Source organism: Meriones unguiculatus, chromosome 19 (genome assembly GCF_030254825.1).
Source record: "Meriones unguiculatus strain TT.TT164.6M chromosome 19, Bangor_MerUng_6.1, whole genome shotgun sequence".
Lineage (NCBI taxonomy): Eukaryota > Metazoa > Chordata > Mammalia > Rodentia > Muridae > Meriones > Meriones unguiculatus.
In genome coordinates, this window is record NC_083366.1 from 10,835,354 (window position 1) to 11,988,786 (window position 1,153,433).

The 1,153,433-nt window shown below is 40.5% G+C and overlaps 9 protein-coding genes and 3 pseudogenes across 30 annotated transcripts; 4 read left to right on the forward strand and 8 right to left on the reverse strand.

Annotated features, from left to right (window-relative positions):
• Positions 1-8,263: 8,263 nt before the first annotated feature.
• Arl5b (ADP ribosylation factor like GTPase 5B) lies at positions 8,264-84,642 on the reverse strand. Of its 3 annotated transcripts, XR_009587716.1 has the most exons (7): positions 84,348-84,642; positions 72,035-72,095; positions 70,068-70,215; positions 66,677-66,760; positions 64,140-64,291; positions 19,806-20,082; positions 8,264-9,208 (listed from the first exon to the last, which is right to left on the reverse strand). XR_009587716.1 is itself a non-coding variant. In XM_060372752.1 (6 exons), exons 1-6 carry the CDS (start codon positions 84,394-84,396, stop codon positions 19,926-19,928), a joined length of 651 nt encoding a protein of 216 aa, XP_060228735.1. In that variant the 5' UTR covers positions 84,397-84,642; the 3' UTR covers positions 19,239-19,925. The 3 variants fall into 3 exon arrangements, 2 of the variants coding, with proteins under 2 accessions (XP_060228735.1, XP_021513190.1); XM_060372752.1 differs by lacking the exon at positions 8,264-9,208 and having other exon boundaries at positions 19,239-20,082; XM_021657515.2 differs by lacking the exons at positions 8,264-9,208; positions 19,806-20,082 and adding an exon at positions 56,569-62,818.
• Positions 84,643-84,880: 238 nt separating this feature from the next.
• On the forward strand, positions 84,881-129,899 carry Nsun6 (NOP2/Sun RNA methyltransferase 6). 3 transcript variants are annotated; one of them, XM_060372297.1, is made up of 12 exons: positions 84,881-85,326; positions 88,586-89,454; positions 90,871-91,026; positions 93,238-93,314; positions 99,979-100,088; positions 101,550-101,703; positions 103,412-103,493; positions 111,210-111,329; positions 118,433-118,577; positions 123,490-123,638; positions 127,643-127,768; positions 129,646-129,899. In XM_060372297.1, exons 2-12 carry the CDS (start codon positions 89,380-89,382, stop codon positions 129,877-129,879), a joined length of 1,428 nt encoding a protein of 475 aa, XP_060228280.1. In that variant the 5' UTR covers positions 84,881-85,326; positions 88,586-89,379; the 3' UTR covers positions 129,880-129,899. The 3 variants fall into 3 exon arrangements, with proteins under 3 accessions (XP_060228280.1, XP_060228278.1, XP_060228279.1); XM_060372295.1 differs by having other exon boundaries at positions 84,884-85,326; positions 93,235-93,314; XM_060372296.1 differs by having other exon boundaries at positions 84,884-85,258; positions 93,235-93,314.
• A 15-nt stretch (positions 129,900-129,914) lies between these two features.
• LOC110541718 (heat shock protein HSP 90-alpha-like) lies at positions 129,915-134,217 on the reverse strand (annotated as a pseudogene).
• A 1,737-nt stretch (positions 134,218-135,954) lies between these two features.
• Positions 135,955-526,969, reverse strand: Cacnb2 (calcium voltage-gated channel auxiliary subunit beta 2). Of its 12 annotated transcripts, none has more exons than XM_060372288.1 (14): positions 526,639-526,969; positions 517,063-517,155; positions 266,494-266,613; positions 166,504-166,626; positions 165,712-165,848; positions 162,628-162,704; positions 158,258-158,277; positions 154,933-155,013; positions 154,259-154,317; positions 147,286-147,395; positions 143,629-143,780; positions 141,908-142,003; positions 139,963-140,148; positions 135,955-139,118 (listed from the first exon to the last, which is right to left on the reverse strand). In XM_060372288.1, the coding sequence occupies exons 1-14, from the start codon at positions 526,744-526,746 to the stop codon at positions 138,630-138,632; spliced, it is 1,851 nt and encodes a 616-aa protein (XP_060228271.1). In that variant the 5' UTR covers positions 526,747-526,969; the 3' UTR covers positions 135,955-138,629. The 12 variants fall into 12 exon arrangements, with proteins under 12 accessions (XP_060228271.1, XP_060228270.1, XP_060228267.1 ...); XM_060372287.1 differs by having other exon boundaries at positions 139,963-140,151; positions 526,639-526,967; XM_060372284.1 differs by lacking the exon at positions 158,258-158,277 and adding an exon at positions 158,422-158,555 and having other exon boundaries at positions 526,639-526,967.
• Positions 175,869-176,340, forward strand: LOC110541717 (large ribosomal subunit protein uL15-like; annotated as a pseudogene).
• A 93,571-nt stretch (positions 526,970-620,540) lies between the features above and the next one.
• Slc39a12 (solute carrier family 39 member 12) lies at positions 620,541-723,327 on the reverse strand. Of its 7 annotated transcripts, XM_060372277.1 has the most exons (14): positions 723,178-723,327; positions 722,111-722,455; positions 713,154-713,435; positions 709,230-709,437; positions 704,110-704,279; positions 699,061-699,235; positions 683,412-683,584; positions 668,900-669,049; positions 667,479-667,586; positions 665,128-665,194; positions 659,965-660,123; positions 657,738-657,925; positions 631,836-632,012; positions 620,541-621,141 (listed from the first exon to the last, which is right to left on the reverse strand). In XM_060372277.1, exons 2-13 carry the CDS (start codon positions 722,366-722,368, stop codon positions 631,881-631,883), a joined length of 2,070 nt encoding a protein of 689 aa, XP_060228260.1. In that variant the 5' UTR covers positions 722,369-722,455; positions 723,178-723,327; the 3' UTR covers positions 620,541-621,141; positions 631,836-631,880. The 7 variants fall into 7 exon arrangements, with proteins under 7 accessions (XP_060228260.1, XP_060228262.1, XP_060228264.1 ...); XM_060372279.1 differs by lacking the exon at positions 631,836-632,012 and having other exon boundaries at positions 620,543-621,141; XM_060372278.1 differs by lacking the exons at positions 620,541-621,141; positions 631,836-632,012 and adding an exon at positions 632,050-632,612.
• A 28,630-nt stretch (positions 723,328-751,957) lies between these two features.
• Positions 751,958-835,632, reverse strand: Mrc1 (mannose receptor C-type 1). Its single transcript, XM_060373007.1, has 30 exons — positions 835,434-835,632; positions 824,542-824,943; positions 820,642-820,815; positions 816,751-816,915; positions 805,249-805,362; positions 803,526-803,672; positions 797,462-797,647; positions 793,995-794,152; positions 792,394-792,504; positions 789,537-789,652; positions 787,344-787,492; positions 784,696-784,895; positions 781,199-781,326; positions 780,260-780,347; positions 778,900-779,044; positions 777,357-777,398; positions 776,034-776,197; positions 774,803-774,870; positions 773,322-773,422; positions 772,519-772,661; positions 771,695-771,809; positions 766,911-767,077; positions 765,494-765,596; positions 762,352-762,584; positions 759,833-759,998; positions 758,746-758,895; positions 755,995-756,108; positions 755,352-755,516; positions 754,037-754,078; positions 751,958-752,976 (listed from the first exon to the last, which is right to left on the reverse strand). The coding sequence occupies exons 1-30, from the start codon at positions 835,492-835,494 to the stop codon at positions 752,723-752,725; spliced, it is 4,371 nt and encodes a 1,456-aa protein (XP_060228990.1). The 5' UTR covers positions 835,495-835,632; the 3' UTR covers positions 751,958-752,722.
• Positions 835,633-845,016: 9,384 nt separating this feature from the next.
• Positions 845,017-886,858, reverse strand: Tmem236 (transmembrane protein 236). The gene is made up of 4 exons (XM_021658286.2): positions 885,222-886,858; positions 873,691-873,763; positions 868,912-869,053; positions 845,017-848,556 (listed from the first exon to the last, which is right to left on the reverse strand). The coding sequence occupies exons 1-4, from the start codon at positions 885,476-885,478 to the stop codon at positions 847,991-847,993; spliced, it is 1,038 nt and encodes a 345-aa protein (XP_021513961.1). The 5' UTR covers positions 885,479-886,858; the 3' UTR covers positions 845,017-847,990.
• LOC110561774 (COX assembly mitochondrial protein homolog) lies at positions 881,879-882,169 on the reverse strand (annotated as a pseudogene).
• Positions 886,859-914,658: 27,800 nt separating the features above from the next.
• Positions 914,659-964,927, reverse strand: Stam (signal transducing adaptor molecule). Its single transcript, XM_021658289.2, has 14 exons — positions 964,678-964,927; positions 951,987-952,071; positions 944,360-944,435; positions 944,179-944,274; positions 940,867-941,013; positions 933,891-933,981; positions 932,698-932,890; positions 930,729-930,823; positions 926,290-926,378; positions 922,562-922,649; positions 922,074-922,128; positions 921,131-921,284; positions 918,671-918,846; positions 914,659-915,496 (listed from the first exon to the last, which is right to left on the reverse strand). The coding sequence occupies exons 1-14, from the start codon at positions 964,715-964,717 to the stop codon at positions 915,235-915,237; spliced, it is 1,647 nt and encodes a 548-aa protein (XP_021513964.1). The 5' UTR covers positions 964,718-964,927; the 3' UTR covers positions 914,659-915,234.
• Positions 964,928-982,903: 17,976 nt separating this feature from the next.
• Hacd1 (3-hydroxyacyl-CoA dehydratase 1) lies at positions 982,904-1,005,619 on the forward strand. Its single transcript, XM_021658285.2, is given in 8 exon segments — positions 982,904-983,051; positions 983,053-983,238; positions 993,699-993,816; positions 993,982-994,000; positions 994,077-994,165; positions 997,774-997,895; positions 1,002,648-1,002,826; positions 1,005,444-1,005,619. Coding segments are annotated over 8 exon segments (858 nt in total). The 5' UTR covers positions 982,904-982,989; the 3' UTR covers positions 1,005,527-1,005,619.
• Positions 1,005,620-1,125,333: 119,714 nt separating this feature from the next.
• On the forward strand, positions 1,125,334-1,127,250 carry LOC132649259 (uncharacterized). Its single transcript, XM_060372633.1, has 2 exons — positions 1,125,334-1,126,048; positions 1,126,824-1,127,250. The coding sequence occupies exons 1-2, from the start codon at positions 1,125,372-1,125,374 to the stop codon at positions 1,126,882-1,126,884; spliced, it is 738 nt and encodes a 245-aa protein (XP_060228616.1). The 5' UTR covers positions 1,125,334-1,125,371; the 3' UTR covers positions 1,126,885-1,127,250.
• Positions 1,127,251-1,153,433: the final 26,183 nt, after the last annotated feature.

Genomic DNA, 1,153,433 nt, shown 5'->3' on the forward strand with positions numbered 1-1,153,433 from the left:
CTCAGGCCAGCTCTACTTTGTGACTGCTGTTATCCTTGGCTCTCATCCCATGGTACAGGCATCTAGAAAATCCTGGAATTTCTATTGAAACTTGTCTGCACCTTTACCAATAAGATCTTCTTAAGGACCTTGACCCAGACACATTGGGCCAGTCAGCTTCTCTCTATGGTCTCTTCAATTCTAGGGCTTCCACTGAAACTGAGGCTGTACCCTCACCAAGGCCCTCTCCCGCCTTCTCACAGTTTCAAGACTCAGGTGCTCTCCAGAGGCCTTCATAACTTCAAAATCAGTACCAAAAATAAAAGTCAGAAGTCTGTGAGCTTCACATAATTCTCCTTCTGTAATTCTCATAGAGATTTCAGGAAATCTTATCATTTTACACAGAATATACATTCTGTTCTATTTATAGTTTGTACCATAAGTATTTACTGATTTTTAAAAAATATTTACAGTGATTTATTTGCCAACACCTAGTATGCACACATATATACTCAGAGGTAAATATATATATTGGACAAAACACACATATATACACTATACATATAATTTCATATATATATTGATATGTATTTCACATGATAAGTACACTGTAAAAAGGGTTTAGTAATTTCTAAAATTTCTAAATGGATCTTGAATTATCACCACCTAGTTTCAAACAAAGTAAGTATTATAGTAACACATGTCCCCCAAAAGGTATTCACAACCATCAAAATTCATATTCAGAACCTGTTACAGTAGATGCTCAGGAAATGCCACTGAACTGGTCATGCTCCTGCTTTTGGGAAGGTCATAGCACCTATCCAAAATGCTCTTTAGCATCACTGTAGATTGTGCACAGGGTTGCAGAAACCATCACTCCATAGGAGGCTAGATGAAACACAAGGGACTGAACAATGTCTGCATCGTTTTGCTTGAGTTCTCCATGATCGATTCCTTCATTAGAAGACAATCTGCCTTTGAATTATTTGACACTCTGTCCCCATTTCCTTAATTAATAAAAAGTGTACCAAACTGCAGTGATTTCTAACAGGCCCAGAAGAGAAGGGACCAGCCTGACTGGTGCCTGAGAGAAGACCTGATTTCAGGGCTCCTTTCAGCTGGGCCTGCAGTGAATCCCTTCCTCCATCTATTTCTACCTTCTCCCTGATCTGAGAACGGGGTAAAAATGTTGTGGAATAATTTGTGTCTTAAAACTAATCTTTTGACATCATACTCTCCAGTGACACTGCTTTTTAAACATGGGGTCATTGTGGAGACAAAGTTAAATAATTCCATGTCTTAGTTAAAGTTACTATTGTGGCAATGAAACACCATGATGAAAAGCAAATTTGAGGAGGAAAGGATTTATATGTCGTAGACTTCTAAGGCTCTGTTCATCACTGAAGGAAGGGACTCCTTCAGAACAGGAACTCAGGCAAGGCAGGAACCTAGAGGCAGGAGCTGATGCTAGAGAGAATGCAAGAATGCTGCTTACTGGCTTGTACAGCCCACTTTCTTACAGAACCCAGGACCTCTCCAGGAGTAGCCCCAACTATGATGGGATTGGCCCTCCCACATAAATCACTAAGAAAATGCCCCTCGGCATGCCTACAGCTGAATCTTATGAAGGCATTTTCTCAATTGAGGCTTCTTCCTTTCCAGTGACTCTAGCTTGTGTCAAGTTGACATAAATCTAGCCAGCGCATGCCATAAGGCTAGACTCTCATCCAGTGGGATTCACATGGAGAAAAGGCTGTTGGGGACAGGATGAAGGTAGCCACCTTCCAAGGAGAGAGGCTTCTAGAGAAAGCCTGTTAACATCTTTATCACGGACTTCTAGGATTCAAAAACATGAAAGAAAAGAAAAACCTATCTCAATATCTCGATGATAGAATGCCTATCTAGTCTGGGTAAGGCTCTAAGTTCCATCCTTAGTACCATCAAATAAAATCTACATGTGTCTATATTTATATCATCTATTTACTGATGTGAATAGTGACATGTGTGTGTATGTTGTGTGTGTTGAAGTTTTTAATATTTAATCATGGTATCCTAGTAAATTAATACAAGAACTTCACCAGTTTTGGAGTCAACCTGTTCTTTCAACAAATGCAAACAACCCAGCCCATCCTTGCTTCACAACCTGTCTCTATGGGAGCCAGTGTGTCCCATTTTTCCAAGATTCCCCAAAGCAGATGATCATCACACAACTGTCATCTTCAAACAGGTAATTAGGTTTCACTTGTTCACCCTCCACCAAGCCAACCCTTCATTCCATGTGATTTGAACTAAATGCCCCCTGGACACACCTAAAACCATGAAATGCTAGTTCTTGAGATTGCAGAGAAAGGAGACTGACATTTTACACCATGGTCACTTAAAGCCAGGAATCCTCGGGTCCTGAGGTCAACCATCAGGGGCGTGAGAGCCTGTGCCTTGTCCCCAGGGTCTTGCTGTCTGTATGTTCTGTGTTAGGCTGCCCCTGGGTTGTACTTTACGTGATAACCTAGCAATCTAGTAAGGAAAGGGTTCATCTTGAGTTCTGTAGGGTATCCTTGTAAACTCCAGGGCGAGGAGCAGGACTCTCTGGCTGACCAATAGGTCAATCAGGAGCTCCTAGAATTCCTATTTCCAAGAAGATGTTTTCAGAATTCAGTCCAACTGTGGGACAGAGCTAATGTCATAACTGTTCAGTGTGGGGTAAAACACACACAAGCACAAATCTGGTCACATATGTGTATGTTGAGTATTACTGCAGAGAACAAGAGTTCATATTTTCTGTACTCACTTAGTGCCACAAAGATTTGGTAGGATAGGCCTATCTCACAGATTTGTGGTTCTAAAAGAGAAAGGACAACATTGTCAGAAATGAGGGCCCTCTGATTCTTTGGTAGGTGGTGGGTGTTGATTGGAGAGCACCTGTACTATAAGTCAATTTTTATTGGTTCAAAGTCGCCAAAGGATTTTAGCTGTGAATCCACATTCTCTCAAACTGGTTCACTGCATACATAAACAAATGAAAGCTAATACAAAAAAAAAGGCAAAAATATTCAAGCCTTTGTGCTTTTTTGAAGATAAATTTAACATATAATAAAGTATTATATCGGCTTTCAATGCTAGATCAACCTTGGATTTCAATAACTGACCTTTCAATCATTGGCCTGTTGAGTTTTTATTGACAACTTAAAACAACCTGGAGTTACTTTGGAACAGAGAACCTCAGTCGAAGAACTGCCTTGATCAAACGAGTCAGTGGCTGTGTCTGTGCAAGGTTGTTTTGACTGATGATGATATGAGGAGCGCAGCCCACTGTGGGTGGCTTGGCCCATAGGCAGGTGGGCTTGGGCTGTATAAGAAAGCTAACTCACCCTGAGCCAGTGAGCAAGCCAGTAATCTTTTCTCCATGACTTCTAGTTTGAGTTTCTGCCGTGACAGCCCTCAGTGATGGACTGTGGCCTGGAAGCATAAGCTGAAACAAACCCTTTATTCCCCAGATTGCTTCAGGTCAGAGTGCTTTATTACAGCAACAGAAGGAAACTAGAATAACTCCCCAAACAGAACATAGCTAAGAACTGTGTTTCCTTCATTCCCACCAAAAGTTTTCCACTCCCTTTCTGTATGTTCTTCTCCCTCCTACTGATCGAGAGGCAGGTTGGAGCTCTAGTTCCTGGTCTCCTTGATAACTGGGCACTGAACAGTGCCTTAATTTTCTTTTTTTTTTTTGCAGGGAGAGTGTCATAGTATCTACTTCAATACATCCCATGCAATGATTTCTTGCTCAATAACAGTAACTTTGGCTTCCTAAAAAATCTTTTACTAAGGCAGATTGAACATAAATCAGGTGAACATGATTTAAGAGCCATCTACTAAATGCATCCTTGAACTGACACTGTCCACACCTCATTACGAACTAATCACAGATGGCTATGTTACTCTGAGAATCGCCTAGATTTCTACCTCATTGCTTTATTTCTACCTCATCCTAATTGTGTTTATCGCGTGTGTGTGTGTGTGTCTGTTTGTAAGAGAGAGAGAGAAATATACATGCACATATATATGTGGGGATGTACACATGTGTAAGCCAGAGAGGACACTGAGTGCCCTGTTCTGTCACTCTGCTTTATTCTTTGAGGAAGGTTCTGTCACTGAACCCAGAGCTTGTCTGGCAGCCAGCAAGCCCCATCCACCACCCCATCTCCAAACCCACAGCATTGGATGGCGAGTGCATGAGGCTATGCCCAGGTTTGTCTTGTTTATCTTTGAGGACTGGACAGCTGTGGGCCAGAGGCTGCTCTTCAGACTGATTGGCTGGAATTAAGATTGTTTTCAGCACAACTTCTAACTTCATTATAAGCCAATTCCCATGCTAATGTTACACCCTCCAGCACCATGACACCTAACAATCACCGTGGCTGGGTGGAAAGAACCATCATAGGAATGAAAAGAGGTGCTAGCTAATTTCCTGGGAAATCTCTATCAGTTCCCATAAAAGACATGACTATTCCTCCCATTTATAAGCCCATCACTTTCCCTAAATTCTTTTAACCTATATTTATACTCTCCTGACCTCGAAGAGTGGAAAAGCTGGCTTGCTTGTTTGGCACTTCTCCCACCATCGCCCAGGTCCCCTTCAGTGCTTACTTGATGTTCAGTTCTATACTTTGGCAATTTTGAAATTCTACTTGGAGGCAAAACCAGAAGCAGCTCTGTGTGATTGATCAGAAGCACAACACCTTGTCCCTGCTGAGGCCAGATAGAAAACACTGTTAGGTTTGTTGTCCCAGGGAAAGGGACTTGCCCATCTCCCCTAATAAGTGCCAACAGGAAAACTTCTAACAAATAGTTAATATACTTACTATGCAAACCATGTTAGACTGATGATTTAATAATGAGGAAATTTTCCCAGTTAATGCACTTGTCAGGTACTGGTGTATACTGTTGCTAAGGGTGTTCACATTTTACTTGGAGTCCAAATAACCCACCATCAAAGTAACCCTGCATAAAACCCGCTAATTCCACTCTTGGCTTTTTCCCCCCTCCTCAGGACCTACTATGTAGCCCAGGCTGGCCTCTAACTCTGTATTCCCCTTTGCCCTTAAGTGCAGGGATTATAGACAGATGTCACCATAAATGGCGTCACTTGGGTCAGTAGTGATTGGGCACAGTTCCTCACTGTCACCCCCAGAAGTCTAGGCTCTCACCTCATTGTCACCAAATGTCAAGAGAAACTAAGCAGGCAAAGCCCAGTATTCAAAAAGCTTATCTTTGCTTTATCTCTGGGCATGTGAGTAGTGGTTAGGATCTGAGCCAGATGGCTTCAGATTGTTGGCAAAGTATTCAAAAAAACTGACATAAGCACACACAGGTATGCAAAGCAGCAAGAACATGAACTTAAAGCAATGGTATATGTCAAAATATGCTGTCAAGAACGACAGTGGACTATATAAGTGGAGGGCCTCAAATTCTCTGATTACTGTTTGGGGCTTCCTTTTAGAAGGCTCAGAGATGAAAAAGTTTGATTGCTAGGGAACACAGTGATGGCGGTTCTCTATTTTGATTGACAGGTTTGGATTAGGTAAGCTTCTGTTCACTGTATATATCCCATGATGCATCTCATTTTATTCATATGCATTCACAACAATAGGCATAAGATGGCAAACACAGGATTTACTCTTTACCTTTACTTAAAGTCTGCCTTACTGTGAGTGTGTCCAAAACCAGTCTAGGCCAGATCAGCCATCACTTTGGTTTTAGGATGTTTGAATAGATACCAGTTGTGATAAAGATACTGCTAGGTGATTTATTTCTGTTCTTTGAAGAGATTACACTGCAACTTGATGTGCATGGGATTCCTAGATTGCTAAGAGGTTGCAAGATACAATGTTTAAAGAAGGGACTGTGCAGGTAAGGATTTCAGACTTCCAAATGCATTGTTAAATAGGGGTGGTACATAGCTGAACGGAGTGGAGTTACCTGAGTTGTCATTCAGTGGGTTGCTTTAAAAGAGAATGCTCCCCATAGGCTCTGATGCTTAAAATACTTGGGTCTCTAGTTGGTGATATTGTCTGGGTGTGTTAAGAAGACATGGTCTACTTTCTCCAGAAGTTTCAAAGCCACACGCCATTCCCAGTTCACTTTCTGCTTCCTCTTAGTGCTCTAAGATATGAGCTCTCTGGGGCTGGAGAGCTGAAACAGTGGTTAACACTACTGACTGCTCTTCCAGAAGACCCAGGCTCCTTCCTCAGCACCTACGTGGTGACAACTATCCGTAACTCCAGTTCCAAAGGAATCCCTCTTCTTACTTGCAAAGGTACTACGCACACATGGTGCACAGACATACATGCAAGCTAAACACATATATGCATAAAATAAAAATAAATGGATCTCAAAAACAACAACAGAAGATATGCTGTCTCAGCTTGCTGGTCCAGGCACTATGTGTTGCTTTCCTGTCTTGCCAGTGCTGGAATCTTAGGAATTGGAAATCAAAATGAAACTTCCCTTCTATATGTTGCCTTGGCCACGGTGTTTTATCACAGCAATGAAACAGTATCTAAAACATTAAAAAAAAAAAAAAAGTGCCTGCTTTAATCGTCTGCGGGGCAGAGGCTTTCAGAGGCCCTCTGTGGCAGGTTCCTAGGTTGTTTCCTGTTTTCTTCTTCTTTTGATATCCATCCTCTGCCTTTCATGATGGGGATTGAGCATTTTAGTCAGGGTGCTCTCTCTTGATTAGTTTCTTTAGATGTACAGATTTTAGTAGGTTTATCCTATATTATATGTCTATATGAGTGAGTATATACTGTATGTGTTTTTCTGCTTCTGGGACAGCTCACTCAGGATGATCCTTTCCAGGTCCCACCATTTACCTGCAAATTTCATGACGCTGAGACTTATGGCCAACTCTTGGGCAGAGTGCATGGTATCTTATGTAAGATGTGGAAAATAGTAAGAGCTGGAGAGATCGGGAACCCCACAAGGAGAGCAACAGAACCAGAAAACTTGAACACAGGGAACTTCCCAGAGACTCATACTCCAACCAAGGACTATTCATGGAGATAACCTAGAACCCCTGCACAGAAGTAGCACATGGCAGTTCAGTGCCCAAGTAGGTTACATAGTAATGGGAAGAGGGACTGCCTCTGACATAATCTGATTGGCCTGCTCTTTGATCACCTCCCCCTGAGGGGGGAGCAGCCTTACTAGACCACAGAAGATGACAATGCAGCCACTCCTGATGTGATCTGATAGACTAAGATCATAAGGAAGGAGAGGGGGACCCCCCTATCAGTGGACTTGGGGAGGGGCATGCATGAAGAAGGGGGAGGGAGGGTGGGAATGGGAGGGAAGGACGGAGGGGCTTATGGGGGGATACAAAGTGAATAAAGTGTAATTAATAAAAAAATAAAATAAAATAAAAAAGTGTGCCCAACTAGTGGGAAACATGGATTCTTCACTTAGACCTGCACAAGTGTTGGTTATGTGAGATATAATAACAGAAGACGAAAGAAAATGCTGTGTTTAAAACAAATCAGACCACTTTCTGAATATACACCCCTGTGTAAGCTGCCATGCGGTGCTTGGACTTGAACCCAGACTTTTTCTTATGTATTAATAATAGTTGAATATTTATTTTATTAGCTGCTATCCTCTATTCCATTGAAAAAGTTGACTTTCCACCACATAGATCTCAACACCTCAGACATTTTAAGTTGGCACATATGTATATTCTCTAGAAATCCTAATGTTCAAATTAGCATGAATCATAGCTGATGGCGAATCTGCACTGATGAGCTTTCTACCGGAAAGGAACAAATTGAAGGCGGGAAAACTCTAAGTGGGCTGACGGTTTCAGAGGTTTCAGTCAATGGGTATTTAGCTGTTTTTAGTTAATGATGAAACAGGTACCAAGATGGAGTGCAAAGAGATCAAGGAAGGAGAAGGTCCAGGACAAGACACCTTCAACGGCTCACCCCTCCGTGACCTACTTTCTCCATGTAGACCCCACTTTCTAACAGCCATTCACGAGCAGCTCATCAGTGGATGAGATGAACACCCTCAAGATCCAATACTCACTCGCTATCTCACAAGCCTGGGACTTGAGCCATTAAGAATATTTTAACTTTATTTTTTATTGGCATTACAGACAGTTGTGGGCTCCCATGTGGGTGCCGGGAATCGAACCTGGGTCCTTTGGAATGGCAGACAGTCACTGAGCCATCTCTCTAGACCCATTAAGAATATTTTATACTCAAGCTACTAATGTCTGTAGTATACAGGCAACAAGAGGTCATAATTAGGCCAAATGAGAAAGGAAAATTTGGAAGAAAGAAAATTAACATTTGATGACTCCTGGCAGTGATGCAATGATGATGTATTCATCTGATTTGCTGAACACTTACAGTGTCAGGCCTGTGTGGATACCTACTTGAGTCTGTGTTCTCATAACCCAGATGAACAATACAGAAGTGTATAGTGTAACATAATAAGTGTGCCCTGTGACATGGCCTCTGTAAAAGGTTCCAGCAGACTAAAGAAGCTGAGAGAAGCTGGAAGAGGATGGTGCATTAGATAAGGTGTCTGACTGGGTCATTCAAAGCTACTGGTATCCAATCAGACGTCTATGAAGTGAGGCAGCAGGATATCTGGTTTCATCTTGGAAGAAACAGTATGTCCAACTGCACATTCCCTGACCCAGAAATGAGCTCAGTGAATGTGGGAACAGGGGCAGCCCAGGGAGGCTAGCAAGAACTCAACCAGCAGAAAATGTCAAATGAAGCCAGAATATAAGGCCATCATCAAGAGTTTAAGTTTTGCCCTGTTGGTGAGGACACAGAGATGTGTGCCTTAATTCTAGCACCTCCGTGAATAAAAACAGACTGCTGTGTGGGAGCCAAGGGGGGAGGCTGGCAACAGTCAAATTTTCATTTTCTCTTTGATTTAATGGAGTCTCAAAAACTGAGCCAATTTCTGCAAGAATGGATTTGTAGCCGTTCCCACTGAGAGCTGAGAGGCCATGGGGAAGCGCACAGTGTGGAAGTGGAGGAGAAGGTGACAGCCTGATTCATACAAGGTTTAACGGTGTGCTGCAAGAGTGTAGATTCACTACAGACAGGAAGGGAAAAGCCTCAAGAGAACAGTCCTCCTAAGCCTCCTCTCAGTCCTCCTAATCTTCTTCTTTGTCCTTGTCTTCCTCCTCATCTTCCTCTTCCTCCTCCCGGCTGACAAAAATCTGTCAGATAAAAATCCTAAATTCAGTACTTTTGATACAGTTTTATTACATAGCAACTTACTATGTAGACCAGACTGGCCCCAAACTAAAAGAAATCTGCCTGACTCCACCCTGCACATGCTGGCATTAACAGCCTGCACCACCATGCCCAGATCTTAAATCTAATTCTTTTCTTCAGTTTTCCCCCATGCCTAGTAACCTTATGAATTCACAAATAAAGAGACACACTCAGAGAAGCCAAGCTTCCCTGCTGTTGTAAAAAGATCAAAGTAAAGATTCAGCTCTGCCATCAAAGGCCAAGTTCCTCCTCTATGCCCTTGACACCCAACCCTTTTCCTTTCCTGTGGCATCAGGGGTTTGGGCTTCACTTGCATGACACATGCTCAAACATCACCATGATGATGAGTAACCATGGGTAACAGAGCTTTAATAATAAGTCAACACAAGAATCTTGTGACACAGTTTAGCAGTGCAATTTCTGTTTCACTTTTTAGCTTATCCATTTATCCCCCTTGGGAGGTAACACATTTATTGATCAATATTACACAGCAGTTTATTTTAGAAAAGCTTTCCACATTTGATTGGCCCGAGGTACAGAGTCTCAGGATGATAAGGTAGAATCAACGTTGTATTCCAGCTCTTCCTCTCTACTTTTTAATCATACTGTGAGAAAGAATGAAACAACCCCTTGCTATCTAGGTGAGGCCTGGGCTGGAACTTAATGTCCTCCTGCCATACATATATAAACATTTGTTCAGGATATCAGCATGAAGTGGGTACAATATGTAGTTGTGATGCCTTGATATAAAAACAAGATCATCATGTTTATCTGGACATGAACAAAATGTTAACATTGACAAAGCTACATTAATGATTAAACATTGACTAACAGGAGTGAACGCCATGCCCTAGACTGACCTCCTTCTAGGTAATGTTGTTTAAAGATACGGGTAGTTGTGTTTTGAATGTGAAATGTCCCCATAGTCAGTTCCCCACAGGGGTGCTATTCTGGGAGGTTGTAGACTTGTTGGGTCATGAGGCCTAGCTGGTACAGATGGGTCACAGAAGATGTCATGAAGGCTATTCTTGACTTGGTCCCATCTTGGGTGCTCTGCTTCCTTTCTATCAAGCTGTGAGGAGTCTTGGCCACAAACTCCAGCATCATGAATTTTGTAATTCATTCCCCATATAATGAACTGAAACTCCCCAAAACTGTGAACCAAAATAAATCTTCTAATTGTGTCAGATGTTGTGTCAAAGCAACAAGGAAAGTATCTGCTACATGGATTACAGGGTGAACCTTGCCCCCTTCCCTGTTTCACATACTGAAATCCTATACCAACCTCAAAATGTGACTGCATTTGGAATATGAAAGGTATTAGCTGCCATCACATTGGTTTAACTCCTGGCCTATAACACAACACACCAAAATGGAGTCACTTATGCTATAAGCCATCCAACCAAGTTAAAACATTAAGAAAACCTTCCCAAATAAATCAGTTTTAACAAACAAGTGGGTAGAGAAATTGCTTCACAGTTAATAGCACTGGCTGCTCTTCTGGAGGGCCTAGGTTCAATTCTCAGTACCTATATTGCAGTTTACACCCATCCATTAGCTCCAGTTTCAGGGAATCCAGCACCTTCTTCTGGCCCCTTCCACAATCAATCGCACACATGTTATGCTCACTGCTTACATTATTGTCAGGCAAAACATACATATACATTAAAAAAAAAACATGTCTTTAAATTGAGATTGATTGATTGATTGATTAAGAGAGAGAGTATGTCACAGAAATTAATCTAGTCAAACTGACTAGGCATCATATGGATGATATCTCTGGCTGAGCCAACTCAAATAAAATCCCCTCCCATACACTGACAATAAAGCATCTTCTTGAAACTGTACCTACCAGCCTCCTTCCTAGAGCAGCTCTAGTAACTCTACAACTCATTTCTCTATCATATGATATTTTTATATGTAAGGGTGTTTCACCTCCATGTTCTGTCACACCTGGGAAAGCACCTTTTCTAAAGAACCTTTACATGAAAGACTGAGAAATCTGTGACTCTCTAAGAAAGGCCAAGTTTAGCTCAGTATCCAAGTGCGCTCCCTAGTAAGGGGAACAGGGACTGTCTCTGACATGAAGTCAGTGCCTAGCTCTTTAACCTCCCCACCTCCCATGGGAGGAACAACCTAGCTGGGCCACGGAGGAGGACATTGCAGCCAGTCCTGATGAGACCTGATAAGCTAGGGTCAGATAGAAGGGTAGGAGGACCTCCCCTATCCGTGGACTTAGAGAGGGGCAGGGAGGAGATGAGGGAGGGAGGGTGGGATTGGGAGGGAATGAAGGAGGGGGCTACAGCTGGGATACAAAGTAAATAAACTGTAATATAAGAAAATAAAAATAATTTTAAAAAAAGGCCAAGTCAAAATTTGTGTATCACAGAGGATCTAGAGGCTCTAAAGAGACAATTAATTTAAAAATGTGGTCCTTAGAGTGAGTCTTACTTCAACCTAACCTGTTCTCATAAGAAGGACAGAGACACACAGGACCTGGGGAAGCTAATATGAAGATGCATGTACCATGGGATGGCCATTTCTCAGCCATGGAGTGAGGTCTTGGGAAAGAGCAACCCAAGAACAGCCTGATGTCAGATGTTTAAGGCCCAGAAACATGAGGAAAATAGAGGTACCTGAACTGTGGGCATTTACCATGGCAGCCAGACCAGACTAATCCATTGAAGAAGCCTGGAAGCCTGGATCATGATGACACCTGAGTGTATGTGTGTCCATTGATAAATGTTACTGGTGCTAAGGTTCACGGTTACCACCAAACTGACTCTTAAACAAATTTCAGAGAACCATAGACCCTTGGTCTAATAGCTTTAACCCAGCAAGAGACAAGCCCCAGAAAAGCTGTATCATGAAGATGCTTTCACACCTGCTTGCTTAGGTGCTGATCAGGTGCTTTATCTACCTATATGAGCCAACAAATGTTTTCAGCAACACTCAGAACAGTGCATCGACTTCTTCAACTTTAAGTGAAGTCTATGTACATAATGTGAGGACAAAGTTCCAACTCCCTTGTTTATTAGTTTTTACATGTGAGCATATTTTGCTTCCTTTTGCATACTATGGGTATGAAGGGACAGTGAAGTTTGTCAGAGTCCCTATACCTATTATTTGGGACAATCGTGAGCTGTGTTGTAGGTGCTGAAAACTGAACCCAGATCTTCAAGAACAATCAGTGTTTAACTGCTGAGCCATTTCTCCAGCCCCTTAACTCATTTTAAACTCCAATACTCAACAAGGATTTCCATAAAAATTTCTAACCATAAAATAACTATCAAAAGAACACTCAAGGATTGATTGAAATCATTCACCTATTGCTGAAGCATAATTTGTGCTCTCACATCATCTCAGATTTCGCTGGGGAGAAACAAGGGGGATGGGTAACATACAACAGTCCTAACTAATAAGTAAACAGAAAGATAGGAGTCCTTCAGGTCTGTATTCCTGCGGTTGTAGTCTACCCTTAACGGGTTTGAGGGGAAAATAGCCACAACGCATTGATATGTAAATTCTTTTGCAATTTACTTTACAAAGGAGATTAGCTATTCCAAAGCATTTATAAAATAAGTATGCAGTAGAAAAAAAAATTGAAAGGAAGTGTGAATAAGCAGATTTACAATTTTATATTTTATCTCCATTAAAATCCCCCAGGTGTAGGAAAGAAGAAAATGGCCCCCAGAGAGGTGTTCTCTGATGAAGAGCTGTTATCTTTCAACTTGCTATGGATAAGGGAATAATTTCTGCAATTGTGTCAAAGACAAAAACCATTCATTTTTCACCACTGCTTACAGTATCGCTCCTTCCATATCAGACGTAAAATACATCATTTTACAATGGAGTGTCCTTTTCTTTGATTAGCTCCCTTCTGGGCTTTGCAGAAAAAATAGAATGGCATTCTGATGATGGTGATGATAATAATAAATGACATTAATTTTATACCTTAAAAAGTATCAGTTTTATGATTAAAATAATTTTATTATGCATACCTGTATGTGTATAAAAAGAGTCATGGGAGTTTAATAATAAATCATTTTGCCACATGATTGAGTTTCTTAATTTATTTCTGTATTTTATTTTGTATGTATGCACATGTTTGTTTTTCATTGTTTTGCTTTTAATTTCTTTGATATGTATTTTGTATGTTTGGTTATTTTGTCTGGATATATGTCTGCACATGGTAAAAGAGCATCAAATCACATGGGAATACAGTTAGAGACAGGTTTGAGCCACTATGTGGTTTCTGGGAATTGAACTCAGACCTCTGGAAGAACAGTCAGTGCTCTTAACCACTGAACCATCTCTCCAGCCCTCCATGCATACGCTTGCATGTGTATACCTGTGCGTATGTGGAGGCCAAGGGTCAGCATAAGGTGTCTACATCACTATCCATTTAATTTTTCATGTTTTCATTTATTCTTGAGAATTTTGTGCCTGTATACAATGTGCTTTAATGATATCCACCCCTCACCTCCCATCAACTCCATGGTGTTGCCTGCTCCTCTCTCTATCCTCTGAATCTACACGGTGCTCCCCACGTGTGCACAGATGTAATACCATCCACCAAAGAATAGGCACCCTACCAACAACCATCCCCCCAAAATTATTCTGTCCCACAACAGCCATCAGCTGCCAATATCTTCTCAGCTGGAGGCGGGCCCTCATGAGCCTCTCCCCCATCCATGCTAGAACATTGTCTCCACCATCTTGTGCAGGCCTTGTGCCAGGAGCCGCAGCTTCTGTGAGTTCATGAGTGCCACAGCTGTGTCATGTCCAGCAGACAGCATTTCGCAGACTCTTCTTCATCCTCTGGCTCTTCCTTACTTTCTTCTCTGGTCTTCTCTGAGTCTTGGGCACAGTTTGATATGGATGTCCCATTTAGAACTAAGCACCTATAATCACTTATTTGCAGAAATATTGACAGACAGGCTGTCTTTTCTCTTTAAAGTTCTTAAGATTAAAATAATTGATAATTGCCAATTCAATCACGCTGCTCTGGCTCTTCAGGGTACATTGCATCCCAGGAAAACCCTCTGGAGGTCAGGTGGTCCACAACCACTGTCTTACCTGCTATACTAACTAGTCCAAGTTAACAATCAGCTGAAGTTTGAGATCCCCTTAAAATGTTTTCTATTTGGATTCCAAATATTACTTGTAAAATTTCAGATTTGAGAGATGAGCATGATGGTGCATGCCCATGATGCCAGGCAAGAATCTGAGGGGGAAAGAATGGCCGCTTGAAGGTCAGCCTAGACTGAAAACTAAGAAACTGTTCAGAAACAAAAATCAGAGACCCAGAGAGGTGGCTCAGAAAGTGGCTGTGTAGCTGTCAGAACATGGGTTTGTGTCCCTAAAGCCCAGATAAAGCCACACCTGGCTACTATAACTTCAGTGTTGAGAGACAAAGACAGGCAGATCCTGGAAGCTGATAGCCAGGCAGCCTAGCAAAATGGCAAGCCAACCTCACGCAAAATGGTAAGCAAGCTTCAAGTTTAGTAAGAGCTCCTGTCTAAATGGAAAAAGGTAGAGAGCAATAGAGAACTCAGTGACCTCCTCTGACTTCCACATAGGTACGGTTGTACACATTTACATACAAACATGTACATACACATGACACATACACACAGAGACACAATTAAATGAGAGAGAGACACTCACAGGAAGAGGTGCACTTAGATTTTTTTTGAAGGCACGTGCCTTTATTTTTTATATATTAATTAGTTTATTCACTTCGTATCCCCCTCCCTCATTCTGTCCCAATCCCACCCTCCCTCCCTCGTGTCTTCTCCCATGCCCCTCTCCAAGTCCACTGATAGGGGACGTCCTCCTCTTTTTCCATCTGACCCTAGCCTATCAGGTCTCATCAGGACTGGCTGCATTGTCCTTCTCTGTAGCCTAGCAAGGTTTGCTCCCTCCTCACAGGGAGGTGATCAAAGAGCCAGCCACTGAGTTCATGTCAGAGACAGTCCCTGTTCCCCTTACTAGGGGACCCACTTGGACACTGGGCTGCCATGGGCTTCGTCTGTATAGGGATTCTAGGTTATCTCCATGCATGGTCCTTGTGGTTGGAGTATCAGTCTCAGAAAAGACCCCTGGGCCTAGGTTCTGTTGCTCTCCTTGTGGAGCTCCTGTCCCCTCCAGGTCTTTCCGTCTTCCCCTTCTTTCATAAGATTCCCTGCACTCTGCCCAAAGTTTGGCTATGAACCTCAGCATCTGGTTTAAAGCCCTGCTGGAGCAGAAAGACACACACGGTACACACTCACTTATAAGTGCATATTAGACATATAATTTAATATAAGCATACTAAAATCTGAACACCTAAAGAAGCTAAGCAAGAAGGAGGACCCAGGGTAAGATGATTAATTCTCACTCAGAAAGGCAAATAGGACGGACATCAGAAGAGGGAGAAAACAGAGAACAGGACAGGAGCCTACCACAGAGGGCCTCTGAAAGATTTTATTTTCAAACATAAATGAACCTCCACTAGGAGGTTGCATCACAGTTAAGCCAACTTTGCCCCTGACACAAAACAATGTTCAAAAACAAATGACCAGAAAGAAATATGAAATACTTACCTGCAAAAGTGAAAACATTTTTGTTACTAGATTTCTACTGACAAAATAAACTAGAGTCCTTCTAGAAGAGGGAAACTCCATGAGGAAAAACACCTCCACCAAACTGGCTTGTGAGCAAGCTTGTGGAGCATTTTCTTGACTGATGATTTGATGAGGGAAAGTCCAGCTCACGGTGGGAGGTGCCGCCACTGGCTGGCAGTCCTGGGTGCTGTAAGAAGGCAAGCTGAGCAAGTCGTGAGGCACAAGCCAGCAAGAAGAGTTCCTCCAAGGCTCCTGCTTTAGTTCCTGCCCTACTTCAGTTCCTCTTCCAACTTTCTCTGATAATGGGTTGTGCTTTGGAGCTGTAAGCTGAAATAAATGCTATCCTCCAGACCTTATTCTTGGTCATGCTGTTTTATCACATCAGTAGAAACCCTAATTAAGACAAAGCTATTCCCACTATAAAACCGAGACAACTTTACGTGATTCTATATCTCAAGATACTTTAAGTGTATGTTTTATGTGGAGTTTTAATATTTGTGAATGGCTTTTGAATCATCCTTGAAGTTCTTGTTGTTGAATGTGTTGAATCTAAGCAGATTGTCACAGAGATGCAAGTCAACAGACACACAGTATCTGCTTTACTTTTTCTACTTGTGTTGGTGTATTATGTGAAAGGTGTCGCCTGGCTCTTGTTTGAAGGTATGGTCCTCAGCTGATAGCACATTTAGGGAAGGGATGGATACTAATGGAAGTGGTTCCTAGCTGAAGAAGTGGTTTTCTGGGGATGTGCAATTGAGGGCTAGCTCTGCCGCCTAGTCCTTCTCTCTGTTTCCAGTTCATAGTGAGTTATCATGTGTTTCTGCCACCACAGTGTTTTGCCTCATCACAAACTAGCAACTCTGCTGCTACAGACTGAGGACTGAAACCTCCAGAAGTGTGGACTCCGATGAACCCTTTACCTCTTAAATCGTTTATGTCAGGCATTTTGTCAAAATGGAGGCAGGCAGCTCCCAAGGAATACTATATATTAATCTAGTCACCTGAAAATAATGTTAAAAAAATACAGTCTGTTACATAACAAACTCCTCAAATCTATTCTTCATAGTTTCATCAGATTATCACATTTATAACATATAAATTGGCACTGGCTTCCTAAGAACAAAATGCTCTAAATTTTTAAGACTGACTACTACAATCTCTAATAGTGTAAAACTCTGTATGCTAGTTTCATACATTCAGTGTGTTAACCTTTCTTGAGGGTGCATTTAAAAAAATTACTTATCCCAGACAGGATGTCAAAGACAGACCAAAGAAACACTGTAACCCACCTTAGTGCATAACTGGGTTTCCTGGACCTACTCACAGGGCCCATCCACAGTCCCCAAACATCTACTTCATAGAGACTTCCCAAAGCTGGGACAGAGTGTCCTTTCAGTTGACCTCAACTGTCTATACAGTGTAGCTAGCAGTTCCTGGGATGACAGGCAGCTGGGACAGAGTTACACAGAGGCACAAAGGTGGAGAGGAGCCCAGGAGCGAGGATCTAATGAGCTTCCTCCCCTCTCCTTCTTGGAGAGAAAGCCAACAGTCTCTATCTTGTCAGGGTCATCACCACTGCTCTTCTGATTAACTTCATAATGGCTACGTTGGGGCGGGGAGACACGCATTGAATTCAGCAGTAACTGGAAAAGTTTTCAGAGAAAAAAAAGACGACAAGGAAGTAGGAAAGTGAGGACCTCAGAAGTAAGATGATGCAGCCTTGCAAAGACATTTCCAAAGTCTTGGCCTTTTGCAATGCTCTCAGGCTTCCACAAATAACAAGTCTCTAAAGTGAAGCAGAGAATGACAGGGCAACCAGGTAACTTGAGACTAAGCAGGTGACAAATTCTTAATACCTGCAAATCAGCAAGAGGCCAAGTGGCAATTGAATTGTCACAACAGAGTAAAGCCTGGCTGTGGCTCACTGATTGGATGAGCAGAGAAGGCCTGTTTCAGACAGGGAAAGGCAGGCAGCAGGGCAGAACTGCTGATGTTAGAACCCCGTCCCAGCTGCCTGGAAAGGGATTTGAATGGTGTTGGCTTCCTGCTGTAAGTCCTTTCTTATCAGATAATGGCTCAGTGAGCAGCCCTGAAAGATCTCTGCAGAAAATGGGCTCTGCTCATTTGAAGGGGTGTTCCAGTTGATACATCTTTGCTTCTCTGCACCGAGGTATTTCCTGAGATACTGAGCAGAAGAAATTAAAAGACAACAGTACTGGGAAAAGATTTTAGCCGCTGACTCAAATGTATGGAACTGACTCCTCTTTTTTCTGTTTTAACTGGGTCATTGTGCTTGATATAAACTCTTAGGTATCTATATATTTTTTAAATGCTCACAAATTTCAGAATGAAAAACTTCTTTAAACATCCAACCTGACCCTAAGTTTACATGGCTCTCAGAAAAAGAAAAACTGTGTTTTCTTATCTGCTATTGACTTGGCTATGCCATTTTCTCATCTGAATCCTTCCAGGGCAAGTAAAAGAAAGCACCAAACTGATTACTTGAAATGTGATTTACCCAACGATCCAGACAACTTTCTAAAGAAAGCCTATGCAAGTGTTGAACTCTCCATCTTCTTGTTTCAGCCCTGCAAGTAGTTGGGATTATGGGCCTAGAGCATCACACCCAACTCTCCAAATGATTCTTGTAAACTACTTTTTTCTATAAACTATTTTTATTGTGCATGTGTCTACATGTGTGTTTTTGTGTGAGAGTAGAATATGATGTGTAGACACCATGGCTCATATGTGAAAGTCAAAAGACAACTTTAGGGAGTCAGTTCGTTAAATGAATTCTGGGGTTTGGATTCACATCATCAGGCTTGTGCAGGAAGCACTGTGTGGTGGTTTGATAGAAAATGGCCTCCATGAGCTCACGGGGAGGGGCACTGTTAGGAGGTGTGGCTTTGTCGGAGCAGGTGCGTCGCTAGGGGGCAGGCTTGAGAAGTTCAAGCCAGTTCTCTTTCTGCTGCCTCTGGATCAAGATGTAGAACTCTCAGCTATCTCTCCAGCACCGTGTGGGCCTGCATGCTGCCGTGCTTCACGCCATGAAGATAATGGACTAAACTTCTGAAACTGTAAGCCAGCCCCAATTAAATGTTTCCCCTATAAGAGTTGGCATGGTCATGATGTCTCTTCACAGCAGTAAAACCCGAACTAAGACATACTGTCATCAACACAACCATATACTGACCCCTATGTAATTTTCAAAGTCAACATCTGTAAATACCAATGATGCTGAGTGATTTTTTTTTTTAGGAGCTACAAAAGCATCTTTGTGCTTCTCGCCTGTGTCCTAGAAGTCTTCTTTTCATACAATAAGTCTAAATTTTTTATTCAAAGCTCTAACACAATAAACACCTAACTTTAAAACAATTATTCGCATTTATATACATACATGTATGCGCTACATGTGGGTGTGTCCTCGTAGAGAATAGAAGAGGGAGGCAGAAACTCTGGAGCTGGGGTTACAGGCAGTTGTAAACTGCCCAATGTGGACGCTGGGAAACAAACCTGGGCCCTCCTGGAAGAGCAGGAACTCCCCTCAACCTCTAACCACCTCCTTATCCCCCACACATTATCTCTATAGTGAATGGCCAACAAATGCTTGTGAGTTCCACAAAGTAGAATTTCTCAGAAACATTTGTTCAGTCACTCTAAGTTGCAAAAATAAATGACACTATACCCTCTGACATAAAATCCAAGCCAGTCTGTCCCCCACAACATAAAATGCAGATTGGTAGTTCTTTTTTATCTTGGTACAGAGGCTGAATCCACTGGTTTGTGTTGAAAAGGGGAAGAATAAAAATGCTTTTCTGTCCTTGAGGCATGAATAACACGAGGAGATAAAACATTGGGAGAAGTACATCTGTTAGACTCTCAGCTTCTAATAGTGGCATCTACCCAAGAGGTGACATTTGCTCTAGCTTACCTTTAAATTCTTCGTGGTCACAGTATCCATCAAAAGAAAATTTACAGCATGTACAGGTGCAAAATCTAGTCCTGTCTGCAACATTCTTGAAGACAATAAGTCATTTGTCCATCAGCTGGTCTATACAGACTTATTCATGCTTCGCTGAAAGCTGACTTCACAGTCACTGATAAGCACGATTGCTTTCCTTGGAACAGGACCATTCTCCCTCACACAAAAGATTTTAGTAGCAATTCTGTCCCTTTGGTATACTTGGCTTCCTCTCGATGGCCACAATCTGAAAGAAAAATGGAAGAGTTTTTATCATTAAAGAGTGTATTTGATTTAGCCTTTCAGCAGGGTAACAGGAAATCACAGCCCCAGGGACGACTCAGAGATAGCTCAGTGGTCAAACACTTGCCTGGCATAAACAATGCTCAGAGTTCAATTCTGATGCCACATAAAGATAGATAGATAGATAGATAGATAGATAGATAGATAGATAGATAGATAGATAGATAGATAGACAGACAGACAGACAGACAGATAGATAAAGAAATATCCCAGTATTGCTTAGGAATCCAAGAGAAAATGAAGTCTATCTTCCACAGATGTAAGCACACATAAGCAGAAATCCAAACCTCTGTGTGTTCAGACATTCCTGAAAATTGGTGTTCTTTAAGTTCACTCATGGGCCTGTGGCTCATATGGCCACACCCTTCGAAATGGGTTTAGTTGCCAGGGGGTTAACTGACAACATTTTGCTGCCACATCTACACAATGGGCAGGAAAAAAATTACCTACTGGCTGTCCTACTAAATGACTAGAATCTCATGTCCCTGGAACCAGCCTCTAACACTAGGCTCCAGCTTTCCTCCCTTAATTATTATTCAGAACAAGGCTCAAAATAGCCTCTTCCTCTTTCTCCAGCTTTAGCACATACTCTTATTTATGAGTATATTGTCCTTTCCCAGGGGGCCTCCACATAGAAACTAGTTCTCCACTGCTTTATGGACTGCTGGATGGAAGCACCCCCACATTTTTCTTTAATAGAAAATTGTCCCTGCTCAGAACTCACTGCTGATTAAATACACAAATTGGCTTTCCAACTACTTGCCTTGCTTCACCTAGTTTTACTAACGCACTCAAGAGCATCAAAGGGTCATCCAGAGACTCACTCTCCCTGTACCCCTCCATGTCTCTGGGCCTTGGCAACGAGAATTAGAAGTTCGTTGGCTAACCTACAGGCACGACCACCTTCCAACTACAGCTCAACCTCTTCCTTGGTTCTCTTGTAATTTGTTGACTGATTGATCTGAAAAAATGATATGCTTAATTAAACAGTGCTATTGTTTTTCTGGTCTCTTAGTATAACTATTATTAGTTTATAGTTCCACATTAAACCAGTTTCCTATCATTTGATATTGTTCTGATGTAGATCCTAAGACCTTTGGGTAAGAGGTAACTTCTCGATAGCCAGAGGAAATGAGCATCCTTATGTCACACAGGACACTAATAAGAAACTGAACAAGCTGACGTGACTAACATCTCCCCGACTTCATTACCAGGCTCCCTGTGTTAATTACTTTTCTGGATGCTTTGGCCAAATACCTAACAGGAAGTAACTTAAGAGAAAAAGGGTTGTTTTAGCTCACAGGTTTTGTGGCTATGGCCCCATTATACCAATGAAATTCTTCACATGATGGCAGCAGACACATGAGGTGACTGGTAACATTGCGTCTGTCAGGGAACAGAGAGAAGACAGGGAAGAGGGACAGGCTAAGAAACCTCAATGTTGGTCACTTCTTACCACAAAGTTCCACCTCAGTCCTCATCCCCAGTTGAGAGTAACCTATGGGGACATTTCACATTCAAACTGCAACCCCCTGTTTTGTAATAATTCTGTATAAGTGTCAATTTTCCTCATCAAAAAAAGTTAAGATTCATCTGGTCTTGGTGGCACTGGCCTGTAATCCAAGGTTCTTGGGAGACAGAGGCAGGAAAATCCCACGTTCAAAGCCTATATGGTCCAAGTGGGACCTCAAGGTTAGTTCAGTCAGCCTAGCAAGACACCATCTCAAAACAGAAACGTTTAAAAGGGCAGGGAACATAGCTCAATGTAGATTACCTGCTTGCAAATTAGCTACAGTGTGTGTGTATGTGTGTGTGTGTGTGTGTGTGTGTGTGTGTGTGTGTGTGTTGGTATGTATACATATGTATTTGGTTTGTATGCATGAGTGTGATGTATAAGTGTAGGCATGCATCAAGAGGTTTAGAGGGCAAATTTTGGGAGGCAATCTCCACCTTTACTCCCTTTACTCCTTGTTTTTCAGCAGGGTCTCTCTTGCTTTTGCTGCTGTGAGCGCCAGGTTAACTGGCCCTTGACCTTCCAGGCAATTGTCTGTCTGTCTCTACCTCCCATTTCCCATAACAGTGGTGAGTTTACCAGTAAAGCATCCTTTTTTTTTTTAAATTTTGCTTCAAGGGGTCATCAGGCTTGAAGAGCAAGCACTTATACCCATCAAGCCATCTCCCTAGCCCTTAATTTTAAGTCAAATAAATAAAAGCCACATAATAATTGAAAATAAAAACATATAAAGGGGAAGAAAGTAAACAGTATGAAAATGGATTAACCGGACATGGTGGCAACACCTATAATCTTAGCACTTTGACAGTTGAGGGAGGAGGATCATGAGTTTGAAGTAAGCTGTGGCCACATATCAACCCTCTTCCAACCTTTCCTTACACAGACAAAGTTCAGCAAATGGTGGTCAGAAAAGGGGCGGTTAAGTGACTCAGATGAAAATGGCACAGACAATCCTGCTAATTTGCTGACTCCTGCAGGCAGTGCTTTTGAGTCCAGCTTCAGCAGCTAAAGGGTATTCTGTATTTACTGTTGAACTTTAATATGTTTTTGTGGCATAAGCTGTTATAGGACTCAGAGCCATGGTTGAGGTATGTTTGGTGGCCAAAAAAAGCTAGCCCTGGCTAACAGGGAATGCTCTCATGTCAAGCCAAACATGTGTCCTCCTGACAGGAAAGCTATCGCCTCTTACCCAAAAGGAGCATGCAGCTGGCAGGTCTGGCACCAGTCAACCAGGATCTCAACCAGGGTCCAGTGAGGGGCCAGATTGATATGAGAGGCTTTCCTCTGCCCAGGCTGAGTGATCCCAGGTGACAATGGTGTTTGGGCCTGAGGTTATTGCTCTCAGTACTGTTAAAGCACTGCCTCACCTGTCTTAGTACCTGGACAGGTTAAAGGCAGGTTAACTGGAAACAGAGACTTAGCCAATGTAACCAATGTTTACTTCAGAAGCCTTCATGGAAAAGAAACATGGTTAGTGGTTGTAAGTCCCATGACTGAATGCCAAGCGTGGTCCTCTGTTAATTCCAACTTGTCAAAACACTAGCCAGCTTCTTGCAAATAACCACCAGCAGTGACTGTCCTCTGAGACCACACCATCGTTTCCTTGAATGTGTAAAATATCCTATTTCCTGTGTGTATATTTTTCCCTCTATTAATAGCCATGCTTAAATATGTATTAATACTATTTCTTAATAAACTCCAACTTTGCTTCAACACATAAAAAAGCTAATGATTTGCTCTTTTTCTCCTGTCTCTGTCTTATAGAGAAGTGGCAGCAATGAGTCTACCCAAGAGAAGAGAGGATGGGAGGGGGTGCAGAAAGGGTCACCGAAGCAATAGCAGTGTGGTAGCAAATTGGCATTGGGTAGGGGTTGGGCATTGTCTCGTAAGCAAATCAATAAAACAGAGACAAATGGAATCAATTTTTTCACTGATAAACAAAAAGTTTGAAAATATAAATTGCAGGAAGTCCATAAGGAACTCAGGTGTTGAATTGGAATAAGAAGTACCTGTGTGACTACATGACCAAGATGATAGATGTTAGATGTCAGATAGATAGATAGATAGATAGATAGATAGATAGATAGATAGATGAAAATAAAAAAAATGATATGTGTATGTGGAGAGAGAGAATTTTACAATTTGACTTACCCATGTCCAAATTCAGTCTATAAATATTAAATAGAAACTTTGTGAAAAAATAATATAGCATACTTCCCACAGTCCATATTGTGCAAAAGCATAAAACAAACAAAAACTTTGAGGTAATCTACAAAATTCCTAACTGATAAACCTCCACAGTGTCAAAGTCAAGAACAACAAAGATGAGACAGTATAACAGGTTGAAGATCAAGGACGGTTAATATCTAAATGCACTTGGAATACGATAGTCATTCCTGGAACAGAATGAGGGGCATGTGGGTAATTAGGTAAAATCACAATAAATTCTATAGTTTAATAAATGAATTCCAATGTTAACTCCCTAGTTTTATCATTGTATCATGATTATGTAAAATAATGACATTCAGGAAAACCATGTGAATGGCAAAAGGAACTCTGTACAATTCTTTCAAACATTTAACATTATTTTAAAATAAAAATGTAAAGGATTGAAAAAGTTACCTCAAAATTTTATAGTTCTTTTTAAAAACGAAAGGACATGAAGTTGGAAGGAGACAAAGAATTGGCAGAGTCTATGGAGAGTTGAGGTGGAGAGTGGAGGTAGATATTATGCACCTTACAAATTGAAAAGGAAGAGGTCAAAGTGTCATTATTCTCAGTATGATATGATAGTACACATGAGCGACCCCAAAAATTCAACCAGAGATCTCCTTCAGCTGATAAACACTTTCAGCAAAATGGCAGGATACAAAATCAACTCAAAAAAATCAGAAGCCCTCCTGTATATCAAAGACAAAAGGGCCGAGAAAGAAATTAGGGAAACAACACCCTTCACAATAGCCACTAATAATATAAAGTACCTTGGGGTGACACTAACCAAGCAAGTGAAAGACCTGTTTGAGGAAAAACTTCAAGTCTCTGAAGAAAGAAATTGAAGAAGATATCAGAAGATGTAAAGATCTCCCGTGCTCATGGATTGGTAGGATTAACACTGTGAAAATGGCCATCTTACCAAAAGCAATCTACAGATTTAATGCAATACCCATCAAATTACCAACACAATTCTTTACAGACCTTGAAAGAAAAAATCTCACCTTCATATGGAACAACAGGAAACCCAGAATTGCCAAAACAATTCTCTACAGTAAAAGATCTTCAGGAGGTATCTCCATCCCGATCTCAAGCTGTCCTATAGAGCAACAATATTAAAAACTTCATGGTACTGGCATAGCAACAGGATGGTGGATCAATGAAATCAAATAGAGGCCCCAGAAATAAACCCATACACTTATGGACACCTGATCTTTGACAAAGATTTCAAAATCATTCAATGGAAAAAAGACAGCATCTTCAACAAATGGTGCTGGTCCAACTGGATGTCTACATGCAGAAAAATGAAAATAGACCCATATTTATCACCCTGCACAAAACTAAAGTCCAAGTGGATCAAAGACCTCAGCATAAAACCAGATACTCTAAATCTGTTAGAAGAAAAAGTGGGGAACAGCCTAGAACTCATTGGCACAGGAGACAACTTCCTGAACAGAACACCAACAGCACAGGCTCTAAGAGCAACAATCAATAAATGGGACCTCATGAAACTGAAAAGCTTCTGTAAAGCAAAGGACACCGTCATCAAAACAAAACGACTGCCTACAGATTGGGAAAGAATCTTCACTAACCCTTTATCTGACAGAGGACTAATATCCAGTATATACAAAGAACTAAAGAAGCTGAAAAGCAGCAAACCAAGTAATCCAATTAAAAAATGGGGACCAGAGCTAAACAGAGAATTCCCGACAGAGAAATATTGAATGGCAGAGAAACAATTAAAGAAATGCTCAACCTCATTAGCCATTAGGGAAATGCAAATCAAAACGACCCTGAGATATCACCTTACACCCATCAGAATGGCCAAGATGAAAAACTCAAGTGACAATACATGCTGGAGAGGTTGTGGAGAAAGGGGAATCCTCCTCCACTGCTGGTGGGAATGTAAACTGGTACAACCACTTTGGAAATCTATCTGGCGCTTTCTCAGACAATTAGGAATAGTGCTTCCTCAAGACCCAGCTATACCACTGCTAGGTATATACCCAAAATTTGCTCAAGTACACAAAAGGGATACTTGCTCAACTATGTTTATAGCAGCTTTATTTGTAATAGCCAGAACCTGGAAACAACCCAGATGTCCATCAATGGAGGAATGGATACAGAAAGTGTGGTATTTTTACACAATGGAATACTACTCAGCAATCAAAAAGGAGGAAATCATGAAATTTGCAGGCAAATGGTGGGATCTAGAAAAGATCATTCTGAGTGAAATATTCCAGAAGAAGAAAGACAAACACGGTATATACTCGCTTATATAGACCTATAAGATATGATAAACATAAGGAAATCTATACACCTAAAAAAGATAATCAAGAGAGCGGACATGGGGTAAGATGATCAACCCTCATTTAGAAAGACAAATGGGATGTGCACTGAGTGTATGACAGGAGTCTACTGCAGAAGGCATCTGAAAGACTCTACCTCGCAGTGTTTTCAAAGCAGATACTAAGACTCATAACCAAACCTTCGTCAGAGTACAGGGAATCATATGAAAGAAGGGGAGTTAGTATGATGGGGAAAGGATAGGAGCTCCACAAGGACCAAATATATCTGAGCCAGGGACTTTTCTGAGACTGACATTCAACCAAGGACCATGTATGGATATAACCTAGAACCTCTGCTCAGATGTAGCCCGTGGTAGCTCAGTAACCAATTGGTTTCCCATAGTAAGGGGAACAAGGACTATTTCTAACAGGAACTCAATGGCTGGCTCTTTGACCTCCCCACCCTCCAAGGGAGGAACAGTCCTGTTAGACCACAGAGGAGGACTTTGCAGCCAGTCCTGAAGATATCTGATAAAACAGGGTCAGATGAATGGGGAGGAGGTCCCCTCCTATCAGTGGACTTGGAAAGGGGCAGGATGGAGATGAAGGAGGGAGGGTGGGATTGGGAGGGAATGAGGGAATGGGATACAGCTGGGAAAAGGGGTTAATAAAATGTAACTGATAAGAAAAAAATAAAATTAAAAAAAAGAAAAAGAAAAAAAAGAAATTCTCAAATGAAATATTATTTTTTAAGTTCAGTCTCCTTTGGATGAATGCATGCTATTCTTCTGTCCTGTGAATTTTTTATAAGATTGAGTTAGAACAGGAAAATAAGGCACAATGTTACTAAAACACTTACCTAATAAAGGACTGATACCAGACACAGAAAAAGGTCTTAAATCTTCATAATACGCAAACAACCTAAGTTAGAACTAAAGAACTAGGGCTGGAGAAATGTCCTAGACGTTAGGAGAATACATTGTTCTTTTAGAGGAACCAAACCAAACCTGAGTTTGGTTCCCAGCAATCATTTTCGATAGCTCACAACCGCCTGTATCTCCAGCTCCTGAGGATCAGAGACCTTCTTCTGCTCTCTGTGGACACCAGACATGCACATGCGTACACATATGTGTAAGCATAATTAAAGTATTGACCTCATCCCCTCACCCCCTGAGGCAGTCCGGAGAGCTTGCCTGGGTCCTAAGAGTGACCTCTCCTGCTGTCTCATTCTAGAGTGTGGGCCCTGCACCTGGGCCCTGCACCTCGCCTAGGCGGCACAGTAGCACTGGTGTTGAGGTGAATCACCCCTGAGGATGAGAGAACAAGAAAGCTGTTGCAGTCCCTCACAGCTTGCATCACTTGGGAAATTGGGCCTCCACGCCTTGACTGAACAGCACAGTGGAGCTGGCTCTGGAGGCATGGGTGCATGTGAGTCAGGCCTAGGGCATGAAAGCAGGAGAGCGGCCCCTGTCTCCTGCCAACGTCAGCACTGGGCGGCTTGGCCAGAGTAGTACTAGAGAACTCCGCTGGTGGTGGAGATAAGGGAGAGCTGGCATGCTGACCAGCTCAGCTGCCACCTAGGCCCAAATCCAGGGCTATAACTTGGCCCACCCCAAATTCTATATTATCTGTGTACCTTTGGGATACATGAAAGGGCCAGTCGTGCTGATCTGAAGCTGCAGGATCACCATGACACAGGACAACAATAAGATAACCGGGAGGAGTTCTGGTAAGGATCCAATATTGATGGTGTCATGGAAGCCAGAGACCTTGAACCAGACCAATGACTCAAAGCAAAAAACATTTGCAAGTGTGGACAGAGGGATATGCTGTGGGACACACTGTGGCATAATACGGCTTCCATGATGAGGTGTTTTCTCTATGCTTTTGTTTGTGTGTGTACATGTGTGTGTAGGGTGTATTTTGGGGTGGAGACTGCAAGAGTGAAGGGCAGATTTGAGGGGATGACTGGCACTGGGGTACATGATATGAAACTCACAAATAATCAACAAAAAGCTTAAAAATGAAAAGATATATATGTACATATACAATCTTTAAAATTTTTAACATATTATCACCTGAACTGAAACTTAACAAGATGCCAAATAGTATCTAAAAAGATGATAAATGTCACATGTCATCAAGGAAAGTTGAATTAAACAGGAATATTACACATACACAAGTGGTCCAAACCAAGAGTACTGACAGCTGTGAGCACTGGTGAGGATGTGGAGCTCCAGCAAGTCTCAGTAACTTTTTGTAGTACATCTACTTTGGAAGCCACTTGGATAGCTGCTTTCAACTAAGCATACCTTTCCAGTGTAATCTGACTTCCAAGTTCCTTGATATTTGCCTCAATGGGTAGAAACCTATACCTCCACAAAAACAAAACATATACCTGAGTATTTATTATGCTTTTATTCTTAACTGTCAAAACTTTCAATACAGAAGAACCTTGGTATTAAATAAGGCAATTGTAGTGTATGTATGTCATGGGATCCTGTGCTTGGATAGCAATCACGCCTCAAAATATGGAAGGAGCTTAAATGCATATGGTGATGTGAAAGAAGTCAATTAGAAAGGTCTTGATTCAAAATTCAACATTCAGAAAAAGAGAAGACTTTGGAGACAAAGAGGTCAGTTGTCCCCAGGATTAGGAGGAAGTAGAAAGGTGAATGGGCTTATCACAGACCATTTGGGGGTAACAAAACAATTGTATGCGATAGTTTAGAGGTAGATACACAGCGTGCCATAACTGTCCAACTCATCCTGTACAGCGAGGGTGATTGTCAGTGTAGGCTACAGACTTTGGGCAACACTGTGTTTGTGCATGAGCATCCATGCTAACCACGCTAGTGAGGCTCATGCCTGCAGAAGAGGCTGTGTACTGGAGGGCCCTCTGGATCTTCAGCTTTGCTATGGACTTAGTACTACTCTCAAGAAAAAGTGTGTATACATATATATATAAAATTTCCAACTAATGAGTAAAGAATATGTACTGAGAAAAGAAAGCAGCTTAATCTTTTTTGAAAAGTAGCACAATTAGCCAAGCACAGTTTGCTCTGTGTCATATTCAAAAAGCTTTGTGGGCATAATTATGCTTAATAATTACAGCCTGGCTGTGGTACAGTGACTTTTATAATTACTACTTTGCAGAAAAAGAAGCAGACAAGGAGCAGAAAGCAAGCTGCTGAGAAGGCAAAAAAGCACAGGGACAGGTAGAGACTGCCTCTCACTTTTTGAGAAAACACAAAATAGGCCTCTCCTTAAACTTTATTATTTTTTTCTTGAGACTATAGCTGAAGATTGGGGAAGTGACTCAGCTGGTAAAATATTTACCTTGCAAGCATGAGGACCTGAGTTCAATCCCCAAAACCATGTGAAAAAATAAAAGAGAGAGAGACTATTCAGGGAGAAAAATAAAGCCAGGCATGGTGGTTCATGCTTGTAATTCCATCCCAAGGAGGTCAAGGTGCGTCCCTAGGGTTCACTGGCCAGGTGCCTAGCTGTTCTCTGTGGTCCAAGAATGATCTACAGTAGCCAGACTTTTGGTTTTGGCTGAGTCAGCACGCAGCAAGCCTAAGTAACAAAAGCAATAGCTCACGACAATTCACCAATACTATGCACATTACCCTAGACTACTTAGTAAGCTCCACCTCCTACTGAGAGATCCTCTATCAGAAAGGAGAAAAAAGTAGGAGAGGAGGGTAGATGAGGAACAAGGGCTGTGCACACGTGTGGTGCTTCCCCAACAGACACACACACAGCAATGTACCGGACCCAAGATGTTAGCGTGTGTCCCTAATCCTCAGCAAGCTTGAGGCAGGAGGATTACAAGTAACTTCAAGATCAATCTGGGCTAGTGAGATATGAACTTGTCACAACAAGCAAAATAATAAAATAACTAAACGAATAAACAAAATACAGAGTTCTTCTAACATGTGTCTTGACATTTTATATTTTGTATACTATACTACAGTACTGGTTAATAATGAAATTATACACGGTAATGCAGAAATCTCAACAGAAATACAAAGTTTTTATGAATTCAGAAAGCATTTCCTTCATCTATCATTACTTTAAGCTTGTGCTTAGCTTGCATTCTGACAGTGCACTATTGCAAAATAAAATGCCTATTTTATGTTAATATAAGCAATCATCCACTAATTAATGTGTATTACTAACATATGACTGAAGGCAAACTTTATGTACCAGGTGTTTGTTCAAAACTAATCATGAAAGAAGCTCAAGTCATTAGAATACTTATTATAAGAACAGTTTCTTTGGATTCATCAGTTTGAATACACGATTGTAGTTAAGAACACATTGGGTAGTAAAAATCCTTATCAGAGGGTAGGGTTTAACCTTATCTGAGAACTAACAGTGCTTGCTGGAGCTGCAGAGGTTCAATGATAAGGCAGAGGGAAAGGTTAGAGTTGATAAAGTCCTTCCACTGAAGAGCAGTTCCTTCATGGTGGTACAGAAAAAGAAGGAACAGGAGAAAGGGAACAAAATGGGGATGGGGGCTGATTGTTATCTCCTTGTGTCTTTCTCAAGGCCCCGAAATAAATTTCAAAGACCATGAGATATTATCCTAGCTTTCTTTTTCCCAGTGATTTCTGAGCTGTATTTCCAGACATGACTTGCTAAGTTCCAACTTCACTCTGATTCATGTATTACCTTCCTGCCTCAGTGCCTTTGCACAGCTTGAAATGTCCTTGTGCAAGGTCTAATGCAAACCATAAGCTGGTTGCAAGACTTTTCCAGACTGCATTTTAGCAGCTGAAATCCACCCAGTCTTTCTGCACAACCCCTGTGTACCATGGTTACTGTATTTGTCCCAATACACAGAAGGGGAGGCAGGTGAGAGTGTGGGACATGGAGAGGAGTGGGAGTGCTGATGAGCTGGAATGAAAGTGCATAAACAAATTAATGAGAAAAAAAACTTTCTTATACCAAGACAAATTTCAAACAAGGACTGGCAAGATGTTTCAGGGGTTAATGAAGGAGCTTGCCTAATGACCTGAGTTCAATCTCAGAACATGAAAAGACAGAACCAACTCCTCTATGTTGCCTTCTAACTTCTACACATATTTTAAAATTCCAAGCAACTGGAAAAGTTAAAATACTACCTATGTTGTAATCTAAAAGAAAAATAACATATTCCCATGTTTTAAAAGATGAAAACATTAAGTAGCCTTTCCATTTGTAGAGAATGGGCTTTATTAAAAATGTTTTTATCTGTTTATCAGGATGAGACATATAAGAATCGGCTCTTTATGGACTAAAGGGAGTCCAAAAGAAATTGTCTTAGGTTATTGGATCACAATATTCTAAACTCTCTATATTGTTAATGAAGTTTTCAGTATTCAATTAGCCATTGTAGACAACTTATTTCCTGAACTCTCATTTATGCCCTAACTCCAGTACCATTACCTCATTTAATTTTTACAACTCAACAAGGTAGACATTGTTTCCATGCTTATTTGGTAATAACAGAGTAAACCTGACATACAAAGGACTAAATGATTTTCTGAGGGTCTAGAAAGTCGAAAATCATGGAGCCAGGTTTCAACTGAGGCAGTCCAACTCTGATATATCTGGCACTAAACATGTTTTAATAAAGGGGCATTCCACACAGGAGATGGAATCTTCAGGAAGCACGAACAAATGAAATACACATTCCATCTGGTAACACTGGATATCATGCCAGGGGCACTGGGTATAAATACCTTAGAGTTTACAATCCTCAACCAGAGTGAAATGCTTAGACTCAAGTACAAGTTTGATCCCAGCACCCATGTAAAAATTTGCGGATGATGGTGTATGCTTGCAATCAAAGAGCTGGGAAGTTAGAAACAAGTGGATCCCTGAGCCTTGCTGGCCAAGCAGCCTAGTCTAATTGACAAGCCCAAGGTTCCATCAAGAGACTGTTTCAACAACAGCAACATAGGCAGAGGATGCCTGCCTTTGGGGAATGAAACCTAGTGTTGACCTGCTTTATCTGTATTTCTTCACAATTTTTAGAATGCATCTTTCTGTGAACATTCACTAACTAAACCATATATCAGAGAAACCACAGAGAAATTAATCAATAAATAAATAAAATTAATTAATCAATAAATTAATCAAAAGCATGCCTGCCATTCCCTTGAGGAGTTCTTGCCAGAGAGCTACCAGGAGCTTTCATTGTCCATCAGCAGGCCCCGAAGCACACTTATTTCTTCTGTGTAGTAATAACTCAAAGCAAGCTGCCTGTAGGAACAATTTTTAAAAGACTAATTTATATAACTCTTATGCTAGGCAAATGTTTCAATTTTTCTTATTCCAATCAAAGCCCAAGAAAATATTTATGAACTACTGAAATTGATGGTTCAGTTTTTAATTTTTAAGAAGCATGGGATAACACTAAGTACTGATGTCATATACATTCTCTGTGGTCATAACACAAACATGAAGCTAAGTCCACTCGACTTAGAGAAATGTGTAGCTGAGCTCAAGATTCATTAGGAAAGAAATGGGAAACAGTAAGATCTGGAGAGGACAAGAACTCCACAAGGAGAGCAACAGAACCAAAAAATCTGAGCACAGGGGTCTTTCCTGAGACTGATACTCCAACCAAGGACTATGCATGGAGATAACCTAAGACCCCTGCACAGATGTAGTCCATGGCAGTTCAGTATCCAAGTGAGTTCCATTGTAATAGGAACAGGGACTGCCTCTGACATGAACTGATTGGCCTGCTCTTCAATTACCTCTCCCTGAGGGGGAAGCAGCATTACCAGGCCACAGAAGACAATGCAGCCACTCCTGATGAGACCTAATTGACTAGGATCAGAAGGAAGGAAAAGAAGACCTCCCCTATCAGTGGACTTAGGGAGGGGCATGCATGCAGAGGGTGGAGGAAGGGAGGGATTGGGATGGGAGGAGGGAGGGAACCACAGGGGGGATACAAAGTGAATAAAGTGTAATTAATAAAAAATAAAAATAAAAAAATAGCCAAGTGTATGTAACAGTAGAGCAGACTCATAAAATTGAGCATGAAAATGCCTTCGAAGCTACTACTAGGAGCATTTTACAAAGAAGCAAAACATGCACACACACACACACACACACACACACACTGCTCCTATAAGGTTAGACTGTTCCCAGGGGCACGATCCACACTGTTGTCGGAGTAACTGTTTCTACTTAGTCACTCTCTTTCTTATTTATAGCCTCTTCTTAGAAGTGGCCTTAAGGTAGCCCATTTCCTAGTCCCCAGATTTTTTTTTTTTTTTTTGCCTTTCATACAAATTACAAAAATAAGAACCAAAATTAGGACTTTAAGATATAACCTTCTTGCATTTTAACAACAACAACAACAAAACAAAAACAAACATATATATTATCCTATAAGATTCTGGAATTTTAGGCAGTAATTGGCAATAATAGAGAAGATATGATCATATCCAAGCATCTCTTTCTTTATAATAAATCCTAGAAATTCAAAAGAGGATTAGGAATCCCCATACTTTAATCCAGGCCTCTCCTTTATTTTTTTCATAAACCTTCCCAGTCCTCAGTCTCTCTTGCTGTTTGCAAACTCTAAGTGTGCTAACGCACATGAAGGTGGGTGGAGAATGAACCAGAAGGTCCAAGGCTTAAATCCTTTTGTTTGGTCTTTTTGTTGTTGTTGGTTACTTGGTTTTAGTTTTGTTTTCTTTTGTTTGTTTTGGTTTGGTTTTGAGGGAGGATTGTTTAGTTGTTCTTTTGTTTGTTTATTTGTTTGTTTGGGTTTGTTTTTGTTTTTTATTTTTCTGTGTGGCCTAAGCTGGTTTCAGCCTCTTGATTCCAGATAAGCACCACTATACTCAGTCCAAGTCATCTATTATCAGTCACTCCAACCTCAGTTTCCCCATCCTTGGCCACCGTTCTGGTTATTTATGCATTCCTTCATTTCATAGAGAAAAACCCTCAACTGCAAACCCAGAATGGCAGTAATACCATTTCATGGGGGTGTGGACAACTTTTCACCCACAAATATTTGCTTTGATCCCTGTGGCACCCCATCAATACAACTGGTGTTGCAAACTATGTTTAAAGCTCTGCCGAATTCCATTTCTACAGAAATGGCCCCACAGCTTGCTTCTTGTTTATAAAAGCTGACATTGACTGGGCCCCAGGCTTTCCTAACTGGCTCCCACCAAGATGACAGGCCTCCAGATGTTGTTTCTCCTCTCTTAAATTGCATAACACCTCTGATGCTTCCCTTTCAATCAGCCCTAATAGGCCCTAATTGCTAACATTATCGATGCGAATGGTGCTACTTCCTGATAAATGAGCTGCCGCACAGGGTGTCCTGCCACAGCACACAGAGGAGCAGAGAAGGCAGCCTCTTCCCACAAATCACTCTTGGCACCTCGGACACTGTTGGTGGCACCTGGCAGCCTCCTTCTTTCAGGCCACTTTGCTTTGCCAGTGACTATCATTCAGGAACATAGTCTAGCATTACTTTATGGTTAGATTTGCAAAGAAACCCATTCTAAAAGAGTCCAGTTGATTCATTTCCAACCTACTGGCAAAGCTGCATAAAGCAGAGGACATTTTGGTGGCTTCAAATGTTCTGGGATGAAAATTAGGCAAACTGAAAGGCTGTGTTTTGGCTACAGTTTGAGACCAAACGCTTCCAGGGTCAAAAAGAGGATACACACGCATGGCCTTGTAATGATAATTTTTGCAAAATTTGAGTAAATTCTTTGACTGAAATATACTCCAAAAATTAAACATATCTTTACCACAGAATGTATTCTATAACTGTCTCAAGCTTGAGCTTAAGCGATTAACCTCTCAAGTTCACTGACATGTTAATGTGTTGCAGATGATTTTAATAAGTAGGAAGGCCAGGAATGGGGAGTGCTAGCCAAATACAATGGGCTCAGGCATCAGTGAAGGTTCGGGGAGTGGATAGTGAAAATAATGCCTTTGAGCAAAATTGTTTTAAGAAAAGGACAATACGAAGAAGAAAAGTAACAACAAGGAAGCAAAACATCTTATTTTTCCTGACTGGCTTTGGAAGTCACTTCTCAGAGAGTCTCTTCCCTACAGACCAGGAGAAGATATTGGTAACAAGGTTAAGGTCTGGAAGAGCCACCTGCCTCTTCCCAGACTGGTCAACTTGGTGCGTTCAATGCATTCAGTATTGAATGCATTCTTGTTTCAGAGCCTGTGCTGCTCTCAGCATTGAACCCGCCCTGTAGGGATCTAGATAACTCCCCTGTGGGGATCACTGATGTGGTGTCTTCCACTTGGGTTTTCCCCTCACACCCTGACTCATCACCACTGCCCTACATTCCTCTGTAGCCCCTCCGCCCCCCAATAGGTTTTCAAGGAGCCATTCTTCAGGCTTCTCTCGTTCATGAAGACTGATGCTATGTCTTCTTCATCATTGTGTCGCTAACAATTACCATGAGGTTCGGCAGGTCTTAGCCACCGAATAAATGTTTGTTGAATTGGTTATTGTTATTTGGAGAAATAAATCTAGGTGTTTGATGTACTTTTACATGGTGAGCATACATTAACAACAAGATGTTACTGACTTTACAAATGTGACATCAGGGACATTTTCCCACCTCTTCATCAAGCACACTGTGTCTAGGACTTAGTTGTAATTGTGGCTTAAAAGACAAAATTAAAATAATGAGGTGTGCTATAATCCAGTACTGGGGAACTGGAAAGAGGACAGAAGAAGGTTTACCTGAGCTAGTGAGACCCTACCACAAACACAAAACAAACAAATGAGAATCCTAAGAATAAAACAAGAGGCCTACACTCCATCTTAGTCTATTTTCAAAACAATTCACAAGTAAGTTATTCTTTAGTCAAGCATGTGGCTTTGTATACCTAAGCCTACTCTCGCTATTTGTCATTTTCTAAAGCACTAGGGGAGACCAAAGATTTATAGACTAAAAGAAAAATAAGTAAGTGTGAACAAGATATAAAAAACAAGCAGGGCTAGAGCTGTAGCTCAGCTGATTGACTACTTCCCTAAAATGTAGGAGGCCCTCGGTCTAGTCCTCAGCACTTCATAAACTCAACGAGGTAATGCTAGCCTGCAAATCCCAAGGTAGAGGCAGAAAGATGAAAGTTAAAAGTCATCCTTAGTGACAGTGCCATGGACTACCTGAGACCCTATTTAATGAAAAAGAAAAAAAAAAAGGGTAAAATAAGCAAGCACATAAGAAACTAAAATGTAGAAATTTCAATAGAGGTAAACTGCCAAAATGAGTTTGACAATGATGAGAAATTGCAAGCAGTAGCCACTCCTACAGACATAGTTTTCATCTCAGCCTTTTCCAAATGTTTAGCCAGATCACGAGAAATGAAGTGATGAGGGCTTGTGTCACTGGGGGAGGAGGGTTAAAACAACTGTAGAAATTGGATCGGAGTTATTTTCTTCATATATAAAATGTGCTCAGAACACTGTGATGAATAATCTCCATTGCCAGCTTGAGTTTGGAGGTTTACCACTGGCATGTAGTGGAGGCTGTTTTTGGAAATAATAATCTAAAGAACAAAGACTCACCCTGAATGAGGTCAGTTCATGCTGTGGGCTGGGGTCTATGACTGAATAAAGACAGGGAGAAAAGATAAAGCCAAGTCAGAGTTGACATTCTCTCTGTTTCCCATCTGCGAAGATGTGACGGTTCCCCACTGCATATTCCCACTACCACGAGCTCTGTCATGCCTGTCCCACCATGATAGATGCTTCCCTTAAACTGTACATCAAAGCAGATACGCCTTAACATGCGTTGTGTCAGGTGTTTTTTCTCAACAAGAAAACTCGTACAAGGCTGCACCACTATTCCTTGTCCCATCGTGATTTCCACTGGCTGAGTGTGATATGATAGGGATGGTATGCTATGCTAACAAATAGTGTGTGAACTTAGGTAATCTCTACTCACTCCTTCCATTGGAGGAGCTCTTCATTTTTCTGAATTGGGGTTTAGCCAGCATGTTTAGGCAGAAAATGACCAGAAAATAAAACATTTCCACTCACAGTCTATTGGGCAGAACTAGTCACATGGTGAATCTGACTCTACATAATGAGGAGGGCAGAGATATACTGAGAAGCAGTAACAGTCCCTACAGTCTATTTTGATATCTACTGATGTGTTTTCATACCTGCCAGTGTATTTTGGTTTTAGCAAGAAATTCTACTCTTTGATACATGATCTTACCTAGTTACCTAAAGGACTTGTTTCCTTTACAACAACTGAACTTGGCCCAGAAGCCTTTGAAATGTATTCCCAAGAATGGTATCAATATTCTTTTGTATTATATTCAAAGCATACTTAAGATACTGTTGTACTTAGCTTGTACTTAGCTTATTTCTATATAAATTACCAGAAGACGGGGCAGATTGAGAGAGTAAATATTTAATCACCACACAGTTTCTGTGGTCCCTGAATGTGGAGGGTGCTATGTTGGGAAACTGGTTCAGGTATACTGTGAGGCTGCAGTCATGCTTTGCCTCTATGGAGTAGGCAAAGGCCCTTGTTAAGCCCACTCCTAAGCTTAGGGCAAGATTCCACTATTCTCAAGTTGTTGGGCTGTGGCCACCGCTCCTCACAGCTGCAGTCATGCTTTGCCTCTATGGAGTAGGCAAAGGCCCTTGTTAAGCCCACTCCTAAGCTTAGGGCAAGAATCCACTATTCTCAAGTTGTTGGGCTGTGGCCACCACTCCTCACAGCCTGCAGTTTTTCAAAGGTTTTGAGCCACAGTATTTTCTTTGTTTGTTTGTTTGTTTGGTTGTTTTCTGTCATAGTTAGGGTTACTATGGCTGTGATGAAACACCATGACCAAAAGAACTTAGGGTGGAAAGATTTTGTTTTGTTTTTCCTTTACAGTTCCAAATAACAATTCATCATTAGAAACAGTGAGGGAAGGAACTAAACAGGACAGGAATCTGGAGTCAGGAGCAGGTGCAGAGGACATGGAAGAATACTGTTTACTGGCTTGATCACTCATGGCCTGATCAATCTTTCTCATAGAAGCCAGGACCACCAGCCCAGGGATGGCACTACACACAATGGACCTTCAGTCATCAATAACTAATTAAGAAAATGTCCTTTAGATCTGCCTATTACCTAATCTTATGGAAGCATTTTTTTAGTGATAATTTTTAACTTTTTAATTAATTTTTTAAATTTACTACAATTTATTCACTTTGTATCCAGCTGTGGCCCTCTCCCTCATCCCCTCCCAATCCTGCCCTCTCTCTCTCTTCTCCTCCCATGCCCCTTCCCCAGTCCTCTAACAGGGGAGGTCCTCCTCCCCTTCCCTCTGACCCTAGCCTATCAGATCTCATCAGGGCTAGATGCATCTTCCTCTGTGGCCTGGTAAGGCTGCTCCCCATGTCAGGGATCAAAGAGCCAGCCACTGAGTTCATGTCAGAGACAGCCCCTGTTCCCCCTACTAGAGAAAACACTTAGAGACTGAGCTGCCATGGGCTACATCTGTGCAGGGGTTCTAGGTTATCTCCATGAATGGTCCTTGGTTCGGGTATCAGTCTCAGAAAAGACCCCTGGGCAAATGACTGCAGAACAGAACAGGGACCTAGTCTGGGATTCACATTTTGTTTCTTTACTATTCCATCACACATAATTTTCAATACCATGATCTGAGAAGAGTTCCTATGCAATTCTGACCTTGAAAAAATTTTAAAAAGCAACAAAAAACAAGATATGAAAAAAGGAAGCCCCAAGTGTTATAGGATATTTGATCATATTGTGAATCCTGAGATTGTGTACTAGAAAACGTATTTCTAGTTGTGGTATGACACAGCCCTAGGACACACCTTCAATTCTGTAAACAGGATTAAATAAAATCAACCATAGTTCAAGATGAGAAGCAAGCAACCAGTTGACAGGGAGTGAACAAAGGAAAATGCCACAGAGGGTGAGAGGACATCTGGAGGAGGGACAGAGAGATGCACAGGAAGTAGAAAAGAGGGACATTCAGTTTGAAGGGATTTTAATACAGCATGGAGAAGGAGAAGGGGCTTTTTCTTTCTGGGATGTCAGCTGAGTAGGAAGGTCACCTGGGTGCTTTCTCTGCCTTTCTGAGCTCATATGCGTTTTCACCTCAGCATCTGGCTCCTGAGTGTCTTTTGGTAGAACTAAATGTCTGGGATTTTGTTTAGAAACAACATGCAGGCAAGATGGCATCAGAACTTTGTGGAAAGCAGCCTCTGAGTGGCTCCCGGTGAATCATGCCCTGCACAGTGTCCACCCCTTGCATGAGGCTGGTTCTAGCAGTTCACTAATGAGGATGAAAAGTGGCAACTATGGCTGCCACGTCTACAGTTAGTTTATCAATGACTTCGGCTCCCTTTGTTGGTTGCTCTATCTTGTCATGGTGCACACTTGTGCTGAGGAAAGCCAGCCACCATGATATGGGCTGTCTAATGGAGAGGTGCCTGTGGAAGGAACTTGAAAGTGTTGTAAGCCAGATGTGGTGGCCAGCATATTCCTTTAATTCCAAGCACTTGGGAAGCAGTAGTAAGTAGATCTCTGAGTTCCAGGCCAGCATGGTCTACATAGTGAGTTCAAGGCCAGGTGAGCTACCAAGTGAGACCCTCTCTCTCTCTCTCTCTCTCTTACACACACACACACCAAACAAACCCACAAACAAAACTGTGCTGGCTACTTTTCTGTCAGCTTGACACAAGGTAAAGTCTGACAGGAGGGAACCTCAATTAAGAAAACGCTTCCACTCATTGGCACAGGAGACAACTTCCTGAACAGAACACCAACAGCACAGGCTCTAAGAGCAACAATCAATAAATGGGACCTCATGAAACTGAAAAGTTTCTGTAAAGCAAAAGATACCGTCATCAAAACAAAACGACTGCCTACCGACTGGGAAAGAATCTTCACTAACCCTTTATCTGACAGAGGACTAATATCCAGTATATACAAAGAACTAAAGAAGCTGAAAAGCAGCAATCCAAGTAATCCAATTAAAAAATGGGGAACAGAGCTAAACAGAGAATTCCTGACAGAGAAATATTGAATGGCAGAGAAACAATTAAAGAAATGCTCAACCTCATTAGCCATCAGGGAAATGCAAATCAAAACGACCCTGAGATATCACCTTACACCCATCAGAATGGCCAAGATGAAAAACTCAAGCGATAACACATGCTGGAGAGGTTGTGGAGAAAGGGGAACCCTCCTCCACTGCTGGTGGGAATGTAAACTGGTACAACCACTCTGGAAAGCTATCTGGCGCTTCCTAAGACAAATAGGAATAGTGCTTCCTCAAGACCCAGCTATACCACTGCTAGGTATATACCCAAAGTTTGTTCAAGTACACAAAAAGGACACTTGCGCAACCATGTTTATAGCAGCTCTATTTGTAATAGCCAGAACCTGGAAACAACCCAGATGTCCATCAACGGTGGAATGGGTACAGAAATTGTGGTATTTTTATACAATGGAATACTACTCAGCAATCAAAAAGGAGGAAATCATGAAATTTGCAGGCAAATGGTGGGATCTAGAAAAGATCATTCTGAGTGAAATATCCCAGAAGGAGAAAGACAAACATGGGATATACTCACTTATATAGACCTATAAGATATGATAAACATAATGAAATCTATACACCTAAAAAAGATAATCAATTGAGCGGACATGGGGTAAGATGATCAATCCTCGTTTAGAAAGACAGATGGGATGTGCATTGAACGTATGACAGGAGTCTACTGAGCGCATCTGAAAGACTCTAACTAGCAGTGTTTTCAAAGCAAAGACTCATGACCAAACCTTTGGCAGAGTACAGGGAATCATAAGAAAGCAGGGGAGTTAGTCTGATGGGGAAAGGATAGGAGCTCCACAAGGACCAAATATATCTGGGCACAGGGTCTTTTCTGAGACTGACATTCAACCAAGGACCATGTATGGATATAACCTAGAACCTCCACTCAGATGTAGCCTGTGGTAGCTCAGTAACCAATTGGTTTCCCAAAGTGAGGGGAACAGGGACTATTTCTAACAGGAACTCAATGACTGGCTCTTTGGTCTCCCCACCCCCGAAGGGAGGAGCAGTCCTGTTAGGCCACAGAGGAGGGCTTTGCAGCCAGTCCTGAAGATACCTGATAAAACAGGATCAGATGAATGGGGAGGAGGTCCCCCCATCAGTGGACTTGGAAAGGGGCACGGTGGAGATGAGGGAGGGAGGGAGGGACTGGGAGGGAATGAGGGATCGGGACACGGCTGGGATACAGAGTTAATAAAATGTAATTGATAAAAAAAAAAGACAATTTCAATAGAGTAAAGCTATAACCACGGGAAAAAAAAAAAAAAAAAAAAACATGTTCACCTAATTATAATTCTCATTATGTTGCCTACTGAATAAATTTTCATTTCATCTATATTTTATACAATAAAAAAAAAAAAAAGAAAACGCTTCCTTGTTGTATAGTTGAGCATATTTTGGATATATGCCTAGACTGGTATAGCTGGATCTTGAGGCAGCACAAGGACATTTGCTCAACCATGTGCATAGCAGCTCTATTCGTAATAGCCAGAACCTGGAAACAACCTAGATGTCTCTCAGCAGAGGAATGGATACAGAAATTGTGGTACATTTACACAATGGAATACTACTCAGCTATTAAAAACAAGGAAATCATTAAATTTGCAGGCAAATGGTGGGAACTAGAAACCATCATCTGAGTGAGGTAACCCAGAAGAAGAAAAACACACATGGTATGTACTCACTTATAAGTGGACATTAGCCACATAATAGGACAAACATAGTAAAATCTATACTCCTAAAGAAGATAAGCAACAAGGAAGACCCCAGGGAAGATGCTCAAACCTCATTCAGAAGAACAAATATAATAGACATCAGAAGCAGGAGAAGACAGGGAAGAGGATAGGAGCCTACCACAGAGGGCCTCTGAAAGTCTCTACTGGTTGAGATACCGAAGCAGATGCTAAGACTCATAGCCAAATTTTGGGCAGAGTGCAGGGGATCTTATGAAAGAAGCGTGAGATTAAAAACCTGGAAGGGACAGGAGCTCTACATGTAGCCCAACAGAATTAAAAAAAAAAAAAAAAAACCCTCGGCACAGGGATCTTTTCTGAGAGTGATACTCCAACCAAGGACCATGCATGGAGATAACCTAGAACCGCTGCACAGATGTAGCCCATGGCAGCTCAGTCTCCAAGTGTGTCCCTAGTAGGGGGAACAGGGGCTGTCTCTGACATGAACTTAGTGTCTGACTCTTTGATCACCTCCCCGAGATGTGGAACACCCTTACCAGGCCACAGAGGAAGATAATTCATCCAGCCCTGATGAGATCTGATAGGCTAGGGTCAGAGGGAAGGGGAGGAGGACCTCCTCTATCAGTGGACTTGGGGGAGGGGCATGGGAGGAGAAGAAAGAGGGAGGGCAGGATTGGGAGGGGATGAGGGAGAGGGCCACAGCTGGATACAAAGTGAATAAATTGTAATAAATAAAATAAAAAAGAAAAACAAAAATTTAGAAGTATAGCCCCTTCTTTGGACAGCTACCACTATTACATATGCTCTCCTAGTTGATCTCTCCAGGACTTCTGGTGCTTGAGGTTATTTGAGGTTTTTAAAATAATTTTAAAATGTATTATTTGACAATTTCCTAAATATATGTAGGCTATATCTTGATCTATCCATTCGCATGTTTTTCACTAGTTTTATTAATACTATTTTATACTGTACTGTCAATTAAAATAGTTTGAGGGGTAAGTGAAATCTGTTAACAAAGTTGAGGACAGCCATGATTATTTATTAATCATAATATTTCCATTCATGGAGAACTTTGTTGTCTGGATTAGGAGCTGGGTTATACTGAGTACCAAGCAACCTTATTGATTAAATGGACTAGAACTTCCAAGATTCATTTCCTGTTTTTGGATGTGCTCTGCACAGGTGAGGTAGATGGAGATGGAGAGAAGTGTGGAGGGCTTATCACTGTGGAGTAACTGAGAACATTATTCCACTGTTGTTACAATGATAGAGACAGTTCCAGAAGGTCCTACCATCACAACAGAGATGTGTCCTAGAAGTGACTAAGTCATTGATAAGAGCTATTTAGTACGTTTCCCACAGGTAGAGTAGAAACACAATTGACTCATCTGCCCCGAGAAGGGAAAGCTCCAGATGTTGGCAAGTAACACCAATGACAAACTCTGCTTCACCATCAAATGTCACCAAGAGGCCATATTTGATCTTCATTTACAACCATGAGGTCAGACAGCACTATTAATGTAGTCAAATTGTATTTTATAATAATAACCAATATTCTTTTTTCAGCACTTGATATATTCCTATAATTTCCACCCAAACTTCTTAGAAACTCATCATCATCACAGTGTGTGTGTAGTCTGACAGTTAGGACCTTGTCTTTCTTTAAGAGAGAGAGAGAGAGAGAGAGAGAGAGAGAGAAGAAGAAGAAGAAGAAGAGAGAGAGAGAGTATGTGTGTAGGCCAGAAGTCAAACCAATGGGTCAATGAACTGTCATACTTTCCCAGGAGATATCTCATTTTTTGAGATGAGATCTCCCACTGTGATCTGGAGTTCACCAATTAGGCTGGGTTGGCTGGCTGGCCAGCACCCCCAAAGATTCTGTCTCTGCCTCCCTGGTACTGTCATTATATGTAAATACCACTGTGCCTGGCTTTTCTATTCATATCTCTTAAAATCTTAAATGCCCCCTCTACTAGCAGCCTCTTATTTCTTACTTTCTGCTTTATGCCTTCTCTTAGAGAATGTGTCACTGGCATTATCCTTCTTAGCCATCTTTTCTCCCTGTGATAATGGCAGCTTCCTAACAGGATATACTTTGTTGTAGTCACTGTTATCTGCAAGTACCTAGAATATCAGGTGGCACATTATAATAATCAAACTGACTTGAATACTCACTGCTATGAATAATATTAATTGTGAACTTGACTAAATCCCAAATCACCTGGGAGATGGGCCACCAAAGTGGGGGTGGAAGATCATCTTTATAGGTTAATTGGGGTGAGAGACACTCTACCATTGTGGATGGCACCATTCCTAGGGCTGGAAACCTGGACCGTTTAAGGAGAAAGGGAGTTGAATTCATGCATTCATCATTACTTCTTGACCGTGGCTTTCAGGTACACAGCCCTCTCAAGCTCTTGCTACTATTCCGTTCCCACTAGGTCGGGCTGGACCCTTGAACTATGGATAAAATCTTTTTCTGTTAAGTTACTTTAGTCACAGTATTTTATCACAGTGACAGGACAAGCAACTAAGATACTCATTCAGCAAAATGATTTTTAGAGGAATGTCAATCCAAAAGGAAATTCCAGAAGGGCAAGATTTTTCCCTTTAGTACTATAAACCTCCTGCCTTGACAAAGAGCCTTGTTGCATAATAGTCTTTTAAATAAGTATCTGCTCTTGAAATTCATGAATAATTGCCAAAAAAAATTCATGAACAAGTGCCAAAAAAGAGCTACTGCTTTGGTTTCTTACAATGTGCAGTAAAATATTTCCTCAGCTGATATATCTTATATGTATTTTAAAAGAGAGGGAAAGAGAAGCCCCACACACACACCACAAAAATCAACCTATGAATTTGTAGAGAAGTCTTCTAAAATCTTTGAACAGCAAAAAGGGCAATTTGAAATTGCTCATCTCTGGCCTAACCTATAAATAAGTGGAGCTGAAAGAGTTCTTAAAGAGACTAGTCTAATCCTGCAATCTAAGAGTCATGTGCCAAGTTCTTTTGAAGAAATGAATTTAAAATCCCTGTAATATCACAGTGAGAGCCTAAAGAAGGCAAAGTCCTAATGCATCTCTCTGCTTCCTGTCTTTCCATTAGCACAGGAAATGGTGTCAATCATAGCATCCTTTCCCTCAAGGCACTAGAATCTTCTTTAAGGATCTCCTAGAAGTCATGGCCATAAATACTCTAGATATTCATTTGTCATTATTTTCCTGTTAATCAAAAAAGAACTGCTAGAGACTAAGAAAGCACAAATAGTGGTTTTTTTTCCTGTTGCTTAAAACAAAGATTACTGAATTTAAATTTCAATATGACAAATCAAAATTTCCAAAATTATATTTTGTTTGTTTCTCTCTGGGTTCTATTGTTTATTTTAATTCTGTATCCTTGTCCAGGAGCAGACTTGAGAAGGCTGGTCTGAAGCTGGAGCTAAGTGCCTTGAAAGAGTCAAGTCTGTGGTTTCTGGGGACCTGACTCTTCATCCTGGACTGTAGTAATCAATCCTAAGACAACTGTGTCTGAGGTATCCTGTGTTCTTATTGCCAACACTGTGTGATTTAGCATCTTCTGACTTTGGCTATTTCCCAGCCCCAGCAAACAGTATACAAGATGCTGTATTTCTTAATAAGCATTTTGAAGCATTAAATGTAACTTATGCAAGACCCCCTGTCCCCAGATTTTATCTTCTCTCTCTTCTATCTTTTCTATCTTTCTCATCCTTACACATCTTCCCATCAGGCCCTGTCACTAAAGAACCAACTGCTAGCCCCTGTCTCTTTCTGTCTCTATCTCTCTATCTCTCTGACACATACACACACACACATACATACAGACACAAACATATCTAAATTCAAACTCTAAGATCCAAACATTGCTGGTGCAAGCATTTCAGAAACAGATTACTGAACTTATATAAGAACTTCACAGCATCAAAAATAATACTAAAATATGGGGTTCATTAAAATAATTCATTATTTCCATCTTTCAAAGATCTATCAAGACCTTTCTTTTTGAGAAGATGTTAATGGAAAGGTTTTATCTTTACAAAAGAAAAAAAAATTAAAGCATGTTAGTTATCAAACAACTAAAACCTGTAAAAGAAATTCTGCCTGGACCAGCCAAAAGGTGTCAACAGAACAAAATGAAGTCCTATTCTGCCATCTAGAGGACACATACTAACGACTAGAAAGTGTTACCTCTTAGCTCCTGAAACTTAATAAGAGATTTAAAAAGAAAAACAAGAGAAAGACTTGGCTCAGCAGATAAAGGCACTTGTCAAGCCTGATGACCTGCGTTTGATTCCCAGGTCCCACATGGTAGAAGGAGAAAACCAATTCTCCCAAATTGTCTCTTATTCTCACAAATGTGCTGTGGTACACACACACACACACACACACACACACACACACACACACACACACATTCTCTCTCTCTTATTCTCTTTCCCCCCTCCTTCCCTCTCTCTTACTTTGTTAGGATGATTTCTGAGAATCAAATTTCAACACAAAGAATTATCTCAAAAAGGCATTTTTAACCAGCTATGGGTTAGCTAAAAAAAAATAGTACTATGAAGACTGAAACAACAGAATCATAATATAAAGTTAAGCCTGGGATATTGCAAACTCCAGGCTAACCTGGGCTACAACATGAGACCCTGTCTCAAAAATGTACAAAACAAAGATGTAGATTATACATGCAAACCTGAGTTTTTATCCGTGTCAGCTTTGCACTTCTACCTTTTCTGAACAGCTTTGGCCCCCTGCAAATGCAGGCATTCCTCCCCAGTTTCACCTTTTTTGTTTGTTTTTCAGACAGAATTTTTCTGTGTAGCCTTGGCTGTCCTAAACTCACTTTGTAGACCAGGCTGTCTTTGAACTCAGAGAGATCCACCTGCCTCTGCCTCCCCAAGCAGAATTATAGGCATACACCAGGCCTAGCTCCAGTTCACCTCTTAACACTGGCCAGACATCTTTGTTGTGCTTGCCATGTGATAATCATAATTATTATGGACACTTAGTTTTCCCCATTGGTCTGAATCATCAGCCTTCCAAATACTGCAGTATATGGGGGCTGGGAAGATGGCTCAGTAGGTAAAGTGCTTGCCTGAAACAGTAACTTGAGTTCAGGATACAGCAGCACCCAGGGACATAAGCACACGCCTCTAACTTCAGTGTTGGGTTGCAGAAACAAGGCAGATCCCAGGAGATTCCTGACCAGCCAGTCTCAAATTGGCAAACATCAGTTTTAGTGAGACACCCAGTCTCAAAATGGAATTTGGAAAGAGACTGCGGAGGACATCTGGTATAGACTTCTCCATTTGCATGTACACATGTGTACATACATATGAACACACAGAGACCTAAAGATATGGTCTTATTGGTTCTGCCCACCAAATGACTTATCCTAAGTTCCTTCAATTTTACTTTGAGAACATATGTCCTTCAAGAGCTGCCTGTGTTTCTTTGAATGTTATATGACATTTCAACTCCTTACTAGTTCTTTGTTAGATGTCAAGTGACAAGAAAATGAAAAAGAGAAGAGCAAAAATAAGGTGAGCAAGAAAATCTATATCTCTCAATATATTCTGTGATGGTTTACTGAGTCTCACCATTTTCATGCTCATATCAACAAGAATGAAAAGGAAGAGGGGGAGGGAAAGGAAGAGGAGGAAGAAAAGGAAACAGAAGACTGAGGAAGGAGACAACAATGAGAGAGGAATAAAACCTCTGGAACCTCTGATTATTGATAACCTCCTTAGATTTCTATAATGAACACTTACCTGCTGGGGGACACACACATCAAGGAGTGTGTGTGAAGGTTAGGGGAAACTTAAGGGAGGCACATTTCTCCTTCCACCGTGTGAGTGCCAGGGACTGAATTCAGGTCATCAGGCTCAGCAGCAAGCGCTTTTACCTGCTGAGCTTGCTCAAGAGCCCTGAAGACTTATGCTATTATTTCATCTTAAACTCTGTGTTTGCAGCTCCTTACATTGTAAACTTTAAGTGGAGGAGGACCTCCCTTATCAGTGGACTGGGAGAGGGGCACGGGTAGGCAGGAGAGAGGGTGGGATTGGGAGGGGAGGAGGAAGGGAGGTACAGGGGATACAAAGTGAATAAATTGTAATTAATAAAAATAAAAATAAATAAAAAGAAAAATGTGTAACTTTCCTTGGTTAATTTTGAATGGTATTATAACCTAAAATTTAAGTATATTAACAGAATATTTGTATCACAATGTATAGTGCACACATGCGTGTAAGTCACACAGCTGCCTCAAACTCACTGGGATGCCTGTGAAATACAACTCATATCTGCACCTTTCCTGTTTTCTCCTTGAGCTGTCGGGTTGGGCTCAGGGCTCTCCTGGAACTTTCTGTTTTTCAGTGTCCACCTTGCTGTGTATTGTGCTATTGAAAGCTAACCTGGTAGAAAACTTTCCATGTGACATTTTATGTGCTGGCTAAGAGTTAGGCCATGCTCACTGACGCATCTGTGATGTCCCTGGCTAAGTCCCTAAATGTCCTTCCTTTGGCTTCTGCTGTCTTTTTTCCTCTTAGATTCCTTTTTAACTATGCAACAGTCAACATCTGTCACTGGTAAATGGTGATTTCTTTCCTCTACTTGTCTTGTCTCCAGTTATAGGAAAAGAAACCAAAGAAAACCAGTTAGTGCTGTGACCTCTGTTCTCTGAGAAATATAAAGATGGGTGATTATTTTTCAATATGTTCGCCTATTTTTTATAAGGATAATTTTAAGCCCTTTGCTGAGCAAGAACCAGTAGTCCCGAGAATGTTTATAAATAATACAATCTTATTTCAAAGACTTGCTTCAGGTCCTGACCAAGCTAACAGGACACAGGCAAAGCTAAATGTTTTGTTTGGTTCAGTTTTAGGTCAAAATGTCAACGTTTTTGACCAAAGGCATTTATGAAACTACTGAAATAAAAATACAGGTTATGCTTATTTGTGTATTATGACTGGATTCACTATGTAGCCCAGGCTGGCCTAAAAAATTCATTCCTCCTGATTCTATCGCTAGGATATTGGAGTCTCAGGGGGGTGCTGCCCCAGCTGTATTTTCTAAGGTTAAAAGAGAGCTACAACTGGAATGTGCTGTAAATATACCTCATGGTAAACTGGACTCCATAACCACGCTCTTGCATGGAATTTTAGAGTGACAGGCCTGCAGTAGTTTTCTCTAGATTTCTACTCTGCACTCATCGAGAGGTAGAATCCCAGGAAGAGAAAGGAGGGACCTGTAACAAGCTCTTTGACCCGTGATTTTAGGTGACTCTAATCCTAGTCATCTGCTGGCCAGTTCATAAAGGCACAGCAAAGAAATAATGAACCTACCATCAGAGTTTCTAGCTCAGCCATTTTGCAGCATGAGGCCTGTTGCTAATATATGAGAAGTTTAGTGTACAGATGAGAACACTTCATCATTAGCAGTGCATAGCATTTATTTCAACCCAGTAACTTCTGTACTCCAGACACTCTTTTAAACTTTCTTCTTGTCTTAACTCATTAATATTTTCTATAGCTCAGATGAGGGTTTTGGAGAAACTAAGACACAAAACTATAACCTGCCCAAATTTACAACCCCAAATCAGTGGACATAACTTATGCAGTACTGATTTGACAACTTTGTAACCTTTCCGGGTCCCACTCCATTCTAATGACTGCTGAACTAACAAATTCATTTTATTATCATTTCAACTTTGCACTGAGGGTTTTATATTGACCCTGGGAGCACCTGGTACAAAAGACTATGAATATGTCTAGGATAGAATTATGTTTTTCTAAAACTTCCCTGGAATTTTTCTCTGAGACACTATCCTCAATAAGACAGTGTAGTTAAATCACAATCACATGATACACCCATCTTTCATAGTACAAGACAGCTACCAACAGCAGAATCTAGGGTGAGACACAATGCACAACAGTAGTTGTTTATTTCACTCTTGGCCAGAACATAGAGCAGCAGCCTCAAGTGAGAAAATGCCTCCATTAAGATCTGGTTGAAGGCAGGCCTGTAAGGTATTTTCTTAATTAGTGATTGATGGGAAAGGTCCAGCCTATTGTGGGTGGTGCCATCCCTGAGCTGGTGGTCCTGGGTTCCATAAAAAAAGCCAGCTGAGCAAGCCATGGGGAGGAAACCAGTAAGCAGCCCCCTCTGTGGCCTCTGTATCAGCTCCTACCTTGTTTGAGTCCCTGTCCTGATTTCTTCAGTGATGTGCTGTGGAACTGTGTGCCAAATAAACAGTTTTGTCCCAAACTGTCTTTTTGGTCATTGTATAATACACATGCATACACTACTGTTCATGCTCACCACTCACTTCTGACACCTTGCTATAACATGGGCCCCTACACAACTCTGAAGCAATCATAGTACTTCTCCAGCACGCTAGCAGAAAAACAACTCTATTTGGTGACCATAAAGCTGTTAGACTGTGAACCTACACTTGCTGGCAATGAGGTCTTTGCTGAAGGAAGGAGGAAATGTTAGCTATTGATTGTGTTTGAATTGCTGTCATTTGCAATGGACAATAGGAACGCTTGGCATGGAAACAGATTTTTCTAGAATGAGGAAAAGCTGTCACCTACAATCCCATCGCATTTGGAGAAAAGTGAAGTGGACTGCTCTGATGAGAGATTTCTCTCAAGGATAACTGGAGAAAAGAGACTTGAAGTTCAACAAAAAGAAGCTAAAAATATTGAGAGCTGCATTTCTATGCCACAGAAACGTTTTGTCTCACAGTACTGGAGGTTGTGAGTCCAGTGTTGCCATTCAGGGGAATTAATTACCCTCTGCTCTTTGTCAAAGGTCAACCCTCCCTTCGTGGCTTATCTGGCATTGTTCCACCCCTGTGTCTTCACTTGCCTTTTGCCTGTGCATATTTCTTTGCTTAACTTTCCTCTTGTAGGGCACTGTCTATGCCAGTTTCTAACCTATCCAATGACCTCATTTTTTAATGAAAAACATTTTTTTTTCCACTCAAAATATTCTGGTCACAGTTTCCCCTCCATCATCTCCTACCAGATCCTTTCCACCCATCCAACTCCAACTTCCTTCTCTATCTCTTTAGAAAACAGAGAACAATTAAAAATAAAACAAATCAAATCAGTATAAAACAAAAAATCAGAAAAATGAAACAAAAAGCATGAGAAACACAGACACAGCATAAAAAGATATAATTGGGAACCACAATATTTAAGCAAAAGATACATAAAATAAAAAAAAAAGCATGAACAAAGCATTATGAGATAAATCATCTCCAAAAATAGAATTGAGTTTTGTTAGCTGGGCTTGGGACCTGCCCTTTAGTGCAGTTTGTATACCCAATGAGACACAACTGGAGAAAACGAATCTTTTTCCCTTCAGAGATAGCTTCTGGGTTAGGGATGAGAAGTCTTGTCCAGTTACCCTCTCAATGCCTGATACCGTGAACCTATGCAGGCCCTGTGCATGTTGCTACAGTTTCTGCAAGTTCACACTTGAGTCCTGTTGTGTCTGTAAGCACTGTTTCTTTGGTGGCTTCCACTGCACTTTCTCTTAAAATCTCTGCCTCCTCTTCTGTATACTTCCTTGAGCCCTGAGGAGGATTCGATAAGAACATCCCATTTAGCACGTAGCGTTCCAAGGTCTCTCAATCTCTGCGCCATGTCCAGTGATGGATCTCTGTATTAGTTCCTACCTAAGAAGCTTCTTGATGATGGCTGAGCTGAGCGAGATACTCTTGTATGGGCACAGCAGAACGTCATTATATTGCTATGTTCCTTTTAAAGAACAGTAACAGTTGGTTTTCCCCTAGGTCCATGACCTATCTATTCTTAGGTTCAATGCCCTCGTTTTAATTTAATTACCCTGATAAGGCCCCTACCTCCTAATAAGGTCATACTGAGAATTCAACATAAAAAATTCTAGAGAAGACACAACCCATAGCAGTAGTTCTAAACCCATCCCCAGAAATCTTCCCATAGAACACCACTATGCAGCTCTGCTGCATGTTCCTTATATGCGTTTTTCTTCCCATTTTAAATACAGATGGACTTGTCTATTAAAAGTCAGTCAAGTAACATATGATATATACTCACTTATAAGTGGATATTAGCCATATAATATAGGATAAACATACTAAAATCTATACTCCTAAAGAAGTTAAACAAGGACGACTCTGGGGAAGATGCTTAATCCTCATTCAGAAGAGCAAACAGGATAGACATCTGAAAGACTCTACCCTCCAGGGTATCAAAGAAGATATTGAGACTCATAGCCAAACTTTGGCCAGAGTGCTGGAAGAAGAGGGAAATAGAAAGTCATGGAGGGGACAGAAACTCCACAAGGAGATCAACAGAGGCAAAATACCTGGCTCCAGGGAGGTGGGGGGTGGGGTGGGGATGACTGCAGGGACCAATACTCCAGTCAAGGACCATGCAATGAAGAGGACCTAAACCCCCTGTTCAAAGGAAGCCCATTGGCTGCCCAGTGTCCAAGTAGGTTCCCTAGTAAGGGGTACAGGAGCTGTCTCTTTGATCACCTCCCCCTGGTAGAGTGCAGCTAGTAAGGGGTACAGGAGCTGTCTCTTTGATCACCTCCCCCTGGTAGGGTGCAACCTTGCCAGGCCACACAGGAAGTTGATGCGGCCAGTCCTGATGAGACATGATAGGGTCAGATAGAAGGAGAGGAGGTCCTCCCCTATCAGGGTACTAGAAAAGGAATGGGGGGGAGAAGGGGGTGGGGGGGGACTGGGTGGAGATGAGAGAAGGGGCTGCAGTGAGGATACAAAGTGAATAAATTGTAATAAATAAATATATAAATAAAATTAAATTTTAATAAAAGTCAGTCAAGTAGTATTCAGCTGTAAATAGGACATCTACATTACTATCACTGTTTTCCTTCCCCAAGGCTCTGGGAACATGACCAATAAAGAGAAAGAACTTAGAACCAGATAGGAAGTTCCTTGCAATGCTGCTTTCTGTATGGGACATGGTCAACACACCCATGCAGCACAAAGGCTATTTCCACAAGATCCCCACAATACCCAGCCCATCAACATTCCACCAGGAATGGGGGAGGGGCTCATAAGATTCCACTCTTTCCTGAGGAGCCAAAGGTAGTTAACTGTTGCTGGGGGTGGGAGAGAAGTCATATCCCTCAGTGGAGTAGTCACCAGTAAGGTGCCCATTCTGTGGTTAACTATCCCCAGCCATGCTCACACAAGTAATAACTGCAGTACATTACAGAGAAAAAGACATGAAAGTAGGGGAACTTGTTGGGAAGAATAGGTTTGGTGGGAGGAGGGATAGAAGAGGACGATTGGCTGGATATGATCAAAGTGTTATTTTATTTATAGTCATACGTACATATATATGTATATATGTGTGTATATATATGTCTGCATAAGAATAAATTTTAAAAATTATTATTAAGTTCAACATCATCAAATAGTTGCATACACCTGTGCTCCTTACCAAGTCTTATCAACTTAAAAGTATCATTATAAACGCTCACAAAACTTGCAGGGCCTGCAGATGACTGGCATGTAACTTATGAAACAGAAAGTTCTCAGCCTCTGTCACCATGACTTGTGTTTATTGAAGCACAGATATTTGGCATATGTAACTGTGACTTTATTGAGCCTCAAATGGGCTCAATGCTCTGCTGATGCAAATACACAGATCTCGTCTCAAAGGGAGGAACAGTCTACTCTGGAGTCAAATAGAGTGATCATGGCTCAGAAACACAGAAGCAGGATACCCAAACACCATGTTGCTATATGTCAACAGTTCCATGCAGTTTTTGTAGCAAAGGAACAAAGAACGTCAAGAGTTACATTTAAAGTACCTGGATGGAATCATCTGTGGCAGGCACAATAGAGTGGAAGCTTCTCTAAGGTGGGCCCTCAGATGTTATCAAACGATATTCTTAGCTTCTGAGGTGGGAGAAGCTATAGTCAGTCCAAACATTCTGAGCTGTTAAGTCTCAAGGTTATTAGGTCAAACACAGAGGTGAGCTACGATGGCTATCAAGAAGGCTGATCAGTTAATTAACATTGTAGAATGTTTAATTCAGGCGTGCCCCTCCTCCAAACTTCAAGTCACAGCTCTGTGAGGACAACGCCCATCATGACATCTTTACTTTTGAACATCCAGGGCTTGAGCAAGAAGGGAGCTCCATTAGTGGTGTATATATTTTCTTTTATCCAGAGCTGGTAGTACAGGATATAATCCCAGAGGGATGTAGAAGGCAGTCTGAGTTCAAGGCCAACTAATGTCAAGGCAATCCTGTGTTTAGTGAAAGCCAAATTAGATTAAAAATTTCCAAGACTGTGATATAGCTCAGGGGTAGACTATGTATGTTCAACCAACCACTTCCAACCCCTACACAGAACAAATGTAAAACCTTTCTTACTTTAGGAAATAGCAGATGAGAGGAAAATCAAAGCCACATGCCATCAGATTTCTTGTAACAATGTATGTCCTGGGGCATTCTATGGCTTGGAGTGAATCAGTAACCACCTGACTCCACCTGCAATCTCTTGGATGTGAAGTGTGTTCTTAACTGCTCTGGATGAAGTGAGTAACAAGCATATGAAGCTCTTTCTAGGGAGGACCAGAGTGGGTGGTGGTACATAATTTCCTTTACTGACCTGCACAGGTGTTTTATGTGGACTATGTAGTGATGAATTCACAAATGAGATTTTAACATTGGTGAGAAGAGACATCCAATCTGTTGAGTTCCTTTCACCTCACATAGGAATGTATCTGCATGTTCTGGGGAGCCACTGAGCATGTCATGGCTTAAAGAGGCATGCCGCCTGAACCAAAGCAGCCCCTGGAATCAGCAGCAGCTGCAGGGAATGGAGGCTCTTGAACAAGTGACTTAGAGATCTCTAGCCGACGTGCTAAGTGGGTGACGGCTATAGGAAAGTCCCTGCATTAACAGTTAAGATGGAAACTCTGGGCTTTAAGACAGGAGAGGCTGTACAGTCAGTATTTATACAGGATTCCACCGTACACCAGAGCTGAAATGTGTGGTGCACCCTGTAAACCTGTAAACTAGAGAGGCTGATGCAAGACCACCAGGTCAAGGCCATCCTGAGTTAAACATTAAGACTGTCTAAACACACAATTAAATTTATTCCCTACCTGTAGCCCATTTTTTATTTCATATTTTGATGAACTGGTATTTTAGCAAGGTAAAATTTTTGATTATGCAAAACTTGGAAATCTGAGTAAAAGAGAAGGATATTCTTTGAAGGCCACATTAGAAATTTTCAAGTTCACTTGAAGATTCTTTCAAAATACAAAGTTTTCTTTTAATTCCTACCAGTTAGGTTCCAGAGTCTATAAAGTTACACATACACTCAGCTTTGCATCAGTACCATCACCAGTTGATAACTTTTGTAAGTCTGACTATGTAGCCTAGGATGACCTCAAAAATTGAGGCCCTGCTGCCTCAGCCTTCTGGGTACTGGGTTTACAGAAGTGTGGGAGAATAAATCTAACAAGTGCTCACTATATTCATACACAAAAATGTTTTTGCTGTTGTTGTTGAGACAGGGACTCAAGTAGCCCAGAATGGTTTTGAACTCCTGTCCTCTTATCCCCATCTACCTCCCAAATGATCGGATTCCAGGCTTATGTAGCCAAACCCAGTGAGTTAATTTATAACTTGTAAAAATTATACTGACAAGGAATCCATTACTCAGGGGAAAAAAAAAAAAGACTCACTCCTATATAGCATAGGAATCCACACTCTTTACAGCACTGGCCAGAAAGCAACATAGATATTAAGAAAAGTAGACTATTAGAGGAAACTACAGTCCGTGAGGTCAACTTCCCTGATTCATAGGCTCACGGTGAGAACTGTGCTGCCTTGCCTCTCCTGTCTGCCACGATGGGCTGAACCTTCAAACTTGCAGAAGTAACTACTGTTTTAGTTGTTTCTCAGGCATTTGGTCACAGCTATGGGTAACTAATCTCTGACACGAAGTTCCCACCTCGCTACACATTTAGGGATCTTTCCTAATAGTCTCATAGTCTGGGAAAGGGTGGCACATTAACAGCCTCTAGTTTAGAGAGATCTAAACAATGAACATAGTTTTTTCAGCCTATTCTTCATTAAACTGCGCCAACTGCTTTATGGGAATGTAGGTATAACATACATTCTCTGACAGGCTTTTCTACTCCCCAAGTTCCCCTGGTCTAAATGTACCTTCTACCTAAGCTGTTTGAACAAAAAGAGGCCAAATGGCTATACTCAGGATAGTGGACTTCTCTAGGAAACCAAGATTTGTTTCTAAGAATCCAACAATGATCTCATTTTTCTCCCCTGTACAAAAAATAAAAAACAACCAAAAAAACTATTAGAAGTGGGTATCATACCTGCCATGTGGACAAGAAAACGCGAGTCAAGTTCAGTGAAAAACAAGAAAGGTGGGCAGAAGGAAGGTAATTCCCCGGCTTTTCACAATCTTCCAGTCTTTGGAACTGGGTTCTATTTATCACCTTGGGTTCTATGAGCCTGTAACATGTCACCACTATGATAAAATTCACATTAGCTTACCTGGGCTTTTAGCACTTATAACCAAAAAGACTACATTCTATCGTCAAAAGAAAACACAGGCTACACTTCATATTGGAAAAGTATTTATTATGACAAAAATAAAACTGTGGACTGAAAACAAATAGATGTTATGCTGTATTGCATCATGATTGCAAATAAACCAAAACCTGTCTAAAGATTAACATTCCAGGGTAAACTGCATCTTTTTACTTGGGTAAGCTGGCATGCACACAATTCATTAGAACATAATCTCAGAAATTAAGAATCATGAATACGACCTAACATATAAAAGAAGCATTTCACAATAACGAAAAGTATTAAAATTCAAAAACCATGTCTTTTCAACAACCTCACAAAGAAGCTTGGAACCACTGGTGGGGGGTAATGGTGCGAAATACATTTGGCATTTGCTTTTACATTTTCTTGATTAGTGCTTAAGTATTAGAGCAATGGCACACAGGTCAGTTGATTATTTAGGGTTCAGAAGCAGTATGTGCTATAAAGTCATTGGTTCCCCCTCCCCCTCTGTAAACACCAGGGGGCCCACATAGAAATCCTACCGAGCTTATTAATAGTATTTTCTATTGGACCAAGCTGCGGCAAAGACATTGTCAGAACATCGGCACAAAGCCTGAGATGTAATGGATAACAATGTATATTTAAATCTTATACACATACATTTAAAGAGTTTTACAATCTGAGCTAGAAGTACAATGAGTACAGGGCCAGGTTTCTCTTTCATATTATAAAGCACCAAGTCATGTGTGAGGACGAGAATGTGAAATTACAGTCATTACACTCCCATTAGAATAAACTCAACAGCAAGGCTGTAACTGTTAGGACTTTGCTCTTTCCCGATTTTAAATGATGTTCTGTGGAACAGACAAGTATCGAGAAATGAAAAACTATCCTATAATTGGAAAAGGCCATAACCATCATTTTATTTCACAATTTCAATGAAACAGCAGCTAAGCTTTTTCAAAACTAAGATGAAAATGCTCACAACTAGACTGAAAGTTTACTCCAAGAGAATAAACGTGGGCCTCAGCATCTCTGAATTTCCTGAGGAAAAATTTACCGTTTCTCATGACTACAGCTAAAACATGCCAATCAATTATGACCTACTGAGATCAAATAATGGTCACTTGCTGTTCTAGGGCACTGAGAGTCATAATCTATCATGAGCAATCAAACTGCAGCCCTTTCCTTTACTAAGGAATTAAATACTGACTGAGTGCTTTGCTCAAGAGCACTGGATGCAAAGATACCTGTTCACGCTGAAGCTGGCAAACAAAGAAAAACAAAAGTCCTGCCCAGCACTCACACTTCATCTAGGAATTCTGCGTATTCAAAGACATTTGGGTAAAGGGGGATTTATGGCACTGCAAAACATCCCAGACACTTAAGCAAAAGCAAAGCACCTCGTGGTCTGAAAAATGAGGTAATTATTTTGTAACTGAAATTTGACGAGTTGTTGCACTGTGCAAGAAAACATTTTCATTCTTTTAGAAGTTTTTCTATACTCAGTCTACACACAGCATGTATTATTATTTCTCCATTCCAGGAGAAAATACAGAGCACTGGTTTAAAAAAAAAAAATCAAGAAGCCTCTGTGACTAAAGTTCCAGATTCTAATTCTAGAATGCTAATCAGTTTTCATGATTTCCAGCCATTTTAAAGTGAATCCTTTCCTCGATTTTATTGACCTCTATTTATTTTTGGTCATCTACAATTCTTTTTTTTAAATTCATTTATTTTATGTATATGAGTGCTCTATCTCCAAAATACACATACAAATCAGAAGAAGGCATCAAATCTCATTATAGATGGTTTTGAGCCACCATGTGGTTGCTGGGAATTAAACTCAGGACCTCTGGAGGAGCAGCTAGTGTGCTAACTTCTGCGCCATCTCTCCAGCCCCCTACAATTCTGAATATATCTTATTTATGTTTTTCTAACCCTGAATAAAGATGAGATGACATGAAAACCGATGTTATCAGTCATTTTCACGGTTAGGAGGGCTTGTCTGTAACATGCTAATGTCCTAGCCCATGCCACTCTTTCAGCACTGGAAAGCCAAAGTGTCTGGGATGCCTTAAAGGCAATTCACTCAATAAGCAGAACAAGCTAACAATTTCTGTCCAGTCAGCAGAGCCAAGAAAATGAGGTAAGTTCCCTAGAAAAGAATTTCCAATACACATGGGTATTATTTACAACCAACCCGATGCCATTTTCTTATGAATACAACTTCTCTTTTGCATTGTCCTTAGCTAGAAATTAAGTTTAAACTTACACTTTGTTATTACCTGTTTACATCCACACACTGGGAGTGGGGATCAAACAGTGAATCAAATAATTTAAATGTGCTACGCCAAGCATTTTTTTTATTAGTTTAGATTTTAAAAGACAGTAATAGTATTTACATAAGGCTTCAGAATATTAAAAACAGAAGGCATATTTGAGACTTAGTTTACTTAGATGCTCCTCAGTTTGAGAAGAAGAAAAAAAAGGCCATGAACAATAGTGTCTTAGGTCAGCTAGATACATCATTAATGGGCAGATTAAGATTGGAATCCACTTTAGACAGGCAGGGCAATGTTTGGCTAGACAAGAGAAGAAGCTGTATCTTGAGGTGAGCCCCCAGACAGAAAATACAGGGCCTTTAGAACTAAGGTTTAAGTGTGTGATGATTTTATTCCAAAGCCACAGATAACAAGTTGGCTCATAAAATTGGCCTCCAGAGGTAAATGCCAATACAACTTTATGGTGTAGACATAATCCCAGTGCCCTGCTAATGTGCACTGTGATTTTCACAGGGGAGGAGGCAAGGACACAATTCTGCTTACGACCTCTTCTGAGATGCAACACCAAGGACGTAAAACCTTTACTCTTTACTCTTCAAAGAGTTGCTCGTGGGCAGACCTGGTAGCACCCGAGAAGATTGTCTATACACTGTCTGTATCCCTCACTGTTTCCACACACACACAAAGGATCATTTTCTTTGTATGCTACAATAAAATCCATATCATATTTAATTAATTAATATACCTATGGCAATCCCAGCACTGCAGATGCAGAGGCAGGAGTTATCATGCATTGGTGTTCACTGTGGTTACTAGAGGTCCTGTCTCCAGCCATTCCCCACTTTTAAAAAAGCTATTACTATGGGAGTTATTTAAATGTTTTTTAAAGAATGAAATGTATATATTTCTCGAGTGAATATAGAATAAATGTACTATCCCCTTAAGAATGTTAACACAAGAACCTAAAAGCAAACATTATATATTCAATCCTCAGTTTTCAATAGATTATATATATATATATATTAATATTTCAGGTTTTAAGAAATTAAATCACATTAACAATAAAAATATTTAGTGCATTCCCTTACAAAAGCGAGTACTACATCTACAGTGATTCTCAAATGTACTTCTAGGGGAAGGTAACATGCTCAGGTATGAAAACAGCACACATGACTGGCAAGGTTTTTTTTTTTTTTTTTTTTTTTCATTTTTAGCTGCAACATGTTGAAAAGATTTTAGCTAAAACTTAATTTCTTCATTTTTAAATTAAAAATACAAGATAATCTTCTGAAGGTGTAAAGCAGGTGTACGAGGTTCCGGTATAATACAAACTTTACTAAATAACATGTGGAGACAAAGGAGAATGTGAAACAAAAAACCACTCCCCTCCATTTCATCACTGTTACTGTGACCTCAAAAGACCACAATAAAAAAACTGAGAACTCATCTCACAGTAACAAAGGCACCCATCACACATTTCCAGTTTTCATGGATATTTTATAGTCATTTGATTTATGTTCAAGTCAAATGCTTTAGTATCATATCCTCGTTTGGGTCCAAATATTCTCTTGGAGTAAAGGAGAACTAGTTTCCTAGGCTGTAAGCAGAAAGACTGAGAAAACCTCTACAGGTCTCACAGGAACTTCCCAATGGACCATTTCCCAATCAAGGGCACAATGGCTACTTGAATGCCTACTGCATTTTCAAATAGCTAACAGATGTTGCTTCTAATCCAAACTAATTATATGCTTTTAAAAAAGGACTGAGAAGTAAAATAAAGTGTACTTTTAACAATTAAATATCAAATCTGTATCTATACTAGTAGCTGCTTGACAAAATACAGTCAACTATTAAAAACACTTTCAATATAATGCTGATGTGGTAATATAAAAAATAACCATATTATATGACAGAAGAAAATTGAACCAGCCAATCTCATTCGATACAAGGAGGCAGATAATTAATTCAGAAGCAGAAATACTGGGACATCAAATATGCTTTGTCTCAGGACAGGCTTATGATAATTATTTTTTTATATTTATGGTAAACAATAAAAGTAAAGTTGAAGCAAAGTGTGCTTTAGGTAATGTGTATTTTCTTAGCTTCCACACCTACCCCACACCATCCACACTGACTTATATCTGCTTTCCTCTCAACTGTGATTATATTGAAAACACACAAGAAAAATTAAACTTCTACTCTATTTGGCATAGAACCAGTAAGAAAAAATTCAAAGTTTAAACAACTCTCCAAAGTTCTGAAAGCTTTTCTTCTGGCTCCTTTCTCAGATCAAGGGTAGAAACACTAAATGAAAATATCAAGTTCAACTAAATTAACTACGTGTAACAAAGCGAGCACTCCTCGAAAAGAGCAAAATTTAAGGCAACTCAGTTAAAAAAAAAACCTGAAATTAAAACACCAATTTTGAGCAGGTATTTGTGAACACTGAACTTTTTTGATCCAAATAAAAAATACTGCAAACTGAAGAACTATCCCTTAATACACATTTTATCCCTTTCATACAGCAAATGACATATGTGACATAAATGGGGTAATGACAACACTTGTTCCCCTTTTACTTAAGGGTTCACTCTTACTTTCATCTCAGACAACTGTCTTGGGAACCATTAATACCACCCAGTAAGCCTGATGCATTAGGCCCTTTCATTTCTGTAGCCAATAAAACCAATGTTGCCAGGAATATGACAGCTTAGTCTACTTAGTGAGTTCCAGGACAAGGATTACTTAAGCAAACCCTATTTAAAAAAAAAAAAAAAAATCAACCAAACAAAGAAAGAACATGATTGCTGATTCTCATAGGAATATTCTAAAATTTAGGGTTAGATTCAGCAGTACCCTATCAGAGTTTAGGACACAAGTCTACACAGAGACTGAGGTGGTGAGACTGAAGCCTCCCATATTACCCTCAGCCAGATTTATGGAAAGGCCAGGTTATTTTGCCTTTCAGTAACATAGAGCTGATGATAAAATGCTTTGACAGATACTACTACAAACCTAAGAAATAAAAAGAACTGTTCAGACTTTGGCTGCTGCCCAAAGCAGGTGTGATATTTCTGACTAAATAGCTGAGGCTTTGGCTGACAATAAAGCAGGTGGTAAACTGACAGTAAAAAATATTCCCAGTGTCCTAGCTTTAATTTCATGTTGGTGTGTTTTACTAAATTCTGAGAGTTACACACAAAGTGAAGACTCTTGAGCTATCAGATGAAACCAGTAATATTTACCACTGAAGCTGGGCTTTCAGATTCATGCTTCTCCTTGATTAGTTTTTAACCAAACACTGTTGGTGAAAAGTGAACTTAATTTCTTACATAAATAAATGGATTACTTAATTCCCATGCAATGAGCAACTTAAAATTATACTATGACATGCAATGAGGTCAGGAAAATTTAAAAGCAAGTATTCACCATGTTTACTTTTACACACATACACGGAGCTTCTAGGTAGATTTTCTTCGTTGTAATTAATTCTGTCCAAAAGATAAACAGAGTTTGTAGAGAAGTAAATGTTTAGTCCTGGAGAAATAGTGTATGACGATTCCCGCCACTGTTCTATCAAACCACAGGTACCAGGGAAGGAGGGAGTGCTGGCCGAGAAGTGGAAGAGACTGGTTGTTAAGGACATAACAAACTTCAGGTAACATGAAATATACGACAAACAGGTTTTTACAAGGCAGTCACCGAATAATTAGAATAGGCAGTCAGAAGAGCTCTGTTGCTGCAAAAGCACAGGTACACGTTACGCTCATCCGACCGAGATTAGTGCATTTGAAACAAAGGTAAGAAAACATCTTTATGTTCCAATACAGCGGCACTTGATTCAAGTGTTGCTCAGAGGTTTGTGTTGTTATAAATTAAACATGCTGCTGCCTCAGCAGCCAAAGATATTAGGAAAAATGTTCATGTCACAGAATAAATAGAGAAGTCTTTTTCAAGCAAAAAATTATCTCACACCAATCCTGGAGGTCATCCACTCTAGACCTTGGCATAACCTAAACGAAGACAAAAGGATTTTAGAAATTAGAAACTTGCTGCTGAAACACTGAAGCTACACTTATTAAGTCTCATTCACAGGCTGGTGTCACAGTCAAATGCTATTCACATATATTGGTGCCAACAACTTTTTATTCTCCCAAAGAACATGGTCTCATGCAGTGCAAGCCAGCCTCAGATTCTCTATGCAGAAAGGTTGAAGTTCAGCTTTGGATCCTGCTGCCTTGACCTCATTTCCAGGTGCTGAAACTACAGCAAATACTTAGGACATACAGAAGTGAGGCTGGAACCCAAGGCTTTATGGATGGTAGCCAAACAGTCTACCAGCTGAGCCAGATCCCTAGCCTCCATCAGGGACAACTTCCAAATTTTAATGGAAGTGTCACTTCAACAAAATGATCTTAGCCATGTATACGAAGTGGCAAATTCCTCTGGTTTCATCCTGAAGATTCTGTTTGTCTAGTTTTCTCATCAAGATTGTAAATACCAAAACCACTCTACCCCTTTAAATGGAGGTAAAACTTTTAAAAATAGCAGCAACTTTTCTTTATTCATCCAGTTTCTAAAGAATAGAAGGTTTTAGGGTGTTCACTTAGCTATTACACTGTCAAGAATTTGAGTATGAGAAAAACCAAGTAGTCAGGGTGATATGGCGATCATATTGGCATGAACTGGTAATCATACATGACACACCAGCTTCTCTTGGCATAGCATCTACAGACATGCTCATAAAAGAGCAAGAATACACCACAATGGCACCTGCCAAATGACTGTTCTAGAAGCATGCCTCCTGAAAGGACTCATGATAATACAGGAGATACATTGTTGGAGAAGACTGACTTACATTTAAGTCTTTTCAGAAAACATGTTATTTCTTTACAGCTTTCTCTTTAATTAGGATGACATTACAGTTTTTGCTTAGTAAGTAAATGATGAAATCAAGAGATGAACAAAAAAACCTGAATTCTAAACATGATTCCAAAGATGCTTATGCCTTTGAAAGTATTACATGTATGTTAAAAACATGAAGAACTTGGTAAAAAAAAAAAAATGTTTAAGAGAAACAATAAAAGGAATGAGCCAGGCATGGTGGTGCATACCTTTAAATCCCAGCACTGGGGAGGCAGAGATAGGTAGATCTCTGTGAGTTCAAGGCCAGCCTGGTCTACAAAGCGAGTTCAAGACAGCCAAAGCTACACAGAGAAATCATGTTTAGAAAAACAAACAAACTAAAAAAACAAACAAAAGGAGGACCAGGAAGTAAAGGAGTTAAACTTAGAACCGTGAAAGGACCTTTCAAGAAACCCAGACTGTACCTACCCCTCTCCTGTTAGTGCACAGCATGACTGGATGTGCCATGGGTGATCCTTAATTGAACTAAGGGTGAGGTATTTGGAGATTTCAGCTGCCGTCATGCACCCTTTCATGTCCTGTTTATTTGCAAAGATGAGGACTGCAGCTTTTCTTAAATCCTGCAATTGACAAAAAGCATTGGAATATCAAACATGAACAATCATGAGTCAAATTAAAGTGTGAATTATCATAAAACCAACTCATGATGTGAGGGTGCAAAGTATAGCCTGCTAGCTAGTTAAAGTAAACCACCATTTTCAAATAATCTTGTACTAACATTTAATAATCTTAAACACATTTTAATGGTTCATCCTAATAAAGTATATGTATAAGTCAGATAATTAAGTTATTCTTTTCTATTTTTGGACAAAAATGGTCAGATTGAAAAGAATATAAGCCTCAGAGTAAATGCTGACTTAATAGTACACCTGTGTTACTCTATACAGGCGGGAACAAAGTAAACTTATTAGCCTTTACAGAATTTTAACTCACTGGCAAGAGTTCACTGTGGTTCTTGTTTGTTTGTTGTTTTATTAACAATCAAAACATAGTGATATAACTTGACAGAACATACTTGTACAGTGAAATATGACGACTTCTAAAATCACTGATGAACTTCAGCTTTGTGCATTTTTTTTAGCTAGGTGCATATTAACATGGCTGCATCTCATGTGTTTCTGGTGTTGGTGGCGCTGACTACCTATGTAGCCACTATGGTAAAAAGTATGGAGTTCCCCCAAAAATGAAAAATACAATACTACATGACCCAGCAAGACACTACTGGGTATTCGCTTCACAAATTCTTAAGCCAACAGGCCACACAGATACATGCATATCCATATTTACTGTTACACTGGTCGTTAACAGCACCAAATGGAAGTGGTCTAGATAGCCAGCAGGAACTGAATACTGTGATATGTACACAATGAAAATTTTCAGCTATGAAGAAAGATGAACTATGAATTTTTAAGGGAAGTAGATGAAACTGAAGAGCATTATGTTAAAAGAAATAAGCCAGACTAAGAAAGACAAGTATATTTTCTCTCATACATGAGAATTAGTTTTAAATTGATGTTTGTGTGTGTGTGTGTACGTGTACCTGTGCATGAGGGTAGTAGTCATCAAAGTAGAAAAAAGAAGAAGGAAGGAAGGAAGGAAGGAAGGAAGAGACTTTTAAGGGAGAAGAAAGGAAGGGAGAGAACAATAAGGACAATAAGGTGATGGAATTCATGTCACATGAAAGCAGAAGGGAGTAAAGTGACCAGCAAGAGGAAGCAAGGGCTGGTGAAGGCAGGCAGAGGAGGAGGGAGTTAAGAACAAAGCAAACTGACACACCATATGAAAATACCATTAAGGCCTAGCATAGCTGTCCTCTGAGAGACTCCACCCAGCAGCGGATCGAAACAGATGCTGAGACTCAAAATCAAACATGGATGAAGCAGAAGGAGTTTTGTGAAAATGTGAGGGGAAAGACAGGAGGACCTGGAAGACAGTAGCTCCACAAGAAGACCAACAGAGCCAACTAACCAGGGCCCCAGAGGGGACTGTGGAGACTGAAGCACCAACCAAGGACCATGCATGGACTGGACTTAGGGCCCCTGCATTGCTGTAGACAATTGGCAGCTCAGTCTTCATGTGATCCCCTAGTAAGGGGAATCTTGCTTGCTTTTTGATCACTGTCCCATGGTGTGGCCTCACCAGGCTATAGGGGAAGAAGAAGCACTCCATCTGATACAGCTTGATGTACCAGGGTGGGTTTGTGGGGTAGGGAGCACCCCCATTTTTCTCAGGAGTAGGGGAGGAGGGATAGGAGGAAAAGGAAGGGAGGGTAGTACTGGAAAAAGAGCAGGGAGGGGGCTATGATTGGGATGTAAAGTGAATAAATAAAGTAATTTTAAAAAGCAGAAAATAGCATTATATATCAACTACTACTTTGTATATCAACTTACAAAATTAATTGTGAGAAACTTATGTTACATTAGTTTTAAAAATATGAACTTCAGTATTGCACATTTTGCATAGGAAAAACAATCACTACATTTAACATTCTAGATACTGCTGAGAAGCAAAGAAAAACAGACTGCAAAGAGCGCACAATGATTTTTACACCTTATGATAAATAGCATGTGTAAGAATGTTTACTGTCAATTTTTACATCTGAAATATTTATAATTAAATTATCTCAAATTATTCATTAAAGTCATAACTTCTTGCCTGAAGACATTTAAGTTCTGTTAGCCCCCACCATACATCTCTAATCAACATCAATTTTTTAAAGGTATGAATCAGTAGTTTTAATTTTGAAAAAATAAAACTTAGCTTTAAGTAGTTATAGGAAGCATATTAAAAGTCTTAAAAATGTGATTTTGACTTAGCTTAATATAGTTTTGCTTATGATGAAGAACAATGATGGTTATCATTGTTTCACATTAATCCTTTGCATAAAATAAAACAATACATAGATAACTTACACCATATTTTAAATATTCACTTTCAAAATTTACCTCATGAGCCAACATTCTGTATAGTTCTTCTTTTGTAATAGCCAGCCGTTCCCTGTCGATGCTATCAACAACAAGAATGATGAACTAGAAAGCAATTTTAAAATAAAGAAGAAAATTAGTGGCATGTTCAGTTTTCTGCAAAGTCACTGTGGTGATACTAGCTCTCACTTGGCATTACCACTGTCATACAACAGTAGTACTTTTCCATCAAAGAGAGATTAAGACAGAAACTCAGCAAGTACAAAATGCTAACCAGAAAGCAGCTCATAACTTCAGCAACTAAAAACTAGAACAGCCTAACTCTATTAAGCTCCTGACTGCAGGTAATGAAAGGTAATGTGTACAGCACAACAGGAATTTACATTGTTTAATCAAATTTCATCCTGTTCATCTACCATCCATTCAAGCCACTGTTTCTCAACCAATGGGTCTTGACTATCATGCACAGCAATATTTACCTTATAATTCGTACCAGTAACAAAATAGCAGTTATGAAGTAGCAACAAAAATGGTATGTTTGGGGTTACCGATGCATAAAGAGGAGCTGCATCACTAAGAAGGTTGAAAACCACTGAATGTAGACATTCAATAATTGCTTACATTTCATACATAAGGTCTTCTGCAGATGAAAGAAAGAGCTAGACAAAAAAGGTAAGCATGTTTTTCAAAAATAAATATGGCATTATTTTACAGATGAAATTTCAGCAATAAAAAAGCTCAAGAAGAAAGTGTGCTGAACTGTGCTAAGTTACATGTACTGACATTAACATGCTAAGATGTAGGCAGACTTAGAAAAAAGCAAGGAAAACTGGAGAACATCTGTGGACACAGCTGTGTGCTGCGGTGGGATGAGAGATAGGAGTAAGTGAGTATGAGTGTGTGTCTAAAGTAGGTCTTACAACGTTAAAAACACAAACAAATAACTAAATAAAAACAGCTTTGTTAAGTACAAACAAGAAAACAGTGAAAAGGAGCTACTAAACCAGTGTATAGAAAAAAGGGTTAAAAACCCAAGGGTAAATGGTGTCATGCATCATATAGGACATTAATATAAGCCAAATTACAACAGAGAGGCTAGAACCAATTTACAGGATAACTATAAGATCATGGAGAACAGTAAACAAACTAGAAGGGCTTAGAAAGGAATAAAAAGGAGGGAGCATGGCAAAACAAAAACAAAACAACAACAACAAAAAAAACTGGGCAGAATATTGGAAAATAACTGGTTTAATAAGAGAATGTTATATTAACCCTGGAAGCTCCTACATCACAATGGAGATAATCACTTTGAGAGACCATTTCAAAACAAAGATTACAAGATTACAAGGGTGAACAAAGTGATTAGTGAAACATCATCTCATAAAATCTTTTCCTGGAATCCAAGCCTGAAAATGTAATGGACCAAGCTGGTGTGTTGCAATAAATTCTTTATGATAACTGAGATATACTTGTAGCAGTGGCTTACTAGAAAAATACTTGATGCTAATAACATCAGTAATACATATATCTCTGTTTGGACCCAGGCTAAGTAAGCCTAGATTGTCAGAAATTTCAAAAACTACCCTGCTAAAGTGCTTTAAGCGCAGCTGGATCAGCTTGAATTATCTTTAACCTATTTGTGTATAAAAACTGCTTTTCTTCACAGTTGGAATTAACTGTATGCTTTGACAACGAACTTTGAAAAAGTACTCTGTTATCAGAGTATGTTAAAATGCTGCTATTCCTTCAGTAGCATTTGACTGTATGAATGTGTACTCAGCTGGATTACAACCATATTTGCGTACCAACCACTTCTGTCCCTCTCAACCACCACAAAAAAAAAAAAAAGATAATTCAGGGCCATTACAGGTGGTTGCATGCTGGCAACATGCCATTCTTGCTCATGTGTTGCCCTGGAATAGCACACACAGAACTATATGAGTAAATACAGGTGCACAAAGTACATGCTTCCTTTTTAAAATTTGTGCACTATACTTATGCAGCAAAAGTTCTGTGCATTATACTCTCTTCCAGATGCAATTTTTATAAAATATCATTTTAGAAAACATGATTTCTTAGCTGTGCTTCCTTACAAAGAAAGCATACACGTGTAACTGTACACATGTAAATGAAGAACCTCAAAAACACCGCATGAGCATTACAAAAATCTGCCTCTAGGTGGACATACAAGTAAAAATGAAGATAACATAGATGTACTTCCCAAGCTAATACTTAACTAATAAGTAATAATAAAAAGAAAAGGGGGCCCTGGAAAGTTCCCTGCCTTGAAATTGCTCCTCCGTGGAGCTGTGCAGACACACTCTTTGCAGACATCTCTCATACATGTATGTACTGGCTTCCCGGGCCATCACGGGCCACCCACCACAGGCCAGCACGCTCATCTCTGCAGATGGGGCTCACTGTGCTCCTTAGCCACCCACTCATGGGCTGGACCTTCTACAACCATGTCAGCAACAGAGCGCCAGCAACTCCAGCCTCTTGTGTAATGCAAGTTTGCAGAAGTCAAAATATTCAGAGTAGCTTTACTTGCCCAACTCCTCCATCTACTTTACTTCTGACAGAAGAATTTCTTTCCATGTTTCAAAACACTCAATAAAAATAGATAATAGAAATTCCATGTTCTTTGCCTCTTTTTATCCTAGAGAAAAAAGTATAAAAAACTTTAAAATAATAGCAGCTGGGGACAGCCTGCAAGCCTATTTTTTTCCCCATTGATTACATCTGAAAATCTGGGATGTTATTTGAAAAATTATGCTTAAAGTATTTTTACCCCTTCCCTAATCAGGTGCTTGTGTGAGATGTTGAGACTGGAGGAAGATACGTTAATTTCAGCCAGTGTTCGATTTCTGCAGCCCACAGGGTGTGCTGCTCCTGTGAGGGTGCCTGAGCCAGCCTGTGTAAGCACTCAGCTCACAGGGACCCTGGCCAGGCACAGCCCTGCACACCTACAGTCCCAGTCCACATGTGGCAGAGAAGCAAAAGGATCCATGTACGCAAGCTCCAGGCTGGTCTGAGCTACACAGCAAGCTCTATGCCCATCCGATATATTCTGCCTGTATATAATCTATTTGACTTTAGTAAAATAGGTTTACATTTCAATATTTTCATTAACTATTCCACCCCTTCATATGCCCTCATAGGGGGGAAAAGTCCAAGCACCTTCTTGGATCTAACTCCCAAATTTCCCTCTGTGTGAGTTTCAGCAGTGAGATACTGTCATGATCAGAACAAACTCCTTAGCACTTCTTCTACCTGCCTTTTTTTCCATGGCAAAATTTTAATTTCTTATTAAAGGCAATTGCTAATATGTCTCATTGGAACCTAGCCATCTTCTATGCTGATTCTTTGAAAAGAAATTTTTAATTAAAATTCAAAGGTAATTTTGGCATACCTCTGTGTTTGAGTAATAGGTGTTCCAGGACGACCGCAGAGACTCCTGACCACCAATATCCCACATAAGAAAGTGAGTGTTCTTCACAACTATTTCTTCAACATTGCTTCCTATGGTTGGAGAAGTATGAACTACTTCATTCATTAGGCTGTTGAAAGACCATCGAAAACTCCTTTGTAAATCTTGATAACCCCAAGCACATTTTTATCTCTATGTTTTTAAGAGAAGTCAACTTTCCTTATTTGTGATGATTCCAATCACAATAATCATCAACACGAGAAAGAGAAGCTTAGAAACTTTCTGTACACATAAAAATGTAAACAGTCCAACCCCTAAAGACTTTTCTGCTTTTTAATCAAATGAGCTGCAGGCCTGGCCCAGAGAGATGGGAACACCGTAGTGTGGGCTTGCACGCCCACGGGCAAAATGCCAGCACTGCCAGTTAGTTTACCAATCTGATGAGAACCAATACTCCATCCCGAAAGAGCAATTTCCGGATAGCTGTGACCACAATACTTGCAGAGTGGCAATAACTCAGTGATAATCTCTGCATCATTTTGCTGAATATCAATGTAAGCAAGGGGAGAGGGAATTCAGCCATAAAAACTGGTTTAGGCATAATAGCCTGTAGTCTTAAGGCCACAGGTAAATAGAAATTTTACTTACAATGAACTGTCTTTAGAATATTGAGTCTCGTATCACTTGTATTATTTTTTTAAATGACTTATTTAATTTTATTTTATGTGCGTCAGTGTAAAAGTGTCAGATCCCTTGGAAATGGAGATAGTTGTGAGCTGCTATGTGGGTGCTAGGACTTGAACCCAGGTCCTTTGGAAGAGTAGACAGTGCTCTTAACCACTGAGCCATCTCTCCAGCCCCCACTTGTATTATTGATTGCTTATGTTACATTATTTTATTCAATATGCATGTTTGCTGATAACATTCTATAACATGTATTTGAAGACATAATTTTCTCTTGAGTTTTATGTTCTATGTTTGACATTATGTACAAGACTGTTATCAAAGATGAGAAGTTTCTGAAACTTCTGGGCTTTATATTAAAGGCTAAATGATATTAAAATACATTTTAGCTTATGAATGAAAACATGTTAAAGAAAAGTAATGACTCAACTCCGACACAACAGCAAATAAGGAGCCTGTTTGCAAAGTAACTAAAAGGAGGTAGTTAGGCACTGAGAAAATGTGCAAGCTGAAAGCTGACAATACTGCCTTTCCCCCCCTCCTCTTCTTTTGTAGTGCTAGGAATTGAGCCCAGTGTCTCAAGCAGAATCAAGAATTGCTCTGCAGAGCTATAACACAATCCCTAAACTGGGAGGCTTTATATGCAAGATAAAGAAAGGAGGGATAAGACTCATATAATGGTGCCAAGTACTGTGTGACTATTTGTTAAATGTTCTGGGTATATAAACCCATTCACACAGCTTAACATTTCATTGGCTCTGAGAAGATAATGGGAAATCCTCAGACAGTGGATTCCTGGGTGTTAACATTTACTAAAGATGAGCTCTAATGTATCTCTGAGAACTTCAAGCCTCTTCCTTTTGATAGGTACTACAGTAGCATTTTGACTACCATCACTTTACACAAGCCTGGCTCTGTTAAAACTATCCCGAAGCTACGAGGGGAGAGCTCCTTCCCAGAAACAGCACTCTACGCAGGACTCCTGCTCAAAGATTTAAGTGAGAGTCATTTCATCACCCATCCCAGGATAATCTGTACTATTTCAGCTTAATATTAAAGTCCATTCTTCCTTTCAAAGTCAGAAGGCTAGTATTTGGTAGAGCTTTAGTGAGCAATGGCATTTTTATTTTACTTTTTTATTTGGTAAAATAGAAAAAGTTACATGTTTAAGTCTAACTATTGCATTATTAAAATTGGGAAGAATGTCATCTTATTAGTTATAAGAAAAGTTTTTCAAGAACTAATAAGCAGGTACTGATACTTACAATTGATAAAGAATGGTGGTTTTCCCAGCATTATCCAGTCCCACAATGATTACTTTGTGCTCTAAAAAAATAAAAAATAAAAGGTCATGAATATTTACACTACCGCACAGCTCAGCACAGGCTTTCTCCAGTGATAATTATAAATGACACTCATGGGAGGAGTCTTTATGCAGTAAGGCCCTGCCTTGAGTGGAACAGTCTACTATGGTGTTCTCTATGGAGCCCTAAAAATGTGTTTAGATTGGTTAGCTGGAAACAAGACTTTGGACACTTATTAGCGGAGACAGTCACTCAAAGAAAAATCTGGCATCATGACGTACTGTGAGTGTAAAGCTGGCTCTCCACACCTGTTCAAACTCTGCTATTCACATTAGCTTTAAGTTGTTTTAACATAATCAAAATTTCCCACCTACATTTTTTGCCTTTCATTTAAAAATGACACTTGCTGCTGAAAACTGCAATGCTCTTTCCATTAGCAGACAGATTTTTTTTTTTTTTACTTTTACATTAATTGGCAGAAGTAAAAGCAATTACTTAGCCTTCAATGGTTTTTATTGAAACATGTTTTCTGTCATCATTCTAAGTGAATGTTTCTACTGGCGCTGTTCAACAAAAGCCTCTTCCCTCCCTCTTCTGGTGACAGGCACAATATCTACTTTGTTATAAGCAGTTATTAGGCCTTGCTAATTATTCTGTTATGTGGTACATATTTTGAAATCTGCTCTGAATGAATGAAATAGAAAATTCCCCCAAATCTATTCAGAGTGTGTTCAAGATTCCTCTCTAGGTGCTTAGGGGGTTCAACAAGCCTCCACGCTTAGCTTAAAAGCTATTGATAGTTGATGACAACTGGGAGAGAGAGACTGAGTTCTCCCTCCCCTGGTATGTCACCTATACTCCAGTGAATGGCCCCACATGCAAGAACCCTTGAGCAGAACTAGAACTTAGTAGGTAAGGGAGGGAAAAGGAAGGGAAGAGGAGAAAAGGAGGAAGTAGTGAGGGGGAAGGAAAGAAGAAGATTAGAGGGAGGAAGAACAGAAGAGGGGGAGGGAAAAAAGAAAGAGGACACAAAGTTGAGAGGCAGTTGAGGGATTTGGGAGGTGTATCTAGGAAGAATAAGGAGGAGTTGGGAGAAGAGAGGGAGGTAAATGTGATCAAAATACATTGTATGTATGCATGCATCTATGTATATAAAACAGTTCAAAGGTTGATGATATACGGTAAGAGCCAAGAAGATAGTCCTGTACTATTTAAGCACCATTAAATGTGTAACAGTCAGTCTAACTCTAAGACAATGTGGTAAGATTTGTTTAAAAGGAAAAGAAATGCCTCTTCTCTGACCCACATGTTCACTGTGATATTAGTGACCACACTGACCTCACAGATACAAGAAACTATATATAAGTACTATAAAATTGTATTTAAGACAGAAATTCAAATCTTTTTATCTCCCCTACCTTGACCTTCCAAAACTTTTATGCAGATGTTTTAACCCTCACCCACCCAAAGTAAACTTTGTTTGCACAAAACCCTACATTGGATAAGAGTGGCAGACCCCTTCCAGTTCATTTTCTTTGTACAAAATTCTTTTGTAAAGACCAAGGGGTCAGACCCTGACCAATAGGGAAAAGACAGATCCCCACCCCTATCAGAATAGAAACCAAGTGCGTATCTCTGGGTTCTTGCTTTTTGGAGTATACCCTTTTATCAAGAGCATGGAGACTTCAATTGGAGTGGTGATCTCTTTCCTTATGATCTAACATACAACAGCAATTGGTAACAAAAGAGTTGGTAGCTTGAGGTGAGAACTATGTAATATTAGGTAGCATCATGACGGTATGTTCACAACTGTGAAGTAAAAAGAACTGGTTGGGCTGACTGTGGTAACGCCAACTGTAAGTTTAGCACTTAGGAGGATCCTAAGTTGAAGATGAATTGGGATAACAAACTTCTCTGTCTTCCAATGATGTATTTATTATCAGTAAGAACTATCTGTAGCATATTACGGGACAAGTAGATGAGACAACAAAGTTCATTTTCATTTTGGCAAAAGCTGCTTTGTAGAACTACAACAAAATGACTGTAACTGACTTAATTTTCCTTCTGTTGGCTTGATTTCACTAAGTCATAATGGAACCAGCCTTGACAAGCTCCCCTGTTTGTTGTTCCTTAAAGAATAAGAACAAGAGTGATCTTTACCAATGAAGGAACTAACAAACTGCTTGGCACCAGACATTCTCAATCTTTTTAACAGCCTAGCTCTACAGACTTGGGTATCCCTGCAGTGCTGAGAAAAAGGCCACTGGAAAGGGGACAAAACTTGGTTGCACAGGACTACTCAGGGAAGAGGGAGAAGTATGGATGGTAACACCAGATGGTTCGCCATTAAAGCAACTCATATGGGTAACTGTGACTATTTTTAAACCACTTTCTATTATGGTGAGGATCATAGTATTAGACCTGATGTTTGCACTCATTAATAATGAATGCATCGTTTTGAAAGGTTGGTCTGCAGTTTGAACAGAGGGGAAGCCTGGAGGTGGACAGGGTACAGACTTCATTCAAGTTCAAACACTTTCAGATCCCCTTTTCTTCACTTCATAGGAAACTCTGGCAATTAAAACAAAGCACACAGTTTCAGCTCTGTCTTAGGATGAAGTCATGCATAATATCTTTCAGATAAAGTGGCCTAATTACTCATGAAAATTGTCATCAACAACATTAAATCTACAAACACCAACAAAAAGGACTGTCCTTTGTAATAGCATGAAGTGACAAAGTTTAAGTTTTTGATCTTAGCTCTGAAGAAGTATCAATACTATCTAGAGAGCAGGCTCAAAGGTCAGTTACTAAAGGCCATTTACCCTGTTATGTAACTGCATATCTCTCTCTCTCTCTCTCTCTCTCTCTCCAACTGCCTGCTTTGCATAAGAGCCCCCAAAGTTTGTCAATGGCTAAACAATTCACCTCACAAATACTAGTTGGTGACGTTTTCACAGTTCAAAGAGCAGTGAGGAAAATGTAGAAAGTGATGTGAGGGTTTGGATATAGATTCTCCTCCTCCTAAGAAAAAAGACAAAACAAAACAAACAAAAAACCTGAATGTATTGCCCTTATGCAATGCTTCAATTAATACAGTGCAGAGCATCTTAAAGGTGTCCTTGCCAGACACACAGGCTGAGCTTCTGTACTTCTGTACAGCACACGGCATTTATTATGTGATATCTAAGAGAGACCCCAGGCTTGAAAACGTGACAGCACTTGCTCTATACTGCTGTCTTTTGGTTGGGTATAATCAGTAGGCCACAGACATACAACTCGTCTGTAGGAAACAAACAAAACCAGCTGAGCTCTGAGTCAGAGACACTTACTGTGATGTTGCTTAAGTATAAATAATTTCCCTTATTTTTTCTAATGTAAACTAAAGCAAATATTAAAAGGTGCTTATAAATCTGTATTATTTATATTACTCAACAGTAACTGTTACTATCTGTTGACCCAGGAGGTTAAAAAGAAGAATAAGAAAATAAAACCTCTTAAGAAGTTATCAGGATCAAGATGGTAGCAATTGAAAATGAGAAGCTATCTGTCCCCAAAGTCAAAATTGCTACCAAGCTGATGGGGCATTAGACATTCAATGTCATTTTGACCTCAGTGTAGAAGTACAGATCTCTATTTCACTAGACTTTAGACATCTCATGTTGTGCTAACAAATTTTAAAACCTCCTCTGGTTCTCGAAGCATTTAGAGGAAAGCCAGCATGTGTCCTTAAGCCACTTTCCATAAAACTAAACATTCAACTCACGGTCTCAAACAGTCTAAAGTCATCGTTTAGCCAGGTTTTGAAATATCAAATGGACCTTTAACCATTTTAAGAAGCACTACTAACTTTAGCTTGCTGTCATAGAGCACAGGCAGGAATACTAGTGATGGAGGTCAGAGCGTTGATATTTGAATCTTGTGTGGAGAGCTGGAGAAAGTGACAGGGCTGTGAAGAGAGAAGACAGAGGCTAGTCTGTGCTAAACACAGCAAGACACTGCCTCAAATGCAAACAAACAAGAAACATTAAAAAAAAACATTGTGAAGAATCATGTTTTAGGTTTAGGGTCATTCTTTTAGATGAACAGAGATAGAAAAATGCTTAACAAGAAATATAAGGAAAGAAAGAATTTCAAAAAGTCAAGAAGGATTAAAGATTTCTCCTGCATTTTCCTCTTTTACCAACATGAACTGTTTGAAATTTTGGTTCGGAATGCCACATGTTACTGAACAGAATAATAGTATTGGGGGAAAAAGCATCAGAAAAGCACTATATAGAGAGAGATGATTTTTAAAATTGTAGAATAATGTATGCAAATTTAGGTTGTCACATTACAGTTCCATACTGTTAAAATGTTATAAAACGGTAAACTTTTTTTTTAAATGTATACTGGAAATTTCATGACATACAGCTGGCTGGCTACCTTCTATGTCTGAGTCAACACTGACTGCAGAAAGTTTTGCATGTATCAAATACAGACATCGCTAACTGAACTGTCAGATGTGGTTAGGTAGCACACATGGAATCATTACACTTCAGAATACACCTGAATTACTGCAAAGGTTCTTTCCCTTCCCTGCCTAATTCGCTAGTGTCTCCCAGTCCCCCTGAGGAGCCACAGTAGTGTTCAATGTACAGTCCAATGTATCGAGTCCATCTGATGATTCGACAGTTAGTCAATGTATCATGTCCATCTGATGATTCAACAGTTACCTTAACAGTCCTGAGGGTAAATATTTGCAAAATGCCATCAGCACAAAACACCATTAGTACAAACTAACAGGTAGGTATACATCAATACTGTAAGAGCTAAACTCCAACTTTCAGCTAAGAAAGATTTCTGATTAATAAAAAATTAAACTCTAAGTGTTTTATTTTATTTTTTGTTTTTAAAGACATTGTCGCCCTATATAGCCCTTGCTGGCCAAAAACTATGTAGACTAGGCTGGTCTCAAATCACAAAGATCTGCCTGCCTCTCTGCTTCTGAGTGCTGAGAAGATGCGTGCCACCATGCCCTGCTATGTTTTATGTATATTTTATGAATATTTATAATTATCCTGTGACAAAATGTCATCAGTACTCATTTTAATTATGAGGAAACTAGGCCCCAGGCTACATAGTCTGTCCAATACCATACCACTGGAAAAGAAAGATGATCTTAGCTGGCATTTGATTCCAGGGATAGGGTTCTAGATAGTACTGTCCTGCTGGTCATCTTTGAACTCTATTTATATATCAATAGCAGTATGGAGACAAATAAAAGTTAGGACATTTGTTAAAAGTCCTTTATATATTAAATGCTATAGAATCGATGGATATTAAAAACACAGTTTGTCATCAAGAAGGTAGTTATCTAAGAAAAAAGGTAAACATGCTTTATATCTTAAACTTCTCCTTAACTAAGTAGTGTAAAAACATCCTTTATTAATAAACTACAAGTCTGAGCATGATGCTTCCCCACGTCAGCCAAAATGTGAGTCTCAAGCAAACTTTATGAAGTGTAGAAAATAGTAGTGGAAAAACAGGTGGAAGAAAACAAGCTTCTGGTAAACCAAAGAACTAAATAAAGGCAAAGCATCCTCCACAGTAACAAACAGCTTACGAATGATGTGTCTGTAGAGTTAGCGGAGATTCTTCAACTCACCGAAAACAAGTAATAGTGAGACTTCAGACCTAATCCAGTATGGTTACCTTGGAAATTTACAAACTGTCCACTAGAAGGCTCTATTCTGAAAGGCTGATGTTCAAAGTCACGGATCTAACCCATGTGTTAGCTACCCACTAAGAGCGGGTCATAAAAATGCTGCAAAAGGCTAAAAGTCAATAAAGAAAGAAACTTTTAAAAGCCACTTGGAAAAAGAACAGTGCAATACTAGAAACCAAGCAAAGGGAACACAGCCAACAGCTAGTGGCACACACACAAATGCTGCCACATCAGGTCCACCAGGCATTCCGGTCCATTTAAGACAAGCTGCACAACGGGCTCAAAAGACACAGCCATGTGCTCTTGTGTAAGAGATACATATGAAAACATGAAAGGTCTGAACAAGACTGAGGCAACCTTAACGTCAGGAACACACACACAGCAGTATACAAGAGTGCAATACACGGTTCCTCTCCAAAGGTAAATAGTACATGGAACCAAAGAGATTACAGAGCATCATTAGAAGTTTCAATTAATGTGAAACAAAACAGAAATTTTGCGGTTTTCACCACATTAGGAACCATGACCACATAGGAACCACTTTTAAGCTATCAAGAACAAACAAAAACAAGCAAACCCAAAAAATCAAAACGAAAATGATTTGCAAACTAGGCAACAAACATCAGTAATCCAGTCAAAAGAGAAATCACAAAAATGTAATAACACTTCAAATTGAATAAATGAAATACAACACATGCAAGCGAGTAGTTAATCAATAACAAAGGGGACATTTTCAACTCTGAAATGCTTATATTGGACATATCCTTAAGTATTTAGTAAGAAAAGAAAAAAGCAAACCCAAAGTAGGTAGAAAGAAGGAAATAAATAGCAGTAGTTTAAGTTAGAAAACTTTTTTCCCTCTTGTTTGTCTGATTAAAAGATTACACAAAGTTAAAGGACTCTACTGAACTTCAAAATTCATGGTTGTAAAACCATATAAGGCTATAAGGTTATAACTGAGATATGGAAATGCAAGAGAATAAAACACATAGAAATAAGGCTTGCTTTTTTTTTTTTTTTTTTTTTTAATGACAATCTGACTTTCTACAAGGGCTCCAAAGGAACCCACTTGGGGGAAAATGTCTTCAGAAAATAAATTGAAGACTATTACAGACATTAGCAGAACAGCTAACATTTCTGGAGGAAAGGTTATTTCCTTTGTCTTCCACTCTTCCTGCTGAATATTTTGGCTCCACAAATATTTTCTTACTGCTCTGGTGGCATATTTTTTGAAGGCTGTCATCGGTCTTTTCTTAGGAAGTTTCAACAAACATCTTGAAATTGTCAAAACCAAAAAGCTATTACAAATACTTTGAGGGAACTGGTTTGATGGCAAAAAGCTTAAAAGTTTTTTAAATGGGTAAAGGTTCTAAACTGTCTACAAATAACAAGTAAGGACATGAAAAGTGGCCCAGCCAACACTCTCCAGAATGACTAAAATGAAAGGCTGACACCATCAATTGCTGGTCAGGACTGTAGCACACTGCTGCCAAAAATACGAAGGGAGTGTAACAACTTTTAAAACTAACAGTTTATGAGTTGTCTGACTTAGAAACTGCTCTTCCAATACTAACTGTAAGAGAAATGAAAGTGTCTATGAAAGTTCTTATGGGGGTAGAGGAGTGCCTCAGCATTACTTAGCCCTCTGCAGACCTTGATTTCTATGCCCTGGACCATAGGGTTGATTGTCCTTGAACAATCCATCAGAATATATGGGAAGAGTCACTTACAAGAGAGTTATGGAGAATACGTCCAATGTAAAAAGCTGTTCAAAACTACATTAAAAGAGAAAAACAGAAATAAAGGAGTCAAAGAAAAGACCGGCGACAACCTTCACAAAAATATGCCACCAGAACAGTAAGAAAATATTTGCTGAGCACAAATATTCAACAGGAGGAGTGGAAGACAAAAGAAAAAAAGCTAAGACTAGAACCCCACCCCGATATGAACATGTTTATATGCATCTCTGGCAGTCACCTTAGCATACATTGGCAATAAAATGTCCAGAAAAAAAGAGGACTAAACCCTAACTATAAATAAATTTCCTAGTGCAAAAAAGTTCTATCTTCAAAGTGAAATTTCCTCAGAACCCACAGAAATGAATGAAAAACAGACCTACAAAGAATTACATACTTTTGAAACTTAAAATTAGCAGAAATAGCTGGAGAGATGGCTCAGAGGTTAAGAGCACTGGCTGCTCTTCCAGAGGTCCTGAATTCAATTCCCAGCAACCACATGGTGGCTCACAACTATGTATGAGATCTGATGCCGTCTTCTGGCATGCAGATGTACATGCAGACAGGACATTGTATACATAATAAATAAATAATCTAAAAAAGAAGAGAAGGTTCTAAAATAAACAAACAAAACTGAGAAGATACAGAAAAAAAATCAAGATGCTATAGTTTTATTAAGAAATAGTGGAGATCAAGGCAATGTCTTCAAAATTCTAAAAGAAATTCATAGCTAAGCCAGTTAAACGTCAGAACTGAAGATAAGTGATACATTTCCAGGAATTTGAAATTGAAAAATTAAAATTTACAGATGCCGATTTAGGAGTTGGGGTAAAGACTCTCTCTTTATAGCCCTGGCTGTCCCTGAACTCAGTATGTAGATCAGGTTTGCCTTGAACTTGAACTCAAACAGATCTGCCTGTCTCTGCCTCCCAAACGCTGGAATTTTAAAGGTGTGTAACACTCTGCCCAGCTCTATGGATATTCATGTGGCATCTTCAAAATACTTTGTAGAGTTTTGTTGTTGCTTGTTTTGTTTGTGAAAGACATAGCCTTGGCTGTCCAGGAATACACAGTGTAGACAGGTTGGCTTTGAAATGCACACACATCTGGCTGACTCTGCCTCCCAAATGCTGGGATTAACGGTGTACACACTATGCTTAGCTGAATTTGTATATTTTTATAGGAAGACCTAGTATAAGAACAGAAAATTCCTAAAATGATAGCAAAGACAAGCCCAGACAGCTACATACTAAAAATGCCAAAGGAAAGACGCAGCATCTGCTAGGTTAGAGCCGAGCTTTGGCACTGCAAAATCTCTCAGCCAATGCACAAAGAAAACTAAGATGATGTAATTTTTACTCTACTAACAAAATGAAGGAAAAACAGTACTGGCTGAGGAAAACCAAATTTTATCATCATCATCATAACGAAAACTCAGCGTAGAACAAACCAAAGGTCTGTAACACTGGGATGGTGAAAGAGAAACAGGCATAAAAGTGATTTCTCTAGCAGAAGACAATAAATGATCATGGCTCAAATTCCCAACTAGACATTCTATTTCAAATGAACACAGCAGTAGATAAAATGTTGAGAGGTGAAAGATTAATTCATGCATCAAGACATTAGCATTATTTCATTTTAAAATACCATGCATATGTTACTATGACACAAAATTTTATGTTGAATAAAATAAAACCAAAAGATGGTCAAAACATCCAAAATAAATATATTTTGCCAGGTACTATGAAAAAGAGAAAAACAACAACAAAAACAAACAAAACAGGGGAAAAAAGTTCATGCCTCAAGGAGATTATCTACTAAGTGAACAAAACAACAAAGAAATTTATAATACAATTACAAACAGTGATAAACATTACCCAGAAAGCAGTAATTATGCAGACAGTTAATGCTAGAACACAAGTGGGCCACTCTGGTAAATCCATTGAGGATTGAATGCTTCTCTAACTAATGAGTCTTGATCAGAAATCTGAACAAAATCAAGGACTGGACTTTTTAAAAGCAGGATACAAATATACCCTAGAAGAAAGGGAACAGATTTTGTTGGATGTGTAGGAAACCAGCATAAGTCTAGAATTAAGAGCAGAATTAGCCCAAAGGAAAAGGTTAAGACAAAGGCCAGAAGGAAAAGTAATAGTTAAACAACAGCTGATAGTGCCCGGTAGATAGCATAAGATTTGTTGGTGAAAATGAGCTGATGACAGAGTTGATGCTTTTGTTTTATTATGAAATTTAATTACAATTGAAGCCTTATTTCATTTGTCTTTCTACCTAACAGAAAAGCTGATAATTGTGTACAGTCACAACACAGAGAGAAAAAGACCAGGCCTACAGAAGTTAGAGAACTTTTACAACTTAAAAAAAAAAAACAAAACAAAACAAAAAAACAACAAAAAACACCTTCAAAACTTTAAGAGAACTTAAACATGCCACCCCAACATACCCAAGCACGCATTTTATAAGAACACAAGGACACCCACATGTTATCTTCTCCGATGATAATTTATCAGCCTTCTGTTACAAAATGAAACAATACAACTTTCCTTTAGACAAAGGTGACTTAGTAAACAAATCCCCAGGAAGACATCTCACATAAAAGGATGCAAGGAGCTCTTTAAGAAAGCACAAAAGTGAGATAAGATTGAGCACATACAGACTGAAAGATTAGGGAAAGAAATCTGCAGGTTGCTGTCAGTTCTCTCATACTGACTGCACTATCTTGCCTTTGGTGTGCACCCCTCCCAACTCTAACTTAGCTGGCAGAGCGAAAACCTGGACATAGAATTCCAATACTCAACTCTAACGGGGCACCACTGAATAACTGAAATGTACAATGTCAAAAAAAAAAAAAAAAAAGGAAAATGCCAACACTGGTAGCTAATTTTGTTGATACAGAAATCAAAAATTCCAGACTAATATATGACTCCAATCCCCTTATTCCACACCAGGTAGAGACCTAATGACTAAACTCTTCATTGATTCCTACTGCTAGTCGTGTTCAGTATTTACTGTCTTGATCCATTAAGGCCCTTCCTTAACGATCCTGGTTACCTCTCCAATTTTTTCAAGCAGACTAAGACTAATAAAACCATGCTCAGTTTCCGTAGTGTATCCAAGTTATTCCTCTCTTTTCACATATTAGTATGCCTACATCAATATACCAGATTCTGCCCAGTCTGTCTCCCATTGATCCCAAAGTCCCACTCATCACTCAGTCCAGGTAGACTTCACCCTGAAAGGCTTCCAGAAACCACCTCAGAGTGATCAACTGCTTCCCTGGCACCATCATTCCACACTTAAAATATGTGCAAGTATTGGTAAACAACGTCCTACACTGAATCTTGAGTATTCTTAATCTCTGTAGCTACTGTGTCTAATTTGGAAGGCTGGTTTACTGGCATTAATCGTGAATGAGAATAAAGCGACACAGCCTCTTGTCCCTAAATTTCAGCAGGAAAGATAAAGATATTCTACACACAAAGAGGGATCTGAAAGCTCAATTAGGTAAAGATGGATATGGGCCACACGAAGGCTTTCATCATCTTCAATGATTGCTCTTTTCACCTCCCCCCCTTTCTAGTCTGAATGTGGAATCCTCTAATGAACAGAGATAACAGCAATAATCAAACTTTAAAGGGAAAACCAATACTGATCATTTTTATTGCTTCGGTTGGCGGGCTGATAAACAGGTGCTATCACTGCATACTTTATTTGCATTTACACAAATTTAATTATGCAATCAATATGTATTTAATTATATATTGAAATATTCCTTTGCATAGTACATTTACAAGCATTAGAAAATGTTAAGTTGCTGAAAAATAATGTATTAGATTTATGAGTAACATCACAGGTAGCTGAAGTTTGGACACTTCAAAGCCACTTAAAAAGAAGTATTTTTCTGTGTCAATTACATACAAAAGCACACATACATGTCAGTGTGCTTGCATATATTTATAATCATAAGCTTGAAAAAGTCTTTTTTAAATCAACCTACAGAACAAGTGAATTAAAGCCATTTATATTCATTTCACAGTTCAAATTTACAAAACAGATAAGGACCTTAATGGCATAGAATTGGTACCATCATACAAACAAAAGCAGTTTATAAATCATGTCCTACAAAGTGAAACAAATGGAAAAGAAAATCTGGTCTCAATTCTCGGAAACCATTTTGTTACAAGAAAACCCAAGACTTTATCATCGGTTCCCTTTCTGTCTGGTACCGACTCTTGAAGACATCACACAGCTCATTCTGACTCCGAACAGGTTTTACAACTTCTGGGTGTTTCCTGACCTGTTCTAGAATAATTACGGCCACGTAACACCTTACACATAACCGAAAGCATTCATGTTTTTTTTTCCACGCCTACGGGGGAGGGAAGGGAAGCTCTGTGTGTGTGTGAAATTTTCAGAAACCTTGTGCACCTGAATACTCACTCCTGAGTCCTAACCACAGTAATGTCGTTACACGTCAGACACCGTGAAGGTGCACTGGCTTAGTTCTGAGTGCAAAACTCCTGTTTCGTGTTACGGAAAAGGAAAGTTTTGGGTTCTCGGGGAAGACACTTTCCTAGGGCCAATCAGACCTAAGGATGGTTCACAGGGACAGAAAAGGCCCGCAAACAGAATGCAGGAATCTGTTTCCACCTTGCTGGGTTAAAATCTGCACACGCGTGGGATGCCCGGCCATCAGGTGCCTCCCCTGCCCGGCTCCCGGGCTCTCGGCTCCAGAACCGAGTGCTATCCCGAGCCCGGTCCAGACCTCAGTCTGGAGTTCGCGGCGCCGCGTCCACCAACCCGCCGGCCTCACCTTGATTACAGAAAAGGCTCCACAGTTTAGCGAAGATCAGCCCCATCATGAGCCCCGGGCGGGACAGGATCCCCGGGCAGCACTCGGCGGCAAGTGCCGCGGCGCCCGCGTTGGAGCGGAGGGGAAGGCGACCAGCGGCCGCAGAGCCTCGGAGTCCCGCGAAGCTCCGGTGCTCTGCGCAGCCGGGAACCGCCGCAGACTCCTTTGTTCGCAGCGCGCTGAGCCCAGCCCCGACCCGTAGTCGCTCCTTCTGCGCCCACCTACCCTGCACAGCCTCGGCCGGCCGCGAGCCCCGCCCCCGCCCCCGCCCCGCCTCCCCGCCTCAGCCCGGGACCGCCCATCGCCGGAAGAGCGGCACGTGACGGCGGCGCGCTGACGTCAGCGGCGCCTGGGACGTGGCGGACCCTCCCCGAGCACTTCCGGAGTGCGGGCCGCGGGCGGGAGGGCGTCGGCGGGCCGGGGCGGGGATGTCCTCGGCGCGCGCTCCCTCGCCCGGCACCGCGTGGAAGCGCGCGGACTGGCGGGGCGGGCTCCGGCCGCCTCGCCGCCGCGACCTTCTCTGCTGAACGCCTGCAGTTCCTCAGCCTGTGCGCTCCTCCGGCTGCCCCGGGAGGAGTGGTTTTTCATTCCGCTCCTCCCTGAGGCTGGCAGTCTTGGGGTTCTAGCGTGATTCTTAATTCTGAAGAGAATTGGTGGGGACACGCGCGCTGGAATGCCTGTAGCCAGGGTTCAGTTGTTTCTAAATACACATTGCCACCAGTTCGGCCAAGCGTTAGGCTCGGTCCTTGACCTCAAAATCCTTTCCAGTTGAAAATGGACGTTTCCGACGCCGGAATGTCCTTGAGGCCATCGGGCGGCCCCCACAGATCCAGAGAAGAATGTTAAGGCTGACAGCCCCACCTTTCAACGCGGTACACTCCTCTATTGCCTGTTCCAAAGAAGACGAGTGTGGCCTAGGATGCCCTGCTAGTCAAGACCAGTAAGAATTAGGTCCTGGATCATAACTGCCAGCTTTATGATAGTAAACCTCAGCCTCCCCTACGGAGGAAAAGATGTACTGATCCCATTCAGACTTAGCTTTAATGACCATCCGTTGGACTATAAATATAAATGAGTTTGTGGTTGCGAAAGCAGGTTTAAAGGGTCATTTCCACTCCTGCCTTCCTCTCTAACGCCCTTTTCAGGGGAGAATTTAGAAATTTGAGATTTCTGCTAACCGGAAGGGAAGGAAACCTGCTCTTGCTAAAACTGATAGATGCTGACAAATATAGTAGAATATTTTCTAAACGAATAAAATGCTGATGTATATACTAATGTGAGAAAAAATTGCACTTAAGTGTATGCTGTGCACGTGTATTAATTATATATGTCGAGTTGTAGGAATTCTTGTCAAGAATTTGATGACAGAAAATTCTGGGAATATACTTAACTATAGCTCATACAAAATAAATACTTTTTCTTTAAATATCCCTTTAAGATTTTGTTTACATCAATTTCAGTGTTGCCTTTGGTATAGAAGAGGTAACATTGTTCTATAGAATGGCACCACTTGAAAATGAATATAGTTTGAATTCATGAAATAAGAATAATGATAACTTTCATTAAAACAGAATCCTAGTAAAAACTCCAACAAAATATTTAACAGGTATAAGTGCTAAATTAGCAAAACATGAACTGAAATTTCGAAGAAGTAAAATGTTAACTCAGCATAAAAAAGGAAAATTATGTAGATTTCTTAGGAGGAACCAATAGAAACTGACCAGATGATACTTGGAAAAACTTGATGTTTTTGGCATTGAGTTTAACTTATTAATCAGCTAAGTTAGATCAGTTTGTTCAGAGCTTGAAATAGAGAGTTCAAAGAACTGTGTGTTCTGCCAGATAAGGAGGAAAGCCACTCTTCAAAACTCCTTAGCCTTTCTCATGTCAATCGCAATTTAGTCCAGTTGGTCAGTTTCCAGATGAGTTGAGATTGACTGATTTGCCCATAAGGAAGTTCTTTTCTTCCTTACAGTCAAAGAAATCAATATAATTTCATTCAGTAAATATTCATTAGACACTTTTAGATGCTGTGAGTGATTGATTGATGCAAACAATTTAATATATCATGCCTGAAAGTAGGAAAGAACATATTGATAAATTTCTGATGAAGCTGTTTTTTTGTTTGTTTTGTTTTGTTTTTTTTAATTCCCAAAGAAGTTACATAATACCTCAAGTTTCAGAATATTTACTGGGTCAAAGTGTCTTTAAGTCTGTGAGTCTGCTCATAAGTTAGTGGACTTGATATCTGTCCTCTGTACCTCACCGTAGTCAGCCTCCCCAAATTTTTCTTGAATGTTTCTTCCAACAGGCGCTTGGAAACTGCCATCTTGTGCAGTGTTAGCGTTTGGGAATGTTTACTCTCCTGCCTTAATGAAGGAGTGGTTTGTAATACCATTGGTAGGAGGATTTTGAAGTCGAATAGTTTTGTGAAATGCTCTAGGTCCTCTCTAGAAACAAGTGTTTCCAGCCCTTTGTTACAGTCCTGTGCCATAGGGCGGGAGCTATGACAAACAGTTATATGACGTCTCATTGAAAACGTGAAGTCTGCAGTTCTGGCTAACATAGACTGGTTAACTTCTGATCTGTTAAAATCTGGGTCACTTAGTTCTTCCCTGCTGAGTAATAGTGGATAGTCTTCATCTAACACTTAGTGAAGGTTAGCCTTTTCAAACAGTTGTTAAAGCAGTTTACCTAATGTGTTTAGTCTTTATAGTGTTACTACACTGTAAAGCATGATAAGTATCCCCATTTAATAGAGGAGAAAAATGAGGTGTAAGAACTTTAATAATTTGCCCAGTGTTGCAAGAACAGGTATATGAACCATAGCAATCTAGATTAGTAGTAAAATTAACAAGTAACCTGATAATATAAATGTCTGGTCACTATTCAAGTGTTCTGAAATAGTTAACTACTTTAGATCAAATATATATTTGACAGCAATTTCCTTTTCTATTTTACAAAAGTGTATTTAATTAGTAAAGAAGGGTTCTTTATATATGAAGCAGTGAGTACACTATGTGGAAATGAAATATCTCCTTCATATTCAAGTTCAAGATTTCTTCTCAGGCCAGTGTGTGCTGAGACAAACAGAATGCCTGGTGACAGCAAGGACAGGGTACACATAAACATGTAAGCTTTTCCAGCAAGAACAGGGTACACATGAACATGTAAGCCTTCCCAGAGTTTGATTCATTTGTGTTGTCTGAGCCTGGGTCACTTCTACTGCTTTTCTACTTGGTAGCTCTCTGAAACTAGTTTCATGCAAACTCTGTTATAAACCATACTATAGCTATATTAGTGTAGTGGAAGAGTGATGGGGACTTTTGGGTGGAACAGCTGCCCATGAAGTGCCCATACTGTTGCAAGTAAGCCTAGCAAACGAATCTATTAATATTTTTCTTTGGTTACTTTTCTTAATTGGGGTGAATAGATGTTTATGTCTCCTCAGCAAAGTCATGTAACACTTTCAAAATCCGTGTCTGAGACATTTTCTTTATTGATTTCAGGTGATTAGGTAAAAAAAGAACCCCGTGCATCTACTGAAGATACATGATACTGTGGAATGACTGGGTACCTGTTTTAGAAACCAACTTATTGGTCCTTAGTCTGTTTTTGTTTTTGTTATTTTTGAGGTCATGGAAAGTTATTTCAACTTTGTGTCTTGGTTTACTCATTGGAAACTGTTTACAACCAGTTTGCTGAACTATGGCAGAGTGCCATTGTCATAGTATTTTCACCTTAAAGAGTTGGTGGTGCCACAGAAAGAAAGTTACATATATATTTTTAAAGCCAATGTGAAAACTTGAAATCTTTAAGAAAAACAAAAACAATAACGTTTTCTACAGTTACCCATGAGATATCGCCCCTAACAACAAAAAGCACAAAACAAAAAACTCCACCGCACTAGCTATAGAGACAGAACTGTTCGTGTTCAAGTGCACAGCATCTGCGGGACTTTGGTTAGTTATATTTAAATCCCTTTCACCTCATTACCACCAGAAAAGTCACATCAAGGCTTTCTTGTGCTCATAAGTACATAAGTATTAGCAATTAACTTCATGATTAGTTGTAATTCTATTAGGGGATTTTAAGTTTTACCTGAATACTCATGGCTATTAGTACATTTTAAAAAAACAACAACTGGGTATTAGGGCTGGAGAGGGCCTCAAAAGTTACGAGCTCTTTTTCTTGCACAGGGCCCAGGTTGCACTGCCAGCACCCATGATGGCTCCCAACTGTAACTTCAGTTCCAGGGTATCCAACAGGCAAAACATTCATATACCGACCTAAGTGTGCACGTTTTCAAAGAGAGAGAGTGGTGCTGATACACAGCTGATGTCAGATTCATGTGTCCGAAGGAGGGAGATAATTTCATGAAACCCAGTCCTCCACCACTACTTGCACTGGGGACACCAACTGGAAACCTGACTCAAGTTAGTGAGGTATCCAGCTCAACTCTGCGTTTCCGAAGCCCGGGGCCTCGGGTACACCAGGTTTACGTCGTTCTTCCCAGGGAAAGAAAAACAAAACAAAACAAAACAAAACAAAACAAAAAAATAACCCCCACAAAAATCACCCCCAGCGTCAAGACTGGAGGTGATTGGCAATTGCAGATTGGGCATGTACAGAAAGGAGGGCAGCAGGTTCCGGAAGTGACGAAATCAGGAAGCGACGTTCTGCCCTGAGGTTTGGGGCGCGGTTTTGGAAAATAGCTCGTCAGAGTGGCGCTAGACGCTAGCCTTTTCCTGTTTGCGTCTCGGCACGCTTGGTGGTCACTAAACCGATTTGGCGCAGCCTCGGAGTTCGGAGCTTTCTCAGCATCCCAGAGAACGACAAACCCCGGACGCTGGTCACTCCTTAACTCAGCCCCGAAAGGCACTCTTGTGCCCGGCCGTTGGCTGACAACGCTGTAATTCGGAAAGAAAAACTGCTTCCCAATACTTTCTTGGACAACTTAAAACAAGAAAAAAAGAGAGAGAGAAAGAGAGAGATGCATATATTTCCTAAGATATCTTTGAGACCTGAGGTTGAAAACTATCTCAGGGAGAGCTTTGTGAACAAGGAGGTAGGTCACATATGGACATTTGCCACAAATTGGGTGCAACTTCTGGAGAAGCAGAAAGGAGTCTAAAGGACACTCTTTACAGCCGTGGTTTTTGCCACTAGTCTTTTGCTATGTTTAAAAACAATCGTTTTGTAGGCATCGATGCTTACTGAGATGAAATGAATGTGTGAGCGCATTTAGGTGCCAAAAAAAAGGTGTTATGTGCCTGTCAGTAAGTACTGAAGGGGTAGCAAAATCAGGATAAGTTCCCTGGCCACATAGTAGATGCACCTGTTCTGTTAAAGTGCATGCTCTTATACTCCGGTGAAAACAGAACACTATGCAAGCCTCTTTAAATGCCGTGAGTTGTTCGATTGTAAAGCGTTACATTGTAATCTGATAAATCTTGGTAGAGTGATTTGGTTCCATTCTTAAGTCCAAAGAGTCTTGTTAGTCATCAAAACTGATGTAACTGTCAAACAACTAGAGCTCAGATGTAACGAAAGAAAAAGTCAGTTTTAGATTCTTGAAAGCATTGTCTGTCTACCTATCTATCTATCAATCTATTATTTATTAAGGTAAGGTTTCCCCACATAGTTCTGGCTGTCCTGGAACATGGTAGATTAGGTTGGCCTTGACCTCACTGTGATCCACCTGCCTCTGCCTCCTGAGTGCTGGGAGTACAGGCGTGCCCCACTGTACCTTGCTGGAAAGCATTTTGATATGAGTTATCTTGAATTAATTTCGCTGATAAAGCTGATTGATTCTCTGAAAACAGAATGGGTTAAAAGTGCTTTGAAGATTGTCTTGGGGCTCCAGAGTGTTAATTACTTGTTAATGGCCACACTAGCACAGATGTAGTGTTGATTGCCTTCTAATGAAGAATTCCTGCATGCTCTGTGCACCTTCCCCTGCCACCCCTAGGCAGTCAAATCCACTTAAATGCTTTTATTTTTGAGTGTTATTAGAGCTGGGTTGTTTCTTTGTTTTTGAGACGGTTTCTCTGTGTAGCCTTGGCTGTCCTGGACTGGCTTTGTAGACCAGGCTGACATCAAACTCACAGAGATCTGTCTGCCTCTGCCTCCCCGAGCGAGTGCTGGGATTACAGGTGTGCACTACCACACCCAGCTTGGAACTGGGATTTCAAAACCAATTTCTACAACTTATTTCGAAATCATGTTAAGAGGATAAACTATATGGAAAGAAGAAATATTTTATGTTTATCTCTAGGGGCCTTATGAAGTATATATTAAGTGAGGGGGGCATGTTCAGCAGTCTTCCAACAGGTTTAGACTGATGAACTCTTTATGGTCATCCATTTTTCAAACCCACTAGGTATACGAGTTTAAGAAAACAGAAAGGCCATCCCATTTTAAACCAAGGAAAGGAAAGAAATCACACACGTTGAAATTGAGATCGAGGTTCTTTTCATTTCAGGTCGTGTCTGCTTCAAGCAAAGAAGCAGCAGAAAGGAAGTTTGAAGCTCTGCTGATTCACCTGTCACACCCTCCGTCATTCACAACTGTCAGGGTGAACACACATTTAGCCTCGGTTCAGTATGTCAGAGGTCTGCTGCTTGAAGAACTCCAGAAGGTTTGTGTGCATGTGATATCCTGTGCAATTATGCTTCTGTACTCTGCCACACTGTGCTCCATCAAAATCAAACTTCTGAATATTCAGAGTTCATTGTTCTCGTATAATTTTTAAACACACATAGTGAGAGTTAATGGAATGAGGAGTATATTTTAGAAATACAAATATTACCTTTTGCTTGCCATTAGTATTCAGTTAAATCACAATATGTCTATATGTTGACAGCATTTCAGTGGTACTTGTCAGTTAAATATATGACATAACTATACTTCAGTTATTGGAGTTATTCAGTTATTGGACCCTGTTGAATAAAGAGATTTAAACATTTGTGGATAAAGAAAGAAATCAGGATTGCTAAGCTATTTTAAGGTTGGATTGAGCCCAAAACTCCTGATTCTAAATTTATTAGACTATTAGTATTCACATGAAGTTTCCAAGCCCTCTGGGCTTCATCATTAAAATATATGCAGAGGCTTTTACTGAATCTTAAACCTAATTGCATAATGAGCAGCATATAATGATTAGGAGGCTTGATGGTGCATTTAAAATGAGTTCAGAGAGATGAGGATACCTGCTGAGTAACTGTAGAATTACATATATTTTTAAAGTCATTTTTTTTTTGGGGGGGGTGAACCAGTGAGTTTATTGGGAACACTTACAGAGCATGTAAGTCCTTATCGGAAGGTGGCTGACCCTGAAGAGCTGCATCTGCAAAGTCCCACCCTATTGTGGGTGATGACCTCATGGAAGCTGCATCGTGCAGTCATACTGTCAATCACCACATGAGGATTTTACTTTGAATTGTGCTTAATTGAATTAAACATACATGTCATAAAAACCTCAAGATTAAGACAATATGAGGAATATGGTTTTAAGATTTTTAACCATTATGTAGTATTGCTCATGTTCTAAGTGAAAACAGTATTGTAAAGTGGCTTTTTATGATTTGTACACGGAAAAGTAGTATCTGGTTATATTGTTTTTATTGGAATCATATTGTTTATATTGTTACCTGTTTGTTTTCAGAAACTTCATAATCTGAAATTTGTCTCAAAGAAACATAAGATTGGAGGGATATTGATACTGGAGGGATTTATTCATAAATTGCATGTTGTAGTTTTAAAATATTTGATGATAAATAACTGGTGGGTGTAAGGAGATCTGGTTCCATCTAACACATTTTCAAAGAAAAATAACTCTGACTTAGGTTGTTTGATAGTTTTACACGGTATAATTCCTGGCACCAACGTTGATCTCATTCTTGTACTAGTGTGTCTGTAGAACTGGAAAGAGCTGCCCACAGGGAGTCTGTGAGAGCTGTGCCAGTAGCTGTCCAGACGTGCATGTATTTCCAGTCTGACCAGCTAAGTATAATAGATTTTGAAAACCCCAAACTTCTAATAAAAGTACTTTGTGATATCAGCAAAATTGACATGGTCTCTACCGTTGGTGGTGTGTGTCATATTTAGTAATTTCAGTTCTTATGTCCTATTCTGACATGTTTAAAATGACTGTCTATGTGTATATGAATTAGGATTTGATTATGTAGCCAGGGCTCACCTGTCACTTATTGGGTAGTTCAGGTTTCCCTTGGACTCCTCTTTTCTCGTCCTCCCAAGTGCTAGCATTATAGATACACACCATTGTACTCAGCTTAGAAAATTGTGCCTGCACGTAATTGTGAATAGAATATATGTTTCAGAGTCAGTCACTTAAACTGAACATGGCTTATGTTTCTGAAATTGAACAGTAAGCAGAATCGAATGCTGTAAAGAAGTCAGACTGGGTGTAGTGGCCTGTGCATGTAACTTCGGCTCCTTCAGAATCCGAGACAGGATTGAAAAAGCTTGAGGCAAGTGTGGGCAATATAGGGAAATTCTAACTCAAAATTAAAAATTAAGAAACAAGCTCAGTGGTTTGGCACTTGCCTAGTATGTTTGACCCCCAGCACTCTCTCCTGCTCGAGTCAGGATAACATTGAATCAGAAAATATTTAAAGGTGTGTTTACTCTAACATTATTCCCTGAAGTAGGGTGAAATAGGCCTAAGCTGACCTTCCTGCTGTGGGAGGTGAAGACACAGTGAAACCTGTGATATTTACCAGTTGTCCTGGGTGTTCTTTCACTGTGTGCCTGGTGCCATGGAGAAGCCTGAGAGATTTACCATGTACACCGCTGCTTCATAACTGTGTATATTTCTTATTAACAGCAGTTCAGTGGATTCAGCATTCCTGTTCTTCAGCATCCAGCACTCCCAGATGTCTTACTCATTCCTGTGACTGGACCGAGGTTTGTGGGTTTTTTATTTTCTCTGTATTCTTCTAAACTAAAATTTGTCCCAAGATGTTTGCTTGTTGACAGTATTGTCTGCATTATTTGAAATGCTCTAGAAATTGGCAGTCACAGATTTGTAACTACATTCTTCATGCTCTGTCATGTACTGTAGTGGAGGACTGAGACTGGGCCTGAGGATCTTGAAAATGGTGCATCTTACATCTGGTTAGTGCAAGAGCAGACGTTATTCTCATTTTTTATGTTTCTTTTTGTTTACTTATATTTATTTTTTTTTAAAGATTTTATTTTTGTGTGTACAAGTATTTGTCTGCTTGTGTTTATGTACACCATGTACATGCCTAATGCCTGAAAAGTCCAGAAGAGAGCATCAGAGCCACTGGAGCTAGAATTACAGACAGCTGTGAGCTGCCATGTAGATGCTGGGAACTGAACCAGGATCCTCTAGAAGAGAAGCAAGTGCTCCTAAGCGCTGAGCCATCTTCTCAGCGCCTGTTTACTGATATTTTTAAAAATGAGATTCCAGCATTAAGAGCTTTTCTGATAAATAAAACTATTGTATTTCATAATTGGGTTTGCAAAATTTTATACTTAACAATAGGTCAACTTACTGGTTACCAGGTGTGCCTCTCAATTATGTATTTAGACAATATATTTTAGAAAATTGAAAAAGAGGCTTCATTTTATTATTATTATTATTATTATAATGAGGATGCTTTTCCCAAATAGCTTATTAAAATCCCTAATTATGCTATAAAGTGTTTAAACTTGAGTTATGGTAAAGAGAAAAATGTTCATGCTGCTAAAACTTTGAAATAGTTTGATAGTAACAAAACAGTGATTTTATAAATTATGCTTGATCCATGCTATGAAATATGGAGCCATTAAGATGGCAAAGTTTTATTAAGCAATATAAGATTTTATGATCTGTTAATTATTAGAAAGAAAAAGGGCCACACTCAGGATAATTGCTGTATTTTGCAATTAAACATAAAGCTACATTTTGTGTATTTATATATAGAAAAATGTCTAGAAGCTATACCATATCTACCTGTGAACAGTGGTTCATGCTAACGGGTTGGATACAGAGAAAGGGGGTAAGTTAAGGGAGATTTATATGTATATAATTTTTTTTTTACTATGAGCAGGTATTAGTTCAGCAATTAAAATTTGAGTTTGCAGGCTGCACAATTGAACAGAGGTGCAGTTTATATACTCAAGGTGGAGGCATGTTTATGTATAGTTTGCTAAATATTGATAGATATATCCGGCTGCACAGCCAGAGACCCAGTCTACCACAGTATATAGCATTTCAGTCATCTTGGAAAACTTTCTTGTGTTCTTCTCTGCCAAACAAGCTGTGTTGATTTTGCTTACCTGTGAATCAGTGACTATAGTAGGTGATGATCACAGTTCATTTGGTTTATAGTTTGAAGTTGATTAGGTTCAGCTTTTGTCCATCTCGTTCTGTAATAATAACCTTACTTTCATTTAATCCTCTGTGTTGTTTCCTTTTCTCTCCTCACATACGGTATGACAGGTGTGCAGATAGGTAGGCTGCACGGGCCCAACCTGGCTTCCATCTCTCAGTTCCCTGCCTCAGCCTCTCTATGCTGGGATACGAGGCATGCCTCGGCACATTCAATTTTAGTTTGTTGCTAAAATTATTCGTTTAGTTGTTGAGTACAATTCAAGAAGATTTTTTTTTCTTTATGAAAAATAAGAGTTTTAAAATTGTCAAAAGTGATGCAGTGACTGAGAATTGTGTAAATGGGTCTGCAGAGTTAACTCTCTTGATGCCACCTGCTGTTCAGAGGTTTCTGCTTGCCTTGTACATGAACTCTGTTTTAAAAGTGGCCCTTTGCCACAGTATATTGTAAGTCGTCTGTCTTCCTGCTTCATTTTCCTCCTTTCTCAAGTGGGAACTAAAAGCCTTTGCTAGCTGTGGGACTATGGTGAGGCTTCAGTAACTGGTTAGAGCAGTGCATGGCGTGTTGTGTGTATTCATTAAGGGTTAGCAGCTCCTACCTGTTTCTAACTACATTTTATTTCAGAAAGTTTTCTACTATTTGCCTCCTAAACTAAAAAAGTTTGTTCAATTATTTTGTATTTCATTGTACTTTCTCTCTTTTTGAGTTTTTTTTTTAAGTGTATTTGAAGATAACCATTTGAGCTATTTTTCCCTTTGTGTCCCTTTTTAATGTGCCTTTTGCTTATTAAAATTACTCTTGAGGTACCATGTAGGCACAGGTTCTATGATGTCTGTCTGTCCTGTCTCTATCTATCCTTTTGTCTGCTTGCTTATTTATTTATTTATTTATTTATTTACTTATTTATTTATTTTCATGTGTGTATGTTGGGGGCCTTGAGTGTGGAAGTCACAGGATAGCTAGCAGGAGTGGGTTCTGTCCTTCTACCTGTGGGTTCTGGGAAACAAGCACTTTTATCCACTGAGCCGTCTTGCTGCTCTGTCTCCTTAACTCTCATGTTAACACTCTAGAAGGATCTCATTTCACAAGATTTTCTGAATTTGTCCTGTTGTAGGACATATAGGTGTTACAAAGATGGCATATAAATTGTTCCAACTCATGCCTGGTAGCCTTAGGGCAAGTTAGACTGTTAGGATTGCCATATAGAAGTATAAGAAACGTGCCATTAGAGATAGAATAGGAAAGTCTGAAATCATGGGAATTGGTAAAAAAAAAAATTCAGTTACTTAAAGATGCTTAGTAATTAGGCTGATAGATGAGATAGGGAGGACAAGGGTGTACTAGATTGGGAGAGAGTAAAAGCAGGCATGCAAAGGCATGGACATATTTGGTGAAAGTGATCACATTTAGCCACTCAGTTGGTTTTCTGAAGGGCAGGTGAAAGCAAAGAAGTTGAGAGAATCAGGTTATGATATACACAGGATTCTTTTGTTTGTACTAAGATTATAGCAGCCAGAAACTTGGAATGAGGGCAGTGGTTAGAGTTGAGGTTAGAAACATAACACTAGTAGAAGTTGTTACTCAGTGCATCCTGAAATATAGTGGATGTACTATAAGCATTTAAAAATAAATGGGAATATTTATCACACTGATTCTCATGCTACAGGTGTTTATGAAGTGTATCATAAATATATTTATATACATATATTTGGCATTTGTTGCATTTCAAGTTATAATGAAAATTGCAATAAATCTTTTTCACAATATTGTATGTGACGATTAATATTTACTATTGATATGTCTTCTGGTAAAGCTGCTGTTAATCCTAAACCAGCTGTATACCCAAATCACCACACAGAGACTGGGATTTATTTAATTAACCTAGAACACAATGCTGAGCAATTCCAGCCTATTCCAGCCTAGACCTCCTAACCCTCATAGTTTCCTAACATTTAGATTTCCCACATTATACTTGCTTTTAGTGATATATTAGGTCCAGTCCATCTCTCCACGTAGTTTCAAGATCTCCCTCTTGCCTCTGTTCTCCCAGCTCTCATCCCCGTTCTCCCCTCCTCTGCTTCCCACCTTCCTGTCCTCTGGCTCCTCCGTCTCTTCCTGCTTCCTTTCCCTTGCTCATCATTGTGGCTAGTTGCTTTATTTTGGCATGTTTACACAAAGTTGAGACAGCTGATGCTTAGAATAAATATCACAATGTAATGTCCGGATTGAAACCAGAGAGTGGGGGAGAGAAATCAGCATTTGAATGAACAAGGGTAAAGTATATACATTCCAAAAGAACATTATACTAACATCACAAGAAGATGAATTGCAAAGATGTAGTCCAGTTAAGAAATTACTACAATCATTCAGTTCCAACTGTATAGTAAAGTTGATAACCTGAAATCATTTGTATACTCGTGGGAATGTTAGGTAGAGAGAGTAAAGTGTACTATAAAATGCAACACCAAAGAAATCTCTGAGTGAAAGCAATGAAGGTAGTAAGAAACAGGAACAGCTAGAAGATTGAGCTAATATTGGGGAGTTGGACTTTGGGAAAAGGAAGCTGTTGGCTGGTTTTCCATATGTAGGGCCTTGGCTTTAGCAATGGGCTAATGCTGCAATGCAGGCTATCCAGCAGTCAGCCTGAGGTAGTAATTAAAAAGAGGGTCTCTTGTAAGATCCAGATTTGAGGGGAAAGCCTTCTAAGAATGCAGAACGGTTACACATCTTCCAGTTATTGTTGTCAGTATAAACATTGATTTAAAGTCAGTTCTTAAGAGGCTTGGTAGAAATCAAGCCCAACTGTTCTGTCCTTGCATGCTTTGAATCCATGTCACACACTTTCTCATCACTTCACACTGTATTGGAAATCAACCCACCATGAGAAAACAGTGTCCAGTAAATGTCAGGGGAATTCCCCTAAACTTTAACAAATTAGAGCTATCTGGTAAACACATAATGACTTTCTTAAAATGATAATGCATAAAAGACCTAAGAGGAAATACAAGTTGATACAGAAATTAAGAGTCATTAAAATTAAGCACTTGTTTCATAAGTTAAATTTAAACCACGTCTTTAAACTTACTGAGTTAGATGACTGAGGAAGTCACCTGTGATGCAGCAATGACTGAGAACTTAGAAATATGAATGCAAATTGAGAACAGAAAGAAAAGGCAGCCTAGGTTCCATAATATGAAAATCGAAATAATTGGCCAAAGACAGTAGTGAGGAAATGTGAGGACTAGGAGTTTTCCACAATTGGTAACAGATAACTTTAGGGCCTACAAGCCTGAAGCCCTAAGTGAAAACCAAAAACAAACAAACAAAAAATAAAAACAACCTAAATCTGAAAGCCTTCCAAAACTGTTTATCTAGACACTTGAGAATGAAACCACTACCCATCTAATGCTGTAGAGAATAGCAAGCAAAGGCAGAAGTTGGGAAATTGAGTGGTGAGTATAGGCTCGGGAGACCTATTGGATAGACACAGCAGGACTCTCAGCTTGCAGGGGAGTTCAGATTGCTCAGTGTTGTAGTATGTGTTATTGCTGCAGTAGAAAACTCTTGAGATCAGGTCACACAGAGGCTGGCAATTCTAAGACCAAGGTGCCCTGGCTTTCTTGCCATAGTGTCACGTGATGGAGATAGGAGCATGAGCCATCTATTCATGAAGGCAGAGATCCTATACTGCAATACTGTTATACTGAAATTTCAGTGTGTTACACGTGAACTTACAGAGACACTTGTAGATGGTACCTCTGAGCCTTCTACTTTGATTATCTAGGTATATCATTCAAGACTGATCATGAAAAGACCTGCTATTATATCAAGACTTTAAGGCATATGTAGTCGATAAATATTGCTTGGGGTTTATTGAGTTTGGAGCAACTGTGGTTCATCTATGTATAGTTATAGCTATGTAACCAGAAATATCAATTCTGAATCTTGAAAGATACGCTAAGGATATTTTGTTGTTTCTTTGGTTTGTGGTGATGGATTTCATTATGCTATTGAGGCTGCTCTTTTTACTAGGTCCAAGTTACCTTCCTGATTTTCTAGGTCACCAAGTCTCATAGCACTGGGACTAAGTATGGGTTAAAATTGCCAGTGGTTAGTATGTCAGGTGAGTAATACATGGTGGCATGTCTTGAAGGTGGAGGAATGAGCATCTTTAAGAAGTAGGTAGAAGGTGAGCAGTGTAGATGCATGGGACCAGGACAATAGAAGTTGACAAGTGTTGTGAGATTTGGTCACCAGATAGCTTGAGGGAAAGATGCAAAACATTGAGTTCACTGCACAGTGAGTGTGGAAATATTACCAACCAGAGCTCATTAGAAATTCAGTGGTAAGAACTGTTGTTGAGGGTTGGTCAGGTTAGGACCTTTCTGGTCTCTGAAGAATTTTCCTGTGAGCCAAATTGACTCTTCTCCTTAGGGATGATGCCAGGATTTTAGTACTGTGATAAAAGTGCAATGTGCATGTGAGAAACTGGAGAGCGTAAGGTGGGGCAGCAAACGGAGGGAAGATGGTTTAGCTTCTGTTTACCTTAAAATATTCAACAATGTAGCACATTACAAGTATTTTCATTCCTTTTGTCTTTTCACGCTTTAGGTTTTGAAGCAGCTCAATCTGTTAACCCTAACGCTGTTACTTGTTAGGAGAGCTGTACTGTTTATTAAATGTCCACCCAGCTTCTCATGCCATGCTCTTTCCTTCCACCAGAGGGCACACTTCTTCAGTTTTTTTTATTTTCTCCTCTCTCTCTCTCTCGCTCTCGCTCTCTCTCTCTCGCTCTGTGTGTGTGTGTGTGTGTGTGTGTGTGTGTGTGTGTGTGTACACAGCTTGCACAAATCACATGTCTCCTACCACATGGATCCAGGAAATTGAATTCAGGACCTCAGCTGTGCCTTTACCTGCTGAACCATTTTTCCTGCACATTTTTTCTTTCTTTTTCCAAGTGCCTATTCTTCTTCCTTTCCTTCCTTTCTTTTTAAACTGCTACTTTGTATGTATCTTTCTTTTTCAACTTTTTCTTTGTGATTTACTCCAGAAAATCCAGACTTAACAAGCTATGTTTATGAAGTCTTTTTAAATAATTTATTCTTTTAAAGTTTCATATGTTTATACTGTGTGTATTGATCCTATGTGTCCATTACTATCTGTAATGAACATGTAGAGAGCCTATGGCACTAGAAGGATATGTTTTTAATTTTTTCTTTTAACGTTTGCAGGGAGAACATAGAGAAACGACAGTGTGAAGTAGTCGTTGGAGCACAGTGTGGCAGTGCGGTGCTTAGAGGGGCCCATGTCTATGTTCCAGGGATCATGGCTGCTTCAAAATGTAGGTGTAAGGTGTAGGCCCAACATTCATGAGCAAGAGTTGGAAATTTACATACATTAAATCCACCTTTGTTAGGTATTTCCTGACGTTCTTCCATGGAGGGTTTTCTTTTATAAAAATGAGTTAGCTTTAACTGCTTGACACAATGTAGAGTCACATGGGAAGGAGTCATGGGGATTGTCTAGATCCCATGCTTGTGGGCATATCTGCGGTAGACTGTCATGATAGTGTTAGTTGGGGTGGGAATGCCTGCCTGGTATTGGCAGCATTCTTTAGGAAATGGGATCCTGGATTGTCTATGGATGGAGAAAGCGAGCTTAGCACTGATGTGTGCATTTATTAATTGCTTTCTGCTCTTGACTGAATGCTATATGACTAGCAGCTTCAAGTTTTTGCTGCCTTGATTTCTGTAACTTGGAACCATGAGCCAAATTGAGTCTTTCTTCTTATGGTGCTTCTGTCATAGCAGTAGGAAGCAGAACTTAATATCATTAGGGTTACACACGAAACCTTCTATCACTGTTTGGCTTTTGCACATAAGAACTCAGATGATATTTCTTTAGGGAACAGAAATACAGTGTAAAATGCTAGTGAAGGAGACAGAATGTTCAGTGGTTAAGAGCACTTTCTGCTCTTGTAGAGGACCAGAGTTCCCTTTACACCATGTCAGCTTGCTCACAACTGCCTGTAGCTCTGGCCTCATAACACACGGCACAAGCATGGAAGTGCCTGTGCATACAGACACATTTGGTTTTTTATTTTGTTTTTACAAAAGATAGTGAGGTTCCATTTTGTACTCCTGACTTCCCTGCCTTAAAACCTCTGCCTTTTCTCAGGACGTTTGTGAGGATGACATCCAGACTCCAAGTCAGTGAGATAAACTTGGCATTCTTTATGGGTACACTGTGGTGATGCTGAATTGTGTGTGCTTAGCTGCTTCCGTGGACCCTTACAGCCCTTGAATCAGGAAGCACTGCTTTGGATCCATTACAGATATGCTCATTCTGTATAGGATGATCTGGATAATGATTGCTTGCTGGCCTAGCATGGCCCTGGTTTCTTTTTTAGTGTGCATTTTTGTTGAATCCATTTGTAGGCAACTTAAAATGGTCAGCATTGAGTCATGATACTAAGATTTATATAACAGTTTTTACTTAGCATTAGATTTGGGGGACCTAAGTTGTATATATGGTGTCTCCTGTTTAGTTGAGGATTTAGAGAGGATGTTTTGAGTATCATTTCTGTGTTTTTTTTTTAAAAAAAAAACTTCTCCAGTTAGATGTTAGGAATATTTAAAAGCTAAGAGGTGAGTTGCTATTGAGGATTTTGCTGAGACAATGAGCGAGTTTGGATTGTGTGTTGTCCAAAACTGATGTCTCTCTATATAACCATTTTAGCTTGAAGGATTTTCACTAGTCTGCCAAAGCATAGGTTAACAGTCTGACTTTCTTCTTTCTCTAGTTATGAAAGCTGGAGATATTATTTCCGTGTATTCTGATATTAAAGGGAAATGTAAAAAAGGAGCCAAAGAATTTGATGGAACTAAAGTATTTCTTGGAAACGGAATTTCTGAACTAAGCCGCAAAGATATCTTCAATGGGTTACCTGATCTGAAGTATGTCACTGAACTCTGGAGGAGGGGGGTATAGCTTTCTTCTTGTGGTTCAGAAAGCTTAAAACAGTGAAAAGTCATATTTTGTTACACTATATAAATTTGACTGGAAAAAAAATGAGCCCATATATCCATGATTTTTGGAAAGAGCTTTTTTTTTTTTGGTTAAAAAGGGTAAATAGAATAAAATACAGCAGTAGAATGTGGAAGAAGCTCAGTGGTAGAATGTATTGCTAACCTGCCCAAGAGGCCCTAAGTTCAGTCTTCAATAATGCAAAACAAAATGAAGCAGGGGAGTGATAGATCATACTGTGACTGCTTAAGAATGTTACTTGTGCTTTTAGATTCTGTGTACACTTTGAAAACCAATACTTATCTTAATAGAGAAGTAGATGACATCTTTTCAACATTCTCATTTAATCAAAGAAAAGTTTAATTTTCATTTAAGTCAAATATAAAAATATATTTTTAACAAAGGTAAATTAGACCTGTTTTGCAGCATGCATATGGATATTTATGGTCAAAACTAAATGTTTTAATTTGCTCAAGCCGCACTGATATATAACTACTTATATATCATATTTGGATGTTGCTAGTGCTAAGTAGATTGAAGCCATGAACAAACAAGGGCCCGTTTAGCCTGGTTTCTTCAGCTTGTCTTACGAGTGCTGTAGAGTGCCATTACTCTAACATTGGCAGCGGACACACAATTCACACTGTGAATTGAGCCATTTCGAATGGAACCAGAGTCCTCATTTCTGCAATTTGTCACATTGGAGCAGTTTTCCTATGTGAAGGAAGTCAATTCCTGTAAAACAAAACAAAACAAAATTGTTAGGCTCTCAGGGTCTAAGAAAGAAAAGCTTTTCAATGGTTAGAACCTGATTTTATTTGTCTTAGAATGTTTTGTTGATAAGTTGTCTCTCTGTATCTATAGTAAGAAGTTGATAACTTAGATTGCCCACTTTTGTTGTTTATTAATGGTGTGCTCTTTATTCTCATTTGATGCCATGTTTCTGGTGACTGCTGAACCATGTTTGCTTTTCTGGTGGGAGTAAAAGGTAGCCATTCTTTAAAAAGCCTACCGGCTTTCTCTGTGGGTGCTAGTGAGATGGAGCACGCCTCTTAGATGCAGAGTTTGTCTTTATGAATCACTGTACATGACGCAGTCCTGTGTCCCAGCCTTTCCTGCTCCCAGCAGCTCCACTGCCAGTGGTAAAATAGGACAAAAGTAGAACAGGTCATTTGGGGACAGTGTCAGTACTGGGTATATGGGTGTCCTGGGCAGCTGTTCTATAGAAAGTTTAGAGTGAGCAGGGTCCTGCCTTTGTCAGTGTTTCGCATTAGCACGAGTCTACGTGTTTTCCCTGGTTTTCACTTAAGCATCTAACAGAGTGCCTTATAAATTCAGTCATGCACAACATGTCTGTGTTACCAGATTAGAAAAAAGTAAGAAGAATTAGGTGTTCTTTGCCTTTTAATTTATTGAGCTCTCTAGAGAAACTGCACTTACTGATTAGTTATGTAACTTTATTTGGATTAGCTTCTCCAATAAAATTCAAAACAGTCCACAGGACTATTCTAATTTGTTGTTAAATAAGAGAAGTCTTAAAAATGCTGACCAATGTATGTTTGATGTGTCATTTGGGTGTTCCTAGAAATATATACTATATAATTTATATAAACTAATGTTTAATTTTTTTTTCTTTAGAGGTATAGGCATAAGAATGACAGAACCCATCTACCTCAGCCCGTCATTTGACAATGTTCTACCCAGTTACTTATTTTTACAGGTAAGAAAAATACCAAGTGCCATGGAAGCATTCAGATGAAATTAGAATTTACTTTTCACTTTTATTAATATTCTTGTGGTCTCTTCATAGTCTGATTTACCATTGTTAAATACCAAGAAAGTCTTATGACTGCTCTTGTTTTCTTTTCCTGTATTTATTTTAACACACTTATCTGTCCTCCTTGTCCAAAGGTGATTTAACAATGTGATACAATTATTGCTTTTCATCTCAGAATGTTAATCGTAAGTAATGCACATTCTGAAGTACAGCTAAAGGTTCTAGTAAGAGTAATATTCAGTAGGTTTCAGATGGGTTGCTGCCAGCAGGTTTTTTTGTCAGGTGGTAATTAAGTGCTGTGATATAATGAGCTGTTTTTCCTTTTCTAGCTTCTTAAGTACATTTATGGACATCAGTTTATTTTAGTGCTATTATTAGTGTATGAAATGGAAAAATTGAAGAATAGATCTGTTGGGGGTTCTTGGTCAAGTTAATACTGCTAATAATTGGTATGGTTCTCCTCCTCCCTGGGGGACTGTTGGCCACAAAGGCTGGAGGAACAGAAGGTGAGAAGCAGGATTCAGAAGGCCTTCAGCATGGAGGAAATGACTTTGGGGAACCCCCTCAGGGGGATAGTTCAATTTTAATTTGGGAGAACAAAGGCTATATACCCCTTGGAGAGTGGGTGGGGGCTAACACAATTGGTGAGAACTGGTTACTTCCAGGGTGCTTGATTTGCATTAAACCGTCTGTTCCTGTTATATGTAAGACAACACTGTACCTAAGTATCCTATAGGCACAGGTTGGGGAGAGCCAGCGGGGAGCTGTGTCACAGGTCATATATCAAACGTGCTTAAGGGCATCTATGCCTAAAGATACTCTTCAACTGAAGTCAGGCAGAGAGTAGGAGGGCCGCTGGGGAGAGGGAGTCTTATACCTAAAGCAATCTCAGAATAGCCATCCAGACTGGAACAGCAACCTCAAATAGCAGGGTCTTTCCAAAAAATTAACAGCATCTGATGTTAAACCCACATTCAGGAGCTATGTGCTTTCTTCTCTTCCCAGTATTAAAAGATACTTTACAAATCTGGAAATTATTTCTGAACAGAACAGATCAAAAGTAATTTGTGTTTGCTATTACTTAACCACACCTCGAGGATGGTGTAAAGTGTTAGGACCCATGGTGATTTTAACTGTCATATGGTTTCCTTTATGAACTTAGGTGCCATTGTGTATGGTACATAAATGTTTAGAATTGTAATATCTAATATTATATACCTTCTGGTATATTGTCTCCTTAATTTTTGTTCTTCATCTGGTAGGAGCCTGGGTGGTCATTCTCTGTTTGCTGCTGCTGCTGGGTATGGCACAGGGACTGCAGGATTCTGCTGGGGCCAAATGCCATACTGGAAGCTCAGGCTTCCAGACCAGGAACAAGGTTCCAGGTCTCCCAGGATACGGCTAGAGTGCTTTAGGTCGAAGCCTATGTGATAGGCTGGAGTGTGGAAAGAAATTTTCAGGCAGTGTTACAGTTTAGCTCTTTTAGAATGAGATCACTGGTGGCAGTGGAAACTTGGGTGTTCCAAAACCTATGGCAATACCAAAGTGTTACCACTGCTTTGCTGAGCATGGTGGAGAAGGCAGATCTGACTAGAAGGCTGGGTGCAGAGGCAGTGCATCAGTGAGCAGCGCGTGGCTGGCTGACAGTGAGCTTCAGGTGGTCCAGAAGCTCTGGGTGAGCAGGCAGCTGCTTGATTGACAGCCAAGTTCAGGTGCCCTGTGGTGATTCTTCAGGGAGGAGGGGAACCTTGTCCTCTAGGATAAATGACAAATCTCAGGTGCCGTGGGGGAAAGCTGATGGTATCCAGCCAGCCCGTTTATATGAAATTAGGGATTTATAAACCTTGGGCTGTTTCAAGGGTGAATATGTTTGATTTGCTGGGGTCAGGGGTGCCAGGGATGCTTGATTTACATGTAGTGGTACAGTGCGTCATTTTACATGCAGTAGCCAGTTCCTGTCACAAGAAGGAGAACACAGACTTAATTATCCTATTGGTGGGGAAATCTCCAAGTGCTGTTTAAGGTCACTGCTGACAACTAGGATCCTTAGCACGGTGGTGCATTTCCAGGAAGTCCCAGGTTCCTTCAGAGCAGATCTTCTTATCAGGAAAGGGTAATTTCCTGTAATTGCCTGTAATTTTCCCTGAGGGCGATGCAATGCTCCTTTCAGAACCTGGCATACCCAGATTGGGGAAGACAGGGAAGAATGCCTTTGAGAAAAGGAAGCCTGTTGCAATAGGTAGAGCTCAGTTGGCTATCCAGATACATCAGACTTGAACATTATCCAGCAGAATTCCATACTTAATGAGTATGTAGTGTACTTCTCTATGTCTTTTGATAAGTTTTTGTTTGAAATCCATTTTGTCAGCTATTAAAATGGCTTCACTTGTTTGATTAGAATCTTGTTTTCCATCGTTTTTACCCTGTAGTCATGTCTATCCTTAATGTAAAGGTGTATTTTTTAGATGCAGCAGAAAAGATGGGTACTTGTTTTTTAATCCAGTCTGTTAGTCTGTGTCTTTTTATTTGGTTAAATGAGAAGAGACCACTGATATTGAAAGAGAGTTTCTTGATTCTTGTAATTTTGTTTTAAGTTTTTCTGGGATTATTTATTCCTTGTATCCCCTTGGGCATAGTTAACCTCTTCAGACTGAAGTTTTCCTTCTAGTGCCTTCTATAGAGCTAGAATGATAGATTGTGTGTGTATGTGTGTGTACATATGTGCGTATGTGTTTGTGATTGGTATTATTTGATGCATATTTTGTATAGGCTAGCCTCTTTGGTCTCTCAGTTTGTAGAACATCTGTCCAGGTAGGCCCTTCCTGAAAAGCCAGGAGTTATTCTAATGGGCCTGCGTTATATGTTACTTAATATTTCCTTGCAACATTTAAATCCTTTCTTTGTTCTGTACATCCATCTAGTGTACAGATATGTACAGGTAGTAGTTACTGTGGGGAATTTCTTTTCTCATCCTATTTGGTGTTCTGCTTGCTTGTACTTTAGTTGGCACCTTTAGATTGACGACATTTTCTTCTGTGATTTTTATTAGAAATATTTTCTATGGCTTTGACTTGGCTTTCTTCTTTTTCATCTATACCCATTATTCATAGGTTTTGTTTTTTCATAGTGTCCCAGATTTCCTGGGTGTTTTGTGCCTGTTTTTTGTTACTGTTGTTATTCGCTTGTTTTTAGATTTAATGTTTTCTTTTACTGAGCTGTTCGTTACTACTTCTTGATCTTTAAAACCTGAAATTCTTTCATGTCTCATAATCTGTTGGTGAGGCTTACCTCTGAGGATTTTGTTTGACACTTCAAGTTTTTCATTTCCAGTTTTATTTCAGTTTGTGCTTTATTTAGTGATTCTGTTTCTACTTTCATGTCTTGAAATGTTTTCATTATTTCATTCGGCTGTTTATGCCTTCATTAAGGCATTTATTCATATATTTTTAAGGTCCTTGAACATATTTATAATTGGTATTTTAAAGTCTTTGTTTTGTACTCAGCTAAATTTTAATTCTTGGGACCTGCTGCAGTAGGTTACTAGCTCCTGGAAAAGACAAGTTTGTGTTTTTGTACTGAGATGTAGGCATCTGGAGTTAATGATGTTTGAGGTGTGTCTTTGAATAGTTATCTGAACTTGTATTTGTTGAGTGGTGTTTTGTTCTTTGGTTGCATTTGCCCACTGTGGATCTAGGCAGTGGTGGGGGTGGGGCCCCTGGTAGAGATTGTTGACAGGTAACACAAAGGAATTGAAATGGGCTAGTTTTAAGAAAGCCTGAGAGGGCAGCAGGAGAGAAAAAGGCCCCTGGTGTTTGAACTAAGAGGCAGAATCCTAGGGAATGTGATGATGTGGAGGGAGGGTCTTCTGTAGACAGGCTGCATGCAGCAGGACTAAGTAAGTCTGGAGAGATCTGTGAGAAGGACAGGAAGGATAACAAAGATTGCCTACCTGCCTTTCAGCCCAGGTGCCACTGAGGTTTCTTAGCTACCAGTTTCTTAGCAGGGCCCTGTTTGATCTAGGAGAACCTGAACAAATTGGTTGAATTTAGGCTAGAATCAGGTAACAATAGCTTTCTTAAGGAGTTTCAAAAAGAAGAGATCAGAAGAGTTAAGTTTTGTTTAAAATTTTTATAATTACATTTATACACTTATAATTTTTGAAAGGGACATTCACTTCTATGGCCTGAGTGAAAGTCAGAAAATAACTCCTTCCACTATGTGGGACTTGAGGATTGAACCCTGGTTATTAGGATTGGTGGCAAGTGCCTTTACCTGCTGAGCCATCTCAGTGGTCCACATGTAAGATACAGAATTTGAAAAAAAAAAAAATTATCATCATTATTTTTGAATTCTCATATATGTACTATATTGTCACAAATGGAAAACTTTCACAGTTTTGCATAATGGCATGAGAACACAGATGGCTTTTCAGAGAAATGTGAACTCTCAAGTGACAGTTGTATTTACAGTTGGTTAAAGGATAGTCACTAAAAGTATAGTAAGAGGCACCATGTCAGTTTGAGTGGTTTTCTGCTTTTAAATATTCTTAAAACAGTATTCACAAGCTTCAAATAACACAGGGAGGCTGAGGCAGAAGAGTGGCACATACACACGTGCATGCGTGCACACATGCACACATCAAATGATAGGAAGAGATTGGTAATAATAACTTTCAAATCTCTTCTACTCTGAGATAATAGTAGTTAGTATGCGCATTTCATTTCATTGAAAGCTAAGAAACTGATAGAAGTCATGGCTTGCTGTGACCATTCTGGTTTCAGGGATTTATTTGCTATTATACAAGAGATGAGAAGGGCCCTTCCTAGGTCTTACTTTACACAGACTCTTCCTGAGCCCAGAGTTTTACAGTGCCTTCACACTGATCAGTAGGAATCAGATAAATTGCTACAATGCCACTTTACTCATAGCGCTTCAAACAGCTACCTGGGGTCTGTTTGGGGGGAGTTCTTAAAAAAAAGCAGTTCAGAAATAATTTTTCAATGGCAAAGTCCAGTTTTAGAATTGTATCTCATTGAAGCAGGGTCTTGCTTGTTTCTGCCCTGTTGCTGTCCGAGCTAGCTGGCTCCTCAGCTGCTGGATGGTTCTGTCTCCAGCTCCCTTCTCTCCTTGGGAAAGCTACAATTATTATAGATGCAGCTTTTTAATGTGGGTTTCATGCAGGCTTTACCTTCTGAGCCACTAGAGAGATGAGTGAATGCCCTGTAATTTTTCAAAATATCTTTGAAAGTAGGAGAAAATGCCTGAACTGTAAGTGAATCTTGATGCAAGGCAATACTCTTTATTCTTTAGTAACCCATGCCAGTGGTTGTTTGTTTTTAAAGTTTGGTATTAAACTGGCACTCTGTATTTATTTTCTTTTTTATAATTTCTTTATTTTTTTTTGTTACAGTTTATTCACTTTGTATCCCAGCTGTAGCCACTTCCCTCATCCCCTCCCAATCCCACCCTTCCTGCCTCTTCACCTCCCATACCCCTCCCCAAGTCTACTGATAGGGGAGGTCCTCCTCCCCTTCCATCTGACCCTAGCCTATCTCTCATCCAGAGTGGCCTGCATTGTCTTCCTATGTGGCTTGATAAGGCTGCTCCTATCTCAGGGGGAGGTGATCAAAGAGCCAGTCACTGAGTTCATGTCAGAAACAGTCCCTGTTCCCCTTTGGAGACCCACTTGAAGACTGAGCTACCATGGGCTACATCTCTGCAGGGGTTCTAGGTTATCTCCATGCATAGTCCTTGGTTGGAGCATTACTCTTAGAAAAGACCTCTGTGCCCAGAATCTTTTGGTTCTGTTGCTCTCCTTGTGGAGCTCCTGTCCCTTCCAGGTCTTTCATCACCTCTTTCGTAAGATTCCCTGCACTATGCCTAAAGTTTGGCTATGAGCTTCAGCATCTGCTTCGATACCCTGCTGGGTAGAGTCAGAGGCCCTCTGTGGTTGGCTCCTGTCCTGTGTCCTGTTCTCTCCCTTTTCCGATGTCTATCTAGTTTGCCTTTCGGAATGAGTCTTGATCATCTTACAGGGTCCACTTTCTTGCTTAGCTTCTTTAGGTGTACAGATTTTAGTGCGTTTATCTTATATGTCTCATATCCACTTATAAGTGAGTATATACCATGTGTATATCCTGCTTCTAGGATACCTCACTCATGATGTTTTCTAGTTCCCACCATTTGCCTGTAAATTTCATGATGTTCTTATTTTTAATTGCTGAGTAGTATTCCATTGTGTAAATGTACCACAATTTCTATATCCACTCCTCAGTTGAGGGACATTGGGCTTGTGTCCAGATTCTGGCTATTATGAATAAAGCTGCTGCAAACATGGTTGAGCAAATATGTCCTAGGCATATATTTTGAATATATGCCTAGGAGTGGTATAGCTAGATCTTGAGGTAGCACTATTCCTAATTTTCTGAGAAAGTGCCAAATTGATTTCCAAAGTGGTTGTACAAATTTACATTCCCACCAGCAATGGAGGAGGGTTCCCCTTTCTCCACATCCTCTCCAGCATGTGTTGTCACTTGAGTTTTTGATCTTAGCCATTCTGACGGGTATAAGGTGAAATCTCAGGGTCATTTTGATTTGCATTTCCCAGATGACTAAGGATGTTGAACATTTCTTTAAGTGTTTCTCTGCCATTCAGTATTCCTGAATTTTGAGAATTCTCTCTTTATCAGACCTGTTTGAAACACCTTCAGGTCTCTGCTTGTATTTTCTTAAGCTTGCACTGGCTTATAACTTAATAAAAAGGATATTGCTCTTTTTAAGTGTTTGTATTATGTGAACATTTGTATGCATGTGTCACAGCATGTGTGTGTATATGTATAGGTCAGAGGACAATTTGTGGTAATTTTTTTCCTTCACCATATAGGTCCAGGGGATCAAAATCAAGTTGTCTGGGGGTGACAACTAAAGCAGTTACATGCTGAAGTCACATCAGCTATGTGTAAGAGTTTGGTAGAGCCTCTGAGAAAAAGGTATCAGACGGGTCTGATGCTCTTTGGGTGGATGACACCTAAATGAACATCGGTACAAAGTCCCAATTTATTTCTAATATCAGAGATCAGACCTCTACTCTTGCCTGATGCGTCTAAAACAAAAAGGGGGAACTGTAGAGAGCTGCGGAATGCTATGCCTTAAAGATGGAGCTGGTTTCCGCCTTCCACCTTCCCGATGGTGAGTGCTCTCTGTCACAAACAACTCCATATTTGGCTAAGGCTGAGGATCTGGCTTGCTTCCGTGTATGGGGACCTATCTGCATTGCCCATGTGGCACGCTGGGGTTGGCTACCCAAAGGCTATTTAAGCTGTGGGCTGGCTTTCCCCAGGGTCAGAAGATTGTTCAAGGTTCCTGAATAAACTGCATTGAAAAAAAGAAAAAAGAAAAAAAAAGGAGTTTGGTAGAAGCTATCCCTTTTCAGTTCATATGATTGTTGAAGTCAATGTAGAGAGCAGGTGGGGACACTTTAGAGAAATTGTGGGTCTTCATGCCTTTTGATGCCGTCCGTTACCTTTTTTGGGAAGAATCATTATCTCCCAAAATCTGTGTCCTTCATTTCTTCCAACAGTAAATGGGCAAGTGTTATGTTTTGTTTGTTTATTGAGTTGAGAGGCTGCATTGTCAAGACCCCGTCTTTTTTTCTTATAGAATTTGCCATCTGCTGTTGTAGCTCATGTTCTGAATCCTCAACCTGGAGAGAAGATTCTGGATTTGTGTGCAGCACCTGGGGGCAAAACTACACATATTGCAACATTGATGCAGGACCAGGTGAGAATGTCTTCATGGCTTCTCTCAGAGGGCCCCTGGGGCCGGGGAGGTCAGCCAGGGGCAAGCGCGTTCAACCGAGAGGCTTTTCTGCTGTGTCATTTCCACATCCAGCTCAGTCGACACTTCTGCATGAGAACAATCTCAAGAGATTCCCAGTTTGCTAATATAATTACAGACTTGTTCCCTTATGGGATTATTTAACTGAAATATTTAAGAGATGTTTTCTTGTTCTTACTTTAAGAATCACCTTGATACCTAAACCTCACAAAGACCCAACAAAGAAAGAGAATTTCAGGCCAATCTCCCTTATAAACATTGATGCAAAATTACTCAACAAAATACTCACAAACTAAATCCAAGAACACATAAAAGATATCATCCACTATGACCAAGTTGGTTCCTCCCAGGTATGCAGGGTGGTTCAATATACAGAAATCCATCAGTGTAATCCACCATATAAAAATACTGAAAGAAAAAAAAAACAACAACACATGATCATCTCCTTAGATGCTGAAAAAGCATTTGATAAAATCCAACACTCATTCATGTTTAAAGTCCCGGAGAGATCAGGGATACAAGGCATGTACTTAATTTTGGGATTTTAAACTTATATGAACTACTAAGCTACACACTGTCACTAAAAATTAATTTTAGAGACTGTTATCAGTGTTGTCCTCATATATGTGGTTTATCTGCACACATACTCTGAATCAGTAAACATATAAACATTCAAATGAGCATTCACTGGTGTATTTAGAAAAGAATATTGTCCTGATAATAAGTAAGTCTGATCCTGGATAACTCTCACCCAAATTTTACTGCATATGTAAGAATGTCCAAAGAGCTTTCTTTTATTATGGTCTGGATTTATCTGTGTTCAAAACTCAGTAGTGTTGTGATCCCTTCTTTTCTTCAATTAAAGAAACAGGGCTATTTGTTGCCATCTTTTGTTTTTTTGTTTCAAGCTTTATACAGCTTGCTTGCTAAAATTTAACCTGCAGAGAATGGAGCAGTGCAGTGATGTGGGATTCAAGGAGTGGATATTTTTTTATGATGTTTGTGTGCTAATGAAAATTTAAGTGAAAAATTGATAGTGTCCATGGAGAGAGAATAATGACTGAATAGGAGGGACTGGCTAGAAATTGATGTGCAGGTGGCGTTAAGTTGTAGCCTGACACAGTTTTCCTGGAAAAAGAAGGGAAGTTGCACAGGAGCGTAACTTCTGGCGGACTGGGATACACGCCGTAGCACTGGGCATCCTCTCACCTCTGTTAGTTTTCTCAATAAGACAGGAAGCAGGGAGAACAGAGTCAAAGACAACAGAGGAGAGAAAGAATTTTGAGGTGTGAAAAATCCCTGTAGGAAACCGAGTCCAAAAATGAGAAATGGACACATCCAATGTTTACTAAGAAGTTATGAATGTAGTATTCAGAAATCTAGTGAGATTAGTTGATGTGATTTTATGCTTTTCAGCTGTGTATGGGTGGGTGGGAAATAGACAACTGATTTAGCCACAGCAGTGATTGTAATTGTGCAAGAGAGAAGCATGACGTATATATAGGTAAGGATGTATAGAAAGGAGTGAGTGATGTGTTACACAATCTAAGATGGTTAAAGAGTGTAACCTTTAAGGAACACTTATAAACGTATAAATAGAGCACTTCAGAGGCCAAGGCATGATGACAACTGGTAGGTCAAGGGTTAATTTTTAGAGTTTTTAATGAACATACTTTTGAGTTTACTCAGAACTTGGATGTGATCACTCATATGATGTGAGAAGGTGATAGTCTGCCTTGTCTACAATATACTGACTGTATTTACTAGAACTTGCTTGGGGCGGGGCAATTGCTAGGGGCTGGAACCAGGGCCTCTGTACACCTAGACAAGTACAGTCACCACGAAGGTAACTCCCTAGGTGTGTTTTACTTTCGGTGTAAAACAAGTCTTTCCAAAGAGAATATTTACGAATAAGTCGATTTCCTGTGCTTCAAAATACACTGCCTTGGTGGCACAAAACTAAACATTTGCTGAGCTGAGGCAGGTTAGGGGATTGGGATGGTCTGAAGGCTCTGGTGCAGCTGCAGATAAGCTGGTGTTTCTGGTAATGTCCCGAGTGAATAGTAACATTCACTTGAGTTTATAGTTTTACCTATCTAAAGTGACCTCTGCGGAAACAGCTGGAATGCCCTGCTTCTCTGGTCCCATGCATCTCTCCCACTTGCTAGTGCCTGAGGCCACTAGCAATTGCCCAAACATTTTTGTGTATCTTCTTACATCCCATTTACCATCTTGCTGTAAGCCAAAAATAGCCATATGGCCTAGTCCTGGAGTGGCAGGTTGCTGGATACTTTAAGTCTGCTGGAGCTTTTCTTTTTTTGTTATTAGTTAAGCAAACATATAAATGCAGCTCTAGACTTGTGCATTTGTGAAAGTAGCCCACAGGTAGGGGAATTTCTCTTTCTCTGTAGTGTAGTTGAACTTTATTTGGCTCTGTGTTTTATTGTTTGTTTGTTTCTAATTTTCTTGTTCAGTTCACCTTAAATGTCAAGGTTTGCCTATTCAACCTGTTTGTCCAGGTATTGGATTGTTTTAAAGCCTTGATGGCATCTAGAAACATGACCAGAAAAGTTACATGTTGTAAGTTTGATGCATGTGATATATACCATTTTAAAAACAAGAAAATATACAGAAGAGTTGATCTACCCTGTATGTACTGTTACTTCATAGTATGTTTCAAAATACCAACCAAATGACTCGGCATAATCTTAAAACTGTCACTGAGTGACTTTGACTCAAGTGTGATTTGTTAAGATGTTTTAAAATAGTTTCATTATGACAGTTCCGTAATTTGTCATTGTACTTTGTTTTTCTTTTTCTTCCTCATCCGTTATTCTTCCCATCTCTAATGCTGGCTCTCTTCCTCTTCCTGCTTCCATGTCACATAAATCCATTAGTATTTTTCTTGCCTCACACCTCCTTTTAGATTATTTCCTTTATTCTCATGGTCCCCTTCTACTTTCATGATGTACACACACACACACACACACACACACACACACACACACCTTTCTGCATGTGGAAGAACATATGCAATACTTGTATTTTTGAATTTTGCTTGTTTTGCTTAACATTTCTGGTTCTGTTCATTTTCTTGCAAATGTCATTTAAATTTCTTTGCATATATTTTCTTGAGAATTTTTGTCTGTGATTACCAGAGAAATTACTCTGTAGTTTTTTGTTGATGTTTTTGTGCTTTTACCTGATTTTGTATAAGGGAAATATTGGCTTCAAAAATTAGTTTGACCATGAAGAGTTTGAGTAATATTGATGTTAGCTCTTCTTTAAAGGTTTGTTAGAATAGCTGGGCCCGGTGGCACATGCCTGTAATCCCAGCATTCAGGGAGGCAGAGTTAGGCGAATCTCTGTGAGTTCGAGGCCAACCTGGTCTACAAAACAAGTCCAAGACAGCCAAGGCTACACAGAGAAACCCTGCCTCAAAAACCAAAACCGAAAACCAAAAAGGAAAAAAAAAAAAAGTTTGGTTCAATTCAGTGAGTTCTGGATGTTTCTTTGTTGGGAGTCATCTTGTTACTGCTTCATTCCCAGTCTTTGCTGGGAATCTGCTTAAGTTCTTATTCAAATTTAGTAGACATAGGTGCTTAGGAATTTATCCCTTTAGTTTAGATATGCTAGCCTTTTGGAACGTAAAGTATTTGCTAATGATCTATATTTCACTGGCAACTGATATAACATCCTGTTTTGTTTTCTCTTTCAGTTTATTTATAAATTGTGTCTTGTTCTTTTGGAAGGGCTTGTTTTGGATAGAAGTTTATCAGTCTTCACACAAACACTTTTTGGTTGAGTCTGTGTATTATTCTTTTAGATTCCATTTGATTAATTTCTGTCTTTTGCTATTTCTTCCTTTTGGCCTAAGACCTGAAGCAGCATCATGAGGTTGTATATTTGAGATTTTTTTTTAATATAAGTATTCATAGAAAAAAAAACGGCAACAAAAAGTTCATCTTCACAGAGCTCTCTTAGCTACTTCCTAAATGTTCTGATACATTTTGCTTTTTCTTTTCTAATTAAAAAAATATTCTTTACTTGATTTTTAATGACAATTTTTTGTCATTGAGAAATGCACTTCTTTATTTTCAGTTTCCAAATATATAAGTAATTTCCATAGTTGTTCTTACTGCTTTTAGCTCTATTATAGTCAGTCTGATAAGTTACAAGAAATTATTTTTATTTACATTTGGTAAGATTTGATTTGTGGTTTAGAATTGGTAGGTTTTAGAGAAGGTTCATACACTCCTGAGATGAATGTATATTCTGTTTGTGTTGGATGGGATATTTTTGTAGACACTATGGATTTAACTCTATTCGGTTTATGATGCTGTTAACTCTGGTTTCTTTGTTGATTTTCAGTTTGGATGATTTATCTAAGGACAAGGGAAAGATATTCAGCTGTTCTGTTGAGACCTGTGTAGCTTTTTATTCCACTAATGTTTGTTTTATGAACTGTTCCTTTCTTAGTATGTAGTGACCTTTTAAATATCTGATTAATTTTGCTTTATACTCTGCTTTTTCAGATACCAGAATAGCTATGCCAGTTTGCTTTTAGCTTGCATTTGCTTGATCGATCATATTTCATCATTTGAGCCTTTGTCTATGGGTATTTTTGCTAGTGAAATCTGTTTCTTGAGAACACTAGATGCTTAGTTGGATCTGGGTTTTCCATCTACTCAGTTAGCCTTTGCATCTGTATTGGTATGCTGAGGCATGTACATAATTTGCAAGAGATGTGTATTAATTAATTTTGTTCTACATTTATTTGTTCGGGGCAGGAGGAATGTGCACACAGAAATCGGAAGTCTTATTGGGATCTCTCAACCTACCATGTCAGGTTGGGCAGCAAGTTCCTTTAACCCTGTTAAGCTATCTTGCCAGCCCAGCTAACTTACAGTTTTGTTGATTGTTTTCTACTTGGTTAGATTGGTGTGTCTTACTTTGTCCCCTGTAACTATCAAGGGTATATTAATGTACTGTGTTGGATATGGTGGATTTCTTTCTAATTCTCCTTTGGTTAGCCATTCCTCTCAATAAATTTATCCCTTTCTGTTTTCTCATGGTTGAGACTGTCTGTTTTCCTCCTCTGTAGGTAGTGTTTCTTTCTGTTTCTTCTGCAGTTCTTTTTGGTTTTGAGCTGCTTTAATTTGTGCTTATTTTGAAATGTCCTTATTTACCAATTTTAATAGATAGTTTTGTTAGATCTGCCAATATTGGTTAGTAGTACTTTATCTTGAGGGCTTGAAATACTACATTTTCTTGGCTTTTAAGGCTGCTGTAAGAGATCTGTGTTACTCTGATGTGGTTGTTCTTATAACTGACTTGAAGTTTTCCTTTGCATTGTTTGTTTCCTCTGTATGTTGACTGTAATAAGTTGTGGAGAGATTCTTCTCTGAGAAGGTCTAGTTGGGTTTCTAAATAGCTCTGTCTGTCTCTTTTTGTTTAAATGTCCATTTCAGTCTTTGTATTTGGGAAGTTTTCTGCTGTAATTTCATTGAATAGATTTGCAATATTGTGAATGCTTATCCCAGCTTCTTCAGTCCCATGCATTTATAGTTTGCTCTGTTTATAACATGTGTTTTTAAATGTTAACATCATGCTGTTTTTATTTTAAACTGTTGCTTGACTCTTGAGTCACGATCACCTGCATGCCAGAGTTCTTGGGGCTCTACAATACTGAAGTGTTCTAAGTGGCTCTTAAGGTTGAGCCACCCTCTGACCTCAGCTCAGTCCACCACACACCAGTGCTGTTCCCAGTCAATAAGATACTGAGGAGTTCTGGCTGTGCCCCTTCCTGACTTGAGTTGAGCCTCCTGCAGCCTGTGCTTGCCAGCACTTGGCTCTCCTGCTCTGCCCAGCCAAATCCCAGGCCTGTTTAAGTTGCCCGACTTATGATTCTTGCCTGTTCTTGCGCCACAGGGTGGTTCATTTGAAATAATAGCATCCCTGTTGAGATAGCACCCCAGTCTCTTCTCACCAGGGCCACCTGGGGATCATGCTGCTGAGCTGTGTTCCTGTCACTACCCCTGTGGCTCTGACCCTCTTCCTCTTTCCTTTTTGGAGGAGTCTTTGCTTTGCTGGCTGTCTTAGTTAGGGTTTTCTTGCAGTAAAGACACACCATGACCACAGCAGCTCTTATAAAGGAAAGTATTTAATTGAGGTTTGCTTACAGTTCAGATATTAAGTCCATTATCATTATGGCAGAAAGCATGGTAACCAGGCAGACATGGTGCTGGAAAGGAGCTGAGAATTCTACATCTGGATACTCAGGCAGCAGGACGAGAAAGTAAGCCATTGGGCCTGGCTTGAGCTTCTGAAACCTCACAGCCCCTCCACAGTAACACACTTCTTCCAGTTAGGCAATGCCTACTCTAACAGGTCCATATGTTCCAATCTTTGAAATAATGAGCCTATGAGCCTATGGCGATGTCTTCATTCAAACTACCACACTGGCTCTTCTCCTAAACTGGGCATTCTCCGTTGCCTGGTGTCCTTTAGCAGCATTTGAACTTTATACCTTTTCAAAGCATTTTACTGTGATGCACAAAAGATTGGGTTCTTGACCTCATCATTTTGTAAAACCATAGTCCAAAAAATTTTGTGTAGCTGGAAAATACTAAGATGAGGATCAGTTTTATAAATACTTGTTTGTACGTAACTCCTTTAAGCTTCATAAAGGAAGTTTCATAAAGGAAACGTATACTTTTCCATAGGCGAGCAGTCACTTGAGATTAGTGGTTTAGGTTTACCTTCAAGACTGTGTTTGATGAAAATTCTGCAAACTTATGTGTTTCAGTTTTGATTTGTGTAGATTAAACGTAGCTAGGTTTAGGAGCAGTTGACAGGGATGTGTGTGTTTACAGGAAAGACGAGGTGTTTTGGAATTAAGTTTTCATTGCTGGGAGCCGGTGTACATTTTGTTAACGATTTCAGCAGGTATGGGAGGAGAGCAAGAGACTACAGTTTCACACTATTTTTTTATTACTGCTTTTCATAATTGGATTTATACTTTATTTTTGTTTTTTTTTTTTTAGGGAGAAGTAATAGCATTGGACAAAATATTACCTAAAGTGGAAAAATTAAAGCAGAATGCTTCATTATTAGGGCTTCATTCTATCAGGGCATTTTGCTTTGATGCAACAAAGGCTCTTAAATGTGATATGATTGATGGCACAGAAGGTAACCTGAGTTTTTGTTGTTGTTGTTGTTGTTGTTCTGTGTTTTCTTCTCGTAATTGCATGTACTCATTAGATCTTGATACAGGTATGAATGTGGAGTAAGCAGAAAGTAATTAAGGTAATATGTTAGTGTTTATGTACTTTATAATATAATGTTAATGTTTTAGTAAATTAATGTTTCAATGGCAAGACACTCAAAATTCCAAAAATTTACTCTTGATAGCTTTGAAATGCAATATATGTTATTACTAAGTATAGAATCCCATTGTGTCTAGATCTCAAAAAAGTTACTCTTCCTGCCTAGTTAAACTTATTAACTTTTCCACAGTATCTCCCTGTCCTTCCTTTTCAGGCCCTGGTAACCATTGTCTGTCTATCTGCTTTAGTATGTTCTACTTTTTAGCCCTGGATAAGATTGTCTTTTGGTGCCTGGCTTGTTTTTTCTTAACATAGTGTCTTCTGGATTCTTCTGTGCTGTTGTGTCAGATTTCTTTTCCAGGCTGAAGAGTATTCTACTGTGTACATGCACTACATCTTTTCATGGCATCTCTTGTTGGGAAACATTTGAGCTGATTCTGTAGCATTGCTGCTGTAAGTAGTGTTGGAGTGAGCGTGGGAGAGCAGCTATCTCTGACGATAGCTCCATTCATAGATTCCCACTAGCAAGTATGATTGCTGCATCACACAGCACTTTGATTTCTTGTTTGAAGAACCATGCCATTGTCACTAGTGTTGTTTTAATTTATGGTCTTAGCTTCTGTTCTTTTCTTTTGATAACTACCTGCTCATAGGGGTCAAGTTTTGTGTCTCACAGTTTTCATTGCATTTTCTTGAAGCTTGGTTGTAGTGAGCATACTTTTCATGTACCCACTGGCCATAAGAGCAATTAATGCTTACCTAAATTCTTCACCCATTGATTTGTGTATTAGTTTTATGATAAAACACCTGGCAAAGCAACGTAAGGAAAGGTCCTTTCTGCCTCACAATGTGAAGGTACACCCTGTGTTACTGACCTCCCCATCATGGTGTACTCTGTTTTAATGTCACCTCATAATGGTGCATTTTGTGTTAAAGCCCTCTCCATCGTGATGGGGAGGATTTGTGTAATGTCAAGTGCTTCTCCAGCTGTTGTAGCAGGAGCATGACAGACTGATCACATTGAATCATAATCAGGAAGCAGAGAGAGATGAACCCTGCTTTCCACTTCTCTGTCCGTGTTATTCAGGACTTGAGCCTATAGAATGGTGCTGCCAGGTTTCAGGCGGATCCTCTGTGCCGTTAAAGGTCTCTAGAAATGCCTGCACACACACCCCCTCACTGACACCTTCTGAGGCATTCATCGTAAGTGACCCTAAATCAAGGAAGTTCTAGTGAAGAGCCATTACAGGCAGGAATAGTTGGACTTTATTTTTTAGTACAGTTATTCTGTCTTTGTGTGAAATATTTACCCCATTTCATTCCAGTAAATAACTGAGTGTTGAAGACTTGCTCAAGCCATTTGTTCCTTTTTCCTTTGGAGATGCACAGATGTGTTTGCCTCCTGTGTTGCTGTCTTTCCTCATAATTAGCTGGGTTTCTATGTGCTGTGTTTTTAGTCTTCTGTTTATACATCATAGGTTTTGGTAACCCAACTTGTCAACTTTACTGTCAAACATATCCACCACCGACCATTTGAACCTCATAATGACTGACGTTTTCATTGAAAGCCCAAGATTTTTTCTTAATTTTCCATTTTATTTTGTTTTTCTTGCATAATATATATATATATATACATATATACATATGTATGTATGTATGTATTGTGTATCCCTAAACAAATTATTGCAGCTTACAGTTTTTGGTGCGACTGAAATGTCCCCATAGTCTCTGCAGTTGAGCTTCCTGTTTACCTTTATGCACTGTGAACATCTTCCTTTTTTTTTTTTTTCCTTTTTCCTTCTGACTATATATTTTTCAAATCATTCCTCTTTGGATGTAACTTATTTTTCTTCTACTCAGTGACTTCTCTCTTTCATTGTATTTTATATATTTTATATATACATTGTATTTATTATATATACATTCTCTCTTTCATTGTATTTTATATATTTTATATATACATATATATATATGTATTCTCTGTTCATTGTATTTTATAGCTCCATTTATTGAAGAGTCTGTCTTTCCATTGTACATTGGACAAATAAGAGGTGGACACAGTTGTATGGGTTTAAGACGTGTGCTCCATTTCTTTAGTCTGTGTGGTCTGTGTCCCAGTGTCATGGGCTTCTATTTTCATAGCGTTGTGGTGAGAGCTTAAGCTGGGTGTTAGTAGCACTGGCCTTTCTGTCTAGGGTTGCTTTGATTATTTCAGGTCTTTTGGCTTCTGTGTGAATTTTAGGATTTCATTTTTCTGTGAAGAATGTCATTGGACATTGTTGGTGGTGTTATTGAATATTGCCTCTGCATAATAGAGCCATTTTCACAGTTTTATTCTACCATACATGGGCATGGGTGCTGGTCTTCTGTCTTTCTCTAGTATTAGGAAAAGCTTCTTGTAAATGGAACATTAGTATTCTTACAGCATATTATAGAAGTTGTATTGCCTGTCTGGTTTTAATTTCACTTGCACCAAGTATATTTGATAATCATTTTTAAGACGTTAATCTTTAATGTCAATATAACCATCCTGTACCATGCATTAACTGCACTGTCTTGGCTTCATGTTTGTTGTAACAAAGATTCTGCAGAAACAACTTAAAGAAGTAAAGAGTTCATTTGGCTTGCTGTTTTCAAAGGGTTCAGTCCAGGTGTAGGCAGGGCATGGCTCAGGAGAACAGTCCATGTGGCAGCCAGGAACCAGAGCAAGAGGGGATCACATCTAGGGCAAGCTACTGGCTCCAAAGAACATTCCTCCAGCACTCTCCAACAAGCCTGCCTCTTGTCTCCTGCCACCTCCCAACATGAGGACTAACCACTGTCTCAGAGCAGGGCCCTGTGACCAGGTCTTCTCTGAAATATCACGGACATTCCCAGAGATGTACCTTACTAATGCCCCAAACTTCTTAAGCCAGTCAAATGGGCAAGAAAGGGCAGCCATCACATACTCCATTAGGAATGGCGAGATTGGCATGGGCGCTACCCTTAACAGGGCTACCAGCTTAGCTGTGCCCCATAAAGTGTGAATCAGTTCTGAATTGCTGTCTGTTCTTGGTTTGTCATAGTGGAAGGCTCTGGAAATATGGAACTTCTGGACCACATTCTAATTTGCACAGGCAATTGTTGAAAGTTGTATTTCAGATAAATTCGCATGGTCACAGGGTGAAAAACAAAATGTACAAAGTCTAAATTTTAATCAACAAGAAACCATTTAGTGTGAAAATAAGTGATAGGAGGACCAAGGCGAGTACACACTTGCAGGCTGTAAAGCAGGAGGAGATCTGTGTGGCAGCCTAGAACTGCTAGCTGCCAGGAGGAGCACTACCTAGCTACTGTAGGTGCCTCCACACATATCAGGCTCTTCCTGGACATGGACCTGAAATACCACCTATCGAGGGCCCGTCGACTCCAGGCTATTATTTACAGGAAATGCTGGAACTTGCTCATGCAAAAGTAAAAAGGACTGTGAAGGTTTTGGCAAGAAGAGCTGGTATAGAGGAGAAAGTCTGCTCTCTATCCCTGTTGTCTTTCGTCTCCCCACGCCACCACCTCACCCCTGTGCCTCTTGTCCTGTGCCTCTTGTTGGTGGCTCTTGCACCTGGCAGGCAGTACAATAGCAGGATAGTCATTTGCACCATTTTAGTATGGTTTCACACTGTGGACCACTTGAAAGAGTGAAAGCAAAGCTTTGATAGTTGACAATTATGTGTACAGGTTAAAAAACCAAAGCTAAGAAAGTAGATTGTGAAAATCTTCATAGAATATTATATTCTAGAAGATAAAACTATATGCTAGAGTTGTTCTGTTCAGTAAGAAAGGCAATGGTTTCAGTACAGAAAAATTACACAACAGGTGTACCTATTTAAAGGAAAAACACAATTGGTCAATAAAAAAGGCCATTTTGATGAGGCTTTTGGGGAAACATGATGACAGCATGTTCTACTATAATCTCCTTTTTTGCTGTTGAGTAAGGAGGATACCAGTATTCGTCAAAAAAATGAATAAATAAAAATAAAAATCTCTTTGAAAAGTATTTTTTTCAAAACAGTGTAGATGAAATAGAAAAAAAAAAGGTTCTAGATGGAGGTGGGTTAAATTGATAATACCTTGTATCTTAACAATCTTCTAACCAGAGAAAAAATGGAAGGTAATTCTGGGTTTAAATAAAAATGTTCAGTAACAGTGCCAAGCTTGCATGTGAAAAAAATACAAGTATAATGGAACCAGTTTCATCACTTTCTCCAATAAAACCAAATATGTCAGAAATTCCTCATATCACACAAGGGACACTAGATGGACTATTAAATCCAGGCGGCTAATGGATCATGGACAGTAACCACACACATTGCTGTAAAGCCAGGAGACTAAAGCACAGTAGCCAGAACCCTCATATCTGAGCAGAGCTCGGAAGACCCTGACTTTCGGGAAGCCGCCTGCAGACTGGCTCTGGCGTGCTATGGCTTCTGACACTAAGAGCTGAAGGTCTTACTTGTTTTAGTGTGGGGTTGTGTTATACTAACAAAACTCATCTACAACAACTGCATTTTGATGTTCTTACAAAGTGAAATTTATGTGAAATATGAGTCATGATTAGTCTATACAAGTAGTTGCTTAAAGGGAGAAATTATGTCTGTTTACTATCTTGGATTGTAATAATAATATACATATATTATTACATGTAATATATATCACAAATTCTCATATATCTCGAGTATCTATTGTAGTTTAGACCTATGTATCAGATAATAGGTAATGTTTATAATTCTCTTTTATAGGGGCACCTCCATTCTTACCAGAGTCTTTTGATCGAATTCTCCTTGATGCACCCTGCAGTGGGATGGGACAGAGGCCAAATATGGCTTGTACTTGGACTCTGAAGGAAGTGACATCATACCAGCCACTGCAGCGAAAACTCTTTAATGTGGTACGAGATGGTGTTTGTGTGCAGCAGCGCCATTGACTGTGACCACGGGGGGACAACTAGGAGTCATGGACAAAACTATACACATAGGATGCGGCATGCCTGCATGGAATATTCATTCAGCCTTAACAAGAGTGAAATTTGGTACATGTTACAATATGAATAGCCTGTGGAGACTTCATGCTAAGTGAAGTAAACCAGACACAAAAGGAAACATTTTATATGATCCCGATTACAAGGTTATTAGAATAGGTAAATTCCTAGGAACAGGAAGTAGAATAAAGGAGTATGTTGAGAGAAAGCACAGCTATTGTGTAATGGTTAGAGGTTCAGTTTGGGAAGCTTGCACAAATGAACACTTAATGTCATCGTTACTTAGTTAACATAATATATTTTATGTTATCTACTTTTTGCACCAGACAAGGAAGAGATTGAGAATACCAAGTGTTTTGGTTGTGTGTTTTTTAGTTTTTTTGCGACAGGCTCTTGCTTTGTATTCTAAGCCAGACTCAAGTTCTCCATATTATTCCCTCCGCCTCACAAATGCTGTGATGATGTGTGTATCATCATACCCAGTGTTAGCTTTAAACATAGGGAGCTTTTCTTTATGTTGACCTGTCCTTTAAAACAAACAGCCAGTAGCCTATATAATGTTTTCCTTGAGCTGTGTAGTTACTTGTAAACATCCTACCCTTAAATGAAAATAAAACAACAAAAATAAAACCTCAGTTCACTAAGTAATTCATGAATAGTTACTAATTGATGTAAAGAGTTCAATATAAATAACTTACTCTTTACTCTTTCTGGTTTATTTTTGGTATCAGATTAGAAGTCATAAGTCTAATCAGGGTAACATATTATTAAATTAGGCATAATAATGTCCAGAATGTAGAAGGATCACAATAACTGAAAATTTAATTGATCTAGTACATTGTAAATAGAATATTAGATGATTCTTGTCAGTTTTGTTAAACTTAGTAGATTTCGAATCATGGAGTTCTTTTATTTTAATTTCAATTTTTCTATTTTTAAAATTTTATGTACAAGTTTATGTCTACTTGTCTGTGTATGCCCCACCCGCAGCAGGGGTCTGGAAAAGCCAGAATAAGACCTCTGTAACTGGTGAGCTGAGTTATATGTGGGTGCTGAAAACAGATCTCTGTGCAAGAATAGTAAGCATTCTTAACTGAGGAGCCATCTTTCCAGCCCCAATCTAATGTTCTTTTGATGAGAGATGAATTCATTATTTTCCCTTCCCTACAATGGTAATTCATAGACTACAGCAACAATTAATATGCTGTAATTACTCAGTCTCTAAGGTTGCCTCTGAGTACGTTTCAGCTCCTTCTCTCTTGTGACCTCCTTTCATACACAAAGGAAGCACTGGTTGTATATTATGTAAATAGTTTTTAGAATAGTCATCGAAGAACCCACCTTTGGCATGAAAACACCAAGTGGCACACATGACTTCTTTACAGACAAAAATCTGCTTTGGCCTGAGGATAAAATTAATTTACTTTGGTTTTGTTTTTTCCTTCTGTTGTTGTTTTTAGGTCATAGTGAAATAGACATTCAGAATGGAAACTAAGTAGATGGGTGACTTCGGTGCAGAGGGCCGGCTGTGAGTGGAGCTCAGGGCCTAGCAGGTGTGCCTGTGTCTTGGCTAGAGAAGCACCATTGAGGAGAACTTAGAGAGTAGTTGATGTGCCGTGTCATGGCTAAACACTGAGAATGTGTGCGGTAGGATCTCACCTGTTTTCAGTTGAGCCCTGACTCCGCTACAGTAGTGGCTCTGAACACACTGACTTTCAGCTAGAGTGCTCTCTGTTGGGAATGCCCCATGGAGGTAGCAGCCTGGAATCACAGTGGGTAAGGGTTCTTTGAGTAAACCCATGTTAAACTCTTTATCACTGCAGCTGGCACAAAGTCACATTCTTTACATTTCTTTAGCTAAGGCACAAGTATGTATTATAATTTTGGAAGATTTTTTATTAAAATTTTAAACAAAATTATGAATTTTCCAAAAAAAGAGGAAACAAAGTAAGAGTTAAGAGCTAAATATGATTTTAAAAAATACATTGTATAAAATCCACAAAGCAATCATAGAAAATCTCTGTGAGCTTGAAAACATCAACTTGATGGATGTAGCCCAGAGTGCTGGCCTAACATGATAGTGACTTCTTGTTGCTATGACAAAATGACTGGCAAAAACAGCTTCTCTTCAGAGCCCATCGTGGCAGCAGGAGCGCCAGACATCTGGCCACATTGCATCTGCAGAGAGACTGAGAGGAGAGGATGTGCTCTCAGAGAGCTAGTGCTCATCTCACCTTCTTATCAGTTTGGAACCTCAGCCATAGAATAGTGCTCCCACAATGAGGGTGGTCTTCCCACCACTTAACCTAATCTATAGTTTGTCACAGGTGTGCCCAGAAGCTTGTCTCTTTGGTGATTCTGAATCCTGTCCCAATGACATTAACCATTGCTCCTATGAATCCCTGGGTTGGATTTCAGCAAGATATAAGCTGACTAAGACAGTACACATATGATCCTGAAAACTCTGGAAACAAAGGCAGGGGATCATAGGTTTAGAGTCATCTTGCTAGATGGAGAATTTGAGGCCAGGGATATATGAGAACCTGTCCAAAAAGACAACAGAGAAGATAAACTTAAGAGATTTGGAAGAAATTTATTTTAACATGGCAATACATATCCTGATGCTCATTAAATACCTTACAGCATGGAAAATTCTGTCTAGATCATAACCAAGAAAGTGGACAATCTATGCCATTCTCTAAGAGCCTCTTTTCTGACTGGCAGTTTGTTGTATTGCATGCCATTGATGCTGTAGAGTGATCTTAGCCAGGAAGGAATGCTGTGACCTCCATTGTGACCAGGAAGAGCATTTTAGGAAAAGACCTGTAAGCAACAAAGGGTGGAACATTGTGAAGGAACAAGCAGTATAGAGAAGTAGAGTTTCTAATCTGGTGCCCTCAAGGAACAGTGCCTTGGGGTGTTATAGGAACAGCAGGCCCATGTTGCTATTGCAGAAGGGCAGAAGGGAGGTCAGTATTGCAGGAACACCTAACTTTGCTTGAGAAGCTGAGAAGGAACAAGTTGAAAAGTATTGCTTAGACTGGTATGTGGAGACTGGCTTATAGGAGGTCAGAGAAACATATAGGCAGATTTAACTGTTGTGTAATGCAGCTGAAAGGTGGAGGCTGGAATGGGAATGATGGTAGTGGATGTTGAGCATAGTAGCCAAAACCTGTAAACATTCCTCCCCCTGTCTCGGTATTCACACACATTTATTTTGCAATGTGCCTGAGTGTGTGTATGTGTACCATGTGCATGCAGACACCAGGAGGTGTCAGAGGAGGGTATCAGATCACCTGGAGCTGGAGTTATAGGCAGTCATGACCCATCATATGGATGGTGGGGAATGGAACCCAGGTCTTCTGCAAGAGCAGTAAGTGCTGTTACCCACTGAGCCATCTCTACACTATACATTGAAAGTAGGGCCAGTAGGGTTGATGAGTGGATGGGGAAGATGAAAGAACTATAGGCAGAAATGGTGCTCAGGGCTGCAGCTTTGGTAAGCCTAGAAAGGCCCTTCAGCTAGGTTTCAAAGTCTCTTTACTTAGGGACATATTAATACTTATTTATGGACACATTAGTTGAGATCACAGGGACAACTGAGTACATGAAAATGGGATTCAGAAAGGAAGTCTCCTACAAATGTAAGTTTGAACATAAAGATATCATGGAGAGGGAAATAACTGAAGGTTGTATGTGGGAGCCTGAGTTTGTGTGTATCGTCAGCTCCTGGTAAGGCTGCGTGCCCCCTGCAGTATACACATTGTGCTGTAACTACTGGAAGAAGCCATGTCATACAGAACGGCATTTTATTTCCACCAAGTGCCTGCAAACTACCTGTGCCACTGTGTCACTTCTTTTGGGGTATTTATTGGGTCTTATGGCATGCATAGTCTCATCATCATTTTCTTCAGGCGGTTCAGCTGCTGAAGCCAGGGGGAGTGCTGGTTTACAGCACATGCACAATAACTCTGGCAGAAAATGAGGAGCAAGTTGCCTGGGCCCTCAGAACATTCCCCTGCCTTCAGCTTCAACCCCAGGTGAGGATGCTGTTTTCCAGTGTGAAGTACACTTGCATACACAGGGTGCTAGAGTGTTGGTGTGTTCACACTGACCATGGGGATTCATATGACCGGATGAGAACGTTTCCGTTCTCTCTGCCTTCTGCCATTGTACTAAACCTGGGCAGGGCTTTCGTATCTTTCTGCTACTGTTTATTCCACTTCCTCTTATTAACATTGCATTTCTAAAAAGTGCTTTTTTTTTTTTTTTTTTTCTTTTTGGTTACACTTACGTGTATGGGTATTTTGCTCACATATGTATATGTGTGTCATGTGCATCTGTTGCCCACGTCGGTCTGACAGGGCATCATATCCCCTAAATGTGGATTATAGATGGTTGTGGGGCACCATGCGTGAATGCTGAGAACCAGATTGGGTCCTCTGTATTGGGTCCTCTGTATTGGGTCCTCTGTATTGGGTCCTCTGTATTGGGTCCTCTGTATTGGGTCCTCTGTATTGGGTCCTCTGTATTGGGTCCTCTGTATTGGGTCCTCTGTATTGGGTCCTCTGTATTGGGTCCTCTGTATTGGGTCCTCTGTATTGGGTCCTCTGTATTGGGTCCTCTGTATTGGGTCCTCTGTATTGGGTCCTCTGTATTGGGTCCTCTGTATTGGGTCCTCTGTATTGGGTCCTCTGTAGGACTCTCACTTCCTTCCCATCCTGCATTTTTCCGATTTGGAGAAGATTGAGCATTTTTGCCTCTTGCCACATCAGACACACTTCTGCAGCAATGGGCTTCAGGATCTCAGAAAACAAACCAGGGGATAAGCTGCAGCTCACAAGTGTCCCCTTTATACTTTTATGCTAACACAGGATACTTTTAAAGTCTTTTGTAGTTTGTTTTAGTGAGCATTAACCTGAATTTTTGTTAGGATTTTTATTGAAATGGATTCAATTTTGAGATTTTTATGTCTAGAGGGGTGCTATCATTTGGAGCCATTGAGCATCTGACTTTGTGGTTTCTCCCTAACAGGCAGTCAAAACATAAAAGGTTAAAAACAATCTAGAAATGATCCCTACACTGAGAGGTTAAGATAATTACATGAAATGAAAGCAAGACTTTCAGAATTCACACGGAATCTGTATGAAAAAGTAATGGAAGATACATCTGTCTCTGATCTGACAGTAGTTTCTTCTCCACCAGTGTTCAAACTCTTGTCTGTGGAATGGCGACTTGTTGGCATTTATGGATTTTTGGCACTAGATATTTGGCACATGATTTTCAAAAATCACTGAATTCTTTCGGATTCCTTAAAACCTAGTTGATATAGCCATCATTTATACATTATTTTCTAATGTGTATCCTTCTATTGTATACTAAATAAGAAAACTTTCATTATAGAGTTGGTGAGGTTAAAGGCATTTCAGCTGTCTTAGGGGCTGCCTCCTTTTACCATTAGAGAATGAGAACAATGACTTTATTTATCCATGTTACACCAGGCCCAATAGTGTTGTCTTTATTTAGCTTAAGAACTGGGTATTATACATATTTTATATGAGTAAATGGAGTTGGGTGAAGCTGCTTGCTTAGGTCATAGCTGAAATATGTTGAAGCTGTATTTTAAGTCTACAAGCATCTCATCACAATATTCAGGCCTTTCATAATATCAAAGTACTTGATAAGCATGGAGGATCCTAAATACATGAGAACTCCTGTATCAGGTGGCCACATAGCACCATTTCTCCATACCTCTCACATTGGCATGTGCATCCCACAGAAGCAAGTGCACTTATTTGTATTTATGCTTCTGGAAGAGGTCACATGCACAACCAGTCTGTCTTTTTAACTTAAGCTATACACAGGCAACTTACTAATGTCGCATATTCAACCACACTTGTTTATCCCTTCACGACAGGAACCACAGATTGGAGGAGAAGGAATGATGGGAGCTGGCCTGTCACTGGAGCAGTTGAAACAGTTGCAGCGATTTGATCCATCTGTTGTGCCACTGCAGAACATGGACACTGATTCTCTTGGAGATGCTGGAAGAGAAGACATGATCTGGCTGGCCAACAAAGATTGTATAGGCTTCTTTATTGCAAAGTTTCTAAAATGTAAAAATACAGAAGGGAGGGTTTTCCAGAAATGAAAATTCTGAATATTTTCTAAGTGTGGCACTTTCTCTTTTTCTTTTTTTTTTTAATCTCATATGTATTTATCTTTTTAAAGCAGAATGTGATTGGGCACTATTTCCATTCACAAGCCTCGCTGAGTTACGAGACCTAGGGAAGAAGCTTAGGGTTTGTTCTTGGTACTTGGAAAAACAATCCACAAGGGGAATTCCTCTGTCAAGTTGTCTTAACTTGTGTTCATCTAAGACTAGTACATGTAGAATTAAAACTACAGGGAATGAAAAAAATTATAAGATAAAACTTAAGCCGTCTTAATTTTCTTCCTTTCTAAACATGTATATCTCAGAACACTTAAATTGACAAATGATTTGGTCTACTGAGGAATCCATCTCAACAGCTAAATACTTCAGACCACAAACTTGACAGTAGATTATACTATGTCTTAAAACAAACGTTCTACCAACCTGTGGGATCAAACCTATAGAATCATAGTATCACAAGTAGAGAGGAATTTTATCTTCCCTCAGATTTCATGCCATAGGTGTTTTAAATGTCAACAAAAATCCTGGAAAATATATTATCAGAAGGAATGAGGGTAAGTGTAAAACACATAGTTTTCTGGTGAAGCTTAGTCTACTTCTTCCATGTGTGATGTGTCACCATTTCCTTCCAGGGTGTCATTTCTTGAGTTACAGCAGCACTGCTATCATCCACAGTAGGATCATCCTCATCAATGCCTAGACCAACCTGGATTATCCTGTAGATTCTGTTAGCATGTGTCTGGGGATCTTCCAGACTGAAGCCAGAAGACAGGAGTGCAGTTTCATACAGCAAGATGGCCGGATCATTCACAGACTTGTCCTTCTTGGCAGCCTCTGCCTTTTGCCATAAAGCTTCAATAATGGAGTGATCAGGATTGATCTCCAAGTGTTTCTTTGCTGCCATGCAACCCATTGTTGAGGTGCCTCTGAGTGTTCATGATTCTCTCCGTGGTTGCTGTCCACCCATATGTGCTTGTGACAATACAGCATGGGGATGCCACCAGTCAGTTTGACGCAACCACCTTTTCAGCCTTTTTCTCCAAAATATCTTTAATTTTACAGAGGTTTTCAAATTATGTCTTTTTCTCTTCCTGTTTCTTTTTCTCCTCTTCATCTTCTGGAAGTTCCAGTCCTTCTTTGGTAATGGACACCAAGGTCCTGCCCTCTAATTTCTTCAGCTGTTGCACACAAAGCTCATCAATAGGCTCAATCATATAGATTACTTATAAGCCATGCTTTTGGAGACGGTCCACAGAGGCCAAGTTGGCAACCTGGTCGTTGGTCTCACCTGTGATAAATAGATGTGCTTCTGGTTTTCCTTCATTCTGGCGCAGTAGTCCTTGAGATGCACCATCTCATCCCCAGAAGTGGATGAGTAGCATCACAACAGCTCTGAAAGCTTCTAGCTTCTTCCAATTTTGAGAGTCTTCATGAATTCTAAGCTCTATATTTTTTGAGAACTGCTCATAAAACTTTCTGTAGTTTTCTTTATCTTCTGCCAGTTCAGCAAATAGTTCTAAACATTTCTTGACCAAATTCTTTCTGATAACTTTGAGAATTTTGCTTTGCTGCAACATTTCACAGGGAACATTTAGAGGGAGATCCTCAGAATCCACTACTCTAATGAAACTCAAGATACTTGGGGATTAACTCCTCACAGTTATCCATGATGAAAACTCTTGTGTACAGTCAATTTGATGTTCTTTTTCTTTCTGATTTCAAGAAGAGCAAAAGGAGTATGTCTTGGAACAACAAGAAGGGCCCGGAATTCCAGTTGTCCTTCAACAGAAGAATATTTTACTGCCAAATATTCTTCCCAGTTGTTGGTTAAGCCCTTTTAGAACTCTCCATATTCTTCATTAGTAATGTCATAAGGATTTCTGGTCCAGATAGGCTTTGTTTTGTTGAGTTCTTCTTGATCAATGTGCATTTCCTTTATCTTCTTCTTGTCTCCATCCTTCTGTTCTTCTTCATCAGAACCAACTTCTCCTTTTTTCAAGCTTGTCATCAGATTCCTTTTCTTCTTTTGCGCTCCCTTCCTCTTTATCTTTTTTCTTCAGCCTCATCCTCACTGACTTCCTTACCATATTCCTTCTCCACAAAGAGAGTAATGGGATAGCCAATAAACAAAGTGTTTTTTCACAATCTCTTTTATTCTTTCCTCCAAATACTCAGTTTGGTCTACTTTCAGATGCAAGATAACCTTTGTTCCATGGCCCACGGTTCACCTGTGTCAGTCCTCACTGTGAATGATTTCTGCCCCCCCCCCCCGAGGATTCCCAGGCATATTGCTCATCATTGTTATACTTGGTGATGGCAGTCACTTTCTCAGCAACCAAATATGCAGAGTAAAAACCAACACCAAAATGGCCAATCATAGAGATACCTGCACCAGCCTGCAGAGCCTCCATGATGGCTTTGGTGCCAGAATTGGCAATAGTGCCAAGGTTATTGATCACATCGGCCTTGGCCATTCCAATCCCAGTATCCACAATAGTGAGGGTGTGATCTTACTTGTTGGGAATGAGATTGGTATGCAGCTCCTTCCCTGAGTCTAGTTTACTAGGATCTGTTAGGCTGTCATATCTGATTTTATCCAGAGCATCTGATGAATTTGAGATGAGCTGTCTCAGAAAGATCTCTGTTCGAATAGAAAGTATTGATGATCAAGGACATTAACTGGGCAATTTCTGCCTGAAAAGCAAAAGTCTTGACCTCCTCCATTGGTTGGTCTTGGGTCTGGGTTTCCTCAGGCATCTTTGCTGAATGACTGCACACAAACTGCGACTAGCCTCACCACGACACTGAAGCAATTCTGTGCTGCTTTTTCTTACAACAAAGCATTGTTGGATGAACAGAGTGATGGCATGGTTGTGCAGGAAAGAGTTTCTCTCGGTTCAGAAGGAGCAGTATGTATGTGTGAACCTGGAGACGGGCATAATCGGCCTTGTACAATATGAAGGGAAAGGAGGTGTTGTCTGTGGGTGTCTGGAATATAATTTCAATTTTAATTGATAAATATTGGTCTTTCTAATGTAGGAAATAGCTTAAAAACAAGAATAAAACTCTAAACCTTTCAAGTGCTTATGAAAAGCTATTTTCTGCTCCTAAGACAGTGGTAGTTTCTTCATTATGCATTCAGAGCACACACAGTAACAATGACTGCATCATGACTGAGATAAGTAGGCTTGTTACCAGAGTCTCTGCCTCTGTTTCTCTCTTATTACTAGTTATAAAGCTGGTTTTTAATTTAAAATTTATTTACTGCATATGATTTATGTGTGGAAGTACTGCTCAGGCCAAGGCACATGTAGAAATTGACTCCTTTAAGAGTCAATTGCCTGCTTCCACTTTGGGTTCTGAGGCTCAAACTCACATCATCAAGCTTGTGCAGTGAGTACTTTCACCTGCTGAGCCATTTCTCCTCAGCTCTCTTCTAAATAAAGCTTGGACTTGTGCTAAATAATAATCAAAAAGGTGAAGTATTGGCAGATAAAAAGGCCAATTGAGAGTAGTCTACATTTGGGCTGCATTTTATTATCTGGAACAGAAATCATGGAAAATAATAGAAAAGTACTTGGTGAGAAGGAGAAAAACAAGTTCTGATATCTGAGGCCTGGCTTGACACTGTCCACTGGGCCTTGGCTTTCCTTGATGGACTTAAGCATCATCACAAAGCAGAAGCTCCAGGCAGCTGTGTTCTGATAGATCAAGACAGAATCAGAGGTCTTCTTAATCAAATCTGAACTCAACTTGGACAAAACAAGAACTTCATCCACCCAGCAGAAGTGCCCAAGCATCCTTCCACAGTGGCCATTCTGCCCTGGCTTCATTCGACCTTTGTAGATAAATCCAGCAACATTGGAAAGGCCTCATATGTGGGACACACCAGACCAAATTGTTATCTTTTATTTACATCCTTCAAATTCCTGGGCTTTGGGTGTCAAGCAGACAACTGGAACCAATTTGCTACAGGATTTTTTGTTTTGTTTTTTTGTTTTTGCTGTAGAAGGTCTCAAAATGACTTACAGTATCTGCAATGACACCAGCAGCTCCTGGGTCAGATATATTCTTGGGTAGCTTCTTCTGGCTTTTGAACAGCTGTGAGCTCTGTACATCTGAGTACCTGTATCCATAGCTCTCAGCACACTGTGACTCCAGTTTACTGTTATCCTGAGCTCACTCCTACACTTGGGAAATGTACCAGGAGAGATAAACCAGTTCTTTTCTATCACTGCTTCAGAGTAGATAGTTAATAGGAGTTTATGGAATATGAAAAATAATCTTGAACTTCAAGTATATAAGCAAGCTTCTTCCATCATTCATTCTGCCTGTGTCCAGTAGATGCTGTTTTGACTTAAGAGCAATACCATCTCCATGTGGCACTTCTCTTTCTGGGACTCAGTGTAGCCCCTTGGTTTCTTTTTTTTTATTATTGTTTATTATTATTAGTTACATTTTATTAACTCTGTATCCCACCTGTATCTGGCTCCCTCACTCCCTCCCAAACACTCCCTTCCTCCCTCATCTCCTCCCTGCCCCTTTCCAAGTCCACTGATTGGGGAGGACCTCCTCCCCTTTCATCTAGCCCTGTTTTATCAGGTATCTTCAGGACTGGCTGCAAAGTCCTCCTCTGTGGCCTAGCAGGACTGCTCCCTTGGGGGGTTGGGAAGGTCAAAGAGCCTGCCATTGAGTTCCTGTCAGAGATAGTCCCTGTTCCCCTTACTATGGGAAACCAATTGGTTACTGAGCTACCACGGGCTTCATCCGAGCAGAGGTTCTAGGTTATATCCATACATGGTCCTTGGTGGAGAAAGTTTCAGAAAAAAACCCTGTGCCCAGATATATTTGGTCCTTGTGGGGCTCCTATCCTTTCCATGTCATACTAACTAACTCCCCTTCTGCCGAAGGTTTGGTTATGAGTCTTAGTATCTGTTTTGAAACACTGTTTGATAGAGTCTTTCAGATGCCTTCTGCGGTAGACTCCTGTCATACATCCAATGCACATCTCATTTGTCTTTCTAAGTGAGGATTGATCATCTTACCCCATGTCTGCTTTCTTGTTCAACAGAGGAATGGATAAAGAAATTGTATTTTTACACAATGGAATACTACTCAGCAGTCAAAAAGGAGGAAATCATGAAATTTGTAGGCAAATGGTGGGATCTAGAAAAGATCATTCTGAGTGAAGTATCCCAGAAGGAGAAAGACAAACATGGGATATACTCACTTATATAGACCTACAAGATATGATAAACATAATGAAGTCTATACACCTAAAGAAGATAAACAAGAAAGCCCCTTGGATTCTTAAAATGCATTTTAAGCAAATCTGTAATCACTGTTTCCCTTCCCTGCTCTCTGCACATCTTTATGGGCTAAGCCAGGGAGAGAATAGGATAGAAACAGCCTAGCAGCGAACTCTGCATGTGTGTAAAACAGCAAGGACACAGAACAGAGTTAACACAAGCCATTTGCAGTGGATTTCTTCCCTTCAAACTTGAAAGCAAACCACATATCCTTTAAAGGCACAAAACTGTTAGGAAAAGGTAAACTGAAAAAAATGAGGGAAATGTGAAGGGATATTCTATCTTTTAACATACTTAGTTTTAATATAGATTATGAAAACAAAAAAGCATTTACTCAATGGCAAATACATTTTAATTAAGACCCTATGTTAGATTTAGTTTATATAGCAAAGTGAAGCAAAGCAGTTAATAAGACCCAGATCCAGCAGTACAGCACTTGCTGGAATAAACCAGCATCACGGCAGAATGGTGTCTCAAGCAAACAGGGAAGCTGTGGGTCCTCTTAAAAATGAAGTAAGCTTCTAAATATGAACCTGAATTACTTTACAGGTTGAATTAGGGTGGGAAGAAGACACTGTTATAAAACTCTTACCTTGTTTTGTTTTTTACTTAAATTAGACATCGAAGGGGGATTACCTAACAAACACCAGGTCACTGGTTGGAGGGAAATATTCAGCATGGAATAGTGTGGAAGCTAACATCCTCGTTCCTAAGGTGCAATTAATACCATTGGTAAACAGTGTAGAAGCCAGCTCTTTATTCTTTTCCATGAATGACTTTAAACCAGTTTGGTTAAACAGTTCAGTGTCATGACAGTGTTTAACAGGAATGTGGAGCAGACCATGTTAAAATGTGGCATTGTCTGCAGTACAGTACGACTAAGACATCCTATGTTTAGCAGCACCTTTTTTTGTAACAGTAAAGGAGCAGTAGAGAAAGTATGGGGAAAACTGAAATGGCTGACGTAGAAGAATAGCACTATTAACTACATTTCCTGGAATAAAATAATCAGGATTCTACAACTGAGTAGGTCAAGATCAAGCTTTTGTTTGTAAAAAGGCTGGTACTACCCTCCACCTGTCAGCAAATAACCATCTTCCTTGGGATTATTTCCATATTTCTAGATGAACTACACACTGCTGCCGTAGCTTTCACACACAGGTCAGATCCTTCGGCAGAACAGAGGAAAGCTCTGGTGTGCGTAGACATGTTCACAGTGAAGTGAGGACCTAACAACTGGGTACCAAATTCAACAAATGCAACTATTCTTTGAAAGGAATGAGTGGTGATTGCAGGTTAAGAGAAACACTGTCCATCCTAGAGCCTGAGTGTCTCAGAGCCAATTCTTGGGATAAAATAGATACACAGCAAGGTGTGTTTATCTGTGATCACAGCTGGACATCTATCTGTGAGAAATACTTTCTAAACTTAGGTCAGAAATTTGTGTATAGTGAACCAGTTCTATAAGTCGTATAGAGCTGATTCTAAAGGAAATTTTTAATTTTCTAAACAGGTAAAATAGCATATACAACTCATTTTTTAAGTGTTTTTCTTGAGTACAGGATAAAAGTATTAAATGTAAAGCCTCTTTAAATGCAAAACTGCTTTACTTATAAATGCCTAACAATATTTGGGAAGAACATGGAATATCCAGGAAACAAAACAAAAAAAATACATTTATTATAACCATTATTTGTTTTAGTAACACACTGATCTGATTGGGTAATCACAGATAGGCATTTTCCTGGGAAAGCTTCAAATCTGTGGGCCTGTGAAGCTAGTTAACAGTCTTATGTATGAGTCAGCACTGAACTCCTGACAGACAGATTTTCTAGCCTCACCTAAGAGCATTGTAGGCTGCTTAACACAGGCAAATGGAAGCTTGGAGAAAGTGTCTTCAGGGTCCTCCTTCACAGGAGATGTGTCATATAAGAAAACATTCGTATCACTTTTTTTGCTTCACGTCATCGCATTTTGCCCTGATAACTTGTCAAGACTTAGCAGAAACTTTGGTTATAAGAAGCACTCGTAGATTCTGTCAGACAGTGAAATTGCTCAGCTTGCTGGGGGGGGGGGGGGGTGACAATAGGGAACTGAAGATAAACAACAGGAGCAGTAGGCAAGGTTAGAAAGTGAAATGGGACAAGTTATAAAAATTTATTTCCCTATGAAATAATTGCACAAGCTGTGTAAACATTTCTTACTAAAACAAAATACTCTGACACACAAAGATTGTACATTTCCAGTGGAACACTCACAGTACAAGATGCCCGTGTTTTCTCTCTCCGGGAGCAAAAGCAAGGAGTCAGCAGATGAATGCTTCCCTGCTTCCTTTGGCAGCAAGCTTCCTCACATTCCCTGGCTGCTCAGTGGGTTTTAAAGCGACATACAACACAACGAAAAACAAAGCCAGGTGGGCAGAATTCTCAGCCACAGGCCTCTAGTTTCCGCACTAGTCTTTCGCATTCCACTTCAGCTCACTCATTCACACACTCACACACGCGTGCGCACATGGCGGCTTCGGCTTGCATACTCCAGTGCAGTGACTATAACAGACACTAGCTGCTAAGAATGTGTTTGTCACAATCAGTGTGGACTGTACGGAGTAGAAAAACCTCTGGAGTTTGGTTACGTTTACCATAATTTATGGTTAAAATTAAAAACTTACAAGAATGGGATTACATTCAGAAATCAAACCTCAGGTCAAGCAATCACACGTATTTACAGTATGTACAGCCTCTCTTTTAGAATGGGGTAGGGATCTAGACAATGTTATTAGAAATTTCCTGAATGTGGGCATTTCTAGTCCCTGTGATTCATAAAGCAAATCTGCTGACTTGGCATTAAGACCCTAAAATTGTGTGATCAAACTGATATATATATATATTATATATAATTATAATAAGGTGTCTGCAGAAATAACATTTACAAACTGTCTATACAGTACACAGTACTAGTACATAGAAAATAGATTCTAACTTTATAATCCCCTTTGTGTAAGGCAAGACTGAATCTGTCCCCAAATTTAGCCAGCCAGAGGTACAAGCAAGAAACAGTGGCCCATGAAAGAATGACAGGTGTCTGGGTATTAAAAACATGGAGATTCCACTGCTTCTCTGTGCTGCACCTGGCCCACTCGATACAGCAGCTACATTTCTGAAGCCTCTCTGTTGGGTGGCAACCACCCCGAACAGCATTTGAAGAGTCCAGGATATAGATGGAGGATTGCAGCTGTACTAGGCCAATTTATGTGGTACTCACAAAAGAATTTATATGAATACTTGTTTGCATGCTATTGCTATTCAAGCAACAGCAATACAAAATATACAAGACAGATCACAAATGGTTGCAATTTAGCGCCCAAAGATTTTGCTTCAGGATGATGCTACACGAGACATGGGGCGGGAGCGCACACGGTCACTGGCGGATGTAGACCTCCCTGCTCCACTCCCCAGCCTCGTCCCTCCTCTTGGGTATGACCTCCCCTTCCTTGCCACAGTAGCGATCCTTCGATTTGTGCCGGCTTCGTTGTTTGTTGCACTCGTTGTGGTCCTGCTCGCGACCAACGTCCCGAGAGCGGTGGCGAGCCTCCCTGTGTCTGTGGCCGTTGCTGCTGTGGCTCTCATCTCTGTGATTATGTTCACGGTGTGGGGCATAGTGGTCCATGTGTTCGTGTGAATAATCTTCCTTTGGCTCCACGTAGGCAGAGTCTCGGCTCTCCTGGGTCTCAGAGTCAAAGGTCTCCTGCCTAGAGAGGCCGCGACCTGTCCCACTGCGGTGGTTTTGATGGGTGGCTGAGGAGGAACGGTGCTGGGATTTCTTGACTGGTTCCAGACAAGGTTCTTCTTCAGCTTGGGAAGCGGACCGGGGAGCAGGGCGATCAGTCCTCTGGTTGCCTTGAGAACCCTGGAGCAAAGGAACACTTGTAAGAGTATCAACGAAGAACACCTAGGGAAGGATCCAAAGTGTCTTGAGAGCAGCGCTGTATAAGCACATCCTTTTGCTCAGTGCCCAAGCGGCTGCAATGAGGCCTGGCCAAGCTCAGGCACGTCACTCCTTTGAAACACCTGGGGGTGGGACACTGCTTAAATTGGACTCGTGTTCCTAGTAACATTTTTATTTTAACAAAGGGACAAGAATGTTATTTTATAGTTATTTTTGTGTGTGTGATTCTAATACCAGTACAGGTGTCTTATACTACAGTCTTAACTCATCTGTTTGAGTAAATGAAAACTCACGAAGATGGGGCATTTATGTGGGAAATGTCCTAGAACCTTAATAGAGGAGACAATGTCCTTAGGTTGGCTGCTAACATTCATTCTCTTGCCTCAGCCCCCCCAAAAGCTAAGGTTAGAGGCATGTAGCTAAATAATCCTTTTAGCCAATTACTTATTAAGCTCCTGGAGCTAGCTCAGCATCATGGTTTTGGAGGCAGGAACACCCAAGGAACTTGCTGGGGTTAGAAAACACAGCAAGAAGCAGAGTGAGAAGGGTTTGACTCCAGCCAGTCTACCCTCTTAGTGGGCTCCAGAGGCTGAGGTGTTTGCAGTGTTTCAGTTCACAGCTCTTGGCTTACAGGTTCACAACTCATACTGCACTGATGGATTTGGTTAAATGGCACATGTGGTTCTTAGTTTAGTGAGCAAAGGACAGTAGAGCAAGCTTGATGTTCCCTCTCAGGGATCAAATTCCAGGGCTCTCAGCGGGGGCAGTCTAGACTCTATGACAGCCATAAAGCAAGTGCTCTTACCTGTGAATTAGAGGCTAGGGTGGGGCTCATAGGTAAAGTTGAGGTGGCCAAAGTCCGGCTGAGGAGAGGGTTGGGGAGGTTACTGCTGGGAGGGTGGGTGGCCTTCCAGTATGCCTCCAGATAATCAGCAAGATGCTCACAAGCATCCTCAAGCTGGTTCTCATCCAAGATCACATCAAATGACTCCTGCTAAAGCAAGCATTTCAGATAGAAAGTCAATACAACGCAGGACCAAGCTCCAGCCTCCCCAAACCCTTAAGTAGAGGAGAGGCCTTGCCCATTGTGTGTTCTTACCCTGACTCTTAGCTTGTATGTGTTTGTGAGAGAGAGACAGAGACAGAGACAGAGAGAGACAAAGACAGAAACAGAGAGACAGAGAGAGTGCTCAAATCCTTAATTAAAACACTGAACAGTTAACTAACTGCTGGAAAATGGACAACTGTCAGCATAATTGGTCAGGCCAATGTAAGGGAATTATCAGTTGTAGGGGAAAAAAAAACCTGATACTATGGTAGAAAAACATGAAAAATCTAAACAATTTAGAAGGGTGCTTGTTCTTGATATAGACTGTAGAAAGCTCTGGAAGCTAATGAGGCAAGATTAGGTCATACACTTTGGCAGAAAAAAACCTGAACTACCGACATTTTGACATTATCCAACCTTAACACTTCAGTGTGGGGAGAGGTCAGTAAAAGAAGTGGTCTTTTACTTTTGGAGATTTAAAATTATTGATCAAGAAATTTAACATACTTTAAACCAATCAAATTCATAATTGTAACTTTTATAGCTTCTGAAATAGTACTTGAATGAACACTTCTATAGGCCCAAAGCAGGAGTGTGTTTCTGGGAAACTTATTGTTTAAAAATTTGGTTGGGGAAAAGAGTTTGTGCAACCATGAGGGTCCTAGTTAGAATCTCCAGAACCCATACCAAAGCCAGAGGCAAAGCATTGAGGTTTTGTAATCCAGCACTCCTACAGACATGAGAATACTGGAAATCAGGCAGCCAGATAGCCCTGGTATACACACTGGCCAATAAGACACTGTATCTCAAACAAAACTGAAGGTGGGGACTAACACCCATGGTTGTCCTCTGACCTCTATGTAAGCTGTGGTAGGCATGCTCACACAGGCATTCTCTATTATTATTTATTACAATTTATTCACTTTGTATCCCAGCTATAGTCCCCTCCCTCATCTCCTCACAGTCATGCCCTCCATCCCTCTTCTCCCCATAAGCTCCTTCCCTAATCCACTGACAGGGGAGGTCCTCCTCGCCTTCTATCTGACCCTAGCCTATCACTTCTCATCAGGACTGGCTGCACTGTCTTCCTCTGTGGCTTGGCAAGACTGCACACCCTAGGGGGAGGTGACCAGACCCACTTGGAAACTGAGCAGCCTATGGGCTTCCTCTGAGAAGGGGCTCTAGGTCCTCCCTATGCATGGTCTTTGGTTAAAGTATCAGTCTCTGCAGGCCCCCCTGGGCCCAGATATTTTGGCTTTTTTGTTCTCTTTGTAGAGCTCCTGTCCCCTCCATGTCTTTCTATCTCCCCCTTCTTCCATCACACTAGCATTCTTAAACACAAAAATCAACATTTAGTTTGACATGGTCCAAGTCAATTTCTCAGACACTTGTTAAAATGAGAAAATAGGTTGCCTGAAGCTAAAAGTAGATAAGAACCAGACTCCAAATAGGTCCATCTTAAAACCATAATCCTTTATCAGAAAGTGAGGCCTGCACAGGATGCATGTAGCATTGGAAGGGTGATCATTACGTGGCCTACACATGCTCAATAATGCATGGTCACACAAGCTGTGGCATACTTTACTTCTTTGGAATGAATGCCATTGTAAGTGAGGAGAGTCTCTTCCCGTAGGCATGTAACTGTAGTTTTAAAAATGCAGCTCTGATCTCTTCAACTGTTTGTACCATGTAGATAACTTACCGGAGGACATTGGGCCAGTTTATCAGCTGCTACCATCTGGACATTGAGGTGCTTTGCTTGAGATTTCCCTCGAGATTTTATTAACCTTTGTAAAACCTGGAAAAGGTACAGGCTTGTAACAGAGGAACTTGTTCTTAGGTAAGCTACAGAGTATATTCTAGACTACTTTATAATACATAGTCCTGGATGAACAACATATATAGTTGAGGAAATACAAGATAGAGATTAACCACAAAATTAGCATGCTTGTATAAACGTCTTGCAGGCTTTAAGCACTAGTATAAAGCTGAGGTTGAGTCTTTTCTAGCCTAATAGTTCTCAAACTTCCTACCTCATGACCTATTTAAGTTTAGAAAAAAAATCTTGAACCTGAGCCACTGTAGTATAGGAAATATTTCTAATATCAGAAATCTTAGCACTGTTACTCATTTTAAACTAAATCTGGCACATATTAATATAACTCGGTTTTTAAGAAGTCTGAACGATGTGCTTCTCCATGCAATCTGCTAAAATGAACAGTTCTCTTGATACTTGTAAAGAGATCATTACAGACTGTTAAATAAAGGGTGGTGTTCCAGCTGTGCCTCTTCAGAGAGTAGGTGGCATTCTTCAATACTATGCTTACGTCCAGCAAGTACCTGTGGCCATGAGGACTCAGGACCCACATGGGCAGCCTAATGTACCACAGTAAGAATACAGTCCTGAACTCAGTGGCAGACTCTGTGAGGCAGGGGAGAGGGGAAAGCCATGCCAGGCCACAGAGGAAGACAATGTAACTAGTCCTGATGAGACCTGATAGGGTAGGGTCTGAGGGAAGGGGAGGAGATCCTCCCCTACCAGTGAACTAAGGGAGGGGCATAGGGGGGAGAAGAGGAAGTGAGGATGGGATTGGTAGGAGATGAGGAAGGGGGCTACAGATGGGACATGAATTGAATATATTGTAATAAATGATAATAATAAAAAAGAAGAGAAAAAAAAGAATATAGTCCTGTGGTCTGGATGGAAATTCAACTGGACCTTTCACTATTCATGACTTGTAAAGTCATTCATGGCATTCTATATGGTCTATACATTTATATGCTTCATTGTTTAATACCATTGGCAACATATACTTCTTTTAAAGAATCTGAATGATCTTAGGGACAGATCTGCTAAGTACTTAGGTCCGAAAGAGCATCCTTTCGGTAGTTCTGAGAACAGGAGCTCACAGCGTGGTGGCTTCAGCATTTCTCCTTGAGACAGTTTAACTTGGGCAGTAGCTGAACATTCTCTTTCATCACACACAGCGTTAAACAGTTTGTTACTACTGCATCTTCACATTCTTATGTGAAATTGGCTTTGAGTTGTTTGTAAGTATGAGAATAAAAGGATGAATCCCTGCTCCCCTCTACATTCATGCTTAGACTCCCAGCAGCTTTCCCACCACGTGTGCAGATGTCAAGAGTGTTGAAAGGAAATGACATCCTAGTTTTCTCACAGAAGCAGTTTCCACATTACAAACCCTCTGAAGTCATTTCAGTGACCCCTGACCTACACTCTAAGACCACTGCTCAGAGACACCACCCTAACCATGCTGACAGTTCCCCTAAAACTTCTTGACTAATGTGGATTTTTTCAAAACCTCTGTGTCCATGATAAAGGCATAGCCTGTGAGTACGGGAAAGAGAGCAGAGCACATGCCACCTGCATCTGAATATAGAAGACAGGGCCAGCACACTTACCTTAGGAGACGAGATCTTTACATACACTATGATAGGGGCCAAAGAGGTCTTGCTGAGCTGAGCTGGGTGGTTAATCGTATCCGCGTCAAGGACTACCAGTTGCAGTGTTCTCGCAAGTTCAAAAATCCTTTCAATCTCACTCTGAACTTCCGCTGCGAAGGATTAAACAGAGCTCGTTCATTCAAAGGAAACATTTTTAACTATAATAAGCTGGAATAAATGGCACACGATTTCTTATCTAGAGTGACATCAGGCCAAGCTGCTATTTTAATGATTATAGCTGATGTGACCAATAAAAGGTGTCCTTTGGCAAAGGCTGTTTCCTCACACCTTTAGTACTTTAGGAATTGTTCTTTCAGACAGCACCAGACGAACCATCTTTCTTTGCTCATGAGTTTACCTGTGTTGGGCCATCTGTTATGTAAAAATGTGCAACATAAAAAGACAGATGAAGAGTACCTTTTAAAGACTTGGCCCAAACCACACTTTTCTCATACTTTCCACCAGGGAAGACACGGTCGTAAGTGTAACCTCTTCAGTCTATTTAAAGGTAACTGTGGGTATGCTTTCAAGGTTGACCATTCATGTGTTCTTCCCTGGGGAGGACCACTGTCCAGTTCCCAGCTTTTGTCAGTTGTCATAGTTCTTTATGTAGGGTTGGGGTCTCAGTTGGGCTTTTCTCCCTCCAGTTAGGCATATTCACTGGTGTCCTCCATGTTTGGCTCACTTTTGAGCAGTAGAGTTGGTGACTTTACAGGTGTAGCTTCTGATATTACTGGGAATATATATATATATGTATATACATACGCGCCTACAATAACAGTAAACAGTAAATAACAGTAAACAGTAAACAGGTCTCCTCAGTTTACTGTTATTATTTACTATTATTGTTTACAATAACAGTAAACAGGTCTCCTCAGTTGAACGTCTGTAATAATGAGAATACTGTCCACACTGCTTAGTGTGGTGGCTGCTAGCCAGGTGTGGGTACTTAGCACTTAAAATGTAGCTATTCTGAATGAAAAAAAAAACGAATCTTAAATTTTAATAATGTAGTATTGAACTGTAAAACACAGCATGGAGTGTGTAGTTCTGACTGCTGGTGAGAGGGTCAAGTCTATGAGTCTCTGTCACACCAGTCATCTGGGGCCTATGAATGCTTCAGTTTCTTTGATGGATGCATCTATATTAATGGCATAACATTTGGGGGGATGATTTTAACACATACTCTTCTAGAAAGTGCAAGTCAGTAACTGTATCAAATTCTTTACTTGGATGCTTTGAGAAACTGCAACCTAGTCACTTGAGATACTAACTGCAGAATGATCTTTGGTCACACAGCACTCCGATACAGTCTTACGACAGTAAATACTGCATATTCTGTCTGACCACGCTCTTAGGTGACTAGTTTATAAGAAGCACAGGGAACAGAATTGAATCAATGATAACAGTGTAATGCAGAAAAATTCAGACCATCAAAATCCTTCAGAATAAGTAGCCCAGTTTTTTTTTTTTCAAGAAAAAAAATGTAAAAAAATAAGAGATTTGAGAGACTGAACTACAATATATGGTCTGTATTCAGATAGTAGGTTATATATAATAACCTTGGTGAAATATGTCAGCAGTTTGCTTCCCTATGGTTCATGTATGGGAGGGTGAAGATTCTACATAAAACAATACTGGCTACAAGTAGCTCTTCAGCTTTGCAGCTACGTGATGAAAGTGTCCCTAGCACTATACATTCTGTGCTGTCACTGGCTGGAATATCAGTTCCTCCTAGAGGCCTTCCTTGTATCCAATAATGCCTTCCTCATTTTATTCTATGCTCCCTCAGTTCATGAGCCACTGACCAACCATCTGCTATTTTCAGTTCCATATTTTGTGTTCTTTGCTTCAGTGAGTCTGGCACCTTGGATACGGCCCAGCAAGAGTCTCTTTTTTTTTCCTTTTTTCTCTTTCCTATTGCCTTAAGAATAAGCCAAGGAGCTTTAGCAAGCTCTTTAATGCCTTACCCTACCTTCATATGGTTTGCCTTCTAGCTCCCTTTTCTTTAAACCATACAGTTTAACCAAAGTGACATGTTTTCCAGAAGCTTCTTATAATCGTCACTGTCTAAAGTCATCACTTCATCGCCTTCTCAACCCCACTCCCTTCTATGTGCTTCCAAGCTTCACGTTTCAGCTCAGGATGCCTCCTGGGAAAGCCTTCCCCATGGCTTACACCTACTGCAGCATCGGCTCTTTGGTACAGCTTCATCACAAGAACACGTATTTCCTCTCTGTATAGCATGGCTCCTATTTGCCTTATTGCTCTTCTAAGCTCTTGGGTGCAGCGGCTATATCAAATCCATCCTTCCAGCTTTAGACTTTGGCATGTGTTTGGTACCTAGCACATGCTTAACAAAAATACATGAGTAGAAGAGGCATTCAGAAAATTGTACAACCAATAATTGTAAAAGCCTTGGCAACCTATACCAGTCTATCCTGATGTTGGTTTAGTTGGTCACTGTAAATAAACTGCTGATTTTGTTTATTGGTTAAATCTATGAAATGATCATTTTGTAACAACTTTGAGTATCAAATAAAATAAGATTACTATAAATGAATATGAGCACATTTTTCTTTAAAAAATAAAAAGACAGATGGGGTGTCGTCTTGTGGCCCATGGTACTTTTGAACTTAGAATCTCTGCCTGAAGTGCTGGGGGTTTCAGGTTTTGCACTGTATTTACGTCCCTAACATACCTCCAGAGCTGTGTCACTAAATACTCATCACTGAGGGCGCATAGGGCAGGAGACAATACAGAGGCTGTTTTTATATGTGTGTTTTTATACATGTGCCCACAGAGGCCAGACGAGGGTATGGGATCCCTTGTAGCTGGAGTCACAAGTGATCGTCAGCTGCCTAACATACTAGGAACTAAATTCCAGTTCTCTGAAAGAGCAGCAAGTACCCTTATTCATACTCCCAAAACAGAATCTTATGAAGTATTACTAAAGTATAAAATGTTATTATTTATATAATTATAGTTCAGGGTAACTGAAAAATTTCTGTGCTAAAACCCTGCCTCCTAAAGGCTAAACATATTTAACAAAGAATTAGGTGAATGTAAACATATCCCACAACTTATAAAAATGTTTAAAACCAAGAACCTAACAATATAGTACTTAAAAAGTGTACCAGTAATTAAAACACCAAGCAATGCTTCAGCAAGCTATAGCAGCTGCTAGAGGGTCTGAATTTTACCTTATTGTATGCTAGTGAACAATTTTCTGTAAATAAATTAAAGTCCCTACACTGCTTTTACAAATGAAAATATTGATGCAATTCAGCGGACAGATAGGACTTGACTTCCTCTGTTATCAGTCTTGATACATAAATCATACTGTTTTGAATATGATTTCATCACTGATGTAAATATTCAGTGAACATTACCAAAATAAACCACAATGCTGATAGCTGGTGGAATGTTTTGACCTAAGTGTCAATATTAATGATTTAATATATGCAATATTAAATCATTAAGAGTATAGACTAGGTCTTGACATCGATTTTTCTGTATGGTACTTGGAGTTATTCTCTAGTCAGATCTGCTCACTGATACTGTTAGGTGAGGAATATTTAAACAGCTTAAGCCCAATGGTACTGGCTGACTTACCTAAGCTTGACCTTGTGTTGGATCTTTCTATTATTGCATGCTTACTGGGATTGTTTAATACTGAGCGTTTGGCGAGGGAGATGTCAGCAGTGACTCTTGTAATGGATATCCTGTTGGGGAAAAGAGAAAATACCAAGATTGTTAATCTAATAAAACAGAAGTGCATGTCCAAGACTTAAGGGATAAATGTCACGTAGGTATATACACAAGGGTTGCAGAGATGACTCAGCAGTTAAGAGCACTTGTTCTGCACTCACAGGTCGGGCTTGTTGGCTTCATGTTGCCCTCTAAGACATTCTTGCTGAGTATTTTATACAGAAGACCTTTGTTAGAGCATATGGTTTAGTCACTGTATGGTTTTCTCAGGCCCTTATGGTGGTTCATAACCACCTGTAAATCCAGTTGCAGGAAACCCAGTGCCCTCTTCTGACCTCCAGGCACCAGGCACACACATGATGTACAGACATACATGTAGACAAAACCCTCACAGTCAATAAATATAAACTCGAATTACACATGTGTAAGTATAAATACACACCTATATTCACATGTGTGTGTGTATACACATGCATGTTTCAAAACAGACTTATTAGGATAGGTAAATTTATATTATGCATTAGCAGGAAATGGTACCAAGTCTGATTAAATTGTCCCTGAAATTGGAAAGAAATTCACATTTGCTAATGAAAAAAAAGAAACTACCAGCAGACTCATTTAAAACTTTGTGTTACTGTAAACAAAAACAAAAATTACTCTTAAAATAAACTAAGATTCCTAACTGTAATCTTATTCCCGGTACAGTGCTAAGACACCATGAAGGAGAAGGTGGCAGACCAGCCTTCCTCCAGAGAACTGAGAGTCTAGTGACAGATGGAGAACGAACATAGACTCAGATGATGACAGTATGATACGGAGGACACATACAGGCTATGATAGCAGTAACATGTTGAAAAGGTTTCATATGGGTAGAAATAATGTATGTGGGAGCTGAAAGTAGGAAGTAGCTTGTACTTGGGAAAGTTGAATACTCGGGGAATATTCAGAGGCAGTAGGAAAAATGTGAGACAAAATGAAAGACTAAACAGTATCCACAAAGAAGCTGGTGACAGTAAGACTAAAACCAAGCAACTTGGTTTGAAAGTCTGATTCAAAGTCAGAGCATCAGGGGGCCTGGTCAGAATTCTTTGTCTATTTGGCATAAAACCTCAGACTCACCTATGGGCAATAAAGCAGCAGGCCCTGCCTAGTGGACTGTAGTCAGAGAAGGGGGCTGGGAACATCAGATGGCAAGGGAAAAATGATTCTGAATGTTGAGTCCTTGTACTGCTTCCCCTTGATCTTTCGGAAGCCCAGCTTATATTTATTACGTTTATATTCTCTAGTTGTTAGAAAGGACTTTTCTAGACAAGCCACACAGTGACTGAACCGTATGCTCCAACAGCGGTCTCCTATATAAAACACTCAGCAAGAATGCCTTACAGGGAAACACGAAGCCAGCAAGCCCAACCTGTGCGGACAGCCCCCTGCTTCCTTAAATATAAGAGCACCATGAGGCATCTTTGTAAATGTCTTACAGGAGAGGCTACGAAAGAAACAACTATTAGGAAATACATTGAAGGCTAAATTATATTCATAGAACTGAAACAAAATTCATGTTTAAAACCTCAGAATAAGAAGGCTTTTGGAAATTAGAAAATGACAGTAGAAATCAAGAGGGTAAGAGGATGAAGTTAAGGGCTTCCCTGAAAGAATAAAAACAGAGACAAAAACAAACAAAAAACAGGAAAGTAAAGTTTGAAAGGTAAAGAATAGTACAGCAGTTCAAATCCTAAATAGTTATGAGCTAAAAATTAATACCAGGATTAAAATGATAGATTTTTATATTACAAGCATCTAGCACCAACTAAAATCCATACCAGATATAAATCTCATTGCACTTAGGAACCAAAACCCCAAAAAAGCTTCCAGAGGAAAATAGGACTTCAGATTTCTCAAGAGCAAGAGTCGGGCCAGTACAAAGCAAAAGTCTTGACAATCTCCTGGTCATGGCCAAGTGCCATAGGGCTAACTTGTCTAGAAAGGATGAAGCATGTGGACTTCTAGTTCAAGGGCAGCCCCAGCTACATAGTGAGACCCAGTCTCAAAAGCAGCAAAAGCCTTAACCATTCACACCATCAGTTAAGTGGGTTGATTAAAGACCTTTTTAGACATTCCAGAAAATCATTCTAGGGATATGACTGAAGGATGTAGTTGACTGGAATAGAGGGTGAATCTGGAGAGATGATAAAGGATCAAGGATAGAGGAGCACCAATCCAAAAGCTAGTGGAAGAAATCTCTAAGGGATCCCTAAGGTGGTAGAGAGTATACCAGGATATTAGCACAAAATGATCTCATGTACTTGGGGTGAGATGGTATGGCAGAGTGGCATCATTGGGGGAGCTCCAGCTGTGCCTCATATAATAGGATTCCTAAATACCATTCCTAAAGTGCGTATTTATGCCTGCTTTATCTTCACATGGGTCAGGTGTATTTATTTGGGCAACATAGTGAGATGATCCTTCCACATCCCAGTCTTATAAAAAAAAAAGTTCTTTGTATAGAATTTAAATTCTTATAGGGAGCAAAGATGGAGAAGGAGAAGCAGACAGATACCTGATATCAGTGTGGCAAGCACCATTTAAGAATTAAGGTGGGTTAGTGAGGATGGAGACGGAACCTGGAAGGTATAATTCTAGTGTTCAGAAATTTTGAACTGCCCATTAACGTGGCATGTAGACTTAGAAGGAAGGAGTCTTAAGAATAGTGAGGGAAGAAGATTCCAGGCAGAGGAAGAGAGAGAACCTAAGTAGTTCACATCTTAGTACTACATTGAGGTGGGACCCACATGATGCTGATGTCCAAAGGTCTAGTTATGAGCCTCCAGCAAGCTCATGGCACTCGCTGGGAGGCAGCTGCCCTACGATGGGGCCCATCATGGGACACAGGGGTGACTCCTCTCCTACTGCCTGGGTGCTGGCCTTTTTAGGCTGCACATGGTGGCACTTTGAATCTGCACCCAACTAGTTGAAAAGCAAAAGGCAAACATTCTGGGGCTAATTAGGTTTAGAGTAGTGGTTCTCAACAGGGGCAGATCGTCTAAATCACATTAAGCACCTGGGGAAAGAGATGCCCACATCTTAACCTCCGAATTTGGTTTAAGTCAAACTAGGATATAGACCGTTAGGAGGGTTGTTGTTCTTTTGTCAAGATGTACTCTGTGTCATCCAGGCTTGAGCTCTTGCTGCTGAAGCCTCCTGAGTACTAAAACTACAGGTGTGTGTCACTAAATCTGGTCTCTTCCCTGCCCCCCCCCCCCCATGTACTTTAGGTAATTATGTGGTGCAGCCAATATATACAACCATTAACTTTGAAGGCATTGTCTCACATCTAAGTAAATTTCCTACACCAGAAAATGAAGTAATGTAATGTTTCCCAGGATTATTGATTTCCAATCAGACTCCTTCACAGAACATTTTGACAGTAGTGCCTAATATCCCTGGAGCAATTCAGGACATGGTCCAAACAGTTCGGGGCTGACAGCTGACATTTTGAAAGTCACCAGTGAAGAAAGCCAGCTTTACCCCAGATGGTAGCTTGCCTTCTTCACTTGCTTTTTAATACATCTGTTCCTGTCCTGGATGTTACAGAGATTGCTTTACTTACATCACAGAACTCATCATCTCAGATCTAGCTGCTCTGGTATGCGACAGAAAGAAGAGCTCTTCTTTGATGCCACACACAGACTGTTTCACAGCCCACAGTGCTTCTCCAGAACTCCCACAAATGATCTTAACTGTGAGGGCTTACTACCATAACTCTGGATAGCCTAGAACCTTTGCATTGGCCACATGTCCCATTATATTCCTCCCTTGTGGCCTTAACATTTAAAAAACAAGTAACTAATTTAGTGGATTTTAAAGAGTACTTCAGTTATTTTTTAGACCGTCCTGTGTACATTCTGACCTGAGGCTTCTGACAAGTTTCCACTCTGTATGTCTTACTTTGTCAATATTAAAGATATTTAATGAGACAGTTGCTCTGCATATGCTCCCACGAGTAAAGGTGAAACTTTTACATCCTATGAAATTCATCTTTACGGGTTCTGACTTCTATTGGGAACCCTTAATACATGGTCACAGGCCTAGAATGTTTAAGTGCAGCACCTTGTTCAAGATGAGCAAGGCAAGTTCATCAGGAATGGCACATGGAAAATACTTTTGCCTACATTCTGTTGTTTGGTTTATTTGTGTCCCGGATGAAATCAGCCTTATGAATCTGGATCTCAGATCCATAGAATATAGATCTGAAATCCAGATTCATAAATGCTGAGGATTGTACAGAAATAATTAAGTCCAGGCATCCTACTTGTGCATTTTCCACATTTAGAAATGAGTACTTCATTCATTCATTCATCCATCGACACCATAGGACCCACTTTAGCAAAATTTGGGAGTTATGCAGATAGTTCCAGAATGCCATAAATGACAGAACCCCCTCCCCCATAAAAGTTAAATAAAAGTCAAACTAGGGCCATTCAAAGCCTGTCTTTTCTGGCACAAATGATCAAATATTTCAAAAAGTTTTGAAAAAAAAGTCTAATGACATTTGGCTCCTTAGACCTTTGATATACTCTTTTGTACTTTTGAAACACAGCTGAAATGCTGTCTTCCTGTTTCTTTCAGTTCTTTGCATCATCAGTCATGGATCAGTTGTGTTGTAAGAGTTTTCCTGACCTGTGCAGGCATAGTCCACACAACACTGCATAGGAATCTGAAAGACACTGAAACCTGCAGGTGTGGCCAGCTGTTTCTGTTGTTAGCACAGAGAAGGAAGGACACGGCAAGGAACCAGAGTTAGCATGCTGGCAATGCAGACATGCATACTAGCACTGCGTGCTTTCAGGTCACTTGTTTTCCAGTCTCAGTTTAAACCTTGAGGTTTTACATTCTATATTTTTAGCATGTTTCTGACAGGTTAGGGATTGGTTTGCTATGACACCTGTTGATTGTTTGATTCTGGTTCATCTTTCAGTAGTTACATCTGCTTTCTAATAGCTCTGTGATTGCGGGAAATAGTTTCCTTTAGTTCAGTTTGATCCAAATAAATATTTGTCATGTTTGAGTAGTATGTTTGTGTCTGGGATACTGTAGTTACTGTGCCAGTGTCCATAAACTGAAGTTGACCTGAGCTCTGCTGAGTAGCACCCGCCCCCCCTGCGTTTATGATCTGCTGGCCATACTGCTTCCTACACAAACTGTTTCTTTTATTCACTTTCCTCCTCTTCCAAAAGACATGTACCATTTCCTCTCTCTTATAGACCTTTTTCTTCCATGAAGCTAAGGTTCTTACTTTTTTTTTTTTTCATGGTGAAGAGGGAAAAGATTGAGTCACATCTCATAAGCAGGACTTTCTAGTTTTGTCCCAGGTTATTAATGTCCATTTTCCGTGTAGGCCCTCGGAGTTTTCTAGTGGGCTTGCTTTATACATGATGCTGTATCACACCTCAACATCTTAGTTCCCTCTCTACTGGCCACGCCCTCGTCTGTTTCAGTTGGTGACATCTTAGCAGAATTAAATTCCTTCTAGACTGGGACATTTTCAAATATGTCAGTTTCTCCTTCTCTGTACTACCTGTACACTGTGAACATACACGTGCTGGGGTGCCCTTTTAATTTTATTCTACTTTTCTGTACAAGTTTCAACTTGAAATTCATGCACATGCTCTTCATCACTGTGTCTACATTTCTCTATTAAAGAATACATGGCTGACAATGATTCAATGCTCAACTCTCTTTTCATATTGACTACTTCTTCAGACACCAAGAATGCCAGAGTTCACAAGACATTGAAGTACCCTGGCCTCACATTCTAGTTGGAGAATGGTAACAAAAAAGTCATACACATAAAAATACTACGGAAAGATGGAGAAGGGAGAGAGACCATGTACCAGGAGCGTATGTGGTGAAAAGTTCCTACCAGAGGGAACAGCAAAGAATAGCCAGCCAGTGGTGTGGCATGGGCCTGGCTGGCTGGAGCACAAGTAATGCTAAGAAAGTCAGTGTCAGGGAAAGTCTAGCTGGAGTGGATATGAAAGGGAAGGAGAGCGAGTCCAGTATGTACAATCCAGAGAATTCTGCCCTGAAGAAAGGGGGAAATGAGGCAGCTGGGTAGGAGGTGGGAGAGGTGTTAGGTCAAGTGTGAGGTCAGCTGCAGCTCACGTGGTCTCCACTAAGACAGGAAATACTGATAAGGAGAAGGAAAAGAACAATACGAACAATGTCTGGGGATGTGGCTGAGTATCCAGGTGGCTGTAAGTTAACTGCTACTAAGAAAAGCACAGAAAAGGGAAATGCAGCACATCCAGGCAGACACGCAAGCAGGGATACATGTAGCAGGCATAACTCTGTCTTCTCTTGGCTTCTAATCTACCTGCTTCCAGAGAGAATCTAGCTATGAAGCCTAGTCTGGCTCTATTCCTCTGCCTCAACTCTGGTGCTGCCGTTACAGGCATGTGTCAGTCCCAGCTTGCCTCTTTCCTTAATGAAACCAGAATACAAGTTTACTAGGGGAAAGTGCAGTGAGAAGAGGTGCAAGGTCTATGGAGTGAGAAGATGATGGGAAAGTCTTGGAAGGGTGGGAACATGAACAGAGGAAGGCGTGTTTATGATTATCTGGGCAGTGAGGAATGCTGGCTCAGGACTTGAGGGTGAGGCAATGAGCAGAGGTGGGGCCACACTGAGCTTGTCGATGCAGGTCCAGGGACCAGAGCATCCCGGGTTGAAGATGTACACCACAAACACAGGATCGGACTGCACTAAATGAAGCCCACTTCCTGTCAGAGAACAGAAAACAACTGATGCTTGGGATCTTCCCCACAGGTTTGGAACCTCTTCAAGACAAAAGCACACAAGACTAGCATTGTAAAATACTTACCGCCCTTCAAATCTGTGTTTTAAAAAATCAAACAGTGCTTTTTGCATCATATCCGTGACCTGCAATTGAATAATAAATTAAGTTAGAAAAATAAAAAATTGTTGCTGGCTCAGGAGAGATGGCTCATAGATTAAGAGCACTGGTTGCTCTTCCAAAGGTCCCAAGTTCAATTCCCAACAACCACATGGTGGCTTTATGTGGGGGTCTAGTACCATCCTCTGTCATTCAGGCAGAACACTGTATACATAATAAAATATATTTTAAAAAATTGTTGCTGATTATGAGAACCAATTTTACTTCTTGTTAACATTTAAAAACCTGAGCGTCACATTTCAAGGAACGAGGTTACCACATTTCCTGTTCCTAAGCCCTAATGAAGTGACAAGATAAGACTCCAGAGTTTACCATGTTTTAGGGGCCAGAAACTACTTTGCAAGGGCTTGCTAGCACTCTCCATTTGATATTGTTTCCTGGATGTGCAGAGTTGTAGCTAGCAGGAGTATCCAAGGCAACCTCCAAGAAAGCAGAACACTGAACAACATACGCCAAAGCCTGAAAAACAACCTGCTGTGCTGCTGGGAGCCAAGTTCAAGTCCAATACACCGAAGTAGAAGAGTACTGTAATAACACATGTTAGGTCAAATGAGCTACAGAGAGTAGCGCCTCAAACTTACCTCATACCCCTTCAGAGAAGGGCCCACCAGGACGACTGGACGCATGGAAGGTACCACATCATAAGGAGGAGTGTGCTCTGTCTGCAGAGAAATGAGACCCTTTTAGACTTCTCAAAGGCAGTGGATCTGAAGTACTTTATGCAAGGCACTGATTTCTCAGACATTCAAATATTTTCATAGTTGTGTCTTTCGTAAGTAAATAAACCCAATGAAAGACTGGTGGGTTGATTTTCCTAAGGTTTAAGTCACTGGATAGTCTCTGGTTTCCTTGCACATGGGCTAGTTGATAGAACAGACAGAAACATGCTCAGAGCAGAGCAGGTGCTTTAGACCTGACCATACTCTGACTCATTGCTCTTCAGGCACACTTAGGCTTTCTGAGGGGTTAGCAGGATCATGGCTAATTATGAAGAAAAAGAAATCTCCACATGACATGTTGGTGTTACCTGTATAAACCCTAGATTCCAAACATTGTGTCGTTTCACCACCAAATGCTTGGAATGCCGCTCAAATTATGAGGAAGCAAAAACTGGCATGCATGCTTGTGCTATACATTAATCATCATCACTTTTCACAGCTTCAGGATTAATGCTTCAGGATTTTGATTCTCCATTGTTTGGCAGTTATCAATGTCTCGAATGAAGATTTACGTGTATTGGGAGGAAGGTGGATGATTTGTCATCATTTCATTTGTCCACCTTACATGTCTAATGTCTCTGATGCACACATTAGCTAGTCTTTGTTCTTTAACTGATTCATACCTTTCTGTAGGAAATCCATTATATTTTAAAGAAGACGAGAGTGGAAGCTAAATTTTATTGCTTTATTTTTTTCAAATAAAAACTTGAAATGTAGATAATATAATTTGCTTGATGAAATTTAAGCAAGCTCTTGCAATGGCAATTGTAAAGTGATGCAGAAATAACATTTCTTAATACATAAGGGCAGGGCATAGGGCTTTAGATACTGGGTGGATGAACAAGCCATTTATTCCTCTGATGCATGAACACTATAAGACATATCCTCCCTTACGGGGGAAAATATTTTCAAGTCAGATGTACCAAAAGAAATGTTCTTTTTACTATCATAAGAATTTTATCAGCTGAGGAGCATGTAATATTTGCATCATTATCATTAAAAACCATTTGACTGTTGTTTAAAATTGCCCATCACAAACTTGCTGTATTCCTATTTTCCGTTGCTTATGGGGCTATTTAGACACACATCAAATCAATAGTGTCCATATGAGCTTTCATCAGTAGTTGTCCACCATATCACCAAAAGGACAAAGATAGTATGGTGAATGGTCCGTTCACCTTTTACTGCTTAATATTTTTCCTAGCACCCAAAACTTTCTTTTAATAGACATGATAAAGATAAAATACGTATTTGAATTAAATTAAACAAAAAACAGGACACAGAACAGTGATAGCACAAAAGCCAGACAAGCAGCGCCCTAAAAACAACCTAAAACAAAGACAGCTGGTGTGGACATGCAGCCAGCTCTCTTGTTCTGAGCTCTACGTTATCATAGAATAAGGAGCACAAGAATGAGCACCAGTGCTGCCAGCATCATAAGCATACTTGTTAACAGGTTACATTTTATATCACTTGGATTTGTACTGAAAATGCCTAGAAGCCATATCATTTTGATAGTGCACTAAGAACCACCCTCTTTCACTGTTATTGATAGGATTATAAATCACAAGCATTGTAATAACAGCTATAAAGAAATCTGGGTGGCCCAGTATTAGACAGGACTTTGCTTCCTTTGGTCTCTGAGGGCCAGCTAGCAAAGGGTTACCATGCTAGCCATCACTCAGCTTCTTCTGTCAGCAGGGGCAACAATAGAAATTACCTTGTTGATGGAATATTGACTTGGTAATGCATTGCTAACCACAACATTTTTATCTTATTTATCTTATTTAGTCTTTTTGGCTAAGTCATTTTTTTTTCTTAGCCAAAAGCTGGCTAAGAAAAAAACAAGTTTGAATTATTTAGAGGAAAAATTAGGATAAACTTGTTTAATGTTTTGAAATTTACAGGCAGGTTACTGCAAAATACTGTCTAAAAATCAAGATCACACTGGCATTGCTACTTGGTGAGGTGCAGAGTGGCTGAGCAGTGTTGACTCTCTAAGAAACACCTGCAATGCAGGCGCTTCAGTTGTCTTGCTGCAAGCTTCAGTTGTGATGACCAGGTTGGACCAGAGAGGTGGCTCACCCTCATGAAAGATCATCAGGTTGGGGCCTTCTGTGGCAACACAAAAGTTCAGGTGTTTAAAATCGTGCCTGGAGCTCTCTCCTTGATGATTATTTTAAAAGAAAAAAGCAAACCTACTCTTTTGTGTATGGCAAATTATTATTAGCCTCTAATAATAGAGCAAAACAGGTTTTTGTGGAGGTAAGGCTTTTAATTTGGTGAAAGTTTAGGGCAGAATAGATTTTTACTTCATATATATAAGTTAAAAAACACTCATGCTTGTGCCAGACTTGGTAACCTTAGGGATTGTGAGTATGAAAGCATAGTGGCTGTGGAAAGTGCCATGTAAAAGGAGGAGAAAAAAGGAAATGTCGGGGGAATCTTTGAAAAATAGCGTTATAATAAAATGAAACATGTTGAGAGAAAACTCATATAAAAAGGTCTTGGGAATTCCCTGGAGTTTCCAGTCAGTGTGCAGCACTGGTATATAACATCCTTATTGGCCAACAGCAAAGGCTCTTCATTTGGCCAGCAGCCTCATTGGCTCTTAGGTGAGAGGCTGACATCTGACTGGCAGAGAAGGCAAGAACATTAGGACAATAGGAAAAACTCACATTAAACCACCAAAACAAGCCTGCAGTTTTCCACTGGTCTTGTTCATCGGCAGATTTTGCACCTAATGGATTAGAAGTTTAAATACTGACTGAATTAAAAATTGAATGACTTCTTTTTATTTTTTTTTAAAACACAAACGATGTTTCTGGATATTATAACTCAGTATCTAATAACAGCTTTAATAGGCTTGATTATAAGTTATGTTCCTGGCAAAAAGAGATACACAGTAAAAGCATGTACAACCGAGGTGTGCTGTACAGCATGTCCAATGCTGGACGTCCTTGAGTATTTAAACAAAGTCCCTTGGTGGCCTATATTATTCCATCAAAAAGGATAAGTATTGTAATGGCATTTCCGCTGACCACTCACTGAATTTAGTTGATGTGAGACGCATGGATTCAGTTGGTAATTGGTAAGCTGTCTTAGACCAGGATGACTAATAAAATGAGGGACTGATGCTAATGATGCCAATGGCAGGACAAACACAGGCATGTTAATGTGAACTCACCGACTTCTGCTTCTGCTTAGCTACAGCAGCATGGAAAAGAAACAAAGAATAACAGAGCATGCATGTTATTGGCTTGTCAAAGGACGCAGACAATCAACAGGACTGGAAGTGTGACACAGTGCAGTTGAGCAAGTGGACAACAGGAGCTGGGAAGTCTGGGTTACCTTCTTAAAGAAGGGCATTCTTTTCTCTTTGGAGTGGGGTGACGTTACACTGTTTGCACTGGGCTTAGGGGAGCGGTGGTTTGCTGGAATATCATTCTCTTCTGCATCTAAGCCAGTAGCATCTATATCTACAGCTATATACAGACAAACAATTCAAAAGTCATCAGGTGGATGGGAGAGGAAAAACAGGTTATAAAGAAAATAAAACAAAATAAAAGCAAATAGAATAAGCACGGTAGAAGACTTATCATGAATGTGCAGCATATTACACAGAGTAAAATATATAGGACATGTTAAGGATGGGATGCAATCAAATCTAACAAGACTGAAAGATACCCTTGTGACAGCTGATTGCTTGCACTAGTCAGTTTTGTGCTCGATCTCCAGAGTTCTTTTAGAGAAACATTTTTTTACTTGCCTCAAATGTTGGTATTCTCCATATTAGCTAATAGATGTAAGGTACAAAGTATTTGGCCTTAGTTATTTCAATGTCATAGACCAGCTCTTAGGTAAAAAACAAGTTCTTTGGAAACATTTAAGAGGACAGAACTAAGTCTTCTCATTTTGTTTGATTTTATGTTTCCAGAAAGGGAACACACAAAAGTTTCATTAAGATTATAGTTGGCATCTAAGGAAAAGAGAATAGAAAGTCAAAGGCAGGGAAGTCAAAGGCAAATGATTCTTAGGGTGTTCTGGGATAGACAGGAGTGAAGTGATTTCAAGGCAGTGTGTGCCTCTGAGAGCTTGATTGAAGACCGGTGGGAAACACCAGATTAAGGAAATCATTATATCAAAGTCAGTGAGGACTGGGTGGTTTCCAAGCCTCTGAGGCAGATCCAAGGCCCCAAAGAACAAGCTTCTTGTTTCCTCATGAGAAAAGGATCCAGGTTGTTTGCTTGGTGAGTTTTTACTTTTAACATCCATTTACCTGAAAATACAGCTCTAAACCCAGTAAGTGAAAAAAAAATAGGATGCATAATTTCATCTTTTTGCATGAAATTGCTAAACAATTTATCAACTATGGAATCACATAGTAAGTTTCAAAGATCAATTCAACCCCTCGTGTTTTTTAAGACTCAGAAGCTGAACCCACAGAGTGAAGGGGGTTTGTTCTTGTCAGAAGTCCACCAGGTGAGGACAGGGACCCAAGGCTCCTGCCTTAGAGTTGCTCCCATCCCTGCATACACTGCCTTGTAGGTGAGGTACCTTTGCCCTCTTGGATGCATTCTTTCTGTTCCTTCTACTTCCCCAGTGCCCATGTGCTTGAGGTCAGTGTCCAGAACAATATCAGAGTTGAACTTGCTAGGTAACTATGTTATGGTTGAGATTAGGTCAAGCAGAAGCAAAAAAAAAAAAAAAAAAAAAAAAACAAAAAAAAAAAAACCCAAAAGGCCTCACACAAAACACGTTAACTCTCAAACAAATAGCAAAATGCATTGATTTAAGGAACAAATAACCGGTTTGAGTAAATGTTTGGTGCTTAGGTTCAGCTACCCTGATGCACACACAAGCTGAGTTGAGACTTAGAGCAGCCTCCTCTGGCATTTTCAAAGGACCCCAGCTCACCTGATACACAGCACATTATTACTGTTTTGCAGTGACTGTGGTCTGAGAGGCTTATGCCTTGAGAGCAGGGATCTCCTGTTCAGTTGGTTTTTGTTTGATAACTCAGAAGTCTGTGAAGGATGAATAATTGGCTAGTCTGCATCCCAGCTCTGCTATTTTATAGGTAGGGACTTTCCTTTTGTCTACTTCATGCATACTAATTAGTAAAGGGTTCAGACCTCTGTCTGCAGAGAAATGTCACAGTCATGCAATTTTCAGGTGTTTGGTGCCAAGACTTTTACACCACGCTACAACTTTGTTCATGCCTAAAGGTTTTTATTTTTCTCCTTGACTGAAGAAAAAGTGAAAACAGGTCTTGAATCCCAACAAGGCGAGGATGTAGGCTACTAGTTTGTTATTCCAATAATAGCTCATAACCAGTATCAAGTCTGTTTCCTTCCGGTGAAATATTCCCATATACTTTATCCTCCCTACTTTTCACTGGGCTTATGAAAGCTGCATTCGAGGATTAGTGCCGTGCAAGAACTTTATTGGAATGGAGCTGGAAACCCTGACAAATGCCAAAGTTCACAGGCCTCCAGGATGGTGACATTTCTGAAATGGATTTTAGGATTTATGTACTGAATCTCATAGGCTATGGTCATTGGATGGATTTATTTTAAAAGGAAATTTTTAATTAAAGGAATTTAAACTGGGAATTCATAAAGAAAGGGATTGCATACAGGTCTAGCCTGAACAAGGGTGAGATGTTCAGCCACCACACTGAGACTGAGTTCTGTTTGGACATTCAGCCACATCTCAACACCAAGGGCTCAGAATCCCTTTCCAACTTAGTACTTAGTGGCTTTTTGCTTTAACTTACTTAGGTCTAAGAAGTGTCTGCATTCATTGACAGAGAGAATTCTAAAATGCCACATTCAGAGCACATTTAAGAAACAAGGTTTTCAATGCTTTGAGTTTTCTGTATACTTCAGTGAACTCGGATGATTCTTGTGAGAGACAGGTCCCATGTTTAATCACATACTGTGCTCCCTTATCTAAACAAACATTAGCATTTATATGAGAAAAGTACTTCCACACATTTTAAGATATTTTATTATTCTTCACAATCTCTGTCTTTCCTATGTCATTCCTTTCTTATGTGGAGAACCATAGGAACATAATTTAGCTTACTCTTAGAGCTTGGGTCAAGTCAAGCCAATTTCAGGGGCAAGATCTATGCACAGATGTAGCGTGAGGTGTGTGGTGCATAACCGGAAACCACCCCATTATGTATGTGAGAGCTAAAAATTACTCCTTGGTCTAGCAGTGAGTTGGATATTATAGTGAGGACCTCTGGATAGCAAAACAGATTAAAGTCAGACTTGCAGGCCAGTCTACATTTGCTATGGAGCAGTTGGTTGTCTTGGGTAGTAGACTTGGAAAAATTTCTCTAGGATTTTCTAAAGATTCCCTTTAGAGCCACTGAGTGATTGATAGGAAACTTATCACACAGCTCAGATAATCTGATAGTAAATCTCATGGTTGTTTTTTTCTCCAGGCCAATCAGTTTCAAAGTTTTCTAGTCTTAGAATTCAGAACGTTATCCCCAAGTTCTATTAATCTGTTTAAAGCTCCACTGAAATTTTAAGCTCATTTTCATTTCATTATTTAACATGACTTATGGACCCTGATTTTCAGTAATGATAACATGTGACTCCAAAATTAAATCTTAATTTACATGCACACTAACTTGCTCCTCAGTACACAGGTACTGTTCAGCATTTTATTAGCAGAAATTAAGGTTGCATTATCATTAGAGGACACAGAAGAATTGTACTTATCTCCATCAGGGGCTTTATTACAATTGGTTGTAACCTCCTTCCATGTTAGGCTACTATAACAGTCTTCAGGAGTTCCTGAGATGGCCTTTGAAATAGTTAGGGTATCTTTAAGGGTTAGAGAGGAATCCCTGATACTTCAAATATTTGAGCAAGGGCACGAGTGAACTCCTTGCCTTGTGTGTACAGGGATTAGCAATTCCTCCTCTATTATGGCCCACTTTTGCCCCTCATTAGCACTGCCAGGCCTTTAGTGTCTGCTCTGAGCACACTAGCTTGCTTCATTTTCAGTGGCTTTTAATTGCTGCGAGGTATAAGTGTATAATTCTTCTAGCCAATGTGGATCCTAAACTGACATTTCTTTTTGGGCTCAGATTTTGCTCACTTAAGAACATATGTACTTTTGCTTAGTGTTTACTCGATAAAAGGTGCCAACTTTCAGGAAGTACATATAGAACTTCAACTGTGCATATGATATAGAGCTGCCAGATTTATCAGACAAAATGCAATAAAATAAACTGAAATTTATATTCACATAAAACCTTGCTGCCCTTGGCGTCATGTCACAGCAGGGACTAGGGTAAGCACTAAAATTACCCCTGCCACCTCCGGGACAATGTAGACCACGCATGGGCTACTTCCTGGCCTGATGTTCAATACTCGGAAAGACACTGTCCATACTGTCCCTGGTTTCACGGGGTCCTTTTAAAATTTCAGATGCATGTTGACGTTTGTAGGTTTGTAAATTCACGCAACTAAAGAAGTCTGGGGAAGCATGAGAGGCAATGCAGTCAGTGGTCAGTGCTGACCACCTACTTACCAGATGACGGTGGTGTCGATTTTCTGGAACTAGGAACTATGTCACCCAAACTGGATGATGAATTTCCTCCTGATTTACTGAAGTAAAGCAAAAATTCAGATTAAACCCAACAGTTGTTTCAGATGCTAAAATATTGTGCTGCTTGATAAATGTTATAATTTATTGTGTTTTCATTGAACTTTAAGAAAAATGTGTATTCCTTACAAGCAAGTAAACTGTCATTACCCAATGGAGAATCCTGTGGTATTTGAGACAGTTTTATGATAGTCTCTGTTTTGAGATTCAAAGTTTAATTTTTTTAAAGTCCCTGAGACAATGGGAAAGAGCTGGGATAATTTCTGTGGCCCTCAGTTTCCATGCCCAGATCACAGATGGCTACACAGGATAGACTTTCTTTGCCTTTATGTTTAGAGGACTGGGAGGCAAGGTGTGAGACCTCAAGGCTAACATCTAGAATTTATGTCTCCTTCTTGCCGAGATTCCAGTTCCTTTGGCTTAGTTTGATTAGGTTTTAGTATCTTGAGATTAAAAGCATAGCTTTCATGTCAACCTGTGAAAGAAAAACATAGCAATGCCCCAATTCACCAATATTTAAGACACAAAAAAATAAACACAGATTGCAATATGTATTAGCCAGAAGACAATAGTGAACATTTTCAAAACAAGACTGAAAAGCAGGATTCAATGTGGCTGAGTTGTGAAGGTTGTTCAACACTTCTGAACAGGGCAAAGGAGAATCTACTAAAGCATGCTTTGTAAGAAAATGTCATCTCGTATCTTGTATGCTAATTTTAAAAGCAAAAAAAATAAAAATTAGAAAATATTGACAGTTACCAGATTCCACTGTGAGGGAGCATGTGTATACGTGTCTTAGAAACTTTGGAGCTTATAGTAGAATGCAATAGCTCACCAGCACATAGGAATGTGTGTCACCCCTTAACACACAAAGATCCCAGAAACATGGTAAAAGAATAAGGATGCCGTGGGATTCAGGCAAGATGACTGAAGTGGCCAGTGCTTCTTATCATGGATGAGCCAGGTTCTAGTAGAAAGAATTATGTACCATGTCTGTGTGACCTCGCTAAATATTGGTAAGTAGGGAAAAGATCTGCCCTTGCTGGTTTGTTGGGGTTTTTTTCTACTCTTCTAGCATTTTAATTCACAAAGCAAATGTTAAGTACTCCCCTAAACAACCAGCAGGTGGGCTTTCTGTCTCTGTGAGAGCTTAAGTACTTCTGCATAACCAGTAAGGACATGAGGGGGTGTGTACAGCTCATACAAAGTAGAACTTACAGAACCACCTTTGGCGATTACGCAAAGACGCTTATTGGCAAGAGCATGCACTTCTTTCCTGTGGCTTTTACCTTCTGTTTGTATTGCCCGTAAAATCCTAAGTCTAGCTTTAGTTCAAGCACGGGTTTGCTCTTTTTATTTATAAAATTTAATAGGCAATATACTGTGCTGTGTAAAATTGTGACAGATGCTGCTAAAACCTGAAACATTAAGAAGCAAATGTGCCAACCACTTGCCAAGTTCTTGAACTGTGCTCCAATATTACTGCTTTTGATGTTTGGTAGTCTTTTAAAACATTTTTTATTATCATGTGTGAGTGTTTTTCCTACATCTATGCAAACGTAGCACCTGTGTGCAATGTCCATGGAGGCCAGAAGAGGGCATCTGATCCCCTGGGACTGGTGTTGCAGACAGTTGTTAGACGCCATATGGATGGTGGGAACTGAAGCTGGGTTCTCTGGAAGAGAAGCCATTATATTATTCTAAACCATAGTCATCCCCCTAGCCCCTGATTTTTGTCAGTCTTTGAAACCTTCATATGTGTGTGTGTGTGTGAGAATGTGTATATATGATACTAATAAAAATATGTGTGCATATTTAAACAAAATTCAGCCTTCTGAAATATGTGTTCTATGTATATATGTGTGTGTGTGTGTGTGTGTATTATATACACAAAAAAACCCTGACTCTGATTATGTCCTCACAAAATATACAAAATCTTGAAAGGCAAATACAGACAATTGTCGAAGTAAGTTGATGTACTTAAACATACCTAGACAAAAGCTTGGTAGAGAGATGCAATTTTAAAAAGTTAGAGGAAGAATATACAGTTCTAAGAGAATGTAACCCAGCTCTGTAGAATAAATTGCAAGAAGTAGGAGTGTGACAGTGACCAAGTGCTGGTTTCAATGAGGCTGAGTGTATTCTGTTTTATTCAGTAGGTGAAAAACACTGCTAATGTTAACATTTTAGCACTAACAGTAGAGTTTACAGCATACAAACAAGCAAGACATAACACAGGAAACAGAACCTCAGCTATCCACAGGAAGCTGAAGTCTCCCCGAGCTCTCCAAGCCCATCCATGTGAGAAAAAGCATGCCATGTTCTTGGCCTTGGCTATATGGGCTTTAGATTGAAATTCACCACGTGGGTGAGAAGCCCTCCTAATGAATGTCTTGGTGAAGGAAAGACAAGTGTAAGCCTCCTACAAAGTTACAACAGAGTAACAGAGCCAGCCTACTATAGAACTTCAGCTAATTCTTATTCATAAAGGTGATTTAACATAATACATGATGTCTTTTTATGTGCTTAACACTTAGTTGGTAGAACTGAAAATTGGATCGCTCAGGTGAAAATGAAACTAAGTAACCACAGGAGCTGCTATTTGCCAGTGAGGCCTGGGACTGATATCTCTAAAGTGTCTCCCAGCCTCGTTGGGCAGCTACAGACAGACACTGGGATTAGTCACCAGGGCTGGTACATGCCTGAGTGTGTCCAGCACATGATTAGGGCTTCAGAGTGTCCCCCATGCTCAAGGCAACATTTAATGCTTTGTGGCCTTAGAGATTTTTATTAATGATCTTAATTAATTTGATTCTCTCTCAGATGAGGTAGAAATCAGAAGCTGGGATGGAGTGTTTTTAAAGGAAACTATGATGCTATCAATGAACTGCATCAGCTTCTGCTTAATACGTACTAGGGATCACAGCATTTGTTAAGTCAGGACAGAAATAACGGCATCAGTTATAATTGTCTACAGTTTTGTATGAACAGCTGGTATTTTCCTCATACCTGGAGTAGAATTTCCCTTGCTTGGCTCTCTGCTCATGTTGTAGCCTCATGTTTTCTAGTTTGACCGGGCTTGGAATAAATCCGATTTCACAGCCTTCTTTAACCAAGCGTCCTATCCACCAGTCATTATTAAATTTCTACACACAAAATAAAAAATATTAGAATTAGTGCACATAAGTCTGGAGATCTGAATTGAATTCTTCTATGTCAACCGTTTTCACTGGAGAGAACCGTGTCAGTTAGAAGCATGCATCTAATACCAAAATTCATGAACCCTTGGGTTTATGGTTTCAGCTCATAAAAGTGACGGGAGCTTGCTGTGATCGGCCAGCATCCACTAAAGGCTTTGTATTTCCCTGCGTTTCCTTTCCCAGTGCTGCCTTCAGGAGGAAGCTGAATTCTGTGATAAACTGTCCAGATTCCAAGATTAGCAAGAGACAATTAGGAGCTAGGAATTCTCACAGAGCTCTTTTCCTTATATAGTTGGATTAATCACACATAGTCAGTCAGGTTAATCTTTAAGAAATAAAATGTAGGGCACATACAAAAATGGATCACTTAGCAAAATAGTTCCTAATTTCTGGGGCACAGAGCCCAAAGGGGCCCTGGCATTCCTGCCATGAGCTTCTGATTCCCTTCTACATTAAAAAAAATTATTTATATCAGAAAAGGTCACAAGCCACTGCTTTAGCTGATACAACTGCAGCTAGACCTAAGGCTATTTCACAGTAATAAGAAGCAAGTGAGAGCTGAAGGTGAAATATCACACTGAAGGAAATGAATCTTCCTTACTTCCTTAACATGCAGAAAGTCTTTTGCCTCGAATGAGATGGCCATGCCTGGCACTGGAACGTCATCCTCCTGGGCTGCGCTGTACCTGACATTGGTCCGAACTGCAAATGCCACAGGTTTTGTCTAAAAGAGATGGGAGGAAAAACCGTAAGAAAAGAAGTAACAGTGGCCTTTCCCCTCAAGGACAAAGATACCGTCAAAAGATGTTAGAATCATGGCTTCTCCCCATTGGTTCTTCATAACAAAGTACCTTGTTAGTATTTTCAATGAGTGTGATAGCTGTCAACTACATTCACCCATTTCCAAACTAGAAAAAAGAAAAGCTATTCTCTTCAAAGGCACTGAAGGAATAAAAGTGAAGATAAATGGATTTACAACATTACAGCACGCAACAAACGGAAAGCAGGACACATACACAATGCCTAATTCTTTGGTTTCAGTTGGGGGAGGAAACATAGAAACATCCTCCCTACCCTAAACATCCACTTCAATTAATCAATAATGATGTATTTCCCAACAGTACAATATTTGGGGTGGAAAAATAACTAGCGAATATACACTTTAGCCTTAGCAACTATTATTCATGGCTGTGGGGAATTGCAAAAGCACTGACCTTTTTATCCTACCATTTTTTTGTCCTTGAATTCACTCAGCCACATTAATTTAGTCATCCTTCACATTTTGGTGCTTCTAAAAATTCACAGATAAGTATCTGTTTTTTATTGGCAATACATGCATATTCAGAGCATGGATACATTAAGGAGGCTGATTTTTGTGGCATGCATATTCAGAGACCAGTGGCTATATTCCCTTTTCTTGTTTCCTCTCTCCTGGGTACAAGATCAAACAGAAGCCATGACACCCTGGCCTTATAGCAGGCTCATGGAAGGCAGAGCTGTAAAGAGTGTGGTAAAAGACTAATGCAAAAATCTGGGACACAGTAGGACCCAAGAGAGACCTTGAGGGCAGTAAAGGTAGGTCAGCCTTCTAGACTGAAAATCAAGATGAACTCTGAGACTGAGTTCCAGCTGCCTTTTCCTCAGACTCATGGCCCTCCCAGCCTTATCAGAAAAGCTACATCAGAGCCAAAGATAAGGTGACAGAGAAAACAGACTGCACAGGCATGGGGCAAGCCCACAGGCTGCTTGTTAAGGCTTCTGTAGGGAGGGCTGGCTGGTATAGATTTATATTTACATCCATGTTTAGAGTCAGGGTCATTACTAGAAAACCAGGCTGAATGGGAGTCAATATGGTCATCCCAGTGTCACTGAACTGTTACTGCTCTAAGGACCGTATTCTCAGGCCTTGCTCATGACTCCATGCGGTGCTCCTGCATCCCTTTCCAACTTGATTTCCTTCTGAAGGGCACCAAGCACCTGAGGTAGCATTCGAACATTCAGCCCAGTTTTGCTTTTTATGACCCTCTGCCATGTGGGCACATGCTACATCATTTAAGGTCTACTAGTAACTTGCGTGTGCTCTGTTGCCCCCTTTAGGGCACACAGAATTAAAAGCTCACTACAGATTACCTCGTGATGCAAATCTAAGCAGATTATTGAATCGATAAGCACCATGTCACAAGACAGTAGCATCCCACTCTCCAGGCAATGAAGTAAAAGTAAGTTAAGAACATAAAAGCCGTTTCTTCGTTACCACAGTGTCTTCAGTCTACTTGCAACATTTAAGGGGATGAGAGAGAACCAGTTACGGATGTTGAAAACCGCCATTCTTTTCTCCTAGCTGGTTCTTCACCTGCATGTGGCATGACTTAGAGTAGAATCATAAAGGCAAGAACTGGGGAAAGTCTGCACCCGACAAGCAGTGTGCTATGGGTACTGTGCACAGCTTGCTGCTTGTCACTGAGTTGCTGGTGGTTGTCCATCCTAGATGAGGAAATAGGCTTCCAAAGCTTTCCCAGAAGCCTGGCCTGGTGGCTCACATGAGTAATCCCAACACTTGGAAAGCTTAGGCAGAATGAGAGCATGCTCAAAGTCAGCCTGGGCTAAAGAGCAAGGCCCACTTCATAGAAACAAAACACACCACAACAAAAGTCTCAGGTCGTAAGCAGTGGAATAGGTGTTCAAACCCTTCCCTACAAAGCCCACTTAAATTTAAAGTGGTACATTCATGGTAGTTTCAGGCTAGTTAGTTGGAGATCTAAAAATTATATTTTACACAGAGTTAAAAAAAATTGTCTGTACCCCCCAAAAGAAAATAAAAAAACCACAAGTCTATCCTTTCTTCTCACAGTAGCTGAGCAGGTTGACATGGGAAAGATTCATCATCAAAGTCACTTGTGGATTTGGCAAGATGGCGGCCCCGGGAGGACTCTCATTCTGACCAGCAGCACAGCAGGATCAGCACAGTGACCAGCAGTCAGAACTCGTGGCCCTAAAACATAAGTGTTTGTGTTTCCCAGGTGAGAGGATACCCTACGGTGGGAGATTCAATCAGCTTTAACTCACCCAGCTAAACCACAGAAGAGATCCTGGTTCCGCCAGGCACTTGGTCGCCAGCCCAGAGCCGCACACCAGCGTGCTCTGATCACTGTCCCAGACTGAACTGTAGGCACCACAACATCAGAGACTGAGATTTCTAGTTCAGAGATAACCCCACCATGCAGGAAATGATTGGGACCGATTTTAGGTCACCCAGACATCCCCTGGAAAAGACTTGGTTCCGTGGGCGCCCAGGAGCCAGCCTGGAACCAGAGCCGGGGACCCAGGCACCAGCACAGAGTCCTGCCTGCCTGCCTGACTCACTGCCCCAGATAGAACTGTGGCCCCCAGGGCACCAGAGACTTAGTTTCTCTGTTGGGTGCAAATCCACAGAGAGGGGAATGGCTGGCCTGATCTCAGAGCACTTAGCCGATACCTCCACCCCGAAAAGGTCTCAGGAAAAATTACCCAGTTTCGGCAGACACCTAGGCACCCAATCCCCAGAAAGGCAGGAAGGCAGAGCTACGTAACCCTGTGCCTATGGATTCTACACACCATTACAGACAGAATGGTTGTCCCCAAAGCAAAGACTAGGTGTCCCTGTCAGGTGGAAACCCCACGGTGGAGGGGCATCATCAGGTCCAACGCTCAGGACACCCAGCTCCAAAAGACTTTCTGGATTCATGCAGACTCTAGGCTCTAGCCTTCTACTGCAGGCATGAGTGCTGTGCTCACCCACCATTACTGAGTACTGCTAGGGCACTGGGGCACACAGCTGCATCCTCAGACCTACAAAAGCCAGAGAGCCATTACAGTAGCCCTCAGATACTGCTCCAAGGATCAACTAGTTATCCCTAGCTAAACTGACAAAACTGTGGGAATCCCTGGTTCTTCAAAGGGTGCACCCAACAATTACACCTTAAGACAACAGTTGCTGCTCACTAAATTCAGAGCAAGAAACCCAGCAGCAGGAAAGCCATCACCACGACCATTCCTGATGAGAGGAGAGCCTTCCTGAACACCACAGTTACCACACAGGTCCATATACCTGAAGTGAACTGTGACAATTCCTGAGAAGCACCACCATTCAGCTGACCATACCCAAAAAGCAGAGGAGAACTTCAGAACCCTGCCAAGTGGATTCTCCTCACCCCAGGACTAAGCAGGCACCAGAAATTTACAGACAACACCTGAGACAGAGAGATGGGTAGAAGCCAGCGAAAAAGCACAACCAACAAAAGGCAAAGCAATATGGCTTCCCCAGAACCCAGTTATCTAGGAGCAAGTAGCCCTGGACACCCTAACATAAGTGAAATTCAAGAAGATGACCTTACATCTATGCTTATGAAGAGGTTAATGAAGGAAGCAAATAAAATGCGTAAAGAATTAGGGGAAGATATAATAAAACAGATTATGGTTATCTGTAAAGAAATACAGGAAGATGCAGCCAAACAGTTTGTGGCATTCAGAGAGGAAATAATTAAATCACTGAAAAAAAAAAAAAAAGAAACAGGAATGTTCAAACAAACAGCTTAAGGAATTGAAGGAAAAACAGGAAAATACAGTCAGACAGGTGAAGGAAATCAACAAAAGGGTTCAACGTCTGAAGATAGAATTGGAAAAATTAAAGAAAACACAAATGGAGGAAATCATGGATAGGGAGAACCTAGGACAGAAAACAGGAACTACAGAGGTAAGCATAACCAACAGATTACAAGAGATGGAAGAAAGAATCTCAGGTGTGGAAGATACAATGGAAGAAATCGATGTATTCATCAAAGAAAATAATAAATCTAAAAAATTCCTGACACAAACCATCCAAGAAATCCAAGACAAAATAAAAAGACAAAACCTAAGAATAATAGGAATAGAGGAAAAAGAAGATTCCCTTCTCCAAGGTCCAGAACATATTTTCAACAAAATCATTGAAGAAAATTTCCCCAACTTAAAGGGGAGGCCTATAAGAATACGAGAGGCCTACAGAACACCTAATAAATTAGACCGGAAAAGAAAAATCCTCCCACCACATCATAATCAAAACAGTAAGTATACAGAATAAAGAAAAAATACTAAAAGCTGCAAGGGAAAAAGGCCAAGTAACATATAATGGCAAACCCATCAGAATCACACCTGACTTCTCAATAGAAACTATGAAAGCCAGAAGAGCCTGGACGGATATCATGCAGACCCTAAGAGAACACAGATGTCAGCCCAGGCTACTATACCCCGCAAAACTCTCAGTCCTCATAGACAGAGAAAACAAGATATTCAATGACAAAAACGAATTTCAACAATACCTACACACAAATTCAGCATTACAGAAGATACTAGAAGGAAATATACAACCCAAGAAAACTAACTACTTTCAAAAAAACACAGGAAATAAATAACCTCACTATAGTACAACAAAAAGCACCCAAACACACAAACACACTATCATAGCCAACATCAATATCATAGGATCTAACAGCCACTGGTCATTAATCTCCCTCAACATCAATGGACTCAATTCTCCAATAAAAAGACACAGACTAAAAGAATGGATGCGTAAACAAGACCCAACAATCTGTTGCATACAAGAAACACACCTAAATCACAAAGATAGACCTTACCTGAGAGTAAAGGGCTGGAAGATGGTTTTCCAAGCAAATGGACCCAAGAAGCAAGCAGGAGTAGCCATTCTAATATCTAATAAAGTAGATTTTCAACCAAAATTAATCAAAAGAGATAGAGAAGGACACTTCATACTCATCAAGGGAAAAATCCACCAGGAAGATATCACAATCCTGAACATCTATGCCCGAAATGCAAGGGCACCCATATTTGTAAAAGAAACTTTAATAAAACTTAAACCACACATAGACCTCCACACATTAATAGTGGGAGACTTCAACACCCCACTCTCAACAAAGGATAGGTCAACAAAACAGAAATTAAACAAAGAAACAATAACTCTGATAGAGTTCATGAATCAAATGGACCTCATGGACATCTACTGAACATTTCACCCAAACAAAAAATAATTTACCTTCTTCTCAGCACCTCATGGAACCTTCTCCAAAATAGACTATATAGTTGGTCACAAAGCAAGACTCAACAAATACAAGAAGAATGAAATAATCCCTTGTATTCATTCTAATCACCATGAACTAAAGCTGGACCTCAATGACAAAAATAGCAAAAGGCCTACACACACATGGAAACTGAACAATTTGCTACTAAATGACAGCTGGGTCAGAGAAGAAATAAAGAAAGAAATTAAAGTCTTCCTAGAATTCAATGAAAACGAAGGCACAACATACCCAAACTTATGGGACACAATGAAAGCAGTGGTAAGAGGAAAGTTCATAACACTAAGTACCTTCAAGAAGAAATTCGAAACATCTTATGCAAGCAACTTAATGGCTCACTTAAAAGCCCTAGAAAAAAAAAAAGAAGCAGACACATCAAAGAGGACAACTGGAAATAAACTCAGGGCTGAAATCAATAAATTAGAAACAAACAATTCAAAGAATCAATGAAACCAAGAGCTGGTTCTTTGAGAAAATCAACAAGATAGACAAACCCTTAGCCAAACTAACTAAAAGGCAGAGAGAAACTATCTAAATCAACAAAATCAGAAAAGACCTTGAAAGAAAAATTCTCACCTTTGTATGGAACAACAAGAAACCCAGAATTGCCAAAACAATTCTCTACAGTAAAAGATCTTCAGGAGGTATCTCCATCCCTGATCTCAAGCTGTACTATAGAGCAACAATATTAAAAACTTCGTGGTATTGGCATAGAAACAGACTGGTGGATCAATGGAATCAAATAGAAGACCCTGACATAAACGTACACACTTATGGACACCTGATTTTTGACAAAGATTTCAAAACCATTCAATGGAAAAAAGGCAGCATCTTCAACAAATGGTGCTGGTCTAACTGGATGTCTACATGTAGAAAAATGCAAATAGATCCATACTTATCACCCTGCACAAAACTAAAGTCCAAGTGGATCAAAGACCTCAACATAAAACCAGATACACTAAACCGCTTAGAAGAAAAAGTGGGGAACAGCCTTGAACTCATTGGTACAGGAGACAACTTCCTGAACAGAACACCAACAGCACAGGCTCTGAGAGCAACAATCAATAAATGGGACCTCATGAAACTGAAAAGCTTCTGTAAAGCAAAGGACATTATTGTCAGAACAAAATGACAGCCTACAGATTGGAAAAGGATCTTCACTAACCCAATATCTGACAGAGGACTAATATCCAATATATATAAAGCAAAAAGTCAAGTAATCCAATTAAAAAATGGAGTACAGAGCTAAACAGAGAATTCTCAATAGAGGAATATCAAATGGCAGAGAAACACTTAAAGAAATGCTCAGCCTCATTAGCCATCAGGGAAATGCAAATCAAAACGACCCTAAGATTTCACCTTAAACTGATCAGAATGGCTAAGATCAAAAACTCAAGAGACAACACATGCTGGAGAGGCTGTGGAGAAAGGAACCCTTCTCCACTGCTGGTGGAAATGTAAACTTGTACAACCACTCTGGAAAACAATTTGGCACTTTCTCAGACAACTAGGAATAGCGCTTCCTCAAGATCCAGCCATACCATTCCTAGGCATATACCCAAAAGAGTCTCAAGTACACAATAAGGACATTTGCTCAACCATGTTTGTAGCAGCTTTATTTGTAATAGCCAGAAGCTGGAAACAGCCCAGATGCCCCTCAGTGGAGGAATGGATGCACAAATTGTGTTATATCTACACAATGGAATATTACTCAGCAATAAAAAACAAGGAAATCATGAAATTTGCAGGTAAATGGTGGGATCTGGAAAAGATCATCCTGAGTGAGCTATCCCAGAAGCAGAAAGATGCACACGGTATATACTCACTCATATAGACATATAATATAGGATAAACCTACTAAAAATCTGTACACCTAAAGAAACTAATCAAGAGGGAGGTCTCTTGCTAAAATGCTTAATTCCTATCCAGAAAGGAAAAGAGGATGGACATCAGAAGAAGGAGAAAAGAGGGAACAGGACAGGAGCCTGACACAGAGCCCTGCAGACTATCAATGCAGATGCTGAGACTTATGGCCAACTGTTGGGCAGAGTGCTTGGAATCTTAGGAAAGAAATGGGAAACAGTAAGATCTGGAGAGGACAGGAACTCCACAAGGAGATCAACAGATTCAAAAAATCTGAGCACAGGGGTCTTTCCTGAGACTGATACTCCAACCAAGGACCATGCATGGAGATAACCTAAGACTCCTGCACAGATGTAGCCCATGGCAGTTCAGTATCCAAGTGGGTTCCATTGTAATAGGAACAGGGACTGTCTCTGACATGAACTGATTGGCCTGCTCTTCAGTTACCTCCCCCTGAGGTGGAAGCAGCATTACCAGGCCACAGAAGAAGACAATGCAGCTACTCCTAATGAGACCTAATTGACTAGGATCAGAAGGAAGGAAAAGCAGACCTCCCCTATCAGTGGACTTGGGGAGGAGCATGCATGCAGAGGGTGGAGGAAGGAAGGGATTGGAATAGGAGGAGGGAGGGAACCACAGGGGGGATACAAAGTGAATAAAGTGCAATTAATAAAGAATTAAAAAAATTCCCCCTTAAAAAAGAAAATAAAACTCTGTGAAGCCAAAAATAAGAAAAGAAAAGTCACTTGCATATTGTGTTTGAATCAACCTGAGGTTGATTCTACTAATACATCAGTAGCAATGGTAAATAATAATTTTCATTTATTTACATATATCTTTCTTTCTTATCTCTTTTCCCCCTCAAGATATAAGGCAGAATTTCATGCAATGAGAGCTGGAGTATTAAAATGCTTGTGGCTTTATAACTTCTAACAGTTCCAAAGCTACATAGGGAGACCATGAGGAAAGATATAGCTTCTTCCATTCCGGAAAACCAAACAGAAAGACATAGAAAACTCCTTGGGATAAAGTATTTAAAGGGATAACTAAGGATTTTTATTAGCCTGAAAGTTCTTTCAGGAACATGATAGCCTTGTGTTCCAAGTTGATTTTTTTTTTCAAGACTGTGTAGTGTTGCTATGGCAGCCCTCTGTGCCTTGGCTCACTACACTCCAAAGAGTCCCTTAGAATTCTGCATTTCATCTGCACGCTTCAATTCTGACTACTTACATGGTGCCATCAGTTTATGGCTTTCAACGTAGACCTCCCCTGGAGACAAAGACTCCTCATTGTAAGGTGAGCGATGCAATCACCTGGACATGCTGAAGATCCAAACTACCTGGTGTCACTACTTTCTCTTGTCCTTCACTCTACCATTAGCCCTACTTGGCCTAGAGACCCAAAAGGATTCAGAAATACGTCCTAACACTGCTCTAACTGTCCGCTTTGAAAGCTTCTGCTGACTCCAGCCTTCTGTCCCTCACCTTAGTCATACAGTCTGTCTAGAGTCAGCCATTGACACATGTACACAGAAAGCTAATTTGCCAGGCCAAGCAGATGGTCTTGGATAGCTCTGTGGCTTATCCAAGGGATTTTTTTTCTTTTTTTTTTTATCTTTAATGGATGCCCTCCTAGCTCTACAGAAGCTTCTGTGGAAACCTGTCAGAGATGAGCTTAAGGCTTACAGCAGGAGCCACTCTCATGTCCTCCTAGCCTCCTGCAGCCACCAGGCTTCACTGTCAGCAGTTACCACAAGTCGAAGTTAATTATGCTATCAACACCGCTGTTCATGAAGTAGAATGAACAGACCATCAGAGACCTATGATACTTGCTCCTCCTTTCTTCACAGTAGATGACTTAATGAGTTTATATTGAAACTAATAATTTCAATGAATACAGCATGATGTTTGTTTCAATTTTACTAAAGCATTCCAGCTGCACAATACTATTCTAAGGTCAAAGGAAATTCCCTGAATATTAAGAATTTCCAATCATGCTCTCTTTCCTTTCTGCCACCATCATACCATCCAGACTGAGGAATACTCAAAAACTCCAGGGCCTCAGAAGCCATGACCATGGCCACATCGTTAAGTGCTACAAACATCCAGGAGGCCGCGGGAATGCAGGAGGCATGCAGCACCACAGGATCAACTTCAACAAATATCATCCAGGTGACTTTGGGAAAGTTGGTGTGAGGCATTACCACTTAAAGAGGAACCAGAGCTTCTGCCCCACTGTCAAGCTGGATTAACTGTGGACACTGGTCAGTGAGCAGACACAGGTCAATGCTCCAAAAGCACAAGACTGGAGTTGCTCCCAATGTTGACGTTGTGTGACCCAGCTGCTACAAAGTTCTGGGGAAGGGCAAGCTCCCTAAGCACCCCGTCATCATGAAGGCCAAATTCTTCAGCACAAGAGATGAGAGAATTAGGAGTGTTGGAGGTGCCTGTGTCCTGGTGGCTTGAAGCCACTCAGGGAGGTTAATTAAATGCTAAAATGCTAACATTTTCCATGAGGTCTGAGCAGTTTATTTTTTCAATAACATTTCTATACATCCTTGTCTGTGTGCTGGGAACCTGCCTAACAGATCCTAGGAAGATGTGAGGTGGGGGCCCTTGATAGTCACAGTCTGGAAATAGTTATAGCCCAACTTCACACAACTGTAAATTCATAGGTCCCTGTGTATGTTGTGTGGGTCTTGATCGTAAAAGAACTGGTGAATGCAATTACTTTCAGCCCAAAATGCATCATTGAAAACACCCTCATCGATAATCATACTAAAATCTGTACACCTAAAGAATCTAAGCAAGAAGGAGGACCTTGGGTAAGATGACCAATCCTCATTCAGAAAGACAAATGGGATGGGCATCAGAAGAGGGGAAAAAACAGGGAACAGGACAGGAGCCTACCACAGAGGGCCTCTGAATGACTCTACTCTGCAGGGTATCAAAGCAGATGCTGGGGCTCATAGCCAAACATGCAGAGTGCAGAGAATCTTATGAAAGAAGGGGAAGATAGAAAGACCTGGAGGGACAGGAGCTCCACAAGGAGATCAACAGAACCAAAAAGTCTGGGCACAGGGGTCTTTTCTGAGACTGATACTCCAACCAAGGACCATTCATGGAGATAACCGAGAACCCCTGCTCAGATGTAGCCTATGGCAGCTCATTCTCCAAGTGGGTTTCCTAGTGAGGGGAACAGAGACTGTCTCTGACATGAGATCAGTGGCTGGCTTTTTGATCACCTCCCCCTGAGGTGGGGGAGCAGCCTCACCAGGCCACAGAAGAAAGCAATGCTGCCAGTCCTGATGAGACCTGATAGGCTAGGGTCAGATGGAAGGGGAGGAGAACTTCCCCTATCAGTAGACTTGGAGAGAAGCACAGGAGGAGATGAGGGAAAGGGAGTGGGACTGGGAGGGGATGAGGGAGGTGGCTACAGCTGGGATACGAAGTGAATAAATTGTAATACATTTAAAAATAAATTAAAAATAAAGAAAGCCTTTTCTGAATTCTCAATGACCTGTGAATCTTCAGTTGTCCTTCCATTATCTTTGCATTAGAGATTGTTTTCAAAATGAGGGCACATCAATGAACAGCACTATAGCCCAAAGGCCAGCTGTTAATAACCAATTCAGCAGCATGACAGGAAAAGTATAGAAGGCAATGGTGCAGTCGGCATAGAGTGTCCAGGGAAATATGTGATGAGAGAGAAGGAGATAGAATTTGAATGGTGCAATATTGGTTTTCTTCTTTGAGTAAATGTGAATAACAATATGGAAAGAAAGATTTGTTGGTGCAATGTCCCTGATTAGGTAGGAGGCAGGGGGATCCAGTGCATAAACAGCAAGTGCACGCCTAGCCAGAAACAGTGAATTCCATGTTAGAAAAGGGCAAGAGGGTGGAGCGTGCATCACAAACACTAGTGGCCTCAGTGAGACACTATTATCTCAGTGAGTCACTCGCTTCCCAATGGAAGAGGCAGGGGAAGGGACAAGTCAGAGGTTTGGCGAGGGACAGGTGGTCTAGACACTTACCTAAGAGGTGTTAGATGAGTGCAGTGAGCAATGTGGGTAGTATAAAGCTCATGTAAAGTCCAGGTCATGATTCCTAAGCTATTTGAAAGCTAGTGCTGCCATGCTGGAATGCAAGGAACACTGAAACACAGGGAATGCAGTTAACAGTATCGCCCTTTAGCAACATATCATGCTTTAAAACTGCCTTCGCCATTTTGCTTTCAGTGTGTTACACAACAACTTAATAGACATGACACACACGTAAAACCACTTTTACACTTTTATATCTCAGAAATAAGTTGTTACTAACCAGTCATATGGCTTATGTGCATTTTCCATTTTACTAGTTGTACTTCAATTGCTGCTAGAGAAATCAAGATTTCTTTCATTTAGAAGAAGCAAATATTCAGCAGCTACTTTACATAGGATTGTGCTGGGAATGGTTAAGTTAATATAGACACCAGGTTATAGTCTGATAGGGATTTGGCTTTACTTACACATCTGCAAATGCAAGAATTTCCATATTTATCTAATTTAATTAGGATTAAGTAACACATGCCCATACATGTGTTTGTGTGCATGAGAGAGAGAAAGAGAGAGAGAGAGAGCGAGAAAGAGAAAAAGAGAGAGAGTGTGTTACTTAGGGTTAACCCTAGACTCTTATACATGCTAAACAAGTATGACACTGCTGAGCTCTAAATTCAGCCCCTTTTATTTTTTTACTTTAAGACAGGACTTCATGAAGTTGACTGGATTGGCCTTGAATGCACTATGTAGCCAAAGTTAGCCTTGAACTTGTGACCCTCTTGCCTCAGCCTTCTGAGTAGTTGGGATTACAGACTTACATCACCAGCACCAGTGAAGAAGTAAATGTTTTAAAGCACAATTTGAAATCTTATGCTAAAGCTAATAAACTTTCAGAATATGAAGTCAATATAAAACCAACATATGGAATATTCATTTTATCTTTCAAATAGCAGATTAAAAGTCAATAAAGTCTGAAAACGTTCCATGAAGCAAAAATAAGGATCCCTGAAATATAATAATAAGGAAAGAAAAAAATAAGGCAACATCAGCAAAATACAGAAATAGGCGTAGTGCTCAGCGTTACAGAATCCTAATACTAGTATGAGAGTGATGACAGAACTATGCAGAAATGTAGCACACTTCCCTTCTTTTTGGAATACTCACCCTGGACACACAATCTTCTACAAGAACCTTAGCTGTTGGCTGGTTGGGGCTGTATGTTTATGCTCCAACAACCAAAGGTTAAATCCTAATCCCAAGGTGATCGTATGAAGGTGGGAATAGGATACAATCAGGTCAGGAGGGTTGAACCTTCATGAATGGACTAATGAACTCATGAGACTCCTTTCTTAGCCTCTTGGTATCTAGGATCATAGCTAAGTGTCACCAAACCTGGCCTTATCGACAGTATTTTTATGCCAAAGACATTCATAACCGAATACATATTTGTACAAAATCCCCACATGCATTAAAAATTGGCAAATGCTCAATCAATAGAAATCTTCTATGTCTTTTGATTTAGCATTCTTTTTATTTGAATTTTTGTTTTTAATTCAGCATTGCACTGTTTACCAGACAGTGTAGTTCAGGATACAGGGCTTGCTTGTGCATGCTGCCTGACACCCCAGTGAGAGAACTCATGCTGACCCCTGACAGCAGACATAAGCTAAGCAGTGGAGACGCCCGGATCCTGTGTGGGTAGACTCAGGCACAACTGCTAGCACTCTCACTGGCTGGCTGTGTCTTTTGTGTACTTGTTCCTTCCAAATCCCAAATAAACAGCTTTATTTATATTCCTTGCTTATACTTCACCCACTTGCGTGTCCTATTTTTTAGCTACTTTCTCCAGTATTGTCTCTATCAATTGTCAAGTACAAAAACAAACAAAGCACAAAAAGTAGAATGATGTAGAGCAATCTCCTGAGACACCAGCAGGGTCTCAGTCCAGAGTGTGTCCCAGCAAACTCAGGCCTGAGGCCCTGTCTACACTCACCTTGGCTATTGTGGTTCCACTCAGTACTTATCTCTCTCACAAGGATGGGAGGGAAGGATTTAAGTGGAATCAATAGCAGGATGTCTTTAAACGACTGCCTAGCATTTAAATTTGTATGGTGTCTATTCTATACTTATTTAGAAAATTACATACTACAAAGAATTTCCAAAGAAGCATCCTAAACAAATGCAAGAAAAGCCCATTCAAAATCCATGCTAAGAAGCACAGGCAGCTACCATATGTCTTGTGGTAATTAGCAATCGTCACTTTATCCTCTGCTCAACAGCTGTGGTCTTTGCCAAGTTCACAAGTGCTAGGGGTCAAAAGGTATGCAAGTTTGGGGGTGTTTCTTTTCCTACTTCACTTTGAGTGTTTTGGTTTTCTTGAACTGAAAGAACTGAGAAGACCATCTCCATGGCCAAAACAAACATTTTGCAGAGTAAATTAGCACAGAAAATTTGTGGGTAGCCAGTTCCAAACATGAGAGTCTGTTCCATTGCCCTTTCTTTAGAAATATAGAGTGCTATTTTGCTAGCCTGACTCCACTGTTGCAAGATTTTTTAAGGTAAGGCTGTGAGGCCAGTGGACACTCTTTTAGAGCAGGTGGGATGGGGTCCAAAGAAGTGAACCCCAGTGGATGAAGAGGTGTTTAGGAAGGAGCGACACTGAGTGTGACCAACTTATCATTTCAATGTCTACAAATGAGCTCTGAAAAAAAATAAAACAAACAAAACTTGCACTATGAGGCAGGAGAGAAGGCCAGATCATTAAGAGCACTGGCTGCGCTTCCAGAGAATCCAGGTTCAAGTTGCAGCTGACAAACATGTGAGCCCTCTTCTGGTTTCCACAGGCACCATGCATGTGTATATAGACATGATGCAGACAAAGCACTTACACACATGACATTAATGTTTTTAAAAAATATTATAACCTCTTTAAGGGTCAAAGATGTCTCAGATAGGCACTCAAGACATCTTTATTCCAGTCCCAAATATTTACAGACTCACTATGGCCCTCAGAAAGGAAAAAGTTAAAAATTAGCAGTTGGGAATGATAGCACACTCCAGTAATCCCAGCATTCAGAAGTTCAAGACAGGAGGAACATATTCAAGGACATCCTGAACTACAATATTTTGGTTTTCCTCAGAAAAAAAAATCAAAACCAAATCAAAGAAAACAAGCAAAGTACAGATAAGAAGTAAGCGATATCCTCTGCTCTCACCTTCTATTTACATGGAACAGATCTGTGGTGGCTACAAACATGTTCTAACTGGAGACACAGACTTCTTTTACACAACTGTTTTTAGAATACAAGAGATAAGAATAAGCTTAATTTGAATACTAACAACAGAAATCACTATGTCGGTTACTCCTCATTTAAACATATGCGCACATACACACACAGAAACATGAGATGTCATTATTTTCAATTATTGAAAAGAAGAAACAGGGCTGGAGAGATGGCTCAGAGGTTAAGAGCACTGGCTGCTCTTTCAGAGGTCCTGAGTTTAATTTCCAGCAACTACATGGTGGTTCACAGATCTATAATGAGATATGGTGCCCTCTTCTGGTGTGCAGGCACACATGCAGGCAGAGGGCTGTATACATAAAAAAATCAATCTTGAAAAGAAGAAACAGTATTTTAATACATATGTAATGTGTGTATGCGTGTGTTTATAAGTATAGGCTGACAGATGTATATGTACACTCATGTATATATCATATATCAAGCTTACTGAGTCCACTCAACTTGGCTGGGATGTGTATACGTCCAAGGCGGGCCAGTTGGAATGGAACAAGCTGTGTGGGAGTCTGTCTCTGGAGGCAATGCATTCTTGCTTTCTCAGAGCCATTGACCTCCTGTAGCTGTTCCTCTTTTGAGTATGGAATTGTGAAATTTCACATGTCTGCATTGGTATGTCAACTAGTATAGTCATTTCTGAATTGATAGATGCCTTTTCCCTATTATGTCTAGGGGACACAATCTATTAATGGGTGTCCTGGCCATTGGCTCTTACAGTCTTTCTACTCTGTCTTATGTGATGTTTTTCTAAGCTCTGGGTTTAAGAGTTGCATTGCAGATCCATCAGTGAGGATGGGTAGTCCACAGTCATTTATTCTCTACATTTTTATCACTTGTACATCTCTGTTATGGTCTGAGTTTCTTTGATGAGTGAGAGCACACTTATCTGTGGATATAAAGGGAGGTTTTTAGAAAACAGATATTATATTGATTTAGTAAACTGGCAGAAGTAGATTTTCCTCGAGGCCCTGTGACTTCCCAGCCACGAATAGTTGACTAGGTTTATAGTACCAAGCATGATTTCCATCCTGCTGAGTGGGCCTTTAAGTCTAATTAGATAGCTGTTGATTGCCTTCAAGATGAAGGTGCCATCGTTCCACCACTGTGACTGCCTTACTAGTCCAGTTGCTGTTGTGGTTCATAGACTTTACAGCTGAGTAGGACTACACTACTGATTGTTTCTCTCTTTACAGTGTGAATAGCACCTTCTGATACTATGAGACTTTTGAGTCAGTTCCAGATTCATATGTCTAAGTCCTATGTCTGAAGTGCACGGTGTCTTCAGCAATAGCGACTTACCTCCAGATTCTAGAAGGCAACCACGGGCAATGGCAATAGGCCATATTGTTTGGATGGATCTCTTGAATTTCTTTGCCGAACAATACAACAGGAAATTTCTTCTCCATGGTACTGTTTTTTTGGTTTTTTGTTTGTTGATAGTCTGTTGCTCTTGGAGGGACACATCATCATCTCAAATGGTGTAGCTTATTTAAACTATATATTATATATGATTTTAGGTAAACACAGTATTTTCAATAGTAAAAAAAAAATCTAACTATGGAATAGATACCTGTCAGGTACCACTACAGATCTCTTTGGTTCTACCTGCCTCTCATGCCAAGCATCTTCTTGGCAATCCCCTGTGTGAATACAGGGAAGCACAAACACAATGTCCAAGGGGCAGATCTCAGAACAAGCATGACTGAAAGTGGTAAGTAACATTGTCTATCTGCCTGTCGTGAGGCATGGCTTGTATTGTGCCTCAGAGGACAAGCTAAAGGAGTAAGTGACCAGTGCCATTGAGGTTGTCAAGGATGTCCATCACATTGGTCCTCCATCCTCCCCCACTTCCTCCTCTTGCTTTGGACTTCTGCCCATGTTACATTCCCACACAAGCTCTTAGCTTCTGCTTCTGTATTTTAGGGAACTGAGAAGTCATCTAAATGGCTAAATAAGCTGTGTTATGTATTCAATGGATAGAGATATGTGCAGCCAGTAAAAAAGACACACAGGAGTGCAACAGCTATTTAAAGGGACCAAGGTTAAAAATTACATGTCTCATATAACCTATTGTTTTGATTGTTTGCTTTATGAAAGTGTGTATGTGATCTCTAAGCTGTTGGCTAGATGCTGAGTTCATGGGCAATGTTTCCCTCTTAGGGGTTATTGTATTCTAAACTGCTTACTTTTGTAGGTAATTTTTTAGAGGGAAAATTCAGCCTCATATACTATGAAAAATTTAACGGGGAGACTGAAGAGAAGGTTCAGCAGTTAAGGATGTTTGCTGCTCTTGCATAGGACTTGTGCTCTGTTCCTAGTATTGACATCAGGCAGCTCACAACTATCGGTTACTCAGATCCTTAAGGGATCTGACCCCATCTTCTGACCTCCTTGAACACCTGTCCACATGTGTCCCTGCCCCTGTTCCACATAATTAAGAATGAAAATCTGAAAAAAAAATAGGAAGAATAAAATATGTAGTTCTTTGTGTCTAATGAACAGTAAATAGAACTATGTGTCATTTTTAGCTAAGAACTAGTAAAACTTTAGGAGAGACCATGAAATAATCTTTATACTAAATAAACCATCTCTATTTAAAAAAAAAAACAAAAAAAAACCAAAATAAAAAAACGTTATATATCCATGAGATGCTATGGCACATACTAGGCCTTAAAAAATTAGAGAATAAGTAAAAAGGAATGAAATCTACACTCTTAAAAAAGAATCTGTGATCTCTTTTGTTGATGACCCAGAACATGTGATTTTATAACACACACACAAACAACAAACACAAAAAACAAAACAAGAAAGCTCTTGGCTTGTTACATGCACGTAGCATACGTGTGTGTGTGTGTGTGTATATGTGTGTGTGTGTGTGTGCGCGTGCACAGGTGACAGTAATGTAAAAATACATCATGAATTGGGGGAAGGGAAGAATTAGGAATAGAGCCAGGGATGGGAGTGATTTGGATGCAGTCCTTATGTGTAAAATTCTCAAAACCCTATTTTAAAAAAATCTAAAGTTTCCCATTTCTTTAGATGAATTCTTAGATCAAAAGGTGTTTAGACCTGAAAAAGTTGGCTGTGAAGTACCAAACTAACCTTGAGAAAAGTTTGCCAATTGTCAGGACCACCAGCAGAAGAAAAATGCATCCGTGTTCTCCCAGCTTCTAGGCTTGGGTGTCAAAAGGACAGGATGGGGGAAATCTATGGATCCTCTTTTCTGTAACTGAGCTTGAACACTTGGCAGACCAGGGCAGTCATTAAGTTATTTCCTCCCAACTTCAGAATTTGCTTGTTAAGTGTCGCTTACATCCACATTCTTGGTAATGGAAACACAGCCCTACAAGAGAAGAATGGGATTGCTCTGACCTCTTGGTACTCCACTGGAGAGAAACAAGTGTGTTCATTCTTTGTATATGTGTAAGTGTCCCAAAGGAGATGCTCTGAAAATTATTGCTGTGCACAGGTAACAGTTACACAGGCCATCCTCTTCAGCGTCAGGGGCACCAATCATTTAATGAGCAGACAGGCAACATTAAAAAGTGAAAACAATAGGGGAGGGGCAAGATGGCGGCGCCGGGAGGACTCTCATTCTGAGCAGCAGCACAGCAGGATCAGCACAGTGAACAGCAATCAGAACTCTCGGCCATAAAACACAGTCATTGTGTTTCCCAGGTGAGAGGATACCCCACGGTGGGGGATTCAATCAGCTTTTAACTCACCCGGCTAAACCGCGGAAGAGATCCCGGTTCCGCCAGACGCTTGCCTGCCGGCCGCCAGCCCCAGCCCCAGCCCAGAGCCACAAGCCAGTGTCTCTGGTCACGGTCCCAGACTGAACCTTGGGCACCACACTATCAGAGACTGGAATTTTCAGTCGAGAGATAACCCCAGGGTACAGGAAACGATTGGGACTGGCCTTAGGTCACCCAGACATCCCCTGGAAAAGACTCGGGCGGGTTCCACGGGCACCCCAGGAGCCAGCCCGGAGCCAGAGCCGGGGACCCAGGTTCCGGCACAGAGCCCTGCCTGCCTGCGCACCTGATTCGCCGCCAGAGATAGAAACGGCGGGTCTGATCTCAGAGCACTCAGCTCACCCCCAACCTGAAAAGGTCCCCGGAAAATTACCCAGCTTAGGGAGCCACTCAGACTCCCAAAAGCCACAAAGGCAGACACAGGCAGTTTCTGCGCACCAGACAGCTGGCAGAGACTGAGCCGCCATCACATAGCTGTGCTCCAGGCACAGGCAAATTTCTGTGGCCAGCCAGCTGGCGGACACTGAGCAGTGTGCACCAGGGCAAAAAAAGACACTAGGAGTCCGTGTCTCCAGAGAATCCACGGGGAAGGAAGGAAACTGTACTGATCTAAATCACCCAATCCTTCCCTAGAAAAAGTCTAGCAGTCTAGTGGGGCCGAGGCGCCAGCACTCAGCTGTGCTCCAGACACAAGCACAAACAGTTGAGGCGCGCCTGATGTCCAACTGGGTCACAGCAGCTGATCATTAAATTTGCAACAAGAAACCCAGAAACAGGGCAGCTGCCCTCAGGACTTCCCTGGGTGAGAGGAGAACCCTTTCGACTAACAAAGACCACAGTTACCACTCAGGTCTATATCCCTGAGGTGAGCAACTCCTGAAAAAACACCAGCCATCCAGGGACTATACCCAAAAAGCTGAGAAGACATCCTTCAGGAAAATCCAGCTTTCTGCAAAGGGGATTCTCTCCACCACAGGATCCCCAGGAACCACCAGAAAATAACCCCAAACTCCTAAGATAACACAATGGGTAGAGGCCAGCGTAAAAGCTCAAGCAACAAAAGACAGAGCAATATGGCATCTCCAGAACCCAGTTACCCAGGGGCAAGTAGCCCTGGACACCCCACCATAACTGAAATCCAAGAAGATGACCTAACAAGTATGCTCATGAAGATGATAACAGAGGAAACAAATAAGATTCGTAAAGACATAGAGGAAGATAAACTCAAACAGAATATTGCCATCCGTAAAGAAATAGAGGAAGCTGCAGCCAAACAGTTTATGGCCTTTAGAAAGGAAATGCTTAAAATACTGAATGAAATGAAAGAAACAGAGTTGAAGGAACTAAAAGAAAAACAGGAAAGTACAATCAGATAGGTGAAGGAAGTAAACAAAACAACTCAAGACCTGAAGATAGAATTGGAAAAATTAAAGAAAACACAAATGGAAGAAATAATGGAAAGGAAGAATCTAGGGAAGAAAACAGGAACTACAGAGGTAAGCATAACCAACAGACTACAAGAGATGGAAGAAAGAATCTCAGGTGTAGAAGATACAATGGAAGAAATCGATGTATCTGTCAAAGAAAATGTTAAATCTGAAAAATTCCTGACACAGACCGTCCAAGAAATCCAAGACAATATGAAAAGACAAAACCTAAGAATAATAGGTATAGAGGAAAAAGAAGACTCCCTTCTCCAAGGCCCAGAAAATATTTTCAACAAAATCATTGAAGAAAATTTCCCCAAGCTAAAGGAGAGGCCAATTAGAATACATGAGGCCTACAGAACACCCAACAAATTTGACCAGAAAAGAAAATCCTCCCGCCACATAATAATCAAAACAGTAAGTATACAGAACAAAGAAAAAATACTAAAAGCTGCAAGGGAAAAAGGCCAAGTAACATATAATGGCAAACCCATTAGAATCACACCTGACTTTTCAACAGAGACTATGAAAGCCAGAAGGGCCTGGACAGCTATCATGCAGACCCTAAGAGAACACAGATGTCAGCACAGGCTACTATACCCAGCAAAACTCTCAGTCCTCATAGATGGAGAAAACAAGATATTCAATGACAAAAACAAATTTCAACAATACCTACAAACAAATCCAGCATTACAGAAGACACTGGAAGGGAAAATACAACCCAAGAAAGCTAGCTACATTCAAGAAAACAAAGGAAATAAATAACCTCACTTCAGTAAAACAAAAAGCAACCAAGCACACAACCTGATGACCACAGCCAACATCAAAATCAAGAGATCTAACAGCCACTGGTCATTAATCTCTCTCAACATCAATGGACTCAACTCTCCAATAAAAAGACACAGATTAACAGAATGGATACATAAACAAAACCCAGCAATCTGTTGCATACAAGAAACACACCTAAGACACAAAGATAGACATTACCTGAGGGTAAAGGGTTGGAAGACGACTTTCCAAGCAAACGGACCAAGAAGCAAGCAGGAGTAGCCATTCTAATATCTGATAAAATAGACTTTCAACCAAAATTAATCAAAAGAGATGGGGAAGGACACTTCATACTCATCAAAGGAAAATTCCACCAGGAAGACATCACAATCCTGAACATCTATGCCCCAAATACAAGGGCACCCACATTTGTGAAAGAAACATTGATAAAATTTAAAGCACATATAGATCCACACACATTAATAGTGGGAGACTTCAACACCCCACTCTCAACAAAGGACAGGTCAACCAAACAGAAATTAAACAAAGAAACAATGTCTCTGACAGAGGTCATGAATCAAATGGACCTAACAGACATTTACAGAACTTTACACCCAAACACAAAAGAATTTACCTTCTTCTCAGCACCTCATGGAACCTTCTCCAAAATAGACCACATAGTGGGTCACAAAGCGAGCCTCAACAGATACAAGAAGATTGAAATAATCCCATGTATCTTGTCTGATCACCATGGAATAAAGCTGGACCTCAACAATAACAGAAATAACAAAAAGCCTACACACACATGGAAACTGAACAACTTGTTACTAAATGACAGCTGGGTCAGGGAAGAAATAAAGAAAGAAATTAAAGTCTTTCTAGAAATCAATGAAAATGAAGACACAACATACCCGAACTTGTGGGACACAATGAAAGCAGTGCTAAGAGGAAAGTTCATAGCACTAAGTGCCTTCAAGAAGAAATTCGAGACAGCTCATTCAAGCACCCTAATGGCTCACTTAAAAACCCTAGAAAAAGAAGAAGCAGACACACCAAGAAGGAGTAGACGGCTGGAAATAATCAAACTCAGGGCTGAAATCAATCAATTGGAAACAAATAAAACAATTCAAAGAATCAATGAAACCAAGAGCTGGTTCTTTGAGAAAATCAACAAGATCGACAAACCCTTAGCCAGGCTAACTAAAAGGCAGAGAGACACCACCCAAATCAACAAAATCAGAAATGAAAAGGGGGATATAACTACAGACACTGAGGAAATCCAAACAATCATTAGGACTTACTTCAAAAGTCTATATGCCACAAAATTTGAAAATCTAAATGAAATGGACAATTTTCTTGATCGATTTGACTTACCAAAGCTGAACCAGGACCAGGTAAATCAACTAAATAGACCTATATCCCCCAAAGAAATAGGAGCGGTCATCAAAAGTCTCCCATCCAAAAAAAGCCCAGGACCAGATGGCTTCAGCACAGAATTCTACCAGACCTTCAAAGAAGAGCTAACACCAATTCTCTTCAAACTATTCCACAAAATAGAAACAGAAGGAATATTACCAAATTCATTCTATGAAGCCACAGTCACCTTGGTACCTAAACCTCACAAAGACTCAACAAAGAAAGAGAATTTCCGGCCAATCTCCCTTATGAACATTGATGCAAAAATACTTAATAAAATACTTGCAAACCGAATCCAAGAACACATCAAAGATATTATCCACTATGACCAAGTAGGCTTCATCCCAGGTATGCAGGGGTGGTTCAATATACGGAAATCCATCAATGTGATCCACCATATTAACAAACTGAAAGAAAAAAAACCACATGATAATCTCCCTAGATGCTGAAAAAGCCTCTGACAAAATCCAACATCCATTCATGTTCAAAGTATTGGAGAGATCAGGGATACAAGGCACATATCTAAACATAGTAAAGGCGATATACAGCAAGCCTATAGCCAACATCAAACTGAATGGAGAGAAACTTAAAGCAATCCCACTGAAATCAGGGACAAGACAAGGCTGCCCACTCTCTCCATATCTCTTCAACATAGTGTTGGAAGTCCTTGCTAGAGCAATAAGACAGTTGAAGGAGATCAAGGGGATACAAATTGGAAAGGAAGAAGTCAAATTATCACTATTTGCAGATGATATGATAGTATACGTGAGTGACCCCAAAAACTCTACCAGGGAACTCCTACAGCTGATAAACACCTTCAGCAAAGTGGCAGGATACAAAATTAACTCAAAAAAATCAGTAGCCCTCCTGTATACAAAAGACAAAAGGACTGAGAAAGAAATTAAGGAAACAACACCCTTCACAATAGCCACAAATGACATAAGGTACCTCGGAGTAACCCTAACCAAGGAAGTCAAAGACTTGTATGAAAAAAATTTCAAATCTCTGAAGAAAGAATTAGAAGAAGATATGAGAAGATGGAAAGATCTCCCATGCTCATGGCTTGGTAGGATTAACATAGTAAAAATGGCCATCTTACCAAAAGCAATCTACAGATTCAATGCAATTCCCATCAAATTACCAACACAATTCTTTACAGACCTGGAAAGGAAAATTCTCAACTTCATATGGAATAACAAGAAACCCAGAATTGCTAAAACAATCCTCTACAATAAAAGATCTTCTGGAGGTATCTCCATCCCTGATCTTAAGTTGTACTATAGAGCAACAGTTTTAAAAACTGCATGGTACTGGCATAGAAACAGAATGGTGGATCAATGGAACCGAACAGAGGACCCAGAAATAAACCCACACACTTATGGACACCTGATCTTTGACAAAGACGCCAAAACCATACAATGGAAAAAAGATAGCATCTTCAACAAATGGTGCTGGTCTAACTGGATGTCTACATGTAGAAAAATGAAAATAGATCCATACTTGTCACCCTGCACAAAACTGAAGTCCAAGTGCATCAAAGACCTCAACATAAAACCAGACACATTAAATCGGCTTGAAAAAAAAGTGGGAAATACCCTAGAACTCATTGGTACAGGAGGAAACTTCCTGAACAGAACACCAACAGCACAGGCTCTAAGAGCAACAACCAATAAATGGGACCTCATGAAACTGAAAAGCTTCTGTAAAGCAAAGGACACCGTCATCAAAACAAAGCGACCACCTACAGATTGGGAAAGAATCTTCACCAACCCTTTATCTGACAGAGGACTCATATCCAGTATATATAAAGAACTAAAGAAGCTGAAAAGCAGCAAACCAAGTAATCCACTTAAAAAATGGGGAACAGAGCTAAACAGAGAATTCTCTGTAGAGGAATACCGAATGGCAGAGAAGCACTTAAAGAAATGCTCAACCTCATTAGCCATTAGGGAAATGCAAATCAAAACAACCCTGAGATTTCACCTTACACCCATGAGAATGGCCAAGATCAAAAACTCAAGTGACAACACATGCTGGAGAGGTTGTGGAGAAAGGGGAACCCTTCTCCACTGCTGGTGGGAATGTAAACTTGTACAACCACTCTGGAAATCAATCTGGCGCTTTCTCAGACAACTAGGAATAGCGCTTCCTCAAGATCCAGCCATACCACTACTGGGCATATATCCAAAAGAGGCTCAAGTACACAAAAAGGACATTTGCTCAACCATGTTTGTAGCAGCTTTATTTGTAATAGCCAGAAGCTGGAAACAACCCAGATGCCCCTCAATTGAAGAATGGATGCAGAAATTGTGGTACATCTACACAATGGAATATTACTCAGCAATGAAAAATAAGGAAATCATGAAATTTGCAGGTAAATGGTGGGATCTGGAAAGGATCATCCTGAGTGAGTTGTCTCAGAAGCAAAAAGACACACATGGTATATACTCACTCATATAGACATACAACATAGGACAAACCCACTAAAACCTGTGCATCTAAAGAAACTAAGCAAGAGAGAGGACCCTAACTAAAACGTCCAATCCCCATCCAGAAAGGCAAAGAGGATGGACATCAGAAGAAGAAGAAAACAGGAAACAACCTAGGAACCTACCACAGAGGGCCTCTGAAAGCCTCTGCCCTTCAGACTATCAAAGCAGATGCTGAGCCTGATGGGCAACTGTTGGGCAGAGTGAACGGAATTTTAGAGTAAGAACTGGGAAATAGTAAGAGCTGGAGAGGACAGGGTCTCCACAAGGAGAGCAACAGAACAAGAAAATTTGAACATAGGGAACTTCCCAGAGACTCATACTCCAACCAAGGACTATTCATGGAGATAACCTAGAACCACTGCACAGATGTAGCCCAGGGCAGTTCAGAGTCCAATTGGGTTACATAGTAATGTGAAGAGGGACTGCCTCTGACATACTCTGATTGGCCTGCTCTTTGATCACCTCCCTCTGGGGGGGGGGGGGGAGCAGCCTTACCAGGCCACAGTAGAGGACAATACAGCCACTCTTGATGTGAACTGACATACTAAGATCAGAAAGGAGAGGAGAACCTCCCCTATTAGTGGACTTGGGGAGTGGCATGCAAGCAGAGGGAGGAGGGAGGGTGGGATTGGGATGGGAGGAGGGAGGGGCTTATGGGGGGATGCAGAATGAATAAAGTGTAATTGATGAAAAATTTAAGAAAAAAGGGAAAAAAATAATTTAAGAACCTTAAATGACTTTCAAAATTGGAGGAAAACATGGAGTTAGTCAATTGGCATGGAGCACGTCTCGCCCCTGGGGGCAATGGTCTCCTGAACCTACTCAGACCTCGGACACCACCACTGCTAGTTCTAGAACTGACGCAGGATGTTCCAACGAGGGGTTAAGGCTTCTCATAATATTTCCTATAAGCCCACACCTGTTTGTCTATATCCCCCATTTTTATTCATTATTAGCCAGATAGAGCCAAGTAATTGTGGTAATGATACTTGCTTTTTTTTCCCAATGCTGGAATGCTAGTAAAGTTAGGTATGCCCTGGTTACTCGCATGCCTCACTGGGTGCCTATGCCCATTGATGCCCCTCACACTATGACTCTCTTCAGACAGAAAAGGGATCTTGGAACCACAGCCACCATTGTTACTACCATCTCATTGACGGCTGTTGGAGCAACCACCAGGGCATTAGCCATGAGTCATACTGGGCAGACTGCTCAGACCCTGAATAATCATTTAGCCAATGTAGCTCATGCCTTAGTTGTACATAAAAGAATTAATGCTCAACTAAAAGGAAGCTTGATGGTGTTCAATCAGAGGATTGACCTCTTGCAGGAGCAAATTGATATCCTATGGCAAATCGCTCAACCTGGCTGTCAATGAAAGTATGCTGGACTTTGTGTCACTAGCATACAACATGAGAATTTTTCCTGCGCTGCAAATCTGTCTAAACAATTGTCGAGCTATATTTTAGGTAATTGGACTGGAGAATTTGATACTACGATGGAGCAGCTGAGAGTGGCCATTGTCACAGTAAATTCTACCGGAGTGGACGCAGGACTAGCCACAGGATTATCAACATGGATTGCTGCAGCCATGAATCATCTGAAGGAATGGGCGGGCATGGGAGTGTTAGCAGGCCTTCTGGTGTTGGTCTCCTTGGTTTGCCTGTGGTATATATGCAAGATTAGAGTCTCACAACAGTGTGATGCAGCCATGATCATTCAGGCCTTTACAGCCATTGAAGCAGGACATTCTCCCCAAGCATGGTTGGATACCATAAAAAGCTAAAATGATACGCTCAGGATGTGAGGCTAAGCACTGCACTCAGGGTCAGCCGCTTTGGACCCAGAGAAGAGCATGTCTGATTGCATGCGGGTTGATGCCCCAGGTCCCGCCTCTGAGAAAAAGGTATTGGACGGGTCTGATGCTCTTTGGGTGGATGACACCTAAATGAACACCTGTACAAAGTCCCAATTTATTTCTAATATCAGAGATCAGACCTCTACTCTTGCCTGATGCGTCTAAAACAAAAAGGGGGAACTGTAGAGAGCTGCGGAATGCTATGCCTTAAAGATGGAGCTGGTTTCCGCCTTCCACCTTCCCGATGGTGAGTGCTCTCTGTCACGAACAACTCCACATTTGGCTAAGGCCGAGGATCTGGCTTGCTTCCATGTATGTGGACCTATCTGCATTGCCCCCGTGGCATGCCTGGGTTGGCTACCCAGAGGCTATTTAAGCTGTGGGCTGGCTTTCCTCGGGGTCCGTGGATTGTTCAATGTTCCTGAATAAACTGCATTGAAAAAAAAAAAAAGTGAAAACAAAATCCCACACTTCTAACATTTCTAATTTTAATAATCTAATATTAAAAATTCATAAACATATTGTTTAAAACTGGCAAATGTACATAACTTTACCAAAGTGAGAGGTCTTTGGGGTACAAATGTACCCATATTCTAGATTTGCTTCCACTGCTTGGATGCCATTTAAAATTCATTGTTGCAAAGTATCAACCGAACCAAAGGCATAATATTTTCATGCCATGCCCATAATGTTGAAACCTCATTTTCCTTTGAGAACAAGTTACCTTTATGAAACAGCCTGGAGCAATTCATGGCCAAGTTAATGGACAGAGCAAGTAGATGATCAATTTCGTAGATAAACTTTTGAAATTAAAAACATTGTTTGAGGGCCTGGAGAGATGGCTCAGCAGTAAGAGCCTGCACTGCTCTTGCAGAGGACCTGAGTTGCATTCCCAGCACTCAAGTCCTAAGTACTTGTAAATGCACCCCTAGGACATCTAGCACCCTCTTCAGGCCTTGACACTCAAGTCATGTATTCCGTACCCTATATATTCATGCAATAAAAAATAGGAAAAAGTTTAGAAACACTGGTTGACTATAAGCAACATGTGTCTTAGTGCACTGTATATCTCAGAAGATAGTCCTAGCAACTGGTCAACTTTGTGTGTGTGTGTGTGTGTGTGAAAGAATGTCAGTCCTACTATGGCAACACAGATGCTTTCTTAATTTCTATGGTCATCATATGCCATCTTACTGGAATTCTTAAAGAAGATTCTCAGGTGTGATCCTGTGACTGCTCAACACAGACTTGTTAAGAGCTAGGATCACAAAACATATAGACTTTGTGTTTACTCTTCACAGAAGAAAATCAGGAAGGGTGCTTCAGGACACACACACATATCACATATACATGCGCACACACATATATGACATCACATAAAATATATATGTAAACATCACATAAAATCAGTGATAGTGACATCAGGCTATTTTGTGAAAGGGATTGTGCAGCATTTGGCTTTATTCTGAGTGTAAACAGAAGCAGGATGATGCTGCAGTTTACCGTGCATGTAAACACAACCATCTGTCCAACATCACCCATAAGGCACAGAGCAGTAAATAACTTATTTCTAGAAGCAAAAAGGCTGCCACCCTATACAGTTTTCAAACAGACAGGGATAATGTGAGCACGTGGGCATATTAGAACTGTACCAGAGGAAGCAGGCCCGAGAGCTTCTCCAACACCGCAGACTGAGGGAGACTGCAGCACCTTTCCCTGGGCTCCATAAAGAAGGGGGCACCCAGGCTAGAGCAGCGATGCTACCACCCAGTTAATGGCGAGTCGACTGGCGTGTGGAGAACTGCCCACTGTGCAGGAACTGCAGCTTGGCTCAGTCGCCACTGCTGACATGGTCTACCTTATTTGCCGTTAATCTGACCACCACTGGTCCTTCTAAAATGAATCCTCTACAGCTTTCGTGGTCCTGCACTGTTACAGTTGTTTTTTATCACTATTTTATTATTATTATTATTATTATTATTATTATTATTATTATTAATTACACTTTATTCATTTTGTATCCCCCCATAAGCCCCTCCCTCCTCCCCACCCAATCCCACCCTTCCTCCCCTTTCTGCATGCATGCCCCTCCCCAAGTCCACTGATAGGGGACGTTTTCCTCTCCTTCTTTCTGATCTTAGACTATCAGTTCTCATCAGAAGTGGCTGCATTGTCATCCTCTGTGGCCTGGTAAGGCTGTTCCCCCCCTCAGGGGGAGGTGATCAAAGAGCAGGCCAATCAGATTATGTCAGAGGCAGTCCCTCTTCCCATTATTATGTAACCCACTTGGACACTGAACTGCCATGGGCTACATCTGTGCAGGGGTTCTAGGTTATCTCTATGAATAGTCCTTGGTTGGAGTATGAGTCTCTGGGAAGTTCCCTGTGTTCAAATTTTCTTGTTCTGTTGTTCTCCTTGTGGAGTTCCTGTCCTCTCCAGCCAATGTCAACTTGCCACAAGTGAGAAAAACCTGAGTCTCACCTATACAAGTGTCCTGATTGCCTTGACTCACGTGGGAAAGCCCACCCCGATTATGGGCAGCATCCCCGATTTAAAAGGGTACTGCAGAAGAAAATTTGTCTTCACCTTTGGCTTTCCAACTGGCTGCAGCATTGAATACCCCGTAAAGGCTGCTGTAATGTCCTTGCTGATAGCAAAACCAGTTTTCCAAGCTTCTATTGTGGACAAGGGGCCAATGGCTCTCCAGGAACCCTTGAACTCCTGGTGCCACATTAGGACTACCTATGAACCCTACCTTGGGGGTTCAGTGACTACTGTTATCACCCAAACCCCTGTGAAAGACAGCTCTTTTAGAACTATTCCAACTGTTGAAGCACCCACACCCTAAGGCCAATAACAGGCTCTCGGCATCTCAGTAGTGGTTTGGCCATTGTTAGCTATTTTAGAGCTCACTCAACACATTTTCATACATGTGTAGATACATCCATTCCAGCCCCTTGGTTCTGTTCCTCTAAGAACTCTTGACTAAAACATGCACCTTGACTCCTGGTTCTGTGGCTTGACTCAAACTGAGGCTCAACTCAAACCCTCTGTGGCTTGGCTCTGCTGTAGCATCTCTAGTAGTTTTCCACACACGATTGGTTAATCACCCCACCACAGAGAGTCTCTGTAACTCTGTCAGCCTAGTTCATCCTCTAGGATTCTTTGAGCTCTACTGTGGTCTCATTAATAGCCATTGTGTTACACACATTTATAAATGGATATGTGTTGTACATATAGTTAACTATATGTAGACAGATATAGTTGCTATTCAAATGTGATATATGATTTCAGAGTTATTGGAGCGACCCTGGTGTTTGAGGTTGCAGCCCTCCCAGTCTGGATAACCATTCTGAGTTCAGGACTAGGAGGAGGACTCCCTCTCCCCAGCAGGGCCTCCTACTCTCTGCCTGACCACATCTTCAGAGTACCTCTAACCATGTCTGATAGATGGCCTTTGACACAGTTCCCTGATAGTTCTCCCCTCCCTGCGCCTATTGGATAATTAAGTACTGTGTTCCTGTTCATATGATAGGAGTGTGCTGTTTAATGCAAACCAAGCATGCTTCTAAGTGCGTAGTTCAACCAGTTAGGTACACCTATCATGAGAACCCCCCCTCCTTCCAAGGGATATATAACCTTTGTTCTCCTAAATTAAAGTTGAACTATCCCCATGAAGGTCTCCCAGAGGTCATTTCCCTTGTGCTTGTAGCTTTCCGAGCCCTGTGCCTCCCCTTCTGCTCCTCCTGCCTTTGTGGGCTGGCAGCCAAAAGCCCCCCAGGGAGGAGGAGAACCACAATTTGTGGTTAAGCTAGGGGAAGATGGCAGGAGAGAAGAACTCCCCCTTTCAGTGGACTAGGGAAAGGGGATGGGGGAAAAGGGAGGGATGGTGGGACTGGGCAGAATTGAGGGAGGGGCCTACAATATGGATATAAAATAAATAAATTATAAAAAATAACTAGAACAGAACCACATGGTGGATCATAGCTATCTATAATGAGAGCTGGTGCTTTCTTCTGGTGTGTAGGCATATGTAGTCAGAACACTATAAACATAGTAAATAAATAAATATTTTAAAAAAGATTAGAATGGAAAAGTTTGTGTTTGCCAAGGGCTAGCAATCAAGAGAAATGTGGACTACTCCACAAGCTGGAACTGAAGTGTTAATGGCCTATAAGCTGCAGGTAGACTGAAATGCCTTGTGCAGGAAAGTTAACTTGCCCCATAACATTTGTGGAAGCTTCATAAGGAGATTCACCTAGCAAACCTGCTGGTGTCTACCACTCCATGACTGTAGGGCAACTGACCTCCTGATGAATTGTCCATCCCCAGGTCCACCCCTTTCTATCCTCTTAAACCCCAAGTTTACACAGTCCTTAAAGTAAACGAGACTGCAGTTCTTCAGTTGTTCTGATTAAAGGGACAATTCTGCTTCTAGAGATGCCTGTCTGCTCTCTTCTATTTCCAAGTTGTCTCCATCAATGCCAACTTAACAGTAACCAGTGAACAGTAACCAGTAATAGAAGCCAGCTTCTGAATGTGTCATTTAATAAATTCTGACTTTGTAGAAAGGGACAAACATGTCCATCTATACATGTGATACAGCACGCTCACAGGATGTGGATGTCACACAAAATCCATTTCATTACCTCTCTGGTAATCACAGACTTCTAGGATTTCCCCTTGTAAGGTATGACAAAGAGTTTAGGGAACACAGCAACAAAAGCAGCAGGAGGAAGAATTTACTTCTCACTCATTTCAAGCATGCTGTGACCTGTACTTAAAGGCCGCCTCTGATTGTTTAGGCTGATAACCTAAGGACTCTGTAGCCTGTTCCAGCAGGAAAAGGTGTGGAAGAGTATGCTTTGTTTGTTTACTTGCTTGCTTTGTTGCTCTTCCCTAACTGGCCCTGCATCATGGGTAGGCCCCCAATGAACTCCAGAAGAGCTATTTTCATTATTAAGACTTTTTTTTTCTCCTGATGATGCGATTGAACACCCAACCATTGCTCCACATCTGAATAGAATCCCAGTCCCTGAACAGCCACTGGTATTTTTCTAAAAATCTAATAAAATATTTGACTTCCTACAGTATTTATTTATAATTGACTTACAACAACACATAATTATGGAATTCAGTGTGCTGTTTTGATACATACACACACATAGAGTAGCAATTGAGATAATTGTACCCTCACTGAAACATTCATTGCATTGTGGAGGTACATTCAGAATTCTCTCCTATAACTACTTTGAACTAGACAATAGCTTATTGTTAGCTAAAGTCACCCTACTGTGCAATACAATCAGATGTACCGGGAATTTTCAATCTGGATCTGCAAACATGAAAAGGATGAAGAAAAATGGGACCTTTGTTAGAAAAGAAAATCTGTGCAAAACCTATTCTGTAGCAGCATAGGCATGAGTCTGTCAAAGCAGATGGCAAATGGCTTATTGTAGGCTTTAGATTAATTATCATCTATCCTTCCTTTTGTATGGTGGCCTCAAGCTTCTCTGTCCCGATTCAACATAAAGCCTCACATTTCTAGTTCAGCTGCTATTTGTGCTCCTGTCCTCTGCCTTAAGCTTAAAGCTGGCCATATTTGTGTCTATACGCTAATCCTCTCACTTAAAGAGGAATATCTCAGGTGGATCAAACACAGGCAACCCCTGGAATACCGCCATGCGGGGCTCCAGCTACCATTGGTTTTGTTTATTTTATTTATTTATTTATTTATTTATTTATTTATTTTGTTTTAGGAGCTTAACAAGTGTTCTAGTTATGGATCACATATTTAACAGCAAATGGCTGTACAGTATATGTTTTTCACTGAACTTTTCTCTTTTCTTTTCTTTTCTTTTCTTTTCTTTTCTTTTCTTTCTCTTTACCAAGACATCCTGGGGAATGCAGTCTTGTTCATAAACTTGATGCATAAGCAAGCCACTGCCCCTCAACTGTTCTAAGCCACTTGGTAAAAGTAAAAACAAATAGAATTAACAGCGCTCTGCATAGTGCCTGGCTGAGGGGTCATTTTCTACAAAGAGTAACCATCAGTCCATGAACTTGGCCTAAAGATAAGCACGCTTTATAAGAATGCATTTTTGGTACATGCCCCTGCTTCCTAGACTATCTTTCCTAAAATTCTTCAAAGTGAACAATCTTCTCATATGCTAATGAGATAAGCACTGGCTAGCGGCCAGGGCCTCCAGGTCAGCCTCATGAACAGAACTGCCCAGGGGATGGGGGACCCAACCAGTGATTAAGGGATTGGAGCTTTTGGCTTCACTCAATGATACCCATAGTAGAGAAGGTGGACCGAGATTGCCTTAATTACCAGAGATCAATGATTCAATCATTCACACAAGAGTAATAACACTTCCATAAAACTAAAAGAAACTTTTAGGTGGTGGCATGGAGGTGAGGCATCCTCTCTGTCCCTAGCACCACACCTTGCTTAATGCACCTCCCCATGTCATTCTTACTGAATTGAATCCTCTTTTTAACAACAAGTTGGTCATCTATGCAGTAAACAGGGTCCTGGATTTCCATGAGTCACTTTTTCTTTTCTTTTTTTTTTTTTAGATTTATTCTTTTTATATAGATTTTATTTATCTATGTATGAGTACTCTGTCTGCATGTATGCCTGCATGTCAGATGAGAGCATCAAGTTCCAGTATCGATGGTTGTGAGCCACCATGTGGTTGCTGGGAATTGAATTCAGGACCTATGGAAGAGCAGACAGTGCTCTTAACCACTGAGCCATCTCTCCAACTCCCTATGAGTCATTCCTACAAATGGTTGCATCTAGGGAGCAGGTATAGAAACCTCCAATGTATAGTCAAATCAGATAAATAGTGTCTAACTTGGGGACCCGCTGCTTTGGATTGACATCTGAAGTAGAGCTAATCTTGTAGGGTTGAGCCTTTTACCAAGAGGATTTGCACAAAATCTAAGTCAAGAATGTCAGAATTTAATTACATTGTAGGACCCTGAGCCGATATCTTCAGAAAATGAAAGAATTGCTTAGAATGTAGTAGGAAAGAAAAGATATATCTGGTATTAGAAGTGCTGGGAATAGTAGGGGAATAGAAAAGACATTTCCCTGCTAGGGCGCTATCATTTAACATGAGGCTAATGTAGTCAGCACTAAATCTGATCTTTCAAAAGGCAATCCATGTGCTTTGCTATGCTTCCCAGCTAACAGCTTACCTACCAAGGCCTTCTCCCTGGGAAATGTGAGGTTTTCTGAAGAGAAGGAACAAGGAGGGCACAGTTCCTAGGGGCAAGGCAGGAGCATTGACATTCTTACTCTTGTCCAGCCTAACAATGCACGCTGATTGATTAATGCCCTCTTCAGAATGAGGCTTACTACCATGCCTCCACTGCCCTAAGACTAGAGTCCACTGTCCCAGAGAGCCAGCCACCCTTTGGGACCTTGGCTCCTTTGCGCATTACACAACAGGTACCCAACTGTCATAACATATTGCCATATCCACCATTAATGCTTCTTCTACTCCAAACTATCATTATCATTTTTCAAAAGGTCCCATACCTGTGTAAGCAATTTCTACAAACTATCTCGAGCTCTCATGTTTCATGGTCATATTAGAGCTAGAAGGGCCCTTTGCCAGAGGAAGCAACCCTCTCATTTTGAAGATGAAACACTGGAGCCCAGCAATGTTGCATCTTGCTCAAGGTCACAGAGAGCAGGGTGGCATAGCACTGCACCTGGCCTCCCCGCTCCTCCAGCACTGTCTCCAGTTACAAGCAACCCTGCTTCTGATACATGCAACACACACCTGAAGCCTCAGCAAATTATTTTTACCTCTAGGTGGTAGCTTTTAATTGCTATTTTACAGCCAGAAAAAAAGATATATTTTTAAGAAGCAAGAATAACTATAAACTCAATCCATTTCCCACTTTGGCTATTTAAAGCCAGCCACGTTAATTCTCTGTGTGAATGATAAAGGAAGGCACACATTTCTGGCATCACTTCCCAACACACCAGTGCACCAGATGAGTATTGACTGATGGCTCCAGACACTAATAAGTCCAGAGCGTGTTCCTAGGAAAATGTTCTGCATGCGTCATTAAGGCTATTTTCAGCCTTGCTGTCTTGAATTGAATGTCAGCCAGCACTGGTGATTCTGAATTTAAATGGGATCTCAGTGAGGAGAGGAGAAAGTGAACATTATTTTCAGGGTTTGGGTAGTTGACAATATTTTTTTTAAAGGCTGTATTAAATCCATGGCATTTATAAAACTTCTTTTTAAGCCTTTTGAATGATAACCCAAATATTATCTTAATACTGCCTGATTCATATTTGACTAAGTGGAAACACTGATGTAGACATGAATCGTTTTGACTGCAGATGGAAGCTGCCATTTTATGCTGCTACAGTATGAATAAGTAAGTGTTCATCAGTCTGTGGTACTTTCGAGAGATGGTGAAGCCTTTAAGATGTAAGGCACAGAGGGAAACATGAGGTCAGCCAGGGCACGCCTTAGAGGAAAAGGACTCCCTCCTGTCAGTCTCTTTGCTTCATGAGGTGAGAACCTTCCTGTGTTCCCACTCTGATATACTGCCTTGCTGCAGTCCCCAAACCAACCCGCCAACAAACCTTGCACCGGAAGCAGAGTCCAGCTAGACCTTTCTTCTCTCTGAGTCTCTGCTGACGTCCTGGTCATAATTCTGGCAACAGAAAGGTGACTAACACATCTTTTGAACAGAAGTGGTGTGTGGAGTGTGAGAGGGGTGGTGTGTATATGTGATACATACATTGGTGAACACCGCTATATGCGCACACACAGTCAGTTGTCTTCCTCTATTGCTCTCTGCCTTACTCATTGGAAAAAGATGATTTTTTGCTTTTTATTTTTTTTTCCTGAAATGGAAGGCCACCATTTTGGTTAGACCTCCTGCCTAATGAGCTCTTGGGATCTGCCTAGCTGTTTGGGATGTCAGAGTTACAGATACACTCGGTCATTCTCACAATTTTATGGGGGGGGGGTGGTGGTTGAGATTTGAACTCCGGTGCTGTGCTTACCTAACAAGAGCTCTTACTCACCCACCTTCTTTGTTGGATGGTACTTGTTAAAAAGTGGCGCTGGATCCCACTTGACAAAGACTACGCTGGAATTGGTGGGTCTAAAAGCATAGATGCCTGTTGCTGATGGGCATTAAGCCATCATGGTTGGTTTTCATTTGATGTCTGCAAGAACATTACACCACGAATAGCCCTTCAATGTTGCTGGGCCAGCTGAACAACTCACACGGTTGAGAAATAAAGGTCTGCAAATAAAGTAGTGGGTTGCTGGGGTGTGTTCATGTTCACATAATCTCTCTCTCTCTTTTAATGCTCCCTCTCCCCCTTTCTTTGAGAGAAAATCTCTTATACTCCAGCCTGTCCTTAAACTAACTATATAGGCAAGGAAGATCCTGAATTTCTAATTATCTTGCCTTCCCCCTACAGGTGCTGGGATGATAGGCATGCATTACCACTCTCGGCTCAGAACTTACTGCCTAACATTGGTGCTCATGTTCTGTTTTAAAGGAGATCTGACCAGTAGGATAAAGCGTGTTAAAAAATGAGAATGCAAGTCCCACCATACACTAATAAACTGAGATAACTATGGTGGATGGAGGCAGCTGCATTCTCAATAAAGAAGTGTACAAAACCTTATTACTGAAACAACTGGAGGCTTTCTTAGAAGTCTAGCCAGTTTCTAAAGGCTGAGCAAAGAATAGTAAATCAGGAAGTTTAATTGGGAGATGTGTTCATGTTATACACAATTTTAATTTAGACCCAAGTTTAACCAAGGACCTAACACTCTCCTGTTAATTCTGCAAAGCCCCACTCCTGGAATTAACATTAAGGTAATGGGAAGCTGGAGTTTTAGAACAAAGTTAGACATCGAGTGGGAAGATGGGTTAGGGAGTCAACAGAACTGAGACTTCCAGATTCAGTTCGTCAACTGGGTTGTTAAAGAAGCCAGAAAAGAGACAGGCCAGGAAGCCACAGGATGAAAGTAGAGGAGCCTAAACACATAAGGTCACAAGAGCTCGAGATGGATGCAGTAAGGAGCCAGGAAGAGAGCTGACTGTGAGAGAATATGACCCTGGGGTTCACCTATTCTAGAGAGTGACATGCTTCTTCCATTAAGTGCTGATGTTCTTGAAAAGCAGCTCAGATCTGGGTGCAATGGAGCACACCTTTAATCCCAGCACTCGGGGAGGCAGAAGTAGGTAGATCTCTGTGAGTTCAAGGCCAGGCTGGTCAGCAAAGCGAGTCCAAGACAGCCAAGGCTACACAAAGAAACCCTGCCCCAGAAAAACAAAACAACAACAACAACAGAAGAAAAAGAGGCAAAAGGAAACGCAGCTCAGCAGAAACACATGTGTGGTGCCATGACATTGGGTGGCAGGTGAACAATAGAGGCTTATGCACCAGCAACTAGCTGAGAGACATTTCAGAACCATGTACATTTCTCTACCTAGTGTTTCACTTTTCATTCCTTCCCTCATTTGAGATTTTTGAGACATAGCCTCACTGTGTACTACGTAGCCAAGAACTTGCTCTTTAGCTCAGGCTGGCCTAGAATTGACCAACGGGGCTTCCACTTCAGCCTCCTGAGTATTGGGCTTGTAGGCTCCAGCCACCAAGCCCGGCTTCAACCGTTTCTTCTTTATGTAAAGTATAAAACAAACATTTTAAGGTCCCTCTGAGTTACAAAGTCAAATACTTCTGGCAGGGACACTGAGTGCTTATTGTTCCCACTTGGCAAATGAAGAAAATCAGATGGCAGACCCAAAGCAGATGGTCGCATGTGGTAGGGATGCTAGCCCATAATTTCAACTCCCCTACCCCATAATTTCTGCTCCAATTTTAGGCTTTGGTTAACTCGTGCACCAGGGGAAATGGAAAAAGCCGAAGGCTTAACCATGGGCACTTTAGTAAAGACCACTCACATTTGCATAATGGCTTACTCTCTTGCAGCAAATAACAGTTATAAAAAGAACAAATCCTTAATGTAACAAGGCAGGCATCTTAATACAATTTTGTGAGGAAAAAGATAATTGGTTTTTATCATATGTAAATAATTCCTTAATTTCAAGGCCTTCTAGAAATAGTTGTTTGAAGACCCTTTCATTCTATCCACATCTTGACATGAGACCATGCAGTGTGGGCAGGCCTTGACATGGTGCCTGCCACAGCATCTCTGATGAAGTTTGGCTCATGTGCTTGCACCCTCCTGGCTTTGCAGGTGTGCCTCTGTGACAAGATCCAGGTCCATCAGGGAAAGGAGATGGCTCCACTTCAATTTTTGACTTATAAAAGGTCATCCCTTTTATCATTTTATTCTGCCACCAGCAACATCTTTTACTCCAAGCATTCAACCAATAAGCATTTGAATGTTGAGCAGAGAGAAACCTGTGAAGGACAGTTGAAAGGACTGTACAGACTAGTGTTCTACAGTTCAGGGAAAGATTGATTCTGATATGAAGAAAACTCATCCAAGGCAGGGACTAAGAAAGGCTTGTGACAAATTCTATAAATTATATTATGAGAAAGTCTTTGGGTCACTGAAACAGTTAATGTTTAATTCATGAAAAATTATAAATATGTACATTCTATCCATGCATGCAGAAACTGAGACAGCATTTTTCAACAATGAAACTGAGCAAAGCAATTCCTTTAAAAAAAAATCCACAGCCAGGCATGGTGGTACATGTTCATAATCCCAACACTCTGGGAGGCAGAGGCAGGTGGATCTCTGTGAGTTTGAAGCCAGCCTGGTCTACAAAGTGAATCCAGGACAGCCAAGGCTACACAGAGAAACCCTGTCTCGAAAAACAAAAAAAAAAATAATAATAATTTTAATAATAATAATGATAAATCCACTGCCAGGTCTTTAATCCCAGCACTCAGGAGGCAGAGGCAGATGGATCAGTGTAAGTCCAAAGTCAGTCTGGTCTATATAGGGAGTTCCAGGCCAGCCAGGACTACAAAACATGACCCTGTATCAAAAGTGTAACATTAAATCAATCAGTCTACTATCTATGTATCTATCTATCTATATCTCCTAATTAATTAAAATTAAAATCCAGCAACTATAAAGAAGTATGTCGACATAATTATTTGTCCTCTGAGGTCAGTATGGCATTTCAGCCCAGGCAGATACTATCTATCTTTTATTGAGAATCTTAAGCTATTTTTTGTATTTACAAAAGTCCACTTGTGATATTCTGAAGTTCTTTTCCCTAATTCATTGCTTTTTAATCTTGTGGCTGACTCAGGCATCTGGCTTCCTTGAATGAAGACAGAAATGTGTTTTTATAAGCTTATTCCTGAGAAGTAATTAATTACTAAGATGAAGCCTTTATTTTAAATATTCATGATTAACTTACATTCATATCATTAATTTAAAAACAGTCATGAGAGGTACCAGGAATACAGCATGTTTACATTGTTGGGTTTTGACAACAAGAAATGGAACCAGGACCCTCAGCCTCAGGACGCTGACTTGTCAGAGTGAGTTTATAAGTGCAGATGTAATGAAATGGAGCAGGAGGGCACATGCAATCAGCCATTAAACTTGTTCTTCTTGGTTGCCATCTGTTACTCGCAGAGAGGTGGGTGAGATTTGAAGTGATTTCTGGTTTAACATCCACCTCTGGGGAAGCCAGCAGGTCTCTGAGACTCAGGCTGCTTAAGTGCAAAGGAGGGAGGTAAGACTCGGACTGCCATTGCTTCTCAGTAAGTCATCTCATGAACCTGCCATTTACAGGACTCAGATTTCTGGGTTTGAGAATGTTCTAGGAATTTGCTAGAAGTAAGCAAAAGTAAGCTGGAAAATCTACAATAACTTCGTATAAAGCTCATTTAGTCCATTATTCTCAGGGTTGGTTCTCTTTGTTTTGACCCACGGGTTTGCTTTGTACCCCAGGTTGGCCTCTAACTCAGACTCTTCCTGCTTTAGTCTACCAAGCATGGGATTGTAGCCGTGTACCAGAACACTCAAGTTTCATTTACTTTTCTTTATTTCTAATCACCATGTACCTGGCAAGGCTATGTTATTACAGATTTAGAAGGGCAGAATTATAGCCTTCCTAACTTGGCTTATGAATGCAAATGAGTCCTCTTATTCCTTATAAAAGAAACATGGAAGGTGACATTATAAGAATACCATAAAAATCACATGAAGCTCTACAAGGATCCACAAATGAACATACAAGCCTGGTATAATAGCACATACTGTAACCCCACCACTTAGGAAATTGAGACAGGAGGAAATCAACTTCAAGGCCAGCCTGGGCTAAACTACAACTCCATAGCTCAAAAAATGCAAAAAGGAAACAGAAAAAGTTTACCGTCTGAAGGAAGTCAGGATCTGGTCGGGGACACATTCATCCAAACAATCCTGACATGTACAGGAGAAGAACTGAAGTATAACGGAGGAGTGGTTTGTGGATGGGGTCAGAGGAAGGAGCTCAGAACAACTGAGTCCACAAAACTGCTCCAAAGTGAGAAGTCATCTGAGATGGGTGGACAAGACAAATAAACAGGGTTCCTTGCTCCCAAGCTGCTGCTATTGAGTGAAGAGCAGTACATTATTCTGTGGTTACTGTTCTGCAGCCCTCTCATTCTTCATCCCTGAAACATAGGGGGCGGGGCTCACACCAAGTGTGCACTACTCAGTCAGCAGACACAATCTACTGCTCTATATCACTAGCACATTTTCTCCAGGTCTTATAGCCAGACTGAAAATTCACCCAGCCTTGAAGTGTGTGAGGCAGGAAGCATCTTAAGTCATCATTTAAGTCATCTTAAGTCATTTCTAGTACTTGGTATATGTTGGACACAAGTTATTTCTTGACCTCAAAAGTAGATTAAGATTTTCCAGAATACAGACAGGAGTTGTGTATGAAGATTCTGCATTAATGTCTGAATACCAGTGCTGACCCACAACAGTAAATATTGAAATGTCATCACAAAAGGAGAATGCAGAACAAACTTAGTGCTTCAGTTGTGAGACTCACAAATATCTTCCTTCTACTCTTTAAAATAGGAGTCCACTATTTCTTCCTAGTCCATTTAAAGCACTGCTTTTGTATGGCTGGGACATTAGCTGCAGTTTCTTTAGGTTCACTTCAATCTGGGACCTAGTGTATCAACATATGTTTGTCACCATTGTTGGTCAACTTTGTTCCAGCACCAGCGAGCGAGGTTTTTAAATGAAGACTTAGGAAGTCCCATGCAAATTAGGGGCAATTGGTAACAAACATAAAGGTTTACCAATTACTGACTAGAAAGGAATCCAGTTTTCTTTTCTTTTTCCTTTTCTTTTTTTTTCCCCCCAAAACACCGGGACAGGCCCCTTTGGCAAGACTTTCTTATAACTCAAAGATTAACAGCCAGAGTCAAAACACCAAACCCCATTAGAAGGACTGGTAAGAGAAGTGAAGTGGATTTCTGCTTCTGTAGTATAACTATGGGTTATACTACATGAGTGTCTGGGAGGTTTTATTTGTCACTTTGGAATTCTTGGCATCATGCACTATCAAGAAGCGTGTGAGATAAGTAATGGCTAGAGCAGGCGGGTGTGCTGGGATTTGTCTGTCAAGTGCTGTCACTCTCTCCCTGGGTTTAGATAACTGAAGATTAAGTGCCAAAATGTTCAACAATGAAACCTTTATAAAGAAGGTAGCTGAGTATGCTTATCTGGAGTGCAGGACTGAAAGGGACACAGGCACTGTGCTTCTTTCTGTGTGTACCCTGTGAACAGTCATTAAGTGTGGTATGGAGCAGTGAGGAAAAAAGAGATCCATGCCTGCGGCTGGAAGGAAAACAGATAAGAGGCCAACCTGAGGCCAGTGAGCAGACATTCTTATTTTTCCAGCAATACATTTTTCTTCACTGCTTGTACACATTTCCACGGATTCAGGTACAATGACACATGTCTATGTATGCAGCTGGTGCCTATATGTTGAACCTGGGTCTGTTGGTTCCAGTTGTCTCTATCCAAATACCTCCAAGCATATCCAGGTGATCCTACAACTCACATTCAGGAATGACCTACCAATACCTAGCTTTCATATCTTTCCTGTTTTGATTGACATTATCTTTGTTCTTTCTCACTGTCCACTGATACCACAGTTTTGTGTCCTACTTGCTACCTGTGAAATATATCCCTTCTCCTCTAGTCCCCAGTATCCCTTGACAAAACATAGATATGGTCCATTTTCTCCAATCTTGCTTCTCTACTGATTTTCAAAGGGACAGGAAGACAAGCAGAGTTCAGATAAGAGATGAGGGTAGCTGTAATTTGTGTCACATTTTGTTGGGAAGATTGTGGAACGTATTAGTGCTGGGAATTGTGAAGGGGAAGCCAGGAATGAGCACACTGAGAGTAAATCAAGTGCTCTGATGTGCACAAGTTTGTTTTGAGGTCCATGTGACTATAGAGTAAATATCAAGGCTCTACAGGCATTTGGGCATAAAATCTGAAACTATAGCAAGTACAGCAATAGAAAAAACTATATGAGCCATGTTCTAAGTAAGATTTTAAGATGTTGAGATTTTAAGCAGAGGTCAAAGAGCTGTGTCCCTCTAAGGCTCACCCGTGCCCTTTCTTTTAAATCTGGCAAGGGTTGGCCAGAGAACACGATGTCACAGAAGCCAAGAGCTGAGGACATTTGAAGTTGGAGAGAGCAATTGACTACTTTGAATGTTGCTGACAGCTTGAGTGAAATCAGGTCCAATTTGTGACTTATTTCACAGCCCAGAGGCTGTTGGTGACCTTGCTTGGAGCCTTCTGTTGGAGTTCCAGGGTATATGTAGACATGGAGAGGCCAGGAAGGGAGACGCTATCTGGGCTTTCACAAGAGGATGCTCTTGTGAAAAGCCTGGCTGGGAAAGAGTGGAGATGCTGAGGCTATAGCAGGGGAGGCTATGCTCTAGGGCTTCACACTTAAAAAGTGGCTTATACCACAGCCTATTATGCTGTGTGGCTTGTCCAGAAGAGATGAAAGGCCTGGATATGGAGGGGACAGAACATGACGGGAGTAGAAATCCAGCTCCCAAGAGGAGGGGCTCCTATTCTAACTACAGAAAATGAGGAGAATGGCAGCACAGAGGAAGACCATTCACAGGAAGATTGTCTGGGGCACAATGAGAGCATGACCACCTGTGAATACCATGTTCTGGGTAGAGAAACCAAAAAAGTGGAAACTAATGAGGCATTAGTGAAATGTTTAAAAACATTTTAAAAACCTGAAAATGTTTTTAAAGTGAAGAGGCAACATAACTAGAGATGAGAGATTAAGTTTGAAGAGAAGGTAAGAAAGTCATCCCAGATCACATGAAGCAAAGACTGGTGGTTGATTCGCTTTACAAAAAGCTCCTATTTGCTTATCTTGGCAGGCACTATACAAGATACTTTGGGGATCTCATATAAATAGGTGCTAAGGGGAGAAGAAGGGCAAGGTGAACTTCTCATTCTGCAGAATGGAGTATGTTCTTGTCTTGGAGACTTGGGTGAACTTCCTCCTCGGGTGACAGAGGGAAGATTGGGAGCCAGTAATATGTCATGTTTGAAGAGTTCCAGACAAGAATACATCTCAGTAGACCTGTGGGGAAAACACGGACTCTGGATTTGAATGGAGAGTGGATGATGGCATACGAGATAGGTAAACCCTAGGACAAGGTCAGCTGAGAGCGGTATGTCTGTCACAGGTTAGCTCTTGAGAAAACTCAGAATGTCCGTGAGAAAAACCCCAGGACTATGACAAGAGGGCTCCACATAAGTGAAGATTGCTGCAGAAGGGACATCAGTGTTGAAAGGAGGAATCACATTGCAAGGAGAGGTTTTCAAAAACATGCTCTGCCAAAGAGAAAAGAATTCTTGATGTGTGTTTGGAGTGGGGACGTGTCCAGGGAATGTGAGAAGGGAGAACTGTGGGTGGTTAGGATCAACATACAGCATACATATGTATGAAGTCAAAGAATAAATAAAAGATATGTAAAACTATTTTGTGAGTATTATTTATGTATGAAATTTTTATCTCATGAATATGCCTTAAATTTTCTTTAGTTTCATGCTGGAAATCTAAGAAGTTCCAAATGATACCATTATGATTATTCATTTGGGTATGTTCAATATATATTAAATGCGTATTATTTTCAGTAAACAAGATATACAATCCCATCTTCATAGAGTTCATACAATATGTAAATCACCACAAACAGAAATTTCCCAAATGTAAGTGAATTGTGAGGCATGAAAAAGAATTAAAATCAAATTTTCACAATTTTTACTTACATGATACTAGATTTGTTAAATTTGTTTTTGTTTTCTCAGCTGGGAAGTTTAGCATTTTTATCTCCAATGAGTATTACATGGGAAAATTGGTTCATTTGTTACCAAGCATTTAATGGATTTTATTACTTTTCAAACATGCCTCAATGCTTCCATAGGTTTGAATGCTGAGTATTTGTAAAGGGAGTATTTTATGAATGTCAGCAGATAAAAGGCTGATGAAAAGATCTCCCTCAGGGTCATCAGCATGGCTCCAAAATAATAGCTCAGCAAATGTATTTGCATTCTGGTCTGGTAACCATCTAAAACAATTAGCCATGCTAAGAGGAAGTAAATATGTTACTCTAACACATGCTAAAAATAACTTGTTTTTCATAATGGTTCTCTAAATATGTTGCTAACCCTAAGAATAGTTTGTGTAAGAGCTTGCACGTGTTTAAACTGAGTACTACCACCCTACATCATTTTAAAGTGAGGCGCCACTGTGCAGGAAGAACTCAGTTGATGGGGTGTGATCTAAGAAACAGTGAACATTTTCTGAACATAACTAATAGGGTTGCATTTGAAAATTCTGGGAGGTCATTTGGACACTTACGTCTACAGAATCATTCAAAAGGCAAAAGTGGAGTGTTTATTAACAGATGAAGAGATAAACCAAGTGTAGTATCCCACAAAGGTCAGCTTTTAAAAAAAAAGAAAGAAAGGAAGAAAGAAAGAAAGAAAAAGAAAGAAAGAAAGAAAGAAAGAAAGAAAGAAAGAAAGAAAGAAAGAAAGAAAGAAAGAAAGAAAGAAAGAAAGAAAGAAAGAAAGAAAGAAAGAAAGAAAGAAAGAAAGAAAGAGAAAGAAAGTCATATTCAAGTTCCAGTACGCACAGAACTAGATAATCCTGTGGTTAAGTCAAATGAGCCGATCAGAGAACAGGCATTGTAGGATGCCACTGACTGACATGCACTTGGAATAGTCAAAGTCATTAAGTACAGAAAGTAGAGCAATGGCTTCTAGGGGGAGAGAGGGTGGAGCGGAGTTCTTGATTGGTATGCAGCTCAGTTTGGGAACATAAAAGTGGCCTGGATTGCTGACCCTTAGGTGCAGAGCTGTGTGTAGATGTATCAGTTGGACTGGGAGGAGCTGGAGAACAAGGGGCTTGCTGTGAGATTGTGTCTCTTTGAAATGCTACAGCCCATAAACTATCAGCAACATTGTTGCCCAAGGCAGACCCAAACAAGGACAACATCAACAGACAGACCAATGAGGAAGAGGAAAGACTCCCAGGGCATCAAACATAGACAAGGAACTACAAGCAACTAAGGAATGGGAGAAATAGTCTCCCCCAGGTACAAGCATGCCAACTGGTTATCAAATATCAACCTATCAGCCTGAAAACATAGGTAATACAAGTAACATTATACAGATGGAGCAGGTTGTATTTAGGAAAACACACATGTATACACACACACACACACACACACACACAGCCCATGAATTTGAAGAAGGGAAATGGGAGCACCTGGGGGCACGGTGGGGGATAATGGGAGATTATATTATAATCTCAAAAACATGGTGTTCTGGAGATAGACAAGATGGTTGTACTATTGTGTGTATAGCTTACACTATAATGTCTTAAGGCTGTGTTCTTAATAATGCAAATTACTATATATTTTGTGGAATGTCTTACACTAAAAATTGTAAAAATAAACTCATCACAAAAGTGTTAAAAGAAGGTTTTGGTGGCAGTGTATCATGATAAGAATCCATGGACTTTTTAACAAGAGGGAAGTTCTTTTAATTATTTTTATTTTTATTAATTACAGTTTATTCACTTTGTATCCCCCCTGTACCTCCCTCCCTCCACCCCTCCCAATCCCACCCTCCCTTGCTTTTTCCCCATCTGTGCCCCTCCCCCAGTCCACTGATAAGGGAGGTCCTCCTCCTCTTCCCTCTGATCCTAGTCTATTAGGTCTCATCAGGAGTGGCTGCATTGTCTTCCTCTGTGGCCTGGTAAGGCTGCTCCCCCCGAAGTCATCAAAGAGGCAGCCACTGAGTTCATATCAGAGACAGTCCCTGTCCCCATTACTATGGAACCCACTTGGACACTGAACTGCCATGGGCTACATATGTGCAGGGGTTCCAGGCCAGCTCCATGAGTGGTCCTTGGTTGGAGTATCAGTCTCAGAAAAGACCCCTGTGCCCAGACTTTTTGGATCTGTTGCTCTCCTTGTGGAACTCCTGTCCTCTCCAGGTCTTACTATCTCCCACTTTTTTTACTATGCTCAAAGTTTGGCTATGAGTCTCAGCATTTGCCTTGATACCCTGCAGGGAAGAGCCTTTCAGAGGCCCTCTGTGGAACGCTCCTGTCCTGTGAGGGAAGGTTTTTTTAAGACACAAACTCTATATATTGATTGAAACAACTGCTATCAAATATAACTTTTTATTTATTGTTTGAAGCCTTGAATGACAGTGAAATGCACGTCATACCCATTTTGCAAATAACATCATTACACTTATCAAATGTCTTAAAGGACATAGTGACCACAGGAAAATCTCTGCATAGTTAGAGCAGTGGTTGAATAACAATAAGACCTACTAAGTCTGGGATAAATTCCTGAGTAATTTATATCAATGATAGAGGCCGCACCTTTGTCCAGAGCAGTTGTTTTCAACCTGAGGGTAGTGATCCCTGTGGGGTCAAATGACCCTTTCACAGATAGCCTACATATTAGATATTTACTTTATGATTCACAACATTAGCAAAATATGAAGTATCAATGAAATAATTGGTTGGAGGTCACCATAACATAAATTGTAATAGGACAGTTGGGAACCATTGTTCTAGAGTGCGAGTTCTTTGGGCATTCAGGTCATGATCATACATATAGGCACAGTGAGGCAGAGGTGTGGGGCATTCCAGGGAAGGGAGAACACTAAGCAGCAATAGACAACAGGGAGCAAAGTGGCTGAAACAAAAAAGAGAATAAGATTACAGCTCAGGATTTGTGATTGGAATGAATAGCAAAAAAGAAAGTTGAAGAATAATGTGGGTTAGCTAGAAAATAGAGAATGTTTGCAGTCTGTAGGAAATACAGAGGTCAGGATATGTCTTCCATGAGAGGCATTAAGAAAGTGATTATTTACATTAATTTGTCTTTGAAGTGATGATTGCATTAACAAAACAAAGAATTGGCAACAGGGAGTCTGTTAAGTGATAAATGGGTGAAGAGTCAAACATGTGCACCCGTCTCTTATTTCTGTGTACCTGCACAAGCTATATAAATAGGAGTATCAGCTTTAACAGGACTAAATGTCACCCTCCCTGAGCATTGTTCATGGACCATCAAGCTAGGCCATGCCTCGAATCACTGCACATTGGTAATGCTTAGTTCTACTTGGCTAAGGAAATGAGCTTTTGCTCTGAGCACAGAATTGGAAGCCCACTGCACTTGAGTTATGTTCTTCCTGTTATCATGAAGTGTTGTCCATTTGCCACTGCCAAATACCAGCTATTATACTGAATGGAGCCTGTGGAGTTAAAGCAGAGAGCAATGCTTTGTCTCTTAACCTTCTTAAAATTCCTGAAAGATAAGCAAGTGTTGAGTGATACACAATTTGCCCTTGGGCTCAGTTCCATTATTGAAAACTCCTTCAGAAGCATTCCCCACACCCTCCAAGGAAGAGACCCAGGGTATTTATTGTGTGGCTGCATGTGTTCTGACCTGCAGCCGTAGATAGCACTGGTGGGATGTAAAAGTCCCTCTTTCTTTGAAAATGTTTACTCGGTTCTATGAGGTTATCAACTTTCTCCTGCTCCCACCTCTTGCAGGCAGCTTTATCAGCACTCCTTTATTTACCCATCTAGTTATCATTTCTAAATCTAAGTCTCAGGCTACACGTTCTTGCCACGTCACTTCCCCCAACATACCATCAAGAACTCTTGAAATCAAGTAGGCCAAATGTGCTCCTTCCCATACCATGCAATGATCACCCTGCATTTGCCTGTCATTATTTCTCCTAAAAATACAGAGCTTGTAATGTATCATTTAATGCTGAATTTTGGAGGTCACTGCCCCATGCCATATTGGAGGATATTTTTATTTTTATTTGAACTGCTGTTGTGACTTTGATAATGACTTTTAAGTTTAATGAGTGTAATGCCACTTAAAAAAAAACAAAAACAAAAACAACAAGTCAATATCATCCCCCTCCCTTGTTTGGCTTTAAACATTGCATTCCATTGACATTTGTTTGCTTGTTTATTTAACTGGTGTAGGGACTCTGTGTGTGTGTGTGTGTGTGTGTGTGTGTGTGTGTGCGCACGTGAATATGCTTATGTAGAGGCCTGAGGCCAATACCGGTGTCTTCTTCAATCACTTATCCATCTTACTTTTTGAGACAGTGTCTCTCAGTTTTGGCTGGCCTGGCTGGCCAGTGAGTCCCTGACATCTGTCTGTATCTGGTCCCTAGAGCTGAGGGCACAGATGTGCACCACCATCCCCAGCTTTTACTTGAGTTCTCAGGGTTGAAACTCAGGTAAGTCCTAATCATTTCACAGCAAGTACTTACCGGCTGAGCCATCCCAACCAGTCCCCACCACTAAGACTTAAAACAGCAAGTACTACAATGGCTGCCAAATGTATTTCCTTCTAAGTGTGTCCTACAAGCTGTATAAAAGCTTAATATATGAATTTCAACAGGGAAAATGTCCCAAGAAAACAAAAATTTGACTAAGAGATAAAAGGCAATGTTACTTTTTAAGGTATAAAGATCCAAACATAGCACAGGATGAAAGAAAAGTATAAATGTATCTACATCATAAATTTTTTTGTCAGCCTCCACAAGCACATGTGCATTTGTACTCGTACAAATGGAAATACATGCACATGAACGTTCATGCAAAAAGCAGGTAGATATGTAGAACAACCAATAAACAGGCTTAGTATCCCTTTTCCAAAACTTGGGGGGTTGCTAAGGTCTTAGTTTCCTTTCCTGCTGCTGTGGTAAAATGCCTTGGTGGACCAAAAAGCGACTTAAAGGAGAGGATTCATTTGGCTCTCATGTCCAGACGACAGGCCAGCGCTGTGGGAAAGTCAAGTAGGCTGGCACAGTCATCCCAATGTATATACAGGCGAGCACAGAGCCAGGGATTAAAGCGTCTCTGCTAGTGCTCAGCTCACTTCCTCCACTTTCATACAATCCTGGGTCGCAGTCAGGGGTTAGCCTCACCCACAGTGAGCAGAGGCCTTCCCACTTCAGTTTGTAACCAAGTTAATCCCGCACACTCTGCTCCTAAGTGTTTCCAGATTGCCAAATTGACAATGCTACCCATCATAGGCTCTGGAGTTTTCAGTTTTAAGATGTTTACACATATGTGATGGGATGTTTCCAGGGTGAGATGTAAACCTACCAACAAAAGTCATCTACTAAACGTGTTCACCTTCTGCACAGTACCTGGGGGTGATTTTATACAACATCGTCGCTGTGCCTGTGTTTTCACTGTGGTGTGGCCATGAAGCCAGGCATGGGAATTTTTGCCTGTGGCATATTGTTGGAGTTTGGGGTGTGGAGACCAATATCTGTATCTATATCATGAAGGTTCTGTGTGGGAAATATACTGGATGAATCATAGACAGGGGTAAAGAAGAGATCTTTGAGGAGGCAAAAACTAGTTGGCCTGTAGAAGATGGTAGAAGGCAGCTACACAAGGCCCAGGGAGGTATCTCAAGCCTAAGAGATAAACTGAGAAGGCTCAAGGGAGCAGGTCTGTGAATGAAGAGAGGCTGAAGCAGGTTCTAAACAATGAACCCGAATGAAATGACACAGAGAAGTCAGGCCAAAGAGAAAGTTTACACACCGCCTAGACTGGTGTTAAGCAAGCTAGAGATAGGCCCTGGACACAGAGGAGAGTCTCTGTGGATGTTCGGAGGAGGGTAACCATGGGTGGAAGAGAGAGGCAGGAAAGCTATGAGGTAGGACATGGTGCAGAGTGGTGTGCTAATAACAAGATGAAGTCAGGTAGACAGGTACACAAGCACCCTTAGCTGAGGGAAGGGACAGAGGGGAATGAAATGGGCGTCACTTGCCAAGAGGAGCAATGAGAATAATGAATAAAGGGATAATAAACTGAGTCCAGTGTAGACCTAGACTCTGATTCACACAGGCTTGCCATCTAGTCCAATATATACCTGCCTTCAATTCAGTTCACTCTGGGAGGTGTACATTTTAGTAGTGTGTTTACATTTGTAACTGTTGGTATAACATTTAGTGACTTTGAAGCTCGCCCAGGCAACAGAGCTAGCCCTGCTGACGTGGGAGCAAGTGGGTTGGCTCCAAGGGCATGAGAGTGGGACAGATGCTTTTGCCCCTTGCTGGCTGTGGCACTGGGTGAGTTAGCCAGGACAGCACTGGAGAGCTCACCCTGGTGGTGAGGGTGTGGGAGAGCTGGTGGGATGACCAGCTCAGATACCACCCAGGCCCAGATGCAAGGCTGTGAGCTGGCCCACCTCAACATCTACCTCACCTACGAACTGCTAGAACACGTGAAGCCATTCGTGTGATCCAAAGCTGCAGGATCTCCATGACACTGGGCAGAAAGAGGATATCTGAGAGGAGTCCTAGTGAGGACAAGTATTGATAGTGTAGCAGAAGGAGGACCAAAGACTCATTGCAATGAACATTTGCAAGTAAAGAAGTGTGGACCAAAGGGTATACTATGGGACACGCTGGTGTACCATAGCTTCCACAATGGGGAGGTGGTGGAGGTTACAAGGATGGAGGGTAGGCATGAAGGGATGGGGAGATGAGTGCGATTGGGATATATGATGTGAAATTCACAAAGGATAAATAAAAAGTTAAATAAAAAAAAGAAATTCAACAGCCTATGTAATAAGGAATTGTGGAGTCAAAGAATCATTATTTGTGTAAAGCCTCTGTTTTTATAGGTGAGTAAGAAAGATGATAATCATTTCCTAGAGGGAAATGATTTGCTTTCTGGAAGGAAACAGTTGAAACTCCAGTTTGCTTCTTTTGATCTTCAGGAGCTCACTGTGTAGTTTAGGTTGACCTTGAACTTGTGGTCTTCCTGCCATCACCTCCGGAGTGCTGGGGTTACAGCCCATGCTATCACATCTAGCTCCAGGTACTTTCTCAATATACGGAATCAGGAAAACTTTACTCTGGATCATTTCAGCTATCATTCAGCTTAGAAGAGTGCTAAGTTGATATATTTTTACAACACATTCTACCCATGGCTAAAATGTATATGCATAAGATTTGACGCAAGATATGCATAAGATTTCCCACAGGGCAGAGGGAAGCTTCTATGTCTACGTAGTTTAGGAATGATAATGATCTATAACAATTCTAATCTTGTTGGAATTGCAACTGCATAGCCATAAGCTAAACCACCCAGATGGCTTCTGCTTTATTTTGGAACTTTTATTGTGATGTTGCTTTTCAAAGCTCAGGAGATGGCTCAGTTGGCATGGGGGCTTGCTGAGGAACCACAGGAACCTGAATTCCGTCTTCACGCATGAAAAGGCTGAGCTTGGGGACTATGCCAACATTTGAGGCAGAGACAGGAGCATCTCTGGGGCTTGCCGGCTAGCCAGTCCAGCTGAGTCAGCACGTTCTAGGTAGCAAGAGAGCAAGTGATTGAGAACGGCATTGGACATGCATGTATAGTATGTGTACAAGAGGATGTACAAACATTCACACAGGAGAGAGAGAGAGAGAGAGAGAGAGAGAGAGAGAGAGAGGCTCTTCATATATTAACTGTCTGAGAACAGGAGCTAAACAGAGTAATGCAAGGAGGAAAAGCTCACACATCATCACCGCCATTTTTCAAACCCAGCCCTGCACCACTCCCCATCAAGTCTGATTCAGCTTTCAAACCAACTCTATGGTTCTACATACACATTACTACTTTATGGTTGAAACTGCAAAATGTTCTGTGTGACTCCAGCTATTTATTATGGAAGCTGATGAACTGTGCCGTGTGTAAGCTTTTGCAGTATCAGTAGTGATTCTTTGTTGCTGTTGAAAAGTAGGCTGGCCCGAGGCAGGGTCATGCGCACATGCTTTCTCTTCGCCTGCCTACTTGCCCTGGTGTACTTCCTGAAGACCAAGCATGATGGGGCATCCAGCTGCTGTAGTTTTTCACCGTCCACACAATTTCAGTCTTCATCTGAAACTACACATGGTTACACCATCCTGTTTATTCCTCCTCACCACTTAGGAACAGCAGTGGTTTGAGGTGATGAGATAAAATATACAGCAGGGATGGAGCAAGAAATGGGAAAGGTGCTTTTGCTTAAGGGTGCTTTTAGCTCCATGGAACGTCAAACACCGTAATCTAGTAGCATAGCATCTTTACTTTTGAAAGACAAATACAAAAAGAATATAACACAGGGTATTTTAGAAAGAATTTACTCCTTAAGACTGCTTGACTGTGTATTACAGACTAACTTGCTGCTCTACATATACCCTAGAGAAATGCAAAGAAACAACAGTTGTAAAATGGTGACAATGATACCACAGAGCCTGAGGGGCTCTTTGTCTCATGCTTTTTTGTTCCATGCCCTAAATGCTGGCAGGAATGGGCTCCTTAAGAAATATCTCTCTGTCTCTGTCCCCATCTCCATCTCAGTCTCCCTTCCTCTCTCCCTCACTATTTTCCTCTCTCCCTCCTCCCCCATCTCTCTCTCAGGCATACTTTTTTTTTTTTAAAGATACAGTTTCATTTTTTTTCAGTTCAGGAATTAAAATCTTCCTGCCTCAGTTTTCTCAGTGCCATTTTTTTTTAAGGGGGGGGGTTTAGTTAAGATATTTTTCAGCCGATGATGTGATTTCCTTTTCTTTCTTTTTACAAATTTTAACTTAATACTTTTTATACACTATATCCCAACCACAGTATACCCTCGCTCACCTCCCCTCTCTCCTACATCTACTCCCTGCACTTGGGACTCTTTTCCTCCCATTGGGTTGCCTTGTCCAGCCTCAATATGAGGGCTTTTGCCTTGTCTTATTGTATCTTGTTTTAGTGTGTTTGGATACTTTCGGCTTTTCAACAAGGGAGTTGGATACAGACTTGGCTTCCTCAGCAAGATTCAAAAGCATGGAACATCTCAAGCAAAACCCATCTCCCCATCTCGCTGCTTCTACCAGTCTGTGGGTGGCGGCCTCACTGGGTCTGCAGTTCTGCCCTCCTCTACCTCCCTCCACCATCACTGTCAGAGCTGCAATACCTACGGGGGAGCTTTCTGTTCTCTGCTATGCAGTTCTTCATTTTCACAGGCTGCCACCTCGATTGTACCCCCTCTTCAAAAGATTTAAGTGTGTCCGTTTGTTTTTGTCTCCCAAGGCTTTCTCTTTCCCTTCTCAAGAGCAGTTTCTCAAGTGGGTGGCCCTCAGATCAACAGTGGCCAGCCAAAGTACCTGAAAGTTCGTTAGAAACTTCCCAGATATATGGAGCAGCAACAGTGGGGTAAGACAGAGCAGCTCTTAAAACCTAGGGCCTAGGGGCCCTAGGGGCCAGTGTGGGCTCACCCAAGCAGTGGTCCTGGGCTGGGGAGATGGTTTAGTGGGTAGAGCACCTTCCACACAAGTGTGAAGACTTAAGATTGAGTCCCCAGAACCCATACAAAGCTGGGCACAGTGGCATACATCTGGAACGCCAGTGCTTCCAGGACAAGATACAGGCAGAGAATCCCTGGAACATCACAGGACAGAGATCCTGGCTTAGGCAAGCCAGGAAAAAAGCAAAGAGACCTGGATTCATTTTCCAGCCCCAACTTTGAGTGGCTCATGGCTACCAAATGTCTGTAATTCCAGTTTTTGGGAATCTAAGTCCCCTTTCTATACATCATGGGCATCATCACATATGAAGTGCATATAAATTCACACACACACACACACACACACACACACACACACACACACGGAGAAATCTTAAACTCTGGCCACAGGAGTTGAGCAATAAGAAAGTACAGCCCTCTACTACTGCCCCTCCCCTCCTGCTTCTTCTTAACCTTGGTCTGAAAAGACCTGCAACTTGCTCCTTCTGCAAACTTCCATCAAATATTCATTTCATAGAGAGCATTTCTGTAAGGAAGGAATGTGATCTGTTTTGCTAACATAGTCTCCATAAGATTCCTTAGGCCTGTTTCCAGCTCCACCCTTTCACATTCTAATAAAAGTCTTCCTTCCTAGCCCAGATAAGCTCTTACATTCTCAAACTTTAAGGAACTTCTGGTCCTCCACCTCCCAGCTGAACACCTGCCTTGTCCTGAAGACCTGGCACACTATTTAAAAGCAAAGACACATCGTCCTTCTCCCTGGCCATTCCACATCTGTCTTGCTGCTTGTCTGATCTAGAATCAGCCTCCCTGCCTGCCTACTCTTCTTCTGTGTAACAGAGAGGTTTTGTAACTTTCATTCACTCTGAAAAGAACAAATTCACTTACTATCCTTCCCTCTAAGCTGCTCAGTTCTTCCAACTCATGGCCTGCAGTACCTCACATTTCTAAATTTCTAAAGCTGCCCTACCATCTTCAGCCCACACCAAATTCTAATTCCAGTCTCTTAGTTTTTAATTACTGACATAATCATTTTCAAATGAACTGCAGTGTGCTCATAACAATCTTCCAGAAAACCAAAGCGGGAGAGCTTTGGTTCTTGACAAGTAAGTTTGAGAAATGGGCCATTTTCTTCCATGTTCACTTTGGTTAGAAACAAGCTCTGAGAAATCCTCTGTAGCAAATAACAGCACTCAGGCTCCGGGTGTATTTAGGGAAGGCTAAATCATCTCCCAAGATTATCCACAGAAGCACTCTTTTCCATCCACCTTTCCTCTCTGATCAGCTAGCTGCTTGCTTCCCTGGTTTCTCCTGACAGAGCGTCTCTGTCCAGTCCTGTGTGCACCATCCTGCTCCAGGCCCCCGCTGCTTCTTTCCCTTGCCCCAGCATTACAGCTAAGCAGCTCTCTTTCATGCTTCTGAAATTTCGACCCAGCAAAATTAGTTTCAGGACAGACTCGTTTGACTCAAGTGCTGCTCAGATTATTTTCACTCGCTGGTTCAAAAGCTTCATTCAATGAAAGAATAAATGCCACCATACAGAAAATAATGGGTGGTGTCCTTTCTAATCAAGATTGATCCCAGAGGATTGCTACCTGTCCTGCCCCTCACTCCCCAGGCCTATCAGAACCCTACATCTCTTCTAAAGAGGGTCCATTGACCCTTACATTGCCCTGCCCAGTTCTAGCTCTTGCTACTTAGGCAAACCAGTCCTTTCTCAAGACTTCTTGGTCGCCCCTGTTCTCCACAGCTCAGCTGTAATCCCACCCTTCCTACACTGGCCATTGATGCTATGCTTATAAATTATTACCATGCCCTTGGGAATCCTGGAGCCTTTGTCTTCAGAAGAGGCATGCTGAGGACACCAACTGTCTCATTCATATTTATGTTGCCAGCTGTACCTCACGTTGTGTCTTACTCAGAGAGCTCTAGAAACAACCTGGATAATGAATGCAAAGCATATCTTGTTGGACATTCATGCCCTTCAATTCAGACCCAGCCATACTGGAAAGCCTATACAAAGGGAGTGGAAACTGAGTGGCCTTCCTTCAGGTGCAAGCTCCTTTTAATACAGAGTGTTATAATTTGGTTCAACTGATACTTCATGAGGTTGGTATAAACACCAGAGCTCAAGATTAACCATCAGACATAGTAATTTACACCATTCTCAGGCTGCCAGCTGCTCCACCAGTGCTTCTTTCTTGCAAGAGGCATCAGATGGGTCAAATGTCTAATAAAACTTTAATGCTGAGCTGAAGAACCACAGAATGATATGAAAGCATTGGTTTTCTGAAAAATTATCAAGGGCAGGAGTGGGGCAGGCAGAGGAGACCTGCTGTCATCCTTGGCCAAAGAGAAGCCAAATGAGTTCACTTTGCTTTAGAATAAAACAGCAACAGATACTAAGACAAAACCAAATCAAAACAATAGGATTACACCCTCAACAATAAGTTTTCATCTTTCTAGGAAACACAGGATAAAACCATTGAACAAAGACCCAAACAGTAATTTTTAGAACTTTTTTTTTCTCCCCATTATGCCATTATTCGTTTTTCTAGCACCGGTTTACAATTCTACATACACTAATCTTTCCCCAGTAGTGCAGCCAGGATGTCCTTTGAGCCTTTCTCTATATGAAGAGCAAGGGAAGGGAGACAGCAGTTCAGCCTCACACATTCCATGAAACACTCTACCACCAAGTCACATCCTGAGCTCAAAATTATTTCATCATCATAATGAGCTTTGCTAAATGGTGATTATCTTTCCTAATTATCAAAAGCTTCTGAATATAGAGGATATAAAGGAAATTACAGTAGATTCAGAACATGAATTCCAATCCTGCCTTTTCTTCTTTACTTATTGGTTGTGTAACTTTAATCAGTAATACTCCTTGCCCTGAAACCAGGATACTGAGAATAAGTACTTCCTAAAGCTATTACACATATTAAATTAAATATTAAATCTCTTAAATGCTTACAAAACTATTGGCTACTGTAAGAGCTTTATGAAAATATGTTTTAAAATAAACAAAAAGTGTAGTCAATTAGTAAATACTTGAAGAACATACAGATAAGTAAATAGTACAATATGGGTTTTGTTTTTGGAGGAGGGGCAGTGCTGAGGATGAAAACTAAGGACTCACGCATGCTAGGCAAATATTTTCTCTGAGCCTTCTTTCTTTCTTTTTTTATTTTTTCAGAGTGCAAGGAATCTTTTATTTTATTTTTTACAATTTATTCATTATATATCCCAATTGAAGCCCCTTCCATCAACATCCTCTAGTCCCACCCTCCCTCCTTCTTCCCCCTATCCACTGCCTCTAGTCCACTAAAAGGTGGAGTTCTCCACCATTACAATCTGCTCACAACTTGTTAAGTCTGGAGTAAGGGGGAGATACAAAGACATGGAGGGGACAGGAGCTCTACAAGGAGACCAACACAGCTAAAACATCTGGGCTCAGTAGTTCCTGCCGAGACTGATGAATCAAACAAGAACCATGCATGGAGAGGACCCAGACCTCCTGTTCAGATGTAGCCCATGGGCAGCTCAGTATCTATGTGGGTTCCCTAGTAAGGGGAATTGGGAGATTTTAAATTATGATTCTCTTTCACTAGTTTCATGGATCTATTTTTTCAGCTTATTATAATGTACCTTTTATTCATAAAAAGCCTTTAAAAAAGCAAGCTACAAATAAGTCCAAAATCCTTATGCGGCTTTATAAAATTTTAGAATTCAATTATATCATTGTCAATGAATTCTGACACATACAAATGTTCCTCAATAAATCAATCTAATAACTTTTAACAACTTGATTTTAAGTGTGGATCATGGTAGAAAGTCTATTGATTGTCACCCAGATTAACTCTTAAATTTTCCTAAATGATGGAATGTTTAATTAAGGAATATTTTCTAGCTAGTGTCTTAAGACCAGCCACACACTTACCCACCTGGAAGGCAAATCTTCCTTACTCTGTCTACTCTTTTTTTATTATTATTAATTATACTTTATTCACTTTGTATCCCCCCATAAGTCCCTCCCTCCTCACCTCCCGATCCCACCCTTCATCCCCTTTCTGCATGCATGCTCCTCCCCAAGTCCACTAATAGGGGAGGTTCTCCTCTCCTTCCTTCTGATCTTAGTCTATCAGATCACATCAGGAATGGCTGCATTGTCTTCTTCTGTGGCCTGGTAAGGCTGCTCCCCCCTCAGGGGGAGGTGATCAAAGAGCAGGCCAATCAGTTTATGTCAGAGGCAGTCCCTCTTCCCATCACTATATAACCCACTTGGACACTAAACTGCCATGGGCTATATCTGTGCAGGGGTTCTAGGTTATCTCCATGAATAGTCCTTGGTTGGAGTATAAGTCTCTGGGAAGTTCCCTGTGTTCAAATTTTCTTGTTCTGTTGCTCTGCTTGTGGAGTTCCTGTCCTCTCCAGCTCTTGCTATTTTCCACTTCTTACATAAAATTCCATTCACTCTGCCCGTCAGTTGGCCATCAGGCTCAGCATCTGCTTTGATAGTCTGCAGGGCAGAGGCTTTCAGAGGCCCTCTGTGGCAGGTTCCTAGGTTGTTTCCTGTTTTCTTCTTCTTCTGATGTCCATCCTCTTTGCCTTTCAGGATGGGGATTGAGCATTTTAGTTAGGGTCCTCTCTTTTGCTTAGTTTGTTTAGATGTACCAATTTTAGTGGGTTTATCCTATGTTGTATGTTTATATGAGTGAGTATATACCATGTGTGTCTTTTTGCTTCTGGGACAACTCACACAGGATGATCCTTTCCAGGTCCCACCATTTACCTGCAAATTTCATGATTTCCTTATTTTTCATTGCTGAGTAATACTCCATTGTATAGATGTACCACAATTTCTGCATCCATTCTTCAGTTGAGGGGAATCTGGGCTGTTTCCAGCTTCTGGCTATTACAAATAAAGCTGCTACAAACATGGTTGAGCAAATGTCCTTTTTGTGTACTTGAGCCTCTTTTGGATATATGCCTAGGAACGGTATGGATGGATCTTGAGGAAGCGCTATTCCTAGTTGTCTGAGAAAGCGCCAGATTGATTTCCAGAGTGGTTGTACAAGTTTACATTCCCACCAGCAGTGGAGAAGGGTTCCCCTTTCTCCACAACCTCTCCAGCATGTGTTCTCACTTGAGTTTTTGATCTTGGCCATTCTGATGGGTGTAAGGTGAAATCTCAGGGTTGTTTTGATTTGCATTTCCCTAATGGCTAATGATGTTGAGCATTTCTTTAAATGCTTCTCTGCCATTCGATATCCCCCTACAGAGAATTCTCTGTTAAGCTCTGTTCCCCATTTTTTAAGTGGATTACTTGGTTTGCTGCTTTTCAGCTTCTTTAGTTCTTTATATATACTGGATATGAGTCCTCTGTCCGATAAAGGGTTGGTGAAGATTCTTTCCCAATCTGTAGGCAGTTGCATTGTTTTGATGACAGTATCCTTTGCTTTACAGAAGCTTTTCAGTTTCAGGAGGTCCCATTTATTGATTGTTGCTCTCAGAGCCTGTGCTGTTGGTGTTCTGTTCAGGAAGTTGTCTCCTGTACCAATGAGTTCTAGGGTATTCCCCACTTTTTTTTCTAGCCGATTTAATGTGTCTGGTTTTATGTTGAGGTCTTTGATCCACTTGGACTTTAGTTTTGTGCAGGGTGATAAGTATGGATCTATTTTCATTTTTCTACATGTAGACATCCAGTTAGACCAGCACCATTTGTTGAAGATGCTTTCTTTTTTCCATTGTATGGTTTTGGCATCTTTGTAAAAAATCAGGTGTCCATAAGTGTGTGGGTTTATTTCTGGGTCTTCTGTTTGGTTCCATTGATCCACCATTCTGTTTCTATGCCAGTACCATGCAGTTTTTATAACTGTTGCTCTATAGTACAGCTTGAGATCAGGGATGTAGATACCTCCAGAAGATCTTTTATTGTAGAGAGGATTGTTTTAACAATTCTGGGTTTCTTGTTATTCCATACAAAGTTGAGAATTTTTCTTTCCAGTTCTGTAAAGAATTGTGTTGGCAATTTGATGGGAATTGCATTAAATCTGTAAATTGCTTTTGGTAAGATGGCCATTTTTACTATGTTAATCCTGCCAAGCCATGAGCATGGGAGATCTTTCCATTTTCTCATATCTTCTTCTAATTCTTTCTTCAGAGACTTGAAATTTTTTTCATACAAGTCTTTGACTTGCTTGGTTAGGGTTACACCAAGGTACTTTATGTCATTTGTGGCTATTGTGAAGGGTGTTGTTTCCCTAATTTCTTTCTCAGCCCTTTTGTCTTTTGTATACAGGAGTGCTACTGATTTTTTTGAGTTAATTTTTTATCCGGCCACTTTGCTGAAGGTGTTTATCAGCTGGAGGAGTTCCCTGGTAGAGTTTTTGGAGTCACTCATGTATACTATCATATCATCTGCAAATAGTGATAATTTGACTTCTTCCTTTCCAATTTGTATCCCCTTGATCTCCTTCAACTGTCTTATTGCTCTAGCAAGGACTTCCAACACTATGTTGAAGAGATATGGAGAGAGTGGGCAGCCTTGTCTTGTCCCCGATTTCAGTGGGATTGCTTTAAGTTTCTCTCTGTTTAGTTTGATGTTGGCTATAGGCTTGCTGTATATTGCCTTTACTATGTCTAGATATGTGCCTCGTATCCCTGATCTCTCTAATACTTTAAACATGAATGGATGTTGGATTTTGTCAAATGCTTTTTCAGCATCTAGGGAGATTATCATGTGGTTTTTTTCTTTCAGTTTGTTAATTTGGTGGATCACATTGATGGATTTCCGTATATTGAACCACCCCTGCATTCCTGGGATGAAGCCTACTTGGTCATAGTGGATAATATCTTTGATGTGTTCTTGGATTCGGTTTGCAAGTATTTTTTTTTCTGGGGATAAATTTATTTTTTTTATGTTTCTTAATTACAGTTTATTCACTTTGTGTTCCAACTGTAGCCCCCTCCCCCATCTCTTCCCAATCCCACCTTTCCTCCTTCCTCTTCTCCTGTGCCCCTTCCCCAGTCCAGTGATAGGGGAGGAACTCTTCCCCTTCCATCTGACCATAGTCTATCAGGTCTTTTTTTAAGTATTTTTGCATCAATGTTCATAAGGGAGATTGCTGAGCCTTATTTCTAAGCCCAAGTCTTTCTGGCTTCAACCTGGGTCTTTCTGACTCTTTCACCTCCTCATCCTTAATGGGAACAGAAGCTATGCTTTATTTACAAACTAAAACACAAGCTATTATAATTATAAATAAATATAAATGGAAAGAAAGCATGTGGGACTGTAGTCATATTTCTCTGGAAAGATGTACATAGACTCAACTGTTTTATACAAAGTTCTAAAGCTGAAATCCTAAGCAAAAGTCACCTACATTTTGTAGTGTGTGTGTTATAATTTGTGTATGAAATATCCTCCAAGGGCTCACGTATTCAGTGCTGGGTCATTTTCTTAGGAAGTTCTGAAAGCTTCAGTAGTGTCTAACTTGCAGAAGTAGGTCACAGAGGATGTGTTCTTGGGTGTCTGTTGCATTTGGCTCTTTTCTGTATATCTTTCTGCTTCCTTTATGCTGTTAATAAAGCAGCTGTCTTCTGCCATGCACTCCTGCAATCATGATAATCTTCTTCCCAGGCACACAGGGAGCAAGTGATTCTTGGACTGAACTCTTAAAACCATGAACCAAAAGTAAACATTTACACTCTTGCATTGTTTGTGGCCTGCACCCAGGCACAGAACTGATAAGAATAAATACCAGAAATAGGTTGGTCATCAAGTTCATATAGATCCTGGGCCCCATAACAAAGGACTGGTGTCACTAAGAAAAGAAGAAATCTGGACATCGGGGACATTTATAAAAGGAAGTAACTATGAAGGCAAAAGGAAGAAATGGTGACCCACAGGCAAACCAGAAAAGTCCAAAGAGACCCCTCTCCTTTGGCCTTCAGAAGGAAGCAGTCCTAGCTTCATATTGCTTTTGGACTTCTAGTTTTCAGAAAAGTCAGACCATCCTCTGAGTCATCAGTGTATTGTTATGACAACTCTAGTGAATACATTCTGTGACCATAAGTCATGTTAAAAACAAAGCCTATACAGTGACGTCCTGAAACTGATTTAAAGTTTCTTTTGTGGCTACCATATTAGTTGACTAAAGCTGCAATAACAAATGATTACAGGCTGGGTGGTTTAAATAACAAAAATGTACTGGTCTATAGCTTTGGCCACTGAAGCTGAAAATCAATGTGCTGAAGATTTGCAGATGTGGCAACAGGGCCTTCCTTCTCTGTCTTCGTAGGGTGAACTAGAAGAAGGAGCACTTGGAGATGGGGAGGGGGCTCTTTTATAGAGGTGCTAAGCCTATTTATGAAGGCACTACTCTCATAATTATCACCTCTCACAGGTGCCACTTTCTAAATCCATTACCACAGGGTTATAACTTTTACTTATGAAGTTAATGGAGACAGGAGCAGATCACAGTAGACCACAGCAGATGACAGAGAATGAGCTTTTTAAGGGCATCAAGAATGAGAAGAAAATCAGGTTCTAGGGTATGTTCTAACGAGAAACACACAGAAACTGAATCATCTCTGCACCTAGGTGGAAAACAGAACACTTTCATGATTTATATTGAAGGTCCAGGGAGGATAAGATATAAAGAGATTCTTATCCTTGAGAGAGACACATTTGCTCAAATGAGTTAATACCCTTTCAGATGACCTGGAGAACTGTGCCTGTTCTTTCCTTCTGAGTTGTTCAGGCAACAACAGAACAAGAAGCAAACAGCAGCCGAGGTCCTGCAGAGAAGCACAATGGGCTCAGAAGAGTCCTTTGGGATCCTACTAGCTTTTCACCTCTACCTTGCTGGTCAGCATCCACCATGGTCACTTAGTCAACCTGAAGAGGAACCTCAGAGGCTTTTGGTAAAGTGATGACTGCCTTATGGCACCTCTCACCTGGAAATAACCTCTCCCTTTTGTCATAGTTTACTAACTTACCATTTATTTCACAGACTCATTGACTCCCTCTAAACATAGTACCTATGACTCAGACAGTGTACTAGAGATCTCAAAACGCACACAACATATCACTGCCTTTAATATGCCACAATCATCCCCTAAATCTAACAAAGTCAGGTAGAAAAGAATGAAATTATGGAGCTCCTTAGTTTCACTTAATACTCCTTAATTGTCTCCACTTTCACTTATTTCCTAGAGATGTATGATCGTATTTTCTGCACAAAGAGACTGATCAAATTACTCAGCTATAGCTTCTATACAGAGCCAGGTTCAAACCAGGTGTGCATCTACCAAACACAGGCCCTTTCTTCTTCCTGGTGTCTTTGTTTGCCCATCGAATTCAGAGGACTAGCTTTCTAATTGTGGAACAGTGTAGATGGAATTCTGAGAACAGCTTGAATGTACTTTGAAAATAAAACAAGCAGAATACCTTGTGTGCATATATACAATGCCTATGTAGAGCAAAGCACCACATTCAACATGACAAATATAATTTTCAACAGTCAATAATGCTTCAATAAAGCTGGAGGGAAGCAAAAGAGATGAATGATTTTTTTCCATAATTGAGAAATATAGAAAGAAAAGAGGGAGGAGAGAAAGGACAGAGAGGCAATGGGGAATTGGGGAATTACTAGGAAGACAGAAGATGCTGACAAAAAACAAACTCCATCCTGTTGGCCTTAGCCCCATGTGGTTGCTTGTAAAGCTGGACCAGCTTGTAAAGCTGCACCTTGGCTTAACACTCTGATGTCTCCAATCCAACCTAATGCTCTACTTAGTCTATAACTCTCTGTCTCGTCATCACCCTGCTCCCATTTCCCTGAGCCAAGAACTCAGACACGCGAGTTGGCTTCTGGGCTACTGATAGAATATACATTAAGTCCTTTGCCCTTACCGTCCATACTGCTTAGAATACTGTACTCCATCTTCTAAACAGACCACACACTCATTCTTTCACCTCCTCTCTCTCTCCTCTCCCTTTCTTCTTTCCTCTATATCTATTTAAGATCCTGATCAAATGCCACCTGAGTAGAGAAGCCCTTTCTGGCATCCCTAGTTCCTCATACCCTTCTTAATTTGTGCCATGGTCTGAATGAACCACCTCAAGTTTGTGTTGAAACTAAATTCTCAGAATACAGTCTTAAGGAATCGAGTATTGGGGGGTGATCAAGTTGGGGGGGGCAGCATTATTATGGGATTAGTGCCTTTCTTTCCAAAGGGCTTGAGGAAGCCCATTGCCCCATTTCTCCTCTCTGTCTCTCCTGCTATACGAGGACACAGCAACGAGATGTCATCCATGAAGACAAGCTTGAACATATAGACACTGAATATGCTATCACTCTGGCCTTCCTAGAACTGGGGAAGAAAATTTCTATTCTGTACAAATTTTTCAGGACTTGTTGTGCTGTAGCAACAGGAACAGACCACCACAACATGAAGTTCTGTTGTTTGGCTGTTGGTTGGTGCTATGCTTTGTTTCCATGACACAGGGTTTTACGATGTAGACAAGAGAGGCCTTGAATTCTGGAGTCTCTCACCCCAGCCTCCCTATTGCTAAAATTACAGGCATGAGCTACCATGCCCAACAAAAAGCTTTTCATTGTTTACTTCTCTGCTACCTTATATAGATATGTATACAACCTTCTTCCTTCAACTAGATGGTAGTCCTTCTGAGGTCAGGGACTTTCTTATTCCTGGTGGCTAGGAGAGAAGGAGAAATAGGCAAGCAGGAGGGAAGGAGGGACAAAAGAAAGGAAGGAAATCTATCTGTATTTCAGCCAAGAATCAAACAAGACATCTTTTCTTATGCAGAGAGCATAGCAGAAGCTGCATGGATAAATACTCAAGTTGCTTTATAATTTATTTAAAACAACCAATCCCCAAAGGTCCTGGTCTACACAGGGATCATCTGAGGAGATATTTAAGCATGATTTGAAGGTGCTAGTGGGGTTGGAAGATATATGCATCCAGAAGGAAGCAATCAAGAATAATGGAATCTTTGCAAGTATGCCTTGAAGGGATTCCCCTGTCAGCCCAAGGTCACCATGGCATAAATATTTTGAGCTGAAGCCAAATGAGATCCAAACAATACCAGAAGAGATCTTGGCCATCCCCTCGTCTGAACAACACCAGGTCACTGACTGATTCTTGGGGTTCCTCATGCACTCCTTCCTGTTCCTATTGAACTTTACCTTCTATTGAACAGGAGAACAATACTAGTCAATGGCATTGAAAAGTTGACACTGAGAGTTCAAACAGCTAAGTAAAACAACCATCACCTTACATTAGGCTCCTCAAGTGTTCCCTAGTGACTGTTCTGCAGTGCATCATGTCTTAAAGCCCAAGACCATTTCCTTTGCTATAAATGGCAGTCAAGCCCCTAAGTACATCACTTTTGAGTTTTATGCACATTTGGGAGTGTGGTGCAGACCACCTGTGTTCACATGTGTGTGAGCAAAATGCATGTGGCAGCCCAAGGCTGATGTCACGTGTTTTCGTCAATCACTCTCAATTTGGCTAGTGTAGAGGCAGCTCACTGCTGGGATCCTGTCTCTGCCTATGCCATGCTTGGCTTACAGATGCACCTTGCTTTTCTGGCATTTGCCTGGGTGCTTGTTGCTGGCAACCTAAGTGCTGATCCTTCCAATTTGTGGCAGGTACTTTACCAGCAGAGCTATCTCCCAAGCCTGAGTTTCCCTTCTTTTTGGTGAACTTTTCCTCTTCCCTATTAATCCCTGTTGTGTTAATTTAACTCAGAGGCCATTCTGAACTAATGTTTGAAGGTAGAGAAGGTTTTCCTCCCTGACAAGCTATTTTTTTTATTAATTACACTTTATCCACTTTGTATCCCCCCATAAGCCCCTCCCTCCTCCCCTCCTGATCCCACCCTCCTACCCCTTCTTCAAGCATGCCCCTCCCCAAGTCCACTGATAGGGGAGGTCCTCCTCTCCTTCCTTCTGATCTTAGTCTATCAGATCACATTAGGAGTGGCTGCACTGTCATCTTCTGTGGCCTGGTAAGGCTGCTCTCCCCTCAGGGGGAGGTGATCAAAGAGCAGGTCAATCAGATTATGTCAGAGGCAGTCCCTCTTCCCATTACTATGGAACCCACTTGGACACTAAACTGCCATGGGCTACATCTGTGCAGGGGTTCTAGGTTATCTCCATGCATGGTACTTGGTTGGAGTATGAGTCTCTGGGAAGACCCCTGTATTCAAATTTCTGGTTCTGTTGCCCTCCTTGTGGAGTTCCTGTCCACTCCAGATCTTATATGAGATTCCATGCACATTGCCCAACAGTTGGCCATAAGTCTCAGCATCTGCTTTGATAGTCTGCAGGGCAGAGCCTTTCAGAGGCCCTCTGTGGCAGGTTTCTAGCTTGTTTTCTGTTTTCTTCTTCTTCTGATGTCCTTCCTCTTTGCCTTTCAGGATGGGGATTGAGTATTTTAGTCAGGGTCCTCTCTCTTGATTAGTTTCTTTAGATGTACAGATTTTAGTAGGTTTATCCTATATTACATGCCTGACAAGCTATTTTATCACCCATTCACATGCCTTTCTAGTTAATTCTATGCAGTACTTGGGCAGATCACAACTCCAGTGTTTAATTCTGGCATGTGCTGTACTTTGTTGAAGCTCTATTTATACCACATTCTCACTGAAAAGGTAAAGTAATGGGCACAAAATATATTACAGTGAGGATTTGGGTGTTATTAGGCCAAGAATTAAAAGAAAAAAAAGCTTGAAGAGAAAAAAGATGATCAAGTGCACCCAGAAGAAACAGAACTTGCAAGAAAGAATTGCTGGTACCGAATAGCAAATCTCTGTCTATAAATCAGAAGTAGTTGGCAGAGGTCACAGGCTGCCAGCTAAGAGAGGAAAGATGGCCTTTCTCGGCAGCTGTGGAGCATGCATGTGGACACTTTAATAGACCTGGAACAATACCAGCAGTGCAGAGCAGTGCTCAGTGTAAACACAGGCAGCGCTCAGGTAGGTACGGGACCTCACAGACCCAGCTACTACTCACCAGCTACGGGACTTCACTGCCAATGGACAAATTTGGGCATTGCTTTGCCAACAAAGTAAGGTGGAATAAACTGGTAGCTGGCTGTGGTGGTGTGAATGAAAATGGCCCCCAAAAGGCTCATAGGGAGTGACATTATTGGGAGGTGTGGCCTTGTTGGGGGTGTGTGTTACTGGGAGTGAGCTATAGGTTTCAGAAGCCCAAGCCAGCCCCAATGTCTCTCTTTCTCTTTCAGCTTCCTGCCTTTTCAGATGTAGAACTCTCATTTATCTCTCTAGCACCATGTCTGCCTGGATGCTGCCATGCTTCCCACCATGATAATAATGGACTAAACCTCTGAACTATAAGCCAGCCCCAATTAAATGTTTTCCTTTATAAAAGATGTCATGATCATCGTGTCTCTTCACAGCAATAAAGCCCTAACTAAACCACTGGCCAACTGAGTACCTCATGGGCCAAGGAGATAGCTTAGGATATCTTAGTAGCAGTTGGAAACAGGAATCCAAGTGAACCAGGTTGTGGATTCCCAACTCAGAGACACTCCTCTCAATCCATAAACTCAGCTGTGTTGTTTAAAAAAACAAACTTTGGAATGAGTCATCTGGAAAGGGAAATGAGTACTCTACTAGGAAGAAGTTAAAAAAAAAAAACTCATGGGACTAGATTGACAGCTCTTTCACTTCTGAAATGTCATTAACCAGATAATTGTTTTTAAAGAGGAGGAAATTCAAATAGAATTTCGAGTATTACTGGAGAGGTGGTTCAATCTGTGTGTACCTGCCTCACAAGACTGAGAACCGGAGTTTAAATCCCCAGCACTCAGTACAGCTGGACATGGTAGCCTGTACCTATAATCCCCACACTCCTATGATGAGATGGGAGACAGAGTCAGGAGAACCCCCTGCTAGACTGACAAACAGCAACAAACGACAGAGACTCTGTCCTGAGGGAAGTGGAAGTTCAAGACCAACAGGCAGAGTTGTCCTGAGACAGTCATACATATGCCATGGCACCCACCCACCCTCGTACACATGAGGACACATGCGAGCATAACTAAGAAGTCTTAGAGTCAACAGGCATTGGCCCTTCCTTATTCAATCTAAGCGTTTGTACATTTCTATGTTCCTTCCATGTCAATTTCTCTTATTTGGAGAGAGGAAAGACAAGGGAGCAATACTGTAATTATAATCTCAAAAAAAAAAAAACTAACAATTTTCTTCTCTGACTGGAAATAGAGGCAATAGTTCTCGAAGTATAAAAAAGGAGATTTAGAATGCAATGTGGTTATATATTCTACAAATAAGATGGTAGAAAATGCCAGGTGGCAGACACCTTTAATCCCAGAACTCCCCTCGGGTGGCAGAGGCAGGCAGATCTCTGTGAGTTCCAGGACAGCCGGGACTATTACACAGAGAAACCCTGTCTCCAAACAAAACAAAACAAAAACCAAACAAACATTAAAGATGGTAGAAGATGCTGTGAAAGAGACATTCCTTGCTCACTAACTCCATTTTCTCTCTTGGGCTACAGATCGTATGCTGTTTTAGCTTTCTTTGAAGAGAGGTTTAGCCCAAGTGACTGGATTTTGGCCAGTGAAATTCATACCCACCATCCTTTGGCCTGACAACAGAATGGCATATGTGGAGTTCCTCCGTCTTTTCTTTTCTCTTAGGGCTGCTCTGAAGAGTACATCTTTAGCATAGAGGGATCACAAAATAGGACCTGCATTACAAAGCACTGCTAAGAGAAGTCCCACTCAGAAGGTGTTGAATTCTGACATAAATGAGAAAGAAATTCTTACTGGGACCGACCAGTCAGCATGTAGGATGGTTACAAGTGACATAAGTTGTCCCAGTATACATGTATCCTTAAAACTTATATAAAATCTTTTTAAATGTCATATTATATAAATACTAACAAAGTACTAACAAAGGAACATTCTGCAATTGCTTTTACCCCTTCTAGGACATTAGAGGAGATACTACACCATTCTAAGGGATACTTCCTTCTAACTTGTTGAAATTCATGCTTGTTTGAGTTTACCATAACACCCAGTGTTTATACCATTGTGAATCCAAAGTCCCAGACTTGAATGCTAAATCTCTACTTAAATGTTTACAATAAATTTACCAGGTGACTTACATAAACAAATGGCAGTAAGATGGAAATAATTTAGCCAATGTTACTTTCGGTAAATAATACACTGTTGTCCAAAATACAGTAATTGAGAATGTGTTCTTCTACCACTTCAGATCTATGAGGGTTTGAAAACAGGCTGATTCTCTTTCCCAAAGAATATCTCTGAGGGAGAAAAAGAACCTCATCTGAAATTCAGGCATGTGTGGTAACTTTGGCAAATTCCTCTTTCTGAACATATACTTCTGCAAATTCTCTTTCTAAAGTGCAGATGGAAAAAATAAACATGATTTATTTTTGCTCAGTTGTATAAGCTCATTTGGGTTGTACATCTATGTGGAGAGGGAACTTAGGAACACTGTGTACATAGGAGAATCCCTGCTTGTTTTTCACGTGTTTTGGGGTTAAAGTCAAAGGTACTTTGTAAGCAAAAATACGATTGTAAATATAGCATATAATTGGAGGATAATTAATCCACACACGTGTTCAATAATCAATAAGACCTAAGTGTTTTCTTATTTTTACAAATCTGTTAGTAGAAGTCAGAGAAGATAACATGATAATTAGTAAAAGCTAAATACAGCAGCATTGATTCTACAGATTTGAATGTATTTTTCACTTTAAAAAAAATCCGCTGTTCTCAGATTTGCATGACAGGACAAAATCATTCTGGAATGTTCAATTTTACACTTCCCTGTCATAACTGCTGGGTTGCCCAAGTATACTTGAAATGCTGTCTACAATTTTACTGAAATTTTTAATTAAATAGAAGTTTGTAAAGTCTCACAAAGGAGGGAAAGCTCTTACTGGTCACCTACCTATCACTGTTCATAAAAGGTAAGTCAATTCACTATTTGTTTTATTCTTCTTTCAATGTATACCATCCCTACCAATAACCTTCATCTTTGAGAATATTCTCAGGACTGTGTGGTGTTATGTGCCCTTCATCCCAGTACTTGGGAGGCAGAGACAGGTGAATGGATCTTGTGTTTGATGGCAGCCTAGTCTACATGGCCAGTTCTAGGTCAGCCAGGACTAGATATAAGATAGATAGTAAGACCTTCCCTCAATAAATACAGGAATAAACTTCTTTATAGAAGAGATAATAGTCACTTACGAAGTCCTTGCTTTATTAAACACAGTTTAAAAATTGTCTAAACATCACTTGGTATATTTCTGTAGCACTCACTTAGTTTTAAGGAGTTTTTCTTACCAAAGCCAGATCCACATTGAACATACTAATGTTCTGGGTTCACTGGTGCCAGGAGCCCCACAAGCAGAACCACAATTTGTCAGCCTCCAGGTAGATGCCAGAAATTCTGGTACATGTGTGTAAATGCTTGCATGCACAATGTTTCAGGATAGACATATTGAAAAGATTTAGAGGAGGTAGCCGAGCTTCAACTTGGCCGTATTGTCATCTGGGTAGATTTTTATAGGTGTTTAATGAAGGCATATTTGCTGCCAGTTCAGTAAAGCACTTCTTTTGGTCTCATATTTTTCTGTATATTATAGACCATGGATGCTGGCATATTCTAAGTTTATGTAGTCTCTGCCAGTTGGGTTCTGGTTGGATGGCTCAATAAGGAATATTGTGTGTGAGACACAGAAGTCAGGAGGGAAGCCAAATTATTGCCCCATCTTTACATAAAAAAGGCATGTGAGCACCAAGAGACAGGAGATCTCTCAGTTGCATTAGGCCAGAAGTACTTAAGCCCGATGCAGGAGACCCTAGAGGTAACTGAGACCCTTTTAGAAATGCCACAAAGTCAAACCCATTATGACTGTACTAACATATCATTAATCTTTTTATATTCCCATTCTCTTCTGACCACACAGTGGCATTCTCCCAAAGCTACAATTGACCTGTGATGAGCTATTTAATCTCATGGCTGAGGGAATGCCTGCTTATGGAGTCTTAAGGCTCCTGTGTTTCTGTTTTGATTTTTAATGCAATAAATATCAAGAGATATAGTCTACAGAAGCAAAAGCTCTTTAGAGTGTTTTTGTTGTTGTTTTGTTTTGTTTTGTTTTTAACAATATGAAGTACTTTAAAGACAAAAAGGGAGATTTTTTTCTGTTATGTCTTAAGAATCACCCTCCGGAAGTTCAGGTAGATGTGATGATTAATGTTGGTTCTTGGCAGTTTTGCCATCCTGAAACTTCAAAGGCTTCTGGCCACTTGAGAGCTGAGGTTTTTGCTTGATTTTATTCCTTCAGTCCCCTTTGGTTTTGTTACTTCATGTTTTCCTGTCTTAAATCATTTCTGCCCTGAAATAGTCAGAATGGTCTTGTTTTCCTGATTAAATCATGAGCAGAGTTGATGTTCAATACAGGACACTAAAGATTTGTTTAGAATAAATGTTTAAAATCATCCACGTGGTAAATCATCCACATCCTTCTAACTTCCACTGCCAACTAGAAAAACCTACCTCTACACCACAGGCTTTATGCTGATGCCATACACTCGCCAAACTTTTCATGTTCTAAAAATGTTACTCTATACACAACATGCTATATGCCCTTCAGGGAAAGTTCAAAACTACAAAAGCTTTTCATGAGTTCCACCATAGTTCTTGTAGAAATGTATATTACCATTGTAACATTGTTTGTTCGGATATGATGTTCCAAGAAATTATAAGATATTAAATAAATAAGCTGATTAAATACAATAATTTTATTTGTTAGGGGGAAAGGAGCAAAGTAGAAAGTGTCAAACTTTGAATAAAAGAAATACTCCCTGTGGTATTTATGTAATTCTTAAATTAAAAACTACTTGTAAATGCTAATCATAAACTTACAGATATATCATCCCATTACATTTAGTGCTTGGACAAGAAAGGACTTTTCTTTCTCATTGAGCCCACTGAATGCTTGTCAAATGCTCCACCTCTGATCTACAGCTACAGCCATTTCTCTTCACAGCTCCAGCAATCACCTATACCTACATTTCTTAGATGGGCTTGTCATTCTGAGACAGACCAAATGCAATTCCAACAAAGCTGCTGAGTGGCAGGAATGACAGATACTCCTCCTGTATACTTGCATCATTATTTTTGGTTCATAACACCACAATCAAAAGAGCTCTGTATAATGCTGAACTTGATGCTCAATCAATCATCTGGTTTCCACATTTTAACTAAGTTTGACTTGAGAAATATTGGAATAGAAAAAGTTACAACTTTACAAAAAGAGGAATTGTTTATTTGTGGTCACAAAGCACAAAGGCAGTTATATGAAGTTCTTGCTGTTCCTAAACAAATTTCACTATCTTCTACTCTTGAGGGCATACTGGTCTCTCCGTACATCACAATTTGTATAGAGAGGTGGGGAAAGAAAGAGGGAAATCAGTGATGTATATCTGATTTTTTAAAAGACAGTATCACTTTTTTTTTTTTTAAAGACAGGATCTTCTGTATCCCAGGTTGTTTTAAACTTAGTCAAAGGATACCTTTGAACTTCTGATCCCTTTTCCACAGTTGAACTTGCAGATGTGTGCTACCACACATGCTTTATGAAATGCTAGGGAATAATTCAAGGCTTCATGGAAAGTACATGACCTGCTGAACCACATCCTTAAGCTGTATCTCTACTTCTACTGATAAACAGCATTATCTCAACTGTAACACTGTAAAGAAGAATTAAGCACAGCGCTATGAAGGGAAAGGTCACAGAGCAGTGCTACACATCCGTTCTTTATCTCAATATTATCAACATATTTTCATTGTATTCAATGTTGAAATATTAGGCTATAGAATATCTTTTACCAGGAGATATGAACCTACCTACTTCCTTCCTTATTCCCTCCAACCTTCCCTTTGTCTCATCCTTCTTTCCTTCCTTCTCTTTTTATTCTCTTGGCAATTCAGGGGATTGGTGGAACCTAGGCTTTAGGAAAACCAACGCCGGCTTCTACTCTTGTACTTCTGGTACTACTCTGGTAATAAGAAAAATATTGCTATTTTTTTCTCATAAAATATTTTTAGTTTTTAATTTTTTAATTTTAACTTTTATTAATTACACTTTATTCACTTTGTATTCTCCCTGTAGCTCCCTCCCAATTCCACCCTCCCTGCCCCTTCTCCACACATGCCCCTCCCCAAGTCCACTAATAAGGGAGGTCCTCCTCTCCTTCCTTCTCATCTTAGTCTATCAGGTCTCATCAGGAGTGGCTGCATTGTCTTCCTTTGTGTGCTGGTAAGGCTGCTACCCCCTCAGAGGGAGGTGATCAAAGAGCAGGCCAATCAGATTATGTCAGAGACATTCCCTGTTCCCATTACTATGGAGGCTACTTGGACACTAAACTGCCATGGGCTACATCTGTGCAGGGGTCTTAGGTTATCTTCATGAATGGTCCTTGGTTGGAGTATCAGTCTCAGAAAAGACCTATGTGTCCAGATTTTTTGGATCTGTTGCTCTCCTTGTGGAGCTCCTGTCCTCTCCAGGTCTTGCCATTTCCACTTCTTTCATAAGATTCCCTCCACTCTGCCCAAAGGTTGGCCATAAGAATCAGCATCTGTTTTGATACCCTACAGGGTAGAGCCTTTCAGAGGCCCTCTGTGGCAGGCTCCTGTCCTGTCCCCTGTTTTCTCCTTCTTCTGATGTCCATCCTTTTTGTTTTTCTGAATGGGAATTCAACATTTTATTAAGAGTCCTCCTTCTTGATTATTTTCTTTAGGTGTACAGATTTTAGTAGGTTTATCCTGTATTATATGGCTAATATACACTTATAAGTGAGTATATACCCTGTGTGTCTTTCTGCGTCTGGGATACCTCACTCCAGTTCCCACCATTTACCTGCAAATTTCATGATTTCCTTGTTTTTTAGTTTTTAATATTTTATTTACTTTACATCCTGGCTGTAGTCCCAACCATCCTCCCCTCCCAGTTTTTCCCTCCCTCTCTCCTCCTTTCCCTCTCACCTTTACCTCAGAAAAGGGGAACTCCCTTTCAGCAAGTCTTGCCCTGTGGGAAGCCTTAACATTGTTTTTTATATGTATAAGTTCTTAGTCAAAGGAAGAAAAGAAGGAAAAAAAAAAAACACTCTAAACCTGGTCAGCTCACTGTATTTTCTATCATGTGTGTTTAGATTCGAAGCCTCAGGATACAATGACACTTTCCACTAACAACGGGAAATTCTCCCTACAGTTAACCACATGAAAAGGCACAAGCAGTTGTTTTGGGCAGAGTTTAGGGAAGAGTTTGGGGTTTACTTTAGACACCCATAGGAAAGCAGATCATTCCCAAGCAGGTGAGAAAGAATGAAGAAGCCAGTCAGCATGTACTTTGCACGGTGTCACGAAATCTCAGATGAAGGAACATTTGCATAAGTATCTGACTGACTCAAATGCAAATGATAAACAGTACCTTAAAAGATTTCACTTGGCTGATATATTTCATGCAAACACATGAATGCTTCCAGGCAAATACACAGGAATTGGGTAGGATATGCATATCATACTGCCCAGCTCATTTGCATCAGAATTCTATCCATTCCTCTGAGTCTGTTCTTCTGGGGGACATGTCTCCACAACACAAATTCCAGGTCAGAACACACTATTTTATCCAGTCGCTTACGGAGACACTGAATTGTAATGAGACATTTTTAGGCATTAATCAACAATGCTCCTCACAATTCTTAAATATAGCTTGCAGTTAAAAGGAACAATAATCAATGTCTTCCCTCTCCCTCTATAAACTATTGAAAAAAAGTATTTTGCATGACAGTGAAGTTCTTAGATAGGTTCGTATACTCAAGTCTAATTATTTTAGAGTTTCTTTGTTGACATTATGAGGCAGGATAGATAGACAGGGAAAATTGAAGACACAAAAAGAGGAAAAAAGCCCCTTACTAGCTAAGAACTGAGAATTCCAGCATACTTAACAATTCATTGTGAAGGTTGTCTACATGGAGACACTATCAAATAAGAATAGCAATGCGTAAGGCCTGCATACACGTGACCATGAGTATGGCCTTACTCCTCTCCCAGAGATTCTCTGGAAATCTCACAAACAGAAGTATAAATGTTTGTTGACAGTAAAAATATCTTAATTTCCTCTGTGACCTTGGGGATCTGGGGTTTTACCTCCTCAGCTGTAGGCCCATTCAGAACACACCTTTTGAGCTAAACTTCAGAAGACACTAGAATCACATTTGTGGCTAAACTTCAGAAGACACTAGAATCACATTTGTGGCTATTGCCAAGACAACTCAGCACCATCCTCTTTCTTCTGATGTTAGAGACCATGCTTTTAAGTCCAGTGGTTTTCCTGAGCACCGTTCTTCCTAATAACTCCATGCTTAAATCTATGTTCGCACAAGACTTGTCATGAGGCGGTCCAAACCATCCCGGACTGGCAGCCCAGAAGTGTCACACCACCAAGCAGAGGGCTTGACCACAGAGATCTAGGTGGAGTCTCAGCAACTGAGTCGGGCCATACGCCTTCGCCATCCATCTGGTCGTCAGAGCAAGCTCTGAGCTCTCGCTCGAGCTGTCCTCTTTTATACCTTGTTCGTAGGTGCTTTCCTAGGGTATTACCTCACTTGTTTTTACTCTCATTTCTCTAGTTACTAATCTTGCATAATACAGCATATTTTTGAATTTCACTTTACACCTCTAAATATTTTTCTCACTTCCTTATCTTGTACACTCCAGACCTGTTTACATGCTTTCGGCCACAGGTCTGTTCACATGCTCTTTACGAGACTCTACAGTCCCCAGCTCTGATTCACACTGACACTTGTTGAAAATCAAGAATCTTGTCTTCCACCTCAGTGGTGACCGCTAAAGAGAGGTCCTGAGGCTTCTGTCCATAGCATGGAGCTGCCAAGGCGTGGCAGCCAGTCATATCCTACCCCGAGAACCAAGTTTATTTCCCCTACTACTTTTGGTAAGATAACCCTTTATAACATGCTTCTTCTGCTTTGTAGATACAGTCATGTGTCCTCGTTTACCATGAGGATATCTTTAGAGAAATGGATCACTAAGCAATTTCACCATTGAACAAATGTAATGGAAGTTTTGGTTTCTTTGTAAACTCAGTTATGTTATGCTAAATATGCTTTTGTTTTAATCCTAAGTTTGGGATTTCAGTTTGGCTATAGTTTGTCCACACCTGTTAATCGTCTGGTGTGGAGCATGGTGCTGTCAGCTAGTAATGGCCTTCTACTTGGTGGTCTAGGACTCTGAGAGTCCAGAAAGAGAAGGTGTTGTGTGTGGTGTTGGTGTGTGGCATGCAGAGTTTGGAGAGACCCAAGACACAGATGGTGTGGCGATTTGGAGCACAGAGAAATGTTTTGGAGGTGCAGTGGCTGAGGAGACTGCTGGCTGCCTCTACCTTTGATGGAGATAGGCATAGAGCCCTAAAAGACCCATGACCCTAAGCAGCATGGAGAAGTAAAGGGGCCTCTCTCCCCACTAACAAGCACTACAACAAGCATGGAGTGTGAAAACCTACATAGTATACACATATAAAAAACAATCTTTTCTCTCAGAGATGGCTAGTCCTCCAAGAGCCAGTGATCTGTAAACCTCTTGTGTGTGGTGCCTGTTTGTCAGGACCCTGGATACCCAACATTCCTAAGACTTGACTCAATCACACCCTTCCTCTTTGCACTGATGATGACTCAGATTGGGAGGTAGAGCTCCCACTAATGGGGTGAGACAGTCACCACCCTGCATTAGAATGAAAACTCAGTCACCTTCCATTGCTGGCTTACATGCTATCATGATGTGGGTTAGTATACATTCTTTTGCAAATGTAAACAGTGTCCTGCTGAATCTTTCTTTCTTTCTTTCTTTCTTTCTTTCTTTCTTTCTTTCTTTCTTTCTCTCTCTCTCTTTCATTTTTTCGTTCTAGTATCCCTTTGTGACACACTATGTCAGTTTCTTTCCAACACACATCAGTCACTCTGATTCCTCCTGACACAATCTAGGGACACAGTAAATGTGATGTAAGTGAGGATGATCAAGCATAAAACTGAATTGCACTTCACAAAGAGCATTTTTTTAATAGGTAGGAGTCCATATTACATTAAAAATTAGTTTAGTACCTTCCCTAGGGTCTTCCTTGTTGTTTAGCTCCTTCAGGAGTGTAGATTTTAGTATGTTTGTCCTATATTATAAGGCTAATATCCAGTTATAAGTGAATATATGTGCATCTTTCTGCTTCTGGGATACCTCACTCAAGGTGATCTTTTCTAGTTCCCACCATTTGCCTGCAAATTTCATGATTTCCTTGTTTTTAATAGCTGCACAGTATTCTATTTTGTAAATGTACCACAATTTCTGTATCTGTTCCTCAGTTAAGGGACATCTAGGCTGTTTCCAGATTCTGGCTATTATGAACAGAGCTGCTACCAACATAGTTGAACAAATGTCCTTGAGCATATTTTTGATATATGCCTAGGATAGCTGGATCTTGAGGTAGCACTATTCCTAATTGTCTGAGAAAGTGCTAGATTGCTTTACAAAGTGGTTGTATAAGTTTACGTTCCCACCAGCAATAGAGGAGGGTTCCCCTTTATCCACATTCTTTCTCTCCAGCATGTGTGGTCACTTGAGTTTTTTATCTTAGCCATTCTGATGGCTGTAAGGTGAAAGACATACATGGTATATACTCACTTATAAGTGGATATTAGAAATATAATATAGGATAAACATCTAAAATCTATACACCTGAAGAAGCTAAGCAAGAAGGACGACTCTGGGTAAGATGTTCAATCCTCATTCAGAAGGACAAATGCAATAGACATCAGAAGCAGGAGAAGATAGGGAACAGGACAGGAGCCTATCACAGATGGCCTCTAAAAGACTCTACTGATCAAGGTATCCAAGGAGAGGCTGAGACTCATAACCAAACTTTGGGCAGAGTGCAGGGAATCTTATGAAAGAAGTCTGAGATAGAAAGACCTGGAGGGGACAGGAGCTCCACAAGGAAAGTTACAGATCCAAAAAATCTGGGCAAAGGGGTCTTTTTTGAGACTGATACTCCAACTAAGGACCATTCATGGAGATAACCTAGAACCCTTGCACAGATGTAGCCCATGGCAGTTCAGTGTCCAATTGGGTACCCTAGTAATGGTAACAGGGACTGTCTCTGACATGAACTCAGTGACTGACTCTTTGATCACCTACCTCTGAGGGGGTAGCAGCCTTACCAGGCCACAGAGGAAGACAGTGCAGCCACTCCTGATGAGACCTGATAGGCTAGGGTCAAACAGAAGGGGAGAGGAACCTCCTTTATCAGTGGACTAGGGCAGGGGCATAGGAGGAGAGGAGGGAGGCAGGCTAGGATTGGGAGGAGACAAGGGAGAGGGCCACAGCTGGGATACAAATTGAATAAATTGAAATAAATGATAATATTAAAAAGGAACAAAAATTAGTTTAGTAAATTAACAACAGCCATTTGCTGTCAGTATCAAATACTGTGATATGTTTACTGTACATAGTTGTTTGTACTATACCTTGGTATGAGTACATTATCCCTCAGATAGTGCCTGGACTATGACAATACAATGGTTAAGGAATTTTGCAGCTTGGCTATAATCAGAGGTTCACTGTGATCTACAAAGTCTCCTGCTGACTGACCTGTTATGTAACATGTGACTAGAGTTATAAAAGAGGCTATCCTCTCACCTTCAGATGAAATAAATTCATCTTTAAGCCTGTAAGGGAGAGGAGGAGGAGAAGTGGCTCCCAAGGACTCACTAGCCAGCCAGTCTAACAGGAATGGTAAGTTCCAGGTTTACCTTGTCTCAAAAAGCAAGGTGTTCCCAAAGGCAACTTATGTCTTCCACACTCACATGAACAGGGGAACATCTGCTTGGGACTCCCCCTACACACAATAACTATAAGTCTTTGAAAATATGCAAAAACAGGAACTGAATCTGATTCAACATTGACAATTTAAAAAAAAAATCCAGCAATTTAGAACAAAAAGCCTTCCTCACCTCAACAAAGTTTGTGTACAGAAAGTTCACCTCAAATATTATACTAAACAGTAAGAGTAAACATGATTTTAAAGTCTCACCAGTGGCTCATGAAACCAGGCATGTCCACTACTACTGTGTGAAGCTGGCACTGCAATACAGGCTGTAGCCAGCACACTTAGATCAGGTCAACCTGAGGAAGGGTTTTCATTATCCACAGCTATCTAATGACTGATAGAAAACTTAAAACTTACAGAAAAGTTCTGAGCGCTTCACAAGCTAAAAAAGAATTATCAAATTAAAAGAGATAACATCAGTGCTGGGTTGAAATGGGAGACTCATGTCTGATGGGAAGTACTCTGCTCTTGAGATATCTTCCAAGCTCACCATCACAGTTTTTGTTGTAGTTAGGCTGCTCTTACCCAGGAGAAGGAAGCAGGACAGGTCTTCATGAATTTGAATCTTTTGTTGAAGAACACAGATGTGGACAGGCTGGGGACATGTACTCTGTGATAGTCTAAAGATGGTTCAGGTCAGTGAAGCAAGACATTTATAAAGGCAAACAGGACAAGCTAGGCATGCTGTTGATGCAGGTGGCACAGTGGCTGTTGACAAGCATGGAAGGATATGAAGTCTTCACAAACATAGGGCATAACTGTGTTAGGGCATCACTGTTTGAGCAGGGAGCAGACCAAAAAGCCTCGAGGCAGAAGCAGGGCAACTGCAGTGAGTCATGGTTCCCATTGAGTGCTATGCATCCCTAAAAGGTCAAGATGACCTCAATTTTAGCCTGAGGTTGTGTCAGGATTTAGCAAATATGTTTTTCTCACTCTAGTTTTTATAGGAAAACTTGTAAAATATTTATGAACAAAATTAATGAAAAACATTTCTTTCTCACAAATAAAATGACTTAATGCCAGAACAAAAGTATGTTCCCCAAGTTGATCTAAAGACTTACTGTAATGCCCAAATTTAAGCAAATTTATCTCCCTCTCTTTCTTCCTCTCCCTTTCTTTGGTTGAATTAAAAGAACATAGTATCTAAAATTTAAATACAATAGAAATGTACAAGAGCCATTGATTCTATTCTGAAAAATAGAGTGGAGTGAAATGCTGAAAATACATCAGGGTTAATTTTCCCACTATAGTGATTAAGGCAGTGTAGCATCGACACAAGAAAAGGAGACCAGAGACTGACTTACTCAGTGATGGAAAAGTGGCTTGTGGCTAAGTAGGTGTTTCAGGCTGGAGAGAGAGAAGCCATTAAATAAAAATACCCATGAAAGAAATAGGTATTTTATGTGAATTACACCCTTATGTCACACCAAACACAAAAATGAACTTTAGAGATTAAGGAATTAAATATGGAAGACATATTTTAAACTATTAGAAATAAAATCAGAAGTCTTTATGAACACAGGTAGTAAAAACTTCTTTCAAAAGATCCCTACATCAGACAGACAGAAGAGAGATTCATGTGACCTGACAGAATTGAGCATAATAAATAAATGAGACAAGAGCACCTATGATTCAAGGTCGTTCAGCAATATGATTAACAAAAATAGTGAGAACAAGAATACATAAAAGTGCTTGCATCGATTCTTAGAAAACACAATTTGAGTGTCAGTTACCCCCAAGTTATGCACAGAAATTTCACTGGAGAAGAAAACAAAAGTTAAAAACAAAAGAAGAAAAATGTCCAATTTCATAGTAAACATGAAAAAATGAATTAGCCCACATTGAAATTTAAACTTTACACTTTTGAGGCGGACACGAAAATTAAGTCTGATACTAAGTATTGGGAGCGTAAGAGAACACAGACAAAATGAATTTTTTTTAATCATGTATACAATTTTCCTAGTAAAGTAACGATGTCCAGTTTTGTTTCTGTTGCTGTGACAATATACGCTAACAAAAGCTACTTTAAGAGGAAAGAATTTATTTGGCTTATCAGTCCAGATCACAGCCCACTAATGTAGCCCAGCCAGTCTAACAGTGGCTGTCTACCAACAGAAGATCCAAATATTCAGTAATTATTCAGTCCACGATGCTGACTGGTCAACTGGACTCTACTAAAGCAGAGGAGGTAAAGACATATGCACTTTATTTTACAACAATTTCACTGAAATACACATATGCAACATACAATGTATAATCAGGACTATAATCCAATGGCTGTTATGATTTTATAAATCATCTTATATTGTTTAAGTTATTAAAGTATAATTGAAGCCAACCTGACATCCTTGTTTTAATAAATCTTTATTCTGTATTATTCTCTGTTAACACCTGTAGAAGAAGCTGCCAGTGCATACCAGTTTGCAGTGACATCTTATATACTACACATAAAAGAACTCTTTCTAGTAGCATGAAGTTTTACAGTGGCATTTTGTTTAGCCTGTAGTATTTTCTTCTCCAAACTCAATGGTCTAATAGTTTTCTCATGACAGTATGGTAGGCATTTTTTATGTCTCACACTTTTGTCCATTATGATTTTCTCTTCACTAATTATTCTACATGACAACAATAAAACCTAACATGAATTGATAATGCAGGCTATTTATTTGTAGGAAAAATACATAATATGTATTATATAAAAATATAACATTATCTATATCTACATCTATGTATATAATCTCAATTTTTCCGGGACAAAATCCAACTGGTTTAGTCTCAACATTCTACAAAATAAGAGCCCCTCTGAAATGGCTGGAGTAGACCCTTTTGTCAGTAAAGAAAGTCTCAGCAGTTGCCAGTGAGGAGTCTGGAAACCCAGCAGGAGGATTCTCTTTATTCCTGACCTGCTTTCCCCATCTCCAGCAGCTCTGACATGGTCTTAGAGTGCCTTCTCCTGTGCACGAGCATCGTATGGGGGGAGGTAGAGGCCACTGTGTGGAAGAGAGGGTTTTCTGAAAAGATATTCTCACGTTACCTCTGCCTGAAATGATTCCACATTTCGAGCTGAACTAGACCTGTGGATGAGTACTAGCTCACAGACCCAGCCCTGCGTAAACTGGGCATGGGGCGCATAGTCAGCAGCGGGTGAAGGCAAGGCAATCAATTTGTTCAAGCAGATTTGGCTACATAGTTAGTTAAAGGCCAGACTGGGCCGCATGAAACTCTGTCTTAAATAAAGAGAGCAGCCTAGAATCCCTCGGAATAACAGGCTGGAGAGAAGAGGGTCTAAATTAACAGTCTGTCCTCAGCATCTCCTTAGGTTACTTGAGGCAAAGACAAAACCTAACTTTAAGCAATGCCTAAGCAGATAATGGCACTTGCTTCGAAGCCTGCCAATCTGAGTTTCATCCCCTGCGATCCTCATGCTACAAGGAGAGAACCAACTCTTGAAAGTTGCTTTCTGACTTCTATACTGGTATGGCATGGGCACACTCATTTACACACACACACACACACACACACACACACAAGCACATGGTGGAGGATGGATGCAGAAAACTCATAAGTGTCAGTTTAAAAATCCATAACATCATTATGTTATAAAAATAATGATAGCAAAATATGATTACATCTGAAGTTTTAATGTACACATTCCCAATTAGTTAAAAGATCCCATGATTCATTTCCTCTCCAATTATGTGCTAACATGGAAAAGAATTAATTACAAGTGTCAAGAAAGGTCTCAGTTTCTGCATGTTGCATATGCTTGGAAGAGAAACAGAATTATGGTATCATAATGATGGGAGAAGCATATTTTTTTGAAGATGGGAGAGATTGACAAAGCAAGAAACCATTTGGTAACATAACACATAGGTGCCAAAGAGCAGGAAATGTGTTGATGGAACATTTAATCTTTAGCCACAAAATGTCCCTTGTTGGTGTTGTTGAATAAGCCAGAGGGACTGTTCACATAATCCAGGAGAAAGGACAACAGGGAGTCAGAGAGCCCAGGCGATGCTTCTGCGACCACAGGCAGACAGGGTCTCCTTTGTATAGTAAACTCAGGGAATTATCTAAGTCAGACAGATAATCTAGGCAAGAATAAACAGGAAAATTGTGGCAATTACATTTTATGTGAGTTAACACAAAATAAAACAACTCAGAAGCCACAAACTAGTAAACTAGTTCAAGCTCATGGTGAGCCAAAACCACAGAGGGGTTAGTTCCCGCCCTCTGCTCAGCCTCTTAAACAGGAGAGGATGTTTCCGTTTGATTTACTTTCCTACAGACCATTAAAAATCTCAAAACCAAAACACTGAAATTCTAATCCTTGACAACTGTTTAAACTAGAACACAACTAACAGCTATAGAACATGAAAGTATTTAGAGTGGTGTGCGTTTGCCTAGCCTCCACTTCCACGCTAGACTAAACACTAGAGCTGAAACCAGAGCTTGGGATGCACGTGGGAATCTCCTCAAGTATCTGAAAGCAAAGGAAAACACTCCACATACTTAGGACCACTACCCATAGTCATTTGTCACCAGCTAGTCTAACTGAAAGATGGCTAGATTACCACCACGAGCTTCTTGTAGTTTACATATTCTTAGGCGATCTGTGAAAACCCTGCAAAAACAGACCAAGCTGTAGAACAGAAGCTAACTGCCTCTGGAGAAAGCCCATAAAGGTATCACACATTCACAGTATCATTGATATGGATGTAGAGAACATTAATAACACTGTTTCTTAAACAAGAGCATGATTTTTGTGCTAATATGGTATGCATTGCTGTTTAGATCATGTTGCCCTTGAACTTACAGAGATCTCCTTGGTTCTGCCTCCCAAAAACTGGAATTAAAGGCATGTGCTACAAGACCTAGCTTTATTTATTCTTATTTTATGTGTGTTTTTTCACCTACCTATATGTATATGCACCATGTGCATGCCTGGTAACATGGAGGTCAGAACAGGCCATTGAATTCTCTGGTGGAGGTGAGAAGACAGCTTGTGGGAGTAGATCCTCTCCTTCTTCTCTCTCCTTCTACGTGAGTCCCAGGGATGGAATTCATGTTTTCATGCTTGGTGATAATCACCTTTATCTACTGAGACATGCTGCTGATCTTATTTTGTTTATTAAAAAATGGGTGGGTGGATGTGGGGGGCAGGGTCTTTTGTATTCCAAGATGGGCTTGACTTTGCTATATACCCAGAGAGGATCTTAAACTAATGATCCTCCTGCCTTCAGTCCAGGTGTGCTTGGAGTATAGTTTAGGTGTTACTGCAGATGGAATACAGTTGAAATTAAGGAGTTGAATAAATGGCATTGTGCATCAATATATTACTATTTAAATTTGCCCTTAAATCACAACTAAGGCATTGATATATGTGTGTGTGTGTGTATAGAGAGTCTTCTATAGATCCCATTTACTACATGGTAGAGCTTTGAGTTGGCATTTCAGTAGTGACCAATAATTGTACATACTAATCACCTGAGCTTGATACCCAGAAACTACAGTGGCAGGAAAGAAGCGATTCCCAAATGTCAATTGTTGACCCTCTGATGTCCAGCTGTGTGATTAGACTATCCCACAGCACCACAAGTGGGTGCCTCTTGCAAGTGTGCTCCACGAACAACACTGAATCAGAACATAGAGAATTGTATCTACCCAAAGGGTTTCCCCTCCATCCTGTTCATCCATTAGATGACTTGTCACAAAATGAAACAGGGACTCAAGACACTCAGGGGAAACAAGCAGGCTGCTGCTGGCTGCTGTGACATCCTTTCTTCTGTTAGTCATTTTTAAGATCTCCCATTGTTGGAGTGAACTTGTGTGTGACACTGAGTTCTTTGTTAAAAAAAAAAAAAAAAAAAAAAAAAAAAAAAACAAAAAAAAAACAAACCTGTAACATCACTTGTTGGTATAATGTTCTTGTGGAATGTATACAGTTTACCCTTGTTCATTCAAATGCTGATTTTTCTACCACACTATCTGGTTTCAATCCAGACATTGCATTGTGATGTTTATTTAAAGCATCACCTGTCTCAAGTCTGTGTAAAGATGCCACTATTTGTTCTCTGTATCTTCAATTAAACAACCAGTCAATGCTGAGCAGTGGAGAAAATAAGGTGGGACATTGTGGTCCAGAGGGGGGAGAAAAAAGCGAGTTGGGGGAGTTGGAGAGCAGAGATTGGCAGGAGAGGACTTGGAACCATGGACAGAGATAAACTGGACCTAAGATATGACTGAAAGCAAGTATAATGTGGGAAATCTGAATGAATCTATGTGGGCTTGGAGGTTTAGGATGGAGTAACTCTTGCCCAGCATTGTACTCTAGCTTACTTAAATAAATCCTAGTCTCTGTGTGGTGATTTGGGTTTAGGAATAACCACTGTCCAACTAAAAGATAAATCAATAATGAATATTAGTAACCAACAACAATCACTCTTATGTGTAAGTAATCTTGGTTGACTTAAATACAGGAAACGATGCATTTTGTAAAATTTCACTTAAGGATGACTATAGTTCCCCTTAGGAAGACAGGTAATAATCGATTGTTTTAAAATCCAGGAAATACTTGGATTACTCTGGAATTACAACTTGAATACTAAGGGCCAGTTCGTCTAGACTTTTGTCTAGTTTCTTTCCTATCCACTTCCTACTGTGTCTAGGGAGGGCATGATGAGCATAAATTAGTCACCAAATATACAAGAATTGACATTAAAAAATAATGTGTGTTAATTTTGCAAATAAATATCAGTACAAAGAACATTTGGTAGGAAATCATGGGACTATAAATAATTTTAATAGCTAATTCTGTGATTCGTCGTCTTTTTTAAAAACAGGGCTTAAGTTTTTTTAAAGCCATAAATACTTCTTTTAAAATCATCATGACAGTAGTTTCCTAACCTTTCTTTACAACATTTCTCTTCTCTTAATAGTCAGTGGTGAAACAGATTTTCATCTGCTATAATTTTAGACTGTTTCTTTCATCTTTTTTTTCTTTAGAAACAGATAACAATTAAATCTCTTTTCAAATCAGTTCATTATAATTTAGTCTTCTTTCCCTTACATACCCAAACGTCTCTCCCTATCCGATTCTTTATAGAACCTAATCTCCAGGTAGGTGGTTGTGTTTCCATTTCTCTGCACAAGTCCCACCACGGTAGCTTCATGCACTTGACTCTGTCTCTATCTAACCAAGAATAGACTGTGCATATGTTCTGATCTCTTTCTTTAACAACTCACTACACGAGAAATTTTAGCACAAGATGTTTGTTTAGAATGTGAAGACGGAGCCTGGAAAGATGCCTCAGTGGGTGAAGGCACCTGCTTCCAAGCCTGACAACATGCCTTTGATTTTAAAGGCGCACATGAAGGAAGGAGAGAACAAGTTGTTTAAGATTTGGGGAAAAGGCAGCAAGTATTCTGCATTTGTCAACTCCATTTGTATTACATATACTCAATAGAAAAAAAAAAGCATGGGTATTCATTTTAGCTTGAAAATTATTTTGAAGGTTGCCCCGTTTTATTTTCACTTTTATAGTTAAACAGAGTCTTTACTAAGAAGGGTCTGGGGTCACTGGTTAGGTGAAAAACAATAACAACAACAACTTAGGAACAAAAGCCTGAGTTCTTACAATAATCTTGCCAGTTAGGAGCTCGGCGACTTTGGGCAACATTATTCAATATCACAGTCTCTTCACTTGGAGCATGGATTTGCTCTAGATTCCCACTTTCTGCCTATGGAGTAGTTACACAGACCTAGACAGGTTATTTATTCAGTGGGAGGTTAAATACAGAGACTCAGTATTAGAACAAACCATAATCATTACCTGTTGGTGGTTCAGCTGGTAAAGTACGTGCTGCACAAGCATTAAGCCCCGAGTTCAGATCCCCCACCCCATGGAAAAAGCTGGCTGTACCTATAACTCTAGCTCTGGGGAGGCAGGAACAGGATGATTCTAGGAGTTCCTGGACAAGCAATCAATCTACCTTTACCAGTTATCACTAGCTACCAGTGAGAGACAGTCTCAAAAAACCCCAAACAAACACAACAACAACAAAACAAAACCCCCCAAAACAGAGGTGGACAGTGTTCTAAGGAAGGATATCAAGGTTGACTTCTGGTCTCTGCATGATGGTGTGCTTGTGTGCCACATACAAACACCACCACACACACACACAGAGGTTTGGAGAGTAAAAATAACATTTCAACTGAATACAAAATGAAAGCTATATGAGGCTTAGCATTAAATAAGAATAGCAGCCTGCGTTGCCGCCTCAGTTAGCAGCCCTCTTGCTCACCTTAGAAGCACATGGCTGACCAGCAAAGCCCGTGTCCTCCCAGAAAAGCACATGACAGTAGGGGCCATCTTTAAACCCATATGGTCCCCTATACTTTCTCCAACAAAGTAGGAGTGAGGTCTACCTCTTCAAAATCGTTAGAGCACTGGGCTTGTAACAAGGCTGTCAGTCTGACACTTGTCACATTGCAGTGACACATACTAACAGAACTACAAATGGATTATAACTTCCTGAGGGAAGAAGCCACATCTAAGCGTCACTTCCCCTAGCTCTTTTCACCTCAATAATACCCATCCAGTGTTGGTTAATAAATTCTACTCTATCACAGTCCTGGTACTTTTTATTCAGCTGTGGTGGGACAAAACTCAGAAGAACAAACAGGAGACTACCCTCAGCTCTCTACAAGGGTCTTCATGTTGATCCCTGTTCATCTGGAAAAGAAAAAGCAAGGGAATGATGGTGTATTTATAGCTCTGTTTACAACACAGCAAAGACATCCGGCCACAGCTCTTTAAGAGATTGAAAGAAAAAGGCTTGATCCACAAAGTTTATAATCCTCTTTCCCCAATCCATTTATGGTTTTGAAGTGGCCAAAAGTCTCTAGTGTGCTAACAGCATTTATAAGGATTCTTAACCAAGAGTACAGTTTTATTTTTTGCTTTGCTTGTATGTATATGCGGTGTGTGTGTATATTTGATGTATGTGTTCAAATGTAGGGAGTATGCCTATGTGTAAAGGCCTGAGGCTAAAAAGAGACTTTTCTCACTTTCTACCTTATTCACTGCGTCAGGGTGTCTTAATTAAACCCAGAGCTCACTGATACAGGTAGACTACCTGACCAGTTTGTTCAGGGAATATCCCTGTCCCCATCTGTATAGTACTGGAATTACAGGAAGGCTGCCATGTCTGTCTAGCATTAACTAGAGTTCTTGGAATCCAAACTTTGTCCACTCATGTACAGCAAGGACTTTACCCACTAAGCCATCTCACCAGCCATTTTTAAGATAGGAAAACTTTAGTTCTCTTGAACTTTTGTTAAATAATAGTCACCCATGCATTGTATGAGACTTTATTGCATTAGACTTTATCTAATTAGATAACGCACCGGGTTCTTTTTAAAACATGGAACTTTTACTGGTATGAAACTTAACTCATAGTTGGTAGCAGAATGCCAAGTAAATATAATCCTAAAGATCTAGCAAGCAGAATTTGAATTTATTTCCAAATTATGCAGATGCATTCAGAAAAGAACCTCAGAAAGAGCATGGATATTACACTGTGTGTGCTTTCTGGGGAAGCAACCAGTTCTGTGTGATAAAGTACAAAGCACATCTTTGGAGGGAACCCAGGCATAGTTCAAGAGAGAGGAAGTATACCCAGAGCATAGGAATGGGTAGGGATGCAACCTGAGCTGTCACAGTGACCCACAATGAGATCACTTGTGAATGTTCATGCCAGCCATCTCTCACTCTAGTGTGCACACAAATCTGCTTCAGAGTGCTCAGCACCAAATGAGAAACTAGTAATGCCAACAGGAGAATGACTGTGTAAAGTAATGTGCTACAGCAGTGCTTAACTCCTGGAAAGCTTTAACTTGGGTACAAGCTCCCCATTAGACACTAGGCTGGGTGATGAGAGGCTTCACAAACACTTGCTCCTACGCCCATCTCACGAGGTCCAAGGTGAAAGGCAGTTCTGGAGCCATGTGCTTGCTTCACAGAAGGTCATTCAATTAACACTGTAGTTCTGAGAAACAAGAGTCACTGGCATTTTCCAAGTAGGAAAAATGACCTTTCTGTGTCTTTGTTACTATTTTATTGCTGTGAAGAGGCACCATGATCAAGACAACTTAAAGGAAGCACTTAATTGGGGGAGGCTTGCTCACAGTTTCAGAGGCTGACTCCAGATCACCATAATAGGAAGCATGATAGAAGGCAAATAGTTATGGTTCTGAATCAGTAGCTGAGACTTTATATCTGATCCACAAGCATGTGATAGAGGGAGGGAGAAAATGGACCTGGTGTAGGTTTTGTAACTCTCAAAGCCCACCCACATTAACACTCCTATTTAAAGAAGGCCACACCTCCTGCTCTTTCTTAAACAGTCCAATTGGAAATCAAATATTCAAATTTATAACTCTATGGGGGACATTATCATTCAAACCACCATACTGTGTAATATATTATCAGATAAAGCCACTGGTTCATGGCAGAAACGGAATTCAAATTCATGTCTCTCTGAGTTGAGCTGCGACAGAGATACAGGACTCCTAAAATATTTTCTATCTGTTCCTTTATAGGAAAAGTAGTTGTTAACGCTTTGATCCCTGAACTAAGGCTCAGCCTTAGAGGAGAAAACAATGATGTAATGAGAAAACATGGAGATGAATGAGTTTGAAGGAAAGGGTGGGTAGCTCCACTCTGATGAATGGCATAAATGAAAGATGCCAAGGAGGAGTAGATCTGAGGTAGCCATGTGAAGGCAGAGAAGTTAGAAGCAAAGGTTCAGGCTCAGCGATGGCTAAAGCCTTGAGAAGGACAAGGTAGCCACTGCTGAAAATTCATGTAGGTGGGCAAACTATAGTAAAAAAAAATGTGCACAGAAATTCCAATCTACCTCTGAGCAGGGAGAGAGTTTCTGGATGAATGCCAGGTAAAGCCCACAGACCACACACTGTGTGCATCCCTTTGCTTCTGCAGAAGGTCTTGAAGCTCCATGGATTCCCCTGATGGCTCTGCAGCAGAAACCAGAGCACTAAAGACAAAAAAAAAAAAAGCCAAAAATACTAACACCTGAGCTAATTGGTAATTGGTAGGATAGACTTATATACTTTAGATAAGGAAAATAAAAATTGCTATAGAATAAGATGGCTTAGTGGTTTAGAGTGCTTCCTGTGGAAGTAAGAGAACCCAAGTTCAAATCCATAGCACCCTCATAAAACCTGGGCAAGGTCACAGATGCTTATAAACCCAGCATTGGGGAAAGAAAGATAGTCAGATTCCAAAGCGTCATTGGGGAGATGATGTCTCAAAACTAAGGAGGACTGAGAGAGAAAGACTACTACAGACATCCTGCTGTGGCCTCTGCATGTGTATCCTTTGGCATGCAGGCCCGTGAATCCACACATGTACATACAACATATCATAGGGGAACATACCACTTGACATACGCAAAGAGTATGTGAAGAGAAATAACCAGGCTAGGCAATGGCACAGCTAGCTGACTAAGGCATTTTTCTATTGTAGTCAGCATCTGTAACATAATAGATTTGCCAGGTGTGTGCTGGTTGGTTTTTTTGTAAACTTGACACAAAGCTACACATATCTGGGAAGAGGGACTCTCAATAGAGAAATTGCCTCCATTAGATTGTGGGGGACTTTCTTGATCAATTATTGATGTGGGAGAGCCCACCCCTGGGCAGGTGGTCCTGGGCTATATAAAAAAGAAGGCAAAGCAAGGCATGGAGAGAAAGTCATTAATCAGCACTCCTTCATGGCCTCTGTTTCAGTTCCAGCTTCCAAGTTCCTATGAGTTCCTCCCTTGTGCTACTTCAATGATGGACCTCAGCTTCTAAGGCCAAATAAACCTCCTTATTCTCAATCTGCTTTTGGTCACTATCTTCATCACGTCAATAAAATCCTAACAAGAATACCAGAGAAGGAAAAAAATGTGGTGACATGCTGAGAAGTCTCGGCAAGTTTAATCAAAGGTCAGTAAACGTGGTGACAGAAAAATCATGAGAGACCATCAACAAAGAAATACAGCAATCATGTTCAAGGGGTTAAAAGTTAAGTGACAGGGGATCTAGGTCCTCTCTATGCATGGTCCTTGGTTGATGCGTCATTCTCTGCAGGCCTCCTGAGCTCTGAGCTCAGCTATTTTTTTTTTTTTTTTTTTTTTTTTTAGCTTGTTGGTCTCCTTGTGGAGCTCCTGTCCCCTCTGGGTCCTTCTACCTCCCCTCCCCCTTCTTCCATAAGACTCCCTTTGCTCTGCCCAAAGTTTCTCTGAGTCTCAGCATCTGTTTCAATCTCCTGTTAGGTGGAGCCTTTCAGAGAACCTCTGTGGTAGGCTCCTGACTCCCTGCTCAGATGTGGCTCCCTGAGTCACATGAACTCAGTTGCCTTTGACCACTTTCCCCTGTAAGGAAGCTTTCCCAGGCCACAGAGGAAGAGGATTCAGGCAGTCCTGATGAGACTTGATATGCTATGGGCAGATGGCAGGGGAGGTGAACTCTCCCTTTCAGTGGACTAGGGAAAGACAATATGGCAGAAGAGGGAGGGGTGGGACTGAAAGGAGATGAGGGAGGGGGCTACAATTGTAATATAAAATGGATAAACTGTGAAAAAGAAAAAATTAAGTGGCAAAAAAAATAAAGAAATTGAAGATAAAGTTTGGGTGACAAGGTTGGTAGTAAAAGGAAAAATGAAAAAAAGAACACAATGGAAGAGATGACAGAGCTGTTGATGCTAAAAGGTAAAGAGAGTTCTTCCAAAGAGATGGAGAGGGAAAAGGGGAGCGTGGGCAGCTGTCTGCATAGATCCTTGTGCTAGGCAGCTCCCTGTCTCCACTGATCTGAGATCATCCCTGTGCTTGCTTCAGTCAACCTAGCAATAGCAAGTGTGACACAAGAGGAGACTGTGGATCATCCCTGGAGCTTGTTCTTTCTTGTTCTGTTAAGGTTGGGGGATGCAGCTCAGAACCATGCACAGGCTGGGGGTGATGGTTAGAACCAAACATCAGCTTGACAGTATCTGGGATCACGTACGAGATAGGTATTTGGAGACACCGGTAAAAAACTAACTAGATTAGGTTAGCATCTGGGCATGCATATACAGGTTTTTTTCTCTTTTCTTTTTGGTTTTAGTTTTTTTCAACAAAGTGTTTTTCTATGGAGCTTTGGCTGTCCTGGACTCATTTTGTAGACCAGGCTGACCTCCAATTCACACCGATCCTGCCTCTTCCTCCCTAAGTGCTGAGATTAAAGGTGTGTGCCACCATACCCAGCAGGCTTTTCTCTCCATTAGAGAGAACTGGAATGGGAAGGCTCCCTGAATGTAGGCAGCACCTTCCTTCTATAGGTGACCTAGATATTATAAGGTGATCTTGGAATTGCCTTTGTGGCCTTTGGCAAATTCATCTATTCTGTTGCTGCTGCTACCATCCTCTTCTGAGAATAAAATCCAGCACCTTCAACATTCCAATATGAACTGAAGACCAGTGGTTCTCCAGAATCCTCCAGGATTTGAGTACCAGATGGAGACTGCTGAACCATCCAGGGTCTCGCTTTATACATTAGGAAATTACCTGTTCTTTTTTCTTTATTAATCATACTTTATTCACTTTGTATCCCCTCTGTGGTTCTCTCCCTCCTCCAATCCCAATCCTTCCCTTCCTCCACTCTCTGCATGCATGCCCCTCCCCAAGTCCACTAATAGGAGAGGTCTTCTTTTCCTTCCTTCTGATCCTAGTCAATTAGGTCTCATCAGGAGTGGCTGCATTGTCCTCTTCTGTGGCCTGGTAATGCTGCTTCCCCCTCAGGGGGAGGTAATTAAAGAGCAGGCCAATCAGTTCATGTCAGAGATAGTCCCTGTTCCTATTACAATGGACCCCACTTGGATACTGAACTGCCATGGGCTACATCTGGGCAGGGGTCTTAGGTTATCTCCATGCATAGTCCTTGGTTGGAGTATCAGTCTCAGGAAAGACCCCTGTGCTCAGATTTTTTGGTTCTGTTGCTCTCCTTGTGGAGTTCCTGTCCTCTCCAGATCTTACTGTTTCCCATTTCTTTCCTAAGATTCCCTGCACTCTGCACAAAGGTTACCCATAAGTCTTAGCATCTACATTGATAGTCTACAGGGCAGAGCTTTTCAGAGGTCCTCTGTGTCAGGCTCCTGACTTGTTCCCTCATTTCTCCTTCTTCTGATGTCCAGCCTCTTTGCCTTTCTGGATAGGAATTGAGCATTTTAGCAAGAGTCCTCCCTCTTGATTAGTTTCTTTAGATGTACAGATTTTAGTAGGTTTATCCTATATTAAATGTCTATCTGAGTGAGTATATACCATGTGCATCTTTCTGCTTCTGGGATAGCTTACTCAGGATGATCTTTTCCAGATCCCACCATTTACCTGCAAATTTCATGATTTCCTTGTTTTTTATTGCTGAGTAATATTGCACTGTGTAGATATACCACAATTTGTGCATCCATTCCTCCACTGAGGGGCATATGGGCTGTTTCCAGCTTCTGGTTATTACAAATAAGGCTACTACAAACATGGTTGAGCAAATGTCCTTATTATGTACTTGAGACTCTTTTTGGCATATGCCTAGGAGTGGTATAGCTGGATCTTGAGGAAGCGCTATTCCTAGTTGTCTGAGAAAGCGCCAGATTGCTTTCCAGAGTGGTTGTACAAATTACCTGTTCTTAACCATTCCCATGTGAAAACAGCCATTGTTGGACTAACAAGACGATGCCATGTAAAGCAACCTAATAAATTCCTCTTGAATCTATAGTTGCTCTTCTCAACTCTATTCCTCTGCTAGGTAAACACGCTTCCACTGAGTCAAATTCCAAGATTCCTCTTGATGCAGCTCTGAGGATAGCATGCCACCTCAGCCTGTTGGAAGACAAGAGGCCACCAAGATAAATCCAAACCACTGAAAGTGACAGCTGCCCAGGATCCGGATCACCTTGTCACCAGCTCATCTGCTGGCTGGACAAAGTTGCATGGTCTGAGGTAGGCAGTGGCAAAATACTTTATAAGGTACTATGCCGAGATTGTTTCATATTACACCAAACTCAAAAGGGTTTGCTCATATTTTTTAAGACAGTTGGTGAGAATTCTGGTAGCAGAGTACGAATTCATGCTATATCTTCTACAAGATCATGACAGTATTTAAGCTGGAAGGATGCAAAGGCTTTTAAACATAAAGTTTGTGTAGTAGTTTGGCTATGAAATGTCTCCCATAGGTTTATGTGTTTGAATAGTTGGTCCGCAGATGGTTGTGCCGTTTGAGATGGTCATGGGAACCTTTTGAAAGCGGAGCCTTGCTAGAGGAAATGCCTGCTGGGGCCAGGTTTTGGGGCTTTATAGCCTGTCCCCGGTGGGATGGTATCTGTTTCCCAAGTGAAACTACAGTGTAATCGGCCAGCTTTCTACACATGGTGCCATGTTGCCATGTCTTCCATGTTGTGAGATACTCTATGCCTTCTAGAACTATCAGTCAAAGCAAACTTCTCTTTTAAGATGTTTTATCACAGCAACCAGAAAGAAACGAATACATTTCTGTCTTATTTATCATGATAGTAATCATGATAGTGTTCAGAAGTTGTTATTGTGGCTGTCTTACTATTACTCCCAAATAACAGCAGAGGTGAGTAGCGGAATGATAGTACTGGGATAGATGACTGCACCTTCTCAGCATGACACAGGCCCAGAGGCATTTGTCTGTACACTTATTTCTCATGAGGAGAAAAGGCAATTTAAGCTAATGTATCTTTGGATAATAAACAAATCCATGCCAATGGAAATGTTTCCAAAACTTAAGAAGCATATTTAGCCAGCTTTCTAGCTCTTAGAAATTATACATTTCAAAAAAAATTAAAATTTCCACAGTAAGTAAAAGTTTCAGCTGATGGATTAGAAAATAAGTTTTAAAAAAATCTAAACAAAATGATAAAGAGAAAATTACTACAGAAGAATTCTTTCCATCAACATCTGACACCTGAGAACCAGAAAGTGATAACCAAAGAAAAATCAAGATGATTTCTAGAGTTGAAGTAACTGGCCCTTCTCAATGCATGTATAAAAGACCAAGCACTTTTTATAAACAAAAAGATTCACACGAAGGCGTATCATGCCAAGCTGTCAAAACACCAAAGGAATCACAGGTCCTTGAGCACAGGAGAACTGAATGGACACACATATGCTCAGCTGCAGAATATCACTGTGCTCAGACAGTTCTGGAAACTAAACCACAGACTGATGCCTTCACCAATCTGAAGACAAATTGTTTTCAATATTGAACATTATATACAGACAAACTAGTAATTAAAATGTGAGGGTATAACAAAGACATTTCCAGTTGGCAGCATCCTAAAAATACTAACCTTTTGCTGGAAGGCGTTATATCTTCTAGCTGCCTGTAGTTTTACCTTTATAAACTTTGTGCCCAGAGAACCTATGTGGTACATTCATTGCTTCAGTCTCCACTTGCACCAATTTTCAGGCATAAAGCTTCTTTGCCCATCTTGGAAAGTCTAGTTTTAAGCTACTGCCTCCTCTAAGAAAAATTTTATATCTCAGCCATCTGGTACAATATTTTTTTGTTTCTTTTTTCTTGATCACAGACCTTTCCACCAGATACTCTGATCTACCTTGATTACATCTCTCCCCAAACAAGAGTAGCTTCCAGCAGGCAAAAGACCTGCCCACTTGTCCTTTGTGGCTCTGGTCATATGGTCTCTCATACATACCAACCCTAAGAAGCACAACCCATTTAATATAATAGCCATACATATTGAAAAGAGCTGTCAAAACTGAATTTCAGGGTACTGAGAATATCATACCTAGACTATCATATTTATGTTCTCCAATCCCTATCACATCCAGATCTCCCAACATAGTCCCTACCTACAGGGTAGATGACATCATTTTAACAAGTGTGGATGGAAAAAAAAGACTATTATTCTTTCAATAAAAAGAAAAGAAAAACCTGATTGTGTGATTTAACAATGTCAGTTCTAGATACATACACAAACTAAATATATGTCCTACTTTGCTCTTTGTTGCTGTGATCAAACACCATGATCAAAAACAACTCTGGGAGAAAAGTCCAGGCTGGAAGTCAACACAGTACCTTGATGCAGAAACCACAAAGGGATGCCACTTGCTGTTTGCTTCCAGGCATGATTCAGCAGCTTTTTCTATACAGCACAGGACCTTGGGATGCTCCATTAATCAGCAACTAGAAAATTCCCTATAGGTACCCACAGGCCCGACAGAGGGAGGCAATTCCTGAGTTGAGAGTTCTTCCCAGGTGTATCGAGTTAACAACAAAACTAACTAAGACAACATTTGATGAATTGCAATATTTTTTCATCCATGAAAAAACTTATTGATAAATGTTCACAACAGGATTATTCAAAATACTGAAAAGTGTCAATGATCCAAATGCCTCCTAAGTGATAAACTTGTTAAATGTGTAATACAAATGCAATGATATATTCTTTGATAGTAAAAATGAAGTGATGCTAGATGCCATTGCATGAGCAATACAGATATTATGTAACAGAATGCATGCAATCACAAAGGACTAGCTACAACCTGATTCCACAGAAATTTATTCAATATCCAGAATAGATATCTAGAAAGTTGACTGATAGCTTTCTAGGCCAATGGGATGGAAAGGATGAGGGAATGACTTAATAGGTTTGGAATTTCTTATTAAGCAAATGAAAATGTCCTAAAACTGATTACAGTCAGGGCAGTACAACTCTAAATACACTAAAACCCATTCAGTTGTTTATCTCTCTGTTTTTGGAGAGTCTCCAAAATGTTGTGCAAACAGGGTTTGAACTCTTATTCTCCCAAGTGCTAGAGTTATAGGCATGAACTACCAAGACTGGTTATCATATGCATTTATTCATTTGTCTCTTAGGTTATTTATTAAATACAGAATATAAATTTATTTCTTATAGTTCTTTAGACTAGAAAGTGAGAAATCAGGGTCCATTGTTATCACAGTTGAGGACTGTGATGCTTACTGTTGTCAACTTGACAAAATCTAAAATGACTGGGAGATGGAGCTCTGGTTGTGTCTGTGGGGCTTTTCTGGACTACAATGATTATAGTGGGTGAGCTCCCCACAGTGGGTGCCACCAACCTCTGGGATCCTGGACCACCAATTATGTAAAAGAGAGCTAAACATAAGTACAGCATCTCTTTGTTTCTGATTCAGGTGTGATATGACCAGATGCTTCAAGCTTCTGCTCCTTGGTTTCCCCACCACAATGGTGGGAATTCTAAGCCAATGTGAATCCTTTCTCCCTTAGGTTGATTTTTGTCAGGGTAAGGTATATCAGCAACAGGAAAAATTAGACAAGGGCCTTCTCTCTCTCTTAACAATCCATCGGAAAGGAACAACAACAACAAAGGCAAGAAAGCAAAAACCCCAAAATCTCTTTGATAAGAAACCTACCCCAGAGATAGAAAACTTAAAGCAACATTAATCCATTCACAAGGGAAGAGTCTTAATGACCTAAGCACTTTCTTCCATTAGGCCCTGACTTCCAACTTTTGCACTGTGGATTCAGTTTCCAACATATGGACTTTGGGAACAAATTTGAAGCACTGTACAAAGTCAGTCGCAGTGCTAGCCTCTAACAGACAGAACCAGAGATCACTGCAGTACCCAATTAAAAGATCACCCTTGTTACAGTTTTGCAAGAATTCATGCCTTCTCTGATTCATTCAACAAATATTTATTTCATCTGTAATATATGCCAAGCTAACTTTATAAGGGGCATTATATCTCAATAGTCACATCATAAAAAGAGATTACTGTGAGAACTAACTCATATATATTACTTGGCTTTAAAGCAATCACACCATATGAACTTTAGCAAGGCAGAGTATGTGAAGGATAGCAAAACTGAAGAAGTCAAAACACAGCTGGGACCCAAAAACATCCAGCTAAAAATTAAGGTTGTCCATTGACACTAACTTGCCTCAAAAAGTTGTCTTACCTCTGCCTGCTTATTGCATACTGCATACAGAGAGGCCATAAGAAAAAGGTAGGAGGAATTCTAGGTTTTGTGGCCAAACTGCTGCCTAGTTACATAACCTTTTGTAGGTCACTTAATTTCAGAAGGAAGTGTTTCTAGTTTTACTATTTGTCAACTACCTTATTTCATATAGGTATGATTAAGGCAATTAACAGATAAATGCAGTTCCTCTTTATGTAGAACCAGGCTCCAAAAGCTGAATTGAAGTCTAGTCCAGGCATCACACATATGTACTAATGTAGATCTCTTGGCCAAGTAAAAATACCAATTTGTAACATCTTGCTATTTGAGGAATGATTATAAAATAAAGGTAAAAAAATGTTTGATTCTTTCAGAGATGATATGAAAATATTTAGATTGTTTTAAGTCAAATTATTAATTCATCTATTTTTATTTGATTGTTTTTGACACAGGATCTCATGGACCTCAGCCTGGCCTCAAAACCACCAGGTAGCTGAAGATGACCTTGAAAAGCATTCTCCTCCTCCTGGCTCTACTTTTCAGTTTATTTGGTGCTGGAGATTGAACACAGGACCTTCTGTATGCTAGGCAAGCACTCTACCAACCGAGCCATTACCCCAGCTCTATGACACTCATTTAAAAGTGCTAATGTCTCATTGTGAAACTGTTCCACAAGGGCATGATGGTAGACTGTCAAAAAAAGAATAGGCAAAGACAGCTTAATAAAGAGGTAGATAGCTCTAATCCTGCTTTTGCATTCTATCTTCATGGAGACTGGATTTAAAAGATGAAACCCACCAAGCCATGGTTTGAAAAAAATAGCTCACATCTTAGTCCTTCCATCTTTAATCAGAAGAAATTCAAATATTCACCAGAGATTCAGTTATTGGAACACATCAAAGGTTCAAGGTATTGACCTACTTTGACAGACAAGCAGATATAAATAAACTATTTCAATTAAACATAGAGAAGAGTTTTTCCATTATTTTGCTTTTCTTGTTCTTCATATTTAACACTGTTTTCATCTTGAGTCTCTTTGGGCAGTGTGACAAGGAACATGAATTTGATTTGACTTAGAAGCCACACTTTGATGCACACTAGGGTGAAAGACAGGCTTTTCGGTAGCTATGTCAGTGAGTTCCTGACTTAACAGGGCACAGCCACAGACAAAAATACCCCAGTTGGGTAATTAGATATTTGATGGCCAGATCTATAACATGTTGGGTTGTAGAAAATAGTGCTGACCCAGGAAAACAGTGCAATTTTTTTTTGAGTAAAAATTAGCTGCAAATAGAACAGTTTTATTGTTGAAACAAACACTTGTAATTTTTCTTTGACTCTTGTTTAAGTTCAGGGGCAAAAACTAGACTGTAGAATTAGGTTCTGAATTACAAACATATCTATGAGAGTGTACCCTGCGGAAGACTAACTTTACTAAATATTCATTATTCACAGTTATTTAACTGCAGCTTCATAGAGTTTTCCAATGGCTAATTTGGGTAGAACAGGTAAGCTGGTGGCATCTGGGTCACTCTCTGCTTTTCAGTTTTCAGTGCCAGAAAGCTCTCTCTACCGCTCTTAAGATCTGTCTGGCAATTACGGCCGTGAGACCTGGAGACAACTTTCCTGCCAGCTGTTAATGCAGAAACGCTGCCTTTTAGAAGTCAAGGTCTCCCAGTAGTAGCTTGGTAACCACTACAGCAGCTGTGCCAGAGGCCATGAATATTACACAAGGTCTGTCCGTGCGTTCACGCCAAGCCACCATTCCCATAGCAACACACATAGATCTCACTCCTCCTAGAGACAAGGCAGCAGGCAGAAACACTGTGACAATGCCCTGATTTTCCTAGCAAGATCAATGTCCTACTTACTCTTTTTCACAGTAGTGATTCTTTTTCAAAAGGCAACCAATAACCATGTGGAAATATGTTCACTCAGAAGTTACAAACCAAGACACCTTCAACTTGGACAACAGTCTGTGCTTTCAAATTAGCTATTATTCAAATGACTGCATGGATAAGAAAATTGTAATCATAATGGCAATGACTTCTCTTTCATAGCCTGCATTAAATCCAGCCTGAGTTTCCTTGCAGACTTCAGAACTGGTTTGCAGTTTCTCTTCCATAAGCACATGCTTCCTCATCATGGAACAAAAAGAAACTTTCCAGGGGAGGGCTTAGTTTAATCAATGAAATCCTTTGTTGCTTTATTTATCAAAAGTATCATAAATAAACATACAAGGAGAGCATTATAAAACACCTATGAGATAAACTTTAGGGGAACAGTTGTTTTAGACTAGAGAAATAAACAATAGCCATCAAGTCTGTTTTGTAAACAGAGATGGTTCACTGACAAGATAAAATAAAATATTTTGGTATTCCATGCAGTCTTTCCTCTTTGTATATTTGGAGATCCTTTTATTTCTGTTTAAATTAACCTCCCACTACAGAAGCAAGTTGCTTAGATTATAAAACAACATTAAAGATTATTATTAACATCACATTTCCCCTAATTATGCTTGAGTTAAGCCAGCACTCTGGTGGATCAGGCATGAGATTCAGGGGATACACCCACAGGCAGGCCCTCAGGGGACCAGTGCCATTCCTAAAAAAAAAGGATGCGGTTTTTACCTTTGCTTTTTCCAACTGGGCCTGGGCCTGCCGCTCAGCTTCTCTGCGTACCGCCTCCCGGTCCTCTTCCAAAGACACATCTGAATCGGATGGGCGGCTGGTGTAGGAGTCTGCCGAACCCTGAGGGCGAGAACGTACATTTTAGAGCAAATTCAGTGTGTGCTGGGCGCACTGGAAAAGCCCCGCTGATCTGGTAGCTGCTTCCTAGAGTATGTTGTAAATTCCTGAAAAGAGGAGAAAATAATCCATCTTGCAGCAACTCGCCCAGAAAATCACACTTTGCAGAGACTTCTCTAAGGTAGCTGTGTGTATTTGGACACCATTCCTTCCCCAGGTTTATTTACCAGAAACTATAGTTTCTGAAAGCCTCTACCCGTTCTTTTATCATTAAACCAACTCCATGGTGCAGTGCAGAGCTGAAGGGCACTGTGTTTTAAGGATAACTCCAAGAACAGCCTGAGGACGAGAGCAGGTATTTACACCCAGGGAGACCAACAAAACGCACTAAGGGAGTCTGATGAGTTACAAACTTGAACCCTCCACAATCTTGCTGCCATGACACTAGTCCCCTTATCGCCACAAGGATGCTTTCCTGCATTAATGCCCACCTGCTACCTTGTGCAACAAAATGGTAAGACACTCCAGCCTGTTTTCCCCCGCTTTCAGAAGCATATTTAAAAATACCTGTAAGCAGATTTTTAGTGAGAGCTGGCTACAGACAACACCTGCTTGAGAGATTTCCTCTGGTAATAAATCACAATGCAGGAAAGGGAGCTCAGAAAAAATGACAGGAATCTCCCTAGCTCCCTCTCATGAAATCATGAGCTTATTAACTAAATCAAGCCACCCTCTCCGCAGGCACTTGCTGTAACAACAGAAAAGCAAGGAAAACAGTGTTTCCCCGAACAGAAAGCCCTCTCGCTTACACAGATGTCCGAATTCTTCAGCCTTCCTCCCTTGGCTCTTTTCAGAAGCCTGATCCAGGTGGCCTTCATGAGCCGGATAGAGCCTTTATCGTCCGCAGCTGCAGCCCTGGGCACCGAGCCTCAGAGCACGCTGAGCCCTGGAGAATCCCAGCACCTTTGCTAGCCATGCTCTGGGAAGCCCCTCTTCCAGCCCTCGTCTCCCTCGGGGGCACTCACTGCCTGCCCTGGTGGACTTCTGTCTGAGGAGAATCTTCTTATTTTCTCATCTCAAAAGGGAAAACACACACACACACACACACAGAGAGAGAGAGAGAGAGAGAGAGAGAGAGAGAGAGAGAGAGAGAGAGAGAGAGAGAGACTAATAATTTCTATTGCTTTAAAATGAAGTCCAAGTGCAGAGACTGGTGTCAACTTGTTTAAACTTAATGCACTGGATTACCCTAAGTATTCTCTTCCCTGCGTTGGCTCCTTAAAGGAAATTAGTTTCAAAAGGACATTTAGGAGAAAAAGAAAAGTAAACAAGCAAACAAAACCCCCAAACTATGCCCTGATATTTCCAAGTGTAAAGTTCAGGTCTTATCTTTATAGATCTGGAGGGGGCTGACAGGGGAGGGAGGCTGCACTCCCTGCTCTGGGCATGCTCCACACCTAGCTTCACAGTGTTGGTTTATGTCAAACTGCCATTTTCCATCCGAAGGGTAAACAGCGGGGAGAGTCTCTCGGCTCCTATAGTAACAGGCACGCAGTTCCTGTTACCGGTCCAGATGAAGCCATCTCTCAAAGACAAAACTTACTGTCTTTTCACTGAGTAGTCATTTCCCATTTCCTGCCACCGACAGGATATGCTATGCCATAAATAATAACTCATATAATCATAAGAAACATGATACAAAGTACTGAACGGCACAAATTGAACAGTGCCCATACAGCCTCTCTGAAACTAATCTTTATAAACAAGATGCAAGACAGAGAGGTGTGACCAATTTAATTAGGACACAGAGTAATCACAGTTTTATAAAGCAATGGATTTAATGGACCTCAAGATGCTTCTCCCAGTGAGGAACCATGATGAAAATAGGTGTGTGAATTGGTATAGTGATTGGTAAAGGCTTTTCAAAGCTGTCATGATTTATTAACTGGTGCTAACATTCACAGAATACATTAATTGAGCCTAAATTCTTCCTGTAGGTAAGGGGGGACTGAGGCTTAAGAAGGAAAGATATGAAATATCAATTTCCTGGGTTAATGGGGTTACATTTTTTAATGTTTCCTTACAATGAAATTCATGTTGCTGAATTTTCGTAAACAGAAAAACTAAAAACAAACCAAATCTTTCTGAGTATGGCAACAAATTACTTTGTAAAGCCTCATCTAAATAAAAAAAAAAGTGCTATTAAAAAAAAATTTTAGCTGGCCAAAGTGGCACACACTTCTAATGACATCACTCAAGAGGAAGAGGCAAGAGGATCATGAGTTTCACCAGACTAGGATACATAATGAGATGTTGCCTCAAAATTAATTAATTAATTAAAAATAATAAAATGGACTTCTTTACTCCACTTCCCTTCCTTTGGACACGCAGCTAATACTGATTTCCAAAAACCAAAGCTAGAAAATACATAAAACCAAGACTGCATAGTAATAGAAACTGATTGCATCCAAACTCAATATCGAGACACAAATTAATGGCATAATTTATATCGTTGTGAAGTTAATGTAAAGTGTCAGAGGCTTAAAAATTCTTAGCAATTATTTTTGTTCAAGCAAAATGTAAAATGGACAAATTAATCTTTCAGCACAGGGGTGATTTTTAGTGTTCTAAAGCTTCTCACAGCTGTAGCACCAAACTGGGAAACAATCAAGCAAAATTAGACTCCACGGGTGATCTTGGTCTCCATTGTCAGCAGTTTGGGCATTCAAAAGCAAAAGGTTCAGTTCCCACTCCACTGCCGGCAGAACCTCTCTGTCATTGGTGTAAGGGCCATGTCTATCCAGAACACCACTCCCACTGCACTCTTCCCTACCTCCAACTCTTACACCCTTTCTGCCCCTCTTCACTGTTCCCCGAGCCTTAGAACAGGTGATATAGATGCTTTGAGGTATCTCATTTCAGATCCAAAATTCCAAAATTACTTATTTTCTACATTTTGATCAGCTTTGAGTCTCTGCATTAATCACAACCAAACTGCAAATGAACCCACAGGCATGGTTACCTGTACAAGAGCTGCACCCAAACCCAACACCATTTCTTCATGTGTGTGGGAGGCCTTCATGGGGCTCCCTCCACAGCCACTGAGGGGTTGCATGAAGGTAATGGTCACTGGGGGAGAGAGGTGTCATTCTCTGCAGTGGTTAGCAACTGATTCATTGTCTGTGTTCCATGAAGTAAATCCAGACTTATGCTCAAGAAATCAACTCTAATTAAAGTCAGTAGAACGAACACACACACACACACACACACACACAGGGGTTGGGGACAAGAGAGTGAAAGTATGAGGGAGCCTCACTGGAAGAAATGCATCAGGGGGAGAGAGAGAATTAGTGAGGGAGAAAGAGTATGTATGGAGAGATGACAAAAGTTTATTATATACCTGCATGAAATTATTCATGCATTAATGATAAAAGCTAATAAACTTTATTACTATATAAATAGAACTAATTATTAATCTTTTAAAATATATGTAGTGAGATAGCTCAGTGCTTGATAACTCTGGATTTTCTTCCAGAGAATTGTAGTTCAGTTTCTAGCACCCAGAAAGAGTGGTCACAACCATCTGTAACTCAAGTCCCAGGGGGTCTGCTGCCTTCTTTTGGCATCCTTGTGTGCCAGGCATACACTTGGTACACAGACATACATGTAGAATGAACCCTAAAAATGTTAGACAAATAAATAATTTTTAAAAATTAAAGCAGTAGGGTGCAGTAGCGCATGTTTGTAATCCCAGTACTTGGGGAGGCAGAGGCAGGTGGATCTCTGTGAGTTTGAGGCTAGCCTAGTCTACAAAGTGAGTCTAGGACAGCCAAGGCCACACAGAGAAACCCTTTCTCAAAAATAAAAAATTAACACAAAGTTTCTGTCATTAAGAACCCCATTACACCAGGAAGAGAGAGTTCATGGGGCACAAAATCTTGGTTAACTCATTCTTTTTTAAATAAGTAAGATTGAAAAGGTCCATTGCTAGTAACCAGGTTTAACTTTACAGAGAATAATCATTTTTATGGTATTTCCAGATTTAAAGAGTTCAGTCAGCAGCCAACTGGGTGGTGGTGGCACACACCTAATTCCAGCACTCAGGAGGCAGAGGCAGGCAGATCTCTGTGAGTTTCAGGCCAGCCTTCTCTACAGAGTGAGTTCCAGGACAGCCAGGGCCACACAGAGAAAGCATGTCTCTAAAACCAAACCAAACCAAGACAAAAAAGAGCTCAGCAGTCTTTAAACATCACTTCACCAATCTTTATCAATGATATTTGAATATTTGCAGCAATATATTAACCTCTGACTATTTTCTAAAATGAGACTATGAGCTGCTCTTCACAGGAGCTAATTTGTGTGTAAGAATATAAAGTCAGAGAATAGTTGTTACAGGAGACATATGTACCCACTGTGGAAAGACAAACATGGCCATGTCCTTAAATTCTCCCATCCCCAACAGTCATTATTAAATTGCTGCATTTTTGAAAGTCACACTTCTCAAGGAAGTGTTGCACTTAACCTCCTTCCTTCTGGGAGTAGGGAATTGTGCAAAGAAAGGTGATCGATCCAATTAAGCTTTTGTCTTTGGTACCATATGGGCTTTCTGGGTCATCGTGCCTGGAGTAGTCTTGAGTTGAGAACATCTGGCATTCATTCCCCTAACTACTGAGCATGTTCATTATAAAATGTCGCCTTGATGAGTTGGTTGCTTGTAGCATTTGTCCTTGCAGATACACAACACTTTCAGCTATGCATATCCCTCGTCTACATCTTCACATTCAGCAGTGCTGATTGCACAGCTCCAAAATGTAAGTTGAGCTAATGTGTACCAAAAGGACACCAGGGGCATCTACATTTATCTTCAGAAGTCTCACTGTAAATCTGTGTTTCCTGCCTAAAGGAAAACTAAATTAACTCTTTCTGCTTTTTTTTAATCAAATATGTGCACAACAAAACACTATCCTTTTCCCTCAATATTTTCTGTTTGTGTAAACCTCGCTTTTTTTTTAAAACTATACTCTGTTTGACAATTTTAAATATCCCAAATACACCAGCCTTCTTGAGCATTCTTGTGTTTCTTCTTTACAGTCAGAAGGGTAAGAGCTCTAAGCCTACTTGAGAGTAGTACCTTGAACCCCAGAGGAGTTCCCTGCTTCTGTAGGACTCTTCCTGTGAACTCTAAAGCAACATCAACTAACTTCTCAGTTTTCTAGAGGCACCTGGGTTCTCCATGTAGCGACTGCAAACCTCCATCTCATCCATAAGACTATACCAGTTCAATAGCAAATTGGACTCAATAGCAAATTGTTTCCCTGCTTGGACCAAACAAGGGACAGGTGTGCAGTTTAGTCACCTCACTGGTCAGGAGGAAAACAGACAAGAAGCAATGGAGGAGGTCAGCTTGCACTTGCTGTTTTAGCTCGCTCCTGAGGAAGAGAATTCTTTCTCTTTGTTCTTAGGGAAGAGAATTCTTTCTCTTTGCTCCTGGGGAAGAGAATTCTTTCTCTTCCTATTTTGTTACCCTCTCATTCTGCAGTTTAGAGTTTCTTTCGGTTTCCAAGAGTAATGCCGTTTTTTGTTTGTTTGTTTTTGTACTGTTATTGGCAGGCCCCTGATACATAAATTTCTTTATAGATAAAACTATAAATTAATTACCAATAATGACAGATGTTGAATCTAAAAATCCAGAGTGATGTTAAGGTGTTGAGATGACACATGTTTTCTTACCTGCTATATACTTTAGTTGCAAATGTCATCTAACTTAGCATCTCAAATATAATTGGGTCTTATGTGGCATTAAAACAGTAGCAGAAGCAGCAGTAAGGGACTCTTGCAAGGCCAACCCTGTGTGATACTTCTATGAATATGTAAAAAGCCAATACATTAGTTTCAAACTTTTAAGAGAATATGAAAGTTTACAAACATTGTAGAACTATGGTACACACTGATGAAGAGATCAGCTTTTATAATTAAAGATCCCGCAAACCTGCAAACACTGTGCGTGTAACAGAACATGTACTACTTTGAAACTGCTGTAGCCACATGTGGGCGATGCAGCTAAACAAAGACTCAAGAGTCCTGCTGTCAACACACTTGACCGAACTGGGAGGGAGGTTGATGTTTTTTAAAGAAAGGGTTAGTAGAAAAATGCCTGCTATGGGAGAACATTAGAAAGGCTAAGATGATGGAATCAGTGTATAGTACATAGGCAGAGTGATGACAATCTTAGATGACACTAAGTAAAAAATATGAGTGAGAAAAGAAACTAATTAAAACTGGGATGTGTTGATAGAAAAGACAGAAGGAGTGGCATACACTAAAGCTATGAGAAGAAGACATATTTGGAGTCTTCACTGTTCTTTCACTTTGTGTTCTGTTGTTGTGATAAAACACTGACCCCAAACAATTTGGGAATGGGTCACAGCTCATCACTGAAGGATTTCAGAACAAAGGAACATGAGCAGATTCTGAAGTAGGAATCACAGAGGAAGTTTGCTTACAGGTTTGCTCCCAGCTTCACATTCAGGCCCTTACTGTTTTATATACCTCAGGCATACCATTGTAGGGAAGGGACTATCTATAGGGACCTATGTAGGAAAGGACTGTCCACAGTCTCCTATAGAGGGAAGGGAGTCTTTAGTGAGCTATGCATGGAAGATGCTGTCTACAGTCACCTATGCAGGGAAGGGACTGTCTGCCGCCACCTATGGACAGAAAGAACTGTCTACAGTAGGCCAAACCTTTGAACATCAATTAGGAATAATCAAGACAATACCTAACATACATTTGTGAGCCAATATGATGAAGGGAATTCCTCACTTGGGTCTTCTCTTTCCAAGTGTGTCAAAGCTGACAACCAAGATTAGCCACCACAATTGCAAATAAGTCTATGTAGTTGACATGGTATATTTTCAGTAAGATTCATCTAAATTTTCTTCCTCTGGCTTCTGTAGATTCATACTGAAAAATACATGGGATATGTTGAGACTCCTGAAAATATGTTCTCATCGTGCTGAACTTAATCTGATAAGAGATATTTATATTGCAGTCAGTGTGACCCTAATTATTAGAAATGTCATTCCTTCCAAGACCTTAGCAAAGGTCTTCGGTTTCCTCCTTTTAAACACAGCATTCCCTATTAGAAGCGAAGTAGTGTGTTTTTAGGCTGTACTGGGTTATGCTAATAGGACACTCTCTCTATGAAGGTTGTTTAGTTTGATATGTGCTTGAGAGAGTGTTCATTTACGAATGTTTACATAGCACCACGCACTGCACTATACTAACAAGCATCATCCAGTTTAATCTCTGATTTATTTTTACTGAGGAGAAAACTAAGGCATGGTGAACTTAAATGACATGACTAAAGTTACAGGACTTACAATTAATTTGGGAGTGAACTTTTAGAAAAAGGAGTCCCAGTCCCATCAGAGGCCAGTTTACAGAAAGTCAGGTGGGACAAACCTCTGCATGTAACTGATATTTCTGCTATTCAAACGCAGGCTTTTCTGTTTTTCAGTCATTGGTACTGCAATTTCTAACAGTCATGAAGCACCATAATGACTTCCAAATTAGTAATTTCATCTTTGTTAAGTTTGGTGTGTGTATGTCTGTGTGAAATGTACTTACCATCTTCATTGTTTTCCAAATTTCACCTTGCCAAAAGGCATGACGAATGTACAACAGAGGATCCAACAAAAAAGATAATTTTACATTCATTAATACAGTACCATTTTGCAGATTTGGCTGTGAATCTGAAATTTTCTTTGGAGTATCTCAAAACTGTGACACAGAATTTCATCACTTATCTACAATAAAAAGTAGATAGTAGAATGGGAGAACAATGGAAGTCAAGAAACCCAGTGTTTAAATGTTTTTCTCTTCTCCAGAAATGAATGTAATTTTGGCAAGCTGGTCTTCAGAAGCCACAGTGGCAGCCAGCCTGCCTTGAATGGGCAAGAATTCAAAATAATTAGGGTAGCCTTTCAGTTCAACAGGAAGCATTGCTACCTGTTAGCACAGAAGCTGAAATTATTATAAATTTTAATGGTGGGCTTCAAGTTCAGAAACATAACCTCTGGTGTATCAGTGAGAGTGTTTCATAGATGATTAATTTAGGGGTAAGATGAATCCTGTGAGTAGCACCTTCTCACTCTCTCTCCCTCCTCCTTCCCTTTTGCTCAGAAAGGAGAGCTCCCTTTTCTATCTACTCCAACTCAACAAGTTGCATCAGGACTGAGCTGTCCTCTTCCCTGTGGCCTGTCAAGGCAGTCCCCCCAGGGGGAAGTGAGAAAAGCTGGCAAGTGAGTCTGTGTCCTATGCAGTCCCCACTTCCCTTACTAGGGAACCCACAAGAGGCCTGAGCTGCCCATGTGCCACATCTTTGTAGGGGGTCTAGGTCTGTTCCTGCGTGGTCCTTGGTTGATGCTTCAGTCTCAGCCAGCCCCTCTGGCCCTGGTTAGTTCGTTCTGTTGGTCTTCTTGTGGAGCTCCTGTCACTCCCGGTCCTTTTCTCTTTCCTGCCAGTTTTCTACAAGACTCCCTAAAAATTGTCCAGTGTTTGGCTGTGACTCTCAGCATCTGTTTTGAGGCACTGCTGGGAAGAGTCTCTCAGAGCTCCTGTCTGCAAGCTGAGCAGAGTATCATTCATAGTGTCTAGGGTTGGCACTCTACCATAGGGATGGAAGGTCTTTGGTTGGGCCAGGCATTGGTTGGACATTCCTTCCATCTCTGCTCTATCTTTATCCCTGCATATCTTGTAGGCAGGGTAAATTTTGAAGTTTTTGTGAGTGGGTTGGTGTTCCCCTCCCTCTGCTGGGAGACTAGTCTAGTTAGAGGTTTAATCCTAAACTTGCCAATGACTCAGAGCACATCCAAAGCAACTCAGGTTAAGGTTCCCCTCTGTCAGGTGAGTGGCTAGAAGGAATGTGCTGGGCGATTTTCTTATCAATGGTTCAAAACACACTGTAAATGTCATGCTGTAGAACATTTACTGACTGTCATCCCAAGGCAATGTCCCTCCCATTCCTACAGAGCTGGACCTTAATTCACCGCAGAAAGTGTGCCTACCCATATAAAATCTAACAAGATGGAGTGTTTGAAAAGCTCAAGTCAGACCTGAGAGTTGTGTACTCAAGGAGTTGAGATGAAAATGAGATTAAGGACGGAGAAAATGAGATAAGCCAGACGGAGAGCCTGAGCCTTGTCTCAAAACAACATCAACAGCACCAGCACCAGCACCACCACCAAAATATCTAACAACCTGAACAGAAAGGCATGAACATACTATTTAGGAAGAGGCAGAACAGCTGTGGGAGGGCCAAGGGGAAACATAAGAGGTTCAGAGTCATGAATATGACCCAGTACATAATACACATGCGCAAAAATGTCATAAAACTATTAGTTTGTATGATTAGTAAATGTGAATGAAAAAAATAAAAGCATGAAGGCTGCGCAAGGAGAAAATCGTTTTTCAAGTTTGAATGTGTAATACATACAGCCATCCATTTGCATATGTGCATGTATGCATATCCACATACTTATTCTGTGGTGAGCCCTAGTGCTCGAGCACACCAAATACATGTTTTACCATTGAATCAAATCCAGAGGTCCTATGGATTAAATTCACTGGACAAATACAAAATTCTGGAATATCTTTATGGGCTCTCTATCAGTTAATAACAGTCAGAAGAAGAGATGGTATGTGGACCAGCAAGGCTTTTTCTTATGCTGCAAATCAAACGTACTAGTCTTGACTCTTGTCATCCACAGTGAACTCTCCCATTGTTACCATTGCATAGCCTAATGCATAGGCTTTGGTCCCAAGGAGTTCAACCTATCTATCATTTCTTTGGCATATACTCAAGCCATATTGCAAACCAGCAAGAGATGAAGAGACACAAATTGACAAATGACCTGAACAGAGAGTTTGTCAAAGAAATCAACAGCCCAGGCACCTAGGGAAATTAGCCATCTTGCTAACTTAAACAAACTGCCATTTTCCTTAGTAAGTAATACTCTTTGTTGAGAAAGCTCCGGTTCACAATGAAGAGAGGACACAATTGCATTGATATCCTGCACCTTGCTGTTGGCTAGAAGAACTTTGGGAAATTCTAGTTCTTTTTCTTTAGACATGTTCAATATAATTATACTTTTGAACCCCAGGTTAACAATATTCCAAAGTTACAGTTTACCTACTTCGACTATTAGAAAACCTTAAAAACAATTACGAAGACTCAAGAGGATTATATAAGGGCCAATATTTATGAGAACACCAATACAAAAGACTAAAACATCTACATAACTACGTGTAAACACCATCACATTTTATATGTGAAAATATTAAAGCTACGATAAAAAGAAATAAGAAGTAAGGTTGCATTTTAAAAGATGATAATGTTAACAATTCTGCACATGAAAATAAAAGCTCTTCCTGCTGATATTAAGCCTAAAAACAACCTTGATGTCTTTTCCCCATTATCAGTTCACAAAGCCTGGGTCTGGCACTTGCTAAGCAAATGGTCTACCATTGACCTACATCCCAATACTTTTAAGTAATATTTTACTTGACATTGGTGCTCTCTAAGTCACACAGGTTAACCTTGAATTCATTATGAACTCAAATCCATCCCTGAACTCAGTCTATTGTAACACCTGGCCTTAAATCTGAGAATCCTCCTATTGTAGCCATCCCGGTAGCGGAGGTTACCAGCCTGCATCCTCATGCCAATCCTGAACACAGTTTTGATTCGGCAAAGATGGTATGTGCATATATATTTTCTTTAAATTGTTGGTTTAACCTTAACAATGTTTTGTGTATAATGAAAAGAGTAATGAGCAAGTCTCCTCAAAGATCTTTTGTTCACTTTGAGACCAGAGTAACAAAGCAAAAGTCGATGTGGGGATTGTGTCAAGTAAGGAATTAGGTTCGAAAAAGAGAACTTACACATAAAATGTCAACATTCTAAAATACTATATTTTCCCATTAAAATATATAAACTAATTATTAAGTTTCTATCGAAAAAGCACTGGGTTTTTCTTACATGAGCTGTAAGGCAATTTGGCAGTACCGGGTGAGGAATTTAAGCAGTTGGAATGACTCAGTAATTACTTAATACATTGCTAATACAGTGCTCTAGAATTTTGACCTTCCAGAAAGATCTGACTTTGGTTCTGAGGGATTTTAATATTAAAAATAGGCTACTGGATCAGGGACTTGGTTAGAAAAACACTACAGTGTGGTGCATTCTGTAATAGGGAGCCGCAGAGCACCCTAGTGACCCAACAGAGCTAATTCATCCCGTAAGCAGCTTAGCTACCTTTGGGAGATGATTTAAGGAGAGGCAATCTGGGTCACAGAAAGCTAGGTACATGAAAAGGCTCCAAATTTAAGATTAGTCAGCAAGAAGTGTGCCATGAGTATGTAATACTCATGTTAGAAAATCTAGGGTAAGTTTTGCTGTTTCATGAAACACAGGATATATACAGTTGGTCAAAATAACTCATGTGTTATTTTTGTCTCACAAATGAGAAAATAGCTAATCAATAGATATTCAAATCACAGAAATAATTGCTGTTTTTATTTTTATTTTTTATCCTTTTTTTTTTTTTTGTAAGTCGGTGCCTCAGTTTCTCCTTGCTGTGCTAAGCATTCTGACAAGAGAGACTCAGGAGAGAGGAGATTTGTTCTGTTTCACAGGTCAAGACTGCTGTGCATCCCTGGGGTGGGGGTGGAGTGGGGACCGTGAAGGGAGGGGTAAAGGGAGCTAGGGGCTGGAGGGGGTGAGCATTGCAGTGCGGTGCTGCAGGAGTTCAAAGCATCTGGCTGCAAAGCATGCATCATGCATGCATGCCACTGCTCAGGTCCCTGTCCTCAAACTGGGGGTGGTGCCACCTACGTGTGTGTGTGTGTGTGTGTGTGTGTGTTCACCTCAATTATCAGAACCAAAACAACTGTCCACTAGCACCACCAGAGGCCTGCCTCCCAGGTATCTTTCAATTCTGTCAAGTGTCCTGTCAATACTAACCATCACCCTGAATGAGAGGACTTGTTCTGTCTTTCTCTGTCGCTCTGTCGTTTTAGTCTACTGAAGAGATTTTAGATTTTGTTGGTGAGATGAGGATCATACCATCAGGCCATGGGATATCGTTTTCATTTTATTTCCTGTTGCTGTGATAAAATATTTTGACAAGAGCAATATGAAGGAGAAAGTGTTTATTTGGCTCACAGTTCCAGGTTACAGTTGATCTCTCCAAGGGGCTCCAGCCAACAGGAACTTAAAGCAGGTAGTTACACTGCAGCCACAGGCAAGAGCAGGCAGCACGGAACGAAAGTGTGTAGGTGCCACCTTGCTCCCTTGCTTCCATTTGGTTCAGGGTTCATCCCATAAAATGGTACCAGCCACACTCAGGGTGGGCCTTGCCATGTCAATGGACCCAAATAATAAAATCCCTCTCAAGCATACCCACAGGCTAATCCAATCTACACCCTTCCTCACTGAAACTCTCCCAACCCCAGGCCACCCTAGCTTCTATCTATTTGACAGATTAACCATCCCAGATAGCTTGTAGAGTTTTGCTTAAATTGATTGACAAGATAAAAAGACATTAATGTCGCATTCCACCACATAAGTTCAGTCCCTTTTGAGTTATCCTTTTTGTGCTTTTCATGAAGAACACAGCCAAACAGTGTTGCTGCATAATGTTCAGAGAGGAGCCTGAGATCAGTGGATCCTATCCGCCTCGTGCTCACAAGAATTACAGGTAAAGCCCCTAATGAATGAATGCCACCTGGAAATTCTATTTAAGGACCTACTTCTGTCTCTCTTTTTCATTAACATAACAGTCACCAATACAGTACTGTTCCTCCATACCCAAGTTCCGTAATCAATTAAATCATATTAGAACGCCCTGTCTACTGTGTAGGGGAGGCAGGCCTTTCTTCTTGCTATTGGTGTCAACAGAGCCAATGGAGAGTGGTTTGGAGTATAATTTCCCCAGCTGGACCTGTGTCTGCAGATTTGCTCTTAGCAATTAGTACCAACAACTCCATTGATCTCACATCTTTCTACTTTTGGAAAAACCAGCTGCTCTTATTCTTCAGACTGGATCCTGGGGGCATTTTCAAGCAAGACATCCCACCACAGAGGAAGGGTATTACCGTTTTCTTTATGTGGGGGTAAATGTGCTAATTAACATAAAATTTGAATTGCATGAAGAAAATTTGTATTTTTTTCTAGAGTAAGAGCCCAAGGTGGTATGTTATTTTCTCTATCTTTATTTTGTCGTTAAATGTTTTAAAATATTGCAATGTAGCCCAGTGCTGTGGTGCATGCCTGTAATCCCAGCACTCAGGAGGCAGAGGCAGGTGGATCGCTGTGTGGTAGATGCCAGCCTGATCTACCAAGTAAGTCTAGGACAGCCAAGGCTACACAGAGAAACCCTGTCTCAAAAAAACAAAAACAAAAACAAAAAAAAACAAAACAAACAAAACAACAAAAAAGTTACAATGCTTCTTTCTCTAAACCTAATCTAAAAAATCTATTTTCTTATTTATTTTAGAAAGCTCTAGAAAGAGACCCATTCTTGTGCAAAGAAAGCATCTGAGTTCTCCTAGTTGGTTTATAATACTCAAAAATTTCAACAAACGCAGTCTCTTTCTCCCTTTTTCGTGTGTGTGTGTGTGTGTGTGTGTGTGTGTGTGCCTGCCTGTGCGCATGTGCACACATCTTGTGCAGGTGCCTGTAGAGGCCAGAGGTTGATGTCAAGTGTCCAATTACACCTCATCCTGTTTTTATTTATTTATTTTTTTGAGACAGTGTCTCTCACTGGAGCTCACTGCTATGGCTGGACTGACTGGCCAGTAAGCCTCCAGGGCTCACTGCTCTCTGTCTCTGGTACCGGGGCAGATGTGAGCACACCCAGATTTTCGTGTGGCCACTGGGGATGTGAGCTCAGGTCCTCAGGCTCGCACAGCAAGCATTTTACCCATTCAGCTCATAATCTCAGCCCTGAAACTTTGATTATTATTATTATTTTTTTTTTACCAAAAATAAAGGCAAAATTAAAATGTTGCCTGCTGTTTGCTTTGACATCCAAAAATACTTTTAAACAGAATAAGGAAAACTATTGATTTTTGAGTTAGCAGTTTCAACCGTATTGAATCCTACCTTAAAATATTTTTAAAATTAAAAGTTTCTTCCTAAAAAACAACAACAACAACAACAACAACAACAACAACAAAAGTTTCTTCCTCCTTACGACTTCCTACGCTCTGCCCAAAGATTGGCCCTGAGTCTGAGCATCTGCTTTGATCCCCTGAAAGGTGAATATCTATTGTAAGCTCCCATCCGGTTTCCTCTCTTCTACTGCTTCTCATGTCTATTCTGTTTGCCATTCTGAACGAGATTTAAGCATCCTCCCTAGAGTCCTCTTTGTTTTTTTTTAGCTTCTTTAGGTCTGTAGATGGCTATCCTATATTATATGGCTAATATCCACTTATGAGTGAGTATATACCTTTGTGTCTTTCTGTTTCTGGGCTATCTCACTGAGAATGATCTCTTCTAGTTCCATCCATTTACCCGCAAATTTCATGACTTCCTTGCTTTTAATTGCTGAGTAGTATTCCATTGTGTAAATGTACCACAATTTCTGTATCCATTTCTCCATTGAGGGACATCTGGGTGGGAATAGAGGGACATGGAGGGGACAGGAGCCCCACAAGGAAACCAACAAACCTAAAAGATCTGAGCCCAGGGGGTCCTGCAGAGACTGATGCACAAATGGAGGACCATGCATGGAGCAAGGACCTAGACCTCCTGCTCAGATGTTGCCAATTGGCAGCTCGGTCTCCATGTGGATCTCAGAGTGAGGGGAGCAGGGGCTGCCTCTATCATGAACTCAGTTGACTGCTCTCTGATCACTCACCCCTGATGATGCAGCCTTGCCAGGCCACGGAGGAGGAGGATCCAGGCAGTCCTGGTGAGACTTAACAAGCTATGGGCAGATGGTGGAAAAACAATAGTGGAAAAACCCCCCTTTCAGTGGACTAGGGGAAGGGGATGAGAGGAAGAGAGAGGGGAGGGTGGGACTGGGGAAGTTGATGGAAGGAACTTCAATCAGGATATATAATGAATAAATTGTGAAGAAAAATTAAAATAAAAAAATTAAAATTTTCTTATGAATGTTGAGGATATAAAATAGGCTAAAATAGGCCAATCACAGAAGGATAAATACAGCTTGAAGGTGGTGGCACATGCCATTAATCCTAGCACGCAGGAGGCAGAGGCAGGTGGATATCTGTGAGTTTGAGGCCAGCCTAATCTACAAAGTATGTTCAGACAGCTAAGGCTACACAGAGAAGTCTGTCTTGAAAAACCAAGAAAAATTAAAAAAAAAATTAAAACAAACAAATAAAAAGATAAATGCAGTGTAAGGCCATGTTATACAAACGGACAACAAAGTAGAATGCTGGTTTCCTGGGTCTGCTGGGCCATTCAGAGGGAACAGAAATTTAGTGTTTCATGGGACAGAAGATCAGGTGGGGAAAAAAAAGCTTGGAGATGTGTGGAACTGATAGCTATACAACCATGTGAACATATTTAATGCCATCCAATTGTACACTATAAAATGGTTAAAAAACATACGGGGTCTGAGTGTGTAACTCAGAAATACAGTGTTTGTTTAGAATGTGAGAGGCCCTGAGTTTAGTCCCCAGCATCACGCACACAGATTAAGTAAGAATAGTAAATGTGTAGTTTGTGTACACACACACACAATCATGATTTTTAAAAATAAAATAAAAACTCAGTGAAAAGTTGCTGGTATCCAAACTTCACTAAACATGATCATCATAGAGAAAGCAGTTCTATCAAGCTAGCTAATGGCGGCTGCCTAACAAAATCCAGGGCTTCTCAGTGCACTGGGCTTATCCATCGCTCCAGGACCACTTCAGAGAAGGCATTGTAACCACTCAAATTGGTTCTGGGGGCCTGGGAGCAGAAAGGATCAAGAAAAGCCTACTTTCGTGTTTATGCTGCAGCTCACAATGAACAAATTAGCCTAGCTCCAGACCCTGTGCTGGGGACAGGCAGACACCGCTACCAGGATACCACAGGTCTGACAGTTAATGGATTTATATACCTAAATGAAGCAGTCAAATATAGAGAAACACACACTGGATGTGCTGTCAAATTATAACACTGAGAGAATTTCACATTGTGTGAGTGTTTTAGGTTACAAATCATTTCTGCAGTAAAACCTCTAATTAACGCTCATTCAGAATTAAATGTTGACACATCGCCACATACACAGTCGTTAGCCGAGCGTAATAATTCGGAGAGACCAATGATATATTTCAATACTGCACTCAGGCCTAGGGAGTTTACTGTGCTAACAGGTTGGGTGTTCTTTGGTGCTAGTCCATGTGACTGGCCCTCCCAAGTTTCCTCGTCTCCAGGCCTGACACTCTCTATTTGAGTTCCTAATTAGACAATCTTCCTAAATACAGGAGGTGTTACAACCAAAGCTTGATGCTCCTGATTAAAACAAAGACAATGACCATTCCAAAGAGCCCAAGGAAGAAGTTCAAAGACCTTTCACATGGATGATGTTCCCAGACCCAGGTAGATAAGAAAAGGAACGCTGGGGTAAAGGAGGGATCGTTAACGTTCCTGTTGACAAGCGTGATTTTTCAGAATCCTCAGTAAGAGTCTGCTTCCAAAGTGACATCTGCAGTGAATTCCAGATTTCAGTGAGGCTCTTACAGAAAGCATAGTATGTTTACTGCTATAACAATATCATAGGGGGCTGGGGCGATGGCTCAACAGTTAAGAAGACTTGTTGCTCTTGCAGAGGACCTGAGTTCTGGCTGCCATGGGCACCAGACATGTTTATGGTACACACACATACATATAGGCAAAACATGTGTGTGTGTAAACATATATACACCTTGGAATGGGCAAGTGCATGGACTTGTGAACTAACAGAAACAGGAAAAAAAAAGTCTTTTCAGTAAATGTGCCCCTCCCTTTTTTGAGTTTAAATGGCCTGATATTTTCCCGATGCATAGGTCTGAAGACTTGAGTGAAAAGGTAAACAAGACCTATGAGAAGAATTAAAGAACGATTAACCTGAAGAAGGACTCCATCCTTGGGGCCACACCGAGGTTATCTTAATATGAGTGCAAGCATCTTTCTCCTCATGGCATTCAGGACGAAGAAGCTGAAGTCATAGAACAAAATAGGACAGAATGAAATGCTTCCAAATACTCAGCCCCCAATCACTTTTGGTCTCTGTACCAGTGAGATTTTGGTTATTGTAACAGCTACCTAAGACAAACTCATCTCAAAAAGATAAAGGTTTACTTGGGCTTATAGGTTTGGAAGTTTCACCTAAAAATACCCAATGTTTCATTGCCTGTGGTGGCAAGGTCCATCAACATAGGAAGGATCACAGCAGCACCAGTAAGCAAAACTAAAAGATAATGAGTCGAGCACCCTATAATTCCCATGTGACCCCACCTCTTAGACCCTTCATTTCTTTTCCATTATGCCAATCCAGAAACCAAGTCTTTAGCACACTGGCCTTTGGGACCATTCCATAGCAAAATTGAAGCAATCTTTAATCTTTTTATCTTTAATAATTTTTATCCTGCTAAATCTTGAAGAAAAGTCTGTTAGCTATTTATTACTATTTTACTGTAAGTGTGTGAGTGCGTACATATGTGGTATATGCATGTATATAGGTATGTTTACCTGTGTTGGGACATGTAGAGACAGGTTGATATCAGATGTTCTTTTCAATTAATTTTTTGATACAGAGTTTCTCAGTGAGTCTGGAGCTCACCATGTCAACTAAACGGGCTGGCCAGCAGGCCCCACGGTTCCACCTGTCTTTGCCTCCCAGCACCGGCGTGACAAGTGCATGCACCACATCTGGCTTTTGCATGGGTGACAGCAAGCACTTTACCCAATGAGCCGTCTTCCCAGCCCTTATCTTGTTTTGTTACAGCCATGCAATAAATGTACAGTCTGGTACTTCTTAGTTGGGCAGCAATGGCCAAGCCACATAACAGCTATAAGCTGGAAGATAGCAGAGATAGTACCCAGGTATCCATAAAGAAATAGTAGTCAGGGACAAAGACTCTGTAAAGACCATGTTGCCAGTGTGAGCACTCAGTCACGAGCTAGCTGAGGCTACTTTGCTATGGCTACTTCACAGACCATGACGTTCTAAGTCCTATGGGCTACTAAGCTACTTCATTGGAGAGGGAGAACCTACCTTGGTGACAAAGGTCACTGAAGGGTTATTCAAACCCTGTCTTTTCTCAGTGGCTACCATTGTCCCCCTCCCCCAACCCTGCAGATTGTGAGCCATCAGGTCCTCTGCAGAAAGCTAGAGGATCTAAGAGCTGGCATCATGAGACAGTGCTGGACAATGGTGACCCTTAGCAGTAACTTCCATCAGGACACAGCGGAGGGAAGGAGACAGAGGAAGGAGGGGTGCCTGAGCTATAGGATCTATAGCTGCCCCACCTCACATAAACAGTAGCAGAGTTGGCTAGAAAACTGCCACCTGCATGAAATAGGATGACTTTACACTGACCTTTGGAAGCTTCTGACAGCTCACCGGAGAAGCCCTTCAGAAAGTTGATGATAGAAAGCTTGTTTCCAAGGGCTGAGACCCTGGAACTCTAGGGTGAGGAGACTACAGACTTGGAAATTAAACTTCTCTCTACTGACACCAAATATAAAACATGAATAAGTAAATACACATTAATCAGTCCACAACATCAGCTTTTACTGCTTGGAATTGCCTCTTTCCGCCGGCAAGGTTTTTGTCCCCCACAAACAGCTCTTCTGTGTTCTCTTTTAGAAAGCAACACAGTTCTTCCTCACATTTCTTCAGCAATACACTTTGCCCTCCAGTCTCCTCTACCTTTCTGGAAATCCTGAAAGCACAAGTCATGTTCAAGTCTCCCTTCTCTCATCTAACTGGGTGATACAGTTAAGATCTCAAATGTCACTCAAAGACCACATATTAAAAGCTTGGATCCCACTTGACATTGCAATGAGGTAGTGAAAATGTGAAGAGGTAGGGCCTAGAGGCTATTTTCAAGTCCATGCTCTTAAAGGAAATGGGAGCCCCAGGCTCCTTCCTACTCCTTTCCACAACTGGTCATGAGGTAAAGGGGTCTCCTTCACAGTCCGTTCTTGCCCTGATGCACTGTACTGCCACAGCCCCAAGGCAATGGCCAACTGGTTCTGTCTCCTGAGTACTGGATTAAAGGTGTACACTACTGTGCTAGACTCATATATATATATACATATATACATATATATATACATATATATATATATATACATATATATATATGTATATATATATATATATGAGTCTCCTTATCACACATATTTGCTAAAGTCACTGAAAGCCGAGAACTATTTACTGTGGTTCTCTAGATAACATCTGCAGCCTTTCCAACCCTAATCACAACATTGTATCTCCTATGATTACATATATTCTTTCCTTCTTCTGTGCCATTCTGGCCTTAGTCACAGCATACCCCGAGGTACAAACACAAGTTTGACAATGTAAAATGGACTGAGAAGAAGACATACTTTATCTATTTTACATTTGGTTGTATTCCTTTACACACATTATTCACACAACTTTGACCTTGTCTCTGTATCTTAATTTTGTTTTGTAACTGTGGATACCCTCAGGAACCAACATTATCATTTTGGAAAGGCAGCTGGTTGTCTAGACCAATGACACCTAAATGAAGGGATCTGCTGAATAAATAGTTCTTTCTAAGAAAATAAAATGCCTGCTGAGGCAATCACCATAGTACTTTGTTCACTGCACAAAAACAAAACAAAACAAAACAAAACAAAAACCAGTGGGATTAAAAGTCTGAATTAAATATACTAATCTCAAAGACTTGAGAGAGGAAGTTGAGCAGCTGAATACAGCATTATAAAAAGAGCAGCATGTGACAACAGAGGACTGGGATTTAGTAGCCAAGTGGTCCAAGTTTGGGTCCAAGTTTCTGCAACTATGTAGTCTTGAGGTCATTTTCAACATTCTCTAAATCTTTTTCATAATTTTTCACAATAAAAAAAGAAAATATTTAGATTGAATAAAATAAGAATGTATTACATCAAAAAATTATTTTGAATAATTAATGTCTACATCATCATAATATTCAGTAAATAGTAGCTGTTATTACCAACATCATCAACCATCAACAAACACCCTTTCATAGCAGGCTGAGGTCTTGTACTAGTTTCTTTTTTATTGTCATGAAAGCGTCTTAAGGAAGGAGAGGCTTATTTGCCTTATAGCTTCAGAGGGACCCAGTCTACCATGACTGGGAAGACATGGTAATAGCCAGAGTAGAGATGGTGGCAGAAACAGGAAGCTGGCTGGTCACCTTGCACACATATTCAGAAAGCAGAACGTGACCAAATGTGAGGCCAGTCTCAAGGGCCAGTTACCCACTTCCTCCAGGGAGGGTACACTTCCTAAAGATTTCTCAGCTTTCCAAATAGTGTCCCCTGTTGGGAAGCACGTGTTCAAAACTGTGAGTGCGTGTATGATATTTCACATTCAAACCACAATGAGTCTGTTAATGAAAGCTACCTTACCCCTATTTGAGACAAACAAGAGTTAAAATCAAGGTATATGAATGGAGGATTGTTGTTATAGTGCAGTGGTAGAGCACTTGCTTAGCACATGGAAGGACTTGGGTACAATTCTAAGCACTGTAAAACAACAACAATTAGACACACTCATGCACACCCTCCATATATACGTCAAGCTGAGAACAAAGCAGAGGAACGGCCCAGTGACCATTGGAAGCATTCAATAAATGCCTGCTGAAAGGAAGAATGAAATGGAAAGGGTGTGTGTCCACTCTCATAACATATAAGATCCTTCCAAAAGAAGATGTTTTTGACTTTGTTTTTAAGGTTTTGCATTCCACTGGATAGATAGAATGTGTCCTGCTGGACATGATGCCTCAAGGACAGCTGTACAGATGTTCAGCTAACAGATGTCATTCTGTGGCTTCTAAGAGAGAGATGGCAGCAGCAGCAGGGATGCAGACCCTGCCAGTGAGTTCCGTTCTCAAGGGAGCCCTAAGGAGGAAGGAAATATTGAACCATCATTTGACAAAATCAAATCAGAATTAGTATAGTATAGTATAGTGTTCATTTAATGAAGTTCCTTCTGGTCCATACGGAAGATGAATGATAACAAAGGTCCTGAGAGATCTCCTTACTGGTTATGGTGTTCTGTCAACATAAAGCCAACACCCCTGCAATGGCAGACACTCTGACAGTGCATGCATCTAAAAATGGTGGTTGTGATGGTGGCCAACCGGTAACAGGAGCCATGTGCAAGATTGTTGGTGTAGAAGACTTACGTCCTTATTACCTCACTCCCCATAAATGATTGCACATTTCTTAGTGGCTTATTTTCTGTATTGAAAACACATACACAGTATCACTTCTTGTAACTACCACTGCTGGCTCAATGTCATCCTTTAACACAAGATACAAGGAAATACACAAGATAGTTTTTGAAATGTAGCATTTCAAAACATTCTTTCTGTGACATCCGCCATGCCATGGAATAGTTGCAGCCATGACTTTAAGCCCAGGGCTGTTGGCCTTGACAAAGGTCACAAGGCACAGAAAAAAGTAAGCAAGCCCAGCTACAGCCAGTACACAAGCATCTCACCAAACATACCAAATCTATGCAGGACATCATCCGGGAGGTACACAGCTCCACGCCCTATAAGCAAGTACCATGGGAAGGCTCCAAGTGACCAAGGACAAGCTGGTGTTCAAGCCCAACAGTGAGAGAGGGTAGGGGCACACACCTGTGCTGAAGGCACACCAGATGAGATAAGTACTATTAGTCTTGAGGAAAGCTATGTCCAAGAGGAATGGGTCCCACTCCACTTGACCCCTCTTTCAATAAATCTTTATGCTGCAAAAGTATATAAGATATTCCTATGAAATGTGGCATGTTTTAGGATTTTTTTATTGATACACAGCTTTCATTTGTTCTGATTAATCAGTTCTTTGATAGTTTCATGTATAAATATAGTGCATTCTGTTTACTCTCACTCTCTACTGTCTCTTATCTACCTCCCACCCCTGCCAATCCCCACTCTTACCTACAAGTCCTGTTCCTACAGTAACTTTTGCTTCCTTTGTGATCCATTCATTTTACTCAGTGTCATTTGTGTGGCCATGAGTTTGGGGCCTTGTGAACTCATTGAAGAAAGTGACTATCTTTCCCCCAGACTCGATCCATTACTATGACTTCAGTGAAGGCTGAATGAACCTCCCCCAGGTTCAGTCTTATGCAGATAGAACAGAAAGCCAGAGCTGACATAACATCACGTTTGCAATGACTGTGTCCAACCCAGAAGGCAGCATTTCACAGACCTTCACCCTGTCTTCTAGCTCTTATGTTCTTCCCACTTCTTCTCTAATGTTCTCCAAGGGTTAGAAAATGTGAGATAAATGTCCTGTTTAGGGCTAAGTACTCAGCCATCATTTGTTCTAAGCAACTTAAGTATCCAGCCCCATTTTCAGCCTTCCTTACAGTTGTCTGCAAAACTCTTCTGATCTTAATAAGAGTGGCATTTTTATGTCCTCACTGGGTGCTGGCAAGGAGCAGAAGTGTCCATATGTATTTCTTATTTAAAATAAAATGTCTCTAGAGGAAAATAATTACCTTTCCACAAAAATGAAAACCCTGATATGGATGTACTAAGAATAGCACCTCAGGGCTGGGGAAATACCTGGGTCAGATAAAGTGCTTGCTATCTGTGCAACCCCTCAGAATCCAAAAGAAAAATTCAAGGTGGCGAGTGCGTCTAATCCCAGTGCCAAGGAGGCAGAGTGACAGGGTACTATCTGGGGTTCTTTGGCTGGACAGTCTCACCAAATCCATGAAGTCCAGGTTCAGTGAGAGACCCTAACTCGAGAAAGTAAGGAAAATATCTGATGCTGACCTCTGGCCTCTGCAAGTACATACACATAAGTGTGTATACATATAAACACACAAACTTTCTTCATAAAAAAAAATAACACCTTATACTTCTACAGCATGTACATGCAAAATATAGGACAATTTAAATCCTCAATAATAGTGACCAGTCAGCACAAGGAAGAAGCGGTACAATCAATATTTTATTCATGGGTATAAAATAGAAAAAAAATTTTGAACTATAAGAAATAAAAAATAATTTATTTTTACATTTTTAATATTTAAATGTTTAATTTAAGTTGCATCAGTCTGGAATGTTTTTCCAATAAATTCTGAAAGAATTGCCTGATCCACAGCTTAAAAGCGTTACATGTTGCTGACCAAACATACCCAAACTTCTTACCTCTGTGGATCTTTTGGTTTGATTTTCAAGGACTTTACCATTTGAAAAATTCAAGTTTGTTCTCCTAACCAGAACGACAATCAATGACAGAGATGCTGCACTTCAAATAGATGTGAGGTCCTTGCCCTTCCAGGGGTCGTGTCAATCAAGGTCAGCACTTGCTTTATATAAGTGATTGGTTCTGTAACATGCAACATGGGTGCGGCGACTGGTTCTGTAGCAGTGTAGCATGAGAGCAGACTTTAAGTCCTCCTCCTCCTTCATTATAACCAGAGCATATGGTTTCTCAAATTATGTAAAGCAGATGCAAGTTATTCATGAGAAACTGGTTCCTGTGCATAATCATAGCAACAGGTCTCTATTTTAAACATACTAAGGCTAACTAATGAATGTTCGCATTCCTAAAATATTCTTTGGGATGTATTCTAGGAAATAATTTTAAGGATATTCATAGGATTTATTAAAAAAAAACAACAATGAGAACCTGGAAGTCATCTTCAGGAATGCTCTCTTTGCAACATTGACAGCATTCCTCAGTACATGTTTTCCTGGGCCAGGGAGATGAGTCCGCGCAAACAGTGCTTGCTGCGCAAACATGAGGACATGAGTTTGGATTGCCAGCATCCGTGTAAGCAAAATAACTGAACTGTGGAAATCAGTATGGCAGTTCCTCAGAAAACTAGAAATAGATTGACCATATGACCCAATTATACCACTCCTGGGCATGTACCCAAAGGACTCTATTTTCTGCTATGGAGACACATGCTCATCCATGTTCATGGCTGTTCTAGTCACAATGTCTAGGCCATAGAAACACCAGCGATGACCATCGACTGATGAATTGATAATGAAAATATGAGAGCTATATGCAGTGGAATTCTATTCAGCTATAAATAAAACTGAAACTGTGAAATTTTCATGTAAATTGATGGATTTGGAAAACATTATACTGAATGAGGTAACCCAGACACCAAAAGAAAAATTATGTCCAGTCTCACCCATGTGGATATTAGTGATTTGTAGACTCTTTAGTTTACCTGTAGATTCCAGGAAACTAGAAGAGGACAATTGGTGAGGAGGAGAAAGAAAGAACTTAAGTGAAATAGTATCGAGAAAAGAAGAATAATGAAGAGGAGAAATGTCAGAAGAGGGTAGGGGAGAGAGACCTAAAATGAAGATAGTTGAAGAAGCTATATGGGAACCTACTATTTTTGCGCATGAGCATGCACGCACACACACACATACACAGAAACTGTAGGTTGCAAAGTAAAAAGCCCAGTGGCACATGTGTGTGGAAAATCCACTGTTCAGCTATTGGTCGGAAGTGTTTCAGAGACTATAAAACACTATGGGTTGTGCTAGTGCTCTTGTCTGCCCACCAGCACTTGATGGTTAAAGCTGTATTGCTACCAGATACTATTCCCATTGGTCATAAGACATCGAGAAATGAAGCTGGTACTGACCAAGAAACTCCCACCCTGATGGCTAGCACCTAAAAGCTGTTAAATAGGCTACTGAAAGGGAAAAGCATCAACAGTCTTAATCATTTTTGACTTGTGCGAACTGCAATAATGGCCGGCATGGTAATATTTGTCCACTGGTACAATTTTGACATCAATGTCGGGGGATAACCAAGTGCTCTGCTTGTGTGTTTGCTCATTCTTAGCTAGTTTTTTGTTTTTTGGTTTTTTGTTTTGTTTTGTTTTGTTTTTTAATAGAGCCTAGGAACACCTGCTTGAGGAATAGTGGCACCCACAGTGTGATGGGCCCTTCTACATCAATTAATATTCAAACAAGTCCTTGTAGACATGCCCACTGACTAACTTGATTATGCAATTCCTCAATTTAGGCTTCTCCTCCTTTCTGTACTGGGCTGTGTAGAGTTGACAATTAAGGGTAACCAACGCAAGGGTCATCAGTTACTTTCAGATTGGATTAAAGGCCCATTCCACAGAACGTAGTATGTAATGTGTAGTAACAGTACATCTACCAAGAATCCAGGTCAGGGAGCTCAGAAGACCCAGGTGTAAACCATTAGTCTACTAAATGGACATACTATCAAAGTTCCCTCCAAGTTCATGTCTCCCTACCCAAACATTAGTGCAGCTCTCCTACCTAGTTAGAGAAGGTTCTCTTTTGTGGAGGTTGGCGGCTCAGTGCAAAAGCCCACAGCTACCTCAAGTACAGAAAACAAGTGTTAGTGGCGTGTGCAGCCATAACGTGGACTTGCATATCACATGCCCACTCCAAAGGCTCAAGTGGAAGTGGAATGGGAAGACTATAAAAATCAGAGGTCACGGAGTACCAGAGCAACACTGTGTCCTCTGGACTTTATGGGACCATTGCACTCATGAACTCACAGCAGTTGTGGTTGCCTGCACAAAACCCACATAAGATCATGCCAGTCAGCATTCCATCATGGAGTAGGAAGGGATTCATGAGCTTCCACTCCTAACTAAGGAGCTATGGACAGTTGACGGCTTCTCAGAGAGGGAGAGTCAGTTTTCTTCAAGGGTGTGGATACTGGAAGGTTGACCATAATCCAAAGGATTACTCCACACCTAGAAGTTTATGAGCAGCCAAACTGAAGTTGATGAGTTTAAGAAAACAGAGGACATAAAATTGAGTAGGAGTAGGGAGTTAGGGGCAGATGGATCTGGGAAGAGTTAAGGAGAAGATTGGAGAATAAATATTATCAAAATGTGTTATAAGAAATTCTCAAATAATTGTTTAAAATATTTAACACTAATTCAAACCAACAATAACAACAAAACCCTACATCTGGCAGCTGGTACCTATATCTCTAGGGCTAGATACATGGAGACAGGATTAGGGTTAGAGATAGGAAAGCCACGGGGATCACTGGCTAGCACACCTAATCAAGACAGTGGGCTCCAGGTTCAGTGAGAAACCCTGCCTCAAAATTTAAGATGGAGAGTCATATAGGCAGAAAAATGAAAAGTCATCTTCTGGCACACCCAGTTCAGTGTACCCTGCCACGTTCTTTTTCTGCTTGTAGCATATGGTTGAACGCAACTCTTACGTAGTTTAAAAATTTTGCATGAACCACATGCAATATAGACAAAACCCACAGTGAAACATGGACACTGGCTGCATTTCTGTGTGGCCTACATAAGTACTTTCCATGAAAACAGAAGTTTTTAGAGCCTAAGTTTCTGTGAACATATGGATGTAGTCATAACTGGTCTTGTGATTCTTTTGTTGTTCATTTTGACAGTGATCTGAGAGCAAAAATTCAAAAGCTCCCTCCTTTTTGAATTTGCCTCTTTTATTATCAGCTGTTATTAGAGAATAAACTTTACTTTAAAAATTTCAGCTACTCTACAGAAACTGCAGATTTAGTCCACTTCTCATTACAATAGCAGGAATAAAGCAGCTCAGGGAAGCAAGAAACCATGTGATGCATGCTCACTTCCTTTCAGGACATTTCTTTCTTTCCTTCCACAGGACAAAGACTGAAGCTATTTTTAACATTGTGTGTGTGTGTGTGTGTGTGTGTGTGTGTGTGTGTGGCTGCATGCTGTTATGAGAGTGTGGAGGTTAAAGGACAACTTTCAGGAGTCAGTTCTCTCCTTCTACCCTGTGGATTCTGCGATCAAACTCAGTCACGAGGCTTGGCAGTAAGCACCTTTTCCTGCTGGGTCACGTTGTTAGCCCAGGGATTTGCTTTCAGGGGAGTATGAGCAGAAAGATTGAATGCATTCTGATTAGATTTGGGGTTTAGTTTGTTTGTTTGTTTGCTTGGTTTTTAACTTTCTTTTTTTAAAATAGGTATCACTTAAACTTTTTATTTCTTTTCCTTGTCTTTTTATTTTTATTAATTACAGTTTATTCTCTTTGTATCCCACCTGTAGATCCCTCCCTTCCCAATTCCATCCTCCCTCCGTATTCTCCACCCATACCCCTCCCCCAGTTTACTGATAGGGGAGGACTTCTTCCCCTTGCTTCTTATCCTAGTCTATCAGGTCTATCAGTGACTGCATTGTCTTCCTCTGTGGCTGCTCCCCCCTCAGGGGGAGGTGATCAAAGAGCAGGCCAATCAGTTCATGTCAGAGACAGTCCCTGTTCCCATTACTATGGAACCCACTTGGACAATGAACTGCCATGGGCTACATCTGTGCAGGGGTTCTAGGTTATCTCCATGAACAGTCCTCAGTTAGAGTATCGGTCTCCAAAAAGACCCCTGTGCCCAGATTTTTTGGTTCTGTTGCTCTCCTTGTGGAGCTACTGTCCTCTCCAAGTCTTACTAGTTCCCATTTCTTTCATAAGATTCCCTGCTCTCTACCCAAAGTTTGGCTATAAGTCTCAGTATCTGCTTTGATACCCTGCAGGGTAAGTCCAGGCTGAACTAGAATTCACAGTGCAGACCTGGTTGGCATTGAATTCACTAAGACTCACCTTTCTTTACTTTCCAGTGCTGGGATTAAAGGTGAGCATAACCACGCCTGGCTTTAAAATTCATTTGCTAATATGAACTTATTTATTTTTTAAATATATAGATTTGTTTAATTTTATTTATTCAGGCGAGGGCTTCACCTGAATGTATGTGTGTTCTAAATGCCTGGTATCAGAGGAGGACATTGGAGCTCCTGATGGTTGTGTATGATCTTATGGGTGTTGGAGATGGAACTCAGGTTCTCTGCAAAAGCAACAAGTTCCCTCAACAACTTAACCATCTCTCTAGTTTTTTTTTCTTCCTTTTTAAATTATCTTTTTGGTTTTAGAATTTATTTTAAACTTTATTATAAATGTGTTGCAAATTAAAAAAATCATACAATCAAATTAACTGGCCTTGAAGACTATACAACTCAATAAATCTAGGTTTATATCTTGATGGCTCCACCTTAGTATTAATATAACTTAGAACTTATAAATATTTTCTAAAATCAGATCAAATAACCATTCTAATTGTGTTTGAGACAAGATTTCTCTGTGTAGCACTGGATAATGTGCCCTATGATAATTTTCACTTTAGTTTTAACTACACTTAACAGATATTATTTCACTGGAGAATTAAATCCATTTTTAAGACTCTAACTCACTTATAATACAACTTTAAAAATCATCTTTTGAGACTATAAAGATACTGAAAGCTATTCCCAATCCAGGCTAAAGTTAAAAAATAATCCCAGTGTAAAAAAATAGACAATAGACATAACATTTCAATATTTGTGTTAAACTAGAAGCACATTGTCTTACACTTATTTACTGACAAGAACTCAAGGAAAACGTTTGAAAACATGGAATACATTAAAAAAAACAGATAGAATGCCACTTGTCAATTAAGTAATCTTTTAAGCCACACAGAATGGTCTCTGCCACTGTCATATCTCATGCACACCTTAAAGATCCTCAGTATTTTCAAGTTAACAAGTACCTTTATGGGAGTAAAAAACATTACGACAGAGACTTTGCTTCCATAGATGATTTAGCTTCCTATGCATTGCTGTTTCTTAATATAGGCTCTTAGTCTCAGGAACAAATAGAAAAACAAGAAAACAAAAACAGTTCCATGTAGTATAAATTTGTTTCTTTCCTTTGAAAGCAAACAAACAAATAGCCCAAGTTTTCACTGTGTTATGCAGATAGGGCTTGAATTCATGAGTTCAGGTGATCCTTTAGCCTCAGCCTCCTGCAGGGATTACAGACATATGATATCATAATTGGCTTTTATGTAATATATCAGCTAATTATTAAAAGAAAAGCCATCTGCCTTCTTACCACAGTGGACGGCCCATCAGTCTCATAAAACAGAAGTTACCTAGGGCCCCATGAGCCCAATCAGTACAGTGGTGTCACTTAAGTGAGAGGAAGGAGTTGTATCCTCACAAGCAATAGAAAGAGAACCGGGCATGCTGGCATGGGGCTGGGTAGAGCGTTGCAGCTCACTGGCCAGCTAGACTTAGTCTCTTCTTTAAGTTCCTGGGCAATGAGAAATCTGTCTCAAAATACAAGGTGAATGGCACCTAGGAAACACCGTGACTTCTGGCTTCTTCGGTACACATGCATACATGTGCACACACACACACACACACACACACACACACACAGGAAAACAAATCAACTAAAGAAAATGCTAAAGAAACTTCATTCAAGATCCTATTAAGTAGGTTAATCACACGATTTAGAGCTTACATTAAAAGCTCCTACAACTTAGAGCTAGGGAGATAGTTTACTGAAAAAGAGCATTTGATGTCAAAGTATGAGGATCTAAGTTCAAATCCCTAACATCCATATAAAAGTCAGGCAAGTTCCAGTAATAGCACCATTGAGGGGTGGAGATTCAAGATCTCAGAAGTCTGACAGTCAGTCAGTCTGGCCCACACAGCAAACTTCTAAGTAAGAGATGCTGTCTCAAGGCAATAAGGCAGAGAATAGAAAACGACACCCCATATCCTCAGCTAGCCTCCATATGTGTGCCCACACCCACACACATGCATATTCTCACAAAAGGATCCATAATTCCATGAAGAACTATGCAACATTTTGGTAGCCTAGGTAGATGGTAAAGTGATCTGACCAAGAAAGACATATTTCAGTGGGTGAGAAGATTTCTGAAGAACTGAAAGGAACCTGAAGTGTTAGTTTAAAAATGTAAACTGTTTTATAATTTGCTGGTTCTCATTATCTCCAAAAGCCAGAGAAGCAGATTGTTTTAAGGCTTCAACAAAGACATGTATTTCTTTCTTGAGTTGTGTCTGTTTCAAATTATGAGTATTTTGTGTGGGAGGCTGTACAAAAAAAAAAAAAAAAAAAAAAAAAAAAAAAAAACCTTGAATATTTGATACACTGGGCCCTAAATACAGAGGAATGTGGCTCTGTCAAATTTCAGGTAATGTATACCAAGAATGTCACAATGTTACACTTTATCTCAACATTATGATATAAAGAAATACTTCAAAAGAAGGTTTTATTTTCTGATAGCCTTTAAAATATTATGACAAAACCCTTGCCAAACATCCTTGTAGTTCAAAGACAGGATTTCTTCCAAGGAAGCCATCATGTTTAAATTAGAAATAATTTGACCAAATATGGCACAGGCTCAGGAGTTTGCAGAGATGAGGGTATGGCAGTGCACAAAAGATGTACAAGCTCAGGTGGAACGATACCACAAAGGCAGAGCAAGCCAGGAGAGCCCAAACCCCCTTGTACTAATGCACAACTGGTCGTCAAATAATTGCAACATAAAAACAAAGGAAGTTAGGAATTTTCTAAAGAATTTTTCCAAGTTAGTGAGAAGGCTCACTGGGTAGATGTACTTGCTGCTAACTTTGGAAACCTGAGTTGATCCCTTGGCCCTGTGTGATAAAAGAGAGAACTGTTGCTGTACAGTGTATTCTGATCTCCATATGTGTACTCTAGTTTTATTTGCCCACGTATATTCACAGCCACACAACATAAGTAGTAAAATGTAATTTAAAGTATTTATCTGATCCTTTATATTCTGATGAGATTGATAAAATACTTTGTATGCAAACATGAGGACATGACTTTGGATTCCCAACATAAAAAAGCTGAGCATGTCTGTGCCCTCAGCACTGATGGATAGAACCTAGCATTTACTGTTCAGGACCAGGTGTGATGAGAAACTGTCTCAAAAAGTAAGATAGAGAGCAAATGAGGAAAGAAATTCATTCACCTTCTGGCCTCTACACTTACACACAAGCACATAAGAACATACATTCATGCACACAGATCCTATATTCTCCAGGTTTTTCTATCTCCCCCTTCTTTCATAGGATTCCCTGCACTCTGCCCAAAGTTTGATATGCTTCTGTGTAGAGTCTTTCAGAGACCTTCTGTAGTAGGCTCCTGTCTTGTTCCTTGTTTTCACCTTCTTCCGATGTCTATCCCATTTGTCATTGAGGGTCTGGAGCTCCACAAGGAGAACAACAGAACCAAAATTCTGGGTCTAGACGTCTTTTCTGAGACTGACACTCCAACCATTCATGGAAATAACCTAGAACCCCAGCACAGAGGTAGCCTGTGGCAGCGCAGTCTCCAAATGGGCTCCCTAGTAAGGGGAACAGATGTTGTCTCTGACATGAACTCAGTGGCTGGCTCTTTGATCACCTCCCCCTGAGGGGAGAGTAGCCTTACCAGGCTACAGAGGAAGACTATGAAAGACAGTCCTGATGAGACCTGATTGGCTAGGGTCAGATGGAAAGAGACTGGGGAAGGGGCATGGGAGATGATGAGGAAGAGAGGGAGGTCAGGATTGGGAGGGGATGAGGGTGGGGCTACAGCTGGAATACAAAGTGAATAAACTGTAATAAATTAAAAAAAAAGACAAATGTACTGATTAAGAAATTAGGGAACCAACACCCTTCACAATAGCCACAAAGGACATAAAGTACCTTGGTGTGACTCTAATCAAGCAAATAAAGACTTGTATGAAAAAAAAAAGCTTAAAATCTCTGAAGAAAGAAATAGAAGATATCAGAAGATGGAAAGAGCTCCCATGCTGATGGCTTAGCAGGATTAACATGGTAAAAAGAGACATCTTACCAACAGCAATATACAGATTCAATGTAATTCCTGTCAAATTACCAACATACTTCTTTACAGACCTTGGAAGAAAAATTCTCAACTTTAAACATGGTTGAGCAAATATCCTTGTTGTTTGTAGCAGCTTTATTTATAATAGCCAGAACCGGGAAACAACCCAGATGTCCATCAATGGAGGAATGGATACAGAAATTGTGGTATTTTTATACAATGGAATACTACTCAGCAATCAAAAATGAGGAAATCATGAAATTTGCAGGCAAATGGTGGGATCTAGAAAAGATCATTCTGAGTGAGGTATCCCAGAAGGAGAAAGACACACATCGTATATACTCACTTATATAGACCTGTAAGATATGATAAACATAATGAAATCTATACACCTAAAGAAGATAAAAAAAGAAAGAAGACCCAGGGTAAGATGATCAATCCTCACTTAGAAAGACAAATGGGATGGGCATTGGATGTAGGAGAAAACAAGAAACAGGACAGGAGCCTACTACAGAGGGCCTCTGAAAGACTCTACCTAGCAGTGTATCAAAGCAGATACTAAGACTCATAACCAAACCTTCGGCAGAGTGCAGGGAATCATATGAAAGAAGGAGGAGTTAGCATGACGTGGAGAGGATAGGAGCTCCACAAGGACCAAATATATCTGGGCACAGGGGTCTTTTCTGAGACTGACACTCCACCAAGGACCATATATGGATGTAACCTAGAACCTCTGCTCATATGTAGACTGTGGTAGCTCAGTAACCAATTGGTTTTTCCCTAGTAAGGGGAACAGGGACTATTTCTGACAGGAACTCAATGGCAGGCTCTTTGACCTCCCCACCCCCCAAAGGAGGAGCAGTCCTGCTAGGCCACAGAGGAGGACTTTGCAGCCAGTCCTGAAGATACCTGATAAAACAGGGTCAGATGAAAGGGGAGGAGATCCTCTCCAATCAGTGGACTTGGAAAGGGGCAAGGAGGAGATGAGAGAGGAAGGGTGAGATTGGGAGGGAATGAGGGAGCAGGATACAGGTGGGATACAGAGTTAATAAAATGTAACTAATAATAAAAACAAAATAAAAAAAGAACAAGAAAAAAATTCTCAACTTCATATGGAATAACAACAAATCCAGAAGCTAAAACAATCCTCTATAATAAAAGATCTTCTGGAAGTATCTCCATTCCTGATCTCAAGCTGTACTATAGAGCAACAGTTATAAAAACTGCATGGTCCTAGCATAGAAACAGAATGGTGGATCAATGGAATAGAAGACCCAGAAATAAACCCACACACTAATGGATGCCTGATTTTTGGCAAAGATGCCAAAATCATACAATCTACATGAAGAAAAATGCAAATAGATCCATACTTATCACACCTGCACAAAAACTAAAGTCGAAGTGGACATAAAACCAGACACACTAAACCTGTTAGAAGAAAAAGTGGGGAAGGGCCTTGAACTCATTGGCACAGGAGAAAACATCCTGAACAGAATACCAACAGCACAGGCTCTAAGATCAACAATCAATAAATGGGACTTCATGAAACTAAAAAGCTTCTGTAAAACAAAGGACACTGTCATCAGAACAAAACGACAGCCTGCAGACTAGGAAAGCATCTTCATCAACCCTATATCTGACAGAGGGCTAATGTCCTGAATATATAAAGAACTCAAGAAGTTAAGCAGCAACAAATCAAGTAATCCAATTTAAAAATGGGGTACAGAGCTAAACAGAGAATTCTCAATAGAAGAATATCGAATAGCAAAGAAAGAACGTCAAGGAAATGAAAATCAAAATGACCCTGAGATTTCACCTTACACCTATCAGAATGATAAGATCAAAAACTCAAGTGACGACACATGCTGAATTGAAATTTTTGACAGACATCAAGAATCTATAAATAACCACACTATTTTCAGGCTCCTATTGCTAATTGTTTATTAAGCACAATTCCCATCTCTTGCCACAACTCCTTTTTCCTTCTGCTCTTTTGAGTCCCTAGACAGTTTTCTGCTTCATATTCAGTTGACTAAACTATATATAGTAAGTATTCTGAACTAAAGAAGACTTTACATGCCAAGATTATCATCACCTTTTATAGAAATCCAGGTGTCACATTGTAGTCACAAGATTGTCTCACATAAGGAGGGAGAAAGCTCATTAGGACAGGAATTTGTTTCATTCACTGTTGTATTCTAACAGCACCTGGTACACAGCAGTTTCTCAGTAAATATTTATTGACTGAATGGAAATGATTGTCTGTTCCCATGTATTTCCATGAGAAATTTCATTAATTAATTCCTTAAACTTGTGACATTCATTACTCTGATGAAGATATATTGAGGCTTCTATGGTTGATAAGGCAAATAGGGTTCTTGCTCTCAGTGGTACTTGTATCTGGAATGGTAGGACTAAAAAGGGTGTTTTAGAAGTCTGCTGAGAGCCTTTCTGATCATTTCAGCACTGAAGAGCACTCCAGCCCATTTGCAAACAGCAGCCAGTGATGCAAGCATAGCACACGATATACAATCACCCCAGGTAGCTGCAGACTGGCTATACACACACATGTCTACTCCGTGTCTTATAAAGAGTAGTAAAGATTACCCAAATATTCAATCTTAGACATTCTTTTTCACACAAAGGTGCAAAGCTTTATGCCTGGGTATAACATATACCTGAGTTTTTTAGAGAGAGAATTTCTATGTAAATCAATTGAAGATTTGTTTAGAATTTTTACCAAGGAAGGCTAAGTCTTGCTACCAATGGCCACAGTTGTGTCACACATTGCCATGATCTGCATTTTTATGCTGCCTCCTACACATTCCCTCCAAAGAGAGATGTGTTTGGCTCCCTTACTACATCCCCTGTTTTGGGCATGCCAACACAATTACACATACAAATACATATTGTATGAGCAATGTGACTCAGTTGGATATTAAGATGGAGAAGCCATTAAAATGCATGAAAGGTTGGAGGAAAGGGAGCTGGAGAGATTGCTCAGCCATTATGAGCACTACCTGTTCTTCCAAAGGACATGGGTTTGATTCCCAGGGCACACATATCAGCTCAGAACCATCTATAATTCTAATTGCAAGGGATACAATAACCTCTTTAAGCACCAAGCACATGCATGGTATGCAGACATACATTCAGGAAAAACATCCAGACACATAAAATGATTTAAAACAAGATTGGGTTGGACAGTCAGGGAAGAACATTCCAGCCCAAGCCAACAGTAAAAGCTGTGAAAATGGGAAGGACTTGGCTTGTTGGAAGAATTTAAAAAACAGATAATGAAGGCGGTACAGAGCAGGAGGAACTGGGGAGGCAGGGGTTGGACTTCCTGGTGGGTGGGTCTATAGTAAGCAGGTGTAAAGTGAGGGCTGGAGAGTTTTTGGAAGATTTGGGTGTAGGCAGCATAGATATTTCTGAAGAAATGGTGTGGAGCCTCAGACCCATTGTTCCAGGGCTTCCACCAGAAAGAGAATGTACAAGTAACACAGCAGCTATGGGGTGGGGCCAATGCCTCAACAGCCACTTCAGCTCCTGGGATCTGTGTGATGGCTGATGCCATGACTTCATGCAAACCGTACAGATTTCGTCTTATGCACATTTAAACAGACTGTTATTTGAATCAGACACCTCAGAGAAAAGAGACAGGTCAGTGGCAGGAAGCATGGCAGCTGGGCTTCCCCCATGGCCTTTCTGGTTGATACTGTAAGTTGACCATTTAGTAGAGGCTCTTTAACAGCATAAGAAGCATGAAAGAAGTTTCTTTTATTCAAGTTTTATGATCATTTTTACAATCTCACTTAATATGCCAAGAACAAGACATGTATGAAATAACAGCAAATGGTTAGGCACTTATGAAACCCCATTTTCAGGAAGAGGTTTCGAGTTTTAAAATGATTTTTTTTTCTGCCATAGTTTATATTTGGAAAAGAAAACTTAATGAGAAAAGTTTATGAAATAAAATTTCCATATTCAACAACCACAGATCTAGAAAGCTCACCAGGAGGCATTTGAAGTAGGACATTAAGCACCCGACACTCTGGAATAGCTTTGTTTTCAAAGCAGCTTCTGAGGAAAGAAACCCCATGTGACTCGATAGTTATGTCATATTTTAATGCTAGGAACCTTGCCAGTCTGCGTACACCATGTGGCTAATGAACCTATTTTCAGAATGTTCTAGGGCAGGTACCTCTAGCTACTTCCTGCCTTGTTTCTCATCTGTTCCTCATTACTCTGTTCTTGGGCCTTTGCCTTAGTGTGTCATGATATTGTCCTAAAAATGCCCCCTAGTCACCTGTAAAGGAGTAAGCAAAACAACCCCAGCAGAATACAAATAAAACACAGTGACCTTAGTTTCCCTCTAACCTCTCCTGTGTCCTCAGTGGAATCTTAAACAGCTGACGAATGCACTTCCATCCAGCTTTCAGGCTGAACACAAGTGTGTTGGCTCAAGTGCTATTTTTTCTCTCCCCAGAAAGACTCCCACGGCCTTCTGAACTGGAGCAAAAAGGTGGGAGGGGTGGACAGAGTCCAGTCTGTAGACCATGTGAGCAAGTAATATGGAAGAGCTAGAAATTCAGTAGATCACGAGGTCATATGACAATGACAAGGGCTAGACATCTTACATGGTACCTCACCAAGAGTCTTATCCAGAGAAAGGGGGAGGCAGTGGGTATTCCCAAACTGGAAATGAAACAGCTCAGATTAGGAGGGAAATGACACAGAGATCCTTAGCAAGTATTTGTTAGATGACTTGTTTCTCTTTAACATATGTTAACGTTCTTATTTCAAAATTTTCGTACTATGCTGGAGGTCCACAGCAGACACCTCATTACTACCTCAGATTTTACAATAAAGAACCTGACTCCTAGATATAGTGGGCAATTTGTCTATTCACCTAGTTAAATCTGCTCTAGATTAGTTTTTGCACCACTGGGAACTGAACCAAGGCTCTTGCCCATGCAAGGCAAGTGCTCCACCATTGCGATAGAACTCTAGACACCTACATACACACACACACACACACACACACACACACACAAATTTTATTGTGTATATGTGTAGTATACACATTTATATGGATGATATCAGATGTCCTGCTTTCTCACTCTCTATCTCACTCCATTAAGACAGGCTCTCTCATTGAACCTGTAGCTTGGTTGGTGGCCATCAAGACCCAGAAATCCTCCTGACACTTATACCCCACAGTGCTGGGGTGGGTGTGGCCGCACTCATCTTTTTACATAGATATCAAGGATTTGAACTTAGATCCTAAGGCTTGCAGAGAAAGCACTCTTACCCACTCAGTCATCTTTCTAACCGCACATTTCTCATACTTTTCTGCATCAAAATAATTCCAAAGGTAAACTAAAATATAGATCTGAGCTATGCCTAGGAAGGACTATTGTTTACCCTAGAAATATAAAGCTTTGCTCAAAGCACTTTCACATCAAAGAAACAGATATTGATTGCTGTTTGAGTGAATAGCCTGCCCAGGGACTCTCAGATGCACAGGTTATCAGTGAGCTCTCCCCTGCCACAGAGCAGTAAAGGTTTAAGAGCTAAGCTGGAAATCAAAATTGGTATTCACAAACTAGGTTTAGGTGAATGAGGAACATCAACAGCTCGTAATCCCCAGAGCATTCCATTCTCACTTATCAAATATTTGCTTTCTTTTTCCCTCCAATTAGTTGTAGATGTTTCAGTGGCCCGTTTTATTTTGATGTGTGTCATATACTAAATAACCACAGATTAGAAAAGAGAAAACATTTACATGCGTAGTTTGTAAAGATACTGGAGCCAGGGTGATTGCTCAGTGAGCACTAGCTGCCAGACCTGATGATCTCAGTTCCAACCTCAGAACCCGTATGGTGAAAGGAGGAATTGACCAGAAAGGTGTCTTCTGCCATGACACACAGTTCAACACATGCCTCCACACTCATGTGCAAAATACATAAATAAATGTAACAAGGTAAAGATAGTGAGCAGATTCCTGCTCCCAACTAAAACTTCTTAAAGCCCATGAAAAATTTAGATTTTACGTAAACATCACATGATTTTCAAGTTAAAATTTTATTTTAAGAGATATCATCATCTAAAATTAAAATACAAGTCATATTACTGTCTAGAAGTTACATTTTCTACACAAAAGACTCTAGGATTTCTGTTGTTTGTTAACTTTCATAAAAAATCATAATGATTTTTATAAAAATCATTTATGTCAAATGACTTATAACTTTACTATGAAAATAAGTAAATAATTAAAATATCCTATAATTTGTGCTGAAGAGATAGCTCAGACAGTAGAGTTTTTCACAATGAAAGGGAGCTGGAGAGGAAGAAGAAAAGGGGGAGGGAAGAAAGAGGGGGAGGAGGAAGAAGAGGAAAGGCGAGAACAAGAAGGGAGGGGAGGAGAAGAGAAATCTGAGTGTGGTGCTATATATTTATAATCCATGTGCTAGAGAGGCAGAGACAGGCCGATTTCTAGGGTCAGCCAGCTATTTGGTAAGCTCTAGGTCAATGAAAGATGTTGTTGCAAAAGATAAAACAAACCAAAAGAAACAAAAATGGTGAATTGAGCTGTCCTCATTCTCTCTCACGTTCTCTCTTTCTCTCTCTCTCTCTCTCTCTCTCTTTCTCTCTCTCACACACATATACACACACACACACACACACAAATACATACCTGCACCCTCTTACCATGACCACACATATTCATGAACACAACACACAATATTGTACAATCCCATAATTCACAACAATGGCAAGGGCATAGGGTGGATGGATGGATTGATTCAAAATACACTTGGATATCCCATTCTTAATGTTTATGATGACTGTTTATTCCTTCATTTGATTAAATGAGAAAATCCAATATACTAGCCAGTGATTTTCTTTTTTTCTTTTATTATTATTATTTATTACAATTTATTCAGTTTGTATCCTCCAAAGGAACAGCAGGCAGGAAAATAAAAGTTGAGTCGGGCTTCTGACTGATGAACCCCCTGCAATGCTTTTAAGCCATGTGCTTGCTTATTAGGCACTGATTACTATGAGTTATTCTCTCCCATCCCAATTATCAATCCTACTGTTCTCTACCTCAGTGCCCTTCTGTGATAGCATTACTGGCCAAACTCCACCATGTGAGAGCATTCACTGGCACTGCTCCATCTTCACAGCACGGTGAGATAGAGCAGTCACGTTGCCTGGCGTTACAGCAATAAGCAAGAGCAGGTGCCATCTATTTCCTGCTTCACACAAAAGCCTAGAATTGGATAGGATTGGATGTGAAGAAGGCACCTTGATTGTGTCATCTGGAGGATAACATGAGTATCAAACTAGGTGGCATTACCTTTTATCAGAGTAAGAATAAAGTACAGTGAGGTTGGTATGAACCCTAATGTGCATGTAGTGGTTGACTATAATCAGTTTAGCACTCCTAGAAAACCCTTATGCATACTGAGGAACAATCAGCAGGGTATAAAAGCATCACTTTCAGAGCCTGGCCAGCAGGGCACATGTCCTTTGCAGAAGGTTCCAAATTAGCCCTAGGAAATCATTAGTGGGGGAGAAGAGCTGAAATAATGAATCAAAATTGATATTCTCAATGCATAACCATCTTTATTTAATTATGTGGATAAGTGTTTTGTGTGTGTAAATTTGTGTGCTCTGTGTGTGTCTGTGGTAAAGAGGCCAGAAGACTGCCACAGAATTACAGATGGCTGTAAGCTGTCATATGAACGCTAGGAACTGAACCCAGCACCCCTGCCAACAGTGGCAAGCACTCCTAACTGCTAGCCTTCTCTCCAGCCCCATCACCATCTAAGCTTTTAGCTCTGTATAAACTGTCAGCCACTTTAATGTGACGAATGAATAAGTGAGTGAATAAGAAAAATGCATCTCACGCATTCCACATTTTAGAAGCGCCTTGCAATTTCAAAAGAAATATGACTTTCAATCTTTATATATATATATATATATGTTCTTAATTCGGCAATATAGAATTTGATTTAGTAGTAGGCTGAAATTCACCAATCTCTCTCTGTACTACATAAGGACAGAGGAAATTATGTAAGTATACTGGGTTGCAAATTATTTCTCTCAGCTTGTGCAAATGCTCATACAATACAAAGGGCAAAAACATTATAACAGCAGGGCAGGATATGTTCTCAAGAAAATTGTGAAAAATATTTTAAATTTTCTTGTGTGTGGTTTAGAGTTTATTTTTTCATCTAATTGAAAATGTGAGTAGAGAGATTTAAGGAATGAGGCCATGTCCATATGTACCTATATACGGTGAGGACACTAGGCTGGCTAGGCCCAACCCTCCTTAGACATCTTTCCTGTTTGAAAGGGCTTGCTTTCTCACAGAATCTTCTTTAGATTCACAATCCACCGGGAAACTGCATGGACAGAATATATATGTAGCTTTATCTATGAGTATAAACAATAGCCAGAAAAATAGATTTTTGAAAGAAATCTGCTCATTATCTGCTCCATGGAGAGGAGAGGAAGTGGAGACATAGAATACGCTTAATTATTACTGGCACATCTTTACATTTACCTACTCCTGGTGGGAATGAGCCTATGTTCTTATTTTCTGAAAAACAGATGTATTGTGATGATAAACAAAACAACTGACTCTTTATCTCTAACTGGTCACCTCAGACAATGACATGCCATGTTAATAACAACAGCTTGCTTAGATGAGATTTAAAATGGATTTTGATTTTGAGTTGATCTTCATATGAGGTTTATTGGGTGATCTGCATTAGCTCTGCCTTAGTAAGGAAACTTCTGGTCTTAAGATCAGCTGCTTAGTTCCCTGGCTTCACCTACCTGAGTGCTGGCAGCCCAGACATGCACTGCAGTGCCTAGCTTTCACATTTGGAATGCCAACTTATGCTGCAAGACAGGGAAAATGTCCTAGAGAGGTCAAGCATTTCACTTGGCTGTAGAAATCAAAACGACATCTATTTTCTCAGCCCTAGGCACACACTGAATCAGCAAAGAAGTGGTTGCTATTCACACACGCTTTCCCTTATTAACTTGGGAAATGTTAGTAATCTACAGCTTGGTGAAAACTGCTTTTGGAGTCTCTTTAAATGAACAACTCTCAACAATATCTCTGCCAGCTCATTGTCCCAGTGACAGTATCCTGCCCCTTAAAAGTCACGAAGGAATACAGAACTGAAAGTTCTCAAGAGAAGTCCAATCTCATCGCAGCCCAGCATAGTCCTGCAAATCACCATCTTTCCTATGAACACAAAGAATACTATTGAGGTCTCTTAAAAGTATCAACTTTTACTAAACTAGATTGAATCCACAAAGCCATGTTGGGTTTTCCCTCTCTGATTACAATGAGAAACATATGCATCTTAATGAAATCATTTTAAAGGGGCAGTTGGCAAATTGACTTAGTAATTGTTGCCACTCGGCAAACATGTTCCATTAAGGTGAATTCTACAGCTTTTAAATCTTCAACTGATTTGTATACTGAGCATTCTCTAAATTGTCTTGTATAATATGAAAATTCATGGCTTTTTGTTATTCAGTATTTGCATACTTGCAAATATTTCTTTCATCTTGTTGTCAAAACACAAGCTAATTTCCCCACTGGCAGGAGCACATTTAGCTTAACTTAGTTGTTGATATGAGTCACGTGTAGGTGATTAATATTCTTGGCTATCACATGAAAGTTACTTTTTTACATTGTTGTATTTCAGGCCTTATACAACCTCCTTTCGAAACTACCCAAAAGTCAAATTAGCATAAATTATTCACAGCCCACTGTAAAAGCCTGCAAGCTAAGCTGTGCTGGATACACAAAACCTTCCGATGTGGAACTTGGCCTTTGGAGAAGACTTCCAAGTATTTTTATTGAACATTCAACCTCATTAAACTAAATCACAAAAACAGCCACAAGCCTGAGTCTAAGAGGGGAATTTCAGTCTCATAGGGTTGCACGCCACAGAAATGCCTACACTGTTATTTTAAAAATGATATTTTTATTGAATATTCTTTCTTCAAATATTTTCTAGCCTCAAGGAGAAGACTGATAAGCAACTATTCTGACATGCCTTAAGAATGTTGCCTGTGCTGTTCTTGTGGGACTTCTAACAATAGGAATAGGAGGGGTCTCTGACTCTTTGCCTACTTTTGGGATTGGGTTAACTCATCTAAACTTGATATCTGGGTTTATGCCTAGTCTTATTATAGCTTGTTATGCCATGTTCAGTTGATACCCTTGGAAGACCTGCTCTTTTCTGAAGGGAAACGGAGGAGGAGAAATGGATCTAGAAGAGAGGAAGGATCCGGGGAATGGAGGGAGGGGAAACTTTTTGGGGATGTAATGTACGGAAGAAAAGAAACACACACACACACACAGAAAGAGAGAGAGAGAGAGAGAGAGAGAGAGAGAGAGAAAGAGAGAATGGTTTAACTCCTTGGTCTTTCCAAACTCTTAGGAAGGACAGTGGAGAGATTTAAAAAAAAACATTAAATTAAACTAAATTCATTTTTCATGTTTAAAACAAATAAATTGGAATTAGAAGAATGGCTCAGCGACAAGAGCACTGATGCCTAAGTTTGGAGACATGAGCTTGGATCCCAGCAGTATAGGGCTGGTGTGGTTACATGCCTATAACCTCAGTACTGTGGAGAAGGGAGTACAGGAGGTCATTTGGACTTGCAGTCATGAGCCTAGCTTCCCTTTCAGAGAGAAACCCTGTCTCACAGAAACAAGGTGGGGAATGATAGACAGGATGGATGACCCCTCCATACACACACTCCCCTAGCAATTGTCTTGCTTCAACTGGAGACCAGGGCTAGTATAAAAATAAAATCACATCTTCTGGTGTAAGTACACTTAGAACTGCTATCCTATTACACAGGAACTCAAAGCCCTGTTTAGCTTGAGTAGCTATGAGGACAGGGAACAGCACAAAACTAAACAGACTCTGTAGAGCTGGCATTGGTGGCACCCACCTTCCCAACCACAGCATGCCATTACATATGATGCTAGTGCAGAAAAGGACCATAGATGGTTCTGTAGAGCAGGTTTGTTGGGCTGGAGAGATGGCTCAGTGGTTAAGAGCACGGTCTGCCCTTCCTAAAGGACCCAGGTTCAATGTCCAGCACCCACATGGCAGCTCACAACTGTCTGTAACCTCAATTCCAAGGGACCTGACACCCTCACACTAATGAACATAAAATAGCAAAATTAAAAAAAAAAAAAGGCAAAACTGAAAAAAAAAAAGCAGGTTTTGTTTTCTTTAATGGTTAAAATGTCACTGTCAGATACCAAAGCTAAGAAATTAAACTAGAGTCAGCTCATTGCCATTTTTAAGGTTAACAAATGACAAAATTTACATGAAGGTCAGAACGGCAATAATTTCATTTTTCTGTACTAAGAAACAGTATGGAAAATCCCAGGCCTGAAGGGTGGGGTGTAACTCAGAGTACTTGCCCGGCATGCAGGAAACTACCCAGAGGTTGAACCAGGCTGTGAAAAATAAAAATAAAAATTCCAGTTCTCAACCCTAAGAGAGGCAGGTCTCTAAATGCCAGCAGGAAAAGGAAAAAGGAGCACTGGCAAGGCTACAGGGTCTTTTCTCCAGGCCCTGTTAGCCCCTATTCAATGAAAACTTGATGCTTTCTTGAGTGTTCCAACAATGAAAAACTATGGCGGGAAGGTGAGGTGACAATCACTTCTTGTCTAACTGTATCCATCTCACGATGGAAGTTGTTTTGTCCGATTCTGTGCAACACCGACCAGCTCCTTGCTCTGACTCACTTGGTCTAAATCATGTCAGGAGTGTTAGAAGGCTGGCTTATTTTACTTCCCTAAATGATATCTTACCAGGTTGCCCGGGCTGCTTTTATGATCCTTTACCTCAGATTCTTGAAAATCTTTGTCTGGCAAATCTATTGTAATGTTAGCACTGTCAATCAAGTCATTTCAAAAATGAGTATTAAAGGCACAACCAGGGAGAATAAGAACATTTAAGCCTACCTATTAATGTAAACATTTCCACATCTGAAAATTTAGTCCATAGAAATTATTCAATGAAGTCAGAACTAAATAGTCACAAGTGTTATCACAACTTTGTCTACAAAAATAAGATTATAGAGGTGGTCTGAAATCCAATAACTGAAGCTAGAGAAGTGGCGTATTTGCTTAGGTTCTTGCTACATAGCCCTAAGAGCCTAGTTTAGATCCCCAGCACTCATACAAAAGAGCAGGGGCACAGCTCTGCTGTAGGGGAGCAGGAAGACTGATCCCTGATGAGCCAGTCCTGATGAATTGGTAATTTACTCTAGGCTTAATGACCTTTCAAGATACTGTCTCAAAAACTAAGGTAGAGAGAATTCTAAAAGGTCACTTGATGTCCACTTCTGTTTTCCACATGGATGCATGCACACACACACATATACACAAAATAACAAAAGATAACGTTATTTGGACAAACAATGGCCAATCTACACAGTATTACATAGTACTATGACTGAATTGTAATGTCATCATAAAGTTGAAAGACAGAGGTATGGTCTATGCTCACTTCAGAGACAACTATAAAAACACGTGTGCCAGTATAAGAGTTCCTGTCCAAGTGTCGTGCTGTGGGGAGGTGTCCCCACACCCATGACATCTCCTTCAGATTTCTTCAAGGTTTAGTAGTAGTCACTTATACCTAATTTCTGAAAAGTAAATGCTACTCCAAGTTTATAAGTTTCAATAATAAAATAACTGAGCAAATCTGTCAGGATTTCACAAGGTGATCACTTCCGCAACTCAATTGCTTAATATGGCAAGGTCATAGCTGTAGGTGGGCATCTCTAAGTGGTGAAGCCAGCATTTTTGGGTATGTATATAACCTCTATTATATGTCCATGGGTTGTATATGTATATACAAGGGTTATATAAATATATAACCTTTAATAACATTATATTTTCATTTAAATGCAAAGTATATTTGTAAAATGATGCAGAAATCTGTAGCTTTAGGCCACAACATGCCTTTATAATTACGTAAGTAAAAGGAAATGCATGTGCATGTGTAAACTTTCCTTAAATCTAAATAATCAACAAAAACCTGAAATGGACAATAGCTAGGCCAAAGGGAACAAAAAAATTATAGGCTTTTGAAAGAAGTTTAAAAGAACAAATGTCCCTGTGTAGATTCCTCATGATACTTCAACAGGAGTGAAACGAACTAGCATAAACTTCATACATGAGCCATGTGCTCATTAAATATTACTATTAAATAGCTGGAACATTATTGTCCCTAGTAATTGCATAAAAGAATAAATAAGGAGAATACTTAACTCCCATGATCCTCTTTGCTCCACACCTAAGTACTGGTTCTTCACTGTTTGGTGGTTGAAGATACCTTAATAGGCTGAGGCACTTAATGACCATATTTACACATGCTGATGTGTTTGCAAGGTTTAGAGGGTCACACTGCCCTCCTCTCCCAGATCTTTAATAAAGGAGTCACAGATACCCAATGAGGACAGCACTCCCATGGGACCCTTTATTCCTCTAATGTGTAAGCTAATGAACATAACTTCCCTTGCTGCCTAACATGAATATCAGTTTGTGTCACAGAGCCAAGTTCCTTCATTTCCAGTCATTTCAGAAAATATATGCATTCCTCTCATAACTGCAATCATCTTTCTGTGTTATCAGAGTCTGTATATATGTGTTCTGGTTTGCTTTAAATTCTCTTGAAAATGGATATTATTCTTTTTTTCCCAATAGTTTGCAATCCAAGGATTAAGAGATTTTTTTTCTATTTATTCATTATATATCCCGACTGAAGCACCCTCCATCAACTCCCCCCAGTGCCACCCTCCTTCCCTCTTCCCGACATTCCCTTCCCCTAGTCCACTGAAAGAGGAAGTTAATTTTACAAATGTCAAAAATGAGGACCCAATACTTGCCAAACCTCAAATGTGGTAAGGGGAATGTACTTCAGTGTCAACTCTGACAACATCCAAACTCTTGCTGTCAGCCGACATTATAGAAGCACTTTGGTCATTGTTTAAAATCAGTCAGAAAGGCTTGCACATACTAGAGGTCATTGTCACATGGCGGAAAGCGTGCAAAGATACAGAAGAAGCAACATTCTTGGTCTAGCAATGACAGCACACAATTGCAGCCACTGAATAAATCACTTTCAAGCAATTCATGAGCCAGCAATCCCAGAACACATGTGAAGCAGCAGGTTCACAGGATCTGAGGTAGACACAGACATTTGTTTGTTCTTGTGTTGAAAAGTGTCTCTGCGCAATAGTAATAAAAACTGCATGGTATTGGCATAAAAACAGAAAGGAGGATCAATGGAACTGAATAGAAGACCCAGAAATAAACCCACACACCTATGAATACTCAATTTTTTACAAAGAAGCCAAAACCAATCAATGGAAAAAAGACAGCATCTTCAACAAATGGTGCTGGTCCAACTGGATGTCTACATGCAGAAAAATGAAAATAGATCCATATTTATCACCCTGCATAAAACTAAAGTCTAGGTCTGATGCTCTTTGGGTGGATGACACCTAAATGAACATCTGTACAAAGTCCCAATTTATTTCTAATATCAGAGATCAGACCTCTACTCTTGCCTGATGCGTCTAAAACAAAAAGGGGGAACTGTAGAGAGCTGCAGAATGCTATGCCTTAAAGATGGAGCTGGTTTCCGCCTTCCACCTTCCTGATGGTGAGTGCTCTCTGTCACGAACAACTCCACATTTGGCTAAGGCCGAGGATCTGGCTTGCTTCCATGTATGTGGACCTATCTGCATTGCCCCCGTGGCACGCCTGGGTTGGCTACCCAGAGGCTATTTAAGCTGTGGGCTGGCTTTCCCCGGGGTCCGAGGATTGTTCAATGTTCCTGAATAAACTGCATTGAAAAAATAAATAAATAAATAAATAAATAAATTTTAAAAAACATTTGCATAGAGAGGGGACTTGGAGAGGGGCATGGGAGTAGATGAGGGAGAGAGAGGGTGGGATTGGGAAGGAATGAGGGAGGGGGCTACAGCTGGGATACAAATTGAATAAACTGTAATTAATATAAAAATAAAAATTCAAAAAAAAAAAAAAAAAACTAAAGTCTAAGTGGATCAAAGACCTCAACATAAAACCAGATATCCTAAATCTGTTAGAAGAAAAAGTGGGGAACAGCCTAGAACTCATTGGCACAGGAGACAACTTCCTGAACAGAACACCATCAGCACAGGCTCTAAGAGCAACAATCAATAAATGGGACCTCTTGAAACTGAAAAGCTTCTGTAAAGCAAAGGACACTGTCATCAAAACAAAACGACTGCCTACAGATTGGGAAAGAATCTTCACCAACCCTTTATCTGACAGAAGGCTAATATACAGTATATACAAAGAACTAAAGAAGCTGAAAAGCAGCAGACCAAGTAATCCAATTAAAAAATGGGGAACAGAGCTAAACAGAGAATTATCGACAGAGGAATATCGAATTGCAGAGAAACACTTAAAGAAATGCTCAACCTCATTAACCATCAGGGAAATGCAAATCAAAACGACCCTGTGATTTCACCTCACACCCATCAGAATGGCCAAGATGAAAAACTCAAGTGACAACACATGCTGGAGAGGTTGTAGAGAAAGGGGAACCCTCCTCCACTGCTGGTGGGAATGTAAACTGGTACAACCACTTTGGAAATTTATGTGGCACTTTCTCAGACAATTAGGAATAGTGCTTCCTCGAGACCCAGCTATACCACTGCTAGGTATATACCCAAACTTTGCTCAAGTATACAAAAGGGATACTTGCTCAACCATGTTTATAGCAGCTTTATTTGTAATAGCCAGAACCTGGAAACAACCCAGATGTCCATCAACGGAGGAATGGATACAGAAACTGTGGTATTTTTACACAATGGAATACTACTCAGCAATCAAAAAGGAGGAAATCATGAAATTTCAGGCAAATGGTGGGATCTAGAAAAGATCATTCTGAGTGAAATATCCCAGAAGGAGAAAGACAAACACGGTATATACTCACTTATATAGATCTATAAGATATGATAAACATAATGAAATCTATACACCTAAAAAAGATAATCAATTGAGCGGACATGGGGTAAGGTGATCAATCCTCATTTAGAAAGACAGATGGGATGTTCACTGAACGTATGACAGGAGTCTACTGAACGCATCTGAAAGACTCTAACTAGCAGTGTTTTCAAAGCAGATACAAAGACTCATAACCAAACCTTCGGCAGAGTACGGGGAATCATATGAAAGAAGGGGAGTTAGTATGATGGGGAAAGGATAAGAGCTCCACAAGGACCAAATATATCTGGGCACAGGGTCTTTTCTGAGACTGACATTCAACCAAGGACCATGTATGGATATAACCTAGAACCTCTGCTCAGATGTAGCCCGTGGTAGCTCAGTAACCAAATGGTTTCCCATAGTAAGGGGAACAAGGACTATTTCTAACAGGAACTCAATGGCAGGCTCTTTGACCTCCCCACCCCCCAAGGGAGGAGCAGTCCTGTTAGGCCACAGAGGAGGACTTTGCAGCCAGTTCTGAAGATACCTGAAAAACCAGGGTCAGATGAAAGGGGAGGAGATCCCCCCCATCAGTGGACTTGGAAAGGGACAGGGTGGGGTTGAGGGAGGGAGGGGGGATTGGGAGGGAATGAGGGAGTGGGATACAGCTGGGATACAGAGTTAATAAAATGTAACTGATAAGAAAAACATTAAAAAAAAGAAATATATATATAAAAGAAAAGTGTCTCTGCAAAATACACTGCTTTACCAATTTTATTTCAACGGGAGATGAAAATTAAATGATGTTCAAACATGTTTTCCTGTAGTTGGGATATAACATGAATTTATACATGGATTAAAGCAAAAATAATGACCATGTAGTTATTTGACAGTATCAAAAGCTATTCTTTAACATATACATAGATGCACATAATGACAGCTATCAAAAAATTCTTTGTATGCCTGTCTAATACTGAGAAAAAGTTTACTGTCCTCACTGGAGAAAGTTGAGGAAGACTATATTAAAAGTGTTAAACAAGGTAGAAGAAAGTTTTGATGAAGTCTTACTTTACACTTTAATCATTCAAAAATTTCATTCACAAGTCCTAGTTAAGCAGAGGTGCTAACGACATAAGAATGAAACTAGCCTTTTACCTGTAACTGCAGGTACTCAGGTAACAGAGGCAAAGACATTGTGAGTTTAAAACCAAGGTGGACAAAACAGCAAGGCCCTGCCTCAAAAACAAATATGTGAGGGGTGGGGGTGTTTGCCTGTTATCCCAGCATTTGGAAGCTGCAGCATGCAGATAATGAGTTTTAGGCTAGCCTGGTCTACGAAGAAGTATGCCTCCCCACAACCAAACAACAACAAAAACCTAAAATGAGTACTAGTAGGCCAAAGAGAACAGAAAACCTGGGCTTGGGAAAGAAGTTTAAAGGAACAAATCTCCTTGGGCAGATTCCTTAGTATGTCAAGACAGGAGTAAAATAACATAGGGTAAACTACTCATTTACAGTCACACAGATCACCACTAAGTTAAGTAACTGACACATTATTGTCCCCAGTTTCGCTGCTTGAGATGACTCAGAACTACCGGTGGGACGCACTTCGAATTCAGATTGTGAGTTGTACACGTTTCTAATTAACATCTCTCTGTAGGAAAAAAAAATGAAGCAGCTACTTTCCTTCCAATAATATTCTTAGAAAGCAAGCAAGCTTACCAGAAACGGTTATTCCAGGTGTCACCGAAAACAGGGAGAATTAAACAGGTGTTGACCCGTTTCTACAGCACACACATTTTAAAATTTGGCACGTGTATCAAGTTGCTAACATCCAAAAGTCCATTGTGATTAGTGAATAAGTTGTCAGCCACATCTAAGCAGAAAGGATCATCACCACAGTACAGACAATTTTACAAGGAGCCTTAGGAACCTAACCTCGTGCCTCGTGCAAGCTAAGCAGGGGCTCTCTCACTACATCCCCAGTCTGCATGTACGCAAACACAAGAAGAAACACCAACACAAGAAGAAAATTCTGTATCTCAGGAAAACGCAAAATAAAATTCATTCGTGACTCACATAGAATTAAGAAAGGTGCCCTCAGGTTTTCTGGTTGTGCTAATATTCTCACCTGATAGAGCCCAGAACAAGTGGGCAATCACGTAGCTACTTTCCTAGCGTGTGCTTCCCCTCTGAAACTAAGAGCACGGTAGGTTGAAACGACCAGGAAGTCTGGGAAGGATTTTCAGATAATCAGTGTTTAACTGATTATAAAATATCTGTGCATCCTGCTAACACATATTTATAACCTCAGGCTAATACTTACGAGCTTTAATTTAATTGTGGCACTGTTTATTCTCAAAAAAAGAAAAATAATGTAAGTAATGTGATTTCCTTGAAAATTCTCCTTAAACACAGCTATCATCATTCCTAATCTTAGACAATGCAGGTGATGGATAATAACTTGATGACTATTATAAAAACATACTTTAAATGTTATTAGTAATATCTGATGTTTTCTGTGAGAGTTCTGAATCTAAAAATCTTAACAGTCTCTGCATGGTAAAACTCTGTTCTTTCAAGTACTTTAAACATTAGACTCTCTAGTCTAGACGTCATAAATTCTAAATTAATATAAAATGATAAACTGCAATATAACCTTAATTTGCAACACTTGGAGCCAAAGAACCCTGACTTATATAGAAAAGTCTCAAAAAGAAAGAAGCCAAAAGCACAGTGCCCAAGCTGTCAGAGTGATCTGAAACAAGTGCCTTCTGGCAGCCAGAAAAGCAGTTTCCATCTCTAACTCCCTGACCCTAACTCCCTCCCCTAGCTACTAACGGAATCTCAGCAAGATTGAGATTAAAATTAGAGTTAAACTGTTTTAGTTGCTTAACCCACCTCCGTGTCCAAGTAAACAGAACACATACGATATTTCTGTCAACGACAAGAAATTTTTTACGCAGCAAAGCAGCTAGCACGTTTGTTGCTTGGGCTCATTAAAAGTACTGTATGTTGCCATTTCTCTCCAAAACACACAGTTCATCTGGACAGCCTCCCTCCTGCCTGCTTACCCCAGGAATACTGCATTGAGTCTGAGAGGACACCAGGTGCCTGTCAAGCATACCAGCCCAATTCCAACAGTGTGCAGAACTCCGAAGAAATAATCTACCAGCGCAAGAACCAGGTACCCGCTAAGGGCGGCTGAGCCTCGCCGTGCTGATCAGGAGCATACCATGGGATACAGTTTTCCCTGCTGTTTTGAGATGTGTGATCTTAGTCAGTATGACTTCATGACTTTCTAAAGTTCTTCAGATGTCAAGAGCTCGCTCTGATTCCAGGACCACTTCAGGCAAGGCAGAGAAGCCCATCACAGTCAGTTAGCAAACGCCAAGGGGGAGGGGCTTTTCCTACTTTGAATTACGTCAGCTGGCTCAGAAGAGAGACGCCTGTAAACTTGTCAAAGCAAAGTAACACTTCATTAATATCAGATGCATGCCTCCAGGCAGCACTGGCCACAACAGGGCTTTTAAAGCTACTTTCTGCAGTATAGAACAATAGATTGCACAACTGGATATGCTGTTAGCATTCAACTACTGTCCTGAGAAGTCTTGGAGAAGTGAAAACATTCTCTACTCCTACCCGATGAAGAAAGACTTTCTTTTTTGTATGCATGAAAGTGATCTTTTTCTCTCTTGTTCTCTTCCAAGTTCTCCGAGCTCATAATTACATTTACAGTCAAGTACTGCTTGGTTAGATTTATTTTAACTAAAAATTGAAGACTTCTCTTCAAAAGAGAAGTCCAGGTGTGGCAGCCTAAAGTCCCAGCACTCAAAGTCTGAAGTAGAACTGTGACTTTAAAAAGTGAGAGCCTAGGCTACAAAGCTAGAAACTATCTCAAACACCAGCAACAAGAAAACTCAACTAAACAAACAAGAACTTGCACACACTTTACAAATGTGAAGCAATTGCTGCTGTGCCCTGAGGACATCGGCACATTCATAGTTCAAAGGGTTACTATCTAGAAAATATAAAGCGGGGGTGGCTCAGTGGATGAGAGTTCTGGCTGCACAGTTGGAAGGCCTTAGTTCAAATCTCTCGCCCCTGCCCGTGGCAGTAATGCCTGTAATCCCAACACAGATGCCAGGAAAGGTGCAGACCAGCAGATCCCAGGTGCTTTGCTGGCCACCAGCTTAGCTGCACTGAGAAAAGCCATGCCCAAAGAGTAAGGCAGAGAGTGCCAAAGCCAAGGGCCAACCTACCATAGAAAGTTATGTGCTTTCTAGTGGCTTCAATTTTGAATTCTATGACAGGGTCTCGCTAAATTGCTCAGGCTAGCCATTTACTTACCCTGTAGCCCATTTTGGCCTTATCTCAGCCTCCCAAATAGCTAGATGTTTCATACTTTTAAATATTTGGGGGGGGGGGAATCCAAAGCAGAAGGGCATTTTGTGACATAAATGAAAATTATGAAGTTTCTATTTATGTTTGCTAATAAAGATTTATGAAGACATAGCCACTCTTTTTTTTTCAAACATGTTATGGTGGTTTTAGCCTTACAGCAGAGTAGAGTAGTTGGGACAGGGTGGTATGTGATTCACAAAGCTTTCAGCATTTCGTAGTGAGGTTCCCGAGAAGCTTGCCGGCCCCTGGCAACAGCTGTGGGTGGGAAGCCCATTTGGTGACCCCTGGGACAGAGCCCTGTGCTGTGCCATTCCACTCATAAGAAGTTCTTGAGATGAAGAACAGTCTGGTAGCTGCCAGGCCTGAGGGATTATAGGGTTGCTTAGAAGTCACAGTCCAAGAGGCACAAGATGCTGATGTCTCAGAGGCTCAGACTTTGGACACAATTCAGTAGCCAGATACTTCTGGCCATGGGTTCAGCGTCTATGGAATCAACCAACCATTTGAAGAATATCACATCTGTACTGAACATGAGCTTTTTTTTAGGTGGTAATTTAATAAAAATTTACAATAGTTTTTGTTCCCTAAATAATTCACCATTTAAACTATTCATGGCATTTACAATATGGTGAGTATTATCAGGTGCTTTAAACCAGACTGCTTTCACGGGGAACAGTATCCATGGGGTTTTGATATGTGGGAGGCTACTGGGGCCAATCCCCTTGGAAACTGAGGTTTGACTCTGCTTGCCCAGAGACACCATTGTACATTACCAAGGAGGCAGATAGGCAGGATCTCCATGCCTGCAGTGGGGTTTTAGCAAAAACTGGAAGCAACCTAAATAGAAAAGTGGATGAACAAACTTTGGGCCAGTATTTTGTAGTGAAAGCAAATAACCCAGATGCTAGAAGTGGACAAATCTCCGCAACACAAAGTCACAAAGTGTAAGCAGCACAATCGGGAGTACAGGAGTGCATGTCTCTTGATAGCCACCCTTCGTTGACTCTTGTAAGCTACCGAGCTCCCGAGTATGGAGTGCTGTCCCGTTGTATTTTGACATACATGTCCCTGATAAGTCATGTTTAACACCTTTTCAAGCACCTGAAGGGATGGATTGTAGCCAGCCCGAGCATGGCAAGCATGGCTCTGGCAGGCCTTGCCCTTCTCTCCTATTCCCTCTGCCATGCTAAACACCTAGATTACATTCCTAAAGCTGGCCACCAAGGTCTGTTCCTTTATTTGGCCACATCCTCTTCATGAGGCTGACTACCAAATAGAGTTACCCAGATATTAAAGTCCAGCCATCAAAAGCCCCTTTGGCTCATCTAATTAACATGCCCAATTAAAATTAAACACCTAATCCTGACATGAGGTTTCCCCTTTAACCTTTATTAACTGCTATTTTTCTATGGGTCATGTCTGTCTACTCTCTACCCAGAAGCAGTCCTTTGTCCCCTCTAGGACAAATATCCCTTCCCCCTCTGCCTTTCCTTCTTCCCCTCTCCCTTGTCCTCTATCTTCTATTTATGTCCTTTATTTCCCTCTTTTTGTCCATCTGGGAAAAATCTCCTTTGTGCTGACAACTTGGTCTTGGGGTGTCCTACATCACCCACTGGCCAGCTTTATGTCTTTGGTTGTAGTACTTCCTTACAGGCTCTTTCATGCTGGTAACTGTTCAGTTAGCTGAGAAGCTGTTACTTTCTTTGCTTGTGTAGTCTCACTTGCTAACTATTGTTCTTTGTCCCCCTGAACTTTTTTGTGTGTGAGATTCAAACAAACATTGCCAAAGCCAGTATCAAAAAATTCACTCCCCATGCTTTCTTCTAGCTTTATGTTTTCAGGTTGCATGGTTAGTACTAGAGTCCATTTTAAGTAACTTTTCTGAATGTTGAAAATGAAGACTCACTTTTGTCTCCTTATGTAGATATACATTAAAACATAATGTTATATATCTTATTTTTTTCAGAGCTTAGGGTCAAATCTAAAACCTTATACATGCTAAGCAAGTCTTCTAACACCAACCTATACCCTAACCTTTCTCAATGTTTTTTAAGATTTATTCATCATATATATATGAGTTATTTTGCCTACATATATATATGTGTGTGTGTGTGTGTGTGTGTGTGTGTGTGTGTGTGTATACCATGTATGTGCCTCTTGTCCAAGAAGGTCAGTAGAGGTCATTGGATCTCCTAGAACTGGAGTCAAAGATGATTGTGAGCCACTACCTGAATTCTTGAAATTGAACCCATTTGCCCTACAAAAGCAATTAAGTGTTTTAGCCTCCCTACAGCCTCCCGAATATTTTTAAAATGTTGTCACAAAGATTCAAAGTATGCAAAAATAGTATGTACTTTATGCAGGTGGCTAAAAAAATCACTCACAGTGGTTATGACAGCACATAAAAACCTGTGCAAGTCCAAGCCAGATCAAATCTCAGCAAGGAGAGAGGAGATGGATACCCAATCCCACCCAAAGCTATGGAGCTACTGACAATTTCCAGCTATTGAAAGAAGGAGAGAGAGAGGGAGGAAGGGAAGGAGAGAGAGAGAGAGAGAGAGAGAGAGAGAGAGAGAGCGAGAGAGATTTAAGTGAATGTATGGACCTTGGGTGGTTGATTTTTAGTAGAAGATCCCATATCTAAGAGTTTTTATGTAGCATAAAACTGGTCTTGTCTGAGAAAGAGCCAGATTGATTTCCAAAGTGGTTGTACAAGTTTACATTCCCACCAGCAGTGGAGGAGGGGTCCCTTTTCTCCACATCCTCTCCAGCATGTATTGTCACTTGAGTTTTTGATCTTAGCCATTCTGATGGGTATAAGGTGAAATCTCAGGGTCGTTTTGATTTGCATTTCCCTGATGACTAAGGACATTTAACATTTCTTTAAGTGTTTCTCTGCCATTTGATGTTCCTCTATTGAGAATTCTCTGTTTAGCTCTGTACCCATTTTTTAATTGGATTACTTGATTTGTTGCTGTTTAACTTCTTGAGTTCTTTATACATACTGGATATTATCCCTCTGTCAGATACAGGTTGGTGAAGATCCTTTCCCAATCTGTAGGCAGTTGTTTTGTTCTGATGACAGTCCTTTGCTTTACAGAAGCTTTTCAGTTTCATGAGGTCCCATTTATTGTTTGTTGCTCTTAGAGCCTGTGTTGTTGGTGTTCTGTTCAGGAAGTTTTCTCCTGTGCCAGTGAGTTCAAGGCTCTTCCTCACTTTTTCTTCTAACAGGTTTAGTGTGTCTGGTTTTATATTGAGGTCTTTGATCCACTTGGGCTGGTGGGAATGTAAACTTATACAACCACTTTGGAAATCAATCTGGCGCTTTCTCAGACAATTAGGAATAGTGCTTCCTCAAAATCCAGCTGTACCACCCCTAGACATATATCCAAAAGACACTCAAGTATACAAGAAGGGCATCTGTTCAGCCTTGTTTGTAGCAACTTTATTTGTAATAGCCAGAAGCTGGAAACAGCCCAGATGCCCCTCAGTTGAGGAATGGATACAGAAATTGTGGTACATCTACACAATGGAATATTAGCGATAAAAAGCAAGGAAATCATGAAATTTGCAGGTAAATGGTGGGAATTAGAAAAGATCATCCAGAGTGAGGTATCTCAGAAGCAGAAAGACACACAGGGTATATATTCACTCATAAGTGGATATGAGACATATAATACAGAATAAACATACTAAAATATGTACACCTAAGAAAGCTAATCAGGAAGGAGGACTCTGGCTAAGATGCTCAATCCCTGTTCAGAAAGGCAAAAAGGAAGGACATTGGAGGAGGGGGAAATCAGGGAACAGGACAGGAGGGGCCTCTGAAAGGCTCTACCCTTCAGGGTATTAAGGCAGATGCTGAGAGTCATAGCCAAACTTTGGGCAGAGTGCAGGGAATCTTTTGAAAGAAGTGGGAGATAGTAAGACCTGTATAGGACAGGAGCTCCACAAGGAGAGCAACAGATCCAAAAAGTCTGGGCACAGGGGTCTTTTCTGAGACTGATACTCCAGCCAAGGACCATTCATGGAGATGGCCTTAAACCCCTGCACAGAGGTAGCCTATGGCAGTTCAGTGTTCAAGTGGGTTCCATAGTAATGGGAACAGGGACTGTCTCTGACATGAACTGATTGGCCTTCTCTTTGATCACCTCCCCCTGAGGGGGGAGCAGCCTTGCCAGGCCACAGAAGAAGACAATGCAGCCACTCCTGATGAGACCTGATAGACTAGGATCAGAGGGAAGGGGAGGAGGACCTCCCTTATCAGTGGACTGTGGGAGGGGCAAGGGTGAGGAAGTGGGAGGGTAGGATTGAGAGGGGACGAGGGAGGGAGGTACAGGGGGACACAAAGTGAATAAACTGTAATTAATAAAAATTTAAAAAGTGGTCTTGAAGGTAGGTAGGGAAAGGGAGAGTGAATTAGGGAAGAATTGTGAGAAAGGGATGAATATAATCAATACATGTTTGTATGAAAATCTCAATGAACTAATAAAAACTTAATTTATATATCTAAAGATAAATATATAAAGCAATGAATACCAAATCCAGGTGTTATATAAGTTTCTTTCCAGATTGAAAAATTCAACCATGCAGGGATGCTCATTAAACAGGGAGATAAACAACTCAAAATAATTTAGGAAATTCCTGAATCTGAGGAGATTCACTAGGCTCCTCTTTCTCCTAGTCAGCAACAAAGCTTCTCAGAGTCACTCCCAGACAAAGCAAACTTTAGTGAAGACAACTCTGAGACCAGACCAGCTGTCCAGAAGAAGCCAAAACCAGCTGACCTGTGTGTAAAAAGTTTAGATCAGAGTCTCTTGGAAGGAACACTCTCTACCAAGTGAACTGCCTGCAGGCTGCACAGTATGTCCCAGTTTCCTAGGTTTTTGAGCTGTTGCATATGCTGGGGTGGACCTTGGCTAGGCAGCTATCTTTGAGTCATTTATGCTTCTATAAGTAACATCAATGAAAGTCATTGGTTCACCAAGTTGGACTTTGGTGGTAGCCATACTTTGGTCTGGGGTGGGCTTGCTAGATGGGGCCAGTAGACATGTTGTGTCTCCCCAGGAAAAGTTCTGTCACAACACAACAGGACAGTGATTATCTTTCCAGAGGAATATATTTTGGGGTATAAGGGCAAACTTTATATTGTTTCTTAATTAGGCCATAATTATACGATTGGTTAATATATTCTTATCTATACTTTGTATTATAAAATATTTACTATAGTAAATGGCAGAAAATTAGAAAGCACTGTTAAAAGACTCATGGCATATAAATTGCTAGAACATTAAAATATTCATGAGATGTTCTTTCCCTTCCACCCTCCCTCATTTTCTTCTTCTCTCCTCTGTTCCCCCTTCTCTCTCTTCCTTTCTGAGGAAGGGTCTTGCTGGGTTTGCCAGGCTTCCCTGAAACTTCCTAAGTGGCCTAGAACTTTGGAGAATCCTGTCTCCACCTCTGTAGTTCTAGAGTTGTGGTCACCATTGTGTGCCATTTAACACACAATGGTGTAATGCTATAAATACACACACAATGGTATAATGCTATAAATACGGCAGTAAGAAGAAAACAAGAAAGTGCATACTCAATTTTCCTTTCACAATAAAAATTTCAATGTTAAAATTTTAGAAAAACCGTGTAAGAAATTATGAATATTAACTACGATTGTGTTTTGCTCAGTAGTAGTTTGAGGATTTCTTTCCTTTTTATAAGTTTAGCATTTTTCAAAACTTTCTACAATGGGTTTGTGTTATTTTTTTCAACCCCTGAGACAACGTTTTTCCTTCTAGTGTCAAGTTGCAAACAGTCAATCAAAGACAATTTTCTAGAGAAATTGTTTAGTTTTGTTATCATGATAGGTGCAACCTACAGCCTCACATATGCCATGCCAGGGCTCCACCACTGAGCTATACTCCAGCCTACATGTTCATTTTCTCATACAACGTAATCTGAATACAGTTTCCTCTCCCTCTACTCCTTCCAGTTCCTCTCCACCTCCTCTCCCTCCTCTCCCATCCAGATCCACTCTTTTTCTGTCTCTCATTAGAAAAGAACAGGCTTCCAAGATAACAAAACATGACAAAAATAAAATATCATAAGATAAAACAAAACCATCATTTTGAAGTTGGGAGAAGCCAAAAGAAAAAAATAAAAGAACCCCATGAGAAGGCACAGGGATCAGAGACTCCCTCGAAAGTACTAAACTGAAAGCTACAGTATCTCAGTGGAGGACCTTGTGCAGACCCACATAGGCCCTTGTGCTTGCTGCTTCAGTTTCTGTGAGTTCTTGAGTTTTGCTCCCCTACACATTCCCCACCCCCCACCCCCAGAGGTTAATTTGTGTTTCTCGGGAAGCAGACATTAACCTGAACAAATCCTACAGAAATGCAAATAGCTTTGCCAAACAGAGTGATTGTGAGCAGCAGAATGCAAATGTCTTTGGTTTTATGTGAAAAATAACCCTCTAATTTACGGTTTTATTGCCCTGCCGGGTATTAGCCAGTTCAAATGTAATAGTCTTAACCAAGTATTTATTCTTTCAATGATTCTAAGACTAATACTTCTCTGAAAAATCTTCAAACTAGTTTGATCATTCTGCTGGTTCCCTCAAGGAAGAAAATCCATCAATCAACCAACCAACCCAACACCAAAGTCCCTTTAGGAGCCAAGGATCTTGGAAAACAGCTACAATCCAGGACTCCTGAGAAGAAGGCAGGAGGATCACTAATTGAAGGCCAGCCTGTCTGCATACCAATAATTATTTTAGAAAACAAAAGCCCGAAACCATTTGACATATACTCACTATAAATTTTGTTTTAAAGAAAGAAATACCTTGAAATTTTGGAAACATTGTACTTGGAGATGAATCTTAAATATGAAACAAAAATATCTTTCTTTTGAACATTGGCATATATGGTTGTTAGCTTTCCAGCCCAGCCCACCTTGACTCATAATGCCACTAAAATATACAAACAAAGGAGAAAAAATAATAACTAATAATGGTTTCAAAAGCAAAAACATTTATGGTCTTATAAAGATAAGAGTGGAAATTCTATATGGAACATATGAAATTTCAGTGTTTTCCCAAGCATATAAAAATTCTATAATACTAAGCATCATCACCATCATCATCATCTTCATCATCTTTGCGTTAGCTGGGTTACTGCTTTTTGCGTTCTCAAATGAGATTGACAGACATTGTGCTGAGTTGGTTGGAGGATCATAAACAAAAGCACTAAAGATGGTGTGTGAACACAAAGAAGTAAAAGCAGGAAAGGGGCCTGCAAATGATGGGTAATCACTGAGAGAAGGCTTGCCTGAAACCAGCGTGGCTAAAAAATCTGACATAATTTGGTTCCTTTCCAGTGTTAGAGGAATAAAAAATGAAAAAAAAAATCAAGTCAGATAGTAGAGATTTATTCTACCAAATAGTAATTAAGGCTTTTCATACTTCTGGTAAAATTTCAATTTAGATCCATGATTTAGGGGAATACTGAAAATATACAAGTACTTTATAGAATAAATACACTAAAAATAAAATTTTTTCTAGGAATAATTTCAACTTTCTGGTTGTAAGTTATTTTCATTGTTGGCTATTATAAAATAAGAAAACAAACAAACAAAATAACAGCAGCAGCAATAAAACACTTATCACTATCTTCCCCCGGGCTCCAAATCTACAAAAATGGGGTCAGATTCCAAAGGATGATTGCCAGATTACACAAAATGTCTAGCACACATCTGCCGTATCAAAGTTTCCAAATAAATGTTAGTTTCCTTTGTATAACAGAGTGGTTTTCCACTGGGGGTTGGTGTCTTCCCCAGGAGACGTGGAGCAGCATCTCGAGCCATTGTTGATGCTGCATCAGGGATGGGTGGGTAGTTTATGGGCATTTAGGTGGGAGGGGCTAAGGATGCTGCTCACATCCAATGTACACGATAGTCCCAGAGCAGTGGTACATGTCAGTGTGCCCACAGCCCTCAGGGCAGAACACCCTGACAGAAAGAAAGGGGCCCTTTATGGTAACGCTGTTAGGGAGGGGTGTTCCCAATCAAAACCAAATTGAAATTCAGATCATTTCTAGATCTGCTGCAGGTTGCCTCAGAGTGGGAGATGGGCCTGGAAAGGGACTGGGAAGGGGTAAGAAAAGTACAGTGCTGTGGTCTGGAGCATCTGCAGAGATAAGTCTCTGTGAGGAGAGGTGAAGTCTCCACGGTGAGGTCTGTGGGTGCCGTCTACGGGTGACCGCTGCAGAAGTGGCCGTCAGAGTTGAGCAGTAAGGGCAGAAGTGCTTGGATCCGTGGGGAGCTTTTTTCACACCAATAACATTTTGCCATAGGTACTTTCCAAGTCCCTCTGGCTCCCCACCCCATTCTTCCTGTTCCTGCTTCAACCTGTCTATGTTAAATCCTTAGGAAGATGGAGCTGATGGTAAGGACTCCTGGGGGCGCTGTCCTTACAACTAAAGATAGTTTCTTTCTTGAGAAGAGAAAGCCCTCTTTGCTACGACACAGGTACACTGTCCTGTTACTGCCTGTGTCAAGAGAGACAGGGAGGCCCTTCACTCATTCTTATTGTTCAAACCCAGACTACTTGGCCATTTGTTGTTTTAAACTCTAAAACAGCAGCAGACCTTTGTGGTAGCCAGAGTCCAAATACATGGTGTTGCCAGGAGACAGCTAAAAATGCAGAATTTTGGAGGCCGCATATTTCAAGTGGCCAGATCAGACTTCAAAGTGCAGACTGGTGATCCAACCAGCCAGGACTGTGGAAAGCTTCCTTTGCTCACACCCCAGTTGGGAGTTTCTGCATCGGTAGTGTTGTCTTTGATTACCAAGACCGTGATATGCGTATGAATGTGGGTAATTATGGTATGCGTGAGCCAGACAGTGAATCACAACTGCAGAACAGAACACTAGCGTGTGGGCACACGAGAAGGCACACATGTGGTTTTAGTAAATAACAGCCAAACACAGTATTTTCTCAAGAAACAAAAATAGGAACCAATCTGACATGCCAAGTTAAAAGAAAAAAAAAAAAGGAAGGATACACACACACACACACACACACACACACACACGCCTGAGTTTTCTTTTCACTGAAAGAAAATCTAGGCTTTCACTAAATAGTACATTTTTACATATATGTAACATTTCCTATGCTCTTTGTCACTGCTTATATTGTCCCCCAAAAAACCTTTCTTTGGAGATGGTATGTTAAACTCAAGCATATCACAGTCAAATAAGTAGAAGAATTGAAAATGTACATTGTTGCATGAAGCAAGCAAAGCGAATACTGCAATGAATGAAAAGGTAATTTTATCTGTAAATATAAAAGCTTCCACTTTTAAGCAATTCTAGAAAAGAGAAGAGGTGCAGGTGAATATTTTTTGCCCTCATTATTTCTTCATGCGTCTGTTCCCATTGTCAGCTTGACCCTGAAAGGTGTATCTTAGAATTCTTGATGCTTAGAACCCACATTTAGCATGTAATGTTTTCTTCCCATGCCACTGAAATTAAACATCTTTCTTGAGTTAGCTGTAGAACCAGTGATGACTTTGTATATTAAGTGACTAGAGTTATGTAAATCAAGATCTTGTATATAATATCTGTTTCCTTTAATACAGTTGACAGTGCAGTATGAGGCATGTGCTGGGGATCAGAGAAGTCACATAAAGGTTGGGTTTTGGTCACTGTTTCTGAGACATTCTCTCTTGTTCCTTTCCCTGATTTTTTTCTTTGCCCAAAACTGTTGTGTATTCATTCATTCGTTTGTTTAAAATGTATGAGAGATCAGCACAGGGGGTAGTTTTGAAGGTATATTTTAAATTATTTTAATTAAGTATATTTAATATACTTAACAATTAGATACAGTTAATGTTCATAAATGTTTATATGATGCATGTATTCAAATATTTACCTTCTTTAATTAAAATAAAGACGCTGAAGCTTGCTGACCAGGCTAATTTTGGCTTCAATACTACCTGTGTGAATGGAATTATTTTTCTGGGAGTAAGGCAATTTGGTATGTTCCATTAAGGGGAAAGGTAGAGTGGATTTAAATTTGGATATCTGAGTTAGTCCTGGCTTGGCTGCCTGTAAACCAGCTAGCTGAGCTGCCCGAGCCTGAGAGTTTGTTTTCTAGCATGGTAGGATGTTCCACGGGGTGGGGGGGTGGGGGGTGGGGGGGGGTGGGGGGGGTGGGAGCAGTGAGGAGAGAGGGATACCGCAGAGAAGTGAGTGGTAACTTAGTTACATGCAGGAGGGGAAAGAGTTAACGCAGCCACCCCAACCACAGTCTACCGTTGTGCTCCCCAGGAGACCTTGGTTAATGCTGGCAGGGAAAGGTCAGGGTCAGATACACTGCTTGGCTAACTACACTTTCATTTGTTATTTGGTTACACTAAGGCTTAGCCATTGAAAGCTCTAAAAAGAACAAACTCAGTGACCCCATTGGCACTCAAATGTGGTATATGATTTCTTTGTAATTAGTGTGTTATTACCACGTTCAGTCTGTCAAACATGTTATATTGCTGTTTTAAAAAATGAAAAGCCCAACTGGTCTATTTTACCAATAACGACTCAGGAGCCAGATGCTGGGATGAAAACCTGCTAGCTCAGAGAGGCAGAGCAAGCACCCAGCTGGCCTTCCTTCCTTCTCAACTCAGGTCCAGATGAAAAAAACCCAAAGGCTCACTAGCTCAGCTGACAGCCCAGGAGGAAAAGGCCAAAAAACCCAAGACCTAAGCTAAAGCCTCAAAGAATCAGCTAAAACAGCCCTTTCTTCTTCTCCACGATGTCTTAAATACCCCTCAACTCCAAGTCTCTCCTACTTTTTAATCCCTTTCAGGTGGTTTCTTGCTCCACTTCTTGACCTAGGGTTACCTTTATTCAGTCCTGTGTACAGCAAGCTCTTGGATTAAAGGTGTGTGCTAGGGCTGGGTGAACTGTACCATGATCACCTGTTTACAATAAACATTCTTGGACTAAAGGTATGTGATAGAGCACAGTCAACAGTACTTTACAGTTCAGAATTCTGGAGTTTACAAAGCAATCAAATATCCTGCAACATTGTATCAAATAACAAATGTGGTTTTTATGGTATCCTTGTTTGCAGAGAACTTCTAAAATTTAAAAACATGAGTTTATAAGCTTGATGTAATACAGTAAAATAAGCATGAAAAAACAAGTATAAGAAAATAACAAATACATGATAAAGGTATTATGTTTTACCATTTTAAAAGATTTATTTATTTTTATTGTATGGTGTTTTGCCTGCATATATGTATGTGGACTGTATGCATGCCTGGTGCCTTCAGAGGCCCAGGAATCCTGCAGATTACCTGGAACTGGGGTTACAGAAGGTTGAGACACTATGTGGGTGTGGGAAATTGAACACAGGTCCTCTTAACCACTGAACCATCTCTTCAGCCCCAAAGGAGCCAGTTTTAAAAGGACATAGAACAACACTAAATATAAGATCATGAACTAAGAAAGAGAGAGGCTCCTATCCTGTGATTTTATTTTACTGATTTCTTCAATGACACAGTGACTCAGTCCTACTTTCTAGATATAAACAGTATAAACCACAAAAAATGTGATGGTTAGCTCTCGGATTTTGACCACAGTGGCATATTTTGAAGTTTCTTCTTTCCTCTTTCTATCTTAAGAGATGATTTGGGGATCAACTCTGGAAAAAATATCCATGTATAATCATTACACGCATGAAAATGAAAACATAACAGGAACAGCTTAGCTTTTCTTTTCTTAAGAATACAAACTTGAGACTATTGCTCTTACTTCTTATAGAATTTTTTGAAATCTACATAAGCAGCAGGGCCTTTATTCAAGTTTTTAAAATGTAAGTCACAACTGCTTACTAGCTGACCTAGGGGATCATTCTGCTTTGTGTCTACCATTTTTCTATGAAGTACATTTAAGCAATCAAATAAAAAAATATGTGTGAGTGCGTGCCTGCGTGGGTGCAAGTGTGTGTGTGTGTGTGTGTGTGTGTGTGCATGTGTGATACATATGTGTTGTACATATATGTACATGCAGGTCTCTACATCATGACCGTAGGCTTATAGACTTACACCACTGTGCTTGGCTTTTACATGGTTGCTAGGAATCTGACCTCAACTCCTCATGCTTCTGTAGCAAGCATTTTACCAAATAAGCCATCTTTCCAGCCCCAATATTTTATTTCCACATGACCAAGAAAGAACATATGTAATCTGAACCATGGCTGAGTGGAGCAAGGATTAGCAAAGCAATTAAGAGTAAAATAAATAAATTAAAAAAATCCTTACAATGACAGCCTATATTTTTGTTGGGTATGGTGATACACACCTTTATTCCCAGTACTTGGAACAGCCTGGTGGAGAGAAGGAGGGAGGGAAGGAGAGAGAGAGAGAGAGAGAGAGAGAGAGAGAGAGAGAGAGAGAGAGAGAGAGTTCTAGGACAGTCAGGGCAATGTGGAGAAACCCTGTCTTAAAACAAAGTAAAACAGCAACAGCTTATCTTTTTATAGGTGACCCTGAAAACTGTACACATACACCTGTGCACATTCATCCTCATCGTCTTTTCTCTGCGCACAATCTCTGACCTGTGGGTCTCAGCGTGGCAACATGAGCTCTTGGGCATACGTTCCAGGCTTTGGCGATACATGAATCCTTAGAGGGATGCAAGGCTGCGTGTCTGCACAAACAGTGCATTGTAACTTGAGTGCAAGCACGCTCAAGCACAACTGCAGTAGACTGATGAGTTATTATAAACGTGTGTGTATGATTCTTAAGTGTCTAAAACAAGCCAAAAGTACTTTGGTAAACATCTTACTTACTTCAAACCATCTATTCTCAGCCTTGCTGCAAAGTGGACCCATGGGAAACCTAAAGTTATAGCAATGCCTAAATTCCAACCCCCGAGGCACTGCTTTAATTGCTATGGGATGTAACTTGGGCTTGTGGTGTTTTAAAAGTTCCCTAAGTGACCCTAATGTGCAGTCAAGGTGGAGAATGATTGCTTTAGGGCAGATAAACTGTCCTTTTTCCTCTAAAGGTTTCATCATTGTACAAACTTTGAATTCTCATCTCCCTTAAATGTACACCATGAAACTCAACAGTTGTTAACTGATGCCAGAGACTGATCTACAAGACCCTGCCTCCACATATCTTAGCTCTCTTCATGCAGTATCTCTCAATGACCCTAAAGGCAGCTCTTCCTTCAGTGTCCATTCTAAATTCTATCAGCTTTAAACACCTGGCATTTCTGATTTGCTCTGAACTTTTGCTCTGCCTTCACTGATATCTTTTATACAAGTCCTTGCTCTAAAGCTTTGCAACATTCTTGCTGGGTCCCACCTAAGTCCTGGCTGCAGTGGCCCTAGTATGTCAAACTTTGCCCATCTATCATGAGGGGATACAGAGATTCTGTTCTATGCTTCTGCCCTTGGGCGAATATCATGCACAAATATGGTCATTAACACCACCACAGGGCAACTCATTTATAGCAGACACGCTTATTTTCACAAAACAGCATTTAGGTATATCTGATATTTTTGGAAGCTGAAGAAATGAATCACAAGAGAATTATGCTGTTATTATCATAAAATGTAATGGATATATTTAGGAAAAAACATGCTCTTTAGGTAATAGGCATACTCTTGCGGTCTCTCTACTTGGCCCCTGAAATCCACAGGTGCTTTGGAATAACATCAAGGCATTATCTCAAACAGAATGAACGAATCAGGAATGTTCTAGGAAGTTATTTTTTAATATCATGGAACGTGGACTTGCTAGTTTTCCAAGAAGGGTAGACTTTGTAAGTACTTTGAAAAAAAAAATCATTGCTCTCTCCTTCCCAAATTGACATTTAAAAAAGTTCCCTTCGTTCCGGAACTAAACTTTCATGTTCCTGATGAATGTGAGGCTAGCTGAGGGGGGACCATCTTCTGAGTGGGCTGTGCTTCTGAAGCAGCCACTGGAATCCAAGTGAGATGCAGAATTTAACTAACATGCTCAGAGGACAGAGCAGTTTCAATTAAGATTAATGTGGGAGGAGCTGTGTCTAACCCTCCATCCCCTAGTTCCTGGACAAAGTGGAAGCCGTTTGCTTTTCTTAAATTGCCAAAGCAGAGTTAGATCTGTGCCAGTTGCTCTGCTGTGAACAAAAGCCTGCAGATTCACCCATGGTGTTGCTTTGCTCTTTGGGTCCTGATTTCTGCAACAAAGGAATGGAAACACTAGACTGTATGAGATTTATGGGACAAGCACACAATGACAATGAGGGATCTTGTGCTCAGAATGACTTAAGGATTCACAACAGTGACTGCAAAGCATTAATCCAAATGTGGGATCCTTTAAGCACAGAGTTGACCCTCACATGCTCACCTCTTTCACAGAGAGTGTGTGAGGAATAAGCAGGTCATAGTGTCCCTCGATAAACATAAAGTTTAAAAGCACTATGCCTCATTCTGCATTCTGTTCAATGACTTCCCAGGGATCTCTCCTTGCATATTTCTCTGTCATCATACACTTAATAAACACTTGTGACTGGTAATGTCAGAAATCTTCTCTATTCTACCATGGACCTTACTCTATTTTTTGGCTAACTGTGACACATACTGAGTGCCAATTGCAGTTTTTTCCCTCTTTTCAGAAATTGTCTCTGACCTCCTCAGGAAGAAAACCTCCTTCATTATCCTGCACATTTCTCTACAGCGCCATCCACTCTGGGCATGCAAATAATTTTTTATAATGTACTTCAGTTGCCTGTGACTCAGCCCCCTAAGCAGGTCCACTTGTCTTTACATCTTGAGATGCAACACACTGATGGTGCCATATCAATATTTGATGGATGAATGCATGACTTATTAATTTCTTGCAAGGTGGACCATTCAAATTTCCTTTACTCTCCTGGCTGTTCTCATTTCAGGTGATCAGACAGATGATTAAAATGGTGCTTTCCACTTCTCATGATGTTCTGCTTGTTGCGATATCAGCAGAATACTTAATGGCATGCAGTGTTAGGTTTTCAACAGTGATTTTCAGATTCAAAAGAATGAACTATGTTGTCTCATGTGAATATATCAAAAGAGCTGTAATCAATGGTAACTCCTGAAAAACAATGACAGGACCTTGCTACCTAGTTCTTTTTTTCTTTCCCTCCTTTTTTCCTCTATTCCTTTCTTTCTTACTATCTTTCTTTTTTACTAGAAAAATAACAGAAGCTGAAGATATGGTTCATTGATTAAGAGTATGTAGTGCTCTTGTAGAGTTCTGATCCTAGGATCCATGTCAAGTTTTATGGCTTTAAAAAAATTCTTTAAAATTTTCTTTGATGCTTTTTAAAAGTTTTAAGTTAATAAATTTATTAAGACTGTGCATTTAGCAAAAAGAAGAGCTTATTTGTTTTTATTTTTATAGTTTGGTTACTGAGTTACACAAATACACACAAGTACACACACACACACCTTGAATAGCCTCTCTTTAGATGGAGAACTCTGTCTTTTCTGCAATTCTGTATAAAAACCCTTAATACAGGACTTGAAATTTAGAAACTTCCCCAACAAAACATACATAAAATAATTCAATATACAAACACAGGCAAAGACTTTTCTGAGAAGTATTCCAAGAGCTCCAGAAATAATATCAAGAATTGACATGCAGGATTATGTAAAGTTTAAAAAGCTTCTACAGAAACAGAAAATAGTCACCAGAGGTAAGAAACAGTCTACACAGTAGGTGAAAATCTTTGCAACTAGTTGCCAGAGGGGGCTAATATCCAGAATATATAAAGAATTCAACAAATTAAACATCAAAAGAACAAATTACAATAAAAAATGGGCCAAGGAAGACAATTATCAAAAGAAGGACAGGTTATCAAAAGAAGAACAAATTGCCAATAGACGGGAAAATGTCCAGCATCATTAGATATCAGAAAATGCAAAACAAAATTCAACTAATATTCTATCTCACTAAAAACATTGGCCTCATAGACACAGGTGCTCAAGAGCAGTCATCAGAGGCTGCGAAGCCTGCATAGGAGGGGCTGGGGGGCCTGGAGAACAAACACTGAGACAGTCAGTTGGGAGAATTATCTCTAGTATTCTAAGGTATACTAAAATGGTTATAATAATGCACAGCAATTTATTATCTATTTCAATGTAAGTGGAAAATTATATAAAATGATAGATGTTTGAGAAGAGAGGAATGCTAAGTATGTTTATTTTTTTGCCCCTACCTGTTTTATACACATATCAATTTCACACTCTACTCTTAAAAATATGTACCAGTATCATGAGCTAATTTTAAAGGTTTGGGTATTTTGTTGTTGTTTGTTTGTTTGTTTTGTTTGTTTTACAAGACAGGATTTCTCTGTGTAGCCCTGGATGTCCTGGGACTCGCTCTTGAACTCATGATATACCTGCCTCAGCCTCCTGAGTGCTAAGACTAAAGGTGTCACCACGGTCAGGAATGTGTTAGTTTTAAAATGTCTACTAATCTTAATTACTTTGTCCACAGTAGTCTCTAATTCAAAATAAGACATTTAAAGAATTTACTCCTTTAGTGTCATATTTTGATTATCTTATCTTCAACTTCAATGGGACAATTATTTCTTTAACTTTAGTTTGTTTTCATATCAGAGCTTAATGTAGTATAAAAATGTTGTTTTCCTTAGATAAATAAAATCTTGCGGGGAATACAGGAATTATTCAAGAGCTTCTAGGACTCACCTCTAGATGATAAAATCCACAACTGCCCAGGTCTCTTACACCCAATGATATATCCTTATATAGCTCATACTTTAAATAATCCTTAATTATATTCCCAAGGGCAATGTAAAAATAAAAAGAACCCTAGTAATCAACAAAGACAAGCCATAAAACATTTGTTCATTAGTTGGTTATTTTAAGCCAAGAGAAGTCATCCACAAAAGGTGATTGAAAAATTCTCTGTGTTTTCAGCTTTGGATTGTTTTTGCAATTTGCGGATATCTTTTAGAAAATGGGCTAATGCACTCAGATTTCCAAGATGTTTGTTCAAGGGACTTTAGCATCTTAGAAACATTTTTCAATATTAGCAATTAACAGTTCTTAACAAGACAAGAGGGGAAAGAAGGAAAAATGTTCCTTAGCAGAAAACCCAGCAGATGGCAAAAATGCCTGTGATGGTCATCTACCTGCAGCAGTGAGGAGCTACCGCACCAAGCAGAAACTGCCTTCTGGATTACTAGTTTGCCATACAGTCAGGAGCTAGGGAAGGAGCTACACCTCAAGATAGTGTGGTAATTTTGAATGCATGCAAGTGACAGAATGCATTACTAAGACAGCCTGCCAATCCTCGATCTGTCACTGAATTGACATGCATGCAGACCTAGACCATGGGTGTCACCAGTGTAGCATCTCCAGTGTTTCGAGGCTCCCTATCATTTGTTAATATTTATTTTTATTTCACCCGCATTGGTGTGTTGCCTCCATGTATGTGTATACGTGGGTATCAGATCTCCAGGACTGAAGTTGCAGGCAGCTGTGATCTGCCATATGGGTTCTGGGAATTGAACTGAGGTCCTCTGGAAGGGCAACAGTGCTTTTAACCATTGAGCCATGACTCCAGCGCTGTATTAATTTTTTAAAAAGGAGTTTTTAAAACAGGGTCTCAATATGCAAAACCGGCTTGCTTCAAGTCCTCTTGACAGTCTCTTAAATGGCTAGATTATAAGTGAGTGTCACCATGCTCAACCTCACTCTCTAAGTTATCTGGTCTTTACAGAAGAGTGCTTCAGCACTGGCCTGTAGCACTATTCCCACTTTCTCAATTCCCTGTCTCTGAGACTTTCTTCTTGGCTTGGTTTTAGAAATACTTCAATTGTGGTTGAGAGAATGAAGTCTTTAATAATGATCTCCTTAGAGCAGTGGTTCTCAACCTTCCTAATGCTGCCACCCTTTAATACAGTTCCTCATATTGTGGTGACCCCATCTGTAAAAGTATTCTCATTGCTACTTCATAAGTCATTTTGCTACTGTTATTAATCATAATGTAAATATCTGTGTTTCTAATGGTCTTCGGTATCCCTTCTAAAAGGATCATTCAACTCCCAAAGGTGTTGCAACCCACAGGTTGAGAACTGCTGCCTTAAAAGGAACCCCATGGCATTTCATGGTCACCTTCTTCACCTTCAGAATTGCAGTCATTATTTTAACCTCAAGGAAATTAGGGTTATTTTCTCTCTCTCTCTCTCTCGTCTTACTTTTCTTTTTTTGCCAATCATTAATCTATTTGCTATGAAATGACATCGAGAACACTCCAAAATTTATCATAATCATTGCATGTCCACACTGACCTTCTATACCTTCTATTCTGGACATTCTTCACGTGAGTCCAACAAGAAATACCTCTCTTCAGTGCCTTGGAACTTAACTCTACACCTTGATCCATTATGAAGCTTTCTTCACCCAAATCTTACCTCAAAGCTCACCTTGTGAGGTCATCTACATGTGACTTCACTCTGTTGCAAAATGCACACCTTTTTCCTTAATTTATTAATTTGTTTTTGTTGTTTACTGTATTTCTTAGTTGAAACAGTTTCTTTAATAGAGGGGGAAAAGGTTCCTCATTTGTGACTAATTTCCAAATGTCCAGAACAGTGCCTGGCACAGAGGAGAACTCAATAAATATTTTTTGAATGGCTCTATTAGCAGATAAGTAGTAGTAGGACAATTTAAAGAACAAATGAGTTTCCTTAGGGCCAAAATCTAGGAAAAGATTTGATGGAATGAATTGCAAAATGAAGGTATGCAATTAAGCTAGATGCCTGTAGGATCTGAAAAACGTCCTCATAAGCCCATGTGTCTGGTCTCTAGGTGGTGGCACTGAAAATGTGGTGTAGCCTTCCTGGAGGAAGGATCCTACTGGGGTGGAGTCTGAGAGCTTATGGCTTCACCCCACCTCCAATTCATTCTCTAGCCAGAGATGGGAACTCCCAGCTTCCTGCTCCAGCTGCTTGGGGTCATGCTTTCCCTGTCATTATGCACTGTCCCTCTAGAACCAGAACCTCATGCAAACTCTTCCTTCTACAAGTCTCCTAGGTCATGGTATTTTATCACAGAAACAGAAAAGTGAGTAATACAGAGGCTGTTAGGTTATGCATGTTCCTGGGAAGATGTTGAGAGAATATCTGTGATAAGCTTAGCTGTGAAAGACATGGAACACAAATATGGGCTTTGATTAAGAACACAGTGAAGTAGAAATTTCTGGTTTTCTTGAAGACTCAGTTTTGCCTATAACACAGCACAGCACAGGAAGGGAAGTCCATGCTCCCTTCGATCAATCCCATAGAAGAACAAACAGGAACAGAAAGCAGCATTCTTGTCAAAGGACCATGTTTTCTCTTTATTTCCTTAACAAATGTGATATTGTTGAAAATGGTTGTTGGAAGGATGAAGTTGAGAAGATCTATCAGGGCTGAGAGCATCTTTTGATTTTTGCGTGATCATAGTGAGGAGGGGAGTCTTTGTTGATTCTCACAGTGTCCTTATGCAGGTCATAGTGAGTTCCATTCTTTTATAAAGATTTTCAGGGTTGATGACAGCAACAAGTGGTCCTGGAATTCCCTTTGGTCCTGATTCATATTAAGTTAGTCACCAAGGAAGCTCAGTTATTATGGATACTACACTTACTACTCTTCCAGAGGACCTGAGTATGACTCCCAGCATGCACATCATACCTCACAACCACTCAGTTCCAGAGGCTACAACCTCTTCTAACCCTGGTGAGTACCAGGCATGCATATGTTACACAGACATAATGTGCAGGCAAATTATCCATACTCATAAAATAATAAAATAGATCCACTGGGGAACTGGTAGGTGAAAGCTCCTATTTTGTTTAGTTTGTTCATTCTTCCTTTGTCTTGGAACTGGAGATGAAATCCAGGGCCTTGTGTGTGCTAGACAAGTGCTCTACCACTGAGTCACATGATGAGTTTCTAGTACCTGTTAGCTTTTTGACCCACAGTAAATGAGTGGACCCACAGTAAATGAGTCTAGCCAGGAGATTAGTTTAAAATACCTTGGAAATTGATGATCTCAACACCTATTAACTTCTCAGGAAGTCTACATGCCAATGAAATATCAATGGAGTGCTTCTGGAAACAACCCAGTGGAGGATAAACCCTTCAGAGTCCGTGGACAAGCACAGCCTTACTAAAAGTTAAATGATAAATTTATAATTAAATAAATTGCACTGATGCAAAAATAATACTAATTTTCTTGATAATTATTTCAGTTTTTAATTTTAATTCATACTCTTGAGATTCTTCCAGTCTACAGTGTGCACACATTGAAAATACTGTACTTTGAGCTCATGGACATTGCCTCCTAGTAGTGTGCTCACAGAATTAATACTGGAATATGAATTTTGGCCATGGTGGGAAATTTTGAACTACATGGAGCCTGGTGAGCATTACAAATAAAACTTGTTTTAAATACAAGGGCATCTGCATTCATAAGTGAAATATTATTAAAGCTTAAATGACACATCGATCCCAACACCTTAATAATGGGAGACTTCAACACTCCGCTCTCACCAAGGGACAGATCATCTAGACAGAAACTAAATAGGGAAATAATGGCACTTACAGAGGTCCTAAATCAAATCGACCTAATAGATGTCTATAGAACTTTTTACCCCAAAACAAAACAGTATACCTTCTTCTCAGCATGTCATGGAACCTTCTCCAAAATTAACCATATAGTTGGGACAAAGCAAGCCTCAACAGATACAAGAAGATCAAAATAATCCCTTGTATTGTATCAGACCACCATGGTCTAAAACTAGACCTCAACAACAGCAGAAATAACAAAATGCCTACACATGCATGGAAACTAAACAATTCTCTACTAAACAATAGCTGGGTCAAGGAAGAAATAAAGAAATAAATTAGAGACTTCCTAAAATATAATGAAAATGAAGGCACAACTTACCCAAACTTATGGGACACAGTGAAAGCAGTGCTAAGAGGAACATTCACGGCACTAAGTACCTTCAGAAAGAAGTTTGAGACATGTCATGAAAGCTCTAGGAAAAAAAGAAGCAAACACATCCACGAGAAGTAGATGGCTGGAAATAACCAAACTCAGAACTGAAATCAATGAATTAGAAACAATGAGAACAATTCAAAGAATCAATGAAAGCAAGAGCTGGTTCTTTGAGAAAAATCAACAAGACAGACAAACCCTTAGCCAAACTAACTAAAAGGCAGGGAGATACTATTCAAATCACCAAAATCAGAAATGAAAAGGAGGCCTTAATGACAGACATGGAAGAAATCCAAAGAATTATTAGGTCTTACTTTAAAAGCCTATCTGCCACAAAATTTGAAAATCTAATTGAAATGGAAATTTTCTTGATAGATTCCACTTACCAAAGTTGACTCAAGATCATGTAATAAATTAAATAGTCCTATATCCCTTAAGAAAATAGAAACACTCATCAAAAGTCTCCCTTCAAAAATAAAAAAAGAAAAAGTGCAGGGCCAGATGGTTTCAGTGCAAAAGTCTACCAGTCCTTCAAAGAAGAACTAACTCCAATTCTCTTCAAACTATTCCACAAAATAGAAACAGAAGGAACATTACCAAACTCATTCAATGAAGCCACAGTCACCTTGATACCTAAACCACACAAAGACCCAACAAGGAAAGAGAACTTCAGTCCTATCTCTCTCATGAACATTGATGCAAAAGCACTCAATAAAATACTGGCAAACCAAATTCAAGAAAATATCAAAGATATCATCCACCTGTTTATATTGTGAAATAATTGGATATTAAACATTTACCAGGAAATATCCCACTCATTTGTAAATTACCTTTATGTATGCCTTTAAATGTTTTTCCTTTTTATATGTATATAAACAAGTGGGCATTGAAGTTAGGGCCTTGTGAATCCTAGGCAAATAATCTTCCACTGATATGTATACCCAGCTTGTATGTATGTATGCATGTATTATGTGTGAATGTATGTATGTACACAAAGATTGTGTGTGCATGTATGTATTGTGTATATGTAGTATGTATATAGTTATTATGTGTATATGCATGTACCTATGTATGTAGGTTTAGGCTGGCCTGAAACTTACTTTGTAGCTCAGATAGGCTTTGGACCTCTAAACCTTCTGTCTCAGCCTTCCAACAAGCTAATATTACAGGACTGTGCCACCTGGCCTTTTATCTTTAGGCTTTAGAAATTAGTGTGGGAATTTCCAAGGATGAGAATCATTAGAAAACAAAACAATAAAAAATTATCTCTCCCATGAGTTTTGTGAGTTAATAAATTTTGAGTGTTTATGGGTTTTAATCTCTTGAAACAGTTTCTAGGGAGTTTCCCAGATTAAACAGGATTCTTTTGCTGAATTGGAATTGCTACTGTACTATGAATCTTCTGGCACTGGAGCCTGGAAGAATTTTTTTTAATAATATGTCATAATTTTTACTGTATTTGCTGTAGCAGGTGCTGAAGGCTTTATGCCTTCAGGGAGCTGGTCCTAGACAGTACCAAGGGCCATGGTGATAGATGGATTTGGTCATTTTTGTTATTTTAGAATGGCTTTCCTTCTCCCCTCCCCATGAACAGATGTAGACAGATGAACTGTCGAGTTTTGATTACTTAAATATGTTCCCACTTCTCTGCTCATAATTTTTCAGACACAAACTGGTAGGAAAACCAGATTCCTACCTCTAACAAGTATAGAGTGTGTCTGCTACTGAGATGTCAGTCCCAAACAGTGCCATCATTTTTGCCATGTGAGCAAGGAGTTGAGCATCCTGTTATCCTCATCCAAAATAAAGAATGGAAATAATACTCAAATTATTATCACTTATTATCACTTCTATTAATTATCAATAGAAATATTCCCAAGAATTGGTTTTTGACAGGCTAGGAATCTAAGTCTTCTTTCTACCCTGTCCTAACTTTCACTGTGGACACATTATCATTTGTAACAATTCTCTTTTGTATGAAGTTGATAACTACAGTGCTGGGATTGCTGTACAGGAATTATAAATAGTGAGTTTCTATGTGACAGAGCTTCATTTACATTTATGTTCAATTACTCATTCACTCAGCCACCAGGATTTACTAATTTTAAAAGGCTGCTGAAGGATTCAGGGTAGAGCTCAGTTACCATGCATGCACACAGCCCTGGATTCCATCCCCAGAAAAATATATAGCAATAATCAAAGGACACTGTAACATAGCTTGTTGTTTTGCACAAATTAAATATTATCTAGAAGCCTCTAGTAAGATGGTTCCTTTCATCAAAAGCCTAAAACATTTCAGTGGAGAGGAATTAACTTCATTCTAAATAGATGACCTTGGGTCATTGTTTTTGTAGTAGCCACAAATAGCAGAGGTCTTTGAAAATGAGTAACCAGAAGACTACAATGTCTTACAATTGTGTGGGAACATAGCACTTTCCTCTGTGGAATACATCTGCAATTCTCTTAACCAGAAACAAACAGAAGTAAAGAAAGCTCTCAGGAGGGGCAACAGCTGACCAGTTCTAAATTACATTTTCTTCCTGATAGTTTCCTTATTAATTTAAATAAAGTGTTAAGCTTATTCTCATCCTTAACATGGGAAGAAATGGGAGCATTGCTGTGACATGCAATATATTTAGAGAAAAGGAAGATAGACACACATACACATATTAAATATGTTTAAATATGTATGTGACAACACATGCTGGAGAGGTTGTGGAGAAAGGGGAACCCTCCTCCACTGCTGGTGGAAATGTAAACTTTTGTACAACCACTCTGGAAATCAACCTGGCGCTTTCTCAGACAACTAGGAATAGCACTTCCTCAAGATCCAGCCATATCACTCCTAGGCATATATCCAAAAGAGGCTCAAGTACACAATAAGGACATTTGCTCAACCATGTTTGTAGCAGCTTTATTTGTAATAGACAGAAGCTGGAAACAGCCCAGATGCCCCTCAACTGAAGAATGGATGCAGAAATTGTGGTAGATCTACACAATGGAATATTACTCAGCAATGAAAAACAAGGAAATCATGAAATGTGCAGGTAAATGGTGGGATCCTGAGTGAGCTATCCCAGAAGCAGAAAGACACACATGGTATATACTCACTCATGTAGATATATAGTATAAGATAAACCTACTAAAATCTGTACACCTAAAGAAACTAATCAAGAGGGAGGACTCTGGCTAAAATGCTCAATCCCCACTCCGAAAGGCAAAGAGGATGGACATCAGAAGAAGAAGAAAACAGGAAACAAGTTAGGAGCCTCCCACAGAGGGCCTCTGAAAGGCTCTGCCCTGCAGACTATCAAAGCAGACGCTGAGACTTATGGGCAACTGTTGGGCAGAATGCATGGAATCTTATGTAAGAAGTGGGAAATAGTAAGATCTGGAGAGGACAGGAACTCCACAAGGAGAGCAACAGAACCAGAAAATTTGAACACAGGGGTCTTCCCAGAGACTCATACTCCAAACAAGTACCAGGCATGGAGATAACCTAGAACCCCTGCACAGATGTAGCCCATGGCAGTTTAGTGTCCAAATGGGTTCCATAGTAATGGGAAGAGGGACTGCCTCTGACATAATCTGATTGGCCTGCTCTTTGATCACCTCCCCCTGAGGGGGGAGCAGCTTTACCAGGCCACAGAAGATGACAATGCAGCCACTTTTTATGTGATCTGATAGACTAAGATCAGAAGGAAGGAGAGGAGGACCTCCCCTATCAGTGGACTTGGGGAGGGGCATGTGAAGAAGAGGAAGAGATGGGATTGGGAGGAGGGAGGGGCTTATGGGGGATACAAAGTGAATAAAGTGTAATTAATAAAATAAAAAAATGTATGTTTTAAACTTGTCTGGCTTTAAAACAGTGGTCACATGCTCTTCTTGGGATATCATCCTTGCCATATGGTAAAGCCTCGAGAGATTCTGGGCCGTGACACTGGAGAAGGGATCTATTGACATATAAGCAGTCAGAGCCAGGAGTACTGTCAGACAGTCTACAAGTGCTGGAACAATTATCTCGCCTGCAGCAGCAATAGTACTGAAGTGGAGAACCTTGCTATAAAGCTAAACTGTTTGGAACACTAGATTAATGAAATATTTACCAGAAAAAAGGAAGACACTCAGTATATGCCAGCTGACAAATTATGAACACTTTTATTAAATTTCTTTTTTACTGACAGTTCCTGGTCTGTTGCAGCCTAACTAAATGGTGCTAGCCACTGAGTGCTTAATGCTAAGCCCTGGGTTCTGTCTACATTATCCTGATCCAAATATCTTGTAGCCATATGTTTCCTTGACACTCTTATTACTGAATATGATTTTTTCTTGTATCAAATATCCTCTAGGGGTCAGCAGTCACTTGCTCTACCTCTCGGTAAATTTCAGTATCATGACCTTGAATGTTGGGACAAAAAGAGTCAATATCTTAGGAATGCTCATAACTCAGAAGAATATTCTACCTAAGGGTTCTGTATTATTGTATTAGAGGATATGAGGGGAGGGTTTATTAAAGGTGTTTGAGTTAAATAGAAGAAAATCACACATCTTATAAGCTAGAAAACTATCAGAATCTAACCCTGGGTGTGTAGGAAGAAGGAGGGTGAGGGCTTTGACTGTACTGGGCTACAGCTCATCCTCATCCAACTCAGAGCAGCCAACACTCTCAAGGGATGATGGTGAGTGACACTGATATGATGATCTTAAAGAGCTAAGCACATCACATTTTTGACCTTGATAAGGATTCGCTCAGCATCCAGGGTTAGTTTCCTCTTGTTATATAATCCTAACTAGATAAAAGGATAAGAATTAACCTTTGTGGGTAAATGCAGGAAGATTTAGAATTTAAGACATAAACGCTGTGACCAATAAAATATAATTACTATTTTTAAATTTTTTTCTTTACAATTTATTCATTATATACCCTGATTTGAAGCCCCCTCCCTCAATTCCCCCAGTTCCACTCTACCTCCCGCTTCCCCCATCCCCTTCCTCTAGTACACTGAAAGGGGGGTTCTCCACCATTTCCATCTGCCCATAGCTTGTTAAGTCTCATCAGGACTGCCTGGATCCTTTTCCTCTGTGGCCTGGCAAGGCCGCATCACCAGGGCAAGTCATCAAAGAGCAGTCAACCGAGTTCTTTTTAAGTAAAGGAATTTGTTCATATATTATGCACTTTAGATGATTAAGAGAATTTAGCCCAATGAAAGTAGATCAGCCTTTTGATTATAGTTTAAAATATGTAACTGAATAGTTGCTTAAACTTGGAGATTTTAAATTAAAAATTATTAAGTTTATAAGCTTTATTAAACACTTAGAAAGCTTTCAACTGTACCATTTTTTAAATGGAATTTTGAATTTACTGCATAAGACTGGCTTACCAGGGAAGACTGTGAATGCATAATAATTCAGTGGTTGAGTCCATTCTTAGCAAGCATTGAGTATTCCATCCCCAAAAACACCAATATTTTTTCTTAATTTGTGAATATTTTATCAATGTATAGGCTTCACAAAGACAAAGGTATTAAATATATAAATATGCTTTGAAAAGATTCTGGAATAGAAAGAGAAGGAAAGCAGTTGGAGGTAAGTACTGGCAGACTCCAAAGTACAGAGGGTGGTGATAGTGGGAGAAGAAAAGGCAGAAAAGTGAACCAAGCTAAACGGCTGCATTCCCAAGGATGCAGTCTTCTGAACTCAGGTGGCTGGGGTTGATGGACCATCCTTCAGACATATGACAAACAAAGCCACCATAAAGAGTAACGTAGGAAGTATTTAAAAAGAACAAAACCGATATGTGGAGAACTAGAAATAAAGGAATATGGCAAACCTAAGCACACTGGGAAGACCAGCAACTTCAAGGAGAGTCAAGAAATGTATTTCATTTATAAAACAAAAACAAGAACCTAGGGGAAAGTACCAATGGGCAATGACAATGTCTTTGGAAATAAAATATTTTCCAACTTAAAACGGTAATGGACAGTATTAATAATAGTTACATTTGAACTCCAGAAAGGAAGTATATACAAGACAAAACAGTGACAATACAACATAACTAAAATGCGGATATATTTGAGTGTACCAATGTTTATCATTAAAAAAATGGAGAAAATATAGGGAATACAGATATGTTTAAATGCGAAATTCTGTTTAATACTAAACAGGAGGACTTTAGAAAAAGTCGCCTGAATTTATCCCAATACAAATTTGAAATCCAAGGAAAAGCTAGGAGTAAGAGTTAAAAACCAAAGGAATAAATTATCTACAAAACCACAATCAGGTCGATATACTCCTTATCAGAAACTGGGTATTGTGGAGCTTTGCTGGATTAGGTTGGAGTCCAACATCTCCAGATAGCCATTTGTTTGCCCTCAATGATGGTGGACCCCCTTTTCTCAGCAGGACTCTGAAAGTCTCCCCTGATCTGGGTGACTCCAGTTTTTATAAGGAGTGTCACATAGCCCTTAGGGTAGATTACAGGCCAGACCCTTTCCTGATAAGAAAACCAGCAAGCATCTAGGAATTCCTGGAAATAACCCACTCTGCTAAGGATCTCAATCTTCAGCAGTGACCTTTAATTGTATTTGGAGATTCTCCCACCCATAGGATAATTAAGTACTGTGTTCTAGTTCTTTTGATAGGATCCGTTACTGCATGTAAAATGAAGCATTGTACCATCATATGCAAATCAAGCATCCCTGGCACCCCTGACCCCAGTGCATCAATCACATTCATCCTTGAAATCCCTTCCACTGCTCAAAGGTTCATAATTCTATGATTTCAAGTAAACGTGCTGGCTGGTTGCTCACTGAGTGACACCACCAGCTCTCCACCACGACTGCCTGTGTGTCACCAGGCCTGCCTTCCAGGCTGCTGGGCCTGGGCCTCACCACGCCTGTGCCTAGGCTGCAAGCTGACCACACATGGACTTTCACCCACTCCTCTGCTGTGCTCAGCACAGCAGCTTAACCAAGAGCTGTAACACTTTGGTATCACCATAGGCTCTGGACCACCCAGACTTTCCACTGTCACTGGAGATCTCATTCTAAAAACGCTGAACTGTAACACTGTGCAAAACCTTTTCTGTACCCAGGCCTAGTGCCAGCTCCTTGCCCTAAAACATTCTAGCCATTCCTGGAGAAATGGAACTGTCCTCCTCCCTGTTCTCCAACTGGAAAGAGTTCCAGGCCCCTGCCAAAATCCAGGCCCCTGCAGAATGGAGAACTATAGGTACGATGCAAAAAAGATAATGAAGAAAACCCTGAGTGCAAAATATGTTCTGAAAGTGAAACTCGACATCAATAAAGTACAACATGAATAACACAAAAGAGAAAGAGCAAAAGTTTAGAAAGTTTACTAAACACTATAGCATGTACCTGCACATACACATTAAAACTACTAGAGCTGTCCCAAGAAAACAACAAATGAATCAACCACCCAAGCCTTCATGAGAGAGATATAAACCAGTTAAATACAAACCGAAAGTACAGGAATGTAACAGAAAACAGGAGGCAGAGCTGGCTTGGAGGGATGGAAACATCACTTGGAGCATCAATTTTCAATTCTATCAGAGACTTTCCTCTTCTGCATGGAACTAGCTTTTAAATTATATCTTCATAATTGCATCATATATGTTGATTAATGAGCCTCAGAATAGAGAGCAGTGTGCATCAATAAGAAAAACTATTGCTCATCAGAAGTTTCCAAATTTCTCATCTTTCATAATATAAAGGTAATAAGTTCCTAAGTAGGGGGTTAGGTACAATACTCATTTCTGTCCTGATGCCCATCATATGGCTTAACATGTAAACCCTTCTAAGGGTGATTTTTTTTTTTAACCCAAGAAAAATCTGTGAAAAAGCCTGGACAGGGCGGTACAACATTTTACATTTTCTTTCTTGTTCTTCTATTTGCATAATATTTTTCCATGTGCATTTTTATACTTTTCGATACTTTTTTGACTTTTGTACAAAGTCACGATTTTATCTTATTTAAAAATACATCCTTTAACAAAATAATAATTATCATAAACTATAATTATCATAAAAATAAGAAATAAGTATAGTGAAAACACAGAAACAATTCAGAGAAGTAAAAATTTCTAGAAAAGGATCACTGAACAAATCCCCCTCAAACTTTATATAGAAAACTTAAACTTTAAACAGTTTTTCTCTGTGCATGCTTTCTTTGGCTTTCCAACAGAAAAAAAAAAAAAAAAAAAACTAAACTATTAGCATTAAGGTAGCCCTTATTTTAGAGAGGATAATGCATGGGGCTGCAGAGATGTCTCCTGGGGATGAGCGCCCGCTGTGCCAGCTTGAGAAGCAGAATTCCAGCACCCGTGTACACACTGTGGTATGGCTGCGTGTGCCTGTCACTCTAGTCCCATGGGGGTGGAAGCAAGAGGCTTCCTGGGGCTAGCTGGCAGCCAGCCTAGGTTCAGGTTCAGTGCGAGCGCCTGTCCCAAGGGAATAAGGAGCAAGTGAGAGAGCAGGATACTTGACATGCCTCTCGAACCTCAGCATGCACATATGCACACACACACACACACACACACACACACACACACACACATTGAAGAACTATAAATTTCAAGCTTAATAGGCAAGCTCTAGAATTTCAAAGAGGAAACATTAAGGAAAAGCTGTACTACCAAAACCAGAAATAAGCTATTTGGACATGCTGAGCGCCTGCAAGCAGGCTTGTAGTAAACATCAGCACTGTCACTCTGAAAGACGAGACTCGTGCATCAAATGACTGCTTTCTAGAACAAATGTTCCTGTCTGGTGAAAAGCTCCCCCATCCCGACCCCCTAGCAAGAGAGGCCCACTCACTCCATGCTCAGGAAGCTCTGTCATTTTTCTCTGTCACCTTGACTCCTTCACTTCCTTCAGTGTGTCTTGCACTGTGTATTTGTCTTCTATTTTCTCTAGCTCTCAGAATGTAAATTCCTTTGTAAGGGTCTGTATCCCACATCACTTCCTCAGTATACACAACAGGTTCTCAATAGTTATTAGCTGGATGTATAAACTAAGGCTTCCCATATATTTTTTTCCACATAACTGGTCCCAGAAACTGATTTCACCTTGCTTATTTCAAGCTGGCAAATCTAGTGTCAAATTATTTTTCTATCTCCACTCAATTGTCTAACCAATTCAGTTATGTGCATGTTGGAAAATTGCACACTTTCCCCATCCTCTGGAGATTATTAGAGAATCCATTATAAAATCAAAAGATACACACAGAAACCAATAAAAGAAACCAGCCCTTCCATTTTCCCTCCTCCCCCCACCCCCTTATTCCCCTTTCTTCCCCTTCCTCATGCCCTTCAGTTTCTATAGCTCTGACTGTTCTTGAATTTAGCATCCTCCTTATCAGTGTTTCTTAAATACCACTAATAATAATGGTATTTCTTAAATATCACCATGGGCCATGACACCGGATAAACCCACATTTTTAGGGTCTCTCAGTCTTGCCCAATAATGGAAATAATAGGATAGGTGAGGACTATATGACTTTGCTCCCATTCAGTGGGTTTATCTGTTTCCCAGACTTTATTATAAAAATCCACAGAAGCCTGTGTGCCTGCTAGAGGTTTTTTGACTCTTCATGTGTTTCTGTTTCCAAGTCATTCTTTGCCCCACAGCCGTCACTGCAGGATCCACTCACGTCCATCTTTCCTCAGAATGAGCGTAACTTACTGAGTATGGAAGGATACCAATTGATACTGTAATATTTTAAAAACACACCAGACAGTATCTTCTGTTGCTTAACTACAGAAAACATTTATTTTAGTGGAGAGGAAAAGCAACCAGAACAGGAAGATAATGATGTCACTAATAAAGCAATACATAACATGCTCAAATATTAACTGATGTGCTTTGCTTTCTGGCTGACATCAGCAAATAAACTTCAGTGAGCCAATGACATTTTTATGTAATAGGGACAACGCATTCACCCTACAAGTTGTCAAGTCACATCCTTGACTCACTGTGCCAAGAGCCGAAGGTGTCAAGCGTACCTTATGCCTTGGCGGCTCCAGTACTGGCATACTCAGGGTTGTTTTTGGCAGGCGAACATATATTCAACCTACTATTCATTAGGGCCCCAACATGGCTGACCTGTTGAAAGTGACCTTGTAGGAAGCTGAATGGCAACCCAAGAAATTGCTTCTAGAGTTTCATTAAACAAACAAACAAACAAACAAACAAACAAAAACTTGGGTTAGAGGTGAAGTCCTGTGGTCCAGCATTTAATTATGTGCCTGTGTGAATGTGTAAGAACAGTCTGTCAGATCTGCTTGAACTGGGACTGGAGTTACAGGTAGTTGTGATGTGGGTAGCCTGATGTGGATGCAGGAAGCCAAATTCCGATCACTGCAAGGGCAGGAAGTGCTCTTAGCCACCAAGCCATCGTCCTATTCCCATGCTTCTTTTTCGTTAATGAACCTACACGTGGTCTCTTCTGTCCTCCACTGCCTGCACAGTGACTAGCCCTCCAACTTCCTTCCATAACACTCCCTTCTCCTTTTGCTCGACTTTCCAAGTATTTACAAAACCCTCTCTTTAACACATAAAAAGTCTATTAGCTGTCTTTGGCTTCCACATCTAAAGGAAATTTTGGACATTTCGTCATATTATTGGGAAACACTAGAAAGTTTAGCATATATTCCTTAGTCCAGCTCCACTGAGCTTCTTAAGACTCTAGAGACAATCAGCCTTTCCTGGCCTCTGTCCTCACCATCTCACCTGCTTTACCCTTCAAGGACTTTATCTCTACTTCAGCAAGTCTGATGTGAAGTCAGATAAAATTTATTCACACGCTATGCCATTAGTCAAAAAAAAAAACATTTTACATATTAAGCTATGTGCATGATTATTTTAAAATTCATTCAAGCCCTAGGCTTCTGCATTGGGTCTTCTTTTCTCCCACCTCTAGCAGAAATCTGTTCTCCATCCACAAACATGCCTCCGTCTTTGCTTAGCTTCCGTCCTCTCAGGTTATAAAATCATCCTTCTTTCTTCTGTCATCCTCTTTTCTTATTCTCACTTGCAACACCCATACATCACTTATTTTATTCTGTTGTTGTTGTTTGGGCTTTTTGTTTTGTCCTCGTTACATGTGTGCTGGACTCTATCTAACCCCATGAAATTCCTTTTTCAAGACAACACTAAACTGCCCCATGGCTAAGATGAAAGGAAGGGCACCCTTCTTACCTGCCTGAAATTCTCCCCATTACAGACAGCAACTAGAACCTGGTTTCTTGCCCTTCTTCCCCGAGAGCTCCTTAATTTTTGCAAACTTTTGATTTATGAGAATTCCTCGGAATTCCCCTCATCAACCTTCTTTCTTTCAAACTGGGGATAAGAAATGGCAATCATGAGTATATTTTGACTTCCGGCTAAATTCTATTCGGCTTATAGTGTTGAATGCCCTAGTTTACACTGAAGGCAACACTTAAAATTAGGCGATCTTACATAAAAACTGAACATCTAGCCTGCCTTAAGAAGCCATAATTTATATCCGTTATGGCATAAGGATAAAAGAAAACAAACTGTTTAAATTAGTACATGGTGGCAAAGTAGTAACAAACAAGTAGTGTTTTTTGTTGTTGTTATTATTATTTTTAATCACATAAGATCCAAAGGCTGTATTGACTGAAGGGTCCCAGGCCTGATGCTAACACTGAATTCACTGTCTGTGTTCTGTTCCTCTCCAGGACATACTTTTTATGGGTTTGCTTCAACAGTCTCAGTGATGTGCTTCCTCCGATTCCAAGTCCTTTAGGAGAATTTTTTTTCCTCTAAATATTCAATTTACCTAAAACAAAAACAAAAAACCCGAAAAAACAAAACTAAACTAAACAAAAGCTGAACTGCGAAAAAAAATTAGATACTAGGATAAGATGTATACATTTTAAATTAAAATATTTGTTCTGGCCTGGTGATGGTGGCACACACACACACACCTTTAGTCCCAGCACTCAGGAGGCTGAGGCAGCAGATCTTTGTGAGTTCAAGGCCAGCCTGACCTACAGAGTGAGTGCCAGGACAGCCAAAGCTACACACAGAAAAAAACCTTGTCTCTAAAACCAAAACAAAACAAAACAAAAAAATCTGTTCTGGTTACAGAATATATACATTGCCTACTAGGCACACAGCATTCACTCCCTTTATTCCAGAGGCCTTGTTTATTCCTAATTTCAAGAGGACTTCATATGGAAGGAAATTAAGAAAGCCAAGTAGAAAAAGATGAGAAGGTGGAGGAATATGGACACAAGATGTCATTCTCTTCCTTTCCCTTTTCAGCCCATTGCATAAGATACAAAAATATATGCTCAGCAATAATTAATCCTAAAACTTCTATTTCTCAAAGTTGATACATCAATTTCCATCCCATCTTATTCCAGGAATAAGGCATACATCTTTCTGCAGAGGAAATAAAAAGCACAAGTGGAAAGAACAGCATGACCTACAAGCAATAGGAGTACCCTTGCTTTAATTAAGGAGTGGAAAGCAATTTCTTCCTCATTCTTATTCAGCCACATTAAAATGTTACCCCATGTACTGTCATTTTTAAATCTCTAATGGCATTGAGCTAACATCTTTGAAAGATTTATTTTTGTTTTGAAAATAAAAATCCATTCAGAATGCAGAGAGGATGAATATCTTCGTGGGGACAGTGTAAATCAAGGTTGTCTTGGCTGCATTTGATATCTTGGTGTCTCCTAACCCACCAAGCTAGGTTGCTAGGCAACCAGGGCAGCTTTTCTGAATATAGATATTAACAGGTTTAGGTTGCACTGGAAAAAAAAATGAAAACAACATGGAGTGAAAATGAGGACAGATGTATTCCTCACCTGGAAATCTGGGAGAAACAAATCATCTTAGAAAAGAAATATTTGAAAACGAGTGTATTTAATACCTTTTATTATATTCTGCAAATCTCCAGTAGTATAAAGAGAGTTTGCTGTCTCATTTCAAGTAATGCTTTTGGCCACAGAATATAGAGAAATATGCTTGTTGAGTGTCACTGTGCCTTGCAATTCTGTGTTTAAAAATACTGACATGTTTGACATGTTATATTTTTGTTTTATATGAATGACTTTATTAAGTATGTATCAAGCAAATATAAATGAACAAACAGCAAATAGCAGATATAAGCAGCAGATAGGGAGCACACATCATTAGATCAGGAATTTACATTTATAGAGATGGCAAGACTAGCCCGATGGGTAGAGCAAATAAATGTGACATTGTCACATCCCTCAAACAACAACCGGGGAAGCAAACAATAATATAAAATGCCTAACTGAGAGCTCTTCCCCTATGGATGAGCTTCCTGCTTTCCATTCCCATCAGAGGCATTTTCACATTGGGAACAAACAATGGTAAAGCAGCTTACAATTGGTTGAAACTGTTTATATTTTCTACCTGTTCTCATGGGAGCAGTGTTTTTTTTATTTCACTTTTATTATATATATGTGTATATATAATTTTTATTTTTATATATAATTTTATATATAATTTTTATTTTTTATAAGCCACTAACTCCAGTAAGTGCTGTGTGTATAAGCATGAGTGTGGGGCCCACAGAATACCTATCAGTGGCCACATCCTCAAAAAGAATGGTTCTCCTTGCCCCCCACAATTGTCCACTGCCAACAGCTCTGTGATTAGGGAGGGGACCCAGAGATCATCTAACCCCATCTATGCTACAGTTTTGCTTTGCTTGGTACTGTGCAAGTCTTGCACAGGTCTTAACCATGGCTATTGTGATTTCAAAATTAAATAAATTTCAACTTCATTCTCATAAATCAGAACACTTTTTGAATTTGTGTAAATGAGACCCTTGCCTTGAGACTATTTTATTTGCCATTCACTGTCAGGGGTTGGTAGGACAGAAAAAATGCCATGGAAGAGAGGAGAAACCTGACTTTAGGAAACTAAGTAACTAGAGCTCAACTAATTAAGTTCAGATATACTTATATGTGTATCCAAAAGGACAGCCCATTTAAAAAGCAGATTTCTGGCTTCTTATGTAGTTCTACAAGATCACTGATAAAATGACAGGTACTTATAGACTCTCTCTCCACGGGATCTTATGGCATAATTGTGACATCTGCGATACAAGCAACAAGATGTGTGTCTTTCCCTTCCTTGCTCATACAAACCATCCTAAGATCTGGCCTTTCAGTCTGTACTCCTGAAAAAAATTTAGAGAAGAAAAGCAAGAATAAAGTCTCTCTTTACTCATTTATCTCAATAGGTGACTTTAGTGTCAAAGAAGGTTTGAAGTTGACCTTATTCAGCACAAGTTACAATATGAGACTGATGACCCCAGAGAGACCCCACAAAGCTTCAGAATTGAAAGGTTACCTGTTTATAGAAATGGGTCTGTGTGAAAGAGGGCTGTCTCTGTTCAGCCCAGCCTGCGTAATGTTGCACCATAACTGTTAGATTAGAAAAGTCTACCTCACATCTGCCTGACATTCATGTTTAAAAATATGTACCATGTTGGCTGCCACTGCTGCTGCTCAGATCTGCAGACAGCTAACACAAAGCCTGCCAAGATAAACCAGTTAAACTCTGGGCTCACTGCGTAGTATCGCCGGATCACCTCACTCATGGTCCATTCCATGATTTCATTCAATTACCCAGTGCCGGGCTATAATTACTGATGTGATTAATTTTGAGTATTCTATTGCAACACTCTTTCTTCCTTCTACTCTGCTAAGTTGGTAGCATTTTTATACCCAGTCCTTCAAACTGAAATAACATGCTTAACTTGTGTTATTTTCTTGGGTCCCGGGAAAGGTGACATGACCAATTTCTTTCTGTATTAAAAAGGGAGGCTCAGTACACTTATTATGTGGAGTTTGGTTAACTAAGCAGAAGGGACCCAAGAATCCTGTTACACACCTTTTGGTGCAGGTGCAAGCTTGCATTCTTCCAGAGATCAAATCCAGCTAATTTCATCTTTCTTGGTTTGACATGGGAAATTAATGATAATGATCATAAATTTAAAAGCTAAGAGCTAGCAAACTGTGCTAAGATAAAAATATCCAACTTCTGTGGTGACAGGAACCCTGATATGTTTGCAGTCCTGAATACATTAGTCCCTGTTTCTGAAAGGGGTGGGCGTTTGCTCTGTATCTTGAGAGAGCTTAAGAGTTTCCATCTCACTTTTTTTAATTTAGAAGAAGGAAAGTTAAAACCATGTACTTTTAAATTAATTGACTCTTTTTTGTGTGTGTGAATTAGCACTCATCACCAAGAAAGTTCTATCTTCTCCCTGTTTGTTCCCCACAAAGTCACTGCACCTTTGTTGGTGTGCTTGAATTATACATGCTAACTTTCAAAGGCAAGAAAAAGCAGCTAGTATTGTGACATGTACTATAACATGTTCTGTTATTTCTAGTAACTTAAATGTGACTTGACTTTACACCATGGCTATATCAATATACATGATAAGGGTAACTCCAACAATCCCCTTAATTTCCCATAATCTTTTCAAATAATATTCAGCTTTGATCTTGGCTTAGAAGAAATGGCAGAAATTAAGTGTGTGAGGTGAAGGGGTAAACTTGGTAGCCAAGGAGAGGAGCAGAGGTTCGTATGAGGCTCAACAGCATATGTCAGAAAGGCAGAGATTTTCTTCGTGGAAATGACAAATAGCAGAGTTGGGCGTGTAGGATAATGCTGGTCTGCAGATGCTCTCGCACAGCCAGCCTTAGAAATCCAGATTAGTACCAAAGAGGCCTGTTAGCAGCATAGTCAGGACAAATGTGTGGCATGTTCTCCCTGCCAACCTGGGTGTCTAAGGCAGCAAGTCATAAGGCTCTCACTCTTGTCTGCCTATACCAAACAACCCTGGGTTAGTTAGGAATAGAACCCCCAAACTAAGCACTGTCCTGGATCATGTTGAACAGGTTGTGAGTTGTGAACACACTGCAAATTATAGTTATCTCTGAAACTAAGGGAATAAGTCACAATTGGTCTTATCATTCCTAGGCCCTCAAAACTTGAATAAGTCAGGTAAGATGAACTCCTAGGCAGAGATACTGGTCCCAGATGGAGAATATTAACATCCCAGTGTGAAGCATCTTTACTGAACTGCAGTGTTGCTCAAAGGCACTGTCATTTCTTTCCTTAATCTCTGACACAAAAACTGGAGCTAACATTGCAGACTTGTGGAGGACAGACACTCTGCCAGTCTAGAGGCTTTTGTAATGGAAACCCTGGGGCTCTATTATGATTAAATATGGTGAAATGTCCTGAGTGTGCCATGTAGTGCCAATGTTTGGGCAGTAACAGAAGCTTCAGGAGGTGAAACCCAGCTGTTGGAATTAGTAGCACTAAGTCTTGAGGTTTTACAGCATCTGTCACTTTCTGTTGCCTTCACTTTCTCCACTGTGGACATATGACTAGCCACCCAAACTCCTGATAGCATACTCTCCTCATCATGATCAACTATTCCATCAAACCATGAGCCATATCAACCCTTTCTCCCTTAACTTGAGTCTTGTCTTGTATCATAGCAACAAGAAAAGAAAATCAAGCTCAGACCCAAGGGACTGATATGAGAGTTGGTAAGCAGAAGGGCCCTGGAGCAGCTGGCCTTGGTCTTAGATACTTTACTTGTCTGTCCTATGCAGCCAGTTCAGATGGACTGTAAATATTTAATATATCTAGGACAGTGAGGATATCGGAGAGGGGTTTAATCTACCTAGAAACTGCTGAGGATCTTGGCTTAATAATGCTTATGGATAGAAGAATCATTTGGAATGGGTGAGGAAAGAGAAAGGTTAGAATTCAGCAGTAAACTCTACTGGTGTACAGCCTACTGCATTTGAGGCAATGAAATCCCAAGTGAGGATCACAGCAGGAGAATTTGAAAAGGAAACAAGAGAAGCAGATTCTCACATGCATGTGCTGGTGGTATTGTAAGGACTTTATACACAGTACTTACAAAAATAGTCCTCCAGTACAAAATTTTTGCCCTCACTGACAGATGAATGCACTTAAACTCAAATGGTTAATAGTTTAACTTGGGTCACACAGCTGACAGCAAAATTAGGATTAGACCTAGAGTTCTGTCCAAAGCAGACATTTTCCCATTGCAGTACTCTGTCAGTAATGCTTTGGACCTGAGTGTGGGAAAGAAGAGTGCCAGGAATCAAGGAATCAAGGTAAGAAGGAAGTTGCTTTTGAGACAGGAATGACTTGATCCCTTTAAAATGTCCAAGAACTCTATAAATTTGAACTATGAGTATTTTGAAAATACATAAATGTAAAAACCAAATAACAAAATTTAATAGTGGCAGGATGAAGACAAATCCAGGCTTCCTAAGGTTTTTTTTGCCAGCTCTATAAAATTCATGTTCATTAATGCCAACCTGTTGTACAACCTCTCAGGTTTCCAAGACTAGAAACAGTCTACATAGACCAAAACAAACCTTTATTGGAGAAATAAAAAAAATTCCCTCCATGTATGAGTTTATGGACAAAGGTTAGTGGCTATGTGTACAGGTAATTCACTTATCTTTGTCACGTACAATAGAGTTCATCTATTGTAAATAAAGTTTGGAAAAGTTCAACGTTGCATGGAAGTCTGAAGAGAGTTTACTTCTAAGTAATCCTTTTGCTGTTTTGTTTTTTTCTGCTGGGTCCTTTTATGTAGCCCTGGCCAGTCTTGAACTTATGTTCTTTCTGCCCTGACCTCCCAAGTGATGGGATTACAAGCACGCAGCATATCATTTGGCATCTTAACAAGAGAATGGAGAAAACAAATAATAACCAGGAAATATTTATTCCTATAATATTAATAATTTGTAATGTGAAATATTATAATAATATAATACTGTTAGATTGGATATTTTGCCTACATTTATGTCTACATACCATGTGCATGCCTAGTGCCCACAGAAGCCAGAAGAGATGTCAGATCCCCCTGGAACTGGAGCTACAGATGATTCTGAGCTACAGCATGAGTACTGGGAATTGAATTTGTGTTTTCTGGAAGAACAGTCAGGGTTTTTAACTAACTCCAGCTCCAATAATATGGAAATATTTTTTTTGTGTGTGACAATGTCATACGCTCACGGCAAATAAAGCAAAACTCTGTAGTTGCATGGTTTTAGTAACCGTTGTTATTGTCTGGAAGACCAGGAAAGTAAATGTGCAGTGAAGTGTGTTTATGGTATGAAGCAAAACAAACAAGAGGCAAACCCTGTCCAAGTTAGTCATGACTTCAAGCCATTCAGTTTGAAATTTGCCAAAACAGACATGGTGATCACAGGGGTTAGAATAAGAACAAAAACTCAAAAGATAGCGGTCCTTCAAAACCTGCAAGTTGTTTATGCTGAAATGCATGCATGAATTCAAATGAACAAGGACGGCTTGGGATTGTGGTCCCTGAGAACACGGTTTCTGCTTAAGGAAGGAGCCAGGGTTCCAGCCTATAGGCAGTATGCCTAATAGTCAACAATAGTCACATTAGGCATGTATCCAGCTCCTAGCAGCACATTTTATAATAACAAGTGTACATTGAGAATATCCCCATTAGCATCTTTATTAAGAGCAAGACGCAAGCCCAAGCTTCTGAGTCTTTACTTAGTCTCTTTGCTATGGTGAACATGCCCATTTGTATTCTTGACAATTTCCTTTCATTTTATTAAATAAATTGTATTAGTTCCTTATGGTTTATAATAAAAAGGAAACACCAGCAGATGACACATAATATTCTTACAAATTTAGACATAAGACTTTCTATTTGAAATACTGGTTGTTCATTCAGTATGACTGAGTTGAGCTCTTGAAAAGTTCAAGAATGGCAGAGAGACAGCAGAATCAGGCACCTGAATGGTTCCATTACTTTTGCACTTCCAAGCCTGAGTGACCTTTCCACAAAGTATGTCAGTCTAGCATGAAGTCTGAGACACATTTTCAACTGTTTTACATAGTAATCACAAGCAAGTGTTGGTAAGAGCATAGGTCAAAAGGCAGAGGACAGATGGTGACTGTTGGTGTACTTAATGATGTCTAAGCAGTTGTTGGAAAAGCTGTCTCTGTAAACTGGGACCTTTACTCCTTTCATCTTCTTTTCTGATATTTTTTAATAGTACATTAACTTTCCATCTAATTTCTATTACATACAAAGCACCATCATTCTGATTTGAAAAAAAAATTGTTTCAATAACATTAAAAATAAACAATCAATTTTTCACCTTTTAAGAGCAATCACAAGCTGAACAGGGTAACATACTATGATAGGCAGTCTCTAAAAGGGGCCATTATTCCACTCTCCCCATGCCGCCCCCCTCCTTCTTGTCATCTGTAACCTGGCTTATCAAGTGTTCTTAGCTATCCAACCATGATGTCTCTGTATCAAAGGATTCTGTGGAGACTGCACAGAGAGATACACACCTGTCTTTGAATCTAAAGGGAAAAACTACCCAAGACATACAAGTACAGTCTGCCTGCCTATTCTCCTCTTTCTACAGCTATGGATTCAACCACAGACCAAAAATAACATAATCCCACCTGTGCTGACACCTACAGATCTTTTCTTGCCTTTATTCCTAGAACAATACCTAATAGAAATTACTTAGGCAATACTTACATTGCATTGCAGGCGCTAGGAACATTTGCCACTTTATACACAGCAGACAACTCTAAGGACCACGGAGCCAACTCCCTGGAGATGAGATAACACTCGTCCACACTGGCCTCCTCATCATCCTTACGTGCTCCGCTCCAAGCACACTCCTGCTTTGGGACCTTTGCACTTCTTTTGTTCTGTTGCTTTCCTCACATCTCTGATCAGATGTTTGATCCAGTTTTCAGCCCCTCCCGCCCCCCAATCCCTGGCATTCCCTAACACTTTCCCATTGGATTTTATTCTGCACCTCACACACTACTCATGGACTTTCCTTTTGTGTCTCCCCTCACTGGAATAGAAACTTCATGGGCTCTTGTATTTTCAAGAATCTGTTCACTGCTATTTGTCTAGACCTACAATATGGGAAAGGCATCTGATACACATTTTGTGGAATGCTCACGCCAGGATGACTTGACAATCTTTCCCTCATCTAAGAGAACAAATCATAACCACTGCTTCTTTGCCATTTGACAGACAGGACAAGTGTCAGGGAGAGTGTGTCCAGTTTCAGACAGGAATGCTCAAGGAGAGGGAAGGTGGCATTGCCTCAGGTACTTGTGCACTGTGACCAGTCCTGATTACTTCAGGGCCACAGTGTTCTGCAGAGACAGACAGTCAGCCCTGACAGTTTCACCACTGACATCCAGGTCATGGCTAGGGCCACAACAGCTGTCATTTTACTCACTTCCACGACGGAAGCTTAGTGAAAACTGGCCAGTGACAAAGCAGAAATGATGGATACCTTCCAGTTCACACAATCGAACAACTTGGAAAAGGAAACGCCAAACAGCCACAACTGGTGAAAAATCATCATCTCAAGTGGTCAACATGTAGAAGCATCTCTAAATATAAATATTACAAAGTAAGGAATTTGACAATAGTGACGAGAATTATGATTCCATTACAAAATCAGCCAAATCAACCAATCTATTGCTGTCTTCCCTGTAAAGCAAAAATAATTTAACTCATAAGCTTTCCTTTTAACAAATACATTTTATTTTCTCTCTCTCTGTACGTGTTTGTATGCCTGTTATTCATCTGTGTACATATATACAAATACAGGTGCATGAATATACACGTGTGTGTGTGTGTGTGTGTAGGCATTTATTTGTGTATATACTTATAGATTCAGGTGTATGAACATACGTGTGTGCGTGCAGGTATTCATCTATGTTTGTACTTGTAGATACATGTGCATGAACATATGTGTGTGCACATGTGCAGCGGTCAGAGTTGACACTGGGCATCTTCCTCAATCACTCTTTATCTTACTTTGGGAGATAGGTCTCTCACTGAACCTAGTGCTCATCCATTAAAACAGACTGCCTTGCCAGAAAGCCCTAGAGATCCTCATGTCTTCACCTTCCTATAGGGTTAAGGCAAGGGGCACTGCGCCCTACATTTTATATGGGTCATGGGGGATTCGAATTTGAGTCTTGATGCTTGTGTAGCAAGTGCTTTGCCAACTAAGCCATCTCTCCTCCCGTCTTTGGAACAAAAAACTCCAAATGCTGTTTGTAACAAAAATTTCAAACGGTCTTTGTAGTAAAAGGGAGGAGTGGCATGCTTCCCTTCACTGACTGGAATATTTTACACTACTTGGAATAAGTGGTTCTAAATCATTAGTGAACAATTGAACTTTTCAAAAAATATTAGAAGAACTGAGCTGAAGTAAAGCAAAACCAAGGACAGTCAAAGCCTGTAAAATGTTTCAAGTTCTGTCCTCATGGGGAACTCGCCACTGTGGAGCCCCTGCTCTGAGAGAATTAATCTTTTAGGAAGATTAATCAGATGAAGGGGAAGATCTTCTTTGGCTACTACCCCTTTCTTAGTGAGTGTTATATGTGCAGGGGAAGGTGCTGGAGCTCATGTGAGCATGAGAATTAGACCCCAAGGTCATATATGCAGGAATGCAAACAAATCTATCATTTGGACAGATGCGGCTTTGAGTTACGATAGGAAGAAAGTCAGGATTGAAACAGCAATAATATCAAGCAAAACAAATCAAAACAAGGTTTTAGAATGAATAGTATCAAACGTTTTGTCAGTTTGCCTGAAATAATCAAGAAAATTGTGTTTTAAATTAAGATATGTCTCCTTTAGTTAATTATTATAAAGTATAACTCTGCCAGGCCTGGTGGGGCTCCTCCGTACACCCAGCCCTTGGGAGGCTAAGAAAGGATTGTTACATTTGAAGCCAGCCTGGTTGACATAGTGAGACTATCTCAAAATCAGTGAAAAGTGGAAAATAACCCAAACATTTATGTCAACCGAAAAAAAAGCCACCACTACCACTTTTAGACAACCACCATGTTCTTTCACATGAATTAAGAATAGCTAGTAAATCTGAGCTGATGTGGTGAAATTATGCTTTGAATGGAATTGTTTATGTTTCCAAGTTATCTCAGGAAAACTGTAGTCAACCTCACACAGACTTCCCATTGAGTGTGGCCACACTAGGTGGTGACAAGCTACAAAGGTGGCACTGGACAGACAATTTAATCTAGAAAGTAGAAGGGCATGCACTGCCAGCTAATTTCCAAGCGCCAGCCTCACCAAACCTGGCAGCCAGAAGCCAAGCCATCTTTTTCAGAGTTTACAGATGGAACTCATTACTCTGAGCTCAGTATAACTTATTTTCTGTCTTCTGTAAGAAACTACTTTAAGACAGTATTCCACAGTCAAACTTGATTAGGAGTCTCATGCCAGCCATTCCTGAAATATTCAATGTACTTGTTATTTACTAATGAGAATTACTTAGGCATAGAAAATTAAGAAATATTGTTTGTTAGCATGTTTCTAAGAAAAAAAAAAACAAAGGAATAGAATGTATTGACAATAATCTCGGACAATGACTCCCCCCAGTCCATCACGAACATCTGCCATACCCCTGGCACTGCTCAGAATCTGGACTCTCGGGCCTTGGAGCTGAAAACATTTTAAAATCAAAGGCTTAACTTTCTATGAATGCATTTTAAATTCTGCCTGTGTACACTAAGATAAAGCAACTTGAAAATGCCAAAAGCGCCCCAGAGCTCACATGTCTTCCGGTTCATATTTTAGAAAGCATGCCACGATATTTGGCAGAAGCTTGCTAGCCCATATTTATACTGTTTTCGAAAGCAAATGCTCCTGAGTCTTTCCAAACACTCCTACCGCCAAGAAGCCACTAAATGTCATTGTGTGCTCACATTCTGTGCTGGTGCTTAAAATACATTAAGAGATACCAAAGCATCATCTACTTACCCAGGAGACATTTTTACTCTTAGGTGTTTTTAGCATGGCAACATGCAGGACGGTTGAGGTGACCAACAGCAGTTTCACCAACATGGAAAATAAAGTGCCATGTAATCCAAATGTCTCTGTTACCCAAATGCAAAGAGTCCCCTGGTTTGCCAGACACAGATGTCATAAGCAACAAGAAAGGTCATTTTCAGATAACCCATTTTCCTGATGGAGACGAAGTATATGAAAACACACATCACAGTCAGGTCACCACAGTAGTCATGTAGGACGAAGAGGCCAGGGCTGTGGTCTGAGTTTCACTCACATATGCACCAGAGTAGCAAAGTCCCGTAAGAGCGATAACTTGAATCCTTGTGCAGAAGCCCCAAACCATAGAGGCGTCCTTCTATCAGAGGCTTGACAGTCATTCCCAGGTAGGCTCCAAGGTTTGCTTAAAAGGCTGGATGGCACTAGTTTGCAAGTTCAGTGACAAGGAAAAGAGCGAAAGCAAGGAACATCTGTGGGACCTTGCAGCTCAGCTGCTGGTGGCTCCATATTAGGAACACCGGACTCAGGGCTCCTCGGAGATAAAGAGGAAGAAGGGCTGGGTTTCAATAAATAATACAGTCTCAGGCACACAGACCTGGGAGTGCCTTCTGTGCAGCCTCAGGAGGTAGGCATCACCCGCGTCTCCACCTCGCCAGACCCAGCAGGGACCTGTTGTTGATGGAGCCACTCTGGAAAAGGCTGGTCTCCTGACAACCAGGTGTGTATTGTTTATAAGGTAAGAAAGAGAATCCCCAAGGAGATCAAATTAGAAGCTCTAGATGCAGGAGCCAGGCGAGAAGCGAGCATTGGCTCCCGTCCGTCCGCCTATTCCTGTGTCCTTGTGTCCCTCTCCTTTCCCCCCTGTCAGTCCAGATTAACTAAGCAGATCCAGGCTAAATTTTGCTACTATCAGTAGTGATTAGTGTGAGTTGATGAAATCGGATTATACAGGCAGCGTGGGCCTGCTCTCTCTGCAACACCACACAACCACAAAGCCCTCTCAGCACTACGCGGAAGCTTTACAGAAGGGGATATGCTAACACAAGAAAACCCGGTCACATAAAGCCATGAAGCTACAAACAGAGGTGGAAAGAACTGTTTCAATTTTTACTTTATTTTCCTTCCAAATACTAATGGCATCTTGGATTGGCAATAAAATCACTATAGAACAAATGCATAATGGGTTTTGATGTCATTAAAAATTCTTTTTTAAAATTCTGTTTTTAATTCTTTTTTTTAAAACCATAAACAAAGGGCCCTTTTTCTCTTTCACATAGTTCTGTGGAGTAATACTGGCGCCTGCTAGTTGTTTTCATTAAAATCTTATAGTAAAATTCTTAAATTTATTGTGCCATGGACTCTGTTAGACTCTAGTGAAGCCTACAAAAAGCCTTCTTTGGAACATTTTTTACACGCATGATATGAAATTTGTAGCATTTTAAGTGAAGCCAATCATATGAGGATATACTTTGCAAACCAATATAAAGGCAAGTCTTTGGCATACTAACATATGTACATCTTATTACTATAAGACTAATGTATATAATTATTATCATTATTGAAGTACTAGTAAGAATAGCACTCTTCTAATATTTTATCATTAACGTTTTCAAGTACCGAGTAAAGCTAGTACAGTTTTATGGAGCAACCACATGTGCTCAGCACCTTTATTCTCCTGTGAAGGCTTGTTCTGTGATGTGTCTGTTCCATACATCATCGAGAAATTTTTGTGTTTTTCTGAATCTCCCTAAACAGTTGTGCATATATTAGCTAGAGACGGCTGTAATCCCATTATTTCTGAGCAAAGTCGATAGCAAAATTACCTGTGGCTGCTCATTCATCACCATAGGTAATGCCAATTTGCTAAGGCTTGCTGTTAATATTAATAATTAAAAATATTTAAAAACAGTACAAGGTTTACTGAGAATAAAGACATGACTTTTTATATATATATATATTTGAGCTTGTAAGCCTATGCATGTGTACTCTCTTTGGACTCTGAGAGCTCTCACTTTGTGGATGCCCAATATATGAGCGATGTAGAAAACCCATGAGTAGGTTAAAATGTAAGCCAACTATGCACTGTAGGTATAATCAAATAGTCACTCTAAAAAAGTTAAGTGTGCCATTTTATTTATTGGGTTTTTAGGTGAAATTAATGAATAAAACCAAAACCAAAACCAAAAAAACCTTTGACTATTCCCCCGTTACAGAGTAAGGCCTGACATTTACCTGAGCGTGCTGGGAGCGCTGTGACAATATCAAACATAGGGAGGCTTCAAGCAGCAGAACTGATTGTGCCACCACCCTGGGGAGTAGAAGCCTGCAGATTCGTGGCACTGCTCTTGCTAGTGGCTCCACGTAGAACTCCTGCCGCTTTTCTGCCGAGTCCCTGGGGGCTGGGGCAATCCTGAGCATTCTTGGGACACTCCATGCGCTTGTCATTCTTCCAATGTCCTCTTTTATAAGGATTCAGCCATATAGAGCCAATGCAACCCAAGGCCACAGGATTTAAAGGAACAGCTGAAATTAAGTGTGTCTGGAGCCCCATGGTCTAGTCTTTTATAGAAAACAACTTCTAGAATATTTAGCTTGTGTTTCTGTCCCTTCATGGTTTTTTGAAGCTTTTAAATATGAGAATGTCATCCAAATCTAAACAAGTAATGCCTAGCATTCATATTTCAACCAAAACATCAAGTTGCTTTATGCATTTTAATAGTATTATACTATAAAATTGTTTAACCAAAAATTGTATTCAAAGAATTGTTGAAATTGCACAACAGAACTGTATCCAATTAGTCAACAACAGTTACTGTATTGAGCAACCTGAGGTGATATAGTCTCCAAGGAGAAAGTGTAGTCAACATGAACCATTCCTCAGGAACTGAAAACAGAACTAGGCAATGAGATATACACACACACACACACTCACACACACCACATATACACAGACCAACTACGTACCTCTCACACACACACACACACATAAACACCACATACGCATATGTACACACTCACACTCATCCCCCCACAGTCACCCACCATACACACATACCACATCACACACATCACTAGCACCACATACAACCCTACACACCTCACACACATCACACTATGCCCCTCATAAACATTACAAAACGTGTGTATTCAGTCCAATCCTTAATTTTAAATTATTTTATGTCTACTCTTGTGCCATTTTCTTTTCTTTTCTAATTTTGAGCTGATAAAAATCCTATCAATATCTCTAAGCTAAATTGTAATAAAAGGATTTTCCTCTTTTAAAATAAAAGCTGATTAATACTGCCTCTACCAAAAAGCCCCAAATCATTGAAAATCAATCTCATGAAGTTGTCATAGTATTGAGTATAACACAAAATACTCAAGCCAGAGAGTATTTTCAATACCTGTTAACTGATGCTGTTTTTATAGACATTGAATTCATACCAGAGTCATCAGAGATGCAAGTCCTCTGGTAACAGTGATCATCTGTATGCAGAGAACTCTGTAATCCCTCTTTGTTTTATGCTTAATAAAAATTTATCCCAAAGAATTTCTTATGAGCATCCCTAGAATATCATATTGAAAATAAGAACAATAATTCCTATGAATTATTAGAAATAGTGGAACAGCATGTACTCCATTAGATAATATGTGTATGTCTGTGTGTGTGTGTGTGCTTATGTGTGTGTAGCAGGGTTTGTTTGTTTGTTTGCTTTTTAATAGAGTCCAACAGAGTCTATGGCACAACAAACACAAGGACTTCACTGCAAGCTTTTAATGAAAACAACTAGCAAGCACCAATATTACTCCACAGAACTATGTGAAAAAGAGCCCATTGTTATGGTTAGCAAGAGGTAAATAATTTAAAATTAAACATTTGAATCATCATGCAACATGATATTTTTACAATATTAAACATTTGTCGATATCTATCAGAAAATCATGTCTTATTCTCAGTAAACTTCATACTATTTTGAAATATTTGAAATTATGAATATTAGCAGCAATTCTTAGTATACTGATACTATTGATACACGAATTGAATTTGATATCAGTTTCCAAGTTCTATGCCAGTTTGCTTTGTAATGAAGAATCCCGAACATAATGACTTCACAAAGCAATTATGGTTCTATTGGTTCTTTGAGCTCAAGCAGACAGTTTGCATTTGAGAACCTGGTGTACTACCAGAGCTGAGTTTCGTAGCCTAAGCCAAGCCCTGAGTGAACATGCCGGATGAACATGGAAGCAGGCTTGCTCTCCTGGCCAGCAGCGAGTGCTGCCTATCAGCTGGAAGTTCAGCTGCAGCTAGTCGCCTCAGGAAATAGGAGACTTCTCTGTGTGATATAAGCTCTTGCTGCATGTCAACTAGATTTCTCTCTCCTTGGGAGGCAGAGCTGCAAAGTTCTTCGCCAACCTTGAGAGTCATACAGCATCTATGGAGTCATACTTGTTAAAGTGAGTCAGAAGGCCAGCTCAGTGTCAGAGGGAGGGGCACACTGACATGTGACTGTCAGTGTTATGCTTTATGGCAGGAAAGAAGGACACTGAAGGAGACTAGGTATGACATCCATGCAACAACCACCCACATCTATGACAAGCAGAACATTGCTCTGCGATTAGTTTGAGGTTTACTTGTAATGGTTAATTCTATTCACTTATTTCTTCAACAATCATTGCAGTTCATTGTTTCTCAAGAAGCCCCAGATGAGCTCCCTTCTACTCAGTTTTTTTTTTTTTTTTTTGACCTTCAGTAAGTAGAAATGGGACCAAGAACTTCCTAGCTCCCCATTTCTGCTGAAAGTTCAACCGCTTTCATCCAAGTCTTCAAACACAGGTGACTTTTCCCTCTTGTTTGGTTTGGGAGGTATGGGATAGGATTATTCTGTGTATCAAACACTGGCCTTGAACTTCTTTATTCCAGGCTAATCTCAAACTAGTGATTCCCTCCCATTTCAGTGTCTTGAGATCCAAGATTGAAGGCATGTTCAAACACGCCTGGCTAAGATCGATTGTTTTTTAAGATAATAATGCATCACCTATGTATTTTTTGTTACCGTACCCTTCCTGTTTCTATAAACAAGGAAATGGCCTTATATATAGTAGTAGCTCAAAAATAACCCAATGATCTTCATCATCTTAAAAGTAAGATGTGAAAAGCTATACTGGCTTTTAAGAAGTGGGCTGGGAGTACTCAACTTCATGTTCATGAGTTTATGAGTTTTACTGTGGGGAACATGGCTCTGGGCTCAGCTTTTGAACAGAGTGTGGAAGTTTTAGACTTCCTTTTTAGTGTGATTCAGCATTTTCTTCTTAAAGCCTTTCTTCCTGCCTGCCTACCTTCCTTCCGGACCCCTCCTTCCTTTCTGCCTTGCTTTCCTCTTTACTTCATGCCCTTTTTTGTCTGAAGTATGTGGTTCTTCCTTCCTTCATGTGCAAATGTATACAGACAGAGGCCAGGGCAGGATGACAGCCTTCTATCACTCTCCCCTGTCTTGTCTTGGGACAGGGCCTGACTAAACCAGTAGCTCACATTTTGGACTCAGGTGGCTGGCCAGCAAGCTTGAGCTCTGTGGATCTGTCTGTCTTCACCCCTGCCTCTTGCAGTAATGCTGGGGTTACTAACATAATGTATTTGTTTTTAGTCCAAGAACTGAATTTTATTCTAACTACATTTCAACTTGTTCCATTGGTCAATGGTATTTCAGCAGAGCTTAGTAAACTTTAACCACTTAGTAAAATGTTAAAAATGGAAACAGATAACTGTATGGGGTAGTGCACACATTTTTTAATTTTAATTTTTAATATTAATTGCAGTTTATTCACTTTGTATCCCAGCTGTAGCCTCCTCCCTCATTTCCTCCCAATCCCACCCTCCCTCCTCCTTCTCCACCCATGCCCCTCCCCAAGTCCACTGATAGGGGAAGTCCTCCTCCCCTTCCATCTGACGCTAGCTTATCAAGTCTCATCAGGACTGGCTGCATTGTCTTCCTCTGTAGTCTAGTAAGTCTGCTCCCCCCTCAGAGAGCGGTGATCAAAGAGCCAGCCACTGAGTTCATGTTAGAGACAGTCCCTGTGCACACTTTTAATCCCAGCAACCAAGAGCCTGGAGAGGAAGATAAGAGAAGCAACTAACCAATGAAAAAGGAAACAGCTCACCTAGATTAATTAAAAACTTTAAAAAATAAATAAATAAGAATAAAGAGAAGCCAGGCATGGTGATATATACTTGTAATCCCAGCATTTAAAGGAGATAGAAATAGGAGGATCATAAATTCCAGCCAACCATGGCTATGTAGGGAGTCCAAGATCACCTTGGGCAACATCAGAGTAAGATAACAGACAGATAAACAAATCAAGAAAAATACACTTAAAAAACAGTGTCCCCCCCATTCAGTCAGTATAACCTTTTCTGGACTATGTTGTCCAACAGGTTGAACACCTACTGTATGCTATACAACAGCCTATGAGGCAGATACTATTACTATTTCCATGTAGGGGTGGCAACCCAGAGGATTTAAGAGACCAAAGATCAAACCCAGCTTTGGTCCTGTAGTGTCTGGCTTTAGTGCCTCCCTGGATGGCTGCTCTGTTTGCAGCTGTAAGAACATCTGCCCAGGGCTTCCAGGGGCAAAGAGGACTAAAACAGGGCTGGAGCCCACACCTCTGCAGCTTAGCCTCACCTTCTGCTATGCTGCATCTCAGGACACCCTGTGTCCTACTTCAAGCCTAAGCCATGTGGCCCTCACGCTCTACTCTAGGCTCATGGGCTACAAACATCCACTAAGCCCAGTAGTGTGAAGGAGTAACTATCCCTGCACACAGTTATCAAGTTATCAATGAAGAGGGGACAAGAGCTGGTGAGAGAGTCGTTACCTGCCATCCTCAAAGTAGGCGTTTTGGGAAAGTTTTGGTAGTTTTTGTTGTTGTTTTAGTGTTGAGGGAGCTCTGGTTAAATTTAGTTCACTTTACCCAAACCCTTGTAAATATTTTTATATTGGATTTTCTTCCTTCTTCCTATCAGGAACTACCCTGTCCCAACATACTGCCTTCACTAAGTGCTTCTTTGAGGGTCTGTGCCCATGAAGAGCATGGAGAGAACTTTTCCAATCCTAAGTGTTTCTGCTATCCATTTGCCAAGTGAGTGTCTGCGGAGGCTGGCTTTCAAAATGACTAGCTGCAGTTTTTACATCAATGCTTTGGATATCTCACTGATGAGACTATAATACCCCTGAAGGTCATGGGCTTGGATTTCAGTGTTTTTCTTCATGTAGCACCTATGTGGATATTTAGCATTTCATTTGCTCCGTTAGCCAAGGAAACCCTTCTTCCTTTGGATGGTGTCGATTTTATGGGCTCTGTTTTCATTACTTTTAGGTTGCTTTGATTAAATGCCCAGCAGCAAGTATCTTCAAGAAGGAAGGGCTTCCTTTGGCTGACAGTTTGAGGGGACAATCTTTCACAGTGAGTACCACGTTGCAGCAGGAGTGTGAGGACACAGTGCATCTTCAGTCAAGAAGCAAGCAAAGACCTATGATGGTGGTGTCCTATCCATTTTCTCCTTTTCATTCAGTGCAGGACCCCAGTCAATGGAGTGGTGCCACATACAGTTTAGGAATCTTCCCAGTTCCTTTGACTTAACCCAGAAAACCACTCCAGGTAGGCTCAGAGGCTTGTCTCTTCAACGGTTTTAGAACCTGTCAGGGTGACATTTAGCACAAAGCATCATTAAGGCATCACCTATTAACAAGACAGGCAGTGTCTTCTGAGACAGTTTCTCCATCCAAACAATGCTCATCCTGAACTCTGGTATGAATGTCTATCACTCACAATCAGTTATATTTAAATAAAGATAGAGTCAACATGGCAGAAGGAGCACAGATTTGGAGTCAGTCAGACCAGGACTAAATCCCCAGAAAGCATGAAGACTAAAGGCAGTTCACCGGCTTCCATAGTAGTTGGATTCCTCCTACAAGGGCCTTTTGTGAACTTCAAAAGAAAAAACTGTGTGGTGGTGTAACCCCCAGTTAAAGCCTCAGCTCCCAGGCTTCCTCTTCACTCTGTCTTACATGGGCTTTCTGGGGTGCTTATTCCATTATCAGTACCCAAGCCCATGGGAGTCTTACATGGGCTTTCTGGGGTGCTTATTCTATTATCAGTACCCAAGCCCATCGGAGTCTTGGGCCTCTCTTTTGTAAGGGAGATATAAGACATGCTCACTTCACATAGTGAAGACAAGTGCGAGCATGCAAGTGAATGCGTGAACCTTACTTGAGATTTGTAAAGGTAATCATTAGATAGCAGAAGTCAACAAAAACTGGGCTTCCCATGTTGTTCTGTGCATTCTGTGCACTGTGCAAGTCTACAGTCGAAGGATGATTTACATAGGAAAGGTCAAAGGCTGCCTCCCCCTAATGGAGTGCACATTCAAAGAGAGGCCCTCTGTCTAATATGCACCAAGAGGCCTTAATGCCCAGTGCAGGCCTTTTGTATGCAAATCAAATAATACTTTAGAAAGAAGCTCACCAAGTTCAAGCTCTAGCTCTGGCACCTCTTTGCCACACAAGCTTAGGTACCGCTCCACCTTCTTTTTCTTATTGACAGAATAAAAGGCCTTTACAGTCCTCCCAAATGGTAGGAATCTCAGAGGCATATGGAATCATCCAGATGTCACATTCAGTCAGTGAAGCACACCAGCTATGGGCTTGATATACATGCAGCATTAGCATCTGATCCCTCAAAGCCAGTCTACATGTACATACATTTTTGAATGAGGTCATCTAGCAATGTATAAGTTTGCTTTTCTCAATTTTTTGAGAACTATTGGAAACATGGATGGACTCAGTTCAAGGTACTCCTGAAACACACACACGTCAAGAAAGCCAAGCCCTAATGATTTGAAAGAGCTGCCAACATTTGTTCTCTTAAACTAGAAATTGTTTTACTTATCCTAAGCCAATTGGTAACAAGGATTTTGAGGAGATCTTTATTTGCTTAGGTCAATCTCAATTTAGGTTGCCTAAAATTCTATCAATAGGTCATGATAATGTGTATGTATATACATATGTATGTATAAATATATGTCTTCACATGTATGAGGGCATATGTTTGTACAGGTGCATGTGGAGGCTAGAGTATGATCACAGGTGTCATTTCTCAGGAGTTCCCATCTTGTTTAAGGCAGAGTGATTCACTACTGGTCAAGTAAGCTAGGCTGGCTGGCCAGAGAGACTCAGTAACCACCCATCTCTGTCTCTCCAGTGCTGGGATTCCATATTTGGGTATTTTAATGTGGGTTTTGGATATTATAAGATTGCACTTATAATTTGTTCTGGTACAGACTGAGCCATCCCCCCCCCAGCTTCAGTTCACACCTCTTATGCTGACTTATCAACGAAATGCTGGCCCTTGTTGAATTGTGAAGGCCTCAAGGACAAAAAAAAAAAAAAAATACTCATCACTTTGGTGTCTAGCACCATGGCATACAATATACAAAGCCTGCTGGCTAAAATAACACAAATTAATACAGATGTCTACACCCAAGTAGGACATGCTGCAGTGCTATAACCCAGGAAAGACAAGGAAGCAGGTTATGTTCTTAACCAATGGCTTTTCAAGCAAAGGTCTAACCACCCCCACGCCTTTGGAAGGATTAACCCTTAGGAACTCATCACTATTAATAACAGTCACCAAGCCTACCTGGTTCTTTTTTATGTGACCATTGGGGACAGGGTAGAGGGTTAAACAGGTCCGGAAGCTGGGGGAGGTGCTCCAGATCATTTACAAGATGAACAGAACCATTTGTTGGACTGGTTCTAGGACAGCTGTCAAAAAGACAGGCATGTCTTCCCAGATTGGGTGACTTCAGCTGACCAACTAAATAAAAATATCCTTGCTAAGACAGTGGTGACAGAGAATATTGCAAATTCCTCAAATTCTACCACAGTTTCTTTATAAGATTATTTTCAGAATCCAAAGGACCCAAGAGTAGTATAGAAGTGAATTGATTATTTTTCAGCTGTCTTCAACAGTTTGATTGCCCACAGCTCTTACTATGAATGCTTAAATAGATCACATTTTCTATAAAAATGAGAATGCTAGTGTTGCCATGTTTATCGTGCATTTTCTTGCGCTTCTTTCAAGGGTTCCTGTCTCGGGGACTTATCTCATCACTCTGAACTTGACCTGGGGAACATGTGAGACTCAGTGTTGCCTGGTTTCCTGTAGTCAAACAGGAAGGACATGAAGATGGTGGGGCACTCACAGTTCAGGGGAGAGGGGCTCCTTATGTCTTCCCTCATCAATTCACAACCAAATTTGGTATCTTTGGCCATCATGTATATGAATTAGTGATGCAGTTGGGCTTTAAATATACCTGTATAGTAACAGCAATCTTAAAAATAACTTTAGCAGGATATGGTGACATGTGCCCCTAATGCCAGACTCAGGTGTAGGGAAGGGTAGGAAGATGATTAACTCAAGGTCATTCCAAGCTACATGGTGAGTTTGAAGCCAGTCTGGGCGACATGTGTGACCATGTTTCAAAAAACTAAAAAGGAAAAAATAAAACTAAAAATAAAATAAAACCCAAAAGAACAACGAAAAAGAGTGTAATCTTTTGATTGTAGAATATAATCATTTCTAGATAATGCCATGATTATTCACTTAAATCTAATACCCCAGCCAAAATTAGATGTGAAAGTACTTGCAGTTATAACTGGCTACAGGAAACTGGTTCTCAGCTGGCTTCATGACCTGCTGAGTAGACCTAACAGTCAGACTTGGGACTCAAGGACGATGGACTGAAAAGATGTTCAGTGGCTCATACACCTTTAAGCCCAGCCTTAGGAGGCAGAGGCAGGCGGATCTCTGTGAGTCACAGGCTAGCCTGGTCTGCAGAGTGAGCTCATGATAGCCACAGCCACATAGTGAGACCCTATCTCGAGAAAAGAGAGAAAGAGAGAGGGAGAGAGAGAGAGAGAGAGAGAGAGAGAGAGAGAGAGAGAGAGAGAGAAGACAGAGAGATACATAATCAGGAGCACTGCAGTCTGGCTTCTCAGCTGTGCTTTTCCTGAGGGAGCTATGACCATTTTCAAGGTCCCAAGAAGATAAGTGTGTTTGGTATGTGTGGGATGCTAAGTAGATAGGGACTAAGTGAATAAAAATAAACATCACTGAGATACACACTAGCTAGGCTGTTCCTTCAGATCCGCAGATCGCATGCTTTTCTTGGTCTTTTGGAAGAGTCACTCCACCCCTGTCTTACCTCAGCCTTGTACTGATTTCCGTGCCATACCATTTAAATTCACTCGTCCCTCAGGTGAAGCTTTCCTCGCATGTCTTAGTAGAGTTTGACAGACTGGTTGGAAAGAATGTGCATTCCTGAAGTCCTCACAGACGAGAGGACCTCACTTAAAGACTTGTGAGACTCAGCTTGAAGATCTGCATGACTGACATGTTCCATAAGACTGACAGTTACACACTCCTTCATAGTGCATATAATTGGCTTCATGCTTTGCTTCTAAGTTAAATTCTTAGTGTGAAATTATCCAAAATCACTGCCTTTTTGCTCAGAATTTGCACAGTTATAGTCTTTTATATTATATAAAGCTGAAAACAGTGCATTATATACAAAGAACCTGAATTTTTGATTTATTGTTTGAAATCACCACAAAATAGGTTTTGATACTTTGACATTGACATTTATGAAGGACTGGCAAAGAACAAGAAAAAATGGAATTTCAAGTCCTCACTTAATCTGAACAAAATTTTACAGTATGGCTGTAATTAAGTAATTTATTTTGAAACTGGATATACGGCTTATTGAACTACCTGGTCACTTAAAAGCTATTAATAAAGTACTTATTGAGGTAACTCAAGTTTATAAAAGGTTATTTAAAATGAAGAGGAATTTAAAATCGCCCCGAGTTGCATAGGAGAACACAAACATGGTATTTGCTTTGCATGTCAACTCTCTTACTAAGAATAATCCCCCATGATCGCTTTTCCATCATCATCTAGAGCAGTGGTTCTCAACCTTCCTGATGAGGCAAGCCTTTAATACGGTTCCTCGAGTTGTGGTGACTCCAACCATAAAATTATTTTTATTGCTACTTCATAACTATAAATTTGCTGCTATTATGAATCATAATGTAAATATCTGATATACAGATGGGCTTAGGCGACCACTGTGAAAGAGCTGATGGACTCCCGAAGGGGTTGCAACCCACAGGTTAAGAGCCACTGATGTAGAGGGTGATATTTGGAAATCATGCCTTGATCTATCGTACCTTCTTTCTGTAAAGCTGGCTCTATTTCTTCGGGAAGAAGTACTGCCACTCAGAGAACAGTAGTGAGAAATGAATTTGGGGATCTAGAAGATGCCTTATTCGTGTGTATACCTGACTCATCTTGGGAAGATGAAAGATAGCATGTTTCAGTCACGGTCTTGGCACCAGACAGCAGTGGAGTGGAGCTATCAGAGTGAGAGTGTATATGGCTGAACAATTAATGCCTGTATAAAATGACGCCTGAAGACTGGTTCTCGAGATAGAATAGACAGAGTTAGTGGTTGAAGAGAGGAAACAAGGTAGGAGAGAGCACAGAGAGTTAAGAGGGTGGAGATCAGCCCTGAGAACAAGGACGAGAGTACAGAAGGCCTGTAGAGAAAAGAGAAACTGAGGATGGGGGCATCTCTGTGACAAGCTGGAGACCTAAGTCAGGGTAGGCTCCTGGGAGGACATGAGGGGGATTCAAGCAGAGACTCCTAGTAGCAGAGGCCATAGTGACTGAAGAGGACACCCTCTAACTAGACTAGTCTTCTAGTAAAAGGCGGGGAACACCAACCCACCCACAAAAACCTCAACCCAAAATTTACCTTACCTACAAAATGTATAGGGATAAAGATAAAGCAGATTGAGGGAATGCCCAACCAGTGCCTGGCTCAACCAAAGACCTAAAGCCCACCCTTTCAGAGAGTGCCAACTTCTGACACTGTGAACAATACTCTGCTAAGCTTGCAGACAGGAGCCTGTCAGAGTAGTTCTCTGAGATGCTCTACCCAGCAGTGCCTCAAAACAGATGCTGAGACTCAGCCAAACATTGGGTGATACGTAGGGTATCTTGTGCAAAAGTAGGAGGAAAGAGAAAAGGACGTGGAAGTGATGACAGGAGCGCCACAAGAAAAACAACAGAGCCAACTAACCAGGGCTCAGAGGGGTTTGCTGAGACTGAAGCATCAACCAAAGACCATGCATGAACTGGACCTAGGCCTCCTACAAAGATGTAGCAGATGGGCAGCTTAGGTTTCAGGTGGGTTCTCTAGTAAGGAAAATGGGGACTACATTGAACACAGCTTTTAGATCACTTTTCCCTGGCAGGAAGGGCTTGGCAGGCCACAAGGGAAGAGGACACATTCAGTCTGATGCACCTTGATGAGGTAAGGTGGATAGAAAAGGGAGTGTCCCTTTCTGAGGAAAAAGGGGAGGAGGAAAAAGAGAGGGTGGGATTGGAGAGGAGGGAAGGGACTACAAGGATGGAAAGTGAAATAAATGAGAAAAAAACTGGATCTCTTCAAGGTCTTAAAAACACAGACAAACACAAACACCCAATTAACCAAGAAACTTAGAAGAAGAAGAAGAAGAAGGAGGAGGAGGAGGAGGAGGAGGAAGAGGAGGAGGAGGAAGAGGAGGAGGAGGAGGAGGAGAAGAAGGAGAAGAAGAAGAAGAAGAAGAAGAAGAAGAAGAAGAAGAAGAAGAAGAAGAAGAAGAAGAAGAAAAGAAGAAGAAGAAGAAGAAGAAGAAGAAGAAGAAGAAGAAGAAGAAGAAGAAGAAGAAGAAGAAGAAGAAGAAGAAGAAGAAGAAGAAGAAGAAGAAGAAGAAGAAGAAAAGGAGTTTGGCGTCTCATTTTCATGAGAAGTAGGGCGAATGGAACTCAGTGTCTTTCCCAAGTGTATCCTTTGATCTGCTTGTACTACCCATCACCAGGACACAGTTAAGTACGATAGTGGAAAAGGTGCAGTAAATTTTAAAGGGAGAGAAAATGAAAAATGAGAGAAGTACTCTCTAGCAAGGATGGCTTTGCCCCTTGAGCTGGAGATGTGTTTCAAAATGACACTGCTGTTTGAGCAAAGACATGAAAATTCTATTGTATTCAAATGGTAATGAGCAGATTGTAATTAGAGATGGAAATTTTATTAGATTGATTGCTTTGCAGAGAATGACCAAGAGTCTATAAAAGAGTGAGGTGGAGGTGAGCACTGTCAGGGATCAAAACAAAACAATCCATGGGTTTCTTTTTCAGTGTATGTGTGACTCTAAAGGAAATGTCAGAACATAGGGAAGTTCAACCAGACAAAACTGCAAAAGCCAATAGTGCTTAGAATCAATAGAATATAATAATTCTAGAGTTTTAATCTGTATTGTTGCTTTATCATATCTGAACTGCAGGCATAAAGAGACTAGTTGTGGCTTTAAAAAATTTTATATCAATTTTATTAAGTACAAGATGGCTCGGCGAGTAGAGAGAGGTGTTTGCTGTAAGTCTGATCAGCTGAATTTGATCCCTGAGATCCCCATGGAAAAAAAGAGTTTGGGGGCTAATTCTATAATGTTTAAATACCATTCAGCATGTAATTTCAATCTGAAATACATACCTTCAGAACTTATGAATGTGAAATCTTTACAGTCATCATGAATCACTAAATTCAATTCAACTGTTTATTGAGTCTTTACTCCACATTTACCAGGTAGAAATCCTACTGCAGACACAGTTCTGAACTTTTTCTCACAAACTCCATTGTTCTCACCTCCCCATTCCTGAATGCCCAATTATATGACAGAGACCACAGACCCTGTGAAAGCTTTACTTCTATGCCCTAACCAGAGTGTTGCTTGATCTTCACTGTCAGCTCCATGAGATCTAGAATCACGTGGGTGATGGGCATGTGGGCACACCTGAGGGAGATATTGTGACAATTAGTTGAGGTGGGAGGTCCTTTCCACTCTGGGTGACACCGCTACCTGGGCCAGCATCCAAGGTTGCCTAAGAAGGAGGAAAGGAGCTGAGTGCAGGCCTCCATCTCTCATTCTGCTACTTCCCCAGTGGGATTGTGGGAAGACCAGTGGCTTCAAGCTTGTTGCTTTGGATACTCCACCATGATGGAGTTGGGAGTCATACTCTTCCTTTCCTCAGTTGATTTTGTCAGGATATTTGATCCCAGCAATTGTAAAAGCAACGAATCCACACAGAAAACACATTTACCTCAAAATCATGACGTCATTGCATTTTGTGTCTAAGTGAAGAACCTATGTAATGTGTATTCACACAGGTCATGCTTCATGTTCGTGTTTCCACAAAGAACACTTGGGGTTTCCTTTGAGAGGCCACTGTCCTCTACTATGCATGTGGTGGTTAAAGGTGTCACTCAGGTGCCTCTTCCTCTTGGGCCAGATTTGGCTGGGCCAAAATCTCTCCTCCCTTTCCCTGAAATCTGAACTTTGAATACCTGACACCATTTGAATCACTGCCCACAGAGGAAGGGCTCCAGGAACCCAGCCACAATGTCTGCCTCCAGATGCTTAGAGTCACCTTGACCCCAGCTTCCAGTGTTCCCATGGTTCGCTCAGTTCTCCCACTGGCTAATGGACCTCAAATGAGAGTGTACCTCACAACCACACAGGCAGGGCTGGGAAGATGCTAAGTCGGTAAATTACTTGCTTTGTAAGCAGGAGGACCTGCATTGGATCCTGGAAGACCACCTGAAAAGGAGCTGGGTGTGATGTGCTTGTTTCTCAGGGCTATGGAGGCAGAGACAGATGCAAGACATCTGTCACTTGCCTACTCTACTTAGTGAGCTCTAGTCTAGGAACGACAGAAGAAAACAGCTCCCGAGGAATGGAGGAATGACAGTTGAGGCTGTTGCCTGTCCTCTATAAGCATGTGTATGCATACCTATGCACATATACCACAGCAATACACACACACCACCACCACCACCACCACCACCACCACCACCACCACCAAACCACCAAACACATCACATCACATAGGCATAATATTTGAAATAAATGAACAGGAGACATCCTTCTGACTCACATTTTGCAGGCCTACAGCTCACTTATTTACTTACTGACAAGAATCTAAAGGATTTTCAATGTTAGTGATGAGGAATATACTGAAAACTTTGCTACAAGCTGCTAATAGATTTCATGTTATTTAAATAGCATAAAAGGTTATTTCTGTCACTCACCACCAAGAAACCTTATTATATGTAGTCTCTGTAAGGCTCTATGGAGTTGTTATAAATACACTATATAGGAGAAGAGCAGGAGGATGCCAGTGGCATGATGGTGGTGGCAGTCATCATGATCGTGGTAGTGATAATGATGATAATGATAATGAGGAGGAAAAGGAGAAATTTTGTGAGGCTGGGAATTGAACCCAGGCAAGGGCCTGGTACATGACAGACAAGCATTCTATCATTCTACCATTATATTCCTACCCAGTAATAGATACCCCTTCTCCAGACATCCTACTATGTGTCTCTTAATGAGGACACTTGACAGTCACGAAGAAGTCTGTACGCCTAGTGAGACTGTACAGCACTCACCTTTGTAGGAAAAAGACTGAGCTCTATTTCTGTGATTAACAATCACTTTTTTCTTCTCTTTTGACATAAAGGGGACAGAAAGCAAAAACAAAACAAACAAAACTTGATAGTGAAGGGATCATAGGGAAGGAGAAGAAAGAAAGAAAAAGGAAAGGAGGGAAGACAGAATAGGTAGAGAGGAAATGGAGAAAACAAAAGAAAAAAGAAGGTAAGCAATGGGATGTGCTTTGGGAACAGTCTGAGGCTGCTCTGCCTCTTTTCCTGGGGTTTGTGGTTTGGAAGTCTGAGATTACATAAATCCTTTATTCCTTTGATCCTGGGGAGAAGGGCCACATGCATATCACAAAAGTGCAAGGAAGAACAAAGGACAGTCACCACAGAAAGACGCGGCTTCCGATGGTTCACAGAGGAGAAGTGGCAGCTCTCTCAATGCAATAGCAAGAAAGACATGGAACACAGGAGTCCTGGGAAGCAGTTCTATTCAGCAGAAAGGTCACCCTGCAACTGAAGGCTGCAAAGCCACACAAAAGGCAGCTACCTGCCTGAGCCAGGACTTGGAAGGGAGGGGGCTGGTGATGAATCACACAGCTCCTAAATATGGAGCCATTGGCTTTGTTCATGACAAAGATGCCAGGGATGTGTTTAATATATACAAAGCTAGTAAACCTTTGCCTCAAGGGTTCATCTAAGGAACCCAGTGATGTATTTATTTATTCACATGTTTGTGTGTAGTGTGTGCATGGGATGTGTCGGTGAGCAGGAGAATGCACACATGCAAGTGGTACATGCAGAGGCCAAAACAGGACTGAGTGTCTAAGTCCACTGCTCCCAGCCTTGTTCCCTTGAGAAAAGGTCTCTTGCTGACCTGGACAGTGGTTGTTTTAAGTATAGCGGGCCAGTGAGCTATTGGAATCCTCTTGTCTCTGCCCTCCACCTTAAGGCTAAGGTACAAGTATCTACAGCCATGCCTAGTTCTGTGTGGGTTCTGGGGATTTGAACTCAGGTCCTCATGCTTGCACAGCAAGTCCTCTTATATACAAAGCAATCTCTCCAGTCTTGGTGCTTTCATTTTTAAATGGCGATGCTTAATGATAATTCAAAATGTTTCTTTTTAAAGAACGTATTTTCCTACTTTGTAACCAGTTTTTTAGGGACGTTAATTTGTGGGTTTTAGTTCATTTCATAAATCAGAACTGAGACCTTTTCTGTACTCAAAGGGCTCCTTGTTACTGAGGAGAAATCTGGTTCTTTTCATTTAAACCTTTAGAAGAAACAGGCCATAAATGGGGGAAAGAGATCAATAGAATGAATTGATGACACAGTTTAAAACTTCAGTGACAAACATTTTTTACTTCATGCATACTCACAAGAAACAGTTACTACACCAAAGCTCTTGTGTGTTTATACATATAAATCTCTAATGAATTCTGCACATACATAAAATGAAAAATTGCATATTACATTGACACATGAGAGCAGAGGGTGGCAATAGAAAAATGAGAATTTGCTAGTATCTCCCTGGTATTAGTTTTATATTTGCTTATTGAGTCTACTGAGAATGTGTCTAGAGCTGAATATTTTTGCTGGGCCAAAGGGCCACAGCAGTGAAAAAGGCACAGAGAAATAATGGCGTTCAGAGGAGAGGGGATAAATAAAGGGCCCATTGTGATAAATAGAGCAGGTGCCTTTAAGAATAAAAGCAACAAGGCTACTTAACCAAGCATGGGTAAGAGCTTCCACTGAGAAGAAGAGTCCTGGGTCCGGGGACTCCACAGAGCTCAGAGTTAAGGCTCAGGAAGCTACAGAGGCTTGATCCTGAAGGGTCCAGAATGTGCTGCTCAGATTGCACTAAAATTTTCACAGTCTGGGATCTAGCTGAGGGTTAAGTGGAGAAGATGCTCCAGTGTGGCCATAGTGTTGTTGGGAATATATTGGCGAAGAATGGAGAGAAAGATGGGAAATTGCTGTCATCTTTAGAAAGTCAAATAACTGAAGCCGTCCAAGCTCCTGGGCATCTATGGGGGTGACCCTAGCTCAGACTCCTAGCAGGGGGGGATATGGAGCCTGAAGTGGCCACCTCCTATAGCCAGGTGGAACTTCCAGTGGAGAGAGGAGGACACCAACCCACACAGAAAACCTTCAGTCCAATCAATGACTGGCTCAACTTGAGTGGCATACCACAAGAGAGACCCCACCATTGATACTACTAATATTATTCTGCTATTCTTGCAGACTGTGGGTTCACATAACAGTCATCTGAGTGGCTTCACACAGTAGCTGATGAAAACAGATGTAGAGCCCCACAGCCAAACATTAGGCAGATTTTGGGGAGCCTTATGAAGAAACGGAGGAAAGACTGAAAGAGCCAGAGACCATAAGAAAAACCTACACAATCACCTAACCTGGACCCATAGGGGCTCATAGAGGTTGAACCACCAACTAGAGAGTATCTGTGAGATGGATCTAGGGCCCCCACACATATGTAACAGCTGTACAGCTTGGTCCTCATGTGGGACCTCTAACAGCAGGAGCAGGGGCTGTCTCTGGCTCTGTTGCCTGCCTTCAGATCCCTTTCTACTAACTAGACAGCCTTGTCCAGCCTCAATAAAAGAAGATGGGCCCTGTCCTCCTTGATCTGCCAAGGTGGGTTAATAACCATGGGAGGTCTCCCTTCTCTGAGAAGAAAGAAAGAGGAACACCAGGAGAGGGGAGCAGAAGGAAGCGGGTAGAAGGGAAGGGAGGGGAGAGACTGGAAGGAGAGGTGGGGAGGTGAGAAGGAGGGACTGGGAGGAGAAGAGGGAGGAAAACTTCCTATGGGATCTTAACTCACTAACTAATTAATGAAAACAGTATACCTGAAGTCATCACAGATGGATGGGGGAGAAGACTGGGTGAGGGTGGGGTGGGAAGAGGTGGGACTGAGGAGACAGAGGGAGAGAAACTGGAGTAAGGGGTATCTCTGGGACAACCTAGAAACCTAGGGCAATGGAAACTCCCAGGAGCCCACGAGGATGACTGTGGTGAGACTCCTGCCAATGGGGGTACAGAGCCTGAACGGGCCATCTCCTGTAACCACGCAAGACTTCCAATGGAGGGACTGGGATACCAACACAGCTCTAAAAGCTACTACTGACAATTTGTCCTGCCCACACAATATGCTGGGGTAAAGGCGGCAGAGAAATCGTGGAGGTGACCAACTAATGATTGATCTAGCTTAAGACCCATGACATGAGAGTAAGCTCACCCCTGACATTGCCTGGGTGGCCCAGGAACCAGAGCCTGGATAACGCAGAGACCAAGAATAGAACCAAACTCAACTGGCAGGAAAAAAAAGTCAATGAAATGAAATGATTCCTAATGATATTCTGCTACACTCATAGACTGGTGTCTAGTCCAACTGTCATCAGAGAGGCTTCGCCTAGCAACTGATGAAAAGAGATGCAGAGACATAACCAAACATTAGCTTGAACTTGGGGGGAATCATGCAGACGAGGGATAGGAAGGATTGTAGGAATCTGAGGGGTCAAGGACACTACAAGTAAACCCACAGAATCCACTAACCTGGGCCCATAGGAGCTCAGAGACTGAACCACCTACCAGGAAGCCTACATGAGTCTGACGTAGCTTGCTCTTCTGTGGGCTCCCAAACAGTGGGAGCAGTAGCTGTCTTTGACTCTATTGCCTGCTTTTGGGACCCTTTCCTCGTATTGGGTTGCCTTGTCTATCCTTAATAAGAGAGAAAGTTCCTAGTCTTACTCCAACTTGGTATGCCACTGCTGGTTGATATCCCATGGGAGGCTTACCCTACTCTGAAGGAGGAATGAATGGGAGGGAGTGTGGGAGTGAGGTACTGGGAGGGGAGGAGGGAGGAGAAAAACTGAGATCAGGGTGAAAACAATCATAATTATAATAAATGAAGTCATTTATTGAAGTCAGAGCCCAGAGTTATGTTCTGTCTAGATGGGATCTCCAGGAAAAGGACAGGGACAAAGAGCATGTATCTGGAGCAGACAGAAGCATGAATTCAGTGGTGTCCTTTAGCCTGCAAAAGAGGAGGAAGTGGACGTGAATGCTGGTGAGGGAAAAACACTGACTAAGACAGCACAGCACACTAGGGCACACATTAACCCTCTTACCATGCAAAGCAAAGCATCTGCTTGAGCTCCCCGGAAGAAAACCTTCCTGTAACACCGCATGAAGGACTAGCCCAAAGAGCTGGCCAAAACTTGTTCTCCAACTCTCCAGTTTTCTGAATATATATATATATATATATATATATGCCAATTTCTCAAGCAAGGTTATTACCCAATATAGTTTAATGTAACTGTTTCATGATGCAATCGTACATATATCTTATTTAATTAAAAATAAGTATTAAATTTGTAAGATATATATATATATTTGTGTTATGTGGATGATGAGTGTATTCTATAATAAATATTCATTGTATAAGGTTGCAGTTATATGTGCATATTTGTGTGTTTGTGTGCTGCTGGAAACTGAACTCAGGAAAGTACTCTACCACGGAGCTTCACCTCTAACCCTACAAATGTGTATTTTTTTTCCTGGAAAAAGATGAAGAATAAAGTCATTTATCACAGCAAATATTTATCATAAAATAGAACTTACTAATCAAATGTTTAATACTGCAAAAAGTAAAGTCTCATCTGTGTCTGCATGGCACCACTTCTGTGAGCTGCCCACACATCAGCATAGACTCTGAGGCCTTCTCTCATGTAGATACCAATAGCAGCAGAAGTACTTTAGTAAAAACATTGTTATGCTATAAATATGGTTCTGACACTTGATTTTCACACAAAATAGTTTCAGTGTCTGAAATTCCTAAATGTTAACTCTATCTTTTTAAATTTCTTATAATTTATTCATTTTATATCCCAATTGTAGCCCCTTCCCTCGTCTCCTCCTGGTCTCATCCTCCTTCCCTTTTCCCCTTTATCCCCTCCCCTAGTCCACAGAAAGGAGGAGCCTTCCTCCCTACCATCTGACCCTAGCCTACCAGGTCTTATCAGGACCCCTGGATCTTCTTCCTCTGTGGCCTAGCAAGGCTGCCCCACTAGGAGAAAGTGATCAAAGAGCTGTAAAATCTTTACAGCCTTTGTGGTATCCTCCACATGCATTAGGTTCTCCAACTGTTAAATTCTGTCAAACCAAACACTCATTGGTGTTTTATAAACACTTATGTCTCCAGAAGTAGGCTGCTCTGAGGGCAGAGGGCAGAGGTCTACTTCATCGTAATGTTTATAACTTTCAGAGACACTCAGAGGGAAGACTATGAACATGGTAACTGCTTCATAAATAAAGTGTAGGTATGACTCAGGCAGTTCTGCATCAATCTACAGACTTTGCAAAGCCTCCCCCCTTACAGCAGTGAACACACTTCCCAGAGAGATGGCACAGGTGAAGGTGCTGCTTCAGGGACAGCTGGAAGAAAATTAAAACAGTGCACATTGGAGTGAAGATGAGCAATTCTTTGCATACTTCGGCATACATAATAGTCACAGGAAACTATTAAGTAGCCCTCTTTTAGTTGTCCTCATTATATGAAAAGACTTTACATCCCACAGTGATAGAGCAACTCTCCCAGAACCTTTTCAGTGTACAAGATCTAGATCCCTGCTTCAGAGTCTATTGTCATTCATGTTCAGACCTGTCTCTCCCAAGAGAAGGAGAAGAAGGAGGAGAAGAAATGCATAGTGACCCAAGACTTCCTGGGAAGGAATTAAAGCAACTGGAAGTTCAAATTCCCAGAAAATCCTGCGGCAAGCTTGTCCTTTCACCTGCACAGAAGTGGCTGCTGGCTAATTTCATTTCTCCACCTCAGTTCCTTAATATTTATGAAATGAAATGGTTGTGAAATGTTCACCTATCTTCTTCTCTAGTAATAGAATGCCAGTAAAGAGAAGCTAACAATTAAAGCATGATTCAAAGCTCTGAAAAAAATTAAATCATTCATTAGCTTGTATTGCGCAGTATTAGAGTGCTAAGGCTTGGTATTTCTGAGGCTGAGACACATTGCTCCCATGTAGGTACATACCTTCATAAGGACCATCTCACTTCCGAGAAAGATGGACATGAGTTAGCAAATAGAAGAGTAGAGACTGAAGGGTCGGGCTGGCTCAGAGGGTAAAGCTGACTGCTGCTAAGTCAGATAAGCGGAGTTAATTTCCCAACACCCACGTGCTGGAAGGGGAGAACTGACTTCTGTCCTCTGACTTTCACATGAGTGTCACGGTATGTTGCACCCATGGTATGTGGCCCTCCACACATGTGCAAATAAATACATGTCATATTGAAAAAATGTAAAGGGTAAAATAAAGAAATTTAATAACGACAAAGTTAAAAGGTGTTAAAACTCATGTCTCAAATCTAGGAGTAGGTAATCTTTCACATATAAATGTGACTTAGCTTTTTATTACATTTTATATATCTGTGTGTGTTGTGTGTGGGCATGTGTGGAGGTCAGAGGAGAACATGTGGAATTGGTTCTCTCCTTCCCTGTGTGGGTTCTAGGTGCTGAACAGAGGTCGTGCAGCTTGGTGGCATGTGCCTTTACCTCTGGGCCACCTCGATGACCCTAAACATGATTTAAAAGGTGGGTCTTAGAAGGCAAATACCTCTCCTAAGAACATCTTAGGATTTCCTTAGACTTATGTAATTTGTAGAAAAGCATGACTCATGAACAAAAAGTTACAAGGCAAGCTGGACGCGACCTGTGGTCCCACTAACCAGCAAGCTCTACCATGTGGCACACCAGCCTGTCTCAAGTTTAATTACAATTGACTTTTTTTTTTTTTGCTCCAAAGCATTATAAAATTTTCATGTTAATTGAATTTAATTATAATTTAATTATTTAAACATAAGAATACATTCTTTTTTATTAAATTTTTATTTTTATATTAATTAGTTTATTTGCTATAGCCCCCTCCCTCGTTCCCTCCCAACCCCACCCTCCCTCCCTCATCTCCTCCCTGCCCCTCTCCAAGTCCACTGAGAGGGGAGGTCCAATCCAAGTAAAATGAACAAAATACTGCACATAGAAAAAAGAATCATTTCACTTTGAATGGCAGCTCAGCTACCATCACATCCTGATTCCTTTAGCAATTCAATTTGCCTTGATGTATGGTTTCTCTCCCGGAACATGTTAATTCTTCACCTTGCACACCTTTGAAGTTATCTTACAGATTATTACTAGCATACGAAGGATTATGCTTTATTCTGTTAGTTTTCAAACAAAATTGGTTTTGTTGTTTCTCTTTTCTCCCCCTGATTCTTGGCCGTGCCCAGAATTGTTCTTTCCCCACTACCTTTCCTCAAACCATTCCCATTCCCTCTGTTGGTCTTTTATTCAGTTCCACAGTTTACACCTACTCTCATACTAACTTATTCTTATACATACAAACATTAAAAGTTAGGATCTGCCTGCAAGAGGACACATGATTTTTGTCCTTCTGAGTCTGGGTCATCTAATGTATAATGCCTTCCAGATCCATCTGTTTCCCCTTCATCAAAAAAAATTATGTTCTTTTGTTTTGTTTTTTTTTTTATAACTGAGTAAAGTTTCATATGTGAGTATATTTCACATTTTGGTGATCCATTCTTTAAAATGATGTGAAATAGCAGGCAAAACCTGTTAACTCTAAAAAAAAAAATCTATGCATGAGGCAAACATATTAAAAAAGCTCTAACATAGATAAAGCTCTAAATGACTAAGTCACACTAAATGCACAAAAGTAACATGTGGTGATCTGAGTTAAATACTCTAATAGTTAAACAATGATTTCCATCTCATCAGAAAATGCCCTCTCAGCAGAGATTCACAATGTATGGATTATGAACCCCTTCCTTTATCAAAGATTTTTAAGGTTGTTGGTAATAACCAATGAATACAGGCAGCAAACAAGTAGAGAGTAATCACCTCCTACTTTCTCCCCCTCCTTCTTTGCTGTTCTCTTGTAGTTCTGCCTCCCGGGTCTCCCATGGCTGCCAGGCTTTCAAAAGCATCTCTACAGTAGTTGGTGTACAGGTACTGACAAACTTTTAAGTCTCAAATCTTCAGTGTTCTGTTGTGATCCTAATTACAGTGGATAATTATCAGCCTCGAAAGAGAAGAAAATTCTCAGGTATGACATAGTAAATAACTTGTATCATCAAAATCTCAACTTATGCTAGGTTTAACTCCACAATCTGATGAGTTTTCTTTATAGCCATTTTCTTCCAGTGGTATTATATGCTAAGTCGCCGGTTTCTATTTTCTTTATCAGTTCTTTTATCCACAAAATTGCCTCAAAAGACAGAAAATCTAAAAGAAAAGAAGCAAGAGACTGCAACAAGTACTGCACAAAGGATAATCAGATGCCCAAACACTTGACTTTATTAGCCAATAAGGAAATGCAAAAGAAGGCTATCAAAGGATGCTGTTGCTTACAATCTGGCTCTGGTGCAACAGACAAGCAAGTCCCTGGCAGAGTACTGCCAACTAGAGGAGGATGAGCTCGTGGAACATTTTGAAAAGCTGTTTACCAGTACCCACTTAAGATGAATACAAGTATTCTGTAACCTCAGACTTGACACTTTCACTCTTAGATCAAAATCCAACAGAACTACGTGCCTAAATATTAACATATCACAATTGTTTAAAACTGTAATGCTTACAATAATTTAAACTGGAAGAGTGACTATCTAATGGTTTAGTCTACAATGGAATACTATATAACCATAAGAATAAGAATAGAACTATAACCACAAAGAGCTGTCTTATCAATGAAGGATGAGTGACAGGTAGATGAGATGAGAAACTATCCTATCTGAGTTCATTTGTATAAGATTCAGATACAGGAACAATGAACCCGTGGTGCTAGAACTCAGGTAAATGGGTTTGCTAGGAGAAGTGGGCAATGGTGAACAGACAGATGTTAGAGGTATTGGTAGTAACTGGTTTCTTTAAAACAAGCAAACAAACCACAATATCAGCAAAACCTTCCTTTGTGTGATTATGTGCCCCTGTGAATGCAGATGCCTGAAGAGGCCAGAAGAGCATCAGATTTCTGGAGCTGGAGATACAGGCGGTTGTGAGCTCTCCAACCTGGGTGCTGAAAACCAAACTGAGGTCTTCTGGAAGAGGAGTAAACGTCCTTAACCAAGCCATCTCTCCAGCCCTGCTGCATGGTCTCTCGTCTGGAGTGCCATCCACTTGAAATTTTAGTGTCAGCTCTCCTGTGTGTTTGACCTGCATACCTATATTTTGAACCATTTCAGAATTTTCAACGAAGGAGGCTCAGTCAGGGAAAAAAATCTATGAAAATATTCCCAAACCTAAAAACCTTAATCTCAAACACTTGTACTCCTAAGCCTTTCAGACAAGGTGCATTTAATCTACACAACTTTCCTTAGTATCTGCAGGCACTATAGGTATCGATATTGATGGACGTTTGTCCTCTGTATAAGATGGGGTGAGATTTGAATATAGCCTGTGCCTGTTCTTTCCCATACTTTAAATCACGTCTAGATGATCTAACATGTACTACAACACAAATGCTGGTAGCTGTTACACTGCACTGTTGAGGAATGAAAAGAGGGCTAGGCATGCTCAATACAGATACAACTTCTTTCAAAGACTTTTGATCCTGCTGTGAAATCCACAAATGTGGAACCTATGAGCATGGAAGGCCACCTGAACCTCGAGTAACCACTGAGCAGAACGGGAACCAATCCCTTCTCCCAAAGGATGCAAGTGTCAGTGTTTTCCAGGTTCATGTTAGAGCTCGCCATGTTTAAACTAATGCTTGTTATTCAGTCAATGGCTCTTTATACCATTTAATGCAGTAGCAAGGCAATTTAAGTAAACATAGGGATTGCCTGTAAGGTGTATAACCAGAGTCTAAAAATTTACTGTTAGGTATAAACAAAATAATGAAGACTAAATTCCAACAATAGATAACAATGTCAAAATGAGAGCCTTATATACTGAGGCTTACAGAATTAACAAGGCTTCTAGCCGATAGGCAGGACTCACTGCTCACAGAAAAGGCTTTGGGGCTTTGGATATTAAGCCAATGTTGAACAGAAGAGGGAAGAAAGCTAAGACAGGTGAAGAGCTAGAAGTGAAGGATGGCGGCACGTGCATAGAACTTTCTTTGCTGCCCACATAATGTTCACCATTCTCTCTAAAAGACAGTGTGAGAGTAGGAGGAATCCTTAACAAATCTGTCATCCTAAAAGAAAAAGAGGTAAAAGAAAGAAAGAAAAAAAAAACTCCCAGAAGATTGAAGACTGACACACACACACACACACACACACACACACACACACAAATACACACAGCACTTGTCAATGGATATCCAGTGTGAGGACGCATCACCAGGCACTCCTGTAGCTATTCAAACATCACATCACAGAGTATATTAACAAACTAAGATGTGAAAATTACCAGGCATCCCAATCTGCCTAGACCTCTAAGACATGCACAATCCATCACTGACTGAAATGCAGTCATGCAGTGGGTGACTGAGCATATTTGTCATCTTATTTACATGTTTTTAATTCACAATGTTTTGCATATATATATACAACTACATAAAATAGATATCTGATTTATATGTATATACAATGTTTGAATTTAGTACTGGTATGATCTAAGTTGTCATTTTCCAAAACTGAAAATATATTTGAGAAATGACAATAGGACATCCCATCCATTGGTCCTGGGGTTTGGGCTAGCTTTCAAAATGCTTTCCACCAGGGGTTCAGTGTCCACCCAGCATCAGATCTGCAGGCACTAGGTCTCATTCACAGTTGTACACACTGCTGGTTCCTTCTCTCTAAGGACACAGTGTGTGCTTTAGAGTTTACCTACCTATCGCTCTGAGTTGGCCATCGATAAAGGAAACTGAAATCCAGAAGTTAAAAAGCAGAAGTAGCTACATGTAGGTAACAAGTCAGAGCCCCAAGACAAAATATTCTTAAAAAATTTATACAGCAGACCAAGGTAAATGAGTTTACAAAGTCTTTAGAACATGTATGCTGTATATCGTTATGGCTCCTCACTCAAAATACGGCATAAAATGTTTAATAATAATAAAAAAACAAGTATCACACTTTTCACTCATGACTCCCCTCAACACCCCTCCCCCCCCAAAAAAACAGATTGTGGTGTCTGTTCTTTCTATGTATTTACATGTGTGGCACAGGAAAGCAAAATATAAATCACAACCTTGAGACTACAGTTCAAAACCCCCTATACATTAGGCAAATGCAGCAATAGATGTTTTCTAACTCATAATAAAAAATAAACAGAAAAACATAAAGCCACAGAAGTCAGAGTCCTCATCAATTCTTGGAAATAGAGGCTTTAAACTTGATATTATTTTAAGATTTTCATTTTTAGGCAGTTTCACACACTAAAAAGTTTGTGGCCAGATCTTATAAAAAATTAATTTTTCTATTGGAAAAATCCATCCATCTCTGCAGATGTCGTCTTTAAGAAAACCCTTGACTGGATATCTCCCAACTACATTTACTCCTGACGCATCAGCTGTTGCATTCAAAACACAAATGGCACCAAGTACATAACGAGTCTAAAACCCTTTCAATTAAGGGAGCTTTTAAACGTCTTAGCAGCTTATTTAATAAAGGGAGATCTTTCCAAATCTTGTAAGAATGTAATGATCCTGTCTTCCTCCTCCCACCTCTGCTCTTCAACTTTATGCTTTAGAATATAGCAGATTTTGACCTTGTTTGTCCTAAAGTCTCAGATGCATCTCCCCTGCTGGCCAAACTCCCAAGGTCACAGATTTCCTTCGTGACACCCTTAAGAATTGATTAGTGTTCATTGTCAACGTTCTATTTGTTTTGCATCCAGCAATCTCAAGTCAGTGTTAAGCCACTCAGCACTGCAGTCTGGCCAGCCTGCATAAATCGCCTGCTCCCTTTCACACCGGTCCATGAAAATAAAGAGACTGCATGCAGACGGAGCATGAAAATAAAGCCAGCACTTCCTTGGAGTCTGTCCGCTCGCGTAGCAGTGCGGTGTATTTCAATTAACATCCAGCCCTCTCAAACAGTGGTACTTCACTATCTGTGAGAGTCTGCCTTTTAGAATTTAATACTCAGACAGCCATTTTGCAAAAACACAGCAGGTCCACGAAATAAGGGCTGTTCCACAGAAACAGCCAGGGGATGATAAAGCCGTTGGAAACGCTGCATTATTGCAACAGCTGTGCCATCCATCAAACGATTATCATCTACTATTTTTCTGAAGCTCTTCAAAATAGGATTTAACGTTAGCCACTGTGGCTGTCTGAAATTTTACAAACTCCATAGTATTTCATCTTTTAGAAAATAATTTCCTTTCCCATGCCATGATTCAAATATGAAAACTCCAAGCAAAAGAGTATATCAACTGGTTTGAACTGATACAGATATCTGAGACAATAGATTCCCCCCATACACATACACACATACACACCAAACCAGTCCCTCTACAAGTTATTTCCAACCTTACAAAATTAACCTGGTATAAAAGATAAACACACAGAAACATCTCCGGAAAGACCTCGGAATCTCATTGCCCTCAGGTGCCTTGACAACTCATGGCACAAATGATTGATTTTCTGTCAGGTTCAGCACAGGGATGAAAGCATCAGAAGAAGCAACATAGAGCAGACAGACACAAGTTACATTTTCAGCTCCTAGCCACAACTGTACAACAATGGGAACTTACATAGGACACCCGTACTCGCCGGCGATGTACCAGCCCGCAGCACTGCATGAAGAGGGGGCAGGACGCAGTCAGAGCGTGGCTTCACCAAGCTGCACCGTGCCTCGTCTTGTTGTCACGGCCACTGTCCATTTCTTCCCACCTTCCACTCCCAGGTAAGAGTCATGGGCAAATCAACACTTAGCTGCTGCCTCTAGGTAGTTTTTACAGACACTGCTGTTTCTGCAGGCATGCCAAAACTTTGTTCTCTCTGACTGCCTTTTAAAATTTTTTCCTTACAGGTAATTTGAGCTCTTCTTTAAGGGGTCTGCCTACTGGCAACAACCTAGAAAAGGTAGCATTTCTCTTCCCGAAGGATCGCTTGCTAATGTGGAGTTTTGCCTGTTCAGATCATCAGGGTTTGTGAGCAAGGCTTTTACAGTAGCCATGCTCAACTCCGGAGATTTTTCCAACCTCAGAGCCTTGCATTTCACCAGGCTGCAGTATGCTGCTTCAGAAGGGAGGAGGCCTACCCTGGCTGCTGTTTATGTGACTGTTTCTGAGAACAACGCTGCTCCTGCGCTGCTTGGCTGTTACATCGCCCTCCTCACTACGCACAGACTGGCAACAGCATCCTTGATTCACTGGTACCTCTGTAACATTTTGAGCATATCTGATTTGCTCTTTCTCCCTCCTCCCCTTCGACTGACAAATGAGTGAGTCTAGACTTTAATTCACTGTGGATTCTTAGGACTGAAGAGCCACCCTCTACACTGAGAGGCGCTTTGTCCTGCAGTATGTATTTCAAAGGAATTGTAAGGAAGATTGCTGGAGTAGCCTCAGGACCTGACTCACTCAGCCACTGCAGCTGTACAGGTTTTGTTTTTTTGTTGTTGTTTTTGTTTTGTTTTGTTTTTTTCTTCTGCTTGCTGCCAAAGACCCATTTTCTACATCGAAGCATGTTAAATAAACACAGCTCTGGCTGTGACTCTAATGGGATCAGAGTCAGACCTAATTAATTGGTTAAGTAATATATCATCTATGATTTAGACACAATAAGCCAAATGTTCCATAAGCCTGAGAGCTTACAAGTCAACACTCTATGTAAACTATCATTTATACCATTCCCCCAAGCTTTCTGAAAGAGAGAAGATCTTTACATTCTTTGTCTGAGACCTTGTACATATCACACCATGAAAGATGAATCATTAAGGCACTGGGGACTCGGCTATTAATTTGGATGATATCAACCATGCTAATAAGCAATGATTCATATAACCTTTTAGCACACCGCACATATTGATCCAGATTTGCCCCACCCCAAGTCACTCCACATGACTTAAGAAGTTACTTTAATTAATTTCACACCATAGTCTAAGCTCAACAACCACCATTATGTTCTTTTGGCCCCGTAGAAAATGAGAGCTTACTAATTCTCAAGGTTTTGACCATGTTTTCTCTAGAGCCTGGGTAACAATCTTGTATTGCTCTTGTTGTTCAGCTTAGAGATGACTGAGAACTGGAAGATACCATTGCATTAATTCAGACTTCGTATATGATGGCAGAGGAACCGAGGTCCCAAGTGGTGAGTGTTTGGTAATATAGCAGCAGTGATAATTAACAGCCAGGACTTTGCACAGTCCCCCAAATTATCTGGGTTTATCACACGCTAATCATCAATGTTTTTGAAGGATCAAGTGGAAAAATAGGACAATATAGAGCAGTGATTCTCAACTGTCCTAATACTGTAGCCCTTTAATACAATTCCTTATGTTGCTACTTCATAACGGTAATTTTTCTTCTGTTCTGACTCATAAGTATCTGTTATGCTGTATATCTAACAGGTGGCCCTATAAATGGGTTGTTCACCCCCCAAAAAAGGAGTCATGACGCTCAAATTGAGAGGCACTGATATAGTTTTGATTAAGTCACAGGCATTTCTAAATTAAATTGAAATTAACTTAAAATTAAGACTTAAGACTGACATATTTTGGAGTATACAAGATATATTCCTAATACACAGGATTTCAGTTTGTTTTTTTTTGAAAAATAAAACTTTAGTAAGAAGTATAGCAATATAATAAACATAAATTTCAAGATTTTTTAATTAAAATTTTATTTTAATATATTTTAATATATTAAATTTTAATATATTTTGATAATTTTCTTTTTGAGAGAGAGCATGAAGTTGGATGGACAGAAAGGTGGGAGGGATCAAGGTGTTTTTAAAAAGCTCCTTTATCTCACATTACATAAAACAAAGAATAAAAATGAAGTCCAAGTTAGAATAAAATGAGAATGCTGGTGGAAAGTGTCATCTCTTCTTGGATTCAGAATTTGATTCTTAATTCACTTAACTTTTTATTAAGTATGATATTTTTAAACACAATATGAGATTCCCCAGCTCATTAGAGATTCCACCCACACTGCCATTCAAGAACCCAAGGAAAGAAGCTGAGCCCTCTAGGGGGATCTGCCAACATTTGCTGGGACCTTCTATCTTCTTGCTGCTGGGCTAACGTGATGACGTGGATAGGGAAAAATAAACTGCATTTTATTTATGACTCTTTTTTCTTTCTTTTTAACAGGGACTCCATGTGCCCATTGTCCTTTAAGTGTTGACATAAGGCAGGTGCCACCAACCCAGGCAGGATCTTCCAGCACAACAGAGGGAACAGGAATGCAGTGAGGAGGGGACATGGGAACAGCAGGCAAACTTCTAAGTAAGCCTCAAAGGTTCCTCAAGTCAGGGACAGGTGGGCTCCTTCTACAGGATAAGTGGTGCTGCGGCCAGGGTGCAATGAGCAGAGGGAGAATGCCAGCTGAGCAGGCAGTAAACGCAGCATAGAAACTTGCATGGAGACCTGATACATGATACATCTGCTTACGTACAATACATAAGCAAAACATGCGTGCATGAGACATGAAGACCACATAGATACACCCAAGGTATGTTTGTGGCTTGTGTTTTTATTTCCTGCGTGGGATTGTCCTGTACTTGCTCACGTGCCCGTCCCTGTGTGCATGTGTGCATACACCACATACGTACGGGTGCCGCAGAAGCCAGAAGCAGGGGTTGGGACTCCTTGGAACTCTAAGTGCAGGCAGTTGTGAGCCACACTGACACAGGAACTAGGAGCCCAACTCCTATGTTCTGGGAAAGCAGCAAGCGCTCTTAACCACTGAGATGCCTCTCCACCCACTGGGCTTCTCTGAAACAGGGTCCCACACCACAGGATGTCCTCAGATTTCTGTGCACCGTGCAGACAAGGATGGTGTTGAATCCCTAATCCTCCTGTCTCTACCTCGCAGGTGCTGGGGCTACAGGTATACTTCACCACGCCTGGTCCATAGTCTTCAAATAAAACTTAGTTCTCCCCAAATTCAGTCCTTATCTATGTGTACATTTTTAGCATCGAGCACAGAAAATAGAAAAGGAGATGTGAATTCACACTTGGACCTTTATTATTCATTTATCCTGTCATCCATAATAACTGGAATAAACATAGACGCTTGTACTAAAACAAATACTCCAGCTTCCTTATCAGCTGAGGGTTGGGTACATGACTAGCTTCTGGCCAATAAGAAAGAAAAAAATGGCACATGCCAACCCCACAGATGTCCTCAGAGAGACTGGACCTAGTCTTCCTCTTGCCCTTTCCTCTCTCCTGCTGTCCTAAGGTAGATATACTGCTGAAGGAACGCAGAAAATCAGGCTGTACACTCAGAAGACACAGCAACAAGTTCTAGCCTCTCATTGGGAGCTGTCCTATCAGTTGAAAGTGGCCTGTCATGGCACCGCAATATGAAAAGAAATATGCCCTCAGATTGCTTAAGCTACTGCTACTTTTACCCCAGTTAAAGAAATGAAACCCATGTTTTAAAAATATCTCTGGGTATTCCTTTTGGAGCAAATAATTAATTCAAAGTATCCAAGAAAGAATATGATGAGGCAGGAACTGATGGGGCAGAGAAGTGGGGGAAATGCACAGGTCATGAGTGCAGTCTGTACAGACTAGTGTCCCAAACTCTGAAGGAGAGTTCAGGCTTTACCCAGCAGGGCAGGAAAACTACTGGACCATTAAAATGTGAAAATAACTGTTATTTTTACTAACAAGTAGGAAAAACAAGCTTCTTCAGCTAATTTGATCTAAAACTACTAGACAATTCTCCAAAACCAGAAAGGAATTTGAAGCTGCTGGGCTTACATATTGGCAATTAATGTCCAGCTACAAAGTAATCAAATCAAATGCAGTTAATAAAATAGATGATGTTTTACTGAATGGTTCATTGAGGTATTTTGTAATAATATATAGTATATTTAAATTAAAATATTGTAAAGTGATAACAAAGGAAGGATGATAGAAGTCATCACAAAGAACCAAAGGTACATATATGTGAAGTCAATGACAGGCATTTTAAATCTAAGAAGTTCATTCCTGAGTATGGCTTATGAAATGTGGGGATTCTTTCTTTACTGCTCATGTTGTGTGTTACTCCTAGTGAGGAAAGAGAAAGTACACAGCAATTGAGACAATGCATCTCCTCAGAAGAGAATGACACTGGAGAAATCAAGCCAGCTGTGGAAGATCTCACAGCAGCTGGAGAGTCTGGAAAGAGGGCAGAGGAGAGGCATTGAACACTGGGTCTTAGCTACCCAGAGAAGAAGTCCTGGCATGGAGGTCTGGGAGCTGACCCGAATACCTAAGTTTGGATTCTGAGCCCTCACACCATGCTTTGCCACAGCGATGCCCACTCTAAGCGTAGGGTACAACGAGCAGAAACAGAGAGAGGTCAATCCTAGGGGCTTGCTGTTTAGAGAGTCTAGCCAAACTCATGAACACTGGCTTCAGTGAAAAACCCTGTTTCAAAAAATACAGCGGAAAAGCTAGAGAAATACACCGAATGTTGAAATACACCTCTGGCCCCCACATGTGCATACACGGGTGAGCACATCCATATACATATCTGTATAAGCAAGCATATACCACACATATTCACATTCGAAATCCCTACCATGCTACTGCACAGCAGAGTGACTACAGATAACTATTATAGCATATTTTAAAATTTTGCTACTCTGGATGTTTTCATCAAAGACAAATGAGAAATGTACAATGAGACAGTTAAGTTTTAACTTAATTCAACTATCATGCAAGATATATCAAAACATTTGCCAGCTCTAACATGTATGAGTGTCCATGTATTTTTTACATTTATTTTGTGCACAGATGGGCATGCATATGCTTCAGATGGTGTGCAGAAGTCCAAGGACAGCTTGCAGGGGTCACATCTGACCTCCTGCCACGTGGGTCCCGGGATGGAACTTAGGTCATCGGGCATGGTGGTAAAAGGTCTTGACCTGCTGAGTCATCTTGTCAGCATAACTTTCTATAATTTTATACATCAGTTAAAAACAAGTTTAATTTTAAAATGCCCAAAGTCTCCACAATCTTGACATACTTTCTAGAATGGAATGGAAGGTTTCTCACCAGGAGTAACTCTGCTTGGCTGTTACAGTCTTTTTAGTAACTAAGGTTTCCCAAAGCCTGCCTCTAGCCCCAGAGTCATGATAGTCCCCGTATTTCTTTCATACTCATCCATCACAGTACACTGTTACAGATACACATATTCAGAGCCTAGAGCGCTTAAGTACACCAAAAACCCACTACCTTGCTTTCCATAAATGCAAAAACAGTAACAACATAAAACCAGAGACAACAGCAACAAACCAACTCTCCGCGTCTGTCTGTTGAGTCAATTTCACCTGACTGTTACTGGGCTGCACAGGAGTCTGTCAGGTGCTGGTCACAAAACAGAAAATACAGTCAAGGTCTTTAAACATAGGGAGTTCAAGGTCCAGGGGGGCCATTTGAATCCATTAGTCACACAAACTTATCCCTTTTAGAAACTAGGACGTTAGTTGGATGAAAGCTCAAAATGTGATGAAAATATAGAGCAGGTAGACATTTGAAATTGCTAAAAGCAGAAAAGGCATTTCTGGGAAGTGCTCTTTGAGCTGAGGCTGCCAGGTGGGAAGGAGTTAAGATGGAAATGCAGGGGAAGGAAGGGGAGGAAAGGGGAGGGGAGGTAAAGAGAGGAGGGGGGAAAGGAAAGGGGAGGGAGAGGGGAGGATAGGGCAGGGGAGGAGAGGAAAGGAGAGGGGAGGGAAGGGGAGGGTAAGAGAGGGGAGGGGAGGGGAGGGGAGGGGAGGAGAGGAGAGAAGAGGGGAGGGGAGGGGAGGGGAGGAGAGGAGAGGGGAGGGGAGGGGAGGGGAGGGGAGGGGAGGGGAGGGGAGGGGAGGGGAGGGGAGGGGAGGGGAGGGGAAGCATCTACAAATGTCTCTGCTTAAGTGACCAGATGATCAGGTAAAGAAGGAGAGGGAGAGGTTTAGGTATGTGGTAAGCACACTACGGCCTTTCTGCTAGGATTTTTCCTCATCCTACTCCTCCTGCTTCTCCCCCTCCTTTCCTTCCTCCTTCTCCTCTTCTTTTCTTCTTTTTTGTCTTCTTCTTGTTGTGTGTCCATGTGTGTGAGCAAGTGTGTACAGGAGCACATGGAAGACAGAGGTCAATGTTGGTTGTCTTCTACAATTGTCCTCTACCTTGATACTTTGAGGCAAGTTTTCCCATTAAACCTGCAGCTCACCAATTTGGCTAAAGTGGATGGTCAACAAGCCCCAGAGATCCTCCTGTCTTAGGTTTCCAAACACTAGGATTAAAGATGTGTACCATAACCCTTGGCTTTTTACATAGGTGCTAGGAATCTGAATTCAGATCCTCACACTTTCATGGCAAGCTAAACCATCTCCCTAGCCTTAATCTTCACTTCTTCCACCACCAAAAAGCACAATTCTATTTTACTCAGCTTCTGCAGAAATACATATCCTTCTTTTTCAGTTTTTTTCCCAAGGTTTCTGTATTCTTCTTTTATCTAGTACAATGTTTTCTTTTTAAATTTCAGACCAATAATCATCTTTTTTCAGTAATAATTTGTTATCCACATATAACAGCAAAAGTTAGCAAAATAATGAGGTAGTTAGGGGAGAAATCATACTTCCCAAACTACTAGAAGACATGGAATGGAAACTTGGCTTAAGTAGGTTTTAGGCATGTCCAACCTTTGAAACTGACTCAAAACTATCATTTACAAAATTCATGCTTGAGAACCAAGTAGTTGAACACCCCCCCCCCCGCCAAAAAGAAAAGAAACTCCAATGTTTTGGCTGAGATTATGATTTTGTATAGGGTCACATCTTTAACTGTCTTTGACTCCATGCAGCCTTTGGGCATAGGTTGGTTACTTGGAAGATAAACTTTGTGCTATAGCTTATGTAACACACACTATAGTCAAGAGTGTAATAAAACTGAGTAATCCTAATAATCCCTTCTTATCTCATAATATAATCACATCTAAAGGAGAACAATCTTGCCATGAAACCCATTTAAACCTAATGCCCTCCTTTCCCTGCATAGCTCAAGGAAACTTGCAAAAAATGTCAAAAGCCACTTCTATCCTTTTTCTTTGATTCTCTCAAAATTGACCTAAGGGCATGTCCTTACTTTGCAACACAAAATAGTAAAACATTTAAACATTAACATTCACTCAGGTTCCCTACTGTCTCCCTAGGCTTTGTATTGAGTTAAGTTGGATTTGTAGCTTGCTGTATTGTCGTTTAATTTCCACAGATCACTCAGACTCTATATAAGGAAATTAGCAAACCAAACAAAACTTCTATCTATCTCCTTTTCCTACTCTGGCCCAAACCCTTTCTACTCAGACTTGTAGTTTCCCCCAAAAGAGTTCAGGGCACCAAGAGAACATCACTACTTCTCAACTGAAGGAGAAACACTGTGCAAAGGCAAAGGTCCACTATGTAAATCAGAAAGGCTAAAAAACAAAAACCAAGTCCAAGACCATCCATTGTATAACATTCACCATGGCGCATCCTTTATTCTGAAAATATATTTGACCCATTCATTTTACTCATTATGGATGGAAAGAAATACAACCTGCATATAGGAAAAAATATTGGTCTTTGGTTAGAAAAAGATATGTTACTCAGATATATTATCTCATGAGCAAATCCACAGTGACCACAGCACAACATACATCCAAGTGGTTATTTTAATTTCTTCTTTGATTGGAATGATCAAGAAAAACAAATGCACATTTCCTCTTCAGTTGCCACAAAACATTCTTGATAGACTCAAAAATTCTGAGAGACACCACACACACACACACACACACACACACACACACACAGGAACACACACCCAGACAGAGAGGGAGAAAGAGAGGTAGAGGGAGAGGAAGAGAGAGAGAAAGAGAAAGAAGGAGAGAGAGAATATGTTTAATTCTTGTCATAAGGATTCTTGGTTACAACCATCCTGCCATTAACTCCACCATGGTACTCATTTACAAAATTAACAATTTGCCACTTCATTTTACTTACTTTATTGTTTAAGATCTAGATATAATCATATTATTTTACCTTTCCTTTTCCTCAAGCCAAACCTATCCTTAGAGCCTTTCTTGCTCTTTTTCAAATTCATGACCTCTTTTATCATTAATTTTGGTACATGCATCTATGCATATGCATATATATTCTTAAATACATAAATACAACCTACTCTGTATAATGCTATTTGTATGTATGTTTGCAAAGATGGTCATTTGGTATTAGACAATCAGTTGGTGTATATCTTAGTTAGGGTTATTATTGCTATGATAGAAGACTAAGACTAAAGTAACCTGGGCAGGAAAGGCTTTATTTGGCCTTTGCTTCCACATCACTGTTCATCATCAAAGGAAGTCAGAATAGGAATCAAACAGGGCAGGAACCTGGTAGCAGGAGCTGACACAGAGGCCATGGAGTAGCGCTGCTCACTGTCTTGCTCCCCATGGCTTTCTCAGCCTGCTTTCTTATAAAATCCCAGACAACCTGCCCAGGGGTGGCTAGCCAGGACTACATAGTGAGACCCTGTCTTAAAATGGAAATGGTACTAGTAATACAGAGTGAATTTTCCCATGAGTGAAATTCTAGACTTTGAAAGAAAAAAAAAAAGGAAATGAGAGAAGTTTGGAGAGTGAATGTTTATAGGCCATGAGAGTGATTTGGAAACTACTGGAACGAAGCCACTTAAAAGCAAGTCAACTCTGTTCACTGTGGGGAAAGTAGCTGCCAGTTGATTCGAGAGTTAATAAACCAGGGCCAGCTTGTAAAATTACTTTTTACCTGGCAGAGAACACAATGGTAGAAACAATAACTCAGAATTCTGAAAACCTTACCCTGCCTGTTTTTGGACAAATAACTCTCTGTGCCATGGTGCGATGGTGAATCTTGACTAGACTTGACTGGATTGAGAAAGCCTTGAAGCTTACTTAGTAAAACATTCCTTTGGGTGTGACTGGTGGCATTTTCAGGCAGAATTACCTAAGGAGAGAAGACCTACTTTGAATGTGAAAGACCCTGTCCCTACATAAAGATCTGAGTGGATAAAAGCTGAGAAAGGAGGAAAACAACAAGGACCAATCTCCCCTTTTCATCTCTTCCCCCTCTCCCCTTTCTCTGAAAATTCCTTCTCTTCCACTTTCCTCCCAATTTCTTTCTCTTCCTCTTTCCCTCTCTCATGCCATGATGTGTGCCTTAATGCTTTTCTTGACAAAACTTCTGAAACTGTAAGCCAAAGTAAATAATTCCTTTAAATTGTTTTACTCAGTTGTTGGTCGCAGTGAAAAAGAGTGCGACTAAGTTTCTTCATTTATAAATTAGAAATAAGTTGGAATTTACATTATAGGAATTGGCTAAGAATCACCTGTGTTAAGTTTTCTAGTCTACTGTATGGACTAGAGCCCAGTAGGAATCGGTATATACTATTTGTTACTCTTTTTCTTTTTTCTCTACTTGAGCAAAGGATTTCAAAAAGTGTTGAATTGGCTCCTACAGTCTTTCCACCCCATCTTCTACAAAGTTCCCTGAGCCTTAGCTTTGGGAGTTAGATTTTAGATGTATTCATTGGAACTGGGATCTGTATTTTGATTGGTTGTAGCTTTCTGCAATGGTCTCTATCCATTGCAAAGAGAAGCTTCCTTGTAAGGACTACACTTAAATGTGGATAGAAGCACACATATTTAGAGTGTAGTTAGGCTTTATGCTGGTTTAATAAAGTAGTTGTAGTTGTAAGTTCTTCTAAGAGATCCATTACTTCACTAGTCCTGGGCAGTTGGCTGCTTCCAGTGCCACACATGATTTTCCTCTTGTTGAGTGGACCATACGTCAAGTTAGAGAGCTTTCAGTTACCACCAAGGTAGGCATACCACTGCTGCACCCTTAGGGTTACAGTGGCATGATGGTCCCATTGCGGCATCAAAGCTGTGTAGGGTTGTAGGAGCCGGAGGACAGGGGAATTGCTGTGAGGCTGTGCCTCCTAGTAATGTCATGAGCTACACCCAAAAAGTTTCACCAACATGACTGCCCAAACACAAACTGAACAAGGGCAACAATAGCCATGATAGAGTGTAGTAGAGAAAGCCCACAAGGCCTCAACCCTGCAAAAAGAACTATAAGCAATTAACCAGGGTAGACAGCAGGAAATATAGTCTTACCCAAGGAAAATCATACTCTGCTGCCTAGTTTTATGTTACTTTTTAGACCCAATTTATGAGAATTCAATACCTTCTTATGAAAACTAAGACATCGCTTAACTAAAGGAGTTGATAACATGTGAAAATGATACAATCCATATTTTCTCTCTTCCCTTCCCAACTCCTTTCCTTCCTCTCACCAAACATGAGAAATAATTTAAGAAAATTTGAAAGAACAGTAGTTTGTTTTTGGTAGTTCTACGGGTTGAGTTTTGGGCTTATAGATGCTAGCCAAATCCCCTACAGTAAGCTAAGCTCTCATGAACAAAATTTAAAATAATGTTTAAATTACATACATAGTTACAATAAAAGAAGACTGGAACACCCTGCGATGACCAATACACTTCCTCCAGATGAGCCGTGAATCTGGCCGTAAGCTTTCTAACAGGCAACTCCAAAAGGGAAACTCGGTCAGTTACATAATTTACTGGCCATAGGCTTAAAATAAAACCAATGCTCAGAAGCGCCACTTTGCTTGGCACTCAGAGCAGACACCAAATTCTCCTGAAGTCCCATAAAAAGGAACATCTTGTAAAGGCAGCAGCAGTGTTCCTGACGGTCCTGCCGGGAAATGCCACAGCAGGCTTTAAAGGGCTGTTCCTCAGACTGACCTTCAGAGGACGCTAAATGTCTCACACCAAATGGCATTTGGTGAGATACTCAGGGCAGCAAGGGAGAAGGAGTTGCACACCATGCTCATGGGCTTGGCATGAGCCAAGTGTAAAGGAAAAGTAAGGACAAGAGGGACTGTGTCCTGGTGACCATGATTCCTTTAGTCCAGGATGGCAAACAAGAAATCAGATCTGAGGGGAGTGGCTTGCTTAATGCTGCACATCTCTCCAGTTGCAGCAGTAGGGTTTAAAAAGGTCTCATGGACTTCATATTATTTATTCCTTCTCTAGTACTCAGGGGCTTTCATGTTGAAGGGAGTCTCTGTTCTTGAAATAACTCCATTGCCAGATTGAGGGAGAAAGAAAATCATTGTTTGAGTCATGTATCCATTAATGATCCCACCAGCTTCCAGGGGGCACTTCCAACCCAATGGTTACACAGACAGGTCTGGTTAAACTAAATGGGTCATGGACAAAACCTGAAAGTCATGAACCTAGGATAGAGATTCCTGTGTGTGTGTGCGTGTGCGTAAGCATGTGTATGTGTTAAAGATGGAAAGGAGACTGGAGAGAGTGAGGTACAGAATAATCAGAATCCATTATACACATGTACGAAATTGCCGAACAACAAAATCAATCAATGAAAAAGAAAAATTAACCAATCCCAATGAATACTGTTACTCATCATGAGCTTTTGATACATATTAAATGGCAGTGACCTTAAGACCATCCAGTTCCAGAGAGTGGGAAGAACAGGAAGAGGTATTTTGAGTGCCGTTGGAGTAAGAGAATCTCAGGAAACAGGTGGGCTTATGCACAATGGCACTGTACCTTTGCATGAGGATTGAAGACTGAGCAAAAGGGCAAAGGTTTAAAGAGAAAGCTGGGCTGGAGAGATGTCTCAGCTCTTAAAGGCTAGGCTCACAACCATAAATATAAGAGAAAGCCCAACACAAACTTTGGTTCCAAATATGCCATCTCAATCTTGGTCCTACCCACAGCTCCTGTGATGGTTCCAAGTAGCTTGTTATCCTAAATCTTTAACCTTAATTTTGGCTAAAGGTAAAAGATTTTTCTTCTATACCTACAGCTTACTGAAATGTTCTGCAAATCTAGGGAACTCATTTCAAAAGAGATGACATAAAAGGAAGAGGAAATGTACGGACTCTATTAAAGATACTCTAAACTACCCAGCCTCTGCTGCAGCTCATCCTCAGTACAGTTTCCTAAGGATTACACACAAACAGTAGCCAAAATGAAACATAAAAGTGTAGGCATGCATGCCTTCAGTTTACGGTGAGTGATATCAAAGACTGCTAAACTTCTTGGAAAGGTATCTGGAGAAAGAGAAAATACAAATCATTCTCATTTTACCTTATGACCCTAGTCTGCTTTTTAAAAGTCCATCTTACTCTAAAAGGAAATCTTATAGTTCCTATCCTAATATAAAATCAAGTATCCTCAGCGTAATTTAAATACTTTAGAAAATTAAAGCCTTGCTTTGCTGGATTACAGTTGACTCTGGTTCACTATGTAATGCTTACGTATGGGATACAGTGGATAGTATCACATACACAAAAACGGCAGCTAGTTGAGGGGCAGCTTGTGTCAAGCTATTTGTCTGAGTATAAGTTCAGATAATTTGACACAATCCAAACTTTCCCACTTAGGAAACTGAGAGGACCCGACTAACTCCATTTTGAGACTGAGTTCAAAGCCAGGCCAAAATTCTTACCATCCTTCCCCCTTTCCTGCTTGATGAGTTCAAACACACACACACACACACACACACACACACACACACACACGTGATGGGCAGCCTATCAGCAACTATCCCGACATCTGGCCTGGGGCTATATGAGGTCACTGTTCTTTCTCTAAGGTCAGAACCAATTAGGAACATACAAATATCCCTTACCATGAACCTATCCAATCATGGTAAAGATTACCCATCCTCAACTGGAAGTCCCCTAGCTGGCTTTAAAAGGAGCCTGTGGGCTCCTTTCATGGTTGCCACTTTGTGAACTGGTGAGCCTGCATGCAGCATTCTTGCTTTTGAGAAATAAACACACTCTTGCCAATTGCATATGTGAGTCGTGGTCTCCCTGCAGTGATTTCAGACTTAACAGAGACGGTCTCACACTGTAGCCCAGGATAGCCTCGAACTCACAGCCTTCCTGTCTCAGCTTTCCCACTGCTAGGGTTACAGACATGCTCCACCACACCTGACCCAGAAAATATTCACCATGGTCATTTTTAATTGCTTAGACTCCCATGACACTTTCATGAAAATATTTCCCATTCTGCCTCACTTCATATTAGAGCCTTGTTTTTAGTAGTCTAGATTCTGAAAATAACTGTTTAAAAAACAGTCACTGCTCTCTTTTTCTTTTTCTTCAAAACACCTTGTTAATATATATGAGGTTTCGATAATTATTTTGTTAAATAAACATGTAAATAAATTCTAAAATACTTTGACACTTAAAAGACATGACAGGGGGTCAAGCAGGAACTGAAATACAAACCACAGAGGGACACTGCTTACTGGCTTGCTCTCTAGCTTATGTTAAACTAGTGTTTTTATACAGCCCAGTTCCACATGGTAGGAACATAAGTGAAACCATTTTGTGTAACTTAAAAGCCATTTTGTATGACACCTGTAAAATAAGATCTTCTCACCAGGCAGCTCTAATAAGAGGCAGGCCTCAAAAGCAAGGCACAGGCAGGCCTTGATATGTTTATCAACTAACCCCAAAGGGCTGTTAATGAGCTGGTGAGCAAGCCCCAAGCTGTGAGCTCTGATAGTGCAAAGTTATCACCCAACAGTAGGATACAAACATTGGGACTTTGGGAACAGTCTCTATGATCACACTGCTATACTCCAGCATCGCATCTTCTCTAGCCACTACGCTCTTTTTTTTCTTCACAAAGTATTCATTATATATCCCGATTGATGCCCCCTCCCTCAGCTCCCCCAGTCCCACTCTCCCTCTCTCTTCCTCTCATCCCCTTCCCCTAGTCCACTGAAGCGGGAGGGGGGGTGTTCTCCACTATTGCCCATAAGTCTCATCAGGACTGCTTGGATGCTCTTCCTCCGTGGCCTGGAAAGGCTGCATCATCAAGGTCAAGTGATAAGCGAGCAGTCAACTGATTCATGATAGAGGCAGCTCCTGCTCCCCTCACTCAGACATCCACTTGGAGACAGAGCTGCCAATCAGCCATATCTGAGCAGGGGTCCAGGTCCTCTCCATGCATGTGTTGGTGCATCAGTCTCTGTCAGTCCCTGGACTCAGATCTTGAAATACAAACCAACAATAGCCTTGTTGGTTTCCTTGTGGGGTTCTTGTCCTCTCCATGTCCCTCTAATCCCGCCCCTCTCTTCTTCTGTAAGACTCCCTGTGCTCTGGCCAGAGTTTGCCCCTGAGTCAGCATCTGCTTGGATCCCCTGTTGGATGAATACTTCCAGAGTAGACTCTCATCCTGTTTCCTCTCTTCCACCCCTTCTAGTGTCTATTGTGTTTGCCATTCTGAATGAGATTTAAAGATGTGGAGAAAGGGGAACCCTTCTCCATTGCTGGTGTGAATGCAAACTTATACAACCACTTTGGTGCTTTCTCAGAAAATTGGGAATAGCACTACCTAAAGATCCAGCTATACCAGTCCTCAGCATATACCCAAAAGATGCCCCACCATTAAATAAAGACATTTGCTCAACTAGCAGCTTTATTCGTGATAGCCAGACTCTGGAAACAGCCCAGATGTCCCTCAGTGGAGGAATGCATATAGAAATTGTGGTACATCTACACAATGGAATACTGCTCAGCTATTAAAAACAAGGAAATCATGACGTTTTCAGGCAAATGGATGGAACTAAAAGACATCATCCTGAGTGAGGTATCCCAGAAACAGAAAGACAGGCATGGTATACATTTACCAATAAGTGGTTATTAGCCATATAATGTAGGACAGCCATCTATAGACCTAAAGAAGCCTGCTAAGCTTTTAAAGACTTTCTGGACTTTCATTAGTGCCATTCTCCCAGCCAGCCATAGCCAAAAGACTTCACGGCGGTGGGGTGAGGGTGGTCATCAGGGAAAGTGTGGATAATGTGTGTAGAGCCTCAAGCTTCTGAAGCATCCCCACTGGAGAAGATTCCCAAGCAGAGCCCTGCACTGTTTCCTGTCCAAATTCCCCACTTAACTTTCATAGTCACTCACTATCATAAGGAATGTCTGTGAATAAACTGAGCATACTCAAAAGATAAACCTTGTGTGGACATCCTAATTGCTGACCACCTCACAGCACACAGGCCATGCTTAATCTCTATATCACATGCCTAGGGATGTGCCCCCCACAGTGGGCTGGGCCCTTCCATATCAATTATTAATGAAGATGAGCTCTCAAAGATTGAACAATCCGATTGAGGCAATTTTTCATCAGTTGAGAAAAATTTCCCTCTTCCTTGATAACAACTAGGTTGTGCCTAGTTGACAATAAAAGCTAACTAGGACACAGATGCTGGAGATACACACGTGAACAATAAAAACAAAACAAAACAAAAACACTCCCTGTTCCTGTGGTACTATGCAGGTAAAGAAAATAGGAACGTATATTTTTAAATGTCAAAGTGCAAATTTCTCTGCATTTTGGGAAGAGAGGTAGGAATGGCAGACAGGAAGTCTAAGTTTCTGTTCATATAAGGCATCTGTAGAAGGTAATATGATAAGTGGTAATATGGAATATGATAAACGAATAAGGCATGAACCTAGGCAGAAAACACCTGACAAATTACAAAGGTGGGGGCACACCATTCTCACAGAGGAACGGTCAGTAGGGGCTTGTTATTTTATTTCATCCAATGGCCAGAGTTGGGTTGATTCTATCACTATAGCAACAGGACCTTGTCTGTGAGTGGAAGCCATGGGAGAGTTTTGTGAAGGGCACATAACATGACTGACACCTCAGTAGTAGCATCTTGCATGCTGTGTGGGGATTACAAGGAGCTAAAAAGGACCAAAAATATGGTGTTTCAAACTACCAAAATAGCTCAGTTATGAGAGACGAGCTTAATCTCAGATATTTGTTGGAGAAAAAAATCTTGAAGAATAGTTTGATTGTGAATATAGTTTGAAGGCAGAGGTGATGGAACCCAAAGATTCATACTGTGTGAGACAAGAACGCACCAAGCTAGGGGCTAAAAGGAGATACACGGGCTGTGTGTACAACTCCATCACCTAGGGAGAGGCAGGCTTGAAAAGGGAAACAGAAATCTTAATTTTGAAAAACATCTGTAGGTTATTTGGCCAGATGTGGTGGCGCATGCCTTTGACCCCAGCACCTGTCAGGCAGAGACAGGTAGCTCTTTATAAGCTGGGGGCTCGTAAATGTAGTGAGGTTAAGCCAGCCAGGGCTACTTTATAAGATCATATCTCAAAAATAAATTTAACTAAAAGTCTATAGAATATCAATGTAGTGAGACCAGGTAGAAATTTTATTGCATGACTTCAGGCTCCCAAAGGGAGCTTTCGGTACAGATGTTAATCTAAAAGGCAATGCTTAGATGTCTCTAAAACCATGAACCTTAGCAAAACCCTTAATGAAGATGTCTCAACACTGACTCCAACAAAGGAGTGAATGCAGCAGATAGGAGTCTGGTAAGATACAGAAAATGATTTCTTTGGTTCTAAGCCAAAGTAAAGTTAAATATGTCATAATCTACAGATTGAATATCAGATCTCAATACACAGAGATCAATGAAGATTGCAGATGAAAGTAATTCACTGAGGGTTTGGGCCAAAAGTGTTGAGGACCAGCAAGATGGGTCAGCAGGCAAGGGGGCTTTCTGCCAAGCCTGACCCCTGAGTCTGATCCCCATAACCCACATGGTCAGAGGAGAGAACCAAGTCCTGAAAGTTGTCCCCTGACCTCCACATGCAAGCCACAGCACACATGTACTACCCTTTCCTACCAATAAATAAAACTAACATTAAAATTTTAAGTCTGTTGAAATACAGTCAGCTGATATAAACAATTTGATATTGTAGATACAAATTTTCAGGAAGATTTTATCTAGCTCAAAGTACAAACATGAATACTTGTCTATAGAAGGATGTGGATTCAGCAGTGTTTTCTGTCAAGCAGAAAGTGTTACTGGTTAGAGGAAAACAAGAGAACTGCAGAAGAAAGTACTCGGGTGCCAGAGGAGATGGTCCACCATGCACACTGACTGACTGGATGGGTAGACTGACTTGATTCATCCACTGTAGTAGGAAGGAAGGCAGAGAACTGGGAGCCCCACTTAACTGCAGCAACTGTAGGAAGGTCTTCACAGAGAGGCGTCCTTTTCTCTGATGAAGTTAGGAGAAAGATCATTAAATGCGAGTGGGGAGAGGAAAGTGTTGGACACAAGAGGTCAAAGGAGGAATGAAAGGGGCTTCTCAGAATTGTCCTGTAGACAGGTAAACTGGAAAAATAATGGACAGTATTGAGTACAGTACCAAGTATATGTTAATATCTGTGTAAACCCAGGATGATGTTTCCAACATAACCCATCATAGTCATGTACTGGACATCAAGGGCCAAGTCAGTGAGAATCAGATTCAGCTGGGCTTGGTGTTTCTCAGGAACACTGGACAGAGGGGGAGGGAAGCATAGAGATGAGAATGTCTAATGGACCCAGGGGCCTAAGTAAGCAGAAAAGTGATGAGCCACTAGTGGTGAGGGGTCAGAAAGCATTAGAAAAAAAAAAAAAAATGCAAAATCATAGAACAGGAGGAATTCTTAGAGCAATAGCGGATATATCAGATTAGATCAGCCTCCTCCAAGGTAGCTTCCAGAGAAAGTCAACCCCTGCTAGTGTTGTAGTAGTGTGTCATTCATGGACACACAACACCCAAGAGAACCAACTGCAGGGAATAACGTTGTATTTTGGAGTGGTGTGTCAGGAGTTTCAATCCATATGTGTTTGAAGCCTGTGGTGAGGCAGAAATATAGTGGAAGAGCATGGTGGGGAAAAGATGTTCACTTTATAGTGGACAGGAAGGAGAGCCAGAGTGAAAACAAGAGAACAAGAGCAACAAAGAGAGAGACAGAGACAAGAGACAGAGAGACAGACAGACAAAGAGATAGAGAGAATGATAGACACAGAGCAATAGCGAGACAGAGAAATAAAGCAGCAGAAAGTGACACACACACACACACACACACACACAGACAAAGGCTGAGAGTCACTTCCTCAAGCTAGGCCCAACCTCCTACAGTTTCCTCCACCTCCCTCGAGTCCCTTCAGTGGTGAAGCCATTGAAAGTGCTAGCTTTTGTGACCAAATGCCCTCTGGACCGCACTGTCCAGGACCAAGTCCCCAATACATGTCTCCGAGGATACACATTTGAACCACGTTAACCAGCAGGAGAACAGCACTGATGAAACAATAGGTAAGAAAATCTCATTTCCCCCTGTCTGATACAGCCATGTGGACAAGCAGTAAGGAAGATAAATGGAATAGAACAGCATTTCTCCAATTTGAGAGCAGAAATGGTATAATCCAGTAGGAGTCATCTAATTAGGTATAAAGAATACCAAAACTAGTGTACTCATCCAATTACCTTATACTCAGACCACAGAAGCCTTTTATTATTCTCTTTATGATGCAGACAGTCACCAAGGCAAAATAATTAAACTATGAATCTTCATTTCTTGAAAGAGCGTCCTCATTATGCTTGATACAAACACTTTTACCCCTTCATAAATAGCACTTCATGTGGGTTTTGACATCAACTTAGTTGATTTTAGATTAGCAAAATATTTCTACCGAATTTCAAAGCCGAAGCTGATAATCCCTCACAGTGCTGGGAATGGGGTCCAGGGTCTCACTAGATAAATGTTATACCACTGAGCTATATCCCCTTCTCCAAAGCTGATATATAGTTCTTTGTCACTTCTTTAATTTGACAGATGCAAAGGGCTCAGTGTTTAAGCCAATTTCACATGCTGAAACCTGATTGACACAGTATTGGAAGTTACAGCCTAAGTGGTGATGAGGTCATTAGAGTGGGCTCTTTAAGAGCTGAACAGGTGCTTTTATGTGAGGGTCCCATGTACTGAATGGGGTCATAGCAATATGCCACCTGTGAACCAGGAAATGGACAGATCTCCTCTGAGCTTCACTTGCTTCCTAGGCATCAGATCTGTAAGAAACAACAGCTGTTCATAAGTTTCATTATTAATGACATTTTAAATATAGAAACCTGGGTGTACTATGAGGATAGGTTTACTTTGGCATTACCGATGAACATGCCTAAGATCTCAGTATGACTTCCTTAAAAGGTACAATGGAAGAATTCATGATTTGTGACATTTGAGAGTCCACATCTAACCATTCATGCCCAGTTGGAGCAATTCTAAGGAAAACCAAGGCGTATAGTTCAACACTGTCTGAAGATCATAACTGTTCCATCCCTTTATTGTATTTGGCTTTATATGGGTCTCTGTTCAGGACAGTGTGCACTGGACTGTTCCTTTTCTGGGAGGATGAAAAGAGGATGGTGTTGGAAAGAGGACAGGAATGGGAAGAATAAGATCCATTGAATATGACCACTGAAAAGCTTCTATAAAGCAAAGGACACTGTCCTCAAAGCAAAACAACTGCCTACAGATTGGGAAAGAATCTTCACCAACCTTCTATCTGACAGAGGGCTAATATCCAGTATATATAAAGAACTAAAGAAGTTGAAAAGCAACAAATCAAGTAACCCAATTAAAAAATGGGGAACAGAGCTAAACAGAGAATTCTCAATAGAGGAATATTGAATGGCAGAGAAACACTTAAAGAAATGCTCAATGTCATTTGCCATCAGGGAAGTGCAAATCAAAACGACCCTGAGATTTCACCTTACACCCATCAGAATAGCCATGATCAAAACCTCAAGTGACAACACATGCTGAAGAGGTTGTGGAGAAAGGGGAACCCTCCTCCACTTTTGGTGGGAATGTAAACTGATACAACCACTCTGGAAATCAATCTGGGGCTTTCACAGACAACAAGGAATAGCGCCTCCTCAAGATCCAGTTACTACTCCTAGGCATATATCCAAAAGAGGCTCAAGTACACAATAAGGACATTTGCTCAACCATGTTTGTAGAAGCTTTATTTGTAATAGCCAGAAGCTGGAAACAACCCAGATGCCCCTCAATTGAAGAATGGATACAGAAATTGTGATAGATCTATACAATGGAGTATTACTCAACAATGAAAAATAAGGAAATCATGAAATTTGCAGGTAAATGGTGGGATCTGGAAAGGATCATCCTGAGTGAGCTATCCCAGAATCAGAAAGACACACACAGTATATACTCACTCATATAGACATATAGTATAGGATACTACTAAAATCTGTACATCTAAAGAAACTAATCAAGAGGGAGGACTCTGGCTAAAATGCTCAATCCCCACTCCGAAAGGCAAAGAGGATGGACACCAGAAGAAGAAGAAAACAGGAAACAAGTTAGGAGTCTCCCATAGAGGGCCTCTGAAAGGCTCTGCCCTGCAGACTATCAAAGCAGATGTTGAGACTTATGGCCAAACTTTGGGCAGAATGCAGGGAATCTTATGAAAGAAGTGGGAAATAATAGATATGGAGAGGACAGGAGGTCCACAAGGAGAGCAACAGAACTAAAAAATTTGAGCGCAGGGGTCTTTCCTGAGACTCATACTCCAACCAAGTACCATGCATGGAGATAACCTAGAACCCATGCACAGATGTAGCTCATGGCAGTTCAGTGTCCAAGTGGGTTCCATAGTAATGGGAACAGGGGCAGCCTCTGACATAATCTGATTGGCCTGCTCTTTGATCACCTTCCCCTGAGGGGGGAGCAGCCTTACCAGGCCATAGAGGAAGACAATGCAGCCACTCCTGATGAGACCTAACAGACTAGGATGAAAAGGAAGAAAAGGGAACCCTCCCCTACCAGTGGACTTGGGGAGGGGAGTGTGTGGAGAATCGGGAGGAAGGGAGGGGTTGGGAGGGGAGGAGGGAGGGAACTAGAGGGGGGATACAAAGTAAATAAAGTATAATTAAAAAAAAGAATATTTATAAAAAAATACAACCACAAGATGGCAGTAGCACACAGCTCTGGTGACTTACTTATTCCCTTATGGCAGAATTCTGTCCATAAGCTCCTCACAGGCTGAGGGGAGATGGGAAAAAGGAAATTGATTGTGTTCCCGAGGGTGTCACTCAGCTACAGTGTGGGGAAGTTTTCGGGCCTGACAACCACAGGTCTACATCTTACCCCTGAGTAGGTCCGAGATGGAGGAAACCTTCTAGTCCAAACAGCCCGGAGCCTACTTGTGTGGGCCATGTGTAATGTGATCAGATATATTGAAGAAGCTGTGGTGTACACTCAGGAGGCAGAAGCAGTTGGATCAGAATTCTGGGCCATTCATAACTACATGTTTGAAGTCATGCTGGGCTAAAGACCTTGTCTAACATTGTACCTGTGAACATGATTATCAAGAGATAAAGACAGGCAGGCAGGAAGGCAGACAGGCAGGAAATTGCCCAGGAAGGAGAGGGAGTGAGGGAAGGAGGAAAGGATGGAGAGAGGAAGGAAGGAAATAAGAAAGAGTAAAAATATAAAAATGGAGTCTGATTTCACAAGGATTTTTGAGCTAATAGGATTTCAGTAAAAATAAATAAATAAATAAAACAGCTTATAGATGAATACAGAGTCCATCTTTTTATTATTTAAATAATGAAATAGAAAAATCTACTTGTAACCATACCCCTCATATTTTTTAAACAGAAAAAGAAATAAAACAGGTCTTATACAATGTCACTATGTCCTAGAGCCCTGAAAGCTGATGCAAGAGGGTTATGAACTCCAGGCCACTTTGGGCCATGTAACAGTATCTTGTCTCAACATAAGAAAATACAGGAGAAAGCAATAGAAAACTAAGGATTCCCTGGTTCCTTCTTTCAAACTTCTGAGGTTTTCAAGATTTCTAATAAGAATGGTAGTTTATCACCAGTAAGCACTTTACATTGTTTCTTTTACTTTTCACAATTCTTGAAGTTGTTTTATGCCTGTTTAGCAGAAAGGGGAATAGCAGTGTGTATCAGTGATATACCAATCTCTCGAAGCCAAAGAAGCTGACTGAGACTTCAATCCTTGGCAGTCCGAAGAGAACTGGAGTGTTAAATTCTGCTGTAGACTGGACCTTAAAATCCGCCTAAGGTCCCAGTGCCAAAGGCTGCAACTCTAAGATGGTACTGTAGAACCTTTAAGAGGAGGGGTGTAATAGAAGGTATTTAGGTCACTGGAGGTGCACTTGAAAGGGTTCTAGGGGTCTTAGCCCTTTCATTGCACCTCTTTTGCTGCCTGGTAAACAGAGGAAGTTTTCCTCTGCCTTATGACCCTGTCATGATAACCTGCCTGATCACAGGCCAAAAGCGAGCAGTCAACTGATTGCGGACCAGAACTTGTGTGTATAGTGTGTGTATGTGTATGAATACACGTTTTTTATGTGTGTTCCTGCAGAGGTCAGACGCCAATGTTGAGTGGCTTCCTCTATTACTCTTTATCTTGTGTTTTGAGACAAGGTCTCTCGCGAACCTAGAAGAAGCCCTTTGCGCCTGACAGGCTGGTCATGGATCCATGTGCATCTGCTTCCCACCTGCAGCACCAAGATTGCACGCACACACCACCTTCCAAGATCCCACCCATGCTCAGGTGCTCATCTTTTCCATCAAGCACTTTCCCCCCTGAGCTACCCTGGCCTTAACCTTTCTCGTGTAAGTTAAAAGCCTGGGCACTCGTTCCAGGAACAGAAAACCTGCTGACAAAGAAAACCAGCTCTGCCGCCTTTCATCAGAGGCTGTCTACGTCTCAGGGGTGCCAAGAGATTCATTGGCTTATTTTTCCCAGAAGGCCATTTTCTTCTCCGAATTAGAAAAATGAAAAGGTTCACATAGAATTCTTTATCTGTCTTTAAATTCTCTTTTTGACAAAAAGGTATTTTTGGCTGTTCTAATATCTTCATTGACTATTTCAATAATCCAACACTTTGCTGTTCAGACTGCATCGTTTACCTCTTTTACCTATATTGTAAGTTATATAACGAGTAACTGTTTCATCATAGCATTTTCGTGCATATGTGCCATTATATTTTGCACTCATTTATTTCCATCCCTCAGGGCCCTTGTCCATGTCCCCATTTGCCTCTGGCTTGTTCCCTTTCTCCTCCCTACTTAGTGTTCACTTCTTTCTATCTATGGAAATTCTATTACCAACAGGGTAATTTCTAAGTATTTATTCCAAGCACCACAATAAAGGCTTTCTTCACCTCTGCCCCAGCACCTACCTATTTGTGCCTACTGATTGTGTGCCTACTTCTGGCTATGGGGGACTCTGCAAACCTAAACACAATGTCAGAATGAACATTAAGGGGATGTCTCACCACATACAGGAATACAGAAGCACTCCCGACCCCACGTCTTATCTCCCAGGAACCTAGGTCTCGATCCCACTTTCAGACCCTGCTATTTGCCCTGTGCATGACCTTGTTGGAGAACAGGCCTGAAAACAGAGGCCCCATCTCACTTCTGCCTGAAGCAGAGCTTTTTGAGCACATTTTGTATTGTGTTTGGCCAAAGTTATAAACTAAGCATAATGCTGCAGGGTCCTTTGCAGTGTTTCCCCTTGCAAATCTCATACATTGTACGCATAGATGACATTCCTACACACCACCTGTGGGCATCTCCCTGCACTATGGACACAGGGAACATTTCTACACACAGCCTTATGGCATCTCCCCACACTGTAGACACATGTGACATTTCTACACAATGCCTGCAGACATCTCCCTCACAATGTAGACACACGTGACATTGCTACAGGATGCCTGTAGGCCTTCCTAAGATACTACATCCATTATCATCAGCAGAGAGGCAAAGACAACACAGATCAGCATCTCACAACGTGGAACCTAGAATCCAAAGTGAGTCTCATCCAGGTGTTCCTAATGGAGGCTATTTGTAATAATCCAGTTCATGGTTTTTCCATGCTTTAGCAGCTGCTGTGTTTCTTGATTTAAGTCCCTCCCTATCCTCAAAACCAGTAGGCCTCTCCTCTTCTTGCCTGCTGCCCAACCGACATCTCTTACTCTAACTCAGCCTCCCCCCTTGATACAGAAGAGTTCTTGTGATTAAGTTGCACCTGACTGGATAATATACAACCATTTTTCTAGCTTTGACTCTGAATCACCTCTGCAATCCTGTTTGTCATCAAGGTAATATGTAATATAGCACGTGCAGGGATTAAGACAGAGGCATCTTTAGGGCCTAACGCACTGCTCCATGCCTTCTCTAAGACTGGGTTCCCACCAGCCCCTTGTAAGTCTCAAGTCCTTTTATTTAGGACTGACAAATGAACCCATGAAGCTGTTGAGAGATAGTCCCATCACAGACAAAATGGTTGCTTTTAAGATCTTTTATAATGTATGATGCTTAATTTTCCTGAAAACATAATAATGACAAATTTGAAAGTATCAAAAAAACCCTAAAGTCTATATCTTCACATACATCCTCAAAGGTTCTTTGCATATTTTCTTTAGAATTTTGTATTACCTTTACTTAACTGTGCTTATATATACTCAGCCACCCCATTGCCATAGCCTATGGTTCATAGAAACTGTTTATATGATATTCTGGTTCTTTATTTTTCTACATCAAGTTTTTCATGACAGTTGTTTCTATTTGACTTGTTTTGTTGTTATGATATATAACATTTTAAAATAGCTATCACTGTCCACTGTTTTTTATCATGCGCACGTGTGTGTGTGTGTGTGTGTGTGTGTGTGTGTGTGTGTGTGTGTGTTTATAAAACTCAGGAGTTGTCTCTAGGGGTTGAATTCTGGTTGCCAGGCTTACACAGTAAACACTAACCACATTTACCTGCTGAGCCATCACACTGGCCTGTGAATACTCTTGTAGAAACTTTCTAATCTTTCCATTATTTTTTTAAAATTAGTATTCTTAGTTTTCTCATGAGTAATTATATGTCTAATGCTGTTTTCAATCTATCTTTAACTCTTTAATTAGTTTTGACACAAAGTATGGATCTAAATATAAGTAGTTAATTAGTTATACCACTATAATTTGATACTGTCTATCGAATAAATAGTACTATATTGTTTATTTATGTGCACTTTTATATTTTACACACTGTGAAGGCCAGATGATACTTCAATTTATATAAAAGTCTATTCCATGTTTATTCTAGAAGGCATCTGCTTCATTTATGAGATGTATAAACATATATTAATTTGGGCATTAAGTATGAGTTGAATACTGATGTTCTTCACTTTATATTTGAATATAGTTTGTTCCTGAATGTTGTATTAATTGTATTTTCAGTATTAAAACAAAGATCCATCTTCTTAGTTAGCATATTTTCATTTCAAAATATAACTCTGAAGCTCATTTTAGCCAACAATTACTGTTTTTACAAACAGTTCAAAAGTAATTTCTTTGCCTTTTATTAAATATCCTACAAAGGTGTCTAGAGAGATGGTTCAGGGGTTAAGAGCACCTACTGCTCTTAACCAGAGGACCCAAGCTCCATTCCCACCACCCATATTTCCAGCTCCTGGGCCCCAACACCATCTGAACTCAGGCACTATCACATGTCCATACCCACAAAGAGACACATACATATATGCAATTACAAATAAAAAACAAAATATTTTAAATGTACTTTAAAGACTGAAGATTTTCTAACATTAGATATAAATCAAAATAATTACAAGTACATGTAAGTACCCAGGTTAACTTCAATATTGAATTAACCAAAGAACTAAATGTATGGTATAGTTAGGGTGACAAATTCTCCTTTGGGCTTTAGGTTCAATTATACAAGGTTATATGTATCTCAATGTATAAGTTTTATCTAAAATGATAGTGGAGAGGTGGAACACTGGGGGGGGGAGGCTTAAGTAGGGAGGGGAGTTGAGAAGAGAGGAGGAATGAGGGCACTCAAGGGGATGATTAACCAAAGTGAAGGGTGTATGAAAAAGCCACATGGAAGCAATCCGATTAAAAAGTATAATTAGAGGAGACAGCAAAACACATGTGATATGGAAGAAGGGTTATATTTGGTATTGAAGGTTTGAGCATAGGTGGAAATAGGCATGGAGGGATGGGGGATGGAAGAAGGAATGAGTAAGGAGCAATTCAGCCAACACTAAGTATTTATGAAAAAGCATTATGAAAACCCACTAATAGGAAAGATAACTGTGAAATGCTTTTAAAGGATTTTATTTTTAATTACATGTACATATATATGTTTGTGTGTGGATATGCGAAATTACCCCAGAGCTGGAGTTAGAGTCAGTTGTAAGCCATCTGGTGAGTGTTCTTGGAACTGAACTGGGGTCCACTGGAAGAGCATTCCAAAACCTCTGAACCATCTCTCCAGCTCCACAAAATACTTTTAAAATGAAGTGTGAATGAAGGTACTCTTCATGGATGGACATGGGTTATTATATAAAATACACTGCAAGACATGGGTTATTATATGAAAATCATAGGATACCTCTCTATGAGTTATCAGTCAAAGAGACACCAAACGTCTGCAATAGCAATGCCTACTATGTCAGTTCACCATAACAAGATAGCAAGAGCCTAATACTAAAGACACTACACACTTCGGCTGAAAGAAATAGTAAATCGATCTTGAAGTGATCAGGAAGGTACCCCCTGCTGGCTAGTTGCTTTCATGTGTTAGAAGGGGCCATGCAGGCTGCTGGGGAAATACATCAACTGTCTTATCCAGCAGTAGACACTGCAAGCTTCAGTATGGACTTAACATGGAATATACACCCACTTGTAGAATTGTGAGATGATTGTTATGGGGCATGAGTGATTTGCTCACATGCTTGCATGTGTGCCCAGTATCTGAAAAAGAAGAGAGTGAGAGAGAGAGCGTGCACTGGATCCCTTGATACTAGAGTAACTGATGGTTGTGAGCCTTCATGTTGGTGCTAGAAACTGAGCCCAGGTCCTCTGTAAGATATCGTCTGCTCTTAAATGTTGAGCCATCTCTCCAACCTTACAAATCACTTTCTGATTAGAGTGGAGGCACATTCCATTGACATTCATGCTTGGACTATATGCTTTTATGTTCTTATTTGTTATTGTTTGGCTTAAAAAAAAAGAATTGGTTTGATTCCTGGATATAAGGAGAGAGGACAGTTATAAAAAATGACTTGCATGCTATTGGCTTCTATAACCAGATAGAGGAGAGAGACACCATTTTGGAGCAAGACAGAGACAAAAGCAAGCCTGTTTCGGGATAGGTATGATCACAGGTCAGTTTGAGCTATGTGAAGGCTGAAGCAGCTAAGAAAATCAAGAAGAGATTTAAACACTGGGATTTGTACCCAGATGCAAGACTGTAGTGATCTGCCTGCTTTTGCTCTTCCTGCCCTCATGGTCACAGCACAATGTTCTTTTTTATTTTTTATTATTTTTGTATTTATTTTTATTTTTATTAATTACAGTTTATTCACTTTGTATCCCCCATGTAGCTCCATCCCTCTTCCCCTCCCAATCCCACCCTCCCTCTCCTTTCTCCACCCATGCCCCTCCCCAAGTCCACTGATAGATGAGGTCTTCCTCTCTTTCCTTCTGATTATAGTCTATCAGGTCTCAGAGAATTAGGAATAGCACTTCTTCAAGATCCAGCTATACCACTCCTAGGCATATATCTAAAAGATGCTTAAGTGTACAACAAGGACATTTTCTCAACCATATTTGCAGCAGCTTTAGTTGTAAGAGCCAGAATCTGGAAACAACCTAGACACCCCTCAACTGAGGAATGGATACAGAAATTGTGGTACATCTACACAATGGAATATTACTCAGCGAAAAAAGCAAGGAAATCATGACATTTTCAGGCAAATGGTAGGAACTGGAATAGATCATCCTGAGTGAGGTATCCTAGAAGCAGAAAGACACACAGGTTATATACTCACTCATAAGTGGATATTAGATATATAATATAGGATAAACATACTAAAATCTATACAGCTAAATAAACTAATCAAGAAGGAGGACTCTGGCTAAGATGCTCAATCCCCATTCAGAAAGGCAAAGAGGATGGACATCAGAAGCTGGAGAAAACAGGGAACAGGACAGGAACCTACCACAGAGGGCCTCTGAAAGGCTCTACCCTGCAGGGTATCGAGGCAGATGCTGAGACTCACAGCTAAACTTTGGGCAGAGTGCAGGGAATCTTATGAAAGAAGGGGGAAATAGTAAGACCTGGAGAGGACAGGAGCCCCACAAGGAGAGCAACAGAACCACAAAATCTGGGCCCAGGGGTTTTTTTTGAGACTGATACTCCAAGGAAGTACCATTCATGGAGATAACCTAGAACCCATGCGCAGATGTAGCACATGGCAGTTGAGTGTCCAAGTGGGTTCCCTAGTAATGGGAAGAGGGACTGTCTCTGACATGAACTTAGTGGCTGGCTCTTTAATCACCTTCCCCTGAGGGGCAAGCAGCCTTACCAAGCCACAGAGGAAGACAATGCAGCTACTCCTTATGAGACCTGACAATGTTAAATTCTTAAATTTAAGCTCAGGTAGGACTCCTTCAGAGAGCCTCACAGCCCATGGCACTGCAGGAATCTTAAGCTTCAGTCCACATAAGACTTTAATTAAAGGCTAAGTTATGTTTTACACACAGGGGGAAAAAACTTAGTTATTTGACTCACTGTGAAGTGTTTGCAACACATTATTTGGATTATAGACTAATATTGTCCAAGAGACAGTCAAGTGGAACCAAATGAAATGTCAGGAAGAGTGTTTGTAGGCAGGTCGAATCTCAATAAAAATACAACTTTGTTGTGCTCCTTCAAAGCATAAACTATTTCAATCATTCCAGTAATTCAATCTTTTATGAAAATATTATGAAATATGAACCACAGAGCATTTAGCCTCTCCCATTTAATAATTTCCCAACATTATTTTTTTCATAAGAGGCCATGTGAGATGGGCATGATATTTATGGAATTATAATTCCGGTATTCAGGAGGCAGACACAGGAGAAACATTTCACATTCAGAGCTGGCTTGTGAGAGGGCCTCTGAAAGACTCTACCCAGCAGGGTATTGAAGCAGACGCTGAGACTCATAGCCAAACTTTGGGCAAAGTGCAGGGAATCTTATGAAAGAAGGGGGAGATGAAAGACCTGGAGGGGATAGAAGCTCCACAAGGAGAGCAACAGAACCAAAATTTCTGGGCCCAGGGGTCTTTTCTGAGACTGGTGCACCAACCAAGGACCATGCATGGAGATAACCTAAAACCCCTGCACAGATGCTCATGGCATCTCAGTCTCCAAGTAGGTTCCCTAGTAAGGGGAACAGAGACTGTCTCTGACATGAATTCAGTAACTGGCTCTTTGATCACCTGTCCCTGAAGTGGGGCAGCCTTACCAGGCCACAGAGGAAGACAGTGCAGCCGCTCCTGATGAGATCTGATAGGCTAGGCTCAGATGGAAGGGGAGCAGGACTTTCCCCAACAGTGGACTGAGGGAGGGGCATGGGAGGAGAAGAGGGAGGGTAGGATTGGGAGAGGATGAGGTAGGGGGCTACAGTTGGAATACATAGTGAATAAATTATAATAAAAACAGCAACAAAGTTAGCTTGTCCTATGCCATGATCCAGGCCAACCTGGGCTAACAGTCAGATACCATCTGTTTAAAAATCCTATCCCAAAAGGCAAAGAGGATGGACATCAGAAGAAGAAAACAGGAAACAACCTAGGAACCTGCCACAGAGGGCCTCTGAAAGGCTCTGCCCTACAGACCATCAAAGCAGATACTGAGACTTATGGCCAACTGTTGGGCAGAGTGCATGGAATCTTATGTAAGAAGTAGGAAATAGTAAGATCTGGAGAGGACAAGAACCCCACAAGGAGAGCAACAGAACCAGAAAATTTGAACACAGGGGTCTTCCCAGAGACTCATACTCCAACCAAGTACCAGGCATGGAGATAACCTAGAACCCCTGCACAGATGTAGTCCATGGCAGTTTAGTGTCCAAGCCGGTTACATAGTAATGGGAAGAGGGACTGTCTCTGACATAATCTGATTGGCCTGCTCTTTGATCACCTCCCCCTGAGGGGGGAGCAGCCTTACCAGGCCACAGAAGATGACAATGCAGCCACTCCTGATGAGATCTGATAGACTAAGATCAGAAGGAAGGGGAGGAGGACCTCCCCTATCAGTGGACTTGGGGAGGGGCATGCGTGAAGAAGGGGGAGGGAGGGTTGGACCGGGAGAGGAAGAGGAAGGGGCTTATGAGGGGGATACAAAGTGAATAAAGTAATTAATAAAAAAATTTAAATTAAAAAAAAAGCCCAAATCACTCACTCCCTCAGCTGTGAGTCTATTGTTGCGGCTGGTGAAGGCAAACGGTAGCAGCGAACTAAAATGCAAGCAGAATTGGTATGCCTATGACCACATGTAGGTCCTGTAGGGATTCTGGGTCTTAGAACTGTGAGTCTTTCTTAGAGATGGAAGAAAATGTTGGGTGTTTTTAAGATTTAGGAAGGGATGACAGTCTAAAAATCAAAACTTTCTAGAACAACTAAGATTAAAGATTCATGTGGTTTTAGAACACTTTCCTTTTTTAAAACTAGATTTAATTTTCTAAAATGTTATTCTAAATGGTATGATAATTATATTCAACAGTCATTCTCACCCTGTCTTTTCAAAGGTTTAAAGTAGCCTTACCAGACCACAGAGGAAGACAAAGCAGCCAGTCCTGGTGAGACCTGATAGACTAGGGTCAGAGGGAAGGGGAGGAGGACCTCCCCTATCAGTGGACTTAGGGAGGGGCAGGGAGGAGATGAGGGAGAGAGGGTGAGATTCAGAGGGGATGATGAGGGAGGCTACACCTGGGATACAAAGTGAATAAACTGTAATTAATACAAAATGAATAAATTTTAAAACGAAATTAATTAATTAATTTTAAAAATTCAAAGGCAAAAAGTACATCATTAAATTAATTGTGAATAAAATATGCATACAGAAAAGATCATGTACAGTTGAATACATAATTAAAAATAAAAAAACAAGTAAGCTAACTTCTATGTTAGTCATTATTGTTGCCACTAGGTGGCAAACTTTGCTAAAGAATGTTGCAATCATTGCCAAGATTTTTTTCTTTCTTCCTTTCTTCCTTTCTTCCTTCCTTCCTTTCTTTCTTTCTTTCTTTCTTTCTTTCTTTCTTTCCTTCTTCTTCTTCTTCTTTTTTTTTTTGGTCAATGCTAATCAAAGCATTTAGAATACAGCTGCTATCAAATCTTAAAATACTTCCCAAGAGGTCACACAGCCTCTGTAATTAAAAAGTAAACTCCTAATTTCACAATCATGGATTTTAGATAGACTCTAATTGATCACAGGCTAAATACAGTTGGAAGCATTGGGTTAATGGCAGATAGGCTCCTGCTCCAGTCTGTCACCTCTCACAGTCCTTTTCTATTCTGTTATGCAGAGCGGCTGTCACTGTTAATCTGAATCAACCTCTTCTGGCAAATGTTAAAACATTCATGCAGAAATTTGAAATTACTGCAACTTAATGTTAATTCACTAATGAGACACCACTTAAGCCAACTTACTTTAAATATCCCTGTAAGACACCTCACTATGACCCATTGATCAGGGAGGCAAAGTACGGGTTGTCACTGCTCTTGGCTGCCTACCATAACTAGATGTGAGGTCCCTATTGCTGAAAACACCACACACTTTGGTTGTGGGACACAGAGGAAAGTGTCTTCATTCGTTTGGAGACATTTTCCTTGCTGGCAGATGCTTTGCAGGCTCTTGGGGATGGGGGAGAAGACATACATGATCATATCCAGCAATGGGCCCCGATACTTCAATAGCAAACTTCAGGTAAGTTGTACCCACTAGTGCACTGTAGCATGATGTATGGGGTAACGAAGCACTTTTTGATTGGATTTTAGAACTGTATTACAGCAGGGAATTCATGCCTGGCACTGTAAGGCTGGTGAAAAGCCTATGGCTAGGGAGGTCATAGGCCCTAGTGGGTAACCTGCCAGTGTTGTTTCACTCATGGATCTTCGCTTCTCTCCCCGCCCAACCCCCTCGGCAACATTAGCTAGAAAAGCTTCTTTTTTTGCAGTGGGTAGTGGATGATGCAGAGACTCATGAGTAGTCAAAGTGCTGAGGGATGTGTGCTCACCTGTAGATGAGTCATCTATATCAATCGCCAACCACCCAAGCCTTGGGGAACATCACGAAAGAAGAGGACAGAAAGATATTCTCAGGAGCTAGAGATTTAGGGAGACTGCTGCAAAACAGTGTCTGCTGGATATGATGGAGCCATTGCACAAGTGAGTTACCCGTGGCTGTTGTTGCCATGGCAGACATGCAGGATATCAAGATGATCAAAATTTCAGCATGGGTCAGGGACAGGGGTGACAAGAACCTACCCCAGAGGAGAGGCTACTGGCAGTTGACGGATGCTAAGGAGAAGAAGTTACTGTTCCTTAAGGACATTGCCACTAGTAGGTTACCCGTGGCCCAGTGGATAGCCCCACACCTATTGCAAACAGTCAATACTAGCTGGACTTAGAGGAGAGAGTAAGAATAACAATAAAAGAATAAGAATGAGAATGAGACTGGGCATGAAGTTAGGAGACCCATAAACTCAAAACCCTGTGAGTTGATGAGGTTGGTGGGTCCTGGGGGGAGTTGGAGTGAGATAATGGGAGATGAATAAGATCAAAATACATTGTATATATGTATGAAATTTTCAAAAATATATATTTTATATATATTTTATATTTAAACAATAAAATGGTTCTTTAAGAAAGTGTAGCATGAGGCCCTCAAAGTGAACCTACTATCATTACTCTGCTAGAAGGAAACAGCATCAGAATACCCTCAATATTAGTATCTCTTTGCCTAAACCTTATTAGAGAAAATTCTTTGTCCAGTGAATAGCAGTCAGTGCAGAGATGCACAACTAGTTGAAGCAAGAACAAGTATCTTTAGATACAATCATCATCATAATAAATAGGTAAAAACATTAGAAATGGGACAACTGTATTATCACACCACTCCCTAAGGCATACGGACCATCTTGGAAGAGGACAGAAAGAGTGTCAAAACAGAGGTTGTAAAGGACTGGAGCAAAACAATGTCTTCAGGTCCTGATAAGATCATTGACCCATGAGCTGACAGCAGCTGCGGTTGCCAGCAGAAGGCTTGTACAAGATCAAGCTAGTCAACATTCTAGCATGGAGTAGAAGAGGCTCATGAGGCTCTAACTGTGGACATTATGGCTTCTAGAGCGCAGGGGACAAGAGTCAGTTGACTTTAAAGGTGTGGCTCCTGGTAGGTTTATTTTGATTAAGTGGCCGGCCCCATATCCAGAAATTTATTGGCAGCACAACTTAGAGTCAAGGGGTTACAAAAACACAAAACAGGAACACAGAGGTGGGGGTGGTTCTGGGAGGTTATATGATATGATCAATATGTATTACATGACAATCCAAAGTAATTAATTTAAATAAACTTTTACAATATTGGAGATTTAGGGCTTTTTGTTTGTTTTTGTTTGGTTCACATGAAATGGGAACTATATTAGAAAACTGTGAAAGCATCTTTAATTACACAGAAAAGTGAAGTAACTACATAGATTTGTCATGAGAAAATAAGAACTGAAAACCCACAAGAAGGTAGACCCCAAGACTCTGACTTTCCACACTGTGCTTGAAGCACAGTTTGAGGACATCTTGGAATAGGGGCTATCAGAATTTCTGGCTTTGTTAAGTGAAGGCTAGATTAGAATTGGAAGGATTTCATGAAATGATGCCAAGAATCTGAAAATTCAAACAGACTGTAATCATGGTTTGGATCCAACCAGATGATATGCCAATCATGAAGTTGTGTCTGAGTGGATATGGGAGCCATAGAATGTCAAATGCAATGAGGAGAGATGTTTTAGAAAACAGTCTTATATTTTCCAATGCAGAATCTTTCAGTTCTTTCTAGCTGGAAGATTTCCAGAGAGCTAGATGAGTTGGGTCCAAACCAGGAGATTCTGCCAGCTACAGAGAGAGTGGGGGCTGAGCATGGGACTACAGAAACCTTCAGCATCATTCAGCCATGAAAGTCTCTGTGAACCAAGGCCAGACTTTGTTGCATATCATATACATATGTACATAGATATAGTATGTATATAATATATACTATGTGTATATACATATCATATATGTATGTGTATATATAATATGTAGTAGTCTAATGAAATGTGTTTGTATATATGTATATATATATATATGTATATATGTATATATATTTTTGTGTCTCATCAGATATTATGTCTTCTATGTCATTGCTAGGTAAACCCCAGACTACTACATATTCTCTATCATCTCATTCACTAATCTTGATGTTTCTTTCAAGCTTCTGCAGAAAGAAGAAGCTTTGCTCTGAATGGAAACTATTAGACAGCACTGGAGGCACAGATTAACAATGTGTAAGATTCCATCACTGTTCCCTGAAGCTCTTGGAGCAAGGGAGGGGAGAGTATGTGCCTTCCTGAGAAAGCTAATATGTATCCATCAGTAACAAGGCCAGGCTCTGAGCTAAAAGCCTGTGATCCACAGTCTGGCATTGTCCTGAGTCTTTGGTCTGTTTTAGTACTGGGGAATGAAAATCACTGTGGACTCACTGTCTTATGCTCACAGAACAGGATCCTTCTAAGCTCTGAGCAGAGAAATATTGCCAAGTTGAAGGATGTGACAGTGAGCAACAGTGATGCTCCCTGTGTGTTGAGATGCTTGCTACTCCCATAAGCACTTGCTGGCCATGTTTAATACACCAGAGGAGAGAGAGTAAGGAGACACAGATGTCTAAGACTAACATTCGAACTGAAATTTATTTTTAATATGATTTGTTGTAATATGTGGATATGTAAAATGTGGACATGAGTTGATGAACAAGCTTATTTTAGTTTTTGTGAGCCACAGAGAGCCTCGTCTGGTACTTCTTTTACAGGTAATAGGAGATAGCATGTGTAACATACTTGGTGCAATGCCTACATGCAAGAGCTTGATATGTGATTGACTCTTCAAATAGTGGTATTGAAAGACCTTCCTCAAACCACAGATATGTCAGAGCTCAGTGTAATTTTCAGAACTCACTGCAATTCGTTAAGGATCTCATTCCTTTGTAAGGCAGTGAAAAGCCAGCCAATGATTAATTGAGCAAACCAGCTCCTAAGACTCAAGAGCCCATACATTTTAAAAACAATAAACAAGGCATTGTAATTAAAGGTCACTAAACACATAAAAGTAACAACATTGCTAATAAATTAAAAGGCAAAAATACCACGCTCAAATGCATACACGGGTGCAGGAAGCAATGGTGCTAATCCTGAGAACTGGAGTTCATGTTGGTAGAATGTCTAGACTGATATCAGACCCTTACCAGAGTTTGGGTGACCAACATGTGAGCCACAGATCTACGTGGTTTAAGCTAAGCTATAAAAACAAAAAAACAAAACAAACAAACAAACAAACAAACAAACAAAAAAACCGGCATCAGGCCGTTAACGTGTGCATTACGAAGAACGTCCACAGCTTTTCCGAAAGGGCCAGTAAGATGGCTGGGCAGGTGATGTTGTTTGCTTGGCAAACATGCAGCCTCAGGCTCCGGATTCCACAGTGAAAGGAAAAACTGGCCTCGCGAAGGTTGTACTCTGACCTCCATATGCACATGTGGCACAAATGTGAGCGTGTATGCTGTGCATCCGTGTGCCTGTGCACGCGTGCGCGCACACATTAACACACACACTACATGCTTACATGCAATAACACAAATTTAGTTATTTCTTTTCAAAAGTTATTAGTGCTCATACAAAGAGTATTTCAAATCTTTTATATCAGCAACTTAAAGGGTGAGTCATGTGTTACCCACCAGCTATGCCACCTGCTAACTCAGTTACTTCACTACGAACCGGCAAAGAGATGTGAGCATAACTCTGACTCCCAAAAGCATACATTTAAGCCTTCTTCAGTAATTCAGTCAAGTCTTTTTCTCACTAAAGCAAACATGAATTTGAAGCATGAATTATTTCTTTCATTACCCCTTACATATCAAATAGCCAAATGGTAGCGTGCTTATAGTGTGCTCATATAATGCATTGAGCTCTCTGTTCTGAGTTCTCTCTCCTGTAGGATGAGAGTGATGGACATCCTTATCTATGACCTGAACTGGTCACGAGATCTTATGTTTGTTTGTTTATTCTGTTATTTTCCTTTTTTTTAAGACAGGCTCTTTCCAGGCCTTAGCTGTCCTGGAACTCACTACATAAACCAATCAGGCTTTGAACTTACATCTATCAATCTGCCTCTGCCTCTTTAGTGCTGGAATAAAAGGTGTGTGCCACCATGTCTGCACTGGTCAAGAGATTTAGTGAGTGATTGCATATAGCATGCCATAGTTAGTGTGATTATAACATCTTCCGGGACAATTCTTCTAACTTATGCTTTGAAAGATTTCCTTCACTATCTTCCTCCAACAGAAAAAAAGAAAACATAAAATATATATCACTATCACTTTCAAACCAAACCTAAGAAATGCTTTATATAAATACAATTGGGGTGATTTTCCACAAACTCAGTAAAGAACAACTTTGCAAATAAGGTAGGGAGCAGGAGGACACACGCAAACACACATACACATATAAAAGACCAAACAAATAAACATCAATTGCATATTATAAGGAACATATTAAATAATGATCTACTGACTGAGGCATGATTAGAACATTGCTAGGGATTTAAAGTCATATAATAACATGTGAGAAGGATAATAGTTCTTGAGACTTAAAGATATTAGCAGGGCAAATGACAGTCACAATAAGAACAAAAACTTCACATCAGTAAGATGTATTTTCTCTTGGCAACATCTATAAAAGATGAGTGAATGGAAGCATGCCTTTTTTAGATCTAGAAGGAATCTTAAAGATCACAGAGCTAAGCCTCCTGACCTCAAACTGGGTTACCAGGTGGAGAGAGAGCTTCCTACCTCCATGTCCTCAGCAACCCTGACCATGGGGAGGAAATCCAGGGTTGGGACAAGTCACATTGTGCTCGTGTAGCTTCAAACCAATGGTTGTGACATGGGGATGAAAATTATCCACAAATTATTTTCAAAACAATTGGAAGAGAGGAGAAATTCTCCACTGGTGCCAATGCCAGCTGTATGCATGGAACCTGGTCTGGGAGGAGCAGGGAGCCGTCACTTAGTGGATGTGGGGCTGATTTCCAGAACCTCAGCAGAGGAAGAACTCTAGCTAGAATCACTCTCAGTCAAGTTGGAAACCACACCCCATCCTGTGTCTTCAGTTATCATAACATGTGGTGCCTGTAGCATTCAGTGCTTTCTGTCATGTGTTTAATGATCTCTTCAGCTAGACTCCTCACTCTATTTTGGGATGATATCACATATATTCATCCATTTCTTATCCAAGATACTTACCTAGTATGTCTAGTGGCTCCTCATAAAAGCTTTGTGGCAGAGTTATTGATTGACAACAGTTCTTTCAAAATAGAAACTTGATGTGCCTTATCTGTATATTTCATTGATACTGAAGGCCCATGTTCCATGTTTAATTCCTCCATCCTTCCTCACAGCTTTTTTTTTAAATTCCAGATTAACTATTCATAGTGCAGGGTGCTCATACTTGAAGTTACATTTCTCCAGAGTCTCCTGGTTGAGACATCTTTGTAATCTGCAAGAGATATTTTTCTTTTGCAAAAATTTTGAGCCATGGTTGTGATGATATCTATATAAACATAAGTTTGCAAGGGGCTAACATGCAACACACCCCCTCCTTACCCTACCAGCCATGTCACTTCCTTCAATCCTCCCTTCCTTCCTTCATTTTTTAATTTACTTTATATCCTGATCATAGCCCTCTCCCTCATTTCTCCCCTGTGGCACCCCCTCCCTCTTCTCCCTTTCCCCCATTTCCTACCTCTCAGAAAGCACCCCCCACACACAACACACCCCAGCATATCAGGTCACATCAGGCATGAGCTCATCATCTTCTGTGGCCTGGCAAGGCAGCCCCACCAGGGGAAGTGATAAGAGAGCAGGCAACAGAGTCCATGTCAGATCAACCCTGCTCCCCTTACTAGGAATCCCACATGAAGACCAAGCTGCCCATGGGCGACATCTGTGCAGGAGTATAGGTGCAGTACATGCATGGTTATTGTTAGGGAATTCAATGTCCAAAAGTCCCCCTGGGCTCTGGTTAGTTGGCTCTGTTGGTCTTCTCCTGGAGCTCCTACTGTCCTTCTCCCAGCTCTTCCACAAGTCTCTGTGTGCTCCAACCAATGTTTGGCTGTGGGTCTCCGAATCTGTTTCAATCAACTGCTTGTTGGAGCCTCTCAGAGGAAATATCAGAGTATCATCAGTACTGCCAGGGATTGGTTCTCTTCCATGGTGTGGGTCTCAGGTTGGGTTAGACATTGGTTAGACATTCCCTCAATCTCTGCTTTATTTTAGTCCCTGCACATCTTGTAGGCAGGGTAAATTTTGGGTTGCAGTTTTTTGTGTGGGTTGGTGTTCCCCCACACACACACTCCACTAGGAGTCCTGTCTAGTTAGAGGGTAGTCTCTTCAGTCTCCATGACCCCTGCTGCTAGGAGTCTCAGCTAGAGTCACCCCCATATCCTCCCAGGAGCCTACCCTGTCTCCAGCTTGTCACAGAGAGGCCCCTGCCCATGGATTCTCTTCTCTGCAAGCCACACACACACACACACACACACACACACACACACACACAATGATGGGGGACACAGAGAGAATGGGATAGTGGGAAAGATGGGGACACAAGGAGAATGGAGCAGAAGCTATTTCTCCACAAGGCGGGGCTGAACTGTAAATTATTTCAGAAATGTTCACTGTTGATCTGGGATCTTTTAAAACAGTTTAATTGCTTTTAATAGCAATTCCATTTGGGACATTACTGTTCATTTGAGAATGAGGCAACGGAAATAGGGTGCAGTGCTATAGTCTGAAAGCAGTGAACTTTGAACTGTATAATCGGTGACGTCCAAAATTCCCAGTGGTGAGTGTCACGATGAATGAAGTGGCAATCCTGTGGACTGCAGGCCGTGAAAGCAGCGAGTGAGAGACTCGGATGACAGACAACTGCTGTGTATGACAAGGTGCATTGGCTGGTGACAGTTCGTAAGACCTTCCTGCGCACCTGTTGCGCAAATGCATCCCTTGCTTTAATACTAAGGTGAAGCCAGGTTAAGAACCCATCTCTCTAAATTAATGCTGTTTCTAACCTTATTGAGGCCAATCCAATTCTCAGTTTTCTCAACTACAGATATAAGAAACAACCATAAATATCTAAAAATGCTTCAATAACATGATTGTAGCACTAGGTCATTGACCCTATAGTACCCAGAGATGCCATTTAAGGGTACATTCTTACAGCTAGGAATTAAGAAAAGTAACATAAAAAACTTCTTAAATATAACAACACCTACTAAAGAATATATTTTAAAACAATTATTAACACTTTGATTTGATTACATTTTTTACTTTGCCAAATATTTTAAGTATAATGATCATAAAAATGTAAAATATGTTTCTTTAATAATGTTGATCACTTACCAAGGAAAACTAAAAACATGTTGAAAAGTGCATTTTCTATTTGCTTTGTAGAGTGCTACTTTGAACTATTTAACTCTGTGAACTTTCAAAATCCCACATTCAATTTGGCTGGGTACATATCTGTGGTCTAATAAGACTAATTTTAGATCTCTGCTATTTTCCCAAGCAGAAATACAACTAGAGTTTTGAAATTCTGCCTCAACCCCTGAATACTGGAATAACTGTCTTGTTTTCTAAGAATAAACAAATAAAACAACGTAACTAGAATTGTGGTTAGATCTTCAGGTTGATAGTGTCCAATCTCCCTTTCTTCAGTAATATACAAGTGTACCGAGTGAGTCTTTAATGAAGGGCCTCTGGGAAAGCATTTCATATCCCTTGTATCTCAGGTAAGATTGTACCAATGACAACTTTTTGTAAACTTCAAACATTGTAAGTGTAAGTATATGCTATAGAGTACATAGTTATACTTGGGATCTGAAATGTTCTCCAGGATCTTATCTATTAAAGGCTCACTGACAGAAACAGATCACAAGATTCTCCTATGCTTTTCATTTTGCTAACAGATTCTTTGCTTCAATACTAAAGCCGTAACATGCTACTGTAATTGGTGAAATTAAGGCAAGACCCACTTGGAAGATGTTTACAGTGGGATGTCATTAGAGTAAAATATTGTGATACTGTGACCTTCCTCCTCTGCTCCCTTTGCCTCCTGATTGCCAAGAGCTGACTGGCTTTATTCTACTATGTGTGCCTAGCATGATATTTTGCTTCCTCACTGGCCCAAAAGCAATGGGGCTGAGTGACAATGAGCTGAAAGCTCTGAGACTGTGAGCACACACTTCCCTCTTTTTAGGTTGACTTATTTCAGGAATTTATTACAATAGCAGAAAACAAACTGAGCATCCATCCAGACAGGGCTTCATTGTTTTAATTCATTGTTGAAGATTTTTGATAAAGTATTCATAGTTCTTAAAAAGAAATGGGTAGTATGGATCCTGAGCAACACAGAGAGAGAGAGAGAGAGAGAGAGAGAGAGAGAGAGAGAGAGAGAGAGAGAGAGAGCGCACTAGATGGTAGAAGGGAATAAGGGAAGATGATGAGTCTCATTTCTGAAACTTTTTAATGAGGTCAGGAAGGTCAGAGGAGAGAGAGAAGCAAGGGATTGATTTTTTTATTTACTTCACACGTTTGTTATAGCCCCATCCGTTCCTCCTCCTTCCTTACCCCTTCCCTTTTTCTCAGAAAAGGTGAGCTCCCTTTCCCATCCACCCCAGCTCATCAAGTTGCATCAGGACTGAGCATGTCTTCTTCCCCTGTAGTCTGATAGGGCAGCAAGGGACTGATTTCTAAGAGACAGTGAAACATCAGCAGAGTTATTCAGGAATGGGGGTGGGGTGTGTGTGTGTGTGTTTGAAATTCTTAGATAGCTCATCAGGCTAATCCTACCATAGTCGCCAGCATTAGTGAATAGAAGAAAAGTCCCTCAACTCTCTCTGACATGAATTCAGGGGCTGGCTCTTTGACCACCTCTTTCTAAGTGGGGAGGAGCCTTGCCAGGCCACAGAGGAAGGCAATGCAGCCAGTCCTGATGAGACCTGATAACCTAGGGTCAGATGGAAGGGGAGGAGGACCTCTCCTATCAGTGGACTTGGAGAGGGGAATGGGAGGAGATGAGAGAGGGAGTATGGGACTGGGAGGGAATGAAGGAGGGAGTTACAGCTGGGATACAAAGTGAGTAAACTATAATTAATACAAAAAGTAAAATGTAAAAAAAGAAATAATCAACCAAAAGAAAAAAAAAGTGACCCTCATGACTGACAGCGCACCACACCCTCTGATAACTGTTAAAACATATGAATGAGGAATAACGTATACCAAGCCTCTAGGTCTACCAATCTCAGTTCTCAAGACCTCAGTTTCCTGCTCTGTAAAATGGGGAACATATAGTATTAATTTTTCAAAAGACCAATTATATATATATATATATATATATATTTTTTTTTTTCTGAGTGAGGTTGGCCTCAAAATTTGTGATCCTACTGTTCTCACTTTCTAAGTGCTAATAACAGACACAGACCACTGGACCCAGGCCTTCACTGTAATACTCTGAGGTAGCACATGCAATGTTTGCATGAAGTATTTTGTATCTAGTTAGGTAAATCTGTTTCTTGTTAGCCTGTCAAGCTCCGAGACCAAAAGCAGGAAAGAGACAGTGGGAAGGCCTAGAACAAGGTACAAAAGCATATCTTGGTATTTAAGTGGGGCTGAGGAGATGGCTCAGTGGCAAAGCTTACTGAACACTAGTAAGATAATTTTTAACTTGGCTAGCCACTCTCTTCAGTCTACCCCTCTCCTCTGCCAAGGATTTTGTAATGTCCAATATTATTAAAACAGGCTAATTGATTCCTTCCAAAGAAACAGGATATCAAAAAACACAGTGAATCACCCTTTTTGAAAATCTTATTATATACAGCCAGAAGCCTGAGAAACAGCAGGTCATGAATAATGAAGGAAATAAAATGTCTTCATTAAGTAGTCATGCAACTCTGTCCTTGAGCAAACAGTGTGTTGGCTGACATCAGAATGGAACAAAGACCTTACAAAGGGGAGATAGGCACACACATTTTTGGTGCCCACACTAAGCTCATCTGGTAAAAGTCAGTCAGTAAAAGTTGATGGGTTGGGGTTTGTGTCAGGCTACAGATGGGATGTGGGGAAGCAGAAGAGCTTGGGCCACTGAAGCTATTTCTGCCCCCACAATCCAGAAATTCTGCAAGATTTCAGTCAGCCTTGCTCACCACGGAAGCTTGCAAAAATGTTATTGCCTTGGAAGAGAGATCCTATAGCCAACGGAACTCCAAGAAAGATTGGGCTGGTCATGGTTGCGGGAGGTAAACCTCTGCTCTGAAGCACAAACTTCTCTTCTCAAATGCAGAAGATCTGGCAATTGTCAAGTCTGGATTGTTAGACAAGCTTTTCAACCTAACCCAAATTTCTGACTAATTCTTACTAAAAGAAGCCTACAAACATTTGCACCATCCCTTCGTGGGTTAGGGAAAACTTCTTTGGAATGTATAAAGCAGCTATAACATGATCAAATAGAGTGAAATTCCTTTTCATTTTGTACAAAATTCACTTCTCAAAACTGATTTCATATCTAGTTGGATAAGTCTGTTTCTTGTTAGCCTGTGGCGCTCTGAGACCAGGAGCAGGAAAGAGACCGGGGAAAGGCCTGGAACAAGGTAAAATGAGTATCTCGGTCTTTAAGTGGGACTGAGGAGATGGCTTGCTGGCAAAGCAGGTGCACAGCAGGTGTGGGGGCTTTAGTCGAGACCCCCAGGAGCCATGTAAGACCAGACGAGTATGGCAACCCAGCTGTAATCCAGTGCCTGGGAGGGGAAGGTGGGGAGTTACAGGACAAGCTGACTCGCTAGGCTTGCTGCAGTAATGAGCTCTGGGTTCAAACACCCTGCCTCAGTAAATAGAGCTACACCTCAGGCCTCCACATGCACACGTGTCACATAAACATGCGCACACACACACACACACACACACACACACATATATATACACACATGAACATGTATAAACACATGCATGGATACTATACATGCACACCTATAAATTTTTTATGACAAAAAGGATTGTCTTTAAAAGATTTTTCAGGGGCTGGAATCAGCACGTTATGCTGCTTCCTGCCAAGCCTGAGGGACTGAGTTCAACACCTGGTATATATATGATGGAAGGAGAGCACTAACTCCTTCAAGTTGTCCTCTGACCTTCACATATGCTCATAGCATATGCACAGGTATATATGCCAATACATGCATATAAACACACAAATAGAGATCCAAAACAAGATTCTCTGTATCAACTATTTGCTCCACATTCTAGAAGCCATTCTGTGGAAAGAGGATAAAACATACTGGACTAGAAGCAAAAAAGATTTAGGAAAGAAAACAATAAAAAAGAAAAAAAAATGTGAATTCAGCATCCCTAATTTTTTTTTCTTTTTTAAAATCAATTTATTTTTTATTAATTACAATTTATTCATTTTTTATCCCAGCTGTAGCACCCTCCTAGTCCCACCCTCCCTCCCTCTTTTTCTCCCATGCCCCTCCCCCAGGCCACTAGATCCTCTTCCTTTTCCATCTGACCCTAGCCTATCAGGTCTCATCAGGACTGGCTGCATTGTCTTCCTCTGTGGCCTGGCAAGGCTGTTCCCTCCTTGGGGGGAAGTGAGCATCCCTAATTTAAAAGGCCAAAATTTGAAACCCTCAGAGCCCATGTGACTCTACAACTCTAATGGATTGATAGGAATACAATGCTATTATATAATGCTAATATAATATTAAAAAGTTGTCTCCAGGATGTGGGAAGAGTTTTATATGAAAATTTTTAGGCCAGAGGACCCAGGTTTAATTCCCAGAACCAATATGGTGGCTCAACACTGTAGCTCCAGTTCCAGGGGAACTGACACCCTCACAAAGACATACATGCAGGCAAAACTCAAATGTACATGAAATAAGAAGAAATAAAGTATTAAAAAATAATTTCATGCTTAAAACATACATATGAATATGCAAATATTTTAAAAGCAAAAAAATCATTTCAAAATCTGAAATGCTTCTGATCCCAAACATTGTATAGTCTATTTAACTTGTACTTTATTTTGTATCTAACTTGTAGCAGTGCTTACAGATCCAAACATGATTCTTTTTTTAAATGGGGGGGGGAAACATAGTTTCAAAATGCAGTTCAGGGTTTTCTGGAACTCACTGTGTAGCTCAGGCTGGCCTCAAACTTGAAGCAATCCACCTATTTCACCTACATGGGATTATGGGCATTTGCTACCACATCCAGTTTAAACTTCATTCTTCTAGGGAATAAATAAAATGTGTCTACTGTTCTGGGAGTAAAACAGAAACAAAAACAAGTTTCTTCATGCTAAACACAGTGAGTTACAGGCCACTGGATAGAAGGCTTTGCTTATTTTCTGTGCATACAATAGAAGAATGAGCTCCCATTTTATAAAAAACTAGAAGTTCCTGCTTTGTTAAAGAAAAAAAATAACACAAAGGAAAAAATGTTGAAAAAAACAAAACTATCTCCAAGAAGATCTGTTTCTTAAATGGAGAATGAGAACAGGATTTTTAAAGAATGAGTTGAAATTTACATGTTCATAGAGGTGTTTGGTGATGGAATAAAGCATTATTTTAATATCGAATTCATTAGTGAACATGTTTATAAAGAAAAATGTCTCTTTTAATAATGAAAAGAAGGTTTGGATATTTTAGGGGAAAATGCTAGAAATAGAACTAAGAGCATCGTACATCCTAGGCTGGTAGTCCTAAAGTCAACCAACCTCTCTCTGACTTCTCTCTCCCCTACTTTCCTTTCTCTCCAGCCCTGTGCCTTTCCTTCTCTTTCTTTCTTTCTTTCTTTCTTTCTTTCTTTCTTTCTTTCTTTCTTTCTTTCTTTCTTTCTTTCTTTCTTTCTTCCTTCCTTCCTTCCTTCCTTCCTTCCTTCCTTCCTTCCTTCCCTCTCTCTCTCTCTTTCTTAACTTTTCCTTTTGAAGTGGACCTCATTATGTAGCTCATTATGTAGCTCAACTCTCAACCTTCTGGCCTTGGCTCTAGAATACCATAATTAAAAGAGCATGTAGCCTTTCCTAGTACAGAAAGCTGAATGTCAAACCAAACCAAACATAAACTAACAGTATAAAACCATCCTGCCCCACGTGCTTGTCATTTTCAGTAATTGTTCTTGCATCTTGTCAAAACATCAACGTCTTACTGCACAAGAATATACCTAGTATAAAACTCTTCTGTTTTCACAAGTCAAGCATACTAAATGATGTTCCGTTTGCTCATTCAGCAGCGTTAGGTGGATGTCTCTTCCTGGTTAGCCCCTTTTTTGACACGGTATTCTACAGTGCCATGAAGCTGTCATGTCATATCTTGTACCACTGTTCAATATTACATATGTAGTATAGGAGACACAGTTTAATTCACAGTTCATATGTGAAGAGCAAATATGTAGCAGCTAAGCAGGACAGCGTCAAAATCAGAGAATTCCTTCTGAAGTAAAGCTAGTTATGCTTAGGGTCCAAGTCAAATGGTTTCGTCTGTCCATGTGGAATACCTAAAACATATTCATATTAGTGATTGACAGCAAGCCATCGAGCATTTTTGAGTGTGTCAGATGACATTTCTTAGTCATTTATGCAGCACACAAATTGTTCAAAAAATTAAGCTCTGAGTGGGCCAAAAGCTTAATTTTGAGACAAGTTGAACATTATATACAACATATTTTTGTTTTAATATTAGTGTTTTCATTTTAGCCATAAATATTCCAGATTTCTTAAAAGATTTTGGTCCAGTTGAATACATCTTGGTTGATGAGATGGCTCAGAGGATTAAGGTGATTGCCATGAAGCATGACAATCTGAGTTCAATCCTCAGGACCTGGATGGTGGAAGGAGAGAACCAACTCCCACACGCTGTCCTCTGATCTCCACATACATGCTATAACACTCCTCCATTCCCCTGTAATAAATAAATCAATGTAATAATTTTTTTAAACTTAGCAAAAGCCAATCATCAGAAACCAAAATTTCATAGTATTTTTCACTATTAGCTGGGTTCATGTTATCCCTATGATCTGAGAGTTTTCCTTTCAGAATCCAAGTCCATGCCTTCCAATGGGGCTCAGACTTGTTTACTCTGGTTCTATGTCCTTTCTTACCACTGTCCCCACTGTAGTATGGCTAAGAAATCAATTAATTAATAAATAAAAACCCATATGAAATATTGGGCAAAAAAAATCTCAAATACCACTGAATTCATTTTGTGTTGGCCATATACAACTAGGTATGGAGTCTATATTTGGTGAGACGGTTGGAAAAAACTGACTTCTCTGGGTTAGGTATAGGGGCTGTGTCTTCTTTCCCTCTCAGCAGTGAGACCATATCTGTTTTAGACCTGTGCCGGTCCTTTACATATTCTCACAGTATCTGTGAGTTCATATGTGCATCAGACCTGTTGTAGCTTGAAGGCCTTGTTTCCTTGATGTCTTCCATCCACATTGACTTCTATAGTATTTCCACCTCCTCATCTGCAGAGTTCTCTGAGCTTTGTGGGGAAAGATTTGATGGAGATATCCCATTTTGGACCAAGTGTTCCTAGGTTTCCCATTTTTCTGCATATTGTTCAGTAGTGGGTCTCTACTGAGAGAGGCACTGATTCACGAGTATAGCAGAATGTTGTTAGGAATCATTTTATGGCTACATTCTTTTAGCAGAACAGTAGAGTTTGGGTTTCCCTCATGTCCATGGCCTATTTGGCCTTGGGTTCTTGGCCACTCAGGCCCTGTCAGATGGACTCCCTCTCAGGGAGGGGGTGTTAGATCCACTCAGATATTGGCTGGTCATTTCCACAAGCTTCGTAAAAGAATTGCACTAGTGCATCTTGCATGGAGTTTACCATCGCAGCCTGAGTTTATAGCTGGTGTTTTCTCTTTGCTGGTGGTGTGAAGAGAATCTTCCTTTAACCATGCAAACGAGTCAGTAGAGGTGAAGGCCCTAGGTAGCCACCAGCTCTCCTTCCCCATGTTCAGTGAGTTGTGTTGGTGTTATCTTCAATGATAGGTTGCTCTCCACCATCAGTGGTGGGGAGAACCCGATAACGTTGGCGATAGCCTGGATTGTTTGGAGCCTCTTTTGGTCAACAAGTTGATTAGGTATAACCCAATTCCAGCACTGTAAATTTCATTTACATCTAGGGTAGGGACAGCTGAACTGAAGGCCATTTGAGAGGCTATAAGGAAACCTAATACTGTAGAAAATATATATATATATATAAGCTTCATATATACTTTCATATATATACTTTTTCATATATACTTTTCATATATATACTTTTTCATATATATATGAAAGAAATATAAATTGGAGTCACAAAATAACAGGGAAGACACATCCCAACCAGGCTTTGAAAATTCTTAAAACTTCATGAAAAGAATGAAGATCTCGGGTAGGAAAGTATTCCGAGGGACCACAGAGCATCCAGCTATCTTTTCTTTCCTGAGACCATATTTAATCAGAACAGACAGCTCAGACTGGCAAAACTGTTCCATACCAATCCAAGTTAAGTTCTCATGCCAGCTACTTTGTTCCTTGTCATAGCAAAATGTCTGATCAACTTTGTAGAGAGTGGTTTACTTTGGCATATGGCTTAGACAATACAGCCTATGTGGACAGAAAAGCATGGTGGCCTGTGCAATATTATCCATAGGACCTTGTGGTAAGGCTGCTTCACAACCTGGTAGATTAGGAAGCAGAGCACAGGACCAGAAGCGGGATATGATTCTAATCCTCAGAGGTCTGCCCATATTGGTCTATTACCAGTTACTTGGTCCTATGTACTACGTTTTTTGTAAGGACCCAAAATAGTGTTACTAGGTATGGACTAGGAGTTCAAATATATAAGCCTGTGGGGGACACTTCAAAACCAAATCAGAACATATCTATATTATAAGCATGATTACATGCAATCTCCCATGGTAGGAGTAAGTCAAAGTTCAACACTTTGGGATCTTGGAGGTCACAGAAGTAAACTGAGATAATGATATCCAGTTAGAACTTTAGAAGAAGAGCCATGATAAACAGAAAGGTTGTCAGAGACAAACCAGGGCAACAAGTCCACTGGCTATAGATAAGATGAGGACCAGTTACATGATGTTAAATATTGGAGAAGCAGAACAACTAAAAATGATCAAAGTATAATATATAAATTTCTCTAACATCTCTATATTCCATATTTGGTCCTGTTTTTCACCACTAGCTGAAATTGCTTCTTTTTCCGCCCTTGAAGAACAAGTATCAGGGGAAAAAAAGGTTTTATAGATGGAAGTTTTTTCCATAAAAAATAAATTTAAGATGGATACGTAGACAAATACAGAAAAACAAGTGAACAAATGCATGCACCACAAAATGAAGGAGAGCACCATGCCATCATACATGTCTCATCAATGGAATGAGAAAGTTGTAACAGGCTCCTGGAAGACTTGGTTAGAGAGATGGCTCAGCAGGCAAAGGTCCTGTCAAACCTGAGTTTCATCTGCAGGACCCATATGTTGAAAACCATATGTTGAAACCCATATTTTGAGAACCAAATTCTGCAAGTTGTTCTTGACCTCCACATTCGTACCATAATGAGCATGTACGTATGCACATGTACATGCATGCAACACGCTCACAGACATACAGACATATACACAGAGAGACACATACATACAATGCACACGTGCATACACATACACAAATTAACTTGATAAACACAAATTTTTTAAATCTATAATTTTTCTATATCAAGAAGATTGAATTATATTCTATGATGATCAATATATCAAGAAAACCAAATCTTTCATTTGACATATTGAATAGACTGTTTGAATGAATTAATTAGTCAAAATGACACATTGCCACACTGTGACTAAAATAGCTTCATATTTCATAAGACAAATTTTTCCAAAGAGTTTTTATTTGGAACAGATTAGTCAAACTGCAAGTATTTCTATTACTTGGGTAATGATGTTATAGTGGCCTGCCTTGGACCATAGCCAGCAAAGAGCCTGTGTGGACCATTCATTGAAACTTAATTCTCCCAAAGACATTTAGAGTGTCCTAAAAACCGTAAAGTGCAGAATGAAGTGCACGTGATTCAGCATACGGAAAATGAATGTACACGAACCTGTCCCCGGTATTACGAGACCATAGAGAAGTGGCTCTCGACCTGTGCGCCACAACGCCCACGGGGCCTCCTCTCAGATAGTCTGCTTATCAGGTATTCCCATTGATTCCTGACAGGAGCAAAAATACACTTATGAAGTAGCAACTAGGTAACTTTTTGGTTGGGGGTCACCACAACGTGAGGAACTGTCTTGAAGGGTCACAGCCTTAGGAATATTGAGAACTGCTGCCAAAGAGACTTGTGCAGAGACACATGGTTCCTAGAGACAAGAAAAGTTTTAGGCATGAGCTGGTTTGGTTCCCTTTCTCGCCTCATCCCCCTTAGACATAACCACACTGCCCTCCTTGATGGTCTGCTTTGCTAAAGTTTCAACATGAAATGTTCCCATTTAGGCTCATGTGGTTCTAAGCCTGGAAGGCTGTTTTTGCAGGTCATGGAAGTGATAAGAGGTATGGCCTCCCAGGAGGAAGTAGGTACTGGCAAAATGTCCTCAGGTGCCATGTCTTATCTCGAGCTCCCTCTCTTATCCTCTTTCCTGCCTGCTATAGGGAAGAGAATTTCTTCTGTACACATTTCTGCTGCCTTGATGTTCTAACACCCAAGTACATGGATTCAAACTACACAGTTGGGGTTCAACCCTCTGAATCCATGAGGTAACATGTACCCTTCCCTTCATTTTGTTTCTGTCAGGTATCTTGGCCACTATGAAACAAAACAAAGAAGTATTCTACACTCACTCTGGGACCTCTGTAATGGCTGCTCCTTCTGCTTGAAGGTTTGTCCTCAAGGTTTGCATGACATCATTCACATCGAGTTGTGAGCAGATATTATTCTCATAGTGAGGATGGTCTCTACTCCCCAACCTAAATCTATGATCTCTTAACCTGGTCTCCATTTTATTACTTTTGATAACACTGGTAAACTTTGGACACAGAACAATTGACTTATTCATGATACATGATGTTTATAGTTGTATCATCCAAATAAAGCATGCATTCCACGGATAAAGGAAAATTCCACAGGTGTTCAAAACAGGGTAATAAGGAAGATACATTGAACAATCCCTTCCCACAAGCCTGGGTGGGAGAGTGTGCTAAATGATTATCTGTTCAGTGGTTATACGAAGAAGTAAATCAACATGAAGATCTCATTTACAGTCCAGGAAGAGTGTTGGGGCTTCGTCTGGGAAGCTGATAGACTTGGGCCTAAAAAGTGGACTTTATGAATGCATTGACAGCACCTCCATTCTAATTTGGCTGACTCTGCTTTGCATGTGGGCCTATCGCCCAGGCAGAAATCAATAGCTCAGAGTGTTTGCTTATTCTTACTTTTAATGAACAATTCACAAAGACCTCTGTCTTGGAACTTGGAGAGTTTTAAGGTATGGCTGAGTTTTACAAAATAAATTTATTTAAATTACATGTGGGGCTGTGGGAAAGAGGGATAGTTCTAGCAAAAGGCTCTCTAGCATTTGTTGCCATCCCCCAAAGCTGGAATCAATAGATTCGCATTGTTATTGATAACCATAGCAGATGTGTGTCCTTTTAAAATATTTTTTAAAATGTAATTTTTCATAGCACTAGGAGAAAGATATTCTAGAACTGTACTGCTGTCATCTCTTAGTACCAAAAAGTGTCCAGACTTGCAATCATGGAAGATTGAAAAATCAGCATTTATTAAGAAAAATCATTAAGAAAAATCAGCATTTATTAATTTTTTATAATTAAAACACAAGAGACTAAAGATCTATGGAAGAATTTTTCCCTCTAACTGTTCTAGCCAGAAGTACACATTGAAGATCTGAGAGAAGAGTTTTAGATTAACAAGCAAGAACTATAGAATGGGGCTGGAGAGATGGCTTAGCCACTGGGAACACTGACTGCTCTTCCAGAGGACCTGGGTTCAATTCCACCTACACGATAGCTCACAACTCTTTATGGCTCCAAGATCTGACACCTTCACACAGACATACATGCAGGCTAAACACCAATGCACATGAAACAAAGATAAATATTTAAAACAGGTCTGTGGAGGTGAGAGAGGCTTGAGAATTTGGAGAGAACTAGAAAGGAATTCTTCATGTATGTAGGTATGAGTAAGCCTTCTTCCCTCCTATGTAAGGCTTTTCAGGTGCAGACAGTTATGGGAGAAAAACATATCTGTAAATAACTCCTTACCTATTCCCTGTGAAAAAAGCCATTGGTTCCTCCAGAGTGAATGTTGATGAAGTTGTGCATTTGTTTGTCATTGAGACCTTGGGAGGGGGGTAGACACTGTTTACACTTAACCCCTGGGAAGGAACTTAAGCAACAACAGATGAGTATGAACAAATAATCTGCTACCTGGAAGACAACAGGATCAAATAGAGTTTCATCATGTGGAAAAGACACATGTAACTCGATGGGATGAAAAGGACTAATGTGAGATCTTCAACGTGAACATCCTCTATCTTACTATGTTCAGCATTTGATAAGAAGTTATTATCATATGTATATATTATAGAATGGCTGCAGAAATATGAATGTACATAAAAGTTAATAAATCTTGAGATGGGATGAAAAACAAAACAAAACAAAACAAAACAAAGAACTATAGAATGACAGTGAGGTGACCACAGAGGCACCTATGCTCACAGCCCAGCTCTAGGGGGGTCAAGAACAGATCTAAGAAAATGACTCAGTGTACAGGAGCATTTGCTATGCAGTCATGCAGACCTGAGTTTGAATATCCAGCATCTCAACAAAACAAAACAAAAAAGGCTAAGCATGGTCCAGATGACTGCTACTCCAGTATTACGAGGGAAAAACAGGTGAATTCTAACTACTTGCCTGTCTGCTAGTATGGCCAAAATAGCAATGAGAGAAGCTATTTCAAGGTAAGAAAGCAGAGAGAAATAGAGTAAGATGCTCAGTGGTCTACTTTGACTTCTACATGTATGCCCATGAGTGTATATCTGTAGCCTCACATTTATGTGCCACACCACACACACACACACACACACACACACACACACATGCATGCACATACATACATGCATACATACCACCACCAACAATAACAACAACAACTGATACAAATAAGAGAAAGTAAAGAACACATCCTTGGCTCCACCACTACACTGAAGTCCCAAACATTGGCTGCTCTCAAACATTGCTATACCTCTGGAACTGGATAGTGGAATCTTAAGATGCAGAGGAAATTTTCAGGCACCTGGAAAGGGTTTTTGTTGTTGTTGTTTTCATTTTTAAAATTAATTAATTCAATTTACATCTTGGTCATAAGCCCCTCCTTCCTCTCTTCTCAGTCCCACCCTCCCTCCCACATCACCCCTCCCCTATTCCTAAGAATAGGGGAGCTATTGGCACGGGAGATAACTTCCTGAACAGAACACCAACAGCTCAGGCTCTAAGATCTACAATTAATAAATTGTAGATTTCATGAAACTGAAAACCTTCTGTAAAGCAATGGAAAGCGTTTATTGCTTCTCACCAATCAATGAAAGTCAGATACATATAAACAAAATTCCAAGCATCAGAAAAAGTTAGCTTAGAAAACCAGTCAGCACACATACAACCGTAGGGGAGTTTGGTGGGTTTTATTTTGCTTTCTTAAGACTTTTGCAATCACTTCTAACTCAAAACGACTGTCTGTGTCACACTGCATTAAGGGAAAAGGTCGGAGCTTAGCTTGCACCCTTTTTTTAAAATTGAAAGTGCTTTGTGCTCACTTAAAATTCTTTGCAAATGCTCAGATTGGTCCCAGAAATGCCTGATTCTCAGGGGGCCTTTGAGCTCTGAACTTGCTGGGACTGGGCCAGAACACAAGCAAAACGTCTGGCCTGCCCGCAGCCCTGCAGAGCAGTTCTGAAAATCTGGACTAAGCCAGGCTCCCTGACTTACATGAGTGCGATGTACTTCAAGAATGGTCAAAGTCGACCCTGGAGGAAGTAATCGCGTTTGTAGGCTGCTTCTGAAATAAACTCATCGCCTCCATCAGAGTCGCTGCTATCCTGGGAGGGAACACTAGGTGTCACTGCTCCTGTGAAATGCCACATTTTGAATCTACATGTGGGCTTGGAGATCTACTTAGTACCTTTTAACCCAACTCTCTTCATTTTTAACACCCCAGACTTAGCCCTCCACAAACAATAAGTCCCAAGGAGTTTTACCTAGTTCTTCTATAAAAACTAAATCCATTTAGGCAAGACACAGTACTGTGATTTTGATCATTAGTGTGAAATTCTACCTTCCTCTTAATGCAATCAGTCACATTCTCCTCAGTGGATAAGGCACAGGGGACATCAAGCCACAATACACAAGCACGACAATGCCAGTTGTTGCCATCCTGAAACTCTCTCATTTTCCATTAAAAGCTACTGTTCCATGCTCCCAAATCAGGCACTTCCTCAAACTCTCCTCATGATATGGCAGCTACTTAGTTGCAGGCTAACCCAGCAGGATGATGGCAGGTGATCTTAACCAAGAAGTTCTGTGTTAGACAGCTGTTATGCATTCTTTCCATCAACCCTGTGTGAACCGGTGCTGAAGTAGAGGGCTCTCGATTCTAATCTACTCCAGGTAGAAACACTTGCTTCAAGTCTACTCTAGGATATTCTGGAAGTATTTTATGGGCACCTTTCAGCAGAAGGTGAAGTACATCCTGTGAGATAACCAAAAGATCTAAGTTACATAAATAAGATGAAGAAAGCAAACAGCAGTGCCATAACTATATGTGCCTATGTGTATATGCGTATGTGTGTGTTTGTGTGTTATGTGTGTGTGTGTATGTGTGTGTGTGTATACACATATAACATATATATACACACACATATAGCACACAGACACACACAACACACACACACACAGATATGACAAGGAATAGAAGAGACACTCTCTTATATTTGCCTCCAGTTCTTTAGGTCATTAAGCTGTTTGAGTTCCTATTCTGAAGTTTCTAAAACTAAAAGACCTAGCAAGTCAAGTATTTAAAAGAACCTTTATAGACACTTTCTTCAACTAAAAAGAAAATAATCTTAGTTGAAATTCACTTCTATGCACATAAAAGGGGGATCCATTTCCACACAGCATAAATTCACAGCAGGAAAGTTTAAAAGAAACATTTTCCATGAAAGGTATGTGTTTCAGAGTTAAAATTTGGGAACTTAGCCAGTCTCATTACAAATCATTCCTATGTGTTCGTGGGCTTCCGCCCTCCAAGCAGTGCTGTGTGTAAGAATTATACATTTTATCACCCAAGTAGCATCGGGTATGGGTTCCACCTCATGGAGTGGGTTTTAAGTCAAACCAGAGATTGGTTGTTGACTTCCACAAGCTTTGTGCCATTTTTGCCCTAGGATACATTGCAGGCAGGACAGCAGTGTGGATCAAAGGGCTTGTGCCTCGGCCAGTGTTTACATTTCTCCTTTGGTAATGTGCAGAGTGCCTTGTAGCAAAGACAGTAGCATGTCGGGGAAAAGACTCTGTGTAGGCACCAGCTCACGTTACACAAATTCCATGAGTTGCAGAGGTGCTGTCTTCAGCAATGGGGCCTTGCCATCAGTTTATGGAGAGCAACCCACAGTCTTGACAAGAGCCTGGTTGTTTGGAGATTCCCATAGGACCCCTTTGTCCAACAATTCAATTAGATGTAATCTAAGCCCAGCACTAGAAGCTTCATGGGGTGACAAAAGATGGTCATGTGGGGATCTGCCCCCCATAATTTGGTGAATTCATTTATACCCCTTTCATATTTGTATAGGTTTCCTTATTACCCCTCCAATGGTTTTGATTTTAGATGTTTCTTCCCACATTCCCTCCTTCATCCCCCTCTTACCTTCCTGGCCCCATTTGATCCTCCCATTCCACTATTCCTACTCCCTTCATCCATCGTCTGTCGTCGTCTGTCTCCCCTCCCCTATGCCTTACTCTATACATACCCTCTGCAGCTCTACTGTAGCTTGCTTATCTTTTATTTCATAGCTACCATTTATATATAAAATCAAACATACACCATATTTGTCTTTCTGGCTCTGAGTTACTTCACTCAGGATGATTTTTTTTCTAGTTCCATCCCTTTACTTGCAATTTTCATTTTTTAACAGACGATTAATATTCAATTGTGTAAATGTACCATATTTTCTTTATCCATTCTTTTGTTGAGGGATCTAGATTGTTTCCAGATTGTGGCTATTATGAATAAAGCTGCTATGAACATAGTTGAGGAAGTGTCCTTAGGATATGGTGAGGCGTCTTTGGGAAATATGCCCAGGAGTGGTATAGCTGGATATTGTGATAGATCAATTACCATCATCCTGAGAAACTGCCACATCGATTTCCATAGTGGCAGTACAAGTATGCTCTCCCTCCAGAAATGGTTAAGTGTTCCCCCTTCCCGACTCCACACCCTCACCGGCATGATCTATCATTGATTTTATTGATCATAGAGCCATTCTGATGGATACAAGCTGAAATCACAATGTTGTTTTGATTTACATTTCCCTGCTAGCTAAGGATGTTGAGCATTTCTATTAGTATTTCTCTGCCATTTTGGTTTCCTCTTTGGAGAATTTTTGTTTATATTTATAAACAAAAAACCCATTTTTAATTGGGTTACTTATTTTCTCTATACCTATTTTTTCTAGTTCTTTTTTATATTTTGGATACTAGCCCTCTGTTGAATATGTAGTTGGTAAACATCTGATCCCATTTTGTAGGCTGCCATTCTGTTCAAACTATGGTTTACTTTGCCATACAGAAGCTTTCAGTTTCATGAGGTTCCGTTTATTAATTGTTACTCTTAGTGTCTGTGCCAATAGTGTTCTGTGCAGAATGTCTTCTGTGCCAATGAGTTCAAGGCTCTTTCCCACTTTCTCTTCTCTCAGGCTCAGGATATCTGGTTTTATGTTGGGGTCTTTGATCCATTTGGAGTTTAGTTTGTGCAGGGTGGTAAATATGCATCTATTTGGATTCTTCTACATGCAGCCATATAGTTTGACCAGTGCTATTTATTAAAGATGCTGTCTTTTTTTTTTAACTGGAGTGTATTTCTGTCATATATATATATATGTCACAGATATATATATGACATTGAAGATATATGTTTATATATATATATATGTACATATAACAACCTCCAGCAGTTATTTTATTTTCAGGATCTCTTTCTCTCGGTGTGTGTCTCTCTTTCTATGTATTTGTGTGTGTGTTTCCATATGAGACTGAAATTTGTCCTTCAGGATCTGTGAAGAACTGTGTTAGAATTTTAATGGGTATTGTACTGGATCTGTAGACTCTGCACGGTAGGGTGGCCATGTTCATGAACATGGGTGATCTTCCCATCTTCTGATACCTTCTATAATTTCTGTCTTCAATGTATTTTTATCATACAAGTCTTTCACTAGTTTGGTTAGAATCACCCCAAGATATTTTTTTATATTATTAGAGGCTATTTTGAAAGGTGTTGTTTTCCTTATTTCTTTCTCGGTCTGATTGTCATTTGCATATGAGAATGCTGCTGATTTTTGTAAGTTAATTTTGTATCCTGCTGCTTTGCCAAAAGTATTTATAAGTTACAGAAGCTCCCCAGTGGAATTTTTAGGATCACTTATGTATACTATCATATTATCTGCAAATAAAGGTACTTGGACTTCTTCCTTTCCATCTCCTGGGTCTCCTTCAGCTGCCTATCACTTTCGCTAATACTTCAAGTACTATATTGAATAGGTAAGGAGAGAGTAAGATCAGAAATCCTGGGGTCCTAGGGTAAAACCAAATTCTACTGTTATAAAAAAAATGTAGCAACAAAATGACTTCAGATGACATTTTTCTGCTATACTCATAGATCAGTGCCTTGCTCAGCCATCATCAGAGAAGCTTGCTCCTGTAGCAGCTGGGAACAAATACAGAGACCCACAGCCAGACATTAAGCAGAAAGAGACAGACCTTGGAACACTCAGCCCCAACTGGAATATCTCTGTCAAATCTCTCCATCAGAAAACAGGAAATCCTGAGGAAAGGAGGCAGAAAAAGCATAAGAGCCACAGGGGATGACTGACACCAAGAAAACAAGGTCCTCTAAATCAACACGAGCAAACTCAGATGAACTCACAGAGACTGAGGCAGCATGCACATGGCCTGCACAGGTCAACACCAAATGGGGACCTAGAACTGAAAGAAGTGGACATATGTCCCTTCCCTAACTCAGAAGCTATTTACGATATGCAAATGAAAAACTAGTTTTCTTCAAAGGAGTCGTACTGGGGAAACAAACTCCTCTTAGGGTAGGCTGCATGCCCAGTAGTAGAAGACCGACAGAAACTGAGTTCAATGACATCACTGAAGGTTCCTTGTTTCATAATGTTGTGGCATGATATTTTTCCTTAATTTTTATATTTATATTTTTCTTTTTTTTAACCATACAGGTCCTTTGTGTGTGTGTATATATAATATATACATGTAATGTTATATTTTTATATTATGTATACAATATTATGTATATTGTGTATAATATACAATATGTATATAATATAATATATAATATTATAACATATAATATATATACAATAATATAATATACAATATGCATATAATATGTATATTATGTATATATTATATATTATATAATGTTATATTATATATTATAATATATATATTATGGCTTCTAATTTAATGCTTTTATTCGATTCCTGAGAGTTTGAACAAATGGGTCTCTGCATCAATATTTGTTTCATGTACTTTTTCTTTGGCTCTTTCCTTCGGTTTGTTTGTTGTTGTTTTCTATTCTGATGCATTAAGTTTTTTTTTTCTTGTTATAATAATAACATAAAGATGTTATTATCCTCTAGAAATCTGTTTTTTTTTTCTTATGATAGACAAAAAGGGTCAAGATGGAGGTGGAAAGACACTGGAAGGATTAGGGAAGGGAACCTTAATCAGTAGACTTTATGTGAGACAAAAACTATTTTCAGTAAAAAAAAAAAAATTATATTTTTATTAATAGTTGTGTAAAGGAGCATTTTTTTCAGAAAAAAATTTATAGGTAACCTGAGAAAATAATCAGGATTTATTCTTTTTAAAACAGAGCGTTATTGTCAGGCAGTGGTGGCACACACCTTTAATCCTAGCACTCCCAAGGGTTATATATTTTTATCTTTTGTGTATGAGTGTTTTGCATATATGTATAGAATGCAGTGGCCACAAAAGCCAGAAGAGGGCAGCAGACTCTCAGGAACTGGAGTTACAGCTAGTTGTGAGGCACTGCATGAGTTCTGGGAGCCAAACCTGGATCCTATGTAAGAGCAGCTGGTATTCTTTTTTTTAATAATTAAAAATAACTTTTAGAAGAAATGTTCTGATAGAAACATATGATGAATAGCACCCGGTGACCTGTGTTTAGTTTTGGAGTGTATTTTTCAATATAACATTTTTGTTGATTTGCTGGGAATTGTACATCATGCACCCCAATCACACTCACTTCCCAGTCCTTCTATGTCCGAGCCCCAATTCTTGTAACCCCCACAAAAAGTAAAAGTAAAAATAAGAATTAAAAAAAAACAAGTCCAATTTGTGTATCAATATACTCATTGGAACATGGTCAAGCTTTCAGTAACTTGCCCCATAAATAGAACTGTGTCCTTCCTGTCCTACACTCCCAGCAGATGCCATCAATTGTGGAAAGCCAGATTTCAGTATCCCCATCACACTTAAAAGCTCTCTTCAGTGACTTCCTGTCTATTCTGTTACTTTATTGGGAAGTGTGGAATGAGGGTGAGGGTTGTCACAGAAGCCTTCTCTGGCCCTCCCTCTCAGCTGTGTGTCTACAGTCATTATATCACAGCAAAAGTAGCCTCCTTGCTCTTCTCAGTCAGCGGGAGCATGGAGCATGGGTCTCCACATGGTTTCTGACTACAACACAGACCACAAACATGGCCCCCTGCTGCAGTGGGACCATAGACCAAGACAAGGTCCTCAGAGGCAGCCCAGACGATGGACATCAACATGGCTTCATGTGGCAATCAGCTAGCATTCTTAATTGCTAAGCCATCTCTCTAGCCCAAAAACTAATCTTTTATTCTATTATACTTTATATTTAATACATAGATTTTGATGTCTTTTGTATATACTGCTAAAAAAAAAATCCCCTACAAGCTGTATTTTTTTTACATTCAGAATTAGGCAAAAATATTCAAATTTCATGGTAAGGATATTATTTACTTGCTATGTAAATCTAGTACGCAACTTACTATTTTTCAAGCAAGCATCAAATTATCAATGTCCAGAGATACAAATTGTCTAGAGATACCTAACAGAACACAATTTCACACAAGTAGGCTAAAAATTCATTCTTCTCATCAAAGAGGTCATCTTACTTTAAAATTAGAAACTCCTATATTTTACATCTAATATCCACTTATGAGTGAGTATATACCCTGCGTGCCTCTCTGCTTCTGGGATACCTCACTCAGGATGATCTTTTCCAGTTCCCACCATTTACCTGCAAATTTCATGATTTCCTTGTTTTTATTGCTGAGCAATATTCCACAATTTCTGTATCCATTCCTCAGTTGAGGGGCATCTGGGTTGTTTCCAGCTTCTGGGTATTACAAATAAAGCTGCTACAAACATGGTTGAGCAAATGTCTTTATTGTGTACTTGAGCATTTTTTTAGATATATGCTTAGCAATGGTATAGCTGGATCTTGAAGAAGCTACTAAAATCTGTACACCTAAAGAAACTAAATAAGAAGGAGGACTCTAGCTAAAATGCTCAACCCCCATTCAGAAAGGCAAAGAGGATGGACATTAGAAGAAGGAGAAAACAGGGAACAGGATAGGAGCCTGCCACAGAGGGTCTCTAAAAGGCTCTACCCTGCAGGGTATCAAAGCAGATGCTAAGACTTATGGCCAACCTTTGGGCAGAGTGCAGGGAATCTTATGAAAAAAGGGGGAAATAGTAAGACCTGGAGAGGACAGGAGCTCCACAAGGAGAGCAACAGAAACAAAAAAATCTGGGCCCAGGGGTCTTTTCTGAGACTGATACTACAACCAAGGACCATAGAGATAACCTAGAACCCCTGCACAGATGTAGCCCATGGCAGTTCAGTGTCCGAATGGGTTACCTAGTAAGGGGAACAGGGACTGTCTCTGAGATGAACTCAGTGGCTGGCTCTTTGATCAACTCCCTCTAAGGGGGGAGCAGCCTTACCAGGCCACAGAGGAAGATGATGCAGCCACTCCTGATGAGACCTGATAGACTAGGATCAGAAGGAAGGAGAGGAGGACCTCCCCTATCAGTGGACTTGGGGAGGAGCATGCATAGAGAAGGAGGAGGGATTGTGGGATTTGGAGGGCCTAGGGAGAGAGCTACAGGGGGTATACAAAGTGAATAAAGCATAATTAATAAAAATTAAAATAAAATATTTTTTAAATTATAATTAAATTAGAAACTCTTTGGCGTCTTCATTTTTAAATTAGTTCTTTTTTAGTTTTTGACAGTCTATTATGTGTATTTAATATATAGTAATATTGTATTATCCTCCCAATCACCCTTACTTTCTCTTATGGCCCTCCCACTCCAGCTGACCCTCTTTTCTTTCCAATTACCCTCCCTGATAACGTTCATGTATGTTTTGCTGTTGCTGGTACTGTGCAAGTGGCCACAGCTGCTGGGTGTTCATAACTGCCATGGCCAGGTCACGTCCAGAAGACAGCGTGTTGTAGGGCTCTCCCGTCTCCTCCAGGTCTTCTAATCCCACCACCCTCTCTTCCACACTCTGCTCTATGGTCTCTCCATATAAACATGTGAGCTTTCGGCGTCTATTTTATCATCTGGTATCATCTGGGAAATGACTACTTCCTTTCCAAATTAGTTAGAGGGGCCATCATATGCTGCCCGGCAGCCTCCACATGTGTGACTCAGTGTTCACACACGTCCATTCTGGTAGACGGGCTACAGGGGTCCTGGCTCTCAGCTCCATAAAGGACAGTTATAGTACACTCTGTCAGCAAACTATAAAACTTCACTTATAACAGTGAAGGTGAATCACGCCTCCAGGACATTTACCCTCCAAAAATAGTTTGTACCGTATTATATTGAAAAGTAGATATTAGAGACAATTTTACAAAGTTCTCCTGTCTTTACAGCCAGCCATGATCATTCAGGCCTTTACAGCCATTGAAGCAGGACATTCTCCCCAAGCATGGTTGGATACCATAAAAAGCAAAAATGTTACGCTCAGGATGCGAGGCTAAGCACTGCACTCAGGGTCAGCCGCTTTGGACCCAGAGAAGAGCATGTCTGGTTGCATGCGGGTTGATGCCCCAAGGTCCCACCTCTGAGAAAAAGGTATCGGACGGGTCTGATGCTCTTTGGGTGGATGGCACCTAAATGAACATCGGTACAAAGTCCCAATTTATTTCTAATATCAGAGATCAGACCTCTACTCTTGCCTGATGCGTCTAAAACAAAAAGGGGGAACTGTAGAGAGCTGCGGAATGCTATGCCTTAAAGATGGAGCTGGTTTCCGCCTTCCACCTTCCCGATGGTGAGTGCTCTCTGTCACGAACAATTCCACATTTGGCTAAGGCTGAGGATCTGGCTTGCTTCCATTTATGTGGACCTATCTGCATTGCCCCGTGGCACGCCTGGGTTGGCTACCCAGAGGCTATTTATGCTGTGGGCTGGCTTTCCCCAGGGTCCGAGGATTGTTCAAGGTTCCTGAATAAACTGCATTGAAAAAAAAAAAAAAAAGAATGAACTTTCAAGAGTGAAATGCTCAACAAAGAGAGTAGGCTGCTAGCTAGAGCCCCAGAGATCTTTGTCCCTGACTTGTTAGTGCCACCATGCTCTGCTTAAAAACAAAACAACAACAACCAAACCTGGGTTCTGCGGATCAAACTTCGCTCCTCATACTTTCACAGCAAGTGCTTTATTGACTGAGCTATCTATTTAGCCCTGTAAAATGATTCTTTTAAGTTTTATTTAATAAAACAGTGTATAAAAACACACCAATAATAAATAGTATTAAGTAAAAGGCATGTGTTGTCTACTCTGTAACTGAGCTCTTAGCATTTTGTACTTTTTATTTCATTAAAAGTTCACAGCCACAGGAAGAAGTTACTCTGATCGTCTCCAGACCACAGAAAGCAATTAAGGTGTAGCCAAGTCAGTCAGCTTCCTCTAACTCCCCCCTTTTTTTAGTTCATCATTAACTGAACAACCTTGAATCTCTTAAATATGATATCCAGTTCCTTGCTAAGTGTTCTAAGAGATGCCGTTTTGTACAATGGCAAAACCCTGCTAAGTCTCCATAGAAATTCAGCTCACAAAGTGGCAATGACCATTTAGTATGTATTGATGAAAATATGTCAACAATACTCAGAACATTTCTGCATGCAGGGAATTCTATTTAAGTGTTTTGCCTGCAGAATAACTTACATTACAGAGTGAGCATGGGAAATTATTGACAAAACAGTACTTTCTAAGTCCAGAAAATTAGCTCAACTTTTTAGGCTTTATGAAACAAGTCAATATCAACCTTTCACAGAATAAAGGCAAGGCAATCTAACAGACTCCAAAAAGCAATCAACAGCCATTTATTTCATCCCACAGGTACTGTTGATAGTCATGAACAATTATATTCTTCATGTTCCCCAAAATCAAAGGCATGAGAGATCACTCACTCCTTCGACCCACCAGCAAACTAAAGTAAAAAAGCTTTAAAACTTGCTCTCCTGACCTGAGTGCCCTCCTACTTCGCACCCCGAGAGCCTTTCAAGGAGGCAGCCTGGAAGGTCCTGCTGAATTGCTGAATCAGCCCAGCTGTCAGACTTTGTGGTGTAGGGCCACCAATGGTAAAAGTGAGTCAGCCACCATGGGTTTTCTTTTGCTTTATTTGTTTTGTCTTTTGTTTGTAGAATTTCACTATGTAGTTCAGGTTGGCCACAAACTCAGATGGTTCTGCCTCAGTCTCCGAGAGGTGACTCCATCCCCTTATTTTCCTACATGCTTTACCACAAATCTACACCTTTAACCCATGTCCATAGATACCATTGGCTAGTGTTCAGGGTTCATCTTCCAATATGCTCAGGATCCAGGTCCTCTGACTTTTCAATCCAGTGGTTTTAAATTTGGCACTGTACAGTGTGGATTACAGGCATTTATTTTCATTGCTTCTATTTTATTTTTAACTTTGATAAGAGCACTTAAAAATAAAATTTGAATAAGCATTTGCTGTATGGTAGAGTTGCCCTGGTAGATTTGTGAAGGGAGAGAAAATCATGCGATAAATAGTTTCAGATTAATTTATTATCTAAATAGAAAACAAAGTTAGATTCCTCCCTCATAGCACAAAAAATAAGCAAATAACTCAGAAAGCTTTAAAATAAATATAGAAGAAGGTTTTAATGGCTTTCTATTATTAGGAAACATTTTCTTGTAAGATGAGAAATAAAAAGGAAAGACATTTGAGGAAAATATTAAGTTGACAACATTACATTTTAAACTCATATTTATCAGAAATAGAGCGGATGTTGCATCATAAATGGACAGTATGTTTCCAATCCAGACAAGGGTTACTGTGAAACCAATAACACAAAATCCACAAAAAGCTATAAAGACAATGTATAAAGAGGGAAGAAAGGCCAGGGGTTGGTGGCATGCTCAGGAGGCAGAGGCAGGTGAATCTCTAAGTTCAAGGCCAGTCAGGTCTACAGAGTTTCAGGACAGCTAGGGCTACACAGAGAAACTCTGTCTTGAAAAACCAAACCAAAAACAAAACAAAAACCCAACAACAACAACAAAAACAGAAGATGGTAAATCAAACAAAACACTGAAAGTCTAAGCTGGGGAGAGGGCTCAGTCAGTAAAGTGTTAGCACCTGAATAGATCTCCTACCTCATCATTAGCTGCTGAATGGATCTGCCCCTAGTCCACTGATAGGGGAGGACCTCCTTCCCTTCTATCTGACTCTAGCCTATCAGGTCTCATCAGGACTGGCTGTGATCATCTTCCTCTGTGGCCTGGCAAGGCTGCACCCACCAGGGGAAGGTGATCATAGAGCCAGCCACTGAGTTCACGTCAGAGAAAGTCCCTGCTCCCCCCACCCCCCCCCACAAGGGAATCCACTTGGAAAAGATCACTCTGAGTAAAGTAACCCAGAAGCAGAAAGACACACATGGTATACACTCACTTATAAGTGGATATTAGACATATAATATAGGATAATCATACTAAAATCTATAATCCTAAAGAAGCTAAACAAGGAGGACCCTAGGGAAGAGGCTTAATCCTCATTCAGAAGGGCAAACAGGACAGACATCAGAAGTAGGAGAAGACAGGGAACAGGACAGGAGCCTACCATGGAGGGCCTCTGAAAGACTCTACCCACTAGGGTATTGAAGAGGGTACTGAGACTCATAGCCAAACTTTAGGCAGAGTGCAGGGAATCATATGGAAGAAGGGGGAGAGAGAAAGACCTGGAGGGAACAGGAGCACCACAAAAAGACCAACAAAGCCAAAAAACCTGGGCTCAGGGGGTCCTGAAGAAACCACTCCACTCAAGGACAATCTAATGATTTAAAGGTGCATGCTCTAACACTCAGCCATTGTACTCAAGGGTATGCCTAATGCAGAACTTCCTATTAGGCAACTAGGGCAAAGGAGCTCCAGATGTGAGCAAGCTACCAATCTATTCATCCACAGGGGCTTGAGTTGTTGGCACAACTATGAACAATCTGACAAAATAACATTTTATACATATGCAAATACTCAGGAATGTTAGCAAAGAAGCGCCCTAGAGAAATTCAGAACATACAAGAATTTATAGTAAAGAAAGAAGAAGGGAAGGAAGGTTAGGAGAAGGGAAAGAAAGAAGGTGAAAAGAAAGGTAGAAAAAACAGGAGACAGATTTTAATCACAGTGATCAGAAAAGTAAGTAATACAAAAGCAGCACTACAAGCAACCCATTTTCAGGGCTGCAAATGCTGCCTCCTTTAATGCTCACAACATCACAGGCACGAATTGTTACTACAGTGATGTCCATTTGTATACAAAGATGCGCAATTAGTGAAGACTAAGAGATTTGTCCAGAGGTGTGTGGCATAAATGGAGGATGCGTGGTTGCACCCATATGCTCTGATTCCAGAAATTAGACTGCTTGTCAACGCTATTGTTCTACTTCACACACTATGCTTAAAAATGCACACTTTACCCAGAGCATTTGCCAACATTGCCAAAAGCCCTAGGTTTGGCCCCTTAGCACCGGTTATGTGAATGTGTGTGTGTGTGTATGGGAGAGAGAGAGAGAGAAGAGAGAGAGAACATTTGTGGACATATACATACATATGTATTATTACAATTTTGTTGCATTTCAGCTATCTTTTGAGCATGTAAATCCCCTCATCTAGATGAAGGATGAAGATGAGATATAGAGTCAGCAGAGAAATTAATGGTTACTTTTCAATTTTAAATTTTGGAGTCTTAATAACAGCATGTTGATCTTACTATACTTGATACTAACAGCAAATCTGGGGAGAATTGCTGGTTATAGTGAATTCTCAAATGTGGAAACTGCATATGAGAAGCCAAGCAACCAAGAAATTTATATGCAGTCACATGCTCTAACACATATGACTCTTTCTATTACCTCTGTTAATGTACATCCAAAAAGAGCGCCTGCCAAACCTCAAGGACTATGGCAAAAACATCTTCACCTTTGTTCAAAGTGATTATACAAAGAATGACATTCGGTTTTTAGTCTCAGAAGACATGTGATTGATTGCCATGATGGGAGCATTATAAATACACACATTTCTCCCTCCCTTCTTCTCTTCCCTCTTCCTTTCTCCCTCCCTCTTTCCTGCTGCCCCCACCCCATGCATTTCTCTCTATTAGGTACAAAATGGTTTAAAACTGAATGTAGTCACCAACTTGGGTATATTTCACTACAATCTAAGAACAATCTAAGATGCTTTCTTGCCAGGTCCCATCCCTGTCAAGGTCCCAGTTGGAGGACAGAAATGCAGTATATGATAGGATAGCCAATCTGCTTTTTTTTTTTTTTTAATTTAATCACTTTACAGCCTAATCCTAGCCTCCTCCCTCCTCATCTCCTGGTCCAACCCTCAAGCCTCCCTCCTCCCAACCCCCCCTCCTTCTTCTCAGAGAAAGGGAAGCCCCCAAGAGGTATCAACCCACCCTGGCACCTCAAGTCAGAGACTAAGTGCATCCTCTCCCACTGAGACTTTACAGGCCAGTCCAGCTAGGGGAAGGGGACCTAAAGGCAGGCAAGAGAGTTAGAGATAGTCCCTACTCCCATTGTTACAGGGCCTACATGTTTACCACACTGCACATCTGCTACATATATGTGTAGGGGTCTAGGTCCATCCTGTGCTTGCTCTTTGGTTGGTGTTTCAGATTCTGTGTATCCTCATGGGTCCAGGTTCCTTGACTCTGTAGGTCTTCTTGTGGTGACCTTTACTCCTCTGGCTCCCTCTATCCTTCCTCCCACTCTTCCCACAGAACTTCCAGAGCTCAGCCTATTGTTTGGCTGTGGGTCTCTGCATCTGTTTCCATCAGTGGATGGATGAAGCCTCTCAGAAGACAGTTATGCCAGCCAGGCTCCTGTCTGCAAGCATAGCAGAGAATCATTAATAGTGACAGAACTTGGCCACTCCCTCAATCTCTGCTCCTTCTTTATCCCTACATTTCTTGTAGCAGGACAAATTTTGGGTGGAAGGTTTCATGATTAGGTTGGTGTTCTTCTCCCCCCAGTGGGAATCTCAGCTGGCTACAGCAGGTGGTAACTCCAGGCTACTTTCTTTCTCCTGGTCCTTCCCCTCTGCTCCCCTTCCCTAAGCTCCCACATGCTTGATCCCCACCCCTGTGAGCCTCCCTACCATTTCCCTCCCTCCATTTACTTCAGGTGTCTATTTTATTTTCTGTTCTGACTGAGATTCAGGTATCTTCCCTTGGTCCCTCCTTGGCTTCTTTGGGCCTCTGTATTGTAGCATGGTTATTTTGTTTTTAATGGCTGATATTTCACTTATAAGTGAGTAAATAGCATGTGTGTCTTTCTGGATCTGGGTTACCTCACTCAGAATGATCTTTTCTAGTTCCATACATTTGGCTGCAAATTTCATGATGTTCTTGTTTTTTAATAGCTGAATAGTATTAATTGTGCAAATGTACCACATTTTCTTTATTCATTCTTCGTTTGAGTGAAATCTGGGTTGCTTCCTGTTTCTGACTACCACCTGACTGATATCCAACGTGCTTGAGCAAGTTTCAAGTTTGTACTCCCACCAGCAATACAGGAGTACACCCCTTACTCTGCATCCTTGTCTCTCACAAAGGGGAATCTTTCTCTAATTTTAGAAAAATGAGCTTTGACTCTGACGGCAGTAAGAAAACTGGCTCTTTCTCCTGTTCATTTCAGATCCCAGACACAGACCGAAGAACTTCTAACCCTTCATCCATAACAAAACCATATCTTCTCATTTGCATATACAAATTAGCTTAATACTAAAAAATTATTAATTTATTTATCTGTGTGTGTCTGTGTGGAAGTCAGAGAACAACCTGGAAAACTGGCTGTCCTCTTTCCACTGTAAATCCCAGGGACTGAACTCAGGCTGTCCAGCTCAGTGGTAAAAGCGAACCATCTCCATGGCTCAAACTGATTTAATATCTGTAGCCGTAAAAAGGTCTCCTCCAGCCCAGTCAGTGCCGTATTCTGATGAAGTATTCTACCTGAACTAAAGTGTTAGTTCCAAATAGAAGTTGTTAAAAACATTTTCTTTTCTTCAGAGTATGTATTAGTAGCCTTGTTATATTTACCAAAGTAATAGCTCAGATTTCTTGATCTCTTGATAAAGAAAACTTAATAATTTGGGAAACACTCATTTCTAAGATTATAAAAGACTGCATTATGTTGCTCTTAAAAAATTTGTTGGAACTATTGCTGTAACTTAGTGCCTAACATGTATGAGCTCCTGGATCCCACCTACACACACACACACACACACACACACACACCATAAACAACATTGTTGCCCTACTTAAAGAACACAGAGGTTCAAAACAGACAGTCTGGGCATGCTGATTGCAAATATGCAAATAGCTAATATTCTCAGCTCTTTCTAACTAAGGACAGTACAGATGAAGCCAGCAGACACAACTTGCTTACAGTTTTAAAAGGTCTTCATTGTCCTGTAGTAAGCTCAAAACTGCTGCAAATGTAGGTATGAGCTTACGAAACTGCTGTGCTGATAAAAAGCAAGCAAGCCATCTGGAAAAGCACATGCCTACTCCTATTTCCGGCTATAAAATCTGAACACAGGCAGAGTTAAGAAAAGACTTTTCCAGAAAATTGAACAACCACTTGTATGCTAAGACAGAAAGCCCCCAAAGAAACGCTGCCTTCATCCTAAGAACATCTCTAATGCTTCATGAATTTGGATTTGCCATTAAACTATTTTTTTTTTTTGCCTAGGGTACACAATGATGACAAATTAAACCACATTTGTGTGTGTGTGTGTGTGTGTGTGTGTGTGTCTATAAGGAAGAGTGTGCTATGCGGCTCTTCCTAGACAGGGGAATAAGGTCCCTGTGCTCTTTTTCCTTCAGGTGAGGTTGAGCCCATGGAAGGAAATGAGCCCTGTGGCACGTCTCCTGGGCCAGCAGCTAATCTGGAACACATTCCAGTAGCTTGGCCTAGCATACTTTAGTTACACAGAAACCTGCACATTTTCTGGTTGAGATACAATGATTTCACAGTCATCCAAAGAAACATGATGCACAGCATGTTGCACAGCATGAAATTCTACCGGGAATTCAAGACCCCGGGTTCCCACATCAGTGTTCATGTGCCAATTTGGAGATTCTTTAGAATTAGTGTGAGCGTGGGCCCTTTCTCTCATAACAGTGTTGCCTGTGACTTAGACTGTGTCTCTAAAATGATAAAAAGTTACTTTTCCAGTAGCTGACACAGGTAGAAATTTCCTTTACACTATCTCCATGCTGGAACTCAGTCTATGAAAATTCAGCCACAAATGGAGTGACCAAGCTATAAAGAATGAGTGAGAGCGACAGAGCCATGAGAACTGTCTTAAGATGGCTGCTTTGAAGTTCTCTGTAAAAGAGGCATTTTCCTTCCTGAGACACAGTATTTGTGTTAAGCTGTAACTTTATACTGCTTCTCAGTAGAAGGATGCACCTCCTATTGACATCCTTTTTTTTAAAATTCATAGCTTAAAAACAAAACCAAAAAAACCTTAGGGAGCCTGGCACAGTGCCACCCACCTGTAATCCCAGCACTCAGGGAGACAGAGGCAGGTGGATCTCTGTGAGTTTGAGGCAAGACTGGTCTATAAAGTGAGTCCAGAACAATCAAGGTTACACAGAGAAACCCTGTCTTGAAAGTCCCCACCCCCGAAAAAGAATCTCAGAGATTCGGAAAAGTAGAACACACAACAAACATACATCATCTATGCTATGTAATGCCTGACACTAAAACTATTTATTTTCTCTCTTCTTTTGCCAATACAATAAATTATTTTTATAGTAGATTCTTTTTTAATTTATAAGCCATTTTACTTAACAGATAAAATCTATACTTATTTATAATGTGTACTACAATGCACTGAACAATAACAACATTCTCCTTTCTGTATGTGTGTGATATATTTGTGTTTGCATGTGTGTTGACATACAAGTGAGTTCAGACAAGCATGTGCGTGCATGCAGTAGGCCAAGGAGCCTTTTTATTCTCTGCTCTGCAACTTCTTCCCTGACCCAGACCTCATCAATACACAGGCTGTCTAGCTAGACAGCTTGCTCCTGGATCTCCTGTCTCTGATCTTTTGCATGCTGGAAGTACAGGTGGGCTGAAAACTCACCTGGCTTTTGCTTGAGTTCTGGGGATCTAAGCACATCATCCACTGAGCCACCTTTCCAATCCCTGTAATAATAGTCTTATGTAACAAATGAAGCTAAACTTCCCATTTTGTCTTATACAACCTAATCTGCTATTGTTCATTATAATGAACACAGGAAATACATGGTTTAAAAAAGAAAACAATAATGACCACAGTAGTGAGAATTTTGGAATTTTTGTTTCTTTAAAAAAATACAAAAATACATTGTAAGAATAGTTTTTGTTTTAATCTCAGGTGTGGGGATATGAGGCTGCTCCGTAGCAGCTATGATTAGCCTTATGCTCTGGCAGGGGCATGGTTTTGCCAACTGCAGATTGTGTGCTTCTACGACATTTGGAATTCTGGGAACTTTCAGAGGGTATATAAACTCTAGATCCCTGATAGGTGGGGTGCTATTGGTGGTTTGATGCTGTTGGTTGCTGTTGGTCATGGTTTGTTAAGTAGCTGTGTACAGAGAAGAAATTAGATATACTGAGGGCGAAGATCAAACTTGCCCCACGTAATTTGACTTCTCTAATCCACAGGGAGTTCTCTAATGATAATGTTGCCTCTTTCCTCTGTATTCTTTTTCCTTTCCTATCCAGTGGTAGGGGATTGAAAGGGTGGACGAAACAGGGTTGAGAAAGGAGAAAGGAGAATTCACAAAATAGAAAACATCAGTTACAGGCCACTCAAAAGGTGAAGGGACTGGGTACAGACAATTTTGAAGATTTATGGTACTATTTATTATTGACTTGAGTACCGCCTGCTTTTTTAAATGTATCACAAACATTAATTTTTGGTAGTGCTGAGTGTGTTTTGTAGAACTCTAGAATACAATGTTGATTAAGATATGCCAGCACCTGTCCCAGTACAGATTTTAAAGTTTGAATCATAAGTATATGTTATCGGTTCTTATAACACGTGCCAACAAGGCTAGGGGCTAGCATTTCAAATGGGCACCTCCCCACTCCAGTAAGCACACCTTTCAGGGTTCATAGGAAAATCTACACATCCCTTGCAGTTTGAGGGCAATGGTTGTTACAGCCCACGTCTTTTTTCTCCATTTCCCGAGACATGTCTGAAGGGCAGGAGAAAGGTTTGCTTGAGCAACCAATCTCAACAGGGAAAAAAAGAAGCAATATCCCCTGGGGAGAAGAGGGGAAAAAAAAAGTGAGCTGTGGTCATGACTGTTTCTGTATGATAACATTTACAGGTTGAACAATGGTTCAGTTGACAAGCAACTGGCTGTGCCACTTGCAGAAGGAATGGAGAAAGAATACTCACAGATGTAAGAAGCCAGAAAGGCCTGAGAATCACTGTACCTTTCCTTAGGGCCCATCTCAAGAGGCCATCATCAACAGATGGATGATGACCTACCCAGAAAAAAAAAATCAAACATGTCTTTCTACCTCTGGAGGGTTGTATACAATCTTTTGTCTCCTTGATTTCACATCTAAATCACAGCACTAGAAGAGTTAGACTTTGATAAGGAGCAGGAAATTCTTAACCTCTACTCTATCCAACTGCACGGAGCTGTAATAGAAAGAAGACATGAACAGGACAAAGGCCCAACCCTAAGATCTTGGTTAAATTTCAGAAATCAGACTGCCTGTACATTTGTGGTTGGGCTTTTAAACTGTATAGGATTTATAAATATCCAAAACAGTAAATTAAACAAAATTCCTAATGTTGTTAAAACACCCTTACACCTAGGGAAAAGGTAAAAGCTGACACAGTGCCATGATAGACATAAAATCAGAACAAAAAAATAACAAGATCTGCAGATTTTTAGGCCGTTCAACAAGTGAGCTGAGAACATCACTTATGCATACCCACACAGTTACAGTTGTGGATTATAGAGGTGCTATTGCCAGTAGCTATGATCAATAGTCTATCAATAATCCATTAAATTCTCACAATCATTCTGTGAGACATATGGGCATCATTATTTCCATGACAAGAAAGCAAACAGAGGCTCACAAGAGACTATAATCTTTCCAATGATTCTGAAGGAACCTACTCACTCATATATAAATCTATCGAACTTCAGTGATTCCTGTTTGAAGCAGTAAGGCGACAACTCTCTTGTTAATAATGTACTCTGGCAGCAGAGAATTTACGTTTCAGGAAAGGGAAAACATAAAAACAAAGTAAAACACATATAAACAAAAATAAATGGATTGGTACAAAAGCCATCTTAAAATACAAGGTGAAAGCAGAGTCAGAGATGTATCTCCGCTTGAAGCATGTAGAAGATCCAAGGATTTGATCCCAAACCAACAAAACAAAAACAAGCACTCATCACTGTGGAGTAGGCTTTGAGGTCTCAGATTCTTAAGCTAAGCCTAATGTGGCATTCAGTCCTGCTGCCTGAGGATCAAGAGGTAGAACCCTCAGCTCCTTCTCCAGCACCATGTCTGTCTGCATGCCACCATGCTTCCTGCCACGTGCACTAAACCTCTGAACTGTAAGCCAGCCCCAAACACATATTTTCATTTATAAGAGTTGTTGTGGCCATGGTGTCTCTTCACAGCAATAGAAACCCTAAGACATGAGTTGGTACCAGAGACTGGGGTGTTGCTGTGGTAGGCCTGACCATGCTTTTGTTTGGAGCAATGTGAACTTTGGAACTTTCAGTGAGAAAAGTTGAACAATTTAAGTGGGGATTAATGGGCCATACAAGATGGAGCATGGAAGACAGTAGTGCTGAAGGTGATTTGAACTGTGAGCGGCTGGCTTAAGGGGTTCCAGGGGAGAGGAATTTTAGTATGCAACCCAAAGACTGTTCTTGTGATATTTTAGCAAAGGCTGTGGCTGCATTTTGCCCTTGTGCAAAAAATCTTCCAGGGGCTAAATTAAAGAGCTTTGGCAGAGGAAATTTCCAGACAGCCTCTCACTGATTGTGTTACATGGTTATTAGTGGTCACTCTTTGCAAGTTTATAATGAAAAGGAGCAGGCTGATGAAGGAAAATTACAAAATGCATAATTTGAAGAAAAAAAGGACAGCAAGAAGTGGAATGAAGCTAAGTCCTGTGTTCAAGGAGATAAGCATATTAAAGAAAAGCCACACAAGCAAAACCAAAAGAAGGAAAGACTGATATTAAATAGAATAAAGGGAGTAAAGACCTCACGGCAAGACCTCACACAGTCAAGCTTCCAGTTTGTGAAAAGGAATTAAAGAAGAGCTTAGTTCCAGGCATTGGGGTACATGCCTTTAATTATAGCACCCGGAAGACAGAGGCAAGCAGATCTCTGAACATTAGTACAGCCTGGCCTACAAAGCGAGTTCCAGGACAGTCAGGCTTAGGCAGTAAAGGCAACAATAGAAAGCAGAAGGTCAGTGAAGGTGTAATTGAATGAGGAGGCCTTGTTTCAGCCCCAGCAAGCAGCTGAACTTAGCAGCTTTGGCCATGTAGTTCTGGCTTTACAGTTAAGGAGAGAAGAAAGGAGTTACAGAATCTCCCTCTGTGACTAAGGAAAGCCATTGAGCCATTGAGTGTGTGGCAGGGGTATCCTTGCATGGAGCCCTAGAGAGGCATTGTGTGATGCTGTGGAGGTGAAGCCTGGATTGTTTTTGGAGTCCCCACGATGTCGGAGAAGCCAGGAGTCGTGGGATACCTGCCGAGAAAAACTGCTAACAGGGAGTGGAGCCAGCCCAAGAGAGAGAAGTGTGTTTCAAAGCTGAAAGCAGTTGGAGAGCTGGAGAGCATTTTGACATCAGACATGGAGATGCAGAGTTTGGAGTTTACCCAGCTGGTTTTCAGTCTTGCTTTGGTCCAGTATTTCCTCACTATGCTCTCTTTTGGAGCAGTAATACATATCTGTGCCATTATTGGTTGGAAGTGTATGATTTGCTTTTTCATTTGATTTTTATAGGAATTACAGTTAAGAGATTGCATGAGTCTCAGAACAGACATTGGACTTATTATTATTATTATATATTACAATTTATTCAATTTGTATCTCTTTACAACCAGGATACAAAGTGAATAAATTGTAATAAATAATAATAATAATATCCACCCCTTCCATCTCCTCCCAAACCCATGCCCCTTCCCTAGTCCATTGATAGGGGAGGATCTCCCCTTCTCTCTGACCCTAGCCTATCAGGTTTCATCAGGGCTGGCTGCGGGCTGGTAAAGCTGCCTCTTCCTCTGTGGGCTGGTAAAGCTGCATCCCCCCATAGGGGGAGGTGATCAAAAAGCCAGCCACTGAACTCATGTCAGAAATAGCACTGATCACCTTATTAGGGAAGCCACTTGGAAAGTGAGCAGCCTATGAGCTTCATCTGAGCAGGGGGTCTAGGTCCTCTCCTTGCATGGTCCTTGGTGGGAGTATTGGTCTCTGCAGGTCAACCTGGGCCCAAGTTTTTGTCTCTGCTGGTCTCCTTGTGGAGCTCCTGTCTCTTCCAGGTCTACATACTAAAATCTATAGTCCTAAAGAAGCTAAACAAGGAGGACCCTAGGGAAGAGGCTGAAACCCCATTCAGAATGGATAGAAGTAGGAGAAGACAGGGAACAGGACAGGAGCCTGCCACAAGGGTCTCTGAAAGACTCTACCCAGCAGGGTATTGAAGGAGATGCTGAGACTCATAGCCAAACTTTGGGCAGTGTGCAGGGAACCTTATGGAAGAAGGGGAGTTAGAAAGACTTTGAAGTTGGACTAAGTGCATTTAGCATTATGTTATGGCTACAAGCCTGTGGGGGTCAGGAAGTGGAATGTGGTGGTTTGAATAAAATGCCCTCATAGGGAGAAGCACTATTAGGACCTTGTTGGATTAAGTATGTCAGTGTGTGGAGGTGGGCTTTGAGGTCTCAGTTGCTCAAGCTAGGCCTAGTGTGGCATTTACTTCTGCCTGAGGATCAAGATAAGAACGCTCAGCTCCTCCTTCAGCACCATATCTGCCTGCATGCCACTCTGCTTCCCACCACAGGGACTAAACCTCTGAATCTGTAAGCCAGCCCCAACTGAATGTTCTTCTTTGTAAGAATTGCCATGGTCATGGTGTCTCTTCACAGCAATAGAAACCTTAACTAAGACATATATCATATCTGGGCTATGGGTTACAGTGATGTGTGTGTGTGTGTGTGTGTGTGTTAAATGGAAGCCAAATCGATTGTTTAATAAAGTAGAAGGAACCCAGCAAGAAACAAGAACAGGTAATCATTAGCAAGAATTCAGCAAAATGACTTAATATAGAAATTAGTAAATAAAATTGGCTCAGCATAAAATAAAAACACTATGTGAACATAGGTGTGTTCCTTCATTCAACAAGCAGTTTTGAGTGCTAAGTATGTCCTAGGTTCTACCTAAATAAACACTAAGCAAATTCTGGATGTATGAAAGCAAATGAATCAGGTAAGGCTCCTGCATCACCAACTTACCATGTAAGCCAATAATGCCACAGCTCCATTAGCTCATTAAATCTGGATATTAAATGACTTTTGTAAAGTCATATATAAAATTTCAGGGTAAACATTACAGAAAAAGAATCCTAAATCTTCTGGATTGTTAAATCTTTTAAGTAGCACCATACTTGCCAGGAGAGAGAGAGAGAGAGAGAGAGAGAGAGAGAGAGAGAGCTGTATTTTAGTTGATTAAATCAAGTTTTGTCATACTAATTTTTCCAGTAGCCTGATTAACAAATGCACAGTGCATGGCTGTGGATAATTTTAGGCCCCACTACTGTGCATCCTAATGGAGAAATAGTAGCCATATTTCATTGAATTGATTGATGCATGATTGATCTGATCTGCTTCATTATAAGGTCAGCAGTGAAAAGCAAGCAAGATCTTTTAAACAAAGTTTACATGTGGCAGCCATAAACACACCATAGCAACAGAGAGATTGATGAAAAAGGGTTTGGTTTCCATAGCAACTATCGCATGGACCATCTGTAAGCTGAACCACAGCAAGGGAAGCTAGATGAGTGCTCTTAAATCCTGCCATGGGCTCCTTTGACTATTTAAACATAATGTTAAAATTTTGTATTTCTCCTTCTATACGAATAAGCTTCTTTTATTTATTGTTCTATAATCTGATTGCTTTTGTTTGAATGAGCTGGTTTTTATTGAAGCTTATAAATCTAGCCTTTGCAAAAATGAGTGCATTTTCTGTTTCAAACTCCCATGCACAAGCAAGTAAGCCCTAATACAATGGTTAATTGACATAAGCAGAGAAATATGGGTTGTTGAAAAACTGCATTATATTTCAAAGGACAGATTCTATAAAATGCTATTATAAGACTACAGTCTTTTGTTGATTTAGTGTTTTTAAGAAAATTCCAACAACCTGCTTTTCATAATAGCTGTCACTAGCAAGAAGCAGAGGAGGGAAATGACAACACAATGGTTTGTTCTTTCTTCATTACCATATGTGTCATTGTGCTGCTCACTCCACAGTCTGCTAGCATGATCAGTGGCCACTCACATGCAATTTAAATTCTCTGCAAACAAACTCATCACCTATGCATGCAGACGTGTGTGCATGTAACTGCGGTTGTTTGTTTATTTATATTATCCCAACAACTCATCTTTTTATGAGTCCTACTGGATATAAGAAAATAATAAAGTACTTTACTCTTCATTAGATTTCTCTTTGCAGGGCATGTTTTTCTGAGCTCACTTGTGGTGCAGTACTCAAGGGAAACACAAGGAAGACAGAAAACTATAAGCATGAACAAGGAGAGATTGGGGATTATGATTAGCAATGTCAAACCCTGTTTTGGCTAGAAGGTCACAGCAGCCTGCTGGGCTGTGGGGACGCCATTCCGCTGGCCTTGTGTTTGTGCTGTGTCCACTCCCTCTGTGCTACCACTGGGTTGCAGTTTTAATCTTCCAGCCATCTGTCCTACTATGCCCAACTCCGGTTGCTTTCATAGAATCCAAAAGAGACCAGCTTTCCTGTAAGAATTGGGTGTAGACCTTGTGACATCATTTCTTGTGTCTCCTTTATACTTGTGAGCCGCTGTAGTCTCTGTTGCCTGCTCTTGCATGGAGGAGCCTGGGATTGTCTGGGAGTGAATGACAGAAGCATCAAGCATCAACTTGGGGAATAGCAGCAACTCACTAAAGACTCTGTAAACAGAGGCATCCAAACAGCCTTCTTCCTGTATCCTAAAAACTAACAATAAACGGACTTGAGCATACCATTTCAGTTTAGATCTCAAGAAATAAGATTTCAGTGTGAAAACATCACAGGCTACAAACTCAGTGTCTGCTGAAACAAAGACAGCCGGGGCCAAAGGTTTGCTATTTCTAGAAGCTCCACAACTGTAGATGGAAGTTACTGCACCGACAAAACACAGACCAGATAAACATCCCAAAATAGAACCTTAGAGGGATGCTGGAACTACAGACATTGGTGCAACCTTCTCAATTCATCCCACTCGGCCACCTTTTATGGAGCAACTAGTCTGTTCCAGGTATGCACCACATCTTTAATCTAAATACCCTGCATTATTTTCCCAAGTGCAGCACAAACCAGACCAGCGTAGCATAGTATGCTAGGCTGTATATTGTTAGGCCCACTGTACTGCTAAGGAAACGAAAGTCTAAAGCAACGTCAGTGATTGAGATAACTTGAGCACAAGTCTCTTTGAGTCTCTAAACTCCACACTCTCACCATCATAATCTTTGTTTAGTATTTTGTTTTCATGATAGAGAGATGGATGTCCAGAGAAAACGGGAACATGTATACATCCACAGTCAGAAAAGATCCCTTTAGCCAGGGGATGTGGGCTTCTAAATCAGTCTGGGAGCTCTTTACTGTTTCTCTGGCTCTATGCAAGGACAAGTCACTCACTGTATTTTAGCCAGGCTATATCACAATCCCTTCCAATGTCACCTTTATTGTGTTGCTGGTCAAGTTTTTTACTAGCTTCCTTCATCTGGCCAAGTTTATTTTGCTTTCTCTTTCAGAGGTCCAAAGCAACCAACTACCACCTCCAAAGCAGAAAATTATCTACTAAGAATGAATTAATGAATAAAATGTGATTGAAAGAGCCTTTTAAACAAAACAGTATTTAAAAAACAATTATTTTTAACTTTAGGTGTATGAGTTTTTTCTGCACGTGTGTCTGTGCACCACATGTGTGCCTGGTGCCTATGGACAGAACAGAGCACTGGATACCTTGGGACTGGAGTTACACATAGCTATGAGTGACCATGCCATCTCTCCAGACCCCAAAAGCATCTTAGTCACCCTTCTCATTCAGCTGTGTAATATAAGATTCTGTCACCTATTTTTAAAACATTGAGAAGCAAAAGCAAAGGAAAAGATAGAAATCCTTAAAATTCCTTCTGTTTTCAGGGGGAGGGGTTCTTTAAAGTACAGGTCATTTGAAAAACATGATACTAGTGAGTAATGAGGACCATATGCATAAACCACTCAAACTAGTTGTTAAGTACTAAGCAATCACACAGTAATTCTGCTTGCTGGACACCAAATTCTTTTCACTCTATATAGCTGGTCACAAAGCTCAGGCTAGCACACACCTGCTAAGTTCTTAGCGCCTTCTGTAGAGCCACCATGTGTCAGGGAGGTGAGCTGATACAGCATTCACAGATGTGCAAGGCCCAGTGGGGATGTTCCAGGTGCCATTTGCCTCAGGCATTAGGATGCTAGAAAACAATTCCCAGATGTCACTTGCTCATTTCCTGACCTATCCTGGGAAAGTTCCAATAAGACTTGATTTACAAAATGAGGCAGTGAGAAACTCTCTTATGGGCTAGTTTGCCTAGCCTTGTCCTTACCTGTTTTCTTTATCTGTTCCTGTTTTGTTTATCTGTTCTTTGAGAATTCTATACATGCAAACAACATATTTTGATTGTATCCACCCCTAGTCCTAGCTTCCAACTTCTCCCAGGCCTCAGAAGGTCTCCCTCCCATCTTCATATCATCTCTGCTTTTTTTCTCCTTCTTCTTTTTTCTTTATTGTTTCATTATCTTTTAAACTGTCTATATCTAAGATTGTAGAAAAAGGAACAACACAACTGTCACTGGAAAAAAATCTTTATTTACGTTTATAAAATATATTTATGTTTTATTCAGAAGAACTATATTAGGGATCATTTTAAGATTTATTTATTTATTTTATGTACATGAGTGCTCTGTCTGCTTGTACACCTGCATGCCAAAAGAGGGCATCACATCCCATTATAGATGGTTGTGAGCCACCGTGTGGTTGGTAGGAATTGAACTCAGGACCTCTGGAAGAGCAGTAAGTGCTCTTCTGAGCCATTTCTCCAACCCCATCACTGAAAAATTATACAATAAAAATAATTGGAAAAATCGTGAATTCAATAGTTTTAACTGTTTTTTTAATCAGATAAAATACTAGCAAAGTTTTCAGTTAAATAAAAAAAAAAGAACATTAAGGGAAGTAATTGAATGCATTTACCTGAATAGAGAAAATAATGTACAACCCAATTATTTAGAAAATATTCCAAATTTTTAAAAAGAGTATTTTTTCTAGGATTTTAAATTTTGTTTTGTTTTGTTTTACTTTAAAATATTTCTGCTCTTTCATGCACCATTCCAGGCATACATTCCATTCCTTTTATCAATAGAAAGAGGCATACTCAAACTTCAGTCAAGTTACATGATGCTCCAAGATTATACTAAATATAGCTTTAAACGTCAGCACCATGTAGTCGGTAGACTTGGATAAAAGGGGAGAGTTCCTGGGAGAAACACCTCTTCCTGACCCTCCTGCCTTTTATGTCTTTGCTTCCCTTTGCCATGATGGGAGCAGCTGCCCACCTGTGCTCCCTGCCATGGTATTCTGCTGTCCCACGGGCTGGAAGCAATGTCATTGGCCAACCATGGACTAAAAACATTGAAACCATAAGTCAAAATAAGTTTGGCTGGAAGCTTCCCTGGAGCCTGATTTTGTTTCCAGGTATTTTGTCACAGCAGTGGAAGGTTGGTTAACACCAGGATACAGCTTGTCTCTCCACTACAGACAGAGATACTGAAGAAAGGGGTAGCAGTGATTCATTGTTGTGATGTCCAGGATCTTGAGCAGTTTTGGGTTCATAGAGGTTTCCCAGAAAGTATCTGTACTGCTGCTTTGCCAAGAACTAGAAGGATTCTTCACAGCTTCAGTGCTCCTAGAATGTTTATTTGAGGCTGTTTTCCTCACCTTGTACAGCTAGACAGTTATGCTTACTGAGTACTTACCAGCTGTAAGATTGTGATCCCAATATCAGGAAGACACGAATGCATCAAAGTGTTTTATTTTGCCTTTGAGGAGACTAAACAATGACATATTTAAACATTTACAAAGCAACATATGTAAATGCTAGGCTATGTTAATAAACACTAAGGTATTTACATCAGAAGAAATTGAATCAAAGTAGGCTCTTTACAAAGAACAACTTATAGAGGTTCTTGGAAGTAGTTAGGACTGGGGGAAATGGAAAGGTAGAGGTAAAGATAGACACCATTATCCCAAGCCAAGGTTTACTTGTAAGTGAACTGAAAGATGACTCTGGAAGATTCCAGACACAGAGGTGTCTTGAACATCAAAGTTTTCTATTTCGTGTTTATTACCACTGTTGTGTTATCCCCCATCATGCTTCAGTCCAGAATCAGTGCATGGACAGAGCATAAGCAGGAGAAACCTTTGGCAGAAATATAAAAGAAGAGGTTTTATACAGTCTACAAGTAAAGTCTAGAAGTTTTGATGGCCAGCCCTTCCCTGCCAAACAATACTCCAAATTGTATTCAGGCTTCCCAACATAAGAGGTCATATGCTCCATGACTATATTTTTATGTCTCAATGGATTTCCATCACCATGTTGCTAATTTGGATCACAAATCTAGATGTAACTGCAGGAACATTATTTCTTTTCTGGCCTGGAGAATGGATCTGGAACAGACAAGTGATCCAGCTTAGACAAATGAAACATAAGAAAAGGTTCCTAGAAATTTTCTTGAAAAGAATCTTTGTAAAAAAGTTTTCAAATATCATTGCCGTATTTGAGGCTCTAGATTCCGATCAGCCAAAAGGAGACAGAGCCAGGAGAATGACCTGGAGGGCTGCCGGAGCATTTGATGGGAGCCTGTCTCAAGATCTGCTTCATCTCTACACTTGAAGGTCTGTCAGCCAATAAAATTCCCGTTGCTTAAACCAGCTTGAGCTGGTCTTCTATTACATGCAGGCAAAAGCATTCCTGCTGATATACCTTAAGCGTGAACTAAGAATAAAGGTCTGAAGTGGGTTATGAGCAAAGGCAGACCATGAATTTGGGAAGGAAGAGATTTGCTCACTCAGTAAACATTTGCTGAGTGATCCCATGTGCCAGGTGCAAATGCTCATTCTAAAAGAACAAAAGAAAGAATGTTACGCAGTCCTCCAGTAAAGAGCCCTGATTCTGACAACCATCAACTGAGGTCAGGACTTCCGAATACCCATGAGGCTGAGGCAGCATACAGTGCCTTGTGGGATGGAAAATGAGGAAGTATGGGATGAGAGACATAGAAGGAGGCAAAGAAGAAAAACAAAGGGGGAAACAAGGAGAGGAGGGACAGAAAAGCCCAGTGAAGCATCCTGACACAAAAACAAGAAAAACTCAACATAGGAGAGAATCAATAGACTTTACTAAAATAATCAGGAAGATGGAACATTGGTTATGTAAGTATTGTTTGAAGGATGGTTATCTTAAAGCCCTTCCTAAACAAATCTAGAGGCAAAGAAAGGCACACATATAAAGACATTGTGTTATAGTGTCTTCTTTGGAAGGAAAACAAATTTGCTTTAGACACCAAGGACAACAAATGACAGCAAGACAGTGAAGACTTGCTTTAATAGGACACTGTCCCAGAGACACACACACATTTTCCTGTCCTTATTGCTTCTGGTGTGTGTAACTCATCACACAGCTTGTACAGGAGGGGAAGTAAACCCTGGGACTACGTTCTCATGCCAAACCCCACAATTTACTTAGTCCCTCTGTCACAATCATTCAAAATAATAGTAGCGTTCTCTTGATGGGTGATACTGATGGTTCAATAAGATAAGATATGCAAAGCATATGCAAAACAACCCCTGGAGAAAATAAATGCTAAGTCCTACCTAAAGCAGCTTTTAATTGAATTGTTAATAAGAGAATATAGAAATAAGCAAGTTATTAAAAACCCCCTCTGAGACCCAGATTAAAATTTATTTTTAAGAATACAGATAGATCTTATTAATAGATCACAGAAGATGCTGGGTACCAAAGGGTTGATGCTCAGGATGAATGCAGGCTCCCAGAAGGTCCACAGAATAACAGAAGGATTCCTGAGCTCTTTTGGAGGGTTATCTTGGGGTGAAGCTGGCTAGTCTCAGAGTCCTGACTGCTACACTGAGTGGGCAAGTGCCACAGCTTCTCACAAAGAGTAAAGGTCACACAGAGAAAGAGGCGACTCTGCCCATCAGGCACTCACAGACCATGCACATTACAGTGTTGTAACACTAGCCTGAGAATGGCTGCATGCTCCCCCTGGCCAGGAGCCAGCAGCTCATAATCCACACTCTTTTGATGAGTGGAATGCATTTATGAGACAGTCACTATGGGGTGCGACAGTCTGTAACCACAGAACATAATCTAGCTCTCCTTCTGCTTCCCACCCTGAACTTGAACCAGAGAGCTGGGCTTCCTAGCCCTAGTTCATAACCTGAAGATATGAATCATCCCAGATACTCTGTCAGCTGGGTGGGTCAGCTTTTGCTCCTGAACTAGTCCTGGGGAGTACTTCCTCAGTTGGAATGAGGGATGGGGCTGGGTGCTTCCGATTGAAGCTTCCCCGAGTCTATTCTGCCCTGTTTACATTGGAACATCTCCTGTGGCATTTAAAGTCTCAAAATATGTAGTTTCATATAAACTTACTAAACGGGCTAACAACTGTTTAATGACTGCCTAAAATAACTGAAGTGAAAAAGAGCAAACTCCCAAAAGTATTTCTGATACAGTCCTGAACTCTCCTTCAAAATCACTGGATATTTAAAGAAATGTTTTCATTATTCTCAGCTGTATTTTTTTTTAATTCAAAGGAAAAAATCAGAGACCATAACATACCAATAATACACTTAAGCACATTTCTTTGAGTGCTGGATAAAAACTAAAACTTTAAAACCAGAAATTATTTCTGAATGAAACTTCTGACAAATTGTATATGATGGTCACTATAAAGTGATCTAAACTGTTTTCTATTCCACCTACTAGAGCTACTAAAAGCTAAATTGTGGGTGCTTTACTGGATAAAATACAGACCCCACAGAACCATCAAAGAGCTCCTGAGACACCATGCCTGATAGACAAAAGGGAAGAAAGGCTTAGTCTGGATGCCACAGGTGTTTTAAAAGTATATTTCACCTTCCTGTGGCTTGCATCACAAGTAAGAAATACGAGATAAGTCTTAAAGTCTCTCAAGCTAGAGGCTCCGAGGCTAAGTATTTGTAAAATTCAATTTGGAAGTTGGAAAACTTTGCAGCATAGTTAACACAGCTTTTTCTCAGGCATTGCAAATCATAACCATCCTCCAGGGCTCAAACTGAGTGTTGAATTTGTATGACATACAGAGTTAGAAACGGGATAACTTGTCTGTCATCTGTGATGGAAACAAATGATGAGAATGCATTCCATTTCATGAGATCAGTCACAGGAGTAGGTTCTGGATTCCTGAGGCTGTCTTGCCCAGCCTCCATTATCAAAATCTGAGGTCACAGTCACCTCACTGGCATGTGTGCTTGTCTCCCAAATGAAAGCACCTGCTCACGCATTTCCACATAGCGTGGGTAGGGAATATTTAAAAGAATGGTAGCATTGAGTCATGTTAAAGGCATGATGTGAGGGCCAGAGCTGATGCACTGCTCCATAAGGCTCTGTGGACAACATGCAGCGGGGGCTATTAAAATATTTAGAGAAGTTGACCTGGTGCCTACCCTGGCTCTTCACTGCCTGCTGACTAATGTTCACAATACACAAAGGTACTAGGTACTCTGCATGACACCAAGGAAGAAAGGTAAACACTAACCCAGCTACAAAGTCTTCCATCTACAATGACCTGCCTGCAAGATGTGCAAATGCAAGAGTGGCACAAAGCTCGTGGGAGTAAATAACCAGCCAATAACTGAGAGGATATAAGGCCCATTCCAAGAGATGGAACCCATCTCTGACATGGCTTGGGTGGCCAGGAAACACAGAAAGAAGGGCCAGGGACCTAGGAGGAAACCAAATACTATGATTCTGCTAACGGAACATAGCAACAAAGTGACTCCCAGTGACATTCTGCTGTACTAATCAGTCCTCGCTCCACCTCCATTGTAGAAGCATTCTACCTCAGTAGATGGGAACAAATACAGACAGCCACAGCTGGACAACATGCAGAGAGTGAGAGACCTTGGAACACTCGGTCCTAAGTGAAATGCCTCCGTTAAATTCCCCCACTCAGGGCTGGGAAATATTTTAAGAGCCAAAGAAGGACAAATGGTAAATATTTTAATTTAAAATATCCGCTTTGGGGCTGGAGAGATGGCTCAATGGTTGAGGGCACTCAGTGTTCCCATGGAAGACCTAGCATTGATACCCAGCATTCACATGGTAGCTCACAACCCTCTGTAGCATTGGTCCCAGAGGACTGAATGACTGACTCTCTTGTCCTCCTCGGACACCAGGAATGCATGTGGTACACAAACATGCATGTGGGAAAACACTGACACACATAAAAATTAAAATATCTTTCACATGACATATGGAAATTAGTTACTGTCTTCTTACACCTGTATGTATTGTCCAAGTTGTCCAAAGTAGTAATTATTACTTTCATTACACAAAATAGTAGAAACAGAAGTCTGGCTATGGTGATACATCCAAAAAAAAGTCTAGAGCCTGGGAGGTAGAGGCAAAATTATTGATTGTTCTACGAAAAAAAAAAATCTGTCTCAAATAAACACGAATTTTTAGGCAAAACTAGAAAGTCACAGTAAGTGGCCTTCATTTGCAAAGCGTAGTTATGAAGCTCTGGAAATAGCAGGCTCGGGTTGTGAATGTACCGCTATTGTTAACAGCCTGTCACTGTTTCCAGCAGCCTGCTTCCTGCAGGGAGGACAAGGATCAGAAAGAGCTCAGACAGGGCATGCTGCCCTGCTGCTCCTCCTCAGCACCTGCACCATTACAACTGTCATCAACTCCCCATGAAAGAGTCTTTCTTAGTCTCATGTGGGCATGCCCAAGACACCAAATACATCTTAAAAGTCAGGCATTTGGCATTTTGCACCTTTAACAAGCACAATGCTCAGTCTTCCTAAAGCCATTTGCCTCTGAGGATGTCATATCAAAACTCTCTTAAAAGACGGTGCTCAGCATTAAGTAACTGAATGTACCGGAGGAAAGTTCTCAACAGAGACAATTCATTTTATTAGATTAAAAAAAACATTCCCGGCAGGCTGTTCCACCTCACAGAAACATGTTGTACAGTCCTTCCAAATGCTTCTTCCAAATTTCGCCTACTGATGATGTTTTAGGCAAAGAAAGAAAGGAAGGAAGGAAGGAAGGAAGGAAGGAAGGAAGGAAGGAAGGAAGGAGGGAAGGAAGGAGGGAAGGAAGGGAGATAAATAGAAAACATAAGAAACTTCCATGTCTTGAAGTAAAAAAAAAAAAAAAGTCTTTCTAAAAGCAATTGCTTTTTCTTATTAATGCAATCATTTGTAAAGTGTTGGCTTCTGAGCTGTTTTTTTTTTTTCTCATGTTCAGCTGTTTGCACAAAGAATTGGGAATACTTTGCATAGCCATGCTGTGCAGTGGCTTACTGTAGCCAAATGTAGCACACTTAAATGCAAACAACAAACAAACAAACCCAAAAATAAAATAACAAAGCAAAATAAAAAATACTCCAAAACAAACCAATGAAAAAAAACAAAAAACAAAAAAACCCACCTGTGAAAGTGAGTCAACTGGAGGGGAAGGGCCCTTTCCAGATGATTCTAATTCATTCCCATTTACTGAGCAGCGGTAATGACAATGAAGATATTCATCTACAAGACACGAATGACGTAGAATCTCCTCCCACTCTACATATAGGCACTCAGCCTGCTGCACCTCTCGCTCGTGTTGCCCAGGGTCATGATTTTCCTACCATCCCATCTTTACATTTGTTCACACCAATTCCTGGATCTCAGCCTGAGTCACCTCTCCCAGAAAGCCTCCCCAGACTAAACTAGGCTGTCTGGCTTACCATCCCACACCCTGTCCTGGACAGTAGTTGTCTAGGCCTTTCCTTCCTAGCTCTTTCCACAATGTATCATCAAAGGATCTACAAACACTCTGTTCTTGCTTGTTCAAGAGCTTAAAGTCCATGGAACCAGAGAACATGCAGGGGTGTTTTGTTTTGTTTATTGAGTATGTGTGCATGCACACATCTCGTTCATGTGAGCAGGGGAGCGTTCTCTTGTGCATATGGAGGCCGGAAGTTGATAACGCTTGTCATTCTCAGTCAGTCTCCATTTTACTGAGACAGGTTCTGTTGCTGAACCCAGAACTAGGTGATCCTGCTAGTTTAGCCAGCCAGCTTGCTAGGGATCCCATAACCACTTCCCCTCCAGGCAGCTTTTACAGGAACTGAAGGTGTGAACTCAAGCTGGCACAGCGAGCTCTTTACCCAGTGAGTGTTCCTCCCATGCCCTTAGACCTTGCACTTTATTAACTATTAAATCCAAATGGCATAGCACAGTGAGAGTTATATAAGAGCAACCCTATCCATTATGTCTTGCATCACTTTTCACCTGCTTTACACTGAGTAAATGCTAGTAAAAGACTTCTCCTTCCAAAGAGAATGTCCACACAGCAGACATTCCTTTACTAAACTGAGTGTATGTGTCTCTGTCAAATGGCAACTTTGGAGGCTTTTCTGGAACTCTTCCATTGGCCAGTCTCTGTCATCTCACCCTGACAAACATATCTCCAAACAAATGAGTGTTTATCTCTTCGCTGTGGACCCACACCACCAGGAATCATCTCCAGAGCCGGTATTTCTGTCCACTTTGTTCTCTGCTGGATCCCACAGACCTTAACCAGCTTCTTCCAATGGTAAGCTTGAAATAAAGACTCATGGGATGAATGAATGGAGGTGTACAGCAATGTGGAAAGCAATGCAAATGGGAGGCCTACTGGCACATCCCAGTTTCTGCTTTTTGCCCATCCCTGCCCAACCCTTGCCAGCCTTTCATCAAGGTGAAAGATGTACTTCTATTTTCCCCAGGCAAGCTTCTCTGACATCAGAACTATTTCAGTTAGTATGTAAAAACAAGCGCCCTGTGAGAGGCTACGTCCAAAACAGTCCAGGATGCCAGAACAAATTCATTCCTCCCAGCATTTCCTGGGCAACAGCAAACCCAAGATGACCTTCCAGTTCTCTCTTGCCAAAATGCATTAACCCCTGTTCTAATAACGCTCACCAAAACAGCCAAGCTCACCATAGGAATGGAATTTAAGTCACACCTACCCAGGAGCATTTTAAACACAACTGGTGGTGATCTGGTTCTGTTAACAAATTTAACGTATTTTTTAAGTTGGGCAGAATCAAGCCATGAAAGAACCATTTTAAGTGGACTTTGCTCTACATTTTAGATTTTATAATATATGGTCTATGATGTGATTTTCATTTTAAAAACTTCATTAAGGATAGGGATTTGGCTCAGCTGGTAAAGCGCCTGCTAAGTGAGCAGAAGGACCTGAGTTTGAATTTTGAACACCTGCATAAACCACAGGCATAGTGGCTCTTATCTGTAACCCCGGTGCTAGAGAGTGCAAGACAGGAGCATCCCTGGGCTTCATCGGTCAGGTAGTCTAGCCAATTGGTGAGCTCAGGTTCAGAGAGAGAACGCTATCTCCAAAAGTAAAGTCAGAGTGGTCAAAGAATATAGCCGGCATCAACCTCTGGCCTAAACACACACACACACACACACACACACACACACACACACACGGAGAGAGAGAGAGAGAGAGAGAGAGAGAGAGAGAGAGAGAGAGAGAGAGAGAGAGAGAGAGAGTTAGGGACAGACACAGAGACAGAGAGAGATGGAGACAGAGACAGAGAGAAGAAAAGAGAGACAAAAGAGAGGAGAGACAGATCATTTCACAAAATCCCTGAACAGAAATCCTCAAGAAATATCAAGGTCACCAGAAGTAGGAAAAGTCTCAGAGTCTGTCTCAGCCAAGATGAATGGAGGAAAAGGGACTGTTGACGCACAGCATCCTGGGTGAGACTCTGAGACTGAGACAGGATCTTGGGGAAGGACCAAGGAAAGCTCAATGTACATACGCACTAGCAGTAATAGCACATGGGCCTCGGAGGTTCATTGCAGCAAACTACATTAAGATTTCAACAGAAGGGGAAACGGTGCTCAGGTCATATGCGAACTCTTCCTAAGATGGCTGCAGCAAATCTGTAAATGGAAAAACTACCTCTAGAGCTCCATCAAGGGCAGGCTGGCTGTGTGGCACATGCTTTTAACACCAGCACTTAGAAGACAGGGGCAGGTGGACTCATGAAGCCCAATGTGGCCTCAAAGTTGTCATATAACTGTGAATGACCTTGATTTTCCTGATCCTCCTACCTCATCATCTACCTCATGAGTGCTGGGGTTATTGGCATGCACCATCCTGCCCAGGTTATGCTATGGAAGCTCCCTACAAAGTCCACTACCAGCCCTCAGATGGTCATAAAGTTTCATCTGAGTGTTTACACCTCTTATACTCTATTACAAAACCAACCAACAGTTTAGCAATAGAATTCTACAGCTGAACTTTTGCTGGGGATATCGGAGACCCTGAGTCCTCTAATAGAGCAGAAAAATAACATTGATAAACAAGTGCTTCCACAGGTATAAGTGAGCCAAAGAAGCAGCCCACTGTCTGCTCAGGGGCAGGCAGGTCAAAGGCAGCTCTCTCTATGGTTGAAGCCCTCTGAAGACATACCCTGGACACTATAATTAATGCCTGCATGCTGGGGCAGATAGCTAGGATGCCTCCAGCATTCATGGTACTTTTTAGGGTTCACAGCGATTTGAAGTTTATCTGAAATTCCAGAACTCTGAACAGTAGTCCTTCTTTTCAACATCAGGGAGATTACAGGAAGTATGTTATTTTCTCTCAAGGCTAAACCTCGGTACCAAGTTCCAAATGGCCAGGCAGTTTACCTGAGACACCACCCTTCTTTGAACTCACTGCAAAGATTATGAGTATTGACTTGGGAGGCTGTCATTAAATTCTCAGCCTTGCCTTACGGAGGAGGGAAGTTCTATGAGAGAAAAGGAGGATTGGATAGATCATTTTGGTCAATCTCTCAAATGAAAATTTTCAAAGAGCAAGGTGACTGTAGGTCAGGGACACAAGAGGCAGAAACAGAAGGAAAAGGAAATGGAAATGGATTTTGAAGGTACACCATACCTTCAGGTTTCATTTTTGGCTAAAAGCCTGAGTATGGATCTGTAGAAAATTTAGCTAGTGCTCCTTCTTTATTTCTTCTGCCGACTTTTCCTAATTTGATCAGCATTGGCTCTGGGCCAGATATTTACAAGTGATTTAATTTCTCATTTTACAGAGAAGGACACAGAAGATGAGGGAGATGACCTTCATTCACAACACTTGTGGCCAAGATTACAAGCCAGCTCTATGTGATCCATGCTCTGCTTCCATGATGTCACCCTGCCAGCCCCAGCATGACGGGAACTCACTGGCCTCTGATAACCAAATAAAATGACAAGGTACCAACCACACCCCAAAGGGACTCAGAGCTAGATTTCAGATAGTTCTTCGTTTGGGAACGTGCTCCCACTTCTTAGACCTCTACAGTCACTTCCTTTGCAGACGACTCTAGTTCTTGCTCACGTGTCCTGGGGGTGTTTGGAGACTAGAGTGATGTGTCTTGTCATTCACCTCATCCTGCTACATTTCTGTGCTGGCAAAACAGAAGATCATTCTTCTCTCTCCAGTGGGTGAAGGCAAAAGAGGCCACTAGGTTTCTAAACTAGTCTTATATGGCCTCAGAGTTCTTCTTTGAATAAATACTCACTGATATGCTCTCTTGGAAGCCAAGAAAAGAAACTATAAATAGCCCCAGCTCCAGCCAGCAGAGGAAGCAGACCCGTAGCTATGCCAACTTGCACATACAAGCATCGGGTGGAATCTTTGGGATATGTCTTTTTGAAAAGCTGCATCTATATCAACCTCATGAACAACAACACCTTTTCTGACTAGAAAGCATGTTTTTAGGAAATTCTGTGAATCCAAGAAAGGTAAATTGAAGAGGAAATATGGTATGAGTTTGTTATCTGAACTGAGTTTTAAAGTCATTCTTTCAGGTTAAAATGGATTTGAAATAAAATATACACATGTTTATTAATAGGCAAAAGGAAGTAACCTGGGTACAGGTGTTCCAAGGTTTAAAAATGCACTACCAAACCAAAATATGAGGCAAAAGTCTGTGGATTTGATCTTTTTAAAATTATTTTTATTAACTATAGTTTATTCACTTTGTATCCCCCCTGTACCTCCCTCCTTCCTCCACTCCCAATCCCACCCTCCCTCTTTCCCACCCGTGTCCCTCTCCCAGTCCACTGAAAAGGGAGGTCCTCCTCCTCTTCTCTCTGATCCTAGTCTATCAGGTCTCATCAGGAGTGGCTGTATTGTCTTCTTCTGTGGCCTGGTAAGGCTGCTCCCCCCTCAGGGGGAGGTGATCAAAGAGCAGGCCAATCAGTTCATGTCAGAGACAGTCCCTGTCCCCATTACTATGGAGGCAACTTGGATACTGAACTGTCAGGCTACATATGTGCAGGCGTTCCAAGCCATCTCCATGACTGGTCCTTGGCTGGAGTAGAAAAGACTCCTGTGCCCAGTATTTTAAGATCTGTTGCTGTCCTCTCCAGGTCTTACTATCTCCACTTCTTTCATAAGATTCCCTGTACTCTGCCCAAAGTTTGGCTATGAGTCTCAGCATCTGCCTCAATACCCTGCAGGGTAGAGCCTTTCAGAGGCCCTCTATGGTAGACTCCTGTCCTGTTCCCTGTTTTTTCTCTCCTCTGATGTCCATCCTCTTTGTCTTTCTGAATGGGGATTGAGCATTTTAGCCAGAGTCCTCCTTCTTGATTAGCTTCCTTAGGTGTACAGATTTTAGTACGTTTATCCTATTATATATATATATATATATATATATATGTATATATATGTTTATATATATATATATATATATATATATATATATATATATATATATATATAATATCCACTTATGAGTGAGTATATAGCCTGTGTGTCTTTCTGCTTCTGGGATACCTCACTCAGGATGATCTTTTCCAGTTCCCTCCATTTACCTGCAAATTTCATGATTTCCCTGTTTTTTATTGCTGAGTAATATTCCATTGGTAGATGTACCACAATTTCTGTATCCATTCCTCAACTGAGGGGTATCTGGGTTGTTTCCAGCTTCTGGCTATTACAAATAGAGCTGCTACAAACATGGTTGAGCAAATGTCCTTGTTGTATACTTAAGCATCTTTTGGATATATGCCTAGGAGTGGTATAGCTGGATCTTGAGGAAGCACTATTCCTAATTGTCTAAGAAAGCGCCAGATTGATTTCCTAAGTGTTTGAATTTGATCTTTAAAATCTACTGGAAGTCATTATCTTTACACAACAATTCCACGAAAAGAGGTAAAATTCCGTGTTGTGGTGTATTCAGAATCACTTGATTATAAAGTACAACCAAATCAGACCATAAAAAAAAAATCATCATACTCAATGCCAATCAATGACTGGGTTCCAGACTCAATGGAGAGAAGGAGGGGGAAGGAGGGGAACAGAGGAACAGCCAGGCATTCTGCCCTTGCTGAGAAAATGTACGGGCACTTTACCTGAGCACAGAGGACCATTAGTAAGGATCTTAGGGTGCACATCAACTTGCAACAATTTTCCATACACTATTCTTGCCATTTATAGGCTTCCCATATAATTGTTATATTTTATACTGTATTAAAACAAAATGAAAAGTAGTGTTTCAATGAAAATGTTTAGAGTCACCCAATTGCCCAAAGTCTGCTGTATTGCAATGCATAAAAAAAGGAAACTATTTGTATGATTGGTCCCACAGTAGCACAGACCTACAGGGAGGCCCAACTGTCTGTCTCTCTGCCTTTACAAACAGAAACTTCAGGGCTCTACTCAGATTCAGTTCCTGATTTATATTTTAGTCACCTCTATACCTGAAAATTTTCACATCTGAAATACTCCAGGCTCCCCTAAGAATTCATTACTAGGCATATCTAACACCACTTCCCTGGACCTCAAAGTTTCCCAGAGTTTCAAGCAGATTCACTAATGGTGGCAACTTCAAACAGTTTCCATCCCCATGGCAACACCAAGTTGAGCCTTAATGTCAGCACTGAGTGCGATGAAAACACAAGTACTGATTTGGGTTTCCACCTAGTTTTTGCTGGCCTTCCATCTGAAAGTTATAGCCACCCTCCAATCAATCTTGTCATTTTCTTTTCATTTTATTTCTTTTATTCAATATATTCTAAACATGGCTTCCCCTCCCTCATGTCCCTCCAGTTCCTCCCCACCTCCCTAGCATTTGAACTCCATGCCTTCTTTCTCTCTCTTTAGAAAGCACACAGGGAGAAACAAAACAACAACAACAACAAAACAATTAACCAAACCAAAAAACCAAAAACAAAGAAACAAAAAACAAAGCAAAAATAATCAAGAGAAACACATATGTACAAACAAAAACCAGAAAGAAACAAAATCAGGAATCATAGCATACAAGCAAAAGGCCAGTGATACATGCTCAGCCTAAATGCTGAACACACGTTTCCTGAGTGAGAAATGAACCAATGGTGTTTATCACTTAAACTCTAACAAAGCATATAGAAGTATGCTTAAGATTTCAAGTCCTTTTTGAACCAATTTGAAGGTCACTAATGGCATGCATTGAGTCCTCCAAAAAAACATGGGAAGGAAAAGAAGTAAATAAAAATCTTGTGTTCAAACTACCCAACTGCATGGGACCAAGCAAACAGTGACTAAAGGTTCTAAAATTCTGGACCCAAATAAGTCCTTCCTCCTTCATATTGTTTCTGTCAGATACTTGGTCACAGTAAAGAGAAAATTAATGCACATCACCTTCACGCAGCCAGTCTTACTCCTGTCTCCTTCGAAAGCTCACTCGTCTCACTATGCTGGCTAGGAGTCTAGGTGCTACCTCCTTAAAAAAAACAAAGCCGTTTTCTTTGTGTCAGTGACTTTTAATCCTCTCTATATGGTATTGAGAAGTGATTTTTGGACCTTTAAAGGACACTCCTGCTTCTATATATTATCTTTGTTAAATGTCTTTACTACCTTAAGCCCAGGTAAAGTGAAAAAAAAAAAAAAACCTCTCCTTATTTCGATACCTTTGTTCCCTGAAAATCTCTGTGAAACTGCGTGTGTGTGTGTGTGTGTGTGCATGTAGTACATGTGAGTATGTATGCAGATGTATATCACATGCACATGCATGTGGCAGAAGTTGGTACCATGTGTCCTCCTCTAACCTCCGCCTCTTGTTTTTGAGTCAGGGTCTCTCTCTGAACTGCGAGTGGCTAGACCAACTCCAGAGATCTCCCTGCCCGCCTACTCACCTAATGCCTGACGTAGGGTTATAGGCATGTGCCTGCCTCTTAGATGGGCAGTGGGGATCTGAACTCAGGTCCTCATACTTGCACGGCATGTTACCAGCTAAGCCATCTACCCAGACCAGATCCCTAAAATCTGAACCACGATGATTACACTTCTTCATGTTCTTTGCCTCTTAGGCTGAAATGTACCTTTATACCCAGCCTACTCTGACATACGTCAGCTTGCAGGACACATACGTGAGCTGCAGCCCTCTGGACTTACGTGAAGAATGTTTTGCCTGCACTCTGTTTATGTTCTACTTCCCCACTGTCTAGCTTTCCCAGGTCTCCTCCAGCGTGCCCTAGACTAAGCCCTTTGTCTCAAGACTCTAGGTTCACATTTCTTCAGGAGCTGCTTCTTTCTTTTAAAGCCCTGTCTACCCTGGTCCCTTTTAGAATGCTCGTTCTTCTCATTCCCCTTGTGGAGCCCCTAACGTATTATCTCCCAATACTTTGTCATTCCTCAGTACAAATACTATCTTCCAATAATAGACTTCTATAGTGCTTCCCTTGTATAAGGGAGCTTCCCTTCTACCTAATAAGGGGCTTCCTAGAGGCAGAGCCTGCAGAATTATCAAAGACTAAGCCTCTCCATCCCGAGCCCTGTAGTATATATTGAAGAGTTACTGACCCTCACAGTAAATGCTGGTCTTCCTTCTTCACTCTGTTTATTCAAAGCCAAATACACATACACTCTTGTGGCTGTGGAGTAAAACACAGCATTGAAGCGCTCAGCCTTCCTTGGAATGATAAAAATAACACTGATGAAGGAAGAAGAGTGTTCTCATGTACAATTTGCTACATCTGTAATTCAAGCCAAACCAATACCCAAAAAGTGTCTCCTCCGACAGCAAATGCAAAAAGCTTCCTTGCTTCGGGTTGTTACTGTAAAAGCACCCCAAGTGCTAGAGTACCAGAGTTATCTGTCCTGTATCAGTGTGTGTGTTTGTGTGTGAGTGTGTGTGCATGTGTGTGCATGTGCATGTATGTATGTGTATGCACGAGTGTGCACTTATGTGTCTTTGCATGTTCACATGTTTACATGTCTGCAAATGCAAGTGTATGTATTCCTGCATGTATAAATGTATGTGTGTGCATGTGCATGCATGTGTGTGCATATGTATGTGTATATATATATATGTGTGTGTGCATATGTCTGTGCATGTTTTGTGCATGTGTGTGATTGTATGTATAAGAGATTTCTTAAGACTTCATGAAGAGAAACCTATACACATAACAAAGTTAGCTTCTTGGTTTTGTTCAGAATACTGACAAATTAATTTCTGCACAGAATGATTTTATTTTAACCCAATACATACACTCTTTGACTTGCATCCACTTTAGTAAGCAGCAACTTTAGTAAGCAGTGCTTCAGGGGTTGATCTCCCTTTCCCATTTTTGGCTGCTTTGGGGGTTGATCTCCCTTTCCCATTTTTGGCTGCTTCGGGGGTTGATCTCCCTTTCCCATTTTTGGCTACTTTCCTAAGACCTTTATTCAAAAGAGACACCCCACTATCAAATGAAAACCACTGTGGAAAATGAGACCAGCACTGGCCATTTACCATTTATTTACTATTTTATGGTGTGGGAATTGACACCAGGGTCTAGTCCAGGGAAGGAAACTACTCTTTCACTCAGAGGCAGGCAGGGCAACAAAAGACACATCTGACGATAGGAGTAAAGCATTTAAAATTCCCTCATTCTTTCTATTTATTTGTTTATTTATTTATTTATTTTTGGTTTTTTGAGACATGGTTTCTAGCTGTCCTGAAACTTGACCAGCAGAACAGGCTGGCCTCAAACTCAGAGATCTGCTTGCCTCTGCCTCCCAAGTGCTGGGATTAATGATGTGCACCACGATGCCTGGCTTAAAATTTCTACTTTCAAATCTGTTAAACCATTATTTCTTTCAAATTATAGTAAGGTTAAACAAAGACAAGACAGTTTTACCAGCTATTTAAAAGATGACCCAAGGAACTGTGGAGATGTGGCAAAGTACTTAAGGATGCAAGTTCAGATTCCTAGCACCATATAAAAAGCCAGTGTGTGATGGCACATTCCTGTAAACCTGCTGCAAAGTGAGCAAAGAAAGGTTAACCTTGGGAGTTGTGGGCTCACAGGCCAGCCAATCTAGCCAGCTCAGATTCAATGAGAGATCTTATCTTAAAAAATAAGATTGAACATAAGCAAGCGAGACACCCAACTTTGACCTCCACAACAGCTAAGGGCAGCTGTATACACACACGTATACTACACACAGATACATAAATGTATACCGCAACTGCATACATACACATATAACACACACACACACACACTTGGGGTCAGGGTGTGAGGGACAAGAGAGCTTACTATCCCAGGAGAGAGTCTGTTTATCATTTTCCATATGCTTCCAAAGCAAACTCTTATAATAAACTCCCCTTTAAGTAAAGTCTATTTGGGGTTCAACAGCCTTGGCTTTCTGGGGCACACTGCCCCTGCCTCTACCAATTCCCCCATGAGCTCACTAATTTTGAAAGGATATTTATGGTACCTTTATATAAATATAAAATCTAAACATTTCAAAGTTTCAGTGAGTTTCTAAGCTTGTTAAAGGCCTACAAAACTACAGACTATCAATGCAGATGCTGAGCCCGATGGGCAACTGTTGGGTAGAGTGAAGGGAATTTTATGTAAGAACTGGGAAATATTAAGAGCTGGAGAGGACAGGGTCTCCACAAGGAGAGCAACAGAACCAGAAAATTTGAACACAGGGAACCTCCCAGAGACTCATACTCCAACCAAGGACTATTCATAGAGATAACCCAGAACCCCTGCACAGATGTAGCCCAGGGCAGTTCAGAGTCCAATTGGGTTACATAGTAATGTGAAGAGGGACTGCCTCTGACATAATCTGATTGGCCTGCTCTTTGATCACCTCCCCCTGGGGGGGAGCAGCCTTACCAGGCCATAGTAGAGGACAATGCAGCCACTTTTGATGTGAACTGATAGACTAAGATCAGAAAGGAGAGGATAACCTCCCCTATCAGTGGACTTGGGGAGTGGCATGCATGCAGAGGGAGGAGAGAGGGTGTGATTGGGAGGGGAGGAGGGAGGGGCTTATGGGGGGATGCAGAATGAATAAAGTGTAATTGATGAAAAAGAAAAAAAAAAGAAAAGAAAATGTGAGACAGCCAGACAATCAAAGACAAGCATCTTACTGTCAAGAACAACTGATGTTCTTGCTTCTCATGTTAGGGAAATAGGCAACACCATTCTAAAGCACGCCTTCTCGTCTTCAGAAGCCCAGTGACTCGCTGGAGAATGCTAATTCAAGAAAACAAAAGGCTGAGCCATAATTTCTTTGGGGAACAGGGTCATACCATATAGCTCAGGCTGGCTTCAAACTCTCAGTCTTCCAACATCAACAAGCCAAATGCTGCAGTTACAGACATGTGACAGCACAGCCATGCAGTAATGGACATGTACCACCACATCCATGCAGTTATGGATATGTGACACCACATCCTTGTTATAGACATATGACACCACATCCTTGTAGTTATAGGCATGTACCACCACATCCATGTAGTTGTAGACATGTTCCACACAGCCATGCAGTTATGGACAAGTGACACCACAGCCGTGCAGTTATAGACATGTGTCACCACATCCATGCAGTTACAGGCATGTTCCATATAGCCATGCAGTTATGGACATGTGACAGCACAGCCATGCAGTTATAGACATGTGCCACCACATCCATGCAGTTACAGGCATGTGACACCACATCCAGCTTAAAACATAACTTTGGTAAAAAGGAATCCAGAACCCCCTTCTACAATGTCAAGATGCAATGGTTCACAACTCTTTTGAACATTACTCTTTTAAATTTTTATTTACTTTTTTGATATCACTATATCATTACACTACCCTTTCCCCAAACTATTCTACATATCCCGACTTGCGCTTTTTCAAGCTGAACAACAACAATAGACATGGTAGCTTGGAATGGCCAGTGAGGCCTCAACCTGTACAAAGGACTACAGACAACTAAGGAATGCCAAGAGAAAGAGAAATAGCTTTCCCTGGGGAAGAACACACAAACTGGTTATCCAGTGTCAAATGGTCATCCTGGAAAACACAGAAGAACCTTATTCTTAATATGTTCCAGGATCTCTCAGCCAAGAGTGCATCTGTCTCCTCTTTCATCTGTGGAAATCCTGTGAAAACACACATGATTCTACAATAAACAACCAGCCTGAAATCGATATCAACACCGTCATAGCCAGCAGTTACAGTTTGCTGTATACCAAGCACTGTGCTAAGGTAAACCATAGCATATGATGGACTGTCTCCACGGCATGAACACTGCCTCTCCTTCTCATGGTAGCTTTGCAAACGCTACTCATTTTATAAGCTAAAACTCGCAAGGATTAAGGAACGTCCCAAAATCAGGCAAGTGTATGTTTGGGTGTGTAGGGAGTACAGTCTCACTCTGGGACTATCCACTTATTTTTTGTTTTGTTTTGTTTTTTTCTGAGACAGGGTTGTTTCTCTGTGTCTTTACTGTCTTGGTCTTGCTTTGTAGGCCAGGCTGGACTCGATCTCATAGAGATCCACCTGCCTCTGCCTCCCTTAGTTTACAGTCATGAACGACCGTGCCAGCTGGGGCCTGTACTCTTAATCGTTAGGTGACTCTGGCACTAAGTGACAAACATGGACATGCTCGTCTTATCCTTGCTCAGTAATGACACACATTGAAAGTAAAGTATTTTGGATGGTAGCAATAAATACTGATGACACTAAATTAGTAATATTGATAAATAAAACTTTGAAACACCCTGGCCGAGTAGGGTGTGTGTACAAAACATGGGCTTTAAGACTTGCCTCTGTCAATTTCTAGCTTTGGGGCTTTGGACCTAATTTTGCTGGCTCCTATTTCCACACTCTCAGGGAAATAAATCTTAAATCTTAAAATGTATGCTAAACTAGAAAGACCAATGCAAAGAGACTCTAAGAATGAATTTCGGAGAAAACCACTCTCACTCAACTATTCAGACAAGAGGGTGTGAAGGTAAGTACATATACATGAAATGTCCCGCACAGGTCCATGTCCTCAGCTGGAATGCTATTTTAGGTGGTGGTTGAAACTTGAAGAGGTGGAGCCAAGCTGGAGCAAGTAGGTAACTGATGATAAACCTTAAAACTTGTGCCTATCCTCTGGTCCTTTCTTCTTTGTCTGCTTTCATAATTCCCATGCCTCCTCCCCTACACACACACACCACCACGATGCTCTGCCCAGCCACATGCAGCCAAGAAACCCTAGAGTGAAACTTTAAACCATGAGCCAAAACAAACAACATCTTCCTTTAAGGTCTTTTCCGAGGTATTTGGTAACCAATATGAGAACTAGTTTTTTTCTTCCTCTGTGATCCCGGAGGATACCAGACTCTCTAACCACACATCTCCCTCTCCTCTTCAACTAGGTATGTTCCTAAAGTGAGACTCAAATACTTGACGGTGAAGCAATGGAATGTGCAGAAACCAAAGAGTTAACCTCATAAGCATCTCCGTCATGAGATTGAGTTCTACCTACTGATAATATGCTTATTCAGGATCCCTTGATGAAATCTGGTAATGACCCACCCCTCCTTTCTTGTTCTAACTGCATTCCTACTGAAATTATGCCACCTGTCCACCCTTCCAGACATACACCTTGATCCAATGTGCTCCAGCAAACTTGCTGATCCTAGTCCACGGAGACAAATCATAAGTGTGGGAAATAAACTAAGCAAGTCAAGTATGCCTCTCTCCGCTTACTTTTACCTGGAATTTGGAAGAATAAAGAGGACAGCTTTCTTTCTTTTTACTGTGCAAAGGTGAGAAGGAAGAAGCCTGAAGCTTCTGCCGTGTCCCTGCCTACAGGGGGAATCCTGCTTGTGGGAGACTCAAATTCATCTTCAGGATGTGTGGTCCTGGCAACATCCCATTGTCTTCCATGATAGCCCCTGCCATTTACTGCTACATATGACAAAAATTCTCCCTTCCTTATGCAAATTAGAAATGAGGTTCTGATATTATGCAATGAGAAGAAAATCCTAATGTCACACAATTTTTTGCAAACTCCAAGTTAAACTTTCACAGGTGATCCAGATGCCTAGCAACAGACAGGACACCAAATCCTGAGCTGTCCAGCAAGTATTAATACAAAGGTTTGTAACAACAAAAGTGACAATTTTCTCTGTATGTGTGCCACATGTAGTTTTAATGACACTGTCAGCAATAACCAACATAATGCACACAGTGTCAAATACCTTGGCAATTGCTGGATGACTCTTCCTTTTCTTTGAACCAAGATACTAAACAAAGTTATTATTATTTTTAAATTACCTTTCAAATTCTAATGTGTTAATTTCTCCCAATTAGTAAGATTCTCAAACATCTCATTATATTTCCCCAAGATGTCTAACATTGTAGTGAAACTTGACAATACGATATTAAATGTTATAAAAAAAAAAAAAAAAACTACCTCAAACCCATTATCAAGAACAGAAATGGAAGTTTCTAAAACTGAAACTGTTCTTTGTTCTTCTCTGTGTTTTCTCTGGCATACTGGTACTCCTCAAGTGATTTTCAGGTCATAAGGACAAAACTTAGCCAGTCATTTTGTCCCCACAGGGTTTTTTCATAATATATAGATACTAGTCTAAAATACTGTACTGTTTTATTAGTGTTCTCATAAAGTCTGAAGACCTGATGATTCAAAGAATCTCACAGTAGTCTACACAGTTATAAACATGTATATACATATAGTATATATGTAACATTTAACATACAATATATAAAACGTATTATATTATATAATATCTGTTCTATATAATATATAATATATAATTATATGCATAATATATAACATATAACATGTATAACATATATAATATGACATATATGTTACATATGTAACATATAACACATGTAACATATAACATATATAACATTTGTTTATAAAATGTCCCCTTCCAGGCTCTTGCATTGAAGTCTTAGTCCCTAGTATGTGACACCATTTTTAGTAGATGATTCAAGTTTTGAGATGGAACCTTATTGGAGCAATTGGGCCAGTCACTGGGGGTGTGCTCTTGGCCCTGGCAATTTCCTGTGCCCTATCTGCTTCCTGGATGTCATAGGGTAAACAGCTTTACCATAACTGTTGCCAAGATAATCTGTTTCCCTTGGACTCCTAACAAGGGAGACAGCCTACCATAAGCTGAGACCTCTAAAACAATGAATCCAAGTGAATTTTCATCCTCTTCATTGTTTCTTTCTTAGATATCATACTGATACCTAAGAAAAAAAATCATACCGATACACAGTATATCTAAGAAGATATATTTCCATAGCTTCACGCATCCACATTAGGAATCCATTTGTTCTTAGATAGAAAAGGGCACACCATGCTTTTCAGAAGCCATGAGGGTTCCAATAGTACTCCCTAAGCGGTCTGTAGGAGGCAGCATTTTCTTAAGCCACTCCAAGAAAACTGTGAACACATTAACATGTCCACTCACTCTCAGAGTAAAGTAGATCTCAATTCTTTTGCTCTTATCCTGCATCTATTCTTTTTTTCCTCTGGAAACAGTCCTCTGAGAAAATGTTCCTTTCCTTAAATTTAGATGGTGGTACTTGTATACCACGGACTCCTCAGTGAACATACAGTTCAGGCCTGGCCTGAGAGTGACTGAATATTCCTAGCTTAAACCAAGGCTATGGATACATAACCATCAAACTGAGCCTTTGAGCTGAAACACAAAGAGACCCTGGAGAGCCTAGGCATAGAGCTCTTGGGAACCATCAGGCCACCATCTAATGCAAGGGCTTAAACCAACACAAAAGAAAACAGAAGGCAGACATGAATCCCCGGAGGTGCTCAATGACAAAATATGAGCCATTGTGCTGTGGACACCTCGGCTGTGCAGTTCAGCAATGCCGTACTTGCTCTTGTCGCTTAAGCCACTTTAAGCCACTTTCAGCCTCGTTTGTGGTCTTTGAGAGAACATGTTCAAAGTGACAGGAATAGTCTCCAGAAGTGTGTGACCATGGAACTCACATGGCGATGGAAGAGGTAAGGCTTTCTCATGAGATGTGCATTTACATTCCATTTTAGAAAAACAAGCACTTGTTCAAAAGCCTGCAGTAGTCATATCATGTATTCTACCCTGAACAATAACAGAACTAAAAAAACTTTACTCACAGGGCTCATAAAATGTGTCTTATCTCAATTCTCTCTTGTTATTTTAAGATGGACTACACTTTGTTAGAGCAGAAAAAAGTAAAGAGATAGGGGAGGTCCTCCTCTCCTTCCTTCTGATCTTAGTCTATCAGATCCCATCAGGAATGGCTGCATTGTCATCTTCTGTGGCCTGGTAGGGCTGCTCTCCCCTCAGGGGGACTTGGGAGGGGCAAGCAAGAAGAAAGGGGAGGGAGGGGAGGGCTGGAAGGGGAGGAGGGAGGGGCTTGTGGGGGGATACAAAGTGAATAAACTGTAATTAATAAAAAATAAAAAAGAAAAAGAAAAAAGTAAAGAGAATAGAATCTGGTCTGCGTGGAGACCTAACCAAACTAACGAGCTAAGCCAGTTCAATCAGACTGGCTAAGGCACCACCCCTTGGAAAGTGGGCTCATCCAAAGCTATGCTAAAGAGATGGGTAGAATAATTGTTGGTTTAATGAGATACTTGAATTCCCATGCATATGGCAAAAGCCTGAAGCCATGGAGGGTTGATGCTAAGTCTGCCTCGTTTTCTGAGTTCTAGAGAAAAGCCTAACTTTCCCTTCTCTCCATATCTTTTCTGAATACTTTTCTTAGTAGTCTGGGGTTCCCCCTAACATTTTGGGTGTCCTTAACATTTTCTCTAAAGCCTCCCTCTCCGCCATGAGGCTGTTCGTTCACCATGTGTCTGGCCTTCATGCCAGCTTAAATCAGCACGGCTCTTTCCTCCTCTCTCCCACCCACCTCCTTCAGGCAGCTGCTAAAGTTCTACAGCTTGTTTGCCCTGAAGTTTTTCTTAAATTTTAATAAAGTGTCACTGAGCTTCCATTGGAGACCATTTTTACATTCTTTTATTAATGATATTAAAAGCCCCAAAGGAGACTCTGATTTTCACCATGTCAATCTAAGTAGAAAGGCCATTCATTTTCTAAATTGTCTTTATTGCTATATATTTATTTTATAATCATAAAGAAAATCCTATATCTAAACATAAAAGAGATATCAGGGTGTATAGTAGTGCCAACCTTTAATCCCAGAATTGGAAAGGCAGAGGCAGGTGGATCTCTACAAGCTCAAGGCCAGCTTGGTCTACATGTGGATTTCTAGGGCAACCAAGGGTACACAGTAAGACCCTTTCTCAAAAACAAACAAAAATCAACAACAATAAAACCCCTGATAATAATGGCCAATATTTTAAGTTAAATGACCTAATAGTGCATGAATGAAGGACTGATTAATATATAAGACTTTTTCAGTTCAGAAGCCAATGTGCACACTACTTCTGACCATCTTCAAGTTAGTTATTCTTAAAATACATGAGAGCTATAATAAAAAGAAGAAACTGATTATTAAATTACCACAAAATGCAATTGAACACTTCTGATTTTCATTAAATTCTACACTATTGCAGTTAGAGTTGGTACAATAAAATTATTTGAGGCTAGTCTGGATACCTATCACTTATGATGGACATTTAAAATGCCAGTTGTGAATAAACCAACCAAAAGAAAAAAACCAACAAACTAATTGCTTTGAAAATTTCTCAACTGTAATATTCACTATGGAAGGGTAAAAAACAAAACAAAACAAAACAAAACAAAAAACCTAAGACTAAGACTAAAGCACATTTTGAGGTCTTTGCAATAAAACAAGGCAGCCAAATTAATATCATTGTCCTGTGTGAACCTGCCATGGTCAATATAAATCACAAGGACTTTATATTAGGGAAAATAATACATTTGCTTTTCAAAGTAGATTTCTTTGGATCAAACAATCATCCATTAACTGGATGCAGTCACACTCAACCTACTGTATCAAAAAAGGAAGGCACATTGATTAAAGGAACCTCATGGTTGCTTTCAAGTCCTATGGTAAAATGAAGCTTTCTGCATGGACAATGTGACTCCTTTTGCTCCCAAGGGCAAGAATGAGAAAATGGCAGTATTAAAGCCATGGGTACATCTAAATGTGGGTTTTTACAACAAGAGATGAGTAAAAAGGGGTAAAGGGAAATATTCAAATTTCAAATTATGTACTTTTTAACAATCAGAGCTGGACACGGGGCTTGTGTTTATAATCCCAATGCTTAGAAGATAGGGCCAAGAGCATTAGACCTGTGACCACTCATTTTAAAGCCAACTTGGACACCTACTAGGTCCCAGTCTATCTTGAGCTATAGAATGAGACCAACCCTAACAACAACAACAACGATAATTTTATGTGTAAGGATTGCAGGCCCCTAAGACCTTGTTCAAAATCAGCTCTGGGAGAATTTATTTACATGTTAAGAATTCTTGTGGTAGCTGGCTCATCCACTCTCAGTGCCTTTCAGGAGGTCAACAGCCTCCTGAAGCTTTATTCTGCAGGTATAAGCAAATGAATGAATAATCCAAAGATCAATTTAAAGCTGACAACTCTGGGTAGACTGGAAAAGATTCTTCAAACCTCCACCCTAGAGGGGTTATATATCACACAGTACTGAGAACAGGGTTTGGTACAGGTGACCTGGGGAGCTGTGCTGAGGATCCTGTAAAAGAGGTTGATATTACACTGCAGAAACCTATGGCATGCTGCTAGTTTCCTTCAGCTATATATTTGTTAATGATGGCAACAATTAAGAGAGAGCTAAACTTGTTTCCATCTGGCCAGCCCCCATGTCATTCAATATTACTGCCCTCACTTTTCAGAAGTGCTGAGAGTTAACATAACCATCCCAGGTCCCTTACCCACTGAATAGCAAAGCCTCAGATATCTCATAGTCAACACAAACTTCCTGAGATAAGCTGTGAGGCTGAGCAGCTCAGATGGAAAACAGTGGAATTGCTTCTCATGCCTGCACACACATATCCTACAAGCTGAATCAGGGTACATACCATAAGAAACTAAAAACCATGCTAGCCATCTTTCCCACCATGAACAGGGTAAGGGGATATCTCCACTGAACAGCAGAAGCTCTTGTCATTCCTCACGGTTGCCCAGCAGAATTTGATGCTGAGATACTACTGCTGAGAACATCACACACGTTGGTTATAAGATAGAGAGAAATCACCGTGTAAGTGAGTAGGGAAACCTCCTCCTTCCCTGCTGTCTAGAATTCATTGGGACAGAAGGTTCTGTGCAGTTTACATCAGGAGAAATCCCCCAATGCTGCTACCAAGCTATAAAGCCTAAAGACTGTGAAACCTGACAGACAGGAGTGCTCAGATGCACAACAGTGGCCGCTATGAGGGCAAACAGCTGCGCTCTGATCGCATTCATGGGAAATGCCAAAGGGAGAAATCCACGCCTGGTACTGTACAGCCAGTCAAAAACCCATTCTGGGGAGACCACAGGCCCTCAGGGGAACTGTCTTATCAATATCTGTGCTTCTACCTGTAGACAAAGGTTGTCTCAGCCATGTTGCCCACCCAGCTCAGAGGTACTAGACTTTCCCATTTTGTTCTCAATAACGAAAGAGAAAAAGTATCAGGACCCAGTAGGTTTGCAATTTACAAGAACTTGGTCCTTCACACTCTCCATTCTACAGGGAGCTAGATCCCACAACACTGTTCTCTTTCCTACCCTGCACCAGGCCTTACTAGCCAAAAAAAACTCATGTATGGGTACCTCATGATACTAAAAAAAACAGGCGTGCCTGACCTCTCAAGCATGTCTAAGAATATCCATGGGGTCAGAAATGGAAACAAGGTAACTCAAAAATGCGTGGACTATTAATCAGTTCACATCTGAACTGGCGGTTTTAGGATTTGTCATCATTGTTATTGGTGCTGTGGAGATAGCTTGGTAGGTAAAAGTCCTGGTATGCCATCGCGAGGACCGGAATTTGTATTCCCCAGCAGCCCATTAAAAATCTGTGTGTGGTGATTTACCCTTGCAACCCCAGGGCTGGGGGAAAGAGATAATTGGATACTGAAGGCTTGCTGACTAGCCAATATAACCCAAAAGGGAATTCTGTGTTCAGTGGGACACCCTGTCTTAAAAAATGAAGTGGAGAGCCACACAAGAAAACCCTTAGTAAAATGCTGATCTCTGAACATGTACAAAAACATGAGTACACCCCTCCCACCCACACACAAATTAAAAAAACCGACCGCTAAGCAGTAAAGAACTATTTATGGCCACTGAGGATAGTTGGCTGTGGAGGCTGCCGCATGCGAGTAACCTCAGAAGACAGAAGCAGGGAGATGCTTATTGCTAGTCAACCAGGATTCTAAAGGGAGATTCTGTCTCAAAACAAGAACAAAGATGTTAGATCATTATGTAATCCAAATCCATCCATACTGCAAACCTAAACCCTTCATGGAAGAAAATATACATGTCGGGCTGAGAAACAGTTCTAGCAGTAAAGTGTTTGTTGTACAAGCATGAAGACCAGAAACCACATGAAAAATAAAACATAAAAATAAAAACTAGCCAGAAAGAAGAGCAGGCTGAAGCCAAGGGTCTCACTAAGAAACCATCCCAGCCTACACCACAACTTCCAAGCCAGTGAGAGATTCTGTCTCCAGAACACAAGATAGGCAGCATCTGAGGAACAGCATTTGTTGTCATACTCTGGCCCTTACACATACACACATACACATATATGTGCATGTAGACATACATACACACACATATATAAACACACAGAAATCTGTATACCCTTTGACATAAAATCAATTTCTACATAAAGCCTATTTTGTAAGATATGTGAGTTTCTCAATAGACCCTTTTTGATCTAAACTTTAAAATAAAACACAGCATTTTTAACCCAGAAACTTACAGCTCTTCAAACCACAGACACAAACATTTAAGGTCAATCTGAAGTCAGTTTGAGGGGAAATGTGGAAGCATGTGATGATTGTTAATAAACATGCTGCCCTTCAAACCACGTCAGACTAACAGGGGAAACTCTAAAAACACAGCCTTGTTTGATGTTTTCTGGTACAATCTCATTCTTGAGCAGCATATTTAGGACCTATATATAATCAGTCTTCTAAATTTCCGATAGAAAATACTTGCAAAAGTTTAAAATGTGTCTTTTATGTACATATATAAAATCTTCTTGTCATTATTTTATAAAGATGGTGTAACAACTAGAGGCACAATATCTACATTGTGTCAGATATTGGAAATAAAACAGAGATGGTAAAGCTTACAGAAAGACACAGTAAGATGTAAGCAGTGCTACATTTCATACCACACAGAAGCATCCAGAATCTGGTTTCTAGGGGGTCCTGGAAGCCATCCCTCACAGCTACGGAGTGACAATGGACGTCTGTGTGTGTTGTTTTCAGAGATACCTGAGTGTCTTCCCTGATGTGATAGTGGTGTTGAGGAAGAAAACTGGGCGATACCACATCTGTACTACTGGAAGTCCCACATACAGCTCCATCTTCCCAAATACGGGCTCCTTATACTAACCTGGCTCCCTTTGCTACCCAAGCAGCTGACAGTTGTAGCAGGTGAGCTGCAAAGCTCTGCTCCTGCCTTTATGCAAGAGGCACAATCTCAGCTTGGCAATGTAAGGAAGATATTCAACATTAACCTATGATCTCCATATGTTTATGAACACATAAATACATGTATACACATGCCAAATCCTGCCTCCAGGATTTCTTCTCCCAGAAAACAGCTTAAATCTGGCTTTGCCCAAAGTCCTCACACCCCTTCCTCATCGTGGGATTACCTAATCTAATCCACCCTGTGACCCATCCACCTTTGTTACAAAGTTCATAAAAATGGACATTCAACAGCGTATAAATCCATCTTACCCTATGCCAACACTTCCTGCCTGGCATTCCACAAGGTGGTCACAAATCTCTGGGCAGCCAGTATAGCTAAATGGTGAGAGTTGGGTCCAATGGCTGATGATGTCTAAAACTAAAAACAGAGCAGAGGGGGTGGATATATGGCTCTGAGGTTAAGAGCACTGGCTGCTCTTAACCAGGACCAGGGTTTACTTCCCAGCACCCACATGGCAGCTCACAACCATCTGTAATTCCGGTTCTATTGGATCCAATCTCCTCTTCTCGCCTCCAAAGGCACAAGGCACACATATGATATACATGCATACATGCTGGCAAAGCATCCATTTATTTGTAAAATTGATTAAAACCAACATATTAAAAATAAAGTAGAGGGCAATGTAAGGAAGATATTCAACATTAGCCTATGATCTTCATATGCTTATGAACACATAAATACATGTATACACATGCCAAATACATACATGCACATATACAAAACATACCTCTCTACACCTGTACCACCATACATACATGAACACATATACACGTACATCCATCCATACACACATAAGCACATGCCTCCCCATACCTGTATACATACACATACATACACACACACACACACACACACAGAATCAATTACTTCTAAATTAAAAAAAAAAGACACCTTCAAATCTTGAATCCAAAACCACTCTTCTGCTTTGAATGAAAGAGACCAAACCCAGATGTGTGGTTTTGAAACAACAGTTTAAATCTCACACTACATGCCAATTTTTTCATCACACCATCACAACAGTTTATTACACTCATGTTATAAGCCACATCTTCAGAATGGTACAAGGAAGAGAGGGTGAAAAATGCTAGTAGAATTTCTTTGGTCTGTTTTATGAGAATATTATAAACATCTCCTGAAAGAGTATTAACATTTGGAGCTGTCTAATAAATACTAAGAAAAAAGCTTCGAAAAGACGGTGAGTATGTGTGCCAAAGGTCAGTGTCTCTTGGTAACCAAGAAATCTAATTTTCTCAAAAAGAAAGAAAAAAAGAAACTCCACTCTTCCCCCAAACAAATGGCCTAAGGCACGGAGAATAGCCAATTTTCAAATTATAAGACCACTAATGACTACTTCTATGCAAGGGAAAATGGTCTGTTAGCCTGAGTTCAAAGGGGTTTACACAAATTCACAGAAGAAGCCACAGCAGGGCATTAGAATAAGCAGCTGTCTGGGGGCTGCTAACCTTCTTCAACTTGAGCTCTCCGAGGGGAAGCCATCAATGTGACTGCACATGTTTTTATTTTATCTGCTAAAAAGTTATAGAAAGTGTCTTTAAAATCGCAAAACTGGTTAATAAAGTTGTCCATATACAATGTGAGCTTCCCCTACTGTCTCTCATCTGGTCAGGCTCATCAGCACTCAGACTCCTGTGAAGAGACACACAAGCTGACAGGGACCATCTAAGGAGTCTTTCCATTGCTCTTTTTCTGGACCCGCTTTGCTGGGACCCATGAAAGACTGTGACATTCCTCCCTCGCAGTGTCTAGGTGGAGGAATCCCTCTTCATGGAGCATTGACCCTCAGCTCCTACCCCGAGGTCCTGGACTGTCTCTCAGAGCTTTTGATGTTTGTTTTCCCATAGTTCTCCCACTTCCACCCATGCCATGGCTTCCCCCGCATCAAAGTACTCATTTGAAAAATTGAAACCATGCTGAGACAATAACTCAGGCAGTGCAAACTCAAGGACCTGAGTTTAAACCCCAGAGCCCTTTTTAAATTGGGTCTGATGGTGTACGGAACCAGGAGATGCCCGAGGATCACTAGCCAGCTCTAGGATGGTGAGACCCTATGGCAAAATTAATTACTTAATATTGGTATTAAACAGAGAATCCGTTAATTATTAAATGATGTTGTGCCTTAGGCCATCTCACCTCTTGACCAGAGCATGACAAATAGCACAGCAATTTGGTAAAACAAATGCTATATACTTTTAGGTGCATGAACCAAGGCAAATGAAATACTTAGCAACATCTTTCTAGGAGGGCACCTTTTTACATGCAGATACACACAGTATTGACCTTGTTAAAGTATGCTGATGACTCAAGTATTTACAAGAGTGTGAGCGTATGGATACATGCAGTGATCATTATGTCTTTATCCAAATCTTTTCTTTGACACTTGGTTTTCTTATTTATGAACCTACTTTTGTTTTACTTTGTTTATTCATTTGTTGGTGGTGGTGGTTTGGATTTATTTATTTTTTATTTTTTTTATTAATTACAGTTTATTCACTTTGTATCCCCCCATAAGTCCCTCCCTCCTCGCCTCCCAGCCCCACCCTCCCTTCCCCTTCTTCTAGCTTACCCCTCCTTTTGATCACCTCCCCCTGAGGGGAGAGCAGCTCTACCAGGCCACAGAAGATGACAATGCAGCCACTCCTGATGGGATCTGATAGACTAAGATCAGAAGGAAGGAGAGGAGGACCTCCCCTCTCAGTGGACTTATTTTTGAGACTGGCCCTCACTATGAGGCACAGAATGGCTTCAAATTCTCAATCCTGCCTCAATTTCTACAGTGCTAGGATCATGGACATATGCCACCAAGTGTAGCCACTGTTAACACCCTTCTTGGCTTTAGGATGTGGCATCAGGAACATGGTGCCTAGAGACCCTTGGAATTCTAGTGCTGTCCCTCAATCCCCAGTCTCAATCCCCCGTCTGTCTCCTCATACTCCCTACTGTCAAGTATAAATGATTTTATCATCTCAGAAATGTACTGTGCACTTACACTGTTTGAAATTATTGATGGGCTCATTGCTCCAGTGTTTTCTGCAGCTGCTATTCTAAACACAGCATTGCTTCCTTCAAATTCACCCAGAACTTTCTTTTGCTCCTTTAGCACATACTTCCTGCAGGTTCACAGCAAAAGCTATTTATGTTTCAGTCAGCCACACTTTTGTTTATTACTTTCCTGGGAAATGATGCTTCTTACCTCATTATAACCCAACGTGACCTCCTCAGCCCTTCTAGGTCATAGTACTCAATCATAAGTGGGCATGAGGTCCTATGGGAACTCATTTCAAAGCATACCACTCTAGCCCATGATACTGGGAATCTACGGGGCTATGGAACCTCTCATCGTTATCTAGACTTGACTCCCTAAGCACATTCTACTAAGCAAAGGGACATAACTTGAAATAACATCTTGATAGGAATAGGAGCTACACTGTGGTGAATTAGTGCATATCATCAAATAAATCAGCAAGAGGAGACATGGGATCTTTGGAGGATTTTTTTTATGTGTGTGTGTGCTGCAAGAACAAGTACGTAGCAGGGCATCTTGACCTAAGATGTGGATTTCTTCCTGATACAGCTTTTCCTGTAACTGTCAGGGGAAAGATTAATTGAGACTCATAGGGAAGCCTCTTTTTGGTGTAAACGTTTTGCAAGCTTGAGTCTCTAGGGACTCAATCATGGGCTATGAAAACTGGAAGTAGAAAAATTACTTTTAAGTAGGTGTTAGGAAGTGGCTCCGTGGATAAGTGCTTGTTGAACAAAGCATGAGGATCTGAATTCAAATCCCTAACACCCTTATGACAGCTCAGTGATGCAGGACACATCAGTAACCCCAGTGCCAAATGGTCAGAGACTGGAAGATCCCTGGAGCTTAGTGGCCAGCCAATGTAGCTGAAGTGGTGAGCCCCAAATATAGTCAGAGTGGGACCTGTCTCAAACAGTAGAGAGTAATGGAGGAAGAGCTACAATGTTGAGTTCTGACCTCCATAAGCATGTGCACAATGTCCACATGCACACACACCACATACACACAACACTGCTTTTAAATAATTTTATAATACTGTGAAGGACAGTGACTTGACCATATCATTACATATTAAAGCACAACCCTTATTTTATTTTGGTTTTTTTGAGACAGGGTTTCTGTGTGTAGCTTTGGCTGTTCTGTACTCACTTGTAGACCAGGCTAGCCTTGAACTCACAGAGATCCAGCTGCCTCCAAGTGCTGGAATTACAGGTTTGTGGCACAGCGTCTGGCTATATCCCTTATTTTAAATAAAGGAGATAAATGGAAAATCCAAAAGTTATAGGATACTCACATGCACATACATGTGCAGAAGTGTTATGTACTCAAGGCCTTTAGGCAATTACAATGATTCACATACTGCTCATATTCAATGGGTCTTGTGTGTTCTCCTATCAGACATTATGCTACATAGGCAAACAGACTCTCAGAAGTTGGATTAGTTAAATCCTCAAAAGTCTCAGGTCAGGCTTTCTACATGCTCTTTGTTTGTTTGAGACAAAGCTTTGCACAACTCCGTAGCCCAGGCTTGCTTTGAACACTGATCACAAATGCTAATATTGCAGGTGTATACCACCATGTTCAACAAAATTTCTAAGCCTTTTACATGACTTGCAAATTTATGATGTGCATGAACTACAAGTTATTGTGGCCTTATAAGGAGATTTTTACAGTGTGGAGAAACAGAATAATACAAAGGAAAATCCCAAGAGATAAAGAAAATGAGTCTTAAGGAAGATACTGGATAGACTTACTAAGTTGATTTTTCTAGGCATTTTATTTGATAAAACTAATAAAAATCCATGCTGTTATTCCATCTTATCGAAGCCATCTAGTATGTCGACTTTGTTTAAACAGCCCTAGCAAATTAACATGCCACCTATGTCATACTTTTCTTTCAAACCGAGCATTGCTTGTAGGTGTGGATAGGGAGGGGTGCTTTCATGTGTGGAAGGGGCTTTAAAAAAGTATGTTTAGCAGAGGCAAAACTTTGACCAAGGAGAAATTGACAAACCTTCCCGTGGCTGGGAAATGTGATTGAGGGTCAAACTCAAGGTCAACCCTAGAAATTAAAGACCCTAGGTCAAAGACATCCTTCCCAGAAAGAAAGGCTGCTAAAATGGAGGGGGCTGTTAGAATAGGTGGAGAAAGCATGGTCAGAATGTAGTACTCCTGTCAGAATGAACAATGCTATCCTATGATGGCTGCAGAAGAAAAGAAGGACACATCACTGAAACTTTCCTCTATGCACTAAGAACACAAGGAAAAGAGATACAACCTCCCGCCCCCAGCCAGCATAATCCTCAGACCTGTGATACCAGGCTTGTGAGGTGGTAGCAGTGGGGCACAGACTTTCCAAAGTCCTAGAACTGTTTTCCCAAGCTTGCATGCTACAGGACTCAGAGTTTCCTCTGTTACCCTGTGATACACTTCCTGTTTTTTTCTTTTTCTTTTCTCTTCAAATGTGCGCAGAGGGCAGGAAGCATGATAAAATGAGATTCAGAGGCAGTGTGGAACACTGACAAGCTAAAACCACAACACTCCCTTGTTGAGGTCAAAGTTATCAAGCACTCTTTACACCTGTACCAGAATCTAAAAGATGAGTTCGTCACCATCCGATAATTGACAAATGTGACTCTCTCCAGAAACCAATCCATAGAGAGAGGAGTCGATTCCTTCATCCATGTATGAGACAGAACAGAGACCCTTTTCTTGATGAGAGGAGACTGCTGCCTCAGGCAGGATGCTTGTGAAGAACATGAATAATTTACCTGAAGTGGGTAACTGATCTTCAGCCAGGTTTAACGGAAACATTCACGTTTTTGTGACTTCGCTGCTTAACAAAACTATTTCCCTAGTCACAACTCATAGTTATTCTGGATTATATTGTCCAGCTAAATTTCAATTATTCCCATGCAGTTCATTCAGTCTATGAAACTTCTAAAACTTCACATGCCTTTATCCAAGCAGGACATGAATAAAAATAGAAGAAAAAGAGAAAGTATAATTAAAAACATATCTGTGAGGCTGAGCACCTGCAAAAATAATTCTTGGTTTAAAAGGGACATATTTATCTCAGTGGGGAAAAAGGAGGTATGCAAGAACTATTTTCGATGCCCAAATTCACCAAATAGTAAAAGAGATTTAATCCAGACTTTTATAGACTAAGCATTCAATACATGGAAAAAAAAACAATTATGAGAGTGAGCACAATTTTTATATAATATATTCTTATTACACACGTGTTCATATAGGCACGTGAAAACTAACAATGTCAATGGTCCATAGTGGTATTTAGGATTGTTTGCATCAAGGAAATTTACAAAGGTAAATATTTTTATATTGACATGCCTCGAAATAGATTTTAAGAAGACACAAAACAGATTCTGCCATTCACAGGATCCAAGCAAATGTCTCAGAAGATCGAGAGACATTTACAGGAAATCAGACGCAGTAAATCTACTGATTCTTATTTATAGCTGTGTTTGTGACGAACACAGGATAACAAGCCAATAAGCCAGTATTTAAGGGCTGAAAGATTTATCCAACCTTAAACATATCAGTCCCCACAGGCCTGGAGTCTGTAACCATTATCACAGTTTAATCTGCCTTTGCAAAACAAAACTGAAAAATAGACTGTGTGTCTCTGTGATTAATCATTTATATTTAAAGCCAATCTGAAGGAATATAGAAGATCCAGAGGAACAGAACCAAGAACACTGGTACTGGGAGGAGATGGAATTTGTTTAGAATACCATGTTCTGGAAGTGTCATGCAACCTTCTGTTAAATATTTGCTTCATTCCATTTTGTCACTGTGATTTGCTTTCTGGAAGCCCTTAGAAGCTGCAGAATTACTGAATTACAACCACAACATACGCTGGTAAGCCGGAATCCCAGATGAGTGCCTGGGTCCTTCCCTGCCAACCACAGAGAACACTGGTCCTTGAAAATTCCAGAAAAAAAAATGGTGTGGATTCATGAGACTCAACTTCTAACACAGTGAAAACAATTCAACACAACTCAAAGACAAAGTTAGTTCAGCCTTGGCCAAACATCAGAGGCACCTTTAGCTGAGCTCAGCTGGCAGACCATCCCAAATGAAAGGTGGCATTACCCTAACAATGAACCATTAAAGCAAAGCAGATCTGGGAAGTGGTCCCCTGAGCATTCTGTGGGCATCTTCAGAAGACTGCAGGCTAGAGAATATGTGTCTTTAAGAAAATGGAGAAAGTGAGTATATCCCATGTTTGTCTTTCTCCTTCTGGGATATTTCACTCAGAATGATCTTTTCTAGATCCCACCATTTGCCTGCAAATTTCATGATTTCCTCCTTTTTGATTGCTGAGTAGTATTCCATTGTATAAAAATACCACAATTTCTGTACCCATTCCACCGTTGATGGACATCTGGGTTGTTTCCAGGTTCTGGCTATTACAAATAGAGCTGCTATAAACATGGTTGAGCAAGTGTCCTTTTTGTGTACTTGAACAAACTTTGGGTATATACCTAGCAGTGGTATAGCTGGGTCTGGAGGAAGCACTATTCCTATTTGTCTTAGAAAGCGCCAGATAGCTTTCCAGAGTGGTTGTACCAGTTTACATTCCCACCAGCAGTGGAGGAGGGTTCCCCTTTCTCCACAACCTCTCCAGCATCACTTATATAGACCTATAAGATATGATAAACATAATGAAATCTATACACCTAAGAAAGATAATCAATTGAGCGGACATGGGGTAAGATGATCAATCCTCATTTAGAAAGACAGATGGGATGTGCATTGAACGTATGACAGGAGTCTACTGAGCACATCTGAAAGACTCTAACTAGCAGTGTTTTCAAAGCAAAGACTCATGACCAAACCTTTGGCAGAGTACAGGGAATCATAAGAAAGAAGGGGAGTTAGTCTGATGGGGAAAGGATAGGAGCTCCACAAGGACCAAATATATCTGGGCACAGGGTCTTTTCTGAGACTGACATTCAACCAAGGACCATGTATGGATATAACCTAGAATCTCCACTCAGATGTAGTCTGTGGTAGCTCAGTAACCAATTGGTTTCCCAAAGTGAGGGGAACAGGGACTATTTCTAACAGGAACTCAATGACTGGCTCTTTGGTCTCCCCACCCCCGAAGGGAGGAGCAGTCCTGTTAGGCCACAGAGGAGGGCTTTGCAGCCAGTCCTGAAGATACCTGATAAAACAGGATCAGATGAATGGGGAGGAGGTCCCCCCTATCAGTGGACTTGGAAAGGGGCACGGTGGAGATGAGGGAGGGAGGGAGGGACTGGGAGGGAATGAGGGATCGGGACACGGCTGGGATACAGAGTTAATAAAATGTAACTGATAAAAAATAAAAATAAAGAAACATAAAAAAAAAGAAAATGGAGAAAGAAAGGGAGATGAAATAAGGGGAGAATAAGAGAAATAAAGAAAGAGAGAGAGGGGGAGGAGGAAGGATAAGAGGAGAACAGAGATGGGAAAGAAGAAGAGGGAGATTAGGAAAAGAAGAAGGGGGGGAGGGAGAGAGAAGCAAAAACCAACTCTGAAAAAATAAGCACTAAGGTTGTCTATTCCAATCCCCACAGCTTCTTTGATTTCGATGACCACACTTATCTGAAAATGTGCACAGTTTTTCTTAACCTTGATCTTATACTATCACTGGGAAAGAACAAAACAAACACTCTACCCTTTGATGTCAGTTAGGGTCAGCTGTTATTCCTAGTAGATAGATAGATAGATAGATAGATAGATAGATAGATAGATAGATGGATGGATGGATGGATGGATGGATGGATGGATGGATGGATAGATAGATAATGTGTGTCACTATAGTGCTGGGTTTGTTTGTTTATTTGTTTTTGTTTTCTTTCAGTAAACTAATTTACTCTACTCAGTTTCTGGTGTTAAAAGATCTTTTTTTTTTTCTTTCTAAACAATAGGCCCTTAGAGATTGTATCTTCTTTCTTTGGGTTTATGAGAAATCTTGATGCATGTAATAAATTAAGAAATGATGAAAAATAAAGACTTGTCATCCATATATCTATCCTAAAACTAGCCAAAGAGCACAAAGTTTGTATCAGAATCAAACCTGCGATTATTTAACAGTACAAAAGAACAAGGGCTTTGTGTATTCAATACCTTTTAGTACGTAAACAATTTGAACAATTCTAATTGATTTTTACACCCAGTGTCTAGAACTCATGTGTAGCATTTTTAGCTCTTTAGTACATTAGAATTAAAGTATTTGTTTTGCTTACAAAGCCAAGGCCCCGGCAGACTATAAACTATTTCTGAAGCAGCCTCACATAAAATAAGATGTAATGTTTGCCCAGCCTCACCCAGATTCATGACCTGGATGATTCCTGGGACCACATCAGCCACAGCCAGCTTGCAAAGAGACCAGCACAGGCTACAGATGATTCACAGTCAAGTTCACTTCTGTTTGTTTAACACAGGATGGAAGCTTCCAGAATCCTAAAATTCTAAAATTTTTATGTTCCTGCAAATTCTTGGAAGGGAAGAAAAAAACAAATATTCTTCCAACTATGTCTGTCCTTCTCATTACCAACAGGAACGGTGGGGTACAAAGACATATGACACAAACTGAGAACTGAAGCGACTTACGATGAAAGAAATAAAGGAATGCTGGTATTTAAAAAGTCCTGAAGCTGGGCTGGGGAAAGGGCTTAGTGAGGAAGAATGCAGCTTAAGCATAATTACCGGAGTTTGTATCTCAAGCTGGCTGTGGTTGCATGGATGTCCAATAATTCCAACACTATGTGGGGTGGAGATAGGAGGATCACTGTGGGCTTGCTGGCCACAAGCCTAGCCAGGTTCAGCAAGAGATTAGCCAGGTTCAGCAAGAGATCCTGACTGGAAGGATTCAGAAAGAGAGAGAACAGGATTCTCAACATCCTCCTTTTTCCTCCACATGTGCTGGCCATGTCCTAGCACACAAATAGGTGCAAGCACCATAGTGACACACATTCTCTATCTATCTATCTATCTATCTATCTATCTATCTATCTATCTATCTATCTACCTATCTCTGTATGTGTGTATATGTATATCTATCTATCTCTAAAACACAAAAACACACACAAATAAAAACAAAGTCATAACACTCAGTGAAACTTTACAACACTAAGGCCATCCTTCTTTTCCTCTAAAGATAGTTCAGAGCAAAGACAAACTTAATGTCTTCAAATGCCTTTTGGTTTTGACATAAAATGTTCCTATCAGATCATGTGCAAGAACTACTCGGTTCTTCTTGGGAGGTTGTATGGCCCTTGGGACTGACATGGCTAGCTGAGGTGAGCTACTGGGGCTGTGCTGGAAGATATCCCCTCCTGCCGTCAGGCAAAGCCCTCTGCCACATGTCCCTGCCATCCTGATGGACTGGCATCCCCTGAGAGTGTGACCTAAGTCCTTTCCTCCCTCAAGTGCTATTATCAGGAAGTCTGTAACTAGAAGGAAAAGGGCTCACACAGTGTGTTTCATCCTAAAAACAAAAGTATTAAATTTTCTACACGTTCTCCTTAGCCAAGCAAGTAAAACACGTGTGATAGATTTTTCACTAGTTTATGTCTTTTTGTTACAGGAAAGTAATCTCACCAAAATAATAATAATAATAATAATAATAATAATAATAATAATAATAATAATCTGGAGTCACCTGCTTAGATTCAAATTCTCAATCCAATATTTCTTATGATGTGATTGTGACTAAGTTACTTTATTTTCCTGTGCCTGGGTTTCCTCATGTGTCAAATGCAGCCCCAGACACAGTAACATTTAATAAACACCACCTGTCAATACTTTTCTCGAAATTTTCTTATTCATGTTTTAGTAAATCTTCCAAATAGACAATTGCATCATAAGTTATTAATAGTGAATGCTTAAATAGCATTTATTTGCATATTTCTAATTGGCATACAGGATTTAACTCTTGTAATTTATACAGCTAATTTTTTGGAGGAGGCCTATTTGCAATGTGAAAAGGATGAGATGTCAAAAGGCAGAGTCACTGAGGAATGGATATAACCTGAATACATTGTATTCATGTATGAAATTACCGAAGAATAAACAAAAATTAAAAACCTAGTTATTCAATACAAAGGCCAAATATAAATAGTAGAGGCAACATTCAGATTCAGCATTTAACTATTCAATACTTCTTAGATAAACCATTTTGAACAAATCTCACAATGCATAGTTCACTTAAAAGGGAAATATGAAAATTATGAGTTCAGGATATAGTGCCTATAGAGCATATGAGAGTAACATTTTTTACTTATGACATAAACGAGCAAAAGAAACACACAATTGACTTTCTTTCTAATTAACACTTCACCAAACTACAAGTGAGGGCATGTGCTTGCCTTGGCATGTTTAATCCATAATATTAGCTGACCCATCACATCACAACAAGTTCATAGAAATGGGAGAAACTAGAGTAAACTCTCAACATCATCTCAAGAAAAATCCCACCAATGTTCGTAATACACAGCCAACACGCTTGTGGGCAAAGGCCCTTCAGACTCAAAACTAGGCCCAGCTTTAGCAGGAAACTAACATGATTTTCAACAGGGAAGGGAGGGAGTCATCTTTGAATCCCTGAAATATCACTGACGTCAAATAGGTTCCCAAGTCCAGAAAGATAATTGAATAGTTGGGTAATGGGGAAAGAGTAACAGACAAAATGGAACTCACACCTGGGGCCAAAGCTCCTCTCTCTGATAGCTGTAATTTTGCTTCCAAGCCAAAAGCAGAAGCGTCCTGTAGGCATTTATATTCCTAATAAGGATTCTCTTTTAAAATTAAGCTTGATTAGAAAAACTTACACACACATGCACGTGTACACAGAAACACACACACAGAGACTAAAAACACTTTAACAGTAATCTGAAAAATTAACCACACGAAAAGTCACTGTAGCCTTTTATTGCCTAGCCTTTCTTCATGTTCTAATAGATTCTAAAACATTTCACCGTATTCCAATAGTTATTCCATAATTTAATCAGATGCATATGAATCTAGTTATTGTGGCTAATGATATATTTACCATAAAGAGTGATTTTGAAGAACCCTCAGAAGATCTTTCAGATCCTATGTATTTACATGCAATACTCCCTTGATGCTTCCCAGCTACAGAGAAATTATGACTTAATTATAAGCAATTCAGTACTCGCTCCAGAGTGAGCTACCACTCCAGGGACCGAGAGCTATTGTGATGTAAATTATTGGCACCAAGTGCAGGCTACTTGCGAACAGGGGAAATGGCAGATGCTGCCGTAGGTAATGAGGATTGGTATAGCCACTTTGGAAAACTGTTCTTCATTAGTGACTTTACTGAGCGTATATATACCATATGACTGCATATTTCATCCTAATCCATATGTGCCCATGTATACCATGAATGTACACAGCAGTACTGTCTTAATAACCTCAATGACAGAAACAAGCGGAACACCGAAACTAACTGTGGCACGTCCCGTGCAACGCAAGGCCATACAGCAAAGACCAGCTGAGTATGACGTGCCACAGGGGATGACCATGACCAGTGTGGAGCTGGCTGTGAGAGTTCAGGCACAATGCAAATTTGTTTATCTAAAATTTCAGGAAGAGAAAAAATAAATTTCTATCAGGAAGAAATAACTTGGCTACCTTTAATTAAGGAGGGGAGAACAGATCAAAAGCAGTTGGATGAGGCGTTTAGGAGGCCCAAGTGTGCACTTTTTGGCTGTGGTGGTGGTGCGATTGGGTACGTTGATTCTGAGTCCAGTGATCTGAGCACATGAGTTATAGACTTCTTGGCAAACATACCCCATTATCAATCAGAGAAATAAGTGAAAGCTAAAAAAGAAAGTCCTCTTCCGTGTCTCTCAGTAGCTCTGTCTCTGCCGTTCTGCTTGAGCAGCCATGGCATATGTCAGAGCAGTTTAAGCAAAAGAAAGTTATGTTCTCACCAGACCAGGTACCTAATGCCTCCGTATATGGCTATTGTCTTGCTAGGTCCTCAAATGGCCTTTGGCTGTGTACAGTCTCCCTGCTGCCTCTTTACCTCCTAAGGCCACTGATACCAAACTAAGACCCCATGCCTTTCATCTTATTTAACCTTATTGACCCCATGAGGAAGCTGTCTCTGTAATGGTTACAGCAGAGTTTTGTATGTGATTTTTCAAGAGAAGCAAGTAGCCTGAAACAAGGTCTCTGCTTTTCTACTAGTTCTCCAAAAATTAGAAAGATACTAATGATTTTTTGCTATTCTAAATGGTCACAGCCCCAGCTTCTAAGCCATGTAAATAATATCAGTATTATAACTACCTAAAAGCACCCATTTTTCCAGTTTTTAAAGCCTATATCCCACCATAATATACTATCTAAAAAACGAAATTCTAAGATTTTCAAAATTACAGAAATTATTTTAAATCAAAGACTGTAATGAATCTAATTGAGTAATTCTGATAAACAATGTTGTCAAAACTTGCATGTAGTAGAACATGCCTGTGGTCTCGGTACTTAGGAGAGCGAGGGAGGAGAATCGTTTGAGCTCGTGGGTTCAATACCAGCCTGAGCAATACAGCAAGACTCCATTAAACAAAAAAAAAGAAAGAAAAAGAAGAAAATAAATTCCAGTTCTAGTGGTCAAATATTCTTTTAACATTAATTATAAATGTTCCTAGCCACAGACAGTTACATAACAGCATCAACACAACCCATTGGTTTAGAAAACATGTACTAACAATAAAAAGAACATTATATCATAATCTAACATGCTTATTCTTACCATTGCCCATGTGCTTCTGTAAACACTCTCCCAGTCCACTTCTACTAGGTATCTAACCATGTCAGAGTAGCTTTTGCTCATTTCCATATAGCAGCAAAATATGAATGTTATTTGCAAAGGAGATTAAATTGTCAAGACAAAAGTGTAATTCCCAACTGCAAGCCCCTGCCAGAATTGCTAGGCTTTACTCTTTAATGATATGAGCAGGTTTCTGATGAACTGTTTGGATAATTACCACTTCGTGCCATACACCGTACCTCATTCCCTGAGACTCTAGCAGAAGACTTCTACCCCTTGACTCTTCTGAGTAGATTTTTTGCCTTCTTACATGCTCACATATGTTTTAGCAATCTCTATCTACATTTAAATGATTGAAGAGCTGCCTGAGTCACTCATAATTGTCTCATGTAAACATACTTTCCTAAGAACCCAATGTCAAAAAAGATGTTATAGACAGGAAAATCAAATTCTAGTTCATTTACACGCAGTGCAGAAACCCCTTCCCTCCTTGTGAATCGAGCCCTCAAAATTTCCAAGAGGAACACCTGGCAAAAGGGCAACTGGGAAAGGGGTTGGTCTTTCAATTAAGAGCTTAAAGGAGGGGGCTGGAGAGATGGCTCAGAGGTTAAGAGTACTCTGGCTGTTCTTCCAGAGGTCATGAGTTCAATTCCCAGTGGCTCACTACCATCTAAAATGAAATCTGGTGCCCTCTTCTGGTGTGCAGGTGTATGTACATGCAAGCACACATTGTATATGCAATAAATGAATCTTAGAAAAAAAAAGTTTAAATGAACAATGATGGAGTCCATACTATTAATTCTGATTCATCACAATGTGCTCACTTGAAACATCTCAGTTTCCACTTTCACCCACTTTCTATAAGCTGCTTGGCTTTATCTACTGACTCGCTGCAAATCCTATTCTGAAGACTCTTAGAGTTGTCTGCTTTGCATTATCCAACGCTCAGCCCTCAATAACTCAACATTCCAGAGTTGAGCCCTCCAGGTCCAGTCCCATTACCCCAACAGCAAAATAAAAGTAGGTGCTTGACATGAAAAAACCTCTGAGTACATTGCCTATAACTGAGTCACCTAAGCTCAGTAACTACATCCTGGGCTCTTCAGGCATCCTAGGGACTCTGATACTAGTTCTGTGTGTGCTACCATCAGACAAGTATACATACCATAAACTTTTCACACTATGCCCAGCCCCCTGACACCATGGAACATTAATATAGGAGGGGCCACATATGGCTTGATCGTTGTCTTTCCAAATGTTTCTTTCAAACAAGTTTCCTCATTCTTAACCTAACATCTTTTTTTTTTACTTCCGGCAACCAATATAGCTCCCAATTGGTATAAGTCAAATTCTTTTTCCACTTGCCTAAAAGCTGTTTGGATGTACCTTTGGCATATTTAAATAGTGCAAGAGGACAGTAACAGCTAGGCAGGGATCACCCGTGCCTGTATAAGGAAAGCATATGGAGTCAGTAACTACAGAAATAGCAGGCAGACATGTTTAAGGCCAACTTGGTCTACTGTGACAAATAAACCTGAATGAAACTCTAGAGGCCAGTGTCATAGAGAGTCGTCAGACTCAACTGGGATAAAAAAGGAATCAAGTGTATGATCTCCAACAAAACCAAAAATAAAACATAGAAGATCAAACCAGGATTCATAGAAGACTCTCATGCCAAACAAAGTTGGGGCAAGACCAGAGTCTGGGCTTGTGATAAAAGACCCAAGAGGTAATGGAAACCAGGGACATCCAAAGAAGCCAGTAAATGTTTCCAATAGAATCATTGATCTAAGCTGTGAGCTGCACCCATAAAGAATTATACACAGATTCACTGGCCAGAAACTGACCATCAACCAGCCAGGAAAACATGCTCTCTATTATACCCTTCTCCCATCCCCAGTTTCACTTAGAGGTGCTAGATGAAGACTCATGTTCACCTGCTCACCTCAGGAGGCATTATTGTGCTCTCCTCTCTCTCATGAGATGTTAATACTGACTCATAGCCATGTCCTTCAGAGGGCTGACTACCATGTGGAACTCCTCTGGAACTTGTACTTTCTGTTGCGACACATGAGTGTTTATGTTAGGCAGCCTTATGCTTTCTGCTGGACAGGACTTTACCACAGTCTGCCGCCATAAGGATCTGCTTCAATCTCTAAAAGCAGCAAATAGCTAAATTACACCCCAAAGCCATCAGGCAATCTATTTAACCTTAGAAGCAGGAACCATTCAAGACCAAAGATTGTTTTCTCTTTTTTAATCCAAAGCTAAAGAAAGAAGAGGAAGAGGAGGAAAAGGAAGGAGGAAGAAGAGGAAGAAGAAGAATGGAAAGAAGGGAGAGAGAGAGAGAGAGAGAGAGAAAGAAAGAAAGAAAGAAAGAAAGAAAGAAAGAAAGAAAGAAAGAAAGAAAGAAAGGAAGGAAGGAAGGAAGAAAGAAAGGAAGAAAGAAAGCAAGCTAAAGAACTATCCATATTGCCATGTCATAGTTGGGATATAGATGACCTCTCCCTGAAGACCATCAAAACCCAAAACTCATTCCTATCATAGCATTTCTGTCTTTCTGTGAGAAGAAATATTCCATAATGAATTCTGCAGCTGATTCTTCCCAACTTGCCAGGCAAGAATGTAATTATTCAGAGTTGCACTTGAAGCATAAATATTTTCATTAAGACATTAAACTGCACGTGTTTCACTTCGATTTCAAGTAAAAATACTGCATAAATCTTCAGAGAGAATTTAAAACCACTTAGAGAATAAAACAGAATTTCAGTTTAAATATACTTTTCCCACACCATGACTTGAGTGTTCCCTTACCTGGCGGACAAAGCTGTTTGAGGTAGTGTCTGATGATGTGCTTCCATCTGAGCCTTTAAACCTATTTTTCCTCCTGGCGCCTTTTCCATAGGACTACATAAAAGAGAAAGAGAAGGAGAAACAGAAGTGAGATGACCACAACCTTCCACAGGAATCTAGCCCTGCTCAAGAAAATGTCAGCCCAAACTGGTAATAAACATGTTATTATACGGGCATCGTTGAAAAATTGATATTGAGTGACCATTAAAGCTTCTTTCAGATCCAGAAGTACATGGTGGGGAGAGGCAAATTCTAGACCAAGTGCTTGGTAAATGGAAGATTGAGACAGTGTATATTCTCTGAGACACGCTAGGAGCCAAACGGAAAACTCACTAAAGATAAAAAAAAAAAAAATAAGGCACTTACAAATAAGAAATTAAAGTTAAGAACAGGAGAACCAAACAGGGTTTCTTTCAATAACAGAACAGAGTTGAGCACAAACATTACCAACAAACTTGACTTTTCTATTCTATTTCTGCTCGACAGTTCACATTCAGAGCTCTGGCAATAAACAATGCATGATTTGATGTGAATTCTAAGCACAGAAAAAGTCACTTCAAGCATTAGACGTTAAAATATAAGCATCCATTCTTAGAGCTTTGAGGAAAATAAAGTTTATTCTGCCATCTAATGTGTATATAGGAAAACAGCTCAACACTGCATTTTAGAAATGTATACGTTTGTATATGGCAATCCTGCCTATAGCATATTTTGACCAAATTCTTTCCGTGTTAATCTTCAAATGTGATTATAAGCAAAATAGTAGTTCACAGGTTTGTTTTTAAGTAATAAGTGAAATGAAAGTCTTCAAATATCATTCAGTGGTAGAATTCTCACCCAGCACATGTTACTGCCTCCTTTATATACACACACACAAAGAGGGAGAAAGGGAGAGAGGCAGAGAGAGGCAGGGAGGGAGGAGAGAGAGAGAAAGAGAGAGAGAGAGAGAGAGAAAGAGTTTTATTTATAGAATTGTCTCCTGATAAATGTCCAAATACTATATAAAAAGTGGAGGGGCAGGCTGGGCTCACACACATGATATCAGTTATTGTTGGATTTATAGAGATCAAAAGTTATAAAACCTGCCCTTTTCAAATCACCATATCCAGGTTTTGAAAATGTTACTTGATTATGTTTGATTATTTGTAAGGTTTTCATAAAATTAAAACCACTTCATAAAGCATAATATATATAGCACTTTTGCAGGCTTAAGTCTATTGTGAACATTTGTGATCTGAGTCATTTAAATGGATTTGCCATCAGTGAGAGTGTGGTGCAATATTAAAGAAAAAAATTCTTAAATATGTTTGTTCTGTTCCAAGTATCTAAGGGTTTTATGTAATAGAAACATGTTTCCATGGCGTCTGATTAACTCTCAACTTCATAAAAGGAAAGAGGAGCTGAGCTGGGCTTTTGTGTGACATACGAGGCTCTCCTCACTTCGCAGCTTATTCTTCTGACTTATGTAAACATTATTTGGTAAACTGTTGAAAAATAATGTTCTTTTAACAACGTGCTTCCTTTTTCAATTATTATCTGAAGGTTTGGACAAAACCATCTTACCAGGACAAAGAATTCTAAAATGGGCTATGAAAATCCCTGCATTTAAAAAACTTACATTATTCCATATGGAAAATTACTTACTACTTTGAAAGAATTTTATAAAACTTAACATGTTTCTTTAGGATGCTTGGGAACAGTCTATGTAATACACATTATTTATCGTCATGAAGAATTTGTTAATTTTGAGAACAAAGACAAAATATAATCTTATTGTTGTTTCTCTCCTCCCTTTTAGTACTAGTTTGAAACAGCTAGAAAAACATTCTATTATTGTTTGTTTTATCTCTTTAAATGATAACTATGCTTATTCTTCATTTACTTGACTATCTTAAGATTTTTCCTGGCTATTCACAATTGCCCAATCAGCCCCCCGTGAGAATAGAGGATGAATGCTGAAGAGAGTCAGTCCCAGGGGAGACTGCTGCTCTTAAAAAAGAAAGAAAGAAAAGACAGACATATTCAAAACTTCCCATTACTTTTTCTAATCTCCTGATAAGATTGTTTACAAATATTAATTTCGGTTACTTAGCATCCAACAGAAGCCATGTTCATAACACTTTTTGTGTTTCAACTGTTTTATATACAGTTTATTTCCAAAAAAGTAAGGCATACTGGATTGTATGCAAATTGTTATTCTTTTTTAATCGTTGTGTATGAATGATGTATGTGTATGATATGTGTAAAGGTGTGTGTTAGATTTGCATCTATATGTATGACATCAGACAATGAGCCCTCTATGTTGTTTGGGACAAGTGTCTTGAGGTAGGCAACAATGAGTACCAGGCTACCTGGCTCACAGCTTCTGTGCATTCTCCTGTGCCTGCCTCCTCCCTCCCATCTCCCATCTCAGTGCTGAGACACAGCTGTGTGCTACTGTGTCCTTTTTACACAGGTTCTGGGGATTCAAACTCAAAACGCCAAGCTCACATGGCAAATGCTTTACTCAGAGCCATGGCCCCAGACTCCACTAGTAAGTTTTACAGACTCCCTCAATCACACATAGTTTAAGGAGTGACTAAAAGTATTAAATATTTTAAATTTCATGCTGTTATAGGCAGTTGCTATTCAGTGCATGTCATATTTATTGGATCCAAAATAAACACAATATGCTTATTTATACCTCAGTCTTGTTATTTTATTCATTTCGGCATAACTATTTTTCCCACTCCACAGGAATTATACTATGAATCTTTCCAGGAACCTGTATCTGGTGAGCACATGGGCCCCGGAGAAAGACCTACTACTACTGTTTTGTTAAATGGAGAGTGTTCAGCCCTAAGAGGAATATCTGTGTCACCTCCTGCCACCAAGACCCAAGGAACATCACAGAATTAAAGGTAGAACGAATGTAAGATTCAGAGGTTCAGGAGGAGTGCTACCAAAAAAGTGTCTTTAGGGCATGGCCTAGTGAACCATTCTTGAGCTCATTATAGCTGTGATTCCTTACACAAAACCTACACAAGACGAAACCGGGCTCATCAGCATTTCATCATGTAATGGAAAGGGCTTACAATGCCCCATCCCTCGAAGAAGGATCACTGATACCTAATGATTCAAGGAGGGTGTCATTTTCTTCAGTGTTATAGCAACTGATAAGTTGCCAGTGCTCATGCAATCAATCCTAACTAAACTCAGTAAGTCACACAGAGAGAGAGAGAGACAGAGAGAGAGAGGCATGAAAATAGGAGGGGGACTTTTAGGGGGGAAAAGGGGTTCAGCCAGAAGAAGAGAGAATGAAACAGGGGTGAAAGACCCATTATATACATGTATGAATCAATGCAAGAGTAAAAATAGTTTCTTGTAACCCAATGCATATTTAAAATTAAGTCCAATTTGTCTGAAATGGTTAGTTTTTAAAAATTACTTTGTAACCTGAAAAATAAGGGCTTAAGAGGGGGTGGGAAAGGAATCCTCTCCTCAACTGGAGGACATCTAATAATTAAACAATAGTTAGTTGACTATATTTGGAATAGAAACAGTATTTTTCTTAATTTTCTGCTTTAGGCCCTGCTAGCTGAATAAACAATGCTCTTTCAATGCTAATTAGCAACTAACACCTAATATTTGAGACAGTTGAGCATTGCAGCAGCTCAGGTTAAAAGGAGGAAGAAGGAGAAAAGAGAGGAGTTTGGCTGGAGTGCAAAAGGCTGTGCACGTGAATGCTGCCAAGGACACGCTGCCCCGATACCTGCGTGGAACACCCCAGCAGTCACACATTTCTCCTCCTAATGCTGTTGATGAACAGCTACACCAAACCAAATTGTGTCATTAGAACACACAGAGATTTCAGAAATTAGAATAAAATTAAGAAACTTACACAGACACATTTTAAAAGAGAGTCAAGATACTTTGTGATCTGAAAACCAGCTTTGTGTTTAATCTGCAACACTGGTTAATTTAAAAAAAAAAAAAAAAAGGACTTGTTCTGACAACAGCAGATAAATGCTCATGTTTGTAGAGGTAGTTAAAGCCTCACTTTTGAATGGGTGAAGGGGACAGTGGTAGTTAATTATGGAGATTTCTGCAGTGCAAACAAAGTTGTCATGGCAGCCCCTGGGGACAGCTTTAAGAACAATGATGTCTGTGCTTGATGCTCTCCATGGGCAAAATGGTGATGCTTTTGTTTGCTTCTCCTGAATAAGTGGTTGCTGATATTCAGCCCTTTGAATCACTGACTTTCCTTATTTTTGGGGACAAAGTCAACAAGACCAAAATTATCCAAGAGGGATCCATTAAGCGCCCTTGTTTACAAACACTTGAGGGTGAACAAAGTCCTTTCCCAGGTGAGAAGTAGCTGAGATTGCCTCCTTAGAAAAAGGAAAATACAGTTGGTTTTCATGTGGACCAGCTCACATAAAAGCAAAAAGAATCAGGAGGCCATACCATAGCTCTCTGGGATGAGGCAGGTAGAACAAGGTTTGTCCTGGAAGGGAGGTTTAACCCAGTGAGAACCAGCACAGGAAAGGAAGAGGAAAGGCCAGGGAAAATTTTCTGAGAAAGGCTCAATTGCTTTAAAGAGGCATCATAAATAATGGTTACACTCTGAAGTTGTAAAAATAATATGCAGTGCTTGCCATACATGGTCAGTAGAACACAGACTGAGGCTCACAAAACTGAAACGAAACGGCTTCCACGGCACTCCACCACAGGGTTAACGCATGTAGCTCAACTTTACTAGAAAAGATCAAGACTACATACCGCACGCTTCAACAGAGTCAAAGGCAGCACCAGGTAAATCACAGAACCGAAAGCTAGATGGATGTAGATCTGTAATAAAGCACTTTCCTAGAATGTACAAAACTCTACGGTCCATCCCCAGCTCCACAAACTGAAGGGGAAGTGTCAGGGAGGAGGAGAAGAAGGGGGAGGGACAGTGGAGGAAAGGGCTCAAACTAGTGTCACTCAGATATTAGGAATTCCAAAATCACACTCAGAATTTCTGATTGGCATGTTTTTCAATGTCTCCAAAGAACCCCTGACACTAATAGCATTCCCTACAACATGGGAACCTGGACACTGCATTTGCAGACTAGACAGGGCAAGGACCTAAGTGTGTTTGTGGGGAGCACGACTAACTTGGTTCAAGAGTAATGAAAGGCAGGCTGCCACTCTTTTCTGATAAAGCCCCTCGCTATAGCGATCAGGATGTTGCCATGTCCAGACCGTTTCTGTGGTGTGCTGAAAGGCAGCTGGAGAACTGGCTGAGGCGGAACCAGCTGGGATCTGTTGCTAGGAGCAAAATAAACAGGCCCTCTGCTTACTGTCCGTCATTGGCGGGTGTGACTGGAGATGCTGGCTACCGGCTCTTTGAGGCCTAATTTGTAGAGCGCCTGTTCTGTTTCTAGTCCATTTCCTCTTCTGTCACTATCCTATTTCCAATCCTTCTCACCTGCTTCCCATCCACCCACCAGCCTTCCCAGGAGCTTTCTCATTCTTTCCAGAAGGAACAACTACAAGTTTTAGAGTTATGCTGTCCAACAAGAAAACCCACTCCCTATGTAGTACACGTTCTCTGACAGCACAGTACCGGGGAAATTAATTATCACAATGCACCCATTGTGTTCATAACTCAACAAGCCAATCACACTATCACTTTGATCTATATTCGGTTTAGGAATTATTAATGGAAATGTGTCCTGTTTATCGTTTCACAGTGACTTTTTGAAATATACTATGCGTTTCATATGCACACGCATCTCAGATTGGGCTAGTCACATTTCAAGTCCCCAGAGGCCAGAGGGAGCTAATACAGTTAAGACCATCCTGTTTGGAGCTTGGAGAGCCCTAGGAAAGTATTGACTTTCTAGCTTCAGGTATGTTCTCATACTATCTAGCCATTACCTAAAAACCAATGCAGTCTGCTAAAGTCAGAACTTTGAGGATCTGTGCTGGCATGACATTGTACATACACATCCGCTTTGTTCCTGGATGCAGAGCTCAAATGGATGGAGTTATTACTCCATCTTCTTAGGCAAAATACACATCAATGATTGAAAAGAGTTTGTGAGTCTGTACCTTTCATTTTGTTCCCATGAAAAGTATAATCCTGATGATTAAAAATAAAAAAAGTAACTGACTCTTAGAGCCAAGGATGACTGAGAAGTTTATATGTAAATGGAAGTTCTACTTGTACATTTCTGAAGAGAATGACTATTATTTAGTACCTTCAACAAAAGGAGTAAGACTCCCTCCTTCTACCCCCCCACCCCACAAAAAAGAAAAATGGCAAAGAAAAAAAAATAGGAATAGGAAAAGGTGAAGGGAAGATACTCCCAAGGTAACCTTCTTTTTCAGGTAGAATTTACAGCCAGTGTGTTCTGCCCAGAGACCAGAGGGCTTATGGTCCTGCCAAGCTTCACAAGAGACCTCTGATGACAGAGCTTCCTAGATATAACATAAGCCATACAACTCTGACCTCACATAAAGCGTGTAAGACAAACACAATTGAAGAAAGATTTCTTTCATTTTTAGGAGTCCCAAAAGACAGGAGAGGATGAACATTTAAACCTCACTTGGCATATGTTAATTTATAAACTCCTCTGCTCTCTATCCAGTATCAGTGCAGTCATGTGCTAATTCCCCTGGCTTGGCCTCTGAAATCTCTGATGCATAGGCCTAACACAGCCATTATCTTTCCATCTCTTTTGAGTTTAGACATCATTAGGCTTTGTCCAAGCTGTTGTATGTCTATTAACCTTCCTTCTTCAGCTCTGCCTCTGCTCTCCAAACTGTCCTACAGAACATTCTCTGTGGGTCTGTCCAGTGAGCTGTCATGTGGATCCTTTTCTGAACCCTTGCCACAGATCTCTGTTATTCAAAAATCTCCAAGACAGGGCCTCAAATTGCCTTGTCAGCCTGATCGCTGGCATTTCCCAAGTCAATCTTTTCTCTGCTCTCCACCCTAGATATTACAAATACATCCTGTAGAGAAAACTTCTAATTCCTACAAAGGTTTCATGTGTTGCTTCCACTATGTCTTTTAAAGTTTCCGTTAAAATCTAGCTCACCCTCCAAATGTCTTCTCAAATGCCACCTCCCCTGTCAAGCACTGCAGATAACTCAAGACCTGTGACCTTTACTCTTTTTAACTCATTGCATTCTGAGACAGACCACCCACACAAAGGTCCCATTTGCCTTTCATGAAACCCTTTGAAGACGGAAATTTTATCTGTCCACATTAGATTAATGCCCAATTGCAGTTGTACGCTGGGTACTTGCTGTCTTACATTTATTAGTAATTAGGTAAATTACTACTCTTACCTGAATATGGTCACTTTTTTTTTTCCTTTTGGTGTATCAGCCCTAACTTTGATTGCCAAGATTCCAAAAATTTTATTTTTCTCACAAGAATAAAAACTTTTCTAAAAAAAAAAAAATCTAAAAACGAACTTCAAAGAAAAGACACTTCAATTCCCTTTCTCTCTCAATCCTCAAGCCCTTCATCCCTGCACAGCTTCGCTCTCGGAATACATTTATTACCCTCCTCTTAGCCGGCAAGCGGTATCATGATTAAATCAGGAGCCCAAAGCAAACGTGAGCCCTGTGGGTTCGAATTCAGATCCTCTGGCAGAGGGCACCAGTCAGTTACAGGTCCCCACTAGCCTTTCCAGCCCAACAGCCCAGGCAGCCTGAAGCCTACCATATCACCACCACAAAAGAAATGGATTTCTGAGCAGGTCACGGTGGAGCATGCCTGTAATCCCAGCACTCAGGAAAGCAGAGGCAGGCAGATCTCTATGAGTTTGAGTCCAGCCTGGTCTACAGAGCAAGTCAAAAACAGCCACAGCTACACAGGGAAACCCCATCTCAGGGGGAAAAGGAAGGTAAGAAGGAAGGAGGGAGGGAGGGAGGAAGGGAGGGAGGGAGGGAGGGAGGGAGGGAGGGAGGGAGGGAAAATAAATGAAATTCTGATTTATAAATCCATATTAACCATACTTCTTCCTCTATCTCTACTCATGTAAATTGTGCAGCCTGAGTTAGAATGTGCAGTTTCCAGTGGCCAAGAAAAGTTCAGCAGAAGTCAGCAACATGGCTGAGCAGGTAACACCACCAGCCAGGGAGCCTGAGGACCCGAGTTCAGGCCCTGAGATCCACACAGCCGTGTGGAGAGAAGCCACTGGCCTTCTGCAGTTGACCCTCTGACCTGGCATAGGCAATCTTTCAGCCTGCGCACACACCACATGTGACTGCATAGCAGCATGCAAACGTGCACCGTAAACACACACACACACACACACACACACACACACACACACGGGGAGGGGGTGTCAGCAGAGCCTGAATTATTCCACGTGGGCCCCTTGTCCCAGGACAGAAATCCTGCCATCGCTGCCATCCACCAGGGCAGAGGCAACATATTTGTGACCTTTCTGGGAACGCCGCACTCCACCACTGCGCAGTAAGCACGTCCCGGCGTGTTTTATGTTGTGTAGTATTTATGTATACAGATGTGACAGTTTACAACCTGGCAATCGTGGGCTTGAAATCAGCAAGCCAAAGACGTTAAGCAAAAGAGAAACATTCCTCCGGGCTCACCACTCCTCAGCTAGCAAATGTGTCAAGTTTGAAGACTTTACCCCAAGAATAAAGGTTGAGGAACTCCTTTCCGCCCAGATCTGGGGGTGTCTGAAACCCCAACTGTACCTGCCAAAGCCTTACGTAAAAGCCACCTTATCGTGCTGTACGCCTACAACTGACATCTCCTATTTCACAATGAGCATCAGAACAGAAATTTTCCAGAAACCGCTAACACTCATCGGAGAGGGGAACCCAGGAGCAGCTAGAAAGGCTTGCCATATGGGGTAAACAAAACAAAAACTTTCTCCTCCCCAGGCCTCTGCTCTCTTCTTAAAGCGAAGGAACAAGGGGTCCAGGCGAGCCCTGCCTGGCAAGGAGACAGCTGAACTGTCTGGGTGGCACAACGCCCCAGGTGCCGAAGCGGGTAGCGGCTGCCCTCCGGGGACAAGGCAGTAGGTTCCACGCCCACCTGGACCCTGGCATAGACCTCACCTCCCCGCCTAGCTCCTAGCGGAGACCACCAGAGGCGGCAGCGACAAACAGCTCTGAGGGACGCGGAGCCCTTTCCCGCCCGCCGGGACTCACGATCACAAGCCGGTCCAGTCCGCTCGCCGGGTCCATGGCTGTCCATGTGCTTCTCTCGGGCAGGGGCGCGGACCGCCGAGCCGCGCGGCCCGGGAGAAGCCGGGAGGAGCGGCAGGTCGCCCTAGCCCCTTCCCACTGGCTTTTCAGAAAGCAGAGGAAAAGATGGAAGCGGGAGCAGAGCCGGGGGAAGGCGTGCAGGGGCAGGGTCCCGGGCAGCCCCGGAGGAGGGGGGAAGCTGGGGGGCGGGGAGGTGGCAAAGGAGACCCAAGCGGGAAGGGCAGGCCAGGTCCGCGATCGCGGAGCGGAGGCGGCGAGAGGAGGTCGGCGCCCCGAGGCTCACAAAGCCGGCGGAAGGCGCGGCGCTGTGGCTACCTGTGCTCCGAGCGCCCCCGCGGGAGCCGCGCTCTCCAGCAGCTCCATCTGGCTCTCCTGCGCCACCGCCGCTACGGGAGGCGACTTGGACGTGTCGCTTTGGACCATCGGCGAAAAGTCGACTCCAAGGCGGCGGGTCCCCTCCTCCACTCCCCGGGTCCCCCGCTCCTCTTCGCCCCAAGACCGGCGGCTCTCAGTGCGCGGGGCGCTGCTGGGGCATGTTGAAAAGCCTGAAGGCGGCGGCGCGGGTGCGCGGCTGTGTGGCCAGGGAGAGGGGCGCCCGCTCTCTGGAGCCTCGGGGCCGGCGAGCGGCCGAGACAGGGACTGCGGGGCGGGCGGGCTCCAGGGAAGGTCCCCGCCAGGAGGGAGGGCGCTCTGGGAGCACGAGCCAGGGGGAGGCGCGTCGGAAAGCGAGAGTGACAAGCCACCGCCACTACGAAAAGTTCTTCGCAGGAGGCGCGGGCCGCGTGGGCTCCGACTCAGCTGCCGCCCGTCGCCGTGGCACTCGCTCTGGAAAGTTTTCGAAGCCACGAAAGCCAGCCGCGGCTCCCTGGGGAGGTAACTGGCCCAGCTATGCAGCTCAACTCCTCTTCCCGGGGTCCGGAGGAAGGAAAAAAAATCCACAGGGTTGGTCCCTAGGTCCCTAAACTGAAGTCTCCATGTTTCGGAAAAGGCTGAGACAGACCCCAAACTTCTGCAAAGACCATCAGAGAAAGCACTTGAGCAGCCAAAGAGCAATTAATTGCCTTTGAGGAACTAAGGCATCCTTCCACCCTGAGCCTGACCTGGCAATTGGCTCAAATCCTCTACACCTGTGCCCTAGCTTTTGTTTGCGAGTGACCTGTTTTGTTTTTGTTGTCATTACTAGTGGCACCTCTTTGCTAGAGACTATCATTTTCCCCTACACGATTGACACGAAGTGACTTTTGAGACAAAAAAAAATAAACACGTTTTTTAAAGACCCTGAACTGCTTGATGAGTGGCTAAAGCCAGAAAGTCTCGCTTATAGTTGGTGCTTGGGGAGGCAGGAACGAGATGGAGGAGGGGAGCCATGATCAGAATACATTGTATGAATTTTCTATTAAAAACAAAAACTAAATAAAAGAGAAGGGAAGAGGAGGAGACTTAGAAGAAGGAGAAGAAGGAGGAGGAGAAAAAGAATAAGAAAATCATTTTTCATTCCAGTATTCCTTGTAAGACGCTGTTTTGCTTTGTATGGTGTTACGGTTTAACAACCTTTTCTGCATTGGAAGTCCACATGCAAATTCTCTAGGCAGCAATCACTGTGTAGCACTGCAGCATAATAGTTGCGCAGGCTCAAACACACACGCGGAGGTTTTACTAAGGTAAACTTTTTATACTGTGTTTGACTAGGATGATGGAATACAGTACTTGCTCTTCTTAAAGGTAAACTGAGCTGTTTTAATTAAGCAGATGTCTTCCATAATGGATTGAGTAAGACTTAAGAAAAAATGGGGAAAAAAGAAAAACAGATCTTTCTATGTTTAAAGATTTAAGCATATACAAAGTGCTGTTGGTTTTCCTGATCTTCAGTCTTAATGCCACTTTCAATTACATCTTGCTTATGCTAAGTAGAAGCATTGAAGTATCAACTCACAATTATTTACCTGGGGGAGGGGTGACCTCATTCAAAAAGCAATAAATCAGAGAGCAGCAGAGTGTGGGGTTTAGAATATGAGAGTCTGCTCCATAGCCATGGCCAGAAGACTCCCCAGAACTAATGCTTTTATAGTTATGCCTGTGCATGCCATAGAGTTGTGTGTGTGTGTGGAAGAAACACTTTCTTTGCAGTTAAGTTCTATTCCTTTCCAGTTAAAGTCTACCATCAATCCCTGGCCTGCTGCCAGGCTCATCACTCTCCTCACCCTGTTTCTTTAATCAAGCTGAGAGATTTCTTGGGTCTGCAAAGCCTCAGGGACAGTACTTGATCTACTTTACTGGAAGCTCTGTATTGCAAGACCCATGCTTATGGCTTGGGGTACACTCAGAATCCAGTAACTGTTCTCCGGGTTCTCTCAATGTGTAATTTACAAAGTATAAATCAAGAGCCTGTTTTATGCTTCCAAATGACCACAGCCAACAAAGATCAGGTCTCTGGCCCTTTGGAACTTACAGTATTTTGTATACTTAGAAGTTATTTTATGCTTGATGAAAATGAATAATGAATTCCAAAGTGGTTTTATTAAACTAAGGGTTTATCAGGTGTGTTTGCACACATCTGTGATCCCAGCAAACAAACAGTAAAGCCCTTCCAGGTTTGATGAGATGCAGTGTTTTCCTGTGACATCAGCCTTAGAGAATGCTTAATTAAATACCTGTCATCCTGCTTCAATTAAGGGCCATTTGGGAAGCAGAACTTTATCTTTTCATCAGAAACTTTTAAGAGACCAAAAAATATTCTACCAACTTTGGAAATAACTTTACAACTAAGTGTTCAAATGTCAAATGGCATATTCATTTCATGTAATTTGTGATATGGAGTTCTTTAAGGTTATCTTTCTTTCCAGCATGAGGCTGACACTTCTTGAGGTCAGCAACTGGGGTCACCAGATTTTATCCTTAGAACTAAGGACAGTGTTCCATATTTGCAGGACCCTGTGACTAGAAAAACTTAGCACATGGATAAATAAATGAGCAATGTATGGTCTGTCTTCGTGTGTTTTAAAACACTGTGTAAAAACACGAAGACAACACTTAGTTAATCATGAGCCCTGTGAGAATATTAATTCGTCCTTTACAACCAATGCTAATTTAATTAGCATGTATCTGACACATACTACAATTTAACATTCAGACTTTTGTCTGGCTTGTAAAAGCTACCAACTATGAAGTAACAAAACGTGACTCCTTTAAATGGAGCAAAATAATAATAAAAACAGAATAAGGAGATTTAGAAAACCCATCGTAGTCATCATCATTAAATGCCTTCTTTATGGCCAATTTTCTTATTCTTAGCATACTTTGACTTGGTATAATACTTAAAAGCCAAAGGTAAAAGTGAACATTTTTGGTAAGTAAGGCCTTTTCACATTAAAAATTATAGGAATACAAGAAACCCTAGCCATGGTGGACTAATCATCTCACTGGAAGCATTCAGATGCAGATGACTGACTTCTCCAAGCTACTCATCAGTGTGTGGTGCTCATTAGTCTTTTGAAATGAACAAAGCTATTCTAGGCATGCTCTCAAATGAGAAAAGGGTCACTGAAAAAACCCTAGCCACCAAGGCAATGAACAGTTTAAGACTGAGTTTTTGTCTTAAGATGTGAAAGGATTCATGATGACAATCACTTCACCTTGAAGCAATGTTCTTTGGAAAAGAAACTCACCATGTGTGATTTCTCATTTTACTGAGACCATTTTTCATCTCACAGTTTTGGATTTCTGCCATTTTGAAAAGCATCTGCATAAAACAGAGCTATGTCAACCACAGTCCTAAATTAGTAAGATGGATTCTGTGAAGACAAACATAGGCTGTTTGTAAAACTATAATATTAAATGAAGGCCCTGAGTTATAAAATACAATATTAAAACAAATTACAATGCAAGCATATCCAGCATAAAAGACTTATGTATGCATCGTAAAAGACCAAAACGAAAATAGACTTGCGTATTCATAGTGAAAGACCAAAACTAAAATAGGCAAGTGAAAAGGTAAGGTTTCTTCCTCTCCTTTAAAAAAGATTTCCCAGAATTTAATTTCAAGAGTTCTTAGATTTACCCCAACCCCAAGAATAAGAATAAAGAAAGGAGAAAAAGAATTCTGGGGTATTCAACATTTGCAAAGCACTTCTCAATTCACAAAACACATTCATTTGACATCTAATTAGCTTCATATTGAATCTCATTACTTTCACAACAGTTCATACTCTCATTTACAAAGGAAGTAACAAGCTTTATGTTCAGGGCTTATATACATTATTTTGTCTGTGTGGTAAACATCATTATATTCTATGTTAATGAGGCAGAATCAAACTCCATGAGTCAGCCCTAAATGTTTAATGCACTTTAAAGAAATGATTACTCTAATATTGGGGTTCTGCTTCTTGTTCACATGTGGGCACCAATTCTTGAGTGGCTCATTACCAAATGGCCTTTAATCTGGCTTCCAGAGTTGCCAGTTTTATTCTCATCTGGGTAAGCAAGAAGGCTGAAAAAGAATGATGGGACATGGGTTGGGTAGAAGATGAGGAATGCAAGGTCTTATTTGCAAGACTTGGAGAGTCCATATTAGTCACACTTACATTAGCTAGAATTCAACCACCTGGGTAAAATGAGAAATGTGGTCCAGTTGTGAGCGTTAGGAGAAAAGGAACACTGGGTTTGAAGAGCTGGCGGTGACTGACTTCACCAAGCCTCAGTAGCTAATTGGTGATAAAGGCAGAGGTCATCTAAATTCTAACTCTCAGCTGCTTTCCCAGCCAACTACTGTCCCAGCATGTGGAGAGATGGTTCACTGGATAAAGCGCTTTCTTCATAAACCAACAGGCCCTGAGTTTGGATCCCCAGCACCAGGTAAGAGCATGAATACATGTGTATGTAATTTCAGTGCAGGAGACAGAGAGAGGCGGATTCTAGGACTTGATGACAAGCCAGTCCAGCTGAAATAGTGACCTCTAAGTTTAGTGGTGTCCCTGACTGAAAATATGGGTGTGGGCGGAAGAGATGGCTCTCTATGAAAGACTGAAAGCAGCCGCTGCTCTTGCATTAGACATGGGTCCAGTTTCCAGCACCCACATAGCATCTCACAACTAACCTTAATTCCAATTCTAAGGATCCAACATCCTCTTCTGGGCTCCTTGGGCACCAGGCATAGGTGTTATACATATAAGCGAAGTACTCAGGCACATATTTTAAAAAAATTCTCAAAAAAGAAAGAAACAGGAAAAATACGATGAATGGGTCAGTGGGTAAAGGCATTTGCCAAAATACTTGGATACCTGAGTTTGACCCCCTAAAGCCATGTAAAGGTGCAAAGGACTCCATAAAATTGTCCTCTAATCTCCACTCGTGATGATGATGATGATAATGAATTAAAAAATAAGATGACCAACAAACTCTGTAAATGTGCCCACATCACAGACTGCTCCCACCACACATACCTTAAAAAAAAAGAACTAGTCACCTAAACAGCTATGAAGTACAGAAATTTTGTCAATATATGCAATTGTGTATATGTAGTTGTGTGAGTATATATTCAGAGAAGGAGAGGGAGAGAGGAAGTGAGGAACGGACAGGGAGGGAAAGGGAAGAAGAAAGAATAGGAAAGAGGAGAGAGTTTACTTGGATCTCTAATGGGCTATGGGGAGAACAGTATTGGTCAAGGCATGCTGTTGCACATATAAAGCACTCAGTAGAGCCAAGAATACACAGTCGCAGGATGACAAATGTGATTGCAAAATGCTGTGGGTTGAAAATTCAAAGATTAGGGGGGATGTTCTGTACAAGATAACAGAAAACATAAAATGGAAGAAAACCTCAGTGTAGCTTAAACATTGAGTTAGAAGGTAGGGGACCAACACATCTGGCTAGAGTGGCTGCCAAGAGAGTCCCATTAACTAATTTTACAAATGGGGGCACAACACCCAGCTTTTACTTGATGATCCACACTCAGGTCTATGAGATTGGGGGTGGGGTGGGTCAAAGAAGCATCTCACATACTGAGCCACCTCCCTGGGTGTTTTTATTTTTAATAGAATACATTTATCCCTCATACATATTCTCTTTCTCTCCTTCCCTCCCTCCCTCCCTCCCTCCCTCCCTCCCTCCCTCCCTCCCTCCCTCCTTTCCTTCTACCCTCTTCCCCTCCCTGCCTCTCTTTCTCTCTCACAGACCCCTTTGTGGAGAAACACACTTGAATTTACACATTCAAGTAGGTACTGGGGATATGTACATTTTCTACATCTTCTCTTTCTCTTCATTTAGGTTTAGTTGATGTCTCTTTACAAATTTATCAGTTTCACTTTGTATATTTTATTGGCATGGAGATATTCACATTATTCTGTCATTCCTTTTGATATTTGATATGGATCCAATGTTGTTTTCTCTCTCTTATCCAGTATAACCAAAGGGCTGTCCTGTTCTCTTTGGTGTTAAAACTACTTTGTTTTCTGAGATAAGCACTACTTACTTTTAATGATATCCTTTTAAACATAGATTTGGCGATGGAGAAATGGCAAAGTGGATGAGTACCTGATGTGCAAGCATGAGGACCTGAGTTCAAATACTCAGCTCCCACATAAGAACCTGAGCATGGGCTAGCATGTGATCATAATTTCGGTGCTGTGAGGTGCAGAGACAGGGGGATCTCTGGGGCTTACTGACACCAGCCTAGTTGAGATTCAGCAAGAGACCCTGTCTCAAATGAATAAGAAACACGATAGAGCAGGACAGGAGATATCATCCATCATCTGGCTTCCTGTGCTCACAGGTCCATACACTCACACTATCCCACACATTCACATCCATACACCACACACATGCGCATGCGCACACACCCCACAGACACACACACACACATGCATAACATAGACAAACACACACACATGCACACACATACACACACCTTAGACAGACACACATACACACACACTGACAGAGACACATACAGACATACCCACACCCCACAGACAGACATGCACCCACATATACACACACAATGTAAATAAGCCTGGACTCAGCAATTTGATTATTGCAAATAACGTATTTGATTTTCTGTATAGTTTTTCTATTTATAATCCACAGCTTTCTATACTTATTATTTCCTTTTGGTTACATTGGGCTTAAGTTGCATTTTTGTCACTGTTTAATTATTTAAACAATTAATTTTTAAATCACATAAATCATGAGTGATGGACCACATTTGATTAAAAGATTAAATAGTAGAATGTACAAAAAATTAAAATTTATTACAAAAAATAACTATTAAAATACAAAACCTAGTTTTCTTAGTGCTATAAAATATTTCTCCTAAAATTAAAAAATACATATTAAGTAAAAGTCACCACATAAATTTGAGCCAGTAAATTTCTAAGTAAAATATTTTAGACAAATGGAACTTTTTAAGGTTTTTTTTGAGGTTTAGTGATAAAATATTGCTAATTATAATTCTTTATAATTCTCATGTTTACCATATACTGAGCAGAATTAGTGTCTCATTTAATATCCTACACATAGACCCATATACAGGTATAAAACTAAAGAACAAACTTGGTTGATAAAGGTTATTAAATTTTCATAGGTTATTGGCACCTGCTGCCAACCTTGATGGTCTTAGTTTGGTCTCCCAGGATGCACATGGTGGTGAAACAAAAAAAAAAAAAAGGACTCTTGCAAATTGCCCAGTAACTTTCATACATGTGTGGCATGATACTTGCGCATTGATCACACCCCTTTCTAAAACACAATTCTCATTTTTTTTTAAGAATCAGAATATAAAGAGATTCAAGAAAACAGACCTCCTATGTTATTGGCCTATTGTTCCATATTATACAACAATCTACATGTGTCCTGTTGAAAGAAAAGATGTGACAAGTTAATCATTTTCCTCTGTTACATAAGTAACTTTCACTAATCAGAGCCTCCACACATTCTGATACAATGTGTCCCCAGAAACACTGCAGCATTGAACTTGGGGTTTTCTCTTTTATAGATACAGAACTTGAAGTGGGAAGAAGTCTATTCCTATTCCTGAGCTCGGATGACAGGAGCTCGGATATTTCAGGTTGTGCTGTAGCAGTAAATGCAGAGTCCCTTCGATGAGGTGTTCTCTTTTCTGAAATGAGGGTGTATCCCAGTTAGCATCTGCTGTCAACTGTCAGCCTTATGAATCCGAGAGCCACCAGACTGAGTCTCAACTGAGGGACTGCCCGTACCAGAATGACCAATGGCCGTGTCTGTGAGAGACTGTCTCAACTGATCACTGATGTGGGAGGCCAGTGTGGCAGCACCATCCTTAGCATGGGAGGCCTGATCGTATAAGAATGGTAGCTGCCCATGAGTCCATAAGTAAGCCAGAGAGTGAGTGAGCCAGGAGGGTTCCTTCATGGTTCCTGCCCTTGATTCCTCAGTGATGGACTGTGACCTGAATGTGTAAGCAAAATTAACGCTTTCTTCCCAAGTTGCTTTGGTTAACGTGTGCTATTACCACACCAGAATGTAATAAGATGGGGGGTTCTAGCCAGCCCTATGGCAGCAGTCCTGTGGCACCCAGCAGGGTATCAGGAAAGCCCATGTACAAGGTCATGCCTTTAATCCAATGACAATGGGTGCTCTTATGCATTTTACAAAGTCACAAAGTACAAAGGGAAGGAAATTACTAGGAGTGATCAGCAGCAGCAGCAAAAGGTGGAATGAGCCTTCAAGACCTTCATAAAATGAGATCATGGCCATTAGTAATCAAATATTCCATCTAAGTGACATTTGATTCTTAAAAGAAGGAGGGTTGAATTCTGACCCCTGTAATATACATGATTTTGGCAGACAAGGAAACATCTGGTGGAACCTGCTCCTCCTCTTGGGTTTCTTTTTCATGTGTGGAACCTTCAATGGCCAATCAGAAAAACTAGGCCAATGAGTTGGCTCAGCAGACAAAGGTACTTGTTGCAAATCTTGGAGATCTGAGTTCTACCCCTGGGACCCAAAAGATGGAAGAAGAGAACAGGCTCCTGAAAGCTGTCCTCTGACCTTCACATACACACAAAGACACACACAGTCACACACACTCACAATGTAATCAGAAAACCTCTCAAGGGAGCTACACTGCAAATGTAGGCTGCTTTGACATATTAAGAAACAGGCTAATGTTCTCCATAGAAGTCATGAAGACTAAGTTATGGGACTCAGCATGTCACCTTCCCAAGGGAATGACTGATAGAATAATTCTCATTTTGTTCCTGCTTTTCTTGGTTGTATTCACACAGTTTTACGTAGCTGAACCAGCAAGCTGGGCTAAATAGAATGCCACATACAGGATGCTACCCTTGTTACTTCATCAGTACATCCAGGGGAATGATGTAACATTCTAATTTTGAAATCCTATGTGAACAGTGACAGCATGGGGTCTGCGTTTAAAAATGTGTATTTGCTCAAGTACTCTAACAGCAATCACCTCTTTCCTGAGCACCGAAAGAAGCTCTTAAGTAGATTATTTCATTTAATCTACCTGCTAATCCTAAAATGACATATGCATATTGAAAATTTGAGAAATTTCATAATATCCCGCCATGAGAGGAAGAAGGAGTAAATTATGGAATACTGTACCTTTTGTTCTGATAAACTTTCATTTCTCTTCTGCTGACAGATATATGTTGTTTCACAAAATGTAGGTTCAAGATGTTTTTCTTCTAAACACAGCTAGCTGAGGATTTTAAGAAGCACTTATTTCACGCACATGTGTGTATGTATGTGTGTACATGATGTGTGTGTTAGCAGAGGATGCTTATATGAATGTGGAATTCAGACGAAAATTTCAGGGAGTATGTTCTCTTCTTTTACATTGTGAATTTTGAAATCAGTATCTTCACATTCCTTTAGAATTTGCAATCTAGCTGGAGAAATGGCTCAGAGGTTAAGAGCACTGGCTACTCTTCCAGAGGACCTGGGTTCAGTTCCCAGCATACACACATGGCAGCTCACATCTGTCTAACTACAGTCCCAGGAGACCTGGTGCCCTCTTCTGGCCTCTATAGGCACCATACACACATGTTGGATAGACATGCAGGCAAAGTACCCATATATACAAAAATAAACTAAAAAATTTTAAAAAACTGAACACGTCCAGGAAAACAATTTGGGCTGGAGAGATAGCTCAGCAGTTAAGAGCATTGTCTGCTTTCCAGTGGTCTTGAGTTCAATTCCCAGCAACCACATGGTGGCTCACAACTGTCTATACTAATGCCTTCTCCTGGCATGCAGGTATACATGCAGATTAGAGCATTCATATATGTAAAATAAATAAATCTTACAAAGAAAAAGCATTGGCAGTCTAGATTTTCATGATGTTGCAATTGCTGATTATTTACTCCCTTGGATTTAAAAAATAGATGCTAACTTTGAGAACCCTCACTAACAAAGTAATAGATAAAATTTCATAATAATGTGTGTGTGCGCATATGTGTTGTGTGTATATGTGTGATGTATATGTACATGTGTGTCATCAGGGAAGGGTGTTGCGTGGGCCTGTGCACGCAAAAGCCAGGGAAACATTGTGCTATCTTATTCCATGACTCCCTACATTATTTCCTTGAGACAAGTTCTCTCATTAAATGTAGAATTAGGCCAGTGGCCAGGAAGCCAGAACAATCCGCCTGCCTTTGTCTTTCACAGTAAGGGGGTCACAGGCATGCATGGCTTTTTACGCAGAGGGTGGGGATTTGAACTCAGTTCCTGATGTGAGTGCTCTTAGTTCCTGAGCCACCTACTTCAGTGAGCCATCTTCCCAGCCCCCATACCAGTGCATCCTTAATCCCTTCATAAAAGTCTAGTTTCAGAATAGTACAAAAGTAACCCTGCTCACTTTGCTCTTAGAGAATAACCGGTTTGTTCCTTCATTGCACAAATGAAAGGAGAACAAGTCAAGACATAAAGACCTCAAATGAGGCAAGCACAGCCAAAATACAGAACACGGCATTCCCAATTTCAGTCCCGAGTCTTTGTAGATGGTTAAATAATGAGAACATCATGTCCCAAGAAACAGAAAGAGGAATGTGGCTATTTGGAGATGACCATTTATGATAATCCTCAACTCCACAAAGTTTCATATGGAGTGTGTGCTTGTGTGCACCCCTTGGAGCACAGAAGGGGTTCAGGTTTAATTTTTCTTTTCTTTTAACTCTTCCTTTAAAAAAATGCATTTATCCTTCACCAAAAATCCACAAAAAAGTGCAAAAATATTATTGAAGAGAAACCTCACTGAGATAATTTAGACAATAGCATATTTGCCTTTGAACCACAGACGTGGTGTTTAATAATTGTTTTCTCGGTGCCAGGCAATCTGCTTTGCATAAACCATCTCATGCAATCCTCGCCTCGCACTGGGAGAAGTGAGGCTGCCTTACGTTGAGAGAACTGAGACTCAAAAAAGATACACCCTGTCTCCAAATATGTAGTAAATAGCCATTGAAATCATTATAAAAGTTAAGCAAACATTAATCTCAATTGCACTACAACTGGAACAAATGCCAGTTTATGTAAACAATGAAACAAACAGGTCTTTTTAATTCAGCCTGCTTCTTATTACAGATGTGTTCCTAGCATTTCCTAAGATGCCTTCATCATGCCTAATTTTAACTCTTCCCACCACTCATATTGGCAAGCTAATCTATGATGAAGTACCACTCATACTGCCAGAGTCACAGTGTTAATTTTACAGTTCAGTTCTAGCTCTGCCTAACTACACTTTTCATCCTGATAGTGGATTATTCTTTGGCTTCATAGCCTAAGATTTCTGTCTAGGCTCCTGTCCTGTTCCCTGTTTTCTCCCTCTTCTGATGTCCAACTCATTTGTCTTTCTGAATGAAGATTAAGTTTCTTACCGAGGGTCCTCCTTCTTGCTTAGCTTCTTTAGGTGTACAGATTTTAGTATGATTATCCTACAGTATATGTCTAATATCTACTTATAAGTGAGTATATACCATGTGTGTCTTTCTGCTTCTGGGATACCTCACTCAGGATGATCTTTTCTAGATTCCACCATATGCTTGCAAATTTCATGATTTCTTTGTTTTTAATTGCTGAGTAGTATTCCATTGTGTAAATGTACCACAATTTCTGTATCTGTTCCTCAACTGAGGGACATCTGGGTTATTTCCAGCTTCTGGCTATTACAAATAAAGCTGTTACAACATGGTTGAGCAAATGTCTTTGTTGTACACTTGAGCATATTTTGGATATATGCCTAGGAGTGGTATAGCTGAGTCTTGAGGTAGCACTATACCTAATTGTTGGAGAAAGTGCCAGATTGATTTCCAAAGTGGTTGTACAAGTTTACATTCCTACCAGCAATGGAGGAGGGTTCCCCTTTCTCCACATCCTCTCCAGCGTGTGTTGTCACTTGAGATTTTGATCTTAGCCATTCTGATGGGTGTAAGGGGAAATCTCAGGGTCATTTTGATTTGCATTTCCCTGATGACTAAGGATGTTAAGCATTTCTTTAAGTGTTTCTCTGCCATTCGATATTCCTCTATTGAGAAATCTCTGTTTATCTCTGTACCCCATTTTTAAATTGGGTTACTTTGATTTGTTGCTGTTTAACTTCTTAAGTTCTTTATATATTCTGGATATTAGCCCTCTGTCAGATATAGGGTTGGTGAAGATCCTTTCCCAATCTGTAGGCAGTTGTTTTGTTCTGTTGACAGTGTCCTTTGCTTTACAGAAGCTTTTCAGTTTCATGAGGTCCCATTTATTGATTGCTGATCTTAAAGCCTATGCTGTTGGTGTTCTGTTCAGGAAGTTGTCTCCTGTGCCAATGAGTTCAAGGCTCTTCCCCATTTTCTTCTAACAAGTTTATTGTGTCTGGTTTTATGTTGAGTCCTTTGATAACTTGGACTTTAGTTTTAAGCAGGGGGATAAATATGGATCTATTTGCATTTTTCTACATGCAGATACCCTGTTAGACCAGCACTATTTGTTGAAAATGCTATCTTTTTTCCATTGTATGGTTTTGGCATCTTTGTCAAAATCAGGTGTCCATAAGTGTGTGGGTTTATTTCTGGGTCTTCTGTTCGATTCCATTGGTCCAGTATTCTGTTTCTATGCCAGTACCATGCAGTTTTTATTACTGTTGCGCTATAGTACAGCTTGAGATCAGGGATGGAGATACCTCCAGAAGATCTTCTTTGTAGAGGATTGTTTTAGCAATTCTGGGTTTCTTGTTATTCCATATGAAGTTGAGAATTTTTCTTTCAAAGTCTGTGAAGAATTGTGTTGGAAATTTGATGGGATTTCATAGAATCTATAGATTGCTTTTGGTAAGATGTCCATTTTTACTGTTAATGCTGCCAAGCCATGAGCATCTTTTGGTATCTTCTTCTATTTCTTTCTTCAGACAGGGGCCTATCAGAGAGGGCCTCTGAAAGACTCCAACCAGCAAGGCATCAAAACATATGCTGAGATTCATAGCAAAACTTTGGATAGAGTGCAGGGAATCTTGTGAAAAAAGGGGGAGATAGAAAGACCTGGAGGGAACAGGAGCTCTACAAGGAGAAAAACAGAACCAAAAAATATGGGCCCAGGGGTCTTTTGTGAGCCTGATACTCCAAACAAGCACCATGCATGGAGATAACCTAGAACCCCTGCACAGAAGTAGTCCATGGCAGCACAGTGTCCAACAGGGTTCCCCAATAATAGGAACAGAGGTAGTCTCTGACATGAATTCATGGGCTGGGTCTTTGATCACCTCCACCTGAATGGGGAGCAGCCTTACCAGTCTACAAAGGAAAACAAATAAGCCAGTCCTGATGAGACCTGATAGGCTAGGGTAAGAGGGAGGGGAATGAGGACCTCCCCTATCATTGGACTGGAGGTGCATAGGAGAAGAAGAGGGAGGGAGGGTAGGATTGGGAGGGGGCTACAGCTGAGATACAAAGTGAACAAACTGTAATTAATAATAATTCAATAAAAAATTAAAAACAAAACAAAAAACGATTTCTGTCTAATAGTTCACATATCTCTAACACATATTCACAAAAAAACCCAACTTTCCTGAAATGTGTACCATATTTAGTGAAAGATTTGTGTACATTCTTTCATTTTTTTGTTTGTTATGTATGTTTCCTTGTAATTAATTTCATGCTAATTTTAGGAATTTGCTTTTGAGCCTAAAAGTTGAGATTTTTATTTATAAGAATTGCACTTAAACATAAATGGCTTTGAGAAATATACCACTTTGCCCAGGTTAACTTTTCAGCACATTACTCACAGAACTGTCCCAGACTTACAATGGAAATAGGGCTAATTTATCAGCTACTTATTTCATCCTGACAAAAACACCCAACAAAACCTACTGAAAGAAAGAAGGGTTTATTTTGGCTTACAGTTTCAGAGGATACAGTCCATCAAGGTAGATGTAAGCAAGGAATGCTGGCCACATTTATCTATAGTCTGGTGCTCATATATATCACAAATATCTATAGATCTGGTGCTCAGGTTGCTTTCTTCTGCTTATTAAGTCTGGGATCCCTATGACAAGAATGCTAGCACCCACATTTAGGACAGGTCTTCCTACTTCAATTAACCTAATGTAGACAATTCCTTGTAGACTTGCCCAGAGAGTTGTCTCCATGCCATCACACTAACAAGCCAAGCTTAACCAGTACAAATGATATCTTATCTACTTTTCTTTTGCTGTGATAAGACACTATGATTAAGGCAACTTATAGAAGTTGGAGTTTATTTGGGGCTCACAGTTACAGAGTTAGAGTCCATGATCGTCACAGTAGAAAGCATGGCAGCAGGCAGGCATTATATTGGGGCAGTAGCTGGGAACATATATCCACAAGCAGGAAACAGGGAGAAAGACTCAGAGTGGCTTGTCTTTTAGAGCCTCCAAGTCCACCCCTAGTGATACCCATCTTCTAACAATCCTTCCCTGCTGGAGTCCGCCAGCAGAGTCAAATATTTCTTGACTGGGGAGTGAGTACTGAAAGAAAATAAAAAACCCAATACACTATGCACGGGTTCGAGAGGGCTACCAGTAGAAATGTCACACTGGTTTATTCCACAGTCCCTTTTCATAATCAGAGCAAAGCACCTTGATAGAATGAAGAGATTCATCTAGAAGTCTAAATTGTTTACCTTGACCACCTGTCTGTGTGATCCTCACACAAACAAAAGGAAGTAAACTTGGCAAAACATCCTGCTTATCCCTGTCTCGAGGTGAAGGCCAGAGTGAAAACATGTTTTCCCTGAGGGCTCAGTAACAAAGCAACCTGACAAACAAGTGGCTTTCCACACTTCCCAAATAGTTCCAACAACTAGGGACCAAGTATTAAAACATATGAGTCTATGGGGACATTCTCATTCAAACCCTCACAGGTGATCCTTCAAGTGATAAGAAAACAAATGTTAAGATGACTACATAACTGTCAGGCCTGATCCTTGGAAATTCTATTCCAGCAGTTTGTTATTTTTTTTCTTTTTAAAATTTGTTTATTATTTATTACAATTTATTCACTTTGTATCCCAGCTGTGAGCCTCCCTCATCTCCTCTCAGTCCCTACTCCCTTCCCCTTCTCCCTCTATGTCCCTCCCCTAGTCTGCTGATAGGGGAGGTCCTCCTCCTCTGCTATCTGACCCTAGCCTATCAAGTCTAATCAGTACTGGCTGCATCCTCTTCCTCTGAGGCCTGGCAAGGTTGCCTCTCCCCCAGGGAAAGGTGATCAAATTGTCAACCACTGATTCACCTTCTCAGCCCTCACACTTACTAGCTGGAACCCAAAAGTAAGACCTTCAAATTTCCATCTCTGATGGAATTTTGGCCAAAAATAACTGGCCAAGATGATATGAAACCAACTTCAGATTCCAAGATAAAATTTGCACCCTAAATGACATTCTTATATGTCCAAAGTTTATAGTTTAACACAATGTTTTAATGATAATGTTACCAAAGTAAAAACAGTTAGAAAATACTAATCACATTTCAAAGTATGACACTGGGAAGATAATTTATTTGTCATAGTTTGATTAAAGTCTATATCAGTATGTCTTTTTTACAATACAAATTTAATTGTAAAAAAATCTATTAACCACAAGTTTTCAGGAGATCTAATATATACATTTTTTTAATTCAGAGGAGTATCATTGGATCCATTAAATATCACAATAATTTAGTTTCTAATTTTTTTCTTTGAAAGATTTATGTATTAATACACATACATATTGATCATATCCACCTAGTATTCCCCTCCAGCTTGCCCTACTACCTCCATCTCATCTCTTTCACAGATTCATGTTCTTTTTACAAAAAGGTTATTTATAACTCCATGAATCCAGTTAGTACTTTCCATATGTACAGGGCTATGTGGCAATCTACTGAGGAATGGAACTACCTGCCATAGGCCACACCCCCATCTGAAAGTCCATTCCTCAGCTGTTTACTGTCAGCTGCTTTTCTGGTATGGGTAGAGCCTTGAAAGTCCCTCCATCCATGCTGAAATTTTGACTGGCTTAATCCTGTACAGGTCTAGGAAGTTCTAGGAAGTATTTATATGAACATCTTAAAGGGTAAAAATAGACAGACTCTAAATTTCAGACATTATCATTGTGATAAAAATAGACTGAATTGATTCTCTTACTTTTCCACAATTTTCTGCCTTTTTCTACATGTTGAAAGTGTTTCTAGTTAATACTAAGTGTCTAGAGATAATGTACCTAAATCATAAGACAAGATAGATAGCATCTCTAATGTGGTGATTTGAAGAAAAAAGAATGTTTCCCACTGTTCATGTTTTTGAATATTTGGTCCCCAATTGGTTGTGCTGTTTGGGGGTGTTGAGGAGGTATGATCTTGCTGGAAGAAGTATATTTGCACAACTTTTCAAGGTTACACTCTGCTTTAAAATCCCAATTACATAAAGGCAAGCTGAATGCAAATAAAGTAATTCCAAGGCAGAAAAGCATAGGCAATAGCTTAGCAACCTGGGACTCTGCTTGGTTTGGGCTATGCACATTACCCTTCTTATATAATGTACTTAGAAATCTGAGACCCCTACCTACACATATTATATACACATAGCCCACCCTAAACAATGTACCTAGAAACATGTTAGCAATCTAGGACCCTCATTTGCATTGAGCTATGTACAAACCCCACTCCAAACAAGTTTTTTTTCTTCTATACTTATGACCATCAAATATAGACAGGTGTAAGAACGGAAAGGTTGAACAGGCTTGAGATATGTAAGTACTAAGATAGGCAGCTGTCTCCCTTGGGAGACAGTTCTAAGGAGAACCTCCTATTTGCCAATCTTATATATGCATAATTAAACATGTGTATGATTAAAATCAGGTGCATTATGGGAAGGGAGGTGCACAGATGAGAAATGGTTATGTAATTTACTCTGTCGAGTAAATTATAAAAAAGAGAACCACTCAAACTATATCCATTAGCAACAACGTTCTTTTTCCTTTGAAACTTGTAAAAAGAACTCCCAAACAATGCCCTTCGAGTACTGAACTACCAATCGTGTGAACTACCATCAGTCTTGAAAATGTGCTTCTTTCTAATTTGTACTAATATTTTGATTTGAATTAACTTTCCTTGATGCTTGCAAATTCATGTGAGCTTTCTTTAATGCTGTGAATGAAACACCAAGAACCTGAAAACCCCTGTCCCAGATCTCTACCATCAGGAATACTTCAGCCACCACGTTTTCCATTCTTTCATCCTCTTGTTTGTTCATACCTGTCACAATGGAGTTTCTAAGAAAAGCTGCCTAGGTCTCTCATTTATAGTTGATTGCAAATTAAACAGCAAATTGTGTCTTAAATTACATTACAATTTTGAATGAAAAGTTAGAAATATCAAAGAACATTGACTTCAGCCCAGGATTTTCTTTCTGAGGCTAATGATGAGCAAGCACTTCAGGACATTTGGAAGCATTTTATGTTCTTCTAATAAGCAACCAGGCATCAGAATTACTAACTTTCTGGCTCCTAAATTTAAGGGAAATGTCTAAATTGTACTTGAAGAGGCACCTTTTAAAGGAGCTTGATAGTGAGGCAGAAATAACAACATAGTCTATAGACACAGAGCATTAAATCCACATGTTTCTAAGAACTTTGCACACTGAAATACTCTAATATTTTTAGACCTAGGTTCCACACTACACATTGAAGATGTTGGAAGGAGTGGCCTATGTCTACTTAAGCCACAGAAATAGAACAGACGCAAGATACTAGATGGCAATAGCAACAGAAAACACCATTCTTTCATCTTGAAACATCTCATGGGTTTTATAAATATAAATGAGCAAGCTTACATACTGCCCTTTCACAGAGAACACGGTGTACTTTGACCAGGCAGAGTACAATGAGATAACAGTTGAGAAAGTGTTGTGCTTATTTGAATCCACTGTAATGGATTCTTGAATAACCTAAGTGTATTAATGGTATGGCAATTTGGAGATACTAGTTCACAAAAATAAGTAGGCAAGTTAAGCATTAACAACTGAACATAATATTCCATGGAAGGTGTGCACAACTTGAATATTTGCATAGCACCTGCTAGCTTTATACTGTGTACCTGGATGTGTATAAGCATTTCATAGTTGAATCCTCCCAGTTCTGAGAAACAGGAAGCTCCAATTATTATTTCAACAGCCCAGCTACCTAGCAATGTGAAAAATCATGCTTCAAGCTGAAACAGAAAATTGGCAGCAAATATTAAAATGTTCATATATACACATTTGTATGTGTACATATTGGTTGTAATGTAAACATTCCTGCGACTGATGGTGGTGACCTGTGTGTCATTACCTAGTTAAAAAAGAAAGAAACAAATTCAAAACTGTGGACAATTGGCCATCATTTAGTTTTCAAGCTGGATTTTAATTTCTGCAACAAAGGGCCTTGAGAGTGAGAGGCAGAGATGAAGGCTTACAGTGTGGAGGAGGAGAAGAAGGCAAAAGAGAGAAGGAGGAGGAAAATGAGGAGGAAGAGGAAATGACAAGAGATAAGAGAGAGTGAAAGGGTCAAGAGAGAAGCATGTAAAGAAAGAGAAAACAGGGACCAAAAAGCAGAAAAGGAGGGAAAATGGTTTGTTGCCACGTCGTTGAATGAAGGCAGCTATTTGATTGCCTTCATAATGAACAGTTCTAGCTCCAATCAGCTAAGCTCTCCATGTGAATAAAAACTAGAGTTTTTAAAATGTCCCATTGAGGAGGCAGAGGCAGGAAGCTCTCTGTGAGTTCCACGACAGGCAGAGCTACATATTGGGACCCTGTCTCAAACAGAGAACAAAACTAAACTAAACTAAACAGAAACAATAAAACCAAAAATGTCTTAGCACTGCAGGGATAGTGTCTCTTGCCTAGGTTTAAAGACCCTCAGAAACCTCTCTGCTCCCTGTGGTTTCTGGGGACCTCTCTGGAGCTCAGGCTCCTTACCTATGAATTAGGACAACAATGTCTGTGTTTTGAAGTTGCAGGGATACAAGCATATTAGCAAGTGGTCACTCATAATAAGGATTAATGATTCTTTTCCTGTAGTTTGCTTATGGAGAGAATAATAAGCTTTCAGTTACATGTGGGGACAGTAAAGAGATAAATAAAATTCATCGCCAGTAAGCTCATGTGAGTCATTCTGTCTGATTTTCTCCCTCACTGTATTCCTGAAATCATTTCTGTCTGGTAAGCTTAAATGCTGCACTCTTTATTTTCACTTTTAAATTTATTCTGTGTGTGGGGTGGATACACTCATGCCATAGCCTGTGTTTTCAGGGGACAATATGGAGGGCCAGTTCTCCCCTTCTACCGTGTGCACCCCACTGAACAGACTCAGGTCAATGTCAGGCTTGGTGGCACATACCTTTACCCACTGAGCCATCTTGCTGGCCCCAAGTGCTACACTCTTCATACAATGACTAGTAACTGTTTGTCAGGGTTGGAGTAGTATTCTTTCTTTGTGTGCAGTGACAAACAACTGGTGACTTCACGGCCATTTATGTGACCTGAGGACACAGAAATGAGAAACACACACACCACACACACAATATACCTCCTAAGCTACCTCCTACACACAAAACACATCTCACAGATACCCATCTCAAATACAACATACACATCTCTGGCATCCCAGACATATACCACATACCTCACACAGACACCAAAGGACACAGACATACTTTCATCTCACATACAAGCATAGCATACACCATACACCTCACAGATACCAACACACACCACATAGATGATACATGGGTGCTTCCATCACATGTAGTGTGCAAACCTTTTCTCTCTGTCTCTCACACACGCATGCACACAGAGAGATCTCCATATGATATATACACCATGTCTAATCATACACCATGTCACTTAACATATGTCACACATACAACATACATGCTTCATACTTAGAACTTTAAAACTATATAGACATATATTCTTTCAACAAATACATGCTTCACACTGATACAAACTACACATGATACAAGCATACCTCCACCTCACATAAACACCTAACATTCAACACACACAGCTCACACAGGCTCATGAAGGGGGTATGAGGTATGCTGGTAAACATATAGGGGATCAATGAGCTCAGTCTTTGTCTTGGACAAATAACTGAATGTCCAGGAAAGACAGAAGCCCAAATAGTAGAGAAAGGAAAGGATTTGTCTATTCAGGATAGAAAAGACCTAAATGGAGGCAGTCCATTTTATCGTGTCCGTGGGCACTTTTCCCTTGTTGGTTCTTAGATACCCACTCCTGTGCCTTCCTGCCATTTCTCCTTACAATGTGTTCTAAAAACAAGAAGCAAACATCTCAGGTGTTTTAGTTGGTGTTGTTTTTGTTGTTGTTGTTGTTGTTGTTGTTGTTTTTATGTGAATAGATACCATGATCACAGCAACTCTTAAAACATTTGATTGAGGCCAGCTTAGAGGTTCAGAGGTTTAGTCCATTATTGTCATAATGAAAAGCATGTTGGCTTACAGGCAGACATGGTGCTGGATAAGTAACTAAGAATTCTACATCTGGATGGGCAGGCAGCAGGAACAGAAAGTGATACTGGGGCTGTCTTGAACTTCTGAAACCTCAAATCCTACCCCAGTGATATACTTTTTCCAACAAGGCCACACCTGTAATAATATCCCTCCCTATGAGTCTATGGCGGCCATTTTCATTCAAATCACCACATCAGCTAACCTGCTTTGCTTTTCCTGTCTAGCTGTGTCCCTCCAATGCTGCTTCATATACAGCTTACAATTCACAGATACCAATCGCACATGATAAAATCATCTCTCTACATTACATGCTACACAGGACATAAATTAATTTCCCAGTACATACAATATCCACAAACTAATCACACACCACAGACATGTCATATACCGAACTCTAAAGGATGAGAGCAGGAAAAACGTTATTCATAGACAAATTATCTGTTTTTCTCTACACATAGAATAAAGCAACCATCAGGTGGTTATGAATGGATAACATTCAGATTAATTATTATCTTAGAGAAGGCTGAGATTAAACACTGAAACATGCTACTTTCTTTTTTCTTGCTTAAGAAGTTGGTGAAATCAGAACCAAACAGCAACAAAACCCACCTGTTTCCAGTTCTCTTTGCTTCCTTCTTCACAACAGGAGCCTGATCTCTGATTGCCTCTGTTGGAAGCCTCTCACTTCTCTGTTCAGATTGGAGGTTCTGCATTTACAATCTTCTGGGGTATTCTTCTTCCCCTGTCGTCTCTGAATTGACAGCAATGCTCCCATCCTCACTTACATGAGGAAATCACTGGAGTGAATGTTTTGGAGTCCTTCTCTTTCCACCCACATCTAAATGCAGCCAACAGAATCCTCTAAAAAAATAGGGGGGGGGGAGGAGGGATCCAGGCAAGTCCCTCAGTGGTAGAGGAAGGCACTGGGTTTGATCCCGCTACCACAAAAGGCAGCTTGTGCCAGGCCTAAGGTAGGTTATAAACATGCAAGCAACTTTTTAATCCTGGGAGTCTCAGTTCATCCTGCCATCACCCTGTCTTCTTAACCATGTATGTCCACTAATCTTCTAATTCTGGTTCCACTACTACCTCCCCTCTGCTTGTTTCTGTCACATACCATACCCATTGATAAGCTGGCTTATCAGTGAATGAATGAGCTACATAAAAGGAAAAGCACTTGATCTCTTTTCCTCAGTTTACTCAGAAAAACTTCACATAGAATCATCTGGCATGGCTGTGCCTCCATGCTTTAATTTAATGAAACATGAATTATAAGGGCAATAAGAGAATGACTTAAAAAATGTTTTGGGAGGCAAATTATTTTATGGCTGTAATAAGTCAAGTTCTATGGGAATTACATTCTATATTTTAGGGAATGTTGCAAGAGAATAAATTGTAAAAATAGATGCATATAAATATGTTACTAATGTAACTTCAGAAATATTCACTGTTACTAAATCTTCAGGGAATGAAAGGCCTGGGACAAAAGAATAGACAGAATCTCATGGAGGACACATAATGGGGCTCACAGACTCCGCATCTCTCCACAGTTACTTCACTTGTGTGCCTGTTTGGTTTTCTTGTAGAAGTCCTTATCTTAGGCCGAATATTTTTGTACTGGCTCCCAAATTTGCATGCTTAAATCTTAATCACAAATGATGCTATTTGCAACTCTTTGGGGAGGTGACTAGGCACAAGGGTAGCTGCTCCTTCAGAATGGGATTAATATTATTTCAAGCAGGTAAAGAACACACTTATGAAGTATGAAACATCATAGTTTTTCAAAGGCAATTTTTGAAGTTTACCCAATTCTGTATATTAGACATCTAATAACAACTCCAAGGTTAACTTGTAAAACTTTAATCCTATCATCTCTTGTACATTATCCTCCTCATCATTTAATACATAACCCACAGAAATTACCCAAGACTCTTAGCATACTTTTCTCATTTAAATGGACACAATAATTTTATATTTTTATTTTAAAAATCGTCTCAGAATTAGGTCTTTTAGAATGCTTTCTGTTGCTGTGATAAACACTATGATCAAAAGCAACTCTGGGAAGGAAAGAGTTTTTGTCTTACCCTTTAGAGTTCCTTACAGGGGGAAACCAAGGCAGAAACTCAGAGCAGACACTTGAGGGCAAGACCACAAAGAAACACAGCCTATTGGTTTGCTCAGCTATCTTTCTTATATAGCCAAGACCCTCCTGCCCAGCAGCGGCTCTCTCCACACTAGGCTGGGCCCTCCAGCATCAGTTAGCAATCCATAAAATTTTCCATACGCGTGCCCATATGCCAATCTGATGGAGGCACCTCTTCAATCGAGATTTCCTCTTCCCAGGTATGTCAAGTTATCAACTAATGTTAGTCATCACACACACACACACACACACACAGAGAGAGAGAGAGAGAGAGAGAGAGAGAGAGAGAGAGAGAGAGGGAGAGAGAGAGAGAGAGAGAGAGAGAGAATTAGAAACCTGTAGCCTCTCCTACCACCCAATTCCAAAACTGGAGGGCTCAAAAGAGCATATTAAAACTGTTATGGAAAATGTTAATTTTCTCATTTATTTAATATTATACAAGTAATAATAAGTTCTAGTCTCAACAAATAGGAACTTTTCAACAGTCCAGACAATCCTGTACTGTCCAATTTAACAAGAATGGACTGTGTTGTAACCTTCATCTATCAGTTTTAAATGGCAAATGAGTCAGATACATATGAGCAAGTCTTATGAATAATCACTTCAGAGTGTTGTGGAGAATATTTTAGAGATATTTTATTCATTTTTTTAAACTTGAAATTCACTTTTAAAATCCTTGTCATGGTGTACCAGCCTCTTGCTCTGTCCATTTAGATATGTTCTGTTCTAAAGTACTGAATGGTGTACGTGTGGCGTGGGTATGGGATGTGTAGACATTAAGGACTCCAGAGCACTATGGGATTCTTGTAAAGGTTGAAGGGTCGCATGGTACCCTTCAGTGACTGAAGTTGCTTGAGCGTAGGAAACCCCCAGTAAAGATTATTATTTTTTGCATATTAAAAAATGAAAAATGGGGGCTAATGAGATATCTCAGTAGCTGATCTTACAGAAGACCCAGAGTTCAATTCTAGCACCCACATGGAAGTTCACAACCATGAACAGCTTCAGATCCAGGGGATTTGAGGCCCTCTTCTAGTCTCTGAGGGCAATGCATGTATGTGGTGTGCAGACATACCTGCAGGCAAAACACCCCCCCCACACACACACAAAATTAAAACATAAAAAAATTAAAAAGAAGTAAAAGAAGCCAGGGATGCTGGAATGACCAGGAACCAGAGGCTGGAAAGCCCAGAGACCCAGGATAGAACCAAGCATGACTAGGGAAAAGTCAATGAAATGATTACTAATGATATTTTACTATACTCAGAAATTGGTGCCTGGTCCAATTTTCATCAGAGAGGTATCATCAAGCAACTGATAGAAGCAGAGGCAAGAGACCCACAGCCAAATACTATGCAGAGCCACAGGAACTCCATAAAAGGGAAGGGAATTGCAGGACCCAGAGGGTTGAAAACACCTAAAGAACACAGCTCAACAAAATCAACTAAGTAGGGCTCATAGAGGCTCACAGAGACTGACATGACAATCACGGACCCTTTATGGGTTGAGCTAGGTCCTCTGTGTATAAGTTCTGGTGTGTAGCTTGGTATTCTTGTGGGACTACTAACAGTGGAAGTGGGGCTGTCTCTTGCTCTTGTGCTTGCTCTTGGGACCCTTTTCTTCCTATGCATTTCCTTGTCCAGACTTGATAGGAGGGTTTGTACCTAGTCTCATTGTAAGTTGTTATGCCATGTTCAGAAGTCTGCTCTGTTTTTGAAAGGAAACTGGAGGAGGAGTGGACCTGGGGAGAGCAGAGGTGGGGGTAGGGGTTGGGCTGGGAAAAGTAGAGGGAGGGGAGACTCTAGTTGGAATGTAATGTATGAGAGAAAAATAAAGTAAAATAAAATATCATCATGAACATGTATGTAGATTTAGCTATTATAAAACCCTGTTTAGTTAACTAGTAATAAAGGACTATGAAGTTAAAAAACAAAGTGTTTTGTTTTATATTTATAAATGGTGTATTTCCTAATATACCTTAGGTTGTCCTTTACATTTTTCAGTGCCATTATGTTTTTGTGTGTTTATATTTGGTACCTGTTTATTTCAATGTAATCAGTAATATAATAATTAAGTACTTTTTCTAAAGTAACCATTGACTATAAACCAATTATAAAAACATTTATAGAGAATCCAGTTTCCACCAATTTGATTTTTATAAAGTCAAGCAAATATTTTAAAACTTATACATGTACACATATTTTTAAACAAGAAAGAAGTAAAAGATGCTTCTTAGCTATGTCAGACTTCCCAAAGGAACCCATGCCTTTGTATTTGTTCTGGATGAATTTAAGTGAATTTACTAGATTTCATTTTCATGACTATAATCTCAATTGATATTGTTCATTCTATAAGCTATTACAATCTTTCAGTAGGAGAAATGTGGATTATCCACAAAGATGCAAAGAGATAAAAGCATCTGAACCTAAAGTGATCTTACCATCGTGATTTTTGTGGGGTTTTATGGAATTTTTGAACCATGCCTTCTAAACCCATTGGAGCTCCAAATTACCATTTTATCTTAAATGAGATAATCAGTAGGTAGAGTTACTATCGTGAAGTAACACTGTGCTCTAAAAGGCCTCCCAAGTTCTGTTGTCCCGTGTTGGCATACCCACCTTCCCATCCCCTATCCCCCTTCTACGCCCGCAATCCTGTCATTTCTTTGAAATGTAACCCAGTGAGAGAATACAGCAGTCATTAGTGCACAGCTTGGTGCATTTTCACTTAAGAAAAAACAACTGGTCAAGTGGGGCAGGGACCCCAAAGTAGGTGTTCTGAGAGCGTCCGTGCTGAAGGGCAGAAGAGTCATGAAGAGCTCTGGTTCCCGTTTCCTTCTTTCCTCAATGAGCACCTCTGCCTGTTGGCCGTGTGTAACTGAATGACTGACACTGAGAGGAGGCATGTGTACTCTGAAGTGGGCCATGTGAACTGAGCAGCCCTTTTTCCTACTCATATCTCACCTATTGGGGCTGTAAAGACTTTAAAAGGTCCCAGACTAACAGCTTGACAGTACCTTATTTCCTCAGACCTCTCCTGATATGTGAGCTCTCTGTCTGTCTATGTCTCTCTGTCTCTTTCTCTGTCTCACTGTCTCTCTCTATGTGTGTCTCTGTCTTTCTCCTCTCTCTATCTTTCCTCCCTCGCTATGTCCCTATATCCCTGCTTCTGTGTCTATCTCTCTTGTTCACTCATGGTCTCTCTCTCTCTCTCTCTCTCTCTCTCTCTCTCTTTCTCTGTTTTCTTTCTTTCTCTTAAACTCCCTATAATAAACTAGTTCCGCATCTCCTTCTGACACTTACCCTCTGTGCTCTCTATTTTATTCTTCAAATTCTTGAGACAAGAACCTGAAAGCCACTGGCCAAGGGAGGCATTGGTAGCAGTTCCATTTCTGGGACCCTGGCTCTCTGAGCTAAGACTACCTGGCTTTCTAAGAAAGACTATGAGTCTCAAGGACACTGAAATGTTTCTGTATTGCTATGGAGGAGCATCTGGGACACTGTAAGGGTTGTTGCTGTGAACAGTCTCAATCATGGCTCTGGTAAACATATGGATAACACCGTTTGGGGTGTAAACCTAGAAGAGAAACTTGATGATCAGCTTTAGGGGAAACTGTCATCCTCTTTTCCAGTGTCGATGTGTCCATTTGGATTCCCCAAGCAGGGAGTTTCATCTGGTTTGCATCTTTTCCAGTATGGAATGTTAGTCTCCTTGCTTTTAGCTAGTTCAGGGAGCACAGAGACTCAAAAATGCTAAAAGGCTTGAGATTTGTTCTACACTAAAATTAATTAACATGCCAAAGCTTCACAAAGCCTGGAAGACAAAATGTCCCTTAGTTATGGATGAAAGATGGTGCATTTCTTTATAATGATAACTATATTCATCACTTTATGCCAGGTCACCAAGCCCCAGTTCCAACAGATTATGTGGGGCATGCTGAGGTAAGCCTTTTGGAGAACCATAGGGAATGGGGAGTGAAGTGTCAGCAACTTCTGTGACTCCTTGAAAGGTCCTGCTCCACTGCACACAGTGTTGATCTACTTAGGGACTCCTACAACACTAGTGAAGTCTCAAAATGGATCTGAGACTAGAGCGATGACTCTTTTCCTCCTTCTTCACAGAATTCTAAGGTTAACTTGTCCCCCTCCCTAGCCTGCACTTTTCCTCATAGTTGCATGACTCTTTGATTCTTATTGGTGCATGAGGCTAGCATGGGATGGTCTAATTGGCCTTTCAGTCCTGTTATTACACTGGACAATAAAGTTAGATCTGCACCTTGAGTCTGCTTTCTGGAGTCTGAGTCCAGGATTCTGCTTGGGCTCTGTTGCCACTCACTTCACTTCCCCCTGTTCCTGATCCCCTCAGGGAGAAGCAAGAAAAAGTGAAGCAGATGGCACAGTACCCACAGTGAGGTGCATCACAACAGAGGAAGCCTGAGTTTAAGGAACTCCAATCTTTTACAGAAGATGGGTGGTAAGCATGCACACTTTTCTTCACAGGAGGTAGAAGCTTTATGACCCAAGGCTATACATGATATAAATGTCATTGAGAAGGAAGCCAGAAACAGAAGACACAAGAGCTGTGGAGCATCACCCCTGCATGGGAGTAACACGTTGTGGTTTAAACTTGAGTTGAATTGACATCTAAAGATGAGCACCCAGCCATCATCAGAGAAGCTTCCTCCTTCAGCAGATGGGAACAAACACAGAGATTCATAGCCAGGTATTACGGAGAGAATGAGACACCTTGGAACACTCAGCCCTAAATAGGATGTTTCTTTCAAATCCCTCCTAAGGGGCTCCAGGAATCTGAGAAAATAGGAAGTGGAAAGAGTATGATAGTCAGTGGGCATGGAGGACAACCAAACCAAACCAAACCAAAACCAGGGCTCTTTAAATCAACATGATCAAGCTCATTATTGACTCTTTGTGTGTGTGTGTGTGCCTTCTCTTGGGCTCTTTTCCTTCTGTTTCTTTGTTTTGTCCGACTCTAATGTATTCTTTTTATCTTATTATTTTATCATTAGAAGCCTGTTCTTTTCTAATGAGAGACAGAAATGGAGTGGATCTGGATGGAAGGAAGGTGGGGAAGAAGTGGAAGGAATAGAAGAATGGGTAACTATAATCAGGATATATTTTGTGAGAAAAATTATTTTCAACAAAAGGAAGAATAAAATAAAATTAAAAGAAGATGAGCACCATGGCTTTAGCCACACGTGTGGCTTCTCCTTAAAAGTATATGTTCCAGTTTTCTTGTCTGTGTTTCTGTTATGTTTTCTGGTGTTGCTTTGCTTTGCTTTGCTTTGCTTTGCTTTGCTTTGCTTTGCTTTGCTTTGCTTTGCTTTGCTTTGCTTTGCTTTGCTTTGCTTTGCTTTGCTTTGCTTTGTTTTGTTTCCTTAATTCATTAGGACATGCTCAGTCCTGATGAGACTTGATGTGCTGGGTGGATTGGTAGGGGTGGATCCCCTTTTCTTAGGAGCAGAGGAGGAGGGAATGGGGAAGAGGGAGGAAGGGTGGGGCCAGGAGGAGATGGGGAAGAGGGCTACGAGATATAAAGTGAATAAATAAATACATAAATTTTAAAAAGACTTTTATGCTACTGCAACCTGGTTTTCTCAAAGTATGCATTGGAAAATACAGAGTTTTAAGAAGAGAACAATAAATTTACCTTTGTCTATTTAAAAAGAAAACAATCATTTGTAATAATTCTGTTTCATATATTTATTTACAAATTTCTTTGCTGTGGCTTTCTTAATGTATCATTTGATAAACAAGAAACTTGTTCCTTCCATATATAAAACAAATTTTTTAAAAAAGTCTAGAAACAGATCCACAGCCTTAGTCCACTTGGGTGTCTGTAGCAAAATACCTTTATCTGCTAAGGAAGAAGCTACAGAAAAGATTTTGCCAGTTCTGGTGACTGGGAAGTCCAGGATCAATGTAGCCGCAGTTTTGTTGAGGGCTTGACCCTGGCTGTGACATCTTCTATACACCCTCACGGCATGCAAGGTGGAAGGAAAGGTGCTCTCCCTTGGAACCTTTGCCGTCCTTTGAATAGTGTCTCATTATTTAGCCCATGCTGTCCTTGATCTTGCTGTCCTCCTTCCTCTGACTCCAGTCAGAGACCACATATCTGTACCACCTTGATCAGCTCTTTAAGCCTCTTTCCTAAAGAAGCCAATCCATCCATGAGAGCAGAGCTGTGGTTGTTAGCTCACAAGTCCATGCACTAGTCCACTCCTAGGCTGCTTAGCCACCTGTGATGTCGTCATTGGTCACTACTGTTGTTGTTGCTGCTGCTGCTGCTGCTGCTGCTGCTGCCGCCATGGGCCCTGGATAAAAGGACCCCCGCCTCTTAATTCCCACACTCTTATCCTCTTGCGCTCTCTCTGCTTCATTTTCTCTCCTGAGGGTCCCCACCATCTCTCTCCCCCTCTCTCTCTCCTCTGTATCTCTCTCTGCCTCCATCAAATAAAACTCTTTTCCTATCAGATCTTTTGTATGCATGACACCAATTTTAAATATATCATAACAGTGATCATTTAACCCTTCCTAAAGGGTTAAGATCTATAAGATCACAGTGAGTGTTAGATTTTAGTATGATTTTGGGTAATAAAAAAAATAGACCACACACCAACATTTATATGATAATCTGATACAGTACATGTTTGTACATGTATGTACTTGCATGTGTTCATGGCATGTGAACACATCTTTACGTGGAGGGCAGAGGGAAACCTCAGCTGTCAGTCTTTAGGGAATGCCGTCACTTTATTTTGAGACATGCTTTCTGGTTTCTTGTGTTAACCTCAGGTTCTTATGTTCATGTGGTTCTCTCATTTGAGCAACTGAGCCATCTCTCCAATCCTGGAAGTACAGTTTTGCAATTACTAATTAGGGTTAGTAATCATACATGAAGAAGTGAAGATGAAATTAGTCTTGATTTGCACCTCACCTCATAATATAAATCTGTCCTTAGGTAGACTATTTCGATATAAATATAAAAGGAAAAGAATAAGATTTTAAAAATAAGAAAATTTATCTTTTATTTTGGGATAGGTAACAATTTATGAAAATGAAAAAATATAATTTGACTATATTAAAATATAATAGTTAATAATGATTATCACTCTAACAGGATCTATAGTCACCCTGGAGTCAGGACCCTGGGAATGCATGTGTGAATTTATTTTTGAGGTTAACTGAAGTAAGAAGGCCCAACCCCAAAATGGGTAGCACCATTCCTTTGGCCCAAGTCCTAGACTGCATAAAAACCTAGCTGGCCCTGGGCACCGTCATTTTCTGTCTCCTTGAGATGGATGCAATCTAACTGGCTGCCCAGGTACTGACCAACAGAACGTGCCCACCATAATGGACAGTGCCCTCATGCTATGAAACAATACACTCTTTCTTTGTCAGGTTGCTTTTGTCAGGGAGTTTATCACTGCAACAGTAAAAGTCACGGAGCTATAAAGCTGCAACTTATAATTAGTACGCTGTCTCATACAGACACTGAGTTTAAACATAAGACATTCCTACTGATAATTTTCTACTCTATTTTCCCCTTTATGCCTCTTTTCAATACTATAGTACACAAGGTAGGAGTCTACAGAGAAAAGCTTCTCATGGGTGAAGTGAAGACTGGGACTCTGAACTCATGAAGCAAGTGACTTAGCTTATGAGCAGAGTTCTCTCCCTAGCCCACATCATGTGGTTTAGTGAAGCTTTGTCATGAAATATCTCATACAGCACAGATACTTGAGAAAGCTTGGCAAGTTGAGAGAATGTTATACCAATAGAAACCAATGCAGTTCAGTAATTAAGCCAGGTTGAGTTTTTATGGATCCAATACAGCTATAGTCTCAGAGGCTATCACCAATGCGGGCTTAACCTGCAATCTGAGACAGCCTTCAGTGTCTTTACATTTACAGGATTATACTATTTTTCTTATATAAATGCTTGCAGCCCCAGATACTGGAGCCTCTCTTGTGGCTAGTTAACCCTTTGGCTTCTTTATCTTAATATGAAAGCTTCTTTGTTGCCTTGTTGTCTTCTCTGCCCACATGTATAAACATTACCCATAATGTCACTTTTCTGTGAACTTGGTGCCCTTGGCTTAGGACAGTTTCTCTGGAGACTCCTGTCTTCATGATGACCTCATATTCTTTTATATTAGTAAATATTTCTGTAAACATTCCCCTACTAAAATACTAGGCTAGGCAAAACAAAACAAAACAAAACAAAACAAAAAACAATGCCTCAGACTGTGCAGTGTATTAACCCCTATGAAACAACTGCTCTGTGTTGTATGTCTTACTATGATTCAGGAGGACCCACAGGACATAGTACAACTAGATTCTTCTTCTAGGGGACTTACATTGCCATCTCTAACTCAAAAAAGAAACACAGTGTTGAGTTGAAAAGTCACATTTTGAAATGTAGGATATTTGTGACACTAATGACACTAATGACGTAAGAACACAGCAAGAACCTGCAGCTTTCAAGTAAGAGAAAGTTCTAGAGCCACACAAGTTTGGCATTAACTTCAGGGCTGATTGCTGGATTCAGGGGCCCCAACTTAGGGAAACCTTAAAATAGCTCAGATAAGCTCCTCTGTGGAATTCCATGGCCCACCCATGGAATGTCACCCTATGACATGGACAGATGGGGTATCACAGCTTTTCCCACAGTTTGTACCACTCATCATGTACTCAGGGTCATCAAACTCAACTAAGTTATGATAGTAACACATACCATCCTGCTAAATTATTCTTCAGGTAGGTTAGCAGTGGTGGCATTTGTTTCTTTAATTAAAATTCAGGCAACAAAGAAGGAATAAATAATGAAGATATTTGTCTGTGAAAACATTAGGAAGAGAACTTTCTCCACACTCTCCATTCTCACCAGTGTTTAGAATAAGCTATATGGACATGGGACAGGAAGTGGATTGATTTAGCAACAGGAAACACAATTAAATTTCATAAGGAAAATAAATTTTGTCCCATAGAAGAAATCAGCTACTCTGTATGTGGGTGGAAAGCCAGCTGGAAACATAAGAACAGAACCAAAGTGAAGAAAGCATTGTTACAAGTGAGAAGTGTGCAAGAAGAAGCTCCCCCCACTCTAGCAATGAAGTCACAAGAGGCAAGGACCATCCAGCAATGGACAGTGAAGTTAAACTTAAGTTTCCTGTCAGGTAGGCTTGACTTCCATCTGTCGAATGAACAAATGATGGTTTTGTGAAATTCTTTCCTCTCTATCCTTGCCCTGACTCTCTCCACCCCCTCGTTTTCTTTACTTATGAGAATTCTCAGTGACACAATGGAAAGAGCTATAGTATAAATGATATGGAGAGGAAGAAAGGGAGAGAGGAAACACAAGAGTAAGCGCCCTCCATTTCTTCAGCAGTGAAAGAGCAAACCATTATCTATACATGCATTTATCACCAATCATGTTTGGATACACGTTTGTGCATGAACACACATATACACGCACACATGAGAACATGCATTTGTGTATTCACATATCCTACACAGACATACAAAAGACAAAATGAGAGTTATTCCCTGTTGTTCAGACTCAAACTACAAATGTCCTCGATGCCTCTTTCTTAAATTCCTGATGGTGTGGCTCTCAACATATAACCAGATTCCGACATCAAAACCCACCTGGTTTCCACCACCATGGTCCTAGCAACCTCTATTTTCTTATAATTACCAAAATGGCCTCCTATTGGTCTCTCTTCTCTGCCTTCTTTCTGTGTATCCTTAGAGTCAACATCCAACCCAGAGAAAAAGGAGCCAGAAATTCCACCATCCTTTCTCCTCGCCATTGTTTATTTTTCTGCTTAGATGTTCTATTGTATTAAATAGTCCCAACTGTAATTCCTAATCTGAAGAAGTGTGAAGGGGAGGATACCCAGCTGGAGAGAGGCAGAGTGATGATAGGAAGAAGGGCTAAGAGTCAAATGAGGAGAAGCTACAAGAACATTGAACAGCTTCTATGAAAGCTGTGGTTTTGGAAAGAAAATATTTTTGAGTTCTGCAAAGTATTTTCTTTATCTACTATAAAAATCCAGCAAAGAGAAATGATACTGTCACTGAATTTTTTAATAGATGAATTAGTGTTAAATTTCAACTGACTTCTGGGTAAGTTGACAACTTGTTTGAAGAAGCAAAGTATATGTATGTTGCAATTAGAAATATGTGCTGGAGTCAGGAGTGAAGATTTGGGTCTTCAATGCTAAAAATAAACTATATCCTCATGACAATGAAGGACTACTTCAATATTTAAGGTGGAAAAATAATACTTGGATATACATTATATTTGGGGACAATTTGAAGATATAGATATTGGGGTTACCTAAATAGATTTAACATAAATAATTTTCCATTAGTAAGGAGATTGTGGGGGTTCTAGAACAAGAAAGAGTAAAAGGTGGGCAAGAACAGCTATGCTTGGCATGTTTATTGAAGGACAGGTGTATCTTGTCACGATTCTTGAACCCCTAAGAACTTGCAGGAACCAAGTGTTGATTTAGCAACAGAGATAACAGATGAGGTGACTTACAAAATGACTCTGAAGCATTAGAGGTTTAAGGTAGATGATGGTACTACTGTCCAAAAAAATAGACTCAGGGACGTGAGAGTAGCAGCTGGGGAAAGGTTTAAAAAATATGCTCAGATTTTTAAAAGGCTGAGTTTGAAAAGCTTGGAGGACATGCAAAGCAGATGCCAGACAGTCAGCAGAATGTGGAGCTGAAGCTCAGGGGAGCTGGTGACTGATACCCTGGTGCTCTCATTTGACATGTCAGAATTGAACCCACTGGAGTGGATGTGAGTATCCAAAGACAGTGTGGAAGAGGAGACAGGGTTGTAAGGGCAGTGAGGTGGAAAGCAGGAGAGTGAGTTGGCAAGACTCCACAGACAGCAGTGTATGGAAGTATGCCCAGACACTGTGCTTTAGCATGTCTGAAGACATAAAAGAACAAAGAGGCCTCAGAGGACACTCATTCTGAGATGCTCACACACACCTTGCCAGAAGTTAAGCTGGCTCCAGAGTGCCAGCTCCTTCCTATGGACCAGGAAACAACAACAGTAAACATTTTATAAGAGCCGGGTATGACACTAAGGTGTTAAAAATAATCCTCAACAACTCTATGTAGGTTTTAAGGTTTCTATTAAATATTAATAGTGGCCGTTCACATAATACCAAAAAGTCAAAGCGCAAACTGAGTAGTAAGGCAGGGCCTGTCGTGTGGATGATGGCTTCTTCTGCCTTTACCTTGCTTTACATTCATTTCTAGTGAGTAATATTGGGTATCCAACTGGATGAAGAAGACTAAGTTTCATATCATATATGAAATTACATATGTGTATATTATGTACATATGCTTTTAAAAGAAAGAAGAGCTAAAACAAAGTTTTAAAATCACATCGATATAAACAGTCAATGTTGCTATTTAAGAACAAATTTGAAGGTAAGAAAAAGGGATCTTAAAAGATGAGGAGACTGACAAAGTGTCCATAGTAACATATGTAATCCCATACTTATTTGTTTTATGACACAGACACAGAATTTTTCAAAACACAAAGGAGAAGAAAGTAGAGGAGAAGGAAGAGGCAGAACAGAAGAAAGCTAGTTTCCATGCAAATCCAGCAGACCATTTCTGTGCCTACAGCCCTTTATTCTGTCCTTTGTTAGTCTGATCCAGATAAATGTCCAGTCTTTTTCACTTTATCAGGGAATGCCCAAGTGCTGACACTTAAGCCTTCACTCCATGTCCAAAAAAGGATCGCATTCCCCGGGTTAGGCCTGCTGTTCTGAGAGGGAAACTTCAGATACCTTCTTCAAGGGTCACTCGAATGAACCCTTGGACATTTTCCCATTGAAATTAACAAAGAGCAATTATTTAAGATTCTGGGGTACATTTTCAGCACTCAAATTGAGCATTTTGCTTGCTATAATTAAGAGAAAAAGATTATGGAAGTCAGAAAAATACAACAGATGATTTTGGAATTCAGAGAATGAATTAAGGCACAGGAATATCTCTTCTCAGTTCACTGGAACTCATTCAGGGATTTTTTTTTTTTAAGGAAATTCCACAATCATGAGTGAAAACATAATATGAAGTTCTTGTTAAAACATGAATAGAGAGATCTCCGATCTATGAATATGCTAAAACCCACTAAACAGAAACAAAAATGGGCATGGAGCAGGCATAGCCTACTGAAGTATAAGAGAAAAAGAAACAAGCGTCTCATTAATCAATGACCAATGCAAATGGAGATGAGTAAAAAACACTAACTCCCTTCTATGTTGCTTTACAGCTTCTTAACTGAAGATTTTGAAAAACTGAATCCTCTTATAGAGCAGGCAATACAGGAACAAATTGAGGAAGCTCTCTTCTTTCTTTTTCAGCAAGAAAGGATCTTACTATGCAGCTCTGGCTATTCTGAAAGTTGCTATGTAGATCTGGTTGACTTTCCACTCAGAGTCCACCTGCGTGTGCCTCACAAATGCTGGGATTGAAGGCGCATGACACCAAGCCAAACTCCATATCTTTGACCCTATTAATCATATCAAAGATTCCCTGACATGGCAAGCACAATAACTTTAAAAAGGCAAAATAATGTGGGGGGGGGGGGACAGCACAGTCGAAAAAGCACAGGCTATGAGGGCATGAGGACCACAGTTAGGCTCCTCAGAACCCATGGAAAAGCCAGGTGAGCATGGTAGCCTGTGTACGATTCCAGTCCTTGGAAGGCAGAGCCATAGCATCCTCAGAGCTGTTCAGCTAGGCTAGCCAGTATCAGCCAGCTCTAGACTCGTGAGAGAACCTTTCCCAGTGAACAAGGTATGAGCAGTTGAGAAAGAATCTTAATAACACCCTCAGGCCTAAAGACATCCATACATGTGGATATTCATGCATGCATACATACGTACTATATATATGTATACACAACACACACACACACACACACACACACACATATATGTATGTATGTATATATGCAGAGAGAGAAGAGGCAAGCAAATGAAACAACCATAAAAATAAAATTAACCAAGAAGAAATATTACCTCCTTAGGACTCTGAAAAACTCCTCAGTGACTATTTCAGGTCATACTTACCTTCCAGCTTCAACCTTTATTTTGAGTTTATGCTACTCTATCTCAAAATTCTCTTCAAGAATTGAAAGTTATGGCCATGGTTTTAATACATGCAGACAATTAACTTGCTAGTAAGAATTAATTATTCAACTGTCTCACCAACAAGGACTGTTGTGGGGAGGAGTACCAGTTAGAAAGTAAGGGATAGTAAATGCTTTTGGGCACTGGGCTGCTGTTCTAGACCTATCTTAATGTCTGAAAGTGTCTAACTGCAGGCTACACAGTAGGGTTTTACATTTAGTCTGTATGGTCAAGTTGTTACACAAGTATCTCTATTAACAAGGCCAGGCCAGGCAAGCAGAGTGTGACAGATCATAGAGATGTTTTCATGGAGACCTGACTAAAATACATGAGCAGGAGCACAAGGGAGGCAGGGGAAGCAGAAGAGGGGGTGCCGGGTTGTCATTTGCCTGGTGCAGATCGCTTAGCTTCCAGTAGCTCTCTTTAACACAACTTTCATGTTCGGGGTTAGCAGGAGTTTGCTAGTTTCTGGCTGAACGCCCAAGTCAAGGGCAGGCCACCACTTTCCCAAAGTGATATGGGTCCCTCAAGACCACTGGACATACAGGGAAACATCGATCACAAAATAAAATATTGTAATATAGCTTTTTAACTAAAGCCATCCTCCGGTCAAGCGGCGAGTCCACACTCATGCAAACAGGACCTAAATTAGATGGAGCTACTTCAAACAATCCAGAAGATTTACTGTGTTTCTGACAAAGGAAAAGACAAAGGTCATTTGTTCTCCTTGCCATAAACACTAGAAGGGATTCACATTATTTTTGGCAAAGGGAAAGGAACACAGCCACTGCCTCACCATTCTCCAAGCCTTTCACATTCAAAGGTCATTCTGACAAAATCTGTGTACCTCCAAGGGCTATTAATTTATGATAATTTCTAATGACAGTGCTTTTTTTTGGTTTTTCTAACATCCCACTTTAATAGTTATGGAAATTGTCTTAAAATCTGATATAAAATGAGAATGTGCCTTCTAGAGCATTTCTTGGCATAGCACAATGATATTTATTCTAAGTTATCGCATTGTGTGTATGCTTCTTGTCTTATTTGCATCCATCTTTTTGTTTGTTTGTTTACTGTTTTTATATAATTTTTATTTATTAAAATTTATTCACTTTGTATCCCAGCTGTAGCCCCACCCTCGTCTCCTCCCAATACTGCTCTCCCTCCCTCCCTCATCTCCTCCCATGCCCCTTCCCTAGTCCACTGATAGGGAAAGTCCTCTTCCCCTTCCATCTGAACCTAGCCTATCAAGTCTCATCAGGACTGGCTGCATTGTTTCCCTGTGTGTCCTGGTAAGACTGCCCCCCCTCCTTAGGGGGAAGTGACGAAAGAGCCAGCCACTGAGTTCATCTCAGAGATAGCCCCTGTTCCCCTTACTAGGATGTCCTTTTGGAGACTGAACTGCCATGTGCTACCTCTGTGCAGGGGTTCTAGGTTATCTCCATGAATGATCCTTGGTTGGAGTATCAGTCTCAGAAAAAACACCTAGGCCCAGATTTTTTGGTTCTGTTGCTCTCCTTGTGGAGCTCCAGACCCTTCCAGGTCTTTCTATCTCCCCCATCTTTCATAAGATTTCCTGAACTCAGCCCGAAGTTTGGCTATGAGTCTCAGCATCTGCTTTAATACCCTGCTGGGTAGAGTCTTTCAGAAGCCCTCTGTGGTAAGCTCCTGCCTTGTTCCTTATTCTCACCTTCTTCCGATGTCTATCCCATTTGCCTTTGTGAATGAAGATTGAGCATCTTACCCAGAGTCCTCTTTCTTGCTTAGCTTCTTTAGATGTACAGATTTTAATATGATTATCCTATATGTCTAATATACACTTATAAGTGAGTATATAACATGTGTGTCTTTCTATCCATCTTTAAGGATGAAGTACAGGGACAAAAGCAGGGTAGACTCAACGGTAGAGTGCTTAATCAGTGGGTGAAAGTCCCAAGATCCATCCCTGGGTCTAAAGCAAAGAATTCGTGGTGCTGTTGACTCTGCTCACCTTCCTCTTTCTTCAGGCTTTTCTTTTGTTCTAGCATGTTTTACTTATTTGTTTAAATTATTGTTTGTTTATTTTCGAGACAGCTTCTGCCTGGGTAACTTAGCCTAGCCTAGCCTGTAAATTGCAAAGTAGAAGGGGCTGGCCTTCAACTCATGACCAGCCTCTTGACTGCTGTTATTATAAGCACATGTCACCCTGATATCTTTTTTATAAGATGAATTTCAGCAACATTTATTGACCCTTACCATGAGCCCAACATTGGAAAGTCACAAGCATGGATTATTTGTTTAGCTTGGAAGGAATCCCACAAATCTAGGGCTAAAAAATTAATATATATGAAATCTGAGGACTTCAGATTCCATATACATATACTCTGAGGCCACCTGCTTCAGAACTACTCAGTACTTTAGCCTCAGAATCTGAGAGTAGCAATGAGCTGGGGTAGTAAAGGGGATTACATGTGACTTCCCATAATTTTTGTGTGCTAAGAATCAGAACCACCTGCGAGAGTTCAGCAAAAGGTGAAAGAGATTTTTGTGCCATTAAAAATGAAAAGGATTTAGAATGATGTTAATCTGACTTTAAGTGTTTTGAGTAATTTGGTTTCCTAAAACAACACAGAAAGTTAACAAGTTGAGGGTCTCAGCTTTTTTGTTGAACGTAGAAGAAACTAGGTGGCCTTAGTTTAAGTAACGGAATGGAAGAAAAGGAGGGGTGAGTGCATTGCATAAAATTGGCAAGTACTCCCCCAAATGATTGTATGATACTAACATCTCCAAAAATATCACTGAGTTTGTTTGGTGTTAGCCATCTACGGCTGCACATGGGTCCTCCCTTAAATATGGTATGTGTACTCCGTGAGACTAGAAAAACTGATTACTCTTTTGCCAAGTAGTTGTCGACTGGAGATAGCTTCTGGGTTAGGAGTAGGGGCTGTTTGTACTTCCCCTGTCAGTGCTGAGACTCCATCTGCCTTAGACATGTACAGGCCCTGTGCATGCTGTTAAATATCTGTGAGTTCATATGTGCACTAGTTCTGGTGTGTCTTGAAGGCCTTGTTTCCTTGGTGCCTTCTATGGCAGCTGGCTCTTAGAGACTTGATGCTTCTTCCTCCAATATTTCCATGAGCCCTGAGGGGAAGGATTTGATGAAGGCATCCTATTTAGGGATGAGTGCTGCAAGATCTCTCAGCTGTGGGTCTCTGTATTAGCTACCGTCTTCCACAGAATGAAGTTTTTCAGATGCTGGCTGAGCAAACTCCTATAGGTATAACAGAATGCTGTTATGGTCATTTTATCCTCATGTTCATTTAGCAGAATGATAATATTTGGTGTGTACCTGGACTTGACAGTCTTGGGCTCTTGGTCAACTGAGAAGTGTCAGGCCTGGGTCCATCTCATGGAGTGGGCCTTTAATCCAATCAAACAGTTGTTGGTTACTCCTATGACTTTGTGCCACTATAACACTAGATTATCATGCAAACAAGTCACCACTATAGATGGAAGAGTTTATAGGTGGGTTGGTGTTTAGCTTTCTCTTCTGGTAACAAGCAGAGTACCTTCCAGTACCACGAAAACTAGTCTGGAGGGGTGAAAGCTCCAGTTAGGCACTAGCTCCACTTCTATGTGTTTGGAGAGATATGTAGGTACTGTCTTCTCATAATAAGGCTGTACCATCAGTTTGTGGAGAGCAACTAAGAACCTTGACAACAGCCTGGTTTGTTTGGGAGTGCAATGGGGCCTCTTTGGCCAACAACTCAATGAAATGAAGTATATTCCTGGCACTGGAGGTAGGTTTTACTTGATATCTAGAGAGATCTGGGTGAAGCTTTGTGTCCCTTGTAATTTGGTGATTCCATTTAGATGTCTTTCATATATGTATATATTTTAAGAAGCTTCTACTGTGGTCTATATAGACTCTCAAATGGCCCTCAGTGTTAGCTGTCCATCTGTTCCTCCCTGCATTCTCTCACTTACTCTCCTCTTCCTTCTCCTTCTCCCATTCCAGTCTTATGCCCCCATCTCTTCAGAACTAAATATTTTAATTACCTTAGGAATTCCTTCCCTTCTCCCTAGTCTCTTACTTTATATTTAATCTCTGTGATTTACATGGATAAAAGATTGTCTATCAAAGCTTAAAAGCTAACACCATATAAGAAGGTATATACCATATTTGTCTTTCCAAGTCTGTGTTACCTCATTCAAAATGATTTTTTCCCTAGGTCATTCCATTTATCTGTGAATTCATGATTTTTTTTAACTGCCGAGTAATATTCCATGGTGTAAATATACCACATTTTAGTTATCAATTTATCTGTTAATGGATATGTAGGATATTTCCAATTCTGGCTATTATGAATAGAGCAGCAATAAACATGGATGAGCAGGTATCTCTGCAATATGTTATAGAGTCTTTTGGGTGAATGCTCAAGAGTGATATAGCTGTATCTTGAGGTAGATTGATCCCTGTCTTCCTGATTTCTGCAGTAACTTTTCAAGTTTTTAGTACCACCAGCAATAAATGAATGTTCTTCTTACCCCACATCTTGTTCAATCTAACAGAAGTAAGATAAAAATCTCAAAATTGATTTTCATAACCCTGAAACTAAGGATGTTCAACATTTCTTTAAGTGTTTCTCAGCCATTTGAGATTGATCTTTTGGGAACTCTCTATTTAGTTCTACACCCCATTTTTATACTTGGGGCTTTTGTTTTCTTGATGTCAAGCTTTATTTTAGTTCTTCATATATTTTAGATATTAGCCATCTATCAGATATGTAGCTGGTAAAGATCTTTTCCCATTTTGTAGCTTGCCAATTTGTACAAATGATGATGTTTATTACCATACAGAAACTTTTCATTTTTATGGGTCTCATTCATTAATTGTAGTTTTTAGTCCCTCTGCTATTTGTATCTGGTCAGAAAGTCTTTTCCTGTGCCAATGAGTTCAAGACTATTCCTACTTTCTCTTTTATCATATTCAATGTATCTGGTCTTATGTTGAGGTCCTTAGAATCCACTTAGAATTTATTTTTATGCAGGGTGATAAGTATGGATCTCTTTACATTCTTCTACATGCAGATATCCATTGTGAATAGAACCATTTGTTGAAGATGCCGTTGTTTTCCCAGTGTGTATTTTTTTGTCAAAAAGGAGGTTTCCATAGATGTGTGGACTTTTGTCTGTGTCTTCAGTTCAACCCCTGCTTCTAGGAACTTCTAGACTTTCATATTTTTATTGAAATGTCTATGTATTCTGAAAGTAATCTCTGCTCCCACATTATCTGTTCAAATTTTTTTTTCTGTTTTGGGTAGGGTCATCCTCCATAGCACAGGCTAGCCTCCAATTTATTTATAACCATTTACCCTAGAGGAACACACTCTAACACTCTCTCTTTAGTCTGGGTTTCATTCTCTAATTGTGGCTTGGAGCTTAGTGAACTGACTTGGAGTGGAGAACTGTTTCCCTAGAATTCCTAAGGTTCTGGAGTCCAGTGTTAGCACAGGAGAAGCAATGATGTAAACAGTAAAATGAATTATACTGGTATCTACCTCACAGGGCTATTAGGTAAAGACTTGAAACAGAGTATCTTGTGTATAACACAAGGAAGTATCTGGTGTTAATGATGTCAGTGATCTTGTTTATAAAAACCACACAGATTAGCAACTGGATATTTTAATACATTAGTTTCCTTAGTTTGTGGTATTCCTCAGCATGTCTGTGACTTAAGAACTCACACTTCACATTCTTAACTCCACTGTCACTTGTTTAATGTTTTCTGGTGTAAAAACACTTAGCTTTGTTAGGAAAGTCTTTGTGAAGCTTGTTTGTTCATATATATATTATGTAATATATATTCCAATAAACCAATCAGTGTTAAAACTATTTAAAGTACTTGCCTGATTTTTCACTTAGAACGAGCCCATGTATCCCCATAGGAAAATACTAATTGAAATGTTTTAGGAATAAAGAAATAGCAAATATGGTGACACATACCTGTAAGCCCAAACTCAAAAGTCTAAGTAAGGAAGCTCTTGAATTAGAGGCCAGTCTGGGCTATATAGTGAGTTCAAGTCCAGAATGGACTAAAAAGCAGTGACCACACACACACACACACACACACACTAATAAAATTTAAAAGAGAAAGGGAAAAAAGCCAAACACACACATACACAGCAGGAGATTAAGTGGCTGTAGGAAAAAGAATAAACAAAGTAAGGTGTTACATGAAAAGTAGGCCCAAACAGAGCCTGTCTAAAGACAATCCAAATCTGAAGTGAATGAATTAATCAATATATCATTAGATCCTTTAGACCTTGTATTTTATTGAACCCGGATAACAGAACAAAAATACTTGCCAACATTCTTGACTGGACTTACGGTCATATAATTGATCATAAAAAGAACAAAGAAGAAGAAAATGGGGAAGCATTTTATTGTCTTTTTATGTGGAATCACTGAAAATTAAAACCAAAGGACACATACAACCTTTAGATAGTTTTCTAAACACTCTCCAGAAATTTAGCCGCCTTCCAGGTGTTTGTCCTGGCCATGCTGCGTCCTCTCAGGAAGCCTCTGTTTTCTCCTTATAAATCAGCAAACATTCCCTTCTTAGGCTACTGTGAGGATTGTTTGATCTCTGAAAGAAATTCTCCCTGGACTATCAGTGACTGATAGTACTTTATTATAGGAATTTGTGTCTGGGATGTGCTTACATTTTAATAGATATGCATCAAGAAAAAGACAGTAGGGGCTCACGTCAGGCAAAGGAAAAGATCCAATTTTCTGATGTCAGAAAAAAAATTTAGCCCTTCCTGAAAGAACAATAACCATAACTAAGGTTATTGGTCAAGTTTTTGATGCATCAATGAAAAAAACCTGAGTTCTTTCCAGTGGAAATTTTACCTGGAAAACAGTTTGTTATTAGTATTACATAAAAAAAGCCAGCTTTTGAGAGATTGTGGCAGGAATACTGTGAGTTTTTAAGGCAAATCTGGGTTATGTAGAAAGTGTCATGCCAGAATGGGCTAGGTGGTAAGACCCAGGCTCAAAAGCCACCTTCCAGAAGAGTCTCATTTAACCCCATGGGGGAGAAAATAGTAAAGAAAAAGGCAGGCAAAAGGATGGCTCAGTGGGTAAAGAGGGGTTTGCTACTAAGCCTGAAAAGCTGAGTTCAATCCCCAGGACCCAGATGGTAGAAGAGAAAACTAAGTCTCACAAGTTGTCTTCTAATTTCTACACATGTGCATGCATGTGGGCACACATGCGTGTGCGCACATACACACACACACAAATAAATAAAATAAGCAAACACATACATGTTTTATAAAAGAGAGAGGAGAAAATAGGAAACTATGTAATCAAGTATGTTCATGTTTTCTAGACACTTAGAGCAAAAAAATCCATTTACTCAGGCATAAAGCAAGGTGTGGTTCTTTAATACTTCTGAGACCAGATGGCCTATAAGTAATGTAAATGACTGATATAAGCACAGGGAAAAATTGTTGTGGCTACAGTCACCACTGTTATTGTTTTCACTCATGAGATGTAGTAAACAGAAGTCATATTTATAACTGAGATCTTCTGTTTTTGATGAGCAAATACAACAAAAATGAAAACTCGGTTAAAAAGAATAGGACAGGGCTGGAGCGATGGCTCAGAGGTTAAGAGCACTGAATGCTCTTTCAAAAATTCTGAGTTCAATTCCAAGCAACCACATGGTGGGTCATAACCATCTATAATGAGATCTGATGCCTTCTTCTGGTGTGCAGGCATATATGCAGGCAGAATATTGTATAAATAACAAATAAATAAATCTTTTTAAAAAGAACAGGACATATAAAGAGTAAGGAGGCCTGGGTCCAGAGAGACGTCTTGGTAAGAGCATTTACTGTGCTAACATGAGGATTTGAGTTCAAACCCCAGCACCTTTGAAAAGGTTGATATGGCTGCATGAGCCTAAACCCTGGTGTTATGGGGGTAAGATGATAGGGAAGGTGAGGTTAGAACTGCTGATAGCTAGCCTTGCTCTATGATCACTCAGATAATTTGTTTCACGGAAAGAAGATAGAAACTGAGGCTAAGACACCCAGCATCCTCTGACCTCCCCAAACAATGTACTCACATACACGCGCACATTTGCACATTTAATGTAAACAATTATATTTCACATGCCTACACACATACATATATAGAGTCAGGTCAATGATGTCATCTCTGCTATTTTCACTTCCCTCAAGAACTGGATAATTTGAGAAATACGTTACCTTTACCAACTATTTAAGTTTCAATGATTTAAAATACTCATGAGCTGACCATGGACAAAAGACTTGCCCTCTATTACAAGGTCAGACTGACTCTTCCAATCTCAAAGGAGGCTCACGAGAGACCCTCACTGTGTCTTGCCCTTCCTTACTTCTTCAACAGAAAGACTCACTTGGCATATTCCTGTCACCACACATCACTTTTCATACATGAATGAAAGGTACTTTAGTCTATCATGCCACTACTTCAGATGGTTGTTTACAACATCACTAGGGGTAGAAATTATGCCTTATATATTTGCCTATTTCATAACAATATACTACACAACAAATCCACAAGGTGAGAGCTACTTACAGCTTGTCCCTCAATCCACAGTACCCAAGTTTTGAAAATGACCTGTACTTGGCAAACAAACCTTTGTTGGAGGACAGGCTGGAACAGAATCCGCACTGGTCAACTGGAAAATTCATGTCGGGTAGTTTTATAAATGCAGCTGATCACATAACAGTTGATACTCTTGCAATACATGAATTCTAGAAAAAATCTCCATTGGTAGACTTGGTGTTTGGCTTGGATTCCCTAAACAAAGGTAATACTTCAACTACAGCCTCATTGAGCTTCTCAGTCTAATATAAGATGCCCAATGTTTATGGAAGAAAGGGTCACTCTTGCTTTAGAAAGCACATCTCAACCTGCTCTAGTTATCTCATATAGGAACCATGTCTATGGTCAGAGGTCAAAGGCATTATGGGTTATATTCAGTTTAACTCCATGCCACCTAGAATGCCCTCTGTGCTTTGTGAATCATTTAATTCTAGTGAGGAGCCATATGCAAAATAGACAAACATACTGACAGCCCTTGATGAGGTTGGGAGTGTTTCAGTGAAGTGACTAATGCTCCCAGATGAGAGTGCTCAGCGCCTATGAATTGGGAAGAGAGGAAGGTCACCTTCTAGGAGTTTCTTTAGGAGGCTTATACACAAAGAAAAATCACCATTAAGAATCTGATAAACTTCTTGGACATGGAAATCAGATTCATTGTAGGTTATCTAAAGTTTTTTTTTTAATGTCTCCTAAATGTATGGGCTAATGAATGACATTCAAAGGATGTGTTTGATACATGTTGATAAATAAGTTACATTTTTATTCACAATAGCTACTCAGTATGTATTATGGAATATTATGGAATAGTTTTGTTAAAATGCTAGGAAACAAATAAAAAATAATTGACTACACAAAATAAATGTCTTCTAGAAATGACAGGAAGGAGGAGGCTCTTATCTGTGTGGTCTGTGACCATGGGGAGTCAAGTCACAGGCTAACTCATACCCACTCCAGGAAATACTGTTGTTAAAAAATGAATGAAAATCCTCTTTGTTCTCTGCCATTAGATATTCCTCTACTGAGAATTCTGTGTTTAGCTCTGTACCCCATTTTTTAATTGGATTAACTGATTTGTTGCTGTTTAACTTCTTGAGTTCTTTATATATTCTGGATATTAGGCTTCTGTCAGATATAGGATTGGTGAAGATCCTTTCCCAATCTGTAGGCAGTCTTTTTGTTCTGATTACAGTGTCCTTTGCTTTACAGAAGCTTTTCAGTTTCATGAGGTCCCATTTATTGATTGTTGCTCTTAGAGCCTGTGCTGTTGGTGTTCTGTTCAGGAAGTTGTCTCCTGTGCCAAAGGGTTCAAAGCTCTTCCCCTCTTTTTCTTCTAACTGGTTTAGTGTGTCTGGTTTTATATTGAGGTCTTTGATCCACTTGGACTTTGGTTTTGTGCAGGGTGATAAGTATGGATCTATTTGCATTTTTCAACATGTAGACACTTAAAGAAATGTTCAACATCCTTAGTCATCAGAGAAATGCAAATCCAAAAGACACTGAGATTTCACCTTACACCCATCAGAATGGCCAAGATCAAAATCTCAAGTCACAACACATGTTGGAGAGAATGTGGAGAAAGGGGAACCCTCCTCCATTGCTGGTGGGAATGTAAACTTGTACAACCATTTTGGAAATCAATCTAGTGCTTTCCCTGACAATTAGGAATAGCGCTTCCTCAAGATCCGGCTATACCCCTCCTAGGCATATCCAAAATATGCTCAAGTATACAACAAGGACATTTGCTCAACCATGTTAGTAGCAGCTTTATTTGTAATAGCCAGAAGCTGGAAACAACCCAGATGCCCCTCAAGTGAAGAATGGATACAGAAATTGTGGTACATCTACACAATGGAATATTACTCAGCAATAAAAAAAAAAAAAAAAAAAAAAAAGGAAATTATGAAACTTGCAGGCAAATGGTGAGAACTGGAAAAGATTATCCTAAGTGAGGTATCCCAGAAGCAGAAAGACACACAGGGTATATACTCACTCTTAAGTGGATATTAGACATATAATGTAGAATAAACATACTAAAATTTATACACCTAAAGAAACTAATCAAAAAGGAAGACTCTGGCTAAGATGCTCAATCCCCATTCAGAAAGGCAAAGAGGATGGACATCAGAAGAGGGAGGAAACAGGAACAGGACAGGAGCCTACCACAGAGGGACTCTGAAAGGCTGTACCCTGCAGGTTATCAGTGCAGATGCTGAGACTTATAACCAAACTCTGGGCAGAGTGCAGGGAATCTTATGAAAGAAGGGGGAGATAGAAAGACCTGGAGGGGATAGGGGCTCCACAAGGAGAGCAACAGAAGCACAAAATCTGGGCACAGGGGTCTTTTCTGAGACTGATACTACAACCAAGGACCATTCATGGAGATAATCTATAACCCCTGCACATATGTAGCCCATGGCAGTTCAGTGTCCAGGTGGGTTCCTAGTAATGGGAACAGAGACTGTCTCTGACATGAACTGATTGGCCTGTTCTTTGATCAACTCTCCCTGAGGGGGGAGCAGCCTTACCAGGCCACAGAGGAAGACAATGCAGCCACTCCTGATGAGACCTAACAGACTAGGATCAGAAGGAAGGAGAGGAAGACCTCTCCTATCAGTGGACTTGGAGAGGGACATGGATGGAAAACGGGGAAGGAGGATGGGATTGGGAGGGGAGGAGGGAGGGAACTACAAGGTGATACAAAATGAATAAACCATAATTAATAAAAATTATATATATACACATATATATGTGTATATGTATATGTATATATATATATATACACAGAGAGAGAATTTTGTCTGTTCAATTTTACCGATAAAGACTCAGGAGCCAGATACCAGGGTGAAAACTTGCTAGCTCAGAGAGGCAGAAAAAGCAAACAGAGACCTTCCTATTCACCCCATGTCCAAAAGGGAAAAGCTTAAAAAGCTCACTAGCTCAGCCAACAGCCCAGGAGGAAAAGGCCAAAAAACCCCAAGGCTTGCTAGCCCCTTTAAAGCTCAAAAAGCCCAAGAGCTAGAGCTAAAAGCTCAAGATCTAGAGAGCCAGAACCCCTCTACTTCTCCACCCTGTCTTATATACCAGTCAACTCAAAGTCCCTCTTACTCTTTCATCTCTGTCAGCTGGTTTCTTGCCCTGCCTCTTGACCTAAGGTGAACTTTATTAAATACTGCGTGTAGAATGCTCTTGTATTAAAGCTGTGTGCCAGGGCTAGCTAAACCACACTATAAATACCTATTTACAATAAATAGAAAGTTCTTGGATTAAAGGTGTGTGTTAGGGTTCAACTAAATCAAACAAGAAACAGGGTTTTACACTTTATAATCTCGGGATTCACAATGGGATCAAATATCCTGCAACACACTGTGATGTTTTTTCCCCATTATAGATTAATTACCTCCTTTTGGTTTTCATGTTTTTTCTTATTTTTCAAGTTTAGATAGACTTCATCTTTAGCAACTTCTGACAAAAGCAGGACAGTAAAAAGCTGGAGTAAGACATTTGTGCTGATAAAAAGCATTCTACTTAAGGGAAGATCCTGGAACACCATTATGAGCTTTACAAGGTCACATCTTGATCCTCATGAACTCAAGTAAAAGTCATTTTTTAAAAATTTGTTGCTGTTTTTTTTGTTATTTTTAACTATGTGTAAGCATGTGCACACAGAGGCATGTGTCAGCAGAGGCTCTGACCCAAAGATGGTTGCTAGGAACTAAACTTGGATCCTCTGGAGGTCTTCTGGAGGAGCAGCATATGCTCTTAACCATGGAGCCAACTTCTCCAACCCTAAGTAAAGGCCACTTAAAGTGTTTCAGAATTCTATTTTGAAAGCTATGTGACCTAAGAAAAGTCACCCATTCTGGGTCTCAGTTTTTAAGCTTAAATGCTGGTATTGCCCATAGGGTTGCTGTGTGGACACATGATCAAAGACTTACATGGACTTCTCAGGTCTAGCATGTGCTAATAAAGCTTTATCACATGGTAGATCATCTTAGCTTTTGAATCCAGGGCACAGAAAGTTTTGTTTACAAAAAGGAAACCTTCTCAGAAGTTTTCCTTCTGCTCCATCAGGAGCCCTCACTATCCCATTTTCCCATAAAAGAAGAAACTGAATGGACTCCCAAATAATGCTGAAGGGAAAAACACATGAAATCCAAACACTGAGTATTCCTAGCAGGGGGGATACAAAGTGAATAAACTGTAATTAATAAAAATAAAAATAATGAAAAATATATATCCAGAAAAAAAATAAGGGAAGGGCAAAAAAAAGAAATAAAAAGTCATTATTTTCCATATCAAAAAACAAATAACAAACAAACAAAAAAAAATACCACTTACTTATGGACATTCTGGAAATTCTTCTCCTAGCCTTGGCTCTGCTGCTACTCATCAAAATAGGCATGTGTTTATAGATGGTGATGTGATGAGAAGAGGGATGTTAGCAGGGCTATCACATGACCCTACGCAAGTGAAAGCTTCAGAAATCGTCAGGACAAGAAATTTCAGAGCTGAGTCATCTTGCTCAGCAGGAGGAAGTATTGGTCCCAACAAAAGGCAGAGCTATGGGCAGGAGTCAAACAGAGGACTTGTTGGAGTGACAAGAGTTTTGAGATTGAGCCTGCTGCCAAAGATAGAAATTCAGAATCCTGGGATTGAAGGGTTGCAACAAAGGCAGCAAGAATCTCCTAGTCATTTGTGAATCTTTTGTCTAGATACTTAAAAGCCAGAATTCTGGCAACTTGACCCTCTTCTCAGTGAGTTAGCAATAAGCAATGGAAACAGAGTATTGACCAATCAGGAAGATTTTGCCATAGCCTTAAGATAAAGATTAGAAATAAAACCAAGTATTTTGTCACTGTTTCATTCATTCATTCATTCATTCATTCATTTATTCATTCATGTATTTATTTCAGTATATAAACCTATGGATGAAAAATAAGAGTCTCAAAGCCCAAAAATCCTTACTCTTTTCTTATTATATTCTCAAACAAATATGGTTTGGTACTCTTTTTACCTTAGTCCTTCAGGAAGCTATAACAAAGTACCTGAGACCAGAGAAAATTTCTCACCAGAGATTTGCTACTTGCATCTCCAGAGACTAAGAAGTCTCTGTTCAAGGCTTTGACAGGGACAGTTTCTTTTTAGGGCTGCCCATTGCTTGTTAAAGAGAATTCTGTCTTCCCACAGTAGAAAAAAGAAAAACCTCACTCTCGTCAACTCCTTTTATAAGGGCATTAATCCATACTAAAGGCTCTACAGCTTCATATTGTTGTCCTGGCGGATTGAGTTTCAGCATGAATGTAAGAGACAACATAAACACTCAAACCATAAGGCTCCTTTTCCCTTTCTCCAAAATTCCTTTCCAAGGACTCAGATCTAGCTCATTCTTTTGAGCTGGCCAAATAGGGAAGTAGAAATGACACTAACTGAAGCACCAAGTCCTCTGTGTTATCTTGTCTCCTTTATCCACCAAGGTTAGTGCGTTCATTTAATATTTTATGTGTGAGAAATCTCAGGGAAATTAAGAAATTTATTAGAGTTTGAGTAGTTAGAACAAGAACAAAAAGGCAGGTCTGTTTGATATCACATTTACTATGTTTACGAGGCCATAGAGACACCTCTGATTTTTGTCTTCATGTTCACTATCCCTCCAGTAAGGGCCTGCGTGATTATGACTACATAATTGTTACTTTTCTTGTCATCATGTTCAAACACCTAAGAATAATCAACCTAATGAAGAAAGGCTCTGTTTTGACTCACAGTTCAAGGGATGGAGCCCATCATGGTGATGACAGCAAGAATAAGCAACCAGTATTCACATCCTCATGGACCGGGAGGCATCCAGAAAGGGCCAGAACCAGGACCAGGCTAGGAGCCACTTGGCAGTAATTACACATCTGCTCGATTTTTAGTTTTATAAGCAAGAACCATTTACATCACTGCTACCTTTCTACTCATTGAGTTATAAACAAACAAAACTATCTTCAAAGGGGGCGGGGCTAGAGAGATGGCTCAGCAGTCGAGACCACTGGCTTTTTACCCAGATGCCCTTGGTTCCATTCCCAACACCCCTATGGCAGCTCACAACCATCTATAGCTCTAACGCTCAGGGATCCAACATCCTCTTCTGGCCTCTGTACCCAGCACACAGACCTATATGTAAGCAAAACATTTATATACATTGGGAAAAAAAGGTAGTGGGTCCAGGATACAGTTCAGTGAATAAAACTCTGACTAGCCTGACGAACTGAATTCAAACCCAAATACCCCATGTAAAAGCTAGACATATTAGTGCACAATTCTGATAGCCCAGCACTCCTATTGGGATTTAGGAGGCTGAGAGAAAAGAACCTGAGAAGCTTACAAGCCATCTACCCTGGCATATGCACCCACAAACAAGACCATGTCTCAAACAAACTGAAAGGGAAGACTGGCACCTAAAGCTGTCCTTTGAAATGGATATGTCCACCTCAGCACATACATGCCTTTCTTACACACAAATACACACATACACATACACACACACACAAACATACACTCAAAAGGTAGAAACAATAAAGAATATTGGATGCTCAGTAATAGTAATTGCTTATTAAAATGCTGTTCATAATTTTATGAATAATTTCTCATCTATTTTCCAAATATCCAAACATGTTATTTCAACCTATCTAATTCAAGTTTTATGATTTTAAAATATCAGATGAAATTGCACAGCTAGGAACAACTTAGAATTTGATTTTGAGCATCATTTTGCTTGGAATTCCCTAGTCCTCCACAGCCAATCCTTGTTCCCACAGATCCTTACCTTTCTCCTTGGAAGTCCATCCATGTCCAACACATGGTCTCCTTAGCTACACATTTTCCTTCTCCTGTCTAACAGGAGGTGAATCTCTCTCACTCTTTCACATCAAGGCTAATAACAAAATTTGCTAGTCACTTCTGAAGAACTGGTGGGCATAAAGAGGACACTGTGTAAGCAGTGTACTGCCTTGCTGGCAGTGTCTGTACAAAGCTATCAGCTTTTACAGTAAAAGCTTCATCCATTCAGGCTCTTCGGGAATTCTTAGTCCTTGGCACTGTTCTTTGGGAACTTAGACAAACAAAAACTAGAGAACAACTAACTTTCCTTTCTTTCTACCTTCCATTTTCCCACCCTTCTTCTCTCCCTTCCCCTCCAGACCTTCATTTTTGCATGTTTCTCTTCAGATTTCTGATTCTGTCTCTAGAGCATGAGCTGTGTGCTTAGCTTTTTCCCAGGAGAACTTGCCAAGTGAAGAAAGACCCTATTTCCTCCTACACAAAGCTCCTCTCAAGAGTGTGTCTTCTTTTCCTAGCCCACTAGTAATCAAGGGTGAGGCATGTGAAACTTGCCTGGCAACTTAAATAATTTCAATCAGAAAACTAAAATGAAATTCAGTCATAAGGCTCTTGATTTTTCATGTCTAGATTTTTGATGTATCCCACAATATAGTAAGCCAAGCTCTCAAGCTCGTGGCCGCCATAGTTAAGTTGTCTAATAGAAAAATGAAACTCACTCAGGAAATGAAAATTTATTTACAAAATAATTGCATAAAATACAGAAACACTCTTGATAGGAGGGCCATGCTTGCAGAAAAAAAGAAGTACCAGGAACCAAGGGCTGAATTTGCTCCTAGGTGTTATGAATGTATACGTTTCTTGGTGTGTGTGTGTGTGTGTGTGTGTGTGTGTATGAACCCATGTGCACATGTGTGCATGTGTTAGGGGAGAGTTTACACACGTATACATACAAGTGCAGGACAGAGGACAACTTCAGGTATTGCTCCTCAGGTTCCAACCACCTTGATTTTTAATACAGAGCCTCTCACTATGACCTGGAATCATCCATTAGAGTTTAGTCTTGTCTGCATAGCCAATGAATGTCAGAGATCTACCTGTCTCTGCCTCCCAAGCTCTGGGACTGTATATGCCCATCACACATGTGACTTTTTATGTGGATTCTGATATCTTCATGCTGGTGCAGTCAGCACTTTACTGACAGCTATCTTCCCTGGTCCTACTTTTTGTTGTTGTTGTTTCTTTATATTAAAAATTCTACTATCTGTGGAAGGGACAGGCAGAAATATTAGATGTATAAAGCAGAACTGTGGAAATACCTCCATAAGGATTATTTAGGTGTTAGCATGATAATACAACTTCAATAGCAGATGCCTTCTATAACATCTTCAACTATTACTTTTCTATCTGTGCTCTGTGACTTGGAGCTAAACATCTATTGAGTTCTCCAGATTTGTATGAACATTTTGAAGGAACACAAGGAAAGGAACACATATATATTTCTTACAACTATCTTAGGGAGACCTTGTAGCTTCAGCTTGAGAGTGATAAAAGCTAATGGCTAGCCTCAGGCTAGACCACTAACGGGTGAGACTGGAATGTGGGTTTCCATGACAATTGGTCATCTGTACTCTTATTTTCTGTGGTAGGTTGCTCAAAATGTGTGAAATTTTAGAAGAATTCAGAAATTCAGAAAAACACTAATTTTACTGGATTTATAGAACAAAGTTATAAGCAGAAGGAAAAATAAGATGGAATAATTAATTAAACATGGATTTTTCTATTAATTTCCCCCTCATATGTTTCAATGTCCTGATTTCATTCTACGTTCTAACTAAGATGTGTTAGTTAGCTTTTATTCTTATTGTTGTGACAAAATATCCACTAAAACAAAGTAAAGGAGGAAGGCTTGGTTTGGGCTCATGGCTATCTATCAACCTGAGAGATCATGGCAGCCGGAGTGGCTGGTGTGGCTGGAGTGGCTCTGACAGTGATGTAGAATGAGCTGGCATCTTACTCATGTCTTTATGGATCAAGAAGCCAAAAGAGTACAGTATAGAAGCCAGGTTAGATATAGCCCTCAAGGAATGGCCCCAAGCAATCTACATCCTCCAGCTAGACCCTGCTTCCCAACAGTTCCACAACCTCCCAAAACAGTACCTCTAACTGAGGACCAAGTGTTCAAACACATGACCCCGAGATATCCAATGTCACCCTCATGCAAGCCTTGATTAATTGAAAGGAATTGCTGCAGCAATGTCTCCCTTAAGCTCCACAGCTGAACAAGCATCAGCCATCAGCGTCCCTCCACCACATACCTACCACCCAACTTACGCAGCTGCACCAGCCTCAAGTCACCAGGCGCTTTGTCACTCCAGGGCCTCTGCCTTTTGTCTAGCTGCTCAGCTCACACATGTACAGGCTCCAGCTTGAACCAGGCCAACCCTCATACAGGTCATCTTCTTGGGATTCCTGTTATACGGAAGGTCCCCTTCTACTGAACCCTCCCTTCCCTTCTTGGTTAAGTGACACACTTGTTGAAGGGACTGAGGCTTGGGACTTGGCATACCATATGGACTTTCCAGGATTTGGCAGAGTTTAGCTCAGAGCAGTCGATCCAGGCATGCTGATTGGCTGCTTCATTATAGGGCAACTGCTAACACAGGACAAGAAGTTTTTAAACAGCAAATAAAATGCTTCAGGTGTGATTTAAGTAACAGGAGAAATAGCAATTTAAGAGGACACCTAGGATTAGCCTAGTGCATTGTATGAAAATGACTTTGGAAAGATGGATTTGGAGCTTGGGGACAATAGAAATCACTCCAGAAAATTCTTCTTTCTAGCGCTGCTTCTCAGACATGGAGCTGAAACTCCTCAGTGATTCTGTACCTCTAAAGACCCACTACCATCAAGCTCCCTCAGTATTATATGAGCACGTCCTGACAATATATGAATTTTGAGGTTCACATTCTTCGTTCATGTGTAGACTTCAGATGTGAATGACACAGAACATCAGTGTTTCAGTTACTCTTAAGTTGCTATGGTAAAATACTCTGACAAAACCAACTTGAATAAAAAGAGTTTATTTGGGTTCACAGATCAAGGGTATAGTCCATTATGGCAGGGAAGTCACAGTGGCAGGAGCCCAAGGGAACTGGTTAATTTGCATCTGCAGTCAAGAAACAGAGTGTTGGATGCATATATCTTCTTAGTTCCCTGTCTCTATCTTAAACATTCCAGGATCCTCTGTCCAGGGAATGGTACTGCTCACAGTAGGCAAGTCTTCTCAAATCAAGAACACCACCTACCCAAACAATCATGCCCATATGATTCTAGATTTTGTCAAGTTTACAACACTAACCGTCACGCCCATGTCCTGCCAGTTCACTAAGTTCGGGCTGGACACAGGCCCAACATACAGCAAATGATGACAAGTGAAGCAGGCCTATTCAGACTTGCTTATCAGCTCCATCTCCTGGCAGACAGATGGCTAGACTCAAGTGCCACTGAATGGAGCTCCATGGCAGACTGGGGAAGTTCAGGTCTGCTTAGAAGAGATTCGATGAGCAAGGTAAAGAAAGGACAGTTGAGAAATCAAGGCACAAACCTACGCAGGACAGTGGGGAGGGCACCTTGACTAGGGTCTCAAAGCTATGTTTATGTGACCCTAATGAACACTTCTATGTTTATTTGACTGGGGTCAGGGGTCCAAGAAATTACAATCCTCTCATTCCCAAATGTCTTCATGTGAGAATGTTCTGTAATTTGCCAAATGTCAGAAGACATGTGACTGCTTTCAGCCTAACCAACTTCCTATCTCTTGTGTAGACTCTTTTTTCTTCTGTAGACTCTCATCTTCCATTATAGCTTTACCCCTTTCCAGACTCACGGCCACATCTCCTACCTGCTCAGAGAGCAACTATAAAGTTTTTCCATAATTCTTCTTTTGCTCAACTTTCCAAACATACAGAGAACACCATAGTGTTTCTTCTTATAAACTCTAAAGGATTATATCTTATATAATATGAATATGTTTTTTTTTTCTTTTCTTCCTTCCTTCCTTTCTTCTTCCCTCCCTTCCTTCCATTTTTCCCTTCTCTTCCTCGCTTCCTTTTTCCTTTCTTTTTTCTCTCTTCTCAAGCCTCCTACTTTGAAAACTCTGCTAGGACCTGGCAAAATCATCCAACAAAAGACAAGCATTTCCTCAAGGAGTTTATGAGATATCCATTCTTGAAAAACAGAGCTTTCCCTTCTCTTATATTCTTTGATCATTGTTGATATCAAGGACACACTGGCTTCCTTCCCATATTACCCCAATGTTGTTCATAAACTTAAAACCAAACACTGAGTGATAACAGATCATTGTTGGATCCTGTTCATCTTTAAGAAAGATGAAAGTGAGGGGGATCAGTTCGGATCTCCTGTTGGATTTTGATGAAGTTTTATTCTTCCCCACACAACATGAAACCCCTAATCCAGTTTGAAATCAGCATATACACCAAATCAGAATCCTATCATTTAGGGCAACTTACATTACAGTAACTTAAACACAACTGTTCCTTTCTGCATAAAGCCTTTGTTCTAGCTGCTCTGTAATTTCTACAGCTATTATACTTTTTGAAGGCCACCCCAAATACAGTCTGGCTAAAGCTAATGATTAAAGGCAATAGACACCAAGAGTAGATACGAGAAGACTAGAACATTCTGAAATATTTCAAGATCAGGCTGCCAAGAAAAGCACCCCCAGGCTCTTCTAAAAGGAGGATGGCCTTTTATCTCTTGGTACTCGGAGTCTGTTCAAACAGGAAGCTTTGAATGCTGAGTTGGGCACACTTCCCGGGAGTCCCACATATCTTCCTTTGGCCATTGGCCAGCAAATGACTTCTCAAGGATGAGCTGGCTTTGTTTGAAGTATTCTCTGTATCCTGGCTTCCTGCTCTGTGGCTAGCCACCATGTTTGGAGATCTCTTTTCTGTCCATCTGCGATCCCTCCTGGAAAGAGTCTTGGCCCATGAACCAGAGCTCAGGGTCCATTCCCTACAACTTTCCCTTCCTTAATTGTTACTGAAAGTTCCTAGGAGAGTAACAGCTGGTTTTCCATGTAACAGAAACTGCCTGGGATAAGTTGTACTCTTCTTGCAAAATATTTCCTTTAAAAACAGAGCATATCCTTCAGATACAATCATCAAACCCTACATTTCAAAACTAATGAGGTGTTTTAGCCAAAAACAGTGAAGAACCAGGGTCCCATTTAAATGCTACAATTTATTTACTTTATCAAAAACTGACATTTGAAAAACTACATATGCAAAATGAGAAGTTGAATGATATTATCTGTTATGAAATTAGCATTAAAATCTGAAGATAGGGCAGAGGACATGGCTCAGTGGGTCAGACAGTTATGACCCAAGCCTGGGTTAAAGCCCTGGGCCACACATGTAGAAGGAGACAACTATTTCCCACTTCTGACCTCCACATATGTGCCCTGACACAAACATACATATACATACAAAATAAAATGTTAAAATAATGTCAGTATACTAAAAATTGCCTTTTATAGCATTTTAAATAACATTTTCCACACATCAGCACTTGTATGACCCTCATCAGGAAAGTATTCACTTGCTGCTCTTGTCACATTAAACTGTGTTCAAAGGAGACCCACATCCTAAAAGGATTCTCCTCAGTCAAAAGGAGTTCCTCTCTGCAATCTCAGATCCAACATTTGATTGTATCAGCAAGCAGGATAATCTTTAAAATTCCAGTAGTCTATGAGAGAAATAAACAACAAATATTTACCATCCACAGATTCAATACCTTCAGGAAACTCAGTTTCTTTGAAGAAAAGGTGATGATGGAAGTGTGGAAATGGAGACAATGAGACCAATGAGACGAAAAGGTGGTTTTGAAAATGAGACATGGAAACAGGAAGTCTCATTATGCAGTAGTACTAGACTGCAGTTATTTACCTGCAGCAAACGGGTTACAGACTCCTCACAGCGGATTGCAGACTAAGAAACATGAGGAGGCAGAAGCAGAGACAGGAGCCATTCCAAGGTAGCGTCGCTCTGCCTTGAAAGGTTGTAGCCCGCATGTCTGCCAGCTTTTGTTTTGCATCAGGAGGAGTCCTTCTTCAAGCTTTAGTGGCAGCCCTAGTGCTTCCTATAATATCTTAAAAAGGTGTCATTTGATGAAGGAGAGTGAAGGCATGAGCCTCCTGGCTCCCTAAGGATGAAGAGGCAAATGAAGCAGTTGCAGAGCGCTTACGAGGAGAAAGCTTGGCATGCTCAAAAGGGCAGAGGAAGGCAGAGCCATGGTTCTAGAAGTCAGCCCAGGGTTCAGGGACTCTTTACCAGAAGGGTCAGGCTTGCATTGTCTGAAGGTGGGAACGTGTGGAGGTTTCGAGGAAATGAGGATTGTGCTACACTGCAGATTTTTCAAGAAACCTGGCTGCTGTACTGGCAAGCCTTTCTTTGAGAGCCACTCATCATGAAGAACTGCTGACTTTATTAAACCCTAACCATCTCTCTGTGACTGCAGGCAATGGTATCTTGAGCAACTCTAAGAATGAATGTTTTAAAAGCACCCAAAGCAGGAAGAAGTCATATTACATATTGTATTTGTATATTTATACTTGTATTAATTGATAAATAAAATATTTAGGAGAATTTAGCACCTACCATTTGTAAATAAATAAAACTTAGTTTTCTATAATATTAAACTGGCTTATTTTAAAATATATTATCAAGAGAAGCATCTAAACTAATATATTCATTTAGTCATTTTATCAAATATTTATCAATACATATTTTTATGACATGCCAAGGATCACAGTGGGAAAATAAACTTATTGTTGAGGTGTTTCTACTTCATTCTGAAAATACGTAATGAGTCTATGAAAGGCAAGTAGCTATGTTGTTAAATTGGTGGTTTGAATTATTTCTATATTGTGATAAGCATATGGAATTATAAAAGTGTATACAGGGCTGGAGAGATGGCTCAAAGGTTAAGAACACTCGCTGTTCTTCCAAGGGTCCTGAGGTCAAGTCCCAGCAACCACATGGTGTCTTATAACCATTTATAGTAAGATCTGGTGTGCAGGCAGAATATTGTATAAATAATGAATAAATCTTTTTTAAAAAGTGTATACAAAGAAGCAGATTTTTAAAAAGATAGAATCCATAGATTCCTAAGGTTGAGAGATGATTCCAGATGACAGGGGTCATCCCTTCCCTTCTGATTTCACTATGATGTATGAAGTTCACAGAGATTTTAGGTCAGAATGTCACATAAAATCTCAATTTTCCTTCTGCTATTGGGGTTGAGGGTACATGCTGGGAGAAAAAGGTGAGAAACCTGAAAAAGACAGTGAAGTTGACCACACCAGCACTGAGAGCAAGAGAATCAGAGTCCAAGGATTCAAGCCAACAAGCGCCTTTTGTGATTTTTCTTGCAGAAGATAGAAACAAAGGCAGAATGCAAGCTTTGTAGTGATATCACGGTTAGGAAACTGGTCCAGAACCAGTATAGAAATATACATCAGTGTATACCTAGTGAAGTACATGGAAGCAGAGGCCAGATAAAATGGGTATGAAAGAGTTGACATGAAGAAGTGTTTATTCTGGCCTTAGTAGAGAGGTAAGAGAGACCGTGAGAAGAATATGGCAGGACTCAAAGTTAGGAGGGAGCTAAGAGACCGCATGAATCAATAGGCTATTCACAGGCAGCAGAATTTCCTAAGAGTGGGAACAAGGGGAAGTATGTGTGAGAATGCAACTTTTGTATATAAGATATAACAGAGCCAGCTGGATTGGTACTTTAACTAGAGTGCAATGATGAGGGCGAAAAGTAAGAGTGGCATTCTTGGGAACATATAGCTGAGAGCTTGGGCATGGACATACATATATATATCTATATGAAGAGATAGTGAAAGCAGCTGGAATCTCATAGTCTTTAGGAAGAGTTTTACATCTGAGTTCCTTATAGCTTAATTATCATATTGTTTGGGCTTAGAAATGTAAGTAAACATACATTAATAACATTTAGTGATGTTCAGTGTATAACAACAAATCAGATAAAAACATGTTCATCCAAACATTGTGTGCCTCACACCACAGTGGAAGCAGGGTTTCGTCTCAATTTGATGGGACAAACTATTTGATTCAATGTGGCTTTGTGTCTCCAAGAGTTGTCTCTGACTCTCAGGTAGGGACAGTAATGCTACTCTCACATGATCATTGAGACTTGTCTACTACAGTGAAGACTAAGTGGACCCCCAAATGACCCACCTGACCCTCTTCTTTACTTCCCGCGTGGGTTTGCCCTTCCTTGCAGGCACAAGAGAAACTGAGTGCATTAATAAGAGATGCCCACATCACTACCACGAGTTGATCAGTGCCCGGGTGACTACTGGAGGCAAACCCAACATAAAGTTCCAACTACTTTACATTTGGATTAAGAGCAGTGTCGAAAGTCTATCGGACTAACAGTTCCTGGAGTATCAGTCAAAAGGTGTTAGAATTTTAGGAACTCTGGAGCTCGTTCATAGAAAGTTGCCAGGAAACTCTCGTTCACTTTTACTGTAGGGCTGTTTCTTTCACCCATCACCAAAAGCAGAGTGCAAAAACAAACAGAAGAAAATTATGTATTTCATAGCTGTTTTCTTTTATTTCTTTCAGATATTGTCACGTAAGATAAGAACTAGCCAGTCAAAAGGTAATGGCATGAGAGACAGGGGGAAATTCTATTGGTACAGGGTTCATGAACATAGCCCTGGGTTCAAGCCCAAGCAACTGATAAACAGACTGTGTTCTGCCATCCTAGTACCTGAGAGACTGAAGCAGAAAGATCGGAAGTTCAAGATTGTCCTCAGCTATAAAATGAGTTTAAGGCCAGTTTGGGCTATATGAGATCATGTGTCAAAAATAAACCAAGGGCATTTAATACATACTAATATGAGTGTGTGCTATATGTATATGTATATGTGTATACACATACACACACACACATATATATGTGCGTGTGTGTGTGTGTGTGTAAGGAGAGGGCAGACTTACTGAGGCAGATAGTGACAATGTGGAAAAATAAGATAGGCAAAGTGAAGAAGCAAGAAAGCAAGGACTAAAAATAAGGATGCTCTTAAATATTCCAGGATATTCCAGAAGAATGAATAAATACATGCATTTCCCTGTCCCTCCCCAGATGAGGACTCACTTCCAACCTTCATCTCTCTTCAAGTTGAAGAGCTTGAAGGCTCTAGGGAAGAAACAATGGCTACATCAGGCCAGAAGGAAAAGTGAAAGAACTGGTGATCTGGAGCTGAGCCACAATCACGAGAAGCCAGAGCCGGGGGAGGGTGACTGTTCTGAGAGTGTACCTTATAATTCAAAACCCTTAGTCACCAGACTTTGAGAACAGATAACAAGAGTGGGAGCAAGTACCAGGGAGCAGCAGGGAAGCGTTTCGTAAAGCTCGGAGTACTTAAGAATCAATCACTATTCTTTTGACAGAATCCACCTTCCTGAGCTGTCAGAAAAATCAAGGGACAACTTTCAAGATCTGGCACGTTGACCCAAGTTGCACTGGGGAGGCAAATATAATTAACACCTAATGGGATAGAGGATTTGAATGCTAGAGACTTTTAATAAAAAACAAAACAGAAACAAAACCCACTATAGGGTATGATTATCGTCAGTCCTCATAGAACTCATAAACACATGGCTTGATTCTGAAAAATGACCATTTCTTGTCTAAACAGCCTTTTGCACCTCTCAAAGTCACTCTAACCACAAATTTAAGGGAAGAAATGCATGATTTTTAATTTGCTCTGTAGGATACAGACAAACACAGTAATAAAATGTGAATCTTCAAACCACTATGCAAATGACATCACCAGATAATTCAATACAGAAACCAATGTTACACCTGTCCATTAAAATAGAGGAAGAAAATGAAAAATTTTTGCAGCTTTAACAATATATCAGCAAACTCCTCAAAGTCTGTGGGCACAAGTTTGGGATTTAGATTGCCCTTTATAAATCTTAGAGAAGAAACTACATCTTTCTGGCATGATATAGGATAAATTGGTTAGGTGTGAGCAATAGTAGAGAGAGTTATATTTACGTACCCATGGCAACTGTTAAGGGAAAGGGTGAAGGGAATGTGGCTGCAACTGGAAGGGAAGAAAGAATATGTAGACTTTGAGAGAAAGAAAAAAGCCCAGGCTGCCCAGGTCCTCGTGGTTCTTGAGGATGCAGAGGCAGGAGAAAGAAATGTCTGTGGCCAGTTATTATCCATACAGACTCCAAGGGGTTGGATCACATTGCAGTATGTTTCTGTGCACGACTGTTCAAGCGAAAGTCTATTGGAGGAATTTTTAGCTGCACTTTGAGTAGGATTTGCAATTAGAAGGCATGCACCTTGTAAGAACAAAGGTTAGGCCTGGGAGCCAATATTTGTTGCCTGCACAACGGCAGGCAGGGATGGGAAAGGGAACCAGATACTCAAAAGGATCACAGTGAAAGGCTAGAGTGACAGCTCAGTGGATCAAAACTCAGGAGTGGTGGCTTGTTCTTGTACTCCTGGAACTGTGGAGGCAGAACCAGTTGGATTTCTGTGGACACTTAGCCAGCCAACTTAATGTAGTTGGTGAGACCAGGATAGTAAGAATCCCTGCTTCAAAACAACAACAACAAAGTCCAGTGGGTAGATGACCTCCGAGGTTGTCCTCTGGCCTCTGCGTGTGCACACATACACAAAAAAGAATCACAGTGGAGACTAGGATCCAGGTTGCGGGGCGGTGCCAGGAACACAATGGTACTAGATAAAAAGAAATTGCGGAAATCCATTTCTAAGTGGTACTAGCTCTAAAATGACCTCCAGTTACAAAAGAGGAAAAGATGAAGTCACAGATGAGATTTTCAGCAGTAATTTCAAGCAATTACTATATTCTCTCCAAACAGAAGCAGCAGCTCAGCTTTCAGGATAAAAAGGGGGGGGCACTCTTTTCTCCAGGGACCACCTGCACAGCCTCACTGACTGCATGTTGCCATTTGCCCCCTCCCCATGTGATGGCCCACCGAAAGGCACAGAAAGAACTTTAACACAAAAGAGTTTTTTCCTCTGGTGTTCACCACAACTGAGTCACCCTGCGATTAAAGAACAGCACATTTATATGGTTGTCACAGAGGCTGAATTCTTCCCTGGCACAGAGCATTCTAAAAAAGAATGGAAAATTACCCATTTACTTCAAAGAGCCATGCTGATTTCCTCGAAATATGTTGCACTTGCGTGTTGCCAGGGGCAACTGATTAATTCACAGAGATCCTGCCTGTGACTGACAGCTTAAGAAAGGTAAGTTTATTTGAACCAGATCTGAGATTGGGTATAATAGGTATGCAGAAAGGCATCATGCAGTGTGGAAAACAATAGCAGATTTTAGATACATGTGTAGTTAGTCGACAAGAGCCTGTTGCATAAGTTTGAGTTCTTATGAGAATTTGCATGCAAGCACAGATAACTTCGAAGAAAAAGATTGACCGGAGGCATCGGAATAACTAAACAAATCCAGATAATGCATTTTCACACAGCAAACAGATGTTGCTTCATAAAATTCAATCCAAAACATTTTATCAGAAGTCTCTCAGAGTGTTTTGGGAGTTGCACATATAACATAATTGACAATCTGCTGTGAACCTCAGAGATGCCTCTACATTGTTCCCACCAACACATTTTATTGCTTCTTGTTTTGTACACTTATTTATTTGGCATTTTGAGATAGGGTCTTGCTAATAGTACAAGCTGGCCTTGAACTCATGACCTCTCTGTCTCCTGCCATCCAAGTGTTGGATCACATGTATGTACTATTACGGCTGGCACCAAACATCAAATTTCACAAATATATATGTGTGTGTGTTTACAATGATAAATTACTGGGTAATGAGCATAATTTCATTTTCATTGGTTTACTCTCCTCAGGAAAATAAGCAACTGGTAAAACTTTCAAAGACATATTTTCAACCAAAGAAATATCTCCAAATGATCTGTTTATTGAGTGTAGTTTCCGGTGAATACTAATTTGCTGGCGAAGTCTGTTGTTTGACAGTAATCACTGTTGAGTCACAGTGTTGCTGAATCCAGATCGCATACCAAGTTGGTCGGAAGCCATGGAAAATAACAGCAGCACTCATATTTTCAGTATGGCATTACTTTTTTTTTTCTCTCTCTCTCAGATAAAATCAACATTTTATCCCATTGTGCTCATTTATCCTTTTGTATCACAAACATTCTTACCCTGTGGCCTGCTGGCACTATATCCACTTAATTTGCCTCTATATCTAACCCCTACGTGCTTGAACGCTGTGGAGAGCTTGGTGCTATTACTCAACAACTGTGCAGTGCCTGGCCACATACTTGGATGCGTGCTTCCTTTAAATCTGGCTACCCATCACGCATCAACACTTAAGGTTATGTTGGGTATGTGGAAGTCCGTAGAATACGTGATTCACATATTTAATGTTCTGAGTTCAAGCTCTGGAGCCACCAAAACTTTAAGAAAACCAAAAACAAACAAACAAACAAACAAACAAAACCACGTACGGCAACCAAAAGGCCTCAGGCTCTGTCAACCCCAAATGAAGCCTGCTGTGGCACAAGTAACATAGCTGAAGGCAGTTGACAGTCAAGAGACTCAAGAAGAGTTTTCCACTCTCCCTGTTCTGCAAAGAAGTTGACCACAAATCTTTCTATGGTTGGAACTAGTGCCCCACACCTAGGTCAACGTGAAAAACAAAACATCAGTTCATATAGTGCAGATCATTAGAAACTGCTGAGTCAATACCAAGAGAAATTTGCATAACAACCTATCACCAAGGAGACATTTATCTCCTGTTAGTTCTTCCTCATGGCTACCAAACTGTTGTTTGTAGACATACATCCCAAGACAATGGTGGAAGAATTGTACCTCTTCAACACCATTATAGTTATTATTACTTTTTTTTAATCAATGAAATCTTTATTCTGGATGTATTTGTTTTCTTCTCCTTTATTCTTTTGTTCAGATTTTTCAAGCACTCACAAAAACAAAACAAAACAAAAACAAAAACAAACAAACAAAAAACCCTTTGATCCCATGGAATTCTTTTATGATTCCTATCATGTGACTCTATCTTAGAGACTCTTTCAGTACAGATTTAGAAAAGTATTTTCTAAATTTTCTTATCTCCAAACTATCCCAAATTCTGATCTTTGTATAGGTATACTGAGACAAATATCTCATAAAGGAAGTTGAGAAAGAACCTGTCTGCCATTTTTCATGGTTTCACCCTGAAAAGGAAAGGGGAGAAGGAGAGAGGGAAAGAAGAAGAGAGTGAAAAAAAGACAAAGAATTACTTCTGTTGCTAGGAAAGGAACCCAGGGCTTTGAATAAGGTAGGCAAGCACTCTGTCACTGATCTACATCCTAAGCTTTCTTTAACTTTTTTCTCTTAGAATTCCCAAAATTGACTAAACAGACCTTGAACTTGTCATTTTCCTGCCTTAGCCCTCCAATACCTGAGATTCTAGGCCTTCTCCCCAGGCCCAGATGATAGTCTCCTTTTTAGAGGGCTTAATATATGCCACTCATTCCTCTGTACCTCCCATTTGACAATGGTCTCCATATAGAATAATCAAGTTAATCCCACTGGTGTAATAAACACAGTTTAACATGGTGGCCTCCCATGAACAAGAAGCAAGACATACACAAGATTGCTAAGACATAGACAAGAGTCACAACTCCAGAAGGCAGCACTCTCCTATGCTCATATACTTCAGTACTGGGTCCCCAGCTGGTGACACTATCTTGTGAGGTCAAAGAATCTTGGAGACATGCAACCTACATAGCAGAACTGGGTCACTGAAGGTAAGCTTTGAAAGTTATAACTGACTGTGATTCTGACCACTCGGGCCCTCTGCTCCCTGGCTCTCCATGAAGTGAGCAAGTGAAGGTCCTGCTATTATCTGCCAAGCCACAATGTTACACCCTCCACCGTGATGGACTTTATCTTCCAAAAGGGAACCAAGAATTATTTTTTTTTAATTTCTTGCCTCTATCAGCTTTTTTTTTTTTTTTTTTTTTTTTTTTTTAAGATTAGAAAAATGAGACAACCATGGCTGAGTTTGTGATGTGTTCTGTGGACTCAGAAGAAACTATGCCTGGCTGGGTGTAATAAAAGTTTGCTTTCTTTAAAAACTCATTTATGTTATGTAAATATGTTTTTATTTTAATCCCAAGTGTTAGATTTTAGTTTGGGCTTTAGTTCATCCCCAGCTGATAACTGCCTCCTGTGGGGTGTGGTCTTTGCAGCACAGAGAGGGGCGTGGTCATGAAGCACAAAGAGGAGCATGGTCTAGGACTCTGAGGGATTTAAATCCTAGAGCTCAGCAAAACAAGTGTTGGCAGTTTGGAGAGACCAGAGATGAACGTGTGGTGGCTTAGGGGGAAAATGGAAAGAAACATTTCAACCTAGAGGCTTGGAGGAGACTTCTTGCTGTGTTTGCTTTTTGGCAGAGATTGGTATGGCCCCAGAAGAACCCATTGACCCTAAACAGCAGGGAGAAAGAAGTAACAGGTCTCTGCCCTCTCTCCCCACTAACCTTCTCTCTCTTTCCTAGGGCTAAAGGGTTGGTGGAAGGGAGGTAGAGGCTTAAATACTCCAAATAAAAATAGAGTTAAGAAAACGAGCATACCAGCTGGGGTCTATCTGAACAACCTTGGGATGAGTAAGACAGACTCAGACTTGTGATGATGCTCGATGATGACAGGAGGACATCAAAAGCAGGGAAAGGAGGGCCACGGTACTGTTATGGGCAGTAAGTAAAAATTTTGCCTAGGGACTCTGCAATTTTCCTAGTGGGCTAGAGTATAATGCTCGACAGGCAAATGTCAAAGTAGGAAGAAAGGTGTTCAGAAGTAGACTGCAAAACGTTTTGAAAATCACCTATGGTTGGGACATTTTCTTTTTCTTTTTAAGTGTTATATTTTTAATTTAAGTGTTTTTATTTTTAATTTTAATCATTTATTGGCTTTACATTCCAATTAGATCCTCCTCCCACATTTCCTCTGGGTCCTACCCTTCCTTCCTCTTCTTGCCTATTCCTGACCCCTAGTCCATAAAAAGGGGGAGTGCTCCTCCCAACCATCTGACCCCAACCTATAAAGTCTCATTAGGACTGCCTGAATCCAATTCCTCTGTGGCCTGGCAAGGTTCTTCCATCAGGGGGAAGTGATCAAAGAGCTGGCAACAGAGTCCATGTCAGAGACATCCCCTTCTCCCTTTACTAGGGACCCACCTGAGACTGAGTGGCCTATGGGCTACATCTGAGCAGGGGGATCTAGGTCCTCTCCATGCATCTTATAAATGCTAGAAAAACCACTGAAGGGTTTGTGATGAAGATAACTTGTCCACATATTTTTTTTTAATTCTCTCTTGTAAGTCTTAGTTCCAAATCTTACTATGAGTACATAACCTGGAGTAGTCATAGAAAGCAGGACAGTACCAAGAAACCAAGGAGGAAGAGGGAGAAGGGGTCAGAGAAGGAGAAGGTAGAACACACACACACACACACACACAAAAACAAAAACACTGAGGAAACTAGGGAAGGAGAAATAATTAGAGGGCCTAGAGCCATAGGCCCTCTAACAAAAACCCCAGTGCCAGGCATAAGAAATGTCCCTTAGAGTTATTTATCATGGGGGTCCAAGAGATTCCGAAAGCAATAAATCCTATTGTCATTGCTCTTGATTGCCTCCCAGAACATGATGGTGAGACCCTACTTCTGAGGATAGCATATATTTTGGACCCAGCACTCGATGAACCCAGCTGGACCTGACTTAAAAGCCCTCTTTGAGGACTCACTCTCATGGTGTTGGAATGTGCTATGCATGCTGCCAACGGAGAACCAACATCAGTCGTAGTTCTACCCTCTGTAAAGAATGCCAACCGCAACACTGACGACTGTGGCGAGACATCCCTAACGGTGCAATAGTGACTCGTTCTGGGGTAACCAATCTCTGTCTAATTGGACTTAAAGGCTCCTCAAAAGGAAGGAATTCATGCTACTGTAAATCTATCCAACTACCTGTGGATAATAAGGTCATCACCCCTAAAGGGTAACTCACTACAGCCATTTTCTCAAACCAGTATAATTTCTAACTGCATCTGAAATACTCATGCTTATACCCACAGGCACATGTGTCTCTCTCTCCTAAGAAGCTTGTTTGTTGTTTTGTCTTGTCTTGTCTTTTTGCAGCAGACGGAATTTGTTACAGTAACCCATAGCAAGCCAAAATGCACTGCTTGAAGAGTTCCCAACCCAAACAAATCCAGACAACCAACCTCTCCACCTAAGGCTCAGGGAGCAGAAAAACTGTAAGAGCCGGAGGACTAGAAAACCTGCTGTGAGATGGTATCCTCTATAGTTGACAGGGAAACTACAGCATGAAGTCAATACAATACGGTCGCCTAAACAAAACCTGCATAAAGACTGTTTTACTGTATCAATGTGTGTCATGGCAGGCAGGGGGAGGGGCAATCTCACAAGGTCTCAATCCTAGATGAAGATCTATAGGTTCCTGAAAAAGGAGGAATTTTCTCCAGGGACAAGCCCCTGAGAAGTTATCTATCCTAAGTGGTCAGGCTTAAACACATATACATAGGAACAACACTAAATGGATTCAGCAGACTACACCACACACACACAGGTCTAAATGTAACAATAAAAGCAACAGAAGAGGTTAAAGTTTTGAGAGAAAGTTGGAGAGACTCAGGAAGAGTTGAAGGGGGGAGACAAAGGGATGGAAATAGTGTAAATTCATTACTAATGTATAAAATTCTAAAATTTTGTTAAAATTAAATTAAAAAGAGATTAGCAATAACAACAACAAAATCAACTTAGAGACAATGTGGAGGATATGCCAGAAGGCAGTGGCCCCAGATATTCAAAAGAAATATTGGAAAGCTAAGGGGTCCATCCACGCAATGACAGGGGAAATGAGAGCCTGCTTTCAAATGTGGCAGCAAGTAAGACAACTTACTTCTCTCTGGAATCACTGCTTTAGAGTTTTATAATTTAAGAAAAATAAGGATTACTTGGATACATATTATCATCATTTTCAAATATTAACCAAGATGGCTTCCAGGAGTGTATATATATATATATATATATATATATATATATATATATATATATATATATTATAGAGAGTGTGGATATACTAGATCGAGGATTATTCATACCCAATACACAGTAAATTTATCAGTGTTACCTGAAAGAGGCACAGTTTAAAGCATATGAATTGTCTTACTTCTGGAATGATTTGTTCAATATTTTCAGATCTTGGTTGAATGGTGGTATAACTTCAGATTAATGAAGATTATTGTAGTTTGTTCTATGCCTCCCTTTACAGAGCAGTATGACAGGAAAATACATGCAATTTGGTAAAATTTTAAAGAATAATGTATTAGTGACTGAAAAGATGGCTCATGAGTCAGGTACTGCTTTTACAAAGGACGTGAATTCAGTCACCAACACCCAGGTCAAGCAGTTTACAACTCCATAGATAACGCGAGTTTTAGGAGATCGCACACCCTCTTCAGGCCATCTGTATTCCTGTGCACACATATACATAAAACCGGCTTCCGTTTAGCACATGAACCTGTGAAATTCTGAACTCCAGGACTGTGAAAACTTGGTGGGTACTTATTCAAGTTCATGAGTTTCGCTGATTTGTTACAGTAGCAAGAGAAGCAGGAAACTCACCCATCCCATAATCACTCCTAAAATGCTATCCCAGAGGCCTCTTAGTTTAAAAAGAGAGTGATATTTTCCTTGCAGCCTTTCTTCTCAGCTTCTGGGTTCTGCCAGATGCAGACAACAGTGGGGAGAACATGGTTTTGTTTTTGTTTTTGTTTTTTTTGGGGGGGGATTGTTGTTTATATGGTTTTGTTTTTGTTTTTGTTTGACAGGGGGAGGCAATTTCAGACCTGGTTCTAATTATGTTTCTATGCAAGAATTAATTCCTAGAATTTATTAGAGGTGTTTTTCAAAATCCTGAGATAACTGAGAAAATCGGGCAAGGAGACAACTATTCCAATTCCCCTGAATGAACAAGAATTTAATAATCATCACGAGAGAAGAACCCCCAAGATCTGGCCGGCTGTCCTCGCAGCCTTCCACCCTCTGTACCTATATGCGCCTGGCCTTGTTTGCTGTGAACATTGACTCACTCTGGCACACAAACATTAGTAAGCATACACACAACCGTACAGTATGTAGTACACAGTGTATGTATCACATGCACTATTTAAATCCAGCCAATGCTATCCTGAGAAACACTCCATTAGAGAAGCAACTCTCAGGTAGCAATTTCTGCACACGATTTTCTGTAGTTCTGTTAAACCTGATAAAAGATTCACATGTCAACACGCCCAGGACTATGTCCTGCCATATGTGCAGTGTTTGCATATTCCTCATACTCATGAGCATCATTCAGATTAATACTTCTTTTTATAAAACACCCACGGTTATCCATGAGAATGAAGTGTGTGAGACTAACTCCTGAAAATAATGAATTATAGCTTGGTCCTGCACACTACCCTATCCTCAGTTATATCTATCAGGAATTTGGAAGCAACAGTTCAGATGTCTGCTCTATCAATTTAATCTTTGTGTATTCCTGGGGGAATTTCTATTTTGAGCTTAGATGTCATTATTCATAAAAGAAGACAAAAGTACCACATAGATTTGTTATGATCATTTAATAATATCATATGTTGAAGATGCTCATCAATATTAAAACTGAAGAAACAAAGGGTTTAAGAAAACCTCAGGGTATTTTTTCAGGACCTTGGATTTAGTAATAGAGTTTTGGATGGATACCAAAAATTACATGCAACTAAAAATAGAACAGATATAAATAATAAAATGGACTAAAATAAACAAACAGATATAAGCAACAAAATAGATTATGCCTCATTAAAATTATTTTGAAACATTAAAAAAGTGAAAATAAAATCTCCTGGACAATATCTGATCATACATCCGGAGTCCATGAATTCATACACTCTCCTTGGCGTAAAGAACCTAACTGAAAGATTCGCAGAGTCATCTGGGGCTGAAGCTCAGATCGGAGCACTCACCCAGCGGGCATGAAGGCCTCTGCTCTATCTCCATAACTTCCGTGAAGCAATTTAAAAAGATAAGAAAAGGGAATTTCCTTTCTCCTGTTACATATGTAAAGAGCTTGCGAGCCAGAGTGGCTAAAAAGCGAAGCTCAGTAACTGAAAAAACAAAAAAAATAAATCAACTTTCCTAAAATCCACAAAGAAAGTGATGCCCCAGAAAATGGAGAGACAGACAGGAGCCAACAGAGAATCTTGACTTACCAGAACAGGCTCTCCCATGCAAGAATCTCTACTGAAACTGGCCAGTCATCATTGATAAATCCCAAACTTGGATGTAAAAAAAAAAAAAAAAATTCTGTGTCAAGGACTCCTGGGTGCTATGCTATGGCTGATCTTCACTCCCAGAAGTATGACCAGGTTTACATAGAAAATATGGCTTCCTGCAGGGACTGGGGGTAGGGGAAGATAAATCCGCCATTTTAAAAAACACCAGAATGCTGTGTTCTAAGGAGAAAGTAATCAACTAGAGTCGAACCCACTGGGCATTTACAGAGTCCGTGCCTTTGTGACTCAGCAGACAGTAAATGCCAATGTCAGCTATTCAGGCGTTCCACCTGGGAGAAGGAAAATACCTCACCCAGCCCACTCATCCAGCTATGTGATGAGTGGGAATAGAAAACTGAAACCAGCTGTGAAGCTCACTATTGCGACACTGAGACCCATCAAAGGACCATCAAAAAATCCTCCTCAACCTTACCAAAACATTACTTGAGAGCTGTTTACAGCCATTCCTTTTACAGTAATGTTTATAATTCTAGCCAGGTTATTGCAAGTCTTACCTTTAGCGGTATAAACTTCAAAACTCATCTGGTAGGAATAAATCAACTGGCAGAAAATCACTGAGGTGAATCCAAAGCCTCAACATCAGTCACTAGGCTATCATCAACTTCTGAAGTGCTTTATCTAGCATCACAGACACGTTGTCTTACTCTCAGGTGGAACAGTCACCAAGTTGGGCACACTTTGTTCATAAAGCACACGCGAATAAATTTAAAAAGAGCCACATGATGGTTGCCCTCAGGCTGTGATGGGATTAACTCAAAACAAGTGAGAAAGACACCAGGAAAGCCCCTAAAGAGCTGGAGATTAAGCAACATATTTCTAAATACATGAATCTAAAAAGAAATCTCAAGAAAAAAATGCTTTTCAGAATATGAAAACCTTAGTAAAATTGAGTAAGAAAAGGAATGTAAGGTAAATTTTTGTAGTATTAAAACAGATGCAAATAAATAAATAAATAAATAAATAAATAAATAAATAGAAACTATAACCAGGAGATGGCTCAATAAAGTGCTGCGCAAACACAGAGAGATGAGCTCAGCTCCCTAGCACCAACACACAGAGCCTGGTGTGGGAGCAAACACCGGGACCCAGCTTATGGGTAGCCAGGCTTGCCATATCTATGAGCTCCAGGTCCAGCAAGGGACCCTTTCTCAAAACAAAAATTTAGATGGAGAGTGACTGAAAGACAACACCTAATGTTACCCTTCTGACTTTCATACAACTGTGCAAAAGCATGCATGCATTCACATACTCATATCTGGGCACACACTCAAACATACAGGCAAACACACCACAAGCACACAAAGTAAATCAAGTATATGAGCTACTGTTTTAGGGAGCTAGAAAAATAGAAACTAATCAAAAGCAGATAGAAGAAAAATAATGAAAATTGGAGTAGAAATCAACAAAATTGAAAATAGGAAATCAGTAGGAAAAATTTCAATAATAGCAAAAGCTAATTGGGCCATATAAGCCTTTATCTAGGCTTTGAAAACATATAGACAACAAATAACTAATATTAAAAATAAGAGAGAAAATAACTAAGATTCCACAAAAACTAGGATAACAAAGAAATTTAATGAAAAATTCTGTGATTACAAATTTAATGGCATAAATGAAACAACACCAATCAATGACTTGAAAAATACAATCTGCTAAAAACTCACACAAAAATAAACAACTTATGTAGACCTGTGTCCAGTAGAGAAACTGCTTCAGTAGTTAATAACCTGCCAAAATCAAAAGCAGTGCTTCCAAACAGGTCCACAGATAATTTTACCAAACACTGAAGAACTATATCATGAAAATTCTGTGTAATTATCTTTCAGAAGATAGACCCAGAGAGAATACTTCTCAACATAATTTATGAGGTCTGCATTACCATATAAAAGACAAAGGCATTATAATAGAAGGGAACTTTAGACCGATATGACCACGTCATTCATACTAGCAACAGGGTTAGGGTGATCAAGACAATTCCTTAATTGGATTTTTAAAAAAATGTGACTTTCCTCTCCAAGCTCCTACAACATTAATAGTGAAATTCTGGAAACCCACTAATTTCAGGAGAATGGTAAAGATGTCCTTTTTTCTACATGCTGGAAGTTTAAGTGAATGCAGTAAGTCAGAAAAGAAGGAAAACAGATGGAATAGGAAGTAATGGCATTGTTTTTTCTTACTAAACAACACAACCATCTACAGAAAAATAAAAGAATCAATCAAAGAAGCCCCTGTAATTAATAATCAGCTAAAGTAAAATTGCAGGTTAACAAGTGGCATTTAATTTATTTCTTTTATTTTGTTAATGGTGAAGCAGAATTTAAGGTTAAAAACATATGATGAAATGAAACACCAACGGAAATCTACAAAACATTGATGAAAGATCTCAGAATGAATGGAAAGATTTGTGTTCAGGGACAGAAAGACTCAATTTCCTCATCCTGTGAGTTATGCTCTACTCTCAGTGCAGAATTTCAATGCATTTGCCAATTAGAGTGGACATCAACAAACCAATTCTAAAAGGTATATGAAGTCACCAAAGACTCAAACTCAATTTTGAAGAAAATTACCAAAACTTAAAGATGTTTTACAAAGCAACAGTAATTCAGGCAGTGTGTACAGGCAAAAGAATACACAAATAAAGTAACAGAGCACAGGAGAATGCCCAGAAACAGAGACACCATCGGATCTTTGATAAAGAAAAAACAGAAGCCTGATAATGCAAAATCAGTTTTTAACAAATGATAATACATCTTGAAATTGACATGAAAATGGAGGCTATAACTTAATTAAGTGATAAACTGGCATGGTGAAGCCCAAGGTTTAATCACCAGGACAGCAAAAACAAGGAAAAAAAAGGAGGAAGTGGAGGGGAAAAGAGGAAAGAGAGAAAGAAGCAGAGGAAAAGAAAATAGTGGTATTGTCTACTGCTTTAACAAGTAATCCTGAGACTCAAAAGTGGAGGCAGGAGGATGAACTGTTCAAAGCCAACTTTGGCTACATATTGAGTCCAGGTATACGAGATTCTATCTAATAAAAAGATAAAATTATTTTCGCATAGGAATTTAAGCTCTATTCTCATCAGGTCAATTTATTAAAACATTACATGGTACTCTATTAACATGACCAATTTTTTATGAATCAGTTACAAATAAATATATTTTTATAATTCTTGGAATTGAACCCAGGGTCTCGGGCAAAGCAAGCAAGTTCTGTGCCACTAAACTGCATCCCTAATACACTAACATAATTTAGAGTTAAAATTAATAAAAATAAATTTCGCAGTTAATTATAAAATGGAAGAGTATAAAATTCTTAGAAAATAGTGCACAAGATAATCTAAGTGACACCAGATTAAAAAAAATACTTAAAATTCAACAATAACTTGCATGATTAGGAAATAGATCAAAAACCAGAGGGAACACCTCACTTAAGAAGATACTCACGGAGGAGGGGCAAGATGGCGGCGCCGGGAGGACTCTCATTCTGAGCAGCAGCAGCAGGATCAGCACAGTGACCAGTAATCAGAACTCTCGGCCATAAAACACAGTCATTGTGTTTCCCAGGTGAGAGGATACCCCACGGTGGGGGATTCAATCAGCTTTTAACTCACCCGGCTAAACCGCAGAAGAGATCCCGGTTGGCCAGACGCTTGGCTGCCGGCCGCCAGCCCCAGCCCCAGCCCAGAGCCACAAGCCAGTGTCTCTGGTCACGGTCCCAGACTGAACCGTGCGCACCACACTATCAGAGACTGGAATTTTCAGTGGAGAGATAACCCCAGGGTACAGGAAACGACTGGGACCGGCCTTAGGTCACCCAGACATCCCCTGGAAAAGACTCGTGGTCCACGGGCACCACAGGAGCCAGCCCGGAGCCAGAGCCGGGGACCCAGGATCCAGCACTGAGCCCTGCTTGCCTGTGCACCTGACTCACCGCCTGAGATAGAACTGTGGGCACCAGGGCACCAGTGAATGAGTTTCACTGTCTGGTGCAAACACACAGGGAGGGAAACGGCTGGTCTGATCTCAGAGCACTCAGCCGACACCCCCAACCTGAAAAGGTCCCCGGAAAATTACCCAGCTTAGGGAGGCACCCAGGTTCCCAAAGGCCACAAAGGCAGACACAGGCAGTTTCTGCGCACCAGACAGCTGGCAGAGACTGAGCTGCCATCACACAGCTGTGCTCCAGGCACAGGCAGTTTCTGCGGCGAGCCAGCTGGCGGACACTGAGCAGTGTGCACCAGGGCAAAAAAAGACACTGGGAATCCTTGTCTCCAGAGAATCCACAGGGAAGGAAGGAAACTGTACTGACCTAAATCACCCAATCCTTCCCTAGAAAAAGTCTAGCAGACTAGTGGGGCCGAGGCACCAGCACTCAGCTGTGCTCCAGACACAGGCACAAACAGTTGATGTGCGCCTGATGTCCAACTGGGTCACAGCAGCTGATCATTAAATTTGCAACAAGAAACCCAGAAACAGGGCAGCTGCCCTCAGGACTTCCCTGGGTGAGAGGAGAACCCTCTCGACTAACAAAGACCACAGTTACCACTCAGGTCTATATCCCTGAGGTGAGCAACTCCTGAAAAAACACCAGCCATCCAGGGACTATACCCAAAAAGCTGAGAAGACATCCTTCAGGAAAAACCAGCTTTCTGCAAAGGGGATTCTCTCCACCACAGGATCCCCAGGAACCACCAGAAAATAACCCCAAACACCTAAGACAGCACAATGGGTAGAGGCCAGCATAAAAGCTCAAGCAACAAAAGACAGAGCAATATGGCATCTCCAGAACCCAGTTACCCAGGGGCAAGTAGCCCTGGACACCCCACCATAACTAAAATCCAAGAAGATGACCTAACAAGTATACTCATGAAGATGATAACAGAGGAAACAAATAAGATTCGTAAAGACATAGAGGAAGATAAACTCAAACAGAATATTACCATCCGTAAAGAAATAGAAGAAGCTGCAGCCAAACAGTTTATGGCCCTTAGAAAGGAAATGCTTAAAACACTGAATGAAATAAAAGAAACAGAGTTGAAGGAACTAAAAGAAAAACAGGAAAGTACAATCAGACAGGTGAAGGAAGTAAACAAAACAACTCAAGACCTGAAGATAGAGTTGGAAAAATTAAAGAAAACACAAATGGAAGAAATAATGGAAAGGAAGAATCTAGGGAAGAAAACAGGAACTACAGAGGTAAGCATAACCAACAGACTACAAGAGATGGAAGAAAGAATCTCAGGAGTAGAAGATACAATGGAAGAAATCGACGTATATGTCAAAGAAAATGTTAAATCCGAAAAATTCCTGACACAGACCGTCCAAGAAATGCAAGACAATATGAAAAGACAAAACCTAAGAATAATAGGTATAGAGGAAAAAGAAGACGCCCTTCTCCAAGGCCCAGAAAATATTTTCAACAAAATCATTGAAGAAAATTTCCCCAAGCTAAAGGAGAGGCCAATTAGAATACATGAGGCCTACAGAACACCCAACAAATTTGACCAGAAAAGAAAATCCTCCCACCACATAATAATCAAAACAGTAAGTATACAGAACAAAGAAAAAAATACTAAAAGCTGCAAGGAAAAAAGGCCAAGTAACATCTAATGGCAAACCCATTAGGATCACACCTGACTTTTCAAGAGAGACTATGAAAGCCAGAAGGGCCTGGACAGATATCATGCAGACCCTAAGAGAACACAGATGTCAGCCCAGGCTACTATACCCCGCAAAACTCTCAGTCCTCATAGATGGAGAAAACAAGATATTCAATGACAAAAACAAATTTCAACAATACCTACAAACAAATCCAGCATTACAGAAGATACTGGAAGGGAAAATACAACCCAAGAAAGCTAGCTACATTCAAGAAAACACAGGAAATAAATAACCTCACTTCAGTAAAACAAAAAGCAACCAGCACACAACCTGATGACCACAGCCAACATCAAAATCAAGAGATCTAACAGCCACTGGTCATTAATCTCTCTCAACATCAATGGACTCAACTCTCCAATAAAAAGACACAGATTAACAGAATGGATACGTAAACAAAACCCAGCAATCTGTTGCGTACAAGAAACACACCTAAGACACAAAGATAGACATTACCTGAGGGTAAAGGGTTGGAAGACGACTTTCCAAGCAAATGGACCTAAGAAGCAAGCAGGAGTAGCCATTCTAATATCTGATAAAATAGACTTTCAACCAAAATTAATCAAAAGAGATGGGGAAGGACACTTCATACTTATCAAGGGAAAATTCCACCAGGAAGACATCACAATCCTAAACATCTATGCCCCAAATACAAGGGCACCCACATTTGTGAAAGAAACATTGATAAAATTTAAAGCACATATAGATCCACACACATTAATAGTGGGAGACTTCAACACCCCACTCTCAACAAAGGACAGGTCAACAAAACAGAAATTAAACAAAGAAACAATGTCTCTGACAGAGGTCATGAATCAAATGGACCTAACAGACATTTACAGAACTTTACACCCAAACACAAAAGAATTTACCTTCTTCTCAGCACCTCATGGAACCTTCTCCAAAATAGACCATATAGTGGGTCACAAAGCAAGCCTCAACAGATACAAGAAGATTAAAATAATCCCATGTATCTTGTCTGATCACCATGGAATAAAGCTGGACCTCAACAATAACAGAAATAACAAAAAGCCTACATACACATGGAAACTGAACAACTTGTTACTAAATGACAGCTGGGTCAGGGAAGAAATAAAGAAAGAAATTAAAGTCTTTCTAGAAATCAATGAAAATGAAGACACAACATACCCGAACTTGTGGGACACAATGAAAGCAGTGCTAAGAGGAAAGTTCATAGCACTAAGTGCCTTCAAGAAGAAATTTGAGAAAGCTCATTCAAGCACCTTAATGGCCCACCTAAAAACCCTAGAAAAAGAAGAAGCAGACACACCAAAAGGAGTAGACGGCTGGAAATAATCAAACTCAGGGCTGAAATCAATCAATTGGAAACAAATAAAACAATTCAAAGAATCAATGAAACCAAGAGCTGGTTCTTTGAGAAAATCAACAAGATCGACAAACCCTTAGCCAGGCTAACTAAAAGGCAGAGAGACACCACCCAAATCAACAAAATCAGAAATGAAAAGGGGGATATAACTACAGACACTGAGGAAATCCAAACAATCATTAGGACTTACTTCAAAAGTCTATATGCCACAAAATTTGAAAATCTAAATGAAATGGACAATTTTCTTGATCGATTTGACTTACCAAAGCTGAATCAGGACCAGGTAAATCAACTACATAGTCCTATATCCCCCAAAGAAATAGAAGCGGTCATCAAAAATCTCCCATCCAAAAAAAGCCCAGGACCAGATGGCTTCAGAGCAGAATTCTACCAGACCTTCAAAGAAGAGCTAACACCAATTCTCTTCAAACTATTCCACAAAATAGAAACAGAAGAAATATTACCAAATTTATTCTATGAAGCCACAGTCACCTTGGTACCTAAACCTCACAAAGACTCAACAAAGAAAGAGAATTTCCGGCCAATCTCCCTTATGAACATTGATGCAAAAATACTTAATAAAATACTTGCAAACCGAATCCAAGAACACATCAAAGATATTATCCATTATGACCAAGTAGGCTTCACCCCAGGTATGCAGGGGTGGTTCAATATACGGAAATCCATCAATGTGATCCACCATATTAACAAACTGAAAGAAAAAAAACACATGATAATCTTCCTAGATGCTGAAAAAGCATTTGACAGAATCCAACATCCATTCATGTTCAAAGTATTGGAGAGATCAGGGATACAAGGCACATATCTAAACATAGTAAAGGCGATATACAGCAAGCCTATAGCCAACATCAAACTGAATGGAGAGAAACTTAATCCCACTGAAATCAGGGACAAGACAAGGCTGCCCACTCTCTCCATATCTCTTTAACATAGTGCTAGAAGTCCTTGCTAGAGCAATAAGACAGTTGAAGGAGATCAAGGGGATACAAATTGGAAAGGAAGAAGTCAAATTATCACTATTTGCAGATGATATGATAGTATACGTGAGTGACCCCAAAAACTCTACCAGGGAACTCCTACAGCTGATAAACACCTTCAGCAAAGTGGCCGGATACAAAATTAACTCAAAAAAATCAGTAGCCCTCCTGTATACAAAAGACAAAAGGGCTGAGAAAGAAATTAGGGAAACAACACCCTTCACAATAGCCACAAATGACATAAGGTACCTCAGAGTAACCCTAACCAAGGAAGTCAAAGACTTGTATGAAAAAAAATTCAAATCTCTGAAGAAAGAATTAGAAGAAGATATGAGAAGATGGAAAGATCTCCCATGCTCATGGCTTGGCAAGATTAACATAGTAAAAATGGCCATCTTACCAAAAGCAATCTACAGATTCAATGCAATGTCCATCAAATTACCAACACAATTCTTTACAGACCTGGAAAGAAAAATTCTCAACTTCATATGGAATAACAAGAAACCCAGAATTGCTAAAACAATCCTCTACAATAAAAGATCTTCTGGAAGTATCTCCATCCCTGATCTTAAGTTCTACTATAGAGCAACAGTTTTAAAAACTGCATGGTACTAGCATAGAAACAGAATGGTGGATCAATGGAACCAAACAGAGGACCCAGAAATAAACCCACACACTTATGGACACCTGATCTTTGACAAAGATGCCAAAACCATACAATGGAAAAAAGATAGCATCTTCAACAAATGGTGCTGGTCTAACTGGATGTCTACATGTAGAAAAATGAAAATAGATCCATACTTGTCACCCTGCACAAAACTGAAGTCCAAGTGGATCAAAGACCTCAACATAAAACCAGACATATTAAATCGGCTTGAAAAAAAAGTGGGAAATACCCTAGAACTCATTGGTACAGGGGAAAACTTCCTGAACAGAACACCAACAGCACAGGCTCTAAGAGCAACAATCAATAAATGGGACCTCATGAAACTGAAAAGCTTCTGTAAAGCAAAGGACACCGTCATCAAAACAAAGCGACCGCCTACAGATTGGGAAAGAATCTTCACCAACCCTTTATCTGACAGAGGACTCATATCCAGTATATATAAAGAACTAAAGAAGCTGAAAAGCAACAAACCAAGTAATCCACTTAAAAAATGGGGAACAGAGCTAAACAGAGAATTCTCTGTAGAGGAATCCCGAATGGCAGAGAAGCACTTAAAGAAATGCTCAACCTCACTAGCCATTAGGGAAATGCAAATCAAAACAACCCTGAGATTTCACCTTACACCCATGAGAATGGCCAAGATAAAAAACTCAAGTGACAACACATGCTGGAGAGGTTGTGGAGAAAGGGGAACCCTTCTCCACTGCTGGTGGGAATGTAAACTTGTACAACCACTCTGGAAATCAATCTGGCGCTTTTTCAGACAGCTAGGAATAGCGCTTCCTCAAGATCCAGCCATACCACTACTGGGCATATATCCAAAAGAGGCTCAAGTACACAAAAAGGACATTTGCTCAACCATGTTTGTAGCAGCTTTATTTGTAATATCCAGAAGCTGGAAACAACCCAGATGCCCCTCAACTGAAGAATGGATGCAGAAATTGTGGTACATCTACACAATGCAATATTACTCAGCAATGAAAAATAAGGAAATCATGGAATTTGCAGGTAAATGGTGGGATCTGGAAAGGATCATCCTGAGTGAGTTGTCCCAGAAGCAAAAAGACACACATGGTATATACTCATTCATATAGACATACAACATAGGACAAACCCACTAAAACCTGTGCATCTAAAGAAACTAAGCAAGAGAGAGGACCCTAACAAAAATGTCCAATCCCCATCTGGAAAGGCAAAGAGGATGGACATCAGAAGAAGAAGAAAACAGGAAACAACCTAGGAACCTACCACAGAGGGCCTTTGAAAGCCTCTGCCCTTCAGACTATCAAAGCAGATGCTGAGCCTGATGGGCAACTGTTGGGCAGAGTGAATGGAATTTTAGGTAAGAACTGGGAAATAGTAAGAGCTGGAGAGGACAGGGTCTCCACAAGGAGAGCAACAGAACAAGAAAATTTGAACACAGGGAACTTCCCAGAGACTCATACTCCAACCAAGGACTATTCATGGAGATAACCCAGAACCCCTGTGCAGATGTAGCCCAGGGCAGTTCAGAGTCCAATTGGGTTACATCTTAATGGGAAGAGGGACTGCCTCTGACATAATCTGATTGGCCTGCTCTTTGATCACCTCCCTCTGGGGGGGGGGGGGAGCAGCCTTACCAGGCCACAGTAGAGGACAATGCAGCCACTTTTGATGTGAACTGACAGACTAAGATCAGAAAGGAGAGGAGAACCTCCCCTATCAGTGGACTTGGGGAGTGGCATGCAAGCAGAGGGAGGAGGGAGGGTGGGAATGGGAGGGGAGGAGGGAGGGGCTTATGGGGGGATGCAGAATGAATAAAGTGTAATTGATGAAAAATTTTTAAAAAAAGGGAAAAAAATAATTTAAGAACCTTAAATGACTTTCAAAAGTGGAGGAAAACATGGAGTTAGTCAATTGGCATGGAGCACGTCTTGCCCCTGGGGGCAATGGTCTCCTGGACCTACTCAGACCTCGGACACCACCACTGCTAGTTCTAGAACTGACGCAGGATGTTCCAACGAGGGGGTTAAGGCTTCTCATAATATTTCCTTTTTTAAGCCTACCCCTGTTTGTTTATATCCCCCATTTTTATTCATTATTAGCCAGATAGAGCCAAGTAATTGTGGTAATGATACTTGCTTTTTTGCCCAATGCTGGAATGCTAGTAAATTTAGGTATGCCCTGGTTACTCGCATGCCTCGCTGGGTGTCTGTGTCTGTTGATGCCCCTCACGCTATGACTCTCTTCAGACAGAAAAGGGATCTTGGAACTACAGCCACCATTGTTACTGCCATCTCATTGGCGGCTGTTGGAGCTACCACCGGGGCATTAGCCATGAGTCATACTGGGCAGACTGCTCAGACCCTGAATAATCATTTAGCCAATGTAGCTCATGCCTTGGTTGTACAAAAAGGAATTAATGCTCAACTAAAAGGAAGCTTGATGGTGTTCAATCAGAGGATTGACCTCGTGCAGGAGCAAATTGATACCCTATGGCAAATTGCTCAACTTGGCTGTCAATGAAAATATGCTGGACTTTGAGTCACTAGCATACAACATGAGAATTTTCCTGTGCTGCAAATCTGTGTAAACAATTGTCGAGCTATATTTTAGGTAATTGGACTGGAGAATTCGATACTACGATGGAGCAGCTGAGAGTGGCCATTGTCACAGTAAATTCTACCAGAGTGGACGCAGGACTAGCCACAGGATTATCATCATGGATTGCTGCAGCCATGAATCATCTGAAGGAATGGGCGGGCATGGGAGCATCAGTAGGCCTTCTGGTGTTGGTCTCCTTGGTTTGCCTGTGGTATATATGCAAGATTAGAGTCACACAACAGCGTAATGCAGCCATGATCATTCAGGCCTTTACAGCCATTGAAGCAGGACAGTCTTCCCAAGCATGGTTGGATACCATAAAAAGCTAAAAATGTTACGCTCAGGGTGCGAGGCTAAGCACTGCACTCAGGGTCAGCCGCTTTGGACCCAGAGAAGAGCATGTCTGGTTGCATGCGGGTTGATGCCCCAGGTCCCGCCTCTGAGAAAAAGGTATCGGACGGTCTGATGCTCTTTGGGTGGATGACACCTAAATGAACATCTGTACAAAGTCCCAATTTATTTCTAATATCAGAGATCAGACCTCTACTCTTGCCTGATGCATCTAAAACAAAAAGGGGGAACTGTAGAGAGCTGTGTAATGCCGCGCCTTAAAGATGGAGCTGGTTTCCACCTTCCACCTTCCCGATGGTGAGTGCTCTCTGTCACGAACAACTCCACATTTGGCTAAGGCTGAGGATCTGGCTTGCTTCCATGTATGTGGACCTATCTGCATTGCCCACGTGGCACGCTGGTGTTGGCTACCCAGAGGCTGTTTAAGCTGTGGGCTGGCTTTCCCCAGGGTCAGATGATTGTTCAAGGTTCCTGAATAAACTGCATTGAAAAAAAAAAAAGAAGAAGATACTCACATGGCAAATAAACCCAAAGAGAATCTCCAAATCTCCATGTCATCTTTCATTACGGAAATGCAAACTGATCTAAATACGACTGCGCAGTGCAACTACTGCAATGACCAAAACCCACCCAAGATGCTGGTGAGGGACTTCGGCAACAAAACCTCATCCACACTGCTAGAAGCATACCACCACAACCAAGTGGGAAGTTAGCTAGTTCCCTAGAGCTAAGCACGTTCTTGCCATGCAAGCCAGAAATCACACTTCTTGATGCTTACCCTTTAAAAGCCTTAGAAACCTATATTGACACAAAACTCATGCACTTTGTTGTATACAAACGTTTGATCCATAATTCTAGGAGAAAGTAAGACGTTCTTCAGTAAGTATGTACAAGTAATCGCTGGTGCATTCAGACAATGGGGTGTATTCAGTAATAAAAATTCATGGTGCATGGAAAGACACAGCCGAGTTGTAGAGCTGTGTTGCTAATTGAAGAAGTCCGTCAGAAAAGGCTGCTTACCATAGGGTCCTGACACACGGCATTCTAGAAAAAGCAATGCCATAAAGCCAACAAAAACACCTGTTATTTCTAGAGGTCATCAGAGAGAGAGAGAGAGTTGAATAGACAAGAGAGGATTTTGAGGGCAGTGAAGATGTGTGATACACATTTGTATGTACATTTTCAACCCCAAGAATGTTACAGTATCGACACTAATAATCACTCTATACAGCCCCAATGCATAATGGGCTTTAGATGACAGTGATGTGCAAGCTAATCAGCTGTAACAAATGCTCCACTCTGAAGAGACAAGGAAGGCAGCATGCAGAGAGGGAACATGCCTACACTTCCTGCTTTACTTTGCTGTGAATATAAAACTTCTCTACTCTTTTAAGTCTAAGTATCTCTTGAAAATCAGCACATCTTGCAATGTTGTTTTTATTTCCTCAGATGAGGAAATGAGATGAGGGACATTCCCAAATCTTTCTAGCTCTATCTGAACTCTTGCTGGCTGGTTCTGGCCCAAACTTCTCTCCAAGATGACTGATTCAAACTGGCTTCTGAGAGAATTGCTCTGCCTGGCCTTAACCTAATTCTTATAATATGTTTTAATCTTCTTGCTCCTTCTCATTCTCTGTTGTTCTGACTTCACTGTGTCTAGCTTGCTCTTTCAGCAACCAGTCTCTGTAAAATGTCCTGGTTTTTTTTAAAAAAAAAAAAAGACTTTCTGTCCTCTCCAGATCTTCCTATTTCCCACTTCTTACATAAAATTCCATGCACTCTGCCCAACAGTTGGCCATAAGTCTTAGCGTCTGCTTTGATAGTCTGTAGGGCAGAGCCTTTCAGAGGCCCTCTGTGGCAGGTTCCTAGCTTGTTTCCTGTTTTCTTCTTCTCCTTCTCCTTCTCCTTCTCCTCCTCCTCCTCCTCCTCCTCCTCCTCCTCCTCCTCCTCCTCCTCCTCCTCCTCCTTCTTCTTCTTCTTCTTCTTCTTTCTTCTTCTGAGCAACAGAACCAGAAAATCTGAACACAGGGGTCTTCCCAGAGACTCATATTCCAACCAAGTACCATGCATGGAGATAACCTAGAACCCCTGCACAGATGAAGCCCATGGCAATTTAGTGTCCATGTGGGTTACATAGTAATGGGAAGAGGGACTGTTTCTGACATAATCTGATTGGCCTGCTCTTTGATCATCTTCCCCTGAGGGGGACAGCCTTACCAGGCCACAGAAGACGACAATGCAGCCACTCCTGATGAGATCTGACAGACTAAGATCAGAAGGAAGGAGAGGAGGACCTCCCCATCAGTGGACTTGGGGAGGGGCATGTGTAAAGAAGGGGGAGGAAGAGTGGGATTGGGAGGGGAGGAGGGAGGGGCTTATTGGGGAATACAAAGTGAATAAAGTGTAATTAATAAAAGTTAAAAAAACCATTCAGGTTAGTTTTACTGTACTTAATCTGGAAAAAATCTATGACTGTATTCAAAATCAGAATATCTAACGTATTACCACAGTTTAGAGGAGGCTTATTTTGACATTGATTTTTCTTGATTTAGTATTCATTGTTTGTTAACTAAAGAAACTAACCATATGATGTACAACAGTTTGTTTTCATTGAATATGTGTGAATGAATAATTTTGTTTTTTAAAAAAAGAAAGAAAACTCAGAATAAATAAATAAATAAATAAATAAATAAATAAATAAAACTTCTGGCTCTCTTTCCCTGCACTGCTCTTTTTTTGTAAATTAAATTTAATTTTTTTATTATTAGTTACATTTTATTAACTCTGTTTCCCAGCTGTATCCCGCTCCCTCATCCCCTCCCAATGCCACCCTCCCTCATCTACTCCCTGCCCCTTTCCAAGTCCACTAATTGGGGAGGACCTCCTGCCCTTTCATCTGACCCTGTTTTATCAAGTGTCTTCAGGACTGGCTGCAAAGTCCTCCTCTGTGGCCTAGCAGGACTGCTCCTCTCTTGGAGGGTGGGGAGGTCAAAGAGCCTGCCATTGAGTTCCTGTCAGAAATAGTCCTTGTTCTCCTTACTATGGGAAACCAATTGGTTACTGAGCTACCACGGGCTACATCTGAGCAGAGGTTCTAGGTTATATCCATACATGGTCCTTGGTGGAGTGTCAATCTCAGAAAAGACCCTTGTGCCTAGATATATTTGGTCCTTGTGGAGCTCCTATTCTTTCCACATCATACTAACTCCCCCTTCTTTCATATGATTCCCTGTACTCTGCCGAAGGTTTGGTTATGAGTCTTAGTATCTGCTTTGATACACTGCTAGGGAGAGTCTTTAAGAGGCCCTTTGCCGTAGGCTCCTGTCTTACATCCAATGCACATCCCATTTGTCTTTCTAAGTGAGGATTGATCATCTTTTTTTTTTTTTTTTTTTTTTTTTCAATGCAGTTTATTCAGGAACATTGAACATTGAACAATCCTCGGACCCCGGGGAAAGCCAGCTCACAGCTTAAATAGCCTCTGGGTAGCCAACCCAGGCGTGCCACGGGGGCAATGCAGATAGGTCCACATACATGGAAGCAAGCCAGATCCTCAGCCTTAGCCAAATGTGGAGTTGTTCGTGACAGAGAGCACTCACCATCGGGAAGGTGGAAGGTGGAAACCAGCTCCATCTTTAAGGCATAGCATTCTGCAGCTCTCTACAGTTTCCCCTTTTTGTTTTAGACGCATCAGGCAAGAGTAGAGGTCTGATCTCTGATATTAGAAATAAATTGGGACTTTGTACCGATATTCATTTAGGTGTCATCCACCCAAAGAGCATCAGACCGGCCGATACCTTTTTCTCAGAGGCGGGACCTGGGGCATCAACCCGCATGCAATCAGACATGCTCTTCTCTGGGTCCAAAGCGGCTGACCCTGAGTGCAGTGCTTAGCCTCGCATCCTGAGCGTATCATTTTAGCTTTTTATGGTATCCAACCATGCTTGGGGAGAATGCCCTGCTTCAATGGCTGTAAAGGCCTGAATGATCATGGCTGCATCACACTGTTGTGAGACTCTAATCTTGCATATATACCACAGGCAAACCAAGGAGACCAACACCAGAAGGCCTGCTAACACTCCCATGCCCGCCCATTCCTTCAGATGATTCATGGCTGCAGCAATCCATGTTGATAATCCTGTGGCTAGTCCTGCGTCCACTCTGGTAGAATTTACTGTGACAATGGCCACTCTCAGCTGCTCCATCGTAGTATCGAATTCTCCAGTCCAATTACCTAAAATATAGCTCGACAATTGGAGGATTGATCATCTTACCCCATGTCAGCTTTCTTGTTTATCTTCTTTAGGTGTATAGATTTCAATATGTTTATCATATCGTATAGGTCTATATAAGCGAGTATATACCATGCTTGTCTTTCTCTTTCTGGGATACTTCACTCAGAATGATCTTTTCTAGATCCCACCATTTGCGTGCAAATTTCATGATTTTCTCATTTTTGATTGCTGTAAAAATACCATTGTGTAAAAATACCACAATTTCTGTATCCATTCCTCCACCGATGGACATCTGGGTTGTTTCCAGGTTCTGGTTATTACAAATAAAGCTGCTACAAACATGGTTGAGCAAATGTCCTTGTTGTGTACTTGAGCAAATTTTGGGTATATACCTAGCAGTGTTATAGCTGGGTCTTGAGGAAGCACTATCCCTAATTGTCTGAGAAAGCGCCAGATTGACTTCCAAAGTGGTTGTACCAGTTACATTCCCACCAGCAATGGAGGAGGGTTCCCCTTTCTCCACAACCTCTCCAACATGCGTTGTCACTTGAGTTTTTGATCTTAGCCATTCTGATGGGTGTAAGGTGAAATCTCAGGGTCGTTTTGATTTGCATCTCCCTGATGGCTAAGGACGTTGAGCATCTCTGTAAGTGTTTCTCTGCTATTCTATATTCCTCTACAGAGAATTCTCTGATTAGCTCTGTACCCCATTTTTTTAATTGGATTACTTGATTTATTGATTTTTAACTTCTTTAGTTCTTTATATATGCTGGATATCAGCCTTCTGTCAGATATGGGGTTGGTGAAGATCCTTTCCCAGTCTGTAGGCTGTCATTTTCTGCACTGTTCTTAAGTAGTCTGTCTTTCCTGTCCTGTTCTCATGAGAGTTGGGTGTATGCTATGTCTGACTCATTCTGTCAAATCTTTGTCTCTATTAGATATCTCTTTCAAGCATGGTGGTTTCCTCATATATACTAACCTCACATTCACTCTTTGTAATTAAAGGTGTGTACTAAAAGTGTGTCTGTATTCCAGTCAGATCACATAGACTTAGAAGGTCCTTGGATGTGGTCTTTTGCCAGAGCAGCCATATTTCTGGATTTAAATTTTTCTACAAGTCTCTAATAGACATTTCTATTAAGAAGATATACAAATAGTCAGTGTGCTCATGAAAAGATGATAAGCATCCTCCATCATTACAGAAAGGCCAGTTATAATCACAATATAATTTCAAAACTACTAGGATTGAGAATAATAAACAAATGGAAAAATAACGTGTTGTGACATGTCTGCTCTATTGGTTGTATTGTAACATGGTATGGTCATTGTGGAAAACAGTTTGGTACTTCCTAAAAATAGAATACAAACACCTGAAAATGTAATTTTTATACTGCCCAGCAACAACAGCCCTAAGTAAACACCTCAAAACTGAATGCAGGAATTCAGAACTCACTTGTATGTTTATAAACATTGCAGAAAAAAAAAAGGCAGATGCCCAAATGTTCAAGAACAGATAAATAGAAAAACAAATAAAAATATGAAATGGACTATTATCTATCTGTACAAATAAATTCAGCTTTTATATAACCCCACATAGAGAACCTTAAAATTGGAATAGGAAGTGAAGTGAAAAGGCACAAAAAAAAAGCCCAAGTACTATATGTTCCACATAAATGAAATACCTAAAATAGAGAAATTCATAGAGACAAAAAGTAAATTAGAGGCTTCCAGAAATGGACAAAAAAGTAAGGGGAAGTTATTACTTAATGATCATACAGTTTTTGTTGGGGAAGTAAAAGAATTTTAGAAACATGATAGTGTGACTATGAAACATCCTTAAAATTATGCATATAAAATTATGAAAATAGCAATACTGTGTAAAATATATTTTACTACAAAAAAATAATGTGGCAAAACATTCTATCACTTAACAGATAACAACTATTTAAAATGCAGCTCCAAATTTTTAATGTTATCTTTGTTTTAGAGGGTAGTCCTGTAGTTCTGAACCTAGATACCAGAGGGAAGAGAGATCTCATAACAAGATATTTCTCAAAGGTCTTTTCTTGAGATAGGATTCTTGAGTTTCTTTTCCCTCTGATGTGACCAAATGCCTGACACACGCCACTTAAGGAAGAAGGAAAGCTGGTTTACGTTGGCTCACAGTTTGAGGGTCCTCGTGGTGGGGAAGTCACAGTGGCAGAAGCCTGAGGCAGCTGATCATAGGGAGATGAGAGCAATGAATAATGGTACTTGGTTCCTTTCCTTTCTTTTTTTTATTCAGTCAAGGAACCCACCCATGGAACAGTGTTACCTACATTAGGGGATGAGTCTTACCCATCCCATTTACCAAATCTAGAAACTCCCTCTCGGACAAACACACATGTGATTCTACCCTGTCATGTTGACAAGACTAGCTAACACAGCAGCCCCACTCCCGTCTGTTGTGACAGTCCTGGGACCTGGGCAGAGGATGCCCTGTTCTCTTATCCACTAGCCAGTGTCATTTCTTGTTCCTTTGCCTTAGGTCAATGTTTACTTGCCGTGATGTGCACCACTTACTCCTTCCCAGGAGTTTGATGGCTGCCCTGCGTGACAGCTATTAGGAAGTCCCAGATGAAAGCATTTAGAAAAGCCAGTGCAGCCAAAAACCCACACTGGTATCCAAGTGGTTAAGCAGCTGCACAGAGAGGCATGAGAAAGACTGCATGAGCTGACGAGAAAATACGGAGCAGCAAGCATGTCACGAGGAAAATAAGAAACTTCACTTAGAAATTTTTAGAAGCTTCATATTCTCTTTTGACTGAAATGTCAAACCATTAGCTGAGATTTCTGATGCTTTCAGGGTGCTGGCTATTTTTATGTCAACTTGACACAAGCTAGAGTCACCAGAGAGGAGGGAGCCTCACTTGAGAAAATGCTTCTGTAACACCGGGCTGTAGGCAGGCCTGTGGGGCTTTTTCTTACTTAGTGATTGATAGTGGAGGGCCCGGTACATTGTGGGTGGTGCCAACCCTGGCTGTAATCTGGGTTATATAAGAAAGAAGACTGGCAAGCCATGAGGCACAAGCCAGTAAGCAGCACATCTCCATGGCCTCCACATCAGCTCCTGCCTCCAAGTTTCTACCCTGTTTGCGTTCATGTTCTAAATTCCTTCAATGATGGGCTACACTGTGGAAGTTTAAGCCAACTAAACCCCTTCCTCCCCAAATTGCTTTGGATCATATTTCATCACGGCAATAGTGACTCTAAGTAGGACACGCAGTTTCACTTCTCAAGTTATCACCTGTGACTCACCTCTTTGTTCTGCGCTGCTACCCAGCACTCCCCAAACCTGTATCTCTCATGCCCTGTGTTTGCTAAGGCCGTTCTCATCTCCTGGAAACCCAGCTGTGCCTGGCAAACCATCAACCCTCAAAGAAGCAGATCAAATCCTGCTTCTACCACAAATCCTAGTGATTCCACTGTCTGGAAGGGTTGAGTCAAGTGGATAGCCACAGAAGTTTCTCAAAGCAGGGCCCATACAGAATGGACTCTGTATATAACATGCAGAGAAGACCGCCAGGGTCAGATCCTGGCCAAACACAGGGCAGGTATGAAAAAGAAATTTAAAACTGTATCTATAAACCAAGAAAGTTCAACTAAGAGCAGGGACAACAACAAAATAACATCTCCATGAAGAAACCAGATGGTGCGATAAGACAGGAAGCCAAAGCTCAGGTTCATGCTGGCATGTGTATCAGCTGGAACTGAATCCCAGGTCTGCAGTCTCCTGCTTTCTCCTGAGCCTCAGTGCTGATCACACTTCTCAGCAAGCCTGGCATCATTGTGCTAGCTCCTCACACATTTGCTCCACCTCCCTGGCAGATGATAAACTCCCGAATGGCTGGCATTGTTTCTTCCACGCTATAAAAGACACGGTGTCATTCAAAATTGAAGTTCAATGGGCATGTGTTAAGTTGGCAGACTCAGCATAGGACGTGGCTGGGTATGAGGTAGAGCTCTAGATACTTATTTTTTCCTCTAGCTTATTCAAATAGCTATGGATTTATACCTAGAAAAGAGAAATAACAGATAATGTTCTGCAGCACAGTAGGAAAGCCATTGATGACAATACTTAATTGCATGTTTCAAAATAGGTAGCACAGATTCCCCAAACAAAGAAGTGATACGTTTGAGGTGATGGCTCTGTCAATTAAGTTGATTACACGTGCACTGATGAATGACACTTTACTCTTTACCTAGGATACTGTTGATCAAGTAACAATCTTAACAGTGTTTCCTAAAAATAACATGGCACAGATTTTTTAACCACTACTTCAGCATACAAGCCACCAGCATTCCTCTTTTTTTATAGTTTGAATATGAAATGCCCCCAGCCACTCAAATATTAAAGACCTGGTTCTCACCAATGGTTTTATTTGGGGGAGGTTCTGGAAAGTTTAGATAAAGGGTGCCAATGAATGAGAGGAAAACCTTGGGGATGACTTGTCCTTAGTCCCTTCTGTTTTCCTGTAGCTCTCCTCTGCCACATATACCCACTGTCGTGATGATATGCCCAAGTGCATGGAGTTCAAGCAACCATGGACCAAACCATCTGAATCTATGAGCCTAAACAAATGTTTCATCCTTTAAGCTGCTCTCTCAGATATTTTGCTTATACATATGCAAAAGCTAACACACATCCATATTTAGTCAGCTAATATGTAGGCACTGTGGTTAGTCCATTCACCCACTATCCACCATTCCCATCCTGAGCTCAAGCCGAGAAGTACAAAGTGATTTACCCAACGCCAGTGGAGGAAAGTTCGTCAGAACTGGAACCAGGATATGCCAGGCTTCACGGTCTGTTTCTAGAAGTCTCAGCTAGAGATGCAGCTCACAGGCACACTGGCCTGCCCAGCTGTTAACTAGAGGAATCACTGCAGCAGAATGCCATCTGTAGTGGTCTTTTTTAAAACTCTACTTTATTTGGAGTGTTTAGGCCTCTACCTCCCTTCCATCAATCCCCAACCTTACGTAGAAAAGACAGAAAAGGTTAGTGGGTAGAGAGGGCCCAGACTCCTTTACTTCTCCCAGCTATTTAGGGTCAGGAGGTCCTTTTAGGGCCCTATACCAGTCTCTATCAACCGCAGACACAGCTAGCAGGCTTCTCCATGCCACTGTGCCCCAAAGCATTTCTCTCCATCTGTCGGCTCCAAACCACCACACAGTCTCCAAACTTCTCCATGCCCCATGCCAACACTGAACGCCATACCAAATGCCTCTTGCTCAGTCCATATTTATACTCTCAGAGTCCTAGACCACACCCCTCTCCAATGGCCACACATGGAAGGCCATTACCAGCTGGCAAAGATCACAACCTGCACATGACAATAAACAAGTGTGGACGAACTATAGCCCAACTAAAATCTCACATTGGGAATTAAAACAAAAGCATATTTATATAATGTACAATGAAACCAAAACTTTCATTACAAATCCCTTTAACCATGAAGCTTCTTTACAAGTCTTTGTTTGAGGAAAGGCCACTGTATCCAGGAAATACACTAACCCTCTCTTTGGAATCCTAAGTGTCCCCTTTAACAAAGAGTCATTTTTCCTTCATCCAATAAAATTTCTACATTCACTTTTTTATAACAAAAGACGAAGGATAGGGAGACAGGTCAGTTGGTAAAAGCCTTGCTATGCAAGCATGAAGGCCTCAGTTTCAATCCTCACCACCCACATAAAAGAAAAAGTCAGATATAATGGCGTGTGCCTGCAACTCCAGGGTGACGAGACATAGACAAGCATAACCCCAAGGTTCACTGAGTAGCCAGTCTAGCCAAATTGATCAGCTCCAGGTTCATCTTGAGAGCATGGTTCAAAAACTAACGCAGTGAAGAGATTGAGGTAGAAGCCTGAGAGCAACACCTGGCATGCACGCATGTGCACTCGGGTACGTGAGAACCCTTTATACAAATGTGAGCTTGTACACATGAACACACACACACACACACACACACACGAAAAGAAAGAAAGAATATGAAGGGCTCCAGAGGTGGCTCAGTTAGTATGGTACAAAGACAAGTTTGATTCCCAGCATCCACAAAAGTAGAACCAGAGAAAGGAAAACTGCACAGGCATCTGTACTGTAACTACAGTGCCTGCAACACAGAGACAGGTGTCTGGGGATTCCTGGCCAGCCAGCCTCATCTACTTGGTAAGCTTCAGGCCAGTGAGAAACCATCTCTCCAACAAGGTAGACAGCACCTGACAATGACACCTGAGGAGATTCTCTGCTCTTCACACTTTTGGGCAAACACTTATGTCCATGTATACACATGAGCATGTACACACACACACACACACACACGCTCCAGTTTGAGAGGAAAGGACATTTGAAAAACTTCATCCTCTCCGTTCAGAAGCACCCACTGTCTAATGCCTCACCCACAGAACAAATGAGTGCCAAGGCCCTGACCCTCTGAGTTCTCATGTCTTTTGACCTATATAATAAGACACAAAAAAGGGACTGCTGAAAGCCGAAACACGTGGACCAAGAACAGCATCCCAGTTTTGCTAGCAGTTGAACAGTGAATCTTTGTGCAGGAGGAAGATGCTTTTTGCTACTTCTTTAGAGCCTCTTGAACACCCAGCGTGTGTGAAGAAGGAGTAGGGAGGGGTGTTGAGTCAGCCTAACAAGGTTCTTGTACCATAATGCCCAGGTCCTGCCGGAGAGAGGAGACACATGGGGCCCCTGCTTAGTTGATTTTCTGTGAGTTCTCCCCGTACAGTCCAGGCAACTTGGAGCCAGCATATCTTTCACCATAAAGCACTAACACGAGGCCAGGCCTGCTTCAGTGCTGACCTTATGGAAAGGTCTTCTGTGATCAGAGGAGACTTGGCAACCTATGCAGACTCTGCCGGGAGGAAAGGACTGTGGTGTTGACGGCTGTGTGCTGATATCCGCTGCCCCAGCTCATTTCAGCCCAGCTAAATGAAGGCATAGCAAACACAGTGTCAATGCAGCGACTGAAAGAACACAAACCAGAGACAGCCTCGCCAAGTTAAGTACATTCAAAGGAGAAATATTTATATTTTACATTTTAAATAGTCCCCGGGGGATGTGCAGTATGTTCCTCATCTCACTTGTGTTTAAGAATATACTGTACTTGAAAAGTGAAGCAGGGCCCCAAGCTGTGTGTTCAAGTGATAGCGAGCTTTTTATCAGATGGATCAAAATAACAGACTCTGAACACAAAAACACTTTCCACAAGTTACAGGTTATTCACATGGAAAGGGAAAGGACTGTCCTAATGACATGAGCACATTCCATCACAGGACCGGGACCTCTGGACTCAGGCGACTGGAAGATAACACGTGCTTTATTCTGGGTAATTATGTAACAGAAATGCACACTCTACTCTTTGGAGTATGGTTCCTGGGACACTAGAAGAAGGTACAGCTCTTGCAAAATGAGAACCAGGAAGATTTGAGAAATACCCAGAAGAGGGACAAATCAAGGTGATGGAACACTCTCAGTGGGAGTAGAGATGGCATCATTCTAAACTGCAGTTAGGTTGACAGAGGACAGTAATTTTTCAAGGTCCCTAGATAATCAGAAAGAGATCCATGTAGTTGTGTTCATCTCAGTAGAGACCCAGGCAGACGAGCAGGCAGAACTCAATGTTGGAGGACTGGAAGTGCTGCATAAGGAAATGAGGAAAATGGTTAACAGGTCGGACGCTTCACCAGGTGAGTCCCAGTCCCCATTTCCATCAAGGGCTACAACTTCCAGAAAAAAAAATACCAAAACAGATTCTGTGGGATGTAAGAATCAGGCTACGATGTTCTGGTCCCATGACTTTTACCAACTTAACCAATGTGAACTTTCTCTTACTGAGGAATAGGGTAAAACAGATTAATCTCTGCCCATTTTAATAAATACACACAGCTTGTGCTATGTGGCAGAACCATTCTAGGTAATAACTATTCTCTTACAATGACAGTTCCAAGGGTTAGGACTTATCAAGTGCTCATGTGGCAAGAGCCATGTTAGGTTCTATTAAGTATGGACATGGCATGATTTCCAAAATGTCGTGGGTTGAAGACCTGTTTCCCAGTAGAGAGTTCAGAGACAGAGCACTGGGGACTGATGGGAAAATGAGGACTAATTCACGGATAGATCAAAAATTCAATGGCAATATTTGTTGGTGATGGAAATTAGGACGTGGAGCCTAGTTGGAGGAAATGGGTCACTGGGAACTAGGCTTTGAAGGTAATACCTATCTCCCAGCCCCTTTCTTTGTTCCTTCTCTTTTCTAGCTGCCTCCCAGCGAGCTGTTCTTTACTGACACACACTTGCACTATGCTCTACCTTGTCCCACCCATTAAATGGAGTCAGCCATGAACTGAAGCCTCTGAAACTGTGATTCAAGGTAAATCTTTCTTTCTTGAAGTTGTTCTTCAAAGTATTTTGTTACAGCAATGAAAAGGTGACTAACGTATGTTCCTTGCATATATAAATATTACAAATTAGAGAATTTTCTATCTAAGATGAGTAGGGAGGCTCTGAGAACTTAAAACATTTGCCCATACCAACACAGTCAATGTCAAAGGTATACTTCAAAACTCATATTCTCTCACTACATCCGTCTATGAAGGTGGGGATTGATGAAAGAAGTACAGCATTGGCTAATAGACGACAGATTCTTGTAGACCTAACAGGGTTATACGCTGATAAATTCACAAGCTGACAATAGTATGAGCTGGAAGCATATCTAACACATCTCACCTATCAAACATCATAAATCAACCAGCTCTCCCTTAAACAATTGGCAATCAGCCGGTAGAATGCTTACATCAGCCAATAGCTGGGCAAAACAACATGGCACAAATCCTATTTAATGATACAGTGCTGAGACACTTTATTGAATGCCCATATCAATAAAATTATGGCAACTAGAGGGTATCAGTTGTTCTGTGTATCTACTTCATACAGAGTGATATATGGTAGAGCAAGAGAGGCCTGATGCTAGATGAACCTACTGTATTTGGTGAGATCTACCAAGTTCAGAGAACTTCCAGAGGAGGGTGTGCCTAAAGCATGTCAGACAAGGAGACCCCCTCAGCAAATACACTGAGGTGAAAGCAACGGGTGTGCAAAGGAAACCCACAGAGATATGACTTTGTAGAAGCAAAACACGAGGAATATAATGATGCACACAGTGGGAGAATTTGGAAGGCTACTCTTGTGCAATCTTGATTGCATGTTCATCAACAAGGCAACAGGAAGAAACAAAATTAGAATTATGTGACCTGAATTGTTATCTGGGTAGTTCATCTTAAATTTGTACTCACTACCAAGACAGCAAAGTTGTATGGGAAGTGTCATATTTACTTAAAAATATTAAACCTAAGGGGAAAGGAAAGCAAGAGTTAACTGGAATCTCGGGTGAGTGCTAGGACAGCACTGTGAACATTTGAAAAGAGCACACTCACATGCAGTTGGCAAACCCCAAACAGCTCCAAAAATACGTGGGAAAATGCTTCCCTTTCCTGAACTGTATGTAGAACAAAGTTTGTGTCTTTGTAGGGCAAATACGTTTTCATTCTCCAGTTTGCTTTGCAGGAGAATCTGTTCCCAGACTTTTGTTGTCATATAAGAGTCCCTGTGCTCTCTCTCTCTCTCTCTAATAGACCCCCATCTTGGGGACCGTCCATGTTAAAGCAGCTGTACTCTTCTAGTAAACAGATACAAACTGTCATCTTCCAGGTGTGCCTTCTTTGTCCCCTTCACTTTTACCTAGTGTTGGATGAAAAACAGTTGGTTCAACAGAAACCCAGTAGCACTGCCATATCTTTACTGTACAGTCCTTGGAAAGTTTCTGAAGTGTTCTGACTCCCGCTGTTCATTTTGAAAGTATTTTGTGTGGAGCTTAAGAAATCAACAAGATAACAAAGATAGAGCACTTAGTGAGTGACTTATGAATATTCAGTCTTTACTAGCATTTATTATTTAAACCCAACTTCTACATATGCCTTTACACACCCTTTGCTAAAACACTGGAAAGAATATTTCATGTGTTTTCTTCAAATAATCTTATCAATATTAAGATGCACCTTATTTACTGAGAAAGAGTTTCTCACTTGAACTCAGAGCTCACTGGTACGGCTATTGGGGGTCGGGGGCAGCTTATCCCAGGTATCACTTGTCTATCTCCTGACTAGTGGGGTGACCAGTGCACCTCCTCATGCACCTGCCATTTACATAGGTGCTGGAGATCTGAACTAACCCCTGTCTCCAGCCCTGATAATGCATTCATTCGTTCATATTGCTAAACAATACTCAGTTAAATGACTACCTCGTGTCTACTCACTCATTCATTTGCCTACTGAAAACATCTCACAATTCAGGTTTTGGCAAAACCTAGTAACACTAATATAAACTTTTGTATATGCACTTTTAATTAGGTATAAGAGTGTCAAACCATTTGAGTAGATATCAATGGTCAGTTAGAAATTAAAAAATATAAGAAAGATTTCACTGCACTTTCATTCATTTCATCTTGACATTTTTTTGTTTATGGAGATTTCAAGCTTCTAGTCTACAGTGGTTTCTGAAAATCTCTATTTTTAAAATTAATTAGTTAATTTATTTATACAGTTTATATTGTAGGCCCTCCCTCCCACTTCCCCTTACTCCCCCCTTCCCTGCTCCTCAGATAATGGGAACCTTCCCCTACCAACATCAAGTTGCATCAGGACTGAGCTCATCCAGTTCTCCTGTGGCCTGGTGAGGCAGCCTCACTAGGGGAAAGTGATTAAAAAGCAGGCAACTGAGTCCATGTCAGAGGCAGCCCTCTCTCCCCTTTCTAGGGAATCTGCATTTTGGCAAAGCTACCCTTCGTCTACATATGTGTAAGGGGCTTAGGTCGAGTCCATGCATGGTTTCTGGTTGGTGCTCTGTAAACCCACCTGCACCCAGATTAGTTAGCTCTGTTGGTCTTCTTGTGGAATTCCTGTCACTTCTGGGTCCTTCTTCCCCCATCCTTCCACAAAACTCCCTGTGCTCTGCCCAGTGGTTGGATGTGAGTCTTGGCCCAGCGTTTGGGTGTCAGTCTTAGCATCTGTTTCGGTCCACTGTTGGGTGGAGCCTCTCAGAATACAGCTATGCTAGTCTCCTGTCTGCAGACATAGCAGAGTTGTTAAGTGTCAGGGGTTCGCTCTCTCCCATGGGGTGGATCTCAGGTTTGACCAGGCATTGGTTAGACATTCCTTCAATCTTCTGTTCTGTTTTTATCCTTGTACATCGTGCAAGCAGGGTAAATTTTGGGTCAAAGTTTTTGTGGGTGGGTCACTGTTCCCCTCCCTCCACTAGGAGTCCAGTATAGTTAGAGTCCACTATGACCCCTGCTACTAATAGTCTCAGCTAGAGTCACTCCCATATCCTCCCGAACCGGTTGTAGGTCTCCAGCTTGTCTCAGAGATGCCCCCACCCACAGTTGCCCTTCTCCTTGCAAATCCTCTCTCCTCCTGACAGCTCTCCCCAGTTTGAGCCACTCTCTAATTTCTTTCCATGCACACTCAACCCTATTCCCTCTCTTCAACCACTTTTGCTATCTATTCCATTTCTACTTCTATGTTATATTTAAGTATCCTCCTTTGGGTCCTCCTTGTTACTTATCTTCTTTGGGTCTATGAATTGTAGTATGGTCATCCTGTATTATATGGCTTATATCTGCTTATACGTGAGTACATGCCATGCATGTCTTTTGGGTGTGGGTTCCCTCACTCAGGATGGTCTTTTTTAGTTCCATCCATTTGACTGAAATTTTCATGATTTCATTGTTTTTAACAGCCAAGTAGTATTTTATTGTGTAAATATACCACAATTTCTGTATCCATTCTTCAGCTGGTTGTTTCCAGTTTCTGGTTATTATGAATAAAGCTGCAATGAACATAGTTGAGGAAATGTCCTTGTTGTATGGTGGAGCATCTTTCAGGTATATGCCTAGGAGGGGATTTTGAGGTAGAGCTATTTCCACTTTTCTGAGAAAGCATCAGATTGATTTCCAAAGTGATTGTGCACTCCCACCAGCAATGGAGGAGGGTTCCCTTGCTCCACATGGTTGCCAGCATGAACTGTTACTTGAATTTTTGATACCAGCCATTCTGATGGGTGGAAGATGGAATCTTAGAATCATTTTAATTTGCATTTCCCTGATGACTAAGGACATTGATCATTTCTTTAAGTGCTTCTCAGCCATTCGAGATTACTCTATTGAGAATTCTCTGTTTAGCTCTGTACCCCATTTTTAAAGTGGATTATCTGGTTTGGTGGTCTTTAATTTCTTGAGTCTTTATATATTTTAATAGGGTTAGTAAAGATCAGATGTAGGGTTAATGAAGATCTTTTCCTAATCTGTAGGTTGTCGTTTTGTTCTATTGGCAGTTTCCTTTGCCTTGCAAAAGCTTTTCAGTTTCATGAAGTCCCATTTACTAATCACTGATCTTAGTGCCTGAGCTGTTGGTGTTCTGTTCAGGAAGTTGTCTACTGTGCCAGTAAGTTCAAGACTCTTTTGCACTTTCTCTTCTAGCAGATTTAGTGTGTCTGGTTTTAAGGAATTGAGTTTTGTGCAGGATAATAAATATGGATCTATTTGCATTCTTCTACATGTAGACATATAGTTAGTCCAGCATCATTAGTTTGGAAGATTTCTTACAAGAGTCATCTATGAATCCTCTTAATGCCTATTTTGGAGGTTATTATTTCTCCCTTACTTCTGAGGATAGTTTCATTGGATGAAGTAGTATATGTTGAGGGTTTTTAATTCTTTAAAATCTAATATACAACATGGCACATGGTGATGCCTGCATTTGCAGGCAGATATCTGTAAGTTCAAAACCAGCTCATCTACATAGTGATTCTAGCCCAACTAGGACTGTAAAGTTAACCTGACTCAATAAAATAAAATAAAACAATAAAATATTTTGCTTCATTCTTTCTCTCTCTTTTGTCAGCACTGGAGATTGAACCTAGGACCTCATGAATTCTAAGTTCTCTACCTCTGTGCAAAGGCCTGACCCACCCACTCTCTCATATGGATTCTGAAGGGACCCTGATAAAAATTCCTGTTCTATTGTCTTTGTTCCTATATAGATGTTTTTAGGTTTGCCTCTGGCTTTTTTCAAAGTATTTTCTGTCTCTGTTTCCTGCAGCTTAAAAATGGCATATCCAGATGAAGATTATTATATCATTGTCCATACCATTTGATGCTCTGTAAACCTTCTGAGTATCTGGCTTTGTGTGTTATCATTTCTAAATCATCATTTCAAACACCTCTATATTCCTTCTTCTCCCCTCCCATGCACCATCTGATTTTATATGTATGTTGCATCTTCTCTAATTGATCCACAGCTCTGGAACTATATTTTCTCTCCAGTATTTTTATTCTGTCCTGTATTTTCAAGTTTTCTCTGTATTCAAGTCTTGATGTTTTCTGGGACACTCTGCCAAGCTGATTGGTTCTTTAATTGTTGGGCATGTTTATTGAATTTAAAAAACCACCCATGTTATTCTTCATATTTATGATTTTTCCCTTAGGAATGCATTATCTACCCCCTCTCATTTTTTAAATAAAGTTACACACTGAACTCTTACTCTTCTATTACTATGTAAACTGGGCTGGACTTGAAGTAGTCATGATCTTCCAATCTCTCCTTTCTCAGTGCTAGTAATATTCCACAAATATGTTCTATGTCTAGCCAGTTATTTAGTCTTCAATGTCCTTTATGATTATATTACTCTTCTCTGCTTGAAAGATACATTTTCCCATCATGATCTTTATCATATTAATTATACCTATTTACATCCCTAGTCTTATAATTCCAACATCTTTCTTCATCCTGAGTCTGGGTTTGATGCTTGCACTTTCTTTTTACCTATGTTCTCTTGTCTTTTTGAGGCCTGGTAATTTTGTGATGAAAGCCAATATGACATGCTGGATAAGAGGAACTGACATGAACAGGCCTTTAAGAGAGTTTTATGATTATCTGGTCAGGGGGTTAGGCTTTATGTACTGTCTGCCATTTCTGTAGTGGGAGCATTTTTTCTGTTGTTCCTGCCTCCCATTTTCTGACTTTCTCTAGAGATTCTTCTGAACTGTGAGATTTTCAGTTCTGATTCTTCAGGGACTGCACTCTACTGTACTGTACAAGGGAGAAGGTTTAATCCCATGTTTAAATGTCAATCTTTAGCCTGGCATTCTGGACCTTGACCTTTATACCTACGTCTCTGTTTTGTTTTCATTTACTTTCTTGTATCTCTCTCTCTCTCTCTCTCTCTCTCTCTCTCTCTCTCTCTCTCAGTCTTCAGCATGATTAAGAAGATGGAAAGGTTTAATATGTCAAACAGAAAAAAGAAACAGAAATTTATAAATTTTCAGTGTGGCTGAGCAGCAAGTGGGAAGGCTTTCGTGGGGCTTATAATCCATCTTGGGAACATGAACATTGGGATGAATGTATTGAGTAGATCATTTAAAGATGCGTGTGTGTGTGTGTGTGTGTGTGTGTGTGTGTGTGTGTAGAGGTAATACCCATGCTGGCTTACTGGCTTAGAGTCATCTCTTAGCCTCTCAAAACTCCTGCTAAATTTCATTTGTATTTTAAAAGGTGCATGACAACCTAAAGCTCAACCCCACTGCAGTCCAGGGCACTTTTCCTAGGAGTTTAGGCTGTTTGTATGGTCAGCTTGAGGACACTGCTCTGTTTAAACAGACCATGGCTCCATCAAGCCAATGCCCTTCTTCCCTGTTTCTTTTGGGGAGGAGGTTGTTTAATTCCCTCAGCAGGTATGTTGGGAACAGAGAGGTCCTGTTGAACTCCTTTTTTTTTATTTTTTGAGTCAAAATCAAGTCGTGACAACAACCGTGACCTCAGACAGGTCCTTCTCAGCTAGGTTCCATTATTCATCCTCAGAAGCATAACTGCAGTGAAGCAAAATACATTTTCACTTATTGTGAGACAGAAAGAATGAGTGAGGAGAAATCATGCTGAGTGTAAGTATTAGGACACAGGGATGGAGCTACCTGGGAGGATGTGGAGAGTAGGGAAAGCCAAAGGCAAGCCCCACTTCTCATTCTCTAGGAGCGAGTCAGGTGAAACACTCACACACACACACACACACACACACACACACACACATTCAAGATGGTATTGACTCTCTAGGGGCTTGGATTGGAGGCTTTAAATAGAATTATAGATGAACACAGATTTTAATATTTTTTCCTTGGCCCTAAGGATTGAATTTACAGCTTTCTACATGCTAAGCAAACACGCTCTCTTACTGTGGAGCCTCAAGCCCAGGTTCACAAATATACAAAAGTTTCAATCTCCATTCTATGTCAAGAAAAATATTTTTTTATGAAGGGCACAGAACATAGAAAGAGTTGAAGCTATAAACATTATTAATATTTTGAAGGCTCTGTGCTAAGTACTTCACAAGTAGTATTCTATACAGACATCACCACAACCTTATTTTAATGAAAAAAATAAAGAAATTGTCATTCCCAGAAATATGGCTGGGATTTGAACCTAGATCTCACTTTGGCAGCTGAATTCTTAATGACTCAGCTGATGAGCCCAGAATAACCTTAGTGATTTTCATCCTGTGACCATGACCTTAATCTCCAGTCCAAAGAGTAAAGAGCAGTGTCAACGTGCTATATCTTGAAAAATAAGTCTCAAAAAGAGATATAAAGTCTTGCCTGCAGCACCAGGTTTTGGGAAGGGGCAGAGAAAGCGGGCGTGCCCCCAGTTAATAAACATTTACCTAAGAGTCTGGATGTGTTCTGCTTTCAGCAGTGAAGCCATTTTTCCAGACTTTGCAAAGCATCACAGCACCATGGGCCAGTGACCCTGTCTCTAAAAACAGACCTGTCAGTACATGATAGATGCTTAAATAAGATAGTTACGTGGTCTACTCTTTGGTTTTTCCCCAACAACATTTCCAGTTCAGTGATAGAAGGAAGAGGAGGAGAAGGAGGAAAAGAAGAGGAGGGGAGAAGCAGAGGAAGAGTAGGAGGAGGAAGAAGAAAAAGAAGTAGAGGAGGAAGAAGAAGAGGAAGAAGGAAAAGAAAAGGAGGAGGAAGAGGAAAAAGAAGAGGAGGAGGAAGATGAAAAAAGAAAAGGAGCAGGTGGAGGAAGAGAAGGAAGAAAAAGAAGAAACAAATAAATCTCCAAGCAGAAATACAGTAGACCTACATTGAGTCTTAGAAAACAGACACATTCCAATATTATTGAAAAATATAATATTTAGGAAAAATACAATTTAGCTTAAAAGAAAAGAACTGTCATCCCACCCCAAATTTAGACTTAGTTTATTTTTAGAGGGCACAGAATTGTCATGATTTTTTTTATTATCACTCAGTCTTGAGGGGAAAAGAAGTTGTGTGTGTTCATTTGTAAGTATCTGTATAGATACTGGTACAGACTTGCCACAGCATAAGTATGGAGATCAGAGATCAAAGCTTGGAGATTGGCTCTCCCCTTCCACTTTGCTTTGAGGTCAATATCAGTTGTCTGTCATTGTAGGCTAGTTGGCCCATGAAAGCAAAGTCAGTTCTCCTGTCTCTGTCTCCCATCTTGCTGTATGGGGGATGTGATTACAGAAACATGCCAACATATCTTGCATTTTACATGTGATTTGAGATCCAACTCATGTTATCAGGCTTATGTGGCAAGTGCTTTTACATGGAGTCATCTCCCTGGCCCCCCTTAACAATTCTATGATTATTTATAGCATTCTGTCTGAAACACAATTTTGACTATCAACAAATCAATGATAAGGTGAAAGGAAGAAAGAAAGAAAGAAAGAAAGAAAGAAAGAAAGAAAGAAAGAAAGGAAGGAAGGAAGGAAGGAAGGAAGGAAGGAAGGAGAAAGAAGGAAAGAAAGAAAGGAAGGAAGAAAGGAAGGAAGGAAGGAAAGAAAGAAAGAAAGAAAGAAAGAAAGAAAGAAAGAAAGAAAGAAAGAAAGAAAGAAGGAAGGAAGGAAGGAAAGAAAGAAAGAAAGGAGGCAGCCAAAAAGTTTCCCTCAGAAGCTACTATGTCCTACTATCCTTAGGATGATCTCTGAGTGGCAAAGTCTCTGCTTTCAATCATTGAACACCAGTGATAAGCTTGCAAAGCACTCAGAATGTGTCCTGAGAACTGGCTCCGTTCAAGCCCCTCTGCACACCGTTCACAACTCCTCCTGTATCACTCTAAGCTGAAGGTTATAGAGTCAGCAGCTCACATCTCCAATTTTCGTTTAGCCAAGGCTCATGTAACCTTGAACCAAAAACATAATCATCCATCAGAACTGTTCCAATTAAGTTAGCATGAACAAAAGCTTAATGACAAAATCAGAAGCTGGGCATTGAAACAGGAACACAGAGTGTCTGGAACTTTGTTTTTGCAACCTCAACCCCAGGATGGCCTGTTCAATCCGGGTCACTCTTCCCAAACAGAAAGCTGAAAGCTCACTTTGTGTCCACTCTACCTCCCTCTTTGAAAAATATCAAGGCACAGAAGTGTTAAAAGCAACTTAGTCAAAAACACACGAGTCTTGAGTAAAAGACTTGTGCTCCTGTTTTTTCTCAGAGCTCAGTCTGTCTGAGTTCTTTCGTCAATGGTGTTGAGTCTGTTCATAGCCAGCAGCTTTAGCAATGCCTGAAATACTTGAAAGCTCAAAGCCTCGGGTTCTCTCAGACCCACAGAGTCAGAAGTTCTGAGGATGAAGCCAACCCCCGTGTTCTCTACGGTTAAGTCTCCTAGTTGTTCTGGGCACACACTGAGTCCTCATACACAAAAGCCCAAAGCATCTAAACAAGCATAAAAGACAGCTGGAGAAACCCACTTCATTCTGAAATCAAAGCAAAGTGGTTTGAAAAGGTTCTGTTTGGATTGGGGCATGACAAAGAACTTCTACCAACTGGTGAATAAGAGGGGGACATATAAACTGAGTGTCATGTGTCACAGCTAAACAGTGACTATTTCCCTTATCAAGCTCCATTATTAGAAACTAAGAAAAAAAAGTATGCACCTATGTTTCATGGGACAAAATGATTAAAGGTTGGATTGTTTTCTATCTTAATAATTTTCTGTGCTATTAGTAATGCTCCTTGTTCATGAATTCACCTTCTGCTATCCCACTGAAAGTGACCTCAGAAGTAGTGCAAACAGATAATTCACTAGTAAGATTTTACACTTAGGAGCTTACATTTGGTGGTATCCTTAAAGAATTCACACACGCACGCGCGCGCACGCGCGCACACACACACACACACACACACACACACACACACACACAGTGTTATATAATCTGTAAAAGCTGAGTCAGTTTCCTGCCTGACTCTGTTACCTTATTGATTTGGGAACTTTGCCTTTTGTTTCCAGTTCTTCTTGACTAGAACAGATGTGTGCTGATTTTTACTGGAAGACATAGATATTCTGCAGTATCTTTTAGGGTTCCCAAGATGTTTATTCGTCTCACTGCTGAAGAGGAGCTTGATTCTCCTGGGTCAGCATGTTGTACTAGCTTGTGAGAGAGGATTTTTACAGAGGTAACTGAAGGTAACTGAAACCGCCACATTAAAAGTAGCCTTTATTACATCTCTATTGTTATATTTGCTTATGGTTTATAAATCACATAGAAAACAAATGCATTATTAACATTAAAAAACACAAAAATGTCTGCTTCAAACAAAAACAAATAAATATTTTTGAAGGGAAATAATATTTTTGTAGATGACTAGAATTCAGAATTTTCTAATACTAAACACTATTGTGAGCCACCACAGTGTCTAAAACAAAAATAAACATTTCAGTGCAAGATAGACTCTCTTTTAAATATTTCTAAAAAAAAATTACAATACAGAGTAAGTTAAGATAAAAGACATGTTCTTTGCCTAAAATAAGAACACCAGATTTAGTGATCAGCATAGCGAACAGGGAAGAAATGAGATATGACCAGATAAATTCATTTTTGGAGGCATTAGAGATTCTTAACTTATATTTTAATATTCTGTTCATATACAGCTAAGAGTAACAGAGAAAACCAGCCTAGGACCAATCCAACGTTCTGCAGGAGAAACGTCATCCAGGGTCGCTGTGTTTGAACATGAGTCATTTCAGGAAGCTAAAAAAAGAACAACAACAACAAAAAAAAAAAAAAACAGAATAAGATCCAGATATATTCAGCTGCTGAGAAAAGCTTGGTGGGAAAGCATAAGTGACTCTGTTATTCAGAACTTAATAACCTTCAAAATTCCCCAAATAGCCACCCAATGTTCAGTACCTATTCTTGCCAGGAGTCTGAAATGTAAGCTAAATGGAGCCACTTGCTGGTGGTTGGGAGAAGTTTTAAAATGACAGAGCTGTCAACAGAAGCCAACTTTTTCTTTGTTTTCTGAATATGTGCAAATGTGAAATAGATAAGACATGAAAGAAACAATTTCCAATTGTTCCATTAGGCTTATGAAGTGGCTAAATGCACTCGCCTTTGCAAAGTACTCCTGTTTATTTCCTGTCAAAGAGAAGACCAATGTCCCCATGACCTTTAGAACAACAAAGAAATAATTTCCTAGGGTTGTATTTTATTCTCAAAGAGACAAGTGGAAATAGCATCATGTCTATCAAATGTCATAGCACCATTTGGAAAGAAAGGTGCATCAGGGCTTCTGTGAGAAGAGCCCAGTGCTGGGGCACAGATTAGTTTAAATTCCTCACTCTATCGGAGTGAGCGGGAATAGCACAGCAGGATTGTTTCCTTTGGAACATGTAGACTCAGGTTAGTGCAGTCTGGAGATCTAACCTAATGGTGTCTTTGAGAGCCACTGCTGGATGCTCAGCTGTGTCCTTGGTTTCCACTAGATGGCAGGTACACTAGGGTCATGGACACCTCAGCTCCTCGTGACAACAATCAGAAATAGATAATTATTTTTCTAGTATCTTTGTAATTAGTCTATATGCAGATTATAGTAAAGTTTGTGTGTGTGGTAGACAGTATTTATTCTTAGGAGCTTACATCTGGTGGTATTCTTAAAGAATTAACAATATGAACTAAATTTACCCAATATCTTCGAATGTCAATAATTTTAAGTAATACGTGATAGTTAACTCTAAGAATAGGAACATAATTATATCACCTGTGGTCACTTAATGGCTCATATTTTGAATAAACTTATTTACAAATACTGAGCTAAGAATCCTTCTCTTCCTTAGTTTGCAACTAAGATAATTATCATTTACTGGATGTGGCTGAATTAACAGCATGCTCCAGGCATAGTGGCATGTGCCTACAGTTCCAGCACTTGGGAGGTGGAAGAAGTAGAATCAGAAGCTGTCTTTAACTATATAAAAAATTTGAGGCCAGAATGGGATATGTGATACTCTGTCTCAAAAGCTAAAAGTCACAAAAATTTAAACAATTGTTTAATTTCTTACTGTTCTTATTAACCTAAATCTATAATCTGCTGCTTACTTACAGTGCCTTAAAAAATTGCAGAGAAGCACACACCTGTTTGTAAGAACCACAGAATTCCACCAGTGAGAAAATCATTAATCTATTCTCTGTCTATGACATCATGCTCAAGAAAACAGCACAAATACTTGATGCTCCAAGAACAATAAACTTAAGTGTTCTAACATACTTTTAGAACACTTAACTACAAAATCTGGTGCGAATTCTATTTGCTTTTCGTATGATCCCATCCACACGCCCTTCCTCATGTTTCCACTGTGTCCCTGCTCCTCACAATCCTGTAAGAGATAAAACACTCAGTTCCTATCAGGTATGCGGAAACAATGTGTCTAGGAAGACAATAGCCCATCCACAGCTATACAGATGTGGTACCAGATCCAGGGCTAGAGCCAAACCAGCTTACTCCAGAGCCCAAAGGCCAAGTCTGTCTGAAATTCATTCTTGCTTGTTATGCAAATACCTTCCTGATCATTAGGAAAAAAATGGAAAATAACAATGTTAAAAAGTGTTCACTAGATAGAAAACTGTCACTCCATATCAAGAAAATTATGAAAATACAGGACAGAACATAAATATGGAGGCATCTCTGCTGCAAAGAAACCACAGCACTCATTCCATGTTTCCAAGACATGGAGTGTGAATTAAAACCTACAAAGACAGAGTGCCTTGTCCTGCCGGTGTGAGCAAACAACCAAAATCACATTTTAAAAAGTTTTATGAAGCTCTGGTTTCTCCTCAGATTGTATAAATCATTCTCCTTTTACCAAAATGTTTTGCGAGATTTGTAACCCCATATAGAAGACATCTGATTATTGCATCTCAACTTTCCGAATCCACTTATAATTTTTCCATTTCCGTCAGTAACTTTTCAAGGAAATAATGGGAATTAATTTTCAAGGGCATGTATTTCCTCTATTTTGAAAACTGTTAGCAAGAACTGAAGTGCACTCTTTCCACCCCTGGGCTTTCATTAAGAAGGCTCCTTGCAGTCCAGCATAGTAAAACTGTAATGTTGTACATTTTAAATCATGCTTTGGTACATATCAGGAAATAAGAGGAGATGAAACTACAGATAGGGTTTATCATCACTGGGTTATAGTGAAAGGAAAATAAGTTTAGCAAAATTATCTTGCCCAGAGATGTGCTAAGAAAACGGTTCCTTTTAGTTCTACTAGAAACTTTGAAGCCTTGAAGTAGAAAAGCAACTTATCTTTTTAAATCATTTTACTAAGTGGCTTTACTCAAATCAACATTTTTCTTGAGGCAGGGTTTCTCTGTGTAGCCTTGGCTGTTCTGGACTCACTTTGCAGCCTCAAACTCAGAGATATCCACCTCCCTCTGTCTTCCAGAGTACTGGGATTATAGGTATGAGCCATTGTGTCTGGCTTCAAGTCAACATTTTGTTACTAAGAGACTTTAAATCTCTGAAGGAAAAATCAGTTTCACCTAAAGCAGTTCTTGTCTTTATTGTCCACTTGACTAGGTTTAGGATCATCACGAAGCATACTTCTTAATGTGAGTGTGGCAATGTCAGTAATGGGCTGGGATCAAGAACTGAACAAAATAAGAAAGTCAGCTGAGCCTTCTTTTTTGCTGCTTCCTGAACTCAGACACAATATGACCAGGTCCCTCATGTTTCTGTCACCATGCCTTTTCCATATTAACAAAATGCCTTGTATGGAATTTCATAAAGCTCAAAAATCTGTAATAAGTTGAAAAAGCTCTAACACCTCTAATATTAAATCAAGCAAGAAAAAACAACTTAACTGGATATTTAACAAGCATTAGTAGTGAAGAATAGTCAGCCTACTAACAAACACAATTCTAGAAATGCATATTACTGCCAATTCTGCCGCACTATGGTAGAAGACCTATTACCAGTACTCTTTAAAATAGTCCGTAACTAACCTAAAGCCTCCTGCCTGACAACTAACTTTCATAGTATCCAAAGATGTTATGCAAGCAACAGGGAGAACAGCAACCAACAGCCCTACACAGCTGTGAAACCCACCAACTACAACATCATGCCAAGACATCCCCAATGGGGCAATAGTGGTAGTTACATTTTGGGGTCAATCAATAGCTGTCTAATTGAATTTAAGTCTCTCTTAGCAGGAGGGAATTCATGACTGGTATAATAAACCTGACTGTCTACTATGTCTGGAGATCATAAACCTATTGCTGCCACTTTCCTAAACCATTACAATTTCTAACAGCATTCAAATACTTATTCTTACTCCTAAGGATAACAGTATCTCTCATTCCTCATCAAACAACTTGTTTTTGCAGCTGATGAAGCTATCACAGAAATCCACAACTGGCTAAGTGCAGAGAACAATAGACAATTGTAGATGTATCATCCCCAAATGTTCAATCCTGACAATTAAGGCTCAGGGAACTCATAGACCGGCCAGGCACCAAGACTGAGACAGAGGGCCTTGTTGTACATTGAAAGATAATGTTGTCTACAAATGATAGAAAAGTTTCATCAATGAAATATCAAGTATATGGCCACCTAAACAAGACCTTCACAATGACAACATCAACTGACATGCCAACATAGATGGCAGAAATCTCCCATGTTTATTTAAAGGTTCCACCTTTAAATAAAGCACTACCATCAATTAATGGTGCCTGAGAGAAGAATCAGTCTTCTTGAGGAATGAGCCTCCTCACGTTATCCAATTCCAAGTGGTGAGCCCTAAACACTTACACATACGAGCAACATTAAATGGACCCAGCAGGATGTGTGAGTGTATGTGTTTACATGTGTATTTACATATATTTGTATAGAAATAATTAAAGTTTACAAAATCAAGGAGAAGACAAGGGGGAGATGGATAAGGAAGTGGGAGAGGTGGAAATGATATAAATACAGCAATCAAAAAAATTAATTAATTTAAAGAAAGTCCCACATAATTGAGAAGGAAGAAACACTACCAATCAAATTCTATAAATTTATAAAATAATTATTAAATGGTGAAAAAGTAATAAATAGATAAAATTTATAGATTTTTTTATGAACATAGATTCAAAATTCTTAACAAAACACTTTGTACAATTTTACAACACATAAAAAAATATTCCATGATCAAGTTAGTTTCATCCTAAGGGTGCAAAAATGTTTCAACATATGCAAATCAATAAACATAACATAGCACACACTACATTTAGGAATTGAAATCAGATGATTATCTACAAAATTCACTATTCCTTCATGATGCATCCCTAAAGATACCAAGAATATGTGCTGTTTTGTTTTGTTTTGTTTTGTTTTTGTCAACTTGACACAAGCTAGAGTCTCTAGAAATATCAAGGAAGAGAGAGAAAGTGCCTCCATCAGATTGGCCCAAAAGCCAGTCTGTCGGGCATTTTCTTGATTGATGATTGGATGGCACATCCAACTATGGGTGATTCAACCCCTGGGTAGATGGTCCTGGGTTGCATAGGAAGCAAACTGAGCAAGTCAGGGGAAGGCAGCAAGCCAATAAAGCAACATCCTTCCACAGTCTGTGCTTGAGTTCCTGTCCCGATTTCCCTTAAAATGAACTGCAAAATGGAAGCGCAAGTCAAATAAATTCTTTCCTCCACCAAGTTGGTTTTGTTTAGTGCTTTATCACAGCAATGAAAACTAAGACTGGATATAACACTTACACCTCAACATAATAATGGTTATATATGCTAAGTCTTTTTTAACATTATACCGGGGAAAATGAATACAATTAATTTTAAATTAAGAATGAAACAATGATATCCACTTTCTAGTCAACCAATATCATGTTTGAAGCTGTAGCTCAAAGCTAAGAAAGTCAAAATGACACAAACAGCAAAAGAAGATAAGATGATAATATACTGAAAGATACCATAGTCCCCACCAGATACAAAATAAGACAGACACAATATTGTGTGTTTTCCATCATATTTGGAACCCAGAGGAGAAACTATTTGAGGGAGAAACATGGAAGGAACAAAGGAAGATAATTGGAGGAAATATGAACAAAGCACAGTTTTTTTATATACATATACACAGGAAATTCAAGACTATGAAGCAGTACAAAGGCCAACAATTCATATAAAGTGTTTCAAACTTCAGGCAGTCTTGCAAGAAACCAGAATAAACTACCTTACCTTTAAATAAATAAAAATGATAACTATATGGCATGTCTGAGGATACTATGGAAGCAAGAAGGTGGAGTGAAATGCTCAAGTAGTAAAGAAAAATATATACCAACAGAGTTCTATGTAGTGTATAAAAGTATCATTCAAAAGTGCAAGAGGAGACTGGTGGCACAGTTCATGGGTTAGTGCTTGCTGAGCAAGCATGAGAGCCCGAGTTCAGGGTCACAGCCCCATAGTTAAGAAGAAGGCCAGTGTGGTAGTTCAGATGTGTAACTCCAGCACTAGGGATGAGACAGCCAGTCTATCCAAAAAACTGAGCCCTAGATTCAGTGAGAGACCTTGCTTTAAGATAATGTAAGAACACACCAAATGACAACCTCTGGCCTTCAAATGTGTATGAACAGGCAAGTGCATCTGTACACACACACACACACACACACACACAAAGGGGGGGAGAGACAACATAAACAATCTTCCAGAAAATAAAATGGTAGAAACATTTATGTTTGCTAACAATAGCACAAAGAAACATACCTTATGACAAAACACAAATATTTCTCAATAAAAGGAAACATGTAGGGGTCAGGAACTATATACCTACATATTAGTATATAATTAAAGAATGAGTGAATGAAGTTAAATAGCTCTTATTCTTGTTATTGCATTATTATCACAACAGTAGAGAGTTCTTAGAAAGTAGACTTAAAATTGTTGTAAATTTATATTGCAACTCAAAGACAAGCAAGGATTATCAGGGCTGGAGGAATGGCTCAGTGGTTATGAGCACTGGCTGCTTTCTGGAGTACCTGAGTTTGAGCCCTAGCATACACATTGCCAGCAGCTCACAACTGCCAGCAACACAGATTGATGGGATTTAGCCCTCTTCTAGTCGCTGAGAGTACCAAACATGCGTATAGTGCACAGACACACATGTGGACAGAATTCCTGTCCACATGAAATCTTTTAAAATGCCATCAGATAACAGCACAGAACAAATAAGAAAAGTAACATGGTAGAAATAAGGTAGTTGCTAATACAAATATGCCAGGAATCACCATAACAGTAGTGGTCTGAAAACATCAATCAAAAGACACCAGGTCAAAAGGCAATATTCAGTGCTAGACTGTCTACAGGAAGCATACTTTTAAAAATATGCAGCCACCTCTCAGTTATAAGGGCAGGTGTGAGAAAGACTCACCATGCTAATCCTACTAAAACTGTCAAAGCAGCTGTATTAACTCTTCACAGAGCACGCTTCAAAACTAGGAAAGTTATCGGGAGCAAAAGGATAGAAGGCAACAGTCCAAGAAGACAGAAAATCTTCAGTGACTGAAGACATCTAAACACAAAATTGGAATATGTGAGGCAAAAACTATTAGAATGTTATTGTGGTTTTATCATGTTAATTACTGATCTGGGGAGGGGTGCATATGACACCGCATGTGTGAAGGTCAAAGGACAAAGTGCAGGAGTTTTTCTCTCCTATCTTGTGGGTTCTGAGGTTTGAACTCAAGTTTTCAGGCTTGATGGTAGGTCTTTACCCTCTAGTCATCCCACCTTACCTGTCCTGATGTACTCTTTTACTGAATACTTTAATTCCTCTCTGTGAGAAAGACATTTAATTCAGCAGCAACATCAATCAACTGAATATCACTCACATCGATAGGCTCTTCCATCCTGGGAGACCAGATTACAAATTTTCCCATAGATCAAATAGACTTTTCAGCAATTCAAATCATTTCAGGTCATAAAACACATCTTGACAAACTTTAAAGAATATAAGCCATGAGAGATTCCAAGATGGAGGCGCCAATCACAAACTGTGTCTGATCAGCAGTGATGAATTGCAAACCTGAAGAGATCACAGATGTCAGTCCAGACTACTATACCCAGCAAAACTTTCAATCACCATAAATGGAGAAAACAAGATATTTCATGACAAAACCAAATTTAAACAGTACTTATGCACAAATCTAGCCCTACAGAAGATACTAGAAGGAAAACTCCAACCCAAGGAGGATAACACCAGAAAAATACAAGAAATACATAACTTCACTACAGAAAAACTAAAAGTAGACAAGCACACAAACACACTACCACAACCAACATCAAAATAACAGAAACTAGTAGTCACTGGTCATTAATCTCTCCCAACATCAATGGATTCAACTCTTTAATATCAAGACAGACTAACAGAGTGGGTGCTTAAACAGGACCCAACAGTCTGCTGCATACAAGAAACATATCTCAGGCACAAAGATAAACATTTTCTAAGAGTAAGGGGCTATAATAAGGTTTTCCGATTAAATGGACCAAAGAAGTAGAGAAAGAGGATGCACTGAGTCCTAATGAGACTTGATAGGCTGGAATCAAATGGTAAGGAGGAGGGCTCCCCCTTTCTGATGCCTAGTGGAGGGGAAGAGGGAGGAAAAGTGGGACAGGGAGGGCTCAGGGAGGGGGTTACAATCGGTATGTAAAGTGGACTAAATTAATAATAATATGAAGAATATAAGCCATGTTGAATCTGTTCTTGCAATTAAACTAGAAATGTATTATAAAGAAATTTAAAAAACAAAACAAAATAAAACAAAAAAACAAAACCCAAAAGGCTAGAGATAAAATTTTTAAGTAAGAAAAAGTGAAATGAATTTCATCAAAATTTATAGGATGAAGGAAAAGCAGTAAAGAAAAGTTCATAGTTTGAATACAGATATTAGATAACAAGAAAATTTAAACTAATATTCTAAATTTTGATCTTGGTAACTACAAAGAGAGCAATTTAAATCCAAAATAATCGGAAATAGTAGATTAAATAAATTAAAGACATTTAATGAAATTAGATAAGCATATTGCTTATAGTGAGAGAATAAAGACCCAAAACACCAGCTCAGTATTGAAAAACAGGAGCAAAGTTGGTAAGTTATTACCCAGCATCAAGCCTTGGTATAAAATTTCAAAACAGTCAAGGAAGCACTGGCAAAGCAATAAATAGGCCGATGCTCTATAAGAGTCAGAAATAGAGCCAGCTCAACAAATGATTCTGGAGCAATGTAGCCAGGTATAAAATACTAAGAACTTACAGAATCTTCAAAAATTATTTCAAAAGGGATCAGATATCTAATGTAACCCCTAAGGACACAATGAAAGTTGAGTGGTCCTTGTGCGTAGCAATCGTTTTAATAGGAGCATATGTGGGAGGTGAGTGGAAGCAGCACTTGTGGCTAAGGCTATGCTCACCTGTGCGTGAGTGGGCAGAGATCACAGGTTGATGTCGACGTTGAGAGTCTTACTCTATCACTCTCCGCCTTATTCTTTGAGACAGTGTCTCTCTCCAAACTGGGGCTAGCAAGTCCTAGGGATGCACTTTTTTCTGTGCCACACCACAATCAGGCATTGCTGGACTACAGATGCAGGTCACAGCTCTCATATTTTACAAGTGTGCTGGGAGCTCAACATTGTGCCAACTGAGCCAGCTCCCCAGCCCCAGTGAGCCACTTTTTAGATAAAATTATCTTGGTCCATTTTTTTGTCAATAATTCAATACTATATTACAGTGAATTATTTATAAAGAATAAAGGTTTATTTGGCTTACAATATGATGTTCAAGATGTGATCGCTGCACTTGCTCAAGTCTCTCTTGTTGCTACTAAATGCCTAGCAGAATGCTCAGATAGGACAACTCCCAGTACTGGAGAGAGGTGGAGTAACGGCCGCTCCCCGCACAGCTAAGCATATTCCTTCTGCATGGTCGAGAAGCCACGCCCTTGGCATTTTTTCCAAAGGGCTGAATGCCTACACTGGAAGAAACTAAGGTGCTCCCTAGTAGGTAGCAAATAAAACATGGTGGATTCAGGCAATATAATATTACTTAGAAATAAAAATAAGTAAGTTATAAACCCGTGGAAAAAATGCAAGAAACATGTTTTTACCCTTTTGCTCTTTTTTCCAATTGCTTTGAAGATGAATTACATCATTTCCCCACTCCTTCCCTTCCCTCCAGCTCTTTCCATTCATCCCCAATCTATTCCTAATTTATAGCCTCTTTTTTCTTGTTTTTATATATGTATAAACATGTATAATACATATACAAATGCATAAATAAACATCCAACACGAGCAGTCCACTTTGTGTCACTTGTATGTATAATTTTAGGGCTGACCAATTGCTACTGGAGAGCCAAATAGGGAGCTCATCCCTGGCAAACACGCTCAGCATTCCTTAACTGCCCATAGCTGAAAGAAAAAAAGTTATTAAGCAATAAGCCTTAAGTTCTCAATGCATAGGAACATGGTATTCACAAAGAGAAAACAAATGTGTCACAGAATTTTAAAAGGCAAACAGGAAGTAAGCGGATTCCAAGAGAAAGTTTAATTTGTTTGTTGGCTGCATCTCAAACGGTGACTGTCATGAGCGTTACACCCTTCCCAATCTCATGTCTTGTTCACTGTAGGCAAAGAGGATCATCTACCTACTTCAAAAGGCACCAGACACCAGCGTATGTTTTTCTTAACTGACCTTAGATAGGGTATGGACAACCTTAGAAGCTGCATGGACACAGTTCCATCACTAACACAAAGACAAACTAAAAAGGCAGCATACTAGGAAATTATGCAGTGATCTGGAAAAGGCAACAGTACAAGGACAGTAAAAAATAAAAGCGGTTGACATACATTTAAAAAATGGAAAGATGAACAGAGAAAGCATGAATATATTTAGGAGGGCGGAAGTATCCTGTATGATATGACAGTGATTGATTCATGTCATCGAATATCTGTCGAAAAACTCCATGGACAGAGAAGACTCAGAGTGAAAGTCTACTCCATAGACTTTGATCATGTTAACATGTTAATGTAGGGTCAGAGATTATGAGTTGTGCCACTGGAGGGCTCCGACGGTACAGTGGGTGTATAGGCGTGTGGGGTGTACAAGTGTGCGTCAAGGAGGCAGAGAGAACTCTCCAAGAAATCTTTTGTTTTCTGGTATTCATTTTAGCAGTGTTGTTTAGGGTTGTTCTGCTTTTGCTTTTTCACATATTTCTGTGCTTGTTAGTGTGTGTGCAGATGTGGGTGCATGTGGAAACAAAGGTTAGATGGTGGTGTCTTTCCTCACCCACACCTCACCTTCCCTAATGAACCAGCCAAGTTAATGCAGGGGTGTGGTGTATGGTGTGTGGTATGTGCTCTTGAATGTGTGGGTGCATGCAGCGATGACATTTCTAGTTCTTCACCTTATTGCCTCGCAACAGGGTCTCTCCATGAAAACAAAGCTCACATTTTCATCTAGGCTGGCTGCATTCCTGCCTTTGTCCCCACTGTTAGAGTTATAGGCCATGCAGCCATGTTTGGCTTTTGTATGGATGCCAAGGGTCCCAACTCAGGCTCTCATGTTTGCAGAACAACCGTCATCCCTCAAGAATCTCTCTCATGAACCTCAGTGATCAATGAAGCTCATTGATTCTGCTAGGCTTTCTGGCCAATGACCTGCACAGATTTGCCTGTCTGACCTCCCTTCAAACCCTACCCCACGTTGGGGTCGCAGGTCTGTGCACCATGTCCAGCCCTTTCTTCTGGATCTGGAGATTGAATCTTGAGTGGAAGGTACTTTGACAACTGAGCCATCTTCCTAAACCCTGTTTTTGCTTTTCTGAGGCAGCTTCTTACTGTGTAGCAAAGGTTGGCTTTGAATTCTGAACTCTTCTGCCTCAGCACCCCAGGGCTCAGATTACTGAACTATACTACCACATCCTGCTCTCTATATGCTCTTTTTAAACTTTTACTTATTTTTATTTTATGTACATTGGTGTTTTTTTTCTGCATGTGTGAGGGGCTCAGATTACCTGATACAAGAGTTATAGACAGTTTTGAGCTGCCATATGGGTGCTAGGAATTGAACTTGGGTCCTTTAGAAGAGCAGCCAATGCTCTTAATCACTGAGGCATATCTCCAGCCTTTCTATGTTTTCTTAGTTTTAATGTGAACCTAAATTTGGGAAATTTGTAAGTAAAAATTCCATTTTCCAGTTACTGTAGCCTCATTTCAAGTGTTCAGTAATCCACATGAAGTTGCCACTTGGGTAGTATAAGGAAGAAAGCTGTTTCTCTATCCCTAGCTTAAATTATGGACCCTTACCTGTCTGAAAAAGAATAATGTCGTGAAGCTCGTGTGTGTGTTCTGTCCTATAGAAATATCCATTCTACTACACAAATTTTAGAAGTAGAAAAAAAGATGATAAAGCTGTAGCCTAATAGGAGTTACTGTGTTGGGTAAGTGAAAAACTGGATTCTACCATTATAATATCATCTATTAATGTTCAACAAAAGATTTGGTTCAAGCATTTTATATAACATTATATCAATAAATGGATTTTTAAAATGCCAATCACTCCTGTAAAAATTACTAGAACATTTTTCCTGTATTCCAACACATGGCAAAGAAGAAACTTTATTTTTGACCATTCACTCACCCATTTTGGACCAATACTCATATGACATTCAACTAAGGCTCATCTTGAGTTTTAAAGAATGCTCCCAGTTGTTTAATGATACCATGCTACTGTAATAAATGATTACCAAGACACCTGGAGTCCTTCAGTTAAACAAGTAGATAGATAATCCTTAGTGATAGCTACACTTTTCCCAGTTTTAACAAAATATAACAGTATATATAATCTTTTATCTAGCACCATCTCCAGGAAAATTCACAGAAAAAAATCATCTGTAAACCATAGCTTGAGAAAAATTGGTAAATTAGGAAAATTGTTCATATCAATGCATGTTTTTTACCCATACAATTTTAAATCAAAGACTAAAATATATATTGGATAAACCAAGTTCTGATTTTTGTTTCTAGCAATTTTGAAGAACAAAAAGGATTTATGTGATTAATATGGAATCTTCTAGACTTGTAAATGGTTTCTCAATTACAGATTTTATGTGCTATAACATTATATTATTGAAAATAATTACTTATAGGGTATATCCTTTTGTTAAGTAATAATTCCTAAGTAGCATCTATTTATTTAACTATATAATATTTAACATCTATAATATTTAACTCCCAAAATATTAAATACAATTTGAATTAGAACTTCATCTGACACTGTATGCAAAAACCAAAATTGACAAGACCTAAAAATATACGATTTAAAATTCTTAAAAGACAATACAAAACAGAAGATTTATGAAAACTGATTTATAATTGATGTTTAAGATATGAAACTCATACCCAAGAAGTGAGAGGTATATAAAGTGAACATGATCAGAATTTATCCTTATATCAAGAGGGAAGTATAGCTCTCACTTTCATCAAAGAAGTTTCATCTTGCAGCACATACAGCCTATTGCAGAAATCTACACCCGGTCAAACACAGAGAACAGATGATGGGTTTCTATCCAGCCCCAGACAAGTCTTCTGAAATGCATCCCCTACTCCTAAGCTCGGGGAACATCCTAGGAGAGGGGCAAAAAGGTTGCAAGATCCAGAGAACCAGGACGATTGCTACAAGATAGTATCTTCTACATATGACAGGAACTCAGCACCCATTAAATTTCAACAATATCTTCCCTAAAATAGCCTCACAAACTGACAACACCAGTTGACATGCTAACACAGATGAAGGAAGGTCCCATCCCTAGATGAAGAGCTATAGGCAATTAGTGATTGCTGGGAGAGAAAGGAAAAAAAGGCTTCTCTCAGGTTGAGTTCCTTTTAGGTTATCCAATCCCAAGGAGCCCAAAACACATATACATATGAGCAACACCAAACAGATTCAGCAAGATACAATACATGTGCATGGGTTTGTGTACATGTATATGTGCGTCTGTGTGTGTGTGTGTGTCAAAATAATAACTAAAGTAGAAAAAGTCAGTCATTTGAGAGGTAGCTGGGATATGTGGAAAAGCCAGAGGGGGATAAAGAAGGTACAGAAAAGACTTAAAAAATAGTACTGGATTTTTAAGTCTTTTCTGTACCTTCTTTATGGGCGGGCATGGGAGCGTTAGCAGGCCTTCTGGTGTTGGTCTCCTTGGTTTGCCTGTGGTGTATATGCAAGATTAGAGTCTCACAACAGTGTAATGCAGCCATGATCATTCAGGCCTTTACAGCCATTGAAGCATGGTTGGCTACCATAAAAAGCTAAAACGTTACACTCAGGATGCGAGGCTAAGCACTGCACTCAGGGTCAGCCGCTTTGGACCCAGAGAAGAGCAAGTCTGATTGCATGCGGGTTGATGCCCCAGGTCCCGCCTCTGAGAAAAAGGTATCGGACGGGTCTGATGCTCTTTGGGTAGATGACACCTAAATGAACATTGGTACAAAGTCCCAATTTATTTCTAATATCAGAGATCAGACCTCTACTCTTGCCTGATGCATCTAAAACAAAAAGGGGGAACTGTAGAGAGCTGCGGAATTCTGTGCCTTAAAGATGGAGCTGGTTTCTGCCTTCCACCTTCCCGATGGTGAGTGCTCTCTGTCACAAACAATTCCATATTTGGCTAAGGCTGAGGATCTGGCTTGCTTCCGTGTATGTGGACCTATCTGCATTGCCCACGAGGCACACGCTGGGGTTGGCTACCCAGAGGCTATTTTAAGCTGTGGGCTGGCTTTCCCCAGGGTCAGAAGATTGTTCAAGGTTCCTGAATAAACTGCATTGAGAAGAACAAAAAAAAAAAAAAAAGATCAGAAAGAAGGAGAGGAGGACCTCCCCTATCAGTGGACTTGGGGAGAGGCATGCATGCAGAAAGGGGGGGAGGGTGAGACCGGGAGGGGAGGAGGGAAGGGCTTATGGGGGGAAACAAAAGGAATAAAGTGTAATTAATAAAAATTAAATAAAAAAATTTTAAAAAAATAGTACTGGTATACAAAATTCTGAAAAAAAATTAAAAATGTCGTCTTTATAAATTAAAAAAAAATAACAATCTTTGTGCAGACTTAAAAGGCAGTCAATGGGATGGGAAAATATATGCAAGCCGTTGTCTAAGACAGAATTCAGAATGTATAAGGAATTCACAGACTCCAACAGAAGGAATAAACAGAGAACTTGAATAAAAATTTTCAAAGACAATATACAGTAATAACAGGAAGTGCTTCCTAAGTCACTCTTCTTTAGGATAAAGCAAGTGAAAAGCACAATTAGACAGATTGGCAACTTTAGACCAGCTCTTCTGTCAGTTTGTACAGCTCCAGTGTGCTAATTGCATGGGCACTTTCAACATTAATTTGGTTTACACAGCTCTAGAGCCTAGAAAATACAAACCCAGGTCACCTGTCGACTCTGTGGAATTCTCTATCTATTCCTGATTTATGCCTCTCTGTCTTCTCCTGTATATTCACGTAGCCTAGAGACCACCCGTTTCACTCTCTTTTCATGAGACAATCAGTCCATTATACAGGCTCTATCAACCTGACCCCATCAACCCTAGCTACCATCAAGGCCCTCCCTTTCAAGATCATTATTCTACAGATTAAAGTTTGTATTTTCTAGAGATGCTAATATGCAATCCACAACTGCTAATCACTTTAAGAAATAATACATTTGTGAAAATAATAGATGTAGGCGAAGATATGAGGAAACTACAACCTTTTTTCTCTTGGTGGTGGTTATCTAAACTGGTGCAGCCATAGAGGAAAATAGCTTGGAAATTCCGCAAAAAATTAACTGTCAAATTGCCATACTGTTCAGCAATTCCACTCCTAGAAATGTTCCCAGTCTAAATACAATGATTTAAACCATCTGTTGCCATATAGTCACAGCTAGATTTAGCTAAAACACTTCTATCTATTAATATTAAATGAACTACCATCCTGATTTCATCTCTGTTGCTGTAACAAAACATTTTTTTTTCCAAAAGCAATTTAGGGGAAGGGAGGGTTTATTTGGCTAACACTTTCATGTCACAGTCTATTCTTGAGGAAAGTCAGGGATGGAGTTCAAGCAAGGACTTAAGGGAAAAAAATCATGGTTGGACATTGCTTACTGGCTCACTTGCAGACCCACACTTAGGTAACTTTCTTATACAATCCAGGACAACCCGCTGAACGAACGGTGCCACCCACACACATATGTACACACACACACACACAAATTTTTTAAATGACGCTAAGGATACAATAAAGTCCTGAAAAGGTAGGAGCCCGCTCAGCGAATAGAAGTGTAGCCTAGACAGGTGTCTGCTTCACATCCGTCTCATCATGTTTGCTCTCTTGAAATGACTGTGACTCTAGAAATTATGAAGCAGCCTAGACAATTATTGAGAGTTCATTTATTGTCTGGGTTTAATAATCAGGTCAGGTCTTCCTTTTCTACATTTTTTGCATACGTTTTAAAGGTAGAAATCTTAAGTTCAAACTCAAAATACTCTGTCCTTTCCTTTTACATGAAGAAATTACCTGGAGACTGGAAAATGCTGCAGGACAAAATCTGGCTGTGATGTCACCGCTGAGAGACACTTCCTTTCCTGTGTACTGTAGCTAGTAAATGTCTCTAAACAATGCCCTTCTCTGTCTTCTTCCATCATTACACGAGACAATACTTAAAGAAAAATTATTGATAGTCTTGAAAAGAATAAGCTGTTGTAAAGGAACACCTGAAAATATATGGGGTGAGGGCAGAAGAAATGATTCAGAAAACTGTGGTACGTTGATTGGCAGGTGTGTATGTGTGTGTTTAGAGGTTTAGGATTAGAAAGTGGGCATCTAGTCATTGCTCAGCATCTAGGGGACACTTATTCCAGGGAATTCCTTCTACTGACAAAATTTGAAGATGCCAATGTCCCTTAAATAAAGTAATTCAGTATTTGCATATAATCAACATACATCCTTCTCTATACTATAAATTAACTGTAGGTCATTTATAAGAGGAGAAGGCACCATGTAAATAACCAGTATTCTGCACTGTTTAAAGAACAATGACAAAGAGGAATGTCTGTGTCCAGTGCAGATGGAATTCTCTCCTGGGTTCTGTGGCTAACTGACTCCTAAACACTAAAACTGCAGAAACGAAGAGCTGTCTATGTTCTCAAACGCCTTGGAGTTTCGCGGCAATGGTACCTGAATTCGGCTTGATTTTTTTTCTTCTCTAGCACTGCCACCCCAGTGAATTTTAGCTCTCTAACACCCATGAGTTCTGCTAACATAGTGTACCCTGGGCAGTTGTCCAGTTTCCCCGATTCAGGGACATCTCCAGTTACAACTGTAGTCAGAGTCCCTTGAGGTTTCTACTCACTTGTTGCTATAGAAACTGACTGCAGGACCTAAAACCTTAGGAAAAATGCCTGAAGGTTTGAAACTTTGCCTCAGCTCTAAAAATAAACTTCCCCATAACCATGTATTTCTTTTAAAATTAATTAATTTATGCATTATAGAATACATGGTATTCACTGAAAATTGAAGTACTCTATCCAAACTGCTGAAGAAGGTACTTTGAAGGCTATTCCTCCTTACATCCAAGTGACTTATTAAACTGAGAGATGCTGAGTCTGAGAAATCCAGTGTACTTTCAGTTAGGATAATTTTCTCAGAAGGAATTTTAGTTTCTCAGACAGAAAAGGATGCGTTTACAAAGCTGTCTCCATTTTCAATTACATCTAAACATAAGTTGGTACCAAAGGAATGGATTCGTTTTCAGCAGCTACTATTAACAGTTGACCACAAACTAGGTGCCTTGAGAATAAAAAATAAAAACAAAACAAAACAAAAAATACCTTACTATCTTACAGTTCTGTAAGTCCCAATTTTAGCATGAGTCTTGCCAGGCTGATTCTTGCACCATCAGGGCTAGACTCCTTTCTTAAGCTTTGAAGAAGAGTCAATTTTCTTGCCATTTCTATCTTCTAGACTAGAGAATACCCATGTTCCCGGGCTCTTGGCCTCTTCCCTTCTCCCTAAAGCCAGCAATGCTACATGTCTCTGACCTTCATTTCATCACTTCAGCCTTTTCCCCCTGATCATAGCCAGATCAAGGCTTTCTATTTTCAAGACTCATGTTCAAACATTTAAAACTCCATGACATCTACAGCCCCTTTTGACATTAGTTAATGTAGTCACAGGCTCCTCCAGGTGAGGAGGAGTTATATGTATATAACTTTAATAGATTATTGTATGTATCAAGATTACTTCTCATAAAATTTTTGTAATAAACATAAGACTATAAAAAAGACATCAAACCAACAGATCTGGTTATAATTAATATTTGTAGCAAATGTGCTATGAAAATAATGGAAGGAATACTGGGGATGATAAGGTGTAAACAGAAATGGGAGGAATTCAGAGTATGGAAGATAGCTAAATGAAAATAAGGATATATGGTGAAGCCATAGTGAAACTCATTACTTCATAAGCTAATTTTAAAACATTGGCAAAGTCCTTTAAAATTAAGTCTTTGAGTGATGGTACCATGCATGGGTAGATAGTGCTGATCCCAGAAGCCATGGTTTATTAAATAAAAATCCTAGTGCCAGATGTAGAATACTTCCCTCGAGTAGCTGGCCAGGAAGGCCCCAGAACTCCCTGTCCACAAGAAATTATATGGGTTATGGTCATTGTCATTAGTTGTCCACCAGAACTGGATGGTAAGAGCCTATTGATCAAGATATCTTAGCTGAAGAATAAAAGAAATCCAGTCTAGAACTGAACTGGGAGATTTCTCCCTGCTGACTAACCTTTATAGTGACAGAAGCTGCTATGTAGGCACCTAGGGGAGAAGAGTTAGCAATGGTCTTCCCCAAGTTTAGCCCTACAATATCAACTTGCAAAGAAAGTGCTTTGACTAGTACAATAATGTACAGACTAGTACATGATGATTATAGGGGAAACCAACTGATTAGATCTGAGGAGGGAGATAATGCCTTAGCACCAAAGACTCACAAAGACCCATAGCTGGGAGCATTCAGACATACTAGGAGCGAATCTACTACTATTGTTTGCTATAGACATGTTGTCAAACTGCCTCTAAATAGTTGTGTTTAACCAATAGACTAGTGCTGTCCTAAACATTAATTTTTTCAAAAAAAGTTTCTCTTTGCAGCAAACATCATCTAATGCAAAGATTCATGACTGATCAAGATGCTGAGAACTAGTCATTGCTGAATGCTCATAATAAACTGGACACTCATGTCCCTCCTCCCAGGTTCAGGAAACATTAAGAGAAAAGGGCAGAAATAATAGAAGAGCTACAGGACAGAGAAGGGCTAAAAAGTATTTATGGGCATGACATGCTGTGGCACTCACAAACTTATGAGAGTGGTATCTGCTCGCATACAGACTGCATAAAACAAAGCCAGTAAAACAAACACCAACGATACATGGGGGAGGGTCACATGGGGCTCTACACCATGTAAGGGGACTAATGACTGTCCAAGGTTGTTGAGGGAGAGGAAGTCATTGTCTTCAGTGATGTAGCCTCTAATGAGTTACTCATCCTCCAGGGGACAACTTCATACCCATGCCTACATGAGGGGTCCTGATTAAAATTAACATATCACAAAGAGAAAACAAAATAAAAAGACATGAAAGTGGGATGGAGCCTGAGTGGGAGGAAGGCAGTAGAGGCAGGAGAAAATTGAGAGTGTAGAAAAATGAGTGTCACAACAATATAATATATCCTTAGACAATATACTTCTACATAATCTATGCATCAAAAAACACATGTGAAATATGAAAGCAATTCAAAGGAGCATACTGAAACCACAAACTACATAGCAGTACAGTGATGCCTCATGGGGAAATGTATAGCTTTAAATGCTAATGTTGGAAAAGAAGCTTTAAAACCCACAACAGATACAACAGTCTACTGTATAAAATGAGAAAATAAAGAGAAAACTATGTTCAAAGTAGTTTTTAAAATATTAATTTTTGTTTATAAACATACTTTTAAAATTAATTTATTCCTTTTACATCCTTTTACATTATTTATTCCTTTTACATCCAATCGTAGCCCCTTCCCTCCTTTCCTCCCAGTCCTACCATCCCTTCTTCTTCCCCCTTCCCCTCCCTTCCTCCTCAGAAAAGGGAAGTCCCACCCATCCCAGTGAAGTCACATCAGGATTGAGCGCATCCTTCTGCTGTTGCCTGTAGAGGCAGTCCTGCCAGGGGAAAGTGTTCAAAAAGCAGGAAACAGAATCCATGTCAGAGACAGCTCCTTCTCTCCTTACTGGGAACCCACATAAAGACCAAGCTTCCCATTGACTACATCTGTGTAGGGGACCCAGAAATTACAGCAGAAGCAAGAACAACAAACCACAAACTCTTGATACCTCAACAGTGTTAGTTTCTCCATGTTATGTTTGCGCTTCCTGTTCTATAAACTTAGTCAGTGCCAGACCAAAGACTGTTCCTGGAGACAGTGCAGTGAGAACACAATAGATCTCAATGAATTGGAAGCTATGACTACAATTTGAGTATCTGGGGAGTCCACAAAGAAGTTCAACCAACAAAGAAAGTTACTATGGCAATGGGCAGCCGCATTGCTGATTACAATAAGGAGCCAAGGCTGCTGCTGTGAAGAACCTACCTAGAAACCAGGAGCATCCCTTGATCATCCTTCAGTATCCCTAGCTTACAGTAGTGAGCAAGCCACTAGCAGAACCATGGAGGATAATGAAAACGGCTCAAACCTCTCAGCGATATGTAAATTATGCCTACAATTCAAGTTGGCTCATGTGCTTTATAGAGGTAGCAAGAAACAAGTTTGTGTTCTGGTGGTCCAAGAAGTAGCAAACAGGTCCTCAAGCGCAAAGTATTAGCCTTTTTATGGCTATTTTTGTGTTAAGTCTTTGTGGACATTTTAGCTGGCTATTACAAAAGAAAAACTTTGGATATATGGAACTTGAAATTAAAATGCAGGCATGAGCACTTCTGAGTGGCAGAAGGGGAAATGGTTTTTTGTTTGTTTATTAAATGTATTTATTCATTTTACATCCCAATTGCAGCCTCCTCTCTCCTTCCTATCCAGTCCCACTATCCTACCTTTTCTTCCCTCCCTTCTCAGAAAAAAAGAGCCCTCCCCCTTACCAACCTGCCCCAGAACATCAAGACACATCAGGACTAAGCACATCCTCTTCCACTGAGGCCAAACAAAGCAACCCAGCTAAAGGAAAGTGATCCAAAAGCAGGCAACAGAGTCTATGTCAGAGACAGCCCCTGCTCTATTTGCTAGGGGGCCCACATGAAGACCAAACTGACTATCAGATACACATGTGTAGAGGACCTAAGTCCAGTCCATGCATGCTCTTTGGTTGATGCTTCAGTCTCTGTGAGTCCCTATGGGCCTAGGTTATTTGACTCTATTGGTCTTCTTGTGGAGGTCTTATTCCCTCTGGGACTCTCTATCCATCCCCAACTTTTCCACAGATTCCCAGAGCTCCGCCTAATGTTTGGCTATAGGTCTCAGCATCTGTTTTGATCTGCTGCTGAGTGGATTTTCTCAGAGGACAGTTATGCTAGGCTCCTATCTCTCCTATCTGTAAGTAAAGCAGAATGTCATTAATCGTGTCAGGTGTTGGTGGGCCAGTCATTGGCTGGCCATTCTGGAAGGGAAAATTGCTAATGGCTTTTGCTTGTGTCATTTCATATTTCCCACCCTTGTGGCACTCATTTTTAAAACTCCACTTTAATTGGGGTGTTTAGGCCTCAACCTCCTTTCCACCACTCCAAAGGGATTCTCTCTGCTCCAAACCAACACATCATCCATCTCTCTAGTTTCTTCAAACTGTTACATGCCACATGCCACATGCCACATACCACATGCCACACGCCACAGGTCATACCTTTTTTTTTTTCTTGGCTCTCAAATTTATATCCTACCACAGCCCTCTCCATGGTGCTAATACAAGGCTGTTAAATGCCTCACATGAGACAATTAACAGGTGTGGGCAAACTATAGCCCAATGAAAATCCCACACTTGGGATTAAACAAAAACATACTTGCGTAACATAACTGAGTTTACAAAGAAACCAAAACTTCCATTGCATACCCCCTCTCCTAGCCCACCACTACAGTAAAGACCTCAGAAGATCATGATTAGTCTTGCACAGTTCCTTGCTGTAGACCTACATTGCATTCCTCCCTTCTGTCCTGGGGTTCTTGATGTCACCACATTGGGCTTCCCATAGAAACATCTTTCTCACTCAAGCACAGAAGTGTGGAGAGGGAATGTCTATAGGAATACCTCTGGACAATAGGGGGAAGGCCCATAAGTGGTGACTTCTTTCAAAGCCGAGGAGATAGCTCCATTGAAGTGCTTGCCACCCAAACGTAGAACCTAAGTTCTATCCCCAGCGCCCTTATAAAAAGTCAGATACACTTAAGAACTAAAAGGGGGAACTGTAGAGAGCTGCGGAATGCTATGCCTTAAAGATGGAGCTGGTTTCCGCCTTCCACCTTCCCGATGGTGAGTGCTCTCTGTCACGAACAACTCCACATTTGGCTAAGGCCGAGGATCTGGCTTGCTTCCATGTATGTGGACCTATCTGCATTGCCCCCGTGGCACGCCTGGGTTGGCTACCCAGAGGCTATTTAAGCTGTGGGCTGGCTTTCCCCGGGGTCCGAGGATTGTTCAATGTTCCTGAATAAACTGCATTGAAAAAAAAAAAAAAAGAACTAAGAGGTGAAAATGAGTAGATCCCTGGGCTTGCCAGCCATCCAGCACAGTCCAATCAGGAAGCCTCAGCTCCCACTGAGAGACCCTGCCTCAAATACAAGATGGGCTCTTCCTGAGGAATAACACCAGAGGTTATGAGCTCTGACCATCAACACACATACATGCATACAAATATGCATGGACACACAGATAGACAGACAGACAGAGATCCCTTTTCTCAGGGAAAGAGCTTTGAGGCAATTTTTTAACCTCAGAAGGTTGTGGGTGATGGAACACACACAAGGTTGCTATCAACTTAAAGAAGCCCCACTGTGCTGACTTGTCTCCTTTTCCAGTTTCCTCATCCCACTCTTTGCTCCTGCTCTCTAGATCTCCTCCACAAGAATATTCTCTTGTGCTTCTGTCCTTGCTTTGAGGAAAACCCAGCTGGGACATTGATCTTCACACCTGCATACTGATTCCCCTGGCCACACAAAGCTGTGCTGACTCTTCATGTGTTTTAGAAAGGATTCAATACAACTTGGAGTCCATGGGTTTGGATAAGGCCACTCCGTTTGGGAGAATGAAGGCTGGCAGTTTTCCCTAGGGAAGACTTCCTTCCAACTTGACCTCATTGCTAATGGCCGCTTCTTGCCCACAGTTTGTCCTCTTTAGGAGTTCCATTTCTTTGAGACAAACAAACATGTAGCTTATCTCTTCACATTAACTCTCCTCAAAGGTGACTGGTGAACATGAAGAATTAGCAAACTGCATCAACCCTAAGAGAGTTCCTCTATCCTTCAGTTAATCTCATTTGTTTTCTTTGCTGCTTCACAGTCTCTGAACTATGTTTTCCTCTTTTTAAATGACAGACTGTTTTCTTTGGCACAGCCCCAGAGTACAGCAACAGTTAAAATCGCAGCTATGTGAAAGATCTGTATTTGTTTAGAATTTACTCTGAAGGCCGTGAGAGCAAGCGACCTGGATTTTAGAAGCAGCCCCAGGAAATTCACAGGATTTTCTTTCCTGTCTTCTTGCCAGGGAGCTGGCTTTTCTTTGGCCAATGGCAAGTTGCAGTAAGGTCAAATTTTAGGCTAGCTGGGCTCTCCTAGGATATCAGTCCCCTTGCTTTCTCGCTCTATCCTTACTGGATACAGAACAGTAACCGTGACGGGATGCTGACTAGCTTAGGTTTCCACATGACAAATGGGACAAATAATCTCCCAAGATCTATTTTGGAGATACATATAACCTAACAAAGAAAAGGATTGACTCTGTGCACACACATCCATCATGCCATAAATAGCAATCCAATCTACTTTAAAAAAATATTCAAAAGAACACTACAACTGCCCCCAAGTGACCTAAAAAGGACAAAAGAGCTGAAGCAGGAGGCTCAGAAGTAAACTTGAAGACTGACAGAGACCTTTGAACAATGGGCAGCTCACATCAATTGATGGAGTGTGGCGGTGTGTTTTCTAACTTATGAATAGTTAGAAATCCTGATTCCTTACCTCGGGAGGAACATAGCAGTAATACTGACCTTGGGTTGGAAGATAGAGGTCAGAGGTAGAATTAAATCCACGTTTAGCCTCATCAAAATTAAAATATTTTGTTAGTGTGGCAAATGTTTGTAAATATTTGTAAACATAGAGCATCTTTGGTATTGACTTTATCCACTTGACTCCCAGTGATTAAGAAAAGCTGCCAGCGATCAGAAGCACAGGGTTCAAACACTGGTACCTACCGCAGAAACCTCTCTGAAATCTGCCATCACGATACTCTGGTACTCTGCTTGTAGGAGCTGCGTTTCTTGTTCCCTTATTCTTTTCTTATGAAACAACTCTTTGTACTTCCTTCCTGGACAGTAAATAACCTGGTTCTGCAGCATTGTTAGTCAATCCCGAAGGATCTGCTTCACAAGTTACCTTCAAGAGATGTTTATTTTGCTCTATCTTCTCCAGGAAACCAGGGATAACAGAACTTGCTTTGGCTCAGGCTGACTTATCCATTCATTTATTTCTTTTTTTTTTTTTTCTGTCTTCTAATTCACATGGAGGGTTGATAATTAAGCTTTTACCCTTGAAGACTTTTGGTTTGGTTTTGAGACAAGGCTTGTAGCTTAGGCTGACCTCAAACTCTTTATATAGCCAAGGATGGATTTTAAATCCTGATTCTTTGGCCTCTATCTCCTCAGTGCTGGAGTTATAGGTGTGCACCACTATGCCTGGCTCATGAAGTGCTGGGGAATGAACTTGGGGCTCTATGGATGTTAGCCAGATAGTCAACAAACTAAGCTATACTCCCAGCCCCATCCTAAAAATATTTAAAATGTGAACAAGTCCAACAAAAGGTTACTTTAAAGAAAAATGGCCTATCTACGGATAGCAGAATTAAACAGGAAAAAAGACATAAATAAAGAAAGGAAGACATAAGGACATAAGGAAGGAAGTTGGGAGAGAAGGAGTAGGTAAAATTTCTCAGGTTCCATTTTTCCTAATAAGATTATAGAGAATGAAAATTTTTGAGCAAGTTTTTATTATTAGCAAGAATCTCTTTAGGAACTATGTTTCAATTTTAGACACCAAATGGCTGTCATAATCTTGTTTTGCCAGATAATAGATAGTCCTTCCATATTTAAAAATAAAGTCATATTTTTTAAAAACCTAGGGTTGGTTAAGGTTCAACAGTGTGAATACAATGACAAATTTTGGTTGAACCTTTTTACATTATGTAGGCAGAATGGCTGCTTGAGAGCATTTCCATTTCAGCTGCAAATCTAGGCATTTTGCACAGATACAAAGTTGGAGCACAACAGTCTGTTGCCCAGTATGGGGCTATGATAACCGGTTCCTTCCTCTCCCATTACTTTCAGATAATCAGCATTTTCTAAGTCTTGAGTTATGATCCTGCCTACCACTTGCCTTCTTTGATTCTAGACTAATTACTTTTCTATATTCTTCCTATCTATATTCTTCAACTCCTACAACTCTCCCAATTTGATTGACTTTCCCCCTACTCCCTCGTTTTCAGTTGGTTTTTACATTTCTGGTGTCAGCAAAACAAAATGGAAAACTCATAAACCTTACCATCCCCACCAAGGATAAATATAAGAACATCCCAGCAGTCACTGTTAAAATCCAGTCTTGGACACGTGGATCAGTAGACACTGAGAGACCAATGTATAGTCCTACAAAGGCCGTCAGGGCACTTATAAAATTCATCAGGATGGCAGTCCTGGTGGAGAGTCCAGAGCTTAAGAGTACTGCAAAGTCTCCTGGAGTTTGAGGGTGGGGGAGAGCAAGGAAGGGAGAGAAAACATCACCATTACTTATTTAAAGATGCTTGTGATAAATTCATGTACTACTAGTTTATTTTGAATTCTGGTGAAGGGAACTGGTTTGGGGAGCACAGACAAATGATCAGTTAGTCAGGCACATCCAACTACATTTCTGTGGCTCTCTACCTAGTTGAAGTTAGGCTGGAAATGGATCTATTCCCTTGCCTAAATGCAGCCCACCCAGAGGGGTCTGTAACATGCTCTCCAATCCCTGATATCCTGTGGCATTTTGAACTCAGAAAAAAAGCAAAACAAATGCACCCTCCAGCCCACAGCTTCTCCATACATTTCTGTTGTTGCTTTGGCCTATTTCCTGGCCAGGAGAATAGTGATACTGTATTGGCTTTTATGACTTACTTATTGGAATCTGTTGTAGAGAAAGAGGAAAACTACATAATTAGAGATTCTTAAATCCTTGAAAAGTTGATTAGAGAAAGAAAACCTTTCTGTAGAAAATGGTTTTCTACCTTTATGATCAAAGAACATCATCTGTTATTTTCTTCCCATACCTTTGTGTCCAAAGATGAACATTCTACCTAGAAATCTAGAGTATTTATTTCTCAGTCTACATCAACAATAGAGGCTAAAAGTGAATAGAGACAGCATGTAAGATTTCATTCCCTAATTCCATTGCAGAACTGGTCCCAGAAATAGCTCCTGATCCCACCATAGTGGCCTGCAGTGCTCGATGATTTGAAGTTGAAGGTCAAATACCAGGCCACTAGTGTAGTAGCTAAACACTTGGCCATAGAGTTTGACTTCCAGACCAGTTAAAATTTAATGGGCTCAGAAAGGACCTTGGCTAAAGTGTGTCACAATAACAACTTGGTAACAGGACTTTAGGGAATGGACACCGAATACAAGAGGGCAAGGGCGGCCCATGGGACAATGTGAACTTGAACTTGAAAGCAGAAGAATGAGTGTCTCCTAGTTTTTTCTTTCTTGTTATGATTATACACCCTGACCAAAAACTTAGGGGTGGAAAGAATTTGTTTTGTATTATACTTCCAGGTCAGTCCATCATGGAAGGAAGTCAGGGCAGCAACTCAAGCAAGATCTTGAAGCAGAAACCTTGGAGGGATGGATGCTGCTTGCTGGCTCACTCCAGTTTAGGCTTGGCTAGCTTCCTGGTAAGGCTCAGGACACCTGTTCAGGCAGTGCTGCTGTCCACCAAGGGCTAGGCTCTCCTAGCCCATCAATGGACAATGAAGACAATCTCTCAAAGCCTCATCTAGGCAACCCCTCAGTGTGTACACCCTCCTGAGGTGACTTTAGGCAGTGTAAATTGACAAAGCTAACTGGCTTGAGCCCTCCCTCTAGAACACATATGTAGACAGCTCTCCCTGCACTGACTCTAAGCTGTTGCAGAGAACTCTATTTTAGTCAATCTTGGTTTCTAGGAAGAAGGACAAATGTACAAGGTTATTGAGTTTATATAGTAAATATAGTCTATATAGTAAATATAATATTGAGTTTATGTAGTTTTATGTGAGTCTAATACCATATACCTGTTGCTTCAATTTTATGTTTAGCTTTAATTATTCTGTACTAATCAGGCTGATTAATGCTTTGATTTTAATTTAAATGTTATTTTATCTCAGGCCTGTTTTTTGACACAAAAGTTTCCCTCTTAACGTGTTTGCTATACTGAACATTCAAATTTTGAAGTCTTTGCCAAAGTTCTTTAGAATGACTTCTCTGAATGACGCTCTCCCACACCGAATCATCTGGAATCCCTAAGGAATAATTCCTAACCCTGGGGGAAAAGGTAAGGACTCTACATGAGTTTTATCTCAAAGTACATGTTTTTGTTTGTTTAGTTTATTGTTTTTTTGTTTGGTTTGGTATGGCTTGCTTATGGTTCAAATAAATTAAAAGTGGAGAATGGTTGAAAAATAATACTATCTTCTGGAGAAGATTCCAAGCAAACTATTGGTGGGGATGTACTGACTCCCTCAAGAACCAGGAACACATACCCATCTCATGTGGAATTTCATGGCACAAAATAGCAATTGTTGTGGTCACTCCTGACTCCAATGACGATGAGAAGGCTGTCCCTATTACTAGGCCATCTGCAAAATTATGTAGGCTATCTCCAACCAGTATCATAATTGCCAATAAGCTGATGGTTTTGCCTAAAGAGTCAAACAAAGGAGTGGGATGTATTAATAAAGCATCACAGATGTCACGGTTACTTCACACCCAAGTACCTTTCCCATCCACTTTAACATTCTTACACTGCACCTCATTAAACAGCCCTAATAAATTCTACTTTAAAGATAAAGGCAGAGCTGGAAATAAAATGTGGAACCCAATAAACCTGAAATACTCACTATTTTTTAACCGCTTTGACCAATTATAAAATAAATTAGCTGTTGACTATTGGTTTCTACATTTTATTGAAATAAGCTATGAGGATTTGAATGCGAATGCCCCCCCCCCCCCCCCGCTTAGGTTCATATGTTTAAATACTGGGTCCCCAGTTGGTGAAACTGTTTGGTAAGGATTGGTAGGTATAACTCTACTGGGTATAACTGAGGCAGGCTTTGGGATTTCAAAGGGCTTACTTCATTCTGGGTACCTTCTGTACTTTCTACTTGTGGTTTGAGAGAGAGCTCTCAGCTATTCCTGCCTTTCTTCTACCATCATGGACTAATCTTCTGAAGCACTAAGCACAACTAAAGGCTTTCTTTTATAAGTTGCCTTGGCCACAATATTTTGTCACAGCAATAGAGCAGTAACTAATACACATGGTATGCTAAAGATGGAATCTACAGCAGTGCTATAAATCTGGAAATAGCTACTAACATCTTTCCTGCCATGGCCTTTGGAAGGTATTCTATGAAAACTTAAGAATCGTGTTGTGTGTAAGATGCTGATGACCCTCACATTCTTCATATGTTGTAACTTGACTTTCTTATGTGAAGCTGTGATGAAGCGGAGCCTTGAGAATGATCTTAGATGATGAGTTGGGGCTACTGCCTTACCCTGTTTGCCATGCAAGGGCACAGTGAGAAGACACCATCAGGGAACCAGAAAATGGGCCATTGCCTCACCTTGGCCTTTCTTTTCTAGATACTAGGAAAGAAAATCCTGTCATCTAGGAAACTGTGAGGCACAGCAGTGTTAGTGGGCTGAGACGAAGCTCCCCGTGGGGTACCACTTGCATGCTGTTGACCAGCCAGAGCTGTTGCTCCGACCTTGATGATCTTGCATCAGGCTGCTCAGTGTACTTCCTGTCCTCATGAATCATTGTGTTGCCTGATCTGACTGGGGATTAATGACTCTCCTAAACCGCCTTGTTCGCTCTGTAACTGTGTCCACAACAACCACAAATGACTCTTCCAGCTCCCAAATTATCTTTGTAATATTATCTTTGTAAAATATCACAGTACTTGTCTTTCTGCAAAACAAAAACAAAATAAACAAACAAAAGAAAACCATTCAGTACTAGACCAGTTAGATATTGAATTAAGATAAGATTTCATTTACATAGGATTATTCTATTTTGTGCAGGCTCTCTGCTTAGTCGTTAATATAAATTAATTGATCATAATTGGGTTTGGGTTTTAATAGAAAAACAAACCCAAATTTAAATAAACTTAGTTGCATATTGCAACCCAATTATAGACTTGAGCAACTAACAAACTGTACTTTGAGAATAACACTTGTTCTGACCTGTGCTATTTCAGCTAATAAAGTAGACATCAATAGTGAAGCCTAAAACTTCACTCTTCAGCTTCAAATATGCTGCAAAAGAGGTGTAAGTTCTAGTTGTTGTCACTGTTAGAACTAAATACATTTTCCAAATAACTGTATTTAGTAGGAATACAAAGAGTTTATTTTGTGTTCATTGGCCATTCATGGCCTAAGAATGAGAGGTACTATATATTAATATAGCATGGTATTTTATAATAAGAATGTGATTTGACACACTATATACTTAAATGATGGTCAGAGTTTGTATTTTCAAGCAAGAAATAGCTGCACTGACCTTGTTACAAAAGTGGCCTGTGAAATTACTTATTTTTTCTTTTATTATTATTATTGATAATTTATTTACTTTGTATCCCAGTTCTAGCCCCCTCCCTCATCTCCTCCTGGTCCCACCCTCCTTCCTTCTTCTTCTCCTATCCCTCTTCCTTAGTTCACTGATAGGGAAGGTCCTCCTCCTCTACTATCTGACCGTAGCTCTCAGGTCCCATCAGGACTGCCTGGATCCTCTTCCTCTGTAAGCTGGCTAATTTAATATTTTTTAAAATTCATTCACTTTACACCCTAATCATACCCCCTTCCCTCACATCCTCCCGGACCCCTTCCCCTAGTCCTCAGAAATGGGGAGCTCTCCTACCCTACCAACTGACCCCAGCCTATCAAGTCTCATTAGGACTTCCTGCATCTTCTTCGTCTGTGGGCTGGTAAGGCCATCCTGCCAGGGGGAAGTGATCAAAGAACAGGCAACAGAGTCCATGTAAGAGAGAGTCCCTGATCCTCTTACTAGGGAGCCCACATGGAGACTGAGCTGCCTATTGACTACATCATATACCCAAAATATGCTCCACCATACAACAAAAATAATTGCCCAACTGTGTTCATAACGGCTTCATTCATAATAGCCAGAAACTGGAAACGACCCAGACTTTCCTCAACCAAAGAACAGATAAAGAAACTGTGGTACATCTACATAATGGAATACTATTCAGCTATTAAAAACAAGGACATCATGAAATTTGCAGGCAAATGGATAAATATGGAAAAGATCATCATGAATGAGGAAATCCAGACACTGAAAGAGAAGCATGGTGTAAACTCATGTATAAGCAGATATTAGCCGTATAATACGGGAAAACATACTGCAATCCACAGGCCTAAAGAAGCTCACAATGAAATTTATTCTCCCTGACAGGGTGGCCTTAGCCTTACTAGGCCACACACAGAGAAAGAGGATCCTGACAGTCCTGATGAGACCTGATAGTCTAGGGTCAGATAGTAGAGGAGGAGGACCTTCCCTATCAGTGAAATAGGGGAAGGATATCAGGGTGAAGAGGGAGGAAGTGTGGAACTGGGAGGAGATGAGGGAGGGTGCTACAGCCAGGATACAAAGTGAATAAATTGTAATAATAATAATAATAATACTTTTTTAAAAGAACAGGTTTCACTATGGAAAAAAACAATGACATTTACTTATAAGCTCATACGGGTTTGTAATAAGAACTGTTCTCATCTGGCATGTATGAGGAACTAGGTTTATTCTCCAGTCTGAAAAAATAGAAGTACAGAACAAACTAACACCTGGGTCAGGTGCTCATAAACACACAGGATAAATACCAAATTTCTGAACTCAACATTGCCCCGAAAGTTCTCAGACTCTGATGACACTATGGGATCACTTAGCTGCTCCTGTCAATTTCCAAAAACAAAGTTTCTCTTTGTAAAATAATTCGATTTAAAGCAACACATTTCAGCACAGCTGCCTGTGAATAAAACTCCGTTTTCCTTATGCCTACATGCAGTTTTAATACTGATAAAATATATTCAACTTCAGCATTTCAGCGATCTAGCCCTTTCTAGGAAACAGTATTGCCTATTTTTGTTGTCTATCACTTTATTATCTCTGATTATAGGCTTCTAAATATCACAATGTGGGTATATAAGAAGAAAGAAAAACACATTGTCTTTGCACATTTGCAAGCAAGCCACAAAGAACACATATTTGAAAATTTGCATATTCAGCAAGATCATTTAAGCAGTTAGTGGAAGATAAGCATTTGCCAATAATTTAACATATTTGATACCAAACTCACTCTAGTATTTCACCTTTGTTAGTATACCTGGCAGTCTTCAGGGTCACGCATCCTGAACTATCCGATATTTCCCACCATGAAGCAGGGGCTAAAACTAATCTGATTTGGGGTTTTGTTTATTTAAATCAGACCTTGGACAGGATTTTCACATCCTGTCTTCTGAAATACAAGTGGAGTCCTACCAACAAGGTAATATAAAACAAGTAATCACATAGTCAAAGCTAACTCAGTGTTTTCCTGGCAAAGGGCAGCTGTGCGTACTAATTTGGATTTTCTCACTGTTCGTTCTGTATGCCAAGCTTGATACCTGTGGGAGAAGATTATTTGCATGAAATGATTGTTGCTCCCTGGTGTAGTTTCCATACTCTGCTCCTAATTCAACTTGTCATATCTTTTTCCCCCTTTCCTTTATTTCGAAAGCAAAAACAACAAAGTCTGATGTAGACCCACTATGTGCCAAACATTCCAAATTCATACTGGAACTAAAAATTATACAAGAATTAAATAACATCCTTGAGCTGTAGACATAGCTCAGCAGGTAGGAACACTAGCTGCTCTTTCAGAAGATCAAAGTTTGATTCCCAGCACCTACATGGTGGCTCACAACCACTTTTAACTCCAATTCCAAGGGAGCTGAAACCCTCCTCTAGCTCCCAAAGGCCCTCATGTATATGCAGACAAAATGCACACATTAAAATTTTGCATCAATTTACAAAAGAACTAAACAACATCCTGAAAGCAAAATGGGACCGAATATGAAATTACTATTTTGAATCAAATTTGTAAATTTCATGACAATATCACTAAAACAGAGCAATTGCTGTCATAAAACAGGTAGAGTAGTAATACGTGTTTATTCTTACTAGCGTTTACAGTCCAAGCTACATGGTAAACTACAGTCAATGAACATGCTTGTTCTATTCTCCGGCACACACACAAGGTCTCAAGCCCAGCACATTTTCAGACTATTTTTCCATGGTGGTGATCAACTCCACAGCCTTATCTCTACCAGGCAAATGCCCTACTATGGAGCTGCAGCCCCAACTCCACAAAGTATATTCTAAATAAATAAAAAAATTAAGAGAACCCATTGATATATGCATGAATGAATATGTATGCATGAATGGAATAAAATTCAGCTTGGTTTGTGGTGTCCTTGGGAGGCAGACAAGAATGGGTGCTCACTGAAGACCTTATTGCAAAGCTTTTCACCATGAAATAGGGTCCGACTATGCAGTCTCATTGTTTTTGACATATTTGTTTAAAAACAGATATAATCTTTTCTATGCCACTTTTTATACTTAAATTTTTTAACTATGTAAAACTGGTACTCACAGTTTCTTTTGGAGACTGGTACATCACCTATGGGTGGCTCAGCTGGCTGTGAATCTTCTGGGCCTTTCTATGTTGAATTAAAATATAATCAGTGAAAAGTGAGTAACCATCACCTTAGGTTGGAACCTGAGACAGCTAAAGAATTACACTGACGTTTAGAGGACATTTTACTACTCCAGATCCATATCTGGACTGACATCTTACATATTCACCATGAAGTACAAGGACTGTCATGTGTAGGGAGAAAGCACATCCTCCACAGAGGACTGAATGCTTCTCAGCTGGCCTGTAGTTCATTCAAATTCTTTATGTCACAGAAGCCTTTACTGAAGACAAGTTTAGAAAATGGTTCTTGACCTAGTTTTGCGAAGGTTGTCCTTGGATTCATCTCTCATTTCCTAAGTGGATGGATGGTGCCCTCAGGTATAGGAGAAAAACCCAAGCCAACTCAGTGCATTGTGTCATCCCATGGCTCTCTTTATTGCTTTGCCAGTCAGTAAGAAAAAAAAAATACCATATACAAAGTCTAATACAAAAGTCTAGATACAAAATAGGACTAGATTATCCAGTCTTCAACATTTTTTTTAAGATTTAGTTCTTTATTTTACATACGAGTGTTCTATTTGCATGTACACCTGCATGCCAGAAGAGGGCACCAGATCTTATTATAGATGGTTGTGAGCCATCATGTGGTTGCTGGGAATTGAACTCAGGACCTCTGGAAGAGCAGACAGTGCTCTTAACCTCTGAGCCATCTCTCCAGCCTCACTTTATGAGATTTTTAAATTGCCATATGCATGAGTTATGATTTTAATTTCAGAGATTAGACCATATGTAGTTCAATTTCTAGTCCACATTCTCTGTGGTTACTCTGAGTTATGAAGAGGACACATTTTTTTTTTTTTTTAAGAGGACACATTTAAAATAACCATTCTACCCAAGTCCAGTTTGGCTAACCAGGGAGCTTATTGGGCCTACTTACAGGCATCTGAGTGAAGGGGTACCTACAGGAACCTGAGTGATCCCACAGCAGTCACAGCACAAAAAAGTCCCACCCCAGGGATTTATAACTTCCCTTAGCTGCATGAATGGAGACCACCAAGGATGCATTTTATCCACAACTAAATTCTTCTTTTAAGAAGCATATGCATCAAATTCTATCAGCCAACGTTGTAGAACTGACAAAAGTTGAATGTAAGACCAATTATCATTGTCGTTGTCAACATAAAAGTAAGACTAAAGTTCATAAGTCAAAGAAATAGCAGTTATTTCAAAGGTGGGTGATTTGGGGAGAAGAAAGGCTGAAAGAGGAGGGAACTGCAGGATACAGCATATCTCCTTGTCTACACATCCAGTATGCTAATTATACCTTATTCAGAGATGGACTTGTAATCACAAGCTCCCTGGTTCTACTGAAAGATATATTCAAATATTTATTTTGTCCAGTATTCCTGAAATCTATATATCATCACAAACTACAATGGAATTCGGAGCAAGCCTCCAGGACCTCTACACATGAAGAAAAATAATAAAGTTTCCATCTTCAACCTACAATTTCAAAAAAAAAAAAAAGGAGAAAATCAACCCATCAAAAAAAATCTAAGATTCTTCATGAAAGGCTCTGCCCTGCAAACTATCAATGCAGATGCTGAGACTTACGGGCAACCTTTGGGCAGAGTGCAGGGAATCTTAGGAAAGAAGTGGGAAACAGTAAGATCTGGAGAGGACAGGAACTCCACAAGGAGAGCAACAGAACCAAAAATTCTGAGCACAGGGGTCTTTCCTGAGACTCATACTCCAACCAAGGACTATGCATGGAGATAACCTAAGACCCCTGCACAGATGTAGCCCATGGCAGTTCAGTATTCAAGTGGGTTTCATTGTAATAGGAACAGGGACTGTCTCTGACATGAACTGATTGGCCTGCCTTTAACTTACTATGATACACATCACTAGACAAAATTAATTCTCTGGTGGATTATGAAATGAACACTCTCATCTTAGACAAACAAATCCCTTGCCCAGCACTGACTTGGGGTTATACAAAGTAGAAAACCCAAAGGTAACCTGGCTTGTGAAAACAAATAACTGAAGTGATGAAAATTATTATTTCAGTCGGATCCATGAGTATTTCACAGTGCAGATGGTGGTGACTTAAATCTGTGGAGAGTGTGTTTTGTGGGTGGGGGTGGGAGAAGCTTTCAAGTGCTTGGCAAAGTTTTCAAACAGTTTTTCTCTGGTCAAGAGCAGGCAAATCAGGAAGCTCTTTTACCCCATTGAGCTTCCTCTGTGCACCGAGAAGTAAAGAAAAGGCAGCTGAGTCTGCAGACCACATCAGATCACTGACCTACCAGCTGGATGGCTGATATAGATTTGTCTCCTCCTGAGTGGTCATTTGATTCAGGGTTGAGTGCAAGGCGGTGGTCATGCCCCACATGGCCATTAGGCAATGGCAGGCTCTGTAAGATATGCAAAGGTGGTCAGAGGCAAGAAACACACATGTATAGACTTCTTCAGTTCCATGGCTCTATTCAACATTTTGTTCATCAAAGTTTCAGGGAGCACACATTAAAATACCCCCTGGAACAAGCTCATAGTGACGAATATGTATTTAAAAATCTTGGAAGAGCATTGCACATACTCAGCATGCATTAACAATGTGATTTCAGAAATTCTAGCTGTGATTGAAAGAAGCTGAAATGGAAGTAGTTAAGATTATCACTTTATTTACTAAAATTACAGTTCTACAAAATTTTATTTGTAATTCTCTATGATATAGGAAGGAAATGATTATCAAATTGTATTGTACCCTGGAACTACTAAGATAATATCTCCCTAACTACATTATTTAACGAAACATTTGTGAACATTTGAACATCTGTACTCCTTTTAGTGCATCCAGTAACATGGACCTTAAAATGCATTATTAATTGTTATTAATTATTATCATTCCTAAATAATAAATAATAAACATTATTATTTTATTATTTATATAAATAATAAATAATAAACATTATTATTCCTAAATGTGCCTCACTTATGCATGAGATACAGAACTTGTGTGGTGGTCAGAGGAATACTTTGTAGATTTTAGGCCCCCTCACTCCCCAAACCCAAAATGATTTACTTTTTAAACTAATCATGAAGGTAAACAGAAAATTGCAACAAGAATATTAATTGCCCACTGATGAGCTTTTAAAAAACATTAACGACTACAGTTAAGAACATGTTAGTCAGAATGAGCTGCTTCTTGCTGAAATGACCACGCCTTCCCTCACACAGATGACTCTGTGAAGATGTCACTACTTTTTTCCTAGTACTGGGGATCGAACACAGGTTCTTGCACATAGAGGCAAATGCTCTGCCACCAAGCTGATCACTAGTCCTTTAATTTTTTAACTACAAGTTAACTATAAATTAAATTAATTTAGTCAGTTAGAGATAGCCTAGGGTGTCATTGAACTCTCTATATACATGAGGATGCTCCACTCCCCAGATGCTGGGGTTATAGTCATGTGCTACCACAGTACTGGGGATCAAATCCTCAGGGTTTTATGCAAGTTAGGCAAGTACTCTAATTAATTCGTGTTTAAGAGTTTCCTCCATAGCCCAGGTTGGCCTTGAAGTTGTGATCCTCTTGCTAGCCTGTCCAGTACCTGGGATGAAAGGCATGCACTTCCACATACTGCTTACTGTTGCATTTAGACAAGTATTTCTGAAATCAAGATACATATAATGAGGCCTCAAAACAAAGGACAAAGAAGACATATACCTTGGCATTTGGTGATACAAGAAGGATAAAACATTTTTCTATCAAGAAAAATCCATGGATGCCTCCAAGTAGTCCCAACAGCTTCCAAATAAGACCTTGGCTTTCATGAGAATGCCCAAGCTCTGCTTCCTGCTTATGCAAACCAAGAACCTAAAAAGAAGAGAAAGAAACAGAGAAAGAAGCAAAGAAAGGCTCAGACCAGGGAAGCAGGTAGGCTAACAGTACTCCTCCAAGTCCAGTCCCCCAGTCTTATCCCCAGTTTGTAGCAGAACATTTGTGGCCTCAGTCTCCCACCTCTGTTTCCATCTCCCATTGATCCCACAGGTCTTCCATTCCAAATTTCCCTCCCCCACTTACTACTTTATCACAGCCCCCAATCCAGCAGGCACTACTAAGAACCCACAGGCTACTCCAGCTGGGGAAGCCAGTAGGCTAACTGCAGATCTTTACTTTCCTCCTCTTCCCAAAGGTCAATCTCCCTTTTGCATCCCCAGCTCTGTAGTAGACCTTCTGCTGCAGCCTCACCTCCCTCCCTGTCCTGTCTCCCGCTGAACACAGATCTTCTCTTCCAACCTCTCCCCATTTACCACTTTATCCCAGTCCTCAAACCCAGCAGGCATTCTCTGAGAACCCATAGGCCACTCCAGCCTTACTGCTTATCCTTGTCACCAACTCTGATGCCCTACTCTTGTAGTTTCACCCCATCTCTGTAGCAGACCATCGGCTGTCCCTCACCTCTGTCCCCATCTTCAGCTGATAACTCAGAGCTTCTCCTCGAACCTTCTTCTCCACTCATCCTCTTATTCCAGCCCCAAACTCCAGCAGGCTTTCTCTGGAAACCCACCAGCCAAGTCTGACAGAGAAGTAGGTAGGCAAGCTTCAGATCTTCATCTTTCCTCCTCTCCTTCATATCCAAGTCTCCACTCTCATCTCTAGCTCCCTAGCATACTATCTGTTGTGGTCTCTCCTCACTTACTACCTGCCCTCATTCCCAGGGGCAGAACAGCCTGCTTTCTTCTCTCATGCGGATCCCTCCTAGCCCATACCCATCCCTATGTGTTAGTTCCTAATTACACATTTTATGTAGAACCCCCCAGTGACCATACCTATCAGAGTACCAGAAAAAAATCCTGCCAGGCAACACATAGCCACTACATCCTAAGAGCCAGAAAGGGCAACAGAAACCATGGGGCTGGGATAGAGCATCCACACAACAAAGCAAGACCAGTTATTAGCACCTAGAATACAGTCTTCCAAGCTCAGATGTCTCGAAGCCATCATAAAAATGCAATCAGTAACAACCAGGAGAGTATGTCTCTACTAGAGGCCAGTAACCCAACTGCAAAAGGTCCTAAAAACTGCCATATAGCTGAAACACAAGACAAAGACCTTAACATAGCTCTTATGAATATGATAGAGGTCCTTAAAGAGGAAATTTAAAAAAAAGTAAAGAAATCTATATAAAACCCAGGATCATATGGTTTTAACACAGAATTTTACCAGACTTTCAAAGAAGAGTTCATGCCAATACTCTTCAAATTATTCCATAAAATAGAAACATAAGGAGATTGTTAATTAATTATAAGAGGCCACAGTTATCCCTATAATAAAACCACTTAAAGCAGAGGTTTTCAATCTGTGGTTGTGACCCCTTTGGGGGTCATGTCAGGTATCCTGTATATCACATATTCACATTACAATTCAGAAAGTAACAAAGTTAAAGTTATGAAGCAGTAATGAAATAATTTTATGGTTGAGGGCCACCACAACATGAGGAACTTAAAAGGGTCCTAACATTAAGAAGGTTAAGGACCACTGACTTAAAGACCCAACAAAGGAAGAGAATTACAGATTAATATTCCTTATCAACATAAATGTGAATATTCTCAATAAAGTATGTTCAAAACCAATCCAAGAATGCATAAAAAAGATTATCCACCATGATCAAGTAGGCTTCCTCCCAGAGATCCACAGATGGCTTAACATATGTAAGCCAATAAATACAGCCCACTTTATAAACAAACTGAAAGAAAAAAATCACAAAATCATCTCATTAGATACAGAGAAGGCCTTTGACAAAATTCAATACCCTTTCATGATAAAAAGTCCTGGAGAGATTAGGGGTACAATGAACATACCTAAATATAATAAAGGTAGTTTACAGCAAGCCCACTGACAAGATATACTTAAATGGAATAAAATTCAAAGCAATTCCACTAAAATCAGAAACAAGACAAGGCTGTCCACACTCCATTCAGATGCAATATAGTGCTTGAAGTCTTAGCTACAGCAATAAGATGATTTAAGGAGATCAAGGAAATACAAATTGGAAGGGAAAAAGTCAAAGATTTTTCTTTGCAAATGGTATGATAGTATACATAAGTGACCCTAAAAATTCCAATGGGAAACTCTTATAGCTGATGAACATTTTCAACAAAGTATATATATTTAACTGTACATAAAAGTAACTCAGAAAAATCAGTAGCTCTCCTGTATAGAAAGGACAAATGGGAAACAGTAAGATCTGGAGAGGACAGGAACTCCACAGGAGAGCAACAGAACCAAAAAAATCTAAGCACAGGGGTCTTTCCTGAGACTAATACTACAACTAAGAACCATGCATGTAGATAACCTAAGACCCCTGCTCAGATGTAGCCCATGGCAGTTCAGTAACCAAGTGGGTTCCATTGTAATAGGAACAGGGACTGTCTCTGACATGAACTGATTGCCCTGCTCTTTAATTACCTTCCCCTGAGGGGGAAGCAGCATTACCAGGCCACAGAAGACAATGAAGCCACTCCTGATGAGACCTAATTCACTAGGATCAGAAGGAAGGAAAAGAAGTCCTCCCCTATCAGTGGACTTGGGGAGGGGCATGCATGCAGAGGGTGGAGGAAGGAAGGGATTGGGACAGGAGGAGGGAGGGAACTACGGGGGGGGGATGCAAAGTGAATAAAGTGTAATTAATAAAGAAAAATATAAAAAATAAAAAAAAGAAATCTGGGATACAACACAATAGCCTCAAATAATATAAAATATTGTAAGCAATTCTAATCAGGCAAGCAAAAGACTTCTTTGATAAAATCCTTAAGAAACTGAAAAAGATAACAGAAGATCTCCCATGCACATGAATTGGTTGGATTAATACAGTAAAAATGGCAATCTTACCAAAAGCAATCTATAGATTCAGTGCAATCCTCATCAAAAACCAACACACATACACACACGTACACACACATACACACAGGAAAGCTAAAAAAATCCTGAATAATAAAAGACCTATAGAAGGTATCACAGTCCCAGATTTCAAGTTGTACTACAGAGTCATATTAATAAAACAGCATGGTATTGTCACAAAAACAGATACGCTGATCAATAAAATAAAATTCATACATAAATCTGCATACCCACAGACACCTGTTTTTGTTTTTTTTGTTTTTTGTTGTTGTTGTTTTTATAAAGAAGCCAGAAATAGATTGCACAGAAATAGATAGTTTAAACAGAACAGCATTAACACAGGCACTAAGATCAACAATTAACAAATGGCACTTCATAAATATTAAAAGCTTATGCACAAGAAAAGAGCATCATTTGATCTCTTCCCTAGTGATCTAGTGTTTAGGATTCATCACTCTCACCACCACGGCCCGGGTTCGATTCCCAGTCAGGGAAGCATTCTTTCTATAATAAAAAAAATTATTCCCCCCCCCCAAAAAAGAGCATCATTTGTATAAAGTGGCAGCCTATAGAATGGGAAATGTTTTACCAACTACACATCTGGTAAGTGACTAACATGAAAAATATGTAAAGATTCTCTACATGCATTGTCTTTGATTGGGGTATCAGTCTCTGCAGGGCCCCCAGGGCTCCGTTTTTAGGCTCTGTTGGTCTTCTTTTGGAGATCCTGTCCCTCCAGGTCTTTCTTTCTCCCCCTGCTTTCATAAGATTCCCTACACTCTGCCCAAAGTTTGGCTGTACCCTGGCTCAGATGTAGCCCATAGATTCAGTCTCCAAGTGGGGTACCTAGATAAGGAAGCAGGGACTTTCTCTGGCATGAACTCAGTGGCAGGCTTTGTGATCATCACTGGGTGCGGGGGGGGGCACGGGTGGTGGTGCAGCCTTGTCAGGCCACAGAGGAAAACAATGTAACTGCTCCTGATGAGTCCTGATAGGCTAGGGTCAGATAGAAGGAGAGGAGAACCTCCTCTATCAGTGGACTAGGGGAGGGGCATAGAGGGAGAAGGGAAAGGGAGGGTGAGATTGGGAAGAGATGAGAGAGGGGGCCACAGCTGGAATACAAATTGAATAAATTATAATAAATTATAAAAAATTAAAAATAAATATATATATATATATAAGGAACTCAAAACACTAGCTATCAAAAAAAAAATAACCCAATTAAAAACAGAGTACAGATCTAAACAGAGAATTCTCAGTAAAGGAAACTCAAACACCTGAGAAACACATAAAGAAATGCTCAACATTTGTAGGCATCAGGGAAATGCAAATCAAAAATACTTTTGAGATTTCATCTTACACCTGTCAAAATGGCAATGACAGCTAATGTTGACAAGGAGGGAAAGGGAAAACACATCCATTGCTGGTGCAACTGCAGCTTGTATAGCCACTGTGGAGATCAGTGTGTGGCTACCTCAGTTAAAACGGGAATTGATCTACCTCAATCCAGCTTTGGGATATTGGAGCAAGGTTCTACCATCATCTGCAAATAACCATTCTCCCTTTAAAAGACCTCTTCTTGGCCTTAGTGGAAACTGAATGTTGATAATGGGCTACTAACTAAGCACAAGCTGCCCATCGTGAATGGGTGTTATCTGACCCACTAAGTCATAAAGCAGGATGTGCACAGCAGGAATCTGTTATTAAATGAATGTGGCATATACATGATTGGGTCCAAGCAGTTTCTGAAGGCACAAGCAAGTTACAATGCTGTTTGCAGCCAAGTATGCATCGATAGCCTTGTGGGGTGTTCCCTATGATCTGTTGACTGAATAAGAGAAGACCAAGGCCTGGTTTACTGATCATTCTGCACTTTACGCAGGCACCATCCAGAAGTGGATAGCTGCATCATTACATCCCTTTTCTGGGCCAACCTTAAAAGACACCAGTAAAGAAAAACCTTCCCAGTGGGCAGAACTTCAGGTAGTACACATGATCACACATTTTGGTTGGAAGGCTAAATGGGCAGGTATGTAATTGCTCGGTGATTCATGAGCTGTAGCCAATGGATTAGCTGAATGGTCAGGGACTTGGAAAGAACGTGCCAGAAAAATTGGTGAGAAAGATATCTTGGGGAAGACGTATTTTGGATAGAGCTCTTCAAATGGGCAAAGGGCATAAAAATACTTGTGTCTCATGTAAATGCTCATTAAAAGATGACTTCAGCTGAAGAGGAGTTCAATAGTCAAGTAGAAACGACCACCCAGTCTTTAGGCAATCAGCCTGTTACCCCAGCTATTCCTGCCATTGCTCGTTGGCCCCATAAACAAAGTGGTCATGGTGGCAGAGATGGTGGTTACACAGGCGCTTGACAACATGGGCTTCCATTCACCAACGCTGACTTGGATAGAGCTGTTGCTGAGTGCCAGAACTGCCAACAGCAGAACCTAACACTGAGCCCCAGATATGGCTGTCCCATTCCCCAGGTTGACAAGCCAGAGACCTGGTGGCAGGCTGACATTGGTCCATTTCCTCCATGAAAAGGATACCACTGTCTCCTTACTGGAGTAAATACTTATTCTGGTTATGGATTTGCCTTTTCTGCATATAATGCTTCTGCTAAAACTACCACCTGTGGCCTTACAGAATGCCTTACCACCATCACAATAGTCTATGGAGTTCCATTGCTTCTGACCCAGGAACTCACTTCATAGCAGTGAAGTATGACAGTGAGCCCACAACCACGGAGTCCCCTGGTCTTACCATATTTCCCATCGTCCTGAAGCAGCTGGCCTGACAGAAAGATGGAATGGCCTTTTGAAGACACAGTTACTGCATCAATTAGGTGGCAGCAGCCTGGAGGGCTGGGATGAGGTTCTTCAGGAGGCACTTTGAATCAGCTCACAGTTGTAATGGAAGTTTTAGTTTCTTTAAAAACTAAAATTATGTTATGTAAATATGTTTTTATTTTAATCCCAAGTGTTGGATTTTGGTTGGGCTATAGTTTGTCCACAGCTGTTAATTGTCTAATGCACAGCGTGGCTTTTGCCAGCTGTTAACATCCTGCCCCAGGCAGCAGAGACAGAGGCTAGGTATCTGGAGTATAAACATGAGAACTGAGAAAGAGAAGGTGTGGTTTGCAGCATTAGCATGTGGTGTGTGGCAGTTTGAAGAGACCAGAGACGGATGGTGTGGTGGTTTGGAGCAGACAAACAGAAAGAAACGCTTTGGGGTGCAGCAGTTTGGAGCAGACTGCTGGCTCTGTTTGTCGTTGACCAAGATTGGTATATCCCCAAAGACCCTTCCACCCTAAACAGCTGGGAGAAGTAAAGGGGGTCTGTGCTCCCTTTCCCCTAACCTTCTCCCTCCTATGTAGGGTTAGGAGGCTGGAAGGAAGGTAGAGGCCTAAACACCCCAAATAAAGTAGAGTTTTTAAAAGGAGCACTACACCCAGTATATGGTACAGTTTCTCCCACAGCCAGCATCTACAGGTTCAGGAACCAAGGGATGAAAAGGAAATCTTTCCACCCACTATCATCCCTGTGGCCCAGTATGAAAAAGTTTTCTCCCTGATCCCATGACCTTAAATTCAGCTGGCCTAGAAGTTTGGTTTCCAGGGTGGGAAGGACTCCTGCCAGGAGCTACAACAAATGTCATTGAACTGGAAGCTCAGGTGTCCCTTGGCTGCTTTGGGCTTCTAATGCCCTTAAACCAACAGGCTAAGAAGGGAATAACATTGTTAGGGTGATTGATCCAGATTAACATGGAGAAATTGGATTTCTCCTCAACAATCTAGGCAATAAAAAATTATGTTTGGAGTACAGAAGAGACTTTGGGATGTCTCTTGGTGCTACCGTGTCCTGTGATTAAAGGCACAGGGGAAACTTAAAGGCTGGGAAACTACACAGCCTAATCCAAGCAGGATGACAAAGGTCATGGCCTCGTCAGGAATGAAGGTATAGGTCACTTCTCCAGAAAAAGAGCCAAAACCTGCTGAAGTTCTGGTCAAGGATAGAGGAAATATAGAAGTGGTAATAGAGGAAGGCAGTTATAAATGCCAGCTAAGGACTTGTGGTCAGTTACGGAAATGAGAAATATAGTTGACATAAGTGTTCCTGTCATGTTCTGTTAAGAATGTATTTGCAGAGATGTATGTTTTCCTCAATTTCTTTATCATGTTATGAAACATCAATTAAGAGAATATTAATGGTTACCATATTTAAATTTGAGATACTAAAAGAATGTCCCTCAAGGAACACTGCCACCTGTTATAAATTTATAACACGTTTGTAGCTGTATACGGGATAGTTATAGCATGTTGGATATAATTATAACCTGGTTAAGTATATAATGTGTTTGTGATTGTGTGTGGAATGTTATATGTGCTTAGGCATTGTGATGACCTGGTTATTGCTTTCATTTGGAAATTAATCACAACATCAGAAGACACAATTACGTGTCAGGTTGACAAGAGGTAGACATGTGATGGCTATTCTTGGTTGTCAACTTGACTACATCTGTAATTAAAACCCAAAAATGGAGGGCACATGTCTCAGAGATCTTTGTTTAATTTGAAGTAGGGAAATCTATTTCTTATCTGTACCTTTGAAGCAGGAAGACACACCTTTAATCTGATCTTGAGGAGAAAAGATCTACCTTTAAACTGGGCCACACCTTCCACTGAAAGCCTATATAAATATACGGAAGAATAAAGCTTTTGTTCTTTGCCTGACTGCCCTTGCCTTGCTAGAAAGTCCATGCCTTCGCTGGCATTAGAGCCTACTTCTTCATGATTCCAAAATATATTAAAAACAGCCTGAGACATCCAGCCTTGTGCACGGAGTACCTACTGGATTCTTGAACTTTCCAATTCCAGTGGATAAGCCACTGCTGGATTATTTGGACTGCAGCCCATAAGTCATCCTAATAAATCTCCTTTCTGTATTTAGAGATTCCTTATTCTGTAAGGTCTGTTACTCTATATGGTTCTCAACTTTCTTAATGCTGAGACCCTTTAATACAGGTCCTCATGTTGTGATGACCCCCAACCACAAAATTATTTTCATAGCTACTTCATAACTGTAATTTTGCTGCTGTTATGAATTATAATGCAAATATTTTTGAGGACAAAAGGGTTTGCCAAAAGGGTTGCAACCCACAGGTTGAGCACTTCTTCTCTAGAGAACACTGACTAATACAACCACTCTCAGACATTCACCCAAAGGATGCTTTATCCTACCATAGAGACACTTGCTCAACCATGTGTGCATTGTTGCTTTATTCCTAATCACCAGAAAGTGGAAACAATATTGATGTCCCTCAACAGAAGAATGGATAAAGAAAAATGAGGTATGTTTCCACCATTTACACAACAGACTATCACTCAGACATTTAAAAAAAAATGAAATCACGAAACTGACTGGTAAATAGATGGAACTAGAAAAAATAATTCTGAGTGAGGTAACCCAGACCCAGAAAAGCAAATATAGTGTGTATTCACTGTATGTAGAAATTATCTGTTAAATCAAAGATAACCAAGCTATAATCTGTACTACCATGGAGTTTAGACATAGAGTAAGGTACTGGTATGGGGTGGGGGGTGGGGGGTGGGGGGCAGATAGATCTCCCTAGTACAGGGAAATAGATGGCTATGGATGGATGTGGGTGACTAGAACAGAAGTATCAAGCAGAAAGGGGGAGATTAGAAGGGAATGAAGGACATCTAATATTAAGGGCCATTTGAAGGATAGTATAAAGACCTAATCCAGTGGAAGTTTCCTAAAATATATACGTATATGAAGATGAGCAAAATGAAATCACCAAACAATGAGAGAGACACAGCCCCCAACCAGACATTTCTTGTCACCAAGTGAAGCTTCCAGTACTGGGATTAGGTTACATCTAATTCGGTTGTTAGCCAAAGGGGTCCCATGGGGACCCCAAGGAACCCAGGCTGTTGCCACGACTATAGCATGTTTTCTACAAACCGATGACAAGGCTTTCATTGTTGAAGCCATCACCTGTACAGCTCCCTGAACATGGAGAAGTGGAGCTGGTGCCTATGTGAAGAGCACATCCCTGTATGCAGGCGTCTTTGGTGCAGGAAGGTACTCTTCGTGCTATCAAAAGAGGAACATAAACACCAAGCCAACTACAAACCCTTTCACTACAGTGGTGCCTGGCCTGCAAGATACGGTAGGGCAGTGATGGCACAAAGCTGTGGGAGTAACCATTCAATATCTTATTTGACTGAAGGCCCAGTCCATGTGATGGGACACATACCTGACACTGAGTGAGTGACCAAGAACTTGAGACTACATAGCCAAGTGATAGACCCAGGGTAAAACCAAATACTACTATTCTGAATAATAATAATAATAATAATAATGAAAACGATAAATAAAATTACTCTTACTGACATTGCGCTATACTCATAGATCAGTGCCTTCCTCAGTTATCATCAGACTGCAGCAGATGGGAACAAAAACAGAGACCTAGAGACAGACAGTATGCAGAGCGAGAGACCTCAGAACACTCAGCCCCAAATGGGATATCTCCATCAAATTCCTCCCCTCAAGGCTCAAGAAACCCTGAGGGAGAAGAGGCAGAAAGAATGTAACAACTAGAGGGTATGAAGGACACCTAGAAAACAAAGCTCTTCAAACCAGCATTACACGTGAACTCACAGAGACTGTGGCAGCCTTCACAGGGCCTGTACCTGCACCATTTCGGGTCCTAGAGCTAAAAGAAGACATGGACACAAGACCCCCTCCCAAACCCAGATGCTATCTCCATTTGATAATCACTTGCAAATAAAAATTTAGCTTCCTCCAAGAGTTTCTCACTAGGGAAACAAACTACTCAAGGGTAGGCTGCTTGCCCAACAGTAGATGGCCAACTTGAAAATGAACTCAACAGCATCTCAGTGGGTTCCTTGTCTTATGTCATGTCTTATATAATTTTATCTTATTTTTATTGTATTTTTCTCTCCTTATACCCTGCAGTGCTTTGCATATATATAAGGGCTTCCAGGCAGTGTTTGCATAGGATCCCTGAATGTGTGGATGAGTGAGTATCTTGTCTTAGGTTCTTTTCCCTCTGTTTGTTTTGTTCAAATAGAACAGCTTAGGTATTTTTCTTTTTATCTTATATTTTATTTTATTAGTACCCACAGTAGCCTGTTTGTTTTTTAATGAGAGGCAGAAGTAGGAGGAGGTGGAGGTGGAGATCTGGATGGGAAGAGATGTGGGGAGGATCTGGGAAGACCAGAGGGAAACCATAATCAGGATTGTTACATGAGGGAAAATATCTACTTTCAAGAAAGAGAAAAAATTAAAACTGAAAGAAGGAAATAACTTTCAATGACTTACATATCGAAGAGAAATCCTGGAAGTTTAATGAGTTCAGCTCTCAGTCTGTGGAATGCCATGACAACTGAAATCATTAAAATTTTAGTACGGTGTGTGAACGTCTCCATTGTATGGTATGACCAGTATCAAAGAAAATGGAAACAACAGAAAACAAAGCCAAACTTTGAATAGCTTCTGCTGATGAATATCCAGATGCCAGTGTTCTGTTCTAGAACCTGGCTTTGATTTTTCCTTCGGTTTTGATTTTACCTTCTCTATCTGGTTTCTTCTCAGGAGCTCTGTGTGTGCAGTAATGTTTCATAAAATATCAATGAGCTCTACCCATAGGACACATGCAAGGGGCAATGTGTCCTCATGCTCCACTGCAATTAAACATCCAATTCAGTTCGACCTGAATAGAGAGATCTACCTGAAAATCAGCACATCACACAGTGTGTGTGTGTGTGTGTGAGAGAGAGAGAGAGAGAGAGAGAGAGAGAGAGAGAGAGAGAGAGACCAGGAGCGCTAGCAGTTTGCTGAAGGACGTTGTCCACTTCCCTCCAGATAACTCACACATCCCACTCACTCAGGCACTGACTGATTTTTTTTTTATTTTATTTATTTATTTATTTATTTTTATATATATTTTTATCAGTTACATTTTATTAACTCTGTATCCCAGCCATGTCCCGATCCCTCATTCCCTCCCAGTCCCTCCCTCCCTCCCTCATCTCCACCGTGCCCCTTTCCAAGTCCACTGATAGGGGAGGACCTCCTCCCCATTCATCTGATCCTGTTTTATCAGGTATCTTCAGGACTGGCTGCAAAGCCCTCCTCTGTGGCCTAACAGGACTGCTCCTCCCTTCAGGGGTGGGGAGGCCAAAGAGCCAGTCATTGAGTTCCTGTTAGAAATAGTCCTTGTTCCCCTCACTTTGGGAAACCAATTGGTTACTGAGCTACCACAGGCTACATCTGAGTGGAGGTTCTAGGTTATATCCATACATGGTCCTTGGTTGAATGTCAGTCTCAGAAAAGACCCTGAGGCACTGACTGATTTTATCATTGCTCATAAATAATCATCACCTGGTATGTCCTTTCTCAAAAACTAGCAATTTGTGAAATGGCTCAGTGGTGTGTAGAACTAGGATGTCTCTGAGTTTCAAATAAAGACGATGGAGACTATATATACATATATATATAATTTACATGTATATAATATAGTCTTGGTATATAAATCTGCCAAATAAAGAATGAAAATATTCAGAAAAATAACTACATTTCTACTCATGCCATTCTTATTATTATTCTCTGAATAATATATTATTGCATTTTATTTCACATTATACCACATACTGTGAGTGATCTAAATATGATGTAAAGTAACAAGCTATACCTATGATGTATGCAAGTTCTATACAGTTTCTTACAAAGGGACTTGAGCACGTGTGGGCTTCCATATTTTCAGGAGTCTTAGAACCAACACCCTGTGGATACCATGTATACATGTGTAAGCGAACATGTGCACTTAAAACTAAAGACCAGAATGTGGTGGTCTACTCGTTCTAAGTTGCTTGGTAGTAACACCTAATGTACACCTACCTCATACTCATAATGGTCAGTATTTCAGAAAATTAGAGGCATTATAATATCATACAATTAAATAAAAGAACAATTCACAATCTCAGGGTAAGAAATAGATCTTTACAATGAATACATTTAGGAACTGTAAAATAAATCGAGGAGTTTTTTCTTTCTTCTGCACAGATCTTTGAAAACGCAGATCGCACTTGAATTTTGTAGCTATGAATTTTATACCTCTCTATCATGCTTTACACTAAATCCTTCTTCCTCTTTCCAATAGCTCATCTTCATCTCTTTTCTCAAGCCAAAACCCTGCCTTCTAAATGTCATAGACACAAGCTAAGCTTTTCACTCAGCTCTGCAGCATTTCCTAAGCACCCAGCATTTCCTAAGTCCAGGCTTGATCCCCAGCTGTGCACTATTCCTTGGAGGAAAACCCAGGCAGCCTCCTGCTCTTTCCCAGGATCCCAGGCGACAAACAACTCTGTGTCTGCTGCAGTGACCTAGAAAAAGGCTGTGGCCATTGCCTCAAGTCTTGAAATATTTCCAGAGAATTAGATTATGAAGGAACTTAAAACAAATAGTGGCTTGTTTAATTTCTCCAATGATCACTTTCCAGTTTTGTTTTGCTTTGTTTTGTTTTGTTAATATCAATTAATTCTTGAGTGAACCCTGAGGAAATTGCCAGAGGCTTCTGGAAATCTTTTACATTTCATACTTCACATGAGGCATGATCGTTGGTTGCTGCTACCATTCCTATTAAGAGTAAATAGACAACGTCTTTTGCAGTGCCTTCCACCTCACCTCTTTTACCATCTCAAGTCTTAGTCCTTTTACTTCTGATAAATAAAAATATGGGCACAGGGGTCTTTTCTGAGACTGATACTCCAACCAAGAACCATTCATGGAGATAACTTAGAACACCTGCACAGATGTAGCCCATGGCAGCTCAGTCTCCAAGTGGGTTCCCTAGTAAAGGGAACAGGACTGTCTCTGACATGAGCTCAGTGTCTGGCTCTGATCGCCTCCCTCTGAAGGGGAGCAGCCTTACCAGGACACAAATGAAGACAATGCGGCCAGTCCTGATAGGCTAGGATCAGATGGAAGGGGAGGAGGACCTTCCCTATCAATGGACTTGGAGAGGGGCATGGGAGGAGAAGAGGGAGGGAGGGTTTGGGAGCAGATGAGGGAGGGAGCTACTGCTGGGATACAAAGTAAATAAATTTTAATTAAAAAAAAATTTGTAAAGCCTTGGAAGACTTGAACAAAAGAGAACAGGAAAGGCCACCTTCCTGGTGTCTGACACTTTCAGAAAAGAAACCTAGGGGCTGTTAGTAAAATATTCACCTCAGAAAAACAAGGAACTGGGTTCAGATTGCTAGCACTCACAGGAAAGGCTGGATGCCACAGCATGTCTCTGTAATCCCAGGACTGGGAGGCTGAAACAGGTAGATTTCTGGAACTCAGTTACCATCCAGTGTAACAAGGCTAGTGAGAAGCCCTGCCTCAAGCAGTGAGGTGAGGGGAGACTGACAAAGACACTGGTGTTGATTCAGTGTCTATGCTCATGCTCAAACACGTACATGCACACTCACATATAAAGGTGCGTGCACACGCACTGCAAAAGAAAGACATACGAATACCATTGTTAAGGTAAGGGAGAGAAGCTCTTCAGAGGGTTCAAATACTAAGATGCTAATGATGACACTATGGCAGAGACTCCTCAGGGTCATGAGACAAGTCACTCAAGGACTGGCAATCCAAGAACCCATTTCCACCTTAGCTCTATAGGAGCAAAGGTAGGAAATAATATTGCTGAAATTTCAACAGAGGTGATGCTGTTGAGAGAGCCTCCAGATACAGCCTGACAGTAATCAGCTAGTTTTGGAGCAGATGCCAGAGACAAAATCAGGAGCCAGCTAGAAGAAATGCTAGTGCCCCTCTTCCTTCTGTCCTGAGTTTCTCTTGGTGATTCCCATTGGCAGAAACTAAGCGAAAATCCAATTGGCAAGCAACCTGAGAGGAAACAAACTTTCGGGCAGGACACAAGAGCAGAGAGAGAAATGGATGTGATGCATGAAGGTGGAGGGAAGCAGCTGAAAAAGCCAGCACCACTCTCACAGAAGTGTGTGTGTGTGTGTGTGTGTGTGTGTGCACACGCGTGTGTGCCTGCCCTGTGACATTTGTCTCCTGATAACAGAGATGTACCCAATGTCTGCTTATTTCTCTCTTCTCTTCCACAGGTGCAGAGATGCTCAGAGCAGGTGGTAATCTTTGCAATGGAAACAGCAACCACTGTATGTATTTGCTGAAGCCCACACCAAAATTGTTGCATAAATATCTCAAGTTGTTGAACAAAAGAAGAACCAGACACAGCCCTTCTGTAATGAAAAGGACAAGGTTACCTGAGGGATGAGGTGCAGCAGGGCATCCCCAGAGAGCGTCCCCACAGCCAAGCCCACGAACAGCTGTAAAATAAGATTGTAGTTCTCCTCACAGCTGTGGAAAAGGACCAGCGCTGTCCCGAACATGGAGCCCAGTGTCAGGAGTGTCACAGCCACTGTGCTGTAGCCGTATTCTAGCCAAAGGAGATGACAAAGACTGTCAGTGTGCGTTGCTCTCCTCACACGCCTCAGCTAGCAGACATTCCAAGTCCACTCGCCTATGGTGATAGTTCATGGGGACACACAGTGGTTTTGTAAGTTTTGTATGGGATAAAGTGGACTGCGGTGGTCTTGCTCTAGTCTAAGTGTTCAGGACCCCTTCTCCCCAGAACCCAGCCCCAAAATGACAGTTTGAAGGTGAAGACTTTGGGAGGTCATTAGGTCATGAAGGCTCTGTCCGAGTGAGGGAGGTTAAGTGCCTTATAAAAAGATCCAGCAGGGAGAGAAGCAAGCTGGTTGCATTGTATGAACTAGTAGACCCCATCATCACCACCATCAAACATACAATCTATCAATATATTGGTCTTGGGCTTCTAGGCCCCCAGAACTGTGAGAGACAAATTTATGTTCTTTATAAGCCACTCAGATTATTTTGTTACAGCAAAGACTAAAAGAAAGTTTTTGCCTAACTGAGGCTCTGAAGCTACCCTTTGGTTTATTTAAAAATGACTGTAGCAAGCAAAATATTGTTTTAATAATCAGCAAAGTAGCTGCGGTGGTTTGGATTGATTATCAGCCTGCAGAATCTTGAATCACCTAGAAGACAAACCTCTGAGTGATAGTCTAGCTGAGGTTCCTCACGGTGGCAAGAGCTACTTCCAGTATAGACAGCACCATCCTAAGGCCTGAAACGAGCTGAGCTGCCGCTTTCTGACTTCATCTGTACAGTGAGCCCACACCTCACCTTCCACCATGGTGAGCTGTTCCCTGGAGAGTGAGTCAAAGCACACCCTCCTTCTTTAAGTTGCATTTCTTGGGAATTTTCTCACAGCAAGTAAAAACATCAGCTCATAAAATAAGAGTTTAAGATTTTTTTAATTAATATATGTGTGTGAAAAACTGTCCAAGTATTTTTCCCATTACTTTATTAATTCACTTTAATCCTGATCACAGCCCCTCCCTCCTTTCAGTCCACCCCTCACACACCCTTTCCCCTCCTCTTCTTCCCTTTCCTTCTCAGAGAAGGGGGGCCTGTGTACCAACCCACCATGGCACAGTAAGTCACTGCAGAATTAAGTGCACGCTCTCCCACTAACAAGGCAGCCTAGTTAGGGGGATCCAAAGGCAGCATGAGAGTCAGAGAGGGCGAGCTCCAGTTGTTGGGAGATCCACATGAAGACCAAACTCAGAATCTTCTATTTATGTGCAGGAGGCCTAAGACCAGTCCATGCATGCTCTTTGGTTGTTGGTTCAGTCTCTGTGAGCCCCAACATCCCAGGTGAGTTGACTCTGTAGTCTTCTTGTGGAGCTCTTGACCCCTCTGTCTCCTTCAGTTATTCCCCCAACTCTTTCACAGGACTCCTCAAGCACTGTCTAATGTTTGGCTGTGGGTCTCTGCATCTGTTTCCATCAGCTGCTGGGTGAAGCCTGTCAGAGGAGTTACGCTGGGCTCCTGTCTATCAGCAGAGTGGAATAATATTAATAGTGTTGGGGATTGGTTCTCTCCCATGGGATGAGTCTCAAGTAGGGCCAGTCCCTCAATCTTTGATACATCTTTGTCCTACATGTCTAGCAGGCAGGACAAATTTTGGGTTGAAGGTTTTGTGTGTGGATTGGTGTTATTATTCCTCCACTGGAAGTCCTGCCTGGCTACAGGAAGTGGCCACTTCAGGCTTTGTATCCCCCACTGCTAGGAGTCTCAGCTTGGGTGAGCCCCATAGACTTCCTGGGATCTCCCCTATCCCAAGTCTCTAGCACCTTCCAGAGACACCCCCACCTCTGATTTCTGTTCTTTCACCCCTCCCCCACCTCCTTACTACTCATCTCCACCATGCTTCCCTCCCCATCCCCTCTCCTCCCCAGTTTCCTCCCTTCATCCACCTCCAATGCCTATTTTATTTCTCCTTCTGAGTGAGATTCGAGCATCCTCCCTTGGGCCTTCATTGTTACTTAGCTTCTTTGGGTCTGTGGATTATAGTATGATTGTCCTGTGCTTCATGGCTAATAGCCACTTAGAAGTGAGTACCTACCTTGTGTGTCTTTCGGAGTCTGTGTTACCTCACTGAGGGCGATCTCTCCTAGTTCCATCCACTTGCATGCAAATTTAACGGTGTCCTTGTTTTTAATAGCTGAGTAGTATCCTATTGTCTAAATGCCTCACATTTTCTTTATCCATTCTTCGGTTGAAGGACATTTAGGTTGTTTCAAGTTTCTGGCTATTCTGAATAAAGCTGCTATGAATATAGTTGGGAAATTTCTTTGTGATGTGGTGGAGCATCTTTTGGGTATATGCCCAGGAGTGGTATAGCTGGGTCTTGTGCTTTTCTAAGAAAGCATAAGATTGATTTCCAAGAAGATTATATAAGTTTGCACTCCCACTAGACATGGAGGAGGGATCTCCCTTATCCACAACCTCCTAGCATGTGCTGTCACTTGAGGTTTTTTATCATAGCCATTCTGAAGGGTGTAAGATGGAAACTCAGAATTGTTTTAACTTGCATTTCCACGATGAGTAAGAACTTCCAAGGTTTCTTTAAGTGATTTTTGGCCATTGGAGATTCCTCTGCTGAGTACTCTCTATTTAGCTTAGTACCCCATTTTTCAAGCAAGTTATTTAGTTTGTTAGTATTTATTTTCTTGAGGTTTTTTATTTTTCCTTTTTTTAATATATTTTTTATTTATTACAATTTAGTCATTTTGTATCCCAGCTGTAGCTCCACCTTCATCCCCTCCCAATCTTGCCCTCCATCCCTCCCTCATCTCCTCCCATGCCCTTTCCCCAGTCCACTGATAAGGGAGGACATCCTCCCCTTCCATCTGACCCTAGCCTATCAGGTCTCATCAGGACTGTCTTTCATAATCTTCTTCTGTGGCCTGGTAAGGCTGCTACCTCCCTAGGGGGGAAGTAATCAAAGAGCCAGTCACTGAGTTCATGTTAGAGTCAGCCCCTATTCCCATTACTAGGGAACCCACTTGGAGACTGAGCTGCCATGGGCTACGTCTGTGCAGGGGTTCTAGGTTATCTCCATGAATGGTTCTTGGTTAGAGTATCAGTCTCAGAAAAAACACCTGGGCCCAGGTTCTGTTGTTCTCCTTGTGGAGCTCCAGACCCTTCCAGGCCTTTCTATCTCTCCCTTCTTTCATAAGATTCCCTGTACTCTGCCCAAAGTTTGGTTATGAGTCTCAGCATCTGCTTTAATACCCTGCTGGGTAGAGTCTTTCAGAGGCCCTCTGTGGTAGGCTCCTGTCTTGTCCCTTGTTTTTATCTTCTTCCAATGCCTATCCATTTGCCTTTCAGAATGAAGATTGAACATCTTATCTAGGGTCTTTCTTGGCTTCTTTAGGTGTAAAGATTTTAGTATGATTATCCTATATTATATGTTCAATGTCCACTTATAAAGGAGTATATACCATGTTTGTCTTTCTGCTTCTGGGATACCTTGCTCAGGATGATCTTTTCTAGATCTCACCATTTGCCTGCAAATTTCATGATTTCCTTGTTTTTAATTGCTGAGTAGTATTCCATTGTGTAAATGTACCACAATGTTTGTATCCATTCCTATAGTGAGGGACATCTGAGTTATTTCCAGCTTCTGGCTGCTATGAATAAATCTGCTATGAACATGGTTGAGCAAATATCCTTGCTGAGCAAACATACTTGAGCATATTCTGGATATATGCCTAGGAGCGGTATAGCTGGATCTTGAGGTAGCACTATTCCTAATTGTCTGAGAAAACTCCAGATTGATTTCCAAAGTGGTTGTACAAGTTTACATTCCCACCAGCAGTGGAGAAGGGTTCCCCTTTCTCCACAACCTCTTCAGCATGTGTTGTCACTTGAGTTTTTTATCTTGGACATTCAAATAGGTGTAAGGTGAAACCTCAGGGTTGTTTTGATTTGCATTACCCTAATGACTAAGAATGTTGAGCATTCATGGATTGGTAGGATTAACATTGTGAAAATGGCCATCCTGCCAAAAGCAATTAACTCTGTATCCCAGGCGTGTCCCACTCCCTCATTCCCTCCCAGTCCCTCCCTCCCTCCCTCATCTCCACCGTGCCCCTTTCCAAGTCTGCAGATTCAATGCAATTCCCATCAAAATACCAACTCAATTCTTTACAGACCTTGAAAAAAAGATTCTCGGCTTCATATGGAGAAACAAAAAAAATACAGAATCTCCAAAACAATCCTGTACAACAACAGATCATCTGGAGGTATCCCCATCCCCGATCTCAAGTTGTACTACAGAGCAATAGTAATTAAAACTGCATGGTATTGGCATAAAAACAGAAAGGAGGATCAATGGAACCACATAGAAGACCCAGAAATAAACCCACACACCTATGAATACTCCATTTTTGACAAAGAAGCCAAAACCATTCAATGGAAAAAAAGACAGCATTGGTGCTGGTCCAACTGGATGTCCACATGCAGAAAAATGAAAATAGATCTATATTTATCACTCTGCACAAAACTAAAGTCCAAGTGGATCAAAGACCTCAGCATAAAACCAGATACTCTAAATCTGTTAGAAGAAAAAGTGGAGAACAGCCTAGAACTCATTGGTACAGGAGAAAACTTCCTGAACAGAACACCAACAGCACAGGCTCTAAGAGTAACAATCAATAAATGGGACCTCATGAAACTGAAAAGCTTCTGTAAAGCAAAGGACACCGTCATCAAAACAAAACGACAGCCTAGAGATTGGGAAAGAATCTTCACTAACCCTTTATCTGACAGAGGACTAATATCCTGTATGTACAAAGAACTAAAGAAGCTGAAAAGCAGCAAAACCAAGTAATCCAATTAAAAAATGGGGAACAGAGCTAAACAGAGAATTCTCGACAGAGGAATATCGAATGGCAGAGAAACACTTAAAGAAATGCTCAACCTCACTAGCCATCAGGGAAATGCAAATCAAAACGACCCTGAGATATCACCTTACACCCATCAGAATGGCCAAGATGAAAAACTCAAGTGACAACACATGCTGGAGAGGTTGTGGAGAAAGGGGAACCCTCCTCCACTGCTGGTGGGAATGTAAACTGATACAACCACTCTGGAAATCTATCTGGCGCTTTCTAAGACAATTAGGAATAGAGCTTCCTCAAGACCCAGCTATACCACTGCTAGGTATATACCCAAAGTTTGCTCAAGTACACAAAAGGGATACTTGCTCAACCATGTTTATAGAAGCTTTATTTGTAATAGCCAGAACCTGGAAACAACCCAGATGTCCATCAATGGAGGAATGGGTATAGAAATTGTGGTATTTTTACACAATGGAATACTACTCAGCAATCAAAAAGGAGGAAATCATGAAATTTGCAGGCAAATGGTGGGCTCTAGAAAAGATCATTCTGAGTGAAATATCCCAGAAGGAGAAAGACAAACACGGTATATACTCACTTATATAGACCTATAGGATATGATAAACATAATGAAATCTATACACCTAAAGAAGATAATCAAGAGAGCGGACATGGGGTAAGATGATCAATCCTCATTTAGAAAGACAGATGGGATGTGCATTGAACATATGACAGGAGTCTACTGAGCACATCTGAAAGACTCTAACTAGCAGTATTTTCAAAACAAAGACTCATGACCAAACCTTCGGCAGAGTACAGAGAATCATAAGAAAGAAAGGGAGTTAGTCTGATGGGGAAAGGATAAGAGCTCCACAAGGACCAAATATATCTGGGCACAGGGTCTTTTCTGAGACTGACATTCAACCAAGGACCATGTATGGATATAACCTAGAACCTCCGCTCAGATGTAGCCCATGGTAGCTCAGTAACCAATTGGTTTCCCATAGTAAGGGGAACAAAGACTGTTTCTAACAGGAACTCAATGACTGGCTCTTTGGCCTCCCTACCCCCCAAGGGAGGAGCAGTCCTGTTAGGCCACAGAGGAGGGCTTTGCAGCCAGTCCTGAAGATACCTGATAAAACAGGATGATGAATGGGGAGGAGGTTCCCCCCCATCAGTGGACTTGGAAAGGGGCACGGTGGAGATGAGGGAGGGAGGGAGGGACTGGGAGGGAATGAGGGATCGGGACACGGCTGAGATACAGAGTTAATAAAATGTAACTGATAAGAAAAAAATAAAATTAAAAAAAAAAGAATGTTGAGCATTTCTTTAAGTGTTTCTCTGCCATTCGATATTCCTCTATTGAGAATTCTCTGTTTAGTTCTGTACCCCATTTTTTAATTTAATTACTGGATTTGTTGCTTTTTAACTTCTTTATATATTCTGGATATTAGCCCTCTGTCAGATATAGGGTCGGTGAAGATCCTTTCCCAAGTCATAGGCTCTCATTTTAATGACAATGTCCTTTGCTTTACAGAAGCTTTTCAGTTTCACGAGGTCCCATTTATTGATTGTTACTCTTAGAGCCTGTGCTGTTGGTGTTCTGTTCAGGAAGTTGTCTCCTGTACCAATGGGCTCAAGACTCTTCCCCACTTTTTCTTCTAACAAGTTTAGTGTGTCTGATTTAATGTTGAGATCTTTGATCCACTTCAATTTTAGTTTTGAGCAGGGTGATAAGTATGGATCTATTTGCATTTTTCTACATGTAGATATCCAGTTAGACCAGCACCATTTGTGGAAGATGCTATCTTTTTTCCATTGTATGGTTTTGGCATCTTTGTCAAAAATCAGGTGTCCATAATTGTGTGGGTTTATTTCTGGGTCTTCTATTCAATTCCATTGATCCACCATTCTGTTTCTATGCCAGTACCATGCAGTTTTTATTACTGTTGCTCTGTAGTACAGCTTGAGATCAGAGATGGAGATACTCCCGAAGATCTTTTATTGTACAGGATTGTTTTGGCAATTTTGGGTTTCTTGTTATTTCGTATGAAGCTGAGAATTTTTCTTTCAAGGCCTGTAAAGAGTTGTGTTGGTAATTTGATGAGAATTACATTGAATCTGTAGATTACTTTATATATTTTGGATATTAGCTCTCTGTCAGATTCTGGGTTGGTGAAGATGTTTTCCCATTGTGTAGGCTGCCATTTTGTCTTATTGACAGTGTCCTTTGCCTTACATAAGCTCTTCAGTTTTATGAGATCCCATTTATTTACTGATGATCTTAGAGCCTGAGCTGTTGGTGTTTGTTCAGGAAGTTGTTTCCTGTGCCAATGAGTTCAAAGCTATGCCCCACTTTCTCTTCTACTATTAGATTTAGTATGTATGACTTTATGTTGAGGTCTCTGATCCACTTGGATTTGAGTTTTGGGCAGGGTGATGAATACAGATCTATTTTCATTCTTCTATATGCAGACATCCAGTTAGACCAGCACCATTTGTTAAAGATACTTGAGTTAATTTTGTATCCAAATACTTTGCTGAAGGTGTTTATCAACTGTAGAAGTTCACTAGTAGAATTTTCGTGGTCACTTATGTATACTATCATATCATCTGCCAATGGTGATACTCTGGTGTCTTGCTCTCCAGTTTGTATTCCCTTGATCTCCTTTAGTCGTCTTATTGTTCTAGCTAGGATTTCAAGTACTATGTGGAAGAGATACGGAGAGTTGGCAGCCTTTTTTTTTACCCTGATTTTAGTGAAATTGCTTTAAGCTTCTCTCCATTTAATGTGATGTACATTGTCTTTATTGTGTTTAGGTATGTGCCTTATATCTCTCCAAGACTTTAAAAATGAAGGAGTGTTGGGTTTTGTCAAAAGCTATTTCAGCATCTAATGCGATGATTAGGTGTTTGTTTGTTTGTTTTCCTTTCAGTTTGTTTACATGTTGGATTACAATGACATATTTGTTTTTTATGTTTAACCACCCTTGCATCCCTGAAATGAAGCCTACTTGATCTTGGTGGATGGTGTTTTTAATTATGCTCTTGGATTTGGTTTGTAAGTATTTTATTGAGTATTTTTGCATCAATATTCATAAGGGCGACTGGTTTGAAAGTCTCTTTTTTTGTTGAGCTTTTTTGTGTGGTTTAGTTATCAGGGTAACTGTGGCCTCATAGAATTAGTTTGACAATGCTCCTTCAGTTTCTATTTTGTGGAAAAAAATATTTTTTGAGGAGTATTGTTATTAGCTCTTCTTTGAAAGCCTGGTAGAATCCTGTGCTGAAACTATCTAGCCCTGGGTTTTGTTTGGTTTTGGTTTTATTTTTTGGTTGGGAGAATTTAATGATTACTTCTATTTTCTTTAGGGGATATAGGACTATTTAAATTGCTTACCCCATCTTGATTTAACTTTAGTAAGTGGAATCTATCAAAAAAAAAGTGTCCATTTCATTTAGATTTTTTTTTTAAGAGTATAGGCTTTTGAAGTAAGACCTAATAATTCTTAGGATTTCCTAGTGTCTGTTCTGTCTCCCTTTTCATTTCTGATTTTGTTGATTTGGATACTATCTCTCTGGTTTTTAACTATTTAAACTAATTAACTGATTAAAAGAACCACATCTTGGTTTCACTGATTTTTTGTATTTTTCTCTTTGTTTTTAATTTGTTGATTTCAGCCCTGAGTCTGATTACCTCCTTCCGTCTACTCTTCTTTGATGTATTTGGTTCTTTTGGTTCTAGAGCTTTCAGGTATGCTGTCAAATTTCTAGTATGAAATTTCTCCAATTTCTTTATGAACGTACTTAGTGTTATGAACTTTTCTCTTAGCACTGCTTTCATTGTGTCACATAAGTTTGGATATGTTGTGCCTTCACTTTCATTGAATTCTAGGAAACCTTTAATTTCTTTTTTATTTCTTCCTTGACCCAATGGTCATTGAGTAGAGTTGTTCAATTTCTGTGAGTATGTAGGCTCTCTATTGTTTCTGTTATTGAAGGTCAGCTTTAATCCATGATGATCTGACAAAATACAAGGGGTTATTTCATTTTCTTGTATTGGTTGAGGCTTGCTTTGTGACATACAACATGGTCAATTTTGAATAAGGTTCTGTGAGGGGCTGAGAAGAAGTATATATTTTGGGGTTTGAATGAAAAGTTCTGTAAATATCTGTTAGGTCCATTTAATTCATGACATCTGTTAGTTTCATTATTTCTTTGTTTAGTTTCTGTCTGGATGACCTGTCCATTGTCTCTGCCTATTAATGTGTGTAATTCAACATGTGTTTTAAGCTTCAGTAATTTTTTTTCCACAAATGTGTGTGGCTTTGTATTTAAGGCACAGATGTTCAGAATTGAGATGTATTCTTGGTGGAGTTTTCCTTTGTTGAGTATGAAGTATCCTTTCATCTTTGTTGACTAATTTTCATTGAAAGCCTTTTTTATTAGATACTAAAATGGCTACTCCAGCTTGTTTCTTGGGTCTGTTTTATTGGGAAATTTTTTTCCACCACATTACTTTGAGGTAATGTCAATCATTGCTGAGGTGTGTTTCTTGTATGCAGCAAAATGATGGATCCTGTTTTTGCATCCATTCTGTTAGCCTGTGTTTTTCAATTGGCAAATTGAGTCCATTAACGTTGAGAGATATTAATGACCAATTATTGTTAGTTCCTGTTATTTTAATGTTGGTGATATGTGTGTGTGTGTGTGTGTATGTTTGTATGTGTGAGAGAGAGTGTGTACACACTTCTTTTGGTTTTGCTGCAGTGGAGTTACTTATTTCCTATGATTTCTAGGGTGTAGTTAACCTACTTCAGTTGGAGTTTTCCTTCTATCTCTGTAGGGCTGGATTTGTGCATAAATATTGTTTAAATTTGGTTTTGTCATGGAATACCTTGTTTTCTCCACCTATGGTAATTGAAAATTTTGCTGGATATAGTAGTCTGGGCTGTTATCTGTAGTCTCTTCGGGTCTGCAAGACATCTGCCCAGGCCCTTAGGCTTTGTGAGTCTCTGTTGAGGAGTCAGGTGTAATGCTGATAGGTCTGCTTTTATGTTATTTGGCCATTTCCCCTGTGCAGCTTTTAATATTCTTTCTTTGTTCTGTACATTTAATGTTATGATTATTGTGTGACAGGAGGATTTTGCTTTCTGGTCCAATCTATCTGTTCTTTGGTAAGTTTCTTGTATGTCTATAGGTATCTCCTTAGGTTGGGGACGATTTCTTCTATGATTTTGCTGAAAATATTATCTGATCCTTGGAACTGGGAATCTTCGCTTTCTTCTATTCTTATTATTCTTATGAGATTCTCTCCTCCATGTCTTGTATTTTGTTGGTGATGGGCACATCTGTAGTTCCTGTTCTCTTCCCTAAGTTTTGTATCTACAGGATTCCCTCAGTTTGTGTTTCTTTATTGTTTCTATTTCCAGTTTCAGGTCTTGGACCATGTTATTCATTTCCTTCACCAATTTGATTGTATTTTCCTGTATTACTTTAAGTGATTTATTCATTTCCTCTTTAAAGGCCTTGCTCTGTTTGATTGTATTTGCCTGTGTTTCTTTAAGGAATTTATTTGTTTCCTCTTTGAAGTCCTTTATCATCTTCATAAGAATAGAATTAAGGTTGTTTTCTTATGTTTCAACTGTGTTAGGATAGCCAGGGCTTGCTCTTGTAGGATAACTGTTCTAGTGGTGCCATATTGCACTGGCGCTCACTGACTGTGTTTTTATGCTGGCCTTCAGCCATCTGGTTGTCCTTGGAGTTGGCTAGCTGTTTCTGGTGCCTACAGGACTCCTCAGGAAGGCAGATAGTGCTTTGGGCTGATGCTGGAAGTTTCTGGTGTCTGGCAGTCCTCCTAGGTAAGGCAAGTAGAGCTGGGGGCTCGAGGCTACATGTTCCTGGGGTATGGTAGGCTTTCTTGGAAAGGCAAATCTGTGGGCCAGAGTCTGGAACTCAGGGAAAAGCCAGCAGCTCTCCTCTCCCAGTTGGACTCACAGGCAGGGGAGTATAAGGGGTCTAATCTGGATGATCAGTATTTTTTAATCTAATTTATTAGATTCTTATTTCTCTACCTTCCTTCAAATCCTTATTCCACCCTAATTCCTTCCAACCCCCTAATACTAGGTATTAGAACAAGAAGGTTAGAGGGGAAAGGAGAGTAGACCTCTATAGGCTACTTCGTGCTGATTAGCGATTCTGGTTTCCCTGGGGCAAGTCAAATCTTCAATTGTCATAATATCCAGAAGTCCAGCAAACCAGTAAACCAGCAAACTAGCAATCCAGCAATAACATACACAACAGCAAATGAAGCAGCAGAAAGAAGTAGGAAGTATGTGTGGGGGGCAGCAGCAAGGGGGAACAGCAACCCAGTCAGCACAGGCCCTCTCAGGGCTCTCCAATTTATATCCTTTCCAGAGTCCCCAGAATTAAACTATTTTCAGCTAGCCAAGATCACACTTCTGCTAGTGCACAAGGCAAACCATAAGTACCTTCTCTGAAGTAGCCTCTTATCCCACCCTTGAGATTAAAACAAAAACATATTCACATAACATAACTAGGTTTTTGTTTTTGTTTTGTTTTGTGGTTTTTCAAGACAAGGTTTCTCTGTGTAGACTTGGCTGTCCTGGACTCACTTTGCAAACCAGGCTGGCCTTGAACTCACAGAGATCCACTTGTCTCTGCCTCCCTGAGTGCCATAATTAGGTTTTTAAAGAATCTACAACTCTCACTACAGAAAACCAAGGAAGAAATGAACACTTCAGCTATCCTAATGCTTAAATCCAGTGATAATTTTTAAGATTTTATTTTTATTAATTTTAATTATGCATATTTATGTAAGAAGCACAAAGTAGAATAAGCATTGGAGAAACCAAGATTGTCAGTCACACAAGAATTGTTCCTAAACCATCTGGAATGCCAGAGTGGAAAGTGGTCAATCAACCTGGTGATTCTTTGCCTTTCCATGAGGAGCCAGCCTCTACCTGAATTCCCCCAATTTCCTGAGTACTGTTTAGGTCCTAATCGTGCAGTGACTAGAACACATCCCTAGAGAAGAGGCCCCAAGAACATTGCATCTTCCACCACAACAATCTATTCGTGCTCACAGGTCATTCCTCTAGGCCTTAGCAATGAGCTCTTTTTATCAGCCAGTAGAATTCATTCTTATTGTAAAGATAAAAAGTCACTAGTTCTCCTATGTTTAAATGTCAAGAAAAATAAACCACAAGGTCACTTGTGGAGGGTAAGGAGGTATCTTGACCCAGTGCCCACAAAGATGGTACTGTCCCAAGTTCCATTCTCCACCTAGCATGGATGGTCCCACTTGCAGAGATGTGGGGGTGATTCTCAAGGATTGATATGCCCCACCTATAATCTTAACTACAAATGGTTCTATGGTACCTGTTTCATAAATTACAATCATGTCTTTGTTTTAAAAAGTTAATAACCATCTTGCAATACTTCCTTTGTTTCAAAAGGGTAGTTATGGCTACCCTGTTACAACTACCTGTTGTTACGACCACCCTGCAATCGTGTCTTTCTTTCAGAAAGCCATTGTGAACAATTTGTTATACTTATGTTCTGTTCCTGAATCCTGCCTAGTTTGCCCACCAAATTCCCCTTTTGGAAATCCCAAAACCTTGAGCTATAAAAACCTTGTCTTCCTCACATCCAATGCTGACCTATCTAACACCCACCTAGGTGGAGGCAGCCCATGTACATGAATTTTGTAAAAAGCATGCTTGAATTAATTGCTTAATTTAAATGATTTGCCATGATGATTCCGGTCAGTTGTCTTTCTCCTCTCATGTTTGGAATTAACCAACCAGCCCTGAAGAAAAATGACTGCCCCCACCCCCCACAGCCAGCACCCATCAACTACCAGTAGCGACTACCAATATCAGGGTTAGTTGGTTTCCCAAGTTCAGCTGGATAACTCCACACTCATTAGCATGTGGGGGACACTAATTAGATTCCCTGTTTTTGTTGTTGTTGTTGTTCTTAAAGAAGAGAACTAAAAGTTAGTGGATGTGTTAGAGGACTCAGAGTAAAGGAAAAGGACAAGTAGAGGCAGCTATAATCAAGATACATTGTATACATGTGTGAAAATGCCAAAGAACAAATAATAAGTATCATTTTTAAGTAAGTAATGTTTTCTGGAAGGTTCACCCTCCACATCAGATCATATTACTGATACAAGGGATGCACAGAGCTTTGTTGATTCTCAGTTCTCACTTTATGAGGGAAAGGGGAGTTGGCAATGTAGCAAGAAGAGGCAAAAAACTGTCAGTTCTCAATCGTCTCACCTCCCCTACCACCTCTTCACTTGGAACCTCTCTATAGTGGTCTAGGGGACAATGCAGAGCTGGTCTTGTCGGTTTGGAAATATGAAAAATTAGCTGTTTCATAGCTTTGTGACTATATTGAGCACCACTGAATTATACAAACAAAAATAATTAAGGAGTGGAGAGCACAGGCCAGTGGTACAGTGTGTGCTTAGAATTTACAGGGCCCAGGCTTCCCTCCTCTGTATCTAAAGAGAAGAGTGAAGATAAATTTTATGATGTGCATATTTTACAACAATTAATTTTAACAACTTTAAGGATGGCTGGGATGCTCATATACCTACACAGATGTTTTATTTCATTCCAGTTTATTAAGAACACAAGGACTCCCATGTTATTAAAACATCTTTGAAGATTTTCATAGCCCATCCATTTCCAGCTAGGTTTATTTCCAGCAAGATTTATGATTGCCATTGCTCTCACCTAAATACATTAAGTTATTAGAATTTCAACACGGGCAACTGGGCGTTGTTAGTATGTTTTTTAGTAGTGCCTACAAGAAACCATAAAGTCTCAAAAACTCATGTGACAAGTGAGAGTCTTAAAGTGTCTCACATCTTGTCTTCCCTTTGTTCTGTGGACAGCTACACAGTGATACAAAGAAAAATGGATGTTTCATAACTTTGGAGCATCTAAAATCCATGCCAGGTGGTAGGCATATGAATGTGCCCATGAATGCTAAAAGGTACCACACTTCTGTACATCACTGAGCACACATGTTGAGTTTCTGAGCTCCTGACTTTAATGAAGTTTTTCTTCATTATACTTATGGAGTTTTAGGTATTTAGACATAACATGCTTTTGTTCACATTAAACCTTCAAATGAGCTACTTACTACTCAAGAAAACAATTGTTAACTTAGAGATTAGTAGATAGATAATTCAACTTTTAAATGGCAGGCATTACAATCAACCACACAGAGCAAGGATACAGTTCAAAATATATATGTTCATATATATCATAAGGCTTACTCTCCAGCTTTAGGTCGTATATTTTTACTACATCAGGTTATTTTTAGGCACCATTTTGAGGAGACAGGGGCCATAAGTATATAGAGCATCTGTGTACTACATACATTTTTGTACTCTTTATCAAATCTAAAACTAATAGATTCCCTACAAAATCAATGAGAAAGTTTGTCTACTACAGTACCTCAGTGGGCTCTGGGAGAGTGTAGTAGTTGACTCCTTCACTTTCTGGACCCACCATCTGTTCCTGGAAGGTAATCATCTCCCTGGATCGGGCACCTCCGACACAGACCAGCCCATGTACTTTCATTTACCCCAATATTTCCTTATGTTTCATGTTGCAGGATGTGTAGATCACTGAAAACCCTCTATAGTATCACCCATTTCACACTGAATTGAAAAGAGCCAGCTCCAAGAACTAGAAGTAAAAATTTCTCAAGATCACACAGTGCCTGACAATGACATTTCTGATCTCAAGATCAATGTTTTCTTTATTTACCATGTCACCTCTCAACTCTGTGTGTGTGTGTATGTGTGTGTGCATTCAAGAATATGAAAGCTGGGATCTAGACAGGGTGCCTTCTTCAATTGCTCTGTTACTTGTTTAAGCAGGGTCTCTCACTGAACCTAGAATGCATCAGTCTGCCTGGATTGCAAGCCCATAGGCTCCTCCTGCCTCTGCTTCCCCAGAATTGAGATTACAGGCACATGCCAGTACACTCAGTATTTTTGCCTGGGTGCTAGCATCCAATCCAGGTCCCCATGTTTGCCTAGGAAGTACCTTATTTATTGATTCTTCTTCAGATGCCTTAATCACAGAACTTTAAGTTGCTTCATGGTTTAGTCAGTTATGAAAGTCAGAATCAATTTACATAAATTATATATGAAATATTAAATATTCTTTGAAAATCATTTCCTATGCTGACACATCTCCATGATCTTAGCATTGGGGAGAACAAAGCAGGAGGGTCACAAGTTCAAGGCCACATGGAATATAAAGCAAAACTTTGTTTCAAAAGTAACAACAACAATTCACTGAAAAGCATCAGAACAAACAGACACAGGGACTGTGGGACTGGCCTGCTTGGGCTTGACTTCCAACGTCATCATGTTAACTTTTAGTGTGTAACTTTTCGCTTGTGGCTTAACATACCCATGTCTGCTTCATCTCTACAGTGGGAATGACAGCAAGCGTCCCTCCCCACTATATGGAGGCTGGAATAAGGTGGTAGAGGCACAATGCTCAGGACAGCTCCTGCCACGCAGAAAGTATTCTAGATTTCCTACCATTACATGCACGGTGTACCGGAGTGAGGGACTCAGGCTTACTCTCCAGAGTGGTGGGGAAGGGTTTTGCTTGCTGGTCCTTGGGCATTTGGCAAGAGCAGCTGAGTAGTTGCTGGATGATCCCTGGACTTAGCTGCTTAAAGTCCTCCTTAGAAATGAACGAAGTACTACGGTTCTGTAGGAATATCTGCGCCAACTGCCTAGCGGAAAAGCAAGCCTGTAAGAAGAAAACAGGGAGTTATAAAACTCAGCCTTCACTCAGATACAACAGCCGCTCACTCAGGAAGCCAGAACTGCACAGGCCTGCCACAGGTTCATGACTATCTCATTGCGAGTTCCTACTACCTTTGCATCATTAACCCTTTCCTATCTTCCAAGGCTTACTGAAAAGTCTTACCTCTCTTTTATTCTGAGAATAATTTCATCATCCCAGCAGGTATCTTTTCCTGGCAAAGAGAAACTCATTTACAATGTGCCATTCAGGATTCTAGTGACTCCTTAGAAGTTTTTATGGTTTTGTTTTCCCCAGTTTTTCAATGAAGGAAGTTTTGTATGCACAAATCTGGGACTTCATACGCTAACAAGGAGCCCTGTAGTTCCGAAATTGTTGGCTTTGGTACTATCTCATTTAACAAGCCTGAGTTAGGCACTTGTTTTTCAAAAGAAATAAAAGATTAAATTTAGAAGGGAGTGCTATGTCAGGTAGCCAGTATAAATATTAAATAATAGAATGACCTGACTCTGTTAACATTCTCTACAAAAAAAAGTGAAAATAATTGTTATTTTTTACTGACTTTGCCTAGTTTCTCCACAGTTTTATTGTGTTTTTTCATGTTACATAGGCATACTTACACATATGTGAATGCATTTGTGTTCAAATGTGTGGACACATGTACATTGAGTGCATTTGCCCACCTCCAGTGGTACACCTCCTCCAACAAGGCCACACCTCCTTATCATCCCCAAATAGTTCTACCAACTCAGGATCAAGAACCCAAACATATGAGCCTCTGGGAGTCATTGTCATTCAAACCACCGCAGTGGATCCTCAGCACTGTAAAGAAGAAGCAAGATAAGCAGCAACAGAAACACAGAGGCAAAGAGTTATGAAAGATTTCTTTTCTGAAAAGCTTCAACACACCCTTAAACCCAGGGCATTATTCTTTGTACCATTTGGCACTGATAAAACGAGAATTGCCTCGGCACTAAAACTACCAATGGAAACACAGGGACGTTAAGAACATGCTTTCAATATGGCTCCTCTATAATGAGGATCCCGATTTGAAAATCTACGGTTAGTGAAAGGATCAAGAACCAAATGTCATGCAGCTTTCTCCAACACACTGTCAAAAGACTGACTGAAGAGCTTCTGGTGTTAGAAAAACCACCTCAAAGAGGAAGGGTAGGCTAGTCTAAGCTTCCGCGATCCCAGCTTCACTTGTTATTTTAAATTTCTCCCGAAACCATAAACATAAATGCTTTAATGCTGAGTAATTAATAGCTGTATAATTTTAAATATAAATAGCTTCATAAAGAAGAAAAAGAGAATGGCAATTTAGCTGGTAAATCATCCTTAGAATGCCTTTCTTTTTTCACATAAAAATTCCATATATTCTTACATTTGCATGGACATCACCAGACATCTAAGGAAGATTTCAATGTATTACAAAGCAGTCATGGCTAGTCTTTGTTTTTGAGAACCATTCTTATTAAAAGATACCACCAAGAGAGCTACTCTCAGTGCTTCTCGTTTACTAGATTCTAGGTATTAATATTTTTTTTTGAAATGAGGTCTCCTTACATAGTCTTCAGCTGTTAGTCCTCGTGCTCCCACCTCCTGAGTGCTAGGATCACGAGTGTGACCACAAGTGCTAGTGTCCCAGCCCACACCTGGTGACATGTGACACTGATGCTCTGATCTGGGATGAGATGACTTGGAGAACTTTCTCTGTTATTGGTAGCACAGAAAGGGTCCTTAGACCTGTTGCACATTGTGAGGGACTCAATCAAGAATCACACATGAAAAGAAAACTGTCATGCTTAGACACAGAAGAATACTTATAAATATTTTTGCATAGTCATTAGAGACCATGATTATTAATGTTCTTAAAAAATGTGAGCCTTCAGTAATCTTTAAATGTTAAGAGCCTTTGTTCTATATGAAAATGGGGTTTCCATAGGGTAAATATATTCTTTTCTAAAAAATTATTTTGAGAATTTTTCTCCCTGAGGTAGAAAGACTAAGCAATGTCCTTCCCCCTCCTTCTAAAGTCCTACTGACAAACCAAAGTTCTAGTCTATCATAGGTCCTTGTGGGGGATCAACCAACAGGTCTAGTTGGGATTACTTGTGGAACATTCATGAATCTTCTGGGCAAGAGGGTGGTTGACACAAAAGCAACCTCCAGGTAAGTCTGTACCCAGCCTGGATGATGACTGTCCCACACATACGTAAATGGAGCCCCCTTTCCTAGCCTTTCCCACCTATCTGTTCTAGCCCCTTCCCAAAAGCCTGCAGAACACATCCAGTTAGGGCAACATTGCATACAAATATCAGGGAGGAGTGGCTGGGTACTCAGGTGAGGATCCAATGACTCTCCACACTCTCTCTTTCTATGTGAGAATGCCAACAGTAATGATCAATAGCTTTGATGACCTTTTGTAAGGAAATACATCTGGTCTTGCGAAGATGGCAGTTGTCCTGGTGGAGGAACAGTGCTGTGTTACAATGATACTGAAGTACTTTTAATGGTGCCTTAGCCAATGTTCCATTGCTATGAAGAGACACCATGACCATGGCAACTCTTATAAAGGAAATAATAGAGGCTTGTTTACAATTTCAGAGGTTTAGTCCATTATCATCATAGAGGGAAGCATAGTGACATACAGACAGAAAGAAATGGTGCTGGAGGGGTAGCTGAGCATTCTACAACCAGATCCAAAAACAACAGAAAGAGAGAGTGATACTGGGCTTGAAGCCTCAAAGCCCACCCTCCCCAGTGACACAATTCCTTCAACAAGGCCAGGCTTCTTAATAATGCACTCCCTATGAGCCTATAGGTGCCATTTTCATTCAATGGGGATGAGAAAAAATTAAATTGGAGGTAAATGCTTGTCACCTTTGGGTAAATACCATAAACATGTTTTGAAAGAGTCAAGTCTAATAGGTTTTATACATAGCAGAGGTAATAGAAATTAAGGTGAGTATGTGTGTTGCGGGGGAGGGGTGATGGTGATTGAATTCCGGGCCTCACACATATAAGTAAGTGATCTGTGGCTGAGAGACATCCATAGCCCAGAAAATTATTTTTTCAAAGACATAACAGCAAGAATGTGTGCTGCACCACAAGAATGCATTCTTTATCTGTTGCGCAACTTCCAGGAATGTCGGGGACATCTAAAGAACTTTTGTGTTTTAAAATACCAGTTGTGGAGCTGACCAAGTAGCTCAGTGAGTAAAGGTGCTTCCCACCAAAGCTGAAGGTCTAAGTTCAATTCCTGAGACCCACACGATGGAAGGAGGGAACTGAATTCCGAATCCTTCAGGTTGTCCTCTGACATCAAGTGTGTACACACGTGTGTGCATGCACGCACGTGTGGGGGTACGGGGGGGCGCACTCATGCACATGTGCATAGTCATGCGCCAGCGGTGTGTGTGTACTGTTCCACAATAGGCTGCTTGTTAAAGATACAAATAAAATAATTAACTGATTTGAACATTTTCTAAACAGCAGTAGAATAAAGAACAACGAATATGCTGTTAACCAAGCTATGCACACATTCTGTGTCTGCAAAATTAGGCACTTACTGCTCTATGCCTTACACAATAGCTTTCATACGAATGAGATAATATATCACCATGCCCAACTCATAGAAAGTAAGTGTGAGCCATTACCATGGAACACTAACTTCTGAACATTTTAATGAACTATGCAGAAAAGGATTCTACCATAGAAGTTTGAGCAATGCTGGGTTTCTTGAGATTAGGGGACTTTGTTTCCTAATGGACTTGTCAAGACTGTTGTGAAACAGTGAAATATGTGTCTGAAGAGTGCATTTGCTTCTGAGATGACCATAGAATGTCACTACAAAGAGCAGCAAAGCTTTTGATCCAAGCTACCGCAGAGGCTGAGGCAGGAATCTTTCAAGTGCAAGGCTTTTCTGGGCTAGACAGAGAATTCAGACCAGACTGGGAAATTAGAGAGACTCTGTCTCAAGAGGAAAGTTAGGGGTTGGGGAGACAGCCCACCATGTTAAATGATTAGCAGGGAAATGGGAGGATCTGAGTTTGGATCCCCAGAACACATGCAAAACCTGAGCAGATCTGGCAACCTGCCTATTCCCTCAGTGTCCTGCAAGTACAGACAAGGGAGTCCTAGATCGAGCTGGCTTGCTAGACTAGCAGAATTGGTGAGCTCTGGATTCAAGGGGAAGACCCCGCCTCAATATATAAGGTGGCAATCAGAAAGACTCCACTACCCCCTCTGGCCTCTACATACATGGTACACATGTGCAAACACAAACATGCATGCACACACATGTTTAAAAAAATAAAAATTTTAAATGGCTAAGGATATAGTTCAATGAGAGTGTGCTTACAAAAGACCAGGTTTAATCCCCAGAACTATTTGAAAGGATAATCTATTACACAAATGCTCTTCTGTTAGTCAAAGCACGAAGGAATCTCTACCTACTCTACATTAAATTTAAGGTTCCTGCTTATCAATATTGCTACTTGTGTTTAACTCCTCCACTTATCTGTATGATTCTTGAGGTCAAGGCCTGTCTTCATCTGATGTGGCATTCTTCATGTCAAGGTGGTGCTGGCCCATACTAAATGCTTAGTGTAGCTTTCCTAAATTCCTTATTCATATATTTAGTATGGACCTAAAAGAAGCCCTAAATATTTTGGACCTGTTTCTATGGGTGTAGAAGTCCACTTACAGAAAAAGAAAATTATAAACATACCACAGAGAGATAGAATACTTTGAGAAAATCCACAATTATCTCCACAAGTGTGATAATTCTGATAGACCTTTTAGCTTTCTTCAACAAAATAGAATGATAACATTAAAAATAAAAGTATTAGTACCTGATCCCAGGAAACAGAATGCTCACTGTACTCTTTGTCCATTGCAGTAGGTGTCTGAAGGTCTCCCGCGCCACGTACTGTCATAGTTTGTTTCGTTTGGTGTTGATGGAGGATATCCTTTTTGGCACAGACCCTTCTGGTAGAGAGTATGTTCAGAAGTTGCTCTAGTTCTAGAAATTTCATATAAAATCTGTTATCACATAGACTAGACATTTAGAGTAGTCACAATTTCCATGGCCATATACAAACTTTTTACAAGGTAAACTTAATTCTACTGAAAATGGTCCAAGCGGAATAACAACAACAAAAGAGTATTTGCATTTCAACTGGGGTGCTGATTCCCTCAAAAGACCTTGGTTAAACTTGGGTGATAAACAAGTATTTCTTGTTTTATACGATTTTCTACCCTAGAAATAATAAAAGTGAGTGTCAGTGGACATACATTTTATTGAGACATGTATTTTATTTGTTAAAAAAATATATATAATGAAGGGGAGAGGGAAATGGCTCCACGGGAAAGGCATTTGTTGCCAAGCTTGATGATTCAGTTTGATTCCTCGGTCCCAAGTGATAGAAAGAGAGAAGCAAGTCTAGAAAGGTTTCCTCTGACCTTTACTTGTAAACTGTGGCACAATTGTGTGTACACACATATACACATAAACATATTCATGCACTCACACATGCATATACATAAAATAACTAAAATTAAAATCCAATTTTAAAATGTGAAATAGAAATGCCCTCTTCTTCAGATATATTCCCTTACAGCACCTTACATCCTCGGCAGATTCTACATTTCCTTAATGTATATAAATAAATCAAAATGTTTTCCTTTTAGATGTATATGCAAAAAAGAAATTAAGTGAAAGTAGGCTAAGATTAGAGAAGTGTACTAGATCTTGTTTTTAATTCTGCAGCTGATGATACTCAATACCTTAATTCAGCTGTTAGAAATAATTGATATAGAAGACAACAAAATAAAATAAGCATTTTATATGGCATTATTCTTAAGTAAAATGTAATTTTCCTAAACAGTATAACCATTTCTATAAAACTATTAAGTAATTTTATTATAAGTAATCAATTTTAAATGACAACAAAATACTATGAGCTTTTCAGATTATTGGAAATATGCGACCCATGTTCAGGAAAAACAAAAATCAATGACTACATTTCTGAATATTCATACGTGTTGGGTTTCATACCCAAAGTCCTCAAGGGAGTTAGCAAATAGTATGCTTAATGAACTAAACAAAAGAATATTTAAATAATTAAAGTGAAAATAGTAATAGATTACACAAAAGCAATTTTCAAAAGATAAAAGCTACATAAAGTTTCCAGCAGATATTCTATAATGTTGAGATAAAACTGTAAAATAATTACAAAAAACATTCAATGATAATGTGAGAGAGCAGAAGGTAAAAATCACTGATAATTTCAATTGAGTAACAAAAAACAATCCTTCCTGAAGAATAGAGAAAATAAAAAAGAATTGGAATAAATTTCAGAGACCTAGCAAACAATAGTTATTATTGACTTACATGGATTGGTAGCCACAGAAAGAGAGGGCAAATGTTAAGGTAAAAACTACTGAAAACAATCCAAAAGCTTCTCAAGTTATAAGATCTTCATTAGCATGCTCAGGAAGCTTACCAAATACCAAGAAGATTAAAGAAGAAAATATCCAAGTCCAGACACCTCATTGTCAAGCTGGTTAAAATTCAAAACAAAGTCTTGAAGCAATAGCTAAAGTGATTCATCAATGTGTGACAGATGATGGCTGACTTCCCATCTGAACAATGAAAGCCAAAAAAAATAATAGGATGCTGCATTCACAGAATAGAAAGAAACAGTTGTTAATCAATGATTTTACACCTAACAAAAAAGAAAAAAACCCTCAGAATGAATTGGTAAATACTAAATGAGAAAATTCTTTGCTAGTAGACATATAGTACATGGAACATGGAATTATATGCTTTTTATAAAAGGTTTGTTTTATTTTTATTTCTGTATATGCATGTCTAAGTGAGCATGAGTGTGTGTATGGGTGTGCAGTTGCCTATAGTGGCCAGAAAAGGGCAGGAAGTTCCCTGGAGCTGGAGTTTCAAGCAAGAAAAGGGCAGGAAGTACCCTGGAGCTGGAGTTTCAAGCAAGTTGCAAACCTTCTGATATGGATGTGAAGAACAGAACTCCGGTCTTCTGAAAAAGCATAAAGTCCTACTTACCACTGAGCCATCTTGTCATTCCCAGAATGAAATTCTTCAGGCTGGAAAAAATGACCTGAATTTTCTTTTGGGTAAAATTTTCAGTTTGTTCAAATTTATTATAGAAAATGAAGAGCTTTTAAAGTATGAAACTGTGGGTTAATGTAAGAGACTCTATAAATGTGTTTATAAATATAAATAAATTTAATGATAAACTACTGCTGTCTTTTCTTTCAATCTCAGGACCACAGGACAAGTGGCCCATAATACTCTTTAACATTCTATTGCAATTATTAACCAAAGCTGGCAGATGAGAGAGCAAACAAAGTTGCAGGAAGTGGAAGGAGGCAATGCTGTACTTGTTTGGACATGATACATACATATATGTATGTGTGTATCATATATATATATATCATTTCATGTATTATATGTATATATGAAACTCTTCAGAAAAACAATGCAAAAACAATTTTCATGGAGCAGATTATAAACTTAATGTACAAAAGTCGCTCTCACATATGCAAACGTCGTTTAGAAGACACAATAAAAGGAAACCTGCTTTAAGAAGGCCAGGAAGAAAGTGAGCTGCCTAAATATAGGTGTAAAAAGAGGTATCTAAAGACCTGTGTCATGCAAATAATAAAATACTTTATAAAAACACACATACAGACATAATGAAGTTGAAAGATATCTTATTAGTTATAATGTGTTATAAATGGCATCTTTCTCCAAGAATTTATATAGACACACATAGAAGTATGCATGCACAATGTTTTCTTTAGGTTCCACAATTAAGTAATGTTAATTATAATCAACAAACAATACAAGAAAATTTTGAAAATGCTTTATTAGCTTCCTTTAAGAACTTCAGCAAAGAGCTGAGGAGAGGACATTGCAAGCACAAAGACTAATGGTCAGGTTCCCAGTACCCGAGAATGTGCGAACAGGTATGGTAGCCCGTGTATAAACCCAGTACTCAAAGGCAGAGATAGAGACTCCCAGAGCACGATAGTGAGGGAGATTAGCTGAGTGAACGCTGGGTCTCAGCGAGAGACTCTGCTCCAACACGGAAGACAAGGAGGCATCTCTCTGGGTCTGGGAGAAAAGTTGACATTCCAATCTTCCCAAAATGTCACGAATTGATTACTACCTAAACCTGTTTCTACAAACTCCAAAGCTCCTAAGTTAGCCACCTGGCAGGAAGCATTCTGATAAAGAGCACAAGGATTGACCCCTGACCCCTCCTGTCAGGGTCAATCCAAATTGGCCTTCCAATCACTCAGACAGAAAAACACCCTTCAGGAGAGCTATCTATCTCAGTCTTTATTACCAATATAAAATCCACTTACATTATAGGTTGGCACAGTGGTTTCTGGCCATCATCTACTCACACCCAGTGGTTGCTCTGCTCACAATGGCCCCTTGGTCTTCTGTCTACTGTCATCACCAGACAGTACTTCCTTCCTCTACTCTAAATTGCACTGTGTGTGTCTTGTATACTATGTTTTACTCCTCTGAATTCTTTCAATGGAGATTGAAAGGACCAGAGAGCAGAGGGAAAGCCAGAATAAGAGCATTAGATTATCATTTTATAAGCTTCAAATAATCAATTTAGACAATTACCAAAAACTTATAAACCTCATACAAAAGAGAATCAGCCATCAAGTGGTGCTCCTCCATAAATAACTAAAAATGAATCAAATCTCCACATCCAGCCAGCACACAGGAGATGCATGACATGGAAGTTCATGGTAACTCTAAGTGCAGTCAGCAATCCATAGGGCAAACACCCCACTACTCCCCCAACAAAAGAATTTGTGATAAAATAGGCAAAATGGAGGTGGAGGCATACCCCACTTGTAAAGGAAATGAGAAACCTACTAACGTCTTACATTTTATGGATTTTAGTTGTAATTGTCTATGTACAATTACTCACTCTCCAGTTGAGACAGTGTCTCTTGTTCCCACTATGTATGCCAGGCTACATGAGCTCTCGCCCATGAGCTTCCGGTACATTCTTCTCTGGCTGCCTATCATGCATAGAAAAATTCCTACCGTGTGTGGCTTTATTTAGATACTGGATTTCAATTCAACTTCTCATGTTTTTACAGAAAGCACTTTATCACTGATCTATCTTCTTAGCTCTTCTTTTTTTTTTTATCTTATCTGGACCCTGATTCATTAAAAAATAAAAATATTCTTAAGACTTAGAGAAATGTAATCCAATATTCTCCAATACTGAAAAGTGATTACTTTTGGTTGATACTGGTAATATTAAAAGTATAATCTTCCTACAGACACTTGGATTCAGATATTAGAACTTTCAATTTATTTCAGATACTTAACTTTCAAGCCATTTTCCTTATTAAATGCAATGAAACATACAAAATGAGTATTCATATTTCCTTCCTACCATCACATTTCATCTCAGAGTCTCTAAGTGTTGGTTTTTGGAAATAAAACATATGAATAACACACAAGTTGCTTCTGCTTAAACATAAATGGCTTACTATTATGCTTATGTCCAAGCTGCCTCAGAGCTTCTTGAACCAATTTGAATACCATTTCATCATTCTATACTGCTCGGTCATCCCAATCAAGTCCAATGGTATGCATGAAATAAGGAAGCCTTTGGCTAGTTCTCAAGACAGGTTTTAAAATCTGTCCATTTGACTCCATATCCACAATTTCTACCCCAACAAAAATGGGCCAAGTTCATGCTTATGTGTCATCAGCCGATAGACCGCTGCCCTGAAAGGCCATCTGTGTTCTCTCATTACATGCCAAGAGAAAAGAGTGGTTAAGACAGACCTGAATAAATTCAGTCAACAAATTGCTCTACTCTTTGTTTTCTGGCACAATTAAATCAGACAGGTGTGACTTAGAAATAATGAACATCATGAAAAACAACCTTACCAGATAGGTGGAGGGCACTGGTACTGTTGAAAAAACTGAAAGTGTACTCTGTAAAGTCATCTGGGGACGGCACATCTCTTCTCCCCAGACAAAGCCCTTGGAGTGACAGAGCAATGATGGTTGCGGCCAGCTGAGGAAGCGTCTTTTCATCAGCACCATGGCTGCCCTGGATGCCAGATTTCCTCTGTAGCACCTTTGTCTCCATACACTATAACCAAAATCAAAGGGGAAATGTAAATGTTAGCTTCTGGATTTTCATTAAATAAGTCTTCTCAAAGATCTCCTCCAATGCATGAGGAATTGTTCATCTAAAAGATTGGTCTGTAGGTATGGTGCTCATCATTCTACTATCCCAGAAAGACCTCTATAACAGAGACATCTGACTGTCCAAATCTAATCCCATCCTCCCAGGGCTGACCTTTCCTTGTGACTGTCTTGAAGATACACTTTTCGAAGTGGATCCCCTGCTCTTACAGCTTGCATTCTTTCCCTTGGTGAATTTCTTCCCAGATTCAAGGACTCTTGTAGACTGACTTTCAGCTCTGCATACTACCTCTGGTGGTGCACTGTTAACCTATGATGATTAATCTTAATGATGACGTTTTCCATCACCTGGAAGAAGGGTTTCTAACCATGCCTACGGGAGATTGTCTTGATGAGATTCACTGAGGTAGAAAGACCCTTTAGGTAGCATCATTGCCTGGGGCTGGGATTCTGGGCTGTCTAAAAAGGAGAAGGCAGGCTGATTACAAATATTCACTGCTGTCTTCATTTTCATTCAGTGTGACCGACTAAGTGTTTAGGCTCCTACAGTCTTGACTTCCCTGCCTTGGTGGACTGTTCTTTAACTATGAGCCAAAAATACATCTATCCTTCCTTAAGATGACCTTGTCAAAGTATTTTTGTCACAGTAACAGAAAAGCAACTGAGACACAATATTTACCACGACATCCACTGTGAATCCCCAGCTCAGTGTGTACTCACTACAGGGAGTATATGGTCCCTGAACTTTTACAGAACATAACACATGTAGCCTTTTTTATGTGTGTACTCATTTTTCCTGATTAAATTCATTCCACCCAACAAGGTAGAATTTTGCCTTAAATCCTATTATTGATCATGTTTACCTGCTACGGCTGTATACAATGACAAGCCCAATATCAATGAATTGGAGTGAGTTGGTTCATCAAAAGAGAATATAAGCATAGGTTATCATGTCAACATTCAATTCCTGTGACATTGGAAAAGGAATAAGACAGCCTTTTGGAGTTATTCTCTCTGAGGTCTACTGGTGAGCTTGACAGGAGTCTATTCTCAACTGCAGCGGGAATCAGGGGCGGAAATTAGGAGCCCATGTGAGCCTAGCAAGTGTTTTACTCTGGGCTACACCCCCAGCAGTGTTTTTATACATTTTTGATGAGTTTTGAAAAGTCCTATGAGAGAAAGGAGCCAGTTGAGTTATAACAGCATGACCCTCACAATGATGTAAAGTTTTTGAAAAGACTGTGAAAAAAAAAAAAAAAACAAACATATAGTCACAAGGATCTGCTGAGAATAGAGTCTTCAGCCATTGTTTTGACCCAAGAAGTCCTTAGAGTACATTCAATACCTACCTCTGGGAACAGACGTGGCTAGAATAAGCTGTGGTCAAATCCAAGGATGCTTACCATAGACTAGAACACATCAAGAAAGATGTGAGGGCACTGGGGATTGATTAAAGACAATGAAGCATAAATACTTATGAATAAGAGTGAAGGAGCGGGTGGTATTTATATTCTGGTCTTGGAGTGTGACTGGATGAGGACACGAAGATATAAAACTGCTTCTCCTAGAAGTTGGTTGAGAACCATCTAGAATGGCTACTGGGGTCCTGACCTATGGAAGCCAAGTCCTGTGCATTTTAAGAGCTGACAAAGGCTGATGGGTAACTCCTATGCTGTCTATGACAAAACAGTGGCCTGCAGAGAGATGTCAACAGCCTTCTGCCAAGTCTGGATTGACTGACAACCTAGGTAATTGTGGGTAGATGGGCTCTAGGAACCATCTAGGAGTCACATTTATTGCTATCTCTGGAAGATCACTGTCCTAAAGCCTAGACAAGGCTCATAACAGTAGTTTACTTCTTGTTAACTAGATGTAAAAAGTAGTTTTCTGTGTCCTGATATTTTATTCTTTAAAAATGTTTGATTTAACAAACACTGCAAAGGCTGAACATTGACCGTGTGGGGGCATACGCAGAAGCCCACTGCTACTCACCATCTGCCTTTAAGTACTAGATTTCCATTTCTATTTAATCTGCATTGAAAGGCAGTAAACAGGCAAGATGCCTAAAATCCTAGTGGATTATTCAAGCCAATCTTACATCACAGAGAAATTGCAATGAAGATGTCACATATAAGAATACATTTTTATTCAAAAATTGAATTCCATGAAGGAATCATTTTCTAAAACAGGAACAACTGGGCCAAAAGTTGATATTCACAGGAATAGAGATTCCATACAGATCTTTGCAAGATGTTTAGTAATATGCTCTTCCTTTTATACCAATAAGAAGAGATGTTAACCACATTTGCAAAATATAAAGGGGTGCTTCCTAGTTGGTAAGCCAGAACAGGGCAGCAGAGAGCTTTGGCTCTTGACAGAACTGATACTAAGGATTAAGTTTGTTGTTTTTTGTTTTGTTTTGTTTTGTTTTTGTTTTTGTTTTTGTTTTTTACAAATCAAGGAATAATTCGAAAGATAAAAATACATTCTTAGCCATTGTTTCATGAATGTTCACACTCCTTCAAACTGTGGTATGGATTCTCAAAGAACTCTTCTGGAAATACGACTCAAGATTTATGAAGCAGAGGGTGTAGGCTCAGTGGTAGAGTGCTTACCTAGCATGCACAAAGCCTTGGGTTCATTCCCCAGTATCAGTGATGATGATGATGATGATGATGATGATGATGATGATGATGATGATGATGAGTGTGTACATGTGTGTGTCGTGTGTGCATATGTGTGCAAATATGTATGTGGTGTGCCCATGTGGAGACCACGGTTCGATGTCAGTAATCCTCTTCTATTTTTTGAGACACTGTCTGTCACTGAATCCACAACTTGCCATTTTGGATAGATTGGCTGACTGAAAGTCCCAAATATCTGCCTGTTTGCCTCCAACCCCAGAGGTTAAAGGAGTGATGAAAGCACCTGGCTTTTGCCTAGGTGCTAGAGATCCAAATGCAGGTGTCCATGCTTGCGCTCCAAGCATTCACCCATCGAGCCATCTCCCCAGTTGTATATGATGAGAAGAATAAACTTTACTGCAGATACCTTTGTCTGCTGAAACTTCCCATTGTAAACCAGGAAGCAAAAGCTTCCTTGAAAGGCCAGCATTCCTAGAATAGTAAGGCAGCAGAAGACCAGGTGCCCATTTCCTGAGAGTAGGAGCTGGCAGGAAAGGAGAAACACGAGCATGGACACAAAGTGCTAACCAGCAGAGGGGCTGCTGTTTGGGGCTTATTATTGCAAATAATGCTTTTGCAAGCTTTTTTATTAATGAAGTCACTAATGATGAACTCGTCTCTTAATCTGTTTCTGCCTTCTTCCCTGGCCAGAAACCAAGACAACTAGACCCAAGTCTTCCACCACTACAGTTCATCTCTTGGCTATGGATCAAAAGCTTTAAGTCATTGGGTATCAGGAGATGAGAGCTGACCTGTCACCTGGCCTGCCTACCCATCCACCCACCCAGCTTCTGGCTAAAAGTCATCCTCCACTTAGTCATTTCATTTCCACTCAGAATTTTAAATATGTCACTTACTATCCTGTAGTTGAAACCAGAAATACCTATCTTTCTTAGAAGTTCACTTATGTCCTAGAAATGAGTAAAACAGCAAAAGTAAGGTCAACCCTACACCTCAGCAGTTCATTAACTCTTACCTGGCTACCAGATGTGCCAAAGTACTTCCTGGTAAAAGCCAAGATGTCATCAGTCTCGTTCTGTGAAAGAAAGTAGGAGTCTTCATCCTGCCTGAGGCCGAGGAGGCTATGCAGGTAAAATGCATACTCTCTGTTGCTCATGTTGAGCTTTGAGGAACAGATCTCTTCCTGGTGAATGATGTAATAGAGGAGGAGGAGGGAAACTCTCTCGACCACCTCCTCTCTAAGCTCATCCTCCAAATCTCCACCAGCTGTGAGTAACAGAGCATCTGGCTCCAGACACTGTGGGGGAAAGTAAGGGTGAAAGAAGATAAAGCTAAGCTTTGCTCAGAACTCCAAAGCATTATCCACTGAGTTTTCAACTGCTTATAGCTTATGAGTACAGGGAAAGTCAGTTCTGGGAGCTACAGTCATCAAAGAGGGAGTCAGGTGAGACTTTTATTAGACTGTCATCTCCTCCTGGGGATCCCTTTTCCTAAAAGTGACCTCTCTGTCCCCAAGATGTTGATGTGCTTTTTTGCATAAAGCCCACCCAACTCCTTGGGTTTTAAAATGATGTCCTATTTAACATAGCATACAATCCAAACTCTACAATTTTCTCCTTGGTCTGACTCTTGGCAATGCTATTTCTTCTGCCTCATCTTATTCTTTCTCCACAATCTCCCTAAACTTCTCTTTTTGTGATTTTGTTTCTCTGAAGTTTCAACAAGTTCTTTTCAATGTCTTAAAAGTTTCTTTGTTGCCCTCATTTTTCAGGTCTTGAAATGTCACTCTTAAAATGTTACCCAGATGTGATAGTGCATGCCTTTAATCTCAGTTCTCAGGAGGCAGAGACAGGTAGATCTCTATGAATTTGAAGCCAGATTGTTTTACAAAGCAAGTTCCAAGACTGTCTGTTTGACACAGAGAAGCCCTGTCTCAAACATATAAAACAAAAAAATAAAATGCCATTCTCTTAGGGAGGACTTCCCCAAGGCTTTCAATCTATATTGTCCCTCAAAAAGTTGTTTTATAAAATTAGCATGCAAAACACATACTTTAAAATCTTTTAGACAGCCACATTCGAAGATCATCCTGAGTGAGTTATCCCAGAAGCAGAAAAATACATGTGGTACATACTCACTTATAAGTGGATATTAGAAATATAATATAGGATAAACATATTACAATCTGTACACCTAAAGAAGCTAAGCAAGAAGGAGGACCCTGGGTAAGATGACCAATCCTCATTCAAGAAGGCAAATGGGACGGGCATCAGAAGAAGGAGAAAACAGGGAACAGGACAGGAGCCTACCACAGAGGGCCTCTGAAAGACTCTACCCAGCAGGGTATCAAAGCAGATGCTGAGACTCATAGCCAAACTTTGGGCAGAGTGCAGGGAATCTTATGAAAGAAGAGGGAGATGAAAGACCTGGAGGGAACAGGAGCTCCACAAGGAGAGCAACAGAACTAAAAAATCTGGGCAAAAGGGTCTTTTCTGAGACTGATACTCCAACCAAGAACCATTCATGGAGCCAACCTAGAACCTCTGCACAGATGTAGCTCATGGTAGCTCAGTGTCCATGTGGGTTCCCTAGTAAGGGGAACAGGGATGTCTCTGACACGAACTCAGTGGCTGGCTCTTTGATCACCTCCCTCTGAGGGGTGGAGCAGCCTTACCAGGCCACAGAAGAAGACAATGCAGCCAGTCCTGATGAGTCCTGATAGCCTAGGGTCAGAGGGAAGAGAAGGAGGGCTCCCTTATCAGTGGACTTTGGGAGGGGCACGGGAGGAGATGAGGGAGGGAAGGTGAGATTAGGAGGGAATGAGGGAGGGGGCTACAGCTGGGGTATAAAGTGAATAAACTGTAATTAATAAAAAATAAATTTTTAAAAAGTGAAAATAAACAGGTCAGATTCATTTTAATACTTTAAAGAAATTTACAATTTAAGATACAATTATTTAAGTATGCAATCAGAAAACCTAAAAATGACTAATGAAACATTTTATTTTCTATTCGTAAGTCCAAGTCTTTGAAATCTAGTGCACATTTGCCAGTATATCTCACTTCAGACAAGTCACACATCAATTATTCAATAGTCACTCGTAGCTATAGCTACTGTGTTGGGCAGCACATCTCTAGAATCGCATTTTCTGCACAGCAATATATTATGAAACTATTTTTGTTGACCTGACCTGTGTATTTTGTCTCTCCCCAACAAGAACAAGTGTTTATTTGGTCAGGTTTCCAGCATGTGGCACAAACCTAGGGTTTAGGGTGTCTTAAAACTGCAGTGACTGTCTTCCCTCTTCTATTCTCGCCTCGGAGAATTGTCCGATGTTCCCATCGAAGGGGATCAGAACATACCATCCCCCAAATATATCACTTTGGCATATTGGCAATTCTGAATTAAAGGCAAATGGGAAGCAGTAAATATGGGTGTGCCCTCTGCCCTCTCCCTTTCTTCCTAAAAGGGAAGATTAGATTTCCAACCACAAAAGTCTCCTTTATATATCAAGAACAGAACATTCTTATCCCGGGGAACTGATACAAGTCTATCAGTCTGTATAGACTTTACTAAGTCACACCTGACGGCTATCAATTACTTTCCTTTGTATGTTTTCCAGTGAGTTCTCGCAATGCTCTTCCCCAAAGCCATTTTTTCTTCTTCTTGTCATATCTCCACAACTCATTGTTGTTGTTGTTAAAATGGTATATATGCCCTCCTTCTGTGGGGTATTCTTGTCTTTTTAGGTAGCTGCCTTTGCCACACAAAATATCAATACAAATAAAACTTACATGCTTTTCTTCTGTTAACATCTTGTTTTCTGTTGAAGTCTCTGATCTAGTCTTAGAGCCCTTTAAGGCTTAATGGAAAGATTTTTCTACCCTACACTCTGATGCATTGTTTTAAAAGCCACTGAGAGACATAGATCCTCTAATTTGAGATGGTCACATGATATAATGAGCTCAAAGTAACATCATTGGACATGAAGGAGGTGGGGAGGAGACAGGAATTGTGGCTGGAAAGTTTTCTCAGCAAGAGAAGAGCTATTCTTCAGGGAAAGTTAGGCAATTGTCTCAGTATCTGGGAAGCAGTTCTGTAGCCTAGCAACAAGCTCAGGCTGAAGCACTGGGCAATGTCTACCTTAAGATTCAGGGAGGTTCACTCCACTGTGGGGATAATTACCCAGGATCTTTAATGTGTCATCTGAAGTGTAAGTCTGGGAGGGTCTGATGCCATGACTGCTGTGTGACATGCTGGGTAATAGCTGGGACATGCCATACACATCAGGAAGACGCTGAACACAGCTATTTTTTAAAGCAGAGCATGAAAGTATCCTTCCTGAAGCCACATACACTGTAGCCTGCTTCCTCTCCAACTCAGCTTCTGGAGACACACAGAGTTCACGTGAAGACGTGTGTTCAATGTGGATATTGAACTCTGCTCCGAAGCCACAGCAACTCTTTTGTATTGCATAAGTAGCCCCTTCCTACAGAGAGTGAATGCATTAGTAGCTGATAATAGGGCTGAAACCAAGACACAGACACAGCTGGGTTGAAAGTATCATGATAAAACCATTCTGTGTACTGAGTAACTTGTGAAACCATACTACAGAAGTGTTACTTACAATTTACTGACAACTTTGGGCCCAAAACCATGCTATGTACCTCACACATGCAGATGTCCCTCAGAATGTAATCTAGCTAATGCTAGAAAAATATTTAGCTCAAAGCATACAATATGGAAGAGGAAGTTACTTTTTTTCTGAATTTAAAAAGTTGGAGCCAATTCTTGAAGTGCTTTGTTCTGTGTGAGAAGACTTAATCACACTAAATAAAAATTAACTAACTTTTGTCTGAATTTTCGTATGCTTAATTAAATAATATATAACTATGAACCAAATAAGCTTTAAAAAAAACAGAATTTTTATAATTGAGTCTTTGAGAAGCTACAGAGGCCAATACCTTGAGGGAAGGAAGCTATAGGAAGCCTAAGAAGTTACAAAATAAGAATTTGTCCCCTTGACAACTAGAACTGGTGAAACAGAGAGGGGAACTGAAAAGCTTCAGTTCATCAGCACTAGATTTGGTCTTCTGAATGAAGTATTTAGCAGTTGGCATAGTTGTGTGTGGGAGAGGATGTTTAACATAATTTTACAAATATTGCCATCTCATAAGGATCAAAGTCTATCCAAGGCCGCACACCCCAGTGAAAGATTCTTTGTTAGAGAAGAAGAGCCTCATTCAGGATGAATCCACCACTGTCCCTGTAGGTCCTGTCAAATGAAAGCATAGGGCCTAAAGGGAGAAAATACAGACTCAGAGAATTCATTTTTAAAGACTTCATAAGGCAATGAAGTTGGAGGAAAATTTAATTAATTGAACTCCACACAAGGGCTTTCCTTACAAGCTAAGTGGCCTACACAGTGGTGGCAACCATCCATCACTCCCTGAAGTCAACTCAAACTGACTCTTACAATGCATAATCCAGCTTTGCTTATGCCAGGTGAGAAGTCTGACCACAAAGAGCAGCACGAGAGCTTTCTATTCCACACCAAAAAGACAATGAACTACGACAATTTCAGCACTGGTAAGTATGATGTCTGCATCTTGTTGCTTTTCTCTTTCTCTCTATCATCTATCTCTATCATCTATCTCTCTGTCATCTCTATCATTCATTCATCTATCTATCCTCTAACAATCATATATCAATCATTTATCTACTTCTATCTATTTACCTCTCTATCATCTATCATTTATCATCTATCATCTATCATTTATCTATCATTTACCATCTATCTATCATCTATTTATCTATCCTCTGTCTACCATCTATCTATCATCTAATTATCTGTTTCTCTAGCTATCATCTATCTATTTCTGTTATTTATGTATTTATGCAAAGATGACATTAAAGTGGAGGAGGTCTCTGAGGGAAAGAGAAAATGGGTAGTGGGTATAACGAGGCAAGGCAAGAAAGAGTACTGGGAGGAAATATGGCCAGAGTATGTGTTACACTTAAATAAAAATGTCCTTATGAGACATTCTTTGTACAAATAATATATGTTGACAAAAAAGAAAGCTGTACAGCTGGAGAGATGCCTCAGCAGTTAAGATCACTGGCTATTCTTCCAGAGGACCTGTTTGGATGGATTCCCTGCACCACATGGCATCTCACAACTGTAACTCCAGTCCTAGGGGATCTTACATCCTCTACCTGCATCTGTGGGCATTGCACACATGGGATGGACAGACGTATATGCAGACAAAATACCCATACAGATGAAAAATATTTTTAAAAAGAAAAGATAGCTATTATCAACAAAAACTTTAGAAATTTAGAATCCCACAATGTTTAAATTTGTACCATTCATGTCCTTTTTCAAATCTCTAAAACCTTTATAAGGTATCCTTATCAAAAGGAAATTATATTGCTTTCTTTTCTAGCCAAAGAACTTGAAGGGTGTTTGGGTGGTAGCAAGGATGCATTAGAACTCATTCCTATGTAAGTGAGTTCAGAGAAATTAATCAGATACATATATGAAAGTTAGAGCAAGTGAGTTGGGGGTGGGGCCAGTTGTGAACTGGAACAGTGACAGTGGCCTTGAAAGGGTCTGAAAACTGCCTAAAACTGTTTAGGATCTCAGTTAAAATCCTAAACATATGAGAGTTAGGACTTTAACTTAATGAAGGGGGACAGCATCTGGGGTAGATGGGAGGGGGTTTCTGAGGAAAGTCACTGTTTAAAAGTCCCAAAAAAGGGATCATACAGCGCCTTGAAGATTAGGGACTATAAAGGACTTCAGGTATCCCGAGCTCCACGAACCATCACATGCATCTGTGTCCATGTGATTCTATAGAGATTCTATAGAGATATAGAGACTCATTATATTTAATTAAGGATTGGGAAAAGAGGTTTAATATGCTCCAATGGCTAGAAGTTTCCAGAGTAGAGACATTTCCCCTCCAGGAATCTGTGCAGGGTCCTGATTCCTGCTATGAGTGGGTTTATTTTATGGGGGTTACTTCTGTTAATCCCAAGGATGGGAGGAGAAAAACCCACTGACCCAAATCGCCATAGCCAGATTAATTACAGCATGCAATTAATTCAAGCAAGCTTCTTTGTTCATGTACATGGATTGCCTTCCCCTGAGGCAGAGTTTGAGAGGTCAGCAATGGATGTGAGGAAGACAAGGCTTTTATAGAGCTCGAGGCAGTTTCCAAATGGAGAATTTGGTGGGCAAAACAGGTGGGGTTACAAGGAAAACATAAGCCTAACAAGTTAGTCCCTCCTGAAACTAAAACATGGTGGCAAAGTGAGCATGACATAGTCATATGAGTGAGCAGGAGATAGTCATAACAACAGGTAGTCATACCAAGGTCATAGGTGGTCATACAGCCTTTTGAAGCACAGCTAGAGTTGCAAGATGCTGTAAACAACTTTTTGAACCAAAACATGGTGGCTGTTTCCTGGAACGAGGGCAGAACTATTTGTAGTTAAGGCTACAGGAGGGCATAGCCCAATCCTTGAGAAACAGAAGTTTAATCATAAAGAGGAATAAACCTAGTTTGTTTTTTCTATACAATGGCTTTTAAGCTTAAGATGGAGGCAGGGTGGCACTCTGCTTAATCACTCTGTTAATCCAGTAAAACTCCGTGTAGGGGCTGGGAATACAGGGCAGCTGGCAGAGCTCTTGTCTAACATGCATAAAGCCCTAGGTAAAATTCCCTAAACTGAAAAACAAAAACAAAAGCAAACATTCCAATTATTCACACTTAAAAAAAAAATAACAAAAGACAGGATGGGGCCAGACTGTTCATTTAGAAGGACTACAATGTGAGTGGATTTATTTGTAATGTCCAGTGTTCTCAGATACCTCATGCTGATTTTTCTAATTCCATTTCACATTTTTCCCCCTCCTCCTCCTCCTCCTCCTCCACCTCACAAATGCAGTAGCACTACCCCAGCCCTTCTTTTCCCAGACTCAGAGAGATACAAACCCACCCCTTGCTCATCTGGCTTACCACAGAGTACCTAGCACAAGCCCAACCTGTCAACAGTACGTCTTAAATTGATGGACTCAACAACAAGCCAAACCCTGTAGTTTGGGACAGAACTCAAACATCTATGAAAGTAGATGATTCTTTCCACCAGCTTTTCACGAAGCACAGGAAAACATGTCTTGGGCTCCGTACAGAAGGAATATTCAGAAGGATCAAGCTCTCTCCTATCATCTTCTCTTCTCCTTGGTTTCCCAAAGGAAGAGAAAGAACAGCCATAAGCAATGCTTAGAAGGAGCATTTCTAAGCCAGGAAATAGATACAATTCAAGTGGAAGCCAAACTGCCCAAACCCTTGATAACGTCACTAAAAACAACATTAAAAAACCACTCACTCCTCAGCTCCAAACATGGCAACGGTCTTGCCTGTTTATATTCACCCAGCAAAACTAATATTCAAGCAGCCTTAATAAGGCACTTCATGTCATTAAAGCAGGACACGGCCCTGCGGCAGATTCTCAGAGGACATTAATAAGATATGACTCCTGGTTATGTCCAGTGGGATATCTGTTGTTACTATCTATATCTATTCATGTCATCCCAGACAAGCTGCCTGTTATAACACATTTCCTCCGGGACCCATTGGGTGTTTTAATAATTAGGGAATTATTTATCATCCACAAAAAGCAGAGGAAAAAATCTATTTGTGCAAGACCATTTCTGTCACAAAAAAGGCAAAACCAGAAAACATTTAGCCAGGAAATGCATGCCATCACCTCATCCTTAGCCTAGAACTCCTCTGTTGGATTGAGAAATCCAGCCAAAATTTACTTTGGAAGCAGTTGTGTGTTTCTGTTTTACTTACTTATGCTTTTACTTATCTATGAATTTGTAGGTTTTTCCTTAAAAATGTCTTTGGTCTGAAACAGGGTGAAAAAGAGGGATTGTGTTTGCCATTGTTTTAAGACCCAAGCTCTCCTCCACAGCAGGACTTGGAGGACCCCACACATCTACAGGGCAGCCTGATGGACCCCGTCCCATGACACCCAAGCCTCCTAATGGGGAGGGATGATCAGTCCCTACCAATCTCATGCTAAAGTGACCTAGAGAGGGTTGCAAGTGCAGAGGGGGATATGAAGAGACTGGGAGATGAGTGGGATGGGGGTGCATGAAGAATCAATTAAAAGTTTAATTAAAGTTTAATCAATCCGGAAGAATCAACTAAAAGTTTAAAAGGGAAACAGGGGGAAAGAAAAAGAAAGAAAGAGAGGGAGGGAGGAGAGAGAGAAAAAGAGAGAGGGGGAAGAAGGAAAGAAAGAAAAAGGAAGAAAGCGAGGAAAGGAAACTAAAAACAACCACAACAGAAACACCCAGGGAAGTCAAGATCAGTCTGGGGAGGAGGAAGCCTTAATGCAGTACCTATGATCCTGGTGAGCAGACATGGTAGGGTCCAGCTGATAGTTAGGAGAAGGAAAGTTGTAGGAAGGCTGTGCACTAGGCTGCCTTTCTCTCCTGCAGCTCCGATACCTCACCACTAGTGGTCATCAAGGCATTGACTACCTGCCACACAGAAGATGAGAAAACACCCACTGGCACCCAGGAGAGCACACTCCGGAACTGAATGTTAGGCGGAGAGCACAAGGCTGTGGTTGCCTCCTGGAAGATCAACAGCCTCTGTCTAACACTGTGCCCGTGCACAGCAGAGTAAAAATAAAAAAGATCTCAGAAAAGCAGAAAGGAGGAAGGACTGAGCATTCATGCCAGCAACCCAGCACCCCTGATGAAACAGAGAGGCTCTTGAGAGCTTCAACAGTATTTTCCCAATGGAAAAAACATCCCTTTGTGGATGGGTTGCTGTAACCCACACTGCACTTGCCACTTCCGTATGAGCTTTGTGCGTCGTTTCGCTGATTTCTTTGTGACCCACTGTTCCTTTCTGAGCGATTCCTAGTACCCGATCCCCCTTTACTAACCAGCTTGCAATCTTCTTGCATTCCATTTGTTCTCTGTGGACACCCAGTCCTCTCGAACAGGATTTTGATGAGGCTTTGTGGATGATCGAGGGACCGGCGGTCACCAGCAGAAAGGACACTCAGGACTTGGAGCAGGCCTTGGCCCCCAGCGTGGCTGCTATCCTGAGGGCGGACTTTGTCAGTCTCCGCAGAGGAAACAAGGCTGAGGGGGTAGGACAGTAGCACCACCAGCACTGAGAGGTTTGTCCAGAAGCACATGTCCACTGTTCCCTTGGCTTGAGGTGGCCTGGGGTGGGGAATGGGTGGGAGGCTACGTGCGGGATGAACTGACAACTGGAGGAATTCCTGTGGTGTAAGGGGAAAAAAACAACGGCTTCAGTTATTGTACACGCACCGGAGTTTGAACAGACTCACTAACTGGGATGCTAAACTGACTTGCAGCGGCAGCAACAGGGGGTCCGGATGTAGCTTGTAACGCCAAAGACGGAGGCCAGCAAACTGTACCTACATTAACTACTCAGATGATCAGAAGAGGGTGCGTTTACTGTCTGCAGGCGATGTCTGGCACAGGACCTTAAACAAATTCTGTGAAGTCAGTGAAGAAAAGTAAAGAGAAAATGACTTCTAACGAAGCTCCAATATCGCACTGAATTAGAAATCTTTGAAGAAGACAACGTACTAGAAAAAAAAGTTACATCCAGGAAACACTAGTTAGTTTTTAGCTTAGTAGAAATCAAGACTCTGGAAAATGAACTTTCCTAGAAAAACTTCAAGCCCCCAGAAGGATGATGAATCTACGACTCAACAGTGTCTGAAGGGGTGGGAAATGTCCTCAGAGTAAATCAGAACCTATGGAGAAAACAAAATCTCCAATCGATTATTTAAGGAGTGCAAAATGTTTTCAGCATCGCTTGTCTGAGCCAGAGATGAGCCAGTAATTCACTTGGGGGTAATAAGAAAATCCTGAGACTAGTTTTATGGTTAAAAAAAAAAAAGTTTCAGACTCTTACGTTAGCGTTTTAAGATGAGAGACTGTGACAACAAACCTTTCTAAACACAGCACTTACCTCAAGAAGGAGAAATAGTTATTTATCTTGAGCTCCCTGGGCCTTTAAATCTCGGCGAGCATTTTGTGGTCCCAAAGTCCTCTGTTTTAAAATTCCTTGACTGTGCACTGGGAGCTGAAGAGGATTATTTCAGCCCAGAAACATTTCTAGTTGCTATGGAGAGGGCTGCTAAGAAGGTAAAAATGAAGGTGGATAAAAGCAGACAGTTTCTAGCTGATGGGCTTGCAGGATAATCAAATACATGTGGTTAGGGAATTATCCTTTTATATCAACATTTAGCACAACATTTTAGAATTATCTACAGCCATTTGCCTCCAAGGGACAGAATCTAAGTCAAAAAAAAAAAAAGAATCCACCTTGCAAAATGAAAGAGATTCATGTTAGATGAGGCATTTCCCTGTCCAGCTGATCACTGTTTCACCCAGCCTAAAATCAAGAGTTTTCAGAAAGATTGGCCTTTTAAAACTTTGTTTCACAAACTGCAAATATTTTAAGATTCAGGGAATTCATAAATAATGTTTTAAACTGAAAGTATTCATTGAAGGAACACATTTTTTACCTGAAAAGTAAGTAGCTACAAATGGGTGACTTGTGCCAACTACTCATTGAATACAAAAACTGGGCACAAAAGAGCGAGATAACCACAAAAGAAATTTTGTTCCCTGTGATGAACATTTGGAAAATAGTGTCAGAAAACACCAGGGTTCTGTTTAACTACCCATTATGAATGTGGTTTTGTCTCAAACGTCAAAGAAAGGGACTTGACCTTTTCCTTATAAGCACCATGGTGATATTAACTAGAGTTAAAGGCTAGACTCAAAGCAAGAAGAAGCAAAGACTAGACTTTCAAACGGAGGGTCCAGCAAGGGCAGAGGAACCAGCCCTTAAGCTGTGGACTCCAGGGCACTGAACCAAAACCCCCTAAAGGCACACGTTCATCGCCAGCGGCTGTCTCTCCTGTAGGAACCACCATGTAAAGTTTGGCCTTTCCAGCCTCAAGAGCTTGGTTAATAGCAGCTAAAGAAATAATAGTTCAGTGCTTATGCAACAAATTAGCTGGCCTTAATCTCCTCATTAATTAGTCTAGTTACAAGGAACAAATCATCAAATATAGTCAATTCCCATAGCATCACCTGCCCCACTGCTCCAAGACTAGCTTCTGACATGCCCTGACCAGCACCCTCAAGACTATGGCCTTGCCAGAGCATTTTCACCCACTCGCCAGTTCCATAGCCAGTGTCCAGCCTGAAAGGCCTCCATGGTTTCAAGTTCTCTGACTCGGGGTTGTACTTTTCACCTTTGTGTTCCCACTGCCTGTCCCCAGCAAGACTGAAATTAATCTTTCTTACATGTGTTTTCATTTTCTTTTGTTTATTTGTTTTTTAATTTAATTTTATTTTTTATAATTTATTCACTTTATATCCTGATTGTAGTCCCCTCCCTTGTGTCCTCCCAGTCCCACCCTCCCTCCTTATTCTCCCCTTCCCCTCCCCTGTTCTTCAGAAAGGGGGAGCCCTCCTCCACTACCATCTGACCCCAGCCTATCAAGCCTCTAGGACTACCTGCCTCCTCTTCCTCTGTGGTCTGGCAAGCCTACACACACACATGGGAAAGTGATCAAAAAGAGGGCATCAGAGTCCATATCAGCATCAGTCCCTGCTTCCCTTACTAGGGTACCCGGATGGAGACTGACCTGCCTGTTGGCTACATCTGAGCAGGGAGTCTAGGTCCTCTCTGTGAAGGGTCCTTGGTTGTTGCATCAGTCCCCACAGCCCCCACCCAAACCCAGATTTGTTGGCTCTGTTGGTCTTCTTACAAAGTTCCTGTCCTCTCCAGTTCCTTGTATTTTCCCATTCTTTCCTACAACTCCCTGCACTCTGCCCAAAATTTGGCTGTGAGTCTTAGCATCTGCTTTGATCCCCCACTGAGTAGAGTCTTTCAGAGGCCATCTGTGGTAGGCTTCCATCCTGTTCCTACTCTTCAGCTGCTTCCAGTATCTATTCTATTTGCCCTTCTGAACAAGAATGAAGCATCCTCCCTAGGGTCCTCTGTTGGGGGTTGTTCTGATATTGTCCTCAAGATCTGGGTATTCCCCAGATATACCTATCCTTGTTGTGTAAACCTGCCTAAGACATGCCTGATTGGTTGATTGACAGGCCTTTGCTTAGGCAGGACAGAATGGGGTAGGCATGGCTAAGGTTCTTGGGATTTTGAGGACAAAAGAACACAGGAAGGAGATGGGAAGAAAGGAGGAAGGAGGATGCCATAATGCGTTAGCATGGAGAAAAACAAAAACAAAAACAAAAACAAAAACATGTGGGTGGGGAGAAAGGACTGCAAGAACAGCGTGGATGGAAAAAAAAAACACCAAATATAAGCAAATATTTATAAGATTATGGATAAAAGGTAGCCCAGGTAAAGATTGTTAAGGAGAATGCCTGCATGGGGGTTGAGAGATGGACGGTGAGGTTATTGAGATAGTATAGGTAGAACTATCTGCCTGGCCCAAGGTAAATAAAGCAATTATAAAATCTAACAGGCATCTATGTCTTATTATGTGTGATAGCAAATCAAATAATACTGTCACAATAATTATAGGGCTAATAATATACACCATATAGCCCACACCTTTTTACTACAACGGTCCTTCTTTAGGTTCTTTAGGTTTATTTAGCTTCTTTAGGTTTCTGGAGTGCAGTATGGTTATCCTGTGCTATATGGCTAGTATCTGCTTATAAATGAGTATATACCAGGCATGTCTTTCTGGTTCTGGGTTACCTTACTCAGGATGATCTTTTCCAGTCCCATCCATTTGCCTGCAAATTTCATGATTTCCTTGTTTTTAATAGCTGAGTAGTAATCTGTTGTATAAATGTACCACAATTTCTGTATCCATTCTTCAGCTGAAGGACATCTAGGTTGTTTCCAGATTGTGGCTATTATGAATAAAGCTGCTATGAACATAATTGAGCAAATGTTGGTGTTAAATGGTGGAGCATCTTTCAGATGAATGTCCAGCAGTGGTATAGCTGGATCTTGAGGTAGCACTATTCCCAATTATCTGAGAAAGTGTCAGATTGATTTCCAAAATGGTTATACCAGTTTGCTCTCCCACCAGCAATGGAGGTTTCCCTTTCTCTGCATCCTCACCAGCATGTGCTGTTATTTAACTTTTTGGTCTCAGCCATTCTGATGGATATAAGATGGAATCCCGGAGTCATTTTAATTTGCATTTCCCTGATAACTAAGGACTCTGAGCATTTCTTTGAATGTTTCTTCTACATTAGATATTCCTCTGTTGAGAATTCTCTGTTTAGTTCTGTACCCCATTTTTAATTAGGTTATTTGGTTTGTTCAAGTTTAATTTCTTGAGTTTTTTTAATATATTTTGGATATTATCCTTCTGTTGAATGTAGGGGTTCCCTGGGGTTTGTATGTATCAATTTTTGTTTTTCTGCAGCATGCTGTAGGCCTTGCTGTTCTTGCCAGGGGTCTGTCTAATCAGGAATCTGTGACCTCCTAGTTTAGGAATTGTGTTACTTTTTTTTTAAGAAAGAGAACTAAAAAACTGCTTTATCATTTTACTTTCTATATAAGTTCTTGCTAGGTTACTTTAAATTCTGACCCTTGATGGGCACCATTTGTTGATGTTATTAATGTTTAATATTGATTTATCTTTTAGCTAAACAGCAGTTATTCCTAAACCAGCTCTATACTCAAATCACCACAGAGAGATTAAGATTTATTGGAGGAGCGACAAGATGGCAGCGCTGGGAGGAAACTGTGTCTGAAGAACGGGACAGCAGTGTTGACACAGCGACCAGGAGACTGAACTCAGGGACCTAAAACACCAGCGTTTGTAATTGCCAGGTGAGAGGAAAGCCTACAGTGTGGAAAATTAATTGGGACCAAACTCAGGTCACCCAGTCAATACCTGGTAAAGGTCCTGGGGACCAGCAGGCAGCGAGATCAGCACACACAGCCTCCTGCGGCAGCCCCTAGCCGCCATCCAGGACTGGGACACACAGCCTCGGGCCCAGACTGAGGCGCTCAGCCTCCGGATCAGAGCAGAGACCTCAATTGCCGGCCCAGAGTGGAGTGCACAACCTCTGGCCCAAAGCTTGGTGCACAGCTGTCAGCCCAGATCAGAGCACAGAGCCTCGGGCCCAGATCGGCCACCTCAGCCACCATATCAGACCAGGGGCACAGCTTCTAGCCCAGAGTGAGACGCCAAGCCTCCGACCCAGAGCAGAGCCCTTAGTTGCCAGCCCAGAGAGGCATTCACAGCCTCTGGTCCAGAAGAGGACACACACTGCCACCCCAGATCAGAGCGTAGAGCCTCCGGATTAGAGCGACGCCTACAATCACCATTCCAGACCAGGGAACACAGCCTCCAGACCAGAACGGTGCCCCCAGGCGCCATCCCAGACAGGAACACACAGCTTCCAGGGCAGAGTGAGGCACCCAGCCTCCAGACCAGAGAGGAGCCCTCAGTTGCCAGCCTAGAGAGGAGTGCACAGTGTCCAGACCAGACCAGAGCCACCAGCCGCCATCTCAAACTTGGGCACACATTCTCCCGGCCCAGAGACTTGCTCCTCTCACCTTCCCAGACAGAACTGTGTGCCCCAGGGTATCAGACTGAGTTCCCCTTGAGAGACCAAAAGATAAGCAGCGATTGTTAACACTATGTAGAGTAGGCGCAGTATAGCAGAAAGTTCCCTGAGGGGAGAGCTACCTCGCTGCATTCTTTCCCGCCTTCCCGGTTCCGGGTACGTGACTCAGCTCACAATCTGCCTTCCCGCCTTCCCTGTTCTGGGTACGTGACTTAACTACGGCTTTGTTCAAACCACCCAATCAGACCCCTGTAACTATGCTTCTCGCTTCCGTAACCGCGCTTCCTGCTCCCGAGCCCTATAAAAACCCGTCACCCCAACCGAGAGGCACGCAAGTCTTCTGAGAGACTTTGTCGCCCCGGGTACCCGTGTACTCAATAAAGCCTCTTGCTGGTTGCATCCGAACAACTGGACTCGTTGATCTTTGGGTACGAGGTCTCCCTGACGGAAGACAACCTTCGGGGGTCTTTCACCCTGTTGAGAGAAAACCCCACAGCTAGGGAATCAGCAGGTTCTTCAAGAGGGCTGTGCCTGGAAAACTGTAACAACAGCAGCAGCTCACTAAATTCAGAATGAGAAACCCAGCAGCGGGGCAGCTGTCTTAAGGACTTCTACAGGTGAGAGGAGAGCCCCCCTGACTAACAAAGACCACAGCTACTACTCAGGTCTATACACCTGAGGTGAGCAATGGCAATTCCTGAGAAACACTGGCCATACAGTGACCATACCAAAAAGCAGAGGAGGCCTCCTTCAGGAAAAATCATCTTCCGGCCAAGGGGATTCTCCCTACCTCAGGACTCTAGGAAGCACCAGAAACTAATAGCCAGCCGTCATGACCACCTCGACCAGCAAGGAAGACGCAACCACCAGCTCTTCCTCAAGCAGTTTATTCAGGCCTTTGTAAGCAGCTTCTCCCCCGGTACCCCGGGCACTTCCCAATTATATAGGCAACCACATCAGCCAATCACAGCCAACCACGCTCACTCATCAGACCTGCAGAAGGCAGCCAATAGGCCAGTGCCACGCTCGCCTTGACCAAATATGGACTTGTTTATCAGCAGTCAGTACATCTGGCAGGCACCATCTTTTAGGCTCGGCAACTTAATAGCCTAATAGCCACTGCTTTCCACAGCCAACACCTAAAACAGCCCAATGGGTAGAGGTCAGCGTAAAAGCTCAACCAACAAAAGACAGAGCAATATGGCATCTCGAGAACCCAGCCATCCAGGGGCGAGCAGCCCTGGACACCCCAGCATAATAGAAATTCAAGAAGATGACCTTACATCTATGCTGATGAAGAGGATAATAGAGGAAACAAATAAAATGTGTAAAGAAATAGAGGAAGATAAAATCAAACAGATTGTGGCTATCCATAAAGAAATGGAAGAAGTTAAAGACAAGCAGATTATGGCCATCCATGAAGAAATACGGGAAGATGCAGCCAAACAGTTTGTGGCCTTCAAGGAAGAAATAATTAAATCACTGAAAGAAATAAAAGAAACAGAGTTGAAGGAACTAAAAGAAAAACAGGAAAATACAATCAGACAAGTGAAGGAAGTAAACAAAACAACTCAAGATCTGAAGATAGGATTGGAAAAATTAAAGAAAACACAAATGGAGGAAATAGTGGAGAAGAATAATTTAGGGAAGAAAATAGGAACTACAGAGGTAAGCATAACCAACACACTACAAGAGATGGAAGAAAGAATCTCAGGTGTAGAAGATACAATGGAAGAAATCGATGTATCCATCAAAGAAAATGTTAAATCCAAAAAATTCCTGACACAGACAATATAAAATCCAAGACAATATAAAAAGACAAAACCTAAAAATAATAGGAATAGAGGAAAAAGAAGATTCCCTCCTCCAAGGCCCAGAAAATATTTACAACAAAATCATTGAAGAAAATTTCCCCCACTTATAGGAGAGACCAATAAGAATACAAGAGGCCTACAGAACACCCAATAAATTAGACCAGAAAAGAAAATCCTCCCACCACATAATAATCAAAACAGTAAGTATACAGAACAAAGAAAAAAATACTAAAAGCTGCAAGAGAAAGAGGCCAAGTAACATCTAATGGCAAACCCATTAGAATCACACCTGACTTTTCAAGAGAGACTATGAAAGCAAGAAGGGCCTGGACAGATATCATGCAGACCCTAAGAGAACATAGATGTCAGCCCAGGCTACTATACCCCGCAAAACTCTCAGTCCTCATAGATGGAGAAAACAAGATATTCAATTACAAAAACAAATTTCAATAATACTTACACACAAATCCAGCATTGACGCTAGAAGGGAAAATACAACCCAAGAAAACTAGCTACATTCAAGAAAACACAGGAAATAACTAACCTCACTACAGTAAAACAAAAAGCAACCAAGCATATAACCTTATGACTACAGCCAACATCAAAATCAAAGGATCTAACAGCCACTGGTCATTAATCTCTCTCAACATCAATGGACTCAACTCTCCAATAAAAAGACACCAACTAACAGAATGGATATGCAAACAAAACCCAGCAATCTGTTGAATACAAGAAACACACCTAAGGCACAAAGATAGACAGTACCTGAGGGTAAAGGATTGGAAGACGGCTTTCCAAGCAAATGGACCCAAGAAGCAAGCAGGAGTAGCCATTCTAATATCAGATAAAATAGACTTTCAACCAAAATTAATAAAAAGAGATGGGGAAGGACACTTCATACTCATCAAAGGAAAATATCACCAGGAAGACATCACAATCCTAAACATCTATGCCCAAATATAAAGGCACCCACATTTGTAAAAGAAACATTGATAAAACTTAAACCACATATAGATCCCCACACATTAATAGTGGGAGACTTCAACACCTCACTCTCAACAAAGGACAGGTCAATAAAACAGAAATTAAACAAAGAAATCTCTAACAGAGGTCATGAATCAAATGGACCTAACAGAACCTTACATCCAAACACAAAAGAATTTACCTTCTTCTCAGCACCTCATGGAACCTTCTCCAAAATAGACCATATAGTTGGTCACAAAGCAAGCCTCAACAGATACAAGAAGACTGAAATAATCCCTTGTATCCTGTATGATCACCATGGACTAAAACTGGACCTCAACAACAACAGAAATAACAAAAAGCCTACATACACATGGAAACTGAACAACTTGCTACCAAAAGACAGCTGGGTCAGGGAAGAAATAAAGAAAGAAATTAAAGTCTTCCTAGAACTCAATGAAAATGAAGACACAACATACCCAAACTTGTGGGACACAATGAAAGCAGTGCTAAGAGGAAAGTGCATAGCACTAAGTGCCTTCAAGAAGAAATTTGAGACAGCTCATTCAAGCAACTTAATGGCTCACTTAAAAACCCTAGAAAAAGAAGTAGCAGACACACCAAAAAGGAGTAGACAGCTGGAAATAATCAAACTCAGGGCTGAAATCAATCAATTAGAAACAAATAAAACATTTCAAAGAAACAATGAAACTAAGAGCTGGTTCTTTGAGAAAATCAACAAGATCGACAAACCCTTAGCCAGGCTAACTAAAAGGCAGAGAGACACCAACGTCATTAGCCATCAGGGAAATGCAAATCAAAACGACCCTAAGATTTCACCTTACACCCATCAGAATGGCAAAGATGAAAAACTCAAGTGACAACACATGCTGGAGAGGTTGTGGAGAAAGGGGAATCCTCCTCCACTGCTGGTGGGAATGTAAACTTGTACAACCACTCTGGAAATCAATCTGGCGCTTTCTCAGACAACTAGGAATAGCGCTTCCTCAAGATCCAGCCATACCACTCCTAGGCATATATCCAAAAGAGGCTCAAGTACACAATAAGGACATTTGCTCAACCATGTTTGTAGCAACCTTATTTGTAATAGCCAGAAGTTGGAAACAGCCCAGATGCCCCTCAACTGAAAAATGGATGCAGAAATTGCAGTACATCTACACAATGGAGTATTACTCTGCAATGAAAAATAAGGAAATCATGAAATTTGCAGGTAAATGGTGGGATCTGGAAAGGACCATCATGAGCGAGCTGTCCCAGAAGCAGAAGGACACACACAGTATATACGCACTCATATAGACATATAATATAGGATAAACCTACTAAAATCTGTACATATAGAGAAACTGATCTAGAGGGAGGACTCTGACTAGAATGCTCAATCTGCATCCCGAAGGGCAAAGAGGATGGACATCAGAAGAAGAAGAAGCTGGTAAACAGCCTAGGGGCCTGCCGGGAAGGGCCTCTGGGGGGGCTCTGCCCTGCGGACTGTCGGGACGGATGCTGAGACTTATGGCTGACGGTCTGGCGGAGGGCATGGAATCTTATGTAAGAAGTGGGAAATAGTAGGATCTGGAGAGGACGGGAACCCCACAAGGAGAGCAACAGAACCAGAAAAATTTAACACAGGGGTCTTCCCAGAGACTCATACCCCAACCAAGGACTATTTGTGGAGATAACCTAGAATCCCTGCACAGATGTAGCACATGACAGTTCAGTGTCCAAGTGGGTTCCATAGTAATGAGAAGAGGAACTGCCTCTGATATAAACTGATTGGCCTGCTCTTTGATCACCTCCCCCTGAGGGGGAGAAGCCTTACCAGGCCACAGAAGATGACAATGCAGCCACTCCTGATGTGATCTGATAGACTAATATCAGAAGGAAGGAGAAGAGAACCTCCCCTATCAGTGGACTTGGGGAGGGGCATGCGTGAAGAAAGGGGAGGGAGGGCGGGATCGGGAGGGGAGGAGGGAGGGGCTTTGCCTTTGGATAACTGGGTTCTGGAGATGCTATATTGCTTTGATTTTGTTGATTGTGTTTTTAGGCTGGCCTTTAGCCATCTGGTTGTCTTTGGTGTTGGCTGGTAGTTTTTGGTGCCCTCTGGAGTTCTGGTAGGGAGCAGTGGGAAGAGCTCTGGGCAGAAAGCTGAACATGCCTGCAGGAGCCTTCCTCAGATTGGTGGTTCTCAGGGAATTGCTGCGGCCCTCCTCTGGTGTAAGATCCTGTGGCTAACTGGACTCCTCAGGAGCCCAGGGGCTCTCCTCTCACCAGGGGAAGTTCAGGAGACTGCTGCCCTGCCCTCTTTTTCTTGCTCTGAGGTTAATGAGCTGCAGCTGCACAGATACTGAGCTCAGGTGCTGTGTTTGCTGGGCTCAACCACCTTGGAGAATCCGCTATCCAAGAGGTTTGGTCGGTCTCCATAGGGAGACAGGTTGAGCTTTGGAATGGCTTCTGGGGCTGTTCCTGTGGCTCTCGGGCATCAGGAAGCATCTTTTATGTTTGAGCACTATACCAGCTTTAGCTTTTACCAGTTAGATGTACAAAAATTCTCATTTTTCAGAGGTGCTTGGGTTTATATAACTAGTGATGTCACAAGAAATCTAAATCTGTCTACACTAGAGTTGGTGCGTGCCCTGCCAAGCAACTGTTGGTTGCCATGAGACCTGTGATTTGTTTGTTTGCTGTAAGATTTATTTATTTTTACTTTGTGTGTATGTACATCTGTGTGCCTGAGAACATGTATGTGAACCATGTGTATGTAGGTACCCACAGAGGCCAGAGGAAGGCATCAGATGCCCTAGAGCTGGAGTTGCAGGTGGTTATGAACCACCAAATGTTGGTGCTAGGGACCAAACTCGGTGTCTTTGGAAGAGCAGCAAGCTTTCCTAACTGCTGACCCATCCTTCCCATCTTTCACCCATATTTTATAAGTTTCTAAACTGCATGTAGATAATAGGCAGAGCTACAATTCAGGGGACAGGTGGTTCCCATGTGACTATATTACAAAGATAATAACAGTATGCTTTAATTTTTGCCTTCTTGTGCACTCAACCCCAGTATTTTCAGAGAACGAAATTGGAACAGAAATTTCAAACAAATATAAGTTAAGGCTTACCCTTTTTCAAATACTTGTTGATCCTGATTATTACTGGGTAGTTGAATTAAATATAGTTTTTTTTTTCTCTAAATGATTTTCTCCATGTTGTGTTAGTTTTCATCACTGTAATGAAATATTTAAAAAGCAACTTAAGAGAGAAAACCCTTATTTTGGCTTACGGTTTCATAGACTTTGGTCCATAGTTAATTCCATTGTTTCTGGCCTGCAAGCAGAGAGGTAAAACATTCCAACAGGGAGCATGGAAAGTGCCTAACCTCCTGGTGCATAGAAAGAATAGAAAGAAGAAGGTGAGAGAGATGGAGGAGGAGGAGAGAGACAAAGTGAGAAAAAGATAGAGAGAATATAAGATATATCCTTTAAAGACACACCTCTATTAAGCTGCTTTCTCCAGCCAGCTCTACTTCTTGACAGCCTTATTCAGCTATGAACTCAATAGAGTAATCCACTGATGAAGTTAGCATATGGTTAGCACACTCATTACCCAGTTACATCTAACTAGCATCCTCATCTGTGGACCACATCTTTTTATGAACCTTTGTAGCCATTCAGCCTTTCACAGAACATGAAAGAACTATCCAGCCAAACAGGAAGTACCTACAGGTAGGCACTAGTCACATACACCTCTGTGACACTGCAAAGTCATAGTATTTCCACTAGTTAGAAAAATGTCAATTTTTATTCAGTTTAGCTCTGTGAGCTGCCTTTCCTTTGGAAGCTGAGAGTAAATGATAAAAGAAACAAAAGCTATGACCTCTATGTGTGGACGCTCCAGCAATGTTGAAATTAAGCATGGTTACAAATTAAAATTTGGAAAATAAAACAATTGGTTAGGTTAAAAATATTAATTATTCAACAAAGATAAAAATCAAACATAAGGATTATCTGTGATAGTTTGGGTCTTCACTTTTTGTTCTTTTAATGCAATTTTGATTATCTATCTATTTCTGGGTTCACTGTTTATCTACAGCATCATATCAGTCTTGTTAGACGTGTACCTGTTTTATCTTGTAAGATGTGTTCCTGTGATCTTGAAAGTCCACTTCTCAGAGAACTGAGATGTAGCAAGCTATCCATGTTACTCTTTGACTTGCTGACTTCCATCTTTGGAGTTTAGGGTAAGACTAATAAACTCCCATTTCTGGGAAAGCAGTTTCAGGTTTATCACTGATTTCAGCCAAAGTCCACTCAAGTACAGCTTGATGCAACAATGATATGGCTTGCCATCTTTTTATAACACTGTTTCTTCAAGTGACATTTTCAGGCAGAGGAGAAACTAACAAAAACAGAAAGCTGGTGGTAGGAGTAGCGGGGACTTCCAATTTCACAGTTACGCTCTGAGTCACTAGAAATGAGTGTCTACATAAAAAAGGGTTTCTGTATGACAAATTAACATAAATAATTCACAACAAGATGCATGACGTACCTCACAGTCTCTGTGGGTCAGGATATGTCACAAGCTGCAATGTTCTCAGCCAAGGCTGGGGTTTCTTTTGAAGGCTTCCCTAAATGGGGTCCTCTTTCAAGCATACACGAGTGTTAGCAAATGACGGTATCTAATTGGAATAATGTCTGCATTGTAACCATTACAGGTGAATCACTGGTTCCACTCACGTTTGATGGACAACCATATGGTGCAGCTTACCAAGAAGTTATTTAGGACCATAAGGAACCAAAGGCACAAGGGAAAGAAATTATAAGTTAATGCAACAAAGATACAAGAGGGCATCTTTTGTGATCCATGTCTTTTCCTGTGGAGGTTTGGGGGAGGGTGTGAACAAGATGGCACTTATTTCATCTCTTGACCATATTCCAAGTTTACCCATTTTTTTCTTTTTTAAAATTAATTTATTTTTTATTTATTACAATTTTTTTACTTTGTATCTCAGCTGTAGCCCCCTCTCTAGTCCCCTCCCAATCCCACCATCCCTCTGTCTTCTCCCTTTATGGCTCTTTCCTAGTCCCCTGATAAGTGAGATCTTTTTTCCCTTCCATCTGACCCTAGCCTATCAGGTCTCATCAGGAGTGGCTGTATTGTCTTCCTCTTAGTAAGGCAGCACCCCTCCCGCTCAGGGGGAAAGTTTACCCATTTTTAAATCCCCTGGATTAGCTGCAAATATCACCAAAATGCAGACTTCACACTAACATTTATTCAGAATCATTAATAATTAAGTAAAATATTGGGGATATTTTTCTTTTTTAATTGAGTCCTATTTATCCTAAAATTAAAAACTGCTGCACATTTTACACCCTTTGCAAATCTCCTGAGCCAGAGCGAGAGCTCTGTTGGTGAAGTGCTGCTGCGCAAGCATGAACACAAGGATCATGTGAACACAAGGAATCCATGAACACAAGGAATCAATGAAAAGCTAGATATGGCAGTGTACTTGTAAGCCAGAGCTGGCGAGGCAGATGCAGGAAGACTCCTGGACTTGCTGGCCATCAATCTAGCTGAAAGAGTGAGCTTCAGGTAAGAAACAATATCTATAAAATTAACGTGGAACATGATTAAGACATCATGGTCTTGCCTCCACATGTGTGTGCACACCTGCACATGTGTGTACACACAGAGACATGTACACAGACAGACAGACAGACAGAGACTTTCTCTAGGTCACCCAGAATGATGATGCATCCACAATCTTCCTGCATGAGCCTCCTGGGTGCTGAGATTACAGGTATGTACCATACTGGCTAAAAAGTAATACTTTATGATTTGAAATTTTAGCACATAACCACTGATGTGGTTTGGATGTCATATTTCCCCCCAAGGACTCATTACTGGCAGCTTGGTCCCTAGGGCAGGAAATCAGCATTAAGAAATGAAGAGAAACTTTTCAGAAGTAGGACCTGGCAGGAGGGTCTTAGATCATGGATGTTCTTGGCAGTGGCTAGCTGTCATGGGACTTACCTTAGTTACTTTTTGATGTTATGATAAAAAAAAATACCCTGACAAAGGCAATAAAAGGGAGGAGCACTTTGTTTGGGATTATAGTTTAGAGATAGTTTAAAGTCCATCATGGTGGTCAAAGCAGCGTAAAGCAGGCGATGGGGGGGGGGGGGCACACTGCACCCAGTCAGGAAGCTGAGCGTGATGAACGCTTTTACTCAGCTAACATATTCCTCTTTTTGTACAGTTAACGTTCTCAGCCAGGGGATAACACCCACAGGGGGCAGGTCTTCTCACCCATAGCAATGCTCAGGGACCCACCTCTCAGATGACTCCAGGCCGTGTCGGATTGACACTGGAGCTTAATCAGCACAGGATGGCTCAGAGGGTTTTGACAAATGAGGCTTACTCCTGACTCGCTCTCTGACTTCTTGTTCTGAGACCGTCTCGTCTCTGTAATGCCACCTACTGCTGCCAGGTTTATTCTCACTGAAGGCTGAACCAGAGGGGCCCACTCTGTCTCCAGTTTTGAAGCTCCAGCACTATGAGCAAAAGAAACATTATTTTATACATATATTTATCCTGCTTCAGGCACCTCATAGTAATAAAAAAGGCATATATAATCAAACATGATTGTGTTTCTCAGACCAAAATCATTGCCATTTTTACAATGGTCTTAGAAAAATAGAACACTTCATTTTTTTAAGACTTTTAAATTGATTAATGGAGATACCAAATAATATAATGTCTGTTAAAATTTTTACCACTTAAGTAGCACTCAAAATAAAGACACTTTTTAAAAGTTCATGCTCAAATATTGCTATAAAAGACTGATTAAACACTATGTTAATTAAGTTAATGATATTAATGAGTATTCTACCAAATAATTTGCTCAAAGCTTATTATCCACTGGAATTTAATCATAGTATAAAATGGGATGTTTCTGATATCTGAGAAACTATTAGGTATAATTTATGTTACTTTTGGCCTTTCTGTATGATGTAGCTTGGTGGTGCACATTTGTAACCTCAGCTCTTGAGACAGAGGATCAAGAATTCAAGGCCAACCTATGATACATAATAAGAACTCAACTCAAAATGATAGATTCTCTATATGGGGTTAATAAGTGGGAAGACTTATCCTAAATGCAGGAAGGAGGCACTGTTCCATAGATCAGGGGCCTAGAAGACATTAAAAAGTGCAAGCAAGCTGAGCGTGAACATTCATGGTTCTGCTTGCTGACTGTGGAAACACAGTGGCCAGCTGCCTCCAGCTCCTACCTAGCCATGCCTTCCACACAGAACTCAATGGGCTGTACCCTTAATCTGTGAGCTCAGATGAACCCCTTCTTCCTTATTTTGCAGTTTGGCAGATCTCTATCAACCCAATGAAAGCATTAACTGAGCATTCCCTACCTCTTTGGCTCCTTCTCTAAGAGATCATACCTTGTTTCTTCAGACTTCCTAAGTTTTCATGCTATTATCCTAGACTACAGTGACAATTCTCCTCTCTTCTCCTAAACCTATAGGTTTCTATTTCTTTCAAAACCCAGTTCAGATATCACTTCAAATCAAAGCATTTCACTGAAGGAGCTCTCTCCCGAACCCTATTTTCTTTGGCCAAGGAAACAGAAACCTGTTAAACAATGATCACAACAGTACTGTTATCATGGAGGTTCAGGGCCTTTCAACTGTCTAGAAACAGGGAACTAGTTAATTTATGGTGCACATTTTCTTTTTAATATATTTATCTTTATTTTATTTGCATTGGTGTTTTGCCTGCATGTATAGCTATGTGAGGGTGTCCGATTCCCTGGAACTGGAGTTTCAGACAGTTGTGAGCACCATTGAGACCACTCAGACATTATTAGCTGGAAACTGAAATCAGGTCATCTGGAAGAGCAGCCAGTGCTCTTAATTGCCGAGACATCTCTCCAGCCCTGTGGTGAATCTTTTCAGTTGACCACCATGTAGTCAATAAACTAAGTCATTTCATATGTACTACTAAAACTAATTTTAAAGTTATCTTAGAGGAAAAATGAGGTATGTAATTTTGCATTTGTATGAAATAATAATGGGAGAAAGTATAAATTGTTTTTACTTTTTGCCACATATAGGAGTTTATATGTATGTGAACGCTACTCTTTTAGTCTTTATATTTTCTAACCACATGCTATGTACATATAGGAGTACATATATGTATGGATATATGTTTATAGCATTGATAACTATGACAAAATAGATCGAATTGTAATATTGATTTTTTTTCCAACTGGTACCACTGCAGGTTCTATAACTGCAGGCAAGGCTATTTGGTCTGACTTTCCTTGTGGCAGGAACCATAAAGAGTCTTTTGTGCTAGATGTGTTTCCCACACTAAGGGTGACAAAGGACTGTGAAAACCAGAGACTATTACTGGACTGCAACACATATGAATAAACAAACTCTGAAGTGGCCCTTATCATCCACTACACTCTAACCCTCCTCCTCCCTTTTAGTAATATCCCTAGAATTGACTGTCTAGTCCAAGTACTTATTTGGCCTGCTCTTCCTTCAAATATTATTTTTTTACCTGAAAATATAAAAGCATCATAATACTTTGGTTGTTTCTTAAGGATCCCCATGCTATAAGAAAAACTTTGGATCTTTTTCTCTTGCAAATCAGCACCTGACTTAATTGGGTTCCCAGATGCATTCAATGAGCCTACATACATAGGGAATTTTTTTTTCTTTCTACCCTACAATGCAAAACAACAACAACAAAAAAGCTTATCATTTGAATCTTTTAATTTGTGTGCTGTGTATATGCATTATCAATTTGTTCATGATTCTGTGGTTGGGGAAATTGATAGAGTTAAGAATGATGATGAATGGAGCAACTGCAATAGGCATTACTGTTCTCAGGAACAAAGATTTTTTTGGGGGTGGAGGAAGCCCCTCGTATAACTCATATAACTCTCTCCACCTCCAGCTAAGTCCCCAGGGTCATTCACACCCCAGGGAGAGAGACATGCAGGCCAGAGGGAAGGCCACTGGACCTTGCTCACCCCACTTCAAGACCCACCCACTCATGCTGCTGTCTCTGGTGGATACTGACTCTTCGCTGTGGGCTGTTCTGACCTTTGGTTTGGCTCTACCTCATGGTCAGTGTCACTCCATCCTGACCCATTCTTTTCCCTCTTGCTGAGGAAAGAAAAGCACACATATAAAAGTCCTTGTTCTCCTGTCATTTTCTTTTTCATTTCTTTTTCTTTCTGTTATCTTGATTACTCAAGAGCTCTACCTTGATTACTCGAGAGCCTGACTATCATGGCTCAAGTTCTGTCTCTGCTACTTGGACTATAGGATAAGCTACACATTGATCCTAAGTTTTCTGTGAAGGTGACTGTGTTAGTTACTGTTCTGAGGCTGTAAAGAGACACCATGACTGAGACAGCTTATAATAGAAAGCATTTAATTGAAGGCTGGTGAAGCAGAAGTTTCCAGTTTCTTTGAAGACTCATTTGAGTCGTGTGATATTTTGCTAGAAGCTGTCTTGTGAGGTTTTGCTATAGATTGGCTTCTGAGAGGGCACACGATGTTTTGCTGTGAGCTCTCTCATGCAAGGGGCATAACTTTGGCCAGCTGAGAACATCCATGGGTGGACAGTGAGGAGAGAAGATAGAAGCCCACAGACAGTAAAACATTGCTTTTTTGGGTTGCCATCTCTATGCTGATCTTCACGCTTCCACGCTTGACTTCACAGAAAGAAATGCTCCAGAGAACTTCTAGGGGAAATCTAACTGAGTCTTTCAGCTTTTGCTGACTTGTCCTGATCTTCTGAATCATGTTGATTCATGTTGCTGCTTGGTGTTGGCCTTTGGACTAGACCACTGGTATCCAGACAACAAAGAGTAGACTTATCCCAAAAAAACTACTTCTAAAAAGGTCAACAACCCCCTTTACCAATAACCTTCTTTCTCCCCTACCTTTCGTCAGTGGGTAAAAGGAAGGTAGAAGCATTTAGGAACCCTAAATAAAGTAGGTTTTGTGAAAAATCTAAGCCTACAGAGGCTTTCAGAGGGTGATTCCATAACCATCAAGGTGGTGGACATGGCAACAGGCAGGCATGCATGGTGCTGGAATGGAAGCTGAGAGCTTATATCTTACCACCTAGTTGGAGGCCAACAGGGACAGCGGGCCTGGCATGAGCTTTTGAAATCTCAAAGCCCATCCCTAGCGATCCCCTCCAACAAAGCATACTTCATAAACCTTCCTAGCCAGTCCATCGACTAGGAACTCTCTGAATCTATGGGAGCAGGGAGGGTGATGGTGAGGGAGCGTTTCCATTTCAACCACCACAGTAAAAATAGAAATTTATCTTCAGAACACAATTGATGACAGCTGTGACTGCAGGCACACGATCAAGCCAGCCCAATTTCAGCATGAATGAGGAGAATATAGTGGATTCCCACCCCTAGCAAAGGAGCTATTGTTAATTGATAAAGGCTGAAGACAGAGAATCAATTTCCTTTACTGATGCAGCCTTACAGTCATTCACACAAAAAAACACTAAGTAGACTTTGTGGGTTTAAAAAACAACATGAAGTTGAAGTTGGAAAGGAAAAATAGTACAGTGATAAGGGAAAAAAAAACTGGAAAGGAGGCAATGTAGATTTTATTAAAACACATTGTATGCATGTATGAAGTTCTCAAACAATAAAAAAGTTAGGGGAGGGATAGTCACTGTTCTATGAGACCCCTTAACCTTTTATTGAGGACAGAAAATTTGGGGCAATAGGATTTAAACTGGCTTTGAATGTTATAATAACATGAAGACGCCTATAAGAAATCAAGTGGACCACACAGGTTAGGAATATCCTTGAGTAAATAGCTTTCATTGGGCACCAACTGGCATTTGGCCACAGTTGTCAAGGATTCCTTGGAAGCTGTATTGGACCTTAGAGTTGGTCACAGTATATTAATAAATATTAATAATTTCTGGCTCGTTAATAAACAGGGACCTCTAAGCATAAATATATCTACTTGTTTGGGCTCAACAGGCTTTCCTCAGAAGGAAGCGAGAATATTGAAAAGGCCAAAGCCACCATGCTTCCCAGCACAGAAGGCCAAATGCTCATCTCATGACTCTCAGATTGTTGTGAGCACCATGGTGACACCCTTTAATTCATCTCTTAAATACAAGAATTTTCTAACATGAACTTAGAGGATAATACTCCCTTCCTCCCTCCTCTCTTCATTTATTATTTATTTTCCTCAGTTCCACCCTGTTCTATGGCCTCTATTTAAACTAAATCATATGCATACACAGACACACATATATTCATGTGTATGTATATAAATATATACATGCATACATATTATATATCAGATATATCCTAGTAAGATTATGAAAAATTGGTTCACAAAATTGTAAAGGCTGAGAATTCCAAGACCTCCCACAAGTTGGAGACCCAGAGGAGCAGGTAGTAGAATTCAATCTAAGTTATAAGACCCACAAAGCAGGGGAGGCAGCCATTGGTGTGAATCCTGGTGCAAAGACAATGAGGTCGGATGCTCCCAGCTTAAACAGGAAGACTAGAAGCAAAGGGGTAGAGTCATCTTTCTCCTCCCTTTGCTCGTTCCAGACCCTCGGTGGACAGGGAGATGCCCACCCACGCTGAAAATCAAACTACACTGTTGAGACTGCCACATCTCGGCAGAGTATGGTGACATGTGCCAGCAATCTTAGCACTTGGGAGGCTGAGAAGGCCCTACTGTGCCTTGTTCTACCAAGAACTTGCTCTCATGTGCTGGGGCTTTCAGTTTTTATCTTAGCCTATGTGAGATCTCTTGGCAGAGATGTGATCTTGGCTAAAGCAGTTCTGCTTCTTGTGAAGGAGCAAGTGTTTTGTAAGCACTTCTTTGGTATCCTGAGGCTTGGCACCACACGATGTACTTGGTTGAAGACAGTCCAAAAGAACACAGCGGCTTGGATCGTCCACAGATCAACTTCAGGAAAGGTGACCTGATCCAGCCTCTGCTTCCTCAGCTTGTTTTCCTCACTTCTATCTGTGTGAAGAGCTCACATTTGCTGCCCTTCAAGGAAAGAATCTGGCTTTTAAATAAAACAAGAAAGGAACAAGACAAACAGGAAAGCTGCCTGCATGGTGGGGGGTGCAGAGGGGAGCTTGGGCTTCGGCAGCACAAGTTGGCTCAAGCGATCAGAACTGTGCCAAGTTCCTTGCTACTTGGCAGTAGATTCAAGTCAGCTGCTCAGGCTAAGGTCCCCACTGAGTCTGCTTTCTTCATGGCCTGCAGATGGCCTGGAGAAGGGATAGCCCTGCAAAAGTCACAATATGTGCCTCACCTGTAATACTTATGTTGTAGGTGTCTGAGACCCATTGCTGACAGAGCGAGCCATGTTACTGCACATACTGGGGAGCATGACTATCAGCAGGGGCTGCAGAGCACATTTAATATGAACAGATTATTCTGACAGAAGCACTTATTTCATGACCCATTCCTAATTTTAGTCAGGATGAGGAGAAAGTTCAGTTGGTAAAGCACTTGCCAGGCAAGTACCAAACCTATGTTCCATCCCCAGAACCTACGTTTTAAAAGGTAGCACACACTTGTACTTACAGTTCTGGGGGCAGAGACAAGGAACTTGTTGATCAGCCAGTGTAGCCTACTTGATGAGTTCTAGTAAGAGACCCTGTCACAGGAAGGAAGGAAAGAACGAAGAAAGGAAGGAGGAAGGAAGGCAGGAAGGGAGGAAGACAACAACACCCCAGGAATAATACCTATGATAGACCTTTGGCCTCAACACATACATGTGCGTATGCACAAATATACATACAAATATAGCAATAAAAGGAAGTCAGAACTTGTAAGACTCAAACTCAGTAACTCAAAAGCAGAGTGTGGTTTGTCCATCTGTCTGTTCAGAATATTTCCAAAGAGTCAAACCTTCTCAGCCAAATAAATGCTTATATTCAAAGAAACAGATTCTGAAAAACATCAATCCTTCTCCACTGCACACTTTATTTATTTTTTATTTGCTTGTTTATTTGTTGAGACAGGGTTTCTCTGTGTAACAAGCCCTGGCTGTCCTAGACTCACTTTGTAGACCAGGCTGGCCTCAAACTCACAAAGATCCACCTGCCTCTGCCTCCTGAGTGCGGGCATTAAAGGTGTGAGCCACCATGCCCAGCTAAAGATTATTTATTATGTATAGTGTTCTGCCTGTATGTATGTCTGTACCCCAAAAGAGGGCACCAGATATCACTATAGATGGTTAAGAGCCACCATGTGGTTGCTGGGAATTGAGCTCAGGACCTTTGGGAGAAAGTCAGTGCTCTAACCTCTGAGCCATCTCTCCAGCCACTGGACACTTTAAACCCACCTGTATAAGAGCCAGGGCTTATGAATTGGGAATCAATCACTTGGGTGGTATATGGCAAAGAATCCTATTATGTTGCATGCTACTACCTGGGACATATGATGCCTACCAAATCGATTACTCTATTACAGCAAATGGTACCTTGATCTTAACACATCTAAGAGGAAAGAGGTAGAAATCTCTTCAAAACATGTATTGACATTTTTCTCAAAGAAGCTGGTGTGGTTCCTACTTCTGCCATTCTTCAAAAACAGAATAAAGCCATATCAACAAGCCACGCTCATTGCGTGCATTAGCACTGCATCAACAAGCCATGCTCATTTCATGCTGTAGCACAGAGGCTTCTGCTTCCCTTAGGAGAAGAGCACGGACTCCGAAATTCTCATGAGTTCAGCATTGCTATGGGGACACACTCCACTGTCAACAGAAAGGTAGAGATGTGGTTCTTTTACAGAGATATAAATTCTGCCCCAGAATTACAGAATACCTGGCCATTTCTTTGGAGTTGATACTCCAGGATTAGACAAGTATTTGCTTGTACATTCTTACTAATTTGCTGATGAAAGGAACCTGGGAACAATATAACACAGGAAAGTGGAGAAGATGAAAGAAAATGTGTCATGGTGCCAGTTTTCTGTCACTATAGCACAATCCCTGTGCTGTACAGTAAGAGAGACTACTACTTTATACAGAGAAAAGGTTACCATGTGTAGCACCTCATGTTTCCAGTCCCAACACTCAGGAATTGAGAGGTAAGTAACGCAAAACTGTAAGGACAGATAAGCTCCATTCAAATTCTGGGCTAGCTTGGATTATATAGTAAGATCTTGTCTCAAAATGTGAGAGAGAAGGGAAAGACAGAGAGGGGGGAAATGGAGGGAAGCAAAGGAATGACGGGAGGAGAGAGAAAAGACATTGTTTTTGATCATGGTGGTAGACATTCCAGCCTATGTTTATGTGGGCCCATTGTTTGGGGCACGATTCTACTGCTGTGAAGAGACATCATGACCAGGGCAACTCCTCTAAAAGAAAGCATTTAATTAAGGTATTGATTGCAGTTTCAGAGGACAGCCCATTATCACCAGGACGGAAGCATGACAGAACACAGGTGGACATGGTGCTGGAGAAGTAGCTGAGAGTCCTATATAATCTATAAGCAGAGGGAGAGAGTGGGGTTTAGCATGGGCTTTTGGAACCTCACAGCTCTCTCCCTAGTGACACACTTCCTCCAACAAGGCCATACCGTCTAACCCTTAAAATCTTTTCAAACACCTCCACTCCCTGGTGACTAAGCATTCAAATATATGAGCCTATGGGGGCCATTTCTAAGACCATCACAGAAGTTTATGTGATAGCAACATGTTGTAGAAGGGGTATATGGCAGAGCAAAGCCACTACATAAAGAACCAGAGAACAAAGATGAAGAGGCAGGAATTGGGGAAAGCGGGCCCCACAATTGCTTTCAAGGAGGTACCCAATGAGTTTTCACAAGGTCCAATCTCCCAAAAGTTCCCTCACTTCCCAATGCTGCTACTCTGGGACCACGCCTGGGGGCCATTTATAACCCAACCTACGTCAAACATAGGAGCTGAATTTAGCCCCTATAGTTCCTGAGAGAAAAAATAAAATAAAAGGAGATGCTATAGTGTGAGTTGATTTATATACTCTTAGGCTGTGCCCTCAGGTTATGTGAGATTCCTAACAATTTAGGAAAAAACTGTTTTCATGAAATATGACTCCAAATGTAGGGTGACCATCAAAATGATAGAAAAAGAAAGGCCTTCCTCAGGCTCTCCTGAGAAGCTGACTGAATGCAGACTCCAAGACTCTGGCCATGATACTTCATCAAAATTCCAAGTGTAGGCCCAAAAAAAGGGGAGATTGGAGCAGGCTCCTGGGGCTCTAATACGTAGCAGCGTTGGAGATGCCCCCCTAACACTGTGCACCAAAGATAGCCAAGGAGGATTTGGCCTTTCTTGTCCTTACAGAAAGTAAATAAATACACGTTCTTTTCAATAAATAAAATCTGAGAACCAGCAAGGAAAAGGCTGATAGTTATGTAAAGTTCTTTAAAATCCCCAGGGCTCTAAGTAGACACAAAAGAGAAAAACTGAATTGCTAAACACAATTAACAGACTGTCTCTCCAGCCAACAAAGGAAGCTTTCAGATGTCCTGTCACTTTCTCTGAAAGAAGGTGACCGTCAGAGGGCCCTTCTAAAAGAAAAATGCTATTTACAGAATGCTGAAGAACTGCTGATACCAAAACACGCATTCCCGGTACTTGGTGCTGTGGTTTGGGTAAAATTTCCCACAGAAACCATCTCCTTCTAATGTTTTTATGATAACAGTTATTGAGACTTAACCAAAAACAATATTTTAAGGCCATTTTCTTATGTGATATTTGGACTCAATATATATACCCTATGAAAGAAAAAAAACAGAAACAGGAGAAAGGCAACAATTAGATGATTTTTGGTTAAAGCCTATCTTGAATGAAAATTGGTTATTTCATGAGCAGTCACGCTACACTAGGAAAATGGCCCACTGTGCTTCCCGTAACTGTGACAGGATCACTACACTCACTTCTCAGGAATCCAGGCTAATCAGGAGTTGTGAGGAATAATTCACACCATAGCCAGGACTGTTAAGTCTCATTTCTTTCTCTCTGAGGCCCTTTGTGCTGCCGTAATACAAGTGGCTAACTTAAAAGAACAGAACGACCTACTCTCTCACGGTTCTCCAGGAGTCCACACTTGGGGTACTAGACTCCAGCTAGAGCCCGCTACAAGGTGTTCCAGAGAGGGCGCTTGGTCCTCATGTGGTAGAAGGCACAAGGACCAAAGAAGTGAACGTGCGTGGTGATTCCTTCCTAAGGAACTCAATCGTATCCCCGAAGGAGGGAACCCTGACCGAGCTCCGCAACACTATCCCCCTGACTAGTAAGCTTCAACTGTGTTAGGAGGTTGTCCACTAAGCCAGGGAAACTCGTTAGCCACTAGAACTGTCTGGGATTTTCCTCTGCTTCTTCTTGTTTTAATGCATACTACACACGACACCAGAGGCCAACTGTCCTCGGGGATGCCGTCCACCTCCTGGAAAACATTGTCTCTCACTGGCCTGGTGAGCGCTAACTCAACTGACTGGCGTTGAACCCTAGGATACTTCCTGCCTCCATCTTCCTCAAGTGTGTATTCCACCATGCTGGCTTTTTATGTGGATTCTGGAAATCTAGGAATCAAGCTTGGGTCTTCCTTCTTTCCAGACAAGCGCAGCTGAGCCACTTTTTTTTTTTTTTTTTTTTTTTTTTTTGAGACGGAATTTATCTTTATAGGCAGGATGTCCTCATGCTCAAGTTGTGGCCCACATACATTTCAACTGAAAAAGAGATGCGCCTGCCTTAGCTTTAAGTTCTGGAATAGAAAGCATATACCACAACACCCAGGAATTTTCAAATTTTTTTATTAATTAGATTTTATTCATTTTGCATGCCAGCTGTAGCTCCCTCCCTCATTCCCCTCCCAGTCCTACCCTTACTCTCTCATCTCCTCCCATGCCCCTCCCAAAATCCACTGATAAGGGAGGTCCTCCTCCCTTTCCCTCTAACCCTAGCCTATCAGGTCTCATCAGGACTAGCTGTATTGTCTTCCTCTGTGGCCTGGTAAGGCTGCTCCCCCTCTCAGGAGGTGGTGATCTAAGAGCCATCCACTGAGTTCATGTTAGAGACAGACTTTGATCCCCTTACTAGGAAACCCTCTTGGACACTGAGCTGCCATGGGCTACATCTGTGCAGGGGTTCTAGGTTATCTCCATGAATGGTCCTTGGTTGGAATATCAGTCTCAGAAAAGACCCCTGGGCCCCCACATTTTGTAGTTGTTCTGTTGCTCTCCTTGTGGAGCTCCTATCCCCTCCAGGTCTTTCTCCACCTTCTTTCATAAGATTCCCTGCACTCTGCCCAAAATTTGGTTATGAGTCTCAGCATCTGCATTGATACCCTGCTGGGTAGTCTTTCAGATGCCCTCTGTGGTAGGCTCCTGTCCTGTTCCTTGTTTTCTCCCCTTTCCAATGTCCATCCCGTTTGCCTTTCTGAGGATTGGTCATCTTACCTAGGGTCCTCCTTCTTGCTTAGTTTCTTTAGGTGTATAGATTGAAGTATGTTTATCCTATATTATATGTCTAATATCCACTTATAAGTGAGTATATACCATGTGTGTTTTTCTGCTTCTGGCATATTCACTCAGGATGATCTTTTCTAGTTCCCACCATTTGCCTACAAACTTAATGATTTCCTTGTTTTTAATTGCTGAGTAGTATTCCATTGTGTAAATGTACCACAATTTCTGTATTCATTCCTATACTGAGGGACATCTGGGTTGTTTCCAGGTTCTGGCTATTACAAATTAAGCTGCTACAAACATAGTTGAGCAAATGTCTTTGTTGTGTACTTGAGCATCTTTTGGATATATGCCTAGGCGTGCTATAGCTGGATCTTGAGGAAGCACTATTCCTAATTGTCTGAGAAAGCACCAGATTGATTTCCAAAGTGGTTGTACAGGTTTACATTCTTACCAGCAGTGGAGGAGGGTTCCCCTTTCTCCACATCCTCTCCAGCATGTGTTGTCACTTGAGTTTTTGAACTTAACCATTCTGATGAGGGTAAGGGTCATTTTGATTTGCATTTCACTGATGACTAAGGATGTTGAGCACTTCAAGTGTTTCCCTGCCACTCGATATTCCTCTATTGAAAATTCGGTTTAGCTCTGTACAACCAGTATTTTAATTGCTTTAGATTCTTCATTTCAACTGCCCCCTACCATCTTCCTCATGTACTCAATAGTGGTGAGCATGTGAGGGAATCAAGGCAAAGGTAAACTGAGATTGGAATAAATTTCGAGGCTGTGAATAGAGGAGAGGTATGTAAGTCAAGATCCAACTATGGATAGAAAACCTAGGGGGAGCTGGCAGGTGTGGTGAACTCCTATCATCCCAGCACTTGGGAGGCTGGGACAAGAGAATAAGGATCATAAACAGCCTAGAAAAAAAAAAAAAACAGGAAAGAGATAGGGAAAAAAATGAGACCAAGACAGAAACTTTTTTATTAGATGCCAGAATGGCTAAGCATTTGTGAGGTGCATAAAACAGGCCGCCAGGGAAAGGAGGACCAGGGGAAAAGTGGAGGTTGCCTGGTCAAAGCTCTGTTCCAGCAGGAATCTCCTTCTAACTTTCAGAACTAAGAGAGACTTAATTTCTGCTGGTAGAGCAACTATAGATATTTTCTTACAGCAAACAGGAAACAGTAAACAAAATATATTAGGAGATTAATTTCTAAGAGTAACATATAACAGAATACAATTGGTGATGTCATGCCTGGTAATTTCTCATGATCTCTTTAAAGTCTACAGTTTTAACTTTCTTACCTATTTTTGTGTTCTTTCTTTAAAAGAAAGACTGCCTCCCCAAATATTATGTTAGAACTTGGGATGCCCCTGCAGGCACCAAATCTTCATTTCTCTCTGCTCAGTTGATACCCAGAGAAGAACTTACAAACACACCATCAAATTCTTGCAAAGCAATGGTAGTGACTCTGCAGCTCCCCTTGCTGGGAACTCGGGCACTGCATTACTTCTTAGATACATGTGAACCTACGCAGGAAGCCCAGCTCATCCATCTGAGGATAGAATGGACCATGTATAAGCAGAAGCTTGAGTGGATGTGGAAATATTCAGGATCAACCCAGACTCAGTCAAGATCACCTTTGCTTTTAGAATTCACATTGCACATTGTTCAGTTTGTTTGTTTGACTTGAGGAAAAAAGTGCTTAAGAATCTTATGACTCCTAAACTGAGTTGAAAGCCCCAAGTTAGTAGACCAGTGAGGAAATCGAGAGCTTTGAAACATCTCATCTCAGGAAGAAACTTCCAGTTAAAAACATCTACACACACCAAACCCATTATAACAGCCCAAAATATAAGCGATTGAGTAAGAAGATCCACAGAGAGACTATGCTTCCCTGCCCAACACCCCTTCCCAAATGCACTCTGAAAAGTGAGTGCAGACTCGGTGGGTACCAGCATACAGGATTTGCTCTCTGTTTGGTTGTGTGCTCAAGGGGAAGATGTGAGAGTGTGAAATACGTTATCTAGCAGTTCTATCAAACACAGGTTGTTCCTGGAATGAATGCACTTATAGGTCTGTGATGAATACAGTTTATAGAACAAAGTATTCTCTATGGAAAATTACAATGAAATGACTTGAATTTAAAAATGTAAACTATGCTTACTTGTATATTTCCTCTGTTACACACTTGCCATTTTTTTCATGTATCCCAAGAAGGGGGGTAGAACAGGGACACACACGTTCACACAGAGAAATGAATGCCCTCCACACAATTTCCTAACCACCGCTTTAGACACTCTGGCTGTTATTTCTGTTAGACCATGTTCAAATTGAGTGTGTTTCATTTTTTACGAAGAAAATGAAAAGCAGTTTGCTTTGTTATTTGATGTGTAGAAGGGAGTTGTTTGAGCCCAACATCATCTCCTACAATGTCCCACATCTCAATTCTAGTTTCCTTCTCCCTGTCACATGTGCGAGCTGGGGTCCTGGCAACCCCATCACACGCTTACTCAGTCACTTGTTTCTTAGCCCCTTTTAAAATTATGGGCTTTCTTGGAAGCATAATTACTCTGCCCTCAAATAAAAACATACCAACACACATGCACTCAAAACCACAAAATTCTAGCTGGGCATAGTGCTACATAGCTTAACTTCCAGAACCAGAAAAACTGAAGCCAGGGGACTCCGGAAAGTCTGAGTCCAGCCTCAGTTACATAGTGAGTTCAAAGCCAGGCTAGACTACATAGCAAGACTTTACCTCAAAGAGGTAGGTAAGTGGGTAGATAGGAAGGAAAGGAAAGGAGGAAAGAAAAGGGGGAAAAGAAAAGGGAAAAAGAAAAAGAGAAAGGAAAGGTAAAAGAAAAATATATTTTACATCATCTCTGCCTTAGTACTGCAGCCAATGAGGCAAAATGTGGGTGAGAAACCTTTGTGCCTGAGTGATCCACTAAGCAAGTGAAAGGACAAATGCCAGCTATGATGCTCCCTCCTGTAACCACAGCACCAGGGAAGCAACGGCACAAAAATCAAGAATTTAAGTTCATGCCAGAAAGATGTCTCAGAAAGTAGAGGCACCTGCCACCAAGACTGACTTTGATCCCGGAAATGTACATGGTGGAAAGAGAACCTGCAAGTTATCCTCTGACCTCCTTATACAAGCCTGCGATACATGAGTGAATGAGCACACATGCGTGTGCGCACACACCCACACAATAAATAAATGTAAAAACAAATCGAGAATTAGGGGCTGGTGACATGGCTCAGTGGTTAAGAGAAAGTAGTATTCATCCAGAAGACTGCATTTTATTCCTACCACCCATATCAGGTGGCTCATAACTACCTGTAACTCCTGCTCCAGGGGTGAGAATCTGAAACCCTTTTCTAGACACCAATGGCACAAGCATGCACACACACACACACACACACACACACACACCAGAAATATATACACCTAAGTAAAGTGTTTAAAAAGAATTTTAAGATAGCCTGGGCTACATAGTTAAGATTCTATCTCTAAAACAAATAAGCAAACAAACATAAGAAGTAGCTGTGGGATTACTTTGTGGAAAATTTAAAACCGACAAAATATTTCACAGTTGCCATAAAATTCATGTAAAGCAATATTTGAAAATAAGAAATTACTAAAAGGGAAAGTGGTTATTTGGATTTCTAATTCCCAACAATGGTGCCTTTGATTATTTGATTTTAAAAGATTGTGTAGCTTTTATTAAAAAAAATTCATCTTCAACAGTACTAAGAGGTAAGTTCAAGTTGTCGCTTCTCTACAAATGGTTCACCTATTTTAATACTAAGCATATCTAATGTCCAAGCAAACATACACTTAACAAGATCACAAAAAATTAAATCTATTAAAAATACATGTCATCTTTAATGTTTATTTCACATTAATTCATCACATTAATTAGATAATAAATACTGTTATTTATTATCTAAGTACATCCAGTTATGCAAATTAATAGGGTTTTTTTCACATAGTCACCTTTCTAATATACATACAATAGGACACAGAATACATCTGCAATATTCCGCCTGTCAAACCTTGCCCAGGATAAACAAGATTCTCAGTAGCTTTATTATTCTACATGCGGATAAATACAGTTCTCAATAACTGGCATGAATCAAGACTGCTGAAAGAGAAGCTAGTACATTCTTATTCCATCTGGGGTTGCATGCACTTGTTTATTTTAACGTGGTCTTCTAATTGTTGAATTACAATTTGGTGCATAACTTATCTCTGGGAAGTCCAGAAAATACTCCCAGTGGCTTCTGTGGTCATTTCTAGAGCTCTTGAACTGTGCACAGAGTTGACATAAGAGACCTTCCACCAAATTATCAGTGTTGAGATTGCAGTGCCCTGTAGTCACCTAAGGTGTCTTCAAAAGTGGTAATCAACATCATTATCCCTCTTTTGTTTTTGTTTTTAAATCTTGCCAGGATAAAAAAAAAAAAAAAGAGCAATTATTGTTTCCATTAGGCAAAGGAAAAAAAAGGCAGAGCAGTGCAACCCCGTGCTATTTTTAAAAGGAAAAAAAGTCATATCAAATTAACAAACTGAAACCTTCAGCTCACACTTCATGAGCTTCAGATATAAGACGCTCGCTCGCGTCACAGTACTAGATGACAGCATGCTCGTTCTGTTCGATGTTGCCCATGAGATCTTTCGTGTCGCTCGTTCCTGGGCTGGGACTGCTGTTAAAGTACAGAGTGTTCTCGAAGGTGGCCTCCTGAGGCATGTGCAGAGCACGCCTTTTCTTATAAAAGAAGTACGCTGCAACACCAGCACCCGTCACAATGAGGAGCACCACAATGACCACTCCTGCTGCTCTGGAAGAGCCCCTGGGCTGAGGATCCATCTTCCTTTGGTCGGCTATAGACAAAGAAAATCACTAGAAAACAGGTTTGCGGGGAGAGGGTCTTGAAGGAAATTTTCAACACATGAATATTTTTTCAAATGGAATTTGTCGAAAGAAGTGAAAGCAGGAGTCAATGTAACAAAGAGGACACCTTAATGTGTTCAGGTGAGTGTGTAGCTGACAGAACACTTTGCCCCTCTATGTAACATGGAGGTAGTATAGCAGTTGAAATTCACACATTTATCTTGTATCAAATAATTAACAACTGAAGGATGGTTGGAGGAAAATCTCAGTGTTTAGGAACACTGGTTGTTCTTTCAGAGAACCAGAGTTTGGTACCCAGCACTTGCCTCTTGCATCTCACAACTGCCTGAAATTCCAGGAAAGCTGATGGTTTCCCTGGATCCTCCAGGCACAAATATGTATGTGGCAGCCTCTCACAACACACACACACACACACACACACACACACACACACACACACACAGTCTGCCTCTCACAAAAATACATTATAAAATAAATACTTTTTAAATGAAATAATTTAAGGCTGCTTACAAATATACTTTCAGAAGATAAGTAAAATGGTGGTGGTGGTGGGTGTAGCAATTACAGACGAATTTTTTAAATCAGGAGAAAATAATAATGGGAATCAGAACTCCTGAACATAATTAATAAACAAATGTCACCCATGAGATCAATGGGGTATTTACAAGCAAGCCATTAATCTCACTTTGAGTTTCTTTAGCAACCACCAACATAGAAAAAAATTGGATCAGTTACCTAATTCACACTGTCTATAAACATGAAAACAAACTTTCAAAAGACAGAGAAAGAAAGAGACCTAGAAAGACCTTAAAGGAAAAGTCTTTTATAGGATCTCACAAGGTAACTTTTTGTAATACAGCAATGTCTTCAAGAATTTTTTAGGCTAAAAATACAAATCTGCTTTCTTAAACATAATGGATGGTGGACTGTGGCCTAATGACAAAGGTTCACATAAGCCATTCTACTGAAAGCAAAGGAGGAGGAGGTTTTAAAGCAAGCTGAGTCACTGAGAGTTCATAATGACCTTACCTTTTGTCGTAATGGATGAGTGTGTAGTTACAGGATCAACAACTATTCAAAAGAAAGAAAATAAGCAGTTGTAAAAATCCATAATCACTATGTGAAGTAAACTGTATTCAGGTCAGACGTGCATTGTGACTTCCATGTGGTGTGGTGTGGTGTGGTGTGGTGTGTGGTTGATGTGATGTGATGTGATGTATGATGTGATTTAACATAGAATTATGGATGGTATGACTGATAATCATGAATAGACAGACCTAGGGACATGGATAGAAAAAACACCTGTCCCTTCACCTGTCTACCACCTACATACCCATGTACCCAGTCACCTGTCCATCCATTCATCTTCCTCTATGTCTTTCTATGTAACTGCAGCATCCTATCCCTGTGTGAATATGCTAGCTTTGAAAATATGATCCTTCAAGTTTTGTTTGAGGAATAATACATTTAAACAGCTACAAAATCCACTTGTAATAAAGGCATTTGAGGCTACAGGTTTTGAAATTGGCCCACAAAAGTTTAAACTGTTACAAAACATTTGAATGAAAAATAAAATGGGACACCAGTTTCGGTCCAGAGGCCGGAACCACCACTATACACCAAAGGGCGTAAATTCTAACGTAGTAAAATCTTAAAGCAAAGTTCTAAGCTAAGAATCTATGCAGTTCCAAAAACAGAAGAGCGGCTGAGGAGGCAGACTATTTTAACGGATTGTCTGACTGACTGACTGGCTGATCACAGTCATAGGAATCACAGTCAGAATCTTACCCATGCCAAGCAAGGGCTCTGCACCTGAACCAGCCCCCAGGCCTTCTAACTCATTTATTTCAGATTTCAATTAAGAATTTTCTCTTGGGAAAGATAAAACATCAGGTAGACTGGCATAACAATATCACTAGAGTCCAGTCAGTGAGAGATGGAAATTTATTTACCAGCTGTCTTTCCTTGTCTGCTCTACCATTCAGTCTAAGATGTGAGCTGGGTTGGTTTAATGTGAGTTAATCCTCTGGCTTCTTAAGATGTGAACTAGCAACTGCTTTCCCCTTTCCCCCAGCGCAGCTAACACTGTAGACATAGGCTTTCCAGACTGTTTCAACATAGCAGAACATTACAAGTGTATCAATAAACCAAGGTTCAGCAGAGAAAGCACCTAACACTCAAAGTTAGGGGTGGAGACTGATCCTCACGCAGGATGGATTCCCATCAATAACAGAAAGGAATGCAAAGGGGCTGTAACCACCCTAGTCCTATGTCAGCATGTCAACAGTTGGAGAGAAATGGTGGTCTGGGACAATATTGCCATACTACAAAAATGTTAACTTACTCTTTGGCATTTTACAAATAAAGCCCTTGTAGGAAGTACAGTGGAGATTATTCCAAAAGCCAGAAGATGGAGATAAAACTACACAATCATTCCGTTCCCCAGAGGGGTCGCCTGTGTTCCAGTTGACAAAGGAGACGGGATTGTTGTTCAACCAAAGCCACTTTCCTGGTCATCAAATAACACCAATACAAACACACGTTAAAAATAATCCGCTTTACATTCCTCTCCTTAGCACAAAATAGTTAAGCCTATCATTTTACAGTAGAACCAATGGTTTCTGCAACTAGATTTCCACCAGCAAGACTCTAATGAATATTGTTACAGAGAAGAAAAACAAGAACATATTTGCTAGATTGCTTCATTTCTATTTAATGAAAAAAAATATACTTATCTTTTTCTAGCATTGTATCATGGCAAGAAGAAAAAGAAACTGTTTCCTAAATAGTCTTAAACAGCTAAAAGAGTTTTTTTAATTGAAAACTTCCAGGGCTGGACAATATACGAATCATTTAAACTTTTGGTTATTCCAAACTAACCACAGATTAATCATTATTTAAGGTAAAGTTTGCTGGAACCAAAACACTGTACTATATACAGCATTTTCAAAATATTAGCTATTAAATAATGGCTTTGTGAAAATTACCTTCGACATTTCGATACATGCCTATCCAAAAGCTGGTTTTGCTTTTAAGAGGTTCAACACGGTATGAGAGAAAACTGGATTCAGCAAAAGTTTCAATTGAAGCCAGAGAGGCACCTGCAAAGTATAAGATTGATGATGATGATGATGATGATGATGATGATGATAGAAGCTGAAAACATTCCTATGAACAGTCCTGATTTTAAATGCCAGTCTGAGCTCTACTCAAGACATAGTATACTGTAGGAGTGTTAACCTGCTGTCATGCATTGAATTATTCAAAGACTAAAAGGAAACACCAATCAGACAATGTACAGTTGACAACTAACCTGTGTTAGCTTTAGCTTTTATAGTAAAATCCTACAGCTTAGTAATAATGAATATATTTTAAACAGTCATGGCATATTGTTTATGGCCCTGCAAACATTCTTCTACTAAGTCTTTATAAGACTGTGTAACAGACACTTTTGTTAACCCATTTTACAGATAAGAACAATAAAGAACACCCATCAGTAATTGATTGCCTGGGGTCCCAGCAATGAGCTGGGCATTCTGACCCAGGCATTCTGAACCTGGAGAGGCAATATTTAACTATGTGGATAACCATCCTATATACTGAGTTCTGAGTTATCCTGTCGGTGACTATTAATTGCATGCTTATTTAATCCATCACTGAATATATTTCATAGCTATTAGACATTTCAAAAATACTTCTGTCATATTTTGATGAATGAGAATCACTCCTTTTATCTGCTAGATAATAGAACACCTAAAACTGAAAATAAAGGTTGTACATATTCACGGTAAAGTTTAAAAAACAAAACACTTAAGCAACATGAAAGAATTTTTTTTTAATTTTCAAATGTCAAAGGCAGATTTCTGATGCTCTTATCAGAAACCACAAAGTAACTGCCTCAGAAAATTCTTTCCTCTGCAAAACAATGGGAACACTTTCTTAGCCACAGGCTTACAAGATGCCAACTGGGGTCTGGTGTGAAAATGGGAGGCTTTGTAAACTCTGTGTTGTCCTAATCCCACAGCCCCTCTCTAGCCCTGTGGTACCTTCAACAGCCCCAATCCTTACAATCACAATGAAAACCAGCAGCCCAGTAGCCACAGGGGGTTGTTAGAATAAATTAGAACTATTTTCAAATTACAAAATTCATTATAATCCTCCAGGTAACCACTACCAAAATAACTAAAGCGTTCCTTAGCCTAAAGTGGGGCTGGGATCCAATAAACTCACTGTATAGTTCAGAAACGATAAACTGAATGGACTATTGTAAACTGGGGACCAGGCGTATAACAAAAGACATGGAGAGTTAAACAGTACAAAAGAAGCCCAAAAAGAAGTACAGAAGGCAATACTGGGGGAACTGGGAAACTAAAGACATAAGATATAGAAAGAGAAAAATGGGAAACTAACAGACATAAAAGCTTCTCTCAGCATTTACACTAAGTGTAAATGGATTAAACATAAACATAAAAACAGATTCACAGTCATTAAATAACCAAAAATATCCAACCACATGTTATAAAAGAAAGACATATTTGAGCTCCAAAGACATGAATAAATTGGAAGTAAAACTACAGTGGAAGATATTCTATGCAAACAACTACTTTAAAAAGGCCACAGTATCTGTACTAATATCAGACCAAAAAAAGCGGGGGGGGGGGGGGAGTTAAGCAAAAATTGTCATTAAATACAAGAAAGATACCTTATAATGGTAAAGTTTCAATTCACAAGGAAAATATAACGATCATACATGTGCACACCTGACCAAAGAGCCACCAAACATACAAATGGAAACTAGATAAAGCAGATTTTGTCTTATTCAGGATTCAAAGTACGAAGCCAAGAGCGGGCATCAGATAAACATGAAAGAAATGAGGGTGCAATCCTCCACCCGACTGCTGGAGAGAGAAGGCGTAACATAATACAGGAAAATGGATGCAGTAAAACAATCAGTGATACTCAATTAAATGGCTTTTCAGTGCTTTCTGAGAAACTGTCTTCTGCTAGCTGTGGTGGCTCTTAGAAGCTGAGTCGACAGTTGGATTGTGAGTGCAAGTCCAGCATGGGCTGCAAAGCAAGACTCTTATCACAATGAAATCATTCTTTTTAACTTGGAGGCGGTGTTGTACCCCTGTCATCCCAGCACTTGGGAGGTGAAAGCAGGAGGGTCAGGAGTTCAAAGTTAGCCTAGGCTGCATTTCAAGTTCAAAGCTAGTGGAACAGGTGAGACCCTGTCACAACAAAGTTATCTTTGCCAGTTTTGAAACTGAATTTGGTTTCGTTTTACCTTACAAATAAAATAGCCAGGCATAAGAGCACTTCTATTAATAACAAAGAAGGGAACTCCCGGCCAGTTGCAAAACCTAAATTTACTAGCACTTGGAGTAACTGCGGATCCTAAGGACTTAGGGCATTGGGACAGAACAAAAGATTTTATATTTTGGAAAGTGAGCTTTTTAACCTAAATTCTTCAAACTTTTGAGGTTACAAAGTTACAAATTACATTTGTGCGAAATGATTCTCATCATTGTCTTAATAAACAATTATTATTTTTTTAATTCATATGTGGCTGGGAACGTAGCAGAGTGGAGAACACTTACCCTATGTTTGGTCTCTAGCACCAGAAAAATAACAAAAAAGTACCTACATCCCTTGTATTTTAGTTTATAGTATCATTAGTATCATTGGACTCAAAACAGATTATCATAGAATTTTCTTCCCGGGACCGGGGCACTCACCCATTCGAAGACACTCCAGGGACGCCTGGCCCCAATTCCTTGTAAATGAAGATTCGATGTAGTAGCAATGGCCATGGAAAGGAATCCATGCCGTGTGCTCTGACTCAGGACACTTGCCAGGCAGCTGTGGAGGCTCAGTAGCTGGTATTTCTATATATAAACAGGTATTTAAATCATAATCAAAATAAATCATAAATCAAAGCTGGGGTTCCTGTAGTATGTGGAACAATATTTTCATAGCTATGGAAAATTATACCCTTTACCATTATGTATAATTTATTAATGTTTGCAATTTAGAGCCACCATTTTTCTTGAGTTTTCATTTATTTTATTGTTTTAAGTATATTTCAATAGAAAACAGTGGCCATGAATCATATTCCTCATAATTTATAATTAGCTGTATTTAGATTTTTACAATGATATTTCAGATTTAAGCTGGGAGTAGCGGCACATGCCCTTAATCCCTCCCAGCACTCTGAAGGCAGAGGCAGGTGGAGCTCTGTGATCCAGCTTGGCCTACATAGCAAGACCTTGTCTCAATAAATAAATAAATAAATAAATAAATAAATAAATAGATGTTACAGGTTTAATAAATTACTCAAAAATAATTAAAGTGGACTTCTTTTTCAAGCCACGTCTCTTTTTCTGAGATTCTAATACCTATAATTTCCTTTCCACTAAGGACAGCTGTGACAAAACCTCTATAGCTATAATTCTAGGACTGTGTCCATAGCATTGATAATTCCATTCAGTCTAAACACATCCTGATGTAACTCTGCACTATTGACACCAAAAGGAACTCCACCTTCTTGGAGAATCTGTCACCACTGACTCAGAGGACAACTTCAAAAACAAAAATTCAAAGTTCTATCATGAGCAAGTAAATCTTAGAAATGACAAAAATTGTCTATCTCCATCATTGTGACCTGGGTATGGGTTGACAAGCAGGGCCGTCCTTTTGTCAAGGGGAGGGAGACATTCTCTGTCATCCTCAGCTACCCAGGATACATTAATGAGGTCAGCAGAGCTGTGTAATAGTTTATTTCAGACTTGAGGTTCCCCAACCCCCTTTTGTATAACCAGTTACCATCCGACTTTTTGCAGAGAAAATAAAAGCTCTCGTTGCAGTATGCGGTCTTCCAGTAGCCGTCGACATCTATGTAGACGCACGCTGACTTAAGCTTGGGCTCGTCCGCACCCCAGTTAGTGTACCGCACCCGCCACTTATCAGTCCAAGTGTACTCATTGTTGGTCTGCACAAACAGAACAAGCACGACCCTTCAGTCCTGCTGCTTGCAGAAAGCAGGAAGGAAACAAGCAAGGAATGAGTATAATACTTAAGGTAGTAATGTGACAGAGAACCCTGAACACTGGAAAAAAATTTTAAAAATTTTAAGTCATTGCTACCAACTCAAAGTTATTATAAAAACATCCTAGTGATTATTATTTCATGGTGATCCTTAGGTCTACAACCTAGAAACTATTTTGCCTTTTTTTTTGTTTGTTTTATTGCTTTTTTCTATTGTTGTTTGATTTTACTTTTTCTTTTTTCTTTTTTGGAGAGGAAGAAAAGTAGAGGGAAGTGTGTGTGTGTGTGTGTGTGTGTGTGTGTGTGTGAAAATGAAAACATAAAATTGAGTGGGTATAGACGTGAAGATGACCCCTTGGGTGGAAGGAGTTGGGAGGAGATATAAACATGGCCAAAATACAAAATATATGAAAAATAATTGAAGAAAATAGTTATAATTAATGGTTTAAAAAAACAAGACAATTGGAAAGAAAATAATACAATGACCAAAGATTATGTGTCTTATTCTATAAAACTGCCTTTGTTTTCACATTTTCACAGCCAAAGAAAAGTTGGATTCTCTAACAATAAAATGTTTATCTTACTGAAATTATAACATCAATTTCATTTTGCTGTTTGTTGTTTGCTGAAACATCCACTTATCATCCTGATCTTGTTGTTCTGCTGCTGAGACACCAATAGAAAGTGATAGCGAAGATTATTTATCCTTATAGACTCTAGAGGAGCTCGGTGTCCTGCTATGAGGCGGCCTTTCAACTATGTAAACCATGCTATTTTTTAAAAAGCTGGGGGTTTCATTGCATTTGTATATTTCACTTACTTTCTTATTAAGTTTGGAAAAAGAAATGAATGATAACATCTAAACTAATTAGGAATATTAAAAATGCTACTTATCAATAATAGTACATGATCGAAAAGTGGTTTTATAAGTAATACCTAAGAACAAAGATGTAAAACATTAGCCAAGGATTAATAATTTTTTAAAGTTGAAATGTTTTCCTCGATTTAAGTCCATCATTTAATTTACCAGGACAATTATTAAAGATCCAACATGAAAACTTAAAAGCACATGTTATCTCAAAGTGAAATTGTGCAACATTCTCCTTACTCAAATAATTCTTGTATCTCACTGACTCTGGGCGTCTCATGAAAATGGCATTCCTATTGTAATCAAAAATACCATCATAGTGGGAAAGTACTTAATCTCTCTGAAAATATTTGATGGCCTATTTGAAACTCATTAGAGAAGTAGGACCATATCTATGAGAAGAAATGAATGATTTATTAGATACATTAACTTTTTAAAAAAGAGTCAGCAGAGATGAAAATCTCTTGTCTAAGCTCAATCACCAAACCCATATGGGGCTAGCTATTTAAATATCCTCCACCCTACTCAGAGAGTGCCCAGTGCATGATTAGTTTGCATCTCCTCATCGCAACCAAAAGCTCTGCAAAACCTGACCTCAGTCCACTGTCCAACGTTAGACCATTCTCTCCTTGTTCTTTCTGGTACCCTTCCTTAGCTCCTACCGCCCTGGCCTATGTCTAAAAATGATGAGTATCTTTGGGATGAGGGTGGAACCCAGCAACACAAACTTGTCTAGAATATGTGAGGCCTGAGATTTAACCCCAGTATTGGAAAATAAAAATGGTTGAATTTCTCTTTCAAGCCCTCTAGAGCTACTCCCCTGCCCCAGGACATTTGCAGTGCTGTTTGCTAGTTACTGCGGGTGAACAAACAATGGGTGGAGTATAAGGCGTCCACAAAGATCTGTTCCAGGAGGCTCTTTGCCACTCTTTCGTCTCTCTTAGTTTTGAGCCTCACCCTCACTGTGTCCCAGTTCTCCACCAACCCTCCACCCTCCTCTCTCTGCTGTGGAATAAAAGGATAGGACTTCAGTGAAACACTTCGCACACAAAGATGGATGCTCTGTAAGTCTGGGACCCATAACAATTCTAAAACGTTTTGCAACAAAAAATGAAGTAGTCCCATCCCCCGTCTCCTATGCTCCTGACCTACTTTCTTAATTCACATGGTGCAGCTGTGTAACTATGACACTGGAAAGAAATAAACAAATGCATGGAGCTGTTTAGATGCGCAATATAATTTTGGATATAAGCCCATTATAGTAAACACCAGAGACTTCTCAGTTTGGTTTCTGACATGTATCACTGGGTCATTAGACTGCTAACAGCAGCGGAGCCCCATGTAAATGGTCAACTGAAGAAACAAAGAGAAATACACTGGACCATAATTTGCCAATCATGCCAAGCTGGGAATGTTTCTAGAATCTTACCAAGTTGCTGTTCAGGGCAATCCACATGGGTACATTAAATGGGTGCATTTTCATCCACGCGAATGCATTACTGTAGGGGTCTAGAATGCTAGCAAGCTGGGAAGCATGATCCTTGCAGTGTTTATCTGCCTCGTACCACGGTACCTTCGATTTCATGAGGGAATAGCTGCTTTTACCATACTTAACAAAGCCATCTGTAGGAAGCGTGGTTGGAGAAAGAGGCAAGGAAGGGTCTAGAAGAGAGAGATTCCTTTCATTAGCATCATCAATGAGCAGTAACTGAGCATCATCAGTATGCCACTCTCATGCCCATCCATCACAGAAGTCAACACAAAATCGAAAGTCTAACCTGGCAGGGCTTAAAGACATTCTCAGCAGACATTTTACCACAGAAAACTAGTGTTTCTATGTGTCCATTCACGTATGGGGTGCACGTGTATGCATGTGCTTGCAGAGCCAGAGGTCAACCTCGGCTTTCTTTCTTTCGAGGTCAGCACCTTGATTTCGAGAAAGGGCCTCCCACTCACCTGGGATTCATCTAATAGCGCAAGCAGGCTGGACAGTGAGCCTCAGAGACGCCCCTGTCTCTTTTCCCCAGTGCTTGGATTACAAGAGTATACCACCTCACCTGCTTTTTATGTTGGGTCTGAGGGTAGAACTCAGGTCCTTATGCTTTCAAGGTAAGGACTTAACTGACTGAGCTATCTCCCCAGCCCACAAAGCTTCATCTTTAATCAGGACGTCTGATTAAACAAATTGCAATCTGTATAAATATATATGTATATGGAGCTTGGCAGTTAAGAACACTTGTTATTCCTGCAGAGGATTTGGGTTCAATTCCTAGCACCTATATTGTGTCTCACAACCATCCACAACACCAATTCAGGGAATCTGATGCCCTTCTTCCGACTTCCATGGACACCAGACACGCATATGCCACACAGAGATACAAATAAACAAATCATCCATACACACAAAATTACATTTAAAAATGTTTAGAGAATATATACATATATAAACAAGTTTCTGAGCAGAAAACACTCTTGCAAATGCACTGCGGCCTAGTTCCTCCACCAAAGAATGGCCACAGTTTAATACTACGTCATAAAGGGCGCCTGTCTCGCTCTCATTGTTAACCTCTGCTTTTCTCTCTTGGTCAAATGTCATGATCAAGTACCTCCCCTGGGGCTGGAGAGATAGCTCAGTGGTTAGCAGCATGTGCTGCTCCTGCAGGGGCACTGGGTTTGGTCGGCAGCACTGATACAGCTGCTCACAGCCTCTGTAACCCGAGTCCCAGGTGTCTGACGCCTTCTTCTCACCTTCTCGGGGGCCCCATGCACACAGTACACAGACACGCACGCAAACATCACACACATAACATAAAAACACACTATTGTCTAAAAGATTATCTTCTCACCCCTCCAGCCCTTCCGTAGTTTCACCTTTACATCTCTCTAACCTAGACCCCTGTAGGAACTAGCTAGCACTGCTTTATTCAAACTAATTCTGAGGCTTGGAGCCCCTCTAAGACAGGGTCCTCTCAAATGTAATTCTCTCTCTTTTGGTGTCCCAGCCTGGGCTTCTAACTGCTGTTTTCAATCTGGGACTCTAAACCAAGACACAGAAAGCAGAGGTTGTTCCTATGAACCTTAGCTGATGCCCCAGGACAGAGACCAGCAAAGACACAAGGAGCTAAATCTGATCTTTTCTCTGGTTTCGTAACATATAAGCTACAACTTGCAGGGCATAAAAGACTCATGTTTCTTTACATTGTATTAAAATAAAATTTGTGTGTATAAACTTTTATTGGAAAGCACCCACTTTCATTTGCTTACATATTACCTAAAATTGTCTCTGACCACAGCAGAGTAGAAGAGTCTTAGCAGACATAGTGTGGCCAGCACACCTCAGATACTTGGGTCTTTACAGAAAAGTCATCTCCAGTTCTAGTTTCCCTCACCTACAGGTTCTGTTGGGCCCCTTCTCTAACTTGTTACATATAAACCTCTGTGATCTGCCTTATTCTATATGTAAGAGAGTGCCCAACTTTCCTTCTGCGGTTATGCTCCTTAACCGTAACTCATTTTCAGAAAGGGATCAGCCTCCCTCTCCTCTGCTGCTGCTGCTGCCATCTTGTGTTAGTACAGGACCTTTGGACCAAGAGAGCTTGAACAGGCTCCTTAAACTATCACATCTTGCATGGAAGCCTTAAACCTCCACCCTGTTAAAAGTGCTAAATGAGGCTTGAAGTCAAGCTTAAAAAGAAGAAGAAAGGACAGTTTCAAGGAAGGCTACACACTATCAAGAAGTTTGAGTTTTCTCTCCAGGTTGCTTATGCCTTACAATATCTGTAGGAAAGAAAAAGAAAAAGGAAAGCTACCAAAATATTGGGAAGTTGTTTCCATGTGACTATGTAAGGCCACTTTTTATTTTTTATTTTGGTTTCTGTACCTGGGTGTCTTCCATGCACGCAAGTCTGTCTACCGTATGCACAGAGCCCAGAAGGTGTTGGACACCCTCTGGACTGGAGCTACAGACGCCCAGGAGGCATTGTGAGAACACTGGGAGTTGAACCTGGGTCCTGCACAGGTCTCTGACAGCTGTCCAGCCCCACCATGTGTTTTCCAGAAGCTATATCACTAGCCACTGGCAGTACTGTGTAGAAGAACACTGGAAACTGGTCTTAAGGGCAGAGAGCTGTCACTGAGATCATGCTTTGGAAGGGGCCATAGTCCCTAATTTTCTCTCCCTTTGTTTCCCAGCCACTGTGAAGTGGACATGCTTCTCCACAACCTGCTCTACACTGCTTTCTGCCTCTCCACAGGGCTAAAGCAATGGAGCCTATAGACCAAGAACCGAAGCCCTGAAACAGAGCCGAAACCTTTGCTGCTTTTAAGTTGATTTCTTCAGGTATTTTCTCACAGTCATAAAAAGCTGACTGGCATATATTCTAATTTTCTAACTTTTTTTTTTAATTTTATTTCAAGTTTAATTTGCACAGAACTTTCGGTAATGATAAGGAATCAGATTTGAAAATAAAGTATAAAAGAACAGCACCTCTGCCGGGAAAGGCCGGCAAAGGTTTTTTTGTCTGTTATGTGGCTTCCATCAGCCCATACTGGAGAGGTCCAACCGAACTTACCAGGCGGTGTTTGGCATATGTAGCCTTTTTTACTGTCACAGGTGTCATCCATCCAGGTCCCCGCGTCTCGTGACTTGCCACCAATCACAACAACACAGTCTGCCTGTCCATTTGTGGATAAGGAAAATGAAAGCAACAAGTATAAGTTAATAAATTACTAAATCGGTTCACTCTCATTGTTCCCCAGTCACAGGTGTCTAAGCTCATCCCTCCGTGCAGTTTACACACCCCATCATCACCTCCCAGGTGGATCCTCACACCTGAACTTCTTCCTACCGCTATCCCAGGGCAGTCTGTTTTATTTTAACCTCAGTAAGTGTCACATGATTTCTGCCAAGAAAAATCACTTCATAGAAGATATCTACCTTGAATATCGTGAATAGCTATCAAGCTGGTCAATCGTCATAAAAGCCATGTTGACCAGATCGTTTTTTCTGCTTGGCGTTGCTCTGCGCGCTCCATCTGAAGACACAGACTCGCAGAGCAGCCAAGTTTCTCTCAACCCCGCTCTCTCTGAGCTTACAGCTACTCTTTTCTAACATAAAACCTCCCACTGTTGTCAGAGCCAGTTCTTCATTCCCAAACACAGCTGGACCCTTTCTCACAATGACTTTGCTCACCTAGCATGGCTGCCATCTCCAGCCTCTTTATTTTTCTGATCATTCCCACAGCTGTTTCTTTTCCCACGGCGTGTCATGGTGCCCATACACCTGCGTCCACACAGCAAAGTCACCCTTTCCCTGGCATTGCCTTCCTCTCTCCTCTGGGACTGGACAGTAGACTCTGTCGTGATACTCTCATTTCTCTATCACCTCGTTTCTAATAGACTTGTATTCTGCTTTAAGACTTCCATGAGGGAAAAGTAGACTCATCCGTTTTTCATGCTGTTCATAATCCCTAGGACGTTTGATACCAGCAATTGCTGGTTCAATGATATAAGAATGGAAGTTTTTTTTTTTGTTTGTTTTTGAAAAAGGTAGAAAAGCAACAGTCTATACTGTAATATACTCAATCTTTTTTTTTTTTTTTTGGCACAGATCAAGCTCTGTGTAAATGCAGGGTAAGTAATGATGCTGCTGCTCATAGCATCTTTGGAGGTAATGACAGCTTGAGATTAACATCCCAATTGCTGCAAAAGCCACAGAGATAAGGGGCAAATGGTGTGATCATAGCCTTTTGTCCTGAGCACTAGTGAGGCTTAGAGTGAAGCTTGATTTCTACTGCTCACTGTCAATGAAAAATTCTTAACTAAATCTACAGCCTTTCCTCTAAGGTTGGTTCAGTCTGACACAGGTAAGATCTTCAAGAGCAGAACACAGGAAGGAGGATTCTGGTAGACGTTTCACAGAAAGTTAACCAACAAGATGACTAAGCACAGGGAGAGGGTTTTGAGAGGTGGTCTGAAAATTATACTCACATCTTCATAAGACAGGCTGCTTCTTCTTCCCCCAGGGTAGCCTTTCCCCCAGTTTGTATAATGAACTCCCTGGCCAGCTGTCCAAAGGAACGTGTGTTCTGAATTGATATCATTCAGCCCAGTCCATGCATTGAACGTGGAATCTCGCATTTGATAGGTAATAAATGCTGAAAGAAAGTTATACAGACGATTTAAAACTTCGGAGAGTGGGGCTGTCTCTCACATGAACTCAGTGGCTGGCTCTTTGATCACCTCCCCCTTGGGAGCGAGCAGCCTTGCCAGGCCACAGAGGAAGATTATGCAGCCTGCCCTGATGAGACCTGATAGACTAGGGTCAGATGGAAGGGGCAGAGGGCCTCCCCTATCAGTGGACTAGGGAAGGGGCATAGGGGGAGAAGAAGGAGGGTGGGTGGGACTGGGAGGAGATGGAGGAGGCCACAGCCGGGATGCAAAGTGAATAAATTGTGATAAATAAATAAAAATAATTTAAAATTTTTGTTAAATTAAAAGAATGAACAGTTCAAGTACAAAGAAATATTTTAAATATCTTAATTTTAAAAATACTGAACATAAGGGCTGGAGAGATGGCTCAGCGGTTAAGAGCACTGTCTGCTATTCCAAAGGACCCAGGTTCAATTCCCAGCACCCACATGGCAGCTTACAACTGTCTGTAATGCCCAGTCAAAGTGATCTGACACCTTTACCCTAATGCACATAAAATAAAGATAAATAAATATTTAAAAAAAATACTGAACATAAAACTCAAGCCTTTTGTTAGTATTCCCAAGCACAAAGCATGAACTAGATACAGTCTAATCTTAGTCGTCACATTAGCAGCTGAGTCTCGGACTTCGATGTGTTTCTGGTTGTATACAACCTCTGCGGACAGTTGGGGAAAGCTGTATCCCACCCAAAGGCGCCAGAGAAGGGGTGGAGTCTCAGTTCCATGCCAGTTCACCTCTCCATGTTGGAAACCTCAGCTATGGGCTGTGGCTGCCTGGTGGCCTAAGGAAGAAGTGTGCTCTTCCACTTCATTAAAACTCATCCTATAATGCTATTTTGCATTTTCATTTTTAAGGGTGTGTGTGTGTGTGTGTGTGTGTGTGTGTTGGCCACGTGTGTGTGTTGGCCACATGTGTGTTGGGGTAGCTGCAGAGGCCAGAAGATGTCGGATATCTTGGAACTGCAGCATGGGTGGCACAGGGCTGTATTCCCAGGATTTGGAGGCAGGAGGAGGCCACAAGATCAGTGCCCTCTGGACTACAGGATGAATCCCAGGCCAGCCTGGGCAACTTAACATGAGCCGATCTCAAAGTAAAAGGTAAAAAGGTGACTGAGGATACAGCACGGGTAAGGCCTGGTTTCTGTCCTCTACACGTCTCCCTCTCTACCCACCAACAATAAGCATACTGTAAATTATCAGCGGTCCTATTTCTATAAATAAAATAATCTGATGACAACAACTAATGGAGGAAGAGTTTCCAACCCAGAAAGGCTCTGGAAATCAAAGGCATTCATCAAAACAAGAAGTACCCTGCTCCCAGATTTTCCATGTCACAGAACTCCCAAGAAAGGGTTAGCTAACTGAGACCCCTCTAAGCAAGCAACTCCTGGGGATCACCACTTCCTGAGGATGTACAGACCCAGGCATCCTTCAGCTAACCGTCTCACATCACAGAATTAGAAGATCCAGCATATACAAAATACTATGGCTTTTTGTTCATTGGTAATTCTGTGACATAGAGGGCAGGAACAAACATCCAGAAACAGTGAAAGAGTTTAGTGCTCATATGCCCTGTACCTTCCGTTTGGCCTGCCCCATGCTTCTTCCCTAGGCAGCTGCCTCTAAATTCCACCATCCACACTTGAACCGTGGACTGCTAGACAGACAGTGTCTCTGCTTACTGAAACACCAATTTATGTCCCATGAATGTAGACAAGAAACAGAATGACTTATTTTGGGACTCTGATAAAAAGTACAAAGCAGGAACAAAGCAGGGAGTGAGATGGCGCAATAGTTGAGAAAGCCTGCCACATTTTTAGAAGGCCCAAGTTTGAGTTCTAGTTGGGAAGTTCCTAACTACCTGTTAACTCCAGCCTCAAAGGACCCAACACTTTCTTCTGTCCTCCATAGGCGGCCACATCCATGTGGCTTTCACACACACACACACACACACACACACACACACACCAATAAGAATAAATTTTTAATGCAAAATAAAGTCAGAACATAACCACCTGTTCATGCTCGAGCACACTGTAGAACAGCTGTTCCTAAAGCCTTAACCCATTTTCAAACACGAGAGCCTTGTTCCTATTTGCATTTTTGTCAATTAACTAAAAATAAAAATACCCCCAAATGTTTTTCTTCCTATATTCTTGAGTGAGCTAAGAGTGCAGCTAGATCTTCATTTGGGTTTTGTTTCCTGAATCAGACTGTAACTGTTGCCTTACGCTGAACTTGAAATGCAATGTGGAACAGCTCTCTGTGGTAGCATACAGCATTGACTTCTCCCACTGCCAACAGCCACATTAAGAGTTCAACAACGTGTGTCTGTTTTGCCAGGAATAATGTTATTTTATCTGAAAATTGTTTCCTTCTGCACATCTCACGGCTCAGGTTCTAATTCTGCTATGCCAGGAATCAGCACTTTGTGGTAAAGAGAGGAAATCCATTACTGTGTTTCTCTGCTGTGTAGATGAGGCAGAAATGCGGTAAGCCAGCTGGAGAAATGCGAATGTTATGTTCTGGTATCATGTGCTGCGGTTTGACCCTTTGCTTTGGGTGTCGAAACAGCTGGCGAACTTGTCAACGATTCTTGTGGTTGGTCTCATGTATAATGTTGTCTACAAGAATGCACATCTGTACACTAATAGAGCAAGAATTTGGGGAGCAACATGCAGGTACCTAGTACCTTCTTTTCGATACTTTTTTAGATACATAATTTTGGATAATTAGTTTGAAAATTAAAGTTGGTCCAGGGTAGGCAATATGAAGCAACAGGTAAAAGTGAGAACCCAAGTTTGGATCCCAATTTTCTTTTAAAAGCTGGATCTGATGATTTCCATGTCTGTAACCCCAGCATGCTGGAGAATAGAGACAGGAGGATCACTGGGGCTGGCTGAACGCTCATCCTAGCTAGTCTAGGATGAGAGACCCTGACTCAAAATAACAGGGCAGAGAGTGACAGGGCAGCAGACACCTGGTGTCCTCCTTTGGGCTCCACATGAGCACACACAGCGATTACGCACCTGCACACACGTGCGTGTGCTCACGATTTAAGTATATGTCCTCCGTCACACCTATTCAACCAAAAGAGATGGTAAAGGAATATCTACTCTATTTTTTCCACAACCTTCTTATAAATTTATATGCACAGCAAACCTCTGTTGGACTCTTTCTGTACACAACACGCTGCCTAGGATATGTGGCTCTACAGTGTCCACTTGAACACCCTCTAACTTAAGCACGCCAAAATCCTTTGAAAACCTTGTACTGCTCATGAAACACTGTATCTCATCAGTCCTGGCTACCGGAGTGGCCTCCTCATTTTAAACCTAAATGTATTTCCCTGCAAGTCATTCACTGGCCTAGTTCTTCCTCTTAGGACCATACAAGATGACCCCTCAAAGGCCGTGTGTTCCCCTTCTCAAAGAAAGGGGTTCTCTGGTCCATAACTCAATTGCTATGGTTTCCAAACCCTTCAATAGCTTAGTCAGAATCTCCCAAAATTGGTCAAGATTTCCCTCAGAGCACAAATCATAAGCTGAATGGGATACTTCAGCAAAAGTAGTCCCCAAAGGATCCCACAAGGGCGGTCAGTGCCTTTCTTTCTGTGCAGAAGAGAGAAAGCCTGCATGTTCACATGTGGGCATGTGTACTGAGATCAGAGGGTGCCTCTCATTCCTCAGGATCCAGCAACTATGGTTTATGAAAAACCATCTTGTACTGGCCTCAAGACTACTGGTTTTGCTAGGCTGGCTGTCTAGAAATCACCAGGGATTTTTCTTTTTCTACCTCGCCAAGTGCTGGGACTCTACACGTATGTCACCACCCCAGGCTCTGAACTCGGGAGCTGAGGGTTGAACTCAGGTCCTCATGTTTGCTCAACATGCTCTTTATTGAGTAAGGCATCTCCCCAGCTCCAATTTCTTTCTTTTGAGAGAAGAATGAATTTTACAATCTTCTGTGTGGTTGTGGTAAATGTTCTCTTATCCAGTACTTCCACAGCTCCAACTTATCCTTGTGTTTCATCAAAAAATCTTTTCCTGTATCTGTTCAAAGTTCACATTAAAACTCAGTTTTATTGGGCTCTAACTTATTTTATCAAGTGACAGACAAGGTGTATGTGGGAAATCAGCAGCTGCTCATTTTATTCTCAGAACTACTCTTCCTTGGCTCTTTGCATAACAGGTTTGTTGGCATCAGAATAGGATTTGGGTTGGTACCCAGGGTTTGATTCCAAACTCCACTTCTGACCAAGCAAGGCTCTGTGAACATTACTTCCTTGTCCACAAACTGGAATACACACACACATACACACACACACACACACACATCTATATATATACTGGGATAGATGGATATATGTCCATCCCAGTATGGTATCTAACACTAATTAAGATCACCCTTAATAAATGAGAGGATTTCCCCTACTGGCTCTTACATTTCTAGAAAAATATAAAAGTCAGTTATAATAAGCAATACTCTATCACTATAAGGGCAAATTTATATATATATATAAATTTATATATTCATTACTGCCAGGAACATAATCACACACCTTGCTCTTTTGCATTCTGTATGGACACCAGGTTTCCTTTAAATCCCAAGCAAGTTTTCCGTGCCTCTTGCCAGTTCTTTTTTTCCTCTTCACCAAATCCAAAAATTCTTAAGCACTGAAATAAAGGACAGAAGCAGAAGTTTCGGCTAAAGATAATAAAGTTCACATCAATAAATCAAATTATTCATGAAAATTATAGCTAAATACAGATTTTTCTCAGGACCAAATGAGGATTAACAACAACAAAAATTAAATCAGCTTAATGGCCCACAGATTTTCTTAGGAGAGTTTTAATTGCCTTTTGAGATAAAGGGCACAGATCTTTAGATAATATCTTGAGTATGTTCTTACTTGAAAATTGAAAACTGTGATGGGAATCTACAGTTATTCTTGTAAAATTCATCCTAAATTGATGATGAAGGCAGAAGTGAACTTTGATTGGTCAGACTGGCGTTTGTCACTGTTCACACTGAACAGCCCTGTTGGGATTTAGTGGAAAATCTCCCAATAAGCTTGTGCATCTGCACTCTTGGAGCCCAGCTGATGGTGCCATACTTTAATCTTTGGGACACAGGACACTGGAGGTGGGCCTTCAGGGATGCAACTGGATCCTCTTCCAGTCCTTTGCTTCCTCATCCACTAGGACTGAAAGCCTCTACCATTTGCTCCTACCTCCAAGTAGCTACTTGCTCTGCTATGATAGACTCAGTTCTCTGGAATGGGGAGCCAGGATCTCTCTTGTTTCTATTGGATTTTTTTTAACATGAGCAATAAAAGCAAGTAACACAAATGCCAAGACTGAGATTAATTTTTTTTTCAGATACCTTGTTGTTGTATAAATGCCAACCTTCCTTGCAGCCACCTGGGGCTGGGGGTGTGGTAGGCATGGCGGTGGCATTGATGCTGCTATTATGTCGCTGGCAGATGAAGTTATTTGGATAACCACAATTGATGTCATTCCAGAACCCTGCAAACGAGAACAGCTAAGGTAGATCTACATGCTCCGAATTAAAAACATACCTCCAAAGACACAGCATTTGAGGAGGGGTCTCCAAACTTATTTAGAATCATTTTTCCTTATTTTCACACATAACTGGAAGAACCTTTGCAGTATTTCTCCCACTGTTTCACTTAGCTCATAAGAGTTCAGCTTTGCAGAAATATTTCTATATGCCAAATAAGGTCTTGGTGTTGCAGATATATTATTAAATTATTAATCACCAATAGTCAATCATATATTACTTAAGTATGTATTTAGATTTAGATGCTGCTTCATTTAACTATCTTAACAAAATACAATTTACATCAACATTCCCATTTCATGGAATGAAAAAGAGCCAGAGAAAAGGAAAAGTGGTTATGAGCATATTCTCGGTATTTTCCTCACGTAAGAATATTAAAAATGTCTCACAATTTGAAAGAAATAGGATAACGTGTCATTTCTCAGCTTCCTGATGAATATCCTGATAAATTTATCTTTGCAAACTGAACCACTACACCAATAAAATTAGGAGTCTCTGCTCTTTTCCTATGTAAATGCGCTGCCTGCTACTTTTAGCCTAAAAATGCAAGGAATGGCACACATCATACCCCAAAGGCAGTTCAATAAGATCAGTGTATGAGCTACCTGAATTTGTGTACATCGTTACACAGTTTTCATCATCATTTGCGAAGTTGGGTTCCCCTGTGGCCCAAGCCACAAAATCTACTTTGCTTCCATCCATCCAACTGGAAAAGAAAATTGAAGCATTTTCAGCAGCCTAGCCATAGGAATGACTGGCTACAACTTAGAGGTGGGAAAAGCCAAATACATCAAGATGAAAGGGACAAGGGATACTTCACAAATGGCAGGGTTGGGGGGTGGGGGAGAAGTAGCAGGAACTCCCAAAAGCCTGGTGCTTGGTATCCCATGTATTCCTCCTTAGTGGCCTAAAGATACCTTTAGTGACCTGCTACCTTTAGGTCAAGTTCACAGACAACCGAAGTTCTAATCTTATAAAATACCATCTGTCTTTATTTGGGGATCTCATAGTCTGGCACTAAGAATCGACTTAGAAGATGCATTTGAGTGATATGAATACTGAATACGGGGCTACCCACTTTGCTCCCTCCACACAATCTCCTAATAGCCCTGAAGAGGGAGACATGTATAGCCTGATTAGTCTGGAATCCAGAAGCAAATTTCCTTCACAGTGCTCTTTAATCATGATTTCCACACAATTTAACCACCCACAAAACAGGCAGTAAATACAGAATTTTTTGTTAGCTCCATTCTAAGTCTTCTGCTTCCTCCATTTTTTTCATAAAGCAGATGAGCCAAGGACTACTGTCATAAGTTATAGAAATTCAAGGGCTCTGAAAGATGAAAAGAAATCATAAAAATCAGTCCTCTTGTTTTAGAGGTGATCAATTGTGTGTTTGTCCGTAGGAATACCCAATGTCTCTATTCCCTAGAAATAACAAACTTGACTTTAACTCTCCCTTGTTCAAAATTAGCCATCAGTGTCCCATGGAATGAATGTCACTAAGACAGCTGTATGGGGACAGATAGATAGATCTGCTCTTGAAAGTCAGGAGAACATATTAATGAACATATAAGGAAACCTCCAAGGTACAAGACTTTCCCTCCCCAGCACAGCCGTTCCTGGCTTGGTGTCTAAGGAAGGAGAAAGCCTGCTCTTCAGAAAGGAGAGTTTCGCTGTGATCTTTAATACACTGCTGTGAGGTAGCACATGGAAAGGGTATGTTTGACCACATGTACCAACACCGGCCCAAACAAGGTCGGAACTTTTAAAATAGATTCGCATTCATCTCTATTTAATACATCTTTTTAGTCAATGATTTACTGATGGCTGAGTACCCTAAAACAAAGGAGTGACATTTCGTGAGATTAAATCCAACTTTGAGCTTTTTAAATAATTAACAATGTTGAAAATCTTGATAGAATAACCTTAAGTAGTTTTCCTTTCACGTTTTAGAATTCTTTTTTTCAGATTCAGATTGCCATGGACCTCTTTAGTGCACTCTGCAAGAAAAGGCTCAAAACAACTCACAGGTGTTCCTCAGCTCTCCATCCTGAGCCTGGAGGCCTTAGCTTGATTTACTTACATGAACTTCTTATCCAAGCTGATCAGCAAGCCAATAAAATAAGGTGACGATCCACCATTCTTGTTCATCTAGAATGAAAAAGTTTACACGCGTAATTGTCATCTACTAACTGACTTCCTAGGTAATGGATGCCTATGTATTACTAGAAAGCATCCTGTTTATGTTTTCCAAGGGGGAATTCACGAACACCGTAGAATTAGATTCATAAGGATAATAAAACATGTTCACAATGCAATAATCTGTGTTTATAAAACACCTAAACACCTTAAGTAATTCTTTATAATTCCAAATATCTATAATAGTTGGGTGCTAAAAAGGCCCTTTAAAATAAAATAGGTAGTGGGAAATACATTTTCACACATAAGGACTTATATACAGCCTGTATTACAAATAGGAATTTATACACAGAAATACATTTTCACACATAAGGACTTATATACAGCCTGTATTACAAATAGGAATTTATACACAGAAATACATTTTCACACATAAGGACTTATATACAGCCTGTATTACAAATAGGAATTTATCCAACATTCGGATGTATCTGGAGAGTTTCAGAGCAAGGCTTATCCACAAAGATGATAATGTTAAACTACATCTTCATATCTTTGTAGTCAAGTGAACTTTTCCTTTAAATACTGATAAATCCATTTCCTGCTCCTCTCCTTCCTTTCTCTTTGGCAAATGGAAAAGCTACATGAAGATTTCTTTTAAGCAGAAAGGTACTCAGCCAAGTACTAAGAAAAATAACTGTACTTTCAGGAATAGCTGACAATTTGGCTACTACTGAGACATTTATATGAATAATAAAACTATACTATATGTTCACCAATAATTTGATCCAACAAAGACCAGCCTTTTAATTAATAATAATACTGTATGTTATCCAAATGGTCTAGGATTGAGACATAACAATTACTTAAGATATGATCCTTGAAAAGTAAATTCACAAATTCAAAAGGATTGTCACAATGTTTAGACTTTAAAAAAAATCGGGATTCTGTGATTCTACAGTGGATGTTCAAACAATAATGTATAGCCATCAGTATAGCAAACAATAATGTATAGCCATAGGTGCTGTTCTCAGGACCTCAGGAATTTAAATCATTTAACTTCAATTTAGGAACCTCAAATTTAGTACATAATTTGAAAATATGTTCTGAGATACTGATTGCAGAAATCATCTTTGTTTATAGCCTACTGTTTTACTCTTAAATCATATCCTTACATATTTCCATAGAAACTTCTTTTCACTTTCACTTTTAATAGTAGCAAGATCACCAAAATTCTTCTTGCAAAATGCTCGAGCGTTGTCCATGGTTTCCTTCTCTTTGCTAAAATAATACTGGTAGTCTTTGTAAATAACCCACCCATCTGCAGTAACTGGTGGATCTGAAAGAAAAGAAAGAAAGAAGGTCATAGGAAAAGATTTTATTTTACTTAGATAAATTAAAGAATGTAGTAAGTAGGAACAAGAGTTCTGCCAAAGATAGGAACAACTCCAAGACCCCAGAATATGTAGACTGTCAGTCAGGGACAGAGCAGATTGTTCCAAGCCAAATATCTACCTTCTACCAATCCAGTGAAAGACTGGCCTTTCTCTTCCTAAGTAACATCCATGGGTTGCTAGTGGGTGAGAAGAATTCCTTGCATTATTTTCACTGGCAGGACAGCAGAGCTAAGAAGACATATACACATGTCCATGGTGCCCAAGAGCCAAGACATGGGGGCTATGAAAACTCAGATTCCAGTCTCCCCCCTACACACACAAGAATTCTTACAGTTGGATTTGAGTTTTTCACGGTAGAATTAGAAAACCAGGCACTTAATTCATAAAGAAGGTGACTATGACGTCTCAAAACACGAAATTTTATTTTTCTAAACTGCAAAAGGCTGTGAAAGCAGTTATGACCTAGTTCTAGGAATCTATTTATGTCAGATTACAATGGAAAGGACTTTGTAAGCGCAATTTAATTAACCATCTTGAGAAGGAAAGCCTATCTTGGGTTGTCTGGGTAGCTTTAAATCTAATGCAAGTGTTCTCAGGTGAAAATGCAGAAAGACAGGTCCAGTATACAAAGAGGCAATATGACAACTGAACCATGATGCTAATGCTACAAGACTGGTTTGAAGATGGAGCCAGGGCATTTAGGAAAGAAAATGGAAATCAAGTGAAGCCAAGTGGCCAGAATCCCTAGACTGGGGTAGCATTAATGTGGGTGAAAGTTTGTGTTTTGACTCAGTGGAATCAATTTCAGATTTCTGACTTCTAGAACTTGCAGGGAATAACTGTGGGCTGCTTTGGGCCATCACGTTACAAGTCATTTGTCATGTGATAAAGAAAAACCTTGGACCCTCATGAAACCACAAGAAGTCACGCTGGCAAGGCAAATGGTTTGTGTGATCTAATCTCTGGAAACAAAACTCCAATTTCTCATGAGATGCTCAAAGGTAGGAAGAATTCTTTTCCCACCATCTTCCTTTTCACTAAGAAAGAAAAGGAGTCAGAGAAAGCTATAATAAAGATATCAGAAAACACAGGGACACCTACTGTCTTGAGGGGCGGGTGTGGGCTCGGGTTGTAGTGGTTTTCCTGTAAAATAAAAATATATAGAGTAGTCAGGCGTCCACTAGTACCACTCCTTGTATTTTCCTATATCAATAAAAACCTTGACAATTTTCCACGCTTGCCTCATTCCTTCCTCCAGTTCACATCACATTGTGGTGGTAAAATGAAAGAAAAAAAGGCGCAATTAAGATTTATAAAATTGAATAGTGGCCAACGTAAGTGGGGAGGCATTTTATAGGACCAAATAGTGCCATATTAAGGAAAGAAGAGAACATTAATTTTAGAACCGTGAAGTCCAGCTTCAAATCTCAAGCACAGGATTAAACGGCTTAGTCTTCATTCCCAACCCCACCCCCAATTTCAGGAAGTAATTAACCATATTTATAAATAGGCAGGGTAAAAATGTAGATTTCTGGTGCACAGTCAGTGCTCACTAGGCAGGTTTGCCTGGTAGACATTTTCGTAGTAGCTATGAAATAATGTACAATTCATTATCTAAGCTATCTGATGAGTCAGGTATGGTAAGACACAAATAGAGTACTTCAAAGAATCTTACTCTTATTAAAATTTTTTGCTTACTAGAATTATTTTAAGTTATATTTCTTTTTTAAAGTTATTTTGAAACTTTTCTTTCAAAATAGTGTCTGGATTCTGTTGGAATCTGACACGAGGGCACAGGTTAACATATTTTCTATCTGCTGGAGTAAAACAAAGCTGCTAACAAGACAGAAAGACCACAGTGAGTTGCCGGCAGCAGGAAACCCTTCTTCACTAGCTTGCTTTCTTGCCGAAACGCAAAAGGACGTTGATCCGGAATAGAGAAAGCACGTATGTCCAGCCAGCAGAGAGCAGTAGCAGGCCTCATAACCGCAGAATGGGGGCCTAGGCATGATTCCCTAGCAGCAGAGGGCAATGTGGTTCCATCCATCCGCGGCAATGGCGGCAATGGGCGTTCTGGTTCAAGGGCGAGTTTGTTTCTTTGTTTGTCCTAACCCAGACCCTCTGGCCCCAGTGTCTAGCGTGTCTCTGTGTTAATTTCCAAGTCGCCATAAATGATAATACTTATTAAGTCCGGTAACACCAGGACCTTCCCCACACTGTTGGTTCTTAATGTGTGGGGGACACTAAAATATTCTGACTTGGAGAGAGCCTGTACCTGTCTGTGTCAGGGAGAAAGTGGAAGGTCAGAGGGTGAAAGTTCCGGAAAGTGAAACTGCATTGCTTCCTGCTGTGCGGCTTCCGCTCGCCCCTGCAGCTGCAGAAGATGGCTGGCGCCCCAGCGGCTGGTGGGAATGTTTCTGAGGACAGGACTCTTGTCCAGGATTCTCGGGTGGCCTTCTGATCTTCTGCTCCTTTGGAACATTTATCTGTTCTCAACGCCTTCATTCTTATCCTATGAATTAAGGTCCCCATACTTCCCTGATGCTAATATGTTTGTTTGTTTGTTTGTGCCACCAGAGAAAACGTGTTGGGGTGTCAGAAGGCCAGCTCTGTAATCTGAGAGAGGGGGAGGCTGGGCGTGTACCTTTCTGTATCTGACAAATCCAGTTGTTGAGGTGTTCACAGTTAATATCATTCCAAGACATGCCAGGGTCGCCTTTCAGCTCACCGCAGTATTCAACGTTTTGGTAATTATTTGGCTCACCGTAAGCCCAATTTTCATAGGAGACCTATGGTGGAAACATTACACACAATGCCTTAACCACAACTCCACGGTGCTATGCTGTGTTAGAAATCTTAGGCTACAGATATTAGCCGTGTATCACACCAGTGCAAATCCAAATGGGGAAAAAAAGAGGTGCTAGTTGGAGGGTTTTTTTTTTTTTTTTCATTCATTTGCTTTTTACGTTTAGCTTTGGAAGCACATTTTATAGACGTGGGTGAAAAAGAAACAGCTTGTATTACATGGAAACTTTTAAAGCTGACTAGGGTAGGGCACTGATTCTTACAACATTTTCTGTATTCTCATTAAACAGAATGGATCCAAGGGCCATAGAAGTGGGACTTATATGTAGGAAAGAGTTAGTAAGAAACTTCTATTTCTCAGTCAGTAGTTGTAATTTCCTATATTTACAGCCCGTTCTTAAGGGATGATATTTCAGTAAGTCGTTGGAAGCTTTTCCCTCTATTACACAGGCTACAGAAAAGTAATTAAAGAAGAAAGGGGCTTATAAAATGTGGCTAACAGAATGACCAGCCTTTGCCAAAATGAACAATGAAAACAAACCGGGGCCCTGGTCATGGGTCCTCTGGGGAAGTTTTCAGTGATCAGTCAGAGGCTAAACAGGCCTGAATTAAGAATTATAATCAGTTTTCCATAAGTACCAACATGAAATCCAAACATTAATGCAGCCACCAAATAAACCATGTTACCTAAGTACCTTGGAAAGTGCCTGTGAGTTCTAAGAGGAGGTGTCATTAATATTATAAAACACCCTTCCATGTCAAGACCAGAACTGATAAATGTTGCCAACAGAAGCCAGAACACCTCACTTTTCAAATTTGGAGAAATCTGACTGACTCTGGTGGTTACCAAAGTTCTGTCCAGTTTCACTGAGCTAAAGGTAGCTGCAAAACAACTTTGAAGACATTTTAACTATCTACATGCTGGTTTCATGCAGAATAGTGACATTTTATATAAACTGGGTGATAGGGCTTTTTCGTCCTTTAGGTTATTTTCCTCCACTTAGCAACAGCTACCCTGAAAGTGCATGGAGGCCAGTGCTGGGCAGGGAGTCAACATTACAGCTGTATTTATTTTGCATCGAAACAATGTCTCCAACTATGTTAATGACCTGCCTTGATAAAACACAAATTAAGTCAAATGACAATGCCAAGATAAACACATTACAAAGTAAGCAGATGACATATTTAAAACTACTTACAGGAGAACCATCACTCCAGGTGAACCCTTCTGAAGGACTTCCATAGGTCAGTCCCAACCAAAATAGCTCATGGTAGCTTCCACTTGCCCTGAATCATACAAAGAAGGTATATGCTGCATCCTGAAAGGACTTTAGTCAATCAAAGAACTGTCAAGAGTTGATAGGTACCTCTGAAGCACACATTAGATAATACACAAGTAAACACATTAATAACTAAATATAAGTTGATATAAGATAGCTAGCAAATAAGATGATCCTGATGGTTAATATTGATTATACACTTGATGGGTTCCAGAATCATCTAGCAAGCAAGTCAGTGGACACACCTGTGAGGAATTGTCCGGAGTATATAAGTCTCTGGGTATGCCTGGGAGGGGTTATATTGATTACAGTGAAGTTCCCTGGACTGGTGTGCTATATTGCACAATGAGATAGATAGCTGAACATACCATGTATTTTCTGTTCCCTGATGCCAATGTAATTTTTATATTGCTAATGCAATGTGACTAGCTGGCCTCCCATTTCTATCATCATGCTTTCCCTCGCCTTGATACATATTAACAACCTTTCAAGCTACAAGCCACAATAAACTGTCATCTTTAAGTCATATCACAGCAAGAGGAAAGTGACTAATACAATGTAAATTTGGGTACCACTCACCAATGCCCTAAAAATGGGTCACTATTTGGGGGAGACAGTTTATAGCAAAGCACTGAAAGACACTGATTCATTCAAATATGTATTGATGTCTTGTCCACTTATAGAGTGATCTGTACAATATATTGTATATAATTTATAAGTATTAAAGGATTTTAAACTGAAAGTTGATCAAAAAGGACTCATAGATTTAGGATATGACCTGGAAACATAATTTTTTTTCCAACATTATATGTACCAACTAGGTAAGAGACAGCAGCACTATACAGAAGAGGGACTTACGTAATCAGCCTCCATATCGCTTGCTGTTCATCTTTATTCTTGATACTCGCCAGTTCTCCACCCACAGCTCTGCAAAAATCTCGAGATTCAAACCATGTTTTCTTCTCATGCTTTCCTTTTGCATACAGCTAAAGTTTAGAAAATTATTTTACATTTGATAGCTTATTAAATCAAAATAAATAAATCATCTAATCACAATGAAATTTCATTTATAAAAAAAGCAAGCAATACAATGGTCTCAAATAATGCAGTTCTTTTGGTTGAAAATCAATTTATGAGTGACTATTTGGATAGCTAAATATGGGAGGGGAGAGATTTCATTGAGAAAGCCTTACAAAATAAAAGCAGTTTAAAGCATGGAAAAATTAGATTAAAATTCTGGAAGCTGGAGACATGTGGATTGGGTAGACAGCTCAATGCGAAGAGAAGGAGAGTAATTCAATTAAATGTAAAAGCACTGGGACATAAAAACATAATCAAGTTTTGATACAAAGAAAACAAACCCCAATAAGCAAAATGCTGTTCCCTTTGGTATCCTGTTCATCTTAAACAATGAAGCGCCTGGCAAACTTTCAGCAGTGTTGGTGGTGTCCTTCAAAAACTGTTGTCTCTTTTCTTTAAGTTTGCACGTTTTAACAACACGCAGAACACACACCACAGCAGACGCTGCTCTGACAGAAAGGGGTTAAAGCACCAACTGTGTAGTTAAGTACTCGATGCTCTCATCCAGAGAACTGTAAAGAGAATCCATAGTGGTGATACAGGAGTCAGCGGTGCAGGAGTTGGCTATGGGTAAGGAGTAAGAGACAGGACCATGGTCAAAATGGATTCAGGTAAAATGGAATGTTAGGCTTTAATTCCAGCACCCAGAGCAGTAGAGGCAGGAAGATATCCATGAGCTGGAGGCCAGCCTGGTCTACAAAGGAAGTCCAGGACAGCCAAGGCTACGCAGAGAAATCCTGTCTATAAAAACAAACAAAGGAATGTTAGGGAAGGGAAACAAAAGAAGTCTGCAGCTGACTGTGAGATACCAAGCTAAGTAGGTAAGAGTGGGAGCAGGGCCCTGACCTAGTGACAGCAGGCACCCTAGTCTCCTGAAGCCCTTGAGAAACATGTGTAAGACACTACTGTCCTTTTACACATCTCTAAGACACCTGACTAGACAGATAAAGACAGCTGCTAAGAAGGCCTGATCCAGAAAGGAGAGCCTAGACCACTCCCCAGAGGTAACTAAAACCAATGCAGCTACTTTGTGGTAGCTGTTGAGGAACAGCGAGTTTGGACTTGTTAGCACTCTGCCAGTATGGAGGAAGCATCACCAGCCAGTGTCCAGCAGCGAGCACAAAGCCCAGGCTGATAACGAACAAAGCAGAAATCAGGAGTGAACAGCGAGGACCTACCAGCACTAACTGCTCTACTGCACGGGGCATGACCATCCCCTTGGTTGGGCCAGAAGAACATGCACGGAGAGTGAGGCTAAACTAACTGGTCAACTAATGAAATTACCTCATCTTTGTCCAGCTTCTACCACAGAATTATCCTGAACGAAGAAGATCAACAGCTTTTCCTCTTTGGGGAAGCCCTTGCACTCTTGGAAGCTACTCTCACATTGCCTGAATTTTTTTTAATTTCCCTCCAGAAACCATATTTCTGCTTTGCTTACTCCCCAAAATATCTTTAACCCTTGTTGGCACTGAGGCAATGAAATCAGGAATACTTATTCTCACAAGTCTACTTCTGTTGAGTATCCGTGGGTTAAGGACACCTGGCCCAACAAAGGTAACATTTCTCTTTTTTAAAAAACAAAAACAAACAAACAAAAACCCCTGCACCAGTACCATGATATAAACAGTACCAGAGCTCACTGGAGCTACTATTAAAAAAAAAATGTTCCTCCATTTTTCTTCTTGAGCGATGGCTCCCAACATCAGAGGGTTGCAGAAAAGGAAATCAGCTTCCTGTGTGCTGTAGCTGCTAGGTGGTTGACACCAACGCCTTGACACAGGCCTGACTTGAGCTCCATGAGTAAGTGTGCCTTAAGCAAGCTTTCTCAACAAGCAGCTCCCTCAACCCTACCTCAACTTCCTGTATTCTGATACTGGATTTGTTTTCCTTAACTCAGCTAAGCACCCAATGTCATTAATTTTCACATCTTAGTATTTATAACGATAGTCTATAGTATACAAACACTACTCCAAATACTTCTGAGCCACATAATTCATACTGACATACATAACTGGGTCTGGTGAACATCTAGAATTTGTTGTTATAGAACTCCTAGTTCACAACACAGTTACACACAATTCTACTGTGATAAATCTCTACAGCCTTTAATGAACTTCAGGCATCTGTATGGCATTTGAATGATGATGTGAAATTTCCAGAATCTATTTGATGGGGCCCTTTTGGTCTTGCCCCCAGATATTCCCTTTCATGAGAATTGTATGTTTAGCTCTTACTAATTAGCTTTTACTAATCAAACTAGGTTAAACCCCTCATGGATCTCCACTTGTACTAGTAGGAGTTCCAGCTTAACTAGACATTCCCTTCACAAGGTAGAGCCTACACAACTTCCTTTTCTCACAGGATGTTTTTACTTCACTTAGCACAGGGATGAAACTCGGTGCCTCTCATATGCTAATCAAGGGCTCTCCCCCTGCGCTACATCCCTAGGCTCTGACTGAATTCTTCATTTGTCTCCTGAACTGTCTTCTGAAGCATGTCAGCGTCATGTGCCTTTGAAAGGAATTGAACAAAGGAAGTCATGAGCATAAGACTTGGATAGTAAGCAGTAGATCTACATTTCTCTGTGAAGGTTGTAACAACATGGGGGAAAACCCCAAATCTTTATTTCATTGGGGGTGTGCTTTTGTTTGTTTGCTTGTTTGTTTCTGATTTGCTCCTATTTGTGTTTGACTAGTTGACTATTTTGCTGAACTTAACTGCTACAAGGAAAAAATAGAGGGTTCACTCTAAGAGTATATAAACATAATAGCAGAATGTTGAATCCCCACTTAAAGGTGTTGAGGGGCTATATACTTACAATACTTTTATCATCGATCATTATAGCTATTAGGTGTTAAACTGGAGAAATGAAAACTGAATTCTGCAATATTGACACAACATAATTGTAGACCAGTTTATCCATTAAGCTAGCATTAAGCTCGGGCTTGAAGGCAAGGACAAAATGAAATGCCAGACATTAGAGTAAGAAGAAACACACATTTCCTCAAAATGAGAATTACAAGCTCAGTACAGTGTTAGAAAGCCATGGGAAATAGAGGGGGTTACGGTTCTGAAAGTTCTACCTGTGCTGTTGTCTGTGTTTGTGGTTCTCCATTAATGATTCGTTTTTATCTATCTAAGGCACTCTCTGTCAATAAGATCAGATTAAAATTTCTACAGGTGTAACCTGAGCTTTGTGCTTTTTTTATGTTTGTTTGTTGTTAGTTCTTGGGTATTTCCAATTCTTTATTAGTCTGGAGAGTGATCCTTACCTTGAAACACATGCTGCTTTTACTGGTAGTGCCCCAGTCTTCTGGACATTTGGGTTCAGGAGTTGTTGTGGGCTCTGGGGGGCGAGTTACTCCTTCTGCCCAATGTTTGCACACAAATTTTGCCTTTTCTTCACATTTCAAAACATCCCATAAACCACCTGCCACCCCAGTTTTCATGGCAACACATCCTGCCTTTCGCCCTGCATTAAACACAAAGGAGAACTCAATCAGTGGGTTATTTACTGAAGACCCGCCACACTCAAGAAAAGTAATCACAGAAGTGAGGCAGTGTGGTTCATTCCTGCATGTGATAGTGAAATGCAGCATGTGGAAGGTGGGTTGGCATATTTTTGCCTTTTATTTGTGTGGTCTATGTTCCCAACATGATCATTATAAGTGAAGGCAGTTTTGATAACATCTTTTATTTTCCACATCTGCCTGAGTGGCCCACATTTAGACATTTCATGGTACAATATTTCTGCTACAATGGCAAAGATAACAGCATAATGGATTTTCCTTCCTGCCCTTCTGCTGGCCTTCCTCCCTTTCCTCCTTAATTCCTTGAGACCCCACCCCCATGGTCCACTTCAGTCTCTAGGACCAAAGCACTTAATAGATTGGAGGATTTGATAAGTTTCTCAAGCTTTCTTGTTTCCTCGTCTTAAAATGTAAATAACAAGATCTGTTGTGTAGAGCTGTGATGAAGAAGTTCATCAAAATCAAACAATGACTACAGGTTTAAAAGTTTGTAATTCTGTTTTGTGGTCACTGTAGTAATAAATCACTTAGAAGTGTGAAAACATCAGGACTCATGCTGTTAAAAGGAGCTAATACTTTTCTCAATAGTTTCCAAAGGATATTAAATGCTTAAAGTTTATTATTACAGTTCTAAGGAGACACATTTTTCTAGCACATTTTCTCCACGTCCCCCAATTTCCTGAGACATTTTCAGGTTCCTAACTTCATCTCTCTCCATTCATAGTCTTGCACTGAAAAGAACTACTCTGCAATGGATGACAGCTGAGGCTGCAGTGACCCACTGATTACAAGGTTCACTCATCTTTCTTTTTCCTTCCTTTCTTTTTTTTTTCCAAGACAGAGTTTCTCTGTGTAGCCTTGGCTGTCCTGGACTTGCTTTGTACACCAAGCTGGCCTCAAACTCACCGCGATCCACCTGCCTCTGCCTCCCTGAGTGCTGGGATTATAGGTGTGCACCACTGTGCTCAGCTTACTCATCTTTCTTGATACTCAGGTCAGGCCCTGGATGTCTTGCCTGTCCTTGAAGCTGTACATTTGGACACTCAGTCAACATTCCTTAAACAGAAAGACATCATCTTCCCATCAAGAAGATATGCTATAGTTGTGCTTTGCTGGCAAGCACTGGGATGCCAGCATGTGGAAGGCTGAGGCATGAGCATCTTGAGTTTGAGACCAGCCGACATAGTGAGCTCTAGAGGGAAATCTAGCAGCTACACTGTGAGTTCCAGTCTAACCCTGGACTACAAAACAAGAGACTTTGTCTCCAAGACTCTCAGTGGTCATGGCTGAGTTACTGTTCTAGTTTAATGAATTTTTATCCTTACAGACATTCCAGGGTTCATCACTCAGAATCTTCCTGGTGAATAAGTAACAGAGAAGACAAAGTAAAGCTAAATAATAGGAGTGGTGACTTTCACCAAGATTGAAACAAACAAAAAAGAATGCATTCACTCATACAATCCGGGATCTCACAAGTCCTATAATGTTTAATAATTTATTTATCATACAGCAGTTATACAAACAATAATCTGAGTGGTGACATTAGTTCCTCACTCAAAGCTAAGAACACAAATTCAAATAATGGCTAAAGAGTAGGATACACTGGATCAGGCAGCACCCATTCACTTAAGTGGTTATTCCTTGTTTAGCAATGACTTGTTTTCTGTAAAGGGTGTTGAACTTTATGAGTAATGTCAAATTCAGTAGTATCGTTCACCATTAACATCAATGTAGAAAGATTATAAAGGCACTTTCAGGGTCTACTGGGCCATTTATGGTCTCCTGTTAAAGAAAACAAGTCAAAATACCATGGCAGCTGGTTGGGTCAAAACCAGATACCTCAGACTTGCCTACTACCCAAATTAGTGTAAGTCCTAATCTGGGAATTTCTAATGTTCCAATGTCTGCATCTTTTAAATGAAGATATGTAAATATACCCTGGTCATTCTTAGAAGGATAAAATAAAAACAAAGCTATGTAAAGAATTAATTATAAAAATACATGGAAGAAAGCAGAACAATGATTCCCCATGAGCACTTTCCTTGGCCCCACCATTCAGGCACATTAATATTTATATTTAGCCCCAGTGAAAAGTTTTGCATCTACCTCCTATACAGCCTTACATTTTCAAAAGGTAGGTGAAGCTTCATAACATCTGTGGACACTTGGAATGTTTTATCTTTTCAAATGCACCACTACCAAATTACTTAACAACTTTCTCTCCCCTTTTGTCCCAGAATATTGCAAGCTGGATGGAAAGGAGGGGCCAAAGAAATGTAGAGATGACTGAAACACAACTGGCTTCCATGCTGCATTGGAAAGGTGCGTGGGGTGAATGACAGGCTTGGCTGACGGGAGTGGGAAGTGACGTGAGCACAGCACTTGCGTACCTGGCATGTCGGCATTCCAATGCGTGAACTGCACCTGCTCTTCCACCGTCCATCGAAACGTTCCTTTGTTTTGAACATCTGAAAGTCCTGTCCAAAAATATTTTTCAGGCCTCAATCCAACCAAACTAGTCAGGAATGCTTGTTCATATCTTTAAAAAAATTAAATTCAACTAAACTTTAGAAACATTTATGTAAATTTCTTAAATGATCAACATGAAAAGTATTTCAATTGTATGTCTGAGTTATGATTTAGTCGATAACTCAAACATACTGCATTATTATTCTGTTGCTATTTCCTCTAGATTCCAAAATTCTCTAAGGCAGAAGGCATCTCATAGATCTAGGAAGCTAAGGAAACTTAGAAAGATCAGGAGGTTTATGAAACTTACAAGACTCATAGGGCTTCTCTCTGGGATTACAGAAGCAATAGATAATTGCTAGGAGCAGAGTCTTTGATGGAGCTACCTATAGGTTCATCAAGGAGTGTCAGAGATGCAACCTCCATGAGTCACCACCAATGCTGTGGTGGGCTTTTGAATCACTCATGCCCATATATGTAACCATTTACTCATCCTCTTCCTATAAGTAAACCCGATAAATTCACTGATTCACCAAGATGGGCCTGGGTGGAATCATTTCACTGATGATCTGAAGTAAGTAACCATTTCATAACTTTCCAGAAAAAAGCCACACAGTAATAACAGTTTTACACCATTTAAATTATAATGCACTTAACTAAGGAAATGCAAGCTTTTGAAGAAAAAGTCTAGCTGAGTGAATCAATCCATTCAGATAGATTCAAATCATTCTTTTCTGCTCCTTACATTGGTCTCTCTAGCTTCCACAAAATTTAAGAGAATTTTGAAACTACAAAGGAGAAAACTACAGCAGTTTAAAAAAAATATTTGAAACAACCAGTCCACTTTTCACACAGGCCAAGTGTCCTCCTCAATTCTTGATTACAGAGATAAAGGGGCAGTAGAGTCATCAAGGGTTATAAATTGGGACCATCACGTTTCACTCCCCTTCACTTTGTCAGGCAAAGCAACAAAGATTTGTCTTAGCTAAAAAAACACTTGAAACAACATAGGCAACTTAGGCAGAAATGTCTGTGAAAAGAGGCACTAAGTTTTCAGGAACATAGAGAGCCACAGAGAGAACCAAAAGGAATGTGAACACTACTTAAAAATGGCAGATGTTTTATTTAACTGTAGACCAAATAATTCATAAATACAGCAAACAAGACACTATGAGGACAATTTACTTTTTAAAACATAAAAAGCAAATTTAACGACAGTCAGTAAGTTCATAAATACAAAAAGCACAAAGAAGACATGAAGAATAATTCTTTTCTTGTACATGACTCTTTTAACCAACCAATCACAATGCAGGCCATAAGGTATCCCCATGGGGCTTAAATAATTCACCTTCTCTGCCCTGAGAGAAGACATTTCTGTGTTCTTGTGGTCAGATGTTTATATCAGCATCTCATTGCTGTGAGAGGAACATAGAGGTTGAAACCCAATCCTCTGATAGCTATTTTTATCATGAGATTTTTTAGTATCAGCAGGACTGTGGATTTTGAGTCTGCCTTGAAGTAATGAAACCACACTTAATTTTTTTGAAGTGTCTTGAGTGTGTAATCCAAGCTTTGCAAACAGTAAGTTAAAAAAAAAAAAGAATAAGTAAATAAATCTCAAATATGGATGGGACCTCAGTTTCATTTTTAAAAATCCTCTCTAAGCTCTTGATTTTCTTGGCCTATTAGTCTATTAGCCAAACCAGGAAAAAAAATAACTAAATAATTAGGTGACGAAAATAAAAGAATAGAAAAATGAGTAGACTATTTGCAGATACTGTGATATTTACTTGGGATGTTAGGGTCTTAGATCTCTGTGACTTTGAAGCCAGTCTAATCTACACACCAAGTTCAGGCCACCCAGGACTGCACAGTAAGACTCTATCTTAAAAGCAATATTCTAAGTAAATAGATGCATAAAAGTAACAAAGTGATCTTACAATGTTTTCAATTGAGCCTCCAAATAAGAATATTTTAAACATTTTCACTCTGTAAAACAAGGCTCAAGATCATATATAATCTACTTCAAAATTTGTAGCATGTTAATCTGAGATCTTTTTCTTTAACATCTTCACTATTTGACTTATTTTAGAATATTTAAAATAATTACATACCTGTCTTCAACTGTTGTTAAGTAAGCTTTCTCATTGGTGCATGTTTGGTTTGCATCAGCAAATGTTGAAAGGGTGTGTCCAATCAAGTAGCAGTAAAAGCCATGCCTTTTCCAGCCCTATAACAAACAGATGAGAGGATTATCAGGTGTATGTATTAGGATATATTTTAAAAAGGATTCCTTCATGTACCACAAGTTGATGAAGAGGAATGTCCACCGAACACAAATCAGAATGCTATTAAACGTGAGAGAAACTGTTTATGCACGTGAATAAAGAAAACATTACAAACTTGTTCCTCACACGACAAATAATGACAAGAAATGAAAGGAAAGCTGTCCTCTTGCTTTCTGATGCATCTTCCAAGAAACACTACTTGTGAAATGATTCCTGAAGAAATCGAGTGATACAGCTCGGAATTCATTTCACATGAGATAATCCCAGAAAATATCGTGAGGAACTGTAACCTTAGAAGTCCACTGATGTCAAAGGCAGAACATAAAACTACTGCCTAGCCATCGGAGAATAGACTCGGGCTACATGACTAATGACATTCTTTCCACACATTTCAGATATACGAAATACTACATAAAATCATGTACATAAAAATCAGAATTCCAGGAAAGAGTTTGAGAGGAAGAGAGGAACTCTCGAAGTGCTAAAACCAATCTGAAAGCGAAACCTGTGGGTCCACTAGGAGCATATGCAGACTGAGGTCTGGGGTCAGTGTCCTCCGTGAATGCTGCGCTCTCACCGAGTTTGGCCTTCTTTTAGGGCAAAAGAAATAGAATATTAGAGCTACACCACTCTAAGTTAACAGGTCTGTTATCTGCTTGGCATGCTAAATTCCAGGAAAGAGTCTTAAGTTTCAAAATAAATGCCATCCAGGTATGCCTGTAACGCCAGCACTTGGGAGACTTTTAAAAGTCAGATGCCAGCCTGGGCTATACATAGCAGAACCTTGTCAAAAGCCAAAAACCAAAAAGGTAAGTGACTGTATCTCAGTAGTCGAGTAATCGCCTCGTGTTTTCAAGGTTGTGGGTTTTCAATACAATACTGCCAAAGTCAATCAATTGCCAAGTCTGTGCTACTTCACTCTGTAAACACTGTGAGAATCCATAACTGAATGACAAAGTAATATTTTGTCTCCTCAAAGAGAATTCATAGATATTTTAAGAAGAATACAAAACTACATAATAGAGAAATCTGTACAAACAAAGCCATTGTGGGAATTAGCAGATGGGCACTAACTCACAAACAAAAATTAAGTGAGAAAATGTCTTGTTTCAGTAAGGATCACTGAGTTCACATAATAGAACAATCAGAAGAAAACTGTATTATACAAATAATCCAGTTTGACATGATTTAACAGCCAATGATAAAATAAAGACCAAACTATGAAAGGTTTGAACCAAAACAGAACTTCTAAAGAGAAAAAAATAGAGAAATAAAATTAAAAATACAAGAATCAGATTAAACAGAATAAATAGGGTTTCAGAGAGAATTAGTCAATCAGGTAGAGGGATGGGACGGTAAAAAGAAGCTTAAAACACATTTACATGAGAATATAAACACTAGCACTATACGGATACAGTGCCTGCAGAGCAGGTGTGAGGCCTGGAGGTCAAACCCGCATGATCCATGTGAAAGCTAGGCAGGTATGTCAGCCACCTATGACCCCCAATCTCAGGAGGCAGAGACAGGAAAGCCCCAGGTAAGACGACCAGCAAGAGTAGCCAGAATTAGTAAGCTCCAGGGTTCGTAAGAGACCTTGCTTCTGTAAATAAAAACAAGGGCAATCAAGCAAGATCGCCAGCACTAATTTAGGTCACAGACACCACAAGTACACACACAAACACACACACACACACACACACACACACACACACACACACAGTGGGTAGTACATGGTATTTGAGGAATTAGACCCAAAGTTGATCTCTGGTCTACACACACACACACACACACACACACACACACACACACGCACGCACACGCACAAACACCAGCACACACATGTTCATCCATATGAACATGCACACAAAAAGGAAAGAAACTTTGTAACTTCTCTGGCTAAAATTTCTGGATGCAAAATTAGCAGGAATTTTGACCGCTGTTAAGATCCTTCATGCATTCCTCACATGCTGTGACTTTTCTGCTATCTCCTGTTTTTCTTTCCATCTTATGTGCCCTATACTAAGTTATGCGTCAGAAACTATCTCGTGTTGTCTGTTCCCAGACAAGGTGACCACAGCATAGCACTGAAAGTGTTATGAAAATACTGTTAAGTTTTCACTTTGCCTTTACTTCAGGAGAAGTGTGAAAGTACAAAAGAGGAAGATGAGCTATTCCTCAAACAGGAAAATAGTCACATAAGCCTACACAACTATGTTTGTACTTTCTTTATGCTTTTAGAAATCATTTACAATATATATGTTTTAGTCTTCTAGAACTCTGTGTCTGCGTTTCTGCGTCTGCTTCTGTCTCTCTGTGTGTCTGTCTCTCTGTCTATCTCCATCTATCTATCTATCTCTAACTCCCCAAAAGGTCACAGACTACCTATTCTTGCACAACACTTCTGAAGTCTGTCTTCATCTCATCACCCACCCTGATTCACCTTATTCCCAGTTTTCTTTTAAGTTCTCACGGCATTGCAAACAAAGCCAAGGAGCAAGTGTGCCCTTTCGTTAACTGGACACTACCTCAGGAGACTTCAAGAAGGATGATGGGAGGATCAGACACAGCAAGACACAGAGTATTTATACAGTTGGGACACTGGCCTTTGATGATAAGTAGGCAAAATAAAGCCTGTTGTACCAATTGAGCACAATCTCAATCATTGTGCTCCGGCTGTACTCACTTTCCGGCAGCCTCTATCTGCCTCCTCGGGCACTGGAGCATGAGTTTGTGATGTCATCTTACAGATGTAGCCCAATGGTTGCTCACAGGCTCTATCGGCCCAGTACCCATCCTACAGAGCAAAAAGAAAAATAAATGATTATCTGTTTTAGGACCTTGGTGCATTTGTTTTTTTTGGCACTGAACCCAGGGCCTTATATATGCTGGTTAAGGAAAGCTGGCGTCTACAGACAAATGGTACACTCATGTCTGAAATTTAGAAGCATATTTGGCTCTAAGTATACAGATGTGAAGAAACTGTAGGTCAAATATGGTTCTTTATCAAAGCAACTACGTGGAGGGAACTAACAAAAAAAATTTAATTTCTTACAAGTCCTTATCGCAAAATGCTCACTGTTGGTTCATATGTAGTATCCTCCCGAGTCAAGTTACCCAACTGTGTATAACCCAGAAAACATCCCTTGCCAGCCAACGAGAGTTAAGAGAAAACCTGAAACCACAGTAATAGCTCCTTCCTTCTCATCTAGTTGATGAGGGTCCTTGGGGATCGAGGTTAATCTTCCACCTTGTTTAAGATTTTAACACCTCCTACTCCCTTAGACACATCAAGCTAAGACCTCCTCCTCTTTCCCTTGATAAATATTTTGAAAAATGCTTGTATTTTATTTATCTTTAATTACTCTGCAATCAAGTTTCTAGCCTGACAGCCACAGCAATGGCCATAAACTGCAGATTTTTCTCTTCTGCTCCTAAGAATAATTTCTCTCGCTTCTTGATCCTCAAAAGCTTACTCTCCTACCCACTCACCTTCCTCTACTCCTAAATGTTACTCTCTGGCTTCTTCTGTCCTCTCCTTGACTAGATCACAACTACTCTGTTCTCAAGATTTCAATTCATTATAATAATTATTAAATAATAAAAATAGTAAGTAGAATGTATTAATAACACATTTGGGCCAAGAACTGTGCATAATATATTCATAAGGCTTTAAAATATTCATTTCCACACTTGAGATGCACACAATTATTATCCCCTATGCAAGTGAGGGAGGAATTGATACAAGTCTCATATCTACCATCTATTAACAGAAAAATATTCATTGATTACTGCAATCACGTTTACAACATGGAAGGAATCATTTAATACAAGACCTGCATGTACACTGAAAATTAAAATGTGGCTCCTCAACTACAGATTCTAGAGTAAAAACAGAATCAATTAGGTCTACATTTTCTATTCAGAGCAACCAGCAGACAGTGTAACTGCTAAATTGTTGGACCAAATCATATACATACATAATACACAAATTATACAAAAATATGTTCTAAATGGTGTTGTGTGCACATATATGTATATACTTCAGAATTCAGCAGACAGACGTAATATTTATTAGTTAATGTTACCGTTTTAGCCAAAAGTTTATATCATTTATTGTATGGTCTTCTTGACTTTGCTAGACCATAGTGAGACACTCATGAAACTGAATTCAGCTGTGGCGCCACTTGAATCTCTACCAACAACAGAAGCAATCTCAAGAGACAGTACCCACTCAGGGGAAGGAGGTTCCTGGAACCATCATCAGGCATCAGCAGAGCGCCTCACCTTGCCCTTCATCACCACGCAGTCCTCCTGCCTGTTATTCTCATGGCTTGGTTCTCCACGAAGCCATTTAGTAAATGTCACTGGGGTCCCATCGCTCCACTCAAAGAACATTTGAATCTTGATGTCATTTAAACCAATCCACAACTCATCACTTGGCTCTACAGGAAGAAAAACACTAAGGGTTTATGTACAGATTTCCAAAAGTAATTAAGTACAAAGTCAGCACCCCTTCTAAAGGTCAGCAGCGTACCAGAAGGAGGGCACTGGGTTTGTCCACTGAGCTCTGCTACCCTGATCCTATAGAACTATTATAAAAGATAATCATCTACATGCAATAGATACATACTGACTACATATTATGATGTCAGTTTTAGCTTATCCCATGTTTTCTTTCCATTGTAAATGCCACTGTTATTTTTTAGTTACAATATTATATTTTATGGGAGTTATGAAAATGAAATGAGCAACCCTAATATTGTGAATCTACGTTTCTGTTACAAATAACTTACATTTCTGGAACTATATATATGATAGTCAAAGAGAGTCAAATATATAATAGAACAAATTTATAGTACGTATACACACGCACATACATATATACATATGGTAGTCAATGACAGTCAAATATATTATGAAACAAATTTGTAGTGACTGAAAATATCAGATTTCATGGCTATAAAATAAGTATTTCCAAATTTTAAAATTAAATGTTATACAACTCAATATCTATTTAATTTGCTTAACTGGGAACGACACTGCAGCCTTTGATTCCAAGCTTTCAATGTTAAAAGCCAATGACTTCAAAGAATGTAACAATGACACTGGGTAGAAAATGAAGAAAACTTCCTACAAGAATGTCCTTAAGTGGCTCATTTTCTTCCTCCTGGAGGTTGTCAATCAACTTCATTTTTGGAGAAGTCCTCGAGTGGCCTTTTGCCAGCTCTAGCAGATGTTTCCAGAATCCTGAAGCAAAGGGGATAGCACCAGGATGGGGCCCTCTTCCTTTCACTTGAGTTGGCAGATCAGAAGCTTTTGAGTAACAAACACAGGCTTCAAAGAGGCCTTATATACCCTCAAGAACTTGAGGATCCAGACCAATGCAAAATTACACAATTATATATGAGTTTTCTTTGTATATCTGCTTTAATTTCTTTATATTAGTTTATAAAGAACTATGCATTATTATGGCATTGCCACATATATTTTTCCTACCAAACTGTTTTCCTGTTGGATTCCTTGAAATCTACTAACATTCTATAAACACACACACACGGGTGTTTTAGTTTTAAATCAATTTCTATAAAACAGTTAAAGAAACTATATGAACTTGTATTCACTCCTTACATACTCAGGCTCTAGATTACCAACTTTGTACTTTAGTTCCATGACTAATATTAGAGTTTCTATCTCATCTAACTAAAATAATTTTTGAAAGATTTTATTTAAAAGCAATATCTCAGTTTTCTACTTTTATTGAGATTATTTTGTTCTGTTACATTAGAAAACACTGTACTGAAATATTGTAAATGATGTTGTTTAAATACTTTGTTTATATAACTCTTTTTAAAAAGATTTTCTTTTTCTTTTATGTGAGTTTTCTTTTTCCTGCATGTACATCTATATAGTAGGTGCATGCAATGCCCACTGAGGCCAGTAGAGGACATCAGATACTCTGGAACTGATATTACAAATGGTTGTGAGCTGCCATCTGTGAACCAAACCCAGCTCCTTTGCAAGAGTAACAAGTGCTTTCAAGAGCTAAGTCATCTCTCCAATCCCCATAACTCCTGTTTTCAATGGAAACTTTCCTAACTCATTCATTTGTTCTCGGGCTGAACTGAAGTGAAACCTTGGTCATGCAGCTTCCACAAATAACTGGCTATAAAAATACTTGACTCTGCTATAGCTGTATCATGTCATAAAGAGTAGGATGGATAGCCCTCTAGCATCTTAACTAAGCTGCTTCTAACACTGGTCCATTAGCTAGCTTCTCAATAGGCCATGAGAAGCTTGAGTGACTGTTATTTAGATACTCTCATTGTGATTACACTTCCACCACTTAATCTGAGTTTCCCAGGCTACATGAGCATAGAATAATTAGGAAGATTTTACATACTGCACGGGCTATTTGTGTGTGTGTGTGTGTGTGTGTGTGTGTGTGTGTGTGTGTGTGACAGAGAGAGAAAGAGAGATAACATGCACGCACACACACACACACACACATATGTATGTAGAGGCTACAGGACAAACTCAAATGTCTTTCCACAGGCTCCAAAAATTAACTTGCCAAGTATGGAATGCCAGGCTGAATACTCTGTGACCATCAAAGATCATCGTGTCTTCATCTAACTACCACCAGGATTACAGGAGGGTCACCACACCCAGGTTTTACTTATTTTCATTTAAGACAAAAACAACATTTAAATAATAATAAAACAAAAGCAAACAAACTGGGAGAGAACAAGAACAAACAGAAGAAAAAGACCCAGAGGAAAAAAACAGAAGAAGCACCACCTTGAGGATTCTGGGAATCCTCCTTTTTCTTCCTATGGGGCTGTATCCCTCAACCTACAGAACCTCAAGATCAGGTACTTAGGCAAATGGTTTCCATTGTTGTGTTAACAACAATAGTGTTTGCAAGCGTTTGACATCTTTATCTGCTCCTCCAGTCTTTTCTTCCTTGTAAGGTTATTAAGTGATTTTTCTTGCTCTGCACCCTGGTAAGTTTTCAGGCAATGTTGGTAAGGAAGTGAGGCACTCCATCACCAACATCCATTTCCTCTTGTTTTGCTGGGTGGAATTTAGGAAGAGCTGCAGCTGTTCAGCAGCCCCATCATGAGAGATGAAAATGATCATCATTTAGTCAGCAGGCCTGCAGGGGTCTGTCTTCCTGTCTCTTAGCCTGCTTTTCTCAGAACAAGCACACACATATGATTCTGCTCATCTAGTACCTTATTTCTGATTTTGTGCATTCTCTATATAGTCTGAAAAGTACATGCCAAAAACTGTATAAATTTCTTTCAAAGGCTCAGGACAGCATATTTTATAGTTACCTACTTCTTACTCTGTGTGACACCCCAGTAAAGAAAACAAAATCGTAAGTGTGAGGTGGTTTGTTTACAGATGTTTCTTGAGAGCTATAATACTCGCCTTACAAGACACATACACACACACAGAAACTCCAAATCTTACTCTGTGGCCAAATTAAACACAGACACCCTTCAATCCAGATTATGTGGGCAAATAATATTGAAAACCACCCATAAAAAGAAAGTATTATATTTCTTAATCTTAATGATACAATTACTTAAACTGCTACATAATCTTTGTTGGCAGAAGTAACATCTGCATTGCCAATCAACTATCAGGTTAAATTAATTAAGTGAGTCATTTCTAATTATATTCTCCAGATACGGGCGGAGAGGAGGCAGCCAAGATGAGCTCAGTGTCAAGGGCAAGTTTCTCACCATATCCTAGCTGGGAGAAGATGAAGTCAAACTCCTCAATGCTGTGAATACTGGCCAGGTCACCGCCTTCCTTCCGACAGGCTTGCAAGGCATACTTCTGGATCTTCTTGTCTTCTTTATGGATCTTGTAGCAGTGGCCGGCATAGGGCCACCACTGACTAGGGCAGCCAGTAGGGACATCACTTTCTAGAAAGGAAAAAGAAGTTTAGAAAGCATTTGAAAGAAGTTTGTCTAAATTTTCAACTACCCTATGTAAATATGTATATTATGTATTTAAATACCTCACAATTGTAGACATAAAAATAGCATTCTTCATTTTATGGCATACACATTCATAAGAGATATTGATATACGATATATATTGTTTTGTTTTAAAAGGGGGTGATTTTAAAAATATCTTTTTCTTTAAAATAATGTCTACCACCTTAGCTCACTCAGCTATCCTGGAAGCCATGGAAGAGAGTCCCCAAAAATTGTGATAAAAGCCAGGCACACCTGTAATCCCAGCACTTGGGAAGACAGAGGCAGGTCATTCCTCTGAGTTCGAGGCCAGCTTGGTCTACAAAGAGAGTCCAGGAAAGCCAGGACTACACAGAGAAACCCTGTCTCAAAAGACAAAACAAAACAAAAAGTTGTGTTAAAGAAGCTGAGGTATGGCTCTTCACAGCTGATGACTTCTGATGGCGTCGGGGTGGGGTGGGTGGGGTGGTGAAGGACTCCATTATCTTTAAGCTGCTGGCCACTGGGAATTTGACCATACTCCAGTGAGGATACGGGCAGCACAAACTGGATTTGGCAAATCTTGTTTTCTTCTTGTGGGGAGGGCACAAAGGTGGGAGGGTGGACGTGGGAGGAATGGGAAGGAGGTGTGATCAGGTGCACTGTATGGAACTCCCAACTAATCAATAAAAATTTGCATTGGAAAACATAAAATGAAGTCAGGACTGATGAAACAAGCGCAATGTTAGCACATATGTGAGGCCCTAGGTTCAAACCCCGGAGCCATTAATTAAGTAAAATAAAGACAAATGAGAAATATAAAATATAAAATGTGTGCCTGCAACAAGCCTACCAACAGATCACTTAATTATATCTGCTTGTCACCTGTGAACCTGAACCAAGCATCTGCGATGCACTGTTTAAGTATGGAAAGCATGAAGACAGACATTCAATCTGGCTTCTAAAAGACTGCAATACAGCTTGTTCTCATGGACCCTAAGGAAACTGCCATCCACTGGAGAAAGAGCAAGAGTCCTAATGCAGGTAGGAGACAGTGTTAAGAAGGGAGGAGGATGTGTGTGGACATTGTTAAGAAGGGAATACGAAGGGTGTAGATACCCAGGAACCTGTGCAGCCAGCCTGCCACTTGTCCCTCCAAACTAACCCAAGAGCAATTTTTCACTCCCGAAAGATGTCACCCAGTACTGTGGCCATAAAAACAGTCTAGGTTGAGAAGCTTTTTGGGCCAAACCTGCATTTGCCACAAGGGGGTTTTAAGCAAGCATATGAATCAAAGCACACACACACACACACACACACACACACACACACACACACACACTTTTAAACAGAAAGCTTATTAATACTAAATCACCCATCCCCACTCTATTTTGAACTAAGAAAGAACAGAGGCACTCTGCTTATCAGATACAGGCCACACAGAATCATTATGATTTAAGTAAATCAGTGCTGAACACCCTCACTGTTGCTATGAGACGTTGCGGTCAAGTGTCGTAACCTTGATTACATGCCGCAAATCTTTGACAGTAATGAGCTATGGGGAGCTACAGTGAAGATGTCTAAAAGAAAAGACACTCAACTCTTCCCAGCATGCCTTTGAAACTGGCGGGGGGGCCCTGGCACACAGCCAGCACAGTGAGTGTTAGTGTGAAAGGAAAATGATACTCCACTGGACATAAAGCAGGTTTCTTCCGCTGCTTTTCAGATATGTTTTACATAATCTGTGATATTGGGTTAGTTTATATATTTAAGCTAAATATTAAGTAATCTCGAAGGTACTGCCTCGTTTAATGCCTAAAACCAGCCCCTTTAATCACACTTGCACCTGGGTGGGGGAAGGGTGAGACAAGGTCCCAGGCAGTAGCTGAGGGTGGCCTTGAATTCCTGTTTTTCCTGCTGACTCTCACAGTTGGCTCTTTTGTCACTCTTTGGATGAATGTATCCCATTTCTTCTTAAGAGCAGAGACTGCCTGAAACTTCTTTGTGCACAGGCAAAATGGGAGAAAGTTTTAATTTATAACAGCCAAAGTTGTACTGCTGTAAAATAAAATTTCCTATTTAAAAACCTTAGTACAATTTCAATTCCTGACACTTTCAGGGGTTGCCAAAAAAGTTAAAAAGAAAGAAAGAAAGGGAAGGAAAGGGGTGAGGAGACAACAGGCAGGAGAGGAGAAGGGAAGTAAGAGAAAAAGAGAGAATGACTGAAGAAAGGTTAGCATAGCTATGGAGCCCTCTGGTGGGATGTCTGAATTTTTCTGCCTAGGAAGCTGAAAATAATGCCAATCAATGCTAAAGACTTCCAAAACTTAACAGATGACCCTGAAGAGCATTTTAAAGCATGACTACCGTGGCTCTAGCTCAGGGGTAGAATCGTTGTCTACTGTGCAGGAGGTTCTGTGATCAATGTCCAGCAGAACAGAACACACATAAAATCTGAAAACAGGAAATAACCAACCCAAGTGAAATGAACAGGATTCCCGTAAAACCAACGCAAAAGACTCCTTGTTTTTCAAGAGGATGGGTGGGCACTGTGCACAGTGTGGCTAGAACGCAAGCCACACACATCATTTTAGGCCGTAGCCAATAAGATAAAAGTGAAGCAATTCAAGGTCAACAATATAGTTGCATTTGGTATATCTAAAATATTATCATTTTGATACATGATCAGCTAAAATAAGATTGCCCATTTATCCCATGCTAAGTTTTGGAAATCCAATGTGTATTTCACACCTGCAGCATATCTCAGTTCACACTAAACACATTTCATTCAAACAAAGACCAAAATGGTTAGTAGCTCCAAAGCTGCCTATTACAGATGTGGAGACACGGGAACTATGGACACACAGGGAGCATGGCAAGGACTGAATGATGCAAGACTGGATTCCTGCCAAGAGGGTCACCAACCAGGAATGCTCCATTTTTTTTTTTTATGTGGAGTTGTGGGGGGTGGGGGTAGATGTTTTCAGACAGGGCTTCTATGTACAACCCTGGCTGTGCTGGAACTCACACTGTATCAAGGCTGGCCTTGAGAAACCTACCCGACTCTGCTGCCAGAGTGCTGGGATTAAAGGTGTGTGCCATCACACCTGGAAAATGCTACAATCGTAAATCTCTGCTTTTAGGGGTTTATGTATACAGTAGACTAATCCTAACGGTATGACAGTATAAAGATGGAAAGGCCAGTGCCAAGTGTAGCTGAGCACGCGAAGCAGGGTTAAGAATGGATTTAATATACAAGCTTGATTACATGAATGAGACGCTACAGAAAGAACAGTTAGCAACATTCACATTTCACAAATGAGGAACTTAAAACTGGTGGATTAGGCAATAAAGCCAAATTATAGGATTCTGCCTTTCATTCCAGAGAAAATTAAAAAAAAAAAAACTTCCCCAAAGTGGCAACAGCAGGTCTCTGAAGGAGAACTATGAGTTCTTCCAAGAAAGGTTTAGCCATCACTTCTGCAATAGCAATAGAAGACACAAGTTACAAGTGTGGCTGAGGTCTCCTCAGGTTTGTTCACTATCACTCTCGAAAGTCTGTCAAGTGGAACTGAAACCATGAACCACGAGCCCCCACCCACATCTCTCACAGGTCACGAGCCTGGGCATCCATCATGTCCATTAAACACTACAAACCAGGGACCATCCATCAGAGATCATGGACCAGAGCCCTTCACCATGTCTGTCCAAGAGCTTATCTGCTAAAACTGTAAACACACCTACTCTCTGATGTAGCAATTATATTTCTAAGAATAACACATTTTCAAACTGACATAAGGCTGTTCAACTTCACAAAAGATTAGAAGCAAAGTAACAGTCAAGGTTAGGAGATAGCTCAGTTGGGAAAGTGCTGTCTCCTTCCTCCCAGGTTCTAGAGTTTGAATTTAATACATATTAAAATAAAAACCATGTGCTTATAACCCCAGCATTGGGAAGATGGGAGATAGGAAGATACCTGAAGCTTCCAAGCCAGCCAGTCTAGCCAACTTGATGAGTTCTAGGCCAATTAAAAGGAGAACAGAATGACTGGGAGGTGCACTCTGAGCTTATAACATGTACACACATGCACACAAATGAAAACAAACAAAATTAATTTACCCGTCAAGTGGAATGATGAACAAAACTGCTGACTAACAAAGCCTTAGGATGAGGACTACATAAAAAGTATGCTGCCATTTTTTGTGTATATAAACATTGTTTTAATGCCTGTGAGATGTGGGACTAATTCAAATTATCCACAGCAGCAGACTATTTGCCTTGTGCCGGCTCTAAGAGAAGCTCTTTGCCAGCTGCAGATAGTTTAAATCTGAGGACTCTGGAGAGACAATAAATGCCAGAGCCCAGAGAGTGTGAAGTAACTCTGAGAAAGAACATGGCTGCTGCTGTTTCCCCCGCTGAGGCTACCATTACTGTTGATGCAGCGAGACAAGAAGTTGGAGATCTCCTGAAACACGGACTGCACTGGCTCCAAGGAACCAGAAAACACTAATCAGCAGGAAGCAGCTAAGAGAACTGTACCCCCTCTCCCACTAAATGTACCTTTTCTCTCTCCTACCTGGTGTTGGGGTATTGGGAGGGACTGTGGTGGAGTAGGGAGAAAGAGATATAAGAAGCATAAATAAAATATTTTCAAAACTAGCACCTAAAGACATTTGTACAAAACAGAGAAAAAAATAACTATAAATATATTTGCCTATACCCCACAGAGGAACTAGCTAGGAATATAAATACTCTAAAACAGTGATCTTCCAAGGAAACAGCCACGGTGGCAGAAATAAAGAGGTAAGAGGACAATGTTATCATTGATCATTTGGTGCCTTCTGAATTTGGAAATCATATTTAAAAATAAATGAAACTGCTTTTAGGAGTCAAGGGAGAAAAAGTAAAAACTGGGCTGTCTTAGTTATTTTTACTATTGCAATATTCCATTAAACAAAGATAGCCCCAGATTTCAATAGCCCCAGTCTATTGAAATCCCAAATCCCAAATGCCCCAATGACACCTGCTCCAGCAAGGCCACATCTCCTAATCCTTCCTAAACAGTTCCACTAACTGAAAGGGTGGGGGATTGAGTATGCAAACATTTGAGCCTATGGGGACATTCTCATTCAAAGCACCACATGGGCCATCAGGTTTCCCAAGAATGAATAGATGAATCAATCAATCAATAAACAAACCCATGTAAACCCTGGGTCACCCCTTCACAATAGGTGTAGATATGAAATGAAGGTTGTCTTTCAACACATTGAAAAGACAATCCAGTACTATCTTAGCTGTTTCAATTCTTCTACAGAATTATAGAATCACTCATTATTTACTATTTGACTGGTGTTAGCCTATACACAACGCTTTGTGGCTATGTTTGGTTTTTCAATCATTTATTCTACTGTGTGAAGATTTCAATGGAAGATGCTACATTGAACCCAACTTTATCTGTGTGCATAGAATAAAGTCGTTCCTTCCAGATACTTTATTCCCTAGTTTTAATCCAGTTTTGTCAGGTGTGCAGAAGGTATATATACTATGAATTTCTCTTTCCTCATCTCTGACATGTGAAAATAATACCTATTTTTACAGGGCTGGAGAGAGAAAATTCTTATTTATATCAAAACTTTTGCCCAATGGTCAAAACACTTCTTTATGTTCAGGAAACAGCAGACAGTAGTACTGACCAAAGAAAAGGATTTTTTAAGATAAATCATTATATTTATCTATTAAAAAAAATCAATGAACTCTCTAGAATCATTTTGTGCAATTTTGAGTTATAGTTTATGTATCTTTAACTTCTAATGTTTTATACATTTGATCAAAGAGACCCACTTACCTGAGGGAATGATAAATGGGTTCAGTGTGTTGTTGCCCTTTTTACAGATGTAGCCCAGCTTCTGAGCACACTCCAAGTTCTCCCACTTTGCATTTTTTCCAGGGTTTAGTGCCACACAGCTTTTGCCAGGTTCAGATGATGGACTTCCTTCAAGCAAATTACAAAGTTGAAGTGGAACCACTAGATTCTGAGAAGTGGATGGCCTGCACCTGCCAACCGCCACACCTCACGTCGTCATCCTTGGGATTTAATGGATCCCCACCCTGTCTTTTGCTACACATTCACAAACGAGTATTTACTGAGTGCAGAGCAAAAGACACGGCGGGCATCTATTAGGTCCTTGTTGCTGGCTTACTCCAAGGCATAAAATGTGAATTAGACAGAAGAATGGTTTCAAATAATCACCCCAACAGAGGATATCAGAACTTAAGCTTTAAACAACTGTGGTGACAGATGACATCCTTTGTTACATATAATAATTAAGTAAAAAAAAAAAAAAAAACAACATATGTTGCTCCGAGCTGGTCACATTAACGCTGTTAATGGCAACCTCCAAAACTAATTGAAGTTAACTGAAGAAATAGGTCAGATGACCTCTGTTAACCTTTCCCCATCAGAGAGAGGAGGCCAAAGTGAGAGATTAACAGGAGGGACAAACACAATGAAAGAAATCTAGAAGCTGATGTCCCACACTCCCAGAACTAAGATTCTTAATGCACTCACTGAGGAACATCATTTGGAGCTCTCTCCTCATCCGTTTCTTACAGGAAGCTGGTTAAAGAACCAGCCGGGTTGGCATCTACTACAGTGGATCCATGCATCCATCCCTACATCTTCTGACATGCCATCTGTCTAATGACTGAGTAATTTCTACAAAAATAGCTTCAATGTTCTAATTTCAAAAAACTCACTATTTAAGAAGGTGAGTTAGTGTTGAACCTGTTTCCCAGGAAGAAGGGAACATTTTTCCTTTCCATCATGTCTTCATGTAAAGGTAACCCCCAAACTGTCTCTGTGTGATGTGAGACTACAAGGGTTGGCTATTAAACTCTTTGTACACAATTCAATAATAGAAAAAATGGCCTGCTTTATCTCTAACCACTAGAAGAAGAATGAACTATGGTCCACCCAAGCGTGTAAGGTCATTTATGTCTATAAAGCATTGCATATATCAGAAGTATATATGTCTCCTATATATAAACACTTTTAAACTGAATTTTTAAAATTCAGGTAAGACAAGAGAATCCCAAAATTCAGGGAGGACAATGGTCATATAAAAAATTGAAAGCACTTAAACTTTGTAATAGTTGTCAGATGATCCTTTCAAGGGCAATGACAAAGTTAATACAACACAAAATACATATTAATAGTAATAATTCTACTGTCTTTGATTATACTTAAGAATAGCTACAAAATGTACTTTTGAATGTAAAACTGTAACAAATCAAAGCCACTGTGGAGAATGTAGACATCAAACAGCACTGTGTGGTGACTGTCGAGATTATCCTGGTGTGAGACAAGGCCTTACCCCAGGAAGCTGGCCCTATCTAAACATCCACCTTTAGAATATTTAAGTTCAGGTTGCACATTTCAAAGCATGATGGGAAATGAGTTTTTTTTTCCCTTAAGTCTCTTTGAACTCTAGCTGTAATGTAAGGAAGTTCTTTAAGATACCCTGATGAATTACCCTCAGCCAATAGCACTCAGTCAGGGTTAAACTTACCTGGGAGCCAATTCAGGTATCGGAATGGGCTGCCTCCACTCCACTGCCAACCACTGCTGAAACTCAGACTGTTGAGCCCAATCCAGAGTCCCGAGCTCAAGGAACTGGTCAATCCTACAGGGCAAAAAACCAAACACAAGCACAAAACAGGTATTCAGAAATGACAGTGTAATTAAATCCAGAACTAACTGTGTTAACCCAGTTTGTGAGAGAAGGTGCTGTAGAGATGGCTCGGTGATTTAGAGTACATACTGCTCTTTCAGAGGATCCTAGTTAGGTTCCCAGCACTCATGCTGGGTGGCTCACAACCGTGAAGAACTCCTGCTCCGGAAAGCCCAATGCCTTCTGGCCTCCAAATGCACTTGCACACTCACAGACTCTTTCTCACACACACACACACAGGATAATAACAAAATAATAATAATACTAAATCTGTTTCTTAAACTTGAGGGAAGTAGTGATTAACATTAACTTCCCCTAATGACCTAAAACAAGTAGAACCGTGACCTCCACTGACCGGTAAAGAAACAGGCAGAGTTCCATGAAAAGCTGGTAGGGTTCTGGCTAAGGTTTCCTCATTAATGTAATCATCTTAACCACTGTTTACGCTCCTGGGGGTATAAGCATTTCTTATGTGGACTTACTTGGGTTAACTCCGTACTTCCTTTGAGAGTAAAATTAAGATTTCTTTTATTTAAAAAAAAAAAGCTACTTTTTTTGATTTTTCTGTGACTGAAATTTTATACTAAACACTTTGACCTACGTGGTCTTAAGTCATTAGCTCAACTTTGTATCTAAGAATTTATTCTGAGAAATTTATAATGAGTTTTAAATTAATATTTGCTACTCTAGAAACAATGATTGAACTGAAAATTTAATATTTATGACAACGCAAGCAATGTTTTATTTAGGCAGATAATAAATAATAACAACAGTGAGTTAGACTACTGAAGCCTAATACAGAAACAAAAATAAAAATGCCACACAGACCTGCTAACATATTTCAACCTCTCACTATTTGTATCTTTTAAAAAATCAAAAGTAAGAATTTTCTAATCTCTCCAAATAACTTTAATAATGGGAAACAATTTTTAAATATATGCTTTTATTTACTTTTAAAAAGAAGTTCAAATCTGTATACATGTTAAAAATTTTTGCCAGTTTATTCTCACTGGTATCTGCCAAATATTTTCCTTAGTAAAATGTTTTTGTAGTAGGAGTTAGCAGCTAAGCACTTACAATATTTAGAAGCCATTATCTGTCCAAGGCTGAAAACAACACAGAAGAGGAGGCAGAAAGAAATGTTCGAGCAGAGGATGCAGAGATGTGCAGCACACAAATGGCTCCTGGACAGGCATGGCCATTGCACACACAGACTCACTGCAGCAGTGGTTACATCTGCACAAGCTCGGGTCCCTCAGGACGTCATCACGCAAAGCGGAAAGGATCATAGGGCCACAGCCTTCAAGAGACTACTGGCAATTAACAGTTGCTCTAGCGAGGGAGTATCATTCTCTTTCAGGGTACACCCACTGGTAAGTTGCCCTGGTTCCAGAAAATAACCTCCCATCAACAATCAGTCAAGAAACACCAATTAAACTTAGTACACAACACACAAAAGCAGATTTGGAGGTAGGCGGGGCCTTGCTGAGAAGAGATAAGACTGATGAGAACCTGGAATGCAATGTGTGACAATGACTAAAACTGATTTCACAGATGTATGAAACGGTAAAATGAAAAATTTTAATTATCTGTAATTTATACATGACAAAACAGTTTTGAACAATATGACAAAGCTAAATTTTGAACCTGAGTCTATATGACAAGAGCGCTGGGATTCCACAGTTTGGATTCAACAAAAGTTACTCTTAAGTATAGCAAAGCCACTGAAATGGCTACTAGTTTCCCAGTAGCTTATACATGCACACATTGGTGTCATATACTGAAGTGCCTGGAGGTGGGACCGATGACAATGCCAAGAATCAGATGACACATCTATTCACCCCAATTCCAAGTACACTGTGCTCTCCTGGGCAGTCATGCCTTGCAGCTTGCCCTCAACTTGTTCTCATCTCACAAAAGCAAAGAAAAAGCCACCCAAGGGTATTGGTAAGCTTGGTATTCATTAGTTCAGGACTGATTCATTCAGTCTGATTATCAAACTGTCCCCAGTAATGGAGGCATGACCTTTTTAAAAAATTAATTGATTTCCTCTGTTACAGCATCTTGCCCTGCCTTGACAGGAACTCACTAGGAAGACCAGGCTGGTCTCAAACTCACAGAGATCTGCCTGCCTCTACTTACCAAGCATGGGGACGAAAGATGGATGCTACCATGCCCAGATCTTACTATTACTTCTTAACATGAGCTAACAGTATGAGAAAAATAAAATAAAAACTGATATATACGTTTCAATGGCACTTCAAGTTCAATTATTTTTTAATGTGAACAGGTGTTTTGCCTGCATGATATCTGTGCACATGTGCCTAATGTCCAAGAAACCAGAAGGTCATTGGATCCCCTATTAGTGGAGATTTGGTTGTGAACTACTATGTGGTTGCTGGGAATTGAACCTATATCCTCTGGAAATGGACCAGTGATCTTAGACTACTGAACTGTCATTCCACACCTCATTTATTCTTTATCAGGCATTCTAGAAGAAAAAGTTCTAAGAGCTAGCACAGTTCTCTCAGAAATATTATACTGGGGGAAGCATCTAGTCCAGTTACTTAATGGAACAGCCAGGACAATCAAAGACAGCCAGGTTGAACACTTTGGTGAAAGTTAAACAGTAGCTGTACAGACTAGAATCAGAACCCAACATTAAGCTGAGTAGTTCCAATGGATTTAATCCCTTTAAAACTTAAATCTCCAGGGACTGGAGAGATGTCATGGTGATTAAGGGCACTTACTGCTCTTGCAGAGGACTGAGGTTCAGTTCTCAGCATCCACCTGGTAGTTTACAACCATCTATAATTCCAGTTCCGGGGGAGCTGACTTCCTCTCCTGACTTCTTTAGGCACTAGACACATATGTGGTACACATACATTCATGCAAGCAAAATACTCACACACATAAAGTAAAATTAATAAGTCTGAAAACAAAAAAAGTCATCAAGAGGGGAGGGCTTCCCATTGTCTTAGATCTGTGTTATAAACATCAACTATTCTTCATTAAAATAGGTAGTGAATTTGTGTTATGTCATTTTACAGTCATCTGTGCCACCAATAACTCCTTTTATTTTATTTTTATACAGTATTTAAATTATATTGAGTAATATATCATCCCTTTAGAATGAATAAATCAGCCCCTTCATACAAGAGAAAATATGTTTCCAGACTATGCTAAGAAATGTTCAGGAATCAACACTGAATTGATATCATCCTTTATATTAAGACAATTAATGTTGAATGTCAGATTTTTCATGAATTCTAACACAAATAAGGTTATAGTCACTTGAATAATAATCACTCCCATATTTACAGGACGATATACTAGAGGAAACGCTCTTTTAAAATACCATTTCAAGTTGAGTATTATGATGCATGTATATAACCTTAGCACTCAGGATGCTGAGCCAACAAGAATCAAGGGTGAGAGACTGAGCCAGGCAGAGTGGTACAAGACTTTAGTCCTAGCACTCAAGAGGCAGAGGCAGGCAGATCTCAGTGTGCTCAAGGCCAGCCCAGTCTTCAAACCAAGTTCAAGGACAGCCAGGACTACACAAAGAAACCCTGTCTCACACAAACAAACAAAAAGGCTCAGGATGACATCCTGTCTCCAAAATGGGAAAATTAGTAGCATTTTAAAATGTAAATAAACCTATTACAAATAGGCTCTAGCACTTTAAAAATATTAGCAACTCCTCTCCTTGGCAACACAGTGGAGCTGGCCCTGATGGTGAAGGCACAGGTGAGTCATCTCTGAGAGCAGGAGAGCTGTCCCAGCCCCTCACAGGCTTCAGCAACTGGGAGAGTGGCCCCCACACCTTGGCTGGGCAGCACAGCGGACCTGGCTCTGGAGGTGTGGATACAGGTAAGCCAGCTCTAGCTCCAAAGGCATCAAGAACAGAAGAGGTAACCCTGCTTCCTGCAGATGGTGGCATTGGGTGGCTGAGTGGGAAGAGTGCTGAAGAGTTCTCCCTGGTGGTGCAGACAAGGGAGAGCCAGCAAGCTGTCCAGCTCGGCTACTACCCAGGCCCAGATCCAGGGCTCTGAGGTGGCCCATCACAAAATCTGTATCATCTGTACAGGTGACATATGACGGGGCCAGTCCCGCTGTAACAAAGCCTCAGGATCCCCATGACACAAGGCAGCAATGGGATGAGCCAGGGAAGTGCTGGTGAGGACACAGTACTGATGGTGCCACAGAAGCCAGAGCTCTCAGGCAAGACTGATGGCTTCTTGCAGTGAAGATCTGGAAGTGAAGATGTGTGGACAGGGGCATGCTGTGGGACACGCTGTGACACACTACAGCTTCCACGATGAGATTCTTTGTTTGGGACCAGCCTGAGCTATATAGTAGATACCAGGCCGGCCAGGACAAGATTCTGTCTCAAAAACAAACGAACAACAGCATGAAGTTTTCAAAGACTATTCAAAAACAAAACAAACGAAACGAAACCTCACTGACTGGTAGAGTGTGTTTTGTATCAGGTTTGAGTTAAAGTACCAGGTCTGACGGGATGGGAAATGACTGCATCTGTTTAAGGAGACCACCCTCGGGTGGACCCCGAACCCTGAACCCCATCAGCTTCAGGGGGCTTCTAAGGTTATCTTCAGAACTGAATTGATACCATTTAATTAGGCCTACAAGACAGTAATGTGCCCAGTGAATTCACATGATGCTTATCATTCCCACGACTGTTAGCAGCTACATGTTGAACTGAGATTAGTAATTGTGTGATTTTGGAACAAAATCCAAGTCTTGTGCTAAGTGTATCGTTTAAAAGCCTGGCATCTGTGAGCTTCCGCCCTCAGCACAGAACAGATAAATCACTGAAAGCAGATGTACACTGCACCCTCTCATGCGTTTGTATAATTTTATAAAGGATCAGACTGAGAATTTTTATTTTAGCTATACAAAGCATCAATTATCAATGCCACAGGATTTCTGTGTGTATTATTAATAATTATATGATTACTCATACTTTGAAGTTTACTTTTGAACTTAGTTATGGTAGAATCTGCCCGTTACACTGGTAATTTGATTTTTCTTTCCATCTGCATATCCCATTTGTTTTCAGGCGACAGTACAAAAAATGTTGGTTTACACATGTGCGTACACACTCATGAACATGAGGTAACAAGCTAAATTTCACTTCCTTGATCTCCTTTCAGTTCTATAAATAATCAAATTCCACATAGCTATGAATCGGGTTCAGGAAGTGTGGATTAGATGGAGCACACTGACATATTTCTGGGGAGAAGCTGAAGCAAAGAAGATAGAATAGCAGGGGCCATGTGCAAATAAGCATCTGGTAGAAACATGCTGCCCTGGGGGTCGTACGAAGTCAGATTACAGGTTAGGAAGACATTTGGTTGTGCAAGGAGATTTTGGTGTATGCATTAAGGCTCTCCCTGGAGTTTTGGGTATGCAGCTTACTGCTATTTTATGAGACTCAGGCAGAGTAAAATGGAAGACGGAGATGGACTCTAACCAAGCCCTTTATATAAACTTGAAACATGAAGCAACCTACCTCAGTTTTAGCCCACTGATCTGTTATCTCCTCCATAAAGTGGGATATTTATTTACAAGGTTAATATGAGCTTACAAAGTAAATTCCAGTGTCTGGCACATGGCCCCTATCCAAGAAAGGGCAACAAATTTGTTTCTTTATGGCATTCTCTTTGAAGTCCACACTGGCCTCAAATTTGGGATCATCCCACCTCAGCCACTGAGTGTGGGGACAGGTGCCAACGACCACATCCATCTTAACAAGAGTCTTTAACCTCAGAGTCATCACTGTGGAGTATGCACATTTAAAAATCCTGTTGACTTCCCAAACTCTTTGCATAAAATACACTTTATATCTGCTATGGGCTATTTTACATTTTGAGTGTGTATTTCTCCAAACAGAGCATATCACCAATATCCATCCACCACGCCATCACTTCCTAGATTCCTCCTCAGTACAAGCCAATGCATGCCAAATACTGTGGATATCTTTCCTTGTGAGAAAAGGAATGTCTTTCCTCTGTTTAAGATCTGTTAATGTTTCCTGTCAGATAACCTTTCCTCGTGGCATATTATTTTTGACTTACAGAAAGGCAGGAAGTACCCTGGCTCCCCAGAATAGCCACTCATATCCAGATTCTACTGGAAATCTGCTGACTACATTCTGGAAGTTGAGTAAGATTCAAAGAAACATGTGAAATGAACCCAGCGCTGTCTCTCGTTCTACACCGCCACCTTACAGACTGAGGCGATAACTAACTTCACTTTTATCAACTATAACACTGGGGCTGGCAAGATGGCTTTGCAGGAAAAAGCACTTGCCACCAAGCTGACGAACCTGTGTTTGATCCCTGAAACCCACGTGGCAGAAGGAGAGAACCAGCTCGTGCAGGTTGTTCTTTGACTTCCATACCCACACCCACATGTATACTAAATACATAAACATAAAAGTTATAATGAAGAATCACTACACTGTTTCCTTGCAATCTACTAACTCTTGCTCAAACTTTAGGGTAATTTCTAAATAATTACCTTTTTTTCACCATCATTTTTCATTCAGCAAAAACTGAGGCCTTCTTCTTCGGAAGGGTGTGGGAGCAAGAGGCATACCTATTGTTACGAGCCTCCTCTCTAGGCACTTACCTCACTAACTCACTCTCCACACTCTACTCATTTTGCTTTCCCCATGTGCTTCCTAACACGGTGTTTTGTCACTTACTGGTTTTCTTGTTTATAACTGTTTTCCTTGTGGGACTTTAAGTCCCATGTAAACATGTCAGGGTCAGCTTGGGTGTCTCCAAGACCTAACAGAATGCCCACCCCAAAGTTATCAAGAGTGAATAAATAAATAAATGTGTGTGTGTGGTAGGGGAGAAATCACAATAATTTATAGTGTTTATAAATACATTATGAAGTATTTGTGCAAATCAGTATTATAAGATGGTAATAACAGAGAAGAGCATGTCTGATTGCATGCGGGTTGATGCCCCAGGTCCCGCCTCTGAGAAAAAGGTATCAGACGGGTCTGATGCTCTTTGGGTGGATGACACCTAAATGAACATCGGTACAAAGTCCCAATTTATTTCTAATATCAGAGATCAGACCTCTACTCTTGCCTGATGTGTCTAAAACAAAAAGGGGGAACTGTAGAGAGCTGCGTAATGCCGCGCCTTAAAGATGGAGCTGGTTTCCGCCTTCCACCTTCCCGATGGTGAGTGCTCTCTGTCACGAACAACTCCACATTTGGCTAAGGCCAAGGATCTGGCTTGCTTCCATGTATGTGGACGTATCTGCATTGCCCACATGGCACGCTGAGGTTGGCTACCCAGAGGCTATTTAAGCTGTGGGCTGGCTTTCCCCAGGGTCAGATGATTGTTCAAGGTTCCTGAATAAACTGCACTGAAAAAAAAAAAAGATGGTAATAAGAAGAGCTGAGGAGATAATGTACTTGTTATGTTATGAGAACTGAGTTTGATCACCAGTAGCCACATAAAAATCCAATGTGATAGAAAATACACAGAAGCAGAGGCCGAGGCAGAGGCAGGAGGATCCCTGGGTCCCACTGGACAGTCAGACTAGCCTAATCAGGGAGTTCCCAATCCCAGGGAGAGGCCTTCTCTTAAATAAAATATAAAAAAAAAAAAAAAAAAAAAAAAAAGTGGATGACTACTGAAGTGTGTCACCCAAGTTTTATGATCTCAGGACAGGACAGGACCCACACCCAAGAGTTATTGGCCAACAAAAACTGGATGTTATGGGTTTTTTTTTTTGCTTTGTTGTGGTGGTGATTTTATTATTTTAATTGAGTGAGAACATGAAGTTGGGTGGTTAGGGAGACAGGAGAGGCTCTGGAAGGAATTGGAGAAGGGAAATAAATATGATAAAAAATGTTACATAAAAATTTTAAAGAAAAAAACTATTTTTTAATAATAAGGTGGCTGGCTTCTGAGGTACATCACCCAAAGTTGACCTCTGTTCTCCACAGACACAGGCACACATATGTATGCAAACACATATGTATATAAAAAATCTAAATAAAGAAGTTATAAGAGTGCTAATAAGAAGATAAGAGAAATGAAGAGTATTCCACAGTCACTGTACAAAGTCTGGGTGTCAGGAGCCATTCTGCTAAAGAAGCCTGTTAGGCATGTGGGCCTTCCGGAAGGAGATCAGTATTTGCAAGGTCTGCACCACGAAACACCCTAGAATTGCTTCCAGTCTCTGACATTCATCCTTTGTGCACTGCTGCATCTCTCTATACTCTGGCATGGGGTGAATCACCACTTTCTGGGTATTTACACACTATGATTGAACAAACTTCTTGTGGGAGATTAATGAAGACGTACTATTGCTCAGATGAATTAATTCCTGATTATGGAATTCCTGATTTGATTCAAACAATTTTAAAAGTTAAACTGTTTTAGAACATCTAAAACAACTTTAGAATGATTATGGCTGCAATAAATACCTTTGTGGACCTCCAGATGCCTCACTAGGCAACAGCTTTAAAGGCGTATTTGTAACTTCAGATAGCCTTCATTTATAAATCCTGGTATACACCATAAATATAGGTAAGTTGGTTTAAACCTCCTATGAACCCAAATTAAAATGAGACAGCCAAGCAATGTCTAATTAAGTACAAACTTTAATGTAAAATATATACAAACTGTTCTGTTGTAACAGCTTATACCTTGTCACCTTATGTCATTATATACTGTCATTTTAAATTTACTTTGTTTCTTAGAATGAAAGGCAGATAAAATTGTTGTCCTAAACTCCCTATAAACTTAGAGATAGCTGAAAAATGCATATCCAGGTCAGTCCTAATTGAAAAGACATTTACTTTTGTAACATTTAGACCCTGTTAACTTTTAGGCCTTGTCAAACTTTGTCATTCTGAACTATGAACTTATGTAATGGATACGTAGATAAGAAATGTTTAGTTTTAAAACATGTAACCTGTTGTATTTTAGGATTTTCCTGTTTTTTTGACTGTGAGGCAATTCCTTTCTTGGGAGCTTGGCCTCACAAGTATAAAGGCCATAAAATGAATGGTGGCAGAACACCCTTTCAGCAGAAGCCCGGTGGTAGAAGCCTAATGAATGGAAGCCCAATGGAGTTCACTTCAACCATGAGTTGTAAATATGTAGATAAATATGTGTTTACATATAGATATGTCTGTCTTTTTTTGTACATGTTACATGTCATATGTACATACATTATGAATGTCAATTTTCTGTATGTAAGGAGATCCTTTTGCATCGTCCATTGAGTGGGTGTATGAATATACATAGGTCTATATGTCTGGTTGTTTGTCTATGTGTATGTATGGGCTGATGCTCTGGAACTGGCAACCTAAACCTGCTGCAGTGTCTGCAGAGGGGATGCTAATAGAAATCAACATCACTTATGTGAGCTTGTGGAATTCAATGAAAGCAAAGTTTTTAACTTCACACTCCTGTTCCTTTGCGCATGTGGGCATGAATGGTCTTTGCTTACTTTCTCTCTCTTTTTCTTTTTCTTACCAACTTACAAACAAGTTAACAGCAATTCACGATCTAAGTATCAGCCTAAGACAAAGAAGAAAAAGTTTACTTTAGCCCGTGGAAGCCTCCATAGTGGCCTGCTCCTGCACAGGAGCTAGTGTCAGATCAAAAAGCCCCTTTTTACAACCCCTTGCAGTTTTGGCTAGGAGTGGCCTTTTACAGTCCTGGATGCAGGAAAAAAAAAAAAAAGTGACCCAAAAGATAAAGTGAAACTGGGATTCTGAATCCCATCCCAGATCCTACCCTGGACCCTGGAACATTGCCAAAGCAGAGAGACACATTGGCAATTGGACTTTAGAAGACTTTAACAGTCGGGGAATTTTAGCTTTAAAACATGATGTGGCAGAGAGCAGTGTGAGACAACCATACCACCCATGAGGAACCACAGACCTTTGTTAAGAGGTTGTATGGCATCTAGGAACAAAGTGTTTCCTGATGGGCAATTAGGAGCCACAACGTATGTTGTAAACAACAGTCACAGGTCCAAGATCTATTATGTAACTGTAATACCAGGAGAACAGGAGGAAGCGGGCTCCGACAATGGGGAAGTAGACATGTTTTTGCTGATAGATGGCCCTAATATTTGCTTCCCCAAGTGTGGGTTTTTATTGACTTATATTTGATACAGGTATACTGCAGCTGAGACTGATGTGCAACTGGCTACGTGGTGGAGAATGACCTGGAACGTCACGCACTGTGCACCACTGCAGTGGCTGGAAAGAAAAGCACACCCTCCCCTTGCCCGATAGGTCTGTGTGTATGAATACTTGGTCTCCAGTTGATGCCACTGTTTGGGCTTTTGGTTGTATAGACTGGCCTTCCTGTTCTCTCTCTCTGCTTCTCTTATGTAGCTCAAATGTGAGCTCCTGATTCCTGCCTGCTAGGCCCCTTTATGCTCCCACTATCAAGCCTTCCACGTCACAATGGACTTCGTCCCTCTGGGACTGTAGGCCAAAATGAATCCATTCTTCCCCAAGTGACCTTTTGGCCACAGTATTTTAGAAACATGGCCATAAAAATAACTGAGATAACTACCATGCCCATTTTATGCTTTGGTTGCTGTTGCAGGTTTTTTTGGGTTTTTTGTTTGTTTGTTTTTGTTTTTTAGAGAGCAATTAAGTTGGTTGGGTAGGGATGTGGGCAAGTGTGCTTGAGATCACACCCATGCCCTGCTGCATGCTCAGCAAGCTTTCTAGCAACTGAGCTACCTCTCCAGCCCTCAGAAATGAATATTGGGGATTAAACATATATTCTTTTCTCAATCAAACACTAATTTCCCAACTTTATAACAGATTTTTAAAAAGACAAACAATACAGTATAGAAACCTGAAAATATATAGATCAGAGAGTTTAAAAGGCACAAGGCAAAAGAGACTTAGATTTGCACAGGAATTACTGACTTGTCTCTGCTACTGGTAGCTCATTTCATTTTATCATCTTAAATTCTCTGATGTTAGCAAAAAAACTTTGGCTTTGGATTTGTAATGGGTACCTCTGCGGAATCCCAAAACCACACCATTCACTGATAGTGGATTCCTCAGAATCCTTCTTAACACAGACCCAACAGACAGTCACACTAACAAAACAAAGTCCACTCAAGAAGTGGCAGTTATTTCTTATCTCTGGTGCTGTTTTCTGATTTCTTCTATGATCTGTACCATCTGTTTGGGGGCAAACCTTTTTGTGTCATTAATAATTTCTCTTGTTATCTGCTTTTAAGTTACATGATATGGAAAGCAAATAATCTGATTTTACTTACAAATTTGAATTCTGTTATTACCTGTCAAATACGTTTGCTCGTGAATCTCCGTGACACTCAGGAGCTCAGCATTCTGCTGTTTGCAGCTCTCCCTTGCTTGATGCCAGGTTAAGGCAGACTTGGAATTTATCTGGTATAGAATACCAGTCAGTGGATCTTTATTCCATAACCTCTCGCTGCCCTCAACTGAGAAAGAAGACAATGAATTAGCTGTGTTGTGCATGAGAAATGCTTCTAATGAACAATACATTTTAAAAATCATCCAGTTCCCATGATCACATCTTCTGTTGTTGCTCTTTTACTTAGTTTTAAAGCTGTTCATCCTTTCCTCATGCCTTTTCCTCATGAAATGAAGAGGAGATTAGTGGTTCATGTACCTCAAGCAAGAAAAAGACATCTTCTCCCTGGTTCACCGCTAGGGCATCTGGATCAAATAATGTAAGACATGAGGCAGACACAAGGAGGAACACTCAAGACACCAGCCTAGTGTTCTGGATTAAAGAATGAAATAGGAAAGGGAGAGAAGATAAATGCATGTTTTGTCATGGTGAGTGGGTCTGTGGCCTAGTTTTAATTTTTAAGAAATAAGGGTATAAGAGAGAAGATCACATATTCCTCGGACAAGCTGTCCACGCCTGAACCCGCCAGGCTCACAGTAAAGCGACTTCCACAGCTTCATTTTATCATCACCAGGATACATTTAATCTAGGTCTTAGCAATAGATTATGCCAGTTATTGAAAAAATGGCCATTTTAGCTTATGTTGGCACTTTGCTAGTATCTTTCATAAAATTGGTAGACCCTACAAAGGGCCAATAATAGATACATGAGTATTATTTATAGCCTTTTACAAATAAGATGTTTGGAAGTCAGTAAATAAAATGTTTTCCTATGTTTCTTGCTATGTAAATGTCCCTTTCTTCTTTTTTAATAACAAAAAAATTCCACTTATGACCCTGGGAAAAGGCATAACCTTTTCATTGACTTACAATGAAATAAAATTAAAGGGATTATATAATATTATATAATAAAGTATTCAACTTGCTAAGTTGACTGTAGTGGATGGTAACATAGTTCTTAATTGTGGATCTAATTATGTTTCATGTCTGACGAGGAAGTGGCAATCAGAAAGCTTTCAATCACATGTACACACCACACCCTGTATTTGACATCTGTAGTAACATAACATCAAAGAGGAAGGAGGAAACCTTTTAGAATTTGATTCAGACAAAGGCACAGAAATGTTCAAAGTTTGTTGTTGATGGAACCCTGGCCTCCAAAAAAGGTAAGCAGGCACTTGACTACTGAGATAACACCCAGCACTAAAACAGCTATAAAATCACCATAGGAAAATGCATTTCAATTAACAATGAAATACTTAGAACGATCTGATATCTGACCAATTTAATGTTTGTGCACACAAAACTTTCCAGTAAGACTTACTGGAGATTATTTGAAGATAAACATTTTAAAGACTGTAATTGTGGAGTTTGCTCAGAATAAAGTAGAAGATGTAGCTGTTAACTAAAGGAGGAAATTTTCTGATTTGAGAATAATCAAATGGATTTAATGACCCCAAAATAAAATAAAGCAACTCTTCATTTAAAGAAAGTTTCTCTTACATTTTAGATCAAAAGGCTAAAATATATTTCTCGATATACATACAAGTTGGCTGACTGCACAACTGCCCAGAGTTCAGCTTCCCACAGTAAACCAGCAAAGCTGATGCTAAACGTCAAAGCTGCAAGCTATGGACAATTGGGAGAATGAGCTCTCTTCCTTTTCCTGTTCTCATGATAGGTGACAACTGAGTGTCTAAACAGGAGGAGAACATTACAATAAACAAACCCAAAGAACAATGAAAGCATGTGCCTAGTGTCGCTAGGTCAGCAACTGTCGTCGCTTTAGCCTGTATCAACCCTTCTGGGCTTATGGCTAGTATAAAATAATAATATAAAATAAAATACTACTTTGAATAGAATACAAAGCAAAATTAAAGTTGATGGAAATAAAATAACTTTTTATAGATATCTGTCTTTTATATGTGTTTTATATCAAGAAAGAATATATCTTTTGGCTACCCAGAATACACAGAACTAACAAGACTGAACGTTATGGTGCTGTGCACACAGGATGTATCCTAGGACATCAAAGCCTTCTTTGTGTTACTGATATCCCATTTGTTCTATACACTTTCTCCATTGCACATCCATGCAGCAAGTCCTCCATTGATATCACTCAAGTGGAGGATACTATCGTTGAACCCAGGAAGCACATACCCCTAAGAAAAACTGTGACTGACTTAGAAAATGTCCCTCTTACTACAAAAGACAATGCTTCACCAGTTGAAAAATCGGTGTGACTTTCTTTAAAACTTTACTTTTTCAGACAAAAGATTTCTCATTCATAATATTGGAAATCTGTAAGCCTTGAATGAAAATCAAATTTCTAAATATTGATATAAGAGAAGCAAATATATCTACCTCTATTGAGGCTAGAGACTTGTATCATTATGGACTTGAAGCCTTTTTGAAACTTGAGCTTCAAATACTGTTACAAATACATCTACCTCAGTCAAAGTGAGGGAATGGTATCATTACAGACTTGAGGTCTGTGTCATGAACTCAAGTTTATGTTTAATAATATGATTAGGAATTATAAACCCAAAAGTTCCAAGTAGCTGAAATTCTCAGAGGTCTGGCTATAGTTTAACATTAGGAAATTTTGCTAAGTTTAGACACCGAATATTGGCATAGTTAGAATGCTGATGTGTGCGTTTGTGATCACAAAAAGGTTAGTAGGAAACAATGGTATTACAACTCAGGTAATTCCAGAGCAGTTCTGGACCACCCTGAACTGTCCTCTCTGGTCTAGCTTTCTTTATGAGGTAGCAGAAAACCTGTCCTGGGTAATGTGATGAAAAATGCTGTGATACTTAGGAAGGGCAGTTGATTGCAGAAAAGATATGCAGAGAAACAGAAATAAAGCAAAGGCGGCCTCCTCCTCCCCCTCCCCCTCCCCCTCCCCCTCCTCCTCCTCCTCCTCCCCCCTAGCTCTGTCTCCCAAGTGCCCTCCAACCCCATCTAAGACCTACTACACCTTGCAGATTCTTAAACATGGATTCGTTTTCTGGCACTTGATGTGATCTTGCTGGTTCTAGTAACACTGAGCTTCCATTTTCAAAGGACTCTGAAGCATACGTTACGCACTTCCGTTGATTTCCAGCTAAATCAAATTCCACCCTTCTTAACGCTGAGCTTCAGAAGCCTCTATCAGAATCATTTTCACAGCTGGGCACTCCAGCACAAAACGTGAGAGCCCTCATCGTCTCTTCCACCGAACACAATTATGGCTGAAATTAAATTCTTGTTTTAACCTTTGGGCTTTACAAAGCTAAAGCATTTGCAGTTGGGGAGAACAGGATGCCTACCTCCAGCACTGTATGTATGTATATATATATACAGCATAGTCTTTAGCAAATAACTGATAGGGCCAGGATATGTACTCAATAGCTGAGTGTTTGCTTACCATGTATGAGGTTGGGTTTAATTCCCAGCAGAAGGAAAAGTGGTGAAGGAGAAAGTTAAAGAAGGAAGGGAAAATAAATCAAGAAACAACACAAGGCAGATAGAGGACAGAAATAAACAGGTTATTTCATGCAAGGAATCCTGGGGCAATGAGAATGCTGCCTGATCTTTTCCCCAAGGTCTAAATACAAACAACTGTCTTCTGCCACAATAGTTCATTTTACCCATGCGGGAATGGGAGCTACAGCATCTGTAAAGGGTGACAGTGGGGTACTCTGCGATAGTGAGTGTGAAAAACCTGAAGGAGCAGGTTCCACATAAAGCCGACGACCTGCCGTCATGCTTTCACTCTGAGTGTTCCAAGTGCATTACGACCAGTTACTTACATTGCAACGGACAAAATCCAAACAGCTTGTCAGCGTCGTAGTTAGTGGTGGTTCCACACCAGAGCCATCCGTCCGACCGCCCAGCAGTGGTACAGTCTGCATACCACTTGTTTTCAAACTTGAACGGAAATGCGCAGATGGCTCCATTTGCATTGCCCAGTAAGGAGTACATAGCTGGAGGGACATGGGGATTTGCATTTAGAATGTGAGCGACACAAGTCTGCACGCTGACAGAGCATCCTGAACGGGTTAGTGTCAGTATTCCCATCTGTGGTACCTTCCTGCTCTGCCTCCTCCGAGTCTTTTGTTGCAGCATGTGCTTTGGTACCACTCCTTCCCCACCAGCTGTTGGACTGTACTGGCCCCTTCTTCTGAGGAAACAATGGCAATAAGCTCTTGTGACCGAGCTTTAGCTTCTGCCTTTCCTCCCAGGCCAAACAGATGACCTCCTTCCTCCTGGACAGAATTACAGAGTTTCAGGAGTTACTCTGCTTGAAAACACCTTAATGGTATGAGTTTGCTCTAAGTGGGGATCAGGGTTAGCTCTTCTGGACCCATGTAAATGGGGAGGTGAAAGCAGATCCCCAGGGCAGACTGGTTAGGTAGACTCACCAAATCAATGAGCTCAAGTTCAAGTGAGAGACTGGCTCAATATATAAGGTCAAGAGTGATGGAAGAAAACACAAGGCACCAACTCTGACACATGTGCACACACATAAACATAAATAACAGGCACACAAAAGCAAAAAAAAAAAAAGCCAGAAGTCAAAACACTCAGGCAATATTAAAATCCCCTCTAACTACTGGGCATGTCAGCCTCCACTCAGTCTCTCAACAATGATGTGTGTGTGGACGGGGTATGGGAACAGCATGGTTCTCTAATCCATATCCTAAAAAGAAGCCACTCAAAACCCTCAGACACTCTTTAGAGTCAATACTTTTCTTTTTTGAATTTGTGAAAAGCTATTTATTTATGAGACACTGATGCATTACTTAGTCCGCAGTGCCCTCAAACTTGATCCTCTAGGCCAAGTTTCTGGCATGCTGCGACTGCAGGCACGGGCTACCATGTCCAGCAACTTTTTTACTGCGTTTTGTTTCTTTCCCTTTTCTTTTACCCATTCTACTTATTTCATCTGGACTTGTTCTTAATGACTCAAAGAGTACTTCTTACCCAGCTATTAATAACACCATAATGCTGTTCTAGCTTTAGTTCTGCTAAGTTCTAGGTCAAACCTTTCCTCAAACTTTATCTTGTGAAGTGGGTAGAGCACTGTGGGTCAGGGTGCATGTGAGGAAGTGAGAGGACGACCTGTCTGGCAGGGTCTCTCCTTCCGCCATGTCAGTTTCAGGAACTGAAGTCAGTCATCAGGCTTGGCAGCAAGTGTCTTTACAACTGAGCCAACTCAGCAGCCCAGGAACAACCCTCACATCTTAAGTCTATATGAGGAACATGCTGGATTCAGTAAGAATTAGGCCAAAAGTCTTAGTGCCAAGGCTGCCTGCTCCTTCCCTCAAGAAAATCATGGGAACCAGCACAGGCCAGTTGTACTCTTCAATAAGTTAGACATAGTTCCTACTGGGTCTATAGATGCCAATCAGAGATGGCTCTTTCAGGGGGAAAAAAATTATTCAAAAATAGGAACAGAAGAGGTCCATAGAACCAAACTTTGCCCTGCCCACCTCATGAAAGAAGCACAAAAAATACCATCAAATTACTGTTCCTTCTTAGAGCTCAAACTTTCAGATAACCCTTTAGAGCATCCTAGTCCACAGTTCTGACACTGAGATCAACCAGTTTTCCAATGAGATGGTGCCTTCTGTTCTAACTACATTACACTAAGTGAGCTAAAAGGTTCCTCTAGGACTGAAAAAATGGCTCAGCGATTAAGAGCAGGTAGTGTTCTCGAAGAGAACTCCAAGAATTCGTGTCAAGAGGCTTACATCCACATTTAACCCCAGGTCCATGGGATCAGATACCCTCTTCATGACTTTCATGACTTACAGCCACACACAAACTCTCAGTCTCTCAGTCTGTCTGTCTGTCTCTCTCTCTCTCTCTCTCACACACACACACAAAATTTAAAATTTTTTTTAAATTAAAGTCATTTGGAGGGGTTAGGCCCTTCTGCAGGATTATTTTAAATACTGAAAGACTGTCAAAGTGTTGGCACAATGTCACCGGTGGGGCATCTTCAAAACCACCACCCAATTCTTCATCAAAATAATTCAAAGACTCTGTGTCCTCCTTGTGCACTACTTAAGAATCTAAGGGGGGGGTGAAGCCTGCAATCTATACATTTAAACAAGTTTACCAGGTGTTTATGAAGCACATTAAAATGTGCCCATTGCTACCCTAAGTACCATGCATGTTTCTCTGAAAGTAGATGGCAGAACAGAAAGATGGGGACCTACTACTGTATTTTAAAATAAAATAAGGCAAGTCTTGGGGTATGGGCCTGTAATCCCAGCTTCTCAGGAGACTGAGGCAAGAAGACTTCAGGTTTAATGGTTACCTGAGCTGCAGAATGAATGCATGGCCAGCCTGGACAAGCTGGTGAGACCCTGCCTCAAAACCAAAAGTAAAACTTCAAAGGACTGAGGATATAGCTCAGTGGGAGAGCACACACCCAGGACCTGTGCAGCCTTAGGTTTAACCCTAGTACTGTGGGGAAAAAGTAAATACATAAGTCCATTGAGATGAGCTCTAACACTACTACCCCCAAACTGAAGTCCTCAACTTGAAAATTGCCCTCTTGTCAGAATTCGACACAGTCAAGTTTGAGTGATCTTGTCTTGCAATTTGGGTTTTCTACTGGGTTTCCCCTGGAAGGCGGCGTTACCTGGGTTGCCTTTCTTGGAATTTCTAAGTTTATATCATGTTCCATAATGCCTGAAAATAACTCTTCTCTGAACTTTCCTCTCACCTAGTTCAATTTTTACTCTCCTCTTTAGGACATAAGACAGGAAGCAGACAAACAACCTCTCTACAGGGAACTAGGACCCAGACCCTGACCTGCCTTACTACAAAAGGCTAGGCTCAACCCATCTCCACAGCCCAGCAACAAAGTAATTTTAGAAGAGGTTTTCCCGAAGGCGTTGTCTTCCTCTGCCCTTGAGCTTGTTCTACATAACGCCTCATGATAGCAAAATATTCAAATGTGAAATGAGGTTGCAGCATCCTCTGACTCAGGAGAACAGGCTTTAGGATCTTTGGACTTGTCTTGTTTTGATGTCTGATTCCAAGCAAATGAAATATGACCAAGGCAGGGAGCTGCTACACACTCTCATTTTATTTCCCCTTCCAGGGCTTAAGGAATCAACCTCAAACAAAAGCAACTTTCCTTCGTGCTCAGGCTGACCCTTCCTAAGACAGGCGACTAAATATTTGGTGAGCCAATTCCTCGGAATAATCCAGAATGATTATCATCTCTAAATATCCTAGAGTGACAGAATAAATCAGAAACAGTCAGAATTTCGTTTCTGGTGATCTGAAGCAAAAAATGTTCTTGGGATCATTTCTCCAGAGCAATCTTCACCTTACCTTTGAGGTTAGGGAAGGCCTGGTTAGAGTTAATGAGACAATCACATAATGTCAAAAGGAGATTTCCGGTCAAAGGTCACAGTGAAATGTTTTGAAAACTATGTTATTACTTAAAAATGAGTAATATAAAGATATTAAAAAGTAATGTTTACATATGAATTAGCAATGACAAATAGGTTACGGGGGGGGACCAATTTTTCACACCTGTTCCCCATCATGGCTGACTAGAACACAGAATAACTCAAAAACTCAACGTGATGACCACCTCTTATGCTGACCACACCAGGACATGTTCATTTCTGTCAGTGTCAACCAAAAAGCTGAGGATAAAAAGATGAATCTCCCTCAGCTCTTACCTTCGTACCCCCGGGAGCACAAGTCATCTGTGGTTCCGTAGATCTTCCATCTGCTCCACAAACCGGAACCTTTGTAGAGCTTGATGTTCTTCTCCTGTCTGTTGCCATAATTAAAATACAACTCCACGCCCCTGAGTCCAAAGAGCGTGTCGTTTTTGCACTCCCACCTCTGCAGCTCACTCTTGGCGTCGCAGTCGTAGAGCGTGATGGAGGCCCAGTCAGTCTTCGACGGAACTCCCAGGCAGAGTTTGAAAGCGACGCTCATAACCTGCCATTCCGATACCCAGCGGAACTTCTGGGATTCGGCCTCCGGGTTGCAGCTTGCTGTCTGAACTGCGGTGGCGCTGACAGCATCCACGCAGCGCTTGTGATCTTCATTATATATTAAAAACTGCCTCGCGTCTGTTCGGAAAACAAAGGAAACATGCTTAAGTATGCTCACATTACAAAGGCAGTATTTTAGGGTAGAAGTTCCCAGACTTCTAGTTCCCCAAGGAGGTATAACTCCGGGAAAACTGTGCCTTGGAGTGCTTATTTCTCTCTTGGAAGCTGCAGGAAAAGGAGGGCACTGGGGATTGAACTAAAACAGTAGGTGTAGCTTTGGCTCATCTTACATAGCTGATCTGCAGTCATATGGGACTTCTTTGGGTGAAAAAAAAATCAAGAAAAATGAATTTAGTAAGCATAAATTCCCCTCTGTGTGAATTCAGTCAAGATGTGTCTTTTCCTGTTTGCTTTTAAAGACTACGCAAGGAAAACAAATGGTTAAGTTTTGGCAGAAACGTACACTGCCCACTTCTTGTAATGAAAGGGTTAGATTAACTTTGTAACCTATATGTCTTCTAAAGCCTATAGTTTTGAGTTTTAGGTCCAGGTTAAGCTAAAGCCTCTTAGTACCTTTCCAGAGAGTGAAGGAGTGTGACCCTATCTGTGAGGACAGATATAAAAAAAGGGCAAGCAAGCAATGACCTTCACTCAGCAAAAGAACGACCAGACCCTTGTCCTTGAGATAGCGTTTCTTAGCAACAAACCTAGACTTCTTCTGAGTAGCTTTTGACCTCCAGCCAAAAGTCTGTAGCCCCTAATCTTCAAGGATGAGCTAACCTCCCCACCTTCAATTGCAGCTGCATCCACACTTGGCAGGACTGGCCAAGCTTGAGCACCTAAGACTAACCAATTATCTTACTTTATAACTTTCTCATCCAATCCTAAATTGCCAAAACTGCAACTTCAAATTTCCCGCAATTTTTCTTTTAAAAACCTAAAGGCCTTTGTCTCCCAGTGCCACTCTTTGCTGACCAGCAGGGGTGACCCCGTTGTACAATGGTTAATAGACCTCTTGCTTTTGCAACTGAGTCTTGGTCTGGGGGAGTTTCTGGGAAGGGCGCGATTGAACTCCTGAGCTGTGAGACCCCAGGTCTTACAGTAACATTCTCCTAAATTTTTGTCTACTTTGTATGGTTCTTTCCAAATGAGCTGGTAGGTTGTAGGTTTCTGAGAATTTGAATAAATCATCTTGCCTGTTCTTAATCAAAATTATTCTGGGGTTGAAGACAGGAGAGCAGCGATCAGGAGAGTCCTTCCCTATTTCCCATTTTCAAAGGAGCAACTCTATCTGCTGTTCTCGGCTCCCCAGTGCAGCTGGCACCACCTGCACTCCTAAGTGAAGTCTAGGACCTCCGACTTAAATGAGGCCATAATCAGTCACGGCCTCAAAAGGTGCTTGTCTCCTGACACATTTGCTTCTCTCTCCCTGTCTCCATCATGTCCACACTGGAGAAGACCCTCGCCCTCTTCTAACGCCTTCTTCACCCCAATAGGTGAATCTTGCCACTCTTTTTGGTGAGTTTTATGTTATCCACTTGAACTCGGGTGGTTTCCTGGAACCAGGACTCCATAAAGCCTACCATTTGCTTCTGAGTTGACAACTATCCCCTACATACGCCACACCTGGCGAGGTCACATGTGAAACTCAATTCCTTACCACACCTGCCTCACTTTGTTGCTGCCACAAGATAAATTACTTTTTTCCTTAACAAAAATGCTATTTTAGCCTTCTCTAGTTTGAAAATAAAGCAGTCTAAGGTTCTCCCATTTGACTTAGCTCTTCCCCTGGAGTCTTCCTAGCTAGTGTCCCCCTCCACTCTTCAGAGAGCTTGTCTAGGATAATCTCATCACATCCATCTTTCACTTCAGATTCTAGCCATTTTGGTTTGACTATTGACAGCCCTTACTAAAGGCCTTTATTAAAAGAAAAAGCAAAGCAGGAGGCAGCCACTCACTGATGGTAAAGGACAGGAAAGTCTGTACATGGAGCACAGCCTCCCTTCAGAGATCTTTACTTTTATTTTATGTGCTTGATTTTGATCTGTAGTGAAAGGGTTAGGCTAACTTTGTAACCTATATGTCCTCTAAAGCCTATAGTTTTGAGTTTTAGGTCCAGGTTAAGCTAAAGCCTCTTAGTACCTTTCCAGAGAGTGAAGGAGTGTGACCCTATCTGTGAGGACAGATATAAAAAAAGGGCAAGCAAGCAATGACCTTCACTCAGCAAAAGAACGACCAGACCCTTGTCCTTGAGATAGCGTTTCTTAGCAACAAACCTAGACTTCTTCTGAGTAGCTTTTGACCTCCAGCCAAGAGCCCGCAGCCCTAATCTTCAAGGATGAGCTAACCACCCCCACCTTCAATTGCAGCTGCATCCACACTTGGCAGGACTGGCCAAGCTTGAGCACCTAAGACTAACCAATTATCTTACTTTATAGCTTCCTCATCCAATCCTAAATTGCCAAAACTGCAACTTCAAATCTCCCGCAATTTTTCTTTTAAAAACCTAAAGGCCTTTGTCTCCCGGTGCTACTCTTTGCTGACCGGCAGGGGTGACCCCGTTGTACAATGGTTAATAAACCTCTTGCTTTTGCAACGAGTCTTGGTCTGGGGGAGTTTCTGGGAAGGACGCGATTGAACTCCTGAGCTGTGAGACCCCAGGTCTTACAGTAGTTCATTTTAATTTCACTATAGTCACAATACAGCTTTAATGAACTGCCTTAGGTTTCTGTAGCTGTAATAAAACACCATAACCAAAAGCAACGGGGTGAGGAAAGGGTTGATTGAAGCTTACAACTCTTGGGTTACACTCCATCATCCAGGGAAAACAAGGCAGGAATCAGAACAGAGAAAATGAAAGCACACTGCTTATTACTTGGCTCCCTTTGACTTGTTTTTCAGCTTTATAGAACCCACGACCCCCTGCCCAGGGGTAGTATAGCCCCAGTGTCTCCTAACACTCATTAATCAAGAAAATGCCCTACAGAGTTGTTCACAATCTGATGGAAGCAATTCCTAAATTGAGGTTCCTCTTTTGAAATAATTCTAGCCTGTGTCAAGTTGACAGAAAGAAAGCAAGAAAGCAAGAAAGCAAGAAAGCAAGAAAGCAAGAAAGAAAGAGAGAAGTAAACCAGGCCATGAACCAACATCCACTCTTTTTTTCTCAATTATGCACCATTATGCACCCAGATCCACAAACCTAAATCCAGTTGTCACCCTAGAATCCCAGCTTGCCCTCTCTCTCCCACATCCATCTCTATGGATTGTTTGCCTCCAGAACTGAAACATGCATTTCCTCCTCCAATGTCTCCTCTCCAATGTCACAGTCACCCGTCTATTCCATGGTCTTGCTCCACTCTCAACTCTTTCTGAAATAAAATCACTGGTAACTCCTGATGACCCAGTTTCCTTTGAGGAGATGATCCCGACCTGTCTTTATACTGCAAAGCCCCCACACAACTGTTGCATCCACTGACCCACGGGAAGGAGTGAGATTCTTTGTATCCTTGCTCTCTCTTTGCTGGATTGCTCTATGTGCCTTATTCTACTTGAATGCATATTGCTCAATAAGATGGTTTTGTTGCTTTCCTATCCTAAGGAGTTGGAGGAAACTTTGTTTCTAATTAAAAAGATTGTTTTCTAACTGCAGAAATCCTTCAAAACTGGAACCAAGGATGCAGGAGGAAAACATCTGGCCTTGTGCACGCCACTCAACCCTGAGGCTTGTCACTCTTGCTCCTCATCACTCAGCCCCTTACTCCTCACCTCTGCTCCCACCCTGACTTACCAACCCCAGCTCTGGCCCTTTCTGTGTCTCAGCACTCCTGGCTGCTTTTGTTTTTAGCCATTTCACAGTCCTAGCTCAAGCATCAGCCCCTCCACTCATTTTACTCCTCTCTTTTCACAACCATCTTGACATATATGTTCCCCTTTTATTTGTGATTTTTGTGGGCAGTTGGGATTTTTTGAGACAGGCTAGCTGTGAATTCTCTATGGTGCTGAGACTGGTCTTGAACTCTTGATCCTCCTGCCTCTATCTTCCAAGTACTGAAGTAACAGGCATATACCACCAAACCTTGTTTACTTATCCTCATTGTGTCTCTTTTTGCCATAATAAAAACTGCATGAAATAGACCTGACCTCTCTGGTTCAATACTATCACCTTTCCTCAGAAAGTGTAAATAATCTTTCAATAAATATTAGTTGAATAATAACTAGAGCATTTTCACTCAGACAAGTAATTTATTCAGCAGTGGTGGCTTCATGATTATGGGACTATTTTAAATTAGTGTTTTCCCTGCAAGCTCATATTTCCCCAGACACATATGCAAGCCGAGGGACTTCTGAGGAGAGTGCTGGCTGAGAGGATACTAAAATACACACTTATCTGTGCTTGTTTCCTGTGCTCCTCCTCTGCCACTAGAAGCAGAGCGTGATCCCACTGCCCTTGGACAATGCAAGGAAACACAGTGTTATCACAACATGCTGACAGAAACACAGTTTATTCTCCCAATGGCCAGGGCAGAGCCTCTCCTTCACCGCTGTCTCTGTCAAATGCACATGGTTTAAAAAGTCATTCATCTTCCTCCAAAAAGCCATTTAAGACCTTCACCAAGAGACAGATTGCGGCATCACCACCATTTCTAAGCATTCCGGTGGACACATTTATGAACGTTCTAATGCTTGTGCATACAAGTTATGCTTCTGTAACAGAAATCCTACAAAGCTGAACTCATGGAACAGACAGACAGCCGTGTTCACATTCATTTCTCTGCAGTCTCACTGTGGACAGGAATATCTGAAGACTTTCTATAATACTTATGTACTAGAAACTTGTAAAGGAAACACTCCTTTCATACTTTTCAACAGACACTTGGCAAACGTCTCCTGTGCTGAGTGCTGGGTGTTGTTCTGGTGACAATATGAAGAATCCAAAGATACTCATTCCCTCCCCATGTCAAAGACACATGTTGCTGTGATTATTTCAAGGTCCCAAAACAAACAAACAAACAAACAAATGGATGTACAAATATATTTTTAAGCAGTGGTAAGTTTCAATTCAATAACTCAGAAATTAATAATAATAATACAATAATAATAAAAGATGAGTAAAGTGGGCAAAGGTGTCTGCATCCAATCCTGACTATCTGAGTTTGATCCCTGGCTCCCACATGATGGAAGGAGAGAATAAACTCCTACAACTTGTCCTCTGATTTCAACCTAAATTCCAGGGTGAGCATGAGCACGGCTGAAGATTAAGTATCCACTAAGGTGAGAGTTTTCTTCTAGGCATGTTTCAAAATTACTCTATAACATTAAGCAAAGAAATTAATTTCAAAACTCTACCAGCAAAGAAATGCAGTCACAAAGGGGGACCATTCAGAAATAGAAATATAATATGTGATATTTCCTAATACACTTGTAGATTTTTCTATGCTGTCAAATAAACTACTGACAGTAAAACACAGGACAGTAACATCTGGAAGATAGAGGAGTTGAACTAAAAGAGGATAGAAACGCCCTTGTAATCAGAACCGTCAGAACCTTATTATTTCTCAACTTCTGCCACATCCCTGCAGTGGCTCCAGTCCCAAATGTCATCTCCACCTAGGGACATTTCCTGACAGGAGTCTGCCTACAGGGATGATTTGGTGGGTAAGAGAAGTCACCTCCCCTGTGACTCATGGGGAGGAACAGACACGCCAGTGCAGTCAGCAGGGGAGTGGGGGCACCTATTCCGGTGTTACCCACATCTCCACTGCAAATCTGAACCCCTCACCGTGGTCAGTGGCATAATTACATACTTTTCCTTCCAATTCACTTCCCCATTCGCCTAGCAGTGCTTCCCGGGATGGCTTGCCACTACAAGCACACATGTCCTGTGTCATCTTCTGCAAGAATCCAGACAGAAGACACAGTGTGTATGTGCGCACGCGTGCGTACATGTGTGTGTTAACTGCAGTAAACACCATTTAAACCTAAAATGCTCTGTCGCCTTCCAGCACTAAAATTAAGTGGGAAATACTTATCATGCACCTCAAATACACAAAACTCTGTGCTGGAAGTGGGGTGAGGGCAATGGCTGAGGCTTAACAACACTGAATGAAAGAGTGGAGGAAATCTTAAGAGTTGCTTTATTCTTCACTTTGTTCCTTTATTCATCCATTGGAAAGTCAGAGAAGTTAATAATTTATGTCACTCCATGTGGTCACTTGGGGATGCATAAATACGGCACCAAAATGGGTTCTAAGCTCAAAAAAGAAAAAAAGGCATGAAATTCTTCAATATCCCCTTCATTTCCCTAAAAGTATGTGTTCTACAACTTCCTTGTCACTCCCGTCTTGGAGGAAGGAGCCTCCTCCACTGCTCTGCTATCCAAGATCTTCCCCCTGCATCCTGAAGTTTCCCCTTCATGCTTTGCCTCTCCAGTCTCCTAAGCCACCCCACTTCCCAGCAGCAGCCTCTTCCCCAGTCTAGGGAGGACAAAGGCCTGCAGGTAAGAAAGCTATTCTACATACTGTTTTCTCCTATATACAGTCATGCGGACAGATTCATCCTGTGGATTCATCGACCAGCACATAACCAGAGCATTAGCAGCAGATAGTGAGAGTCCCTGGCTCACTGGATGTGGCTGTGCTAAGTTTCTTAGTTTTCTGTGCTTTCAATCTATCAACAATGAACCATAGGACCTACGATGTCCGTAAGAACGAAATGTGACCATCTAAAGTGCCTAGAACAGTGATTGATGCAGAAATGACTCCGTAAACATTTGCTATTCTTATCAGGAGAAAATAGGCTTGAATGGGGTTGTGAGATAGCTCAGAACAGGATGAAACTGGAAACAAAAAAAGAGCTGATGAAGCAGCCAGGCAGAGGGACAGCAGAACAGCAAAGACGATGGAGAAGCTTTGAGGAGGTCATATGGTACACAAGGGATGTTGTGAGGGTCTGTGGCTTCCTGTGTTGCCTTAAAGTCATCATTTCAACCTCAGTATCTCCATCTTTAAAGTGAGGATAATATTCTTTGACAGTCACTGGGAAACTCTCAAATCATGTGCTGTAGGTAAAGCACCAAGCATATTATTTTCCCTACAGGAACACTTCATAAAGAAACGCTGATTCCTTCCCTCTCCTCTCTTGAGAAGAAAAAAAAATGATGAAAATCCAAATATCTAAGTTTACCTTTTAATGTACTGGTTTTTTTAATCCCACATTCCTTTCCTGACCAGACCAGGCAAGCTGATAAATGATGTCACCTCTCAGCCTCAATGCCAGAAAGCCATACTCAGGAGCTGGATGTCACAGGCTCATTGTCTTCTGAGACCCACTTACTCTCCAAAGCCTAATTGTTTTCCACGTGTAAAGCATGCCATCACTTTACTCTCAGCTCTATATGAAACTATGACCTCCAGGTCTTCATGTTGGCTACATTAGTTGCGCCCATATGTGTGTGTACATATTATATATATAACATATAGATTAAATTTAAAATTGAGGGGTTGACCTGATAATTCAGTGGGATAAAGCACATGCTTCCAAGTCTGAAGTCATGAGTTTAATCCCTGGGCCGCCAAAGGGTGGAAGGAATGAACTAAATCCTAAAACTTATCTTTTGACTTTTACATAAATGCCATAAAATGCAATACCAGGCACCCACACAGACACACTACATTAATTAAAATGTAATAAAACTTATATTTAACTAAAAATTAGGTATCTGTTCCCAGGGTTACAGGAAATCAGGATTTCCAACAGGAAAATCTGAGAAATCTGTAAAAAGAAGTATAGTAACAAGCAAATAGAAACATGAAGAATGATGCTGGTTTTCTTTTTCCTGCATGACTATTTTTCTGTGTGAGGAAGTTGGCTCTTTTGGAACTGGAGTTACAGACAGTTGTGAGCTGTCACATGGGTGCTGGGAATTGAACCTGGGTCCTCTGGAACAACGGCCAGTACTCTTAACTGCTGAGCCATCTCTCCAGCCTGGTTTTCTTTTCACTGAGTTGAGTTCAAGTAAATAAATTTGAGCATCCATATTGTAAGATATGTATTTAAGGGAAATGAAAGTTTGCCAAGAGTGACTGTGAGAATGGGCACTACAATACAACAGGACAATTGTAATAATTCTCTTTCGAGCACTGGATGAAGAAACCGAAATAGGCCACACATCAGGGCGAACACTCAAGCGTGATGTCTGCACCAGAATCACAACTTAGCTGCATTGAGCTCCCCACATGCTACAGCAGGATGATCTAAGTCAGTCAACATGGCTTTTATATTATGACAAGCAATCAAGAGGGGCTGGAAGTGCAAGAGTTAAAAGTGAGCAGCCTCCTGACTTGGCTTCCACCTGCTGAACAGTGGCCTTCTAGGCATTTGGCTGTCCATGTCTATTGCCATCACTGGAATGTATCATTTCTAAAGTGGCACTTGTGCTAATGACTCATGATCTTGAGGCTTTTCTCTTATACCATGACTTCCTCTCATTTTGGTAGCTTGGGCTTCCCATCATGTGACACCCTGCTTCGCTGTGTCCTGAGATCTAGGAAGGTGTGCTGCCTTGTGGCACCAGCTAGCTAGAGTCTGTTGCTTGCTTCTTATCCCAGTTCTGCTTACATGGCCTCAGGATGGTTGCTGGAAGTGAACCATGATGGGAATATTTATACCATTGGGGAAAAACTCAGCAAATGGCGTGGATCAGCTTCTGTTTTCTGTTTTGCTTTTTCCTGCAAACAAGTTGTTCAGTCTACTAGCACACAATTGCTCATGAGCCAAACCCACCAAACTGCTTACTCCAAGTTCAGTGTCCAAGAGAGCTCATTGGCTATAACTCCCACTTACATACTGATGCTTCAACACTGGCAATAATGCTTGAGAGACAGCAAGCAGGTCAGGAGAGCAAGGAGGATAAGGAGGGCCCTCTAATTAAGCTCCCCAGACTCTCCAGGCAGAGCTAACTCATCTGTGGTATCAGCACACACATGCATAAAGCGATGTTGAGGTAGAACATTCCCTTGAGGCTGAAGAAAAGGTGTGGGTTCTCAGGAAGCAAGGGATCTTCCTGTTGTAAGCTGATGGGAAACTAGAAAAGGGGTCCTGAGAACTCGGGTGTCCTTTAATCAACTGCTGACTAAACAAGCGTTCTGACTTCAACCTTGGGACTTTGACTACTGGGATCAACAGAAGTTTAAAGTAAGCACAGCAGACTCTCAGGGTGGAAATGCTCAACATGTAAAGTAGCTTGCTGCCAGGACTAACAACTCTGTTTTGATCCTTGGAACCCATATAGTGGGATGTCTTCTAACCTGCACACAAATTCAACGGCACACTCGTACTGAGATGCAATAAACGTAATAAAACCTTTTTAATTTAAATAAATAGTAAAAAAAGAGGCTGGGGTGTGCTTCTACAGTGAAGCACATGCCTAATATCCCCCAGAGAGGTGTTAAAAATCAAAGGCTCCTGAGTAACACAAAAAATATCTGACTCTGGAAGGGACTTTCATGTGCCTACTTTTTGTTTGCTTTTCATTTTCTACAGATACCTGAAGGATCTCACACTTTGTGTCCCAGTATCTGAGCCTACTGCCTCTGTGCCCAGAGACCTGCAACACCTTACACTCTGTGTTCTGGTATCTGTGCTCAAAGAGACCCCAACATCTCACACCGTGTCCCTGTTTCTGTGCCCACAAGGAGAAAGGCATTAGGGAGGCATCTCACTATCTCAAAGAGAGAAGCATTCCTAAAAAAAAATGAGAAAAACTTTGCAACAGCTCCCTAGAGAACTTTCAGTATACATGTCCCAGCAGGACAGGGGCTAAGACGAAGGGTACAAACTGTGCCCAGTATGCATTAATTGTCTGATGGAAATGAAGGGTGATAAGAAGCCAAAATACATTTCAAAATAGACCTGGGGTGAAAATTCTCCCAAGCTCTCTCATTCTGGTGCTTAAGAGTCCAGCAATGTCTTTGAACTTCTAAGGAGTCCTGACTGGTTCCTACAGACACATCAACCACCTTTAATATCAAACACATCCACTTCTGACAGTCTGAATCATTTTGGATACAGAAGAGCATGGACTTTCTCCCAGTAAGAATTATGAATGAAAAGCTTCACAGAAAAAAGGAGAGTGAGAATCACAAAGTCCCTCCTCAAGGGCAGTTCCCCTCCTGATCCTTTGCATCTAGGTTGAGGGGCAGTAACTTCTTTTCCCACCAGAGATGCTCAGAGGTTCTTTGTAGGTAGTAGGACAGCAATGACATAAGATGAAAACGGCAAACCACAAAACAAGAAGCCATTGCACAAACCAGGTAGGAATAACCAGATACGGAGATGTCCTCAGGAGGACAGAGGTTCCGGGGGCAACACCCAACACTGGAGGCCAAGCAGCATTACCTGACTCCCATGCTGGCTGCCAGGCCAAGGCCAGATGCAGGTCAGATGGGGGCCAGGTAAAAACACACGTGCTGCACGGACAGTGTGCTTACTCCTCTTCCAGATGTGCACAGGACTCAGCATAAACTCCAAACAAAATAGTGTGCATCGTCCCCACCTCAAAACAGACTTACCCAAAAGCTGAACAGCGGCCGGGATGACAGAGATAAAAGCCAGGAGTAGGGGAAGCCTCATGGCCCACAGTGACCCTGCCCTTCTCCTTATGGAGAGAAGGGAAGAGGAGAAGAGAAAGGATACAGTCCGGGCCCCAAGGTTGCCCCTCTGCCTAGTCCAGGGTCCGGGAGCTGCCCAACTGAAAACTAGGGCAGAGGAAGCTGTCCGTTTTAAAGGACTCCTGAATTTAGGAAAACCCTCCAATTGAGAGATATCCTGTCACATGGGGGCGGTTAGAAAAACAGGAATTCAAAGTTACAACTTTGCTTCGTAAGCTAAGGCACAGGGGGAAGGGGAGAGAGGAACATGTGTAGGAGAGGAGTGAGCAGAGGAAGTGGGGAGAAGTGAGGAGCTGGGCTGGGCTTCATCTGTTGGAGGGAGAGGCAACCCAGATGAGCCCATGGTGTACTCCACAGGTGCTGGGCAGGGACCGCAGAGGAGGGCATTACCTGGGTGAGGCAAAGTGAGTCTCCAGGGGACAGCTGTGGAGGCACTCAGAGCATGGAGCCTCAATTCTAAAGAAAGGGCAGACATTCACTAAAGGAAAGAAACATTTCCTGAAGGTATAAAACTGACTTCCACCCTAATCTCTGTGTTCAGGTTTAGAGTCCATGCCTATCCAACCCCCAGACACACACCTTGGAAAGAATCAAAGGTTCACATGGAGCTTTGCTCCTGTCTCTAGAAGGAAAATTAATCCTAAGGCAGGATCTCAGAAAGCCAGAGGGAGAAAGTTCTAGAAGTCTGTCTCTAGACAGCCAAAGGAAACAGTGGCAAAACCTTTGCAATTGGCTTGCTGCCCGGCCTCTACCATCATCGTCCTCTTTGAGTTTGGAAAGGGGACGACTTCTGAATTGCAAAAGAAAAACCTGGTTTAATGGAAGTGGGATTCAGCTTTAAAATGATGTTACAGGATCATTCACGAAGTACCAAGCAACAAACTTAAACACTGATTGTTTTTTCCAGGAGTACAAGAATTAGGAATAGTATGAAATGTATACTAGTGATTAGATATCTGGAGAAGTCCTGAAACTGGAGCAATGTCAGTGTCTCAAAAAGAAGCTGGAAACACCAGAGATAGAAATTTTAAACAAACAAGCTGTCTTCAAGTGAAAAATCTTATTTCTCTTATTAATTTTCTTTTTTAAAAGCCCAAATTTAGGATTCTGAAAAAAGATAGAGAAGGGCCCCATCACTCTTTTTTTATTCTACCAAGGCTTAACTTACAACAAAATTCTTCCAAAACTGGTGAGACACAAATGTTTCACTTCAGAACATTGCTTGACTGACTTATCAGAAGAACATTGAAACACAGTCTTGTTTGTAGCTCAGGCTGGCCTTGAATCCTTGATACCCCTATTTCAGCTTCCTGAGTGCTAGGATTATAGGTGTTCCCAGTCATACCCTACTCCCCCAAAATGTTTCCACTGAATTATGTAGGTCTTCTCTTTTAAATGCAAACCATCCAAACATAAATCCTAATTTAGATTTATGTTGATTTTGGAGGAAAATAAAATTTAACTGAATTATAGACCTCCGTTAAATCATGGTTTTATTATGTGTGTGTTATGCATGTATTTTTGTGAATAAAAATCAGAATCAGTAACAAGACTCATGGATTTGAAATAAAGTGAAGCTCACTGCCTCACAAAGGATTTGCCTCGATCATCGTTATCTTATTAGAACATTTATCAGGTTAAAAAAAGTGACCAAGTCAACACAAATCCATGGTTTTAGGTGATGGTGGGGTAGGAATTTCCTCGGGTCAGTCCTTATAAAAATCTTGGTATTGCCAGGAACTGTTCAAAATAGCACTTTTGCACTTCTGGTATCTCTTCAAAAACTTGAGGCATCCAGGTAAGAACTTAGTTAAGAAGTTGGTGAATGTCATTGTATTTCAACTCTTCATCACTGGAGGCTTCTGTCCTCTATTCCTCACCTGTCACTCCTCATCATGCCTCTGAAGGCAGTTGTAAGAGCAAAATCAATATCCCTAAAACGAGTGTGGATACAGACCTTATCCTCTAAATACAGCCTGTGAGGTCTGAGGGATGGCTGGTGCTTTGTAATTACTATAGCAATTCTGTTCTACCTTAAAATAGATGTTGGAGAGTAAAAAGGGGATTTTTCTGTTTGTAGATGGCATGACTTTGTATGTAGAAAGTTCTAGAACATCCAGAAAAGTCAAGTCGCTAATGAGCTCAGCTAAAAGTTGCAAAAAACATACAGATATTAATTGCATGTCCATATTCTTGTAATGAACAACTGAAAAGGAAAATCAAGGAAACAATTCTGTCTACAGTGACATCAGTAATTTGAATGAGAATGCTCTCCTTAGGCTCAAATATTTGAGTGCTTGGGCCCCAGTTGGTATAACTCTTTGGGAAAGAACTAGGAGATGTGGCCTCGTTGGAGGATGTGTGGCCTTGTTGGGGGGTGGCCTTGTTGGGGGAGGTGTGGCCTTGTTGGGGGGGTGGCTTTATTGGGGGAGGTGTGGCCTTGTTGAAGGAAGTATGTCAATTGGGTCCAGCTTAGAGATTTCAAAAGCCTGTGCCATTCCCAGTTAACTTGCTCTCTGCCTCATTCTTGTGGATCAAATGTACTCAGCTACTGTTCCAGTGCCATGCCATGCCTGCCTGCCTACCTACTACCGTGCTCTCTGCCATTACTCTCACAGACCCACCCTCTAAAACTATAAGCCCAGTAAACTATAGTTGAATTGCTCGTGTTATCTTAGCATAGCCATAGAAAAGTAACTTAGACAACATATAAAAGAATAAAACGCTCAGGAGTAAACTGAACCTCAAAGAAACTAAGTAACAAGGAGGGCTCAAAGGGGAAATATATGAATCCGATTGTGAAGGGGAAATATGGGTGGGGGGAGGGGGACGGGGGAGGATGGGGATAGAAACAGGGTGAGGGTAGGACGGAGGGAGGGATTACTGAGAGGCAACTGAAATGGGGGCGGGGCATCTCTGGAATGAGCTAGAAACCTAGTGCAATTGCAACACCCAAGAATCTACAAGGGTAACCCTAGCCAAGACTCCTTGTAAGGAAACTTTTATCTACTTTATTGGGATTTCTTATACTTCTACTTCCCTTCTAACCCCAACTCTAGGTAGGAGAGCAAGAAGGTTACAGGGGAAAAGGGACTTAGTTCCTCGGTGCAAATCCAATCTTCATAGTCAGTATATCCAGCAAACCAGCAAACAGCAAACGCAGCAGAAGGATGAGCCTGCAGCAGTGGTGGACAGCAGCAGAGAGAGCTACAGCCTCCTTCTTCCTTCAAGAGCTCTATCCCTCACTGGGATCTGGCATTTATACCCTCTCAGAGTCCTCAGAATTAAACTATCTGCAGCTGACACACCCCTCTCCAAGACTGTACGAGGCAATCACAGTTAACGGCTATTGACAAACTAAAAGCAGCCCCATAGCCTACACTTGGGATTAAGACAAAAACAGTTATATAACTGTTATATAACATAACTGAGTTTTTAAAGAAACCAAAACTTCTACTCCATCTCCTAGCGAAGGGGGATGCAGAGCCTGGACCTGCTGTTTCCTGTAACCAGGCAAGACTCGCAGTGGAGAGATTGGGACACCAACTCAGCCACAAAACCTTTGACCTACAATTTGTCCTGCCTATAAGATGTGCTGGGGTAAAGGTGGCACTGAAATTGTGGAAGTGACCAACCAACGACTAATTCAGCTTGAGACCCATGCCATAAGAGGGAGCCCACCCGTGACACTGTCTGAAGGGTCAAGAACCAGAGGCTGGATAGCCCAGAGACCTAGGATAGAACCAAACACAACTGGCAAACAAACAAACAAACAAAAAAGTAAATGAAATATGAGTCCTAAAGATATACTGCTATATTCATAGATTGGTGCCTATTCCAATTTTCATCAAAAAAGGCTTAACTCAGCAACTGATAGAAACAGGTGCAGAGACGCACGGCCAAACATTAGGTGGAACTTAGGGAATCCTGCAGAAGATGGGGAGGAAGGATAACAGAAGAAAACCCTCAGTATCAACTAACTGGCCCCACAGTGGCTCACAGAGATTGAATTGACAACCAGAGAGTATGCATGGGACTGACCTAGACCCTCTGCACTATGTTACAGTTTTGTAGCTTGGTCTTCTTGTGGGACTCTTAACAGTGGGAGTAGGGACTGTCTCTGAGTGTCTTGCCTACCTTTGGGGCCCTTTCCTCCTACTGGGATGCCTTGTCTAGACTTAATAGGAGAGGAGCTGCCTAGTCTTACTGCAACTTGATATGCCATGGCTGGTTGATGTCCATAGGAGGCCTGAACTTTTCTAAAAAGAAACAGAGGAGGAGTGAATGCAGGGCAGGATGGAAGGAGAGGAGGGAAGGCAAACTGTGGTCAGATGTAAAATTAATTAATTAAAAATTTTAGCCTCAAAAATTTATGTCCTGAAAATTATAAGACGTAGCTGAAAAAAACTGAAGAATTAAGTAGGCAGAAAGAGTGCCCAAGTTCAGGGAATAAAAGAGTAACTACTATGAAGAGGATGATATTATTTGAAGAAATAGACAGATGCAGAGAATCCTTATCAAAATCCTAATAGTGTTTTACTTCATATGTAGGAAACTGAATCTGAAAATATACATGGAATCTCAAGGGATTTTCCAGAGCCAGAACAATTTTGAAAGAAATTAGAGGACTCATACTTTCTAATTTCAAATTTTACTACAAAGCCATAATTCAGTAATATTAACAGTGAGGTACTGACCTGAGATGAATTTATAAGCCAGTGGAACACAGCACAGAGCCTAGATGACAATTCCAACATGTGTGGCCAGTCAACTTTTGACAAGATGCCAAGACCATTTAATGAGGGAGCAACAGGAAATGCCAGAGAAACTAGATACCTCGTAGAATGACAGTTGGCTTCACTCTCACCCAGAAAATGCCACATGAATCAAAGACCTGCACCTATGTGCTAAGGCTGTGGAACCCTCTGAGGGAAGAATCAGTAAAGTCTTCATAACATTGGATTTGATAATGACATATTGGCTCTGATCAAGAAAAAGAATAGACAAATTAAACTTTTTCAAAATTAAAAACTTTCATGTCAAAGGACATGACAGATGAGTGAGTTGGACAGGATGCTTGTAACGATGGCATGCCTATAATCCTAACACTTGGAAAGAAGATACAGAAGGGTGACAAGTTTAAGGCCAGCTGACGCTACATAGTGAGACACTGACTCAAAATTTTAAAAAAAGGGGGAGGGTACAGGGTTGGAGGTAAGGGGGAGGGAGGTGTGGAGAAGAAGAAAAATGAGAAAAATAGAGGAAGGGATAATAAGGAAAGAGACCATAAATTATTAGAAAATATTACCAAAGCATTCATTTGATAACAATTAATATTCAGAATATAAAAATCTACTCAAGAATCACAGAACCACAGACAGTAAAGAATGAACACTAGGCCTGGGCTAATATTTCTCCAAAGAAAATCTGTGAGTGGCCATCAAGCATATGTAAAGAAGTTCAACCTCAACAGCCCATAACAAAAATGCAAATCAAAGTACAGCTACCTCTCGTATCTAAAAAGATGGTTCTTATAAAAATAAGAAATAAGTGATAGTGAGTACACAGAGAAATTTAGACCCTTGATCAATAATAGAGTTAAATGGAATAGTCCACATGGAAAACAGCTTGGCAGTTGTTCAACACGTGAAATGCAGAACATCATATGGTATGGCAATTCTACTACTATTATACCTATAAATGAACTGAAAACAGGTATCTATAGCATTAATAGCAATATGATTTACAAAAGCCAAAAGACAGAAATGTCTACCAGGAGAAGTAACACATAAATGAAATGTATTAGGCATACACCATGGGAAATTATACAGCCACAGAAAGGAATACCTGCCACAGTACGAACAATCTTTAGACATTCCGTTAAAATGAAATAACTCAGACATCACCGGACAAATATTGCAAAAATCCAATTATTTGTGACATATAGTATAGGAAGATAGTGGGGACTGAAGGAGGGGAGTTTACTAAGCAGTAAAAAGGCTGGCAGTGGAAGCAAACAGAGTTAGTTTGGGGTTTACAGGCACAGTTTGGGAAGATGGGCAGTTGTGGAAAAGGCTGTCAACACAAGAGTTAAACTCAACCCCTCTCCGTTGTGTGCTTTAAAGTGGTAACTGTAGGAAATTTATGTTCTGTGCATTTTAGTGAATTTTTTAAAGACTCCAACCTTTCACATACTCTTTGTAATTCTGAACTATTTGACGATTTTTTTTTTTGTGTGGCTAATTACTAATGATGGTGGCTGTTTGCCTAGACCTTCATCAAGCTAAAAGTAAAGGAAATCCTCATGTGTAACTGGAAGATAATCGCTGACCTTTTTCATATCCTCCCGGGCCTTCTCACTCACCAATTGCCTCACACCACTGGATTCCACATAAAATGAAGTTGGTGTTTGCTTCTTTATGAAATGGTTCCCAGAAAATTAGCACAACAAATTCTTTGGTAACCTGATTCATCTATGTCTTGACCAGAATGATTCATTCCCAGACCTTCACAGCAAGGCGACTGCTGAAATAAAGCAGTCTTAAAGCTTTCCTGTACACCACGGTAACGCCTTCAGTATGCACATACCATTAAGTTTGTGATAGAATCATGCCTAAAAAGATGCACATAGCTTCATGTTAAAAATACTTTATTACTAAAGGTTCTAGTGGCCACGTGAACCTTCAGACACAGAGAGACATAGCCCTGGTACGGCCCCTGTGTCAGTGGGTTTCGACTGCCTGGAGTGGTAGGTGCTTGTCCTGGTTTCTGCTCTCCTGGGCAGCTGCTCAGGGTGGTCAGTGACTTTCTTAGTTACTGTTCTCACCCTGGTGACAAAATGCCTGACAGAGCAGCTTAAGGAGGAAGAACTAATGTTGGTTCACAGTTTGAAGTCGTGCTCTGGCATGGTGATGTTACGGTGGCAGGAGCGTGACGTGCCTGGTCACCTTACGTCTGCCATCGGGAAGCAGGATGAGGTGGACACTAGAGCCCAGTGTTATCTAGGCAGCCTGGGACCCCACCCCATGAAATGCCACTGCCCGCTCTTAAATTAGATCTTCTCGCCTCCGGAACATGATACACATATTCAACTGTAGAAAGTAATGTAATTAGAACACTATTTTATTATTAAATATACGTAGAAGATTAAGGATAAGCTACAGAATATATTTATATATTTATCTGAAAATGTGCTTTTTTGACATGGATGTTAAGACAAAAAATACTGTGTTGTTACTAAGACAGTGAGATATTTGTAATGCTATCTGTAATTTGTGGCAATTTGGATATAGATTTTCTTCAGTCACATTCTTGGGAATATAGATCCTTTATAGTATCTAGAAGAAAAAGAAGGCAGACAGGTAATGGTGGCCTTTAATACCAGCACTCGGGAGGCAGAGGATCTCTGTATTTGAGGCCAGCCTTGTCTATAGAGCAAGTTCCAGGACAGCATCACCACACAGAGAACCCCCGTCTTGAAAAACCAAAAAGAAAAATAAAAAAAGAAGCCAGCTATGGCTGTAATCTAAGCCAGAAATACCCAGCACAGGGGAGACTCAGGCAGTATGTTCATGAGCTGAAAGCTAGCATGGGCTACATAATGAGACCATATCTCAAATAAATAAATAAATAGATAGATAGATAAATGGTTTTGTAGAAAGAGAAGCCATTCCTGAAAAACATCTATTAACATTACAAACTCAATAAAAAGAAAATTATAAACTTTTATAAATGCATAACTTAGGAAATTAAAACTTGTATACATATAAATGCCAACTTCATATACATATTACTGTAATGAACACTGTCCTTGAGTTTATGTTGAATTAACTCGCAACATAAACTAAACTACTTTCTAAGGTAGTTTTCCAAATTGTTGTGCATTATTTGTTCACCAAAACTACAATCTGCTCTGTGACAGATTGTGCTAATAAAATATTCAGAATACTTATCTTCAGAACTGGGGCTGAAGAGATGGATCGGCAGTTAACAGTGCACACTGCTCTTGCAGAGACCTGTGCTCAGTTCCTGGTGCTCATGTCAGGTGGTGGCTTCCAGGCACCTGTAATTCCGCAGCTGGGTGTCTTAGCACCCTCTTCTGGGACCCTCACACACGTGTAAGCACACACATGCATGTTCACACACACACACACACACACACAATTAAAAATAAAATAAATCTAAAGTGAAGAATCCTGTTCAGAGGAAATTGGTAACGGGGCTAGGGAAACGGCCCACGGGGTGAGAGTGCTAAGCTCTCTAAGTCACCGAGCTGAGTTTGATTCCCAGGAGCCACAGGAAGGAGAGAGGCAACTCCTAAGAGCTGTCCTCTGAGCTTCACACATATGCCACGCCATTCTGTGTTAATACGACAAATACGTAAATAACAAAAATTAAAAATTTAAGGATGTACATGGTAACATACTCATGAGCTATTTTAAACAGTCAACTTTTATGGGTCTATAATGTTCCTAGAATTATTGCCCACAATGTTCTGGCTTCGCCTCCCAGGGAGCTTTAGCGTGAGCCAGGCTTGGTTTGAAGGGAGCTGTCTGTAGGTCAAGACCATCAAACACGGCTGATGTGGTGGATACACACAGGAGGAGGATGTCATGTTCACGAGCTGAGGCCTTTACAGGCCCATGGGACATTTTTAGAGGGTAGCTGGATTTGATCCTGTGTGCTCACCTGTACATACATGCCCTTGTGTCTTTGTCGTCTCACACCCTCACTGTGCTGTCTTTGGATCATGTGACCACGGAGCTGGATGAGGGAAAAGAGGCAGACTGGCAGGAAGCTAAAGGATAAGTATACACACCCTCCCATATGAGTCAAACCTCACAACAAAAGAGCTGCTTAGTCACAGGATTTTCATTAAAAGGTAAAAACAATGGCATGGCACACACCTGTAGCCATTTTAGCACTCGGGAGACAGCGGCAGAAGGCTCACTTGTGGTTTGAGAACAGTCTGGGCAGGCTACACCATAAAACCCTGTCTATAAATAAATGAGTAAAATTTAAAGATTAAAAAAGGTTTAAAAAAGCCCTTTTATTCTGTATATTACACATATGTTTTCTCCTTATTATTTATTGTTTCCTGTAGGATTTAGGGAGCTATTAGACACCATAAGCTCTAGGAGCCGTATCTTGTTTTTGTGAAATCCAGTTCCATGCTTTTAATGTTTATTTGGTTGAAAAGGCTAAGGAGTCCTGCTGCACTCAGTCCATGTCAGCACACAGCCGGCAAAGCAAGCTGCTGCCTCTTCTCTCTCCGTTCTTGTGCCTTAGAGTAATGGCCCCTCAGTGAAGAGGGGTGCTACCTGGCACCTCAAGCTGTGATACCGGCACAACTTTAACTTGCAGAGAGAAAAGGCACCAAAAAGACTATCACTTTTTTAAATGGTTAGGTGGTGCTAGCCCAATCATATTTTTATGTGTCTCAGCAATTAACCTTATATGTGGCTGATGCTGAACGAAGACATAATTATCACGCAGCTCCAGATTTTATTTGGAGTTAAATACCACATAGTCAATCACAGATCTGGCCAGTTTTTGCATGCACGCTTTACAGCAGAAATTAAGCTTTTTATTAGGACACAAATCCTTCATACCAATAGCTATAAAAAGCTATGAGAATTACAGTACAATTTTATCAATACAGGTTTTAATCACATAATGTAGATCAAGACCACAGCAGCATAATTTCTTGTAATACATCTTAAATATCATAGGCTTGAGCTTTATAAACATCTGTACACTCCCAATTAGGTTAGAGACTCAAAGCTTTTCCTATCTACATGATCTGTTTGTTACACATGCCTTCATTATCTGTATAAAGTATTGCTAACATCATCAAATATCAGGCATGTTCATGTTTCAGGTACAAAATGCAAGCTCAGCTCAGGTAATACTTTAGAATTTACTGAATGCCATTCACCCTAAATTTAAAAATAAAGATATATACATTTTATGTAAATGAGTTGTGCATTTATGGCTACTGTAAATTAGTCGCTTGGTTACAGGCACCTCTTAGTTTTAAAAGATACAGGGTATGTATTTTATGTCATGAGCACCATGAGCACCTACCTGGATTGACAGGTTAGAGACAGAGGCACCGCTAATAAGTTAATGAGAAGCCAAGAAAAGTAAATATCTAATCAAAAGCTTTCAAAAACCAAAAGTGCAGTCTGGGGGTGTGGCTGAGTGACAGATGGCATACGTGGCTCTGGTGAGTTGGTGAGCCTGTGTCTAATCCTCAGCAATGCAAAACAAGAAGACCCAGGGTGGCTGGTACATAACTGCACCCCAGCAGGGAGGTGGAGGCAGGAGGATGGTGAATCCAATTCTGTGTAGTTTGAGCTACATAGTGAATTCAAACCAGCCTGGGATACATAGTGAGATCTTGCCTCCAAAAAAAAAAAAAAAAAAGTGCTATAGTCTGAGTTACCTGAAAATTCACAGAAGTTCTATTCAAATGGAAGAATGACTTCCCACACTCTCTTTCGTCTAAATATTTAACATATCATATCATTCACTTCTGATCACTAGAATAACTGATAAAAACTTGCAGTCAGGGGTTATATTTAAGATCTTACATGTTACATTCCACAAACGTCAGGTACAAATTATCATTCCCAGAGAGTGGGCAGGGACGTGGGATGGTATCATTAAATGCTTAGCATTTATAAACTGTTATTATTTGCCAGACACTTTACTGGGAGCGCTCCAAATCCTACAATACCCCAACACTATTAAAGGAGTGTTTATATTGTGTTCATTTTTTACATGTAGCAGTGGGGGCCACAACATTCAAGGAACCAGCCCCAAATCACAGAACAGGCAAGCAAAGCTTAACAATTAAGAGTAGACCTTCTCAGCAGTGTAAGAACTGTAAGACATTGGAATTGGAGCCTGGGGCCTCAGTGCAGAGGCCAGAAACACTCAGACTTATTCATCTATTCATAAGCTATCTATTTCCATGGATCAGGGAGGAGATGGTAAAGTGACTCATTACTCTGCACAGATAAGCTTCTTACAGAGCTCTCACAAACAGAGAATCTGTGCTGCGGATATGAATACCTGTGCCGCCATGGCACCTGCAGAGCTCATGGCTGTGTGTGTGGTTATGGAAACATGAAGATATTCGTGACCTTGGCATCTTACCAAGTTCAAACACTCCTTTTAAATATGGCTTGTGCTTTTTAAAAAAAAAATAATGGTATCAAATTCCATAAATGTTATGCTCTTCTACTTTATCTTCGGTTTATGGTTTCCATTATAAAACTTTATGAGGACTCGCAATGTACCTTGGCTCCATTACACTCAACCCTGTTGGCTTATGATAGGTAAGCATGTTTTTGTTATAATCTCAAGTGGGGAGGTTAGTTTGTCCACACCTGTTAATTGTTTTGTGCAGAGCGTGGTCTTTGCCAGCTGTAATTAGTTGAATTACGTGGACTTTGAGGGGTATAAATACAATAACCCAGACGAAAAAACTGTGGTTGCTTGGAGGGGAAGAAGGAGGGCTGCTTGCCGCCCTTGTTGGTTTGCTGGTTTGGGTCACCTGAACTTCTGGACTTCCTGACAATGGACATTGGTATTGCCCCTAAAAGAATCCTACAACCCTACCCAGCAGGAAGAAGTAAAGGTTTCCCTTACAACCTTGTTTTCCGCCTGCCTGGGGTTGGGGGACTGGAAGGGAGGTAGAAGCTTTAAGGAACACTCAAATAAAGTAGCATTTGAAAAACTATCACCCACGCAGCTGAAGTACTGCCCACTGAACCAACCTACCCAAGACTTAGTGAAGCATCTGCTGAAGTCCCTCGTTTTTCACACAGTGAACTGAACAGAGGTCACCACAGTGGGGCAAGAAATATATTTTCATGTGGCTCATTGGTAGTAGTGAGTTGCTACTAAGATGGTGTGTCCAGGGCACTGGTTCAATCCTCGCTGCTGAAAACAAAACCAAACACACACACACAGAGAATAGAATTTTAAGTTTCGAAAGAGACCCTAAAACCACAGTTTTCAGATTTTCAAGCAAACTCTAAAATATATTCAATAACTTCTGGTTATTTTCTAAAACTAATTTTGACTAATTAAGCCACACAATGTTCTTCAGTGTACACATGATTAAAAGAAAACAAGTCATTCTTGAGCTAGTTCTCAGCTCCAATCATTTTAAAAGGCTTTCTTATGGAGTGATTTTTATCAAAAAGTGGAATATGCATTGCTAAAATTAATGACTAAGCTTTCCGGAAGTCTGGAAGAGCCAACTTGAAAGAATATAACTTTGCTTAAGTGTAGCACCGTTTATACATATAAAAACAAACAACCAAAACCTATGGTACAGTTTGGAAATGGCTAATTCTGCATAGCTTAAAAGCTTATTGCTAGAAAAAAATTTCAAATGTGTTTATATGCATAGTCAGGAGAACTTACTATCTTAGCATTTGCCATTAAAATGGAGAGGTTTCAAAGGCAGAGAAAGGCCTGAGTTTGGTTACATAATTGAAGTAAATATATGAGACAGTCACTAGGACATTTTTGCAAAGGCCCAGGACTGGCGTGATGGTCCCCAGGGCAATGATTAAACTGAGTCTAAGAAAAATAAAAGGTAAATCCTGCAATAGGACCCCCAGGAAACTGAGAAGAGGGTTCTTAGGCGTGAAGACCATTCGCAGGAGAGATATGAAACTGAATATGTAGACAGAGTACAGCCAGCCTGTCTTGTACACGGCGGGGTGCCCAGCCACACGTAGCATCTCGATAGTGTCCGACCACGTGAGGAAGCTTTGTAGGAGCAGATTTGCCCGGACATCTCTGTGAGACATCGTCCTCAGGATTCCAGAGTGAAAGGAGGGCTCCTGGGGCCCTGCCAGCATCGCCACGCGGTGCCAGGATTGGGACACTGCAGTGGGCTTGGCTGCCTGGGCAGGTGTGGTATTCTCATTCTGTGTCACCTGTTCTGTCACGGTTTTTATCTGTTGCAACGAGGTTATGTGGATGTCATTGTCTTCATAACCTGCAAAACATTGATTGATTTTCATTTTAACTGTTTCTTTAATCTAAACAAGTTTAATTTACATGGTCTTAAACTGAGTTCAATGGCTCCCCTATAATCCCAGTGTGGGAGAAGGACACTGAGGCAGGAGGATGGTAAAATGAAGGCTAATCTATGGTTACATAGCAAGACCCTGTCTTGAGAACAGATAGTGCAGTAAGAGAGATAGGTAGGTAGGTAGGTAGATAGATAGATAGATAGATAGATAGATAGATAGATAGATAGATATGGATGGATAGACAGAGGTAAGGAAGGGAGGGAGGGAGGAGGGGGAGAAAGGCAATATTGCTCATTTGGTAAAAAGCAAGATTGATGATCTGAGTTAATCCCCAGAATCCTTGTTGGAAGGAAAGAACTGACGACCAAAAGTTCTCCAATCTCCACATGCCCATTTTGGCAAACACATGCCTGTATGTACACATAAAACTCCAATATCAAATCAAAAATAAAATTCAAAATCAAAAATTAACTAACAATAGGGGCTGACGGGCTGGCTCAGTAGCAGCAGTGATGCTCTCATTCTGTTTTGCCAGAACATCCAGAAGACCTGAATTTAGTTCCCAGCACCCACGCAGGTGGCTCACCGTAACTACAACTCCAGCTCCACGGAGACTCAAAGCCTCCATCCACAGTCTGCACCTGCACTCACATGTGCAAATACCTCCACACAGATGCATAATGAAAACAAAACTTTTACATTTTAATTCTTTTTTTGTGTGTGGGGAGGGGGTGTTCAAGACAGGGTTTCCTGGACTCACTCTGTAAACCAGGCTGGCCTCAGACTCAGAGAGATCCACCTGCCTCTGCCTCCCAAGTGCTGGGAGTGCATCATCACACCTGGCTGGAAATCTTAATTCTTAAAATAAAAGTCCGAGTTGTTGCTCTATAGAAAAAAAATAAGTATGTGACATACTAAAACACTTTTCAGAGGTTCTTGGCACACTGGTATTTTTCCTCGATATGGATACCTACGTTATTTTCACAATTTGACAGAAAAGGCATTATGAATTTCTTATTGAATCCTTGGAACAAATGGAGAAATGATTATAGGTCCATTTTACAGTTTTAGAAACAGGAGCCCCTCAGGTTAACCGGTGCTCAAATTCAGGCAGAGCTGGACCCCTCAGCCCTGGACTGCTAGACTCCAACCAACAAACTCTTGATGGCATGGCTGCTTTGTCTGTGTGGAAGCAAGACTTGTGTGCTAATTATCAAAGACACCAGTACCAAAACCAAGTGAACTGACCAGTTTACCCATCCAAGCTTGTCTCTCTGTGAGACAAAACAGGCTCACGGGACTGGCTATACAATAGTTTCCCAGCAGGAATGTTCAGTGTTAAGGGGAAGTCTGTTTGAGCCACGGAGAATCTTCATGAAAACAGTTAAGCTGTTCTTTCCCAGGGGTTTTAGAAGCCGTCAACAGGAGTGGCCAGCTGAGCGCATCATGAGGCTGTATGTTAATCAATGCACTGTCAACTGAATTAGATGACTGATCACTGCCGTACTGAGCGTGCGTGCGTGTGTGTGTGTGTGTGTGTGTGTGTGTGTGTGTGTGTGTACAAGGGAATGTTGTGTTCACGGGAGTGTGTGTGTACACATGTGTGCAGGTGAATGTGCAGGTGAGGGCATAGATGCACGTGATGACAGCTGTCAGCCTCAGATGCTGTTCCTCGGGTGATGCCCACCTTGTTTACTGATGCTGGATCTCACTGGGAACTGCACCGGCTGGCCAGAACACCCAGGTGTCTACCTGTTTCCTCCTCCCCAGTGGTAGGCTCACAAGTACATACCACAATGTCCAGCATTTTCATTTTTGAGATTTACTCAGTTTATTTTATTTGGGTGAGTGTTTTGCTTACATGTATGTCTCCACCATGTGTGCATCTGGTGCTCACAGAGGCCAGAAGAGGACATTGGAACCCTTGGAACAAGAGTTACTCCGGTCCTTTGGAAGAGTAGGCAGTGCTCTTGACTGCTGATCAGTCTCTAAGCCCGTGTCCAGCTTTTATGTGGGTCCTGTGCACTGCCCTTGGGTCCTCATGCTTGCTGGCAGCACTTCGCTAACCAGCCATCTCCCAAACCCCTGAAGCACATCATTTATCAAACACTGATTTTTGTTGCTAAGATTTTATCAGCCTGGCAAAGTTTACTAAGAAACCATTCTACGAGCTCCTGTTACCTCCTCGGCAGACCAAAAGTAAAAGGAGTGTTTGTTGGGATGATCTGAAAGTCAAAGAGACAATGTCAACAAAAACTAGTTGACCTGAAAGTGAAAACGTTGTGCGAGAAATAAATTTTGATTCATGACTAAGAAGCGTAGTCACTGAGATAAGACTGTTTAAGTCTATAATAAATCTCAGGGATTTTTCATATACCTAGTTGGTTAAAAAGTTTAAGGTTAAATTGACTATTTTAATAAATTACACTGATCTTTCTAAGTTCTTTCTCTTTTGTTTGTATGTGGGGACGTCCTGAATGTGTGTGTGTGTGTGTGTGTGTGTGTGTGTACACACATGGAAGCCAGAGATCAACTTTGGGGGCTTTCCTCAACCACTGTCCACTTTCTTTTATTCTTCTAAAAAAATGTGATTTTTTTTTCCCTTGAAAACATTTTCTCTCACATAATATATCTTTACTACAGTTTCCCCTTCTTTTATTCCTCCCAATTTCTCCCACCTCTCCTCCCATCCAGATCCATTCCCTCTCTGTCTCTCATTAGAAAACAAACAGGCTTCTAAGGGATAATAATATACTAGTATAATATAGTAATATAACATGATAAAGCAAAAACTAACGAATTGGAGTTGAACAAGACAAACAAACAGAAAGAAAAGAGCCCAAGCGAAGGCAAACTCGTTCACACACACAGAAATCCCATCAAAAACGCTAAACTGGAAGCCATAGTCTAGAGCAGAGGTGCTGGTGTAGACCTGTGCAGGCCCTGTTCATGCTACCGCAGTCTCTCTGAGTTCGTCTGAGCTTTGATCATGTTGATTTAGAAGGCCTTGTTTTTTGTTTTGTTTTGTTTTTGTTTGTTTGTTTGTTTTGGTGTCCTTCCTCCCCTCTGGCTTTTACACTCTTCTGGTCTCATCTTTCATGGGTTCCCTGATTCCTGAGGGGAGGGATTTAAAAGAGACACCTCTTTTAGGGCTGAGTATTTCAAGGTCTCTCACTCTCCACTTATTATCAAGCTGTGGATCTCTGTACTTGTTCCCATCTGCTGCAGAAAGAAACTTCTCTGATCATGGCTGCACAACTGTTTTTGTTGTTGTTGTTGTTGTTGTTTTTAACCAAGAACCAAAGACTAGGTCCAGCGACCTAGGGTAAAATCAAACACTACTGTTCTGGGGGGGGGGGGGTGGAGTAGCAATAAAATGACTCCTAATGACATTCTGCTACCCACACGGATCAGTGCCTCCCTCTTTCTTTTTTTAAGGAAAAGTCTTTCTCTGAACCTGGAGTTCATTGGTTTGCTGAGGCAGGCCGGTAAAGAGCTTCAGGTCTGTCCTCCATTCTCCTCCCCACACCTATCTTAGCACCACATGCCTGGCTTTCTGCTTGGGTGCTAGGGATCTTTGAGAATATTCTAGGACTTGTAACTCCTAAATACCTTTTTTTGTCATTAGAAGCCCACAGTGGTTTGAATGGGTATCGTCTCACAAACAATCCTCGGAGACTATGACACTCTGTAACTTATTATTGCTTTAAAATTCATAAGATTCTCTTTTTATAAACACAGATACTCACTTCTATATTTCACTTAACTTTTAAGGAATTCAGTAGAGTGCTTGGAGATAGCTCAGTTGGTAAAAAGCTTGCTATGAAAGCATGCACACCTTGATTTGACCCCAGAACTCATAAAGAATTTTGGATATAGAGAGGTAGAGGCAGGTAGATCCCATGGGTTCATTGGCTAGCCAGCTTAACATAATTATCAAGGTCTAGACCAATGAAGAATCTTATTTCAAAAACAAAGTGGATGGCTTCTGACAAATGACACCCAAAGTTGACATCTGGCCTCTATATGTACATACTATCATGTAAAGGTTTCCTGCAAGATTGAAACAGTCCATCTGTAGGAAGGCTCTTTAAGCAGGAAAGTAAAGAACTCAAAATAACTTCAGGACGTTCCTGAAACTCACCAGATTCACTAGGCTCCTCCCTGCCAGAGTAAGCAATAAAAGCTGAGATTCCCCGTCAGACCAAGAAAGCTGAGCTGCAAAGAAGATGCTGAGGCCAGCCCAGCTACCTGGAATAAGCAGAAATCAGTGGAGCTGCTTTGAAGAAATTTAGACCAGAGGAGAAATCTGGAAAAGATACTCTGAGCTCCTGCAGGTTAAAGAGTGTTTCCAGGTTCCGAGCTTTGTGATATGTTACACATGCTGGTTTGGGCTTTGGTGATAGCGCTGTCTTTGAGTCATTTCTGCTCTTCTAAGTAACCATTCACCTCTACTCCTATAAGCAGCCCCAGTTAAACTCATTGGTTCAACGAATTAGACTTTGGTGCTATCAGTACTTTGGTCTGTTGGGGCTCCCTATCTGGGGTGAATAGACCTGAGTGTGTTGCATCCCTCCCCCCAAAAAGATTTCTTTTTACACAACACATGGGCACATGCACATATCTACACACATGAAAGAATATAAGAGAAAATACATTTCGTAGAGTATGCCATGGCATAGAGAACTCTTCTTTGTTTAGTAGACAACAGCATTTGGATGAAAAATCTTGAAAGTTGTGAAAACAAAGGGAAAACAAGAGAATAATGGGATATATATTACATGAAAGAAGAAGGGGCCCTATTTGAGAGGATGAAGGGGCCAGCAAGAAAGGAGTGAAAACAAGTTAAACACTTCAATAAAAAAGAAAGAGGAAAAAACTAAAATCATTTTGCCAAGCTTAAGAATACCACACACAATGCCAGCTTGACGAATGATTGCAAACTCAGCTTTGTTTCAAGGCCAGGAAGTGGCACTGTAAGAAATGACACATTAACACTTTTTAAATGGTCACTATGGGTTGTAATTTCTAAGAAGAACTGTTGGTCAGAACACTGAGTTCTTAGCTAGTGTATGGTTTTGAGAAGATACTAAGAGTCTGTGTATAGTTGGCAAAGTTGGGTCTGGGAACATCATGTGTTGTGCCAGCTCAATGGGACTGAGTTTAGATTTAGGACGTCATCTTTATCTTCAGTATGATGGGCTAACCCGATGAACCAGGGATCTCTGCTTCCCAGTAGGGCAAAAGGAAGCTGAAGAAGCCAAGAAACATGTGGGCCATTGGAGTAGACCAGCAATGGACAACCAAGAACAGAAATGTTGTGAGCTCAACAGATGGTCCCAGGACTCACATCCTTCCAAGCCAACACTGCTTAAATTTCCTCCTACAGCTGGCACTCTTCATCTTCTTGCCTTAGTTATTCTGCTTGGACAAAGCTACATGTGTATGAGCAAAAGGGGCTCCTGAGGGGCTCGAGGTGCCCTGAACAGATTGAAAATCGGCATATTTGTGTCAGTGCTTAAAACAGCTTTCTGTCTGTACTGTACTAAATGGATGATTAAAGGACATTATTTTGATAATAGGTAAGAGTTTCAGTGGGTAATCTTTGCCTACTTTACCTCACCTTTATTGATTTATTTCAACTCACTCGCCCAATGTCAGTGATGGTGTATGTGGAGAAAATATGATACACTATAGCAAACTGGTAGTGAAGCACTTTTATGTGATACGTATTCCTCTTGCAAAGAGACGCCCATAAATTATATAAATAGAATGAAGAAAGGTATAGGGAGGGACTGTGGGGAAAGGGACTTGAAAAGCCAGGAAAGAAGCCGATACTAAGAGTCACAAATCAGACTCCCAACTGCCTCTTCTGATCTGGTGTTAGAGTATCACATAACAGCTGAGGACAGTGTACACACTTCTAATCCTAACACTTGGGAGGTTAGGACAGGAGGATCACCATAAACTAAAGGACAGTCTACATACCAAAGGCTACCCTAGCAAGATTTTGTCTCAAAAAGTAAAAAGGCAACCAAATAAACAAAATCCCACTGCATCAGGCCTAAGCTAGACTTTAGAAAATTATGAAGCAAATAGCACACCTGACTATAATGACTCCCATAGTCGCAGTAATAAGTATAAAATAGTACACAATGGTGGGACTTGAAAAGGAAGGTACAGTCATCCGCTGGGATTGGTTCCTAGAATGTTCTTGGGATGCCAAATCCAAGAAAGCTCTAGTTCATGATAAGACAAAACAAAACAAACAAAGAAAAAAAACAATGCAACATTTGCAAATAAGCTATTTATATCTTCCTGCAGAGTTTAAATCTTCTCTATATTGCTTATAAATACAATACAGACATAATAATATATATTTCTTAAAATATGTGCCAGTTCTGTATTGTGGCACAGATAAGAAAACCTGTCTTCTGAATGCTTTTTATTTTCTAGTTACCAGGTTAGAGAGTCTACATCCCTTAGTTATGTCTGTAAGAAGAATTTTTAACTGAGAATGATTACATCATATAGCAATGATCATTGGCTCTGAATTGGTCAAGTTTCTTTACATATTTATTCAGTTTTTCAAATGTGTTCTTGTGTGTACACTAGCATGTCCATGTGTGTGAAGGCCAGTTGACCTTGGATGTCCCCCTCGGTTGCTCCCTACCTTATCATTTCAGGCTGAACTTAGAGCTAACAGATTCAGCTAGATTGGATGGTTAGCAAGACTTTCAGATGCTCTCGTCTCCATTTCCCCAGCTCTGGGATTCCAAGCACTTCTCTTTTTTTATATATGGATTCTGGGGATTGTGTTCTTGCACCTGCCTGCACAGCAAGCAGATTATACACCAAGCCTTTACTCCAGGCCTTTCAAACATTTTTGGTGTAAGGTTGGTGAATCTGTAGATGCAGAGACCAGTGCTGGTGGGGGAGATGGGGCAACTGTAGATTCTGTGATGAGGTGGAGTCATGTGGTCTCCAGATAACCACAGGGAGTCAATGGGAGCTCATCTGAGAAGTGACAGAAGAAAAAGGAACTGGACAGGAAGTGGGAGTCACACAGTCAATATGCTTGAGTTATCAGGAATTGAGAGTTGCTGAGGGACTGGGGAAGCAGGGGGAAGGAGTAGGGAGGAGTTAACATTCACTGTTTTATGCATCAGGCACAAATAAGCTCTTTATATGTAGAGTCATTTACAAAACCCTAGCCATATAAAAGCATGGTTTTCTCCCTTACCATGATGAGTAAAGTGAAGTACAGAGAGATTAAAGGCTATTTTCAAGGTCACAGAATTCACAAGTAGAAAAAAAAAATACAGAATTTTAATCCCAAACTCCTAAACAAAACACTATACAACACTGTCTGTGATAGAAACAGAGTAAATAAAGTCTTTGGGGTTGAGATGAATGTTTTAGACTTTGTTCTAAGTTCAATAGTAGAAACACTTTTAAAAGATGTGAGCAAGAGAAAGACCCACTTAAAGGAGAATAGAAGGTGTTGGGTCTTAGAGGACCAGTGAGGTCGGCAAAGACACAAGTGACACAGTGGGAAAAGTAAAATTAGTCTTGACCAACAGTCTCTAAACCATTTTCTCTGAGTGTAACATGTTCTGAAGAAAACTAATCAATAATGATTCAGACAAAACATTGTGGGGGGAGTACAAAACAGTTAATCGTTTTAATATTTCTTTAAAAAAAACGAGCAGATCCAAATGGGTACCCTAGTAAGGGGAACAGGGACTATCACTGACATGAACTCAGTGGCTGGCTCTTTGATCACCTCCCCTTGAAGGGGGAGCAGCCTTGTCAGGCCACAGAGGAAGACAATGCAGCCAGTTCTGCTGAGACCTGATAAGCTAGGGTCAGATGGAAGGAGAGGAGGACCTCCCCTATCAGTGGGCTTGGAGAGGCACATAGGAGGAGATGTAAGAGGGAGGGAGAAAGGGAGGGAGTGAGGGAGGGAGGGAAGTATTGGGAGGGAACAAAGGTGGTACAGCTAGAATACAAAGTGAATAAACTGTAGTTAATATAAAAAACAAAAACAAAACGTAGTCACAAAACATAAAACTTGTAGAGGACAAGAGGAAAATAAGGCAACACATTTGAATGTGAGCCAAGGGAAATAGTGGCCGTCGTGATTTTGACGCTCTAGACTCCTTGCAGTGGGAAAGACAAACCGCAGTCTGAACTATGATGAGGTGTGGCTCCTACTCACAAAACTTTAACTGGAGAACAGAAAGAACAGAAGATCAAGTATGCGAAGCAAACAGTGAGTAAGAGGGACTGAGCTTGTTGCAGTTCGGTCGTGGGTGGCTTGGTGCCCATGGGGAAAGTCCACAGTCTGAGAAACAGGGCTTCATACATGACTGTCTTAACAAGCCCATGAAATGATTCCTCGTATTTGCTCATCCTCGCCACGAGGAAGAGGGCTATCCCAGATGTACTAGCTGGACTACAGACAGCTTCCACCCTCCAGTAAGAGCTCACAGTGAGCACCTCTTCCCAACCCAGCCACCAGCAGTCAGGGATTCAGCTTAGTAACGTGGGTTGGTCTTGGTAGGAATGTTTGCCCCATAGAAACTAGCAAGTGCTGTGACTCAGGGGCTGGGGGGATGACTCTTAGCTAAAGTTTTTTGCCATACAGGCAAGAGGACCTGAGTTTACATCCCAAGCACGCATGTAAAAGATGGGTATGGTTGCTCCCATCCGTAATCGTAGTTCTGGCAAAACAGAGACAGGAAAATCTTGAGGGGCCACTGACCAGCCAGTCTAGGCAAAATGACAAGCTGTAGGTTTAGTGAGAGACCCTGTCTCAAAAAAACAAGATACATGACTGAGGTAAACATCCTGGCATCAATTTCTTACCTTTACATGTACACACACATACACACATATGAACATGAACACACACACATACTACAAGTCAGCATCTTCACTCAGAGGTCCACCCTGGAGAGCAGCTGGTTAAACACTGACCAGCATAATATTGGCTATTCCCAAAACCATATGCGATTTCCCCAAAAATGATAATAAAGAGGAGGAAAAAAAAAAAAAAAGAGGAGGAAGGTGGGAGGGGAAGAAGGAGGCATAAGAGACAATAGCAATGAAGAAAAACAGAACAATTCAAGACAATCAGCCCATCATCATTTTGGGAAGGGCTCCTGAGCACACATTCCCAGCTGTGAAATAGCTGCCCTGATTTCCATACAAAAGACAAGGCACTGTTATTCAGAAAATTAGGAAACCCTGGTGCCCTGTTCCAGTTCTCTGTTAAGCATTACTTGAATGTGATGATAAAAGCATGTGTCATCTGTGCCCCTTAAGCAGTGGAAGGAACTCTCAGCCGAGGCTCAGGGGCTGCTTTCTCTGCTGCCATTGCTCCACAGACGGATCTAACTCCCAACAAGAACTGCTGAAATCTGGTGCTACCCTGTTTGGAGTTTTGAATGTTGAGAGAGCTTCCTTATCAGAACCCCCTGACCAGCCCCCTTCTCCTGCAGGCTGTTCTGGCCTTCCTCCACAGTTAAAAAATGGTTGGAGAATAGGGTTCCCTTACTCTTACATAAACAGAAAAATCACAATATTATACACTTACAGCATCTATGTTTCTAAATATATTTTATGTATAAAATGTAAAATAACATGCCAGGTATTTTTAAGCACATACCAAGGCACAAATAATTCTTAACTAAACTATTAACTAAATAATTCTTTAATACTAAACCTTCAAAGTTTATATTTATATTTAGTAAAAGTTTTAGTATTTCTCGTCTTGTTTCAAATAATTGGGGGATTCAAGTGTCCAGATACAGACTAGATTTAGGAATGCTGATTATGAGCCCAAACTGGGTGACAAATGGCGACATCCATGAAAATGAGCTTATTCACTGCCTCCAGAGCACCCATTTCAGCTTTATTTATACATCCTCAGTGGCACAGCTTCTTGACATCTCCTCAAGTCCTCTAGACCATGAGCACTATGAACAAGGCCTCAGTCTGTTCTTATTCTTATACCCCACCAGCTAGTAGAATACGCAGCTACCTTACTATGAAACAGATCTGCTAAATAAAGGATGGGATGAATATCCTGAAGTCTGCTCGCATGAGGGAGCAATGAGCATTCTGGTAAAGAAACAATTTAGAGTAAGGGAGCAAGCCAAAGCATGAAAGCATGGTCCAAAAACAATGTTTCTGACTCAACAGACAAAAACACTTTGGAATCTGGCACAGACTCTACCACTCAGATTGGCTCCTGGCCCTATCCTTAGGTAGACTGTAAGCGTGGGTCCCTTTGCAAGCCCTTGAGGACATCAGGAATAGCTGGCACTATGGTCTGAGAATCTATGCAGCTCTATGGTAAGAGAAGATGTGGCATGGCTTTGGGCCCAGAGAAGAATGACAGCATAGTGCAGCATTTGCATAGCCCCACAGGGTCCAGGCAGACAGAAAGGGTCCACCCCCAGCAGTTGTCATTCAGAGGATTTCAGGGGCCTCCCAGACATGAGTAGCATCATCGAGGGTCATTAGGCTGGGGAGTAAAAGAACTGTTCTATTTGGAGAAGACTGTGTAAGCTCACAGAAGGCACCCTTTACTCACACCCCAATAACCAACCCATGTACCACCCCACCCCTGTGAAATAGGGGCATAATGAAAGTAGATCATAAGAAGGTCAGTGTTCCCACAGATACGCACCACCAATATGCACACAGCGTAAGCAGAGTGAAGGAGGACAAGTGTACACTGCACAGTCCCCTCTTGACTAAGAAAAGAACGTGTAGAGATGGAAACTAGCCCACGCCTGTCATTTACAACTTGGCTAATATAGCTGTAGAAAATGGGGCTTGGTGTTTATTGTAAAGAAATACACATTGAATTCTTTATATCCCCTTATTCTTATCGACTCTGGGAATCTTAACATTTATCTCCAAAGTATCTTGGAAGTTTCAGTAGTCTTTGCATACTGAAGTTGTTGGTGACCTTTTGCCCACGGAGGAGAAAAGTGGCCATTTTGTAACGCACTTATGAAAGCATCTAAAGCTGTGGCTGTGCAGATGGTTCCAGCTGGTTCAATACTTACACTCATTAGGGCCTGAGTTTTAACACAACACTAACATAAGATATGGGGAAGGGTTGTTGCATGCCTGTTATCTCCATGCTAGGGAGACAGAGCCAGGAAGATCCCTGGACTTCCTGAAAAGCTAGATTAGCCCAGTTAGTGAACCCCAAGATAGTAAGAAACCACGTCTCAAAAAAACATGGTGGACAGTTCCTGAGGAACAAGAGAGAAGATTGGCTTCCGGCCTCCAGATACATGTACAGACACATGCATGGGTACACACAAAGACACACACATACACTACACCATACAAACATACCATCCACCAACACCCCCACACTCCCACCCCCCAGCACATACACACACACACAAAGACAGCCTAATAAAATGGAGCCTGAACCCAAGGCTAGTTAGCACTGATTCTCCACACCTGCTAGCATGAGGCTTGTGCCCAGAGCATTTTGGAACCTGTCTGTGGTCTAATCCTGACAGCTGGTACTTCATTAGGAGGTATACATCAGAAATCCGACCTTCCTCTCCCCAACAGTCTTGGAAATGGTCACTTATTTCTTGAGAAAAGGGGAATAAAATCTTAGAACTATACAGTTTTCTGAAACTTCCTTCTCCATAGCAAAGGGACAGCCAGGAAGGAAACAGGCTCGGGCTTGGAACAGCCCTGGACACAGTGTTCCTCAGAGCACGTTGCAAAACCACACATCATGGAAACCCAGCTTGCACTGTATGTGCCCATGTTGTTTAATAAGCTGTTCCTTAAAAAAGAAACAAAGAGGAACTCAAAATGCCACTTTATTCAGAAAAATATCTTGTGCGCTCCTTTTTCTTTGTTTGCGGGTTTTCATATATATGGTCTATTGTGATTACACTCACCCCCCTTGTTCTCTCGTATCCCCACTCCTTTTCCTCTCACATCACATTCTTCTCTCCTAGCCCCCAAGTGGCTGGGCCAGTAGAGGAAATGCTACCCCCCTCCGCCGTTTTGTTTCTTTCCCTCTGTGGCACATTTTACAATTTCGTTAAGATGAGATGAGCTGCATTCTGAGAAAATCTGGGAGGTAATTAAGTCCTTTGGAAATTTGAATGTGGCCTCTCAGAGCTGAAGTTATTTGCTGTATAGTTCCTAATACTTCCCTGTCTCCGGGTGGTCTCATCTCAGTAGATACACGGTCGTTCAGGGAGGCTTCCGAAGGTTACAGATGGCAGAGCGTGTCTCTCTCTATGCGGATCACTGAGTGCATATTTTATTCATTCATTCATTTTGGTTTTTCAAGACAGGGTTTTTCTGTGTAGCTTTGCACTGTCCTGGACTCACTTTGCAGACCCAGCCGGCCTTGAACTTGCAGAGATCTGCCTGCCTCTGCCTCCCAGAGTGCTGGATTTAATTTATTTTTCATACTTTATATTTTGATTTTATTCTTTATCCTACCGCAGTTCCTCTCCACTCAGCTTCATATTCTCTTTCTCTCTCTGTCTCTCTTTAAACCCTCCACAAAACTAAAACTGAAAATCAAAAAATATATAAACAACAACAAAAGATACCATAAGACAAAATAGTAACAAAACAAAAAGTGCACAAAAACCATGGAGACAGTTTTGTCTTAGCCTGTTACTCCTAGGTATAGGGCCTGCCGTCCAGTGTAGTTGATATAGCCGGTGACACTCCACTGGAGGGAACATTTGCTCTCGGCAGAAGGTATCCACGGCAAACAGCTTCTCGGTTAGTAGTGTTGCTTTGTGTCCACTTCCTCATCTCAGTTCCGGGATTTTGTCTGGTTTGAACCTGTGCATGCCAGCACAGTCTCTGTGAGTTCATATGTGCGTCAGCCCTGGTGTGTCTTGAGGAAGCTGTTTCCTTGGAGTCGTCCACCATCCCTGGCTCTTACAGTCTTTCTGCCTCGTCTTTGGCACAGATCCCTGAGCCTCGAGAGGAGAGGTTTGACAAACACCATTTAGGGTACGTTTGTTGTTGTCTCACTACGTAGTCTAGGCCGGCCTTAGGCTGGCCGCCTTCCTGCCTCACTACCCAGGCGCTGGGAGTAGGACCTGTGGCATGTGTAGTGGTGGTTTGCCTTCTGAGACCCAGTGGAAAGACTTTCTGCTTCCAAGCAGTAGTGTGTGGCTTTGCTCACAGCACTGAGACATCTGCACACTGGCTATAGAAAAGGTGGGTCAGCGTCCAGCTTCAGCAGCTCGTAGAGCTGGGAGGGAAAACATGGAACCCTTCCTCCAGGTTACGTCTTTACGATAGTGTCTCATCAAAATGTAACTACTATCTCTTCCTCCTCGTCACTCTCCTCCTCTTCCTCCTTCTGTGCTAAAGAGTGAACCCATGTCCGTGTCCTTTCTAAGTACATGCTCTACCACCAAACTAGATCACAGCCCCAAATCATAATGTCTTTACTGAATGTGGAGCTTTTAAGTCATTTGTGCCGAACCAGAACCCACCTCTGTGTGTGTGTGTGTGTGTGTGTGTGTGTGTGTGTGTGTGTGTATGCATGCTCCTGAACACGGGCATTCAGAGGCCAGAGCTGAACACTGAGTACCCAGAACACTCTGCCTATGTTCCTCACAGAGCCTGGAGCTAAGCTGGCAGCCAGTCACTGTGGTTACAGACCTGTGAGGAGACTCCCTGCCCCCCAGCACTGGGTTGCAGACACCTGAGCAGCCGTGCCCAGCTTCTTATGTGGGTGCTGAGGATTTGATCCTCATATCTAGATGCTTAAGCAGAGAGCTTTCTTACCTATGAGGTGGTCTCCCACACCCTTGTAAGTGGTTTTAATATGCTACAGCCATCAGAAGAGAAGAAACATGAGAGAGGCATAAGTCAAAAACTTTCACTGAGTCAAGGAAATTGATGTATTAGTGCTAGAACTGCAGGGGGTGGCCACCAAGCCCAGCTTCAACTTTTCTTCATCAGATTTCATGAATAAAAAATATTGTTTTCATTTACAGGAAAAGAAGCCATTAAAAGCATAATGCCAAAGAGGAAGCAAATAAAGAGAAATTGGTAGCTTGAACTATGAAAAGATTAAAACTTCTTTCTACAAAACCACATGGCAAAACCGGAGAGCGAATGATGACAGTGATGCTGCAGCTACGACAGGCAGAGCTTAGCTTCTCTGGCAAACACTGACCTCATAGCCACCAGTACAAAAGATATGTCATTACTAAAAACTAAAGATTGCCAACGAAATGAGACCACTTCAAACACAAACACAGTTTTTATGGATATAAGTTTGAAAGTCATGTGATACTATGTTGCCTCTGAAATTGGAAAGAAAGAAAGAAAGAAAGAAAGAAAGAAAGAAAGAAAGAAAGAAAGAACAAAAGACAAGGTTGAGAAGGAGAGGGTGTACGTGTGTGTGTGTGTGTGTGTGTGTGTGTGTGCCAACACCACTACTTAGGAACTGACTTAGAGCATCCTGAGAGATAACAATTTGGCTACATATATTAAAAGCCTTATAATTTTATGTGGACTTTGAGTCAGAAATTTGACATGGGAGCATTTGACCTAAGAAAATATTCACCTGTGCTACTGAGGTCCCTGCCTAGGACTGTGAGTTACAGAGACAGGAGGTAGGGGGACAGGATAGGATTGAGAGAAGTAGAAGGAGGGGACAGTGCTGTTGGAATGTGTAGTGTGAAAGCAGCATAAGGAGAAAATACATATTTTTAAAGGTAGAAAGAAAGAAAGAAAAGCAAGGAAAGAAAGAAAGGAAGGAAGGAAAGAAAAGCAAGGAAAGAAAGGAAGGAAGGAAGGAAGGAAGAAAGAAAGAAAGAAAGAAAGAAAGAAAGAAAGAAAGAAAGAAAGAAAGAAAAGAAAATATTCACTTGTGCTACTGAGGTCCCTGCAGTGCCTGGCCCAGGACTGTGAGTTGAAGGGATGGCACAGGAATTGGACTAGGGCCCTTGTGAGCAGATTTATTTGAAAACCTTACCCTGCCAACACCATACCTGGCACCTCCTCTGCCCTGCAGAGCGCTGAGGTTTTTCACTCAAATAGCCTGCTGAGCTCATCCCCAGCAAGCTCATCTCCGACTCTGCAGAAGGCTCTGCTGTAGTCCAGCCACTATTGCCACACACCACACTGGCTCACCAACCCCTTCTATAGTTCCCTGTGGGAGCGGCCAGCCTGTAGTAGCCACTGTCTTCTGGCAACGTCATTGTCAAGGAGTCTGGGCATGAACAGATGCTCCAGGTCTTCTGAGGACACTCGGCAGTCATCATCCTGATAGCTTTAGGCTACAGTCCAGAGGTGGTTAACTCTCTCCATTCCAGCTTCTGCTTGGCCACTTGCCTCACTGAGTGACTTCTGAGTCCCACCCACAGTGTAGAATGACTTGAAAACAGACTGCCTAGACTATATCAGACATGCACTCTGCCCTTAATGGATTTCTCCTTCTCGATTCAAATACACACTGCTTGACTCGCTCCAGCCATACCCCTGTCCTTCTCTAACGATGCCTGTAATAGAAAAAAAAACTAAAAAATAATAAATCACACCAATCTGGATCCCCAATAATAGGTTAGTTAAATGTATCATGAGTAATTAATAACATGGAATATTATTTGACCAATAAGAATGATGATGCAGTAGATAAAATAACAAGCGTAACAAGCCCACCATACACTGTATGGGAAAGTCACAACCTAAGTTCTACTGAGTATGCAGCAGGATCCCATCAATTTACTTTCCTAGCTTAGAGAGTTATGGTTGGTTTGTTTTCCTTTTTCTTTTTCTTTTTCTTTTCTTTCTTTCTTTCTTTTTTTTTTTTTTTTTTTTTATGTAGCCCTGGCTGTCCTGGAGCTACCTCTATAGACCAGGCTGGCCTCAATATTTTTTTTTCTTTTTTAAGGTCGCTATTTTATAACTTCTTTAAATATATATATTATTTTGTGAAAATAAAACATTCAAAGATGAAAGGGATCAAAATATGTAATGAAAAAGTGTTGGTTTGCAAGAACCCTGTGTCTTGACCCCATGTGTTCCATCAGAACAGGCTGGCTAGACCTACAGGCTGAGTTGGCTCTGAACAGCAGGAGCCACACGAGGCTTTGCCTGAGGGCTCCTTCTGCAGTCAGGTAATGCAGAGCCATGCTTTCCATGGAAGCCAGGTTTATAGAGAAGCTGGGCTACTTCAGCTGTGGTCCTGGCCTAGAGGAGGCACCATCTCCGGTTCCAATCGAGCTCCTGGATTAGTGGTCTTCAAGGCTTTGGCAGAAAAACCTCTTGTTATGTCCAGGCAGAACTTTCTATAAAACATCTAAACAAAAGCCCTACTGTCTGGCTGAATAGAGGGCCAAGGCCGCTGATCTAATCACACCTCCTTCACTTCCTTCTCCAAGTCATCTCCTGCAGGGTTTTCACTGTCGCTCTGGAAGATCTGTTGCAGGTTTGCAAAGTGACGCATTGACAAACTAGTCATAATGGTTTTTAAGAAGGCAACTTCTGTTCCAGCAAAAGGTTTGTTGACTGATGGTGTGACATTTTACCAAGTTACTTTTACTTCTGGTACATGCCCGTGGATTCACACACACACTTGACTTCCTTGAAGGCCAGGCTTGCTCAATGGAGAAAGTTCCCTCTCGTGTCCACCTACAAACCCCTGCAAAACTCAGACTTCTCGTTTGTGCTCTGCTGACCTTTAACACCTTCGGTGACACAAGTGTCCCTTCGCCTATAGTTAAACGTAGTACTTTACACACAGACCCTACAATACTTCAACAACGTCTTCTTCCTATTTTGTGACATGGAGTCCAACGGAGGCTATAAACATTACATAACTGGGATCTGCTGATAGGACTGAAAACTCCCACCCAGCCATGGGTTTGTTATGTATATGTTTGTGCCTTCCTGTGTCTATGGGGTTAAGAGATACTGAAAGAGACGGAGGGAGGAATCCGATGGTGGACATTAGTGGGATGTAGGCAGTGGAATATCTATTAAAAAATCCTGAAGTAAGTAGAACCTATGAATCCTGGAGAAAAAGCTATCTCACATGGAATCTAACTCAGCTAGATTTAGCTTTGGGCCTATTGGTAGGAGGGGACTGTGTAAAGGATAAAGGATGTTACTAGGCGTCCCTGAAGCCCAGGTAATACATGAGCACCTGTACGTTCTGATGCTAAAGGGCCGAGTTTCCAAACACAACCTCCACTTCTTTGTTTTCAACTTCTCTAGAAAACAAAAACTCCGCAGACGGAGGTCAGCATTCCAGCTGGCAGAAAAAGAGACAAGCCACCTAAAGAACAGAAAGCACAGTGGGACATATTCCAGACCCTAAGCACAGGGCTAACAGTGCAGTGGGCAACCCACAGCAAAGACAACTGTGCTGAAAGTGGGAATTCTCGGATGGTCAATAGCCTGAACCAACAAACAGGAGCACAGGAGACTCAGCAGGAGCTGGGTTTTGAAACAGGGTCAAGAACAAGATAGCAACTGAAAGCGAAGCAGAAGTGGTGGATATTCAGCTGTCCGGAGCCACAAGTAGGAGCACCACGAGTCAGCATGAGTGTTCTCTAAAGCAGGAGCAACATGGTGGAGGATGAGGAGGGGAAGTCTAGTCATTAATAAGAGGCTCAACTAGCCAGCCTCCAAAATCATCATGCCACGGAGATCCGTGTACCAGCAGCCTGTTCTCATGGAGGTTCACTGTACTTGAACCACTGCACACAGAAACCACGCCATTGTATCATGAGATACCCCAGTGTCCTTACTGGTGCACACATGTAATTCAAGCTCTTGGGTGGTGGAGGCAAGAGGATTCTGAGCTAAAGATCCACCTGGATCACACAGCTAGACTGTCTTTACAAAGGATTTTAAAAACAAATGTGTCTAAGCAGTACGTTCCAGAGGATACACGAAAACATACTATAGACTCAAAAATCATGTAATTTATTGTATTAATATGCATGCTAAAGTTCAAAATTTGCATAAAATTTGAATATATGAAACAATATTTACAAGTTTTAGCTTTGAAAGTCGATTTTTGTTATTGACAGGCAGGGCTATTTCAGTTAACCCTCCTGAGTTCAGGGAGAAAGGGGCTGCAGGAGGTGTCTGAACTGAGAAAGGGCAGGACTTCACTCTGTTCCAGTCCCTTTCCCAAGACTGGATGCTTTGGAAGCCTTTATTCAGTTGCTCAAAACACCACTGCTGGATACAAAAGAAAGAATCCAATCATTGCTGTAGACAATAAAACGCTATTAACTTCTTCTAGTATAGATATATATATATATGTGTGTGTGTGTGTGTGTGTGTGTGCTTTTTTTTCTTAAAATAACACTTTCATTTGGACAGAAAGTTTGCATGAATATGTAAAATACAGTTAGCAAGAACAGAGCAATTTGGAAATAGGTCTACAGAGGCACTTCAGGAGCTTCAGGTTACTTTACAGACATGGCCACACCACACACACACACACACACACACACACACACAACAAGTCCCACAAATGGCGCAGAAACTTGGGTTGATCCCAAGTTCCTGAGGAACATGAGCTTTGCCAAGAAGCACAACAAGAAAGGCCTGGAGTAGATGCAGGCAAACAACGCAAAGGCATTGAGTGTGCAAGCAGAGGCCATCAAGGCCCTTGTGACACCTACGGCCGTTAAGCCCAAGATGCCAAAGGGCCCCAGCTGCAACCTCAGCTGTCTAGGTTTCATCGCTCATGCCAAGCTTAGAAAGTGGATTCAAACTACATGGTGAAGGGTCATAGGCTCTGCCAACCAAAACCCAAGGTTCATTCCAAGGCAGAGGTCACAGCCCCAACTAAGGCCCAAGCTTCAGCCCCAGCTCAGACTCTCAAGGTACCCAGGCCCCTGTGAAGGTTCCATAGGAAAGGCTTCTGCTAATGTGAAGACAGATGAACTGGTGTGACACACCCACATACACACTGTGTACAGTGACAAGTGTCCTATTCTGATTTTTACAAATAAACCCAAGGCAAAATAAAAAAGAAAGGAAGAAAGAAAGAAGAGGAGAGGAGAGGAGAGGAGAGGAGAGGAGAGGAGAGGAGAGGAGAGGAGAGGAGAGGAGAGGAGAGGAGAGGAGAGGAGAGGAGAGGAGAGGAGAGGAGAGGAGAGAAAGAAAACAGGTGTACAGTTTTACAGTTTTAAGGAACCTAGAGATGAAGTGAGTGTAAAGGCTGTAGAGTCCCAAGTATTTAAAGTAAAGACACTTTACTTTACTTTTGGCTTTAGAGGGAAGATGGACCTTGGGAGTGCTTTTCCCTCAGCAGGTGGCCATGGGGCTGTCACTGAATTGTCACCTGTGCGATGGTTGAACATAACAGCATACAATCTCCCGCTCACAGACCCCGCTTTCCTGGTGGCCTATAGGTGAGCATCCTTTCAGGTTCCAGAGCAAGAGTGACTGCACAGTGGTGGCGTGTGGACTGTGAATGCTTGACCATCTCTAGTCCTTATCCTTGTCACCCCAAAGCTCTATCCATCCATCTCCCAATTGCTGCCCAGTTCAAGTGCACACTCAACAAAATGTTGTCCTTATAAGACAGCAAGCCAATCACACATTAGCACGTGAAACTAAACAGAACTGGAAAGAGTTTATGCCTGAAAGAAAGTATCTAAGTAAAGGCCAGAATATACTTAATTTCACCTTTTGGCTTCCTAGGAATATGGCTTGGCTTAGTTTTCTGAATGTGAACTTTGGCTTTTTTATAATCCATAGTTTAAACTATGCAATTCTCTAAGACATTAGTAGGCTTTACAGTTATTATACTCATTCTTGTAGCAAAAGTATTCAAATGAAATGACCTTTTGTTACTTTCATTGTTTGTTTTTTGAGACAGAGTCTGGCTATGTAACTCAGGCTGGTTTCCAACTCTTGGTCCTCCTGCCTCAGCTGACAACACAGGTGTGTGCCACCAAACCAGGCTCAAAACTGTCTTATTCCTCTAAATTTAAGAGCTTAAGAACATTTCTAAAACGATATGTCAATAATGTTTTCTTGCTAGAGTAAACATTAAGTTTTATTGCTATAAAATATTTGATATTTTTACAAATTTACAAGCATTACCAAAATACAAATAAATAATAATGAGTAGTTTCAAGGTATGTTTTAAGCTATTTATGTTTATGTATCTTTATTTTCAATCTTCCCTCAGTGCTGTTACTCTTAGAATACACTGTCATTAAACATTTCATCAAGCAACAGAATAACAAAAGATAAAAGATGAATAAAAAATTTTAAGTATTCATATTTGAAAGAATACTTACTCATTTGACTCCCTCTTAGAGGGTATATCCTGAGTTTTTCAATAATGTCAACCATGATCAAGGACAGCAGAACCAGAGACACTGGCAGGTCAGGTAAGGAATCAGGCAACAAATTATTTGAGCCGTTGATGTTTTTTTGAACCTGTTTGTAGAAAGGCATGTAAACACATTTAATTAGTTCACTTCATTCATTCTAGACTCTTGTCAACCCTCTGCAGACAGCGCTAAGCTTATTGTAAATATATTTACTGAAAACTTCAGTGCTCTAATTTTAGCTTCTCGGGTTTTAACCACAAGTCTTTGAACCATTTTTAAATATGTAATGAGAATGTACAAAGTGGGATAGTTTTTATTAAAAACAGAGCTCCCTAAGTGAATGCAAAAATATGATAAGAAAAGGCTGTGTATGGAGCTCACTTGGTAGAATGTTTGCCGATCATATATGTGACCCCAGACTTGATTCCCATTTCTGGGGTGTGTGTGTGTGTGTGTGTGTGTGTGTGTATAAATGTTGTGTGTCTCTGTGTATCTGTGTATGTCTATGCCTTTATATGTGTATGTGTGCATATCTCTATGTGATGTAAGTGTAAATGTGTGTGTGTTTATGGTGTGTTGTGTGTCTGTATGTTTATCTGTTTATGTGTGTTTATTTGTGTCTGTGTGTATATACATTTGTGCACATATCTGTGTGTGTAACTGTATACTTGTGTGTGAGTGTGTGTGTATGTTTCCAGTAAAAGTGAAACGGGCCATTCCTTCCAATTCCCCTGATAAGCAGAGCTCTGACAGTCCCAGGTAAGCTCAGCCCAGCTATCTTCTTCACCTGCTTATGGTATGTACAAAGAACAGACAAAAAAAAAAAACAAAAAAAAAACTCCAGCATGCATCATATCTGTGGTGAAATATTTAAGGTTTTCTCTCAGAGAGAAGATAAAGATGTCTTCATGACCAGTTTTAACCAGCTTGTCCTGGATATCATAGAACTCCTAATAAACCAAGAGAAAGTAATAAACTTAAAAAAAAACAGAGAAATTAAACATGATTTTTCCTAGACTCTCTGTCTATATATGAAGGAAACGCTCCCAAATAGATGTATTCTTTTTAATTACTAATGACAACAAAAACATAAAAATACGATTTTTAAAAGATAAAACCATTAGCTGCAACTTCAGTCAGAATGTCAGTTATAAAGTTTATTCTAAACTGTGTGTGGGAATAAAAGGGCAAAAGATTCTAGAGGAAAGGAAGATAGAATGATGTGCTCTCCTTGTTCTGTGGGACACTTTTGACACACAAGGATAAGCTGTGAAGTGCGTTAGCACAGGAGAGACAGGCAAAGTGACAATACAGAAAGCTTGGGACAGGTCATACACATGAACACCGGACTCAAAGAGGACTCTCTCGAGACCGAGGACTGAGGTGGGTTTTTTTCGTTTGTTTTGTTTTGTTTGAATGGCACTCTGCTCATTGGGAGAAACACAACTTAACCCATCTGTAAACAACATAACAAGACACCATTACAGCTGGCTCTGACTGTAAAGGAAGAAGAAAAACTTTTCCAAAAGATGAGAGCGTTACGACTTCACAGTTTAGATTCAAAAGACTTTTCTTTTCTTTTTTTTTTTTTTTTTTCAATGCAGTTTATTCAGGAACCTTGAACAATCATCTCTGACCCTGGGGAAAGCCAGCCCACAGCTTAAATAGCCTCTGGGTAGCCAACCCAGGCGTGCCACGTAGGCAATGCAGATAGGTCCACATACATGGAAGCAAGCCAGATCCTCAGCCTTAGCCAAATGTGGAATTGTTCGTGACAGAGAGCACTCACCATCGGGAAGGTGGAAGGCAGAAACCAGCTCCATCTTTAAGGCATAGCATTCTGCAGCTCTCTACAGTTCCCCCTTTTTGTTTTAGACACATCAGGCAAGAGTAGAGGTCTGATCTCTGATATTAGAAATAAATTGGGACTTTGTACCGATGTTCATTTAGGTGTCATCCACCCAAAGAGCATCAGACCCATCTGATACCTTTTTCTCAGAGGCGGGACCTGGGGCATCAACCCGCATGCAATCAGACATGCTCTTCTCTGGGTCGAAAGCGGCTGACCCTGAGTGCAGTGCTTAGCCTCGCATCCTGAGCGTATCATTTTAGCTTTTTATGGTATCCAACCATGCTTGGGGAGAATGTCCTGCTTCAATGGCTGTAAAGGCCTGAAGGATCATGGCTGCATCACACTGTTGTGAGACTCTAATCTTGCATATATACCACAGGCAAACCAAGGAGACCAACACCAGAAGGCCTGCTAACACTCCCATGCCCGCCCGTTCCTTCAGATGATTCATGGCTGCAGCAATCCATGTTGATAATCCTGTGGCTAGTCCTGCGTCCACTCTGGTAGAATTTACTGTTCAATCAGAGGATTGACCTCTTGCAGGAGCAAATTGATACCCTATGGCAAATCGCTCAACCTGGTTGTCAATGAAAGTATGCTGGACTTTGTGTCACTAGCATACAACATGAGAATTTTTCCTGTGCTGCAAATCTGTCTAAACAATTGTCGAGCTATATTTTAGGTAATTGGACTGGAGAATTCGATACTACGATGGAGCAGCTGAGAGTGGCCATTGTCACAGTAAATTCAAAAGACTTTTCAATTCACTCACTAGAAGCATTTTGCACAAATAAAAGAGTGAACTAAGCTTTAAAAAAAAAACTTTTCATCAAAGAACATCAGTAAAATTGTGAAGGCAAGTCCCAGGGTGAACATATTTGTAGTACATACATTAAAAAAGTGTTGTAATTTGAACATGTAAACAGCACTTTCAAATCAAGTTTTTTCAAACAGTTCTTTTCCTGTTACCCTTCACCTTGCTCTCTCTTGTTTGGTTTTGTGTTTGTTTTTCAAGACATGGTTTCTCTGTGTAGCCTTGGTTATCCAGGACTCCTTTTGTAGACCAGGCTGGCCTTTACCCACAGCAATCTGCCTGCCTCTGTCTCCCTGAGTGCTGGGGTTACAGGCATGTGTCACCATGCCTGGCCACCTTGCTCTCTTTCAAATGGCCTCTTTTTCTTTAATTGTTGGTGTGTGTGTGTGTGTGTGTGTATGCGCGTGTGTGTGTGTGTATGCGCGCGTGTGTGACAAATCACATAAATACAACTTAATCACTCTGTAAATCAAATCAATTTAAAAAGATAAGCAAAACATGAAATGAGCAGAGATGAAAGATGTTCAACCTCACTAATTTGGAAAAATAAAATTTTAAAATGCGTTTCAAAAATATATCCCTCTGATCAACTAAAAAATAAAAAGTGAATTCTGGTGAAGAACATGAAACCAAGGGAGCATTCCTTTTCTGCTATTGGAGTCTGCACAGTCTTTCTTGAACATTGCTTGACATAACCCATTCCATTGGATGGTTGGATACTGCATAATCATATAACCTACCTATTCTACTCCTTTGTGTTAAATCAACGGATGCTTGTACATCTGTAAAAATGTTTAACCACGTTCCCGGCAATATTTGCTTGAAATGGGAACAACTGAAATTGTCATCACAACAGAACTGATAGGACTGAGAATGTGACTCAGGGGTAGGGTGCTTGTCTCAAAAGTGCAAGGGCTCAGGTTCCATCCTCACCATAGCAACAGCAGAATAGAACTCTACAGCTAAGATGTAGATTGCAGTATTGGGCTGGGCTGGTGTACCTCAGAAGTACGGTACATGATTAGTACCCACCAAGGCTCAATCCTAACGCCATAAATTAAAAACAAATAAAAAATAAACAAATAAACAATAGCTTCTAAAATAAAATACCTGAATCAGTTACAATGAAAATAAGTGAACTATAGCTAGACATAAAAACATAAGTGACTCTCACATTATACATTTGAATAAAATAGAAAACATATATTATGTAATCAATAAATGTAGCTATAATTTGACTTCCCCTAACAGAAAATTCAGAACTAGAGCCACTCAGGGTGCAGCTGCTCAGGCTGCATTTTTTGACCTGAGTGGTGTTTGCCTAGGGATCTGTTTTGTGACATTCTGTTGATGTTACACAATTACGCTTCAAGCGTGTCTCTGTTTATGTGTGACACTTCAATGGAAATTTAACAAAAAGGGAAAAGATAATTATTCAATAGGTGACACATCTCGGGAAACAACAATTAAAAAGCTATTCTACCCAGATGTGCCGACATTTTATGAACTGAAATTGGAACTCCTGGGAAAGCCTCTCCTCCTTCCCCTTCTCCCAACTGATGATGTTCTCTTTCCCAGAACTCTGGGAGTCAATAATAACACGCTGGTCAGGCCTTCCCTGACTTCTGTGGAGCCCGAAATTCTTTCAGCCTGGGAATTTTGCCATTAGTAGTCCTGTCCTAAGGTCTGGTTGTCTGCTGGAAACCCTTTGAGCCCATATTTTACTGACATAGTTAGCATGTGCGGTAATAATGTAGATTGACATTCTTTACTCTTTATGACTCTGAAGTATACTTTATTATCATTCACAAGTACAGAAGTAATATGTGTTTTAAACTCTGAACGTCAGCCTAGCCCTCAAATCTTTGAAGAAATAGTTATCTTACGATAAGGGTCATACGCGTGTGTGCATCTGTGTGTGCGCATGTGCATGTGCATGTATTTGGAACAATTTGTAAGAAGATTACAGTAAAATAAACTTTAGGAAATGTTTTGGCCATACTGCTCTCTTGAAACTCAAAACCACGGCATTTTAAGACCTTGAACACTTGCAGCAGAAGAAATAAAAATTGCGTACCTCGGTCACTGCTATAGAGAAGCTGAAGCTGGGGAGAGTGGTGAGCAGGACACACATCATCAGAACAGGTCGCCTAGCAAAGGAGAGAAAAATAAGCAACAGCAGCATCCGAGCCCATCAACAGTTCCTGCTAACATCCTGCTAATCTTGTAGTTCCTCTTTCATTCATCGAGTTTTTTCTAAGAAGCTCTGCTTCCCTATTTCCATTTCCCAAATGTTTGAGTATGGCAAAAAGGAACATGTGCAGGAAAAAAAAAAAAAAGAATTATTTTCTCCAACAAAGGGGTGAGAATTTCCAAATAGCTTAACTAAGTAGTAGACTATTGAGATATGAAATAAATATGCCGTATTTTATGACAGGGGAAATTCAAATGGATGCTTAGCTTCTTGAATTAATGAGACAAAAGATAGTCAGAGCTTTTGGGTATGTGTGAGTGCAGGCACAATTGTATGGGCAGCTTGTGTGTAGGTCAGAGGAAAACAGGCATCAGTCCTCAACTTCAGCTTGGGGTAGGGCTTCTCGCTATTTTACCAGTCAGAGCCAGAGTCTCCTGTCTCTATCTCATAACTCCCCATAAAATTGCTAAATCTGGCCCTTCATGAGGGTTCAGGTTCTTCTCCTTTGGGGATAAGCCTTTTGTACTCAGTGAGCCATGTCACCATCTATTAGAGCTTTTTATTATAACAAAACATATATCTCCCCTTTTCCTGAACACCTTACATTCCTATAAAGAGCTCCTTGTTATAGGAAGCATTGAATAGTGTCAAAGTAGTAACAATCTCTCCTCGCTTCTGCCTCTCTTATCCCAGATCCATCTTAGATACAGGCGCATTTAGGAGCGGAGACAGCAGCCCTTCTGTAAACCATGCTCATGACAATCGGTTAACACTAGGTGCAATGGGTTTTTAAATAGGTATATCAGAACTAATTATTTTTGTTATTTTAATAAAATAAAAGAAGAAAGTTGGGAGCTGGGCGCCTGTAATAGCAGCACTAAGGAAGGCAGCGGCCAGCACATCTCTGTGAGCTTGAGGCTAGCCTGGTCTACAAAGTGAGTCCAAGACAGCCAAGGCTATACAGAGAAAGCCTGTTTCAGAAGAAAAAGAATGAGAAGAAAGAGAGGAAGAAGAAGAAGAAAAAGAAGAAGAAGAAGAAGAAGAAGAAGAAGAAGAAGAAGAAGAAGAAGAAGAAGAAGAAGAAGAGGAAAATAGGTTGTTTTGCTTTGTTCCTCAGACTAGAACTACATCCTGGGGTGTAAAGCTACCTAATGGACCATGACTAAGGGACCTTGCCTAAGGGACCATGGCTAAATGACCATGGCTAAATATGCATGGGGTCCTCTTCCTTATAACCCAGCTTCTAAAAGAGGATTATATCCAGAAGATTATTTCTTCTCTAAATAATCCCCTGAAATACTGCACTCATACTTTTAGTTACTAACATACTTTCCCCAGACACACAATACATACTGTACTTTTTCATTAGCTCTGGACTTAGATACCCAACTGACATTTCGACCTGAGTGCTTGAGGAAGTCCAGATTAGATATGTCTAAAAGGGAATGAAAGTCCTCACTATTATGCATCACCCCATCCTCCCTGACTTCCTACTGAAATCTATACCCACCCATCCTCCGCTCACACCATCACCATTGTCTCCATCTGTAACTTTCCTCCCAAGTTTCCACTTAGAGTTTCCGCTCTTGAAACCATCTAGCCTCTTCCTCTATTGATCTCTGCTTTATACCTTGAGACAGGGTCTCTCACTGATTCTTGGAGGTTGCCATGTCAGTAGACTCTGTGCCTGGTGCTTTCTCTGTACCTCCTGTCTCCCCACACACACTGCTGAAATTACAACAGCACACACACACACACACACACACACACACACACACACACACACACGACAAGTGCTTTTTATAGGAATGTTGGGAATTCAAGCTAAGTTTCTCATGCTGGCAACCTTACCCTTCTTGCCATCTCCCCTAGAGTCAGACTTTAAAATACAAAACATATTTTATCACCCTATCACCAAAGATAGAGGACTGGGGGCAGGGAATGGAAGACATGTGTTTAATGGACATAAAGATTCAGTCTTGAAAGATGAGAAGGGCTTATAGACAGATGGTTGACAGTGACTGTAGCTTAGCAACACAAACGCATTTGATACCTCTGACCACTACACAAAATGGTTAAGGTTATAAGTTTTATGTTAAGTGTATTTTACTACAACCACAAACATCTCTAATGGATGTACAGTGCAATTGGAATACAATGGATTCTTCCCACCCTGGCCCACACCGTCTTCAAGAAATCCTCACTCCTATTTTTCTTCATTTGAGATGATCTGCCTTTGCTGCTTACTTAGCTGCTGCTGGTCTGGCTTCCTGGGAATCTCATGCTCTCTCCATGATGGCTTCTCTCCAGCCTCACCTCAGGCTCCCACTCTCTGTTCCTCTTCTAGGGGCTCTCTGCCACATCTGCTTTGGTGGAGTCTGGCTCCACATTGTCATCTACTTCTTCCTCTTTGGTCCTTTCCCCACATTTCTTCTCGACCTGATTTGTGCCCTTAGCCTTTATGAGGATATCCTGCTAATTGAAATCCTGCTTATTTTCTTCTGTGTTTAACTACTTGTCCTCTTCTTATTTCTTCTTCTCACAAAACTGAACTTCAATGGCTTATTTTTTGTTTCCAGTATCTAAAATACTGTTTCTAAATCTTGTGTATAAAATACAGGTAGGAGAATCTTGCGATATCCCCTCAGAATAAAAAATAAATAATTAAAATAAAATATAGAACAAATAAATTGAAATTAACTCTTTTAAAATAATCCCATAGGTCTCCAACCTTCTTATAGAATTACATACAGTTATTCAAGAGGATTTTTACAATGCAAGTACCTGTCTACTGATCCATTTTCCAATTGTGGAGTGCCTAAAACCTGATGGAAATCACTTATAACAACGATGTAGTTAGTGTTTTCCTTTTCTTTCTTTTTTTTTGGGGGGGGGGTCAAGACAGGGTTCCTCTGTATAGCTCTGGCTGTCCTGTGACTCATTCTTTATACCAGGTTGGCCTCAAGCTCACAGAAATCTGCTTGCTTCTGCCTCCTGAGTACTGGGATTAAAGACGTGCCGCACCACCAACCCAGATATTTCTGTTTTCTTTAACGAGTGTTTGAAAGCCTTACTTACTTCTAGGTCTATTTTCTCTTTGTTATTTGTTGTAATTTTTTTTAAGTGTGTGGTAAAAAAGAAACTAGAAATTTATTATTTAGAAAGTTCTTACCCCATGTACTTTGGTGGGAAGGGTGACAAAAATACTTTCAGAAGAGGACAACAAGATTGTGGCTTGTGAATTCAATCAACATCAGCAGAAAGCCTTGGACAGAAGATGATAGACAAGGGACAAGATGAAGGAAGGCTGTTCCGCTTCTGGGGCTCTGGGAGGAAATGAGCAGATAGAGCTATTTGGCTACAAATTTGTTATCCCAGAAGAGGGAAGGGTGGCTCTGACTGGTTCAGGGGCTAAACAAGCTGAGGTTTCCTCTGTGACTTCAGAGAGCAGAGGCCACCGACAAGGAGCCAGCACCCTGGTGGGCCTGGAAAGTGGGTCCAGAGAACATAGCCTCCAGCCGCAGAACATCATCCTCATACCTTAAAATTGAATGGAATTTTCCTTTCTAAGTTTGCTCTTCCTTGGAACCCACTGCTTTCCCCTTTCCTGTTTACTGTTTATCTCTCAAAGAATCGTAATGTCTATTTTGTCCCACCATTGTATTTTGAAAGCATTTTTTTAAAAGAATCATATTTTTACTTATGAATTCGCATACCTCTCTCTCTTCCTCCACGCCCCTCCCCCCCCCCCCGTGTGTGCCTGAGAAAGCCAGGAGAGGCCTTCAGATTCCCTAAAGCTGGATACTGGAAATTGAACTTGGGTTTTCTGCAAGAGCAGCAAGCTTTTTTTTTTTTTTTTTTTTTTTTTTTTTTTTTAATGAAAGGGCTTATTGGGAGGGAAGGGAAGCAGAAAACAGTTAGGGCCTGAGTGAGCCATGAGGGCAAAGACTAAGAGAGATAGGGGGACAGAGACAGGGGGAAGGGAGTGCCTTGACAGAGAAAGGAGAGAAAGTCATTAAGAGAGAGAGAGAGACAGAGAGAGAGAGAGAGAGAGAGAGAGAGAGGAAAGGAAGGAAGGAAGGAAGGAAGGAAGGAAGGAAGGAAGGAAGGAGGAAGGAAGGAAGGAAAGAAGGAAGGAAGGAAGGAGAGAGAGAGGGAGGAAGGAAGGGAGGAAGGAAGAAAGGAAGGAAGGAAGGAAGAGAAAGAAAGAAAGAAAGAAAGAAAGAAAGAAAGAAAGAAAGAAAGAAAGAATCAGAGTGGCAGAGCCTGTTATACCTGAAGTACCTGGCCCAGATGATGTCAAAGGACTTGTCAAGTTGTCAAGACACTAAAGGTCCCTAAGGGCAGGCCAGTTGAATTGTCTGCACAATGTAACATTTCTCTTTTTTTGTTTAATTTTAAAAAATGAGGAACTAGGGAAGGGTGGCAAGGCAGGAATGAGTACATTGGACTGCTTCTCAGCAGCAAGCATTCTTATTTCATCTCTTTAGGTCCTGCAACCTACTTTTTGTCTGGTTTCATAGGGTCACTGACCCAGAACAAGTCCTTCCCCAACTTTTTCTCATAAAGTTTGAGGCACTTTGGAATGATGTATAGATGAGCTTTTGAACACAGAACTGATACTGGAAAGAATAAGACTTTCTGAGATGTTAGGATGAATGTACTCTGCAAGGAAAAATGTGAAGTTTCAGATTTCTAAGAATGGGAGGCTATGGAGTTAAGTTTGTACCTCAGTTATAGTTGAGTCCCTATTTGTAGTCCCTCAAATAAAAAATTATTTGAAAACAGTGTCCTTACTAAAGTAAAAAGTAAAGTAATTAAATTAAAATAGGATATCAGGATAGATCTTAAGTCAATATGACAAGAACATTTTTTAGAAGCAGACATGCACAAAGGACTACCTGGAGAGGAAAGACAGGAAGAATGTCATGTGACATGGAAATCAAGACTAGGGATTAGGAAGATGGTTGGTTACCACTATATACTTCCAAATGGACATGGAACACATTCTTCCTTACGGCTCTTCAGAAGGAACCAACATGGCTAACTTTTCAACTTCAGACTCCTAAGTATCTAAAATTTTGAGATGACAAATTGTTATGTCACTAAGCTCATACACTTCGTTCTGCAAGTCTAGAATATTGCAGAGTAATTCTAGAATAATGGAATTTCAGCTAGAGTTATCAGCAGCATCTTTGAATGTCTGCTTATAGTTAAACTATCAGGATGCCACTGCATACGTACAGCACAGAGGAAAAGAAAACTTGTGGGCATTGTGGCAGGTGAATATTGAAAAAGTACAAGCCCCTTGATTTTAACAGCCATGGTCATTGAATGGCCAGTGAAAAGACTCTCCTAAGAGTTGAGCCCAGGATGAGAAGACCAAGCTCAACCATAATGGGTTAAAACTTCCTGTTTGTGAAGCAAATTTGGCTCTGGGATTACTCATAGAGGAAGCTTGGTGGGTTGAGAGGTCAGATAATTACTTGGGAAATGATTCTCTGCTAAGAAACTTGTCAGATTCTCTTTTCCCCAAGTCATTAAATCAAAGTTTCCTGCCAGAAGGCTCTCTTGAATCTGGTCTTAACTACCCAAACAGAAGCACTCCTTCTCTACTAGCTTCTGCGTTGAATGCTGAGTACTGCAGGAAAACATGGTGTTTTCATCATTCAGACCCTGCAGAAGCCTCTCACTGACCTTGAAGCTGTTGATGAAGGCTTAACTAATTAACTCTTTTATCAGATTTGGTGTACCTGGTTTTATATTGGTGTAAGTTTTCTAGAAGTTTCAGTTATAATGTTATAAAGCTGGTGACAGGGCTGCGCATGAAGTCAATGGTATTGAATTGATGGTTGGAGTAGGTATTTATGTCAAAAAGGACATTAAGGTATAATATTCAGACATTAGAGAGATGGCCAGCATCCCACAGAGACTTCAAAACTGCTTTAGCCCAGGAACCACAGGCCAAAGAGGACTGGCTGGAATTCTGCAAACTGAAAAGCAAAGCAAAACAACAAAAACAACAGAACAGCTAGGGCCATGTCTGAGCCCAGTAGGGTGACATGACTACCTTCGTGTGTCTGAAAAACTCTGGGAGAGATACAATGTGCTCAGAATGAGAGACCAAAAGATAAATTAGCAGCTATTATTAAGACCTGAAGTAGGTGGGTGGAGAAGTCCAGTAATGCCCTGAGGGGAAGGACCGCCTTACTGCATTCTTTCACCACCCACTAGAGATACAGTTGCTAGGAAACTGGACCACCCCCCTAGGGAGGATGGTGTCCCTAGGGAGGGACACCAGATCATTAATGGCCTGGGAACCTTCCTATAGCCAATTGATTTCAAAATGTAGCATTTTGACCAATAGATGCTTGCCAGGCAGGAATTGCCCCTACCTTGGGCATGCTGGGATGGACCAGAATCTTTAAATCACCCAACTAACCTGGGCACAGCGCGCTTGGCTCCCACCGCTTTGGCGGTGGGGGGTGTGGGCCCAAGCTGAGGCTTGTGATTTACAATAAAAAGAACCTCATGTATTTACAGCGGAGTCTGTTTATTCCTGGTCTTTTGGGGTTTGTGAACTGGGCAGAACAAGAGAAGTCACCCTGGACTGCTTGTATTTTTTACAATGAATAAATGTGCTTACAGAATGATAGAGAGGTGGTATTGAGGAGCCACTGGCAGAAATCCTGGCCATCGCCAAGCTCACTAATATATAAAGTGAGGCAAAGTCTCAGAAGAGGATTGGAGGGAAGCTGCAAAGTGGCAGGTTTTGTCTGGTAAGTAAGGAAGACCATTCTGGTAATTAACTCCACAGAAAATGCTAAGCTCCTTGTTTTAAAGAAAGAGAAAACTGAGCTCTGAGATTTCTTCCAGCCATCAAGTTGAATTTTAAGGAACAAAGCTGATGTTCAGAAACCTTTATTCAAAAGGGATGCTGCTGCTAGGCACTGAGTACTGGCTCACAGCTTTAATCCCAGCACTTAAAAGGCAGAGGCAGGCAGATCTCTGTGAGTTCAAGGCCAGCCTGGTCTACAGAGCTAGTTCCAGGGTTGCTGAGGCTACACATACATAACATGTTCAGAAGTATGCATGGCACATGGGAAGTGATCAACCAACATTTGCTTGTATTCTGCTATGATGATTCATACTGCTACCATTACCATTGCCTAACACAGAGCCAACAGTAAAATCTCAACAAACTAAAGTGTCACTCAAAATACGGCCTTTCAAACTTTATGCTGCCACAGATTTTTGACACATCACAGTTTGAAACATCTGTGTTATAAAAAAGACTCAGGAATCCTGAAACACAGCTCTGGGTCCTGGGGCAATCTGGGAATACCACAAATCCTCCAGAGCTATTCTGTCCACAGTGAGCCAGCCCTCTGATCTCCTAGGAAAGGATCTTTTTCATGCATTGGCTTTTCTTTGTGCTATCTAGCCTCTCCCTAAGCCATATGAATGATAACAGGCAAGCAAGAAGGAATAACAATTGTAAAAGAACGAGGAAGTGTTTAGGATGAGTGAAAGTTCAGTCCGTACAGTTGACTTAGTGTTTGTCTTCAGCTCCACAACATGCTTCTTCTTCATAAAAGGAGAATTATAGCTACCTGGTCAATTTACAGCACTATCCAGTAGGCCACAGAGAAAAGGAAACCCAAAGTGTGTAAATGCAAAATTAACTTCTGAGGTTGGAATGGGTCGTCATGTTCAAATGTCAAAAATAAAAATAAAAAAACCTACAAAATTCTCCAAATTCTAAAAGCACCACCGTCAGCATCTACTTTTCTTCATGTTTATCATGATTTCTTCCATTTCTTAAGTTACTGTAAGGATTAAAGAAGTTCACATTCTGAATGGAGAACATCAGCTTATCTGGAGGTCACGGACACCGGTGTCTGTATGGAACCACTAGGCTAGCAAGCTTAGAAGCACAATCTTAGGCTGTTTCACTTTGAAAAATCAATATTTTCATGATTAGGGTGAGCAAACATTATTCTAGGTCATCATTTCTGGTGTACACTGCAAATGGTTTCCCTAAGACGTGACTTCCTGACTCACTATTCGCCTACACGCTCATGGGAAGCTTCTGCAGCCTTTTCTTGATAGGAACTTTGGTTTTTGCTTCTGAATTCTCCCCTTTCCTTGAGATATTCCAGTCTGCATTCTTCGTAGAAGGCTGGATCATTATAGTAAGCAGTTAGACAATCTTTCAATGCAGAATTTTCTTTCCAGAAATTTACTACCATAAGGTTTCCAGAGTCCTTGCTACATCCACTAAAATCTTCAACTTGTTCAGACACCTTTCTCTCGCCTTTTCTCTCATTATCTTTGAGAACAGAACATCTTTTTCAACATGTCTGAGACACTAGTCTTCAAGTTCAGTGCCATCTCATAGAGTGAAGAAGAAGCAAGCCACTCCTTATGCTGTTTTTTAAAACAAAAGCCCCCAATTGGAAACTAGATGGTCCCTGTTTGGTTCTCGAGAAAACTAAAGCTTAGAGAATATAAATAACTCACAGAACCCAGCATCAAAGCTGAGATTTGATTCTGTCTGCTCTTTCTTACCCCTGTTCATTGGACAGGTTCTTTATATGTCTCTGTCTGCTCTTTCTTACCCCTGTTCATTGGACAGGTTCTTTACTAGCTCTCTGGTACCTCCTTCATGAGGGACTTTCCAGGATGCTCTCACACAGTCTCATCAGTGCCAAACTGTGACACTGCATAGGAGCGACTATCTACCTGGTTACTGTTCAATAAATAATAAATTAAAACAGTAATGTTTGTGATCCCTACTATGTATATTAACAGGGTATTTTTTTGGCTATATTTATGTTGCAATTAAGGTTTAATACTCTGTACATGATTGCACTTGTATAAATAAAAAAATAACTTTGAGGTTGTAATGTCTCACCATGGTGCCTCACATGTTCAAATGACAAATGAGATCCTACAAGATATTGCGGGCAATCATATATGAAAACCATTGAAATCTACATCTTTGAGAGAAACATATTCTAATGCCCTTAAAGCAAACCATGCTTTACTTTAACCATACTTTACTTCAAAGTGAACACGAAGAAAAAAAAAAATTCCCAAGACAGAAGAAACTGCACAGAGTTGGACAGCTCTGGGCTTACAGACCCCAGACCCACGACAAACTACCCATGTCTCTAGACAAAGCTTTCACTTTAAGTTTCTGTTTCTCAGCAACACCCAACTTCACCGAGGTGCCATAAAGTCTAAATTTAGTTTTGCTGGGTGCGCAAAATGCCTGTAAGTTGTTTTCATGAACTCTTTTCTCTCTTTTATGACACTAGAAGGTTACTACAAGATAACGTTCATGAATGAGACATGAGGAAATAGTTGCAGAGTTCACTGAAATTCCAGATAAACTGACATCTATGTAAAACCCTTGACAGCACCTGTGGCCAGCCTCACCCACATGTAGAAACTAGGGTGTGGGAGATAGTTGTCTGGAAGAAAGCACTGAAAGATGAAGTTGTGGCAACAAACCAGGACGCTTTGATGCAGGGACTTCTTGGAGCTGGTGTATTAAGTGAAGTTTCAGCAGATACCAAAGAGGTGAGACTGCACTATGCACTAAAGATTGGGAACAAAGGGCTTCTCTTCTCCTCTATCTCACCTGCCCTATAGGCCCGAGACCGTGTTCATCAGAGATAGTATAGAACAGTGTTTGGGATATGCATTCAGGTAGGCCAAAGTCCAAAGTCCAGTTCTATCCCTTGCTAGACTGACTTTGGGAAAGTTGCTAAGTTCTTCAAGTATCAGTTTTCTTTGGGGAATATTAATGGAACCCTCATTAAAATATCTGATTTTTGAGGTAAAGTACTTATATGAGGTGGTTCAGAACTAAAAATAAAAATCCATGTATTACACAGGATCTGTGAAAAGGCCCTTACAGCTTAATACTCATTATTACTGATAATAAATTATATAGGAAAGTTTGCCATCTGAATAACATTTGGAACATAAAGTGCTAGAGAAATGAACTAATGTAAAAACAAAAATCAGGAAAACCAAGAGACTTGGGTGGGGCCTCTAAGGCGAGCTACTGTCTGCCAGCTTACTCTCACTGTCATCTGGAACAGCCATTATCTCCTCAAAATCCTTTGCTCATCTAACAGTCTTGGACAGTCAAAGGAATTCGGGGTATATGCTTGTTCCACCTCTAAGACACCCCTTTGGTGACACTGATGGTCTAGCCAAGGTTGAAAAGTCTCAGACTCACAACAACCACAAAATGATTAACTTCTTAGAGGCCTTGCCCTTAGAAAACAGTGGCCTGTCAAGGCTCAGGGAGCCACCTCCGGTGTCAGCACCTACGGATTCCTTGGTGAACCGCACCCTACTTCAGCTCTCTGTGTCAGCATCCTTCCAAAGATCACCACATTGCTGTATGTAGGGCTTTTGCATTTCTGCCCTAAATTATATCACAACTCAGCTCTTCCCTTTTCAAACTCACTTTATCTTCTCACCTGTGAAGTAAAATATCAGTAACAAAGAGAATTTAACTTATCAGGAAAATAAAGAAATCCCAGATGAGTGAGAGCCAGATCTGAAGATCTAAAGGGGAAAAACACAATAGTAACAGGGGTTGTTCTCTCAAAACTGACAGTTAATGACAAAAGGGTAATATTGTTGTTCTGTGTTTCCTTTTTTTTTTTTTCTTTTGAGAGTCAGGATGTCGCTCTGTAGCCCAGGCTGACCTAGAACCCTAGGATCCTTCTACTTCAGCTTCCTGACTGCTGGGCTTGCAAGCATATGCCACTAAGCGTGGCAACATCAAACCTTGATCAAAGGTACTTCTATATTACCCTACACATATTTTCTCTCTGCGATGGTTAGTAGAACTTACCACCACCTGAAACATTCTTTTTTGTTGTTGTTGTTTTGCTTTTAATCTTAGCAATCAAGTTGCCTACAACATCTCAGTTAATGAATGGCCAAATTGTACCTTAGACCAACAAAGTGCAATGTAAACGCTTAAAAAGAGACATTACTTTCAGTTTGGCATAAAAGTGAAATTCTGCATTCTAATCTTGTGATTATGGTGTGTGTAGAGCAACACTCTGAAGAATTTGTACAGTTTAGTGTACTGAGAAATTACTGGCAATATTCAAGCCAACACACCTCGTTAACATATGTAATTTGTTATTCAGAAAAAAATGATCATAGAAAATATAGATGATACCATATAGCATTAACATGTTAACATAAAAGATATAAAAGATATCACAACATCAATACATTTACAGAAGTTATGTATAATGTCATGATTAATCTTGTACAGGCTTGTGCTAAATTCACTTGCTTCACACACATATACACATCATATTCACAGATGAAAACATGGCAAGGACTCCCGGCTAGCACACTCCTTTACTTACCATCCTATAATTTTTTTGTACAGATGCCGTTTCTTGTATAAGACAACTTTTATCGGAACCCAGATCAAGAGACTCACTCCAGCCACATAGGCAATGGAGCAGGAAACGATGAGCCAATAGTGCGTCCTGTCAGGCGCATGCTTTGTCCTCTGATAGGCAGTTGCAAACTGTTCCATTATCACCAGGGTAGGGACAGAGAAGGCAGCAAACTCCAGCAGCTCAAAAACCAGCAGCTTGATTATTTTGCCAGAGGCCATCCTGAGAGGTGGCGAGCAGCAGCCAAGGACCTGGCACTCCCCTGTTGACTGTGACCAGCATATGAACACATACTGGCATCAAGTTCCTTGTACTCGAATCACTAGCCAGCGGTTTTATTCTTTTATTGACCCTCATATGGTTCAATGATCTGAGTTAACAGTCATCATTCTCTTAAAGAAACAGAACCACTGTGGGAGTGAGCATTAATTCCATTTACACGTCATTTACACATTTACACTATTACAAGTCAGATGAACTGTCAGGCAGGCAATACTGCTAAAAACAGAAGTTTGGGTTGTGTTGTTGTTTTGTAATGTAATGTTTATGGGTAATTTTGGCACAGAATTCCTTCGTATAATAGACAGCCCTTAATCAGATAGGACCACTAGATTAATGTGATTCTAGACTTAAAAAGAATATATTTCATTTACTAGATTTATGTCCATACTTCCAAGCTCCTGCTTTTATATATAAGTAAACTCATGCAGGGAGGCACTCAAACTCCAAGCCTTCGTCTTCAAAACTACTCTATAATTCTTCAAAGTTCTGAGGAAGGGAGTTTGCACTTATTTTATCAACTTCTTAACCGGGATCCCTCCTGAAACAGTCTTCATTCATTATTCCATGTACTGGTGTGCAACAAAAATTTGCACTGTTCGTCATTCACTGATCTGGAAACTGTCACACTATTACGAGAAGCATTTTGCCACATGAAATCACATGAAATACATAAAATGGATTTGTATCCATGAGGAATACTTCCTCCATAAAGCTTATTTGAGGCCCCATGGTGATCTTCTTCCTAGGTATTATGGTGTGAACATGAATGACAGGGCTCCTGCTCTGAAAGTGTTCATAGTCCAATAAGAGAGAACAAACCTATAAACAACAATAGAGCAAAGGCCAAAAGGATAAACTACATGACACAGTAAAGCTAAAGTGTAGGACAGCTTCATCTTTGTGCCATGAGAAAGTGAAGGAAAGATAAAGGCTGACTAAGATGAATGAGGGGTGTGGGCACCTCTGCAGACAGAAAACCACAGAGGTGAGGGAGCTGCAGGGCTAGCAGGGGCTAGAAGGTGACGTCAGCATGCTCCACTGAATCCCCCCAAAGTAAATGTCCTTTATGTGTAGAGCAGTGACATGGAAAGCATTAGAAAAATAGTGATGTTTTCTTTTTTGTTTTGTTTCTGTTTTGTTTTTTGAGACCGAGTTTCTTTGTGTAGCCTTGGCTGTCCTAGAACTAGCTCTATAGACCAGGCTGGCCTTGAACTCACAGGGAGTTCTTGCCTCTGCCTCTGAGTGCTGGGGCGAAAGGCACACACCACCACCACTACTGCCTGGCCCTAATGTTTTCTTTTTAATTTATTTTCTAGCCTCTCTCTCTCTCCTTGTCCCGCCCTCCCCCCCTCTCTGTGCATGTGTGTGTTCAGGAGTACAGACAGTTGTAGGCCACCTGATATGGGTGCTGGGAACTGAGCTTGGGTTCTCTGCAAGGGCAGTTCTTAACCACCTAGCCATCCCTCCAGCGGTGACACTCCCTGTCCACACAGAGCCCAATACTACGTGAATAAATGTTGACTATATTGCTATCCACTGGATATCTAACGTATGCAAATCTCTACAGTCCCAGTGGGAAACAATGCAAACGCACAGTCGAACCTGGAAATCTTCATAAAATGTGCTGGATGGATCTAGGCTGGGAGACATTATCCCCAATTCCTCCTCCACCCTCCTTTAGCCACATCCACCTGGACAAAGGGCACTGGGTTGTAGACCATACAGTAACCTACCTAAGACCTGAAGTCCCCTTGGCCCATCAGGCTCTTTCTTTTGGGAGTGTGAACTAAGAAACATGGGGAGTACCCTGGCTTGTTTCTGTTACTACAATAAAGCATTAACAAAACTAACTTGTGGGGAGGGGTGTCTCATCTTACAGCTTACAGTCCACCATGAATGAAGTCAGGGCAGGAACTCAAGGCAGGGGTCTGGAGGAAGGAGCTGAAGCAGAGGCCATGGAGGAGTGCCGCTTACTGGCTTGGACTCCCGGTTCATTTTCAGCTATGCTTTCTTATACTTCTCAAGGCCACTTTCCCGGAGATGACACCGCCCCAGTGTCAGACCTTCTCTTATCAATCATTAATCAAAAAGAGAACATGCCCTTGTGGACTTGCCTGCCTGTGAGGAAAAGAGGAAGCCCCGAGTGTATAGAGGCCTGAGTAAATGTGTTCTTGGCATGGCATGGGCATATCAAAGGCCTCATGCCTTGGATCCATAGGCAAAGCCTTCTCTCCCCTCCCCCAGGTGGGGCTCAGAGTGGCTAAGCACATCTGGTCCATGTGGACGCTGGGAAGAGAATGCCCACACACACACCCTCTACAACCCACGCCAGATGTTTAGAGCCTGAACACTATTCCTCCACAGAAACTGCTCCTGCCTTTAGTCAGCCGCATGCAGTAACCCTGCTGTTCAACTGTATACACTAAACACGGTGAGCTCCCTGGGTACCGTGATTTCTCCTTCAGAGATCCCAGGCCAACTGATTGCAGCTTTTCTATATCCTTGAGTCCATGTGTCAATCATGTTTTTTATTCCCTGTCAGATCAATCCCTGGCTGCCATATGGCTCAGTCCCTACAGGGTGATCTGATGAAAGCATTTTCTCAGTTGAGATTTCCTCTTCCTAGATGACCTAGTTTGTCTCAATTTGACAAAAAAAAAAAAAAAAAGACAAAACAGCATCAGAAGAACTGGGTAAGGTAGAAGGGCCATGATTTTCAGTCAGAATTAGAGCAACTGTATAAACTAACTGTATAAACTCAAACTATCAAATATTAACACATTGTTAATATTTGATCACTGCGATGGCTCATTGATCAACATCAATTTGACCTAGGAGGCAAACCTCTGGGCATAGCTATGTGAGATTGTCTTGCTGAGGTCAGCCTCTGGCCATGACTGTAATGGTGGGATGGTTTGAATTTGCATGCACCCCACAGACTCATATTTGAATGCTTAGGGAGTGGCATTAGGAGGTGTGGCTTTGTTGCAGGAAGTGTGTCACTGGGGGTGGGCTTTGGGGTTTCAAATGCCCAACCAGGCCCAGTGGCTCTCTCTTCCTGCTGCCGGTCAAACTAGATGTAGAACTCTCAGCTCCTTTTCCAGCACCACAGTGTCTGCCTGCATACTGCCATGATTCTAGGCCTGATGATAATGGACTAAACCTCCAAATCTGTAAAACAGCCCCAACTAAAGGTTTTCTTTTGTAAGAGTTTGCTGTGGTCATGACATCTCTTCACAGCACTAAAACCCTAAGACAAAGAGATGATCTCAGTCAGTCTCAATGAGGTGGGAAGGCCTGCCTATGAGGTACATATAGTGTCATCCTGGGTCCCAGACTGAACACGAAGGAGGGAGCCAGCTAACCACAAGCGGTCATCTCTCTCTGCTTCCTGATTGGGAATGGAGTATGACAACTGCCTCGAGCTCCTGCTGCCGTAACTTCCCTTCCATGATGGACCATATCCTCAAACCATGAGCCAAAATAATCCCTTCTTCCCGTAAACTGCTTTGGTCAATATATTTTATCACAGCAACAGAGAAATTAGCTTAGAAGGCCAAGACAGCAACTATGTGATGAATGAATAAATGAGCAGAGGCCAGGTGCAGAGGGAACAAAAGACTCAGTAAAAGGATGATGTTAATCCAGAGAGTAAAATGCCTAGGAGAGACTGATAAGGAGTAAGCAGAACAAGAAACATCCATCTTAGTGATGCCTCAACTGTTCATACAAACCCTTAGGAAAGAGAGTCATTGTTCTTTGTTCACATGTACATGTGTGCATGCACACAAACTGCATGCATACACACACAGACACAGCTTGCTGTGAACATTAAGAAAAAGAGGTAAGGTTTAGGTGCAAGGGATAAATAACATTCAGAACTGACATGCGCAAAAGCTGTTGGTTCAGAAGGAAAGAACACCGAAGGAAATGTAGAAATCGGAGGATGATTCTCTGAGCTGAATGTGGACCTCTGCTGCTCCTGACTCATTGGCTCCTTACTGCTGTGGCATTTTCTTTGTGTGGGGCAATGGAGAGGCACCTCCTTTGAAAACTGTTGCTAAGAGTGTTTGTGTTCTACAGACAGAGATGGAGGAGGTGGAAGAAGTGAGGTTCAGAGACTGTGATTAACACTATCAGGGTCACAACCTCATCTTTGCTTTAAAATGTTATAGTTTTAGATATTCACATAAATTTAAAGTCAGAAAGATACCCATCAAACTAATAGTGTTAGTGCCTGGGACATAGGGAGAGCAATATACAAGGAAATTTAAAAAGAAATTCCACTAGTATCACTGTCATCTAAATATTTCATAAACCTAAGGAGTTAGGAGAAAAATTTAAAATAAGAACAATATATTTAAAAATCACTGCAATCAGGCTGGAGAGGTGGTCCAACAATTAAGAGCTGTTCTTGTAGAGAACTCGGGTGTGATTCTCAGTACCCACTCACAGTAACTCTAATTTCAGGGGACTTGACACCCTCTTCTGGCCCCCAAGGGCACAAGTGTGCGTGTGGTACACAAGCACTCAGCCAAACACTCGTAAGCATAAAATAAAGATAACTTTAAAATAATTATTGCAATTGAATGAAGTTTGCAATAGATGTATGTATGTGTGTGTGTGTGTGTCTTTCATTTACCAATTTACTTCCCTCACTTTTCCTTATGCAGAAGCCAGACAAACAAATTTCACTTCCACTTAACCTATGAATGGAAAAACTAACCAGAAGCCAACAGCCATGCAGCCAACATCCAGCAGGAGAAAGGTGCATCACAGCATCTCCTGGACTGAACTGGGTTGCTGTCCCCTGTTCTGGCAGGAGAGCTCAGAAACGCTGCCTCCATCCTTTGACGCTCACCCTAAGGACTTTCTCCTGACCAGCCTTTCTCTAGTCACTTTCTGCGAGCAGAATGAGGCATTTCCTCCTTTGCACCAAATACTCCTGGAGACCTCCTCAGCTCACAGTTTTATCTGACTCTACCCTGGTTTGCAGGCGGGAGCGCCACAAAACCCTTGAAAGCAGGAAACATCTGCCTTGTCTATGTGTCATCATTTCTCAGCACAGCAGCCAGCACGGAACAGAGCCTTAGCACACATTCATGGAAGGAGTGAATGAAGACAGAAAGGGAAGCAAGAGCAGCTGCCGAAGCTGCAGCTTCAGTCATGGCGAACTGCTCTTTTATTCCGGGAGAATGCTGCTCCTCACACTGCCTTTCAGGAAAAATGGCCCAAGAGCCCTCTGACCCCATGTAATCTACTCACTTGGCACACAAGCTCGATTTATTGCCTTGGTCATACTTAAGCCTACTCTGTCTCCTTCCTTCATCACATGGTTCTTTGGAGTTCCCCCAAAGTCAGAGAGGGAAGACAAAGCCTAGGACGGCTGCAGAACTAATGTCATGGTTGATGTTAAGAAATGGTTCTGGCCCTTTGCACACACTGACAAAAGCTTCTCTATAAGCTTTCTTTTGCCAGGACTACTGTGTCTCCCAAAATTTTCCAACATATGTGCCCTCAAAAACATATTCCATGACAGATCTGGGCACTAACAACGGTGATCAGGAGAGAACTGCCTGGTGATTTCACAACCCTCAGTGATTTCAGTCTTCACCCACTGTCTCATTTGCCCGAATTATAACTAATAGACTGGCAGGCAAGGAAGAGATCTGAATGAGGGACAGAGCAACCAGCTAGCTTGTCAAAAGGAAAGAATAGCACTATGCTAACAGTAAGCTAAGAGGAATACTGCCAGAGCCAGATTTGGAGACAAAGGCTCAGGAGATACAAGAGGGCTTCACAAATCACCTACCCTCCCGTGGAGCACTGTCTACTTCAGTCCTGCCCTCCCAAACTCCCTGACGAATCTGCTGCACAGAACAATGATCTGAGAGGCTTGTGCCCTGGCCTGCACTTGCCAGCCAGGCTGCCTGTCAGAACTTCCTGACAGAGAACACACTTGGCCTCTGAAGCTGGATTTGCGGTGGAAGGACTGACCCCTGTGGTTTGACTTCACTTCCACGTAGGAGTGTTGATGCAGTGCTTTTTATTTTAGTAAGCAGAAGATATCATTCTGCCCAGAGGAACACCTGTTGTCCACCCTGCCAACTGCCATTTCCTTCCTGCAGGCAGGAAGTCAAAAACTGAAAGTCTCTAAAATTGTTAGCGAGAGCATTTGTAATCTCAAGGTTCATTCATTGTTTTCTGCAGAAGGTCTGTGAGACAAAATGTACACACTGCCGAGAATGTTCTGGCATGTCTGAGGTTCGTTTCCTGTGATCTCATGGCGGTGAAGTGTATAAAGTCAGGACCTGGTAACAGTGACACTACTCTCGGGATCAAGCTGGATCTGCAGAAAGGTTGGGGAGGAGGTGGAAACACGGCCCTCCCCTCGGCCTAATTTACAGTTTCTAAAGCTCGCTGAGCCTCATAAGCAGGTGTGAGCAAATAAATCACTAGAAGTCCTCTTACTAAGCTCGTCACTCCATGTGCTCCGTGCCCTTCCACCGACATTACCCTCTCATAGTTTACGCCATCCTAAATTTAGCATGTGATCACTCATAACGTCGTCTGTCCAGATGGTAAATACTTTAAGCCACTATTCAAGAACCATAGCAATACCATGTTCACTTTAGAAGCCTGCTCATATGGACTGTGCCTGAAGCCAAGAAAATGCAAAGAAGGCTCTTTACTTTTTAAATGCTTTCCTTTCGTGCTGCCTAGGTCTTAAATGGGAAAACTAAAACACTGCCTCCCCATCCCTCAATATAACCCCCACACCACTGACAGAGAAGGCCGGCAAGAGATCATGAAATACGACAGCAAAGAAAAAAACTCACTCTCTGCAATGATTCTTGATTTTGATTTTGATTTTCAGGAGACGACGAAGCCAGAGTTCACCTGTTAGGATTCAGAGTAATGAATTCCCACAATCAAAACTCACCTAAATGTGCCTGCATCCCTAACTGACTAACATGAATTCACTCCCAAATTCACAAAAATGTGTAAGGCTAAGTTTTCCAAACTCCCACTGTTGAGGTCTTAATTGACAAATTTTTGTTTCAGCTAAAAATCTTGGAAGCACTCAGTAGGATTGCTAAAACTCAAAACACATGCAGTTGATATCTGAAACGAGGTCAAAGCAGTTTGCCTAGAAAGCAGTGCTCTTTGACACCACTGGGTGGCGCAGGATTTGTTTTATTTAAGCCAGGCTTTACAGTTAGTTCATCTAAAAATCAGCTTTTTTAACGATGAAGACTCTACGAAACAGGAGTCTAGCCTAGGTTCTGCACACCTTAATCATGTACAAGTCCCTGAGTTTACACTTCAGCACTGGAAAAATAATCTAAAGTAAAACTTAAAAATATATAATAAATAAAACTTAGCCTAAAGGTGTGAGTCTTATATATCATACAGTTTCATCTACCTATGTAAACCTGGCCCATGGGTACCAGTAGACATTGGATCAGGTAAGTCAGAGCCGTTCCCCAAAGACCACCTTCTCTTCACCTTATTCAGACAAGCTCAGCATCTTCCTGAAACCCCAACCCCATCCTCTGCACCTAAATATTCTATTCCTCCCTTTTCACGGCTGTCTTCAGCATCCTTCAAACACTTTGCAGATAAAAGCTTCAGTCCCAGCAATTCAGGTTGAATAGCTGTCGCCCAGACATCTAAGAAAAATCAGCCACCTCCCAGACCTTCCATCTCAATGACACCTACTTATCTAAATGTCAACATCTCTCTGAAGTTTCCTACCACTTTCTCTGCCTCATTTTTTTATAACTTAACAATAATGTCATATACATTGTAGTTATTTATTATGTTAGTTGTCTGTTTTCCTAATTAGAATATGTTTCTTGAAGGAAAGTGGATTTTTTGTTTGTTTGTTCATCTTTACCAGTTTTAATCTCTGTTTATAATCAAGTCTATTTTGGTGCTGCACATGCTAAAATGTCAAATCTTTGCTAAAGGAGTGACTTATTTCTCCAGTGAGTTCTCTCTGTGCTGCCTACTCTACTGGCCATTCCAGGCTTTACCTCTGGTAGGAGAGATAGGCATCTATATCTGCAGGAAATTCCAGAAGGAGCTCAGTGGGGAAGGCCTGAGGCATTATGGGAGCAACGCAGGAAAAGGCATTGAGCAACCAGGTAAAATTTCACAAAAGATGCAGGTGCAGTGGGGCACGCACTCAAGAAGCAGAAGCAGGAGGAGAAAAGAAACATTTCCCATGAAAAAGGAACCCTTGCATACTGCTAGATGGAATGTAAATTAGTGCAGCAACTATGGAAATCAGTGTGCAGGCTGCTCAGAGTACTAAAAATAGAACCATCATGACCCAGATAAACCATTCCTGATCAACATCGTACTGAGACACTTGCGCACGCCTGCTTACCATCACTCTACTCATAAAAGATGTATCGAATCAGGCTAGGTACCCATCAGTAACTGAACCGATAGAAAAAATGAGGCATACATACACAATGAGGGTTTCTTCTGCCTTAAAGAATGAGAGCTGGGGGAGATGGCTCACATCTGGAATCCATGCACTTGGGAGGCCGAGGCACAAGGCCTGCTGCTAGTTAGAGGCCTGTGTGTTCTACGTGAGCCACCCCAGGCCACAGAGCCAGACCCTGTCTCAAAAACAAACAGGCTTACAAACGGCATTATGTCATATGCAGGAAAACGTATAACGCTGGATGGAGATCATTATACTAACAAGTAAGCCAGAAACGTAAACAAATATTGCCATGCTTTTTTCATGCAGAATAAAGATTAAAGATTTGTGTGTATGTTGAAAGTAATGGGCAACTATGTGAAGAGATAAGGGAACTAAGTGGGGGAAGTGGGATGAATATGGGAAAAGTACATTGTATGCATGTCTGAAAATGCCATTATACTACTTATTATTTGGTATGCTAAGAATTTTTTTAAACTTATATTCCCAAAGAAAAAAAAGTGAGTATATACCATGTGTGTCTTTCTGCTTCTGGGACAGCTCACTCAGGATGATCCTTTCCAAGTCCCCCCATTTACATGCAACTTTCATGATTTCCTTGTTTTTCATTGCAAAGTAATACTCCATTGTATAGATATACCACAATTTCTGCATCCATTTTTCAGTTGAGGGGCATGTGAGCTGTTTCCAGCTTCTGGCTATTACAAATAAGGCTGCTACAAACATGGTTGATCAAATGTCCTAACTGTGTACTTGAGCCTCTTTTGGATATATGCCTAGGAGTGGTATAGCTGGATCTTGAGAAAACGCCAGATTGATTTCCAATATATAGGATAAACCTACTAAAATCTGTACATCTAAAGAAACTAATCAAGAAAGAGGACCCTGACTAAAATGCTCAATCCCCATCCTGAAAGGCAAAGAGGATGGACATCAGAAGAAGAAGAAAACAGGAAACAACCTAGAAACCTGCCACAGAGGGCCTCTGAAAGGCTCTGCCCTGCAGACTATCAAAGCAGACGCTGAGACTTATGGCCAACTGTTGGGCAGAGTGAATGGAATCTTATGTAAGAAGTGGGAAATAGTAAGATCTGGAGAGGACAGGAACCCTAAAAGGAGAGCAACAGAACCAGAAAATTTGAACACAGGGGTCTTCCCAGAGACTAATACTCCAACCAAGTACCAGGCACGAAGATAACTAGAACCCTGCACAGATATAGCCCATGGCAGTTTAGTGTCCAAGTGGGTTACATAGTAATAGGAAGAGGGACTGCCTCTGACATAATCTGATAGGCCTGCTCTTTGATCACCTCCCCCTGAGAGGAGAGCAGCCTTACCAGGCCACAGAAGATGACAATGCAGCCACTCCTGATGATATCTGATAGACTAAGATCAGAAGGAAGGAGAGGAGGACCTCCCTTATCAGTGGACTTGGGGAGGGGCATGTGTGAAGAAGGGGGAGGGAGGATGGGATTGAGAGGGGAGGTGGGAGGGGCTTATGGGGGGGATACAAAGTGAATAAAGTATAATTAATAAAATAAAATTGAAAAAAAGTGGTGTTTTTCTTCACTTTCACAAACAAGTCTACAACAGGGCCAATGATCCAATTGGCTTTTATTTGTGATTCATGAATCAGGATGGTGTTCCACTCAACAGAATGGAGTAAGAGCCCCAGTGAGCTAAGCAGAGGACATGGGCACCACCGACATATGTGTTATTTTAAATCAGGTCCCTAGAGGCCAAGGAAGACAAGGCATCACCACTCTGGCTCAGGATGGCTCAGGAGCCCCTTTGTTGGTTTTCGTGAAGCAGTTTTTGTTGCTGTTTTAGACTGGCCCATTACTATGGTTCAATGAGATTGCAGTACAGTACCACAAATTCCATTCTAGTTTGGTCTGGTCTGCTAGACCCTAACATAGGAGCCCCTTCCAATTGACCCTACAAGTTTTATTTAACCCTTGGCTAGGTGTATTTTTTCAAAATCCCTAGAAGAAAATGCTGTTGAATTTGCTGATGTGATGACCAAATTCTCTTTTGAAGCCAGTGGTTCTCAACCTTCCTAATGCTGTGACCCCTTAATACAGTTCCTCATGTGTGGTGACCCCACCATAACATTATTTTTGTCATTATTTCATAACTGTTGTTTTGCTACTTTTTTTGTATTTTGAATTGTATTGTACTTATTTTTGGAGGTTGAGGGTTGTCAAAGGTGAAGTGACCCACCAGTTGAGAACCATTGACGTTAGTCTCCATACCTTTTTATTTTTATGACTAATTTCTAATCTGGTGTGATGATTTCAAATTAGTGTTGGGTCAGGTTCCCCACAAACAAAACAACAAGCGGTCATAAATTATTGATTTCAATAACTTCATAGTTAGAGGAGTTACAGCACAGGTGGCAATGATTTATTACACAGAAGAGACAGGAAGCAAACTCTGACAAAGAAGGTCCCTGTGGTGAAACAAACTTCCAAAGGTTTTTTGTTCATTTTATCCTACAGGTCACAATTACTTTGCAAGCAGCAAGCTGGTACAATAGTAAGAAATGCTGCCAGGGGCTGAAGCAATGGCCCTGTGGCTAAAAGCATGTGCTGCTCTCGCAGGTACAGGGTCTATTTCCCAGCAACTACATGTGGCCACTCACAACCACCTCCAGCTCCAGCTCCAGGTCCAAGGGATCCAGTGTTCTCTGGCCTTAGCAGGCACCTGCATTTTTGTGGTGTACATAAACTCATGTAGGCGTTTGGGCGTGTGCACACATAAATAAAATATAAACAAATGAGTCTTCCTAAACAGAAAAAAAATGTTGTCAACCAGGAAACACTTTTTAGTCAGTGACCAAAGATTTTCCTGGGAGTGGAGGGCTAATCATACAAGCTTTCTCTCCCTGGAATGCCACAGAGTTCCAGATGCCGGGAAGTACTGGGTACTGCTCTTCATTCGAGAGTCCTTCTTTCCAGGTGACTTTAAGTTTGCCTCGAGTTTACAGCTGAGGATAATTATGAGAAGTGTCTACTTAGGATCTAAAGTGTTTAAACTTATTCTCCCCTATAAGATAATTTTGGAATGTTCATATCAAAAGAGCCAGTGTTGAGAAAGCTGATTGTCTAGTTCAGAGGAGCAACTATCTAACAGTCTCAATAATTAAAAGTCTTGAGGAGCTGGAGAAATGGCTCAAGTGGGTAAAATGGTTCAGTGGGAAAGTATTACATGAAAATCTTAGGAGCTTAGTCAGTCTAGCTGAAATGGCTTTAAGTCCTAGGTTCAAGTCCCAGCAATGAAGGGAGATAGCTGATACCAACCCTGTGGCCTCCACGTGTACATGCTTAGGCAAGAGCATCTGCACACATTCACTTACATATGTGCACACACACACATATGCACACGCACAGGCGTACACACAGTTTAAGTAATAAAAATGAAAACAGTTTCAAGCTACTGGACAAATCCTATTTCTTGTGGGACCCAGGCCTGCTGATAAGAGTATTGTGGAAGCTTCTGAGGTGAGTCCTTGTAAATCATCACTGAGTTGGAAGAATGATACCTGCTGGCTCTAAATTATTCTCTAAAAGCAGGAGGCCGTGTCTTGGAGATGAAAGATGCATGCCTTGACAGACTACTTGCCTCTTCGATCATCTCTTGTTCCTGGAAATTTCTAGCGACTATACCACATGAACTCCTGGTGTGAGTATTTACTTATTAGACTCTGCTAGCTATCTTGAGGAACACACACTTAAAGGAAACAATAAAGGCCACTTCAGTTTTGGTTTTCTCATTGTTCAGGAATATCATCTGGAAAACCTGTCAATTCCTACCACCTTTGTCTCGAATGGGGATATTGAAACCCATGGCTCCACTGGTGGAATAGAAGCCCTGAGATCTAGGCTGGACTTATAAATTGATTCATAAAATAAGCTACATAAGCAGGATCTAAGGAATTTCTTGGGGATCCATACTCAAAGGGGATTGTTAAGCCTTAGGCAGAATAGATAAAAAGACTTAGCTCAAAGAGAGGAGGCTGAAGATGGCCACGGTTTCCAAAACTAGTTTTCTCTATGGATTATTGGGACTTGTTAACACAGCTTTCCAGCCCCATCCCAGGTTGCCCAAATCAAATTCTTCACACAACTACATGGAAAATTTTTATCAAGAATCTATGTTGAGCTGGGCATGGTGACACACACCTGTGATCGCAGCACTCAGGGAGGCAGAGTCAGGTGGATGTCTGTGAGTTCGAGGCCAGCCTGATCTACAAAGTGAGTCCAGGACAGCCAAGGCTACACAGAGAAATCCTGTCTTGGGGGTAGAGTTTCTGTGATGTGTTTTTAGAAACCAGAACTCCAGCACCCTGAAAATCTCTGCCAGGTTTAACATTTTGTAAATGTGATTTTTATGGGTATACTTTAATTCATGAGGGTATGTAGTATTCTCTCTCTCTCCAGATGTGACAAGGAGACAGCACTTCGGAGGTCGCTTGTGATGCCACCAGAGCACAAAGCTCTAAGGTTCCATGCACGTAATTCCCTCCCCAGGAAACACAAACTGAAGCTAGAAAATACCTTTTTAGACAGTATGGTTGATTGACTGGATTTCTCTGAGTAAGACATGAAGACAAGAGACACCACATTACAGCATGTTGGAAGTGATCAGTGTTCAGTAACATGCCCCTTTTGACTCTGTAGAGACGCATCTGCTCTTTGGATATTAGTGATTCTAGAACATTCTACATATTCAGAAAGTCAACTTTTAAAAGCCAATGCTTTTCAAATGCCACAGCATAAACCAGGGGATCAGAATCTGACTGACCTGTGAATAAAGTTCTTCCCCACAGCCTGTCTACAGCCTAGGCAATCCTCAGCTTAATGCCTATTTTACATTCTTTCCATTTAAACCTCAGCAGCACCACCTACTGATAATTTAAAATCAGTATTTTCAATAAATTCTAACAATGCCTATATTAAGTGATTCACTGGGAATTACTTACATGCTTGCCTTTTCACAATATGTGCATGTTAATAGACTTGCCAGAGGAAAAGTTTAATATATTTTGCAAGTGCCAAATAAAATTTCACTATGTGGCATTTCATGCTACCATCCAAACCTGTCTCTAACATGGTCCTTCACCTCCAGCTGCCTTCTTCTTCCTGGCATGCTCCTGTTCTGTGTGGCAGCTAGGCTCAGGCAATAAAGTGGGAGTGATGGGAGGTCAGAAGGCAAAAAGATGTGTTGGTTGCTTATTCTTTTATATCTCTGTGCTGCCTACTGTACCTGGTGCAATTCTGTCTTAGTTCCTTGTGCCCAGGCCTCTGGAAGTTCTATGTGCTTGCTATCAGCCAGCATAGGTGTGATGACAGTTGATGGAGCTTCAACGTCTTATGTGTGTTCCCTCAGCTTGTGTGTGTGTTCATGGTATGCTGGTATGCTCCTTGTGTATGCCTGTGGAGGTCCAAGGTAGAGATCAAGTGTCTACCTCTGTTGCTCTCCATCCTATTTTTGGGAGGGTCACTCACTGAATGCAGAGCTCAGGCTCATCTTACCGGCCTGCGAGTGCCCACAATATACTTGTGTCCGCTGCCCAGTCCTGGGGTTGCAGGTGTGTACAACCACATCCAGCTTTTACACAGTTTCTGAGTCCAAAGGAGTCCTCATTCTTGCACAGCAATGACTTCTCCTACTGAGCCGTCCCCCCGAGCCTGTTCCTGCAGTCCTGATTAGCTCTTTCCTGAGAGTTCCCGTAAACACCCTGAGTGCATTCCAGGGCACTGACTGTGAGAGAGATCTGTGCAAACTCAGCCTTCCCTGCACATTGAAAAGTGTAATTGCCATTAACTCAACATTTAATAAGTTAATTCTGTGGGAAAAAAATGTCCTTGGTATAGCAGAGAAAGATTCCATCAGTATTCTTTAAAGCTCAAATTAATAGAGGAAACTGAGTTGAATAAAAATATTTTGTCTGTCTCTAGGTGTGTGTGTGTGTGTGATGTATGCATGTGTGTACATGTCTGCAGGTACAGATGTGCTCCCCTGTGTATGACACATGGTGGAGAGATCAACACTCGGTGTCTTCCCTGGAGGTAATGAACCTGAACATTAAAGGACATGATTCTCCGGTTCCAGAAAAAGTAAGTGCAGAAAGCCACTTGAGGGTACAGTAAAACACAGAGTTATCCACAGTCATCCAGGACAGCCTTCCTCCCCAAAAATCTGGTCACGGACACAGCATGGATTAGGCAACAAAATGAAAATCTCCTTCCAAATAATACAAAATCCACTTTTCACATAATGAAGTTTCTTGATTTTATTATAATTACCCAACACACTGCCAAGACCTGTGAAGGGTCTGAGACTTTATTCTCCTTGCAAATGGAAGCTTAGTTCTTCAAGGTGACAGATCATACAAACACAGAAACACCCAGAACACGAATACACAAGACCACTTACAGCACTGGCAGTGGCCAGAATATTGGCATCTCCCTCTGGGCACAGGGGTAGGGTGGCCAGGCAGCACACATGCATGAGATGGGCTGCAGATAAGGGAACCCCAGATTAGAGATCCCACTGTTTTTGTGCCCTTAAACCTGCCTGCCTCTGGCTCTACTTGGAAACTCTAACCGTTTCTTCCATGGCTGAAAGAAACTTTGCTCTTCCTTCCTAAAGCCAGCACCTGCCTGCAAGATGCTCAGACACACAAAAGACCTACAGAACCCCTCCTAATAAATTCTATCCCATGTTTCCACTTATTTCTGTCAAATTCCCGGTGAGTACACCAATCCATGTAAAGCCCCTATAAAAAAAAGGCCCTTCCCTAAGGAAAGCACAGAGTTCCATCTCCAGCATGAAATAACAAAACACAAAACCCCTAAACCAGAAAATGAGTCCCGATTCAGTCTTCTAAGAGCTGTATCAGAAAACACAAACAACACACACCACCACAGCGCTAGTGTATGTAACAGTGACAGCAGCGAAATAAAGTCACATCAGAACAGTGATTGGTCTATATTAATGTTTCAGCTATAAATTCAAATCAAACCCATTAGTCTGTATTAGTTTTTCTAAATTCAAAGTAAGGTTTAAGTTCAGTTCCACAGTAACACCAAATCATTACAAATGTCCATTGGTCCAAATGGGCAGTGCAGGTTTGGATCCACTCTCTAGTAAGCTGGAAATCAGCTGTTTGAAATAAGGTAATGTGAATGAGATGGAGAATGGGCTCTCCCTGATCAATCTTTAACCAATCAAAAGTTGTTCTGAACCAACCCTCTTCTCACAAGCCCTTGACTTTGACCAGATCCTTACTGGTCTAAATAGGCCAGTTTTAAAGATTCCTATGGGATTGAGATAGCTCAGTGGTTAGGAGCACTTACTGAGCCCAGTGTGGTGGCACACACCTGTAATCCCAGCAGGGAGGCAGAGGCAGCCGGATCTCTGAGTTCAAGACCGGTCTACAAAGCAAGTCCAGGACATCCAAAGCTACAAAGAGAAATCCTGTCTTGAGGAGAAAAAAGGAGCGCTTACTGTTGTTCTTGCTGAAGAGCCAGGTTCAGTTCCCAACACCACGTGGCCGCTCGTAACTGCCTATGACTCTAGTTTCAGGAAATCCAACACTCTCCTCTGCCAGAGGGTGCCAGAGCATGCAGGTGTCACATACATGCATGCAGTTATGTGTACTCATACACATTAAAAAAATAACAAGCACATCTAAAAACAGAATGATTCCTGCTGAGGTGGTTTAGAGACACCCCCCCCCCCAGGCAGCCTACTACCCCAGCTGGACCCTCCCGGCCTCTCCCTACCTTTGATGCCTCCTCTTAGTAATTTCTCATCCACTCACGACCCCTCCACTCCACACACTGTAGCTCACAGACCAGGTCTACGGGGACTGTGGCGGTCTCTGGGTAAAGATCTATCTTCCCCCTCAGACACCGTTCACAGTGGTTGCTCCTAGCCACCGAGAGGGGGAAGAGTTCCCAGAGGCTGTGTTTAGTTTAGGAAACGCAGGACAGTGATGGTAGATGTGAGTCTTCAAAAGGCCAAACACCAGGAGCTGGAGAGAAGGTTCTGTAGCTATAGGACTTGATTAGGCTCCCCAGGCCCAGGTCAAGAGGCTTGCAACCACTTTTAACTTCGGCTATTGGGTATTCAATAGTCCTGGCTTGTATGTACTCATGTACATACATAGAAAAACACACACACAATAAACCTTACAACAAAACCCACCACACCTCAGTTTTTCAGAAGAAATAATCCAGTCATAAAATTAAATGTCAGGCCAAATCTGTCACTTTCAGTGTGTTCCAAGGTGCCTGTCTTCTGTGGTGTCTTGTGTGATGCTAGAGATGGAATCCAGACCCCAAACACACCACGCATGTGTTCTATCATTGTGCCTCAAAGTACCTATTTCTTTTTACTAAACTTTATCTGTCTTTGTTACAGTTTGAGTGACAAAGGGAAATTTTATTTCTTTAAAGTCTGGGGGAGTGATATTACTTTCAAGTCTATGGACTAACCACACCCAGAGATAACCTCTCAGGAGAAGAGCTTGTCAGGCTGTGAGGGTTGGTTTTTTTTCCCCTAGCATTCTTTTGTAAGACAGCTCTATTTTCTCTTTGAAAGGCAGCATGAAAAGGAAGCATCTTATTTTCCTCTTGAGCTTTTCAATGCAAGAACAGGTATGTTTTTCTGGTGAATTTTTTCCTTTTTCTGTGTATCTATATTTTCCCCAATTCTGAGTTAAAAAAAAAAAAAGGGTTGAGTGGGAGTGTCTAAGCCACATACCAGTTCCACTAGTTATAAACATAGATGAGCAGATATGTCAACTGTGGGTTGACTTGATCCTTCAAGGCACAAACCCAGGAGCAGAAGAGATGGGTCAAATGGTATTGCTATTTATGATTTATTGAGGAACCTCCATACTGACTTCCTTAGTGGCTGAATCAATTTACATTCCTAACAAGAAATGCAGAAAGGTTCCTTCTGCCCTCAACACAGTATTTTTTTTTTTTTCTTGACAGCCATTCTGACTGGGGTGGAATACAACCAAGTCACTGTCCACAAGAGTTAGTAAAGTAAGGAATCGCTCAGACATCCATCGGTCCAGAGCCCTATCAACAAATGAATGGATGACACATCAGAGAGAGAGAGAGAGAGAGAGATCTGTTCGTTTAAGAATGTAAGTATGTTGTTTGCAGAGAGAGCTTGTTAAAGTGAAATAAGCTAGACTCAGAAAAAAAAATAGCTTTCTTTCATATGTGTAGGGACCAAAAATGTAGATATTAGTTATCAAGGCTTTTTTGGGCTGTCCTTGGTACTCTAAGGAAGTCACATAAGACAGGCTATTTTGAGAAAATAAACTGAGAGAGAATTCACAACCATCAAATGGATTAAGTAATGAGAAAGCATGATCCAAAGCTGCAAAAAGGCGGCAAGTAGACTGATCTCTGGAACTCATCTATAAGTTAAGCACTTACATGTATTTGATTATTACCTCCCTGCTATAAATACATTCCAACAAGAAACAAGTAGGGACAAGCTTTATTTAGTTTCAGTTTGAGAGCACAGTCCCCCACTCTGGGGAAGAACTGCTGGTAGGTGGCTCCATGGTACAGGAGCACAAGGAAACTGTTTCATGACACCAATCAAGGAGTAGAGAGACATCAAGAACACAGGGTGGGGCTACTACCCTGAGTCCCAATTCCCAGAACCTCACTTCCTCCAACTAGACCTGACTAAAGTACTATGACCTCCCAAAGCAGCCACTAGAGAAGAGCATTTATTCAAACACATGAGCTTGTGTACAATTGCTTCTAATTCCAATCATCACAGTATCATTCCTTTTTTATTCTTTATTAATTACACTTTATTCACTTTGTATCCCCCTTGTGGTTCCCTCCCTCCTCCTGTCCCAATCCCTCCCTTCCTCCACCCTCTGCATGCATGCCCCTCCCCAAGTCCACTGATAGGGGAGGTCTTCTTTTCCTTCCTTCTGATCCTAGTCAATTAGGTCTCATCAGGAGTGGCTGCATTGTCTTCTTCTGTGGCCTGGTAAGGCTGCTCCCCCCTCAGCAGGAGGTAATTAAAGAGCAGGCCAATCAGTTCATGTCAGAGACAGTCCCTGTTCCTATTACTATGGAACCCACTTGGACACTAAACTGCCATGGGCTACATCTGTGCAGAGGTCTTAGGTTATCTCCATGCATAGTCCTTGGTTGGAGTGTCAGTCTCAGGAAAGACCCCTCTGCTCAGAATTTTTGGTTCTGTTGCTCTCCTTGTGGAGTTCCTGTCCTTTCCAGATCTTACTGCTTCCCACTTCTTTCCTAAGATTCCCTGCACTCTGCCCAAAGGTTGCCCATTAAGTCTCAGCATCTGCATTGATAGTCTGCAGGGCAGAGCCTTTCAGAGGTCCTCTGTGTCAGGCTCCATTCTTAAAACATCTGAAACTATCCTAAAAATGGACCCAAGGAATACTTCATTTAAAAGACTTCAGCATATACTATATAACAGATTTTGGGTAGAAGGAGCTCAATACTACAGGTTCACTAACAAAAATGAGCTTGGAATGACAGAGATTCAAACTGTCTGGTCTGCAGATATGCAACTATGAAAAGACAATTCTATTAGCACTTAATAAACCTTGAAAGTCCTGTGCTCCTTCTAGTCAATCAAATGAAGAACTAACGGTTACAAAATTAAAGTAAAAGCATAAGGGCTACACTAGGTTAAGTATGAAAAAAAAAAGCCTAATTTTTCAATTTTCTTCTATTCTACCCTTTTTTGAATGGGAAGGTAGTACTGGAGTATTTTTCCAAGACTATAGACAAAACAAAATATTTTGAGCTGTTCATGTTTTATCTAGAGCATTTTCTTATCTGAAAAGAGGAAAGGACATTTTGGATCATAGATGTTACTTGTAATTTTTATCCAATACTTGAACAGATAAAAGATATTTTCCTAAAATAGGAAGTAAGTGGTGATGAGCCACTCTTTCTGGCCCTACGTGACCCTTAGAGCTAGAATTGATAGCGTATTTCCAAAAACCACAAGTTTGCTCCAGGAAGCAGGCATATGTTGGGATAGTGTAAATAACATGCAAATCTGCATTTGCTTAGCCATGACTTCACCCAGGAAAAACACAAGATGAAATGTAGGAAACCACAGCCATCATTAGAATACACAAAGCACACATGCAGACACACATGAACCCTCAGCAGCGGCCTCAGCCCCAGGGTGCTTAGTCACACTTCCCCAGAGCTGGCTTACTTCTCTTATTTCAGCTGACTTCTCCCTTAGCTTCATGTACACCACAGCTCTAAACCTTGCTGTGCCCACCGCCGTGGCATAGTTCTGCTCTTTCCGGAGCACACATTTCCACCTGAGCCATTTAACATGTGTGACCCTGTACTGGTTTTATCAAGTTCCCATATTTATTCATTGCTGAAGTTTTGAATGTTCTGTTTCTAGCCTAATTTCTCTATAAATCCTCAGGTCTTTTTAAAAAGATTATTATTACTGCATCATTTTCCCTAGAACAGCGAGCTTTAGGACACAACTGTGTGCACTACAGCAGATCCTGCTGTGCCATCAGTTCAACACAACTGTAGGAATCAAAAAACAACCCACAACATCTTGCTGCTGGAAAGGACCACCACTGTCTAAGTTTCTCTTCAGTTGGTTCTAAGGCATTCTGGAGAGCATGTTTCTCAAAGTCAGCTCTGGGATTAATGGAGAAACTAAGTGCTATAAACAGCACTTGACTTCTAAGTCACAAATTAGTAAACAAAGAGAATATTTAAAAAGACACCTAGATCAAGCTGTTCCACTTTAATTAGGTGGTATGCCTTAGTCAAGAGTGGGCATTAGAGCACTTCTCATCACTTCAAACCCCAGAAGGTTTATAGCTGACAAAACTACCACACACAGTTCTTGCACATGGCTTCTTTCACTTATCACCATCTCATTGTTATCCTCTTTGGGGGATTGGTTTTTAAAATCATTTTCTTGGTTATTTTGAGCTATATATAAAACAAACATTAACCAATTTAAAATCTCCCACAGAGAGAATAAACAACATAAAGTTTCAATATTCTTCAGAATTTTTAAGACAGTATTTTTATGTTCCAAAGGTAACAAATCAGTATAAATCACTATATAATCTGGATGAACATCAGAAACAAATTTTGCTCACATCATGCTAATACTTTTGAGAAAATAATTTAAATATATGAAAGACATGCACAAAAGTAAAACTCTGTACTCCTCTATTTTATCTACCATCAGTAAACAGCAAACTTGGACTGACTGCCTAGAGAGGCCTGTCCATTCTAGACAGGTCTTTCTACTTGAAGAGAAACCATGGGATCCCTTCTCTCTCCATTTGAATTAATATTTGGTAACTTCATAAGTAAAAGCTGTCCCTGACATTCATTATGATGTTAGAATACCTTACTAAGTGCTATTGGAGTATGAGTCATTTTTAAAGTAAAGAAAAAGACGCCAGTGTAAAGTCAGTGTTTGCTGTGACACAGAAAAAAAAAAGGCTGACCTGGGAATGGTGGTGCACCAGGAATGATGAGGCATAACTTCAAGGCCAGCCTGGGTTACAAGATTCAACAAAACAAAATAAAAAAATCTTCCCCAAATCATCTGCTGACCAAGAGGAAATATATATATATGAAGTAATCCGTTATATCTTTACCTTTACTAGACTCCATTATTACAGAAAATACCTGAAAAAAATTAAGTCTCAGTAATATGTAATCTCCTGAAGTCAAGCATAAATATACTTTATCCTTGGAATCACTTCATGTAACTTTAAAAACAAAATAAAAAAAGACGACATGAACATAGAGTGGAACCACAGGAGAGTTGTGGGAGGGATTAGGTAATGGAGAATGAGTATGACCTAAGTACAAAAATGTAGGTAGTAATATCACAACAAAACCCCAGTATTTTGTATGATTATTGTGTGAGACACAAATAACACAAGAAAAAAGTTCATTAAAACAATCAACATAGTAGCTAACATCAAATTTTGCATTGGCAACTTGGGACTAAATGGTACATGTTGGCCTTTTTCTTGACATTTAGGATGCTGATCTTGCCCTTCACCTGGAATGTTTTCAAGACATCCTTAACCAGCATGAAGGATAGCATCTGAGAGGTCTGCTTGCCAACCTGAAGACCCAGCAGAGATGAGGAGCCACACTGCCTCCATTTTGTTTGAGGACCAAGAATACCACACTGTGCTCTAGAACCCTGAGAAAAATAAACTCCGTCTTAGGCTACCTTTCTTTTTTGGTTTAAGTCTACAAACACTCTGTGTCCCAATACTACAATGATAAGTGTGACAGTTATCGCCAGTGCACAACCAATAAAATAGGAAAAACTACTAAGGACAGCACTTCTACCAGAGAGCATATGTTCTGTCCCGGTAAGCTCATGGAAAAGGCTCACTGGCTTGCTGCGAGCTTCAGTTTTGTCAAAGTATGTCCAGAAGGTAAGTTCTCACAGCTATGCTAGCAATACACAATCCCAGCACCCAGTACCATACCACATTTTCCTCTACGGCCACCCAGGTTAACATGTCAGGCTGGCTGGATATCTCAGACAGAAGAAGAGGGGAAACAGAAGCTACTGCTGACTCTGTAGGCACACCAGCACTGTAAATGCCAAAGAAATAGAAGGCCAGTCTGGGAGGAACAACAGAGCCGCTCTTGATCATTCATCGACCAAGAACGCTTTTGAGAAAGCGTTATAATCCTCAGAATTTTTAGGGCAAGAAACTGAAATTTCTATTTAATAGCAGAATGGATGTGTGCATATACATGTATATATATAAAGAATATATATGTAAAGAACACATATATACATATACATACATATCAACTTCTTACTCTTATCTCCAATGCAAAAATACTATCACTACCATCAAGCACTTCATTTCCAAGAAATCTTTACGGCAACAAACTATGGCACATGTACAATGAAAGCTAACACCATTATTTCACCTTGTGCTATCCAATTATATGTATGACCTTGTTACTAAGAAGACTCTTAAGGCCGGGTGGTGCACACTTTTAATCCCACAGCTTGAGGCAGAGGCAGTTGGACCTCTGAGTTCAAAACCAGCCTGGTGTACAGAGTTCCAGTTCAGCCAGGTCTACACAGAGAATCCTTGTCTAGAAAAACCAAAACCAAACCAAACCAAACCAAACCAAACCAACCAACCAACCAACCAACCAACCAACCAACCAACCAACGCCTCTTAAAAGCAAATGTATCTTTTACAGGGCCTCAAAAGAGTCCCGTCTTGTTATTTTTTCATCACTACCTCCCCAGGTTGGGAGTAATTTGCATGCCTGCTGGACTGGAGCTCCACAAGGAGAGCAACAGAACCAAAAAAAATCTGGGCACAGGGGTCGTTTCTGAGACTGATACTCCAACCAAGGCCCATTCACAGAGATAAACTAGAACCCCCGCACAGATGTAGCCTATGGCAGCTCAGTCTCCAAATGGGCTCCCTAATAAGGGGAAAAGGGACTGTCTTTGACATGAACTCAGTGGCTGGCTCTTTGATTACCTCCCCCTGAGGGATAGCAGCCTTGCCAGGCCATTGAGGAAGCAATGCAGCCAGTCCTGATGAGACCTGATAGAATAGGGTCAAATGGAAGGGAAGGAGGACCTCCCCTATCAGTGGACTGAGGAAGGGGCATGGGAAAAGAGGGTAGGTAGGATTGGAAGGGGATAAGGGAGGGGGCTACAGCTGGGATACAAAGTGAATAAATTGTAATAAATAAATAAGTGAAAAAAAAAGCAAATGTATCTGTACCTTGTTTAGTTTTTTTTTTAACTCCTTTAAATATGTGTTCATTATTTTAGTAATTTTGGTTTTGGGAAAAAGTAGCCATATCTTATGTGTGTTTTATAGAAATTTTCCATCTGGCAAAACCTAGCAGATAGTATATATACTATCTCAAATATCTATCACATTTGTCTTTAAGATAAAACAATGGTCTACAATGAAGAACACATATCCATCCTTCTAACTAACATTAGTTTTATTTGTTTAATCCATTAGCCAATTGAAGTAGGACTTGGAGCCTGAATCCTAATAATCTAATGGTAGTTATTATTGCATCTTGCATGCTTCTAACTTAACTATACTTATTTACTCTGATTCCAATTTGGTAAGCAACTGAAAGAAATTAACAATTTTGACTTTTTATTTTTATTTACAATTTATTCACTTTGTATCCCAGTCATAGTCCCTTCCCTCATCTCTTCCCAGTCCCACCCTCCCTCCCTCATCCTCCCCTATTCCACTGATAGGGGAAATCCTCCACTGCTGTCTGACCCTAGCCTATCAGGTCCCATCAGGACTGCTTGGTTCCTCTTCCTCTGTGGACTGGCTTGGTCGCCTACCAGGGAGAAATGATCAAGAAGCACTTCTCAGAGACTATCGCTTTTCCCCTTACTAGTGAACCCACATGGAGACTGAGCTGTCTATGGGCTACGATGAGCAGAGGGATCTAGGTCCTCTCTATGCACGGTCTTTGGTTGATGCATCAGTCTCAGCAGTGGCCCCTGGGACCAGATTTTGTTTTTGTTTTGTTGGTTTCCTTTTGTGGCTCTTGTTCACCCTGGGTCCTTCTAAATCCCTTTTCTTCCATAAGACTACCTACACTCTGTCCAAAGTTTGGCTGTGAGTCTCTGCATCTGCTTCGACCCCCTGCTAGGTGGAGTCTTTTTAGAAGACAACTGTGAGAGGCTCCCATCCTGATCCCTCTCTAACTACCATTTCCAGTGTCTGTCTTGGTTTCCCTTCTGAATATTAAGCATCTTCCCTAGGGTCCTATTTGTTGTTTAGCTTCTGTAGATTTTACTGTGTTTACTATCAAATGTCTAATATACACTTTTTAAGTGAGTATATATGTGTCTTTCTACTTCTGGGTTACCTCACTCAGGATGATCTAACAATTCGGATTTTTTAAAAAGAAAGAACTTCTTGCCCTTTCAGCATCTTGGTATTGACAATAAGGTAAGGTGAAATCTTCTATGAGAAAACCAAATGCACATATCTGAAAATATGGTTCTTGTACAACATAGTACTTATGAAATTACCTTGAGGGTACTTGCCCTGAGTCCAGTGGGTTTGTGAATCACTAAGAAAAGCTCACTTTGGTGAGAAAAGGGGAAAAAAGCTACTTGTTTTAAGCACAAATTTTCTTTAGCTATCTGAATGCTACTGAAATGAAAACAAAACTGAAAGACCCTCTTTTGGCCTCAGTGACCTAACCTTAGGTAATACACAGCCGGCTGCCAGAAACTGTAAGGTTAACCAAGTTTCATTTACATGTGCAGTTTCTGAATTAAGCCTGAGAAATTAGTTTCAGTACTTTCTTGCATGAGTACGTGTGGTCTCTGTGTGTAAGTGTCCCTTGGCACACTAGATGCGATGCCACCTTCTCACGGTACTGGGTATACACAAACATGACTCCATCTAGTTTTTTATGTGGGTGCTGGGAATTTGAACTCAGGTCCTCAAGCTTGTGTGGCCAATGTCTTACCTCATAAGACAGCTTCCAGCCTGTAGTTTTTTCATTACTTCTAAGAAAAAGTCATGTGGGGTCTGATTATATATACTTTTGAAATCACTCTAGTGAAAACAGATGCTCAGATTTGAGAAGTGTAAAATCCAACATGGAGCTCCACAGCTTCCATTCTGAGTGCCTATTTAACTATATACAAGTTTATTTCGTTCTACAGTCTTTTCTCCTGCTTAATCTTAATGTGTTTTCCATTTACAATGTTTCTTTTATAACAAAGAATAAAAATAAAATAAATAAGTTATCTCCATGAATGGTCCTCAGTTGGAGTATCAGTCTCAGAAAAGATCTCTGTCCTAGATTTTTTGGTTCTGTTGCTCTCCTTGTGGAGCTCCTGTTCTCTCTAGGTCTTACTATTTCCCTCTTCTTTAATAAGATTCCCTGCACTCTGCTTAAAGTTTGGCTATAAGTCTCAGCATCTGCTTTGATACCCTGCAGGGTAGAGCCTTTCAGAGGCCCTCTGTGATAGGCTCCTGACCTGTTCCCTGTTTTCTCCCTATTCTGATGTCCATCCTATGTGCCTTTCTGAATGAGGATTGAACATCTTTCCCAGAGTCCTCCTTCTTGATTAGTTTCTTTAGGTATATAGATTTTACTATGTTTATCCTATATTATATGTCTAATATCCACTTATGACTGAGTATATACTATGTGTGTCTTTCTGCTTCTGCGATACCTCACTCAGGATGATCTCTCTTACATGAATTGATTGGTCTGCTCTTTGATCACCTCCCCCTCAGGGGTGTGTGCAGCCTTACCAGGCCACAGAGGAAGACAATGCAGCCACTCCTGATGAGACCTGATAGACTGGGATCAGAAGGAAGGGGAGGAGGACCTCCCCTATCAGTGGACTGGGGGAGGGGCATGGGTGGAGGAGAAGGAGGGAAGACAGGATTGGGAGGGGAGAAGGGAGGGAGCTACTGGTGGGATACAAGGTGAATAAACTGTAATTAATAAAAATAAAAAAATAAGGAGGAAACTAAATGAAAATAACCATTTCTATTGAAAAATAAAATAAAAATTTCCATTGGATATAAAAATCAAATTAAAGGATACCATAAAGAAAGACAGACACAAGCAAAAAAGTACAGAAGTAGGAAATTCTATGCTATAGTATGGATCTTAAAAGGTCAACATGAGAGGAGAGAAAGATGGCAATGGGGATTAATCTGGATTAACAACAGAAAAAATAAATTATATAGGTGGCATATATTCCTGGAATGGATCCTAAATTTAAGAATGACTATTATATTTATATATGTCTAAAACAGTTTGGAGGACATTTAATGGTAATAATATCTTAATCCCCATCGGTTTTTCTGGACATGACAATGGTTTAGGTCATGTGGGAGAGTGTTCTTATCTTTACAGGAAGCACAAAGTAGTCATACATAGTTTTACCTGTAGCATGATTACCATTCAAGTAGGTGATTGTATGTATCCATGTATATCTATATACAAATACATATGTACATACATATACATAAAAAGATAAAGCAAAATATTAAGAATTAGTGAAATTTAGATAAAGAATGTTTGTGTAGTCAACGGTTTGTAGGGCTGAAACTTCCCTGTGCAGGCAGTTGTTGGGTAAAGCACCATGCATAACATCAGCCCATTTAGTAGCTTCTACTTCCCTTCTTGAGAGGAAAGATAACTGAAAATAAGATCGTGGGGGGTGGAGACAAACGCAGCTTCTTCTATCTATTTATATTAAGAGGTACAAGCATTTTATCAACCCCAAACAAACCAGACACAAAAATTTAAAAAATGAACAAAATCACTGGAAATGATATTGAATCAACATTTTAAACTTAAGCTGGTAATCAACATAAAAATGAGCTATAAAGGAAGCTATGATTACTATAATACAATCAGTAAGTAAAACAAGGTAATAGGTAAAAAAAATATAAAACAAAGGCTTTCAACATATTCTGAGTGAAAATGTGACAAACTATACTAACTTTCTACCGTGTGTTAGAGCACAGTTTATTATACAGGGCACTGATCTAACACAAACTTGAGCACTAGACAAAAAATATCTTCAAGTTCCGTGAGATAGATGCCACATGTGAAAGCCTTCTATGTTAGAAATGAAATGATGCTAACTTACTGAACATTTTGAAGTATTAAAAGCAAAGAGGAAAGAAAAAATGTTCCAGAAGTAATTAGTAAGAAGGGCATCACTAGTATGGGGCGACAGGTAACAGTGAGAGAAGATCAAAGCATCACATTAGCACACAGCAGAAGTCACACCTAGAAATTTCAGGGCACTGACATATTATCACATCCAATACTGCACTGATACTGCAGCATAGGAAAAGAGTTACATTTTGTCTCCTTTAGTTGTCACTTTTAAAGAAACATTTCTCAAACTTTGAAAAGAAGTAAACAAAAACAATCTTTGTAGCCATTACGCTACAGATACTTTTTCATAAGTTAGTCTATTTCATCAAAATATGGACAAGCTGCCAGTGAAAATTTTTTGTTGTTGTTGATGCTATTTGTTTTTAAGACACAGTATCACTATGTAGCCTGGCTAGCCTGGAATTTACTCTGTAGCCATGACTGGCCTCAAACTCACAGAGATCTGCCTGCCTCCCACTCTTGAGTGCTGGGATTAAATGTGTGCATCACCACCCCTAGAAAAGACTTTTTTAAAGTGCAACTTGCATATGAATTAAAACAAAATTATTTGTGATCCCCTGTGGCCCCATGTTCTATCCTGGTCATGCCACTTGAAGGTTGAAAGCCCAGTGCTTCATTTTCACTAGAACTTTTCTACCAGGTTAACAAAAAGGTCACTAAGACAGAATCCATGTCGGTCACTCATTTAACTCTTTTATATGCTTGGTAATCTAATATATAGTAAAAATATATATGCATTGTAAATCGGGTATCTTTTTTTTTTCCATTTACCACTGAGGAACTTATATGGTAAGACGCATACTAGAGAATATTTTGTTGGTTTTTTTTAACATGAAGTTATCATAATTAAAATGGAAATATAGTAGTAAACAGAACTTACTAAAATACAAAGAAAATACAGTATGACTTGAGAGTTTATCATTGAAACCAAAAATTTAAATTGGAACAAAAAGATTCTGATCTAACTGCTTACAAGGTTTTATAAAAAATAGTTAAAATAATACCTGAATTAAAATTTTAATGAAAAAGAGCATTAAATATGAACCTGTGAATTAATTACTCTCAAGATTATCTGTCAAAGCTGTGGTCGTTTGTCAAAAAAGAAGCAGACAAGTCTTAGAAATACAATTCTAATTTGCATTCACAGGAGCAAAACTTAGGACTATTAGTTAAACATGGTACTCAAATTTTAGGTTAAATAATAGTATAGTGCAGTAAGGGAAATTATAAATATTTATGACTAAAATGTCAGTGGAAAACCTTTTTGTATGGATTAAAATAATTCATTAAAATTACTACTAAATAAAAAGCAAAAATAATTCTATTAGAACTTTAAATGAGACAGAGAGAGAAAAACTTTAAAACTCCAGTTCGTAACTTAACAATAAATATGTAAACTACTAAACAAAATCAGGAATATAAATTACTTTGAAACACCTACTTATATCCATTTTAATGATAATTAAAAGTTACAATGTGTCAAAGACATATTTTAAAAAAGTGGTGGGGGGTAAGACAAGTGAATCAAATTTTGTTTATATCCTAAAATTACAAGACACTTTGACAATGTAGTGTTGGTTCACTGCTTTTCCAGTTGAAAATGTTCTATGCGCACTGCCTTCATCTTTGGTGTCACTGCTACCAATAGACACAGCACACAGCTTTAAAACCTAACCATGTTCCACTAGGAAAAAGCAAGTCAACATCACTTCTTTAAAATTAAGATAGAAAGACTCATTTTTATCTCATGGTCCACAATACCTGGAACATCATGCCAAAATATAAAAATTTAAAGGGAACATTATTCTCCTCTAACTGCACCAAGAATTTGGCTACTGTATGCTGGTATGATGACAGCCAGGAGTGGGCAGAAGCTACAGAAAGACATAACATACATAAGTTTTACTCACAATTAGTAAAAGAAAGGTTCAATTTAATGTGACACTACAGTGGGACAACAATGCCTTCCGGTCAATGTGCTACAACTTGGTTCTCTTGTAGCTTAAAAAGATAGTGTACTTGTCTTAAATTTACACAAAACATTAGCAAACATAGTAGTTGTTCATGATTAAAATAAAACAGCAATGTAAATTAATTTAACACAGTGTTAAATATATTCACATGATCACCATTGTAATTCAAATGGTCACTAATGAAGTTACATGTCAATATATGTACATAATATTTGCCACAGCAGTTTTTGAACTTCTGAGTGTTGCAAACCAGGTAACTTTACAAGACAATAATCTTGTAACAATTCTTCATATTATGAAAGGAAATAAATGTTGTAAGTAGTTTCATTCCTCAGGGGAGGGGCAGACTTCTCAAAAGTCAGTGCAAGTTGAAGACAGTTCTACCTCTTGAGTATCTGAACTTGACCAAGAAAGACTCCTATACGCTGAGGAAAACAAATCTTAAGATGTTAATGATCTCCTAACACTGTCAGTGGCATTCAGGAGATACATGCCACCAAGAGGAACACAGAGTTCTATAGCAGAGCCTTCTGAGAATATGCTTGCTGTGGCTGAGGTGGTTGTTGGCTGCCTCCTGTTTGAGGCAGGGCTGATGATGTTAAAGTATAGTTTGGCACCTGGGACATATTAGGTCCTGTATTCTGGTATATGGTGACATCAGCAGGTACAGGTACAGCAGCAGGTACAGGTACAGCAGCAGCAGCAGCAGCAGGAGGAGGACTATATATTGAAGCCTGGCTGGGATACGAATTTCCATGAACAGAACTAACCATTGCACTGTAGAGGGAGAAAAACAATTAATTAACTAAATAATGAATTATGTACCCAGAGATGAACAGGAAAACTATTAAACAATTCATTTGATAATTTATTAAATAAGTACAGTATCAAACTGCTATGAAGAAAAATAAATGCCTATTATTATAGAACTTACATTGTGGTAGGAGAAAAAAAAACCCCAATAATGTCAATAGTTAAAATAGCAGTGAAGAAAAACAGAGCATGGCAAATAGTAGCAGAAGTACCTACACAACAGATTCTTGCTTATGTGGGGTGGTAGAGGAAGGCTTTTCAGATAAGGCTTAATTCAAGAAAAGATATTAAGGCAGAGGAATCACATCAGCAGTCTAGGGAAAGCACACATTAGGCTAAGAAAAAGAAGCCTTTGAGGTTTTATAATGCCAGGTATGTTCAAGAAACAGAAAGGAGGCCAAGGCAGCTGTAGCAGAATGAGTAAAAAGCACACGTGGTATGAGATAAAGTCACAACTAAGAGTCGGTGCTGAGGAAGGTCCAGGGAGTAGCTGAGAAGCTACAGGCTTAGGCTCTGTGAAACAAGCTCTGGTTTGTGCTTCAGGAGAAGGTAATGAGCTATGAGCTGTGTTCTGGCAGGCTCACATGGAAACACAACAGATGTGGAGCTGGCAGGCGCCCAGAGCCATGGTGGAGAAGGCGCGAATGGGCGCGCCCTACCTTGCAGAAAGCGCCATTGAGACCTGATAGCGGACCAGGTGGTCTAGAGCGCGTTCTGGCTGATAAAAACAGCTCGAATGGCCCCTTACTAAAAGGAGAGAGCTACACTTGGGAAGGGAGAGGTCTAGAAGACACGTAAGAAAACTGGCGCATACTTCTCTTGTTACACAGAGAAATCCTGTTTATGGGCAATAAATAAATAAATAAATAAATAAATAAATAAATAAAAAGAAAGAAAGAAAGACAAAAAGAAAAAAAAATGCACATGCAGCCTGGAGTCCCGGGCGAGAGCAGGAGTTGAAATAGACACTAGAGTCCTCATTTCAACACAGGAGGCTGTATGAAGTCCTTAGGAAATGACTGCACAGAACAGAGCAGTGCATACAATGAGCCCTAGCCTTTTTTCGGGGGCGGGGGGGGGGAGGGAGTACAGACAGGATTTCTCTGTGAAGCCTTGGCTGTCCTGTACTCTTGGTAGACAAGGCTAGCCTTGAACTCTTCTGAGTGCTGGGATTACACACGTGTGCTACCACAACCAGCTTTGAGCAAGACTCTGATGTCAGGAACATAAAGGTGCCTTTGGCAAAAGCAAGTGAGGAACAGTAAGCAAAAAGAAAAACCAAGTGACAACTGCATGACCTAGTAAAACATATTAAAATCAGGGAAGGGTAGGACTTGTGAAATGACCACAGGATCTGGCAATACGGATATCACCAGCATCTTGACAGAACAGTTTCAAGTGCACTAGCTGCTCATCTACCGCCCTAAAAGTACATAGTCACAAGGGCATCACATACAGCTCAACTACAACCACATTAACCCACCTGTACCTGTTGAGACTTACATCTGTGCCCAACCTTACAAGCAGTGACAAATTAATGTCACCTCCAAAAGATACCTGTGCATTTTACAGGTGCTCTCTATAGGGCATGTCCTTCAAATGTTTGGCCTGCTTGGCTTGGCTCCTATCTGTTATCTGGTTAGTTATCAGCTTGGCTTCATTTTCTCTAGGACACTTTTGTCTTATCTATTGCTCCTGCTTGCCATCAGATCACACATGTTCATCTGTCACTGTTTCCTCTGGTGGATGCCTTTTTATGTGTATACTCCTATAAAACTAAAGTCACTGTAAGAGCTAGAGTCTCTTTCACCTTTTTGCAGCCATCTATGAAGGACCCAATTTTATACCAAGAACTCGGTGAGTAAGTAATACTTAAATGTTAAAATGTTAATGATGACAAATTTTAAATACTGGCTTAAGATAGAAGTAAGTTACTGTTTTTCAGTTCCTTGAAGGATCTTATAAAGACTCTGAGAATTGATATATATTTATACATGCATAAAAACAAATGTGTGCTTAGAAGAAAAAATAAGGCAACAGCTGGCAGAGCAAATAGATTAAATAAAAGAGGAAGTAGTGCAAATAGGATTAAAAAAAGGAAAATGGAAGAAAAAAGCAAGGCCTGAGGTTGAGTCAGGAGTGCCGTATATTTCACTGTGCTTTCCAACTATAATTCAAGGCCATCAGGATTTTCACTGATGCACAGGCAAGTTTGTCTAGCCTTCTTCAGCATACATCTAGGAGGCTCTTTTTTTCAAAAAAAATTATACACTTTAATTAATACAGAACGACATCAATTTCCCTCTTTCCTCCCTCCAGCCCCTCCCATGACCCCTACTCTCAAGCTGATAGCTTCTTTTACTGGTACATACATAAACGTGTGTGTGCGTGTGCACGCGCGCACAAACACATAAATACAATCTGCTGAATCTATTCGTGTTATATTTGTACATGTTTTCAGGACTAATAACTTTGTACTGGAGAACCAATAAGAGAATGTGCAGGAGGCCACTTCTTGTTCCTTCGCATACAGTTTCACTCTTTTAGAATGAAGAGCTTTTCAGGTGTCTGTCCCCAGGACATTTGGAAGGCACTCAGGAGGTGGCATTCATGCAACATCCAAATGCCACCTATCGTGGAGGCAGTATTTGGAGAAGATTATAAGGATGAAGCCACCATAGCTTATCAATCTGTTTATCAATTATTTTGTCTCTTAAACACATGTTTTAAAAATTAGTGAGATATAAACTGGTTGTAGAGCATTTGCCTACATATTAAGGTTCAAGGTTTTATCCCCAACACTGTGAAGAATATGGAAGGCTTTGGGGCAGACACAGACAAAAAAGCAATTTCTTTACAGTGGAACTGTGGACTGGGATAAGTAGTGTAACATAAAGGGAAGTGCATGTGCACCCTAGAACACTGTGATGGTGAACTCCTAAAACCTACTCTTACTTGCTTCCAGGAAAAGAGTTAGCCTGCATTCTTACAAAACCCACCCCACACACAGACAGGATGGTCTGAACAGCAATGCCTACCTCCTCCAGTTTTTCTTATCCAGGTTTATGCTTACAGATCACTGCAACCAATTAAAGAATTTTAACATTAACCCCAAACAACCATCAATAATTAAATTACTTCGGGTAAGAAGCCTGGGTCTGCTGACTAGGAAGAGCTGCACTTGCAGACGGCGGAATTGCTCCTTGGCTGATGGAAGACAGCTGCTCAGGAGGAAGACTGTAGCTCTGGAGATGGCTCATCTGTGCACTCCCTGCTACCAGGTAGGTACCACTTTGAGCAGGTCCTGCATATACCTATAAGATGCGATAAGAAAACATTCCATTATACAACTTTAAAGCATATGCCAAACGTACTCAGCAGAAGCATTTAGTTACAAAACAGCATGCTTTGCTCCTTCAGAACTTCTTTTAAATGTTATTTCTATCAATTGGAATTTGATAAAAAGCATTTTAGTAGACTGATGATTTTTAGTCACTGTAAAAGTATTTGTGTGTTTGCATGAATGTGTATGCTTACATGAGTATGTGGGAGCATGCTGGCCAAAGGTTGGTATCAGGTGTCTTTCTAGATAATTCCCACCTCATCTATTGGGCTGTGGTCTCTGAACCCAAAGCTCAACTATTTGGCTACTATAGCAGGGCAGATGGCTCTGGGGATCCCTTCTGTATTTCCATGTGCTGGGATTACAGCGGGTGACACACCCAGTTGGCATTCAGAGAGCTGGGAATCCAAAATGAAGTCTGGCAAGCACTTCACCCACTGAGCCTTCTTCCTAGTCCAAGTTTTTATTTTTAAGTCTTACATGAACAGATTTTGCTTTCATATAAAAGCACTAAAGAAAAGAAATATATTTCATATTAATATAACTTCTATATTAAATGTATGACATACTTTCCATGTTGTTCTTTTAAAAAGTTTTTAATTTTTTTTTAAATTCTGGTTTGTTCAGTTTTTTGGTTGCCTGTTTATTTGAGGGAGCGCGGAAGTTGAAGTTGGAGCGTGGGGGTAAGAAAGATCTGGGATGAGTTATGGGAAGAGAAACCATGATCAAAATATATTATATGAAAAAAAAAATGTTATTTTCAATTAATATATGTTATTAACATATATGCACTTATATATGCATTTTACAAAACAGACATGTATATATATATGTATATATATATATATATATATATATATGAATACCAACACTTTGGAAGTATACTTGAATTCATTGTTTTATAGACCTAAACTGTAGTTATAATTCACATTTCTAAACTGCAACTTAATGAATGGAGAACACATTAACTTGCTAAGGCAGGGTAAGCAACTTTTCTTATAAGGTCTAGAGAGTCTACTGTAAGTACTCAATTTTATAGGTTTAGAATGCAGCCCCAGACATAGCAGAAATAAATGTGGTGTCTGTGAGCCAAACAGAGTGGCTTTGGTTTTTTTGTTTGTTTGTTTTGACTTTGACAAAAACAAGCAGCAGGCTGGATTTCTTCACCAATTCCTATATCCAAAAGTTGTTCTTTTTGTTGTTGAATTTAAATTTAAAGAAAAAGAAGTCCACTTTTCTCTGAAGGAAGTTGCAACACAAGACTGGCTTGTATAGCCTATGTGGTCCAAGCTGGCCTTAAACGTGAAGCAAGCCTCCTGCCTCAGCTTTCTCCTGAATGTTGGGATTACAGGCACTTCCACATGCTCACCAACCTCTCCAGCCATTAACCTACCAGCAGAAGCCACCATGGATCACTGAAGTCTCAAATATTCCACTTTAAATTTTTTATTGTGAAAGTCTTGTTTTTTTATTTAAAAAGACATTTTACTGTCTTTATAGTAAGATTGTTCTCATGTGCTAAAACAACCAGCACAATCATCAAGAAACCAGTCACTTTCTATTTCATTAAATATAACAAATTCACATCAGAACTGGAGACTCTCAGAAGAATGCAGAATTAGCAATTTTATTTGAAAAGATAGAAAAACTGGTTTTAACCAGTTTTTATTACATATGAAACCTTATAATATGAACCCAAATTTTAAAGACATTGGCCTAGGGTAGGGTCAAAATACCCGTATTTAAAGAATAAGGAGTAGGAAAAAACTATTTAGTGGGAAATTTTGCTACTTATTCCTGTACAATGAGAAAATTAAATATATGTATGCATGTATATATATAATATATATATTATATATACAGTATACATATACCTATCATATACTTGATATACTGGTATACTCAGCATATTATCTAATATATTTATGAATTTTAAAAATTCTGTGAATTTTTTCATTGTAAACATTATGCTGAAGAAATTACAGATTTTGGGCTAGAGAGATGACTTGTGGCTAAAAGTACTGCCGATTCCTAGGGCACCCAGTTTACTTCCCAGCACCCACATCAGACATCTCAAAACCACCTGTAAATCCAGCTCCAGGATCCAACACCCTCTTCCGGCAACCGCACACATGTGGTATATACTCACAAGGACACACATACATATTCATGCATTTTGCAAAAACGCAGACATTTCAAAGAATCTCAAGTACATTAAAAATTTGCACAACAGCCTTGAGCTTTACAAAACATACCTGGGAACTAGAAACACCAGATGACTGCACATAATACTGCTGGTTCTGTAACTTTGCATACATAGAATACATTGGATCTTCATTCATTAACTTCGTATACAATGAAAGGGCTTCCATCACCTTCACATTTAGTTCTGAGAGTTCTGAATGTTTTCTGCAATATTACACAATAATTTGATTGCTAAATAAGATACTGTTCTAAATTATGACTCATCAAAATAGCAAAATGTAATCAATTGACTTGAGACAAAAAGACTTTTTCCTTTTTTTCCCCAGGTAAGAAAAAAATGTTTCCAGGTTAGGAAACCGTGCTGGAGTGCTTGACTGTCCTGGAACTGCCTAGATTTCTCTTTTATCAACTGATGACCAGCCCTTTAGGCTTATTAAGCACAATTATATAAAAAAGAGAACGGCAGTGAAGGCCTATGGGATCCTTGCTTTCCAAGAAAGGGCAAGTGAGTCTAAATCCTCATTCATGGCAAGGTGAAAACGAGACTGAAGGATGGCTCCTTGAAATGCTGTCTGTGTGTTGTACATGTGACAGCCGCATGTGCACATAGGAGCCTGAGATACTCGGGGGTTGGGGGGTGTCTTCTCTCTGTGGCATCTTCCTTTAGTGTTAAGACAGGATCTCTGACAGAGCCTGACGCACATCAAATCACCTTGGCTGGCTGTGCAGTGGACCCCAGTGATCTGTCTATCTGCACCAGGCCTCTTCCTCTCTCCCCACCTTCTGCCATCATGGCTGAGCTTAGGCACGCATCACCATGCCCTGCTTTTCATGCAGGCTTTGAGGATCCAAACTCAGATCCCTGCAGTTGTGTGGCAAGCTCTTTACCATCTGAGCCATCTCTGCAGCCTGGATACCCTTTCAGAAAGGTAATTTACTGAAATGGTTTCAGAGACAAAGTTACACAACTTAAATACAGTTAAAGTTCTTTACCTATCAATATCTTCCAGCTTTTCATCAATGAGAGGTCCCATCTGATGACACATCGCTAAGAGGGCAGTGTTTGAAGAAATAAGAAACATAACAAAAGAAAGTAAACTTTTGAAAAATATTTATAGAATTAAAGAAAAAAGTTTAATGTGCAGTAATAAAAATGTCAACTATACTTTGTCAGCAGAACCTAGAATTGATTTTCATAAAGTATAATGGTGACAATTTAAAGTACTGATTTCAATATAGATACTTTTTCATTTACAAGACTTTAAGATGCTGAATAAAATAATTTGTACAGTAAGCTCTGTGACTTCAACTTCTACTCAAGATTTAAACAGCACGTGAGAGAGACTGGCAGCCAAGAGAGACTGGCACAGAATGTTTAATGTTCCATTTCTAAGATTACTCTCAAAACTCATCTTAGAGTCCTTAGATAGAAAGATCTCTGATTATTCTTTGCTTGCAAGGCAGACAAAAACTGAGGTTACCTTCAAGATGAAGCAGCTCTGGTAAGTCTGGTTGATTATCACTTGGGTCTGTACTTTGCAACATCTGTAACAACTGGTCCATTTTATCCTACAGAAATTAAAACGGTTAATGTCAAAAGCAACCACTCTCTGTGAAACATTATGTTCTCACTTTGATAACTCAATCATGGAAAGATGACTTTTACAATTCAGTTAAGAAGCTTAATTCTACCTTCATGTTTTTTAGCATCTTACGTGTTTTCCCTTTAGCACCATGAGAAATCAGATCCTTGCACACTATTAGGTATTTTTCAAAATGTTCAAATCAGAACAGGAGTTCAAATCAGAAGTTTAAATGTTCAAGTCATTTAAACTTGCGATCTCTTATAACACATTCAAGAATTCCACTTTGTTTTGGAGCAGCTGTAGCTTAGCCACCCAACAGTTGGAACATCCTTCCCAAAACAACCTGCTATGACTAACAGTTCAGTCATTACTTCTTGCTGGCAGTGAGTATGACAGCTGTTCCACATGCAGAGCCCAGGCCTTTCACAGCTGTTCTTCTAAGTGGGGCTCTAAGGATTTACTCTGTTCCCTTTCCATCAAGATTTCAGTTTGTCATAAAAGAAGAAATTGTAGTTTAATCTTTTTTTGTGGGAAATGATGGATAAGTAATATCCATTTACTTGAGTCTATTTCAAAATTCTTTAAAACTTAGAACTGAAGGAACTAAAAAAGGCAATTGCATAAAAATACCCATGTATTATACAAAATATAGTTTTTCATTTACCAAATTCTTTAAAAATTATTACAAACTTTTCTCGTGCATATTTTTTAGGTAGTAATGCTACCACACATAGGCACACAGAGCTAATAATTTAAAGACTACAATTTCTGAGTAAAACTGATACATAAAAGATTTCTTGAAAGATGAATTAATTACTAGATTAGAAGCAGAGGAAAACTCTTGTCAAGGCAAATCGATTCTGGATTTTAAAATGGATATTCTTTCAGGTACAAGATTCATGTTCATTTTAAGACATTAAAAAAGATAGTAGAAACATTTGTCTCCTGCTAACACAACATGGTTTCTATGTGGGCCACAGCTGAGTGCTCATACATTTCCTTCTGTAAAGCAATCTGGCCAACTAGCACTCTCCCACAGTCTTGCTTCTCTCAAAGAGAAAGTAGTACCACTACCATTTAAACCAGGCTGGAGATGTGGTTCACCAGATAATCACTTGCCTGGCATGTACAAGATGCTGGGTTCCATCTCCAGGACAACAAAAATAAACAATTGTTTTTTAAATCAGTAATTCCAAACTTAACCTCATTACAATTCTGCTCATATTTTATCTAAATGCACTTTAAAGTCTTCTAGACGTCTACATCAAACATCTTTGCAACAAAAATGTGTATATAATTTGGCAATATTCTAAGTTTAAATTCATCAGTATATAATGTAAAATGGGTTGAAATAACAAAGTTCAGATTTAAAAGGATGAAATGAGTCAAGATTCAAGGTCATTCATATTCCTATTTTATGTCGATATGTGAAACTGATAGGAAACCTTATTTATATGTTTCAAGTTTTGAGAGCAATACCTCTGAATTATTTCCATAGTTTCTGAGTGTTATAACAGGAATCACAAGTGGCTTATCACTAAAAATTATTTTTAGGGGCTGAAGAGATGACTCAGCAGTTGAGAACACTGATAGATCTTCCAGAGAATTCCCAGCACCCAGATGGCAGCTTGCAACCCTCTGTTATTCCAGTTCCAGGGAAACCCAATGCCCTCTCTGGCCTCTGTAGACACCACATATGAACATGGTACACAGACAAAATACTCATACACATGAAGTAAAATACAAATTTAAATTATATTTCATAATCTACTAGCTAGCAATTCGCCGTGTTCATTGTTTATTATTGCAAAATGCATAAAACTATTTGAACTGTGCTACTAATCATTAAACCCACCAATACTTGGAACTGCCTCTAGAAATCAATGCACCACAGTAAGGCACAGTATGTGCCAGGATAAGGTTTTGATCTATATAACGGAGAAAGAAATTGTAAAAGAGAAGATAAAGAAAATGATGACAGGAAGTATTCTCAAGCATACCAACTTCAGGAATTATTACACGAAAACAGGGTGCCGGAATAGAGTGCCCTATGCTGATCTACATCAGGAGCCAGAAAGTAAGCACAGGATTTTATGATCTCCTTGGTAACTTCAGCACAAGGCAGTCAGAAAATGAAAAATGAAAAAGAAAAAGAATGTAACCGTGTTTCAAATTTGGCCTGTATGGCTTGCTAATTCTATCATTTAATACTTTACTAATTACTTTTAGTATAGTAAATTTAACCCTTTACTAATTCAATATAATACTGATAGTAGTATTCAAAACAGTACTATTAATAGGTCTGACTACAAAAATAGAAGTGTAGGGGCTGGAAAGATGGCTTAGCAGTGAAGAATGGCTACTCTTTCACAGAACCAGGGTCCAAATCCCAGCACTCATGTGGCAGCTCACAACTCTCTGTAATTCCAGTTCTAAGGAGACAGAGGGCCTCTTCTAGCTTCCACAAGTACTAACTATGCACATGGTGCAGATTTACATGCAATCAAAAAACACCCATACATATAAAAAATACATAGTTGTAAATGTGGTTCAAGATATAAAAATCATTTTAATATTTTCTTCATATGTAGTAATAGCAGAGATTTTCATGCAGCCTATAGCATATTAATGTAATGTAATTCCAGAGATGCCAAGGTTGGGTTGGAGACAGCCCAGTTGTAGAGTGCTGGCCTCGTAAGCAGAAGGCCCTAGGCTAATCTCCAGCTATAAGGCAAACAACCCACCAACCTGACTCCAAAAGAATACTGATACAGTTGCTACTATGTGCATTTTCAAACATAAACACTAAAAACAAACACAGATGTAACAATGACATATGGACATATTTCACATAAAATTAATGTAAACGTATCCCAATCAAATGTGTTCAATCCAAGCAAGGAGCACAACTCATTTCATTGAACTGGTTTATGGAATAGTAATTTAATAACAGCTTCACTTTGGAAACCAGAACATTTGTTTTATTCTTTCACCAGACCATTAATAAGTCTACTATTCTCTGTAATGCTAAGCAATTTCCATGCCTGTTGGGTATATGAAAAAGCGGGTATTCTCCCAGACCACCTACAAAACTGTAAAATCTCCCTTCTGTTCAACAATTTCACAGTACTTATTAACATGAAAAACACACAGATCTTTTAGTTTGGAAATTTCCTGGATAGCTAAGAAAAACAAACTAAATGTTAAAAACAAGACAAAACAAAAAACTCTCACTATAACACTGTTTGGGATAGCAACTAAAATTGGAAACTAAGTGCCCAATACTTAAATGCATGAATATAAATCCACTCTATAAAATACTAGACAGGAATTCACATTCATCCTTATCTTACTACTCCCTCTTCCTCTCTCTATAACACTGGAAGTCAATTCAGAGTCTCATACATGCTATGAAAATGCTCAAATATTGAGCTATATCCTCAACCTTTAGCAAGATAAATGACAAAATCTTAGTAAGGTAAAAATGCAATCAAAGAATTAAAATACACATATATTGTAAAAAATTCATGCTTTGTCTACATTGTTAATATTTTCAGAACAAGAAAAAAAGCAATCCAGCTTTCATCCAAGGTCCAATAGTGATCAACAAGGAAATCACTCACCTCATCAATAAAGGCTGGTTCTGGTTCTGGCTCTATTGTTTCTATCTGAACATCATCACTGAATTGTACTGTCTTCTTCTCTGTTTTTACTGAAATACATAAAAATTGTATTTTCCTTAAAATAGATCTAAAAAAAAAAATCTAAGTACTAGCAGAGAATGTGGACTTTAAAGACTCAATAAGGAATAACTGAACTGAAGACATTTTAGAAAATGAAAGATCTTTATAAAGCTATCCTAATTTTCTCTTGCAAAAATGTTTCCTCTAAGCGATCTCATTAAGAGTAAGTTATGCTTCTGAAATAAAATTTACCTACTTCAGAATTGAAAGCTTACACCAACATAAGTAAATTTTGTAATTTAAAAGAATTCTTTTTAAACGACTAGAGAATTCAAAAGAAAAATTGTTGATAAAAACACCATGTTAAAACATAATAAACTGAAAAATCATGCATGTCCTCTGCAATGGCACTGGCTTTCTAGCCAGAGAGCAACATCAAGGTTCAGAAAAAAAAAGTGTACTTGACGCCAGCAGGAATCTGCACTGGCCAGCACATGAGCCTAGCTTTCTGATTCCACTGTACTTAAAAGTGAAATGTGACCAGTAACATTAGCAAACAACTGGCCGTGAGCACAGATTTCTCTCGCTCACTAAAGCAATCTTTGAAAACTACTTAATGCAACTAAAAATGTAGTGCTGTTATTAATATGGCAACCTCCAAATAACACAAAAATCCCAGACAATTCTAGAGAAGGATCATGTTTCCTGGATTTTTGGTCCTGGCATCAATGAGGTCAATTAGACATGAAAATGTTGGAATAAGGATGGAAACAGGTAGATGTTACAGTAGGAGGACCTACAGATGGAAATAATGTTCATTACACAACTCAATGTGGTTGAAGAAATATTAAATTTGCCTACGTGAGTTTCTAAAACAATCTTGTATGGTATGCCTGTTTTAAAGAAAGTGGTTTAGAAAGATTAAAATCTCTTGCACAAAAGAAAAACTAACAGTTGGAATGGCTGGATCAGAATGTCGTTTCACCTTGTCTTTTAGCCCAACTACTGGGATCTGGCTTGTGACTTTGAAAAGCTGTTATTGTTATGTGTTATGGACTTCGACTACTGTCTGTTTAATTGCAAATATAAGTAACATTTATTTCACTCAAATCATCAAAAAGCAACATTCTACATATGAAAAAAACCAAAAGTTTTGGCTGATTCATCTTCCCACTGGGAAAAGAGACATCTGCTAAAAACATTCTGCTTACTATCTTGCACTATTAACAAGTAGAAGGCTGGGACAGCTCTGCATTCATTGGCTGTTACCCCATAGAAAACACATGGCAGACTTCACAGAATTGATAATTGCAGGCCCTCATCTCATAGGAACTGATATTAAATGTGTATGATATGCAAAATATGCTAGTCACATATACAATGGCATATTTTCACAGTATCTGTCTCCAAAATAAAATACTGAAAGTGAGGCACTTGTATCTGTGACAGGCCAAGTGAAACTGACTTCTAGTTCCAGTAAAAGAACGATGTACAGAAATCCTGCTAGCAGTTTTCTAAATCTGAGGACTACTACTGCATTATGTAAGTTTCTCTGATACTGGTGCCCAGAGTGAAACATTCAAGAATCAAAAAACAGTAAATCGGCATTGTCATATAAAAAAAACAGACATGAGATCAAGGTTCTCATCTTGAACAAAAGTCCAAAGAATTTCTAAGTTTGCCAACAGCTGACATAAAAAAAGCCTAAAACACAAACACCTCCAGCAGACCAGACTGTTAAAAAGATGACCCACACAAGCCATTCAAAATAGGCTTATATAGACTTTTAAATATATATGTATATATATATATGTCTGTGTATCAGAGTATGTACATGTAAGCGCAGGTCCTCTAGAAGGGCAGGCACCCTGGATCCCCTGGACCTACAGTTATAGGTAGTTGTAAATGACTTAACGTGGGGGCTGTGAAACAAACTTAGGCCCTGTGAAGGAACAGCAAATGGCCATAATCAGTGGAGCCATCTCTCGAGTACTTACTTGTTTATGCAGTTTTGAGTTCCAATGACTTTTAGTTCTAACAATGGAGAAATGCATTAAAAGATCTGACTCTACAAAAGTGATATAACTCAGTAGCTACAAGAGAAGACCATTTTGTTAAAGATCTGTAATTTCTGACTTGCTGTTAGAAGCTTTTCTTCATTGTTAACATACATATCCAAGTCATACACTCTAGAAATATTTATACAGTGTATAGTGTGGTTAAGACTCTGAACCTTACTAGCACAAGTCTCATATCAAACACATTTCCTTTTTTTAATTTAAATTTATTTTTTATATTTTATTCACTTTTACGTCCCTATTGTAGACCCTTCCTTTATCTCCTCCCAGTCCCACACTCTCTTCCTCTTGCCCCCTACATGCTTTCCTTAGCGAGAGCCCTCCTCCCTTACCATCTGACCCCAGCCTAGCAAGTCTCATTAGGACTGCCTGTATCCTCTTCCTCTGTGGCCTGGCAAGGGACCCCTACCAGGAGGAAGTAATCAAAGATCAGACAACAGAGTCCATGTCAGAGCTCCCCTTACTAAGGAACCCACACGACAATTGAGCTGCCTATTGGTCTGAGTAGGGGAACTGGGTCCTCTCCATGTATGGTCCTTGGTTGGTGCAGTTTCCACAGGACCCCCTGAGCCCACATTTGTTGGCGCTGCTGGTCTAATTACGGCACTCCTGTCCTCTCTGGGTCCTTCTATTCCTGCACTCTTTTCTATGACTGCTTATGCTCTGCCCAAAATATGGCTGTGAGTTTTAATTAACATCTGCTTCGATCCCCTGCTTGGTGGAGTCTTTCAGGAGACATTTATAGTGATCTTACAACCATCAGAATGGCTAAGATAAAAAACTCAAGTGACAACATATACTGATGAGGATGTGGAGAAAGGGGAACACTCATCCATTGCTGGTGGGAATGCAAACTTGTACAACCACTTTGGAAATCAATCTGGTGCTTTCTGAGACAATTGGGAATAGTGCTACCTCAAGATCCAGCTATACCACTCCTGGGTATACATCCAAAAGATGCTCTACCATACAATAAGAACATTTGCTCAACTATGTTCATAGCAGCTGTATTCATAATAGCAAGAATCTGGAAACAACCTAGATGTTCTTCAAGTGAAGAATGGATACAGAAATCATAGTACATTTGTACAATGGAATACTACTCAGCTATCAAAAATAAGGAAATCAAGAAAATTGTAGGCAAATGGCTGGAACTAGAAAAGATCAACCTAAGGGAGGTAACCCAAAACCAGAAAGACATGCATGGTATATATTCACTTATAAAACAGACCTAAAGAAGCTAAATAACAAGGAAGACCCTACTGAGGATGCTTAATTCTCATTCCAAAGGGCAAATAGAATAGACACTAGAAGAGGTTGAAGAGAGGGAACAGGACAAAAGCCTTCCACAGATGTCCTCTGAAAGACTCTGCTTTCTTTAAGAAGCAGAGAGCTGGGTGTAGTGGCGCATGCCTGTAATCCCAACACTAGGGGAAGGGCAGGTGGTTTTCTGTAAGTTCGAGGTCTGCCTGGTCAAGGCTACCCTGTCTCAAAAAAATAAGGGGGGGAGCAGAAAATTTTGACTTACCTATTTCTGTGATTATTATTAACTCAACATCAAGCTTCAATACAGCATGGCTGTCTATAGACAAGGGAATAGTATTCTGAAAGGGCCCTAGCAGTGCTGTCTCCTACTTCTATTTCAGTTGCCACTAATAGTGATTTTCTTCCATGACCTTACTTGTTTCTGTTGTTATCTTGTTTTTTAATTTAGCAAGGATTTGAACTCAAGCAAAAAAGTCTTTATGTGACTGGTTATTAAAATTTCACCTGTCTTCTGCAAATACGCCAGAGTCGGATAGCCAGCCATTTGTGGTTTAGGGGTTGCTACTGTCAAATCTAGGACGAGACACTAGAAAACTGGCCCACCTTTAGAAAGCAAGCAGAATCTATGAGATTGCACTGCATCCGCCACACTTTATCAGCTGATAAGAGAAAACCTGATAGTATATATGAATAATTCTTCATGTATTTGGGCCTTTTATGGTACATAGACAGATGTGTGTATGTTACTGGAAGACATACATTTGTACTTCTTAGATTATTTCTGGTAAGAATTTTTATTTTATTTATTTGCTTTTAGAGACAAAGTGTCATTATGTAGGTCAAGGTGGCCTTCATTTGGCCACAGTGTTGGGATTAAAAGCATGCAACTCTATGTGCAGCTTGGAATTTCACTGTTAAGAATACCTAGTGGCAAAAAACACTTAAGTCATTTGCCTATAAAGTTCAGCTTACTCAACTTTCATCAAGAATATTATGGATTATCTATCATCCATCAACCGACTGAAAAGTACTCACTCATTTCTGGTTCAGCAGTTAGATCTGCAGTCACAAAATTAGAAGGAAAAAGCCCCATGCCTTGATGGGTTTCACCTTTCCACCAGTTGGGATCACTGTGACAAACAAAAAAGGAATGCTTTACTGCAAGAAGGAAGACTTTATCTTTCACAGTATTTGACTTAGCTTAACACCAGATGACTCCTGAAACTACCCAATAAAGGAGATAGCACCTATCTTCCCAAAGAGTAACTGAGCCCTACCAACAGAAGCTTTTATGTACAGCTCTTTCCCTCAGAAGGCCAGGAAGTCCTCTGAGAAGCCTATGAGCGGTATAGTAATTAATCTCCTGGGCTTCTCTGATATTATTACAGTCTTGCATTTTTCCTTAACTATAAAGCAAACTCTCAAATGCTGGTTTTTAATTGTCTCACAGTTTGTTGCTGTTCTCATAACTAAGGACCTGAAACAGGTTTCAGTCTGTCAAATCAGACACGTAATGTTTGTATGTAAACCTTCACATGTCAGTACTGAGTTCCTTGCTAATAAGCACTTTAAGCACTTTTCTCCCATGAGTATTAATTTTCTCAAAATCAAATACTCTTTCTGAGCCTTTAATGCCATGGACATTATCCTCTTTTCTCATTTCAAATTTGTCTTTGGTTAACAGAGTAAGTCAAACAGGGCATTACTAACTTTTAGATAACAAATGTTGAAAATTGTTTACTTCCTTCATAATGTTGTAAGCAGTATGGATCAGATGCATTTATCTTTCAAAAACTAAGAAAAAACTGCATCATTCTCAACTTAAAAAAAAAAAAAAAGCTATGAAATCTTTCCCCCAAAAGAGGCCCTTAGGTTTAAAACCAAATAAGAGCTCTTTCTAGTAAGATGTAAGAAGTATTCGACCATATCTGCACTCCTTCACCACTACTCCCTCAGGCTAACAAGGTCCATTTCCTCCTCCCAATTTGACGCATACAGAAGATGGCACCACCTGTAGTACAAATTCCAAACAGAACTTTCCCCAGTGCCCACTGGACAGAAAGCCAGCAAGTGCTTAATAAACACTTTTTCCAAAGAAGGAAGGACCAAGATGCAATTCTAACTAACCAGCTCAAATTCTACTTCATTTTGGCTTCTTCATGAAAAGATCAAAATATAAAGATCAAAATACAGTCTGAATGGTCTTCCTAAATTCACATGCTGAAATCTTGTCAGTATCATTAGGGGCCTTTGGAAAGTGATTAACTCAGGGCAACAGAAATTTCCTGAATGGGCTTGATAACCTTACAAACCCCTGACTGCTTCTCTGCACCTTCTGCCACACCTGACACCAGAAACAGAAACGGCCCTCATCACGTGCCAAATTTGACAGATCATGAACTTTTCAGTCTCTAAACTAAGAAAAATAAATTTCTGTTGTTTAAAAGTCTGTTTGACAACACAAAAAGACTAAAGCAATTTTTTAAAGTCTGCAGAAAAAACCTTTACCAATTTGAATTCATTTTTAAAAAGCACTTGCAAATTTTAATACTTTATGGCCAACAATTCATTTTACATCAAACATATGGTTAAACTTTTAAAAATTAATGCTGTGTAGCTCTTCACCCATGACTCCATAAGCATAAAATGATTATGTTTTTACATGGACATGTAGTTTTATATAAATACTATCAATAGATCATCAACTTCCTTCAAACCAGTCCACTGTACTTTCTAAAACTTTAACCTTTTAAAAGATTTAAGAATTTAAATTACTGAATGGAACAAAAAATAAACTAAAATTATTTATTGTAACATAAATTTGGGGACAATTATACTACAAAATTAGTCTATATAGTATGAGGCAAGCAGGTTAACCATCATTTAAAACATCTAGTCAATATTTTGATTATGTGTGGTAATTACATTCAATGAAATAATATTAAAACAAAGGTATTATAGAATATATTTTTATAAAAGTGTTCAATGTATAATTAACCATTACCTATCATCAAGGACTGTAATAATCTCTCCAGCTTTAAAGGTAAGCTCATTATCCTCAGCAGCTTCAAAGTCATAAACAGCACGTACTTTTCTGCCTTCATGTTGGTGGTTAGTTAAAAGATTAGATGTGCTCGGATACAAAGTGGAAAGGGTAGTTGACTGCTGCCTTTGCTCCTTGAGAGACAACTCAATAGCTGCAAAACAGTGAGATTTAAAGATTTTAAACGATACTATAGCCAACAATACATTGAAATTATTACTTTTCTATAGTGTAGCAGAAGATTATGGCATATCCTTTTACAGTAGCAAACCACTAGCAGTTATATACATTCATTGCTGAAAGAATAAAAAAAAAAAACTTTTAAAAATTTATGACACTTTTTGGTTTATGCCCAGGAGTGGTATACCTGGGTCTTGAGGTAGAGCTGTTCCCAATTTTCTGAGAAAGCACCAGACTGATTTCCAAAGTGGCTGTACAGTTTGCACTCCCACCAGCAAAAAGCAGTTGCAAATTTTAATACTTTATGGCCAGCAATTCATTTTACATTAAACATACAGGTAAACATCGGGGTTCTTCCCCGATGACTCAATAAGTATGTAGGAGGGTTCCCCTTTCTCCATAACCTTGCCAGCATGTGCTGTCACCAGTTTTTTATCTTAGCCATTCTGACAGGTGTAAGATGGAATCTCAGAGTCGTTTTGATTTGCATTTCTCTGATGGCTAAGGATGTTGAACATTTCTTTAAGTGCTTCTCGGCCATTTGATATTCCACTGTTGAGAATTCTCTGTTTAGCTCTGTCCCCCAATTTTAATTGGATTATTTGGCTTGTTAGCATTTAATTTGAGTTCTTTATTTTGGCTATTAGCCCTGTCGGATGTAGGGTTGGTGAAAATCTTTTACCAGTAGCCAGTTGGTAAAAGGAGCCCCCCCGCCCCCCTTTCTGAGGACTAGAGGATGTGAGGGAAGGGGCTACAATTGGGATATAAAGTAAATAAATTTTTTAAAAATTTAAAAAATTTTGACATTAATTGAAAAAAATACAATTTAAGTTATTTTTTTTTAAACTTCAAATTTAAAAAATAAAGTACCTCTACTTCATCTGAAGCCATTTCCTTTATCTATAAATAGTTAACAAAGGTTATACAGTCAGACACCTATCTTCTTCCCTCCCTTCTAGGACTTAGAAACTCACCTTTTGCTAAATCTTCTTCCTCCTTTTTGTTAGCCACAGTGCCAGGGTCCTTGGCTACCAGAGCAGGGCTTGCTTTTGCTTGTTCTGCAGCCTAATATACACAGAAAAAGAAAATCAAGGTGTAAGTCATTCTCAAATTGTCTACACATATGTCTAACCGAAAATGTTGCAAGAACCCTCTCATTCACCTACTACAAATGTTTCAAGAAGAATGATACCCAATATGGAAGGCCTTCCGCTTGAAAGGAGAGATGGCTCAGAGAGGTTAAGAGCACGGCTTGTTCTTCTAGATCCTGAGTTGAATCCCCAGGAACCACCCACATGGTGGCTCACAACCATCTATAGTGAGATCTGGTGCCCTCTTCTGGCGTTCAGATGTACATGTAGACAGAACATGTATACATAATAAATTAAAAATAAAATAAAATGCAACTAGATAGGTGGATACACCACCCACATTTCCCCAGATTAATACAAAAATAAATGAAAAACAATATGCAAGGCAGAAAAGAAACAAAAGATTTTATAATTCTATAAAAATTCCAGAACCAAAGAGTTGGGTGAGCAAAGTAAAAAACAAAATAACAAACAAACAAAAAACCCACACATTTTGGAAATCTTTAATACAAATTCATTAGTTGTGTTGTACTGTTTCCTTTCAGGTACAAAAGCAGAAAGTAAGCTATATGAACTAATATTTATAAATAATAAAGTCTTAAAACCACATTTTATAAACTAAAATGCAAGTGACTTTGGCAGTGTGTTAATGCTTACAATTATATTGCGAACAAGACAATGTGCAGGTAAAAATGTGTGCTAATTCTTATGTCTAGAATTAGAAGCTTCTAACCCTCATGATCATGGTCTCTTGGGATGTGCACACACTGAAAGTAGATCACAATGCAGCCTATTTTGCCAGGCTCATTTTCCTTTATTTGTATTTTTTTTTTTTTTTTAAGATTTTGTAATTGCCTTATTTACCTTAGGCCAGGCAGTTATTTCAACCTATACTGTCTGAATCACCTCATCATCTATCTCCCAGCCCCTATCCAATGCCATCCTCTTTAACCATCCTATCTTCCATCCATAATCTTGTAAGTACTTGCTTTAATTCTTCATCTGGGCCTCTTCACGCCATTATTGGAGTCCTTCCTCTTGGCCCTACACAGTTTCTTTTCCAGGCTAACCCATCATGGCGTCCTCCTTCTTTGTCTCTTTCAGATCGTCTGTTTCCCATGATCCGAGAACCTTAGCCATGCCTACCCCATTCTGCCCTGCCCAGGTATAGACTGTTTAGTCAACCAATCTGATATGTCTTAGACAGGTTTACAAAACAAATATAGGTGTAACCAGATCTTCAGGGCCAATAACACACATCACACAAACCTCCAACAATTCCCCCTTTCTGTCTAAATAAAAAAGCCATATTGTATTTATTGTAACATAAATTTGGGGACAGTTAGAATAATTATGAAAGTTATAAAAATTATAAAAATTTATTTATAAATAAAACAAGTAATAAAAATCAATAGTTAAGACAATATATATATATATATATATATATATATATATATATATATATATATATATATCATCTAGTCTAGCTGGTATTTGGCAATCTTAAAGAAAATATCTATCTGTGAGGGATTTTTTACCTACCTTATTTTTATAGTTTCTATTTATCAGGCTGAAAACATCTATCTAGACCTAATCTATCTTTTAATTCCTAAATGACTAAGCAATGTAATATTGACTATTTGGTCTTCAACCCCATCAGAGACTTGAGAAGAAATAAGATTACTTCAGTAAATAGCAAGCATATGCTAGCAGCTTCCAAAAATACAGAAAATTAACAGACAGTTTGCTGCCTGAACAGCAATCCAAAACTCTTTTAAGGTTGGAGCATCATTTTCAGCCTTCTAATCCAGTACATTTGACAGACATAAATGTGAAGCAGGAACTATTTAGGACTTGTTTACCCTGTCTTGGCAGGGTTTGGTAGTCAAGTTCGCCTGCATTTGAACCTGCCCATTTTAGGTAGAATTCTGTCTGTCATGAAACGAGGGCATTTTCTTTTTTGCCTGAGTGACTGGTTTGCCAAGCCTTCTCCATATCGAGGTCCTTTGATGGTCATTATCTTCTTTGAGGTATGCTTGGTGCTGCCAGGAGATGACATGTCTCATTGTCAAAAATATCTTTAAAATAATAGAAATTTTTTAAATGCCGTATTTTATAGGGCTGAGATTTTTTAAGACTTATCTATTTGCTTTTTATATAACCCATAGAATTATGTTTGTTAAACCTAGGATGTATATTTTTGTGATAAATTAGACTAGTGTCTGACAATGACCACAAGTTGACTAACAATTAACTTGCATTACCTAATATCCTAAACAGTTTGTAATAGCAGTTTAAAAGCATTGGAAGTAAACCTTGTATTTGTAAATGAGTTGTATGGGTACAAAACCTCACACCAGAGTAAAAAACACGTATTTATATGTGTGTGTATTTATCAAAGGTAATCTTAAATTTAAATTCTATACCAATGTATCAAAATTAAACTTCTTTTTGCAACAATATACAAAATCCTATACCAATGAGTTAAAAATAACCTTATTTGAGAGCAACAAATAAAGCCTTAAGTTGGGTAGATTCAATAATCTACCTTTTGTCTTATTACTCCTATAATTTATCCCTGTATTCCCCTTTCTTTTCAACCCCTTTTCTCCTTATCTAAGAAAGAAAAATAAAGAGAGAAATCCCTGAGTCTAACCTCATCTTCCTCTCTGAATAAGACCACTAATAAGTTATAACCATTTCCCAATGACAGTAAACATTCATAGCTTCAGAAAATAACCGAAAACCTACCCAACCCCCTTTAAAGGAAATGGGGTATCGCTCTTATGGGTTGCTTCTAGCTGATTTTTGGGACAAAGCAATCTTGTCTGGGGGCCCAAGGAAAAATAGTTAAATTAAGCAAGCATTAACATTTGTATTCCAGTCTTTGAATGTTTAGAAGTCCTGTTTGGAGCAGTCTGAAATGCTGGCCCAAATGAGATCAGTAGCTTTCTCTGAAGCTCTCTTGGGAGCATACTTTGATGAGGGACAGAACTGAAGCAGTTGAAGCTGTAACAAGCAGAATGCTGGAACATACAGGAAGCTGAAACACATGTGTCAGCATCTTAGTATGCTGAAAGGATGAGTCCTGTCAGGTTTGATCCAGCATCATTGGTATCAGGTTCTTTTGTTTTTTATTCATCACCTGGGCCTTTTCACACCATTATTAAAGTCCTTCTTCCTGGCCCCATATGGTTTCTTCTCCAGGCTAACCCATCATGGCATCCTCCTTCTTCCTCTCTTCAAGTCTATCTGTCGTCAGTCTCGTTTTCAACCAGTCTACCAGCTACCAGAAGTTAACAGTGGTCCTTGAGCTTGAGCACCCTACACACTACAACTTGTATACCTATGGCCCATATTTGTTTCTATTTATAATGTTTCTCCTTGGTTCACTGTGCTCTATCACCTTTTTTTTTTTTCCGTCCCTACCAAGTTCCAACTTGCCAGTCAGTTAGTAGCTAACATATCCCTTTATCAATGAAACATTCCTAAACCCTTGGCTAAGTATCCTTTGTAACCTCTGGTTACAAATGATTTGGAACAAGGTAGTATAAGATGGATGACTAAAAATAAAAGTTAAGAATCAGGCAAACACAGATTCAAATTCCATGTTTACTATACTTTCTAGCCATATGATACTCTTCATGCCTCAACTTTCCTATAAAGCAAGGATACATAAAGCGCCTAATTCTCATGGGTGCATTACAACATATTCAGGGTCCTAGGCTAGCATGTGTAGCTTCTAAAATGAGATGACAGGAGCTTCATTCTAAGTTTAAGGAAGAAGTATAAAATTCATATCCAGGGGTTTATCATAATGTTACAGAGGTAATTCATATGACAACTACAAAACAAGAGATATTGAAGCGGGAGTAAATGAAACAGCAAATGATATAACACTGACTCAATTATAATTCAATAAAGAAATTATTGCAATCAATTAAAAAAATGGAATTATACGAATCAAATGTGTGTTAATCAGAACAAAGGCTGGCAAACAGCAAAAGGCAGTAAATCTCAGCTTCTATATGCTCCTTGAGGGAATGTGTCTATTACAAACAATCAATAAAATTTATGGTGAGTGTATGAAAGGCAAAGAGTCAACATGACAACAAAATACAGCTGTAGATTTGTCACTTATTGTATTGTATTATACATTATCATATGCCCAGGTAGTTTTTCTTTAGTCCCGTATGTTCATCTAAACATACCTTTTTTTGTTTTTGTTTTTTGAGACAAGGTTTCTCTGTGTAGCCCTGGCTGCCCTGGACTCCCTTTGTAGACAGACCAGGCGGACTCTAACTCACAGAGATCCACCTGCCTCTGGCTCCCTGAGTGCCGGGATTAAAGATGTGCGCCACTGTTCCCAGCCATTTAAATATAACTTTAAACACTATTAATTCTGACCCATACCTAGTTAGAATCTTAAATTGTGTTGTGACTACTATTCATGTCTGCAAGTTATAGCATACTTGGTCAGAGACCAAGACATTATATAATTTTTTAACTGTAGTCTTTATCATTTATGATGTTTTTCATTATTTGTTGAACTTAACACACAGATAAGTTGTTATTTTACATTCTCTGAAGAAACTCTTGACAGCTGAGAGGCAAGTGCAGAAGGCAGTCAAATAAGCACTATGTTCCTGAGCTCTGTGCTCACAGTTCCTATTATGAGGGCTATTAGCCAACCACGATGCTTATCACTAGCTACTTCAGCATGGCAGTTCCGCCCTTCTACTACCACATCAAGTGCTAACCGAACTGTGTAGCAGAGTCAGGTGAATGTTTACAACATTTTCTTGTCTCTGAGTGAAACTATGTGTTTACAGAAGCCCTGTATTTTCAGAAACTGTTGCTAAGTCTGCTATGATAAAAGTCTTGTCTGTTGAAACTATAGCAAGGACTTAGGAACTAGGCAGCTTTAAAGTCTAGGAGACTCTGCAGTTGGACCTACATCATTAAACACACCTTTGCAATTGCAAATGACAAGTTTTTCAGAAATAATAAAACACAATCACAATTCTACCTCATTTTACTTTCTATGCAATTAGCTGAAAGATAATAATTAAAATAAAAATGTTTTTTTGCATGAGCCTATATGAAAATCTTCATTTTCTCTACTGAAATAATGTGAGCAAGAGAATAAGAATAACATAATTTCTATACCATTCAACAATAAATGTTCTTGCCAGCATCTATTACACTCCTTGCCCCATGAAGCCTGATCTACACAGAAGTGCATCCAGTGAATACTATCAGAGAGCAGGCAAGAGCAGGGAGTGCAAAAATTACCCAGTTTGTGGTATCCCTAATCCAGTCACTCTCAGAATCAGTTCTCTCAAATGTAATATGAGGGGTTACATAAGGGGGGCCTTGAAGTTGCTCCCATAACTATCTAAGATTCTGGACTAGTGAAGAAGTCTCCATGTCAAACACATCACTACTCTTTCCTTCCCTGACAAGGTCAATTCCTTCTACGGAGTGAGAAGTGTTTACAGCTGCACCGAAGGCCGTGCCCTGAGCAGAGCTGCACGACTTCCTGTGCACAGTGGAAAGCACCTGGGGTCTTTTTAAATGGAAAGAGTAAGTCCACAGGTGCGTAGCAGCACCTTCACCGTAGAGGTTAAGTCCTGATAATCCTCCAGGTGATCCTGACCATGATGGTCAATGAATCACATTTTGAGAACAAGTTCTAAAACAGGTATAGAAAATGCAATTCTACTAAGTCTGTTCTGTATTTCTTTCTAGTGCATCTACTCTTTGATAGTCACTGTTTCTGTTGCCAAAGAATTACAGTACCTTGGATTGTTCTGCATAAAATCATTAATTTTAAATTCTCAAAATTACTACCAAATCTAGCTATTAATTATGAATGAATATTAAGATGTACCATCATAAACTTTATTTAAAAAGTTATTTCTTTTCCAAGCAAAAAGAAAGAAATCTACTCCCTTCCTTTCTCTCTTGGATATCTTTCTTGGTCTTCACATATAAAAAACATTCAGGTAAAATGGAAATGCCTTGGGAAGAAAATATGGATAGCTACAGACAAAAGTATACAATTTAATGACTCCTTAAAGTGGTCAGAAGGTAAGCTCTTCACAGAAGGAATTGTTTCATTCATAATTTCATATAACTTGCTGGAATATGTCTAATCCATATAGCAAGAAAAGTAAATACACTAAATTACTATGTACTTTAGTCACTCTATGTTAGTTAAAAACCCTTAAGGATGGCTACTTAAAATAGAAAAGACAAATAAAAGATGGCCCTTGATTTTTTTCCCTATAGGACATAAATCAGAAATTCATCGCACTACACAGACAGTTGTGTGTGCAAAAGGAAAGCTAACCCTGCAGCCAGCCACATCTTTTAAGGGAAAGCATCGCCGACTCAGGTTCTAATTAGTTCATTTTTTTTTTAATCTTATTATTTACTTCCTTTTCCAATAATTTCTCATATCTCCTCACTTGAAAGAAGGGTATTCAAAAATTTCTCAATAAAAAGATACCTTAATTTTAAGCTATCATTCTTTGTAGATAAAATAACAGAATTAAGAGCATTTAACAACTGTCTATTGTTACCTGATCCAATGCAATTCTGTTATAGTAAAACTAAAGAGTTACAAATTGTTAAACCCATTCCTTTCTGAAGAAGAGCTGGTGGGAAGGAGAGCCTGTAGCACAGAAGTATTCTACTGCAAGGCTTTTTTAAAAAAACTCTAAATAAAATGTTATTAGCAAACCACTCTATAGCAGTAAAAGCTAACTATAAATAAAAAAACAGAGAAAATTTCGAACAGACATACTACTCAAGAAGAAAAAAACAAACTGTAACACACAACTTTACAAAGTACCTGTGAGCCAATAGCTGGGAATGTAACACCTTGTTCTTTAAGGTTCTTAATCATGGCTGATATCAGACTAAGCTGTGGATCATTTTTAAATTCATCTGTCCATTCAACCATCAGAGCTTTTAATTTTTCACATACTTTAGGATGACCCTAAGGAATAGGAGAAAAATAATAATAATAAAGTGCCAGTTTTGTGATACTTAAAATATAAAAATTCTAGTGTTACAACATCTCCTTTAAAATCACCAATTGTCCCTTTTAAATATAAAATTAAATACATCTACGTTGTAGATGTATTTCTTTTCTCCAGCAAGAAACTATACATATATAAGAAAAATACAGTTAGCATCTATAAATCAACTAATGTTAACTTTCATAAAATGAAAAACATTGAAAGATACTATTACCTTTATCTCACTTTAAAACTAAAACATTAAAGGTGTAATAACTTATTCTGGTGATCAGAATGACAAACCTTTTTAGTGTAATTTACAACATGCTTACTACACCACCACAAGAAAGAAAAATACTTATTTTTCAGTGTTATTTAAATTTTTTTTAAAGCTGTGCCTGTGATCCCAGCACTCAGGGAGGCAGAGGCAGGTGGATCTCTGTGAGTCCAGGATAGCCAAGGCTACACAAAGAAACCCTATCTCAAGAAAAGAAACAAAGAAAGAGAGAGAGAAAAGAGAAAGAAAGAAAGAAAGAAAGAAAGAAAGAAAGAAAGAAAGAAAGAAAGAAAGAAAGAAAGAAAAAGGCTGCAAGGAGAGAACAAACCATATGGTTCCTCTCTCCCTAATTCATTCTTTTCGTTGTTTTTTTTTTTTTTTAATTTTTTTATATCAATCACAGGTTATTTACTTTGTATTCCAGCAGTAGCCCCCTCTCTCATTCCCTCCCAATCCCTCCCTCCCTCATCTCCTCTCTGTCCCTTTCCAAGTCCACGGATAGGGGAGGACCTCCTCCCCTTCCATCTGACCCTAGCTTATCAGGTTTCTTCAGGACTGGCTGCAATGTCCTCTTCTGTAGCCTGGCAAGGCTGCTCCTCCCTCGGGGTGGGGGGTGGTGTCGAAGAGCTCTCCATTGAGTTCATGTCAGAAACAGTCCCTGTTCCCCTTACTAGGGTACCCACTTGGATACTGAGCTACCATGGGCTATATCCGAGTAGGGTTCTAGGTTATATTCATACATGGTCCTTGGTTGGAGAAACAGTCTCATGAAAGACCCCTGTCCCCTGATATATTTGGTCCTTGTGCCGCTCCTGTACTCTCCAGGTCTTACTAACTCCCCCTTCTTTCATATGATTCCCTGCACTCTGCTGAAGGTTTGGTTATGATCTTAATATCTGCTTTGATACACTGCTAGGCAGAATATTTCAGAGGCCCTCGGCGGTAGGCTCCTGTCCTGTTACTTGTTTGCTTCTACATCCAATGTCTATCCCATTTGTCTTTGTAAGTGAGGATTGATCATCTTACCCCAGGTCCTCTTTCTTATCTTCTTTAGGTGTATAGATTTCAGTATATTTATCCTATCTTATAGGTTTATATAAGTGAGTATATACCGTGTGTGTTTTTCTGCTTTTGAGATACCTCACTCAGGATGATCATTTCTAGGTCCCCCCATTTGCCTGCAAATGTCATGATTTCCTCGTTTCTTTTTGGTTTTATGGCCGTATTTTCCCATGACTCTTAGCTGGGGTCTGCGTAAAGCACACTACAAGCTGATCATCTCAGGAGCTTCCCTTACTCCAAAGAGGGCCCACCACCGAGGAAAAGCTAAAAGCATTTAAAGGCCTTTCTCCAAATGTTTCTTTCAAAACAGTTTTTTATAGTACTACATTAACTTTTTTTTCTGTATCTTAGTTAAAATTACAGAAAATAAATGTGATTACGAACTGTCCTTTTTTGTTTTTTGAGACAAGGTTTCTTTATGTAGCCTTGGTTATCCTGGACTTGCTTTGTAGACCGGGCTGTCCTTGAACTCTCAGCAATCCACTTGCCTCTGCCTCCCAGAGTGCTGGATTGCAGGCATGCAAAGTGTCTTCTTAAACAGTCACTCCTTTTACTGGACTTTCAGGACATTACAAGACATGTTCATTCATTAGTTAAAAACAAACAAACAAACAAACATAATTCACTGAAAATAGGAAAGGGAATCATGATTGAGACCTATAACATTATTTCCTTTCATATTTCTGTACAATTTTCCTTAAAACTCTGAAGCACTCATACACTTCAAAATTGTCCAAGGAATTCCTCTATTAACATTAAAACCCTCTTCTTTATATACAATATCAAAAAATTTAAGCCAGAAAAAAAATCACTTACAGAATATGAAAATTTTTACTAGAAAAACCGTTACTATTCTATTTTTAGCCTCTTTGGATTACGAACTGAATTTTTTCTGGCATGTAATTAAGTCAGCAGTATTAAAGTTCCCAGTCCCCTGCTTCCTTTGTCCAGACAGAAGCACACAAACACCTGGATGCCTATATGACCAGAACAGCTGCATGTTTTCCTCTATAGACGTGAAAATAAGCCTACGCCTTGTTTAAACTCTTGGCCTAAATACTGAAGATCAAGTATGTGGGTAAACACCCAGAACCCAGTGCTTGCCTTGAGCAATTTCTTCAAGTGTGGTCCTCATATAACCCAGCCTCCCTCACTGTAGACAGCTCTGGAGAGATCGGCTCTTCTCTACATGGCCATCATGAGAACACGGCAGTCCTTGGTATCCACTAACCAGTGCTACTGGCCAATACCCATGAAACCGAGTGTTTGTTCCTTTGGAATCACAACTAACCCAGTCTTGGCTTGGGGACAGTCGCTAGTAAGAACTTCTCTACCACAAACTTAGGGGAAACTCCATCTATAGGCCTGGCCCAACACAACAGTAATACAGTAGAGAAACCCTGTGATGGCCAGCTAGGTAGTGCCCTTGCTCACATAAGATTCAACAGGACCTTAAATTCTGGCAAAATGTGGGGAAACACCTTTGTGGGTATAAAAATGTACGAAAAAAATGTCTAAAGCAGATTGGTATTATTTCATAATATAGAATTTTATGTTTTCTTACCAGATAAGAAGATAGAAAGACCCTAAACCTATTTTAATGTGGCTTACAAAAGAATCAAGACGAAAATGTATGTGGATTTGTAGTCTTTTCAAGGAAACACAGTTCTTACTCATAATCTAGGAACACAGAAACACACACACACACAAACATACAAGTTCTTTGGACTTTAGAATGGGAAGAACTTAACAACAAAACACACGAAGAAAGACTTCCTTGACTTCTATACACCGTGTTCCTTACCTTATTTAATACGTTGCTCACTTCACTAGCAAAATCTCTTGAACATACTTCTAAGTGAAAAATTTTGCCACAGTTTGATACACATGCTCCTAGAAGCTATAAGGATAAAGTGAGAAATTAGAAGGGTTCAATACTGAAAGACAATTAAGTGGTGATACTTACTTAAAACAAAGCTACTTACAGTTAAAGCTTGCATGGCAACATGGGGGTCTTTATGGTTCACTCTTCTCATAATAGAACGAAGACAGTCTTTAGGCCTAAACAGTGAGAATTTAAACATTAGTTAAATACATCAAGCTCCCTCCATTTAGTGTACAAAAGGGAATATATTGTATAAAAGTTTGATTACTGACATCTAGCTCTGTTAAAATTTCCAAAGGTACTAAGTTATCTTGCTTAGTAGAAATAGATGAGGCAATTCAAGCTAATTCTGCATTAAAAATTGTGGGTAAAATGGAAGACTCAGACATTTTAAGTCATAACAAAATAAATGCAGCAAGATTTATATTCCTGCTATAAACAATTACACAACTAGAAAATATATATGAGCTATGTATTGAGATATGTTGCCCTATAGCTTTGGTAGTGGCAGCAGCTCCCTCTGGTCCTGGCCTGAGGACCCCGCTTGACCTGCTCCATACAACTGTGAGCAAGGGAAAGGTGATGATCAAAAGCAGATAGGTCCAAGGAGATGCAACAGGAATTGGTGGAATAATGTACTCAGGCAAGCAAAATCATAGTGTAGAAAAGGGCACTCGCTGCAGCCTATGGAGTGGTCACCCTCTTTCTAATGAGGAACAAGTGCAGATAAGGAGCTTGATAAGAGGTGTAATCCACCTATGAGAAGCACTGGGTCTCAGAAAGGAACCTCAGTAGCTATGGCATAAGAAACAACACTGCAGTTCCTTCTCCCTGGACTTAGTAGCCAATCTTCTGCTCAAAGCTGCTGAAAATGACTGTGTCACAGCTCAATTTCCAAAAGAAATTTTAAGCTAACTATCAGACATTTTAAGCTAACTATCAGAAATCATCAGCCATCCTAACCAACATCTTAATTCTTTGAACTTTTATTATGTACAATAGTTCTGGTTATATAAAGCAATTAAGGAAACAGCTGGTCTTTGTTTTGTTTCAGAAGTGCTGGGAACTGACTGCAGGACTTTCATGATGTAGGAAGCATTCTATCACTGAGATACATCTCCAGTCTACATTTGTATTTACGTTTTGGTCTGTATTTCTGTGCCTCAATTTTTCTCTCAATCCATTATTTTAAAACAAATAGAACTACTGAAAATTAAAAATATACAGATGTGCTTGTAGGTCAATGGCAGAGTGCCAAACATACCCTGAGTTTGACTCCCATCACTGCAAATTACTTAGTTAATATATACTGAGGTGATTGAGAACATCAGGACAGGCAGTAAAATTCACAAAAAGGCAATAAGTAAAATAAGCCACAAGTTTGTCTCGACTTTCTGCCTCCAGATACTTTTAAAATTTTAGTGCACACTTGTTACTTAAATATAGTTTCTAAATTATAGCACAAGGAAGATGATTCTGAGAATTAACGACCTTCACTGACTCGATCAGAAGATATTAACAACCAAGAAGCCCAAGAAACCTAGAAATCATAGAATGGAATAGAAGGCACTACATCAAGAAAGAATTCTAGACTCCGAGAGATGATTTAGTCCACAGAGTGCTTACACATGTGCAGGACGACTTGAGCTCAACGACCCAGCTGGCCTAGAAAAACTGGTGGGCTCTGGATTCTGAAAGGGTCCTGTCTTAAAATATATGGCAGAAAATGATTGGAGAAGACACCTGACACCAGCTCTGGCCTCCACAGTCATGCACACACAAACACGTCATGGACATGTGCACACACACCTATTATGAATTTTAAAGAACTAACTGAAATAAACTAGATTTCTCACTCTGCTAACTGTGAGCTGCTTCACTATGCTCTACCATGACCAACTGACACCTATGATGCTATGAATGAAGATAAATCCTTCCTCTTTTAGTTAGCTTTCTAACAGCAATAGAAAGCTGGTACCAGAGAAGTGGGGTTGTTGCTATGGCTTTTCCTGATGATATGATTTAGAAGTCTTCAGAACTTATCTGTGGGGGAAATTTGAGAAGACTGGGAGCTACCAGCTAAAGAGATGCTGTAAGCTGTAATCAATGTAAAAACAATGTAAGCAGAACTCAATGGGGAAATCAGATGTGAGCTTAGAATGCTAACAGTATACATTAGACAGTACAGGCTGTCTCAAGAGGCTTCTGACAAGCTAGGGACTCTACAAGGTATTGAGTCAGAGGCCATTTGTGTTACATTCTGGCAAAGAGCTTGCCTACACTTAGTCTTGTCCTGAGGCTCTGTGGAAGGCTGGACTTAAGATGGAATACTTAATCTGCTTGAAGATATTTCAAGCCAGGCCACCATTCAGGCTGTAGCTTGATTATTGCTAGCTGCTTTTGGCCAAATTTACCAGTGGGAAAATACAACAGAAAGGCCTGGAAAGTTTGCAGTTGGCTCAGAAATGAACTGTGAATAAAGTTGGGGCCAGAAAACTGTGGTTGCTGAGGAGATTAAAACCATTAAAAAACAAAAACAAATATTCTACATCATTACAGTAGAAAAGGTACTTAGAGGACTCTGAAGAAAGTCATGTCAGACCCTATATTTGACCCTGTTTTAAGAAGAGAGCTCTAAGACATCCTGCTTGCTCATAGAGGGTAACCCAGGAAACCTCATCACATGATCAGACACTCTACATCTGCGGTCCAAGGAGGTCCAATGACTCTTCAAGCTGTGAGAAGTCGTTGACATTGTTCACATAGTGCCGATTTTGCAGACACAAAAAAATCTGAGAATTACATGCTCTTGAAAGATTCCCTCCAGAGTTCAAAGAAATGCTTGGGAAGCCAGGGAAAGGGTCAAGATGCCTGCATCAGCCAAGACTGTGATTTGTGAATCTGCGACCATGGGAGCCGAATGACTGCAATGTAAAGCTTAGGAAGTCAGAGATGCCAGAAATGTGGAATGTCAAAGTAAGCCACAGGTAATAAGTGGAGTCAACCCCAAGAGAGAGGCCATGTGGGCATCAATGCAAGGGCCATGGGGTGGGGCTTACCATTGAATGGGAGAAAATATTTGCTAGTTATACATCTGACACAGGATTAGTAACCAGAATATACAAGAAATTAAAAAAACTAAGCATCAAGAGAACAAACAAGCTGACTGAAAATAGGGTATGGGGGGCTGGAGAGATGGCTCAGCAGTTAAAAGCACTGTCTGTTCTTCCAGAGGTCATGAGTTCAATTCTCAGCAACCACATGATGGCTTACAACATTTCTACTGGGATCTGATGACCTCTCCTGGAATGCAGGTATACATGCAGATAGGGCATTCACATATGTAAAATAAATAAATCTTAAAAAGAAAAAAGAAAGAAAATGGAGTATGGAACTAATCAAAGAATTCTCATGAGAAGAAATATGTAACTACTAAACGCTTCATATTTTTTAATATCCTTGGAAATGAGGGAAAGGCAGATTACAACTACCTTAAAATTCCATTTTACCCCAGTCAGAATGGCCATCAAGAATAATGGCAACAAATGTTTGTGAAGCACAGAGTATCCTTTTGCACTGTTGGTAGAAATGTAGAATAGTGTAACAACTTTGGAAAACCACCTGGAGGGTCCTCAATAAACTAAAAATAAAATTGCCATGACTCATCCATACCACTCTTGGACATAGAGACCACTCCTGGTCATATGCCCCATTGCAGAGATCCGTGCACATCCACGCTCACCACTACCCTGCTGGTAAGCTCTATAGGTGTCCTATATGCCAGATGTCCACTGCTTGGTGGATATTGGAAATGTAGTACATACACACAATGAAATTTCACTCAGCTGTGAAGAAAAATTAAAATTAAAATTTTCTAGAAATACGGATAAAACTGGGAGGAAGAGGTAATACTCAGTAGGGTATTCCAAGCCCAGAAAGACGGATGTCACATATTCTCTTTCATAAAGAATCCTAGCTTCAACTCTATGGCTTTGTGTTTAACCTGGAGTACTTGCAGAAGCCATTAAACTAGAAAGAAGTCCGGGTGGGGACACAGGAAGTACTTTAGGGAGGAGGATTGTAGAACACCAGTAAAAATGGAAGTACAGAAAGGGATTAATTCAGGTAGAAAAAGTTAAGGAGCAGGGAGGAGATGGAGAAAACAAGGGGACAGGAACAAATAAAAACATACAGGGGTATGAAAACGCCATATGAAAACCTTCTAACCCAATTAAAACTTAATTTTTAAAAGTTTAAAGGGAAATAACCTGAATGACAAGACTATTACACGATCAGTAATAGAACTGACACACAAAAGAAACTGTTCTGAAACCCCTCTTTATTCCTAAACAGAGGCTGCTCAGCTCACCACATGGCCCAGCTGGCATTCTTTACTACTGACTCAGCACTGGGACAGCACACTAAAATCATGTGAGCATCTGGAGAAATCGAAAACATTTTTCAAAACATCAAGTTACAAGTTTAATATATCCAAATAGTTTGCTTTATCTTCATACAAAACACATGACCTCTCTATGCAAATAGGGGCTACATGAGTAGTTTTCCAAGACTGATACAGTTACTTAAGTTTAATAATTTTATTAATTAGTGATTGAACTTTGGCAAATATTCTTTTTGTAACCAAAATTGATCTTAAATTAGAAAATGTTTTTAATTAGTTTAATACTAATAGATGTTTAAAAAATACATTTCTAAGAATGTCTAGCTATATTAGTGTGTTATGTACTAAGCACAGAGCAGCATTTACAGAACAATATATACAATATGCTTACTGTACATGAATGGAAAACATACATTCATATTTGTGTAAAGATACAATAAAAAATTTACAGTAAAATGTTTTTTCCCTACAGGGGGTGGGTATAAGGGACAGGAGTAAGACTTGTCAATCTTTCTCTTATAGGCAGCTATATACTTAACAATCCCAGCACTTGAGGCTTATGGAGCAGGACATGTGACATCCTCCTCTGGCTTCTGCATCTGAGCAGGTACACACCTCACACAAGACACAAACACACATGAACCTATAAACTGTTCCTGTAATGTTAATCTTTTGGGCATGTAGACACATGGTATCTCTGGATCACAATAATTCTAGAGGCACACAAAAAAGAATCTTTACATTAAAATGGTTTAACATACATGTAAATTTCTTTATGACAATTCACTGACATAAATATTTTTTTAAATGGGAAAAGTTTCCCATAAAAGCAAAAATGCCTTAGGGCCAGGAGAGAGTGGTACCTTATGCTTACCAATTTCTGTAATTAGAATATTAAGGTACCGCAATAGAGCAGAAATATATGTACGTACATAAACACAGAACATATACACATTCTCTCATTCATTCAATCATTTATCACTGTGTAACCCAGGCAGACCCAGTACTCTATGCAGCACAGTCTGGCTTTGAATATACATTGATCATTTCTCATTAAGATAGAATATTTCTTAAGTAGACTCCTAGATTTAGTATAACAAATTAAAATTCCCAAAGAGCAACTCAAATGTTAAAAATACCCTGTGAAAAAGCATGTGGACTGACTCTCTTTTTAAATAAGCATGCACCTAAACCTACTAGTACTGAATAAAACACAATGCAGACAAATACGTAAGAAAAAATGTCTAATGAATATGGCTAGTACAAAGTTAACAATGAAAAAAATGAAGAAAACCAACCAAACAGAAAACATTCTTGTTTGTATATTTTAGTAAGTTATACAGTGAATTTATTTAATACATTTGTTTTGTTTTTCAAGATAGGGTTTCACTGTTTACCCCTAGCAATCATGTTGCTCTTTGTAGACCAGGCTGGCCTCCAACTCAGAGATGTGCTTTTTGTTTTCTGTTTGGTTGGTTTTCCCCATCATTACACACCACACAAAATTTCAAGGTGATTTTTAACTAGAAAAATGGGGAACATTTCTACTAATGAAAAAGAATATATGCTTATAATTTTAGGCATTTAACCCAATTAATATAAAAGGTACCTACATAAAAATAACACACCCATCAAAGTAAAGAAGAAATAAAAAGTAGTGAGAAGAAAGGACAAACTTTTTAACTGTAACACTAGCTGAAGTTGTACTTTTAAGAGACATCAAACCAGTCTTGGTTGCTACTCAGTCCTCAGTGGACAAACTGTCAAATAATAGGACTTTAATCAAACGTGTATACTTAACCCTGTGCCAAGTACTGTTAAACACATTACAAATCCCAAAGTCCTCACATCAAAGAAGAGGAGGGGTTTTTATTTCGCTGTGGTAAATCCGCAAAGCACAGAAACCCCAGGAAGGGAAGTTATTTGCTCACTGTGACACGCCATCCACAAGCCAGGTCTGAGCCCAGCACCTTCCTGAGTCCATGCTTCCAACCACGGCTCTACGTTTCTTTCCTTTAACAGTTAAAAGCAACAACCATTCAGTCTACAAATGTACTAAATAATCAAGGGGATAGGGAGATAGGGAGGAGGTGGCAGTGCATGCCTTTAATTCCAGTGTTCAGGAGGCAGAGACAAGCACATCTCTGAGTTGGAGGCCAGCCTGGTCTACAAAGAGCAACATGATTGCTAGGGGTAAACAGTGAAACCCTGTCTTGAAAAACAAAACAAATGTATTAAATAAATTCACTGTATAACTTACTAAAATATACAAACAAGAATGTTTTCTGTTTGGTTGGTTTTCTTCCCTCTTTGTTTTGTGCTAGGGATGAATGCAGGGACTCCTTTAGGCCAAGCCCACAGTCTACCACTAAGTTATATCCCCTGCCATAAGAATATTTTTGACACAATACTTTGAGGACTCAGAGAACCATTATATTATTATCAATGAAAAAAAAAAGGGAAAAAAGTAAACTGAGTCTGGTAAGATATATCAAAAGGATAGGAAATAAGAGAAGAAAATGCTCTACATTTAAGGAATAATAAAAAAAAAAAATTCAATAGCATTTAACCCTGTTAAAAACAACCTACCACTGGCAACTCCAGCAATTAACTGCATTGCAATCAATGTCATGTTGAAAAGAAGTAAAAGAAGTTAAATGATCTGGAAAACTGAAAAGTCACTACAGAAGGCAAGAGTAACTTGAACAGTTTTTATACGGCAATTGTGAACCACATTTAGACACAAAAGAAAAACAAGTTAATATTATCACTCCAGACAATGAAAGTGTTTTACTTGCATTTATTTCTGTTACTAAAGCAAAATACTCTGACAAGGGTGGGGGGAGAAGCTTAGCGGTTTATTAGGTTTACAAAAGGCAAGGCACAGTCCCCCATCATCAGGAAGAAATCAGGACAGAAACTGAAGGCAAACAGAGAAAAATCAGTTTATGCATGCTTAGTGGGCTGCCTGCTTTCTGCTCAGCTCGATTCTCCTTAAAATAAATAGTCAGGACCCACTCACCCACCCCACGCTCTAACTCACCCAGCACGGCCTGAAGGATAATCCCTCAAAGCACATTCCCAATGGCCCATTTATCCAACAGGTTTCCACCTCTATAAGGATCTACAACAGTCCCAAACAGCACCACCAACCGAAGATGAGTTCAAACACAATAGGGTACTGTAAATAAGACAGATCTTCAAATCTTTCTAGTAAAAACATTCTTTTTCAAAACTAATTCAGGTTTGAAATATACTTTACTTTTCTAATTTTTCTTTATTATGAGAAGAATGAACAAAAACTCTTGAATCTTTGAACACTCACCCAGTGCGAGATTGGCCAACCTTATCACAAATATCCAAGATGAGGCCCCAGTCCTCAGCAGTATTCAACTCACTAGTTGCTTTCTCTGTAAATTATGAAAGAATATTGTTATAAAATGTTATCACATTCAAATCACCAATCTGTAACATAATTCTCAACATCAAACCTAAATAGTTACCAGCACTATTATTAATCAGATTTTGACATCCATTTTTTCAATCTATCTATCACAAAAATCTTCCCTAATTATCCTTCACTGGCACCTCTATCTGCAAACAGACTAAGCAAAGAAGTATTTTTATTTTCAGAAAATTCTTTTCTTCACTTGGTAGTAAAAGGGACACAGACTAAGCACTGATTGTTATCAAAATGTTTCAGGTAAATTATTTGTTGAATTGGCTTTGTCAGAGTGGAGCGAAGGATCCAGAAAACAAATCAAGCTTTTACTATTTTCCCTTCAAGAAAATCTGACACATTGCGGGCAGTAACGTAGCTCAGCTGCTACAATGAGTCTGGCCTCTGAACCCTCCACTGGAAGAAGGGGCTGACTGGAGAGCTGCCCTGTGCACACATGCACACACAAACACACGTAATGTAAAAGTAAGTATAAAACTTGATCTATTGTTAAAGACATCAAGAGAGACAGCCAAATTGATTTTTTTTTTTAAAAACAAGGGAAAGATAAACATAACAAGCTATTGGCACACAACTGTTGAAGATTATCAAAATCAATAAGCCTCTAAGGAAGCTAACTAAAAAAAGAGAAGATAGAAGGTTCTAGTACCAGAAATCAAGAGGGAGAAGCTCATGAATATTACAAAATAAATATTACAAACTCTGTGCCCACTAATTTGATCACTTGCATGAAGCAGGACAACTCTTTTAAAGGTGTATACCTAGACAAGAAGAGAAAGATAATCCAAATAGGCTATTAAGAAAAATAAACCAATAAAAATAATAACCTTTCTTTTTTTTGATTTATCAGTTTTCTTTTTTTTTTTTAATTTTATTTTTCTTTTTAGTTACATTTTGTTAACTCTGTGTCCCAGCTGTAAAATAATAACCTTTCAAAGCACAAAGCATCAGACCTATTTGGGTTTACCAGTGAATTTTACAAAATATTTAAGAGAAAATAGTGTATCAATCATTTGTAAAAGATAAAAGCAGAAAGAATATTTATCTATTAATACTTCCTGAGTTACCATAGTACTCTCAAGCCAGGCAACAGTTATTGAAAATGATAAACAAATTCTTTGCATAATTACAAATGTAAAAACTCCCAGCAAATCTGAACAAACTGAATTCAACAATATTTAGAAAAATTATACACTTGAACCAAGTGAGGTTTATTCTAATTATGCAGAGCTAGTTAAACAGCAAGGCTATCATCTTCTGAGACATTATTAGAAGACTTCTTTAGCTGGGTGGTGGTGGTGCACGCCTTTGATCACAGTGCTTGGGAGGGGAAGGCAGGTGGCTCTCTGGCCAACCTGGTCTAAAGAGTTTCGGGACAGAGAGTCACACAGAAAAACTCTGTTTCAAAAAAAAAAATTAATTTCTATGTTCTGCTCAGCTAAACATGAAAGATAGATACTAAAAACAAAATATGGTAGGTTAAGGAAGAGACTCTATAGTAAACAGACCACCTGAAAGAATTACTGTGATAAAGTTCAAGGTCAGGAAGACCTAACTATTATCAGGATTTCCAGTGTGTGATTTTTTTTCCAGTATTAATTAGTGGTAGTCAACCAAGAATTATCAGCTGAGAGAATCTTCTAATATGAAAGATTAAAGAAAATACAAACAAGTGGGGGAAAAAAGCAATTTAGATTAAACAGAAGCTACATACAAAGGTCAAAGCTATACACAGAACAAGTAACTAGTCTCGACTAGAACACTGTGATCAAGTAATGTAATAGCATCGTGATCTTCAATAACAGATTCAATTTTTTAGCCTGACACAGGTCAACCAATCCTAAGGTTCTTATGTGAGGGACTTGGTTTTAATCATGTTAACAGTGAAACTCCCTGCTTTCTCCTCCTCCTCAGTGCCCTACTAATTCAAGAAAACTCCCTATTTGACATACTACTGAGAGCTAGAGGTAGGCGTTGGCAAATTTAATACCAAAACATTCTTCGTAGGCTTAATAAAAATGATCCATACCATAGCTCTCAGGGATACAGCATCGCTTACCAAGTTAGTCTCTAGCACTGGACAACTAGAATAAACAACTTGCAAGAAAGGCCTTAAATCACAGGTCGTAACACATTCAGTACCCATGCCTCACTGTTGGTACAAGTTTTTAGCTACAACAACAGAATACCTGAGACTGGTTGCTCTAGCAGCCCCATCAGCTCAGCCTCTAATGGAGACCTCACAGCAGCTTTTAACACAATGATCATGTATTTTCATGAAACAGGGAGCCATGGGATTTTAGGGGACAGGCTCACTTTAAAACAAAAATAGCAGCTTGTTCTTACAGGAACTAATCCAGGCTTCATAAGAACTACATTCACCTCTTCCAACAGTTTGATACTTTCAATGGCCCAATTACTTCCCGCTAAATTCCACATTTAAAGGCCCAACATCCTTCACATTGCCAAAATGGGTACCAAGCTTCCAGCTCATGAACCTGAAGCACATACTCAAGCACAATACTGCTGCATAATCTTTAATATGGAAGATAACAAAAGCAAGCTATTCAGTAATATGTAAGAATACACGTGTATTTTTTATTTCACTGTTAGGCTCAGAAAATGATACTTCAAAGTATAGGCCTCATATGCAGTTTTTTTTTCTCCTGCCCCGTCTCTCCTATCTCTTATTCTCCACCAAAGCCATAAAACTAGAATTCTTTTTCCCAAGGGTGCATTGTAATAACTAAAAACATTCTTTCCACAGTCAGCTGTAAAAACTAATCTAACCTTTCTCTGACTTTCTAAGTGCTGACCATAAAAAATTAAGTCCCTCATTCCAGAGGTGTCCTGTCTCACACTTGGGAGAAAGAACTGCTACAGCAAAGAGAGTCATCTCAGACAGGAAGTAGATCTTGGTAGGTTTCTTCACTCAGTCCATTACCATTAGCTCACAGCTGTTCTGTCCATTCACTTTTCTACACAGCTGTGCAAACATCAAACTTAAGCAGAAAAATGAACAGAAAACCCAGATGTCAGAGATTTCAGTAAGATGACCCTCATGTAAAGAAAAACTGTTATTATATCAATATGTTATGCTTATCTCTTGTTAACCTATCTTAATCGATTTCTTTTTTAAGACAGGGTCTTGCTACATAGCCCAAGCAACCCTTGAATTCACTATAGAGAACAGACTGGCCCTGAATGCATAATCCTCCAGCCTCAGTCACCCAAATGATAGGAAGACCAATAAGTGACACCATGCCTAGCTTAATCTGTTGTAATACAGGTATACAGATCATACTGTCTTAGAAATAGGATCACCTACACCACCTCTACATTGATAATTGTTTTTATTTTAGAAAAGTATCAAATCTGAGTATATATTCAAGAAAGTAAAATGCATTTCTAGCCCATTCCAGATCAAATCTTAAGTGCCTTACATTGACAAATGAAATTAACAGATACAGACCTAATATAAGATAAGGAATGTGTCGCAAAAATTATAAAGATCAAAGCAATTTGGAAGAAAAGTAAAGAGTTGTGGGGTAGAAAGAAAATATCAAAAGGATGTTGACATATTTAGAAACAAAAAAATAGAAAGGCCTCTTTTCTTTCTACTTAAATGATAAGGCATAAAGTAATAAAAACTGAAAAGCTGTATTGTCTTCCTCTATGTCCTGATAAGGCTGCTCCCCACTCAGGGGAAGGTCATCAAAGAGCAGGCCAATCAGTTCATGTCAGAGACAGTCCCTGTTCCCATTACTATGCAACCCACTTGGACACTGAACTGCCATGGGCTACATCTGTGCAGGGGTTCTAAGTTATCTCCATGAATGGTCCTTGATTGGAGTATCAGTCTCAGAAAAGACCCCTGTGCCTAGATTTTTTTGGTTCTGTTGCTCTCTTTGTGTAGCTCCTGTCCTCTCCAGGTCTTACTATTTCTCACTTCTTTCATAAGATTCCCTGGGGACTATCAGTGGACTTGGGGAGAGGCATGCATGGAGAAGGGGGGGGGTTGGATTGAAAGGGGATGAGAGAGGGAGCTACAGAAAAGTGAATAAAGTGTAATTAATAAAAATTAAAATTAAAAATATTACCAAATGGAAAAAAAAAAGAGAATACTTTGTTAAGAGGGGCATAGGAGAAGAGTGAGGAAGAGAAGGTAGGGCTGGGAGTAGGTGAGGGAGGGGGCTACAGCTGAGATACAAAATGAGTAAATTGTAATAAATAATAAAGAAATAAAGAATAAAAAAAACTGAAAAGCATAATGATAAATCTAGGCTGGCTGTTGTATGGACCACTTTGTAAAAACATAGTAATAATGACACACAACTACACTACTATGTAACCCATAGAAGAGGTATCTGCAGTTATTCAAGAAACATCAGAGAGCTAAAAGCCTTGAACATGCAAGCAATACAATCAGATCTGGGAATACCAATATAAAAGCAGCTTATAAGAAGAAAAAGAAGATTAAAAAAAAAAAGATGGAACTACCATAAATAAATGGCTTGCTTAGAATGCAAATGCAAATACAAAGTGCTTCTTTGGTTTCTTCTAACTGGGTAAGAACTGTTTCAAACCCGCCTGCATCCAAAATATACTCTCGATTTTCTGAAAATAATTAATTCTATCTTAAATGTTTCAAAACCCATGCCCTCGGCCTAACTATTGAACAAATGCTAAGAAAGACCTACACAAAACTTTAGTATCTAAAACCCTGTAGAACAAGTTGTCAGCTGTTTTGAATCCCAAAAAAGATCTGAGTCAGACTAAACAGGTATCTCTCAGTCTAAACTTTACTTCATCTTTGGAAAGGAAAACCGGTTGTTACTTTGATTTGGTAGTACATTTTAATAATTCATCCATCTTGGACTGGTAGGCAAGCAAGCTTGTTTTAAAAAAGATGCCTACGTGTAATGAAAACATTTAAATCTTAAAACCTAATTAAAAATACATCTAAGTGAATCAAAATGGAACCTATTTAAAAGTTACAAGCTAACTGAAACTAATAAACCTGTTTCTGATCAAGTATAAATTACTGATTATCATAATTATGACTTTACATTTCATAAATTAATGGTATTTCCAGGAATGTATGGCATCTTACGTTTCGTTTCTATTGCTGCAATAAAACAGCATGACCAAAAGAAACTTGGGGAGGAAAAGGTTTATTTGGCTTACGTATCCCGGGTCATAGTACACCTAGCAAAGACAAGGCAGGACCTGGAGGGAGGAACTAAAATAGAGACCATGAAGAAATGCTACTTACTGGCTTTGTTCCCCATAGCTTGCTCAGCTTCTTTCCTGTAACAGCCCAGAACATCTGCCCAGGGCTTGCACTTCATCATTAAAGAAGATAATGCCCCCAAGACTTGCTTACTGGCATCTAGATGGAGGATTTTCTCAGTTTGAGGCCAACGTGGACTACAGAGCAAGTTCCAGGGCTGCCAGGGCGTCCAATGCCACACTGAGAAATCTTGTCTCAGAAACAAAACCTGAAAACCTAACAATGCATTTTACAACTCTGAAATGATCACATCATTTCTAACACTCCCTCCAGATCAACCAAATAGTGGTACATTCCTCTCGGCTCTTAAAAAAATAAAATCAAATTATTTTCTAAATCAAGCGAATATAAATTGCCAGCAGCAACTCAAACTGGATTTATAAACAGGGAATGAAACAAAAATTATTCACTTCTAAGATACAGAGCACGGGGTATGTGCGCATACAGACATACATACAAAAACAAACACACACACACACACACCCCAGACCGGCTTCTAAAGAATTCAAAGTTTATGATCCCATTTTATCTTTAGATTATCTCTCCAGTTTTGGCAGTTTGAATGAAAATGGTCCCCTATAGTCCCATAGGGAGTATCACTATTAGGAAGTGTGATCATGTTGGAATAAGTGTGGCTTTGTTGGGAGGAAGTATGTCACTAGGGATGGGCTTTGAGGTCTCAGATGCTCAAGTTAGGCCCAGTGTCATTTCTCTCTTCCTGCAATCTATGGGCCCAAATGTAGAACTCTCAGCTCCTTCTCCAGTACCATGTCTACCTGTACACTGCCATGATGATAATTGACCAAGCCTCTGAACTTTAAGCCAGACTTAATTAAATGCTTGCTATGGTCATGGTGTCTCTTTAGAGCAATAGAATACTGACTAAGACAACAGTCATAAAGGGGAAATTAAGGATTTTCTAAAAGATATTCAGATGAATCCCTCATCTGAATTTTAGGTCCTCTCAACAGATTAGACAACTTTTTACTGATAAGCACGTACATGTATTTCTGATTTTCTAAAATTTGACTGCTGAACACTTGCAAAAGTAAAAAAAATGGGAAAGGATGATTACCCATAACATTCATTCTGCAGAAAAAGGATTGTCATTAGTCAGCTTCAAGATGCTATCATTCTTTAAAAGTAGGCAATAGAGGTTTGAGGCTTAGTATTAAAGTGTAGGCCTGTTATGCTTCAAATAACGGGCTCAATCCTCAACATTCAAGGGGAAAGAACTAAGCTAGTGAAGTGAAAAGAGATATATCTGACTGAACACTTATATAACTACAATAAGAAGTAGAACAAACCTTTAAAAAAGGAATAGAGGGCTGGAGAGATGGCTCAGTGGTTAAGAACTCTTGTCTATTCTTCCAGAGGATCCTGGTTCAATTCCCAGCACCCACATGGCAGCTCACAACTGTCTGTAACTCCATCCAGTTCCAAAGGATCCAACACCCTCACACAGACATGCATACAGGCAAAAGACTAATACACATTAAATGAATAAATGAATAAATGGATGGATGGATGAGTGGATAGATGGATGGAATAGAAAATAAGTCTGCAGAATTAAAAAGAAACGAGGTCAGACACCCTGACTTCCACACCTGTAATTCCAGTATTTAGATACAGAGGCAGGAGGATTGCTTTAAACTACAGCCTGCTTTACATAAAGCTTTTCAGCCTTCCAATGTTACACATGAAGGCACAGGAGCCAGAAATTTTGAGTTGTTATAACCCATCATGAAAAGTTCATATTAAGTTGTAGATTAAATTAAAATATTTAATCAAAAGGATTACATTTACATTCTTAAAACAAGACCATCAAATATCATTAAAGAAAGAAGAAAACAATTAGATGCTTCTGTACTATTCTAAAAGGTATTTACAATAATAAATAACTTCTCATTTGCAGGAATAGAAGGATGGATTCAAAACCAATTAAGAAGATGACGCATACAGATAAACCAGTATCCTGAAGGGTATGGTGGGTTTGTCGATTACACAGTCAACAGTACATAGTTGTTGTCAGAACTGGAGACAACTACAACTATGGAAATCAAGATTTCATATAGGCTACTGGCCTGTGTAACAACGTAAACAACGGATGTCCTGTCAGAAAAACAATGGGAAAAATGTTAACTAATTAAAAAAAGTTTATAGTTTTGAACATGCTAAATTTGAGGTATATGAAGTATATTCAATACCAGTCAAGAATTAGCATAGCAAGTGTTTTGACAAATAATTTTGATAACAACCTGAGATGTTTTTATAAACTACTTACAACACTGGGAAATGAATTCAAAGGGTCTGATCCTATTCAATATGAAGTTCTCTATTCACTAACAGTAATGCTTCAGGTGCAATTTAAGGCCAAAGTCAAGATCTCTGCACACTTTAGGAAACTGTTTCGCAGCCTGTGGATCACAGGCTCCTTGGCAAATCTATCTCCTATCTCCAAAAATATTTACATTGTGATTCATAACTGTATCAAAATCAGTGATGAAGTAGCAACAAAAATAATTTTATGGTTGGGGGTCACCACAACATAAGGAACTATATTAAAGGGTCACAGTATTAGGAGAGTTGAAACTACTGTTTTAGGAGAAAAATTAATCTGACTGTGGTTTATAATGCTGACTAGGCTAAGCAAAAATAAATTAAGAGTATGTATGGTCAATTAACAGCATCTAGGATATGAACTGGTCAAACACAGTTTGATCAAGAATGCATTTCTTAAAAAAATTAACTTATTTATTTATTTATATTTAGACAAGGTCTTGCTATATACCTTTAGCTGGCCTGGAACTTACTAGGTAGACCAGGCTGTCCTCCACTCAGTAGAGGTCCTCTTACCTCTGCCTCCTAATAGCTGGAATTAAAGATGTGGGCCACCACACCTGGATGCTAACCTACTATTTATTCTAAATATTAAAAGCAGCATTTAGAAGAGACAAAGGAATGAAAAAACATTTTTTTATTAACACTAGACTTGTTGCTGCACAACTATCATCTCAGCACGTAGGAGGCAGTGGTAGGAACCTCTCAAGTTCACGGCCAACTTGGCATACACAGTGAGCCCCCATCTGAAGAAAACAAGGCCAGGGACTGCAGAGTGTGGATAAAAGGTAAGGTGCTTCCCTGACCCATGTAAGGTCCTGGGCTAGATCTCCAACACTGAAGGAAGAGAGGGAGACCAGCACTTTTTGTATTTTAAAAGTCAAGATAGCCAAGAGGTGATGGTGCACACCTTCAATTCCAGTGCTTGGAAGGCTGACACAGGCAGATCTCTGAGTTTAAGGGCCAGCCTGGTCTATAGAGCTAATTCTAGAAGAGTCAAGGCTACACACACGCACACACACAAAAAAACCAAAACTGTGTCTCAATAAAACAAAAAGTCAACATAAATGCAACATTATTAAATAATCAAATAATGAGAAGAGCAACACAAAAAGGTGAATTCAGTTATTTAATAGATTGATTTTTAAGTGGTAACAGAACACCAAACTGACAATCTAGAAAATTATCAGTAATTCATTACTAGATAAGTTATGTGTTTAATATGTTCTAAGAATTTCCCATAAGGTACTAGGGACAGGAATGAAACATTCTCATCTTTATTAACTTTATACCATACAAGACAGTCAATCAATTAACTTAATTTCAGTAGTTGACTACTATGAAGAAAATAAACAAACAGCAGTGAGTAGACAGCAATTATTTAAGAGAAGCCAACTAGAAAAGCCTCTATTAGGGACTGAATTTTGAATAGAGGCCCCAACTGATGTGATGGACAACAGGACCTTAAAATGCCTAAGTGAAGATTAACCCAAACAACGAAAATGGCCTACGAAACTACAGAGGCAGAAATGCTTGGAATACTCAGATGCAAGAGATTTGACGTGACAGTTAGTCCAAAGATCACAATCATATCTCTCTTTATATGTATACATAGGAAATTACCAGAAATTTCTGAACAGGTAGGTGACCTTACCCAGTGTTTTTAAAAAAATTAATGGCTTTTATAAATGAAATCTTACTGGAGCAGCAAAAGAGTAACAAGAAATCCTACCACAGAGGCCCTGCCACAGTCTCTGGAAGGGGTTGGAATTGCTGAGATAATACTGAAGGAACAAGAATCTGGATAAAAGTTAAGTACAGCCAAAGGATCTTACAGACAGAATGGCTAGAGAGTATGAAAGAATTAAGGAGGACATTCAGATATCAGAACTGACTAACAGAAAATAGTAATACTTCCATCCAAAAGAATGAGGAGTTGGAGGGGAACAAATGAAGTTTTGACACGCCTTTTTCTAGACTCCTATCAAAATCAAGTATATCATGTAGATGGATACTTAAATCTCCAATACAGATCAAAACTATTTAACGTGTGAGTCACTGGAATACACAGCTAAGGGAGTAGATTTTCTGTTTTAAATCTTAACTTCACAAATAAAAAAAAAGATAGAAAAAATTTTAAACACTGACTCAATTCTTTTATCAACCCTGTAAGCTAAAAAAAAAAAAATTATAATTCTTATACTTGATATTTACAGACAAGGAAACAAAGGTACAGAATATCTAACCAACTAGCTCAAAGTCACATTGCTGATAAATGGTGTAAGCCTGAAACCTGAGTTCAAGCAAATCACTCCAAACTCTACTAAGCACTAAGCTTCCTAAGGCTCTAAGAGAACAAAGTGTCAATGGAGAAGAGGTTTTATTACTGAGCTGGTTGCTCAACATTTGGAAACTGGAAAAAAAAGGGGGGGCACTAAAAAGTTAAGGAGAAAACCAGGAAGGTTTGGTGGCCTGGAAACCTATGGATAAGGCACAAAAGAAAACTTATGACATCAATAAAAAAAATGATGATGAATGACTGTTGGAATTGGTAAATACAAATCAGTAGAGAACTTGATGGTATAAATTATCTTCTTTATATAGATTTATTTATTTATACATATGAGCACTCTATTTGCATGCATGCTTGCATGACAGAAGAGGGCATCAGATCCCACTATAGATGGTTGTGTGCCAACATGCGGTTTCTGGGAACTGAACTCAGGACCACTTGAAGAGCAGGCCGTGTTCTTAACCGCTGAGCCATCTCTGCTGTTATAAATTATCTTTATACTTCAAATTGATTAAAAAAAATCATGTCTAACAGGTCTAACATATTTTCAACTTAAACATTTATTCAAAGCAGAGAATGTAGCAGCCATCAAACAAGGGGCAAAAGAAAGAACACAATATCTACTGTGTAATTTAGTAAAGACAAACTGCTGAAACTATTGTAAGTTTGGGGGAAAATTACAATAGTTCTGAAACATGAAGTATTTAAACACCCTGTGAGACATTAAATAATGCCTAAAGACTTTTAAACTCATGACTGTCTATGAGATGTTATTGGCATCTACTGAGTAAAGGGCAAAAACAGAGTTAACATCCTTATAGACGATAACCTCTTGAAGAATATTTTCTAGGGGCTTGAGAGATGGTACAGCATGAAGAACACTGTCTGCTCTTCCAGAGGACCCTGGTTCAATTCCCAGCAACCACATAGCAACTCAGAACTGTCTGTAACTCCAGTTCCAGGGTATCCCACACCCTCACACAGACATACATTAAGGCATGTGAAACAAAAATAAATTATCAATAATGTTGCTATTAAGAAACTCCAGGTTGCAGAAATCAGCAAATAATTCAGGTACAACAAGTTAGATTCTAAGTTGACCTTAGAACATGTATGTAGAAAGACGAATAAACTAAAAGAAACAAAAGCATAAAGGCAAGACAGAACCTGTATTTAAAATGGGTGGTGCAGGTATTAAGAGCAGGTTTAACATTAAGAAAACCATCTGAATCTAGTGCAAATGTGGTTCAAAAAAAATCAGGAAGAACACATATTAGGCCCGGGGTTCCATTCCCAACGTCATAGAAACAAACAATCTAGGAGAATATGAGTGTGACTGATTGGCAGGAAGCAAGATTATACAGGACCACTACGACGGCAAGATACAGGTACAGGTTCTGGGAACAGAAGAAGCAAGTACTGTTTTATTATAAGCATTGGTCCTAGAGATTGATGTAATAAGCTGTAAAACTGCCAAAGAGCAGCAATGCAATGGTCTTCTCGGTTGTATCTCTTGTCAATGAACATTGTGTTCAGTAAGTACTGGTGCTAAGCACTTATTAAACACAGTTTTCCAATTCATTACTTATTTAGCATTATTGATGACTTCCAAAGTTCCATCCACAGCTCAGATTCAGGACACTCATTTAAATCACTACGGACCAGGCAGGAATCCTCAGTAATAGGATTTCCAATGAGATGCTATACAGAAGCAAAATTTAAAATTCACCCCTAATACACAAAATTCATGAAGTAACTCCCACAAGTTATCCTTACAGTCTTTTACTATAGTGACGGCTAAATTCAGTCTCGTGGGACTGGAAGGTATTGGTTCAGTTTCATTCTATACTTTGGTGCTAGTGTAGTTCTACATGCGTTCATCACCCCAAAATTCTCTTTCAAGAAATTTAAATTCCATTATTACCTTCAAACCAGAAAAACTGATAGTTAGCCTGCTAAATTGCTATGATCGGTATCTAGGACCAATGATTCAGACAAAAAAAAAAAAAGTATTTAAGAATCAAAATTCTCTTCCACACATCCCCAAAGGCAAAGGCCCAACCTGAAAAAGGCATCCCAAAGGCTCAGGTCTTCAATGGCGTTTCAGTTGTTGCCAAGTAGACCATCTCCATGTCTCTAATCACAACCCGTAACCAGACCTCTCTCCCCCAGGGACCGTTATAAGAGCGATTTAAAAACCCTGTAAGAAACCTTACCTATAACATCTTACCAGTTCCTGAGGCTTTCCACTGGGCCTCGAGATAGGGCTTATAAGCAATCTGCTCAAACCAAGATACGCCCCAGCCCTTCGCGCTTCGCCCATAAGACAAGCCCCAGCGGCAGATGGCTTCGACGGCTGCTCCTCCCGAGGGAACCCTTTACCCCAAATCCCTTAGGCAATTCCTTCGAAGCCCCTCCAGTCCCGAACCAAGGCCCCTGGGAGAGGTTCTGGGTCCCATTTCTTTCAAAGAGGATGCGCCAAGCCCTCAACCCTCTTCGGACTCTGAACCAAGGGGCCCCGGGGGAGAGGAACGTGGGCTCGGCCTTGTGAGTCCAGAATGAAGGCAGAGGGTGGGGGGAATGGGTTGCAGTCAGGCGGGGAACGGACGGAGGACGGTGGAAACACGTACCCACATCCTGGTCGAAAGGATTGGTGGCAAAGAGAGGCATGTCCGCTGCGTGCCGAGGTGTCCCCCGGGACTGCCCTCGACACCGCGGCAGTCAGGGCGCGACGGAGAGAGGAGGCCCCTCAGGTACAGAAACAGCAGCCCAGACCCAAGACAGGGTCCTCTCGGCCCCTCCTCTCAGCCACCCCAGCAACCCAGGCGGCGGCGGCGGCAACAGCGGCGGAGAAGCCGAGCAGGACCCCGCGCGGGGCGTGTCGGGAATCTAGGCGACCTGAGCGCTGCCCGCTCTGGGGCTGGCCAGAACCCGGCCCGTCCGCCGAGCCCCACGCGAGAGGAGCCGATCCCTCTGTGCTCTCTCACGCGCCCGTGGGTTTGACGGCTGTGGTGTTGCCTCTTCTATTGCCCGGGCGTCTCGGGGGCACGGGGTCCTTCAGGCGCGCCGAGGCCCACTACGCGCCTGCGGAGTGAATAAGGGACTGAGCGAGAAGGGGTCTAGGTTCAGGCTAGCCTTTGACCCTGACTCCTCGGGTCTGTGCGGTGGGTTGTCGGGAAGCTGTAACCCTGTGGAGTGTCGGGCAGCCCTCTGGGTTATCCGAGTGAAATGTCAGTGCGCTGGTCTGAGGGGATAGGAGGCTGCCGGGATGGGGTCATGTGAGCTGGTGAGCTGGCTGGAATCCCTCGGAGGGGAGCGTCAGGGCGCGCAGCCTCTGGAGAGGCTGAGGTAACCCTGGCTCCTTCCCCAGCCTGAGGTCAGAGGAAAGCTTTCTGGGTGTCGGCACCAGCTGACTAACCATACAGTGACTGAGCCACTGGAGGGACTGGAAGGTTGCACCTTCGCGGCCCGAGAGAAGCACACCCAACAGCAGCAGCAGGAGAATAAAAAAGAAAACGAAAAAGGAAAAATGGAGCCAGCCGTCGATGAGGACTCTGGGCAACTTACAGTGTTTTGGTGGTCTAATTTGTACAAGTGTATGTAACACACACACGCACACACACGCCCTCCTCTAAATCGTGTGGAAATCTTAAGGATCATCTCTTGGAAAAACTATCTAAGGTTAGCGAGCTCATCTGGCACACACAGTGGAATTATGGAAAGTATGCCCAGATAGAAGCACTTATAAATGTAGCTTATAAACAGACACGTCAGCAGCAAGATTGGTATGACAGTACAAAAAAAAAGCTTGCTTACCAACAGTTGAAATCGAATTTTGGAGAGGAGCAAACTGAAGTATCGGTTAATGTTTTCAGTCATTTAAAGGTGAAAGACTCCAAGGGCTTGGGGTTGTGAAGTTACTGGATGAGGTGGAAATTAACATAATATTCCTAAGAAAAACAATGTGAAGTGTATAACAAGCTTTTTGAAGTGTGCATTTGGTCCCTGCAATTTAAAACATGGACCAAGATAGCAGTGGCAACATTATAATGTCAACCTAAAATGTCCGACATTAAAGAGATTGAACAAACTCTTCGTAGTGCCTGTTTATAAGAAACAAACTATTGATTAAATAAATTAGTAGAAGCAAATCCCCAATATCAGTGCCCGGCATACAGTAAGCACTCAAGTGCAGTCAATATAATTGTACTGCTCAAATAAGACGGAGTGCCCGTGATACAAAGATACGTAGTTTAGCCATTGAAACTAACACTGTAGGTCTGTGTTTACATAGCTAGACAGTTGAGTACATAACAATTTAAAAGGTTGTAAAGACTGACTGAGCTTGTGGCTCAGTGATGGAGTACCTGTCTAGAATGCAGGAGCCCTGAGTTCTGTCCATGTGAAATAAAGTCTGACAGTTTTTAACAATCCAAATGAAAATATTAATGACATAATTATCGCTGGATAAGACCACTCTGGATAATTTGGGGGATCATGCATTTTATGTTTTCCAAATATTTCAATGATGATTTTTTTTTCTTTTAATGTAAGAAATGTCCTAGTTAAAGCCACCATTTTCATAACATTTGAAACACTTGTGTGTCGTTAGGACAAACATAAAATCTTTTTCCTATCTGTATGGGAAGCAGAGCATCATCTTTGAATAAACCTGCTCTTGATACTGTGCTGACAGAATTAGGTGTCAGCTCATGCATTTAAAATAATGGGGCTGTGCCTTAGGTACCCTATGGTAATTGCCCTGTTTCAGAGCTGGATGGTTGTGAATGTATATTGGAGCATACCTTATGATCCACTAATGAAACTGAATTGTTATGTCGCTGGCAAAACACTACTGTTCAAGCTTTAATCATAAATATGTGAGTATCAGGAATAACATATGTCAGTATTGATAACATTAACCCTGTATTCTGACCTAGAAGAATGACTTTAGCTATTAGGGATCTTTATAAAGTAATATGCTATAAAAGAGAGGTTTCAAAAATAAGAAATGTTATATGTACAAGAAAAGCCAAATATAAAGGTGGCATAGTTTTGTATTTTGAAGTTAACTTGCCATATTATCTAAAATACTGAAATACCTAGTTTTATTTTTAGTAAGTTTCTCAAAAGATATATTAGACATTTTAGAGACATAATTTCACATTAAAATGTTTCTGTAATATGTTTAATAAATTCCAGGATTAATTTTTAAATGTTATATCCCTTTATCATATTTGATTTTTAAAAATGTTCTATATATAAACAAAGATGCCTGTGTGTACCCCATACTTTCCATGTCCTGAAACAAACAACTTTTACTACTTTTGTTGTATTTAGAAATTTCTGGACCTTCTATGAATCTCCACTTAGATTTCACTGACAAAAGCCTTTTGTAACTCACCTACAGAGTAATGGTACATAATAAATTTTTGCTAATTAATTGGTTGAGTGGTTACTCCTATCACAGCACTCAATAAGGTGGTATTTTTTCCAGGTATTTGATTACTATATAACACCATCTAAAGGTATCTTCTAGTGTAAAAACAATCATTTCTTTTGCTTAAAAACCAAAACTTTTGTGGGACCTCCGCATGAACAGCTTGCCTCTCCTCCATACAGCATCAATGGGAGTGGTGCAATGACTGGGGTGACTACAGTACATTTTCAGTATTTAAGGAAATTGCTCAGTGTGTATCTGCCAATAGATCTGGAAGTTGGCTGAGTCACCAGGGCTGTCAGCCACACCAGCTGCACAGAACTTGCTATGCTTGCTATGTATCCGCTTGGCTTTTACTAGCATACTGGGTAGACATGTCAGAATGTTCCAGGAGACAGGAAGAGCAAGCTACCAGTTCTTTAAGATGTGGACCAAGGAATGGGGATAGCATCACTTCAGTCATACTCTGTTGCAGTCACAGTGTCTACACTCAAGGACGAAGAACAAAATTTGCCTTTTGATGAAATCACTTTCAGAGAATTGGAGTAGGGGCCATGTTAAAATGCTACCACAATATTGTACCCTCTGTTTATGTAAGCATTATCTGTATGTATTGGATCTTTCTAGTTACTTGTTCCATAGATGTTTCTTAAATGCAACAAATGCAGTCTGCTGTGATTACAATGGCATGCCACCATTACTGGCTGTAAGGAGGTAACAAAATCTGTATTTACTTATTGTGAGCAAAAGAAAACTGGGAAAAGATGTGTTATGGATTAGATGTGAAATGTGCCTTGAAGGCTCATGTATTTCCTTTTAGTGGTGTTACTGAAGATGATCGGATCATGAGGATGCGAGCCCCATCAAAATGGATCATGTTCATAGCTAAATGGTAAGTGAGGTCTGGTTAGAGGAAGTGTATCTTCAAAATTCCTTCTTTATCTCTTTGTCTGTGCTTCATGGCTAGAGTGAAATGGCAGCTTTGGGTTCTGCTTTTCACAGCCCCAAGACAGTACAGTCAGCTAACCATAGACTGATACCTCTGAGAGTTTGAACCACATTAGAGCCAGTTAACCATGAGCTGAAGCCTCTGAGAGTGTGGACTGAAACAAATCTTTCTTCCTTTTGAGTTGCTTATGCCAGGCATCTTTTTTCACAGTGTTGAAAAAATAAGATAGTAAGGTATGACTGATTTCAAACATGAGCTGAAAGCATTACAGAACAAATCCCAAGGGAGAATGAAATATATATATATATATATATATATATATATATATATATATATAGAGAGAGAGAGAGAGAGAGAGAGAGAGAGAGAGAGAGAGAGAGCCCACCTAACAAGCCAGGAGCTTTTAGCTCAGAACTTACTTCTGAACTGTAGCATAGAACCCCAAAATAACCCAAAATGTTCTGAATGTACTAAATGGTTTTATAAGGTACTGAAGAGAAAAAAAAATCAGAATTTGGGGAGGCCAAAAGACTATTTCCAGTTTAGGGGTCTCAGCCCATACTCATTCATTTGTCCTTTTGAGATAGCATATCTTGGCAAGAGCAGGTGGCAAAACAGAATCACACATTTCTTGGTGAGAAAGCAAGAGACAGGAAGTATCTGGAGTCCCAATATCTCCTCTCCAGGGCACTAGTGACCTAAAGGTCTGGTAGGGACCACTTCTTAACATTTCCACTACTTCCTAACAATGTCAAGATGAGGACCAAGTCTTTAACACATTGACATTGGGGGTGGGGGCTTCACATGGCCAAAACTGTAGCACCCAAAAGATACAATGTTTTAAAATGGAAACCTCTGTAATGTTTAGGCTCCAATAAAGGAAAAACCTTACTGAATATATGAAGAAAAATGTGGCTTACACACAATAGTCTGCAGAAGCAGACCCTGAAATGAAAGGATGTTTTAGCTATCGTAGGAATGTTTTAAGAGCTGCTTTAACTATGGTCCTTGTATGCCAGACTTTTAAAGTATAACTATTAAGTATAGTAAAGAGAAAAGAGAAATAGATGGTATAAAAAAATAGAAAATGGAAAACAGCTTCTAAGAGAAATTTTAAATTAGGTGTAGTTAACAGAACAAAAAGTACAAGAACATATACCAAAGCAGCTTGATAAAAACAATCCAAATCTCAGTTATCTGTAGAAAAAACAGTGTACCGTCTGTGAAGTTCCAAAGAACTTCACAAGCCAAGCACGGTGTCTCATGCCTGTAATTCCAACGCTCCAGAGGCTGCAGGCAGATCATTACTTTGAGTTTGAGGATAGCCTGGGTTACAGAATAAGAGCCAATCTTTTTTTTTTAATATATATTTTTATTTATTCACTTTGTATCCCAGCTGCAGCCCCACCCTCATCCCCTCCTAATACTGCCCTCCTCCCTCCCTCATCTCCTCCCATGCCCCTTCCCCACTCCCAATCCCACCTTTCCTTCCCCTTCTCCACGCATGCCCCTCTCCAAGTCCACTGATAGGGGAGGTCTTCCTCTCCGTCCTTCTGATCCTAGTCTATCAGATCTCATCAGGAATGGCTGCATTGTCTTCCTTTGTGGCTTAATAAGGCTGCTCCCCTCTCAGGGGGAGGTTGATCAAAGAGCAGGCCAATCAGTTCATGTCAGAGGCATCCCTGTTCCCATTACTATGGAACCCACTTGGATACTGCATGGGCTACATCTGTGCAGGGGTTCCAGGTTATCTCCATGCATAGTACTTGTTTGGAGTATGAGTCTCAGGAAAGACCCCTATGTTCAAATATTTTGGTTCTGTTCCTCTCCTTGTGAAGCTCCTGTCCTCTCCAGGTCTTACTATTTCCCACTTCTTTCATAAGATTCCATGCACTCTGCCCAACAGTTGGCCACAAGTCTCAGCATCTGCTTTGATAGGCTGCAGGGCAGAGCTATATACTCACTCATATAGACATGTAATGTAGGATAAACCTACTAAAATCTGTACACCAAAAGAAACTAATCAAGAGGGAGGACTCTGGCCAGAATGCTCAATCCCTATGTCGAAAGGCAAAGAGGATGGACATCAGAAGAAGAAGAAAACAGGAAACAAGTTAGGAGCCTGCCACAGAGGGCCTATACTCACATCTTTATTTGGAGCTAAGGAACCACAGATGAGCAAGAACATGTAGTTTTCTTTTGCAAATTTCATTGTTTCCTTTTTAAAAAAATATTAAGAATAAATAATGAATAATAAAATAAGATAAAACAAAAACTAACACATTGTAATAGTACAAAACAAACAGAAGGAAAAACCCAAAGGTACAAAAGAACATAGACAAAGAGACCTACTCATTCACTCACTCTGTCATTCTGCATCCACTGCTGCTGCTGCTGGGCTGACACCATGACGGAAGTGTGTTGACTTCTGAGCCAGAACTGACGAACCTCAAGATCAAAGGTTCCATTTCTTTTAGGAACAGTGAGAGTGCTCAGAGCAAGGCTCGAGCACTATGCAAGGCGCCCAATGGGTAGGTGGAAATGATTTTTCTCCTGAATATTACAGTTAGCTCTTTCAAATGAGATTGCCAGTACAGATGGCAGTGGAAACTCTGGAGTTTCAAAAGCCTGTGATGATACCACAGTGTTACAGCCCTTTGGATAAGCCACTGGTTGGCTTGCATACAAAACACAGGCTCAGACTCAGGCCGAGAGGGCCCAAAGACAGGTCCAGTGAGATGCGGGCCCAGCAGGTGCTTAGCTGGTGGTCAGCACCAAGCTCCTGGCAGTTGGGCAGGCTCCAGCAGTGACCAAGGCAGATAAGGCAACCTGACTGGCAGGCAAGCCTGAGGAGTTTAGCTGCTAACTTTCAGGGAGGAGGGGAACCCTTCTCCAGAATAAATGACAAATCTCATATGGTCATGGTGAAACGCTGATAGTAGCTAGGACCATCAAAGAGCAGGTCAATCAGTTCATGTCAGAGGCAGTCCCTGTTCCCATTACTATGGAACCCACTTGGATACTGCATGGGCTACATCTGTGCAGGGGTTCCAGGTTATCTCCATGCATAGTACTTGTTTGGAGTATGAGTCTCAGGAAAGACCCCTATGTTCAAATATTTTGGTTCTGTTCCTCTCCTTGTGGAGCTCCTGTCCTCTCCAGGTCTTACTATTTCCCAGTCGGGGACTTATAAACCTTGAGCAGTAGGAGGGCTTTTGAGGGTGAATGTGTTTGATTTGCTGGGACTAGAGATGCCAGGGATACTTGGTCTAGTAACACAGTCCTATCATAAGAGAGGGGAAGTAGTACTTAATTATCCTATGGGTGGGGAAATTACTGCAGGTACAGTTAAAGGTCATTGGGTGAAAGCTGAGACACCAAGGCATCTCATTCCCCTAGGGTGGGTGTTTCCAGGAATCTCCAGGTGCTTGATAAACGGGTTTCTTACCAGGAAAGGGTTGAGCTTGTAATCTCCCTGAGGGCTTTGTGATGCTCCTTATACGATCTGGGGTTCCCCAGATGAGATGTAGTGGGAACCCATCTGAGAAAGTGAGTCCATTACCTTATACGAAGCTCAGAGGCTATCTGGAAGTGCCAGACTCTGACCTTAATAGCATGGTCCCACACACTCAGGAGCACACTTAAGAGTCCCATAAAAACACAAAACTGGAAACCATAAGATATACACAAAGGACCGGTAGGGATACACACACACACACACACACACACACACACAGAGAGAGAGAGAGAGAGAGAGAGAGAGAGAGAGAGAGAGAGAGAGAGAGAGACCTGGCACAGTCTTAGGCCTAGTATGAGCCTAAGAACCTTCAAAGATGCAGTTGAGTTAGGTTTTAGTTAGTCTTCTATAGGGTTCCATGAGGCATGAGGGGAGGAATCTGATGGAGACATCCCACTTAGGGCTGAGTGTCCTAAGGTCTCTCATTCATATTGTCTGCCTGTCTGTGGGTCTCTATATTTACCATATGCTGCAGGAGGAATCTTCTCTGATGGTGGCTGAGCAAGACACTGATCTGCTTTCCTAAAGGTATAATAGTGGCACTCATAGCTTGGTGTTAATGAGCAGTCGTTTAATTAGACTTATGGCTCACTCAACAAGAGAAAAATCACTTAGTATTGTAAACATAGCCAACTACCCATGGCTAGTAAGGTGATGGATATTAGAGGAGAACCTATTTCTACCACTTTCCTAAATTACCTAAATTCCTAACTGCATTCCTAATACTTAATACCTACAAATACCCAATACCCACAAATATGTGTCAGTCTCAGCATCAAAGAAGCATCTTTGCAGCAGGTGGAATCCATATAGAAAGCTACAACTGGTCAATATTCAGAGAACAACTGACTGTGGGTTCTCAGGCTGAACTGATACATCTACAACACAACTCCTATACAAAAGACCTAGAGCAACACTATGGAAGAGAGAGCAGATTGTAAGAGCCAGAAAAATTAGGCTTCTGCAAGATTGTATTTTCCAACTATGACAAGAAAGCTACACCCATAAGTAAATTTCTTTTTCTTTTCTTCTTCTTCTTCCTCTTCTTCTTCCTCTTCTTCTTCTTCTTCTTCTTCTTCTTCTTCTTCTTCTTTTTTGAGACAGGGTTTCTCCATGTAACCTAGGCTGTCCTGGACTTGCTTTATAGACCAGGCAGGCCTCTAACTAACAAAGATCTGCCTGCCTCTGCTTCTCTGAGTGCTGGGATTATAAATGTGCACCACCATCCCTGGCAATTCAGTGAAATTTCATGGGACCCTGCTCATAGATGAAGAGTTATAGGGAATTAGTATCTGCTGAGAGAGGGAGAATTAGTCTTCCCCAAGGATGACCTCCCTCTCTAATTGGTTATCCAATAATAGTGGACAACATTAAAACATATGCATACAAGCAACATGAAAACAGCTCTGTAGATTGTTCTTTTCTATCTTTTGAAATATATGTAACAATAATAAAAAGATGCCACAAATTTGAGATGAAGTGGGGAGGGGGAGTTTGAGAAGGATTTAAGGAAGAAAAGAAAAGGGAGAACTGTGATTAAATTTTGATTCAAAATAAAATAAGTTTAAAAAAGAGATCCATAAGTCGAGTGGACTTAGAGGTCAGTGGATCTGGAAGGCTGATATGATCAAAACCATTATATGAAATCCTCAAAGAATTAACAAACATATTATTAAAAGACAAAAAAAAGAAAATATTGAAATAATCTTAGTAATTTTGCTAGCATTCACCTGTGAGACACTTTGCAAACTCAGAATATTGTTTTAACACAGCTATGTGACATTCTATGTCAAAATAGATGTTGATAATGGAGAAGGAAAAGTAAACTGCTAACAAAAACATAAGAAATGCTTGAAAAACTATAGTCTCAGACCATTCTCTAGTACCTAGATTGCTTTCCCTTTCCTAACAAATACTTTTGAATAGCTGTTGCTTTTTCTAACATGTTCTTTTTGGGGAGATGGAAGGGTTGAACTAAGGATTATAATGCCAATGTTTGTAAATAGCCTCTTCATAACCAATGACAGTTTATAATACATACACTCTTCCCCAGTTTATATTTCAACATGGGATGTTCCCTCTTTCCATTAACAGTGAATCTAACACCTATTAACTCCATGGGCTGGTTAAGTGGATAACAGGCATCTACCAGTCGGGATTTCGGGTAATTCCTTTGCCTGTGTCTGCAGCTGATACATTATGAAGGATCTTTGAAAAGAAGACCTCCCCGAGAGAATGGAAATGGGGAGCATCTCTGGGAAGGAGAAGGCTCCTGGGAGTCTGTGAGGGTGACCTTAGCTGAGACTCCTAGGAGCAGGGGGTGGGAGGTGTGTTTGTGGATATGGAGCCTGAAGTGGTTACCTCCTGTAGCCTGACGGGACTTCTAGCGGAAGGGACACTGACCCACCAATAAAACCTTTGATCCAAAATTTGTCCTGCCTACAAGAAGTGGAGGGATAAAGATGGAATAGACATTGAGGGAATGGCCAACCAATGACTGGCTCAACTTGAGACCAACCCCTGACACTATTAATGATACGATGCTATGCTTGCAGACAGGAGCCTAGCATAACTGTCTTCTGAGAGGCTTCACCCACCAGCTGATGAAACAGATGCTGAGACTCATGGCCAAACAAGAGGCAGAGCTCAGGGAGTCCTGTGAAAGAGGGGGAGGGATCAGGAAAAGCCAAGCCAAGAACACCATGAGAAGACCTACAAAGGAAACTAACGTAGGTCCATGGGGGCTCACAGAGACTGAAGCACCAACCAAAGAATATATGTGGGCTGAACCCAGGTGCCCTACACATGAGTAGCAGATGTGCAGCTTGGTTTTCATCTGGGTGCCCTAGCAATTGGATTGGGGGCTGTCTCTGACTCTGTTGCCTGCTTTTGGATTCTTTTCCTATGGCTGGGCTGCTTTGTGGAACCTCAGTGGGAGAGGAAGCACTTAGTCCTGCTACAACTTGAAGCAGGACTAAGGGTTAGTGCCCTTCTCTCAGAAGGGAAAGGGGTGTGGGAGGAGGGGAATGTGAGGGTGAAACTAGGAGGAGAGAAGGGAGGTGTCTGTGATCAGGCTGTAAAGTGATTAAGAAAAATAAATTAATGATGAAAAAAGAAAAAAAAATACTTCCCAAAGAATCTCCTTCTTCAAAGCAGTTTGCCATGCAAAGATTTTTTTTAAATTAAGTTCAGTTTTCAAGGCAATTCATTGTTTATCATGCAGATCCTCATTGTAGCAAGACTTACAAGAAAAAAAATCCTTCATTCTAAAGTTCCCTGGACTTTATCTCTGCTTATCTGAACACCATCCCTAAAGGAAGATTTAAAGTACTTCTGATGTTATATTGAGTCATGCACAATGACTGTTTAATCATAGCATCTGAATATTTTCATGATAAATTTTGTTATGTATAAAATAATTCTTTAGATAAAAATTCTTGATATTAGCCCTCTGTCAGATATAGGGTTGGTGAAGATCCTTTCCCATCTGTAGGCTGTCATTTTGTTCTGAGGACAGTGTCTTTTGCTTTACAGACGCTTTTCAGTTTCATGAGGTCCCATTTATTGATTGTTGATCTTAGAGCCTGTGCTTTTGGTGTTCTGTTCAGGAAGTTGTCTCCTGTGCCAATGAGTTCTAGGCTCTTTTCCACTTTTTCTTCTAATTGATTTAGTGTGTCTGGTTTTATATTGAGGTCTTTGATCCACTTGGACTCTAGTTTTGTGCAGGGTGATAAATACGGATCTATTTTCATTTTTCTGCATGTAGACATCCAGTTGGACCATCACCATTTGTTGAAGATGCTGTCTTTTTTCCATTGAATAGTTTTGGCTTCGTTGTCAAAAATCAAGTATCCATAGGTGTGTGAGTTTATTTCTGGGTCTTCTATGCGGTTCCATTGATCCACCATTCTGTTTCTATGCCAATACCATGCAGTTTTTATTACTATTGCTCTGTAGTACAGCTTGAGATCAGGGTTGGAGATACCTCCAGACGATCTGTTGTTGTACAGGATCGTTTTGGAAATTCTGGATTTTTTTGTTTTTCCATATGAAGTTGAGAATTTTACTTTCAAGGTCTGTAAAGAATTGTGTTAGTACTTTGATGGGAATTGCATTGAATCTGTATATTGCTTTTGGCAAAATGGCCATTTTGACTATGTTAATCCTACCAATCCATGAGCACGGGAGATCTTTCCATCTTCTGATATCTTCTTCAATTCTTTCTTCAGAGACTTGAAGTTTTTTTCAAACAGGTCTTTCACTTGCTTGGTTAAAGTCACACCAAGGTATTTTGTTATTAGTGGCTATTGTAAAGGGTGTTATTTCCCTAATTTCTTTCTCAGCCTTTTTGTCTTTGGTATACAAAAGGGCTTCTGATTTTTTTTTTGAGGTAATTTTGTATCCAGCCACTTTGCTGAAGGTGTTTATCAGCTGAAGAAGTTCTTTGATTGAATTTTTGGGGTCACTCATGTATACCATCATATCATCTGCGAAGTGATACTTTCACTTCTTCCTTTCTGATTTGTATCCCCTTGATCTCCTTTAATTGTCTTATTGCTCTAGCTAGGACTTCAAGTACTATGTTGAAGAGATATGGAGACAATGGGCAGCCTTGCCTTATCCCTGATTTCAGTGGGATTGAATTAAGTTTCTCTCCATTGAGTTTGATGTTAGCTATAGGCTTGCTGTATATTGCCTTTACTATGTTTAGGTATGTGCCTTGTATCCCTGATCTCTCCAAGACTTTAAACATACGAAAGAAGAGGGAGTTAGTAAGACCTGGAGAGGACATTAGCTCCAAAAGGACCAAATATATCTGGGCACAGGGGTCTTTTCTGAGACTGATTCTCCAACCAGGGACCTTGTATGGAGATAACCTAGAACCCCTGGTTAGGCGTGGCCCATGGCAGCTCTGTGTCCAAGTGGGTCCCCTAGTGAGGAGAACAGGGCCTGTCTCTGACATTAACTCAGTGGCTGGCTCTTTGATGTCCCTCCCCCACCCCGAGGGAGAAGCAGCCTTGCTAGGCCACAGAGGAGGACATTGCAGCCAGTCCTGATGAGACCTGATGGGCTGGGGTCTGATGGAAGGGGAGGGGGACTTCCTCTATTGGTAGACTTAGAGGGGGTTGGGAAGGAGATGAGGAAGGGACTGTGGGATTGGGAAGGAATGAGGGAGGGGGCTGCAGCTGGGATGCAAGGTAAATAAACTGCATTTAATATAAAAATAAAAATTTAATAAAAAGTCTCTTATAACAAAATAACGAAATATCTACAGAGCAGAAAGCCTTTACTTAGAAAGTCTTGTTTCTAACTCTCAGGCCATCAGTCTTTATGAATGATTGCATTCTGAAGTGCTTTCTAGATTCTGTGTAGGACTTAAGGGGCTTTTTTCTTGATATCCATAAAAAGCAAAGAGGTTATTAAGTCAACTCTCTTGAAGGAGAGGTGTTATGTTATCTTATTACTCCATGATATAGAATATATCTTAAGTTTATTCATTCATAAGACTATTTTTTCCTATCCACTATTTTTTTTCCTATCCAAATACTTTTTCATGAGGATAAACCCTCATTTTTCACTCATTAGTGTAATCTATTTACAACTGGTACACAACAAATTATTCATTTTCAAATAGATGGTTTTGAAAATCTGTTGTTATTTACTCCTAAGGAATACATTTTTTCCAAGATGTTAGATTTGAAAGATTTAAGAAACATCCCTGTAGTGAAAATGAGGTACAATCTTTCCTCAAGTTCCATGGTTTGCACTGATCTCAGCCAAAGGGCTAAGAAATGACTCAAATTCAATGCTTTAAAGCAATATTGGGGTCAGGCATGGTAGTGCACACCCTTAATCCCAGCACTCAGGAGGCAGAGGCAGGCAGATTTTTGTGAAGTTGAGGCCAGCCTAGTCTAAAAAAATGAGTCCAGTAGAGCCAAGGTTACACAGAGTAAACCCTGTCTAGAAAACCCAAACAAACAAACAAGGGAATATTTGGGAGGGAGATTATTAATGAAAAAAAAAACAAAAAACATAAAACAAAACATCCCTGCCATAATGTTGGGTTTCATGGCATCACTAATATGTAAATATATACTTAAAATACTATTCAACATATTTAAAGATCAAATCTAAGTAATAACTCATATATAAATTAATCCATTTTTCATTTAGTGTGAAAACAGTAATCACAATAGACAGGGTTGATGTTTATTCTTTCCTCTCCACAGACATCATTAGCTTCAAGCAATGCTGTCACTGTAAGTTTTTTCTTTCTAATTTCATACAAAATAATCATACATTATGTTTTTTGTTTGGCTGCTTTAGCCTAACATTTCTGAAGCTCATTTTTGTTGAATGGCCAGCTGCTTATCTCTTTATACTGCTGACAAATACCCTGTTAAACAAATACGCTACCATTTGTCTATTCATTCATGTGTTAATGGACATGTCAGTTATTTTTAGTTTGTGGCTACTATGATTAAACTGTTATGAGTATCTGTGTCTATTTCTTTGTGTGGGCATATGTTTTTGTTTGCCATCGTTAAACACAAAGGAGGAAATTGCTTGGCTTCATGGGCAGCTAAATGTGTTGATCTTTTAAATAAGTTGATTAATTATTTTCCAAAGCAGTGTTCTCTTTAGCCTTGTGGAGAAGGCCAGTTGCTGCACTCCCTTCTAGCGCTTTGTAATGTCAGCCACTGTAATGATCCTGTTGTTCTCTCTGGGGATTTAATTCAAATTTCCCAAGTAAATAATGAAGCAAAGCACCTATGAATGTTCCATTGACTATTTGATCTACTTTCTTTTATTTGCTAAGAAAATTCAGATTTTATAGAATTAAAACTTTATTTTATGTGTGTGTGTGTGTGTGTTCTGTGTGAGTAATCAAAATGGCCAAAAAAGGGATTTGGATACCCAGGAACTGGAGATCCAGCACTGTGAAACACCTAACCTGGGTTCTAGGAACCAAAGTCAGGTCCTCTGGAAGAGCAGCAAGTACTTAAACTGCTGAGCCACCTCTCTAGCCTTATTGAATTATTAAAGTTCGTTATATAATCTGCATAGGACATACTTGTTAGATGAATGTACTGTGAATATTTTCCATTTTAAAAATTGTTTCTGGAATTGATTTTTACATTTTGATTTTTTTTCTTTTTAGAGTCTTTTTCTTTTTTTCTTAGGTGTGGTAGTTACACGTAAGAAGTTTTTTGCCTTTCCCCACTTTAGAGACTGCTGTTTTCTTCTAGGAGTTTCACACTGCTTGCTTCTGTGTTTAATTCTGTGATTGCCTTGAAGTCAGCAGCTGTCTATGAATCTTATGAACATAAGATTCATTTTTATGTGGTCATCCAGTTGTTCCACTCATTCAAAACATAATTGCCACACTGAATTGCCTCAGCTTTTGGGGTATTTGGACTCTGCACTGGTCTGATCCTCTCCTTTGCTTCCTATGCTGTGTTGACGATTGTCGTTTCACGGTAAGGTTTAAAATGGAATACGCACATGCTCTTTGTTCTCTCTGTACACTTTCATGGATTTTTAGTTTTTAGCTTTTTAAGTAGAATCTGCTGGTGCTCAAAGAGAACTGACATTCTAACATACTGAGATTTCATGGCCTGTCTTCTGGCAGTGATCTGCTGTTCAGCACAGGCCCAGCAAGTGCTTTAGTAAACTCATCCCTATTACAATTTCCTGTTGGAAGGTTTTACTGGATTCCCTCCTTCCCCCTACATTTTCTAAATTGGGCAGGCAATGCTCTGGTGTCAGTGCACTCTTCCAGTCCTGTCCCTCGCCAAGAATGATGTGCACTCCGAGAGGAGCTCATGAGCTGGCTCGTAGAATCATTTATCCCCTCCACCAGTGTTTGGATTCCTGTTCAGGAACTGCCTTTTGCCCTTTGCAAAATTTCTTTCTCTGAATTATAAGCAAGATTGCCAGAAAAAGTGCTAACACATATTTGAGGTGACAAACTGTAGCCATGTATGTCAGTACCTGCTTTTGATGAATATTTACTAACCCTACGTGTCTGTGAGGTACTTTTTGGAAACTTAGGCATTCATAAACTATCAAATTCAGACAGGTGGAGTCAGGAATTTGGGGGTTGCATTTCAGTAAGCTGACTCTGAAGCCAGCTTTCTTAGCCACACACTATAAAAGGGAAAGGGAAAGGAGGCTCTTAGAAGCATAGTTCTTGAGAGGAAGAGAGAAAAGAGTTCAAGTGAGGAGAGCAGTTGGGGCATTTCTTCACAGCAGGACAGGAAACTTGTAACCCCAAGGTGGTGGTCTTCCTGTATGTATCCTAATGTTAGGGTCCAGAACTCGCTGAAGAAAAACTCCCCAGACTCAAGCAGTATGCAAACAGCAAAGAGTTTATTCTGCGGAAATTCAGCATGCAGGGATCACCATTCAGCAAAATGGTGACCCCAAGCTCTCAGGCTCAACTTAAGGTCAGTTAGGGGAATTCCAGGGATAGTTAGGTCATCTTTATTCTGACTGGTATAGGTCAGAAACATGGGTACAGGTATATTGGGAATTGGCTCAGGCCAGGTCAGGAGTTAGTCATGAGTGAGTTAGGGGCTTGCTAAACCGGCAATTGAGCACTTTTATCTCTTTCAGGCCAGATGTCTTGGCCGCCTTTGATTGGTTGCTCATTTTCTGTTTTTTTTTCCCCCCTATAACTGAAGTTTCTATTTCTGAGAAACAGAAACTCTGGCCTGCTCTGTCTTAGTAACAAAATGAAGTCTGTCATGAAGGTGGTCAGGTTCATTTAGCCAGGCTCTCATTCCCCCCGAAGAAAGGTCACATCTCGAATCCTTGAGATGTTTATAGGGGCTGATATTGTTTAAGAATCATCAATTGAACTGTGGAAATACGTTCCTTGACAAATCTGACTAAAGTATTAATACATGGGCCACAGGTGAGGTCGAATGGTAGAAGGATGGGGCCGGCAAGGGCCGACACCTGTATGGTTAACCAAGGGGACCAGTTAAGTAATGACTCACACCAGTTTTTGGAGGAACTGGTATTTGGCTGATATGCCTGATGGTAATTAGGCCCCCTGTATCATATTCTGATAGCCTGTAAAGGTATATGCCCCAAGTTTTTCCTGATTCCCATCCTGAGGCTCTTTTTGCTACCTCCATGAATTTTATAATAATAAAGTTACAGTGTTCCTCCAAGTTCCATCCTTTGAATAGCAGTCGGGACCATTTCCTCTTTTTATAGTAACATATTGATCCCTCCTGTGGTCTCACAATCCCATGCCTTACAGAAGTAATCAGACGAGCCCCCACAGTTCTTTCTTTGGACAGGGCTTAAATCACCAGCCAGGCATAGAAAGCCCATTTTCTCAAGTAATCAATGTCCCTGACCATTTTAGTCCCATTGAAATGGATAACTGGGAATAGGTCCCTCATACAAAATTTTAGGTCCAGGTATCAAGTTCTTTTGGGTGCTAAATGGGTTACCTGATAAAGAATGTCTCCTGCCCCAGTGTTGGTAATTACCCAGATAAGGTTTAGGGGTTGGTGCAGAGTCAGTGAAGTGGATTCTATGAAGCAGGCAATTAGAACCAGGAGCTTTGAAGTCAGAGCTTCAGTGGTTTGGCGGGATGCGGTGTAACTTTCATTGCTGTTTGTCCTCAGATGGGATCCTTTCACATTTCATTCTCAGTCCTGTGGATGCCTCTTGTCCTGCTGGTTTATGATGTATTCAGGTCTGGCTGCACTCTACCTTTACTGCTGTCGGGTGGCAGGTCATGGTGTGGGACCCTTCTAGTGAGTTTCTAGGGTCTTATGGTTGTGGCATTTGACCCAAAATTTGTTACCTGGTTCAAGGCAATGTGGATTACCTGGGGAGTGCAGATTTATATATGTCTTTGAGGAATGGCCAGAGACTTTTCTGCATCTGGTGCAGGGCCTGTAAGGAGTCTAGGAAATGCTGGTTATCTATTTCAGCAGGCAAATCAGACTGCAGATTAGGCAAAAGGGGTGGGGTCTCCCATATAGGATTTCAAAGGGGGTGACCTCACAAGTGTAAGAGGTATTTCTAGTCTTATATGGGCATAGGGTACAAGTTCACCCAGTCTTCAGGGAAATTGTAGTGTCTGATTCATCCTTTCTACCTGTCCTGAACTCTGGGAGCAATATGCACAATGAAGTTTGCAAATGACCCCCAAAACTAATCCCTGGGTTACCTGATAGATGAAGGCAGGTCCATTATCTGACTCAAGCAGAGAGGGAAGTTCATACCTGGGGATGACTTCTTCCAGCATCTTCTTGGCCAGGGTGGCAGTTTCCTTCTTTGTGGGGTAGGCTTCTACCCATCCCGCAAAGGTGTCTATAAAAACTAACAAGTATTTATTACCATATTTACCAGGCTTTACCTCAGTATAATCTATTTTCCAATTTGCCCCAGGGAGTTGGCCTCGAATCCTGGTACCAGTGATAGCTGACGTTGTGCTTGGCAGGTGGTTCAGCGGTAGAATTTTCTCCAGACACCCAGGAGGCTCGGGTTCAATTCCCGTCCAATGCACCAGAAGTTAGGGTCCAGCACATTCTAGATCGTTACACTAGCACCTATTCGTGTTTTGAGTCATCCCCAGCTTCCCTTTGGCATGCAACTTTTAGAACAGGCTCCCTAGAAACCAATATACTCATCTGACCCAGCAATGACATGGGACAAGGCTAGGCGGGTGCTGCTTCTCAAAAGTCTCAGTCTTTGATCCTGCTGTTGGGCAGAAACCCTGCCACCCAGTTGCTCTCTCTCTGTCTGGACAAGGAAACCAGCCGGGCACCCGCTGCCAGGACGCTCATCGCCCGCGTCTCTCTAGGAAGAGGTCGCAGCCAGCTCAGACAGCTCTTCCTCGGCGCAACACTGCCTCCAAGCCGTGACCCCAGCTGGCCCACCCCTGGGCCCCGGCCCTGAGCGCGCGCTCCCGAGAGGCGGCGCCAGGGCGGGGCGCGCGGCCGGGGGCGCGCTCCTCCCCCTCGCGGGCGGCCGGGCTGGCCGCACCGACCCCCCGCGCGTCGCACATGGAGCGCTGGACCGAGACGGCGGCAGCGGGCAGCGGCGCTTCTGTGGCTCGCTCAGCCGGCCCCTCCCGCTCCTGTGCGCTGCTCCTCCAGGCCTGTGTGCGTGGTCACCATGGCGTCCAGTGAGGAGGACGGCACCAACGGCGCCTCCGAGGCCGGCGACGAGAAGGAAGCCACCGGCAAGCGGAGACGCCTAGGCTTCCTGGCCACCGCCTGGCTCACCTTCTACAATATCGCCATGACCGCCGGGTACGTGCGCGCGAAGGGCTTTCCACGTTCCGCGCGCTGTTCTGCCATCTCTCCGCGATCCGGACTCGGGGACGCGGGGAGCGCGCGCCCGCGGGGCTGCTGGGGGTCCGGCCGCGGCGAGCGCGCGCGCATTGGGGTGGAACAGGAGCGCACGGGGGAGCACTCAAGGGTCGAGGAGGAGGAGGCGCGCGATGGGGGGCGTCTTACGGAGCGAGAGCGCGCGCGCCGGACACTTGGGGTCTCGGTGAAGTCGGTGCCGCGGGAGCGCGTGATGTGGCCGCCGGCGGTGGAAGCGCACGCGCCCAGGGCGCTTCGGGCGATCGCGCTCGTGCTGGGGCCCCCGGGGGTCGCGGCGCGGCGGGGGCGCGCGGCGCGGTGGGGGAGGGGCGCGGCAGGGTTGAATGGAGCGGGGCGGGGCGGGGCGGCCGGCCGCGGCTCCCTGGGCATTGCCTAATACGGTGCACGGCGTGGCGCGGCGGCCCGGGGCGCGGGCCGGAGGTTAAGTATAGACCGGGGCAGGAATGCAGGGCGGACCCACGGTGGAGGCGACTGCGGCCCGGCAGCCTCGGGCTGCTGTGGAAGAAAGCCCCGGTCTGTTCACTACAGCCGGGAGCTGTCCGCTAGCTGTGCACACGCACACGGGACGGGGGGCGTGTGGTTCCTGGTGCTGCGGATCCCTCGGTCTCTTCACCTACTGTTTCTTTTTAAGCGTGGCACTGAAACACGTTCTCTTCCGACTTTTTTGGGACACCTGGAAAAGGGCAGGTGTCCAGCATCGTTATGGCCTTATCTTTTTCTGATTCCCCGCCCTTGCCCTCCCTCACTCCCAAACTTAGTGTGACTCGGAAGTTAGGGTTATACAAGATTGGTCTTCAAAGTGCTATCACTTCTATGGTGACTGAAAACCCATTATGAAAATGCCCTTTGCTATCTCGCCTTTAGAGTCTTTCTCAATAGCTTCGGAAGTTTTAAGTTACACGAAGGTGAGGAAACGTTCAGCATTTTAAACCGTTTCTGAGCTTTTTAGAAGTGTGATTGAACCGACCTCTTGGCTAAGATCAAGTGTAGAAAAATGTGGTGGTTCTATTTAACAAATGTTTCTGTTGATCATCTATTATGTAATACTGAACAGCAAATGTAGTTTATAGATAGGAATTTATTTGGGTTACTGTGTGCCACGACTATGGGGCTTCTTTTGGCCATATCATCTCATTTTTAGTTTTCTGCAATCCTGTGAGGGCTACAGAACAATATCTTTTTAGTGAGGCGTGGAGAGACTGCTGGAGTCACTGGCTGGAGATCAAAACCAGAATGTGTCAGACATGGATTTCCACCAAGATTGACTCCAGCGCTGTGTAACTTCATCTTCTTGCTGCCCTGAATTCCACAACCTTTGAAAGTTCAGGAAACCAACAGGCTGGAACCAACAGCTGGAAGACAGTTCGGTGCCCAGCACACTCTCCTGTTGCCCTGAGGACCGAGAGAGCAACCCCTCCTCTGAGATAGTCCCTTCAAGTTAGCGAATGCTTTGGGAAAACCCACCCTATGGTACTTGATTGGCTGTCTCTTCCCTGTCCAGTCGTTCCATTTTTAAGGCCTTGTTACTGTTTCAAGAGTGAAAACTCCCGCACATTCCCAGTTCAAAATCTTGAATGAAAAAATTTAAATGACCCTGTCTTGTCCTAAGGGCTGCTGTCCTTGAAGTTCATTTTCAACACACTCAATTTACCTTTCCAGTTTTCTTGCATTTGAGACCCCCAACTCACTGTTTTCAGTGTGCATTTTAAAGCTCTCCATCTTTGCACAGGCTGTTCACCCTTTCTGCGATGTCACCCTTGTTCTTGTGACTGAGTTGTCTGGTGTGAACTTCTCTAGATTCCCCTGCCTCACAGGAGAGAAACGAAAATGACTCATGCTGTGTGTTTTCACACTTCGCTCCTGCTCTGCCCCTTCCAGCCAGTCCTTATCCTAAACTGAGAGGGTCCAAGGTTATTTTTATCAAGACACAGTACCCAGATGAAGTAGTCCATGTGATTCTTTCAACTTCCTATAGATAATCTTTCCTTTTTCCTTACGTTTCATTTGCCTGTCTGATTTCCTTCAAGTTTATGCTCAAATCTCTCTCCCTAGGGAGACTTCACCTGGACATCTTCACTGACATACTAGCACATCTCGACTCCTTGATTTTCCTCCATCCCACTTACTGTTATTTAACTATACCACATATTTTACTGAGTCTTCACTGTAAGCTCCTGAGAGTAATGAGTACTTACTGAATTAATCAACGACTATCTTCTAGAACACTGGTGATGAGTATCTACTGTGTAAGCTCCTGTTTCCACTCACTATTGAACTGAGTCATTCTGATTATGCTTTTATTGTTAGATAAGACTGTGTAGAAGTAATGTGCCATCACAGATTAAGTTAGACACTAGTCACGTTTCCAGCCCTCCTCCCCTGATCCGAGGGAATTATTGGCTTTAGACACACCTTTGAAGGATGGAAGGATTTTTATGGTACATATGTGGCTTACTTGTAATAGATTCTTGGCTAGAGCCATGAGCATTTGTGCTTTGCTTTTCCACAAAAACTTCTGAAGCTATAGATGCTAGTGTATTGTCTTAGGTCAAGTGGAGAACATAGGACAAATATTCCAGGCCCATCTTTGAAGAAGCACAGCCTGGGCAATAATTGCAATTATTGACAATAATTTCAATAAAAATAGAATAGGATAATTGCTTACAAAACAGGTGCCTGAGGACTGAGGGGAGGGGAGACTCCTACAAACTTCTGTGAAGGAGTTGAAAGCATTTGAATGGGTCTTTGAAGGGTAAGTAGGGCTTACCATACATGGATGAGGAGACAGCATGTATCAGTGTAGAGATGTGAGGTTGGAAGACATCAGTTAAGCAACAACAGTGGCCCTGAAGTACAGATAGACAGGTGGCTTGGTCCGTCCATTGCAAAGCCACAGGTGCCTTGCTGATGTGTAGATTTTGTTTTGTAAACACTATGAAACTGTTGACTAAAGGTTCTGTTTTATTTCTCTGTGGTGGAGTGAAGTTGGATAAGCTGTTTGGCCTCTTACCCTTAGTTTTCTCATCTGTAGCAGAAGTGTTTGATGAACAGTGGCTGCTTCAAGATAATATTTCCTATCCCTAGGAATCAATTTGAAATTACACTTCTTGGAAAAAAGAGAAACTATTTGAGATTTTTCTTTTCACTGATATACGGAATGTGCCTTGATGGAACAATAAATTAAATTTCATTTCCCAAAATATTGAGTAATAGCCATATCTTTTAGATAACAAATATTGCTAAGGATTGTAGATTAAGTGAATAGATATACAGCAATTGGTTTATCCATTTACCTGTTGGTGGGAATTTCCAGTTGCATCTATTATATATAAATATGTGAACTTTCATGTACAGATCTCTGTGTGTATTTATGCTTTAATTTTTCTTGGAAAATATTTAAAAGTGCAGTAGCTCTGTCACAGAGAAGCCATACGTTTAATGGCTTAAGCCACAGATTTCTTTTACCAAGTTGTTATGCCATTTTTTCCCTTACCATTACCAATAAATGAGACTTGCAGTTGCTGCATGTCATTGCTAACCATTGGTATGACCAATGCTCTTCTTTTTAGACACCCAGTGTCTTAGTAGGAATTACTATTGCTGTGATGAAACACCATCACAAAAGATAGTTTGGGAGGGAAGGGTTTATTTGGCTTACACTGCCACATCACTGTTCATCATTGAAGGAAGTTAGGGCAGGAACTCAAACAGGGCAGGATCATGAAGGCAGGAGCTGATGCAGAGATAACAGAAGGATGCTGCTTACTAGCTTGCTCTTCATGGCTTTCTCAACCTGTTTTCTTGTAGAACCCAGAACCACCAGCCCAGGTGACCCCATCCACAATGGGCTTGGCCCTTCCCCATTGATCTCTAATTAAGAAACTGCCATACAGGCTTGCCTATAGCCTGACATTATGGGGGCATTTTCTCAGTTGAGATTCCCATCTCTTAAATGACTCTAGCCTGTGTCAAATTCGACACAAAACTAGCCACCACGTCCAGTACATATATTGTATATTCTCAGTGTGAATTTAATTTTCAAGTTCGTGACCAATGATACTAGATATGTTTTCATGGGCTTAGTTGCTGGCAAGCTTGTATGTCTTCTTGGGTTTAATGTCTGTTCAAATCTTTTGCCAATTATTTTCCTTTGATGAGCTGTTTGGTTTCCTAATAGTAACTTTTAAGAATTCTTTAAATAGCCCTTTGCCAGGTTTGTGCTTTGCAAATATCTTCTGGTTGCAGCTTGTCTTTCATCTCCGAACAGTGGCTCTCAAAGAGCAGCTGGTCCTAATCTTATGTATGAACCTTCCAATTTAACTCTTTATTGTCATGAGTGCCTATTTGAAGTTAGTGAAAGCAGTCATGTGTTGGCTCTAAAAGAAAGTAGGAATTTAGTTCAGGAAATGCAATTAGGAGGTGTTAATGTATCATATATGAAAGCACAGCTGTGAGCCAGATGTGGTGGCATACGCCTGTAATCCCAGCATTGGGGGAGGCAGAGGCAAGTGAATTGCTGTGAGTTTGAGGACAGCTTGGTCTGCCAAGCAAGTTGAGCCAAGGCTACAAAGAGAAACTGTCTTGAAAGAAGAAGAAGGAGGAGGAGGAGGTGGAGGAAGAGGAGGAGGAGGAGGAGGAGGAGGAGGAGGAGGAGGAGGAGGAGGAGGAAGAAGAGGAGGAGGAGAAGGAGCAAGCACAGCTGTGTAAGAATTGGAGGCTATCTCTTCTGGAAGCCTAATTGTTAAAGGAGGTACAAAGAAGAAATTTCAAAAAGAAAGAACAGCCAGAAATGGTTTGTGCCTTTAGAAACACACCAAACAACATGTTATCGAGCCTTGCCAGTGTCTGAGGGAGCCGCTAGAACTACCTGTGGATTCCTAGGCATGTAGGAGGCAGAATATAGCAAATGATCTGAAGTATCCAATTAGCAAGATCTAGACAGTGGGACCCTCTGCAGGCCCAGCCACCCAGTGCTCAACAAATAACATGAAAGAAAGAGATAAAGGGAAGGGGGAGGGAATAAGGAGACCTGTGGATTCAAGAGTAACAAGAGAAATGCCAGATTATTAGAGTATGTGAATCCTGATTTAAAAAAAATAAAAAAAGAGATAATAAAGGAAATGTATAGCTTAGCTTCATATTTTCTTTTTAATTAAAATAATACTTAATGGGGTATGCATATATGTGTATGCATGCATGTGTGCACACTGATGTTCATGTGGTCAGAGGACAATGTTCAGGAGTCAGTTCTCTCCTTCCACCGTGTGAGTTCCAGAAATCAAATTGAGTTTCATCAAGTCCAGTAATATGTAGTGAGAATTCTGGAATTTTGTTTTCTTTTAAACCACACAGAAATATTATAAGAATATGTTTCATTTAAATCCCAGGTGTGCAACAGCTGACAATGCTTTGCCTGGTGCTCTGGCAGAGGCATGGTTTTGCCAACTGCATTTAGTTTCTGTGATTGGAATTCTGGGAGATTTTCAGAGGGTATGTAAATGCTAGGGTCCTGAGAGGTGTGGTCGATTGTTGCTTGTTGTTGGTCCTGCTTTGTTAAGTAGTTATGCACAAAGAAGAATCAAGAAGAAATTAGATATCCTGACAGTGAAGATCGAACTTGCCCCAAGAAACTCAACACCCTCTTTCCCACCCCTGACTTTATTCAGGGATCTCTTCTTTCTAGGGATCTGTATTCTCTCTCTCTCTCTCTCTCTCTCTCTCTCTCTCTCTCTCACACACACACACACACACACACATCTAGTGTTAAGGGGTTGAAAGGGTGGGAGAAAAGGGATGGAGAAGGACGGAAGAACCCACAAAACAACTAACTCCAGTTACAGTGGTAGGCACCTTTTCAGCCATCTTACTAGCCCCTCAGTGTTTTATGACAGCCAGAAGCTATTGTTTTGTGTAGGATACTGAGGTTATAGTTTCACTTATAAAGATAATAATTTTAGAGGCATGCAATAAGACATTAAAGACCGTGTTAGAGAGTATCATGGGTCTAATTCAAATCAGGGGAGTATAAGAGAGTATAAATATTTGGTGGAACAAGATTGACCAGGGCATAGTCTTCCTTGAAGCTGAGTGACAGGCACATGGTGGCATCGTTTCCTCCTTCTCTGTAACTTTGTGTAAGTCTGAAACTGCTTTATAGAAAATATTTTAATAGAAGTTTTCCAAAGGAGATGTGAACATAGATAACCAAGTGTTTCAAAGAGCAGGTGTTGTGTCTAAGAAATCTAAAAGGAAAGGAAATGCTAGAAGATAGCTAGGAGAAAGAGATAAGCTTTTCAAGGTAGCCAGAGTGACGCAAAAACATCCTTTAGTTTTGTAGGTTCTGGCATATGTATGTTCCTTGTACAGTTACGTCCAGTTATATTTACTTGCTAATTTAGTGCCCGAGATAAAAGAAATCATGCCCTGTTTATCTTTAGTCCCCAGCATCTAGCTTAGCACCTACCTATCTTTTTTGTTATTATTATTAGTTACATTTTATTAACTCTGTATCCCAGCTGTATCTAGCACCTACCTATCTTAATAATACTTGTTGAAAGATGAATTAGTGAAATGAATGGGTGGAGTCAAGCAAGCGAAAACCTCTTTGAAACTGTTTTTATTTGGGTTTGCCCAAAGAAAATCTGGTGGGGTGGGTTTGTTTGTTTGTTTGTTTGTTTGGGACAATCTCACTATGTAGCCCTGGCTGGACTGGAACTTGCTATGTAGACCAAACTGGCCTTGAACTTGAAGTGATCCTCTTCCCTCTGCCTCTGGAATGCCAGCATAACACGTATGCACCATCACACTTGGTTTGAAAATCTGGTTTGTCAAGGACGGACTGAATCTATTTGAGCTTATGTAACCAATATCCCTGACACATTTAAAAGCAAAGCCGAACAGAACATCCCTCAAACTAATTCCTAATGGGAGAAATCCCCGTTGCTTATGGATTTTTTTTTTTTTTTAATTACTAAACTGATACCCACAGTTTGCTAAATGTAGGCCCCTTAGAGAAACTTCGGGCACTCTTTGTGAAGGTGTTGATTGAGAAATGAGCTCTGTTTAGATAATATAAGGTTTTGACCTCGTTTACTGAAAAACAGATTGAATCAGAATAAATACCCTCATGGTCCTTTCCACCTGCATTTGTTTTGGGCTATGTAAGTATATAGCTGGTACTATGCTGCCACCTATTGGACAGTACCAAACTTGAAACACCATGTATATGCTGTTTGAAATGTGGAGAACACTCAATGCTTTGCCAGTTGTTTGTTTGTTTGTTTTGTTAACTTAGCAACTGCCTCTCAAATTTTATAGGTGTCAAACTTTGTCTCTCTCTCTCTCTCCAAAATACAGGTATATGGAAAATGCAAATGAAAATGTCTTCACTAACATTTTGATTTTCATACTAGAACTGTAGGGGACAGAACTGAGGTTGGTAAAGTCATTACATTTTGAGCTGGGAAGGTACTTTACACACTGTCCAATCAGTGTTTTAGGATCAGCTCAGTACTGATTCCAGAAATGGCGCTTATAGAGGGTGGGGTCATAAGCTGAATCAAAGAAAGCTGTGATGTGGTAGGACAGAGGTTTGGGGACTTTGCAATGTTGAGGACTGAGTTGAGGGTGTCATGGATACTAGGCAGTCTACTATGTCCTCAGTGATAGGCTTAGTAAACTAATGCCTTTATCTGAGAGAGTGGCCTGTAAACTTCTTTCACATCAGAGTATCAACATATTTGAGCAGTCTCTCCATGACTTTACAATATAAAGTAAACATGGATTATTCTGCAATCATAGTAGTGGGAGCCAGTCCAAAACAGTGCAGTAGCTCAGTGAACTTAGTGGGGGCTCTGTGTCTCAGCTGGCTTGGCTCTTTATCCCCGCGCCTGCTTTCTCAGCAGTAAAATTAAATAGTCTTTCAGAAGCTTACTGCAAGGACCAAACATTAGTGTGCGGCCATGTCTGATACATAGGTCTGAAGATCTGCTTACTGTCTTGCTGTAATCTGTAAGAAGTCCGATGTGGATAGACATTAGCTTGGCTCTGTGTCATTTTGTCCACTGTGTCATATGCTGAGCAGGGGCAGGGGAGTGCGATCCTGCATGTGTCATTCTGTCCTTTGGTTCTGTCAAGCCTGTACTAGTTACTGCTGTCTTTGTAGGAATCCATTTAAGCCAGTGGTTCTCAATCTTCCTAATGCTGTGACCCTGTGATACAGTCCCTCATGTTGTGGTGACCCCCAACCATCAACTTATTTTCATTGCTACTTTATAACTGTAAATTTTGCTTCTGTTATGAATCATAATATAAATATCTGTGTTTTCCCAGTGGTCTAAGGTGACCACTGTGAAAGGGTTGTTGGACCCCTGAAGGGATTGCAACCCACAGGTTGTGAGCTGCTCATTTAAGCTATTTAGAAAAAACAAAACAAAACAAAAACAAAACAAAACAAAAAAAAAACCACACAAAAAAACCCTGAACTATAATAATCATATAGTGCAGAAACCTATTTGACTGCACGCTTTGATACCTCCCTATCTTAAAGCCTAGGCTTTAGGGGTACAGATAGAAACCAGGAAGAAGTTAGCTCCCATCAGGAACTCCAGGAAAAGTGAGATGTGTGTACCGGAAAGCCACTGGCCACAAGTGTAGCTTGTAAGTGTTAGTTCATGGAGGAGAGTTCATCTTTAACATACATCTTTAAGGTGATAAGGGTCAATCCATGTTCTTTCCTTTTCTCTTTGAAAAATTCAACTTTTGGCTAGGTGTGGTAGCATCTATCCTTACTCCTAGCATGCGGAAGACAGAGCTAGACAGATCTCTGTGAGTTTGAGGCCGGCCTAGTCTAGATAGTGACTTCGAAGCCAGCCAGGCCTACATAGTAAGACCCTGTTTCCAACAGCAACAACTCTTGGAAAGAAGCCTGTATCTGACTGTCTATGTCACAGCCATTGATTTGTTTAGTGAAAATTAATAAATGATTCTTTTAATAAGATTTCTATGTGTGCCTATATAAATTAGATGCTGTATTTTCTTTTGACTATAGCTTTTGGCAGCTTTTTATTTTGGCAATTGTACTGGTTAGTTTGTTTATTGTCACCTTGCTGCCTGGACAGAGGGGAAAATCTACAGATGAGTTGTCCAGATCAGATTGGCCTGGAAGTGTCTGTGGGGCATTGATGATTGATATGGAAGGGCTCAGCCCACAGTGGGTGGTACCATCCCTAGGCAAGGGTCTAGGCTGCATTAAGAAAAATGCCAACTGAGCAAGGGAACAGGACAGTAAGTCATCCCTCCATGGGTTAGGGTTCAGTTCCCGCCCATTTCCCTGGATGACAGACTGTGACCTGGAACTATAAGCTGGAACAAACCCTTTCCTCTCCAAGTTGCTTTGATCAGAATGTTTGATCACAGAAATACGAAGTAACTGGTACTATGGCATTATATAATTATTAAATGCTTTGGTCATCTTGTTTTGAGTACACACGGCTACTTCTGATAGTCGTTTTAAGGGCTGAAAACAAAACCACCACTGTTTTGTCAGTAGTGGGCTCCTTGTATGTTCTACAGAAGGCCATTTGCTGTGCTTTCCCTCTGGGCTTCTTTGTAAAAAATAATGGACTAAGATAATGATAAAACACAAATATTATTGCATGGTTTTGGCATTTCTTTTCAAGGGGTTTAACGAGTTTTTAAAATTGTGGTAAACACACGTGGCATGGACCATCTTAAACTCTGTAACGTTTTATAGTCCTGTGGCATTAAGTACATTCACAGATTGTGTAGCTGTCATCACCATTCATATCACTAACGCCATCCTACAAAACAGAACTCCGTACCCATTAAATACTAATTCCAGTTTGCCCTTTCTCCCAGCTCTTGGCAACCACCAGTCTTGCCATGCCTCCGCCTCTGATAACTCTTGGTACTGCATGTAAATGGGATCCAGCATTTGCCCTTTTGTGACTGGCTTATTTCCCTCAGGAAAATGTCTAAGGTGTCCATCTATGTCATAAGCATGTATTGGAGTCTCTTGTTTTGAAAGTCAGAATAACATTCTGGGCCTGCAGGAAAGACTGTCATGGATAGGAATTTAAAATACTAATATTGGTATATTTCAGGGAACAAAATGAGTAAAAAAAAAAAGTGGGCTTGAATTCAGGTGTTGTAGATTGTCGTAGTGCTATAGTAGAATGACGTTGAAACATAAGCAAAGTATTCATAGACCATATAAGCTATCTGTTCAGTCAGTGATCAATATCTTGGTTGCTTCCTCCCTTTATCTATTGCTAATAGTAAGTAATGCTGCTAGAGTTGCATGCACATATCGTTAATATTAGTGTTGGTAGAACTTTGTAAAATACTTTTATTTTCTCTAGGTGGTTGGTTCTAGCTATTGCTATGGTACGCTTTTATATGGAAAAAGGAACACACAGAGGTTTATATAAAAGCATTCAGAAGACACTTAAATTTTTCCAAACATTTGCTTTGCTTGAGGTAAGTTTTTTCAATATGTCTGCTGTGGTGTTTATTTGGAAATACTTCAATTGAACAATGTGAATACTAATTTGCTAATTGCATAATACCTATGGGCTTGTTTGCTATCCCTGCTGAGTGTTTAGTGTTCATATTATTGACTGTGCTTTCTCCATTTCTCTACAGGTAGTCCACTGTCTAATTGGTAAGTTTTGGCTTGAATTTTATACTATTGTTATAAGCTGCCTTTAAGGAAACCACTGACTTGTTTTATCTTCCAGGAATTGTACCCACTTCTGTGCTTGTGACCGGGGTCCAAGTGAGTTCAAGAATCTTCATGGTATGGCTCATTACTCACAGTATAAAACCCGTAAGTGATGCAGACATGTTGTCTACTTGAGCCACAGGGAAGCTTTTCCTTCTTAGAGACCTAAAGTATTATCACTGAAGTGTTTTGGGGAGCAGAATGGTGGGGTAAAGAGAAGGTGGCCTTTGAATCTCACTCTCCACTCATGTAGAATGGGCAGTGTTGTTATCTTCTGTTACAGAACAGCTCCCCTCCTGTGTTTTCCAGATGTTAGGGTAAACACGCATTTCCATCCAACTGCAGTTTTCTTTCCTATTATGTTTCCTTTTAACCCAAGTCATTATTTTTTTTAGTCTTTGAGGTTGTCACTGTGAACGACTCACAGGCTTTTCCTTGTTTAGTACAAGGCATTATTACAACAGGCAATAGTAACTGTAGTTCCACACATCTGAACAAACCAAAAAGCACCGAATCAAAAGTTGTACTTTTTAAATCCAAAGATACAAAATCTCAATCTGGGAGAGTAGGTTTAAGAGAACTATTGGATGGGGTGACTGTAGCTGTTGACAATGTCTGCTTGAAAATTGTTGACAGTAAAGATTTTAAGTGTTTACCCCAAATAAATGAGAACTGTGCCAGGGTAAAGTGTAAGTTAATTAATTTCACTCAGCCATTCTGTAATGCATACATGTTTCAGCGCAATATGTTATGTACCATAAATATAAGCATTTTTAATTTACCAATTAAAATAAAATTTGAAAGTTGAGGTTGATGAACTTAGAGAAGAATAGACACATTATTTGTGGAGGCGTGACAGGAGGCAGACTTAATTACTGAATCTAATTAGTTGTTTCAACCGTGTAGACAAAACAAGCACTATGCAAGTCTCCCTGAGGACGCTGGACCTTTTAAACCCATGTCAGAAACATTTCTCAGCTCAACCCTTCTGACCTTCTTGACAGCCTCTGTAGTCTCCTGTCCACTTGAGGACAGATCCCTGGCCACTTTTCCATCCCGTAGATTCCTTTCTTGTCTCCTCTGTGCTTTGGGACTGCCACCTAACCTCCTCTCCATTTCCTCTGAGCCTCGCTGGCCTCTTGTCAGTGTGGGGACAGATCACTGACCATGTGCCCTCTCACTACTCTGCACTTGACTGGGATCGTTCTCTCAGTTTACTTGAACCACCTATCCCTAATCAGGATTGCAGAACAGACAGGGCTAAGTGCACACCTCACACACAGATCAAGGCTTCACTGAAGTTGCTTACAGTTGAAAGGCAAGACTGCCACAATTACAGAACAGCAGAAAGATCACTCTAGACAGTGAATGAATATAATAAATGAGCTAGAACTACAGAGAAGAAGGAGGGAGGAGAAAGACAACCAGATAGTGCTACCTAGAGAGGAACTGTTAAAGAGAAGTTAGATCCCTAAGGGGAAAAGGACCCCCTGGTCTTTTCATCCCCCCCAGAGGTTCTATCCCTTGATTTTACTATTTGATTTTGTCAAACAGTAGCTTTCCATTGACACTTACCAACAACTCCTTAATTAATTCAACCAGCATTTATTGCTTGATGTGCTGGATGTTGGGGCACATTGGTCATGCAGGAGGTAGCAGAGTGCAGCCACTTGGTGCCTGATGCTGCTGAGGGTGTGGCTGTCAGCAATGCCAAGGTGTTTCTTACCATCTGGGGCGGCCTGTGATGGAGAATAGCTAAATAAGAAGCTAGGCAAATGCTGATTTCATTGCATTGGGTTTATGGGCTTTGAGACAAGAGCACAGTGTGCATTACATTATATAACAAGAGTTTAGTCTCTTCTAGGATGTGATTGAAGGCTTCCACACACAAGGTATATGAAAGCCAAGCACTGACTGATGTATAAGAGTGAGGAAAAATTTGCCAAGTGGTGGTGGTTCACACCTTTAATCCCAGCACTTAGGAGGCAGAGGCAGGCGGATCTCTGAGTTTGAGGCCAGCCTGGTCTACAGAGCTAGTTTGAGGACAGCCAACACTACAGAGAGAAACCCACTCTTGAAAAATAAACAAAAACAAAAACAAACAAACAAAAAGAGTGAGAAAAATTTCAATTCAGACTGATGACTCTTAATCCAAAAGTAATGTCTGAATGGGAAAGTGAGCAAGTAGCTGAGCAGGTATGAGAGGTTAGACTGAATCACTGTGACAATATGTTTGACATGAACAACGTAATGGTGAAAGACTAATTGTAGACATGGTCTTAGACGTTTCAGTACGTAGTCTTTGGTGCCACGGGGAGGGGGAGCATCCTGGCAGCAGGAACGTGGCACAAGTTACTCAGCTCATAGCAGAGTAGACAGGAGGCAGAAAGAATAAGGGGCCAGGGCTCCCCAGAGAACTATGTCCTCGAGCTGGTTGCCGTCCCACTGCTAGTACCCATCACTTCCCTAAGCAATGCCAGCACCTGGCGTGTTGGGCACATGAGCGTATGGGAACACTTTACTTCCAACCCATAACAGGAAAGTATGCAGGGACTGTTACCTACCAGCCGGGTCTTAGAGACGAGAGGGGGTTTTGGATTAGAATCAGTACTTAGAGGGATCAGCACATGTAAAGACACAGAAGTTCCAAGCATAGTCTGGAATTAATACAAAGTATGGCTTCACCGCAGTGAGAGAGAGAGCTCAGTCACTGCAGCTGGAGTTTCTGAGGTTTCTGAGCCCCGCTTATAAGGACCTTCATGGAGTATTCAGGTGCTAGAATTTACCTCTTTAGCCTGTTAAGCAATGAGAGACCAATGTTAAGTTTCAAACCATGACTTACTGATTTCGTCATCATCATCATCAGCTTCGTATTATTTTTAAGAAAATGTTGATGTGAGAGGAGAATAAAGAAATGGAAAACCGATTTAGGAAATAGCTGTAATGGTCCAGCTGAGGCATGACAAGGCTGGGATTGAAATACAAATGTTAGGGACAAAGATGAATGGCCAGATTAGAGTTGGTATCTGTCTTAGTTGCTAGTCTATTGCTGGGAGGAGACACCATGACCTAGGCTAGTCTTATTAAAGAAAGCATTTAATTGGAATTTTGTTTACAGTTTCAGAGGTTTAGTCCATTAACATATGGCAGGAAGCAGACAGGCATAGTGCTGGGGCAGTGAGAGAGAGAGAAAGAGAGAGAGCACCTGGCATGGCCTTTTGAAAACCCATCCCGCAGTGACACACCTTTTCTAACAAGGCCACACCTACACCAACAAGGCCTTATCTCAGTATCTTACACTCCTTCCGAAACAGTCGCCCCAATAGGGGCTCAAGCTTTAAATTTATGAGCCTGTGGGGCCATTCTCATTCAGACTGCTACAGTACCACGGTGGAGTTTGTGTATTTGATGACTAGCAGGAAGTTCGAAGGATAAATTGCTCCCATTCAGCTTCCAAGGCAATGATGCTGTCCTAGGATAGTCATTACACTTACAGCTGGACTGAGGAATGAGGGGGAATATCAGTAAGGAGTCAGCCACTCCAACTCCAGGACGTAGTTACGTTCCCCATATATAACCAATCGCATGATGGTGACTTCATTGTGCTCTGTCTTCCATTATAATAAAAGGCAGTAAATAACAGGAAAAAATGTGTATCTCTTCAAGCAAAAGAACAGAGGTTGAACAGCACTGTGGCTTTCTCCAATCTGCAGATCCAGAACGAAGAGAGTGTGGTGCTTTTTCTGGTTTCCTGGACTGTGACCGAGATCACTCGCTATTCCTTCTACACATTCAGTCTTCTCGACCACTTGCCGCACTTCATTAAATGGGCCAGGTGGCATTGTCTTGCCTTTTAGCTCCTCACGCCCTGTGCATGCTGACTTCGTGTGCTGAGCTAACATAAGAGTTAAAGTTGTGTCACAGCTCCATGATGCCAGAATGCTGCCGCTTGAGTCACCAGCGCTGTTCTAACATGTGTTCTGAAAGCTGAACTTTAATGGTCATTGGCAAATAACAATACCAAAATATATTCATGTAAAATTCTGTCCCTAAGTAATATCCCCATGCATCATATCCTTGAGTAAGCTCAGTTGGTCATTTATTTTTATCTTTTGGAAAGTATTATATACATTTTGGGGAATTACATAAATAGAGTTTACTCAAAATGAGCTGATTGCTCAAATATTATTATGTGAAGATTTAGTTTTATTATTTTTAATTATGTACGTACATGTGTGCTGTGTGGGAGTGCAGGTGTCCTTGGAGGCCAGCGGCATTGATTCCCCTGGAACTGTAGTTACAGGTGTTTGTGAACCCTCTGATGAGAGTGCTTGGAAGCAAACCGGTCCTCAAGACCGGCAAGCACTCTTCACTGCTGAGGCAGCCTCTCTTTTGTACGTTTTCAAATCAGCACGAGTGGAAGTCAGTCCTGCACTTCAACTCTCGTACTTGAGTACTGCCACAAAGTGTCCTTCCCAGCCTCCTGATACTATAAATAACGCCACAAGGTATTAGAGACAATACCGTATATCTTGTTTCTGTTTTTAAAAAAAACTGATATTTAAGCCTGGATGGTCACACATGCCTTTCATCCTAGCACTTGGAAAGAAGAGGCAGATGGGTTTCTGTGAGTTCAAAGCCATCCCTGTCAAACTAGTAAGCCCCAAGACTGCCAGCACTACATAGAGAGACCTGTCTAAAAACAGAACAAGCTCTGACATTTGTGTTAATACAAGCTTAATTGCTAGCTGCTAGAACTTGCTCTAGGTTCCCATATATTAAAACCTAATGTCTTCTTAGATGATTACTCTTTTTATTAAAACTCATGTATCATACATGTTTAATGATACTAAGTTAGAATATATGAATACGTAACAAGAAAATGAAACTTTAAAAATTATTTATAATCCCATTACACAGGGGTGTCATTGCTGATTGTAATTTTGAGACTCTTAGACTTTTTAAAATATTCTGGTTTCTTTTCAGACACTTGTGACTTACAATTTTGCATTCAATAAAAAGCTCTAAAATTATGTCTTGATTGATCATTAGTTTTAAGCAGGCTGCACTGTTGTGTGATAGGTTCATTTTACTCTATTCTATGTGAAAACGTGTTCACAGTTAAGGGTTAGGTCTTTGAAGAGGTCTGCAGCTTTGCATGCAGTTGTACCTAGGCTTAGAGCTCATGTCATTTCCATTTTCCATGGTAACCTTTGGAACCTCTGTTTCTTTTACACATACTAACTCAGCACATCTCCTCTGTTCATGAACCGCACTCACACAGTTTCCTTGAAGAAGGTAGCTGCGCCGAGTGTTTGTATAGGTCAGGCCTATGTAGTATCTCCTGACTTTCTTGTTTGCAATGTATTTGCATGTTACACATTTCTAGAAAAGTACAGAATGCTATTTCATGTTTCAGCTTGCTGTGTTGAAGTCCTTTGTCATTTCTTCAGTGTTAAGGGTTTGGTATCTGGGAATGGCAGTGCATACCTCTAGTCCCAGCTCTTGGGAAGTGGAGGCAGAAGATTAGGAATTCAGGGCCAGCCTCTACTACATAGTGAATTCAAAGCCAAGCCTGTGTTGTGTGAGGCCATGTCTAACAATTACAGCAACAAAAGGTTTTACATGAAATCCTTCAACATTGAAATATATGTCCTAATACATATACCATTTATTATAATCATCAATAATATTTTTGTTAAGATAGAGTCTCACTGTGTATCTCTGGCTGGCTTAGAAGTTACTATGTAGACCAGGCAGTTCTTAAAATTACAAAGATCTGCCTGCTTCTACCTCCTGAGTGCTGGGATTATAAGTGTGTACCACCGTGTCCACCATCATCATTAATAATTACGTTTCATGTCCAAACTCTCTTGAAAATTTCAATATCTAAATATATTTTTCAACTTTGTTTAACAAAGTTAAAATAATATTCATATTTAGGTTTAAATGTGGAAGTTATTATTCTCAAATCAAACTTTGTTTTAGAAATGGATTCCTATTTATAGTTTGACCTGATTCTATTTATGAGTTGCAAGTGTTCCTAAATAATTTTATGTTGGGTTATATTTTCATTTTAATTTCAGGAATACATTTTCTCTAAGAAATTGTAGGTAACAATTAGGATCTCCAAGGTAGCAAAGCTTCCCATAGTTAGTATAAGTAAGGTAAAATAAATTGCACAATGTACCTCCATCTCATTATGAATTTTCAATGAACTTAAGGTTTTCAATTATTTTGTTTGTTTGTTTTTTTCAAGACAGGGTTTCTCTGTGTAGAGATGGCTGTCCTGGAACTTGCTCTGTAGACTACGCTGGCCTCAAACTTCAACTTGTTTTTTAAATGTTATCTATTTAATTTAAGAGTGATGGCCAGATGGTAGTAGCACACACCTTTAATGCCAGCACTCGTGAGGCAGAAGCAAGTAAATCTCTGTGAGTTTGAGGTCAGTCAGGTCTGCAGCCAACTCTACACAGAGAAACCCTGTCTCCTCAAAAAACAAAACAGGGAAAACAAAACAAAGAAGAAAAAAAAGAAAAAATTAGTTACATTTTCTTGATTGATTTGTGGTGTGTGTTTGTGTGTGTTTTGGGGTCCTTGCATAACCCAGATGCTCCTGTGAAGGTCAGAGGACAAGTTTAGGGGGAGTTAGTTTTCTTCACTCACTATGTGGGTCGTGGGGATTGAATTCAGGTTGTCAGGCTTTGCAGAAAGCACCTTTACCAACTGTCTCATCTTACCAGCCTGAGAGTGAAAATACTATTAAAAAAAAAAAATCACTAGAGACCTTCATCAGGGTAAAAAAAAAATAGATTATGCATATTGCTTGAAAGAAGATTATAAAATGTTTGGCTATAGGATTTTAAAAGGTAAAGTGGAAAAATGTTTATTTAAATAATATAAAAGTATACAAGTCGGTGAAGAGAACAGCAACAGCAAGAGCAGAATAAGTAGGAACAGCATTTGGCTCTTCCCCTCTTTCTCTGTAACTCCGCCCTCATCTTCTTATATGTCTGTAGGACATGGGAAGGAGGCAATCTTTGTACTGTCTGTCTATCTATCTATATCTATCTATCTATCTATCTATCTATCTATCTATCTATCTATCTATCTATCTATCTATCTATCTATCTGCCTGTCTGGCTATCTATCTATCTATCTATCTATCTATCTATCTATCTATCTATCTATCTATCTATCTATCTATCTATCTATCTATCTGCCTGTCTATCTATCTGCCTGTCTGGCTGGCTATCTATCTATCTATCTATCTATCTATCTATCTATCTATCTATCTATCTATCTATCTATCGCATCTATCTACCTATCTATGTCTCTATCATTTCTCTACCTACCATCTCTCTCTCTCCCTCTCTCTTGTCTTCTTTTTCTGTATCTCTCTTTGTCCTCCCTCCCCACTCCCACCACACACACACACACACACACACACACACACACACACACACAGTACTGTGTATGCCAGGCTGGCCTTGAACTCTGTGTCTAGTGGAAGACAGCTCTGAACTTATGCTCTCCTGTCTCTATCTCCAAAGGCATTACAGGTGTACTTTACCATGCCTGGTTTATGCAATGCCAGGGATCAAACTCAGCCCTGGTACATGCTTGGCAAGCACTGCACCATCTGAATTACATGACTTTTCTTTATAGATATTTCTTCATGTCAGCTAGGGGTTAAATGAAACACAGATGACTTTTTCATAAAAATTCTGCTTGCTGTGAAGGTGGTTGTGTACCGTGTGTTAATTACCGGTGGCTGGTGGTTGAAGTTGAGCTGTCAGTTTTCTGCAGTAGTAAGTATGTTTAATCAGTAATCGCAGTTTTCCAAATAACCTAAAATACCTGCTTTAGTCACTTGAAGGTGAAAGTATCAAAGTAGGGTTCTAATTGGCCTTCTTAAGGCTCATCATTCACCAGTAAATAACCAGCTATAGGGGGAAAAGGAACAGCTATGACTAGATATCTCAAATAAGCAATTAAAAAAAAAAACCAGTTAAATGAAACAAGTGTACAGTTGGGCATGCTGTCTCCTCTGTGACGTCAGCTACTTGAAGGTTGGAGCAGGGAGATCACTTGAGGCCAGGAGGAATTCGGGAGGAATTCGAGACCAACCTGGCCAGTACAACAGTTCCACATCTCAAAACAAACAAAGAAAACCTGTATAGACTTTAAAATAAATTATAAAAATATTTTAATACAGTGTAGAGTAAACTGATTTCTTATTTTATTCTTGTGTTGTCACTGAAAATAGGAATTACTGTTAGGAAAAGGATGAGATTAACAAACATCTGATTAAATCAACAACCTATGTGCTATATTGTAAATGCATACAGAGCGATTTTCAAGTTAAAATATGATAGTAATAGAAGTAAAAGAAGTAATAGAATGATAGTAATAGATAGTAATCAGAGATTAACAAGCATCTGATTAAATCAACAACCTATATGCTATATTGTAAATGCATACAGAGCGATTTTCAAGTTAAAATATGATAGTAATAGAAGTGCTGTGATATAAAATACAATAATCGTTTTAGAAAAATAATCTCGGTCTTGTTTTTTTTCTCCAGATATAATTTTTTTATCATCTTATATCCTGTCGGAGTTGCTGGGGAACTTCTCACAATATATGCTGCCTTGCCTTACGTGAAGAAATCAGGAATGTTTTCAGTCAGGCTTCCTAACAAATACAATGTCTCTTTTGACTACTACTATTTTCTTCTCATAACCATGGCCTCATATATACCATGTAAGTATAGGCTTGTTAGTACTTTGATTTAATGCATAATATGCAAGTGTTTGGAAACCACGATAAACTAATTTAAAAAGTAAGGGGAAATGAGAAATACATTAACACATCTATCTTCAGAATAACTAAAGGGAAGTGAGGCAGGTTTTTAAAAAAAATTCTACTGAGTATGTGAAAAGGTAAGTGAATTAATATTCAGGGGATTGCTTTCTCAAAAGCATTTAAATATGCTTGGTATAGTTAAAACAAAAATGACATCATTTCAAAAGTGTGCATTTGTAGGACCATTGACAAGCACTAGGTTTCTGTGTGTGAATCATATGCATTCTATCAAGAAAACCTGAGATCGTTTTTATCCGTTTGCCACACATGGAGTCTTATTACAAGTGCTTTTTAGTCTTATTTGTGTTGTTTCATGTACTTGACAGAAATAAAGCTGCTTTTCGTAAACTGTGTTGAATTATTCAGCCTCTCCACTAATTTCTCACCACCTTTCAGCAGTTTCAACGCATTCATGAGACTTTGTTCTCTTCTTTTAGGCACTAGTAGTGATATACTTTTAAGTTGATTTTTTGTTTGTCAGTCACTAGCAGCAAATAAAAGAGGGAGACAAAATTCATTTGTCTTCTCAATAAAATAAGGGGTGTCAGTGGGAAGTAGAAGGCGGAAAGAGAAATTTACAGAGTCTGAGCTCTCCGCAGACAGGCCATCAGGCTTCTTATTTCATGGGGATGTGCATGTGGTTTGGCTGGTCCATGAGAGCACCAACTTTGGAGCTTTTCTAAAACCAAAACAGAAACAGAATTCGGAGGATGTTTCTTCCTTGTCTTTTCCCACATTAGCCTGACTTAGCACCTAGCCAGTGCTGGTGCTAAGAAGATGGACGGATGCTGTCACACTCCTGGCTTTATAGGAGTCTAGGTAGGGGCAGGATGCCGCAAGCAGAATCAGCTCACATAGCCTGTGGTCACTTCCCCTGTGACCTCTGAGGTTATTCCATAGACACCAAGCTCTTTAGAGAATGATGTGAAGGGTCAAACCTGTAACCTCTGAACGCCTGCCTTTCAGGCGTCCTCAGAGTTGTAGGTCTGACCTCTGCCGGTAGCTACTTCTAGCTCATAGTACCTAGCTCATTGTGCTCCCTGAAGAACCAGTTGCCTGAGATCAGTCTGTCAGAGGCCCGTGTTTCCACACCCTTACTGATATTAGTAGAGATATCTATTGGTTTTACTTTGATAATTAAAAGTAACATTTGGGGGCTGGAGAGATGGCTCAGAGGTTAAGAGCACTTGCTGTCCTTCCAAAGTTCCTGAGTTCAATTCCTAGCCACCACATGGTAGCTCACAACCATCTATACTGTGATCTGGTGCCCTATCTCTGGCTTACAGGCACACATGCAGGCAGAATACTATATACTGTATAAATAACTAAATCAATCTTTAAAAAAAGTAACCTTTGAGTACCTCTTTTAGTGCTGAGAAGTTGTATTTCTCACTCACCAATGAGGGCTTTCCAGATGGGAGAATTTCAGTGAACAGTTTTAAAAGTCCGAGGAGGAAGTGCCTTCTATTACACTGCTCGGGATTTGATGGGAAAATTCCTCATGATTACTCTTTTGCTTTAAATGTACATGACCTGAATGTTTAGACCCAAAGATATAATATGACTTCATTTATCAAGATACGAAGGACATAAATTAAAAACAAAAACAAAAACAAAAACAAAGCCATTCTGTGTTCTTGGAGTGTTTGACCTAAATTTAAAAAAGTGATTTTTGAAAACACCATCAACAGTGGTATATATGTTGATGATGGTTGCTTGAAGAAGACGTTGGAAGTCTTTGTGATGGATTTCCTTGGCTTGGTTATTCTGGGATGTTTTTACATTTGGACTTGATAGCTTGCATGTGCTTGTGCAGCCACCAGCCTCTTCGCTGGGATTGGAAGTCTTGATTCATATTGGTTCAAAATTTTCTTCAAATTGGCTGCACAGATAATCATGCACCCCACTGGTATTTTCTGTGCACATGCTTGCATGTGTGCATGGCAGAAGCCCCTAGGCCAGCTGTGGGAGTGTCAGATCAGGACCCTGTTCTGGTCCTTCCCTAGGCACCACCTCTGGGAGCATAGCCCAGGGCCAGCCTCTTTCCCGATCCAAGGGTAACCGTCACTAATGTGTGTTGTTCTGGGAGTATGGGCCGCTGTTCGTAGTGGGTATGGCATAAGGATGCGGTTGGGACATTTACATGCATATGCGTGTGGGTGCTCTGGAGCCAGATGGAGTTAACAGAACAGAGGAAAGCAGGCAGCGTGGGGCTGCTGTCCTTGGTTCTGATATAGTTCTGTGTTACTGATTTCTGAAAACAAACATGGCCATCTAGGTCCTTGTGGAGCATATATTTATCAAGGTATATGAACTCGGCATGACAGAGAAACCTCCCTCGGTTATGTATTACATAGCATGTGAGCTTCATTCTTTGCTTTTATGGAGCGCCATGAGCACCGGGGTGGGTTGTGTGTGCAGTAGTCATGCATAAAGTGCTGAACTCTCGTGTTTTACAGGTTCAAGCAGTTTAAAGCAATGCCTTATCCTTCTTTGTTTTCTTTTTCCAATTAAGTGTTTCCTCAACTCTATTTTCATATGTTACGTCAAAGAAGAAAGGTGCTTCATGGTGAGGTGATTGTAGAAAAGGACGATTAAATGATCCCTACAAACAAGGTGCTTTTTCCTGAAAAACCGGATTACTTGAGTCCAAGTTTTAATAACAAGAATAAACAACTTCGTGAAATACCATGAATTGTATTGTCTCTTGAAATATAAGGAAAAGCATGGTGTTTGCCAGTATTTTCTTTGTATTGTGCTGCATCTGTTTTTGAAAGCTGCAAATATTCTGAACTGGTAGGTGATGGGTGAGGATGAGTCATTTAGAAAACAGTTAAATATATTACCTGGGAAAAGGAATTTTTGTTACCTTTACTAAAGTTTTGTACAAAATATGCCCAAGGCCTTCAAAATCAATAGGTAGAAATTGGTTTAATTTAACATGGTACCTGCCAATGGCATTTATATTTTACTTATAACTGAAAGCCAATACAAAAATGTAAAAATTGATTGATAATGTATTACAACCCTAGTCCATTGTTTCAAAGAGTAGGGGAACATTTCAGATTAATATTAATATCTGAAAGCGTAGACATAATTTTCTGTAGTAAGCTTTTGATGTAAAGTAGAAACATAAAAATATTCACGTAAATTCCATAGTTGGTAACCATTTTCTTTTCTTTGGGAGAGGTTGGGGCTGGTGGAGACACACAGCCGAGGACCCTGGGCACTCCAGGCAAGTGCTCTGTCACCGAGGGGCATTCTCAGCCCCAGAAAAATATCTATTGAAGATCCTTCTAGACTGTTGAAATTGTTTATTGAGCAAACTAACTTTCTTTTGCATTAGTCACTCAAGAACAGCTTTCTCAATTGTAAGGATTTTAAGACAAATTTTAGACAAATTGCAGGCATTTATTTTGCCTACCGGCTAGTAGAAAAATCTGATCATATTAATTGTTTCTAGATATTTGATTGAGATAGCTGCTATCACCTGTAGAATTAGCTTATAGAACCATGGTATGAAAGTCCTTTGTGGTGCTTTATAACTAAGCATTTCGCGCTGTCTCCTGAAACATTCGTTTTATTCAGAGTCACACAGGGGAGTGAAAGTCTCATGATAAAGCCACTGACCCCCTGTTTAGGAGAAAGACTTACTGGCGTTCTTCACTTTCGCTTTAATTACATAGGGTCTTTAAAGGCTTCCCTCTGATGCTAAAATAAGCTGATTTACTGGTCTAGTTGAGAGCAGATGTAGCTGTGGTAAGAGAAGGAACCTGTTTCCTACTGTAGCTGTGCAGATGTAGGTGCTCTTTCTGTGTGTACTTGCAGCCGACGTGTGACAACACACTCCTTCAGACTGGCTGGTTTGTGTGCAGCTACGGAAAGTCTTCATATAGCAAGTCAGAACCATTTTGTAGACTTGTTATTAACGACTTGATTTTTCCCAAAGGTGCTATTTTGGTCACATCGCACTTTGCGTCCCCTTTGTTGCTGAGTGTCCGGGTGAGCACTGTGTCCTAGGCCGCTAGCTCTCAGTGGATAACTGTCGTTCTCTTTGGGCACTGCTTGGGCAGTTTTCATCTTGAATTTTTTTGTTTGTTTGTTTTTGATTTTTTGAGACAGGGTTTTACCATGTTGCCCTGGTTGTCCTGGACTCACTTTGTAGCCCAGGCTGGCCTTGAACTTACAGAGATCTGCCTGGCTCTGCCTCCCCGAGTGCTGGGATTAAAGGTATGAATCACCACATACAGCTTATCTTAAATTTTTTGATGAAAAAAATTTTGGGAACTTACCCTCTGTGGGTGACACTCACATTTATTAAATGCCTGTCTTGTGAAATTATCTTCAATCAGATTCCTAAGGCAGATTCATTCAATCTGCACTTCCTCCAAAAAGCTGCACTACTTCTCCACTTCCGGTTACAGACTATCCTGAAATAGGAATTATAATTAACTTTAATAAAAATGAATTCTTAAAGTATAAAGAGAATTATATTAAGATACTAAAAATGTGTTTTATAGTTATTTTGGTATCTCTTAGAATATTAAACTGTCAATTTGTGTAATAAAATGAAAAAAAAATCTATTTGAAATTCATTGTGCTATGATGGCATCCCTGAATTTTTCCTAAAGTCACCCTAATCTGTGAACCAGAGCTTGAATCAAATATAATTTGAATTTCATTGGATTTGAAAAATACATATTTTTAGTCAGAAATTTTATTGCCAGCAATATTCAATTACATTTGTTTACACTAAAATTCTGACAGTTCTTTATATAAGCTTGATAACAATAAATTATATAATATGCAAATTGAAGATTTTTTGATGTATTAATGCTGATTTCATATAGTAAGGAGCCCTGATAATTCCAACTCACAAAAATCGCAGAATAAATATGAATACATCTTCACTGAAAGCCTTTGCTGCCTGAGATCTGTTCACCTTCAGAAATGTTTTTGCACGTTGAGATTTCTGTGTATCTGTTTATCATGCTGCTACTGCCGCACCCATCACTCATTTCAGAAACCTTCCTCATTCACAGATATTCTCTTGAGCCTCTTACGTGCCCAGTCTTGTGGGGACAGCTAGCACTCTCTTGTCTTTCTCTGTCCTGCACAGAAACCCTGTGGCACAATTATCAGGTCACATGTGGAATATTATATATGCTTTAACAGAACACAGTGTGTTGCCAATATGATGAGATGGCGAAGTTCTTGTTCTGTGTATCTGTCAGGCCACCATACTGTATTTGAGCTACTTCAGTGAAAAGCAGTTATAAGACTGAGAAAATAACGCATTAAGGGACCATGGAAGGTAAGGGTGACTACAAAAAGCAACATCTGAAGCATTTTCAAGTGAGTACCTGGGCTGTTGAGGTATTGTCTGACACTAACAGGTCTGAATTATACAACCGATAAAAAAAGTAAACAACCAACCACCACCAATAACAAAAACAAAACAAGCAAAAAGCAACAGAAAGGTCGTCTGGGTCAAAGTGCTAGCTGTGAAAGCCTGAACACCTGAGTTGGATCCCTAGAACCATGTAGAAGAGCCTGGTGGAGCAGCATGCATCTGTTCTCACAGCATCCCTGTGGCTAGAAGGGAAACAGACAGGAAACTCCCAGGCCGTGAGCCTGGAGTACACAGCCTGGGAGAAGCAAGATAGGCCCAGCCTCAACAGGTGAAAGGTTGATAACCAGCTCTACAGGGTTGTCCCCTGGCCTTCACACATCTGCAGTGCCATTCGCATGCCACCCCCCCTCAAAGAAAACATAAAAATGAAAGAACTTCTTCCTAAAAGAACTTAGCAACACAATGGTATAATTTCTTAGGCATTTAATAAAAAGAAAAATTAGATTTGTTCATGTTTTGGTATAATTGTGTAAAAGACAAAAGTGGTTCCTTTTTTTAAATATTCTAAAGGTTTTATATTTTTAGTATTCCCATGTCCGCTTAAAGAATATTCTGCTTGCTTTTTGCTTTGAAATCATTTCAAACATACAGGCAGGTTTCAAGGACAGGGTAATGAGCTCTTTAAACCCTTCTCAGAATTCGTTATTGGCAGTTTCTTTTCACTCAGCACTGTGTTCTCTCTATTTCAGAGTTGGCTGAAAGTGTCAGCACCCAAATTCCTTAGAGTGTATTTTATAGGAACACTTTCTTATGTTTCCCCACTTTGGTGACCAGCTAGGCAACCAATGTTGGTGGCATATGTTTGGGCAATCTGCCGCTGCTTCCAGACTTGGTGTGCAGACGCATGAGTACATTTTGGGTCAACTTCCAAGCTAGGTTCAAGAGCTGCATGTAGTTGTCACCTCTTTTAGTCTACAGAACTTCCTCATTTTGTCTTCAGCTTTCATAACTTAATGTGTGTGGGGGATTGGAGGGATGTGGGGTATGTGTGTGCATATGGAGGTCGGAAGACAATTTTGTGGAACTGATTCTTTCCACCTTTATATGGGTCCCACGGACAAAACTCAGGCTAGCAGACTTGCGTAAATACCACCTTTACCTCTGAGGCATGTCATTAAATCACTGGCTTCTCATTTCTGAGATCTTTGTCAGTAGTAAAGCAAGTTAATTTATAGTTAAGTCCTTCATTTTGGGGTTTATGCAGGGTTTCTCCTTGGCTAGTTTATCTGACTTCTGGCAGGAATATTTCATTTTACTCTCCTTTAGTGTTACTAGTTTTCATGTGTTAAGATTTTTGGCTTGTAATGTTTTTGTTCCAGAGTATTTCCTATAATGATTTTAATGATAGGAAGCCATTGTTTGTTTTTGAGATAGAGCCTAGCTAAATGGCCCACCCAGGCTGGCCTCAAACCTGCGGTTGTCCTCCCTGCCACAGTGCCCAAATGCCGGGATTGCAGGTGGGTGCCAGCACACCCAGCTCCATTCTGATTCCCGGAAGTTTGTGAAATAAGGTATTGAGAAGTTTTTTTTGTTTGTTTGTTTTGTTTTTGTTTTGTTTTGTTTTGCTTTAACCAGATGAATGTGCCAGGGGGACAGTGCATGAGCATTAATGTCTAAGCGATGAAAAAGTACTCAATTCTTTACACATACACAAATTCCTGACAACTTATTAACTCAACCTTTATATTGAATTTTTTTTATTAATTCAATTTACATCTCAGTCATAGATCCCTCCCTCCTTTCCTCCAGTTGCACCCCCTCCTGCATCCCCTCTCTCCTATTCATCAGAATAGGGGATCCCCCCCCTTTACCCAGATATCCCATCTCATCTATTCACATGAGGACTGAGTTCAGCTTCCTCCCTGTGTAGGGCAGTCCCATCAGGGGGAAGTGATCAAAAAGCAGGCAACACAGTCCATGACAGAGATAGCCCCTACTCCCCTACTTAGTGGGCCAACATGAAGCCTATGATGCTCATCAGGCTTATCTTCTTGGGGTCTGTACATTGTAGTATGTCTATCCTTTCTATATGACTAAAATCCACTTATAAGTGAGTATATACTATGTGTGTCTTTCTTGGTCTGTGTTACCCCACTCAGGGTGATCTTTTCTAGTTCTATCCATTTGCCTGCAAATTTCATGATGTCCTTGTTTTTAATGGCTGAGTAGTATTTCATTGTGTAAATGTACCACAGTTTCTTTTATCTATTCTTTGGTTGAGGGACATTTAGGTTATTTCCAGTTCTTGGCTATTATGAATAAAGCTGCTATGAACATGGCTGCTTTTGAAACTGAAAAGCTTCTATAAAGCAAAGGACACTATCAATAGAATGAAACAGCAGTCTACAGATTGGGAAAAGATCTTCAACAATCCTACATCTGAAAAAGAGCTAATATCTAGAATATATAAAGAACTCAAGAAATTAAACACCAACAAATAATCCAATTAAAAAAAATGGGATACAGAGCTAAACAGAGAATTCTCAACAGGAATCTTGAATGCCAGAGAAAAACTTAAAGAAATGCTCAACATCCCTAGTCATCCAGGAAATGCAAATCAAAACAACCCTGAGATTTCACCTTACACTCATCAGAATGGCTAAGATAAAAAAAACTCAAGTGACAACACATGCTGGAGAGGATGTGGAGAAAGGGGAACCCTCCTCCATTGCTGGTAAGAGTGCAAACTTGAACAAAAACTTTGGAAATCAGTCTGGCACATTCTCAGAAAACTATGAATAGCCATACCTCAAGACCCAGCTATGCCACTCTGGGCATACTCCTGAAAGATGCTTCACCATGCAACAAGGTCTATGAACTATGTTCATAGAAGTGTTACTCGTAATAGTCAGAAACTGGAAACAACTTATATTTTTCTGCCACTAGATTATACTCTGTAAAATTCTGTAATTAATGCACGTTGATTTTGCTTAGATATTGTTGAATACATTCAGTTCTTCATTACTATATACTCTTGATTGTTAGCCTTGTGCTAACATGTATAATTTAAGGTTGAGATTACTGTAAAATATATTTTACTTCATCTTTTGTGATGCTGTTCTATCCCCTTCATTTTAACACACAGTTTATATGGCTTGGGATTTTAGAATGGCCTCAGATTCACTTTGTGGATTAACTTTGAGCCTAGTGACAGCAGAATCACTTTCAGTTCATGCTTTGTAAGAAAAGGAGTGGCCCAGCACCTTAGCATCATTCTGGAGACTTGAATCAGCGACTTTGAGGCCAGAAATCTGCACTTTTACTTTTACCAGGTGTTAGGTGATGCTTTGTCGCAGATGGTTAGATCATCCCAGCAGCCTATCAGAAACACTGCAATAACCAGGCAGCCTGGCCTGGTCATATAACTGCCACATGGGAGGATGAGACAAGGATACTGAGTTCAAAGCCTGCATGGCCTATGGAGTAAGTTCAAGGCCAGCCTAGGTAACTCTGAGATTCTGTTTCAAAATAAAATGGACTGGGGTTGTAACAGTGATAGAGTGCTTTCCCAGCATTCACAAGGACCTAGGAGGAATGTTCAGTAAGCACATAACACACGCACGCGCGCACACACACACACACACACACACACACACACAGGCGTGGGCAGCATACACACTCTCCGTAAGAAGCAAAAACAAGAATGAAAGGAATTAGAATAAATATGACAATGGGAAACTATAAGGGTAGGGTCAGGGAAAGATGGTGTTTTACATAATGCTACAGTCTTTTACCCAATAAAATGAAATATCGGCATTTTTACAGTCATCTTTGTTTCCTGTCAAAATGAACATCATTGTTTCTATTTTAAAATATAATATTTTCACAGCATGAAGCAGTAAGACATTTTGTATATGCTTTAAAAGACATAACAATAGTAAAATCAAGTCTGTTTTATTTTTTTTCCTGCAATTAATGACATGGAACAACAGGCATCAATTAAGAGGCGTTTCACACAGTGCTATTGTTAAGCGAGTAGGCCCAGAGAACTTTCAGTGTTTTCTTTCTTTTTTAAGTAGTCTTTCTTCCCACACCACCCATCTTAGAGAGGAATGAGTGTATCAAGATTGTGGAAATGTATGTGGTTTTGAGAAATGTGTATGCTGGAAATGTAATTCTAATTTGCCTGGATAATTTTTAATTTCCTAAATTGAGTAGAATAGATTTGTATCTTCATTAATGTGCTCAGAACCTGTTTCTGTTAAGCTAAACTTTAACTGAACTTTACTGAAACCCTTACAAAAGAAATCAATCTTAGGAACTAAAGAAACTGACAGATTAATTTACAGTGAGAGGGCTGAAAAACAAACCAAACCAAAAAAACAAAAAACAAAAAAACAAAACAACAACAACAACAACAACAAAACCCTCAACCTCAACAGTGTTTAACTCAACAGTGTTTAAGCTTGGAGATTGTAGTTTTGGAGGGACATCAAATATCAAAGTTTTACAAAATTGCTACTTTATTTGAAACTTGTCTGCATAAGAATTTCTCTAAAGTCTGGAATTTATTTTTGTTCTAGTTCTGACATGAACACACATCAGATATTTTTATAAAAATTAATTTATAGAATTAAAATATTACTTTTTAAAAATATGTGTGGGTATTTGCCTCATTTATGTATGTGTACCTCATACTTGTAACTGATGCCTAAGGATCCAGAAAAGGGGATCTGATACCCAGTGACAGGAGTTACAGATGGTTGCAAGCCACAGCATGGGTGCTGGGAACCAAACCTGGGTCCTCTGCAAGAGCAGTGAATGTTTTAACTCTGAAAGATATATATGTATATATATGTGTGTGTGTGTGTGTGTGTGTGTGTGTGTGTGTGTGTGTGTACTGCTCTGGGGATGAGACATGCCATGGCCATGTGTGAAGCTCAATGATAGATGCAAGGACCCAGGTCCAAGCCCCAGAACCACCAGGTTCAAAATATGTAGGTTTACTTCTTAAGAAATAGTAACAAGGGTTTAGACAGCGCCTTAGGATGTTACAGGTTTTTACAGATTCTCAGCAGCAGCAGGCAGAGGGGATGCACTGGCAGGTGTGGGGGCTTGGGCATGAACCTGGGGTAGGCAGAAGTGTGGTGGGGGTTTCCAGCCATCCCCATGGCAGTGCTTCCAGGAAAGACAGAGGGGACTTTGACCTGCTGTCAGGAACGCCATGGACCATCGCCCTGAGAATTCTGTGGTGTCAGCACATTGTTCATACTGCTATTAATTTGCATATGTGCCATTAATTGAAGATTATAAAGGTTTTATGGGTTTCTCAAATGAGGAGTTTCCTTGATCAGAATCTGCTGAAATAATTTTGGTCAGAACTGCTTCATTTAATCTGTCATTGCCAGCAATAAGATGATTTTCTAAAAATAAAAAAATAGTAATAATAAGCTCATTGTCGATCATCCCCATTAAAAAACATGTGCAAATCTCTTTTATTCTTATTTCTATGCAAAAGTGTAGTTCATAAAACATCTCCTGTCATTTCCAGCCTGAAAAACTGATTGAGTAGATTGGTTTGAAATGACTGAAATGAATGGTCCAGTGGTTGTGGTTGAATGCATTGAGTGTGATGGTTGTAATGAGATCATGGAACTTTATTGGCTGTTTGGAAGGACAGAATTGAAACAATGAAGGACACAGGAAAGCAGGTCTGAGTTCCTCTTTGGCTCTTCCCTTTATGCCAGCACTCGATCTGTTAATGACAGTTTCATGTCTTCTTAGTCTCTTATGAAACAGCCATTTTTTACTTTTTAAATATATTAAATCATTGAGAATTTCATATAGTATATTTTGATTGTATCCACCTATCCTCCAACCCCCACTTCCTACTGGTGTTTTTTTTTTTTCCCCATTGAGTCAATTTGTGCTTCCCATATACTCCTGTCTGTGGGGCATCTACTGGAGTGTGGGAGACCTAGCAGGGGTCACATTTTCTCTCCTCTGGAAGCCCCTAACTGTCCATAGCCTCTCACCTGGGATTGGGGGCTTGTAAACCCCTTTTCCATGCCAGAATGTTGACTGCCTTGATCATGTGTGGGTCTTGGGCAGACAACCACAGCTGCTGTGAGTTCAGTACTGCAAACAGCCCATCATGTCCAGAAAACACTGTTTTTTGTTTGTTTGTTTTTTCTTGTCTTCCCTGACTTCTAGCTCTTACAGTCTCTCTGTCCCCTGTTCTGTGCTGGCCCCTGAGACTTGTCAGGTAGAGTGTGCTGCATTTGAGGCTGAACACTCCAGTGATACCTATTCTAAGCGCTTTAGCCAGATATGAATTTTTGCATAAACTGCCATCCATTGTACAAAGAAACTTCTCTGCTGAGGTCTAAAAGCTGCACCAGTTTGTGAGTAGAGAGACATATTTCGAAGGTGGCTTGATCCTATTTTTTAGTGATAGCAGAGTAATAGCAGTAGGCTCAGTGTTGAGGCCTGTGAGCTTCTCAACCATGTTTTTGGCTAGGTGTATAGTACCAGAAATGTGTTTCTTTCTGTGTAGCAAGCGCTAAATCCAATCACAAAGTGGTTGGTTGCCACCCAAACATTCATGTCACTGTTGTACTCATGGATATATGTTACACAAGTCAATTTTGTAGTTTACAGGGCTCTCAGCTGGGTAAGACTTTCGATGACATTTCTCCCCAGTGTTACACAGCTAGCCAACATGACAGAACTTTCCTGGTTAGTACCAACTTGGTTTCTGCATGTCTTGTGCATTGTGCATGGTGTCCTTCACATTAGGGTCTGATCATCCAGGCCTGGGAGGCAGCCTAAAGCAGTGGAAATAGCCTGTATTGTTTTGAGAGTGTCCATTGAAATTCCTGACAAATAGCTCGAGAGTACAGTGTTTATCCTTTGACTTTCTCAAATATGCCAAGTGACTTTCTTATGGTTTCTCTATTTTTTTTTAACCTAATGCCTTAGAAATGTGTGCATATGTGGGGACATATATACATGCTGTTTCCTGTATACATATTTTCTATTAGTGGACAATTCTACTTATGATTTCTTATGCATAGCTACATAAAATAACCACATAATGAAATGAAGCTCTTAGTAGTCTATATGGTATTTAATCTTCTCAATTTTCTCTAAGTAATCCTTAGAATGTGGCACAGTTTCATTGAAACTAATTATGTACCAGGCCAGATATTATTTGTATCACTAAAAGTAAGGTATAGACAAATTCAGTTAAAATATTTTGTCTGTGTGTTTACATACATGTGTGTGCAGCTCTTAAGAACTAAGCCACTTCTTCCGGTTCCAGTAGGTCTGGTTTTTAAAAGTTCTTTAGTAACAGAGAATCAGCCAAAGGCTGATCAGCTCAGGCTCAGGTAGGTTTTACCTTTGCACAGACATGTACACATGAGATTCTTAAATGTGAGATTATTTGCTGGAAGGGAGTATATTTAAACTCTGGTAGATGCTGCTAACTTGTACTCCACAGACATTTGCACCACCTTATTCCCAACTGAAGCTCAAGATCAGGCTTACATCCTTCTACTAATAGATATAGTAGAAGGATTCCTCATTCCCCCCAACCGTATTACCTGATTTTAGAACCAAGGAGATTTCCATGTTTGTAGATTTGGTTGTACTTTTCCTGGGATTGCCTTTCTTTACCATTTGCCTTCGATTCTCTTGCAGACTTGCCTTTATTATTATTAAAAAACAGTTTATATGTGCATCTGAGTGTATTCTTTGTTCCATTTTTTTCACGTTTCTATCTGATGCCTGTGTTTGGCTTTATTCATGATGACTAAACACCTCAGAATTTTATGTGTTGTTTTATTTTGTTTTTGTTTTTTGTAGAGTATGTAACTTTCTTTTGAGATTTTGGAAATTTAAAAAGCAATCTGTCTTATTTTGCCCTTTGATTTGGCTCTCATAATAGTCTACAACATTCATTGTGTAGGTCTTCCACCATAATGGAAACCTGCTGTGCTGTGAATTATGTTTATCTCTACATGTGCATGTATACATTTATATAGACATTACCAAGAAACAAGCCCAAGCGTGATGACTTAACATACCTGTTGACCACCATCTACTACCATCTTGCCAAATAGGACTGACGAGCAAGTGGGCTTGTGTTTCCTCCCCATGGTGTGACATGAGCCTCTAGTGTTTGGGACTCAGTGGGCCTGGACCATCCACAGTGTCTCACACATGTGGCTGGCATCTGATGCTGGTGGACACCTCAGTTGCATTATCTGTGTGTGGTCCTCTCTGGCTTAGGCTTCTCTGTAGACGCTGTGTACCAAAGAAGAAGTGGAAAGCCGTCCTCATGAATGCCAGCCCCCAAACTGCCCATTTGTCACTTGTGCCACATTCTATGGGTTAGGTAGACCAGCGTCAGCTGGACTTAAAGAAAATTGAGAAGATTAAGCCACCTCTCCATGGGGAGAATGTGGAACAATTTGTGACCATCTTTAGTCCATCACAAGAATTAAGGAAGTCTTTGCTGGAAATTAAACATAATTATAGTGTCCACTGAACAACTCATTAGGAAAAAACAAACTCTAGCTGGAGAATTACAAATGTATTTGAAGACATTAGGACCATTCCTGGAAACAAACCTCCCTTCCACACCCCTGATGCGTTGAAGAAGACCATCTTAGTACAGGGTACGTAGACTAATTTACTCAGAAGCTTGGACAATTGTGTCCAATGAGTTCTGCTTTGAAATTATGCTCTCTGTTTACCAAAAGGGAAAAGTAAGCAGCCACCAGCCACCTGCTGGTGTGGTTCAGAGTCCTGGGTGTGCCCTTTCCATGACCTATGTGATGGCCATTAAAGCATTAAAGACGTTTTGTGATTGTTTTGAATCCTAGGACGTTCCTATGGCCTGTGAAGAACTGACATGATTATTTTTTTGCAGTCAATACTAAACTTAGAGCATATTAAATTAAAAATGATAAAAATTGTCAGGTGAAGTTAATAGTGATGTGGATTATGACCTACCTGAACTCACACGTTCACTGCCTTGGTAGTATTTTTGTATACTAGCTGTATTTACCACATGGCTAAGTTTGGAAGGTTAAATTAAGTTTAGGTTAAGCTATATATGCCCATTTTTTTTAAAGCTTAGTTTGTTGTCCTTATAAATCTGAATTATCTTGTAAAGAAACTGATTCATAAATAGTGAGGACACTTTAGTCACTCTTAGAAATAAATATTTCAGTTTATACTCTGAGGACTGAATGCATGAGTTTGTAGGACACAGGGTGGAGCCAAGGGTTATCAGAGCTCCAAAGTTTCTTTAAAAATATCTCAAGTGCTTAGAATGGCCATCTTGGAAGCCACAAACTCTCATAGTCCCAGCTTTGCAAATGAACAATAAGAAGGGATATTCCTATTGTTTATTTAATATTATTTATGTTTTTTTAGCCAGGGTTTCTCTGTGTAGCACTGGCTGTCCTGGACTCATTTTATAGACCTGGCTGGCTGCAAACTCAAAGAGACCCACCTGCCTCTGCCTCCCCAAGTGCTGGGATTAAAAGTGTGTACCAACAACACCTGACTAAGTAGGGATGTTCTTAATCACTACTATCTGGAGGAAGCCTCTGGTGGGCATCATAGTATGTGGGGACATGATGAATCTTTTCCTCACAACAAGCATCCTATTGTTGTCAGTTCAACCTGGTAGAACTTTTGATTAGTAGAGAAAGGGTACAAAATAAGGATAAAGGAAGAAAACTCCATCACTCACAGGTGATATTGACATTGTACAAATAGATAACACTTAAGATAAACAACATACACAAGCAATCAAGTTCACTGAATAAAAGTTCAGTACCCAAAGTGGGTTCTATATACCAAATGCAACCAAAAATCATATAGAAAAATTACTATGGCTCAGAGGTTCTGAGAGAGGGTTTGGATCCCCTAGCACTCATGTAAAAGCCAGACGTGGGTGTGCTCCCTTGTAACTGTTTACTCAGTTCACCCAGTAAAATGCTAGTAAACCCTTATAAAATGAAAAGCTATCGTAAACTATGAGAAACGGTATACCTCATGAAAACGAATCCAAATGCTCATGGTGCATGGCTACTTATAACAGAAGAATCTAAAACTATGAGATGTGGCACACAAAATGGCTAAAATTAAAATTTACTATGGAGTTGTGGAACACCAGGAAGCCATATATACTGATGGTGGAAGGGTGAATTTGAAAATCTGGCAAAGTTGTGTGTGTGTGGTGTATATATATATATATTAATATATACACCATATATATATATATATACACATACACTAATATAAAACATATGTGTAAATGTCTTTATCTCTGAGATGTGTGTGTGTGTATGTATCCCAAGCCTAGCACTTTCATTCTTAGATATATACCCAGGAGAAATAGTACATATGTCTACCAAAAGATACATGTAAAGATACTTAATAGCAGCGTTCTTCATTACAGCCCCAAACTGAAGATAATCTAGCTGTTTTTCAAGAATAATGAGTAAAACCATTAATGAAATATTATCCATCATTAAGTAAAAACTACTCCCGCTGCTGCAGTAATAGGAATGAATTACATAGACATAATGTTGCATGAAGGGAGTCGATAAAAAAGAGCATATGGTTCAGTGTGATTCCACTTAGAGCACAAAATGAGCAGAACTCAATTACTGTGATTAAAGCAGTGTTGACCTTTGTTGAGTGAGGTTACTGAGTTTTTTAGGATTGAGGTCCCTTGTTTTCTGCTATCAGTACAGGTCTGGTCTTAGCCCCTCAAAGCTTATTCCTTCTTACATGGGCATGCCTATCTTCAAAGCAGTTGTGGTACAGCAAATTTTTCTCACACTTGTCATAACCACCCACAAGACAGCAGGAGATAAACATCATTTGTGCCAAAAATAAAGCTTCCAGCAATAGGCATTGTGTTAATTTTGAAAGGAGGAAGTATTTATTTTGGCTCACTATATCAGAGGTTTCAACTCATGGTAGTTTGATTGCACTGTTCCTAGGCCTCTTGTGAAGTGGATCATGTCAGGGTATAGTGAGGCAGGGTATATTCATGGCAGCCAGAAAACAGAGATGCAGAGGAGGGCATGGAACAATATGCCTCACCAAAGACACACTCCTTCATCTGGTTTCTATCACTGAAAGTGTCCATCACCACCCTGGTAATGCTATCAAACTCAACCCAGTGGTGAATTACTCCATTGATCTGACCAGAGTCTTCCTGTCCTATTCCCTTTCAGTGATTGGATTCACAAGCTGGGGACTCTTTTCAGCTTTTGAAGGGACACTTTATATCCCAATTTACAGGCATGTACAAGTGTAAAAATTCATTCTGCTGAGTCCTTAAATAAGCACAGATCACCACATGTGTGTCATATTTCAACAAAGACTTAGATCTAGAGAGTTGTATCATTTGGTAAAGTGCTTGCCACACAAGCATTAGGATCTGAGTTTGGATCTCTTAAAAGTAAGGTAAAAGCCAGGTGTTGGGGTTTTCACTTGTAATCCCAGTGAAGATCAGAGACAGGAGGATCCCTGGGGCTTGTCTATCAAAACCAAAGGGACTCAGGTTCATTAAGAAACATCTCAAAAACTCAAGTGACAACACATGTTGAAGAGGATATGGAGAAAGGGGAACCCTCCTCCATTGCTGGTGGGAATGTAAACTTGTACAACCACTTTGGAAATCAATCTGGTGCTTTCTCAGATAATTAGGAATAATGCTACCTCAAGATCCAGCTATACCACTCCTAAGCCTATATCCAAAAGATGCTCAAGTACACAACAAGGACATTTGATCAACCATGTTTGATAGCAGGTTTATTCGTAATAGCCAGAATCTGGGAACAACCCAGATGTCCCTCAATTGAGGAATGGATACAGAAATTGTGGTACATTTACACAATGGAATACTACGCAGCAATTAAAAACAAGGAAATCATGAAATTTGCAGGCAAATGGTGGGAACTAGAAAAGATCATCCTGGGTGAGGTATCCCAGAAGCAGAAAGACACACAGGTATATACTCACTTATAAGTGGATATTAGACATATAATATTGCATAAACATACTAAAACCTGTACACCTAAAGAAACTAATCAAGAAGGAGGACCTGGGTGAGAGGGTCAATCTTCACTCAGAAAGGCAAAGAGGATGGACATCAGAAGAGGGAGAAAACAGGGAACAGGACAGGAGCCTACCACAGAGAGCCTCTGAAAGACTGCCCAGCAGAGTATTAAAGCAGATGCTAAGCCTCATAGCCAAACTTTGGGCAGAATACAGGAAATCTTATGAAAGAAGAGGGAGATAGAAAGACCTGGAGGGGACAGGAGCTCCACAAGGAGAGCAACAGAACAGCAACAAAAAAATCTGGGCTTAGGGGTCTTTTCTGAGATTGATATTCCAAACAAGGACCATGCATGGAGATAACCTAGAACCCCTGCAGATGTAGCCCATTAAGTGGGTGCCCTATTAATGGGAACAGGGACTGTCTCTGACATGAACCCAGTGGAAGGCTCTTTGATCACCTCCCCATGATGGGGGAGGGGCCTTGATGAGGAGCCCCGCCCCATTCAGGACTGAGTGCTCCAAAGTCTCTCAGTCTCTGCACACTGTCCGTTTCCGAGTCTCTGTGTTAATTACAATTTACTACAAGAAGGATCTCTGATGAGGCTCGAATGAGGCACTAATCTATGGAATACTTTACTTTTAACTTGTCATTGGTATTAAAGACATTTTCCAGTTTCCTTGATAGCTAGGCATGGTTGTATGAGTAAGCCCTAGCCAGTTGGATGTGAGTGTAGAAATTCCTTATCACCATTTTATTTTTGTTCTTCTTCTGTTTTTTAAGATTTATTTTTGTGTATTGATATTTTTTTCTTCATGTATGTCTGTGCACCTCATGGGTGCCTGTGGAAGTCAGAAGAGTGTGTCAGATCCCCTGGAAATGAAATTACAGATGTGGGCCTGGGAACCGATCGAGGGTCCTCAGCAAGAGCACTTAGTGCTCTTAACCACAGAGCCGTCTCTCCAGCTGCACATGACCAGGTTTGTAATGGAATGTGAATGTGATGATGGACTGTCCTGGGAAGAGTGGAGCAGGAGGAGAAGCAAGCATGGCTTGTGCCCCCAGGGAGGAACCTGGGAACAGCAGTGCAGGTATACACAGCGCGAGGACAGCAGGCATCACTGTGGATGCCTGCACATGCGGTACCCATGAGCCACCTGTTCACATAGGGCATATTGCAGGAGTGAGTCTTAGGAAATGTCCACATGAAGGTGATTTGAGTCTATTTCATGAGTAACTCGAGGGCCTCAGAGACAACACCTTGGCGTTTGCAGCAGCAAAGGGGAGTGATAGGCAAACGCTGAGATGAAGTTAGGATTTCTGTGAGTGGATGCTGTGCACAATGTTTTATGGCGAGAGGTGTAGGAAGTATAAAGAACGGACAGTTCTTGGCCCCCAGGAACTTATACCTACAGAGAAAAAATGCATTTATAAAAATACATGAGGGCTAGGGAAACTAGCAGTCGAGGAATTTATACTCCAGTGAAAATATATTTTCATACTTGTTAATCTTTGGTACTGAGGCTGAACTCTGGTCCCTGTGCATTCTGAGTTCTTGCTCTACACAGCCACAGCCCGACAACCCCCAGCCTTATATCCATAACATTAGTAAGCAGGAGTGAAGTGAAGCTTCGGAAGCAATAACCTAGTGAGTGAAAGACATTTATACTAATAACGCTAATATACAGCAGTGAAGTGAAGACTGGAGGCATTACTGATATTAAACAGAATAGAACTAGCTTGCCTCCAGCTCCAAAACAACGTTTATCACATTTGCCTTAAGATGTCCTTAAGTTATGAGATACGGAGCTAATTTTTCTGTTTCATTGTCCTTAGACAACTGGTCTTTGCAATGCCTTTGCTAGTATGTTTTAAAGGACTGTGCTTTTTTCTTACCCCAGAAATGTAAAAGGGAAATCAATATATTTTTATTTGCACAAGAAAATGAAAACATACTTGGCCTCAGAGGAACAAAACATCTAATTTATTTTACAATGTTTTCTAAATATTTCTCCAGAGAGGCTTATGTTTATGGATATTATCTGAATATGACCTTTAGAATGCATTGGTCGTTTTGTTCTAAGCAGTCCATGACAATAATAATACACTATAAAAGAAAATGCATTTGGAAAAATAATGTAAGGGGTGCAAATGCTTATGTGTGCAGACTAGCCACAAATCTTGCAAATCTTTCTTCAATATTAAGACTGTTCCCACTGCAGCAGCAATTTGCTGTGGAGACCTACTGTGAATATTTATTAAGGAGGTATTAGAAGAGGTAGTCTGCAGAACCATGTGGAAGAGCAGGTTCGTAAGACAAATTCTCTGTTCTCATATAGTAAGTCATTGCCTCAAAGAGTGTGCAGAATCACATGCATAAAGATTCAATGTGTGGAAGCATTAATACATACCGCTAGAAATGTGTTACGTAAGAGTTGTGGTCATGCAAAAAAGGAAAAGGTGGGTTTTTTTTCTGGGTAAGGCAGGAGAGCTTCACTGAGGGGAGGGATTTGGACGTGCACAGTGAGAAGTGAGCTTGAGGCTGGGGCAGGTTTGGGATGGGCTGGTTATACAGCCAAGTGAAACAAAGAACTGGAGTATATGCAGGACACAAAGGGCATGTGGTGGGCCACAGACAGAGTTGTGTTAGGTTCCTCTCAGTTTGACTAAGTATACAGGAATGTCCCCTGGAAAGAAAGGTTTATTTTAGCTCTCGGTTTCAGAGGTTCTGGTACATGGTTGGTGGGCTTGTTGACTTGGAGCCTGTGGCTAGGCAGAAGACTGTGGCAGAAGGCGTGGTGGAACAAAGCTGCTCTCCTCATGTGCCTGAAAGGGACAGACATAAAGGTCCAATGTTCACCTGACTTCCCTCCTCTAGCTACTACCTCCTGAATTTTCCACCACTTCTCAGTAACGCCACATGGCCTTTGCAGGGAACATCCATAACAAGAGACAAAGCTAATGTCTTATGACTTTTACTGGGGAAACAAATATTTACTCACTCAAGATAAGAAGAACACCAACAGACCAAATGAAGGGTTATATGTGCAATTTGATGAGTAAATGAGTTTACTGTGGTTGCTCATCAGAGCCTCGAATGACTCAAGAGCAGCTCTGCACTCAGAAGTCTCTTGGGAAATTATGACTGGCCCACCATGAAGAGTCCTACCAACAGTATGAATGACTTGTTAAAAGCTGTTCCATTGAATAGGCCACCTGGGTGTCATTGGCAGCTAGGCTACCAGGGAGCTCCAGACCTGAGTCAACCTTCCTCCTACATTACCTTGGGAAGGAGAGGGGACATTGAGAACATTTCATAAAGACCCATGGGCTTCCACGGGGGGTGGGGGTGGGGGTGGGGAATGTTAATAGTACTAGTATCAAAAGGGTCACTTGTGGGCGTTCACACCTGCTCTGGTTCCAGGACCACAGTGGTGTTATCTCTGGAGAATGGTGTGTGATAGCTGTGCTTTCGGTTTGGAATCCGTGAGTTTGCTCAGCATGTAGCTAGCAGAAGTGAAAGAACAGATTGCTGGTTGCAGATGACAGTAAAGCAACATCAGAGCAGGCACCTAGAATGTCCTGCAGGAGCGACTGGGGCTTGAGACAGTCTGCGGTGGTCCAGACTGAGAGGTTTCTGCAGAGATAGACTTCCAGCTTCTCTCTCCACTACAGGCACATTTAAATAATCAACAGTAACCTCAGCTGGAAGTGCTTTACCCCCTAGCCATTCTCAAAGGAGCACTGTTTTTAATGTACCTTGCTGCTTTCTGTTCCCCTACTTCCCCATTACAGAGTTGGGGGACCAGCTTGTTCTAGGACAAGGAGGTTCAGATAAGCGTGCTCAAATCTGAGATATGCACATCTATCTTGTTCTCAGAGTCAGCAGGCACAGACAGCACGTGATGATTTACCAGTCAACGTGCCTTGTATTACAAATGGTCATAAGCAAGTCACAGGAAATAGCTCACAGTCCCTAAAAAGGTTGATGTGTGGGTTTCTGTCTCTCAGGGAGACATGGTATGCAGTCTAAGACCATAAGAGATCTTTGAACATGTGAGAATTCCATCTGTGCCTTTTATTGTAATGAAGAACAGAGGTGACAAAAGCTGGAGGCTGCTTTGTTGCATTATCACAGATGAGAAGTCCTGAGGGCCTAAATGACAAAAACATGAGTGAAGAATATAAAGATGGGTGTTTGATGCCAGCACCGAGAAAGAGGTTTCTGAGTTTTGTGATTGGGAAGAAATGACAGAAGAAACGGAACATGTTGAATCAATCCTCTAGTACATAGATTAATAGGGCTCCATCATCTGACAGAAGATGAGTGATAGGGACACACATGGCTTGGCAGGTAAAGTGCTTGCCATGCAAGTGTAAGAACCAGGTGCAGTTCGCCCAAACCCATGTAAGTGCTGAGTGTGTGGTGGCAGGCATTTAACTGTAGTGTGCTCAGGAGGGAGAGACAGAATCCCTAAAGCAAGCTGACTAGCCAGACTACCCACAACAGTGACTTCTGGGCTCTCCAAGAGCCCCTGCTTCAATGAAGGTGGAGAGCAATTGAAGAAGACAGTCCATACCAACCTCTTGGTCTCCACATGCACATGTTACATGCATGTTCTCCCACACTTATGAACACACACACATATACACATGCAAACCACAAACATGTACAAATGCAATGAAGTGGAAATGAAGACATTGAGTTCTCCTGAAGATACACAATAATTCAATCCAATTTATCAGTCCATCCTGTTTTTCTGACCTTGCAGTCATTAGTGATGTCCTATTTTCTCTCGAATAGCGCTTTTTGTTAGCTTCATCATCAAAACTAATCATGCATTTCATGTGTCCTCAGCAGATAGCATCCTGGCCGGGTCATCATTAGGCCATCATTTCCTTTTTTCCCTCTTCCTTTCTCTTCATTTCCTTTCCTCATTTCCTTTTTCTTCGTCTGTTATTGTCTCCTAACTGGTTCCTCCCAGTTCATCCTTCCATCCCCAAGGTCTGGGGTTCCTCCACAGCAGAGTTAGATATAAGATGAAAGCAATCTCATTTTTCCCTCTCAAAACCTCACAGTAATTCCTCATGGCATTCCTACTAAAAATCGGAGCTCCAAAAAGGTGGCCTGCCAAGCGTTCCTCAGCCAGCTGCTTCTCCTTCAACCATGACTGCAACCACTTTCCACCTCATTTTTAAATTTTCGTTGATTTATTATTTATTACAATTTATTCACTTTGTATCCGGGCTGTGGCCCCCTCCCTCATCTCCTCCCAATCCTACCCTCTCTCCCTCTTCTCTCCCTATGCCCCTGCCCTAGTCCACTGATAGGGAGAACCTCCTCCCCTTCCATCTGACCCTAGCCCGTCTAGTTTCTCCTATGCCCCAGCTACACTGGAACCTACCTCACTACTCCTGGAAAGTGTCAACATGGTTCTGCCTCAGGACACTCTCACTTGTTTCCTCTTCCTATTGATTTTCTGCTCATGCTTCTGAAGAAGTGTGATGTAGAAAAATGCGGTGCTTTGGATGTACAAGTTCCTCCAAAATTCATATGACAAAAACTAAAGCCCTCTTTAGATGGGCCTTTGGGAGGTGGTGAGGCTGGGAGGAGCCTGCCCCAGGGGTGGCAGTGATGTTCCTGTAAAGAGCATGAGGAGCAAGGTGGCGCTCTTCTGCGTCCTTTAGCACTTCTGCCCTATATAAGATGCTAGAGGGAAGCTCCATCTTGAAAAGGATCATAAGCCTTCACCATGAACTCAATCTGCCATCATCTTATACTGGACTCTCCAGTCTCCATGACCATAAGAAATTAACTACCATTTTTTTTTCATAAATTATCCATTCTAAGGTATTTTGTGATAGCAGCAGGAATGGACTGAGGTAGACTAGTCATTCTTCTGTAGGGTTGAGACCACAGTTGTTTCTGTGAAGTGATAAAAGATGAGAGTAGGAACATGAGCAAAGCACAGGTTGAGGCAGGAGATGCAGAGCGAGCAGCCATTCCAGGAAGATCTGCCATGGAAGACTGAGAGCCCACTCTGATGAGGGAGGTGAATGATGCACACATGCTCCCATTTAAGTTAACTTTCAGTTCGGGGGAAGGGCAGTGGCTTTTCTTAAAATACTCTAAAGAACTGTGAGTTTAACTTAAAAATAAGCCTTTTCTGTGATCACACATCAATTTTCATTAAGTTCATTAGGTTTGTGAGCTAATTAGAGGCTGAAGTCAGCACCTTTCTGTTTTATTTGTGGCAAATTCATGATTCATGATTTTTGAAGAGTTTAAAATTTACCTCTCTGAGCCAGGCATGGCACTACACACAGGAAGTCACAGGAGGCTCATGATATCCAGGCCAGCCTAGGATATCGGTGAGATTCTATAAAAAGAAATACTTTTGTTCAAAAATTCATATTTCTGGAGGGCTAGGAAGATAATTTGCTCAGTACGGTGCTTGCCATGAGGATGACAGTAGTGCACACTTGCCATCCCAGTGCCAGCTTTGACTAGTTAGTGAATTCCAGACCAATGAGAGACTCTACCTCACAAAACCAAACCAAATGAACAAACCAGGTTTACAGTGCCTGAAGAATGACACCCAAGATAGTCCTCTGGCCTCAATATGCATACACACACACACACACACACACACACACACACACACACACATACACACACTCACTCACTCACACTTCCTTCACAAGTACACATACACAAATATGCACACACATACACACATAGAAGAATTTTAGATGTCTCTCCCTGATTTAATTTAAATCACTGTATCAGCTCCAGAAAGCTTTCCACATTGAAGAGCAAACAAGAAGCCCTACACTGCAGCCACAGAACATCTAGAGAACCTAGCTTTTGGAACAGGACAGTGGTCCCTCATCTCTTCTAACCGTGGGTAGTGGCTGTTAAAAAGTTGTGTTGAGAAGTCCGGATCCTCCTGAATCACAGACTTGATCATTAGTAATATTCCATGTGGGTATCAGATAGCCAACACTGGCCTATGTCTTCTCCCTAGACCACAACTGCTGAGGAACAAAAGGCCCACAAACTCAATCTTACTACAGTGGCAAGAAATTGGAGAACTCTTCTTGGATGTTTTTCTGAAATGTTTGAGCTTTAAGAATCTTCTGGGTGAATTTTTCTTACTCACCCAAACTACTCCCTGATTTTTTTGAGTTCCTTGCTGTTTATTTGAACCATGCAAGACAAAAAAAAATTGTTGTATATGTTTTTGTTGTTGTTGTTTCAAGACAGGTTTTCTCCTTGTAGCCTTGCCTACCCTGGACTCACTTTGTAGACCAGGTTGGCCTCAAACTCATAGAGATATACCTGCGCCTGTCTCCCAGAATGCTGGGATTTCAGGTGTAAGCCTGGCTAAATTGTGGTGTATAAATGCCTCTCCCAACTCTCAGACCTCAAGTTTTCTCTTCCTTTGGCTTGATCTTTGAGCAGTAGAGAGCTCACCTGTGCCTGCTGGACGAGCCACCTGCTGTTATTTGCTTCCCAAGTGCTTATATTGACACAGCAATATGACAAAAGATTATGATGTTTTCCTCAGGTAAAGTCTAAATCTGAATATAAATAAGGAAGAGGACAAATCAGAGGTGGGAGGGTGTAGACTGAGAAAGAAATAACATGGTCTGGTTTATGTGCCTAGAAACTAGGAAGTTCTAAACTGGAGAATCTCCAATAAGTCTCCACTTTGTTGCTTTCTAATTCCTTACTAAAGATGATTTGAAATCCTCAAATTAAAGGGGTAGTTATCAAAGAAAGCTTATCTAAGCAATGTATCTAGAATTCTTACCAGTGAGCATAAAGTTAAAATGATTGGGTGTGCTCTTTAACTCGAAACAATGATGCAGGAATCTAGGTTCCTCCTGCCTATGAATGTGCTATCTTTACCATGTGATTTCCACGGGCAGTGTTGATTCCGATGATCAGTTTTATTTTAGTAACAAGCACCAAGGAGATTAGCACGCACAACTCTGAGTATGTCTGAGGGAATTCCCAGAGAGCATTGACTAAGTGGGGAAGTCCACCTAAAAGTGAGTCACAAAATCGCATAGATTGGGGCACTGGATGGTACAAAAGTAAAAAGGAGAAAGACTATTGTATAGGTATTCTCTCTCTGCCTACTGGACCTATAACGTCAGTTGTTCTGTATTGTTCTGTCATGCCTCTTCTCTCCATCATTCTGGACAGAACCTTTTGAACTGTGAGCCAAGTTGAATTTCTCTATTCTTATGCTGTTTTGCTCATGAATTTTGCCATCATGGTGAAAAGCTGACACAGAAAATTGATAATAGTAAAGTGGGGTCACTGCTGTGACTACCCAGTCATGTAGTTCAGAAGCCTCTTAATTGGATGGTGGGAGGAAATTGGAAAAAATCTGGAAATGTAGATCAGACAAGCCTATAATGCTTCAAACAGAATTTAACACAAATTCTGGAATCTCACAGGAACAGAAAGACAATAGGAATGCTAACAGGAAAGATATCAGATGAGAATAAAGACTTGATCAGAAATTGAATTAGGGGTCATTTGTGTTGAAGTGTTGCAAATAACTTGAACACATTTTGTTTTGCTCTAAAACTGTAGTGGATTGAGGTTAAAGGGAGCAAACTAACCAATAAAGAAAAGCAGCCCAATATTTAGACTGTGTTATGGTTATTGCTGGATGATTTTAGCCAAATTTACAGCGAGAATTAGAAACAAAAATCAGAATAAAAAAGATTTTTAAAATTGTAATTTTTCTAAAATGTAAATGTACGTAGAGTCTTGGCTAACAAAAGTGTGTCTGATAAGGCAATTTGGGTTATTTAAAAGAATCAAGAAATCTGGTTGTGGTAGTATAGACCTTTAATCCCAGCACACAGAAGAAAGAGGCAGGCAGAACTCTGTGAGTTTGAGGCCAGCCTGTCTACATATCAAGTTCAATGCCAGCCAGGGCTAGATAGTGAGACTTTATCTCAACAAATGAATCAACAATCCCAGTGATAATGAGCATCTTTAGAATCACCTAGGAATTGCACCTACTACATCAGGTGCAAGAGCATGAATATTTTAGATTGTCTGGATGATTTTGCTTGGCTTCAGAGGACTTAGGTCTTCCTTCTTATTCTGGCCCGTTTAGGGAGGTTTTCCCCACACGCACAGAAATCGATATTCTGAAGCCACAGCCCCAAGGAGCCCAGCTCTACTCCAGCTAGCAACAGATCTTGGAATTTTCCTCTTGGTGCATGTCTTAGTTACGTTTCCATTGCTGTGATAAGACACCATGGCCAAGGCAACTTATAGAAGAAAGAGTTTAACTTGAGGCTCATAATTCCAGAGGATTAGAATTCAAGACCATCATGGCACTAAAGCAGCAGCTTAGCGTTTACATCTTTATTCACAAACACAAGGCAGAGACACACATGGGTATACACACAGGGAGACAGAGAGAGACACAGAGACAGAGAAATGTATATATATAGAGATGTGGGCTTTTGAAACCTCAAAGCCTGCCCCCAGTGACATAGCTTCTCCAACAAAGCCACATGTCCTAATCCTTCTTAAGCAGTTCCACCAACCAGGGACCAATAATTCAAATATAGCAGCCTTCCCATTCAAACCACCACAGTGCTGACCTTACAGGTATGCAGAGTGCAAGAGTCAAGGGTGGAGATGTCCATCCAGATTTCAAAGGAAGTCCTGTGAGGCCAGAAAAATATCTATTGGGGTCAGAATCCCTGAAGGTATCTCTTCAAAGAGTTTTAAAGTAAAGCTAAAGATGCAGTGGAGACCTCATGGGGAGGGCCCATGCTGAATGTATGCAATACCATGCACCAGAATGTGAGCCCCACTGGAATAAAAGAAGAAAAAGGAGAAAGACAGACAGGGCAGGGATTCGCTATGTCTATTTCCTGCCTGCCATGATGTGAGATGCCCCAGAGACCCCTTACAGCCTCTCTACCATGATGGGTCAAGATCTGTGAATCCTTTGAAACCTTGGCCCCAAATCACCCTCCCCTCCCTGAAGTTGGCATGTTCAGGTATATATGTCACAACAATAAAATATGGATAGGTTGTGTGACTGTTTGTATCAAGCTAAAACATCAGAAGAGACATACAAATCTGCATGTGGAAAGTTTCTAATGGACCTAGTATAAAAATAGCATTCAAATGTGTTTTCTTGACAAAACTTAGTCACGAACCAAAATCAGCTGAAGGGTTACTAATCTCCAGAAGGAAGTTTCCCAGGAGCATGAGGCATTCGACTAGACTGATTCATTGTCACTAGGGCTTGTTTGCTCAGAGCCTGTGGTTTCTTAGCCACTTGTAAAAGTGCCCATTGTTTTTATTTTAAATGAAATGCTAATAACATTAAAACTTGAAGAAAAAAGCACAATTACATTCTATGATTTCATGTTTGTGGTCATATAATATTTTACTTAAAAATGCCAAAAAAAAAAGCAATCAAAGAACAACAGCAACACGTGGGCAAGATGGCCATTGGATAAAGGACTCACTGAGCAAGTATAAGGAACTGAGTTCACATTTCAAGAACCCACATAAAATCTGTGTGGATGTGCTGGTGACATCCTTGGTTCTGGGAGGTGGAGACAGGATGCCTTTGGCAAGCTGTCATAGCTAGTCTAGTTAGAATCAGCACATTCCAGATTAACCAAGAGACCTTGCCTCAGTAGATAAAGAGAGGCCAAAGGAGACACTTGGGCCTCCACACGCAAACTTCTGCACAAAGGTGTGTCACCAACCTGCAGATACACACACCACATTGATACGTATGTGAAAATATCTATATAGTGGTTAAAATTATTTGAAGTAGAGGTATCACATTTCGTGGTACCAATATTATTGGTTACATAGTTTTACTTTCGCGCACACTAATTTAACTCTAGATTTTGTCCTCCCTTATGTAAGACTCCAGTGAGAAACTTCTGAGATAGTTTTGGCTTCTATTAAACTTGTTTCTTATGGTTATACTTTTGAGTTATTGCATCAGTAATTCTGAAGTGAGTGCATTGAGTAGATAGTTTTTTCTATTGAACTGCTTCCTTAGACTTATATTGACCAATTGTATTACTGGATTAAATAGTATGAATATTTTAACAGTTTCTCACATATTTTTTCACTTAGAAGTTTATAAAAATTTCTATTGGTATTAAATTTGTTCTTTTATCCAATTCTCATCATCATTATAATACATTTCCTCCAGTTATTTTTTAAATGCAAAATTATATTTATACTTACCTCAACCTTGATTACTAAAATGAACATCCATTTTCATTGTTTGTGTACATGATGGCTTTCTATTATCTTTTTAAAGAATTGTTTATCTGATATAGTGATTGATCATCTGTCTATTGTGTGGGCTGTAATTTATCTTCTTCTCTCTTATTTTCTAAATCCACAAGTTTTTTCAGATCCCCTCCCTCTCAGACTTAGGTGCTTAAGTGTACATAGTTGTGATGTTTCTTACTATAATTTGAAAGCATACAAATCCATCAACCATAGGATCTATGGTTGGCTTTGTCCTACATGCTTTTGGCATTTGCATCAATTATTCATGGTAGATAGGTAGGAACATATTCCAGAGTTGAGAGTAACACGAAAGGAGAAGGCAACCAGCCAATCTTCTGAGCCCAGTTTTCTTACTCAACTGATTGGAGTTTAAGAACAGGCAGCCATGTGCCTCTGTGTCTATAGGGAGTGAGGATAAGATAAAGAAGGACAGAAGAAAATAGAGATTGTGGGGGATTGGGATAGAGCTAGTGAGCTGGTAAATTGGGGTTTATGTCATAAAAATCAAACTGGCTTGAATTGGTCATAATCTGGGCAGCATTTCATCTATGGCTCAGCAGAGTTCATGGAAGTTAGAGGGAAAAAGGCCGAGGAAACAGAGACCTGGAGAAACACCACCAACAAGCCAGTGGTTTTTCAGATAGACATAAGGAAAACAACAGCAGCAGCAAAGCAGTGGTCACAGCAGAATGGACTTCCTTACCAGAGGTTGAATGAGAATGTGTTAAGTCACGTGAATCTGCCAGGATTTGGAGAATGGATTCAGTTTTAAGTTTAGTTTGATTGCTTGGCTCATATTTGTTTTTGGTCTGCTCTTCTAGAATCTAGCTTAGGATCAATGCAAAGCAATTGCCTCCCCTAGGATTCATTGACCAATGATACCACACATTTATTGATGATATGGGTTTCAAACTTCTGAACTGTCAGTCTTGATAGATAACTGTGTCTTTACTTATTAATGTTTGCTTCAAATAAGGTTTCAAAATAAGTCATTAATGACAATAAACTAAATTCAGTTTCTTGTTCCCCCCCTCCCTGAAAGAATGAAGTAATCCTAGAAAGAAACCAAAAGCTAAGAATGTATAAAATGCCCTCAGGATGGTAAGAGTACAGAATTAAAAACAAAAACAAACAAACAAAAACAAAACAAACAAACCAGCTTTGTTTTTCAGAGAGACATAAGAAAATTGATTAAAAAAACAATGTTAAAGTAATTGTACAAAGAATTCATATTTTCTCACACTGAAAGACAAAAACAGCATTTTAAGAGCAAAGGTCTTTATAGTTTAGCGGGGAGAATGTGCTGCCTGAAGCTTATTTGAATACTTAATGAAGGTAATTCAGAAATTAAGTGGGTGGCTCTGATGTGTCCAATGTGATCATTCCTAAGCCTCATCAGATTCCTTGATCATTGTAAAAGTTGATTACAGCCACAGAGTTATTTATTGGCCATGTATGGCAGCTGGAAAGAACCCAGAGTCTAGTATAACCCAGAGGTCTGGCGCTAACAAATCTTCACCTACTTATTGCAGTGTGCGGTTAGGTCCTGTGTGCTGCCGAGCTCTTCTGGGAAGCTGTGTGGAGATGATTTGCTGGCCTAGCTTCTGATCGACTTCATTCCTCTTGGAGGAGGATTATATTACAATTTTATTACTCGAAGGGACAGTTTGTGTGGCTGGCAGCTGTGTGAATGGAGAAGTGGATTTTAATGAGCTATGCTTTCTTTTGCTCCATTGGAAATTAAGGAGCCATAGACCAAATGAACAGCTGCAGTCTGAGCACAGATGTCACTGAAAAGGAAAGGTGAAGGGCTCTGAAAGCCACATCATTTGCAGTATCACACTTTTGACTTACATTGCTATTTTTCTCCCTCAAGTTCTAAAAGACTTGTAGAAAGTAGTGTGTTGATGATTGTTAAGAGTTAATATTGGTTTGTCTTTTAGTTAAAGTACAGTTATCCCTAAACCAGCTGTATACCCAAGTCACCACACAGAGACCAGGATTTATTTGATTAACCTAGAGCACAATGCTGGCAATAATTACTCTAACCTAAACCTCCAAGCCTGCATAGCTTCCTCCCATTTAGATTTCCCACATTATACTTGCTTTTTTAGTCATATCTTAGGTCCAGTTCATTGCTCCTGATGGTTTCCATGCCCTCCCTCTCAGATCTCTCCTCTCACTCTTTCTGTCTCCTCCCCTCTGGACCAGGATGTCCCACCCCATTCTCTCTATTACTCAGCATTGTTTGGTTGTTTTATTGGCAATACAGAGAACAAATTGTGCCATGTTTACACAAACTTGAGACAGGTGATGCTTTCTAAGCATCACAATGCAATGTCATGATTGAAACCAGATAGTGGGGTAGAGAAATCAGCATTTGAATGAAGAAGGGTAAATTGTGTACATTCCACCTCACGTGACAAGCCACTGAAAGCCACAGGCTAATGCCAGCTACTAATTTGTAGCTATTTTGTGATTTATAGTGTGCCATCTTAGTTTTCTCTTCATGATGAACAAATTCAATACATCATAAATAGCATTTTCATTTAACCTCTAATGATACATGTGTAGACAGCACAGATAAGTCATATAAATAACAAGAAACATTGAAGTGATAGCTGTTAGCCCTTAATTTAATAAATGTATGCAATTTCCCCTATTTCCACATTCCTCATAAGCATTGTTTCATGCATTGTGAAAGGACTTTTTATGAGACATTATGCAAATTGAAACAATTAGTATTAAATTGGTTTTGTTCATTCTTAGTTTATTACTCCCTAGAGAACTCAACTTGTCTATAGGGTCTTTCCAGAAAACTGTTTGTTGCTGATATACTTTAAGTGGTATTCCTAGCCACTTGTCATTTTGATAGAGGGGTATAGATGAATATATAGGTTAGTCTTCCTCCAAAGCCACTTAACAATTTTGCAAGCAAAAATGGAAAATCTGTCACTTGTTTGTAATGTATCATTTTCCTAAAGGTTGTGAGGAAACAAGTAAAAATGAACATCTCAGGACAGCAGGTCTCCTGAAGTGAAAGTTTCCATGTGATTTTTTAAAATTAAGATGTACTTATTTTCATTTTTATGAGTATGACTTCTGTCTGCATGTGTGATTGGTTACTATGGAGGCCAGAAAAAGGTGTCAGGTCCTATAGAACTGGAGCTGTAAGTTTCCATGTGGGAGGTGTTGAGAACTGAACACCAGTCCCCTGGTAGAGCAATGAGTACTCTTGATCGCTGAGCCATTTCTCCTGCCCCTCACATGTAATCTCTGATGAGAAAATGTAAATATGTCATGATTCTAAGCATCTCTTGTATCTAGAGAGACCAGTGCTTTCCAGTTTGCTCCAGACCTTGTAGATCTTTCCTTTTGGGAAATCCAGCAGTCTCAGGCCAATCATGAAACACAGTTGCCCAATTTGCATGTGAAAATTCTAAAAGCAGGATGGGGCTCAGTGTGGCATCCCTCAGGCACTTTGTTTAGTCTTCCTCCCACCGTCAGGACTGTGCAAGGGTAGCCTGCATTCCCAAGCGAGTGTTCGTGCTTTCAGACTCCTTCATTAGTTAAACTAAGTCATGCTTCTTACCTTCATCTCCAGTGTTTCAAAACTAGGCATAGAGGCAAGACCATTTCTTGGAAGCCCCAAGGCCCCATGGGATGGAGTAGATTTCTCCTTTAAACATTTTTCTTTCTTATCTCCTTATATGTGCATGTATGTGTGTGCAACTTTGCATGTACATATGTGTACATGCACATGAAGGCCAAAGGATGACGATGGATGTTTTTTGTTGTTGCTGCTGGGTTTTTGTTGTTGTTGGTTTTCTTTTCAATTGCAATCCACCTTACTTTCTGAGACAGGCTCTCTTACTGAACCTAGAGTATGTCAATTGGCTAAATTAATTAAGCCCCTGGTATCCAAATGTTTCTGCCTTCCAGTGCTAGGATTACAGGTGTGTGCTGCCATGCTGGCTTTTTAAAAATGGGTGCTGGAGATCTGAACTCAGGTCCTCATGTTTGCATGGCAATCACTTTTCTGACTGAGTCATCTCCTCAGCCCTTCTCTTTATTTCTAAAAATTACATATATGTATGTATGTATGTATGTATCTATCTATCTATCTATCTATCTATCTATCTATCTATCTATCGTCATCTACTTACTTTTTTGTGTGTTCACTTGTGTGGGCTCACACATGCCTGAGCATGTGTGGAGGTCAGAGAACAACTTGCTAGAGTTGGTTCTCTCCTTATACCATGTAGGTTCCTGAAATCAAACTCAGGTCATCAGCATTGACAGTCAGTGCCTTGTACCTACCACAACTGCCCACTGAGATATCATTCTTTGACCACGTTGGCCTGCATCTTGTTATGAGACTACACTGATATAGTGTGTAATAATCCTTCCACCTCAGTATCTGGAGGGCTAGAAATATGGGTATGCCCTACTACACCCAGTTTTGTGTGGTTCTTCATCAAAGTTTAAAGATAAGATGCTGAAACTCAGACTTTCTTTTTTAAATACTGTAGATCATACAAAATATACCCATTCTAGTATGGTTGGTCCCACACAATATGACTTTGTCATTCTTCCTTATCAAAAGTGGAGACTTTTTTTTTTACCTGCTGGTATCTAAGCCTGAACAGGGATGATTAATGTTCTGGGGCCTAGGTGTCAAGAGGACCAGGAGTGGTGTCTTCACCCATCTGGAACAGTCCTAAGAAATGTGACAGAGTCAGTCCAGTGCAGGTGAGGAAGGCAGCCATGAAGCAGGGAGACAAAGTACTCCGGCCAACAGCCAGTGTCACCTGCTAGACAGGTGCATCAGGCCATCTTCCAGTTCAAACAACTGCATCATTGATCCCAGGCAGAGGAAATGCTTAGCCAATCCACAGAAATAAAATTTATTGTAACCATCAGACATTCATTTGGGGTGTGGTTTCTTACTCAGCCACAAAAATCTGACAGAAATTGTGGTAGAGTTGTCCCCAAAATGTGGCAATAAATTCACTATCAATGAATCACTGAACATACTCAAGAGTCCAGGAGAGTCATCTGAAGAAATAATGTTTAAATATGAGAAGAAGAATAAGGCCAGATATTCTTAAACATTTCTCACGATCACAGAATATCAGGAACAATCTTGTGAACCAATTATGTCATTTTCATATTTGTGTATCACCATTTTTTCCTAAATACTCAGAATATTTTCTTTATGGGTACCTTCTACTAAATTGAGGAACAACATTGTCATTCATGAAGATCAACTAAAAGGAGCCAAATTAGAAAACCAGATGACCTAAGATATCATTAAATATAAATCCTAAATGTGGAAAAAAAAAAACCTGGGATGTGAAGATCATTTGGAAAATTTGTCGCTTTGCTAGGTCTCCCTCTGTGACAGTTTGGTGAGTTAATATGCAGTTTCTGCACAGACATTTGAAGGAAGGAAACCATTCATACAACATCTTTAGAAAGTCTCCCATCAACAGCATTAGCAGAAAATGTGTTCTTCTAAGTTCCACCAAGGCACTTCTTGCTTCCTTTTTGAATCCTGAAGTTTTTTCATTTCCAGTATTAAAACAACTTTTTTATCCTTTTGTCTTTCACATATTGATTCCTTGTTTGTTTTCTGAAGTCTAATTCTACATGAGATTCCTTCAAATGGTAAACTTCAGTGGATCTATTCCTCCAGGACCAATATTTCTTTAAATATTCTTTTGCATATGATTTATGGAGACTTTGTGTATCATTTTTACTTTTCTTGATACCATTCCAATTAGCAAACATTTTAAATCTGATTCACAGGCCTTAAAACTAAATTCTGTGTGGGCCATCATCAGTAATTCATAGGTGGAGACTTAAACCCTTATCATTGAGGTGCTGGGGTTCTATCAGTTAGGGAAGGGGAATGTCTCCGTGGCATTGTATGAAGAGGACAAAAGATACTTCCATATGCAATTGCAAGGAGAGATGTAGCTGCCTGTCTCTCCTGTCTCTCTTCCCTTTTGTGAGAATCTTTACTTTTCTAGTGGTTAAGATTTCACTTTCTGGATTGGTCATAGCCATTGATTCAACTTTATCTAAGAGTAAATATTTTCTTTAAAATAAGATTTTGACATAATGTAATTATATTTTTCCCTTTTTCTCTCCCTCTAAACCTTCTCATATACCTCTCACCACTGTCCTTCAAATTCATGGAGGAATTTCCTCTTGTTAGTTGTTATTGCATGAATAAGTGTATATGATGTATGTGTCTGTGATTGTGCATATGTGTAGATACATGTATGTTTACTTGGCTTGTTGTCTAAGAGCTCAGTCTTTGAGGTCCAAATAACTGGACATTTATGTGGAGGCTTTTATCTGCATTTCTGGCCAGCCTGCAGCTGCTGGCATTAGGTTTAATATATCTGATGCTCATTCATCTTTTCCTTCTAATGAAAGTCATTGAAGCAAGCATGCGGCACTCATGTTCGTTATTTTCTGCCCTTACTCCCCAAACCATAACTTATGGGAAGCCAATTTGAATGCAAGTGGAGGCAGCATTGGTGATGGAGGTGATGAAAGGAGTTTTAGAGGTTGCCTAGGCTCTGTGTACTCTCTGCATCGCCATACCAGGCTCTTCATCGTGGCAGCAGTATTCACAGGGACTCAAAGAAACTGGGGTTAGCCTCTTTATCCACATAACTATAAACCAAATGTGATTCTTTTTAAAAAAAAAATATTTGCAGTTATCTTAATAAGATTTTTGACACTGCCCCATCCTCTGTGTGTCCCGTTCCCGGAGAGCTCATCCTTCATCTCTAGAGGCCTGTGGCCACCAGGGACACACAAATGAGACCGCTACACTCCAGACCCCTGCCTGCCTCTGGGCAAGCCCACCAGCTGTGTGATATACCCTGCCACCTGTGTGCTCCATCTCCAGTACCACAACCCTACCTGCATTCCCAGAGGACAGTGGCCATCAGGGACCACCAGCTCAGCCTCCATCTCCAGAGGCCTGCAGCCATCAGGGACCACCAGAGAGAAACCACACATTCTTCATTCTCTGGCCCACAACTTGTCCTGTATTACCTAAGGCCCGCCAATACCAGATACAACCAGATGGCTAAGGGCCACCATAAGAACACAAACAACAAGATCCAGGGCAATATGGCACTACCAGAACCCAGCTATCATACTATAGCAAGGTCAAGATAGCATAACACAGCTGAAGCACAACAAAATGAGCTTAAATCCAAGCTTATGAAGATGATAGAGGCCCTTAAAGAAGAAATGAATAAATTCCTTAAAGAAGTACAGGAAAATACAATCAAACATGTAAAGGCATTTAAAGAGGAAATGAGTAAATCCCTTAAAGAAATATAGAAAAAAAAACATGATTAAACAAGTGAAGGAAATGAATAAAACTGTTCAAGATCTGAATATGGAAATAGAACCAATGAAGAAAACACAAACTAAGGCAATCCTGAAGATGAAAAAAATATAGGGAAGAGAACAGGAACAATAGATATAAGCATCGCCAATAGAATTCAAGAGGTGGAGGAGAGAATCTCAGGCATAGAAAATACTGTAGAAGAAATTTGATACATCAAAGAAAATGTTAAATCTAAAACATTTATGACACAAAACATCCAGGAAATCTGGGATACATGAAGAGACCTAAACTAAGAATAGTAGGACTAGAAGAAGGTAAAGAGCCCCAGCTCCAAAGACCAGAAAATAAATATATGTTTGTTTGTTTGTTTTTGAGACAAGAGTTTCTCTGTGTATCCCTGGCTGTCCTGGAACACACTTTGTAGACCAGGCTGGCCTTGACTCAGAGATCCACCACCACTGCACAGCTCAGAAAATGTTTTCAACAAAATCATAGAAGAAAATCTCACCAACTTATAGAGATACCTATAAAAATATAAAAAGCTTACAGAACACCAATTTTACTGGACCAGAAAACAAAATCACTAACTGAGAAGAAGACCAAAGAAAGAATATTAAAAGCTGAAAGGGAAAAAGGCCAGGTTACTTACAAAGGCAGACCTATTAGAACTATACTCAACTTCTAAACAGAGGCTCTGAAAAGTAGAAGGGCCTGGATGTCTTGCAGCCTCTAAGAGACCACAGACGCCAACCTAGACTACTATACCAGCAAAACTCTCAGTCATCATAGGTTGAGAAAACGAGATATTCCAAGACAAAACCAATTTAAGCAATATCTATTCACGAATCCAGCCCTACAGAAAATACCAGAAGGAAAACTCCAGCCCAAGGAGGTTAACTACATCCAATAGAACACAGGAAATAAATAATTCCACAACAGCCAAAAAAAAAGGAAGTATACACAAACACATACTCATTAACACAGCCAACGTCAAAATAACAGGAATCAACCTGTTATTGGTCATTGGTCATTAATATCTCACAACATTAATAGACTCAATTACCGAATAAATAAGACACAGCCTAACAGAATGGATGGGCAAATGGGATCCATAATTCTGCTGCATACAAGAAACACACCTCAATGAGATAGACATTGCCTCAAAATAAAGGGCTCTGTCACCAATAGATAGGTCATTGAGGCAGAAACTAAACAGAGAAATAATGAAACTAAGCACCATTATGAATCAAATAGACCTAACAGATATCTACAGAATATTACATTCAAACACAAAAGAATATAACTTCTTCTCAGCACCTCATGGAACCTTCTCTAAAATTGACCACATCGTTGATCACAAAGCAAGATACAAGAAAATGGAAATAACACCTTTTATTTTATCAGACTACCATGGATAAAAGCTGTACTTCAACAGCCACAGAAACAACAGAAAGCCTACAAACTCATGGAAACTGTTACGGAAGAAATAACGAACGAAATTAAAGACTTCTAGAATTTAATGAAAATGAAGGCACAACATACCCAAACACATGGGACACAATGAAAGCAGTAGTAAGGCAAAAATGCATTCATAAGGAAATTGTAGAGATCTCATATAGAAATTTAAAAGCACATCTGAAAGATCCAGGAGAAAAAGAAGAAAACACACCCAAGAGGAGTAGATGGCAGGAAATAATCAAACTCAGCGCTGATATAACTAAATTAGAAACAAAGAAAACAACACACAAAAAAAATCAACAAAACCAAGAGCTGGTTCTTTGAGAAAATCAATAAAATAGAAAAACCCTTAGCCAAACTAACGAAAAGCCAGGGAGACAGTGCCCAAATTAACCAAATCAGAAATGAAAAGGCGGACATAAAATCCAAAGAATCATTAGGTCTTACTTCAAAAACCTGTGCTCCACAAAACTGGAAAATGTAAACAAAATGTACGATATTTTAAAAATAGATACCACTTACAAACGTTAAATCAAGATCAGGTAAACACTTTAAAAAGTCCTATAGTCCCTAAGGAAATAGAAGCAGTCATTAAAAGTCTCCCAACCAAAAACAAAAGCCCTGGGACCACACGGTTTTAATGAGCTATCTACCAGACATTCAAAGAAGAACTAAAACCAATGGTCTTCAAACTAGTCTACAAAACAGAAACAGGAGGAACATTGCCAAACTCATTCTATGAGGCTATAGTCACTCTGCTACCTAAACCACACACACAAAGACTCAACAAAGAAAAATAATTTCAAATCAATCTTTCTTATGAACGTTGATGAAAATATAGTCAAAAATACTTGCAAACCAAATCCAAGAACACATCAAAAACATCATCCACCAATATTGAGTAGGCTTCATCCCAGGGATGCAAGGATGGTTCAACATATGAAAATCCACCATATAAACAAACTGAAAGAAAAATAAAATCACATGATCATCTTATTACATTAGATGCTGACAAAAATTTTGACAAAACACTCAACACCCCTTCATGATAAAAGTTTTGCAGAGATTAGAGATACAAGGTATATACCTACACACAATAAAGGCAATATATAGCAAGCCTATAGCCAACATCAAATTAAATGGAGAGAAACAAAGTAATTCCATAAGACAAGGCTACACACTACCTCTGTATCTATTCAACATATTACTTGAAGTCCAGCTAGAGGAATAAGACAACTAAAGGAGATCAAGGAGATACAAATTGGAAAGGAAGAAGGCAAAGTTTTACTATTTGCAGATGATATGATAGTATACATAAATGAATCTCCAAATTCTATCAGAGAACTATTACAGCTGTTGAACACCTTCAGCAAAGGGGCTGGACACAAAATTAACTAAAAAAAAAAAATCAATAGCCCTCCTTTATGCTCTACCATACAACAAGAGTAACTGCTCAACTATGTTCATAGCAGCTTTATTCATATCAGCGAGAAACTGGAAACAATCTGGATGTTCCCCAACCAAAGAATGGATAAAGAAAATGTGGTATATTTACACATTAGAATACCAATCAGCTACTAAAAGTGAAGATATCATGCAATTTGCAGGCAAATGGATGGAACTAGAACAGATCAGAAAAGATCATCCTGAATGTTGTAATCCAAATCCAGAAAGACACTCATGGTATGTATTCACTTATAAGTGGATATTAGCCATAAAATACAGGATAACCATGCTATAATTCACAGACCCAGAGAAGCCAAATAAGGCCTAAGGAAGGATGATTGGATCTCACTCAGAAAAGGAAATAAAATAGACATCTGAAGTTGATGGAGGGAGAGAATTAGATGGGAGAAGGGTTCAGGAGGGTAATGGGGTGGAGGTCAGGTGTGGGAGAGTAAGGGTTGGGGGTAGGACTGGGAGATAGAATGGAAATCAGTGCAATCAAAATCCAGGAGAAAAAGAAAACACACCCAAGAGGAGTAGATGGCAGGAAATAATCAAACTCAGCGCTGATATAAATAAATTAGAAACAAAGAAAACAATACAAAAAAAATCTGGGACAGGGGAGGCTCCCAGGAGTCTATGCTGAGACTCTGGCAGCGGGGGCTAAGGATCCTGAAGTGGCCACCTCCTGTATCCAGGCGATATACAGGAGGAGGAGGGACACAAACCCACCCATAAAAACTTCAACCCAAAATTTGCCTTGTCTACAAGAAGTGTAGAGATAAATATGGAGTAGAGAATGAGGGAATGGCAAATCCATTGATTGGCTCAACTTCAGACACACCCCATGGGATATAGCCAATTCCTGTCAATATAAATGATACTTCTCTATGCTTGCAGGAGCCTAGCATAACTGTCTTCTGAGAGGCTTCATCCTGCAGCTGATGGAAACAGATGCAGACACCCACAAACAACAGACCGAGGTTTTGTGGAAGAGTGGGAGGAAGGATTAAGGGAGCTGGAGGGGGTCAAGGACACCACAAGAAGACCTACAGAGTAAACTAACCTAGGTCCATGGGGGCTCACAGAGGCTGAACCAACAACCAAAGCACATGCTTGGCCTGGGGCTAGACCCATTACACATATGTAGCAGATGTGCAACTTGGTTAACATGTCCCTTAACAGTGGGAATAGGCTGTCTCTGACTCTGTTGCCTGCTTTTGGATCCCTTTCCCCTAGCTGGACTGCCTTGTCAGGTCGCAGTAGGAGGATGCACTTAGTCCTTCTGCAACTTGAGATGCCAGGGTGTGTTAATACCCTTTCAGGCCTCCCCTTCTTTGAGAAGAAGGACAAGGGGGTACAGGAGGAGGGGGCATGAAGGTGAGACTGGGAGGAGAGGAGGGAAGGGGCTGGAATTAGGCTGTAAAGTTATTAAATAAATAAATGAAAAAATCGACATAATGCAATTAATTTCTCCTTTTTCTTTCCTCCCTCTAAATCTTTGCACATATACCCCTCCCTACTCTCCTTCTAATTCATGGCCTTTTCTTTTATTAATTCTTATTGTGTGTATGTATGTATTGTATGTATATGATTATTTACATGTATATATGTGTGTATACATATACATCCTAAATCTAATCTACTCAGCTCATATAATGTTACTTGTATGTATGTTTTCAGGTCTGATCATTTGGCACTGGACAATCAATCAATGTTCTCTTCCCTGGGGAAGCCCACCTCTCCGATTCTCAGCTCTTCTTAGCTATCTATCATTCATTGCATAGAGTTGAGACCTCTTTCTCCTTTGTCACGTCTCTTGGTATAGTCCTTGTTCAGCTTACATTGGTGCAGTCATTTGGTGAGACTTTATGTTGTAGCTTCTGCCATTTGTAGGATAGAGGTTCTCACAGCAAACTCCCTGATCCTCTGGCTTGTACATTCTTTCTGGCCCCTCTTCCACAGGTTCCCTGAGCCTGAGGTGTAGAAGTTGTTTTGTAGATGTTTTCACTACTCTGCATTTTGATTGGTTGTAATTTTTGCAGTGATCGCCATCTGTTGCGAAGAGAAGTTTCCTTAATGTGATTCATTTTTCATATTATATTTTTTATTATTTAAAACAATTTTCAAATTTAAGTACATTTTGATTATATTCTCCTTCCCCAAGTCCTTATAGACCCCTCCTCCCCAACCACCCAAATTTAAGTTCTTTCTCAAAAAACAAAAACCCAACACAACAAAACCCTCCCAAAATAAGAGAAAATAAATAAAACCATGAGCCCCAAACCCACAAAACTATTACCAAATAAAAGCACATGGCCTGGCTTCGTGTTTATGGTACTCTTTTGCTATTGTGCAGAAGATCTTCCTGTACCAAGGAGGCTGGGATGTAGGGGTGAAAGCTCTTTGTAGACACCAACTCAACATCTCCATGTTCAGTATAGGTGTTGTCTTCCATAATGGGGACTTGCTGTCCCTTTATGGGGAACAATCTACAGTTTTGGCAACAGCCTGGGCTATTTGGGAGTTCCCTTGGGGCCCCTTTGGCCAAAAATTCAATTAGATGTAACTTAATGCTGGTACTGGAAGCTTCATTGAGTGACAAGAGATGGCCAGATGGGATTCTGTGTCCCCTGTTATTTGGCAATTTCATTTAGAACACCTTCTATATGTATATATTGTAGGAAGTTCCTACTGTATTAGGTTTTCATACCACCCCCCCCAATGCCCTTTAATTTTAGCTGTCTCTCTTCATATTCTCTCACACAACCCCTTCCCCCCTTGATCCTCCCATCACAAGCCCCTTTCATCATACTTATTTTGTCTCCCTTTCCTAAAGAGATATATCTGTTCCATCTAGTCTGTTACTTGAAGGTCTATTTCCTTTTCTAATGAGATATATCTGTTCCATCTAGTTTCTTTTTTTTTTTCCATCTAGTTTCTTACTCTATACTCTCTGTTCTATACCATACTCTATGCCTTCTATGGTTCTGTGGATTGTAGCTTGGTAATCATGGTCTTAACAGCTGTCTTAACTTATAAGCAAATTTGTCTTTCATATACCAATTCACATACCAAATTTGTCTTTTTGGTCTGGGTTACCTCACTCAGGATGATTTTTTTTCCTGGTTACATCCATATGCCTGCAAATTTCATGATGTCATTTATTTTAACAGTTGACTAATACTCCATTGTGTAAATGTACCACATCTTCTTTTTCCATTCTTCTGTTGAGGGACATCTGGGTTGTTTCTAATTTCTGGCTATTGTGAATAGAGCAGCAATGATGAACATGTTCGCACAAAAGTCTCTGTGGTAGGATGAAGCTTCCATTGGGTATATGCCCAAGAGTTACCAGTGGATCTTGAGGTACATAAATTTTCATCTCTCTGAGGAACTGTCATAGTGATTTCCATGGTGGCTGTATGAGTTTACATCCCCACCAGCAATGTATGAGTGTTCATCTTAGTCCACATCCTTGTTAGCGTGTGCTTTCATGTGTTTTGTTTATATTAACCATTCTGACAGGTGTAAGATGGAATCTCACAGTAGTTTTGATTTGCATTTCCCTGATGGCTAAGGATGCCAAACATTTCTTTAAGTGCTTCTTGGCCATTTGAGATTCTGTTATAGAAAATTTTCTGTTTAGATCTATACCCGATTTTAAATGAGTTATTTTTTATTGATATGCAGTTTCCTGAGTTCATTATGTATATTGTATATCAGTGCTCTGTCAGATGTATAGTTTGTAAAAATCTTTTCCTATTCTATAGGTTGACACTTTGTCTGAATGATGATGTCTTTTGTCATGTAGAAGCTTCTTGGTTTCATGAAGTTCCATCAATTAATTGTTGATCTTAATGCCTGCACTATTGCTGCTCTGTTTAGGCGGTCTTTTCCTATGACAGTGAATTCAAGGCTACTCCCTACTTTCTCTTCTCTCAGCTTCAGCAAATCTGATTTTATATTGAGGTCTTTGATCCATTTGGAGTCGAGTTTTGTACAGGGTGATAAGTATAGATCTATTTGCATTTTTCTACATGCAGCCATACAGTTTGACAAGCACCATTTGTTGAAGATGCTGTCTTCGTTCTAGTGTGTATTTCTGGCTTCTATATCAATAAGCAGGTATTCATAGGTGTGTGGACTTATGTCTGAATCTTTAATTTGATTCCATTGATCACCATGTCTGTTTTTATGCCAATACCATGTTGTTGCTATAGCTTTGTAGTACAACTTGAAGTTGGGCATAATGACACCTCTCACAGTTCTTTTATATTCAGGATAGTTTTCTTGTTCTATCCTTAGTTTTTCAGTTTCTATTTGAAACTGACAATTGTCCTTTTAAGATCTGTGAATTTTATTGAGGATTGCATTTAATATGTAGATTGCTTTGGTATGATGATCATTTTTACTGTTAATCCTGCTAAGTCCATGAGCATGGGAAATCTTTCCGTCTTCTGATATCTTCTTCAATTTCTATCTTCAATTGCAGCAGTATTTTTTCTTTTTTTAATTTATTTTTTATATTAAGTACAATTTATTTACTTTGTATCCCAGCTGTAGACAGCAGTTTTTATTATACAGGTCTTTCACTTGCTTGGTTAGAGATACCTCAAGATATTTTATATTATTTGAGGTTATTGTGAAAGGTGTTTTCCTGATTTTCCAAGACTACTTGTTCTTTATATATATATGAGGGCTGCTGATGTTTGTGTGTTAATTTTGTATTCAGCCAATTTTCTGAATATGACTCTTTTAAGTGTTGTCCCTTGCCTTCTAGAAAAGAAGCACATTCTACCGAAATAACTTTTTCCTTTTCTCTTCCATCCACCATTTTATGCTCTACTTAGGAAAGGCCAGCAACACATACAAGTACAAGCCAGCCATTTTTAAAAGAACAGGCTCCCATTGAATATGTACCTGGGAAAATTTAATAATGCCATTTAATAAAATGCCTGGGCTACTTTATTACTAAGTGAAGGCTTAAATTTTTCACCAAACCTACTTTCTTTAGGGTTCTTATGCCCCTTTACTTTCCTTCCACCCACACCCCAGTGCAACCTTAGGTAGGAGATTAACAGAGAACAGGGCTGTTATTCTCTTTTATCTACTTCTTGCTGATCAAGGTTGATGGGTTCTTAGGGAATTACCAGACTCAGTTATCAGAATACCAGCAGTTCAGTCAAAAGTCAACACAGAGTAGCAACAACATGAAGTCAGTAAAAGCTGCAAGACCAAGTTGGATTGCCCAGAGAAGCTCTCTGGAACATTTTTCTCTTCGAAGTCAGGTGTTGAAGCACAAAAATCAGTGCAGCGATGTCGATCCAAAAAGCGGTGTCTCGCTGTGCCTTGGCCTATATATATGTCCTCTCTTCAAAGTCCACCCACGGATGTTCTCAAATGGCCGAAGTCACGCCCCTTGCATGTGAGGGGTCACAGCAAAACATCACGTGCCTAGCTTGTAGCAAAACGTCATATGACAAAATTCAGTCTTCAAAGAAACCAGAAAACTCCACTTCACTAGGCATGAGAAGAGATGCTTCATGTTTTTACGCATATCACACTGCATATTCTTATTGTTACAGACATAGGATTGCATCTTTGGGACCCTTGCTGAAATTTTCCAGGTTGTTGTGTCTGAAGACAAAGAATTGGATCAGGGATACATGTTTAGAAAGAGAAATCAAGACACTTCACTAAGAAAGAAAAAGTGCAATTGGAATGAGAGCGGGCTAGTGAGCTGAGGGAAAGCACCATGCAAGATTCATCACCAATTATGGTAATTTTTCAGAGCTCTTGGTTTTCCCAACTTTGGGAATCCCAGGTTTTTTTTGGGGGGGAGGGGAGGAGGCTGCTATGTTTATTGTATGGAGAGAGAATGGTTCCCAGTTTTTCTCTGCCAAATGGCTCCTTTCATGTGTTCATCTTAATGCAATTTCTCTGCTCTCTAGTCTGCTACATTATTGAGCTAGTAGCCAATTCAGACACTGTTTCCTGTAGAAGTGTGTTTATTAAGCAGGTGACCAGTTAGAGAACCACAAGATAACTATGGGCCAAATATTTAAGCAAATGCTACATTGTTGTTTGTGTGTGTTTTCCTGAACAAAACATAGAATACCTGTAGGGTGAAATTCTAGATTGATAAATCACTAACAAAAAAAAAAAAAAAAACAACTTAGGGAAGAAAGTGTTTGTTTGTATGCCATGCCCTAATTACAGTTCTTCATAGAGAGAGATCAAGGCAGGAGCAGAAACAGGAGCCTGCAAGTCAGATATGAAGCAGAGATCATGAGGAAGGCTGCTCACTAGCTCACTCAGCTTCCATTTTATACAATACAGGGCCACCTGCCCAGGGGTGGCACAGACCAGAGTGGGCTTGGCTCTCCCACATCAGCAATTAGCCAAGAAAATGCTTCACAGCCTTACCCACAGGCGATCTGACTAGGACAGTCTATTATTTGAAGTTTCTTCTTCTCAGATGACCTTCGTTTGTGTCATGTTGACAAAAAGCCAATTGGTACAGCGATTTTTAATTCTATCGCCTAGAAGTTTTAGTTTAGTATGTGTTGTATAAAATATTTGGCTATTAATGTTTATTATTAATCCATAGGTTATTATGGCTCTTCAACTTAACCAGCTATCATATAGATAAAAGACACAGACACCTGATAGGTTTTTTTTTAAAAAAAATTACTGTATTTATTATGTATACAATGTTCTATCTGCATGTACACCTGCATGCCAGAAGAAGACATCACATCATATTAATGATGGTTGTGAGCCACCATGTAGTTGCTGGGAATTAAACTCAGGACCTCTGGAAGGGTAGCCAGTGCTCTTAACCTCTGAGCCATTTCTCCAGTCACATAGATTTTTAACAAGCTTATTTCACCTAGGGCTGGGCAGACATTAACCCACTAAATTACCTCATCATCTCCCAGTCTCACATCCCATGCCATTTGCTCTAATAGTTCCTATCTGGGATACTTCCATCCAAAATGACATGAATACTTGCACGTGCTTTCCATCTGGGACGCTTCTCCCTAGTCACGCCCATCCTCAGAGTAAGTTCCTCCCAGCTATGATGATCTGCATTTCCTCTCCTCTCCTCTCTTCTACCTGTCCCATCTCCCTCTTTTTCACCTCATGTATTCCTCTTGTCCTCCAAGCCTTTGAGCCTTAGTTTTGCCTACTTCACTTTTGCCCTGCCCATGTAGTGTAGGCAACTTTATTTAACCAATCAGGGGTAATTTTGGAGGCAAGGTTCACAAACATCATTTCAGGTATGTGATAGTATGCTTGTAAAACATAGCAAATAGAAATGGGGAACAAAATAATTAACAATCAAATACAAAGCACCAGACCATATTGTAGCAAGTGTGTGTGTGTGTGTGTGTGTTGTGTGTGTGTGTGCAATAAGCAATTGAGGACTAAATGTTTTCAACTGAGAGGAGCATAAAGTCAACTTTCCTCTAGCTAGATTTTCTTACCTCCTCAAATACCTGCGATTGTAATTAACATAATTATAAAAATCAAAGCCAGATAGAGAACCAAACATTAATTTTTCTCTGTTGTATTTAACAATATTTCTCAACATATTGAGAAATTGGAGCAGTAGCATGAGAAAAAGGCTGAAATGTTATACTACTAACTGAATGTTCTGGAAGCAAACAAAAAGAAAAAGCAGCCAAGTGCTCGAAACAACGTCTTGTTAAAAAAAAAAAAAAAGCAGCATAGATTCTTAAAACTTTAAAATCAAATGCTCTCAAAGCTAGAATTGGGTCTTGCCAACCTGGCTGAACCAATGAACATTCAATCAAACCAAGGGAAGTCTCAACCCCAGAAAAACTCACCAACTTCTACTCAAGAGGCAATGCTGGAGGACTGGGCACAGTGATGGCACATGGTGTCAATCAAGGTGACTCCTCCAATGAAATCAGATCAGCCTTGGGGCCCCACATGCAGGGATCTAAAAGCATCAACACAAAAACACAGCTCTCATTCCAAAAGGAATAAGAGATCATTCATCTTGGAGCCACATAAAAAGAAACCACAAAGCACAGATTGAAGCTATCAAATACATGGTCCAACATGGTAACTGTTAATAAAATTTTCACAATGATACAAAAAAGAAAATCACTCATGCTATATTTAAAGTATATTGTGGAAACACCAGAAGCCAAGTTTCAGCAAAGAGGGAGAGTCTCTGTTATAGTCCCCTGATGTTATCTGGTGACATCTAAACCTTTGGGCTATTGGAAACTAAGGGATTTGTTTTTACATTCCAATGGATTTATCAAATAGTCTCCAGGATGGCTGTCAGGCTGGTGTGGGCAGTGAAAGACTACTAGGAGAACTAAAGATAGCCCGAGATGATTTGGCTCTGGACCTGTAGCATTCCAGGAACTACAAACATGCTAATCGTCCATCAGCCTTGGAGAAGTTGAACACAGGTTCAGCTTTCTTCTGGGAACTTCAGTTCATACTGAATTAAAATGATACTCAATTATATAAGAATAAAATAACATGTAAGATGCATGTAAAATAATAATTACATATAAATATGTATTAAGGATAAAGTTGAAATAATATATACAAACTGCTTAGCTTATCAATTGACAGATACCAAATCTTCAATAAATATTTTGTCTTTCATTTTACCTTTCTCCTAAGAAATAAACCTCCCCCAGAACCAAGAAACTTGTCTGCTATCATATGCATTAGGATTAAAGTGTTTCTAGTTTGTAGATGATGTAATTGAGCACAGTGGGCTCAGTGGGTGAGTGCAGAGCCAAAATACAATGACAAGATAGAGCGAAAAATAACAATATTATTCATGGCAAGTATGAGACCTGTAGGGCAGTTCTCAAAGTGATACCTCACTTTCAAAAAACAAAAACAAAAGCAAAAAAAAAAAAAAAGGAAAAAGCATTTAGTGTGAAAACTTACACATAGTTGTGAAGACAAGACTTGACATAAGATAGAGAGACAGGAACATCCCTGAGCATGAGCAGTTCACAGCCTGAGGCCAGTCTTCTTCACACATTACCTGTTCAAAATCGTCAGCCTCGAGGCCTAAGAGATGGCTCAGTGGTTACGAGCATTTGTTGCTCTTCAGAAGGAGTGGATTTGTAGGTCAGCACTCTTTTTTTTAATTAAATTTTTATTTTTTTAAATATTAGTTACAGTTTATTAACTTTGTATTCCAGCGGTAGCCCGCTCCCTCATTCCCTCCCAATCCTTCCCTCCCTCCCTCATCTCCTCCCTGCCCCTTTCCAAGTCCACTGATAGGGGAGGTCCTCCTCCCCTTCCATCTGACCCTAGCTTATCAGGTACCTTCAGGACTGGCTGCAATGTCCTCCTCTGTGACCTAGCAAGGCTACTCCTCCCTTGGGGGTGGAGGGTGGGAGGTCAAAGAGCTAGCCACTGAGTTCATGTCAGAAACAGTCCCTGTTCCCCTTACTAGGGTACCCACTTGGATACTGAGCTACCATGGGCTACATCTGAACAGGGGTTCTAGGTTATATCCCTACATGGTCCTTGGTTGGAGATACAATCTCATAGAAGACCTCTGTGCCCAGATATATTTGGTCCTTGTGGAACTCCTGTCCTCTCCAGGTCATATTAACTCCCCCTTCTTTCATATTTTTCCCTGCACTCTGCTAAAGTTTTGGTTATGAGTCTCAGCATCTGCTTTGATACACTGCTAGGTAGAGTCTTTCAGAGGTCCAGCACTTCCCAGGAGAGGCCAGCACTCTTATTGAGAGTCTGTAACTCCAGCTCTGTAGGATCTGACACCCTCTTCTGGCCTTTGTGAAGATCACTTATGTACAGACATCCACATGCAGACTCACACTCAGGGACCTAACCACGAACAAAAGAACAATTGGGGGAGGGTGTTTTTTTGTTTAGGGATTGTATCTGTTTTTGAGACAGGGTTTCTCTGTGTAGCCTTGGCTGTCCTGGACTCATTTTGTAGACCAGGCTGCCCTCAAACTCACAGAGATCTGCCCTCCTCAGCCTCCCTGAGTGCTGGGCTTACTGGTGTGTGCCATCACATGCAGCCGAAGGAACAATTTGACAATAGGTTTTCCGTGAGTTAAAGAGGCAGTGTTTCTCCTGTGAGCTGAGGAACTTGACACCAAAAGTACCTATCTAACCGCCAAGGAAGTGCTTAGTGTGTTTTCCACTGAGAGTCCAGCATCTTTCTCTTCGTTTCCCTCTCCTGGGATAAATATGATTACACTGGAATCCTCTGTGTGATTCACACTCATTTTATACACCACATCTCTCTACAGCAATGTCTCCCAAGGGAGGAATTTGGAAGTTTGCAATCTCCTAGACAATAGGGTTTAATTCCCTCTGGTTAAATTCAAGAGATGAGTTTCAGATAATGAGAAGAGAGTTCCAGGTGTGATGGTGTATGCCTGTAGCATGCCATAGATGCATTGTGTCAGTTCAGGAATGTGAGTTTGGCCTGGGCAACATGGCTAGGGCCTTCTCCAACAACACAAATGGGGTTGGGCCTCCATTAAGACACCTCTTCTGAGAACTTTTTGCCACTCTCAGGAATAGACTCTGTAAAACACTGAGATGTGGGATCATAGTTATAGAGTACAGCAAAATGCCTCAAAGAAACAGGAAATAAGACTCCTGCTAATCTTTCTGACTCTAGAAACTTCTTTCTCATTCATCTCAATAAAGGGACTCATGTTTGTCTGCTCACTTAGATTTAGAAGCTTGTTTCCTGTTGAGAGAGAGAGAGAGAGAGAGAGAGAGAGAGAGAGAGAGAGAGAGAGGAGAGAATATTTTAAAGAATCCTATTTCCAGGAGATCAAATCTAATTTCACTTCTTTGCTCCAAGCTCTGTTTGCTTATCCTGATATTTGATTGCCTGTGTCAATCTGGTACCCAGTTATTTGGTCCAACACCAGTCTAGATGTTTCTATAAAACCATATTTAAAAATATGATTAGGCCTTCAATCTGTAGACTTTGAGTAGAGCAGACAATGTGTACAGACCTCATCTAAGTAAAGGTCATAAGAGAAAGAGACTGACTTCCCCAGAAGAGAAGGAAGTTTGCTCCTAGCTGTCTTCTGGCTCTGGGTGGAGCAAAAGGTATCCACACAGGCCAGCCTGCTTTGAAGATTTTATACTTATACAGTCACAGGAACCAATTCTTTACAATCAGCCTCTCTCTCTCTCTCTCTCTCTCTCTCTCTCTCTCTCTCTCTCTCTCTCTCCTCTTTCTCTCTCTGCATATACATGCACATGTCTTGTTCATTCTTCTCCTATGGAGAACCCCTGGCTAATACAATTATTCTACAAAGCCACAGGGGCATAATTTCTCAGCCACACTGGACTTCACCCATGGCAAGAATTCAGCAAGGAAGTAAATGGATAGTAAACATCTGGGCAAAGCAATCCCCCAGGCTTCTGGAAGACATGCAACTTCTGTTTTGTTATTTCCAAGCTTAGCTGGGTTTGTACTCACTTATTAAGGTTGCCTTCTAATTTTATGAAGATTTTTATTAGAGATCCATAGTCCTACCTAAAACTTCCTTAGTTTTCTTTAACATCATCTTTCTTTATTAAATCGAAACAGAAAGGGAATACCGGGAGGATAGCTACAGTGATGTGCATCTGTGTGCAATGTTTGAGTATGGCTGTATGGACAGAAATGTGTCTTGCTCTTCAGTAAAAACACTTGGATCCACACAACTAGGATTGGGAGAAAGGGTTTGTATGCTAAACTAGTCAAAGATAGGCCACGGCTAACTACAATATCCCTGGCCTTTCCTTCCAAGCTATCAATATACTTGACATTTGTTAATAAACAGTCCAGGCATCATAGGTGGTTGATACAAAATGATCATTAGCTTAATGACTCTGTCCTATGGCTTGGTGGGATAGCTAAACTTGGTTGTCAACTTGACTACACCTGGAATTAAGTAAAACCCAAGTGTCTGGGAAAAACCCCGAGGGATTCTTTCTCTTTCTTTAAAGATTTATTTATATACATGTATGAGTGCTTTACTTGCATGTGTGCCTGCATGACAGAAGAGAGTATCAGGTCCCATTATAGATTGTTGTGAGCCACTATGTGGTTGCTAGAAGTTGAACTCAGGACCTCTGGAAGAACAGCCAGTGTATAAGCTCTTAACCACTGAACTGTCTTCCTAGCCCTGATTTTTTTTCCCTTAATTAAATACTTCAAGTGGGAAGTATTTAATCCAGATCTTTTGAGATGGAAAGACCCACCTTTAGTCTGAACTATACCTTCTGCTGGCAGCCTATACAAAGGACATGGAAGAAGGAAACTTGCTTTCTTCTTTTGCTTGTCCTCACTTGCAAGTCCATTCCTTCACTGGCATTAGAACCTACTTTTTCAGGATTCTAGAGTATACTGAAGACCACAGGAGACATGCAGCCTCGTGGACTGAACAACTACTGGATTCTTGGACCTTCCATTGATAGATAGCCATTATTTGGGTCAGCGTAAACCAATGGAATCAACCACATATATGTGTGCATGTGTGTTCACATGTTCCATATACTGCATACATTCTATTCCTCTAGAGACTCCAGAGTAATACACTTGGGATGCAAGTCAGGATCAGCTGGTGGTCAGGATGCTACCCAGCAATGACCCAATGACCGAGTGAGAATGGTCTTTTTCTGGTTAAGATGGTTCCTTACAAAGGATGCTTGATTAAATGGGTGGTTACAAAAGAGGCTCTAAAATCAGTAAATGTGCATTTGTGGAAACTTAGAAATTATCGACAAAGAAACAATGTACACTGTCAACTACTATTACATGGGTAGTACTACATGAGTACTTTGTTGTATTTTCTTTGTTTTAAAATATTTTATTATTTAAAAACAGAAGGGTGGGGACCATGTGTGCTTGTGCCTGCAGAAGCCAGAAGAGGGTGTCAGACCCAGTGGAGGCAGAATTATAGAAAGTTATGAGCCACTCCATATAGGTGCTGGGAACTTGGGTCCTTTTGAAGAGCATCAACTGCTCTTAATTACTGAACATCTTTCTGGATTCACATTTCCTCTGTCTTAAAAAAACATATTTTGTGTGTGTTGCTGGGGCTTGAACCCAGGTCCTTCTGCATGCTAGATAAGTGGTCTATCAATGAACTACTTCTTTAGTATCCCTAAGTTTTATTTATATTGCACCTATAGGCTTTTAGATGTTTCCTCCAAGAACTGGAATGTTCCAAAAATTTGTAGAAACAATTAAGAAATTGAATCGACAGGATCTCTACAGGAGAGAAAAAAATATCTGGGCATTGGGATCTTTTCTAAGACTGATACTCCAACTAAGGACCATGTATGGAGATAACTTAGAACCCCTGCACAGATGTAGTCCATGGCATCTCAGTCTCCAAGTGAGATCCCTAGTAATGGGAACAGGGACTGTGTTTGATATGAACTTGGTAGCTGGCTCTTTGATCACCTCCACTCACAAGGGTGCAGTCTTACTAGGCCACAGAGGATGACAATGCAGCCATTCCTGATGAGACCTTATAGATTAGGGTCAGAAAGAAGGGGAGGAGGACCTTCAGTGGACTGGGGGAAGGGCATGGGTGGAGAAGAAGGAGGGAGAATGGGATTAGGAGGGGATGAGGGAGGGGGCAACAATTGGGATACAAAGTGAATAAACTGTAATTAATAAAATAAATTAATTTAAAATTTCATTATTAAAAAAAAGAAAGCAAGAAATTGAATCAAAACAGGTATCACACATTCTTCAATACAGAGCTCATGCGGTATGGCCACTGGAGAATACACAGTATTCTCACTGCTTCCCTAAGTGTTAAGAGAGGACCTTAGAAAGGAATAGTTGGAGTTTTAAGAAAGACCCTTGGAGTGAAAAAGCATTAAAAGCAGAATGAAAGGTCCCAATCAAGTCTTTTCCATAGGAAGAGCGAGAGAAAGAAATAGGGATTAGATGTGGTACCTTGTTGACTGCTTTGTGATGATGAAGGGAAATAATGCGCAAAGCTGAAGAAAGGGAGGGAGGTGGAGAGGGCGGCACCATGCAGACAGTTATAATCATAGACACTGAAGTGTGATGGTTCCTTTATTCCATAACAATTATTTTGGTTGATGTTCCCTTTCATATAAATTTATAGGCTATTAAAATTCTAAGACAGCCTGTATAGAGATTATCTCCTGCACTGTTAAGGATTATGGCTCCTCAGAAGATTTCCATGTTTGAAAAGCACAGCAGCACACACTGACAGCAGGAAGGAAGTTAAAAGCAGCCTTATCAAGCAGGGCAGAAAGTTCTTTCTCAGTTGTTCAGAACGTGATAGCAGCAACCTGTGGGGACTACCCAGGGCTGTACGGTGGAGTATTAGCCTCAGTTCTGTAAGCACGAGATGAAAGATGGCAGCCTTTATTAGAAGCACCCTTTCCTCTTTTTTGGGTGGTTACTGATATAGAGAAATGAAACCTGTAGTGTAAGATGAGAGGAAAGAGTGCTTCACAGGGCTTCCACTGTGTGTGCAATGTCGAAGCAATGTTTGCTTTTGACAGCCCCATGTTAAATAATGTAGAATGACAACACAGGACTTTAAACAGAAAAAGAAGAATTTGAGAGAAAAATCCGAGTAAAAAGAATAAAATCCAAGTGCGAGTTTACTAGTGTTGTTGTAATTGTGAATAAGAACCCATGATATATCACTTGGCTTTAAAAAAAAATGAGAACACATTCATAGAATGAAAACTATTTGCAGATCATATATTTGATCAGAGAATTCAATTTAGAATATAGGAAGCCTTTTTTAATAGCTTGCATCTATCTACTACCATCTATCTATCACCTAGCTATGTATCTATATAACTATGTATGTATGTATCTATCTTTCTATTTATCTGTCTGTCTATCTATCTGTCTATCTACCTATCTAATGTTTTGTCTGCATGTACACCTGTACACCAAAAGAGGGCATCAGATCCAAGAGGACTACAGTTATAGATGATTATGAGCTGCCATGTAGGAGCTGGGAATTGAACTCAGGTCTTCTGGAAGAGCTGCCAGTGCTGTTAACTGCTGAGCCATCTCTCTAGTTCCCACAAATACTTCTAAAACTCATTAATGATAAGAAAACTGAATTTTGAAATGGACAGATGATTGGAATCTTTAGATTAACAGTTTTCAGAAGAATGCATACAAATGGCCAACAATCTCAAGGAAAGACCTTTAAACTTTATGATTTCAGGAGGACATCAAAGCCACAATGAGATGCCTACTTATAGCTCCTTGGATGGCTAGAATATTAAAAATATGAGCGATAACAAGTATTGGAGAGGGTTTCCTTTGTACATTGCTGAGGTTCTTAAAATATGTACACCCGCCTTTGAAAACAGTTTTTCAGTTTCCCAGGATGTGAAGCATCAACAATTCCTCTCCTAGGTACATACAAAAGTGAAATCAAAACTATGCCACATAAACAATTATCTACAAATATTCATAGCAACACTGCACAATAGCCCTCTAGTAGAAGAACCCTGATGTCCATCAGTGGATGAGTGCACAGATGCAAGGAGGTTCTTATTGGAATGGAATATTATTGGGATATAAACAGGAAAGAAATTCAAATCCTCTCCACAGTGTGGATGAACCTTGAAGTACTAACTAAACACCAGTTTTGTGACTATTTCATGGCTGAGCCTCTGGTCTCTTTTGCAGGTAATGCAATGTTTTAAAATGAAATACTGAACATGCTTGAACCTTAGAGATATACTCAGAATCAAGAACCATACAAACTATAAATACTGATTTTATGGTATTTGGATTATATTCTGAGAAATTGCGAGGAAGATGGAAATATGTTCACTTAGACTATGAACAATTTCCTGAGAAGTAATGAAGAGTGAAGTTTAGATTCTTGTATTAGCTGTTCATTGTTTTTATCTTAAAAAATCTGTGCTACCATTGTTTATTTGACTGAATATTATCTGACCAAACTAATTCTCATTTTTATTCTTTTTTTTTATTTTCTTAAGATAAAAAGAACAAGGACAGTTAATGGGACTTTGTCAAGATGAAAGAAACACAGTATTTGTAAATTTTAATTACCATCATTCTTTTGGTGCTCTGATACATGTCCGACAATTTTCAGAAACATTTTTCAGTTTTAAGATGTTTTGGTCCAGTGGGATGGCTTAGCAAATAAAGGCACCTGCTACCACGCCTGACAACCTTAGCTTGATCCCTGGGACCCACATGGTAGAAGGAAAGAATATATACTCCTAGAAGAAGAGGAAGGATGTGGAAATAAATAATGGCCCTATTTCTTTCATTGAACTTTCAGCACATTCAACCCTGACACCTTATTCATGTGCAGTTTTGCATGTGTCAAATTGTCAAATTATTTTTATTTCACTTCAAGTGACCTTGCATCAGGGTTGTTCTCTTTTGTGTTCATATGTTTCAGATTTATCAAAAAATACTTATTTACCTCTGTATCTCTCCCTCTCTCTCTCTCTCTCTCTCTGTGTGTGTGTGTGTGTGTGTGTGTGCACGTGTGTGTGTGTACAGTGGGTCGGCGTGCACAAATTCCAGAAGAGGGACTCCAGGGGCCTTCTACATCATTCTCTGCTAGTTTCTCTAAAGCAGAGTGCACCCTCTAACTCTGGGCCCCTGCTTACTTAGCCCAGAAGCCAGAACGTCCCAGAGATCCTCTGTCTCTGCCTCTCTTGGGGTTTGGGTTACAGATATTTGCAGGGGAGGTGGCCATGATACATGGGTGCTGGAATGTAGACTGTTACCTGCAGAGTCATCTCTCTCGTACTTTTGTAACCATTATTAAATAAAAAATAATTATCACCTCCCTCTACAAGATGTTTACACCCTAATCCCGAGTCTGTAATATTACCTTACATAGCAAAGACTTTTCAAATGTAGTTATATTGGGCATTATATTAGCCAGATTCCCATTACAATACATATATGTTATATATGTACAATATATAACATATGTATATACACATATATGTATTTATATAAATACATATATAAAATATTATATATAAGTATATATACACACACATGTGTATATACACACATGTATATATACAAAGAAAACAGATTTAGGGCCTGGAGAGATGATTCCAGAACACTTAAGAGCACTGACTGCTCTCCTAGGGAATCCAGGTTCAATTCCCAGAGCTCACATAGTGGCTCACAACTGTCTGTAACTTCAGTTCCAGTGGGGCTGATACCTTCTTCTGGCCTCTCCACACATGGCTTACATATCATGCACAGACTTACAAGCATGCAAAACACTCATACACAGACAAGTATATGAGTTTTTCAAAGTATTATTTTTTTTAAAGAAAAAGATTATGTTTGGATAATTATCTTAGAGGCTTAAGTAAATGGTTGTTTGGCCCCATTTCTTTTGTTTGTCACAGAATGACCTACTCAACTCATAGTTTAGAAGTGAAAGAGATTGTGCAAGAGATGTAGTTCAGTGGTCTAGCACTTTTATAGCATGTGAAAGTTTCTGGATTCAATACCCATCAAAAATCTAAAATTTAAGACGTTAAAGGGATTGATAAAGGAGTCAGGGCTTCACTGTCTCCTTTAACAACATAGACCAGTGACCTAAGCACCACCTCTAGGCCCTACCTCTTAAAGATGCTACTCTGGGGACCAAACTTTTAACATAAGGGGACACTAAAGATACAAATTGAAGTATGGGTTTTGAGATGGACAGATTGTCCTGCTAATGTGCCTGGGCCTGATGTACAAACAAGGGTGTTTATAAAGGGATAATAGTCATTAGTAGAGAATTGGCTACTGTGCACATAGCTCTGGGTTCCAACCTCAATAGTACCAAAACCAACAAGCAACCAAACAACCAATCAACCTACCTGCCTACCAAGCAAGCAAGCATGAAGGCAGCTAACGAAGAACTCTCACCATAGGAGGCAGGAGACTATGAAGAGATGTGTCAATTGGAAGCAGAGGCCAGAGTGAGGTGGAAAGCAAGGACTGAGAAATGATGGCAATAGATGAAAATTTAAAGTTAGGAAGCAGATTGTGTTCTAGACCTTGATGAGAAGTACAGCTCTACTGACCAATTTTTGATTTCTGACCACCAGAATAATTGTTGTCTTTAACTATTAATTTTCATTAACTTGAACCTCAGCAAGAAGCAGCATATGCAATTATGGTAAAATGTGTTTGACTGTTGATCCAATGAACCATAACTTCCTGATCAATTTTAGTTTGCCAAGATCAAACTTTCCAAAGTAGCAACTGAATGAAGGCAACTGGGTCTTCATGGATTGAAGTTCTGCCCATGAGTGTAGAGTAGGATCAGTTTCAGTGACCTGATAAATCAAGGTGGCCCTGGGTTGTGACACTACCATCCTTTTCCTCTCCACGGAGATGGCTTACCACTGAAGAGCATCACAGAATGCTCTCTTCCACGACAGGATGAAAACTCATTAAGTATCATTACCTGGGAAACAAACAGCAAGACACACATAAACAAAGTGTATGGGAACCAAACTTTCCAAGCCAAAGAGTGTAGGATGGGGATACTTGAATTCTCCAGTTTTGGGAAATATGGAATCTGTTGGCATACATAGAGCTCAGCAAGTGATAACTTATGATTGCCCAAGTTGATGGGTAATTACCTAATCAAAGCAGAGGGTAGAACTTGTGTTTGCCTCCTTGAGTAAATTACAATGCCAACCAGTTTCTTGATAGAGTATCAGCAGTTTCGATTGTATCCCTTGAAGCTGGCTGGAACTCCAACAGATGGAAACCTGGCAGCAGCTGCAATGGATGGCCATGGGGAGGGGCCTGTAAGCACAAGCGAGCGGTGACTAACTTCCCAACTGTGGAAAGCCCAGAGCTTCCTAGCACTCAGATTTTACTGGAGGTAAAGGAAATTATGGGGCTCTTTTCCCCTGAAAGTCTTTGGTTCTATTGGCCGATAGGCTAGGTTAGGCTACACCGGCTACAGACTCTGATGATCCAGTTTACAATGTTCAATTAAACTTCATCTGACACATATGGGCTGGTGCGGACTATTGTTAATAGGCTGCATGGTAATTACAGAAATCGCCATTAGTTCACACAGATGACTATAATTGGTATTATTTGCACAATGAGCCATTTTAAAACAGTTGCTTTCTGCTTTTCATTTTTGGAGTCCTCCTGTGTTTGTAATCAGAATGAAAATCACTGTTTTCTCTCTCTTTTCTGAGTCACCAGACAGCCTGTCTTTGGAAAGGCGATGGTGTAGAGGTCCCCATCATGTCCTCTGTGTCTTCTCCCAAGGGCTGGGACTCCTCCTAGCATTGGTATTTGTAATTCTGTTCTCCTCCAGGGTTCTGCCTATTCACTGCACTGGATGTTTTGGGCAATGAAAATTTATGTCTAGAGGCCTGGGTGAGTCTACTATGACCATAGGTGGATAGGCATATCGGGGAAAGCTAAGCATTAAGGACAGTATTTTTATGTCTGGCTTCTTAAAACTATCATACACAATATTTTTGAATTAATTTATTACATTTTTACATTTTATCTCTCTCTCTCTCTCTCTCTCTCGTGTGTGTGTGTGTGTACATATGTATGTCAAAGGGAGAGAGTGGAGGTCAGAGGAAAACTTCAGCAGTCAATTTTCTCCTTTCACATAGGTTATGAATTTGAACTCAGATCATCAGGCATGGCAACAAGTTTCTTTACCCACTTAGCCAGTTCCCACTGGTCTGAGGTTGATTCATATTCTGTCATGGGCCATTCTTTTTAATTGAGCAGTATCCTATTATGAGAATGTAGCATAATAAATGGATAATTTAGTTATTTCCAGTTTGATACATTATGTACAAACATGAGTGAGTATTTCTGGAGGAGTCTTTTACTGAACGTATTCAATTGCTTCTTTGGGGGAAAAATTAGAATTCCTGAGTGTTAAACAACTCTTGTTTAACTTTATTATAAGCAGCCAAATGGATTTATATCATCTCATAATCCCATCACTAATATTTGGCCATCTCCTTTTAAAGCTTTCATCTGTAAGACCTGGAGTCTCACTGCTCAGGAGCTCAGGATTGCGCCCTTCCCAGGAACACTCACAGACCACAACTTGATGCAAAAGCAAGAGGTTTATTCCAATCGTGATAGGGTCCCCCCAAAGACAGGAGACGACCCCGAACATACAAAGCACAGGGTTTTTATACCTGAAAATCAGACCACTTTTGCTCTACATTGATTGGTCAGCAAGAATAGCATGAAGATAGTTTACAGCTGGTTTTTTATGGTTTTTCTCAGAACAGTTCACCCTGCCCTTTCAAGAGCTATCTGCACCTGGCTTCAATTCAAAAAATCACAGTCGTTTTTCTCATTCCCGGGTGGTCCCTCATTCCCCCCTTTTCTTTTTGCCTCAATTTTAATGCTAAAATTGTGGATCAACCTCAGGGAGAGGTTGACACTGTCTCTGGAGCATCAGGACCTGATCTGCACTTACACGTTCCCTGACGAAGGCGAGTATTGGTCGGAGAGTTCATTGTCCCTGATGAGTTTCAGTTTTAGCGGGTTGCTGGAGGCTTGGACTTCCCAGGTGTCTGCAGGTTGATGAAGAGCAGGCTTGACGTGTGACGCGTGGATCCAAGCTACGATGCCCTCGACTTTGATGGCAGTTGAGGTGGTGAGCAGGACGTAATAAGGACCCTTCCACCGAGGTTCCAGATTCTGGCTGCGGTGTCATCGCACATACACCAGATCTCCAACCTGGAACTGATGGGGCACCTCCAAGGATCCAGGCGCATATGCACTGCCAAGCTTGCTCCAAATCTCTTTCTGAATAAGCTGCAGTCCTTTCAGCCTGGACAACAAGTCAGAGTTACCACTAGTTATGTCAAGGGGGTTCCCAAGAAGAGTCAGGGGAGCAGGAACCCCATATAGTAATTCGAAAGGAGTCAGGCAGGCCTAGTAGGGAGGGAATATTTCTGACTCTAAAAAGGGCCAAGGGAAGGAGCTCCACCCAGTCACCACCAGTCTCCATGGTCAATTTGGTGAGAATCTCTTTTCGAGTTCTATTCATTCTTTCTACCTGTCCTGAACTTTGGGGTCTATAAGCACAATGTAATTTCCAATCGAGCCCCAGAAATCTGGCCACCTCCTGGCTTACCTGACCAACCTGAGCCCATTGTCTGACCCAATTACCTTTGGAATACTGAACCGAGGAAAAATGTCTTCCAGAATCTTTTTGGCTATGACCGGGGTGGTTTCTTTCTTTGTGGGAAAAGCTTCCACCCATCCTGAGAAGGTATCCACAAAGACCAGGAGATATTTATTGTTGTACCTGGCTGGTTTTAATTTCAGTGAAATCCACTTCCTAATGCATTCCGGGTCTAGTTCCTCTCAGCCGCTTCCCTGGGCTCTGGAATTCTTACCTGTGTTTACCTTCTGACAGGGTTCACACTCCCGAGTCACTCTCTCAGTCAGGGCGGTGAGGTTTAGTATTCGGTACTGGGATTGGTGGGCAATTTCAGCTAATTTCTTTGCCCCCAAGTGAGTCCACTAATGCATCTGAGTTATTAATTTCTCGTCTTCCTGTGGTAGAATGATCTTACCTTTGGAGTCAATCCATGCCCCCACATCGGTGTCAAATATCCCGTTTTTGCTGTACTAGCTTTAAGTCACTTTCTGAGTAGTTTAGTCATTCTTCTCTGGGCAGCTCAGCAGTCAGTACCACTGGGACAGAGCTTCTTCTAGCAGCTGCTTTAGCCTCCTGATCGGCCATGTCATTCCCCTTTGCTACCCTGGAAGTTTCCTTCTGATGTCCCGGGCAATGAATAATGCTTACTTTGGCAGGCGGCAACAAGGCTTTGAACAAAGCCAGAATCTCGTTTTTATTTTTGATCTCTTTACCGGCTGATGTTAGCAGGCCTCTCTGCTGATAGATGGCCCCGTGCACATGGGCCGTTGCGTAGGCCTACCGACTATCAGTATAGATGTTTATCTTTCTATCCTTTCCCAGAGCTAATGCCTGGGTTAGAGCCATCAATTCCACTCGCTGAGCAGAAGTGCCCTCCGGCAACGCCTGGGCCCATATTACCTTGTGTCCGTCTACCACCCTGCCCTTCTTCCTGTTCTCCAAAAAGCTGCTCCTGTCCGCAAAGTCTGTCATCTCAGCATCAGGCAGAGGCTGATCTTTCAAGTCCTTTCGCCATCCCTGTTCCTCTGCTAGAAACTGTAAACAATCATGCCCCAAGACCTAGATTTCTGGATCCGGCAATAAGGTGGCAGGGTTTATCCATGTTGCTGGAGCAAAGGTGACTATTGTTATTCAAGAGCAAAGTCTGGTAATGTGTCATGTGGGCATTCGTGAGCCAGTGATCAGGTGGCTGCCTTATGACACTCTCAAGGGCATGAGGAGCATAGCTGGTGAGGTCCTGTCCCAGAGTCAGTTTTTCTGCATCTTTTACTAGTGCCGCCACTGCCGCTACTATTCGCAGGCAGGTTGGTCATCCTGCTTCTACCGAATCAAGCTTTTTGGATAGATAGGCTACGGGTCTCTTCCAGGGTCCAATTTTCTGTGTTAGCACCCCTTTGGCCATTCCCCAATTCTCAGCCACATAGAGATGGAAGGGTTTGGTCACATCAGGGAGTCCCAATGCTGGGGCCGACATTAAGGCTTGTTTGATATTATCAAATGCAGCTTGTTCATCCTTTCCCCAGATGAAAGAGTCATTGCCCTTTGTAAGGGCATACAGAGGGGCTGCCATCTCGGCAAATCCCGGAATCCACAGCTGGCAAAACCCCGGTGTACCTAAAGATTCCCTCAGTTGTTTAGTAGTCTGCGAGGGGGAATATTAAATACAGTCTCTTTTCTAGCCTCTGATAGCCGTCTCTTTCCCTCTCAATATATATCCCAGATAACTGACCTGTTTCCCGCAGAGCTGGGCCTTTTCGCTGACGCTCTATAGCCGAGCTCACCCAGCTCTTGCAACAGCCAGTCGGTGGCTTCAAGGCAGGTTTCTTTACAATCTGCAGCTAACAGAATGTCATCCACATATTGGAGAAGAGTTACCTGGGGCTTGGTGGCCCGGAAGTGCACCAGGTCCTTGTGTAGAACTTCATCAAATATGGTAGGGGAATTTTTAAACTCTTGAGGAAGTCGAGTCCATGTAAGCTGGCCCGAGACCCCTGAGTCCGGGTCTTTCCATATGAAAGTGAAAATGTCTTGGTTGGTAGAGCTAAGTTGAAGACAAAAGAATGCATCCTTAAGGTCCAGGACTGTATACCAAACTCTGTCGGGGGAGGGAACTCAACAGGTTATATGGGTTGGGCACGGTAGGATGTAAGTCCATGACCTGTTTGTTAACTTCCCTCAAGTCCTGTACAGGTCGATAGTTGTTGCTCCCAGGCTTTTGAACCGGCAGCAGTGGAGTAGTCCAGGTGGATTGGCACCTTCTGAGAACCCCTAGGTCAAGGAGCCGCTGTATGTGAGGGCGGATCCCTTCATGGGCTTCCTTAGACATTGGACATTGTCACACCGCAATTGGGGTAGCCTGAGGCTTCAGCTCTATCTGAACTTGGGGCTATTTCTCTGCTTTTCCTAGGCCATCTGTTTCAGCCCAGGCCCTGGGATGTCTCTGTAGCCACCAGTCAATGTCTTTTTCTGGACTTACCACCTTTTCAGACAGGCAGTATTCATCTTCCAGTTGAATCATCAGCACCTGATTGGGATCCCCTTTATTGTCTGTCACCTGTGGGCCATCTGGTCTAAAATGAATATGGGCCCCTATCTTAGTTAGGATATCTCACCTTAACAGTGGGTATGGGCACTCAGGGACAACTAAGAATGAATGGGATACCTGGCCCACTCCAAGGTCCACTGTTGTTTGAGTAGTCCATGAATATTGTTTACATCCAGTGGCTTCTTGAACCCATGATTTTTTCTCTTTTTTTAATTCCAAAGTCTTGTAAGAGAACAGAATGCTGGGCACCAGTGTCCACCAAGAAGTGGACCAGCTTCTCCACCTTAAGGGTTACCCTGGGCTTGGGGAGGAGGACGAACCCCATCCCCCCAGTCGCTATCATTGCCCAGGGTTAGGACCTGAGTCTCCAGGGCTCAAGTGTTCAGTTTTTCTGGCTTTTTCTTCTTTTTTGGGACAATCCTTGATCCAGTGTCCTTTCTCCTTGCAATAGGCACATTGATCTTTAGACAGAGGGCTCCTCCAATTGCCAGGAACTCTCTCCCTATCATTATGACTCTCCTGCACTGTAGAAAACCTTTTCTGCTACCTGCACTAAATCCTTCAATGACTTGTCCTGTAAATCCTCTATTTTCTGGAGTTTTCTACAAATATCTCTGGCTGACTGGTCTATAAGTCACCATTGCCTTATTCTCATCTGAGGTAGAGTCATAGGGCATAAATCGTGGTATGCCTCCATCAGCCATTCAAGAAAGGCTGTGGGAGATTTATCCAGCCCCTGAACTGTCTCTCTTACCTTCGTCAAATTGGTGGGCTTTCGAGCGACTCCACGGAGACCCACCATTAGAGTCTGCTGTTAGACTTTCAGGCACTCCCTACCTCCAGGTGTGTTGTAATCCCAGTTGGGGCAGGTGAGGGAAAAGCCATCATCAATCTCATTAGGGAGGACGGAAGGCCTCCCGTTTATTCCCAGAACATTCTTTCTCGCCTCAAGGAGGACCCGTCCCCATTCCTTGGTAGTCAAGAGGGCCTGCAAGAGTTGCTGGCAATCATCCCAAGTGGGCTGGTGTGAGAATAGGACAGATTCAAACAAATCAGTTAGAGCTTGGGAATTTTCGGAAAAGGGGGGCGTTATGGGCCTTCCAGTTATAGAGATTGGCTGATGAAAAAGGCCAGCGCTAAAGGGGTTGATTTCCATCATCATCAGGAGACCCATAGGCCCGCAAAGGAAGGGCTGTGGAGCCTGGTTGAGCTGCTCAGCCACTCCACGTTCCCACTGATGGACCACTTTCACTTTCAGAATCTGTTAGAGACTGCAGCAGTGCTGAGGGACTGGTGGCACCCTGCTGCAGAACTGCTGGAGGATTAGTGGGGGGAAGAGCTGGCGGATAAGGAGACAGAAGGTCAAAAAGAAGAAGATCTGTATCTAGAGTGGCAAGTATCTTCTCCTCCTTGACCGAACAGATGGCTGTCAGGGGAAGTCTCTGTAGGAAGAATAAAGGGGCGCAACCAAAGAGGTGGGTGATGAACTAGATCCTCCCAAGTCAGAATATAGGGAACCTGATCAGGGTGGCCTCCTGGTGTCTGGAGGGTCTTAATCTTGACAGCAAGGATCTTGTCAAGGAGAAAGGTGCCCTCCGGTGGCCATCCAACCTGAAAAGTAGGCCACTCCGAGAAGCAGAAAGCTTGCCATTTTCCCTTTTTAACTTCAACTGAAAGGTTATGTGCCCTATATCTCACATCCAAGAAATGATCAAGGGTGAGGGATAAGGGTGTAGTCACAGTCTGTCCCGTAATAAAGTAGTCTGTCAAGAAAGTCAAAGAGGCAACAACGATAGAGACAAAGAGAACAAGACAGGCAATTAGACAAGGATGCCCTTGAGGGTGGTACCACAGAATTCTGATTGAGAGGCTGCCTGGTGGCTGCCGTCTCTGACAAGAAACAGGTAAGAAGAGGACCGTTCTGGACCTAGCCTCCCCAAATGGAATCTGGAGTGTCCTCCAGCTTCCCAGTCAAGCGATATTCTGACATGTCTGCCTATGGCAACGACTGATCAGACGACCAAAAAGGTCTAGATAGGCACCTAAACAGAAACAGAGTGGTAAAATAGAGACAAATCAGACTAAGTTGTTCCAAGCTTGACCTTGGAGCCCAGTCTGGTGAGGGTTGGGGAAGGGGCACCCTGTTTCCCAGCCAAACACACCAAAATGTAAGACCTGGAGTCTCACTGCTCAGGGGCTCAGGATTACGCCCTTCCCAGAAATACTCGCAGACCATAACTGGATGCAAAAGCAAGAGGTTTATTCCAATCGAAATAGGTCTCCCCTCCAAAGACTGGAGACATGACCTCGAACATGCAAAGCACAGGGTTTTTATACCTGAAAATCAGACCACTTTTGCTTTATACATTGATTGGTCAGCAAGAATAGCATGAAGATAGTTTTACAGCTGAATGTAGATAGTTTACAGCTGGTTGTTTATGGTTTTTCTCAGAACAGTTCACCCTGCCCTGGCTTCAATTCAAATAATCACAGTTGTTTTTCTCATTCCCGGGTGGTCCCTCACATCTCATATGTCTCATGAAGCTTTCTGTGTTGGACATTTGATCTCAGTGTGGAACTGCTGGGAAGTGAAAGGGTCTCTAAGAAGTGGGGATCTGTGGAGGTTTTCAGGTCATGGGAGTGCATCCTGGGGTATATTTTGGGACAGTGGGCCCTCTTTTTTCCCCCCTTTTGCTCCATGTCTATGATTAGAATTTTGCTATGTGCTACCGTAATGATGGTCTGCCTTGCTAAGAACCCAAAGACACAAAGCTAACATAACTTGGATGGATGCTCTAGAACTATGAGCCAAAATAAACTTTCTCTCATTATAAGTTGATTCTCTTGGGTGCTTTTTGTGGTAATAGAAATAGATACTTGCCTGATGCAGGATATTTGATCCCATTGTGAAACCCAGGACTTAATGAACTGTAAAAACCTGTTTCTTGTTTGCTGTGGTTCAGCTGAACATGCACCTTTAATCCAATAATTTTCTGATTATTGTAAGTAGGTGATTAAGGTGTGGCTCAGCCCTAGAACTCATCTTTAATCTAAGAGCTTTCTGTACACACTATTTAATAAATAGTCAAGAGGTCAAGAGGTGGAGCAAGTAACCAGTTCCCAGGGATTAAACTTAAAGGAGGGACTGTGAGTTGAAGAGTGGAGAAGAAGGGGCACCTGGCTTTTTTTCTTCTGGGTTGTCCAGTGAGCTAGCAAGCTTTTGGTCTTGGTCTTTTGGCTTTTGGCTTTTGGCTTTTGGCCTTTTGGCTTTAAGGGCTTTAGCTTTGAGCTTTTTGTTTTTGGCTTTTTCCTCTGGGATGGAAGCTGAGTAGGAAGGTCAGTTGGGTGTTTTCTCTGCCTCTCTGGGCTAGCAGTTTTTCATACCAGCATCTGGCTCCTGATTCTCCATTGGTAAAACTGAACGATTTGGGATTTTCTTTCTTTATAACAATATCTGACTTTCCAACATCTGTTAGATGTGCGGCAAAACTAACAACCAACATAGGGAGAAAGAAATCTCAATAATGCTATTGAGGTTTACACTCCACAAAACATCACATATGTCTCTGTTTGTTATGTCTTGTTTATATCAGTTCTGTTTTTCTTTTAGAGCCTTTACATAGTTTTAAAATTAAATTTATTCAAATAACATTTTATGTTATTTGATACTATTATACATGGCAGGTATCTACAATTTAATTTTCAATTTTTTGTTTCTAATTTAGAGAAATACAATTGATTTTTTTCTGAGTTGACCTTGTATCTAACAATACCGTTAAACTGAATCAGTTTTAGCAGTTTGTTGAAGTTGTTGGGTATCTAAGCACAAAACTTACTTTATCTGTAAATAACTTCAATTTTTCTTTTCGATTGTTACACTTATATATCATCTGTCTATCTATCTATCTATCTATCTATCTATCTATCTATCTATCTATCTATCTATCTATCTACCTAACTACCTATCATCTATTTAGCTAATCTCTTTATCAACTATCTTAATGTGGTCCCATATTGGACAGAAATGGTAAGAGTGGACATCATTACATTGTTTTTGTATTCTCATCTTAGAGAGAGAGTATATAATAGTCAGAAATTAAAAATGACAGTAACTGAAAATTTTTATAGACATATTTTATATAATTGAAAAATACCTTTTTACAGGCTTGTTAATGGCTTTGTCTGTGGTCTAGTATTGCCTTTTCTCAAAGACTTTTTCTTTATGTTCTGAGTTCATTGCATGTTACAATCTTTTATTTTGTAAATGTGGTGGATTGCAACAGCTGTGCAGTTATAGCAGATTGTCATTGGCTAGTATTTAGAAAGAACAAGAGCTTCTCCTTACAGTTCTGGAAGCTGGCGTGCTCAAGGTGGCAGCCTTGTTGGTGTGCACTCACATGGAGGAGGTGCAAGCTCAAGGGAGGGCTAGCCCACTCCTGCAAGCCCATGTGATAGCAGTACTCGCTCAAGAAGGTAGAGCTCCCGTGACCTGCATACCTCTCCTGGCATACAGTAATCTGTTGCACTGGGGATTTTTTATAACATACAAATTCTGGAGGGAATCCGCTCAAATGGTATATACATAACTTGCCTTTTGAATGTTAAACTGATTTGCATTCCTAAAATAAATCTCACTTTGTACTGAAATATTATTCTTTTGATGTATTGCTGAATTGATTTTTAAATATTTTATTAAAGACTTTCTCTTTATGTTTATGAGGAATATCAATCTGTAGCTTATCAAAGTAGCTTTTCCTCAGTGTTTTCATTAATCAGTCTGGGGAATGTTTTCTCTTCACAGAGTGAACAGGTTTGAATATTGTTGCAATTATTTCTTCCTTAAAATTTTATTGGAATTCACCAGTGGATTCTGGACCTACAATTTTCTTTAAATTAGCATTCAATTTCTTTAACAGAGTTGTATTCTTAAGGGTTTTTGTTCCTTCTTGTGACACTTTCTCTAGAGTTAAATGGTGTTGTCTGATTCCGGAGAATTTTTCAAGTGTCCTGACAGCAGGGTTTGTTTTCACACTGTGCATTTAATTTTGTGTTAGAATCACAGGATCCACAGGTTAGTTGTGATCATTTTGTCCTTTCACTACAAGCTTTATTGGCTTTACTAATTTTTTATTTAATTTATTTTTTCATTATTATTATTATTCTTTATTATAAGTTATTCACTTTGTATCCTGGCTGTAACCCCCTCCCTCATCTCCTCCTGGTCCCACCCTCCTTTCCTCTCCCCCATGTCCCTCCCTTTGTTCACTGATAGGGGAGGTCCTCCTCCTCTTCTATCTGACCCTAGCCTATCAGGTCTCCTTAGGACCGTCTGGATCCTCTTCCTCTGTGGCCTAGTTAGGCCACCTTGCCAGGGGGAGGTAATCAAAGAGCTGGCCACTGAGTCCATGTCAGAGGCAGGCCCTACTCCCTTACTAGAGAAGCCACATGGTGACTGAGCTGCCATGGGCTACGTCTGAGCAGGGGGCTAGGTCCTCTCCATGCTTGGTCCTTGGTTGATTCATCAGTCTCTGCAGGATCCCCTGAGCCTGGACTTTTTAGCTCTGTTGGTCTTCTTGTGGAGCTCTTGTCCCCTCCAGGTCTTTCTATCTCCTTCTTCCATAAGATTCCCTGCATTCTGTCCAAAGTTTGGCTATGAATCTCATCATCTGCTTCGATACCCTGATAAGTAGAGTCTTTCAGAGGCTACCTGTGGAAGGCTCCTGTCCTGTTCCCTATCTTCTTTTACTTCTGAGGTCTATCCTATTTGCCCTTCTGAATAAGGATTAAGTATCTTCCTTGGGGTCCTCCTTGTTGTTTAGCTTCTTTAGGACTATAGATTTTAGTGTGTTGATCCTATATTATATGACTAATATGCACTTATAAGTGAGTATACACCATATGTGTCTTTCTGCCTCTGGGTTATCTCACTCAGCATAATCTTTTCTAGTTCCATCCATTTGCCTGCAAATTTCACAATTTCCTTGTTTTTAATTGCTGAGTAGTATTCCATTGTGTAAATATACCACAATTTCTGTATCCATTCTTTAGTTGAGGGACATCTAGGTTGTTTCCAGATTCTGGCTATTATGACTAAAGCTGCTATGAACACAGTTGAGCAAATATCCTTGTATGATTGAGCATCTTCTGGATATATGCCCAGGAATGGTATAGCTGTATCTTGAAGTAGCACTATTCCTAATTGTCTAAGAAAGTGCCAGATTGATTTCCAAAGTAGTTGTATGAGTTTACATTCCCACCAGCCATGGAGGAGGGTTCTCTTTTCTCTACAATCTCTTCAGCATATGTTGTCACTTGAATTTTTGATCTTAGCTATTTTGATGGGTGTAAGGTGAAATCTCAGGGTCATTTTGATTTGTGTTTCCCTGAGGACTAAGGATGTTGAACATTTCTTTAAGTGTTTCTCTGCCATTCTATATTCCTCTGTTGAGAATTCTTTGTTTAGCCACATACCCCATTTTTTAATTGGATTACTTGGCTTGTTAAATTCAAAGCTCTACCCCACTTTTTCTTCTAACAGATTTAGTGTGTCTGGTTTTATGTTGAGGTATTTGATCTACTTGGACTTTACTTTTATGCAGAGTGATAGATATGGGTCTATTTGCCTTGAACTCATTGGCACAGGAGACAACTTTCTGAAAAGAACACCAACAGCACAGGCTCTATGATCAACAATCAATAAATGGGGCCTCATGAAATTGAAAAGCTTCTGTAAAGCAAAGGACACTGTCATCAGAACAATACAACAGCCTACAGACTGGGAAAGGATCTTCACCAACTCTTCATCTGACAGAGGGCTGATATCCAGAATATATAAAGAACTCAAGAAGTTAAACAACAACAAACTGAGTAATCCAATTTAAAAAATGGGGTACAGGGCTTTACTAATTTTAAACCAACCGAGCTTTGGCTTTGTTGTGTTCCTCTCTGAGGTTCTTATCCACACCTGCTACATCCCTTAATGTCCATGGTTCACCATGTGGTTGTGACTCTAGCTTCTTCAGGAAAAATCTTGGCTAACTGGCTTTGGATATTTCTTTTGATGCAGTTACATGTCACTTGGCTGTGGAGACTCATTGTGGAGACACACTGTGTTGTTGCTGTTGTGTGAGCCCCATACTGTGCCCGTACAAAGACCAAATGGTACACTATCATTAAGTGATGTAATCTTCAATTAAAGGAGGTGCAAAATGGTTTTAGAGCCAATATGAGTGACCATGACCTGAGAACACAGATTCAGGCTATCCCAAATTTCATGTCTGGCATGCTAACTGGCCCGTGAAGTTTTATAGCAAAGAACAAAGAAAGTCACAATGTAGGCACTTTTCAGTACATCGGTGGGGGCATCTGGTAGGGGTTACAGCAAGGCAAGCAGGTTCTCTGCTATCTGAGAACATTCTTAGCATTTCGGTTGTTGGAAGCTCCTGGTCTGTTGAGTCAATACATTCCAAAAGGTTTCACCTGCTAGTCACAAGGATGTTAGATCAGCCAGAGGTGGCCAAGGAATGAGTATTAACTGGGCTAGAGCTGGGTGTGGTGGCACACATCTTCAGTCTCAGCACTGGGAGGTAGAGACAGACAGATGTATGTATGTCTGAGACCAGCCTGGCTGACATAGCAAGTTCCAGAACAGCCAGAACTACATAGAGATTCTGTCTCAAACTGGAGGAGAGTTAAAGATAGCCTAAGTGATGCTATCTTATGGAGCCGTCATTACATATGGTGTGCTGCTGGCTAAGACATCATTATGTAATACTGACTATGTATTACATATATATTTTTCGGTCTGTCACTTTTCTCCTTCAATGTCGTCAATGTCTCTCACTAAACATGGAGCTCACCCATTGACTAGACTGGTTATCCAGCAAGCTCTATGGTTGCCTATTTCTGCCTCCCCACTACTGGGATTGCAGGCATGTGCCACGGAGTCTGGCATTTATGGGGGTACTGTGTCTCTGGACTCAGGTCCTCGTGTTTATGCAGCTGGCTCTTTACTGACAGCCATCTTCTCTGCCATGTGCAGCTTTCCCTATGTAGTGCTTTCCTGACATCTCACAGATTCCACTCTATCGCATTTTACTACCACCGAGTGCAGAACACTTTCTGTTTTCCATTGTGATTTCTTCTTGGATCCATGGCTTACTGACAAGTGGGCTATGTGATTTTCGGTTATTCATGGAAGTTTCTGGTTACTTCATTGACTTTGGGTCTGATTTTCATGTAACCCACTCCATGGGCACAATGCAGATTCTTTAAAGGTAAAGCACTATTTTTTTTTTGCAATAGGCTTCATAACTATTTAATATACACAAAAGGATGCTATGATTTCCTCTACCTTCAAACAAACAAACAAAAAAAAAACTCACTCAAAATGAATGTTTTGAGTGTTAGAGCCAAAGATAATTTTCACATAGCTGTATCAGTTTTATGAAGTGCGTTTAGGATTGGACTGTATCCCCAAAAGCATGTCCTAGAGTCTTGTTGTCAGCTGATGATCCTCTCGGAAGGTGGTGAAACATCAAGAGCAAGAGCCTAGCTGGAAAAACTTAGAGCCCTCAGGGAGTTACTGAGTGGCAATCACATCTCTAAACTCTTCCTCCTTTTTCTCTCACTTTTCTTCGCTTCCTCACCATGAGGAGGGAACAGATTTGCTCTGCTCTGTGTTCCTATTGTGATGCTCTCCCTCCCCTCAGGCCTCAGAGAACAAGCTGAGCACCAGTGGAAACCTCTGAGACTGTAAATGAAAACATGTGGGACAGGAAACCTCTCTTCCTTCACATTGATTCTCTCAGGATTTCTCTCTCAGTCGTAGAGAGGGAAAGGTGACCAACACAAGGTCATTTTGAACAGCGCAGAGATCTTCTGTAACGTCTACACTGTGTTTTAACAGAATGGAGCATATTTAGAGAGAGGCTGAGCTTTAAAGGTCTGTGTCAATGAATAGGCTGTTAGTTCCCTTTTTTTGTGCTGGGTTTTGGGCAAGACTATGGAGGAGTCAGGTACAGAAAAGCATTTGTAAAACTGTAAGGTTGTTAGGATGTAGGTAGAAGGCATGCTTCTGGGGTTGTATGCAGACTAGGCAAAGGATAAAAAAAAAAAGAAATGAGTTTTTTTTGTTTGATTTTTGTTGTTGTTGTTTTTGTTTTTTTCCTGAGATGCTGACTGTGGTGATCCAGCCCTGAGTGTTGGGGACTTTGTGGGACGGTGGGGAGTTCTAGGCACTTCTGCCTAAGGAAGCAAAGAAAGGTGGAGGTGAGAGGGTCATGGCTAGAGCGCTTTCTCTGGACATAAGGGGAGTGAACACTTGAATGTGAATCACTTCCTGATAAAAATGAAACAATAGCATGTGTCTGTTTGGAAAGAAGTAAAGGATTTAAAACGAGGGAGAGATACTGTGTGAAAAGTGGAGAGGAATAGGATGAAGGTACAGAAGCCTACACAAGAGGGAGAACATAATCAAAGGAAAATGTTGGAGACATATATAAATAAAAATGTTTCCCATCCATCACAGCCTTGCCTGGGCTTATTTTCAGTGCCTGAGCAGGAATTGTCATGGGGACTTCGTGTTACATCTGTCAAAACTGTCAGGTACTTTATGCAATGGTTTGAGAAAGGAAGATAAGTCTTCGGAAGGCAAACATCCTTACTTTATCTTAAAAATAAAGTTTATGTTCTTCCATAAAAAAATGAGTCAAGTACTAAAAAAGCTAAGACAGAAAAAATAAATCTCTAAAGATTGTTAATGCCTCTAATATGTTAGTCTATTTCCTTTAGATATTTTCTGTGTTTTAGTCTTTTTTTTTTTTTCTTATTTGTTTTGTTTTGTTTTTCAAGACAGGGTTTCTCTGTGTAGCCTTGGCTATCCTGGGTTTACTTTGTAGATCAGGCTGGCCTCACACTCACAGTGATCCACCTGCCTCTGACTCCCTGAGTGCTGGGATTACAGGTGTGTGCCACACCCTGCTCTGTATTAGTCTTTAAAGTGAATGAACCATATACTAAAATCAGTATATAGTAATCTCTTTTAAAACATTGCTTCTTAGCTGGGCATGAGGACACACACCTGTAATCCCAGCACTCAGAGAGGCAGAGGCAGTCTCTGTGAGTTCAAGACCAGCCTGGTCTACAGAGTGAGTCCAAAAAAGTCAAGGCTACACAGAGAAACAGTGTCTCAAAAAACCAAAACCCCCAAACCCAACCTAACCCAACCCAACCCAACCCAACCCAACCCAACCCAACCCAACCCAAACCAAACCAAATCACCTCAACCACACCACCAACCCCATCGCTTCCTTATTTAAAAAACACGCGTCCTGGGACAGGGGAGGTTGCGAAGTGGGGAAAGTGCTTGCTGTGAAAACATGTAGGCCTGATTTTTTTTTTAAGTTAAGCATGCTGCTGTGCACTGGGAAATAGAGATAGGAGATCCTGTGGCTCGTTGGCCAGCCAGTCTAGCCTCAAGTTCTGTGAAAGACCCTGTTTCAAAAATAGGTAGAGAATAGTTGAAGAAGACACCCACCATTGACGTCTGGTCCCACAGTTTCTATGTACATGTATATACAAATATAATACTCACACACATACATAACACATACATAGAGAAAGAGAGATATCTTCATCTCATCATAATATCAGAAAATAAAAAATATTAAATAAATATATAAATACAAAATATACTACATTTTAGTATGTATTTCCTGATGTTATAATGTATACTATATAACATTTTATATTTATATTTTCTATTTAAATAGAAAAGGAAAGTTAAGAGTGCTAATAATTCCTTCATTCAAAGCTCTGTTTTCTTTTTGTTTTTTTGTTTCTAGTAAACTTTTCTTTAATTATTTTTTATTAGTTACATTTTATTAACTCTGTATCCCAGCTATATCCTGCTTCCTCACTCCCTCCCAATCCCACCTTCCCTCCCTCATCTCCACCTTGCCCCTTTCCAAGTCCACTGATAGGGGAAGACCTCCTCCCCTTTCATCTGACCCTGTTTTTTTTTAATTTTTATTAATTACACTTTATTCACTTTATATTCCCCCATAAATCCCTCCCTCCTCCTCTCCTAATCCCACCTTCCCTCCCCCTTTTCTAAACATGCCCCTCCCCAAGTCTGCTGATAAGGGAGGTCTTCCTCTCTTTCCTTCTGATCCTAGTCTATCAGATCTCATCAGGAGTGGCTGCATTGTCATCTTCTGTGGCCTGGTAAGGCTGCTCCCCACTCAGGGGAAGGTCATCAAAGAGCAGGCCAATCAGTTCATGTCAGAGACAGTCCCTGTTCCAATAACTATGGAACCCACTTGGACACTGAACTGCCATGGGCTACATCTGTGCAGGGGCTCTAGGTTATCTCCATGCATGGTACGTGGTTGGAATATGAGTCTCTGGAAAGATCCCTGTGTTCAAATTTTTTGGTTCGGTTGCTCTCCTTGTAGAGCTCCTGTCCTCTCCAGATCTTACTATTTCTCACTTATTTCATAAGATTCCATGCTGACCCTGTTTTATTGGGTATCTTTAGGACTGGCTGCAAAGTCCTCCTCTGTGACCTTGCAGGGCTGCTCCTCCCGGGGGTGGGGAGGTCAAAGAGCCTGCCACTGAGTTACTGGCTGGCTAGGCGGGTGTCCCCTTCTTCCCTCCCAAAGCTGTATGCTTGGTCGAAGGGGATGACCTTCCCCAAATAGAGGAGGACCTGTCTTCAGTCAAGGGTATATGAGTAGCTGCGCTCACCTGCTAGAACCTCTAAACAAGCTCAAGGCCTTATGTTTTCTTGAGGAATAATTTATTTATAATTTTATATTATGGTGTCCCATGTATGGTAATCTATTTTGTGTGATTTTTAAGATTTACTTTATTTTTATTTTCTGTGTAAGGGTGTTTTCTCTGTAAATCTAAGTGTACCATGTGTGTGGAATGCCCACAGAGGTCTGAAGAGAGCATCAAATCCCCTGAGAATAGAGTTAACAGACAGTTATTAGCTGTCATGTGAATACTGGGAATTGAACCTGGGTCCTCTAGAAGCGCAACAGCCCCCAATGTGGTGGTTTTAAAGCATAGACCTGTATCAGATTCTATGCATAGGGTCTGTATTGATGTCTCTCTAACTGTGGTCTATATCAGAAACTCCTTGAACTTTTGAAACATTGATTCTGTGTGCTGCTGCTTACATTAGTTGCCATTTACTTTAAACAAAATGTACTGTTTCCCTATTTTTTTACATTACATGTACTGTTTTATTTACGTAGTTTTCTTGAGATAGATTATCTGTGGATTTTTGTTACAATTTTCTGAAAACTCTGTATGCACAGTCTTGATGGCTACCCGAGGACAGCCACACCATGACTGACAAGCTGTGGGGAAAGCCCTCCCATAAGCAACGCCCATAAATCATCTTTAGTTGTGTCTGATTGGACGGAAAATGCTGCAGACACTGTGCAGCAGCATCATTGGCCCAGAACTGTGGGTTTGGGCTTTTGTGGAGTTGTCTTTAGGTAGAGGCAATAACGGATGAATTAGATTTAGTGCCGTCTCAAAGCCTCTGAGGTAGGACCATTTGACAAAGAAAGCCAAATGTGGCTAAAGCCAAGGGAAGGAACCCAACTGCGTGGACACGCAGACTTTGTAGGGGCTTGGGGGCCTTTCCCTGAGATGAACCAAGGACCTGTAAGGATTTGAGGCAGAGTGATACTGTATCAGATGTATGGTCTGATTTTACTTCCTCTCAGTGTTCTATTTGGGGTGGCAGTGGCTCTGAGGTCTGAGACCCAGCAGAGCTGATGACTTAAGTCCTGCTGTGAAGGCTGGAAGTTGGAGGCCCAAGAAAGTCCTACGTCTCAGTTCAAACCCAAAGACAAGAAAAGACCTTATCACAGTGGAGGCATTCAGGTAGAAGCCATCATAAGTGGACTCCAGTTACGTCACAGAAGGCTGTCTGTCTGGTTTGGCTTACTGATATAAATGCTGATACCATTTGGAGATAGCCTTCCAGACACTCTTGGAATAGTGCTCACCAGATATCACCCAGTCAAGTTGGCATAGAGTACTAACCATCATGTGACCACTACTGAAGAGAAATAAGGATGCTGGCCAGAAGTGGTATGAAGATGAGGGCAGGGGATGCTTTCAACAGAGACATACAAGGCAGAATTGACTCCATCAGAGAGGAATGAAGAATTTCTGGCTTACGGCATGATTATCTGGGTGAATGGTGTTGCCTTTTGGTGATGGAGATGGTCCAGTGGCTTAGTGAGCTTGACAGTGAAGGCTTTCAGCTTCCTCTGGACTCTGGAAGGCAGCAACACTTCCAAGTGGAGTGGTGTCAAGTACACAGCTTGGAGTGAGGCACGAGACTGGCTGTTTCCTGATAGATGCTTTCTTTGCTTTTGACTAGATCTGGACAAATAACTTTTCTAAAATGGAAGGCACCACTTCCGGTCGCAATTTGCTTTTCTGTGGAATTGATTTTATGGTGGTCACAACGTCCAGATAGACACTGGAAGACAGGACCTGGGGAGGAATGCAGGGGAGGTAAGAGAGCCCAACAGCATCTTATATCTCTAACGTGGACTCATGAACAACAGCTGCGCCTGCGCATATGGCTCCCTGGCCCCCGCTTTGCATTTGGGACCTGGGAGAGACACTGAGTCAGGCAGAGCATTTCCTTATTCTCTTCAGTTGCTGAAGCTCAATTATGTTGCAGTGTGGTCCACTGGTCCAGGGGCCAGCCTCAGCCAATCGTGGATCTCTAGATTGGGAGGAATGGATTGGCACAAGAGAAAATCACAGATGACTCATTTCTAGAGACTGTTCTCCGGAGGCAGTCTCTCTGGTGTCTATGCACACTCTCTTTTTTTCTGCTCTCTTTGTTTTCTCCTTGGAGGAAAGAGTCAATCCCAGTCTTTTATTGTTAAAGTGTTTCCTTGTAATTTTTTTTCTACATGATTAAAACCTTTTAGTCTTTCGCAGAATATTGGCTTTCCCCCGAAGATCCACAAATGAGAATGCACAGAGTATACAAGCTGTGCATTACACACATGGTACAATGATTGTATCCAAGAACTCACAGAACAGAACAGAATACGGCAAGCTGTACGCTGCATACACGGTCCAGTGATTACATTGCAAGCAAGCAAGCATATTTAATCATTAACTCAGTGCTTTTCTCAGATGAACCTCTACATCATAGGTCATCGGGGCAAAATCTTGCGGTTGCAATAAGTGGCATGAGAACAAAGAGATGCTAAACAAACTAGACTATTCTTAACTCTCAGCTGCTGTTTGAAGCTGAGCAAGTTCTTCCCGAGCTCTTTCTAAACATCTTTGGTAAATGGAGTGATCTTCCAGAGGGTCTCTAGCCTTTCCTTATAAACTATACAAAGCTCCTGTGATCTCCCCATCCTGTCCCAAGGAGTCATGTCCATATGACCAAGTCTTTCTAGAAAAAGAATTTAGTATGAGTTCAGTAGTTTCTCTAGGGTCTAATTCCTTTCTAACTGCAGGAATCTGGGGGCTGAGTGTGGAAACTCAAACATTTCCTGGTATCATTTGATACCCATGAGCTGACTAAAGTTTTTCAGGGAACTATTAGCACAAAAGGCCTCTACGGTATCAATTTCTTGTTCATATAATTCAGGGTTCACTGCCTTTATAGCCAAGAGGAACATGTCCTCCATAGTGGTTGTTTCTGAGCCATCTCCTTCTCCCTCAGTCCGCCTAGAAAGCTTGCCAGTTGCATGAACTAGGGCTGAATTAGAGGAAAAGGATGGACTCACAGTAAGAAACAAGCAGGCAGACATATAGGAAAAAGCAATACCATTTGTGGACTGGTAATCCAGAGAAGTTTTCTGTAGGGCAACGGCACTCTATCAGCCAGAGGTGTCAAGCAGCTGCTTCTGCTATTGCGTTGTCACCGACACCACTAGGCTCATACTAACAGAGTGACCCAGATGTTTTAAAAGGGGAAAATGTAGCTGGGTGTGGTAATCCCAGCACCCAGGGAGGCAGAGGTAGGAGGATCTCTGTGAGTTCAAGGCCAGTATGGTCTACAAAGTGAGTCCAGGACAGCCCAGGCTACACAGAGGAACACTGGAACTCCACCCCCCAAACAAACAAACACCGGAACAGGTGATAACATAGGAGAAAGAACTATCTGTAGGGAGAAAGGGGGACATCAAGGGGCAGTAACAGGGACAAGAGAAGGTAATGGTGGTGGTGGGAGTAAAAGGCGTTGAATACAGTGACCTAGAATGCAGTAATGACTGTTTTTTCTGTTGTTACATAACACTCTTACATTAAAAAAATATTTATTAATTTTTTGTGTGTTTTCCCTGTATGTATTTACATATATTGTGTGCACGTTTGGTTGCTCTTGAAGGGTAGAAAAGGGCACTGGATTCCCTAAAACTGGAATTACAGATGTTTTTTAACCACCATTTGGGTGTGGGGGACTTGAACCCAGGTCCTCTGCAAGAACAGCAAGCGCTGCTGACTGCAGAGCCAGCCCTCCAGCCCAGCAGAAACACAGCTTAAGAGAGGCTCAGAAAGACTTGCTAGCTGCACATTGCTGTGTGTCAGGTGGTTAAGTTTCCTGCTTTCTGATTTCTTAGATGCTGCATGAAAACTGTAGTGTTGCAGTTCAAGAAACGTAAAGGTAGAAAACGGAAAGTGAGGATGAAAGCTGAAGCCCTGGGCGTGAACATGCAGCCCAGTCAGGAGACTGTCTGGCATGCTCAGCATCTTGCTGCATAACTCTTCTTGCCTTATAACCCAGGCTGACCTAGAGCTCACTGTTCAGCTAGGCTGCTCTGGGACTTGCATAATCCTCCTGCCTCTACTTTTTGAGTGTTGACATTATAGGCACGTTCCACCACATTTGGTTTGAATCCTTTGCTTTTCAGTTTACACTTTGATTACTGAGCATAAGTGCATCCTTTTCTTTATCGGAGGACTTGGAGTTAGAGACATAATATCGTGGTGTACTGTTGTGCTTTCTTCAAAAAAGCACAAAAAAACTTGGCATTATATTTTTGTTAATATCTTACCTAATAATGGACTCTATCCTAGAATTCCCTGCATGTGTGTCAATGTGCATTGCTTACATTAACCATCACAGTACTCTCTCTTCTTTCTCACCCGTGCCCTTCCCCAACACAAACAGACCCTACTGTATTTCTGTATTTTTCAAGCAATAGTCTTATTATTTTTGAAGCATCACAAGAGCGACCTTCTTACCCATAGGCACTATTCAGCACTGGGCCCTTTCTGTATATCAATAGTACATGATATAGGTTGCCTCCTAATTCTTAATTACTTCATCTAATTAGTAGTTCAGAAGATGGCAAAATGTAGCATGAAGTATATGTGAGTTGAGCAGTTCTCTCAATGAAAATACAATAGGCCCTTGTACTGTATTTGTTAATATTTTCCCTCTGGGGTATTTGATTTATGAACACTTTTGAAATTAGTTATTTTTCTAAATATAATTTGGAAAAGACAGGACAAAAACCCACAAGTGCCATGTTGACTGTGTCGGTCACTAAGTGTAAGCACAGGCCATGTTTCACTTTAGTCTCTACCGTCCACATCCTGTGTTCCCTTCCACCCTCCTTCTTTTTTCTTTCTTTCTTACTTCCTCTTCTCCCTTAAAAATAAAACACAGCAAACAGACAAAACAAGCACAACATTTAAAGCATTTGACCAAATACTTAACTGTCTTTAATCTGGTCCTTCTGATATAACAAAAATATCTTTTTTTTTTTTTTTTTTTGAGACAAGGTTTATCTTTGTAGCCTTGGTTGTCCTGGACTCACTTTGTAGAACAGCCTGGCTTCGAACTCTCAGTGATCTGTGTGCCTCTGCCTCCTGAGTGCTGGGATTACAGATGTGTGCCACCACTCCTAGTTAACAAAAATATCTTGGATTCAGTCATTTACAAATAAAGGGAATTGATTTCCTGGCTCTGGAGATCAGGAAGTCCAGTCCCAAGGTTCTTTCAGATTCAATGTCTGCTGCCCTTCTCTCTCCTTTCCAGGTGATGTGACATTACTGCCCTCTGCAGAGGGGATCTCTGCGTCCTTAAATGGTAAAAAGGATAAAAGAGCGAAGGGCATGAAGTCAGGGTCCTTATGGGAAGACCAGGCACCTCTTTCCAACCTCTTCTTTATATATATATATATATATTTTTTTCAATGCAGTTTATTCAGGAACCTTGAACAGTCATCTGACCCTGGGGAAAGCCAGCCCACAGCTTAAATAGCCTCTGGGTAGCCAACCCCAGCATGCCACGTGGGCAATGCAGATAGGTCCACATACATGGAAGCAAGCCAGATCCTCAGCTTTAGCCAAATGTGGAGTTGTTCGTGACAGAGAGCACTCACCATCGGGAAGGTGGAAGGCGGAAACCAGCTCCATCTTTAAGGCGCGGCATTCCGCAGCTCTCTACAGTTCCCCCTTTTTGTTTTAGACGCATCAGGCAAGAGTAGAGGTCTGATCTCTGATATTAGAAATAAATTGGGACTTTGTACTGATGTTCATTTAGGTGTCATCCACCCAAAGAGCATCATACCTGTCCGATACCTTTTTCTCAGAGGCGGGACCTGGGGCATCAACCCACATGCAATCAGACATGCTCTTCTCTGGGTCCAAAGGGGCTGACCCTGAGTACAGTGCTTAGCCTCGCATCCTGAGCATAACATTTTAGCTTTTTATGGTAGCCAACCATGCTTGGGGAGACTGTCCTGCTTCAATGGCTGTAAAGGCCTGAATGGTCATGGCTGCATTACGCTGTTGTGAGACTCTAATCTTGCATATATACCACAGGCAAACCAAGGAGACCAACACCAGAAGGCCTGCTAACGCTCCCATGCCCGCCCATTCCTTCAGATGATTCATGGCTGCAGCAATCCATGATGATAATCCTGTGGCTAGTCCTGTGTCCACTCTGGTAGAATTTACCGTGACAATGGCCACTCTAATGACATTGACCCATCTGTGAGGACAGACTCAATCACTTACCAAGACGAAAGCTACTTAATACTTTCCCCCAGAGGCCTTCCTCTGTGAGATCACCTCATCGTAATTCAAGTTTTGACATATAAATTGTGCGGGAGATGTAGTTTCACACCACATCACCGAGGGAGCATGAAGATGTCTATAGCATGTTGTCTCTTTTGAGGACCTGCGTCTCGTAGGAATTTAATATACCATGAACAACCAAGAGATGAATGAGCTCAGTGTGTGCTACATATAAAAGCATCTAGTCCCTGCTTCCATATAGAAAATCTGAGTACATGGTGTGGTCTTGGCAAGGCTTGGGGGCAGGAATACTGGCCAGATGGAAGGGGCTCTTTGAAATCACCTTAGCAACTGTAGATCAAGTGATTTGCTGACAAAATTCCCCATTCGGTACTAAAAACGAGGATTTTTATGATTGAAAAATTTTATGAGTGAAATTAGAAGCCATTAAAAGCACTGCTGAGATCCAAATTACTTCACTTAACCAAGGGCCAAAATGGCTTTGTGGATCACAGTTGCTAATGTGAATTGCACTCAGTGGTGAACTAGGAGCCAGAACAGACTGGAACCCAGTTGCTTCAGCATCCAGCCAGAGCTCTGAGTGAGCAAGCTGCTACCCTCTGAACCGCCCAGCACCCTGAAGGGCAGCTGCTAATAGAGAGAATTTGATCCTGGCAGTGATCCACGTGAAATGCATTATGGATTCAAGGGAAAATGGCTTTGTGGTTAAGCAAGCTTGGGAAACACTGAGTAATAGGAAAGTTAAAAACGATTTTCTACTTCAAGACCTCTTCCAGATTTTAACACACTGATAGTAATTGTGAATTTACAGGCTTATTTCCCATGTTGATTCATGCAGCAAGCCCCTTTTCTCCTTCCTAAAGCTTCTTTTAGGACTTGTACTCCACAGAATATATTGTAGGGAACATTTTATTGGGTGAAGCTCTGAAAATAGGTTATATCTGAGATAACTGTAGAATTTGTTATGCACTAGGAGGTGTTGAGGGTGTGTGTGGGGTCTACAAGTAAGTATGCTGGTGGCAAATATAAACTGGACTATCTTGGGCAAACCCGGAGGTCTGTTTTTGTAGTTATAACAGATAAGGGACATAGCCAAAGCAATAATGATTCTATAAAAGCAATGGGACATAAATATATCAGGTCAGTTCAGAACCTCTGAGCAGGTCCAGGATGGGTTTAGACAGGTGGGAGACTTACAGGGTGAAACATTGATGAAGGATAGAGGAGGAGGAAGACGGAATAGCTTCGGTACTTGTAGAAGGAGAGAGAGGGTTGGGTGGTGGAAGAAAACAACAAAGCAAAAGCATTAACATCTGCTGCATCTAGATTTCCCTCTTCATAGGGATTCTGCTCTGATTTCTAAGCCTCGCTCTGGAATTTTCTAAGGGAAACTTCAAACTTGTTATGCTTCTTCTGGAGGCTGACAAGGTCTACGGTTGACCTTAAAAATGGAATATAAGAACTGCTGTGCTGAACAAGTGCGATCTAAGGTGTGCCATAGACTAAAGGAGACTAAGGCTACGCAGCAGAAGGGCAAAATCTATTTACAGCAGAGTCATGGGGCTAAAGGTGTAGTTCAGGGGTAAGTGCTAACACAGCATGTATGATACCCTGGGAAAATAAATAACATGAAAGTGATATCTGAGTCTTTTTATTTATAGAGATTTCTTCTCAGATAATCTTACTAAATCTATTATATAAACTACACAGTATCAGGGCTGGGGACGTGGCTCAGTGGTCAAGAGTATTTGCTGCTTTTGAAGGAGACAACAGCTTGACCCCCAGATTGGCATGACAATTCTGTAACTCCAGTTCCAGGGAAAGCAACACCATGGTCTTGCCTTGGAGGGCACCTGGCACGCACACATTGTACTTATACACAAGCAGGCAAAACGTGCATAAAACAGAAATAAATAATAGTATTTCAAAGGACACCAATGCCATTGGAATATCATTACCAAGCAAGTAACATATACTTCTGATTTAGCAATTTAGATATATTTATTAATCATTAATAACAAAATTTTATACTAAGTTCAGTTAACTAGCAGAAATTTCAAAGAAGTGACTAGATATATGTTTTTGTTTGTTTGTTTTTGAGATGTCTGCAGACTGTGGTGGTTTGAGAATTGATGTGATTTCAAGTGGTTACAAAGTGACAGCTTTTCATAATTCTACCTCAGTTCGTCAACAATATTTATAACTAAAGAACATGCTGGATTTCAGTCAAAGGACAGTGAAAAGAATATTTGTTTATTTGTGTGCAGGATTCATAGATGCGTGTTATGAACCATTGTTTTAAAAGTTTTTCATCCAGGCGGAGACCAAAGATCCCTGAAGAGGAACTCTAATTCCGTATTTTTGAGGGTTCATTAGTGTAGGTACTGATTACTCGTCAGAGTGTATTGATCCTTTTCTTGTGCAAAAACATCTCTGATCTACATTCTGGATTTTGGGTAGAAATGGTGCCAAGGAAGGTGGAATCTTATGAAGATTTATGGAGTTTCCAGGAAGCACGGAGACTTCCTTTCTCTAAGTTTAAGGAAGATGTCAAGAACATAGGCTCTATAAGCCAGCCTCCTTAGGTTCAAATCTCCAGCCCCAATTACTGAATTGTTACTAGCCAATCTAGATCACATTTTTATTTTCCTCTTCCTTTATAAGAAAAAAATGGGGTAAAATATTTACCTCAAAGGATCCCTATAAGGATCAAACAACATGCATAGAATAGACTTTTAAATATCAGCTAGTATCAGAAGTCATCATTGAGGATGAAGGTTATTATCTGATTGATGTCTGGCTGGCTTGTAGCGATGAAAAGGATTTTTCCCTTTTTTGCCAAAATTAAGAATCCTTTTTAAAATTTAAATCAGATATACAGCAGCTATGAACTGAATAACTAACAGTATTAACTGACATCTTATATGTGAGCCAACATCACTCTTGGGATAACAGTTAAAAATGCATGTGGCCCTTCTCTTAAACTGCATACTTCTTTAAATTTAATTTTAGCAATTCACTTTTATTTTAAAAGTTTTTTTTTTATTAATTACAGTTTATTCACTTTGGTATCTCAGCTGTGGCTCCCTTCCTCATCTCCTCTCAACCTCACCACCTCTCCTTCATCTCCTCCCATGACTCCCCCCCCCCAAGTCCACTGATAAGGGAGGCCCTCCTCCCCTTCCCTCTGATCCTAGCTTATCAGGTATCATCAGGACTGTCTGCATTGTCTTCTTCTGGAATATCAACCGCCAGAGAAGCACTTAAAGAAATGCTCAACATCCTTAGTCATCAGGGAAATGCAAATCAAAACAACCCTGAGATTTCACCTTACACCCATCAGAATGACTAAGATCAAAAACTCAAGTGACAACACATGCTGGAGAAGACGTGGAGAAAGGGGAACCCTCCTCCACTGCTGGTGGGAATGTAAACTTGTACAACCACTTTGGAAATCAATCTGGCACTTTCTCAGACATTTAGGAATAGCGCTTCCTCAAGATCCAGCTATACAACTCCTAGGCATATATCCAAAAGAGGCTCAACTAAACAACAGGATATTTGCTCAACCACGTTCATAGCAGCTTTAAACTGCATACTTCTTGAGAGCAGAAGTTTTGTCTCATTGCGTGTAGTTATTTAGGGCCTAACGTAGTACTTGCTGTATAACCAGGACTTTGTTTCTCCAGCATGATATTAGTATCTATAGCATAAGTGTGTAAGTTTTTAAAACTTTTTATTGATTCTTTGTGACACTCTAAAACCACTCACCTCCCTGTTTCTTCCTATCTGCCTCTCCACCCTTGCAACCACCCCAAGAGGAAAAAAAAATCAGCAACAACAACAACAACAACAAAAAGAAACAAATTCTCGCTATGGAAGCTGCAGTGTGTCGTGGTGTGTTACAGTCTGTCACGAAATAAATATATCCTTTTGCCCTAACATCGGGCCCTGAGGTCGTCAGAGCAGGAGGACTGGCCCTGCTCTTCACCCGAGAGCTCAGCTCTTCACTCAGGAGAGTGGCCCAGCATCACACCCAGGCAGCACAGTAGAGCTGGCTCTGGTGGCACAGAGCAGCTTCCACCCAAGCCCAGATCCAGGGTTCTGAGTTGGCCCAGCCTACCATCTACTCCATCTATGAACGGCTGGAGTGTGTGAAGGGGCCAGTCCTGCAGATCCAAAGTGGCACGATTTCCATGACACAGGGCAACAACAGGATATCTGAGAGGAATCCAGTGAGGATACAGTACTGATAGTGCAGCAGGAGCCAGACTTGTCTCGAACCAGACCAATGACTCACTGCAATGAACATTTACAAGATGAAGAGGATTTCTAAGGTGAAAGCCACATCAGGAAGATAATGTCTGGGCTTCTGGTCACGAATCAGACATAGCGTGTTGGTTCAACTGCCACGTTGGGGTGAGGCTGGAGATCTCTCTTGCTTACATTATTTCAGCTGAGTTTGGAGCACAGTAACTAAACAGATCAACGCAAATAAGAAAAAGAAGCACCACTGGGAGGCATTTTTAAGACACTACATGCCCTTAGCTGTGGATTGCTTGTAGAGCAGATACAGACACATAGCCTTAAAAACTTTGCTGAGGGCAACACAAAAAAATGGCAGTGAAAGTTGAGACTTTGTATGGTTTGAAAGTGATGTGTGTGCTGTTGAGATGGCATGGTGCTTTCTCCACTATGATGCTTTGTGTCCATTAAAACTATGAGCCCAAGCAAATCTTTGCTTCCTTAAGTTATGTATTTGGTCACAGAAAAGGAAGGAATCCAGGACTTCTTAGGCTCATTGCTTTCTCCATGCTTGCTCTTGGGAAGCCAGATTAGTCACCTTAGGTTGAAGACTTTTTTTTTTTTTTTTTCAGAATTCTTGGATCATTCTGACACTGGGTTGCATTATTTATTGTTCCCACAAGATGACAAAATATCCAACAAAAGCAACTTGAGAAAGGCTTTGTTTTGGCTCAGTGTGAATGTACAGTCCATCATGGTGAGGACGAGAACGGCATACCTCGAGGACACAGGCAGAATGTGGTTAGATCTTTTGCCAAAATAAAACAGGAATGACTTGCTCCTATTAGGGTCTTTGTTTCCCTCTGAAATCCCTTGAGCTACTTCCACTGTTCACATTTTTTTTTTTTTTTCATTCTGGTCTTCTGAACTCCCACCAGTCTGGCCCATTAAGCTTTACTTTACAGTGTGATTTTTTTTTTAAAGTTTTAGTGTTTTTTTTTTTTCTTTTTTTAACCGCACAGCTCTAAACTCCTAGACATTTCTTCCATAAGCCAAGTCCAAAGGCCTAAGAAGCACATGGTCAGGTTTATTACGCCAATGTTCTGTATTAGTTTCTTCTCTCACTTCTGTGACAAAATATATGACAGAAACAGCTTTAGACAAAAAGAAGAAAGGTTTTTGTTGTTGTTGTTGTGTGTGTGTTTATATGTATGTATGAGTATGTGCGTATTGTGTTTCATGTGTGTACATGTGTATGTATGTCTGTGTAGTACGTTTCTGTGAATGTGTACACATGTATGTACGTATATGTGTGCATGTTTGTATGTATGTGTATGTGTTCTCTCTCACTTCGAGGGTATGGTTCACCTTAGCATGGAAGTCATAACAGCAGTGGCAGAAGGTGGCCGGCCCCATTGTCTCAGTCAGGAAGCAGAGACAGACGATCATGCTGAACTCATTTTCTTCTTTTTATTCATTTAGAGGTCCTACTCCGTGCAATAGCATTGCTCCTCCAAGACTGGGTCTCCCAACCTTAACCAAACTTTTTGAGGACTACTCCCAGAGACACAGGAAGTGGTGTGTTCCCACGGTGATTATAAATCCTGTCAGGTTGACTATGCATGTTACTCACCATATGGATATTTGAGCAATTCAGTTGAAAGTAAAAGTGACAGAGTTGTACTTGTGCCTGAAGGTGGCAATATTATCATGCTGGCAAAAATACTTTAGTTGATTTAGAATCATTTGAAGATGTATTTTTATTATTTTAAATTATGTGTATGCGTGTGTGACAGCGTGTGCTGTTGTCTGTGGAGGTCTAAGGCATTAGCGCTCTCTTTGTCTGAGCTGCTTGATGTAGGTGCAAGGAGCTTAGGTCTTCTGCAACAGCAGGGCACATGATCTTAACCACGGAGTAATCCCACCAACCACAGATATTGCACCTATTTGAATTACATGAGCACATTTAGTCTTGGAAATAGTAGTGAGGTTGGAGAATAAAGGAGGAAACAAATCTAAGATTTAAATTATACTTGAGGACTTAGGAGGTAAGGAAATGATAGAGCAAGTGCCTAGCATGCTTGAGGCTGTTGTTTGATCCTGATCACCTCCTCTGCCACTAACCTCACCACACCCTCACACATATACACACAACACACACAATACACACACATCACCCTCACACACCATGTACACACCACATTCACTCACATACACATCATACACACACCATATACACACCACATATACACACCTCATACACCACATACACACCACACTCACACATACACAGCATACACATACATATATACACCACACCCACCATCCACACATACCACACAATGCACACTACATATACCACACACACATTTCACACACCCACTACATACTCACACACACCACATACATACATATCACACACACGCACACAAACCCACACATTAAACACTCACTCACACATACACAGCACGCACACATCACATTAACACACCACACCACACACTCGCTCTCATATACACACTGCAAACTCACTCTTACACACACATACCACATACACACAGATGCATAAATTTATGTGTGTTACTTAATAATTATTATGTGAGTAATTTTATTTTAGGCCTTGTTTAAAAATACTGCAAACCATTTTGCAGTCCTCTGTAGAAGTACCAAAGTCTAAAATTAATTTATTTCCCCTACAAACTTTCAAAAACAGACAAGAATTCAAAGCCCAGTAGGTGTTTTCTGATGTGGCACTGGATCTTACCGGAGGTGCCACTGTGAGGAAGGTAGGTTGAGATAACTCACAGCCACTCATCTGAGGAGCTGTGGGTCTGGTCCTTCTAGAGGACAGTCTCGATTTGCATGTTTACTAGGGTAGTTTGAACAGGAATGGCGCCCATAAATTCATGTCTTTGAATGCTTGGCCACAGGGAGTGGCACTATTAGGAGGAAGTGTGTCACTGTGGGCGTGAGCTTTGAGGTTTCCTATTCCCCAGCTACACCTAGTGTGGCACCCGGTCTCCTTCTGCTATCTGCGTAGACCTGTCAGCTACTTCTCCAGCATCACGTCTGCCCATACACTGCCACGCTTCCCTTCATGACAATAATTGACTAAACCTCTGAAAGTGGAAGACAGCCCTGATTAAATGTTCTCCTTTATAAGAATTGCCTTGGTCATGGTGTCTCTCTGCAGTATTAAGACATTATTTTAGTGCATATGATAGAGGATGCATGCCTTGGTCTTGTCTGTGAGCTGCAAGCATTCTTTCCAGGGCTCCCAGTGCTTTTGTTAGCAGGCAAACAGTGACTTGTCATAGAAGCAGTGACTTGTCATAGAAGCACTGGGCCACTTGCTGTACCAAAGCTAAAGAGAATGGCATTGTATTAGCTACTTTTCAGCACTGTGATCTAACAGCGACAACGTAAAGGGAAGAAAGCCTATTTTGGCTCTTGGTCAGAAGGCATGGCAGTAAGAACATGTGGCCGAGGCTGTTCACATCACAGCTGACTAGAAAGCAGAGGAAGGGGCTGGAGGTGAAGGTCTATCCGTAGAGACTTACTTACACTACCTGGACTTCTGGAAGACTCACAGCCATTCCAAATAGTGCAACCACTTGGGGAACAAGTACTCAAACATGACCCTGTGGAAGACATTTCTGGTTCAAATGAGCACAGCTATCAAGTTGAGAAAGGATTAGCACATGGAGAAACTCAAGACCAGACTGGGTTAGTCATGTGATTACCGAACATTTCTGGGTAAACTATGCTTTAGCTATTTGAGCCAGCAGTTCTCAACCTTCCGAATGCTGAGGCCCTTTAATACAGTTCCTTATGTTGTGCTGACCCCTAACCATAAAATTACTTTCATTTCTACTTCATAACTGTAATTTTGCTACTGTTATGAGTCATAATAGAAATATCTATGTTTTCTGATGGTCTTAGGCGACCCCCATGAAAGGGTCTCTCAGCCCCAAAGGGGTTGTGACTCACAGGTTGAGAACTTTGGAATATGGACCAAATAACCACAAGTTTCTTTCCAAAAGAACTTTGTCTATACAGTTGTTAAAATGTTGTACTTTGCTTTGAGTACGAGGGTTAGTATCTTTTAAAATTATCTTCTTTTTTTAATACCACAGAAGGAGCATTTGTTGGTAATTGAAATTATTTAATAAGGAATTTGTACTGTTAGTACTTTTATATTCCTCGCTGAAGAACTGATGAAACGTTAGCATTAGAAAATTAAAGATTTTTTTGTTCACACTACTCTGGTTTCTATGTTACTTTAAAAACGCATGGCATTGATCCCAAATCCTTAGGAATTTGTCAATCCAACACTCCAGAATGGAGAAGGAATTTCTGACGTTACAAAGGCCTCCCAAATTCTTGTGTTATTTTGAAGTGGTCAGCAGTTGTTGGTCTCCTACTGTTTTCTTTGTCTCTCATTTGTTGTTTTCATCTATAAAATGCATCTCTAGGTATATTATCAACACTATATGTGCTTATGACTGTGAAGGATCAAAAAATGCAGATATTTATCAATTGATTAGAATAAACTCTTCTCAATAGTTTTTTTCTTCTACAAAAGATAGTTTTATTGTTTTTCCTATCTTCCTCTCTGACTACAGAATATCACAATAAGTGGTTATTTTGTTTGTAATAATTTTTGATATGCCTCAGACTCAAGTCTTATTATCACAGCTGGAGACTGGCTCTATTTTGGTTCTTTGGGATGCCTTTATTAGAAAGATTGAAAAAATAAAAACACAAAGAACAAGTGGTCATTACTGCATTTTCATCCAATTATACCACATGCTTGAATTTCTTTTCCAAGGTAGTATTATCTACCTAATGAATGAATTAATTAGTACACAAATATAGTAGAGAGAATACAATTATGGAAACTTTTAAAGACTCATTAAAAGCTAAGCATATACTTTTGACAATATAACTGTGACAATATCTAAAAATAATGAACAACCTGAGTAAATATTTAAAGGCTATACTTTTTTATTGAAGTCTTTTTTATATTAGTTACAGTTTATTTACTTTGTATCCCAGCTGTAGCCCCCTCCCTCATTCCCTCTCAATCCCACACTCCCTCCCTCATCTCCTCCCTGTCTCTCTTTTAAGTCCACTGATAGGGGAGGTCCTCCTCCCCTTCCATTTGACCCTAGCTTATCAGGTCTCTTCAGGACTGGCTGCAATGTCCTCCTCTGTGGCCTAGCAGGGCTGCTCCTCCCTCGGGGGGGGAAGGGGGTGGTCAAAGAGCCTGCCATTGAGTTCATATCAGAGACAGTCCCTGTTCCCCTTACTAGGGAACCCACTTGGATACTAAGCTGCCATGGGCTACATCTGAACAGGGGTTCTAGGTTATATCCATGCATGGTCCTTGGTTGGAGAAACAGTCTCAGAAAAGAGTCCTATGCCCAGATATATTTGGTCTTTGTGGAGCTCCTGTCCTCTCTAGGTCATACTAACTCCCTGTTCTTTCATATGATTCCTTGCACTCTGTAAAGGCTATATTTTAGTGCATATCAAGTACATATGTTAACTTATCAAGGAGCCAATTTAAAAACAAGCACTAGAAAGAACATATCCCAATCTAAAGTTATTTTCATTTTACTATATGCAGACTGTTTTTAAATGTTTTTCTTTATTATTATTATTTATTACAATTTATTCACTTTGTATCCTGGCTGTACCCCCTCTTCATCTCCTTCCAGTCTAACTCTCCCTCCCTCTTCCATTCTTATGTCACCTCCCCTAGTCCACTGATAAGGGACTCCCTGACTCTCTGACCCTAGCCTATCAGGCCTCATCAGGACTGTTTGGATCCTCTTCCTCTGTGGCCTAGCTAGGCCACCTTGCCAGGGGTAGGTGATCAAAGAGCTGGCCATTGAGTCCATGTCAGAGGCAGCCTTTGCTCCTCTTACTAGAGAACCCACATGGAGACTGAGCTGCCCATCTGCTACATATGAGTAAGGGGCTAGGTCCTGTCCATGCATGGTCCTTGGTTGATTCATCAGTCTCTGCAGGACCTCCTGAGTCCATATTTTTTGGTTCTGTTGGTCTCCTTGTGGAGCTTTTGTCCCCTCCAGGTCTTTTTATCTCCCCCTTCTTCCATAAGATTCCCTGCACTCTGCCCAAAGTTTGGCTATGAGTCTCAGCATTTGCTTTGATATCTTGCTGGGTAGAGTCTTTCAGAGGCCCTCTCTGGTAGGCTCCTGTCCTGTTTTCTCCTACTTCTGATGTCTATCCTGTTTGCCCTTCTGAATGATTAAGTTTCCTTGTTGTTTTGCTTCTTTAGGACTATAGATTTTAATATGTTTAGGATCCTCTTTATTGTTTAGCTTCTTTAGAACTATAGATTTTAGTATGTTTATCCTATATTATATAGTTAATACTCACTTATAAGTAAATATATACCATGTGGGTCTTTTTGCTTCTGGGTTACCTCACTCAGAATGATCTTTTCTAATTCCATCCATTTGCTACAGAATGTTTTATTAAAGTTGCTTAATACTCCACTTCTTGTCACCTTGAAGAGCTCTGTCATGAAAACAGTAATCCATTTGTCAGATGTTTTGAAATTGCAGGCTTCTGTGGTTATTATATTTTATCTCATTACTAAATAAAATTTATGTCTTGATGAAACAGTTTCTATTGTCCTAGCAGTTTCTGAGGACTTTGAGGCGTTAATTAATTTGTCACTTGAGAGCCTATAGAATGTTTTGGCACAAAGAAGTGAGATATGGCTTCCTCAGCACAAAACCTCACATACAATAGCCTTGCATTTATTGTTTCTGTTGTGGAATTTGCTTCAGTTTTGAGACACAGGCACTGCTTGTTTAGTTGATCACTTGGCAAAGATATAGTTTGTGAGCTCTATCTCATTGAAAAGGTTTGCAGAAATTACATGTAAGCCTTTCTCCAGATTACATGTGCCTTTCTCTGGATGTTAGGTAGCTGGAACATATAAAGAAGCATATTCTAGTTTCTTCTCAGAGCCCCTGGAAGGCCATCAATAGCTGTATGCGTGTGTGCATTTGCTTGCGTGTGTATGAGCACATTTGCTCATTCCATCTTGTCTTGGATGACTGTGAGGCTTACTTCCTGCAGTTTCCTGTGTCTAGAAATGGGCTTAATAACCTTGGTTATTTTCATGCCCATTTATCAACTTCTCTTTTCTCTGTATCCCTAATATATTACCATTTGATTTCTTCATTCTATTCAGAGTTGAATGACTGACTTTGGGAAGCTACTCTTGTTTTGTGTTGTCATTAAACTTTCGGGGATTCCACCATGTGGCACGTGTTAATTAGTATTTTGGTTTACTATGAACAAACCCAAGAAAAGCAACTTAACATTTCTGATGCATAGTTTTAGAGGTGTCAGTCCATCATGGTGGGAAGGGCATGACAGAGCAGAGCAGTGTGCATGTTGTGGTACCCAGGAACCAGGAAAAGGAAATACAGGACAGATCCAGGACAAGGCACAGCCCCTAGGGATAAACTTACAATGACATTCCTTAGACTGAGTTCCTCCTCCTACTTTTCATCACCTTTGAATAATGTTTTTGTTATATAGATTTAACAAGTACCAGCCCATTCATTAAATCAGAGACATGTGACCCAATTGTGTCTTGACAGGCCTTCACAAATATACTCAGAGATATGCTTTACAAATGTTCTAGGATTTCTTAATCTGGTCAAAGTTGGTGATAAAAATTAAGCATCACATGGCCTGACTTTAGAAATGCCAGTAAAATATAAAGTAATGCTTAGTTATTCTCTCTCTTTTTAAAAATTTTATGTCAGTTTATTTATTTTACCTCCCAAGTGTGCCTCCTCCCTGTGCTCCTCCCAGTATCCCCCTTCCCTCCTTCTTTCTTCCCTTCTCCCTATCCCCCCTGGAAAGGGGAGCCCCTTCCTTTTTATCCCCCCATATCGACCCTCCCTAGCACATCAAGTCACATCAAGACTGAACATATCCTCATCTCCTGAGGCCAGGCAAGGCAGCCCTGCCAGAGGGAGTAATCCAAAAGCAGGCAATAGAGTCCATGTTAGAAACAGCACCCCAACCCCCGCCTCCACTCTCTAGGCATTCACATGAAGACCAAGCCACACATTGGCCACATCTGTACCAGGGACCTAGGTCTAGACCATGCATGCTCCTTAGTTGATGTCTCAGTTTCTTTAAGCCTCCATGGGTCTGGATTAGTTTCTCTTTTGGCCTTCTTATGGGGTTTCTGTCCCCTCCAGGTCCTTTCATCTTTCCTCTAACACTTCGATAGGACACCAGAAGCTCTGCCCCATGCTTGAATGAAAGTCCTAACATTTGTCTTGATCCACTACTGGCTGGAGCTTCCCAGAGGACTGTCAAGTTAGGCTGCTGTCTGCAAGCATAGCAGAGCATCATTAATAGTGATGGGGTGGATCTCATATTGGGCCAATTATAGGTTGGACACTTCTTGTAGGCAGGTAATTTTTGGATCAAAGGTTATTTTTTTATTAATTTTTTATTTTTTATATTATTACAGTTTATTCACCTTGTATCCCAGCTGTAGCCCTCTCTCATTCCCTCCCAATGCAACCCTCCCTCCCTCATCTCTTCTCATGCCCTTCTCCAAGTCCACTGAGAGGGGAGGTCCCTCTCCCCTTCTGTCTGACTGTAGCTTATCAGGTATCATCAGGACTGGCTGCACTGTCCTCTTCTGTGGCCTGGCAAGGCTTCTCTCCCCTTCGAGAGGGAGGTGATCAAAGAGCCAGCCATTGAGTTCATGTCAGAGACAGTCCCTGTTCCACTTACTAGGAAACCCATTTGGAGACTGAGCAGCCATAGGGTACATCCTAGCAGGGGTTCTAGATTGTATACATGAATGGTCCTTGGTTGGAGCATGAGCCTCAGAAAAGACCCCTGTGTCCAGATTTCACACTAATACTTTTAATCTAACACTTGAAAGTCTTCCAAATTCTTTTTGCCATTGCATCTAATTTCTTTTTCTATCATTCTTTAGTTACTTTCTTTTAAAAGCCTCTGTTCCTGAAATAATTAACATCTTAATTTTCTGGAATAGTATGTATTTATCTATGGCAATTTTATCTTGACTAATCATTCTGGGTTATAGATAGAAGAACCAACTAACCAGGGCCCAGAGGGGCTTGCTTGAGACTAAAGCATCATCCAAGGACCATGCATGAACTGGACCTAGACTCCTTATAAAGATGTAGCAGATGGACAGCTTAGGCTTCATGCTGATCTTCTAGTAAGGGAAGTAGGGACTGCATTGGACACAGACTCACTTGCCAGCGTTTTGATTACTTACCCTTGGCAGGATTGCCTCACCAGGACCACAGGAGAAGAGGACATGCTCAGTCCTGATGCATCTTGATGAGTTGGGGTGAATGGAAAGGGGTTCTCCCTTTTTCTGAGGAAGAGGCTGGGGAAAGGAGAGAAGAAGAGAGAGTCTGGGAGGGGAGGAGAGTTGGAGTTACAACATAATGTTAAATGAATAAAAATTAATTAATTAATTAAAAATAATGCATGTTTTCCAGTTCTTCCTAGTGTCTCCTTTCTTTTTCTTTTTTTTTTTTTCTTCAATGCAGTTTATTCAGGAACCTTGAACAATCATCTGACCCTGGGTAAAGCCAGCCCACAGTGTCTCCTTTCTTGATTGGCTTTCCATATAAATTCATAATCCTAATTGTATGCTTAAATTACTGGAATAAACTGATGTGAATGAAAGGAGAAGGTGCAGTATTAGTACATTAATCTTGGTTTATTTAAATGGTAAAGTCAGAGCATGCACAAAGTAATACCCAGCCCTTTCTGACTGGTGCTACAGAACGCAGCCTCTGGAAAAAGTTCAACTGAATTAAGAAAGTGGTTATGATTTCCTACAAACTTAAATGTAATTTTTATTGATTATTTGGACATTTTACATTATAGTAAAAATATTATGAAAAAATTGTTTGACAAGCCATGGAGATGGATTTGAAGCTAAGAGCACTGGTCCCTAAGCTTGATCAACCAAGTTCAATCCTCCAGCCCTACCTAGTGGTGGGAAAAGAGTCCACTTCTTTGAGTTCTCAGACTCCACAGGTGTGCCATGGCGTGTATGCTGAGCATTGAGGTGCAGGAGTGTGGCAAAGGTTATTTTTTATTGTCGCTTCACCTGCACAGTTTCATATACAACCTGGTCAGGAGTTCTAGGCAGAGAATCCAACTATAGTACACATTACCTAGCCTCAACAGCCTTTCTGACACTCTGGTATAAGCCTCCACTACCCTTCCCATTCTTGCATGCTTGTAAGAATAGTGTTCTACTCTGACACCATAGCCGTGTTCTGCTGCCACCTCAAGGTGAAGAATATGTCCTTTGGTCTCCAGCCTCTCCAGCCTTTGTGTGCCTCTGTGGCTGAGCCTGGAAAAACATTTCCCTAGTGTGGCCATTTTCCAACCATACACACACCTTGAAGTTTTTCTATCGTTTCAGGTACGCTTTTTTTTTTTCTGTGTTTTTAAAAGGTTGGACCCTGGAGCTCTTCTCCATGGGTGCAGCTAGTTAATTCACCACTTTAGGTGTTGCAAAGTCTGTGGCTGCTCTTTAACCGTAGCACTAACATCCTCTTTAACTGTAGCACTAACATCCTTATGAATTACAAATGGTTTGCCCACAGTGTCCCTTCCATTCATGTACCTTTCCTTGCCAGAATCACATTGTTCATATGTTTCTGCTTTGCCTGCTGCTCTTTATCCCTGTACAAATAACAAAAAAAAAAAAAAAAAAAAAGCAGAGAACAGTAATTACAGAACAGCCAGAATGCTACCCTGTCGTGAAATCTCTGCCACCACAGGAATTGGTCCATTACTTCTGAATTCAGTCTCACCCAAGTTTGAGGACACGGACCTTACCAGTACGATCCAGAATGGATAGTCCCTGGCTTAATTCCTGACAGTCCTTGGTCCCCTCTAAAACTTCATGAGAACAGACTTTCCTTGCCATTTTTCTACAGGCATTTTGGTTTCCAGAATGGACTATTAAGCTTACAGCATCCCAGGGTCTCTGGCCCACAGCTTCAAACTTCAGATCAGTTCAGAAGCCTATGAACCACATGATGAGGTTCATTCCAGCAAAGACTTCAACCCTTGGTAACAGTTTTCTGTATCTTTTTGTTGTTGTTGTTTATTTGTTTTGTTTTTTGTTGTTGTTTTTTTCTTTTTTATGCATATTTTTTATTATTAATTACACTTTATTCATTTTGTATCCCCCCATAAACCCCTCCCTCCTCCCCTCCCGATCCCACCCTTCCTCTCCTTTCTGCATGCATGCCCCTCCCCAAGTCCACTGATAGGGGAGGTCTTCCTCTCCTTCTTTCTGATCTTAGACTATCAGTTCTCATCAGAAGTGGCTGCATTGTCATCTTTTGTGGCCTGGTAAGGCTGCTCCTCCTTCAGGGGGAGGTGATCAAAGAGCAGGCCAATCAGATTATGTCAGAGGCAGTCCCTCTTCCCATTACTATGTAACCCACTTGGACACTGAACTGCCATGGGCTACATTTGTGCAGGGGTTCTAGGATATCTCCATGAATAGTCCTTGGTTGGAGTATGAGTCTCTAGGAAGTTCCCTGTGTTCAAATTTTCTTGTTCTGTTGCTCTCCTTGTGGAGTTCCTGTCCTCTCCAGCGCTTGCTATTTCCCACTTCTTACATAGAATTCCATTCACTCTGCCCAACAGTTGCCCATCAGGCTCAGCATCTGCTTTGATAGTCTGAAGGGCAGAGGCTTTCAGAGGCCCTCTGTGGCAGCTTCCTAGGTTGTTTCCTGTTTTCTTCTTCTTCTGATGTCCATCCTCTTTGCCTTTCAGGATGGGGATTGAGCATTTTAGTTAGGGTCCTCTTTTGCTTAGTTTGTTTAGATGTACAGATTTTAGTGGGTTTATCCTATGTTGTATGTTTATATGAGTGAGTATATACCGTATGTGTCTTTTTGCTTCTGGGACAACTCACTCAGGATGATCCTTTCCAGGTCCCACCATTTACCTGCAAATTTCATGATTTCCTTATTTTTCATTGCTGAGTAATACTCCATTGTATAGATGTACCACAATTTCTGCATCCATTCTTCAGTTGAGGGGCATCTGGGCTGTTTCCAGCTTCTGGCTATTACAAATAAAGCTGCTACAAACATGGTTGAACAAATGTCCTTATTGTGTACTTGAGCCTCTTTTGGATATATGCCTAGGAGTGGTATGGCTGGATCTTGAGGAAGCACTATTCCTAGTTGTCTGAGAAAGTGCCAGATTGATTTCCAGAGTGGTTGTACAAGTTTACATTCCCACCAGCAGTGGAGGAGGGTTCCCCTTTCTCCACAACCTCTCCAACATGTGTTGTCACTTGAGATTTTGATCTTGGCCATTCTCATGGGCGTAAGGTGAAATCTCAGGGTTGTTTTGATTTGCATTTCCCTAATGGCTAGTGAGGTTGAGCATTTCTTTAAATGCTTCTCTGCCATTCGATATTCTTCTACAGTGAGTTCTCTGTTTAGCTCTGTTCCCTACTTTTTAAGTGGATTACTTGGTTTGCTGCTTTTCAGCTTCTTTAGTTCTTTATATATACTGGATATGAGTCCTCTGTCAGATAAAGGGTTGGTGAAGATTCTTTCCCAATCTGTAGGCAATCACTTTGTTTTGATGACAGTGTCCTTTGCTTTACAGAAGCTTTTCAGTTTCATGAGGTCCCATTTATTGACTTTTCTCTTAGAGCCTGTGCTGTTGGTGTTCTGTTCAGGAAGTTTTCTCCTGTACCAATGAGTTCTAGGGTATTTCCCACTTTTTTTTTTCTAGCTGATTTAATATGTCTGGTTTTATGTTGAGGTCTTTGATCCACTTGGACTTCAGTTTTGTGCAGGGTGATAAGTATGGATCTATTTTCATTTTTCTACATGTAGACATCCAGTTGGACCAGCACCATTTGTTGAAGATGTTATCTTTTTTCCATTGTATGGTTTTGGCATCTTTGTCAAATATTAGGTGTCCATAAGTGTGTGGGTTTATTTCTGGGTCTTCTGGTCGGTTCCATTGATCCACCGTTCTGTTTCTATGCCAGTACCATGCAATTTTTATAACTGTTGCTCTATAATACAGCTTGAGATCAGGGATGGAGATACCTCCAGAAGATCTTTTATTGTAGAGGATTGTTTTAGCAATTCTGGGTTTTTTTGTTATTCCATATGAAGTTGAGAATTTTTCTTTCCAGGTCTGTAAAGAATTGTGTTGGCAATTTGATGGGAATTGCATTAAATCTTTAGATTGCTTTTGATAAGATGGCCATTTTTACTATGTTAATCCTACCAAGCCATGAGCATGGGAGATCTTTCCATCTTCTGATATCTTCTTCTAATTCTTTCTTCAGAGACTTGAAATTTTTTTCATACAAGTCTTTGACTTGCTTGGTTAGGGTTACACCAAGGCACTTTATGTCATTTGTGGCTATTGTGAAGGGTGTTGTTTCCCTAATTTCTTTCTCATCCCTTTTGTCTTTTGTATACAGGAGTGCTACTGATTTTTTTGAGTTAATTTTGTATCCGGCCACTTTGCTGAAGGTATTTATCAGCTGTAGGAGTTCCCTGGTAGAGTTTTTGGGGTCACTCACGTATACTATCATATCATCTGCAAATAGTGATAATTTGACTTCTTCCTTTCCAATCTGTATCCCCTTGATCTCCTTCAACTGTCTTATTGCTCTAGCAAGGACTTCCAGCACTATGTTGAAGAGATATGGAGAGAGTGGGCAGCCTTGTCTTGTCCCTGATTTCAGTGGGATTGCTTTAAGTTTCTCTCCATTCAGTTTGATGTTGGCTATAGTCTTGTTGTATATCGCCTTTACTATGTTCAGGTATGTGCCTTGTATCCCTGATCTCTCCAATACTTTAAAGATGAATGGAAGTTGGATTTTGTCAAATGCTTTTTCAGCATCTAGAGAGATTATCATGTGTTTTTTTTCTTTCAGTTTGTTTATATGGTGGATCACATTGATGGATTTCCATATATTGGACCACCCCTGCATACCTGGGATGAAGCCTACTTGGTCATAGTGGATAATATCTTTGATGTGTTCTTGGATTCGGTTTGCAAGTATTTTGTTAAGTATTTTTGCATCAATGTTCATAAGGGAGATTGGCCTGAAGTTCTCTTTCTTTGTTGAGTCTTTGTGAGGGTTAGGTACCAAGGTGACTGTGGCTTCATAGAATAAGTTTGGTAATGTTCCTTCTGTTTCTATTTTGTGGAAGAGTTTAAAGAGAATTGGTGTTAGCTCTTCTTTGAAGGTCTGGTAGAATTCTGCACTGAAGCCATCTGGTCCTGGGCTTTTTTTGGTTGGGAGACTTTTGATGACCACTTCTATTTCTTTGGGGGATATAGGACTATTTAATTGATTTACCTGGTCCTGATTCAGCTTTGGTAAGTCAAATCAATTAAGAAAATTGTCCATTTTGTTTAGATTTTCAAATTTTGTGACATATAGACTTTTGAAGTAAGTCCTAATGATTGTTTGGATTTCCTCAGTGTCTGTAGTTATGTCCCCCTTTTCATTTCTGATTTTGTTGATTTGGGTGGTGTCTCTCTGCCTTTTAGTTAGCTTGACTAAAGGTTTGTCGATCTTGTTGATTTTCTCAAAGAACCGGCTCTTGGTTTCATTGATTCTTTGAATTGTTTTATTTGTTTTTGATTGATTGATTTCAGCCCTGAGTTTGATTATTTCCAGCCATCTGCTCCTTCTTGGTGTGTCTGCTTCCTCTTTTTCTAGGGTTTTTAAGTGAGCCATTAAGTTGCTTGAATGAGCTGTCTCGAATTTCTTCTTGAAGGCACTTAGTGCTATGAACTTTCCTCTTAGCACTGCTTTCATTGTGTCCCACAAGTTTGGGTATGTTGTGTCTTCATTTTCATTGATTTCTAGGAAGACTTTAATTTCTTTATTTCTTCCCTGACCCAGCTGTCATTTAGTAACAAGTTGTTCAGTTTCCATGTGTGTGTAGGCTTTTTGCTATTTCTGTTATTGTTGAGGTCCAGCTTTATTCCATGGTGATCAGACAAGATACAAGGGATTATTTCAATCTTCTTGTATCTGTTGAGGCTTGCTTTGTGACCAACTATATGGTCTATTTTGGAGAAGGTTCCATGAGGTGCTGAGAAGAAGGTAAATTCTTTTGTGTTTGGGTGTAAAGTTCTATAAATGTCTGTGAGGTTCATTTGATTCATGACCTCTGTTAGAGACATTGTTTCTTTGTTTAATTTCTGTTTTGTTGACCTGTCCTTTGTTGAGAGTGGGGTGTTGAAGTCTCCCACTATTAATGTGTGGGGATCTATATGTGGTTTAATTTTTATCAATGTTTCTTTAACAAATGTGGGTGCTCTTGTATTTGGGGCATAGATGTTCAGGATTGTGATGTCTTCCTAGTGGAATTTTCCTTTGATGAGTATGAAGTGTCTTTCCCCATCTCTTTTTATTAATTTTGGTTGAAAGTCTATTTTATCAGATATTAGAATGGCTACTCTTGCTTGCTTCTTGGGTCCATTTGCTTGGAAAGTCGTCTTCCAACCTTTTACCCTCAGGTCATGTCTATCTTTGTGCCTTAGGTGTGTTTCTTGTATGCAACAGATTGCTGGGTTTTGTTTACGTATCCATTCTGTTAATCTGTGTCTATTTACTGGAGAGTTGAGTCCATTGACGTTGAGAGAGAGTAATGACCAGTGGCTGTTAGATCCTTTGATTTTGATGTTGGCTGTGGTCATAAGGTTGTTTGCTTGGTTGCCTTTTATTTTACTGTAGTAAGGTTAATTATTTCCTGTGTTTTCTTGAAATGAACTAATTTTTTTTGGGTTATATTTTCCCTTCCAGTGTCTTCTGTAACGCTGGATTTGTGTGTAGGTATTGTTGAAATTTGTTTTTGTCATTGAATATCTTGTTCTCTCCATCTATGAGGACTGAGATCTTTGCAGGGTATAGTAGCCTGGGCTGACATCTGTGTTCTCTTAGGGTCTGCATGATATCCGTCCAGGCCCTACTGGCTTTCATAGTCTCTGTTGAAAAGTCAGGTGTGATTCTAATGGGTTTGCCATTATATGTTACTTGGCCTTTTTCTCTTGCAGCTTTTAGGATTTTTTCTTTGTTCTGTATACTTACTGTTTTGATTATTATGTGGCGGGAGGATTTTCTTTTCTGGTCAAATTTGTTGGGTGTTCTATAGGCCTTGTGTATTCTTATTGGCTTCTCCTTTAACTTGGAGAAATTTTCTTCAATGATTTTGTTAAAAATATTTTCTGGGCCTTGGAGAAGGGAGTCTTCTTTTTCCTCTATACCTATTATTCTTAGGTTTTGTCTTTTCATATTGTCTTGGATTTCTTGGACGGTCTGTGTCAGGAATTTAACATTTTCTTTGACAGATACATCAATTTCTTCCATTGTATCTTCTACACCTGAGATTCTTTCTTCCATCTCTTGTAGTCTGTTGGTTATGCTTACCTCTGTAGTTCCTGTTTTCTTCCTTAGATTCTTCCTCTCCATTATTTCCTCCATTTGTGTTTTCTTTAATTTTTCCAGTTCTATCTTCAGGTCTTGAGTTGTTTTGTTTACTTCCTTCACCTGTCTGATTGTACTTTCCTGTTTTTCTTTTAGTTCCTTCAACTCTGTTTCTTTTATTTCATTCAGTGCTTTAAGCATTTCCTTTTTAAAGGCCATAAACTGTTTGGCTGCAACTTCCTCTATTTCTTTATGGATGGCAATATTCTGTTTGAGTTTATCTTCCTCTATGTTTTTACGTATCTTATTTGTTTCCTCTGTTATCATCTTCATGAGCATAGTTGTTAGGTCATCTTCTTGGATTTCAGTTATGCTGGGGTGTCCATGGCTACTTGCCTCTAGAAAACTGAGTTCTGGAGATGCCATATTGCTCTGTCTTTTGTTGCTTGAGCTTTTACATTGGCCTCTACCCATTGTGCTATCTTAGGTGTTTGGGGTTATTTTCTGGTGGTTCCTGGGGATCCTGTGGTGGAGAGAATCCCCTTGGCAGAAAGCTGTTTTTTTTGTGAAGGAAGTCTTCTCAGCTTTTTGGGTATAGTCCCTGGATGGCTGGCATTTTTTCAGGAGTTGCTGCTGCTCACCTCAGGGATAGAGACCTGAGTGGTAACTGTGGTCTTTGTTAGTCGAGAGGGTTCTTCTCTCACCCAGGGAAGTCCTGAAGACAGCTGCCCTGTTTCTGGGTTTTTTGCTGTAAATTTAATGATCAGCTGCTGTGACCCATTTGGACATCTGGTGCACAGCAACCGTTTGTGCCTGTGTCTGGAGCACAGCTGAGTGATGGCAGCTCAGCCTCGCTGGTCTGCGAGCTTTTTCCAGGGAAGGATTGGGTGATTTAAGTCACTACGGTTTCCTTCCTTCCTTGTGGATTCTCTGGAGACAGGGTCTCCTAATCTCTTTTTTGCCCTGGAGCTCACCGCTCCGCCTCCCCCAGCTAGCTCGCGCACAGAGATTGCCTGTGTCTGCCTTTCTGGCCTTTGCAATCCTGGGCTTTTGCCTAAACTGGGTAATTTTCCCGAGACCTTTTCGGGGTGGGGGTGTCGACTGAGTGCTCTGAGATCAGATCAGCCGTTTCCCTCCCTGTGTGTTTGCACCAGACAGTGAAACACAGTCTCTGGTGCCCTGGAGCCCACAGTTCTGTCTGGGGCAACGAATCAGGCGTGCAGGCAGGACTCTGTGCCGGAGCCTGGGTCCCTGGCTCTGGCTCCAGGCTGGCTCCTGGGGCACCTGCGGAACCCAAGTCTTTTCCAGGGGATGTCTGGGTGACCTAAGGTTGGTCCCAATCGTTTCCTGCACCGTCGGGTTATCTCTCCACTGAAAATTCCAGTCTCTGATAGTGTGGTGTGCATAGTTCAGTCTGGGACCATGACCAGAGACACTGGCTTGTGGCTCTGGGCTGGGGCTGGTGTTGGCAGCCGGCGGCCAAACATATGGCAGAACCGGGATCTCTTCCGCAGTTTAGGGTGAGTTAAAAGCTGATTGAATCCCCCTCCGTGGGGTATCCTCTCACCTGGGAAACAGAATCGCCTATGTTTTATCGCCGCGAGTTCTGATTGCTGGTCACTCTGCCGATCCTGCTGTGCTGTCGCTCACAATGAGAGTCCTCCCGGCCATCTTGCCAACAAACTCTTTTGTTGTTGTTTTTTTTTTAATCTTCACATTGTTATGACAAGTAATGGCTTAAAGGGTGAAGTGTTAATTTTGGTTTATGGTTTGAGGTGATACAATCCTCAACTTCATGGCAGTGGGAGGCTTCGTGGTGGCGGGAGTATATGATAGTTGCTTGCTAACCACTTAATGGACCAGGAAGCAGAGATGGGACAGAAAGTGGGCCCACGATGTAAACTTCAAGCTTCTTTCCCTTGAAACCCATTTCTTCTAGTAACGCATCTATTCTCTAGAGTTCCACAACCTCCCAAAACAGTACTGTCAGCTGGAGACTAAATGATTAAACATGTGTGTCTGTGAGGGACATTTTTACATCCAAGCCATTAACGGTGGTTTCATGTTGTCCTCATTTCTTCATGTGGTCTCATGACCTCAGAGGATCTCACTTTCAAGACAGTAAGAGTGCAAGTTGCAAGGCATCTTCAGGTTGTTGCTCTGAAGACGTGGTGAAGGACCATCCCCTCACTGTCTTTGCTTTCAAAGTGAAGTGTTAGACAACCCTGAGTTAAGGAAGAAGGGGGCTAGATTCTTGCTCAAGGAGTTGCATGCATCTACAGAAAGGGGAAATTTGCTGAAAATTATATAGCCTAATATCTTATCACTTTCACTGGTGGTCAACAGCCCGTGTTTTCTACTATCTTAATCATTTATCTCACTTTTTCCAGAAGTTTCTTTCCATTTTCATGGAGTAGTCAGCTTATCAGTATTATATATATATATATATATATATATATATATATATATATATATATATATGTTATAATATATTATATATAATATGTATTATATTATAATATATAAAACATATATATATATATCTTCTTCAACACAGACTCTCCAGGTCATTGCAGATTGTGTGGGTCTAGAAGCAGAGAAATGTCCTTAATAACTGCATTGACGTCAATAGTACTTTTGTGCTTGACATGTAATTAATAATTTAATTTAGTAGCAGACATGCCAGATAATATATATTAAGTCTACTAAATATTTATATGTAACTGGAAACATATCTATAGCTAGTCAAGTATTCTTATCATTATAATCCACTTCTTGGCATTTAACAAGAGCAACATAAGATCTGAAATTAGAATTAGCTACTTGAAAATTTTGCTTCATTTTCCTAGAATTTTAGCGGATGAGAAATCTACAAAATTTGCTGTTAGGTTTCCGCAGCTGCTGCTTAAAGGACTTATTGGCTTTCTCCTTGGGGAGACCTGTCCAGCATTTCTGTCCCATTATCTCCAAGAGTTCATCCCAATGGGAAAAGTCTATGGATGTTAACATTTATTCTCCCTTCCCTAACTCCTCCTCCTGAGAAAATGCTTCTTGAATTCAAAATAAGGGTAAAAACCAATCTTCGGAGTGTTCTTCCCTTTTGTTATTTATTGGTTGTATTTAAAATCTTTCCCTCGAGCCAAAAGAGTTTTTGGATAGTGTTTTAGAGATAAATGTAAAAGTCCTATTTTCCGTATCTTTAGTATTAAATGAAAAGAAATTATTTACTGTTTGCCCTTTCTCTAGCACCAAAATCATTATTCAGATGACCAGAAGCTATATCCTCTGGCTTCAATTTGTAGATATTTTTGGAATCTCATCTCCGAAGGGTTGGTTTGTGGAGCAAAGGCATTTGCATATTTAATTTGTCATGTGAGTATGGAATGAAGCCTTCTAAGGAGCTGAAGTTTTCTCGTCCCTCCACTATGATTTTATTTAACATGCTTTGCTTAACCACAACAAAATGGGTCTCATCCCTTGGGTGTGGAGAGAACTCTGTCATGGCAGGAGTTTGTTCCATGGGGTTGTAAGGAGGCAAGCTAAGATGGAGGAATCCTTCAAAAGCAGCAGGGTGCTCAGATGACTTTCCTGCCTTGACAAGGGAGAAGGCTGCTACAAGCAACTTTTAGAGTTTTAACTGTGGACATTTAGGGGCATAGATGTCTGTCAAAGCTAGCACAGACTTTAGATACCATGAAAGATTTAAGTGGGCACTGTATTGAATCTTGATCGTTTTCTCAAAGACCCATGTGTTAAAAGTTTGGCATTATTTGGATGAGAGGTGGACTCTTGGTAGGTGGTGCCTAGAGGAAGGACACTGTGTCTCTGGGAGAATGCATTTGTAGCAAATAATGAGATTGAGATTCTCCTTGCTCTTCCATCTTTGCCTCTTGGTTGCAGCATGGTGAACAGGCCTCTACTACCACAAGATCTCAACCTGAGGTATTGTACACCATGATGGACTATTCCCTTAAACTATGAGCCAAGATAAACTGCCTTTATAAACTTTCATCAAAGTACCACTTTGTGATGGCAATGATAAAGGTACCTAAAGGTGATGCTTTTTGAGGCTTCAGTCCATAGTCCTCTATCTCTGCTGCTTGGGGATGTAGTACCTTGGCGAGAAATGCATGGTGTAAGAGTGGCCCTGGTGTGGCCGCAAGAGTGTGAAGTGGCTGGTCCCATTGTGATTAAAGTCAGGAAAGATGAATGCTGGTCTCACTCTATAAAACCCAAATGCAAGTGCCTGCATCAAAGCCACCAATGAAAATTAACCATCGCAGGTCCACCAACTGAGGGGGATGTCACACTCTCAAGGTGCATGGTGCCTCCCTCATTGTTCCTTAAACAGGCATGAAGAGAAAGTGGTGTGTGGCTGCCTGTTTATACCTCTTCTTTCTGTGCATCTGCTGCTGCTCTTGTGGCCCCTCTCCACTGACATCACACTCCAGCTCTCCCAGTGCTGACTTAATAGGGGTGACTTTACAGGGAGCTCCAAGCCTTAGGGCAGGATATAACTCATGGACTGAGGAGCTCTTTGGGTCTTTGCCTTTCTGATGTACAGACAGCCGTTGCTGAACTATCACTGATCCTGTACACCGACCTAATAAACCCTCTTTTATACCATATATGCACCCTACCATTTCTGTTTCTCTGGAGAACCTGCGTCACACAATTGTGAATCAAATTATGAATTGACTGTCTTAGGTATTTTGCTATAGTAATGGAAAACTTACAGTTATGGCTTTGTTTTCCAGTTAGTAGGCCATTTGGTGGGCTGTGAAACCTTGAAGAAGATTCGGTCTAGGTGTTGAAGTAGGTTACTAGGATTGTGCCCTTTAAGGTTATATATAGCTCAGATCCTGTTCTAACTTAGGTCTCTGCAGTCGTGTGAACAGCAGGAGCCCTCCCCCATGCCTGTCCCCTCACAATGGACAGCAACCCTTTGAAACCAGGACCCAGAGCAAATTGTTCCTCTCACAGGTTATTTCTGTACAGTATTTTGTTATAATAGTGCAAGAGTAGCCAAAACATGAGCTAGCGTAGAAGGACATTAAACATAACCAAGTAGGGCGATAAAAGAGCCAGAGCCAGAAAGAACTTAGTGTCCAAGAGACACTAGGAGTTGGCAGAATTTTCAAATTCAAAATGGAGTGTTGACGTTTGTCACACTGGAGCATAGGCATCAGAATGGGTGGTTTCTGGTTGAGCTCCTAAATAAGATATGACCTGGGAAGTGATGGTCTCATAGTTAAGAATCAGGAAGGAAGGTTCATTTGCCCTTTTCTCTTGTGAATACTGGTACTAAGCATGAGAGAAGGTAGAAGAGAGCTGTGTGATTTTCTGGTCTAGTGTAGTCTGTGATTCAAAGTCTTCTTAAGCATGGTCCACATACCCAACAATTCTAGGTGGAATTTTTTTTTTCCAGGAAAAGTTAGATGCTATAAAGACAAAAAATTCCTCCCAGTATTGGCTCTACGATGAGGCATGGTGCCAGCAATGGATAGAGACTGGCAGGGATCAGGTTGGATTATAGCATAGGCTTGAGGGTGGGGAGCGGCTGATGCGAGGGGATGAAACAACCTCCTTACTTTGCAGACACTTTGGGAGTTGGAGCACATGTCCCCCCCTTGTCTCTACCCCCTACAGTTTCTGGACATTGTTTCTAGTTTCCTAAGTTAATTATCATTCAAGCCATCCAAACACTTTTAATTTGCTCCAAAACAACCGAGAAGACAGAAACAAACAAACAATACAGTCTGATTTCCTCCAGTGTTAGAGTGTGATAGACTCTAACAGAAGGAGCTTTACTTCTACTTAACATTGAAAACCTTCCCGCCAGGCAGATCGTGTTTTCTCTGGGAGCTCATCTCTTCCTCCTCGCCTCTGTCATCACCTCAAGTCCACAAGTCTAGGTACAGTGTCTCTAGCATACTTCCATGCCATGTTAGATATTTTGGGAAAAGCTAAGCAGACAGAAAAGCTTTTGAACGTTTATTTTGTTAAGCACCACACCCTTAGCTTTACTCGGTTTCTATTTAATCCTCACAATAAGGTGCTTACCAGAGGACTGTTGCTGTTTAACACAAAAACTCCTTCATTCGGCAGTTTACCATAACCACACTCACCATGCTCACAGCTGTGTGTAAAATGTAGACCCTAAGGGAGGCGTGACACATGAATTGTGGTCTCGGCCGAAATCACTTGCAAGCTTGAGGGCTCAAGTCTCCTGAAACTGTCCTTATGCATATGTCTGGAGGGTGATATTGACTGGCTCCCAGGGATTTTGAATGGAACATCCATACATGGCTTTTCCATGTCCTATCAACTTCCTCTCAGCACGACAGTCTCCAGACCTCCCAGAGTGAGTGTGCTAGACAACAAAGGGCGAAATACATTGCTTTTTATGAATAGTCTCGGTGTCTTGCAGCGATAATTACAGTCTGTATATGTTTGAAATGCATTCTGTTTGTCACAGTGGAGTTGCCAGTGTGTGTGTGTGTGTGTGTGTGTGTGTGTGTGTGGAGGAGGGTAGGAGGAAGGGAGAGGATGGAATAATTTACAGACCTGTTTTAGAATAGATATGATCTCTGCCATACAGAGTACTTGTCTCTTCCTAGGGGAGCCTCAATGTGACATTCATGACCCACAGGGCTAAACCTTAGACCCAGGATGTTATCACTATTATTAGTGCGTGTTTGCTGATGGGTCATCAGTTCAGTTGCTCCAGCAATGCTCTACAAGTTCAGTTCCTGTTTATCGGAGATAGAGGAAGGAATGGTACACCCCCCTCTCACAGACGAGATGGGCACATCTTAATTGCTAGATGTGTTCTGGTTCAAAATAGTCACACGTGGGAGGCACACAGCAATCACTGGTGCTGTGGTTTGGACCTGACCTGGCCCCATAGGCTCATGTTCTGAATGCCTGAGCCCATCCTGTGATTCTATTTTGAAGTCTATGGAACCTTTAGGAGGTGAGGCACGGGTGGTGGAAATAGGTCACCTAAGGAGGGCCTCTGGATATTGTCACCTTCTTGATCTGGCCGGTAGTCTTTATTTCTGGTCCAGTAAGATGCAAGGAGCCTCTCATACATTCCCATCATAAGAAGATTTTTCCAATATGCCGATCCCAGTGTAATAAACTGACATTACAAGCCAAAGAAAGAAAGCTTTTCTGCCTTCGGGTCCTTCTGTAAGGGGTTCTGTGACATTGACAAGAACAGTAACTGATCATGCTCTAGCAGTACAGTTCTAAGAAGCAGCAGAGCACACATGTTGCTCCCCTGGGAGAGCTTAGCTCTGCTCTTTGAGTTTGCATCTCTAGGTCCTGCCACTACCATCCAAGCTCTTTGATCTGCATCAAGATATCCTTTATTTTCCATAAAATTAACCCACGTTTGCAAATGATTGATTGTATTCTCTGCTTATAGCTGTTGTGGTCCTAGAGCAAAGGTTTCCCTGCATGTATTATTTCTGCCCCACTTAGGAAAAATGGATATATTTCCATTCACATAATTTCCTTACAACTTCTTGGAGAGCTGGTTCAGCAGTTAAAGACATTTGCTGCTTTTCCAGAGGATCAGAGTTCAGTTTCCAGGGTCATGTTCAGAACCACCAGAGCTCAGTTCCAGAGAGATATGATGCCCTCTTCTGGACTCCACAGGTACACCTCCTGCTCATGTGCTCTCATATGCATGCACACACTTGCACACACACACACACACACTCTCTCTCTCTCTCTCTCTTTCACACACACACACACACACACACACATACACACAAAACTCACATATGCACACACATACACACAAAACTCACATATGCACACACATACACTCACAAACTCTCTCTCTCTCTCTCACACAACACACACACACACACACAATTATTAAGCTAGAGTTCCAGGTGGTTGTTAGCTGGCTGACATGCATTTTAGGAAACATGCTGGTCCTCCGGGAAAAGCAGAAACCACTCTAACCCACTGAGCCATCTCTGCAGCCCCTTTGAAGTTCTTTGTTTACATCTGTAAGAGCCCAGCAGGCATTGCTTTATATCCTGTGAGGATGTAACGAATGTTCCCCCAGCTCCTGTTTCAGATGGGATCTCACACTTAAACCGGGCTTCTGCCCTTTGGGCATCCGAGGATTTAGAAGCAGCTTTACTCTCACATGCAGCAAGTTCTGCTTCTTTTTTATTCCTAAGCTTTTGTTTGCAAACTAAACAGTTTGTATTTTAGCTCAACAGTCTACCTTTGTGTTTTTGTCAGAAGCAGCAAGAAGAAGCCAGGTGGCTCTTTGAATATTTCACAGGAAGATCTGCTTAACTAGGTCGTCAAAGTCCTTAGGAATGTTTTCAGGTTTCCTGCATTATCACGTGTGAAGCCCTCTTACCACTAGAGGTTTCGCTTATTGCTACAACCATCTACCTTCTTAAACAGTTCCCTGGATTCTCTTTAACCCCCACTAATGACCTCCACTGCATTGTCAGGGTTCCGCTCACAGTCTCTTTAAGACCAGTGGGTTTCAAACTTCCAAACGCTGTGACCCTTTAATACAGTTCCTCATGTTGCGGTAACCCCCAACCATAAAATTACTTTCACTGCTACCTCATAACTGTAATTTTGTTACTGTTATGAACTGTAATGTAAATATTTGATATGTACATTACCAAAAGGGTCATGACCCACGGTTGAGAACCACTGCTTTAAGACCCACTCAGTGTCAAACAGTGGCCTCAACGCCATTGTTTCATGCTTTATGTTTTCATTTCATTTTCTTTTGGCTGCACTGGGGGGTTGAGCCAGTGGCTTCCTGCATGCTGGGTAACGTAGTTGTTTTTCTCCATGAAGTGATCGACTGCCTGAGAAAAAGCAACTTAAGCGTGGAACAATTTATTTTGGTCCATGGTTCATGGTAGAGAAGGCATGGCTCCTATTGACAGTGGGAAGGGTCTGCTTGCTCGCTTCTTGATGGACGGGAAGTAGGAAAACCCTAGAAAAAGAAGAAGCAGACACACCAAGAAGGAGTAGATGGCTGGAAATAATCAAACTCAGGGCTGAAATCAATCAATTGGAAACAAATAAAACAATTCAAAGAATCAATGAAACCAAGAGCTGGTTCTTTGAGAAAATCAACAAGATCGACAAACCCTTAGCCAGGCTAACTAAAAGGCAGAGAGACACCACCCAAATCAACAAAATCAGAAATGAAAAGGGGGATATAACTACAGACACTGAGGAAATCCAAACAATCATTAGGACTTACTTCAAAAGTCTATATGCCACAAAATTTGAAAATCTAAATGAAATGGACAATTTTCTTGATCGATTTGACTTACCAAAGCTGAACCAGGACCAGGTAAATCAACTAAATAGACCTATATCCCCCAAAGAAATAGAAGCGGTCATCAAAAGTCTCCCATCCAAAAAAAGCCCAGGACCAGATGGCTTCAGCGCAGAATTCTACCAGACCTTCAAAGAAGAGCTAACACCAATTCTCTTCAAACTATTCCACAAAATAGAAACAGAAGGAATATTACCAAATTCATTCTATGAAGCCACAGTCACCTTGGTACCTAAACCTCACAAAGACTCAACAAAGAAAGAGAATTTCCGGCCAATCTCCCTTATGAACATTGATGCAAAAATACTTAATAAAATACTTGCAAACCGAATCCAAGAACACATCAAAGATATTATCCACTATGACCAAGTAGGCTTCATCCCAGGTATGCAGGGGTGGTTCAATATACGGAAATCCATCAATGTGATCCACCATATTAACAAACTGAAAGAAAAAAAACCACATGATAATCTCCCTAGATGCTGAAAAAGCCTTCGACAAAATCCAACGTCCATTCATGTTCAAAGTATTGGAGAGATCAGGGATACAAGGCACATATCTAAACATAGTAAAGGCGATATACAGCAAGCCTATAGCTAACATCAAACTGAACGGAGAGAAACTTAAAGCAATCCCACTAAAATCAGGGACAAGACAAGGCTGCCCACTCTCTCCATATCTCTTCAACATAGTGCTGGAAGTCCTTGCTAGAGCAATAAGACAGTTGAAGGAGATCAAGGGGATACAGATTGGAAAGGAAGAAGTCAAATTATCACTATTTGCAGATGATATGATAGTATACGTGAGTGACCCCAAAAACTCTACCAGGGAACTCCTACAGCTGATAAACACCTTCAGCAAAGTGGCAGGATACAAAATTAACTCAAAAAAATCAGTAGCCCTCCTGTATACAAAAGACAAAAGGGCTGAGAAAGAAATTAGGGAAACAACACCCTTCACAATAGCCACAAATGACATAAGGTACCTCGGAGTAACCCTAACCAAGGAAGTCAAAGACTTGTATGAAAAAAATTTCAAATCTCTGAAGAAAGAATTAGAAGAAGAGATGAGAAGATGGAAAGATCTCCCATGCTCATGGCTTGGTAGGATTAACATAGTAAAAATGGCCATCTTACCAAAAGCAATCTACAGATTCAATGCACTGCCCATCAAATTACCAACACAATTCTTTACAGACCTGGAAAGAAAAATTCTCAACTTCATATGGAATAACAAAAAAACCCAGAATTGCTAAAACAATCCTCTACAATAAAAGATCTTCCGGAGGTATCTCCATCCCTGATCTTAAGTTGTACTATAGAGCAACAGTTTTAAAAACTGCATGGTACTGGCATAGAAACAGAATGGTGGATCAATGGAACCGAACAGAGTACCCAGAAATAAACCCACACACTTATGGACACCTGATCTTTGACAAAGACGCCAAAACCATACAATGGAAAAAAGATAGCATCTTCAACAAATGGTGCTGGTCCAACTGGATGTCTACATGTAGAAAAATGAAAATAGATCCATACTTATCACCCTGCACAAAACTGAAGTCCAAGTGGAACAAAGACCTCAACATAAAACCAGACACATTAAATCAGCTTGAAAAAAAAGTGGGAAATACCCTAGAACTCATTGGTACAGGGGAAAACTTCCTGAACAGAACACCAACAGCACAGGCTCTAAGAGAAAAGTCAATAAATGGGACCTCATGAAACTGAAAAGCTTCTGTAAAGCAAAGGACACTGTCATCAAAACAAAGCGACCGCCTACAGATTGGGAAAGAATCTTCACCAACCCTTTATCTGACAGAGGACTCATATCCAGTATATATAAAGAACTAAAGAAGCTGAAAAGCAGCAAACCAAGTAATCCACTTAAAAAATGGGGAACAGAGCTAAAAAGAGAATTCTCTGTAGAGGAATACCGAATGGCAGAGAAGCACTTAAAGAAATGCTCAACCTCACTAGCCATTAGGGAAATGCAAATCAAAACAACCCTGAGATTTCACCTTACACCCATGAGAATGGCCAAGATCAAAAACTCAAGTGACAACACATGCTGGAGAGGTTGTGGAGAAAGGGGAACCCTTCTCCACTGCTGGTGGGAATGTAAACTTGTACAACCACTCTGGAAATCAATCTGGCGCTTTCTCAGACAATTAGGAATAGCGCTTCCTCAAGATCCAGCCATACCACTACTGGGCATATATCCAAAAGAGGCTCAAGTACACAAAAAGGACATTTGCTCAACCATGTTTGTAGCAGCTTTATTTGTAATAGCCAGAAGCTGGAAACAACCCAGATGCCCCTCAACTGAAGAATGGATGCAGAAATTGTGGTACATCTACACAATGGAATATTACTCAGCAATGAAAAATAAGGAAATCATGAAATTTGCAGGTAAATGGTGGGATCTGGAAAGGATCATCCTGAGTGAGTTGTCCCAGAAGCAAAAAGACACATATGGTATATACTCACTCATATAGACATACAACATAGGACAAACCCACTAAAACCTGTGCATCTAAAGAAACTAAGCAAGAGAGAGGACCCTAACTAAAATGTCCAATCCCCATCCTGAAAGGCAAAGAGGATGGACATCAGAAGAAGAAGAAAACAGGAAACAACCTAGGAACCTACCACAGAGGGCCTCTGAAAGCCTCTGCCCTTCAGACTATCAAAGCAGATGCTGAGCCGGATGGGCAAATGTTGGGCAGGTGAACGGAATTTTAGGTAAGAAGTGGGAAATAGTAAGAGCTGGAGAGGACAGGGTCTCCACAAGGAGAGCAACAGAACAAGAAAATTTGAACACAGGGAACTTCCAAGAGACTCATACTCCAACCCAAGGACTATTCATGGAGATAACCCAGAACCCCTGCAGAGATGTAGCCCAGGGCAGTTCAGAGTCCAATTGGGTTACATAGTAATGGGAAGAGGGACTGCCTCTGACATAATCTGATTGGCCTGCTCTTTGATCACCTCCCTCTGGGGGGGAGCAGCCTTACCAGGCCATAGTAGAGGACAATACAACCACTTTTGATGTGAACTGACAGACTAAGATCAGAAAGGAGAGGAGAACCTCCCCTATTAGTGGACTTGGGGAGTGGCATGCAAGCAGAGGGAGGAGGGAGGGTGAAATTGGGAGGGGAGGAGGGAGGGGCTTATGGGGGGATGCAGAATGAATAAAGTGTAATTGATGAAAAATTAAAAAAAAAAAGAGTCTAAAAAAAAAGGAGTGTCTTACTTAATCCAATTAAAGCCACCAGGCAAGTACTCCACACTGAGATATATTCAGTCCAAGCTCTCTTTTTACTTTTTATTTTGAAACAGATTCTGATTAAGTTTCGAAGACAGTCCTTGACCTTGTGATGCTCCTACTTCAGCCTCCTGGATGGCCTTTTGCCACCAGGCTCAGAAGGTTTTCAACATCATATCGTCTACTTGTAGCTACTAATAAGTTGACCTAAAATCAATTCAGTCTGGGAAGTATGCTGCGTCCGAAAGAAAGTCAACAAAGTTTATTTTTGTATGGTTCAGAGTGAGGGGAGGACCAAGTCTTGGCAGTGGGACACAGGGCAGGGCATATGCAGGAACTCTTGTATGGATGTAGGTGGCTGATGGGAGGTGGGAGAGGACTGGTCCCCTGACTGGTCAGGTAGCTCCTGTGAGGTCTTTGAATGTCATGTTCAGGAACTTGTACTTTGTTCTGTGACAGTGGCTGCTATAGTTTCTGAGCAGGAAAACAAAATGATCTCATCTTTGTTTAAGACAGATAATTGCATAAGCAATATGATTAGGGAAAGAGGACCACAGACCCAGCCGGCACTCTCCTTGTTCCTTTCATCCTGTCCACGGCATAGAGCCACCCACAAGGCTCCTATTGACAGCCGGAAGGGTCTGCTTGCTCACTTGTTGATGGACAGGAAGCAGGGGAAGAGGATCACAGACCTGGCAGGCACTCTCCTTGTCCCCTTAGTCCCTAGAGCCACCCACATTCAGCGTAGCTCCTCCCCTCACCTCAGCGAAGGTTCCCTGAAAAGTCTCTCACAGGCACTGCCATCAAAGGAGTGTCTTTATTCCATGGTGATCAGACAAGATACATGGGATTATTTCAATCTTCTTGTATCTGTTGAGGCTTTGTGACCCACTATGTGATCTATTTTGGAGAATGTTCCATGAGGTGCTGAGAAGAAGGTAAATTCTTTTGTGTTTGGGTGTAAAGTTCTGTAAATGTCTGTTAGGTCCATTTGATTCATGACCTCTGTCAGAGACATTGTTTCTTTGTTTAATTTCTGTTTGGTTGACCTGTCCTTTGTTGAGAGTGGGGTGTTGAAGTCTCCCACTATTAATGTGTGTGGATCTATATGTGCTTTAAATTTTATCAATGTTTCTTTCACAAATGTGGGTGCCCTTGTATTTGGGGCATAGATGTTCAGGATTGTGATGTCTTCTTGGTGGAGTTTTCCCTTGATGAGTATGAAGTGTCCTTCCCCATCTCTTTTGATTAATTTTGGTTGAAAGTCTATTTTATCAGATATTAGAATGGCTACTCCTGCTTGCTTCTTGGGTCCGTTTGTTTGGAAAGTCGTCTTCCAACCCTTTACCCTCAGGTAATGTCTATCTTTGTGTCTTAGGTGTGTTTCTTGTATGCAACAGATTCCTGGGTTTTGTTTACGTATCCATTCTGTTAATCTGTGTCTTTTTATTGGAGAGTTGAGTCCATTGATGTTGAGAGAGATTAATGACCAGTGGCTGTTAGATCTCTTGATTTTGATGTTGGCTGTGGTCATCAGGTTGTGTGCTTGGTTGCTTTTTGTTTTACTGAAGTGAGGTTATTTATTTCCTGTGTTTTCTTGAATGTAGCTAGCTTTCTTGGGTTGTATTTTCCCTTCCAGTGTCTTCTGTAATGCTGGATTTGTTTGTAGGTATTGTTGAAATTTGTTTTTGTCATTGAATATCTTGTTTTCTCCATCTATGAGGACTGAGAGTTTTGCTGGGTATAGTAGCCTGGGCTGACATCTGTGTTCTCTTAGGGTCTGCATGATATCCGTCCAGGCCCTTCTGGCTTTCATAGTCTCTGTTGAAAAGTCAGGTGTGATTCTAATGGGTTTGCCATTATATGTTACTTGGCCTTTTTCCCTTGCAGCTTTTAGTATTTTTTCCTTGTTCTGTATACTTACTGTTTTGATTATTATGTGGCGGGAGGATTTTCTTTTCTGGTCAAATTTGTTGGGTGTTCTGTAGGCCTCATGTATTCTAATTGGCCTCTCCTTTAGCTTGGGGAAATTTTCTTCAATGATTTTGTTGAAAATATTTTCTGGGCCTTGGAGAAGGGAGTCTTCTTTTTTCTCTATACCTATTATTCTTAGGTTTTGTCTTTTCATATTGTCTTGCATTTCTTGGACGGTCTGTGTCAGGAATTTTTCGGATTTAACATTTTCTTTGACATATACGTCGATTTCTTCCATTGTACTTTGTTCTGTGACAGTGGCTGCTATAGTTTCTGAGCAGGAAAACAAAATGATCTCATCTTTGTTTAAGACAGATAATTGCATAAGCAATATGATTATGTAAATTAGGTAAATAATGTGATCTAATATGTGTTTAAGACAGATAATTAATTTCAATATACTAGATGGATTATCATGTGGTAAGACTGCCAGCAAACTCCCAGCGGACAGTCATTAAGCATGATGCTATTTCACTTCTGATCTATTTTTCTATTTTTTTTTTTTTTTTTGGTCTGAGTTTTACCTTCTAGAAAAGTTGTATCTCAACTGCATTCTCTTAGCTGGGATTACTTATGAGTTCTTATCATTATTTATTCCATAAAGATCTACATACGGCTTAAAAGCCGTGTATAATGTGGCCATCGTCTTAAAACTGAAGGTCAAGACCAGAATAAATACAAGTTCACTAGCAATGTAAGACCAGCTATAAAATACTTAAAAGCATACAAAAATAACTCTGCTTGGCTTTCTTTCTGTCCTACTATACTTCCCAGACTGGTTAATTTTAAGAATGCCAACTTATTAGTTATTATGAATATTTTATTTTATAACAACAAAACAAAACTCCCTTCTTTTTATTACCAACAACATGTCTTGTTTTACCATGCCCTCTTCCCAATTTCACTGTCAGGACCATAGGCTTTAGCCTCAAAGCACTGCCTTCCCGTGATTAATCTTCACTTCCCCGAGTATTTGGAGGTTGGACTGCAGACATAATTGAGTTGAGCATTAGCTTAACATTGCCTTTAAAATGAAATAATAGTTGGGGTTTTAAAAAGTGTATCTAAGATGGCTCTTTGGATTTATTAAACTACAAGATTGACACTGAGCATTCAGGTGGCTAGTTTAAAAAGGGAAACCCAAATTGCTCCAAAACTCAAATTATCATGGAACAAAAGATATGAGGAACCAAGTGACTATGAATCATGAATTGAAGTCATGAATCATATATCACATATAACTCACAGAGATCTGCTGCCTCTGCCTCCTGAGTGCTAGAGTTAAGACATAAGCCAACATGCCTGGCAGGATCAGCAGTTTTAGAACACATTAGAAGCTATGTCAGGGAAGTTTACAAATCTCTGATCAGGTACCTGTGTAATTTACGATATCCATGCATCAGCTTCCCATGGTTGTGACAAACTTTCTGAAATAAACCTCTCACGTGAAATCGGTGTCTATTTTGGCTCACAGTTGCAAGCATTTTAGCTCATGGTTGCTTGTACCGTCATGGTAGAGTGTACCATGGTGGGAGCATGTGATAGGAGAAAGATGTTTACTTTTTGGCATCCAGTACAAAAAGACAGTGAAGGGGCTAGGGTCAATATCCCTTTCAAGGACCCTCTCCTGGTACCTCACTTCCTTATAACATGGCTCACCTTTTACTGATTCCACTGCCTATTGTGGTCTTTGATCCAAACCATGACACTGGAAGATTGTGAAGGACCCCCTGGCTTAACTGATTGATTTGTAACTGAGACTCTAATGATGGTGGCATCCTTGCTGCAGTTGTTATCTTTATAGAATAAATCATCCCAAGGTCCCCGGGAAGTCGGGGAGCTTGCAAAGCCAACCATACTCTTGTCTATTCTGGGAATCGCTCCTCAGGATTGCTGCTCGGCATCAATATTCATTTCTTTTCACTTTTGTCCATTTTTCAGCAAAGAACTTGTTTTTGAAATATAACTGTTCAAGACAAATGGCCAGAGATAATTTTCGGGGAAACACACTTAAAGCAAGACCTTTGACAGCCTGTGCTTGCTGAGCGGTGGTGACACCGCTGTGTGCAGCAGCCTGAGTTCCATGATAGACAGGCTTCTCCCATCATTAAAAACAGCCCAAATCAGCAGCCTGTAACCCCCTTGCATCTCACCCGCTTCCCTTCTGTGGCAAGAACAATTTGATGCCTAAATTGATGGCTTGAATTAAAAGCTTAGGATTCTAGGAGCCATAATTTGAAGTATACTGTCTCATTGTTAATACCTTTTTTTTTTTCTTCTCTAAGGCTTCAAAGGAATGCATTATTTTTCTTAGCATTGTCCTTCTGGTACATAAAGTCCTTTGGGTTTGAGGCAGGAGAATTCAATCCTATTTACATTTCCTCAGCCCCTGTCTACGATATGCAGGGAGCAGGGCTAAGAACTTGAAGTGAGACCGCACTGGCATAGCTTAGGAGGGGAAACCAGTGCTCAAAGGAGGGCCACAGAGCCAGGAGAGCAGAGCAGGCACAGGGTCCAGGCGTTTCCCCAACCCAACTGGACAGGGAGAATTTGACATGTGCAAACAGGAGCAGTGGCCTCAGTAACATTAAAGTGCGTGTTTGCCACGGAGAAAATTGGCGTGGCGTCTGTGCCATCTCCAGAGATCTCACACAATCTTATGTTAGGTGACTGGCATTAACGTTTCCCTAACAGAGTCATGGAATGTCATTTAGCATCGCCTTCCAGCCGCTGTCAGGATGGAAACGTCTTATTCCTCCTTCTGGATCACAGAGGAACTGCCTGGGAGAGAATTAAGGTGCTGTAGCACATCCGTGTGCACAGCAGCCGGAGCCAGCAAGCTCTGCTCTGGCATTTTTAGCCAGCAGAGAGGTCAGTTACAAGTGTTTAAACGGAGGAGAGTGTCCTCAGGGAGCCGTCACCCTCCTTCTCCGAAAGCCATGATGGATTTTTTCTTTTTCTTTCTTTCTTTTTTTTTTTTTTTTTTTTAGGTCTCTTTATTACCTGCAATTCAAGTAAAAAGTGGGCTAGGCATGGCTTTGCGACTGAATTTTTGAGCGAGGGTGAACTTACACTCTACGATGATGTGGCTTTTTATTGGAGGAAGGTTATCCCACGGAGGCAATTTCTAGCGGAAGCTTTAAGGATTTCCTGAGAAAGAGCTTGTACAGAAACCTTTAGTTCAGGAAATCCAAAGTAATGGAAGAAAGGCGGGAGAGAGACTTGAGCGCACATAAAAATGATTGAAAACACTACGGGTCTTCATTCAAACAGGTCGTGGACTGGCAGGACATTCCTAACCTTGAACCTCCGAAACGGAAGGCTTAGCAGGAGAGAAACTGCTTCGGTGTAAGATCGATCGCTTGGAAGGGTAGGGAAAACCCAAAGGGGAGCCTGACATCTCGAGCTGTGAGATGAACAAATCTGTGCACGTCCCCAGTAGGGGTTGAAGTTCCTTGCTGGTTCAAACAGAAGCTAAAATGGAATCCCGTGCGATGGTCAAGGAGGGCTGCATGGGAGGTCGGGGGATTCTGCGTTCACGTCAGACGTACCCTGTTTGAGTCTTCTCCTTTGTACATACAAAAAATAATAAAGGCTGTTGGAACTCTCCCGAGTCTCTCCTAGGGCTTTTGTTGGAATAAAACAAGGACACATACAGGAGCTGTTTCGAAAAGGGAAATGCATAAGCACATATTAATCGTCACCATTTAGGTACAGAATGCTTAGAATATGCCAGACATAGGCGTTAAGCGGATCCTCTTAGCTTAAACATCACTATCGGAAGGGTTAGGACTTAGAGGTTTAGAGAGGAAAAGAATCTACAAATAATCATGGAAATGGCAAACGGTGAAGCCAAGATTCTCTGATACCAGTGCTCCACAATAGGTATGTGGAACCATCTAATTGGTCATCGCCTTCAACCTCAGCATTCTGTGGCATGCCTGTCCACTTTCTTTAGTTCCTTCTTAATTCTAAACCATGCTTCCCCACGGTACGCTGGCTCTTTTCCTCAAGACCAATGATTTTGCCCTTGCTCCTAGCACTTCTGCCTCGCTCCATCCTGCTAACCCTTACAGATTTTCCCCTCACGTCCCTCTGTGGAGATTCAACGCTGTGCTCACCTCCGTCTTCCTAGCTTCTGCCTGAACCTGGTCACTTGGGAAGTACACAAATACTTAGTTAATGAAGGACTGAGGGAAGTATACTGAAACTCAGGGAAATAAAATAAGTGGGCCAAGACCAGCAGGCAGTGTGAACCACTAGCCATCCAAGTGCACTGGTCTTTCTACAGTGTCACTGGAGTCTAAGTTTATAATTATTATTAATTTAAAATAATGTACTTAAAATTGGAATATTTAATTTGAAAGCCATTAATTAAAATCTCAGTGGTTTCCCGAATTAGTCATCTACAAAATACATTACTACAAAAATAGAATGATGTATTATTTTGGTCATGAAAAAAATCAGCTCGAAGGAACATTAAAATAAGAGTTGGGAGCAATTAATGACATGAGAGTTAGAAGCTGGAAGCAATATGCAGATATTAGAGAAGAGACCTGGGGCTACTTCATATTAATTTTTGTGGCATATGGAATATTTTGTGCCAATCTAGTTTGTAGAATACAAAATTCTCCTTCCTATACAGCTATGCAGAGTTCAGTTTCCATTTTACTCTGCCAGGGTACAGCCATGTGGTAAAATGCTGGAAAATGAACGAATGCAAATATAAAGAAAGTTTAAAAAATTTCGTTTAGGTAAACAGTAATATGTAGGCAACACTGTAATTTTAAAATGAATAAAGATATTTTATCTACAGCCATGTCTTAAAATATTGGAAGATGAACAAATGCAAGAATTATTATTACTATTATGTAAAGAAAAGTTTTAAAAGATTAAGTTTAGGTGAACTATAATGTATAGGTAACACTGTAATTTTAAAATGCAAAAAGGTGCTTTCATCTGTTAAGAAATGACATAATTTCAAAAGTGATGTCATCATGCCAGTGTTGATAGATAGTGTTACTCATGTCAGTGAGATAATCGGGTTTCTCCTTTGCCCGTTTAGTATAAAGTAATCACTGTGCCACCCAGCATTTATTAAAATTCATTGACAAATGATATACAACATCATCAAGGGAAATATGTCACAGTTGCAGCATGATTTATTCCTCCAATGCAAGCCCCATTTTCAAATAGCTTGGTAGCCCAGACCATTAATCTAACATGCTCATTATAGGCGGACTGGCTGAGACAAACTAGACCACTAGTCTAGCATGCTCATTATAGGCGGACTGGCTGAGACAAACTAGACCACTAGTCTAGCATGCTCATTATAGGCGGACTGGCTGAGACAAACTAGACCACTAGTCTAGCATGCTCATTATAGGCGGACTGGCTGAGACAAACTGGGAATAGCAAAATGGGGACATGAACGTGTGGGCTTAAAACTTTGCACTAGTTTGCTTTCTGTTGCTGTGATAAGCAACTTTGACCAAGAACAACTTGGGGGAAAGTAGGTTTATTTGGCTAATACATCCCGATTATAGTTTTTCATTGAGGCAAGCCAGGGTACGAACTTAAAGCAGGAAACTGTACTTAGGAACTGAAGCAGAGACCAAGACAAAATGCAGCTTCCTGCTTGTTCTAGGCTCAGGTTCAGCAGTTTGTCTCATACAGCTTACGGCCACCTTCCCAGGGGCGGAGCTGTGTATACTAGGCCAGGCTCTTCCATCAACCACCAATCAAGGCGGAACCCCACAGACAGGCCCACAGGACAATCTTATGAAATCTATAATTCTTCAGCTAAGGGTCTCCCTTCATCCTGTCTGTAGTTTGTGTCAACTTGACAAAAGACAAAACCAAACCAAACCATCACAGCTCCCTGATTTCAATCCAAATTTTAAGCATAGAGGATAGCACAGTAAATCCCACATTTCATCACTTGTTTGTAACCGTTGCCAACTCAAGGCCAATTTTGGCTCATTGGTTGTATTTGCTTGTTTGTTTGTTTGTTTGTTTGTTTGAGGGAAACAAACTTTGCGAGAAAGCAAATCTTTTATTTCTGATTCGGGTCAAAAGTGTGTTAGTGTCCATCTGAAAGCACAAGAACTCTTGAGATATAAGTGGAACACCATTATTAAACCTAAACACACTAAAAATAATTTAATTTTTGTGCTTGGTGTCTGTGTGTGCATATGTGTGTGTAGTTGCATGTGCAAGTCAACAGTCAACTTCAGATGTCACTCCTCAAATGTCAACAGTCAACAGTCAACTTCAGATGTCACTCCTCAAATGTCAACAGTCAACAGTCAACTTCAGATGTCACTCCTCAAATGTCACCAGTCAACAGTCAACTTCAGATGTCACTCCTCAAATGTCAACAGTCAACAGTCAACTTCAGATGTCACTCCTCAAATGTCAACAGTCAACAGTCAACTTCAGATGTCACTCCTCAAATGTCAACAGTCAACAGTCAACTTCAGATGTCACTCCTCAAATGTCAACAGTCAACAGTCAACTTCAGATGTCACTCCTCAAATGTCACCAGTCAACAGTCAACTTCAGATGTCACTCCTCAAATGTCACCAGTCAACAGTCAACTTCAGATGTCACTCCTCAAATGTCAACAGTCAACAGTCAACTTCAGATGTCACTCCTCAAATGTCACCAGTCAACAGTCAACTTCAGATGTCACTCCTCAAATGTCAACAGTCAACAGTCAACTTCAGATGTCACTCCTCAAATGTCAACAGTCAACAGTCAACTTCAGATGTCACTCCTCAAATGTCAACAGTCAACAGTCAACTTCAGATGTCACTCCTCAAATGTCAACAGTCAACAGTCAACTTCAGATGTCACTCCTCAAATGTCACCCACCCTGTCTTTTGAGACAAGGTTTCTCACTGGAACCTGGCTTCACCAATTAAGGTAAGCCGGCTGGCTGCTGAGCTCCAGGGATCATTTTGTGTTCGCCTCCCCAGGGCTGGGGTTACAAGTACATGCACCAAGCCCAGAGTTTGGGTGCTGGGGATCAAATCTGGGTCCTCATGTTGTGTGGCAAGCAGTTTACAAACTGTGCCATCTCCACAGCCCCAGTTTCTCAGTTTACTAGCTCTTTACCTAGGGTTCAAATTTGTCTGTTCATATTATACTTTTAAATATTTGTTTGACTTGAGATCCAAATAAGGTCTATGGGATTTATTGACATATCTTGTATTGTTTTAATCTGTTGGTATTTCATTTTCCCCTGGCCTTAAATCATGGCTCTCCCACCTCAGCCTTGTGAAAGCCGGGATTGTAAGCATGTGTCAACGTGCCCATCTAGAAATTACTTATTAAGGAAGCCAGATTTCTCATCTGTGAAGTCCATATCTATAACTTTCTGATTGCATCTTAGTAGTGTCTGCTGTAAAGCACTTCCCTTTTTTGCATTTTCCATGATCTGGATGTGAGGTGTCAAGGCTTAATCCTCCAAGTTCAATGTTTGGATGCTAATAGTTTCTAAGTGTCTTTGCATTTCTTCACCAGGATGCATTCTGTGATGTCAGCAGAGATGAATGATTGATGCCTGAATCCAGACTTATTTGTTATAGATTTATAAATGGATAGGTAACTAATATATGCTAATAAAATATTTTGTTTTTGTAGAAGGAATAGTGTTTATCATGTTCTGTCCTGAGAACCCATCTTTCTGTGAAAACAGGACTCAAGAAAGACCTTTAACTAGGGATTGGATCGCTTTCTGTCACGGACGACGGTTTTGAAGAATACAGTGCATTGCGGATTTCTTTGAGGCTAAGTATGGTTCTGTGGTCTGTTTCCCACAAACTGTCCAGCTGGCAGTTGCATGCTGTTATGCTTTTTTTAGTGTCTTGTTTATTTATCCAAATCATAAGAAAAAAATAAAAGAAAGATGTATCCTCAATTAAAAACCAGGATTTGCCAATGGCCTAATGTTTTGATTGTACCATTGTCTCTTCGTGTATTAGCCATCATAACACTTTGAAATTTTCCCTTCACTAATTATGAGTGACAGTTAAAACATGTAAGCTAAGATAACTCTTTGTTATAGTACCTTCATCAGTTTTCAGTAACAAGTTGTTGCCCAGAATCTTCTACATGAAGCCAATGACTCCACATTGACTAATTGTCTAACACAAGTGAGACCTGTGTCAATTAATTATAGCTGTTGTTTCTTTGATGTTTAAATTATCCATCATTGGCCAATTTGAAATTCTGAGACTTGGCTTATCATCTTTTTGGCATGATATCTTAGGTTTATTTTAAGTATCACAATATTTTAGGCTTACCTTGTACTTTTCTTGCTCTAGATCCCAAGGCAGCCATTTAAATGAGCAGCTGTGGATTCTTCCTTTTTGTTGACATTCTTATATTTTTTATTTGTAGCTTTCAATTTTTAGATGACCACATAACTATAATCAAACAACACATTGCCTCTCAGTGTTACGTTTTTTTAACAAATAAAATATAATAAGATAAAACAAGATTAAAAAACCCACATCATATCAAAGTTGGGCAAGCCAAGCAAACAGAAAAATAAAAAGCCCCAACAGAAGGCACAAGAATCAGAGACCCACTCATTTACACATTCAGAAATCTCATGAAAGTACTAAACTTCTCTAGCGTCAATAGGAGATGCGCTCCCCTTCCCAAACTATGGAACTGTTTGAATATTTCATATATAAAAGATGTTGGTCACTTGTCATATATATTGTTTGCAACATTTTTTCCTATTGCATACAGTATCTTTTTCACTGTTAATTTTTTCTTTCATGTAAGAGAGAAGTTGTTTTTAATGAGAGAAGTTTTTGTTATTAGTTTAATGATATGTCATTTTTGTTCTTCTTTTGTTGTCTCTGGTTTTGTAGTTGTTATGCAAATTATTGCTGAGACTAATATCACCAACATGTTGCTCAATGTAGGTCAAAAGCTTAAAGACCTTACATTTAAGGCTTTTTTTTTTTTTTCATTTTGAGTTGAATTTTATTCATGGTAGAAAACAGTGTTCAATTTCATTCTTCTTCATGTGATACTTATCCTGCTATCATTTATTGAAGAAATTGTTATTTTCCATTATGTGTTCTTAGCACGTTTGTAAATATATCAATAAACAATACAGTTAAGTTAAAAAAAATACTGAACTGAAAGATGTATATGCAGAGCCCTGGTGCAGACCCGTGCAGGGCCAGTGGCTGCTGCAGTCTCTATAAGTTCATATGAACTTTGCTCAGTTGATTTAGAGGACCTTGTTCTCCTGGTGTTCAACATTCCCCTTGTCTCCCTCACTCCTTCTGTCTTCTTTTTGGAGGGGTTTCCTGAGCTCTGACGGGAGGGATTTTACGGAGACATCTCCTTTAGAGCTGTTTATTCCAAGGTCTCTCTGTGTAATGTCTGGCTGTGGGTCTCTACATTTGTCCTCATTTCTCAGGAAGCCTTTCTGATGATGACTGAATAAGGTACTGATCTATAAGTACAGCAAAATAAGACTGAGTCTTTTTATTGTTACTTTCTAAAATTTTTTTATTTGTTTTATTAATTACAATTTATTCACTTTGTATCCCAGCTATAGCCCCCTCCCTCATCTTTTCTCAATTCCACCCTACCTCCCTGTTCACCTTCCTTGCTTCAGCCCCCACCCCACCCCCGGCCACTGATAGGGGAGGTTCCTACTCCCCTTCCATCTGACTCTAGTCTAACAGGTTTCATCAGGAGTGGCTGCACTGTCTTCCTCTGTGGCCTGGTAAGGCTGCTCCCCCCTCAGTAGGAGGTGGTCAAAGAGCAGGCCACTGAGTTCATGCCAGAAACAGTCCCTGTTCTCCATACTATGGAACCTACTTAGAGACTGAGCTGCCACGGGCTACATCTGTGCAGGGATTCTAGGTTACCTCCATGCTTGGTCCTTCGTTGGAGTATCAACCTCAGAAAAGACCTAGATCTTTTGGTTCTGTTGTTCTCCTTGTAGAGCTCCTGTCCCCTCCAGGTCTTTCTATCTCCCTCTTCTTTCATAAGATTTCCTGCACTCGGCCCACAGTTTGGCTATGAGTCTTAGCATTTGCTTTAACACCCTGCTGGGTAGAGTCTTTCAGAGGCCCTGTGTGGTAGGCTCCTCTCCTGTTCAATGTTTTCTCTCTCTTCCGATGTCCGTCCCATTTGCTTTTCTGAATGAGGATTGATTATCTGTTCAATGTTTTCTCTCTCTTCCGATGTCCGTCCATTTGCTTTTCTGAATGAGGGTCTTTCTTTTTGAAACCGTTTCTCTGTATAGTTGTGTAGCCTTGGCTGTCTTGGACTCACTTTACAGCCCAGGCTGGCCTTGAACTTACAGAGACCTGCTGCCTCCCTGAGTGCTGGCATTACAGGCGTGCACCGCCACACCTGGTATGTACCCATTTTTTAAATCATATCCTCAAAGCCCAAGGGTTTTGTTGGTTTTTGTTTTCTTTTTCTGAGACTCTATCTCTCCTAGTCTTTTGGTGAGGCTTGCCTCCATAGTTCCTGTTCAAATTCCAAAATTTTTTATTTCCAGAATTCCGTTAGTTTGGATTTTCTTTATTGATTCCACTTCTATCTTCAGTTCTTGAACAGTTTTATTCATTTTCATGCATTGTTTTTTTTTAATTTTTTTAAAGGTTTATTCATTTCATCATACTGATTGTGTTTGTTAGATTTCTTTAAGGGGTTTATTAATTTCCTCACAGTGTTTTGTTTGTGTTTTCCTGAATTTCTTTGACAGATCTATTCATTTTCTCTCTGAGAATCTCTGTCATCGTCATACATGCTATTTTAAGGTCTTTTTTCTTAGATGTCAGCTATGTTGGATATTCAGGGCCTGCTGTGGTACGGTGGCTGGGCTCCTGTGGAGACATATTGTTCTGGCTGTTATTGATTTTGTTTTTATGCTGGCATCTGGGCTTGGAATGATTAGAGATCTGGGTGATGGTATCTGGTTTTGTCTCTGTCGGGTGAATGTTTTCTTCCTCGGTGCTTCCTCCCTGGATTTAAGAGGATGTGGTGGCTGTGTGCTGACTGGTAGGAAATTTTCTGTTGACCTGTTCCCCTGGCCTGCTCAGTTGGTATACCTGCTGATGTTGGAGGCTGGATGAGTTCGAGAAAGGAAGGCTGGAGAAGATCTTTCTGATTCACTGGAGATGGGATGAGAGATAACAGAGAGACCACAGCAGGTTTTCTGGGGATGAGACTGGGGGCACTGTATGTGAAGGAGCAGGAGAGGTGTGTACCCATTTTAAGTCTAACTTGTTGCTCTGGCAGGAGAGGCCCTTGGATTAGCAAATGGTGCCTTCTGAGTCTGGGGAAAGGGCAGTTAGAAGGGGAACATCTGTGGGGTTCACAGGGATGTGAACAGGGGCCAGGCAGGACACAGAGCTGGGCAGGAGACTGGAGAATAGGTCTTGGGGGAAAAGAGTGGTTTCTTTTGATGAGAAAGCTACTTATGCTCTACATACTTTTGGTCCACTTGGGCACTATGGCTACCCGCTGTTATGTTGGTCAGTGAATGCAACTGGAGCCTGTATGTACTCAGGGAGCTTTCTCAGTTATAGCCATTGTACATATGTACATTCCCAACTGAATGTTAGTAAATAGTTTTAACTTATTTTTAAATTTAATTTAATTTAACTGTATATAATTTTAAACCCAAATGTCTGCTTGTCTGGGTACAAAACCCTTGTTTACATTTTGTAGCTTTCAATATTATCAGATTCTTCAATTATACTATTGTGAATGTTACTGAGAAATCTTTGTCCATCTTTTGTTTTTGCTTTAGTGTCTAAAAGTTTGTGGTTCCCCCCTTTATGTTCAACAAATTTTTCAAAAAACATTTCATTTTGGCTATTCTGGACTGATTTTCAAAGGCAGCTTCTGTAAGCATATAGTCTTCTATATACCAGGAATATTTTCAGTTTCTATTTGCTGTCCATGGTTTGATTTTCTTCTTTGGGGACTCTTACTGCAAATATATGCTGCTACCTTAATAATTTTTGTGTTGCTATAAAGAATAACTGGGGTGGGGTAGTTTAATAGAGAATAGGTGTTTATTTGGCATGTTATTTAACAGGCTCTGAAATTCAAGAATGTACCATGGCATCTCAGAAGTCTCTTCTCCGTGCTTTGTCGTGGTGGAAGAGCAAACAAGAGTATGAATGAAACAGAGAAACAAGTCTAAAGTCATTCCTTTGTTGGGCTATGTTAGGTTTGGTAGCTAAACAGTTCCTACCATAATGACTTTCATCTATTGATGAAGGTAGTATCCTCATGACATCACCAGTTAAAGGTCCCTCTTGATATTCAGCTGCATTTCAAACTGAGTCTTAGGGAGAAGCTGTCAATCACAGCTCCACGTGACCACTTATTACATTTGCCTTCAGCATGCTCCATCCTTTTGCAAATGTTATTGCTATTTCTTAATTTTTCTCCAATTCTCCTTTGCTGTCATCTTCCTTATGATGTGCATCTTCTCTTCACCTTGTCCTACTTTAGTCTGCATTCCTGGGTCTTTCTTTTACTCTGAATTCTTTCTTAAATATTATCAGCCCACTTTTCAAATGTTTTCCAGGCACCTCATTTCCCAATTTCAAACCATGATCTGAATAATTTTCTCTATTCTGTCTATCACTCAGCTTCAGTTATTGTCACCTGGTTTCTACTGTTTTCAAACTCTCAAACCTCACTTAGAAATACAAGGTTAGATTTTCATTGTTGTCTGCTTTTGTCTTTGTGACATGATTTCATTGTCTAGATGTAATATTCTATTATTTTCTTTTCTTAAGAGAACATGACACAGGAGTCAACCAGCCATTTCCACTGTTTCTGGTTCTCCAGTGTTCCAGAGAAACAGACAACTTTCCAGCTTAGTCCTTTAGAACCCTGCTTTCTGTTGCCAGTGTGCTGTGTTTGTACCTCAGGGCAGACCCAATTACCTTCTCTTTTGCCTGGGTGTCCCTGTTCTGCCTGTTCACACAATGCCTCACAGTTTCCTGTGGTATGAAGAGTTGCCCTAATTTTCTGAGATGGCATTGAATGCATAAAAATTCATTATTTCATCTTTATTAAAATTTTTGTTTTTAGAATTACAAAGACCTCCTTATCTTTAAAAACATATTTTGATCTGAACCTGCAAAGGGACTTCCCAATCTGAGTTCCTGGAAGCAAGAACTCCTTGTGGGAAAGAGCACCATCCATCATGCTGAGGGCAGACTTGGGATTGGGCAAACGTGAACTCTCTTTCTTGGCATCTTAGCTTCACCACTCTCCCTGGTGAGAAGCCCCACAAATTTTGCTAGTAAACTTTCCTCCTTCCATTGGACTTGCATTGAGGGTGAACACTCTGCCCTGGGACTGGGTACTACCGATGCTAAAGATAGATTCCACCTGAGTAGGGCTGGACACCTTCCATTCTGAGAATGGTACCCACTCTCACCCTGGGATTTGGTACCATTCATGCTGAAGGTTGCATTTTCTTCCTTCGGATTAGGCAACATCCATGATGAGGATGGATTCTTCCCCTTGAAGATGGATGGTCACCTATTGACAACTCAACTTTTAGGCTGTTCATTAGATGTCTTTTGCCTTCCCTCAGCCTTTTCTGTTACTTCTGAGCACAGGTATCCTGTTCTTAGTGGTGATCTGGACCCTGCTACTCATGAGAGTGTTGTTTTGCTTTTGTTGTACACACCATTTATAGATCTTCTTTTGGTTTTCTTGTAACAATGGCTACATCTATTTTTTTGAAGGGGTATTAGGTAAGATTAAAAAGACAATCGTTGGTGCTGCTGCAGCTGCCTTTTGCCCTTTGCTATTTTGCCACAACTGTGGTGCTGTGGACATTTTAAAGCATGTAAAATTCAAGATCAGAGTTTGTTTGTTTATTTATTTATCATAAAATCACCCTTTTCTCTAAAATACAAGAATCTGTTAGAAAATACAGTGAAAACTATTAGATGGGATTTAGAAAACTTTGTGGATTTCAAAAGAAAAGGCTACTGGAATTAATCCTCCAATACCCTTCCAAGTAAATTCTAAAAATTATGGCCATCAAGAAAATGTCAAATCAGGCAAATCTGATGGAGGCAATTACTCAGTTGAGATTCTTCCCAAGTGACTCTAGCTTGTATCACGTTGACAAAAACTAACCAGCACATTTGCTACACACTATTCCTGGGTGTGTCTTCAAGAATGCTTTAACGTAGTGAATAAAGCAGGTGGTCCTCCTCAGTGTGCATAGGCATCATCCATTCTATTTATTGCAGGACTGAAGGTTCAAGCCAGAGCAACTATCTAGCCAACCAACTTATATTACAGTACCACAGGCATTATCAAAAATGTTGAAGACCAGGATAGAACAAAAAGATGGCACACGCCCTCTTTCTGCCTGACTTCTGGGAGCTAGAACATAAGCTTTCTCCTGCCTTTGGCATTCGGGTACTGAAGTCTTAGATTCAGAGTATAATGTACACCACTAGTTCTGTAGCCCTCAGACTTGTCGACAGTGTTGTGGTTTGGATGTGAAATCTTCCCATCATCACCTCACTTGTTTGAACACTTGATCCTAAGTTGATGGTACTGTTTGGGAAGGTGGAATAACATTTAGGAGATGTAGCCTTACTGAAGAAAGTGGGTCATTGTGTGCAGATGTGTGTGTGTTTTCAGGCTTTATAACTCAGCGCTACTTCCTGTTCATGCTTTCTTTTTTGAGTATGAATTCAATGTGACTCATCACTTCCTGTTCCTGCCACCATGTCTTTCCTGCTTGCTGTCATGTCTTCTCTTCCATGATAGACAGTGCCTCTTCAGGACTGTGAGGCAAAAGAAAACTTTTCTGCCCTTAAGTTGCTCTTGTCAGGGTATTTTTCTCACAAAAAGTAGAATGCTGGCTTTCCTGCATCTCTTGATGCAGAAAGCAGATCCCAGTGTTTCCTATCCCTGAAATCAAATGAACTAATGATTTACAATAACTCTCTCCCTCTATATCATACCAAGGTATTTCCTATTGGTTCTCTTATTTTTATAAAATAGGGCAAATATAGTAGTGTGTGTGTGTGTGTGTGTGTGTGTGTGTGTGTGTGTGTGTAGACCAGAAATCAACACAGGTATTTTCGCTGGTCTTTGTTTTTTGAGACAGAGCCTCTCACTGAATCTTCAGTCATTGATTTGACTGACTGGCCAGTGAGCTCAGAGATTATCCTGTCCCCACCTCCCTAGGTCCTATGTTCTAGGTGCATGCTGCCATGTCCGGTTTTTACGTGGATGATGGGTACTGAGCACAGGTCTTTGCAATTGTGTGACAAACGTGTTGTAGACTGAGCCATGTCCTGAGACCTTTCAGGTATCAACATTAATGCAAAAACATCCATAGTGAAGAAAAATATCAACATTTTAGATAAAGTCATAATCAGTCACATTGCTGTGGTGAGCCATGTTGTAGCCCAAGGCAAAAAGAAAACAAGTCATTCACAATGATTCTACCTTTGTTTAAAAATTGGATATTTGTTCATCATGGTTGCTCCGCATTAATTTTAATTTATTAAAGTGCTGCATGGAGAGCTTATTTCCTGGATTGCCAAGTGTTTTTGAAGCCCTCTGAAATTTTGGTGACTGAAGAGAGTACTTCACTGACCTTGTCTTTGTCCTGATCCTGGGATGGCCATTTAACCTGCCCTCCATCTCTCAGCACATCTGCCTTCCTGTATAAGTGACCACTTTCATCACTGTGACAAATTAACAAACACAGTTTTAGAGAGGAAGAACTTGCTGTGGCTACTGGTTTCCGGGAGGATCAGTTTGTCACTGCAGAGCTGGACCAGCTCCTGGAGTACAATTTGCTGACAACAATGCAGACCCAAAAGCCGAGAGCGTAGGACAGAAGCAAAGGGGTTTATCATCTACAACCTGGTCCTACCACCCAGCATCCAAGTTCCTTCAGTCAGGTTTCATCCCCTCAAGATTCTACATCTTCCCCAAACAGAGCTACCACGTAGGAACCCCGTATCTAAACACATGAGCCTGTGGGTGACATTTCACATTCAAACCACACCTTCCAATATCAGGGTCAGTATGGTGGCAGGCTCTGGCTTTCTTCTGCTCCCTTTGGGCATGTGGGGCTTAGCGTGGTCTGTTCCAGGGTCGAAAGAGGCTGAAGCACGCTTACCTGCTGCCTCTAGAACTCCCAAGCACCCTTTTCTCTTTATGAAGTGCATCTCAAAGCCACTTCAATATCTAGTCCTGGGGGACCTGGGACAGCTTTATTGTACTACTCTTCCTATTGCTGCTCGTATCTAAAACCCCCAGAGTGCCACTAACAAGACACAGGTGTCCAGAGTCAGTTTTCACAGAAGGTTTAAAATAATGGAAGAGGATGGCACAGACTTCAAAGCCTGGATTGAATAATAGATGCCGTCATTCTGCCTTAGGGAATTTCTCATGGGTTGTTCTCTTTTCCTACCTTGTCTCAGACCCTCATCAGAACATAGTGTGGCACTCTAGTAAGTATGTTCAAAGGTTGGACACTGTAACACAATGTCAACATCTACAAAGCTCACATTTAAGTACTATGTAATCAAGTTACCAAAAAAGCACAAATGTCTTATTTTTAAGTAACTATGTCCCCCCCCCCATTTTTATAGCTGTCCTCAGTCACATGCAGTTGCATGGACCTGAAGGCCACAGGTTGAACATGCCGGAAAATATGCCAGTCTTGCATATGGATTGTGTTGAACTAAGAAAAAGTATACACAATAACAGTTCTGTGCCATCTTGCATTGTACTGCTAGAGAGGTTTCCATCACTGTGACAAAATACGTGAGGCAATCAGCTTACAGGAAAGAAAGATTAATTTTAACTCATGGTTTCAAAAGTTTTAGTCCATGGTTGTTTAGCAGAACACTGTAATGGTCAGTATCTAGCAAAAGAAAGCTGTTTACATGAGAAAGGGAAGGAAAAAAAGAAGAGGAAGAGAGAGAGGAGAGGAAGACAAAGAAGAAGAAGCGGCACCCAAGGTCATAATAGTCCCTTCAAGTTCAAATCCTCAGTGATGTCACTTCCTCCCACTGTATCAGACTGGGAGCCAAGCCCTTAGCACATGGGCTTTGGAAAACATTTAAGATGTCAGCGATGACACTCATCTGCCAGATCTGATTTATGACAGTTGTTATGCCCAGATTGCAAAGGCCCCAAAGACCACCAAGAAGCCGACCACATATACAAGAACAAAGAGCTTTTATTTCTGGCTTAAGCTCATGCTCTCCTGCATCCAATGGAGTGGATTAGGGAGGAAGCCCTCCCCTGCCCAGTAGCTGCAAAACTGGGTTTTTATTATGGTTTGAGCAAGGAACAGGACTTTCCGACTTTGTCATAAACTGATTGGTTGGTGCTGCTCTGGGGGATGGGAGAGGAGTGTTCAAGTAACAAGTGTGCCCAGGTAACAAAAAGCGCCCAAGTAACGATATCATTCTTCATTAGCTAAGCAAAGGTTTCTAACTAACCTTTAATTTGATTGGTTCTGCAGTTGGGCAGTTACTAAATTATTGTTTTCAAGGCAGTTTACTAAATTATTGTTTCTGATTTTCATGGAGGTTCTTGAGTTATTGTATCTCATTTCCATGGACTATAGTTTCATGTTCTGAGAAATAGAAACAGGTTCTAATCAACTATGGGAACACTGCCAGGAAACAGAAACTCAGCCCTACAGTATCTTATGAAGACTGTCATGGCAGCACAGCTGCTGCGGTGCAGCTGCTCAGACCCTTCACAGGCAGAACAGGAGGCAGAGCCAGGACAATCACACTTGCAAAATCACCTCGTCCTCCATTAGTTTTCCTTAGGTATTTTCCTTCCCACGGTGTGTTGTGTTGACCTCAAAAGCTCAAAGCCTCTTTTGTCTTTTCTCTTCTCTACAAAATTATCATTCTCTGTTAAGATGCTATAGAAACTCAGATGCTATCCACCTATGTAATACTCTCACCACAGAGGTCTTAGTGGGTTCATACAGTGTTCAAAATCCTTTTCTTATTAATCTGTAGCTTGGAAATCTAATTGTAGGGATCCAGTCCTATTATATACAGAAGAAAAAGAAAGCATTTTCTCACTTCCTCCATCCCTCCGTCCCTCTTACTTAAAAATTTAAGTTACTTAAAAATTTAGCATAACATGGGCTAAATTTTTAAAGTTTTCAAGAGTTATGTTTGGAAACTACATGCAATGTCATGCTTCTAAGTGATTGTCAGTTTCTGTTCCTGCATTTCAGAGATATTTTGATATCCTTCCGTTGTCAGGTGCTTTTTACAATTGAAAATAGGACAAGTATTTAGTTTTTTCTCTCCTCCCTTTCCATTCCACTGTTCATGATGCTGAGAAGACAGAAGAGAAGAAGCCAAGATTCTGCCCCTATGATGTTTATGTTTGACTATGGACAGATATAGAATATGAATCTGTGCAATGAGTATGTCAGACAGTGGTAAGTGCCGAAACTACTCCCAACCAGAAAAGCTAGATATGGGAACCTGGAGTGCTGGGGCACGAAACTAACACATTTACCATTTCCAACAACTTAATCTTCCCATCCGCTCCTCTTCCATGTCTGTCTTTACTGACATGAAGAGTAAGTCCTTTAGGTTGTTCTTTGCTCTGTAAGTTGGTGAGTACCTTTTCTGCATGTTGCGGGGCCTGCTGAAGAATACTCCTCAAACTTCAGCAACACAATGTTTAGACTAGACAAAACCAAGGTTGCTGTTCAGTCCAGGAAGGGGGGATACTTCTTCCACTAGGCTCCCACGGGTCTTCTGTGGAGGGGAAATGCCCATTTCTATTGAGAGCCAGAAATTTGGTTTAAGGTGAAGCTTTTAGAGCTTGATCTGGTTACAGGATGGATCCTGTTTAACAATTTAGGATTGGTGAATATGTCAAGCAGGTTCAAGTGTTTAAGGCAATGTAAGGCAACCTTCCTCTTGGTGTTCTCTCTGAAGGGGTGATGAGTCTCTTAGGAAGTGTTTAGTAATGAGCAATCAGATCATTTCCCAGGATAGGAGTATTCTGGAATACTAAAGTTATGCTAATGAAGCTGTAAAGACAATGGGATAATAAGAGGTGTGTTAATGACGTCACTCTGATTATAACAGTAAATTGAATATGTAGTCAAACCAGCATTTATATAAAATCTGAAGCCTTGGGCTTGTTAGGCAAGCACATTGCCACTGAGCGCCATCCCCAGCTAAACTAGTTTTTGAAAGCTTTGTGTGATTACCAAATAGCATAACATGGGCTAAATTTTTAAAGTTTTCAAGAGTCATGTTTGGAAACTACATGCAATGTCATGCTTCTAAGTGATTGTCAGTTTCTGTTCCTGCATTTCAGAGATATTTTGATATCCTTCCGTTGTCAGGTGCTTTTTACAATTGAAAATAGGACAAGTATTTAGTTTCTGCCCCATCCTAAACTTGTAGAAACAAAGTATACAAAAATGTATTGTTTTAGTCACTCAAATTGATTGTGGTCCAAACAGGTTGGATTTGAAGTAAAAATATTTATTAGATCACTCTGTCATAACTTTTAAATCTTTTTTTTTTATATTGACAGATTTTTTTTTTTTTAAACAGGGTCTTACTATAGAATTCCAAGATGGCCTTGAACTCAGTATGTCATCCAGACTGGTGTTGAACTTGTGATTTTCCTGCCCCAAACTTATGAAAATTTCCCCCTTTTAAAACTTGAGCCCTGATTTTACCCACAGCCTCAGTAGATATGGTCCATTTACGATGATGGTTGTACTTAGAAAGAAACAAGGAGATGGGGTTGAAAATGCTTGTTTGGCAAGTTCCCCAAAATACTTTTAAAAATGCTCTGGCCAATTTGGAGAAGTGGGTCATAATTCATGTGTGGCAGACAGGGCCATTCATCCTCTCTGATGCATTTCAGCTACTGCACAGCTGTCAAGCCAAGGAAGTTATAAATCTTCCTACATGTTAACATTCACATTTAATTAATACTAATAGGCAAAGCTGTCTCTAGAGGGAGATGATGTGATGGAAAGGATAAAGTCTGGGAAGCAGATAATAAAGGTAGTGTGTGAGTGTATTATTTCTAGATCAATCCAGCTTCATAGTTAATATTATTATCCCCTGTTGATGCTTTTTTCATAATTTGTTTTTTGGAAGGGCTCTTCTGTGGTTTGTATTTGTTGTTTTTTTTTTTAAATGCTTTTTTTTTTTAAATAAAAACTGTAGACAGCTTTACTTTTTCTTTGAAAAAGGCAGGAAAACCACACTTAGACTCATTAAATTTCTTATGCAATATTTTAGGACTGTTTCTCCCATTCTTGACATCCATCAGTTTCCTCCTGTCCCAGGCAGGTTCTTTGGGGCTTTGGGCTGTGACAGTGCCTAGAGGCTTGATTTCTAAATGATTCTTGGGCTCAATCAAAGTCGGGTTGACTCAGCAGCATAGAGTGATACAGCATTCATGATCTTGTGATTACTTCACCTTGCATTTTTGTGTGCTAAAATGTGGCCTGAATGGTAAGTTTTCCCCCAAAGTCCTTGAATCAATTTCTTTGTAGATAATGAACAACCCACACAGATTTCAGCAAAACACCCACAGCACATCCAGGACAGTCTTATTCTGGCTGTGTTCAATATATAATGAGTTTCTGAGATTCACTGATGGGTGATGGGAAAGACACTTTATCAGACTTCTCTTCCTACACACACATTGTTCACTTTAACAATTAAGGAAAGCCTGGTTATGAGGCCATCTAGAGGATTTCCAAATGTTGGTCTTTCTTAGACATGGTCATATATGGTTTTGAATAATGTGTATCTGTCTATAAAGTTTGAATAAAGTGGTTTAGCAATGTTTTATCTGATGACTTTTTCTATTTCTCAGGACCCTAGTATTTTCACATCTTTTCTTTTTCTTTTATTTTTTGCTCACTAACATAATAAGTATCCTTTCTAGTAACTTCAGGAGATACATTTCAGGATCTCTGGTGATAAAGTTTAGTATCTAAACTATGTTCATTGAGAGATTACAATAACAGCTACAATAAAATAGGGCATTTGTTATAGCAGTGACATAATAGTTATATGGCTGTAGCCTTTCTCATCGTACAGAAAAACCGATGTCCAAAAGAAGAATAGTGAGGAGAAAGAAGAGCTTTAGTCAGTGGCTGAAGAATGGAAAGGAAGCAGCTGTGCTTAAAAACTAATTTATCAGCTTCAAGTGGCTGAGAAGTGACAGACATGGGTCAGAAATAATGAGGGACACCTAGGCTGGTCCATGGGAAGAATACTCAGGTCTTTTCTGACAAGAAAAGGAGATCTTCCAATTGTAGTATCAGGTAGGCATCGTGAGTCCTGACAGGGAAGGAGAGACTGGACAAGTCTAGGTCAAGTTATCACTGTATTGAACTTCTAAACCAAACTTTTACCACATTGTCAACATGTCTGCACTCAGAACTAAGTAGGATGCAAGGGTTAAGGCAACAAAAAAGGTGAACATATTATAAAGTCTATGATGCTTAACTTTCATTGTCAATTTATTGGCATCTAGAATCATGGAAATGTACGTGTGTGTGTGTGTGTGTGTCTACAAGAATGTTTCTAGGAAAGTTAAACTGAGCAGGGAAAACATTCCCTAAATATGGGCAGCCCAATTCTCCTATGGGTTGGAGGCTGAATAAAACCGATAAAGTGAACTGAGAGACAGCAGCACCCCTCCTATTCTTGACTGCAGATGTAATGTCAACAGCTGCCTTAAGCTCTCACTACCATGACTTCCCTGAGAGGATAGACTCTACCCTCAAAGTATGAGCCATAAATCTTTCTTTACTGTTTTTTTTTTTTTCACAGCAAGAAGAAAAGCAGTTGGTACAAGGGAAAGACACCAATCCTTCTCAACCTCTTCAGTGACATGGTAGTGTTTGTTGGCCCACAGGAGGAGTCAATGATTTTAGAAAGGGTAGATTCTGAGTCCCTGAAGAGTCACTTAGGCAATCATCACCATGATCCACACATCAAAGATATTATCTATAGCAAAGCTTTTAGGGAACTACTAATGTATTGTCTAGTTATGTGGCTTCCAAAATCAGTCATTTTTAGAAGACAACTAAGAACTAGTAATGCTAAAGGTTTATTTTGGGTTCCCCTCCGTAACACTTGTTTAACTTGTTTACCACTGCTAGCTGATGAGAGGAAAAGCTAAGCATGGATGAGAGAGAAGTGCTGAATCCAGCATCCCCACAAAACTGCTTTAAAATTTTCCTGATTTTGGTTTCATGTTAGAAGAGTTTAACGAGATGCTTCTCTCCCCAAATCAACCTTGAGGAAACAAAAAGAAAGTGTAGCTCTGAGAAGCAAGTGCAAAAATATCATGAACTCCTGGGAGCATGGTGGACATGGGATGAGGTGGAGGGAGTGGTTGGAGACTGAAGGACAGTCTGAGAACACTGTAGGCACATGGGTTGGAGAATAGCATTTGAGCCATTATTGCTTCTTCCTTTCTTGACCTAGGGTCAATGGTTGCCAGAGATGCAGCTGCAGACATCACCTCTTTATAGCTTAGGATCTTTGAGGCAATACCATTGTAGAGACAGATCCTTGCTGGGGTGAGATATTTATAAAATTAAGTGAGGAATGACCATGCACATTTTCTTTATTTCTACCCTTGTAAATCCATAGAGCAGGCAGATTGTGGCCAAAGATGCTGCTAATCATAAGACATAATCATTCATGAACTTGGTTGCCTGCTCTTTGATCTCCTCCTTACTAAGTGACAGAGAAAGAGGATCTACACATTCCTGATGAGATCTGATAGGCTAGGTCAGATAGTAGGGGAGGAGGACCTCCTCTATCAATAGTGGACTAGGGGAGGGACATAGGGAAGGGGGAAAGAGGGAGGAATAGTGGGACCAGTAAGAAAGGAGGGAAGGGCTACAGCAGAATACAAAGTGAATAAACTGTAGTAAATAATAATAATAATAATGAAAAAAAGAAAAAAAGAGACTTATTCGTTCAAGTCATTTACAGTGAATTGTTACAGAGGTGTGTGTGTGTGTGTGTGTGTGTGTGTGTGTAAACAAAGCAAAATAACAAACGGCATACATCTACTTGGGCTGAAGCATCAGAGTTATGAACCGAAAGCGCTGCATGGAGAGGCTGGCTAGCACCACAACAGAGCCAAGAATGTCTAAATAGGGAAGGACAGAAGTGACGGCGGGTCACTGGGCATCCGTGCATGGCTCTGCTGACAGCCTGTGTACCAGACACCAGGTCTGCCTGGAAAACCCATGTCTCTAAAGCTTTCCTTCTGTACTTATTGGCTAATGGATGAAATTTTATGCCAGAACTGGTTATTTTTTTAGCTTCACTGAGTACTGTTCTTTTCTGAAGAACATGCAAATTGGATAACACAAGGTTTTTATTGCATGAAAGACGCCATGAACAAAAGTAAAAGTGACAGGTATTAAGAAATTGTTTGACAGTTGCCCCAAACTGACGAAGGACCAACACCTAGAATACAGAATGAACTAAGGGTTTCTGAAAAATCAACTAGAAGGGAGGAACCCTAACATAAAAACAGGCTCAGACTATGAATAGGCAATTTACAGAACAAAAAGCCCTAAAGGTTGATACACATGAAAAAGCTGCTTAAATTTATTATTCATCAGCATTTAAGTTACATCATGATGAGAGATTTTACACACAATAGCCCTGAAAAACAATAGGGATGTGGAGCCCTGTGATTATGCATAGCTAATAGGAATGTAAATTGGAAAAATCATGCTACAGAAAGTTCTGGAAGGAAACAATTACGTTAACTCTATGTGCACTTGAAGGCTCAGGAGTGCTATTCTTTCTGGTTTCCTAGAGAAGCTCATATGTAGTGTTATTCAGAAACATGCTTATGGGTATTTGTCAAGGTATTTTTTGTGGGTGCTGGAAGCAATCTGGGTATCTAGCGCTGGGTTAGAGGACAAGGATGACGTTCTACATGTCACTATTAGATGTGTGATTAGAGCAAGGCACTGTATGCATGCAGAGCAATGCCAACAAGTTTTCAAGACAGAGTTCTGAATAGCTAGCAGAGGAAAGAATGCCATCTGTAGTATTGATATTTAATACTGCATATTTAAAGCCATAAGAAATACATACATAATCAACATCAAAATTTTATAAGTACAAACAAGCAGGAGAGTATTTATTGAATTCAATGAAAAAGTTGACAAGATGGTTGTAGGAAAGAGAGTGGGCAAGGAAGACAATGAGAATAAATAGATGAAGGGAGAGAGCCTATTCAAGATCATTGCTAAAAAATAGTTTTGTTTTGTTATAATATTAGAATGGATTGGTTCATTGAAAGTTTCTACTTTTAAAGACACACAGTTGCAGATGGATAAGCAGGTCAATTTGAGACAAGGATAACTGCCACTCATAAGAATCCAAGTGAGGAGATTCTGTCACAGTTTCCTCCGTATTCAAATATACCAATATGGAGAGAGGCTTATAGTTAAGACTCAGGAAGTAAACAACTTACATGTCTCAGGAATTTCCTGAAACTTACACGATCCATAAGCTTCTTCACCAAAACTATGTGAGCAGTAACAGTTTCTTGGGAGAGAACTCTCAAATAGGCCGGACTGCACAGAGTCCATGGCTGCAGGTTTTGTGAGTGGTTACTCATGCTAAAGTATGCTTTTCAGGGTTGTAGCTGCCTTTGAGTCATTTATGCGCCCATAAGTAATCTCTTGCCCATATTACCATATGCAATTTCAGTAAACTCACTGGTTCACTAAGATAGACTTCGCTGGAGTTGTTTCTTAGGTCTCAGTGCCCTATCTGGGATGAATAGATTTTTTTTAATTGTGTCCCAAGAAAAGTCACATGACAGAGAGGTGACTAGAAGCCAGGTGAATATCACCTTCCTCCTACTTATCCTAAGAAAAGCAAATAATTTTAAATTGAAAAAAAAATCCAAATTCAAGTACAAAACTACACAGGGTCATGTTTCTTTCTTTAAAAGAAAAGATGTATCACCAAAGCCTGGAATGCAGAGGACAGTGGGGAAGCCCATCCTACATCACCAGGGAGTTTCTGGCTTCACAATTAATTGACTGCACCTGGACTAATTTACCCAGGTATAATTTGTCTAACCATGAGAGATCAATCTTTTAAACTTTGCAAGATATAAATACAGCAGGGAAAAGAAGGGTTGAAAGGAAAACACTGTCATCCAATTTTAAAATTACCCGTGAAATAGCATTAAATGGTACAATGCTGGCATGGTGATTAATTTCTCACAAAATGCTCTCTATGTCTATACTTTAAAAAACGTTTAAGTCCTTTTTAAAAAATATTCTTAGCCCCCAAAGTGTTATGATTTTGGAAGGTTCTTCCCAAAGCTGTAATTTCTGTTTGTGATTTTGCTATTGAACGCAGACTCTCATTGAGAGCTATAAACATATGAAATCAAGTAACACCATAAAAATTGCCGAGCACGGTTGCCAAAAAGAGCATAAAACCTCTATAGACAATCATCTCGTACAGATATCTAAAGGTGCCAAGATGCGTGTCACTCCATCGGTAAATACTAGCATGTTAAAGAAAACATACAACTTTGGATCCAGAAAATGACAAATCTTTTAAGTGAGGGTTTAAGGGAAAAGTTAGTATATGAGATATATTTAGAAAAAAAAAAAAACAAACAGAAGACTTGGGAATGTGAAAAGGGCACTTAATGCAGAGGGATATTTGAAGGAAGGTTCTGAAACCATCAAGTGAAGGCATGTTACAAAAACGGTAAGTAGGCCTATTATTTAGGCTATATGTTTGGCCATTATAAAGAAAAATGATATGCTAAGTACTAAATACTTAGTACTTACTGCTTTACCCAGCTCTAAGAGGAAATGCTCAAGAGTAGAAACTGACAATAAACTGTCTGGAGAGACACAGAGAGTTCCAAATGCAGAATGTTGAACTCAGGTGTCAGCTCCAATCATTACAATCACTACAAGAAAGTGAAGGCTGGTTGTAGATCACCGGGTTTGTTCCCAATTGATCAGCAGTTGAGAGACATTAATGTATTGATTCCAGGTCAGGCACAGGACATGGCTTTGCAGGAACTCTAAAGAAACATGTTTTGTTAGCTATGGAGTCGGTCAGATAGAACATAAATGAAGTCAAGGGCCCTGTCTTGGTACTTTAAGAGAAGACAGTGGCTGAAGAGAGGGAACAAGGTAGGAGAGGGGGCACAGAGAGTTAAGAGGGTAGAGATCAGACCTGAGGAGAAAGAAGGCAAGAGGACAGAAGACCTGTACAGAAAAGAGAAACTGGGGGTGGGGACATCTCTGTGACAAGCTGGAGACCTAAGTCAGGGTAGACTCCTGGGAGGACATGAGGGGGACACAAGCAGAGACTCCTAGTAGCAAAGGCCACAGAGACTGAAGAGGACACCCACTAACTAGACTAGCCTCCTAGTAGAGGGAGGGGAGCATCAACCCACCCATAAAACTTCTACCCCAAATTTACCCTGTCTACTAGATGTGCAGGGATAAAGATAGTGCAGTTAGAGCAGAGATTAAAGGAATGCCCAACTAATGCCTGACCCAACCAAAGACCCACCCTATGGGAGAGGCCAAGCCCTGATGCCATGAACAACATTCTGCTAAGTTTGCAGACAGGAACCTGTCAGAGTTGTCCTCTGAGAGACTCTACCAGGAGGTCCTCAAAAAAGATGCTGAGAGTCACAGACAAATACTGGGAAATGTGTAGGAAGTCTTGTGGAAAAGTGGGAGGAAAGAGAAAAGGACCTGGATGTGACAGGAGCTCCACAAGAAGACCAACAGAGCCAAGTAACCAGGACCCAGAGGGGCTTGCTGAGACTGAAGCATCAACCAAGAACCATACATGAATTGGACCTAAACCCCCTACAAGATATATCAGATGGGCAGCTTAGGATTCATGTGGGTCCTCTACTAAGGGAAGTGGGGACTACATGAGACACAGACTCACCTCTCAGCTTTTTGATCACTTCCCCCTGGTAGGACTGCCTTACCAGGCCACAGGGGAAGAGGACAAGTTCAGTCCTGATGCAACTTGATGAGCTGGGCTGGATGAGAAAGGGAACTCCCCTTTTCTGAGGAAAAGAGGAGGGTGGAGGGAGAAAAAAGGGATGGTAAGACTGGAAGGGGAGAAGGGATGGTGCTACAACCAGGATGTAAAGTGAATAAAAAAATAAATAAATTTAAAAGGTAATAAAAAATAAAGTGCTATGTGGAGAGAGAGAGGGAAGAGGAATTGTGGAGAGGAATGCTAGTGGGAAGAAGAGTGAGAGCCATTAAAAAGGAACTTGGGAAATAGACAAGATTGTCACCAACTGTGGCAATCTTGTCCTGGGAAGGAGGGAGGCCATCCGAAGGTGTAGCCTGGGGATGAGGAAAAGATGAATGTAGGAGCATAAGGGAGCTGGTGGAAAATCAAGGTGAAGATACCCAGGAGATGTGTAGAAACAGGAGTTCCTACTCAGTCAAGAAGACACAAATTGAAGCCATCTGTTTAACGGAAAGGATGTCTCCTGAGAATCAAAATGAGTGATGGGATGGAGGACCGAACTTGGGGGGGGGGAATGCCCAAATTTTCTGATAGGTTTCCAGCTTTCTTCCACTTTCAAGTTCCAACACACAACACACTCAGTTAACTGAGACAGACCCTTTAAGTGACCAGTTTGTGCCTTGTGTGAGTCCAGGACAAGGCATACTGACCTGAGTCTCTGTGCAATCTGGTCATAAGTACTCACCACCTATCCTTCTTCTCTACCCTGGAAAGAAATAATTCTTTTTGCTCTCTAAGGCTAGTTTCTCTTATGTGTGTGGGTGTGTATACCTCCCTCTTCTCACTGCAGATTTTCATGAATAAGCTCTTATTTCATACTTTCTGGGGCTCCTGTTTCTGACAACACCATTCATGTGTAGGTGTCACCACTTTGCAAATAGAACTTGTCTCCTTTTACTAGGAAAAGTAACATTTTAGTCAGGCTTGCCCATATCAGAAGAGTATTATACTGCTTGCACCTGCCAGGATAAAGATTTCCATAGGCCCTGCCATTGTAAAACTCATAATTTGACTTAAAATGTCTAAATAATGCAAAATTGATAAGAAACCATAATTACACACATATAATTTGGGGGCACAAGGTCACAAGATGGCCCGGACTGGCCTTAAATTGGTGATCCCTGCGTCTACATCCTGAGTCCTGAGTTTACAGTTGTGTGCCATCATACCCAGAAATAATGCATATTTTACAGAGAAACATGCAGCCTGTGCTTAACAAGCAGCATTACTTTATCCATTCATTCTGCAACTTGGTATTGTCCATTTTAGTAACAGTACAGACTAATGTAGACAAGGCAATCAACATTCACATCTGCAGAGACATTTGACTTCCAAATTTTTTTCCTGATTTTCTTTTTTTTTATTAATTACATTTTATTCACTTTGTATCCCCCCATAAGCCCCTCCCTTCTCTCCTCCCGATCCCACCCTTCCTCCCTTTTCTTCATGCATGCCCCTCCCCAAGTCCACTGATAAGGGAGGTCCTCTTCTCCTTCCTTCTGATCTTAGTCTATCAAATCACATCAGGAGTGGCTGCATTGTCATCTTCTGTGGCCTGGTAAGGCTACTCCCCCCTCAGGGGGAGGTGATCAAAGAGCAGACCAATCAGCTTATGTCAGAGGCAGTCCTTCTTCCTATTACTATGGAACCCACTTGGACACTGAACTGTCATGTGCTACATCTGTGCAGGGGTTCTAGGATATCTCCATGAATAATCCTTAGTTGGAGTATGAGTCTTTGGGAAGTTCCCTCCCTGTGTTCAAATTTTCTGGTCCTGTTGCTCTCCTGTGGGGTTCCTGTCCTCTCCAGATCTTACTATTTCCCACTTCTTACATAAGATTCCATGCACTCTGCCCAACAGTTGGCCATAAGTCTCAGTGTCTGCTTTGATAGTCTGCTTTGATAGTTTGATAATCTCTCTTGATTAGTTTGTTTAGATGTACAGATTTTAGTAGGTTCATCCTATGTTATATATCTATATGAGTGAGTATATGCTGTGTGTGTCTTTCTGCTTCTGGGACAGCTCACTCAGGATGATCCTTTCCAGGTCCCACCATTTACCTGCAAATTTCATGATTTCCTTATTTTTCATTGTTGAGCAATACTCCATTGTATAGATGTATCACAATTTCTGCATCCATTCTTCAGTTGAGGGGCATCTGGGCTGTTTCCAGCTTCTGGCTATTACAAATAAAGCTGCTACAAACATGGTTGAGCAAATGTCCTTATTGTGTACTTGAGCCTCTTTTGGATATATGCCTAGGAGTGGTATGGCTGGATCTTGAGGAAGCGCTATTCCTAGTTGTCTGAGAAAGCGACAGATTGATTTCCAGAGTGGTTGTACAAGTTTACATTCCCACCAGCAGTGGAGAAGGGTTCCCCTTTCTCCACAACCTCTCCAGCATGTGTTGTCACTTGAGTTTTTGATCTTGGCCATTCTCATGGGTGTAAGGTGAAATCTCAGGGTTGTTTTGATTTGCATTTCCCTAATGGCTAATGAGGTCGAGCATTTCTTTAAGTGTTTCTCTGCCATTTGATATTCCTCTACAGAGAGTTATTTGTTTAGCTCTGTTCCCCATTTTTTAATTGGATTATTTGGTTTGCTGCTTTTCAGCTTCTTTAGTTCTTTATATATACTGGATATGAGTCCTCTGTCAGATAAAGGGTTAGTGAAGATTCTTTCCCAATCTGTAGGCAGTCGTTTTGTTTTGATGACGGCGTCCTTTGCTTTACAGAAGCTTTTCAGTTTCATGAGGTTCCATTTATTGATTGTTGCTCTTAGAGCCTGTGCTGTTGGTGTCCTGTTCAGGAAGTTGTCTCCTGTGCCAATGAGTTCAAGGTTATTCCCTACTTTTTCTTCTAACAGATTTAGGGTATCTGGTTTTATGTTGAGGTCTTTGATCCACCTGGACTTTAGTTTTGTGCAGGGTGATAATAAGTATGGATCTATTTTCATTTTTCTACATGTAGACATCCAGTTAGACCAGCACCATTTGTTGAAGATGCTATCTTTTCTCCATTGTATGGTTTTGGCATCTTTGTCAAAGATCAGGTCCATAAGTGTGTGGGTTTATTTCTGTTCGGTTCCATTGATCCACCATTCTGTTTCTATGCCAGTACCATGCAGTTTTTATAACTGTTGCTCTCTAGTACAGCTTAAGATCAGGGATGGAGATACCTCCAGAAGATCTTGTAGAGGATTGTTTTAGCAATTCTGGGTTTCTTGTTATTCCATATGAAGTTGAGAATTTTTCTCTTCAGGTCTGTAAAGAATTGTGTTGGCAATTTGATGGGAATTGCATTGAATCTGTAGATTGCTTTTGGTAAGATGGCTATTTTTACTATGTTAATCCTGCCAAGCCATGAGCATGGGAGATCTTTCCATCTTCTGATATCTTCTTCTAATTCTTCCTTCAGAGACTTGAAATTTTTTTTCATACAAGTCTTTGACTTGCTTGGTTAGGGTCACTCCAAGGTACTTTGTGTCATTTGTGGCTATTTTGAAGGGTGTTGTTTCGCTAATTTCTTTCTCAGCCCTTATGTCTTTTGTATACAGGAGGGTTACTGATTTTTTGAGTTAATTTTGTATCTGGCCACTTTGCTGAAGGTGTTTATCAGCTGTAGGAGTTCCCAGGTAGAGTTTTTGGGGTCACTCACGTATACTATCATATCATCTGCAAATAGTGACAATTTGACTTCTTCCTTTCCAATTTGTATCCCCTTGATCTCCTTCAACTGTCTTATTGCTCTAGCAAGGACTTCCAGAAGTATGTTGAAGAGATATGGAGAGAGTGGGCAGCCTTGTCTTGTCCCTGATTTCAGTGGGATTGCTTTAAGTTTCTCTCCATTCAGACTTCCAAAATTTAACTGATTTTTTTAAGTGAAATTATGAAAAGGGAGATAGGAGGAGGGTGTGGCTCAGTAGACAAACATTTTGCCCCCCCCCCACATGGTGTTGGGGTGGAAAATTTAAAATGAGTGGCTCAAAATAATGTTTTATTGATGTTATTATTGAAATGCTACATATTTGAACTGCAGTTTGTTTACCAAGGTGCTGATGAGAACAGATGTGTAGAGGAGTCTCCTTTTCTGGTGGGGGTATTCTTACCTGTGTGGGATGACATCCATCCATTCAGCTCTCCTCAAACCTCATCGCTGACTCTATAAAGTGAAGATTTCTGAAAATGGCAGCTCATCCTTCCCCTGTAACTTTAGATTTTGCAATCCTTGGTATTAAAAATTAATTCTGCAGATGTCCTTGCCTTTAATTAAATCTCTAAACATTTTTTGGAGGCACTAGCCTGTTCTGATCTCCCTATCTCTACACTACCAACAAATTACTCCAATTTGTATGAATATACCGGAAAAAAACCTCTAAGAAAATTTTTTTAATTTTTGGCATTTTTTATTGAAAGTATGGGCTGCAGTAATATATCAACAGTATTGTAATTGTGTAAGCTATTTTTAGTAATAAATTTAAAATAATTAGAACATTAGTAAATCTACAGCAGGACAAAAATCGCAGAACCTGGGTGACAGGCAGTTTTTCCTAGGAAGAAGAAAAAGGTATCCTCCTCCAAATCAGTGGACACAGAGGGTAATGTCTAATGGGTACTGGAGGAGACAGGAGAGATGAGACAGGAGACAGGAGAGAGTCCGTTCCTGCTAATTACTTGCTCTGGGATCTGGAAAAGAAATCATTTCACTTCCTACTGTTGGCCTTCCACAGCTGGAATAGAAAAGGTAATGAGGCTTTTGTTTGGATGAGTCAGGAAAAGAAATTCTAGGTCTGTTCGCTGTTCTGCAGCAATCCAAACACAAAGCTTGATAGGGGCTCAAATGTTCATTCATAATTGGTGTACACACTGCAAGCTTGATGGAAGGAAAACAAGGGATACTCAAATAAAAATTCTGAAAAGAAAACAAGTTTGGGTGCTGTGGAGGAGGTCAGGAAAAGTGTAGGACACTGGCTAAGAGAAGAGCCACATTTGAGTTCCTAAAAGAAAGCAGAAAGAAAACTCTTGCGTTGTCTTGATTCTATCATTTATGTTATGAAGCACTTTAATTAAAGCTTTATTTTAATTAGATAGTCAGAAGATGTTAAATGTCATTGAAACATATTAATTGAGTTAATGAGGTGAGAAAATAAGACACAGAATTCTAGCAAGGTCAAACTTGTAAGGTCTATTATCAAAACAGAGAAAATGTAATGGTAGCCTTTCCATAACCCTGAGAATCAAGCCATTAAAAAATAAAATCAGGTGCCTTTGAACACAGGTAGAAAATGAGAATCATTCAAATATGCAAAACATAATTAAAGGAACATTTTCCAAGGGAAAATTAATTAAACAAAGTAAACATATGGGTAATCTCATACCTTAAATGTAAAATTACCACTTTGTACATCCCCCACAAGAATAAGAATTGTAGCTTATATGTAAGTGTTTTGGAATGTCACAGAGATCAATGTGTCTGCCACAGAGTGATTGATCCTCAGAAAGTCAGTGACAGAAAGAGCAGAAGAATATCCTCTCAGAAGCATGACTCCCTGAAAGTGAGTGTCCTTATCGGCTGTACTCTTAGGGTAATGCTGCTTATGCTATAAAAGAGATTAAAGGTCTGAAATGACATAGTTCATTATCAAGAATTCTCTGAGCTACTCAGGGCCCAGCACTTGGGAAGTGGAGTAAGAGTTCAAGGCCATCTTAGACTACATAATAAGTTCCAGACTAGTCCCAGCTACACTGAAACCCTGTTTCAAATTTAAATAAAACAATAAAGGTTTTTCTTAAATGTCAGAATTCAAGTGCCATTCATGTGATTAAACTCAAAATGCCTCAAACCTTAATTTTCATCTTCTACCTCAGTGGGTATGAAAGAAGGGATATCTAATTTCTGTGCTGTTTTCCAACCACAATAGGGCTATTTATTAATCCCTAAGTGACCACCTCTGATTTTCCATTTGGATAGTCAATTTCCCACTTTTAGCTTTTGGCAAAATTAAGACTCCTTATGGGTACTTGATTTTCTTCTATTATGCTTTTATTCTGGCCTCTCTGCCTTGCTTTTTAAAAACTTTGCTACTGATCCAAGAAACCTTTTTTTTTTTTTTTTTTTTTTTACCTGTGGGAAGAAACAGTGAAATGTACTGCATTTTGAATAATTTACAGTATCTTTTAAAGAAAAAAAGGTGAATATTTTATATCGCTAGCAAATGAAATGTGTCCAGTATTTATGAAAACAGCGTAAATGCTTGATAGGTTTCTGGGCCATTACTTTGGATGACCTTTCACAGGATGCAGTGGGTACTCATGACCGCCACCTGTCTTCTGTGTTTGCTTCTGTCACTAGAGCAGTTGACAAGCCACGGTGGCTTTCATATCATATTAGTCACTCTGGGTCAGTATTTCTTTTTCCAAAAGAACCTTGCTTTCTTTTGCACATTCATGTATGTTTCTTTTCTTGTGGAAATAGAAACAAGGACAAGTAGACAGACATGCTGTTGATGTGGAGATGGAATTAAGGCATGAGGGTGGCCTGGGAGGGGTACTTGGCAGACATTCAGCAGGTGACTGAAAAGGAGGGACATGTGCTAAAACGTAGGCTTATTCCAGAAGTGCTCAAACATGTCTTCCAACCCCCACTCTACTGTGTGCGTGTACGTGTGCGTGTGCATGTGCGTGTGCTTGTGTGTGTAGTCATGATTGCAGAGGCCAGAGTACAACCAAACTGAAGTCATTTTTCAGAAGCTGTCTAACTTTCTTTTTGTAGACAGAGTCTCTCTTTGGCCTAGAGTTCTTGGATTAGGCAGCACTGGCCGGGCAGAGAGCCCCAGGGCAGAGAGCCTGTCTCTACCTCCTGATCACTTGTGCACTGAAAGTTTGTAGTTGGAGTGCTAAGGGTGAATTTGTGCTTGTACAGGCCAGCACTTCACCGATTGAGTTATCTCCCTCTCCCATGCTTCCAACATTTAGAACTATTAGACTGGATTAGAGTCAGTATTCAGGAATAGAAAAGATAGGGGTTGCTTGTCCAATATTTAAAATTTTTTTGGATGTAAGCAAAACTTACTTAAAAAGGAATATCAGTCTTAAGAATATCAGTCTTAACTCAAAAGGACATAGGGGAAAGTTTTGTGTTTCATTTGCTAAATATATGTGGGATTTATACACACAGACATG

What these genes read in the sequence shown, in the direction of transcription:
- Nsun6 (XM_060372295.1), top strand. Translation starts at nt 89,380, where the DNA reads ATGCATATATTTCCTAAGATATCTTTGAGACCTGAGGTTGAAAACTAT. An exon ending in AGCGAAAACTCTTTAATGTG is followed by an intron (nt 123,639 to 127,642) that starts GTACGAGATGGT and finishes CATTTTCTTCAG; the next exon opens with GCGGTTCAGCTGCTGAAGCC. An exon ending in GCCTTCAGCTTCAACCCCAG is followed by an intron (nt 127,769 to 129,645) that starts GTGAGGATGCTG and finishes CCTTCACGACAG; the next exon opens with GAACCACAGATTGGAGGAGA.
- Stam (XM_021658289.2), bottom strand. Translation starts at nt 964,717, where the DNA reads ATGCCTCTCTTTGCCACCAATCCTTTCGACCAGGATGTGG. An exon ending in ATTACAGTCCTTGATGATAG is followed by an intron (nt 930,824 to 932,697) that starts GTAATGGTTAAT and finishes TGTTTGTCACAG; the next exon opens with TGATCCCAACTGGTGGAAAG. An exon ending in ACCCAGGCTTCTTACCCGAA is followed by an intron (nt 915,497 to 918,670) that starts GTAATTTAATTA and finishes CTCCCTCTACAG; the next exon opens with TGCAATGGTTAGTTCTGTTC.
- LOC132649259 (XM_060372633.1), top strand. Translation starts at nt 1,125,372, where the DNA reads ATGTCAACAGTCAACAGTCAACTTCAGATGTCACTCCTCAAATGTCAA. An exon ending in ACCTGGCTTCACCAATTAAG is followed by an intron (nt 1,126,049 to 1,126,823) that starts GTAAGCCGGCTG and finishes CTGTGAAAACAG; the next exon opens with GACTCAAGAAAGACCTTTAA.
- Arl5b (XM_060372752.1), bottom strand. Translation starts at nt 84,396, where the DNA reads ATGATGGGGCTGATCTTCGCTAAACTGTGGAGCCTTTTCTGTAATCAA. An exon ending in ACCACCATTCTTTATCAATT is followed by an intron (nt 70,216 to 72,034) that starts GTAAGTATCAGT and finishes GTCTTTCAACAG; the next exon opens with CCTAATGAATGAAGTAGTTC. An exon ending in CCTATTACTCAAACACAGAG is followed by an intron (nt 66,761 to 70,067) that starts GTATGCCAAAAT and finishes ATTGCTTTCTAG; the next exon opens with TTCATCATTCTTGTTGTTGA.
- Cacnb2 (XM_060372283.1), bottom strand. Translation starts at nt 526,746, where the DNA reads ATGGTCCAAAGCGACACGTCCAAGTCGCCTCCCGTAGCGGCGGTGGCG. An exon ending in ATCGACACCACCGTCATCTG is followed by an intron (nt 158,556 to 162,627) that starts GTAAGTAGGTGG and finishes GTCTGTATATAG; the next exon opens with CTGTAGATATAGATGCTACT. An exon ending in GAATGCCCTTCTTTAAGAAG is followed by an intron (nt 155,014 to 158,421) that starts GTAACCCAGACT and finishes ATTTCTCTGCAG; the next exon opens with ACAGAGCACACTCCTCCTTA.
- Tmem236 (XM_021658286.2), bottom strand. Translation starts at nt 885,478, where the DNA reads ATGGCCTCTGGCAAAATAATCAAGCTGCTGGTTTTTGAGCTGCTGGAG. An exon ending in TACAAAAAAATTATAGGATG is followed by an intron (nt 873,764 to 885,221) that starts GTAAGTAAAGGA and finishes CTCCTTTGCTAG; the next exon opens with GCGACCTGTTCTGATGATGT. An exon ending in TCTAAGAGGGAGTCAAATGA is followed by an intron (nt 848,557 to 868,911) that starts GTAAGTATTCTT and finishes AATGTTTTGCAG; the next exon opens with GTTATGAAGACAATGACATC.
- Mrc1 (XM_060373007.1), bottom strand. Translation starts at nt 835,494, where the DNA reads ATGAGGCTTCCCCTACTCCTGGCTTTTATCTCTGTCATCCCGGCCGCT. An exon ending in TTAACAACAGTTGAAGACAG is followed by an intron (nt 787,493 to 789,536) that starts GTATGTAATTAT and finishes ATTTTTTTAAAG; the next exon opens with ATATGAACAAGCATTCCTGA. An exon ending in GCAGCCTGTCTTATGAAGAT is followed by an intron (nt 765,597 to 766,910) that starts GTGAGTATAATT and finishes ACAAATGGACAG; the next exon opens with GCAGACTGTGTTGTTGTGAT.
- Slc39a12 (XM_060372276.1), bottom strand. Translation starts at nt 722,368, where the DNA reads ATGTGCTTCTGGACAAACCTCTCAGTGCTGGTGGTGCTACTGTCCTAC. An exon ending in TGAAATTCCACATGAGATGG is followed by an intron (nt 657,926 to 659,964) that starts GTATGTGTTCCT and finishes CTCAAACTCCAG; the next exon opens with GAGACTTTGCAGTACTCTTA. An exon ending in ATTTATCCTTGGTGGGGATG is followed by an intron (nt 637,506 to 657,737) that starts GTAAGGTTTATG and finishes TCCATTTTGCAG; the next exon opens with TTCATTTTAAGGGAAATCGG.